Here is a 1,138,534-nt window from a genome sequence, read left to right on the forward strand (position 1 = left end):
GCAACACCAGATCCTTAACCCCCTGAGTGAGGCCAGGGATCAAACCCACATCCTCATGGATGCTAGTCAGGTTCATTAACCACTGAGCCACAAAGAGAAGTCCCTTATATCTTATTTTAGAAAACATAGTAATTCCCTCAAATTTGCCTTAGATATAGAGGACAAAGAAATTTTAATAAACAAAATTCTAAGACTTTCTTAGGACTGCCTTTTTAGTTGTAGACATCTCAAAGTTCTAGCGGCTGAAGAGAAGACTGAATGATGCTGTTCTTCATTGTACTCTACGTATCAGATTTCATATCTGATTTCATATTAGATTTCATTGGAGTTGTTTAAAAAAGGGAGGGCTATAAAAGTCCTTATTACAATGATTGCAATGTAAATAATGCTTGGGTCGAGATTTCTAAACTCTTAAGATTCAGCTTTCCTAATACACAATCCTCACAAATATTTGGAATAAAGAAGTAAAATACTGGCAGATTTTTAGGAAGGATCTCTGAAAGTTTTCTGGCTTATTACTTCTTAATTTCCCTATGTATAATAAAGTGGTCCAAGTATATACATTTTCTGTCATTTCATTAACTTCAAGATGACCAGAAAAACATTTATCCTCATATAAATCAAATGCTAAATTATCAGTGTTTCAAATTTATTTATTGAACGATTGCTATGTACCAGGTAATATGCTTGACAGACGGACTATGATAAAAGAGGAAAAGCTTACAGTCTGAGAAGGTAAGTAGCTTTATTGTCTAATGTATAGGCTGTTGAAAAAAATTTCAATTTTGGTGTTTCTAAAATTTACAGTGGTTGTTGGTGTTTTAGTTTTCAAATGTGATATTACAAGAGTCTGATGGTTTAATCCTTTGATCAGTATGATTTTAGTTTTATTTTAGGGTGAATAGAATGTGGTATGTGCTTTTACAATCTTAGTGAATCCCAGTACTCATTCGTAGATAAACACAAATGCATTAATGCTAGGATACTTTACATAGACACAGGAAATGGTTACCATTTTTGTTTGTTATGCTATAGAATGTTAAATACCTTTACGTGAAAAAATCATTGGTGAAATGTGCGATCCGTATGCATTTACACACCTTTCCAGTTAAGTAATGAACTTGATAAGAGCCTGTCATTGTTGCTCCTTAATCAGTAGGAAGGGGTCATCTTTGAGTGACATGAGGCACTCCTTCCCTCAGGCATTTATCACGTAGCTTCCACACCAATCATACCTCTTGCTGACGTGGAACTTGCAAAATTCAGAATGATAATTGTTTTTATAACAAATGTGGATTGAGTTAGAAAGGTCAGTGATGGCATTATTGGAATTATGCTATCTATGCCTGGTGATGTCAAAACTGAAGACATGGGGTAGTTACTATCTTGTTAAAAAGTATGTTATCAAAAAAATTCACCTTGTAGATTAAAATGAATTGTGGTAGGATGATATACTTTGGTAGTTATGTGCTCTGAAACAGAATTAGAGACTATTGGTCTATAGATTATTTGGAAAAGCTTATGGTATGGTTTTATTAGGTTCTAAGCAAATGTCTTCTAAGGGACTACAAATCACACTAAAAGACATTTTCAGAAGAAACAAGGTAGTTTTAACATCGACAGACATTTAAAAAAAATTATCTAAAAAAATTTGTTTTCTCTCAAGTAAATGCTAATCTTTGAGATGACCCAAAATATATTTAATTCCTGCTTCCTACTTGATGAAAGTACCAAGCAACATTGTTTCTTAGACTCATGAATTTATGTGAATTGCTAGAGGGAGAGAAAACTTTCTATTATTTTCAAAGAGGCTAATAATAATATTTACCAATCACCAGTCCAAATGATTAGCATTTTATCAGGAATTTTCTAATTAGTACTTTTTCATTGTAAGCAAAATTATATTTTGTACATTTCATATACAAAATATTTTCTAGTATTTTGTACATTTGATTTAATTATAGGGTTTGTGTGTTATGTATATAGGCACATAGTTCAAATACACTATATATATGTTTTTAAATCTTGAAATATAACCCTTAGCACTAGACACAAGTGACTGGTTCTTTTATAATACTATTTTTGTACTGTTGGATCTTTTTTTTCTTTTTTAAAACAAACACAGTGAACTTTTCTCTGGGTTTTTTAACTACTAGCTGAATTAAAATCCAACAGTATTAAATCAACAAAGTAATCAGTGACCAATTATTATTAAAAAAATTCCCCTAATATAATAAGTATATATCTTGTATATTTAATTTGTAGTATGTAATATTGCCCTTAATATAGACCAAGAAAAAAAATTTCCTTAATCAAGCATCTATAAGTAGCTGTCTCCAAATTTTTGTCTTTCTTTTTATTGTGGTCCCCAAATCTTTTCAGACAGTTGAATTCAGATTTTGTGAATCTAATCCCCTTCCTTTCAAAAGTATCTATCTAAACTGGATCAAATGAATATTAATGCAAAATGTGTGTTAAACAGTAATAGAGAATGACTACATTGGAATGTATGGCTTATTTCTACCAAAGAATGGAAGTTTTTAAAAATGTGTTTAGCACTTCCAGCAGGTAAGGGCACTGAACTGAAAGTCGGGAATCCAACTTTGAATTTACACCTATTATACCATCATTTATCTTAATAGCCAATGAACTAAAATTTCCAATGATTTTCCATTCTTCTGTCTCAAATGAAATAGTCATGTTGAAAAAATCATTAATCTTAAAGTGGTGACAGACAAAAAGAATTTAGTTTGTTGTCAGTACTTCTCAACTTAAAGGTTAGGTCAGCCATGGTTTATGTCATGACACTGATAAATTTTTATAATGACCAGAGTGGTTTGATTTATAATAGGCTTTTGTTTTAAGGAATATATATCATGGTTATCTGACTTCATCCTAAAGATGCATTTTTCTACTTTGCATCATTTCTCTTTTACAATATAGAAACAAAATTACAGAGCAATAAGTGAAATTTAATATTAAAATAGGCATTTTAAAGATCTTTCCATGAAAACTAAAAAGCTGAATTGGAAAGATAAAAACTGGGCAAAGGGATGGGGGGGAAATCGTTAGGAATCAGTGATTTAAAGAGGGTAGGAGTTCCTGCTGTGGGCCAGTGGGTTAAGAATCTGACTGCAGTGGCTCAGGTCACTGTGGAGGTGTGGGTTATATCCCCACCCTGGTACAATCAGCTAAAGGATCTGGGGTGCTTCAGCTGCAGTGCAGTTTGCAGCTGCAGCTCAGATTCAGTCTTTGACCCAGAAACTTACATATTCCACAGGTTGAAAGCCATTTATAAAAAAATGGTTGAATTGGGTCCCTTGATACATTTTTTCTTGACTAATTTTAGTACTTTTTAAAAAATGGAAACTCTTTAAATGTCAGAAATTATTTTCTCTAAGTGAAATTACAGAGGGGAAAAGTTTGTAAGCAAATACATTGCTAATGGTGGTTGCATTTGTGATAGAATTTTGAATAGTTCTTTTTGACTTCAAGTTTTTCTAACTTGATTTATATTTGTTTGTAATACCAGTAGCCAATTTATTTTTTAAAGTAATGCTCCTAATATAAGTACGAATCAGTCTTGAAATTTTTCTAAAGTAGACTGGCATCTGATGGATTTTTAAAATATAAAGTGCATTTTAAAAATAAGCCATTTCCTTCAAGGTGGGATGTAATTAAGCCTACTATCTAATGCATATTTCAAACAATACAGTTGCACTATATGCCTTTCCTTTGAGAGTGAATCAGTCTTATTGTTTTACTAATATATTTCTTCTGTTTTCTCTTTAAACCCCTTCAAAGCTGTGCCTTACCCTTTTGGGTGGTGTCATTACTCCTTAGTAGGATTCTTAAGTTACTAAAGATTAAACCTAATGCAGATACTGTGTGGAGTCACAATATCTTATCTTCACTATCAGCTTTTTCTGATTTTAGAAGCTTTTATGGGACCTGAAGAATTACTTGTTCTGATTTTTTTTTTTTTCAGATTCAACACCAAAAAGCAGGGAGAAACTGTTAAGATTAAATGATAGCTATATTTATTAAAGGCTATACCTTAAAATCTTTTAAAGGAAGTTTACTAACTGTGTGATTGAGAAGTGTTTTCTTTTATTATTACAGATTTGGAAAGAATTCCCTTCTAATTTTATTTCTAACATTAATTCATATGCAAGCAGTCAGTTGTCTATTGAGAGAACTCTGAGCAAAAATGTCTTGCCACTGCTGTCTAGAGCATATCTTGCACCTCTTCTGTGAAGGTGAGGAAAATGGCTTCTTGTAAGTTACTGTTTTAAGTAGTAAAATTGAAAAATATAATACTTTAACAGTTGTTTTATGTAAATATATTGGATACCTACATCATAACTATGGTACACAGGAGACTTACCACAACACTGTTTTGGGAGATTTCTCACCTGCATGTCAAGAGTTGTCACAGTCATGAGAGACCCAAGTAATGTTGTGTTTTGTATTAGCATCATAGTACCACAAGAATGGATGTTGCACATCTGGGAACCCACCCTATGAGAGAGTGCCTGATTCTTGGTTAAATTATCTAATGCTGGATGTTTTGTGATATTCCCCCCCCCCCCAATTTTTTTTCTGTTATATTTGAAAATGCTTTTTTTATCCAACAAGGAATTTTAAAAAGTAATGTTCCGCAATTTCAAACAAACAAAAACAGAACAACACACTGATGTATTTTAAAACTAGTTCTTCAGAAGTTCCCCCTGTGGGACAGTGGGTTAAAAGATCTAGGGTTGCCACAGCTACAGCTCAGAGATTCAGTCTCTGGCCCAGAACTTCCATATGCTGTGGGTGTGGCCATAAAAACAACAACAATAACAACAACAAAACTACTTCAAACATATATAGTACCAGTTAGGTTTCCATCTACTTCAGAGATCTTGCTGTGGTTTGCTAGGCCTTTGCATTTACGAAACCTGAAGTTTGTAAGAGTTCCAGGACAAGGGTAGGAGTATTGTAGGATTAGAGAAGTTATACGTTCTTGACATTGATAAATTATCTCCCACGATTTCAATATTACAAGTTGCACACAGATTTAGACTTGTAATTATTATAATCCTACTGTACAAAGGAAGAATGTTTTGTGGGAATGATCTAGTTTAGAAAGGTTTCCAGTTTGCTGAGTAGCTTATTATTTAAAGAAGATCTCTGAATTTGGGACAGTTATCGATTGGCATTTCCTTCCCCTCACTTCTCTTCTGCATTCTGGATGTCTCTGTAATGACTCCTTTTGTCTCAGATTTGTCTGCAGTGATTAAGAGACAGTTAACAGTGGTTGGGGCTAGGTGTGCACCTTTCCTTATGCAGTTAGCATTTCCCCAATACATTATTTGAACTCTGGCAAAATAAACTGCCTCAAGTTAACTCCTGTCATTTTGAAGTTTGCCTTTGACCAGAATGTGAAACTGAGCCTATGTTACCATCTTCCCTTACTAGTAACAGCAAGGTCTTTTTAGTCAGGTCTCCAGTTGTATTTATCCTGAGAAAATGGGAGATGCTTTGTGATCTCTCATTGACTCAGGTTGGTCATTCCTTTTCTCATTTGAAAGACCACTGAAGAATCTATAGCAGGGGAGAATATTATTGCAATTTTATTTTTGCTGCAAAATGAAAAAACTTTGGCATAGCTACTTATTTCTGTTTTCCTTAATACAGATAGAACTTCGTGCTTAATCTAGTAGCACTGTTTTGTTTTGTGTCTTTTTAGGCCACACCCACAGCATGTGGAGGTTCCCAGGTGGAATCGGAGCTGCAGCTGCAGTGCCGGCCACAGCAACATGGGATCCCAGGCATATCTGGGACCTACACCACTGCTCAGAGCAACACCAGATCCTTAACCCACTGAGTAAGGCCAGGGATCAAACCCTCATCCTCATGGATCTTAGGTTCGTTTACTGCCGAGCCACAAAGGGAACTCCTAGAAGCAGTGTTAATTGAGTAGAGGAGAAAAGCAGTGCCATTTTGTTATCTTTTTTTTTTAAATGGAATCATAATTTTTCAGTGACATTTGGAGACATAACCATCATATATATGCCTAAGGTACCTATCTACAAAAATACTGCTTGTGAATGCTATAGAACACTTTATGTTGTTCAGAATGTGAAGGAAGAGCCCAATAAATTGATATTCCTTTGAATCCAATTACATATTTGATTATTTGCCACCCCCTCCCTAGATGCCTTTGGAAAAAACACAGATAGAATCATTAAATTCCAGAAGATCCTTCACAGTGTTGTTAATTTCTATAGCATGCGACCACTCTGGATATTTAATGGTTTTCATCTGCATAGTATTCTTACATGATGAGAAATTTTTCTTGATATTTCTTAAATCTCAGAGAGCTGGAATAAATTTTATGATGTGGCTGTCACTGTACAAATGTAGAAACTTAGGCAGAAGAGGTAAATAAAGTGTTTCACTGACTAAAAGGATTTCTATGTTTTTTCTTGCAGTGAGTTACACCAGTCATTCTGGAAGGAGAATTATAATCCAAAGAAATGACACTCCTGTAAGTATTCATTACATTATTTTTTATGTGGCTTTAACATATTTGACCAACCCATTAGAAAAGGCTGATTCTAGAAACTCTAATCAAACAAATGACCAGGTATCTGTACACACACACACTCACTCACGCTTGACATTTAAAGCCCCAGAATTTAAGCATTAACTTAATTAATATCTGGGGCTTTTCCAAGAATTACAATGGTGGCTCTCTTATATTTCTGGATCAGTATCTGCCTTTTATATCTTGGGTTTTTAATGCTGAGTAAAAAATTCAAAAATAGGAGTTCCCATCATGGCTCAGTTGTTAACGAACCTCACTAGTATCCACAAGGACACAGGTTCGATCCCTGGCCTTGCTCAGTGGGTTAAGGATCCAGCTTGTGAGCTGTAGTGTAGGTTGCAGACACGGCCAGGATCCCGCTTTGCTGTGGCTGTGGTGTAGGCCAACAGCTATAGCTCCGATTCAACCCCTAGCCTGGGAACCTCCAATGCCATGAGTGTGGCACTAAAAAGACGAAAAAGAAAAAACAAAAAATTCAAAAATAAACATTAGGGTATATTTAACAAGTGTATAAATAGAAATTAAAAATATCTGAATAAGGCTTGTTAATACAAAAGTAGACTACTCTCAGCATTAAAGATATTTGGATATTAAGATCAAAATGGAATGAAAATTTTCTATGGTCTCTGTATAAGAGAGCTTATTACTAAGTTTTTCTTCATTTTAAATGACAAAAAATCCCATTAAAGATACTTTCAGAAACGTATCAGTTAAAATTTTCTCTTGCTTATACTTTAGCTCCAGTTTTATTTTAATATACCATTACTGGTTTTTGACCATTGCCTATGACAGGGCAAGTCATAGTTGGTACTCACTCAATAAATACATTACAAAATAAAGTCACTTAAAGAATCTTTCACATTATCCAAGTACATAGAGTGGTTCAAAATTAATTTGGAATCCTGACAGCATCTATCAATTTGAGACTGTGGAACAGTACCAAAATGAATAAGAAGTACCATATTCTTTCTATAAATGGAAAATTTTAAATATGTATTTCTTATGAGTTATCACAATTAGTGGCAATAATAGTTTGGATAATCAGACTGTCAATGAATTCATTCACTAAAAGATACTGAGGAATATATTTAATAGTTCATGTGAGTACTATACTTAGCAGCCCAGATAGGTGTCAGTGACTTTTGATCTTTTAAGATAGCTTAAAGTTTTTAAATGTTTACGAATCTCTCAAAACTAAATCAGGTTAAGCAGCTTTCAAAAGGCATCATTGTGCTTTCATAAGACAAAGAAAAAATGGTTAAAAGTTTATTAGTCACAGTCTCTTGTTTTTAGTCTGAATGAAGTAGTTCCTAAAAGAAGATTCCTCTGAATATCACTTTGATGTCTCAAGGTAGTTAGTTCATACGTCTCTCTGAGCGTGTCACTGGATACTCATCCCTCCAAAGGTATTGAGTTCTATACAACAGTCAAGTTTTAAGGGAAAGACTTTTTTTTTTCCCCAAACCAAACCTGAGTTTAAGTGAAGTGTCATTTATATGAGACTATGCATACAATCTTCCATCATTTCTCTCTCAACCACCAAAAAAAAAAAAAGTACTGATTATACTTAGAAAAGATGATGTTTTTAATGCAGTGAACAGTCAACATTACCACTGAACTAAACATCTGAAATTTGATAGAATGAAACAAACAGAAATTAGTCATCTGTTAATGCTTACTGTCCACTAGGTATATCTGAGGTGTTAGAATATTAGACTTGTAGACAGTTAAGAAGACACTGTCAGCACAAAACATAAATCTCATAAAAGGTATAACCCAAAGTTATTTCAAATTATCTCATTAGTAAACTTTGTGTAGTAACAACAACTTCATGGAATATTAAGTCTTAGCAACAATGATGGTATGCAGATGTAAGCATGTCATTATAAACATGATGAGCTAAATAGAGCATACTGAGGTCAAAGCCTTTCTGAAGAAAGGGAATTTAATTGACATTCTTTCAAGCATAGTGTATAAACAGATCAAAATAGTTCTATCATAAGAAATAGTATTTAACAACAAATAGCTTTAAAATAAAAATAAAAATCAACTTTGATGAGATTAAATTTATTTTTAAAGAATTTTCCTTTAGAGTGAAATACATATTTCTCACTTCTGGCTTTTTTACATTTTTCCAGCACAACCCCTTAACCCTATCCCAGTCTATTAATAAAGTAATGCAAAACATTGTCTGCAGCAATTTCAACCAAGCTTAATGCCCTACTGAGTCAGGGAAGTAAGACATGCTCACCAAATTATTTCTCTCTCTAGAGGTATATCTCCCTTGATATACCAGGAAGTCAGGTACAAAAACTACATAAGAGTCTTGGGAATGCAATTTTTAAGTAGAGATTCTATGGTAAGTAGTGAAACATTATTAAAGGCAAACCCCCCTTCCCCATGAGCAGTTTATTTTACAAAATAGGTTTTCATGCATTCATATTTTCAAGGATGATTTTTTCTATAAATGAATGTAACAAAACACTGGCATATTACTTAGCACATTGCATTCTCCTCTACATCAAAATTCACGCTAATAACAGAAATCATAATATGCACTAAAGCATTTTAGTATTCTAATGAGAAAGGTACATTTTTTTTCTGTGAGAACACATGAGTGTTAAATATTTTTAGATGCACAGAGGCATAATCTGACACCAAAAGCAATGTAGATTTAATCTGCTAGTATTTTTGACAACGGTATAGGGTTGCTAATTGCTAACTCAGTACAAATTAATAGTGGTAGGTATAAAAATTCGTATAGGCAACCATTTATAAACCTGGCAGTATTTTTGTGTAGTCCAGTAGAGATTTTAAGGTTTTAGATAGAATGATAGAAGGTTTGGAAATTGTCTTTGTGGAACTTCAGTGTGTGGAAGATTCTCTTAAGGAGGTGAATATACCTTCACTCATTAGCTTAAAATCAGCCTAGTCATATCTAAATAATGTGCACAGGAATTAATGACAGATCTGAATGAATCTATGTTAAGTTGAAATGCATCTCTGTTCCATTATTCAGGTTCTGAGATCCACCCTCCCTACTGAAATGTATAAAACATACAAAACTGTAATGGATTATTTTTCAGAAAGAAAAGTAGTCACATAAAAAAATTTTAAATCAAATTGACATTTACATTTTATGTAGATTTAATCAGAGCACAGCTGAGCATTTAATCTAAGATTCTAGTTCTTCCATTTGTAATTAGAGAAGTATGTATCTCCCAACTTTACCAATCTTACATTTGTTGTTCCAATGTGTTATATTATTATCCACAGCTAACAAGGCTTTCACATAGCTAGAGCTAAACCTTTATCAAATTGGTTCTGTACAGTGGAAGTATATTTTCAAAGACATATACCTTTGTACACTATTTACAGATTCTCGCAATCATGATAAAAAGACAAATTTAAAACAAAACAAAACAGAAAGAAAGGAAATGCTGCTGAGGCTGAAGGCTTTTTCTTTTATCTTCCCAAACAGATGCTCAGTGCTGGGAGCTGGCTAGCCAAGATTGTTTTTCTTCCTTTTACATGGGCTATGAGAGGGATCTGGTTTCAGTTCTTGGTATTGCACCTGTTTAAACAGAGTTCAGAGAAAGACTGGTCAGGTGGCCACTTTCTGGCAAAGGAAGGAAAAGCAAAGGCATGAGAGACTTGCTTGGGGGAAAAGAAAGTGCTTGCTCGGGAAGTCGGATGAGATCTGCAGCTGGGATGCAGAAAACAATAGAATGATAGAGCAAGAGTCAAGGGAAATCCTGCCAGAAACTACATGAGAGCGCTGATGTGAACTTTGGTAACAGGCTGAGGTCTTCACATTAAAAGCAGAACCATCTCCATCTAGTTGGAAGGACTGAATGATTATTCTTTGAAATTTCTTGTGCGCTTAATACAGGCTTCATCTCTATCCACCTACTCTCACGTCTGATACCAAATCAAAAACTCTACTGAAACAAAGGAACAAGGTATTGCTGCAACCCCGCTTCAAGAGTTTGATTAAAAAAAAAAAAAAAATTCTCATTTCGCTCTGAAAATATTTAATGATCAATGGCATTAATTAAAGGATTTGAAAGGATTGAGATGTGCCCCAGTCTTCAAAAATCAGTTATTCTTCCCCTCTTCATTGATCCCTAGACATCTTGAAAACTCAATTCATGCAGATTATTCAAAGAAGTGTTTTTCTCTCAAATGTCTGCTGGCACAGTTTGCTTTCATCACCTAACATTCCTAATTCCTCCCTGCAGGTAGTGGTGACTTCCCTTCACAAACTCCAGCTGGGCCTCCCTTGGAGGAGGACTGTGCCCCTGACACACCGGTAGGTGCTTTATGCAACCTCCTCTCATTCCCCCATCTTCTCTGTAAGTTCCTCTTGGATAATACCCGAACTGAGCTAAATTCCCAAATGGAAAAATCTGCCACAGCCTTTATTAACTTTACCTGGTTCTTCTAAAGCCTTCAAAATTAAATGAATATAAAACTTAAAACCCAATGCCACACTAGGTTAAAATGACACAGGCATTCCTTAGAGATATGGCAGGTTCATTTCCAGACCACCACAATAAAGCAAATATTGCAATAAAGCAAGTCACATGATTATTTTGGTTTCTCAGTGCATATAAAAGTTCTGTTTATGGTATACTGTATGTAGTCTATTAAGGGTGCAACAGCATTGTGTCTAAAAAAGCAATAAATACCTTAAAAAGTGCTTTACTGCTAAAAAGTGCTAACAACCTCAGAGCTTCAGCGAGTCTTACTCTTTTTACAATAGTGACATCGAAGGATCAATGATCACAGACCACTATAACAAATATAATAATAATGAAAAAGTTTGAAATGTTTCAAGAATTACCAATCTGTTACACAGAGACACAGAGTGAGTAAATGCTTTTGGAAAAATGGCACCAATATACTTGCTTGATGAAAGATTGCCATGAAACTTCAATTTGTAAAAAACAAAATTATCTGTGAAGCGCAAAAAAGCAAAGCAAGGTAAAATGAGGTGTGCCTGTAGTGATAATAATGAAACCTACATACCACTTGCACATCTGAAGGGACTCTGGAAAGGAAGTCAAGTAGTTCATTGTTATCAATTGCATATGGACTCCGAAGCTTTTTTGTAAATTTATTGATACCTGAAAGAGTGATAGATGAACATTATTGAAATCACTAAAATCTGGAGTTAGGCAACATTTCTGGCAAAAGCGTTGTAGTGATTTGAAGATCCAGATTAAGGTGCCTTGACTTCAGCTGTGACTGAATGAACAAATAAACCTAGGTTTCTCCCTCTCTCCTTCCCTTCCTCCCTCTTCCCTTCTTTCCCTCCTTCCTTTGTCCTCTTCCTTTCTCCATCCCAATTCAATGGCTGCTCTGTTTTTCTCTTTGTACTTCAGTGGCTTCTTCCCAGCAGGAAAAATTTTCTTTTTGGGAAACAAAAGACACCAGGCAAGAATGAGCAATAACCTGTCTTGCTTTTCCCCTCAGTATTACAATTCCTAGAATCTTTGCTGTTGTGTTCCATCTATGAACACTGTGTATCTCCCTATATTTTGGATTGGGATTGGTTTTTTTTTTTTTTTTTGTCTTTTTGCTATTTCTTTGGGCCGCTCCTGCGGCATATGGAGGTTCCCAGGCTAGGGGTCGAATCGGAACTGTAGCCTCTGGCCTACGCCAGAGCCATAGCAACGCGGGATCCAAGCCGTGTCTGCAACCTATACCACAGCTCACGGCAACGCCAGAGCCTTAACCCACTGAGCAAGGGCAGGGACCGAACCCGCAACCTCATGGTTCTTAGTCGGATTCGTTAACCACTGCGCCACGACGGGAACTCCGGGATTGTTTTTAAGGCAAGATATATGACTTATGGGTTCCCCCTTTTCAAAAGATAAACTTTTTTTTTTTTTTTTTGGTGGTGGTGGGAAGGTGTTGCTATAATGCAAACTAAATATTTTTTATAATTTAATAATTATAATTTATAATTTAAATGTGTAGAAGATACATAACCTGTTGTTTTTTCTTCCAAAATAACCTTCAATTATAAAGGGTTTACCACCGCTTAAAAAAAAAACAGTTTTGAGGGTGGCAATGTGTAAGGATCCTAGACCCATCTCTTCCCACCAACACACGGCATCTATAGCTACATATGGAACAAGTACCTCTGAGAAAAACCTTGAAATTGGCTGACTTATGTCTACACTCAGGTGAATGAGAGAAGGCCCACATGGAAGCAGGTAGGAGAAGCAGGGACACAATTTCACCATAAACCCCACCTCCAACCTGGCAACCCACAGTCGGGAGGAGTTTCTCTCTGAGGAGTGAGGATTAGAATCCCACATCAGGCATCCCCCACTCTTAAGAAGTGCACTTGAGAGATGAGCCCCCAAAACATCAAGCTTTTCTTCTTTTATTTTAGAGATAATTGACATACATCACTGTATAAGTTTAAGGTATAGAGCATGATGGTTTCATATGCACATATACTGAAATGATTACCACAGCAAGTTTAATTAACATCCATCCTCTCATAAAGACAAAAGTTTTTTTTCTCTCTTTCCTCAGTTTGCTGTTTGGGCTTGGTGGGGGGTATTTTTGGTTTTGGTTTCAATTCTACATGTAAGTAAAATCATCCAGTATTTGTCTTTCTCTGACTTATTTTGCTTAGAATAATGCCTTCAATGTCCATTCATGTTGTCCCAAATGGCAGGATTTCCTTGTTTTTTATGACTGAACAATATTTCTTTGTATGCCATTTCTTTACCCATTTATTCATCAATGGACACTTAGATTGTTTCCCATGTCTTGGTTATTACTGTAAAAAATGCTGCTGTGAACACGGCAGTACAGATATCTTTGGAGACTAGTCTTTTTATTTCCCTTGGATATATTCCTCTGAAGTATAATGGCTAGATCATATGGTAGTTTTACATGTATGTAAACAGAAAACAGTATGGAGATGCCTTAAAATGTATATATATGTGTATTCTATAATGGCTGTACCAATTTACATTCCCACCAAAGTGTACAAGGGTTCCCTTTTCTCTGTATCCATGCCAGCATTTATCTATTGTCTTTTTTTTTTTAATCTGTTGTCTTTTTGATGATGGCCATTCCAACAGGCACGAGGCACTATTGTGGTTTTAATTTGCATTTTCTCTAGTGACTAGTGGTATTGAACAACTTTTCATGGACCTGTTGACCATTTGTGTATCTTCTTTGGAAAAATATCTGTTCAGGTCCTTTGCCCATTTTTAATATATTGAGTCCTTTAAATATTTTGGTATTAACCCCTTATCAGATACATGATTTGCAAATATTTTTCCAATTCTTTCCCTTTGTTTTCACTTTGTTGATGGTTTCTTTTGTTATGCAGAAGCTTTTTGGTTTGATACAGTCTCACTTGTTTTTTATTTTGTTGGTTGTGCTTTAAGTAAAATTTCCAAAAAATCATTACCAAGACCCATGTTATTTTGTTTTTAATGTTTTCTTCTAGAAGTCTCATGGTTTGGAGTTTTACAATCCACTTGAAGTTAATTTTTGTGATTGTTGTAAGATTGGGATCATTTCATTCTTTTACATGTGACTATGTGGTTTTTCCAGCATAATTTATTGAAAAGACTATCTTTTCTCACTGAGAATTCTTGGCTCCCTTGTCAAATATTAGTTGACCATATATGCTTGGGTTTATTTTTGGGCTCTCAATTCTGTTCTATTGTCCTATTTGTCTCAAAACATCTAGCTTTGAAAACCAACTTGCATGCTCAGACTCACCCTCCCCAGGGCCCCAGGCACAGAAACAGTTGATCCAGGCAGGGGCAATCAGACTTTGTGTGAGAAAGGATCATTTGCTTGTCTGCAAGCACTGTCACGTGGGGAAGGCATCTGATTTGACATATATTCAGGGTTCCACTTGGGTGCTCTTCAGGGACAGAGACTGGACAAAAGTCACCATCTTTTTTTTTTTTTTTTTGTCCTGGCAGGCACCATCTCTTCCCAGCTGCCTTGCTCCAACCAGTGGGTACCATCTTCATGCTCTTCCTCTGCTATACTCCAGAGCGCACAACTACAAAAGGAGCATTTATACACATATGGTGCCCGGGTTTTAACGTCTATGAGGCAGTTCAAGATGGTGGCTTAGATCCTGAATTCACTGCTTCCCGTGAACAGACTGACTCTACAGCTACATATGGAACAATTTTTGGTAAAAAGACCTGAAAACTAGCTGAAGAACTCCTTCACATGGGGCAAACAAGAAAAAAGCAACATCAAATAAGAAAAAAGCTACATCAAAGTGGAAAGGAGATGTCGAGACACAACCTTGCTATAAACCTCAGGCCCAGCACAGCTACCTACCATCAGGAGGAAACTCACAAACCCAGAGCTTTTTGAGGAGCCAAAATTTTGTATGCCACATAAGGCACCTCAGCTTTAAGACCTGCACCTGAGAGATGAGCTTCCAATACATCTGGCTTTGAAAACCACCTGGTTTGCACACATGAGACCCCAAGAGCTACAGTGAATAGAAAATGGCTATTAAAGGGCTCTTGAACACTGACTTGCCCCAGGGCCCAGCACAGAAAGCAGCTGTTTGAAAAGTGTCCAGGTTTTACAGGAAGAAAATTTATTTACTAATCTTAAAATGTTAGCTGGAGAGGCAGAGGCCTGTTGGGACTCTCTCCAGGGATGGAAGCTGGTGGGTCCCATTTTTGTGCCCTCCCTCTACTGCACTCCAGAGCACTAGTATCTACTGGAGGGGAGCTTTTACACATGTCTGGTATCCTGCTTTTTATGGCTGCTACCCAGAGGATACTCCTTGATTGCTTGGCTTTGGAGGCCAGGGGACTTGTGTTCCCATGTCCCGTGGAGCTGTAACATTTGAAGAGATAGTTCTTGGCAAACTACTACTCCCAGGGCACTGGACACATCACAGACCAAAACACATCCCTAGTCTTTCCAAGAAAAAGGCTTATTTCCTGGTCTAGAAGTTTTGGTCAGAGGGGCAGGATTCTGGCCTGGCATACTTACAGAAGCCTATGGAAGTATTCTCAGAGAACTGAGGCCAACAGAGGCTGGAGGATGTAATCTTTGCATTCCTCTCTCTCTCTGCCTTTCTCCAGCTTGCCAGTATCTCCCAGAATGGAGCTTATACCATTGACTCGTGTCCCAATTTTTGCACCTGCTGTTAGAAGACACCTCTACATTGCCTAGTTCATGTGGCCAGAGGTGCTTAGGTTTTCAAGTCCTGTAGAACTGTAACCAATGGAGAAGGAGTTCTTAAACAGCTACCACCTTTGGGGCACAACAAGAAGTAACAGACTAAGGATCTTAGTCTCTCTGGGAAATAGGCTGATAAGCTTATCATGCCTGCAGCCTGAGGGACAGGCTTCTAATCAAACACACATCTAAGGGCTGACTGTAAACCTTTCCAGACACCTCAGAGGGGAGGTGTTACACATGAATAGCGCCTTACGGTTTGATGCTTCCAAAACTGGGAATGCCCCTTGTCTGCCTGACTCTGGAGGCCAGGGTAGCTGGTGTTCCTGGGACCCATAGGGCTGTAACAATCAAGAGACAGTTCTTGGCAGGCTCAGGAAACATAGGCCAGGGGATGCTATTTTTGCTCTCTCCCTCTGCCTCACCACAGCTCATCAGCATCTCAGAAAGGAGCTTACACACTCATCCAAAGCTCTGATTTTTGTGACTGTCACCAAGGGGTGCCTCTAGATAACCTGTTTCTGGTTACCAGCTGGATTTACACTTGCAGTCCCACAGGACTATATATATATTCACATATTTTAAAAGCTGATATCTAAGGGGCTGACTTTCAATTAGACTGAATCTAGGTGCTTACTGAGATACTCTTGTTTGGGACACTGACAGGTCTTGGCACACCTTCAACTACTGAGAGCTATTCAAAATGAAATAGGTTGCATGGACAACCACCAAAGTGTGAGAGACAACTAAGAGCTAGGGCAAGGTTGAATGATGAGATTCCTCTGCTACTCAAGACAACTGCTTTAAGACTGGGAGAGGTGGCTGTTTTCCTTTAATGCATAGAAACCAAAAGAGATACAAGCAAAATGAGGAAAATTTTCCAAATGAAAGAATAAGATAAACCTCAGGGGGGAAAAAAAACTTAATGAGACAGAAATGTTATTTACCTGATAAGGAGTTCAAGGTCAGGGTCATTGATGTGCTTACCAAACTAGGAGAATATGGATGAACATGGTGAGAACTCCAACAAAGAGAACATGTAAGAAAGTGCTAAATGGTAAACAAAGACCTGAAGAATAAAATGATGGAACTGAAAAATACTGTAGAGGGATTTAAGAGCAGGCTAGATGAAGAAGAAGAAAGGATTAGTGAACTCAAAGACCAGGCAGTGAAAATCAGAACAGCAAAAAAGAAAAAAAGAATGAAAAGGAAAATGGCTTAAGGGACTCAGTGAGACAACATCAAGCATATTAACATTTGCATCATAGGGAGTCCCAGGAGGAGAAGAAAGAGAGAAAAGAGCAGAAAATGTACTTTAAGAAATAATGGCTGGAGTTCCCACTGTAGCACAATGGGATCAATGGCATCTTGGGAACTCTGGGCCACAGGTCCGATCCCTGGCCTAGCACAGTGTGTTAAGGATCCAGCATTGCTGCAGCTGCAGCTTAGGTCACAACTATGGCTTGGATGTGCTCCCTAGCATTAGAACTCCATAGGCTGCAGGGCAGCCAAAAAAGAAAGACAAAGAAAAAGAAAGAATGGCTGAAAACTTCGCTAGTCTGAGGAAAGGAACAGACCTCTAGATCCAGGAACTTACATGGAGTTCCCAGTAAGAGAGACCCAGAGAGACCCCACAACAAGACATATAATTAAAATGTGAAACATTAAGGACAAGGAGAGAATATTTTTTTGGGTCACACCCACGGCATTTGGAAGTTCCCAGGCTAGGGGTTGAATCAAGAGCTGCAGCTGCCAGCCTATGCCACAACCACAACAACGTGGGAATAAGGCCATGCCTGCAACCTACACCATCTCTCACAGCAACGCCAGATTCTTAACCCACTGAGCTAGGCCAGGGATCAAATCTGAGTCCTCATGGGTACTAGTCAGATTTGTTTCCACTGCACCACAATGGGAACTCCCAAGGAGAGAATCTTAAAAGCATCAAATGATTAAGTATTTGTTTTGTACAAGAAACCACCCCCCCCAAAAAAAAACCCCAAAACTATGAGCACAGATTTTTTTGGGAGAAACTGCAGACTAGAAGGGAGTGGCATAATATATTCAAAGTGCTGAACAAAAAAACTTGCGAACAAGAATACTCTACTCAGCTAAGTAATTCTTCAGAACTAAAAAAGAGAGAAGGAGCTTTCCAAACAAGCAAAAGCTAAAAGAGTTAATCATCACTGAACTGGCTTTATGATAGATATTAAAGGGACTTCTTTAAACCAAAAAGAAAGGGTGCTATGAGCAGTAAGAAAACACATTAATGTCACTAGTAAAGTTAAATAGATAGTAAATGTAGTGTATTAATTATTTATAAATCTGTATGAAGTTTAAACAATAGTTATAGTAAACTATAACCAAAATAATGATTTAAGTGATACATGATATAAAAAGATGTAAAATATGACATCAAAAACATGAAGCAGATGGAATAGAGTAAAAACCTGGAGCTTTCAAATGCAAACTTAGGTTATTATATGTAAGTCTCATGGTAACCACAAGCAAAAACCTATAATAGATAGATACCAGATAATGAAATCTAAGTATATGACTAATGAAAGTCATCAAACCACAAATGAAAGTCTTCAAAAGCAAAAGAAGAACAGAGAGGAAATACAAAACAGCCAGAAAATAATTAATGAAATGACAATGAGTATACACCTATAAATAATTACTTTGTATTTAAATGAACTAAATTCTCCAATCAAATACATAGAGTGGCTGAATGGATTAAAAAAAAAAAAACCTTCTATAATGCTGCCTGTGAGAGATTCAAGTCAGATGTAAGGACATAGATTAAAAATGAATGGATAGAAAAAGATATTCCATGAAAACAGACATCAGAAGAAAGCTGGGAAAGCTACATTCATATCAGACAAATAGACTTTAAAACAATTAAAATTGGAAAGGAAGAAGTAAAACTGTCATTGTTCACAGATGACAAGGTACTATGCATAAAAAATCCTAAAGATGCTACCAGAAAACCACTAGAGCTTATCAACAGATTTGGTAAAGCTGCAGAATACAAAATTAATACACAGAAATCTCTTGCATTCCTGTATACCAGCAGTGAATGATCAGAAGGAGAAATTAAGGAAAAATCCTATTTACCATTGCATCAAAAAGTAAAATACCTAGGAATAAATCTTCCTAAGGAGGCAAAAGACCTGTACTCTGAAAAGTATAAGATGCTGATGAAAGAAATTGAAGATGACACAAACAGATGGAAAAATAAACCATGTTCTTGGATTGGAAGAAACAATACTGTCAAAATGACTGTACTATCCAAGGCAATCTACAGACTCAGTGCAATCCCTATCAAATTACCAATGGTATTTTTTGCAGAACAAGAACAGAAAATTAAATTTTAAATTTCTGTGGAAACACAAAGACCCCAAATAAGCAATCCTAAGAGAGAAAAACAGAGACAGAGGAATCACACTCTCTGACTTCAGACTGTGCTACAAACCTACAGTCATCAAAACAGTATGGTGCTGGCACAAAAACAGAAATATAGATCAATGGAACAGGATAGAAAGCCCAGAAGTAAACCCACACATCTATGGTCAACTAATCTTTGGCAAAGTAGGCAAGAATGTACAATGAAGAAAAGACAGTCTCTTCAATAAGTGGTGCTGGGAAAACTAGACAGCTACATGTAAAAGAATGAAATTAGAACATTCTTTTACACCATACACAAAAACAAACTCAAAATAGATTAAAAACTTAAATGTTAGATACTTCTAAAACTCCTAGAGGAAAACATAGGCGCAACATTGACATAAACTATAGCAATAACTTTTTGGATCCACCTCCTAGAGTAATAAAATAATAAAACAAAATAATAAAAACAAACAAATGGGCCTAATGTAAAAGCTTTTGCACAGCAAAAGAAACCATAAACAAAATGAAAAGACAGCCCACAGAAAGGGAGAAAATATTTGCAAATGAAACAACTGACAAGGGATTAATCTTTAAAATATACAAACAACTCATGCAGCTTTATACCAAAAAATCAACCCAATTAAAAAAATATCAGAAGATATAAACAGACATTTCTGCATAGAAGACAGATGGCCCAAAAATATATGCAAAAAAGATGCTCAACATCACTAATTATTAGAGAAATGCAAATCAAAACTACAATAAGGTATCACCTCACACTGGTCAGAATGGCCATCACCCAACTCTACAAACAATATATGCCGGAGAGGGAGTGGAGAAAAGGGAACCCTCTTACACTGTTGGTGGGAATGTAAATTAGTACAACCACTATGGGGAACAGTATCGAGGTTCCTTAAAAAACTAAAAATAGAACTACCATATCATCCAGCAACCCCACTCCTGGGTATATATCTGGAGGAAATCTTAACAAGAAAAGATACTGGCACCCCAATGTTCACTGCATCACTATTTACAGTATCTAAGACATGGATGCAACCTAGATGTCCATCAGCAGAGGATTGGATAAAGAAGATGTGGTATATATCTTCTTCGTGTGTTTGTGTGTATGTGTGTATTAGCCATAAAAATGAAAATAATGATATTTGCAGCAACATGGATGGACCTAGAGATTATCATACTGAGTGAAGTCAAGTCAATAGAGAAAGACAAATATATGTTATCATTTATATGTGGACTCTAATGAAAAGTGATACAAAAGAACATTTATAAAAAAGAAACAAACTCACAGATTTCAAAACCAATCTTATGGTTACCACAGGAAACTGTTGGGGGGAGGGAAGAATTGGGAGGATGAGAATAACATATATGTATAAAATAAATTTATAAAATAAATGATTAATGAGAACCTACTGTATAGCATGAGAAAATCTACTCAATAGTGTATAATAACCTATATGGGACAATGACTAGGTATATTTGTATGTATGACTGATTCACTTTGCTATACACCTGAAATGAATACAACATTGTAAGTCAACTATATCCCAATAAAATTAAATTAAAAAAAAGATGTGGTACATACATTCAATGGAATATTAGCCATAAAAAAAGAATAAAATAATGCCATTTGTAGCAACATGAACAGACCTAGAGATTATCAACTGAGTGAAGTAAGACTGAGAAAGAAAAATATATATCACTTACATGTGGAATCTAATAAAAAATGATACAAAAGAACTTATTTATAAAACAGAAAAAAAACAGATTTCAAAAACAAACTTATAGTTATTAAAAGGGAAACATGGAGAGGGTGGGGATAAACTGAGAGTTTGGGGTTAATATATACACACTACTATATATAAAATAGATAATCAACAAGGACCTACTTAGAGTACAGGGAACTCTACTCAATATTCTATAATAACCTGCATTGGAAAACAATGTGAAAAAGAATGGATATATGTATAACTGAATCACTTTGCTATTCACCTGAAACACATTGTAAATAAACTATACTCCAAAATAAAAAATTAATAACCCAACAATGAGATACCACCTCACACCTATCAGATTGGGTATATTACCAAAAAGTCTACCAATGACAAATGTTGGGAAGGATGTGGAGAAAGGGAACCCTTGTGCACTGTGGGGAGAAATGTAAATCAGTGAAACCGCTATGGAAAAAAATATGGAGATTCTTCAAAAAATTAAAAATAGAACTACCGCTATGATTCTTTAACTTTGGGGTATTTATCCAAAGGGAAAAAACATGAATTCAAAAAGATATGTGCACCCCCATGTTTATTCAGCATTATTAATAATAGCCAAGACGTGGTAATAACCTAAGTTTCCATTGATAGATGAATGGATAAAGATGTTCTGATACACCTAAGTGCAATGGAATATTATTCAACCATAAAAAACCTGAAATCTTGCCATTGTGATAACATTTGACCCTGATGCATTTATTATGCTAAGTGAATTAAATCAGACAGAGAATAGTAAATATTGTACAACTTGACTTACTTGTGGAATCTAAAAAAAACAAAACAAGCTCAGAGATAAAGAGAACAGATTGATGGTTTTCAGAGGCAGGGGTTGGGAGGTAGGTGAGGGAGTCAAAAGGTATAAATTTCCAGGTATAAGTCAAGAGGTTATAATATACAACATGATGACTATAGCTAATAATACTGTATGGCAAATTTGAAAGTTCTAAGAGAGCAGATCTTAAACGTTCTCATCACAAGAAATGTTTCCATTTCTACATCTCTGGCAATGAGATTTTTAGAAGCCAATTTTCCTTTTAAATTACAAGAAATTTAAATTTAATGCTTGCAAAAGATGCTGCCTTGATTGACTTACTTGGATCACTTCTTGGATTACAGCGGCCAAGAACCATTAAAGATGAGCCATATCTACCCTAACTAAATTATTCAACAGTGATTCCTCTACTTTACCTGAAGAGCAGATATGGATGAAGGACAAATACAGGTGAATTTGTAGGTATTGTACAAAAACAAAAACAAACCTACAAAATTTAATGAGGGAGAAATGTCAATATATATATAAAACTAAAAGTATCTGTTCTACATATTATATGGTGTATATATAATGTAGAATTTCAACTGGAAAAGTCTACTGTTCCAAATTTATATTGCAGTTAATAAATTACCAAGCATATTCACATAAAAGTACATAAATAAACAGGTTTTAATGATAATCAACAGACGGGTAAAAACTGGGTCACAAACTAGAGCATCTTGGCTCTTCTTCAGGGAGTGCAGCAGAATAAACTAATGCAATTACAATTTTGGTCCCTGTCTCCCCACGTGAGACCCATGTCTTAAGTTTCTGTTTAATATTTCAGCAATCACCTGCCACTAAAGGAATACTGTTCTTTGTTTTATTTTATTTGATGAAACAAGAGACCCAAACACATTCTCTGAAAATTACATTTAAGACAGCTTGCCAGTGAGGCCACCCCAGGTTATATAACCAGATGTCTGCCCTGGGCTCTGGTTTCTGAAAACCTGGAGAAACGAAACCAGAATTTCCCCACCTATCCCAACTGAGATGGCAAGTCTGACCCTGAGCAGGTTAGAGGTAATAAACTACCACACCTAACGCCCTACCCTAATTTCTTCAATAAAACAGCATCTGTTTTAAATATCAGAGGAAGGAATGAAAGATGATGGCTTGAACACACAATAAGAACACAAGAACATGATGGAAATGCCTTGTCCTTCATATAATAAAAACAGTCTTACTTGAAACTGTTTCTTTAAATTTAGAAATTAAGACGAGAAAACATAATCACCCTTCCCTTTATCCTTCACTCCCTACCCAAGATGTAAAGGTGATGACAGTGATGATAAGGGGCAAAGGGCTTGCTCAAAGTATGACAGGAGAAGCTAAAAAGAACAGAGAGACAGAGATTTTCAAACTGGAGGGCTTGGAGACATCAGACCCCTTTTCATTTTGTTCCAGCATATTTCTTTAAAAGCCTTAAAAAGAAAAGAACAAGACATTCCTTTTCATCTTTTTGCTTCCAATATAAGCACTTCTGAAGTGAAGACCCATTTTGGCTTTTTGCGTTTTTGTCAAAGTTTAGCAACCTTAGGTGTATGCTGGCCAAGGGCAAGTAGAGAATTTTTCTACCCAATCTTGTTGATATATGTCATTAATATAGTCATATATGTTAGATGATCTTGGAGAGTGAAAATTGAGTTTTCCAAACAAAGAATTTTATCAGATAAGGGACAAAAAACAAACAAACAAACAAACAAAAAAAAACAACCGCTCAACTCCAAATTATAAAGAATGCTGACAGGACCATCTAAATAGAATCCAGGTACACAAGAATGGTTAACATGCAGCATAACTGCATTAAAAATTAGGATCCCAAAATATCACCTTTAAAGTGTGTTTTTTGCAAAAGCATCTTGTTCAGTACACATAAAAGTAGGGGTGTTTTTTTGTTTGTTTGTTTGTTTGTTTTGCTCCCAGGCAGCCTGCCAAGGCCAAGGACCCTTTTTCCTGCTTCCTAAAGGTGACCTCTTAAACAAGGAGCCATATGTAGTCCTATGTTTACAGACACTTCCACAAGATAAAGTACCACAGCACAAAAGCATATCATCCTAAATGCACCATATGGATTGAAATGCCTCTGTTTACGTATAAGTGGTGAAAATAAATCAGAGTGATATCTAGACAAAGCTACACTTTGATATATGAAGAATCTGCACAACTACATGTTTATAGTATGATGGAGCCTATGGTGCCAGATAAGAAAAATGCATTTTGCAGGTAGACCTAAATCTTTATAGTCTTGTGATTTGTAACTGACCTGTCTCTTCTCATCATGGAATAGCTTCATGACCATAAATACAGAGAACTACTGACAGATAACTCTTCCGTTAAAAATAGTTTGTTCTTAGCAGCTATGACAGTTTAAAAAAGAAAGAAAGAAAGAAAGAAAGAAAGAGAGAGAGAGAGAGAGAACCAAAAACAGCTTTACTTACCCCAGACAAGGACAATGTATCTCAGTGGAATGAAGTACAGGATGACTGTGAATGCACAGAGGGCTACAATGGCCAGCCAGCTTAAGAATGGGACAGTCCAGTTGAAAGTACTGCAAGAGAAATTAACACATCAGCAATCTAAGCACTTATGCTTTTTCCAAACAAAGATTAAAATAAATGTGATTCTAGGTCAAAATCTGGACTAAGGATCTAGTAAAGACTCTCTCTGAAAGAGATGCCATTGCAATAGGCCATCAGAGGACACAGGTTAGTCATCATTTGCTCAGCTCCATAACACAGGGCCCAGATGAAGGGTGTTGCTACCACCCCTCCAGATTGTCCCAGGTGATCTGGATCTAAATTCCTTGCACTTGCAGGGTGACTCCCTGCAGTTTAAAAATGATTTCCTACTCTAAAACTAGTAGTCAATCTTGTTTTCTCCAAATTTTCATAGAGGAGAATGCCCCTGGGCTTACCATTCTTTCTTCTATGAACAAGATTCCCCACACAGGAAATAAAATGTTGCCAGCAATTAACCGTAGACCTAAATCTCACACTGTTGTGCCAATCCTCCAAATTTTAGAAATCCATAGAGGAATACTCCCTTCTCACTTCAGCTATGTTTGAAATGGAACTAGAAGTCAAGAGGGAACTTGGTAAAAATCCACCTACCATCGTTGCCCTTCTCCCCAGAAACACACAGAAAATTAAGAAATGAATTCATCACTGCCTACTCCTCTCCCTATCTTGTTTCTAGCAAAGGAGCACATGGCATATGGTGGGTTTGTTGGAAAGACTGAAAGAGGAGTGTAAGCTTGAAAAAGTGAGTTATAGCAGAGTCTGGCTGATGCATCTACATGGTAGCCACACTGCTGGCGAAAGATAAGGCAGAGGGTTGGAGAAAGCAGCAAGACAAGTTTTGACAGTGAGATAATATCAGAATAAATAATAAAATCGGGATCAATGAACAGAAGGAGAGGAAGTTACAAAAAAGGTAGTATTAAGGAGATGGGAAGGAATTTAATGGGACAAAAAGAAAGAAAGGAAACATCAAAACAGAAAGAAGAGTTGATGTAGAAAATCAGGAAAAAGGAACATGGAAATACTGGGATAGTTTTAGGCTGTAATGTAGAAAATCTATAGAAAATCTTGTAGTTTTGAAAAGAGAGTGACATGATAAATGATGATAAATGATAAAGTAAGCAGAACCACTGCATGGAGACTTCGAGGTTGGGTATATAACCATATCTCCATTTATAGGCAAACCATTGCCTCAATGTTTTAACACCCAAAAGGAACTAGCACATCTTGTTGGGTGACTCCTTAGCATAATTTAATGCAAAAACTAAAGAAGGTAGCAAAATTGTGTTCAAAGCCTAGATTCTGCTATGTGACTTTAGATGGTTGGCCTCTCTAAGCATCGACTCTCCTCTATAAAAGGTGGACAGCTTTTATTATTTCAAGGAAGGCTGGTAGTGATGGCAACATGTTTATGTGAATCAAAGTGATGTTATTACAACTATTACACTCTAGGAGTATAAAGTATGGCAGTTCTTCCTCTTCTTCTTTTTTTTGGCTGCACCCAGAGCATGCAGATGTTCCTCGACCAGGGACTGAACCTGCAACCCAGGAACGACCCGAGCCACAGCAGTGACAATGCTGGATCCTTAATCCAGTGAGCCAGCAGGGAACTCCTTAGCATTTCTTCTTATAAAGCTGTGAGAAAGGCTTCAAACACACTTCAAGAAATTATGAAATTGTATGTGATAGGGATAAATGTTAGCATTTTTTATTTCTTCTGATTTCCTGGTAATGGAAACCCCTTGCAGTAGGGTTTTCCTGGCAAGTTTATGATCCAATAAAGGATGTCTGTCAAGAGATTTTCTCACGCATGGCCCTTCATCATAACACTTAAAACTTATTCCTTAGCTATGTAGGATATGGTTTGCTTTTTGTCTCTTATCAGGTCAAATGTTTCCTTAAAATTCCTTTTTTTTTCCTAGTAAAAAAAGCCAAAGTTGGATCAATCTGGTCATCTCGTTTTTTAGTAACTCTTGGGGGTCTGGCTTTTCATGTTTTTTTTCCTGCTATGGCCAGAGTAAGTGTCCCAAAATTGTCACCAGGTGAAGTATCATGCTGACCCTCCTTCACTGACACCTGTCCTTCCCTGGCTTTTGCCTGCTTGCGGGGAGAGCAGAAGGCTAAGGGTCTGCTTGCTTTGCTAGGGCTCAGCTCCCAGCCACCATGTGCAAGAGCACTGGCTCTTCACTCAGAAAACCCTCTTTGTAGGCAGCCTCACTCAAGCACTCTGTGAGCCCCTCACTTTTCTTGGAAGGATAAAAGGCAAAGAATAACAGTGTAGCTAACGTCAGGGAAGAAAAAGGCCGCCCTTTTCTATTTCCACAGTGCATTATGAAATCTAAATCTAAAATCTGATCTCACCCCCCGAAAAGAGATGCAATCCAAGAAAGTTCTGGAATGATTATTTAGAAACAAGATGTAATTATGGAGGTTTTCACTTTGAACTTAAAGATTGCTTCTGAATCTGCTCTCTGGATAGATGCATTTTACCCCATGTGACCCCAGGGGAGTTTCCCTTATTTAGTATTCAAAAGATTACTGTGCAGAAAAAGATAATTCTTACAAGACTCATTGGATCCTATGCTACAGTCAGTCCTCTATGGCAGCCTATGCCTGCACCTCTGACAATAACTTAGAAAGTTCTACAAAACTCAGTTTTCCCTAAGTCTGGTCCACAGCTAGGATCTGGTCATGTTCTTCAACTGACCATGTTTTCCAGCCAAGCACCTGTTCTGAGGTCTACCACCCAAAATTAAGAGGAAACCTCTCCCCCTCAGGCATTCATGAACCTGACCTCAGAGCTGACCCAGAGTCTTCTGGTATCAACAAGATGTTTCCATTATGTATCAACACACAATGTACCTCAGAGAAAGGACAACATTTAATAGGGAAATGACCCATTTAGGACTTCACACTGTGCCTCTGTTGGCTAATTTGAAGAGAACAAGAGAACATTCTTAAAGACAGAAATAACATGGAGAAGAAGAAAAGATGTAGAAATCAGTCTTTAAAAGTCTGAGACTGAATGTTGCTTCAAGGCACATTTGGGAGTGAGAGGGAGGCTGTTCTATAATATAAGAAAGTGGAAACTCAGCACCTATGCATATGTGGAAATGTATTAAACAAAAAATTATACAAAATAAAATGCATTATCCCTTGAAACATGAAAGGCACCAGATGAATGACTCGCACCTTTAGTTTAAATAATTTACTCTTTCAATTTCTGTGTATGCCCAAGGACCCAAATCTGCAGAACACTTTGGGTTATAAATAATAAACAATGAATAGATAGATCAAACTAGCAAAATGTAGGCTTATCCAGATATAAATGGTCTTGAACAGGCCATTTAGAAATCATTATGCAGGCCAATTTTCACATACTATAATAGTATGGGAACATAGTATATTTTTGACTGATAATTAATTATAAATCCACCTTACTGTTTTTATAATTAAACAGTTGTTTTAAAATATATATTAGTAAATAAAACAATGTGAGGTAAAACTCATTTAATATTAGTTTCCTAATTCTACATTAGCTCCCAATGAAGCTGTATTTCCTTGTTTAAAAATGTGAAGTATTCCAGCAGCTATACCTCCGATTTGACCCCTAGCCTGGGAACTTCCGTATGCCATGGGTGCAGCCCTAAAAAAAGTAAAATAAATAAATAAATAAAACTAAGTTCTTGAAAAAAAATGTTAACAGTTCTTTTTTTTTTTTTTTCTTTTTACAGCCACACCCACAGCATATGGAAGTTCCTCGGCTAGGGGTCAAATCTGAGCTGCAGCTGCCGCCTATGCCACAGCCACAGCAACGCTGGAGCCCTTACCCACCAAGCCAGGCCGGGGATTGAACCTGCATACTCATAGACAGTATGTTGGGTTCTTAATCAGCTGAGCCACAACAGAAACTCCCAAAGGTTCTTTTTAATTTTAAAAATTATGTTTACTTTCTAAATTAAAAAACATTAGTTTATTTCATCTATAATTCTAAGCTCACATACTTAAATACACAAAACTGAAAGAATATTTTTGCAGGGTGCTGTATATGATTTTTTGAAAAAATTTAGAGTAACTTGAGGAAAATAGAACTCCTAGAACTTGGCCAATAATAAAACGCAGGTATGTCTTGATTACCTGAAATCCTCATTTAGCCTGGGTTTTTTTTTTTTTTTTTCTATCACAATTTTATATTCTGTGTAAGAACAAAATCTCACTGTGAAAATGTGCTAAAATTTAGGACGGTGTTATTTCTTCAAAGCTACAAGTATGACTTCTTTCCAACCAATATGTTCTCAATTTCAAGAAGGAAATTGACAGAACTTTCATAAAACCAAAGACTGGCAGAAACAAAGTAAATAATGATGAAACCGAGTGATAGATCACCCAGAAGGAGTGTCCCCTGCCAGAAAGAATGTGGCATTTCACCCTCTGAGAAACAAATGGACACTGTCCCAAAAAAGGCCAGCGCTCACATGTCAGCATCACTCACTTCTTTATCCTTTCGCCAAAGGAAGCCACTTCATCTAGGATGTTCTGGACACTGATACATACCTCCTGGATGGCATAGATTTTATTTATAAATCCCTTTTTTTCACTGTCCTAAAATACAATAAAAAAGAGAGAGAGTTTCTATGTGAGTAAAAGTTTTCTTCAGTGCTTGAATTCTTTCAATTGTCCCAGTCTTACATCTTTCAACTTAAATAAACTTAATTTTGCATATATATATATATATATATATATATATATATATATATATATATGCACTTTGCACTGTGAACACTTGGCTGGGGCTGGCAACCTGCCACCTTAGAAACCGAGGGCAAGTGAATGACAGGTGGTGTGCAGCCTCCAAGGACAATATACATCTATGTATAAATAGATACATGGAGCCCATGAAAATTTCAGGATATGAAGGGAGGTGGAGGAGGAAGAGTCCCCAGCATGACAGCCCTGTGCTAATATATAAAGGTGGCTGCAAAGCATAAAACTTGGATTCTGTTGCTCTTGCCCTGATGACCAGAAACTTTTCAGCTGGAGGGAGGGGAGTGTAAAGGTATGAGAAAGAGGTCAGGTCTCAGAATGACCAAATCTGAAATCTGTGCTGACCCCAGACCCACCATGACTTGATATTTAGCAGACCCAGTTTCTTGGCCCCAGCACCCATAGACCTAGGTTTGGTCTTGGCTCCAGATATTTTAACAACAGGGAATTTCTGGGTGCAAATGAGAAGACGTGGGAGCAATGAAAACTGCAGAAAAAATAAATAACAGGATCAACTGAAATCCGGAAAGTGAACACTCCCTTAGGTAGATCAGATACATAATAAGCCTGGCCCCCCTCTTAAGAACAACAGTCATGTTTTTCATGATATAAGAGTCAGGGTTCTAACTAAACATTTCCCCCTGTCTCTGTACTTAATTCGTCATTTTAAGACATGTGATGGATTTAAGCAAAGCTGGTGTGCTCCAGGAAATGGGTGAGTGAGGATTGAGCATAAAGCACCCACAGATTGGTGGGAGCCTAGGGGAAATATGCACATTTTGTAATTTTAGACCCGGGGGAAGAAATAGTGGTGGCCTTTCACGATTGAAAATTCTGCTTAGTAGCCTGGCATCACAGGCACTTGCCTAGGCTGTTTGGTGGAGACCATCCAACCCATGACTCCAATCCTCCATGCCAGCTTGAATCTCTATGGAAATGTAGATCCAATTTCATTACTTTAACTTCTTTTGAACACTTGCACACTGTGCCAGAACACTTGAGACCTCATGTGGCAGTCAGAGCTTGCTGAAAGCAGCCAGGAAGCTAGAATAATAATGTCGTCATGTTGCACATTTACATACTGACTTTCATTTTAGAAGAGTCTAAAGCACTTTGCACTGTGAACACTTGGCTGGGGCTGGCATCCTGCCACCTTAGAAACCGAGGGCAAATGAATGACAGGTGTATGTGCAGCCTCCAAGGACAACAGGGTACCATGGGACAGAGGATATGGATGCCAGCTTTATAACATGATCTTTAGATACCAGTTACTTAGAGCTTTCATTTTAAATTTAATTCCCATAGGAGAGATTGTCTACATTATTCATCTTGCTTATGCCAAAACGGACTGTCAGGCAATGAGGTAGATGAGATGCATGAGGCTCCAAATATAGGGAACAATTACACACTCTCAGAGTCCCCACTATCTTCAAAAGTCACCCTTTACTTGTCATTACAGACATGGGTGCATCAATTGCTGGTCTTTTTTCCTACCCCAGTAATGAAACAAAATGCATTAATTTCACCTATGCAATTGTACATTGTAGAATAAAATGGATAACCAGTGGCTCCTTCTAGTTCCTTTCATAACTACAAAACTGGTCTGCTCGAATGCTCTCCATGGCCTTCACTGTTCTCAAGCACCAGCTAAGTTCATTTATGTCTATGAAGTAAAGTGCTCTTATCAATACTTTTTCTACATGCAGAATAAATCAAGTTGGAGTCGAAAGCATGCTGGTCATACAATGAAACTTCACTGAGAATAATGTCTTGCCAGTTTGAAATTATGATGTGAAAAATATTTTTTTTCACAACTGCTATAAAATATATAAAATACTCTGCTATACCAATAAGAAATGCACTGAATCTATATTAAAAAATTAGAGATACTGCCTTTTTGCACTGGAATACTTAATATTAATAGAATGTATTCCTTTTTTATTTCAGTTGAACATGAAGGTTTAATGCAATTTTAAGCAAATCCTAATGTGTCTGGAGTGAAGTGAAATGAGGAGAATTTGATAAAGTGTTTTTAAAATTTGTTTGGAAGAATAAATCAGTACCTATAGCCAAGAAATGTCTGCAAAAGAGAAATAATGAGAAAGCATTTATTGCAGCAGATATTTAAGTAATTAAAATAAGAAAGATGAACTCTGAAAGAGAGATTGTTGTATGATAAAGCACCGCCATAAATCTGTCATAAAGAAGGAAGTATTATGTAACTGGATGATTGTTTTAACTTCTTGGGGAAAATTACGTTAAATCCTACCTTAATAGATTCTCAAACCTATTTGAGACAGCTCAAATCTATCCCAGTATCTACCTCAAATTGAGGTGCCCCAAATAAACTCTAGATTAATTTAAAAACAAAAAGTTAAACATGAATTATAAAAACAGAATATAAGTTATTTACTGACCTTGGAATAGGAAAGAACTTTCTAAACATACAAGCTTAAAGGAAATCACAGAGGAAAATAATTGATAGCAAAAGTTACATAAAATTCAAAACATTACGTCAAAAGTCTATAACTTTAAAAGGCTAAGTTGGAAAAAATGCAATAAATATAACAAAAAAGGGATGGGATTTCCAATAGAGTCAATAAACATCTGAAACAATCTTCCTTTCAGTTTTGTTTATAGTAACAAAGAGAAAAATCACTAGCATGTTGTATAGAATTAATTATGTTATATATGAATGACAGACTTTAGAAAATCATAAAATATGGCTTAAAGACAGTGAAAATGCTTATGATCCAAAAGAAATTGAAAAGAATGGGGAATAAATATGATATGGAATATAATCTTAACTTTTTTAAAATGGGTAGGTTGGAAAAAAGATGAAAGGGATGTGTCGAAATATAAAAGGTAATGAATATTTACCTTCCCCATACTTTTCTGTAATATTCAAATCCTTTGCAATTAATATATTTTAATTTTATAATCAGAGTAATTCCCTCATTTTCTCCAATATTACTATTATTAAAATAACATACATAGAAGACATAAATTCACTGGTACTCGGTAGGCAGGATTTTACCAGGTTTACCTATTTTTTCTTAATGCATTTCTTGTATTCTAAATTATTTTTAGAAAGAAGTAACATGTAAACAGACATTCACTAAACACCATCAAGTACTTTCACATAGTTCATTCAATCTTCATAATCACCTTACAACGTAGATTTTTTTTTTTTTCCATTTTACAGAAGAGAAAACTGAGCTCACAGAAAAGTGGCAGAGCTTGGATTAGGACTCTGACCAGCCAACTCCAGAGTGTTCTCTGCACAATATACTGTGGGACCTTCCCATTCTACCCAGGAAGCATCCCGTTCCTACCCAGAATCCCTGTGACATCAACAAGAAGAAAAGACTTGCAAACATGTAGGAACTTATTACTGTAAACACCATGAGCAGCAAGAAAATGAAATCCAGAAACTTGATTCAAGGTGGGAAGGGGAAGATGTGTTAGAAACCATCAGATATAATGTTAAAATAATGCAGTATGCAAATATTAAACATGGGATCTTTGTTAGTAAAATGTGCCATTTCAAGCATCTACAAAGGCTATTTTTAGTAGATACCTTTTTTTTTTTTTTTTTAATGGCCACATATGCAGCATATGGAAGTTCCTGGGCCAGGGATTGAATCCAAGCTGCAGCTACGAACTATGTCACTACGGCAATGCTGAAACTTTTAACCCACTGCCCTATCCAAGGACTGAACCCACCCCTCCATAGGGTCCTGAGCTGCTAGAGTCGGATTTTTAATCTACTGTGCCACAGCGGGAAATATGAGTAGACACTTTAAATCCAAGTACAGATGTATGATTACTGGCTAAAGAGGTTTTTCTGTTGTTTTTTTTGTTTTGTTTTGTTTTTTTGTCTTTTTTAGCTATTTCTTGGGGCACTCCTGCGGCATATGGAGGTTCCCAGGCTAGGGGTCCAATCGGAGCTGCAGCCACCGGCCTACGCCAGAGCCACAGCAACGCGGGATCCGAGCCGCGTCTGCAACCTACACCACAGCTCACGGCAATGCTGGATCGTTAACCCACTGAGCAAGGGCAGGGACCGAACCCGCAACCCCATGGCCCCTAGTCGGATTCGTCAACCACTGTGCCACGACGGGAACTCCCTAAAGAGTTTTTAAAAATTTTTAATTATTCAATGAATTTTATTACATTTATAGATGTACAACATAAAAATCTCACTTTTAATTTTCTTTTGCACTCCCACCCGAGCTCCAAGCCCTTCACCCTGGCCACTGAAATCCAAAATAAAATGATCTGTTATGGTGACAAAGTTTTGAAAAGTAAATGCTTTGGGATAAAATTTTTATGTTAAAATCTCTTTCATCAAATTCTATATTCCTCCACTGTGGTCTCCAACCAATGAAGTAATTACTCTTTATATACAGTATATGACCCCAAACTGCAATGGGTAATGGAATTGCTCTGTGTTGCATTCCAATATTTCACACTTTTTTCACTAATGTTCAATACTTTATTAGTAGAGAATAAATTGGTACATTTCTTTTATTGTCGTTTTTGCTTTCCTTTATAAACCAGCTTGGATGAAAAAAATATCACAGAGTAGTTAATCATCCAAAGGCTTGGAAGTGACACTGCTTTTTTTTTTTTAATGCATTATTAAGGTTTCTTTTGAAGATGTAAAAAAAAAATTACCCATAAAAAAAGAGCTATAACTGTAAATCTGAAAACATATGAGATTTATGTTGTACAAGTTTTTCTAATGATTCTATATAATTCTTTAAAATCTTGTTATTTTAAATAGTCCACAAAATATCAATAAGCTTGAAATACCGTGATTCTTTCATATTCATCTGTTTTACTATCAAGTATGAAAACAGAAAGTTAACTAGATTTCTCCAAAGAAATATCTGCTTCCTCGCTGTGAGATACTTAGGAAAATCTAAAAACCTAAAGCATCAATATATAGTTTTTACATATTTGGAGAATCCTGTTAGTTAACTTTCAAACCAAAATGACAAGTGCCCCCATTCCCTGATTCTGTTCCAAATGGGGACAAGAAGCCAAAGTGACAGATATCAGGGGATAGAGTGTCAGGGTCAGGTCCTGTGGGGCTAGATTCTGCTGCATCCACCTGCATCGTGTCCGGTCATCAATGCCAAAGAGGTCATTGTCAGCCCCGCTGACATCACAAACAATGAGCGTATTGTTCTAAGTTCCCCTCGTGGCTCAGTGGTTAACGAACCTGACTAGTATCCTTGAGGACACAGGTTCTATCCCTGGCCTCGCCAAGTGGGTTAAGGATCTAGCGTTGCCTCAAGCTGTGGTGTAGGTTGCAGGGGCAGCTCAGATCCCCTGTTGCTGTGGCTGTGGCATAGGCCACAACTCCAATTAGACCCCAGCCTGGGAACTTTCACATGCCACAGGTGCCGCTGAAAAAAGACAATAAATAAATAAATAAATAAATAGATAGATAGATAGATAGATAAAATGAGTCTATTGGAACCTATACTATATCGATCACAGCAGGTATGCAGAATATAAGTTTGCTCAAGATATTAATGTGATAAAATTAATGTTATTTTACTTATGTGATGAGGGAGCATCTAAAGGGGATCAAGGGGGAGAGCTATTAAGTCTTACGTCATAGTGAGCATAAAATGGAACTGTCCCAGGAAATCAAGCTTACGTTTACCTTACTTATTATTTCATGGAGGAAGCATGCAGATCTGCACCCCCAAAGAGCTAACCTGGATCATAATTTTGCTTTTCCTTTAAAATATTACTATGTAGCCTCTGGCAAAAGGTGAGCAGTAAGGTTATTACTTGCTATGAGTCATAATTGTTACAGTTTACTGTTGGCTACAGCTCTTCTGTGTGCAAACTGAGCCTCACGTGGCACAAAGTATATAATTCTTTTTAGAATGTGTTCTGTTTATGTTTCACGTGATTGATTTTTTAGGCTAAAGATGGGTTGGTGCACAGCTTTCTTAGTTCACTCAGTAAAATGCCCTGCAAAACAGACTTCCCCTCAGAGATACACCCTTAACCTATGGAAATATTAGACACAAGGTATAGATTGAATAATATACAAGTGATATACCAATATACAATAATATATCTAAGTAGTGAAATGTTTTATCTGTGCCAATATTCCTTCTTTTTCAGATATAGAAAATGACTCTTCAGGGAGTTCCCATTGTGGCTCAGTGGAAAAAACATGACTATTATCCATGAGGATGTGGGTTTGATCCTGGCAGTGGGTTAAGGATCTAGCATTGCTGTGAGCTACAGTGTAGGTTGTAGATGTGACTTGCATCTAGCATGGCTGTGGGCCAACAGCTGCAGTTCCTATTCGACCTCTAGACCAGCAACTTCCATATACCAAAGATGTGGCCCTAAAAAAGACAAAAAAAATTTTTACATTTCAGGGTTGCAAAAAGGACTAAGTTAAATAAGATAAGCCATCTAGAACTCTTAGTACAATGCCTGTTACAAATAACTGTCTATTATTAGTAGTAGTCATAGTAGTAGGGAAATTAAGGATATAATTCCTTATTAAGAGAATTCAAATTATTTTCATCTACTATTGCCTATGTTAAAAACAAAATTTTGAAATATTAGAGAGAATTCCCAAATACATGAAACCTCTTATGCATATTTAGTTTTGCCCCAGATGACTTAATGTTAATTTGTCAGATTCCATTTTAGAAAATACTAGATTATTAGATTATTTATAATGTTACACAGGAGATTTTTTTTCCCTTCTGCCAATTTGGCACCTGTTTTTGTTTTTTTTTTTCCCCCCAGAATGAGCATTTGCCTTGTCTTAAATTTTTGCTTCCTCTGTTCTGGGTACTATATTATTCAGTACTCATTTTCGAAAGTACAGTTTTTAACCACACTTAAGTTGTGCCTTGCCCTATAGTTTAATGTTATACATTTTGCATGTAAATTTAAAGGTGATTTTAAAATAACACAAATTAGGAAAAAGATATCCCTTGGGCTAGGCAATGTAAACAAAAGGCATTTAAAAGTAGCAGTTAGTAGTCTTAAGGTTATGATGAAAGCCAGGAAAGAAAAAAATGGAAGGGAAAGAAGGAAAGAGAAAGAGAGGAATGAAAAGAAAAGGAAGAAGAAAAAAAAAAATAAAATGGAGAAGGAGAAAAAAAGAGGGAGAAGGAGGCCGAGGGAAAGGAAAACCTAAAGAAGGGGAGGGAAGAAGGACAGGGAGGAGATGAGAGAACTTGGAAGTGAACACAAGGAAGAGAAAGACCACATCTTGGATAGGAAATGAAAACGTGGAGTTCCCTTGTGGCACATCAGGTTAAGGATCTCGTGTGGTCACTGCAGTAGCTCAGGTTGCTGCTATGGTGAAGGTTCAGTCCCTGGCCTGGGAATTTTCACATGCTGCAAGGTGCAGCCAAAGCAAAAAAAAAAAAAAAAAAAAGAATGAAAATAACTGACTTGAAGCCAAGGCAAAAACAAAACTTGTTAACTACCCATGTTAAGTTCTCATTAAGGAAAAACAATTATTTGTAAAAGGCTAGAAATAGAATGTTAATGTTCTATTAAATATAAATGTAGGAGTTCCCTGGTGGCCTAATGGTTAAGGACTCAGTGTTGTCACTTCTGTGGCTCTGATTATGCTATGGCACAGGTTCGATTGCTGGCCTGGGAACTTCTGCATGCCAAGGGCTTGGCCAAGAAAAAATGAAGATGAACCTTACAGAAATCACCCAGGAGACTCAGATGAACCTGCTGTTGAGAGGGAGAACTCCCTGGAGCCAATTTCTTACTATTCAAATACTCATCATGTAGCCCTAAGGGACTCGCAAATCTCCCTTTCCCACGTGATTTAACAAAACTCCTTATAAGTGCCCTGCTAGTTCTTGAAAGATTAGGACTATATATCAGTATAAAACCTTTCACTTGATCTCCTTGCCAGCAGGCAGGAAGTAGGCTCTGCAGAGGACATGATCATCAGGCTTTTGGTCCCAGGAGAAGCTCTACTTTCAGATGGACTCTTAAGTGAAAGGGTCAATAGGCCTAGCTCCAGGCTAACCTTGATAGAAGCCACAACAGAAGCTGTGGGGCTGCTGTTTCCAAGTAACCAGCCAGGAAAAATAAGTGACAAAGAGTATACTTTCACCCACGACAGTACAAGGGTTGAGATAAGGGTATGCCTCACAGGGTTTTCTGCAAAGTCAAAATGAACACAATGTGGAAAGGTTTTGAAAATGTAAAGGCACACTTGGAGTACAGTGGCTGAGGAAGAGTCACTGCCTGTCCTTAGACCTCATTTAAAGAAAAAAAAAAAGGTAAATAAGGTGTGTCCTAAAATCCCTTCTGGCAACATATTAGCCATTTTACAGAGAAAGGAACAAGGGTGTGGAAGAGCTAGTGCATGGCAGACCTTCGGAAAGCTTATCTGAGGACATTGTTGCTGGATGGAATTTCTCCAGGTCCTTTCTATGGATCCAGTCCCTTAAGCTTGAGTGACAATAGTGAAGAGATGCACTGGCTTGTTTCTGAATCCAAAGAGCAAAATCGGGCGACTTCTTTCTAATGAAAAAGTTGGGTGCCCTTGTGTGAGTATTTAAAAACCTCTTTTGAAATCATCTGTCTCATTTCCAAATGTGTTTTTAAATCTGACTGCAGTTCAAATGTAAAGCTGGGAGGGCAACTGAGTTGGAGAAGACTGTGAGCATTCTGTTATTCTAGGTGACCACAGCCTTGGAAGATAACTAGGTTCCTGCCTAACTGGCTTGTTGCCAATCCTGGTTCAGATCCCACCTCCATTATTTCCTGAGCTATATGGTTTTGAACAGCTTACTTATCTTCATCTGTAAAATGGTGGTAATAAGGGAATCTACCTTGATAATCATTATAAAGTTAAAACAGTCCATTGAAAGCATTTACCACAAATGTCTGGAACACAGCTAGTGCTCAGTGCATATTAGGCACTAATGGTATTAACAATTTGAAGAGACTGAAAAGGAAATATTAAAAAAAACTTCAAATGCTAAATTTTATTAAATCTCTATAAGGATAACAGAATTTTCTCCCTTATTTCTGCTATATCTAAGGAATATTATGTTTATATCATTTCTTTGTCATGTAATATAAGCAGGTTATCTTACACGTATCATCTTCCTTGCAACAGTCACACAAGGGTGACGGATGTTATTATTCTCATTGCCTACATGAGGAAACTGAAGACCAGATGTCTATCGTCCCAACTCAAACTTCTACCCCAATCTGGGCTCACTCTCCCTTGGTGCCTCCAGCCATATGTGTTCTCATTTGAGATATGAGATTTGAAAAATGAGGAGTAAATTCATCTGTTTACCATATTCCCTGCCTGCTGAAAGTTGGACATCCTCTAAGGCCAAAGTTAGTCATACTCATGCAAGGCGCCTGCCTTTTTCTCATATGATTTTTATCTGTCAATGCTTATACAAGTAACACTTCCCATTAGAATCAGGATTTGTTCTTTACCAGGCCTCATGGCTGAATCAGGGCTAGAATTTATTATTTAATCTTAAATGGCACTAGTTTTATTGCTAGTCTACTTACTAGTATAGTTCTTAATTTTTAAAAAAGGATTGCTTTTGTTATATATACACATGAGAACATATACACAAAGGTGTGGGACCCTCAAAGATGTCTTCTTGAAAAGATTTGTTGTAAATTTCTTTTTCGCTGTGCCCACAGCACGTGGAAGTTCCTGGGCTAGGGATTGAACCTGAGCCACAGCAATAACCTGAGGCACAGCAGTGTCAATGCCAAGTTCTTAGCTACTAGGCCACCATGGAACTCCTTGAATAGATTTGTTATGAAAATCATTTACGTTTGTATAGGACTTAAAAAAGCATTTTCAACTAGCCTTCCCACTTGGATGGCAGGGGCAGGTGGTTTCCCCATTTCATCGATAAGGAAAGTGAGGCTTAGAGAAGATCTCACTACTAAGTAGAAAGGATTCCAGGGACTTTAACCTCTGCCTCATGACTGAAACTGGCCTCCTTTCAGGTCACTGTCAAAAGGCCATCAAGTACAGATGGTATTTCTTCGCTATATTGTATCTTTTAGGTATTTAAACTTGGCTCTTCCCAGAAACGAATCTTGAGTTTAATCGAATTGTGTGAGAAAAGAATCGTATTAGTATTATAGAAGCAATGCTCTTTGTGACATGCCCAGGACCAAGTAAGGATTACTTTGTGAAATCCAGAGGCTGTTTTTCTTTACAAATATTACAAGACAAACTTGTACCTTTGTAAAAAAGCACATCTGTTGTAAATTACTCCCTTTCAGAAAGAGACAGAATCACCATCCTTTCTTCCCATCTGAGCTTAAAAGAGATTTGTTGACATATTCTAAGGCCGGCATAGACAAAACAGCACAGGAAAGAGGAGGCGGTCAGCAGGACTAGGGCTTGGCTTTGCTTAAACTAATTCCACATGCCCCATGAACCATTAGCTGTTTTTTATTTCCTGCTCTAAAGATCTGTAGAGAAAATAATCTGGGGTAGGGAAAAGCTGCTCTTATTATTTTTTTTCCCCCAACAAGATGCTGTGTTAGCAAATAGAACATATGAGCCACCTTCAGCAAACCAAGGTCTTTAATAATCCATTTTTCAAACACTACTGGTATTTCCTTTCCAAACAAAGATGGACTGTGACTGGAATCAATTTTATCATTTGTATGGTTACAATTGCCAAGTTTCTGGAAATAATCGCATTTAAATACTGGATAATATTTTTTATATGAAGCCAACAACAGTTTTATTGCTATTTCATTTCTGTGATTTATTTGTTTGCTGTAAGTTTTCAATGTCTTGAGAATGTGATGTTTGGGGATAGGGAAGGTCTTAAGAACAAATCAGGGAGAGAGCAATGTCAAAGTCTGTTAGTGGCCTGACTAGAATCCACCAAACAAGGGAGGTTAGCATTAGGCAAGAGCAATTTATTCCACAACTTGGGGCTTTTCTCCCTCGGTTTCTCTATAAACTATAAAATGTAATATTATCCACCATTCTCAGACGTGGGCACAGTGTAGGAAACAGAGGGTAAGACTGAGAACTCAGTTGTCCCCATTAAGAAGATAACAGGGCTCTTCATGGAAATTCAACCAAACAGAGGCAACGTTGGTACAAGTAAGAGGCTTGGTGAATTCCGAGGGAACTAGACCATCCTGCTCTATTGATGCCATATGGAGCACATACCTGAATAACAACTTTGTGCTCTATGGGATGTTTGCTGATGTATGGGGTGGGTCTATCTCCTAACCCCTTCCTCACTGCAGACTAAATCACTAAAACAGGCTCATTCTGAGGTCAACCTGGAAGGAAAAGCCAAAGGCACACTTTATTGAACTGGTAACAATATTTTGTTTACTTAGTTGTATGGCTTGTGGCCTGTCTTTCAGTTTTGGGGGGAGGGATATAAGGGAGTGGGAAAGGGCAAGAAAAAACTGAACTTGGGAATCAGTTTTTTAAAGTATCTCAAATTCTTATGCTGGAGATGGCCATCGGTTCAATAGGATAAAATAAGTCCTTCACACAGGGTAGCTTATGTATCTGCACTTAAATATTCTGCATTTAAAATAAAAGTGAGATGGGCAGGATTTAGGTTCTGATGTACTTTCTTGGGCGTGTTCTAATTGGGCAGATTATTATGGTCTTGAAAGCTGTTATGCCTTTTATAGCTGTGTGACTTTGCACAAGTTACTTAAACTTTCAGGTATTCAGCGTCCCCATCAGTAAGATGGAGATAACGTCTACCTGAGTGTTGATATGGGAAGAGAATGAAATCATGTACATAAAGCAACTGGCACATTACTAGATATTAAATAACGGTTAGTTTCTTTCTCTCCACTAATTGTCTTTCTTCCCAAAGGTTAACTTTCTTTTTGTGCCTAATTACCCTGTCTTTCTCTTATTTTTCCCTTCTCTTTTTTGGAGTTTGTATTTACAAGCCTGATAATCATTAATTTTATTCATATCACCTCCCCATTTGAGCAGTATTCTGTTTAGCCAAATCTCAGTCCATTTCCTTCATTCATTTATTCAGTAACTACTTAACTGAATGCCAACTACATATAAGACACTATTCAAGGCTCTGGGCATACAATGATAAATAAGACAGCACCAAACAAACATAGAAGTGAACAGAACAAAAATCGCAGAAAGTGAAATATGCAATAAAGAAACTCAAAATAGGTGCATGCGCAGGAGAGTGACCCACAATTTGGGGGGTAGGGGGTGCTCTAAGGATGAACTTCATAGTTGAGACCCTAGAAACTTCTCTAGATATTTCCTTTTTTAATGAATTTTATTTTTTCCATTATTGCTGGTTTATAGTGTTCTGGTAATTTTCTGCTGTACAGCAAAGTGACCCAGTCACACATACATATATACATTCTTTTCCTCACATTGCCCTCCATCATGCTCCATCAAAAGTGACTAGATACAGTTCCCAGTGCTCTACAGCATTCTAATATTTCAAACAAACAGCATTTAACACAGAAGAGTGGATACGCTGGTGGTGGAAGCACTTAGAATAAGAGTGTTATAGACATCAGCAGTGCATCCCAGATGGAGGGGATATTAAAGGGGCCTGGATGCCAGACCATGTGGACAATCCAGGGCAGGAGCTGGAGCCACAGACGGGCTGCTTGGCAGTATTTGGGATTAGGAAGGAGAGGCTGTCTCTGTTTGCCCAGGAGTTAAACACCGAAAGACTCAAACCTAGTCACTCCTGAAAAAGGCTCCCCTTCCTGAGGTGGTCAGGGAGGGGAAAACAGAGAGAAAGGAAAGACACACACACAGAGAGAAGGAAATTCCTCTGTTTTTTGGAGTTCCTGTCATGGCTCAGTAGGAATGTACCTGACTAATATCCATGAGGATGCGGGTTTGATCCCTGGCCTCACCCAGTGGGTTAAGGGTTGAGCATTGCCACAAGCCATGGTGTAGGTCGCAGACCCAGCTCGGATCCCGTGTTGCTGTGGCTGTGGTGTAGGCCAGCAGCTGCAGCTCCAATTCAACCCCTAGCCTGGGAACTTCCTGGTTGTGGCCCTAAAAATACCAAAAACAGGAAAAGAAAAGAAATTCTCCTGTTTTTTTACCTTCTTCCCTCCCAGCATCTCCCATTAGTCAAACCCCCTGTGCTGGAGTAAGGGTGGGTAAGGATTAACCTAGAAACGAAGAGAAGGAACTAACCAGAACAGTGAAGGAACTAACCAGGAAAAGCACAGGGTAACAAGTACAGGCAATGCAAAGGCACTAAGGGAGAAACAAACTGAACTTGTTTGAGGAAACAAAGGTCGCCTAAACATGGTAGCCAGGTGAAGGGTAGAGAGGGACAGGAATGTATCAGAGAAGCAGGCAGTGCTACAGAGGGCCTTGTAAACCAAAGTAAGCTGGGGGGCAGTGGAGGGGTGGCTACAGTCTAGGCATGATGGGAAGCCCTTGGAGTGTTTCAGCCATGGAAATAACATGATCTAATTGACATTTTAAAAATAATATTTAGGCATCATGCAGAGGAAAGACAAGCTAGGAGGCTATGTGCGGTAGTCTCCAAGGAGATGAGAGCTTACACCATGGTAAGCATATTCAGGATGTTTTGGAAGTAAAGTGACAGAGACATGTTAATAGATTGGATCTGTGAGGTGAGAAAAAGAAATCAAAGAACTGCCTATATTTTGGTGGAGGGACTGGGTAAATGAGGCTGGTTTTACTGAGCTAGAAAAGAGAAGAACAAGCTTAGGGAGAAAGCTTAGAAGAAGAACTGCCTTTGGGCCTTGAAAAAATATGCCTATGGCACATCCAGGAGGTGATATTGATAGGTGGGTGGCTCTTTGAGTCAGGGCTTGGAGATACAGATCGGAAAGTGGCATTTCGAAGGCCCTTGGAGTTCCGGGACCAGAAGGAGCCATGGGAAAGGCCAGAGCCCTGAGACAAAGCTGAGGTGGTGAGCAGACCAGGAGGTGCCAGCAGAGGAGACTGAAAAAGACAGAAGCAGACGAAAAATGAGGAAGAGGCATTTTAGAAGTCAAAAGAGAGGGTTTCAGGAAGGAGGAAGGGGTCACCTCTCTGAAGCCCATCCCCCGAAGGGAGTCAAGTAGTGCCTGGCAATGGAGTTTATCGACCATTGCAGTTCTGTGGTGGGGAGAGAAGTTGAGAAAGATTGAGCAGAGAATCGTGAGTGCAACGCAAACACACTGTAAACACCTCTCTCAGAATGTTCAGCTGTAAATGGTTGCTAAAAAACAGGAAGCATGCTGGTGAGTATATGCATGGGGTCAAAAAAGGCAGGTTTTTTTTTTTTTTTTTTAAAGATGGGAAAATGCAGCCTTACTCAGATGATGAGCTGCATTTTCACAAGATCCCTGGGTAATCCACACACACACTAGAATACTGTGAGTGGAAAGGGATGGGATAGAGCCCACGTGGAGGGAGAGGTCCAGGGAAGAGAGCAGAGCACAGGAAGCATGAGCTCCTGCTTCTGTTGTCTCAGCGAAGTCAGTAGCTGAGAGTCAGAGGGAGCAGTAGCTGGTGGAGCAGGATAGTGGAGATGGCGGGCAGGTGTGAAACTGTCTTTTCACTGGAAAATACGTTGTCTTTCTCAGGTCTGTTCACAGGCCCTGTCGGGTGATTTATACAAGCTCTGCACCGTCCTCTTTGCTATTGATTTTGCATTTCAGTCTCTTTCACTGCCTTAATAAAATTAAGAATTTTATCAATCTTGCCTAGCCAGTCTTGTATTTAACCCCCTTTGACAAAGCTTAAACGATGTCACAAAGCTTACAATTAAAATGCCTCAATCCCAATTTTGTGTTAATAGCCCCAATGTGCTCCTATAATGAGATAATTAAAAAAAAAAAAATCCTCCTTTTGGATGGAGACTTCCTCCCCAGACCCTGCCCTAGCAGAACTGGCGATCCAGCCTGCACTGGAGCCAAAACCTAGTGTCAAAGAAAAAGAAGATATGGCTCTATTTTTCTTTCTTTCTCACCAATCCCTGCTTTTTATTCCTGGCTCTTTGGATTTCAAAGAAGACTAAAGACAGTTCTTGGCTCAGTAACTGAATAAACCCTCTAGCACTTGGCCAGGTCACAGGTAATTTAGGTGTGCTTCATGATGCTGGTATGCTGGCAGAAAATCGGTCTCTAAAGTATGCGAAGAGCCCCATCAGATTTATATTGTCAATCACAGAGTTATTTGCTGTTCTCAAGAAGGAGAGAAGGATCTTTGTTGACCTTCAGATGCATCTGCATCCAGCTGGTCAGAGTAAAGAAACCAAACCAACCAGACAAACAAACAAAAGGTTACTATTGTTCCACCACAAGCTGTTCCAGTTTTAATAAAGTGTGTTCCACTTGGTCTGGGTTTTGAAATAAACATCCTCAAGCCTATATTCTGGCTGGATCTTTCACCCCTAGTTCTGTGCGTGCCAGAGATGCCAGCATCAAATAAGAATGAGGAACTGTTTTCCATGGAAGCTAAAAGAATTGGTGACAGAGAAGCCCTGCACCCCGGTAGAGACCCGGAGTCAAGTTTCAAAGCCTCACCTGGTAGCAAGAGGAGCCCAGCGGACGTCTCACAAGAGGGTGTCCCTGCCCACTGGGTGTAAGTTACATTTTTCTCATCCTGTGAACCCCACTGCCAACCCCCTGGTCCTGTCTGTTTCAGAAGGGACTTGGAAATAGATATTTGGAGTTCCCACTGAGGCACTGTGTGAAGGTTAAGGATCTGGCATTGTCACAGCTGTGGTCAAGGTTGAAACTGCAGCTTAGATTCAGTGCTTGGCCTGGAAACTTCCATATGCAGTAGATATTCATCACCCTTTGAGAACCTCTGCAATATAATCATTAACACTTTTAGTTCCAGATCACAGTTAATGTTACAACTCTAACCATACACACACACACTAATTGAATGAAAACTTGACTAACAAAAAATCAAGTACCTGTTTTAAAAATATAAGAAGAAAATACCTAATAAGCGAAGACTTGGAAATAATGCTGCTGTGAGAGGGTGTGATTTTTACTTCTAGTGCTGTTCTTGGATTATACATTTCAGGAGGACAAAGAAAACTATTTTAGGTATACTTTCTTGCAGAGCTTAATCAATTGCTACATACTTGGAGTTAAGAGTGTTCTGTGTCTAATATGCTAAATTAATCCTGAATTTGTAAAGTGTTTCGCCTACTCTTGGTTATATAGTTAAGTCCTCAAAAATGTTACTTATTACCATTTAAATATTATTACTGTTATTTCTGATACTATCACCAAGTGCTGGGAGAAAGATTACAATATTGACTTTTCCTACATGGTTTTTGGTTTTTCTGTGATATCAGCTATATACAAACGTTTAAATGCCTTTGTTTATGAATGCGCCCTGATTGTAAGCATGAAAGTTACAACAATCTGCTCTTCCTCAAACACACTGTGTAGAGTTGATAGAAATTATTTTTAACCTTCTGGTTTGTGTGACTTTTTGGCACATCTACCAGTATTATGAATTAGATATTTTATCTGAGCCAAACTGCTGCTATGCAGAAATACAAATAGAAGTACCATTCTCTAGACAGACAGTTAGTAGGGGGAAACAAAGACAACATTATAAAATGACATTTTTTGTCTTTTTTTTTCTTTTTTAGGGCTACACCCATGGCATACGGACGTTCCCAGGCTAGAGGTCAAATTGGAGCTGTAGCAGCCACAGCCACAGCAACACAAGATCCTAGCCACTTCTGTGACCTACACCACAGCTCACGGCAACACCAGATCATTAACCCACTGATTGAGGCCAGGGATCGAACACACATCCTCATGGATGCTAGTCAGAATTGTTACTGCTGGGCCATGATAGGAACTCCTAAATTGACACATTTTTTAAAAAAGCGTGTTGTTATTTACTTAGTCCGAATGCCAAAGTTTTCCTTCTATTTCTACATTCTTGCTTTTCTTTCTGAGGATCATTTAAGCACTTGTCTTTAGTAAATGGGCATTTACTTATTTCCTTTATCACAGCGGGGATAGTGGGCAATATCAACTAAAAGCTAAAAATGTAAAACAGTGATGCCAAGTATCAATGTAAGGTCATTTGCAGAAAAGAAATCTAGTAGCAAACATAAGTTTCATCAGTATGAGGAAGAATTAGTCCTCAGTGACTATATTTAGGAAATATAGTTTAAGAAATCTTTTTACTTTTAATATTGCCTATTGCTATGATTTTTTTCTGACAGGATAAAATATTCATCCATCTAAATGGTTTGTGTATTTTACCTTAGTAACCTATTAGCTTAACTGAGAAATCTGATCAACATTTCAGTCACTTAAAAATTTATCCATATTGTTCAGATATATATTATAAAATTGTTTTTATGTATTAAAGTCTTACTCCTATACTGTTTAAATTTAAAACTTAAATTTGCATAATTACTAATAAAGTAATTTTATCTATTCTAAATAGGACAAATTCGATCATTCTCACATACTTTATTATTAAAATAAGCTCACTGTGTTTAGAGTGTTAAAAATTATTTGGAATGTACACTGGAAAATCATTTTGTGAAATTAGTATTTAAAAAAATTTTTTTTAAATGCAATTGAAGTGAGAGAGCAAGGGGGAACAGATAATTTTTCATTAGAAGCCCTGCTTTATCTTATTTGCAGGAATTATATGAGTGATGAGGAATTTCTCAGGGCTAGAAGGTGGACATCAAAAGGTTTGTGGCTTTAGGCAAACATCCAAAACCCATACTAATATAATAAGTTCTCCAGTGTCCTCAGGCACAGCCATACAATCGATAGAGGATTTCCATCTTCTTTCCTTGGAACAAAATTCTAGAGGTCACAGAGAGGGTGTGTCTATTTTGTATCAGCACTTCGTAGGTGCTAATCATTGTGGTCTTAGGATGGTCACAGCTCCCAGGCAACACTCTCTTACCATATTAATAAAGTGGGATGACCCATATCTTAAAGGATCATTGGTAGGATTAAGCAAAATGTTTGATTAAAAAATTAGTCCCTTCTCTATTTCCAAACCAACTTTAGCTTCTTTGTTCACACCCGCCAGGCACACACACACACAGTGATGGATGTGAGAGAAGCAGAAAGGGGAAGGAGGCATCCTGAGAGCCCTCTACATGCCAGGTCCTAGGCTCAACTCTTCACTGGCATCAGAAACACACTTTGCAAGCAACACGGCAAAGATCATACCATTTGTCTCGTTTTTGCAGATGGAGAAATATACTCTTAGAATGATCAAGGAATATATGAGATGTTGCATAGAGACCAGACCCTAGATCTGTCTGTAATCAAAAAGTAAGGAAAAAACAAAATCAAGTCTAATGTTACAGCGAAGATCTTAGTGTAAATATAACTTTGGTCAAGCAAATAACTCTAATCCTCATTCTGTGATCCTGCCTAAGTGCAGGGTGATACTGTAATTAGCATTCAAATGATCCCCTCATGACCTCCAATACTCACTAAATGTACCAGCTGCCACTTACATATTACTGCAGCCCTTTCCGGAATTTCCATAAGCACTGCTGATCAAAGGCAAGCCCTCCCTAGCACTCATTAAAATAGTTGTTCATTCTTCTTTAGATAGGTGTAGCATGAAAAACAAAAATTTTTTTAGGATGCAGTTTTATAACAGTGTACTTCTTTCCGATCATAAAAACCACACACATGTCAATTGTGTAACACTTGGAAAAGAAAAACAAGCACAGAAGCAAGTAAAAAAAATCTATGGTAAACATTATTTTAGAGAATATTCTTCCAGTCTCCTTTCTATTAATCTTCCTTATGATTATTAAATCATGTGTTTATTAGTGTCAAGCATGTGTCAGAGGCTATAGGTTCAATGAACAAGAGACTTCACCCAAATCCTTGATATTAAACATATAAATTTGCTGCATCTTACAAAGGAGATGCTTAGTGTGCACACTTATGCACACATTTCATGCTTTTAATATCTAAGTGCTGAACATTTCATTGATTCTTCTATTTTATCATTATAAATAATGATACGAAGGACATCATTGGATGTAAGTCTGGCACATCTTTTATGATATCCTCAAGCTAAAAGCCTAGAACTTGAAAAGGAGGATTAAAAGCTATGCATGTTTTTTAAATTAAAAACAACTTTTAAAAAAATTCATAATACATATTCAAATGTATAAAAGAGCCTCTTTCACTCCCTGGCTCCCAGCCAATTCACTTTTCTTTCAATTTCTTATATATTCTTCCAGAGATTATTCTATGCATAGTCAAGTAAATATATATATATATATATATATATATATATATATATAGTCATGAGTGTATGTGTTTTTGTGTATGTATTCTTTCCTTTTTTTCTCTTCTTAAGGCACAAATAGCATATTATAAACATTGCTATGCCTTTTTTTCTTACTTAACTATAGATTATGTCTATATCTATCTACATAGATATCATTGTTTCATAACAGTGCTAAAAATTTTTCTCATTCTTACAGCTGCATAATAGTCCATTTTATTAATGTACAATGATTCTAAAAATCAGTTTTCCCTTAAAGGATATTTAGGTTCTTTACCAACTTTGTGCTATTGCAAAAAAGTAGAAGCAGAAAATATCTTATGTATATGAAGATTTCACACAAGTATATCTGTAGGGTAAACTTCTGGAAGTGGAATTGTCTGGCCACAGGATTTGTGTTTTGTGATGTTGATACCTACTGCCAAACTGCCTTCCAAAAGAGACTGTAGCATTCCCATTCCCACCAGGAAGACACAGAGGTGCCTGATTCCTTGCCAGGCTCCATCAGAGACATGCCTCTTCTCTCCCATGTATTTTCAAGAATATTTAGACACCCAGACTAATTGCTATGATGACTCCATAGTGTCAGTTTTTACACTTTTAATCAATTATTTGTCTATATTACGTTTTATATTAAGTGACAATGATTTTGATTTATAGGATTATTGAGTATATACTCTGTAACAGACAAGTGGATAGTGTTCTGGCTAAAGCAATGGTCAAATCAGGAGAGTATTTTACAGAATGGGAGAGTCTTAAATAATTTCCAAACTATTATATTAAGTAGAATTTTTCTTGTTAAAGGGCAATTTCCACCAAAATGGCTACACTGAAAGAGATTTTGATATTATTTATATGCTATCTCCAAGGTATCTAACTCCATAAGTATGTTTGAATAAATGGTTATATTTTAGTGCACTAGATGAATTTTCAAGCAGTAAAATTCAGAATAGTAGGAGAGGGAGGCAGCACAGCATCTGGTAATGTATCAGGCCACATACCCAAAGAGCCCTGGGTTTGGACTGTAGTTTCGCAACTATTTGTCCCAGCTTATCCCTTGTCCCTAACTTAGCCCATTTAGGCTACAGCTTCTTTATCTATAAAATATGATGAATAATATTTGATTATTGGAAATATTAAGAGACAAAACTTAATTACTCAATAAAATAGCTACCCTTACCCCTACCACACTATACTTACAATGTTGCCATGGAAGCACAGTTTTCAAATCCAAATATTCTATCCCAATGTAAGATATGTTGATACAGATAAACAATATAAAAATAGGTTAACTCTCAGAATTAAATCATAATCTTGTTGAGTTCATCTAGAAAGACTAAAACAAAAGTGCCAGGCCTCTTACACAAACACACACACACACACACACACATACACACACACACGCACACAAGTACAGGCATGAAAATAGTTTAAATGAAAGATTGCAACAAAAAATACATAGCAATTTTGCATGAATTTCTTCTGAGTCATTCTCAGAAGGTAACAGAGGTAAGATCCGATGGGCAAAAATATACTATGCAGTTGTACCTGATAAGCTGAGATCAGGTGGAAAGGACACCACATTACTTTTTAAACTAGTAGAAAAGGTTCATGAATTCATTGAGTGTCTTCTCTCTCCAGCATCATGCCTGGCACTGGAATAGAAAGCTAAGCCCAACAGCTGTGGGCCCTGACTTCCTGATGCTTACAGTCAGGTAAGATATCTAAGGGAGACAGTGCAAATAAGATACACTTTCAGTGATCTTTCTAGTAGCAGCAGAAGCACTGCCAGGTAAGAGTATTACCTAACACATTAATGCAAACAGCTAAGTAGAAGAAATAGGGTCTAACCGAAAATGGTCAGCTCAGATACTAGAATGTTGCACGATTTCCAAATCTCTAAGCACCCAAACAGCTTGATGTCATTTATTACCAAATATACTTGTCACTTCATAAATACTAAGTCAGGATGTTTCCTGAGTGAATACTGAATAGGAAAAATTATGATAAAATGGGGAATCCTATAGGAGTTTTACTCAGATAGCTCTAATTTTCTACACAGGTTCTTCTTTGTTTGAAATAACTAACATGGTGATATTTCAGTCTCTTGTATCTATTAATAAATAGTTACAGAAGTTGTAAAGTCACATTTCACTAATAGAAAATATAATTTGACTTAATTAGAATGTGAATTCTCAAAATGAGCTAAACCCCTTTCATCAGAAGAGAAGCAAACAGCTCATCTAAAGCCATGAATAATGCACGTTCACCACCTAGCGGCACTCTTAGCAAACGGCAGGGACTTTACCCTTGAAACTTTATTCTGCTCATTTAACTCATGGATAACATCGGAAACTTTACAGATAACTCCCATTTGCTAGATAACTAATCTTGTTTTAGCCCCAAGCAATGCAACAGAATAATCTCTCTTTTTATTCCTCCTCAAATCCCACCAGGCTGTCTAGTTTAACACATTCTCACCTCTCCCAGCATTGGGGGTCCTAGCCTCCTGCCTGGATTGTTCAGCTCCTCTCAAACACTGCCATTTATATCATTCCTCTACTTAAGAAATATAGAATAAGTTTTTCTGGCAATAAATCCAGTAGAAGCGCCCGGGCTTCACTGCAAAGGACCGGTTTCTGAACTTGCTCAGCAAGCTGAAATCTAGCAAGAGGTTCAACTGTGACCACTCTGAGCATATGTCAAGCGTCCCAGCCCATTCTGAATTCTGGTCCTGAAGCTCCCTCCTCCTTCCCTTCCATTTGTGGAACTCCTACCCATTTCACAAGACCTAGCTCAAAGCCCATTGCCTGCAAGAAGACTTCCTTAAAGACTGCACTCCATTCATCTCTTCCTGTGATGAATTTTAAGAATAATGACGGTCTATAGCCCAAGATTCACCCTTTGATTTGCTTTTGCTGCCCTCTTATTAGCATCCATTCTATTGGCAAATTAGTAGATGGTTTCTCTGCTTATGCAGGAAACACCTTGCAGGCAGCAATTGTTCTTGTGTGTTTTGAAATTTTCCTCTCCACTAGACCCCGCTCAGTGAAGAACACAAAACTCAATAAAAACTGGAGGGTTATGTCCACCAATCCTTAATAGCATTTTGTTATTCTGAACTTTGAGTCTACAGGTGACTTCTGCGTGCGGCGTCTGATCACCCTGTTACCTTCTGCTAGTTAAAACACATGTGATCTTCTCAACAGCAACAGAGGCATCATGTCAATAAATCTGCATATTCATTTAGGAGGAGAACTGGCGTGATGTTGATTAGTAATTTAGGCCAAGAGAATAGTTCTTCTTGGAGTACCTGAGCATTTAGGGTTAACATTGGCACGAATTTGCCTCATCTATTCATTTCATTTTGTATTTGCAGGTCAGTTGTAAGTGATTTATGAAAACCTTTCAAAGGTCGCTATCCATCCTTAAAATACATCAATCTTCTGCAGCAACTCTCTGCTTTGAAGAAAGAAACTTTCTGTTCCACAAACACGTTAGACAAGAATGTGGTTGATCAACAGGGCATAGGATTCTTGAAATCAACATTTATTCCCATGGCATCACCTGAGGCAGCCGGCACACTTCTGGTTCCGATTAAAACTACTGCAACAACAATGGATGGATCTACAGGAATCCTTTGTTCTTAAATTAATTTAAATAAATCCTGGAATAACAAACGGTACTGAACTTTCTCACATGTGCCCTCGATGGCATGACATTCTAATAGGAATATGTGTTGGTCTTAATAAAAATGGATGATCCAGGGACAGATACCCAGCCCACTGGCATCTCAAACCTCCATTTTAACCCTGTAGTTTTAAGTAGACAACATGATCCTAATGTTCTGTCATTTGGAATAAGGTTTCAGACAGTTTTAAATACATTTTTATAAGGCTCAAATCTCTTCATTACATGAAGCGCTACAGCAATTACTTGCCAGACACAATATTTTCTTAAATCATACACATAGTGAAAATATATATATACATTACAAAAATAAAATTCATGTTGACTTATCATTCCTAAAATAACTTTCTCTACTCATATCCATTTATCTCTAGACAAACAGTCATTGCAAATATGATTTGCCAAGGATTTGAATCTATGTATCTACAGGCTGCATATTCTGACAATAAAAAAGTAGAAAAATCGACTTACATGCCTTCAGTTATCTTTTTGAATTTGATTTTTTAGATATAAATAACCAAACTCTCTCAGTGTAAGCCTGACATGGATAATGAATATGTTTCAGACAGCAACAGGAAAACATACTACTGCTGCAATTAAATGCAAATGTTTTGAGTGCATGCAGTATTAAAGTCAAGTCTAAGCCACTTGAATGAGAAAATTCAGAAGTTAAGTGACTCAAAAAGAAATAACTTAAACCTGCTGAGTCAGGTTTTCCCAGTCAACTAGCTGCCCTTTGGGAGTTGATCTGGTGTGGCTGCAAGTGGTAGAAAACCTGTCTGTTGGATTTCATAATTTTTATAAGAATGGAGACATTATTCTTGATGCCTTAGCCATTTTTATGCAAAGTACGTAGGGCCCTACCTCTGTTTATCTAGTCAGTCAGCCCATATTTCCTGAGTACCCACTGTGTGCAGAGTGTTGGTGTATTAGGCATTTGAAAGTACACTTGACTTTTGTACCGTTGGCAAGCTGAACAGTCCCTACATGAAAATGCCTTTAAATGCTTGAGAATCCTGAGCCCACTAATTCTTGGGGGAGTGATTATCAGGTCGATAGGATTACTCAAAGAAGACTTCCTAATGAAGGTGAGGACCTAGGATACGGAACCACGTACAAGTTATTGTATGAAGATGAGACAATGTGATGGATTAAAGCCACAATACTACCTCAAGAAGAGTTGAGGTTACAAGAAACTGGTGGAGAGCTGCCAAGAGCCTCAATGACCAAGGGCTCCTGTTCAACTGTCTTGGTACCATCTTTTTTCTCCTTGAAGTATGAAATATTCACTATTCATCTTCAGTCTATGCATAACAGGACAGGACCCTTAGAAGCAAATTAATTAGAGTCTTATTTGTAATTCTGTTATCAAAACTTACAATTTCAGGTCTTTCATAAAAAAGACTTGGCTTTGGACCTATACTCTCGCCAGTGGACCTTGTAAATCAAAATCTTCAATTAAAAAAAGACTTAATGATCCCTTACAATAGAAGTGCAAGACAGAACCCTGGTTTATGCATTTCTAATTGTATGTTGAAGAAAAGACTAAGAGACACTTTGCTTTCAAATATTCAAATGTTTGTATCTGCTTTTAGTAAAAAGTGATTTCTCTTCTTGTACTAATAATTATGGTGTTAAGTTCAAGATAAGAGACTGAGATGAAAACAATGCTGATAAAAGGGAGACAGTGCAAGTTGAGGACTCAGATCTGAATGGCTACTCTGAGTAGCTCTGCTAATGCTACTACATATGCTACTACTGGGATTGGGATGGGGAATTTCTGCAAAGCAGCTTGTGAGAGCAGAATGCTGGGAGAGCAGAGGGGAAAATCCATACACTTGAGTTTGAATCCTACTCTGTGATTTATTAGCTGTGACTTTGCATGAGCTGATTAACCTCTATAACCTCAGTTTCTTCATATGTAAAATCTGTGTTAATAGCAATACCCATTTCTTAGTGTTGTTAAAAGGACCGAATGTAATAATCTGATTAAAATACCTATCCCAGTGCTTGGTCCACCATAATACTCCCTAAATGGTAGATGTTAGTGCTTAATTTACTTCCAGAATGTTTAAATGGTATCTTGTAAACTTTGCAGTATAAGACAAAATCTTGAGTGTCATCGAGGCAATAAAATGTTAGGGTGAAACTCCTGGAAAGTGGAAAACTCTATGAAGAAATGACTTTGTCACACTTCTACTCTTGCCCAACAGAAAATACAAGAAAGAAAATGTCTTTCTGAGAATTAATTTTAAGTCCTTCTACTGGTTTTAAATTTCTTGGTGATACTTAGAACATGGAGTACCATGGGTATCACTTGTTTTAGTCAATGCAGCCAGAATGGAACCTGGAAAGGCAACTACTGGCAGATCAGACATGCAAGCCCTGCATGGGGTCTCTGGGAGGGCTACTGGAGGAGGTGGCAAAGAGACACACTGTCTAATGAGCCCAATTACTATCTCTGAAAACTGCTTCAAAAGGAGTAAGAACAAGAAACTTCTGAAGCCTCTTGGTTTTTGCCAAAAACACAGCAAGAAGATATATATCCCTTTGGTATTTAAGAATTTAACATTAAAGTTTTAACTACAAGGAAATTTAAAGAAAATACTATATTAAACCATCAATATCATTGATTAAATTGAGGAAGTTGTGTCTATGTCCCTTCATGTCAGACTAAAGAAACTTGCTTTTAGATCACTTTTTCATCTTTTGCGCAGGTGCTTTAGGCAGTAATTCAGTCATTGAAACCACATTGAACACCTACTATCCATCAGGCTGTATGATGAGTGCGAGCTATACAGAAGTGATAACACTTAGCCCCTGCTCATAAGAGAACAGGCTTATGAACAAATCCTTAGGATCCTCTCTGATCATTTCTTTACTAGGAGCAGAGAGAGGTGGGGAGATGGCTGAACTACTGGAGGCAGGGAAAACGTCATAGTGAAAGCAAGATGATTTTATCATCTCCCATTGAGAACAACTGACAACAAACCTCTAATGAAAATCTAATGAAAACATCATGCAATGCAATGTTTAAAAAAAAAAAAAAAAACCTGAGGGATAACTCACAGCTTTGTCGCTTTCTTTTTTTTAACAAATAGGACGAAGTCAGAATTGACTATACTAAAATTAACCCAAAAGCCATATCTTGAGAAATAGTAAGTGCTGGGCTTATTAACAAACCTGCATACTTACATATATTCATTTCAATAAAAAGGTAATTGAGGGCCTACAACACACCAAGCAGCGATTTCATGCTAGGGAGAGAGAAAACACAGCCTTGCAGGCAGAAATAAAAGAGAAAGCCTGCAGCCTCTGGAAGGAGAAATGAGATAAGGGAGAACTTGAAAAATGGTTTCTGACAGGTGCCAACAAGTTGCTCTCAGGGGCACAAACTCAAATGCCTCACAGACTAGGTGGGTGAGAGCACAGGCCCAAAGAGACAGCTGTTGACCACCCAGCTCCTCCAGATCACGGCCATGTGGGAACCTAGACCCAGTGTTACCAGAACTTCCTATTTTCCAAGAAAAGCTAAAATCCACATTCTTTCTGTGAGATCTCCTGATTTTTGAAGATTGTTTTAAAATGCTGTCCACAGCTGAATTCAACCCCTCGGCTGCCAATGGGTAGCCTCTGTGCCTCGAAACTGCACACGGAGCTATTACAGTGGATAACGAGATAACACAGGGCAAGATTAAGAACAGGGGTTCAAGGGCCAGATTCAAATTCTACCCTGCCAGTGCTGTGCAAACTTGGCCCCATCCTTAAATAGCTCTGAGTTTCCGTTCCACTATCTTTAAACTGGGGATAAATGGATCTGCCTCGCAGGGTTTTTGTGAGAAGAAAAATGTGAGCTAGCGTAGAGTAAGTTTCCCGCAAATGACAGATTTATTAGATTCAGAAAAGCCTTCATAAAGGAAGAAGGGTGAGAGCTGGTTCTCAAGGGATAGGTAGGATTTAGGATTTTGTCTGGCAGAGATGGCAGTCTAAGCATTCTAGGGAGAGGGAACGAAGGTTTACATGCTGGAAGGAGACAAAACACTAATGTTGCCTGGTTTGGTTGGAACACAGTACATGACGGAGTATAGAGAGAATGAACTCCAGAATATTGGACTGTGACCTAGGCTCTGGAGCTCCTTTAATGCCACCCTAGGGAGGGCTGGACTTTATATCAGGGGAAATGAGGAGACTATAAGACTTTTAAGCAAGAGACCCAAATCGGATCCAGGTTGTTCTTTAAGATGCTTCCATCCAAACAGTATTTATTGAGGATTTACTATGTGGCAGGCACTCTATTCAGTCCTGAGGATATAGTGATGAATGAGGTAAACCAAGTCACAGCTCCATGGCACTTATATGCTAGTGGCTGCAGGAAGCACATGTGGTCAGGGTGGAGGAGTCTGGGATTGAGGGGACTAGTTGGTAGGCCATGGCTAGTTCCATCCAGAGGTAATGAGAGCCTGATTTAAGGCCATGCAAGTGAGGCACTCAAGGAGGTGGATCAAGAGATGATAGGGAGAGAGAAACAACGTGAGTCATTGGTGGGACTCAGGGTTTTGAGCTGGCGTGACAGAGCAGTTATGATGGTATTAGCAGAAACAAAGAAGGTAAGAGGAGACCCCAGTTTTTTGGCAAGAATGATGACCCTTCCCTAGTGGAATTCTGACAAAAAGCACACTGGTCTTTTAATGGCTCCATCACTGCAGCATCTTGTCCAAATGATCATTTCTGAAGCAGGTGGGTTTTCTTACCAAAAGGTAATTTTTAATTGGATTTCACCCAGACATTTGATACCAAGACTACACCTATGTTCGGCTCATTTTCCAAAATAGAGTATCAAAGGCAGAGCCTGAACACAAAGACTTTCCTGCCAGATAACCATTTGCTTTTAAGATGGTGAAAAACAAGAAGCAAAGACTCCAGAGCCTTCCTCTGATATATTCCCACCTGCATAGAGTAAAAATGTTCTCCAGCTGTGTCTCATTCTTGTGGATTTCTTTCTGCATCAGCTTGAATGTCATCAGCAATGTCCAAGAGGGAGGTTAGGGGCTTGGGTTTGAGGACTGGCTTAAAGACCAGCTTTCTGTTTGGGACCACTACACCCACAAGTGAGCTAACCTTTTTTCTTCAAATAGATCTATTATAACATTCTAGATAAGCGCTCTAAACCTACATTAGAGCTCAAAAAGATATAAGGTGGAAAAAAGAAGTTGCCCTGGATTTTTTTTTCCTTACAGAGTGGCCATTTCTTTCCATTTCTTCTGAGGGGATGGGGAGAAGGCATGTGTAATATATATAAAAATAAATTGAATCTTCTCAGCCACATTTTCACCTTGGCTCTTTTTGTTTCTTTTCAGGGAGTAGGAACAGAGGGTTATGAAAGTGATATGAAAGACAGAAGTGGGGAGAAAAGAGACACTCAATGCTTCTCTACCAGGGAGCTTCAGCAAAATTATCAGGTGTTCTTGCAGAGTGAACTTAAAGGCAGAATCATTATATTTATAATTCTAGCATCTGGTACAGTGCCTGAGACATAGGAGGGACTTAAAAATCCCTGATGAAGAACTGTGTTGAAGAGATAAACATTTGTAGAAAAAAGCACTTCTTTATAGGAGTGAATAAACACAGAATAAACTTTATTCAATGAACTGCCTAGTGTTCAGCTGTAACAGAATTTCAACTAATAGTTTAAATAATAAAATTAATTTTTCTCACATAATAGGGAGTATAGGAGTTGGTGGTCACAGCTGTTTATTAGATTTTCACAGGAATCATTTGGGGCCCAGGAATTTTCTATCTTTCCATTCCATCATACTCTTGCTTACTGCCTCATGGTGGTGGAATGGTTGCCCCTGCTCTAGGCTTATATCCACATTCAAGACTAGATGAAAAGAAGAAAGATGGAGACAGCAAGACCTATTCTCTTTTATTAAGAAAGTAAAAAAGCTTTTCTAGAAACCCCCAGAAAACATCCTTTTCCAGCTCTTTGGTCAGAACTATATTAGATGGACATTCATAATTATAAAACCTTATAAAATGAATATTTAGTCAGATTCTTTGCAATGAGGTATAAATTCAATCTTCTATTAGCAAGGGAAAAGGGGGAAACGGACATTGGGTAGACAATTAACAGTGTTTGCCACACTTTTAAAGCCCTTCCACACCCAACTCCTTCTGAATACTAAAATTACTTATGACTTTTTTCTTTTCTTTTCTTTTCTTTTTTGTATTTTTAGGGCCTCACCCATGGCATATGGAGGTTCCCAAGCTAGGGGTCAAATCAGAGCTATAGCTGCCAGTCTACACCATAGCCACAGCAACAGCAATGCCAGATCGAGACATGTTTGCGACATACACCACAGCTCACGGCCACGCCAGATCCTTAACCCACTGAGCGAGGCCAGGGATTGAACCTGCATCCTCACAGATGCTGGTCTGGTTCATTAACTGCTGAACCACAACGGAACTCCAAATTACTTATGATCTTGTATTAATGTATTTACGTCAATTATTTTCCCCCCAGCTTGAAGGCAGAACATATATTTTACTAATTTCCTCCTGTCTTTTAGACAGTAGGCCCTCAATAAGTGTTGTTGAATAAATTGAAAATATTATAAATGTTTTTTTGGAGTACATGTAAAATGATGCTTTTTAAGTAGCTATAAAAAGAAAAAAAACTACAAATTTATTTTTACATTTGTACATTAGCTACTATTCCATTTTAAACACACTAAGTAAAGTAGGTTTAAGTGAAGTTTCAGAAAGGGATAAAAGAACAAATATAGACAACAAATGCAAAACATTCTTATAATCATAGCAACAACGCAGACAAAACTGAAATTCATCTCTATAAAGTTAATTCCTTGTTTCTTTATTCTCTAATGCATTCTGCACCATACAGAGCGATAAATTATTCTAGAAATTCCAATTCTTTCAGGTTCAAAAACTTCCATGGGTCTCATTGCATGGAAAAAAACTTTCTATATCCCTTGCTCCAGTGTTCAAAATGCTATAACTTGACCCCAACCACCCCTTCTAGCTCTGTTACTCATACCTCTTTTTTTTTTTTAATTTTTTTGGTTGTACCCACAGCTATGCAGGTTCCCAGGCCAGGGACTGAATCTGAGCCACAGCTGTGACCTAGGCCACAGCTGCAGCAATGATGGATCATTAACCCACTGTGCTGGGCCAGGGATCAAACTGGTGTCTCCACAAAGACAAGCTGGATCATTAACCTATATGCTACAGCGGGAACCCTGTCATTCATAAATCTTGTATCAGAATATTTTGCTCCAGTCAAAATTTTCTACTCACTGCCCCTCAACAACTTTTGGGTATTCTCCTTTTCTTCACTTTGAATAACTTCAAATCCTCTCTTGGTTTAACTGAATCTGACTCAGTCTTTGAAAGTTGCTTGAAGTATCAAGTTGATAGTTAGATAATGTGAGTTTCTACCATTCTTTACGCTGGAAATACAGTTTGCCTATGGAAAATCTTCTGCCTATAGTGGGTTCTGTTACTCCAGCTGTCCAAGTGCCACCCGCACCAACTGTAATATCTTACTCAGCAGAGCTCTGCAACAATTATTTCTTCTGCAATAGGAAACTGATTGCTAGAATTCTGACAGTGGTTAGACTGATCATTCAATTAACAATTTTACAATAGTACATTAGCTAACAATTCCTAACTAGAAAGTGTACTGAGAGCTATCATTTGATCCTTATCATCTTATAAGGTATTACTGTTATTCCCATTTTGCTGATGAGGAAACAAATAGTTTCTAATCCAGGAATCAATAAATGATTTCTATCAAGGGCTAGAAGTAAATATTTTTTATTTTACTGGCTATATTATCTTTGTTGCAGATACTCAACTCTGCTATTGTTACATGAAAGCAGTAGGTGACACTAAAAAATGGATGTAGTTGTGTTCCAATAAAATTTTATTTATAAAAACAGGCAATGGGCTGGATTTGGCCCATAGACTTCTATTTGCTGACCTCTGCTCTAGTGCAAATAACCTATTTTATATATTAGTCCAAGAGAGTAAAACCACTTGCTCTAGACTGTCCCAGAGGCAGACCTAGAATCCAAATCTTCTGATTGGTTGTTTAGTGGTCTTTAAAAGCTAACTGAATTGGGATAGTTACTCCAAAATAAACTGAGCATTTGAAAAGGTAAGGCAGATCTGAGACCACTGACAAATTAGATCATTTTGGTATAGATTATTACATTCAGGTAATTTGAATTTCAGGATTTTATTCTGTCTTTCGGATCTTCCAATGGTAAATGGACTTTTAACTTCAGTTTCCCTGTTTGTCATGCAAAGGAAAGCATTTTCCATGCCAGACACACACATGTCATAATTGCATGTATAGGCAGCACTTAGTGCTTGTTAAAAAGCAGGGTTTGATGGTTTTGGAGCTACAGAAACACAGTCAGGACAGTAGTCCCATGACAAGATTCCTCAGAGTAGTTCTGAGTACACATGGCTTCCTGCCAATGTTTAAACTTGGCCTCCTATTTTACCGGGGGACATTCTGACATAGTTAGAAGGGGTAGGGATATTCTTTGTGGCTACAAGACAAAATTCATGATTGCTTGACCTCCTCAGCCCCATGGCTGCTCCAAAAAATGTAGTTCTACATTGTTGATTCAAATCTGTGACAGGAAATAAAGTTTCTGTGGGGCAAGTTGTTATTCTGTAACCTTTGCTCCCTCTATTAATAGCCTTGGAATGTCATGGAAAATATGTTTAATATTCCCTTGCACATCTACTTTTTGAGCACTGTTTTCAGCCAAGTTTCTTGATCACTGTCTTAGGACTCCTTGATGATACAAATAGCTTGCGAGAAGAATTTGTTTTTTCTTTTTAGGGCCACACCTGCAGCACATGGAGGTTCCCCGGCGAGGGGCTGAATTGGAGCTACAGGTGAGGTCCACACCACAGCCACTGCAACACTAGGTCTGAACTGCATCTGTTCCCTATGCACACAGCTTGTGGCAAAGCCAGATCTTTAACCCACCGAGCAAGGACAGAGATAGAACCCACATCCTCCCAGAGACTGGGTCAGGTCCTTAATCTGCTGAGCCACAATGGTGACTCCTCAAGAATTTCTTGGAGCAGTATACTGTATTTCAAGCTTCCTGTCGGACCCACAAACTAATCAGAAAACAAGAGAATTAAACTGTCTCTAGCACATTTTCTCAACTGAATGAAGACAAGATGCTGTTCCCTTGTCTATTCATAGCAGACAAAGCATTGCGAAACTAGCTGGCCTCTTTAGGAGCACTCAACACAACCAGCTCAGAAGATGAGCTGACTCTAAAAGGTTAAGAAATACAGTTAACCTTCATGCTTCTGCTATAATTGTGACTCCACAGCATTCTTGGCCTTAATTTATGCCATCACCTGGGATTTTATTTTGATTCTGAGTGTCCACGGTTATTAGGTCATTTGCATCCTATTTAAATACTTAGATCAACCTTAGAAGAACTGCAGAATCCTCACCATCCTATATAATTTTTGCTCGCCTAATCTATCATTACAGAGACTAAAGGAAAACATTTCTTTAAATAGATAGAAGTATTTGCTGTGGATGATCAAACAAAAGACACCTGCAGTAGTGTCTTACTAGTTGGCATCTTGTAACACTTAAGATATATTCAGCCTTGTGCCCTGAAACCTGCTTTTGAAGAATGGAAAATATTTTAAATATTTTATCAAAGCAGTGGGAGAAGAACCAGTTTCCCCAAATTTCAGGATCCATAAGTATTGTATCAAAGTAACTAAGAAAATTATAAGTGATAGTGATAACATTTATGGAGCATGGAGTGAAGAACTATAAATATATTTTATCAGTGCTGTGAAGTAAATACTATATCCATAATACAGATGAGGACACTGAGGCTAGAGAGAGGTTAAAGAATTTACAGAAGGTTGTGTAGCTATTAAAGAAGGAGCTGGGATTTACATTAAGGAAGACTGGACTCCATCCAGAACCTAAATGAACCTTTACTCCAGTGTGTACAACTACCTAGTAAAATCTATATCCTTCAGTGGAGACTTGCTGAATGAGAGGCAGAGAGATTTGCTGAATGAGAAACAGCATATTCTAGTCTCCTTGTTCCCTGGATCACTGCTTGCATATTATAGACCACATCCCACCTTGTGCTGTTGTCCACAATACATGTTCTGGGCATTCACAAAGGGAGATACCAGCTACAGGAACCTGTAATCAGATCTGAGCTGATATTTCCCAACAGTTATAAAGTCTGTACCTTGCTTTTGCAATGTTATTGAAGTGCAGGGGAAAGCATTAAGTTCTGAATGGTGCAAAGTACCTATTTGGGAGGTAGAAAAAAAACCTGGTTTTTATTATCATTCTTTCCCTTCATCCTTTTGGACTCATGAGTCTCCTTGACCCTTTTAGCAATCATTAAGGACATTCATAAAATTCCAGTTCTTTCTTTTTGGCCCTGTGGTAAGACTGTACTTCTCCAGTGCCTGGAAGTTACTTGGTTCAGAGAGTCGAAGGTGAGCAGAAGTGGTCTCTGTTGCTTCCAGGAGGGTGCATTCAGAGTCAGTGCCTGCTTTGCCATCTTTCTCCTTCAGATTTGGTGACTGGCAATATTTCAAATAGTGGCTACACAAGGGGAGGTCAACAGTGAAATTGTGGAGCAAAACTCCCTGCCCTCCCTGCCCTTCCCTTCATAGGCAAGAAATAAAGCATGCTAAGCAAGAAATCAGCCATCAGGATTTGGAGTCATTATTGCAGCAAAGTCTACACTACCTTGATTGGTCTGCTCTTACAGAAAATATTGATGCCTAATCCATAGAGAACATGGCCTAAGAAGGGGATGGGGCTTCTGGCTGTTGTGAAGGCCATCAGTGCTGCCAGCTAACGGGAAATATCCAGGCATTTCCAAAAGGACTGAAGACAGCAGGACCAAAAGAAAAAGTCTTCAAGATCCAGGACTAAAACATAGCCAAGATTTCTCTGCAAGTAGAAATGTGAAATTTCCAGTTTCTACAATTAACCTAAACTCCCAAGAGCACTCATGAAGCCCTATATCTGAGAGTTCCCGTCATGTCTCAGTGGTTAATGAACCTGACTAGTATCCGCGAGGACACAGGTTCAATCCTTAAGCCCTTGCTCAGTGGATCTGGCATTGCCATGAGCTGTGGTTTAGGTCACAGATGTGGCTGGGATCCTGTGTTGCTGTGGCTGTGGTATAGGCTGGCAGCTACAGCTCAGATTCATCCCCTAGCCGGGAACCTCCACATGCCATGGGTGTGGCCCTAAAAAAGACAAAAAAAGACAAAAAAAAAGACAAGAAGCCCCATATCTTTCCCATCTGCCCTTGGATCTAAACTAGCACATGCTGAAGGCAATGTGGAGTTTTTAACTAAAAACTGTCCAGGCTGAAGGAACCACTTGAAATCATACTATTTTAACTTTCCTGACAGATATGATCAGTCAGAAGAGTAACTAAGGGCTTTTCTCTCTCCTTTTCTCCTTTTCAGTAATCATTGGAAAGAGCAATGCTGTGAGTTAGGGGTTTAAACTGAAAGAAATTGAAATCCATGACAGTGATGACTTAATAATATTGCAAATTATAGTTTTTAGTTCAGGTAATTTAGCATACCAAATCACAGTTTAATTTCCTTCTACAGAGCCCAGGCATTCGAGATAGTGTATGGGAGAAGGGGCAAGGCGGGGTGGAGGGAGGGGGTGAAGATGAGAGTGAGGGAAAAAAATGCTTAAGGCCCCTCAAATGCAGGTGCCCTTGAAAGACTAATAAAAGTGACCTGGAGAATGTAAACGACACTTCGTTAATATGTGCAAGGCCCATAGCCCTCATCTCTGGGAGGCCAAGGGTCCTGGCTTCCTTTTGTTCAGGTGCCAGCTTCTCCTGCCTAGTGGAATGTGATCAACTGCCCAGAAGGAATGCATAAAGTGTGCAGAGCCCTGACAGCTGTGAAAGGAAAGAATGACTTTGAGAGTGTCAGCAAAGCCAGCCGCTGCTGAATGGCGTGTGTCCTTGATCCTGCTCCACACAAAGCCCTGTGAAGGAACGGAGGGTGGGGGCTGAATCACTCAATGATGTGCCTTTTGTTCTAGGATCAACCTTCCAGAAATAAACCACTCTTCAATCCCCACTCCTTGCCACTCACCTTGGAAAGTATTCGAAACAAGCTTCCTCAGGTATGTTGATTAATTTACCTGGCTGAAGCAAGGGCCTGTGTATTTGGCCAGAGGATTGGGGAGGAATTGGTTGAATTACATCCAAAATGACCACCTGAGTTCCAGCCATGACAAGTAGGGAGGATGAGCCCTCCCTCGGGGCTCGCTTGGGAAAATGTTAATTGTTCAGACCTGTCAGTATCACCCAACCAGACTGAAGTGGATCAGCTGGACTGAATGTTTACCAGAGTACCTTGGAGAAATTCTGTCCTGGTGTATGTACCTGAGTTCAAAGGTTAGAGGTCAAATTGCTAGGCTGAGCTTGCAGGTGCTTGAAACTAACGTTCTAACTCTGGGGTGCCTAAGAAACACCCAATTTAAAAAATTCCCAGGTCTCATCCCATCCTTACTGAATTACAGTCTCTTGAGGTGGGGCTAAGAAATCTGTTTTAACATGCTTCCCAGATTATTTCAATAAACACTAGACTCTTTAAAAAAAAAAATCTTCTCAAATTTACCTGAGTAGAAAAAAGAAAATGTAATGCTTCACAAACATAAAAGGCAAAAACACAAGCATCTCTGAGAAAACAAAACTCAATCCAAAGAACTCATATAAGTGAGAAAATCATATCCTCTCTCATCCAAACCAAGGCACTTCTGAAAGGAAAATTGGTCACTATTAATAATGACGGTAAGACAACAGGTATAAACTGGGGACTCCACTAGGCACACCAGAACTCATGGTTACCAGGTTCTAAGACTAATTTGGGCAGGAAGGTCGATTAGGTTTTAGGCTACCAACCTAATAGAAAGCCATCATCCAAGTCCTAAAGCTTGGAAATCACTGCAAATATTTTAATAGAGAGGATTTTAGGAGCCCTAAACTCAGAAGATCTGGTTTAGGAGCTCACCCTGGTTAGGGCAGAGCAGGATGAACTCTTAGGTCCTAATAACACGGCCCAGGAAGAGATCAGTGGAAACGATGACCTGCCAGTGGAGGAATGCATACATTGGTGACAGTTATCCATGGCAACTTCAGCAGCCAGTCTCATAACATGTACAGGATTGGTCTTCAGAGGCAGAGAGGATGAGAAACAAACTGGGCATTATTCTATCCTTATACTCTTCTTACAGTTTAGGAAATACCTTTCCCAAGGTTTTTAGTTCTATTCTCATGCAGTCTGCACAAACCACCTAACAATTACTGTCACATGGATTTCCTACTGCTTTCTTCCTGGGGGAACTATTGCAATACTCTTGTAGGACAAAGGAAGAATGGGTTGTGCAAGTTCATTATTCAGTGTATGCAAAGAAATCCATGCATAAATATGCTTCAGAAGTGCAAAATAGCTAAATGAGAAAGCATGTTTTTCTAGGAAATTTCATTTATTTCTTTGGTTTTAATAACGATTTGGGAATATAGTTGCTTTTGCAAGTAATTACAATGAATCTGCAAATAAATACGATGAAAGTCAAAATTGTGAATTTACTTTTAGATATTACTTCCATTTTTAAAATATGCTCAAAATACTGTATTCATTCAATTATGCATCTCTTCACAAACAAAACTGTTCTCTTAGCTCTCTGGGTAAATGCCCCAATATTGGAACACCCTTCTTAAAATGTAAAGACCAAAGAAAATATATATGCAGAAGAATCTGGATCTTCATAAAGTAACTTCCCTTCTAGGGTAGACTGGGCTTCGTCTGTGTACAGTTGCCTGTGCATGGAAGGGAAGAAAAGTATAATTGGTGTGCTGACCCCAGGAGAGGAGCAGCATCTGAGGAAACATTGAAATAATTACTCAATATGTGTATTAAAGAGGCATGGTGATCGTTACAGGAGAAGGGAAAGAGAAGGAAAGGAAGAGAGAACTCGTGCTTAGATGATTATAAAATATCTCTTATTTACCTGAGAGAGTTAAAGTGTATTGGCTCTGCTTTTCAAAAACTGGTCTTAATTACCCTCGAGACCAGAATTCCATATGAGGTAAATATGTTTTTAGATAGTTTTCTAAAATATGTATAATTTACTCACGGCAAAAAGGACTGTGTCCTCTGGAGCCAATCTAGCCTCACAGGTAAATACAAATTTAAGTAGATTCCTAAGAAGTATATTATGTACAGTGGCTGATGGAGTGAAATGTCTATGAAGAAGCTGGGAAGGTCCGTCAGTTAAGTACATAATAAAAATGTATTGGAAAAATACATCATTTTCTCAGTGGACTATAATTGGCTATGCATAGTAAAAAGCCTTATTTTAAAAAATGTATTCTGCATCTGCAGAGTTTTAAATTTCAATAACTGTGTTATTTTTAAAACTCAGAATGCTAAGCAATATTAGTGAAAGTGACAGAAGAACTGCATGGTAGATGTCATTCATTAATTTACAACTCTCTTTGACATCTTTTTCTGCTTCTTTTAAAGCAGACTTCATCCAAAGTCATTGGTGTAAAGTTAAAGAAGATGGAGAACAAAATTCAACTTTCCTCACTAAGCTGATTGACACTTTCGGAAGTGTCAATGTACATTTAACTTTAAAATATGTCCTCTTTTATTACCCAGAAAGAGTTTTCTATTACAAACAAAGGGAAAGACAGAGACTGAGAGAAAGAAAGAGAGGAGTTCCCATCGTGGTGCAGTGGTTAACAAATCTGACTGGGAATCATGAGGTTGCGGGTTTGATCCCTGGCCTTGCTCAGTGGGTTAAGGATTCAGCGTTGCTGTGAGCTGTGGTGTAGGTTGCAGACACAGCTTGGATCCCACATTGCTGTGGATCTGGAGTAGGCCGGTGGCTATGGCTCCAATTTGCCCCTGGCCTGGGAACCTCCATATGCTGCGGGAGCGCCCCAAGAAATGGCAAAAAGACAAAAAAAAAAAAAAAAAGCGAGAGAGTTCTTAGTGACTAGAGTAAAACAATAAAACAATTATCCTGTTCTGTCATTTGCACCTTCCTTTGGTGGGGAAGTCTTCCCTATTCCACTAATTAAGAGATTTCCTCCTTCTAACTCCTCACCATTCTCCCAGCCCATCCACTTCATTTTAGCTTCACTTGTCTCCTTCCCCCGTAACCTGTGTGGACCTCACTGTACCTGTCTTTGGGTCCTTTCTGCATTATCCTGTCTCTGGCCCAATCACTGTGGGCTGTTGAGCTGTGAACTGTCCTGCCCTGGCTACCACAGACTCCTGTTATGTCATGTAGCCCTAACCAAGCCTTCACAGCTACTTGACAATCCATTCAGCTATCTTGTGTTAGCCGGTTATAGCATTCCTCCAGAGTATTATTTTAATTTTTCAGAGCCTTCCATTCCAACTTTCAAATTACATCAGGTGACTATTTCTCCCACTTTCCTGAGAGAACTGAAGTTACACACGCTTCCTGGACACTTGCCCTTTCACCCAGAAGCTCCCCACCAAACTTCATCCTTTTTCTGGTGCACTTCCATCCTCCCATGCTTAGCTCTTCTGAGACCTTGAACCTTCTCTCTTCCAGTTCTGGAATTCTACCTCCCCCTCTGGTTCTTTCTAAAATAGTGTGACCTCTCCATTACTGAAGGCAACCCCACATTCTTGCCAACCTCATTAAGTTCCTGCTGTCCTTCTTCCTCTTACCCTTCCTCTTACTGGTATGAAGGGTGCTTCATACCAGCTGCCTCCAGTTTGCCCTTGGCTTTCTGCTCTCACCACTCTAGGCAAACTCTGAGCACCAGGGTCCCAACTAATGTAATCACCAGTGTTCATGACTTTTTTTCCCCTCAGCTCATCTTCTATGAACACTTGCCATATTTCATTCTAGTGACACGCTTCTCAAAACTCTTGGTTTCTATGACAGGGACCCTGCTGACTCTCTTCCTACCACTCTGGTGATTCCTCCTCAGCCATATGCTCTGTTCCTCTTCTCCCCTAGCCCCATACATGCAGTCAGTCTCCACAGAACTGTCCTTGGCCCTCTTCTCTTCATTCTTAACAGCCCCTGCTTCAGTAATTACTTTTATCTCTAATGAGTACTTCTCACACTTAAGACTCTGGCCTAACCTCTTCTTTGAATTACAGATTTCTATTTCTAGTGCAGGCATACCTCATGTAACTGTGCTTCACTCTATTGTGCTTTACAGATACTGCATTTTCTACAGATTAAAGGTGTGTGGCAACTCTGCATCGAACAAGTCTATCGGCACCATATTTTCAACAGTGTGTGCTTATTCTGTGTCTCTGTCACATTTTGGTAATTCCCCCAAAATTTCAAACTGTTTTATGATTATTATATTTGCAATGTTGATTGTGATCAGTGATCTCTGATGTTACCATTATGACTCAGATAATGGCTAGCATTTTTTAAGCAATAAAGTATTTTTAAATTATGTACATTTTTAAAGACAAAATGCTATTGCACACTTAATACACACAGCGTAAACATAACTTACATTCACTGGGCAAACAAAAAATCTGCGTCACTCACTTTATTGTGAAATTCACTTCATTGCACTGCTCTGGAACCAAACCCACAATATTTCTGAAATATGCCTGTTATCTGCTAGACTACTCAATTTGATGGCTTGGTGACATTTCAAACACAACATCTGGGAAACAGAAGTAATTTCTCTCCCTTCTAAAATCTTCCTGTACTCAGATCCTTTGTTCCTTTAATAACATGACAATCTTCCCAGGCACCCATGACTAATAAAGCTGCTCTTACTGCTGAAAACAATAGTAATACTACTGATCATATTATACTTATGAAATTCTTACTATATCATGGACATTGTTCTAAGCTTTACACATATTTATTCATTTAATCATTATGACAAAACTATATTATTGATATAGTCCCATTTTACAGATGAGGAAACTGAGGGATAGTCACACAACAGCCTGGCTGCAGAGCCCCCTACGCTTAACTGCTGTGCTATCCTGCCTTAAGAATTCTTCAGTGAGTGCTGGCAGCATTCTTAAGATGTGTTATAACTGAGAGTGGCTGAAAAGTGGCTCATGCGAGGTATGAGGGACTTTAAATGGGGTGGTGGTCTTGGCAATGGAAAGGAAAATGATTGACATGGACCCAATGGAGATCTTTAGTGATAGGTATTACACTCAACTCTGCATCATCTATCACACCAGGGGTAGAGGCTGAGTCTCAGAGACCTGTGAATGGGGACAGGAGTGAATTATATACATAGGGAGTAGAAAATTCCTTTTTCTATCCCATTGGCCGAGGTAGAGCCAATTCTGACTCCTTATGGGAGGTGTAGAATAGAGAGGAGATCACAAAGATACTGGCAAAATGAAGATGATCTGACGGCCACTTCTCTTTTACTAAACAATATATAGTAGACAACATGGCTAGTTTGAGTGCTTATCAGATTCTGATGTCTAATTTGCTGTTTTCCATTCATACATATCTTGCTACTCATTGAGTATTTAACCAAATACTTACTATTTGTACACCGGTGTGTATAAAATGCATTACAGTACCGAGCTCTGGTCGCTAGAACAAATAATGTGTTTTGTGTGTGTGTGTGTGTGTGTGTGTGTGGAAACACAACACATTAAAATTAAATAAGCTCATGAGTTAATAAATATAACGTAAATGCCAGGAGGCAATGTGGCATGGTGGTTTAAACCACAGGCTTTGAAGTCTAGATAAAAATGGAGAACTGGGTTCTAATTTCAGTCTTTCTTTGTGATCTTGGACACGTCACATAGCTGAACAGAGTTCCTTTTCCTTATCTGTAAAATGTGGATGATAGAACCTATTTAAAAGAGTCATCATGAAGAAGAAATGAGATGATGCTTATGAAGCACTCAGCAAGGTGCCTGGCATATGGAAAAAGATAAATATCAACTAAAGAGAACCAACACATTATTATATGTTTCAAAGTTGAGCTCTATATTGACTAAAGGGCTAATTGGCTGGGGTAGGGGGTGCAGATTCCAGTTGAGTCTTAAAGGACAGAAATAGGGCATTCACACAGAGAGCAAGGCAGGGCATATTAAGAGAATCTAAGAGGAAGGTACAATGTAAAGGGTAGTAGAAACACATAATCTACAGAATTTTTTCTTTTTTCTTTTCTCTCTCTCTCTCTTTTTTTTTTTTTTTCCATTTTGCTTTTTAGGGCCTCTCTTGCGGCACATGGAGGTTCCCAGCCTAGGGATCTGATCAGAGCTACAGTTGCCAAGACGAGACTGAGACCTACACCACAGTTCATGGCAATGTTGGATTCTTAACCCACTGAGTGAGGCCAGGGATCGAACCCCAACCTCACGGTTCCTAGTCAGATTCATTTTTGCTGAGTCACGACGGAAACTCCTATGGAATTTTTATTATGGCTTAGACAGAGAGAGAACTAACAAAGATGATTTAAGTTTTTGAGTCTTTTTTTTTTTTTTTCTTTTCAGGACCGACCTGTGGCATATGGAAGCCCCTGGGGTTAGGGGTTGAATCAGAGCTGCAGCTGCTGGCCTATGCCACAGCCACACCAACGTGGGATCCGAGTTGTATCTATACCACAGCTTGCAGCAACACCAGATACTTAACCCACTGAGTGATGCCAAGGATTGAACCCAAATCCTCAAAGGTACTATGTCAGGTTCTTAACCTGCTAAGCCACAACAGGAACTCAGAGTAAATGTATACTGATAGAAATCCATTGACTATGGAAGGAAGCTATTTTTAGAAGAAGAATATAAATTCAGATTGAAAATACTGAGTTTGAGGTTATAATGGTACAACTTTCAATGTCTGAGAGGGAGGAACAGAGGCCTCAGACTTGGGACAAAGGGCGTAACCAGAGATTTCTTAGCTCCTTTAGAAGTGGAGTTAAGTCTCATTTCTCTTTGTATCCCTCAGAGCACTTACAATCGTGCTTTGAACATTCCAAGTACCTTTATTTGTTGCATGGCTAAATGAGTAAATGAATGAAAGTAAAAATTTTGGAGTTATCTTCCCTGAGGTGATAGTTAAAACTGCGCACATAGATCAGTTTTCTAAGGAAGAACAAGATTGGGAGTATCCCAACATTGGAGACAAAAAGACAAAAATTGAATGAAGTGTTAGAGTGAAAAAACATGAGTGAACAGGGAGACAGGAACAGATATTAAATGGTGGTCGAGGGGGCATGGGGATGAATGTACCAAAAAAGTGGAAGACCAAGTGAGGTTACTGATGTCTTCAGGGAACAAGTTTAGTCAAGTATTACAGATGGAAGCCACAAAGGAAAGAATTAAGATTGAACAAAAGTGGGGAAGAAATGGAGGCAACAGATGAAGGGGACACCTGAGATTGATGGTGAATGAAGGAGAAGAAACCTCACTGTACTTTTTTCTTAAAATGTGTTAATATACAATGCATAGAATAAACATCTGTCATGAGTTCACAATTATTACGTCCATGTACACATGAATAGGTGAACGAATGAACTGAATGAATCATTCATATTGAATATGAACAAATACTATATCTTGATTTCTTTCACTTAATCAGAAAAATTTCACCTTCTTTTTTGTGCTGTGGATATGTAAATAGATGCAAATGTACTTTTAGGTGACAGAGTTGGTCAACAATTATAAGATAAAAACTGATCTCTTTCTAACATACTACTCTTCTACCTCTTGTTATGGGAAAATACCCACACAGAAAGTTATATCACTATGATTTAGACTGTGGGGAGGGGAATATTATTAATAAACACAAAGGAATTTTTTTTGTCTTTTTTTTTAGGGCTGCACCCACGGCATATGGAGGTTCCCAAGCTAGGGGTCCAATCGGTGCTACAGCTGCCAGCCTATGCCACAGCCACAGCAACACCAGATCCGAGCCTCGTCTGTGACCTACACCACAGCTCCCAGCAACGCCGGATCCTTAACCCACTGAGGGAGGCCAGGGATCAAACCCGCAACCTCATGGTTCCAAGTTGGATTTGTTTCTGCTGTGCCACGATGGGAACTCCAGGAATTTTAACTTTTATATCAATTGTTTTAGTGTAAGCTATAACTGATGCAAGTGGCTCCCATGTGGATAGTTCCTTTTATTAAAACTAATTTCTCTGTATGTTTGGAAAATGCACAATTTTATCATCATGGAGAAAAGCCTACGTAATGTCATTTATACCATAAAAAATAAACATGACTTACAGAAACGGAAAAAAACACCTGAAATCAATAAGCATCTGTTTACTTTGCCCCAACTAAATGAGATACCTAGAAAACATTTTAGCTATAATTTGCCTTTTTTAATGCTATGAAATTTGTGCTGAGTGGAGAAAAATCATGCTTGATACGTTCAACTTACAGTACATCTTCAAGGTGAATTACTAAATCCTCAAAACTTGACCTTCTAATGAAGGCACTGATGCAAGCAGCATTGGTGAAGAAAACCACAAAGATATAAAAATGCATAGATATATGATCAACTAGGGACAAATTTTGATGGAATTATCACCAGATCTCTACAGACAAGGCATATCTATCAAACGTGCCTACCATAAGCTTTGATTCCATTAATTCCCGAGAAAAGTCATCACGTAGAGTTCTGGATTCCAGGTGTGTAAACACTAAGAGATTCTGATATTACGATATCTTTCACGTAGAAACCCGAACCCAACCCAACCAGATGGAGAAGCGAGTTTCCGCTGGGAATGCTATCTACCCTTTTACTACTGGTATCATTACTTAAACGTTTAATGTAGGAGAAACTGAAGGCCAAGAAAGAACATGCCTGCACTTAATTTCAAGTGACAGCTAATACAGTGCATTAAAGGTGTAATACTATACACATGGTAGTTATATATAAATAGTAACATTAAAAGGGGTTACAACATCCCTAAGACATCCTAAGTCTAAAACACTTAAAAAGCACATTTGCAGTACAACTTATCTTAAATTATTTTAATTGGTTTCAAGAAGACTTCAGATTAGTAATGGGCTTTGACTTTTTCTGATTATAAAAGAGAAACACAGATGAATGCTTTTTAGGCAGCCTAATATCATTCCCAGGTAGACGACCAAGTAACCTGTGTTACTTAAATGCCATTAACTATCAACGAATGTTATTTTCACATAAGTGTTTTATGTAAATTTTGTTTTCCTAAAGTTGTTAGTTCTCTTAATAAATATAGCTAATGCAAAATGTCTTTCTTTTTCTTTTTTTTTTTTTTTTGTTCTTTCTTTGCATTCATTATCCAGGAACTTTTTCCAAAGAGAAAGAGTGTTGGGGAAGGTGGAGAATGACAGAGCTTGAATACTTAGCGACCATTTTTACTGCTGAGGGTCTTTTTTTTTTTTTATAGTATGAAAAATAATCCAGTTACATTCTTTAGCTCGATTACTTACAAATAACTTATCTGGAAAAAAAAAATCAAGTAAATCTGTCAGTTGTGGAAGTTTATTTTTCCATGTGTTATCTAGAGATAAGCCAGCCTGTACTATCAGATTTCCACTGACATAATTGTGCATGAATTCTGATCTGATTTGGTATTACATGGTGCAAAAGGTGACACATTTCCTCTAATATACCCCATTAGAAAGGAAAGAAATTGCCAAAGTATGAAATCTGAGGACCTTGATTCAGAAACTGTGACTTTGAGGTCAGCTCAATGGAAAAAAAGAACTTGTTCAACTACCCCAGGCACTGAAGGTTGTGACAAGCAAATCTAACACCCAGGGTAGTTACTCTGTTGGATAATCAATAAAATCTTACATTATCAGACTGCAACAGCTGTATATTCGTTTACCATATTGCCTTGCATGTCTCCAAAATAGTCAGGTGTGGAATCACAGAGAATACAGATGCTGTTCCCATTCCCAAATCATTGCTGATCAGAACACTTGGCTAAAATACCAGAACCAAGAAATAGCATTTATGTGCATAGGTGCTGAATATTGATTTTAACATCCACCTAATGCTACCTCACTAACAGCAGAAAAACATTAGCTCCAAGGATCTTGGAAAAGAGGTTTGACCGAGGTTCTCAAGAGGTCTTACAACAAAAGTTTTGGAGATATAAGTAATCTTTGAAATCCTCTGAGAAATGTCCTTGAACAAATTAGTAAAAGACCAGATGTGAACTGCTGGCAATTTCAAATTACATTTCTAAAAAGTAGAAACCCTTATGTTTTAAGAAGGAAATGTTCTGCAACCCCCTTTCCTCGCTTGACTTTTTATTTTTGGCAGCCAGTCAGAAGAAGTAAAGCCTGATTTCCAGAACACAGGGCTGGCACTTTGCTCTCTATCAGCGGAGGACAACAAATGTCCATTGTAACATAAATAGGAATTTTAAAAGGATTCTTTACAACGCCTTCCTACCCCCACCCCCCAACCAGTTTCAAGGGAGAGCTTAGCTAGAAGGTGAAATTTTTGGACTGAATCCTTATCTAGGGGCAAAGCAGAAGAAGAGAGATGTATGGGGAGCCCTTTGAGATTTCAGTGGAGAAGTAGAGAATGGCAATTTGGTCAGTTCTTTGTTGCTTTTCATTTCGTAAATCAAAAACAAAAAGTGTAATTAAAAGGAATACCATGATAAAACTCAGATATACCTGGCAACTTGAAGGTGCTGTGTTTGTTTAATTTTTGAGATAGGCTAATCCAGCACTCTATGTTGATAAACCTTAGACAAAGAGAGAGTCTCCTGATAATAGGCTCCATATTCCTGAACGCTATAGGACATCTATTAGAAGCTTTTGCTCTTTAGAAATTGTGGCTGATTTCATTTTCCAAAGATGGCCACGTAACACCTCTTACCCCTAAGATTCTTTTTTTTTTTGTCTTTTTGTCTTTTTGCCTTTTCTAGGGCTGCTTCCCATGGCATAGGGAGGTTCCCAGGCTAGGGGTCAAATCAGAGCTGTAGCCAAACAACCTATGCCAGAGCCACAGCAATGTGGGATCCAAGCCTCATCTGCGACCTACACCACAGCACACGGCAATGCTGGATCCTTAACCCGCTGAGCAAGGCCAGGGATCGAACCAGCAACCTCATGGTTCCTAGTCAGATTTGTTAACCACTGCACCACGACGGGAACTCCCCACCCCTTAGATTCTTATGCAGTATAATCTTGACACTCCTGATGAAGAGGTAAGATTGAGTTCACCTTCTCTTGCATCTGCGCTGGCCTTTGTGACTTGTCTGACTAATAGAATATGACAGAGATGATATTCTGGGACTCAAGACTAGGTTGTGAAAAGCCTTGCAGCTTCCACCTGGATCTCTTAAAACACTAGATTTTGAATTCTCCCTCTCAGAACTTAGCTGCCATGATATGAGAAACCAGCAACAACCTCTAGTCATCTGAATGAACCCCCCTGGATGTCCAGCACTTAGATGACCACAGCCCCAGACATCTGGCTAGAACCCCAGGAGAGATTCAGGCAAGAACTGCCCAGGGGAGCCCACTTAACCCACTGAAGAGTAGAAAAATGGTAAATTATTGCTTTAGGTCACTAAGGTTTTGGTTTTTTGGAGGATGGGGTAGGGTCACTCACTTCTTTTGACACTTTTAGTGAGTTACGTTTTGTCTCGAGTTTTCATTTGAAAAATAGTGACAATGGTAGCTGCTTCTCAGTTGACCCACATTCCTCCAGCATCATATTTTCCTAATGATTCTTCTTAGATTAAGGCCAGATTATGCATGGTTTCTATACATATTCTGCTCTGAACTGACTTTTGAGGCATTACAAATATTTGGCCTCCTTTTACATTGAGACTTCTCGCTTCTACATTGGATTCGTGTTTTCCTGTTGGAAGCACACTAAATAGGTAAAATGCACTGTTAGTAGATCTGTTGCCATCTTTCTTCTACATGCTCTCCCAAGACCTAGCACCCAGGGAAAATGGGCTGGGCAGGCACATAGGATGCTTTCCTCTGTCTATATTGAACAGAACAGGCTATGCCTATACAACACTGTATTCCAAGTGGCCTAGTTGTCATCTTTAGGTGGGTCAACAGGCTTTGCTACAACATGACTGGGAAGGAAAATTAACTAGAGGATTTGTTTTCTGATCTCAGTTTCTTCATCAGACAAGTTACCTAATTCTTAGTCCTAGCTTCTTCTCTGTGAGATAAGTTAACTGATTTTTAGGCTCAACTACTGCTCTAATTAAGTCACATTATCTGGTTTCTAATCTTAGCTACTTCCTCACTAGCCAAGTTAATCTTCCTGATACTGAAGCATGGGAATGATACTTGATAAGCCAGTACATTGAGTTATCGAGAACACTGAATAAGGTAAGGAAGAGAAAGCTCTTTGAAACAATGAAGTGCTATGCAAATGTAAGACCGCATTAGCTGTGTATCTCACAGTCATTCAAAACCCTTGATTTTCCCTTACTCTATCCAATACACATTTTTTTCCAATAATCTAATTATAATCACTATTAATTTGTCATATTTGTTTCTTTCTATTTTCATGATTACTGCTTAGGTGGAAGATGCCATTATTTATGGCTGGGGCTACTGTGGCACCTTCTAGCCTATCTCCCTCCTTTGTCTCATCACTTTCGTTTTTTTGTCTTTTTAGGGCCGCTCCTGCAGCATTTGGAGGTTTCTAGGATAGGGGTCCAATCAGAGCTGTGGCCGTTGGTCTACACCACAGCCGCAATAACACCAGATCCGGGCCGTGCCTGCAACCTACACCACAGCTCACAGCAGCACTGGATCCCTAATCCACTGAACAAGGCCAGGGATCAAACCTGTGTCTTCATGGATGCTGGTCAGATTCATTTCCACTGAAACGCCTTATCACATCGTGATGCAATGATAAAAATGTTATAATAAAGTTATGAACAGAATTTGGGTAGGAAAAACAGGAGGGTGACCATCATCGCAGGATTGTTAGCAAATGTTGCACAGAGGAAATGGCATCATCTGCCCCACTGTCCAAGTTTCCTTCATGATGAAGAACAACTTTCAACATGACAATTCCTTACTAAAGTACTGCTTTGATTCCTCATTACCTAAACTGCCTTTGTTTCCTTATTGCTTGCAGAATAGAATTCAAATTCCATAGGTGATGGCTAAAGCCTTCACAATCTTCATTTTCCTGATCCAGTGTCATTTTCCCTCCACTTCCACTCTACTACCCCACATACTCCTTGACTTTGCACACCATACCTCCTCATCCATCCTCATCCATCCTTCAAGACCCAAATGAAATGCCATTTCCTCTGTGCAACATTTGCTAACAATCCTGCGATGATGGTCACCCTCCTGTTTTTCCTACCCAAACTCTGTTCATAACTTTATTATAACATTTTTATCATTGCATTTTAATTATTAGCTTACACAACCAAGGGCCCCATCAGACAGTGACTTCTGAAAGGCCCATCCTGTGTCATATTTATCTTTGTCTACCCAGTGACTTGTCCTTCAGTATAAGTTTATGATAAAAAAGTATTATTTTTCAATAAGAGAGATACAACAGCAAAAGAGTTCAACCTCTATCTGAGATTGGGCTTCAAGGGGGTGGGGATGGGTTTGGAAATTTAGGAAGAAAATAACATTTTAGAACTTCCTGCTGAGACTTTGACTGCTTTTATAGGAAATGTTTTATGTAAAATTATATGAAGACATTGATTCACACAGAGGATATGGCATGGCGTGCCGTAACTATTAGCTAAATTATGCAGCAGTTAAAAAAGGCCTCAAAATCATAGAGGCCTATAAAAACAAAGGTTTATCTTTTGCTCACATGGCATGTCTATATGGGTTGCCTCCATGGCAGCTTTATTCCAGAACTCAGGCTGAAGGAGGACCTCCTACATGGACAGTTCTAGCTGTGTTTCAGGGGGGAAAAAAAAAAAAAACAGGGATGGCAGAGCCAAGGAAGGCCCTTGAGCTTTCTTCGTGGGAAGTGGCATGGGTCAGCCAAAGTGAGTTCCGTGGCCAAGTTTGAGAACAGCAAGCAGGAAAATATATTTTGAACAGAAAGCAATCTGCCAGAGATGCTACTGAAGGTAAAACAGGTGACATCATCATTACTATGTTAAGACCTCTAGAATAGTTTCTTGCTGATAAGAATCTAAGAAAACACACCCTGCTAACATGACTATAGCCATATATCTTTTTTTGCTCTGGTCAACACTGGAAAATTTCAAGGAAAAAAAATTCCATGAAGTTTTTATATCTATTAATTTTGTATTAATTATGGGGTGTAATGGAACAACAACAACAAAAATACAGTATTTCATGTGTGACAGGATTACAGCCAATGCAAGCATGGGACCAGTATAATTTAACAAGCACCTTCGGCTGCTTACTCTAAAAATCTACTAGACACTGTAGATCTTTTTGTTTATATTAGGACATCCTGACTTTTAAAGACTGGGACTCCACCTGGCTTTGAAATTTCCCCAAGAAAAAAGCTGTATTAAAACATTTTTTTGAGTTCTACCATATCACCCAGAAAAATAATCCACAGGCCACTGAAATGTTCTGGTGAAGCCACACAGTGCTTAAGGTTGTGTTCTTATCAAATGATGTCATCACTACCTAATTTCTGACATTTCTTTAATATTTCCCTTTTCACATGTAACTTAATGAAAATAGATACCTCTATTTGCATAGCCAACTCCTGTTGGCAAGTTATCACAACCAAGGAAGAATTCCTACTTCGTGAACTCCTTTTAGAACATGCAGAGTCAATGTCTTTAACATGGTGAAGAATTTCTTTGCCAAACAAACTTTCAGGAGGAATAAAATTCTTGGCACTCTCTGCCCAGAAGGAGCATCTGTGACACTTGGCAACACATCTGGTTCTGCTGCTTTGGTGAAGAAACATGCTCCTCATCTCAACATGCAGTGGTGTCAGCCGGTGTCAACGACTCTGCCAGCAATCATGAAAAACTGTGTCTATTTCTATGAACGTTGTCAACCTCCCAAGAGCCAGGGCTGACACACTGCTATTTCAAGAAGTCTTTGTCAAGAAATGGGAGTACAAGAGTAAATTCATTGCTGCAATACAGAAGTTAACTAGTTTTCCAGAGGACCTATCTAGAAGTGTTTGGTTGACCTTCCTATGAAAGTTCTGCCTTTCTGAGGCAAAGGAAATCCAACTATTAGAATAATGCAACAGGAAAGAGTCCATTCATGGTTTGCTTTACTTGATGGATATTCTTGCCAAATTACCTAGGTAAATCTTTTCCTTTAAATTCTTTTAGCTCAACTGCCACTCTGGAAGGGTGCATGGGAGGGAGACATCTATCTAAACATTCCACGGCTGGAGAAGAGCTTCTGCAAACTGGAACAAGGGATGACAAAGCTTCCCAATTTGTTTACAGGTAGAAATCCATAGACAGCTGGAACCATTAGATAACCCTTTGAAAGCTAATCCTGCCTCTAATGACCTTAGCATACAACCAGGAATAATACTTGATCCTTTTAAAAAAAATGACAAAGCATTAATGATGCAGGCTTTTCAAAAGATGATCTCAACAAGGATTTTGGAGAGCTCTAGGAATCACTATACCTAACCCCATCTAATAAAGCCACAGTAGCTCCTACTTTGTTTGTTACTGTTTTCTTTCGCCAAGTCAGTATTTTAAGCACTTTTTGCCATGAAACTGAAAAGTCGTAGTCAAACAGATGTCAAAAATAACAAGCCTATTGCTGTGTCAAAAAAAAAAAAAAAAAACTCCATAATTTCAATGCCAAAGCCAAACATCGGTCTTCTTGTAGAAGCTTACTTTTGAGCTGAATTAAACTTTTTTTTTTAACTTGGAAAATTTGCATTTATCTCAGCTGTCTGAGGAAAATAGGCACTAATGTCAAGAGAAATGTGGTGAGAGCAACAGAGATACGACTTTAGGAAGATACTTCATAGTTGCTGTAAAATAATTCAATTTCCATTGCAAAAAATGGCATGAAGAAGTTTTTATATGTGTTCATGTGCTTTCTTCTGAGGAGAAAGCCTACAGCTTTCTTCAGATTCTGAAAGGATCTGTGCCAAAAAGAAAAAAAAATGATGGAGTTCTCTGGTAGCTTAACAGGTTAAGATCTAGTATTGCACTGCTATGACTTGCGTTGTTGCTGTGCCATGGGTTTGATCTCTGGCCAAGGAATTTCCACACGCTGTGGGTATGGCCAAATAAATAAATAAATAAATAAAAGGGCCTGTATCCTAAATAAGGTGAATACCCTCTGCCCTGCTTTGTAGAATGAAACATTTCAAGGAATGGAAAGAATGTTGTGAGGAAGTGAAAATCTTTGGTTGAAAAATGAAGTTAACCATGCCTTAGTGCTCTACTCACCAATAAATAATGCAGGCTCCTAAACAGGAAAGTAATCAATTGTGCTAAGATAGGCATTAATCCACTCTCACTATGGACAAAATTTTCTGAAATAAAACTAAGGCAATTTGGACTCCTCCCCTAAAGTTTTTTCGTTAGATACTGTTCTTAGTTTCCATATTAAATGAAAAATCATACAGCTATATTTACATGGAAGAGTAGGACTAAGATAACAAGAAAAATTAGGAGCTCAGATCTAGTGCTTTAAAATATAGCATTTTAAAAAACTTTTTAAAATTAAAGTATAATTGATTTACAACATTGTGCGAATTTCTTCTGTACACAAAGTGACTCATACACATATGTATATATACGCATTCTTTTTCTCATATCATTCCCCATCATGTTCTATCCCAAGAAATTAGACACAGTTCCCTGTGTTATATGGTAGGATGTATTATTATCATTTTTTTAGAAGTATAGAAAATGCAGTTGGAAGGCTCCTTTATTAGTGCCTCTTGCTGCTATAACAAATTTCCAAAAATAGTGGCTTAAACAACACAAATTTGTCTTACAAAAAATTCTGCAGTTCAGAAGTTGAAAATGAGTCTCACTCGACTATCATCAAGATGTGGGCAAGGCAGCATTTCTTTCGGGAGGCTCAAAGGGCCTTTCCAGCTTCTAGAGGCTGCCCACATTTCTTGGCTTATGATCCCCTTTCTCCAACTTCAAAGCCAGTATAGCAGCTCGCCTCCCAGTCAGTGTGTGTTTTATTAATGCCAAAGCTCTGGCCTTGACTGCATGTTTCCACAGTGGGTCCTCCATGGCTGCTGTTTCTTCGCCTTAAGGTTCCCCTTGTACTTGTTGAGACTGCTGTGCATGGCAGCAGATCCTGGGGCTTATGGGACCTCCTGAGTTTCTCTTTCTAATTTGGCTAATGGTGGTGAGAACAAGGGCGATGGATTGGCGGACAGCTCAGATCTTGGTGAGCTTGGACCATGTGCCACCTGTCACTTTGAAGATGCCCAGCTGGGAGAGCAACTCCTTCAGGTTGTCCAGATGTTTCAGCAGCTCTTCAGCAGCCAGAAAGGTTTGAAGCCTTGGTTTTGGACACAGCTGCATAAGCAGCCGCCACCTGCTATACACTCTGATGGTCTCCTTCACTTTAAAGGACACTTGTTATACTGGGCCCATCCAGATAATCCAGGATAATCTCCCTCTTGTAAAGTGAGCTGATTAGCAAACTTCATCCCATCTGTCACCTCAATGCCTCTTTGCCGTCCCGTGTAACATACATACAGGTTCTAGAGACCAGGACAGGGACCTTTCTGAGGGGCTATTATTCTGCCTACCACACACCCACACACTCCCTTGGCTGGTATGATGGGAAAGAGCTGAAAGCATAAGAGAACAGTGAGAAGAAGTGTAAACCAAGAAATAGCTCCTAGATGGGATGAGTAGTATGTTCCCTGACTATGCTACTACAGACCATCCTTGAGATAATTTGCATCTACACTTTGATATTTTGTTTGTGTGTTTTCCTCCTGGGAAACCTTAAGGAAGGGTAAAGATGCCAAACTTAGAAACTTGAGTTCTAGCCCTGGCTCTGACACTTGTTGTCTATGTCACCACTTGAGTTCTAGCCCTGGCTCTGCCACTTACTGTCTATATCACCTCTGGTAATTCCCTTAAGTTTGTATGAACTACAGTTTCCTCATTTTAAAATGAGGTTGAACTAGGAGGAGCAGGGAGAGGATGGACTGGGATGTGCTGAGTGGAATCAGCTGCTCAAAGGAAAGTCGCTCTCATGGGATCTCAGGAGTTCCACTGGCCCACGAGAGGGTCCTGAGCAACACTTCGGTACCCCCAATGTCAGAGGCCCTAATCCGTTCTCCAGCTAAGAACTCTGGCCCATGACACCTGTCAAGCAAACCTTAGTCATCATGGATACCTGTCCTGATGCCCCAGTCAGGGTCATGGTGCTACAAAGCCTAGCTATAGAGGCCAGCCAGGTGTGGTGGATGTGGTTAACAGAATTTTTAGTAGATCAGGCTTAAATTACCTAGGTGGAGCCAACAACAAACCATAAAGGTGTTTTTCACTATGTTATATATAATAACAAGGGCTGAGGAAAGGTAGCCCCCGAGGATGCCCAAATGGGGGAGTGAGTTGCATGTGTGCAGGCAGAAGGCCTCCTGCCTTCCAGGAGATGGAAGACTGCTGGGCATCAGGGCAGCCTTCTCTTGCCTGTACTGGGTACCCTCCAGTTTTAATTTGCTATGATTTCAAATGATGTAGAGAGTGCTTCTCCTGACTTCAGGTCAGTGGGCTCTCAACCAATAGGTCCCTAATAGGAGGAATGGACCTTCCCCATTTTCTGCCAATTGTATTATTATTTGCTCTTTTCTCCAGGAGGCCACAAGAAGAAAGAGCCCATTAGGTTCTCTGCATGCCCAAACACTCCTCGCCCAAGATATGAATTATATAATAAGCAAGTGGAACATACTGTACTATCACTATAACATGTTTCTCAGCATGAGATGTTTCCTATATTGAAAGGACATGTCTAGGCAGGTGGGCTTTCCTAATTTGTTTATTGTAGGATAGTTATACCAAGGTCTAGCAAAACAAGGAATGCAAAGACTTTTCCAATTTTTTTTCTAGAGTAGGGGTGGGATTAGCTGGTTATATTAGACAGAATTCTAAGGTGGCTGCCAATATTACTATCTCCTGGTGTATATGTCCTGTATAATCCTCTCCGTTGTGTGTGAGGAGACTTTGTAATATGATGGGATAGTCATTGCCATAATTGGGTTATGTTACACGGCACAGTTGACCATAAAAAGGGAGATTATTTTTGGTGGGCCTGATCTAATCAGGAGACTGGGCTCTTCCTGAAGAAAGAAATATGGCATATGAAAGAGACTTGACACAGGGGAGATTCTCCAGTGATGGATATAAAGATGGATAAGGCCATAGAGAGTGGACACTAGGAGCAGAAGGCCAACAATTAAAGGGGGGGAATGGCTTAAGGCATCCAACTACAAGGAACTGAATTCAACAAACAAACTAAATGAGCTGGCAAAGTGGATTTTCCTGCAGAGCCTCTAGACAAGAACTCAGCTTGACTGTGAAACTGAGCAGAAAGCCCAGTGGAGCAATACTGGGACTTCTGATCTACTGAACTGAGTGCAAATAAATCAGGCTTTGAGGCTCTAAGTTTGTGGTAATTTGCTATGCAGCAATAGAAAACTAGTAAGCTAATATAATGGTATTTCAGTTAAATGTAAGTTAGGATTTTTTAAAAGATTTTTTTTTTGTCTCCTCTTTTCCTGCCTTTCCCCAAAGTTTTGATCAGTTTCCCCACAGGTACTTTTTTCATTGAGTAGAACTAGAAGATGCCATTTTGTCTGATTAAAATCTTCTCTCATATCATTTATCAGTTATCTCTTCCCTACCTCCCTCATAGTTGATTTGAGATGCAGAGATGTATTCATCTTAGGTATCTTATATACATGTTTACGGCTAGAGAATCAAACCAGAAAACACAGATTTTGAGAAGTAAAACAAACAATCTGTGTATTTTGACATAACTCAGATACATTCCATTCATTGCACCTAATCTTAAAACAGTAACCTTGCCATGATGGTTGAAGAAAAGGAGAAGCAATGTAAGCATATATGTCTGAACATTTTAATGTCTTTTATCAATAAATATTATTTGAATGCCATCCATTTGGATCCATGCTTCTCCTGAGAAAAACCTGCATTCTATCTTCTGCTTTCTGATGCTACAGCTGGATCCTATTACAAGGGTAGGACACACCACGGGCAGCATGCCTAAACTACAGAATAGGAGCTGATCTTCATTAATTAGATGTCTAGATTATGCAGATGGACCACTGTATTATTGTATATAACATAGTGAAAAACAACTTTATGGTTTGTTGTTGGCTCCACCTAGGTAATTTAAGCCTGATCTACTAAAAATTCTGTTAACCACAAAGGCAGAGTTTGGTGTTAGGTGAAAAATCAGATCAAACTGTGACTTTGTGGTTGATGGCTGAAAGAATACTTTACAACAAAGGGAATTGAGAATGCAATATGATGTCTTTCTAACATTTAATTCAGGAAAAATTTCATCTCCAGTACAGCTTAACCTAGTGCTACTACATAATGCAGATGTAAGTGAAAATATTAACAAGTCAATGATTCAGAAGTAAGACTCACCATTTAAAACTGATATTTTCTGCCTTTGTGAAAATCATGGAATTGGATTAAAAGAGAAGCCACCTAGTTTCAGATTTAAGCAAATGTAGACAATGGAGTCTAGAATGAAGAATAAGTCTAAGGATCACAAACCCTCACCTGAATAATGATTAGCTGTTTTAATAAAAAATAAAAACTTACGAAAAAATACTCAAAAGTCCATCATGTGGAAAAGCCTCAAGATCTGGGACTTCAGGTAAACCATGACTTGGCTTTCACCAACTTTAACCAAAGTCTTCCCAGGTGCTAAAGTCAGCACTGAAGAAAAGCTACTCCAAAACTCTTAAGTAATTGTCATCCTTGCTTCACTTCTTATACCTGTGTCTATGCCATCTATATAATCATGTTGAGGGAAAACACTCCAAGCTGAAAAGAAGTGAATGACTTAAGTTTCTGCTCACACGGACCTTGTCAAGTAGCCAATGACTTGTCCTTTCATTGTGAGTGACTAATATCAATGCTGGCTCTAAAGAAAGACACTTTTCATAATCGTCCAACAATCTGCTAAGTAAAAACATATGGATGGGCTTAGGCAAAGCCTGCCAGGGGTCTTTGCTGAATGGAAAACAGGTGCTCTCATTCTGTGCCACGTAATACCCCATTTACCCCCAAGTCCAAAGGTTACAGGACTAATAGCTGCCTTGTGGTAATCAGGGAAAGCCAAGACACTAGCCCTCGTGAAACATCTGGGACATATTTTACATACTTGCAACATATGCTTCAGGTTCAATTAAAGTGAGGCTTTGGCACATTTATTAATCTTTTTTACTTTTATCCTATAAGAGGACCCACTGACCTAACCCCACTATTATACCACATGAGCAAACAGAGGAATAATGAGAGCTAGAGGTCAGTACCTGCTCAGATGGCAAAAAACACATTTGTTTTCTCATGAAATTCCATTACGCGTGACTCTACACACAAACTTTAAATAGAGGAACCAAAGAATTTTTTAAAATAGGAAATTACCCTTCCCCCATTCAGACACACTGACAGCCAAGACTTACAGAATTCACCACTGCGAGAGCCAGTTGAGAGACAGAAGCTGGTAAATAGAAACCTGAAGCATCCTTTCATATTTTCACTTCTTACAGTGAAAGCTTTTTATTTTCAGACGTCCACTCTTAGATTCTTCCCTCTATTATGTAAGTCCCTGAAAGTCTATTGTCAATTATTACATTGGAGATTTTCTTTTTGTTTGGATGTGATTTGTATACTATCCATTGCATTATGAGTGGGAAGAAGAAAAACCTTATGTATCACTCAAATAAAGGTTTAGGTTTAGGAAAATCAGCTCACAATCCTTTCATATGGAAAACATGCTGTTTGTCAGCATCCTGTTTGGAAGAATACAGTTGAATTCACACAGTGATTTAAGCACTCACTTGCAAACAACTTTGGTAACTAGACCTGAAAATGTGTTAGAATCAGGGTGTCAATTTCAGACAACCGAACACTGGATTACAACAGATGCCACTCCAGAGATTTTGGGTTGTTTCTACCTTGGCATGTTCTACTTGACATCTATGTTTTGGTGAGCAGGCTAACCAGGTGTGCTATTGGTTTCCCACCCCTAAAATCCTCTGTATTAAAAAATGACCATAAAGGGAAATTAGTGGTGTAGAATATCAACAAACTACCTACAAAAATACAGGTTGACTTCAAGCAGGGGCACTGAAGTACTCAACTTCACTAGGGTTTCCATTTATTAACATTTCTGGGGAAACGCCTGCTGCTTGGAATGGATCTTTACGGTGGCTTTAATAATAAAGTGGCAACAAGCAAGGGAAAATGGCCATAAATGGATGGCAGCTCAGTGTTTATCAGCAGAGAAATGATGATTCAGAGCTGGCATGTTGAGTTAAAACACAAGCTCTCTACAGCTCTACAACTGACCTTAACAATAAATCATATCATTTATTGCCAGAAGTGTATGCTCATGTTATTCAACATTAAAAACAAGCACATATGTGTTTTTGCAGAAAGGAGATTCTGTTTAGTTTATATTTGATGATGTTGCTAATGACTAAATGATGTCCAGAAGAAAAATCTCACATCGAAGCACTATCAATTTAAACATGTTTGAAACAGTAGAAGGGAGAAAGCGTGTGTGTGCATGTGTGTGTTTCTGTTTCTTTTTTTCTTCTAGTAGTGAATATTTGTCAGAAAAAATCACTTCGGAGTTTAATCACTGTGAAATTTTTTTTTTTTTGACATTCCCAGTGTTTGCCTCAAGCCCACAAATTCTTACACTTGGTTATACGTGTACATCTCTATTGGAATCAAGGTCAAGGGCATAAATTAAAATATATTGTTTTTCTCCTTTCTTCAAAAAATTCCACTGCTTTACTCTAACACAAGTCAGATAGATTCCGTGAAGGTCAAAAATCTGGTTTTAGATGCAGAACAATGTGGAAATAATGAATGATATTCTCATTTCCCCTCCCAATCTCACCCTAAGACTTTTTAGATTTTCGATCTAGAAATGCCCAAGGATAATGATAAACCAGCATCACTCTCCTCCTTGTCATAGAAAGCTGTTCTTCTGACCCCAGCCACTGCTGCAGTAGTCCAAGGTCACTCATTCCTCCCTCCAGTTGTCCCCTCTCCCCAGAGGACAACCAATCCAAACAGTCCCAGAAACTAGCTGTTATTGACCGTGGTCACCATTCCCAAGCCAACCAGCAATCGAAACACGAGCCTCTCTGAACAGACTTTCCTGACCAAGGAGCCACGGTGGCCATTCCAAGCCTGGGCAAGGGCAGTGAGCCCTGGGGTTATTTAAATGCCCTCTGGAGCCCTCCACATGCATGTGTTCTTTTGCTGAGCAATTCTTAGAAAATTATAGAAGACAATATCCAGGTTCAATGCATGCAGGCTGTTATTTTTTCACTTCTCTCTTCCCTCAAAGTGCAGCCGGATTTGTAATACTCAAGATAGGACAAATTTTTGCCCTTCAAAAACAGTTGTCACTGCCGTTATCTTCACGAGAGCTATCAAGTTCCAGACAAGCGGCATTATTTTTTTTTTTGTTCCTGGCAGAAAAATATTTGACCCAGCTCTGGACAAAAGCGAAGACGATTTATAGCCCTCTCTCCCTCTTTGCAACATGCAGTGGCATTGTTAGGATGATAAACAGCACTGTCCAATTTTCTGGACTCAAACACTTCAACTCCTTTTTTAACTGTCTGTGAAAACAGTGTCATGTCTACATTTCCCCATCCCCAGGTACCCAAGTGCTGGGAAAGATAATTACCTTGTCATCTTTGTCATCTTCTTCTTCCTCGTCCTCTAGCATGTCCTCCACTACCTGCAGACAGAAACAGAAGTCGTTTTCGAGCTCTTAAAGGAGAGAATTTTGTTCTGTCAATTTGAACCTTTCAGAAATGAAAACTTTATTAACATTTGAAACAGAGGCACTGAGAAGGCATATTTGATCTAGAGATAGGGATTAGGAAAATGCTATGCCTTTAATTGATGAACACCAGGGAACCGAATCCCAGTCAGGGAAGCCTATTTGTGTGAAATGTTCTGTAGCAACTTTAAAAATTTGAAAAATGTATCACGTAAACTACACTAATTTGAGCGATGCTCTAAATGAGGGGATTTCTTTTTTTTACCAACTCCACTGTCTATATCAATTAGGCACTTTCAGTTTGGAGCTAGATAACTAAGAAAACATCTCTGTTCTTTCTATTTTATCTGTCACCAGACTCTAAGATAAAAAACTATGTCCATTCATTGATTCATGCTGGTGATCTATGGCATAAAATTAACAGTATCTTTCATGGCTCCAATTCTAATATGGATGTACAAATGTCAACTCTTGACTATCTTTGAATTACCCATTCATTTTGTGGATTCCCTGGAAAATCCACCTTTAATTCTCTGTGATTTTACACATGGATCACGTTATGAGAATGGATATTACTATGGAATTAATTTAATTACTATTAAATTAGAAATGTAGTCAATAATCAAATGTGTATAATATGTATATATTACCCATGTAGGTAGATAGGCATGCATGTAGTTTTGAATGGATCCTGGTTTACTTAACAGAATGGAATAGTCATTTTGGATTTGCCAAAAAATTTCCCCTTGCCTGGATCAATACATAACTGCAGGCATTACAAATGAGACTTCACCCTGTTTCAGGTGTTTTAGTATGTTTTTATGCACACACACATACTGCATGGAAATAATAAATCTTTTAAAATTTTGGAGGTGCTGTTATTCAGGTAAGTGCCAACTCATGATTGTATTTATGCCATCTGACATAACTTCTAATGCTTGTGGTGCTTTTATTATTTTTTTTATTCAATATCTTTATCTCTGAACAAACTTGATAGGATCATGGTTATCAAGTATTTTTAAAACTTTCTCCCAAAGCTCTTGACTTTGGAAGACAGAGATAGCTAGCTCCTTCTTTCATGTGGTTTTATGAGAAAGACAGGAAGAGGCTATGAATGAAATCGCCAATAACGAAGACTTCCTATACAAAGTTCTGAGATAACATGTCAGGACTCTCAGCTATTCTAATGACTTTCATCAAATATTCTAAAAGCATTAACTGATTTAAAAGAAGAGCCCAAACACAAACCCCTAGTTCTCATGAACTGATACATAACTAAAAGCATCTGACAGACTGGGAGCTTGTTCCTAATTTAATGCCAAACTTTCAACCCTTCTATTAAATGGTAGAATCTTGTGGACTTTCACTTGGACATTCAGCATTTCAAAAGAACCAGAGTAGGAGTTCCTGTTGTGGCTCAGTAGAAGCAAATCCGACTAGTACCCATGGGGACAGGGGTTTGATCCCTGGCCTCAATCCCTAGCCTCACTCAGTGGTTTGGGGATCTGGCATTGCCGTGAGCTGCTGTGTAGGTCGTAGATGTGGCTTGGCTCCCGCATGGCTGTGGCTGTGCCATAGGCTGGCAGCTACAGCTCCAATTCAATCCCTATTCTGGGAACTTCCATATGCTGTGGGTGAGGCCCTAAAAAGCAAAAGCAAATAACAAAAAACAAAAATCAAAAGAACCAGAGAAACACAATGTGCTGTTTCTAATACTGGGTGAGAATTTGCACTTATTTGGGGGACATATAAAGCAATTCTGCAAGAAAGGTCTCTACATTCTAATTATATTTAACCACTCAATAAGCGTTTATTATAAACTCCATCGTCCAAGGCACGCGACGCCAAGGACTGCGGGAAAATGAATAACGAACAGGTACTTCATCTAAAGTCATGGCAGCCCTCAAGGGGCTTACAATCCAATAGAATTTAAATGGGGGGATATCAGATAGCCTTTCATGTTGACTTAATTTCCTAAAATTTTGAAGCATCTGTATCATAAGTACATAGACATCAGTAGTAACGATGTACATTTGAGGTGCTGTATGCCAGGCTATTCCAAACTGGGTTCCTTGTGATGGAGATTTAAATAGGAAAAGCTGTCACATTATTTCAGTACATTATGTTGCATCAAAAGAATTCCCCTAACAGAAAAAAATATCTAAACTAGAACTCACACCCAGACTGTGGGATAGAAGAGAGCCAGGTCTCAAACCCTGAGCAGTCCTGAAATACAAAAAAAGAAAAAGAAAAAAAGGAAAAGAAAAACAAAAAGAGAACTGACCTAACCCTCACATGATTTTTAAAAAGTGATTATAATTTTGTATCTCTAATAAAATAATGTTTAAGATTTTAGATTTACATTAAGTACTTTTAAAGGTTGATCATTATTATCTATTTCTAAAAAATAAAAATTATATTTGAGGCATACAATACGATTATTTGATATATATTAGATTGTTTCCTAAAATTACCCATGCAGAATCATAATCAAATATGGAAAATAAATAGAATATTATGCTTTTATTCCTGTACATAAAATCAGAGAATATTTTAAATGATTATTATTAAGAATGTATTACTCTCTCCCCTTTTCAGTACTAACCATCATACTACAAATACAAGGAAGGCAGAATGGTGTCAGATTGTGCCAGCACTTGTAAGGTACATAATAGGTGTTTAGGAAATATTTGTTGATAGTGTGAATAGAGGAATACATCATCTATGCTTCATATCTTTTTTTCCTTTTTAAGGCCGTACCTGTGGCACATGGAAGTTCCCAGGCTAGGGCTCGAATCGGAGTTGCAGCTGCCAGCCTATGCCACAGCCACAGAAATGCCAGATCGAGTCGCGTCTGCAACCTACAGCCTGTGGCAACAGCAGCAGATCCTTACCCACTGAGCAAGGTCAGGAACTGAACCCGCAACCTCATGGATACTAGTCAGGTTCTTAACCCGCTGAGCCACAGCAGGAGCTTCTACGCCTCATAATCTTTGAACACACTCTTTGGTAGAGGGGCTATCATTTATCTCACAAAAATGAACCAGCTCACCTGCAAAGACTTAAACCTAATCAATGATGTAGATTAATATAAGCAAATATTTAAAATGCTTTCAAAGATTTGCCTGGTAATAGAAACCATGGATATTGAACTTTTATTTTAAGATTTGGAGATCTCCGCTATCTTCAAGTTAATTTTCCAACATTCGAAATATCATTGAACCATAAAACAAACCAAGAGCTTAATTTACACATTTCACAAGTCGGCTGCAGCTCTTACGTTCAGAAACGACTCAAAGAGGTGTACAGAATCAGGCTCTTCATTTGCAAAACCCAAACTGTTCCCACCCTGCACAAGTGGGTAATTGGCTACGCACAATTGCTCCACAAATGTGCAGCCAGAACCACCCAACACAACCATTTGCTTTTACATTTGGCAGACAAGTGTTGTGTTAGCAAGAGGCCTTTGTGTTGTGTAGTAGCACCCGAGCGAGGGCTTCTCCCCTCCTCCAGTGCCTTTTTAATGTTACATCATAAACATCTACAAGTGAGGATTTACAGACGGTAATACAGATGGTTTCCTACTGATGCCTTTAAGCTGCTTCAGAATGTAGCCCACTATTACACTTTGCTCAGGTGAAGCTTAAGGTGCCTTGGAAAAATGGAGATAATAATAGCACCTATTCCAGTGTAGATTAGGGAGCCAATGAGTTAATGTGTTTCAAGTGCTCAGCATAGTTCCTGTATTGAAGTAAGTACTCAAACATGTGAGCTATTACTACAAATAATAAAAAACCCCATCAATTTAATAATATTTTAACATACATTTTCAGAAATGATATCTTTTTTTCCTGGGCACAATATTCAGTATTCCAAATGACACACACAATTCTGATTCATGTTTCACTGACACTTAAAAAACACATAAAGGGGCACAGGTAAAAGCACGGATAAAGAATCCTAATTAAAATGATAATGGTTTCACAACTAATTTTCAGGCTTTAACGGTCCAATGAAATGGATAGCTTCGAAGGCAAAGTGTCTCAGAAGCTGAGCTGTGCTCTAAGACATGAGTCCTGGCCAAATGCAATGAATATAGAAACTGCAAACCGAGCTTTTAAAAACAAACTGTACATATCACTGAAGTGCATTTAATGACTACACAAAATTGTCGCCTTTCCCAAAGAACTCAAGTAACACCTACTATTTAGAAAGAGAGTGCTGGAGTAACTAAGGAAAACAAATAAAATAGAGGAGTCCCAGTCTCAAATTCCAGCTCTTTCCTCTTCAAATAAAACCAAATAGGGACTACATAGTTTTGTTTTCAAGTATACAAAGTCCAGTTGCCCAAACACTTGTCAACAATAATTTAATAACAACACATCTGTAGGATTTCCTTGAGGGAAAAAAGAAATGAAGAGTGACCAAAAAAATGCATGTGTTAGAAAAGACACATTTTTTACAAAGTTGGGTTTTTTTCCTCTTTTCTTGAGGGGGAATATCTCAGATGGGCTCTAGAATTCTTTTTCCAAATTATGCTTTCTGATACCTTGCTTGAAAGCAAGTAGTATTAATCAAACAAAGGAAGGGCACAAGGGAAATCAGAAAGATGTAATGCAAGCAGTTAAAAGTGACATGACCTTCTGTAATGTCGCTCGTCACAGACTTATATGCCACACACTGGAGGAAGGTTTTGAAAGAAACTGATTCTTGGAACTATTCCTTGAATGTAATACTAATAAAGATGGCATTTAAAAAAACACACGTAGACAGCCCCAAATGCAGTATTCCACCTACATTATAGCCAAAGAATAAGCAGATAACATTATTTTAAAAAGCGTAATATTTCTTCTTTCGTATTCCATATCTGCTGAACATTTGTCATTAACATACAAATATACAATGCAGCTATATATTTTTAAAGTCTATTTTCAAAATAGAGCCAAGCTGCATCTGTAGAATCTGTATCTTTATATAGGAGCTCTATTAACATTATGCCTTTTAATTCTAATCCGACACAACTAAATGCTTTATGATTTGCAAGGAAATAAAATTTTATTTGGCCAAAAATGTTAAAAATGCTGTTGCTAATCTGAATAAAAATAGGACAGCATGTTTAAAATTATTCCACTAGACAAAGATGTATAAGGGAGGGGAATGGTAGGATACAGAATAGGAAGATGAAAACAGTGAAAGGAAAACTGGATACAGGTAAACTTCATTACTGAAATCACCACAGGACAGTGAATACTAAGCACTGCTTTTAAATACCAACTTAGGGTACATGCTTCAAAGCTAAAATGGTAAAAGGAGGTTAAAAGGTCCATGAATAATTCTTTGAACATTTTGTATTATAATTTTCCAGGCTAAGTCTTCCAATTATTTATCTCTCTTCAACCAAAAAGGAACCAAGAAAAAAAAAAATCTTGCTCATGTTACCTTTGTAAATAAGTATTGAGTATGACAAAGCCCAAAATTCTGGAAAGCCAAATCTGACATAAACCAGTGTCTTCTGTATGTTTACTTTCCCTCTCAGAAATAGACTTTGAATTAAATGGATGTTTTGCTAAGTTCAGAATGAATAGTTGCACAATGCAAATTGCTTTACTCAAAAGGGTCTATAAAAAACGACACGTTTAAATTAAAGAAGAAATCACTGCTGTCCAGATGTGCAACTGAGATGTTAAAAAATTAAAGAAAATTGTCACAAAAGAAGTTTCATATTTAATTTCATATTCAATAGAACATCCAAGTGTGTACAGATGCTTATATTTGGATACATTACAAACTAAATGCTTATTTCCACCCTAGAGATATGGAGGAATTTGGAGAGAGCCTTTTTCTTCAACATGGTCTGGAGTTCATTTATGCCATTTTGTGTGGGCATAAACCAAGCAGAACATGCATTTGTCTGCCAATGGATGTATTACAAGTGCAAATATCACATGAAATTATTGAAAGTCTCTGAATTGAGGAGTTGCATTATTTCAGATCACTTGAAAGCACTGGAGGTTGGGACGAAGACTTCTGTGGTCAATAAGATCATTATAGGTGCACTTGTGCTGTCATTTGCACAACAGAACACCTGCACCTCTCAAGGTTTTTGAGAAAGAACTTCTGCAAAATGGTGCAATTAAACTGCACATATAATTTACTCCACATTTGAAAGAATAATAAAACCCATAAACAGGTCTGGGATATACTGTTTCATCTAGTCTATCTCAAAAGCAACTGCATGTATGATGGCTGCTTAGTTTGATTCACGCTATTAAGGATTTGACCTTGGAGTATTTCAGCTACAGTAGTCATCAAGATAACTGAACCACTAGATGTAATAATAATTAGTGTGATAGGCTTGCCAGTGAGGCTGAATATATTGCAATACAAAAGAAGGCAGACTAAAAAGAAAAGCATTATTACTTACTGCTAAAAGACTTCCTGATTTTTACAGAGACACTCAAATACAATTATTTCTTCTTGCACAATGCATTTCCTTGGCTCATTCTGGGAAGTGCCATGCTGTAATTTAGTCTGATTCTTAATAGGAAATGTGGCTTTAATGTGGCTATCAGATGACTTTTGATGCATGCCACTGATTACATACAGCCTGTATTCTGCATCATCAACAACAGCATTCTTATTTGCAGTATAATACGCTTTGCTGTAAGGTGCAAGGATAGTAAATTCACTTTACTGGCCAAGAGTCTATAAGCTTTTACTTTTTAAGTGTCGGCTTAATTTGCAGAAAAACCCTTCTATTAAGAGAGGCTAAATACAGTATAAATTCTATAATCAATATAAGCATATTAAATGAATTTCTTTTCATATTTCCTTTTCAGTGTTCTTAAATGTTCATTCTTATACCTACACAAAGCACTGTGAACAGAACTCTAGTGTTTATTTGAACTATGTCTCCATCTAAAGGCTTCACAATGTACTGTATTTTTGCTTGCAGTGAAAATTATAATCTTGGTGTCTTTAGGATACTGCATATTAATTTGATTGAGTAGGGGAAAATAGGTCAACTATTAACCTGCAATGTGCTTTTTAAATAATAATGCTTTCTTGAAACAATATTATTTTTCAGTTTAAAAATTATACAAAAGGCCAAAAAACTGAATTGTTTAATGTGCTTTGCAAATGAAATTAGAAGATAACTAGACTTACCACTAATCTATTTTATAAAATTTAATAGTTTCAAAGCAAAACGTTTTTGTTCCTTAGTAATAAACAGATGTCAAATTAAAAAGATAATTACGTGCTTCAGCTTCTCTCTATAAAAACCAAATTTCTCTTCCAGAACCACAAATGTGTAACCAAAAAGGCACAATTTTAAATGTTTTAGGTTTTAAAGATAACCTTAGGAATTTTTCGAGTGCCTAAAAGAGTCCATTATCTATTAAAAACATTTTCTGCAGAGCAGGAAGAAGGAGCTGTAACCTCCAATTCTCTCCAGTCTTCTCAGAAATGTCCTTTATTCTAACCCCATAAGATACATTTGCGAGCATTAGAGGTGCAGTAGGCAAGAAGTTCTTTTCAGGTAAATGCAGAATTCAGTAGATGTAACACAGGTAAATGCTACACTTAGGGAAGATTAAGCACCTTTAAAGAAGAGAATGTGAAAACAAACAAAAAAATCGTTTCTCTTAGAAATTGTTAGCAAACTTTTGAACCATATTGCTTGGTTAGATTTGATTTACTTTTTATAAAAACTCACAGCTATTACCTATTTTAAACAATTATAATTGGGAACGGCAGAGGGGGATGAGAGGAATAGGTGGACACTGGAAGAGAAAAATATTCTAATGCTAATTTGATTTTTCTTTTTCCTTTTTTCCTAGCGCCTAGAATATTTTGAGGCTTGAGAGCATTATGTCAGAAAATCTGACTTTAAAAATGGGGCATATTTTGAATGTCCAAAAATCATATAGTCAGAAAACTTCAGTTTTTTCCCTTGCATCTCTTTTCTATAAGTAATAATGATAAAGTTTTTTTAATCTATTTTGTAAAGAATAATCACCTCACAAAAGACAGACCATGTGGATTTAGACCTACATTGGAACTGGAAAGACTGTCTGTGGTGAATGGTGAATTGTAGCACAAAAGCCTGAATGAAAAGAATGTTCACGAAACCTCACACAAAACCCCTGTAACCATTTTATCATGAGCTTCCCACAATATAATACAAGAGCTCGATATTCTAGGAAAAGCTTGCCTGGTCCACTTATCATTTCAGCTTTATGTAGTGTACTGTGTGATTGCTAAATTAGTGCATAATGCATTTATAATATTTATAGTACCAACATTTAGTTAAATAACCTTTACATAAGATTTATGTTGATTTTTTTTATTTCTCATTTAATGGCAAATTATGAAGAGCATGTTTCATAAAGATAATTCTCCATTTAAATTCATCAGTCCATTAAATATTAAAATTATGTTTCTGATGCAATCGAGAACAAATTTGTCCGGCTTCAGTGGTTATTTGCACTCATAAAAATTAGGCTTGATTAATAAAATTTAAATGCTTGATTAAGTTGACATTTTCATGTTCTATTCTGATTTATTAAAATTAGTCCCTGTGCCCAGGCCTGATATGCCAGTGTAGGTTTACCTTTCTTCTTCTTCGTCCACATCCAGAGTGAGGCTGTTAGAGAAGAGTATTTTGCTTTTGGACTCAGTGAGGGTTTCAGGGAAATGCCCTGTTCTTTGCTCACAGTGCTGCTGGCCTTTGTCTTTATGCACTGCACGTGGTGGAGATTTGTATTGCAATAATCAAGAAAAACGTTTCTTTCCAATATTTATGGATATGATCTGTAAAATGGCATACATTCTTGCTATTTCTATAAAGCTCAGTTTTCAAGAAGCTTTAATCTGTAGAGGATTGCTCAAATTTCTTCGTCAGCTTTTTTTGTTGATAAAAATATAATTTTCATTTTTGTAGGACTTCCATATACATACCAGGGGGATAGAGACACAGGAAATTTTTCCATGTCAATGCTGTTATCTTTGTCCACAAGTCCAAGGCGAAGCAGGACTAATGGCATGGAAAACCCTTCTTTTCAATAGGTTTTACAAGAGAACTCTTCAAGGTGGTTGCTTTCACTATGTTTAAATATCTGTTATACCCACGATGGCCTGTCCTATTTTAAACATGGTCAGGTACCTGACTATCATTTATTGAGCACTCACTGTATGCTTAGTATAGTGTGTTGTCTTTTGATCCTTATAAGACCTCAACGCAGAGAGGTATTATCCCCATTTTACTGATGAGGAAACTGAGGCTTAGGAAAATGAATATATTCATATAGCTAAAAAATGCAAGGTCTGAAATTTAATGCCAGGTCTCTCTTATTTCAAAGTTTGGACTTTTAACTTCTACCCACTATAAAGGGGTAGTAGTAACACTCATTTTTAAGGTAAATTTTTGCTGTTGCCCATAAGAGTGTAACTCATTTGGAAACTTTGTTTAGGTGAATAGGCTCTCATTTAAGAATGCTACCAGAATATTCAGGGGTCATTTTTGTTTGTTTTCGGTTTTTTGGGTTTTTTTCTTTTTAGGGCCCCACCTGCAGCATATGGAATTTCCTAGGCCAGGGGTCGAATCGGAGCTGTAGCTGCCAGCTTACACCACAGCTATAGCAACACCAGATCTGACCCATGACTGTGACCTATACCACAGCTCAGCTGGATCCTTAACCCACTGAGTGAGGCCAGGGATTGAACCTGCACCTTTGTGAATACTAGTCGGGTTCGTTTCTGCTGTGCCACAGTGGGAACTCCTAATTTTTTTTTAATAAGTGATGTAGTGTCATGACTATTTCCTTTTTCTTGTATGATGAAACAAATTCAATAACGAAAAACAGAAAACCAAATTTTAGTTTGGTTACCTGCAGTACTATTCCAGTTCTATGTATAAAAAGGCTTTAAAATTGCATGCTTTTAATAAATTTATCTCATGCAACACTAAAAACAAAAGAATACAAAACTCTCAGGGTACCTAGACTCTTCTAATAATAGTTCTGCTTATAAACATTTTCCACATGCAGATAAAGACATCATTTGGTTTCCACTTTTAGTTTGTTAGCTGAAATCTTCCCATTTCTTGTCACCTTTTTGAACCAAGGACAATAAGTCTCTGCAAGTATCATATGAACACCTCTGCCAACACCACCCACCACATAGGGCATGATGCAAACTAGTCATGGGGTCATGAGTTAACCAGAAGGTACCTCTATCGGCTCTACATTGTACACTCCCCTACCATAGTGTGTCAAAGAGTTCTACTATAATGCTTAATCTCACTTAAAAAAAAAAAAAAAAGAGTTCTGGCTACATACAAGAGGAGTGTGCAAAATCATCTAGGAAGAAAACACAGACATCACTGGAAATAGGTGGGAAAATATCTGCTCTGAGAACTGAGACCAAAACTATGGGTATATCCTTTTTTCTCCTCCCCTAAGTCCCACTCTTCAATTACAGAAATGACAAACTTATGGGGGCAGACTTTTTGGAAAGAGAACAGAAGTAATAAAACCATATGGTTGACTAACAGGTAGATGCTTGGGTTGGACACCATGAAGAACCATTTAGACGGTCAATTCTTCGGATACATGGGAGACTGAAGAAAGTTTAGGAAGTTGGTTTTCTTTCTTTTTTTTTTTTTTTTGCTATTTCTTGGGCCGCTCCCTCGGCATATGGAGGTTCCCAGGCTAGGGGTCGAATCGGAGCTGTAGCCACTGGCCTACACCAGAGCCACGGCAACGTGGGATCCGAGCTGCGTCTGCAACCTACACCACAGCTCACGGCAACGCCGGATCTTTAACCCACTGAGCAAGGGCAGGGACCGAACCCGCAACCTCATGGTTCCTAGTCGGATTCGTTAACCACAGCGCCATGACAGGAACTCCTAGGAAGTTGGTTTTCTAATGAATTCCTGCGGATCCAGGAGTCATCTGGCATTCAAATAAGGGAAATTCAGCCATTTACAAGGGTGAGATCTTCAGGTTTCCTTCAAGGTTGCCAAGACAATTCATTAGATGGAAAAAGAGCTGAGTTTCAGGGTAGAAATCCTCTATAGGAATAAAGAGTATCTCTTTATCTTGTTATTTCTTAAATGAGTCTTTGGGCAATCTGAGCAAGGTGGGAGATCTGGGAAGATGGCAGGGGGGCTGTAGCATGTGTAAGAGAGAGCAACTGTTAAGTGTCCACTATACTGGCTATCACTGGCTTTAAATTCTAAGTATCTCTCCTGTGTCCTAATAGATCTAAAACACAAAGTTTGCTTTCTAGAGTGGAAAATCTTTAGTAAATTGACTTTTTAAAAAAAGTTTTTTTCTTTACATCTTTCTCTATGTGAACTGACAGGTCATGTACGTAACACTCATCTTCTACCATTCTACAGTTTTATCCTTCCAATTTGAAGTTTAGCTGCAGTTTAAGAATTGAGTACAAAGAGAGACAATAAGCTGAAGTATTAAAGGCAAACATGAAGTTGCTGAGTGAAAGAGACAGACTGAAGGGTGGAATAAGAGCTAGGGTCAAAGCTAGGGAGACCCCTTTTCTTTATATATGCAGCGCACGCGCATACATCCTGGATGATCTAAATGTCCTTTGGCTGCACGCTCTGCATATCATATAAGGACCTCGATCACTGCAGCTATTATATTCATGTATTCCATTTAGTTGTTTGTTTCCCTTACTAGACCACGAACTGTCACGGGCAAGGACCAGGTCCTTTTTTTTTTTTTTTTTTTTTTCCCTCTCTCTCTCTCTCTCTTTCTCCCTTTTTTTTATTTCTATTGAAGTATAGTTGATTTACTGGGACCCCATGTACAGTGCCTGCAAATGTTCAATGAAAATTATGCATGAAAACTAGATAGTTTTTGATGTAGGAAAAAAGACTGGACTAAAATAATTAGGATTCATTCATCAGACATTTTTTGAGCAACGATTGTGCTACTATGTCTGAGACATCTTGCTTTGTGCTGAGATCGGAAACACAAATGGAAGATACAGTTAGAACAATCTGGGGCTGGTGAAGAAGACCCCCAGCGAGCTTTTTATTATAATACAGTGAGGGAGATATGGGAACTCAGAGGAGTAGATTCACTTAGCCTCTTAGAGTGTGTGGTGATAGGGATGGGTTGGTGTTGGCAAGAACAGGGATAGTCAAAGATGGCTTCTCTCCAGGGCACATGATGAACATAACTGGTGGTTAAGCAGGCATGTTTATATAAGATACCAAAATCTTAAAGGGTGGCAAATTCATATTAACTACCAAAAATATTCAACTTGCATATACTCTGACCCAGTATAGGAATTTGCCAAAGGATATTACCAAGGACCTGTTCAGACATGTGTTTAGGATTTTTCCTTACAGCATTCTGTGAGATGGCAAAAAAAAACACTGAAAATAAATATTTCTAAAACGAGTGTCTGAGAGGAAAAAAAAGTATTCATATGGCGAAAACTATGCAGTCATTAAAAATTATGTGGTTTTCCAGTAACTTGTGGGAAACGTCCAGATATATTGTTGAATATAAAAAGGAGGTATGCTAACAGTGCCAATTTTCATAAAAAACAAAATATGTAACTAGCAAGAAATACACCTTACATTCATAAACATACTGTTTCAAGAAAAGAGTAGAAGCTATAGAGAGAGCATTGACTGTTTGGGAAACTGCAAATATACTCAGCTCCGGACTCTTCCGCTGTTGCTGCCCCAGTCACCTGGGTCCCTCTCTCCTGAGGCCACGGACCCCACCTCTCCATCTGTCAGTCAAAGCTCTCCTTGCCCCAAGGCAGAAGGCCCCTCCCTGACCCCGTCCTCCCCTGAGGGGCCCTTGAACCTGTGGCTAGGCCTCCACTGCTCATCAGTGTCAACAGCGTCCCCTGTAAGTTCACAGTATGGCCCTGGAGCCCACCCCAGAGCAGGTGCCTGGGCAGAGCTAGGCGGCCCTCACAAGGGAGTGTGCTCCTCTCTTTGTGGGGCCTCCTATGCTCAACCTCCTCAATGTTAGGCTCCTGCCACAAGGACTTCAATTGTTCCAGCCCCCTGTATTGGCCCGCCTGCTGTACATCTGTTCCAGTGCCCAGGAGGCTCCCAGGCACAGCATGAGCGCCTCCACTAAGGTCCATACCAGGCCTGTGCTGCCCTTTCCTGGGCCACCCATACAAACTCACTGTGCAGAGATGACTGCCTTATCCAGGGCCTCCACTTCCTCATCTATACAAAGAGAGAAGCATCATTTCTTCCTTCTTCCCTTTCTACTGTGTTATGTGGACCAAGCCATTGCCCTGCTCAGGCCTGCAGAATGGATGCATTGGAGGAGAGGCAGAGAACACTGGCCTGGGAGCCAGTTGGAACTTTTCTGTGTAAGCTTTTGCAAGAGGCATAAGCCCTCTGAGCCTTGTTTTCCTGGCTCCCCAGTGATAAATAGTTGCTGTTTGGGTGAAGGAGAGGACAAAAAAACATGGGTGTGGTCTGGTGCATTTCTGCACCTTTTCCTTTCTGTCTGCTCCCTCTACCTTTTGCTAATTAAATATTCCATACCACAAAACAAACAAAAAAAATACACAAAGAGTCATGTTGGAATAGAAGGAAAGTAAAACTGAAGCTATGGTTTAGGTGGGGCCTGCACATGAGGAAACTTCTATGCCATGCTGGAAGCTATTATAGAAAGACAAAAATAGCAGAGGGAGATGATTAGAATTTTATTTCAGAACTATCATCTTCCTACAGGTCTTGAGGTAAGAATACAAGCTGCAAATGTGGGAGAAAGTTGCTAGAAAAGTACAAGACATCCAGTTAAATTGGAATTGTAGATAAATAATGAATATTATTTTGGTATAAATATCTCCTGCTGTTTACCTGAAATTCCAATTTAACTGGCATCTGCACTTATATTTGCTAAATCTGGCAACCCTAAATTGGGAACACATTTAGAGGGCTTCAGGGGTTGGAGTTTGGGGAAAGTTTGCCAAAGCAGAAGGCCTTGGTCTTCTACTGAAAGGGAAGGAGTGGCAGCATGGTTGTAGGGGTGGAGCATTTGAGAAAAGTGGAAAAAAATGTGGAAATCCTGTTGGAGTGTGGCCAGAGCCTGATGACATGATCATCATTGTGTACAGGGCACCAGTCTGGACAGGAGGTGATTCTCTGGCGCCTCTGATGCTTGAACAGCTTTGGACGGGGGGGGGTCCCAGGACATGACACTTGCTACTGACATCTGACTAGCTATTGGTTTCTACTTCCTTATGCTTGTGATTGTGTTGGAAAACTAAAGGTCTGGTTCTTTTCATGGTCCTCCCTCACATTTTTTGCAAGCTGGTGACCTTCTGAAAAAAATGGAGAAAATTGCTGTTGAAATAGGCAGAAAAAAGAAAAGAGTGATTATCCATTTTTAGATGTGTTTACAGGCTGTATGACTCAGTGCTGCTTCTGTTAAGAGCAAGTACGTGGTCTTTTTTGGTACTGAGATGCAAACTCAGGAGGCTCGGATCTGTGCTTCTTTCCGTGAATGATAAAGCCCTCATTGAAGTACTGAGGATGTAACAGCACATGTGAAGTGCTTTTCATATGGAGTCTGCTCCCCTCAGTTCAGCTCTGGCCAGTCTCTCTAGGTCCTGGGAAAAATAATTCACTTATTCATTAGTCCACTAATTCAAATATGCCATCATGGACTTCTTTGGAACTACTGGTTGTACTGGCTGAGAAAATAATAAAAGAGTTTGCTTATGGGAACTTAGGTCAAACAATCAGATGTTTCTTTGGTGGCTTGTATTTGGTGGACGATCTCAAACTACCCCATCAACAGTGTTTATGGCTTCAAAGAAAATTCTCCCCTGACAAGCTTTATTTTTAGACATCAGGGTTCTGGGTCTCATTGGAAGACACTCAACAATAACAAATATTCAGTACTATTCTAGAGGGGGAAAAAGATGCATGGAGAGCTTTGCCATTTGAGGGAGCTAACAAAACATTTCAGTATTGACTAATAAAGTACTTTAGCAGGCAGACTTGGGCTCAATTTGTGTCACAGCCAGATCATGAGTCAGAGAATGATTTCATTGATCTAGCCTACTCTTCAGTCTTTTAATGCCTCCATTGATTAGACAACTGAGATTGCTATGTGGGAGGCATATCATGACAGTAAAAATGAATGTTCTTTTAAGATGTAATTAAAAAACACCACATGAAGAATTTTTGAATGTCAAAGATATTCAAAGATTTTCTTCACTGATGCGAAGGAGTTTTAGCTTTGGCTTACTTCTCCTGTGTTTACTGGGTGGATGGAAGGTAGTCCTCCAGGTCATGAAAGTTTTTTGAAATGAATAGGGTCAACTGGGATCAAACATGTGTATGCATTCTTGAGAGGTCACCAGGAACCTCATAGGAAGGAATGTGGGGACACCTGGGATCCCCTGTAAGGCTCTGGACACTTAAGGGATTCTTTGGTAAGGTCATGCTCAAACCTGTACCTTGGAAATAGCCTGAAGCTTTGGAAGAGGGCAGAGCTGGGTTCCCTTCCCACTTACTCTATAGAGTTCGTTATTCATCCTCTTTGATTCTGAATGTCCTCATTTATAAAATGAGGATCAAACCATCTAGAATAATGTACTCAATATAGTTACTATAAAGAATTAAAGGAGACCATATTTCTAAAAAGCTTAATAGGATACCCGATTCATAGACGTTGCTAAATAGATACCTGCTCTGTTTTTTTGAATGAGAGGTGAGGAAGATATAGGGTTGGAAAATGAGGGTTTTCCATCAATCTGTCCACTTAAAGGTAGAGTTACTACTACTGACTTCTGAAACCTGAAGGAAAAATTTGCTTGAAAGGTACCCAGGGAGACCTGAATGAGATTGACTGGTGGTAACGGGTGCAAACTTTAGACAGACCGACAGATGCTAACACCCGCTTTGCTACATCCTGTGTGCCTTTGGAACCATTTAAGCTCTCTGCATTGTTTCCCTGTGTGCTTGTCAGGGGAGAATTTTCTTTGAAGCCATAAACACTGTTGATGGGGTAGTTTGTTTCCCTGTAAAGTGGTAGTAATGCTACCTGTTTCAGAGAAAGTGCCACAGGCCCCTGTTTGCTTGGCCAACCCGTTCTCTCATCCCCTGACACTTGACTTCCCCTCTCTTAAGGCAAGGCTCTCGTAGTCATGCTTATCCCACATGGGTATGACCCTGTGCTTGCCACAGAGGAGAGAATGTCAGTCACCTGCCTTAGGAGGACCCACCTCACAACTGGGCTGACCCAACCAGCTTCTCTCTCCAGAGGGAAAATTAAATGACATTACAAAAGAAAGTGCTTAACACAGTGCCCAGAGTGTAATGAGTATTCAGTTAAAAAAATTTTTTTTTCTTGCCAAACCTGCAGCATATGGAAGTTCCCAGGCCATGGGTTGAAGCTGAGCCACAGCTGTGACCTAAGCCACAGCTGCATCAGTGCCGGATTCTTAACTCACTGTGCAAGGACCAAACTTGCGTCTCAGCAGAGACCAGAGCTGCTGCAGAGATAGCACTGGATCCTTAACCCACTGTGCCACAGAAGGAACTCTAAGATTCAATAATTTTTAAACCCAAAGTAAAGGCCCCTTCTAGACATCTAGTCTTCAGAAGAGATCAGAAACATTCAGGGTGGTATGGTCCTAGACCAGGCATCTTCAGCTTACAAAATTTCAGTTTATAGTAACTGTGATGTAGATAGTTGGTACAAGCCTAATGAGCAGATCAGGGCAAAGGGGTTTCCCCCAGGTTCTGGAGTGATGGCTCAGACTAAGAGAAGGATGACAGTCCTATCTTTATATCCCATTCATGGCAGAGTCTTGTCTGAATGAAGTTTGTATTAAATGGTTTTCTCTGGAAAAGTCTAAAAATCCTTATGCTAGAGATTTTAATATCAAGGTTCCCACATAAGTAGATTAGGATCTAGAATTGCTTATTTTTAACAAGTCTGACTGGGAAACAGCAGGGGTGAAATACCATTTCTAACCACGCCTCTTTCTCACATGCCCCTTCTAAGTTGACAGCATCAGACTCAGGAGTGGCTGCGTCCTTATCCAGCTCTCAATGGGTTCAGCTCATTAAACGCAGCAAAACTTACTTGGCAAGGATTACATCCCATTTTTCTCATTAAACCAGAACAGGCACCATGGTGGGGAAAAGGAGATCTCAATTTCTGTGATCTTAAGTCTCAAAAAAGGAAGTGGTCTCCTTAATAAACAATAAACCAACAAAGAAATCCTTTCCAATTTTAGTATTAATCTCAATTATCCACCAATATTTTGAAGACAGATGTTTTTAACCCGTCTATGTACTTTTTTCTTTTACAGTATTTTTTCTTTTCTCTTAATAGTTTCTGATGTCATGACAATATGATTTCCCTTTCTCTTCTACACAAACCTGAAGTTCATTTTGATTTTTCTTTTACAATTTTCATTCTAAGTGAATTTCCTCAGCTGAATAATGTACAGATGATTTTTTTGTGTGTGACAGAATATTTCCCACACCACCTTTTCCTAAAACGGAAATTTTCCTGGTTTGAAATCAGCCAACTGCGTAATTAATGCACTTCAGAGATTCCCTAAAGTTTTCACCTTTATTGAAAAATTCTGCATTACTTTTAGGATACCAGTAAAGACTTCGGGCAAAATACCATTCTTCCAGCGTCATCCACTATGCAATGAGGTCACTAAAGCACAGCATGGCAACCTCTACAAACACTTCCTTTAATTTACATATATGTGTGCGTGTGTGATTATACGTCTATATGTATGTGTGTGCATGCATGCACGTGTGTATAATCTATAACGAGCAAAGTATAATCCAGGTTTCTTTTCAAAAGGAACAACCAGTTCAAATGCACAGCTGGAAATGGCAGAAAACACATAATTAGACAAATTGGATTTAAGAGTTACATAAGGTCTCAACTGAGCCAGTGAATAAGAAGCTGAATGAAACGTTGTGATTGCTGTTCTGGTGCTAGAAAGAACCGAATATGTGGATATGTGTGTTTGGGGCAAATAAAAGGCAATTACTGGGAATTATGGAGTCTAGTTGGCATTCCATGAAAGTTAGACTATAGAATGTTTCACAGTGGGCTGTGCTGGAGAAATCAAATGTTGTCCATAGGTAAAAAGGGGAGTCTGTCAGAGATGTGCCCAGAAGGAAAGATTTGTAAATATTGGCACTGTATTTTACGAAAAAAGGCAGTAGAAAAATTTACATAATATACAGCTTTTCAATAGGATCATAACAATTCTCAGAGAATTTTAAGTACAAGGGAATACCTTATATATTATTATTTCCCTTCTAAACACGGACCTTTCCAGCCAAGGCAGGTATATTCTGAAGAAGATAACAAGCAAATTCTAATTCAATTAGGATGAAAATTATAAAAGAAGAATCAAAATGAACTTCAGGTTTGTGTAGCAAAGAGAGAATACACAAACCAATGACTAAATATTGAAGGTAAGCCCCATCATAAGATTAGGAAGCTGAAATTAAATTGCCACTTTTTCCTATTTGCAAACATTCTTATTTGCAAATTTGTCTCAAGGCAACTGAATGAAAAGTAGATATTCTCTCTCGACAATCTCTCTGAAATAAATGGGACAAAAAAGCAATTGTCTAAGAGAGTCCTATCTTCTTAAAGAGAGCATTGTAGATTAACTGATAAAAGTACCTATTAGTCCCCATGACAGCAATGTTTATGGCATTTGGGGCTTGTCTCTCTGTCTGCAAGTTGAATAAATATCTGTAAAATCCTTGCCAATAATAACAATAACTTCTTGGTGTTGATGATGCCTAACCATTAAAATCTCTAATGGCAATATCATGTTTGGTTTGATAAACTTTACCAAAAAATGTTTGGAGAAATCTGACTTGTGAAACACGTGCTGGGGATGGTGGCAGGTACAAAGATAAACAGTTCCCTACCTCAAATTTATAATCTCATGAGACAGAGAGAAACATATACAAATAATACAGGGAAACAAACATGGTGTGTTGTTGGCAACTTTGCCATGTACTTGGTGGTTATACATCTGGAGTTTTATTTCGATGATAAAAATTATTTTGAAGAAGTATATTTTGCTTGTGTAATCATTTCAAGTACATTTTGTTTGAGTTATTTAACAGGAAAAATTTTTTATGCCATAGGTATGTCTGTGCAACCATTATGATGCTATTCTAATAAAGTATTATATAATACTCCTAAGTTTAAGATCAAATAACTCTGTTTCCCATATCATTAAGGGCACACTACTTGGCAAAAGTCCTTATTATAAGTCAAATGGAGGCCCTTAATGGCAAGTTTTTAAAAACCTATGTAATCTGATGTGGGCAAATAGCTACCAAATAGATTCTCAAGTGTGACAAACCCTCAACTCATTCTCACCAGCTATCTGTAGAGTTATAAAATGCAAATGTCCCATGCGGAGAAGACACGCCCCTCCCCCTCCCATTTCTTGATATGTGGGAAGGGTTTGAAGCTATATGTTTGCTAGGGGTGTAGTGACTCAGATAATCTAAGGGGCATTGAGGCTGACAGGAGAATAACAAATGTGATCAAAACATGGCTAGCTTTGGTTTTGCAGTCTAAAATACTTTCTGAGAGAGAAGAGATTGCTTTACTTTCTAAAAATCTTCAAAAATACCAGAGAGGGCAGGTGGGTTCAGTATACCTTTCCCTCGGTTAAATGCAAGCTCTTGATCCTTGAGTCAGTATCCTAATATACCCCAGCCTCAGAGGAGGGTATCTGTTATTCATCAGTGAATGAACAATGAATTAAGGGACTTTATGCACTCTTCTAGGCCAACAATCATCAAATGATGGATCACAGAGAAATATCTTGAATAAAATACATTTGTTTGGTCTGACCATAGATTATTTTGTGACGTTATGTCTTAACTCGGGATTCACTAAGACATAAAAATAAATGAGAATTAAAGAACAATCATTTGGAATAACCACTTTACACTTAAACATCATAACTCATTCTTTGGTGTGTTCCTACCAAAATGAGTAATGCCAGAAAGAGGTGAATACTTTCTATTGTGTTAGGACCAAACAGTTGCTAGTTTCAAACTGATAAAACTCTCCTCCAAATTTGTGTATTTGCAGATAGAATTTCTGGTTTGTAAAACAAAGTTTAATGTTTATCTTGTCAGAGAGACTAGGCCTAAGAACAAAAACACAAAAGAGAAAGTAGAGACTTACTGTATCACGTTGCCTGTTATCTTTCCCTGATATTATCAAGAAGTAGTTCCATGTCAACAGTAACAACAAAACCAGTGGTATCATGTAGAGCTCAAAGTTCCAGACAACAAAGAGAAAAAGCTGGAGGAGAGAGAAGGGAGATGAGTCAACACTGAGTTTCATTAAATGAATTCTCTTATCCATACTGCACTCAAAAAAAAAAAAAAAAAAAAAAAAAACCCACAACTAAATGCTTCATAACGGAAAGACTTATCTTGAAAACAAAGCCTTGAGAACTTCTTAGGTATTTTTCTAAAAGCAGAACTGACCCCTGGAAAGTCACTAAGATTTTTACTTTGTTTAATTTCTATGGAGGAAAAACCAATATCATTACATTGTCAGCAAGGCAATTTTAATTTTTCCCCTCCAATGAAATTATTGTCAGGTCGGACAAAACAAAGTTAAAAAAAAAAAGGCAGCAAAATGAGCTTCACTACATTGTCAGAAATAACCGGTTTACCTGCCTTAATGATAAAGGATGAATCACCATTTAATATCAGGGACTTTTTTTTTTTTAAATCTCACTTGGATAACACAATGTAACAAGCATAATAGGCAGATGAAAATACCAAGTCTACACCAGAGAGCCCCCAAGATTTCACATTATGAATAAAAGCACTGCTACCAACAAGTGTAAAAACATTCAGCATTGCCATAGAAATCAAACAGCTATTTTAAAAACGGGGTACCTTTGTCAAAGGAAAATTTTAAATGTCTACTTTTATTATCTTTTAAGACTCCTTACTTCTTTAAGTATGTAAATGATTTTTAAAAGTGTAAGAGGAATGTAAGATGCAGAATTCACCTTGGCTGTCAGAAAGAGCCATTCTCAGAACATCTGCGTTGTAAAATAACCAGCATTGGATATAAAGCATGACCCTTCCTCATGCCCTTAAAACCATGCAGATCATCTAAATTCTCTGGGTCCATAGCTTCTGCTGCCCAAGTAAAGTAATGTTAAGTCAGATGGCAGTTAAGAGCCAGATTACCCCTGATGTTAGCTAGTCCTGTAACTTCTTGGCCCAGTACATATCCTCCCTTTGCTGTCTTCATCTGTAAAATGCGGGTGAGAAGAGTATCCACCTGAGAGGCTGTGAGAATTAAACAGCTGAGGAGTTCCTGCTGTGGCTCAGCTGAAACGAATTTGACTAGCATCCATGAGGATGTGGGTTCAATTCCCTGGCCTAACTCAGTGGGTCAGGGATCCAGCATTGCTGTGAGCTGTGGTACAGGTCGAAGACGCCACTCGGATTCCATGTTGCTGTGGCTGTGGTATAGGCCAGCAGCTGTATCTCTGATTCGACCCCTAGCTTAGGAACCACCATATTCCACAGGCGCGGCCCTTAAAAAAAGGCAAATTGAAAAAGAATTAAACAGTTGAAATGTATTAAGGATTTAACACACTGATTGGTACCCAGTAAGTGCTCAAAAAATTACCGTATAAAATGATATCCATACCTTACAAAATTTAGAAAGTTAACTATTTGTCAACTAAGGTCCTCAGGTAGTATATATTCTAATAGTAAAAACTAGAAAGCAGAGTTCTCCTCATGGCACAGCAGAAATGAGTCTAAGAGCCATGAGGTTGAGGGTTCGATCCCTGACCTCTCTCAGTGGGTTAAGGATCTGGTGTTGTTGTGAGCTGTGGTGGACGTCACAGACGCAGCTCAGATCCCACACTGCTATGGCTGTGGTGCAGGCTGGCAGCTGCAGCTCTGATTTGACCCCTCGCCTAGGAATCTCCATGTGCCGTTGGTGAGGCCCCAAAAAGCAAAAACAAAACAAAACAAAACAAAACAAAACCGAGAAAGTCATCTGCCTGCTAAGAGTTAGCTGAAGCAGAGTATAATTGGGAATTTAAGCTAGCCGGTTGGGGTCCCACAAACATCTTGCCTTTCACAGGTGAGAAAGGTGAGGGGCAGTGCCCGGAGGATGCTCACATCAGGCATTCTCAGCAGCAAAGGCTATTCTCGGCCTTATTAATGAACCTCAGCCCAAGCCCACAGTCTATTCAAATTGCAAAGAAAATGAACCTGAATGGAATGGTGGAGGGACTCCTGGCCTGAGTGCCAGAAGACAGGTTCTGGGCTTTAGAAAGTCACTCTGCCTCAGTGTTTTCATTTCTCAACACAGGTCTGTAGACCTGATCACCTCTAATATCACTTCTTTAATATTTAAAATAACTTATGACATTACTGTACCATCAAGCTTTTTTAAATAGGGTATTTTTTTCATTTTTTAAAGTTTTATAGTATAGCTGATTTATAATGTTATGTAATTTCTGCTGTACAATAAAGTGATTCAGTTATACATATACACATATCCACTTTTCCCAGATTCTTTTCCACATAGGTTATCACAGGACTTTTTTTTTTTTTTTTCTTTTTAGGGCTGTACCACTGGCATATGGAAGTTGCCAGGCTAGGGATCAAATGGAGCTACAGCTGCTGGCCTACGCCACAGCCACAGCAATGTGGAATCCGAGCTGTGTCTGAGCAGCAACGCTGGATCCCTGACCCGCTGAGCAAGGCCAGGGATCAAACCTTCACCCTCATGGATGCTAGTCAGATTCCTTTCCACTGCACCACAATAGGATCTCTGGTTATCACAGAATATTAAGTAGAGATATTAAATTTTGAAAACTGTATATTTTACTGAATTATTTGATATTCATAACCCAGATGGACACAAAAAAAGCATAAATAATGGTTTAGTAACCCAAGAAATGAATTTTGGACAGAATTACATGGTAACTATAGATTGAAGTTCCTGAATAAGAAAAGTCTCAAATATGTTAATGCATGAAATATGAGCCATATCTTCTGTTTCACCAAAAGAAAAGCATAGAGATTTCCAGAAAAGAAAAATATTCATATTTAACTTTTGAAATGTATACAATCTATTTAAAGATGATACAAATTATAACTGATGGCTATGATTATTCTATTAAAATGAATTTTTAAAGTACAATTCTTTATTCAGGAAGAAATTTAAGGCACATTTGACAGACACCAGCACATACAAAAGGAAAATTGGGGGGCACTAGAATCCATATTAATTGTTTATGTGTTTATTTGTAAAATTTGGAAATCACTAAAATATAAACTTTTTAAGGGTAGAGACTTTTTCTCTTTGCTTACTGTTCTATTCCTAGAGGCTAGAATGGTGCTTGGGGTAGGTGCTCAAGAAATATATATTTGATGAATTAGGGAATAAATATGTACTGGGTCCCCAAGTCATTTAACATACGTTTATTTAATCATTTGTATTAGTAAAAGTCCGATAGAGTTACTATTTAAAACCAAGTGTCTCTTGGAAAATGTATTCATAATTACAACCTGGGATACCACTAGTAAATTTCTCCCTGAGGCATGTAAGGTAGAAGAAGTATCTGAGGGTCTCAAGAAAATTATCTTTCCATTCTGGCTTTGCAGTCATGAACTGTCTTTCCTCTTAGACCTTTCTATATAGTTGCCTTTGCCAAAGACATTCACTTGACTCAGTGTATTCTGGCCTCATGGATGAGACTCAGGTTTTTCCCTTGCTAAATATCACCAACTGTAATGCCTTTTAACCTACTGAGCATATACATTCCCCCTTGTAATGTTCACTCATTAGTGTTAGAATCCTGATGTTAGCCAGAATGAATTTCCTTGTAATGTTCATGTAGTGGTATTAGTTGTTGGCCAGGGGTTGCATCAAATAAATTTTAGGATGATAATTCTGCAAGTTATCTATCCATATATCATATCTCTTCCATAAATTCAACATCACTAGTTGCTTAAAGTACCACTTATGAGGTATGATTTCTGGACACTTCTCCATTGTGGACATCGTCTTCTTACCACATCTCAATCAATATATCAATAGCTTTCTAAAAATACAGCATTCAGAACTGACACAACACACATATCATGAATACCTATGATATTTATATGCCCAAACAACATGAATACCAGAACACAGGGTGGGCAAAGATACAGAAGAGAAAGGCAAAGAAAGAAATTGCATTAGCTTTATGAATGCTGGTAGTGAAAAAATAGTCTTTTTCCCTATCTTGTGCTCTTTCAGAATCTAATATCTGAGTAACTAAGTAGAACCCATGATCTCGAAAATCTTTTAAGAAAATAAGACAACTCTGAATAAATTCTAAATACAAAGCATTTAGTTTTTCTTTTCTCAAAATTTAATTGAAGATTTCAAAAGGTCAAAAGAGAGTGTTGCATATTCTTGTCTACCTCATTGAAAATTAATTGACCATATATGCATAACCTTATTTCTGGGCTCTTTAAGATTCAAGTCCATTGATCTATGTAATCAGTTTTTATGCCAACACCATAATGTTTTGATTATTATAGTTCTGTAGTTTAGTTTGAAATCAGGGAGGATGATGCCTCCAGTTTTGCTCTTGTTTCTCAAGATTGCTTTCACTATTTCATGTCTTTTGGGGTTTCATACAAATTTAAATATTGCTTATTTCTGTGAAAAATGCTGTTGGAATTTGATAGAGATTGCATTGAATCTGTAGATAATTGTGGTAGTACAGACATCTTAACGATATTAATTATTCCAATTCATGAGCAAGGAATACATTTCCACTTATTTGTGTTTTCTTCAATGTTGAGCACACTGCATCTATACCCACATTCTTGAGAATTTTTTTTAAATCATAAATTGATATTGAATTTTGTCAAATGCTCTTACTGTATCTACTGAGATGATCATATGATTTTTATCCTTCATTAATGTTGTATATCCTGTTGAATGATTTATGGATGTTGAATCATCACTGCATCCCTGGAATAAATCCCATTTGATTATACTGAATGATCCTTTTAATGTATTATTGAATTTGGTTTGCTAATATTTTATTTTATTTATTTTTTTTGGCTTTTTTTTTTTTTCAGGGCTGCATCCATGGTAGATGGAGGTTCCCAGGCTAGGGGTTGAATTGAAGCTACAGTTGCAGGCCTACACCACGGCCACAGCAATGCCAGAACCAAACTGTGTCTGTGACCTATACCACAGCTCACGCAATGCCAGATCCTTAACCCATTCAATGAGCCCAGGTATTGAACCTGCAACCTCATGGTTCCTAGTCAGATTTGTTTCTGCTGTGCCACAGTGGGAACTCCAGCTAAAATTTTATTAAGAATTTTTTCACCTCCGTTCTCAGGGATACTGGCCTGTAATTTTCAGTTCTTACGGGAATGGACAGTTTTTTCAATAAACGATGTTGGGAAAACTGGACAGCCACATGCAAAAGAATACAACAAGAATGTCTTACACCACACACACAAATTAACGGAAAATGTATTCAAGACTTGAATGTAAGACATGTAACCATAAAGCCCCCAGAGAAAAACATAGGTAAAAAGCTCCTTGTCATTGATCTCAGTTATAGTTTTTTGAATGTGACTTGCAAAACAAAGGCATCAAAAGCACAAATAAACAAGTAGGACTACATCAAACGAAAAAGCTTCCGCACAGTAAAGGAAATCACCAACAACATGAAAAGCCAACCCATTAGATGGGAGAAAATATTTGCAAATTATACAACTGAAAAGCAGTTAATATCCAAAATACATTTAACTTAATAGGCAAAAACTAAGCAAACTGATTAAACATGGGCAGAGGATGTGAATGGACATTTTTCCAAAGAAGACATACAGATGGCCAACAGGCACATGAAAAGATGCTAATCATCTAATCATCAGGGAAATGCAAATCAAAACCACAATGAGATATACCTGTCAGAATGGTTCTTATCAAAAAGTCAAGCAATAGGAAGTGTTGGTGAGAATGTGGAGAAAAGGGATCCCTTGCGCATTGCTAGTGGGAATGCAAATTGGTACAGCCACTATAGAAAATAGTATGGATGTGCCTTAAAAAATTAAAAATAGAACTACCATATGATCTAGTAATTCCATTCTGGGTATTTGAAGAAAATAAAAATACTAATTCAAAAAGATACATGCACTCCCATGTTCATTGCAGCATTATTTACAATAGCCAAGATATGGAGGCAACATAAGCATCCATAAATGGATGAACAGATAAAGAAGTTATGATATAGGAATTCCCATTGTGACTCAGGCAAAACGAACCCAACCAGTATCCATGAGGTTGTGGATTCAGTCACTGGCCTTGCTCAGCAGGTTGAGGGATCCGGCACTGCTGTGGCTGTAGTGTAGGCTAGCAGCTGCAGCTCTGATTCAAACCCTAGCCTGGGAACTTCCATATGCCAGATGTGTGGCCCTTCAAAAAAAAAAGTTATGCTATAAATACAATGGAATACTATTTAGCCACAAAAAGAATGGAATCTTGTCATTTGCAACAGCAGGATGGATCTAGAGGGTATTATGCTAAGTGAAATGAGTCAGACAGAGAAAGACAAGCACCATATGATCTCATATATACATGGAATCTAACAACAAAACAAACAAACACACAGATTCGTGGTTGCCAGAAGGCAGGGAAGGAAGTGAAATGGGTGAAGGGGTTCAAAAAATATGAACTTCCAGTTACAAAACAATAAATCATAGGAATATTGTGTATAGCATGATGATTATATTTAATAATACTGTATTGCATATTTGAAAGTTGCTAAAGGAATAAATCTTAAAAGCCCTCATCATAAGGAAAAAAATACTTGTAACTATATGCGGAAGGGATAGGAACTAGACTTACTGTGGTGACCATTTCACAATGTATACAAACACTGAATCATTACATTATATATCTGATACTTATATATGTTTTATGTTAATTATATCTCAATTTTTTAAAAAGATTATGAATATAGATCAACAATAAAATATATTTATTGAACATCTACTATGTGCTATGCAATACTGGGTACTGAAAATTAGGATAAGACATGGTCTCTGGACTCACATTGCTAAGAATAATTAAGAAAAAAGCAACTGGTCTCTATAGTATTAGTGATGATTCTAATACTTGTTAATAGCAATGATTTTCTATTAAAGAAGCCCTCAGAGAAAGAACAGGACCTTTTAGCCTATTCTTTCCACACTCAAGCTTCCTTTCTCCCTGGGGCCCATTTGCCTTAAAATGGAATCCTTTCCTTTTTTTCCTCCAATAAACCACACTTTTGGCTGAGTCTTCAGTGTGAGAATAGCAGAAGGAGAAGGCCAAGACAATGTAGGATCTGTCCTTGGTCCTGACCATACTTTTTCATGAAGCAGAAATATAAACCATAAAATGCCTAGGAGTTTTTCCCAATCCATACACACAAAAACCTGTTTTTCTTGCATCAGACATGAGAGGATTTAATGAATATAGAATTTCTCAAGGTTATACTAGGTAATATGGACTCCTGCACATGTGTACAGTATTTAATTTCCTTTGATTTCATCAGTATGAAATCATGTCTTTTTTTCTCTGTACCAGTTTTCTTGCCTCTCCCATCTCCCCCTACACTTATACTAAGGAGCTTGGACTATGTATTACTTTTGTAAAATCTATGCCAGCACTCAGAACAAAACATCTAGCCCTATATTAGTTAGCCTTGCTCATTAGAAGCTAAAACCAGTTTGAGAATTTGGTGGTTTTATTTTATAAATCGCTAGGTGGTTGTTCTGATTTACAATTAAAATTCTATAGCAGAAAATTTTCATGAGACGCTAATCAAATGGTATTAAGTAAACTTAACCTTCTTCATTAGAAAAAGGATACTGAGAGTTTTATGTGTTACCCTAGATGGTAGATGCTCTCTGTCAATGTGCCTTGAACTGTTAGCCATGACCACGGGATCCCTCAAAAGCTGCTGCAGTGTGATGCACTAGAAAAAGCATGGGTATTCAAGTTAGGCCCATTTTTATATCTAAGCTCACGAGTCACTAGCTAGGTAACTGTTGGATAGTTACTAAATTACTCTTAGTTTTATCATTAGAAAAGTGGAAATCATACTATTTACAGATTGAGATGGAATTAGCCCAGTACTTAGCACCCAGGAGATGTTCAATGAGCATTAGGTATTATTATAAGCAGGGCTATATTGGCTCATACTACATATAATTTTTTGGTTTTTCTTGCAGCTCATCGTTTTTCACATACCACTTAGAATTCACAGGTAATGATTGTTTCAAGCATAAGAACTATGCTTAAAAGGCCATGTCGGAGTTCCTGTTGTGGCTCAGTGGTTAACGAATCTGACTAGGAACCATGAGGTTGTGGGTTCAATCCCTGGCCTTGCTCAGTGTGTTAAGGATCTGGCGTTGCCATGAGCTGTGGTGTAGGTTGCAGAAACGGCTCGGATCACATGTTGCTGTGGCTGTGGCGTAGGCAGGCAGCTACAGCTCCCATTAGACCCCTAGCCTGGAAATCTCCATGTGCCATGGGAGTGGCCAGTAGGAAGAGGATAAAGTGAGTCCCATTTTCAGTATTTTTATATTTAGCTTGTGGTGACTGCAGAAAGTCATGACCCTAATTTATTCATACCTCCCTGTACCCATGCCTTTTACAATACCCTCCACAATGACACTGGGACATAGAACGTATAACTTGTTTTGGCCAAAGGGAAGAGTTGCAAAAATGTTAAACATACAGGCTTAAGAAGCTCTTGCTTATTGGGGTTTGCCTTCTGCCCTCTTCAAACCCTGAGACACCATGTCAAAAGCACAGGCTAGTCTGCTGGATGATAAGAGACATGTGACAGTTGTCTTCATTGCCTCAGGTAGAAGCCAGGCAGCATCCAGAAGTAAAAAAGCCTAAATGACCAGAAGCTGACCAGAAATGCATAAAAGCCCAGCAGAGAACAAAAGAAGGTGAGTGTGGTCCAAATTGCTCACCTACAGAATCATCACTAAATAAATGGTAGTTGCTTTACACTACTAATGGACTAGTTTGTTATACAGCAAGTGCTAACTGATACATACTTTCTTTCCAAAGGTAACAGTGTGGTATAGAAAAATATGGTCTGGACCAAGAGCCTAAAGAAGTGGTTTTAGTTCCATTTCTCCTATTTGATCAACACAGGACCTTGGGAAGGGATTTATTCTCTTTTATTTGAGTCTGTTTTCTATAAAATGGAGATGGGACTGCCTTCTTCAAAGGTAACTGACATAATTTGTCCTAACAAGCATCTTCTATCAGATGGCATAAAATGAACTTGACAGAGAAAGTCCTGCACGGCAGGTTGGGAAGGCTGAGACTCTTCATTTTACAAGTGAGGAAACAGGCTCAGGAGTTTGAGATCTGTCTAAGGACACCCTGTACTGAGTGGCAGAATCAGCTAATTCCCAATCCAGTGTGCTTTTCCCACAATGCTCCACTGCCTCTGTGGTAAAGGATTTTATAGTGAATGTTGACGCTCTAAAGGTTATTTAGAAACTGATCATTCAAATTTGTAGGTTTTCTAAATCTGTTTCTTCTCCCTCCTCTTGCTCCTGGATAACTATTTTTTGCATCAGTGCAAAGAAATGGAATACCACTTCTTATGTGTTCTGGTAAATGTTTAACAGAACAAAAAGGTCAGAAATGAATGGTCAAAACGAGGTTTGTGGAGCCAATTTCATTCTTCCTTTTTCTCACTTTCTCTCATGGCTCTAAATAATCAAGGTTGGCTATTCACAAGGTTTCTATTAAGTGGGGTTTTCTTCTGTCCAAAATGTTTGGAAGAGGTTATCGAGGTGGCTTTAAAGGCAAAGACTGGAAAATGAATGAGCCAATTACATTTTACAGTTGAAGGAAAAAAAAAAAAAAGCCTTACTTTTCCACATGAAGATTAAACAAACAAAAAGACCTTTTCTACTCAGAAGCTAAGTGAAGGTGGGCTAAGGCGTTTCACTTATATTTAAACAAGGCAAATTATAAAGAGTAGAGTGAATAATTCAAAATATTAAGATTTTAGAGCAACACCATTACTTAGGTGTTGATTCCTCTTCCTTTGAGCCTGGGGTTTTATGAGTCCCAGGCAGGACCAGGCTATCCACATCATCCCATCAATTGATGCTCCCATTGAAGTGCAGTGGAAGATGCCTGCATTCAATGATCATTCAGTGTGACACATGACTGTATCCCTGGGGGAGTGCACTTCAAAAAAATCATTTAAGTTGGAATATTGAATATCCTATTCTTTTGCAAACTCCAGTATATTTTAAAAAAGAAATCTCATCCAAAATGATTAACACTTCCTACTGTTCAGGAAAAAAGCCTGCCCTTTCAGACTAACAGCTGTGGATCATTAGCTCTCCAGTGATGAGATGTGTTTGATGAGTATTTTTCTTTCTAATTAAGAGATGAGATTCTCTATTTGACTGTCTCTTCAGAAAGAAGTGAAGAAAAAATTCTCTGCCTACATGGAAAGGCCATCTCCTACAAAACAATTAATTATTTCACGGCCCTTTTAGAAAATCCTTTTCCTCCCTAATTTCAATTCATTTTTTTTCCCTTAAACTTAACACATTTATGGTCTTCACAGTATTAACCCATTTTTCACCCAAGCTTCACCCTCTAATGTTTTCCTGTTGGTTTCATCATTCAAAAATGTCTATTTCAGATAAAATAGGATGAGGAAATATATCAAAAGTGCATGCATGCTTGCCCAAACAGAGAGCATTTGGTGTGAGGATAATTGCTAATATGAGAGGGGCCTTAAATAAGATAATAAATACATAGTGTTTGCCTTTTGAAGAACTAGTCAATGCTTTAAAAACAAAATAAAAACTTTAAGGGGCCTAGCAACACATAAAACTGGATTTGGTAATTAATCCCTAAAAGGAAACTATTTCACATCTACCGAAAGACTGGGCCTTAAAGGAAAAAGCTGGCAGATGCAAAGTGAAACCTAACATATTCAGCCTTTCCTTTTGAAGAAGTCATCATCAAGGTTAAAATTTGTCAAATGAAACACATGAGTGAAGAGAACAGTAAGAAGCAAATGAAAGCACTGTTTGAGAATTAATCCTATCAACTGACATTAAATACAAAAAAATGGCACAAGAAAAGACAGGAGGGAAGGAAGGGAAGAGGGAGACCTTTCAAACATTTGGGTGCTGTGCTGCAACTTCCCTCCCCCAAGGTGCATCTGGAAACTTGGAGGGATGTTTTTTACTTATCACAATGTCTCGGATGGGGTGAGGCGGGGGTGTGAAACACCCTGAAATATGTGGAACAGATCCACCCCATGAAAACGTTCCCTGTCCCAAATGCTAACAGTACTCCACTTTGAGAAACACTGCCAATTTCTCACATAGACAGTAGAATATTCTACCATTAACTTAGAAAAGAAGAAGCAGTATGCATATATGTATACAAATGTACCTAGAAGAAGGCTAGGTGTGTTTCCTAGATGATGGCATGAGAGCAGGAGAGAAAACAAATTGCAGTCACTCATTTGTATTTGCACTGGATTCTTTCTCTTCATCATTATTCTTCAAATTTCTTAAAAATATGTCCAAAGAAGAATTGGAGGTGAACCCGCTCTGCCCACTTACTTTTCCTTGGATTACATTAGGCTCTGCACATCATCAGTGACTTCAGAACTTCATTTTCTGGGAAGGGGGTGGTTCAGCCTTGATTTAAATAGCCAGATGGTGTCACCACCTGTTCTAAGGTCTTTATTTCTGGTTGATTCCACTAGAGCTCTTGGTACCACCTCCATCAACAGGGGAGAGAAGACAGGCAATGTGAACCAGATAAATTCCCAGCCTAACGATAGCTTCTTCAAGGTGGTTTTAAAGTATGACACATTGCTCTCTTGAAGAGAGGCTCTGCTTTGTTTGGACAATTTTCTTTCTTTTGCCTTTTTAGGGCTGCACATGCAGCATATGAAAGTTCCCAGGCTAGGGGTCAAATCGGAGCTATGGCTCCTGGCCTACGCCACAGCCACAGCAACACCAGATCCTTAACCCAGTGAGCAGAGCTAGGGATTGAACCCACACCCTCATGGATACTAGTCAGGTTTGTTACTGCTGAGTTACAGAAGGAACTCCTTGGACAATTTTCTAAAATAAATAGTAGAAAGAAATCGGTGACAACTTTAGACCTACTGGATTGCTCTACCTTGTTGAGCTGTTTCTTGTGGTCCTGCCACAATGATCCAGGGAGCCTTATTGCACTCATATGCATGCATACTAAGTGGCTTTTCTTCCTCCCCCAACAGAATAAGAACTAGGTAATTCTCTCTACTGCTTTCTTTTTGAGCAGTTACAACCAGATACCGAACTGGTGAGACTTGTGATGTGTTATGTTGTGCTCTCTCCGTGTGTGTGTGTGTGTGTGTGTGTGTGTGTGTATGTGTGTGCGTGTGCGCGCTTTATTGTGTTTAGAGGGGAAAAAAAATCAGAGTGTACTCTATAGCAAATGATCCCTTATATTGATTAGCCAAAATACATCAACAGAACCATCTATCTCTGTTGTTCTGGTGACAGAATGAGGTATATGGTTAGGAGTAGAAAAAAAAAATAAGAAATTGGTTGATTTATTGGCAAAACTTTGAACTGAATGCATATACTATAATGGTTCATTTATTTACTGATGGTGCCAAAAAATTGTTGGGATTTACTTAGACCACTTGTAAATATACATCAGAAAGTTCTGATTCAGTAATACTGCACGTGGGGTTTTTGAAGTTGCTACCTGAACTTTAAGTCTACCATCCCAGTACATCTAGTCCTTTTTGAAAAGCTTGACTTTGTCTATTAAAGACGCAAGCGTGACAACTAGATAGGACTCATGTGAAGCTGTCTTAAATATGACTCATAGAAACACCCAGTGAAGAATCTCCATAACAAAATGGACCAAAACAACCTCCAAGGAGGTGCTATCAACTAATCATAGCATAATGTGCCCTACTCTCCTTGATGGAAATATTATATCAATAGAACCTGCCAGCCAGAAGGTTTGGAAAGTTATTTATTTATTTAGATTTTTTTTTTCTTTTCTCAGCTAACAAGTTGTACCACTATTTCGCATCATTTTTATCAAAGTCAGAGATGAAAGGCTCTGGCTTTGCTTTGAGAACACTGACAACTCCAAATTGTAAAGCCCAGAGTGTGTCCAAATTGAGCATCACATCAACATGAATAACTGATAAGCAATTCCTGCAATGTTGTGAGTTTCATGTTAGTAAAAGTTTGGATGTAGAATGAAAGTGACAAATGCTTACAGATGCCTGGAAAATGCTGATTCTCTAATATACCTTTCATTAGAAATTAGTACTTACCTAGTAGTTTGTAATGCCTGCTATGGAACCAAGTACAATTATGTTTTTAATTTTCATAGCTTCATCATTCACAGAAGTTCTACTCATTCAAAAACAGGTTTCATGTAACGTCATGCTTGCAAGATTACAGAGCAACACATATTTATTGTTTTAAATGATTAAATATGAACAATTAAGAGGAATTGGTGCATTGGTATTATCTGGTCCACAAGGAGGTTGCTGGTCTCGAGTAACAACTGCTCTTAAAAAATACTCAAGAACGACATCAAAAAACATGTACGAATGAGTAAGCCTATGAAGCTGATTAAAGCTTGTCTTTTTCTAGAATTCCATATCTACAGGATCCACCTAGTCCTGGAGGGATGCATGACTAACTCACTAGTATAGATAAAGAACATTTCATGTTTGATTTATTCCCTAAGTAGAAAGGGGGGGGGGCTTTTTATGTTGGTTCTCAATTTGCTTCTTCTTTCCAAGTAGTTGTGTGCCCAGTGCCAATAAAAAAGGCATGTTTTTCCTGTGATACCCAAGTCCTTATAGAATATTATGATATTGCTTCCTGTGTTTTAAATTTTTAAACAATTACTTAATAAAATCGATGGGTTAAAGGTGATATTTTATTTAGGGATATTGTCACATAAATAGGCCATCTTTCTATATCTCCCAGGACTTCAGAAGTGCTGTAGAAGTTTGTTAAAGTTTACTAAAGATAGTTATCTTTTAAAGTTGTAAAGAAATGAACCTATTATCCTTACTATTTCTGAAGTAGGTTCTTGATCAGCTCTACTCTGTGTGTATGTAAATGCTTCATCTAGAAACATAAATCTGATACCAATGTTTGCTGATGTACAAAATGTAAAATTTCCCCTAAGCTTGAAATCTGGCTTTAAAGCTATCTCCATCATGAACAGGTACAATATTTAGGGCAACAGCTGGCACTTCAGTTGCTCGTGGGGAGAAACTCCCTCTGTTCTATATAATGTGCCAGAAAATAGGATACCCAGCTATCTAACAAGCCAAACACATGTTAGTGGAGTCTGTGATACAAGTTACTTTAAAAATTAGTCCTATGGTCTTTGCCGTCTCCCTTCTCTCTTGCGGAACAGAAACACCTCTGAAAAAGCAGATGATCAATGATGATGACTGTCTTTTTATCCAGTAGCTGATAGGCAGAGGATTGTATCTCTGCCAAGTCTGGGGATATTTGGGACCCTTGTGATGCATTTCCACTCAATTATCTCGCTCAGACTTCTCTAACTTACCATGATTGTCTCTCCAGGGCTACTGATTTTTCTTTTTAATCCTTCCTGATATAACCTAGCAGTTACGCCAGGTTATTCTTTATCCAGATTTCATATCTTCATTGCAAGCTTAAAATCACAGAGCCAAAGTCAGGAAGCGTGTTTTAAAATTTTCACCCTCATAAATAGATTTCAGACCTAATAATATCATATATTTCAGCTATCTTACCAGTTTCTGAAACTTCATCTCCCATTCTGTCTTATAATTTTCTAATTTTCTCCTTCACTGGTCTCATTCCCCCCAATCCCTCTGTTCTGGAAAAACTTCAAGAGTTATGTTTAGCAGCTTTAGCTATGTCTGAACATTTCTCTTTGCAATTCAAATAATCATCTCAGGCTGATTTTAACAGGCTTCTTTACTCCATTCCATCTTTTACCCTTGCTGTGTAATGTTTACTGATGACTGTCTTTCTCCCATTTCTTAACAGATCTAAGTGGTCTAGTTACCACCCGGGAAGCCTAGAGGTTTGAACACTAAGTATACATTTCTCTTGGCTATTTTCCACACCTCTAAACATTCTCTTCCATGCAACAGGGCTTGTGTTTCAATGGTAACAGAAGTTATCAGAGAACACTAGTTTAGACAGCAAGCAAGCCGCACTCCAACTGTTCAAACAGCCTGACTTTTACAGTAAAAGGAAAGGCCCTGGGCCAAGACCACTGAGATGAGCAGGTATTTTTAGTTCACTTGTAGGCCAGCTCTAATGTAATTCTGAAATGTTTTCTTCAAACCAAACCCAACTTTTTCAGGGCTGTCCAAATCTGTTTTCTTTTATAGCAAGTACAAATTCTTGGAGCAAAGGAAGCATGCGTATCATTTGCAATGCTGCTGCATGTCTATGGTGTTGATGCCCGACGGCTCAAATTAGTCCGCAAAACAGATGAGCGCATTGTAATTAGCTCTTGTCAAACTGTTAGAAATACAAAAACCACTTCCACTGTAATAAAAATTATGAAAAAGAAAAAGCTCCCATCTCATTTTCAGCCAAAATAGTTCCTGAAATGTCTAGTAGTTTAGGATTCCAGAGTTCTAAAAGAAGGCCATTTCATTTTCAGAAAAGCTTTCACTTCATGGACATGGAGATGCTGAGATGTATTATCTTTCAGGCACTTCTTTTGTTGTATTTGCCCATAAAACCTCATTTCTAAAAATGACCTGTTGTGAGTGGACACATTTTGGTGAGCCACACAGTACTGATACATGATTCTCAATGAACATGTACTTCTTGGAATATTTTTTTAATCAAAATTTTTTGAACTTTTTCTAGCAGTCTGCTGTTTTCCCAAATAACTACATATTGTATTTTGTTTAAACAAAGGAGGACATTAAGGGGTTTCAGATGGGATAACTTTGATGTTAAACTTTCATGAAATGATCATCGGCTTCTCGTTGACAATATACGATAATATTCATTGTTTGGACAGTGCCTTAAAAGACTATTTTGCTTAAATTTTAAGTTACTCACAAGCTTCAGTAGGGTCCTGGAGATTTTTGGAATTTAATGTGCTCTTCAAGAAAACTATAGGCTATTGTATATTGTAAAAAATAAATAAATAAATTTAAATACTAACCAAAAGACAACGCAGTTTGATATTAGGTCAGATATACAAAAATCAAACAAACAAAGAAAAACCAAAAAACTATCCCCTCTACTTGCCTTGGGAATTTTCCCAAAGATATCTTCAGGTATGCTTATGGAATTAAGCAAGATGGCACAAACGAATATATCTTTAAAAGTAATCAAATTACCATATACAAAAGTTAATATGAAATTGATCACAGAGCTAAAACTATAAAACATCTAGAAGAAAACATAGGAAAAATTTTGTGGCCTTGGGTTAGGCAAAGAATTCATAGATACAACACTAAAAACATGACCTAAATGTGCATTAGACTTCATTTGAAGTATTATGTACTTCATAAGTACATAGAAACTTTTGTACTTCAAAAGACACCATTAAGAAAATGAAGACAGCCCAAATACTGGGAGAAAAAAAATTTGCAGATAGGAGGTCCCCTTGTGGCTCAGCAGAAATAAACCGGACTAGTATCCAAGAGGATGGGGGTTTGATCCCTGGCCCTGCTCTGGGTTAAGAATCCAGCGTTGCTGTGGGTTCTGGTGTAGGTTGCAGATATGGCTCGGATCTGGCATTGCTGTAGCTGTGGCATAGACTGGAAGCTGCAGCTCTGAGTCGAGCCTTAACCTGGGAACCTCCATATGCCGCAACAGCAGCCCTAAAAAAAAAAATGCAAATAATTCATCTGACGAAGGAGTTATATCCAGAATATATCAATAACATTACAACTGAATAATACGAAAAAATTTTAAATGGATGAAAGATTTAAATAGACATTTCACCAGTGAAAACACATGAATGTCTAAGAAGCCCATGAAGAGATGCTCAACATTGTTAGCCACTAGGGAAATGGAAATTAAACCACAATGAGATATGTCTTCACATCCACTAGAATGGCTATAATCAAGGCAGAAAGCACTAAACTGTGAAGACATAGAGAAACTGGAACACTTATATATTGCTGGTGAGGATATAAAATGGTACAGCACTTTGGAAAATAGTTTGGTAGCTTCTTAAAAGGTAAACACACATAAATTTAACATATGAACCAACAATTCCACTCTTAGTTGTCTACCTAAAAGAAATGAAAACACATCTCCACACAAAGACTTGCATGTGATTGCTCATTTATAGCAGCTTTATTCACAAAACCCCCAAATGCGAGCCATCCAACTGTTTATCAATTGGTAAATGGCTAATCAACATGCACAATATCCATACAAGGGCCTCTGTGACAATAAAAAGAAGGCACTATGGACACATTCTGTCCTGGAGTCAGAATCACTGTGCTAAATAAAAGAAGTCAGACGTAAAGGCCTGCACTTGTCCGACTCCATTTATGTGAAACGTACAACAGGCAAGTCACCAGAAATATAAAATAGACTAGTGGTTGCTAGGGGCCGATGGTGGGAACAGGGAGTGACTACAGTTGCCTTGAAGGATAGTACAACTGTGTAAATTGACTAAAAATCAGTGAATTATACACTTAGAATGGGTGAATTTTATGGCATACAAATTATACTTCAGTAAAGTCGTTTAAAATTAAAAGTGCTAATTTCTGTGAAGGTAAATTCCAACCCACAGACTGAGAGAAACCAGGCCAAGGCAATGAATGCTCATAGATCTTAGATGTAACTTGCCAACACTCTAAAAGTATTTAAAATGCTAGTTGATGACACCATCTACATGACGGTTCTTCTAATCGTTGCTGCTCCTCTGAGTTCAGAGAAGTTCCACAAAGGCTATTAAGAAATAGCTAAAGCAAACATCAACATCAATCACTGCTAATTATAATTGGAAAAGCAAGGTCCTAGAGGAAGGTGATGAAAAATGGTAATAAAATGTTTCCGCCCTAAGGTGAGACTATTATGCAATTAGTTTTAAATGCCTGCGAAAAGTATGATCAATTTTGAAAAGAAGTTGTAGAATTCCTTACCCTGTGAATAAGAAATGGCTGAAAGGATGACTTAAAAAAAAAAATGCTAAGGAAACCTCAGTCAGAGAAGATATGGAAAAGGAGGGAAGGAAGAAGAGCTTAGAGCAACAGGCGGGAAGAAAAAAAGTCAGATGAAGCAAAACAGAAGCAAATCTTAGTACAGGAAAAAGAGGATAAAGCATACAAGGTTATCTTCCCTGCCCAGAAGAAAACACTAGTGGATAAATATGACCATGTTTTCTTACTTGCAATCATGCTAGGGTGTTCTTTTAATTTGGGCCAGGAGTCCAGTTTTCATTTGAATTTCTCTATTACCAAGTTACCTATAGTACCACCTATCAGGAAATCAAACCACTCACCCTCACTTCCATCCACAAAACTAGCAGGAAAACCTTAGGAGGGATTTGTTTTATTTTTCTGGTCAGCAACAGTCAGCAGCTCCCTTTGGTTGGTCGGGTTTGTTTTTCTCCGTGTACTACATCAAGAAAATAGAAAGGAAAACTGCTGAACACAGCAGGAAGAGTGAAATAAATCTGAAAACCGCTTCTAACCGTTTTTATTCCAGCACTTCTGAAACTCTAGGCTAATCCTATCTCTTCCTATATTGCTGCATACATTTCTTAGGTTTGTTTTTTTTTTCCCACGCTAAAGCTTAATACATGTGTTTGTAAGTTAATGAAATTACAGCAAGCATGGAGAAGCAGGTGAGCCCTGGCAGATCTCCCATTGTTTTCACAGCCATTTTCTCCATCAATTGCTGCAATCTACACTGGCTCCCTGTTCTGCTGTCAGTGCCTCAGAGCTATTCAATCTCCCAGGGCGACAGGTGTGGCTTTGCCTCTAAGTGCATAACACTGGGCAGAATCCAGCTCACCTTTCACAAGTTCACTGTTGTGGCAACACTGCACTTTTTTCATTGACGTTGCTGCCTCTCAGACATGTCTGACCACACTCTGTGCAGAAGTGCTCATCACCTTTCTCATTCTAATAAAGACATTGACTCAGTGGCAACTCTGGGTTCAGTGTTTACTGCTGTAATAAGCAGGAGTGACATGTTTCCTCTTTTCTAGCTCTAGCTGGATATTGAGAAGGCAGGGAGCTATGTACAGCTTCTAAATATCAACTAAAAAAGAGCACTTTGTTGCAAACGACGGCCAAAGTAAACTGATTAGGGTTGCTGTCGAAGAGAGGGCAATATACTCCCTAAAAACAAAACACTTATCTACCATGGAATTTTTCTGGGTTGTCTATATACGGCTTTGTTTCTTTCTCTTTTATGACCAATCTATGCAAAATAAAGAGTAACTGGCATACAGCTAGAGCATCAGAGACAAAAAGGCAACACTGTGAAAAAGTAAAATAAAAAGGGCTGAGAAATATTTTTTAAGATTTCTCCCATAAAACAATTAAGCTGTTTTTTTTTTTCTATTAAGAAATGTTATGGATAATGACACCCCCAAATCAGCTGAAACATTTTAGTGTTCAGGGTAAAATAGGTAATGTATAAATACATTTACCAAATGTATGTATGAATATAAGATGTTTATGTATATGGATATAACGTAAGATACACATATATAAATTTATATCTATATTGTATCTCTATCTATACTTTTATTCATCAATCCCATGGGAAGTATGTATTCATAAATACTAAGTGATTATTTATGGATCCCTCTCCCTCAACTGCAGAATGGAAGTATCAATTCAATTATAATGTGAAAGTTCATTAAAGGCCGCTAATGATATAGTTTATCTCACTTCTAAGGAAATAATTTTACATGGGATTAATATAGTGCTATTAATATATTTAAGGAATTTTATTATTTTGAAACCTCAATTGGAATTGAAAATGAAGCCTGCTTTAAATAATTTTAATTAAATAAAATTATTACCATAGAGGAATAATTATATCTAAGCATTTCTAAACCCTAAGAGACCATTTAACTTTTCACCTTGGCAACTTTAAAGGATTTTTATTCCCATATTGCAGATAGGAAAATTGAGTTAAAGGTGAAACAAATATTTTCTAGCCATAATTTTTTAATTTCTACTTTATTATCTTGTTTCCAGAAATAAGGTGGTAAGAATGGAAAGATTTTAAATAATTTTTGTAGCCTCTCTTCAAGATCACATGAAAAGGTCCTAATATATATGTTTAAAGCTTGTTATAAGTAAAAGAGTATTCTTATATGAAGTGATTTAAAGTCCTTATTTCATTAATTTGCTTTTAGAACTTCTCCCTTCCCATTTTAAGATTCATTTAAAAGACTGTGTTAAAGATAAAGATGATAAAGGTGTCAAAGATAAGAAAATGTTCTTGATAACTGGTACTGAAAACCTGTCACAGAGGAATCTTACACCTTGCTGAAAATCTCTAATCTTCTTACATCTTCAAGACCTACCCAGTGCCAAGGCTCAGCTAACATGTGCCTGGACCACTACATGGAAGCAGCTGAAATTTGCTACATCATAACCTTTCAGTTCCACCACCTTTTGGACATGGGTCTTAGATGCTTACACATTGCTTACCTAAAAAAATGTAGTGCTGGGTTTTGTTTTGGTTACAGCTTTCATTGTTGTTTCTTTTGTTTTACTCCAAGCTTAATTCCAAGTTGAATCTTGACTTGTTCTGCAGCATAAGGAAGTTAGTACAGGAAGGGAGGGTGGAAAGGTACCATGCCCCACCCCAAATTACTAATCAGTTTATCTCTTATATGCAGTAGTTCCTAGTCTCATAATTGTTGGTTCAAATATATAGTATTTTGGGGGGGAGGGAGGATTTTAATAGTTTTTTTTGTTTGTTTTTGTCTTTTTAGGGCCACACCTGCAGCATAAGGAGGTTTACAGGCTAGGGGTCCAATTGGAGCTGCAGCTACTGGCCTACGCCACAGCTACAGCAATGTGGGATCCGAGCTTATGGCAACACCGGATCCTTAACCCACTGAGCAAGACTAGGGATTGAACCCAAGTCCTCATGGATGCTAGTCAGGTTTGTTAACTGCTGAGCCATGACAGGAACTCCAATAGTTGTTTTTTTTTTTTAAAAGATGATTGTACATAGTCTTTGATACTTGACCAAACTCAGTAAGTACTCATTTGTTTAAAGTTCATTTTCAGTATGGAATCTGTAACTTTGTCAATAAGTTTTTTTTTTATTATTATAGTTGATCAAATATATGTTGATTACTGTCTTTATCAGGAACTGTTGGGCCATCCACAACTGATCTCTAGTTGACACCTCCTGTTTATTCAGTACCCTGAGCTTGCTTGGGAAAAACCCTCTACCACTCTGAGGTGATGGTGTCTGAGTTCAACTCTGGCAGTAGAAAAATGGACATTTTGACTCAAACCTGGTCCATGAGAGCCGCACCTGCTCCTGGTTACAGCGACTGGTTCAAGGATGGGCCAAGCAGAACAAGTGAGACTCAACTCTGGTTGTTTTGGTCTACTGAAAAAGAGAATCTCTCTCTCTCTCTCTCTTTTTTTTTTTTTTTTCTGACCAAAGGCTAGAAGAATGTAGACCTCGGGGCACTGATAGCCACTTAGCAGAAATCCTATCTAAGGTCAATGCTAACACAGTGAAAACCAAAGAAATGGCAAGAAAATGAGTTCTGAATGAATTGTTTGAGCCAGACATATCTGAAGGCATAACTTGGCCTCTCACACATACACATATAAGACAAGCTAGAAAGGACAATTCAAACATTTCAATAAAATTTTTACAGCTTTTCAAAAGTTTAGAATTCACCCACCACTTTTGGCCTCCACCAGACTGATCTAACTAGAATCTCTGGCAGTGGGGCTCTAGAATTTATATTTGTCATTATTCCTCAGTGTTTCTGGTGATCAGCTAATTTAGGGAACCATTATGGACATTCATCAAAGGTTCTCACTTCTTTTCCAACACCATCAACAGCCAGATGAAGTTCACACAAGGTCCCAGATGTTTCACAGAGGCCAACTACAAAATAGACAAGTAGGCTGAGGGCCACAGTTATTCTCTTTCTGGTAGCTGTAACGGTACCCCTCTTTGCCTCCTCCAGTCAAGAGGAGAGACTGGGAAAGACTTTAATGAAGGGAGGTCTCTTCTCTACCTTCTTCTCAACAGCCTCCTGATAAGTTAAAAAAGTGGTCTCTAATCCCTGTATGTTCTTGGAAATGTGAGACTTACTTTTAGGGTACCTGTTTTACTAGAACTGGTGAAGCAAGTATGATGACCAGATAAACTATAATTTGAAAGTGAACCTGCAAATTCAATTTTTCTCATTGTCTCAGAAAATTCAGGGAATCTGCTTGGAAGGAACTAAGTTTGTTAGATCTTAGGACTCAGGACACGGGATTAGTTTGGGGACAGAGCTTCTTGAGGCATGATGGGAGTGAGATCTCAATTGACTGCCTGGGTTTCTCCTCCCCATTTTATTAAGCAAGAGACACGACTCCAAATTTGCCCTCCTGTATTTCTGACTTGCTTCCAGTAACATTCTTCTCACAGGCAGTTGTATAGGAAGGTTGAGATTAACAAACAGTTCAGAGAGGATTTCCTGCCTTTAGATCTATTCTATAGTAGTTTCCAATTTCTGCACATTTGTTCATCTGTGTCAGCTCCAAGGGTAGGCAACTGGCCTAGGATGGACATCCCACTAAAAAAATGGACCTTTTAATAGCATTATTATCGAAATTCTCAACTTGCTTATATCATTAGACATTCTTGGCTAGTTTTCCCCATAAAAACTTGCAAGTCAACCTTCTCAGACCACAATTTTGTCTGAAGAGCAGGCAGATTCTAGGCACAACATTCTACTACTGACAATTGTACCTTTTATGAAATTGGCCATGAACAATGTGTTTTCAGATAGCTCATGCTGAGACTTTTCAAAACAGACAGGAATTCACTATGAATAAGTTGCATGAGGTCCTCTGGGGCTCCAATGATTAGTAATCATATAGAACCTACCCCTTGCGTCATCTTGTGTTGGGTTTCATGGAAAAACTGTCCTGATGGGAAGGAATTTCCATTGAGATGAAACAGGATGCACTCTACCCTTTTTCACACCAACCCAGACTTTCTTCTTTTTCACTTGTACCTTAATGAACTTGTTTTCTCTCAACTGAGCTAGATGCGGAGTGAGAAGAGAGAACAAATATTTCCTAAAGCACTGATGTCATAGCGTTATTGTCATGAAATAGGTGTGAGCTTAAAAAATAAATAGCCTACCATTTAATTAGCATCGAAAAAATGGTGTTAAGATTAATCATCCTAAAACTCAAATAATTACTTTTGGCAGATGCTTTGTAACACTTCACTCACTGACAGCCAACCCCTGTGAACAGGATTTCATAATCTAAGGGAAGCAAGTTTCGGTTGAGACTCACAGAAAGTTAAAAGGTAAGCTCTTCTATGGGTGTGCTAGTAAGGACCTTCCTTATGTCTATGGCAGTGGGAGTTTCATAACACTCTCTTTAACATTTCTGCAGACTAAAATAATCACAGTCATGCACTTTGGCATAGAATTTTGAGGTTTGTGAGAAAAATCTTGTCCCATTCTCAGCCCATGTCCATGTGGAGGCGAGGTGGCATTTTACAGACGAATGTTTTGGTTAGGCTTCTCAACTTTTAAAAGAGTTGTCAACTATATTCCCATCTCAGCTGAGGCTTAAAGCATGGTCTGTCCCTAATTGGCAACAGAATATTTGCACTCCAAGTACTTGTCAAAAGAGGATAACGCCGAATGCTTGCTGCCCAGTGCCTATCAAAAATCAGTCATGAGAAATCGTATTTATGGAAGGTTGCCTGAAGGACATATATTCCCTTTTAGATATTCTACATTTTATTTTTGGATTTGGCCATACCATTTGAGAGTAACTTACTTAAACCCCATGGCTATGCCACTTCAATATAATAGTTATCATTTGTGGTCATGTGCCTAGCACTGAATTAGGTGCTTTTCATGCACTCATAATAGTCTTTAAAATAATTGTGCAAAGTAGGGGTTAATATCTGTCTTCCAGGGGAGGAAACAGTCCTAGCACCATCAAATCGCTTGTTCAAGACCACCCAGCAAGTCCAACAGCAAAGTCACAATTCAAGCCAAAGTCTGTCTGGCTCCAAATTTCATGCCCTGTATACAGAGCTAGCATTGTTTTACAGAATTGCATTTTGGTGTTGCAGCAGCCCCTATTGAGGGAAAGTATCAGAAAGAATTCTATGAAGCACAGCATTGTATTTAACTCTGAAAATTTTGTTCACATTATACACTGTCAACTTTATGGAGGCTCTTGAATAAGAATTTCTGGGGTCTAGTACCAGAAATAGTTGGGTTCACCCTAAGTAACTAAAGGAGCTTAATAGAAAAATATTAATAAGATTGTGAATCATGTAACTGACAGTTTTTCCCTTAATCTGCTTTCTAAGAAGCCTGTACTCCAAGTTTTGAGTTTCCTCTGTCTATTACTTGAGCTGTGAATTTTATGTGCCACCTTTACCACTAGCACCATCTTATTTATCCTCCCACTCTCAGGGCCTCCATGTTATTCATTTACTTACACATTAGCTTGCTATACTGCATGTATTTTTATAATTTACTTTCATTATTTTCCCAGAACAAGATAGGATATAATCAAACCCAAACAAGAAGTCTGTACCTATTAAGCATTTAGTTTCAGGAACTGTGCTAACTGGCATATTTTCTTTTTAAACACTCATCGTAATTGTGAATTAGATTATATTATTGGCCTCACTTTACAAATGAGGAAAACAAGGCTCAGAGAGGTGACATAAAATGCCTAAAGTCACACAGCAAAGCCAGATATATGGCTGACTCCAGAATCTGAACTCTAACCACTATGCTGTACCTCTTCAGCTCTGTATCATGGTCAGTTAATAAGAATACATGGAAACATCAGAATGGGAATAAAAAAAAAATACATGGGAGAAAGAAAGGGGGGAAAAGGTGGGGAAAAGATGCCAGAAAGAGAAGAAAAAGAGCAAATAAAAATAGATGAAAAGTCAGGTAGAGAAAAGGAATGAAAGGGAATAGGGAAGAGGATGAGCACAGGACAGAGATGGTGTATGTTCACAAATGGGCCTCCAAAGTGTGTAATTGTGTGAACTCGCAGAATGACTTTTCCTTGATGTTTCAGCCATGAGTATTATGAACACAAATGTCAATTCTTCACTTATCAACTCCTATATGTAAACTTCAGTATCCACTTCTGCATCTCTTCTTGTCTGAAACACTCCTTTACCCAAGTGTATGCTACTGTCTTTTGTTATTTACCCTGTTTTGTGTCTCTGCTCTCAACCCAGTAGATTCCACCACTTGGTGAAAATAGGGCCATACTCTTTACAGCACTGATCCAGCCGAGACAGCATTCATGATGTTTCATAATATTAATTTCCAGGAAAGAAATAAATTCTTGTCTGTTGCCATCCACAGAAATAAATCAAAGATTCAAGTACATACACATATAAACAAATCCCAAACCAAACTCCTTTGTTTTTCTGATTCCAGGTCAAGAAAACATCACTTTGAGTGTCCTTCCACAGCCAGGGATATAAAAGGTGAATGTCGGGAAAAAAAAAATCTCTCTTAAGAAATACAGCTATTTTCATGGGGTCGTATACATCAGAATAAGTTATCCCTGGAATATGAATTAATAATGAACTCTCCAAAACACTTTAAAAAGTAGACCTTGCTGTATTAGAAAACAGCTTCCTCGCTTTTACTTTCAAATTTAAGATTTATTTTTAAAATGAAGGTTTCCTTCCCCATGAAATTTTAATGGATCTGGTATGGATTAAAGAATGATATAGGTTTTGAAAGTTCACATTGGAACCACCTAGGTGTCTGTGAATTTACCAGCTGGAAATATCTTTGAGATTTAATACCTGTCATACTGATAGTCTTTGAGAGAATTAGGCTAACATAACTGCTGATTTCTGTAGGTCTTATTTGAATTCGACATTCTAAAAGTGAGAATTTCTTTGAGTTTTTTGAGTTTTACATTAAAGCTAGTTTTTTTGTTAAGTTGATTCCTTATGGAGGAAACATGCATTGAGAGGGCTGCATATCCTTTGTATTTCTGAAAGGAAATACTACCTCACAATCACACTCTTGGCATCTCTCCTTAGTCTTTGCTCCATGAGAGAGATTTCTAAACACAGACGAGTTGGGTCACCTTTAACCTGCATTAAATCTTATTAACAAAGTGAGAAGAACTTAGAGAATAGTGAAGTAAGCCCTGGATTTGGTTCCAGGTTTAGCCCTAAATCCACCACCCATGAAGTGGGCCACTCTGGGCAAACCATGGCCCAACCAATCATGAAAGGTTCTGAAGATAAAATATATGAACATGCTTTGTAGATGGTTAAAACATGACCAAAATCAAGTTAATTAGATCCAGGTTCAGGTCCATGTCTAGAGATAAATAAAGGAAAGATACTGGATTTTTATTCTGCTGCTGCCAGTTAGCTAATGTTTATCGAGTGCTGTTAGATTATGTCAGAATACATGGTGCCAGAGCCTTCCCCTTAAAAGTGTAGGTTACTGAAGGGCAAGGTCACATTGAGAATGTAACCAAGCAGGACCCTATGGAGCCTTCTTGGCGTAGGCCCTTCCCCCACATCCTCTGCTTTAGCCTCTTTCTGCAGTATAACCTGTATCTTACTGGAGGTTTACAGGAACATGGTGACCTGACCTCCGGGGTCAACTTCAAGAACAAAGGATTTATGCACCAAGAAATCTGCAAGAACCAACCACGCACCTCCCTCACCTTGCCTTTAAAAATGCTTTGCAATTTTGGTTGGGGGAGTTTGGGATATTTGGGGGCCACAAGCCACCCATCTCCTTGAGTGACCCTGCAATAAACCTTTCTCTGCTCCAAACTTCGACGTCTGGTTTGTTTGGCCTCATTGTGCCTTGGGCACATAGACTCGTGCTAACAAGAACTCACATGAGTATCTGAAAGACAGTGAGCCCTGCCAGGAGGCTATAGACTGAGAATTAAGTTGATAAAAGGGAATGCCTAGAAAAATTCTAACTACTATGGGATTACACATTAATGTAGTTCGGAGTTGATGACACTAAGTCAAGATTATTCCTTACAGGGCAAAATGGGTCAACATATATCCCAGTCCATTCAATTTTTCATCACTAGGTATCCAACAAGAGCCTCCAAATCCTGTTGTATTTTTCCAACTCACAAAAAATAATAAAGCATTTATTTGTCTTTTATAACCATATACAAATACAAATATGGTAACAAAGAATTGTTATAACACTCTTATTTAGTTTTTAAACTCCCAAATTTAAGGCCAGAAAGAATCTTTGAGTGTCCTCTAAAGACACGTGGAAAATTGTATTCTCATAGCTGACAGACACCTGACATTTTAGCCACTGAACATGGTATTATTCTATCTTGTCTACAGGATCCATTTTTAGAAGTCAAGGTGCTTAAATAAGAATCCTTTGTTTATTGTAACTAACCTATGCTTGGATGAGTTTTCTTTTAAACGGTCTTTACAAATTAAACTCAAGTTAAGATATTTAAGAGTGTTAATGTCCACAATGATTTTGTGGGATTGATATATACATTTTCCAGTGGCAAATATTCGGGTATTCACTTCTTTGAAATAATAAAAATGATGAGAAGAAATGTGATACTACCAATAATATTCAGGCTAGAGAGAAGGGAAAAAGGAAAGTTCTAAGGAAGAAACACTTCTATGGAATCTTTTACTGATCAAGTAGCAGCCTAAGACAATCTCTTTAATGAACCTGCTGGTGTTTGATTAGGGTATTGAAAGATTTCTTTAAAAATGGGGCAATCCCAAGGGTTCTGCAGTTTCTGTGATATCCTTAATTAATTCTACTTTGAGTTCATTATTTAACAACTGCTTCAGGAAAATAAAAGGTCTGCAATCTCTTTACACAAATGTTTGGGAGTTATTTTATAATGCAGTCCCTCCTTGCACAAAGTATTTCTTAACTTAGATTAAAAGATACAGCGTCAAGCTTACTTCCGTTTCTGAAGGACTGAGAAAAGTAGTCCAGTTCTGCCTTTGCTTTCTTGCGTAGAAAGAAAGTTTGCAAGTAACCACCACATCCTCGCCAAGAAGAGAGCCATTTCTTTTTCAGCTTTCAAAGCTTAATTTCTACCTAAGGGTATTTTTGCTGGGGAAATATGCCAGTGATTTCTTTGATGGACAACTTAAACATTTAGATCCCCCTCTATAAATTGCTTTGAAAGAGAGCATTTGGCCTTTTGACTCACAGTCCACACTTTATCCTTTGACTTCTTCCCTCAGTCATTTGGACATGGGTTCTTTTCTCTTGCTTTGGGTTACCTGAACACACACACACACACACACACACAGAGACATGCACTCCCATTGGAATGACTTCATGACAAGCGGTCTGAGTCTGAACACTACCTTAAATTTCAGCTGCCCTGTTGGCTCCTATACTTACAACGTCTGAATTTATTGTGGGCCCTTGTAGTGCAATTTTTGACACATCATTAAGTTCCCTTTTCATTGGGAGCCTAAGGGCATATTCAGGCTCACTGCGAAGAGGGAGCCTAAATAACAGTTAAAACACTTGTCAGGAGCTGCAAGGGGCTTGTTTGCCAGCAGGGCAAACAGTTCACTGCAGCTCCAGCAATACCCTACAACAGGGTGGGTAGAGATAATGAGATAACCACACACCACAAGTGAGTTGTTCATCTTTGTCTTCAAGTATCTAAGAACACAGTTATCTCAGTAGGATGGTGCACCCTGGAGAGTTATAAATACCTTTCAGAAGGTAAAGAAAAATAGTCAGAGAAAACACACCTGAAAAATATTTCCCAAAGAAGAGTTATGAGCAATTATTTTAAAAGCAAAATTTCAGCTATATCAGAACTCACTGAACCAGGCCAATGAGTTTTGTGTGCCTTTTTGGGCAATATGTTTTATTTTAATTGTATGCAGATTTATTCTAATGTTATGATGCTAATCAACCTGTGTAGCTATAATAAAATAAAGGCAATGTCAACACTTCATCATCTAATCACCCAGCTTCTTTCATCCTGGATACTGTATCCTCCCTATACAACACTGAAGTACTATAAAATTTATTTATACAAATAAACTATTATCTAAAGACTGAAAAGGCATAATAAATTATGTGTAATATGGCCCAATTATGTGGTAATTTCTTTGTTTTAATTATTTGTATAGTTTTAATGAAGGGGTTGCTAGAAGGTGGAACCATTTTTACATTTAATGGAAAAAACAAATTTGTTTTTAAGAATGGAAACAAAGATAATTACCTCTTAAATTAGAGGCATGCTAATATATGCATGTTCCTAAATTATTACCAGTATTATTACTTTGTTTGTGCTATCAAAACTTTTCTTTCTGGAGCTCCGATGTTGGCTATTCAAGTTATTTTCCCCATCTCTGTTAAATGTATTAATATCGCGCTGTTCATCAAGTGCCAAAATAAAGGTTAAAAAAGTTCCCTAGATTATCTACAGAAGAAAAATTGGGGTGGGTGATGACAACTATGATCTTTCAAGATGCAGTTTACGAATGCATAATAACTTAAGAAAGTGAGAAAAAAAATAGATTTATCAAGAAAAGAGAGAACTATCCTAAATTCAACACAGCAAATCAGCAAATTTCTTCAGGGAAAGACATCAAATTTGAAAGGCATCAATACTTTTCTGCTGTCACCAAACTGTTATTTATGCTCATGTGCCAGCTGGATTTGTGTATGTGCGTGCATAATCTTTTTCTCACCACTGATGTCATCATTAAAGCTGTGCAAGAATTTAGATTTTCGCTTTGCACAATCTTCAGGGGAGACTTGGACATTATGGTGAAAAGTTTGTGACAAGTTTGTAAAAGTAATAAATGCGATGTGGGCTTTATGGCAGTGAGATTTCACCACTGTAAAAGAGAGGAAGCTCTCCTGGCTGTATATTATTTGGCCTTTCTACTCCCCATTGAAGAAAACACACAGAACAATGCAGAAAATTGGTAGTTAACCATTTTCCCCCCATCGGGGGAAAGAAGGACATTTGGTATCCCCCATGTAACACTCCCCAGAACTAGCCTTTTACATTTTTCCCACCATATTCCAGAATTCAAGACATATATTTTTTACAACATGCAGAAAGAGACTGACCACTAGACATCTGTTTCTCCAGGCAGAAACTAGTACTGCTTTTTATGGCTGTAAGCCTTATTTGTGAGATTTATAAAGGCTTGGGGATACGAAGACTTTAAGGAACTTTTGTTCATGAAATTTAAAAGCTGCAATGAATTAATTTTCAGACTAGGAGACAATAAATAGGAACAAAAGAGAGGGAAGGGCCATTATGAGGAAGTGACGCCCATGGCAAGCCACAGACAGCTGATTCCAGAGTTGGAGATTTCAGGCTGCATGGGGAGCTACCTGTACAGGGTGCAGAGGGTGGAGCCCATGAAAGGGGTCCTTTCCCACATCGTCAACATGGCTTCTCTCCATCTTCACTTCTGTCTACCTTGATAGTTGCTTCAACCAGGAAACATATTCTTCTAACTCTTCCGGCAATCTTCCAGTTTTTCCAGAAACAATCTAACACAAAATAACCTATCCCCAGACAACACTTCACTGGGACACATAGTGATTGGATTAGGTGATAGTGTACAGTTACTATATGTTATCTTTTTTTGTTTGGTTCTCAGTTATGAAGGCAAAGATGTGAGAGAGTTTGGGTACCGCCGAGGAGGGGATTTTGAAAGGGAGGTAAACTGATTTGTACTGAATGTCTCTTCTAGGAGTGGCTCAATGAATAGATCTCTTTCTTAGTTTCTTCCTTTATTTGCACAGAACTCTGCTTAGCAGGCATGACTTTCCCCATTCTGACCAAGTCACTAACTGAAGGACTGAGAGGTTAGATAACTCCTCCAATGCAGAAAATATGACAGAAAGGAACAAATTACAATGGCCCAGGTGTGACGCCTGGCTCTGTCTCACTAACTCTGTGGCAGTGGGCAAGAGACATCACGTCTCTGGGCTTCTCTGCCCTCATTTAGGGGGTTGCTGTCTCTGCTTTTCATGTATAGCAACTTGATGGCTGCCTGACCTGTGCCCACTAAAAAGGGTGCTTCTGCTGGGGTAGATTCTCAGGACTTTTCAAAACACAACTCTTGACAGAGTCTAATTTGCATCCCAGCTCTCTTACTTTAAAGCTCTTGCCCCTTCCTCAATATAGTTCTTTAGACTGCATTGTGGGAAGAATGAAGGCAGGAACAAATCCACCTGGTACATCTGCATTATGTCACTCAGAGGTGTCAAAGGTACACAGAGTACTAACTGGTTCTCTAAGGCTTACTATCCAGCTGGGGAGAGAAGAAACATACACACATAGGACCGATTTGATACGAAAACGACGACGTTGTCTTGCTAAGTAGCAGAATGAACGGTACAACTAGAAAAGCACTTTAGGAGTTGAGGGGTTTTCATTAATCTCTTTCTTCACATTCTCTAGTCTCCTGTGCTTTTCTGGTTACCATGGCGGCTAGAATCAACTCAGATTCTTTATAAAGACATTCAGAGTTGAGACTTAATGTTGGAAGGTTTCTACTATGAAATTCCCATTCCCTGGGGATTTTATGATTTCACAGTCTGAGCCTTTGTCTTTGGAACAGATTTAAAAGACCCATCTGGTGGCTCATGGATCTGCCCTAAGTGGCAACCTTAGTTGCTTACAGAAACTAGAGCTGAGAAAATCTGAAATTTCCTATTTATTACATCTTTGTTTCTCTTAGAAAAAAAGGACAAGATAAAGTTAATTATTGGATCCTGCTGTATAGTTTAAAAATTATGGACTTAAAAACGAGGCCCACTTGCATCCCAGGAAACAAAGAGATTTTGACTGGATTTACACTCTGCCGTACATAGGACTATCGATAAGGTCAATCTTAGAGTGCTTTTTCCCCTAAAAGCAAAGCTTCTTGTGGAAAACCTGACTTTTAATCTCTTTCCAGGAAGATTCTACAGTTTTGACGGAAGCAAAGATGAGTCACACTGTCCTTGGAGGGGTAAGCAGAGCACCATGGTTACGAACAGAGCCAGTCTATTTGGCAAGGAGACCCACCACTTGGCATTCATGAGTCTCTGGGAAAGTTACTTCATCCCTCTGTGCCTCAGTCTCTTCATCTGTATGTCAAGTAAGGATAAGAGGAGCAACTACCTCATGAGACTGTTAGGAGGATTAAATGAGTTATTGTTTATTAAGTTCCTAGAACAAAGCCTGGCACGCAGTAAGCACAACTTAAGTGTACGTTAAATGAGGAAGAGTTGAGCTCGCTCGTACATTTCTAAAGTTAGTTTTCTTTAAGCGGCTCTCTGGTTAGAAGGATGAGAAAGTATCTGAAATCTGAAGTCCCTGGGTATGAGGGTAGGGAAGAGGGCACTGGTTAACCGATCAGTCAGCTCTTAAAATAGAATGAGTCTCAGTGGAGACCCCCAAACCAGAGAATGCTTCACGCTCACACAGGGGTAAAGGACTTATCTGTATATTAACATTACTTTATACTTGCAAGGAGTCAGAAAGGCAGACATCCTGAGGCACAGTTCTTAGGACTTTTGGCAAATGATATTTAGACGTTCCTTCACATACCACTATTTGATTTAAAGCAGTGATTTGTTAACTGGGTCATCTGTAACACATATCTCTTCCTTTTTTTGGATATACACCTGTTTCTGGGATTGGATTTGGCTCCTAATTCAAACAGACCTCCAAGTGCTCTGAAACAAAATCAACCTAAAATTATACACTTATCTAGAGTTACATTTAGGCCATATGGTTTAAGTTGTCCAAATGTCACAGAAGTAACAGCAGCAGCCATCACCATGCTTTACACTTACCCAGCATCTTTCCTGCCAGAATATTATGTAAGTTATAAAAGTTTCATTAAGACAAAGGTGTTAACCCTAATTCCAAAAGGACAGTCACTTAACTGCTCTGTTTTAGCTCCGTTCCACAGTGAATTGTTACATAAGAGTTTCTCCAAGTCCATGATGCTTTCATGATGGTGTTCTTATAACTGATAATGTTTCAACTGTGAATCCTTATGATACGGAAAACAGGTGGCAGGCATGTAGAACCAAGACCTTTTCTGTGGGTCTCTGAGAGGACTCTTAACTAAATTATTAGACTCGCTGCATTAGCATCAGAGAAGATTGGTCAGAAAGTCATTTTTAGAAACTTCTGTAAAATGTATTGTAAAAGTCTGAGCAGTGAGGGCATCTCAGTGCATCATCTTAAATCTTCACTCATCTGAACTTGAAAATTCTCTAGCAGATGACCGAATCTATTTTTATTTTATTTATTTATTTATTTTTTGTCTTTTTGCTATTTCTTTGGGCCGCTCCCGCGGCATATGGAGGTTCCCAGGCTAGGGGTCGAATCGGAGCTGCAGCCACCGGCCTACGCCAGAGCCACAGCAACGCGGGATCCGAGCCGCATCTGCAACCTACACCACAGCTCACGGCAACACCGGATTGTTAACCCACTGAGCAAGGGCAGGGACCGAACCCGCAACCTCATGGTTCCTAGTCGGATTCGTTAACCACTGCGCCACGATGGGAACTCCAGATGACCGAATCTATTCCTTAGCATCTAGCATCTTGCCAAATATATAGAAGACACTCAATAAACAAATACTGAGTGAAGAGTTTTACATATATATATGAAGCAAATGTGATGCAGTTAGGCACAGAAGACAGTAAAGACAGTAAAATGATACTGGACCAGGGAAATGACACAGTGTTGGCAGAGGAAGGTGTGGACTGGTGGGACCAAAGAGAGCCTGAGAGGTGTTAGTGGTAAATTCTCTAAGCAGCACAGTGTAACTCAAGACAAAATTCCATCATGATTTTTGCCTAGAATTAGTCCTGTGGTATTGAATGTCTTTGGAACTGTCTAGGCTGGAGTGCTGTCAAGATCTAGTTCACCAGTCAATGAACTAACCAAGGCATGGGCTAGGTGCGAGGACACAGAGGTGAATACTCCTCTCAGATGCCATCCTGTAGTCAGTAAGCTCACAGTGAAATGTAAAAGCTTAAAATTCAATATTTAAAAGTAGGTCCTAGATTCTGGCCTGTCTGGGCACTTGGCTATCATCCCCAAGTTGAAGTCATCATATCTGAATATCCAGAAAGTTTTATAATCCACTGTAACCACGCCTTGGGGTCAACATCCCAGTGTCACCAGATCCTGCTTTATCTGCAAACCCAGAAGAGAAAGAAATTAAGCTAATATGTATTATTTTCCCTGAAGTTGAGCTTTCACACTGGAATATTAAAAATACCAGGGTTTACACAGCAATTTGGGGACAGTGGGCAGAGGTAAGGCCAAACAAGACAGGAAACTTGTTTTATCAATGGTAATTTTAAGAAGACGTAAAATAAGCTTGAATATGTTTCATAATAGAATGGCTGTCATAGTTGTTTAACAAATGCGAGACTTCTAAAGAGTTTCTTATCCACCATGGTCCCTCTCAGGCTGGGGGTGCCCAGGCCTTCTCATGATGTGTATTCACTCTGCTCTACTGATGATGGGGAATCTGAGAAGCAATGAGACATAAACCCAACAGTGAGTTTGAGGTCTGGCTCTAGCACTTTTAATTCTGTGATATCAGACAAATTTCTCTCTCAGAGCTTTGATTTCCTCTTTCATGAGTTGCTAAAATAATAGCAACTTCCTTAAAAGATTACAGAGATCACATGATGACATTTACACAACGCCAGCCTTAAAATATATGCTCAATAAATATTCATTCTCCTTAATTGAAAGAAACTAATTCACATATAAAATTCTAGGAACTACTATACCCTCGATTCAGTATTTAATTATGTCCTCTGGTAATAATTAGAGATCTAGAGTAATGACCTCAGGCTAAGCACCAGAAATATGGCTGCATCCGACCACCACAGGGGATACCAAGTCACGTCCTTTGAATCAACCTTGAATCACTGTAAATGAATCCCATATGCTAAAACTGGGTTGGGTTCAAAGTGGTACCCATGTTAAATGCAAATAATGTAGCTAGGGAAAATCCCCCTTTCCTTGGCAGTCAAGGGGATTCTTGGAGCCATCTAAGTAAGTCTGATGGTAGAAGAAACAATGAAGAGAGAACCTCCTTTAAGAATGCAAATGATATTAATGGGAAAACATAACAAAATTAAGAAGCCTGGGCTATACACAGAAATACAGAGGTGACAATAGCAGCTCTTGCTTCTTTCCTTTGTCATTCCTTAGTTGTAAAACTAGGGGCCTTGGAAGGTGAGTGTGAGAAAAAAGCTGTGCTTGGATCTTCCAAAAGAGCTTTTATTGCAAGAAGAGATTTAACCTTGCCAGGACCATCTGATTGGGGCTTTTTGCTTCCTGGGCTGCTCTAAATTTCTGAAGGTGCCTATCTTTTCTGTGTAACCCTTGTTTCCTCTTTATATCTTATTCTGAGTTGGGACAGAGAAACACCTCTATTGATCAGGGCTTACTAGCCCTGTGCTACTGAGCAAATAATTTAAACTCACTGGATGTGGTTTCCATTTCTGAACTAGGAATACTATCCCAAGACTCGAGGATTCTTATTAGAACAAAATAGTATAATGACTGCCATAAAATCTAGATAGCAATACCTCCTAATTTCTAGAAAAGCAGTATTGCTTATCTGAAAGGTAGCTAGAGTTATTTTGAAGTTGCATTTAAAGAGTAAGCAAGCTATTTTCACAGAGCTTCTGTGTCCATTTGAGGTGGATTTCTGTGTGGAGGGATTGTTGATGAAGAGTTCTACCCTTAGGTTTGGCCATTTCATATAAAATATCCATGTACTTGGCACAGAGTGTTTAATATGGGAAGCATCTTTAGCACTGAAATGCCACAGGAGACAGAAAAGCATAGAGATGGCTACCTGCCATGCATCCTAGACTTCCAGGAGAGATGTAGATGGGTTCTTTCCTTGTCCCCTCTAAGACTGCCAGCCTGGCTCACCAGGAAATGGAGCCAGGGATTACAGGACACATCCAGGAGTGGAAAGGTGCCACTGAAAATAAAATAATGGCATTGCAAAGAAAGTACTTAACGGATTGGCAACCTCAGACAAGATGGTGGCAAAAGGGAAGTTAAGTCACAAATCCAGAGACAAGTACGAAGGCTGGCACTTAGACTGGAATAACTCTTAGTATGCAACTTTTTCCCCATTAAAAATAGCTGAAAAACAAAGCTGATTTTCTATGCTGCTGGTACTCCGTATTTCATTGTGGCACAACTCCCATCCCAAATGTTGTGGAATTACATTCAGTATAGATTTGTTTATCAGTTCTTCTACCCTACCACTTTTTCAGCAGCTGATTAGTCTCCCTGGGATGTAGACCCATCTCTGATCAAGAGCTGCTTGACTCTTTCCCATCCTCACACATGCATCCCAATATCCACATTACTTATAATAAATGTGCTTATATGTACATATATAAACACATTTGTATGCATATATGTCCCCAATACTGTACTCAAAGATACATTCCAAATGGATGTATATATGCGTTCATATACATATAGGAATCCAAGTGGATTCCCAGAGGGAAATATGGAACACATTGTTAAAATGTCTGTCATCCATGTAAGAGAAAGAGAAATGAGCTGGGCATTAAATTTGCATACAGCCCCGAGCACAGAGGTTCCTGTATGTGCACCGTTCTCCTGTTCTTGATGATGGGCATATCTGACAGAAAGATTCTGTCAGGATTAGCTCAGGAAAAACACCCCCAAGGAGATAATTTGAAGACATACTGAGAATTTGCCTCGATATGAAAATAAACATGAAATCCTCAGCACTCTCTGCACATTGAGAAGTTCCCACCAACACCCCGCTGCACACCGGGGAATAATCTACTGGAGCTAATTAACACACAGTCATACTCAGCGCTGTTAGAAGTGGTTGCCACTTAGGATTGATTTAGTTGCTGCAGTGCTTAAAAGAGACTTGAGAAGGGGTTTTGTGTAAATGTGGGAGGAAAGAAGAGGAAATAAAAGTGTATAAACAGCTGCAAAATTAAAAGGTGCTAAGGTCTTTTCTTCCCCCCTGAAGACATTAGGGAAACTTACTGAGAAACTATTCATATGCCAGTAAAGAAAGCTTTTGACTTGATTTTATGTTTCCTTCCACATCAAAATTACACACACACACACACACACACACACACACACACACACTCCATGCAGAGTCTATAGATTGTGGCTAAGGAAAAGGGCATGTTTTACTTCATAAACAAACAAGCTCTTTGTTAAATGCTAACATATGGATTGTGTCATCTACAAAAACAACAACAATCTTTTATCTCTATGTCTCCTTCTCACTTTATTTTATCCTTCTGAAATATGTAGATTTTCAGCAAAATTATTAATTAGTTAATATGCCTTGGGAAAAAATAATCTAGGAATTAAAAGGCCACAAACAACTTCCTTATTAAATTATCTTTGTGATTTGATAGGGACAGACCAAATCTAATTTTTTCTAAATATTCTTCCTCAAAGTGTATGGTATGGATGCTATCTATGAATAAACAATAACTCTGATAATCCTGAGAGTGAAATATCACAACTGAGTAAATAGAGGTTTCAGCAACCTGCTTTTTATTCCTGAAACATCATGGAAATAATAGTAAAGAAAACACTGGCGAGTTCTCTTGTGGCACAGCGGGTTAAGGATCTGGTGCTGTCACTGCAGTGGGTCGGGTTGCCGCGACAGTGCAGGTTTGGTCTATGGCCTGGGACTATCCGCATGCTGTGGGCATGGCCAAAAAAAAAAAAAAAAAGAAAAAAAGAAAAAAAACCCCAAACCAAAAAAACCCACACTGGTATAAATTCTGTTTATCAGGCTTTTTCAAAATTTAGAGAGTTGCAATTGATTTTTTGTCCTGATAAAAGGGTCTATCAAAGAAAATTATAATGACATAAAAAAAATTTCAGGGGTGAGAGTGTGTACTTTAGATTGGAAAACCTGCTTTTTATTTTAGCTATACCATTTGTATCCAAAATTGCTAGAAATCATTCTTGACTCAGGGTAGTTCTATTTGGTTACATTTTGCCTTCTGTTAGTTGAGATACTGCTTATTAAAAATAACAAAGCCTATGTGAAAAATTCTATAAAACGTATTTCCCATTGGTCTAGACTAGCTAAAAAAATAAAATTCAACAAAAACACATTGACATTGAGCATCTGCTACATACAAAGCCCTCTAACACATTCTCAGAATGGAGAAATGAATGCAATCTCCATCCTTTAGAAACTCGACCAGGAGGGAAGAGAGTCACATTCACAAAGAATTAGGGTTGGCCAAAAGGTTCATCTTGAGAATCAACTCTAAATAACTGGAGCTATTTATCTACTTGGAGTGTTTTGTTGAGATATGACACATGTACTCATGCGTGATCAATTGATAATGTCTGTCAAGAGAGGGCATAAGAAGTATACAGCGTAGGCTGTGTGTTTGCCGACTCCAGCCTAGTAGATGGAATGCAAGGGAAGGATGAGGCTATATGTAAGAAATAACGTTAGAATGGTTGATGCATTTTTATCTTCACTATCTTTAAAAAAAATAACCAACTGCTAACAATGGTTTTGGAGCCATTAATTATAAATACCTCTTTATATGAATTTCATAGTGGTTTGTGTAGAAAATAAAAGCATGAACAAAATATGCTATACAAAACTGAAGTACAAACGTTTACAAGTGCCATGTAAATGCAAAGTGAGCAACTGCTCTGAACTGGACACAACAATACAGATGAATTCATAGGTTTGGAGAATTTTCGGGGTGGGACCAGCATATCTGAATGAGCCAAACAGACTGATTATTAGGTAGAGAAAAATTTTCCTGAAAAAAATACAGAATTTTGTTGTTGTTGTTGCTAAGTTTCCAAATACTACCTAAAAAAAGATTAGCTGGAAGCAGTTTCTCATTCTACGCTCTAGACAGAACAGATCGCAAGTACCAAGGATGTCTGTGAGAGATCATTCTCTTCCTCTGCTTCTCCTCATTCTGCTTCTTGGATGTTCCCCTCATTAACACTGCCATCAAGTGACATCAGGGATGGCCAAGGCTTTCACTCTTCATCTTTAAAAGAAGGAGTAGGAGATATAAGGAAACTTTAAAAATATTTCCACAAATGTGTGGACATACTTGTATTCATTTCCTTAATTTACTTCTCCAGCCACACTCATCTACTCCAAGAGCACCAACACTTTACGGATGTCAGCTTTTTCCTCCAGGTCTAAGGTAGCCGAGAAGCAGGCAGGATGCACGGAAAGAGAAAGGCAGGTTGAAGAGTTTCAGGATGTCAGTCTCAATGAAATCCTAGCAGCTTCCCCAAAGGCCAGTTGTAGATCATTTTTCTGAACCTCTTCTCATTCACAAGTTTTACTTTACATGGACAATTTAAAAAAAGACATTTGAAATTTCATTCTCCTCTTCCTCTAGCAATTTCTGGTTTCTTTCTTTGGTCTTTTGAAACTCTGTGTCCTTTCCTCCCTTGATTTAGTTCTTCCTTTTCTAGTTGACTGTATACCCTTTGGAAGGCTACATAAACTGGAAGGAACCCAGTTGGGTGTTCTATCCCAACTTCACATTAGAATAACCTGAGGATAGTTGGATTTAACTCATCATACCCGGCCCCTGTCCAAGACCCATTAAATCAGAATCAATAAAGGGCAGAAACTGCTCTGTGTGTGTGTGTGTGTGTGTGTGTGTGAGCGTGTGCATGTGCGTGCACATGCATGTGTGTATTCTTCTAATGGCCCTTTAGTAATTCGAATGAATATCCAGTCAAGTGGGTAGTAGTAGACCAGTGGTTCTCAACATCTGCACCACCTATAAACTTGCTAAAAATGCAAATCCTTGAGCTTTACCTATACCCTTCTACATCAGAAATTTTGGGATCAGAGCCCAGATTTTTGTTTTTAAGATCCTTTCAGGTGATTCTTAAACATGCTGAAATATAAAAAAAAAAAAAATCTGTGTGCTGATTCACTGACAGTTTTGCTTTTTTCTTTTTAGGGCCACACTCGCAGCATATGGAGGTTCCCAGGCTGCCAGCCTGTGCCACAGCCACAGCAATGTGGGATCTGAGCCGCATCTGCAACCTACACCACAGCTCATGGCATCACTGGATCCTTAACCCACTGAGCGAGGCTGGGGATTGAGCCCGCATCCTCATGGATAGTAATCAGGTTCGTTACCACTTAGCCATGATGAGAACTCCTGATTCACAGACATTTTCATTTTCTAAGACCTTAAGGAAAACTGTGGTCCCCAAAAGCTCTACCCTTAGGTCCCCAAAAGCTCTACCCTTAGCCAACTAGTTTTTAGTCCAGTTTTTCACATGATCCCTAGGGATGTGTATGGAGATCAGAGGGCTGACAAGCACTGTTCTAAGAACCTATTCAATGTCCCATGCACTTTGCCACATAGTTGACTATTATGCTCTTATTAATAAATATAATAATTTTTCATTTCTCAAAAATGGAACCAATTTGTTCTTTAGCTGTTAAAATAGAACAAAGTAATTTTTCCTATGTGGTGCCAGTCTAAAGCTTTTTTGATGCTTCTGTTTCTGTTCTAAGGGTATTTTCACATCTCCTGAGAAAATGAGGAAACAAAAGGTCAAAATTCCTCATGTTTTCCTTAGTTCTGAGATGTATGCTTTTTATTCCTCTGGAAATAGGACCCCTGAGGTTTGACAAAGAACAAAGATGGAATCTTTCCTTTGTGTCTTCTCCCACACACAGGAAGGAATCTCTGGGGGGTAAAAAAAAATCTTCATTGGTTGTATTAAATGGCAGCAATGAGTGTATTTGTATATACATCGGGGTGAGTAAATTAAAGAGAGAGGGAAATGTCATCCCCACCAAGTCAAGTTCATCACCTTCTAGGGTCAAGCCCTGGTGTGAGGATGCCAGATTTCTCTATAACAGAGGGAGCTCTGTGGCTTCTTGTGATTATGCTAAAGCTATGAGAACCACGTTAAAGCAAAAGATCACAAACCCACCTGTTCAAGCACCTGTTTTTCCACTCTTCTATTTTCATCTGCATCTTCAGCCTCATTTAGCTCAGCTAAGAACTGATCCCTTGAAACTGCAGGTCCTTCACCTGTTTGGTACCCTAGCCTAAGCCTTACTTGGGGAGGGTTGGTAAGCAGGTGGAGAGAGGTGCTCTCAGATGATCTATGTTTGTAGGTAACAGAACATTTTCAGAGTTGGAAAGAGCATACCAAAAATAATAATAATAATAATAAAATAGTGATTTAATACTATGCCAAATCTGATTAAAACCAACAGGTAAATCAATGGCACTTAATAAAGGCATCTATCATTGAATCTGATAGTCAGAAAGTCTTAGAAAAATAAAGGATTCAAAATCAAATGTATAACATTAAAAAGTAAAGAAGCCCCCCTACCACATGAAAGTTAATTTTCTTGTCTCCCAGCTGCACCAGTCTGTTCAAAACTTCTTGGTCACTCAAGTTACTTTTTTCTGAGCTTCCCCGCCCCTACCCAGCCCTGGGGTTACTCTGTGAGAAAATGACTTCTCTATCTAACCACTTAAGATGTGAATATTTGTTGTGAACCAGCTGCAGCTCTAATAACCACTGATCCATGGAATCAAAGGCTACTCCTCACAAACAATACGCTCTTCTTGTTCCTGAAACCACACACTATAACCTTTACAAGTATTAGAAAAAAAAAAAAGTGGCTATGATGGATCCAAAATCCAATTACTGCCATAAGTTTCTCATGATTGGATTAATTTCAAACTTCAAAAATATAAGTAGTTGGAGTTTTCTAAGAATGGTAGTTGACATACAATTTCTAGGACTATGGTGCAATTTTTGCAAAATAAAATGCACTGTATTGCTAATTTCATCAACAGCTGAAACTTAAAATGCTGACAGTTTGAGATACGTTGACATCGTGGTGACAAAGATATGTTTCTCTATCATCTAAATAAAATTTTTCATATTAAGAAATAAAATCATTTGAAAACAATTTGTTCAAAGGATCCCTGAAATAAACCAAGTTCCAGTCCTTAAAATCCAGTGAGTTCTTTGCTAACAAAGGCACATACATAGGAATGAGGGTTTATAATTTTTTTGACTGCACAAAAACATTGTGGAATTAGACATTCACAGGTGTGACATATTACCTAAATGTAAACTATATTAATGAGATTTTACTGTAATTAAAATCCATGCCTCTTCTCAGTCAGACACGACTTTAATTAAAATATAAACGTTTTCACAGTCAGGTCCTAACCAATTTCGAATCTCAGTGTAGAATAGAATCTGGACACGTGGGTACTCAACGAATGTGAAGAAGGAAGGAAGGAAGGAAGGAAGGAAGGCAGGAAAGTAGATCGAAAATGGGCAAGTGGCCCTGTTAACAAAAGAGAATTATCTTTCTAAAACAAATCAGAAGTTATATTCTAAAAACATCATGTACTATTTTCAACCCGTGAATTCGAAATAAAGGTACATTTTGGCATGGAACACATGTCCTACAACTGTTTGAATTAATACACTGCTGTCAGTTATTCCAAAACACAGCTGAGAGGAAAGGAAGGAAATGCTTTTCTTTGCATTAAAAATATACACACACAGCGGCACTTAGCATTTTATTTGTTTAAAAATAACAAGTCATGAGAATAATGCCAGCCCTTTTGGCTTTTAACTCTTAATTGAAATAAAATTAAACAGGTCCAAACTGGTAAAATGTGCAAGCAGTTGCATCACTGCTTGTGAAGGTGCCTGACTTCAGAAGCACTTTTTTTTTGATAATCTTTGCTATGTAAGTACTAAAATATTATTCTATATTCTAGATGACTTGTAGATTTCCTTTTTATCTGAGAAACAAAGCATTATGTTTCAGACAAGAGGCCTCATGATTTTCAAGATTCTAGGTTATTCACCCAATCGTTCGGCTGTCTCCCACCTACATGGGGTCACAATGCAAAGTAAAGTCACCTCTGAGAAAATTCGTGAACTTCAAGGCCAAACAACTGCATAAATAATCTGTAGGCCACAGACCATCATCAAAGTCTGGGATTTATGCAAATAACTCTGCTTACATTGAAGAGAGCTGTAATGGTGTAAGCTTTTGTAGCCTAAGTAAACGAGCAAGTGGAAAGCTTTAATGGTGCAAGATTGCTCCCTACTGGCCAATCTGCAGAATGACATGCAAGATAATTGGGATGGAGAGGAGGAAGAGGTAAACAATGTTTTATAAGGCATGCAGGTTATTTACTATTAAATATGTAGGCCCAGAAGCATGTAAAGGTTGTGTAACACACACTGGGATATGCATTGACAGTTTTCGTTCTAAAATTACAATCCAGTTTTAGAGTTCTCCATTATTTCCTATCTTTTTCTTGTGGAGGTTTATCATCTGAAAAATATATGTTGCTTTTCTGCTGGGGAAAAAGTTGTTTTAAAAATATATTCTCATATCTCTAAATGTATATCGAATCTCCATACTCTGTAGATTTCTACATAGAATCTATATGGATAATTTAAATCGTTTTTGGTGGAATAATCAATCACAAAATTTGGAAATAGTCTCCATGATTTAACCAAACCTCATGAGGAGAGGTGGGGAGACAGTTTATACTACTTTCCCCCTGACTCTGTATAGCTTTTAAAATTCATTTGTTCAAAACTATCTACTTTCAATATTCAGAGTGATTTATAGGTCATATATATTTTAAACTGTTCCTTAAGAAAATAATGAATACTTTGGTTATTAATAAAGCTCAGATGGTAGTCCACCTTACAATATAGGAATCTGACTTATTTGCTGGAAAAATATCAAATTAATACTGAATTATTAATTCACGGAGCAGCTCACATTTTCTGAAATATGTAGATGATTTTTAAAAAGCAGCTCTTTAAAACTATAAGACAATTTATTAGAAATGCATTTTCCCATCAACCATAGAGAAATTCCAACTCCAAAGAGAGTCGGTTTCAAAACTGAATAATATATTATGGTTAAAACACATCAACAATCTGTCCCACCATATGTACAAATAAACATATCCCACTATCTGCACATGCTATAAACGAGGCCAACGAAACATCTGAAAAGGTAGAGCAAATTCTTTCTCATACTGTTATAGATGCTAAATAACACTGTCAACATTTTCTACGAGATGCATAAAGGAAAGTGATCATTTTCAACACTGCTATTTATGTAGTTCCAACATTCTGCTTGCCCATCTGATGAAGGTGTTCTACACGTCCTTAATTTTAAACACAATTTAGAACACATTCAGGTTGAGGGAGGAAAGAATACTATTCTCCATAATTTGAATTTGGTTTTGAATAATAAAATTTCAATTATAATATATCCTTGAAATATTTAGGAGTAATAATCTCAGGTGAAATTCAGTTAATTAAGGAGTTCAAATCTCACAAAATCATCAAAGAAAAGGCATTGTGTTAGTCATAAAGAAGCTAGTTTATTCTGATTTATAGCCAACAGTATCTTGTTTGGCATTTTCCCCCAACTAAAATGTGAATTTGAAGCAATTGTGTGATGTAATAAATGTGTATAATAGAGTCTATAGCTTTAAAAGTGAAAGTGGTGAAAGCATTAACCTTACAGGTGCTTTTTTCCTATTGTTAGTGTCTCCTGAAGAGGAAAGGTTTTATATATGATGTTTAATTGTATATAATCACAATATAATTATGTAATGATTAAATGATCTCAATTTTATTTTAATTAAGTAGATAATATTTTTATTAGAAATAGTTTTCTATAATTAAATTGCTCAGGAGAAATTTTAGTAAAGATTGAGGACAAACTGTGTAATTTCTAAAAGCAGATTCATAACAAGTTTTCTGTGAAATTAATATTTAATTCATCTAACAATATTAGTTCTCAGTAAATTGGGTTGTTACTTTTCCAGCTGATTTATACTTTGTCAGTCAGTATAACTGTGAACAGAATTAGTGAAAATGTTCAGGTTGTGTGAGAGAATTATTAATTAATGGTAAGAAAGTTTTTAATATTGCCCTTTTAGGCAAAATAGATTTCAAAAGCTGTATTATTATTTACCTGAGGCAAATAAATTCATATGTAGAGCTTTAATTCTACCATAATTATTAACCATAATAAAGGGTAAGATTTTTCTACTGCATTTATGAAGGCTTTAGGAACAAAATATAAAGTGGAATAATAAAAACTGTATTATGGTTGGTGGACACTTTTCCTAAGGCTATCTATCAAAATCAACTAAAATTATTGATCACAAGAAACAGTGACATTATTCTGTTGGTATAATTTTAAGGCTAATAGCAAGGTAGCCTACTGTGTTTGTGTGTTGTTTTAATGTGGATTGTGTATTAGGAAAATTGCCCATATATGTGACAAAACTATTTTTTTTCTTGGCTTACAGAACTGTATTTGACATTTTTTCTTATGTGTGTATTTTCATTGTCCTCATGCTAAACATGAATGAATTCTAAACTAAATTCACTTTATCAGTATGAATTCTAGACCCATCAGGTCTCCTTCTAGCAAGGGATGTTACTTTTACCTCTGTTACATTCTCTGCAAAACTTATTGGTAACATACTTTCAGAAAATGCCAGCCAATAAACTACACTAAAATAATTTTCTTTATAAAAGCACAGTGATCTTTGGCATCATTCACTATTTTCAAAGCCATAAAAGAACAGATAACAAATATATGACTCACAAATTATCAATTATGAAAAATAATCTGGTTCAGAAAGCTGCACTAATGTAAAAAGATGGATCACTTGTCACAAACCAATAAAGGCTGTTGTTTGTGAATCCAATATTTGATTTTATCATTTATGCTGGGCAACTTAAAATGATTTTTAAACCACATTACTTTTTGAAAAAAACTGTTATAAAGGTGAATGTGGGAGTTGGGAGGAGAAAAAAACAGATGTGTAATATGTCATCCTTGAAACAATTCATATTCTTACACTGAGTCCAGCCTACAAATCCAAATTGCAAAGACCTGGTCAGCATGGATGGATGCATTAGAAAGCTATCCCATATGGTCCAAAGAATGGAAAACAACAGGAAAGTTAGTAGACTTTGAATCTATTCTTCCCTTTCATGAGCCATTCCAGGGGCTGAAAACTTGAAGTTAGGACACTTTATTATGCAGGAGAGTTTAAACTCTGTTTTTTAAGCTAAGCAGGGTTTGTTACAATTTTACCTATTTTGTATTACAGAGGAAAGTACAATGAGACTACCAAACTTAGGAAACCTTCTTATAGTCTGTTTTGCAATCCTAATTTTATAATGAAGGAAGAACTACCATTTTCACCAACCAAGGAGAACATCTATGTGAGTTCCTGGGGTCAGAAGTGTCCTACATGGTGTTATCCCTACTTGTAACAAGTAAAGGGTAGGAAGTCCTAGAAAATCAGAAATACTTTGTCCAGAAAGCCAGTGATAAATTGTACATAGATGGCCCCTTCCCACTCATAGACAACAGATTTGATCATCAGATGATACAGGGCACAGGTAAGTTTCAGTGACATAATAATGGCAAACACAGGCAGAGGGTAGCAGGGACGGTAATGCAGATTAATAGGGAGTAATCCCATGATAATGATGTGCCCAGATGGGAATCTGGTGGTGAGACTGGAAGATGGTGAAAGAAGGATGGGTTTAAGGGTAGAAAGGTCACATCCTAGAGACATTACAGCCCAATGGGCCTTTACCATAGACTTCTCCTCTCCTTACTCCTTACTAGAAATTCTGAAATCAACAGAAAAAGGGAGAGCCCAAGGGTCTAGTTATATATGCCACAACAGAGTAGGAAAAATTAGGTATTAAGCCCTGGATCAAACTCTAACAGCTTGTCTGAGGTGGGGGTCATGCATTTTGCTTAAAGTAGGGCTCATGAATGCTCTTGGATATATTCCTACTTGGACTCTGAAAAGAAGTGAAAATGAGGATTGGGAGATGGACCTAATTGAGTAACTATTCAATTATGGCAACTGCTAGCTAATGAAGACCTATTACAACTAAGTTTTTAATAGAAAACGTGCTAATTGACTAGGTTGGAGCTCAGAACAAGCATATGGCTAAGATGTTTGATTACCTAGTCTGGTTCCATGTCAGTGATCAACTATAACACTGTAAAAATGAGGGTTTCTATGACAACTACGGAGCTTGCTGACTAAGGAGTGGTGACCAATGTGAGGGATGAGTTTCTCCCAGTAATGGATGATCCATTAGTCCCCGCACTGTGTGACCTGGAGGCTCATCAACTGAAGTATGTTTTTTCTTGTCCCTTACTCAAAACATCCATCTTGCTCTCAGCCTTGGCAAAGCTTAAATCAGATTCTTCCATGAAGAATATTGCATGGTATTTTTTAATCAGAAAGAATGTATAAAGCTCTGAATCTAACCTGTTTTAAAAAGTAAAACAAGTCAACAACTCCACCTAGGTCTGAGTCTAGCATTCAGCTTCATTAGGAGTGAATATAAAAATTTCTGAAGTTTTTGGATAGGGCCAGCCTCCAAGTCAGAGACAGCCTGTATAGCAACTTTCAGGATATGGGTATTTTATCATCCATAATTTTAGACAAAAACTTTCTTTTCCGGTGTCATTCTAAACTAAAATTCAAAAGAGGTGTTTGGTGCTAAGGCTGTAACCAAAATATTCCCCCTTATAACCTGCAACTCTGATAAGACTTCCCTCGGAAATATAATGGTTACATAGCCCTTGTATGGCTTTAACAAACCCCTATTTTCTTCTTTCTGCACCATACAATGTGCAGTCTATTTGCACCCATTCAGGACTAAATTACAGATAAAGTTTCAGCAAATTTGTTTTCTCAAAAAAGCAGTCAGCCCTAATATCCCTTGAGTAATAAAAGACTTGTCTTTCATTCTGAACTAGAACTGGCATAATTTTCTCCAAGAAACAAACTCTACTTCCTGTGACAATGGACCTGTTCTTAAAATTCTGAATGGGATACAGCTCAATTTGCAGGTGTTCAGGTATAAAGGTAAAAGGGCATTTGACCCCCCAACTGGCAATTGTTGCTGTGGTAGGTAACTTCAGTCTCCTAGTTATATCATTCTATTAGATAAGCTGCCAGAGTTTTCAGCTCTGAATTACAGAGGTAGGCTCAAGTGAATCAATAATTTATACAGATATATCTCATTCATTCTGATGGTATAAAGATACATACTAACAGCCTGCTGCAGCCACGGAACAAAGCCAGAGAGACATTATTTAAAAAGAAAGGGAGAAAAAGAAACCCACTGATCTATGCGAGCAAAAACATTATGTAATAATGACCTAATGGCTTATTAATTTTATTTTTCAACTGTTTTAACAAATACTGTGATGAGATAAATAAGCTCTTTATGAATCTCAATAAGGTTGCTCTGGTGAATATTAAGCTAACATTTAAAACTTTCAGATTGATTTTAAAATAGAATGATACTTTATATAACAATATAATACAAATCATTTGAAAAGATTCAGAGACCTAAGAAGTTTACATTAACTAGCTTAACTAAACCCCTCAATATTTTATTACTGAATTTCAGTATAAAATTACTTTTTAAAAGATGAGAATCAACTACAGTTAGGGACTATACACTAAGAGTATTGTTAACATAGCCTTATGCTGTTAATTATTACCTGGGGAAAATTATATAGTGTTTTATTCACTAATACTATGACATTTTTATTAACTCATAATCCCTGTGCTAACAGTGGTGCATTAAACTAGTTATAATTAAGAGGGCAGCAAATATTAAAAATGCCTACTTTAAAATTCTTCAATCATGTTAAAGTGAATCTGAGTTCCTCTAAAGGAAAGTGGTACCAAAAACAGCGTGGTTACAATATAAATTAATAATCAATACCCTAGATGGCTTGAATAAATATTTTTGTATGTTCCTGTTGTCTTGTCCTTAAGGATGAGGGGAATCATTATCTCAAAACATGATAAAAACCTCTCCTAGCAAGTTTCTTTATAAACAGTGACTGTTTCTTGACAGATCTGAATATTTGAGGATAAGATGCATTGGAAATTGGTGCCTTGACTATTCTCTTTCAGTTCAAGGCCGGACATGTGAAATGATTGTGTGCAGAGTTGGTTTAGGAAGCAAAATAAATCTGGGCAATAGATCCAATGAGAAGGAGGGTAGCAATTTGAGATAATACTCAGGTACCCAATTTTCCTCCACATAGAGACATCATCTTTTCACAAGGAAACCTCTTGGTGAACTGGGCAGAGAATTAAAGTCTGAAAGAAAAGAAAAGTACATGTAGAAGAGGAAAAAAAAAGAGAGAGAGAAAGGGAGGGAGAGCGGTAGGGAGGGAGGGAGGGAGAGAGGGATAGGGGAAGAGAGGGAGGAAAGGAGAGAGGGGGGAAGGAGGGGGGGGAGGAGAGAGAGAGAGAGAGAGAAAGACTAATTTATGCTGTGGTCTCTACCTGCCTTTCTCTTCAATACTCTGGAGCTGCCTGCTGTAGCCAGTTAACATTGCTGGCCTTCCAAGAAAATATAACTAGTCCCTTAAAAGTAGAGAGAGGAAGGAGAAATAATGGAGTGCCCCATTTCTGACAGTCAAGAGGGAGAGGAGGGAAATGTTGCCACACTGATCTCATTAAGATGACGAGAATAATGAGTGTGAATCTTATGTATGAATCTCATAGTAGATAGAGGAGGGCATAAATGTATCCCACATTCACCCTTTTATGAAGCCTGATATACTACATTTATTCTTAGCTTCATCTGATACTACTGCTGGGGGTTTCTGTTACAATATTACAGCTTTAACTTCCAGGTTTGCCGCTAAAGTCATCTGAGTCAGTCATTCAACACAGCTTTATCGAGTGTGCATGAAAACGAGGAAGATCTGTTAATGGAACTGAAATGCATCTCAAGCAGAACAGCCTGAATTTATTCTCTGTCACTGGATCTGGTAATGGATTAAAAATACTGAAAAATGGCACTTTCCAGTTTACAATCTATTTTTGTTCCTAGTTCCTTAAACTTAAGAGTAAACATTCCAGTCAATTAGAAATAGAACCCAGGTATTACTAAAGGTCTCCCACATATTATTAGAAGAAGGGTCATGTATTTTTAGCGAACACCGATGAGACCTTTTTTCCTTCTGATTTATCTCCCTTTCTTAGATCCAATATAAAATATTTTCAAATAATAATTTTGAACTAAATAATTTTTTAAGGCTTACACAAATTTTGAGAGACAACATAGCTCTCAGAGACAAAAATCTCTGCTGTTGTGCTCGTGTTATTCAAGCCTAAATGATCCAAAGGCCCTTGTATTTAAGAACTTCAAAGCATTTCATATAGGTGATTTAATTTGGTTTTCTTCACTCGAGTAACTCCAGTGGCAATAAACTGGTTGCACTAAGTTTACCGCAAACTTTACTTCACATAATTTATACAATCAAGTGGGTAACACCCTACAAATGCTAACAGTATCTCAAAATATGCCAAATTATTATTTCAGTACTTGCACCACTTTGTAAAGAAATAAATGTACCATCCTATTCTACTGCCTAACTATATGTAAGAAAGAATTCTGATCTATATAATTTTAAAGGAACCTCAGGATTGGATCAAAGCAATGAAACTGGATCATCAGTTTTCCTAAATGACTCACAATACAGACACTTTTTCCACTGGTATTTATTTAATCTGATGGAAATCTAGGCCACAGACAGGTTTATCTAGGTACCATTACCTCAATATGGATCAATATAGATGTTTTAAGCTGTTTAAGCAACTCACAAAAATATATGTTTGAGAAATGGGAAATATATATATATATATTTTTTTTTTTTTGGTCTTTTGTCTTTTTGCCTTTTATAGGGCCGCACCCACGGCATATGGAGGTTCCCAAGCTAGGGATCTAATCGGAGCTGTAGCCATGGGCCTATGCCAGAGCCACGTCTGCGACCTACACCACAGCTCACAGCAACACCGGATCCTTAACCCACTGAGCAAGGCCAGGGATCAAACCCGCAACCTCATGGTTCCTAGTCGGATTCATTAACCACTGAGCCACGACAGGAACTCCAGGAAATATATTCTTAATGAGTCAACATTTATTTTAGGGAATAAGTAATTTATATTATTTAGAGGCCAAATGACATTTCTGTGCTTCTCTAAAATGTATCTCATTTAAATAACCAGTGAACTTTTTGTGGTTCTTTATCATTATACACACGTCTCCGCAATGTTTTAGGAGCTGTCATGTGATGTGATCTCAACTAATCAAAAAGTTTATCAAAAGATAAGATATGCACTTATTATTTAAACTGCAGGAACAATACTAAGCAAAAGTGAGCACAGATTTACTATTTTGAACAGGCAATTCCAGCCCTTTCAGATGAACACATTCCTTAACAGGAAATACCAAGAATTGGGAGTCTTATTTCTATACTCTTAGAACTCTACAGGCCAAGATCAGACAATTGGTTTTCCTTAACTAGGGACAACTTGATTTATAAACTTCAGGGGTATTCTCTCTCTCTTTCTCTTTCTCTCTCTCCCTCCCTCCCTCTTCCCCTTTCCACCCTCCCTCCTTCTCTTCTCAAAGCTGCTGTCTTTGAAACATCTATTGCCAACATCTGGAGGAGAAGGAGAGTTAGTGTCTCAGTAAGCCCCTTTATCATATAGCACTTTAATTTCCTCTACTGTAAAATGATCCCTAAGCTCCCTTCCAACTGTAACATTCTGTGATTTCATCTGTACCTTTCAAAGCCTATATAATCTCCCCTTTGCAGGCCCCTGGCCTTTGCCATGAGGAAGGTGCTCTATCCTGAAGGTAGGATTGGGGTAGATGTGTTCCTGGCATCCTGAGCACCAAACCATGATTGCATTGAACCTACTTCCTACATGTGACATTTCATTCTACAGCTGGCACTCTATGAAGGGACAGATAGGCCTTGTGAACAGTTCTGCCATTAGTTATGCCATTGCCCCAGGTGGAAATGTATTCAAAGGTGAGGAGCTGTCTTACAAAACATACTTTTACATCATCTTTGGAGGTTGTGAGTCTACTTGAAAAAATATGTAATTTTAACTACACATCAACTAAGAAATGTAATGTGGTAGGAGGCTCATAATCTGAGAATTTAAAAAACAAAGGAAATGGTGCATACCAAGATTAGAAGAACCTAGGCTGAAAGTCTGTCTTATAAATACGAGCCTCTTGGTTGAGTCATGGTGGTGTTTCGCAATGGAAGAACCATATTCTATTTAAAACAGTTTAAACAAAACCAGAGAAGTTTTGTTTATTTGTTTTTAATACTGCTGCCTAACTGGGAAAAGTGCCCTCAGCTATCTGAACTTCCACGTTTATGAATTAATTTTCTCTGAGTAGCAGCCATTACTATACTAATGTCACTTCAAAATATAACACCTCTATTATGCAATCTCAGTATAATAATTTGTGGGTAATTAATGGACTGCTTGTAACCCTGGCAATCTCTTATTTTAAATTAAACCCAAAAAGATTTCTCTGCCTAGGGAAAATAATATTTAATTCAACAACATTTTATGACAAAATTGGATGATATTATCTTGTTTCAAACATGTAAGCATTGTTTCAAACATGTAAGCATTTTTCTTGTAATGTAACTATGTATAGAATGCTAACTATGGAAAATTCAGTAGAAATATTTAAACATAGTTAGGTGGGATACAAAACATCATATATTTACTTCTTATTGATAAATTACAATAGTAAAAGTTTTTTGATTTCTATGGGGAACTAAGTAACTAGCCAAGCAGAATAGCCAGGAGAACATACATCTTCACTGTTGTAAATGGACTTTCCTATTTCACAAGCCTTTTTTCCCTCCCTTCCAATGAAGATCTAATAGGTAATCAAGCCTAATGAAGTATGCTTTTATATCTCTGACAGAATGATATTCATTTAAGAATATAAAGATTATCTAATAGTCATAAATACAGTACAATGTATGGACAAAACCCATCTAACCCTCATAATGACAGAGGTTATATTACTTAGGCCAGAATTAATGTCCACCCCACTTCTCTATTTCAGTGAAGCACAACAACGCACACTTGAAATTGGTGCAAAGAAAACTCTCATATGGGTTTTCATAAGGAGGAGACTCGATTCTTCAATCTCTATGAAGCCAAACATCTTTCTTTTATTAGACTCCAGTGTAGCCAATAATTTTGGAGAGAGGTCACAAATCCTCTTTCTCCAGACAGATTATCAATGGGAATAATTTGCATTATATGCAAACCATAGAAAGTCTAATCTAGACTTTACCACCACCAGCATGACAGTAAACAGAGTTAAACTCACATTAAACTTCATCTAGAACGTGCACTCTCAATGGGGATGAGATGGCACCCACGGGGGTAAAAATTGGTTCTTGGAGAAGAACAACAACAAAAAAATCTTATATATTACAATGATTTGTGGCCCTCTAAAGCTCAACTTTCCCTGAGAAAACCTTATTCCTTAGTATTTCATTTTTCTCATTCAATTAAATGAAAAGCTTCTCCTTAGGGGCGTGAATTTTTTTTTTTTTTTTTTTTTTGAGAAACACTGATTTAGAACAAAACAAAAGTGAAGTTTTGTCTTAGGAATTTTTTTTCCCATCCTTAAAATCATGGTTGCCTTTGATTTTTATCCAAATTATCTGTTTACATTTTGATGTAATTTCCATCTTTTGTTGCTTCTTGGCTTTCCTCATTTTTCTCTTCATTACTTTCCTTTGAGCTAGTGGCTGATGACTGGTGTGAACACAAGAAATGGTCATTCTTTCATCTTTGCTCTGTTACTGATCTCTAATGTTTCTACTTGCTGAGTGTTGGAGCTCTGTCATCACAGCAAAATAGAGGACACAATGCAGTGTCATAACTCACTGACCTACTATGGCAACAGTGACTGCTGCATCTATATTCAATCCTGACTGCAACGTTAGAATGTGGTAAAATAACGGCAAGAGAGAAGGGACAATGAAAAATTTCCTTAACAGCATTTTGGATTAGCATCTCACTTGGTAAATTAACTAATACATCATAATTCCAAGGTATGTCTTCATAATGGGTCAAGAGAGAAAAATGAGACAACAGAAAGCATCCTATTCCCCACTTTTTAAATATTTACCTGATACAAAGTGTCAGAAAACAGGTGGAGAGTTCGGTTATTCTCTAGAGTATATTAATGACTGTATTTCTGTTGTACTTTATAATCTTTCAGAAGAGTGATTACTCTTAGTTTACAAAAACTTACCAAAATAAATTTTATAATTATCTCATTCATGTAAACCTTTCCCTTTGCAAAACACTTTACATAATAATCTTCTGCAGTGGATTATGGCTTATTATTTCCTAACAATTTAAATGGAAGCCGGAGGCATGTTCCTAACAATTTAACTGGAAGTCAGAGGGTAGAAAATTCTTCATAGAACACGAACTTTGGTTTAGGAATCTGAGGAGAGACAGTAAGACATCTCTGATTTCATTATTCTACAACTTTTGATCCTTAGTCAACTTAAATGTACAGTCTGGACCATGCAATAAATTTTCAAGGGTCTCATAGAGCTTCTGAGGCTGAAACTACCTGATATGCAGCGCAGGGAGGCTGCCTGAGGTGAAATGGAACAGTAGCCATACTGCCAGATGGAGACCACAACAAGGTATTGGGGACAGTCCCACTTTCAGTGCACACACATTTAAGGTTCATGAGAAGGCTAGTCCCTAGATTCAATATGGTATCACAGTTATGCTGGTGATATTTACAGTTTATGTTGGATCACAATATAGCACAATAGCACTATACTTGAGAAAAAGTGAAATATTTTTCTTTGCCTCAGATCACCCACAGAAGAAAATGTCCCCAGATTATAGCATTTTACTGCTTCCTGCTTTTTGAAGACAAAGGACCGAGAGCAGAAATAATAGAAAATGTATGTGATGTGTTATATGAATTCAATTTTTCTTGCTGTAAATATAAAATAAAATTTAAGAGGAATAAGCCTTTCAGAAAGTAGTAGGCTCTATGGTTTTTGTGATTATCTCCCTCCAAAGAGCAGGAGGCCCTTCTGCTGACATCTATTAAAATAAATTTAAAAAGGGCACTGGTGCCATTTAAAGAAAGCTATGTGCTGATCTGAGGAATGGCTGCATTGGTGTATATATAAGAGCCACGAAAATAAAATAAAAGGACTATATATTCAAATAGACCTACAAACTGAACTAGACTATCATGCCTCAAGGATTAGAGAAATTTAGTCAAAATGCTTTGTTCCATTAATATCTGATTTTAGCTAAGTGTGATCAGTCCTAAAACTCAACTCACTTCTAAATTGTGGTCTTTTGGGGTGTGGGGTGGGAGAGAGGGTTTTTATGTATTTGCAAGAATTTATATGAAGTGCTTTATGAAAGGCACCACTTAGAAAATCTATTTGTTCATAGGCCAGTGCTTGGGGAAAAAAAAAAAAAGTTCTTTCATGGAATTCGGATAGATTTGGGGGAAAGAATTGTATTCTTTCAACATCAACTTAAAGTACCAGTATATTCATATGAATTGGGTACCCAATCTATTTGCTGAAAAGAAAATTGTAGTACTAGAATCTTCTAAACATCAATAGATTTTTGACTTTGTAAAAGGAATTTCAGGCAACTTTGGAGGTATATGGTCTTCTAGATCAATGAAATTATGTAGGCTTTCTTTTTTTCTTATAAATACATTCATAAAGGAAATGTTTAATGTACCTTTAAAATTTGCATAAATTAAATCAGAAGTATCATTTAGTAGACTTAGTAAGTACTTATGTCAGAGGAAAGCATACATAAAGAGGGTGGGCAAAGGGCTTGGAAGGTTAGATTTACATAATCTTAGGAAAATTCAAGAATACAAGGTTAGGACCAGTTATAGATCATTTAGCTTTAGTACTTGTTTCTTTGGTTTTCAGGGGTCCTTCTGTTCTGCTGTTGTGGGGAAAGTAACAAAAATTAGATCTGGAACATTTCTAATTTTTCTGCTGACACTAAAAAAAAAAAAAGGTAGCAACAACAACAGAAGTAGCATCTATAAAAATCATTTGAAAATTGTTATCATCATTTTGTTAGCATCATTTTGTTGGTGTGGCATTACTGATGTCTCTTACATTATTTAAAATATCAATTTCTCTTGAAATTTAAAGTTACCTTTCATCTGTTCAGGACAATCACCCTCCATTGTTCAGTAATAAGAAGAGGCTAAGACCTGAATCTGAACTACAGGAGATACGGACATGCCTTTTTTTTTCACATTAACATGTCTTAAGCATGCTCCTTTTTTAGTCCTTAAGAAAGCCACTTAAAATCTTCTTATTGTTTGTAACAACTTTTTGAAAAATCCGCATGTTGTTTACTAGCAGCAGGCTTCCTACACAGGAAGAACTTGATAAGGTAGCCTTGGGAGCCTATTTTATTCAGATCATTGTATTATATTCCCATCTCCTCGCCTCTGCAAGTTCAGTTCCTCCTCTTTTGCTTGTGCTTCCTCCATTTTTTTTTTTTTATTATCATTTGGCTACACAGAGCTGCCTCATGTCATTCTATGCATACATCATCTCTGTTTTTTCTCTTTTCCTGCATAATGGCCCAGCTTTTCTGAGGGTCGCTGTTGTCCCGGGTGTGATCCTTTACTAAAATGGGCATTGAATGAAGGTGGAGCTCAAATTATCTGGGAGCAAAGGAAAACCAGGCATTTGAAAAGGACCCAGAAAGGAACGAGTAATGAACCAGAGTGCCCTCAATGAATTGCTGTAGAGGGAATTCTCAATTCTGACACAAAAGGAATGTATGGATACCAAGGAAAACCTAAAGGGAGAATCCCAGTAGGAAGCCTGCCTTGTAGGCTGGTCAGCGCGCGGGGTGGAAGCCAGCAGCCCTCCAGATGTGAACAGAAATGAACATATTTTATGAGTAAGAGTTAAACATTCAAACATACCGTTTTGGAACACAAGGTACTTTGAGGGGTTGACATCCCTTCATAATTCATGTTCATTGTTCCTCTAAGTAAAATATGTGTCTCCCTTTAGTTATTCTGTTAGGAATTGTACTTTAAAGGCAAGAGGACATTTTTGATAATGCACATCTTAAACTTTTCATTAAACTACCAAATTTAAATTCTACCTTTTTGTGCACTCTGACATTTTTGTCTGGCATTTTCATTAATTTTGCGACATACATAAATGTAGCTGAAATGTTAACTGATCAATACTTTGTCTCTCTCATGTAGCACTAGCGCTCCGTTCCCTAAGGACCACACAGCAGAACAGAAATTAAATGTGTAAAATATCAAATGTTAATGTTAAACACAGCGGCACTTACTGTATAACGACAGAAAAGGCTAAAACAATTCCAAATGGACAGATGGTACCACAAATTATCTAGAATCCCATTTAAAGATTAAAGTTTGTCCTGTAAAATAATTCTCTGACGCACACTGAAGGGTGTCCTTTTACTGATAGCTCAGTTGTCCAATTATTTTTGTGCTCATTACAGTGAGAAATGACAGTACTGTAAAGAATGAGAAAATGTGCACTCTTTTTTTTTTTTTTTTTTTTTGCCATGTTGCACCCACTGACATCCACAAGAACACAAATGTCTGGTCAAGAGCCTGATGAAAATTAGACCCAATTTATGAGACATTTCCACATTGACAATAGATGATTCCAAAAGACAAGCGGCCGTGCCTTCCGCATCACATACGTCTGTGTTCACTCTTAGGCATGCAATATTCATAGTAAAATTTAAAAACCTAATTCATGGCACACAACAACAAGGACAGTCCCAGGAACACGTTTGCTTATATTTCATCCATCACCTTCCAGGCCGATTTCTGCTTCTAATATCATCAGCCCACTTTAAACCTTCTGCAGATCATCTAGGTAGCATTAAAGAGGCCAGGCAGGTCTTCCCCTGCATATCTCATGCTCTCCACTTTAACTGACACTGGGACAAAAATGATTGCTTTTCCATTTTGACTTCATTCTTGTACATTTATTTTTGGATAGTCAATTAAAAAAGAAAAATAAAACGGAATAAAAAAATATGGGCACTTCAACACTATAAAGTTTAGTGAGCTGGGCCTAAAACCAAGCAGCATAATGGTACAAATGCATGTGCTCCATGAGGCAGCTGCATTTATGAAAAAGTGGGCCAAGTGGAACCAATATTATAATAATAGACCCATGATCCATCAACAGGGAATGATGGGAACAATATGTTTGTAACAATGGGGTGCTGCCATAGCTTCTCCTAATGGAAAGCAGTTCTTTTCAATAAACTGCCCTAAAAAGGCTCTGGTTATGCAGTAAGATCTTTAAAACATTTCGTTTTTAAATACATCATTTAATATTTACAAAATGAATAAAAATCCTACAACAGTTTACCCCCCCGAATTTTGTAATGCTAAGATTACAGGGTACATATTTTAAAAGCTCTTTTAGAAAGGAAATCACATCTGTGTGGCTTTGGGCAAGGAACTTAACATTTCTGTGCCTCAGCTTCTTCCTCCTATATTAGGAAAATAAGAGTATCTACCTCATATAATGCTGTTGGGAATATTAAATTCATCGATGCATGAAAAGCTCTTTCATACTTTAGTGCCTAAAAAAATCAGTTCCTTGGCATATAAATTCATAATAAATATTTGTCGTCGTTACTATATAACAATCTTTTGTACCAAAATTTAATTTGAGGTTAAAATAGATGATTGGGAGAGGGTTATAAAATAGCTCAGAATTTAAATGGACGGTCTAGGAAAAATACTACAAAGCATTAAATTTATCTATCATCATTTACTAACTAGCTTCATTAGAGCAAACACTTCTTTTATCTGGTATCACCAAAGAAAGCTTCTCCACATAAGGAAAAATTTCAGACTGAACGATTAGATCATTCATTGTCCTACTGACTTAGAAAGTCATTTATATTGGGCACCTACAATTTACATTGGGAGGAACTATGCAGGTGATGCTGGAATCCCAGGTGAAAAAGGCAGGGTCCCCATTCTCATGGAACTCCTAGTTCAGGTCTAGGTAAGTGAAGCTTGGCTTTGTTATTCACTGTTTTAATCACATTCAATGGAAAGTAATTCAGTGCTTCTTTTAATCAATGAAACAGTTAATATTATTGTTTCTTCCCCAAAGTACTCTTAAGATACATTCACATCACAGTTTGCAGCCTCTTTCTTTCACCATCAGTGTCCGCAGTCCCTTTTCCTACTTTATTGTGGCCTCCCTCCCCCGCTTATTTGAAAGCATCTTACATTCAGCTTGTGCTTTATGGGACCGAGTCCGCTAGTAACTGACCACCAGCTATAGAGAGATATTCCTATACCTCTTCACCGGTGAATACTGATTCCCTTACAATGAAACCACTCAAGTATTATTATTTACACATAGCAAAGTTTCAGAATTTCGGTGCCTGATTTTTTTTCAATCAGAAGGAAACTGAAAGAGACTGCCATCTTGAATTCACTGAACACAAATGCCCTCTCGAAGCCAGATGAAGTTTATGAAGATTTACTCACACATTGTAATGCTACAGCATTCAAAATGAATGTTCCTGAACAAACGATATGATAATAGAGGTTTCTCTGTTTCCAATTTTACAAACAGCTGTAGGGGATGACTTTGGAAGGAGTGCATCAAAGATGGCAGCGTGACAGTTTCCTTAAAATATTACTGTGTCCACTATAAGGCCCCCTGGAACCTGGAAGTCAGGGCATAAAATATGAAATTCAGTATCATTTTTCCCTCATTAACATCAAAGTGCCTCTGTGATGCTGAAAAATCATAATAAAGTTTGCTTAATAGTACTCCAATGTATTTATTACATGAAGGAGCTAAATAAAATAATATTGAAAGCTGCAGTATTTTTTGCTTTTTTTTTTTTTTTTTTTTTAAACTTGATGATGACAACCGCTTTCTCTAAGGAGACAACAACATGTCTATGGGAAGCAGGCCGCCTAACTTTCTGGTAACTTACAACACAAAGGGACATACACACTCTTTGTTCCATGTGCTCAGACATTAATGAAAGTCCTATACAAGTCCTGAGAGGAGAACAGAGCTCAAAGTACTAAACAGATGTGCATACACTCATTTGAATGGTAATACTAAAATGTTGATTTGTTACTATAATTAAGGCTCTTCTTGTAAGCCCCAACAATAATGTCATATTCTGCTAAACCGGCAACTATAAGAATGCATAAGGTACCCATATCCTAACAAATCCGATCATAAAATAAAAGATTTCAAAAGAAGGACTCCACTCAAACTTCAAACTGAAATCCTGAATAAGCAAAAATAATGTGAGAGCAGAAAATCCCAGCTGAAGCTCAGAGCAAAGTATTTGGATTTTCTAGCTCTGCAAGTTGGTCTCGTCGGCAGTTTTTAAACAACCAAAGTAAAAAGCTACAAGATGAACACTGTCAGAGGACTATTTGGATCTATGAGAATCTCACCCATGCCTTTTTAAAACCTGGAAATCTCAGAAATAATAAAACATGTCTTAAGTAGGTCCAACTACTTCCAAACGATTCACATGTTAAAGTATTACCAAGTAGCATTCTCCTGCCCAAGATTTTCATATTTTGAAAAAATATCTACATGTTAAATACAATTAAAATGTGAATGGTCAAGATTATTAATTTTTTTTTAAACACTAAGAACTTTTCTTGGCTCTGCTATTGGGATTTGGAGTTACACAAGATGTAAAATTTTACTTCTTAACAGTCACAGAGAAAATTATACATTGGCTGTGATGTCTTGAATTCCGGAAATCTCGGGAGTGGGGGGTAGGGACATATTCTTGGACTCAGACCTTGAACAATCCATCAGGTTCCTGCCCACGGCAAATCTGTCCAGTCAAGTCTCAAAATAGAAGTTTAAAATGGCCACATTGACATAACTGTTACTATAGCCACAGAAACATGCAGCTATGATTACTGAATTTAATGAATCACAATATAAGTAATATAGTATGATCATACCACAAAAGCAGCGAGGCTCCTTGGGGGTGAAGCCCAGTCAAAGCAACTATTAACGTAGTATGCAGCATTTACGAGCACCATGACACAACGCTTCATTCTGATAAAGTTTCTTAGGAGTAGCTGTAAGGAAGATGAAAATATTATTAGAAAATTTCCAAGACTAAAGCCAATCAGAGATGCTACAGAATGCTTCCAGTTTAGTGTGATTTAAGATAGATTCAGAAAGTTAATAAAGTTGTAAGACTGTACCAAGCAATTAGGCTCTCAAGTTAGAGGAAAAGAAGTTTCTCTAGAGAAGGTGGAAACTATAAGAGCAATTTCTTAAATATATTTTCATAAACGATATTATCATGCAAGTTGGGCTATATTTGTTCAAAAGAAAAAATCTTCAACAGATGAAAAACATCTTCTTCTTGCTACTTTCATACTAGGAACCTTTAATGTATTTAAAAATTCTTAAATCTTGAGATTTTAAAATTCTTTAAATGCCTTAATTTCAAGATATCTCAAAGTGAAATGGATAACTTGCCATGTTTTTATTTAGGGCCTTAGAGAAAACCCCATCAACTATTGCTATCTCAGAAAACCAAATTTTTTTCGCCACTTGAGTAGGATTCTCTCTTTCTTATTATCATAGTCTCATTCTCTCTTTCTCTTCCTGTCTTCCTCTTCCATTCTCTCTCATTCCCACAATAAACTTCACCTACATGTTCTCATTACTTTATAATTTTGGAGTTATAGGAAAATGTACGGTAACCAAACACTTTAAAAAATCTTTCACTAAAAAATGTATATATGACATTTATTACTATAAAATAAGCTACAAGGATATATTACACAACACAGGGAATATAGCAATATTTTATAATAACTATTAATGGAGTATAATCTTTAATAAAATTTTGAGTCATATATCCTACACCTGTAACTTATATAATATTGCACATCAATTATACTTCAGTAAGAAACAGAAAATAAATTATAGACCAGGAACAAGAAAAAAATAGGTATTAGAAAATTGATATAATTCCAATTTAAAATATAAAACTAAGGGGTAGCTATAGCTGTAAAAAAAAACAGCCTATGCACTGAAGTCTCAAAAAATTACCTACAGCTATTTTAATAGAATAATATGTCTACAGGTTAATATTTTGCTACTTCAAGGACACTTCAAGGCTCATCTGTTATGTTAAAGATCTAGGTATGTAAAGTTAACTGGGGTCATAGGGAAAAAAATACACATATATGTGTAAATACAGATGCATGTACCTGCATACCAGTTTAAACAAAAATTCCTTTCAGGCAAAGTAAAAAGTGTCCTTATTTACCTCCATCTTGGCTTCTGATCACCTTCCTTTAGGAGCTACTCTTTTTTGTTTTACTTTTGTCTATACCGTGAAAAAATGTAAACTGTCTTTCTGTTCAGATAGATACTATATTTGTAACTCATGCATTGTCTTTAAACAACCAAAGATCCCATGCCTTATGGTGAACTGATGGGACTAAAAACAAAAATATTTTTGGTCTTCTAATAGCACAGGAAATTATTAAAGATTTTAAAACATACAAATGAATTCTGTAACTTTAGAGCCTCAAATACATTTTACTTCAGCTGTGTTACTTGAAAGTAAACCGTTATGAAAAGGAGTAGCTTAGTACTCTTAACTTGATAGCTAACCAAATTTAAAACTACAGGTCGAATTATGAGATATCAAGCATAATGTAAAATTCCTCCATGACACAAAAATCAGGGGTCCCAATTTTCCATTTTCTTAGCTAGAACTGCCAACAAAAGTTCACTTCTAAAAGATCATAGTCAAAATCTAATTAACAGGAAGGTTTCCCTTAAAAGATAGAGCCCCCTCTCTTGTGGATTAGAGGGATGAGCTTTAGGCTGGGCTCGCTTTACAAACACCTGCAGCATACCTGTGGGTGGTCTGTACATATATTTGAACCTCAGCTTTTGGTGTTCTCATTTACACATGCCATGACAGTCAAATTGTATTTTATGTTCAAAATGATCACTCTTTTGCTAACGCATGAATACATATCCATTCTATGCAGCCCCTACAGTATCCCCTTTCCTTTCTGACCATCCCCATCCAACTTATTAGTTTGGTATTGTCCTTGTTTGATCTTTTAAGTAAAGGAAGGGAAGAGAGAAAAAGAAAGAGAAAAAGAAAAAGCCGTTTCACATCAGTAGATGATCAGAAATTCCATAGTTTCCTCCTCCCCCCTACCTCCAAAGTTTATTTGAATTTACTTAGATGTTTTACAGATATAATCAGGTCTTCCCAGAGGGATTAATCTTGCCTTGCTTTTTACCTGTTTAGAGAGTCTGTTTTCCTCTTCAATGTACTTCTGTTCTTTGGGTATTAATGTTCGTAAGCTGGCTTTCACCTATATATCAACATATGTGTCTGTTATGGATTAATATATTACAAATGTTTACAAGTTTTTCACGCAGTTCAATTTGCAATAATTTCTAAAGTTTCAAAGTCCTGGCTGCTGTGCTCATAAAATATAAATGTATACAGTTGCACATGCATGCGCTTCCATTTCTGACGCCGGCAGGCAGCGGCCAGAGCACAGCCGCAGCGGCAGCCGCCAACTATAACAGAAAGTGTGGGTGTGCCAGGCAGTGGCAGAAGCGTATTCTCCAGGATACATCAAGGTTTAGAGAAAATGAGGAATGACAGAAATTCTCTACAAATCAGGAACAAAAGCTTTCATGAAACTGAACTCTTTAGCAGTACAAAAAAGCCAAAGTTAAGACTTACAGCATTAAAAATCACATCTATTTCAAGATAGATGACCCCCTTTGTTGGCCCTGTCAGCTGCTTGTTTTTCAAGACGTAGGCTTTCTGTTCACCATTTTGAATCTGCGGGAAAAGGACATGACAGCCGTCTGTCTCGTGGTCTCCACTGAATACACTCCCTCAGTGACCTTTGACCCCCAGCTGCTGAAACTGACAGAGAACCCAAAACAACTGTGGCAATTCTGACAAGTACCTGTTCATTACCAGGATCAAGTCTGTCAGGAAAAATTAACTATCATGGGATTCAACATGGCTGTGAATTGAGTATGTTAAAATTTTTAGTGTTCTTATTACAGACCTTGGTTGAGAAATGACAGATATAGAGCTGAGGGTTTTTTTTTTTTTTTCCTTGAGCAAAAGCAACACAGAGCAGTGTGTCAGGTGAATAAAACTTACAGACAGCAGTGGTATAGCAACTTTGCCCAGAAAGTCAGCACTTCGATCCCGATCTTCATCATAAACTGTCACTTCAAGAACTGAATGGATATCTTTAATGTTGCTGCATAATAAATATATGTAAGAAAAAAACACTTTATCAGTGGAGAACAAGAACAAAAATGCTTTTAAAAATTTAGATAGCTCCAGCTGATTTGGTGTATATGTGTTTTATGTATACTATTTGCATATGCATGTACATAAGGTAGCTTGGTATCTAACAGAATTTCCCACAATGCACCTTTGTAGACAGCAGTGATGGTTCTATTATCTGGAACTTTGATACTATTGTAATTTTGAGCTATAATTTTTAAATAAAATATAATTTCCATCTGGATGGGCAAAGAATAAATATTGTAAAAAAAATCCATAAGTGGCAGAGTTTTTAAGACTTTTTTAGACTTCTTGTTATTACGATAATTCCTATCTTCTTATTACTCCCACAAAAAACACCATCAGCTTTGATTTCAGCAAGAGTCACAGTATATGTTATATAATTTTTCTTTTTTATTCTAATAGGATATCTTTTATTTAAGCTCTCACCAAAATGCTTACTTACTTCTGCTAGGTTTGCAGTAAAAATGAACCAACACAGAGTCCAGAATGGAGAAAAAAGTGTAACATTGATAGCTATTGTACCACCCTAGGATTTAGAAATTAAGTAAGGTTCCATTATATTCCAAAGACAACATATGTTAATAAACAACTGTGCAATCTCTTCATATTTTTGTTTCTGGAAAAATAAGCCCCAATTGTTGACAGCATTTATTCTTTAATCAAACTGTTTACCAAGAAAACATGAATTAAGGGAAAACAAAAAATGAATATATTCATTACTGAAAGACTGCAACCACATGTGAGAAGAGGCTTTATCAGGGCACAATCAATTAATGGCTTTGATAATAATCAAACCTATTCATTCAATTACGCATTCCAGAGAAAAACACTCTCCATAGCCTTCTTAGGAGTGTGAGTCTCCTGACCAGGCTTTCATCTCTTATAAAAATGTGAAATTCCTTAAAGATAAATTGGTCAGATAATTAAATCTGATTAGTTATTGGCTCTTAAGCAGAGACATTATAAGAAATTAAGGAGGAGTTTAGCTGTTCCTCATATACAGAAAAATAAAACTATGTTAGAAAACTTTTAAGAAGTACTTCTGCTTGGAGAGTTTTCCTTTGTTCAGAGTTCATTGCTAAAGCCCAGCTTAAAAAAAAAAAAAAAAAAAACCACGAACTTAAGAGATACTATAGTGTAACATCGGCAGCATGATCAAAAAGATTTAAAACTTCTTAAACCAAAAAGAAAAGTAACTCAAAGGATGTTTTGGTAACTAGGACTAGGACAGTACTTACTATTCTTATTGTGCTAAAATGCAACAAACCAAAACTAAAACATCTGCCGAATTTGAGACCAGATTGTTTGCTGATTTGAGCAACGGAACAAATAGAGCTTTGTCCTCCTTGGTGTCAATGCAACTGGGGAGAATTTCAATAGAAAGTATAAAAGGAAGAAGCAGTATGGCAATTCAGTTAATGGGAGAAAAATCCTTAGTCAAATCATATATTAAAATGCACAGTTAAAAAAAAAATGTCTGTGAAAACAAAGAAAAATGACATACCCTTTCCCCAGGTCTCACTACGAGGAAGGTAATGCAATTATGCAATTCATTGTTACTAGCAAAGGCAGGCCAGATGCATCGGAGCTGTTAATCAGTTAAGAATAAACACAAAAATCTCAAAAATAAATATCCTTTAGCACCATTTTTGAAATGAGCTCAAGGTAATGACGACTTACAATGAAAAGACTTTGTTCCACTCAGGATTGAGATTTTTGTAGACCGTATGTGTTAGCAGCCTATCATTGTTCAGTTCAACCACACAAAATGGGTCACTTTTACCTATAAGAGATAGATGGAGGGGGGACATTTTTAGTATAAATAGTGCCCACAGTTCATGGTGTGGCTACCATGACTACATCTCTTTCCTTAAAAGTTTTATAGAAAACGAAAGAGTGCAATAAAAAAAAAAATCCATCAAAATGAAGTTAGATATAATTAAATGTTAACAGTTGTGATTCAGAACAATTTTGAACCTGGAAAAAAGTAAGAGCAAAATTATATTGCTGGTATTTTAATTTGCACATTTTTAAAAACAAAAATAATACTATAATTTCAATTATGAGGGAAAATGTGATGTGTATCCATCCCTAAATCAGTTTTTATTTAATTCAATGACCATTTATTTAATTCATGTGTTTTCCAACTCATCTGACTCACTGGTAACTTGTAACAGAAATTTCTAAAACAGGTTTCTTTTGGGAAAACTGCTCTATTGCAGAATTACAACATTTTAATATGACGTTAGATTCTCTTCTGAAATATCTATAGCATCAGAGGAAGGTAAATTAGACCCGCTGAGGTAGAAAAAATTCTGCCATTTGATACTTAACTTCAATAGCAAATCTGCATGTTAAAGAGCAGTATTTTTTCTATCCACTGAGAGTGAAGGATTTGGAAGTTATCATATGTTTACAGTGACTCTGTTCTGCCACAGTCAAATCTCATCCATTTGGTAATTATATTTTGTGATGTCCTCAATATTTTTGTAATGTCATGTCCTGTATCATAAGAACTCATAAAGTCAGAGGCTCTATGGGGGCAGCATTAATGATATTAGCGCAGCATGTAATTTGTTTGATACCTTATACAAATGACAATGAAATCAATATTTAGACAAAGCTGTCCAGAGGTCATATCTTTTAAACTACAATATTGATTTAGACTACATAAGAGGTTAATGTGCATATTATTAACTTTAATGATAAAGAATAATTGTTTTAAATGCATTGTGAATTATAGTCACAGTGGTTTACACTTCTGTGAAAGCTTAAATATCATTGAAGATTTTCAATTAAATTTTAATAGGAAAGAATTCATTAGCTATCAGTGACCGATAAGCTGTGTATTTCCACACAGCAGTGTATTTACTTTCCATATTGTAATTTTTCAAATGAGATGTACAAACTTTGACTCACCTTTAATTTATTAATTTTACATTAAAAAGATATTTAATATGTGTGTGTTAGTTCAGTGACCTCATATAGCCCAGGATAATTGCATAATTTAACATTATGGTAATCTTTTCAATTTTTGGTCTTGGGGATAATTTTCAATAAAGAATAGAGAACTGAAAGTCTTTAAAGTCTGGTGAAATGTTCACCTCTGCTTCAGTATCTGTATTTTTTCCCACCTTCATTCCTCTTACCCTGCCTGCTACCACTTTCTTTTACAACTCAACACATGCCATGAAAGTTAGTATTCAAAAAAACTTTTTTGGCTCATTAAAATACATTATAATAGGTTTTATTTGCCACATCAACAACTTAATTTTCTTCCATAGACTTCAGGTACAAGAATGAAAATTAGATTCAGTTTTCAAAACCTTAGTTATTCCTAAGGCTCTTATTATCTTCTTTCCACCTAGTTTTCTACTGGGTACTATGGCAGGAAAAAAAGAACATAAACTACAATTTCAAACAGTGCATAAAAGGTTGGAAAGATAAAATATATCTACCTATAACAACCAAAGAAAATATTAAAGCTCTATTTATGATAGAATCCACGTCAAGTTTAACTACTTTGCTTTCACTTCTGATGAAATGATAAACTGGAAACATTTAGTTCAAAGACAAGTGTAGCTCTCACTCTTCCTTGGACCTCCTCCTTTTCATTTTTCTTTTACATCTGTACTTTCATACTAATCTTAACTAGTTTAAAAAAAACTACAAAAAGAGCACTTTGGGTTTTTTTTTCCCTTCATTTCACTTTCTTTACTTGAATTACTATTTTATTTTGATTGGCTTGTTTTTACTTGCCCTCAAATGACCAACAATGTGTAACAGATTCAATAAAAATTGTACCACTTCTCCAATAGCAAAACCTAAGAACAAACTCCAGAGACCAAAATTCATCATGAAAAAATTTAAACTTCTAGAGAGGATGGAAATAATTACTTGATTTTTTTCCAAAAGGAATTATATTCAATTGTGTAAAAGTGAATATAATACTTTCAACGAACCCCGTGGAAAGACTCCCAGTCATCACCTTCCTTGTTACTATATCTTTATTTGCTGACAAAAGAAGATCAGAGTCAGTGATTGGCTAATGGATCAGAAAGAAAAAAAATCTGTGCTTAAATGTTTAACACTTTCCAAATCTTGCTAAGAGAGCAATACATTTACCAAACCCTACGCCATGAGGTAGTGGCAACCCATACTTTCTTGCTGTTTAATTGATATTTCTAGGAAAAATCAGTATCATCCATCTATTACCATTATTACTTAGTCTCTCAGTAATTCTTTTCTATTAGAATAAAGATGTTAAAGCACTAGAGATATTTCCACACTAACAACGGGGCAGAGACTTTCAAAGCCAACTCTCAGTCATTTTTGCATTCTAAATTCCAATCACTGTATAACATCATTGGCAAAAATACTCTCCTATAAGCAACTATGTTATAACTTGAAGTGGGTAAGCAATATGCTTTTTAAGAGACCATTTTAGATATTGTGCAGAATACAATGGTATTTACATTAAAAAAAAGTCTTTTGCCTAAGATAGAACAAACTAATATTGAAGATGGCTTTAATTCATACTGATTTTCCCCAATCTATTATTCTTAATGTGTTTACAGTCATATTAAAGATTGATTATGGTCAGTGACATGAACCAATCTATATAAACACTGTCACTTTTATTTCTCTGAAACTTCTCAAGTTTAACACATGGTTGATGTCTTCCCAGAGCGTATCAGTTAAAATCTACACCTCCAACCTCAAGGTCCTCCAAGCCCCTTACTTGAGCTATACCACACTTTTGGAATCCTCAGATATTCCATGTACTTTCAGAGCTCTGGGCAAGGCATTAAAGTTCAAGGTGAAAGCCCAGTAGTCTGGGAAGAATGTCTTTAACTTTTGAGGCTGAGCAAACAGAGATTGAGTACTCACTCTAGGACCCTGGCCCTGTTCCTTTACACATTCAACAGTGAGAGTAATGGTCCCTTGTAGAGATAATAGTAAGAATATAATTAGATGAATGTCTGACACACTAGCAAGGACATCAATAAATAACACTAATAATACAGGCGATAATACCAATAATAAAGGCAATTATAATACCTATTATTACCATACGTGCCAACATTTTCTGAGTTCTTGTTAGAAGCCTAACATTGTTTCTGTTCCTTTGCTCAAAAAATTTTATGCTTATTCTATGAGAAAGATACTTTTACTATTTCTATTTCACAGAGAGGAAACTGAGGTAGGGAGATTTTATGACTCACCATGTCACACAGGTTGCAGTGAAGCTATTGTTCCAACCCAGGTCTATCTGACCTTCAGAGTCCTTGCTCTATCTCTATGGTCCATGCTCCCTTTAATTAAATAATATTTTAATGTAAACCACTAGGCAAGATCTTTCCCAATAACTGTGCCATGCTTTAGTATTTAGCAGTCTACATCCATGGGAAGAGCTTGATTCATCCATTCAACAAATATTATGGCTTGCCATGTACCAGGCATGTTCTGTGTTGAGGAGACATACATGTGTAAAACAATTTTAAAGAAGCCTGATCTCATGGAGTTTGAGGAAGAAGAGACAATGAATGCAAACATTTTATAGTATTTTAGAAGGTGTTAAGTACTGTGGAGAAAGACGAAGTTGGGAAAGTCAACAAGGAGGTGAGGAGTGCTGGACTGTAGTACAATTTTTAACAGGATTCCAGAGAAGGTCTCAGTTGGAAAGCAACACATGGGCAAAGAAATGAAAATAACAAGGGAGTGACCCTTGGTCAGAGAAGTGACTGTGAAATATCCAGAAAGCTAGTATGACTGAAGGAAGTGATTGAGGGTTGGGGACGGTATTAGATGCCATAGTTAGAGAAGTGCAAGGAGGGTGGAAGCCCCTCTGTAGAATTTAGCTTTCATTCTAAGTGCTAGGTAAAGTTTTTAGAGGGACTTGGGTGGTGTGACAGACATGATGGCTGCTATCTGGAGAATAAGGCAGAGAAAGGGCAATGGAGGGGACAGGCAGAAGAGTTCAGGGGAGATTATAATAATCCAGATGATATAAATTGGTTGGATTCTGGATATATTTTGAAGGTAAAAACAACAGATTTTGCAAATGTCAATACTGAACAATCTACTATGCCTGATAAAATTTGGAGATGAAAAACAATGTATTGAGCTTTTTTTTTTTTTTTTTGGCAAAGACAAGAAGCATTCAACAAAGAGCTCTGACTAGATATCTCTAGAATCCAGCAAAGGAAAATTTTGGTAAGGAGAGAAAAGGCAATTTTATTTTTAACTTCTATTCATCTTTTCCTTCTAAAAATTATGTTTTTACAGCTATCAGTATGGATGCCAATATTACGTCTTTATAAGCTATGTTATTTTTAATTTAGAAAGTATCCTTCTGTAATTTCATAGTCCAAGGGCAATTAAAAATTAACAACAATTTCAACCACAATAAGAGTAAACATACAATATCAAATACTATAAACTTACTACTAGAAAGCATACACTATAGTTTTATTTTAAAAGAGTGGCCACCCATAGTTAATGTGCTTTATCTGGTTTGCTAAATGATGCCTGAAATGGCTGGCTTTTCAGTTCCTAAATTTTGCAGTCTTGATTATGTGCTACTTAAACAAACAAAAACAATCACAGAAATACTAGTGATGGACCTAACCATTAATTATCTCCTTAATTATTCCTTTTCATCCTTTTATCTTTTCATTTAGACTTTGTGATATGCTGCTTTGCTTGCTGAGAGTATGTGAGGAGTGGAGTGGAGTTGACTAAAGGATGCAGTGCTGATGTCTATAAGAGCATTGCATTCTGCAAAGCTCTAGAGTCACCTGGAATGATTTTACTCAACTGTCAGGCTAGAAGCACAAGGAATTAAGGCAGAATCCAAAGATGAAGTATATTTTGCTTCTGATAATTTTTGGCTATTTAAAGAGCCTAAATTATGGGAAGAAGTACCAACCAGTTCTTCCTTAACTTTGACTATTTCAGCTAAAAAAAATGCCTACCAATCTCCTTTCCAGTGCAAGAAACTGGAGAGTTTGGTTTGGACACAAGATAGAAATTGCAGCAATGCTGGGTGAGAATGGGCACAGTGGGGTTGACTGCCATGACAGCTAGAAGAGAATCTTAGTCTTGCTTGAGAACATGTTGACAATTTCTAGAGAGAAATGGGAATATCTTTTGATGCACACATTACTTATCGAGTGTCTGCCTGTCTCATCCCAGAATTCTAAGTATGATTAAGATGTAGTCCAGCTCTCAAGGTGAGCACAATTTAGGGGATATGATAGATATGTAAATAGACAGTTGTAATGCAGGGTTGTGAGTGCTGTGATAAAGCAAAATAAAGGGTTCAATGGGAGCAATGAAAGGAAGCATATCACTCTCTAACTCCAGAACCGAAAGTGAAGACTTTCTCCCAGTGGAGAAGATCATGGTGATCTATGGTAATTACATGTCTCGATCACCAGAAATTTTAGAAGTGGAGGACAATTACATAGAGAAGACTTTAAAAATTTGTGATAAAAAATATTTAGCTTAAATCTATTTGTTGATTCCTTTAATAGGGTCTCAATAACACAAAGCTTAGATCTATTTTACATAATGACTATAAAATAGATTTTTTTTTTTTTTTAGGGCTGCACCCATGGCATAGGGAGGTTCTAAGGCTAGGAGTAGAATTGGAGCTACAGCCACTGGCCTACGCCACAGCCACAGCAAAGTGGGATCCGAACCACGTCTGTGACCTACACCACAGCTCACAGCAATGCTGGATCCTTAGCCCACTGAGCAAGGCCAGGGATCAAACCCACATCCCTATGATCCTAGTCCAGTTCATTAACCACTGAGCCGTGAAAGGAACTCGTATAAAATACATGTTTAAAAATATTATATCAGGACTGATGCATTTATCCATAATCTAGCTAAATATTGAGGGCTATCTTTTTTCCTTGCATTTATATAGGGGAAAACATCTCCCAAGGAAATTAAATTAGAGACTCTTTTACTTTAACTCCTAAAGATAAACCTATAACAGATTTTAAAGCATCTGCTCTATTACTTCAGTTCTTACGATGAAGAGACATTTCTATAGTCATAAAAGTTAACATCAGAACTGTCTCCAGTGGGCATTGCTTCTGGCAATCTCCAAGGTGGCACTGAGGATTAAAAAGGATGCACTGATTGGTTCATTCTTTCTCACTCTTTGTCCTTGCTCTCTCAAGTCACCACACTGACATATTTACAAAGAACTGGTAGGAAAGTCAGCACCATCCCTGCTCACTTGCTACCTGTTGTGGGCAAGTGGAAGACTTCAGTTAGTGCAAACCACTGGTTTGAGCATTAAAGTCACTCAAAAGATACTGAATGATATTTTTGTTCCCAGAATAGAAAGTTAATCTTGACACAACAGTGGCTGGCTTTGCCTAAGGTCATTTTGCTGCTGACAAGTAGCATAGTTTGCTGGGTGTGATGTGTTATAAAAGGTGTGCACATGTATGGGGACCCAGTGACCACTTCTCTTTTGCCACATCTCTGAATACACCACGGCTTTCAATAGCACTGAAAGCAATTCATACCCACAGGGGGTTTTTATTTTGGGCCTACCCTGCACAAATGAAGTTCTTTGGTTTAATTTCCCCAGTTGCCACAGTATGAAATACTTATATCTTAATATTTCTAAACAAATTATAATCAAGGTTGCCATGTTTTTATAAATACAAATTTCAAATGGGTAGAAGACCTGAATAGACATTTCTCCAAAGAAGATATACAGATGGCCAACAAGCACATGAAAAAATGCTCAACATCACTGATTATTAGAGAAATGAAAATCAAAACTACTACAAGGTACCACCTCACACCTGTCAGAATGGCCATCATTAACAAGTCAACAAACAAGAAATGCTGGAGAGGGTATGGAGAAAAGGGAACCCTCCTACTCAGTTGGTGGGAATGTAAATGGGTACAACCACTATGGAAAACAGTATGGAGGTATCTCAGGAAACTAAATATAGAGCTACCATATGATCCAGCAATTCCACCACTGGGCATATGTCTGGACAAAACTTTCAATGAAAAAGATACATGCACCTGTATGTTCATTGTAGCACTATTCACAGTAACCAAGATAGGGAAACAACCTAAATGTCCATCGACAGATGAATGGATTAAGAAGATGTGATATATATACACAATGGAATACTACTCAGCCATGAAGAAGAACAAAATAATGCCATTTGCAGCAACATGGATGGAACTAGAGACTCTCATATTAAGTGAAGTAAGTCAGAAATTGAAAGACAAATACCATACAATAGCACTTATAACTGGAATCTAACAAACATCTCAAATGAACCTTTCCACAGGGGGAAAAAAAAAAACAAACAACTCATGGACCTGGAGAACAGACTTGTGGTTACCAAGGGGGAGAGATGGGGATGGATCGGGACTCTGGGGTTAACAGATGCGAACTATTGCCTTTGGAATGGATAATCAATGAGATCCTGTTGTGTAGCACTGGGAACTATATCTAGTCACTTATGATAGAGCATGATGGAGGATAATGCAAGAAAAAGAATGTATGTATATATATGTATGTGTGACTGGGTCCCTTTGCTGTACTGTAGAAAATTGACAGAACACTGTAAACCAGCTATAAAGGAAAAAATAAAAATTAAAAAAATAAACCTAATTTTTTTTAATGGAACAAAAATGCTCATTCCAGTGTTGGTTTTAATAGAAATAGTGGGATTTAAGAGTCCAACATTTTTAATTCATTAAATAATTAAATGATAACATATGCCCAAGTGAAATTTCAATAACACACAACAATGTTATAGTTGAGGGAATCCTAGGGGCTACCCCAAAAAAGATCAAACTTATATACACTTGTCTAAATAAATCACTTTGCTGTATACCTGAAACTAACACAACACTGTAAATCAACTATACTCCAATATAAAATAAAAACTTTAAGTTCTTTATACTTATTTCATATTAATTTTTTTTAGTTAAAAAAAAGATCAACCTATGTTGGAAACATCATCTAATCCTCTCCTTATCACTGAGATGTGGCTTTGACCTTAGTCTTTTTGATTGACTGACCCTCAACATAATTAAATATCTCATTGGTAGAATTACATTACCTGATACTCTTCACTAGATTCCCACTGAGTCTGGCTCTGTGACTGAGTAATAATAATAGGACTTCTCTTTTCTCACTAAGTCATGAAGCAGGTTTCACTATGCTAGGAAAATGGACCATTTAGAGCTGTGGCTCTTGGTCCATTAGGTCTAATACATATTTTCTCATATTAAAGATTTTTGTAGTGCCCTCCTTACTATTCGGAAAAACAACAAAATGGACCCATAAATGATTTTGAAATTTAACATAATGCCTTAATGCTATTATACAGAAGACTAAATAGAAAGTCATGTACAATAAAATCACATTGATTTATTCAACAAATATTTATTGAGTACTTACTATGTGCTAGGCCATATGAACAACAGCAAAAGAAAACAAATGTCTCTGCCCTCTTGGAGTTTGTGTACAGTGGGGAGGAAGGAAAAAGAAATAAATACTGAACATAATTAATAAGTGGATTATATCGTATGTTAGCGAGTGATATGTGTTAACAGAAAACAGAAAAAAATAGAGGGGTTGAAGAATGTGGGGGAGGAAGATGGTGTATACATTTAATTAGGGTGGTTGGAGAAGACCCCATTGAGAAAGTGAGTTCTGAGCAAAGAACTGAATGAAGTGAAGGAATAGTCAAGTGGATATTGGGGGGCAAATGTTCCAGGTAGAGGGAGGAGCTACAACAAACACCCAGTGTGCTTAGGAACCCTGATAGTGGGGCACAGCGAGCATCAGGAAGGGAAGAACAGAACATGTGAGAGAATTAACAGGGAACCAGGTCATGAGTGCCTTTGAGGCAATCCTAAAGTCTTTGGCATTTATTGTGTAAAGTTGCAGCTGGAGTTCCCATTGTGATGCAGAAACAAATCTGACTAGGAACAATGAGGTTGTGGGTTCAATCCCTGGCCTCACTCAGTGGGTTAAGGATCTGGCATTGCCATGAGCTGTGGTGTAGGTTGCAGACATGGCTTGGATCTGGTGTTGCTGGGTCTGTGGTATAGGCAGCTATAGTTTCAATTACACCCCTAGCCTGGGAACCTCTAGATGCCACAAGTGGAGCCCTAAAAGGCAAAATAATAATAATAATAATAATAATAATAATAATAATAATAATAATAAATAATAAGTTGCAGCCATTTGCAAAATTTCAGTAAATAATATCGGTTTCAGGATGCAATCTCAATTCATATAATCATGAAACAGATTTTAAAGTTATATCAGTGTCTATATTTAGTCATGCAGGATATGGGACAATTTTCACTATTTATGATTGTCTAATGCTTTTTAAGACAATTAGTATCCCCAATCCCCAACCCCCTATGCAAGTAGGGCTCCCCAACCATTGTGGCAATTAATTCCTCCCCAAATTTCTAAATACCCAAGGGCCCAATATTGCCTTCTCTCAAGTGAGAATAATTTCCCTACAGCAAAAGCTCTTCAACATTTTGGTTTCAGAAACTCTTAAAAAATTTCCCCCCCTCTTTTTTTTTTCCCCTTCCCCCCACCTTTTTTTTTTTTTTAGGGCTGCTCCTGTGGCATATGGAAGTTCCCAGGCTAGGGGTTGATTGGAGCTACAGCTCTACAGCTGCTGGCCTGTGCCACAGCCACAGCAATGCAGGATCTGAGCCACACCTGTGACCTACACCACAGCACATAGCAATGCCAGATCCATAACACACTGAACTAGGCCAGGGATCGAATCTGCATCCTCATGGATACTAGTTGGATTTGTTTCTGCTGTGCCACAATGGGAACTCTCCTCTTAAAAATTATTGAGGTTCTGAAGAGATTTTTGTATGTGTAGGTTTTATCCATCAAAATTTACCATTTTAAAAATTAAAAATGAGGAGTTCCCATTGTGGCTCAGCAGAAACGAATCTGACTAGCATCCATGAAGATGCAGGTTCAATCCCTAGCCTCATTCAGTGGGTTAAGGATTTGGCATTGCTATGATCTGTGGTGTAGGTTGCAGACGCAGCTCGGATCTGGCATTGCTGTGGCTGTGGTGTAGGTCAGTGGCGACAGATCTGATTTGACCCCTTGCCTTGGAACCTCCATATGCCACGGGTGCACCCCTAAAAAGACAATGAAAGCATATAAAGATATATCTGTGTTCTTGAGTTGAAAGAATTAATATTGTTAAAATGACCATACTTACCCAAGACAATGTAGAGATTCAATGCAATCCCTATCAAAATACCAAAGATATTCTTCATAGAGCTAGAACAAATAATCTTAAAACTTGAATGGAAATGCAAAAGACCCCAAATAGCCAAAACAATCTTGAGAAACAAGAACAGAGCTAGCAGAATCATGCTCCCTGACTTCAGACTATACTATGAAGCCATAGTAAACAAACCAGAGTGGTACTGGCACAAAAACAGACAGATCAATGGAACAGGATAGAGAGCCTGGTAATAAACCTACACATTTATGGTCACTTAATCTATGATAAAGGAGGCAAGAATATACAATGGAGAAAAGACAGTCTCTTCTATAAATGGTGCTGGGAAATCTGGATGGCTACATGTAAAAGAATGAACTTAGGACATTATCTAACACCATATACAAAAATAAAGTCAAAATGGATTAAAGACCTAAATGTAAGAACAGATACTATAAAACGCCTAGAGTAAAACATAGGCAGTATACTCTTTTACATAAATCATAGCAACAATTTTTTTGGATCTGTTTCTTACAAAGAAAAAAAAGCAAAAATGAATAAATGTGACCTAATTAAACTTAATTTCCTTTGCACAGAAAAGGAAACCATTAACAAAATGAAAAGACAACCTGATGAATGGGAGAAAATATTTGCAAATGATATGACTGATAAGGGGTTAATATCCAAAATATATGAACAACTCATACAATTTGACATCAAAAAACAAACAACCTGATTAAAAAATGGGCAGAAGGCCCAAATAGATATTTTTCCAAAGATGAAATGCAAATGGGCAATAGGCACATGAAAAGATGCTCAATATTTCTAATCATCAGGGAAATGCAAATCAAAACCACAATGAGATATCACTTCATACCTGTCAGAATGGCTAGTATCAAAAAGAATACAAATAACAAATGTTGGTGAGGATATGGAGAAAGGAAACCCTCATACATTGTTGGCCAGAATTGAAACTGGTGCAGCCACTGTGGAAAACAGTAGAGATGGTTCTCAAAAACCTGAAAATAGAACTACCACATGACCCAGAAATTATAAGCAAAAAGCCCAAAAACACTAAATGGAAAAGATACATGCACCCTAATGTTCATAGCAGCATTATTTACAATTGCCAAGTTATGGAAACAACCTAAATATCCATCAACAGGTTAATGGCTAAAGAAGATGTGGTATATAGACAATGGAATACTATTCAGCTATAAAAAGAAGGAAATTTTTCCATTTGCAACAAAATGGATGGACTTGAAGGATATTATGCTAAGTGAAATAGGCAGACAGAGAAAGATAAATACTGCATAATATCACTTATATGTGGAATCTAAAAAATACAGCAAGCTAGTAAATATAACAAAAATAAACAGGCTCACAGATACAGAGAATAAATTAATAGTTACCAGTGGGGAGTGGGAAGGAAGCAGGCAGGGATAGTATAGGGGTAGGGGATTAAAAGGTGCAAACTATTATGTATACAATAAGCTACCTAATGTACAACATAGGGAATAGAGCCAATATTTTATAATAACTATAAATGGAGTATAACCTTTAAAACTGTGAATCACTACATTGTATACCTGTAGCTTATATAATATTATAATCAATTCTACTTCAATTTAAAAAATGAGATATAACCTATCATTCATTTAGAAATAACAATAATAAATCCATGACATGTTAACATCAGTGATCAAATATTATGTAGCCTTTGAAAAGTATAAGCAAATGACAGTGAAAAAAATAATACCTCAATACTATTATGAAAATAGTTTTAGCTTCATAAATCCCTACATGGTCTTGGGGATCCTCCAGAGATTCCTGAGTCACACTTTGAGAACCATGACTAAGAGCAATGGAAATAAAGTATAATGTATTTTTATTTCCCTTGGGATCTAGAACTAGATGCAAAAGAATATTTATGGTACTATGTATAACTAGATGCACTCTTGAGTCCTAGAAGTGAACCATCTTGGTATATGCTGGATAGTTCAAAATACATGACAGAATAGGAAATAAAACAAAACAAGAAAGTAAAGGAAAAGGAGATTGGAGTTCCCACTGTGGCACAGTGGGTTAAGGATTCAGTAGGTTGTAGCTGCTGCTTGGTTTCAATTCTGTCCTTGGCCTGGGAATTTCCATATGCCTTGGGAGTGGCAAAAAACAAAAACAAAAACAAAACAGGATTTATGAAATGAGGAGGGGCAATAGAAAAGTTATGCCTAAGCCTTTAAGAGTTTAGCTAATTTATGGTAAAAACATTTAAAGAATTGATGTTCCATTAATATTAAAGAAGAAACTACATACAAATGACTTGTTACTAGATTAGAAACGTAAAAGTTTTTTGTCCCGAAATAAGTATAAAAACATATCATAAGCTCCTTTGTTTTCACAAGGCCTTGTAGATACTTTAGGACCTATATTAAATATATATTCAATTAGATTTTCCACAGAAAAGCATGAGGTTTCAGATGATCTTTCCTATAAGTAAATTAATTAGCTGGAAAGATCTTTTGCAACGAAATAAAATTCTTTAGTCTTAAAAAATTAAGAACTGTGTTACATGATTAAACTTTTTAATATTATTAGGCAATAAAAGTGAATATTGCCATCTGTCAAGGCTTTGTCTTTAGAATGATATCTTTTTTTTCTTTTTTTTTTTCTCTTCTACAAAGTATCTACTCATTGAAGGGGTCTGTTATTCATCTTGGCACATCCTGCAGGATCTCAGATTCTGAGAGCTGGGAGAGAAGCCTTAGAGGCCAAGTTCAAAACCCTTCTAGGACTTGAACCCTTCTGCATGTGGTCATACAGGCTCTGCTTCAACAGTTCCAGTGACTGGGAACTCATGACCTCCACAGGAATATTCTGATCTATTTTTTGGCAATTTTAATTTTGGGGAAATGCTTCTTTACATTTTATGGTCTCTGTAGCTTCTATCTATTCTATGATTTACCCTGTGTAATAATTTTTTAAGTTTAAATAAAATAGCAGGTGCAGAGAAGGGGCACAGCATTTGTCACCAAGAGCATCAGATTTATGTTCTTTGCCTGCCCTCCTGCCCTGAATATTGTGGATGGCTTGCTGAGCATCTAATCTAACTATTTCTATTATGTCTCTGCCTGAGCAGAGCAAAAGGCCAAAGTGGCATGTACTGACTCCCTTGCAGCTGGAGTTGCAGATGAGATTTAGGTTTCACTAATCAGAGGTATCTGCCTAAGATTTGAAATTAAAACTCAGTTATCCGTCCACAGCAAACAGGAATAGCATAAGCAGCTGTCACAGAGTCTTCCCAACATGCTGATATGACAGAAGCTGCAACTTCTTGGTTCGTTCATGTGGCTTTAGTACTAACATCTGGAACCTGACCCTTGAGTTTGTTTTCTTAGGCCTTTTCTGCCTCCGAAAATTCTGTGATCCAGTAAAAACTCTATAAACCCTATAATAACCATGTCCCTCCTCCCCCGCTTTGGCTGCATCCACATCATATGATGTTCTTGGACCAGGGATTGAATCTGAGCCACAGCTGCAATCTATACCATCGCTGTGGCAAGGCCAGATTCCTTAACCCACTGTACCACAGCAGGAACTCACATCAGGAACTCCATAAATCCCTTTCTGATTAAATTCGCTAGAAGGAATTTTTGTTCTTTGGATTGAACCTTGGTCATTACCACTCTTGCCTGCAACAACACCCTCCCCACCACAGGCTTTTGGAGAACTGACAAAGTAAATCACATCCAATTCAACATCTTCTTTTCTCTGGTACATGCTGGTGGCCTCAGTGAATACATCTGGATCAGTATCCTGTTTTGCCATTTGTGAGCTGCTCTGTGTGTGTGTGTGTGTGCACGCGCTGATACAGACAAGTTACTTAACCTCTCCACATCTCAGTTTTCTAATGTGTAAAGTGGTGATAACAATAATACCTAATTAGGTTGTTTGAGATTAATTGTAATAATCCTTGTATCAAGCTTAGGGTAGTACCTGACATGTGATAAGGGCTCAATAAATGTTAGTTGCTACTATTATTGTCATCATCATTTTCACTGAGCTCTTTTCAATGGCCTTGATTTTAAAACGCCAGAAAAAACAACAAGAATATATTATGGTTAGTTTGTCAATGTCTTTCTTTACAATTTCCAAAACTGAATTCATAGCGCAGTAGGTCTGATGAGTCCAGAAGAGAATATCATTCTCAACATTCTCCTTTCATCCAATGTAGCAAAACTGATGTATATACAACTCACTCTCATGGAAATGATTAAATGCAATTCAAACTCAAAGTCTTTTCCATATTTTCTACTGTTAAAGCAAGATATCACTGTTTTGTATACAAGGGAAGACTTTTGGTTGGTACTTTTTAATGTTCATCTTGTAGAATTAAGCCTATTCAGTCCATTGATTACATATATAAATTGTATATTGTGTGTGTGTGTGTAGAGCATACATATATTGGTCTCAAGCAAAATGAATTAACTATCCCTCCAAGCAAGTTTGATAAGGAAGCAGCCAATTATCTCCTCAAAGTCATTAATAAATATGGTGAACAGGTTAGACCAAGGACAGAGCCCAGCATTCCTCCATTTGGCATCCCCATCGTTATCAATCCTTTCATATAATCACCCTTCAGGCTTGACCATTTAGTCATTTATGAGTCTAACTACACTATCATATAATCCAGATATCCCTGTAGTAAGATTTTATTTCAAAAGTCTCATTAAATCCAGATCTTCTCTGCAGCACTTCCCTTATCCACCACTCTAGAAAATGCACTTCTTATTTGCACCATATCATAATGTAACAAAATATAAATACTAGTTTAATTTTAAACAATGATTCTAACATCTGAAAGCACTCCTTCAAGCACTGAGTGAAATCCTGGAGCTAGCCCTCTCAGCCAAATCAGCAATTCTCTATTTCTTGACTCCAAGGATCATTTTGTAATCTCAGTTCCACAGAACTCAATTAATTATTTTACACTATTTCTCTTCCCCTCATTTCCCACTGATAGTGGGACCACCACTTTCTCAGCCCACAGCCCTTCACCTCTAGAGTATATCAAACCCAATTATTAATCTTTTTGTCATCCCACCTATTCTTTCAGAGCAGTATCTTCTAACCATGTGACCTGCATAGGAATCGCGCATAACTCCCTATAAAACACTAGCGCAGACTCAGGGCTCACAAGCCCTTGTGTTAAACTGTCATTTTAATTCCTCTTTTGACAAATATTTGTTTTTTCAACTACTTGGTTTTAGAAGAACACTTTGGCATTTCTATAATTAGACTATGATTTAGCTTTTTAAGCTAAAATTACTAAAAGGAAGCAACTTTTATTTCTGTGGGAGGTTTGGTGGCAAAAAAGGATGAAGAGCAACGATTTGCTTTCTTTCCTTGTGATGACTTTATTTGTCCAGACTCATCTCAAGGAAGAGGCTTATATAGTGTTAAGACACTGAATATGTACATGTGTCGTATTGTTTTCTAAACTAGGTATATTGTAATGATAAGAATATCAGGAGTTGGATATTTTTAATGCATTATAAATTGGATGAAATTTCTTCTCAAAGTATAGTATCAGCTTAATAGTCTTCTACAGGCTTAATTATTAAAAAGCAGATAGAAACATAAAAGAAGTAAAGCATGCTTAGGAAACTCATAGTACATTTTGTGTAAAACTGTTTTTAAGATTCAAGAAGTACGGTTTTAAGATTTTAAGATAGCGAAGGCTTAAATATTAAGAATGATATCCACAAATAACCCCCTTTTTTGTGAATTATTTTACCCTTTTATAAATATGAAAGAATTCTACTGCATTATATATATAATACTTCCAATGGGACTATGTAGAGTTTAAAGGATATCTATTTCCTCTTCTTCTAATATACATTTTAAATAATGATCATAAAATCTAAGGCTATATTTATCAGACATCATCAATGTTATTAAACGTGACAATGGCAATTAAGGCATATGTCATTAAAAATTCAAACTGCTACAATTAGAAGCAGCATAGCTACTTCTTAAGGTAGAGTTCTTATATTCTGAGGGCCACTCAAGCAACAACTGCTTGTATCTTACGTAATTTGCTTGAGTAACCCACAAAAGTTAATTTTTTAAAATGACAATATCTTGGATGTATACGTGCTTTGCATTTCTCCAACTGCAGAGACAACTTTCAAAGAACAGACGCTCCTTTTTCTGTATAGCTACCTTTTCATTTTCTTTCTCTGAATAGATCCATAAAGTTCAGGGAAAAAAACCAAGAATAATAAATCCAAATCTCTGTATAAAATATACCTTCATGACACACACAAGCTGGAAATCACAGGAACCAATAAAAATGCAGGCAGCCCACTGATAATGAGGTCAGAAATACAAATAAATTTACTTTTAATGAAGACTGGAGGCACAGTAATCAAAGTGTTAAAATTCATTTCATGCATATCTCATTTGCTTCTTAGCTGATATTTACCACGCAATTCTGTGAGAAAGTAGAGGCCTAAGATGCTCCAGATAAATGGCTCAATTAATTGTACAGAGGTAGACTTCTTTGAGCCGAGCTGGAGCTGTGAGCTCTTTATTAAAAGCACTATTCTGTAGCCCATAACCTTGTTCCTTGACTCCTCTCTGGTTTCCAATTTAAACAAGTCCCCATGCGGCCTGCTCTAAAGGGCTTTGTCTCCCTGTCATTGTTAAGAGAGCTGAGGCATCCTGGAAGTGTGAAATCAGACCTCATGAGTTGAACGGTTCCCCAGGGAACGCCGGACTGCGCAGAAGGTCAAAGTCATGGGCCGGACCATCTAAAAGTGTCTGATCGCCGGTCTGTGACACAGCAAGTTGGGGGGGGAGACTGAAGAGGACTGAAATTGAACACATCTTAATTAAAGCCCACAGACAGCAAAACAAAATGTTTTCTAGGCAGCCTGTCAAATGGGGCTTAAATTTAGCTCTGCTAATGAATCTGAGCTGCTAACTGTTATTTCTTAAGATAATAAGACTCACACGGAAGCTGATAAAAAAACTGTAGCATGTCTTTTTCTGCTGTTTTGTTACTTAAATATTTTCCAACAATGAAGACAGTTTTCCTAAAGAAAACATGGGAAAAGTCTATGCAAATAAAGGGGTAGTAAACATCTCTCTTCATAACTAGTAGGTTTCCAGGCCATGGGGCTGGTGAGTCACAAGTCTTTATGTGTAGCTTTGTTTTAGGGAGAAAAAAAAAAAAAGCCTGTGTAGTGGGACTATTTCAGTGACAGATTATGTTAATTGTAAAATTCTTTTGCTGTCTTCTTTTTTTCCTCTCTCTCCCTCTATTGTTTCCTGAAAGAGATGGCACATTAATTTGAGAGACCAATTCACCTGGAGTAGAGAAGTTTTATATTAGTGTACCTTTTAATACAGTGAAAAGGTAGGGCATCTTTTGAAAGGGCTTCACAGTTCTCCCATATCAGTGTTTCTGAAACTGAGTGGCTAGAATCCCTGGGGAGGCGGTGACCTCTTCCTCAGGAGCTCAAAAAAACAACCCAGGGGAAAATGAAGGGGAGGGGCTGAGAAGAACCCTTTTCTTTCTCTTCTCTTAGAACTTGAAAGAACCAATAGGCCAGGTCTAAATATTCTGCAAAGAAAGCGTCCCTCAATATAGAAGACTTTCAACGTTCAGATGGAAAAAGAAATTAGGGCACAACCAAGGAATAATTAGAAGCTAGAAAAGACACATTCCAATATACGTGAACGATTTCTCACCATAAAAAAAAAAAAAAAATCTTCCCATTGGTCTTTCTATCCTCACAATCTGTCCAGTTTCAAGAAGCACCTGATGAAGTGGTAGTCTTCCCCAGTGTGCAGAGGGCCAGATAGTCTGCAGGTTTGGCTTTGATGGTCCAGAGGGACATTAACTTTTTCAGTGGGTTAGTTGAAAGGTAAGTAAGTCATACGACATAGTATTTTTTAATGAAACAAACTTTTTCCCCTCACGAAGAATTTAGCTGACCAACTTTGCAAACCGGAGTGCCACTTTCTCAGGCTGTGAAAGGCTGCCCACAATTTGACTGAAATTTCAATCCACTCTTGTGCCCTGCTCAATGCATGTGTATGTGTGGGAGTTGTAAATTGAGGCCTTAACCACCAGAGTTAATCTCTTTTTTAAATCTGTATTAACCTCAATGATTTGAAGTGCACTGTCCAACACTGGGCTATTGAGATGGAAGAAAAAACTACCCTCGACTATCAACAGTTTATTAGGGGCTTAACTGAAGTGACCTACTGTAGTAGCCTTCAGCTGAACAAGGCTATAGGCTTTTTGTGGAAAGGGAAAGAATTGAGGGTTTCATTAAAAAGTAATTTGTGCTTTATACTCACTCATTCAAAGAGAGTCTCAATTGCTCTTTATTCACACAGAGTTAATACAGTATCACAATGTTTCTCAATGAATGTGTTGTAACAAAAGAAAAATTTTACATTTTGAAAGGGAAAAAACTCTTTGTAACTGCTGTAAGATTGATGGCTACTTAAAAGATTATAGCATTTCTTTTCCTTGTGCTCACATTAAATGATGGAATATTATAATTTAAAAAGTTTTGCTTAAGCTATGGAAGCTTAACTTTACGTTCTGATCATGAAAAATATTTTTAAAATAGAGCGAAAGTCAGTCAGATCCAAGTTTGTGTTGTAGAAAAGAGTTTGAAAACCAACCTACTGTCTTATAGTAGCAGCCTCGTTTATATCAGGTCAGGAAATATTCTTTGCTTAGCACAGAGACTTATCAGTGATTTTAAAAATCTCCCCTCTCCATCCACAACAATCCTAAACGTATGCTAATTTGAGCATCTGAAGATAACACTACTGATCTATTCCCTTTTCTCAAACTATTGCTGAATATCTTGTAGAGCCTAGCTATGATTATCCTCTGATATGCACAACATATTTTCACAATTCTTCTTTGAGAAAGTAGGAGATAGAGTATACAAAGAGCTTATTTGTGCCCCAAATTTCAAGACAAAGACCAGGAGGGATCAGTATACCTATAAATATTTACACTTTTCAGAAGAAAAGATTATTTTAAAAATTGGTAGAATATTCAGACATTTCTGACTTAAATATATGGTCCTCAGTTTCTGCCACCCTCACAAATGTCATGAAGACCACAAAAGGTCTAAGAGTGAGCAAGGTCAAAGACTGAATTATCCTCTTGCCCCTGAATAGTTCAAGATCTCTCGTTCAATTCAGAGCACATTAGATTAGAAGGTCATTGTGGAATGAGGAATCATTAGATTTATATCCCTAAAACTGGGAGGAAAAAAATGGAGAATCTGTTATTTAGTATTCTCCAAATTAAAGTTCATTTTATCAGAACAAAATTATGTCTCACAGAATTCTCAAGAGGAAAGGCGACTGTTATTCCCATTAATTTACATAGAACCATTAGGAAAGAAATATATCTATTTTTCCCAGCTTCAAGAAAACATGTACTTTAACTTGCACAGTAGCATACAGGCCAACTGGGTTAACACGGTTTGCATATTCATGAAGTTTCAAAAGCAATGACAGCTGCTCTCCAAGAGAAACAAACATATAATTGCATGTAACTTGTGTAATGGGCAGGTATTTAAACTTCTGAAGTAAATAGGACTTGAATTTTTCTGTAAGAAATTATTGCATCCACTATAAATGTCCAGTGATAGTTCTTAGCACTTAGGTGCCCTCTGAGATACTTTTTATTTTAGGCTTTTCTCCTTATCTTCAGATGTTTTTAGCCTAACTCTGGGTGCTCCTCCACCCCACAGAAAGTCCAGAAAAAAAGTGAGTCTCTCTCCCATGATGGTAAATGTCAAGGCCATGAATTCCTGACTCTACACTCTGTTGGGCAGAACCTTTGTAGTGTAAAAGCAGCACTGTGTTCCTATTCTGGTCTTTAAGTTAATGTCCAAAGTGAGCAAAAGAAGAGCAGTTAGTTAATTATTCATTATTGACTATTGGTTCTAATAATGAACACAGAATAATAATAATAATAATAATAATAAAATCACTGCATCAAGATTAATTTTTTTTTTTTTTGCTTTTTAGTGCCACGCTTGTGGCCTATGGAGGTTCCCAGGCTAAGGGTCTAATCAGAGCTACAGCTGCCAGCTATGCCACAGCCACAGCAATGCCAGATCTGAGCCACATCTGCAACCTACACTGCAGCTCATGGCAACACCAGAGCCTTAACCCGTGAAGCAAAGCCAGGGATCGAACTCGCAACCTAATGGTTCCTAGTCAGATTTGTTTCCACTGCACCACACAGGAACTCCCACAACCAGATGAATTTAATTATAAGCATACCAGAAATAAAAGAGAAAATGAATAAACTTTGCATTCATTAATTGTTTATTACAAGGAGCCAAGTCAGTATAAATGTAAAAAGATTACAAACAACCCTCTTTCCTACTATTTCCAAGTACGCTTATTTTACAATAATATTTGACAACTGTTACTGTCTTTTTTATTACAAATGGGTCACTAATATCTTCTTTAAAGAAACTGTAAACTCTAATTATTTTTATTTTTAACATACAGTAAATATTCATTTGATACTAGGCAAATAATAAAAATTTTAAATATTTTCATTTTGGAACAGACAACTGCTATTTTAGTTTGAAGGCATGTGATCTTTTATTTATGTTCTGGTTCTGTTCCATGAATTCAAGAAGGGTTTGTAATGGGTTTGCAAGCCCTTATATGGAAATACATTTCTCTCCTTCCAATGTCAGCTATCCTTTTAGAATAGCTTATTATTCACATGATAGGCATATTTCTGTAAATAATAAGTGGATACTTTCTTTCAGGAAGAGGGCAATTTGCACTGAAACTGGTCAAATCAGTCCTATTTATGATCTGTCTTGAGATGGACAACCTAAGGAATTTTATAAACATACCCTAAATCCTGTGAAATGAAAGAATAAGTGAATGCTTGCATAGTTGCAAATTCAAAACAATGTTTTAATTCTGAAAATTGATGAAATAATTAACTAATGAATATATCATAGAAGAGCAATGTCCAATACAGGAAGTTTTAAGATACTATACTCGCTTTGGCATTTTTACAGGCCTATTGCGTGGTTAAAAAAAAACTAGAACACTGTAGATGTTTAGTTTAGCTCCAGTATGATCCCTAGGATGTAGTAGGGAATTTGGACAACTAAGGAACTGGATCAGCAACCCAAATAACAAGAGTTCATGCCAAATAATTGAGCATTACATATCTAAACTTGGTGAAATGTGCAATGGATTTCATGTATGTTTGAACTGTAAGTGTTGTTATAATATCATCTGCAGGAAGCTGATACTGTCTGAGAAAAGAAGATGAAGCATTACGACCCCAAATGTCAAAATGCCCTGGAAGAAATATTCCCACTATGTTGACTAAACCTTGGAGAAGGCAATAATTCAAAATTTATTTTCCTTTTTAGTGTTTCTTTTTAATAATCACCTTTTTAAAAAAATGGAGCAGAGACAGTACAAAAATCAGGTGGTTAGCAAATCTTTGCACGATCAACAAACTTTACATTATTTACTTTGATTATCCCATGGGTGACATGAAAATTTCAATCAGCAAATGGGGTAGATGCCGCGTGCTGCTTGATATACAAGCAACAGGAGAACAGCATTCTTTCTTACCTGTGACGTCAGCGGCCATTAACCCTTCCGCTCTTATTACTTTCACCTGGAGGAATCCCACATCTTTCAAGTTATGAAATATCCGCAGTGGGCTCTGAAATACCCAAGCATCAGTATTAGAAATGAAAGTTTCTGAAGGGTCTCAAAGAGTGTGCTTAAAAAACACCCCAAGTGGTATGGTCGATCTCAGGATGCTGCTGAAATGATCAAAGGGATGCTTATGTTTCTTCAGTACAGATGACCTTTCCACCAACATGAATGTGTACACACACACACACACACACACGTAGACATTTATATAGATAATTGTTGCTATATGCATAGATTTTTTGAAAGAATAACAAAACCCACAACATTTCTTCCCCATAGAATATTAGCAGTGGATGGTGAACAATAAATTATAATATAGGCCATGCCTGCTTGGTTTCTTCAATCTCCTTTACCAAAGCACTCCAAGAAATCTTTCGTCTACAGGCAAGATGATTTTGGAAACTAATGATTCTTAATATTGAATCTTAAGTTGGTTACACAACACACTTCAAAGAGGGAGTAAGAAAAGAAAGTCAACATTAGTTATTTGTCTACTATTTTCCTTTTGGTTAATTTTGGAAATTGCAGATACTAGATAGATGATGGTTAAATTATTGAAAGACTGTTTTCTAATGTTTAATTTAAAAGATGTAGTTCTATACACTTTTTAGGCAAAAGATATATATAATCTAAAATAAATAAAATTGATCACTAAAAACAAATTCAAAAGAATTTAAAATTCATTTTAAAAAATGAGCAATTTTTCTTAAATTTGTAATTTTATTTGCCATTGTAGTAGGTATAGAAGTTTTGATAACTGCAGATGTGATAAATTCATTTGAGTAATAAAAAATTTTTTAAAAAATTAAAAAAATAAAATAAAATAAGTTTTGATAGAATTAATAATGGTAATAATGGCAGAGTTTTAATAAGGGTTAATACATGAAGGAATTAAATGAGGGATACCAAGAAAATATTCAGAACTCTAATTAATGGACACAAATACTTACAGCATAAAGTAAACCTATAGAGCATGATATGCATTTGTTTACTTATAGTTCCTCATATTTTTCTCATGCTAAGAGCGGCATTTCTACTCAGTAAATCTAAGGCATTTCTTAATCATAATCTGTAAAATGCTTTAAAACTGGGAAGGATAGCTTAGCTTTGCCCAGTAAAGCTACCTATTAAAATGTTATTAGTGTACAGAACATTTTCCTCTTTGTAGGGAGAATGAGAGAATACAAACAAGCATAAGCTCACTGTGACATGAACTTTATCAGTCCATGTGACTAGTCCTTGCTGACACTGAAGCTATGACCTTGGTATACTGAGAAGAGGAAATGCAGCTAGATGTGTATTCTCAGAGCCTAACTTTGAAAAAAGAGTGTTTAGCCCAAGGATTAGCTCTTAATCTTTTACTGTTTTTAAACAGTTGTTTATCACCCCAACTCTGTTTAAACTACCCAGATGGCAGGGTTCAATAAAACTGCACTTCTCTCTCATTTAAATTCCTATAAATTCAGGGTTTAACAGTGAAAACTTTAGACAGCAGTACTGTGATTCAGAGATGTGTAGGTACATTGTCTTCCTGACGTAGTTGAGGATCAAAGTGGGATGCTGTTCTTATCTGAGAGTTTACCGAGTGTTGTAGACCATGTAAGTCTCATCTCACAATGAAGGAGAGTTTTATCAAAAGGTTCCTATGCTTTAATTTTCAGGAGCTATTTATTTATTTACTTTTTGGCCACACCCATGGCATGTGCCAGTTCCTGGGCCAGGAATCTAATCTGTGCCATAGCAGCAACCTGAGCTGCCACAGTGACAGCATGGGATCCTGAACCTGCTGCGCCACCAGGGAACTACTCAGGAGCAATTTCAACCCAGTTTTGCTGTGACCAAAACAAATATCTTCAGTCTTCAGTCAGCATTGTTTTCAGATTGGTAACCTCATTGCAGAGCCACACAGCTTCTGGCACTTCAGCTCCAAAGTTCTGCTTTCCATTCAGAGGGGTAATTATGGTTTGAAGGTTTCATTTCCTCAAGTCAGCTGACACTCAGTAATTTATTGCAACTTCAACTGTTTAGGCCAGTAATACATCAATTATAAGAAGAACTCCAAGAAAAAAAGAGCAAAAAAAAAATGTATATAGTTTAAAAATATAACTTTAAGTACTGTTTCATCGAGAGGTATTCTTGCTTTGTTATTTATGGTTATTTTCCAAGGCCTCAAAACCTGGATGGCTTCTAAAGCCAGAAATTTCCATAGCAGAGGAATCTATGATTTGCTGTGAATCCTTTCAGCCCTCAATAGATGGGAAAAGATTGAAATGCTCTGGAGAGGAGTCCTCTTTATTTTTTTAATGAAAGGCTGTATAATATATTTTCTCTATGGCTGCAGCAGCTGTCAGGGAGAGCATCTCAGTTCAGCTCTATTACGGGAGAGGCAATACCCCATCCTATGGCATCGAGATGCTCTGAGGGGCCAGAGCTGATTGACAGCTTGTCACCGTGACGTCTTATTCCATCTCTGTTATGGAGAAAATTAATGTCACACCACCAGCCTTATGACTCGCTGTCATCTTAGAACCGCTCACCTTTTATCAATGCTCTAAATAACATTTCAAGCCCATCGTCTCACGGTGGACAATCCGGTCAAGGGACATTAAATCAGATGACTGTGAAATGTCATAATAAAAATGGAATGCTAACAACTTCTTCTCTAAACTAGCTCCTCTGGTTTTTAAACTGTGACAAGGGGGAGCAAGGGTTCAGCATCCCCGTTCTGAAAAGGTCATACAATCGCTCTTGGTCTACTACCCATTACTACCCGCCCCCTGTTGACCTTCCCCGCTTTCCTCCCCTGAAAAAGAAGAAAAAAAAGAAAAAGAAAAAATGGAATTAGCCATCTTTTCAGAATGTGGTGATCAAATAATGGCTCACACAGTAATGTCTGTTTAATTTGTGGGGCTTCAGTGCTTTGCATTGAACAGTTGAATGACAGTGACGGAGAGCCTTTTCAGGGCTCTTTCATATAAGAGTGGGACAAGCCATGACTTTCCTCACCACAACCAGGGCCAAATGAAATTCTTTGGTTTAACTGAAACTTGAAAAAAATACACAAGTTCTTACAGGAAAACATATAGATAATTTTCCAACTAAATGCTTTTATATGTTTCTCCAAGTGATATTTCACGACACAGTATTCATTCATTTCATAATCTAAGTAACAAAAAGGAAGCACTCTGAAACCCTAAAATACAGGTCTTTGTCCTTGTATTGCTGTTAGCAATTCATAACACATGTTCTGTATTGCATAGAGTAGCTTCTTAATAAGTATGTTTCTAGAGAGAGATACAGGCCAATGCTTGAAATCAGGGATTTAAAAAAAAAAAGGTATATTTAAGTATGGTTCACTTTTTAGTATACTAAGAAGAGTATGCCTGAGAACTAGCCAGGATAGCCACATACTGTTTTACATTTTCTTGAGATAATACCTAATATTTGAAAGAAGGTACATAAACAAATATTCAAATTCTAAATGGAAATGGCCAATTCAAGGAAGCCCATCCAGTAAAAGAAAAAAAAAAATCAATATTAATTGGATCATTTCTAATTGCCTAGCCCGTCGTATCATTCTAGTAGATGGGAAAGTATCAAACACTAATCCCTCAAATATGGTATTATAATACCACAAATAATTTTTATATTAATATACAAATGAATTTCTTTAAAATTGTTCTAATTCATGAGGATCACTCCTGGTAACAGAATATGACTTGGTGGGTACCAAAATGTGAAATAATTTTCACAACTGCAATTATAAATTAGAAGCTACACTACCTTAGCTCTTAGGTGATTTAAAAATATATACTATTTAGCCTTGGTAAGTCACCTCTATTAAACTGTTTATGATAACACTATTGGTGGATGAGGTGTACAAGCATTAGCAGACAGCTGATTCAGTGGAGATAGCCAGAATAAATTTGCTGAAGTGCACATCCTGCTAATCTGTTTGAAGAATATTGTACAGCATTAGTACCAGCACTTCATGTTATCTGCACAGCCTGATAAGGTACATCTTTATTAAATTCAGTTATTGGAAGGATGTCAGTCAGCAAATAGGAATATTTAAAAACCAAAGGAAAAAAAAATTAAGCAGTTCTTTGTTAGAGCTTGGTTTCATGGCTGAGTGTCTAGAGGAGCCTTCTAAACACCTGGCAGCATTGTACAATACAAGCTTTGTAATTTTAAGTGGAAAAGCTTTCTTTCTCCCCCAGCTTCTTGAGTCCTGAGATATTCATTTTTTTGAGGCTTCACTGAGAGAGAATGGTGGAGTAAGAGCTCCACTCTCTGTTGATTCAATAAAACTACATGGTGAGAAATACATACTGTGAGGATGCTGGGAAACAGGTAGATTTGTTTGTTGAATATTTGTGTTTGGTAAAATTTGAGAAGGATACTTATTTTAGTGACTCACTATGCTACCCTAACACTGTACATCTGATCAAAAGGTAAAGGGGCTTCCTTTTTATTATATTTCATATTCAACTTTTGAAAAATTAAAGGAATGAAGGGAGGCTTTTCTAAGTAGTTGAAAAGAAAAATTATTTCTGTGAATATCCTCTAGTTACCAGGCTACTAATTAATGTAAGTGCCATAATTCAATTTCACATTTGGAAAAACAAATAATTAAACCCAATAATTAAAAAAAACAATTTAAAATTAAATTAGGAGTTCTCATTGTGGATCAGTGGAAACAAACCTGACTGGCATCCATGAGGATGCAGGTTCAATTCCTGGTCTTGCTCAGTGGGTTAAGGATCCGGCGTTGCCGTGATCTGTGGCATAGGTGGCAGACGTGGCTCGGATCCCGTGTTGCTGTGGCTGTGGCATAGGTCAGCAGCTACAGCTCCAATTGGATCCCTAGCCTGGGAACCTCCATATGCCACTGGAGCAAACCTAAAAACACAAAAAATATATTAAATTATTGTGTAACCCATTCTAAAGCCATTTAAAATGATTGTGTAAACTAGACTTTCCATTATGGGAAGTTTTCCTGCATTAAAATTTTGCTGCATGATAAAAATCACTGAGGAGAGTCTCAGGATCTAGAACTTGCTCTGGAAAAGACACCAGAGAAGACTGGATGTCTAGATATCCATGAGTAACTCAAGTGTTTCTGCAAAGATATGTTTGATATTTGCATTGGCCTAGCTTTCTGCTTATGCTGATTCATCTGTCAGACAGCTGTACAGATGTACTTCTGTCACTCCACGTCAACTATTTACAACCTCATCTAGTCACCCATGACCCTGAAGGAGGAAGGTTACACACGTACATATCTCCTTAGGATTTCCTCACGTTCTTTCTGGTCCTCCAGAGAGTTGATGGAAAGGTCCGAGATGCTGACGGTGGCCGAAGCTGTCAGGGTGACCAGCAGCACCAGGTGACCCTCCCCTTCCTCCAGCTGCAACTCCAACTTGTGTGTCTGTTCCCTACTGAGAGCCGACAGGTCAATCTGGCACCTAAAAACAAACGCTTTGGATTAGCCAATGGCTTTTTGGGGCGGGGGGGGGGCACAACAAACAGTGCAAGTTCAGGTTGCTCAGAGCTACGTGAAAACTAAATCAATGGAAATACCATTTAGATCTCTAGAAGCATATGTCTTTCAAGTTAGCTGACTTTCTTCACAAAATTCAGACCCTGATTTTCTCAGTATCTAAGGGCTCATTTCCTGTAAGATGCAAAAAAAAAAAAAGAAAGAAAGAAAGAAAGAAAGAAAGAAAGAAAGAAAGAAAGAAAGAAAGAAAGAAAGAAAGAAAGAAAGAAAGAAAGAAAGTGCTTATCTGACTTGATTACTATCCATGGTTGCCATATTGATAAATGGATAGGGACTTTCAATCTCTATGGCCCTGAGCAGTAGGGCTTTGCTAAGAGAAAGACTAACGTGAGCTGTCTAAAGAGGCAAACTACCAAGAATCTGAATATTTGTGCCATTTTTAAAACAACAGGTGTTCTGCCTTCATAAATGTTACTAAGCAGTGAATAGAATATGTACTACGGTAATGTGGTGATATTTTACATTTTTAAATTCTTTATTTTTATTTTGTTTCCTCAAAGCTCTCATTTATTTATGCAGCAAATGTAGAAATTAGAACTTTTAGGAAACATTATTTATTAAATATACATACACAATCCCATGTATATATATAAACCCTTTATGAAGAGGGCAAACTCTCTAAAATACAGAACTAATTTTGGAAGATAAAGAATGCATACATGATTGCTTCATTTAAAAATTGGTTTTGGAAATTCATACAAATTTTTAGAAAGGATTTACAAAATTTTACTTACTTGTAACCTCAGTGACATGCTATTACAGACTGAATGTGTCCTTTCCCCAAATTCTTTTTTTTTTTTTTTTTTTTGCTTTTTAGGGCCTCACCCATGGCATATGGAGGTTCCCAGGCTAGAGGTCCAATCGAGCTATAGCTGGTGGCCTACGCCGCAGACACAGCAACGAAGATCCGAGACATGTCTGCAACCTACACCACAGCTCATGGCAACGCTGGATCCTTAACCTACTGAGCGAGGCCAGGGATTGAACTCGCAACCTCACGATTCATTTCTGCTGCACCATGATGGGAACTCCCTCCCCAAATTCTTACATTGCCATTTTATGCATGTAATACTCCATAAATCCAAATTAACAAACAAATCCTCTGAAAAAGTGATAGCTCAAGTGTTACATGCCAGATGGGCTTCATAACATCAGCCCAGCCACTCTCAGAGCTGAACACTTTGCAAACTCTTTTCATAAAAATACCAAATCATTTGGAAGAGAAAGATTTGGTGATCACAAATCCAATAAACCAAGAGAAAGGGAGCAGACATGAATAAAAGACATTTCTAAGAGGAAATAGCCAATTATAAGAATAAATGTGGTAAGGTCATAAACACGGTGGGCAGCTCTCAGGAACAGATTAAATTTTTGCTCCTTCTTATTCTTCACTCTATATATCAATTATTATTTTGCTTTTAAATGAAGCAATTTATTCAAGCAATTATTCTATGAATAGGGCCGCAAGGCTGATAGTTGAGTTCAAACATCTTTTTAGTATGAGTGATTTTAGAAATTGAATAAAAGTTTGACATTTACATTTTATTTTTAACCTATCAAAAATGACATGGGAGATGTCCAGACTAGAAACACTTGGGAGGAAGGGGAATATAGAAGAAATGAAAAAGAAAAGAAATGTCAGGAGCTTGGGCTTATCAGACACAACTTAGAATAGATTTACAAGGAGATCCTGCTGAATAGCATTGAGAACTTTGTCTAGATACTCATGTTGCTGGGGGAAAAATGTAATTGTAATGTATACATGTAAGGATAACCTGACCCCCTTGCTGTACAGTGGGAAAAAAATAATAATAAATAATTAAAAAAAAAAAAAAGAAACGCCCTGGTCAGTGGCGGAAAATCTGTATGTGCTAAATGTTACCAAGAGAGCTGGAATTTAGGGTTTATACCAAGTCTGGAAAACATCTTCCTAAAGTTAGGATGCATATTAAATAATCTCATTGTTTCTGTGAATACAACATTCCTTCCAAAATATTCTCATGCTGCCCCTTAAAATCTAAACAGTGAAAAAACATATCACATGCCTTATCAAATTCAAATTTTAATTGAAATGAGTTCTTAATAATCATACTGCATTTAATGCTTTAGAGTTGGGGAAAGTGTTCAAAAGATGATTTAGCCCAGGAATTGCAAACTGGCAAGTTTCAGATTAAATCTGGCCCACGGATTTGTTGTATGTGCTTACACTGCTAAAAAAAAGTTTTGAATTTAAATACCTTTAGGAGTTCCTGTCGTGGCTCAGGGGTTAACGAATCTGACTAATATCCATGAGGACACGGATTTGATTTGTGACCTTGCTCAGTGGATTAAGGATTTGGTGTTGCTATGAGCTGTGCTATAGGTTGCAGATGCTCTTAGGATCTGGCATCACTATGGTTGCAGTGTAGGCCGGCGGCTACAGCTCCGATTCAACTTCTAGCCTGGGAACCTCCATATGTCACAGGAGTGGCCTTAAAAAGACCAAAAAAAAAAAAAAAAAAGAAAAAAAAAGAGCAAAAAAGCTTTAAAGACAGAGCAAATGTTCTCTGAGTTACTGTTTCCAGTACTGTCTAACTGACAATTGGATGATTTCACTTAATTCTGTTCCTGTTTCCAATAGGCATAAGGATTTGAGATCCTCAAAATCTCCTTATTTTACTAACGAGAAAACTGAAGGCCAGAGAAGTTAGACATTTGATAGAGATAACACAGTTATTAGCAGAGCTAGGCCTGAACTTGGGACTCTGGAGTCCAAGACCTAGGCCTTTTCCTTAACCAGTTTGTCATTATTGTAAATATGCATCCAAGAGGAAGTGTATGTTCTATGAGGCAGTTCTTAATGGGGTAATATCTAGACTTGTCTTTTTTTGATTGTTTGTTTAGTTCTTTTTGTCTTTTTAGGGCCACACGTGCAGCATATGGAAGTTCCCAGGCTAGGGGCTGAATCGGAGCTGTAGCTGCCAGCCTATACCACAACCACAGCAATATGGGATTCGAGCTGCATCTGCAACCTACACCACAGCTCACAGCAACAACAGATCCTTAACTCACTGAGCAAGGCCAGGGATCGAATCCATGTCCTCATGGATACTAGTTGGGTTTGTTACTGCTGAGCTATGATAGGAAGACTCCAATCAAATTTTCAATATTGGGTGTACTCGCAGAAGTAGTCCCAAGTTCTGTCTCATATTTAAAGTTTCAGAATTTTGACATTAATTATTCTAACAGAGAAAATGCCTATTTATACAATATTTTGCTGAAAGAATATTAACAACTTCAAGGTTCTTTTTGCTAGGTGAGGTTGTTCATTTCTCCTATTTGTCTAAAAACTGTTAGGAATTATATACTCAGATGCTATTTGAAACAAAATGCCCCCTGATAACTAAGCAAAACTGTATTATTAACTTGAGGATAAAGTTAGCATTATAGTATCTGTATCATATAATGAATCACTGATTTCTTCAAATGGGTTGGTGGAGAAAAGCTTTTGCTATCTTTGGGTTGTTATTGAATAAATATGTACAAAGATAGAACTCCTGGAGTTCCAGTCATGGCTCAGCAGTAATGAATCTAACTAGCATCCATGAGGAGGCAGGTTTGATCCCTGGCCTCGATCAGTGAGTTAAGGATCCACTGTGGCCACAAGCTGTGGTGCAGGTCACAGCCAAGGCTCAGATCCCATGTGGCTGTGGCTGTGGTGTAGGCCGGCAACTGTGGCTCTGATTTGACCCGCAGCCTAGGAACTTCCATATGCCGCACCTGTGTCCCTAAAAAAAAAAGAGAGAGAGAGAAAGAGAGAAAGAGAGAGAGAGAGAGAGAGAGAGAGAGAGAGAGAGAGAGAGAGAGAGAGAGAGATGGCAACAAAACGTATTGCAAAGTAAATTCAGTACTAATTACTGTGGGTCAGGGCTATGGTACGAATGTTTGTGTGTCCTCCAAAATGTATATGTTGAAACCTAGTGGCCAATGTGATGGTATGGGAGGTGGGGTGTTTGGGAAGTGATGAGGTCATGAGGGTGAAACCCTCATAAATGAGATTTATCAAAAAAGCACCAGAGAGATGCCTGTCTTTCTGTCATATGAGGACACAGAGAACAATAGCAGTTTATGATCCAGGAAACCAGACATCAAACATTCTCAGGTCTTGATTTGGACTTTCCAACCTCCAGAACCCTGAGAAATAGATATCTGTTGATCATAAACCACCCAGTCCATAGTATTGTGTTATTAGCAGTCAAACAGGCAGATTCACATGTATTTGGCTTGCTTGTACTATTATAACCTCAGCAAAGGAAGCATTTGCTACAGTTACTGCTTATAGAAATACTAGCTGATCATCCAGCTTGTTTAGAATAAGCCAAAATGATGATTTTATACTGTTATGAAAACAAAAATGCAAAATTAAAAATGTATTGAATCAAATTCATGAATTCCTAAAATATGCATACAGATACATACACAAGGAAAAGAGCCCAAGACTGGGGTCAGATTCCTTTGGCTCTGGCCCTCCATCTGACACTAATTAGTTGTATGACCTTTTCTAAGCAAACTTATCCTCCTGAATTCGTTTTCTCATCTGTGATATAGGGTAATTGAAGTAGATGAAGTTCAAGTTTTCCAAAACCCCAGATTTTACAGTTTGTTATAACTCTATTCATGTTTATACTTACTTACATCTTCTTTTCTTCTTTTTTTTTTTTTTCGGTCTTTTTATGACCACACCCATGGCATATGGAGGTTCCTAGGCCAGGGGTCCACTTGGAGCTATAGCTGCTGGCCTATACCACAGCCAAAGCAATGTCAGATCCGATCGTGTCTGCAACCTATACCACAGCTCATAGCAACACCGGATCTTTAACCCACTGAGCGAGACCAGGGATCAAACCTGCAACCTCATGGATGCTAGTCAGATTTGTTAACTGTTGAGCCATGATGGGAACTCCTACATCTTCTTTTCTTTGCAATTCCACAAAACAAAAGAGAATGCATTTATCTTATTGATAATGAAGTATTATTTCTCAGATGTATTCTGCCCTTCCCCCACCAGAAAAAGTTTGAATGTTGGTGCCAAAAGGCAGATAATCTAATCTAGTTTCAAATTGTCTTCTAAGGAGTACTAGGGAAGGGGGTGTGTCAAGGTCACCATGGATGGAGGAAGGGTGAAGAATGGGGTGTGGATTCTCCTCTTTGGTTCAAAGAACAGCTCCTCTTATATCTGTTTTACACTGGGGTTCCATATGGAACTCCTGTGTCCTCAGCTGCCTGCATTGGCTCAGGTTCAACTTTGGCTGGGTCTTTCGAAGGTGCTGCTTTTCTTCCCATCACTGTGACCAATCCGCTGGGCTTGAGTCTTCAGGTATCTTCCCCCTAGGACTGACCTAGGACTGTCTAAATTTGCACTCATATGAATGAGCTGAGCATTCCTCTTGTCTGCCACTATGCATCTAGACCCCACTGACACATGCCCCAAATTCTAGCTTCTAGGGCCACTTCTGCACTTGGATAAAGAGCCACCATGGACTATGGTACCTGGCTTCCTCATCAACTGCCCAAGAAACTAGATGAAACAGTGTAGAGGTTGTCTCCTTGTGGGGTGAACTTGGGTCAATGATACAGAAGATGGAAAGATAACTCCCTATACCTACCACCCTCTCACAAACCATTCCAAAGCATGATTCTCCATGTTGCCTGTTTACACGTGGACAAGTGGGCATACCTTCTGAGCAACCACTGTGACTCTGAAGCATGGGGACATGGCCAGTCCAGTAACATATCACCTTGCCTTACTTCCTAGTCTTCTCTGCCTCCTATTCTTTCTCTCTCCCCCTCAGTGTCTGGGATTATACCTCCTAATTAAGTATCGGCACCAAATTACTGCCTAAAGTTTCCTAGGGAACCTGGTCTAAGACAAAAACCATTGACACAATCAATCCCCTCAGTGACAGATGTCTAAAACACAAACTTAACCATGTCCCACTCCTGGCTTCCCACTGCCTATGAAATAACACTTAGCAAGGCAATTGTGCCCTCTGTGACCTACCATCAGGTTGGGTGTCCCTTGTTGACTCACACTTACTACTTAAGTCATTCCTGACAGCTTGTAGGCTTTCCACCAGCCATGCCAGGGTACACCTGCTTCTTTTCTTGGATAAGGCAATCCCTCTGCCTGAGAAGATGTATATACCTATCTTTTCTTGGCTAATTTTTACAAATTCTACTTGAAATGACCTGCAGTTGTCTTTTCCTGTCAATCTCCTATATGCCTCAAGGGCAGGTACCTACTGTAGCACCTGAAATGTACTAACGCTCTGTACGTATTAAAGTACTTGTGTACATTGAGAAAGAGGTTCAGAGAGGTCAAAGATTTACTCATAGTGACAGTGGCAGAGCCAGGATCAGCATGTACTGTGCTCCTTCTACCACTTCTATATTGTCTTCCTAGAAGGTGGGCTCATTTCTTTCCAACACTCATTCATTAACTATTTATTGTGTGTTATGTCTGTTAAATTGGGTAGATTTCTAAGCCTTCTGGTTTATCACATCCTTATTTCCAGAACTACCACAGATGCAGTGTATTGCTTTGAATGAAGTTATTTGGCTTCAGAGTCCATGTCAGTGGTTCAGAACACCAAAGTATTCTGAATACAGTATTAATTATTCATTAGTACTGTGATATTGAGCAAGTAGCTTAAACTTTTGTGCATCAGCTTTCCTCATTTACCACATGGAAATTTAAAAAAAAAATCATGCCTTCTCTTTGCATAGTGTTGTAAAAACACAGGAATAATAGAAGAAAAAGTACTTTGAAAAGATACAAGTGCTATGTAAATATAATTTGCAGTTTGTCTTATCTGCCTTAGTTGATATCATTCAATTTTAGAACTTGTTTCTGTATCAAACTCATCAATCAATCATCAATAGAAGAATCAAAACAGACTCAAACTGAAGGGGATATCAGAGCTACTTTCTTTCATTCAACAAATGGGGAGGTTGAGGCTTGGAGAAATTATGTGATGGCAAGAACTCCAACCAAGTTTCCTGATTTCCATATCAAAATTTGAAATTTTTTACACATTTTAAAAACTATGTGCATGTATTAGCCACATAAAAGGAACATGTCACATTTATTTGGTGACACTTCCCCCTACGAGTTCAGGTAGAAAATTTTCAGCATTCTTACCATTTTTCTCTCTCTTGCCTTTCTATCTGCCATGGCTAAATCAGGAACCAACAATGCCATTCTACCCAGATGAAGCAGTCCTGTGATTAGCATCCTGGATGTACAGATATGTTCATGTGTGAGGTCACTGGGGGGGGGGGGCAGGAGGTAATGTTAGACTTATTTGGATTTTTTTGTTTTAACCACACTTGCAGCCTATGAAAGTTCCCCAGGCTAGAGATCAAACCCACACCACAGCTGTGACCTATGCCGCAGCTGGGGCAACACCAGAAACCAACCCACTGTGCTGGGCCAGGGAATAAACCCATACCTCTACAGTGATCTGAACCACTGTAGTCAGATCCTTAACCCACTGCACCATAGTGGGAACTCCTGGATTTGGACTTGCTTTTTAATTTAAAAATAGGACAGGATTCAAGCTTCACAAACAGTTTACATGTGCATTGGCACTGGTGGCCCGTACATCAGATATGTCATGTGTGGCCTGAAAATGTCTTGAGGGAAGAGTAGCAGCAGTGTATCACCGAGGGGTTGACAATGGCCCCTCCTTGGTGCTGTCTATATATGCCCAGTTAAATGGACTTGCGAATTATATTATGTAGTTTTAACTGAACTAATCCTCACAAAACGGACAACTGGCTTTAAAAGATCCCAGTAAAGAAACCGTGGATTGAAGATAATTTTAATTGAACCAGCGCAAGTTAACAGAATGATAAACAAGGACAGGCAGAGCTGCCGTATCTACTCCTGGCTGAGTTCTCTGTCAGCAACACTCCAATTCTGATTTACAGACCAATGGTGTGGCATGATCAGATCCAGCAAGAATTCAGCCAAAACAGCTTAAAATCATAGGGAGGGATATTTGCAACAGAAATTTCTATTTCCTCTTACAGTGAACCCCTAAGTGTATATTGTGTCCTGAAGTAATAGCTCATGAAATTATGAAGCCATCATGATGAGAGGACATTTAAAGCAAAGCCTATAGGATAGAAAGAGAAGCTGCACTAGTATTTCTTTGGAGGAGGGAGGGAGGCATCATTTCTAAAAACACGTTTTACATAATTTGGACCATATTTAATTTTCAGATTTCTTAAGGTATGAGGACTACTTAACATTAAAAAATAAAATAGTGCATGATGTATTATAAGATCCTATAAATCAATATAACACCTAATTCCTTGGAACCTTTGCATTTTAAAGAATACAATGGGCAACCCCTAAGTGTTTTCAAGTTTCATGATTACACAGTGTTCACACCATCTCTGGCGTTACTAAGTGCTAATGCTGTTATTGCCGTTTTAGTGTCACAAGTTGTCACTGCTGGACTGTCTTTGGGAGATAGATGGCTTTATCAGAGCACACTTCCACCAATTTGTGAACTTCCCTATTCATTGCCTTGAAAGTAAACTATTTGATATATACACAGTAGTGCATGGAAACTGTCTTTGGAAACTTTGCCTACTGGATACAAAATACTGCAATGAGTATAAATTTTCTGAGAAAATCTTCAGAGAAAAAATAGTAAGCCATGAAAAAATGGATTAAAATTTTAATTTATTTGGCTTAGGTTGAGTTTAGGAAAAACCAAGACAAGACTCAATGACCCACTCTATTCTTTATGTAAATATTGCCTATCTCCCAAATGAAACTATTTCACTCAGCCCTTAGTAAGAAAAACGGTACAATAGAATGAGTTCATTAAAAACTCTCTTTGGTTTAGAATTTTCTGACTAGCTATCTTTGTGCTTTCAAATTAATAAAGCAGTGGGAACGATTCTACTCTTATTTATGTGGGAAGCAGAAGAATCACTGCAGTATTCATATCACAAATAGGAAACATTGCAAATTAGATCTATAGAGTATCAAACACGCAAATGCAATGTACTTCAACTCCAATAAAATGTTTATTTGGTTAATATACAAAGTCAAAGGCTGTTTTCCTCTTTTGCCACACTACACCTAGGCAGACATAGCCCACGTTTTCTTCCTTTGGCAATAAACACAGATTCATAGTTTTTTGTTTTTTCTGCTTTTTAGGGCCACATCTGCTGCATATGGAAGTTCTCAAGCTAGGGGTCAAATTAAAGCTGCAGTCACCAGCCTATGCCACTGCCACAGCAACACCAGATCCGAGCTGTGTCTGCGACTTACACCACAGCTCATGGCAACGCTGGATCCTTAACCCACTGAGCAACATTAGAGATCGAACCCACATCCTCATGGATTCTAGTCAGGTTTGTTACCACTGAGCTGCAAGGGGAATTCCTATTTTTATGGATATAGAATTTGAAAGCATTTATTCTTCACCTCAAACTTGTCCATTGGGAATAACTTTTTCTTATCATACAGTGCTAATAAAAAATTTTGTTGAAATAGAACTCTCTATTGACGTTTACATCTGTACCACTTTGTTGTCATGGGCAGAACCAATACTTCCACCCTGGTAAAAGTGTAAAGTTAGTAGCAATCCACCAACCAAAAATATATGTGCCCCAAATCAATGCCACTTTAAAGATAAACAAGCACTTTGCACACTAATAAATAATGCTATAAATCTTGCTACATTGGATTGCAAATAACTCCTACTGAATGAAATTGCTTGACACGGGATTTACTTATTCTGCACGTTCATAAAAACAACTTGTTCTCTGACAGCACTCCTTCCTGGCAATTTACCGCAGCTGTCAGCAGCCAATTTGTTCAGATTACTGCTCTGCATAAAAGTGTAACAATCATGAGGATTTATGAGCTGATTATCGTAAAGGTGGCAGTCCGTCTTGCCTGCCAAAATGCAGGTGATCAGAAAGTTAAATAATTACATGCAGATTAACATCATTTCACCTTCACTTGAAAAGTGTAGTTCAGTGACAGGTAAAATTTGTTGTTCAAACATGCAGTGTGGTGCACACCACCTACGTGGGTTCACTGACTACCTGGCATTTTATTGGGCACTTAATGGCTTCAGAACACACTGAATCCAAGACCAAGGGGAAACTGTAGCATCAGGAATCCTGGATTTGAGTCTCAGATCACCCCAGATTCATAGTAGCTGAGCAACCTCTAAACATCCTTCTGCCTCACTTTTGGAACCTGCATAATTGGTATAAAATGAACACCTTTATTATCTCCTTATAGTGAGCTAATATGTACTAGTGCCCTATACATATGTAAGGCTTTATTATCATTGTTTCTTTATATTCAAGGTAAACTTATTTTTGTGTAAAATTTAACAACCACTTGGCATTAACTCACTTGATATTATGAGGATGAAAAAGTATCTTCGTAAATGTATAGGCTTTTTTTTCAAATGTAACTATTCTGTATTATTATTATTATTGTCTTTTTGCCTTATCTAGGGCTGCTTCCCACGGCATATGGAGGTTCACAGATTAGGGGGTCTAATTGGAGCTGTAGACGCCGGCCTACACCAGAGCCACAGCAACGCAGGATCCGAGCCGCGTCTGCAACCTACACCACAGCTCACGGCAACGCCAGGTCATTAACCCACTGAGCAAGGCCAGGGATCGAACCCACAACCTCACGGTTCCTAGTCAGATTCATTAACCACTGTGCCATGATGGGAACTCCAACCATTCTGTATTTTTTATTTTTATTTTTTGCCTGCCCCATAGCGTATAGAGTTCCTGGGCCAGGGATCAGATCATTCAGTAGTTTTATGTACAAAGATTACAGACACTTTGACACTTTAGCTCATTAATTCTCTCTTTTGAATTACATATAAATAGCTTTCTTAATTATACTGAAACTTTGTTGTTTCCACTAAGGCATGCTGTTCTTTGAATTAATGCCTGGTGTCAAATTCTACACTAATTTGGAGAGGGAAGAGCCATAATTTTTAGTATTAAATAAAGCTTCAGGTAATTAAACTTAAGTCCAACAAACATTTATTAAGTATCTATTATCTGCCATACACTTTTCTAGGTATCAAGGATGCCATGATGAAAAAATACCTGAAAATCCCTGCCCTCATGAAGTTCATATTCTAATGATGGGAAATAAATGATGAAATAAGTGAAATTTTCAGTATGTCAAATGGTGACTACTTTGATGGAGAAAAAAAAAAAAGCAGGATAGAGGAAACTGTCAAGGAAAAGAAGTTTAGATTTTATTTATTTATTTATGTATTTTGGCCACATCACAGCATTTGGAAGTTCCTAGGCCACGGATGGAACCTGCACTATAGCAGTAACCAGAAACAGCAGTAAGAATGCCAGATCCTTAACCTGCTGAGCCACCAGGGAACTCCAAAGTTTTGATTTTAAATAGGGTTGGTATGGCTGCCTCCCTGATGTGACATTTATGCATAGATCAAAGGAAGGTAAAGAAGCAAGGCAGGTGGACACCTGAAGAAAGAGGGTAATGAACAGAGGCTAAGGTCTGAGGTGAGAAGTTGTCTGGTGTGCTGGAGGAAAAACAAAGAGCCTGGGACAGAGCAGAAGGAAGCAGGGGCAAAATAGCAGAAGCTCAAGGCAGAGGGGTCACAGGGCCAGATCACCAGGAGAATTAGAGGCCACTGTAAGGATTTAGGATTTCCCTAGATTGAGACAGGAAACTGCTGCAGAGCTTCGAGCAGAAGGTTCAATTATTTTGTTGATGTTATGTGACAGCAAGAACAGGAGGCTATTGCTATTGCCAACCTGAAAGCTGATGGTGGCTTCAACAAGAAGCAATGATGGAGATGGTAAGAGTGAATTTGGAATATATTTTGAAGAAGTTTGCAAGTTTCTTAATGGATTTGATGCAAATGAAAGAAAAAAAATAAAAGAATGACTCCAAGATTGTCGATGTTAGCATCAAGCAAGAGAGAATCTTTAGGGAAGAGCAGATTTGGGGCCTCGGGGGTGAGAAGTTTGGCTTTGGACCTGCTAAACTGGAGAAGCCTATCAGATGTTCAAGCAGAGATGTCAAACAGGTGGTTGCACACAGAGTCTGGAGCTCAGGAAAGAGTTATGGAGTGGAACTGTATGTTTGTCGTCAATCGTAGATGGTATGGAAAGCACAAGAGTGGATGAAGGCACCAAAGGAGCAAGTACAGACAGAGGAGTTGGCCAGGGAGTGGGCTCTGAGGCTCTCCAGAATTAAATCAGGTGCCAGATGAGAAAGAATTTGCTTAGAAGACGAAGAAGGAGCATATAAGGCAAGTGGTGAACTGAGCCTTGTGAAGCCAAGTGAAGAAAGTCAAGTGAAAAACCTCTTTTAAGCTAAGGAAGTGATCATCCAAGTCCAGCATTACTGCTGGGCCAGGTAAGATGAAGGCTGAAGACTGGCCATTGGAGTTAAGCAGATTTGGGGCACTGGGGGTGAGAAGTTTGGCTTTGCACCTGCTAAACTGGAGAAGCCTATCAGATGTTCAAGGGCAGCTGTCAAGCAGGCGGCTGGACACAGAGTCTGGAGTGTAGATAGTATCCTTATAAACAATTATTAGGCATTGATGGGGTGGTATTACCCTCCATGGCCAACTTTAAACTTATCCACCAGCCATCCGGCTCTTAAATTGTAAGTGAACAGAAATATATCTTAATTATTCCTACCACACACACAAAACGGATAATTATGTGACACGATAGCGGTGCTACCTCTAGCTAGAATGGCAATCATATTACAGTATATAAATCTATTAAATCAAAATGTTGTACACCTTAAATTTATATATTACGTGTCAAATAATTTCAATAAAATTAAAAATAATTTAATACATAGAATGTTGTAACAACAGCTTGGAAAAGAATAGAGAAAACAACAGTGACAGTTTTACTCCTGTTACATTAATCTTGGAACTCAAATTGAATAGGAAGGTAAGTCAATTCTCTTCTAAATTCTTCTAGAACTCAAGAATTCTAATACAATCTGCATTATCTCCACTGTTATTGCACAATCTTCACATAAACACATGTGACTTTACTTTTCCCCCAACTGAGGTCTAATAATATATTGTTTCAGTGGCAAAATATGTGTAAAGTGCAACCTAATGAGTATAAAGTCAGATACCAAGAATTTCTGCTGCTATCTGGACATGAAGTAGATTTGAAATGGTGATGATTTGCCATAGTCATTTCTTTTACTTTTTTTGTAACAGGCATCTTTGTTAAATTGGCAGAATGCACAGCAATTTTCTATCGTACATCTCTCCCTCCGCTATTTTTTTGGTTATGCCCATAGCATGTACAAGTTCCTGGGCCAGGGGCGCCACAGCAAAGACTGCACACAACAGTGACAATGCTAGATCCTTAATCCACTGAGCCACCAGGGAACTCCTTTTTCTGTTTTCTTTTTGGATATTGTCTATCTTTATCTTGAAATTCAACAATAATTCCCTTTACTGTGTAAAGTGGTTTAAACTGATATTCAAATGCTGTTCTAGAAATCTTGTCTTCCTGTGCTCTTGTTTACTCTAAAATTTTTTGGCTCGAGTTGCTTTCATAGGCAATTTTTTATATTTGGCATATAACCAAAAATGATTTTTTTCCAGTAAGGGTGATAGCAGATAAGTTTTTTTTCTATTATATTTAGAAAAAAATATAACTGGGAATAAAAGTAAGTTGTTCAAAATAAATGAGAGTTTTAGAAGCCCCTATAATTCTTTAATGGTAGTATTTGGGCTCATCATCCAAGCTAGTTTTAATCCTACCAAGCTACTGGGAAGCAAAACATAGAGCTATGCCCATCAAAGCAGTGAGGGTGATGGAGCCCAGGACTCTTGATCCTGCTTGCCAGGTTCTCCTACACAATAGCCATGGGCACAAAGACCTCATCCAATAACCTAGGCAAAGCATAAGCCAGAAACTATATGCAAGTGGTAAACACATCCAACAGCAAAAAAAAAAAAAAGAAAAAAAAAAGGGGGGGGATATGGAGGCATACACTTCCAACTAGACTTCTAGTTTATTATAATAGGCTATTACTCAGGAATGGCCAGATGGAAAGATGCACATGGTAAGGTACATGGTTAGAGGGGAGGAACTTCCATGCCTTCCAGGGCACAGCACTCCTTTAGCACCTGCACATGTTCTCTAATCCAGAAGCTCCAAAAATGGATTTATTCTCTTTCCCCAAACTTAGCTTCCTCAGTTACCTAGAGAAATGACTATGATCTTCAGACCAGCCATGCATCACTGTTCTCTCAAAATTTGCCAAAATATGGACAAACCTGTAGAAAGTTTATCTTTTGTGCATGGTGTGAGGGTGTGTTCACTTTTCAGTGATTTACATGCGGCTGTCCAGGTTTCCCAGCACCACTTGCTGAAAAGATTGTCTTTCTCCATTTTATATTCTTGCCTCCTTTGTTGAAGATTAATTGACCGTAGGTGTCTGGGATTATTTCTGGGTTCTCCATTCTGTTCCATTGGTCTGTATGTCTGTTTTGGTACCAGTAACACCCTGTCTTGATTACTGCAGCTTTGTAATATTGCCTGAAGTCTGAGAGAGTTATGCCTCCTGCTTGGTTTTTGTTCCTCAGGATTGCTTTGGCAATTTGGGGTCTTTTATGGTTCCATAAAAATTTTTGGATTGTTTGTTGTAGTTCTGTCATGAGTAATTTGATAGGGATTGCATTGCATCTATAGATTGCTTTGGGAAGTATGACCATTCTTACAATATTAATTCTTCCAACCCAGGAGCATGGAAAAATAAACTCAAAATGGCTTAAAGGCTTAAATGTAAGACAAGACACCATCAAACTCTGAGAAGAAAACATAGGCAAACATTCTCTGACATCAACCATATAAACGTTTTCTTAGACCAGTCTCCCAAGGCAACAGAAATAAGAGCAAAAATAAACCAATGGGACCTAATCAAACTGACAAGCTTTTGCACAGCAAAGAAAAACATTAAAAAAAAAACAAAAAGACAACCTACAGAATGGGAGAAAATAGTTTCAAATGATGCAACTGACAAGAGCTTAATCTCTAGATTATACAAACAACATATACAACTCAACAGCAAAAAAACCAAAAGCCCAATGGAAAAATGGGCAAAAGACCTAAATAGATGTTTCTCCAAAGAAGATATACAGATGGCCAACAAGCCCATGAAAAAATGCTCAACATCACTAATTATTAGAGAAATACAAATCAAAACTACTGTGAGGTGCCACCTCACACCTGTCAGAATGGCCATCATTAACAAGTCAATAAATAACAAATGCTGGAGAGGGTGTGGATAAAAGGGTACCCACCTCCATTGTTGGTGGGAATGTAAATTCTTTCAACCACTATGGAAAAGAGTATGGAGGTATCTCAGAAAACTAAATATAAAACTACCATATAACCCAGCAATCCCACTCTTGGGTATGTATCTGGACAAAACTTGCCTTGAAAAGATACATGTGCCTGTACGTTCATTGCAGCACTGTTCACAATAGCCAATAAATGAAGACAACCTAAATATCCATCAACAGATGAATGGATTAAGAAGATGTGGTATATATACACAATGGAATAGTACTCATCCATAAAAAAGAACAAAATAATGCCATTTGCAGCAACATGGATGGAACTAGAGACTCTCATACTAAGTGAAGTTAAGTCAGAAAGACAAAGACAAATACCACATGATATCACTTATATCTGGAATCTAATATACAGTACAAATGAACCTTTTCACAGAAAAGAAACTCATGGACATGGAGAACAGACTTGTAGTTGCCAAGGGGGACAAGAAGGGAGTGAAATGGACTGGGAATTTGGGATTAATAGATGTAAACTATTGTCTTTGGAATGGATAAGCAATGAGATCCTGCTGTATATAGCACTGGGAACTATATCTAGTCATTTGTGATGGAATATGATGGAGGATAATATGAGAAAAATTATATATATATAATATAACTGGGTTACTTTGCTGCTCAGTAGAAATTGACAGAACACTGTAAATCAACCATAATGGGAAAAAAATCAAAAAATCAAAATTAAAAAAAATGCCAAATGCCAGGAAACCCATAGGAAGGAGGTCAAGTGAGATAAACAGGTCTACCTCTCCGCCAAGCATATCTTAGTATAATTAGGCATGCCCTTGAAGATTTCATAACATTACTAAGCGAGGAAAAGGGAAAATTCAGTACAAAATAGACTGAGAAATTTTCATAATTTTCAAATTTGGAGATTATTTTCCAAGAAAGAAAAATATATAAAAGGATATCTATCATTAAGGGAAAAAAGGATATGAAGAACTGCATGTAATGTGGAGCCAGAAGTATAAGAAGTCCATACATTAATGACTTCATTATTTTACGAACATGAGAAAGTTTGTATACAAAGTAATGAGACTGAGGTAACAAGTTAAAAATGCCAGTCATTCTGATTATTATTATTTTTTAAGGGCCACACCTGCAGCATATGGAAGTTCCCAGGGCTAGAGGTCAAATTTGAGTTGCAGCAGGAGGCCTACACCACAGCCTCAGCAATGAGGTGCAATCTGAGCCACATTTGTGACCTACATCACAGGTTGTGGCAAGGCCAGATCCTTAACCCACTGAACAAGGCCAGGGATCAAAGCTACATCCTCATGGAGACTATGTCAGGCTCTTAACCCACTGAACCACAATGGGAACTCCTCATTCTGATTATTTCGTGGTCATCAAATAGATCTAATGTTGCTGTAAATTATGAAAATGAGTTAAAATATTCAAGTAATAGCTAGATAGCATCTACTTAAAAAAGCTCATAGCATGTTGAAGGAAAAAGAAACGTATATATACATTTAAATTAGGATATATAAAATAAGTAAATATATAAAATATGTAATAAATAATACTATATAATAAATAAAATATACATGTAAAATAAAATGTATTCAGTGTATTAACAGATCAATGCTGATAATTAAGCTGATGGTATATCCCAAAGAGAACAAGGTAGTACTTTAAAAAAACTCTAAAAATAGTGTTTTACTAGAGAGAAAAAAAATGCAGTGAAGGCTTGTCCTTTAAAAAGGATTGAAATGTAACATAGCATTAGATTATAGTGGTGTTTTTCTCATTTCATTTTATAAGTAAAAATATTAAAGGTTAACTGAAAGTAATCTTTGACCTCTCATTTTATAATACTATGAAGAAAACCATTGTTTAAAACATATTTCTTAGAATAACAAACAAAGAGATAAATATGTTGGGTTGGATTCCCATTTCTTTTTTTTTAGGGTCGCACCTGTGGCATATGGAAGTTCCCACACTAGGAGGTGAATTGGAGCTGCAGCAGCCAGCCTATGATCCAAACCACATCTGTGACCTATGCCACAGCCTGTGGCAACGCCGGATCCTTAATCCACTGGGCAAGGTCAGGGATCAAAGCCACATCCTCATGGATACTAGTTGGGTTCTTAACCTACTGAACCACAATGGGAACTCCTTGGATTCCTATTTTTGCTTTTCACATGTAAAATTCCCTTTATTATGATTAGTATGTATGCATTTCTTCACACTGTATATTTAGAGACTTGGAAATCATGTGAACTGCAATGAAGAAGGAATTTTCTAAACTAGCAAAATTCTTTTGCATACCATGCTTTAGTTCAGTACTGGTAGGTTTCATTGTGTGTTGCTACAAAGCCACATATTTCAAATACTGAAAAATATAAAAATAAGCTTTAAAATAAGAAAACAATTTGTATGATTCAAGTAATCATTCAAAATAACCTTGTCTTTGTGCAGAGATGTCATATAAGCCTCAGAATACGTCTTTCTTCATTGCGATATCAGATTAACATGGATCTTTCTCACTTACATACTTCCTTCACTAAAACTTGAACTCCTAGGAGATTACCAGGATTCTCTACCTTGTAGGGAATTGTATGAAACCATGCATTTTACGATCACAATATGCTTTATGAAAAGTAATATTATCTCATATCACTTTGCAGACTGTGAATACGCTCTTTGTTCCTTCTAAATATCTCATGTCAAATGAGATTCCTCTTTCTCAACTCCCGTAACTTTTATGCACAATGTTTCTGACATCTGGAGAAAATTTCTGGATATCAAATTCAGAGAGCCAGTCCATCAACTGGTCAAAACTGCCACCTACTGGTCAGTTTTCAAATCTATTTTTCGGTTCACCCAAGTATTTGCCTTACCATGCTTCAAAAGAGTAAAGATTAATTCTAATAACAGACTTACAACAAATATTACTTTAACAAAATTCACCCTCTCTAGAGTGAACCAAAAACACTAAATTACACAAACCTGCCAATAAAATCATCCCTTTTCCCAGCATCTTTGTCCCACGCAGTGATATCAATGATTCCACCTCTTTCTTCATAGAGATGAAAATCAAACTGTTCCCTCCACTGAGGATTCAACGTTTTGGGCATAATCTGGAAAACCAAAAAGTCATTACTCTTGCATCCATATCAGTCTTTTAAAAAATTCAACATAAAACTTTAGGTACTATCTAGAAACGCATGTGAGATTTGAACAAGAGCTTCCAGAAATAATGGAAATAATGTGCTATAAAGATCTCAGCATCTTTATAGCACAGTGTCTGAAAGAACCCTAAAGAATGTGTTCTGAAACTCAAGAGGTACCCTCTCATCATCTTGAATAACAGATGAGAGATATGAATTATATAGAAAAGGCAAAAACTCTATCACGGAAATAGCTCACTCTGCTACTAGCATTTATTTTACATAACCACTTAATGCATGAAGATATGACTTGTAGTCTGTCTTCTCACAGGAAAGGAAAAGGAGGATTCCCAGAGGTTTTTTTTTTTTTCTTTACTTGCTACACACATAGGAATTTTCAAGCTAAATGATAAAGGAAACAGACAATGAAGTCAGGTAGGTACAGGAGGAAAAAGCAAGTTACTTCTGTGTGGTTAGGCAAATTTTTACCTTAGAATTACAGCACTGGTGTCTCATCCCTATTTTATATATGGAGACAGAGACCAAGACTTGAAGTTTAAGGGACCTACCCACAGTAATTAGGTTTCAGTATCTAGACTCTAATGCAGGTCTTTAAATGGAGCTTCAGATCCTTACCTCAAAATACTATGCCAAAAATGTCTGTGAATTAATATGAGTATGTGTGTGTGTGAGTGTGTTACCTCTTCATTGCATATATAAGAAAGATACTTACTTGAAGTGCTATTTTGTAACTGCAAGTATTCAGATAAGACACCTGACAGAATTGGTGAATAAAGTAACCTAGACTGATGTCTTTTAAAATTCCATTCACCTGTGGGTTAGACAACATTCATATTTGTTTCCATATGCTTTCTTTTTAGAAGGAGGGCATATAGTGGCCTTTTCTCTTTTTAATGTCTGAGAGACAGCTCTTTAGATGTAAAGACTTTGAAAGCAATGAAGTATGTTATGCACAAAGGTATTACAAATGAATCACAATTTTTAAAGTTCATAATCTGAAATTAATCAGCAATAGATCATGGAAAGAAAGAGCAAAGAGGGACACATGTCCATAGCTGAATTGCATATTTCATACCTAAAGTGCAGAACTATAAAAATAAGTAATGCTTTATGCCTACCAGAACATGGAAATAATGTTAATTAATAAAGGACATGAAAGAAGCGGTCATAGATTTACCTATTTTTGGAATCAGTAGTTTCTTTAAAATATCATTAAGTCCATGGCAGAAAAAAAAGGCGGCACTTGATAGATGCCATGATAATTCAAATGTTTCATAACTGGGTTCAGATGAACTCTGGCAGTATTTTGGGAGTGGTCTTACTTTTTTGGCCAAAAAAAGAGCCTAAGTTTTCAGTTCTCTTTTTTAGGATTCTCTTTCCTCTATGATTTTGTACAGGTCAGAAATGACGTATTCCCCTTTGATATGGGCACTCAATAGGGTAACCAATCAGCCTGCTAGCAGTTCTCACTGTGATATTTCTAACTACCTTCAGTATTGCTGAAAAGTCCTGGGGCAGAAGGAACCTGGACAGGCTGTTTATCAAAAGTTTGCAAAATTGTGATGTTAAAGTGAAGCTATTCCCATCAAAGTAGAATGTAGTTAAAAAAAAATTTTTTTTTGGCCGTGCCAGCAGCATGTGAAAGTTCCTTGACAGGGGATCGAACCCACGTCACAACAGTGACTGGAGCCACAGCAGTGACAGTGCCAGATCCCTTAGCCGCTAGGCCACCAGGGAACTCCAGAATGTCATTTTCTTTCTTTCTTTTTTTTCTTTTTTTTTGTCTTTTTGCCATTTCTTGGGCCGCTCTTGCGGCATGGCATGTGGAGGTTCCCAGGCTAGGGGTCTAATTGGAGCTGTAGCCGCCGGCCTACACCAGAGCCACAGCAATGCGGGATCCTAGCCATGTCTGTGACCTACACCACAGCTCACGGCAACACCAGATCCTTAACCCACTGAGCAAGGCCAGGGATCGAACCCGCAACACCATGGTTCCTAGTCAGATTCATTAAACACTGAGTCACAATGGGAACTCCCTAGAATGTCATTTTCAATACAAGATGGATGTGATCAGTTGTCCCAAGCTGACCTTAAAGAGACTGTATTTGGTTGAATACAACACAGACAAATGTAACTATCACTATATAGCTATGACTACTATGAATTTTACTAATTATTACTACTTCTGTTAATACTATAATTATGATTATTTAATGTATTCTTACCACTAACATAATTGTTATTACCACATATACTTATTACTACTACTGCTACTCTTCCTCTTCCTTCTGCTACATTTATTATTTATTACGGGCCAAGCTGTATTCTTAGCTCTTTACATGCATGACGTATAGTTTCAATCTTTTCAATAACATTATTACATGGGCATTATTATTATTATTATTATTATTTTGCTTCTTTTTTAGGGCTGCACCTGTGGTGTATGGAAGTTCCCAGGAGAGGGGTTGAATCAGAGCTGCAGTTGCCAGCTTACACCACAGCCACAGCAACACTGGATCTGAGCTGCAACTGCAGCCTACATCACAGTTCGCAGCAACACTGGATCCTTAACCCACTGAACGAGGCCAGGGACTGAACCTGCATCCTGATGGATACCAGTCAGGTTTGTAACCCACAGATCCACAACGGGAACTCCCAGGCAGGCATTACTTTAATTCTCATTTTCACAGGTGGGGAAATGTGGGAATGGAGAGGGAAAGTAACTTGTGCCGTGGCCCACTGCCATAGTGGCAGCAGTAATTTGGGCCCTTTGTTTTCTAAATAAAATTTTAAAACTTTTCAATCTGCATTGATGCAAGACAGTTTGAATAAAATGGTAATGTACAAAGATTTTTATGACATGTCAAATAATGCTATTTGTAGTATTTGTACTAGTATTAGGTATAGTAATAATGGTAGCCAACATTCTTTGGGCACTTTATGTTTGCTCCAACCTTCTTTTTTTTAAAAAAAGAGATAATTGCAACTATTATTCCTGTGTTATAGATGAAGAAATTGAGACATAGGGAAGTAGTTTACCAGAGGTCACAGAGCACATAAATAAGCCATGCGATACAATTGGTCCTGTTTCCTGACATGATGTTCAAAAGTTCTATAAAGCACTACAAAAGTGTCTAGTGTTTTCATATCCTGAAGCCTGGCTATTAACCAACCACTGCCTTTCAAGTACTGAAAGTAACACAAAAGAGATAGGTCACCTTGCTTTTGTACTTCTGATGCCCAAGCCGGAACTTCACATAGGGGTCACTCAACCCATTTGAATCCATCGCCTTGAGGTCTCGTCCCTCAATCAATGTGATGCTGACTATTCCTCTCCAAAGATGGGATTTTCTGTGTACATCTGACAGACGCAAACTTTGGGTCTGAAGCTTGTGGCAAAGGAAAACAGAATTAGCTTACTGTGTTTTAAACCAAAATACCACATTTGGCATTACCCTTTCCTATGTTGTTACAGTTTTTCAAAAATAAAAAATAAATGGTTACAATTAAAAAATAAAAAAATAGATACTTATTTATTAAGTATACAATTATTATTATTTTATTTTTTGGCTGCACCCGTGGCATGTGGAAATTCCTGGGCCAGGGATCGAACCCGCACCACAGTTGCAGCAACGCCAGATCCTTTATCTGCTGCACCACAAGAGAACTTCCAAGTATACAATTATTAATAAATGTGAAATAATCTCATAAATTTAAGGTTGTCATATAAAAGAGGTATATGCTCAAAATAAAGTCTAGTTTTTCAACTCTTAAAATTACAACACGTAGATACTTTAAGAATATCTGAGAATATTTACATATGTGTCATGTATGCCTGTGTCAAAATATATATAAATATTATAAATATAAAAAGGCTCATCCACACTGTGACACGTAATTTTTAATTACTTAACAGTTATTGAAAATCTCTTTTTTAATGTTATGAATGGATTTTACAAGTGGTTTTTAGTTCTAAAGATTAGCTGTAAGTTCCATCCAGACAATTCAAGAACTTCTTTATTGTCGCAATAGGAGACACCTATGTTTCAGCTCACTAAAAAACTATTATTTAAGGTACTATAGAACAGAAAAAAAAACCAAGATACCCTTCTGAGATGTCTTGCTTATGCCTGAAACTTGCATCACAGATTTTAAAAATTATATATGTGATTTATATTGGCAAGTATGTTTTTGGATGTATTTCTCACTCTAGTCTTTGAACATTTTCTTTTATAATTTTTTTTTGCCCAATTTTAAGTCAATATTCAAGCCAGTGAACAGAGTTAGAATTTTTTAACAATTAGAAAAATCTAAAAATGGCTTGTTATATAATCTCTTTGAGCTAAATGGCATATAAAACAAGGCAAAGAAAGTAACTAAAATGTTACAAACCTTTTCAATCTGGATTCAGAACCAAGAAATACTGCAAAAACTGCTACTTTATTCATATTGTCAAGCATGTTTTCTTCACTTAAGTCATTTCATGAAGAAATTCAGTATTTCTCTCCACATCAAAGTACTCCACTTCTAAATTATGGATTAGGTCTACTTTTGGCCTAATTACTTCCACAGCAAAGTTACCATCTATTTCGTATAATCCCCACCTCTCCCCAAATATTACATAATTTGGATTCCACAAAAATTCTATGACTAGGAAGGCACGTCCTGTTCTTTCTATTTTTTCTGATGAGGAATTTAAGACTCAGAGTGGTTAGGCTAATAAAAGATGGGTATGTGATGAGACCCCATATTTCTGAACTTTATTCTTCAGATTCTTCCAATATTGGTGTTTAGGGCAGAGATTCTCCCTGAGGTTTAAAAGTAATCATGCTTTAAATATAATGTTGCCTGAAGGATACTCACCAGTTAGGTGAGTTGATATATTTGAAAGGACATTCCAGTCAACATTTCCCCACATGGCTAATGCATGACATCACTTTCTACTTTTCTGTTATATGTGCACATGTATTCATACAGTATTTCAGCTTGCAGACCAATATACTTAGGACATTTTCGACATGTTCCAGCGGCACAAGTCATATACTGCACTCAGTCAGATCTGGGTACACAGCAATCCAGGTCACAAATCCAGACCACGGTCCAGGATACAATCTAGATTACATGGCAACTTTGGTCAGCAGGGCTGAGTTGGTTCTTGAATGGTACCATGTCTGAAACCCTTCCTTTATCCTCCTCCCATGTTCACATGAGAATGAGAATTTTGCTTATAAGAAGGAATGCCTTCCACGAAATTCTTCAAGCTTTCCCAGAAATAAAATGAACTTAATGGAGGCTTTACCCACTGCCAAATGCTCTTTCTATAACCTGGAGAAACATTCCCAAAGTGACTTGGGAAGCTAAAGGGGGAAGAGGAGGGAGAATATTTCTTAACAAAAACAGGGCTAATGAATATGGAAATGAAGGTGATCTGTTTGAAAGGCTAAAAGAAAAACAAAGGGCGGAAGGTTCTAGAGACATACTAACCAAATATCATATTTAAGTGATTATTTTTCTTCAATTTTTTTGTTAAAATGGTACTAAAAAGAGACTCACTAATTTAGCTGCAAATTGACTAACTGCATAGTCATGAAACAGATAAAGGTATTTCATCTGCACGTGAAGAAGAGGAACTTGAAATAAACTTATAAGGTAAAGAGGGACGATACAAACTAAGACTACCTACCACTAGAGGAAAAGACAAGGGTTTAGCGTAAATGTTCACTTGCATCTTTTTAGCAATTTCTGACTGTGTGACTAGGGCATGTGGCTTCCTCTCCAGGTCTCAGTTTTCTCATCCACAGGTTCTGGACTGCACAATAGGCCCCAAGTGTACTGAGAGCACCACATTCTGTGTGTGTGAGGGGGGTGGTTGGCGACTGGCAGGGGGTGGGGAGGGTAAGGTGTTGGGGGCCTACCTGGAAAAAAAAAAAAGTATATTCCACTGACAAAGAAGATTTAACCCGCTTAAGATAGTTATTAATTTTATTTATTTTTTAAAATCAAAGTTTTGGGGGAACTCATTGGGGAACAAGTGGAATTCCACAAGAAAAAAAAAAAAACACTTGTTTTAATGCTCCCCAAGGTAGCATGCTGCTCTATTTAAAGCTTCCTTTCTCTGTACAGGGAAGGTCTCTGAGTGACTGTGGTCCACAGAACAATGGCATCGTGTCATCCTGGATCTTGTGAGAAATTCAGATTCTTTAGTCCCATCTCAGATCAACAGAATCAGCAGCTCTGGGGGTGGGGCCCAGCGATACGGTTCAACTAGCCTTTACCAAAGGGGGTTCTGATGCCTGTTCAGGTGTGACAATCTCTGCTTTAAAAGTTCTATAATGCATGTCTTTTTTTATGATCTAATAACTATATTTAATTACTATGACTGTAGGCATCATCTACTTTCTCACATAGACGCTATATATGCTAATCCAAGTTCTTCTTTAGTCCTGCTTCTAAATTTACTGATTAGGAAAGCACACTGGTCTGGCTATTTGGAGCATTTAAAGAGAGAATTAAGAGCCTACTGAAAACTCAAGTAGTTTAATTTATCGTTTCCTTTTTTAGTGATTTTTCTAATAGGCTGTATCTAAATCATACATATTAACTGAATAATCGATAATCAGTCAACCAAAGATTTCTTATTGAGCACCTAAATGGCAAAGAGTGTCAAATACATCCCTCAATACTGATACTTAGTCATTTAAGGTCATGTTTGCGACTCCCTCCTTGTTGAAATAGAATTTCCATTTGAGGAGGGAAAGAAAAAAGAAGGGGAGGATAAAAAGGGATACAAACTTAGCTTTGACATAAAGAACCAACTCTGTAACGTTCTTTGAACTTTGAAAGCAGTAACATTCAAATTTTAGTGGGTAATTGGCTGACATCACCGGGCCTGACCCTCCTGGACGTGGGTCGGTTTCTGCGAAGCAGTGCTGCTCTTGTTTCTCCAATGAGTGTTCCATGTGATTCACATACACACTCAAGTTTGAGATCCACTCTCGTAAGGAATATTCATCCAAGTTCACATTTAATAAAGAATATTAAGATACTAGGTAACAATATAAATTTCAAAGTGTGAGGCAATTAGTCAATGACATCTGTGTTTAGTAAGATAGAATTAGCAAGCTGGCACTCTAAGGAGAATATTACTTTAGGTACATTATTTCTTGAAAAAGAATTTCAGATTTCAGTCCCTCTTCGGATACATAAAAGACATTAGGGTAGGGAAGGGTTTTCAGAACTGTTAAGTCAGCCATGAGAGTTCACAGCTCATGCAAGCTCAGAAAAAGAAACAAACTGGTTGAACTTACGTGTGCATTTTGGTAATGAGCACTTTGAAGTTCTGCTCTGCAGAAGCCCTGGATGGGAAAAGCAGGCCTGCCACGTGTCTGGATGGAAATGAATGATCAGAGCCTTATCGGAAATCTCTGGCCAACTATCAACACCTCATGCCAATTACAGTTTAGCATTACTCTTTGGAAAACATTATTTGAAAAAAAAAGTATTTGCCTCCCAAGTCACTGGCAGAAAATGCCTCCTAGCACAATGAAGACAAATGCGGATGCAACGATATAGTTTCCAGGCACCATTTTCTTTAGTAGCATAATGCTGCAGTGATCAGGAAAATAAAGGACAGAGATTACATGGCAATGGATCCTGCTTAGGTGGCTTCAGGATTTTGTTAACAGGTGAAGCAGAGAAAAGAAACATAGCAAAAGAAATCATGGAAAGAATCATTTCCCCAAGTCTGCTGCTCCAAAATTTGGATACTATTTCCAGTGTCAAAAAATTGATAAGGCTCCAAATGAATAAATGTTGCATGGACAGGCAATGACTATGATCATGTTAACTGCCTCACCACATGTGAATCTTTTGTAAACTTTAAAGAGATATCTCTAAAATAACTGAGAAATTTTCCCCCATGTAACACTTTCCTTTGTTGCCTTTGCTACTAAAAAATAACCCAAAGGTCCCTTTGGTACTGAGACCAAGAGTAGCAAGAGATGGGTTAAAAATATACAACTGGAATGAGAAATAATGGAAGGAAATTATCATGGTGGAGCTATAAGTTTGTATTAAATGACTTCTAGAGAAGCTTGACAAAGTTTCCAAACAATAGTATTATGATGAGATGAGAGTCATCAGATTTACAAATAATAACAAGAAGGATTGGATCAGGTCAGTCTGAAAGATGGATTAGATCACAGAGAAAGAAATAGACATGTATTTAGCAGCTATTACGTGATGGAGTTCATTCTCCATTGTTTTCCATGACAAGTATTTTTACAGTAGAGAAACTGAGGCACAGAGAAAATAAATACCCTAATTAAAGCCAAATGGCTAGAGATTGGCAAAGCTGAGATTTGACTTTGAAATTTCTGATAACTAATTGATTTTCCCTACCACATCTCAATTTTGGAACTGAGTCTTAAGATGTTCAGTAGGAAAAATGTGCTTAATTTGTAGAGCATTTGTTGAAATACTTTCACTTATGATTAGATGAAATATATATTTGGGTCTAGATTATCAAGACAGGCTAACCAATGGTTGAAGGAAGAAAAAGTTGGGAAGTGGTAATAACTCTACCATATATTGTTCAGTAAAGCATATGAGAGTTAACTGTACTCTGTAACAAATGATAGTCTCATTAATAAGGTGGTGAAGTTATAGAATCTTGCATATAAATTAACATTTCTATGTTCCAGTTATCATTAATAAAGTTTATTCATTCCATTTCTTAAAAAACTGGATCACTAATAATAGATTTCTATTATTCTAGATCCTGATTAAAACAGAGAACGAAACCAACAAAAAAATCTATTTAGACTTAACATGTAGCTAAAGGAACACTCAATCATACCCATCTTCTCCCTGTTGTGTGCAAATAATCCTTGGAATTTTTTTATCCTGTTATTATTGTTTTTTTTTTTAATTTATTTACCCATGTACAACCTAATCCTTCCAAATGAGACCTAGATACTGTGAAACTGGAGTGAAAGACATTGCTTGTGTCTTTACAATGGCTGTGTGGAGGCAGCCCTTTCCTCTATTTTCAGCGCAGAGGTGCACATGCTTTTATTTAATCAAATGATCCACGAGACACTACAAAAAAGAGATAATGACAGCCTAGAATGACTGTTTTGTGCTACAAAGCTTGGTGCATGGAGCAATTATTAGCCCAGGCACAGGCAGGCTCTATCTTTTCCTTTTCCTGCTGAGTTTATTCCAGTGAATTGCACCTGGATGATAAAGTCCAACAAGTAGATTTGTTCTCCAGTCTATCCACCCTCTCAAAGCGGGACTGTCTCTACAGAAAGGCCTCCCAGTGCTTTGTCCAGCCTAGTGTGAAGTGTCTCATCTAATAATGAACTTTCGATCTCTTTTTTTCTGAGAAGATGATTCACCGCCACCATAATCCTTAGAGAAATTCTCTAGGCTTTTATCCGTAAACTTTCTTTCCTATTTCTATTGCCTCTTGACACAATGTACGGTGTCAGGAATGCTTTTATGTTTACTTCAGATGTTTTAACTATCTTCTCTAAGCTTAACAGTGGCCAAACTAAAGCTCTTAAGCTTTTACTATGTTTTCTCAAAATATGTACTACTAGAAAATCATCATATAAGTTGTAATCTTGTTGGTTTGCTAAAGTAATCTTTTAGGTTTTTACCAATGGTATGGTAAAGAAATATTGAGTCTTGTGTTTGACTTACAGAGACCTTTTGGAGGGATTTTTTTTTTTTTAAATGGCTGCACCCACAACCATACACAAGAACAACCAATATGGAAGTTCCCAGTACAGGGATCGAAGCCAAGCTGCAGTTGTGGTAATACCAGACCCTTAACCCACTGTGCCAGGCTGGAGATTGATCCTGTGCCTCCACAGTGATCTGAGCCACTGCAGATGGATTCTTAATCCACTGTGCCACAAGCAGGAACTCCTGGGGGAACTTTCAATTCAAAGTTATTTTTTTTTCCTGAGAGTCTTACTGTCATACCTACTGACAGAAATAATACCTGAACTTTTCTTGGATGTATGTCATATACAATTAAGTTGTATGGAATCATTCTACACAGGATCATAGTCTTATTTTACAAAGCCAATACATCTTCTTCGTGGTCTACAGGGTCTTTCTTCAACCACACTTTTGCTTGATCCTACCATAAGGTAGTGCTCTGACATAACTCCAAATTGTTCTGTATTCTATGTACTCTTTTTTTTTTAATCCATTTCATATTATGATCCACGTCTCCATTTTTAAATAAGAGGTATCTTGGCATAGCCCAATCTTCTCCATTTAAGCAATATTAAAATCTCACTTTAATTCACTCTAATGTTCTCATAAGACAGATTGTTCAATTAGCTCTCAGTCATCAGAATCTGAATGTCTAGTCAATGGAGATAAATGGGAAGAAACTTAAATATACTAAATATTTGAAAGAACTGCAAAGAACTACCGTATTTTAATGGGAAGTTAATTATTTTTAATGAAATTTTGACTTGGAGTTATCCAATTGGCTTCAAAGATTTTTATTACTTTCATGAGAAACATGGTAATTGCCATACCCATTGCTTAATGTTTTGTGTCCTAAGGTATCATGTTCTGATAAATCATAAATGGTATGCTTTTGGACAATTAGAATATCCCTGTATCACCTCAGTTTTTTTCTTTCCATTATTTTGCTCTCAAGAAAATTAAGATATAGAAAGTAGAACTGACATTCGTTGAGTAAGCTCTCACCAGGATTCAGTTTCACTCAGTGTAACTCAGTTACTGTCTCCTGGATGGATGTATCCATCCTTATAAATAAGCTGATAAAATTTTCTTTCAAATCACATTCTGTTTAACTCACAAAGCACACATATACTCTTCAGGTAAGATTTTATTTGCGCTATTTAGGTTTTCTGTACGTCTTAAAATGTTATGGGAAACTTCTTTTCATGCACATCTCCTCTAAAAGTTAATCAGAATACAAATATTTCTTGGGCAAAGAGCAAGGAGGTTGGCTATCAAAGTCACCTTTGAATGGGAATATGAAAGTTCACAGTCACCTAAAGCAGACTTGGTCACTGATTTTCTGATTTTATAAAATGGAACCTCAAACACAGCAACATCACAGCCCTGAAACACATCCATCCATAAGGAGCTGTGGAGGAGAAAGGTCTTATAATGCAAGAAGGACTTATAAGGCTGTCAATAAAGACAAACTAAGAGATGGCTCTACTTATACAGCACATCTCCTGTCATCATCAACCCCAAAGGAACTCTGCTGCGTTAAGGCTCCGCCAAAACATTTATTCCTATGATATTCAGAAGGAGAAATGCTGGTCCTGATCACACCATTCAGGTACTTCACAGCAATGGCATCACTTCTCTGGGCCTCAGTCTCCTCTTTTGTAAAATAAATGACCCCTAAATGTTCTGGTTTTATGACTCAATTTGTCATTCAATATATGCTCAGAAAAGAAGACAATGATCAATTATTCTAAAACAAGACAGGTGAAGAGACTGAGAAAAGTTATTAAGGAATATTTAAGGATGGACACAACCAAATGGGGAAAGTACTGATGAGCAGAAGAACTAATTTGGAAGTAGAAAGTGAAAATAAGATGTTGAAAAAGTCATTTGAAAGGGAAACCTTTCAAAAGTAGTGTTTATGGAGTTGGTCCTGGTGGCAAGGCTTCATCATGATCATTCTACACATTTGCTGCATACAGAACAAACCCAACATTGAACACCCCTGAGTTCTATTTTCTTGGCAAAGGAGTGTACCATATGAATTCACTGTAATTGTGGATCTTAAGAAAATAGAGAAAGAAGTTTTCCCAAAAGTGATTTTCCATTCACAGTAATGGGACAATTCTAAAGCAGTCACTCTGTGTGTTCATGGATAATGCCTGAACACCTAAGAGGAAATATTATTTTGCCAACAATTCAGAATAACATCAGTGAAGGCAGGTATCAGCTGACTGAAAGGAAATGAAGAGGCTATAATAATTAAACTAAGTTCAAACAAGTACAAGACTATAAAAAAAAAAAAGTGTGTCAGGAGGAGGCAGAAGATAAATAGATGTGGTTTTTACTTGCTCACTGTTCAATGCATGTCTTAATATAGTACCTGTCAATCCGCTTAAGAAATACTACAACAAATCTTAAAATTCTAAAAGGAGAGACTTAGTTTCAGTCATAAACAGTTTAAAGCCAAGAAAAGAAAATGGCAAAGTCCTATGAGTGAAGCATTTTCATTGCGATATCCATTGCTAAGTAATCATGTACCGAAGGTGAATTTTCAAAGAAAGAGATAAAGTCTTGAAGGCAAAGCAATACATGCATTAGTAATAAATGGTGCCTTGCACAATGCAGAATTATAACAAAGAGGGATGACAGAGTCATTGTGTTTAAGTCATGAAAGAGTAAATAACATTAAAATGCAATGGCATTTAAAACAAACTCTCTGAAATTTTCATTTTTTCTTTATTTAAATCAAAAGCAGAGTTGCTCTTTTCTAATTCATAGGAATTCTTTTCAGAGAAAGAACACTAATTACCTAGCATATACATAATATAAGATTACTATAACAGAAGTAAATTTTTACCCAATAGATGGAACAGATTTTACAAGAAGGGAAAAAGAAACTTCATGGATCCTCTTGCCAGGCCATCATATACCTGGAAGGTCTTTGGGCCTCTAACTGTTAAGAATTTGGGGCCACAAGGAATGGAATCAAAGCAATATATTAAACATATGAAGTTTCTAGTTTTTACAAAAGAAGAATGAGTCACCTGAATATCTTTATAATAAAACTAAGAAAGAGGCAAATGAACACAACTCTGAGAGTCTATTTAAAAAAAAATCTTAATTCATATTTACCTTTCAAAACTACTATTGAGAACCAAAAGTCAAGAATATTAATATAAAGGATTTAGACATTACCCTCCAAAAGAAAGACTTCACAGAGAAATAAGATCCAACTTCATTTTCTGAGAGTTCCTAAAAACAAACAAATATTTAGCTACATTTTGAGGTGTTTTGAGAAAACTTGATCAGCCCAGCAAATTTAAAGTAAGTAAAACTGCTCAAATTATATATACATATATATAAAATGATACTCTGGATGTTTATAAATTTTGTTTTCTTCTTTCAAATACATTAAAATTTTTTTGTCTTATTGATATCTGATAAAAAGGTGTAAAATTTAGAAAGAATTGTTTCTGTAATTTTTAAAGAATCTACTTACCACTTTATTCTTAATTGCTAAGTAATATATCTATCTCAGAGTTTAACATTTTATTTTAGAAAGGATAATTATTTAAATATATTTTAAATTTTTGAGAATAGCCAGATAACATCCGTTCCTTTTTTTATTTTATTTGCTTTTTAGGGCTGTACCCACGACATATGGCTAGGGGTCCAATAGGAACTACAGCTGCCAGCCTACGCCACAGCCACAGCACAGAAGATCCCAGCCATGCTTGCGACCTACACCAGAGCTCAGAGCAATGCTGGATCCTTAACCCACTGAGCAAGGCCAGATTCGAACCCACAACCTCATGGCTCCTAGTCGGATTCATTTCCTCTGCGCCACGACAAGAACTGTTATCTGTTCCTTTTAACAAAACAATTCCACAGGCCTTCAGAATATTTTTAAAGAATGATAGCAGAAATCTTATTTATAAACATGTACTAATTCAACTTAGCTTAATTTCTAACTAAAAATTCCCTAGTTTTATGATATTACATCATATGTACATATATCTTAGCTAAGTTGAAGTCCCCACAAATAATTTTAAAGATAAATACTGAGAAAGGTGATTATTTAGGTAAAAGCAAAGGAATGGATTCATGTCAGATATTTTTATTATGTAATCCTTAGACTTTTGTGAAGTGAAACCATTTTGACTTTAGGAAATCAAAAACATAGTTACTCTTTTTGTTGTTGTTGTTTTTGTTTTTTCTATGGCTGCCTTCATGGCATATGGAAGTTCCCGGGGTAAGGACTGAATCTGACCTATGCTGGGCCAATGCCTGGTCCATGCACTGGGCATGGAATCAAACCCATGTTTCTGCAGCAACATAAGCTGGTGTAGCCATTCTTAACCCAGTGCACCACAATGGGAACTTGATAGTTATTCACTTTTAAAGAGAACATTTAAATTACTTTGATGTTTTGCATCCTGTCTCTTGGTGCCATTTACTATAAAATCACAGGAATCTGATAACAGTTATGAGAAAGCACTAACCTCTCACACTGTGATATAGAGGAAATAGTTTTGAAATTTATTTGATTATTCCATGATTTTATGCTGGCACTAAGATGGTAGTAGTTTAACACCTGACACGATGCCTAGTGCATGGCAGGTGCTCAATAAATATTTGTTGGTTGACCATTAGTCATCTGGAATTTCATTTGCTTAAGGACACATATTTCTTTCCGAGCGATCCTTCCAAAATCACATCAGGAGTTCCTGTCATAGCGCAGTGGTTAACGAATCTGACTAGGAACCATGAGGTTGCAGGTTTGATCCCTGGCCTTGCTCAGTGGGTTAAGGATCCGGTGTTGCGGTGAGCTATGGTATAGGTCGCAGACGCGGCTCAGATCCCGCTTTGCTGTGGCTGTAGCGTAGGCAGCTACAGTTCTGATTAGACCCCTAGCCTGGGAACCTCCAAATGCCATAGGAGCGGTGCTAGAAAAGGCAGAGACAAAAAAAAAAAAAAAAGAGAGAGAGACAAAGACAAAAATCATATCAGAAAATAATACTGAACTAAAAGTATTATAGGGTATGCAGCAATTTGAATACATTTAGAACTTGAATTACATCAGAGATCATCTATGCAATCCACCTGTGCTTTTTTACATGAAATCTGTTTCTTAATGAAACTAATTACATTTTCCCAAGGTAATTTGCATAAGGTTTGGTCAGGTAGCATGATGAATGTCAGAGGTCATCAGGAAAAAGTCTTGAGTTTAAGACATGGTTTTACCATCACAACAGTTATAATTCATTTACATTCACAGCTATGGTTCTCATCTGTCCTACTTAGCACATTGTCATATCAGTTTCTAAAACAAAATTGCTTTAAAAATACACTTACATTTGGACGTTGGGGCGCAAACCTTGGATGGAATGATTGCAGTCCTTTTTGATGCTATGGTATTAACTCAAAAATCTTATTCCTAGCTTTTAGAAAAGGTCCATGTTTTCCTATTCTACTGCCAGTTCTCTTCTTATCTCGATTTCCAGTTCTCTTTTAATTAAGCAGCAAGTTTGGCAAAATGTGGATAAATTTTAAAGTATTATGATAAAGAAATTATTTCTTGGATCTCTTTACACAGATAATTTCTCTAGAATTAGTAACATAAGTTATTTAACAAACACTGAGTTTTTTCTTAATGCAAAATGTTAAGATGCCTTAAATAGATGCGAAAGTCTTGACTCTAGACTCAACAGTTAGAACAACTAAGACAACCATTTATCGTTTAAAAATATTGCTACTTCATTTAAAGTTAAGGTGGTCTAAGGTGACTATACTGAGATTGAACCAACTCCAAACTCTCTATGCTTCCTCAGATGGACACAGAGGGTAATGAACTAATTATATGATTAGTATGCAAAAAGCAAAATGAGATTGATGAACTGAGGGGGTTAGATTTCAACGATCAAAATTTTGAACTTCGGTTTCTCAGTTAAAACTTCGGAAACAAAAATACTAGTCACATTTGAATCCACTGAGGTCCCCAGGCTGTGCTTTTCATGTCATGTCTAATTACTTCTGTCATTCTAAATTAATTAAAATTTATATTTCATCTCATAACCTACATTCTCATGTAAATTTAAGTCTTTATTTCAAAGAAAACAAGTTCATTTTCCTGTGGGCCCTTATGCCATTTATTTCTCTGATGAGTATAAAGTTCACAGAAGGCTAGCGGAGGCCTTCTTTTCATTAGAATTTCTTTTTTTAAATTTAATTTTGATTTTTTTCTGTAATTCAATGAATTTTATTATATTGATAGTTGTACAACAGTCATCACTCACTAGAGTTTCTAATAATGATAATAACAAAAAGAATAATAATGAAGCACTTGGCATTACAATAATGAGTTCTAAACAAAGTGGTGAGGGTGAGAAAAGCAGCATAAACTCTTCATGAAGTTCAGAGAAGATTTGTCTTAAATCAAAATTGAGATAAGAGAGTGTTAAGTGAGGGAAAGTGCCATTTGAAAAGTGCTAAAATTATACAGTAATAACAAAAGGAAATAGAACAAAAACTAGGATATCAAGTTGATAAAGGAAAATTATTGAAAGTACTCTGAATGATGAATTGTTGAACTCTATCTGCTGAGCTTTTGAATTTACTAAATTAGCAAGATCCATTGGTAATATATTTTTGAAATTTATTTTTTGCTTGCCCAAACCAACCCATATTAAGAAAATTTCTCCAATGAATCTAAAAGTTAATGAGATCTCAAATTAAAAAATCAAGAGGATACATTCTTTTTCTCAGAAAAATAAAACTAAAGGCTACTTCATTTTTTCCCTAACAAATGATATGATGCTCTTTTCAGCCTTCTATAAAGTCTTTTCTTTTTATAAAAATAAACTAGAAATCTTCAATTACTGCCATCAAACAAGGATTATCCACTGAACTTTTATTAAAAGTGGTATCTTTGGAGTTCCCATAGTGGCTCAGCAGAAACAAATCTGACTATTATCCATAAGGATGCATGTTCGATCCCTGGCCTTGCTCAGTGGGTTAAGGATCCGGCATTGCCGCGAGTTGTGGTGCAGGTCACAGACGCAGCTCAGATCCTGCTGTGTTGCTGTGTCTGTGGTATAGGCTGGCAGCTGTAGCTATGATTGGACCTCTAGCCTGGGAACTTCCATATGCCATGGGTGTGGCCCTAAAATAGACCAAAAAAAAAAAAAAGAAAAAAGAAGGTGGTATCTTTTACTAGCCTTAATATAGACAAGCCTTTACACACATTGCATGTTATTTTAATTCAACAATTCTATGATACTCAAAATATTCACAATAAATTTGAAATTGTGAAGCCTAAGATTCCAGTGCAGAAGTCGCCAGGTAGTAGCATTATCATACTGCATGTTTTTATATGCATATAATTATCAACTATACATATGCATATTAAATAATGCAATAATTATTATTATATGCATTTAAGCATATAATAATATGCTCTTTGAACACAGGTTAAAAATGAGTAAAAATGAATAAATCCATAAGTAAATAATGTTTATAGGCTGTAATCACTAGTTATCAAAGCTGTGGTTCTTGGATGCCTCCATCAAGTTGCCTAAGTTTATCAATATGTCACTGAAAACAGGGATGTGAAGTAGAAATGCACATGGAAACACTATTTTCTTGTTTTCTTGGTTACTCAAATAGACGTTCATATCATTTATACTCATTAAACATAAAAATAATCCCCTAGCAATTCCCACTATCTTTTTAAATATTGTTGAAGGGAGAAAGATAATCTAAGTTCTGCAGAGAACCTGCCCTGCAGCTGAAGCCTGGCCTTGCTCTGTCTTTTATTTTTTAAGAAATTTTACCTTAAATCTTTTATATGTGTGTGTATGTTTGTGTATGTGTATATATAAATACATGCATATGTGTATACATATATCGCTGTCAACCAGGGCACATCAACCAGTCCTTAAAAAATTATGATTTTTTTCATTGTATATATCAAGGGGACTTTAAAAATCAAAAAGTCTCCTCCCAATCACACTAATTTTAACATATATATATATATATATATATATATACACAACATATATAAAAAACACATGTGTATTAGATGTTTCTAATATACATTACATATATATGCACACATAGATCTTGAATCAAAAGGCCATGTAATCCGTGGACCAACCTTAGCCCCATCATCCTGGAGCCAAGTTACATTAGTTCCCTCCCTTCGATCAGCCCAGAAAGGGTCTTGGGAAAGCATCAGCTCACTTGGTAGCACACAGCAAAGTGAAGGCCAATCTGGGACCCCACAATTAAGCATCTTAGAGCCAGCACGCTGGTGTCATGGAATCCATCCTCTGCTTGAGACCACATTTTATCCTTTCACTTTGGGCCAACTCATCTGGATTCGCTCCCCAAAGGACCCACAACATTTTAAAAATACAACATGAGTGGTCAAATAATGTAACATCGTTATTATAGCAAATCCCCATAGTTATGAATTATAATACATAAAAATGCATGATATTTTATTCCTCTGGGAAACACTGTCAAACAGCAAGAAAAAAAAATAAATCATCTAAATGTGAAATTTAATTATGGCTCCATGTATTTTGAGGAGATAATCAAATACTCACATTATGACATCTCTATCTTAAATAAATTTACTATAAATTTTAGAAGTATGGTTAATTGAGATAAAAATGTAGTCTTTTATAATAGACATGCTAATGCTGTTCACCCTTTGTTTTTTGCTGCTTAGAAGCCTTAATTGTGAAGCTAACTTACAAGCATTTCCAAATAATACAGATTTGGGGGGATAAACAATAGTATAGTCAGGATTTTTAAAAGAATTCTGTATTTCCTTCAAAAACATGTAAGCATCTAATTTCTCAAAGATACATGCATAATCGTTTGACATGAGACACCAAAGAAAAGCCATTTTGATCCACAGCTGATAAAGTCAATGGCAAATAAACAAATTTTTCATTTTTTTTGCAGTTTTAAAAAAGATCATCTCTTGATTATCAAGATATGAAGTCTTTGTAGAAAGGACATGGTAATTGTTAAGCAAAGATTTTTTTTTCCCCACTAGATCTGACTGTGAGAGATACTTAAAAAGGTGTTAATCTGTTTCTCTACCATTTTTTAAAATTAAAGCACTTAGAGGTTTTTACTGGTGCATTTTTAATGTGTCATCTAAGGTGTCAGGTTTAACTACGCCCTGCAGACTTACAGGGTTGAGAGTGTTCTATGGTTTAAATGAACAATATCCTTGCAAAAATCTTATTAAAAATTGCCTCATTCAACCAGTGAATAAAGTGTTTTATAGTTCATTAAAATTATTCTGTGATTAAAAGAAATCTTTACAAAAAGATATATTACTAAAAAAAATAAGCCATCAAGTAACAGAAGATATGCTAATGAGACATCATCACATAGTCCATATTATATTATTCAAAAGATGAACTCTTAAAACAATTCTAAACTGCTATTGTTGAGAATAGGAATTGTAACGTGTATATCTTTATATCAGAATGGTTATTTCTCATAGAATTAAGTGATTTATTGAAAGCTCATAAGTTTATCATCAAACTGATAAACTCGTTCTTCTGTTAAAGAGCACACACACACACACTACGTAGTATAAGATCATTTCTGCTTGCCATCTGAGAGAAGCAATTACTTCATTATTTGCATTTTTTGTTTGACCCCACAAAATTTATTCACAAAATTCATATACACCTTCTCTTCTGAACTTATGAAACTTTCTTGTTGAATAATTTAGACTTAGAATAAATCATCACTGATAAGCTTCTTGTAGAGAGTAAAATGTTACAATAACTCAAAAGCATCACCACTTCTCTGCCAAAATGTATTTTGTCACTTCAGTGTAACACTTTGACCAGGATAATTATCCAGTTACTCAAGTTTAGGAAGGCATTGATCCCTTTCTTCTTAAAATAACATTTTTCTGCAAGAGCTGAGTGAAGGCAAAATTAGAAATGTGCACAATGGAAAGTGTGCTTGCAGAAAACCAGAACGAGTGTTTTAAAGGATGCTTCTATCCCCAGAAAAGGAAATATTATGGGATTCATAATTATTTACTGGTTAACATACCATTCAAATATAGCATGCATTATACATATTCTTTTTCAGAGCTAAGTTTAGGTGATTTTTTTCCTACTCATTATTAGGTAGTAAGACATTTGCTCTACATAATATCTAAGTTTGTCCTGAACATAATTACATTTCTCTGTTCTCATGGTGGCTCTTCAACTCTATTTTCATGACTAAATACAAACCAGCATTACATGAGCACCACAAATAATAAGATTTTCATTGAAAAAAATCTGCTATTGGTAAGACAATGAAAATGATGAGCAGATATTTAAGTAGTGGGAAATTCCATGGGCTTATGAAGCTGCATACAGTGCAGATGCACATAATAAAAAAATAACAATGTCAATTTAGCTTTTCCCCCTCTGTGGTTCCATAACCTCTAAAAAAACCAAGGAATCAAAGAAAACCTCCATACAACACTATCTGGACTATATTTAAGACCTTGCCATGAAGCATGTAATTCTCAGATTTTATCTTCACCATGGGTATGCAAAGGCAAGCTGTATACTGAAGCCCTGCTATAAAAAAGCAGACCTTGTTCTCATAAACCAAGAGTCCAGAGAAGAAAATGACCTGTTTACATAAAAAATTCACCTTTGACTGAGCATAGTTATAGCAAATGTAAAATACTTGTATTTAAGGATCATATAAATAAATTATATCCTCTTTGCAAAAATAAAAGAGGAAAAATCTTATCCACACAAGAATCTTCAAGGGGAAGATGGAAACCATTAGAAAAGGATGGATTTCCAGAATACAGTGACATAGTAATATACAAAACTAATCGTCATTCACCTCTTACTTTCTCAGGAAGCACATACTTGAATGTCACCCTTTCTCCTTTAATCCCCGGAGGAAAGAATTGGGGGAGCACTTCCATCATGTGTGAAGGATGGCGGACTAGGTGGTAATTGAAATTTCAAATTTCCCCCGGATTTTGAATTTAACACTCTGTTCTTATAACACTCATCTGGATGAATATGGCACACGTTTTAGGGGACAGTGACAATCTGAATGAATTATCAGGTAGTCAGTATGTTCTCACAGAAGAAAAACAAGTGATTTTCCTCTACTCAGCATGCAAAATCCTCATTAAATTTGATAAAATGGAAAATCCCTTAGGCTAAAAGCCCCAAAGCCACAACAGTTTGGCAAGTACCCAATGAGTGCAGGGTTAGACACAGGGAATGGAAAACTTGAAAATGTACCAGTTTAAGTATAAAACTGGATTATTAATCATTTAAAATTCCAAGAAGTTTAGACATAAAAGTAGTACAGAATAGATGTGTACTATTTATTTTTAATTTTTTTATAGATTAGAGGAAAAGACAGGGATTTAGGTTGACAATTTATCCTTAAAATTAAATTTAAATATAAATTAAATGAACTATTTAAAGAAGAATCTTTCTATTTGTTCTTTTTTATTACAAGAAAATGGATCATTTCCATCAATTAACCCTAAAAACTATATAATATCCCACTCTAGCATTACACCTTAACTACATCTGGAAGAAAAATACTGCTACATATTAATGGATTGCAAAGTTTTTATACAGATAGCATAATAGGGACACAGAATGAAGAAAGTTAAATTATATGAATTTTTAAAAATACATACTTTTAATATAACACTAATTTTGAAGTATAATTACAAAGAAAAAAGTATAATACAATATGAACAGTGCAAACATTTAAGATTTTTGAAGATTTGTGTGAGTGAAAAGCATAGTGAACACTAAGTCAGAAATACTCAGCAGTTTTCATTAATAAGTGTTTTTCATTTTATTAAAATGGTAGAGGTGATTGTTAACGTGGACATGACTTTTTTATGATCCAAATTATCTTTTGGTTATTAATCCTATAAGAACCAGGAAGAAAACTTACACAGTAAGAAATATTTGTTAAAGCAAATTAAGACGTTACTGTAATTACAAAAACATTTTGACGGAAGTATTTTCTTAATTCACAATAATAAAAGTAACAAAATTTTAAGTAAGCATGATTCAATCAGAATGGAAGAAAAAGACTGTCATGTTCCAGGGTCTAAAAAAATTAGTCACTATTCAAAAGGAGTTACTGACTTTTTATATTAAAAATTTGAGCAAAAAAGACTTTGACAAATAACAATTCCTTTGATTTACTTCAAGGAATATGTATATAAAAGTCAGTTTCTTCTTGATATTTATTTGTATCCAAGAATGGTACTGCCACTGAACAAATCAGAAGGTTAGTTTATATCTCACATATTTTACAAGTTATAAGAAGAGCCAGGGCTTAATTAATTACAGGAAACATATACTCCTTCGCTCCCAAGAGCCATTTATTTCTCGAAGTGAGAAGAAGCAATGATGGAACATTGTTCTCATCATACACTCCAAAGAAATAGCAACAAAGGAATATATGAATTGAGAAAATTGAGACAATCTCAGACTCCATTTTCAATGATCTAAACCAGTAAATTCCATGGATCTTCCTTCTCTTTGGAGTTGTCCCTACCTGAACATCATTATTTTAATCCTGATCTGGAGCAAAGGCATTTTCTAGACCCTGTGATACATAGAACAGAAACCAGATGCTGAAAATGATGCTGAGAAGTGACCAGAGATTAGCAAGAGAATGATTTGTATGTGATCGATCAGTATGACTTCTGTTTACTTAAAAGCATCACACGGTTTGCTTAAGGTTTATGGGAAAAAAAAAAAAAAGACTGAAGAGTGATGAAATCCCGAGGTATAGTTTGAAGAGATATGAGAGACTGGGAAAGCAGCTGATAGTTCTTCTCAACAAGAAAAGCTGAAAGACCACATGCTAAGCATTACCTTACTTGATCTTTTCCAACTCTTCCTCATTAGCATTGTCTGCAAATGAAATAAAGTATTTTCATTATCTTATCACTCAAGTACAAGATGGGGCAGCCAATTGTTTTCTGGAGGCAGCTTAACATTTAAACAGCAAACAGTTTCCAGCAACAACTATACAAGAAGAGAATTGTTTTTTGTGTACACGCAGCTAGAAGAAGCACCTTTAACATTCAACCAGTCTTTCTGGGGAGAGTTCATTTGCTTTATTCTTTTGTACAAAGAAATGGGACAATATCTTTTAAATAGAATGGAAAATTTGAAATATCTTATTGATTAGAAAAAAAATACATGGAGTCTCACGATTGGCAATTGTTCCTTTTGGCAGTGAAGGCTGAGGTAAGTATGATTTTCCAGATATGTAATAAATTTTCTCTTCAAACACATTCAAAGTCTGTTGCTTTGGCAGCATCCTGTCTCTGCTTCCGGTTAACGTTTAATAACATCAGGGTTTACGAATGCTTTCAATTAAGAAAAATTGCCTCTTATTGTGATGGCTATTAGTGGATCTTCCTGCTAAATGCTTAGCCATAATGTAGCTTTTAAACTAGATTTTTTGTTGTTTTTTTTTCTTTTGCTTTTTTAGGCCCTCACCCTCAGCATATGGAGGTTTCCAGGATAGGGGTGGAATCAGAGCTATAGCTACTGGCCTACGTCACAGCCACAGCAATGTGCCATACGAGCCGCGTCTGCGATCTACACCACAGCTCACAGCAACACTTGATCCTTAACCCACTGAGCAAGGCCAGGGATTGAACCCATGTCCTCATGGATACTAGTCAGGTTCGTTAACTACTGAGCCATGACAAGAACCTATAAACTAGTGGGTTTTTAAAATTTTTTTGCCATAGTAAGAAATATTTATGAATATAAGTTTAAATTAAAGTTGACAGAGGTTTTCAATGAGTGTTCAAGATCACTGATCTCTTAAATAAAGTCAGCCATAAAAATCCAGAGACTTTTAATTTCCTCTAAAGTTTAAAAAATTTCTCAGTGAACACTGAGGAATTAACTTCCTGATCACCTCTTTACCCCCTCTTAGCTTTATCATTACCTTTAAGGCAGATGAAGCAGTGACTAGGGAATATTTGGAGAAAAGAATTTGGTTTCTGGAAACGCTTGCAATCTTTGTAAATCGAGGAAGTGCACTTTATGGCTATATTCTCCTTCAGCAGAATTCACTCTAAAACAGGACCACTTCAGAAACCACGCATAAGTTACAAAAAAATGCAAGATTTTAATATAAGATTAAGTCATTTAGAAAGCAAAGTTTAGTCTAAACCAAGAAAAAGGCATTATGCAGAGGTTCTAGGACAGGAAATGAGAAAATCACGAAATTGTCAAAGATAAAGATGCCTTCCTCTTTTCTGTAGACAGTTATTTTATAGGTTATATTTTCTGTACATACAAACTACGGTGGAGTAATAGATTTCCCAAGGTTATAATAATTCCCTACTTTTTTTCAAATGGAGCCAGGCACTGCAAAGCATTGTTTTATATTTTTTCTAAGTACTAATGTCCTATTCACTTTGAAGCAACAAAATCCATCATTGGGCAGAGATGGATGTGTAATAGATGTTTGTCACTGATGTTAAATGAGTTACTGTTGTCAGCATCACCATCACCACCACTTTCTCATCACCACAAAAAGGCAATTGGAAACAAGATACTTTTGCGGTAGACCATGCACATAAAAACTGCGCTATTAGGAGTCAGATAATAAATGTTCAACTTTCTCAGAAAGCAGAGTTCCCATGAACAAAGAATGGTAATATCTAGGGACAATGTTTTGAGTCAAATCAATTGAGAACAATTAACATAAATAAATCAAAAAGTAACATCTCTTAACTCAGGGCTATTTATCATCATCCTCTAGTATCTAAGTATCTTATAAATTTTCATTTAGTAAGAAATGCTAGACTATGAAAAAAGGGCTAAGAACATGAGGAAGAGTTGAATCTCAGGGCCACACTACTCAATATTATACAGATTCAGCACTGCTGGTCAAAGATACAGTCCTTGACTCACAACCACTGTATGCAATTAACCTTCTTCATAGAAAGCAAACTACATGGTTGGTTTTTTCCTGTTCTCAAAATCAGTTTTACAAATAGGTTCCATGGTATTATATTTCAGATTGGGACACTAGCACAAACAAAAAGTAATTTTCCCTAAGCCTAAGTATGAAAGATTTGGCAGTTACAGGGACCAGTTCATTATTTTTCTGATTTAGTTTCTCAAGTTCAGTTGTTAGATCCAATGCTTCTCAAAATGGTCCCAGATTTCTGCTTCTAGAGCTAAATCAACTAGCTGAACACTAGGTTAAAGTATCTCACTCCCAAGTCTCTTTTTCTTTTTAGATGGGTGATTAAGGTAGCTTCAGTAAAACTGAAAACAATAGAAAAGTTTTCTAAAAAGTGAATTTAACAGACATACAATTAACACTATTACCTTTGCTAACTGTGAGACACATTAGAGAAGAAAGATTGTTTGGGGAATGTTAAAGATAGGAGATGAAGCAAATTATAGAAAAATAAGATTTACATTTGCTCTTTGATCTTAACTTCAGCTGAGAAACATATGAATTTGTTTTTCAAAGTGTCATTATCTAATATGGTAGTACAATTCATATTATTTACTAGTAGCTCAACTTTCTTTGAAGCCAATAAAAGGGATAAGTAGCATAAAAACATGGCCTGTGATAGACCTGCAGAACTGATTTTGTCATTAAAAGATTCCACAATCTTAATCCATTTTTTTAGTTTATCTTTTTTTGCAGTGATTTTTTTCAAAGGCTATTACATGGCTACTACAGATATTTTTAAAAAATCACAGAATGGCCAGATATTATAGTACATACATATTATAAAACACATATATTAGAGGTTTATAAGTAGATATTTTTCAAATGATAGCATTTTAAATTTAGAAAATTTTCAAAAATAATCCATGGGAAACACACTTCCTTAATCACTAAAGATCAAATAAGGTTAATTCATATGTTTCTTAAATTTTTCTATTTTTTAGCTTTAGCCAAGCAATTTGTAGGTCTAGGCTGTTTAAGAGAATGTGTAACACAAATTAACTCACTTTTATTTCACAAATTCTCCAATGAAGAAAGCTGTGGATTGAACTCTGCTAGAAAAAGAGCCAGAAAGAACCCAAACGCACTATCAGACAAAAATACTATATACAGGACACACATGTATGCACTACACATTTTGGAGTTTCAAAAACAGGGCATGCATTCAAAACAAAAATTACAGTTGTCATGCAAGTCATCAGTATGCCCCCCAACAAGATTTTGGTTTCTCCTACACACAATGCTGAAAAATTAAAAAAAAATGTGTGTGTATATATTTATACACACACACACACACATACATATATATATATATATAACATACAAGTATGTAATACATATATATATATATATAAACACACACATATATATCTCTTTACATCTGGGATTTTTAAATAAAAGACAATTATAAACTCAATGGAGAAGATTTTAATATAAGCAACTATGAAATACTTTTGCTATGACTCATATTTACTTCTTATGTAGCCATAATTAGATGTTGCATGTTTGAGAGGCTTTAGTAGATAACAGTAGGCTGATGAGGTTTTTGATTTGTTCTTCAGATTTACTGAGTTCCAGAACTGACATGCTATACAAGGGAAATCATACCAACCACATGACTCATGGAACATATTGACAATATTAACAGTGTATTAAATACTCACCAGATAACTGACTTAGAACTCTTAGCATTTAGTGATACTAAGTCCTCTGTATTTCCAGTTACTTGTTGCTTCCTACTTTTGATAGCATTACTTAATATTAATGTTCTATTTTCATTTTTTTTCTTTTTGCCTTTTTTTTGTCTTTTTCCTTTTCTAGGGCCGCTTCCCTTGGCATATGGAGGTTCCCAGGCTAGGGGTCTAACCCGAGCCACAGTTGCTGGCCTACTCCAGAGCCACAGCCACGTGGGATCTGAGCCACGTCTGCAACCTATACCACAGCTCAAGGCAACGCTGGATCCTTAACCCACTGAGCAAGGCCAGGGATCAAATCCTCAACCTCATGGTTCCTAGTTGGATTCATTAACCACTGCACCACGATGGGAACTCCTAATGTTCTATTTTCTATTTGATGGTTAGGATTTATTGGTAAATGGCTCTTGAAACTCATATCATCCATTCTCCATGTTAATACCTTTAAATTATTTAGCAACACTTTATAAACACAGGCCTAAGAACAAACATGTGCTTGTGGAATTCAAGTCTTAAGTCCTAGAAGCTTAAAATAGATTATTTCTGAGCTAATAACCAAAGAGAACCAAATTCACAATTTTGCTGTGTGAAGGTCCATGAAAATCATCCTCTACTTTTTCCCTGTACATCTTTCTGACTATTAAATGGAACTGTGGAGCATTTAGTAACTGATTTCTAGTTGGCTGCATTTTGAGTTTGAATTTCTCTAAATAAGATTTGTTCTTGGATAATTTGTGAAAGTTCAGCATCTCATTTTCATTCAGCACTATGTTCAACATTTCAGGCACATAAAAATTTAATTTGAAAATACACTGGATAACTGATTTTTATTTCTCTCTTCAGGGCCATACCTGTGGCATATAGAAGTTCCCAAGCTAGGGGTCAATGGAAGCTGCAGTTGCCAACTTATGCCACAGCAACACCAGATCCAAGCTGCGTCTGCAACCTACACCACAGCTCATGGCAATGCTGGATCCTTAACCCATCGAGCGAGGCCAGGGATCAAACCCACATCCTGATGGATACCAGTCAGGTTTTCAACCCACTGAGCCACAAGGGGAACTCCAAACTGATTGTAACCAAGAAACCTCAAATGTATTCCAGGGAAATATATTTAGCTAACACTAGACACGCTACCAAATGAAGAAAAAACAGTGATGTGCTTCTAATTCATTGTCATCCTTTAGAAATTTTGTGAACAATATAGACTGATTTTAATCAGATTATCATTAATATAACAATTTTAAGAATTCAAAAGGAAAATAAAATAATCCTCTCTGATATTGTTAGTGATAATCTCAGGGATTTGAATATTGAAGTAAGAACAAAACTTATAATAGCTTTCCCTGGACTTTTGAGGCATCCTTTCGAATTGTCTTAGAGATTCATTTACAGTCCATTAAATAACCATGAGGTACAGAAAGATGGACTAGGTCTTGAGAAGAGTCATAATAATAAAGGTAATCGGAAGCAACAATTCATATATATATATATAATAATTATTTTTTTACCAGGAGGTGAGGTGAGGTAAGTACAGCATAGGTATATTTACGTAGGACAAATGACCTTGAAGAAAGCTTGGACTTGAGAGAAGGTGAGCTGTGTAGGAGTTTGTATGGCTGGGATAGAGGTCTCAGGTGAGGGAACATACATTGCTCGTTGGAAAACCTTACAGTCCATCATCAAGAGTTTCATTTCATTAGAGAAATAACCACAGGTCACTGAACACTTAGAAGAATAAAGAGGGAGTTCTAGAATTTGGCACAATGCTTAAAGGTGGTCAATAAGGGTTTTTTTGTTTGCTTGTTTTGTTTTCTTTTTTGGCTGCACCCATGGTATATGGAAGTTCCTGGACCAGGTATTGAATTTAAGCTGTACCTGCAACCTATGCCACACCTGCAACAACGTCAGATCCTTAACCCACTGTGATGGGCCAGGGATCGAACCCACATTGCCTCAGAGACAATGCTAGAATCTTAACCCACTGTGTCACAGTGGGAATTCCCAAGTGTTTTTTTGTTTGTTTGTTTTTAATAGATACCTACAAGTGGTACTTATTTCGAGTTTCAAAATCTCCTAAGTAGTGTTGCTTACCCATTTTAGAGTTCTTAATAAAATAGCTATAGAACTGCTATATAGACCAAAGTAAACAAACGGGAAAAAGCAAATGCATATGTCCTTGTTAGAAATTTTCATCATGTAAAACATATGCTCAGAAGCTCCAGTCCAAACCTAGGAATCAGACTAGTCAGGACACCAGGGAGACCAATAGAATGTCCTGTAGGAGACCTTTTATGCTTCCTCCTCTCTCCTGACCAACTCCATGCTCCAGCTCATGATCACATCCGTCCACAAGGAGGAGCCAGTACAGCCACATGGTCACCCTTCTCTCTGCTTCTCAGGCGTGGTCAAGATGGTTCACCAGCCAAGGGTCAGCTCTGGTATCATCTGTGACCTCTGTGCCTTTCTGAGGAACTGGGACCTAATGTGCCACTTACTTCTCTGATCAAGAAAAGAGAAGCCAGGTGAGAGTTCAAAATTAGAAGGAAGACAACACTGTTTTTCAGTTGCTGCAGCACAAAAAAATCCGGTACTATTTGGAACTGCAAAGGGGGAGGCATGAGGAAATAAGGCAGCAAATGAAAAACAATTGGCAGTTAAGTTATTTCTTCCAAAAGGCTAGGGTAGACAAAGAGACCTCAATCAAGAAAATGACAGGAGAATCTCAGGAAGAGCTGTTTGCATTAAGGATGAATGCAGCTGGAAAGATGCCGTAAGGAGAAAGGGTAAGGAAGAAATGATTAATAATGCCAGATTTTTGATGCACAACTCTTTGTGTAACTGACCTGTTTGCTTTCCTATTCATGTTCGATAAAACACTGGTGACCAGTAACCAGGCACTGTAATATTTTTATTTATTTATTTTTTTGGTCTTTTTTGCCTTTTCTTGAGCCGCTCCCATGGCATATGGAGGTTCCCAGGCTAGGGGTCCAATTGGAGCTGTAGCCACTGGCCTATGCCAGAGCCACAGCAACGCGGGGACCCGAGCCTTGTCTGCAACCTACACCATAGCTCACAGCAATGCCGGATCCCTAACCCACTGAGCAAGGCCAGGGATCGAACCCTCAACCTCATGGTTCCTAGTCAGATTCGTTAACCACTGCGCCACGACAGGAACTCCAATATTTTAAAATGATTTTTCCTAATCTGAAAGACATTGGGCCTAAATAAGTTTGAGCAGTAGTAGCAACAGAAGGATTTTTTGCAAGAATTGTTGAAGAAAAACTAATATTGGGAATCACTTTGCCTGTGCTGACACATATTTCTGCCTAATTCAGAACAACTCACCAGCTTCATCTTAAGCTGTCTTGCTACTAACTTGATCCCTCAAACCTTCAGTTTGATGTTAGACTACTGAATAAATATTCTTTTTTTTAAGTAAGTATTCTTTTAATGTAAATGATCAGCAACCTCTCCATCATCGAATCACCCAAACAAGCAAAAGACCTGCCATATCATTTGGATCCCCAGTAATATTGCCAGTTTGGAAGGTTTGGAGACACAGAAGACCTCAGGCACTTAGGTATTTTAACTTATGAAGTGCTGTGCTTCATTAAAATAAGAAAGAATCCCAAACAAAAATAGTCTATCACCCAGTTTTGTTGATTTTACCTCCTACAGATAAATTTATTCATTTCTTCCTATCTCTACCTCTTACAATTCTAATCCAAATCTCCATCATCTTCCACCAGGATTTTCAAAAGAGCGTCCTAACTGGCCTGCAAGCATCTATTCTTATTCTTTCATCTGTTTTCTACAATGCAGCTAAACAACAAAAGGCAAACAAAGTTAGGTCACATCTATTTACACACTTTACAATGGCTCCCCATTGCTCTTTGGGAAAAGACCATAAACCTTCACATGGTCAATGGTCCCTGTGCAATCTGGACATCTCCCACACTCTCTTTGCTCCCACCTTCTCTAAGCTTTAGGACTTTTTTAATTCTTAGCATGCAGCTTAGTTTCTCTTGCCACAGGGCCTTTGCACATACTATTTTTTTTCTTCTTGAAATACTTCCTTTTTTTCATTTGGCCTTTATTATCTCTTCACACTTCATACCCCATCTCCCACTTGACTTCCGAAGGAATCCTGCTCCCATGACTAGAATAAATGCTTCTCTATTTGCTCTACAGGAACATGTACCTTTTGTTCATGGCACCTAAAATCATTGTCATTTTACATTTCCTTCAGTGATTAGTTGATTTTTGAGTTTTCCACTCAATTTCCATTTTACTATATGCTAAGGGCATAGCACAGGACCTGGCTTACAGTAGGTTCTTTGTGAATACTAGGATTATTTAAATAAAGCAGTTAATAAACATTCATAATTTATTCTTGTGTGTGGATTAGCCAGCTAGAATATACCCCTTGGCTTGTACTGGGTGAAATAATGTATTCTGAATTGATGACTTTTAAAATGATGGGCTTTCATTTCTAAATGTTCTCTGCCAAAAATGTCCTTATCCCCCCCTTTCACCTGCTCACAGGGGCTACGCCTCTGCACACATATGGACCAGACGTTCTTTCATGAACCTAAATTCTCACTGTAGGTATTATTTGAAAGTACTTGTTGGAAAAGAAATTCTTTATCCTTACTGAATGAAGTATAGATACTCACATCACACTTAGCAAATAATATATATGAATATACTCATTGTTTAATTTTTAAAAAGGACAGAGAAAAGTACTTTGAAAGGAGTGTACTTTTAAATGACTTTAAAACACTTCCAAATTTGAAGCTGAAATTCACTATTTTACTCTACAATCTTGGGGAAAATGCCAATACCTTTCCAGCAAAAAAATACATACTAGTGTTAATCCTGTATTATTTTAAGATGGCAATACACACACTGCTGAAATAAAGTATTTAAACTTGTCTAAAAATAATTGTCTACTCCTAAAATGCATTGCAATCAGAACTAGTGAGAAAAGCTTCCGGCACATGAAAGAACCGAGTCTAGTAATCTCTGGTATATTGTGGCAGAAAGTGCACTGGCAAGCATACCGATGCAAATCAAACCTGATATTTTTTAGTGTCACTTCAACCGTGCTGGAGTAACTGGCTCCTCTGTATTCCTTATCAGTTTCTCATAGCAGCATGGTGTGGAAGAAGTACAGATAGCGAGGGTTGGAAATGGGTAGCATCAATATGGGAGCCCATCAAGAAGATGAAAAATACTCACTTATTATTCAACAAATAAATAGTGGAAAGCAGAAACTCTATTGTAATTTCACCTCATTTTCTCTGTTATGGTACATCTGACAATACAATCAAAATTGCAGGGTCTGGATACCTCAATGTGGAATTGCAAATATACCATTCACTAGTAAATGTGATCCCTGGATGAATATTACTGTTTGCTACAATATAACACATGTGAAACTGAAAAATAAAGTTATGATAAAAGATGCAAATGTGTCCTTTATTTACAACAAGAGATTCTGATCTGGAGAATAAAATAGGAAATGTAAATTCAAGAGATACAACACACCAGGACTAGTGTCACCCAGGATACTCAGAAACAAAGGACAGGCCAGATTTTCTTATGCTGCTTCTCTTTAATATTACCTCTAGGTTCAGAGAGGGCTCACGACATTCAGACAAGTGAGGGCAAGAAAACCCCTACTGGGTTGTGGGGGAACTTACCACATCCCTGTGTTCTCCTTCTTTGGGGGTAAGGATGACTGAGAGCAAAATAGTTCCAAGATCATGGTCAGGATAATGGGGATCTTTCAGTGTCAAGGTCACATCCGTAGGCCTATGATATAAATGTTAAGATTTTTTAACATAAAGTAAACCATCAACAAAACAAAAGGCAACCTACTAGATGAGAAAAGATAGTTGTAAATGATATATTTAATAAGGGCTTAGGACCCCCAATATAGTAAGAACTCATACAACTCAATATTAAGAAAACAAGCAATTTGATTTAAAAATGGGCACAGGGAGTTCCCACTGTGGCTCAGCAGTAACAAATCCCACTGGTATCCATGGACACGAGTTTGATCCCTGGCCGTGCTCAGTGGGTTAAGGATCCAGCGTTGCAATGAGCTGTGCTGTAGGTTGCAGATGCGGATTGGATCTGGTGTTGCTGTGGTTGTGGCGTAGGCTGGCAGCTACAGCTCCAAATCAACCCCTAGCCTGGGAACCTCCATATGCCATGGGTGTGGCTCTGAAAAGACCAAAAAAAAAAAAAAAAAAAAAGGGCAGAGGACCTAAATATACAGGTTTCCAAAGAATACATGTAGATGGCCAATAGACACATAAAAAGAAGCTCAAAATCACTAATTATAAGGAAAATGCAAATCAAAGCCATAATGACATGTCACCTAACACCCATCAGAATGGCAACTATTAAAAAGCAACAAATAATAAGTGTTGGTGAGGTTGTGGAGAAAAAGGGACACTTGTGCACTGCTAATGGGAATTTAAATTGGTGCAGACACTATAGAAAATAGTATAGAGTTTTCTCAAAAAGTTAAAAATTAGAACTACTATAATCCAGCACTTCTACTCCTGGGTATCTAGCCAAAGAAAACAAAAACACTAATTGGAAGAGATGCAAATATTCCTATGTTTACTACAGCATTTTTTTATAGTAGCCAAGATATAAAAGCAACCAAAGTGTCCATCAATGGATGAATGGATAAAGAATAGATGATAATATTTCTTTGTACATACATACAAAGGAATATTACTCAATCATAAAAAGGAATGATATCTTGCCACTTGCAACAAGATGGATGAACCTGGGGGGCATTTTGCTAAGTGAAATTAGTCAAAGACAAATACCATACAATTTCACTTATATATTGAATCTAAAAAAACAAAACAAAACAGAAACAGACTCAGATACACAGAACAAATTGTTGCCAAAAAGGGGGTGGGGGTATGGATGGACTAAACAGGTGAAGAAAGTTAATAGATATAAACTTCCAGTCATAAAACAAATACATGGGGATATATGGTACAGCACAGACAGTATAGTCAATAATGTTGTAATAATTTGTATGGTAACAGATGATTACTAGATTTATTGAGATCATTTTGTAATGTATATAAATATTGAACCACAGTGCTATCTATACACTTGAAACCAATATTGCATGTCAACTATGTATCCACAAAAAATAAAAAAACAAAAAAGATTTTATTAGCTGAATAAACTAAAATATATTTTATATCATTAATTTTGTTAAAGAAAAAATGCAATTTTGTTTTTCTTTACTTTTCTGGTATAATTTTTTTAATTAAAATATCATCAATGTTATTCAGTTATATCATCAATGTATTCAGTTATCCAGTAAATCACTGGCCAGTAGGGTATGCTTAGATTCACTGCCTGTTTCAGTCATTCATGGGGTTCCATTAAGCCCAAGAAGGAACAACAGTACTGAGAAACCTCTAAGCCCCTTCTCTCTGATCTCTAAATGCAGAGAAAGCAACAGCAGCTATTTTCTATAAATCTGAGTCCAACAACTAAGTGAGGATCATTTACTTACCACTACTTTCCTTTTAGTTCTTTAGGTTTTTTTAAAAAGTACGATGTAGAATAAACAGATAAGTGGGAGAAGAGGAAAATTAAAATATAACTTGCCATGTATATATTATAAACATACTTTTAAAAAATGTATAGTTACTTAAAAGAACTATTGAGTCACTTTTTTGTACAGCAGAAATTATCACAACCTTGTAAGTCAACTATTCTTCAATAAAACTTTAAAAAATGAAAAAAAAGAATTCATTTAAAATAATGCTTCTCTTAGAATAGATTTACAAGGAGATCCTGCTGAGTAGCATTGAGAACTTTGTCTAGATACTCATGCTGCAACAGAACAAAGGGTGGGGGAAAAAATGTAATTGTAATGTATACATGTAAGGATAACTTGATCCCCTTGCTGTACAGTGGGAAAATAAAATAAAAATAAAATAAAATAATGCTTCTAATTTTGGCTATTTAAATCTATGCCTAAATAATTTTTAGATTCATAAATGTAAGGAAACCAATACTTAGAAGAGATGATCAATATTTAGAAGGCTTCAGAACTGGATAAATATCTCTGAGGAAGAGACCATGAATTGCTCGATATTACCCACAATAACTTTTGGAAAATAACATAAAATGTACATTCAACTGACAATGTGTAGGTAATACTTTCTTTCCATATTTCAATTAATATTGAACAAATGGGAGTTCATGCCCTTCATAAACCTAAGGGACTGTGGAACATTTAGCTCCAAACTTGCATCTTGAAATGTTGGCCAATTAGCAATGTATCCTTGCTTGTTCAATCATGTATTTCTTTCATTCACAAAAGATGTATTAAACACATAAGAAATGCCATAAACTATACTAGGTTCTTGGTGAAAAAAAAAACAGTTGTCAAGACCAAAGGTAAGATACTTGTCTTCATGGAGCTTAACTTTTAGTGAATGATACAGCTGGACTCTAGTACTGAGGAGAGGGCTGGCTTGATAGGGAAAGGTGGTCCGAATACAAACTTTCAACCCTGGCTGCACTTCAGAATCAACTGGGAGGCTTTCAGAAAGTGCATAATCTATCCATGAGGATTCTGGTTCTGTAGATCAAGGGCGGGGTCTGGAGAACTATATATTTATATAGGTCCGCACATCATTTGGGGGAACCACAGGTATTTTTCAATGCTAAGATTTTATACTACTTGGAAACTCTTTCACATGATTCTTAATTTACCTATGCAAGGAATAATTTTATGAAAAATATGAACAGTTTTTTGATGCCAGGGATTTTAATGAAAATACAGTGAGTCTATCAAAATGATAATAGTTGTGATGCAAATACCTCCAATGTTAATTTAGTTATAATTAATCCTTATGGCTTGATAGTAAAACTTTTTTAACAAATGCACATTAGGCATTATTAGTATATGTGTATATATATGTATGTGTATAGGACTCTTGTACTGAGGAGAGGGCTGGCTTAATAGGGAAAGGTGGTCTGAATACATACTTTCAATCCTGTTTATATATAGAGAGTTACAATTTCATTTGGTTCATTTTCATCTAATAATGATTATACATAAAGACTACATTACATATAAAAACTTCATTACATTTTTGTAATGATTGCACAATAAAGATGTAAGAACATCTGAAATTGCTTTATGAAGCTTATGTATTATTTTCTTCAAAAGTAATACCTTAATGCTTATATAGTAGCATAAGTATCTATATGGCTACTATTATTGTCCATCTGCCTACACTCTGAGACTACTAATTTCTCTACAGAAAATGTAATGGCATGCATAAATATGTGATTTTAAAATGTAGTAATTTGTTGATTATGTGATTTTGAGGGGAGGTAATAGCTAAATTCACAAAATAAGTAATGCGGTAAAATTAATACCAAATGCTTGTGTATAATCTTTTTTTTCTTTTTTGGCCACCCTGCGGCATATGGAGTTTCCAAGCCAGGGATCAGATCTGAGGCACAGCTTGGACTTGCACCACAGCTGAGGTAATGCCGGATCCTTAACCCACTGTGCAGGGCTGGGGATCAAACCTGTGGTCTCAGTGCTCCAAAGACTCTACAGATCCCATTGCACCACAGTGGGAACTCCTACAATCCTTTTACTGAACCATCTCATATTTTTTAAATTTAAAAATTTTCACCAATAATTTATCTGTAATAGAGAAAAAGAGACACTTTATACTCTGTGATTAAGGCTAGTAACTTGCCCAACCTTACACAGAGTCCACAGAGAAAGTACTGTTACCTTGACAGAAGAACAGCACAGCCCATTCTAGCTGGAGCTGAGTTGCATGATAATGGACTACCTACAACACCATCTAGGACTTCCTTCAGCTGTGCTGAGGTGGGGTCAGAAATCACCCTGAAGTCAGGCCTGCGCAAGGCTCTGGGTTGGAATGAAGGTCATATAGTATGTACAGAAAAGGTCGATCTTTTGTCCAGATCGAGGCACAAGTGACTGTCAGAGACCAATAAGCTGCCATTGTACTCAGACTATAAAACATAAGGGGTTTCACTATTTATATTCTGTCTACATTTAAAATAAAAAGTAGTGATCTGGCCCATTACTCTGCCTTCCTGCTTTCTAATAGTCACATGATCATCTAGAGCATCTCTTTAAAACCACCAAGGAAGATTTCACAGCTTCCTTTGCAACCCATTTTAATACTGCTGGACCTTTTAAAACCTATTTTTTTTTCTTCTGTAGTATTAATCGATCCTTAGATACTATATTGAAATACATTAAAATATATAAGCCCATAATTAGGTGCAAAGTATGATTAATATTAATAATGTTAATTTAGTTAAAATGAATCATTGGTTTACACATAGTCAAACAAAGATAAGCTAACATAATTGAGTAAATATAACCAATTTGCCTCTACTTTGGGGCCACTCCTTGGTAACCTAGGAGGCAAAATTAGATTCTACTATGGCTTAAGGAATAAGCGTTGCTGTTTTTGAAGGGCTGTGTACATGTTTTATTTCCTATGAGATGGCCTCACTCTTATATTACTAATTATAATTAACACGTATCATCTTCTTCATATCCCACTACAACCACACCAGGAATGTTAAAGCAAGTGATAAGTCTTAAGTCTAAATTCCTGGTTCTCAGCACAGTCTAGAGACAAAGCAGGGCCCTCAAGAATTCTCTGTTGAATGGTTGGTTGTTGTAGAACAGGATAGTGAGGGAAGATGCTATTATTCCTACTGGGTAAGTGAGAGAGACATATTAGAGAGAACACTCACAACCACAAACAGCAGAACAGCACCTGGAAACCAGATCTGTCGACATTTTCTGTTTCACAGACCCAGTTTCATTACAATGTGTAGTGATAGGACAACAGTTCAAAAGTTACCTGTTTAACTCCAACTGTGTGAGATCCAGGAAGGCTGAGCCCATAAAGTCATCCTGTAGTCCAAAATCATAGTCAAATACCTGAGAAGCCAAAGAGACAAAACCTTATGATTAATAATTCTAATACCAGCTTTAGATGCAAATATCTTCATTATAAAATGTTGGTAGTCTATGTTACCAAAATCAATAAAACTTCCTAACATTTATTTTTTTAAATTGTTTTTGTGTTTTGAAATACTAAAGCCTCACAAAATGTCCAAAGGAAATGACATTTAATTTTATAATTAATATTACTGATTTAGGTAAAATAGAACTTTATAGAAGATGAGTGAGCAACAGAATCAAACAAAATACAGTAAATCATCAAAAATGTGGGAGCCACAGGCTTAGAATATTTTCCTCTCAGTATAAAAGGGCTATTAGCATTACTGAAAGGCAAAGTGAAGCTGGCATGTAAATCAACAAATATGTCTTCCATACTGGACCACAGATGATGAAGATATGACTCCAATTTTTTATTTTTTTATTTTTTTGGGCCATGCCCACAGCACGTGGAAGTTCCCAGGCCAGGAATCCAACCAGCACCACAGCAGCAAGCCACTGCAGTGATGACGCCAGACCCTTTATCTCCTCACTCTTACAAGGTCACTGAAGATATAGTCTCGATATTATAGGTCAGTGGCATTTTAAACACACAACTAAGAAAACTTTATGATAGAACATTTTATAAAGTTATGTTAAGTTTAAATTATGTTTTTATTGTCACAAACAATGATTAGAGGACAGTAGCAATGTGACTGACTACAACAAAATATGAGAGATATATTAATATTTTATCTATTTCCTCTGTCAAAACTATTTACCTTTGGTGTTCCCATGATGGTTAAGAACCTGACATAGTGTCTGTGAGGATGCAGGTTCCATCCCTGGCCTTGCTCGGTAGGTTAAGGATCTGGCATTACTGTGAACTGTGGCAGATGTCACAGATGTGGCTTGGATCTGGTGTTGCCGTGGCTGTGATATAGCTCACAGCTGCAGCTCCAAACTGACCCCTAGCCTGAGAACTTCCAGATGCTGCACGTGTTACCTTTAAAAAATAAAAAACGTACAAACAAACAAAAAACCCATTTATCTTCTTTGTGCTCTTCATGGTCCATATTCATACTAGGATGAATAAGACAGGCAATGTCCTTGACCTTTAGGGGCTGAGACTGTCAATAAAATACCCAAATAGATATATACAATTCAGTGAGGAGCGCTGTGGAGATAAAAGTCTAAGGGAGCATGTTGGGAACTGATGTTTTAGATCAGGCTGGAAGTCCAGGAAGACCTCTTGAAAGAGGTGTGCTTCTGTCGAGAAGGCAATGATGAGGATTAAGCCATGCTAGAATAGGCAGAGCACGCCAAGTGGAGGAAACAATTAGAACATTCAAGGATCAGCAAGTAGCCAGTGTGGCTGAAGCAGACCAAGAAGGAGGGAGAGTGGAAGGAAGTTGGAGAGAAAGCTCAGAGCTAAATCAGATGAGGCCATTTCTAAAAAACCGTAAGTAAGTGGGAGCTGGCTAATTTCCATGCATTTAAACCTTATCTTACTTATTTCCTCAGCCAATATATTGATTAAATATCTACTATGTGCCAGACAATGTACTAGGCACTGAGTGAACTGTGGTGAGCAAATCTCACATCGTCAGTGCTCACGGATTAGTGAAGGAGACAGATGCTGAACAGGTGATATGGTTACAAATTTTGGTAAGTGTTGTAAGAAAAGAATAGGGTGCAAAAAAAAAAAAATTACACTGGAGGCCAAGGAAAACTTTTAAGATTAAAAAATAAATGCTACTAGATGATGTTTAGAGCTGTGATCCTAAGCTTTTCAGAGAGAGAAATGTATTGCACACTGGAGTAAATGAACATAAACAGCTAAGTCTGCTTTTGAAAGGATGCCCCAGATCACTCTTGAGGACGGGAGAATCCACTGGGCTGAGAAAATCCACCCCAGTTCTTGACACAACTGTTAGAAAACTGCAAGCAAAGGAAACAGTACATGGAAGCCCGGAATCAGTTATTGGATTTTTTTTTTCTCAAGTACAGGTATAAATTTAAAGAAATTTAATATGTAAAAAATTGATATTTAAACAAAAAATAAATACTCTGCATTACAAAAGGATTCCTAGATTTAAAGAGTCACAAGGGATTTATTTAAGTTATAAGCTCCTCTAGTGCCTTTTAACTTATTCAGTTTATAGTCATTTGATTTACATACCACCTTTCAGGAGAACATTTGTTGTAGAAAATGCAGCACTCCTGCAATAAATATTCTCCTTGATCAACTTCTGAGCTTTAGTCATCTACTCAGTGGCATATTACGTGAATATACTGCATATCTTATGTGACTGACACCTCCGTATTTGCAAGTGGCTGCAGGAGTGTATTTTACAACATACAATTTACACCATAATTAGAGAAATTTTTCTTATGCAATCTCTTCTAATTGCATCAGCCTAAGGTTTATAATCTGGGGAGACTACAGTGAGATAATCCATGAGAATACCTGCAGTACATCTACACATGTGAAGTGGAATGCCATGAATCCAGTGAACTGATCAGTGTAGATAGCTCAACTGGGTAATTCAACGTTCCAACTCTCTCTATTCTCAGGGTGAGAGTCTATCCTACTGTCCTAATGTTACTTGTTTACCTTAGCTCTCAATTCCTATTAATTAGCAAAGGCATAAACATGGGGAAGAATGGAAACACCAGAATCCATTCATTAATGAAACTGTTAGCTCTGCAATTTGGTTCCAAGCTCTATAAACTATTTGTCAGACAGAGCACTGGTCTAAGTGAGCAGTGGAAACAGAGTATAGAAGAGAGATAAAATAGGAGAAGGTACTCCCAGTGTAATAATAAGCACAGTTAATGTTAACATTTATTCAGCATTTACCATATGCAAGGTACTGTGTTAAACACATCACAAAGATTTTAAAATTTCACTCTTGTACAGCTCAGTGAACTATGTACTGTTTCCATTTGTCAGATAAGGAATCCAAAGCTTAAAGTGTTTATGTTAACTTGCTCCTAAATGCCAGGACTAGGAAGAGGCCAGATTCAAATCTTGTAATGGATCTCAGACACAGCATATTTAAGCTAAACAAATATAACCTGGGCACTCTGGGAAAAGCGCTGGGAATTCAAATGTGAGTAATTTAGAAGGAATGCTTGCTTTCAGGAACCCTCTGCTCCATGAATTGGAAACTAGGTAACATTAGGTAGAAGTTGCTTGGAACGGTAACATCTCTCTTCATTTTCAGGTGAGTTTAGAACTACAAATGCTTTATTCTAATCACGTTTATGTAGCACCTAGATTCAACTGTTTACCAAGAAAACTGCTTTAGGGAATGCATCAGTTAAAATGCTTTTGGATCCAAGTAACAAAAAACTCAGCTCACAATGCCTTCAATATGAATGAGAATTTTTTAGCTCAAGTGAATGAAATGTCCATAGGTAATTATGACCCTGGCGGAGGGCGGGGGGGAAGTTATTTGGCAGTTCAAATGATTCATATATTATTCATTCACTTACTTGAAAATATTTAGTGAGCACCTGCAAAGTGACAGATACTGCTCAGGCACTGGAAGTACAGCAGTGAATAAAGTAAAGTCTTTGATTTCTTAGAGCTTACATATAGCAGGGGAGATAGACAATAAACAAAAGCATTTTAGGTAGTGGTAAGCACCATGGAAAAAAAATATTGCAGGGCATAGGGACGATGGGAACTGCTATTTTATATGAGATGCTTAGGAGGACAATGAGAGAGGGTGGGATTTGATTGAAGTAAAGAGGCACAACGGAAATAGGAAGTGGAAAGATACCCAGATCATATGATATGACACAAGATGTAAGAATCTACTCAGCAAATATGTCCATGATGCATTTTCATACCTAGGCAGCTTCAAAACAAGCATTTTACTATAAAAGAGTCATTAAACTCTAAGTCATGAAATTGACATTATCAAACAAATAAAACAAAACCTAACTGTAGCCATTGAAATCAGTCATGTTTAATGGAAAATAGAAGCTATTTTGCTTAATTTTGAGGTAGACATAAAACAACCCTTAATCTCACTGAGCCTCATTCACCTTTAAGGAGGAGATAAGAACAGTTACTTGTAAGGTTATTGCAAGGATTACATGAAATAATGTAGTTCTGGCAATTGGCACAGGGCTCAATAAATGGTGCCCATTATTCTGAGGAAGCTGTACCTGCAGATTCCATCTTTCCAAGACTCAATAATCTCACATGTTCTTTCTTCAAAAACCAAAAGCAAGTACAGCCATGTTTTTGTTTCTTTGTTTTGCCTTGCTATTTATTTATTTATTTTCTACAATAGTTGAGATTCTTAATTCATGCATTTAGGAAATCTTTTTAAACCACGCAAGATGAAACATGTAAGATAATACAAACATCTTCTAACTTTGAAATCATCTTGTTTTGGATGCTCTGCCATTTAGGGTTGCAAAAATATTTCCATTCCAACTATTCAGTTGTTTCCATTTAAGTTTCCCTCCCCAAGCAGTGCATCAGAACAACCTAATGTGTTTTTTTTTTTAATTTTTTAAAATTATAGTTGATTTACAATGTCCTGTCAATTTCTGCTGTACAGCAAAGTGACCCAGCCATACATTTTATATATGTCTTTTTTTTCACATTATCCTCCATCATGCTCTATCATAAATGACTAGATAGAGTTCCCAGTGCTATACAGCAAGATCTCATTGCTTATCATTCCAAATGCAAAAGTTTGCATCGACTAACCCCAAACTCCCAGTCCATCCTACTCCTTCCTCCTCTCCCTTAGCAACCACAAGTCTGTTCTCCATGTCCATGAGTTTGTTTCTTTTCCATTTTTAAAGTATAGAAGTTTAGACTCCAACTCAGAGGTCCTGAATCAGAACCTTTGAGGGAGAGACTTGATACGTATTTTTTAAGCACAGTCCTGCAGTCTTGGTTTCATGTGCCCTTACTGGGAAGTCATTCAAACTGAAGGAATATTCTCTTTTTTTCACTGAATATTTCAAAAGTGATTTGCTTCCAGAAGATACTAAAAACTTATAGAAAACTATAATAATAAGAAATACTGTATTTTTTCAAGCTATATAATTTTTTTTATTGGAGTATAGTTGATTTACAATGTTGTGTTAGTTTCAGGTGTACAGGTGTTAGTTTCAAGTGATTCAGTTATTCATGTACATATATCTATTCTTTTTCAGATTCTTTTCCCATTATAGGTTATTATGGAATATTGAGTAGAGTTCCTTTTGCTATACAGTAGGTCCTTGCTGATTTTCTGTTTTATGTATAGTGGTGGGGGTGTGTTAGGAATACTCTCTTTTTATTAAAGTTAAAAGTTTTGTGAATTACAATCAACTGGAAAGTGTATTTATTTGGGAATAGTATTTAAAAACAACAGTAGCAAAAATTTGTAAAATTTTTTAATGGAAATGGTACAAGTACTGTAACTTTAGTGTGATTTTATAACCTTAGTTTAAAAGTGAATTTTGCTTCCCTTGATAATCTTTATATGACAGAAATCCGATTACAATGTGCACATGGACTTCTTTTTCCTCTAACTATAGATAGGAGGGTTGAAGACAATATTTTCTATCCATCTAGTTCATGGATGTATTTTCATATTACCTGTCACTACAGAAGCAGTTAGTCTCTAAGAAATCTTTCAGGCAAGATTAATCTCCCATCACACAGGATATGGGCATCATATAAAAATCAATCACACAAGGCTATGCAGAGACAATGAAAATAATGCAATCTTCATGAAATTCTAGTAACTTAAAACATCATTTTCACCAGTATATTTTATTTAGGTCTTATGTGTCCAAGGTTAGGCAAAAGTGGATAACACAAAACATGGGAAGAGTAAAGGTGAAAGTTAGAAAAATTTTTCAAAAGCAGCCCTATGCATTGTACAGAAAATCAAAATCAAATGAAAAACCTCAAAGCACATTAAAAATACAGTATTACATAAAAATAAAGTCGTTATTTTATGTTTGTACTAGTATTTGAGAGGCCAGTGTGATTTCTGTTTAGCTTATTTTTTATGTAAAAATATAAAATAAGTGTCAAATCTATTACACTTCACTACATATCTTCTTCTGTATGGTAGAAGTTAAGTTGTGTCTACATAATGTTGTAATTTGGAAAGGCAAAGTGGTTTAAAAAAAAAAACTAAAACAAGGAGTTCCCTGGTGGCTCAGTGGGTTATGGATCCAGTGTTTTCACTGCTGTGGCATGGGTTCAATCCCTGGCCTAGGAATTTCCCATGCTGGGGTGCAGCCAAAAAAAAAAAAAAACCAAACCCCAAAACAAACAGCCTTTGGGTTTTCTCTCCTAGCTTTTTTGCTTGCAGTGTTATTAACCAGGCCTTCTGGTCTGAAGACAGTGTCACTGTCTCCATTTTTAGTTGTATGTGTATCCATTCTTGCTCTCTCAAACCAAAACATTTTTTGCCTCCATTTTTTTTCTGTGTACCTCAGATTTTTGTTTGCTTTTGAGCCTATTATAGTATTCCTTTTGAAATAGTGGCATCTGGGTTTTGACATAGATAGATTCTCATTCTTGAACACGAAAGAATCACAGAAGGACCTAACCATCAGCTAATGTAATATTGGGATGTTCATTCATAATCCTTTGAAAGACTGGAGATCCACATGGTTCTGTCATAGAGTAATGTCTCATTAAAGAAACAAATCTGCAGCAAAAGCAATTAGAAATAAATCCTTTTCTTCCATAATTTTCTCTTAAGGGACATTAAATGAGATCCAAACATTCCAGGGCTATCCTTACTAACCCTGCTTTTCTTTTCTAACTTATTTCTTCTAAACCTTCCTAGAAGTAAAACTTCCTACATTCCACTTGTCTTTTAAAACATTCCTTATTTATCCCTTATTTCAGGGATAAAATTGATTATGAAGGCATTTCCTTTTTCTCATGCTCTCTGAGGAGCAAGGAAGAAACTTCTCCGAACACGGAGGTCATCCCTCTGGTGGGGGAAAGAGTTGGCTATAAATACTCTCATGTGAATAATTCTTGGGTCATCATACATTACACATTAAAAGACAGCTCACTAACTCTATTTGATTGATTTCCTTTGGCCAGTGTCCAGGTGAGACAATTTCTTATGTAAATACAGGCCTATTCTCCTCATAATGACTTCTCAACTATATACCTGGAGATTCTCTATTCATCAATTTTATAAATTGTCCGGCTGTGATTTTAATAACATCTTGATTATTTTTTTTTTTTTTCGTGGAAAAGAAAAACGACAAATGAGGATGTGAGGGGAAAGAAGTTGCCCAGAGATTGCTGAAAGAGTGAATGTGTGGAGCAAGTGCCAGTTGCGACAATTTAGAGAAAAGGATGGGGCATGCGATGTGGTAAAAAGTAGAAAAAGGTTTGGTCACTGAATGGATAGTCTGAACAGAGGAGTCAAAAATAATGTAAGTATCTAGAGATGTGCATTAAAGGGAAGTCAGGTTTGAAAGTAAAATGAGGAATTAAGATGAACTCTTTCCATAATCCATAAATTCCTCTTCCTCTTTTTTTTTTTTTTTAAGTACATCAAATGAGAGGAGATACTTTTTTTTTTTCCCTCTTTGGTCATGTAATAGAGACAGGAATTCTTCTCCCTCTCTTATCTCGACCCTCCTCACATTCCAAGTAAGCATTTTGTTTGCAACCAGGAATGGTAGATCCCCTGATCAAACTCTTAAAGCCTGTGTAAGCTTTGCTTCTTGCTAGGTTATATGGAGATCAGTTGTCATCTATTCCCAAAGTGCACTAAATTAGTTAGCTGCACCAAGCAGGAGGAGGTGGACTTCATAATTCTTCTAAAAACGACTGGTAATGGAACTGTCTAGAAGAAAAATGCTCCCACCAGCTCCCCCTCCTCTAGAGCTCACTCCTATCACATCATCAACAGATAAGAGTTGTGCATAGCAGAATATATCTCTGGTGAAAAAAAAATCTCATCAGACAGAGATGCAATCAAAAGAAAATCATTGAATGGGGATTTCTCTATGAGATTACCTTAGGGAAAAACAAATGAATGGCTTACCTTGATATACAATGGCTCCCTGAGGTGATCAACAAGAAGGCAAGCTTTCTCCTCCCACACAGGATTCAGGTTCTTGTGTATTATTTTACTTCTAAAAACTTCTTTGCCTCCAATTTTAAACTTCACGTACGGATCACTTGTCCCTGTTAAGGAGATGCAGATTGATCCATGTTAATCAGGCCTTTTTATGGAAGCAAGAAAACAACTCATCTAAACATCAGAAAGGATTTAAAGGAAGACAATTTCAATAAAGCCTATCGCATGGGAAAATAAGGATTAAGTGCTTTTCCCTAGAATTTCCCTTAAATATTAAAGTGACAGTTACAATAAATATTATTACATGTAATATGTATGTTATATTATATCTTCAGATCTTAACACTGTAACCGTATCCTGCTATTTAAAGACTCTACTGCGTGGGACATATACAAATTTAATTCATGTTGTAAATGATAAGATATTAATTTGACATTTCATCTGGTCAAGTATAAAAAAAGATGACCCATGATCCCAGCTGATTTTACTAGTTTCCGAGTTAAATAAGCTGCTAAAAATTTATACTAGTCTGATGAGCTTAGGGAAAGTAAGTCTTAAACTGGGCTTCAATTTCATCCCTGGTCCCATATTCTCTGTTGTTCAGAAGTTTCAATCTTAGAATGTTGGGAAAGAATGGAAGTTTCAGAGGAAGGCATCGGGGGAAAGGGCCAAATGCTTCTTAAATAATCTGGATACTTATTTTATCCTTTACCACCTCCAAAGCCCTCTATGATGATAAAAGAAATCAGAGCTGTCAAATAAGTTGCTCCTGGTACACAGGGGGCAAGAAACAGAGTTAGGGTTCCAAATAAGGCTGTTTGACTCTAACACCTCTTTTTTTTTTTTTTTAACTACAACTGCCTTTTCACATGTTATACCACTTCTTATTTTTATGAATGAATGAGAGCAGTCTTGTTCGAATAAGTCTATGCTGTGGTTAAGGATTCCCAAGTGTGATAATCTTCATCCTCAGGAAATAATTTTTCAAAAATTTTTTATGTCTGCACCTATAGCATATGGAAGTATGGAAGTTCCCAGGCCAGGGACTGAATCTGAGCTGGAGCCGTGACCTATGCTACAATTGTGGCAATGCCGGATCCTCTAACCCAGTGCACCAGACTGGGGATCAAACCTGCACCTCCACCACAAACTGACCCATTGCAGTCTTACGCTTGACCCACTGTGCCACAGCAGGAAGTACCAGGAAATAATTCTTTATACAAGGCCTGACATCCTTATAATAAAATTTTGCTTAATTCTTTTTGTTTTGACCAACCTGAAACTATAGTTGATAATTACGGTCTACACACTTTTAAGAAAAATGTTAAGTTGCACTCTGAAAATTGTAAAGAGCCTTATAAATGTTAGGTATTACAGTTTTGATGCTGATAAACTCACCACGTGGACTCTTCCTCAAATCCACTCACCTCCATGACACACAAATATCTATACTAAATATCAGGATTGCTTATAGGAGTTGGCTTTTCTTTTTTTTTTTTTTTCTAATAATGACTTTTCCATTATAGCTGGTTCACCGTGTTCTGTCAATTTTCTACTGTATAGCAGAGGGCTTCATAGGCAAATTCTAACAAACATACAAAGAGGAATTTATACCCAATCTCCTTAAACTTTTCCAAAAAGTTGAAGAAGGAACACTCCCAAAGACATTGTATGATGCCACCATCACCCTATTACCAAAACCAGACAAAGGTACCACCAAAAAAAGAAAACTATAGGCCAATATCTCTGATGAATATAGACGCAAAAATCCTCAAGAAAATTTTAGCCAATTGAATCCAACAACATATAAAAAAGAGTTGGCTTTTCTTAATCAGCTGGCAACTCTCTCAAAACTCTCCACATTCCCCTAGTAAATATAAGACCTTGTTTCCATGTGCCTGGACTCTAGTCTAATAAAATAATGATCCCCAATTCCCTTTATAAAACTTCTATTTTGACAGCTTGATTTTATAAGACAAACTTTTAAAGACATTTACAAATCTAAATGAAGGCTATTATATGGCAACCTGTTGTAATGTATTTTTTAAGGGAGTCAAAGAAACCAAAATGTTTGATAGTTAAAATGGCCATTTTTAACACAGAGATTCCCAATTCAAGGCTGAGCAAGCACCCTGGGGACTGCAAAGTGTTATAACACACAATTTGAGAGATATTAACACCCATGTAGCTATCCAAATTTTATAAATCATGCCCTAGATTGAGAAGTTATTGTCTCTGATTTTAACAATCATCTATGCAACTACTACCAGCTGCTAAAATACAGTAAGTTCCGTAGGATCAGAGCTGCTGGTACAATCGTTTTTTAAACCTTTAGCACTTAGTACAACATCAGACATATCGCTGGTTCTCAATAAACATGGGGTGAATAACTGCATGACTTGATGTAGATGGTGGATCTCTCTTGCTGACTTTTGTCATTGCCACTTGGATACCTAGTAGACATCCCGATATTAACACTTGAACAGAGGCCTTGATCTTCTCTCTAACTAGGCCTGCTCTTGCCTCAGGCTTTGTCAGGTCAGTTAAGGGTTGGCTCCATTATTTGACATTTCCTCAACGGGACGCCTGGCTGCTTCTCCATACCTCCCTCTGCAGGATTTGCATCCAGGATACCACCAAGTCCAATGAATTCTCCTCCAAAATGCACGATGGATGTACTTTTTCTGTCTCCACCCCAGTTAAGCTACCATGATTTCTTTACTGTGCTACTGTAATAATAGCCTGCTAACTGGGCACTCCACATCCTCTGTGTCCTCCTCCATCATTTCTCTATACAGCAGCAGGGATGACCTTTTAAAAATGCGAATTTAATCCACACTTTTTTATTAATACATCTCAATACCTTTCAACAACACCTCTTTAAAAAATCTAAAATCTCTAACATGATATCCAGGACCTGTCAGTTCTCCAACTTCATTTTTGGTCCCTACTCTGTTGTAGCTATCCTGTTACTAGAAACTCTTTTCTGGAGTTCCCGTTGTATCTCAGCAGAAATGAATCTGATGAGCATCCATGAGGACGCAGGTTCAATCCCTGGCCTCGCTCAGTAGGTTGAGGATCTGGCATTGCCATGAGCTGTGGTGTAGGTCACAGATGCAGGTTGGATCTAGCGTTGCTGTGGCTGTGGTGTAGGCTGGCACCTCTAGCTCTGATTCAACCCCTAGCCTGGGAACCTCCATATGCCGCAGGTATGGCCCTAAAAGAAAGAAAGAAAGAAAAAATCACTTTTCTGCTTCTAGTCTCTGCATATTCCAGCTAGCCCCTCTGCTTAAAAAGCCCCTCCTTCCCATCCTCTCCCCCTTTAGCCTGGCTGATACTTACTATCTTCCAGGTCTTAGTTTAAATACAATTGGCTCAGGGATACCTTCTCCAACATCTGTTATATTCTCCTAGCATTTGCTCTTTGGCTTAGTAGCACTGATCTTTATGCTGCTTCTAGGTTAATTTGTATGTCTGCCTGTTTGCTGTATGAATTTTCCCATTGGCTATAACTCCTGTGAGGCAGAACTCTGCCTCAGCACATGGCACAGTGTCTGGGGCATAGCAGGCACCCAGTAAGGATGTGTTCAGTGGAGGAGTAAATGAGTGACTGCCGAGTTTACAGGGTACAGAATACTATTAAATACATCTTTGTAGTGCCTCTGTGAAGTTGGTAAAAGCATATATTATTAACACTATATTTCAAGAGAGAAACAGTCTGAAATTCAGCGTAACTTGCACCAGATCACCTAAGAAGCTAATAAGCAACAGGATGAAAAGGCAAATCTAGACTCTAGACACCAAGTCCAGTGTTCTACCTACTCAGCTTTTTAGGAAACCGGGACCTCTATATTTTCCTTCTTTAACTCTAAACCACCATCATAGAATTATTATGTAAAGATGTTGAATAATCATTTAGATACTATAAATACTAATATTGACAGTTATTCTGGTGTATAAAACTCTCACACTTGCTATTTGCTTTAATCACCCTAAGGTCTCTGTGAGGCTAACTACTATCTCTATTTCACAGGTGAGACAACCCAGCAAGGTTCTGTGGCAGCTCCAGGACAGACTAGAACTCAAATCTGGAACCCCATGCAGTTAGCACTTTTTCTGACACATCATCACAAACCCTTCACCCACTTAAAGGTATAACCATCTTTTACCTCTTTGGTCCAAAAAAGGAATGATAACCTTTAACAGGAAAAATGATTTCAAGACACTTGGCCTTGTGTTTTTGATATTAATATCTCACACTATTGAATTTAGCTACTGTGTGAACCACTGATATAACCTATGAGTTAGCACAGAAACCTACACACTAATCCTTTTTTTTTTTTTTTTTTTTTTAATACAGCTGCTGTACCTATGGCATGTGGAAGTTCCCCAGGTAGGGGCTGAACGGGAGCTGCAGCTGCCGGCCACACCAGTGCAGGATCCAAGCCGCATCTGCGAACTATACTACAGTTTGCGGCAATGCAGGATCCTTAACCCACTAAGCGGGGCTAGGGATCCTCACGGAGACAACGTCAGGTTCTTAACCTGCTCAGCGACAACAGGAACTCCATTCTCACTACATCTTTTTTGAGAAGCAATCTGTTTCTTGCTCCTTACCAGAAACATCTTCCTTAACCACTATGTTAACTGTCCAAATCCCCTTAGAGTTAGGTACAAGCAGTTTCTAGCATCCTGCTGGGTGACATACTAGGTCTTGATGGCAGAACTTCAATTACAAAAGAGAATCTACATCCAGAAGGTTACATTTACTGAACACTTACTATGCCAGATATAACATATTGCCTAACAAGCCTATGAGTTCAAGTGTTATCAAGGTGACAGTTGAGGAAAGTACTGCACAGACCAGGTATATAAATTCTAGTGGCCTGAAGAAATAACAATCTAGATAATAAGAGTTGTTCTAAGGGTTAAATTAAGGGTTAGGGACAGATTTTTGAGTCTTTGACAGGCACTGAGACCTCAGGGATTGGTATGAGAAAGAGAGAGAAGCTCTTTTTCAAGAGACTCTGAAAACACATTATGATGGTAACGAATTTTAGAAATGTGTAGCTTTAGCTACAGGGTAACCTCGATTGGAGATGGTAAATATGTTAGCAAATTTCATAGTCAGAACTACAGGAAAACCAGTTTCTGATGCATAGTCACAGGGAGTCACTATGCTGCATGTTGGCTCCACTGGATAAAACCTGTTACATTTCTCTCTTTCTAACCATCATTCAGAGGCTTCTATGTGTTATTATTAAAATTTAATAAATTTTTAGTAGTCAAGCTTCTTTAAGGAATTTCTTCTTGTTTACTTGTTACTATAACTTAGAGAACCTTTAGGGACTTAGAGTCCTTAGTTTAAAGACCTTCAGTTCATGGTTCCAACATGGAAAACTGGAGACATTATTTCTCTAAATTAGTTTCAGGAAAAGAGTTGTATCTAATACTGAGAGATAATCACTTTATTACCTGGTAATATTAATTGGTATTATTAGTTTTTTAAAAAGGAACTTTATGGTCAAGCATATTTGGAAAATGCTAGTTTCAAACAAAATTAAATATATTACATCTACAACTTTTAAATAAGAGAACGTGTACTTTGACTCCACAAGGGGATATGACAGGTGATCTTTACCAGGGTTCTTTGACCATAGAGCCTATATCTCTTGAGTGTATCTTTCAGGACTAATAGTCCCTGAGTTCTTTTTGGGAAATTCTACCTTATGTTTCACAGGTGAGGAATTTTCACTTGTTTTGAAAGTTCTCTTATTGTAATACACTTTTTAGTGAAATCAAGTCATTTTATTATAATAAAACTCCTGGTAAGTCCAAGCCACTGACTTGTGGATAACCTTTAACAAATATGCAAAAGAGAGAGAGAGTGATTTAGTTTGTTGGTTCAAAAAATTCAAAAATTAAATTCAAGGGCCAGTGCTGTTTTGTTGCAATATTGCATTACACCACAAGATGGCACCAACACTTACCAAATTATGGCAAGGCGGGCAGTTCTGCTCTTCAAAATTTAGGCGCTGCTATTTGCACACTTTGCAGTTCTTAGGCATTTGCTAGCAGCTTGTGCTTTCTTGTTATTAGCTGGACTGTGACCCTCAATACAATATTTTTATGGTGATAATAAAATGGAAACAGGGCAAATAAATATAGAAGAAGAAACCAGAAAGTGTTAGCTCTAAAATAAAACTCATGTTTTATTATTATTAATTTAATATTCAAGAACAAGCTTTCATACATTTATTTTATCAAATAGCATTAACTTAAGAATTTATTTTAGAACATTATTGTTTTATCTCATAAATTCTATGCTTTAAAAATTCTGGAGTATTTTAGACTCAGGAAATTTCAATTGTTTATTTCTGAACCTTAGGATCATACTGTTTAAAAAAGAGGAAATAGATGGTTTGTACAAAGTTTCCTCACATATTAGAGAAAAATATGGCCCCAATGCCAAGGTTGTTTTTTTTTTTCCGGAGTCAAGACATCTATGAATATTTCAATATTTTGTATGATTATTTAGCCTTTAATGTAATTTAAGCCCAACATAAAACTAAATTTTACCTGAATGGGTCCCCTTTTGGGCAGCAATAAACACAGCATACACAAGATGGCAGCCTTTCTTTCCTTAAATTACTATTAAAGCTACTTAAAATGTAAATAGTCACCTAATAACAAGAATCTGTTTTTCATTTTCAGAATATATGAGCCTCCTGATTAAAAAGCTGATTTCTGTCTTATCCCAAAACTAGTATGTAATGAAACAGAAACAGCTATTCCTGTTTCAGGGGCCTATAATTATTCAATCATGCTAACTCCAAATCAAAAACAATGCCAAATTGAAACTCAGTCTTTGTATTATAAGAAAGAGAAAGAGGAGAAAGAGGAAGATAAAAAGAAGGAAGACAAAGAGAACAAAAGAAACAATGAAAGAAAAAAGAGAAGTGAATATAAATATTAAGTGTGAACAGTAAAAAAGAATTCAAATTTAGGGTGGATCTTCCTGAAAGTATCAAATCTTTCTACAAATATTTAAAGATAGCTACTTTTGTCGACCAAATACAATAGAGAAAATATCTGTTCCTTGATAAGGTCCTTTACACATGAAAGAGGCCTATAAAAGTGGTCAAGTGCAAAGCACACTCAGAGCAATAGCTCATATCTTTACGTGCATTTATTTTCACCAATGATTTAAAAATCTTCAAAACAGGTACCTTATTTATATGTATTAAAATTTTTCCTTAAGCTCTCTCATTCCTTCCTTGTTTTTGAGATTTGTTATGTCTCACAGCAGAAATATTACATGGGGCTAAATAAAAAAATATATTAAAATTCAAATGCCAAAAGTTTATAATCACATATGGTTTAATGTTATAAAAGTAAACTAGCATTTTTTTCCATAATGAGGATTATGAATATTCCAGTGATTTTTAAATTGCTGGTTAATGAAATTACCATGATATAGCACACAGATGAATGAAAACTAACACTGACAAGACAGAGTGTAGGACTAGTAAGTAAATTTCTTTTTTTGAGGGGTAGAGGGCACTTCCACACATAATGTAGAGAAGGTGTAAATGAGAGGAACTGACTGTTGATTTTATGAGTACTTTTTTGGCTTTTCTCTTGTAAATGCAGAGTTCTGGATATGTAAGAATAAAAAGAATCACATTCTCTGTGAGATAAATACAGCTCACACAAGTTTCCCTTCACATGTGGCTTAATTTACAGGTGCAATTTTCTGGTAACTTCTGGAAGTTTAGGTAAACCAAAATATAGAAGGGAGATGGTTACTTACATTTTTTCACACTGATTTAGGCCAATACCGCTTTAATTTTGAATATTAATTGTATATTAATCTGTGGCATCAGAGTAACCCTGATGGGGATGATTGTTCTGGATGTCATCTGTCATTCTTTCCAAAGGGCCCTGCTCCCCCGACCCCCCAGGAACCCCCGTCTGTGACTAGCAATCAATGCATGGACTGCAGAGGTACTACTTATATGCCTCATCATTTAAATATGTTTTTTACCTAAAAAGAAACAGTTGTCTCTGGAATTCATCTAGAATATGTGACTATATTTTTATAGTTATCCTAACCCAACAAAATCAAATATACATTTTTAGAAAACATTTTAAGTACAATTTTCCTATTAAAAAAAAACCAGAATATTAGAAAATTTTACTCTAAATATCTATACTCTCAATCCTTTTTCTGCTGGCTATCTTAATACTTTTCTGAGTCTGTTGCCTTGAGGGTCACCAGTGATTTTTTTTTTTTTTTTGGCTTTTTAGGGCCAAACTTGGGGCATAGGCAAGTTCCCTGGCTAGGGTTTGATCAGAGCTACAGCCGCTGGCCTACACCACAGCTCATGGCAACACAGGATCCTTAACCCATTGAACAAGGCTATGGACCTAACCACATCCTCATGGATACTAGTTGGGTTTGTACCCGACTGAGCAACAATGGGAACTCCCACCAGTAACTTTTAATCACTGGTTTCAGTAGCCTTTTTTTAGACTACAGCCCCTTCCTTCCATCTGTAGGTCACATTGAGGGCTGTTAACTCCACTGACTGAAATTTTCTTTCTGGATTCTGTGACACTGCTGACAGTAGTCCTGGGGTGGAAAGAATATCAACCAGAGTCAACTGTGCCTCTTATAGGCCATGCGGTCTTAGAAAAGTCATTGAACTGCTCTTATCTATAAATTTTTAACCTTTAAAATGAAGGGACTTCTCAAATTTCTCTAAGGAGAGTCAAGGATGTCTGAAAAGATTCACTTCATGCCCTTGACAGAGAATGAATGAGCCATTCCACGCAAATGCATTTTTCAAGAAACTAAAAAAATTACTGCATTAAACACCAACACCAGTTATATTGATAAGTTTGAAGGAAATACTTCTAAATTTATTACATCGTCTTCTTTTGGTGTAAATAATGAATACAATTTTTTAAAATGGGGCACAACATCATTTGCTGATTATGTGTAGCTAGGAAATTGTCATCAAGGTCCTAGAAAAACAAAGTTAAATTTGTAGAAAACGAGCCGAACTTGAGTAGCAATATTTCAATTTCTGAAACTCCCAATGGAATGCTGCTCAAAGTCAGAACATACTCCTTTTGTCACAGAAAGTTTCCCCCATGGATATTTCTATAATCTGTTTGTTCTTATTTTGCTTCATTTCTTTCAATTTAGAGTTGTTATAAACTCAACAACTGTATTATTTCTGTTGCTATATATGCCAGGGAACCAAATGTGGCAAACAGCAGATTAAAAGTAATTTGAGGTGAAAGGAGCCTGATTTGCCAAATCACTGTGTGGAGGAGAGCTATCTGCCAACCAGAAGCACATGCCTTAGACTATTATATGGGTTAGAAATAAACTTCTATTACATTTGAGCCATTAAATAATTTGGGGTGTATCTGCAATAGCAGTTCAGTCTGTCCTAACTGATAAAGATTCCTAAATCTTTTGAATTCTCATGAAAACTCCACATGCAACCACTGTTCAGCTACCTCATCTGATAAGTGTTCTGAAGCTCCCTGATTCTAATTCTTAAACTATTTCTTGAAAGCATCTCAGCCACCACTGCCTCGTCATTCCTTATGGAGAGTATTCTAAGAGACTTCTGCTTGGTCTTCCTGCTTCCTTTCAAATCTATCCTCCAAATGCTGCCAGAGTTCTCTCTGTCAAATATAAATCAGTCCACCTGATTCTTCCTGGACTACATTTCACTCTGCCTTCTGCACTGCTGTAGGTAACCCAGGCCCCAGACCTCCAGCCAAGGGTCAGTATTCAAAACCTTTCCTGGTCCAGGAGATTTTGTACACATCTTTGTGTATTTTTATTATCTTTTACTACAGAGAGCTTCTGATCCTAGTTTGGCTTCCATGGCAGATTGAACCCCTACATCCGTTTCCTCTTTTCCTTTCGGTAATAGCATCTCTGTGAGTTTAGCAAGACTGTGATTATTCTGCTAGAGAAGTTCTTACTCTACAAGCAAGGGGTATGGTCATGAGGTCAACTTCATGCTGGTAATGTGAGCAGAAGTGACATATGCAACTTCTGGACCTTTTCACTTTTTTTTTTTTTGATAAGTGGGCTGATAAGCATATTTGCTTCCTGTAGTGTTTTTTTTTTAATTTAAACCATTTTTAATTGAAGTAGAGTTAACTTACAATGCTGTATTAGTTTCAGGTATACAGTAAAGGGATTCAGTTATATATACATATGTATATAGTCTTTTTCAGATTCTTTTCTATTATAGGTTATTATAAGATATTGAATATAGTTCCCTGTCCCATATGGTAGATCACTCTTGTTTACCTATTTATATACAGCAGTGTGTATATGTTAATCCCAAACTGCTAACTTATCTCCTCTCCACCCCTGCTATCCCTTTTGGTAGCCAGAATTTTGTTTTCTATGTCTGTGAGTCTATTTGTGCTGTAAACAAGTTCATTTGAATCTTTTTGTAGAGTCCATATATAAGCAGTATCATATGATATTTGTCTTTCTCTGTTTTATTTTCTCTATTTGACTTACTAAGATAATCTCTAGGTCCATCCATGTTGCTGCAAATGGCATTATTTTATTCCTTCTTACAGGTGAATAATTTTCCATTCCATGCATCACATCTTCCTTGTTGATTCCTCTATCAATGGACATTTAGGTTTCTTCCATGTCTTAGCTATTGTACACAGTGCTACTATGAACACTAGGATGCATATATCTTTTTGAATTAGAGTTTGGTCCAGATATATGACCAGGAGTGGGATTGCTAGATCATATGGTAACTTTATTTTTAGTTTTTTAAGGAACTCCCATATTATTCTGCATAGCAGCTCCAACAGTTTATAGTCAATTTACATTCCCACCAACAAGTGTAGCTGGGCTCCCTTTTCTCTCTATAGCAGTTATTATTTGTAGACTTTTTTGATGACCAGTATGAGGTGATAACCTTACTGCTGTTTTAATTTGTACTTCTGTAATAATTAGCAATGCTGAGCAAATTTTCATGTACCTATTGGCCATCTGTGTATCTTCTTTGGGAAAATGTCTATTTAGGTCTTTTCTGCTCACTTTTTGATTGGGTTGTATTCTTTTTCGACATTAAGTTGTGTGAGCTGTTTATATATTTTAGAAATTAATCCCTTTTCAATAGCCTTGTTTGCAAATATTTTCTCCCATCCATAGATTATCTTTTCATCTTGTTTATAGTTTCCTTTGCCATGTAAAAGCCTCTAAATTTAATTAGGTCCCATTTGTTGTTGGGTTTTTTTTGGCCACATCCACACCAAGGGGAAGTTCCCAGGCCAGGAATTGAACCAGCACCACAGCAGCAACCTAAGCCACTGTGGTGCAATGCAAGATTCTTAACTTGCTGTGACACAAGAGAACTCCAGGTCTCATTTGTTTATTTTTGCTATTTCCATTACTCTGAGACAGATTCAAAAAGATAGTGCCACAATTTATGTCAAAGAATGTTCTGTTTTTCTCTAGGAGTTTCAGAGTGAATTTTCAGTTTATTTTTGTGTGTGGTATTACAGAATGTTCTATTTTAATTTTGTATATGTAGCCGTCTAGTTTTTCCAGCAGCAATTATTGAAGACACTGTCTTTTTTTCCATTGCACATTCTTGCCTCCTCTGTCATTGATTAGTTGGGTTTATCTCTAGACATTCTATCCTGTTCCATTGATTCATATTTCTGTTTTTGTGTCAATATCTGCTTTTTTGATTACTGTAGCTTTGTGGTATAGTCTGAAGTCATGGAGCCTGATTCCTACAGCTCTTTTTTTCTTTCTTAAGATTGCTTTTGCTATTCCAGGTTTTTTGTTTCCATACAAAACCTAAAATTTTTTTTGTTCTAGTTCTGTGAAAAATGTCATTGATAATTTGATAGGGATTGTACTGATTCTGCAGATTGCATTAAGCAGTACAGTCATTTTGACAATACTGATTCTTCCAGTCCAAGAACACTGTATATCTTTCTGTTTGTGTCATTTTTGATTTCTGAACAGCAGCTTATAGTTTCAGAGTATAGGTCTTTTGCTTTCTTAGGTAGGCTTACTCCTAGGTACTTTATATTTTTTGATGCTATGGTAAATGGGATTGCTTCCTTATTTTTCTTGTCAGTCTTTCATTGCTAGTGTACAGCAATGCAACAGATTTCTATATATTAATTTTTGTATCATTCAACTTTACAGGCTTTATTGATTAGCTCAAGTGGCTTTCTGATAACATCTTTAGGATTTTCTATGTATAGTATGATATCTGAAAACAATATGAGTTTTATTCTTCCTTTCCAATTTGGATTCATTTTCTTTTTCTTCTATGATTACCATGGCTCGGACTTCCAGAATTCTCTTGAATAAAAATGGCAACAGGAGTTCCCTTTGTGGCTCAGTGGTTAATGAACCCAACTAGGATCCATGAGGATGCAGGTTTGATGCCTGGCCTTGCTGAGTGGGCTAAGGATCTGGCGTTGCCATGAGCTGTGGTGTAGGTCACAGACGTGGCTTGGATTGGCATTGTTCCGGCTGTGGTGTAGGCCGGCAGCTACAGCTCTGATTCAACCCCTAGCCTGGGAACCTCCATATGCAGTGGGTGCAGCCATAAAATAGCAAAAAATAAATAAATAAAAAAGTTAAAAATGATTTTTTTAAAATCATAAATGGGTATTGGGTTGTGTCAAAAGCTTTTTCTGGATAACCCACAGAATGGGAGAAAATCTTTGCAAGTGATTCAACTGACAAAGGATTAATCTCCAAAATTTATAAACACCTTCTGCAGCTCCATACCAAAAAAACCCAAAAAACCCCATCAAAAAATGGGCAGAAGATCTAAACAGACAATTCTCCAAAGAAGACATACAGATGGCGAAAAAACACATGAAAAGATGTTCAACATCACTCATTATCAGAGAAATGCAAATCAAAACCACTCTGAGGTACACCTAACACCAGCCAGAATGGCCATCATCAAAAAGTCTACAAACAATAAGTGCTGGAGAGGATGTGGAGAAAAAGGAACCCTAGGACACTGTTGGTGGGATTGGAAATTGGTGCAACCACTGTGGAGATTCCTCAAAAAACTAAAAATAGAACTACCATTCAGTCCAGCAATCCTACTCCTGGGCATCTATCCAGAGAAAACCATCACTCTCAAAGACATATTTACTCTGATGTTCATTGCAGCACTATTTGCAATAGCCAAGACATGGAAACAATCTAAATGTCCATGGACAGAGGAGTGGGTCAAGAAGATATGGTACATATACACAATGGAATATTACTCAGCCATTAAAATGAATGAATGAAATACCAGCATTTTTAGCAACATGGATGATCCTAGAAATTATCATACTAAGTGAAGTCAGCCATACAATGAGACACCAACAACAAATGCTTTCACTGACATGTGGAATTTGAAAAAAGGGCAGACTGAACTTCTTTGCAGAACAGATGCTGACTCATAGGCATTGAAAACTTATGGTCTCTGGAGGAGACAGTTTGGGGGGTGGGGGGATGTGCTGGGCTATGGGATGGAAATCCTGTAAAATTGGATTGTTATGATCATTATATAATACAGATGTGAGAAATTCATTTGACTAATAAAGAAATAAAAACAAAATAAAAAAAGCTTTTTCTGCATCTATTTAGATGATCATATCATTTTTATTCTTCAATTTGTTAATGTGATGTATCACACTGATTGATTGGTAGATAGTAAAAAAAAAATCCCTGCATCCCTGGGATAAATCCCAATTGATCATGGTGTGTACTCCTTTTAGTGTATTACTGGATTTGTTTTGCTAGTATTTTGTTAAGGATTTTTGTGTCCATGTTCATCAGTGATATAGGCCTATAATTTTCTTTGTGTGTGTGTGTGTGTGTGTGTGTGTGTGTGATATCTTGGTTTAGTTTTAGTACCAAAGTGATGATGGCCTCATAGAGTATGTTTGGAAGTGTTCTCTTTCTCTGCAATTTTTTGGAATAGTTTCAGAAGGATAGATGTTAACTCTTCTTTAAATGTTTGGTAGAATTCACAGGTGAAGCCTGGATTTTTGTTTGTTGGGAGTATCTCAATCACAGATTCAGTCACAGAAATACTTGTAGTTGGTCTTTTCAGATTTTCTATTTCTTCTTGGTTCAATGTTGGGAGACTGTACCTTTCTAAGAGTTTGTTCATTTCTTCTAGGTTGTCCATTTTATTGGCATATAGTTGCTTGTAGTAGTCTCTTGTGATTCTTTGTATTTTTGTGGTATTGGTTTTAAGTTCTCCTTTTTCATTTCTGATTGTATTGAATTGGGCCCTCTTTTCCTGATGAGTTTGGCTAAAGGTTTATCAATTTTGCATATCTTTTCAAAGACGCAGATTTTAGTTTCATTGATCTTTTCTATTGTTTTCTTTGTCTCTATTTCATTTATTTCTGCTCTGATCTTTATGACTTCTTTCCTTCTACTAACTTTGGGCTTTGTTTGTTCTTTTTTCTCTAGTTATTTTCACTATAAGGTTAGGTTGTGTATTTGAGATTTTTCTTGTTTCCTTGGGTAAACATGTATTGCAATAACTTCCCTCTTAGAACTGCTTTTGTTATGTCTTGGGTTTTGGATCATTGTGATTTTGTTTTTATTTGTCTCTAGATACTTTTTGATTTCCTCTAAGATTTCTTCAATGATCCTTGGTTGTTTAGTACCATATTGCTTAGTCTCATGATATGATTTCAATTTTCTTAAGTTTACTGAGGCTTGCTTTTCAGCCCAGCGTGTGGTCTATGTTGGAGAATGTTCCATGTGCACTTGAAAAAATTTGTACCCTGATGCTTTTAGATGGAATTCTAATATAAATATCAATTAAGTCCATCTGGTCTAATGTGTAGTTTGATTTTCTGTATGGATGATCTGTTTATTGATGTAAGTAGGGTATTCAAGTTCCCACTATTATCATGTTACTATCATTTCTCTTTTTATGTCTGTTAACATTTGCCTTATGTATTGAGCTGCTCTTGTGCTAGTTCGTATATGTTTATAATTGTTATATCTTCTTCTTGAGTTGACATTTTGATCATTATATGTTTTGTGACAATCTTTATTTTAAAGTCTATTTTGTCTGATATAAGTATTGCTACCCTGGCTTTCTTTTTCATTTGCTTTTGTGTACCTCCAGATCTTTTCGTAAAAGTGGGGCAACAGCTTTGGATCAGAGAAGCCAAGTGTTGATGAGGGAAGAGCCACTTCATCATCCTGAAATCTCTTATTTCTGGGATTAATATGGGAGAAAAAAATGTATTTTTGTAAGCCACTGTATTCATGAGTCTCTTGTTACTAGAAGCTTAGCTTGTACCCTAACACAACTTTCCAAATAGACTCTCCTTCTAGAAAGTGTTTCTTATTGAAATGATTTGACTTTTTACAGTCAGTCAATCTTGGATGAGTTCCATTTAATTCAGTTTCACAAGACTAGTTGGTAGGAACCAGCTTTTTCCACAACCTGGACATTCCTGAGCACTGGGGTTTCTTATTTAAAAACTTGGAAGATAATAGCTAGTAAAGAAAAAGAAAATGTGTTGTTGTGGGAGGAAACTAACCTTCTTGAAGACTTACTATATATCTGGGACTTTTAATATAATATTTCATTTTGTTACAACTATTGCCTAGTGAGGTAAGTTAAACCAGCACAGCAGAGGCATCCAGTAAATGTTTGTTCAATCAATGAGTAAATTAATATCTTTAGTACTTTATAGATGAGTAAACTGCTCAGAGAGACTAGGCTGCTTGCCTTAGTCATAAGGCTAGTAAATGTCAGCTCTAGAATTCATCACAAGACCTATTCAATTCTAGAGTCCAAGTTTACTACACCATGATGCCTAATCAATCAACTGAACTGTTCCACCTATCTCAAAACTATCATTTTTGAACTCATCCTTCCCATAAGGTAACCTCATCAGAGACTGGATTCTGTACTAGGAAGCCAGGGTCTCACTGAACTTGGCAATTATTAATTCTGAACTACTGTCACATCATAATGGCAGTTAGAAAAGCATATGAGTGAATTTGATTGTGGAGATGATTTAGTGTCTTTTTATCTCCATCAGACAGAAATCTCATGAGGGAAGAGACTACCACATGAGATTACCAGAATCTACCACAACGCAGGTACTCAACTGAACAATAAATATTTGTTGACTCTATGAATAACATACATTACTATTAATATGTTCGCTAAGCTGTGCACTTATCCAGATGCCTAAAATTGGGGTTCTGTGCAAAAGAATGAAATTGTTCAATGGTGCTCCATAGGAAAATCCAATTAAAGAGTATAAAATTATGTAATATATTTTTAAAGGGGATGAAGGCTTAGGATCACTCTATCCATAACAGAGGTGGTTTGGTGCAGTATAGGGTGATGGTTAGATCCCAACCTCTAAGTTAGCCCTGGTTCTAATCTCAGCTCCAGCACTTAATAGTTTTGTTCCTGGCACAAACATTCAATAACTATTAGTAATTATTTTTACTCTTAACCTTATTCAACATGAAGACAATATAATACATCACAATTTGAAACTTGAATCAATATAATTAAATTGATTATAAAGAACTACAGTTCATCAAAATGGGTATCAAATCTCTGATTTCCCATGTTGAATAATTCATTTCAGTTGAAATAAGTTACTATTTATCTACTTTGCTTAATAATTTAAGAATACATGAGTATATAGTAGAAAAGTAATACTTTTCTTTTTTTTCTTTTTGGCTGCACATATGGCATGTAGAAGTTCCCAGGCCAGGGATCAAACTTGTGCCACAGCAACAACAATGTCAGATCTTTAACCTGCTGAACCACAAGAGAACTCCCTAATGCTATTTTTCAAGAGACTTCTCCCTCCCAGTTATGTAGAGATGGCAATTCTATTAGATTTGTTAAATCAGGGAAAATAGCCTATAAATAATAATAAACATTACACAAATAAGCCTGTGCCTAAGGAAGGATCATTAAATATGACATTAAAATGACTGGAGCCCAAATAACACATCCACTAAAAAAAGGTTATCACTACTCTGAAAACAAAACAAACTCCTCTTCATCAATCAAAAATGTAAGTAATAACAATGAAAATAGTTTTATGACTCCTATTGGTTGATTACTATCATTAACTCAACCAACTTCAAGACAATTATATTACATTATGATTAAAATGCATCACAAAAGCATGGTACTTGAATAATCCATTCCTTAGCATAGCCACATATTCAATTTGAGAAAAAAGAAAAGTTAATGGTCTCCTCTTTGTCTCCCCTCTCTAGTCTTTTCTGTTCCAACTCTTTCTCCAGAATCTTATGCCCAGATATTTTTTGACATAAAAATCTGATGTTATTCCCTTGCTTTAAATTCTTCATTGCTCTCTCAGTGATTTCAGAATAAAGTTCAAACTCCATAGCATGCCATACAGATACTTTTTTGCTAATTTGCCCAGACCTGTATTTCAGTAGATCTCTAATCTAAGAACATCTCGTACCACCTCAACCTCACGGCTTCTCTCTAATGTCTATGCCCCTTTTCATCCACTTCCCTTTCCCTTGAAGAACCTTTTCTTTCTCTTTCTTTTTTTTGGGGGGGCCCCACCCATAGCATATGGAAATTCTCAGGCCAGGGTTCAGATCAGAACTGTAGCTGTCGGCCTACACCACAGTCACAGCAACATGGGATCCAAGCCACATCTGCGACTACATCACAGGTCACGGCAATGCTGGATCCTCAACCCACTGAGTGAGGCCAGGGATTGAACCTACATCCTCATAGATCCTAGTCAGGTTCGTTACCACTAAGCCACAACAGGAACTCCCTGAAGGACGGATATTATTATGCCCTTCATACATGTTCCCTAACATTCTCTGCAAAATAGTCCTTGTCACATTGAAGTCTTGTTTAAATTCTGGTCCTTGGTGTCTGATACAATCCCTGGGTTATTATGTGTGATTAAGAAATGTTGGCTGACTGAAAACACTCCTGTACAACTGAATGAATGAATGTCTGTATAATCTCAAAATAGTAACAGAAACTAATAAGGTAATTAGGTAATAAAGAGTGTAATTATGGTTTACACTCTTTATTTCCCACTGTTGCTCTTTCATTTTTATTCATTGTGATTTTAAGAATTTCATGAGTTTTATTTTCAAATATTGAATCTGAAATATGTAAAGCTTACTATCACAAAAGCAGTGTGTTATCATTTCAGCAACAGTAAACATTTTGCAATCATCACTTTCCCAAACTATGGTAATTGTCATATATTGCAGTTCCTCAAAATAATCACTCTTTACTAGTTTTATGAAGTACTTTTAGACAATCTCATTTTAGTAGCAATTAGCTTAGAGTGTTATTTGATTGATTGATTGATTGGGATTTATTCAGAACAATCAACTAGAAACCATACCAGAATAAAGGTGAATGAATATGCTTGTGACATATCTCTTCTAATATTTTAGGTCATATGTCCAATAAATATATATATACTAAACATTTAGTAAAAATTGTCATATTTTTATGCAAAATGTTTTTAAGGGAAGTTTTTTTATGTGTACAGAGAAATTGCAACTGAAACTGCTACCCTTCACTGATATCTGTGTTTTTCACTCCTTCACAGGCAAGCAGCTAAACTACATTTTGGGTCCTTTTATTTAAGTGAGGCCACTGAGTGAGGACTGGGTTCTGGCCAACAGACTGTGAGCAGAATCGTAGGCCACTCGCAAGCTTGCTCAGCCCGTGACATATTCCCACAAGCAATCTCCTATCTTCTTCCCCAACATTGAGAACCTGGATGAGGATTGAGCCACACAAGAGAAAGAGTCTGGTGTTTCTGAGTGGAACAGAAGCCCTCCCACCACCTACAGTAAGCAATGGAGTGATAAGGAAATACATTTTGATTTTGTTAAACCACCGAGATTTGGGTGTTTATCTTTTACACCTCCTACTATTATTTACCTTAAATGACACAAAAATAGATTCCAAGAATAAGTCCTGCCATGAACAAAAGAATCCCTAAAATATGTCACATTGACTTAGTGGTTGGGCGATGGGCAGCAAGGAAGGTTGGAGAGTCTTGTTAGGCCACGGCGAACATTTGGTAAAATTGTTTCTGTGGTAACTCGGAAGGCAGACTGCCTGCCATTGAACTTGAGGTAGAGTATCTGGTTGGAAAAAGCCAGAATGAAGGTGCGTATTTTCTAAAATTGGTTGTTTTTAGTAAGTAATCATAAGAAAGAGACGAGTTCATAATAAAATAGGTTGATTTACAAGGAGAAAAAGGAATAAAGAGAAGAGTTCAAAAAGCTATTTTTAGAGCCCAAATAGAACATAACAACTGAAAAAGATTTTGAACAATAAAGGCTCATTAAATCAGTCTAGAAGCAAAGGTCAGATTGACCTTCCCACCTAAGCATGATGACCTTCTGGTAGCTGCCATTATGTTGAAAGGGAAGAACGTAAGAATAAACTATGTTTCAGGAGAAAGAACACTGGATATGGTTGTTGGCATATGGAAAGCTACTTTTTTTTTTGGTCTTTTTCTAGGGCCACACCCGCAGCATATGGAGGTTCCCAGGCTAGGGGTCTAATCAGAGCTGTAGCCTCTGGCCTACGCCAGAGCCAAAGCAACGCGGGATCCGAGCCACGTCTGCGATCTATACCACAATTCATGGCAACACCAGATCCTTAACCCACTGAGTGAGGCCAGGGATCAAACCCACAACCTCATGGTTCCTAGTCGGAATCTTTAACCACTGAGCCTACTTCACCTTTTGAGAAATAACTTAGCTGGTTGAGATCCCTGATTTTACATCAGCAGGAAGCAGTATATGAAAGCTGTGCAATTCCAAAGGAGGGCAGGCTCCTCCATGCCCATTGCAAATATGTCTAGAGAGGATAATAGAGGACAAAAATTTCCTAGATGGTGAAGCCAGTTGCTAGAGAGAACAGTAAATTAGGGGATTCTCTCCAACTAGCAGAGTTTTGATCAAAGAATTTCCCCTCCCTCCAAGTAAGTGACCTTCATAAGGCCTGTCCATGGAGATTTCAGAATTGCTATGGACAAGTAACTTCTCTGAGGCTCCCGTGCTTTCCTTTTGATTTTTATATATTGGATGTGTCTGGAGAAGTGATAGGCATATTCACAGTCCTTGGGGTTAAAGGAACCACATTTGGACGGACCTCTTTCTATTCAGGATCAAAGATTTTTTTTTTTTTTTTCCTATTCAGAGATCCTGGACTTGGAGCTGGGTAAAGTGACTATATGGGACTCTGGGGTCTTTCCTTTGAAAAGTGAATGTCTTCTACATGCAGAAAGAAGAGTGAACTATATATTTGGTGATCGGAAAGGTGGACTGTAACCAGGACCGCTACTGCATGGCAATATCCATGTTTTCTTCTTCTTTGTAGGCACATGGCTGGTCTAGAGCTCCCAGTCTCCTATAAAATTAGTAGTAGCTAAGTGGTTGCATTGTGGACAACTGAATACAAGCTCAGAAGATAATGTATGCCAATTCTAAGCCTGGCCCGTGAAAAATCTTCCACATTTGAATCTTACTTTATTTTCCCATTCACAGCCTGAAGAGAAAAGACTTTAAGGGACAATAGGGAGGTAGTAGCCCTAGAGGGGAAAAAGTTGGGTCCCTTAAAGACTATGTGGAACAGAGTTGGGGCCCGTCCACCACCACTGACCCCTACTGGACCACGACAAGGATAAGAGAGAAGATTCTATGATGTTGAATCATTCATCAATGGGGTTTATCTTTTTAGAGTAATTTACCTCAACAAAAACAAAATTAAAGCTAAATCACATATGATCACATTGCTTGGGGCAAATAATCACTTTAAATGCATGACATAAGGCCCTTAAAAGGAGAACTTCATTGACAGTTTTAAATAATATTTAAAAAATACAATTTGTAAACTATCTCAGCAAATATCTCAATAGTTTATTCAAATAATGATTCTTTATAAAGAGTTAATACTAAAAATAAAATTGTAAGGACATATAATAGTCACATTTAAAACAGTATTCACAGACACCTTTTAGACAGATCATCTATTCCTTCAGCTATTTTGCCTATTTTAATTAGTAATGGCAACAAAGTGAAAAAAAGTCATATTGTGGATATTGTTCATCTTCCCATCTTCCCTTCAAAAAGTGGTGATTGAATGATTTTATAGAAACATAAAGACTTAGAATTGGAAGAGATCTCATCCAGTCCATCACTGAATACAAGGATTCCAGCTACAAAAGTAAGAGATGACCAATGACCATGTAGATGGAATGTAGACAATTTGAATATTTCCAACTCAGCACTTTAAAATTAAATTCAGTATTTGTTGAAGACATACATTGTGTGATGTATTATTTTATTTCAGACAGGTCTGTTATAAAATGTGTATTATAGAACTAAAATGCCTCCTTGGCTCTTCAGAGCTAAATAAATAGCTAGTCTCTGTTTCAAAGACACCCCTTCCAAGCATGTGGAGTCCTTAATATATATTTCATCACTGGCACATTGATATATCTGGGGTCATTAAAAGAAGGATGCAATAAGCTGACTTCTTACCAACTGTTTTTCAATGAGAGAAATTTTAAAGGATATGCCTCTACACATAAAAGAAAAGACCACTTTCTTTTCAAAATACAAGTTTAAAATCCATGTCCCTGGATTATTAATTACAGGCTTTTCTTCAATTATCATATTATTTGATATATTCAATGGTAATATAAGTTTTATAAGCAAGTAAAAAAGATAAGCAAAGCAAAATGTTAACACCTACAAAGTAACTAAAATACTAGAGGAACAATGAAGAAATCCTTCAGTCCTATGCTAAAAACAGTTAATGAGTGTTTAATGTGACAAGTGACTTCAAAACTTGCAATTATCCTGCTAAAGCATGTCGTCACCAACAGAAGCAAAGACAGCAGAGACAGGAGAGCAGGAGGTATTGCGAGGCCTCTGTCCTAACACAGCATTCCCTTCAACTCTCTGGCAGGGTGTGGGAAAAGTCCATGGCCTGCATTGGTAAGGGTAATAAAAACCGGAGAACCAACCTAAGCACTCCATGTCTCAATGACCCACTCTTTCTCGCCTCCTATTTTTTTTTTGCCCAACTTGCTACTTTCCCCATTTCCATTAACATTCTGTCAGTTTTTATAGGAAGATAGGCCTCTTTCTCAATACAAGATTTGTGCTAGTTTGCAGAAAAATCAATGCTGGTATACTTTCCCTTTTTTGAAATACACTCACACATTCAACAGTATTTACTGGATGTCTATTATGTGCTAGGCACTGGGGATTCAGCAGATCATAAAACAACGTCCCTAGTCCCATGAAGCTTTGCTTGCAGTGAAGGGAGACAGGCAGGGTGTTAATAAAGAGGTCATGTGTCATGTGGTGACAGATGTTTGAAGTAACATGAAGCCACAGGTGAAGGGAATGGTGGGTGCAGAGGGAAAGCCTCACCTGTGAGAACATATTTGAAAAGTGACCTGAACCAACAAGGGAGCATTTCATGCAGAGGAAGCAGAAAGTGCAGAGGCCCTGAAGAATTCTAGTGGATAAAGTAAGTGACCTAGGAAGAGAGAGGTGGGAGATGAGGTGAACTCAGAGCTTGGGACAACAAATTATGTGGAGCTCTATAGATCCTTGGTAAGAACACAGGATTTTTCTTCAATTGAGTTAAAATAGAAGATCAATGAATTAATAGATAAAAATATTTTAAGATTGCCTTATCTGATGTCAAACAATCAGCCTTTGATTGAGGGATATACTAAAATCAAATAGGATATACTCAAAAGGCAAGGTATAAAAGGGCAAATATATTGTTTTCTAAAACTACTCAAAGCAATTTCTAAATTTAAGACTAACTTGTCTGAAATATGTTGGCAATGTCAGCCTAAAGGATAATAGTGAATGTGTTCTCAGACTCACCCTTATATTTACACATTCTTTAAATTTTAGATAAATTTTATAAACTATACATAATACAGTATAGTCAAATAGAAATTATTTGACTCTGTTGATGTCAATATTATACTGTCTTGATGCTAGAATAGTAACATCAAATGAAATTTGGCAACCTACATTTATCAGTAAAATATCATACTGAAGGCAATCAGAATTTATCAAATGTTTATCACTTGCCAGCACATAACAAGATAGCCAGATAGCCATTATTTGGAACTAGTGATATATATTTTCCCTACTGTGGTAGGCAGAATACTAGAATGCATCCCAAGACTTCTCGTCCCAATCCCTGGACTGTGAATATAATGAGACATGTCTCTGATTATGTGACTTATGTGACAAAAGGGATTTTGCAGATGTAATTAAGGTTACTAATCAGTTGACTTTGACTTGAATAAATGGGAGATTGTCAGAGTAGACCTAATCTAATCTCCTTTAAAAGCACAGAGTACCCACTCCTGGGCATCTATCCAGAGAAAACCATGACTCAAAAAGATACGTGTAACCCAATGTTCATTGCATCACTATATACAATAGCCATGACGTGGAAGCAACCTAAATGTCCATCAACAGAGGAGTGGATAAAGAAGATGTGGTGCATATACACAATGGGATATTACTCAGCCATAAAAAGGAATGAAATAATGGCATTTGCAGCAACATGGATGGACCTAGAAATTATCATGCTAAGTGAAGTTAGACAATGAGAGACAAACATCATATGCTATTGCTTATATGTGGAATCTAAAAAAAAAGGATACAATGAACTTCTTTGTACAGCAGAAACTGATTCATGGACTTTGAAAAACTTATGGTTATCAAAGGAGACACGTTGGTGGGAGGGATAGGCTGGGGGTTTCAGATGGAAATGTAAAATTGGGCTGTGATGATGGCTGTACAACTACAAGTATAATAAAATTCATTGAGTTAAAAAAATAAAAGCACAGGGTTTTCTCTACCTGGTAGCAAAAGGAAAATAAGGTTTGAAGTATGATGGGGATTTTACATGCTATTGCTGGCTTGAAGATGGAGGGAGCCACAGGAAAGGGCCTGAAACTGGCTAGGAGCTCAACGAAACCACTGGCTGGCAGACAGCAAGAATACAGGAATGTCAAACCTCACTCAGCTGCAAGGAATTGAATTTTGCCAATACCAAGAATAAACCTGAAAGAGGAACATAAGCTCCAATGGAAAGTTAAACCCAGCTGACACTTTGACTTTCACCTTATGAAACTCTGAACAGAGAACTCAGTTATGCCATGCCCAGATTCCTGACCTACAGAACGTATAACCCATCTATTAAATGGGTGTTGTTTTAAGCTGCTAAGCTCATGGAAATTAGAAATCAATAGAAAACTAATGAGTCTACCTTGAAGAAGATACTTTTAATGTAGTAGAGAAATTGTTTAAAAAGCTAGAAGGAAACTTAGTTGAACTTAATAAAAGATTTTCTCATGAACAATATCAGTGTATTACCTAGAGAGACTGTATTACCATGACAGAGAGAGTAAAAAAAATACTGGATTAGGAGTTCCCGTCATGGCACAGCGGAAACGAATCCAACTAGAAACCATGAGGTTGCGGGTTTGATCCCTGGCCTTGCTCAGTGGGTTAAGGATCCCATGTTGCCATGAGCTGTGGTGTAGGTCACAGACGTGGCTCAGACCTGGCATTGCTGTGGCTGTGGTATAGACCAGCAGCTGTAGCTCTGATTTGACCCCTAGCCTGGGGATGTCCATATGCCATGGGTGTGGCCCTAAGAAGCAAAAAAAAAAAAAAAAAAAAAAAGAAAAGAAAGAAGAAGAAGAAAAGAAAAGAAATAAAAAGAAAAACAGTAGGGATGTTCCTCAAAAAGTTAAAAATAGAGGGGCTCCAGCTGTGGCACAGAGTTAAGGATCCAGCGTTGCCTTTGTGGATTACCAGGTCCCAGAGGTAACCCACTTTTTCACTCACCTACAGTGGCCTCCCTACTTTCCTGTCTCATTCTTGCCCTTACCATTGTTTTCTGGGATTATTCCCCAGGGAAGTGCAAACCTCCATCTCAGGCTCTGCTTCTGGAGAACCCAACATAAAATACAAGGTCTTTCCTTCTATTACAGATAATAAGATATTATTTAAAGTAAACTGACTAAAGTTGGAGAAGTTTAAAATTTGAATGCACTTTTTTGAAAAGCAATCTATTTTTGTTATTCTTATAATTTACACTCACAGATTTTTTTATTTAATAAAAAATAAAACTTTGCTCATTCTTTTCTAAATTTAATGGGGAATTATTCTCTGAAATTTTTTTTTCAAAAGGTAATGTGTTCTCAAAAAGTGCTAGAAAATTCAGAAAAGTATAAATATACAATTTTGTAGTCATTTGTCTCTTAGTACCTTTTGTTTTAAAACTATAATTCTTTAAAATTTGAAATAACTCATTATTCTACATTTGAAAGATGTTTGTGAATGACAAATTGGTCATTCTTTAATAACGAAGAGAATTTCACTTTACACCATAATTGTAAAACATCTACGCATATTCACAATGGGCAAAATTCATGCTTAACAGGAAAGTAAGACAAAAAACTAGGGCACAATAAATGATGACCTTATAGGCTATAAAGTTAGAAAGTGTCTCCTTTTCCCCAGAATCATTTTCTTTTTATATTCTAGGGTTGACAGGTGTTGGGCTGCATCTCTAAGGCCCAGTAGCCCAGTAGATGCCCAGTCTGCAGATGGAAGAAAGAGTTGGGAGTCAGCGTCAGAGACATTAGTGGTTTAATCGATGGGGGAGCTCTCACGTTTGAAGAAAGGTCCTGGATCAACACCCCACCATGTGCAGTCTTCACTACTGGGATGGATGGGAGGGAAGTTACCAGTTATACTGGGATTTGACATCAGGTTGGCTCTTTGGTTACCAGGGAAACCAGCAGAGGGTCACACCCCTCACTGCGCCTTTTGATAAACTATCAGAGAGGAGCTGTTCTGATCAAAAGATTATAACAATCACTAGCTGGGGTAGGGGTAGTACTAGGCAGTTACTCACTAAGCTCTTATGATTAAGAAGGAAGATCAGTCACATGAATAGGGTATAACTGAAACAGAGACTGATCCAGCAGGGGATGCATTAAGAGCAAGAGAGCAGCCACCTTGAGCGGCCTGATCAGATGGTAGGCTTAGAGCCAGGAGTTTACATTTTATTTATTTATTTATTTTTTCTGCTGTACAGCATGGGGACCAAGTTACACACACATGTATACATTTTTTTTTCCTCCCATTGTTCTGTTGTGATGCAAGTATCTAGACATAGCTCTCAATGCTACACCGCAGGATCGAGTTTACATTTTAAATGGTTATAAAGATCTAGAAATCTTCTTTTCTTAAGAGAGGACATGTTTATGTTAGAAAGATATGCTTATTCTCTCTCTCAAGAGAAGAGAAGGGATTGGTGTGTAGCAGTTCTTACAGAAACTCCAAAAGCATAATTTTGGGGCTTCTCTCCCATAGCACAGACCCCTGCGTGTACAGCTGACATTTGTCCTTGTTGCATCTCCTCCACGGGAGAGAGTGGAATGTGGGGAAGCAGTAGTTTAAATAAAAATGCCTGATCTTTGATCTAGAAACTTCGTTTGCTTCTAGGATAAAATGTGAAATAAAACTTGTATTTTATGGTAAGACAAGAAAAATTTAGACATAATTTTTTTTCTTTCCTTTGGCATCTCCCCTCTGCTGTTCATTGTGCATCTGCATTACGCACTGACCAAACCTCACCATCAGTGGAAATACCTGCTTAACCATAAAGAGTGACTTTCTCCTAGAACCAAAAAGGCAACTCCTTAAAAGAGAACATTTATTCTCTATGTTGTAAGGGACCAAAATACTTCATGATATATTACCTGCTAGATTATATAAACTGTCAATAATATGTCATTTAATGTACAGCCCTGTGTCTCAAAAACTGCACCCTGTTTTTGACTGTGCTCTGACCTTTAATGGGTGGAACAGTCTTGGAGCTTTTTGAGAGGCTGTTCTCAGCTTATAATCCTCAATTTGGCTTGAAAAAATTTTTCCATGTCTTTCTTCGATCGACTGATTAATTTTTTCATTGAAAAAAATAAATATAGATACTAAAAACTAAAAGCATTCTTAGGAGAGATCTTTAAATTGGCCAACCAGTGGTCTTTTTCCTTACAGAAAAGGTTGCAATAAATTTCTGATACACCCTCATAACGAAGTTGACTGAAATCTTTTCTAGCCACAGTTCTTGGAGGACTGATAGAGCCTGCTTCACTGGAACATCGAAGCCAAACAGACATCAACCCCAGGACAAGAAACAACACAAGCACACGCAAGATCCTTTGGTTTCCCGGGCCTTTGAGAGCAGCTATGAGCAGCAAACTACTAGACTTTTGAAAAATGTGGTAGTTCCAGCACAGGTTCAGAGCTCCCTGATGTTCCAGTCAAAGGACCATTTGAAACACTTCTGGGTTTGTGGTTTTACAGCATTTTGCCATCTAATCTTAGGCCTGGGAGAAGTGAAATGGGACTGAAGGTCTGAGTGAGACAGATGTCCTAGAGGGGACAGAAAGGGGAGCCCAGAATGGTTTCACATGTTTCTAGAGAATGTTTTAGTAATTCTGTGGTCTCTGTGTGGTATCTGAGAAGTTTTATGTGGCTGTCTGTTGTGTCCCTGAAGGGTGACCAAAATGCCTAGGAAGAAAGTCGAGCATGATCAAAGACTCATTCAAGTTCTTTGGATGCACTGTGATTTAAGCTTTTTCACAGATGGTTTGTGACCATAGTTTCATTCAACCATTAGTTAAAATTATATGTAGTCATTGGTGGGGTGATTTTCTAACTGTGACTGTAAGTAATTATTTGTGTGTATGTGTGGCCAGTGAGATTCTTAGAATATTTACATCAGTGGTTCTCAGGCTTTAGCATGCATCAGAATCATCTAGAAGTTTTCTCAAAACACAAATTGATGGGCCCTGTACTCGGAGTTTAGAATTCAAAAGGTGTGAGATGAGGCCCAAAGATTTACAAGATCCAAAGTGATTCTGATGTGGCTGTTCTGGGGACTCAACTTTGAGAATCACTGCTATGTACCTACACCTGCCCTTTTTTTGGGGGGGGGGGCACACCTGTGACATATGGAAGTTCCCAGGCTAGGAGTCAAATTGGATCTGCAGCTGCTGGCATATGCCACAGCCACAGCAACACAGGATCCGAGCCGCATCTGCGACCTACACTGCAGCTTGTGGCAACACTAGATCCTTAGCCCACTGAGTGAGGTCAGGGATCAGACCCACATCCTCACGGATACTACTCAGGTTCTTAACCCACTGAGCCACAATGGGAACCCCCTACACCTGCCCATTTTTAAAGAGCATTTCCAAAAATTAAGGATGACTATGCACATTATAAGAACATCTAGTTAAATAAGTCTACTTTAAAAATTAAAGGAATTGAATTGCTAATTTCACAAGAATTTGAAAAAGAAAGGAATATTTTCCTTGCAGAAAGAGAACTACTAAAGAAATAGCTCTAATTTTTAAAAAGAACAAACAATTGAAGAAGATGGCTTTTTTCCCTCGGGCAAAAGAGCTAGTCCCTTAACAATGTTAATACAGAATTTTTCTTTTTGACAATGTACCTTTGCCTCTCTGCAGAAGGAAATCAAGACTGAATGGTCTGCCACATTTAATAGAGCACAAATTTTGATTGGTCTAGAGATGAATAAGAACACATTTATTCATTTAAAGAAGGAGTCTGAAAATATTCCATCCCTTTATAAGTGGAAAAAAATAAGTCCTCGGAGGGAATGGTAGTTTTAGTTATTGGGTGTTTTGGTTGCCAAGAAAAGGTGAGGAACAAAAGAAATGCTAATAGCTCACCTTTAAAAAGCATTTTTGTGTTCAGACTTTAAAACAAGAGTAAAAGACAGGATTACTTGGTAAATAAATACCAAAAATTCTTTAAGTTGACTTAATACACTTAATATTCCTGATTACAGAAACTACTTGAACAACTTAAATTGTTTTGTTAAACTGGGATAAAAAGACAGCTCTCTTTGCCTGTACCAGAGAGAGATAACATAACATTTAGTTTGTTCGATCAGACAGACTTATAATAGGAAGCCTGGTTAACTGGAAAATGTGTTTACTTGTCTTGCAGAACAGGCAAATGATCACTAATTACAGTAAAATTTATGATTGCATGGATATAAAGATGTATATAACTAAATTGAATTAGAATAAATAGTATCTTTATTTTTCAAAATACGATTGTTTTAAACTTCAGACAGTTTTGCAGGCTATTTCATTTGGATCCCTTGAGTAAAATGTTAGGATTCTGATGTTTTTAATATCAGCTGAAGTTGTAGTGTTTTGTATGCTTAAACTAAATTAAAATAGAGACAGAGGGGAGTTCCCATCATAGCTCAGTGGAAACGAATCTGACTAGTAACCATGAGGAGGTAGGTTCAAACCCTGGCCTCACTCAGTGGGTTAAGGATTCAGTGTTGCCTTGAGGTGTGGTGTAGGTCACAGAAGTGGCTTGGATCCCAAGTTGCTGTGGCTGCGGTTACAGTTCTGATTCAATGCCTAGCCTGGGAACCTCTATAAGCCACGGGTGTGACCCTAAAAAAAAAAACAAAAACAAAAAAATAGAGACAGAACAAGGGTACTTGATCACCAGAGTAGTATTGTTGGTTTTTGTTCTTTTTATTAGACTATTTTTAGAGCAATTTTAGGTTCACAGCAAAACTGAGTGGAAAGTAAAAGAGTTCTACAGACCCCTATGCAAGCATAGCACCCCCCATGATCAACATCCTCTACCAGAGTGGTTTTTTTGTCCCAATGAACCTACATTGAAGCATCATTATAAGTCAAAATCCAGAGGCTACATTGGGTTTACTGAGTAGATTTTATTGATATATTCTGTCAATGTGTAATATATCTGCAATGTAAATAGCATTCCAATTCAAAGGATAAAATTATTGCTCTAAAACATCGTATGCTTTATAAAATTAATTATATTCAAATGCTAAAATTTATTATCATTTATGTATCTATGTGTATATTTAAAATATATATATATATATATATATGAGGTAGTTTGAAATTGCTTTTTATAGATATCAGATCAGTTGTTGCCAGGGCTAGGAGTGTAGGGAGAGAAATAGCCATAAAAGACCACAAGAAAACTTTTTAAAGTGATGCAAATGTTCTATATTTTGTTTTTTTATCCCCTTTTTGGCCGCCCCATAGCATTTGGAGTTCCTAGTCACAGCTGTGACCTAAGCCACAACTGCCGAAACGCCAATCCTTTAACCCACTGTGCCAGGCCAGGGATTGAACTGGTGCCCTTGGCACTACAGAGAATGCACCCATCCCCTTGTGCCACAAGGAACTACCTCTATTTTGATTTTAATAGTAGTTATGACTGTATTTTTTCTATCAAACTACAAGTTTTAATCTATGTAAATTAACCAATAAATTTTAGCTGAAAAAAATTTAAATACTTTTAAATAAAATCTTTTTTTTTTAAAGTTTATGTATAACGGAGGACTTGTAGTTTTAGAAAGAAAAATGGTCATTGAATACAGTCTGTGCTCAATACAAGTTAGTAAAAAATTTGCTTTCAGCACAGAAGGAAGTAGATTTTGCCTCACCCATACTTTCGAAAGAGTTTGCTTTTACTGAGATGTTGTGTATTTTTTTACTCTGGTCATTTAATTTTTTAAAAAAAGCAAACAAAAAGAATAATAAGGGTCTGTCATGTCTAGACAAACTAAAATTTTGAAATTATTTGTTGTTTTTCCTTTGTTATGGTTGCTATGAAGTGTTGCTACTTTGACTAGCAACACAGACAAGGTTGCTGCTACTTCTCATCCTTAAGCACTTGCTTGCTTGTCTGAAAATTCTCTCTGATGTTTCTGTTATTCGAGGTCAGGCCCTAAATTTGGACTAATAAAACTGACAAGGTGTTTAACATCCAAATCAACTCTGATGCTTAACAGCTGTGGGTACCACCCAAAGGCTTGAAATCACTTCACTTTAAAACCCGTCCCTTGGAACATGAGCAAGGAGGGGCCAATTGATACGGTCAGGTACAACGGGAATGTTTCTTATTTTCTTAATGTTCTCAATGCTTGCCCCAGTGTGGGGAAAACTTTTCTCCCTTCTTCATGAGAATATGATCTTTGGTTAACTCTGTATTTCCCTCATAACCCTGAATAGACAGTATGTCAGCCATGTTGCTAAGCAACAGAGCATAAAAATGATGCCCCAGTTGTTATATTTCATCTGGGTTGGGAGAAGTAGAAACACTTGATGGGAACCCATATCATCATATTTTTGGGCTTCCCAAATGTAACAATTCTTGTAACTGGGCATGTCCCCTGGAAACTATATCTATGAAGGAATTACAAGGGATTCTAGCTCCTGTGAGCAAAGAGGCTTTCATACCATAGAGGTTCCCACACCTGCTCAGTGTGACCTTGTCTTTTTCCATCTGCACCGTGTTACCTGGTGGAAAGGAAGGTAACTCCCAGATGGCTGCAAGGGCAGCTGTGTGGACTGTAGCGAGGGATGGCTGAGGCTGTCCTGCTGCTGAGCTGTAGTCCCTGCTCTTTATCCTCCTGAGGAGGTGTCAAGTGTGGCCATGGACAATCTTGTGAGTCTGATCTTTAGCTGAATTTGGGGGGTTGCAATAGGCATGGAATATTCTTTGGGGGATAGGGAAAAGTTTTCAAAACAAAAAGAAAAGCTTGACTTATTGAAGGTTGTTTTGCACAGATAAAGTATTATTCTTGAAATGCTACTACATGCCCTGTCGGGGTGAATGGAAGCATGTTCATACTCAGGCACAAGGGATGACACAATGGCTGTCAATAAATTCTAGGAAGAGTTTTATTTGTGGCTTTAAAATACTTTTACCAAGTGGAGATGATTTTGGTGCAGGCTCTACAGAACTAATTGCAAGGCTTTGAAGATTTGCCAATATCGTCACAGTCCCTAAATGTGTTTTTTCCCTCCGGGTGATGATCATCTGATTACCCTATTGCCTGATGCTTACTTATGAGATCACTTCTAATAGGAGATCCAACTCTCTTTCATTCTGTTACGATTAGGTTCTGTAGTGAATTAACCAGGAGCATTCTACCTACCATGAACATGTGGCCTCTGTTCTCCCCTCATGCTTGCCTAAAGTTTCCCACAGTTAGCTAAAGCCCAGACATTGTGTCTTCTGGAAAAATTTGAAAGTAAGTCTCAAAAGTTGGTAGAAAAGACTGTTGAGGCATTAAGAATAAACTCATGGCTGAGGTTTCCAAATGTATGGTGAGATTGCCACCAAGAGTAAATCTGACCTGACCAACTGAGGCAGGGGACTTGAGAATCAGGATTTCCAGAATTATTTTGGTCCAAAGAAAGATGACTTTGTGAAAGTAGACTGCTAACTCAGGATCAGCATAAAGAGAAATAGCATCTTGTGAAGGTGAAGAAACATATCTAATTGTAGTTATTTGTTTTAGAATATTATTGATATTATTTTATAAGCATATAATAAAGCTCCTGTTAGACCTTCTTAGTCTCTCTCAATCCCAAATTAGAAGACTAAATTAGTGCTAATTACAATGAATGTTCCTGCTTAAAATAATCTTAATTAATGAGCCTATAACCTTACATAGGTTAGATTATATCAAACAGTTGTACCAAAAATGTAAACCCATTCTTAACTGGTACCCTGTGCCAACTGCCCTTGCAAAATTTATGGAAAGGATAATTTTGTGTTCTTCATATGATCTAACTTGAGGGAATGTATAACTAAATTCCTGAGGATATTTCTCCCTATACACATAATACACTGACACACAGGAACACATAAAATTTCCTTTATGCTTACACCAAGGAGGAGCAAAGAAATCTAAATATGGAAAAGCATGAATGCAAGCTAATTAACCTCAGGTGAATTAAGGACAATGTCTCTACTAAATGGAATTCAGAGATACACCTTTAAAATGAGTTAGAATTAAAATTATCCTTTGTTAGCAGATGCTGAATTAAATTATACTTATTCTAAACCAAATTCATCTATACATAATAAAATCATAGTTCCCAAAAAACATCATTGGCAAAGTCTATGCAGGTTCTTAAGGAAATATCATACATATTAATTGCCCTTGTCTATCAACCACTGAGAACAGAGTCAGAGATTGTACATAATTTCCTGTGTCCTTTTACTTTTCATGGCAATGTAGTTTTTTGCAAAGGATAAATAAAAATTGGTTCCTCTTCCTATCATAAGATAGTAAAGCAAAGGAAATTTATAACCATAATAACAAAATAAACATCATGTGTAAAAGGGAACCTAACTTCGTTAGGTGTGATATGGATGTATTTCATGTGTGGAAAATACAGTCTTCAGAGTTTCTTCAGGAAGTTGGTGTAGTCTTTGCTCTATGGCTTAAGGAATTCCAGATTTACATTTGGTAAAGGATGGTTGGTACCTCTTGGCAAACCTTGAGAATTTTGAAGAAAGGGATAGTCTCACCTATGGAGTGCTGCAGACAGCCTGGAGAAGAGCCACTGGACCCTTGGCTTTTGGTTCAGAATAAATCAAGTGTGAAGACCTGTATAAAAAGTTTTCTAGGACAAAGGTATAGTCTTGGAGTCATTTGCAAAAACTGAAGGCAGAATTTCATTCTCAAAGTTTAGTAATTATATGGCCCTAGTTACATTAATATGCCACAAAGGAATATTTATGTGTCATTGAGTAATTTTTTTGTGACCATGAAAATGAGGCAGGACAAATACAAAAGAACATGTATGTTCTACAGAAGCATAACACATAATAATATTATACTATACACTATATACTATTATGTGTTGTATTATTGTATGTACGTGTGTTAGAAGTTTAAGATCACAGACTATGTGAAATAGCTATTATTAAAATTGAGTCATGGAGTTCCCATTGTGGCTTAGCAGGTTAAGAACCCGACATAGTGTCCGTGAGGATACAGGTTTAATTCCTGGCCTTGCTCAGCAAGTTAAGGATCGAGCATTGTCGCAAGCTGCAGTGTAGGTCACAGATGCAGCTCAGATCCGGTGTTGCTATAGCTGTGGAGTAGGCCTGCAGTTGCAGCTCTGATTCAACCCATAGCCCAGAAACTCCCATATGCTGTGGGTGTGGCTATAAAAAACAAAACAAAACAAAAAACTGAGTCACTATGATTAAAAGTTCCCAAAGGTAGGAAACTGGTGAAAGGTAACTTTAACATCTGTGCACATGACTGTGTCTGTACTGGGTTACCTGATTTCACCATCAGTAAGAAACACAGAAATTGATTGACTAGCAACACATACAGTTCATTATCTTAGTAAAGAAAGGCAACATGACAAGCTTTTTCTTGATCAAAATAGTTCATTAAAGACCATGATTTTCTTTTCTGTGGGAAGGTTCATTTGTGCCTCATATTAGATTCCAGATATAAGTGATATCATATGATATTTGTCTTTGTCTTTCTGACTTACTTCGCTCAGTATGAGAGTCTCTAGTTCTACCATGTCACTGCAAATGGCATTATTTTGTTCTTTTTGATGGCTGAAAAGAAAATCATGGACTTGCAGAATAGACTTGTGGTTGCCAAGGGGGAGAGGGAGGGAGTGGGGTGGTTGGGGAACTTGGGGTTAATAGATACAAACTATTGCCTTTGGAATGGATTAGCAATGAGATCCTGCTGTGTAGCACTGGGAACTTTGTCTAGTCACTTATGGTGGAGCATGATACTGTGCAAAAATAGAATGTGTACATGTATGTGTAACTGGGTCACCATGCTGTACAGTAGAAAAAAATTGTATTGGGGAAATAACTATTAAAAAATAATAATAATAAAAAGAAAATTACCCCCCCAAAATAAATAAAATACAAAAAAAAAAAGACTTTGTAAACCTAAAGAAGGGGCTGCTGAGAAAGTATCTCAAAGCTGCTCAGAGAAGCTGCCCTGCACTGATGATGTAAGTTACATTTTCCTTCTGGGAAAATAAAAGGAACATTCATGATGCTTAATTTTCTGATCAAATTTAGTGAGATTAAGTTTAAGCATCAGTATATATTACGTCTCTGAAATCAGGACTCTTGTGACAGTGAAAGAAAGGAATATTAACAATTACGCCAGACAAAAGGTAATAAAACAGAACTGCCCCCAGGCAAAACAAGATATATGGCTGTTCTACCATAAAGGAAATTTCCAAGGGCCATACCCAAAGAGGACCCTGAACATTGAACAGTGAATGAATGTGTGGGGTAGGGAGTGCTCTTACTGACAGTCCTGTTAAGATTGTAGAAAGTATATGATGACAAATATCATATGATATCACTTAATGTGGAATCTAATAAAAATGATACAAATGAACTTATTAACAAAACAGAAAGACTCACAGATCTTAAAATCAAATTAATAGTTACCAAAGGGGAAATGTGAGAGGAAGGAATAAATTTGGAGTTTAGCATATATATATTGCTATATATATATTTAAATTGTATAAGTATATATACATAATTATATATATATTATATAAATTGTATAAATTATAAATTGTATTTTTATAAAGACATGTTATATATAATTGGGTATATCATAAATTGTATATTATATAGCAATTTACATATAAATTGCCATATATATAAAACATATATACATTAAGAGTTTAACATATATACAATACTATATATAAAATAGATTACCAACAAGGACCTCCTAGATAGCACAGAGATATTACTTGATATTCTGTAATAAACCATATAGGAAAATAATCTGAAAAAGAACAGGTATATATATAACTAAATTACTTTGCTATATACCTTAAACTAACACAATATTGTAAATCAATATAATCCAAAAAAATTTAAAAAGTATATGTAAACATCAAATATTATCCCTAATACACAATACGTACTAGAACCTTTACTATGCCTTACCTACTTAGAGAATAACTCTCTTTTAAGAGCTTTCATATTTTTTTCTAATCATGAAATCGCTGGCAGGCCCTCCAATCTGAATACAGAATATGTTTCAGTTTTATCAAATTGAATTTATTTTTGAAAAAAAAAATACTTTCCAATTCATTGTCTCCAATCTGGCTATCTTATAACTGGTATTACATTCTCAATTAGTGAGGTTTTACTAAATCATAAGAAAACTGAAGCTTCACAGGGGATGACCTTCTAAATCCTTTCCCTTCTACTGGATTCTAAAATTCTTACTCCAACCTGAAAATACTGTACTCAGAACACATGGAAACATCCCCTTGGCACTGACACATCAGGCTCAGAGCGTGGACTGCAGGCGATTCAGAGTAGAGTGAATGGAATTCTCTAACTCTACTCAATGCAGGGATTTTGAGTACTGTTATAAATACAATCACAATAAACAAGTTCACAGGGATCACTTTATTTATTATTATTATTTTTCTTTTTACGGCCACACCTGCAGCTTTTGGAAGTTCCCAGGCTAAGGGTTGAATCAGAGCTAAAGCTGCTGGCCTATGCCACAGCCATAGCATTACCAGATCTGAGCTACATCTGTGACCTATACAGCTTACAGCAATGCCAGACCCTTAACCTGCTGAGTGACGCCAGGGATTGAACCTGTATCCTCACAGACACTGTGTCAAGTTCTTAAACCGCTGAGCCACAATGGGAACTCCCACTTTTTTATTATTTAAATTTGTCCCTAGAATCTGAAGGGAACAAATGTCTTCTGTAGTGAGTTGAGTTAGTTTCTCCCAAAGATGTGTCCAGGTCCTAAGCCCTTTACCTGTGGATGTAAACTTAATTGAACACAGGATTTTTGCAGATAAAACTGTGTGAAGATCATTCTGGTTTTAGGTTGGGCCCTAAAACCACTGACTGCTGTTCTTATGAGAGAAAGAAGAGGGAGGTTTGAGGCATGGACACACAGAAGGGGATGCCATGGGAAGGTGGAAGCAAAGAATGGAGTGATGCAGCCACAAGCCAAGGAATGCCTGGAGCCACCTGAGTGGAAAGGACAAAGAAGAAGTCTTCCCAAAAGATGCTGCAAGGAATGTTGCCTACCGCAACTTGATTTTTTTGAATCCCAGACTCCAGAAATGAGACAATAAGCTTCTGTTGTTTTAAGCCACCAAGTTTGTGGTAATACATTGAGGCAGCCCTGGGAAATTAATGTATCTATCCTTCATGATTAGTATTTCAATAAATTAAATTGTAGGCAATTGCTATTACCAGACATACCTACATGGATGGTTCTTACTTTTCTTACAATACAAATAATCCTGTCAAAACATTACTTTCAAAAATATGATAGATGATAATATGGTCCTGAAAAGCATAACCCAGTTAAAATATAAATGGCATTTTAAAAAGTAGTAACTAGACATGACAAATGTCAAAGAGTTGCCAGATAAAACAAGGAACTCGGTTAAATTGGAACTTCAGATAAACCATAATTTTTTAGTATAAGCATACTCCAAATAGTATATGAGATGTATGTATATATTTATAGTATTTATTTTCCATTGAATCAATTTGACATGTAACACTGTGTAAGTTTAAGGTGTTCAGTTTGTTGCTTTGATACATGTTATGTATTGTAATATGATGACAGCTGAAGTGATGTTTATAACATTACATAATTATAGTAAAATACTATATTTATTATACTGTGGATTAGATTCATGAAATGTATTTATATTAAAAGATAATGGGTCATCTGAAATAAGAATTTAACTAGGCATCATGTATTTTTATTTGCTTAATCTGGAACCCTGCAATTGCAGCAGAGAGACTGTACATCTCACTCAAAGTCACAAAACTAATAAAATATTGAGATTGGCTTTGAAATTATGTGTGTCAGACTCTCCAAGGTCATGTTCTTCAGATTGCTTAAAGCAGAGATAATAAGGCTTAGGAAAAGACAGCAGCATTCTAAAAAACCATCTGGTTGATCTATAAAACATTTACAGAAACAGAATAATGATGGCCAGTTTTGACTGCTGAGTCCACCTCAGTGCTGATTACTATAAAGTTTCTGAAAATGCAGAGGTCAAACAACCTTCCAAGGAAGGTAGTGATGATGGAAATGAGTTTTATCTCCCATTATCTTGTGCAAGGGTGATATGGGATATAGACGATATAGACATTTTGGTTTTGCTGGGCAGTAGGTGAGAGCATCAATGTAATAAATGGTCAAAGTGTAATTCCTGCTAATTCTAACAATGAATACAGAGATTTTTGCTCACATTCACTTTTTTCCAAAAACCACATGGCTCCCCATCATCAATAGTCTCAAAATCTCAATAGTGTTTTGAATCTCCTTACCCAGCTGATCTCAGATGCTTTACTGGGCATTCCCTGAACCATCTCTCCCATTCTTTCCTTCTCCAATTCCACATCCACAGTCCCAGTTCAGGTCCTCAAAACTATCTATACTCCCACATGACCATAATGCTTCCTGGCTTATGTTTTCATATCAAACTATCCACCTCCAATTTCCAATTACCTTATAGGTATGTAAAATAAAGAAACAAACAAGTAAATGTGTGTGTGTGTGTATTCACAAATCCAAAACGACCTAATACTATCTATCCAATTAGATGCTTAACATCAGCTGTTATTTATAGGGGGGCTATGATAAATTTTGATCAATCCCAAACTTAATTCAGGTTGCGTCCTCTGTTTATATATCTCCTATCTACCAAATAAAAACTTCATAAATGCCAATGGAGTGAGTAAAATAGTGAAGCTGGATTAGACTGTATTTTAGACATTTGGGACATTCTTCACTTCCCCAAAGTAATATTTTCTCTCCTATTTTTCTTAAATCATGGCCCTCTCATTTTATCTTTAAAAATTTCCTATTTTTTGGCAGAGACCTCTATAGAGAATCCTTTGCTGCTATAAGAAAGACAGTGGTACATGCGCAAAGCCACCCAGACTCACAGTCGTGGAGACACTGAGTGTTGGATCAAGATCATGTATGCCCTATCCACTGGACAGCGGCTACTTGGCCCAGATAAGGGGCATCATATATTGCCAGAGTTGGCCTGATATTTTCTCATGATGACTTTGACATCATGCATATTTGACAAGAAAGCCACAGACAGGATGTACCTTTCCCAAGCACATAGTATGAGGAGGTCCATGACGTCAGTCTGTTTCATTACTGCTAATGTTAACTTTGAACACTTGGTTAAGATGCTGACTTCCAAGTTTCTCTGCTGTAAAGTCACTTTTCCCCCCTTTTGTAACTCACATGGATATTGTGGGGAAATACTTTGAAACGTCCTATTTCTCATCATAATTTTGCACATTTAATTTTAGCATCAATTGATAATTTTTTTACTGTAACAATTACCACTGTGGTGTTTGTGAAAAGGTGATTTTCTACTTCTATTTTCCTGTTTATATGTTCATTAGAATTCTACCATAAGCTGTACTTTATCTCACATATTTATTTATTATGTATTTACCAGTATGAACTCATAGATATTTATATTATCCTGTGGGTAATTATCCATTATTATCATTATTTATTTTGTGGCTGAAATGGTCTCAGCTTTGATCATTAGGAGCTCCTCTAAGTTGGCTTTGATTTCATCTTGACATTCTGCCATCACTTTTTGAGCACTTCCTTACTTTCTGGCACTGCAAAATGTTCCAGGTTCATCTTGTACTTTCCCTGCCCCAAATCTGCAATCAACCATTTCTGCAGAAGCCCTGTTTACTTTTATTGGGCAAATTATATTTAGAAACCAAGCTCTTGGTCCAAGGTGTGTGTATTTCTACTTTGATATTACACCTTTGTGGTGGCTTCTACACCTTCTCAGCAGAGAGATCAAACATACTTCTCTATCCATCTTAATTTCTATTTATCTGCAAATGCGTTAAAAGCCATTGGTTCATACTGATACCTTTCTAACACTACAAAGTGCATTCTAGCTTTCTCCCATTGCACATGTGTAACTTCTTTCTCCGTCAGTAAGAAACCTGGCTCTCCTCATCTACAATATACTTACATAGTTGCTCATTCCTAGTATATACATTAAGTAGTTTCAGAATTGATAGTTATGCTCTAGAGTATATTATGATAATCATCATCATCATCATTACTTGTCTTTTTAGGGCCACACACACAGCATAGGGAAGTTTCCAGGCTAGGGGTCAAATCAGAACTGTAGCTGCTGGCCTATGCCACTGCCACAGCCATGCCAGATGTGAGCCACATCTGTGACCTATACCACAGCTTACTGCAACGCCAGATCCTTAACCCACTGAGCAAGGCCAGGGATCGAACCTGCATCCTCACAGATACTAGTCGGGTTGGTTACAGCTGAGTCATGACGGGAATTCCCCAAAATACATTATTTATGTATAGAGTGTATTTTTATTTGGGGTTTTATAGTATATAATCCAAATACAGTTTTACTTAGTCACTTAGGTTACTTGTCTTATTCCACACTTTCCTGAGGTGTGACTATAGTCACATCCCATTTTAGGTTCCAACCACATCCTGATTGTTAGCTAGCTAGCTAGGTAGCTATCTATCTGCCTGTCTGGCCATCCATCCATCCATCCATCCATCCACCCATCCGTTCACCTGTCTACTCATTCATTTCTTTCTCTACTATTGCTATGGTTAAAGAGCTAGAACTATATAAGAAGGTTACTCAGGGAAATGCTACTTCTGCTTTACCCCTTTTACCCCATTCCCATCCAACATTCTTATTGTTTTCCTGCACCCACAGCATGCAGAAGCTCCCAGACCAGGGATCAAACCCAAACCACAGCAGTAACTGGAACCATAGTGGTGACAATGCTGGATCCTTAACCCACTGAGCCACCAAGGAACTCCTTTTTCTTTTCTTTATTTTTTTGGATACGTGAATTCCCTATTCTACATTCTGACACCTGTTCATACCTATCTATGTATGTTATCAATCTCATTCATTTCTGGATTTTACTTCCAACATATCTTTTTGAGCAAATGAGCAGATAATGCCTAATTTCTTATATTACCGTCTTTCTTTCCTACAACATTCCATACTGTTGACATGCTTTGTACTTTGCTTCTTCACCTAATAATATATCCTGAAATTCTTTTTATATAAATTCCTAGAGATTATATTTATTCACTTTAGGGTTGCATAGTACTGCATCATGTGGATTACTGTGGCTTATTTACTACCATTTATGGGCATTTTATGACTATGAAAATGTTGCAATAAATAATTGTGTACATACATATTTAATATTATTGGGAGGGCATATTTAGGATCAAAATTTTGATCTCTTGATGTCTGGTTTAGTTCTGTTTTAGATCGAATAATGAAAGATAATGTAATTAAGATTGCACTGAAGACTAAAAAATGTTATATAAATATAGCAAAATAATACTATGTTAATAGAATTATTTTTTCCTTCCAGTCTAATTCTAACTTCTTTTGAGGCCAGCAGTTCAACTCAATCAACATTTTCTTCAGCTACTAAACCAGATGGTTCATTTTGAAAATTTCCCCTGTGTTTAAATTCTAACATTTCTAATTCATTCATTAAGAACGTTCCGATATTTACTAGTTTTTACTTAAACATTAAAGCTATTATTTATATCTTTTCTAATCTTTAAAAAATAAATCCAATGTTATATTAATCATTCTCTTTTATTTTTGTAGAGACAGGAGGTAAAAATCACAAACCACGGCCTTATTTGGTTCCTTCCATTCCCTAAGTACGGATACCAAACAGGGCAGGAGGAGAAAAACAAGATCAGGTGATGCCAGGTGTGCTCTCCAAGTTATCTGACAGTGAATGAGAGGCTTAGAGACACCCCAACTTTTTAGTGAGAGGAGTTACACCCCAATTCAGCTGTCTTTGGGATTGTGGGCCCTCCGATCGCTATTATTTCAAAATGTGCAAATGATGCTACACAGTCTGTTTAGTGTCTATCTTTTATCCTGCCCCTAACCAGGGTTCCAGGAACACCTAATGCACTCCAGGCTAGTTCATCAGGAGATTGCCTTGGGATATGGACTCCTGGAGCTAAAGAGTATTTGCCTTGTCTTTTCCTTCATCAGGGCCAACAAAGACCTGTTTAATCCACCATGAGATTATTGCCAAGTCCAATCAAGCCTCAGAAAATCACTTGCTGGGAATCTGCAAGGTTTTGGTGAGACATTAGTTCTAGATTCTACAGTATTCGAGATACAGTGGAACAAATCTGTGCAGTAAAAATATTTCAGGTCTACAAAAAGGTCAATTCTGATACAATTTCAAATGTGCCTCATCTCCTTAACCACTTATACCACTAATAATATATAATGCAGAGCCTAACTTGTCAGCAGTTTGGTAGGGACCTTGTTGTCTGGGTTAGAATTAGTTCAGTTTTTGAAATTTCATCATAATCTCTTCCTCCATGGTCACAGGAGTCAGACAACATTTCCAGCCACATCAGTGAATCTAACCTTCTAAAACTGGTGATATTATAGTTGATTTTTTTTTTAAATTTAAGCAGCCACATAGAAAACAAAGTTTGTGAAAAACACATAGAATAAGCTTCCAGGTAACATTGTTCTTATGTTCTTACCTCCTCGATCTCGGGCAGCTAAACTTTGACCCCGTTTTAATGTAATGTCCAACTGGTACATTCCGGGATCAGCCAAAGGGACATCTGCATTACTGGTTCCAGCAGTATGTATTTTCTGAAAAACAAGAAATATACAAAATATTAAATTTATTATCTCTATTCTATTCCCTCCAAGGGGGACCACATGTAGCTTAATGCAAATGCTAAGAATTTGTCAATATAAGTCATCTTGTGCATTCAGATAGCATTACAACTATGCAGTTCTCTGAAGTTTTTGAAATTCATGAATTTTTTAGACTCAAAAAAAAAACATCACAGTCATAGGAATCCTTGTTTTAACTCAGGTTAGAATAACAAATGTAATATGAAAAACATTTCCCATGGAAAGCCTCACATAATTCAACTAAGGAAGAATAACACAGAAATAGGGTCTGAAGGAAAAACACAGTCAGTGATGAATGGAGAATAAAGGTATCTGAGAACATCTGATTTCCATGTAACTGTGTTGAGAATTAAAGTGATTTATTCAGGTGACTTTCTTGACTCATTTATCTATGCAAAGGAGCTCATATTGATGGATTACACATGTCTATTTTAGCCCCAACAGAAAATATGATATAATTATACAGAAATAAATTTACCAGAATTTTGACAGTATGTGTAGGAAATAAACTCTCAGTAGGGCTAAGTTTCTAAGGCTGCTTTCTATGGAATAAAAGTATATAAGCTATTTATAGAACTAAAAATCTTTGCAAGGCTATAGAATATTTTAGCAACAATATACTAGGCATTGAGTTATAAATGTACTTGCAATAGGAATAACACTATTAAAACAACATAAGAGAAATATATAATAAATTTTTTACAGGTCATGATTTATACTTTCTTCTGTGTTGAACACAGTAGGAAAACTTACTTTTTTTCACACATTTGAGGTTATTTTAAATCCTTATAGTTTTTTGCTAATTCAAAGATAAATATACTTTTGGAATAACATGCATGTATGAGGGGAAATACTGGATACCATTTTGGCTCTTTTAGTTCTATAGTTTACATGAAATACAGTTTGAAATCAGTATTTTTTTCTTTTTGATGTTTCAAGACCAAGATAAGAAGATTTCCTATGGGAGCAATTGTCGTTTAAAATAAGAAGCAGCACAAACTTTGACTGATAGCCTAACTCATCATCTCTCCTCTGGCAACAATAAAAAAGAATTCTCTTTTTTTTCATCATGTCCCTGTTTCTATGACTGATAGCACCATTCCCCCAAGCACTTAGACTAGAAATCTACAAGCATTTCCCTCTTTCCACAGCCAAATAGTTGCCAAATCCACTCCATTTCCATGTTACGTCTCCCAGTTGTCTTTTTCTTTTAATTTCTTTTACCATGAATATGGGTCAAGCTTTCAAACAACAGAGGAGTGAAAGGTAAAATGATTGTCTTTCTCTTGCCTCCAACATCCAAATGTCCCAATTCCTTGGGGTTACTAATTATAACAATTGACAGGATACCCTTCCACATTTTTGTTTGTTTGTTTGTTTTAACTGTTCAAATTGACTTTATTATTGCTTTTTTTTATTTTCCCACTGTACAGCAAGGGGGTCAGGTTATCCTTACATGTATACATTACAATTACATTTTTTCCCCACCCTTTGTTCTGTTGCAACATGAGTATCTAGACAAAGTTCTTAATGCTATTCAGCAGGATCTCCTTGTAAATCTATTCTAAGTTGTGTCTGATAAGCCCAAACTCCCGATTCCTCCCACTCCCTCCCCCTCCCATCAGGCAGCCACAAATCTTTTCTCCAAGTCCATGATTTTCTTTTCTGAGGAGATGTTCATTTGTGCTGGATATTAGATTCCAGTTATAAGTGATATCATATGGTATTTGTCTTTGTCTTTCTGGCTCATTTCACTCAGTATGAGATTCTCTAGTTCCATCCATGTTGCTCCCTTCCACATTTTTGAAGGTCTTACATAAAGAAATACATATACATATCGGTTAATTTTTCTGTGGTTGGTTTTCAGTTTTTGCTTGTTTTTAACAAAAATAGTATTATTATATTTTGCTTATCTCACAATTTATTTAACTTAAAAAAATATCATGGATATATATATAATTTTTTCAGGTACATGGTTTTCCACAGTGTGAGAACGCCATAATTTCTTCAATTATTTCCCTCATGATGAACATGCGCATTGGTTTCAGGATATGCCACTAAAAGAACTTGTGCTTTTATTTCTCTTACAGGCTGACTTTTTTCAAAAAGTTTTAGTTAACACCCCTACTGAAAGTGCATAGCGGCTATTTCCTATATCCTACTCAGCACAAGATGTTACCAATTTTCAAGTTTGGTAGGCAAAAAATACTATCTCTCTTCAAAACACATTTCCAGCACTATAGTAAGGTTTCTTGAAACTAGAATAAATGACAAAAAAAGATGACAGCTCTTCACTGAGCCACACAAAAGGCACCCACTTAGAAAGAGGAACCCAACCTAAGTCTCCTGAATGACTTTTCAAAGAACAGTTTGTATATGTCTAATTAATAAGCAAGATTTAAATTAAAATCCAGCAAACATTTAAGTTCCTAGTATGTTCCAAGACTTTCCCCAGGTTCTTTTTGTTTTGAAATAAACAAACTCACTAATAAATATTAAACATAGATAAATTTACCACTTTCTAAAAAATGAAATAAAATCTATAGGAAAGTAGAAATTTTCCATCCAGCCTGAATCTTCCTCTAGTGTTTTGAGTAACAAAGTAATTTAATTAGGTAACTTAAGTCATAAAATTTCAAATGCCCAGATATATAATTTTGTAACTTTCATTGCTCTATTCGGCACTTCTTGAAGTTTAGAGTGACTAATTTATAGAATGCCTGGTTTAATATTTTTAAAAGTATATTATACTATCTGAGCAAGTTAAGGAATTTTCAAAGGTAATTTAACTGTATTAGATTTTCCACTAATCTTTCCACATTTATTGGCTTTTTTTTTTTTTTTTTGCCACACCTACAGCATGTGGAAGTTCTTGGGCCAGGGATTGAACCTGTGGCACAGCAGCAACCTGAGCTACTGCAGTACAGTGCCAAATCCTTAACCCACTGAGCCACAGGGAACTCCCTACATTTTATTGGCTTTTTAAAGTGTGAATAATATTCTAGTGTGTGTGTGTATGTGTGTGTGTTTACAGGTCACACTTTCTTTACCCACTCCTCTTATGACAGACACTTAGGTTATTTCCATTGCATGGCTATTGTGAATGATGTTGTAATAAACGTGAGAGTGCAGGTGTCTCTCCAAGATACCAATATACTGCACCTTCCCCATCTTGTTCACCATGTATTCCTACCCAGTCATCAAGGGCCATTTCATTAGCACTTTAAATCTTTCTTGTTCATTATCACATTACCTCTCAAATGTTATATTTGCCATTTTAGACTGTAAACTTTAAACAACATGGAATGGAGTGGTTAAAGATCAAAGTGAACACAAATAGTTTAGAAGCTATGAGGATAGAAGGCATATTTAAGGGTACGTGGCCTAGCTGAGTAGGCACCTATGTGGGGATCTATAACAAAGTTGGCTACTCCCTGGGCACCTTGGGTCCCCTCCATGTATAGCATCTAATCTGTTTTGGCACCTTCTATCAAGAGAATTCTTCTCATTACAGTGCTCTAGGCAAACATTACCAACTCGTCAAAACTGCACTTACAACGAAACTCTGTACACTCAAGAACTATATTTAACTCCAGTGATATAATGGAGTTATTAAGTTATTGGGAGAGCAGAAAAGAAAAGAAAGACTAATTATTGTAGGGAAAAAATCTGAAGTGGCTTCATAGAGATGACAATAGATCGGTTTGAAATAGGAACAGAACTTTAACAAGGAAATATTTGGAAGAAGGGAAGATGGGAAAATCAATATGAGCCCAATGGTGAGTAGTCACAAGAGGATGCATTGCTGGATTGTATGAGAAATAAGGTGGAAAGGAAGACTGATATTCAGTGACACCACCCTGAGGAAGTTTCAAACTGAGGGCAACTGGGCTCTTGAAGAGAGAAGCAATATATCCAGGACTTATTTAACAAACATTTAGTGCCTACATTTCATGCTTTCTGCTCTGGACTAAGTGCTGGGATTTCAGAGAGGAACAAAACTCAGCCCTTTCTCTCTGTAGGATGGATGAGAATAGATGAATCCTCTGGATGTAGGAATTATTTTAAAGGTTTCACCACAGTCCAGTTTAAGTCACAAGGGCCTGGTCTGCTCAGTGATAATGGAAAGAAAAGATAAATTTGAGAGAGTTTGAGGAGAGTCAATCAACTGACTTGTCAAATGACAAGATGTGAGAGATACAGGAAAGGGATGGATAAATCATACAGAAGTTTGAGCTAAGCTCTTAGGAGACTGGTAATGCCAGCAGAAAAGAACAGAAAAGACAGAAGGAGCAAGTGTCAGGCCACCCCTGGGTCAACCTCCAAGGATATCTCCAACTCTCTGAAAAAACAAAGTCAAGACCTAACTAGACTTAGACATACATTTCACCTCAGGCTCACTGAAATGGTTCCAAGAAGGAAACCGGATTATGGAGGGATTCTAGAAATATAGTTTTTATGGATATAAATTATCTTTTAAAAATGTTTATTAAGTTCTCAGATGTAAGGATGTATTGGCAAAGATGTGTCTGAAGTACCAGGCAGCCAAAGAGCTCTAAAACATACTTTCTCATTCTAAATATTTTTTTTTCAGATTTAACATTTATTTAGTGTCTATTATAGGAAATTCAAATATATCCTTACCATCCCTCAACTGCCATGTCCCACACTTAGATGGGTGTTGCTGTTAGTGACTACTATAGGAAATTCAAAGATATCCCTACCATCCCCTCAACTGCCATGTCTCACATTTAGATGGGTGTTGCTATTTTTTTAACCACTTTATTGAGGTATGACTGATATGCAAAAAGCTGTACATATATAATTTATACAACTCTATAGGTTTGGGAATTAAATACACCTGTGAAACCATCACCACCCTCAAGGCTACAAATGCATTTACCACCTTCCAAAGGGTCCTCATAACCCCTTTATTATTATCATTTGCATGTGTGTGTGTGTGAGAGAGAGAGAGTGTGTGAGTATGACTGTGGTAAGAACACTTAACAAGTCTTTTCTCCAAGTCCTGCCGGATGGGAGGGGGAGGGAGTGGGAGGGATCAGGAGCTTGGGCTTATCAGACACAACTTAGAATAGATTTACAAGGAGATCCTGCTGAATAGCATTGAGAACTTTGTCTAGATACTCATGTTGCAACAGAACAAAGGGTGGGGGGAAAATGTAATTGTAATGTATACATGTAAGGATAACCTGACCCCCTTGCTGTACAGTGGGAAAATAAAAAAAATTATAAAAAAAAAGAAAGAGTAGGCAACACACACACACACACACAAAGAACATTTAACATGAGATCTACCCTCTTAGAAAATTTTAAGTATACAAACACTATTGTTAGCTATAGACACTATGCTATACAGCAGATCTCCATAATTTATTCATCCTAAATAACTAAAATTTTGTGCACTTTGACCATTACCTCCTAATTTCCCCCCACCCCAGACCCTGGCAATCACCATGCTACTCTCTGCTTCTTTCAGTATGACTAATTTAGATGCTATATACAAGTGAAATCATACACTATTTTTCTTTTTGTGACTGGCTTGTTTCACTTAGTGTAAAGTTTTCCAGGTCCATTCATGCCATTGTGAGTGGCAGATTTCCCTTCTTTCTTAAGGCTGAATAATATTCCACTGCCTGTATATACCAAATTTTCATTATCCATTCACCCATCACTGGGCATTCAGGTTGTTTTCATATCTTGGCTATTGCGAAAAATGCTGCAATAAACATGGAAGTTCAGGCATCTCTCTGAGATCTTGATTTAAATTTCTTGGAATAAATAACCACAAGTGGGATTGTTGGGTCATATGGAACCCTAAAAGAGCTTGAATAGACAAGGCAATATTAATAAAGAAGAACACAGCTGGAGGAATCACACGTTCTGATTTCAAACTATACTACAAAGCTATAGTGACTGAAGCAATATAACACTGGCATAAAAACAGAGAAATAGATCATTGGGTCAGAATAAAGAGCCCAGAAATAATATATAGTCAACTAATATAATCAAGAATATGAAGTGGGAAACGGATAGCACCTTTAATAAGCAGTGTTGGTAAATCTGTATATCCACATAAGAAAGAATAAAATTAAATGCTTATCTTACAGTGTATACAAAAAAACAACTGGAAATCAATTAATGACTTAAATGTAAGACCTGAAGTTGTAACTCTTCAAGAAGAAAACAGAAGAAAAAACTCCTTGACATTGGTCTCAGCAAGAGAGATTTGGATATGACACCAAAACCACAGGCAACACAAGCAGAAATAGGCAAGTGGGACTATATCAAATTAAAAAGCTTCTGCCTAGCAAAGAAAACCACCAACAAAATGAAAAGATATCCTACAGAATGAGAGAAAATATTTGTAAACTATATACCTAACAGAGGTTAATATGTAAAGTATAAAGAACCCATAAAATTCAATAGCAAACACCCCCTCCCACCCCCAAAAAAAAACAGGAAAAAAAACCCAAACTGATTAAAAAATAGGCAAAGGACCTGAATAGACATTTCTCCAAAGAAGACATATGCATGGCCAATAGGAAGATTAAGATGTGCTCAACATCGGTAATTATCAAGGAACTGAAAACCAAAACCATAAAGAGATAGCACCTCATGCCTGTTACAATGTTATTACGAAAAAAATAAGAGAACAAACTCTGGGAAGGACAGAGAGAAGAGGGAGTCTTTGTACACTTTGAGTGAGGTCATAAAAGAAATAAGCTCAAATTTTTAAATTTCCGAGTCCTAGGCAGTTAGAGGTTTAGGAAGGTTTCTATGACAATGCTCAAAATTTTGGTACTGCTGAAGCCAAAAAGCATATGCAATATTTGAAACTGAAAAGTGTAACATAAGTGTAATTTACAGACTTACAAAATCACTTGTGTGAAAGTCATAAACTGTAGAAGAGAGGGACCATGAGAATGTGAAAGGAAGCATCTGGAAGAACTACAATGACCAGAGTACCCACATCTTCTATTCCACCAAGGCACCATGTTTATAGAGCCTTTTCTCTACCGTTCTTGGCTTGCTTCAACTAGAACCATTACTGTGCATGCGACATCAAATTTCTTTATACCAAACCCTTCTTTCCTTCATTTTATATAGACTGGTGGTTCTCAACTTTGCAGGCTTTGGCTAGACACCAAGGAACTTTGCAGGCAGGACCCAGGTATCAGCATTTTTTCTTACAAGTCCTCCGGTGATTTCAATATGCACCCTAGCTTGACCCAATGGGCCAACGATAAAAACACATCTTTGAGAAAATTTACAGTACAAAGAACTTCCAGACATTTGATATTTATATCATGAAACACTTAGGGATACATATAGGAATCAGTAGGAGGGTACCTGGACTTTGAGTTCTGCTGCTTAGGACACGTGTTTTTTTTTTTTTTTTTTTTTTTTTTTACCAAAGTGAAGAAAGCTTCCAACAGAAAATATAATGGTATGGAGGAATTCAAAGTTGAGAGGGCCACCTGGCCTTTTTAAAATTTTCATTACAGGTAAAAAGGAGTTACTATATTAGCTGAGGTGGTTGATCCTAACTATTAACAGGAAGTAGAGGTAACTCCAGCAGTGTACAGAAAAGGAGAGGTATGTCTGCATTCTAAGAAATTTTCTTAAGTGCTCCTGGCATTGCCCTGCCCCGTGGACTACACGTTGGTTAAGGTGTTTCATTCACTCAGTGCAGCTCTAACTTTGTCTATCAACAAAATCCACTCCATGAAAGTGGAAAACTTCATGAAAGCTTTTGTATTTTCAGCTTTAAAAATTTAGCAACTTTGTTACAGATATTAAGAAATATCACTGAGAATTTCTATTGAGTCACTACCAGTTTCTACTGTGGAAAAAGGAACCTCAAAATGGAGTTGGTTCTGCTAAGAGAGCTATCTAAAATGGAGCCATGAGATCCTTAAGGAAGTGGTTTTACACACGTCCTCACTGAGTGGAACCATGAACTTTTGAACTGGGCCAAACCACAAAGACATTTTCAAGGACATTTCAAGAAAACCTGCAATGTGTCACAGTACCAAACTTCTACCTCCCGCTCTGACAACCAATATGTATAGACAAGAATGGCTTCAGCTTGCCAGCACCAATCACGATTCTTCCAAGACAACTTTTGCAACCTTGCAAGGGTTTTGCCTTTATACCTCCCTGCTTTATCTCTCCTCTTTGGAACACATTGATGACTCCTACTCGATTCTGTGTCCCCCAAATTACAATACTAAAACCCCCGATAAAAACTTCTATTTCTTTACAACTCAGCTGTGATGAATTTTGTTCAGCACTACTTAGTCATTTTTCCTAAGTCATATCTTCTAATATCTTTTCTATATTAGCAATACATGTCCAGTGAAATCTCTATCAAGTGGAAATAAAACAGTTTTAAAACTTAAATTTTTTTTCTTTCTTTCTTTCTTTTTTTTTTTTTGCTTTTTAGGGCTGCACTCGCAGCATAAGGAAGTTCCCAGGCTAGGGGTCAAATCGGAGCTGTAGCAGCCGGTCTACACCACAGCCACAGCAATGCAGGATCCGAGCCACGTCTGCAACCTATACCACAGCTCATGATCCTTAACCCATTGAGGCCAGGGATCGAACCTGCGTCCTTATAGATCCCTAACCCATCGAGGCCAGGGATTGAACCTGCATCCTTATGGATGCTAGTCAGATTCGTTAACTGCTGAGCCATGACAGGAACTCCTTAAAACTTAATTTTCAAACAGCAGAACTCAAAAGCCACTGAGATAGTCAAAGTTCGATGAAGCTGAAAGATTATAAGTGAATAATTAGAAGTCAGTTGACAATGACTTTGAAGGCTGAAACCACACAGAATGGAGAAAATCTCTGGCAACCAATGGGCCCACCAATATGTCCATCATAGTGTCTGTCTAATCCACAGCCCCACTTGAAAGAACAGCTGAAGCCTGAGTGTACGAAAATTTAACTTCCTTGGCCCTGCTCATAGCTGATTAGACTAGGGCTGGATACCTGAACAAAAGGCAGATGCTGAATAGGGTGGTCAGGAATATGATGTTAGTCAGCAAAAATATATTAGGCAAAGGTTGTTTGGACAAAGTTCAGAGAGAAGAAAAATTCAAAAGGGCCTGCTGAATCCAAAGGGTCATAATAGAGAGACTGGAGAGGCCATGATTGTCCACGAATAACCCCAAATCAGGAACCATATGCTATAATTAATCAGAAGTATAGGGTGGAAAAAAATATATGTAGTAGTGGGCAGTGTATGACTTTGTGGCAGGGCATACATACAGACAGATCAACTAACCAAAGCAGAATTTGACAACAGCTGGGCAGGAGAGTAAAGATCTATGAATTCACACTGCTGAAAGCCCAGAGTAGCGGGGAACTGGCTCGGCTGCTCTGGGTCTGGGTTCTTGGAGCGCTATCTGACCTTGTCACCTTCTCCCCTCCTCTAGCTAGAGAAAGTGAGTCCTTGGCTCTGACAACAGCATAGAGTGAGAAATGAAAACAGCAACGAGAATGAACAAAAGAGACACAGAAACAAGAAAGCAGCCAGGGAACACAGGAAATCCACAAACTGGCAGAGAAGAGTGATGGGAGAGAAAGTGGCCAGAGAGAGGCTGCAGGCAGACAGGAGACAAAAACTCTTCATGACTTCAATCCCTTTCTCTCTAATGCAGTGATCATGGATGTTCAAATGCAGATGCCCCTGCGGTGCAGAGAAAGGTCAAATAAGGCCATTGCTCCATAGTTACTAGGTGAGGAAAACATTTTTTTTTTTTTTTTGGCTACACCTGCAGCAAACGGAAGTTCCCAGGCCAGGGATTGAATCTGAGCTGCAGGATCCTTCATCCACTGTGCTTGACCAGGGATTGAACCCATGCCTCAGTAGGAACCCAGGCTGTTGCAGAGACAACATTGTGTCCTTAGCCTGCTGTGCCACAGCAGTAACTCCAAAACTTCATCTTTTAATGAATACTTTTAACAAGAATTGGGGAAAAAAGGCTTATGGTTAAGATAACCATATAATTTAGCATTCCAACTGGGATACTTTAGAGCATGAAAGGGGTGCTATTAACAATTATATGGGATAAATAGGTACAAACAAAATTGTCCCAAGTAAACTGCAGTATGTGGGGATAGTACTTAATTAATACATTAGCCTTCAATCAACCAGAAAAATAAACCAAGTAGAAAAGGCTGATCCTCTGGTCCTATCAAAACTGCCATTTGTTTTTAAACTGAACTACAACCCTGGGCTTAATTCTGGGGTTTTGATTCTGCAATAGCCCAAGCCAAACAAGATGGATCTATAAATACTCAAGGCCCACTGAATGACAATATTTAACTGCTGCTGAAAAAGTACAAAATTCAGTACTCCCCAAATGTCTTTCCCGGGACACCCACAGCACTGATTACTCATGGTCTTGGCTTGTCTGCTAAACAACTGCTCTGTGCAGCATCACTTCATCATCACTGATAGCCTTTCCACCTCCACACACAGTATATAAAATCACCTGAGCCAAGGGAAAGCAATCAAATTCTCCCTGCTCAATCTTTAGGTATATGAACCACTCCTTTTTGTAATTAAATCCTGTAACAAACCTTTGTGGTATAAGACGTAAATTCTGATGAAAAAAGGGCAGGCTTGAAGACAACTAACTTTAGACAAAAATACTTCTGCATCTTTGTTTTCTAATCTTTAAAATGGAGGGAGCGGGATGGACTGGGAGTTTGGGGTTAACAGATGCAAACTATGGCATCTGGAATAAGCAATGAGATCCCACTGTATAGCACAGGGAACTATATCCAGTCACTTGAACATGATGGAATATAATGTGAGAAAAAAAAATATATGTATGACTGAGTCACTTTGCTGTACAGTAGAAATTGACAGAACAGTGTAAATCAACTATAATGGAAAAAATAAAAATCATAAATAAAAAATGGATACTTTACAAAGGACTATTTCACTACAAAGTAAAATTCTGTAAAAGTGCTTTGTAAATGTAAGAAATTGTTTAAATATAAAGTAGCTATCTGGTGGTAGGTGATGATAAGAGCATTCTAAAATGGAGGAAAGATTATAGGAGACAAAACACAAAGACCTACATACCAGGCCTAGTTATACTATGAAGCTTTTCTGAGGCAGAGGGAACGTTTTGATGGCTAGATGAGCCTACTTTTTCTCTTCTTAAAAAAGGACACTTGAGAAAATTAAAAGAAATTTTAATTTAATTTTTAAAGTGATTTAAAGTTCTTTGGAAAGAGTCCAATGTATATATGTATATGTATATATGTGTGTGTATGTATGTGTGTGCGTGTATATATATATATACACTACTGCTCATGTTTATTAGATTATTAATGGTTAATTAGAGATTATAAAAGACATCATGCTTGGGTTGACTCTTTCAGTACTTTTATAGTACTATTATAATACTTAATGATATCATATGGTATTTGTCTTTCTTTCTGACTTACTTCACTTAGTATGAGAGATGAAGAAAATAAAAAATAAAAAAATAATACTTAATGACTGTTATCTTTACTAGTCCACCAAAATAGTATTTGTCAGAACTGAATGTGTGATAGATTTTTTTTTGTATTAACTCTTCTGACCTTTGGTCTTTTAGTGAGTTTCCAAGCATCCCCTTTCTTCCCCCAAAGAAAACCAAACTGCATTAACAAGTGCAGTGCTACCTGCAAAAAAACCCAACCCTGAAAAGAAAAGACTTGTCAAAAAAGGCATAATAGACTAACTTGTTTATTGATACCACCCTCCTTACCATGAATACTTCTGCCAATACATATTTAAGTGGATTAGGCCGGTTCTATTATTTCCAAAATTTGGGCATATGCAGAGAAAAACATTTTGTTTTGGAAGACTTGAATTCTGGAGATTCTAACAACTTCAGAGCAAGAAGCCTGTGTGACAGATGTTAGATTGATGCTAAACATTTGGGATTTTGCTGAAAAATACTGCCAGTGTTTTTACATATTCACATCTATAAAACTTGCAGCACACAGATCCATAGTTTTTATGATGAACAAAGAAACCTTATTAGACCTAAATGCATATATCAACTTCTTTTGGAGTAATTCTACAATTTTTACTTTTTCTGTGAATTACAAGTACTTTCTACTTGGGTTTCTTTTTCAGAACTCTATTATTTCTCTCAAAGGAAAGTCAGGAAAAACCAAAAAAAGATTTTCATGTTTCTCTCAGGTATCAACTTTGTGTGAAGGTTCTATCAATCCTTCAAGTAAACCTATGTCGTTATCTTCAAAAAGAACATGGAACAGCTCTAGAGAACATGAACTCTGCTGCTACTTTTACACTGACACTTGGTTTTCTTGGGAGAAAATGACAGTGATGGCAGTTTTTCTGAATAGGAAATTAGCAAATTTTAGTAATTAATCATCACTACCCCCCTCAATTCCCTAAACACCCAAAGTTTAACTCATTTTCATTCAGCATTTCACTCATTCACTTACTCACTCACTTCTTCTTTAGTCCCCCATTGGATGCCCAGCATAGAATGGATGTTGTAGAGAAGGTAGAAAGATGTTTGAATATATTCTTTTTCTTCAAAAGCTATATGGAGACAGTTTTGCATATAAAGTTTAAATGCCAACAAGGAAAACAAGACAAGAGGTGTTTCATGATAGTAAATGAGGAATCCTCTCTTTCTCTAACCTGCTTCTTCTTTTTGCTCTGGATGTGGGTTTAGGTATCATTATAGAATTTCCAGCCACCTAAGCTAGAAAACTTAGTAACAACTACACCTGGACCCCGGACGTGATGATGTGAAGTTCTATAAGTAACATTCCGAACATGTTTCTTTGGTCAACTTTTTATGCCCCTGCAGTCTACTCTATAACTGTCTTCTGCAAAGCCAACTGCCATAACTTCCTGCCTGCTCGCAGACTCTGATCTCTTCCGTTCACTTAAAAAGGTTCTTGTGGAACATCTTTAATCAATATGGGCAAATGATTAGGAAAAACCAGTGAGGTGGAAAGTATAATGCAAAACTGCATACAGAATGAAATTAACTGTATTCATTGAAAAAAAAAAAAAACAGGAAGGAAATACAATGACATGTAAATGGGTTATTCTAAGGATGATGAGATTAAAGATTATTTTCTAACTATTTTTCAGAAGTTTTCACATTTTCTACAAATGCATAGTACGTATTGTTCTAATAATTTCCAGATTTGAAAATAAAAGTAGTACTCTCTCTGCTGCTTCTACCATTTGATAAGTGCTAAGGATTCTATGGAATGGGGTTTTATAAATTTGCTTTCATATTTAATAAATGCCTTCACACTAGACAAAGCATACCAAGGTGCCACTCTCATTTAAAGATGAGTTTAATATGAAGCTCATGCATATTTTATCCTCTTAAACAACCTCATGGCCACAGGTGAACAGCTATGTTTGAAGCAGGATCTCATATACTCACCTGTGCAAAGAGCAAATTTTTCCCTATAGAAATAACCAAAGCACAAATATGGAACTGCCAAGAAGCCTGGCATAAAGTTACACTTTGGGAAAATTGAGATTTTATTTCACTACTTACCATCTTTGAAAACTCTGGGAGTTTTCAAGTAACAAAATAAATAACACTGTAATGGATTATAACTCAAAGTATAAAATGAATATCCATGATTCTATATGGACATAGGTAAATGATTTAAATAAAGCGATAAATAAATGGAAGAAACCAGCTAAATTTACATAATAGAAGGATCCAAAATAATTCACACAGATACTGCTTCTCAAGGATGTTGGTTGCCACCTTTTAAGCGTGGGCTGTGTGCAGTGACTTCCTTCCAAATAGTACAATGTAGAGAAACCTGACAAACACCTCAAACAAGTGATCAGGGTTAAAATCAATACTGAGAAGTCAGATTGATAGTATGTTCATTTAATGAGAATGGTACTTTACCTCTGTGCTCTTCCTTCCAAAGCACATAACCTCTGCCTAACCATGAGAAAAACACCAAAAAAAAAAAAAAAAAAACTCCAACTGAAGAACATTCTAAAAATGTCAACAATGGTATTTGAGAGTGATACCAAAATTGTCAAGGTCATCAAAAACAAGGAAAGTCTGAAAAAAAGTCACAGCTATCAGGAGCCTAAGGAGACATGAAAACTAAATAAATTGCTATCCTAGGTGCAATCCTGGAACACAAAAGGGATCTTAAGGGAAATCTAAAGATTTGAATAAAGTATGGGCTTTAGGTAATATTAATGAATCAATACTGGTTCATTAACTGTGACAAATGTACCATAATAATGTAAGATGTTAACAAGGGGGAAATTGAGCGTGAGGTATATGAAAATTCTACGTTCTATCTTCATAACTTTTCTGTAAATCTAAAAATACTCTAAAATAAAAAAAAGCTGTTTGGCTAATTCTTTTGCATAGATAACCTACTGCTTGGTCAGGGAAACTTCTAATTTGTTTTTTTTCTCAGTCACTATAACAACACACTTCATAGAAGCTATGTTAGTGATTAATCAACCTAACCCATCTCACCCCTTACGATTCTTTCATTTCACAGATGAGAAAACTGAGAGTGATGTATTTAAAGGGTATAGTTTCACATTAATTATTAATTAATCAAAATAATTTTCTAATACAATTGCTGTAAACATTTTAACTGCAGGTAACTGAGAAGGATGATCTCATATCAGGCTATAAATCCCAAGACTTGGGCTTTACTTCCTACTCCTCCATAAAATTAACTTTATTACCTCCAGAAAATAGCTTACTCTATTCGACCCTCAATCCTCAACAGTAGAAAGAGGAGGTTGACCTGTACCACTTCCAAATTTCCTTCTTCCTTCCAAAGGAAAAGAGAGCAGAATCCAATAAGATTTTTTTTTTAATTTTGGCTTCATCACTCAGTAGCTTAGGTTCTTACTTTAAAAAGTAAGGATAGAAGTACCTTAGAAAACTATACATAGGACTACCATATGGCCCAACAACCCCACTCTTGGGCATATATCTGGACAAAACTTTCCTTGAAAAAGACACATGCATCCGCATGTTCACTGCAGCACTGTTCACAATAGCCAAGACATGGAAACAACACAAATGTCCATCATCATGATTAGATTAGGAAGATGTGGTATACATACACAATGGAATACTATTCAGCCATAAAAAAGAATGAAATAATGCCATTTGAAGCAACATGGATGGAACTAGAGACTGTCATACTAAGTGAAGTAAGTCAGAAAGAGAAAGACAAATACCATATGATATCACTTATATCTGGAATCGAATGTAGGGCACAAATGAACCTTTCCACAGAAAAGAAAATCATGGACTTGGAGAACAGACTTGTAGTTGCCAAGGGGGAGGGGGAGGGAGTGGGATGGATGGGGTGCTTGGGGTTAATAGATGCAGACTATTGCCTTTGGAATGGATTAGCAATGAGATCCTGCTGTGCAGCACTGGGAACTATGTCTGGTCACTTATGATGGAACATGACAATGTGAGAAAAAAGAATGTATACATGTATGTGTAACTGGGTCACCATGCTGTACAGTGGAAAATTGACAGAACACTGTAAACCAGTTATAGTGGAAAAAAATAAAATCATTATATATATACTTTTTTCCATTTTATATATATATATAGTAGGGATAAAGTGAAGTCAGACAGAAGAAGACATATTTCATGTTATTGCTTATATGTGAGTTTTAAAAATGATACAAATGAACTTATTTACAAATAGAAAGAGACTCACAGACTTTGAAACAAATTTATGGTTACCAAAGGGGAAGTGATGGGGGAAGGGGAGGGATGGATTGAGGGTTTGGGATTAGCAAAGGCACACCTTTCTATATGCGATGGGTGATCAACAGGAACCTGTTGTAGAGCACAGGGAAATCTACTCAGTGTTCTCCGATAACCTATATAGGAATGGATATGTGTGTATGTATGGCTGAATCACTTTGCAGTACAGCAGAAATCAACACAACGTTGTAAATCAACTGTATGTCAATAAAATTAAACTTTTTTTAAAAAGTGGGGCTAAAAGTAGGACCTACCTGATAGAGTTGTTGTGGAGATTAAATAATACATTTGAAACACTTACGATCCTATGTTAAACATGTAATATTTCAATCCTGCCTTTCTACTCTTAAAATGACAGTCTAATTATAGGTAAGAACATAAACTAGATGGTATGAAAGACTGATGTGTATCTAATTGAGGCTCTAAGACACTCACAAAGGAAGTGCTTTAAAGGAGAAAAGTCTGAGCAACTGTAGGAAGTCATGTGTCAAGGATCAGTATTGTGATTTCTCTATTTGCACAGATCTTCAGAACTCTGTGCCCATGAGTTGCAATATTCTCACTTGAGTATGATTTTATGAGGAAAGTGTGTCGTTTTCCATTATTCTTACCTATGGTGGGTGAGAAAGCTGTGGGCTAAAGCATGAATAATAATAATAATAAAAGACAAGAAATCAAAAACAGATTCCTATTTCCTTTTAAAGTATGCTTTTATACTTGTTTGTGAGATTGAAAAATCTAAAGTGTCACACTGTAGGAGGGACATTAATTCTTTACTCAGTACACAAGTCTGTCAGAGAAAAGTATTTTATCAGGGTTTTCCATTCATAAATAAATCAACTGGTTTAATAAACATGAGAGCAGGACCTGCTATGGATAAATTGTAGCACCTAGAAATCAGCGAGTTGAATGTAACAGCTAAGTAAACACAATGAAAATAAATGCTTAAATTATTAAGTTATTCAATTAACTGATATTCTTCAAGTGTTCCAATTGTTACAGCAGAGTGTACAACAGCTTAAGTTTTCTCAGTACAATTTGTAAAAAAAGTAGTAAACTGTCAAACCTTGAGTACTACCATAGGAGTAGGTAATGATAATGTTAGGTGTCATTTCTAACTTTTAAAACTTCCTCATAGCTTAGCATTAAACAAATAGTCTAAAATGGCCATATGTGTCTCAGTAATAGATGTTTAATGTAGGGAAGCTTTGACTTATTGCAGAACCAAATACTATTCATCTTCGCAAGAGGTGATGTTTGTTTTGTTTTCCTGAAAGTATACTTCTTCTAATGGCAATGTGATCAAAATTTTTTTTAGAGGGGTCCTAAGGGTTCCCTGAGCCCACCCAGGGACACAGATAACTTCCTGCCTGGGCAGTGACAGCCCTGTCCATGGTGCCTGGATAACAGCAATCACAATGGTAACATGTACTGATCTCCTTTCAAGTAGATGCTTCTACCTTTCCCATTCCCAACAGCCCTCAGTTTCCTCTTGATAATCAGTGTAGCCATGGGAAGCAGACTTGCTCCTCAGCTCATGGGTAGAGATGGTCTCAAACATGAGACCAATCCAATCCCCTGACTGCAATGATTGGTTCATGGTTGGGAATGGTAACTAAGCGCTTCCAATCAGGGTAAATCTTTGGTCTTCGTTGAGAACGGTGGAAAAATATAGGCTCAAGTATTCCTCTGGGAAGAGAATGAGGAAACATGTAACCAGCTGTGGGAGTACTGCCAGTCATTTTGGGTTCATGAGAGGAATTAAATTGGGATAAAGCTAATAATGGAGAGAGGCCAGACGGAGAGACAGAAATATACTAGATTCATGTGACTTGATAGAACCACTGAATTAACCTCTAGATTTTCCAGTTATATGAGGCAATAAATTCCCATTCTAGTTTTAGTCAATTTGACTTGTGTTTTTTGGTAATTGTGATGAAAAGCATCACAACTGATGAAATAGCTAACATTGATGGAACACAACTTTGTCTTATTTATTTTCTTACAAGAGTAAGAAATTATTACTCTTTTAATCCTGGTAATACAGATATGCAAACTGAGGATTAGAGAGGCTGAATGACTTCCTTCAGCTAGGAAATAGTAGAAGTAGATTCGAACTGTCCTAATACAAAAAGCCTATACTCTTAACCACTGTGCTAATGCTTTGCTCCCAGATTCTAAAACAAAACAAAACAAAAAAAAACCCAAAAGTGAACCAGAGGTCTGAAACTCCACGTCAATTTTAACTTCTCAGATCCTAATTACATAATTTTCCTCAAAAGGAAAGAGTTGACCCTGGGTAAGGAAAAAGTACTTTAAATTTCTAATAGCAAAGATTTCTAAATCACAGATCCAGAATCTTTCTCATGGAAAATATATTTTTCCCTTCTATTTCTTACTTTAAGTAATTTCTGGACATTTTTTTTTTTTGGCTTCTACTTAAATCTCTTTGGTATCATTAACTGAACTCAATAGGTGGGTACTATTTGGGGATAAAAGCTTTAATCAATTTATATAAAAATTAAGTAAAGGGAATACAATCATGCATATTGCCTTTATATCAGTTCATGCAGTATAAAAATAATATAAACTTTCTCTATCCAGAGGTACATGAAAAAAATTTTAAGGAAGTAGAATATATCATTTAAATTGCAAAATTATTTTTTATTTTAATAATTAAAATGCACCCTTTCATGTTACATAAAAATGTTCATTTCTTTTTTTAAGCTCTTTTACATCTTCACACCTTTGGCTGAATGTGTTCCCTGTTTCTAGCTGTTAGTTGAAAAGACAGAACTCCACCTGTGAGCTCAGCATCTCACTTTCTACAGAAGTTCTAGTTCAAATTGCCAAAGTCTAAAGATGGAAACTCTCATCCTGGGTTCTGAATCTCATTGCCTCGTCAACTAAGACATTAGACTAGTTATTTGAGTTGGTCCTTTCAGAAGTTCCTAATATGGGTAAATGACATATTCCCAGCTATGGGTAAATGGCATATCCATTGATTATTTTCACAGTCAGTGGCCTGTTTTTGCAATGTCATTCAGGAAGAGTTTGTCCACAAACAAATCCAATAAGTATCGGCCATATTTACTGGGCCAGGTAGTGCATTAACTCACTGTGTCAGGTATATCCAGTACAAAGGGTGTACTTTTCAATATTGCCTTCCTTCCTCTCCAAAAATCCTGGGCACAGATCTACCTGTCTGGATCCATTCACAACTCAGCCCTACTAAGTGGTTCCCACTAATGCCACTGATCTCCGCCAGCCCAGATGCAAGGTGTCTGCTATATTGCGACCAATGTGTGCCCTTTCCTATCTCTACTCTGACTCCCAATCACATGATGAAACCATTCCATCCTGCCCTTGTCCTTCTTTGTTCTTCTGTGGTTGTGGAGAAGAGGGACAAACTGAGCACAAAATGCTGCAGATTTTGATTCTGGGTGGGGAATCACGAATACTCACACCTTCCACATTGTCTGTCACACAAATTTTAAAATGTTTTCCACTCCAGTAGATTAAAACAAGGAGCCCCTTGCTTTGTTTTCATGCCTTTAATTACTAGGGAGACTATCTTCCCTGTCTAATAGCCATTCGTATTTTTGTGAAAGGCCCGTGCATATTCTCAACTCATTTTTATCCTATGTTGAGCTCTTCTTAATTGGTTAGCATTTGTTCTTTGTAAATTAACGAAATTAGTGAGGGCTACCTTTTAAAGGACATGGTTCATGTGGATGGAGCCAGGAACCCAGGAGCATCCTTTTAGAGTGACTCCCACTAATTCCAGCTCTGCCCACTAAACTCTGTATGCTCATGGGCTTCCAACAGAATGTCTTTCTGCCAGAAGCCATGTGCTAGATTTTTCCTGTTCAATACAACAGAACTTAGAGTTCTTAGGAAGAAAAATGTGGTGGAGGAGCATGGATTTTCCATCCTCCTCTGCACAAAAGTGGGACGTTCCTGTGTCCTAGAGTCAGGGCAGTCCCCACCGTAGTACTTGGTTATTGTCAAGGGTGTGGGGCCATGTCACAGAGTGAGATTCTGGGAAGACAGGCTCAGAACTTAAATCTGGGTGAGAGAGAAAGGGACACCAGGGTGAGAAGAATAAAAGCAGTGAAATGAATTTCTTACCACCGGTACAATCCAGCTGGCATTTTGCCATGTGCAACCATAGGAAAAAAGTCGGGATAGATGGCCTGGCTATTTCTGCCTTTCCAGAAGGTAGCAGAGGAAGAGAACTTCTGCTGGGAAGGGAAGAGAGCACTGTCTTCTCTCTGTATATATGTCAGTGTGACCCAGCCTACTTCATTTATGCCACACTTTGTCCCCGGGTGAGTAATCAATTCCTAAAGCTTTAGGTGACCCCATGCCTTGGGGCTTACACTCCTCTGAGTCTAAGCTTACACAGCCAAAAACTTACTTGATATTCCTATTCAGCTGACTCATGGGTGATTCAAACTTAACATCTCCAAAACTCATCTCTTGACTCTCCCACTTGGACCTACCACCATCCCACCCAGGCTGAGCATTCACCATCCATTTGGTTGCTTGGCACCACCGTTTGCTCCTTTTCCCTTCAAACTCTTCATCAGACCCACCTGTCAAGTTTACTTCCAAGACCTGCCTTACCTCTATCCTCATTCTTCCAAACCCATCACCCCTCCCCTCATCTACTCCCCATTGTCTCTAGTCTGAACTAGCCCAGCAGCTTCCAGAGACGTTCCTCCTTTTGCTCATGCCTCTCCCATCATGCAAGTGATCATCAAACATAAACATGATTGTGTTACATTTCTGCCTTAAACTTTTTAGAAGATTCCCAAGCACAGAAAACTCCTCCCTGTGGCTTATTAAGGCCCTGTAGTCTTTCCCACCAACCTCTCTGATTTCATCTCCAGCCACCTTCCCCCTTTACCACATACATGCTAGCCATATTGGCCCTGGGTACCTTTCTTGAAGGTGCTAAGTTCTTGCCCATTGGCAGGGCTGTGGTGGGGGTGGGCATTGAACAAGCTGTTACTTTTCCTCAGAGAAGCCTTCCATGGCCCCTCACTGAAAAGTTCTCTATCTGTTATTCTTTACCACAGTAACTTGGAAATGTTTTGTGAGTTGACCTGATTTTAATGGTTTTTATGTCTGTGTAGTGTACCCTCAAAACTCCTGATTTAGCATAGTACTTGGCACGAAAGTAGTCAATAAACATTTGCTGTTTGGGTGAATGAATGAATAAATGAATGAAGAATAGTTCCTAGATCCAGTTAAAGTTAGGCTAGCCCTCAGGAAGAAGAGAGTATAATTTAAGAAGGGAACCAAGGCCTCAGCACTTGGTAACATATCTCAGGAGTTATTGATGTGAGGCTTGAGTCATGTGTCAACCAGCACTACCAGTGAAACAGGTTTGTGGACAGTGGCTGTTTGTGAACTAAATGAGAGCCAGAGGCTATGGTGGCCCCAGGGTTCAATATGGAACTTGTTTTAATGGGAAAACACATACCTAACATCTAATATTTGGTTACACAGTAATTTTTGATACTTAAGGCTCTCAAAATAATCCCAGGACAAGAATACTCTTTCTGTATTTTGGAAATAGTATAATATGGTGATTGAGAATACAACTCTGTGACTTGACTGCTTGAGTTTGAATCCTGACTCTGACATTTTCTAGCTGTGGGACCTTGGGCAAGTGGCTTAACCTCTTTGTACTTTGGTTTCCCTTTCTGTGAAGTGGAGGTCATGTCTCACCAAATGTGAGATTTAGATGAGTTAATAACCATCCAGTGCTTAGAGACATAGTGTCAGGGACATAGTGAACACTATAGAAGTGTTATCTATCATTGCTGTATTTCCATAAATGGCAGGAAAGGCATTATTTGGAAAGGAGGAACTCTGAAAACATGTCTTCCAGCAATACAGCATCCCATGGATCTAACCACATGAGGCAATTCATGAAAATTCACACATATAGATATGCTATAATTTCATTCATGATTATTATTTTGAAAAGAATTTATTTGAAAGTCTAATTAGCCATGCATGCAATCCTTTCAGAGATGTACAGACACCATCAACAAAGCTATGGCCAACTAAATGAATGTAAAAATCTCTATCAGCTCTAACCGTTAATTCCATGATTTGACTATCCTTCAAAAACTCCAGAGATAGAGCATTTAGAAATAAATGTTCCCATTGTATTAACTTTTATCTTGGATGTTACTTCATTATGCTAATAGGCTCCCTACTGATCAATTCTATTCTTCATTTTTCCCAAGCCTCAGGAAGAAATGCTGAAATATTCAAGGACTAAAGAATAAATGAATATGAGCACCAGCATAAATATTATCTCACCACTTTCAACCTAAAATGTCAATTAGGATAATTAGAAATTTATCAGAGAGGGTCTCATCCTCGGAGAAGCCATCCTATCCATCTCCACAACAATCTCTCACCTACTACCTCCACTCTGTGCAGTCAGTTAACCTCCACTCTGTGCTCTGTCAACACCCACCTGTTTATGTCCCACCTCTGCTAATGGCTCACTGTATTTTTTTTTTTGGTCTTTTTAGGGCTGCACCAGCAGCAAATGGAGGTCCCTAGGCTATGGGTTAAATTGGAGCTATAGCTGCTGGCAGTCACAGCAATGCCAGATCCAAGCCTACGCCAGCCATTCTAACACAGGATCCAAGCCATGTCTGCAACCTACACCACAGCTTACAGCAATGCCGGATCCTTAACCCACTGAGGGAGGCCAGGGATCAAACCCGCGTCCTCATGGATACAAGAGTTCCCCTTGTTTTCACTGAGCCACAAGGGGAACTCTTGCCTCACTGTATTTTAACTCTTGACCACACATTCCTTTTTACCCTCCCCAGACCATGAATTCCCAGATACCAGGGATAGGTTGGACCCATCTTCACTTGTACCCATGAGGGTTTATCAAATTGATCTAAAGTTGATCTAAAGTTCATCAAAGACTCCAATCATGTTTAATATCTGACATAAAGGCAGTATTTTAAATAGCATTCCTTCTGGAAGCTAAGCTCACCCTGTATTCCTCTTTATTCTGTATTTTACCTCTCTCTTCCATCTGTTCACCCATCCATCAGGGAGTGGACACATAAGCATGGATTAAAACTTGTCTCTAGACCACTAGAAAATTCATCAATTTGGTGTTGCATGTAACATAATGAGATATTAAGCAGAAAAGTTATTAAATCAGATAATATATTCAAAGGAAGTTTTCTGATAATGAAACATTTAAAATATGTTAAATACAGGGAGCTTATCGTATTTATACTTGAATAACATAAACCCAATAACCTAACTGTAGCATCATTGCTTTTCCTTTCTTCTCAACACATCAAAGGAACAGAATTTGTTGCTTTACAAAAAAAAAAAAAAAAGATTATTTAGGAGCCAGAATGTAATTCACTGATGTGCTCTTAATCTTTGTCTGCCATTAGTTTTAATTGCTACCATAAACTAAAGATGGCAAAGAAAAAGCGTAACATATGGTTTACATGAAATTTTTTAAAGAAAAGTATTATTTTGACTGACAATATTTACTAGAATTTGCACTCCACGGAAGAAAAGACACAGATCATTATAGCAACACATTCTTTGTCACTGGGATTAATTTCATAAAGAATTTATGCCTCATTGCTATTGTGCTGAGAAAACCAAATAACCATGATAAATGTTGTTATTGAATCTAGTCAAAATGTCACTTACCTCTTCTGAGGGAAGATAAGAAGCTACTAAAATAGATAAATCATTTTCGGAAGTAAGAGTTTATCATTGTCCAACAACATATTAATTCCCCAATTACTAAGCAACTAAGGTAACACCAAGGAAATAGCTGGAAGAAGATGCCCAAGGACTAGATATTCTGTTCTGAAGTTGAAGGTCATGGGTGTTGCATGGCTATTTTCTGAACACCTGCAGGGCCCAATTCAGTTTCCCAGGAGGTCCCAATTTGGTGCAGCAGAAACAAATCCGACTAGTATCCATGAGGATGCCGGTTCCATCCCTGGCCTCCCTCGCTCAGCAGGTCAAGGCTCTGGCATTGCTGTGAGCTGTGGTGTAGGTCGCAGACATGGCTTGGTTCCTGAATGCTGTGGCTATTGTTTAGGCTGGCAGCTGAAGCTTGGATTTTTCCCCTAGCCTGGCAACTTCCATATGCCACAGGTGCAGCCCTAACAAGCAAAAAAACAAAACAAAACAAACAAAAAAAACCCCCGTTTCCTCGGTTGAGGAGGGTACTTGCTCTAACAAATTACAACAGTTAATACAGTTCTGCAATTTGCTTCACCATTAGCAAAGTACAAGAGATCTGGAGAGAGGAAGAGAGATAAAGTATCAGTGCTTTCGTCTTCTTCCTTGCAGAAAAGAGGAAGTCAAGTTTTATAACAAAGTGCTCTTAACGGGTGGTGGCTTGAGTGTGTTCACAGGATATTTATTTATTTTGTCTTTTTGCTATTTCTTTGGGCCGCTTCCGCGGCATATGGAGATTCCCAGGCTAGGGGTTTAATCAGAGCTGTAGCAACTGGCCTACGCCAGGGCCACAGCAACGCGCGGGATCCGAGCCGCGTCTGCAACCTACACCACAGCTCACGGCAACGCCGGATCGTTAACCCACTGAGCAAGGGCAGGGACCGAACCCGCAACCTCATGGTTCCTAGTCGGATTCGTTAACCACTGCGCCACGACGGGAACTCCCCAAAGAACTTTCTTCTAGGCATTTGGGAAAGACACACATATAGCCAGGAAGTCGCACCCATGGAAAACCTTCGTGTGTTCTGGAACATATCTAATCCTAAAAGGCACTGGTGGCAAAGCTTCCCAAGTTTTGGCATTAGCTGTTTTGCTCTCTTGCCTCTAATTTCTTTAGTAGCATCATCTTTAATTAAAGAATGATGCATCTGAATCCCCAGAGTTTTACTTTCCTCACCAAACTCAAGTGTGAAGATCTCACAGCGCTAAGTAAACATTAGCTCATTTCTCAGCAAAACACATAAATGCCAGCAAGGCATTTCTGGGGGTAGCACTTCCCATTAAGTTTTATAACATTTGTCAACTAAAGAACAACACTCTCATTCAAGGAAAACATCCTCACAGTTGGTGCCAAAACTCTTTTGAGGTTTGAATTACTGACCACTAATAAGAGCAAAGTTTGTTGAAGTGGAGACTTAAGATTATAAAAATTTGGAGTATCACAAAAGCTAATAAGGAAATGAAATAATAGCAAACAATAAATAAGGATAACATTGCATCCAGTGGAACAAACACTAAGAAGGCTAATATGAAGAACAGTGGACATGAAAGGACGGTTTGTTTTTTTTTTTTTTTTTTTTTTTTTTTGGCTGTACCTGTGGCATGCAAAAGTTCTCAGGCCAGGGTTCAAACCCATGCCACAGCAGTAACTGGAGCCACAGCTATGACAACATAGGATCCTTAAACCCGCCAAGCAACCAGGGAACTCCAAGAAGAGTGTAATCTATTCTTTACTTAAATAGTTCTCCTGGTATGAAGAAATTCATTACCTCACTTATCAATCCTCTATCTGGTTTTCAATAATTCATTAATAATTATCTAATGATGACATCCTTTATCACAGTGCACAAGGATGCTATTTTCAAAATCATCAAGTCAACACCAGCTTTAGGACCAAGTATAACAAACGAACCAAAAAGAACAAATCTCCATTTACCTTATCCCATCTGAAAATGGACAAAGTAGCTTAGCAAGGGCTGCCAGGTTAAAAAAAAATTCCTTTATCACCCTATCTTCTCTCCTAAGTTAAATGGATCAAAATCTGATTAGATATAGCATAAAAAAAACAAATATTCAAGTTCAAAGTAAACATTTAAAAAACATCTCCACTGCATCCTCTTTAGGTCCTCAGAGAGGCAGAGAGTAAGCATGGTCTCAGGTGACACCCTCTCCCAAGGACTCTTAGGCAGTCACCTAGATGATGTGGCAGTCCTTATTCCACCAAAGAAACATCTGGGCAACATGCTATCCCATAGCACTAGGGTTAAATTCTCCATTTACAGCTGAAGAAGACAGAAGCAATATGATAGCAGCTACCAGATTCAGGAAGAATAATAGGATGCCCAGTTAAATTTGAATTTCAGATAAATAATGCAGATAAATAAGATTTTCATATAAGCATTTCCTGTGCAATATTAGGGAAATATTCGTACTGAAAAAGGTGTTTGTTGTTTATCTGAAATTCCAGTTTAACTGGGATTCTGATTCTTGTATTTTATCTGTCAACCATATTTTCTAGGGTATTCTTATAAAAGAGGGCAAAATCTGACACTGAGACATATATGAGGAGAACACTATGCGAAGGTTGGAGCTATGCTGACAGAAGCCAAAGAATCTGAGAGAGAGAACTAAAGAGATCCTTCCCTATTGGTTTCAGAAGGAGCATGGCTCTGCTGACACTTTGATCTCAGACTTCTATTTCAATTGCTTAAATCATTCACTTTGCAGTAGAGCAGCTCTAGGAAACACATACATGCATCAAACTAGCAGGCAGTTATCCTTTAAAAAATCTTTTTTCATAACAGGAAACTACATAATTCACAGGCACTTACCAACTATACCCTAGCACATAAATCCAAATACTGAGGGTGGATCACCAGCAATCATTCAATCCTGCAACAGTGAATCTACCCACCATTGCTTAGTTCAGAACTTCCCTGACAGCATTTCTTAAGTCATCAGAAAGTGGGCATAGAGAGAATGTACCTCAACATAATAAAGGCCATATATGAAAAACCCACAGCTAACATCATACTCAATAGTAAAAAGCTGAAAGCATTCCAAGATCAGAAACAAGACAAGGATGTTCCCTCTCACCATCGTTATACAATAATCCTAGCCACAGCAATTAGGGAAGAAAGAGAAGTAAAAGCAATCAAAACTGGAAAGGAAGAAGTAAAACTGTCACCGTTTGTAGATGACATGATACTATACACAGAAAATCCTAAAGGTGCTACCAGAGAACTACTAGAACTCATAAATGAATTTGGTCAAGTTGCAGGATACAAAATTTATATACAGAAATATGTTGCCTTTCTATACAATAACAATGAAAGATAGAAAGAGAAAATAAGGGAAAAAATCCCATTTACCATCACATCAAATAGTATAAAATACCTAGGAATAAACCTATCTAAGGAGGCAAAAGATCTGTACTCTGAAAATGATACAACGCTGATGAAAGAAATTTAAGACAATACAAACAGATGGAAATATATACCATGTTCTTGGATTGGAAGGATCAATACAGTCAAAATGACTACACTACCCAAGGCAATGTACAGATTCAATGCAATCCCTATCAAATCACCAATGGCATTTATCAAAAAACAAGAACAGAAAAAAATTAAATTTGTATAGAAACACAAAAGACCTTGAATACCTAAAGCTATCTTTAGAAAGAACAGAGCTGGAAGAATGCTCCCTGAATTCAGACTATACTACAAAGCCATACAAATCAAAGTAGTATGATATTGACACAAAAACAGACAAATAGAGCAATGGTACAAGATAGAGAGCCCAGAAATAAACCCACACAATTATGGTCAATTAATCTATAACAAAAGAGGCAAGAATGTACAGTGGAGGAAAGGCAGTCCCTTCAATAAGTGCTGTTGGGAAAACTGGACAGCTACATGTAAAAGAATGAAATTAGAACATTCTCTAGCAATACATACAAAAATAAGTTCAAAATGGATTAAAGACTTAAGTTTAAGACTAGATACTCTAAAACTCCCAAACTGGATTAAAGACTTAAGTTTAAGACTAGATACTCTAAAACTCCCAAACATAGGCAGAACACTCATTGACATAAAATGCAGAAGGATTTTTAGATTTGTCTCCTAGAGTAATGGAAACCAAAGCAAAAGTAAACAAATGAGACATAATTAATCTTAAAAGCTCTTGCTCAGCAAAGGAAACTATAAACAAAGTGGAAAAAAAAAAACCCTATGTACTGCAAATAATGCAACCAACAAGGATTAATTCCCAGAATATACAAATAGCCCATACAGCTCAATATCAAAAAGCAAACAATCCAAGCAAAAAAATGGGAAGAAGACCTAAATATATGTTTCTCCAAAAAGACACACAGATGGTCAACAAGCACAAGAAAAGATGTTTAACATCGCTAATTATTAGCTAAGTCATAACTACAATTAGGTATCACTTCACATCTATTAAAATGGCCACCATGAAAAAGTCTATACATAATAAATGCTAGAGAGAGTGTGGAGAAAAAGGAACCCTTCTACATGGTTGGTGGGAATATAAATTGGTGCAGCCATTATGGACAACAGTATGGAGGTTCCTTAGAAAACTAAAAATAGAGCCACCATACAAACCAGCAATCTCACTCCTGGGCATATAACTGGAAAAGATGAACACTCTAACTTGAAAAGACACATGCACCCCATGTTCACTGCGGCACTCTTCAAAACAGCCGAGACATGGAAAAAACTGAGAGTTCATTGACAGATGAATGAATAAAGAAAATATGGTACATGTATCCAAGGGAATACTACTTGGCCATAAAAAAGAACAAAATAATGCCATGTGCAGCAACATGGATGGACTATCATACTAAGTAAATCAGAGAAAGGCAAATATCACTCATCTGAGGAATCTAAAAAAATGACACAAATGAACTTATTTACAAAATAGAAATAGCCTCACACACCTAGAAAACAAATTTATGGCTACAAAAGGGAAGAGTGAGAGAGGGAGAAATTAAGATTTTAGGATTAGCATTTGCAAAGTACTATATATAAAATAGATAAACAACAAGAACATACTGTACAGCACAGTCAACTATATTCCATCTTTTAGTAATATATAATGGAAAAGATTCTGAAAAATATATATAAAAATCTGAGTCACTCTGCTGTACACCTGAAACTAACACAACATTGTAAATTAACTATAGTTCAATAAAAAGCTCTGTTTAAAAAAAAAAAATCGACTGGTTCTTCCTCCTTAGGTGATCAGAAGCCTAACCCCTCCAGCCTTCTATTCTGTCTACAAGGGTTAGTCTATGAACTGTTGGCTTCACCATCTTCTATCCCTGACCAAGTGGCTTATTATACTTTAAGTAGAAATATAGTAAAATATATTGAGATTATTATGTCTCTACACATTGTCAAAAAAAGTACAAATTGAAAGATAAAGAAAATACAAAAGAGTAACCTAAGAGCAATGCATTTATGACTAATATTGAATAAGCTGTGTCTAAAATTATGGGAAAGTAGGTAGGTAGGTTATTTTCTAAGTCAGTTCTGTGGAGTTTGGAAATAAGATTCAGAACTTTCTGGGTAAGCCTGAATATCGAGTTACATAACACTTTAAAAAGGTATTTCTGAAAATGTGGTCCACTAAGCCTTCGTCGGTTTGTTACTGGCAGTGTCCTGGGTTCCATCTTAGAGGTGCTGAGTCATTCAGACTCTTGGGGGATTGGACCCAGGAATTTCCCCAAAGTGAATTCTGTATATATACAATTTTAGAGAATGGAAATTATGTTTTGGAGACTGTTTTGGAGACTGGCTAAAACTCCAAACATTCTCCTGCCACTCTTTTTTTTATATTTTTTACAATTGGATTCTTGTTTTCCAGTCCCCAGTCAAAAAGCTACCCTCTTAAGATCTAAAGCCCTTCTAGGAAACCCTCCACTCCTAGATGCAGCTGGAATGGGAGGGGACCCCAAACCAAATGCTTGTGGCTCTGGTGGGAGGTAGCATCCAGGAATTAAATGAGTAATGAACAAAGGAAGTACTATTTGATATTTTTGCTTAGGGCACCAGGTATCAGGTATGATACTGAGCTATTAGAGTTTTAATGTGAGGTTCCAAACACAAAATTTCATTCAGCTTATTTTACAAAAGAAGACTAAGATGGCTATCCAGTTAAACTCAAGATTTAGTACTAGGAAAAAATCCTGGGACTTTTACTCAGTTCTGGCCATGCAACATTTAAATGAAAAGAAACTAATAACTGGGAAAAGCATTTCATAGTTCTCTTATCTCAAAAATTTACTAGAGCAAGTAAAATGGGACAAAGAAATACTTACCATACTAAAATAATTATATTATTCAAAAAGGAATGGATCTGCTTTAAGCACAAAACAATATATTCATAAATTTCCCTTATTTTTACATGTAAATTAGGGAGACAAAATAATACTTCGGAGAAATGCAGAGCAAAGTTTGAAGTGATGGAATTATTTTCAGATATTAGAAACATATGACGCCCAAGCACTTTTCATGGCTTTAAATAAGCATGTTTCCATTCTCCTTAAACCAGAACAACAAGCTGTTGAGTCCCTAAAAAGTCATACACTCCAGAGAAGACATTAATTCAAGGTATTATTGTACTTACGAATGTGCTATTCATATACGAATATAAAACTCTAACTAAACATGCATTATGCGCTTCTGGGCTGTTTCGGGGTAGCAGTAAGGAGTGGAAGCACTCCATCCATAGTTTCTAATGCCTGCTTTTCTGGTATCAATGAGCACAAGAATCACTCAGTGACTGAGTCAAAAGCAGATTAAGATTCCTGCTTTGGGCTGAGGCCTGGGCTCCCAGGTTGTTCATAGACTACACTGTGAGAAGCAAGATTCTACCCAATATTCTTCGTGCCAGAAAGAAAAGGAGTGAAGAAACTGAAGGAGACACACAAAGTAGGAAAGCAACATTCACTGAGTTACATATTAGATGCTAAGCAGGGGGTGATGGACTTTGATTCACAAACTGCAACACAATTCTTTCTGACTGATGTTGTGCCCATGTGTGGCCTCCACAACCCAAATAACAGAGAAGAATTCAAAGAGAGAGTCAACCATTCACAAGAAATTTGAAGCTGAAAATTATAATCTTGAAGGGAAGATAGAGGAAATGTATTATGTAATAATAATAAGATTGACCTTAAGACTAAAAAAGGTATTAGGCAGCAAATAAAAATAAGCCATCTTCTCTTTCTATGATGAAATGTTCCAAACCTGCCCTATCCTAAGAATTCGTATCATGCTTTTGGTAAAGTACAGCCCTCAGGCTCCATGCTGACGTGCTACATCAGCCCAGGTTGATTCTGCTCATTCTTCTAATTTACAAATTCAGGAGATACTGGGTTGTTAATTTGTTTTACTTTTAGGAATCTGAACATTTAAAGCTTAAAGTGATCAGATTCTCTCCAGGATGTCTGAGGAATAAGGCGAGAAAGACTAGAGTAGATGAGAACAGTGAGGCTCCCATGGCTCCAGGGGCCTGTCCAAAATCACCCAACTCATTTTAGTGGAGTTGGGACTGGTTTCCATGTCTCCAAAAGCCAAACTCAGCACCTCATAACTATAAAACTAAAGATCATTTTAAAACAGAGACGAGTAATCAGGAAGATTGTCTTCTTGGGATTTCTTAAAAGAATAAATGGTTCAATTTAGCAACCATTATCTATTCTGTGCTGAACAGAGTATTAGATCCTGCAGAAGATATAAAAACGGACAAAACAAATATCCCTCCAGTTCTTACTTAGATCTGTGACAACGGGTTATTACCCACTTGACAAACGCAATCGAGATTCTGGTACCCCCTCCTATACTGTTGGTGGGAATGTAAATTGGTGTAGTCTCTATGGAAAACAGTATGGGCTCTCAGAAAACTAAATATAGAACCACAGTATGATCCAGCAATTCCACTCCTGGGCATATATCTGGATAAAACTGTAATTTGAAAAGATACATGTACCCTTATTTCATTGCAACACTATTTACAATAGCCAAGATGTGGAAATAAATTAATGTCCATGGATTAAGAATGTGTGATACATATATACAATGGTATACTACTCAGCCATAAAAGAGAACAAAATAATTCCATTTGCAGCAACATGGATATAACTAGAGATTATCATGTTAAATGAAGTAAGTCAGAAAGAAAAAGACAAATACCATATGATATCACTTATTTGTAGAATCTAAAATATGGCAAAATGAACCTATCTATAGAAACAGACACAGAGATATAGAGCAGACTTGTGGTTGCCAAGGGGAAGTGGGGTAAGTGAGGGAGTTTGGGGTTAGTAGATTCAAACTATTACATTTACAATGTATAAACAATAAGGTCCTACTGTGTAACACAGGGAACTATAGCCGGTCTTCTGAGATAAACCATAATAGAAAAGAATATCAAAAAGAATGTATAAATATGTATGACTGAGTCACTTTGCTGTATAGTATAAATTGGCACATTATAAATCAATCATATTTTAATAAAAAAAAAAGATTCTGGTGCCCACATTGGGCTGCTCAGTGTTTACTCCTTCCCACTTACAGAATAATTAATTCCTGGATCTAATTTTTGATGCACCATACTTTATCAAAGAAGAAGCACCCCCTCCCCCAGTGATTGACTATCAAATGCCTGCTGTATGGAAGATAATTATTGACTATTAATGGGAAGAAATAAGAAGAGACTAGATCCTTAGAAAGCTGACAGGTAAAAGGGAAAAACAAATTTACAGTGTATTTTTATTGCCATTTATTTGATACACATTATGGATCTACATTTATTTCTTCTGGGGTATCCTAACAGATAGTTTACCACTGATGAAGCAACCCATGGGTACCCAGAGGGTTTCTTTTCTGCTGGTTTGGAAAATTGAGTTTTCCAATAGAGTGCTTCCTATTTGGTGGATATCTTTATCCACTGGATCCTCCATTTTTGTAATTCTCCCTCTGGGCTAATCAAGGCTATTATCAATACTTATTTTCTACAGCATATACACAGGCATTTACTTATTCATTTGCACCTTCAATAGCATAAAATTTTTTTTGACAACCCTGGGAGTATTGAATATCAAGGAAAATGGTTGAGAGTAATAATAATAATTCATATCTATTGAATGCTTACTATGTTTATGTACCGGGCATTTTTCTTTTCTTTTTCTTTGGCTTTTTTTTAGGGCTGCACTTGTAGCATATGGAGGTTCCCAGGCTAGGGGTCCAAAGGAGCTACAGCTGCCAGCCTACACCACAGCTCATGGCAACACCGGATCCTTAACCCACTGAGCAAGGCCAGGGACAGAACCTGCATCCTCATGTATACTAGTCAGATTCGTTTCTGCTGAGCCATGACAAGAACTCCCATCTTTCTAATCATGTTACAAATATTGACTGATTTAATCTTTATGATCTACTTTATAAAGAGACTGACACAAGAGGGATTAGGCATCATGCCCAAGTTCACATAACCATAACTTAGTACTTGAGCCCAGACAATTTGAAAATACATCTTGTGGTGGTATTAGACCATCACACCTTTTTGCATGTTCCTAAGAAGGAATATGGTATGATGGAAAAGCACTGGCTTTGGAGTCTGAAAGATGTGGGTTTAAATCTTGTCTCCTACTAGTTGTATCCCCTTTGGTAAGTTACTTAACATCACTAGGCCTTACTTTCCTCACCTGTAAAATACAATCAATAGTATCCTCCAGGCAGGCTATGGGAGGTAATCAGAAGCAACATATGAAGAGAAACTAGGAAAGTGCCTGGCTTATAAGCAATGAATAAGCAGTATCTATTATCATTGTCTATAACAAATAATACATGATGATTTAACCATATTTTGAGGATTTAAGGTTAATATGTTGCACACCAGTTTTTAAGACAATATAAATCATGTGAGATAGAAATACTAATAAATGTCTATGTGAATATTTGTCCACATATTATATATACTACATACTTCATGGCATATATTCGATACCAATCAAAACATAAAAATCAGAGTTACCCAACAAAAGAGTAGAAATAAATTATATATGACTTGGAATATTACAGTAAATTGTGAAGGTAATAATTTTTTTGTTAGCTTGAGTTTTCACATATTCAATGCTCTAGTTGAAGGGAATTATTAGTTCTTAGTACATACATTTGAAGAATGCTTATATTTAAAACCTCATTAATGCATTTTCGAAATTCATTGCAGGCATGTCTTGTCAACATGAAATTTCACAGAAGTGTGAGTACAAACTCGTTTTTAAAGGAGGTGCTGGGGAAAATCGTATCATGGTAGGTAAGCTATCAGTGATCCTCTAGTTATATTTCAGAGTTTCCTATCCAAGGCTTGCAAGCGTATTATCTTGGTAAGATGGGTGTTAATCACAATGACATTTTCAGATATCAAAAATGGATATAATGGTTTTCCTACTTCAGTCAATTATCAAGGATGAATTCATACTGTAGGTGTAGCTTTTTTCTTAGCATTTAGTCTCTTTATTCCTGAATAGTAAGTGGGGTGAGCAGAAACTGGTCTTTCACTCTCTGTTAACACATCTCCAGCTAAGTGCACGTCTGCACTATTCCAGACACGGTGCCTCACCCACCAGTGAAGTTCCAGCCCTGGGCCCCATATGCTTACCCCGCTTTGATGGAAATAATTCCTGTCTTAGTGACTTTGCTCTTGCCAGTTCTCTGGGGAAGTACTACTTCCTAAATCCCCAAATGTTGCTGCTCCATCCCAGGACTTCCATTAAAAAGTGTGATCTCCCTCATCCCTTACACACACACACACACACACACACACACACACACACACCCCACATGCTTCTAAGAACTGATCTTAAAGACATAAGAGTATGAAAAGAAAATAAGAGAAATATGTAGTACGATTTCATATATATAAACAAAAATATCCTATATTTTACTACAGATACATACATATTTATGTTAAAAATTAAATCTGAAAGAATAACAGATTCCTAGCCACAAAGAGGTTCTAATTTTATCTATAGTATTTTATTTCTTGGAGGAAAACAAAATTGCAAGTAACTATCACAAAATATTAATATTTGTTATGGAGAATTGAAACATAAATGCTTATTATTCTTTATATTTCTGTCCTTTTAAAAACGTCTTAAGAAAGAATAAAATAAACCAACATGCAAGTTACAACAGTATGTCAGAATTTACCATATAATAGGTATGGTTGAATTTCAAAATGTTCATCTGGGCAGTAAAAACTGTTTTGAGAAAAAATTATTTTCTTTTTGAAAACGTTTTTTCTGCAACAAGCTTCAATAGGGACATGAATCCTTTGGAAGCATAAAGGTTAGTAAGAATAATTTTGTTATAAATTAGAATTCGTAATTTTTTTTGTATTAGGTGTAATATAGTATAAAGTATAACATAATGTTATAGGTCACATAAGCCACTTTGAAACAAGACAGGCTTCAGAAATTTATGCAACTAATAAGAATGATTTAAAAGTACATATTTAAGGAGAAATTGAGAGGGTCTCTCAGAAGATAATAACTGTTTTGTTTAGCAAAATACTCCCAAACTTCATCTTGGTGTATGATCTTGAGGTGGCTCTTGGTGTCTCCCTTCCTATAATATTTCTTTATTTTTTTAATTTAATTTTTTTTTTCTTTTTAGGGCCACACCTGCAGCATATGGAAGTTCCTGGGATAGGGGTTGAATCAGAGCTATAGCTGCCAGCCTGCTCCACAGCCATGGTGACACCAGATCCAAGCTGTACCTGCAACCTATGCCACAGCTTGTGGCAACGGGAGATCCTTAACTCACTGAGCCACTGAGAGAGGCCAGGGATCGAATCTGCATTCTCATGGATACTATGTCAGGTTCTTAACCCACTAAGCCACAATGGGAACTCCCCCACACCATTTCTTGAGAGCAGTCAATGCAGTGACAAGTGGATATTTATTTAATGGTGGCTTCTTTTCTCTTTTCAACCTCAGGTGGAACCCTGATGAGCAGCAAAATATCATAAAAGAAGAAGAATGGGAAGCAAAGAGCAGAGATAACCAAACCTAGATAATCATCCCTGAACATCTATTGTCCACGCTACTTCAATGACTACAGGCTTGTTTATAATAAAAGAGCAACTTTATTTTTATTAACTGGGTCTGTTTAAATTACGGAAGAAATCCAGGCTTCTCGAGATAAATCAGTGTTCAGACTGAAATCATTTTCAACCCAGCAATTCTTACAGTATTTAGTTGGCTATTTGTACTCTAATAAAGTAGCTTCAGCTCTTTTCTCTTATTCTATCAAACCTCTCCCAAATAATTCAAATATATAAATTATTTATGATTTTCATGAAATTTAAAACATTTAAATTTATTTTACTTTCACATCACTGTATTTTTGCTAATCCCCTGACTCAAGACCAGCACTATGAGGAAGAATTCTAATGGGAAAGAAAAATAGTGAATAAATAATTGAATTCCAGGCCCAGATCTGTACTGCACACTCTGTGCATGACCTTTGGTAACTCAATCTTTCTGGACTTTTTTTTTCTTCAATACAATAGGCCTCTTGAGACTGCCTTTGCCTACCTTACAACTGTTATGAGATTCAAATGAAATGCTGTTTGGAAAAATACTTCAGAAATGATTAAGCCTTACACAAACTTAAAATAGGCTAATCCAATATAGATTTAAATAAAAATAAATGGGGAGTTTCCATTGTGGTTCAGTGGTAACAAACCCGACTAGGATCCATGATGGCATGGGTTTGATCCCTGGCCTCACTCAGTGGGTTAAGGATCTGGCATTGCTGTGGCTGTGGTGTAGCTGCAGCTCTGCTTCAACCCCTAACCTGGGAACCTCCATGTGCCACAGGTGCAGCCCTCAAAAGACAAAAATTAAAATTAAAAATAGATGGGAGGGTGGGGTTAAAGATTTCCATGTAGTTAAGACTGTGGGGATTTTCCCTTCTCTCCTCATGCCTCTTATTGTTGCAGAGCTTCCTACCACTGGAGAGAATTTACTCCTCCTTGTACTTCACCCCAGAGTGACTCCAAACCAAGTTTTCAGGAAAACAGGAGAGCAATACACTCTAGAATTTTCTTGATGTTCTCTTTAAAAAATCTATAGTTCCTTGACTCCAGTCTGGTCCACTCAATGTCTCCAACCCCCATCCAGGCCTTCGTGTCCAGGGCAATACATAATAACTGAACAGAGAATTCTTACAAATGGAGGTAGAGGTAGGTTTTCAATGTCATAATGGCGAAATGGTAAAAGATTCCCTTGGTCTGTCTTTGTACATAGGCTTTCTATTTCCAGTGCATGTCCAATGTATTTCCATATCAATTTTCACAAATCCTCTTCAAGGTTGTTTTCAGTGACATTTATTGAGTGCTTTCTTTGTGGAAAGTGCTGTGTTAAGTGCTTGGCATTCACTGCATCATTTGAAACTCTCGACAGCACCAGAAGCCTCCTTGATGGCAATCACCATCTGACACACAAGAATACTGAGTCATACAGAGGGGAATGTGCCTTGGATTAAGCACCTGCAAGTGAGGGTGGGAGGCTGAGCTACAATTAAGGGAATCTCTGGAGCCTGTGTAGTTCCTCATTTTACAAACCCTATTTTCTAATAAGGAACTTGAGGTTCAGAGACGTTATATTACTTACTCCCTCTGGTAGTTAGTAGCTTCAAGCTAAAAAATGGAAAGCAAAACAATCAAAGGACAAGAGATTTCGACTCAAGAATGGCCATTTCCACCAAATGGCTCAATGAATGGGGTTTGGTCATAGCACTTATTAATTATGATTTAATTTTTTGTAATAATTGATTTTTCTGTCTCTGATGTGTTTATAGTACTAAAACTTATTCTCAAGCAAGATTTTAGAGAATCCATAGCCACTTTTATGTTCTTTTATTGAAGAACATATATTTTAACAAGGTCCTATTGTATAGCACAGGGAGCTATATTCAATACCCTATTTGAAAACCATATTTGTAAAAAGAATGTGTGTGTGTATATACATTTGTGTGTGTGTATTGCATATATATGCATATATATGTATGTATATAACCAAATCATTTGTGTATATAACCAAACCAACTACGATCCATGAGGATGCAGGTTTGATCTCTGGCTTTGCTCAGTGGATTAAGGATCCTGTGTTGCCATGAGCTATGGTGTAGGTCACAGACGCTGCTCTGATCTGGCATTGCTGTGGCTGTGGTGTAGGCCAGCAGCTGTAGATACAATTCGACCCCTAGCCTGGCAACTTCCATATGCCACAGGTGCAGCCCTAAAAGGCAAAAATAAATAAATAAATAAAAAGCAAACAAACGAAAACCAAACCAAACCCTAACAGTCCCCACAGATCCTTGTGGCATCTGCAAATTATTTCAGTAATTACGAATTCTCTCCAAGCCAGAAAAATCCATCTGCATCCAAACAGGCATAGAGAAATATATATTCCAATACACACTGCCAATGATGATGATCGTCAGGACAATGTTTTATTATTTCTGAGTCTGCGAACTGGTCTTTGAAAAGGAATGTTCTTTGCATAATTTTCAAAGCAAGTTTCCCCTACATCCATAGAGAAATGCTGGATTCAATGTTTACAGATGAATAAAGTAGACTGTAAATGGTTGATCCTATGGAAGATGACTGTACTGGGAAACCAACCCTCTCACTCTTTTAAAGAAAGTCTAAGCTGCAAGACTGTTACCTTCTCTGCCAAAATCAAAAGATTACGCATTTGCACAGAAAGTAATTCCAGAAGAAGCCTCACTTTTGGAAACAGAACACAAGAAAACATTCGTTAGTCTGTTGTTGTTGGATTTTTGTTTGTTTTTTTGACCACAGCATGCAGTGACTTGATGTAGGATCTCAGTTCCCAGACCAGGGATTGAACCCAGGCCACAATGGTGAAAGCCTGAAGCCTAACCACTAGATTACCAGGGAATTCTCACAGTCTTGTGTTTAAGAGAAGAGAAAAAAGAATTTTTAATATGGATGTTTTCTCATGACCACTTTATGTTCTATCACAGAATGTTTGCCCCTGGAGTCCTCCAAGGGATAGTCCACAAAAGCTGTTATCTCAGCCCAATTGTAACAAGGGGCATAACTCCACAGCCAATTATCCCACCAATTCCCATTTTCCAGTAAAAGATGGAAACACAAGGAAGACTGTGATAACAATGAAACATCACAACCAAATTGTGTAAATGTCTGCTGTAGTACTAAATGAATGAATAATTCATATTCAAACTATAATACCTGTCTTAAGTTCTAATTGTTGGATTTATAGGCTCCCAACTATTATCAGAGAAGTAAGCAATATTATTCATCAACTAGCAAACTAAAGGAAAAATTCATATGATAAAATCTTAAAAGATGCAGGGAAAACATTTGATAAAATTTAATGGCTATTAATTTAAAAAACCCTAGCAAACTAGCCATAGAAATATCTAAATATGATTAAAGTAATTCACAAATATCATTGTTACTTACAGTAAAACATTAAATCTTTTCCTTTCAGACAGAAAAAAAACACAGGATTCCCACTACATCACTTCAGCTTAACATTTTACCAGAAGTCCTGACCAGAGCGGTAAAGATGAAAACAAAACACAAAATACATGATTTGGAAAGGGAGAAATAAAATTGACAATATCCACAGATTTTCTTTATAGAAAATTGAAAAGGATTTACAAATAATATATAAAAATTAATAACTTGTTTATAAATAAAACATGAAAAGCTATAAAATTGTTTTATAAAAATAAGTTAATATTTACATTAAACTATAAAATATTATTTACATATTAAAAGAAATTTTTAGTGGCCACACTCATGGCACATGGAAGTTCCCAGGCCAGGAACTGAATCCAAAGTGCAGCTGCAATCTACACCACAGCTGTAGTAATATCAGATCCTTTAACTCACTGTGCTAGGCAAGGGACCAAACCCTCACCTATGCAGCAACCTGAGTCACTGCAGTCAGATTTTTAAACCACTGCACCACAGCGGTAACTCCCTATTTTAAAATATTTTAAATATATATTGCTATAATAAACTAAATCTATTTCTTAATATCCATTTAAAACATAAATTATTAAAGTAATTTGATCTTTCAGTAAGATCTTTCTTTGATATGGAAAAACAATACTCTATTCAATTTATTGTTATTATATTCAAATAAAGTTAAAATGAGTAATATGTTCACCAAGACAAGAAAGTGAACTAAGTCACATTTGAGAGACAGAGATAATGTCTTGGGTAGGTTCCCCCTAAGAAATACCCAACAAGGGAAAACAGATTTAATTCACAGCAAGAGGATAGGGAGAGGAAGGGGAGAAGAGAGAGAGGGAATGTTGATAGAAAAGCAAAATAAATACCTAATTCTAAGGCATAGTAAGTATAGGAATTTGGCCACAAATATTTTTTAAAAGGGAAATAAAAGCAAACACAAAAATAGGAGGGTCTAGGAGTTTCCTCTTAGCTCTGGGGGTTGAGAATCCAGCATCATCATTGCTGTGGCTCTGGTTACAGCTGTGAGGTGAGTTCCAGCCCTGGCCTAGGGAACTTCCTTATGCTGTGAGTGCAGCCAAACAAACAAACAAAAAACCCAGGAGGGTCTAGTTTAATGGTAACATCCTCAGTGGCAGTTGCACAGGCCCTATCAGCTTTATGGGTGAGTTTTATAGACTATCTATTACTCTGAGGACATTAGCGAATGGTAAATATATCAAGCTTTTAACTGCCTGGTAGGCCAGGACCTGTTTTCTACTTAGTTCACTTCCATTTCCTCTGCCGTTCCCAGCAGCTTTATTTCTTAATTTATTCTTATTAAAGTATAGTTGATTTACAATGCTGTGCCAATTTCTGCTGTACAGCAAAATGACCCAGTCATATATATGTGTATGTGAGTGTGTGTGTATGTGTGTGTGTTCCCTTTCTTATCTTCCATCATGGTCTATCCCAAGAGACTGGATATAGTTCCCTGTGCTATATACCCCAGCAGCTTTCTTGATGCCAGTTTGCCTTAGTATGGTTTTCACAACTGGGTCAAAAAATAAAGCTTCTATGTCTAATTAAACACCAAGCTAACACACTCTGGTAGTCATTTCTATTTTGAAATGTATGATTACTGTATTTAGTCTATCCTTTCCAATCTTATAATACAGGGTCTGCAAAAGGATTTGCAAAATTCTTACATAATATTTGCATATAAGAACATGATTTAATATCAATAGGAGCATTTTAGAGCTGAAAGCAAATGAGACTTCAGAGAAGGTCATGAGAGACTAGCAGGTAACTTTTCTTTCTTCTTTTTTTCTGTGAGAGATTGTGAAATAACAGAACAGTCTGTGCTACATACATAATTAAAACAGATGTTCTCAATCTTAATTTTCATAGCTAATTGTGACAGCCAAAGAAATGTACTTGTCTTTTGTAGAGTCACCTATTTTCTCTCAGAAGTGTCCTATTTTTCTCATCGCCCACTATGATTGCTCAGAAAGAAAGGGTGGTGTGATGCAGGGTATTAATTCAACAGCAAGAGCTCGGCTGTATTTTTGGTAGGTCAGTGAATGGAAACAGATATAATGGAAGTTAACAATAAAATCATTTGAAAGTACAAACAGCATAAGTATTTTTACGCATTCCTAACTTTGCAGATCACAGTTTTCACTGGCTCTGTGGGGTCTTCCAGGACAGAACCCAAGCTGATCTCATTCAACAATAAGGGAACTGCTAACAAGGATTTTTCCCTTAGTCAACCCAGTCTTGAAAGCATAGGCTTTTTTAAAAAACAGGATAAAATATATGGAAATATGCTGCATTTCGGTGACACAGCCAGGTGCCTTAGCTGCAAGGGCAGAATCTGATATGTGTCTGTGTATGTAGCTGGAAATAGGAAACACGTATATGAGCAGTAAAAGCATCTTTTCTCAAAGGGACTCCTCCTGGCGCCACCTGTCTTTTGGCTCCCCACTATTGGGGGTGTTTCAGACAGAAAAACAAAAGACCAACCCTTCCTGTAAGTGGTCCCAGTTGCCTTAAAACCACAAACCTCAGAAACCACCAAGAGAGGCGGAACTGTATTCTCTGTGGTGGAATCGGTCGTTTTCACACCCACGCCATAGCACCCTCGGATTGGCATCTAAGCTTTCTTTTTATACATGTGCTAACACCACAGCCACAACAGGCCCATAAGGGCCTGTAGTCAGCAGCCAGCTGCCCTCATGATATTCTAAATCCCAGTTGTACATCTCTCCCCAAGGAGGGAACAGAGCAATGCTTCTGGAAGCTCACCTGCTCTTTCTGTTGCTGTAGCACCTGGCCCTTGGATAACTCCCCATGGCAAGGCCTGCCCCAGCCCCCTCTATCTCCTTTCTCCTCTGTTAGGGGGCACTCCGATCCTGCAGTACAGATTGGAAAATACCTTAGAGAGCTCCAAACCTCCCAACAGCCACGGTAACTCTGGCTCCTTCAAAATACTCTTGGAACCTCTGATAACTAAAACCAACCCAGTGCCTTTCAAGCCCATGCGAGATCATAATCATTCTCCTCAGGCACGTCCACTGTGGTCTGATGCCCACAATCCGGGCACTGCTGCCATCCCCTCTGCCTTAGGAGTTGTCCTGTACCCTAGTGCCCCAGGAGCGGACCTCACCAATTATGCCGAGGGTTTGGCTGGTGTTGGAAGCAGGGCCATCAAGGGAAGGCTGGTTGTGGGAGAGAGGGAAGGCAGGCCTGGGCTGTGGCTTGGTGAACTCATGAGCATGAGTGCCACACCCCCAGGAGTGAACGCAGAAGTAGGAATCATAACGTCTAGGGCACAGATAAAGCCCATTCTGATTTTAACTATGGAACTGTGGGCTGCATTGGAAGCGTGTGACCTGGTGAAGGTGGTCTGAGGGATGGAGGGGGAACAGGCTGACATCCCTCACTGGCCACAAGGCAAAGTCATAGTTCGCAGAGAGTTCTGTGGGGCTGGGTTCTAGGACATGAACCTATTCTCAAGGAGAGGAGGCAGAGAACCCCAGTCAAACTGAATGGATTGGAAGGCAGCGGAAGGGAAGAGAAAGATGCTCATCTTTACAGAGAGAAATGTTGACTCAAGATTTGTGCAGAATTTATACACAGAGCATGCTTGGTGAAGGCTAACCAGAAATGCTGTGGAGCCAGGTGGGGCCAGCAATAACCTGGGATCTACCTACAACGCCACAAATCCAGAACTGATGGCAGGACGTGCAGCCCACCAGCTGGTCTCTAAAGTACAGTCTGGCTTGGGAGGTTCCCATCATGGATCAGTGGAAACGAATCTGACTAGTATCCATGAGATGCAGGTTCAATTCCTGGCCTTGCTCAGTGGGTTAAGGATCCAGCGTTGCCGTGAACTGTAGTGTGGGTCACAGATGCAGCTCAGATCTAGCATTGCTGTGGCTGTGGTGTAGGCCAGCAGTCATAGCTCCTTTTGACCCCTAGCCAGGGAACCTCCTTATGTCGCAGGTGTGGTCATAAAATAAAAATAGATAAAATAAATAAATTTAAAAAAAATAAAGTACAGCCTGGCTTGATCCTCATGGATTATAGACAGAGTGGACCCGAATCTCCCGGATATCTTTTGTACCATATACTGTGCTGGGTACCTGACATATGTTTCCTCTAATCCTCACAGACTTCCAAACCACAGGAAATTAATTCTACACATCTCTAGTCTCAGCTTAAAAGTCATTTTCTTAGGGTCGACTTCCCTGAGCCCATAATCTAAATTAACTTCCTCTATTATACCCTATCATCATCTGCTTTATCTAATGTCAGATAAAGTACAGTTTATAATTGATACGCATGAGAGGGATTAAAGCTCCTGCCTAGCATATGTTGTGTTCATTTAATCTGCTAAATGTGTCCCCACAGTATCAGGCTCAATGGCTCTCAAATAATATTTTTGCACACTTGACTGCATGGAGACGGGGGCACTGAAACCACCAGTGGACCTTAGGTGTTTACAGAGGCTCTTTGGGGATCAAAGTTTCACCCAGTGGGACTGTGGCCACCGCACAGATCAATGCATCTGAAAAGCAGAATGACATCCATGATCATATAAATGAGACTGACTTAAATAAAATATTTACTAGATTTTTTATTAAAATCTAGCAATCATATGAAAGTTGAATTTTATCTTTAGCTTCTCTGCCGAACTTCTAAGAAAAACAGGATGGGTAGAAATATGCACTTGTGAAAGTTCATCTGTTTTTACTCTTTTCCAGTATTTTTACGTAGAGAAACTGCTAGAGGAATTTTAATAGGCCCATGAGAAAAAAATGCGCCTTCCTTTAGAGTAAACAAGTTTAATGGAAATATAGGTTTCTCAACTATTAGATTTCTCAGAGACTCTGAGACTGTTCATTACAACTCTCCTTCCTCCTCCCTCTCCCCTTTCCACTCCCTCCTTTTCTCTCCCTCCCTTCCTCCCTCCCCCTCTTCCCCACTCCTCTTCTGTTAGGAAGTCAGTTGGTATATTGGTGCTAAGCATATTTCGGCTTTGGTTCTGGAGGGACCAATGGACCCCACTGCCCTCACCCGATCTAGAAAGAGAGTTGGACTAGCTGCTCTTATGTTCCAGTGAAATCAGTTTAAGAACCATTTTGTCAGTTCTGCGGTACATGAACTCCTATCCTCCTAATCCTAGTTCCCTTAAATCCTGAACAAAACAAATGATGTAAGGCTGAGGAAATATAAACAAGAGCTTGTAAACAAGATCCTAATCAATCACCGTCCTGTCAAACGCACTCTGCACACTGCAGGTTGATCAATTTTTGCCAAGACTGTCTTGCATGGATAGTTTGCCCCACAGACCACTAGACTGGTGTATGCCTGAATTATGGTAATGGGAAAAGGCTTGGGCATTGATAAGGTGGGAATATTGACAGCATGGGGCGGGGGTGGGAGGGGGTGGGCACGTTATATAACCTACACTAACTAGTTCCAAAGAAGGTATTTTTCTTGTCATTTTAGGAGGGGGAAACTGAAGCCCGGGGATGTCAAATAATGTTTCAAAGTCACATACTATGTGGTAGGGCCTGGATTTGAACCTAGATCTTCCAGCTTGAATCTGGACTCCACACACCACCTGTTTTCATGGGTATATCGAGAGACTCCTTCTCAAGCCTGGTGCCTCCTGGGCTTTTCTGCTCCTGTTACAGCTCTTCACAATACCCTCAGGTCATGTCACTTAGAGGACCTTCTCTCACCAGCCCAGCTATTCTGTACAGCTGAGTTAGGGCCCTCTCAGGAAGTTCAGCGAGCCCCATACCAGGTCACCTCTTAGTTGTTCAACAAAAATCTCAGCTTCCTCTCTCTGTTAGTTTTTTCTCTTCATCCAGATTCAGGTTTCAACTTCTCTCTGCTGCTGAGGCTTGGTTGGGGGCCTTTGGCTCAGGACTGAGGGTACGAATTACTAATAAGCATTTTGTGACTATTCTACACATATACCCAATCCTGCTTCCTCACCCTCACTGAGCATGGACTGGGGAAGCAGCTGATCACAGCCCCAACTAGATTCACAGTTCAGGGAGCTCTCTCAGTTCTCCTACAAAGATCCTCCATTCACCTACGTCTCCCCAGATAGTTACCACCCCCATGCTCAAAACGTTCCCCCCTAGTGCCTTCTTGATCCTAGAACAGTTCTCCCCACAGATCAGGGCTTCTCTGGTGTCTTTTCAACAAGGAGATGTTCACTTGCACAGAAGGTCTGAGGGCTGCAAAGCTATGGAAGAAGATGACAGTGCTATGGGGTGATATGCCACAAGGTAGCAAAGCTGTAGGTGGAAGGAGAAGCGTGAAGAATGAACAGGATCTCAGGTGCATCCTCTTCAGTGCTTCCTGCCCTGGCTGGCAGCATCATTAAGCCAGGGACCCAGACACTCCTTCTCACTCATGCCTGTATTTGGTTAGGCACCACATCTCTGGACCAGATCTGGACCAGACTTGTGGCACCCATCCTCCCTCCTACTCCCACATCACTGCCTTTGTTCCCCTAGTTGCTTTTCGCTTAAATTGGTATAAGAGCCTCCAAATGGTTTACCTTGCCTTTGGGGTCATTCCTCTTAACCCTTCCTCCTCAAAGCCTTCAAAATTCCAATGACAGCATCCCTCTTCTTGATGGCATTTCTTGGTGCCTCGAATTTTCTCAACTTGGAGGATACCTTGAGAAAACATACTTTTGGGGGGGGCGCTTTTTCAAAAATTTACATTCTTGAGCTCTACCTATAATCTAATCAGCCATAATCTTTTGGGCACAGGATACATAATTTGGATAAGATTCCTGGTGAATCTGATGTGCCATCTAGTTGAAGAATCACTGCCCTATAAGGTGAAGGTCAAGCTTCTCAGCACAGCAGTAAAAGTACTTTGTGACCTGACCTCAGATGACCTGACTCATAAGACATGGCTCTTTCTTACTTAGATTCTAAAGACACTTAAAAACAAAACAAAACTCGTTTCCTGAACTCTTGTAATGAGCGATGCCTCTGTGTGATGCTCTTATCTATTCTAAAAATGCCAATATTTCTTCCAAATGCAGCTGAAAGAGTATTTCAGTGAAATTTTCTTCATCTCCTGCTTCAGAGGTTTATCACTCCCTGCACCAAGCCTCTGTTGTTTTGTGATCAAACCAGCTCAGATAAACAGCATTTTGGGCATTACTGAAAGAGGTGAAAATCTCAAAGTCAAAATCACCCTCACACTAAGTACTGAGCTCATGTTATGGGAGGCTTATGGGGACAGAGACTCCAAGGGAACAGCAAATTCACATGTTCCAACCCATTCTCTGCCCAAGACATACAGTCACTAAGGAAAATATGTAAAGGTCATCTTTTGAAAATGGATTTATTTGGGAAATAATGGGTTAAAAATATTAAATCACCAACCCCCCCCCTTCAAGCTTTAGAGTTTACCTTTTCCCTCCAGGGTGAATATTCAAAAGGGGAATACCATGTTTCCCAAAGTTATTTGGTTATAAAAAGTTGATTTCAAAGAACTAGTATTCCTAAGAATACTCTGGAAAAAACCTCCCTTTCTCACTCCCCACTGCACTTGCAAAAAAGAAGCCAAGTTGGGCATGATCCTTGCTAGTTCTCATCTAAAAGAAAGACAGTGGACCGCACTACCAGTGCCATCTGTACCTGGGCCATCTCCCAAGGGGAGCTTCCACCTTGAGAAGTAGAGAACCCTGTGCCTTGAGTGTGGCTACCTGGGTGTGGGCACCCAGCCTCTGAGGGAGCCATGGAGAAAGGCAAAAAGGGCTGGGAACTTTGAGCGCATTACCACTTTGATGACAAAAGTACAGTTATTATAATAGAGCTTTGTTTAGTAGTTGTTTCCATTTATTTGGTTAAATGATTTGAATTGATGCATATGCTGTTTCCTATCACAATACCTTGCATTTATGGAGTTTTAGGCTTGATACATGCATTTATTTTGAGGATCTGGAAAGTTGGAGTTTTATATATGCACAAGTGGTTAAGTGGGGACCCATCTTTGTAATCACTTGCACTACCAAGTGAATAGAAATAAATGTTTCAGGTGTTAGGAAAAGGTTTTATGGATAATTTGTGGTTAAAATAGGCCCATCTAAAAAATATGGTACAACAAATGGTTAGTGGCCAAAAGGAATTTAGGAGAAATTTCAATTGATGTATGCTATGCACAATTAAAAATTTAATAATGAAGTGAAAATATAATGTACCATTTGAATTCTAAATTCAGATAATGATGCTCTCACTGACTGATATATAAAAAGACTGCAGCATTGCACATCCAGGTCCAGCATGGCTCTGTTGGAAGCTGGGTGTATATGACCTTGGAGAAGTCATTTAATTTGCAAATTGAGAGTTGAACTAGGTGATATCTAAGGCACGTTCTAATTCCAAAATTTCATAAATATGAACTACATAGGAAAAGGAAAGGATCGGAAATTTTACAGCTGGCAGAGCACTTTGAACTAATTAGATTTAATAATGCTATAGTTTTTAGAGAAAACAGATGTTTAGTTTTCATTCAACTTTTTCCTTAATTTTTGTTTTAAAATTTCAATTAAAATAGTGAAACATAATAAACAAATGGGACCTAAGCAAACTTACAAGATTTTTCACAGCAAAGGAAACCATGGGCAAAACAAAAAGATAAACTACAGAATGGAGAAGATATATGCAAATGATACAAACAACAAGGGCTTAATTTCCAAAATATACAAATAGCTTATACAATTCAATAACAGAAAAACCTAAAATGACCCAATTGAAAATGGGTAGAAAGTCTAAATAGACATTTCTCCAAAGACAGACAGATAGATGGTCAGTGGGCACATGAAAAGATACACATCGTTGATAACCACTAGAGAAATGCGAATCAAAACTACAATGAGGTATTACCTCACACAGGTCAGAATGGCCATTATTATAAGTCTCCAAATAACAAATGCTAGAGAGGGTGTGGAGAAAAGAGAACCATCTGACACTGATAGTGGGAATGTAAATTGGTGCAGACACTGGAAAATAGTATGGAGGTTCCTCAAAAAAATAGAGTTACCATATGATCCAGCAATCTCATTCCTGGGCATACACCCAGACAAAACTATAATTTGAAAAGATATATGTACGCCTATGTTCACTGCAGCACTATTTACAATGACCAAGACATGGAACCAACCTAAATGTCCATCAAGAGGTGAATGGATAAAAAAGATATGGTATGTATATCCAATAAAATATTACTCAGCCATAAAAAAGAATGAAATAATGGCATTTGCAGCAATATGGATGGACCTAGAGATTACTGTACTAAGCAAAGTAAGTCAGAAAGAAAAAGACTAACACCATATGATATGACTTATACATGGAATCTAAAATATGACACAAATCAACATTTCTATGAAACAGACTCACAGACATAGAGAACAGATTTATGGTTGCCAAAGGGGATGGGGAGCAGGTGTGGGATAGAAGGGATTAGCAAAGGCAAACTATTATGTATAGGATGGTTAAACAAGGTCCTACTTGACCTTGGAATATGGAATTACATTCAGTGTTGTGTGATAGACTACAACAGAAAGGAATATGAAAAAGAATATGTGTGTGTGTATATCTCAGTCAACATGCTATACAGCAGAAATTAATGCAACATTATAAATCAAATATACTTTAAAAAATAGTAAAATGTAATAGCAATCTTTCATGGAAACATAGGAAAAAATAATAGACACAATTAGAAGGAGGTCAGGATACAATGAGAAAAGTATTTTATACTTTTCCTATGGTTTTCAGACCTTAGTTGATTTCTGATAAAATTATATTAGTGCTGGATATATAAAAATCACCCAAATGGTACTTCTGGTCCTTGTTGTAAAGCATCTGCCACATAGGATCCAAGGACAAATCTATTTTTCCAATAGATTTGTTTCTGTTGTCTTAGACTTACATTTTTTTTTTACCCTATTTAGCTGTGTTCAATCAAATATTTTTACAGGAAAATTTTCTGTTTTTTTACTCCCTTGGAAAACTTGAAGCAATAACCACTTTAATACTGTCTCTTGAAAGCAAGTGTGAGAAGTCATATTCCTGTTGCTGTCAATGGCTTCCTAGTAGTAATCTGCACATCTGTGAAATTTCAAAATAGTTTTCAAAAACTCTTGAATATTAATGTACTGTGACATTTATCAATGATTTAGAACAGGTAATAAGGCTACAAAGCCTTCTTATGTCTGATGTATTAATGATTCTTTGTAATTACACATTTAGAATACACAGTTTCTGAGAGAAATTCATCCACCCATCCATCCTCCTATCATTCTTCCTTTTCTTCTATCTATCTATAGAATTAACACATCTCAAACTCCAGGTATGGGCTTAGCAAAAGCTTTCTAGCAAAACTGCTACATAAACCTGGAAGTCATTGTTTCAGAACTGATTTCAATATTCACAACAACCACTGAATTGAAAATGAAAAAAAATTAATAAGATAAGAATCCTATCCTAAAATAATTTCTAATATTTGGAAAGTGTGAAAGGGGCTACAGGGTGAATCCTTCATTGGAGGGGTGTTGAAACTGAAAGCCAGGCTGTACAATGGAGAATTCAGGTCTACTGTTGGCCAGGGTAACACTTTCTACTGATTGGTGATTTGGAACATGCTGTTTCTAAGATAGTAAAACCACCTCCAGAAAACAGTGAGCCACAGGAATCAAATGCATTTCAAAAAACCCAAGGTACCTGCACAACAAAAAATAGAACATCTTTGAAAATGAACATTATGCTATTGTGCTTAGGACCAGGGGGAAAAAAACTATCCAATAATGTTGTGCTGACTGGGATTTTTTTCTTTTCTTTTCTTGTATTTTGTTTTTAATGATTGCTTTGGGTCAAGGCCAAATGTGTACTTTTTGCAATAGAGTTGCTTCCATTGTCTAAAACTTACATACATTTTATTTTTGATCAAATGTTTTTACAGGCAAGTTTTCTCTGTGCTCTCTCAAGTTGGAAAACTTGAAACAATAACTACTTTAATACCCTTAGTCACCATCCTTGTTCTGAAAACCATCCATAATATGCCAAATAAATTTTGGTTCCCAGACCTCTTTTTTTTTTTTTTGGTCTTTTTGTTTTTTTAGGGCCACAGCTGTGGCATATGGAGGTTCCCAGGCTAGGGGTCCAATCAGAGCTGTAGCCACCGGCCTACACCACAGCCATGGCAACGTGGGATCCAAGCCACATCTGCAACCTACACCACAGCTCACAGCAACGCCAGATCCTTAACCCACACCCACTGAGCAAGGCCAGGGATCGAACCCATGTACTCATGGTTGCTATTCAGGTTCATTAACTGCTGAGCCAGGACTGGAACTCCTGGTTCCCAGACCTCTTATGTGAACTCTCTAATGAAATTTTGTGGAAAAACAAAGCTTCTCTTCCAAAATTGAAAGAAGTGTACATTTTTTAAAATAAGCATTTAAAATTATTACTATTTTTTTAATTTTACTTTTATAGAGACACCCATTGTAAATGGAAGTTCCCAGGCTAGGGGTTTAATCAGAGCTGTAGCTAAGGTCTATGTCACAGCCACAGCAATGCTGAATTCAAGCTGTATCTGTGACCTAAACCACAACTTGTGGCAACTCTGGATCCTTAACACACTGAGCAAGGGCAGGGATTGAACCTGCATCCTCAAGGAGACTATGTCGGGTTCTTAACCTACTGAGGCACAATGCAAATGCCTAAAATTATTTTTTAAAAAAGACCTTTTTTTTCTTTGGTATGCTGCCTCAACTGTTTCTACTGCATTTTGATTTTTTCTATGATAAATTTTAAAATAGTCAATCTTCAACAATTCCCATTAATTTAGCTATTCAAACTTATTTTAACCTTTTAATTTTATTATTTCTCTCTCTGCATATGTATAATGTATATAAATTTTATATGTATAAATGTGCATATATTTAGCTTTTGAATCAAGGAAGTCAAGCAATTATGGTTCCCATGTGCAACTAAAGTATCTCTAATAGGAAAAAGCTTGTGGCAAGAAAAGGCTTAAATAGGTGTGTCAGTTTGACAGTGAAAACCATCTGACGAGGAAGTACGAGATGAATTGAGGTAAAGTGTTTTACACCTCACACTTCATTCTCTTGTGCCCACAAGCTCACTAACACTCTGATCCCAATACAGTCTCAGGTACATGAGTTAGGATTTGAGCAAATCAGGATATGCCCCAGTTTTTCCATCCATCTATCCATCCATCCATCCAGTCAACTTGCCAGGAAGCCTTGCTGAGGGTGTACTATGTATCAGGCACTGTGCTAGCCATTAAGATACAAAACATCATGAAGCAAGTTCTTGTTTGTGACATGTGGAGAAACATGAAGGTTTGAAAATTCCCCCAAAATTTCAAGCATAATTTGTAGAATCTCTAGAGAAGGCAGATCAAAATGGATCTAGACGGTAGGACTTAAACTCCTACCTTTCATTCAATATGCTCCTTCCTCCAAATAACGACTGTCATCAGGACTGTACTCATAAAAGGGACATGACATAATCCTTCCTCAAAACACAAAAATTCCCCACAAGCTTCCCTGGTCCTGTTTCAAAAGCTGTTTTGCTTTCTCTCTCTCAAATAAAAAAGGCAATCTTTGCACATCACCAAAGACTATGACCACTTAGGAGAACACTCACTTACGTCCACTCATTCCAGATGCATTTTGTATTATTACTAGCCTCATCTTAGATGAATTCCCAAGGAACTTCAGTTTATTTCTGGTTCATAAAGGCCTGGGTTTCACCACAAATGAGAGTGTTGGAGTCATCAAAATGATTAAATGTAGTAACATTTAAAAGATTTCTTTTCTTCTCTGTAGCACTTTATAGCAGTCACTTAATATTACTGGGATCAAGGGATTCTAACTGGAGCCGACAAAGAATGTAGCTAAGAATCTTGGCTCTGAAGCCAGACCGACTAGGTTTGACTCTGATCATTCCACTACCACTTGTGTGATGTTGGGATAAGCCACTTAATGGATACTTTCGTTTCTTCTCTGTGAAAAAGGATCAACAGTAATAGTGCCCGCATCTTATAAGGTAGTTTTAAGAAATAAACTAGCTCATCAAAAGCTATTGTACGGCCTGACTTACATGTTAGCCATTATTATTATTTTCATCTTGGAGAGAAACATTCATGGAGTAAGGGATTTGGAACTTGATTTGTTATATTTGGGTATGCTGTAAATTGCCATGAATAAATATTACTAATCCATCCCACTAGTGAAATGACTCAAAGGAGACCAAGTGACTAATTCAAATATCTCTACTAATTTAAGACGGAATTAAACCCCAACAAACCATCTCCAAAGCCTTTTCACTTGGGTTTCTCTCAAGGGGATGTTCATGAAAAACTTGATACTTATGACAAGGGCAAATCTATGGACTCTGTGACGGAGATGAAAGTGATCCATTCACCTTGATTTTCATAGGATCATTAACCCACATTTACCAAGCATCTACAGAATGTGTAGAATTGTCATCTAGCACTAAAGTGGTTTCTCAAGTCTGTAGACAAAGAAACAGAAACAAAAAAACCGACAAGGGCTTCCCTGTCACCTCCAAAACCACAGGAGGGCTCAAGAGTACAAAGAAAGACTGCTTCATGAGAGTTCCCATTGTGGCACAGTGGAAACGAATCTGCCTAGTATCCATGAAGACACAGGTTCAATCCCTGGCCTTGCTCGTTGGATTATAAATCCAGTGTCGCTGTGAGCTGTGGTATAGGTGGCAGAAGTGGCTTGGATCCCACGTTGCTGTGGCTGTGGTATAGGCCAGCAGCTTCAGCTCCAATTTCACCCCTAGCCTGGGAACCTCTATATGTTGCAGGTTTGGCCCTAAAAAGCAAAAGAAAGAAGAAGAAGAAGAAACAGTGCTTCCTTTCATCACACTCCTAACAGCCTAGGGCTCTGTCTCTGAGACCACATACTACCCCACTGCACTTAGTTCAGCAACATTTTTAAAGATTCTTACCTATTTATCTCACATGTTTTCCTTTATCTTGCAATGTAGTTCTTGAATCAAAGCAAACATGAATTTTATTTGAAATCAGGGTTAGATGTGTTCATAAGATAGAATGATGTTAAATTCCACTTACTTATTGGAACTGTAAGCTGGAGCACAGGAAATGAAGGTAGTATATATCTTTCACAAGAATTACGTTTTTTAATTAAAGGAAATGGTGACCATATTTTGAGTTCTTGGGAGTAAAATATAACCTTTATTAATATCACTAACACAAAAATCCTTTTAATTAACGTGTCTCTAATGTTAGTGTTAAGGGGATTTAAAGAAAATTTTTCTTTTTGAACCTAATGTGTTCATTAGTATAGTAGGATATATGCCATTAACTTTTGTAAATATGAAGTCATCTTTCACCCATCTCATATCTCGCAGTATTCTGTAAATATAAAATAGCCAGATCAATTCTAACAGAAGTGGTTGGACGCTCCTTTGCTATTTAAATTTTCCTAATCTCTTTTAAAGGGTAAGATTTTAGGGAATCTCTTTTTTGAAACCATTTTTTTTTTTTTCCAGCTGCACACATGGCATATGGAAGTTCAAGAGCCAGGGGTTAAATTGGACCTGCAGCTGTAGGCCTACGCCACAGCCATTAGCAACACCACATCCAACCTGCATCTGCAACCTAGGCCAGCTTTCAGCAATGCCAAATCTTTAACCAACTAAGCGAGGCCAGGAATCGAACTCACATCCTCACTGAGACTATGTCAGGTTCTTAACCTTCTGAGACTCAACAGGAATGCCTCTAACCATTTTCAACAAACATGAAAACAATCTACTGTACTACCTACAATTTTAAAAGCTACCATTCATTATGCACGTTTATAATTATGATTCAATTCCCCGGAATAAGGACTTGGACTCTTCTACAGTGGCAGTAGCTAAGAGATAGCAAGAGTTAGATGCTACAGTTTGATAATCACTCCACAAATCCATGTTCCATTAAACTAGATCCAAAGAGAATCCTCAGCCCATGAAACCCGTAGATGTGGCAATATTTCTTCCGTGAAACATTCTCCAGGGGTACAATTTCTGATAAGGACGTTTATCAATATTTGAAAAACGGTATTTATTTATTTTTTTAAATCCTTAAAGGTAGAACTCAAGAAAGTCTTCTGATCAAGTTCTACCTAACTGGGGAGACAAAAAAGACCTAAGATTTAGGTTTTTGATTCAGATAGTAGCTGAGAGCAGCTTCCTTAATCTTTTTGGACCTTAATTCCCTTCTTTGTAAAATGAGACAGTGACGGGAGTTCTTGTCATGGCACAGCGGAAACAAATCCGACTAGGAACCATGAGGTTGCGGGTTCCACCCCTGGCCTCGCTCAGTGGGTTAAGGATCTGGTGTTGCCGTGAGCTTCGGTCTAGGTCACAGACGCGGCTCAAATCTGGCATTGCTGTGGCTGTGGCATAGGCTGGCAGCAACAGCTTCAATTAGATGCCTAGCCTGGGAACCTCCATATGCCGCAGGTGCCGACCTGAAAAAGACAAAAAAATTATAATAATAATAAAAAAAATAAAATAAAATGAGAAGGTGAGAGATGACCACTAACTCCCTTCCAAGCCTACAATTCTGTATCTTTTACCTTGTGATAATGCTATTTGTAAGCTCTGTGCAGTTCATAAGCACTCTCACACAACACTCTCATGTGATCCTCATAACTGATTTGCAGAAGTAGGTGGGCGATTTATCGCTACTTATTTTTCCCAATGAGTATGCTGCTTTTGATATCCAGTGGGATTCACGAGAGACCCTAGGATCTAAAGTATAACCCAGAAAGATTGAGTCTTCAGGTGTCAGTAAAACAATTTCTTCCTATTCTGTCATTCCTCAATACGAACCCTTCAAAACCTTACTTAAAATATTTAAAAAGGAAAAAAATGTCATATTATGTGCTTCTGCTGCTGCAGCCCCTAATTGTGGAAAAGCCTGTAGATTTTAGGTTAAAAATAAAATGTAATTGCAACCTGATAAATATATTTTGAGTGAGGATCAGTTTCTCCAGCTATTTGAAATTATCAAACAGCACTGAGGCTTAAGTAGAATGGGATTTTCATTTTTATTTTTGGAGCTTACCTTGGCATAATATTTTTATATAAGCTGGAAATTAACAAGTAAAATATTTTACAAAAAGGAGGAAACAGAGCCCCTCACTACTAAAAAGAAGTATTCTGAATCCAGAGTGGAATTCTGAGTATCTCCGATGCCTTGTCAGCACTTTTACTCCAGGACACACAAACGATTTCTCAAAAATATGTAGAAAACTTTACAATTAATAAAACACCACAACAGATGTGATATTTCACCTTAGCAACAATTTTCTAAGAAAGATAAGTTTGTCCCAAAAATCTTCCAATTATTCTTCACCTCGGAGGTCAAAGGATTTCCTGAATAATTGAAATCTAAAAGGTTATCTAGACTTATTTTTGCCATTGTATCTAACCTCTTTCTGACCTCTTTCTTCATCAAAACCATTATGAGAGATGAGAAACAGAAACAGTACAGTATTTGCATTTGCTCACTTTCCTTCCCTCTCTCAGGCCATTATCTACACCTTCTGGAAGTGCAAAGCAGGAAAATAACCAAAGGATGGGGAACACAGGGAGGTAGGGGGAGAAACAAAAACCTAATCAGATAATTACCAGCTGGCTGTACAATGTCATAAATAATTGTCTGTATTTGACACAGAGCATATTATAAAAACTTGGTTTTACAACACTTTATCAGTCTGAGCTTTCATTCATAACAACCATTTGGATGGCTATTTTTAATTCATAATTAATCTGAAACAGAACAAATTACACTAAGACATGGTTTTGTCTTGGTGAAGATATATTACACTATCTTTTTATTGACATTTAATAATTCACATATAGTATAAGGAAAAAGTCTCAAGCAGAACACTTAACCAGCCAGAATAGCTCCTCCCCTGCTCAGGCAAAAAAGCAGAGTTTGATACATATCAAGCATAAGGATGTTCTATTTATAACATCTTGTATTCTCATATTTTGGGGTATGTGTCTTTTTGCTACACAAGATCCCAAAGGCTCTCAGAATGCTAAGTCATTTTCTTTAAAGTTTTTCTTCTCTAATACAGAACACTGCCTTCAAATACGTTTGGAAGTTGAACAAATTTTAATGTTCCCTTCAAGGAAGAGGAAAACTATATGCCTTCCCTTCAGTCTGCAAAAACTTGAGTTACTGAATATATATCTAATGGAAAGTAATTTCCATACTGTAGTTAAAATCTGGCAATTTTGTAATGAGTATAATTTTGAATTGAAATGAAACAATTTCTAAGCATGATAGTGGGTCAATTAAGAAGATAAAGTATTCTAATGCCAACTGTCATTAAACATACAAAATCCCCTCAACTCATCAATGTCTCACAAATTCACAGCATAGCTCTCAAAATCAAACTAACATTTCCTACCTCAAAAGAATTCAAAAGCCTTAAATATGAGTGTTAAAAGTGATGTGACATCAGGCACACCTTTACCTCTGATTGATGTCATTTCTTTAATCAATAAAAAGCCAGGACAACATTCACATATTCTACCTCAACCTTTCCCCAGCAAGCTTCAAGGATTTGAAAAGTAAACTTCCTATTCACTACTCTGTCCACAGATTTCTCCATCCATACAATTTACATGAGTGTCTCTGACAACAGCTGAGGAACTGGACTTGTGATAAACTCATACGCATTTTGAAGCAAATCAATTAAGAAGTTTAATATATGATGGCCTTTCACTTAAACAAAAAGCCAAATACGAAAGGGCAAGAGGCTCGCTACTTTTCAACTTTCTAAAATTATTAAGACCACTTTTTGTTTTTAATGGAGACATATAGTTGTTGAGTTACAATTATTTAGAATAAAATCCAAGCGTAATCATATGAATTTTATGCACATTTCACTTTTAGCCAAGATAACAGAGTAGCAAAAAGAAGAACACTACTTATTTCTTAAAAAAAAAAAAAATAAATAAAACAATATAAGCTATTACAGTGTTTCCACACCTCAGGCACTTTATTTTTCATTCAAAACTATCACACAAGTAATACCAATCTATTAAATCAAGCATCTCACAAACAGACTGTATCATAAATTTAAAATTACTTGTCTTGGGATAGGACACAATGAAAGATAATATGACAAAAAGAATGTGTATATATATATATACACACACACACATATATATGCATATATACTATATGTATATGACTGGGTCACTTTGCTGTACATTAGAAATTGGTACAACACTGTATATCAACTATACTTTAACAAAAAAAAGCAGATAAATAAAAAAATAAAACTACTTGCATGAGAATTCACTACTACCCTGCGAGGAGGCATTTTCTGGGTCAGGATCATATAATCCAACTTCCACATTAATTCAAGGCTGCCACAATACAATCAGTACACCAAAATAGGACACTTACCTTATTATAAATAACTGGCAAATTACAGGCACTTTTCAGCTTGCAGCTATCTAGCATAGTTGATTAGAAAGAAACAAAACATCTTTCACTCCAGTTATAGAACTGCATCTTCAGCCCTGGCTTTCTTGACTGAAGCCCTGGCAAGAGAAGCTGTTCTCCCAGGGCGAGTAGCAGCCTCTCCACAGAGAGCACTTGCTGCTCTGAACTGCAGCCACAGAGAGCACTTGCTGCTCTGAACTGCAGCCACTTAGAATGAAAGTAAGAGGAACCCGTGATGTTTAAATACCATTGCTTCACATTCACAGGATATGACTCAACTCCCTCTCAAACCAGTAGGGATAGAGTTTTCCCTTGCAAAACTGTTAGATTACATAACAAATATCCCATTTGGGGGCCTAAAATGTTTACAAACTAACACTGAAGATTTTCACCTGCCAAAGCAGACGTGCATTTTTTAGTCATTAACTTCCTCCCTGTGGCAGAAGCCGCAAGCAGAAATTCGAGTCATAACGTGGCACAAAGAAAAACTCCTCTGCTTGCTCTGTGCTGTGAATTAATGCAACGTTATTAAATGGAGTGAACTTGTCCACATCCCTCCGACAGAGATAAAAAAGAGGCACCCTAAAGTTACCAATATTCCATCAGGGCAAACAGTGTAGGATAAAACCATTTTAACATGCAAGAGGTAGCAATGGCACAAAACAATAGAATCTTCTTCACTAAGTAGATTATGGAAAGAGATCTTTGAGGTTTGCTGTCGCTGATTCCCACAGAAATCCTGTCCTACGCTGTCATTACCTGTGAAGCTAGCTCTGCCTACCTCTCCAGCTCAGAGCCCTCTTTATCTGTTCTGTAAGCCTTTCTAAAGGAACATGACTAATGACACAACGCCTCTAGTAAATGAGACAGTTTTCTGTGCTTTTTCCACCACCCAATACCTCTTAACTCTGAGCTGTATTAAGCTTGATCACACATGACATTATTATATTTGGACGTCTCAGTCAATATATCATAGACTCAGCTCCTTGGAGAAAAATCTACTACGTAAATTCAATCGCCATCACCATCATCAAAAACAAAAAGATGACAAAACCCATGTCAGTCATAGTAAATAGCCTGAAACTATCTAGACCAGGACCGTTCAGTAGAAAGATGAGGTGAGCCTCATATGGTATTCTAAACATTTCAATAGTCACATTAAAAAAAGGAAAAAGAAAAATGTAAACAATTTTAAATAATGTTTACCCTAACATGCCTAAAAATTATCATTTCCACCTATAATCAATATAAAATTAATTAAATATTTTATATTTTTTGTGCTTCCTGGAGAGCTAATGTATATTTTCCATTTAGGGTACATTTCAATTTGAATTAGTTACAATTGCGTACTCAATGGCCGTACATGGCTAGTGGCTACCATATTGCACAACACTGGCCTAGAGTTTAGGATTCATTTTTAGTCTTCAGGTTGCAAATGTTCTCTTCTCAGAGAGGGCTTCCCTTACCATCTCATCTGAAATGAGTCTCTCCGGTGACTTTTCATCTCATGAGCCTTTGTATTTCCTTCATAGTCCAGGCATCACAGCTTGGACTTCTCTTCTTCATTCATTTATTTATTTATCTATAGTCTGTGGCCCTTAATAAGAATGTAAGAAACCTGAGGAAAGGGATCTTATTGTAGTAAATACTTTATACCCAGCCCCTGGCATGGGGATCAGTCCATAGCAGTATTTAATAAACACTTTAATAAATGAATAAATAAGACATAGCATTTGTACTGTAGATTGGCAAATACTAGAGTATTAAGAAACGTGTAAGACTAGGTAGCTATCATGTCATTGGTATGATCTGTCATTATCATTGAGTGTTTAGCAAATCCATTGGGTAACACTTTCCTGAATGGAAAAATTATCTTTCTCATGTTAATAGTCCGCAATCAGTAACATACTTTCTTTTCATAAACAATATTATATATAAACAACAGACTTGTTACACTACTCTAGCAAAAACTTGGAAAGATACTTGGATAAGAACACTTTGCTCCTTATGACATAAATCTGTATACCCTTGGTATATCTATTTATCTCCTCACAAAAACATAAATTATCTGTAAGACATCTGTAGGGACAACAATATATTTGCTTGAGTGGCATATGTGCCTCCTCCTTCTGCTATCGTAATCCTAATTTTTATCTAGCAAATCACACACTCTTCCCTCACTCTCAGTCCATGTGCTTTACATCATGCTGCCATGGCCCCAGAAGTAGCCAGGTGACCAAGGCCTGACCAATTAGGGTAAAATATCCACAGAGCTGTAGTGTTAGAGTCAAGGATGGGCCCATGAACCACTCAGGTCCAATGTGAGCTGATCCCTATACTTATGCTGATATTGCGAGAGAGGTTGTTGAATTTGTAGAACGTAAGCCTAGAACTGCTCATTGACATATTTGCTACCACATGAAGTGAGATTGCCTGAACATGAGGCCAACCAAGAATAAAACAAAATCAATGATGAGAAAGGCAGATTCTGGACAACAGTATTGCAGTTCCTAGATCTGGCCAGTTGCTAAGTCTCATCTGCCCTCTGCTGTAATGATGGATGCACTAGAATATTCACTACAATTTTTTTGTGTGTGTAGTGAAAAACAGGAAACTGCACAATGGGCCATGAATAGTAGAAGGGTTAACTAAATAATGAGTTAACTATACTAAAGGATATTATGCAGCTAATAATAAAAAAAAAAACAGGCTAGCTAGATACCAAAGCTCCCTAAAAGATGTTAAATGGAAATAACATGTTGCAGAAAAATACATTATCTCAGGGATGGGTACATAAATTTTTATATACAAAGTCATAGAAAAGGATCTGGATGGCTGCACACCAATTGCAGACAAGTGGTTATGCCTGGCAAAGAGATTTGAAATAAAAATAAAATGTGGGACAAAGAGGGCCAATCATTTTGCTTAGTTTATTACCTCTTGAATATATCTCATAAAATGAAAATAAATGTGTGTATTCCTTAGGGAATCTGGTAAGAACACTACTCTTTAAAATAATTTATTTCCCTTTTGTTCTACGTTATTCTCACTGTAAGTAGACTACTCTTATTTACCTGTTTTTTAAAACAATGAAACAGAAATAAAGCGTTCTCTCTGCCCCACTTTTTCCATTCTCTACTGGCCCAAATTCATGTATTATCTAATTTTTCAATCTGGCTAAAACATATGCCAAGATAGAGACAAAGACAGGACAGAGAGAGATAAAGACAGGACAGAGAGATAGGAACAGACGAAAAGCTACATTAGAATCTCCAGTGTACCTTGTAAGATGGGCCAAAATCTTTGATGTTTTTTCTTGGCCTCCTGAAAGCTCTTTTACTGACTTCCTAAAAATACAGCTTGGATTTATTCAATTGTCGATATATCAATAGCCCAATACTTACAATGACACGCTTTATATTAATTTAGTCTTGGATCAGAGTAAATGAACTGGCTTGATATCAGCACACTGAAAAACTTCTGCTGTCTGAATTGGGCACAAATGCTTTCCTAATTAACAGAAAATCTAAACTTTTGTTGCTTTTTTAGCTTGATCTAGGCCTCAAGAATCTTCATATTGTCTTAGGTACCACCTTATGCATTTGTATTTCCCTAGGTTTCCACTGTATTCTCTCCTTAAAATTTACCCATCTAAAGACGCTCAGACCTGAGACAGGAATCAAGGTCCTTGTGATGTTTATTAGCAAAGCCCATCAGAATTGGCATTTACATGGTGCTGACACACTGATGTGTATGGCCAAGCAGTGATTAGTACTATTTTACTTTCAAAGCCTACATATCCTGATAACATAAACCTCCTACAGAGACTGTTGACTTTCTCCTTCTACTATCCTTGCCTCTTAAACCTTAACATTATGCCAAATTTACTTCAGATTTGCTGGAAGAAATAAAACATTCCAGATATGACTGAGGCCCCCATATATCCCTGCCTAGCCCATCTTCTTCCTTTCTCTCCTAAGATAAAGATTCTATAGAATTATCTTTTATCATTCCTATGTATCTTTTTATATTTTTATTAAATGTGTTTATCCATAAACAAGATATTGATTTGCATGTTTTGAACTTCATAAAACAGTATCATGGTATATAGATACTTTATTTTTGTGCATAGCATTAGCTTGAGATTTTATGTACTTCCACATAGATTATTCTTTTTAACTTCTATATAGTATTATAACTTATGTATCCATTTTCTGGTTGATGGATTTATCATATTTTAGTTATTAATTTATACCTATTATTAAACTACTCTAATTCTTTTTTTTTCTTTTGTCTTTTTGTCTTTTCTAGCACCGCACCTGCAGCATATAGAAGTTCCCAGGCTAGGGGTCTAATCAGAGCTGTAGCTGCTGGCCTACGCCAGAGCCACAACTCGGGATCCGAGCCAAGTCTGCAACCTACACCACAGCTCATGGCAATGCTGGATCCTTAACCCACTGAGCGAGGCCAGGAATGGAACCCTCAACCTCATGGTTCCTAGTCAGATTCGTTAACCACTGAGCCATGACGGGAACTCCCAAAACTACTCTAACTCTTGTACATGTGCAAGAATTTCTCTAAAGATGGGTAACTGGGGACGGAATTGTACCGTCATAGGATATGCACAGCTGCACCTTTACTGGAAATGGCCAAACTGGATCCCAACATAATTACACTAATCTACAATTCAATCAGCCATGTATGACGGCTTTTGTTATACTAGATTCTTACAATCTCCATAGTGTTGATATTCCAGACTCCAAAATATCAAGAATCTTGATATTATAGACTGACATTTTTGCCTTTTGTTTGTGACTGATATAGAATCTAAGTGTCTTTTTTGGGGGGGTCTTTTGTCTTTTTAGGGCTGCACCCATGGCATATGGAGATTCCCAGGCTAGGGGTCTAATTGGAGCTGTAGCTGCCGTCCACAGCCACAGCCACAGCCATGCTAGATCCAAGTCATGTCTGCACCCTACACCACAGCTCATGGCAATGCTGAATCCTCAACCCACTGAGCAAGGCCAGGGATCAAACCAGCAACCTCATGGTTCCTAGTTGGATTTGTTTCCGCTGTGCCATGATGGGAACTCTGAATCTAAGTGTCTCAATTTTGTTTTCTCTGATTATTACTGAAGTTGAGCATCTTATCTAATTACTGGCCTTTTTCCTATTGGGTTGTTTTTCTTTTACTTTTTGGGGTGAAGGTCTTTATATATTACAGTTCAAATGCTTTGTCCATAATGTGAGTTACAGATGTCAACCTTCAGTGTGTGGTTTGTTTTATCACTGTTTACAATATCTTTCACTATTCATTATTTTTAAATTTGTGGGGTTTTTTAGTTTAAGACTTTTTTTCAGTTATTTATCCCTATTTCTTGAGTCAAAAATACAGTGAAAATTAAATGTTCTTCAGTCATTATTCCTGCAGCATTCCCAACAATAATGTCACATTGCATACCTGGAGGAGATCTGAGAAACACTCCTATTTCCAATAGGCAATTTAGTTCATCAAATACTGAGTACCTGCTACATGCCCCACACTATGTTCAGGGGCATATATATGAAGCAATTCATATAATCAAGAATATAGATTTTTTTTTGTCTTTTTAGGGGCCCACCCAGTGCATATGGAGTTTCCCAGAGCTAGAGGTCAAATCAGAGCTGTAGCTGCTGGCCTACGCCACAGCCACGCCAGATCCGAGACATGTCTGCAACCTACACTACAACTCAGGGCAATTTTGGATCCTTAACCACTGAACAAGGCCAGGGATCATACCTGTGTCCTCATGGTTACTAGTCAGATTCATTTCTGCTAAACCACAATGGGGACTCCAAGAATATAGATTCTAACTGAGGAAAAAACTTGCAAGCAGATGATGATGATGATGAAATGGAGAAATACTTCTACACCAGAGATTGTGCTAATTCATTATTTAATTTAATGGTAATTTAACTAACATGGAGTAAATGTTACACACATACATACACAAACACGTATATACGTATACATACATACACACAAGATGCTGTTGGAAATAGGAGTTCCCGTCATGGCTCAGTGGAAACGAATTTGACTAGCATCCATGAGGATGCAGGTTCGATCCCTGGCCTCACTCAATGGGTTAAGCATCCAACTTTGCCATGAACTGTGGTGTAGGTCACTGACGTGGCTCAGATCCCGCGTTGCTATGGCTGTGGTGTAGGCCAGGGGCTACAGCTCCAATTCAACCTGGCAGCCCTAAAAAAACCAAAAAAAAAAAAATGCCATGGAAACAGAGAGAAGAGAATATATTCTTACCTTGCACCCCAAAGATCAGTCAAAGTATTAAGTAGTCAAGTTTGAGGCAGTACAGGCCTGTGATATATAGAAAGATCCATAACTGACATTTATCTTTTCTCAAGCAAATCTGTTTCCCAAATAGATCACTTATAAATTCATCCTAATTCATTTAGAAGATTAATAGGAATTAAGGGGCAGGTTATTCATTGGGGAAAAAATGCTTCCTTAGGAAACAAATCCATTTTTACAATCAGTAATCCAATTACATAATGACATTTTCTTTATTTATCAAAGTTAAAGAAAAAAAAAAAAAAAGCTAATAGTTCCTAGGAGTCACAACAAATGGCAAATCATCCTGTATCTAATTATTAAAAATCTGTAATATTGAAGTCAAAAATAAGCTCCTATTCCTTAAAGAAATTCCATGGTAAACACATTTGAAAACAAAATATCCATTTTTATTGCTTTCGTATATAAAGTTCCTGTTATGTTTCTTTCAGGGTAGGTACTCTTTAGAGGAGCCATTCGAAAATACAGACTATGAGAGCACTCATACTCTTCACCCAGGGAGAAGACTCTTGAGCTAAAAATAGAGAAGGGCAACCAGCAGCACCACTCATTTCCTGAGGAAAGATTATGAATATCCCACTTCCTTGAAGCTATGAGCTTTACACTTCAGTCTTCTATCACTGTAATCTTCTAGGACTTACAAACTCAAATGTGTTTGCAATTTGTCACTTGGGGGTGACAATAAAATGAATGTGGAAATAAGACTGCCATTTGAAAATTAACCTTTGAGGAGTTCCCGTCATGTCTCAGTTGTAACAAACCTGACTAGGATCCATGAGGATTCGGGTTCAGCTCCTGGCCTTGCTCAGGGGGTTAAGAATCTGGCATTGCTGTGAGCTGCGGTGTAGGTTGCAGACGCAGCACAATCTGGTGTGGCTGCAGCTGTGGCATAAGTTGTCAGGTGCAGCTCCAATTTGACCCCTCACCTGGGAATTTCCAGATGCTGCAATTAAAGCCATTAAAAGAAATTAACCTTTGAAATATTTGCATTTGGAGTGGCATAAGCAATGAGATCCTACTGTATAGCATAAGGAACTATACCCAGTCACTTGTGATAGAACACAATGGAGGATAATGTGAGAAAAAGAATATTTATGTATAGGAACAACTGGGTCACTTTGCTGTACAGCAGAATTGACAGAACACTGTAAATCAACCATAATAAAAAATAAAAATCTTTAAAAAAGAAATAAAAACATAGTCATTAGAGCATACAGATAAATGAAGGCAAGTTTAATTGTCAGAATGATGCAAACTCAAATGTCTAGAGGCATTTACATTACCAGCAGGTAATGCAGATGATTGTCATGGGCCTGGTGGAGACCATGGTGAACTCATGAAAAGTCTTCAAACCTCATCTATAAGGGACAGTCTCTACTCAGCTCCAGAGAACTGACCTCATGTGGGAAGGGCCCAGGAAGGCCAGATCTCTGGACTTACAAGTTCTTCCAATTTTTCTGGTTAGGTGAATACTCCTGATTTTTATTTTTATTTATTTTTTTCAATGAATTTATTACATTTATAGTTGTACAATGATCAACACAATCCAATTTTATAGGATTTCCATCCCACAACCCCAGTGCATTCCCCCAACCCCCAAACTGTACCATATGGTTTTGATGATTGTTGCTTTGTAGTATAGTGTGAAGTCAAGGAGCCTGATTCCTCCAGCTCCATTTTTCTTTTTCAGGATATCTTTGGCTATTCTGGGTCTTTTGTGCTTCAAAAAAAAATTTAAAATATGTTCAAGTTCTGTGAAAAATGTCCTTGGTAATTTGATAGGGATTGCATTGAATCTGTAGATTGCCTTGGGTAATATAGTCATTTTGATAATATTAATTCTTCCATTCCAAGAGCATGGTATGTCTTTCCATCTATTTGTGTCATCTTTGACTCAAAGACGACTCCTGATTTTTAAATCTTAGCCTCTACACAGGATAAAAACAAACTCAAGATTTTGAAAGCCAGATGTACATATGGGACAGCCAGCCTTGGATCCTTAAGCATGACAATAATCTGACAAAACACACTGACTCCGCCAATAGAAAGATATAGTCCAGACAAGAAAGATGTACAAAGCAATCTCAGAAGCAAGCCTAGGCCATGTCCATTCAAATGCTGGGAACTAGTACTCTGTAATGGTGGCATGTCTCTTCTCACTGAGAATTTGCCTCTAAGTCCCATTAAACCCATGAATCCAGGAACAAACTGTCCTCTGATTCAATGCTCACCAAGATGCTTCCTGATTAGAATTTGATATCCTGTTTGCATGACTTCAGGGAGAACTTGCTGGAAACTTGAGGGACTTGAGGAGAACTCAGCAGCTATGTCTCCCATTATAAATTAATGAGTTGGCAGCCTGATTAGTGAGGCAGTCTGTCTATAGGCACAAAATGGGCTGGGTGGGAACATGAGCCACCAGGCCCCAGCAATTTCACTTCTCATTGTAAATGGAAACATTGGCATTCTGATTCTGTGCATTAGTCATATGAGCTTTTTAATATGAGCCCAATTCTTGGGGAGAGATGAGCTCTGAAACCGCTGACAAGTATTGTTTCTGAGCCCACAAGGCTTTGGGCCAGTCTATGGATAGTGGTAAATTCCCTAACACATGTCCACACTACAAGACCTCCTTGGGAGCCTAAGTAATTTTATCTTACAACCTCATCTACCCTGATTCTGGCACCATAGCCATACCTTTCAAAGAATCCCTATCTGGTTCTATGAAGGTCTAGAAATGACCTAGAGGTGTGAAGTGAATAATCAAAGAGAAAACCTAATGAACACGGACAGAATGCCCACAGAAATGAAAATATATAGTTGTAATCACTGGCACTAGGAAGCAGATATTGTGCCATGTGCTTGCTATAGACAATCACATTTAATCCTCAGAAACTGTGTGAAGCAAGTAATATTTCTGGCAATTATACAATTTTACATAGGCTTGAGGAGGCTTAAGGAGGTTAAGTAATTTATACTGAGGCTTGAGGAGGTTAAGTAACTTGACCACATTTACATAGCTAACACGTTGTGGAGTTGGGATTAGAATCTACATCCTAAAACACAATGCTCTGTTGTCTGTGTACTTCATTTCACTTCATTGTTTTTAACACCAAACATGCACTGTGTACTTATTATATGCCACGTACTATTCTAAGTACTTTCCCAATATTAAATAATTTCTTCCTCATAATAACCTTACAAAATGGGCAATAAAATATTCCTATTCTGATAAGGAAACAGAGAAAAGAGACGTTAAACCACTAGCTCAAGACTATAGAGTTAGCAGGTGGCATAACCAGGATTCAAGCACAGGCAATCTGCACCAGAGGCATGGCTTCACTCTTAAGCTACTCTTACTATGTTCCCTTGAAGGAAATGATGAAGATTCCAATTTTAAATGTTCATTTCTACACTGCTATTAAGAGCAATTTTTCAGGAGAGTGGACAGAAACAGAACAGAAAAGATTTATGACGTATCATTTCTCCTTATTATATACCAGCTAGAAAAACGTCAATTCTTCTATATTTAAGAAATGTGGAGAAAGTAATCACCATAAAATATTGCAGGTCTAGATATAATTATTCTTAGGAGATATATCCAAGGAGGGCAACAAATTTAATTCTATACCTTTTTTTCCTCACTTCTACAGAGGAAATTAAAGGAATATTTTTTATTCTGCATTTATAAATCCTGGGAAGTGAAGATTAGAATACTTTTGAGAAATCTAAGAAGAAGAAAATAATTTAGAGTTTAATTTAAAGGTCATTTTCTCTTAGAAGCCAAGCAAGTTTAATTTCAGAATAAAAGTGCATTGAAAAAATGAAATCAATGTGGATACCTCCTACTTTAAACCTAACTTTCTGTTAAACTTAAAGTGGAACTTTAAGATCCATAAATTTCTGACTTTTATTAAAAATAATACTTTGGAATTGATTTGGTAAAAATAACACCTTCTGACTCATGTAAGTGTGAAAGGAAATTTTCTACTTAAATAGTGAGAAAAGAGCTTCAGTGGTACCTTAAACAATCCAACTTATACCCTCTCAATCAGGATTAAAAAATTAACTCTATCCTGACTTCAGAAGATCTCCTTAAGTGCTAGGTCTGTTTTGTTCCCCTATCGTCTCTGCTGTTTGATTTAAGTTCACAAACTCTTTTCATAACCTGTCATCTTGGGAGAGAGAACATGCTTCTAACCAGCTCATAAACTGGCACTCAACAAAGACGGACAACACCTACAATCTTTTCTTTTAGCTCTCAATTCTCCAAAACAGTCCAACTATCTTTGCTTACACAATTCAAGAAGTTTGGTCATAGAAACATAGCTTATTCCCCTAGCAGTACTGCTTCCCAAGTTTTATACCTCTTAGAATTCTCAGCACAGCTTGCTCTCAGGCTCCTCTCCTAGAACCCTTTTATATTTCTCTTCTCATTCTCTTGCTACCGTCATTCTTGCTTGCATTGTCTTCATTTCATAAAACAATTTTAGGAATTTTAAAGTAATTTTTCAGGTTATATTGCATGGTTGTTAAAAGAGTGGGTTTTAAAAACCTAACTATACCATCAGGCCAGCACCAGCCCCAGGACACCTTTCCCACCTCACCCCCACTCCCAGAAGTAGTGGAGTCAGATACAGTGGGATCTGGTTCTGCCCTCTAGCAGATCAGCAGCCACTGCATGAGGCAGTCTTGGCAGCCAAAAAGGGTAGGAGCCAGCCCTGCCTTCCAGCACACAGTAGGTCAACTCTGACACCACAGAAGGGCCCTTGCAGCCTGCATGGTGTTGCATATTAAAAAAACTAAAACCATATAGTTCTGTTGACCAGGGTGGGGTGTGCAACCAGGCCCCATAACATTTCTCCTACATAAGGATGCTTCTCCAAGATTGGGAAAAGTAACTTATCTACCTAATACATCGAAATAAATCTGAGGATAAAGCAGAGAATCAGGCAAAACAGAGAGGGGGATATGCTCCAAATGAAGTATTTAGACAAGACCTTAGAAAAAAATTAAATGGAGATAAAAAATCTGTTTAATAAAGAATTCCAGCTAATCATCACAAGGATGCTCAACAACCTCAGGAGAAGAGATGAAAACAGTGAGAAATTTAACCAAAAAATAGAAAATATAAAGAAGATCCAAACAGAGCTGAAGAACACAGTAACTTAAAAAAAATACACTAGAAGGAATCAACAATAAATTAGCTGATATAGAAGAATCAATCATTGAACTAGAAGACTGAGTACTGGAAATAATCCAAGCTGAATAGAAAAAAAATTTTTTTAATGATGATATTTTGTGAGACCACTGGGACAATATCAAGTGTACTAAGATTTGCACTATAATTCCAGAAGGAGTGAAGAGAGAAAGAAAAGAATGTATTTGAAGAAATAATAGCTGAAAACTTCTTTTGAGAAAGAAACAGATGTCTAGGAAGCACTGAGAGTCCCAAACAAGATGAACTCAAGGAGGTTCACACCAAGACACCATGTAATTTAAATGGCAAAAAGAAACAGATGTCTAGGAAGCACTGAGAGTCCCAAACAAGATGAACTCAAGGAGGTTCACACCAAGACACCATGTAATTTAAATGGCAAAAATTAAAGATGAAGAAGGAATCTTAAAAACAGGAAAAAGAAAGCAGCTATGTACAAGGGAACTTCCATTAGACAACCTGCTGCCTTTTTAGCAGAAACTTTGCAGGCCAGAAGGGAGTGGAACAATATATTCAAAGTGATGAAAGGAAAATACGTACAACAAATAATACTCTACCTGGCAAGGCTATCATACAGATTTGAAGGAGAGATAGAGTTATACAGACAAGCAAAAGTTAAAGGAGTTTAGTACCAAAAACTAAAGGAGTCCAGCTTTACAGGAAATCTTAATGAGATTTCTCTAAATGGAAAAGGAAAAAAAAAAATAAACTAGAAATATAAAAGGTTTAAAAAGAAAAATCTCATTTGTACAGGTAAATTACAGGTAGTAAATCAACAGGTTAAAAGACAAAAATAGCAAAATTGTACATATCCACAATAAGTTAAGGGATATACAAAGCAAAAAGATGTAAAATATTACTTTAAAAAATTAAATGTGGGAGTTATAAGTAAAAATGAAGCCTGTTAGAACGCATTTGAACTTAAGAAATCACCAACATAAAATAATCAACTTATATAAAGAGGTTGTTATATATGAACTTAGTGGTAACCACAAACAAAAACTCTAGAATAGATACACACAAAAAAGAGAAAAGAATCCAAACATAACATTAAAGAGAGGCATTAAGTCAAAGGGAATGAAGTGACAGAAGAAAGGAACCAAAAAAATCTACAAAAATAGCTAGGACAATTAATAAGATGGCAATAAGTATAAAGCTATAAATAATTACATTAAATGTCAATGGGCTAAATGCTCCAATCAAAAGGCATAGTGTAGTTGAATAGATTAAAAAACAAAAACAAAAAACCCCAAGACTCATACATAGGCTGCTTACAAGAAACCCACTTTTGATCTAAAGACACATGGACTAGAGCTCCCTGGTAGCCTAGAGGTTAAGCATTTGGTATTGCCACTGCTGTGGCTTGGGTTTGATCCTTGGCCCAGGAAGTTCCGCATGCTGCAGATGTACCCCTCCTCTGAAAAAAAGACATATAGACTGAAACTGAGGGGATGGAAAAAAGTATTCTATGCAAAGAGAAATGAAAGGAAAGGGGGGAGCAATAAAAATATCAGACAAAATAGACTTTAAAATAAAGACTGTAACAAGAGACAAAGAAAGTCATTAAATAATGATCCAGGGATTAATCCAAGAAAAATATCTAACAACTGTAATTATATATGCACTCAACATAGATTAACTAAATGCATAAAGCAAATATTAACAGATACAATGGGAGAAACTGGCAATAACACAATAATAGTAGGGAACTCAAAAACCTCACTCATATCAATGGACGAATCTCCCAGACAGAAAATCAACAAGGAAATACTGATCTTAAACAACACATCAGATCAGATGGACTTACTAGATAAATATTTACAGTCCATGCAAAAACAGCAGAATATATACTCTTTTCAAATGCACATGAAACATTCTCCAGGATAGATCACATGCTAGAACAGGAAGCTATCTCAATAAATTTAAGAAGACTGAAATAATATCAAGTATTATTTCCAACCCACAAAGTATGAGGCTAGAAATCAGCTACAAGAAAAAAAATTCCAAGTAACACAAGTAAGTGAAGTCTAAATGTATGCTACTAAACAATCAATGGATCATTGAATAAATCACAAAATATCTGGAGACAAATGAAAATGAAAACACAATGATAAAATAAACTATGGGACAGAGCAGTTCTAAGAGGGAAGTGTATAGTGATACAGGCCTACCTCAAGAAACAAGAAAAATCTCAAATGAACAGATTACAACTAAAAAAACAAAAAACAACAACAACAAAAAAAACTAGAAAACGAAGAAAAAGTAGAACAAAACCAAAAGTTAGTAGAAGGAAAAAAATCATAAACATCAGAGCAGAAAAAAACAATAATGGAAAAGACCAATGAAACTAAGAGCTGGAACTTTGAAAGGAAAAACAAAATTGGTAAATCTTTAGTTATATTCATCCAGGAAAAAGAGAGCCCCTATAAATAAAATCTGAAACGAAAGAGGAAAAGTTACAAATGACACCACAGAAATAGGAGAATTATAAGAGATTACTGTGAACAATTATACACCAATAAAACGGAGAACCTAGAAGGAATGGATAAATTCCTAGAAACGTATAATCTCCCAAAACTGAATCAGGAAGAAAAAAGAAATATGAAGCAGTAAATTGCCAGTAATGAAATTTAGTCAGTAATAAAATAAAACTCTCAACAAAGAGAATCCAGGACCAGATGGCTTCACAGGTGAAATCTACCAAAACTTTAACTTTTTTTTTTTTATTTTGTCTTTTTGCCATTTCTTGGGCAGCTCCCATGGCATATGCAGGATCCCAGGCTAGGGGTTGAATTGAAGCTGTAGCTGCTGGCGTATACCACAGCAACGCAGGATCTGAGCCGCGTCTGCAACCTACACCACAGCTCACAGAAACGCTGTTACGCAGGATCTGAGCCAAGTCTGCAACCTACACCACAGCTCACAGCAACACCGGATCCTTAACCGACTGAGCAAGGCCAGGGATCGAACCTGCAACCTCATGGTTCCTAGTCGGATTCATTAACCACTGAGCCATGACAGGAACTCCAGAATTCTACCAAACCTTTAAAGAAAAGCTATTATCTAGCCTTTTCAAATTATTACAAAAAAATTGAAGAGGCAAGAACACTTCTAAACTCATTCTATAAGGCCAGCATTACTCTAATACCAAAACCAGAAAATGACACCACAAAAAGAAAGCTAGAAAGTCTGACCTAAGAAAACTTTTGTATGGCTGATGTCAGAGAATGTTTTGCCTATGTTCTCTTCTACAAGGCAACAGGAATAAAAGTAAAAATAAACCAATGGGACCTAATCAAACTGGTAAGATTTTGCACAGCAAAGGAAACCATAAAAAAAAAAAAGACAACCTATGAAATGGGAGAAAATAGTTTCAAGTGATGCAACTGACAAGAGTTTAATCTCTAAAATATACAAACAGCAAAAAAAAAAAAAACCCACAACCTAAGTGAAAAATGGGAAAAAGACTGAATAGACATTTCTCCAAATAAGATATACAGATGGTCAACAAGCACATGAAAAAATGTTCAACATCACTAATTATTAGAGAAATGCAAATTAAAATTACTATGAGGTATGACCTCAAACCTCAGGATGGCCATGATTAACAAGTCAGCAAATAACAAATGCTGGAAAGGGTGTGGAGAAAAGGATACCCTTCTCCACTGTTGGTGGGAATGTAAATTGGCACAACCACTAGGGAAAACAGTATGGAGGTACCTCAGAAAATTGAATATGGAACTACTATAGGACCCAGCAATTCCACTCTTGGGCATATATCCAGACAAAACTTTCCCTGAAATAGACACATGCACTCATATATTCATTGCAACACTATTCACAATAGCCAAGACATGGAAACAACCTAAATGTCCAATGACAGATGATTGGTTAAGAAGATATGGTATATATACACAATGGAATGCTACTCAGCCATAAAAAGAACAAAATAATGCCATTTGCAGCAACATGGATGGAACTAAAGAACCTCATACTAAGTAAAATAAGTCAGAAAGAGGAAAACAAATACCAATAATATCACTTATATCTTTAATCTAATATATGGCACAACCAAACCTTTCCACAGAAAAGAAACTCATGGACATGGAGAATAGACTTGTGGTTGCCAAGGGGGAGGGAATGGGATGGACTGGGATTTGGGATTAATAGATGCCAACTATGGCATTTGCAATGGATAAGCAATGAGATCCTGCTGCATAGCACAGGGAACTACAGCTTGTGATGGAATGTGATGGAGGATAATGTGAAAAAAACAATATATGTATATGTACAGTGAGTCACTTTGCTGTACAGTAGAAATTGACAGAATACTGTAAATCAACTATAATGGAAAAAATAAAAATCACTAAAAAAAGAAATCTAGAAAGGATAATTCCCAGCAGTAAGGCCATATGCTAATGAAGAAAATGGCAGCCTGAGCCTAATTAAGTTTCTTAATTGCTATGGGCCACTGATTGCTATGTGCCTCTTGCTTTTCCCTCTCTGGGTATGTCTACAGAAGTCTACCTATGCCAGTCCTACCGTTGAAAGTTGGGTCTTGTGAGGAATGGAGGAAATGGGGAGATGCTGGTCAAAGCATTCAAAGTTTGTTATACAGGATGAATAAGTTCTGGGAATCTAACACACAGCATGGTGACTATATTATTAACTATAGTTAATAATAATCTGTTGTATACTTGAAATTTGCTAAGAGAGTAAATTTTAAGTGTTCTCACCACACCCAAAAGAAATAACTATGTGAGGCAGTTGATATGTTAATTAGTTTGATTGTGGTAATAATTTTATAATATATCAAAACATCATATTGTACACCATAAATAAATTTCTATCAATTATACATCGATAAAGCTGAAAAAAAAGTTGAGCACCGTGGGGTAGATAGTTTGTCTCTTTAGTCACAGTTCTTCAGGAGCTGTGCTTAAAGAACTGCACTGAAGGAGTCTAAACTTCACCATGACCTTATAGCATAAGATACTAGAGTTTAACTGAATGTTGTTTTATGGTTTTTGGGGGGGGTTGTTTGTTTTTTCTTTTTTGGCTGCCCAATCACATCCTGGGGCTAGGGAATCAGGTCCCATTTGCAACTTACCCACAGCTGTGGCAACGCTGGATCCTTACCCACTGTCCTGGGTCAGGGATCAAACCTGAGTCCCTGCACTCCAGAGACACTGCTGATCCCAATGTGCCACAGGAGGAACTCCAAGTGGATGTTTGGATTTGAGAGTCTTGGGGAAGATGACCATATTTTGCATGTAAGAATGATGTGAGTTATAGCTGCTCAGTAGATTACAAAAGATTGTATTTTCTGAAGAGGGCCTCAAAAAAATCTCTCCCTTTCTACATGCTCTTCTTACTATGGGACTGACACTCTTCCCATCGAGGTGATGAGAGATTCCTTGCCCCTGAACAGGATTTTGACTGCAGCAGGAATGATGCTATGTGACTTCTGAGGGTAGGTCATAAAAGATGGCCCACAGTCCCTCTGGTTCTCTTTGAGGGCTTGCTCTTAGTCACCAGTCACCACACCACGAGGGATGCCAAGGAGCACATGGAGAGGCCTATATGGAGAAAAGCTGGGCCTATAGCTGAGCTCCCTGCCAATGGCCAGCCCTAATTTTCCAGGTGTTTGAATAAACCATCTTGAAAGTGGATCATCTAGCCCCCAGCTGAGTGATATTGCATGGAACAGAGACAATCTGCCTTTGGCAAGACTTGCCCCCATTACATGTCGATGGACAAAATAAATGGCTGAGGCTGTCTTAAGCCACTAAGATTTGGGGTGGTGTATTATGCAGCAAAATACAACAAGAGTAACTTCCTACTGTCTTCCTTTCCTGCCATCTTCTATTTCTCCTCATGCTCATGAATTTTCTAGAAGATCAACCTGATCAAATTATGTCCCAGACCTTTCTCCCCCCCCAACCAATGTGGATCTCTGCCACTAAACTGTAATCACCTTAAGATCGTGAATGACTTCTTAACTTAATAGAAATAATTAACATTTACTGAATAAATCAATTATCAATACATTTTGTTCCTGGAACTTTAATAGGATCTACATCAGAATCTGGACTCATAATATGTAAATTCAGTGGAACTGAATTACTCAATTAAAAATACTGCTGATTTCCTTTAATGAGTCAAAAGGAAAAAATGTAAAGAATTAATTCACTGTTTCAAATCTTAAAACAGTTTGTTCATGTAAACTGAGACATTCCTGATGAAAATACCTTATGACTAAGAAAATATGGTGTGAAAATCACTACATATTTCTTCATAAGCAGATGATATACTATTTTGCCTAAACCTTAATAATCTGATTTTGCTAAGTACTGAACTATAAATACATAGTTCTGCTTTATCGCATAAAAGTACAGAATTAAGCAATTCTTAAAAATCAAGTATAACATTTATTACCATTTCTTAGAATTTCTAACTTTTTTGTTAACCCAATATACTGTATATGTTTTTCTAAATATTCCTTTATTCCTTCTGTAATACACAGCCACTTCCAAATTACTTCTGTAAAAAATTCTTGTTATTTGCACTTTTTTTTTCTTTTGCTTTGCCTCTTAATGATTAGTTCTTCTCAAGGCAGACTCTTTTATCTTTAATACATTAGATTTTTATAACACCTATTTCCTCCAAGGAGTTTAAGATGCACAGGGTCTAGAAATTTCTCTGTTTTTGTTGGTTTGTTTTAATGAACATCTTCCAGGCATTGCAATAGCAAAGGAAAACAACGAAGTTAGGAGGAAGAGATCTCAGAGCAAAGGACAGAGTAACAAGGTTACAAGTGAAGAGGAGTTGGTTTATTTGTAGAGCAGTGAGAATTCAGGGAATTGTTAACTGCCTGCCAACCATTTTCAACTTTAGAGTGCTAGCCTTGGGAAAAGAAGGTGTCCTGATCACTCATTTTTACTCTGCTTCTGACAGTCTCATATTTGTGTCAAGAAAATCGATTAGCAATTGAGGAGTAGTTCTGCTCTTTGTACATTATGTTGGATTTGGGCAGAGATAGAGGTGGAAACAGCCTGAAGTCAATGACTTTATTTGACTTTCCCTATATTTAAACTCACTGAAGAAATTAATTGATACATCTCAATGGTGGAATGGGGGAGGGAGTGATGACAATGGACTTAAAAAAAAATGGGGAGGTACAAGAGGGCAGTGAGAAGAGTTCTGTGGGTTCCTGGCCCTGAGGGGTGATGAGACCTCCAAGGGGTAAACCGTTAGACTTAGAGAAGTGGGACCTTAGACATTCTGAATGGGGACTAAGAGCTAAACTGATTTAAAGACAATGAAGAAATAAGGACAGAGGTGCATTAAAAAAATGCCACATCTTTAGCAAAAGAAAATTAGAAAATCATATGCCAGTGTTCCATTTGTGCCATACAAGGGTATTCAATATTTCTATTGTGGATATTGCGACTTCTTGAGAGACATTTTTGATAGACGGAAAAAAAAGCAATATAGTTCAATAGCTTCTTTAAGAAGGGAATTGATGACCTCACTACAGTTGGTGAACAAAACACCAAAAAACTTTTTAATTCTCAGGCAGACTAAAAGGAAATTCTTAATTGCTTGTTCAGTTTGATAAAGTTATACATTTATAAAAGCAACAAACCTCTTACAACTAATACAGCTTCCGTTGGTAACAGAGAAAATTCCAAGAAGAGTCATTGCAGGCTACCTAGTTTCTACTTTGCTGAGAGCCTTATAAGAAGGAAAAGGAAGAAAGACACAGAATGCATATAAAGCAAGAAGGAAAAATGAGAAGGGAAAAAGTGAAAAGTAGTTTTACTTGGAAAAATGGGTCTGATTTAAAAATTTCCATAAACAGAAGAAGCACTAACTCTTGTAGCATGCTAAAGCACAAAAGCTTTTAGCATCTTCTGGAGCAACACGAAATAAATCTGAGTAGAACTTCAGGAACAAAAGCTAAATACCATAAAAGCCTGAAATACTTTTTTCTTAGAAAGCACAGGATTTTAATTGTGAAGCTTTTCATGAATATGAAATAGGGTAAAGAAAGAATTGGTGGAATTCTCAAAATAGCTCTCAACCCATCAATCAATATCAAAGAGCATTCAAAAACATATATACAATATTTTTCTAAATAGCTATCCTGGGAGCCCCTACTACATAACTTTGGTTGAGTCCGTCACATTTTTGCTTTTTCTTGGTGTTTAAATGCATTAAGCATTATAATTTTTCAAACTTGACATGTGATAGGACTTAGGGGCTTACTATTTTTAATAATTTTTCCCTGACTATAATGATAATAAATGTTTATTTTTACATATTATGAACACTCTAAAACATATAGATTAAAAATCACCTATAATATCAAATCTTATGAATAACTAATGTTAGCATATTTATGTCCTTAACGAATGTTTATTGAGCATCTGTTTTATTCTGTCTTAGAATAAAGACACAGCAGAATTTCCATACTTCTTATGAGCAGAGACAGAAAATGAACCTGCAAACAAATAAATAATATTAAACACTAAAAAATGAAGAAAATAAAACAGGCTAAGATGATACAGAGCAACTGACAGGTAGGGAGAAGGGAGAGCTTGAGCAAGCAGAGAAGGGTTGGTTCAACTCAACAAGGTCACCCTTGAGCAGAATGTCAATTGATGGGAAGGAAGCAGATGTGGCAAGATCCAGGGGAAGACTCTTTGGGGGTACATAGACTAGCACAAGCAAAAAGCATTTTTCCTGCCTATTTTTAAATGTGTGTGAGGGAGGGGTCTCAGTTATGGTTGGAATGTTGGGAGTTACCAGCCCAGGAACTGAAAACAACTATTGAAGTGTGATGGGATCTAATGGGGAAAGTAGAAAACATGCAACAACAATGGATGGTTAATGTAAGCAAAGAGACAGAAGTTATAAAATCAATAAAAATAAAACAATAGAGATCAAAAAGACTATGTCAGAAATGAAAGCCTTTGATGTACTCATTAGTAGACTAGACATAGCTGAAGAATCTCTCAGCTTGAGCAGTTTCTGTAGAAACTTCCAAACCTGCAAAGCAAAGAGGAAAAAAAAACTGAAAAAAAAAATAGAACAGAATAGCTAAGAACTGTGGGACAACTACAAAGTGTACCTACTTGTGCTGTAAATGGAAAACCAGAAGGAGAAGAGAAAAAAGAACAGAGGAAATATTTGAAGCAATAATGACTGAGAACTTCCCCAGATTAATGTCAAACATCAAACCAGATTCAAGTAGCTCAGAGACCACGTAACAAGATAAATGGCAAAAAAAAAAACACAGAAGGAATGGTAGAATTAGAACCCTTTAAAAGAATAATAACGCAAAAAGTCCATATCTGATAAAAACAAGAACAGGGAACCATACTCAATATCTTGTAACAAACTATAATGAAAAAGAATCTGAAAAAGAATATACATACATATACATAAAGAATATACATATATATATACACTTTGCTGTATACCTGAAACTAACAACATTACATCAACTACACTTCAATAAAAAATAGTAATAATCTAGGTAAAGTGCTATTATAGTGCCAACAGGTAATACATACTTAATAAAGGCTGTCTATTATTATTGTTTTTGTCTTGTTATCACAAGCAGTATTTCCTTGGGTTTAAAAATATTTCAACAAAATAGAAAACAAATCCAAACCAAAGAGATCACTGAACACTACAAATTACATGCAAATCTTGGAAAGAAGCAAATTTTCCCCTGAATTTTTATACACTGTTTCTGAAATCAATCCAAGTTAGTAAAAGTGGAAAAAGGGTTTTCCAGGCAGAAGAAACAGTAAGTATAAAAGAAGGCAGAGTGAAACTGTCTGGAACATATGTAGGATGACAAATGCCAAATATGACTGAAATATAGTGCGCAGGGATAAAGTTCTGATAGATGAGGCAGAAAAATATTGAGAGCTAGATTATGACGGACCTCATAGATAAAGCAGAGTTTGGAGTTTATTCCAAAGGCAATAGGGAGCTATTTCTACTTCTTTGTAGGAATTAACATAGCTGGTGGACTTTTGAGAGAACAATCAAAACATACACTTGGGAGTTCCCATCATGGATCAGTGGTAATGAACACAATTAGAATCCATTGAGGACTCGGATTAGCTCCCTGGCTTCTCTCAGTGGGTTGAGGATCCGGCATTGCTGTGAGCTGTGGTGTAGGTCTCAGCTGTGGCTCAGGTCTGGCATTGCTGTGCCTGTGGTATAGGTCCGAAGCTACAACTCTGATTCAACTCCTAGCCTGGGAACTTATATATGCCCCAGGTGCTGTCCTTCAAAAAAAAAAAAAAAAAAAAAAGGCAAAAAATATGTGTGTGTATACACACATTTGGTATTTAAGTAAGGGTGAGATGACAGTATTTCAACTATTCTACTTTATTCAACAGCATTTTCGAATGTCTTCTATAGATTCAGTACATCTCCAACATAGGTGATTCCAAGTAATAAAATCCAGGTCCTTACTGCTCTCAGAGGATTTCCAGACTAGTAGGTCAGAGAGCCTTGAAAGCAAATTGCTACAACTCAATATGCTGTGTGGTAACAGGGAAACAAATCAAGCTCTATGAATATAATAGGTTGGAGATACTCATTCCGGGGGATGGGTTGTGGCAGCGATGGTAAGGACAAAGCTTTATTAAGTAAGATGTGAGTGCTACATTGAAACAGGACCCTTGTCTCTGTCCATTTCTGTGATCTCCAGTTTTTTTACATGTCACTCCATCCTATAACCCTTTCCCTCATATCAAGAGTACCATTTCTGTTCCTCCATCTACTGCCTGTGACTGCCAACAAATACGCCTTAGTCATAATTATTTATGTTATATAATCCGGACCCAACAGAATTAAATCACAAACACTCTATATTTAGATTTACCTCATTCCCAAGTCCCAGAAGTGAAATTTTTCAAATTTTCCTTTTTTTTTAATGGGACTGAAACTTATAATAGTTCTCTAAGCTCTGTTAACCAAACACACAATTCAGCAAAAATCCAAGTTGATTACTTTGAAGCCCATGGCTTTCATTTTCATAAGTTTGAGATTTCCTTCAATGTTAGATCATACTTGAAAACCATGTTATGATATTTCCCCTAAAATTTGAATGTTTGGTAAAACAGACAGCCACAGTAAAAACTTTTAACAAGCAAAAGTTAACATGAAAAACTTTACATAGCTTTTGTTATTGTATGGGTTACCATAGTCAATTTAGCAAGATTAACCACCAGCCAGCTCTCCAATCCTCATGCATAAGCAGCTGCCATTGATGGTGGCACAGAATGGCCTGTCTTACCAGGAACTCTTACCTATGGATCCATATTTTCAAGTTTTAATATGTGTGTGCAGCTAGTCTTTGTCTACACCACAATGTGCACTTTTATTATGTTGACTATTTTAATTTAGTTACTATACCAAAATCCACCGTAAGAACAAGTGTACACTAAAGAATAGATACTATATGGGAGTTTCCGTTGTAGTGCAGCAGAAACGAATCTGACTAGTATCTGTGACGGTGCACATTCGATCCCTGGCCTCGCTCAGTGGTTAAAGATCTGGCTTTGCTGTGAGTTGTGGTGCAGGTCATAGACGCAGTTTGGATCTGGCGATGCTGTGGCTGTGGCACAGGTGCTGCAGCCGCAGCTTCTTAGACCCCTAGCCTGGGAACTTCTAAGCAGTTATCAAATTTCTAATTAGGCTGGAAAAGTTAAATCATCATTTTCAACATCTAGTGACCCTTCTTGCTTTTGTAAAGCCTCTCTCATCAAATGCTCACTTAAATAGACAGGATTATAGATGAGATTAATATAAATTAATGTCCTTTGGGATGACTGAAATCTTCTAAGCACTTCCTTTACCATTATCTATTAGGAAAAAAATTTATTTTTACATATTCACATGCGCCATGGTAAGACATTTCAATTGGTACTAAAAACACTTCTTAAAAATACAACTATAAGAATCTATTTCAGTACACTGTATATAGTCTGTGAAATGATCATACTTGGGATACTTCTAGTGAATGAGAGCTGCTAATTTAGAAGCCCTTGGCCAGCTAGTCAATTATAGAGCTAGGATTTGAACTCAGCCACTCCAGCTCCAAGTCCATACTCTTAATCACCATGTTATATACCTTGCTACCACTGAAGTTGAAGCTGATATTCCTAACAACATAGGAAGTACTTAATATGTGGTAGCAATTTTTTAACTTGAGATTTATATATATATATATATATATATATATGTGTGTGTGTGTGTGTGTGTATGCAGAAAGAGATAAATATATATAAATGTGTATATGTATCTGTGATATATTTACATATCTGTGATATATAATATATATACACATCTGTAATAATTTTTTTTGTCTTTTTACGGTTACACCCACAGCATATGGAGGTTCCCAGACTAAGGGTCCAATTGGGGCTGTAGCCATGGGCCTATGCCACAGCCATGGCAATGCTAAATCCAAGCTGCATCTGCTAGGGAGAATCAGATCTACAGTTGCCAGCCTACACCATAGCTCACGGCAACACCGGATCCTTAACCCACTGAGTGAGGCCATGGATCAAACCTGCATCCTCATGGATGCTAGTTGGATTCGTTAACCACTGAGCCATGATGAGAACTCCTATAATAATTTTTTAAAAACCAATGAAATGAGTGGAAAAAAAAACTAGTCAAAGGAGAGAGAATTATACTATTATAACTAAATTAAGTTATTAAAAGAAAGTAAAAGATACGTAGCTGTATTTCTGCTATGTGTTTATTTGGTATGCTACGGCCATTTATTTTGTTTTAGTGAACAGTTTTGACCCATGACGACTCTAAAAATGGTATAAAAGTAATAGTACTGCATCAGACCTTACACAAAGAAATAAAAGAAGAATATTTTGCTAAATATTAAGACGAAAGTTTGTGGAGATGCAAATAACTTTCTAAGATATCATCTAAGAAATAATAACAACAATAATAAAATCAACTATTAAGGAATAGCGAGAATCCCTTACATCTTAGCAAACACACACAGCACAACAAACTTAATCATATCCTCGTGCAGGTCTGGATGCACCCATATAACAATTTCAATAACATGAAGACTCACCACTTATATTTTATAGAAAAGGTTCTGTGTAAAATAGAAGGTGCTTGTCTAGCATTTGAATTAATTTGCTGAAAGAAAATTTTTCCCATGTTTAACAACCTTCATTTGGATTTGAATATTTTGAAAATTAGCTTTTAGCTAAGAACACACATAAAACAATATTATTTGGTTATAACTAGATTCTATCACAGTTAGTGAAAGCTTATCTGTATTAAGAAATAATTGACATGAAATTCTTTAAAGGTTAATTAATCTTTTCCAATAAGTAAAAAAATATTCATAACATGAAATAAGAGCCACTTACTAATATGTTTACTCAACATCTCAACATAATGAAAACAAAGTATGCGAATATTCACTGACATCTTAATATATTCTGCTAAAGCAAAACTTTATTTTCTAATATTCTTAGTGTAATTCCCCCAGACATTCATGAAAATACGAGTTAAATTCAGCAGGAAGTACTGCCTCAGAAGTAGTAGAGGGCCCCAAACAATGGGCAAGTACATCTTGTACTTGCAAACCAAGGGGAGAAAGAAGTTCTATTGTTGGGGTTCACAGTTTTTGATACAGCATTACACCAAGTCTCAGCTTCTACCTGGCCTAACCATGAACTTAACCCTCATAAGGAGATTCCCATAGAGTTAACTCAGAAATGAACTGGAACTTGGGGCCATTATTAGGGCCCTGCTTCTCTGCCTTGTCTTGGGGAACTCTGGGACCCACACAATTGTTCACAGTAATCAATTTGCACCTGAGCACCTATAACCCAAAGAAGGACATAAGAATTCTAGGAACTTGTGCCAAGTCCTCTAGAGACTTGGGCTGAGATGCAGGGAAGAAGGTATCTCATCCCTACACTCGATCTTCTTGAAGAAAGAATCCTCTTGCAGGGAGCTTCTGCCACCAGGATGGAGCGCTGGGAGCACTGCTGAGGAGGAAGTCCAGGAATCGCCCCTTACAAGAGCTACCAAGAGTGTCAGGAACGGATATTAGTCTGAACAGAACTTGCACTAGGAAGTCCATCCCAGCATGATTCATCTTCAGCAGAAAAATAATTCATTTCTCAATGGGAATGATATCCAGGGCAAATACAATGTCAGCTTTTAAGAGTCTCACACTGAGGAGCAAGAATACAGTTTTTCCCCGACTATAATCTTCTAAGTTCAGAGGCCCAGATCTGCATGTGGGGGCTTAAATCTTTCAATGAGTCCCTAAAAGCTCAGTGAAAGAGCAGGAGCATATAGCTCCTGGAAGGAGATCAATCTAGTTTCAGGTTTATAGTGGAAGGAGATCAATCTAGTTTCAGCTTTATAGTATATTCTGCATTTGTAATCTGTCCCCAACAGCTATCATTCTTTTTTTTTTCTTTTTTTTTTCTTTTTTTTTTTTAAATAACACTTTCCTGAGGAGGTAATTCTCTGCAGGCATTTGCTGGGGAACCATTGCTCCATTCTTATGACACATGCTTTGGGTGAAGATGACCACACATGGGCTGTCCTTGACCCAGGTATGGCCAGAATACACTATTTCCCTGGCAAAGAGACAGTTTCAGGGAAGGTGAGGCCACCTAGCCAGTCCACTGAGACTCAAAGGGTCAGATCCACAGAGACACTTCTTTTCTGAAGAAGGCCAGCTGTCAGAGCAATTTAAATCTGAAGCCACTGGAGGTCCCCTTTGCCTTCACAGGCAAGGAACCTACCAACATAGAGGAGAGCAGAGTCCAGGGCAGAGAGAGAAAGGGAGAAGCAACAGTGCTCTGGTAACACTAGGAGACTTGGGATTCTGTCAAGTCTGAAGCCCTGGATAGCTCAGATACTTTGGCCAGTTCCAGCAAAATTCTAATTTTGTTCATATTGGCTTTTCCGTCACTTGAAAAAACAGAGAATTCTGATTGACCTGCCTATATTTCTATTCACTTCAATTCAAAAAACATTGACTGAGGACCTTCTGATGGCCAGGCCCTGTTCTAGGCATTGGGGCTGCAAAAATGAATGAAACACAGTTGCTGATCTCATGGGAATTCTCTGCTTGACAGTAAATGTAAGATTTAGAGGTTCCATATAGGTTAGTAGACCACACACTGTTTCGAAAGCACAAACCATAGATGTCTGTACTGACCTTATCTCACTGGACTGGAAGAGTCATTTTGAAGGGCAAGAAAAGGGATTAATACCCAACTGGTTAAGTATGCTTTAAAAAATATGTAACAGGGAGTTCCCTTCGTGGCGCAGTGGTTAACGAATCCGACTAGGAACCATGAGGTTGCGGGTTCGCTCCCTGCCCTTGCTCAGTGGGTTAACGATCCGGTGTTGCCGTGAGCTGCTTGCGGTGTAGGTTGCAGACGCGGCTCGGATCCCACGTTGCTGTGGCTATGGCGTAGGCCGGTGGCTACAGCTCTGATTCAACCCCTAGCCTGGGAATCTCCATATGCCGCGGGAGCGGCCCAAGAAATAGCAAAGACAAAAAAATAAAATAAAATAAAATAAAAAATACGTAACAGTATATTTTTACAGATGAATAATCAAAGAATAAAATTATACTTGAGAAGCTACTCTATGAGGAACGGAGTACATATCTTCTAAAAACAGTATTCTAGAACACAATAGTAAATACTTTATTCAAAGCTTACTGTAGCCAAAATAACAATGTAGGAAAAACTCATACTATACTTAGTTGAGGGTTAATTATGATGGCGATAAAACAAGTGAACCCAGAGACATCATGAAACATGGGTACACAATAATCTAAGAGTTTGTTTAGATAGTTTTTGTGCTTAAAATGGCTTACTTTGATACCATTAATCAAAATGCATTTTCAAGCTGAAAATACATCAAGAAAGTGATTAACGTTCCAAGTCAACATTTACTTAAGTTCATCCTATGAATGAGATGCTCTTGAGGACAAAGCACTGAAATACTTCAGGATATTTCCTTTTAACAAGTGAAGAGGAGCATGTCCCCTTAAGAATACAGCAACACTTTTCCCTCAAACTGGATGAGAACCTTAAGCTGAGTCAAAAAAGAGACCTTTCCCAACATTATCCTATTAGTAACATTCACCATTTATAAATAAAACACTTCATTACAAAAGGTTTTTTAAAGGAGGTCACAATAAAATGAGAATCAGCATATAATCTTTACAGAAATCAATCTGGTAGGAACACAAAGATTGTCATACATGGCCAACCCTAGGTAAAACAAAGAAGTAAGTGAAGTTTGGCTTCAGTCCTGACTTCGCTGAGCTCTCAGTCCTGTTAAACCTTTCTTCAGGTGCCATTTGCCCCTCACTTCCATCAATCTGGAAAGCTCCCAAAATTCTAAAGATATTTCTCTTCTTTTGTCCAGTTTTTTGACCATTCACAGCTCTTAAGTGGGAAAGAACAATATGCTGGTATATGGTTTGAAAAGCAATTTTCTTTAGCTGGGGTAGGGCTAGGGAGATGCCAATCAAGTTTCAGTCTATTTTATTTCATCATTCAGAGGCCATATAACAACCAAAAGGGAATTTGGGGATCATTTTCCAGCAACATGGCTAACTCAAAGTAAAGGTATCAGTCAAACCAGCCTGAGTGGGCACTACACCTGGGAAAGAGAAATAAGACATCTGAACTCTACATTCCTCTTTATTTCCAAACCTCAGGGTTTATCTTCTTTTCTCCACAGTCTCCTAGTAACTATCTCTTTAAAAGATTGAGCCTTACCTGAGCTGCCGTATTGCCTAAAGCAAAGGCTTTTGTCAGCACTCCCTTCAAGGGCTCAGCACTCCAGGTACAGTTATGGCAACAGCCAGCCTGACTCTAGACCCCTCGAGGAGAACCAGGTGGAAACAGAACCTTTGTTAAAAAGTCAGAGTGGCAGCCTCCTGCCAAGTTCCAATTCACACCTTACTAACTGGTACAGGACAACCACGCAAAATAATTCACATAAGGTGTTAATAATAACAAGCTTAATGTGTTATGGCTCAAACACAAGCCAGTAAGAGATTTTAAAAGAGCAAAGTAAAGAGGAGGGAATATTACAATGGAATCTCAAAGACCTAGACAGCTTACAAAGGTTTTAGACTGATAAGACATCCCAGGTACCCTCAAATCAAATCAATTTCAAAACACTGATTCCCATCTATCATAAAGGAAAGCTGGCCTTTCTAACAACTGGTCAATCACCCATATCCAGACACCTTTCCTTTTTGTACCATCTGAGGCTGTTTCTTATGGGACATAATAGCCACCAATACACATAGCAGGGTCCGTCACACCTACAGGATGCTATAAATATTTGTCAAGGCATCTTACCATGGCTTGCAAGAAATCCAAAAGAATCACCACAGCTTTCAAAGAATGAAAATCCAGGGAAAATACTCACAGACAGAAACAATAGGTAGCTATTTTTCAATATCTGTGGTATGACAGAGGCTAGCTTTTTTTCAGTTAAAGTAACACTGAATATGTCATTCAAAGAAATCACAAAAGAAAATAGAGGTAAAATTGTTTTCATTGGAAAAGTAGTCAATGGCTGGCATATGAGGGTTATCTAATAAGAGCGTGGCCCATATATTTACAAGTTGACCAAGAGTCGGAACTAATCAACCCATAGCTTGAGGTCAGTGACATTGTCTTTCAGAGGCTTGACTGCTCTCATAGACTATCCAGAATTCAGGGATGTTCACATTAAACACATTCAGTCTTGACCACTTAGGTTTTCCCCTAGCACACGCACACACGCGCGCACGCACGCACGCACGCACGCACGCACACACACACACACACACACGCAAACACACACACACACACACACACATACACATAATCCCTGTATTTCCCAACATAGGAGGATGTTTTCTTTAAGCAAAAGCAAGACAGAATATCAGCGAAAAGATAAGAATGCTACAAACCAGAGTCAATTTACAGAGCTGAGAGGCGCGATAAAATTCTAAAAGCCCCCCTGGGCTGGCAAATAATCACAAAACCATTGTCAGACTTATTTAGATTTTAGACAACCTTTTGAATGACTATAATTTCTCAAAATATAGGGACCTTTTGTTCACCAAGGAAGTATTTGATATGTCAATAATACTCTCTTTATTCTTAATTCTTCAGGCTGTTTCTTGTATAATCAATCTTTAGAATATGACTTCTGTCCCTTTAAATTCCAGGGTCTTCTAACTATAAATTGATAGATTAAAAAAGCAAAAAAACAAACGAACAAAAAAAAAGTTAGTGTCAGAAAGAGTCAGAAACTGTATCACCAAGTTCAAGACTAATTTTACAGTTGAATAAAGTGAAGATTTGCCTAGAGTCACACAGAAGCAGAAAAAAAGGAACCAAAAGACAACATACTGACCTTAATGAGGGAGCTGTTTCTCACACACCTACCTTAGGGATCTGAGTCCAGCAGTTCTCAGTCATTCTATTCTGCTGTCAATTAAGACCTTCCTCAGAAGACAATTTCCTTATATCAATACTTCACCAGCTCAAATGTTTGCAGACAAGCAAAACAAGTCAAAAGCACTTTTGCATAAATTCCCATTTCCTTTGAGAAGGGATATGCAAATTTATTTTTCAAAAAAGGAATAGGTAGTTTTGCTGGATTCACACAATCACCCAACAGAACCATCCAAGACTATGCCTATAACAAGTAAATCCCGATTTGATGTGTGGTGGCCTGGGGAGTGTTAATTACCCTCACATCCTAGTTATCTCTCTCAAAGAATTCTTACACGCACTGAAATGAAACGTTGTCTCCAAAGCAACACAGCTTTTCAAAACAAATAACAACTGGATTTTTCACAACATTTTCTCTAATCTAGTGTGGTCAACTTTGTGCAGACACAGCTTACTCTCCAACAAAATTTATGGACTCTCTGCCCTAACAGATCATGTGAATCCAGCAAACTTTACCCACTCTTCTTTAGTGTATGTATTTTCTGGAAAGCAGCTGCCTAGCCAGTGACATTTCCCAGCAACCCTTGTATCCACATGGCACCATATGACTGGTTCTCACCAGGAGAAATTGAGAGCAAGAGATGTGTGTCACTTAAGGGCCAAGGGGGATGAAAGGAGACTGTGTGTTCTCTTCTCTATCCTTTATCTTGTCTCTTCTTGCCTGAACAGAGAGGATTCCAAGACCTCTAACAAATAGCATGGTTCCAATATGGATGGAACCTGGATTCCAAGAAAGCTTCGGAAACACACACATCAGATGATACATGAGTGAGGAATAAACTACTGTGATATGCCACTGAAGTGTTTATTTTTTATAGTCACCAGTAAAACTCTAACTTACACATTGACTTTATGAGATACATCCATGGACAAAGCAAATCTCCACATGGTAGCAGCTGACAATATATGTGGCATGGAATACATTGATTTTATTACTAAATTTCTCCTCTGTCTAGCTTGCTCCCAAGGTCACAGTCACTGGTCAGGCTAAAGTAAGTTCAGCCAGAAGTCAGAAGTTCTTAAGGTCAATCTGAGTATTTGAAAGGATTTTTTTTTATATTCTACTAATACGGTGGGTGATAAGATTTACTTCAATAGCACCTGACCTCAGATTTTGCTGTCAATTATGTCTCTAAAGTTTCTGAAGTTCAACAGTATTTCCTTGGGACTCTTTACCGTAAGAGCTCAGAAAAGCAACTACTTTTCCCCAATAGCATGATCCATACGAGAGGGCTTATTATTTTTAAGGAGAAAAAGAAAGTATCAACTCCTGGTGCTAATGAAAAGGATTCCTATGGAGACACTTTACAATCTGTGATAAATAAAGCCCTAAAATGTGTTCAGATGCCCCTGAAGTTAGGTTTTCTGACTAAAATTAAAGTTGTGCCTCCAATTTAATTTTAAAAAAATAGGCAAGGTATAAATCTCCAACTGAAAATAAATCTTTGTTCAAATGGTGACTTAAATTCCAATGGAAATGTTTACCATCTATTTTGCATCTGTTTTTATAGTAACTAGTGATGATGATGCTTCCTTCAAAGAAAACAAGGAGATGAGATGAGCTACTGGTTGATTCTGGACTAGGTTAGGGAAATGGCCATGAAGGTGTGTTCCCTCTTGTGGCATCTTGAAGAACAAATGCTTGAAATAAATGGGAAGTACAAGATCCCACAAAGTTTCTATTCACAGTTTGTGGCAGACAGCACGACTAAGGTTGAGATCTTTTCCTTCAGATCAAGCTAAAAAAAAACTATTTTCAGTAGAGTTTGTGCCTGGTTAAACATATGTGCCACTCACATAGCTCGCACTCTCAAACGTGTAAGCAATTTCACCCATTTTAACTCTATGCTACATTCATCAAATAACTGAGTGAGATTATCTCAAAAGAGTTTTGATGTGGATGAACTTTTTAATTAAAATCATACATACAAAAAATACCATTATTATTCTGGAAAAGGGTCTATTTTAATTGAGTTGAACATGAAAAGTTAGTGTAACTTTTTCCAATAACTGAGACCAAATAACTAGTTAGCTTCCTAGGTTTTTAATTTTTAATCAGTTTTCTAGGAATATTTTCTCTGTTTAACTTTCCTTATCTTCCTCTGGGGGATGTAATGTTCTTCTAACTATGTACCTTCTATAACACCGATTACTCTCGAATTTTTCTACCTATGTGCACACTGTTTACAAATGCTAATAGACCCAAGCTCTAAAGCAGCATCCATGTCTGATTTACTGTGGTCTTTCTTTACTTCAGTACTTTGTATAGTGCCAGGTGTGTAGAAAGAACACAACAATGTTTTAAAAGAAGCACACACACTGTAGCAGACTACCCACTGGTCCCCTGTCTGTAACATCTTATGGGGAAAAAGCTCACATCCACATGTCAGTATATGAGGATACCATTTCTGTGTCTTGTATACAAAACAGTGGAGATGCTGCCGGACATTTTCCCAGGAACTAAACTCTTTTCTGAACAATGAGAATGCCAGAGGACAGTTCTCAAGTTAACTTCAGTAGGACTATACCTGGACTAAATGCCCAAACACGAGCATTTTAAAAATATATAGATTTAGCCACCTTATTAAACATTGTGCTTCAACTATCCCACAGGATTTCTCCACCTATAATGTCCAGTGACATTTGAAAATCAGTATGTTGCAGAGTTCCTGTCATAGCTCAGCAATAACGAATCTGTGGATGCAGGTCTGATCCCTGGCCTTGTTCAGTGGATTAAGGATCTGGCGTTGCCATGAGCTGTGGTACAGGTTGCAGACACAACTTGGATCCCATGTTGCTGTGGCTGTGGTGTAGGCCAGCAGCTACAACTCCAATTTGACAAAGAGCCTGGGTCAAATCAGAGAACTTCCATATGCCGTGGGCGCAGCACTAAAAAGAATCAAAAAAACAAGTCAGTATATTGTATTTTTAAATGCTGCTTATATCCATCACACCACAGTTTACAGATCTAAAACAATTAATAACTGGGAATAAACTCTAAAATATTTTTAATTTTCATTTAGAGGTTTAAATAGAAACCTAGCAACCTTTTCCTAATTTTTTAATCCACTATAATTCCAATTTGTCACTTATTTCAAGAAAAAAAATCAAAGAAGAAAATATTGTATTTCCTCTAAGACACACAACTTACTTTGTGTCATACCATCATTAATTGTGCAATTTAGAAAAACATTACCAGCTGTCAGATACCAACAATTATGAAAAACATTTTAATTTATGAAATGTTAAAATGTGAAATAAAACTTAATCTCAGAATCAATGAAATGAGATACTTAGCAGAGAAAATGTAAGAGGCAACAAATATACTATGGAAATATAATCCAAGAAGAAAGAAAAAATACTTACTATAATTAAAACTGTTCTTGTATGAGTCCACTTTTTGTCCTCAGTTATTATCACTTATTTATATAATAATAGCATAAATTTTCAAAAGTTTATTCAATTTTTAAGTGATTTGCATTGACTTTTATGTTAATTAACCTCAGTGATCAAAAGAGTACAGTATTGTATATGCCTAGAAATTAGTAACTCTGGTTCCCTCCATGGAGAACTATGTAGTACAACACATTATAAGAAAGAGAATTTTCACTGGGTCATTTAGTATGTTTTGAACAGAGTGCTATGTGCAGGTATTAACTATATAAATTAAAAAATAAAATTACTAAGAAGATATGGTACATATGGAATACTGCTCAGCCGTAAAAAAGAATGAAATAATGCCCTTTTTAGCAAGATGGATGCAGCTATAGATTATCCTTCTAAGTGAAGTCAGTCAGAAAGAGAAAGACAAACACCATAAGATAATCATTTCTATGTGGAATATAAAATATGGCACAAATGAATCTATCTAAGGAAAAGACACAGACCCACAGACATAGAGAACAGACTTGTGGTTGCCAAGGGGGAGGGGAAAGGGAGTGGGATGGACTAGGAGTTTGGGGTTTGTAGATGCAAACTATTACATTTAGAATGAATAAGCAATGAGGTCCTACTGTACAGCACAGGGAACCATATCCAATCTCTTGAGACAGAACATGATGGAAAATAATATGAGAAAATGAATGTGTGTGTATATATATGTGTATGACTAGGTCACTATGCTGTAAGGAGAAATTGGCACAACACTGTAAATCAATTACACTTTAATAAAAATTTTAAATTAACATTAAAATGGACTCTTTTTTTAAAAAATTGGGGGAATACAATATAATATGTAGAGAATTTGATTTATCTAATCCACTGGTTTAGGGAAAAAAACTGTAAATAAGAGTCATCAGCCTAGACGCACTGCAGCCTTCACCCAAGTTTAGATACCACTGAGGATCCATGATGTGTTATTTCAGAAGAGAAAGTACTTTTCCTTTAAGAAACAACATCCATCCTGAGGTCTGCAAGAAGAACACCCATCTCTTTGCAGGAGAAATATTTGTCGCCCCCTTTCACGGAAGACATCAATGGGCGTCTTTAGTAGAAGCAGAATTTGCCATTCAAAATAAGATTGTAATTTTGGCTTTTAAGAAAGCATTTATATTATAAGAAGACCTGATTTTTCAGACAAAATCATGTAACAATTTACACATGATAGTTTTCAGAGGCACTCTTGGATGTCTAAATGCATAAAGCAGAAAATGTTTTTAAGGGTCACATATACAAATTTAAAAGTACAGTTCTGTTTGTACCAAATCTGGGGCCTCAGGGATGCCATGAGAGCCCCAGCCTTTAACCATCCAGCAGTTACCTGCTGTGGTTAGGATCCCACTTAAATGAAGGTTTAAGACAAATTTTTACTCTTGATTTTCCACCAAACTGCCTCAAGCTGCCTGGAATTCTCTGCTTCAGAAATTTTTCAAATTTGAACCATAGGTGGAGGTGGTGGATGAAGATGACTGAACTGACAGATCTGTGTGGGAAAGCACGTACTGTCAGACTCTCTTTATAAAATAGGGGGAAGGCACTTTATAAAATGGGAAAGTCTGATTCAACAACATATGGATTCAACAAAAGACTCAAAGTGATGTTTTTAACCATTCTTATCATCTTAAAAGCTACTCTCAGCTTCTGGTTCCCAATCCCCTCCTAACGTTTTGCTGTGATGTTGTGGCCGATTATCCCTTTTGACAGTATCTACAGCATGTAACCAGCTGCAACATGTACAACAGAACGTCAGTTCCTATGTTATGGGCACCAGCTCTCTTACCAGAACACTATCCAAACATTGACCACAGGAATCCAAAATAGCACTGCAAAGAGAATCTGGCTCAATCTGCACTGAGTATAGTTATGAACTTTCCATTGCCTTCCTGCCATTAATTGAAACATGGAAAACTTTGGGGGAGGGGATTTTTGCAGGGGTGGGGTAGAGCAAGGAATCAATAGTGTTGTCTTGGGCAAGGTTAAGTTTGAGATACCTATCAGAAATCAAAGTAGACATGTCAGGTTGGCCACTGACTCTGGAGCTCATGGGAGAAGACCAGCCTAGAGATACACATTTGAGAGTGAGCAGTGCAGAGATGGTATTTTAAGCTCTGAGCCGAAAGTATGAGTAAAGAAATGGACTGAGGACAGAGCTCAAGGGATCTATACCCTTGCAGGGATGACAGAGGAAGAGAAGCCAGCAAATAAGACTCAGAAAGAATAGCCAAGAAAGCAAGAAATTAAAATCAATTAAAATAAAATTTAAAACACTGTATAATTCACACAGGCCTAGAAACGAAGTGGTTCATGTAGGAAGATACTGCCAACAATGTTTAAGTTCTGGTGAGATGGGCAGCAAGGTACTGATAAGGCGTAGTGTAGTTGTTTAGAAAAGAAATCCTAAACCAAACTGCCCAGATTGAAATCCTGGTTTTACCACTTACCAACAGGATAACTTTGTCAAGTTATTTAACCATCCAGTGTCTGTATTTATAAAATGGTCTTATAATAGTATCTACCTTTTACAGGTGATTGTTGAAAATTAAATGAGTTAATATATGTTAAGTACTTAGAATAATGTCTGATGTACATAGTAAGCTTCATAAATGTATTATTGTTTATATCATCATTATTATATTTGGCGCTGATCAAATGTTGACCTTCATAGAAGCCATTTTAGTGGAGTAACAGACTGAAAACTACTTGAACTGGAATGAAAAGATATGAGGTGAAGAAAAACATAATGCAAAAAGAAACACCTTAAAGTATGAAGGGAATGGAGGAATGGTTGCAGGATGGCACGAGCTGAAAGGGAGATTTTTGTGCCTTTAATTAAAAATGAGAGGTAATAATACCTCTTTATATGCCACATGGGAATTATCCAATAAAAAGGAAAAAAAAATCCCAGAAACAAATGGAAAAAGAGATAACTGCAGGAGTCAGGAATTTAAGCAGTGGAACCAGGGTCGAAATGTATTTATTTTCTCTAAGTGTTTGGAGAAATGATCAATTGGAAAAGGTTGCCGGATATTTGAAAAGAAAGAGGAAAGAGTAAAAATATTGTCTTGAAGGAGGTGACTTAATTAGCGAAGGGGAAGAAGATGGCCTGGCACTGCGGAGTGTCTATTTCAAATAAATTTACCGCAAGTTAAGTCAGCATTATTCCAAAATATCCTTTCACAAACACTTCCAGTGCTCTATACAAAGGAAACACATCATATATTTCTCCCATATTCTCACCATTTCAGACAAGCCTATTTTAATATAACCTGCTACAAATGTACTGTTATATATTGACTTATGAATATGATTTTTTTAAAACATAGGGAGATATATAATACATTTAAATACCTTATTATTTAATTAGAACATTTATTTTTTACACTGGACCATGTAATTTCCCAAAGATGATAATTATTTTTGAAGTAAATTAATGTTAGATTCATATCCATTTTGAGAATGTATTGCAGGATACCAATGTTCAGATGTCCCTTAGACACTGAGCTCTGAAAAAAGGCAATACTTGCTCATGTGAATTTGAGAAAGATTCTAGAACTGCATTCTGATATGTTTTCTCTTAAAAATGACCCCAGAGTATTTGCAATCTTTGCTCCGTCTGCCACTATCATTTGTGACTCAGAGGTTGAAAGTAGAGCATTAGCTTAGTCTTTATAATTCCTATGTATGTGGAACTTATAATTTTCCAGAAATATATTATTCTGCTAGATTTTTTAATAGCTAAAACACTCAGTCAAATCATTCAATAAAATCTAGAGAGTTATTAGAGACCTCAAAGATATTTATCCCAATCTTTTCTTTCTCTTCTTATATTACCTCCTGACTTTCATCTTCTGCATGTATTTTTATTTTGTTTCATTAGAACCTAAAAGTGCTTTCATCTGTACATCAAAGATACTACTTCATCTAGAACAGGTTATAGTTAAACTACAAGACCTTTGACTATCCTTCAGCAGTGATTGGCAATCAAGAATCAGAGTACATTGGACTTTTATATTTAAATAGAAAAACATTTTAAAAGGTGAAGAATTTTTTTTAATACTGGAATTGCATACACATTAAACATTAGGATGTGTATGTTTTATGTGGAAGGGAGGGGAATGATATTTATCAATTATTAGGAAATGAATCCATTTTGCAACTATTTCACATGTTCAAGCCCTAACCTCCAAGGTGATGGTATTCTAAAGTGGGGTCTTCAGGTTAGATAACTACAGTTAAATCAGATAAGGGTAGTGCCCTAATTTGAGGGGTTGTTTTTCTCATAAGAGAAGGAAGAGACAAAAATGAGCTCTCCTGATCGTGAACCTCTAGCCTCCATATCTGTGAGAAAGTAAATTTCTGTTGCTTCAGTCTGTGGTATTTTGTTATGGAAGCCCAAGCAGACTAACGCAACTACATATTTGTTTACTTCCAGATAGGTCAACACCTAGTTTGAGTTTTGATGGAACTATTTTAAACATATAAACTATTACACTGAGGATGGGGCAATAAGATGATCACTATCTAGCTCTCTACTATTAGATAATTATCCTCAGCTACCACCTGAGTCACAGCATCTTTGCTCCATGACTCCTCCATTTGGAATTTATAGTCCCAGGTCATCACCTGGTTGGCTCATTGTCTTTTATTTATTTATTTATATTACTCAATGAATTTATTACATTTATAGTTATACAATTATATATCATTTCCATCCCAAACCCCCAGCATCCCCCCATCCCCCAACCTCCTTCAGAAACCATAAGTTTTTCATAGTCTGTGAGTCAGGATCTGTTCTATAAAGAAGTTCATTGTGTCCTTTTTCAGATTCCACATGTAAGTGATAGCATTTGATGTTGGTGTCTCATTGTCTGACTGACTTCACTTAGCATGGTAATTTCTAGGTCCATCCATGTTGCTAAAAATGCTGTTATTTCATTCCTTTTAATGGCTGAGTAATATTCCATCATGTATATGTACTTCTACAGAGTCAGTGCAATCCCTATCAAATTACCAAGGACATTTTTCACAGAACTTGGAAAAAATATTTTAAAATTTGTTTGGAAGCACAAAAGACCCAGAATAGCCAAAGACATCCTGAAAAAGAAAAATGGAGCTGGAGGGAATCAGGCTCCCTGACTTCAGAGTATACTACAAAGCAGCAATCATCAAAACCATATGGTCCTGGCACAAAGACAGAAATATAGGTCAGTGGAACAGGATAGAAAGCCCAGAATTAAACCCACACACCTACAGTCAACTAATTTATGACAAAGGAGGAAAGAACATACAATGGAGAAAAGACAGCCTGTTCAATAAGTGGTGCTGGGAAAACTGGACAGCCACATGGAAAAGAATGAATTTAGAGCACTTCCTAGCACCATACACAAAAATAAACTCAAAATGGATTAAAGACCTAGATATAAGACCTGACACTATAAAACTCTTAGAGGGAAACATAGGCCAAACACTCTCTGACATAAACAAACAGCAACATCTCAGATCCACCTCTTAGAGTAATGACAGTAAAAACAAAAATAAACAAATGGGACTTAATTAAACTTAAAAGTTTCTGCATAGCAAAGGAAACCCTAAACAAAATGAAAAGACAACCCACAGAATGGGAGAAAATATTTGCAAATGAATCGACTGGCAAGGGATTAATCTCCAAAAGTTATAAACACATTCTGCAGGTCAATACCAAAAAAACAAACAACCCCACCAAAAAATGGACAGAAGATTTAAACAGACAGTTCTCCAAAGAAGACAAATGGATGGCCAAAAAACACATGAAAAGATGTTCAACATCACTCATTATTAGAGAAATGCAAATCAAAACCACTATGAGGTACCACCTTACACCAGCCAGAATGGCCATCATCCAAAAGTCTACAAACAATAAGTGCTTGAGAGGGTGTGGAGAAAAAGGAACTCTATTAGGCTGTTGGTGGGATTGTAAATTGAATCAGCCACTTTGGAAAACAGTATGGAGATTCCTCAGAAAATTAAAAATAGAACTACCATTGGATCCAGCAATCCCACTCCTGGGCATCTATCCAGAGAAAACCATGACTCGAAAAGGCACATGTACTCCAATGTTCATTGTAGCACTATTTGCAATAGCCAAGACATGGAAACAACCTAAATGTCCATTGACAGAGGAGTGGATTATTGTCTTTTAGATGTCAGCTCAAATACTGCCAACTGAGTGAGCCTTTCTCTGGCCATCTAAGTTTTCCACACCACCATGCAAGACATTATAAAATCAGACTGTCCAAGTTCCCACTGTGGGTCAGCAGTGATGAACCCAACTAGTATCCATGATGATGCAGGTTCAATCCTTGGCCTTGCTCAGTGGGTTAAGTATCCGTTATTGCCATGAGCTGTGGTATTAGGTCTCAGATGCAGCTCAGATCCTGCATTGTTGTGGCTGTGGCTGTGGTATAGACTGGCAGCTGCAGCTCCAATTCAACCCCTACCCTGGGAACCTTCATAGACCATATGTACTCTGGGAACCTCCTAAAAAAACGCAAAAAAAAAATCAGACTGTCCTATTTCACTCCTAACACATGTTACTACCTGAATGTTTTTCATTTACCTATTTATGTTTTTCTTGATAAAGAAATAAATAAATTCATAGGGACAAGGATTCTGTGCTATTGACTGGTGTATCTTCAGGGTTAAAATAGCACTTGACACATAGTATGTTCTCAATAAAAACTCAATGAATAAATAAACAAATGCAGCTATATACATAAACTGTACATGCCTTGAAATCAGTGTTCACAAATCATCAGGTCTGGAAAATCGGATTCAATTTACCTGTTTTGCATTGATGTAACCCATGCACATCAAATGTTTACCTGTCCAACAAAATTTCCTTCAACCATTTCCAGATTACTCCAGAACTGCAAGTCTCATTCAATTCTTTATCTTTAAAGTCACATCAAGCATCCCAAATCCCAGGATAGAAAGAACTCAGCAGTAGTGTTTATGATTCAAGTCCAAAGATTGAGCATGATGTTTGAGAGGAACCAGAGCCACATGGCACTACTGGAACCTAAAATGGGAGGCAGGAAATGGAGCAAAACAGGGGTGAAGAGAGGGGCTGAGGGCAAATGGTGGTGGGTTTTGTATACCTTGTTACTGAGGGCTTGGACTCATCCAGGTGCTGATGGACAAACATGGAATGATTGTAAGCAGGAAAATGATGTATTAGACAAGATTTTAGACAGTTGGCTCTGGTCTCTATGCAGGGGTTGGTTTGAAAAGGAAAAGTCTGGGAAGCCAGATAAGAAGCATGGTGGGTAGCGAGTGCCCTGCGCCTGTCTGCAGCTCCAAGACCATCACTACAGCTAGTTGTGGTGCTTCAAACCACAAGAGGAGATGTGAACTTTGGAAACGAGTCTGGTAGTTCCTCAAACCATTTCTCAGAGGTTAAATGTAGAATTACTATATGAGCAGCAAGTCCCTCCTTAGGAACTCCACTCAAGAGAAAGGAAATGTGTGTCTACCCTGAAAACCGACACATAAAGGTTCAGAGCAGGATGATTCAACTGGTGAATGGATAAAAGGCAGTATATCCATATAATTAAATGTCATTTAGCAAATAAAGGAAATACTGTACTAATAGATTTTACAACAGGGAGGGACCTTGAATACATTGTGTTAAGTGAAAATAAGCCAGTTATAAAGGACCACATATTACATAACTCCATTTATATGAAATATCCAGAGTAGGAAAATCTCCAGAGATAGAAAGTAGATCAGTGGTTGCCTAGGACTGGGCAGAGAAGAGGAGAAGAGAAAGGATGGAGATATTGAGGAGGCTGGTGATAATTAAAGGGCACAGGACTTCTTCTTGGGTTAATGAACATGTTCTAAAACTGATCATGTGATAGATGTACAGCTCTGTGAATACATTTAAACCCACTGAACTGTATACTTTAAAGTGAATTATATCTCACTAAACTGCTTGGAAAGCAAGAGAGTAAGAGCCCCTCCAACAATAGCATAAACACTGTAAAGCAGTCCTGCCATGGCCACAAGGGACAGAGGTAGGTACCAGGTGGGGTAATAAGGAAAAAAAAAACCCAAGAGACAGAAAAAAAAAAGTTAGAAACAGTTAAGAATTGAGAGTTAAAGGCATGAAAGATGCCTAAAAAAAGTGATAGCTCAAGTTTACTCTGTTGGGAATATGATCAAATAGCCATACTGAGGAGGCACTATCAGGAAAACAAAGTGTAAAGTTTCTTCAAAAGCTCAAAGCAAAACTTTTTCCTAAACCATGCAAAACTAAAATAAATGCTGATTCAGGAGCATCTTAGAAGAGAGGACCAGCACAGAGAGGAACAAGTTATTTGCCTGGTATTTTCACAACTGCAGCACTTCATTGAGCCAGTTTCAGAGTTTTTATCAAGTGCAGTATGTCAATGCACCTTAACAAACTACCTGACTGCACTATGTTGTCCTGGATGGCTCATCACAACTGGTCTTCAGTTCATCTCTATCAGGAACAGTTGCCTAATCTACAAAATAAGGGGTGCGAAGCATAGAAAAGTCTTCAATATTTTGCGAGCAAAGGGTCTTTTTTTCCTCCAGAATCCATGAAGTAACTGAGGTGATAAGGACCGCTAATGGTAAAGCCATAAGCAAAACACACATGCGCTTCATTTCCACTGGGAAGGGACTTTCTGGATAAGTACAAGGAAATAGAGTATGTGGGTAGCAATCCCTCAATAGATATACTACCTTTAAATCTGTTTGAGGAAAACCCCAGGTTCATTTTGCTGTTGCTGTCATGTTCTGTTTTAATTGACATTGTTCTACCAATGCTAAGAAACTGGAGAATTCACTCCATATTCAATATTCAGCACAGTCTGGCACACAGCTGGTGGCCTAGGCCAGTGTTAACTACTTCCCTTTGCCCTACCAAAATGCCCTCATGCTCTTTAAGAGGAACAGTTAGAGCTGTTTTCCCAGAACTTATCAAGAATCACCTCTGAAAACAAGGAAGGAAACTTGCCTTTCTCACACTCCTTCTGCATAACTCTCAGGTCTAAGATGCTGCAAAGGGCGCGTGAGGGAAAAGGCAAAGCCAAGCGTGTGAGAGGAAAGACTATTAATGCAGCCAGGCTGAGCTCCAGGAAACATGACTTAAGAGACTGTGTTTGACTCAACAGGCCTGATTCTGTTCACAAGGCTAGGTTTTGATGCCAAAGACTTTTACCTGACTCACTGGATCATAAAATTTTGAGAGGTGCTGGTATAACCCTAGAATTAGACTAATTAGTGGCCAAGGTTCTGGTCATGAAATGCACCTTAAGGGTAAGGACTTGAAACAGGGTCAGACTCTTTAATGATAGAGAAGTTTAAAAAGTAAACCTCATTATTTACTATGTGTTTAGGTCTCATTTTTTGGTTTCATAATGTTGGTACATCGGTCTGGGCATATTCCCAACCCTCTTACTCTGCTCTACTTTTTCTGAGAGTAGTTATGACATCTAACATACTATAATTATATAATTTCATTTACTTTTTATTATCTGCAACACTACATTAAAATGTAAATTCCTTGAGGGCAGGGGTCTCTGCCTTTTTATTCATTGATGTATTCCAAGCCCCTAGAAAAAAGCTAGCCATACAGCAGTCGTTCATGAACACTGATGGAATGAATGAAGAAATGTATGAGTATGTGAGTTTTATTAGATTGATTTTTATTTTTATTATTATTATATTATTTTTATTTTACGGCTGCCCCCATAGCATTTGGAAGTTCCTAGGCCAGGGATTGAATCTGAGCCACAGCTGTGACAACATCAGATCCTTAACCCAATGTGCTGGCTGGGGATCAAACCTCTGCTTCTGCAGCAACACAAGCCACTGCAGTTGATTCTTAACCCACTGCACCATGGCAGGAACTCCAATAGATTGATTTTTTTTAAAGATGCATTCCAGAATTCATAATTATGTGTGCTGTCTCTTGAAATAGCCTAAGGGGCTCTAGCCTTATTCCAGTTATGCTATTACTCAAGAAAGTCTTGAACGTTTCTTGAGCTTTGGTTTATGAGCTACATATTGTTCTATTACCTTATGGTTATATTTTATTTTTCAGTATGGTTATAATTTTTCAATGTGATCATCTATTTTTTTTCATCAAACTATTCCAAATAATTTTTAGTTCTTTCCCCAAGTCAAATTTAATTTGAAAGAACTTGAGACAATTCCATAAAGAATCAACAATAACAAAATTCTCTCATTGCACAATCACCAGAATTGAACAAAGAGGGCTCCGGTAACATCCTATAATGTTATTAATGTCAGTACAGACTGCATGTAACATTTTGGGTTGGGCACATAAGTCTTGCTTCTCAGAGGCATTTGGATAATTGCATTTGACAGTGTGTTTGTTATTTTATACCTGTGTGTTTTGCCATCTCTTGCTGATTTAATTAAATTTTGAAAATTAAGTACTCTGAGCTGTGTAGGACATTAAGTACCACAAGAAGCAAAGCCATGAAAAATGAAATTGAAACTCCTTTGTAAGAATTTTTAAGGTACTACCTTTTGCAAACAACAACTTTTTTTTTTTTCCTAATCTAAAGTACTCAATGGAGAAAATTGGAGAGATGCAAGAGAACATAAAAGTGTTGTGATGGAATTTCCCTGTGTGCAGGAAATGAGCACGAGGACTGCCTGATGGCCACAGCTTTATCTCAGGCCTCACTCTCCCATTCTCTGCTCACTGGGAATGCCAGCCTTCCTGCAGATCCCCAACCACTCCTGCAGCCTCAGCATCTTTGCTAATGGCTGTCTCTTCGGCCATTTGTGCTGCTCCCCAAGGCTCCTCCCTTCATCTGGCGGCACCATCTCACCAAGTAGACTCTACCTTCAACACTGCTTCTTGTCACTTGCAGGTATGGTAGGTCCCTTATATTTGGCTCTGTAGTATTGCTCACAACAGACGGTTACCTATCAAGTGACTGATTCATGCCTGTCTTCACAATTACCTAAGTAACATGAGGATGGGGGCATGGCTGTTTCATACACTCCAGGCCCTCTAGTGCTTCCTACTGAGCCTATAACAAGTAGGTGCTCAATAAATGTACTCGTCTATCTTGCACACATTTCTTGGGTGATAAACATTGGGCAGAAACTAGGTGAGATGCTGGGAGAACAGGAGGTGACTGTGGATTTTGACCAGGCTCTTGGACTCACGAAAACTGTCACAATTAATCACCTGGTCCCACTTGGAAGTCTTGAGCTGATTTAAGATTTGATTATATGAATTAAGTTTTGTACAGGAGACAATGTAAGAAATGTCCATTAGAATATTTTTGTAACTTTTGCAAAACAATAGTCAAAAATTTATTTTCTGCAACTAAGGTCTGTGTAGTAAACTCCTTCTGTGGGGTGGGGGGAAGGTTTGTTCTTTGGATGAATTTGCGTGCTCCCTGTTAGAAAAACAGAACTATTTAAAGCCAAAATCTTTCACTTTTTCTTGACTACTTAGAAGGTTTTCTTGGCTACTTGAAGTTGGATTTCTGACAATAAGAATTAGTGCATGCTACATTTACCTTTCATTTATTTCTCCTATCTTTCTAATTGTTTTTTCTTGTTATTAATTACCTTGAATCTGCATGTTTCAATACTATAAAATGCTTCCACTCTATTCTGTAAATAGGTGAGATTATAAATAATAATTTAATGTTAGAAAATTATTTTCCAAAGTGTTTTAATTATTTTAGCAAGTTTTATGTTTTTTTGGGAAACTATTCATCCTATCTTGGGTTATCAAATGTTATTTCACTGAAAGCATTTGAAGTTTAACCTTGCTTCAATTCTTCTCTCTGTACACTCTCATATGTTACAGGTGAGATTACATATAAAAGAGTGGCATCCTGTATATATCAGTATTGTTATGTAACAAGCCTCTCCAGTTTAGTGGTTTAAAACAACCATCTTACTGGTTCAAAATTCAGTGGGTTGGTAATTTGAGCTAGGTTCAGCTAGGTGGTTCTTTTGCTGAGTGCACTCATGCAGCTACAATCAGATAGTCTAAGTCGGGATAGACTGGGTATCCAAGATGGCCTCGCCCACAAGCTTTGGTGTTTACTATTAACTGGGTCACCAGTCTCCAGCAGGCTAGCCAGGCTTCTTCACATAGCACCTGGGTTCCAAAAGCAGCAAGAGTTCAATTGCTTTTCAAGGCTCAGCTTGCAACACTTTGCTAATACCCTATTGGTCAAAGCAAATCACATGGTCAAGCTCTAAGTCAGAGTGGGACAATGATATAGAGAGAGGTGATTCATTGAAGGCTATCATAGTAACAAGTTACTATAGAATGTAATAGGTTAATTAAAAGTATCTTTCTTCTCAGTTTTCAAATATCAGTTCTGATAGCAATTATGGTTTCTAATAAGCTCTATGTTACACTGCTTTTCTAAAGTCTTAACACTTGTCTCCCAGCACAAGAAAGCCCCCTTTTCTTCCAAATTAGAAAAAAGGAAAGACTCAGACACTAAGGAATGTGAAAATCAATATTTCATTAGTTCACCATAGTTCCAGTACCAGTGAAGACAAATAAAATTGAAGGAAAAAAGTTATGTTGGCAGAACAGATAGGGAAACAGTTTTTATAACTTTGAAAAAAAAATACAGTGAATAATATATATTCTCAACTTTTTTAGCCAGGGACTAGAGGTGCCAAAAGATCACAAAGAAACCCTAAACCTAACCCCAACCCTAAACCCTAACCCTAACTCTTTCACAAAGAAAGAAAAACAAGTATATATTTATATTTGTTTATATATATATAACTGAGGATATTAATGACAATTATGACTGAATTTTAAAAGTCCTGTGAAATAAACAAGTTCCCAGGTCAAATGAAATATTATTGATTGAGTGAACTTTATAGTATTCTGGGTCAATAAACAGAAAATATATAGTCTTGTTTACTGCCTCAAATCAGCTCATTAAGCATTTTCTATGTCAGAAAATTACAAACATATCAAGAGTCAGGCTCTAGCATCCAGTTGGAATATTGGAATTTAAGTAGATTTCACTGTCATTGGAGTAGATTTCAAAAAACTGTCCCTAAACTACTTTATTACCCTCATCTTCTACATAGTACAAACCCTCCAAGTATATTAAAACACCTGATTTTTTTTTACATGTACAGGTCCTAATAGTTATGATTTCTATGCTCTGACATCTCTTGCATCTCTTTTCAATCTCATTTCTTCTTCTCTTCTGAAGACCCAAAGAAATGTCACTTCCAGTGTGAATGCCCCCAAGAAGAGATAACTACCCCTCCACCTGTGTTCTCACAGTGCTGGAGGTCCCTTGTCTTCCTGGACATTCTGGTTGAGCTGCTTCCTGGGGGTCAGCTCTGCCCACTCAGGAAGAGCCGGGTTAGACACCTCAGACTCATGACAAGGTATTGGCTCAAGCTATCTGCTCAAGTGAAGACAGGAGGATGAACTGGAATGAGGGGAGAGAGCCGAGGGAAGACGGAAAATGAGAAGTTGATGAGAGAAAAGGACTGGGCGAGGAAAGAAGTTAGATAGAAAGAAAACCAAGTAGGGGTAAAGTGGGGAAGAAAGTCTGAGAAGAAGAAATCAGGGAGAAAAACATGGCTAAGTGAAGAAATGTAGCAGCACCAACCTGTGGAGAGTTTACAATGTGCCTAGTTCTAGGTTTTATATACTTTATCTTTTTTGATGTCTACAACCACTCTGTGACATATACTGTAGCAATAGTTATATAATGTAGCAATATTTTGGGGGGGATCTTTGTCCTAAGTCAGAAGAAATAAAAGTAAAAATAAACAAATGGGGCTTAAATTTATAGGTTTTTGCACAGCCAAGGAAACCATCAACAAAATGAGAAAACAACCTATGGAATGGGAGAAAACATTTGCAAATGACATGACTGACAAGTGGTTAATATCCAAACTATATAAACATCTCATAGATGGCTAACAGGCCTGTAGAAAAGATGCTCAACTCCACTAACTATTAGAGAAACACAAATCAAATCAACAATGAGATACCACCTCACATTTGTTAGAATGGCTATTGAAAAGTCTGCAAATATATGTTTGCAAGGATGTGGACAAAAGGGAACACTTGTACACTCTTGGTAAGAAGGTATAGCCACTATGGAAAATTGTACGGAGGTTCCACAAAATCTAAAACTAGATCTACAATATGATCCAACAATTCTACTCCTGGGTATGCGTCTGGAAAAAATACAAACACTAATTAAAAGATACATGCACCCAATGTTCACAGAAGACTATTTATAATATTCAAGATATGGAAGCAACCCAAATGTCTACCAAAATAGACAAATGGATAAAGAAGTGGTGGTGGTGTGTATCTGTGTGTATGTGTGTGTGTATATACAACGGAATATTACTGTCATAAAAATGAAATATTGCCATTTGCAACAATGTGGATAGACCCTGAGAATATTATGCTTAGTGAAATAAGTCAGATAGAGAAAGACAAATACTTTATGATATCGCTTATATCTGGAATCTTACAAGCAATACCAATGAGTGTTTATAGCAAACAAAAACAGACTTAAGGATATTGAAAACAAACCAGTATTTACTAGTGAAGAGAAGGAAAAGAGGAGTGGCAAACTAGGTATATGGGGTTTAGAGATAGAACCTACTATGTGTAAAATAGATAAGCAGCAAAGATATACTGTATAGCACAGGGGATTATAAACCATTATCTTGAAGTAAATTCTAATGGAGCATAATCTATAAAATTACTGCATCACTATGTTCTACACATGAAACTAGTATTAGTTAATAGAAATCAACTTTACTTCAATAAAAAACAACATGAGGGGAGTTCCCATCGTGGCTCAGTGGTTAACGAATCCGACTAGGAACCATGAGGTTGTGGGTTCGATCCCTGGCCTTGCTCAGTGGGTTAAGGATCCAGCGTTGCTGTGTGCTGTGGTGCAGGTCGCAGACGCGGCTCGGATCCCTAGTTGCTGTGGCTCTGGCGTAGGTCTGTGGCTACAGCTCCAATTTGACCCCTAGCCTTGGAACCTCCATATGCCACGGGAGCGACCCAAGAAATAGCAAAAAGACAAACAAAACAAAAAAGCAACATGATAGTCCCTAGCTCATAGAATTATTGTGAAGATAATGTGACAAAATGCTTGTGAAACACTTAAGAATATGCCTAGCACATAGAAAGTGCTCAATAAATATTGTATCAGTGTTCCCCAGTACAAAAGTTATATGCAGTTTCTTTAAGGTGCTCATCCTAGGAAAGGCTTTGCCTCTTCTAAAAAGTTAACACACTTTTGTTTTTGTTTTTACAAGCACTTTTTCTTCTTCTTTTTTTTTTTTTTGGCCATTACTAAAATCATAGCCAAAAATTCACTTCAACTTAGCAACTTTGTTGAATTCTGTTGCTTTCTGATCTCATCTACCATTGCTTTCCATTCCATCTATATTTTCCTTCATCCTAATTGTTTATTTGTAGTGGCATATACCTTATTATAAGCTGCTTCAAATATTTGCGTAATCAATAAAAATAATACATGAATTAATAATTTTGTTTGTTCATAGGTCTGTTAACAAGCAGGAAAAACTGTTCCCCCAAGTCAGGAAAGTGTTGGTTCCCCTCAAATTCAAGGTGATAATTTATATGCAAGGTGTTTTTTCAGAAAACATTCACTGAATTAATACATGAATACTGAATTATAGGGAATATGATAATGAAAGTTCTACCAAAAACATTAAAATTCTAATTCTCCATGACAATCATTTAAATATTACCTCAAGTTTATTTTTAATTAGAGGTATTTTCCCCATTTTTGGCCATTTTTCATAATAATTTCAATTAATACCCCTTCTCCTTCTCCCAGGAGAGCTGTGCTATGTCTGCCAGTGAACACGCCACAACTGAATATCAAAATGCATTCACAGACTTTCCTGCTACAGCCCTGTTAGAATGATAATGTTTTTCGAGCTGGTTAGAACACAGAGAGCATCAAAGCCAGTTGTGTCATTTTTCAGATGAGAAAATAAGGTCCAGAGGGTTTATATTCTGTGAAGATAATGGCAACAGAGCTGAACAAGAACATAGGTTTTTCAATCCTCATCCAGCTTCTTCTTAGTATACTGGCTTGTCACTTTCTAGATAATAATAACAGAATGCTGTTAGTTACATATATAAAGAATTATCTGTATGTCTACTTTGTTTCCTTTCTAATGTGTCTTATTATATAAACAACAGACTGTTTAAGTAGAACTTCCCTGGAACTGATGTATTGGTCTGGCAGCCTGTGAAAAGTTTAGGAAACAGTCCGCTAAAAAAGGAGAAGTTGGCCTTGTCACCTCTCAGCTCACGAGACAAGTGTCACCTCTTCCTAGAGACCTTCTCTGATCATCCTTTTAGTAGCTGTCCCTCCTGCCGCCCACCTCACCCCCCCGCCCAACCAACACACACTAGCTTTTCCTATCCTATCACCCTTGGGGTCCTTTTCACAACGTACAATTATCTTCTTTATTTTCCACTCTTTTTTTTTTGACTGCTACTTCCCTTCGAGTATAAAATATAGACTTCTGCCTATTAGGTGGATGGGTAATTTTTAACTACTATCTGTACTGTAGCTGGACAAAGTAATATATATTACATTATGTTACATACACAAAATAATGTATCTTAACAATTGCATTACGTTATTTTCATCAGCTTCTTTCCTAAAGTACTGAATTTGTCAGAATATTCATTTATATCTACTCTTATATGTTTACACATATGTATATTTTAAGAGTTGTTTCTGCTGTTATATTAAAATTTCAGTTTAAATTTTCAAAAAAAAAACCTAGAACTTGTCCAAAACCTTTAGTTTTTTCTTTGAATACTCGTATTAGTTTAACATCAGTTTAAAATATATAAATGACTTAATAGATCCACAAAAAAAGTTAGATCTTCATGTCAAAGCTTGAAATATAAATGCCAAGAACAGAAGAACTAATGCAAGCATGCTAAAAGCCAGAAACATTTGCTGATCAAAACAAAGAAAATAGAACTAAACTATATTATTCTTAACATCTTTGTAATCTAGGAAGCTGTATGAGAATATAGCCAACAAGAGGAAACAGGGCTAGAGATTTACAGGAATTTGCATAATGTTCTTTCTGGCAAATGCAAATTTCTTAAAGGAAATAAAAAGGTCTAAAAATTGCAGCACGTCAAATGAAAATCAGTGCAGGTGAGAGCAAAATTTGCCTGTTGCGATATCTTTGCCTCTCGCCCTTGGAATAAGAGAACTTCTTTTCACATTTTTCTCTTTTTTTCCAAAACTACTTTAGTCAAAGGAATTTTTTAAAAGGAGTCTCAAAATCAACCTTATTAAAATATTAAAAAGTTAATTAGAAAAGGTATTTTGAGCCTGATACTAGATAAGAAAAACTCTTGCTTCTCATAGAAAGATCAGCTTCTAGACCAAAATGGTTCTACTTGTAGCTATTTATACAGGAACAAAGACCTAAAGCTAAATAACTACTGACCCACAGAGCTAGCTTCTTATGGGCAACATTATGTGATATTAACCCCACTTCCCACTAAACTGAGAGCTCCTTAAAAGTGAAATTAGTCATCATTTTTTGTCTTTGTATCTAGCACCTAACTTGACACCTAGTGGGGCTTAATAAATCATTATGTTGTACACCTGGAACTAATATAATCTAAAAAAAGATCAAAAAATAAATGCAAGTCATAGTCAACTTTCCTATCTATAAGCTCTGCTTTAAAAAAAGAAGATCCAGAGAATAGATACCATTTTTTAAATGACAATTTAATATTTAAAGGGAACTCTACTGTCATCTTGTCCCAACCCCTCTTCAATGCAACCTCATCATCAAGAGCTAAATCAGCTTTCACTTCAACCTGACCTTCTGCCTTCCTCTGACCTTCATGTTCCCAGATGCAGTTATAACTTGCAACTGGAGAACACGCCTTCTATCTAGAGAGGATAGAAAGACCTTTGCCTTCAGGTGAGTAATATACCCTTCTTTAAAAAACTGATATTTGCAAAAATTGAGTTTTGGGTAACCTGTTCCATTGACTCCAGTCCCAAAGTACCAGCTACCGTTCATGTCCATCTGCAACCTACAACTTTGCCACAGGATATGTAAGGTTTTCTAGTCCCATTTTTAAGAAAAATAAAATCAATGGACACAACTGATTCTTTTATTGCTTCTTCACATTCCAAAAGAAACCTGGATAGGACAAGAGCAATTTTTCAACAAAAACAAATTACTCTGTGTAGAAACTTTCAAAACAGACTAATAGTTGGAGGATTTGAAATCCTCAAGGGTAAAAAACATTTCCTTTTTTCCCAGTACTCTGAAAAGCAGCTGTCAGAAAAAACCTCTGGGCTATCCTTTTGCTTTAAGAACAATTTAATGAAAAAGTATCCGAAAAGATAAGGATCCCTTCCATGATCGGCAGGTGCAGAATGGAGGTGTTTCCCAACAGAAGTGGCACAAAGCAGGCTCCAGAGACTTGGTGTGTTTTTCCCCACTGAGTACTTCATCCACTGCCCTTCTCACAGGGCTAGTGCGTTACCCATGCTTTCTCTTTCCTAAAAACCTTGAAGGTGGGATTGTACCCAGTTGAAACTGGTTTTTGTTTTCTCTAGAGAAATCATTGGTGAAGGTGTTAAGTAAAAGTACCTGAACAAGCACAAAAAAGACTTTGCTTAATGCTAGTTTCCTTTTTCAACAAACACTAGCATTTATTACATGCTCAAAAAATATCTCTGAGGATGAGCTACTATGGTTTTTTTTTGGGGGGGGATTGTTTTTTTGTCTTTTTAGGGCCACACCCACGGCATATAGAGGTTCCCAGGCTAGGGGTGAGATCGGACCTGGAGCCGCTGGCTTATACCACAGCCACAGCATTGCAGGATCCAAGCCATGTCTGCAACCTACACCATAGCTCATGACAATGCCAGATCCTTAACACACTGAGCAAGGCCAGGGATCAAACCTGCCTCCTTATGAATACTAGTCAGGTTCATTAACCACTGAGTCACAATGGGAACTCTGAAGACGAGCTACTATGAATTAAAGAAAGGGAAACTTCATTCCTTTTAAAGTATATTCAGCAGTTCCCATCATGGCTCAGTGGAAATGAATCTGACTAGCATCCATGAAGATGCAGGTTCTACCCTCGTCTTGCCCAGTGGGGCATTGCCATGAGCTCTGGTGTAGTTTGCAGATGTGGCTCAGGTCCTGTGTGGCTGTGGCTGTGGCATAGGCCAGCAGCTACAGCTCCAATTTGACCCCTAGCCTGGGAACGTCAATATGCCGCGGGTGCAACCTAAAAAGACAAAAAAATAAATAAAATATATTCAAAAATTTCTCTTTTCATTACTGACTCAGATTCATTTGCCATTGGAATTTTTCCCGTCATTTTTCTATTTGCTAATTGTCTAAAATTTCTAATGCAGATCTCATAAAAGCCAAACACAGAGTAAACTTCAGTTACTAGGGAGTTTAACATACACACTTTAGCTTGTTCATTGTCTCCAGAAAGATATCATGTGTTTCTTCTAACTGCCAGGTCTCCAGTTAATAAGAATCATGGCTTATCTCTATTGTTAGTACTAATTTGAACTGCTTGCTAAGCAAAAAAACTAACAGGAAAAATAATAACTTTTAAAAATAGAACTTGTGCATATAATTAGGAATCTAACATGAGAATTCTGCACAAGGAACACTGCTCAGTATGCTTGGAAATTTCATTCCAGTTTAGGCCCCATGTCACATTTCCTTGCAGACATATGTGATCAAAGTCTTCAGTTCCCAGAGAACTGAAAATTCTAATTGCTTTTTCCATTATTACAGTCATCGTGGGTTAAGAAAAAATAAATATAAGCAGGGACCGTGAACCAGGAATACAGTCATAAAAAGTTACAAATTTAACCTCTGCTGAGTGGAAAAACTTAACCTGTTTCCAAGTCAAAATTCAGAGTCTATTTGCACAGAACTAATAGGAATGAAAATGGTTCATTGGGCGCTAAACAGTGATTGCTCTGGACCTTTCACTTTGGGCCCAGTGTGTACACCTTACTTATCCACTGGCATAAAATGACATTTAAAAGGGAGAAGAGGAGTTCCCTGGTGGCCTAGCAGTTATCCCTGGCCCAGGAACTTCTGCATGCCATGGGCATGGCCGAAAACAAATAAATAAGAGTTCCCATTGTGCCTCAGTGGGTTAAGAAACCAACTAGTTTCCATGAGAATGCAGGTTCGATTCCTGGCCTCACTCAGTGGGTTAAGAATTCTACATTGCTGTGGCTGTGGTGTAGGCTGGCAGCTGCAGCTCCGATTTAACCCCTAGCATGGGAACCTCCTTATGCCACAAGTGCAGGCCTAAAAAGCAAAATAATTAATTAGTTAAAAAATAAAAGGGAGAAGAGCGTTGCAAGAAATAGTAACTACGCCATTTAAAGTCATGGAGTAACTCAAGCTAGGGGGGGAAAAAGGCTTTAAGTGATGATAGCCTTGGAAGAGAAATATAAACTATACACACTACTGTGGAAACAAGAGGTATCATATTTCCTAATGACAAGAAAATTAAAACTCTGAAAGGAGAGACAGAAATGCCAAAATGTAGCAAAAAGTATAGGTGACTAAGAAGCATTCGCTGTGCCCTGTCTCATGGGCAGTCCCTGCTTCCACAGGCTACCCACCCAACGTGATGCTCTGTCCCATTCCTGGCAGAGGAGCAAGATTCAGCTTGGCAGCTCTTGATGAAATGATTCATGGAAAATCTCACAAGCTCCATCTTCACCAATGGTCTCATCGGTTCTAACAAAAACTTTTCGTTCTTTTACAGGCCCCAAATTGGCCCAATTCTCTACAAACAACATATTTTGTTATAAAGTTGTAGAATGAACTGTTCTATATAAATAAGTAAAATTTTTAGGAAACAGAATCTCAAATCCTCAGGTAATAGAATGAATGTTTTCATATTTTAACCATTGTTGACGGAAGCTTTCTAAAATACAGTATCCCTTCTCAGAGTTCCCGTCGTGGCTTAGCAGTTAACGAACCCGACTAGCATCCATGAGGACTCAGGTTCGATCCCTGGCCTCGCTCAGTAGGTTAAGGATCCAGCATTGCCATGAGCTATGGTGTAGGTTTAGATGCGGTTCAGACCCCGAGTTGCTGTGGCTCTGGCGTAGGCAGGCGGCTACAGCTCTGATTAGACCCCTAGCCTGGGAACCTCCATATGCCATGTGTGTGGCCCTTAAAAAAAAAAAAAGAAAAAAAAAAAGACACATTTAGTATCCCTTCTCCATATTTTAAGTATATAACCTAAAGATGACAATTCAAACATTTGTTGATGGCTGAAATGTTTTAAGCATCCTTATTTTATTAGTTAATGCAACAATTAAGTCTCCGCTTTCTAAATTCTTTCCCTTTCATTTTCGCATTAGATAAAACTTCTGCTGTCATAGATCCAGACTCTAGAAGAACAACCCTCCTTTTAAACCGATGGTTCTGATCAGCTGTAGAAAAAGGATAATTAAATTTTGTATGATGGTACTCTGAGTATGAATCAGTGAAATATATTTGAGGCCTAGGAGTAAAAATTTTGACTTTAGTAGAGAGGTTTTCTCATTAGCCATCTTATCCAACTATCTTTGTATTAAAACAAAGACTTAAAGTTAACAACAATAATAAAATCCAATTTATGAATTTATGGTTATCATATCATTTTCTAATACCATAAAAGTTTTAGAATTATTTTGCATTTCTTTTCAGAAAATAAAAAGAACACTCAAGTTCAAATGAATTTCTTTTTCATATTTCTAAAGGCTGTAACATCTAAAATTGTTATCATGGGAATAATATATATTTTATTTTATTTATTGTTTGTCTCTTTTTAGGGCCACACTCTTGGCATATGGGAGTTCCCTCGTGTGGGGTTGAATCAGAGCTGTAGCCACTGGCCTATTGCACAGCCACAGCAATGCCAGATCTGTAACCCACTGAGAGAGTCCAGGGATCAAACCTGAGTCCACATGGATGCTAGTCAGATTTGCTAGCCACTGAGCCATGACAGGAATTCAGGAAAGAATATGTATTTTAAATATAACATTATCCCTATATTGAAGAATCAATAAGATGTAACAAATTGTGAGGACGTATTTATATAGTTACACTGTTTTTTAACCAATTTATGCATGTTATATTTTACTTATTTTCAGAGTGTGTATTATTTTTGTTATTCTTACCAGTTAAATTATTCTTTTTATTATGCTATATAAAATATTTAATGACTTTCTTTATAAATTTTAGTTGCATAATATACACAATTTTAATATAATGCTAATTTTTAAAGAAAAATTGAAATGTAATAGATAATACTAAATAGTAAAGATGAAAGCCATACAAAATGGGATAAAGCATATAATAAATTTCCTATTTGTCTCAGCATATTTTCCATTCCACTTCTCCAGAGGGAGACATTTAATCTGTTTCTTAAGATCCATGATATAATAATCTGTCTGAATGTAATTGTGTTTAAATATATGTATTTTATTCTGTGGAAAAAAAATATATTCTGAGATAATCTATGTGGGAAAAGAATGTGAAAGGGAATGGATGTATGTACATATATAACTGAATCTCTTTGTTGTACAGCAGAAATTATAACAACCTTGTAAATCAACTATACTTCAATAAAGTTTTTTAAAAAATGAAAAAAAAATATAGAGAAATAAATAAATATAGCATTACTGCACTGAGCTTAGTATCATCCTGTGATAGCTGCTGGAAGGGCCATGATTTTACAGCTCTATGAAAAAGAAGGACCTAATAGTTAAATACAGCCCATTACTGACACCATCTTGGAGACCTGGTCATGCTGTATCTCCATGTAAACCCATTTCCCCATGTTCCTAACTTCCTCTCTAACTTTGCTATTAGGATTGGGAGATCCTACCATTTGCCACTTATTTCAGCCTTCAGGCACAATTCTTCTTTCCACAGACCAGCAGTGGTCTCTTACCTAGCGTTTACTCTCTACTCCATCCTTTAACTCAATGCCTCTGATCAGTGAGGCCAGCACTCTCAGAACAGCCCCTGACTTCTGTTTGTCTGTCTCTCTCTCTCTCTCACTCACACACACCCTGGCAACATCCTAGGACTTCCCTAGACAACCCACAGCTGCAAATATCAACACTTGTTTAGGTCTTTACCGATGAGTATTCTAGGTTAGAGCCAAAGATAATATTTTGCCATTTATCTTTCCTTTAAGCTAGTTAAACAGTATGAAGAAAAAAAAAAGCTTTAGATTATGAATACAATTAACACCAGTTTTGACAATCTAAAAGTCATTTAATATAGCCAAAACGTAACTAAAGAAAAACTGAACTAAAGCCTAAAAATAATATCACTTGCTCTCTACCACTCAAGTAAAATGCAATGGAAATTCAAAAATGCGAGATAATTTGGATTTATTCCTAACTTAAAATCCAATCAAAACACTAGGATCATTCCAAGTTCTATTCCACTATTTTTGCATCTTCAAATTAGGCATGCAATGGAAATGAGCTTGGGCAGGAAGCCTCAGGCACATCAGACTGAAAACCAAAAACCAGAGAAATGCATTCTAATTTCTCTTATATGCTGGGTCTTAACTCTCAGCTATTCTTTTTAGGGGTTCATCACAAAATACATGGGTAATATCTATAATAATTCTCTATTTAAAAACCTGAAAATAATACCAGAGATGGGGGAAAATATTAGCACTAGAAAGTGGATAAAATTGGCTTTAGGAATTGAATCCAGATCTATTTTGTTTCAGTAATGAAGACGGTAGTTAAATTGTATTCCTTTGTTTTGTTCTTTTGGCAACTATTCCTGCAGGGCAGGGAGGCAGGGGAAAGATAACTTTTTGCTTTATTTATATTCCTACATTTGTGTGAAGTTTGCCAAAGGGGGAAAAAAAAATCTCACGTTAACTGATTAGATTGATTAGATACAGGAACAAATGTCCATTCAAGCTTTATGGCCAGTTGGCTCAGCTGCCTAATAATACCTGCTAAGGAAACCAAAGATATGAACTTGGTCCCAAATAATCTTTTTTTTTTTTTTCCCCCAGCAGAATACACACTTCTCCATTCCCAACCAGTCATCTGATAAAGGGAAGATGGACACGTGGGATATGTGCATATGGTCTTGGAAACTCATCATGTCCATTAAGAGGAAACAAAAGAAAACATAACCACATCCCTTAACCAGCAATATGCCATTATAGTAACCACTGTATATATACGAGAAGATCGATGAACCTAAAGTGAATCCTGGCCAATTTGACTAACCAGTTCAGCAGACCAAATACACAGTCACCTCTACCCAGGACAGCAGGCAGTGGCACAGACTCGTCTCCATCTGACCCTCAGAGATCTGTGTGTGGTGACAAAGGTGGAGCATGAAATAAGAGAAAATGAACCTGAGCATTAAAATTTGCGTGGACGTTTGAAAGCTCAGTGGAATGGCAATAGATAGACAAAGCTTTAAAGTAATGAAAAAATATGTCGTTAACTCTGCTTTGTGGTTCTCTCTCTGAGGAGTGATCAAGAGCTAGTTAGCCAAAATACTTTCCATAAAGAGGAAATGCATCTCTCTGTTGCCAGGAAGGTCTACAGGATTCTGAGGCCTCATTAGGGACAGTCTTTGTTTTTTAGTTTTTTTTTTTTTTCCTCTCCAAAAAGAATGAGTAATTAGAGGCCTTTGAATTATCAGTGCTTGTCTTTCTAAAATCAAACATTTTTAAATTGTACTTCTAGAAAATTAAGGGACTATATTTTTATCTCTTGAATCTGAAAATCACGCTTTTAAAAAATGTGAAATAATTTTTAATGTTGCAAGAAATAGCCCTTTCTGATAAAATAGCATTTAATCCTCTTGGAATATGATCTAACAGTGCTGCTGCCAACAGAAACCTTTGAGTTGTTGGTGATTCTGGTGCTGTGTATTTGCTGCATTGGTGATCTGTCTGTGCTCCCCTTGTCACACTGTGTCACTCGGCCACCAGCAGATATTGAACACACTGTGTCCTCTCTCAAAGGTGAACTAGGGGCATGCCCAGGGCTCAGTTGTTTCATACTAAGAGCTATTATGCCAGCTTCTTTCTATGAAATGATTAGAGCAGCTAGCAAAAATTAAGGATACCTAAAATACTGGGAAAATCTTAACTATGATGTATCTTTCATAACAGAAAGAAGCTTGCAGGATTCAGAGTAATACCAGCAAAGAGTACAGCACACCCATGAAGCAAAATGAAGTGTTTTTTTGTTTTTTGCCTTTTTTTTTTTAAGGGCTGCACCTGCAGCATATGGAAGTTCCCAGGCTAGGGGTCAAATCAGTGCTACTGCTGCCAGCCTACACCACAGCCACAGTAACAGAGAATCTGAGCCATATCTTCAAACCACACCACTACTCACAGCAACTCAGGATCTTTAACCCACTGATTGAGGTCAGGGATCAAACCCTCATCCTCATGGATCATTAAATCCAGTTCATTTACCACTGAGCCATGAAGGGAACTCCAAAATGACCTTTTTATACCAAGAGAAACCTAAGGCCAGGGAACCATTCCCAACTTTTGAACACATTTATACTAGATGTTAACTCCCCTGGTATTCGCTTCCTCATTTGTGAAATAAAGGAATAGAGTTAGATGAACTCTAAGTCCCATGTCAGCTATAAAAGTCTTAACATCCAGCATAATGAACAAGACAGCTGCCACCACATTTACATACTAATTACAATTTTTTAGCTTCCATAATTTGACTTTCTCAAAATGAAAATTATACACGATCCTAACTAAAAACCAAGATTGGGGCTCTGTGTAATTATGGCAAATAATTTATTCAATCCTGCCACTAAAATTTTGTAGATATTGCCAATTCCCACATAGAGCAGTTCGTAAAATGAGTGAAACAATAAAGCTAATGGAAATTAGATCACCTAGAATACTGGAAAAATTAACCATAAGTATGATGTATCTTTCATAATATTATTAATACCAGAATTGTTTTATAAAAGTGAAAAGTGTTTCCTGGAGTTCCCGTCGTGGCGCAGTGGTTAACAAATCCGACTAGGAACCATGAGATTGCGGGTTCGATCCCTGGCCTTGCTCAGGGGATGAAGGATCCGGCGTTGCCAATGAGCTGTGGTGTGGGTCACAGACGTGGCTCGGATCCCGCGTTGCTGTGGCTCTGGCGTTGGCCGGTGGCTACAGCTCCGATTCAACCCCTAGCCTGGGAACCTCCATATGCCGCGGGAGCGGCCCAAGAAATAGCAACAAACAACAACAACAACAACAACAAGACAAAAAAGACAAAAAAAATAAAATAAAATAAAAGTGAAAAGTGAATTTATTCACAGTGGTAAATAAATCTTGTGATAATCATGTTCTTCCCATGATACATTAGGGTCTATATTGATGGATATCCTTGAAGAAGATATCTTTTTCAATATATCAAGAAAAATTAAAGTGCAAATATGAGCCAAATGACTTATAAAGGTGGGGATATTCACAACTGGGGTATTATGCTGGGTAACTGTGTTTTGTAAATAGAAAGCGCAAATTTGCATAATTGTATAGTGAATATACTCTATGAATATGAACAGAAATAAAAAAGATGGCATTAGGAATATAAACACACCAATAATTAGTGGGAATCACAATTTCCTTTTAATCCTTTGCTTTAAAGAAAAATATTAACTAATTAGAGTTCTACTTTTATCATGCAGTGTATATAGAAGAAGGATCAGAAAAGTAAGAGAGGATTGCATTATTAGAATCTAAAGACGCCAGCAAGATGTTGAGCCGACATTAAAGTCATATTATAGAGGGACAGGTTATAAGAAGGAAAAAGTAGGAAATAGTGGATGTATCTGTGGAAAACAGAGCTTGACACATTCCCATATTCTAAGAAAGGTTTTTGGCAAGACTCTTGAACTTTTGTTTACCTAATCCCTTAGAGTACAGAATTCCTTCAAATATACTTCAAATATTCAAAATTAATCAGTATGTGTATGATTGTTTTACTTTTTACCTTTTTAAAAGTTTTATTAAATTGTTAACAAAAAAAAAAAAAAAAAGAGTTCCTGTCGTGGTGCAGTGGTTAAGGAATCTGACTAGGAACCATGAGGCTGCAGGTTTGATCCCTGCCCTTGCTCAGTGGGTTAAGGATCCGGCGTTGCCGTGAGCTGTGGTGTAGGTCGCGGACGCGGCTCGGATCCCACGTTGCTATGGCTCTGGCTAGGTTGGCAGCTACAGCTCTATTTGATCCCTAGCCTGGGAACCTCCATATGCCTCGGGAGCGGCCCAAGAAAGGGCAAAAAGACAAAAAAAAAATTGCAAATAAAAAAAAAAGCTTTATTGATGTATAGTTGATTTACAACAAGGTGATAATTTCTGCTGTACAACAAAGTGATTCAGTTATACATATATGTATATCTAGTTATACATATACGTATCAACAGCTAATACAAGAAGGAAACTAAGGTGGAAATAATAAGTTTCTTTGCATCCTGACATGCTAACCCTTAAAAATGCTTAAATTTGAGCCCCTAAATGGAGCCAGTAAAAAAGTAAAAAGTAAAAACAGGCATTTAAGTTTAGGATTTTAATTATTTTCCATGATAGCAACAAATGAAGATGATGGCTGGAACCCACTAAACTTCACAGACCTCAAAGCTGTGGAAGGCAACTTAAATACAACAATAACTATAAAGAAGTCAGAATCCTAGGATATCCCCCACACACACACCAATTCCTGCCCCCTGGTGTTCACAGCCTGTAAAATCCCTTTTCCTTCAGTGCAGGGAGACATGGGAATATACAGCATAGGCTTTCTCTGGCCCAGGTTCCACTACCTGACCCAGATAGAACAGTTACTCCCTCGCTCCCATTCCACCCCACAGGCTTCCTAGTGGCAGACTGGAGAGAGCCTTCTCCAGCTGGCTTTCAAGACCAAAACTGCTATCTTGCAACACTGCCACATGGCTAGGCCCTGAAGTGGACTCTAGGTGCTGAGGGCAACTCCTGGCTGACAGCCAGCATGACGAAAGGGACCTCAGTTCTATAGCCATAAGGAACTGAATTCTGCCAGTAACCTCACTGGCCCTGGAAGAGAACCCCAAGCCTCAGAGGAGGACCATGGTGCAGCCAACATCTTGATACAGTTCATGAGATTCTGAGCAGAGGACCCTGGAAAAGGGAGCCTGACTCCAGAATCTGAGCTACAGAAAATGCGAGATGATAAATTTCTGTCGTTTTAAGTAGCTAAATCGAGGATAATTTACTACATAGCAAGAGAAAACTAATGACCAAGTTGGCTGTCCATGATATATTTCAGAGCCAACAAACATACCTCATAAGTTAGAATCTGAACTGCAAAGTGAATTAGAGATATTCTCCTTTTTATTTTTTTCTTTCTTTGGCCACCCTGTAGCATATGGAGTTCCCCAGACCAGAAATCAGATCTGAGCCACAGCTGTGACCTACTCCACAGCTGCAGCAACACCAGATCCATAACCCACTGTGCCAGGCCAGGGATTGAACTTGAGTCCCAGAGCTCCGGAGACGCCACCAATTCCGAATCAAATGCCCAAACCACTTCGGAAACTTCTTTTGTGGGTTTTAATTAGTACAATATATAATTATATATAGTATGGATGAGTTTTAATTTATGCATTAATCCCCTATCTGCCTCAAACCAGTCTTGTTCATAAACACTACTTCCCTAGTATGTGATGTTCTCTGTTTTGTTTTGTTTTTGCATTTTATGGACCACACTTGAATCATATGGAAGTTCCCAGGCCAGGGACTGAATCTGAGCTACAGCTGCGGCCTACACTGCAGCAACCGTGGATCCTTTAATCCAAGGTGCAGGGCTGAGGATTGAACCTGTGCCCCAGCAGTGACCTCTGCTAAGTCAGGTTCTTAAGCCACAGTGGGAACTCCTCATAATATATTAACTATTTGGATAGCTTTTCTCTTTTGATAGAAGACTATGCTGCCATAAAAGGCCTTGGCAAGCTCAGAGACAGGATAAAGGCACTGTACCCAACAGTGCCCTTCAGATAAGCTGAACACTTCATGAATTTACTTGCACTGATGTGACTCTTGCACGGATGTGACTCTAGATGTAGATATGATACTGAAGGCTAATTTTCTAGTTTACATTATTCTAGCAAAGGAATTCAAATGCCCATATAGAAAACTTCAACAACTTGCCCATGGTCTGTGATACAGATGGGGCTAAAGAAAGCAAAAGATTTGCATTTATTTTTCAAATCTAGGAATAATATTTACTATCGATTCTTGACAGAAAACATCTGCCAGCTCCTGTTTCCAGTTCATCAAAAAATCAGTATTTAATCTAAGCTTATACTAGTATATCTACAACACCTAGAAGAAATTATACATGACCCTATTTAAAGAAAGACCTTGGTTAAGTAAATAAATGGAATTGACATTAAGTGCACATAATCAAAATACTGTATATTGAAGCTGGTTGTTGATTAACGGATCCATACAATATGAATTATGATGACTTCTTGCTCTGTGTACAAATTAATTCTAGAACCTGGCTGAGATGGAAATCAGAGTGAAAAGGGAACAAAAAAGGCCATGATAGCTTTTGACATTATGTGATATGTTTTTGCAATAAATATTAAAGCTACTATATTTTAAGGATACTATTGTTGGCAATTCAGAAAAAAAACAGTCAAGTGAAAACAAGCCTATTCCTAGAATTTTTGAAAAGTCACACAGTTTAATGGTATATGTAATTTTAGATAAACAGGTAGATAAACAGGTAAATTCAAAAGGAAGTGGCTAAAACTCAAAAATATCTTAATTATTTATGGTGCAAAAGTTTTGAGTTTCTAACTAGCATTCATTTATATTATTGAGATTATTATTTTCTGAAAACATATTTTATATGAGCAACCATCCCAGTCTATGACAATGAGGAAGTATTACGAAATGTTGTCAACTTTATAAAAGAATGTGTCTGTTCATCTAGTATAAAAAATCAAAACCATAATATCATGTTTCCAAATATGCCTTCAGAGAGTTCAACCACTGATTTCAAATCTCAATTACCCAAAGTTCAGATAATATATCTGGCATTTGCAATACTTGAGAGGTTCGAGGGGTTGTGTTAATAATTTATCTAGCTTCTTTTCACTCATTCATTCATTTAATCACTCATTCAAATGCCCAAACATCACACACTTTCTGATGACCTACTGTGTGCCAGGTATATTAGCTATTTTATCACCATGTATGTTAGATCACCAGAAACAGAAGTCATATTTTATTTCCAACAAGTGTTTGCTAAGGGCCCATAATAGATACTTTATGTATTATACTAGGTTCTAAGAAAAAAGAAGTAACTAAAATAGGACAATGGTCTAAAAAATGGGTAGGCAACAGATATATCTGGGATTTAAAAACACACGGAGGCTTAGGCTCCATCCTGATCCAGTGGATCAGGATTTCGGATGTTAGGACCCATTACTTTGTAACTTCCACTCATAACTATCAGGCATATTGAGGTTTGAGAGTCATTTGTCTGGAAGGTGCACTATATAGCACATAGATAAGGAAAGCACCATAAATAAGAAACACAAGGGAGGAAGCATCAAGTTCTACCTGAGGAGATCAGAAATCACCCTCTGAAGAGATAGGCTTGAAGCTGAATCTTAACAAATGAGAAATTCACCAAGCAGAAAAGCAGGCAGAGAGAACTCATGTGCAAAAGAGGTAATCCATGTAGAAATAAATGAAGACAGGAGAACAGCATGGTATGTTTGGGGAATTGCAAATAATTAGGTATGGATGGAGAATATGCATGGGGAAAGCCCAGGAGAATTTGAGAAGGTGAGCAGAAGCAGCTAGACCATAAAGGACTGTGTATGGACTATTAAAATTTTTGAAACTATCTTGTGGGCCATAAGGAGTTACTGAAGTTTCATACTCAAGGAAGTGACATTATTAGACAAATTGTGAACAGTAAGGGAGAATGAGAAGGGAGCAGGAAGATATCCTGGATGAGAAATGATAAAGATAGTGGTGTCAAGGAAAAAGAAAGGAGATATAAAACAGATTTTAGAAAGCAAAAATGATGTGTCCAGGTGATAAATCATGAAGAGAGAAGGAAGAACATTAGCAGTTTCTCACTTGAGAGCCTGACTGCATTGTGCACACAGGAAACAGTCATAAGAGTTAAGATTTTCAGAAGACGTGTCATTTTCTAGGACTGTCCTGAGAGCTTTGTCCACTCAAGTCTCATTCACCACCAAGATACAGGCATTAGGCCAGTTTTAAAGATCTGGAAATGAGGCAGAGAAAGGTTGACTTACTTGCCCAAGATCACTGACTAGAAAGGGACAAAGTCAGCATCTGAACCCAGGCAGTCTGGCTCACAGCCTGAGCTTTTGATCACGCTGCTGTGCTCCTCAACATAGCTAATATGGAGAAGCCTCAGGGAATTTAGGAATTAGAGTTGAATTTGTAGGAAGGACACTGTGGTCCCTTGGGGAAGCTTGTTGATATGGGCAGTTGAGATTGAGGAGCTGGAGGTCATTTAGAACTGAAAGTCATTTAGTATGTAGACAGTTTGACACTGCTGGTATAAAGGAGATGCCTAGGAAAAACATGTGATGAGAAAGGAAGTAGCCTAAGAATAGCACTGATGATATTTTAGAGGGAGACAGCACATAACCTTTATAATGTAATGTTATATTTAGACATTTGTAGATTGAGATCTATTTATTCCATATAAAGATAATTTCATTTATTTGAGGGAAGGCTACTTTTCATTTATCAGAAGATACTAAAAACTGTATTTCTGGAAAAGAAACAAAACAATTACTTGACAGGGGTTTTCAACACTTTTATGTTGGCCTAAAAGTATAGGAGAGGGAAGTTATGGTGGGGAGGGGGGAACACTGCTAAATGAAAACAAAGCAATATGACTTCCTCTTTCGGATTATTTATGGGCCATGAGGGCAACAGGCAAGCTACCACCCATGAGGTTAAATCTATAGACTATATTGTATCAGCAAGATTTTATCAAACTATTTTTAAAGGATTATTCCAAAAAGACTCATGATACTGCTCTGAGACATTTCAGCCAAAATATTAATGGAATGCCATGAGCTAATGGGAAAATGTGGAACCTGCACACACATCATCTTGGGAGCAAGGAAAATTCTGGATTACTTTCATTTCTCCTGGCTTCAATAATAGTCAACTTCATTCTGTAACAATGAGATTCCATGTCACGATCTCCATTAATCTGTCAAGTATGAACATTACTTAACTTTGTGCTTTTCCCTGAGGATCTACATATAAAACTGACAGCATCATTTGATACCATTTTCTGGCTCTACTCAACAGGGGCACAATATTGGCAGGAACAAGAACTAAATACGAAATCATACCTTAAAGATGGTCTAAATTAGAAAGTAGTATTAGAAATAACACTCTTACTCTTTGAACAAGTCCATGTGATCCAGACCTTCAGAATTTTAATTTTGACTACTAAAATACATGTAAGAATTTTGCAAAAATTCATGCATCAAAATTTGTTCTTTGTATATGAATCTATCTAAAGTACATTCTTCTAATTACTTTTTTACCCAAAATATCTTAACTTCCTTTTTATTTTTGAAGAGTTAAAAACTTAGAATAGTGAAGCAGGAAGAATCAGTAAAGCCCAAGTTTGTGCCAGAGCCTGGCACAGTTCCTGTCACACAGTCAAGGATCAATAACTATTGAATGAACATGGCTTCAGCTGCCAAGGTGTTAGATAAACTGTGACCTTTTGGGTTAGACAGACCATTTTTTTAAATGTGCAGTATACACACTGTATTGATGTTTCCTGGTTGACATTAACTTAATATTAAAAATTCATTCTTTAATGTGAAAGTATCCTCAATGTTCTTTTGATTCCTTCTTGCTGAAAAATCCCTTCACTGTTTTAAATGAAAGGGAAAAATAAAACATTGACCTATACAACGTTATTATTATGTAGAAAGTAGTGGTATTGTTTAACAGATGTTGGGCAATACAGCAGCATTTTAAACCACAGAAACGTCTTTTAAAAACTTTTTTTTTTGATTTGCTACTCTTATTGAGAGATGTGTCATATCAGAACCGTTCTACTCAAGCAGTTAAATGAAGTATCGCCCTCTTAATGATGAAACAGAATTTGGCCTTTTTTCTCCAAATTTGCTTCCATTATAGGAATTTCTCTGTAGGAGAAAGAGAATGTAAGAAAATGTGTATGGTTGGGATCTGTAGCACAAATTAGCTATGTGGTCTTGGGGCATATTCATAACTTTTCTGGGCCTCAGTTCTCTCTGTTTAAAAAAAAAGAAAAAGAGAGAGAGACAGAGTTCCCATCATGGCTCAGTGGTTAATGAATCCGACTAGGAACCATAGGTTGCGGGTTCGATCCCTGCCCTTGCTCAGGGGATGAAGGATCCGGCATTGCCAATGAGCTGTGGTGTGGGTCACAGACGTGGCTCGGATCCCGCATTGCTGTGGCTCTGGCGTAGGCCAGTGGCTACAGCTCTGATTCGACCCCTAGCCTGGGAACGTCCATATGCCATGGGAGCAGCCCAAGAAATGGGAAAAAAAAAAAAGCGAGAGAGAGAGAGAGAGGGCATATATTTAATTAAAGTGTAGTAGAGAATCACTGATCCTCAATTTATATCTGTCCCATTAATTATTTCATGCTTTTCATTTGGAACGGCATTTTTCTCATAGCTTTTCTAGTTTATGTTAAGGGATTTTAATTAAAATACTGTAATGTCATTCAACTGTATTTTTTCTACCTGGGAACTGTTTGAAATTCTTTGTTCCTATGATTTATTACTTCCGCATCTGAGTTCATATGTTCTACGACTTCACAGGCAGGCACAACAGGGACCAGACTTGGTATACACTGATGGTGTTCCTGAGCTCTGTATAGATTTCTCTGAAAATACATCAAGCTTTGTTCCTTTCTCTCCATCAAAAGGGCATGAAATTAAAGTGTTAGAATTATTTGTCTCCATTTAAAAATTTTCCCTTTATGGAAAACATTTAACCCATCTTTCTTTCCTCTTTCATTCTCTTCTTTTTAACTACTTTGCATTCTTACTCATTTTCAGGGCAGGTTTACAAGCAGCCTATTAGCAAATTTTCACTTTAGATTGTCTGCAACAGCAAATGTCTAGGGATTTTAAACCCTGCAATCTATCAGAGAGGGAGAAATTAAAGAAAACTTTTGCTCAGAAACAAATCTCTTCTAAAATAAAATTCTTCATACAACAAATTATCTAAACATAATTATGTTACCTACTCTTTAATTTGCTTACTCATAATTCTAGGGTTATCAGATAAAATACAGGACGCCTCGTTAAATTTGGATTTCAGATGAACACTGAATACGTTTTAATATGATTACACATGCAATTTTTGGAACATGCACTGATATTTATTCTTCTACTAAATGATTAATATATTAAAAATTATTAACTATTTATCTAAAATCCAAATTTAACTGGATAGCCTATGTTTTTCATTTGCTAAATCTGACAACACTTTGTAATCCTTACTTGTGATTGGAATTTGTCAGGGTGAACACAGCTTCTGAACATAAACTCCAAGAACATAAACTCCAACCTTCAGTTTCTAGTGTATGTTTCCAGTTGGCAAGTGACTTTTCTCTAAATGGTCACTTGAGAGACACAACCTCCTCTCATTCTGTGGTGCTGCCATCCCAAGGCCTTCAAAAGAGCCCCCTGCATCCACTGACAGAAGAGAAAGAGGATGGAAAAGGCACATTCACCTCCTAACTACCTTGACCGAGAAGTGACATAGTTTCCACTCACAAATTATTGGTGAGAAGTGGTCATATGGCCCCATCTAGATTAAACACAGGCTGAGAACTTTAATCCTTTGCTGAGTGGTGACTTCCCAGAGTCAACTCTACATAATGGAAAAGAGAGATGACATTTTGATGGAAAGCTAGTTATTTGTGCCTCAGGTTAGAACCAAAGGAAATAAACAAGATAATCACTGTGTGCAATTTTACTCTGGACTTTGGAAAGATAACACACTGAACATATTTGGGACCTTTCTTTTGTATTAGTGGTATATAACTTGTGATATCTGGTAAGCAGCAGAGATGAAATTAACTTGGTTGATGACTTTCTGTGGAATTGTTTTTTCTGATATGATTTTCTGTGCAACTGTTTTTCCTGATACTGAAAAATTATGATTATGCAACTCTATCTAAGGATCTCTCATAAGAATTCACAAGATAATGGATGTGAATTGCTTTGAGGAAATCAAATGTCATTCCCAGATAAACACATGTTACAGCTGGGGACCTGTCAGAAGATCTAGCTGCAAAGACCACCAGCAGCCAAATTCCCCCTTATCCCGGCATGTAATACTTAACTGTTAGCCCTGAAAATTGCTTGAAATTCAACCATAACAATTCACTAAGATTACATGTTCTGACCTGTGAGTCTCCATGTTTCCAGCTCTGAGAGGGATTCAGTTCCTTCCCTGCTGGTTTATGCCTGGTCTGAACAGAAACAAAGACAGATACTTTTGTACTTTCTCATTCTGCCTGGTTGCTTCCTGTGTCTTTGTCCATAATTTGAGTCTCTACCTATTCTCTGTGACCTCCCCACTTGGTCCAGAATTTTGCCTCTAATCACTGTTAGGTCTGCCTATGGGCACTGATATTAAATTTGTGGCCACATCCCCTGAATTAAGTCTTTATGAAAGAATTCTCCTGACATACGTGACATGAAACAAGGTTTTTCATATACTAACAATGAGCTCCAGTCCTACATGGAAGTGAAAATTGCCCAGACTGTTTGAGACCTGGCTTTCCACACCTTTCCCTGCAAGGAGAAAATGGCATCAGTGTGTTTATTTTTCTCTGTGCCACTCAAAGGAATTTATCTTCCTTTTTCTTTCTTTCATTGTTCTTCTTTCCCAAGAGCTTTAAATACTCCAAATAGATGAGCCTGCTCTATAAGCATTTAGCACTTCACATCAAAACATTCCTCCCCAAGAGTAATGTAATCAAAATGCAGGTAAGTATGTTTTTCATGAGAACCCTAAGTGCTAGATTCTTAAACATTTCACTGTCCCTTAGCTAGACTCTTAGCTCTCTAGTAAAAAGCAGCTCATAGTTCATGTTACTTGTAAGACATCTTTCTGTATGGGGAGCTTCACTGAGGGTTCTGCTCTACTTAACTGTCAGACCACTAGAAAGCCCTCCCTGACTTCTTCACAGGCATGCATGAATTATCACATGCTTCATCCTCAAATATTTATTTGGGGCCTGTTTGATAATCTACTACATAAGGCACTGCACAGAGTTACCAAGATGCAAAATGTGCCTTTTGTTAGTGGCGCCTCATTCATAATATACTCAGAATACGTACTTGCTGAATGAGTAAGGAAAAGGATGGGATCTCTTGTTCTGCTGTGTGCCACTTCCAGGCTCGAAGGCCAGTGTCCTTTAGCTCGTGGAGGTCAGAAGAATCTCCAAGAGCTCATGGGTACAAAGGGCACTGAGAGACCACGATGCTCTCTGAGCTTAACAATAAAAAAAAAAATCTACATTCATCGAACATGTTCACACTTCATTCACACATACTAATTAGTACAAATTACAAACCACATAATAAAAAATATGTCAGTCATTATTTTAGAAAGGAAGTTGGCTTCTTTTTTTAAATAACAAATCACCATATAATATCACTTATATCTGGAATCTAATATATGACACAAATGAATCTTTCCACAGAAAAGAAATTCATGGGCTTAGAGAAGAGACTTGTGGTTGCCAAGGGGGAGGGAGTGGGATAGACTGGGAATTTGGTGTTAATAGATGCAAACTATTGCCCTTCGAAGTGGATAAGCAAGGAAGTTGGTTTCTGAGGTATTCTGTTTATATAATGTGTTGAACTGAACACTGTAACTAATTTACTTGGAATTGTTTAGAATAAATAGAAGTTATCATGTACTGTGGAAAACAGACTCCCAATGTTACTTTTTTAAAGGTAGTTAATCATGTACCCCAAAAATAAACATCTTTGACTCACTGATCTTGGGACTATAGCGAACAGGACCCTATAGGGTCTTTCCAGAATAGATGCCCCCCCCCCATCATGTCTTCTGCCTGCCTCTTTGTCTAGAGAAAAGAAAAGCTTTAGTCAAAAATTCATTTTAATCAGAGAGGTGAGAAAATACAGAGAAAAAGGAAAACAGTCAAGACAAATAATCGTTTGGCCATTCAACAAAGTCAAGGACCTTTAGTTCTTGCTCAAGGGCTAGAGAAAATGTTCTGAGCCATGCCCGCAAAGCTGTTTTGCAGGTGCTGAAGCCCCCACTGGGTGGGAAAAATTAACCATATGCTGCCCGTAAGCATGTAGACCCCAAACTGTTTAGAATCAGAATCAAAGCTGACTCCTAATTACCTCACCAACAACCAATCAGGAAAATGTCCATGAACTGATCATGCCCAGCTCCTTGAACGCTGTAAGACTCCTCACTACCCCCATAGGGGGGCACAGTCCTTGAGGCATTAGCCAGCTGTATTCCCCTCTTTGACCGGCAATTAAAGCTATTTTTTCTGTTTCCTCCGACTCTGCCTCTGCGTTTCTGTTTGGCATCAGTGTACAGAGGTAGCCAGTATTTCAGCAATAGGACTAGTGAGGCCACAAGTGATTTCAATCATTTAGGACTCAACTAGTGCCTGGCCAAAGGGAATAACTAGAGTTGTTACCTGATGCCTGTTTTCAAAATGCAAGAATTAAATTATCTTACAATGGATATGGCCATTGGAATCAACAAATTAATATTTAATCGCTACGATTAAAATATTGTTCCAGGAGAAATTGTTTATGAGAAAATGCAACAAAGACAGGAAATTTGCAACCTAGGACTAAAGGGAAAGCCAGCAAAAGACCTTTGTCAAGTATAGCCATCATCTAGATTCTTAGTGATTACTTGCTAAAACTCAAATTCCTTATCTTGGTGCTCAATGCATATCAACCCCAGCAATTATGTCCAGTCTGTTTCACTCTCTCCTCTTTTGCTTCCTGGCCACATAACTGACCTACAGAGCAGTTTGCCAGGCTGTAAACTCACACATGCAAGCAGAGCATCTAATCAGCATTTCAGTGCTTAATTCTTAAACACTAACACATAAACAAGGATTTAGACATTTAGGAAAAGCCACCAACTTTAAGAGACCCAAATAATCAAACCACAATAGGAATTCAGGGTAAATACAGATCATGCAGAGAAGCGATTACTTAAACAACAAAACAAAGCACCCATTTAGTTAATTTCCTCAGTGAAAGATAAGAGAAAGAACAGGATACTATTAAAATGGAACAATCAGAGAATAAGGAGTAATTGAAAACAAAAAATAAAAAAACTGAAATTAAAAAATAAATGAGTAAAATATTTGGAGGATAAAGCCATGGAAATATTTCAATAAGTAAAACAAAGTAGATGATTAAGTGGACTACAGGAAAAAAATAAATTAAGAAAATTAAAGACCGAATCGCAAAGACCCAATAGCTGACTAATTGGCTCAATGAGTGTTTCACTGCTAACACCTCCCCTAGCACAGAACCACAATATATGGCACAGAGAAGATACATTTGTTTTTTTGTTTTGGGGGGGGATGTTTTGGTTTTTGGTTGTTTGGAGGGTGTTTTGGCTGCAAATGCAGCATGCGGATGTTCCTAGGGCCAGGCATCAAACCCATACCATAGCAGCAACTGGTATTGCTACAGTGACAATGCCAGATCCACAACCTGCAACCCACCAGGGAACTCTAATAGCTACATTTGTTGAGAAAATGAATGCCCCAAAAAGAACAAAGAGCTCATGATGGAAACAAAAGAAGAAAACAGAGTATTTTTTTAAAATGAAAAATATGCATCTCATGAAATGTCCAGCACAACTATTAAAAACTCACATCGATGCTCAAAAGCATGAAATTTCAGTATCAGTAATAAAGATCCTAAACTCAAGAGTAAAGTCAGGTCAATTACAAAGACTCAGAAATCAAAACGGCTTGAACTTCTCAAAGAAATATCAGAAGCCAGAAGTCAAAAGAATAATGCCTTCCAATTTTAAGAGAAAATTATTTCTTAGCATCAAACTATCAATCAAACAGGAAGGTAAAGACATTTTCATATGTAAAAAGTAACATAAAATTTGTCTCAAATATTTTTTCCCCAGAAAACCACTAAAGGATATGTTCCACCAAAGGGAAGAGTAAACCAGAAAGAGAATCACTTGGTCTCTATGAAATGGGATCCAACCCAAGAGAGATGCAATAGGAATTCTAGGATGACAGCCAAAGAAGTCCCTGGATGACAGTGGCTCAGCAAACCTAACAGCAATTAGACCAGATGGAAGCCAGAGGATGGCAAGTTCCAGCAGAAATGTCTCCAAGAAAAAAAAAAAAATTGGGAGCAATAGATGTGACGGGTTTGACCATGAGGAAGATTATGGAGTTATTGGAGAATGTGGAAGACCTAGCATAGATACAAAAATAACTAAGAAAAAAAAATTGTTTTAATTTCAGGAAAGCAAGTTACACATGAGAGGAAGTTAATCATGGCTCGGCTGCGAAATATATTTACATAGTCAAAAAACGAAACGCAATGATGATATATTTAATGAACATTTGACGAAAGTATATTGGAAGAATATATAGAAGGAATAAGAGAGCTAAAATCCTTATTTTAGGATTGACAAAGGAGGGAAGCTGTAAAAGATAGATCTCTAACTTTTTATTGTTTGACCTTTTAATCTTTTTGTAAATGAATTAGTTTGATCATAATGTTTACACATACTTTTTTTTTTGGTCATGCCTGTGGCATGTGAAAGTTCCTAGGCCAAGGGTCAAACTCAAATCATAGCAGCAACTGGAGTCACTGCACTGACAACACCTGATCCTTAATCCATTGAACCACATGGGGAACTTGATCAAATACTTTAAGAGCCACTGACAACTCACTTTTTAAAATCATATTTAACCATTGAATATGGTATCCATAGAACTTAGAAATTAGAGAGTTCATTAAATTTAGTCAGAAATGGGAGTTCCCTTCGTGGCTCAGCAGAAATGAATCTGATCAGCATCCATGGGGACAAATGTTCAATCCCTGGACTTGCTCCCTGGGTTAAGGATCTGGCGTTGCCGTGAGCTGTGGCGTAGGCCGCAGATGGAGCTTGGATCTGGCGTTGCTGTGGCTCTGGTGTAGCCCAGCAGCTACAGTTTCGATTCTACCCCTACCCTGGGAACCTCCACATGCCGTGGGTGTGGCCCTAAAAAGACAAAAAAAAAAAATTTTAGTCAGAAATGGCTGAGTAGAACAATTTCAAAATAGCTGTTTGTTCCTTTATATAAAGTCATCTGAAAAAGTACCAATGAGATAAGCAGCAATAGCACAAACCATGCCAAGTTTGGCATAGGGTCACCACTAGCAGTGTGCCACCTATGCTGCCTGCCTTGAACTTTGGTCCCTAGGCAACTGATTTCACCTCTCTTGCTTTACTCAATTCTTTTGTAAAATGGGGACTGCTCTGGTTCCAGCTTCCTAAGGTGGTTGTGTGGAAAGCGGTAAAAACAGCGTCAGCATATAGTGAGCACTCAATCAATTCATCAGTTACCACTTTTTACTTATTCTAAAATACAAAAAAAAAAAAAGTTTCTACAAACAGAATATTTACTAAGTTCATGCATATATTTTATTTGCTATTAGAAAGTCATCTGTATTTTTCTATGCCCACAGTGTTAGCCATACTTTCCATTCTCCTTTATTTTTTCCATTGTTTTCTCCTTGTCTTGCCTACCTCAAATTTATTATCTCATTGTGATAACGGTTAAGTTTTGGTAAATGGAGAGAAAAGGGCATTAGATCCATGCTTAAATAAGGAACTTTCACATTACTGAAGAAAGTAATGCAAGAAAACACTTGCTCTTCAGAAGTGACAGGGGAAAAAATAGAATTAAACTCATGTTGTGTTTTTAAAATGATTTTTTAAAATTAAAATTATGAGTGAAAAGTATCTGTGAGATTGTAATTCATTCATCAATGTGAATATAATTCCTTGGTACCTCTCCAGCCCTTAACAGCTCCTGAACCGACATGATTCATTATTGTCAGGGGAGTGGTAAATGAAGAGGGATAGCTTTGAAGACTCGGTGTCCTTTGGCAGAGAAAACGGACAGGAAATGGCCAAAGAAGCTTTAAAACAATCTTCTCTTCTTAGATTCTATTTTTCATTTAGTGTGGCTTCTTAATACCTGTTCAACCACACTGGTCCTTTGTGAAGCTGTATTTTCAGTTGAGGAGAAAACATAAGAGCATTTCCTACTGGGGATACATAGAAGATACTAGAAGAATCTCCAAAGCAAAATCCTCCTCCTACAGTACAAAAACAAACAAAACCTCTGACTCCCATATGATAGAAAAATCTAATTTCAAATCAAATTCTAAAGCATTCTAATGCGGACATTTGGTAAAGGCCACTTGAAACAGCTTCTGAGTAGGTCCAGATTTTCAACACAACTGCATTTTAAGTGTAAGGGGAAATGCCTTCAAGCAGCCTCACTTCCTCCATATAAACAAGATGCCCTCAGGGAAGCTTGCAGAGGCCCCACCCACTCCCACCTGGCAGATATTACTGGCCTCCACCAGCTGCAATCCTGTTTGCTATACAACACCTCCAGCAAATCAAGTTCAGCCCCAGAGAAACAAAAATTGAAAGTTCTTCTTGGAATTCCCATTGTGGCTCAGCAGAAATGAACCCAACTATTAACTATGATAATGCAGAATAATTCCTAGCCCTGCTCAGTGGGTTAAGGATCTGGTGTTACCTTGAGCTGTGGTGTAGGCTGCAGGCGTGGCTAGGATATGGCATTGCTGTGGCTGCGGCATAGGCCAACAGCTGTAGCTCTGATTTGATCCCTAGCCTGGGAATTTCCAGTTGCCACAGGTATAGCCTAAAAAGAAAAAAAAAAGTTCTTCTCGAAAATAAAACACAACAAAAACAGGACAAGCTGATATTTACATGGCCCTTTTGTCTTCTAGGAGTGCCACCAGGACATCAGGACACCATCAATAAAGCACAAGCCAGGGTCAAGAAATCTAGTTCTAACACCAAAATCTGATTTAATTCTCCTGGGTCCATATTTATCTTCTATGAAGTAGTTGTTAATTCTTATTTATACACTTTACTGCATTCTTGAGAAATTCCAATAAGCTAATGGATGTAGAAGGATTCAGAAACTAACTTTTTATATTCCAAGTGACAAAATTTCTTTCTTTTTAACAGATGTTTGTGGAGTATATGCAGCACTGTTTTAGGTCTGGAGCACATAAGAATGAGAAAAGGAAAGTCCTGGTCTCCACTGAGCTTTCATTAAAGAAATACATGCATAATACCACATATGCTCATATATAATACTTACACATTATATATATATATAAAACCTGTATTAGTCATGGTTTTCCACAGAAACAGAACCAAGATAGATACATATATATATATACACACACACACACACACATACACACACACACACACACATATATATATATATATATATATATAATATGAGAGAGAGAATTATTTTAAGGAATTGGCTCACATGATTATGGAGGCTTGGTGAGTCCAAAATCTGATGAGGCAGTCTATCAGGCTGAAGGCTAACGGAAGAATTGTAGTTTGAGTCCAAAACCAGACTGATGGCAGAATTCCCTCTGGATTGGGGGAGGTCTTTAAGGCCCTCAACTTACTGGATGAGGCCTACTGCATTACAGACAGTAATCTGTTTTACTCAAAGTTCACTGATTTAAAAGTTCTATTCAAGACCTGTGGTTGCCAAGAGGGAGAGGGAGGGAGTAGGAGGGACTGGGAATTTGGGGTTAAAAGATGCAAACTCTAGCCTTTGGAATGGATAAGCAATGGGATCCTGTATAGCACTGGGAACTATGTCTGGTCACTTGTGACAGAGCAAGATAATGTGAGAAAAAGAATGTATACAGGTATGTGTGACTGGGTCACCTTGCTGTGCAGCAGAAAATTGAAAGAACACTGTAAATCAGCTATAATGGAAAAAATAAAAGTCATTATAAAAATAAATAAATAAAAGTTCTGTTCAACTTCACAGAAACATCCAGAAGACAGTTTGACCAACTCTCTGGGCATGTGGTCCAACCAAGCTGATGCATAAAATTAATTATATTATATAAATTTAGGCAGTCCATAAAAAGGACTATACAAGTTGCAACCATACAAATAATAATTAATGGAAAAAAATTACAATACTCCATGACTTTTAAAGAATTTTTATCAGAACATTCAAAAACTCTCCTGTCATTAGTTTTTAATGTACAGGGAAATGAAAAAATAGTAAAAACTAATATTTTTATGGTATACTGTAGTTTAAAACAAGAGAAACACCAAGAATGTTGTGTTTTATTTCCCTTTAAAAAAATTATCAAGAATAATTGGATCTATACTTCAAACTTGCTGACTGCTTGTTATAGAACTTAAAACACAGAACAAGCACATTTTCTGTGCCTTGATGATGTTGTATTTATTTCTAAGTTTGGATCTGCCTCCACCATTTTACCTATTACATTTTCAAAACCCTGAAATGCCTCCCAGAGCTGCTCTAATGTGATGGCTTTTTTGCCAGTGTCACTTCTTAAAGGGCATCGTCATAGTTTTCAGCACAGCCACTTTTCTCATTTGTTCAGTAAGTTTGCATTCACTAAGTTTCCCTGGCTGCAAACCTAGAATCTCTTGAATCTTAATGGTGTTAACAGTGACAGGCCATGTTAACATGTCCAGGTCAGGTCTCTCTTCTCTTTGTTTATATTTGATTCAAATATTGCAAATTTATTTGGAGTGTGAGGTACAGTTCTGCTATACTGTACAGATATTACTATACTATCTTCTTCCCATGATGCTTGAACTTTTACTTCTCCCCATGGTATTAAATGTTTTCAGTTGCATGCTTTAGGTCTTATTTTTTCTAAAATTTAGCTACAGCAATGGCATAATCTCTAGTTCAATGCCCTGTCTGGAAGTCCATCTCAATAATAGGCTTTGGAAGTTAAAGTATTTATATGGCCTATTGGCTGAATTAATGAAGTTGTATTTGATGATAAAAAGCAAACTTTCACATTTTATTCAAGTCTGTGGAGTCCTGTAAGAGAATCATGGTGATCTGGAACATTATTCAAGAAGAGTGCATTAAAAACTCAATTATAAGGATATATCACTGAGACACAACAATATATGCTCTGTAGTCTGTGCCTGAGCTGAATAACAACTGCAAAAAAGTAACTGATACCTAATAAACTTTGAAAGAAGAGACATAACTGGTCACTGACCAAGAGGCATGTGTCATTATACGGCTAATATGATCCATGGACTGGAGAAGTAGCTGCAAAGCTTGTACCTTAGTTTTTGTACTTATATGTTTTATCTGTACTTTTTTTTTTTTTGTCTTTTTGTCTTTTCAGGGCTGCACCACGGCATATGGAGGTTCCTAGCTAGGAGTCTAATTGGACCTACAGTCACCGGCCTATGCCACAGTCACAGCAACTCCGGATCCTTAACCCACTGAGCAAGGCCAAGGATTGAACCCGCAACCTCATGGCTCCTAGTCGGATTCGTTTCCACTGCGCCACGACGGGAACTCCTTATTTGTACTTTTACGTGTACTTTTTACTGCAAAGTCTGTACTTCACAAGTAATACATGGTGATAATTGAAATCTGAACCACGTGGTTGAGGGTTGGGTGTTGTAGTAACTAAACTCATGCATACAAACGTAATACTCTGCAAAGAAAAAAAAAAAAAATATATATATATATATAAAACCTCTCCTTAGACCTAACAAATAGTACCCCATTTTTCCCTTTTATAACAAATCTCACTGAAGAGGTGGTCAAATATTTGCTGTCTCCATTCCCTCACCACCCTGTGTGTCTTTAGACATTCCAACTGGGCGTTAGGCCCTATTACTCTGCCAAGACATTCCCAGTTAATACCATCAAATTCAGGGGTTTGTTAGTCCACGATACCTGACCATTTAAGAGAATTATGACAAAACTGCTAACTTCCCCTTTCTTGAAACACGACCAAACTTTGGGTGCTGAGTTCTATACCTTTTTGGTTTCCCTACTGCCTCACTGGCTGCCCCTCTAGCATCACTTTTGCTGGATTTCGCCTATTTCACAAGCTACAGTCTCTAACCATCACTTGGTCTCCAGTCACTCCCTATATAATCTCATCCAGTTTGGGGTTTTAAATAACATCTATTCATCGATGAGCCCCAAGTTTGTGTTCCCAGACCCCACTCTTCCCTGAACTCTAAATAGGTAGTAATAGGTACTTCAACTCATCATGTCCAAAAGAGAACTTTCTATTCTCCACTCCTGTCGGAGAAGATGCCAACTTCCCATCTTCCCCATCTTTGCCTGTGATTACTATACCCTCCAGTGCCCCAGCCAGAAACTTAGGAATGATCTTTAATTCCTGTCTTTTCTTCACAGCTCACACCCAATCCAGTAATGAGCCTGCTCAGTTCCATCTTCAGGCTATAACCTGGTGCTGGCCTCTTCTCCCACATCTCTTGCGGAGACTCTGATCCCAACCCTCATGTTCTCTCAGCAGAGCTGCTGCAAAAGCCTCTCAACTGGTTTCCTCACTTCCACTGTAACTACCCAGACCATCAGTTTTTACTTCAGCTGCCAGAATAATGGAAGAATGTGGATAAAAGTCTATCATGCCGCTGCTTAAAACCTTCTGCTGGCTCTTCATCACACAAAATGTAAAATCCAAACTCCCTATCATGGCCTGTAAGGCCTTATACGATCTCTCCTCTGCAAACCTCTCCAAGCTTATCTTCTAGTTATTTATTTTTACTTTTTTTAAATTAAAGAATAGTTGTTTTGCAATGTGCCAATTTCTGCAGTACAGCAAAGCCACTCAGTCATATATATATATATATATATATATATATATATATATATATATAATTCCCTTTGTACCTCTGCCCCCCAGCTGCACTGGCCCACATTCTCTTCTTGTATCACTCCAAGTTCATTCCTGCCTCTGGGACTTCACATTCACTATTCTTTCCACCTATTTTCCTCCCCCTGACCTTAGCAATGCTTTATTTATTCACTTCACTGAGGTCTTTTTGCTCAAAAGTTAGCTCACCAAGAGGACTTTCATAAATATATACACTAGCACTTCCCACGTACACTCAATATCCTCATTCCCTCTTCAATTTACTTCACAGCAATTACCACACATTTTGACATTGTGTTATCACATACACACACACACACACAGAAGCAGTCTTCCCTTTGCACAGTCCCAGCATGCATGAGGTTCAGTTACCATGGTTTAGTTAAAAACACCAGTCCCTCAACAACATAGTTCAAATTTCAGTTATCATGATAGATCAGTTTTAAGTAATTACACAAAGCACAAATTTTGCTGTCAGCCGTTCAGTCCACAAGTCACTATGTAAAAACAGATGTGCATCATGATTAGTAACTAACTACATCACTTCTTTTCATGTCTGTTAGTGACTGGTCACTGAGTATCTGCTCTTCAGTTCATTTGTAGATAGCAGACTACACCTTTGATACCTCCTTGTCTCCCATTGGTAAATTTATGCAACATTTTACAAAAATGAATAATTGAAAGAATTGGACAATAAAGATGAAAGGGTATTAGGGAAATAAAAAATAATAACACTGGAAGTGAAATTTAAATCAAATATAAATGAGATTATAAGAGAAATACCAGGAGTTCCTGTCGTGGTGCCGCGGAAATGAATCTGGCTGGGAACCATGAGGTTGCAGGTTCGACCCCTGGCCTCACTCAGTGGGTTAAGGATCCGGTGTTGCCGTGATGTAGGTTGCAGACACGGCCCTGATCTGGTGTTGCTATGGCTCTGGCGTAGGCTGGCAGCTGTAGCTCCAATTCAACCCCTAGCCTGGAAACCTCCATATGCCATCGGTGTGGCACTAAAAAACAAAAATTAAAAAAAAAATAAGAGAAATACCAGACTGAGGGAATGCTGACACTGCCACCATTCGAGAACCTCTAGATAAGCAGCTAGGATAAATAAAGCTATCTTTTTCTCCTTCACCCAAAACCCTGTCTCCACATTTCTATTCAGCAACCATGGACAGAGGCTGAGTTTGGGCAACAAAGTCACTCTCACATATTTTATGAAATTGACACAAATGAAAAAAACATTGGAAGCTGATCCAAACTTAGGAAAAGAGCATGATAACTGGTCAAGATACAAGACGCTGCTCATTTTGTATCATAGCTTATACAGTGAGAAGAAGGAATCAAGCCCTATTCCAAATACTCTAGACACATTTTTGCAGAAAATAAAACACTTGAATTCTGAATGTTTTTAATGCTCACAAGATTGCAAGGACACAAGATCAACTCATAGAAACCATTGTTCATTTCTAACAATGAATCTGCAGAAACTGAAATTAAAACCATAATGAAGCAGAATATTAATTCAGGTAGTCAGTGTAGGAGCATGGGCTTTGATGCATTCTTTGATATGGTCATTGATTAACATTTTTGGCTTAAGGGCTCCAGGGAGTAACATCCCCACAGGCCTTGCTTACTATAGGGAGTGTACCTACGCCCAGATGGACATTAATCCCTAATCCCCTATGACTCAGTTTAAGTGAAGAAAACGACAAAGAAACTATGAGACTTACAGGGACATTTCCACCCCAAGATCCTATTGGACAAGGACTGATATGGGTAACTGAATAAGGCCAATGGGAGAAAACCACATCTTTCTGGACCCCACGTTGGTACCCCCCCAACTTTAAGGAATTAAAACCCCTATAGGACAATAGGGAAAGAGGGCTCCTCTCCCCCGTCCCAGCAACCCTGGGAGCTATCTGCTTTCCTTTTAACAAAGACTTCACAGAGTTCATTCTTTGACTGCCGTGAATAAGAACCTGGATTTTGGTATCATCTTTCTAGTGTCAATAACACTAATAGGAATCACTTCAAAAAAAATAAAAAACTGGATTTCCCATCATGGTGCAGCAGAAACGAATCCGACTAGGATCCATGACGTTGCAGGTTTGATCCCTGGCCTTGCTCAGTGAGTTAAGGATCTGGCATTGCCGTGAGCTGTGGTGTAGGCTGCAGACGTGGCTCAGATCCCAAGTTGCTGTGGCTGTGGTGGAGGCTGGCAGCTATAGCTCCGGCTGGACCGCTAACCTGGGAACTTCCATATGCTGCTGGTGCGGCCCTAAAAAGCAAAAAAAAAAAAAAAAAATTTAAATACTTTAGGCACAAAAATAACAAATCATGTGTGGGATCTTATGGTAAAAATTGCAGGGAGTTCCCCTTGTAGCTCAGCAGGTTAAGAACCTGACTAGTATCCATCAGGATGCACATTTGATCCCTGCCCTCACTCAGTGGGTTAAGGATGCAGTGTTGCCACAAGCTGTGGTGTAGGTCACAGATGCACCTTGATCTGGTGTTGCTGTGGCTGTGATGTAGGCCAACATATGCAGCTCCAATTCACCCCTAGCCTGGGAACTTCCATATGCTACACGTGCAAACCTAAAAAAAAAAACAAAAAACAAACAAACAAAAAAAAAAATTGCAGAATGCTAATGAAATAAAACCAAGAAGACAAATAAACTTAGAGACACAACTTCCTTGCTCATAGATTGGAAAACTAAACATACTATGGATATTAATTCTCCCAAATTGATGTGCAGGCTTATACCTGTCAAAATTCCTATCCAAATCCTATCTTTGTAGACACAGAGAGGTCTACTCTAAAATTCATATGAAAAAGCACAAGCCCTGGAACAGCTAAAACAATGGTGATAAGAATAAAAGGAGGATAAAAAACACTCTACCTGATAATAGGCTGTAATATAGCTATGATATTATAGGCTTGTAATATAGCTGTAATAATCAGCTTGGTGTGCTATTGGTGGCAGGATAAAAAACAGATCAATAGCAGAGATCAAAGAATCCAGAAACAGATCCACAAAATATACTAATCAATTTTTAACACAGATGCAAATAAAATTCAATGGAAGGAAGGCAGTCACTTTTTTAAAAAGTGCTAGATCAACAGGATATCATTAGGCAAAACAAGGAAAAGAAAATGAACCTTGACTTAAAGTTTACATACCTTATACAAAAAGTTTCTGCAAATGGATCAGAGATTAAGTGCAAATGTAAAAACATGAAGCCTTTAGAAAAAAAGCTCAATTTAAAAACACACATTGGAGAAAATCTTAGATCTAAGACTAAACAAATAGTTCCTAGACTTGAAAATAAAAGCAGGATCCATAAAAGGAAAAATTGATTTAAAAAAAACTCTTGCTCTATGAAAGACTTGTATAAGAGGAGAAAAAGACAAGCTGTGGATAAGAAAAATATTTGCAAACTTCATATCTAATAAAGGGCTATTATCTAGAATACATGAAGAATTCTCATAACTGAACTGGAACAAAATAGGCAATTCAAACAAAAAATCGGCAAAAGACATGAAAAGATATTTTATCAAAACAGAGAGTCAGATGGCAAATAAGAACATGAAAAGATGTTCAGCATCATCAGCCATTAAGGAAACAAAACCACAATGAGCTATCACTACAAACGTATAAGAACAGCTAAAATTAAAATTAGTAACAACATCAAATGATGAGGATATAGAGAAGCAGGGTCACTTATAATGCTGCTGCTGGAAATGTAAACTGGTACAGACACCCTGAAAATAGTTTGGCCATTTCTTTATACCAAACATACTATTCCCATCTGACCCAGCAATTGCACTCTTGAGTGATTTATGCCAGAGAAGTGAAATTTTATGTTCACACAAAAAAACCTGTACACTGATGTTCATGACAACTCTATTTATAATATCCAAGAACTGAAACAACCTTTAATGGGAAGGGACCAATCGTGGATGTAAAGCTTAGATAAATTTCAAGAGAATGATGTTGAGTAAAAAATTTTCCAGTCTCAAAAGTTACATACTGTGTTATTTTGTTTATATAGCATTCTCGAAATGTCAAAGTTATAAAGATGGATAACATACTAATGGTTTCTAGGGGTTAGGAACGGGCGAGAAGCCTATGGTTATATAAGGGCAACATAAGAGATCCCTGTGGTAACAGAACTACTGTGAACCTGGCTGTGGTGGTGGACATACAAAACCCCAAAAGGGGTAAAACTGCCTAAAATTAAACACACACACAGAAACCAGTAAAACTTGGAAATCTGAATAAGATCAGTGGATTGTTTCAATGTCAATTTCCTGGTAGTGATAATGTACTATAATGTTGTAAGACACTATTATCACTGATGAAAACCGTATAAAAGGTACATGAAACCTGTCTATATTACTTCTTAAAACTTCACGTGAAATCTAAAATTATCTCAAAATAAAAAGTTTTACTAAAACAAAGAGATCTGTACACACAGTTTCATTCAGCACTGATTACATGAGTCTCAGGGTAGGAATAGCCCAAATGTCCACCAACAGGGGAATGGAGAAACAACCTGTGGTATAGCAATACAATGAAATCTTACTCAGAAATAAAAATGGACAAACTGCTTATATATCCAATATCACAGTCACAGACATTATTTTGAATGAAAAAAGTAGGTATCTCATTTATATGAACTTTGAGAACAAACAAATCTAATCTATGGTGACAAAAATGAGTTCAGCAGCTCCCTGGGTGAAGAAGAGGAATGGGAGTGATCACCAAGAGACACGAGGGGACTTTCTAGGAAAATATATCTAGATTAGGGTGATGGATAACATGGTATACACATCTGTCAAAACCCAACAAACTGTGCTCGATCTTAAAGTTTGTGCTTCTTATTGTGTGTAAATTATACTTCAGTAAGTTACTTTAAGAAACAATTGTCTGCACATTTGTAGGACAGAACGGAAAGGAAACCAGGATCCTGAGAATGGAGGCAAGGAAGTGTCTGCGGAGGTTCTGTGCTGGTCTTATATGGTGGTTTGATGTCCTTAAAGGGGAGGATACATCAGTCAAGGAAACAGAGAACATGCATTATTTACAATAGCCAGGAAGTAGAAATAATCTATGGGTCTATCGGTGGATGAATGGATAAAGAAAATATGGTACACACACACACACACACACAGGAACATTACTCAGCCATAAAAAAGAAAGAAATCCTTCCTTTTGTAGCAACATGGATAGATTCTGGGACCATACTATACTGCTAAGTGAGATAAGTCAGAGAAAGACAAACACTACATGATCTCACTTATTTGTGGAATCTAAAAACTTCGAATTCATATAAACAGAAAATGCAACAATGACTGCCAGAGGCTGAGGGTTGGGAGAAATGGGGAGATGATGGTCAAAGGATACAAACTTCCAATTATAAGATGAGCAATTTATAGGAGTTGAATGCACAGCTGGTGGCTACAGTTAATGATACTATATTGCATACTTGAAAAATAAAGAACCACTGTACGATCCAACAATCCCACTGCTAGGCATATAACCTGACAAAACTTTCATTGAAAAAGATACACACACCTCTATGTTCACTGCAGTACTATTCACAATAGCCAAGACATGGAAACAACCTAAATGTCTGTTGACAGATGAATGGATTAAGATGTGGTACATATATACAATGGAATATTATTCAGCCATAAAAAGACAAACTAATGCCATTTGTAGCAATATGGATGGAACTAGAGACTCTATTCTAAGTGAAATAAGCCAGAAAGAAAAAGACAAATACCATATGATATCATTTATTTGTGGAATCTAAAATATGGAACAGATGATCCTATCTAAAAAAAAAAAAACAAAAACAAAACAGAAACAGATCATGGCCAAGTCGAGCAGACTTGGGATTCTCTGGGGGAAATGGGAGGGAGTGGGATGCATGGGCTTTTGGGGGATTTTTTGGATGCAAATTGTTATACTTGGAATGGATGGGCAGAGGGGCCCTACTGTACAGCACAGGGAAATGTGTGTGATTGGGTTACTTTGCTGTACAACAGAAGTTGAAGAAACACTGAAAATAAACTATATTTTAATAATAATAATAATAATCAAGAAAAACGCTGTAAGAGCAGAACTTTAATATGCTCACTACAACAACAACAACGAAGTGGTAATTATGTGAGGTAAGGGATACATTAACTAACCTTACTGTGATAAAGATTTTGCAACATGTATGTATCAAATTAGCATAGTGTACACAAATTACACAATGTTACATGTCAATTACATCTCAATAAACTAAGGAAAGAGGAAAAAAGCCTTCACATTAGTGAGAGATAAAGCTTCTTTTCTGTTACAACAGCCCTCTACCCCATAGGGTGTGTAAGGAATAGAAACTCTAAAGCTTACACTTCAGTGACACACTGTGGATGATGTAATCTGCTCAGGCTATAATTTGCATACTTCCACATATGTGTAATTAGTGTTATGCTTAAGCTATAAACAAACAAACAAACTTGTCCGTTCAGGAACACACCTAACTTATCATGCCTCCCCTGACTGCACTTTTGATTACCAAGTACTTCCAGAGAATCAACAAATAGACTGGGAGATTAAATGACAGGGAAAATATTGATTGGTGGCTTTAATATCCATGCTTGGCAGGAGAGACATCTAAGCAAAGAGACTGAAGTATATTCCAGAGAAAAGCAAGCTTAGAAGATGAAGCTATCAGTCTTTTATTAATGGCCTTCGATTGCCTAAATTTTGCTGTGTTTTAAGGCAGCAGAACGTGTTTCTAACACAAATACCCCAGCAACATAGGACAGCCTGTAAAGGAAATCTAGAAAGGATACAAACAGCTCTCTACCATTTATGTCTTTCTGGAATCACCACTGAATTCTGATGCCCAGACATTTACAATCTCCAATTAGCCTACCGAGAAGTCAAGTCTAAGAAATCACGCCATTATCTTAATTTTTTAGAAAAAGGAAATTAAGATATGAGAAAGAGATGTCTGAGGCGCTGAGTATAAAGACAACATTCAATTATTCTGGAGTTGGTTATCTAATTCAGTGAATCAGTTCTTCTTTATCAAAAACAATACACCAATCTCTGTATATAATTTTTTTCTGCCAAAACTCTTCTTTTTAGACATATATTCTACAGACATTGATTTTTTAATCTCTTCCCATACAAAACTGAGAGCAAATTTACTGTGTTAATTTTTTATATGGAACCCAGAAAAATGTTGAGCTATTGAAACTGGAATATATGTCACTTACTAGCTGTTTCCCAGTTTCTTTACTGGAGAAACAGTGCTGAAAATAATTCCTTCCCTATCAGACAAGACTGTTTGGAGAATCAAATAAATGAATAAACGCACCTAAAATGCAAAGTTGTTTTATATTTTAATTACTATATAAATGCGATTTGATATATATTTGAGAAGAAATTTGACAGAAAAGATAGATTTACTTACATGGATAATTGATGATAGTTTAAGAACAGAATGTTGTTTTGACAACATGAGCAATCAAAAGACAAATAAATAAAACTCCTCTGTGAGACTACAATTCTGAAACCTGCAAAATTCCAAGAGTTGAAAATTAACATACATATTTGGTTTTATGGTGTATAATAATGGTGTGAAATCAGCATGAGTCAAACACAAGGGAAAGTTAAATAATTTATAGCCAGTTACAATTTCTTACAACTGCATTACAGTTATTTGATTCTGAAGATTGAAGAACCTAATAGACAGAAATAAATACAAATTAAGTAAATGTTCTCATTTTCAAAAACCTTTCATAACGAAAACATGAAATCTATTTATCACGATGTATTAAAATATGTCAGGGAACACTATTCAAATATCTGTATAAAGGTTTTGCATTAAAAATAATGTGTTTGGAGTTCCCATCGTGGTGCAGTGGTTAACGAATCCAACTAGGAACCATGAGGTTGCGGGTTCGATCCCTGACCTTGCTCAGGGGGTTAAGGATCCAGCGTTGCCGTGAGCTGTGGTGTAGGTCACAGACGCGGCTCGGATCCTGCATTGCTGTGTCTCTGGCGTAGGCCAGTGGCTACGGCTCAGATTAGACCCCTAGCCTGGGAACCTCTATATGCCGTGGGAGCGGCTCAAGAAAAGGCAAAAAGACAAAAACAAAACAACAACAACAACAACAAACATAATGTGTTTAAAGTTAATTTAAGCAGAATAAAAATTTTGTAAAAGAAACTTTAAATGTCCCTAGGTTTCAAACAGAAGTTTTGGTCATGCTAATGAAAATACAAGAGCATAAGCCAATCTATATTTACATTACCTTCTATCACATGCGAATCTGTAAAGGAGGCTATTCACCTAGGAAGCTATCTGCCAGATCTTCATCATTTCACCCAAAGAGGAAATGTATTTTCTTTTCTACCACTACACCTTCTTATTCATCTCACATCTCTCAGTTATGAGTCCCTATAAGTTTATTTCCTTTGGTTCATTTTTTTTTCAAATATGTTACAAGTGCATTATAACAATGAGTAATACATTAGGCTCCCTTTTCTATTAAATAAAAAAATTTTCCTAGGCTAAGATTTTAGAAAGAACTCTGCTTTGGGAATCAAACTCTAAGCAGCTATGATCAGGATATAGATATTCAATTCTCTAGACAAATTCCAAACTTTAAAATCATTTTTTTATGCAAGCTTATTTCCCCATTATTGCTACAGCTAGTTACTATGCAGTGAGTCAGAATCCTATATACACAGCCAATATTCTAAGAATTAGATGCACTCAAAACTTTCACTCTTTTCTCTATGGCAAAAATTTTCCTATCACCCATATCCTGCTGCTACCCAAAATCATGTGCACAGAGGGAATATGCCCAGGGAATGAGAAAAGCTTTTCACGTTAGCCTAAGCAAAGTCATTTAAAATATAAATTTAGTAAAACAGACATATGTTTTGGGTTGGTGAGTCTTTTCTAATGTGTGATAAAGCACGTACATGTAGTCATGTTTATAATATAAGACATTAAGAATTTGACATTTTTTTCTTTATGATGCTGAGTATATATAATCCAGACTATTTTCATTTTTTCCTTGGCTTCGAAGAAGCTGAGGGTCAAATAAATCAGTTGCTCATGACCTAACTATATTATAGTAGCTATTTTTTAAGAAATGTGCTTCATTTTCTTTCCCAAGGTCTAGAGTATTGTCCAGTAGAGATTCATTAGTTTTATTATCCATATGTTATTTATTGTAACTTTTTTCTTTCTTTTATTTTTCTTTTTACAGCTGCACCTGCACCTTATATAAGATCCCAGGCTAGGGGTCAAATCAGAGCTGCAGCTTCCAGCCTACACCATAGCAACACCAGATCCCAGCTGCATCCGTGACCTATGCCACAGGTTGCAGCAATGACAGATCCTTAAACCACTTAGCAAGGCCAGGGATCAAACCCGCATCCTCACAGAGACTGTGTGGGTTCTTAACTTGCTGAACCACAATGGGAACTCCTATTGTAAATCTTTTTCAAATCTCTTTTAGAAAACTTGTAGGGTGCAATGCAAGTGTAAATAAGTATACATATGTGTCTATGTGTATATATAAATATGTTAAGATGGAGAGGGTAATTTTTGATTTTAGTAAAATTAACAAAAATTGGCAAATGCTTTTTCATATTCCATAGTCCATAAAGAATCTAACAGAAAATCGATGTATGTACATGTATAATTGAATCAGTATGTTGTACAGCAGAAATTACATCATAAATCAAATGTACTTCAATAAAACCTTAAAAATTTTTAAAAATGTAAAGCATGTAACATTTCACCTACTGTGTAAGTGGATTTACCTTGAGTCTTCAAAAGAAAGTCATTGTTTTTCCTCAGAACTTTACAAAAAAAGTCTACTTTAGTAAACGTTAGAGGGCAAGAAAATTATGCTATAAAACGATATATTTTTAAAAATCATGCTAATCATGATTAAAGCTTAATATCTGAAAATATTTACAAGTAAACAATAGTCATTGATCAACATGGTCATTGATCAACAAACAAGAGACAAACATTATGCACTTTTTATCATCTACAAGGTTTTTTTGACTACATGACTCTAACCTTATTCAGCTGCCTTATTTTCACCTGAAGACAATTCAATATTTTGTGAGTCCATAAGTCTATTATTAATATATTTTGTTTGCATAGCATGTTTTTGCTTACCAAGGTCATAGAAGACCTTTCTCAAGCCTCACCATTCTGGGAGAACAGATTATCTTTCCATTAACAGCAGTGGATGAGGCTAACAAGTAAACCAAATATGCAGAGTTAAATCAAGACTAGAGGATTTAAATATTTTGAAAGCCTTGCAAACCCAAGATAATTTGCACTTTATCATCAGGTTCACTGAAAAGTCTTTATTAAATAATATTTATATGGAGCATGTTCTCCAAATAATGTTCTCTAAAATAAACTATGAGCTGTAGCATGAACAAATATCCAAAGAGCAAATGGACAGAGAATAAAAGACATGATTAAATATACATACATGTAAGAAAAAAATGTAGTCATTTATCAGCTATAGCCCAGATGATTAGGGAGTACATCATTTTCTTTTTTTTTTCTTTCCTTTTTTTTTTTTTTTTTTTTTTTTGCTTTTTAGGGATGCACATACAGCATATGGAAGTTCCCAGGCTAGGAGTCAAATCACAACTACAGCTGCCAGCCTACATCATACCCACAGCAATGCAGGATCCAAGCTATGTCTGCGACCTGTGCCACAGCTCACGGCAACACCAGATCCTTAACCCACTGAGCAAGGCCAGGGATCGAACCCACAACCTCAGGTTTCCTAATCGGATTCGTTTCTGCTGCACCACAACAGGAACTCTACATTTTCGTATTTTAATTTGAGATAACAATAAAGTAGATTTTAACTTATGTAGTCCCTACAAGAACAGTATGAGGTAAGTAATATTTTCCTGCCCACTTTATGCATGGGGAAACTATGAAACAGAGTAAGAACTGTCACTCAAGATCACACACCAAACAAGTGATCAAGGTGAGAGTCAAGCCCCGAAAGTTTGGCTCCCTACCATCTGCCCCACAAGAAGTTATCTGTTATTGTGGACAGGAACCTGCAACTGTATGAAGGAAAAGGGAGGGCAGGGCTTATCTCATGATCAGGTGGTACCCACAGGCATGATTTGAAGAAAAAACAAATAAGACACCCTTTGAAATAGTCACCTCACTGACTCACTGACCTTGCATCAGCAGGAGTCTCCTTCTTAGGATCTGTTTCAAAAATTTCCCATTTGCTGCAGGTATTCAGGAATATACACAGTTACCATCCAATATCTTAGTTTTTAACTAGCATAATGGAGATACCAAGGACTATTAGGACACCCACATGAAAGAAAATAAAATTTCGTGTTCAGGGTCATGCTAGACCTGAACCCTCCAACAAGAAAAGCAACCAAAATAAGCTGTTTCACATTTGGGCCTAGGATCAGGAGAAGAGGTGAGTGGCATAGAAAAGAACTTTCTTAACACAGAACAGCACCCAAAGAAACAGATTTGGCCATGAGGGTAGTCACTGATCAAAAGAGGCCAGAATGGAAGGGAAAAGGCAAGCTTTCTAAGGCTTTAAAAGTGGGGGCAGAGACCTTGGGAATAAGAAACTGCTTGAAAGCCTTCAGAAAAGGATCAAAAGAGAAAGGCAGGTTGGTTAATTTGGCATCAGCAGGAGAAGGATGAGGTGGAGTCTAGCCAGGCCCACAAGACTTTGAATCTCAAGACTGAGAGGATGGCAGGCAACCTAAGGGCAGGAGGTGACACCAAGTGTGTCTTTATAGGACACACTCCAGGGATTCAGAATGATCGATGGCAGAGATGTTCTTGCTTATGACATTTCTAGGAAAGATTGGGGACACAGTGGCCTCACAGAAACTCAAGTTTTATCACAGAGGCAACTTGACTGGAGGTGACAATTTTCATACACATGGTCTGCCTTCCTTTTACCACCACCCTCAGAGGCTCAGAGGGGATATGAAAATAAAAACTCTCCCTCTACAAATAGTGAGATACTATTTCACTTCTAATTCTAAAAGAACAAAGACAGAGAGAGAAACTACTGCGACAGAAGCCAGGAAAAAAAGCCAGAGATACTTGGCAATGGTGGAGAGCATAGGAAATGGAATTCTCTGGGCAGTGTGTTGACAGAAAGGGGTTCTGTTGGCGGCGTGCATTTTTCTAGAAGGAAAGAGAGAATTAAAGGGTGCTCATAAAATCAGAGAAGGAAAGAAGGGAGAAGAATGGGCTTCAGAAGCAGACAGTACTTTAAGTACCAACTGAACAGGCAGACACTGAAAAAAGTATAAATTTGAATTCAAATGCCCAATTAAAAGAGCTCTGGGCCTCTCTGAAATAAACCACCTAGGGAAGAGAGGGCATGAGATGACTAAATTAAGAGGTAAATTGTTATTCGTAGACTCAGATTTCAATCACAGCAGTACAGCTCTTGGTGGGAAAAATAAATATTCATACAGAAGTTACAGTGATATATGAATTCATGCCCAATGGAGGATTAAAGATCTGGGAAGAAACGTGTGTAAACCATGAGGTAACATTCTGAAAACATTCCCTTGTTTCCTTTAGGTGTGATCCTTTGCCTTCTTGAAATCCCTACATTGGACCAAATAAGAGACCACTGAGCTCAGAGTACTGACTCATTCCCAAATATTTTCATTACTGTTAAGAATAACTGTCAAATGTTTAAGTGCCTGATAAAAACATCTATCTTGGAAACCTGAATATATTTTGCATTAAAGCTCCATAAGTCTATGCTGAATTAATGCAGAGCGATACTAGATGAAAGCTTATTCTAGATGAAAACAAAAGCAACACGTATCTATTTCTTATATTAAAAAATAAAAGAGACTGGGAAATTTGGGTTACAGTTTTATAGTAAATTAACTCTCTTGTACACGGTCTTAAGAGTTTTTCTTACATACTCATTTCTTCTTAAACTATATTTCAACAACAACAACAGCAGCAGTTATCATTCACTGTTTATACTGTGCCAAACATGTAGATATTAAAATTAACCTTTTAAGGTAAACAGTCTTAATTTACAGAGAAAGGAACTGAAGAGTAGCTTTCTAAAGCAATGTCCCCAAGAATACACAGAGCTGGAAAGTGGCAATACTGAAGGTGGAACATACAGCTGTCTGAAGCTCATGTCCTTAACCCCTGGGCTCCTAAGCTCACTCAGTACTGCCAGCTGGGAAATGCAATAATGGACAAGTCATGATTCGACCTTCAAGGAACCCAGTGGCTAGTGAAGAGAGAGGGGGGAAAAATGGATATATCCCTAAGACTATGAAAGAGTTCTGTAAGAATACAGACTTTGCACTAATCACCTGAGTATGTACAACAAGGGCAGGTATGTCTACACTGGACAATAGAATGAGGAGCCAGGTGGAAGAGGGCTGTGGAGAGCTGGGGTGCAAAGTATCCAGCCAGGAGGAGAGCTAATGACCAGATGACTGAATTATTCTAAACATAAGTGGAATGAATCATTGGATAGAAATACTGATGAGGAAAATTCTACTTTTAATGGTCACTTTCCTAAACAGCCCAAGGCACCCATTATTCTTAAGGTATGTTCAATTTTATTGGGTCTGCTTTTTATTCCATTCAATTTTTTTAATGAAGAGTATAAAACCAAAGGAACTTCAATAAAGACCCTCAGATTGATGCCAGTTATTGATTACTGACTTTTGGTTTTAGTACTCTAGCTAATTGGATACCTAAATCATTATATATTTCAAAGAGATTTTTCCAAGTTAACCAGTAAGAAAATTTCGTGATTCAAATCCAAAGCATCACTCCAAATACATTGCTTTTCTTTCTTCCCCCTTATGTCCAGAGTTATAATTTGTTAGTAAGGAAATTAAACTGAGCAGGAACAAGGGGTTTTTCACAACACCCATTTTTAAGATTTAATACTTTATAATATCACTAAGATCAGATCTACACAAACAAATTAAGTTATCAGTTTAGAAGTCTCTAACAAAACATGAAAGGTGCATAACCTATAATAATCTGCCTACTCACTGGTGACCTTATAGAAATCCCCACACAGGTGGCCACAGGGAAGCATGCATGGGGAGGTGTACATGGTGTGCTGCATAATGCAGTGTACATGGTGCTAAGACCAAAGGCTGGAAGCAACATAAATGATCCTTCAGCCCAGGTATTACCTAAATGGGCATGCTGTGTGGCAGTTAGAAACAGTGCGGTAAATCTTCATGAACTAACACAGTAAGATCTCCAAGACATGTTACTGAAAAAAAATCAAGTTGTCGAATAGGTATAGTGAGACACTAACTATACAGAAACATCATACACACACACACCACACACACACACACACACACACACACACACACAGAGTCATGTAGGTATTTAAGTAGAGATTTATCTCTTTCTTAAGCTATTTTTAACATGTATGTATATGTATGTATATATATATGTGTGTGTGTGTGTATTATGTGTATGTGTATATATATATTGTATATATGAATATATACATATACTGTATATATGTATAATGTATGTATGTATATACATGTATACAATATATTTAATGCATAGTGACTGGAATTGAAGTATTCAAGAGACTTTTCTGACCCCATTTATTTACTTGATTGCTGTAATAATTTCTGTATTACCTATTTAAAATAGAACAAAACTTTAAAAAATTTTAAATAAAAAAATACAATTTCAATTTATCATACATTAGTCTACCACGTTCCATTTTTAACCAATTTATTAAAGTTAACTAGCCTGTAATTGTTAGAGATTTTTCCCCTTCTTACAAAAAAAAAAGATCGAACTTCTGCATTTTGCAAACCTGTATATCCAAGGCTTGTGTACTGATGGAAATTCAATTTTCTGGGTCTCCAGGCATGATTGGGATCTCAGTGGGAGCAAGACATGCTTCCTGCCTTTACTGAGCATCACAAATGGGTGTCGAATAAATATACAGGAACAAAGGAGTGAACCAACCAATGACTAAATGACAATGTCAGTAAATATTATATTCATGTTTCCTAGCATTGGTCAGGGTTGAAAAATCTGGCAATTGGCAGAGAGGCATTAGAGAATATTCAAGTAAAAAACTAAAATTTCTTTTATTTTGGGTAATGTTACTGTACTGATCTTGTTAACAGTGCTAAGTATTGAATCTCCAGAAGCAAATTAAGATTTATGTCTGAGACTTTCATCCCTCTCTAGCCATGGATATTAAGTTACTCATCTTTCTGTCAGGTGTTTTTAAACACAAGTAGTATTTAATTAACATAATATGACATTGGGGGATCACTTCCTAAACCCTCATTAGTTATTAAGTATAAGCAATTTTTTAAATTTAACTACTGTTTCAATTTAATTATTTTGGTGAAATAAAGCTATTGCACCTTTCAATGAACCTACTGTGTACTTTTGCTTCTCAAAGTATGGTTCTAGGACCAGCAACATTAGCATATCATGAAAGTTCAATAAAAACAGAGTATCTGGAGTTCCCATCGTGGCACAGTGGAAACGAATCTGACTAGGAACCATGAGCTTGCAGGTTCGATCCCTGGCCCCACTCAGTGGGTTAAGGATCTGGCATCGCCATGATCTGTGGTGTAGGCCACAGACGTAGCTCAGATCTGATGTTGCTGTGGCTGTGGTGTAGGCCAGCAGCTGTAGCTCCAACTGGATCCCTAGCCTGGGAACTTCTATGTGCTGAAGGTGCGGCCCTAAAAGACAACAAAAACAAAACAAACAAACAAACAAAAAGAGAATCTTGGGTTATCACCTAAGACCTACTGAATCAGAATCTGTTTTTTAATAAGATTGTTCAGTGGTTCACATGCACATTACAGTTTGGGAAACACTGCCATGTAATTCTCTTTTGTTACTATTTAGATTAATTTTTTAAATTACCGATATAAAAGATGTGTATGTTTTTAAGAAGTACTAAAGGACCCTATTACCAAAAGCAAAGACATTACAATAAAACTACAGTCCAATATTTCTCACGAATATAGATGCAAAAGTCCTCAACTAAATATCAGAAATAGAACTAAAATTCTACATATATATATATATGTGTGTATATATATATATATATATATATATATATATATATATATATAGTCTTTTTTGCCATTTCTTGGGCCACTCCTGTGGCATATGGAGGTTCCCAGGCTAAGGGTCGAATCGGAGCTGTAGCCACCAGCCTACACCAGAGCCACAGCAACGCAGGATCCCAGCCGCATCTGCAACCTACACCACAGCTCACAGCAATGCCAGATCCTCAACCCACTGAGCAAGGCCAGGAATTGAACCTGCATCCTAATGCCTATAATATGGTAGTGTTAGGAGCTTTGAGTGCCTATATCATGAGGGTGAAGCCCTCGTAAATGGGGTTATTGCTTTTGTAAAAGAGATCCCACAGACTCCCTAGCTCCTTTACCATGTGAAGATACAATGAGAAGTCTGCAACCAGAAAGAGAGCCCTCACCTGACAATGGCACTCTGATCTCAAATTTCTAGCTTCCAGAACTGTGAGAAATAAGTATCTATTGTGAGGCGGATTTGTCCCAGGTATGCAAAACTGATTTAACATTCAGAAATTAATTAATGTAATCCATCATATCAATAGAAACAGAAAGAGCATTTGACAAAGCCTAACAATATTCATGATAAAAACTCTCCATAAACTAGAAATATAGGTGAGAATAGATTTAAAAAATCCACAAGAACTTACAACAAATATCCTACTTAATTGTGAGAAACTCAAAGCTTTCCCATTAAGATCAGGTTATAAGGCAAGGATGTCTCGTCTTACCATTCCTTTACATCATACTAGAAGTCCTTGCTAATGCAATAGGGCAAGGAAATAAAAGGTAGGTGAGTTGGCAAGAAGAAATAAAACTGTATTTATTTCCAAATGACATGATTGTTTATGTAATAAAAGTTAAAAAAAACAAAATCCTAGAGCTAATAGCAGTTGCAGCAAGGTTGCAGGATACAAGATTAATATACAAATAAAACATACAAACTAATATACAAATACCAATCTCCTATACACTAATAATGAACAAGGGAAATCTACATTTAAGAACACAATTCTATTTACACTAACATACCCCAAAACAAAATACCTAGGTATAATTCTTACAAAATTTATTTAAGATCTATACGATGAAAACTACAAAATTCTGATAAATGAAATAAAAGAAAAACTAAATAAATGGAGAGATATTTCATGTTCATGGGTAGGAATACTCAATATTGTCAAGATGTCAGTTCTTTCCAACTTCATCTATAAATTCAGTGCAGTCCCAATCATAATCCCAGCAAGTTATTTTGTGGACAGTGACAAATGATTCCAAAGTTTATATGGAGAGGCAAAAGACCCAGAATAGCCAACACAATATTAAAGGAGAAGAACAAAGTTGGAGGACTGATGCTACCCAACTTCAAAACTTAGTCTAAAGCTACAATATTCAAGATAGTGAATAGAACAAATAGATCAATGAAACAGAATAGATAATCCAGAAATAGAACCACATATATATATAGTCAACTGATCTTTAACAAAAAGCAAAGGCAATGCAATGAACAAAGATAATCTTTTTTTCAGAAGTGTAAAAGAAGTATAAAACTTTTATACTTCTAGAAGTATAAAACTCCTAGAAGATAACATAAAAGAAAATCCTAGATAATATTGAAAATGGTGGTAACTTTTTAGATATAACACCAAAGGCAAAATTCATGAAAGAAATAATTGATAAGTCAGACATCATTAACATTTAGAACTTACGATCTCAAAAAAAAAAAAAATCTTAAGGCAAGAAGATAATAAGCCACAAATTGGGAGAAAATATCTGCGAAAACCCCACTGATATAGTACTATAATCTAAAATATAAAGAGAACTCTTAAAACTCAACAATAAGAAAACAAACAACATTTAAAAATGGGCCAAAGGGGAGTCGTGGCTCAGTGGTTAACAAATCCAACCTAGGAACCATGAGGTTGTGGGTTCGATCCCTGGTCTTGCTCAGTGGGTTAAGGATCCGGAGGTACTGTGAACTGTGCTGTAGGTCACAGACTTGGCTCAGACCTGGGATCTGGCTGCGGCTGTGGTATAGGCCATCAGCTGTAGCTCCAATTAGACCCCTAGCCTGGGAACCTCCATATGCCTCAGGTGCGGCCCTTAAAAGCACATCATCATCATCATCAGATATCAGATATATCTATTACAATGGCCAAAATACGGAACACTGACAACACCAGAGGCTAGCTAGGATGTGAAGTAACAGGAATTTTCATACACTGCTTGTGGGAATGCAAAATGGTACAGTCACTTTGAAAGACAGTTTGTCAGTTTCCTACAAAACTACACATACTCCTACCATATACTCTAGAAAACCTACTCTTTAGTATTTACTCAAAAGGGTTGAAAAGTTAATCCCACATAACCAACTCCACACAGAGGTTGACAGAAGCTTTAGTCATAATTTCTACAACTCTGAAGCAACCAAGATGCTTTTCAATAGGTGAATAGATAAATAAAAACTCTAGCATATCCAGATAATGGATTGGTAAAGAATCGAGGACAATGGAGTATTACTTCAGCGAAGTATTATTTAGTGCTAAAATGAAATGAGCTACCAAACCATGAAAAGACAAGGAGAAACTTTAAATGAATGTTATTAAAAGAAAGAAGTCAATCTGAAAAAGCTGCATACCGCATGGTTCCAACTATCTGACATTCCAGAAAAGGTAAAACTAAGTGGTTGCCAGGGGTTGGGAGGGATGAGTATGTAGAGAACAGAGGATTTTTAGAGCAGTGAAAATACTCTGTATATTTTAATGATGGATACGTGTCATTAGCATATATCCAAAACCTAGAATATCCACCATCAAGTATGAACTATAAGGCAAACTATGAATACTGAGTGATTATGATGTGTCAGTGGAGATTCATCAAGTATAACAAATGTACCACTCTGGTGGTGGATGCTGATAATGAAGAGGATATTCATAGGTGGGGTAGTGACTACAGGTACCCCTTGATTTTCAAAAGTTCCTTTTGTGCCACTTAGCTTTTATGGAAGACCTACATTAGTATCTGTTTTCACTAACTGAAAGAATTATGAAGATTGTTACTTTTATGAAAAAAAGGGAAAAAATGAAAATAGTGTTCTGCCTTTGTTTTGTAGTGAGGCATTAAAGAGGCAGCATGCACCGTGAGAGTGAGAATGGCCACCAAGCTCCCTCCCGGAACTACAGTCTTCATCTCACCATCAAGCCATCACAGCTTTGAACTGTGTCTGTGAGGATCTATGCTTTATTCAGATTTATTTTGTGCATCCATTAGAAAGATGTCCTAAGGTAATTGCTTCCTCACTTTAGGATGTTTCGTCTTATAAAGGGTTTTCATAGGAACACTACTTCTGGATAAGAGGGGGAAAATTGTATATGGGAAATCTCTGTATCTTCCTCTCCAATTTTCTGTGAACTTAAAACTATTTTTCTTTTTAAAAAAGTATAAGAGGACATTACATGAAAATGAAACTTTCACCCTACCACCAATGCCAGTTTCATTTCCCAGAAACAGTGAATAGAAAATTTCTTTATTATTACTACCTTTTCCTAATTTTTCTGATAGTTAATTGAAGATATTGCTATTTTGAGTTCTAGCATCTGGAATTAGGCTAAAAATCTGGTTCCTGTTACTAACATTGCTTCATAGTAAACCACTTATTTTCACTGGAAACTTTTCATATTTTCTCTTATCTTTGGAGGTATATAATTTCCCCTGGGAGGTATTCAAATAATTTTTTCTAGGATTTTTTTTTCATTTATCTTATGTGACTTAATGGATTCCTTCAAAATTAAAAATCAACCCTCCTTAAGCCTGAAGAAATTTTCTTCTACTGTTTCTTGATTATTTCCACTGTTTCACTGCCCCCATTCTCTGCTTTGGAATCCTGGACTAATGTTCAATTAGCATCAGTTTTTTGAGGGTTTTTTTTTGGTTTTTTTTTTTTGGTCTTTTTAGGGCTGCACCCATGGCATATGGAGATTCCAGGGTAGGGGTCGAATCGGAGCTGTAGCCACTGGCCTACACCACAGGCTCAGCAATGCCAGACCCAAGCCACGTCTGTGACCTACACCACAGCTCACAGCAATACTGGAACCTTAACCCACTAGGAAAGGCCAGGGATTGAACCTGCATCCTCATGGATACTGGTCAGATTCATTTTTGCTGAACCATGACAATTAGCATCAATTCTGACTGGATAGCTTCCATTTTGATCAGTCCATGTCTATGATGTATCAGTAGCTAGAATTTTTTTTTGCTTTTTAGGGCCATACCTGCAGCATATGGAAGTTCCCAGGCTAGAGATCAAATTGGAGCTACAGCTGCTGACTTACACCACAGCCATAGTAAGACAGAATCCAAGCCATGTCTGTGACCTACCCCACAGCTCACAGCAATACCTGATCCTTAATCCACGGAGCAATGCCAGGGATTGAACCCACATCCTCATAGATCCTAGTTGGGTTTGTTAACCTCTGAGCCACGAAGGGAACTCCAGTGGCTAAATATTTTGAACAGTACCTTCAACAAGATTTGTTCTTTGGGTCCTTAAAAACTTTTGCTCTCATATTTTCGATTTCTGTAATATTTTTTCGATAATGGATTATATCATGGCCCCAAAAAGATACGTCCATCTTAAACCTCAGAATAAACACTTATTTGAAAAGGGGGTCTTTGAAGATGTAATTAAAGATCTTTAGATGGGGCCAACCTGGATTATGTGGAGCCCTAGAGTCAATGTTAAATTCTCAGGAAAAAAAGAGAAATAGATACACCAGCAGGCAGGAGGAGGTCATGTGAAGATAGAGACTGGAATGATGGCTCTACAGGCAAGGGAATACCAAGAATTTCCAGCAGCCACCAGAAACTAGGAGAGAGGCATAATGCAGATTCTTCCTCACAAAGAATCAACCCTTTGATTTCCTATTTCTGCCCTCCAGAACTAAGAAAATGTAAAATTCTGTTGTGGAGTTCCTAATGTGGTATACTGGGTTAAGATCTGGCATTGTACTTGCAGTGGCTCAAGTCAGAGGAGAAGTGCAGGTTTGATTCCCAGCCCAGCACAATGGGTTAAGGATTTGATATGGCCACAGGTGTGGTACAGCTTGAAGATGCAGCTCAGAGGCAGTTCCCTAGCCTAGGAACTACCATAGGCACAGCCAAAAACAAAGCAAACAAAAATTCTGTTGTTTTAGCACCAAGTTTGTGGTAATTATTTTATTCAATCCTAAGAAATAAATAGTTTCCATCTCTTTATCTTTCAAATTCTTACTTTTATAACAAGCATCTTGTGATTTATCCAATTAAATTTTATTGCAGTTTATACTATATATATAAGTTCCCAGATTACTACTTTTGATTGCTCATTTTATCACATCATGTTTGTCTTGGATGCAAAAAAAATTAGAATTTTCCAAGTTATTAATTGAAAATAATTGATTTCTATTTTGTTTCCTCAATTATCTTTTTTGTTCTGGAATCATTTCTATTTGTTCATCTTTCACTTTGCTGGTTTTGTTCAGGTATTTAGTAATCTTTAATATTCATTTATGTTTGTCAATCATAGGCTATACTTGTTGGTGTAAATAAAAGACAAATTTATTCTATAGTTATAGAAGTCTGTTTTCCCAGCTTGCCTCCCCTTTGTGCATGTGTGTGTATACATGATATATGAGTGTATACGGTAGAGAAAAGAAAAATTAATACATATACTTAGTCTGCCATCCTGAACTAAATATTCATAGCAACTATTTAATATATTATTTTAATTTTTCTAATAAAAGCAGTTCCTGCAGAATAGGGATTTCTGTTTTTTATTTATATATCCTACATAAATTATTATAAATTAACATTAAAATTAATTATATAAAGGAATTGGTGAATTAGTAAGTAAATGTGTGGGTAAAAGAAAGCAAGCTAAATAAAATTAAAAGCTAACCTACTCAAGTGAAGGAAAAACAATGCTTTCACTATTTGCAAAGTGGCAGAAATGAATTATGACTTCATGTAGATGTAAGTTGCAAATCACTAATCTTCAGCTCTCAGTTAACATACTATTTTAATAAGTTTGTTTCACTGGATCAGATAGCTCACAATCTCTTTTCTACTGGAAGATATTCAAAATTTATCATTTTACATCTTGTATGTTCAAGATACATCTTTATCAGATTTTTGTAAATGCACAGATTACTAATGCTGCAGACATAAGTGCATTAATTTGTACACTGTAAATGTATTCTTGCTTATGCAAATTCACTGTCTAGTTTTGTGCTTGAAAAATCGACACCATGACAGATTAAACGGAATGATCTGTGGGAGCTCTGTGATATTAGTGCCTTGAATTCATAATTGGATATTTTCCAAATTGAAAAAAACCTTTCTTAAAGAGACTCAAAGTCAATTTCTTCCATTCCTGTAAGATTTATAACCCTGGAGGCCAGAAGTTGAAAAAGGGATAGGATCAGCTTTATTGAGTGGAAACAGTTAAGCTAGTTTTGGAGAATAAGAGGATATTCAACAGGTAGAAGAGAGAAGAAAAGGCATTCCAGGCAGAGGAAGCAGAGAAACCTTCAACAAAGGTTGAATCCTTTTAAGATTAAAAGGGAACATCCTCGCCATGATAAAGGGCATCTATGAAAAAAACATAGCTAGCATCAAACTTAACAGTGAAAGACTAAATACTTTCCCTCTAAGATTAGGAACATGCAAGGATGTCTTCCTCTTCAATTCTATTCAGCATTGCACTGGAGGTTCTTTCCAAAACAATTAGCAAGAAAATAAAAGAAAAAGCACCCAGTTTGCAGATCTCGGTTTGCCGATGACATGACCTTAAGCATAGCCAGTCCTAAGGAACTCACTGAAAAACTATTAGAACTAATAATTTTAACAAGGTTCCAGGATACAAAATTAATATATTAAAAATCAGCTATAAAGATACATGCATCTCAATGTTCATAGTAGCACTATTTAAAACAGTTAAGACATGGAAGCAACCTAAATGTCTATTAAAAGATGATGGATGAGGATGTGGTATATATACCCAATGGAGTATTACTCAGCAATAAAAAAGAATGAAATAGGAATTTCCATCATGGCACATTGGAAACAAATCCAACTAGGAACCATGAGGTTGCAGGTTCCATCCCTGGCCTTGCTCAATGGGTTAAGGATCTGTCATTGCCATGAGCTGTAGTACAGGTCGCAGACACAGCTCGGATCTGGCGTTGCTGTGGCTGTGGTGTAGGCCAGCAGCTGTAGCTCCAATTCAACCCCTAGCCTGGGAACCTCCATATGCCACAGGTGAGGCCCTAAAAAGCAACAAAACAAAACAATGAAATAATGCTATTTGCAGCAACATGGATGGACCTAGAGATAATCATATTAAGATAAAGACAAATATCACTTATTTGTAGAATATTTAAAAACTATACGAATGAATTTATTTATAAAACAGAAATAGATTCACAAACATAGAAAACAAATTTATGGTACCAAAGAGGATAGCAGGAGGTGGTGGAAGATAAATGAGGAGTTTGGGGAAATAATTAATTGTATATACAGCTGCAATGAGCAACCTGAAAATGAAATTAATAAAACAATTTCATTTGGAGTTCCTGCTATGGTTCAGAGGGTTAGGAATCCAAGTGGTAGGATGGAGGTTTAATCCCTGGCCTCGCTCAGCAGGTTAAGGATCCAGAGTTGCCACAGGCTGTAGTGTGGGTTGCAGATGCAGCTTGGATCCCATGTTGCTGTGGCTATGGTGTAGGCTGGCAGCTACAGCTCTGATTCTACCCCTAGCCTGGGAACTTCCATATGCTATGGGTGCAGCCCTAAAAAGAAAAAAAGAATTTCATTTATAATAGCATCAAAAAGAATAAAAATGTATGAATAAATTTATAAAATAAGTGCAAAAATTATAACCTGAACACTATGCAACATTGTCAACATTGAAATTGATAAGATCTACATAAATGGAAAAAAATACTACCTCCATAGATCAGAAGATTTAATACTGTTAAGACAGTAATATTTCCCATAAAGATCTATAGATCCAACACCAGCTCTATCAGAATCTCAGCATCTTTGCAAAAATTGATAAGCTAATTCCAAAATTCATATGGAAATTTGAAGTCAGAATACCCAAAACAATTCTGAGAAAAAATAAACTTGAAATGTAACTCCAAATTTCAAAACTTTTCTACAACAATAATCAAGATAATTATGATACTATTATGGGGACAAAATAAAAAATGGAATAGAGTTGAGATTCTAGAGATAAACTCACAATTTATGGCCAGTTAATTTTTAACAAGGGTACCAAGAAAAGTCAATGGGGGAAAATGGTCTGTTCAATAAGTGCTTCTGGGATGACTAGATATAAACACACACAAAAAATGAAATTGTATGCTCTACCTCCTATCACATGCAAAAATTAACTCAAAGTGGATCAAATATCTAGATTTAAGAGCTAAAACCATAAAACTCTTAGAATAAAGCATACATGTAAACATTCATTACCTCAGATTAGGTATGGTTTCTTAGAACATCAAAAGCACAAAACACAATAAAAAATAATTGTACTTCATCAAATTCTGAATCTTTAGTGTTTCAAAGATACCATCAATAAAGTGAAAACAACCCACAGAACAGGAAAAAACATTCACAAATCATATGATTGATAAGGAACTTATGTCATTAAAAAACATTTTACAACTTGATTTTAACAACCAAATGATAAAAAGACAAATGAGCCAATTAAAAATAGGTAAAGGACTAGAGTTCCCGTCGTGGCACAGTGGTTAATGAATCTGACTAGGAACCATGGGGTTGCGGGTTCAATCCCTGACCTTGCTCAGTGGGTTAACGATCCGCCATTGCCGTGAGCTGTGGTGTAGGTCAAAGATGCGGCTCGGATACCACGGTGCTGTGGCTCTGGCGTAGGCCAGTGGCTACAGCTCCGATTCGACCCCTAGCCTGGGAACCTCCATATGCCATGGGAGCAGCCCAAAGAAATAGCAAAAAGACAAAAAAAATAAAAAATAAAAATAAAAAAAATAAAAATAGGTAAAGGACTGAACAGACATTTCTCTAATGAAGATATACAAATGACCAATAAGCACATAAGAAGAGCTCAACATCATTACTCCTCAGGGAAATGCAATCCAAGCTATGAGATGCCATTTCACACACCTAAGATGACAATAATTAAGACATATAATAACAACTGTTAGCAATGATGCAGAGAAATTGGAATCCTCACACACTAGTGGTAAGAATGCAAAATAGTACATCTACTTTGGAAAACAGTTTGGGAATTCCTTGGAAATTTAAACATAGAGTTACCATATGATCCAGCAATTCCATATCTAATTATATACAAGAAAAATGAAAACATAGGTACACATGAACACAAATGTTCATAGAAACATTATTCATAGTAGCAAAAAAGTAGAAATAACCCAAAGGCCCATTAATGAATGAATCAGTAAATAAAATGTGGTGTATCCATATGATGGAATATTATTTGGCAATAAAAATAAATGAAGTTCTGATACATGCTAAAACATGGATGAACCTTGAAAATGCCATGCTAAGTGAAAGACACGAAAGAATACATGTTGTATAATTCCATTTCTATGAAATGTTCAGTTCAGAACAGGAATGTATATGCTAACAGAATGTGGGTTAGTGGTTGCCTAGAGCTCAGGAGGTTGGAAGAAAATAAAAGAGTTGTAATGGGTACAGGATTTCCTTTGGGGAGGGCAATGATAAAAATGTTCCCAAATTCATTGTGAGAGTAGTCTGAAAACCTTATGAGTATACTAAAACCACTGAATTAAACACTTAAAATGGGTGAATTTTATAGTATGAGAATTATATCTCAATGAAGCTGTTATAAGAAAAAAAAAAAAGATTTCTAAAGAATCCCTCACCAATCAGAATCATGGAATTACAGAGACAGAAAGACATTTGTATCCTTTGTTTTATATATTATCCCTTAAAAGACATTTGGAAGAGTTTGCATTTGGTCCTAGAACTTAGAAGAGTAACTTACTTAATATTTAAGTATTTCCTTTATTAAATGTTGATATATAAGTGATTTTGGAAATTTGTTCATCACTATTACTTTTGCCATAACTCATGAACTTGACTCCTCCACAAGGATATCACACTAATCCTCATGTATAATATGATCAAAATGGAAATTTTAATTTCCCCATTGTCTTTAGATACTCTCAACTTTACCTACCAGCATCATCATTCTCCCAGTTACTAAGTCAAAACACTGAGGGGAAATTTTTGACTCTTTTCTCTTTTCCTTTTGCCCTTCCCAGGTCAATCAGCTATCAAAATCTAGCCATATGACTCAGAAATTCATCATCACCATCATCTTCTCTATATTCTCTTGTCTCTGAACTACCTCTGAACTAACTAGGCTGCCAAGAAACAGCTCAATGTTCCTGGCCACTTCTGTCTTCCCTCTCTCTTTCTCACGTCCATCTTTTCTACTATCAGTTACTGTCCTAAAAGATTACTCCTCTACTCAAAAGAGGAATCCCCATAATTCACAGAATAAAGTCCAGATTCCTAGCACAGTCTTTGACCCCTTCCATGGTCTGGTACCAAATTACTCTTTTAGGCTCCCCCTAAAAATGGATTATTTGATGTTTCCAAACATACCTAAGAGTCATCGATGGCTACATCTTAATTCATGTTAGGCTGCCTCACCACCAACCCACACCTGGAATGCTCTCAGCCCTGTTGTAATTACCGTTCAATGTCCTGTTTCAACATTACAGCCTCTAGGAGGCTGCTTTTTAATATCACCTCTACTCCAAAGCCTCAGTCAAAATTAATGCTCTTTCTTAATAGTTGTTTCATTTTACCTCTCTTATCCATTTTATACATACTTATTCATATTATAATCAACCAATATAGGTATTTCTCCCACTAAATTATAATTTACCATTTTTTATTACACATAACCCTTAGCATATAAATGTTTTACAGATGTTTGTTGAATTGCAGCAGCACCAAGTTAAAAGCATTTCAGTTAAATATAAAAAGAATTATACTGACAAGTAGCATATAATATTATACAACATTAAACTGACTTCTGACAAAAAAAAAAGTATTCTTCTTACCTTTCTTGCCAGATAAAACACCTAGTGTAGTAGAAGTTATAAGGAAGTAACATATTTTAATAGAAATTATTAAGGTTATAGTTAATAAAACAAGCAATAAAATTGTTTCATCTCTTTCAATTCTGTATTACAGAACATAAAGATGTAGCCATCTTTTGTTCTATTTTTAGATCCTCATATAATCAGAATGAACACTACAAGGAGTATACAATGATGAGGGAATAGCCTCAGGGGGGAAAAGAAACCCAGTAAGATACTGTTTCTATTTAAAATTCTTAACCATGATGCTCAGCTCATGGTTAGCATGCAGCATGACCTAGAAGCTTAACATCTTCCCCTCAATTTCCCTCAGTGACTTGCAACTTCTGACCTTTATGCTGAGAGCTATTTTCTAGACCTGCCATAGACCTTATAAATGTGAATTTAAATTCCTGTCTTTTTGCCACCTGGATGCTGCAAAAAACTAAAAATTTTTTCAAAAAATAAAATTAGGTCAGAAAAAAACAATAGTTGTGCTAACTTCTCTCTTTGCCAAAAGAGCACAAGCAAGTATCTCAGCAGTGAATGAAAATTAAAGAACATTAAATATCAAACAGGAACATCCTGTCCTGTAAATGCTTGACTCTTGAATGTAAATAAATTTAGTTTATAACAGTTTGGAGGGAAGGAGGACTGATTGTCATTAGTTTGAGACCATTTGGAGAATTAAAAACCCTCTCCTATTTTTACATAGTGATCCTGTAAAGTATTCCTATGTAAAAAGGTAAAAATCCCTCATGTTAATTTTCTCACCAAGAAATACAAATTCATGAATTTCTAAGATATCACTTGCATTAACTCCATAAATTTCCTTTGAATCAATGACCATTTGAATTATCTCTACTAATAACTCTCCACCAGTAAAAAAACTCACTCTCCAGTGAGGTAATTCACATTAGATTATCTATTATGAATTTCACAGTAGAGTTTTCCTTGAATTACATGGAGTTCATTGGTTTGAGATTATCTTTATTTCTAGATTTTTTATCAGAGAAATACGGTATTCATCTAAAGTATTCATCTACTTTCCAGATAACATACAATCCATAAAATAACAAACCACATTGTTATATAATAATTTTCTCTATATATAATATTTTTATAACATACTTAAAAAACAAAGCAACCACAAATCAAAACCAAATGTTATATTCTCAAAAGCTAAAAAGTACTGAAGCATAAAATAAATGGAAATCATGCAACCAAAAAAGGAAAAGAATAAAGTAGAAACATAGAATCAATTGGAAAACAAGGCTTAAAATGGCAATAAATACATATCTGTCAATAATTACCTTAAATGTCAATGGACTGAATGCTCCAATCAAAAGACAAAGAGTGGCAGACTAGATAAAAAAGCAAAAACCTACCATTAGCTGTCTACAAGAGACTCACCTTAGGGCAAAGGGCACATATAGATCGAAAGTGAGGGGATGGAAAAAGATATTTCACACCAATGGACAAGACAGGAAAGCAGGAGTTGAAATACTCATGGCAGAAAAAAATTGACTTTAAAATAAAGGCCCTCAAGAAACACAAAGGAGGACACATTTAATGATAAATGGAAGGGAATGGAAAGGATCCATTCAAGAAGAGGATATTACAATCATCAATATATATGCCCCTAATATAGGAGCACCCAGATACCTACAACAAATACTAACAGACATAAAAGGAGAAATTGGTGGGAATACAATAATAGTATGAGACTTTAAAACCCGACTCACATAGATGGACAAATCCTCTAGAAAGAAAATTAGTAAGGCAACAGAGATCCTAAATGACACACAGAAAGTTAGACATAATCGACATTTTCAGGATATTACATCCAAAAAAATCAAAATATACATTCTTCTCAAGTGCACATGGAACATTCTCAGGGATCGATCACATACTGGGGCACAAAGCTAACCTCAACAAATTTAAGAGTACAGAAGTTATTTCAAGTATCTTCAAAACAGACACACAAACCAATGGAAGAGAATAGAGAACCCAGAAATAAACCTAGACACCTATGCTCAATTAATCTTTGATAAAAGAGGCAAGAATATAAAATGGGAAAAAGACAATCTTTTCAGCAAGTGGTGCTGGGAAAACTGGACAGCTGCATGTAAATCAGTGAAACTGGAACACACCCTCACACCATGCACAAAAATAAACTCAAAATGGCTTAAAGTCTTAAATGTAAGACCAGACACCATCAAACTCCTAGAAGACAACATAGGCAAAACTTTCTCTGATATCAACTTTACAAATGTTTTCTCAAGTTAGTCTCCCAAAGCAACAGAAATAAAAGCAAAAATAAATCAATGAGACCTAATCAAACTGACAAGCTTTTGCACAGCAAAGGAAACCATAAAAAAGAAAACAAAAAGACAACTTACAGAATGGGAGAAAATAGTTTCACACAGTGCAACTGACAAGGGCTTAGTCTCTAAAATATACAAACAGCTTATACAACTTAACAGCAAAAAAGCCAACAACCCAATGGAAAAATGGGCAAAAGACCTGAATAGACATTTCTCCAAAGAAGATATACAGATGGCCAACAAACACATGAAAAAATGCTCCGCATCACTGATTATTAGAGAAATGCAAATCAAAACTACCATGAGATACTACCTCATGCCAGTCAGAATGGCCATCATTAATAAGTCCACAAATAACAAATGCTGGAGGGGGTGTGGAGAAAAAGGAACCCTCCTACATGGACAACAGACTTGTGGTTGCCAAAGGGGAGGGGGAGGAGATGGAAGTAGGATGGATTGGGAATTTGGGGTTAACAGATGCAAACTATTGTCTTTGGAATGGATAAGCAATGAGATCCTGCTGCATAGCACTGGGAACTGTATCTAGTCACTTATGACAGAGCATGATAATGTGAGAAAAAAGAATGCATACATGTATGTGTGACTGGGTCACCTTGCTGTATAGTAGAAAATTGACAGAACACTGTAAAACAGCTATAATGGGAAAAAAATTAAAATCATTATAAAATAAAAAATAATAATAACGTTTTTACATGGAAAATCAATCTTGTTTTCCTATTAAAAATAAATCTACACATACCAAACCTTATCATTCATAAATTCCTCTCAATGCAAAGTATATAACTAGAATATTTGCATAATTAATTCTCTCAACAAAACACATTAATTTTTTTCAGGATTATTTCAGAAAAATTAATGAAAGAAAATAAAAACCATAAAACAGAGTGACACTAATGAACATTGGTAATATTTCATATATTATTTCTAAGAGAGATAACTATTAACACAATAACTTATGTCTAGTAAATGACAATAAATTTTAATAAAATACCTGAAACTCTTCAATGAAGTTCTTTCAAGTTTTATAATCATAACTTAATACAAATGAGTAATGCAATAGAAACAATATCTCTAAGATAAAATATTTATAATAACAGAGACTAGAGGTGAAAGCTTATTTTCCCCATGAGAAAGTAATTGCCCCCCTTTTCTCAACACAAACATACTCAACTGCTAATTCCTATAATCAATTAACCCATTCATACTACATGCAAAGGGACACCACACATATCTTTTGATACGAAGTTAGAACCCCGGTAACATCAAACTAATTATCTACAGTTCAGCCCTCTAGGATGCAGAAAACAGACTGGATTCATGTATAAAAAGTTGGAACTATAACTTGAGAACCACGTGATAATTCTTATAAAGCCACCACATCTGATACTTGCTAGTGTTCACTAGCCAAATAATTCTCAAGTGAGTAGATTTTCAGAAATTCATTCTCTCTCTGCCTCTCTTTTGAAAAAAATATATATTCCAAAAAAAGGCAAAAATATATATCAGTATAAACTAGCAAAAATAAATGTGTCCGGCCACAGGAAGCGACAACTTTTCTACTTATTTCTAAGGCTTCTGAATGAATATTTCTTTTCTGATTCCACAGTCACCTGAGCTAATTTTCACAGGATAAGTCTAGAGTTCACACAAACTAGACCATCACGGACCACTTCACTCTGTAGAGTGATCTAAGTTCCCTAGGGACAGCCGGAAGATTGGTCAGAGTTTGGACATGAAGTACGTAAAGCACAGCATGGGCTTCAGCGGGTGTTCAAAGCACAACCATCTCTTTAGCAAAACAAGAAGACAAATAAAATTATATAACACTGACACTGGCATTTCTTTTGATACCTGCTGTGGACTCTTCACCTGTATTCTTCATCTTGGACAATTGCTTAAACTGAGCAGTGGTAGCTATACCTTCTCTCTTATAATCTTTTTTTTTTTTTTTTTACAAAAGTGAATTTTTTTTCCTTGTAGAGGACTTATATTTTATTCAAGTTTATTAATTAAATAGGCGTAATTCTTCATAAACAAAAACAATCTGAGACACATAAAATATACATCTTTTCTAAAGAAACATGTAGTGTCCACGTTGGAGAGAACTTCAGAGGTCATTCAACTCATCTCAGCCTCCCTGCACTCATGGGCCATAGCCTGAGGAGGGACATAGCTTCTTCTTTTTTTATTACTCAATGAATTTCATTACATTTATAGTTGTACAACAATCATCACAACTCAATTTTATGGAATTTCCATCCAAAACGCAGGCACATCACCCCACCCCCTAAACCTGTCTCATTAGGAAACCATAAGATTTTCAAAGACTGTGAGTCAGGATCAGTTCTGAAAAGAAGTTCATTGTGTCCTTTTTTTAGTTTCCACATGTAAGTGATAGCGTATGATGTTGGTGTCTCATTGTCTGACTGACTTCACTTACCATGATGATTTCTAGGTCCATCCATGTTGCTAAAAATGCCAGTATTTCTTTCCTTTTAATGGCTGAGTAGTATTCCATTGTGTATACGTACCCCATCTTCTTGATCCACTCCTCTGTCGATGGACATTTAGGTTGCTTCCATGTCTTTGCTATTGTATATAGCGCTGCAATGAACCCTGGAGTACAGGTGTCTTTTCGAATCATGGTTTTCTCTGGATAGATGCCCAGGAATGGGATTGCTGGATCAAATGGTAATTCTATTTTTAGTTTTCTGAGGAATCTCCATACTGTTGTCCACAGTGGTTGCACCAATTTACATTTCTACCAGCAATATACTAGGGTTCCCTTTTCTCCACATCCTCTCTAGAATTTATTGTTTGTAGACTTTTTGATGATGCCCTTTCTGGCCAGTGTTAAGGTGGTACCTCATAGTGGTTTTCATTTGCATTTCTCTAATAATGAGTGATGTTGAACATCTTTTCATGTGCTTTTTGTCCATCTGTATGTCTTCTTTGGAGAATTGTCTGTTTAGATCTTCTTCCCATTTTTTAACACCTTCTCTTATAATCTTATAATCATCCCTGGATTCACTCTGATGGACGACTTGAGGCCAAGTTTGGCTAATTAGGTAATTCTCATCCAACAGACCAAGGGGGGGAACTGTAATATCTGTGGTGGGAATTAAAGTCTCACAACAACAGGAAAGGTGGCTCATAACCATGATTTTGTGGTCTTTTTTACTAAACACACTTCTGATTGACCCCTATAGAACCTTTTGATTTTCCCAATAACAATGTGGAAAATCCACTTATATCCTTCCTATGTTATTAGAATTTCCCTGATTGGATGAACTGTGATAATTAATTGGACTAAGAAGTAAATAATGGTAGGTTAAGACAATCTGTATTAACTACAGGGATGACATTTTTTAAAAGACTTGACTATCAACTACAAGTTTCTTACCATGTAAGAATAAGACGGTTGGAATGTGTTTGCACTGACTGCATACTATCATTTAAAAAGATAACAGTGCCTGTCTTTTCTATTCAGTATCATCCCTCCAATATGGATACACAGGAATATTTTTCAAATATATTTCTGTCTTTGTTTGGCAAAACTGATAATAAAGAGAAATCCATATATACCAGTCTAAGATACATTCAGACAGGAGTTTCTTTTTCAGATCTTAAGGATTAGAGCTTTACTTGGGCTATAATTTTGATTGCTTCTTGCTTCTCCATAATGCTACATAATGAGGAGATATGAGTATCTGACTTAGCTCTCTCCATCCATTCCACTTTTTAAAAAAAAAATATTACAAATATCTCAACTCAAGCATGTCTGATTTCCTAACAGTCTCTTTGCCCTTAACCATAATCACACTCATATGTGTTATGATCATTTCCACCTTAGGGCTTTTATCTTCTTTCCTTCTGTTTGGAATTCCTACCTCACCTTCTTCTCCTAATTATAAACTTCAAAATGCTTCTTTAAGTCTCACCTCCTCCATGAGATGCTCTCTGATCAATTCAATTAACTGATAACCTTATTTCTCATTGTCAAATATGGTGTAAATGGAAATAGAAAAAATGAAAAAGATCTGAGAATTATATGAGGTAACATTAATGACGGATGCCAATCTGGGGGGTGGGGACTGTCATGTTCTCATATAGAAAACAATAACCAGCTTCTCTGGTAAAGACAGGATGCTATGAAATACAGCTGTGGCCAATGAGATTTAAATAGATTGAGCAGTTCCTCAAAAATGGAGTAAACTTAGGTTGACTTAGTTTTTTTGCTCTTCCTTTTTTTCTGCATAGAAATATGGCTGGGATGTTGGAGGTGGAGAAGCTATCTTGGAACCACAAGCCCACAAGAAAGGGGCAAATGATTCAGGACAGAGACCCTGAAGTCCTTCATCCAGCAACAACCTACATCAATAGTAAATTTCTTAAATGATTAAGCCTCTGTTTTGTTTTTTTGGGGGGTGTGGGTGAGGAGGCAGTTTCTATTACATGAAGAAAGCCCTTCTTAACTTATATCCCTCTTGGAATGGAGTAGGCCTAAATCAGCACAAACTACCTGAATCATCCCCTAAGTTAGTGGAGCTTTTCTCAATGTTCTATTTCTTTATTAATTCAGAGTTATTTTATGAGAGAATTGAGAAAGGGGAACTCAGGCACTAGTTAGCTTCTCCACCATCTTAACGCAGACATGTGCTTAAATCGAGTTTCTACCTTGGAGTTCAAAGTCACAGCTCAGGAGTGGTCTTACTTACCCTTCTAGAAATATCAGATACCATAAAGAAAAATGGAAAGTCGGGCTTCAAGCCAATGGAACATAGTCTTTCACTGGTAATAAAAATTAAAATTGCCTCAGATTATATATACATCTCTTATTTTCCAACCCCTTCTGTCACTGCTGATGATTTTTCAAGGATAACTGAAGGATTCTTTGAAAAATGTTTAAGGCAAATGACAGGAATAATCCACTGTTATTTTACTTCCAAGGCCTCTCCTTAAGTCGACCCAGCAGCACTTTTAGGGCACATGAGTTCCAACAACATCCAACCAACAATGACCATCTTTAACTCCCCAATTTTTCCTTCTTACACATTCATAATATTTATTTGTAAAGAAAGCAGGCCATACACTGAGAATTCCTCAATCCCTTGACTCACATTAACCTGGTGTGTCAGTTTTAATATCTAAAGAATCAAAACACAAACAAAAAACATTATACCTGAGGGGATAAAATTTCAGGAACAATTTCGTATTTTCTTGATGTCTTTGAAATTTAACATTTCAAATAATTTTCAAGCCAATATATTTAAAATAATAATAGTATATTAATTTAATATAATACATTTCTCAATTTGATGAAACAAGAGTTTACCGTCTTTAAGTGCAAACAAATCACCAATAAATTAACACTGATATTTGGCATTTGTCAACATTTTTTCATGGTACTCTAATTAAAAACTATATATACTACATGTTATCTTAAAAATAGCTGTGACTTTGTCAATGTCCTTGTGTCAATGTCCTTCCTATTCCGAGATGTCTCTGTGAGGATGTGCTGGCATAACTGGAGACACTACTAGGTTGCCAGGAATTCTTGCTATGATATGTCCATAGGAAGTCTGGGCTCTGGCTCAAGGAGTAAGAGCTGAGAAAGTCGTTCCCTTCCTTTCCAGAAAATGATTAGGAAACTACTGCATCCTCCAGGCTGCCTTTTCTATAGCAACCTATAATGAGAATATTTTCTTGGCATTATTCCTCTGATAACTGTGTTCTACCGGCATTTCTCCAGCTCAGAGGATAGCGAGTCTCCCAAGCCTGACAGCTACCTGCTGGGATGGCCCCACAGAAATGTCTACGTGAACGTCTCCTAAGGCAGTTAGAGGAAATTCCACCAGATGTCAAAGCACCCTCCATCATCACAACACTCTCAAAAACAGCCATTTACAAGGGACACAGGTCACACATGCTGGGAAGTGAGATGGCAAATTATAAATTCTTGTTATAAACAGGCTGTCATACCAAAGTGAGAAACTGCAGAGTTGTATTAGGCTGATGGATAATCTGGCAGCAAATAAACATGTACTTATTGTCTTTTCAGTCTAAGCCATGTAACTGTTCCCTTCTGTCTTGCATGCCAAGCTTTTTGAAGACTTCATCCCCAAATTACTATCATTAGTAAAATACAACAGGGCAGCCAGTATCCTCTCCTGAAGCTAGCTATCTCTGGAAGAAAAAAACAAGAAAAAAAGATAGGAATTCAATTCTTCTCAGTTTGCATTTTTTTTGTCTTTTGTCTTTCTAGGGCCTCACCCATGGCTCAGTAAGAATTTTTATTGACTACCCAAGGGGTACCTGCTCTCGTAGATGCAGAAGGCTATCTAGAGTCCTAGTGGAATCCATAATTGAAGCTTTTAAAAAGCAATGAGATAAATGCACTTGCAAAGAAGACCACAGATGTACACTCACCAATGCCACTGCAAACTTTAAAAGACATTTATTATTCATGCATTCTAGCACATTCATATTTCCTAGTATTGTTTCCAAATATTCCTAGCATACTCTGAATAGCTTGGCTTTCCTGGAATTTACCATTGACATTACTTTTAAAATTTGTAAATTTGCTTTCATCAGAGTTTTCAAGATTTTTCTTCCTCTAGAGGATGTCAAAATTTATCACAGCTAAATTTAGAAGGGTAATGGAACAGACATACTCCTCTCTCAAAGCATTTTATATAATAACATGGAGGTTCAGTCAGAACAACAAATGGAATTTGGAGATTCCACACTCTAGCTACAGACAACTCTTTAGATTTGTTCTAATAAAAATGGGGGGTGCTGCTTATTATCACAGTTTGTCTTGGCCATAACCACTTTCCTCTGGCAAATGGAACATGAGACCATAATCTTTCGTTATTAAACTCTCATGACATCAGATCATCTACACTGTGATTAATGTCTATGGAGATAATGGAGGGTTAACTGGGGGAGTTATAAGTATTGCCTCTGAGTAAGTCATGAGGCTTGGTTATAACCCCAGAGGCATGGTCTTACGTAGAAACCTAGAAAAGCACTTACTAGTACACTAAATAATATTATTAAAATATATAGCTTTTGTATGAACCACCTATAGTGAAGTGGTTTTACCAGGCAATATTCAATTAATTGATGTGACTGACTGTATAGTCAAGACCTCAGAACACACCTTGAGATTAAAACCAAACTCACTAGCAAACTCACTCCTGTAAGTATTGTAGGAAATGCATATTACACCTGAATTACTTAAATCTACTAGAGATCTGGAGAAGTTCTGCCTGTGGCCAAGACCAAGGTGCATTCCAAGGCTGTACCTTAAACAAAGGGACCCAATTGATGTCCAAAGAGAGCAAAGACCCTAGGGAGTCTAGTTCCCCACAGTAAGTTATATTGGACTGGGATAGCAAACAGAGAAGAAATGGGGGGGAAAAAAAACAAAAAACAAAAAACACCCAGTAAGTAGGACTGCATGCATGGTAGAAACAGGTTGAAAGGAAAGATCCATACTCAATGTTAAGATCTCAAAGGCAGGGATTTGTGTTTTTTGTTCGATATTGCATACCCAGTTTAGGGGCACATAATAGGCTAAATGAATAGTGAGTGAGTGAGTTGAGTGGACTATTGGATCCATTTTCTTATTGGTTTCTTTAATCCACCACTTCCCAAAGCACGGTCATCATACCAATGTAGGCGGTAACGGTACGTTACAAACCCTAACTCAGACACTGACAAAGTTTTCCCTTTCATTTTCTAACGACAAGGAGAAAAATGTCAAATGACAAGTAGTGCCTTGTCTTTAGCATCTCTCTATTGTTTTAACAGGACAAAGATGCTCTCAGGCACAGAACCTCCAGGTAACATCATCTAGCTAGAAATGTATACTTTTTTGCTTTTCATCCCATTAATTTATATAGTTGCCATCAAATTTAGAAGAGGGTTTTTTTCTGATTTGTGGTAGTAATACACTATTTTCTTTCAAAATAATTTAAGTCCCCAAATTGCATTGATTTAAAAGCAAAACATCAGGTAAATAATGAAGGTCATGTGTCTGTGAGGCAAAAATGAGAGGATCATTCTCAAATGAATAAAATTCGGGAGACTCTATTCTAACTGCCTTTGGTCTCACTTGGGCCTCAGGTCTCATTGCTGTTCTAACAGTGGAGACTTAATATCAATTTTGGATGGCCCTCACAGATAAGCCATGGGTCAAGAAGCCACACTAGGTGAGCCATAGGTCTTCAAGTCACTGCCTTCCCCAGCAAATATAGCAGCCTGAGACAAAGTCTATCAAACAAATCTACATGTATTCTTCCACCTCCTGGTGAACAACTTAAATGCAAATGCTAAACTCCACTTTCCAATATCTGCCATAAAGGTTATATTCTTATTGAGAGAGATGCCTGTAACTGACCCTTCATATGATTCATTTGACTCCACCCTTAAGCTAATTTATAAATACATCCTAAGCTAATTAATTAACGAGTTTAAGAAATGAGAGAAAATACAAATTTTAGAAGTCAAATATCAGCTAGAAAACTTGTTAAACACCACCTCTTTTGGATGATTATAACTTCAATTCCATAATAAGTAACTAATAGATCTCAAATTAAATTCAGCAACACCATGCATTATCTAAATTGGGAGACCAAAGTTCTTAAACTAACTTGCAAAGGTGGTATAAGCTGTTAACAGATGACATTTAATTTCTGACATTCAAAACTAGGGATAAAAAAAGGGCTAAATCAGAATTGAGGCTCCTTATGTGTTTGCTAATGGTTATGCCATGGATAATCAAAAAAATAACTGATAAACTACAGAAGAGATTCATTTTTTTCTCTGTTTAACTAAAGGCAACCTGAGTGCCACAGAGCAACACTATCAAAACTTGAAAAGAAATAAAATCTACACATTCAGTACACAAATTAAATTTCATTTTCCCCATTTTTACGAAGGATTCTAGAAGCTTGCCTAAACATTGACACCATCATAAATTAAAAGGAAGACGACTTTTTATCAGCCTTAATAATTAATTTTACCTGATTCTTTTCTGTCTGTGTCATCCTCTAAATTTATTGGCTTTGTGCCACTTCACAGCAATTAAGACTTAGATTTGGGGACCAAGAGGGAACTGGAAAAAAAGTAAAACTCATTCATCAATTCCAATCACTCCCATATCTCATTTCATTATAAAACCATCAGAAGCCACTGCAACAACTTCCTTAATGGCTTGGAGCAACAAGAAAACCTAATAGCAGACACAAGTAAACTCTAGAGTCACTGAAATATTCCCTTGTATCTAAATTAAGTCATACTAATGTTGAAATACTTTCTAACTATAAAATTCTTTACATCACATGGGTGCCATTGTTTAATACAATAACTTTCTACTTTGAGTTTCCTGGAAAAGTGACATGTAAATAAAGCACTATTGCCATAACATCTCCCTTAATGATCTAGAAGAGGCAGTAAATAGCAAGCTGATGGATTCACAGATGGTACTAAATTGAGAAGTGTTGCAAACATCAGTAAAGGCAGGAAAAAATATGCAAAAAAGACCTAAAATGTTTTAAATACAAGCATAACATTTTTAACTTTATGGGGAAAAGAAAATGACATTTTTTTTAGTGTGCCCAAAATATACTGTCCAGCATAGATGCTACAACCAGCATGTACAAACATGCCAGCCAGAATCATTTTCAATTCTTCAGAATCAACTAACATGCCAACCTGCTTTCAAGGGAGGCTGGCAGTCACATAAAATAAATCTTGTTACATCAGGGAAAACCTATGATTCCATTAGAAACTGACAATGAGAACTTCAGGTTTTTATGTTTACCATTTTGAAAGAATACAAAGTTCCACTTAAGAAGCTTATCCCAGGTAAATCTGCTTCATCCTAAGCATTTTTATAAGCCTAAATTTCTCTGATTTAGGCAGAGCCGTCTGTCTGGGAAGATTTTGCATATGGACCAAAACAGAAATAATGTGTTTTAAGACGGGTGTGCTTGGGGTTGCAGGTGGCTTCAGGTTTGTCCTCTACTTCCCATGGTGACTAATGGGGAACATCTGAGACATGTGACTAGAAATATCATCTGCAATCCTAGTGACAGAATAAAGCAGTCACTGGCACCATCACCACCAACTTCCATCTTCTATGTGCTAACTTGTGCCTTTTGGAAAATGTAGACCCATTTTAAATATCACGACAGTTCAATACCAAATATATTTATTCCCCCTTGGCTCCCAATACACCTGTTGTTTCATCTGTTCAGGTATTAGACAATAGGTGCTGAATATCAAGTCTTGATGAACTCAGTAAAGGTTCCCTCTTTTTTGTTTTCCAGGAGCAAGGCCCACTCACCTGTTCTACCCAACTGCGTATTCTGACCACTCAGGTCTGACACATGAGGTCTTAATGTAAGACTGGCCTTCACTACTATTGCTGATCTGAGTATGTGCCACTGAACTTGATAACCCTGAGGAAAATTTCTTACAAAGAAAATCATCCTACAAGTGATGAGAAAGAAAAATAATTTGATGTATCTGTCAAGGTTAATTTCAGTATCCCTCAGCCTTAAAAAAGGCTCTAAATCCAACACTGAAAATAAGTTGATAAAACACAATAGTTTATTTCTCTACATCAAAAAAGAAAAAGCCTGGAGGCCATCAAGCCAGGTCTGGGATAACATCTCATGATGTCAGGGCCAGGTTCCAGGTTCCATTTGTTTTGCTGCTCTGCCATCTTCAAAACGCAGTTTCTACCACATGGTCTGAGACAGTTCCTTGCATTCTAACTACCCCACTATAGCACATTGGCCAAGAGTTAATTGTATGTCCACATTCAGCTGCGAAATGACTGGAAAATAAGGTCTTTGTTCTAAACATCCATATGCAAGGTAAAAAATCAGAGGTTCTATTATGTTCCTTACTGACTAAGAAAGAAGAGATTCTAGCAGATGACTAGTTTAAATTAAGAATCATATTTTAATAGTTAAAGTTTGATAACTTTAAAGACTTAACATTAATCCTTGGTTAACAAAATAAACATTGATTCTTTGATAAACATTGATAAACACAGTTTCTTTCAGTGTGGTAGCTCATTAAAATGTCCTATTTTTTCTCAACTTTTAAAGAGTTCTGCTTCATGGTTTTACACTGTGGTGTACCACAGGGATTTCATTTATACTATTACAAGATGCAAGGGGAAATGAAAAATGTTTATGAGATGATAAAAAGCAAACTTGAAGCTCTCTCTTTGTATTAAGGCCTTTACTTTTTCAATGGGTAGAATTTTAGGACCCATTAATCACTTTAGTAAGAATCATTTAAAACATTTTAGTCACAGTAAAATAGTTTTATGTATCTCTCTTCACATTTTAAAGTATGTAATTAATATGCATTCATTGTGGTTTTTAATACAGCATATCACATCATATGACTCACAATTCACTTAACCCTTCTTGAAGGGGGAGTGAACCAGCTACTTTTTGCCTAGGAAGTGGCTCATTGTTGGTAATAACTATTAACCAGAGGCACTAACAATTGTATTAGCTGTATTACAACTAATTGTATTAGTTACCATTTAATTGTTGATGATTCCACAAGTCTCTCTTGCATATTTTGAGAAACTAACAAAAATTATTGCAATAATAGAAAATGTAATAAATAATAATAGAAAGTCTAATAAGTAATAGAAAGTCTAAATTCAGAAAAAATAACTGAAGTTCCCATTGTAGCTCAATGGGTTAAGAATTGGACATAGATTCCAAGAGGATGCAGATTCAATCCCTGGCCTCAGTCAGTGGGTTAAGGATCTGGCATTGCCACGAAAGTGGCTCATACGTGGTGTTGCTATAGCTGTGGTGTAGGCCGGCAGCTTCAGCTCGGATTTGACTGCTAGTCTGGGAAGTTTCATACACGGCAGGTGTGGCCATTAAAATAAAGGAAAAAAAAAACGAAAAAGGGAAAAAAGATAATAATAACTAACACTTAAAGGGAATAACAAACACTACAATGCTCAGAAAAAAATTTCTTCAGGTTTCATAGCAGAAAATTACAGTTCCTCTTCAAAATTAACTTGAGCCTAAACCGAAAATTCACTTCTAAAATTTCTAAGCCATCCCATGCAATTTGCCTAAAGACCATGAATTTGTGAATTTTTAAAGGTCACATTAAACGTTTTATGATTTGCTTAAACAGAAGCATTTTTCTATTTTTCTAGATTTTTTTATAGCAAACAATGTGACTTTTAAAAAGCATTTCTAAGAAATGTATCTAAATAGCTGGAAATCATGTGTAAACTTCAGGAAACACACAACAAATAGAGGAACCTCTGGAACATGAGAAAAGCAATGGCTCTGGTGAAGTAGCATCAGCTACCAGAAAGAGCTTGTTTTGGGAATTTTACTCTCCAATCAGTGTAACTGGAATAAGCACTTAACTATGAGGCTGGAGGGAGGTGAGCCCCTCCTGCCTGGGTTAAGGTTTCCAATGGCGCAAAGCAGCCTTCCATGCCCCTTGCCAATATCTTCCTGCTCAAACCAAAAGGACTTTTAAAGATTTGTTCTTGACTTGTCAAGCTCTATGGCACTATTTAGGCTAGCCAATAATGGAGAGCCCTCTGAAGCATCCAAAGAATCAGTCTACAGTCCAGTTTCTCTGTATCTGAACAACTGTCTAAAACCAATTCCCACCAAGAATCAATGACCCCGAATCAACACAATTTTAGGTGCACACAGATTGGCTTAGATAAGGCACGAGCCTTACTTTGCTTCTGATCAAGTAGAAGACTGATTTAGATGCATTTGTTCATTCTTTTAAAGTTTTTTTTTTGTGGTAAAATACACATAAGTTACCATTTTAACCATTTTAATATATACAATTCAGTGGCATTAGTCACATTCACAAAGTTGTGCAATCACCAGCACCAGCATCTCCACAACTTTTTCCTCATCCACAACTGACACTCTGTACCCATTAGTAACTCCCCATCCCTCCTTCCTTCATTCCCTAAGAATGACAATTCTACTGTATGTCTTCATGAATCTGCCTCTTCTACATGCCTCACCTAAGTGAAATCATGTAAGTGCATTCTTCTCTTAATCCTCTACCCAGCACTACTGTTTCGCATGTCCGAAGAGTGTGCTCCCTTTACATTGAAAGGCAATGACTATATGTTTATACCACAATCAACAAAGAAAGTGGGCAATTTCCAAATAATACTCTATAACTTATCATTGTGCTTTTCAGTTATTAACAGTCACTTATAAAAATCCTCATTCTCTCTCTCACAAACACACATGAATATTTCCTGCCCCTACACAATTCAGTAACACAAAAAAAGCCAAAAACAGAAAATTCGTTGTCTCCAGATGCCAATCTAAACTCAGGATATAAACCTTTTCCAACCTCCTATGTAATAGGAACTTGAAAAGAGTGCAGGCTTTGACTTCATTTTTAATTGTAGTTCTGTGCAACTTTGGGCATAAAGCTTAACCTCTCTGAACTTCCATTTCTCTCTAGCCTTAAAATAGGATAATGCCTAACTTACACATAACCACTAAGGACTAAATACAGTATCTTCAGAAACGTATCACACACTTTCTAGGACATAATATGATTTCATTGATAAAAAGTTTCTACTCTTCACATGTGAAGTAAGATTCTCGGCACTTTTGTAAACTCTGGGGTGAACATTCCTTTGTACACTTAGGGAGAAACTAAGCAACTTATCAACAGACATACTTAAGCTGCAATTTTATTTATTTTTATTTTTTTATAATGATTTGTGTTTTTTCCATTATAGCTGGTTTACAGTGTCCTGTCAATTTTCTACTGCACAGCAAGCTGACCCAGTCACACATACATGTATACATTCCTTTTTCCTGCATTATCATGCTCCATCGTAAGTGACTAGATATAGTTCCCAGTGCTACACAGCAGGATCTCATCGCTAATCAATTCCCAAGGCAGTAGTTTGCTTCTATTAACCCCAAATAACCCCATCCCACTTCCTCCCCCACTCCCTTGGCAACCACAAGTCTGTTCTCCATGTCCATGATTTTCTTTGCTGTGGAAACATTCATTTGTGCCATGTTTTAGATTCCAGATATCAGTGATATCATATGGTATTTGTCCTTCTCTTCCTGACTTACTTAGTATGAAAGTCTCTAATTCCATCCATGTTGCTGCAAATGGCATTATTTTGTTCTTTTTATGGCTGAGTAGTATTCCATCATATATATATACACACATACCACATCTTCTTAATCCAATCATCTGTCAATGGACATTTGGGTTGTTTCCATGTCTTGGCTATTGTGAATAGTGCTGCAATGAACATGCGGGTGCATGTGTCTTTTTCAAGGAAAGTTTTGTCCTGATATATGCCCAAGAGTGGGATTGCTGGGTCATATGGTAGCTCTATGTATAGTTTCCTAAGGTACTTCCATACTGTTTTCCTTAGTGGTTGTACCAATTTACATTCCCACCAACAGTGCAGTGCTTTTCTCCACACCCCCTCCAGCATTTGTTATTTGTGGACTTATTAATGATGGCCATTCTGACTGGCATGAGGTAGTATCTCATGGTAGTTTTGATTTGCATTTCTCTAATAATCAGTGATGTGGAGCATTTTTTCATGTGTTTGTTGGCCATCTGTATATCTTCTTTGGAGAAATGTCTATTCAAGTCTTTTGCCCATTTTTCCATTGGGTTGTTGGCTTTTTTGCTGTTAAGTTGTATAAGCTGTTTGTATATTTTAGAGACTAAGTCCTTGTCAGTTGCATCGTGTGAAACTATTTTCTCCCATTCTGTAAGTTGTTTTTTCGTTTTCTTTTTTATGGTTTCCTTTGCTGTACAAAAGCTTGTCAGTTTGATTAGGTCTCATTGATTTATTTTTGCTTTTATTTCTGTTGCTTTGGGAGACTAACTTGAGAAAATATTTGTAAAGTTGATATCAGAGAATGTTTTGCCTATGTTGTCTTCTAGGAGTTTGATGGTGTCTGGTCTTACATTTAAGACTTTAAGCCATTTTGAGTTTATTTTTGTGCATGGTGTGAGGGTGTGTTCCAGTTTCACTGATTTACATGCAGCTGTCCAGTTTTCCCAGCACCACTTGCTGAAAAGATTGTCTTTTTCCCATTTTATATTCTTGCCTCTTTTATCGAAGATTAATTGAGCATAGGTGTCTAGGTTTATTTCTGGGTTCTCTATTCTGTTCCGTTGGTCTGATGTCTGTTTTGGTACCAGTACCACACTGTCTTGATGACTGTGGCTTTGTAATATTGCCTGAGGTCTGGGAGATTTAAGCCTCCCACTTGGTTTTCGTTCCTCAGGATTGCTTTGGCCATTCTGGGTCTTTTGTGATTCCATATAAATTTTTGGATTGTTTGTTCTAGTTCTATGAAAAATGTCATGGATAATTTGATAGGGATTGCATTGAATCTGCAGATTGCTTTGGGTAGTATGGCCATTTTTACAACATTAATTTTTCCAATCCAGGAGCATGAAGTATCTTTCCATTCCTTTGTATCCTCTTTAATTTCCTTGATTAATGTTTTATAGTTCTCAGCATGTAAGTGTTTCACCTCCTTGGTCAGGTTTATTCCCAAGTATTTGATTTTTTGGGGTGCAATTTTGAAAGGTATTGTATTTTTATATTCCTCTTCTAATATTTCATTGTTAGTATACAGAAATGCAACTGATTTCTGAATGTTAATCTTATATCCTGCTATGTTGCTGAATTTGTTGATCAGTTGGAGTAGTTTTTGGCTTGAGTCCTTAGGGTTTTCTATATATAGTATCATGTCATCTGCATACAGTGACAATTTTACCTCTTCTCTTCCAATTTGGATAACTTTTATTTCTTTTGCTTGTCTGACTGCTGTGGCTAGGACTTCCAATACTATGTTGAATAACAGTGGTGAGAGTGGGCATCCTTTTCTTGTTCCAGATTTTAGTGGGAAGGCTTTCAGCTTTTCTCCATTGAGTAGTATATGTGCTGTGAGTTAATTTACAATTTTAATTTTAAGATGGTACTTTTACAAACTTGCCTCCTAAAATTAATCACATGCCCATGAGTATGATTTCCTTTTTCTATTAACTGTAGGTCCCTAATTTTCCAAATCGACTTTTTTGTTTTTGAGGTACATATGAATTCTTTAATTCCTACTGCATTCAATGACTAAAGCGCCTTCATCTTGATTTTTAATTTGTTAGAAGCATTATACACAATTTAAGTTTCCAATGAAATACTGTAACATTATACATACTTAGGCAATATCTGACATTCTGTATCAGGGGATTTCATTTCAATAAATATTGTAATTATATTGGCTTTCTCAAAAGCATCTCTGAGGAGATTTTATATTATACTAATCAGTGACATCTTAGCAGAAAGAACATAACTTTTTCCAAAAACATATTGGTAACAAAATGCCATGAAGTAAAAAATCTAGATATACCACAGTATCTTATGTCATCATTATAAATGTTTGGACTGGTATCATTTCATATCACCTCAGAAGGGTCTGACAACTTTATGATACAGAAGGGCCGAACTTGGTCTAAATGGAATGTAAAGTGTGCATATGGCTGGTAAGTCATAGGTCAGGTATGTACAAAATCCCATGGCTAAAATCACCCTGCAGAAGTAAGTGGCATAAATTCAGCCGTTTCTATTCCTATACTCATTTTTTCAGGAATCATAGGACCACACAATGATAAAAACAAGAAAATTAAGAAAAATACCAGAGACAAACAAGCAAGGTATAGTTGTGCGAAATGCTGCTTAATTACAATGGTTCCAAATCCAAGGAGGGTAGCATGCCCTCTTGGGTGCATCTGGAGGTAAAACAGGATAGTTGTGACTAGGTATTTAGGAGTATGTGTGTGTGTAATTTTGCTATAGACTACTTTTCTCTTATTTCTCCTTTATAATAGAGTTAGAATATTATATTAACATTTTCAAGCTACAGTTTTTTTTATCTTTTAAGGTTTTTTTTTTTCCTTTTGTTAGCCATGGCTTCAGCAAGCAGAAGTTCTAGGGCCAGGGCTCAAACCACTACAGCAATGCCAGATCCTTAACCTGCTATATCACTAGGGGACTCCACAAGCTATAAAATTTAACATTAAATAAGTCATTAAAGTTGTCGTAAAAATAAAAGGGCATTTTGTGATAGAAGTGAAAACCACTGCTTTATAATAACTACAAATACAGAAAAGACTCTGTAAAATGGCCACTTTCTACAAACAAACAGGTCCTCAGAATTGGATGGAATTTTGGTGGTGTCCTCTAAGGACATTGGTCTGGTCCATAAATTCTCTGTATAACACCCCCAGTCACGTGCCCTCTTCCTGACCACCTCTTCAATTCAAATGTTTAAAGAGAAAAGCCCATGTCTTTAAGATCCCAATTGAGAAAACAGAAGTTGCTTCTTTCCTCTTCCTCTCTGCCCATGTATACATAACATTTATCAGGACAAGTGGTGAACCTATTAAAAGCTTTTGGTGAAAAGAGAACATACACTAAAATCTGAAAATTAAACCAGTCAACTACAGAAGATTTTTAACTTAAGAATTTTTCCTCCTTTCTCAGGTACATGTGTAAAAATAGCTCAAAGATGTCTCATACAAGTAGATGAATGCAGCTCTTACACGGCAATGTTTCCTCTGCATTCTGCATAGATTCGGCCTACAGAACGGTTTAATGATACCCAACAGCCTATTTATTTACTACTATTTTAAAAGAACCTTACAAAAACATGGAAGGTAAAAGAGATTTTAATTCACTACCTGAAATAGCTATCAGTAATACAGATCTCTCTCTTAAACATACAAATATAGGAGTTCCTGTCATGGCTCAGTGGAAATGAATTTGACTGGTATCCTTGAGGACGCAGGTTCAATTCCTGGACTCATTCAGTGGGTTAAGGATCCGGTGTTGCAGTGAGCTGTGGGGTAGGTCACAGATGTGGCTCAGATCTGGTGTTTTTATGGCATAGGGCAGCAACTATAGCTCCAATTTGACCCCTGGTCTGAGACTGTCCATGTGCCATAGGTGTGGCCCCCCCCCAAAAAAAAGACAATAAAATACACACACACAGACACAAATTGTCCTATACTACTAATTAGCTCTTAATATTTGCCAAGAGTGATAAATACACCAGGTTCAAATGAGAAAGAACACTTAGTACTTTCACTTCACTCTAGATTCCAGTGGGAGTGCATTGTGCTTGCTGCTGCCTTCTATTCTGTTCTCGAAATTTGTGCCTTGCCCCATTCCCACAGTTTTGTTTCATTTTTGTGTCTATGGGTACCTCCCTCTCCATTCTCTACCCCCTGCTCTCCAGTCTGGCACCCTCTCCTTCGCTCTTCATCTCCCTTCCACCCTTCTTTCTCCATCCCTTTTCCCCTGGCCACAATCAGGACCTGAGCCATATTTACTGTTAATGCATTTGCTCTTATTTTTATTTTTAGGAAAGTATGCCATGTATATTCCAGTAGAATATCACAGTTATGTCATTTTTTAAAGTTGTTTAAGAAAGAAAATCTCTCCTCCCCTTTTGAGTTCATCACCTCTTGCCTTGAACAAATATTTGAGTCCATCAAAGCAACACCAAAGAATATTTTGTGGGCGGTCACAGTGGCGCAAATAGCATAGAGAATCTCTGTGTAACATATGCAGGATTTTTCTTTCTTTCTTGGAGTGAATTTCAGCCACTGGCCTGTATGTGTGGAGTAATGCTTTCTGTAGTTACATTTCTGGTTAGCTAATCTCTCCTTCCCCATATATCACACACTCAAAAATACTTCTTTTCCATCTCAACAGCTATTGAGGCCTCCTTACAATACTTTTCATGAGGATTTTATTAAGTTTTATAGATTTGGGATTGATTTTTAAAGTTGTGAATTGTGTAGAATATTTGCTGTGAAGAAAAATACGTTTTATCCCAAAGTTCCAAATATCCACTAAAATCAAAAAACTTGCTTTTAAACAGCAATTTCATTTTAAACTGTGTTGATTTAAAGATGAATTCAAAGCAAAGAAAGAAATTAATGTGAAAGTGATTTTCCATGAGGTCACCAAGAAAGAACACTTCATTTTCTGAGGCACTGACAAATTGACAGAAGCTGGACTATAAGATACAATGGAATTTTAGGCTGTTCTAAAAAGAGTAGAGATTAGAGAACTGCAAAAAGAGAGGTTCTGGATTAAAGTTCTCCAAGATCCCTTCGAGTCCTATTCTGCCTCTGGAGCAAATAGATTCAGTCAGGCTCACTAATCCTCAGAGGCCATAGGACAGGATTTGATGCATTTCTTTAATTTTAGAAAAAGAAACTGGTTGTTCGAATCCTGTTGAAATTGGTAAATTCAAACTCAAATTTGAGTCCACCCATGTTTCATATGGACAGCCTGAATTTTCCTTTCTCCTCAGCTCTTTTCTTTCTCTCTCACTCCCAACCTCTAACAGGGAAAGCAGAGTAGAGACAACAGCTTTCTTTTTTACACAGGAACCTCTTATGCTCTGAATAATGGTTACTATCAGTAAAGGAAAAGCATGTTATATGTAGAGATGTTCCACTTAGATATACACAGAAGACGTAACACATTTTTCTATGAATATTGAGAGATTCCCCCACCACCTCTTTCTAGATGGAATCTACGACAAAGCTCAGAACTTGAACAGTTTCCAGAATTCAGAAAATAAAAGGCAAAAAGGAGAAAATGAGAATAGCCAAAGAGAGATCATATTCCCATCTGAGACAGATTTTCATATTAGCTAAAAAGCAACTTGATGAGAATCATAAAAAATAAATTATTGCATCTTCTAGAAACTGTGCAACTGTCCAAGAGTAACATTATTTTCTTTCTGGCGATGGGCTGTGTTTTATACCTTTCCAAAGACGGAGGGCTTAATGAAAGCATCACATTTTATAACACACATCACACTATTTTTCATCACTAGGCCCTCCTCTTATGTTAACACTATCAATGAACACCTTTGTTTCAAAAACCAAAAAGTATACAAAAAGTTTATCGAATTGTAAAAAGAACAAAGAATTTAAGTCATGCCTCTACCCTCAAGCAGGTTATAATCTAGCTGGTTGGAAAGCTCAGCATATATCAACCAAAATAGTTCAGATAATGCTTGCTTGAAGAGCTCCCAAGAAGGCAAGATCATACCATTATTCAATTAAATACTTACTTTAAATACACTACATATAGGACAGTAAGATATGCACTTATAAGCTTTGCCTTCTCTCTAAAAGTTGATGAGCTAGTGAGATAGAAAAGGCATATACACAGATAACATACAATAAATTAATTATAAAAAACTGCTATTATTGTATTTCAAGCAAAAGGCTACAAACATTGATATATTTTCCTCCCCTCTCCTCCTAAGGAGAAACTGTTTACAAGAAGAGAGTTCAACATTTACATAGGTTTTTCAATTCAAATTTTTGCAGTTCCTCACCTATAGTTCAGACCCTGGTATATACTGGATGATTTCTGACTCACTTCTTCCAAGAATGGAAAACTACTAAGGAAATCAATGTAGGTATTGCTGTAAGTAATAATAGTTTGTCCTTGCCTCAGAAAGGACAGACTATTATTGTATCCACTAAAATGAAAAAATATAGGTATTTAGAACCCATTAGTAATATAATTACATTTTCTACAAATACAAAAAAAAAGATGTTGAGTGAATACTGTGAATGGCAATCCAAATTAAAGTTGACAACTTAGAATACATGGACAAATTCCTTGAAGGACACAAACCACTAAAGCTTTCAAGAAGAAGTAAGAAAACCAGAAAACCTCTATAGCTGTAGCTACTAAATATATTAAATTTGCAGAACAAACAAGCAAAAAAATTCACAAAGAAAACTCAAGGTCTATATGACTTCACTGGAGAATTCTAGCAAACATTAAAGAAAAATAGTATAAATTCTACACAAACTCTTCCCAAAAAAATTAGGAGGAAGAAATATTTCCCTATTAATTCTAAAGGCCAGCACTTCTCTGAGAGCAAGCCAAAGAATTTCAAGACAATATAACTACAGACCAATATGTCTAATGAGCATAGATGCACAAGTTCAAAAAAAAATTTTAGCATATCAAATCCAGGAGTACAGGAGTTCCCGTCGTGGCGCAGTGGTTAACGAATTTGACTAGGAACCGTGAGGTTGCGGGTTCAATCCCTGGCCTTGCTCAGTGGGTTAAGGATCCGGCGTTGCCGTGAGCTGTGGTGTAGGTTGCAGACACAGCTCGGATCCCACGTTGCTGTGGCTCTGGCATAGGCTGGTGGCTTCGGCTCCGATTAGACCCCTAGCCTGGGAATCTCCACATGCCACAGGAGCGGCCCAAGAAATAGCAAAAAAAAAAAGACAAAAAAAAATCCAGGAGTACATAAAAATTAATATATTAGGTATGGCTTTCCCCAGGAAAGCAAAGTTCATTTAACATTTTAAAAAAGTAAACAATGTATTCACTACATTTTCTCAAAAGGAAAATCCATATGATAATTTCAATGGCTTTCAAAAAAGCATTTGCATAAATCCAAAATTTATTCATGATTAAAAAAAAATAAAAAGAAGCTCCCTCAACTTAAAGGGCAGAATTAAAAAAGGAAGGAAGGGAAGGAGGGAGGGCAGGAGGGAAAGAAAAACCTTACAGCTAGCATCATAATGATGAAAGACTAAATGCTTATGGGGAAAATAAGATCAGGAAAAAGACAAGGATATTAACTTTCATCACTTTTATTCAATAGTCAGCCAGCACAATAAAGAAAGAAAAGGCATCTAGAGTGAAAGGAAGAAGTAAAATTAACTTTAATTAGATGGCATAATTATCCATGTAATGCAACGAATCTACAAAAAAGCAACTACACTTAATATATGAGTTTAGTTAGGTTTTAGGACACAACATCAAAATACAAAAACCTGTTGTAATCTTCACATACACACAAAAAAATAGGAAATTGAAATTTAAAGAAAACAATACTATAAAAAACATTCTCAAAAATGAAATATTTAGATATAAATCTGACAAAAGATGAACAAGAACTCAATCCTGAAAGCTCCAAAATAATGCTGAGAGAAATTAAAAATTTGAATTAAAAGTGAGACATACTGAGTCCATGTGTTGGAATCTTGTTAAATCAGTTTTCCCCAAATCAGTCTAGAGATTCAACACAACCCCATCAAAATCCTAGCAGGAATTTTTCATTGAAATTGATAAACTAAATCTAAAATTTACACCAAAATGCAAAGGACCTAGAATAGCCAAAACAATTTGGAAAAAGAAGGAAAATGTTAAAGGACTAACACCACCTGATTTCAAGACTTACCATAAATTTACCATATTCAAGACAGTATACCACTGGTGTAAAAACAGAGAAATATATCAGTGGAATGTAACAGAAAGCCCAGAAATAAACCGACACGTACAAGGAAAACTACCATGTAAGGAGAAAAGGTAATTCAGTAAAGAAAGCATAATCTTTTAATAAACTGCCCTGTAACAACTAGAAATCTATATGCAAAACAATGAACTTCAATTCATGCACTGAACAATACCAAAAAATTAACAAGAAAAGGTCATAGGCCTGAATGTAGAAAATGTGGAACATAAAACTATAAAATTTCTAGAAGAAAACATAGGAAAAAAATTTTTTGAACTTGAGCCAAAGACTTCTTAGATGCAACAACAAAGACATGATACATAAACTATTTTTAAATTGATAAACTGGATTTCATAAAAAATAAAATTTCCACTCTTTAAAATACAATATTAAAGGAATGAAAATACAAACTACAGGAGTTCCCACTGTGGCTCAGAGGTAACCAATCTGACTAGTATCCATGGCCTCACTCAGTGGGTTAAGGATCCAGTTTTGCCATGAGCTGTGGTCTTGGTTGCAGTTGTAGCCTGGATCTGACGTGGCTGTGGCTGTGGTGTAGGCCGGCAACTACAGCTCCAATTTGACCCCTAGCCTGGGAACTTCCACATGCCACAGGTGCAGCCCTAAAAATGAAAAAGGAAGGAAGGGAATACAAACTACATCCTGGGGAAAACACTAAGTCAATAATATTCTTTGATCTGATTAAAAGAAAACAGTGGTCAAAAGATTTGAGCAAACACTTCACGAAAAAAAAGACATATGGGTGGCACACAAGCATATGCTCAACATCATTAGTCTTTAGAGAAATGCAAATTAAAACTACAAGATACCACTCACTACACATCTATGAGAGTCACTAAAATTTATGACTGACCATATGATGAGGATATGGAGGAGCTGCAACTCATGCACTGCTGATGGAGGTTAAAATCACTTTGGACAGTTTCTTTAAAAGTTACACACTTAGCAAATGATTCAGCCCTTCACTCCCAAGTATTTAGCCAAGAGAAGTGAAAATTATACCTATATAAAGATTTATATCTGAATGTCCACAATAGCTTTATTTATAATAGTCAAAATCTAGACACCATGCAAATGTCCATCAACTAGTGAATGAACAAGCAAATTGTATATTCATACAATAGAGTAAAAAGAAATAAATGATTGATACATGTAGCATAGATGAATTTGAAATAAGCATGCTAAGTGAAAACAGCCAGAACAAGAAAGCAAAACAAAAGAAAAGAAGAACAGAACAAGTGTCTTCTTAGGAGCCAAGAAGGGAGAAAACAGCTACTTGATATAAAGTCCCAGAATATTTACTACGAATTCAAACACTTCCTTGAAATTCAAACACACACCCATATTTCATACAAACATGCCAAATAAGGTGATCAGTTTTCTTACAATACCCTCCAGCCCAGGGAAAAAAAAAGAAAGAACAAGAACATTATTCCTCATAGCTATAAAGCAGTCCAGGGTTTTATCCAGAGGTAACAATACACATAGTTCTCACTATCTAACTGGTACATTCTCTAGACCCCGAAAATGCAACTGATCATTTATCACTTACATTGCAATAGCAATTAGACTCAGATTTAGATCAACACGTTAACTTTTTGTTTATATATACTTTTGTCTCCCTTTCTAAGACATCTAATTTCAAGAGGTTTGATTTAATCCGTAAGGACAGCTGTGGTCCCATATGAGCAAGTGCTCTTTACTCAATTTGTGAACTGCATCAGAATTGTATGTGGAGTTTGTTTAACATACAGATACATGGGCCCCATGCAGACTTATAGCAGTAAGCAGAATTTTATTATGTCCTCCATGGATATCCCATTTTAAGATATCCATGCCCTGTCGTTACTCCCATAACTGTTACGTTCTACCACAAAAGAGATTTCGCACAATAGAATTAGGGTTACTACCCAGTTAACTTTAGGAGTATTGGGGGGGGGCTTAAGCTAATCACATGAGCCTTTAAAAACATAGTTTCTCAGGATGGTTGCAGAAGGGAAGTCAGGGAGATTCAGATATGAGAGAGGTTCTCTGCCACTGAGAATGTGGCAAGGACCTGAGAGCAGGCTTTAGGGGGTGAGAACACCCATGGGTCAAGAGCGAAACAAAGGGAGCTTGGAAGCAGGTTGTTCCCTCGAGCCTTCAGCAAAGAGCCCAGCCCGGCTGACACCTCAATTTCAACCTTGCAAGATCCTAAGCAGAACCCACTCAAACAACTTCTGACTACACGAACGTGATATAATAAAAATGTACTGTTTTATACTGCTAGTTTAATAATTTGTTATTTATTTATACATTAACAGAAAACCAGTACACCTCCTGAATCAACATCTCTTGAAAGTGGTATGTTAATTTATATTTAACAAGCTCCCAATTCATTTTTTATACACAGTAAAGTATAAGACCAATTGAACTAGAGAACATGATCACAGGAATGAAACTGATTATAATTCTGAACTTGTCTCTCAAAGTAGAGAGGCAAACCCTTTACAATTTGAATAAGTCCTTAGTTAACTCCTTGTTGATGGCATTTATCTTTATCAATATGATGAACAAAACTCTTAGGGTCATTTAATCCACCTTCCATCCTATAAAGCAAGGTTGAACTGTGTTCTAGCCAAAATCCATTCATTCTATTTTCGGAAGATCTTTAGTAAACAAATATGCTCACTCTTAATAATACAATCCAGTGCACAATACTACTTTCCTGTCCTCACATTCTTCCTTTAGAGGCACTATAAATTCTCTATAATGTCACTTAAGTCAATTTTCTCTTTCCAGATCTTAGAAAAAATAGTTAACTGCTGGCCATGTCCCTTTTATGTTACATCTATTATTTCCTATGAGGACTGTTGAGTAGTGATGTGTCAATTCCTGGGAGGTCAATTGTGACTGGTCTTGATTGAGGCTCTATCCGTCTCCACTGATAATTGCATAAAAGTGGGCATACAATCCATTTCTGACAAAAATGACCTAAAATGAAGCCTCCTGAATGATCATAGGGAGGGTTTTCCCGCTTGGTAAGAAAGGAGATGCAGGAAAACAATCACCACTTGTTCCCTACTAGAAATCACACACACACAAAATTATGCAGATGTCACATCCAGGCAGTACTCATGTCAGAATTCCCTTGCCCCATCTGTGCTCTGCATCAGCCTCAGAGAGGTTGGACCACATATAATTTTGCATATAACACATCCAGAAACACAAGATAATCAGAACTGCTGGCATCATCCTATGATTATGAAAGGAGACTTCCCTGATACCCTGATGATCCAGATGGGAAATATGAAGAGCATCTTAGTCATTGAAGATTCTGTTGAGCTACCAACCTGACCCTGGAACCTCAAAATGCCCCCATTAAATGAGATCTAAAATTGCCTTCTTGGGGTTTCCATTGTGGTGCAGTGGGAACTAGTATCCATGAGGATGCAGGTTTGATCCCTGGCCTTGTTCAGTGGATCGGGGATCCAGCATTGCTGTGAACTGTGGTGTAGGTCACAGATGTAGTTGAGATCCTGAGTTGCTGTGGCTGTGGTGTAGGCACAAAGCTGTAGCTCCGATTTGACCCCTAGCCTGAGAGGAACCTCCATATCCTGCAGGTGCAGCCCTAAAAAGCTGCACCCATGGCTTTTAGTTGGGTATTTTGATGCTTCCTTATAACTCATATAGTCTAAGCCACTTTTATATCAGCGAACATCCCCATAAAGTTGACAGGAATACTCAGTAAATAGTGGCTATCTCTAGTTCCTCTTTTTGGCCTGTTCCTTGAACCTCAAATCCCAAAGATCCTCTAAGGATTAGCAAGCTGAGATACCACATGCAATCTAGAGGAGGTAGTAACTGCCAACTCACTGCCTCTTAAAATTGCCCCAGAACCAGCAGGCACCATTGCTGAACTCAGATTCAAGTTCCTCAAAAACACTGGTGAGACCCTTAGCAGAGGATCCAGTCCAGACCACTCGGTCTTTTAAACTACAGAAGGTATGAAATAATACATTTGTGTTTTAAAACCACTATGTGTGTGGTGATTTGTTATGGCAGCAACAGAAAACACACAAACATTTAAAAATGAATAAATAATAAAAATTATGGGACTGATGTATAAATCCAAGGGCTGTTTCTTTAAAAGGTAGCTAGACAAACATTGGGAAGCAGAAAGAAAAGAGAGAACATCTAAATATTAAAATTGAGAATAAGGAAGGATAGAATGGTTGTAAATATCTATGATCCAAACAACATAGCAAAAACATTTATACAGCTGAAATTATAAACTAATATTTTCAATTATAAGACTTTAATTCACCTGTCTCAATCCAAGATAGAAGTAGACCAAAAAGTAGGATACATAAGACCTAACTAGTGTGTTTTTTTTTTTTTTTTGGTGGATAATGATTGAAATCTGTACCCTAAAAATATAGAAAAATTTTTTTTTCTTTTTACAGCCACACCAACAGCATAGGGAAGTTCCTAGGCTAGGGGTCATATCAGAGCTGCAGCTGCTGGCCTACACCAGAGCCATAGCAACGCCATATCTGAGTCACGTCTGTGACCTACGCCTCAGCTTGTGGCAACACCATCCTTAATCCACTGAGCAAGACCAGAAATTGAACACGCATCCTTGCTGATACTATACTGGGTTCTTAACTTGCTGAGCCATGACAGGAACTGCCCCAGGAACACTTCCTAAAGGTGGCTTCAAAATAGGCCATTAGGGACACAGCAAGTTGGAGAAAACTTGGAATCCACCCAGAAGAGAGTAACTCTGGTAGAATGGACCCCAACCCTGCAAGTAAAGGAACTGCTTCAGTTCCTTTTGGCGTGACCAAGGGAGGGAGCCAGACAGTTAAGCCGATTGTTGACTGTTCCCTGCCAACCCCAGAAGATGTTCCCAGAAGATAATTCACAGCAGGAAAACCAGGCTTCCAAGGAAAAGATATATTCCACTTTATTTTTTGGCAAACAAATCTCAGTGAACACAAGAGCGGAATACGCAACATGTTAAGCACATAGTAAATGTTAACTCTCTCTTTGATTCATGAATAAAATGTGATGAAATAATTTCATCATTATAGTACTTGGTGTTTCCTTTCAAAAATTATACTTTTCCTGGCCTCAGCCTCTCTTTCTGACTTACTCTGTAACACATGTTAGTGGGATTTGTAGATGGGAAGGAAGGTGGACCTGAGGAGCCTCACTATGACAGGCCCATGGGCAAGTGCAAACAGCCTAAGAAGTAGCCTTTCCCTTGGTGAACTTGGTCCAGAGCCTTGTTCTCCACTCCGCTGGCTGAGAACTGGATTCTTTTAGCACGACACACTTGTAGATACTAAGTGCTATGAAGAGCACAACGGACACGTGGGTCTGAATGCTAACATTAATACAACCAAATACATTCCCTGTGACACATACACACATACATAAAAGGCCAAATGATAAACCCAATGTAGTTGAATAAGCATGAAATCAAAACAAGGAGAATTCATTGATGATTCAAAGTTTTAGAGTCACAAGCATCCATCACCTGGTGGGAAAATCACAAGAACTGAATTTTCCATGCCAGCTCTCTTGAGCAGTTCTCTGGGAGGCCGCTCTAAAATGCCTTTCTCAGATCCTCCCCTACCCCTATGTAGGTTTCAGTCTGAGCCATCATTTCACTTCTGATTGGCATATTATTAATCTTTAAATGTGTTAATTCTTCCATTAGTTTATAGGTAAGTCTTTCCAAATATAGAAGAGCCATTCTGATAATTCCATCTCTCTGCCTTTATATTGATTTTATATTTTCACTTGAGGGTCAACCCTGTCTTTAAGTGTTTTTTGTTTTTTGGTTTATTTTATTTATTTATTTATTTTGGCTTTTTAGGGCCGTACCCACAGCACAGGGAGATTCCCAGGGTAGGGGTCAAATCAAAGGGGTAGCTGCCAGCCTACACCACAGCCACAGGAATGCGGGAAACGAGCCATGTTTGTGACCTACACCACAGCTCACAGCAACGCCAGATCCTTAGCCCACTGAGTGGGGCCAGGGATTGAACCTGAGTCCTCAGGGATGCTAGTTGGGTTTGTTAACCAGTGAGCCACAAAAGAAACTCCTGTCTTTTAAGTTTTTTGCATCACACCTCATTGTTACCCCACTGGATACTTTGTAAATATTACCAAAAAATTATGCATGGGCCAAAGTGATGTGGCACTCACATTGGAATTCCTTTGCTTAATCCATGCTCCAGCCTCAGAGAAGTTGGACCACGCATGCTCACAGATAACATACACAGGAAGACAATTCCAATCACAAGCTTTACAACAGAACATGCAACAAGGAATCCTGGAACCATCTGTGACCACTATTCCCCTGATACTCACCCCTATGTCCTTTCAATTAAAAATATTCCCACTCCCACACCTACTACCTTAGTCATAATTCCTCGTCTACTATAGATCACTCAGCCCTCCCTGATCCACAGGCCAGTCTTGCTGCCTCCAGCGCCCATATGTGAGTACACCGCAGCTGCACATGGTGTTGGAAGACTTGCTCCATACAACCTTGATTCCCTTGTATTCTCTGGAGAGAAATTAGTACAGCTGATTTGATTCCAGTTTACATGTAGCCATGACAAGACTCTCCATCTTTTGAGTGCATTATGAAAAACTTCTTGGTTGTAATGACATATGCACTTGGGCACTTAAATGTACTTCCTCTCCCCCAAAAAAGACTTGCTCAAAAAGGGGGAAAATTTTTGTTTCAAAGTCTCATTGTTATACAGACAGAAGATTTAGTCTCCTAAACTTCAGGAACATTAAAAAAGGCCACTGAGCCCTCCAGTGGCAAAATTATGAAAATGTTAAAATTGCACATTCAAGCATCCTGGAGAACTCTCCTGAAGGCAGGTGCCAACAGGAAAGACAAAGTTAAGTCACAGAGTTTCTTAGCTATAGCTAAGTACTAACGAACTGGGGTAGTACCTATGAGGATGTGGGTCCAATCCCTGGCCTTGCTCAATGGGTTAAGGATCCGGTGTTGCCGTGAGCTATGGTGTAGGATGCAGATGCAGCTTGGATCCTGAGTTGCTGTGGCTATGGCATAGGCTGCCAGCTGCAGCTCTGATTCAGCCCCCAGCCTGAGAGTTCCCAGGTTTTCTGTAAGCATGGTCAGCACAATGAATGATGGTGAGCACTGTCAAGCATCCTATTTTCAGGAATAATCTTTGAGATAATGCCCATAATAGAAAAGCCCTTGCAAATTTATTTATGGTGCCCTAAGATTTATTTACTTTCACAGCTGAAGGTTTTAATAAAGAGTTTAATTACAAGTGTTATCACAGACATATTTGGTCAGGTGAGTTCTGAGTTTGAACTACCAGGAAAACTGAACATAAATGCAAACTGTAGCCATTTGTAGAAGTCTGTAATCAAAGACCAAATGTTTCAATACAGAGACAGTCTGGCTTGAGCTAAAGACTCTCAATGAATTTGCTAATTACGATCTCTTGCCATTAGCATTTTCCTGCATTGAGTCACATATATGCCTGGGTACATGCTTACATGTACTTTGCTTTTCTTATTTTTAAGGACTAAAAGGATAGAAAGAGGCAAAGGGCGTTTGCTTTTCATGGCTGGTCAAGACAGATGACCACTTCTCCTGTGAGGCTCCTGACATCTGACTGTACCACCCTATCTCCCTTCTCATTGCAGTCACCAAGCCAGGAGCCCAAGGTATTGAAGTAAGTTTTAGAGTAGTCATAGGTTTAGAGTCTTGTCTCCATCTCCTTACTTCATCACTTCAATCACACACTTAGTCACAGCTCATTTAGCAAATATTTATTGTGTGCCATAGGTTTCTGTCCTTGTGAAGTATACACTCTTCACAGGGTGAAGACTCCAAGGAATGTAAATTTTTTTTTTTTTTTTTTGCTTTTTAGGGCTGCACCTATGGCATATGGAAGTTCCCAGACTAGAGGTCAAATCAGAGCTGCAGCTGCTGGCCCATGCCACAGCCATAGCAACTCAGGATCTGAGCCGCGTCTATGATCTACACCACAGCTCACAGCAATGCCAGATTCTCAACCCACTGAGCGAGGCCAGGATTGAACTGGCATCCTCATGGATAAGAGGTTCACTACTGCTCAGCCACAAGGAGTGTAGACTTCTTTAATCAAATATTTACAAACAAGCTACAAGAAGGAAAATCACTGGGAGGCTTGATAATACACAAAAATGAGAAGTTAACACAGTCTGAGAGACAGTTGGGGAGGACATTTTGAGGGGGGGAAAGCAATGTTGAAAAGCAATATGAAAGATCAGGAGGAGCTAATTAGGTAAAGATGAATGACAAGGAGAAGGCCATTTCATAAAAAGACACGCAGGTGCAAAGGCCCTGAGGTAGGAGAGGGGCACAAATGCCATGAGTCCAAGGTTCAGCAGAAGACAAAGCAGGAAGCTCTCCCTGGATTACTGCCTCTGCCTCCCTATGTCTTTGTTTACACTATTGTCACTCTCCCTAGACTATTCTCAACCCAGCAGAAGACAATGATTCCTTTTAAACTCAAGTCAGGTCATGTCGTTGCTTTGCTCCAAACCCTCCAACACTTCACATCTTATACAGTGGAAAAGTCAAAAGTGCTCACAAAGAACTGCAAAGCCTTTCATGACCCAGCTTTGTCCTATCTTTGTGCCCTCACCTCCACCCTCCCTCAACCAGTCACCCTGGCTCCTCCATGTTCCTGGAACACCCCAGACACAGTCCCACATCAGTGCCTTTACTCGAGCTATTCCCTCTGGCCAGCAATGCTCTTTCCCAGGACATTTGCAGAGCTGACTCCTTCACACCCTTCATTCAGATCTTTGTTTCAATTGCCTTTTCAATGACGCCTACCGTGTCTACCGAATTTAAAAACCCTTTCCTTAAACTCCAGTGCACTTCATGCCCTTACTGCTTTTCATCACCTCCTAACATTCTGCTGCTCTCAAGTGATCCAATCCATTCCCATCATTTTATCTACCACACACATGTGGACAGATCTCAAAACTACAGCTCCCTCAGGGTGTGCCTGACCACTCCAGGGAGCCTCGGACACATATATCCAGGTCCCTAATAGCCTAGATACTTGGCTAACTCACTGGCACCAAAGCTCAACGCCACACCTTCTTCACCGTACGCTCCACCTCTTCCTGCATTTACCTCTCTCCCTGTACCACAGTTCAGGTGGTCCCACCACTATGAAGCTTAGGTAGTTTCTTAGAAGCCCCACTGGCATCCCAAATCCATCCAGTCAGCAGATCTAGTTATTCTACTTCTGAAGCATTTCTTCAATCTTCCAGTGTCTCAGTCATGGTCTCATCTTGTCCTTCACTACTCCAGGAGCCTCCAAAGCTCTGTGAAATTCAGCATCTACGTTATTGCCACACAAACTATCACAGAATGATACAGTTGTGAGCTGGTCACTCTTCTTCTTAAAAATCTTAGAAGAAAAAGTCTAAACCCTATTAAGCCTGGCAGAGAAACCCAGAGGAACCCCGTGACACAGTTCCTTAGCCAGTGTCACCAGCCACAATTTTTAAAAAGTTTAACATTCAGACATTAATCTTAAATTAATAACCTTGTGTTAATGTCATACCTTGTGTACCTAAGAGATGCTGTAAAGTAGACATGACACTAACCTGCTGCTCACACACAAGTTCAGGACTGACAGAAACAATGTTAAGTCAGGCATTTCCTTCCGAGTTCTCCAAAGGCTCAGACCTGTTAGAAGGATCGGGCTGGGCAGCAAGACCAAGGCTAAATTTTGATGCATCCTGATGCTCAAGACTGTAGTTTTTGGTCCACTTCTCTCTGTCCCCCACCATATATGAAAACTGTGAGGACAGATGCTCTACATGAGTCATCGAGGATAGTGTTTAATGAATAGTGAATCATCATTTGAATATTCAATAAACTGACCTATCATATCAGTGCAGGCTTATTTTTGTGAAAACTCAGTCATACACACTGAATTCTAGCAGCACATCATTTTACATTTAAACAATCCTCTAAATTTAGAATCTCTCATCATTATTTTATTATCCACATTCTGACCAGTTAAATCCTATTATTTTGTCCTTTGTTATCTACTAACACACACACACACACCTTTATTTTAATGAGCATATATTAGAAAATATTCTTGTAGGCTATTTTGTACTATAAATATTAATTTTATTCTAAGCCAACCAGATGTTTCATTTTTTCCTTTTTTGGGCATTTTGTTCTTACTTGCAGATTCTTGATCAGGTGTCACAAACCCAAGGAGGCACCATAATATAATATTGTGTACTTTTTAAGCGATCAGAGTAAATACTAAAATTGCGACAGTTTGAAAAGTCACAATGGTCACATTTATCTCCATGAATTACAACATTTAAAAGGCAATTTTACAATCACACCTCAGGAAAGCATTTTAAATTTTACTGCACCATCTTTTGGCTTTAATTAACCATTTTTATAAAACTTTATAAAGTACATATTATATATAAGGTGCTGCTCTAGGAACTGCCATAAATTAAGAAAAAAGTGAATTAGCCAGGTAGCTACTACATATCATCATCATTCATATTTAATGAACCATCTCCATGTGAGAACTATACCCAAAACACTAACATCAGCCTTTCTTTCTGCAGGTAAAGATCATTTTCATGTTTCAATATGACACCAGCTTTGCAGACAATGTGGTATTGACAGTTCAACTCCTCATGGTCTCCAAAATAAAGACGATGCCATTATTTTTAGAATATTTAGAGGTCTGCGGAGGAACATAACTGTAGAACCCACTTCCTTATTTCTCTACAGCACAGCAGTCTGAAGAGCACACAGACCTGGAGATTCCTGTGAGGACTTCGAAAATGACCCAGGTGACCTGAAACATCAGGCCTATGCTACTCCTGGGGCATCACCCTGCTCCAGCTTGCACAGACCCAAAGCATCTCAAAGGACACACCATTCTTGCATCAGGCTGTCGACAATTTCATAGCATTCCTTCCACTTTAATACGTCCAAAGTTCTCCCTCAGAACACAGAGCTCTTACCCACTTAGCAAGTTATTTTTCCCCCAATTCAAATTCCAAAGATTTAAATCCTTCATATTTCAGCAGCTGCAAAACTCCATTTCCACTGGCATCACAGTCTATTTCTACCTGGCAGCAACATTCATCAAACACCTACATGCTACTGTATAGAAATGAGTCACTTCCTCTTCTGGGGGAGATTTAAACACAACTCTGAAAGGCAAAGTAGTCGGAGGAGCTAGAAAGTTACATACTTACCAGAAAAGGAAACACTGAGTGGTCATCTCTCACTGAGTGAAAATAGGCAGAGAAAATAAAAATATAAATTGAGTATTAAGGTTTAATGAGCATCAACATCTTTATGAATCAAAACGCCTTATGCCAAAAGGCTTAGTGAGAAAAAAAAAAGTCCTCATAAAACTGCCTATAATGGTGTCTTAAATGAAGCAGAACTTATTTAAAACACAACTCTGTGGCAATTTTCAACTAAGAAATTAATAGATTCGATTCATCGCTAAGGAAAACTAGATTTATCTAATTTGTTGTATGTTTCTTCACATTTTTTTTTCGTTTTTTGATGCCTGCTTATTTCTGATGAAGCAATAGCGTTTTAAAAAATTAAAAGCAAAGCAGGAGTTCCCGCTGTGACTCAGCAGTTAACGAATTCGACTAGGAACCGTGAGGTTGCAGGTTCGATCCCTGGCCTTGCTCAGTGAGTTAAGGATCTGCCATTGCCGTGAGCTGTGGTGTAGGTCATAGACATGGCTCGGACCTGGCATCGCTGTGGCTGTGGTGTAGGCCGGTGGCCTGAGAACCTCCTGGCCTGAGAACCTCCATATGCCACAGGAGCAGCCCTAGAAAAGGCAGAAAGACAAAAATAAAAACTAAAAATTAAATAAAAGCAAAGCAAACAGGAAAAGTACTACGCAATTTTCATTGGAGATTCAACCAGGATTCTGAAAATTTTCTAATAGCTGGAATCGGAATCTTTTAAAAGCCAGTATTTAACAAGAGTCCTTAAATTACTGAATTGTGAGAAGCAGTAGGAGAATTGTCCACTAAAGTAGTAATAAATTTTACAATTCTGGCCTTATACATAACAGCACAAAAGTGGAAATAACCAAATGTCCATTAACAGGTAAATGGAAGAATAAATTGGATATCCATACAATGGAACACTACTCAGTAATAAAAAGGAGCGAACTATTATTACCTGAAACACCATGAATAAATCTCAAAATATCTACATGAGTGAAAAAATACAGCTCCCCAAAAAATACATCCTATGTGATCTTATATATAAAACCCTTTAAAAATGCAAATGAAATCTATGATGACACATATCTGTGACTTAGGGAAAGGAATGAAGGGAGGGTTAAGAAGGATTAAAAAATGGCACAAGAAAATTTTCTGGACCCATGAAAATGGTTTTTGATTATAATAAAGATTTTTACATATTCAAAACTCATCTAGTTGTACATTTTTGACAAGTGAAACTTATTGTATGACAATTATGCTGCAATAAAGCTATTTTTTTAAAAAACTATCTGCTCACAAAATGCTACTCCTACAAAGAAGTCACTGGCATTCCTGTCAAAATTAGAACTTCCAGGGACTCTGGTTCAAGAGCACAATATAGGAGGATCCTGAATTCACCACCTACAAATACACTGAAGCTCTAGCTATATATAAAACAACTTTCCCTGGGAAAAAAATTAAATTAAATTAAATTACAAAAGCTAACTGGTTGAGCAACTCCTATACATGGGATGAAGGAGAGAAGATCCTCATCAAAATAGGCAGGAAAGCATGTGTTCGTTGGTTAACAAGCAGAAGAATGGAAGGAGGTTTAGGCTAAAGCAGCAGGCAGAGGCCAGATCATGCGTGCCTCACAGACCATAAGACCATCCAAACCATGATAAGGATTTGGATTTCATGCGCCATTTTTATCACTGGAAGAGTAACTTTTTACTCATTTCTCAAATTTAGGGAAAGTATTTAACTCTAATTTTTAAGCGGACAGTAAAATTTAGGCTGAGATTTTATGTCTTGATGGGGATTTCTTATTTTAATGGCCTTTTATTGAAATCCTTTTCAATGTACCAGATGAGAAGAAATCACAATTTAATACACCCAAAGCTTCCCTTTAACAATAACATTAATGAACATTTTAAATTTCGACCAATAGTAATAACAATAGGCAATATTCATTCAGTGACTACAACTCTCTTTTAAGTACTTTATATAATTGTAACCCTCACAATAATTCTAGTTACAATAGTAATAAGCACTACTTTTTGTCAACAATTAACAGAGCAGGAAACTGAGGTTCCAAAGAGATTCACACACTGGACCCAAAACACCTATCTAGTAAATGTTACTGAAAGATAATTAAAAACAAAATCTCCTAATATAGAAAACTTCTCAAAGGTGGAAGACAAAGAAAACAGTTTTATAATCGAATAAGCATAAAACCATAATGTGATACACATCACAGGAAAGCCACTAAGAGAAAGCAGAGCCAGAAAGAAACCTCACCCCTTGAAACAGCCAAGCAGATCCAACCCATTCCATTCACATTTGAAAGCAACAGTAACTAGACCTCAGGTGAGAGGACTTCAGGTACCCTTTGTCACACATGTGTTAGCCATTCGGCTTTATGCAAAGATAAGAAAACCTTCTCACATCTTTATGACAGCAGCCAGTTTTTGGGCTTGACACCCACCAAAGTTAGGGTGCTTTTCTCCCACAAAAACAAGGAGACAGGGGTGTTATCTTCCTGGTGGATTGCCTTTCAAAGAGAAGGTTCCCAGATCCTGGAGGAGGACAAGTCTTAAAGTTGGCAAGAGCCTTATTTAGCATTCTTAAAGATTTACTTACATTTCAAAGAAGCAGAGAAAGACCTTGCAATTACCAGTTTTCTAAAGTAAATGCCTTAAGAAAGGAGGAGAAACCTCTTCCTTTCTTTCAAGAAGGAGAATTAAGCCTCTGATTTATCATTTGTATTCATACTTGCATATAAGTAGTCAACCTGGAATCTGAACCTACACAGTCTGGCTCTATTTCTTAGGAACTCCATTCCTATTTTTCCTCCATATATAATTAATTTCGAATTCTCACTTTTTTTTCTGCCTTGACAAATAACAAATAGATTTAAGGAACAAGACAAAAGCATAAATATTGGACCCCATACTATCAGTAGGACTGATTTAATCTCCAAAGATTGAACACTATAGCAACTACAGCTCAATTTGCCCATCTAAAGAGACATTAACCACCCTGGCACAACAAATATGGTTACTTTACATACATTCCAGATGACAAGTATAAAAATTAGTTTACCAGGTACCGATACTGACTAACACATAAATCATTCAAGGAAAGAATACATACAGTGTGTTTGGAAAATGAAAATCAGCAGCTAGGTGAGTAAATATGGCAGATTACAAGGTTGCCGGCAGAATATACTGTGAGCAAAATGGAGGTGAAAACATGTAAGATGAACATTTTCATTCCATTACCATGAAAATTACAGCCTATTTTTAATTCTTTTCTTTCATGCACTTCCCTACATATATGTTTTACTTACACTCTTTTATACATAAAGGCTATAAACTTAGGCAGTGTAGCTTCAATACCAGGAGGATGGGCAGTGAAAGGAGATGCTGTAGAGATTGCACAGGGCCCCTAAAGGGGGAACTGCACGCTAGAGATCCCCAAAGGAAGAGGCTATTGTAGTGCAGAGAATATAAGGAGGAGTCTAAAAACTGGGTCCCATCTCTGCTGAAATGTAAGGAGGAGTCTAAAAACTGGGCCCCATCTCTGCCTTTTTTAGAAATAAAATTATTATTCATTAAATATTTCTTTTTATACATATACTCTACTAGAATTTTTATCTGCATACTGCACCTAAATACTATGAGGAGATAAAATTATACCAAGCAAGTGGTCATCCTAAGAATTTCCTCTAAATACAATAATTTTAATAATTCCATTCAAAACAAGAAAAAGGGATAGTGTATGACACTTGCTAGTTTAATAGAAAATTAACTAAGAAAGATACAACTGAACAACATAGTGCAAATACAGATATTTCATTAAATACTCCCTTATATTAAGTTTCCACAGTGAATCTTTGCCTTTGCTCTTTCTCAATGAAAATTCCATCAGGAGAGTTACTGAAGAAAAGACCAAATTGGCATATATCCTTTTATAACTACAAGATACATCACTAGAATAAAATAAATAAGTAAAAGTAATATGAAAATAATAAATATCTAAATTCACACTAAAAAACAAAGATAAGACTAATAAAGGTTTTGAAAAGACATCTCATTTCATTGCATAGGACACAGGCAATTGTAAATTTGCTATTTTGAAAGCATAATCCAGCATCTTAATAGCAGTCAATTGTTCAGTTTGTAATTTTCATGATTGATAAATATACTTGCGGTCTAAGCCATAAAATACCTATTATCATATTAATGTTTTATTGAACCAGCAGTAAATTCTTGTTTTTATTAACTCAAATCAGACAATTTTACTACTCTTACTACAAAACCAGCCAATGAAAATGTTAGTCTTTCAAAACACAAACTGCTGATGCATTTCATTCATCATAGACCAACAGTTTCAAATAATTCCTTCCCTGTTGAATTCCTAAAAATCAACCTTAAATTCAAGATCCTCAATTTCCAACTGATTGTATTTCTCTATAAGTCACCTATAAAGTAACCAGAAATGATGGTAATATTGAAAATGATCATTACAGTAGCAAAAACTCATTGAGGGTTTACTCTGTGCCAAATACTGTCCTAAAATTGCTTTACATGAATTTAATTCTCAAAGCAACCCTATGAGATAATTCTCCCAATTTCTACATGAGAAAATGAATAAACAGAATGATGAAATAACTTATTTTAGGTCACAAAACTAGGAAGTGTTGGAGCCCAGAATTCATGCCCATGAAAACAGGCTCCAGAGGCCACGTCCTAATCAGAAGCTTAACTGTTACTAAAGCATTTTGTCCTTTCTGATCACCTACAAATGATACCTCTCAGTATTTAATCTCAAATAAAATTAATGCTGATGCTTCTATACAAGTTATTATGCTGTATCATGTGGGGCTATAAGGAAATATAGACATGGATTCTATGCCAAGATGCTTAAAATACAAGAAAAGACAAAGACATAGGGAAAAAAAAATAAAAGTTTAATATAGTAAATAATACATTTCAAAAACCGCTGCATATATTAATTACCAAGTTAATTATCTATATCTATGCTATGAAATATTTAAAGGCAAGAGAGACAACTCCAGGATATAGGTTCTAGTTCTGACACCTTATTCACCAGCTTTGTGATTTAGCCAAGATAATTAGTTTCTGGGAGCATTTATACCAATTTGTATAACTGATTCCAAATTATATTGATATGAGTTTTTGAAATAAATCATGGGTTGTAATCCATTCGTGAGTCATAAAATCCATAAAATGGGTCAAAACAAAAAAAGTTCATAAAAATTGAAGTGGAATATAATGAAAAAATATCAGAAATTATACTAGTAAGTTTCCTGGATTTTAAAGTATATCTGTGTATATGGAATTTTATAAATATAAAATATGTTTCTTAATATGGGCCTGGTCATGAAAGTTTGAAAGCTATAGTTATATTCCAAATTGATAGGGGTTGCAGTAGATTCTATGAGTTAGAAGTTCTTGGAGTTCTCTTCAGTGCAGCAGGTTAAGGATATACTGTTGTCACTGCAGCAGCTTGGATCGCTGCTGTGGCATGGGTTCAGTCCCTGTCTCAAGAACCTCCACATGCATGGGCATGGCCAAAAAAGTCCTTATTCTTATCTTTCCAAAGATGAAGAAATAGCTTTCTCTATACTGCAACCTCCTCAAGAATGGCAACCTTGGTATCTAAATAATATCTGTACTCCCAGTGCTACCACAGTGCCTAATACAGAGTAAGTTTTCAATAAATGATAGATCAATGGATAAATGGAAATAGCCAAAGACATTTTAGGAAATTGTAATTTATCTCGATTTTAAACAATTGATAGAATTTGGGTAATTCTAACAGTCATTCTTAGTGGTCATTCTTAGAATTCATTCTTTCATTTCCTGGCCATATACTTGGGATGGGAAGTTTCTACTCAGAGAAGGGAGAGAATAAACTGCATTACACTACAAAGCAATGATGATCTCCCCAGTTCACTGATCCCACCCTCAGCCCTGTGAATAATGGGAAGATTACAGGCCCTGGAGCTTGAGGCTGGAAAAAATGCACTGAGAACACTGAGAAAAGCCAATGTTAGTCCTTTTCTTAGAAAAGATGAAATTATGGGGTTATGATTCATGTTTCCTATTTTAAACAAGAGTAGAGAGAACAAAGGTTAGACATTACCTAAAAAGCAGAAGGTCAGAGAACTAGGAATTAAAAACTCAGGCTAATTCCCTTAGTACCTTAATGCAACCTACCTTTAAGGACTGGGTACCAGAACAAACTCAACAATTCTTCCAGAGATATCAGTGAGCCACTGCTTTGCCTTAGCAATCTGTACATCCCAGGACTGAACAAGGAAAAAAAGATCAGTCATAAATCAGTATAAGAGAAGGTAATTTATCTGTAGCTTAGGGCACTGATGCCTGATTAGAAGCACTGGGTGCAAAAGCACAATCAAGATGGCAGAGTAGGAAGACTCTGAACTCATCTTCTCCCATGACAAAAATCAAGAATGCAACCACATACAAAACAAGTCTCTCTGAGAACAACCTAAAGACTAGTACAACAGCTCTTCTGTAAATTGAGGGTATAAAAGGCAGAAAAAAAAATCACACATGTAGAAGAAAAAGAGAAGCAATCTAGTCATGACCCATACTCCCTGTGGGTGATCCAAAAGAGGAAAGCGATATCACAAAATCAGAGATACACCCTAGGGAGCAAGGAGTGTGAGCCCCATATTGGGCAACTCTCTACCCACCCCCTCAAAGGCAGAAGCTTCTGACACACCCTGGGAGAAGCTCCAGCCTATGCTCTGGCTCCAGCCCCTGCAACCTTGCCAAGCTGGCAGCTTTTGATTTACCCCAAGAGAAGCCCCAAATCTTGCTCACTTCACCTTCAGCCTTGCCTCCAAAGCCACTGGGCACACAGTCTGTATACAGACACTCCTACACAAGGATACATCTTTGAGACCAGCAGAGGTAACTGCTTTGCCTAATTCACAGAGACAAGGAAAGTTAAAACAAAGTTAGGATACAGGAATATGATCTAAATCAAAGAGCAAGATAAAACTCTAGAGAAAAAAACCTATTGAAACAGAGATAAGTGTTTTACCTGATAAAAGAGTTCAAAGTAGCAGTCACAACAATACCAACTAAACTTAGGCAAAGAAGAATGTAGTGAGAACTTCAACAAAGAAATAGAAAATATAAAAAGAATCAATCAGAGGTAAAGAATATACTAAGTGAAATGAAAATACACTAAAGAGAACCAAGAAATTTGGTAATACAGAAGAATGTATAAGCAACTTACAAGATAGAACAGTGGAAAACAACTGATCAGAACAGCAAAAAGAAAAAGCATTGTTTTAAAAATGAGAATACTTTGAGGTACTTCTGGAACAACATCAAACACGTTAACATTCACATTATAGGGACCCCAGGAAGAGAAGAGAAATAGAAAAGGGTAGAAAATATATTTGACAAAATAAAGGATGACAACTTCCCTAACCTGGAGAAGGAAAGAACAAGGAAAGAATATTTAGGTCCAGGAAGCACAGGGAATCCCAAAGATGGACCCAAAGAGATCCAGATAAGACATATAAAAATTAAAATGTTAAGTTAAATAACATGATAAAAGTTATTTTATTATTATTTTTCTTTTTTGGCTTCACCCACAGTATATGCAAGTTCCCAAGCCAGGGATCATATCCAAGCCAGAACTGCAGCCTACACAAAAGAAAGCAATGCTGGATCCTTTAACCCACTCTGCCACGCCAGAGATCCAACCTGAACCTCCACAGAGACAAGCCGGGTTATTAACCCACTGCACCACAGTGGGAACTTGAAACAAAGAATTTTAAAGGGAGCAAGAGAAAAAACAAAGAGTCACATGCAAGAAAACCCCCATAAGGCTATTCTCTGAATTTTCAGCAGAAATACTGAAGACCAGAGGGAATGGTATGATATACTTAAAATGCTGAAAGGTAAAAACCTACAACAAAGAATACTCTACCTGGCAAGGTTATCATTCAGAATTGAAGGAGAGATAAAGAGTTTCCCTACAAGTAAAAAATAGAAGAGTTCATTATCACTAAACCAGCCTTACAAGAAATTTCCAAAGGTCTTCTTCAAGTGAAAATGAAGGTCATAACAAGAAGTAAGAAAATATATGAAGGAAAAAGTTACACTGGTAAAGGCAAACATATAGTAAAGGCAGTGGGATTGATGACTTAAAAAGCTAGCTTAGGGTTAAAAGGCAAATGTTGAAGAATAAACAAAAACTATAATTAGTTAAAGGATATGCAAAAAGATGTAAAATACAACAAAAACAAAATGTCTCAAGGAAAAAAATGTACAGCTTTTAGAATATATTTGAATTTTAAGTCTTAGTTAAAAATAAATATGTACAGATCTATCTACATACAGATATATAAATAGACAGGTCTATCATCTCATGGTAACCACAAGGCACAAACCTACAATAGATAGATAAAAAACAAAGAGAAAGAAACCCAAACATAACACTAAAAAAAAAAAAAAACCAAAAAGAAGAGAGAACTAGAAAACCACTATGAAACAAGTAACAAAATGACAATAAGTACGTACATATCAATAATCACTTTAACTGTAATTGGACCAAAAACCTCAACCAAAAGACAAAGAGTGGCTGAATGGATTAAAAAACAAAGATTCATTTAGATGTTGCTTATGAGAGACTCACTTCAGAGCCAAAACACACAAAAAGTGAAGGAATAGAAAAAGATATTCCATGCAAATGGAAACAAAAAGAAAGCTGAGGTAGCAATACTTACATGAAGCAAATAGATTCTAAGGCAAGGACTATGACAGAAGACAAAGAAGGGCATTACATAATGATAAAGAGCTCAATCTAATAAGAGGATATAACATTTGCAAACTATATGCATCTAACAAAGAAGCATCTAAACATAAAAAAGTATTAACATACATAAAGGGAGAAGTTGACTGTAATACAGTAATAGTAGCAGGACTTTAATACCCCACTTACCTCAATGATAAATCATCCAGACAGAACATTGATAGGCAAAGATTGACCTTATATGACACATTAGACCAGATGGACTTGAGATAATTACAAAACATTCCATCAAAACAGCAGAATATACAATCTTTTCAAGTACACATGGACTATTCACCAGGATAGATCACAGGCTAGGCTACAAAACAAATCTCAATAAATTTAGAAGACTGAAATCATATCGATCATCTTTTATGACTACAATGGTATGAAATTAGAAGCAAATTATGAAAACGAAACTGGAAAAATACTTTGAATGAAATGAAAATAGAAACATAACTTTTCAAAATGTATGGGATGTGGAGTTCCCATTGTGGCTCAGTGGTAACGAACCTGACTAGTGTCCATGAGGATGAGGGTTGCATTCCTGGCCCTGCTCAGTGGGTTAAGGATCTGGCATTGCTGTGATCTGTGGTGTAGGTCACAGACACAACTCATTTCATTTTGCTATGGCTGTGGTGTAGGCTGGTGGTTACAGCTCTGATTCAACCCCTAGCCTGGGAACTTCCATATGCCTCAGGTTTGGCCCTAAAAAGATTTTTTAAAAAATGGAATGCAGCAAAAGCATTGCTAAGAGGGAAGTTCATAGAATACAGACCTACTTCAAGAAATTAAGAAAAACCTCAAATAAACAACCCAACTTTATACATAAAGGAATTAGAAAAAGAACAAAGCCTAAAGTTCACTTCTAACACTTCTAAACTCATTCTATGAGTCCAGCATCATCCTAATCCAAAACCAGAAAGACACTACAATAAAAAATTATAGACCAATCACTTCAATGAACATAGATGCAAAAATCCACAACAAAATATTAGAAAACAGAATTTGACAATATATTAAAAGGATCATACATTATGATTACATGTGATTTATTCCAGGGATGTGAGTATGGTTAAATATCCACAAATAAATTAATGTGATACACCACATATTAACAAAACAAAGAATAGAAATTACACGATCATCTCAAAAGATGCACAAAATCTTCTGACAAAATTAAACAACCATTCTTGATAAAAATTCTCAACAAAGTGGCTATAGAGGGAACATACATCAACACAGTAGGGGCCATTTATGACAAATCCCAAGCCAACATCAGACTTGATGGTGAAAAACTAAAAGCATTTCCTCTAAGATCAGGAACAAGACAAGGATGTTCACTCTCATCTCTTTTTTTTCCAACCTCATATTACACATCCTTGCTGCAACAATCAGATAAGAAAAAGAGATAAAAGGTATCCAAATTGGAAGGGAAGAAGTAAAACTGTCACTGTTTGAATTACACATTACTATACAGAGAAAACCTTAAAGACCCGGCCCCCCCCCAAAAAAAAACTTATTAGAACTAATGAATGAATTCAGTAAAGCTGCAGAATACAAAATCAATATACAGAAATCTGTTGCATATCTATACACTAATCATGAACTATCAGAAAGAGAAATCAAGAAAAATCTCACTTACAATCACATCAAAATGAGTTAAATACCTAGGAATAAATTTGATCAAAGAGGTAAAAGACCTATATTCTGAAAATTCTAAGACACTGATGAAAGAAATTGAAGGTAACACAAATAAATGAGAAGATATTCTGTGTTCATAGATCTTAAGATTTAAATATCCACACTACCCAAAGAGATTATAGACTAAATGCAAACCCTATCAAAATTTCAAAGATATTTTTCACAGACCTAGAACAAATTATCCTAAAATTTGTATGGAAACACCAAATACCCCTAAATCGCTAAGGAAATCTAAGGAAAAACAACAAAGCTGGAGGCACCATGCGCTCTGACTTGAGACTATACTACAAAGCTATAGTAATTAAAATAGTAAGACAAGGGCACACACACAAAAAAGAGATAAAGATCAATGGAACAGAATATAGATCCCAGAAGTAAACCCCACACATATGGTAAATTAATCTACAACAAAGGAGGTAAAAGGCAGTCTCTTTAAGAAATGATGTTGGGAAAACTGGATAGCTACATGCAAAAGAATGAAACCAGACTGATGTTTCTCAGCACATACAAAGAAAAAAAGTCAAAAGGGACTAAAGAATTAAATATAAGACCTGAAACTATAAAACTCATAGAAGCAAACATAGGCGATACACTCTTTGAAATCAATCTTAGCAATATTTTTTTAGCTCTATCTCCCCAAGCAAAGTTGACAAAATCAAAAATAAACAAATGAGGCCACATCAAATTAAAAACTTTTTTCACAGCAAAGCAAACTATCAAGAAAACAAAATGGCAATCTACTGATTGGGAGAATGTATTTGCAAGTGATACATCTGATAATGGATTAATATTCAAGCCATATAAAGAATTTATTCAACTCAAAGCCCCCAAAATAAACAATCTAATTAAAAAATGGGCAGAAGACCTGAATAGACACTTTTCCAAAGAAGACATACAGATGGTCAAGAGTCACAAGAAAAGACATTCAATATTATTAATCATCAGGGAACTGCAAATCAAAACCACAATGAGTTATTACGATACATCGTTAGAATGGCTATCATCAAAGACAAGAAATTACAAATGTTGGTAAGGATATGGAGGAAAAGAAAGTCTTGAGCACAGCTGGTTGGAATGTAAACTAGTACAGCCACTGTGGAAAATAGTATGGAGGTTCCTCAAAAAACTAAAAATAAAACTTCCATATATTCTAGCAATTTCATTCTTGAATACTTATCCAAAGGAAATGAAACTAATGCAAAAAGATATATGCACCCCAATGTTTATTTCAGCATCATTCATAACAGCCAAGAATCATCCATTAACAAATGAAAACAAAAATGTTGTCATATATGTATGTAGAACACCTCTCTCCCTACCTCTTTGGATGAGTTCCTCAGAACTTTTTGAGCTTTTTTTTTTACCCTCCTGGGCTATAGAGCTCATTTTGCTCAAAATAAAACTTAACTCATGACTCTACACTGTGCACTTTTTTCAGAATGCACATTTACAAAACAGAAAGAGACTCACAGAAAACAAACTTTCCGTTACAAAAGGGGAAGGGGGAAGGAATAAATCAGGAGAATGGTATTAACAGATGCACATTACCATACGTAAAATAGATAAACACCAAGGATTTACTGTATAGCACAGGGAACAATTTTCAGTATCTTGTAATAAACAATAATGGAAAAGAACTGAAAAAAGAGCATAGATATATACATACATGTATAACTGAATCACTCTGCATGCACCCAAAACTAACACAATAAGCCAACCATACTTCAATTTTAAAAAATAATAAAATCAGGAGTTTCCATCATGGCTCAGCATTAATGAACCTGACTAGTATCCATGAAGATGTGGGTTCACTCCCTGGCCTTGCTCAGTGGGTTAAGGATCCAGCTTCGCTGTGAGCTGTGATGTAGGTCACAGACACAGCTTCAATGTGGCATTGCTCTGGTTGTGACATAGGCCAGCCAGCGGCTACAGCTCCAATTTGCCCCCCTAGCCTGGTAACTTCCATATGCTGTGGGTGCGGCCCTTTAAAAAAAAGACAAAAAAAAAAGCGATTTCTCAGTAAAATAGAATCGATAACTAACATCCTAAATAAAGCCTTTTTCACCCTTCTTTCACTGCTCAAATCACAAAAGTCAGTATAGCTCATAGACTGATAGGCATACCATTATGGGTATGGAAAAGGATTTTAGAAGATAAATAATTTTCTTTTCCCCTAATGTAATAATTATTCATGTATTTTAAAGTGTTGAAGCTACAGCTTTGCCATATTACAGGTATCTTATGTGAACATTAGGCCATTGATTTGGGAAATAGCTGGAATGGTGCAAGCTAAGGAGGAGTAGGTGGGTTGAACCTCAAAATCCTTCTGGGGGGTACAAAAAACTAATGGCTTTTATTCCCTATCCTTTATTATTGCTTAGTCAAACTTAACATTAGCTGGCAGAGAAACAAAGAGTGGAGAGAAAACAATTATACTTTCGAGGAATGTTTGGAATTCACTAATTTAAATATCAAAACTCTGGGGAATGTTACCTTCACTCATTCATTCATCTTAGTATTCACTGAGCTCCTGCTATAGACCAGGCTAGGGGACATTCTGGAATACAACAGTGACTAAAGATCTACACCCTTGCGGAGGAAAAATGGAGAGACTGGCAATCAAATAATCTACTATTCCAACGCTGCAGTTGGGAACAGTGCGGCAAAGCAGAGTATATAAAGGAGAGAACTAAAGTTCCCGTCGTGGCGCAGTGGAAACGAATCCAACTAGGAACCATGAGGTTAAGGGTTCGATCCCTGGTCTCGCTCTGTGGGTTAAGGATCTGGCATTGCCAAGAGTAGATGTAGCTCGGATCCATAGTTGCTGTGGCTCAGACATAGGCCAGTGGCTACAGCTCCGATTAGACCCCTAGCCTGGGAACCTCCATGTGCCACTGGTACGGCCCTACAAAGGACAAAATGACCAAAAATTAAAAAAATAATAGTAATAATAAGGGAGAGAACTATCACTGGGGATTTGAGTAAGTCGAGAAGACCAGGATTGGCTGCTCTGAGGGTGAACTGAGAGTTGGCAAAGGATCAATCTAAATATCCCCATACAAGAAACAACATGGCAAGGAGGGAAAAAAGGCTCTAAAGTAAGAACAGCCTGGTTTAGTGGAAGAGAGCAAGAAAACACAAAAGGAAGTGGTAGAAGTGAGTCCAAGACTATGCAGGACATTTTAAGCCATATGGATATGTTGACTTTGTATCAGAACAAACTTCATTTTATCTTTTAACTTTAATAACACTGTGTTATTCTATTATTCCATTATTTTTTTTGTCTTTTGTCTTTTTTTGTTTTGTTGTTGTTGTTGCTATTTCTTGGGCCGCTCCCGCGGCATATGGAGGTTCCCAGGCTAGGGGTCAAATCGGAGCTGCAGCCACCGGCCTAGGCCAGAGCCACAGCAATGCGGGATCCGAGCCGCGTCTGCAACCTACACCACAGCTCATGGCAACGCCAGATCCTTAACCCACTGAGCAAGGGCAGGGACCAAACCCGCAACCTCATGGTTCCTAGTCGGATTCGTTAACCACTGTGCCACGACGGGAACTCCTATTTTGTTTTATGTTTACATTCCATTCATGACCTAAGATTTGCACTTAGGGTTGTGAAAAAGTTTTTCTTAAATGTATCTCAAGTTTGAAAAAGATCTGGCAGTTCCCACTGTGGCTCAACAGAAATGAATCTGACTAGTATCCATGAGGATGTGGGTTCAATTCCTGGCCTCACTCAGTGGGTTGGGGATCCAGCCCATAAGCTAGGTCACAGACCAGGCTTGGATCCTGTCTTGCCCATAAGCTAGGTCACAGACCAGGCTTGGATCCTGTCTTGCTATGGCTGTGGCATAGTCCAGCAGCGGCAGCTCTGACTCGACCCCTAGTCTGGGAACTCCCATGTGCTGTGGGAGCAGCCCTAAAAAGCAAAATAAATAAATAAATAAATAAATATTTTAAAAATCAACTTAGAGAACTTCCCTGGTGGCCTAATGGTTAAGGAGTCAGTGTTGTCACTGCTATGGCTCAGGTTACTGCTGTGGCTTGGGTTTGATCCCTGGCCAGGAACTTCACCATGCCACGGGCACGCCCCAAAATAAAACCAAAAAATAAATAAAAACAAATAAACATTTTAAATCAACTTAGAGATACCTATTAAATATTGTACAGATGGTAGGTAGATATGGCAGTAACTATAAATTATGGAAGTTTAAGAAACCCTGACATAAGAAATAATAACCTTCTTGAATCATTTCAGTACTGATAAGGACATTTCGCAATACTGTGGTTTGCTAGGAAATTTCCATCATCACATTAACTGTCCTCAAATTCTCCTCCAAACAGATGTTGCTAACAGCTTCTGATTCAATTCTTGGTGTATACAATGAGAACCTGTAGGACATGAGGACTTGCTGACTAAAGGTGCAGTCTGGGGAGACAGGTAACATGAACAAGATTTGCCTCATTTTACTTTTTGAAAATAATTTCATGTTAAGAAAACACTAGCTACCTTTTTTTTTTCTCCCCGAAATTGCAAGGTGTATGATTCATGACCCAGAACTTGGGGGAAAAAAAGAGGAGTACAAAAAAAACAAAAACCTTCTAACACTTTAATAAACTGTAGATATTTGATATTTTTTCTTTATCTATGAACTTATATTTATAGCTTGTATATATACACAATTCATATATACACAATTCTCAAGTTTCATATGATTTTCAAATTTTCAGGTTGTCATAAATACTGTTCTACGTCATGTAAAAATGCTTCCCAATAGCAATGAACATACCTAGCACCCAGATCTCGGTTTCCAATACCATTCCTCCAATTCAAGTAACAAGGGATTCTCGGGGAAACAGCAATTCCTAGGACTAGGGCAGGAAACATACAAGATAAGTCTGGAGCATCTTATAGTAAAAAAGTAAGGCAGTGCTCAAGAAGGCAAACACACACCATGACTGGAGTAAGTCAAAGGGACGCAGAGGCCAAATGAGAGCACTCTCAGTTGCCAAAGCTGGAACACTCTAAGCAAAAAAGTAAAGAGAGCAGTACTGGGTTATAACACAAAAGTATAAAATGAATAGCCATGAGTTCATACTGATATAAATAAATGATTGCATAAATAATGGGGGAGACTAAACCAATCTCCCATGCCGAATTTCAAATAATTAATGGAAATACTCCACCCTCAAAGAGGCAGAACATAACTTCCCCCTCTTTAGGTATGAGCGCTGCATAGTGATTTCCTTCTCAAAAGTACAGTGTGGGAAGGGGCAGTGGAGGTAGGCGAGCACAGAGTGACTTTACAGAAGAGAAGCCTGCCAAACACCAGCTCATCCCAGTAATGAAGGCTCACATCAATTGAGTTAAGTCACGTTGACAGAATGCATCTTTAATAAGAACTGGAAAAATGGTACTTCACCTCTGTGGTCTTTCTCCCCAGGGCCTATACCTTATAACCCTATAGAACCCTAGACTAAAAATATAGTCTATATAACTACAACCCTAGCGTAATAATGAACAAAACACCAGATAAATCCCAATTGAGAAACATTCTACAAAATACTGACCAGAACTTCTCAAGCTTATCAAGGTCATCAAAAATAAGGAAAGTCTGAGAAACTATCACAGCCAATGAGGTCTTAAGAAGACAGGACTAAGTGTAACATGGTGTCCTGAGGGTCCTTCCACAGAAAAACGACGTTAGGTAAAAACTATGGAGCTCTGAATAAAGTTTGGACTTTAAGTTAGTAATAACGGATTTGTGTCAGTTCATTAATTGTAACAAATGTACCACAAGCACTGCGTAGTATTAATAATGGGAAACTGGGTGCTGAGTATATGGGAACACTCTGCACCACTTTTGCAATTTTTCTGTAAATTTCAAACTGTTCTGAAGTTTATTTTTAATGCATACCAAACATTTTTTGAAAACATTTTAAATTACTACATAATGCCCCAGAGTTTCTTTATGATCAGTATTTAAGCATTTCCCTATTGTTGAAAGTCTGAACCATTGCCAATTGTTCCCTGTTAAAGGGAACAGCATGATGCCCAATCCTACATACATATTTGGTTCATACTTTGGATTATGGCCTAACAATAGATTCCTAGAAATTCATTCTACTTTTTCTTTCTTTTCTTTTTTTTTTTTTTTGGCCACACCCACGGTATGTGGAAGTTCCTGCGCCAGGGGTCAAAAGCGCACCACAGCAATGACAATGCCAGATCCTTTATCCACTGAGCCACAGGGAAACTCCTCGTTCTACTTTTTAATTTTTTTTATTTTTAAAATTTTTTTTAGGTTTGACTTATTTTTTAAACGATTTTTATTTTTTCCATCATAGCTGGTTTACAGTGTTCTGTCAATTTTCTACTGTACAGCAAGGTGACCCAGTCGCACATACATATATACATTCTTTTTCTCACTTTATCATGCTCCATCATTAGTGACTAGATATAGCTCCCAGTGCAGGATCTCACTGCTTATCCACTCGAAAGGCAATAGTTTGCATTCCACTTTTTTAATAGTCAAAATAACATTTACCTACAGTGGCTTTAACTGCAATAATAAAAGCATCACGAGTTCCATTAGACTGTGCAGGTTTTCTGAAGAAGTACCACTTCTCTAAACCATAAAGAAAACATCCAAAATTTGCATTCAACTCCCTGTCTTAATCATCAATTTGTGCATTCACATCTTGGTATATGCTAAACATCTGAGTAGCTGATACACATCAGGCAAATGTACTATTAGGAAAAGACATTCAACCACTTTAAGACCTTACACTCTAATACATAATAAAGGAAAATCTAATTCACAAAATTTTAACATTTGACAGCTAAAAACCATTTCCTGATCTTTGCAAAGAGAGAGTAAATGAAAAGTGGGAAGCACTTTTATACTCATTTTTTTCACTACTTGAATCTCCAGGACACAATGTAATTCTGTAACTAAGAAAAAGTTTCCCCCAAAATTAGTATCCAATTATATTTTAAGTGCTTATTTAAAAACTTAAAATTTTTAATCTATAATAATTTTTTTTTTAAATTTTCAATCTCCGTTTAACTTCACTGCCCTCTAGCGCCACCTAACTCCCATCTCTTCTCAAACTTAAGCTTTATCCTCTTCCCAGGAACATTATTTTAAGCCTGGGTGTAACCCCACCAGCAAAACTTCCCTTGATTGTCTTCAAATGTCCCTGTGTCACCAAGCTCTCCAAAACTACTGCCACTGTTTCCATGACATCTAATTGTTTCTTCCTAAAACACAGAGATCACTTCAAGAAATTCAACAGTAGTGTCTGTCAGACTGAGTTCCCTGGAAATGTTCCCTGCAATTGGAGAACTGCCTGCAGATGGTTTAATAGGACAAGGCGTGGGGGCTGGAAAGATACACATGTAAGGAAGTGAGGGAGGCAGGATTAAGCAGAGAGATAAGGTGACCCAAAATGTAGTTTCAACAGAGGCCTCAAGATACTACAGGAGGCACGGAGCTGGGACCACAGAGACGTCTCAAATTGGGAAAGAGGGCTGGGCCTTCAGATTCCCTCATCAAGAAGTCATTGGGAAGTTTCCTGGTGGGCACAGTGGTTTAAGGATCCAGCATTGTCCCTGCTGTGGCTCAGATAGCTCTGTGGCACTGGTTTGATCCCTGGCCTGGGAACTTCCGCATGCTGCAATGAAGGCAAAGAAAAAGAAGATGAGAAAGAAAAAGATGAAGGGACAACCTTGGAAGTGGCATTTTCCTATGACCAACAGTCATGCCTACTGAGGGACAGAGCCATGAGGCCATCACAATCTATTGCCTTTGTTACGGCAGATACCCAGCAGCCCTGCGCTGCAGCGTACCAGCTCCGGCAGCTTTGCGGCTGCAGTGGATCAGCTCTTTTACCCAGCGAGAAACCAAGCGAGCACTTGGAGAGTTGGAGAACTCAGTTTTATTATGACGGCAGGCTCAGAGGAGATCGCTCTCCAGAGTCTGAGCCCGGAAGAAGGGTTTCACAAGGCTTTTATGGGCTACGTCTTCCGGGTCCAAGCTTGACTAGTTGGACTGGAGTGACGTCAGGCAAGGGAGTAGATGCGGAAGCAGATGCATGGGGGAGGACTGGTTGGGCCAATTGGCTAGACTTTGCTTAGTCATCATGGCTGGGGTCTCTCCTTTCTACATTTTATTGGGACATTTTCTCCTACACCTTAGCTACCTGGAGATGGACACATCACCAGAGGAAGTGATTCAGAAGCATCATCCAAGTTTCCACATAGGTCTGACCTCACTAGTCTTTGCCTGTTCATTTACTCTCTCACCAGTCGATCTTAAGAGCATAAAGCTCTTAGAAATGAAATCTACAATCCAGAGATACACTTTTTAAAGAAGGAAACTTCTGAGAGTACCTAGTTCAAGTTAAATGTGAAACAGTTGAGGAGCTCAGGCTCTCATACATGCAAGCCCTCACCCAGTGCCTGGGGATCCATTCTGCAAATACCTCTAAAAGATACCAAAAACTTCATTTTTAATTATTAGCAAGTGAAAGAAAATGACACAGAAAGACATAAATATAAACAATATGAAAGGATCAACAATGAGATAAAGATGCCTGTATTGTTTCTCCAGACAAAAATCTGAGCAAGGACTATGTGGATAACCATGTGCTTAGAAAGATTAGGACTCACATTAGAACATCCGTATTTGAGAAACTGATTATTTCTGTCTATTAAACCTTGAAAAATAAAATCCCTATAAACATGATTATGGGATATTCTTAGGAAAATAACAAGTAGCTTAACTGAAAAACATGATTTTATGAACAAAAGTTTGCATTCAACTTTCCTGGGCTGAGTTCATCTATTTGTCTTTTTGTTTTTCTTTCAGATTTTATGTAACTCTTCCGAGTCTAAAATTTTCAAACGTGTTGACTAACCTTGCAGAACAGAGTTTTAGATTTATGAAGTGTTTTACTTGAAAAAGCTCACTCTTATAGAGATATTACAAAATTAATAAAGGTATCTTGAATATTTTTTAAAACTTATAGCTCATCAGCTCCTTGAGATAGTCTTTTAATAAAATGAATGACCAAAACTACTCAATAAATATCAGAGAATTAAAAAGTTCCTTTATGTCATAACATACATTCTAATTATTATATGCCAATTATTCTCCTAGTACTGTAAAAACTAAAGGTTTATCTTCACTTACTAGAAAAATCATACATTAATTATTCACTTTGATTTCCCATTTGTGGAGAATCTGCTGGGTATAAGGCAAATATTAAACAAAGGAACTAAAAGTGACGCTTTCTTAGATGCTCTACTTAAGATGTGGTGAAGGGAAATTCACAAGTGTAGGGAAGCTAATCATTTTGAAAATATTATCTGTAAAGTTCAGGCAACCCCTGGCTTCCTGAACTAGTGAGGTTCCAGAAGTTCATTAGAAGGCTATCTACTGCCTTTCCTGCCCAGAGAAGCAATTTATAAATGGGGATGGGTTTCCAAATGAGACCTCCTAAAGCAGCGCTAGCCGTTCCACCCCAGTTCAGGAAGCAAGCAGTTTTAAGGGATGAGGAGAACACGGCAGTCTCCCATGCCCTTGCACACCCAAATCCTGGATCAAAAAAAGTCTCTAGTTAGCACTGTCCCTTTCCAGGCACCTCCACTCAAAGCTCCACTATATTCTAGCCTCTTAGAAGTCAATACTAAGTCCTATAGCAACCCACCCAGACCCAGATCGCTGCCACACTTTCTACAGACTGAACTAATTCACGCCCATCCCCACCAGCTCCACTCCCTATCCAAATTTTTACAATTTTCTATCCCAGAGAAAAGAATCTAACTGAATTAATTTATGCTAAGGTGTAAATGATCATTCCTTAAGGCTCTCCAAGACACTGCTGTAACTTTTTGAGAAAACACTTGTTAAACCAAATGTGGAGAATAACCAGCTAATAGCAGTGATGGGAGGGGGGGATCATGTCAAAATAATGAGTATATGTTGATCACTTATGATGCCAGGAACTAACACTGCCTCACTCAACCCTCTTAAGAACACCAAAAGGTAGGTATGTTACTTACCTAGTTTTATAGAAGAGATATGTGGGATTTGGAGAGGTAAAGCGTCTTACTGTGCTCCGGAAGAAAATTCACCTGGTCCTCTCTCTACCTTGGTGAAGACAACCAGTCTGGTCCCCACCCTAGGGGCTGGCAGCTTACCTAAGCCATTCTTCTTTTGCACTATTCTCTCCTTTGCATTAAAACCACAGATCCTCCAAAAGCAAACTTTTTTCCCACTGTGTGATGGCAGGTGGACAGTAGGGGAAACTGAGGCAGCAATGGGTGAATACTACCAAAGCACGTTTGTATAAACCAAAGTGCTTCAGAGTGGGGTGTGGGTCAGGAACTGCTTGTATTCTAGGCTCTGAGAAAGGAAGACGACATTATCTTAACTTCTTGGGTGTATTCATGTAAAGTATTTTTATAGATCCTTATCCAACATTCTAGGACTCAATAAATAAGATACACTTTAGGGAGTTCCCCTTGTGGCACAGCAGAAATGAATCTGACTAGTATCCAGGGGGATGTGGGTTCGATCCCGGGCTTTGCTCAGTGGGTTAAGGACCCGGCATTGGCATGAGCTGTGGTGCAGGTCACAGATGTGGCTCAGATCTGGCATTGCTGTGGCTGTGGTGTAGGCTAGTGGCTGCAGCTCTAATTCAACCCCTAGCCTGGGAACCTCCATATGCTGCAGATGCGGCCCTCAAAAGCCAAAAAAAAAAAAAGATACACTTTAGGCTAATTCAGGTGCTATCATTTGTGGGGCAGCTGACTGTAAAACTAGTTATCTCAATTACTAAGGCTTTACCTACTACAACCCACACAGGCATTTTCACAAACAACTAGATGCTCTAAGAACAATTTGTTTCCCTGTCCAGAGATCCTAACACCTAGACTAATTGCCAAATGTACAGCTTTATTTTTCACAGTAGTTTAACAACATGATTGGAAGTCAAGCTACATATACGCAACTAAGAAGAATGATCTGAAAAATATTCACAGATGAGCTCTTGGAACTGAGGCCACAAATAAACATACCAACCCATTCCCACTTGCTCTATCTTTCTGGATACTTTTCTCTGCTGATAATGGCACATTCCTCCAGCTGTCTCTCCAAAACAATGGTGACACTCAAACCCAATGGCAAGACTGTTATTAAAGGAATAATAGACTCAACCACAAATCACTGGTTTGGGCATCAGTCATATACCTGATGCTGGGCACTGATGTGGCCTCACTAACTGGTGGAGCAGTGAGTATCCTGGAAACCATGGCCCTGGCACAAACCAGATGTCTATTATCCAAACTCTGCCACTTAGTAACTGTGGACAGACCCAGGGCTGCAGACAAATTACTTAGAGAAGCCTTTAAGAATTTCCCATTAATAAAATACAACTATAACATATGCATGTGTGTTATAAATAAACATATATATAATAATACCTCTCTGTCAAAATTGCTGTGAGGTTTACAGTGAAATAATGCATATAATCTATAACATATATTTGCGATACTGTGTAAAGAATATGTCTCAGATAGATCTACCCCATTTCCTTCTGTTACTAACATGCTATTCATGGAACAAGTTTTAAAAGAGTTCCTGTTACTATCATGCTATTCATGGAACAAGTTTTAAACGAGTTCCCATTGTGGCTTAGTGGGTTATGAACCCAACAAGTATCCATGAGAATGCAGGCTCAATCCCTGGCCTCGCTCATTGGGTTAAGGATCTGGCGTGGCCATGAGCTATGGTGTAGGTCGCAGACGCCACTCAGATCCTACGTTGCTGTGGCTGTGACACAGGCCAGCAGCTACAGCTCTGATTCGACCCCTAGCCTGGGAACTTCCATATGCTGCAAGTGCAACCTAAAAGCAAAAAAATAAATAAATAAATAAAATAAAAAATTTTTTAAAAAGGGAAGAAATGAGATGTATCAGAAATACATAATTAGAAGTGTCTCGTAATAATATCAGCAGCAAAAATAACAATGTTGTATAATGAGGTATGTGGTTGGAAAGAATTTTTTAAGCAGGGCTGACATTTCAAAGTTGCCAGCTGCTGGCTATACCTTTATCTAGCAATCAGAAAGAAGGAGGACTTCCCGCCAGTAAGAAGGAAGTGGCTCTGTTACACTAATTCTGTCTTCATTGAATTTACTTGTTATGAGATAACCTTCAGAAATCAAAATGATGGGGCGAAGGATAAATCAAGGAGATGGGATTGGCATATACACACGACTATGTATAGAATAGATAACTGGCAAGAACCTGGTGGATAGCACAGGGAAATCTACTCAATATTCTGTAATTACCCATATGGGAAAAAAGAATGTCTAACTGATTCACTTTGCCATACACCTAAAGCTAATATAACATTGCAATTCAATTACATTCCAATAATTTTTTTTTTATATCAGAGTGATGGGAAGGAAATGGCAGAGGCAAAGAAATGCTGTAATGTCCCAGCTGAGCTGGGGATGAAAATGAGGCTTTAATACTTCATTCCAAACTTACACTTGGAATTGTTTTCCTAAACTGGGGTCTTTTTGGGCACAACCTACCTTTTTTTTTGTCTTTGTGCCTTTTCTAGGGCCACTCCTGCAGCATATGGAGGTTCCCAGGCTAGGGATCTAACCGGAGCTGTAGCCACTGGCCTGCGCCACAGCCACAGCAATGAGGGATCCGAGCCGAGTGTGCAACCTACACCACCGCTCACAGCAACGCCGGATCCTTAAGCCACTGAGCAAGGCCAGGGATTGAACCCACAACCTCATGGTTCCTAGTCGGATTCATTAACCACTGAGCCACAACAGGAACTCCAACAACCTACTTTTAACAGCCTTCCTTTTCAGGGCTTAAGGGCTAGGTGACCTAGATCCAAATTATACTGATGTGTGATGTGTGACTTTGGACAAGTCACTTCATCTCCTTTGGCTCTGTTTACTCATCTGGAAAACCTACCTCAGACGGTACTGTAGTAAATAAGTTAACACATTAAAAAGCCTTTAGAATAATGTCAATACATAATATATGCCCTGTATGTATAGTTATTACTAATGCTAGTTATAAAAAGTCAAATAGAAGTTCCTGTTGTGACTCAGTAGTTAACAAATCTGACTAGCATTGGTGAGGATGCAGGTTGGATTCCTGCCCTCGCTTAGTGGATTAAAAATCTGCGTTGCCATGAGCTGCAATGTAGGTCGCACACTCGGCCAGATTCCACGTTACTGTGGCTGGGGTGTAGACCAGCAGTTACATCTCTGATCAGACCCCTAGCCTGGGAACCTCCATATGCCACAGGGGCAGCCCTAGAAAAGGCAAAATAAATAAATAAATTAATTAATTAAAAGGTCAAATAACAACAAACAAAGAGATCAGATTTGTTCTTAGCAGAAGTGTGGTCAGCAAGAGGGTGAATTGGATGAAAGCAGTCAAAAGGGACAAAATTTTAGCTATAAATAAATACTAAGGATGTCATGTACAACATGATAAATATAATTAACATTGCGGTATGTTATATATGAAAGTTGTTAAGAGATTAATCATAAGAATTCTCATCATACATAATTTTTTTCTAGTTCTTTAATTTTGCATTGATATGAGATTTATGGATGTTCACTAAACTTATGATCATTTGAAGATGTATGCAAATGAAATCTTTACGCTGTATGCCTTACATGTATACAGTGTTGTATGTCAATTATATATCAATTAAACTGTAATATAGATTAAATAATTTAAAACTAAAATGGCATCGGGATCAGAGGACCCATGTGTTGGTTGGCCACAAAGAGGCCACTAGCACGTCCACCTCACGTCATGCAACTTCAGATAATGGAATGTATATTGTGATTTCACAAAAAATAATTCAAAGGCAGGAGAGTGAAGACCACAGCCTACCACAAGGGATACCACTACAAAGAAGGTCATGGACACATATGCGAAAAAAGTTCACAAAACTAGTACATATTTCTAACATGAAATATCAACAAAACTTGTGTAGCTGCTTCAAACTCACATTAGAATTATACTCCTAGAAAGAAAATATATATGAAATGGGCACTTATGAATACACCACTCAAAATGCCACCCAAATATAATGAGGATCCTGTTGTAAAAAGAGCCATTAAGAATCACTAGCAACATCAACAGAAAATAGAACATCCTTTAAAACAGACAACACAAGAAAAAAATAAATTAATAAAATAAATAAATAAAACACAACGCAAAGGCTCTGCTGTTCCAGGTCCATGAGTTTCTAATTCAGTTATTCTCCAACTCTCTTTTTCAGGTGATTTTTTTTTTTTTAATGTGCTTTCTGTGATTATGAGAATACATCTTTACAACCCTAAAGCTATCACTTTTTCTCTATTAAGAGATGAACTGTAGCAGTAAAAAAAGCTCACCAAAATGCCTTCCCATTTTTTATCTGTAAGGATCACTTTGTCAGAGTAAAGCCAGGTGAAGCTTGAAAATAACTAATGATAGATCTTAGTAATTGTGACATCTAGGTTTCAAAAGATTAAGGAACTAATTCAATGACCTCTTTTCCATGGTGGCAGTAAATAAGATGGACACTTACACAAGAATGATTATTCTACAGAGGAAAAGATATGCCTTATACATTCAAAGTTTAAATTCAAAGCAAGATGACTCATTCTTTTGGACAACATATTCCATAATAAATGGCAAAGACTATCTTCAAATAGGTAGTTTTTTTTCTTTGTTTGAGCTGGTTATGGTACAGTTGCTCAGACTAAATGCACTCAGACCATTTGCAATGACTGTGTTATCATTGAAATTTAGTGTTATCACATTAAATTTTAAAGTTCTGCTTATCTTTGACTCTGGTGGGAAATACGATGCATGTGAAAGTATAGGAACATGTACGAACCATATTAAGTGAAGGCATAATTGTGTGCGTGTGCACGTGTGTGTGTGTGGGGGTACAGCATGTCAAAGCCACACAAAATACCACAACATAGGATCCAGTTATTTAAACTTTACTGTGAAAAAAATTATGAAAGCCCCTAAATTTAAAAAAATGCCCAACTTTTTAATTTTCTCTGCCCTTGTTCCCAGGAAGAGTGAAAACGCTGAAAGGTAAGCAGCAGGAGGGCAGGCAATTAAGACCCAAGACCCAAATAACACCACCACCTGGGTAGTCTTATGATAAGAGGTCCACAGGCTAACCATGGTTGGTCATCCAAAATACAAAGATTATTGTACGACAAGGCCCATATAGTTGTTCCTCATATTTTGGCATTAACCCAGGAAGAAAAATGGTGTAGTCAGAGAAAGTGAAAACGTCAGCTAGAGAGAAATAGGTATAAGAATATTTTATAACTCTCCATCTTCCTCGAAAAGAGGCAGAGGGTGTGGGACCTGCGAAACTACCTGTTCTCTAGTCTCACTCCGTTGATTCCCAACGAGCAGACCAGCAAGCCCAACAGCAGCACCTTGAGTCTAGCATCAGTGAATACTATCCAGCAAGCCAATGGAACAGAGAGAGACTGGGGCTATGACCAAAATGGTTAAGCTGAGTCTTTTGCTTCTAATTGTTAAGCTAAAACAGCATTGCATGCAAGGCCAGAGAGGACCAGGCTAGGTCACAATCTCAGCTGGACCCCATCACTGTCCCTCACACCTCCAGCCTCCTTCTGAAAGTCAGTGAAGCAAAGAGGGAAGCAAGAGGCAGGGTCCTGGCCCAAGGACATCAGGCCAGGTGGATTCGGGGTGCCCCAATATCCAGGAAGCCTGGTTTGGCAACAGCTCTGTAATGACATAGAATTGTCTCCACAATCGATTCCGATCTCAAAACAGATTTTGGAAAACACCTGGACTTCTAATTTGGCGTGGTGAAAATATTATCCAGAGGCAATTAGAGAAATACCAAATTCTCAAAAGCTATTTTACATTTCGATAAAAGAACAGGAGTCAAATACGGCTTAAGGGTCTAGATAGAGTATTACTTCTATTTTGAGAGAATATCTAGTTGCAATACCCAAAAATTGATCGTGGGTCATACACAGGTCAACCTTACAGCTGAGAGAGAATGCCTATTTCAACAAGTTTCAGGCACGACACCTTAAGCCTGAAAATTGCCAACAGAATCCTTCAATTCCAAACCCTTCCATTATAACTATTTCTCCAAATATTTAGCTACTCTGACATCAGGCATCGTAAAAATCTATTAACAGAAACATGTAGGAGATTTTCTTGGTTTATCTGTTTCTTTCAAGCTGACAAACATATGTTATGATCTTTCTTTTGCTCCATTAACACTCAACTACTTTCAATGCCGAATGATGCAGAAAAAAAGGAACTAGTTTACTCAGGAAGAAACCAAAAAAACTATACAGGATATGACCTATTACAGTAAATAGGTGACAATTTGGCACTCAAGAGCTTGGCACCCTCAACCATTTTGCATAAATGCAAATTCAAAACTTCACTTCCCCTCCCAAAGAAAAATAACACATTTCAATAAGAGCATTTCTGAACAGAACCAGGAAAAATCGAAGACATAAGTCAGGGGGGAAATAAGCTGTGATTTATTCCTTTCATGCTCCCTTTTCCTGAAGGTTCAGCCACATCCCCGGTCTTAGATATTTCCATCTCCCCAGCCCCGGATATGGTCAGCGGCCCAAATTCAGGCTCGCACTGGACTGCAGTGGCCTCCAAGTTGCTTGCCTGCCCCTGCTGCTAACTGCTCCAAGGCCCATGGGCCCCTGTCTCCCCTGCTCAAATGCTTTCAGGGTTCCCCTCTGTTGCCCTAGATACACTCCTCAGCCCCCACAATCCCCACACCTTCACTACCCTGGGCCCATGTCCACACACACACACTAGGCTTCAGTCCACTGTTGACTCCCCATTTCTTGAATCCACAGGACACTTGTTCGCCTCTGTGCCTCTGGTAATATTCTTTCTTCCCTCTCCCTGTGTCCAAATCTGAACCACACTTCAAAACAAGGCAGAGACCATCAGGTGGTAACACCCTCAAATCGCTGCCACCTAGCCATCCCCTTACCTGCATCCACACTGGCACCATCTTCTCCATTTGCAGCGGAAGGGAGATCCATCCTTCTTCCGCTGACAGCTGCCATTTCCCTCATCGCTAGGATCCACCCACCCCACCCCACTCCACCCCACTCCATCCACCAATTAACCCCCCCTTCTCATTTAACTTCAATGTCTCCCTCTCCACAGGGTGTGGCTCATCAACCCACTCCAGCAATAGCCTTTAACAACATAAACTTGCCCACAATCCTGTTCCACTGTGGTTCTCGCACTCCTATTACTGCTTTCTTTTATCCCCTATGAAGAGCCAAACTGCTTGGCCCCCCTCCCAGGCCCCCCTCCCAGGCTCTTTTCATGCACCCCCCCCCCCGCATCCCATCTTCCAACCCACCACTCCTGATGCCACTACATCCAGCTAACATTCACCCAGCACTGGGAGTAGGGAGGGGAAATCAGACGTGAGCTCTCTGAGGCAGATGTTCAAGCTGCTGGCTAAATCAAGCCTAGAGATATATGTTATTTGATCCATGTTGTATTTTTTTAATAAATTATTTGCCAAAAATCCAAGCTTCTGGAGACTTCACACTAAAAATCTAGATTTTGGGGCTTCAAGAATCTAGAAACTGGCTCTTTCAGAGCATGCTAAGAATCAGCTGGAGCTGAGGGAGTTCCCATTGTGGCACAGCGGAAACGAATCAGAATCAGACTAGTATCCATGAGGATGTGGGTTTGATCCCTGGCCTCACTCAGTGGGTTGGGGATCTGGCATTGCCATGAGCTGTGGTGTAGGGTCACATGTGTGGCTCGGATGCCGCATTGCTGTATCTGTGGTGTAGGCTGGCATCTGCAGCTCCGATTTGACGCACAGCCTGGGAATTTCTGTATGCCACAGGTGTGGCTCTTAAAAAAAAAAAAAAAAAAGAATCAGTTGGAGCTGAGAAGCAGCTGCCCCTTGAATGGAGCACTGGCTCCTTCATTCACCATGGGCCCCATCAAACCTTATTTGCTCATTTTTTTACTCTGATGGCCCCTGTGGGCACTGGTGTTTGAACACCTGCTGCAGATCAGATCTGCCCAACAGAAATAAAAATGCAAATCACATACATAATTTAAAATTTTCTAGCTCATTTTTTTAAATGAAAAGGAATGGATGAAATTAACTTTCATATATTTTATTTAATCCAACATAACCCCAATACTATTTCAATGTGAAAGCAATATAAAAAACTAGTGGTTAGATGTTTTACTTTGCTTTGAGCTAAGGCTTCAAAATCTGGTGTGCGCTTTATGTTTTCCACACATCTGAACTTAAAGTAGCCACTTTTCCAGTGCTCAATAGCCAACTGGCTGCCATATGGGACAACACAGCTCTAGATGCTTAAGAGTAAGTTAAGTGTCTTGGACTCAGAGAGAGAGAAAATATTAAAAAGAAAGAGAAAGCAAGAAGGACTGATGTCAAAAAGTAGGTATAATGAGAGTTTTGAAAAAAGAGGAAGTAGAGACAGGTAGACAATGAATAGGTCCAGTGCTCCAAGGAAAGAAACACCCTTACAGGCAAATGCAATTGGCAGGCAATGCAGATTTTCCGGAGCAAACTTTGGTGTTCTAAAAATAGGCTCAGCATTAGACAGGTGGTCACTATGAAAAGCAACTAGCCAACTGTCAGAACCCCAGTTCATACACTTGGCATCTCTGGAGATAGCAGAATGGATCAGGCTAGTGAGGGCAGGATTCTTACTCTAGACTGGGATTTTAATCTTGTTCAAGAAACTGGGTTTGAGAAGAAATGCAGTGAAGCAGGCAGGAAAGTATCTTGAGCTACGATCCAAGGAGAGTTCAAGACTCAGGGATCATAAGGGAGTGAGGATATTTCAACAGGTTGTGGGGATCCAGATGTGGGGGTGCAATCTCAGAGGCCAGACAAGGAGACTTGAGTATGAAAAGAGGCACCTACCTGGAGTTGGAGACCAGCAACAAGAAAGGCATCCATGAGCTAGAGATTCCAGAAGTAGAGATCATTCTTCCATCTCCCACATGAGCACAATATGGCAGCCATTTAGGTAGATGTCATGTCCTCTCCTATGTCCTCGAAGGTGAACCAGAATTAAAAGTACAGGCTGAAAAAAGCCAAGCCAGTAGCTGGGAGAATGTCAAATCCATTTGCCAAGCTTAAAAGGACTTGGAAACAAGGCAAGAACATCATCACACAACCATAGAGTGATTCTGAAACTATTCCAAGAGAACCTTTCTCTGAAGAGCTCTAGCTCTTCCATTCATCCCTTCATTCACTGAGCAACCATTTATTGAGTAGCCATCCCCTGGTCCATTTTACGATGCTAAGCAAATAGGTCAATTGTACTAAGGCTGGCCAAATTCTACTCCAACGATGCAAAATAGGATGAAATTGCTAATACTGAAGGGGCCTCTCTAAATAAAACTCGTGGAATCTAGAAGGATGCATTCATCCTGAAATACCCAGGGTCCCATTTGCCTATCCTGTCTCATACTTTTCCAGACTGGCTAGGACCCAAGAGAATGGGAAGTGAGGCTGGGATAAAATATCTCAAAGGGATTTCATAGGAAAATTGTCTTTCAAGAAAGTAATATGCAGGACTTATAGATCCCATTATATTGAAAATGCAGTTTTTCATGTTGCTTTTACTCAAACTAATATTAAATACAAGTATTTGGGAATATTGAGGAAATTATAGCCTGCTATTCTGCTGGAAAAAAAAATCTTTCTAATGACAAGAACCTGGTATACAGTGGAGGGGGAAATCTATTTATATACATTCTTAAATTTCTGAGGTATAGTGATCACTTCCCATGCCTCATTTATAAAAAGCAATGGAAACTAGAAGAAAAGGTTGACAATGGCAACAAAATCAAGATGGCACATACAGGTAACCATGCGGAAAAAAATGATATTTTCAATGGTAGTGACAAATCAAAATTCACAAATAAAGACGGTAAAGATTACTTAGCAAGTGAAAAAAATCACTTGAGGAAGAGTACCTCATACCTTTCAATAACTAACTTTATAGAAAGATAAGCTCATCATAAATGGATATGATTTATACTGTAATTTTATGAAAACAAGCAAGCTTAACCAAAACAAGTTCTAAGATAACATCTCCTTCATGCACATGAAACAACACCCCCCCCAACAAAATAGGCCACTAATCAAACAATGACCCTCGGTTGTCAAGAAAAGGCTTTACTTAGGATGCTTGGTTTATTGATTCAGGGAAATACATAGCTTTTAGTATGTTCTTCTGCATACAAAATTAAAATGTCAAAACTACAAGTTTCAGGTTTCAAAAACTTAATTCCTGCTTCTCCAAAATAGATGTCTGCTGTGATACTGTAAGAAATTGTGATTTAACTAAAAAAATACATTATCTTAACTTCTGAATTTGCACATTTTGGCAATGCTAACAATATTATCTATACATACTCTTTACTCTTCATCAGTCTAGAGCTGGCAAACATTTTGGTAATTATTATGAGCACAGAAACCATACTATATGTTTCCTTGAGGTACCAAAGATATATTAATAACCTTTAATTCTGTGGAATCATCCCATATTTCTAAACAATAGGGCAACGGAAAAAAGGGAATATTTCTCTTACTTTCTTTATGACTCTTTTAATCCTATTTTATCCCTCAATGAGTTTATTCACTTTTTCATGATAATGTGCATATACTTGCCAAAAGTAATAAAAGATTCTTTTTCACTACTGTGCAAAGCTGTGATGTCGCCAGTATTGCCTGCCTTACTTTGGGGCTACTTTTGGAAGGAAAAAAATGTACATCTTAAGTTAAAAGAAAAGGATCAGCAAAGCCCCTGTTAATTTTTTTCAACACCCACTTATTTGGTGGCAGTGGCAATAATAACAACACATTCAATAATAACAACACAGCAATTGCTAGTGTTTACTCAGATATATTTCAAGCCCATCCCATGCAACATCTACACGGTAACACTTGCCTTCATACAAGAGTCATATAATTATATGCAAATTCACCATATACAGCTGATAGTAATTAAAGGTTAGAAGAAACAGTTTCACTCCAAAGTAAACCTATCACTCCGTTTAGCCCTTTCTCTGGAAAAACATCCCAGTGTTTTTAAAGAATGATCCCAGTACTTTTCAAGAATGTAATCACACATTAAACTTTAAACCCTGCTCCAAAATGTTCTCCGATCTCATCCTCACTCTCTCACTTTGAAAAAGCTACTAACACTACTTTGAGGAGCTTATTATTTAGATTAATAGGGGGATTTTAGTGGTTTCAACTGTTTACCTTAGGATTTTTTTTTTTTTTTTAATTTGTGCCTTCCCCAAAACTAAGCTATGTTCATTCAAGTACTCTTAAACTCACCTGGAAAGGAGATAGCTAAAACTATGCCAAATCATATTTTTAATAGTTTTTGAAAAGACAGGCTTTCTTTAAAAGGTCAGATAATTAATAAAAGCAAGATTTACTTCATACACAGACTTAATCTTAGAAGATATTTTCCATTTTTTGTTGGGGCTTTCATGTTTTAGGAATTTCATCCCAATGAATGGATATTCCTCTTATTATGTTTTGAAACATTTCTATCATACCCTGAATATTTTACACACTTTATTTCAAAATTATTTTTTACTATGCTATGAAAGCAATTTTTAACAAGTGAATTAAAAAAAAACAATAAGGTTTAACATTCATAAACACCACACACTTTTGTTAAAATGCTGAAAAAAATGAAACTTATTCCTCACTCTTTATTTTAAAATACGGACTTTCTGATTCTAGCAAAGTATAATTTTAGTAACTCATCAAGACAGACTACATAAAATTGGCATATTTTGGATATGCACACAAATTGAGAAAGCATCTTTCCCAACTGTGTTGCAGAAAATGAAATGCATCTGGTATGACAATATGGCCCAGCATGTGAACTAGAATCAGTGGGAAGAAAGGGGGTTCTTTTTTCTTTTCTTTTTTTTTTTTTCCAAGCAGGACATTTTAAATCATGCACATGCTCCAACAGTAAGGCATTATTAAGTCTGTTAGGGTGTGTTTCAACGGTATATTTGGCTAAAGAAAACAAGAGGGTTGACTGGGGCATGGGAGGTAGAAAGGTTTGTTCAGCAGTAATCATTATACATCAGTGACTTCCAAATCTCTTTCCCTATCAGTCCAAAGTGATTTTTTTGCTTTTGCTTAATATCTCCACCCTGTGCCAGCATATGTGCCCATATGTTGGTGGGGCCTCATGCTGGGCTGGGCTGGGGTGGAGAGGTGGGGAGTGTGTTGCAGGATACGGCTGATGCCAGGATCAAGCAGAGAACAAGAGAAAAACTGAGCAATTTGCCTTATTTTGCAATGAATTTTCTGTCTTCCTTGAAAGAAAGTTCTTTTTAGCTAGGCAATCTGAAGATGGATGTCATGCTTTGAGCATCTTTTCTTTTATGTGTTCCCATCTGCGCTTCTGAACTGTGAATAAAACTGAAATCTGCATGTGCTGCCACCTCCCCCATCCCCCATGCTCAAGTATCTTCAGAGTGAAGGTGCTTCAGGAGCAAAGAAAGATCACTGAGACATGCTGGAAACTCAGAAGGCTGCTGCAGAGTGAAGCCTGCTCCCGTACACCGGACAGCTTAGGGAGTCCTCTTCCAGTTCCACGATCAACACCTTTTCTTCCTTCTCCCCATTGGGAGAGGTGAGCCAGGCTCCTTGAGATGGGCAAAGAGGTATTTAGAGAACTAAGGAATCCTCTCTTGTGTAAGTGTGAGAGAGTGCTGCTGAAAACTGGATTTGTGACTCTGAACAGAGAAAACTCTTCTACTCAGTGGATGCAGGGAATCAACAGTCAAGCCTCAGGGTTTATCTTCCTGCCTACCCTCTACCTTGCACCTGTTCTTCGAAAGATATTTTAGTTTTATATCTCCAAGAACTCCACTGAAATGCTGGTTCTTGATAATGAAAAGCTTCTTTAGAACTATAGATGATATGATCACTAAGATCATTTTGTAAATGTGATATAAAAGATATGCAACGATGCATTACAGAGAAAACCAAATTAATTCAGCTAATCCATCATAGAACTGATTCTAGGAATCCAAAACATGTGAACCTGCAAGGATTATCAATAGTACTGAAGTTATCTCAGAGGCATAAAAAGTTCTACAAGTTGTCTAACATGGCAGTAGTGATGGAATAACATCCTGGAGAATGAAAAAACCTCTCTGTTAGATGTTAACCATGTGACCTTGGAAAGATTAATTTCTTTGAGCACTGATTTCCTAAACCATAAAACAGCAACAAGAACTTCTATCATGTAGGATTGTGGTGAGGACTGAATCATGTAAGGCTCTTAAGCGCCCAGCATACAGTGAAGGCACACATAATAATGTTAGTTTACGATCTTCTCAAAATAGGTTTAGGTCTTTTGTATACAAAATTCAGCAGCATATTTTAAATAAGGATTGATAATGTCTGAAAACGTTTTGGTAAAAATGGACATAAAATTCATCCTGAATCCTCAGTTTTTGCCTTGAAAATATCTTGGTTCAGTAAACTGCAAAGTCATTTAGTAAGTTAAGTTTGCACTAATATGATATCTTTCTTCCAAAGTAATGCAACTGTTATTGGTTGTTTTATTATTCTTAATTATAAAATTTAATAAAAACAAATGTAAACAGGTCCCCCAACTCTCAAATTCTTACACATTAGGATTATGCACACACTGAAAAAGGAAAAAAAAAAAACCTTTTAAAATATACAGTATTCGGAGTTCCCGTCGTGGCGCAGTGGTTAACGAATCCGACTAGGAACCATGAGGTTGCGGGTTCGGTCCCTGCCCTCGCTCAGTGGGTTACCGATCCGGCGTTGCCGTGAGCTGTGGTGTAGGTTGCAGACTCGGCTCGGATCCCGCGTTGCTGTGGCTCTGGCGTAGGCCGGTGGCTATGGCTCCGATTCGACCCCTAGCCTGGGAACCTCCACATGCCGCAGGGGCGGCCCAAGAAATAGGAAAAAAAAAAAAAAAAAAAAAAAAAAAAAAATATATATATATATATATATATATATATATACAGTATTCATCTATACTGATTTCAAAGCACTGTTTTAAAGCCACTTTTTGTCTTATTTTAGAACCAGAAACAGGAGTTCTATTCAATTTTCTTTCAGGATAAAAGGAAAGGTAGATTTCTTTAGGCTTTTTGTCAATATTATCTTTGCCTACTCTTCCAAGAATAACTGAAACATTTTCCAGACAATCAGGTGTTTTCTAGAGCATCAGTAACAAGTTACTGCAAGTGATTGTGTTTAGCAACAAAACATACTAGAATTCTGATTTATTTTCTAAAATTACACTAATTAGCCAATAAACCACAAAAAATTCAACTGAAAGCCCATCTATTCCCATATCTTACCCTTCAACACATGGCCTTCTATTTTTTATGACCCAGATTTTATTTATTTAGTTAGTTTTTTTGTCCTTTCAGGGCCGCACCCGCGGCACATGGAGGTTCCCAGGCTAGGGGTCTAATAGGAGCTGGAGCTGCTGGCCTACACCACTGCTCACTGCAATGCCGGATCCTTAACTCACCGATCAAGGCCAGGGATCAAACCCACAACCCCATGGTTTTAGTAGGATTCGTTTCTGCTGCGCCAGGATGGGAACTCCTGACCGATTTTAATCTAATATTTTAATGTATGTCATTAACATAACAGTCAGAGTCAATGAGAATTTAAATAAGAGGTATTGGAAGAAAAGAGTTCACTATGTGCCTGGCAGAATGTGAATTTCAAAATATATTTGCTAGCATTAACACAATTCAATCAACATTTACAAAAAGGGGTATCACTTCTACAAACCCTACAAAATCAAGGGAATAAAAGCAGCCGCTCAGTGGAGCGCCTTTCATATCCTACAAGTGCATTTTCACTTGATTCTTGCCTGACCAAAGAATCAACATGACGTGTAAAGCAGCATAATTTAGCCGCAACTGCTTCATGTGACTATTAAAACTTAGCAAAGGCCATGTTTAACTCGGAAGAGATGCTCACAGGGACCACTTGTTGGGTAATGATTCACTGGCAGCAGGAAGTTTTGGTAAGGGAGGGCGGGAGGATGAGCTGCCTTAGGCTTAAAGGGTTTCCCCAAACATGACCTCAGGTTTGTCATCAATTCACCTCTCCGCATTCCTCATTTTACCTGCAAGTTGATAGGTTTGTTTTTCTTTTGACAAAACGAGACCTAGCTGGACAGTCCTTTTAGGAGACCTCCAAAAACAGTACCCATTTTTTGTCTAACTTTATTCCTCTATTTTGCTACCATTCATACTTCCACGTTCACTGGCAACTGAGAAAGCTTCAAACAGCTTCTAGCAGTAGGTACTATTTCTGTCAAAAGTAAAGTCAGAGCGCAAGTCAGAACTCTACTAAGCAAGAGCGGGATGCTTTCTTTCCATTGTTTGAAGTACCCACACCCGACCCTACCCCCAGCTACTCCCAGGGTCTTGATAGCCCGCAGCTGGAGGCGTGGCCCCGCGCTCTTAGGCTCCGGCCGCGCCCACCTGTCACTCACCGGACTGCTGCTGCGCTCCTCGCCCTTCTCCAGGGTCCGCGACTCTGCTGGATTTGGTGCTGGCTCTGTGCTAGACGGCGGCGGCTCCAGCAGCTGCTCCAAGCAGGCGGTGCCCGGCAAGGAGGAACTCTTCTGATGGCACAAGTGCGCCGCGGGGCCCTCACGCCGCGCACCCGCATCTCCGGCACGGGCTCCCCTTGGGGGCGGCTGGGGCGAGGATGACAGGGAGGATGAGGCAGAGGATAAAGAGGGAGCTGAGTCCGGGGAACGTCCACCAGGAGGCGTTGCACCAGCGGCTGCCACCGGTCCCCTTCCCGCGGGAAACAAATGCTCGCGGATCCGGCGGCGCAGCGTGGACCCCTGCTCCGCTCTGCCTGCACCACGGGGCTCGAGAGGCTCCGGCGACGAGCAGCACAGGTTGGGCTGGGAGGAGGAGAAGACGCGGTCCAGCACTTGCTTCCGTTTCTTGAAGCCGCTCCACCTGCTGCCCGCGCCACCCAAGCCTGCCAGTCCGTCCCGCCTGGCCCCCGGGAGTGGAGGAGAGGGCGACGGGGTGTCCGCAGTGCGGCGCACGGGGGCCCCCGCGCGCCCGCTCCCGCCGCCCTTGCCCTTGCCCACTCCCAACTGCAGGTTCTTCCAGAGCCGGGCCTGGAAGGAGGAGGACGCCGCTGCAGGCTCGGGCGAGCCCGCCGCGGAAGCTCGAGGCTCCATCCTCCACCCCCTGCTCCTCCTCTCTCCACCGCCTCCTCCTCCTTCTCCGCCCTCTCGGGCTGCGTCTACTCCCGGAGCTCCGCGGTGGCGGCGACGGCGACGGCGGCGGACGCAGCAACAGAAGCCGAGAGTGCAGGGAGGCTTCAGGTCAGCCCTGGGGAAAGGCGACGCCGCTGCGGAGGCTCTCCGGATTCGGGACTCCCGCGCCGCCTCTTCCTCCGGTACCTGCGGGGGTGGGCTGGCCCTGTACCCAAATCTCGGTCTCAGCAAAGTTTCTAGCTCTGAGTTCCGCGGCTCCAGTCCACTGGAGTCCCCCAGGCCGCTCCCTGGCTCTTTCTCTTCACTGGCTCCCGGCTCGAGAAGCTACACGCACCCGGGCGTACGCGTCCAGCTACGCCAGGGACCGCACCCGATGCCCTCCGGACAGCACCTGTCAGCGGCGGGGGGGGCGGCTGCCTCCAAACGGGACGCGCGTGCGACTCACACAACAGGAAGGATTGGGCTGATGACACTCGGTGCGCCCCGGGACCATCCTCCAGTTCCCGGGTGGGAGGGCGGGTAGGAGACAGCCGGGTGGAGCTGGGTAGGGACCGGAGCCAGCTTGCTCCCCAGGATCCGGCCACAGTTGCCCTCGAAGCCAGCTTTGGGCGGGCCCCGCTAAACAAGCCCTCTGGCAATCATCTGCGTCCACTAAAGTGAGCTGCAGTGAAGATTAAGCTCCTTGACTGGGTCCTCTGGAGCATCTAGTGTCCACACTGAGAGGTGAACCCAACCGGATTGTGATGCTGATCGCCGGTGCCCCCGCCCTGATGCGTGCCTGGAGTCTAAGAGTTTGATTTCTTCTGTCTAAACTTCATCCCCATCCACCCCTCCCCGCTCTTAGCTTGTGTGTTATTTTCTCTTGCGATCAGGGTCCAGAGGTTTACGGAGTCTGACAGTAAAGCTGGCTCTAAAGTTGCAAGGAGTTTACCATGGAGAAAGACGTGGAGGATGCTCACTGCTTCTGACTCCTTTCCAAATGCAGAAAAGCTTCTTTTCTCTTAAGTGCATTTTCCTGTGGTTACTCGCAAAGCAAATGGGAAAGGTTTGTAACTCCCATTAAGACTTTGCTTCTCCTGAAATCTACTGCTTCAGAGGTCTTCTGATTCTACTGCAAGCCTCTTGAAAGGCAGGTAACATTGTGCCCCTTCCCACCCACTGCATTCTGCACTCCAAAATGCAGAAAACTCGGAAGAGCTTTGACACCGTACTGATTCCAGTCTCCTCTAGCAAGTGGTATGCCCTAGACATGTCACCAATATCTTTAAGCTTTTTATTTTTCTATTTTTCTTACCTTTACTTTTTTTTTTCCTTTTTTCCTTTTTTCCTTTTCCAGGCATGTGGAAGTTCCTGTGCCAGGGATGCAATCTGAGCCCCATCTGTGACTTAAGCCACAACTGCAACAACTAGGGATCCTTCTAGCTGGTGCTTCTAGCTGGTGATCAAACCCAGAATGGAGCCTGCAACACCATAGTGGCAATGCCACAGAGACAAGCTGGATCATTAAACCACTGATCCACAGCAGGAACTCCCATTTTTCTTACCTTTATAACAAATATTTATTGAGCACCTAGTATGTGTCCAGCAATACAATAAGCTCTGGGGATGCAGCTGTGACAATGGCACAGGGCCCCACCCTCATGAAGCCCATCTTTCAGTGGGAGAATCAAACATAATTCCTAACGGTAAAAAGTCTCATGGAGAAGATAGAGTATCAAAATAGAGTGGTTATGGAGGTAGGTTGCCAGATAAATTGCAAGACATCAAATTAAATTTGAATTTCACATCAACAATGAATGGATAATATCTGAGTTTCTGTATGCCCCAAACATTGTGCAAAACATACTAAAATACTATTGTTTATCTGAAATTCAGTATTACCTGGATGTTGTGTATTTTTATTTGCTAAATCTGACAATCCTATAGAGGGTTTTTGGTTTTTTGACAACATGTATACAGGAAGAGTCCCTCTGAGAAGCTAAAATTTGAGTTGAAACTTAATGGGGACAAATAGCAACCATTGAAAGATCTGGTTACAACATTCCAGGCAGAAGGAACAGCAGGTGCAAAGGCCCCAAGGCAGGAAGCATCTTGGCTGGGCATGATCAAGGACAGATGAAACCACTGAAAATAATGTGGAATAGAGTAGGTAGAGGTGGAAAGAGATGGAAGGGAAAGAAATGAGTAGGCTTCTGGAGGGGTGTTTTCTACAGCCATAGGAAGAACTTGGGTCCCCTGTAAGTGAAATGAGGAGCCATTAGAGTGTTTTTAAACATGACAGTCAAGTGACATCATTTAATAATACCTACTTCACAGGGCTGTTTTAAAGATTAAGTGAAAAAGGACTCATTCAGTGCCTGAGGCAATTCCACATGAGTCACATTGAAAATAACAACCACAAAAAATTACCTCAATATAGAGCTACTCTGAGAGCTTCCCCCAAAAAGAAACTGCTATATCCAGAAATCCTATATGCCATAGAGGAAAAATAATTGTTGCAAATTTTTCTAGGACATCCCAAATGAAAGCACAGAAAAGATAAGTAAAGAAATATAGGATTACTATGGCAAATTTAGAAGAAATGACCACCCCTTCTTACCAAAGCTCCTTACAAGTATGTCAAGTTTGATCACATTTATATGATATAGAGCCATAGATGTATGGAGATATCTCTACACAATTCAACCTTATTAGGAAGGTGATGGATAAAGTAATATTTGAGCAGAAACTCAAATGAAGTGAGAGAGAGAACCAAGTAGTGAGTCTAAGGGAAAATTTTCCCAGGAAGAGGGAGCATTAAGCCAAAGAGGCTGAGGCAGGAACCAACAGCAAGAAAGGCAAAAGAGCTGGAGCTGAGAATAAGAGGAGGGTGGGAGAAGAAACTATTGCAGAGTCAACAGTGAGGACTTTGGACTTGGGTGGGTTGGGAAGTCACTGGAGGGCTCTGAGTAGAGTTTCTCTGTAATCCAGCTAGCATTTTAAGACTCACTCTGGCCTCTATGTTGACAGGAAAGTACAGGAACAGACTTTAGGTAGGGGCTATCACTATAAATACGTTAAGCAACAATGGTGGCTTTGCTAGAGGTGCTAAGAAGTGAAATTCTAGATACACAATATTTTGGAGATAGACTGAGACATCTAGCCGTAGTTTGGACATGGGGTGCTCGAGCACTGTGCTAGATGGTTTTCAGCCTTTACCACATGTGACTCTCACATCAACCCTATTTTATGGATGAAGGAACCCAATATGAGGGCTGATAAGTGATCTTACAAGGTCACTCACTGAGGAATGAGCAGATCCCAGGTCTATGAGATTCCAAAGCCATAGAACTTTGTAAATTTTAAATGTGTGCATAAATAAATAGAATAAAATGATTGAAAGAGGCCTCAAAAAGATCCATGAATTCATGTCCTTACCTTGGGTGAACAATAAGACCATCTTGGGCAGAGCCACAACTTCCACTTGATGAGATCAAGGGCATAAATGCGAGCCCAAGAACGACATTTCTGGGACTAATTGAGTTCAAGGCCAACCTAATGGCACTTATGGAGCCCTCTGATCAGTAGTGCCCTGACCGCTGTCCTGGCTCCTGGCACTGGGCCAAATGCCTTCAGGCCCTCATTCCCTCTTTCAGTTTCTGAAATGGGGACAGTGATATCTATTGGCCTGACCCAGCTCACAGGGACCCAATTAAAGGCCAAATGGAGGCAGCATTTTTGATGAGCAAAGCCTGTTCATAAGAGGGACGTCATCACCACTTTGTAACCCAAATCAGGAAAGGCTCCCAGACTGACTTGTTTCTACTCACATGGAAAAACCTTGCCGGTGTGGAAAGAAGTATGTTGAACCTTTCAAAACCAAGAACCCAGTTTTCACAATTCCACATGTTGAGATGGCTGCTCCCTAAATGGTCAACTCAGAATAAATTCCTGTTGGGGTGTAAACTCGTTTTTGCCTTTTCCTTCCTTGAAAGTTTGCTCAAAGTTCTTGAATGCAATTTAATGTAAAGTAACTCCAGAGGAGCTGTTTATGTATATTCTGTTTAGCTTAAGCCACTTCCTATTTTCTTCTGAACCAGAGTGGTAAAAAATTTTAGAGCCCTAGACTGAGAGATGCTCTGGAATTTCTATGTGGGAAAGACATAGGATTGTCCATCAGGCTTAAATTAGAGGGGGAATTTGAAGCTGTATTTGCATTATTTTTTAAAACTCAGCTGTCCATGTAAAAGAAGAAGGGATTAATTGGAAATTTGGATGGATCCGACACCTCCCCCTGCCCACCCCTCAATGCTGAGTCTGCATTACACAAAAGGGATATGAGTGTTGGCCTGGTGGCTACACCTAAGTGCTCGATCACCACAAGCAGCACTTGGAGCCTCAGTTTTTCATTAGTAAAATGGAAAAATAGGACTCGTTTCCCTCTAAGGTCCCTTTCAGCTTAAAAGTGGTGTAAGCTTCTAAAACAATTCTACAAGGTAGGATACAATCCATCTGCTAGCTCCTGGTCTGATTTCCTACTTTGGATGGTGATACAAAGGCTGGTGCTGCTGGACGGGCATGTAAATAACAATGTTTGCATATATGCTCTTTGCAGAGGCTGTTAGGGTGCTACAAGCGTAGCCTTCAGGCCTCAGCACTTCAGTGCAGGTGTCTGCTCTCTACACCTGAGGGCTTCCAAACCACACCCCTCCTCCAACAAGTGCCTGGAACAGCCCTCACCCAATGGTGCAGGCACTGATGTGTGGGTATTTCATAGCTTAGAGGCAGGGAGTCTCTGTGCTCCCAGTTCCAGTGCCCTCGGTGCTGGTTGGCTTGATAACATGGCCCCTTCTCAGCTTCCTTCCACTCCTGTCTCACGTGTTCCTTCCCCTATCCCTGGTCCCTGCACCTCACACAAAAACTGCTTGCATTTAAATCCTTGTGGCTAAATCAGCTTCCAGGGAACACAAACTAAGGCACATTATAGAGACATTTCAATCTGTAGCTAATAGGTTACCAACTCAAGCACTCTATGAGAATAAAAGTAAGACGATTCAACAAGATTACTTCGGCCCATACAATTCTATTATAGGGGACTATAAAGACGAAATTTATCCCAGAGCCTAGAGTCTATCCCCTAAAAGTGAGACCCCTTGAGAACCAGAATATTCATCTATGATTTAGCTTCTTGATGTGGTCCACTGCTCTCCTAGAATAGACAATAGGGTAGACCCCTCAGCATCCATTACACCCTGGAAAATTATTCTCAACTGCTCATGGTCCTTCTATCCCTTTTCTCAGACCTGTAACCCATCCTGGAAACTGTAAGAGTGTATTACTTGGGACTGGATTCAACAGAGAATAATATATAAAGACCTTAAGCATGTTCAAGAAGCCTGAGAGTCATCACCTAGACGTAGAATGGCATTCTTTCTATCTGATTCCTTCCATCTTGTTGCTCCACCACACATGCCTACCAATCCCACAGTCAATGCTCCAAGGCCTTCAGTGGCACTCCAGCCATGACAGGCACCTTCCAGCCAGCAAACAGGAGGAAAAGATGAAGAGAATATGCCACTTCCTTTAAAGTAACTTCCCAACCCTTCTATTATTCCAGAGGTTAGATCTAGGGTGCACAGCCATCCCTAGCCATGAATCTTTATTCTGAGCAGTCCTGTGTCCAACTAAAAATCTGGATTTTGTCACTAAGGAAGAAGGTAAAGGTGGATATTGAGGGACAACAAGCAGACTCTAACACAGAGGAGTAGTCATTTGAGGAGCTTCTTCAAGGAAGAAGCACAGAAGAAATTCTCTTTTCTTTATCTGCATGTGTTGGTGTTTGATGTGATGCTTGGAACGCTGCAGCCATTTTGTTATGAGACTGAGGGTGGAGCAAACACCCAGGTTAGCAGAGAAGACAGACAGAAACGACTTCAGTGCTTGTGGATATCATTGAGCTACAGAATCAGTCAACCCACGGCCTTCCTTAACCCTGATACTATTTTTATGTAGTTACCTATTTATTAGTTATTAATTAGAAAGTTAATTTATATAGGTTTTAGCCACTTTTAGCTGTTTTATATTAGGTTTTTATTGCTGTCATAACATATTACCACAAATTTAGCTGTTTAAGGCAACATCCATTAATTATCTCACAGTGTTTGTGGGTCAGAAGTCTGGGCACAGTGTGGCTGAGCTGGTTCCTCTGCTTCAGGTCTCACCAAGACTGAAACCAAGGGGTTGGCGACACTGCACTCCTTTCGGAAGGCTCTGAAGAAGAATCTGCTTCTAAACTCATTCAGATTGTTGCCTGAATTAAATTCTGTGGCCTTGTAGGACTGAGGTCCCTGTTTCCTTGCTGGTTTTTCCAAAGGAAGAGGAGCAGTGATCACGCTAAGCTTCTAGAGGCTGCCCACATGCCTTGGCTCCTGACCCTCCTCCATGTCTTCAAAGCCAACAACGACAGATTTTCTCCTTACACTTCCAGTCTTTCAGACCTCCCCTCCAGCTTCATCTCTCTCTAATGCTTCTGCTGTCTCCTAGTTTTAAAGGCTTGTATGATCACATTGTGCCTACCTGGGTAACCCAGGATAATGGACCTATATTAAGATCAGTTGATTAAGAAATGTAATTGTATCTATAAAGTCCCTCCCCACCTATACCTATACTGGCATTTGATTGAATAACTAGGGACAGGAATCTTGAGGGGATATCTTTAAAATCATTCTTACCAGCAGTTTCCTAGACCCCAAAGCATCCTGACTAACACATCCTTATTGTAGACCAGAGGAAAGGTTACATCTCCCCAGGTTGCTTTATTCTCAGTGGGGTATTAAATCCAGAGGAACTAGCTCAGTATTACAAAGTAAAAGAATTAAGACAGACTGATATTCATTAATGATAAGAACACTGAGAGACTGGCTAAACAGGGCAGACCTTTCCTCTTTGCCTTTGTTATTGTGAATCTGGCCCTTTTGCTAATTAGACTCATATTGCTCCTCTATTTCCTCCTAACATGCTGCTTTCCAGGTTGCCATCAGTTTTTAGTTTCTTTCAAATCTAATCATCTAATTCACACATTTTCCTCTGAGATAAAAAGGTTATTTTAAAAATATACATTATTTATTTCAAACCCGTGCCTGAAAATTTCACTGCCTTTCTGGCAAGCCCCTTTTTAAAAAAAATACCTCCCTAGAAAATGCACAGACAAGAACTAAGTAGAAGAAATTCTTGTATGGATTTATTATGAAATGACCTTCTCTGTAAAGCCCATAGGGCTAGAAAATTGAAAGAAAGATGGTGTAACTAAACGTCGATAAACTTCCTGGGGAAAAAATCAAATTGAATACAATGTTTTTTTATAGAAAATTTCCTTAAGTGAAACTCTCCTGGCTAAAATAGGTTTCTCAGACCCTAATTTGAAGCCTGTTAAGTCCATCCCACATGTTTTTCATCTTGACTTCTGCCATCATTCACGGTTGGACCTCTGAATTCTGGCCAAGTCATTGTATAGGTAATACAGGTATTTTTCTTTTTTATAATGATTTTTATTTTTTCCATTATAGCTGATTTACTGTGTTCTGTCAATTTTCTCCTGCACAGTGAGGTGACCCAGTCACACATACATGTATACATTCTTTTTTCTCATATTATCATGCTCCATCACAAGTGACCAGACATAGTTCCCAGTGCTATATAGCAGGATCTCATTGTTTATCCATTCCAAAAGCAGTAGTTGCATCTATTAACCCCAAATTCCCAGTCTTCCCCCCCCCACTGCTTCTTGGCAACCACAAGTCTGTTCTCCATGTCTATGATTTTCTTTTCTGTGGAAAGGATCATTTGTGCCATATGTTACATTCTAGATATAAGTGACATCATATGGTATTTGTCTTTCTCTGACTTACTTCACTCAGGGTGAGAGTCTCTAGTTCCATCCATGTTGCTGCAAGTGGCATTATTTTGTTCTTTCTTATGACTGAGTAGTATTCCAGTATGTATATATACCACATCTTCTTAATCCATTCATCTGTCAGTGGACATTTAGGTTGTTGCCATGCCTTAGCTATTGTGAAGGTATTTTTCTTTCTTTCTTCCTTTTCTTTTTTTTTTTTTTTTTTTGATTGGACACCTAAGAAACCAAGATATGAGGGGATCTGGCCTAGGTCTCATATAAAGTTAGTGACGGGACCATTGGGTCATTACAGGCAGTAACATCTTTTAGGGAACCTTAGGTTTAAGCCATCCTTATTCCCCGCCACCTCCAGTGTTTAGGAATCTATTTCTCATTCAGTTCTACCCTTCAGCAGATTGGATTGCACTGCCATGTAACCATTCCAAGATCAAGAATTGTTTGTCTCTGTCAGGACACATCAGACAATAGCCCGAGCCCTGAAGACATGAGGTCTGATATTGCACAGACTTGCCTCAGGCTGAATAGCAGCACCTGGGAACTTTGTGCTCCCCCGCCCCCCAGCAGCAAGTTAAGAAACTAGTTTGAGGTGAAAAAATTGCTGCCAAAGATAAACAAAATGGTATTCACCATTTATGGGGGCTGTCACCTATAAAGAGGACCTCTGAGCATTAGTGAGATTGGATATATAGCAAGAGGGCTAGGGACCTGTAGGGATAGTTTCTCACTGCAGACAGAAGTACACTGGGATCAATAATCAGTCCTGCTAACTTCTGTGCACATAAGAAGAAAAATATAGTGCTTTTATGTTTTCTGTAATGAATCTGGTTTTCCTTCAGGTAATGCCACTCAATCAGAGGTTGATGGAGAAAAAAATCACAAAATATCCCCGATTTTAACAATAATTAAGCCTTAATCATTTAGACAATCCCTTTAGAAAATACCCATGTCCTTTTGTGACAAAACGTTTGTCTCTCAGGGAGCCTTCTCTTCCACCTCTTCCTGAGAAGGTATCTTGGGTGGATGCACACAAGATGTGATATTCACATGTTGGTGAAAGCAGGAAAAAGTCAGGGTCTGAGGGCAGTGTCATCAGCCTCTTCTGCTCTGGGGGAGATGCCCCTTGTCCACTTCTATCTACCATTTCCCCTATCCAGCCAGGGCTCAGCTCTCTATCCTAAGCCTCTGTTGGGAATACATCTAGGTCTACTGGCTCTTAGTATCCACAACACAAAATAAGATGGGCTCAGAAAAGCTCCTTCTGCCAGCTTCAGAGTGCCATCTAGTTTTTGTTTAGGTGGCTGCATGCTAAACTGGTTTGCAACAGCTCTATCTTCTGGAAGTAAATAGTTGGAATTTATGCTGTGTTCTTACCCCTCTCCTTTCCCCTCCTTCTTGTTTTTCTTTTCTCTCTATCTCGGTCTCTCTGTCTCTCTCTCTTTCTCTCTGGAATTCCATTTTCAGGCATCTTCACCCCTCAAACTGCACATAGACTACAGGATATGCATAAGAATAGTATTGCAGCATTGTCAGAAATAGCAATAATGATTAGCCATATAAATATATATATATACATATATATATATATATGCATTCGTTTTCTTATATTATCTTCCATCATGGTCTATCCCAAGAAATTGGATATAGTTCCCTGTGAAATACAGTAGGACCATATTTCTTATCCACTCTAAATGTAATATTTGGCATCTACCACACCCAAACTCCCCATCCATCCACTGCTCCCCCCTTGGCAACCACAAGTTTGTTTTCTATGCCTGTGAGTCTGTTTCTGTTTTGTAGATAAGTTCAGTTGTGCCATATATTAAATTCCAGATATAAGTGATATCATGTGGTATTTGTCTTTCTCTTTCTGACTTACTGCACTTAGTATGAGAATCTCTAATTGCATCCATGTTATTGCAAATGACATTTTTTCATTCTTTTTATGGCTGAGCAGTATTCCATTGCATATATGTACCACATCATCTTAATCCATTCTTTTGTCAATGGACATCTAAGTTGTTTCCATGTCTTGGCTATTGTGAATAGTGCTGCTATGGACATAAGGATGCATGTATCTTTTTGAATTATAGTCTTGTCCAGATATATGCCAAGGAGTGGGATGGCTGGATCATATGGTAGTACTATACTTAGTTTTCTGAGGAACATCCATGCTGTTTTCCATAATAGTTGTACCAATTTACATTCCCACCAACAGTATAGAAGGGTTCCCTTTTCTCCACATCCTCTCCAGCATTTGTTATTATAATTCAATAGTATTTTTTAAATAGTACACCACAACATGTTTAGATTCATCTTCATGATGGAATAATAGTTTGATAATAGGGAATTTATAAAAATAGCATGCCCTATTAATTGGTCAAATGAGATCAAATAATACTTTTAAAAATGTAACAAAATTCAACATCCTTTCCTAATTTAAAAATCTTAGTAAAATTGAAAGAGATGTATAATTTTTAACGTGATGTAAAAATACATACATAAACTCCAAAGCCAGCAATATCCTTCACATCAAAGCAATAATAGATGGAATCCTGTGTAAGCATCACAAACAAGGTCACAGCTACTTAAAAGTGCTTTGCAAGAGTGAGCCAATGAATTTAAATAAGAATATGAAATAAGATGTGCAACTATTGGAACCTATGAGATAAATTTTTCATTATTTATAGATGATATCACTATGTACTTGAAAACCGGAAGGAAAAAAGACATAAAAACAATACCAAAGGCCAGTAAAGGGGTAAGTTATAAAATTAATCTACAAAAAATTGGTAGTTTTCCTTTCTGCAAAAAAGAGTTTATAAAATAGGAAAAAATAACATTGTTAAAAATAATAACTCAAAAAGTAAAAACCAAGAAGGCAAAATAAGACAAACCCAAGCCCTACATGAAAAAAAGCTTTAAAATTCTATTATCAGACATGAAAGAAGACTTAAATGAAAGAAAAACACCTGGGTGTGGAGATTCGCTTTTTTTTAAATTTTTGTCTTTTTGCCATTTCTAGGGCCGCTTCTGTGGCACATGGAGGTTCCCAGGCTAGGGCTCTAATCGGAGCTGTAGCCGCCAGCCTACACTAGAACCACAGGAATGTGGGATCCCAGCCACATCTGCGAACCACACGACAGCTCACAGCAATGACGGATCCTTAACCCACTGAGCAAGGCCAGGGGTCGAACCTACATCCTCATGGTTCCTAGTCGGATTTGTTAACCACTGAGCCACAACGGGAACTCCAAGATTCACTATTGAATAGCAATTATTTCTACTTAAATGAATCCATAAAACCAATGTGATCTCCATTACAATACTGAGAATTTTAAAAACATGACTAAATATTTATAAATTTAACTTGGGAGATTAAACATGTTATAAGAGTCAAGAAAAATAAATCTGTAAAAGAAGAGTTTTAAGGGGAAATGAGTCACTTCAAAAGTCAAAAATTCATTACAAAGCTACAGTAATTTTAAAATTACAACACTGGTTCAGAATAGGCACAACTGATCAATGCTCTAAATGGAGTACAGAAATAAACCCAAGTACCTACAGAAATTTAGTTTTTCATAAAGATGCCACTCAAAAGTCAATAGTAAAAGATTGAACATTCTGTTAAGATAAATAGCTAATCCTCTGGAGAAAAACAGAACAAAGATGGATTCCTACCTCATTTCTTTTATCGAAGTAAATTTCGTACAGCTCAACTATTAATCTGATACCAAAATAATTGACAATATCATAGAAAATCGTGTTGAATATATCAAAAGAATAAACCCAGTGGATCAATAATTCCATGGACACAGATATCACTATCTGTTTTGTTCACTAATACATGATGCCTGACACACGGTAGGTGTACAGTAAATATTTTTTCATAAATGCATGAACCAAAACAATTAATAAAGATATAAAACTACAGAAGAAAACATGAAAGATTTTTTAAATATTTGAATTAGGTTTTTCTTATTATAGTAAAAAATTCAGAAACCACGGGGCAGTAAAATAAGATTTATAAACCTAGTCAAATGAAAATTAAATTTACCTGCACAATAAAACCTCTCATATAGAAAAATCATACATGAGAGGCAAAAGACAAGCTTTTTTAACATTTAAGAGGAATTTACTAATCAGCACTAAAACACCAACAACTCAATAGAAAAATGAGCAGAAATTCATGAATAGAGAATATACTATAAAGATAAATGAATAAGATGGTCAATAGCAACATCATGGATAATTAAGGAAATAAAAAAAATTAATGCCATATTTTCCTAACCTATAATATTAGAAACGATCATTTAAGTGGGTCATACCCAGTGTTCATGTGTCACATTTATTTATCTATCTATATTTATTTATTTATTTTGCTTTTTAGGGCCGCACCTGCAGAATATGGAAGTTCCCAGGCTACGTGTCAAATCAGAGCTATAGCTGACAGCCTACACCACAGCCACAGCAACTCAGGATTTGACTTGCATCTGTGACCTACACCACAGCTCATGGCAATGCTGGATCCCTGGCCCACTGAGCAAGGTCAGGCATCCAACTTGCATCCTCATGGATACTAGTTGGATTCGTTTGCACAGCGCCACAACAGGAACTCCCTGCGTCACTTTTTAAAAAAAGAAAAAAGAAAAAAGGAATTTTCATGCACTATTAGTGGAAATATAGACTAGAACACATTTGTTAAGGTAATTTGGTAATATGTATCAAAATGCTGAGAACGCTTACCATATGATCCAGTAAGCATTGGTTTGCAACCTCAGGGAGTTCACTGGATGAAATTTGAAACTGGCCTCTTAAACAGGTTTAATAAGCAAGGTAACTTATAAAAGAAGATTTTCTTGGGCAGCTGCCAGACAAGTAGATCTCTGTCCCCCACCCCCACCAGAATCTTCAAAGTTTATTAGAAGCATTAAGTGGATTCAGTCATGGATTCAATCCAGCTGGTCTAAACCACATCTTATTCTCTCAAGGCCGTATCCTTGAAAAGGCTGCTGGTATGTAAGTAGTAGGCAGAACATATATTCCACAGACAGGGACCTATCCTCCTTGGGTAAACCAGACTTCACATTGTTTCCATGGCCTCTTCCAAAGACAAGTCTTTCTAATAATTTATCTAACAGATATAGTGTCACAAATACTCAAAAGATGTATGAATTTTTTGTTCTCCGCTCCATGGCATGCAGAAATCGCAGGGCCAGGGATCAAATCCACGCCGTTGCTATGACCCAAGCCATGGCAGTGACAATGCCAGATCCTTAAACCACTGCACCACCAAGGAACTCCTAAAGATGTATGTTTATTATGGCATTTTATAATAGCAAAATTTGGAAACAATATGAGTATTCATCAGTAGGGGTCTAAATGAATAAATACAAGGGAATGCCACACAGACATTAAGATAAATTAGCAAAATCTGAAAAATAACTATAATATATATTTAAATTTAGAAGAAAATCACAGACTATGAGAATGCCATTTTTGGCATGTAAAGAAAAGTGTATGTGATATACAGCCCATGTGTGCATGTATGCACTTAGAGCATCTGGAAGAAAACCCAGCTAACTATTAATAGTGCTTACTTCTAGTATGAAGTGCAGAGGACTTCTCACCTTCTCACATCACCCAGTTTTTGAGCTATCATATCTTTACAGTCATTTGTTAGCTTTTTTTTTTTGGCTGCACCCTCAGCATAGGGGAATTCCCAGGGCAGGGACTGAACCCCCACAACAGCAGCACCCTGAGCCACTGCAGTGACAACCCTGGATCCTTAACCCACTAAGCCACAAAGGAACCTCTGTTAGCTTTATAATAAAGATTTTTAAAAACTAGTAAAAAATTTTAGACAATATAGAAAAGGCTTAATATTTCTAACAATAAAGAATGAATTTTATAATTCATTAATATATTAATACCATTAATGCTATATTAATAATATAATCTGTATATTATTAATAATATAATAATCTTATCTTAATTAATACCAACTTAATAGCAACTATCAATATGTGACATAATGTAGTGGGCATTAGAAGACTTGGCATTAGAAGACCTGTGTTTGAATTCAACTTTATCCCTTACTAAATCTTATAATTTATCAAACCCATATTTACTGAGAGGGTAGTGCCTCAATGCTAGCTAGTAGAATTCTAGCAATTAATGAGACCTTTCCCTTATGGAGACAGCAATCTCATTTTCTAGTTATATCATTTACTCTATCCAGACTTAAGTTTCTGCATCTTAAAAATGCAGAAAAATGGGAATAGCAATGCCCACCTCCTAGATTATTGTGGCAACTAAAAGAGTTAATGCATATGGAAGTATTTAGATAGTGCTAGGACCATAATAAGAACTCAGGAAATATTTAATGAATGTAAAGTGTGCACATTCACAGCTGCCGTCACTGGCCTGGGTTTTACTGGAAATAGGAAGACAGCAAAAGTACCTTTGTTTGGAAAATAGATAGATACTGTCTTATTTCAGACTGGTATAGCAAAACACCATAGACTAAGTAGGCTAAGCAGATATTTATTCTCATAATTACAGAGGCTGGTAAGTCCCGGATCAAGGTGCTGGTAGATTCTTTTCCTAGTTTACAGATGGCCACCTTCCTGCTGTGTCTTTAAATGGCAGAGAGAGAGTTCTGGTCTCCGTTCCTTTTCTTATAAAGACATTAATCCTTTCATGATAACCTCACCCTTAGTGCTTCATCTGAACCTAATTAACTTCCAAAGACCCACCCCCAAGTAACACCACAGTAGGGGTAAGGGTTTCAACATATAAATTTGGGAAGGACACCTTCCATCCATAACAGTTACCAATACATACATTCATTGCATGAGAGGATATTGTTCCCTCTTAAGAATCAGCCAGGATAGAAATATTGTATTTGAGTGAATTTGTCATCAATCCTGTGAATGAATGATAGTTTTGATATGTCAAACTGGCATATGTCATCACCAAAAAACTCCTGGGATGTGTATGAATTTGATAGTTATTGCCAGGTACACATTCTGGAATTCCCAGCTTAAATCTGTAAATGAAAGTTGACAGAGCCAGTATTACATAATTTCACTCAAGTATTGCCTAACCTCACTTTGGTCTTAAAATATTTAAGTGTATTTTAACAACCTTCGTTTATGATAGAGTGCAAACAATTTTGAAGCAACTATTTTTCATTGGTTTACTCAACTAAATTAAGTTGAAGTGAAAAAGGATGAAATCAGTGAGAAGGAAGCAAAAGAGAGGAATGGATAACCCTTATGTTGAACTCTTTGAGAACAGTAAAGATAATTACTTTTCTATCAAATAAGGATTGAAAAGGCACTTCAGTTTGGAAATCATTTGGTCAACTTGAATTAGAGGTGACTCTGCTGTTTTACTACAGCAGACATGGTCAAGAGGGTCACATTTATCTCAGCCAAGGTTTTTTTTTTTTTTTTTGCAGAGGGTGTTTTGGATTATTCTGTGATTTATTCTCTCTGCTAATCAATTGAACAACTAAGAAAATCGAGTGTCAGAGTAATTTTTAAAACAGTAATTTCAATTTTAAAGTCAAAAATAGTGAAAAAGGACCCAAGAATTCAATTCAGCATACATCTCATGAGCACTTCCAAAGTGCAGAGAACTGTCCTAGGTGCTTAAGTGGACACAAGGATGAATGAATCATGCCTAATTTTGCCCTGGCAGATCATATATTCTACAGAGGGAGCCATGACACATGCATAAATAATTATTAAGTAATAAAGAATGATTTGTGTTTTTATAAGAAATAAAAGATGCTTTAGGGAAAGAGGAGATAGCAAATTGGGGGTTGGCAGATGGAGGAGGTGATATGGGTCAGGAATTTTCTGCAACAACTGTGGTATTTGAGTTAAGCTTTGAAGTGGATAAGTTTCATCTGACAGGTGGAGATAAGTAGCAGGAATACCAAATAGAGGGAAGAGCATATATAAAAACAAACAGTAGAGAAGTAAGATGGAGCACAAGAATCAGCCAATAGGTCTAGTTTGCCTAACTTCCTCTGGCAAATATGGGTGGGTGTCTCTATATTATGTAGGAGTGGGATATACCATACCTTAGTTTGTACAGTATGTTGGGCTTTATTCTAGCAATGGAGAATCACTAAAAAAAAATTTTAGCATGGAAGTGAAATGGTTAGATTACTCTGAGGGTATATAGACAAGGGCAAAACTGGAAGCTGGGAGAAGAGCTTTGAATTACATTGGCAAAAAGATAAGTAACAGGAGCCTTGGGCTAAGGTTGTGCTAAGAAGGAAGCGATCTTAAAACTTGGGGCAAGTGGCACATAGGATCGAATCTAACACATACTGACACCTTATTTTGTTCTTAATGCTTTATGCATGAGCATTTGTGATCCTCAAAAGAATCCTAAAAGTAATATTATTCTCCTTAATTGAGGCTAAGAGAGATTAAATAGTTTGCTAACTAGATGTGTCTGATTGGAAAGTGCACATTCTTTCTAATGTACCTTTCTGCCTTCTTGAGTAAAACTGACAGACCTTGCTAGCAGATAAAAGTGGGGGAACAGGAAAGATAAATGAGTAAAAGATGACTTCATGGCTTTGGCCATGAGTTATTGAGAGGATCGTGGTGCCATCAATAAAAATAAAATGTCCTAGAGAAAGAATTAATTTAGGTAGAAGATGATGATAGTCCAGTTTTAGATAATGAGTTTGAATCAATTCAAAAGTTTTGTCAATATTCATTGGGGGTTTTTTGGCCATACCCAAGGCTATCAATATTTCTCGTATCTGATTTCTGTTGCCCCGCTATTTCTTATTCACTCACTCAAATCAGGCTTTCCTCTCTGCTGTTGCACCAAAACTGCTCACATGAAGGTCACCAATACATGCCCCACTGTTAAATCCAATGGTCAATTCTCTGGTCTCACCTGAAGTTACCAGTAGCATTTGATACAGCTGTGCTCTCTCTTATCCCTAATAATATTTTTTTTTTGCTTCCTAAGGTGTTATGCTCTCTTGCTTTTCCACCAACCTCACAGATCAACTTCTCAGTCTCCTTCACTGGTCCTTCCTCTTCTCCCCAAACTTGTAATGTTATCGTGCCCCTAGAGCTCAGTTCTTGGTTCTTTTGTCTTCTCCATCCATGCTCATCCTTTTGGCCATATCATCCAGAATCATGGCTTTAAATATCTCTTTGCCACCAATGGTCACATTTACATTTTCAGCTCAATATCCCTCCTGAATCCCAGATGACTCCTGTAATCCAACATCCTTTCTGACATGTCCAACTGACATAAAGTAGATGTCTCAAATATAACATGGGTAAAACTGATCTTCTGACCTTCTTTCATCAAACATGTTTTACCTGAAGCCTTCTCAATCCCAAATGATGGCTGCTCTATCCTTCAAGTTGCTCAGGCTAAACTATTTAATACATCAGGAAATTTGAAGGGCTCCATCTTCAAAATATATCCACAACCTGCCCCCCTTACCCACTCCACTCCAATCATTCTGGTCCAAGATTTGCCCAGATTACTAGAGTAGCTACACAACTGGCTTCTAAATGCTACCCTTACCACACTACAGCCTAGTCTCAGTAAGTAGCCAGAACAATCCTTTCAACACAAAAAGTACATCTTGTTATTCTCTGCTTAAAATTCTCAAGTAGCTCCCCATTTCACAAAGCCCTTAGAAGGGCTGACAAGACCCTACACAATCTAATTTCTCATTTCCTCTCTGACCTTCTCTCCTTTTTTTGTGTCTTAAGGTCTTTGCAATGGCTATTCCTCTGCCCCAAATGCATTTCCCCCAGAAATTTGCAAATCTAAGTCCCCCGCATGCTTTAAGATTTTCTCAAATGTTTTTTCTCTGCAAGACCAATAATGACCACTCTTTAGGAAAGTGCAACCAGCACTCCTATCACCACCCTTGATAAGTGCCCTCTGGATCCCCTTTATCTTGTTCTATCCTTTTCTTTTTCATACTGCTTCTCAAATAAAATCTAATTTTTGCATTTTTTATGTTGAGGTTTCTTATCTGTCTTATGCCACTAATCAGGTCCATGAGGGCAGGTAAATTTGTCTTATTCACTGATGTATCCCAAGTGCCTAGAACACTGCCTGACACCTAGTAGGTACTCAATAAATATCCATTGAATAAATGAGATGTTTAGCAAACAGAATTTTTTCTAAATTGCTCTTTCACTTGCTTTCATTTATTTATGTATTTATTTTGGCTGTACCCATGGTATGTGGAAGTTCTCAGGCTAGAGACTGAATTTGAGCCATAGCTTCTACCCATAACACAGCTGTAGCAAAGACAGATCCTTAATCCCCTGCACAGGGTCAGCGATTGAACTCACACCGCTGCAGAGAGAGCACTGGATCTTAACCTGCTGCACCACAGTGGAAACTCCCAAATAGATAGAAATTTAATTCAAGAAATATTTAGTGACTATTTAGTCTGTTCAAGATTCTGAGTAGATCTGGAACTCAAGAAAAAATTAGAGATATATTTGAGAGTCATCAGAATAATTCCAGTTGCTGAAATTGTGAAAATGTATGTATTACCAGGGGGAAAAATGTGAAAACAAAGACAACTACAGATACAGCTTAGGTATAGCTGGGGAGAAAAAGAAGCCAGAAAATGCTTTCAGGAAGAAAGAGGTTTATCAATAATGTCAAGTGCTACAGAGAGAAGAGAAGGATAAAGACTGAGAAATGGTAACTGTATTTCAAAAGTTACTCTAACATTAAAAAGAACAGTTACCCAAGCAATTATCTCATAAAAAGTTTTATGATGCTGTTATAAAAATAGTGCAGAATCAAGAAAAGATTTTATTTGCTACACTAGTGAGAAAGCCAAACACACATAAGAAGCATTTTATGGCACAAGTGATATTAATTAAACATTAAGCAATCAAAAATCTTAATATTTGTAACTCATTGCAACTTCTCCACTAGAGCAGTAATCAGAGACAGACAACAGGCAGCACCTGGACTTGAAAACCAGGTTCTGCCACTTTCTATCTTATGACTTTGGGCAACTTCACCTCTCTTTGGGTCTCAGTTTTCTCCCCTGTCAAAGAGACAATAATATTTGCCTTATCTATGCCTCATAGTATTATTGGGGAGAATCAATGAGATAATATAAGAGAAGGTGTAAACTACAAACCTCTTCGTTCCAGGGCCAATATTGCCTGCAGGCAGCATGCTGTGTTAAGAGAAACTAGTTCTTCAGCTCAGCTATGGCTTGACCAGGACACTGGATATTACAGATACCCATTATCTCATTTATAAAACAAAAATATCAGTACCTGTCCTGTTTGTCTCACTTGATTCTTCTAGGGATCTAATGAGATGGTGTCTAAAAATACTTTGCAAACTTTCAAATACTTTCCAATTGTAAAAAAGAAAAAGTGTGTCTGGAGATTCTCTGTGTTTGAGACTGTGGGAACAGTGGTTCTCAAACGTCTATGTAGCTAACAATCACCTGGGGTTCTTGGTAAAATTGCAGATTCCAGGGCCCTCTCCACAGAAATTCCCAGGCATTGATCCTGAGAGGGGGCCTAGGAATCTGCATTTGGAACAAGCTTCTGAGGTGATTGCATTGCATACAGTCCACACATCATAAGGCAGGGTAAGGCAAGACTGGCAGTGTTGAGTAGGCATTAGAAAGATAGGGAGTTCCCATTGTGGCTCAGTGGTAATGAACCCAACAAGTATCCATAAGGATGTGGGTTCAATCCCTGGCCTCACTCAGTGGGTTAAGCATCTGGTGTTGCCATGAGCTGTGGTGTAGGTCAAAGACACAGCTCAGATCTGGTGTTGCTGTGGTTGTGGCATAAGCCAGCAGCTACAGCTCTGATTCGACACCTAGCCTTGGAATTTGATCATATTGTGCAGGTGCGGCCCTAAAAAGCAGGAGGTATGGGACGCAGTGGGTTTATTCTGAATCCCTGGGTCTCACTCTTGACCCTCTACTGGGGACAAATGGTCTTTCCTCTAAACAGCCAAGATGCTCTAAAAGCTTTTTTTTTTTTTTTCTAATTGTAAGAGTTTGATCAGAAAGTGGACAACTAATACCTGATCATTTTTTAAACAGATACTTGAACATTGAAGAACAAATTAATATAATGGGATATGGAACACTTATGTACCAAAGTGTTAGCCTCTCCCAACACTCAGTTATACCAAAATTACCAGGTATGAAAACAGATGATCAGTATGGAAACAAGCACATAATTCTTTCCTGATGAGCACAAGGGTAACCTCCCTGGCTGGTCTCAGCCTTTTGCTTCTCAGGAAAACCAACACCTCCGTTTCAAGGGAGCCAGCCATCTTTGGCCTTCACTGATTGATTTCACTCAGCTGAGACATGAACAACTGCTGTCTCTATCCGCAAAAACCCCTTTTCTGCCGTTAAGCTCTAGCATGCTTTTAAGCGCAAGACAGTACTTTTTCCGTAGTTAATCTGGAACCATGTTAGAGTTCTACATCGCATCACAAAGACAGTGCTGATGGTTGCTAACATAAAAACAGTTAATGAAACTGGAGTTCCCATTGTGGTGCAGCCGAAACAAATCTGACTAGGATCCATGAGAATGTGGGTTCGACCCCTGGCCTCACCCAGTGGGTTAAGGATCCGGCGTTGCTATGAGATGTGGTGTAAGTCACAAACATGGCTCGGATCTAGTGTTGCTGTGGCTGTCGAGTAGGCCAGCAGCCAAAGCTCTGATTTGACCCCCTAGCCTGGGAACCTGGGAACTTCCATATGCCACATGGGTATGGCCCTAAAAAGCAAAAAAAAAAAAAAAAAAACGAGTTAATGAAACAAACCCATGGAGAGTTAAAAATTATGTCCATACTCTTTTGCACAGAGGTATCTCAATGGTAAAATTTGTCAAATAAATTTCATCTTCTCTGAAATCTTTCCTGCATTTACTTACCATAAATCATCAAGAAATTTAAAATGTATTTCAAGGAAGATAAATAAGCCTTTCCATCATGAGTACAAACTTTTATTCCAAGACCTTCAAGTCCCTAAGTTCATTTTTGCAACCATGTGGGGTAGCGTCTCCTTTAGAAATAGCCCCCCCAAAGAAACTATACTTTCATCCTTCAGGATTTTGTTTCTGAAATACTATTATACAAGTTCATGTCCATGTTTTAAAATATGAAATGGGCCTTTTTCTATCTAAAGGACAACAGACAAGCATTTTATTTTTCCTTGCTAAAGATCTATACATGGTGGCTCTATTTTTTAGGACATCATGAAAGAATGTTCAAGTACAAAATTCAAGATTAAATATAACAGATATTCTTTATAGTGATGATCTCATTCTCTTTACCAAATCTGTGCAACACAGCTGTGCTTTACCATGGGGTACAGGAAGCTGGTTAAACAAATAATGATATATCAATCCATGAAATATAGAATTTTCATTACAATTACAAGTATGTAAAGTATACTAATAGTTTAAATGGAAATACATTTACAAAATGGTGTTCATATTTAAAGAAACTGCAAAACATAAGATACATACTGTTTTAAATTCTTACAGTTTATTTAATTAAACTCTGCTTTCATCAGAAAAAAAATGCTCACTTTGAAGAATATATAACACATAAAAGATAATATAAATTAACTTTCATTTCTAAGATAAATAAGTACTAGGGATGTAATGTATAATGACTATAGGTGACACTGCTATGTAACATATGAAAGTAGATACGAGAGTAAATCCTAAGAGTTCTCATCACAAGGAAAAATTTTATTATCTTTTTTTTTTGCTTTTTCTTAATATTGTATCTCTATGAGATACATGATAATGCTAATTAAATTTATAGTGGTAATCACTTCAAAGCCTTATGCTTATCACTTCAACGTCTTAAACCTATGTGATTATATGTGTCAGTTATATCTCAATAAGACTGGAGAAAGTATAAATGAGAAGAAATTTTAAAAGTAAAGAGAAAGAATACCTATGTAAAACACATACATCTAAGTTGATGAAGTTCAGAAGTTAATTTAGTGAAGTATAAACTTTTATGTTCCAAGAGTTATTTTTTCTGTGATGTCAAGTGTATAATAAATACTTTCAGCTATAGTTCATGGAAAATGCCCAAAATAGCTGCATGATGAAAAGTGTCTCTCTGGAAGAGAAGTGTTTTCTGAGCTAATAATAAATGCTAAGACTGGTGTTTCTGGCATAAACTGAGCATCAGAAGACTAAGGGCATTGATATCAATGTAATTCTTTGGATTATGGTGCCTTCTTTTGGTGTATAAATTCCATTAATCTAAATCAATGAACATGACAACCTATAACACATAAGATTCTGTTCCAATCTCCCTTCTATTAAAAAAAAACAAAAAAACAAAAAAAAAACCTTAATAATGATTAGTGTCTGCTTCACACTTTGGGGATAATTATTCTCCCTTTGCTGAAACAAGATTTTCCTGACTCCAGCAAAGCACAGCACATTTAGAGGTAAATTACAATTGCCTCAGCAAATCACATTAAGGGCTAAATTTATCTGAATAATTAAAACAACTTAAGAAAAACAAATGTTTCTAGCTCTTAAGAACTAGGCTTCCCAGTACCTCAGCCAAGTATTTTAACCCAATGAAAGAAAGGGTTCCAGAGAAGGGAGATGAAAATATATATCACTACTGCGGTCTTAGCATTTATTCTATACTAATTGCATTTTTGTCAAATTAAGTATGAGAAGAAAATGACTCAAAGCTTCTAATATATTTGATTGTCAAAGTCCCTTTAGGTTTGTTTTTCATTTCTAATAAATTAGCATCTTTTTTTTTTTTTTTTAAGGAAGCCAGTTTAGCTTCTGGGAGGCCTGAGGAGAGATTGAAGACCTGTGAGAAAGTCCAGCATCTTCCAAAATAAGTCCTTCTGATTCAGGGGAGCAACAGAGCAAGGAGAGCAGCAGTGGGTAGGGGTCAAAATAAGGACCTCAGAGAGAGAGAGCACAGGCAAGTACGGCCCAGTTCAGCCAGAGGTCAACTGACCTCATGAAAGGAAGTCCAATCTGCCTGATGACATAATCCCCAACCAATGAACTTTGTAGTTTATTTTTCGGTCTTGGAGACACTATAGGAAAATTAGTCCACTGATACTAGCCTCAGGCATGTCCCTTAATTGACCATTTATATCTGCTGGAGTTCCTAGACTTTTTCAGGGAAAGAGTAGGTTATCCTTATTTCTTTTTCTTTTATTCCTTGTCTTTTGGGGGGTTGTTTGTTTTTCCTCCAACATCAGAATTAATACCAAAATACCAGTCCTTTCCATGAAATGTGAAATATATGGTCTTTACTATATTTAATATGATAAATGCTTGGGAAGAGATCCATGGTTTAATTTCCAGCCTCTACCTTAAAGGGCAGGCCTAATTCACTATTGCTGCTCTAAACTTTAAAATTAAAATAAATTCTGTTAGACTTTAAGCTCTAGGAAGGACAGCACCATGTCCACTTTGCTCACCATAGTGCAGGCTAACTCACTTAACAGAGTGTTAATAGCATAGTGGCTCAACATTTAGATTCTTGGATCAGGTTACCTGGTTCAAATACTGTTTACCACCGTGAGCTGTGTGATCTTAAAACAATTTGGGGGGCTCTCTGGGAATCAGTTTCCTCCTTAACAAAACTGGGATAATAATGTTACTAGTCATTATCTCCACTGTTGGAGAGACTGAATGAGATAATCCATGCAAAGCATTTATCATAATGCCTGAGATAAATAAATAATAAATGTTTAATAAATATAATAACTCATTATATATTGGCTATTAACAAAGTATTTTAAAGGTTTGAATCAGGCTATCTGGTTTCCTTTGTTGCAAATAAACTCTGCTAATTTTGCAAATATATCTCCAAGCATACTACCTGATTTATTACATTTCTAAGACTACATAATATTGGGACTTGGTACATAGATTCCCACCCCATTTTCACTTATCTTCATTAAAGTGAAGACTATGGAACAATGGCATGAGCTAGTCTTTTCTAGTTACTGTTTTGCCATTTTGCCATTTTTTATGGCTTCACGATGCATGATGTGTCAGGAAGATAAAGTTTATACTCATGACACTGATTCATGAGTTTTTATCTTTGCGTAATATTTGTTTTCTTTGGGACTATTTTTAGTATTGTATCTATGAAAGCAAGCTTTCTCCTCTTGAATAAAATTCAATTCACATTTTGGGGTATTTTTTAAACCATGAATATTATAGCTTAGGGGTTTCTTCTCTTTTCCTTTTTTTTTTTTTTTAAAACTTTGTAAGTTCAATTCTATGAGGAACAATCCTATAGGTGGTAAGTGGATGCCTTGGAGAAGAAATGTTTCATCGCCTCTTGCCTCACGAGAGTTGGTCATAATGGCTGGTTTCCTTGTCCTTGTGCTCATATCATCCTGGTCTTTTTTTGACTATACTGATTTTCTTATGTTTTCTGAATTGCTTCAATAAGAACTGGTCCTCACTATGTTTCTTTACATTTGATAAAATCAAAGGATTTTCAAGAGGGGAATAACACCTTTGTCTATATCATTGCCAATAAACTAGATCCTGAGGCAGTCTCAGTTCTCATGATTTTCACTCTCCTTCCTGTTATGACTCTTTTGTTTTTATATTCTGCTCTATGGTGTCACCAGCACAAGTACCAAACCACCCCCATCTCTCAGCATTGACTGTGAAACTGGCAGCCTCCATTTCTCGTGAAACAGGAGGAAGCGGCTCATAAGTTTGAAAAAAAGCACTTGACTAAAATAGGATTCCTGTTATTATAAAGGGATATGTAAAAATATGCATAAATAAACTTTTCCCATTGTTTCACTTGAACATGGAGTGTATTCTGCTTAAACAGCAGCAGGGATTTTTTTTTAAATGAGATTCTACACAATGGTGTAACTTTAATCATCTCCAAAAAAAGGTTTCTGAAAAGCATTCTCATATCTTCATCCATAAAAGGAGTTTCATACTCTCCACTTTCAACACCTTACTCCTCATTTCAAGGTCTAAACTGGAATTGAGGTAACCATGAAATTTTCCCCACCCTCAATCCTGAGTATCCAAAAAAAGAACAAGAAGTGAGAAAATTGAGTTAGGAAACTTACGTCCTCTCCTTAACTCTTGAAACAAACATTTGTGTGGTCATAGGCAAGTCACTTAACCTCTCTGTGCCTCACTTTTCACATCTGTGAAATGAGAGACAGACTCAATCCTCTCTGAGTGCCACCCCTCTAGCTATAAAAACACAACAGCACTAAAATAAATAATTTTTATAGCAAATTCATTGAAACAACTTCATTTACAGACTCAGTCTGGTCAGGCTCTGCTTTGACATTAGGAAGAATCCTAATCTTCATTGACATTAGAAAGATCCTTAACCCACTGAGTGAGGCCAGGGATCGAATGTGAATTCTGATGGATACTAGTCAGGCTCATTTCCACTAAGCCACAAAGGGAACTCCCCTCTAGGTACTTTTCTGCAAAGGATAAGAACAGCCTAAAACTTGGCTTGGAGAAGGGTGAGAATCCACTTTAACCAATGGAAGCTGGTAATAAGTCTGGGCAAGAACAGTATTGAGAAGCTAAAAATCTCATCTATCATGACCACAAGGTGAGAGATGAAAATTTACCAAATAACTACCATCTTAATTCCACACAGCTCTTGATTTTAACTATTTTGACTATAATCTTTCTAAGCTTATGAGAAAGCTGACCATAGAATTTATCAACCAAATGAGGACACTTCCAAGAATGAACAGGAATGCTATTTTTAAAAGTTTCAGGACAGAAAACCAGGACTCTCCCGGGGAAACCAGATGTATGATCACCCATGTGAACCTTCCTACGTGCTCACATGGAGTGTTCTATATGAAGGAACTTTTCCACTATGATCCAAATTATGAACTTCCACTTCACTCTGTTGAACTGCAGGGTTGCCCTCGGGATTTAGTGTTCTGTCCCGCTACACCAGTGGACCTCACAGCGTAGTCGGCATCAGAAGCACTGAGGGCTTGTTAAAGTACAGAGCCCCATCCTCAGAGTTTCTGATTTAGTAAGTCTGGGGTTGGGCCTGAGTATTTGTATTTCTAAATTTCCAAGCGATGCTGATGCTGCTGTCCCAGGGACCACACTTTGAGAAGCACATACTATACTTAATGATCTCAGGCAGCTCTGCCTTTCTTCCTTCTTGGGCTGCATTTGGTACTCCATCAGCATCTGTTCCCAGCGGTCCCTCCCCCCACTTGTTTGTCAGCTATCAGTATACCCGTCCCTAACAAGCTTAGTCTTCTGATTCCTTTAATTCCTTCTAAGGTGCTGCTTCTAATTTCCTGTTGATTAGTAAAGTAAATTTATGAGTTTATTACATGTTTCTTTAAAATAAGTACATAAATAGACTTATTCATTCATCTCTTCATTCAACCAACATGCATTTGAACTTTCCCTGGGCTATCAGTCAGAGGAAAGACCAGCACTACATCTATTTCTACTACTCACATATTTTGCTTGCTTTATTTTGTCTCCCAGCTGAGCTTCAAAGAAGTATCTTTTCCATATAAGTGGGGAATAAGCAAAGGATAACTGTAATAGTCACTCAGAGAACATGTACCTTAACACATGTGCTAAATTTTTGAAATGGTGAGTGGTATTGCCATGGAGACCTTGCTATAAAACATTGCTTTATAAAGAGAATGACATTCACTTTTTATAAAAATTTTCCGATAAAATCTCTACAAAGATAGGACAATAATTCATAATTTCCAAACCATGCTTGTCATCCCTCCTACTCTTACGAAATTATTGCTGTCAAGTCACCCCCATCCTCCTGGTCCATCTACTGCATACTGCACGGTGTCTGTTCATAATTAACTGAAACATAAGGACTCTGCTAGAAACAAAACAGAACTAACACACCTTTAAAATAATCCCTTTTCATAAAGAAGACATGGTACATATATACAACAGAATATTACTCAGCCATAAAAAATAATGAAATAATGCCATTCGCAGCAACATGGATGGACCTAGAGACTATCATATTAAATTAAGTCAGTCAGTGAAAGACAAATATCATATAATATCACTTATATGTTGAATCTAATAAAAATGATACGAAAGAACTTATTTATAAAGTAGAACCAAACACACAGATTATGAAATCAAACTTAGGGTTACCAAGGGGAAACTAAGGTGGGAAGGCATAAATTGGGAGGATGGGATTGACACATACACAGTACTGAATATAGACTAGGTGACTAACAAGGACCTACTATAGAACACGGGGAAATCTACTCAACATTCTATAATAACCTATATGGGAAAAAATAATGGATGTGTGTATGTATGTATGTATAACTGATTTGCTTTGCTGTAAACCTAAAGCTAATACAACATTGTAAATCAATTCTACCCTGATAAAATTTAAATAAATAATATCTTCTTATAGACAGAAATTTCACTTTTAGCGAGTAAAAATCTACTTTTAGCTAATCTGAAAATTTTGTGGCTGTTAAGCTATAATTTTTTGTTTAGTTTTTCATTGCCCACCAACAGAAATTCCTTGACAACAGGAAATTGTTCTAATGAAAACTAATGTGAGTGACACGTGAAACAGCAAGAATCCTCACAAACTGTGAAGGATAACAGAGTCCTCAGTGCTGGGTCCATTCCAGTCTGAGACATCAAGACAGAATATGAGACGTCTAGGTGAGTCTCCTGTCTTTCAGCCTGTGCTAATGCTGTCAGCGCAGCACAGGACAGTGAGCAACGAGGAAGGAACTGGCCTGTAGGTTGGGTAGAGCTGGCCTCAAGATTCTTCTCCATCCCCCGCTAACGTGATGGAAAGCCCAAGACTCTCTCTTCCTGGAATTATCCTTTCTTTTAAGATCAAAATGAAATACCTCACAGTCTGAGGCATGTCCAGTGCCTTCCCAATGTTTCTGAGGAATTGAAGGGGAGAGACATCATGTTCCCACTCTTTTTTTGCTCTAAATTCTTGCTCCAAGTTCAACTCTCCACCTCCACTCATATCTTCTCTCCTGTCACCACTCTCCTTCCTCTTCCTCATTTCACCCTAAAATGAACCCCACAACCAAAGCACTTTCAAGGAAAGATTCTTACATGTCACAAAGTTTTACGAAGTTTTAACTGCAACCAAGAACAAACCAACACAGGGCAAACAACAGTTTTGAATTTAAATGAGGGCAGATCTCACTGTCCCTAAAAATGCTTTGACCATTTCCGATCAGATGATCTTTCTTCCCAAGGTTCTGACTTGCTACTTCGTACCCGGCCATACTCGGTTCATTCTCTTTATTCCTCTGTCTTCCAGAAATCCTGTCCTCCTCTCCAGTCACTAGTGTGCAGTCTAGACATTTCAGTTACTTGCTTATGCAGAGCCACTAAGTTTCTCAAACTCCATCTAACACTGGTTGTTGGGACCTTTAGATTTCTGAAAACAAGCTCTCTACCCCTGAAATCAATTATACTGCTACCTTGGAATATTTTTTATCTTTTTTTAAAATTGAAGTATAGTTGATTTACAATGTTGTATTAGTTTCAGGTATACAGCAAAGTGATAAGTTATATACATAATATATATATATAACATATACTTTATATATATATGTTATTATTTTTCAGATTCTTTTCCCATATAAGTTATTAACCAAATATTGACTATAGTTCTGGTGCTATACAGTAGGTCCTTGTTGGTTATCTATATTATATATACAGTAGTGTGTATATGTTAATCCCAAATTATCTTGGAATGTTAATACAATAACCATAGGCATCCTTTTTCCTTTCCATGACAGTAGCCACATGAATGTGTACAAGTTGATTAATTCATCTGAGCCTCAGTTTACTCATCTACTTCATTTGGTTGTTTGACAATTGAATGTAAAAGCTCAGCATAACCCTTGACAAATGGCAGCTGCTGGTATTAAGCATCAGAAATCTCCATTAGAAAGAGTAATTAACAACAGTACCATCTGAAAAGTATTTGCCAACACCCACAGCTGGTAGCTGAAATGCCAGGCTGAATTTGAGGTACCACACTCTGGCACCAGGGACCTCATTTCTGGATCTCCTGGATGCCATGTTTTCTAGAAAATACATGGTCAGAAATATTAGGCAAATCATCTCATCCAACAGCTAAAAATATTATCACCACCTCCCAACAGCAAGGGATGGTATTCTGTCTTGCTTATGTTGTTTATGTCTTTCTCTCAGAGAGGAGAACAGAGCTGGAAAGAGGCCCAGAGATGTGTTACATGCTTCTGCAATCCATTGCCTGCCACCATGGATCTTCTCTGAGAATAGACTGCAGTTACAGCCTGACAAGGATTTTAATTTCCCAATGAAACAAAAGTTGGCCTATAGATAATCTGCAAATCATTTCAGCCATCAGATGAGTTAATGTCATTTAATATCAATGAAATTAGTTAATGTCAACAAAAAAGCCAAATTTAAGATGAATACCAGAGGGTGGACTTGAATCAGGTCCCATCAGACCACTCCTTGTTCCCAGGTTCCCCTCACATCAAAATGACCAAAGGCTTTCTCTGGGCAAAGATATCGCTTTATCGCTCTCTCTCTCTCTTTCATTCACCTTTTACAAGTTCCAAGACAATTCCTACTCTTACAGACCTTCCCTGAACCATGCCCCAAGCACCCACTTAAAAAGGAGGTGGCCTTAGTATTTTGGGCTTTGTGGGACATGTACTGTGTACCAGCTATGTGCCAGGATCTCTGCCACATGCTTGACATGTATAATCTCAGTTATTTCTTTAGCAACACAGTGGAATAGATAGTACACCACTTTAAAGACAGAAAACTGATACTCAGAGAAGGTAAGGTACTTGAATATGGCCACACAATCTGTAAGTGAATAAACAGGAATCAAATCCAGGTCTGTCAGGTGTCGTCTCATGTTTTTCACCACAAAATTCTCCCTGTGCGAGGTCACCAGTATACCATCAGCCCAAAAAAGATTTCTACTTAAACTCAAAGACCACTAGAATTCTAATGCTCAACTAATTATTAGAGAAATGCAAATCAAAAGTACTATGAGGTACCACCTCACACCTCTCAGAATGGCCATCATTAACAAGTCAACAAATGACAAATGCTGGAGAGGAAGTAGAGAAAAGGGAACCCTCCTACACTGCTGGTGGGAATAAATTGGTGCAACCACTATGGCAAACAGTATGGAGGCACATCAGAAAACTAAATATAGAATTACCATATGACCCAGCAATCCCACTCTTGGGCATATATCCAGACAAAACTTTCCTTGAAAAACATACATGCACCCATATTTCACTGCAGCCCTATTCACAATAGCCAAGACATGGAAACAACTTAAATGTCCATCAACAGATGAATATATACACACACACACACACACACACAATGGAATACTACTCAGCCATAAAAAAGAACAAAATAATGCCATTTGCAGCAGCATGGATGGAACTAGAGACTCTCATACTAAGTGAAGTAAGTCAGAAAGAGAAAGACAAATACCATATATCACTGATAAATGGAATCTAATACACGACACAAATGAACCTTTCCAAAGAAAAGAAACACATGGACTTGGAGAACAGACTTGTGGTTGCCGAGGAGGAGGAGGAGGGACTGGGAGCCTGGGGTTAATAGATGCAAACTATAGCATTTGGAGTGGACAAGCCATGAGATCCTGCTGTATAGCACTGGGAACTATATCTAGTCACTTATGATGGAACATGGTGGATGATAATGTGAGAAAAAGAATGTACATGCATGTGTGACTGGGTCACTTTGCTGTACAGTAGAAATTGACAGAATACTATAAACCAATTATAATGGAAAATAAAAATCATTAAAAAAAATCTCTTGAATTCTGGGTGCGGAACTGCTCACAGTCTAAAATATTTCCAAATAGATTTAACTCTGGAAATTAGGGACAGTGTGTCATTCCTGTGGAATGCAGGAATAGTCCACAAAGTTTGGCTAATTCTACAAATTACAAGGTGCTATCTGGTATAGATGACTAGTTAATATCTTTGGAGCCCTAGGAGCCCCTTCAACAGTGGAGTAATCATTCCCAGCCTGGGTTCTTCCCAGTTCAGCCTGCATCCTGGTGTCCTTTATTGTTCTAATTGCTAATTCTCATTATGGCATTTCTTTCCTTAAAAACTACCTTTACCCTCTGAGGTGCCTCTGCTTAACTTTCAAGGCCCTGGGCAATCTGGCTCCAGGATAAAGTTTCAGCTTCATCTTCCACAGGCCCTTACACAAGCAAAACCACTCAAACAGTCATTCACACGCCCTGAACCTTTGCTACACAATTTAAAATGTCCTAGTTCAGGGTTGAAGTGAGAGTAAATTTCTCTGCAATAAAAGCAACAGAAATTTACCACAAAGAAATGCTACTTCACACCTGCTATAATCAAAAGAGTGGAAAACAAAAAAGGATGGTAAGACAGAGAAACTGAAACCCTCATGCATTGCAAGCAGGAACGTAAAATGGTGTAACCACTGTGGCTTCTCAAACAGTTGAACATACAAAACCATATGACCCAGCAATTCCACTCTGAAACATATACACAAAAGAACTGAAAGGAGGAACTTGAAGAGCTATCTTCTATATGGCAATGTTTATAGCAGCATTATTCACAATAGCCAAAAGTGAGAATAAGTGTCCATCAATAGATGAGTGGTTAAACAAAATGTGGTATAGGCATATAGTGGAATATTGTTCAGCCATAAGAACAAATGAAACTTTAATATGGGCTACACCATGAATGGACTTTGAAAAGATTATTCTATTGAAGTAAGCCTGACAAAAGGTCACATAGTTGATTATTTCACTTTTATGAAATATCCAGAATAGGCAAATCCGTAGACCTGGAGAGCAATTAAAGAAATAGGATGACGGGGCATGGAATAAGATTGCTTAATGGAAACGGAGTTTCCTTTTGGGGTGATGCGAATGTTCTGGGACTAGACAGAATTGATGGCTGCACAATATTGTAAATGTACTAAATGACACTGAGTTGTACACTTTAAAAATGGTTAAAATGATAAATTTTGTCATGTGTATTTTATCACAATAAACATTTAAAAGCTTAGAAAAATGACTCATAAAAACTGTTCTATTTATTCAGTAACTCGTTTATCCAAGGATGCTTGTGTTGAGAAGAAAAGGACCCCAAGCCTGCCATAATAATTGTTTATTTGGAATTGATAAAAAACAAAAACCAATGTTAAAGTGAAAGGAGTCCCTTTGTTTTTGTTATTAAAACTCTAGGCATACTGATTATGTGGTTGTGGATTGGTAGTATTAATATTTTGAGAAATTTATCCAGTCAGAGTCAAGTCAATTTGATACTCAAGCATCTATGAAAAATATTCAAAGGGTTTGTAAATTTTTATATCTATATTGCTGAGAAGCTCCATGACAGTGAGTCTGGGGCCCAGTCCCACTACTAGTAGTTACATTTCAGAGATTCATCCATTACCACAAATTATCTATTTATCCATTAATCTATTAATCAGTGGTAAAGAATGAAAAACACTTTGCAATCTATGCAAATCCAAAGAAAAGGACAACCTTGGTAAATTCTCACTTTTAAGGAACTGGTAACCAACCAGAAAAATTGTTCAGCAAAGCAAATCCAATACAGCAGTTATTTTCTGTAAAAATGGATTTTCCTTCCAGACAACTTAAATGAACAAACATAATCAAATGAGAAAATATGCATTTCTCCTACTATTCAGGGTAATGCTCTGCATAAAATTTGCAGTGATTTTGGTTTCAGCCATTTATTAGGAAATATGATATTATTCCTGGAGTCATTACAATCAGTTGGAACAGAAATGCAAGGAAAAACACTGTACAATTTATTGTTTGGCACTCTCACTTTTTTTCCCCTATGGTTATTGCTTTTTGAATACCAGTTCTGACTCCAAGACCTTTCAAATTTATTCACTCAAATATTATTATCTGAAGCTCTGATGCTGAGCAGGATGGAGCATATATTGCATGGAAGAAAGAGCAGTGGCTTTTGAAGCTGGAAGACTCAGATTAAAATCATTCCTCTGCTTCTTTCTAGCTGGGGAAACAAGTCCTATAAACTTGGTTCATCATGATCTCCATTTGTAAAATAGGAATGATAAATTAATCTGTCCTAGGGATTCTCACTGTGGCAAAGTGGATTAAGGATCTGGCATTGTCTCTACAACTGCTGAGGTGAGAGGATTAAGGATCTGGTATTGCTGCAGCTATGGCATAGGTTGCAGCTGCGGCTTGGAACTTTCATATGCCACAGGTGCGGCAAAAATAAAGAAAAAAAAAATCTGTTCTACCTACTTCACAAGTTTTCTCTGAAGATTAAAATTGAGATGGTAATTGTAAAAGTAATTGTAAGTGGCAATGTTGAAAATACCGATGATGATGATGATGTTGGCAAAGAAGGCAACATCATAGCCCCTGACAGAAACGACAATCTGTTAAGACATTCACCTACCACTAAGGGCACAGATTCCACTCAATCTACCCCCACTCCAGGCTGAGAAATTCTGCTCCTCAAATAAACAAAAGGCAACCTATTAAAGGAAAAGTGGGGTGAAATTTACCTTGTGGCTAGTAATTAACACAGAATTAAAACACAGTAGCTGAAAGATACATTTATTTTTCTATTTTATTCTAACTTCTACTAAAAATACTAAAAAATCTCTTTCAGTTAATATCACTTTGAATTTCTCTTATTCAGAACAATTTTTAAATATGCCACCCACATAAAAAAATTACTAAAAGCAATTGATTTACTAAGAATTACTAAAAATAAAAACAAATTGATCTTATGTGTTGTTTGATGTTGCTTCCCATCCACTGTAGGCTTGAAACTTCTGTCATCAGAAATTAATTCATGGTACAGTCTTTCTCGAAGGCAATGAAAGGATCCAGTCTTTTTTACCCTGAAGTTCTTCTGTAAAAATTGGTTCTAAAGAAATAGTTTGTAGATGTTAAGATTTAGCCGTAAATATTTTCAATACATGTTGTTTGCAATATAAAATTGGAAATAAATTAAATGTTCAGCAGGGAGTGGTCATGTGGCTATGGTATTTCCAGGCCTCAAAGGGATTGTTTCTTTTTTCTTCATAAACTTCTGCATTATCTACAGTAAGCATCTATTGACTTAATCATGATAAAATACACAATAAATTTCATTTTGTAAAAACAAATTGTTAGTCATTTTGATTACTATAATGAATTTAACAAATGCATGTATTTAATCCCCTCCTGAAACCCCACAAAAATGACATAAAGGGAATGTTTTAAGGCATAAACCTATAAGAACAAAAAGCAAAACGGCAATAGCTACAAACCTTTAGAAGCTGGAGAGCATATATCACCGATAAAAAGACTTCACAGACTCGAGAAAGCTGAATCATAAATGGGCAGTGGGGAAAGCCAAAAGGCAACCATATTTACATCATAGCTTCTCCTAAAGGCTCAGGAATTAAGCATCAGGCACCACTGCAATAGATGACAGGGACCTCAGCAACAGAAAGGCAGCCCAAAGTCTGCTAAGGAGCTTGGGCTCCTGGTCCTCCCTTTCCCTGTACTGCACAGGCCAGCTTCTCTTCCTCTCAGCAACTAGAAGAAGGCAACACAGAACCCACTCAGCAAAAGGAGAAGCACAGGCCCTGATGACAGGGAGAGAGACAAAGTCCTGATCACATGGACACTAGACTTTAAGTTCTAGAATGTTATCTACCTTATTGATGAAAATTTATATTGCATATGCCTGTAACAATGTCTGACATGTAGGAGGCACTTGGTAAAGACTTGAATGTATCATCTGAGGCCCAGATACACCATTATCCCCATCCTTTTCAATTACATGGACCAATAAATTTCCTTTTTACAGCTGAGCCACTTGGAGTCAGGTTTCTGTCATTTGCAACACATGTATGTGTATATTCCTTATCTATTCCTTCTCTAACAAAGCCTATACTCACTCAGTGGTGCAATAGTCCACCTGCCCTTTTGATAGGTGAAATAAACCAAAGTGCAGTTGTTTGGGATTTGAATTAGGAATCATAGCTCTTTGCTATCTGGTTGTTGCTTACAACTAAATCCAACCATTCACACTCTTGAATTTCTTCCCTTTTGGTTGCTGAATTGACTTTCTTGGAAGATTATTACAGAAAAAAAAATCCCACAGAAAGTTAGTTTTATTCCGATATTATTGCCATCAACAGGGGAGAGAGCAGAGACCATATCTGGATGCCTGGCTCCGTAGAGACAAAGGGCTGGAGAGTTCTTCAGAGCCAGGGTGGGGGACCATAGGCCACCTGTGTTTGCTACATGGCCTTACCCAAAGCAAGAGTCAACTGTCTCTGACCTTTATGACAAGAAATCATTTTACAACTTGGATCAAGGAGTCTGAGGAAGTTAGGCTCCTACCCTCCCCAGGAGACTGGGAGAAAGGGGTTCTACCTCCTTCAGTGATTAGCTACATTTCAAGAGCTCTCAGGCCCTTGAAAAAACATTCCTGGGTTGTGAAATGAGCAAGAGACTTTTTAAAAAATATTTATTTCTCAAAGGGGCAGACAAAGAATTTATAACAGGTTTTCTTTCTTTTTTCTTTTTTTTTTTTTTTTCTTTTTACAGCCACACCTGTGGCATATGGAAGTTCCCCGGCCAGGAGTCAAATTGCAGCTGCAGCTGCCAGCCTACCCCATAGCCACAGCAACACCAGAATCTTAACCCTCTGAACAAGGGCAGGGATCGAACCGACATCCTCACAGAAACAATGTGGTGTCCTTAACTCACTGAGCCACAACAGGAACTCCATCGATAGCTTTTCTAAAATAAATGCTCTACGCAAAGGGAGGTCAGGAGGTCAGGGGCCTCGAGTCAAGAAGCCTGTTTAACATTAGAGAAACGAAAGGGAATTTTAAAGCCATCTTGGTCAAGACCTATGGGAAAATGACAGCAAACTGAGTTTTTATGATTCACAAAATATCTGTCAAAGTGTTCTAGTTTCACTGGATTTCCTCCTAAAAGGAATGAAAACCCTTAGTTTTTTATTAAAGTATAGTTGATTTACAGTGTTATACCAATTTCTGCTGTGTAGCAATAGTGACCCAGTCATACATATATATTTATATATCCATTCCTTTTCTCATACTGAAAAAATTAGTAAGGAGAGTTAACCTCATGTCCAGCAAAAGAACTTAGGTTCCCCTGTCTGATGTCCATTCGTCCTCCTGGGTCATGGTGAAACATACACTGAGCAGACTTTATCATCTCTCATCCTATGTGATATCCCACAGATACTACCCATGAGTTAAAACCTGTTGCCACAACCTGAATACAATAAGTTTAGGTGTTACTAACAAGGGGGAAAGATTCAGGAATGAGAATCAAATAAAATCCTTTCACTGTAGCCACTGAGAAACCCCCTCAATGAAATATAAAAGGCTAATGAAATATAAAAACCATATCAAAAAGGAAACAAAGTTAAAGAGTGGAAGAAAAACCTCACTCTTCTTTCAAGGTATCAAACTCCCCCTGGGTTTCTTTCCCTCCCTGGTGGTCCTTTAATGAATCACCTCTACTAGCTTCTTTAATTCACTTACCTCAATGTCCTTATACTTTAATCCTACCCTACTAACCCCTAACCTTGGATCAGGTCACTGATTTACTTTTGGACCATTACTGCTACAAAGTGGGGTACTACTGGAGATATCTCACAATGTCATCTACTGGCAGTACTGTATATGTAAAGTTTTGCGGACAGAACAATGCCCATCACAAAGATGCTCACATCCCAACCCCCAGAATCTGGGGACATGTGAGCTTATACGGCAAAAGGAACTTTGCAGCTGTGATTAAGTTAAGGATCCTGAAATTAGGAGGTTATCCTGGATTATCCAAGTGGGTCCATGGGTCAATCAAAAGAAAAGATGTGACCATGGAAATGAGAGAGGGAGCTATACACTTAGAAGATGGAGGAAGTGTTCAGGAACCAAAGGATGCAGGTTTCCTCCAGAAGCTGGAAAAGGGGAGGATATAAATTCCCCCCCAGAGCCTCCAGAAGAAGCATAGCCCTGCAAGCACCTTAATTCTAGTCCCATAAGATTCTTTTTGGACTTCTGATGCCCAAAACTGTAAGCCAATAAATACATGGCTTTCCAAGGTAGCTGCTAAAGATGGCAGAAGGGCAGATGGAGCCATCTCCTGGATACCCAGTGGCATCATGACTAAGAAGGTACTGCTAGGGCAGTAGGTAGTATTTGTGTACTGTGAGGACATCAGCTTTTCTGGCAATTTCTACAGAAACAAGGGCAGACCATTCAAGGGATGCTATCCCACAAGACTAACGGGACTAGTCTCCCTGGACCACTTCAGGTGTTTGATGGGATCCTGCACCCTATGACAACAAAAAGTGAATGATGGTTCCTGCCGCCCTTGAGGTTGTGCATCTGAAGCCAATGGGAAAGTTTGCCTCCTTGAGGTGCCCTCTGGTTAGCTTGAATTACAGGGCAAGGACAGCTGCCCTGAAGGAAAAAAGGAAAAGAGAAAAGGCCAAGGTCCATTACTAGAAGAAAAAACAGCCCATAAGCCTATGGGAACACAATGAAAATAACATAGAAAAAAATCATCAGATAAGCAAAGGTCCTCAAGAGCCATGGACCCCTGGCCTGAGCACAATAAAGATTGTTTGTGCCTCATACTTGGCCTTGTCTGCCTTTCCTCCATCATTGCCCTGGATGTGGGGGATCCAGAGGCAGCCATTCAGGCACCAAGGCAACCTGGGCCTCAGGAGGCTGGGGGCCCAGAGGGGACCTTAGTCATTTCTGTTTAAGAAAGGCCTTTCTCCTGTTTAAGAAACAGGACTTGCTCCTGTTTAAGAAATACCTTTCTTTTAAAAATTTATTTTCAATAGCTCTAACAGTTGTACAGACAAAATTTGTCTATAATCCACTAGTTCACAACAAAGTTTTTAAAAATTGACAGTAGGAACAACCTGTAACTTTAGTTCCAATATTTTCACAGGTGAGCTGGAAAACTAATTGGAGGGGAACCCAGCATTGTGAATGAGGCCTCTGCCTCAACTTCCCACATGGTCATATATTACACTCTGCAGCTGTTAAGAGTATGTGAGACTCAGTGGGACAATGTGAGCCTGGGGTTGTCTAAAGGTATTTTTAGATGGAAGCTGGGAAGGCATGCAAATGAAGAGTTACAGGCATTGCCCTTGCAGCTTCCCTCTATTTTGTAATCAAGCAATCAATCAATCTCTGTTGTTTTAAGCCCACTAAGTTTGTAGTGATTTGTTACAGTGGCAATGAGAAGTTAATAGTTTACAACTTCAGATGAGTCTTCAAACTCTCAGAGACTGGGGTGGAGAGACTTCAACATTGACTACTATCAATTCCTTCCCTCCCTGCGCCTTACTTCAACAGGCGGAATCTATTTCCTGCCCCCTGAAATCTGGGCTGCCCTCATCATTTGCATTGAGCACAGAGTGAGATGTAAATGTCACCATGCCCTTTCTGGGCCTGCCCTTCAAGCAGCTCCTGCTTCTTCTCTCTTGGTAGCCAGCCACCATAGAGGAAGTCTGATTATCCTGAGACCATTATGCTGTGAGCAGTTCCAGGCATCCCAGCTGAGATGCCAGACATACGAGTGCAGGAATCACCTTGCATAGTCCTGCTGACTCCACGAGAACTGCCCAGCTGAGCCTAGCCTAGCTTGCAGAATCATAAATAATACACGGCTGTTTTTTCAAGCCATTATTTTGGATGGTTTGTTATCAACCAGTAATTAACTAAAACAATTATATTTTGTACTTGCACTAGTGATTTCTCCCAGCCCTTTACCTAGCTCTCTCTGCAGATATCTTGCCCCCAACTTCAGAGAAATTCTGGCCCCTCCATTTATTTTCCATTGGCTTCAACCCTAACTTCCCCTACCATATACTTAGCCACAATGACCTTTCGTAGAATTCCTCAGATTTACCCTTATTGACCTAATCTCCTCCTGCCTCATTCAAAATTTTCATCCTTCTGCATGCTCTGTCACTGCCATTCTCCAACACACAGGTTGACTCCAATCCCTTTTCTGAAGATAACTTTCCAAGTTATTACTGTCTTTCATTTTTTAATTCATACTTCCTGAGAATGGTTTCCACATATCATGTCTAAATTTAATGCTCAGCCAGGTAGTAGGCTAAACCAGCTAAAGGATATAATAAGGGTAGATCAGAGGAAATAATGTAGATGGGAGTAGGGCAGGAGTATCTGGGAGGAAGGTCCATTACTGAAATAGGATCCAGTGGCCAAGACCAGTAAGTGACAATGAGTACATGCAAGGAAGTTGGAGCAGCAACAAGGAGAGGACATAGCTGGAGAGACAAATGTACTGTACAGGTTGGGTCAAAATTCCACAGAAGCCACAGAGGGGGATTCGGCCCAGCTAACCCAGCAGAAGATGTAGAGTCAATCCTCTATAACTCAGTTGGGCATGATCGCCCATGTTCAGTGGACAGATAGACCACTCTCTCATAGCAGAAGTTGGCTTCCCCAGGCTTTCTGGTCCACACTCAGAAAATAGCTAATGCTTAGATGCCTACAACAAATCAACATTTCTAAATAAAATAACATTGAGGTAACACTACCAGGTTAAGGACTTCAAATTATTTTTCTCTTAAGGCATATTCACTTCGTGCGATACATAACCAAAAATCTGCAAACCAGGTTTCCCAAAATAATAAATGCTAACATTTGTGCCTTCCACTAGTAGGGTGAAATTGTTAGGAGCATACTTTTTGGAATAAGACTGTGTGGTATGCAGCAGAATCCTCCCACTCAGAAACAAAACCTCAGTATTAATGCTGGAAACTGTGAAGATGTTATCTTACATGGCAAAGGGAAATTAAAGCTGCAGATGGAATTAAGATTGTTAACCAACTGATCTTAAAATTGGGATATTATCCTGGGTTATACAAGTAGGCAATATTATCACAAGGCCCTTAAAATATACAACAGAGGCAAAGGAGGAGGTGAGAGTGATGCAATGTGAAAAGGACTTAACTTGCCTTTGCTGGCTTCGAAGTTGGAGGAAAGGGGCCAGGAACCAAGGAATGCAGGCAGCCTTTAAAAGTGGGGAAAGGCAAGGAAATGGACCCTCCCATGGAGCTTCCAAACAGGAATGCAGCCCTGCTGACACCTTGATTTTAGTCCAGTGAGAACTTTGTCAGACTCGTGACCTATAGGAATATAATGAATTTGCATTGTTTAACCTGTTGAATATGTGGCTAAGTGTTATGGCACCCAGACAAAACTAATACTGACTATACAGTTCAAACCCTAACTATCATTTACCACTGGTAGGACTTGGAGAATATTAATTTTTTTTAATCTTTTCTAGGACCGCACCTGTGGCATATGGATGTTCCCAGGCAAGGGGTCTATTAAGAACTGTAGCCACCAGCCTACACCAGAGCCACAGCAACGCAGGATCCAAGCCATGTCTGCAACCTACACCACAGCTCATGGCAACGCTGGATCCTTAACCCACTGAGCAAGGCCAGGGATCAAACCGGCAACCTCATGGTTCCTAGTCGGATTCATTAACCACTGAGCCATGACGGGACCTCCTAATTAATGTTTTTATTCCTATTTATTTATCTGTAAAATGAGACTAGTGATATCATCTACTTGAGGATTAAATGAGACAATATGTATACTATTTAGAATAATGCCAGACACAAGTGTTCAGTAAATCTTAAATATTGTTGTTTTGTATTTACCTCCCTCTTGAAATAAGGAAGAATAAATCTGACCCCATATTGAATCTATTGCTTTTACTTTATCCTTACTTTAACATTTGTCCTATTCCTAGATATGAAGTTACAGAAGAGAATAACATCTGTTTTGTTGGAGGTTTACAGGGACATCATGACCTGACTATGTGGAAAGTGGCAAGAACAGGGATTTCTACACCCAGAAGATTGCAACAATCATCCACACCCACACCCCCACCTCACCCCCCTCTTCCTCTCCTCTCTTGTATAAAGGGAGCCTGAATTCTGAGGTAAGATATTTCCTTGAGACAAAAGTCTGCCATCTTCCCGGTTTGCCCCAACAACTCATGTCCCAATGTATTGGGCTATCATGTGGTGAACAGGACAAATTTGGACTCAGTAACAATCTTTGACTTTTCTTATGAGATTTTACTTGGGAAACATACTTCAAACAATGTTTTTCCTGTATCAATTTAACTAACCGAAGAAAAATGCCTGCTAAATTTTTAACAGCCTCAAAATCCTGAATCGCCCAAGGTACCTTCTTAGAATGATGTTTTAGCTGTAAACATACAACTCCTCTTGCTCGTTTCTAACTTTCTAGAACAAGCTGTGCTAACAATATTTTTAAAAAGAACTTTCTTACATCTTGAGGACTTAATTACAATGCTGCTGGTTGATGAGTTTGCAACTTAAACCAAGACCTTGAAATAAACAGTCATTTCAGTTCTTGATACAACTGAGTGAAAGTGCATTCTCTGATTAGCTTGTTAGCTTAAGAGTGCACCATGACAATGGGATAAAATTAGCCACACTTGCTAGGGACCTGATACTCATTACAGATTTTGGCAGTTTCTGAACTTGTAAGTCTTTGTGAAGTATATAGTGTTTGACATATTTGGTGTGTTTACAGTACATCTAGCCATTTTGAGAAATGTAATAAGTGTTTGCAGTATTTGATTAACTTAATTTACATTTTCATAAGAGAAGAATTTTGTTAGGCACATAAAACATAAAGTCCTTTTATTTTTAATAAGTTATGGGATTCCCCTAAGAGACCACAATCCTAAACGAAATCCCTCTTCACACATGCAAGGAATAAAAAAGAGCTGGTCTTGCATCAGTCTGAAGAGTCCCACCCTTATACTCTTAATGGTGATTAATAACAGAAAGCTCTTTTATTGTGATCAACGTAAATACACATAAAAAATATCAAAGATCATTGCTTAGATAAGAGGTTTGAGTCATGCACCACATCTTTGTTAATTTCAATGGCAGGTGAAAGAGAATGGATTGAGCTTCCTGGCTTGCCATTTAGTCATTCATTTATTCATTCTTTCAGCAAATGTTTGTTAAGCTTATGCAATGTCCCAGGAATTATGAAATTCCCTCCAAATATAAATCACATCTTGTTTAGGAATATATATATATATATATATATATATATAGTTTATATCTATATATAGTTTATATATATAGTTTATATATATATAGTTTTTATATATATAGTTTTTATATATATATAGTGTGTGTGTATATATGTATATATATATATATATATATATATATATATATAGTTAAATTGACTTTTTTTTCTTTTTAGGGTCACACCTGCAGCATATGGAAGTTCCCAGGCTAGGGACAGAATGGGCGCTATAGCTGCTGGCCTACGCCACAGCCACAGTCACAGCCACATGGGATCTGATTGGCATCTGCGATGTATGCAACAGCTCACAGCAACACTGGATCCTTAACCCACTGAGTGAGGCCAGGGATCACACACTCTATGTTGGGTTCTTAACCCACTGAGCCACAGTGGGATCTCCATCAATTGACTTTAAAACCCTCAAAATTCACAATAGTACTGCCTCTGGGAGAGATAAAGATGGGATAGGCAAGGAACATGCAGGTAGTCCCTGAGATATGGGTGGTTTTGGACATTCAGAATGGGTGGTAGGGGTCCTCAGGTATGTGTTCTATTATTATGTTTTATAATATACATACACTCTACTTAGGTTCTTTTGGTGTATCAAATATTTATTTTGAAAGGAACAATCAGTTTCTGCTTTAAGGAGCTTGAAGTCTTATATGATCTCCAGAATTTAACAATTCGTTTTATCGTGCACTGTAAATAGAATCTCCCACCTTCTATATTTAGGATCTGTCAGCACGTTTTAAGGAAAAAAAAAATAAAACTGTATGCACTTAAATATTTAAAAATTCTTAATTAAAGAGCATTATGAACTCACGTGATTGCCTATCCTGAATTCAAAGGCCCAAGGATAATCGCCACCTAATGAGACAACTAATGCGTATACTTACTTCTTTCCGGCTGCTGAAGCTCAAGGAAGGGTCAGCCCCCCTCACCTCATGTCTAACATAGGGCTAAATAGTTGAAAGATGTTTCTAGACCCATTTCTACCACTAGCTGGTTGTGCGATCTTACACAACTAATTAAATACTCTGTGGGATTTTTTTTTGTAATTTATCAGTGTCAAAATACTCACATATATAACCTTTCTCCCTGGGTTTATACAATTTAACTACAAGTATGAAAGAATTTCGAGAAGTTAAGAACCACATTAAAGAATACTGTCATGGGATTTCCCATCATGACTCAGCAGTAATGAACTTAACTAGTATCCATGAGGATGCAGGTTTGATCCCTGGCCCTGCTCAGGGGGTTAAGGATCGGGCATTGCCTTGAGCTGTGGTGTAGGTCATAGATGAGGCTCAGATCTGGTATTGCTGTGGCTGTGGCATAAGCTGGAAGCTGCAGCTCCAATTTATCCCTAGCCTAAGAACTTCTATATGCCACAGGTGTGGCCCTAAAAAAAAAGAAAAAAATACTGTCATGAATATTCTGATTAGATTACAAGTATGTGAATTTAATAAACATTTTAAAGGAGTGTGTGGCTACAATTCAACACAAATAATCAGATTCAAGAGCACAATGTGGCAGAAAGATAGATTTATAGCCAGACAAGCAGGGTTCAAACTTTGTATCTGTTTATTACAGGCTGTGTCATCTTTGTCAAGTAAATTCATTCTTTTGAACCTCTGTTTCTTCACCTGTAAAATGGGATTATACTACTAGCCTCATATGGCTATTAGAAAGATTATTTAAAATATGATAGTAAATCCTACTACTCTGCTGGTGAGTGTGGGAACTGGGATAGGATCCGAGGAGACAGATGTGGCAACATCTATCACATGAAGTGGACATATTCTTCGAACAAGCAGTTCCACTTCAAGAATTTTATCACACAGCTTCACACCATTATAAAATGACATTAACTGCATGGTTGTTCATTACAGAGAATACAGAGGTTTAGAAACAACCAAAACACCCCAAAATCATGCGTGGACTCAAAAATTCACATTCATAGAAAACAAAATTATGAAGCTATAAAAAATGAGGATGTTCACTATGGAGAACAGTATGGAGGTATCTTAGAAAACTATACGTAGAACTACCATATGACCCAGCCACCCCACTCTTGGGCATATATCTGGATAATACTTTCCTTAAAAAAGACACATGCACCTGCATGTTCATTGCAGCACTATTCATAATAGCCAAGACATGGAAACAACCCCAATGTCCATCAACAGATGATTGGATTAGGAAGATGTGGTATAGATACACAATGGAATACTACTCAGCCATAAAAAAGAACAAACTAATGCCATCTGCATCAACATGGATGGAACTAGAGACTCTTTTACTGACTTAAGTCAGAAAGAGAAAGACAAATACCATAGGTTACCACTTATATTTGGAATCTAATATATGGCAAATATGAACCTTTCCACAGAAAAGAAAATCATATGGACTTGGAAAATAAACTTGTGGTTGCCAAGGGGGAGGGGAGGGAGTGGGATGGATTGGGAGTTTGGGGTTAATAATGCAAACCATTGCTTTTGGAATGGGTTAGCAATGAGATCCTGCTGTGTAGCACTGAGAACTGTCTAGTCACTTACAATGGAACATGATAATGGGAGAAAAAATAATGAATACATGTATGTGTAACTGGGTCACCATGCTTTACAGTAGGAAAAAAATTGTATTGGGGAAATAGCAATAAAAATGTTTTTTAAAAAGAGGATGTTCATTGTATACTTATATGGAATGATCTCCAAAATAACTTATTCAGTGAAAAACCAAGGTACAAAATGAAAAGCATGTAACATACTACCATGTGTGCGCTTTTTAAAGAGAAATACTAGTTTTAATATGCACAAAATATTGCTCTAAGGACACACGAGGTTCATATCACTTTGGTGACCTCTGAGGAAGGAAACTGAGAGGCTGGAGGACAGAGGTGGGAGGAAGACACTGTGTGTACCCTTCCATACTTTTCAAAATTTGAACCATCAAACACATGTTTCCTATGATAAAGGATGGATGGATGGATCACAGTATCTGGCATAAAGTAAGTGCTGAAAAACTCTTAGCTTTTATTCTTCACTCCTTATCCAAACCTTATCACCACCTAAATTATTTTAAAACTAAATGTATAAATGTTAATCCTCCACTATTTTCCTCAATAATTTCAAATACTCAACTCCCTAGTTTAAATAAAATAAATAACAAGTCTGCCAGTTTAAAAAATATATATATTTCCCCATGGCATCAGTTGCAGAAAATGAAACACAGTACTCTATCTTTTAGCAGATTCTGATCTTTTAAACTAAAAATCCCACTTCAAACCAAAAGTGAACTCAAGGTCATCAGAAATGCAAGAATGGCTCTAGACACCTCTGTACCTCCCCAAAGAGAACAAGGTGAACTCTCTTCCTGCCGAGCCCAAGCCACATCATTGTGTGAATTCAGCCTATTCTGACCTTTAGGCCACTTTTAAGCTGCAAAAAGAAATTCCCTGATTGAAGTGTCAACGAGCAAAGAAATGTTCCAAGAAAAGGATGAGGCCAACAAGCTACAAATCCAATAATCCAAGCAGCTGGGAGGATGGACAAAGTAATTTAATGTTACCATATTTCTAATTTTCATACCATTTTTCATTATGAGTAAAGCAATCTCCCTTTACATACAACTTACCACCCTTCACTTCTCTGTTTCCCAGACCATTTTTAGAATCCTTTTGGAGTCTTAGGGTACTAGAATAGGTTTGAGCCCTTTTGGCATTTTCTATTTCACTTCTCAGATCACCTGCCTCCTTAGGACCTTTCCATCTTTACCAGTGCTGCTTCTTGTAAAAAAATAAAATAGATTGAGATGTCACTGCTTTTTGTCTTTTGACTTCATTTACCACATCCACCATGCCCTTGCTGCTTGACAAATATTTAGTCATAAAAATGGGCATAAAGATAGAGAGATGTATATGACAAGGAGCAATGAAAAAGTAAGTAACCAAGACAAGCATATTGAAGGTGATGCAGTACAGCGCCGCCATAAGAGGCAAACCAATGGGGAGCACAGTAGGTACTGTGCGCCCAGAAGCAGGGGAAGCTCCTGTGGGGCCAGACAGGTTTCATGAAGGAAGAGGCGTTGTTGGGCACCAAAGGATTTGGATGATGGAATGAAGAGGTGAGGTCATCCCAGGAGGGAGAGAGAGTGTGAGTAAAGATATGGAAAATGGAAAATAACCACATTCTGCCAGGAGCCGTTGGCTTGAAATATTATTTCCGAAAGTGTGGACCACGTAATATCAGAGGTACTAAGTGATTTTAGAAGATACAAAGAAAATAATTTTATATTTTGATAGCTAAAAACCATGCTTGTAAGGAGATGCCAAACTTCCTTGAAAAAGCAAGGGTAAGGAATCCCATGCACCCTGCCTGCCTTCGGTAGTCAGTGCTCCATCTGCACCTCTAGCCACCCAGGATGTCCTCCAGAGCCTTTGGTATCAGTGTAAATCCAGGGAACAAGGGGATTCTGGTAAAGTGCCACAATAGAACAATCTCAGGACTAGTCTAGATCCATCTATGTTGCCTCAAATGGCATTCTTTCATTCTTTTTTTATGGCTAATACTCCATTTTGTGTGTGTGGGTGTGTGTGTGTGTGTGTGTGTGTGTGTCACATCTTCTTTATCCATTCCTCTGTCAGTGAACATTTAGGTGGCTTACACTTGGCTATTGTAGATAGTGCTGCATGAACACAGGAGTGCATGTATCTTTATAAGTTATGGTTTTCTCTAGATATATGCCCAGGAGTGGGAGTGCTGGGTCATATGGTGGTTCTACATACAATTTCTTTTTTTTTTTTAATTCTTTTTTTTTTTTGCCTTTTTGAGGGCTGCTCCTGTGGCACAAGGAGGTTCCCAGGCTAGGGGGTCGAATCGGAGCTGTAGCCGCTGGCCTACGCCACAGCCATGCAGGATCGGAGCTGCGTCTGGGACCTACACCACAGCTCTTGGCAACGCTGGATCCGTAACCCACTGAGCGAGGCTAGGGATCAAACCCGCAACCTCATGATTCCTAGTCGGATTCATTAACCACTGAGCCATGATGGGAACTCCCTACATACAATTTCTTAAGCAACCTCTATACTGCTGTCCATAGTGGTTATACCAATTTACATTCCCATGAACAGTGTAGGAGGGTTCCCTTTTCTCCACACCCTCTCCTACATGTATTGTTTGTAGACTTTTTGATGATGGCCATTCTGACTGGTGTGAGGTGATACCTTATCACAGTTTGGATTTGCATTTCTCTAATAATTAGTGAGGTTGAGCATGTTTTCATGTGTTTTTTTTTAAATTATAGCATAGCTGATTTACAATGTTGTATCAATTTCTGCTGTGTGACCCAGTCATACATGTATATACATTCTTTTTCTCAAACTATTCTTCCATCATGTTCTATCCCAAGAGATTGGATGTAGTTCACTGTGCTGTACAGTAGGACCTTATTGTTTATCCATTCTGAATGTAATAGTTTGCATCTACTAACCACAAACACCTCGTCCATCCCACTTCCTCCTCCCCTCCACCCTGGCAACCACATGCCATATCCATGATGTTTCTGTTTTGTAAATAGAATCATTTGAGCCATATTTTAGATTACACATATAAGTGATATACGGTATTTGTCTTTCTCTTTCTGGCTTACTTCACTTGGTATGAGAATCTCTAGTTGCACCGATGTTGCTGCCAATGGCATTATTTTGTAATTTTTAATGGCTGAGTAGTATTCCACTGTGTATATATGTGTGTGTGTGTGTGTATGTGTATATATACACGATATCTTTGTAATCCATTCGTCTGTCATTGGTTGTTTAGATTGTTCACATGTCTTGGCTATTGTGAATTGTGCTGCAATGAATATAGGGGTACATTTGAATGAAAGCCTTGTCTGGATATATGCCCAGCAATTGGATTGCTGGATTCATGTGCTTTTTGACCAACTTTCTGTCTTCTTTGGAGAAATGTCTATTTAGATCTTCTACAACAACATAAATTTATTGTCTCTCAGTTCTGGAAGCTAGAATTTCAAAAATCAAGTTGTCAGCCAGGTTGATTCCTTCTGAGGGTGGTGAAGGAGATCTGTTCCATGCCTCTCTTCTGGCATCTAATAGCCTCAGACATTCCTTGGCTTCTAGACGGCCTTCTTTCTAGGTCTTCACATCATCTTTCCTCTATTCATGTCTATCTTTATGTGCATATATCCCTTTTTTATAAAGACCCCAGTCATATTGGATTAGGGCTCACCTTAGTAACATTATTTTGACAAGATCACCCTTGTAAAGACCCTATTTCCAAATAAGGTTACATTGTGAGGTTCTGGGGAATTTCAACATATCTTTTGGAGGGGGAGGCACAATTCATCCAATAATAAATGAATGACATAAATGACTGAAATTCGGGTAGCACTGGCTCAGGGACAACTGTCCTTGGCTTAAGTACAGTTGTGCTATTTTTTTAGCTGCGTTATCTTGGCTATTCATTTAACCCTCTATCATTTGTTTTCTCATGTATAACATGAAGAAATTAAATGAGATCAGTGGCTACCAAATTTTCTGGATTGTATGCAGTACTAAATTTTCAAAGAACAAAAGGAGACATGCCAGAGGTTTGAAACTTAATTTTGCCAAATGTGGCAGGGTATGGCTAATTTATCACTAATCCTGCTGCTTCATTTCTCCAGGTCCAGCATGACTCAGGGTCCAGGAAGAAAAAAACCTGTGGCTTCTTGAAAAGTCCCGAGATCAGTCCTGATTGGATCAGCTTGTGTCCCTTGCCCACCCCAACCAAACACTGCAGCCAGGAGGACAGGTTGTGTGTGTGGCCAGGTCTGAGCCACATCCAGGCCTGGGCCTCAAGGAAAATGTGTATGTTCTGTTACCCAAGGAAAGGAGAAAGGGCTTCGTGTGGTCAAAACAGAAGATAGCTACTACCACTTCCTCTCCTGCTCTGAAATCCCATTTGTGACTAGGGCAATCTGACATGAAGAAGCTAAGAAAATATCATAGTAGCCTATCACATCTGGGTGCCAACATGCTGCAGAAGACCTTAAACAAGGATTCAGCTCCACTTTGCAGTGGGATTTAAAACAAAATATGGGACCCTGGTCCCATTCAGTGGGTTAAGGATCTGACATTGCCATGAGCTGCAGTGGTGTAGGTCACAAATTTGGCTCAGATCTGGCATTGCTATGCCTGTGGCGTAGGCCAGCAGTTGTCGTTCTAATTCAACCCCTAGCCTAGAAACTTCCATATGCTATGGGTATGGCCCTAAAAAGACACACATACACAAAAAAAAAGACACCATGGGAGAAAAATGGTTTTCAGTGAAGCACTTTGAAGATTGAGGGAAAATGAATATTAATCAAACAAGCAACGTTTCAAATAAAATGCGTTCTTATCTATACCAAGTTAGACAAATTCTTGGCCAAGTCAGGCTTATTAATTGAAAATGTGAACTTTGCTTATTAAGAGTGTAAGAACAAATGAGATAAATTTGGGATAATTAAAAACTCATCTATCACAGTATTTTTATATGTTTTTGATGTCATTCATCTGTGAGAGAATATTCAAAATGAAGACATCCAGTAGCATTATGAAGCCCACACAATTTTTTTCTTTCCCTGAAACCTATTGCCCTCTTCCTTTGTAACTTAGTGATTCTTAGTATAAATAAATGTGTCTTTACTTTACCTAAATTAGTACAAAGTTTCAGGCTTTCAATCCAAGTCCTATAGAATTTAGTATCTCTCCAAATCTTTCGAAAGACCTATGCCGTCATTTTGGGTTTTTTATTCTAGTAATATCAGGAAGCTGGATTTATTTTTCTGTTTCCAATCATCTAGCCTAGTCTCATGAAATGCAACCCAGTATATATCTTCTAGAAATAATTGGGCACTGAAGAGTTTTCAAGCCTAGTTCACATAAAAAAGACAATATTATTTTCCATTCCCCAGTGTTTTTCAAACTATTTTTCTTTTCATCTCTACTATCATTAAGTCAAGAGCCCTTCAGTATGAACTCTCAACATAGCAATATATTTGTTTCTATTCTTTCTGTCCACACTTTTATCTTTCAGGCAAAATGTGAAGGCCGTCTTTATTGCTTCAAAGCTATTTCTGCCCTGAATCACCATGTAACATTGCGCTTTTATTTTTTCCCTCAAAAAGAGAAAAAAAAATCTATATTCCCGCACACACTTGTTCACTATCTCTGCTGTATCATAATGCATAGGTCAACTTCTGTTTTAAAAATATTAAGATGAAGATTAAATGTAGATATAAAATTGAGTTTTTTCTAAAGAAACATGATGGTTTTAAAGAATGCCACAGTTGGCCATGCATGCATTCTCTTTACAAATATTTACCAGTGGTATAAATTTGCCAGTCATTATGGTCTAAGAGCTAAGGACACAGCACTAAATCAGATGCTAGATCTTACCCTCACAAACACTGTGTTCCAGAGAAAGAGGCAGGAAATGAACACATAAGCAATGATACAATGTCATGGTGTAAGAAGCAAGCTGGGTCTTAAAGAGGTAGTCGGTGACCAGAACATATACGGAAGTCCTCTCCAAGGACACCGCAAGTACAGTGAGCCCTAGGGGAGGAGGAAAAGACAACCATGCTCTGGAGGTAGGTAGGGCAACCTTCCAGGCAGAGGGAACACATTGCACAAGTCTAGAGGCTGGGAAGGGTACACCAGGGTCAGGGGATAGAAGGAGGTTGTGTAGCTGGATCATTATTTTCACTCACCTCAATTACCATTAAACCCAAATTAGAGACATTATTTCCTGTGTCTAATGCAACATTTTGATTTCCTGGAACATAACTTACTTTTTAACTTTAGTAATGACTTATTTTTCTTATGCGGTTAGGTAGTTTTGAATTTTCTGAATGAATCTCTTTTTAACACTGGAGAAGCATTTTGAGAGTCAACATATTGAAAACATCAGATTACTCCAGTGGTCAGAAAGAGTTAATACACCCCCCCCCCCACCAAAGTCTCCAGTTTACTGCCAAGAAATCCTGTATACCCTGAGAGAATCTGGCTAGGTATTTCTAGCCATCTGGTATTTAAAACAAAACCTATCGTGCAGAACCAGTTAGTGTTCTCAAAACATAATACAACCAATCTAGGTTTTAAATGCATACATCTGTTGAACTAGACTGTCCTAATCCTTACCTTTTCATGCCCTGCTTTTCATAACATTTCAAACTACCTAATGAAATGTCATGCAAAAAAGGAAGAAAGGAGTAGGGCTTGATTGTCTCCTTGGAGCTCAGCAGGATCCTGGTGTCTGTGCCATCTGCTCCCTGTAAGTACCGGGCCAATTAGGAATCCTCCAATCTGAAGAGGACAAAATGCAGAGGGCTGCCCCAGCTCTGTTCCAGCTCTGCAGCAACTGGGAGAAGAGGCTGCCTTAGCAAGGAATGGAGCAAAGAGAGGACGGACTTTGACATCAGAAAGACTTGAGTACCAATTCCACACTGCCACTTACTGGTGTTAAGACTTCAGTCCCTAGGTAACTTACCTACCCTCGCTAAGCTTCACTTTTAGCAACTGTAGAAAAGGATAATAACTACTTATTTGACTTGTTGGGAGAATTGAGTACAAGCATATGTATAACTTGTGGCACATCATAGTTGTTTGACAACTGCAGGTATCATTTTAATTAGTCTTAATAATAAACATCATTTTCAGGTGAGTAGAGGAATACCCAGTAAGGAAATTCCCCATTCCCATAGAAACATGGAAGACGTTGAGGGTATAGAAGTCCACTAACCTATCAAAGCCACCTTGTACCAGCTCAGTTGCTACCCTGTCCCATTATCTAAGGCTAGAGACCTTAGGAGGACCACAGGAATGGTGTTCCCATTGACAAGGAGCCTCAGATTTAACCATATTAGACAAACACCTTGCAAGATGACTCCAACACGATCTTACTGCCCTGAGCCTTCTCTCCAAGGCTCTTGGATTCCCAAGTGGAAGAAAAAGCAGTTGATAATAACTTCCCTTTCCTACCAATTCTAAAATACCTCTGTTAAAAACCTGTCCCCATGTATCTTGCCATCTCAGTAGTGGCTTCTCACACAATAAAAATATCTGGAATATTCTGCCCTAGAAGTAGTGAAAAACACTTGAAACTTACAAATGATTTCAGATACTCATCACTTGATGGCACTATTTGCTATTTGAAATTTCACAGTAGCAGCCAATCAGCTTTATTTTAAAAGTTCCTTGAAATCAAAACATACTATTAAAATGCCAGGTTTCTTACAAAGAAATAATCCAGGATTTGAAATATTACTTTAAAGCAAGAACATGGAGAAAAATAAGTCTTAGGCATTTTGAAGATCCCTCTACTTGCTTCTCACATCTCCCTGAACACTTGATGATGGCCTCCAAGGGCTAGATCTCAGCACTGACCCCAGGGGGCTCTGCCTCCAGATCTAGCTGCTTCTGCCTAGAGATGAGAACATCAACAGGAAGCCTCAAGTCACTGGCTGGCTTCCAACTGCTATCTACTGTTGGCCCGCATCCCAAGGCATTACAGCCCCAGTTTAGTGATAGGTTCTCTGGAAAGGCCTCCCCAGGAGGACCTCTTAAGGGAGTCCCTGGGCCACTGGAAACACTTGAGTTTATGGCAATGGCAGAGTCCACTTCCATGGCTACCAGTGCTCCTGCTTCCTCTCTGACCTCACCTCATGCTTCTTTGCTCCTTTTCCTTCCCCTCAGCCCTCCTGTCTTTCCAATTCTTCTCATACAACCTGCTTCTCCCTGCCTCAAGTCTGAGGTTATGCTGTTATTTCTAATTGGAATGCTTTTCCCCAGGACCAGGGACGTGGCAGGGCCCAGAGCAAAATTAAAATGCAGGTAGGTGTTCTTGTTTAAGGCTTACTAAGAATTTACAGATGGAGATAGCAGAACTGTCAACAAAGCTCGAAACTCTTCTAAACATGGGGCACTGAGCAGAAGCACAGGTCTTACACCCACAAAGGCTGGCCCTGCTTTTTTTCCCCCACTCTTCATGTGGCCAGCTCACCATTGCTGAGGTCAACCTTTCTAGAAATTTTCTTTCTTTTAGTTCCTTGTTTATTTTCTCTATAGCCCATGTCACAATTATAGATGTTAATTAATTAGCTTACATTTTTGGACCTATCTTCTGTCCTGCCACCAAACATCTCTTTAAACTGTAAGCCCCAAAGCGCAGAGGCTCTATTTAGCCTTCTCCACAGTTGTATGCTCAGTACCTAGAACTGTGTCTGGCTTATATGGACACCCAGTGAAACATGTTACCTGGATGGATGACTTATATTCCTCTGTTTTCTGCTTGAAGTTACTTTTAACATTGAAATCTTCAGTGCATAAAAAATAATGTGTTAGAGAGGAAGCAGGAACCTAGAAGAACTGTCTAGGCTGAAGTTGAGTCACTGCAGAGCTCTTCTCTCCATATTTCCTCCTCCTTCAAGACCCAGCTTGCTTTCTAGACTCATTTAAGTGATTTTGTGATTTTTCATCCACCCAAACTTTCATATTTTTCTTGTATAAAGGAACCATCCTTGTCACTCTGCGAAGTATATTTAGAGAAGAAGAAAATATGTAATATGATGCCTCTGTGGGAGAAGAGTTATCCTGATGTGGACTGGTGTGCTATGCACTACAACACTTCTTTTCCTTTCTTTCCCCCTTTTTTTTTTTTGTTTTTTTAGGGCCAAACCCATAGCATATGGAATTCCCAGGGTAGGGATTGAATTGGAGCTACAGCTGCCAGCCAACCACAGCAACAGGGACACGGGATCCAAGCCTCATCTGCAACCTACACCACAGCTCACAGCAATGCCAGATCCTTAACCCGCCTCGAGGCCGGGGATCAAACCCAAATCCTCATGGATACTAGCTGGACTCATTACCACTGAACCACAATGGGAACTCCCTACGACACTTCCGACACTAACCACATCGAGTCAACACAGACCCCATGGGTTCAAGGGCACCATCCCCAACAACACCGTCTGCACCTCACACACCAGAGCAAGTGGAGTCCTGAGGCTGCCCACCCTTCTGACCAAGTGGCTACATACTTGTGTATCTGGGGAGAAGAGGACAAGCTTCAGGCTAGTTTAAAATGGCTTGAGAGTGGAAAGAAGGGAGACTGGCCCAGTTCCTGTTGTGGTTGTGGGATGGAGATGAGGGGAAGTCTCCCATGTTTGGGAAGAGGCTTGTGCAGTTTAATCTTCCACAAGTGCTGAAGAAGGGAAGACCAGGCTTTCTCACCAGCGCGAACGGTGAGACTTAAAAGCGGTCAATAAACATGTATGGAGTCAGGTTCCTTTTTCCACATACAAAGTATACTATGCCCTGATTCTCCATGTACACACCACAGACCTTCAAAAATTACCATGCGATTTTTTTGTTTCTTCTAAACTTCTTCCCACTTCCCCAGCCCAAGATAATTTTGAAGTAAACCTAAGTATCAGACCATTTTTTCTGTAAATACTTTACTATATATCTCAAAAATATATTCCTTTTAAAATACAACTACAATTCCATCATAAGTCCTAAAAAACTAATACTTCTTTAATATCAAAAGTATTCATTCTATGTTCATATTTCCACAATTGGTCTATAAACATGTTTTTAAGTTTCCTTTGTTAGAATTTATACCCAAAGAACATAATTATAATTAGTTACTATGACTTTTAGTCTTTAATAATTTACAGCTCCATCTTATATCTAATTACTTTTTCTTTGAAATTTTATTGCTGAAGAAACAAGGTTGTTTGTCTTATGGAGTTTCTCCGTCCGACTTCAGCTGTTTGTATTGTCAAGGTGTCTTGTTAACCTGTTCTCGAGTCTTTTTTCCTTACAAATTGATGGTAATATCTAAAAACCTAATCTCATTGGGGTTGGGGTGTTTGTTTGTTTTGCCAGACTCCTTCATCAGGGTTGCCATGTGCTTCCATTAGGAGAAACGTGACACTTGGTTGCCTTTTATCACATGATGTTAGGAAACCTTGATAGTTGGTTCACAGGCTCATTAATTCATTAAGGGTTATAAAACGATGGTTCCTAATTCTATCATTCCTTCCTGATTAGTTAATATACTTTTATAAGGAGGAGCTCCTCTTTATCAACCACTTGGTTACTCTGCAGTACGATTCTTACAGGAAAAATACAATAAATGCTTGATTATTTCCCTGTATTTATCATTATTTAGAATGAGTTAGTGGCTTTGTGTTCTGGAAAGGCAATCTGTGAGTTTATTGGAGGATTTTTTTAAAAATGTTTTTGAATTGATAGATGTTTATAGATTTGACTCTCTTCTTCTTTATTATTAAATTTTCCAATTTTAAACCTGTGAGGATCAGTCCAAGTTTTGAGGTCATCCAACATAACCTCAGTGGTCTTTATGGTAGCGTTCTTGTTGTTTGTTGTGACAAGGCCAGCCTTAAATGTTTCTTTGAATTAGATATTTCTCCTAGATGCCCCTATTCCCTCAATGGGAAATGGTACTGAGATATCACAATCTTGAGTTCCCATTGTGGCTCAGTGGAAACAAATCTGACTAGGAACCATGAGGTTGCAGGTTCGATCCCTGGCCCTGGCCTTGCTTGGTAGATTAAGGATCCAGCTTGCCGTGAGCTGTGGGGTAGTCACAGACGTGGCTCAGATCTGGCGTTGCTATGGCTCCAGTGCAGGCCAGAGGCAACAGCTCCAATTGAACCCCTAGACTGGGAACCGCCATATGCCACAGGCGTGGCCCTGAAAAGAAAAAAAAAGGAAAGAAAGAAAAAAGTGTTCATTGCTCTTGGGTTGGTTGTAGAATGGTTCTATGTTGCTTTTTTAAATTTTTTTTTATTTTGGGTTGAATTTTAAATTCTAACTCCCACCTTCATTAATTTCAGAGTTTTAACAGTATTTGAATGTCCTTTCAGTGGTTGCTAGAAGGCACAATAATTATCTTTGACTCAGCAAAGTCTAATATAAAAAAAAGTATTTGATCTCCTCCCAGATAATGCAAGGACCTTACAATCTGATTTCACTCATACCTTCTCTCAAGTTAAATTGTCTTAAATAATTTAAAAGTATATGCATTTTGGAGTTCCCGTTGTGGCGCAGTGGAAATGAATCCGACTAGGAACCATGAGGTTTCAGGTTCGATCCCTGGCCTTGCTCAGTGGGTTAAGGATCTGGCATTGCTGTGGCTCTGGTGTAGGCTGGTAGCTGTAGCTCTGATGAGACCCCTAGCCTGGGAACCTCCATATGCCATGGGTGTGGCGCTTTAAAGACAAAAAAAAAAGTATATGCATTTTATTTGTTTACATAGTATTATTGTTTCATAGGTCAGTATTCATTTAGATTTACCCCTTTCAACGCTCCTCATTTCTTCCTGCATCTCTAAGCTTTCATTTGGGATCTGTTTCTACCTGAATAACTCTACTATTTCCTTCAGTGCAGATCTTCTGGTGAATTCAATCAGTTTTTATTTGTCTAAAAAAGTCTTTATCTTAATTTTTGCTAGGTTGGACATTATTTTCTTTCAGTAATTTGGAAAATATCACCCAATGTCTTCTGGAGTCCATTATTTTTTTTACCTTTTTACTCTGGCTAGTTTTTAAAATATTTTTATGTTGGTCATTTCTTTTGAGTGGTTTTACCATGACTTGTCTAGGTATGACTTTCTTTTTATTTAGCTTGCTTGAGATTTGTTTGTAATGTTTCTCAAATCTATGACTTGATATCTTTCATCATCTTTGGAAAAATCCTTAGCCATTATCTCTTCAAATTCCTCTTCTGCCTTTTTTTCCTGCTTCTGCAACTTTAGCAAAAAAACTATTAATTTTTTTCTAGATCTTCTTTGTATCTTTCATTTTATTTCAGTATTTCCAATCTTTTGTTCCTTTGTGCTTCATTCTAGATATTTTCTTCTGACCAGCTGCTTTGCTTATTAATTCTCCCTTTAGTGGTATCTGATCTTCTGTTAAGTACAAATTTTGAGCCATTAATTTTAGATATTGTATTTGTCATTTCATTTCTAGTTCTTTGTAAAAATTCTAGATCCTTTATTTCTTTAAATTGTACATACAGTTTTGAATTCTATCATCTAGATCCACTGTGGATCTGTTTGTTTATAGTTTTTAATTATCTGTCTAGTTTTCTCATATGTCTTTTGTGTGTGTGTGTGTGTGTGTGTGTGTCTTTTTAGGGCTGCACTCATGGCATATGGAGGTTCCCAGACTAGGGGTGGAATAGAAGCTGTAGTTGACAGCCTACACCACTGCCACAGCAATGCCAGATCTCAGCTGTGTCTTCGAAGTACACCACAGGTCAGGGCAACACCAGATCCCCAACCCACTGATCAAGGCCAGGGCTCTAACCCACACCCTCATGGGTACTAGCTGGAAACTCCAAACTTTTTAATTTTAACATCTAACCATTAATTTTTATAATTATCTTTTCTTTGTGGAAAGGTAAAAATGAGTTGCTTTAAAGAAAAATATTACCAATAACAATGAACTATTTGAAAGATAGAGAAAACAATCCCATTTAAAATCACATCAAAAAGAATACAATATATAGGTTTTCCTCATACCACATGTAAAAATAAATTCAAAATGGATTAAAGACCTAACTGTAAGACAGGAACCACAAAACTCCAAGAAGAAGACATAGGCAGAATACTCTTTGATATAGCAATATTTTTTTGGATCTGTCTCCTAAGGCAAAGGAAACAAAAGCAAAAAATAAACAAGTGGGACCTAATTAAACTTAAAAGCTTTTGCATAGTAAAGGAAGCCAAAAAATGAAAAGACAACCTAATGAATGGGAAGAAAATATTTGCAAATGATATAATCAATAAGGGCTTAATATTCAAAATATATAAACAACTCAATATTTAAAAAAGCAAATAATTCAATTTTAAAATTGGGCAGAAGACCTGAGTAGACATTTTTCCCAAGAAGACATACAACTGTCCAACAGACACATGAAAAGATGCTGATTATCAGAGAAATGCAAATCAAAAACTCCTGTCAGAATGGCTATCATCAAGAAGACCACAAATAACAAAGGTTGGCAAAGGTGTTGAAAAAAAAGAACCCTTGTACACTGTTAGTGGGAATGTAAATTGGTACAGCTACTCTGGAAAACAGTATGGAGGTTTCTCAGAAAACTAAAAACAGGAGTTCCTGTCGTGGCGCAGTGGTTAACGAATCCGACTAGGAACCATGAGGTTGCGGGTTCGGTCCCTGCCCTTGCTCAGTGGGTCAAGGTTCCGGTGTTGCCGTGAGCTGTGGTGTAGGTTGCAGACGCGGCTCAGATCCTGCGTTGCTGTGGCTCTGGCATAGGCCGGTGGCTGCAGCTCCGATTCAGCCCCTAGCCTGGGAACCTCCATATGCCGCAGGAGCGGCCCAAGAAATAGCAAAAAAAAAAAAGAAAACTAAAAACAGAACTGTGATACAACCCAGCAATTCCACTCCTGGGTATACATTTGAAGAAAATGAAAATACTAATTTGAAAAGATACATGCAACCCAATGTTCATATCAGCATTAAACAATCTAAATGTACATCAACAGATGAATGGAAAAAGAAGTCTCACACACACACACACACACACACACACACACACACACACACACCAGCCATAAAAAGAAGGGAATTTTGCTGTTTGCAGATACATGGATGGAACCGGAGGGTATTTTGCTTAGTGAAATAAGTCAGACAGAGGTAGACAAATACTGTATGTTATCACTGATATGCAGAATCCAAAAGGTAAAACAAACAAATAAATGTGACAATACAAAAACAGATGCACAGATACAGAGAATAACCCCTGGGGAGAGGGAAGAAAAGACGAGCAGGACAGAGGTATAGGATTGAAAGGTACAAACTACTATGGATAAAATAAGCTACAAGGATAATATACAGCACAGGGAATATAGCCAAAATGTTACAATAACTTTAAATGGAGTATACTCTCTAAAAATTTTGAATCACTATGTTGTACATCTAAAATGAACATAATTGAAAATCAACTATACCTCAATAAAAGACAAATAAATAAGCCTTAATGAGAGAAAAGATTGTGCTTTAATGTGGCAAAAATCACTGATATCTCTCACAAATAACTGTAGTTTGAAGAAACTGACTTTTTTCAAATAATGGTGGGAAAATAGAGAAATAGGAGAGGTACTCCTTTTTTTGGCTGTGTTCAAAATATAAATTAATTCTTCATCTTGGGCCTAGCTTTAAGGCAGCTAGCATCTTCAAACTACATTAACTAAACATACCTGCCTATCATGATTCACTTCCCCAAGTCATATAGCAGACATTTTGCATAGGCAATGAATACTTTAGGAATAGCTATTTATTTCAATACACTAGTCTGTCGAAATATGCCTTACAAGGACAAGTGAGACTGACTTCCTGGAAAGGATAAAATCACTGATTCGTTCTAGATGTCTACCAAAATAATGTAAACCAATCCATGAGATCCTTCTTCCCTGGGGAAGACATGAGCAAAAGATGGGCAAAGTCTAGAGGAAACCAGCTCTTCAAGGGCTTTAGAAATGGCTTCCATTAATTTCATTTGGAAAGGTCCCAGTTCCTTTCTTCCCATAGTACTTTTGGAGTTCCTTCCCCAATCTTCAGATTGCTCAGCATCAAATTTTGCTTGATTAATATGATGTATATGTTGTTTTTATCTTCCAGTGTCCCTCTAGAAGAATCACCTCTGCCCATCCTTCCTGAGCTCCTATTGGGCTACCAACCTCTGTACCCTGGTGCTTCTAGTAGGTTGAGCACACACTTGGTGCATTAGTTTCCTACTGCTGCTGCAATAAACTACCACAAACTTAGTGGCTCAAACAATGCAAATTACAGTACAGGAGGTCAGAAGTATTAAGACTAAGGTGTCATGAGACTGCGTTCCTTCTGGAGGTTGCAGGGGAAAATGCATTTTCTTACTTTTTCTAGCTTCTAGAGTCTGCCTGAACTTACTGGCCCACGGCTACATCCTCCATCTTCAAAGCCAGGAGCATAGTCTCTCCCAAACGCTCTTTCTCTCTGACCTTGATTTCCATTTTCACACCACCTGCTCTCTGACTCTGATCATTTTCCTCTCTCTAATGAAGAATCTTGTGACTACACTGGGCCTACCAAAATAACTTAAGAAACTCTCTCCATCTCAAAACCATAACTTAATCACATCCACAAAGTCTCTTTTGCTTCATGTGGTAACAGTCACAGAGCCCAGGGATTCAGCCTCCTACACTGGGCCAGTCCAAGTACCAATAGTCCTGGCCACATAGCTTTTTCTTTTTCTTTTTCTTTTTTTAAAATTATAGCTGATGTTCAATGTTGTGACAATTTCTGTTGTACAGCAAAGTGACCCCGTCATACATATATGTGTATACATTCCTTTTCTTATATTATCTTCCATCATGATCTATCACAAGAGATTGGATATAGTGCTCTGCAGACAAAGCTTTTTCAAGAATGAGCACATGGCACAATCAAAGACAAATAATTTGCTAAGCTTAGTAAGTGTTATTTATCTGAGATGCTGTCAATGGCCATCTTGCCTGACACATGGAAAGAGACTGAAGCAGATTCAAGTCAGTCTGAGAATATCAGAAGCAAGGAATGAATGGGTGTGTGGGAGAGGATGGGGAGATCCAGACCCCTACTGATATCCTTAAAGGTTCCTTATCCAGTAGATTCTCAAATAGTGTTGAAACCCACTCACAAACAGCCCAGTACCATGGTTCAATTCCTTCTCTTTTTGATGAAAGTAATTTGAATTTTTTTCCTTACTAATAAAATTGTTCATCTGTCAACTGATCTCTAATCTCCAGATCAGATGCCAGTTCAGTATATTACCCTGGCCTGACTCAAACGAACCAGAGGGAAAACATTATTTTTGTACTGAGCTTTTTGTGGACAGAGTTTCTGCTTTTCTCTATATGAGAAAAAAGGGAAAGAAAAGCGGTACATGTGGCATTTTTCCAGTGAGACTATAACTACACTTTTCCTCCTTATGCCAAAGTTCTCTTCAGCTGCAGATGTCTTTACCAATTAATTACCTTTGTGTTTTTAGCCTTAATTTTTTTCCAGAAGGAGTCGCTTGTTGAATCATCCAGTAACACACTCTTTTCAACAAGTTGAGTTGAGATACTGGCTAAAAGGAGGCTAAATTATTTCCTAGGAGAATTGCATTCTTTGGAGGAAACATAATTTTGAACAAAGTCTAAACTTGGATTTTTTAAGACATCTAAATTGCTTTTATGCAATATTCTTTTCTCCATTTAGGAATTTTCTTCACAGAAGCACTTACTCTGTGGAGAAGTAAATAAATTTGGGTCAGATATCAACTACATAGGTTATAAGCCTCTCCCCACCCCCACACTCACATTCATACATGCACACACAAACACACACAGATTTTAAAACTGTTAGCATTCTATATTCTCAGTCACACTCCTAATTTAGGATTACTTTTTACTTGTGATGTCTCAAGGTTATTATGTAATCAGGTCAATACATCTACATCAAACTTTTAAGCAACTTAAGCTTGAAAGGAGGTGCAGTCAGGCTTTCTGTGGTGACCCTGGGTCACTTCTCATCCCAAACAAGTCACTGGCACCAGTGATTTGGGTTCTATTGCCCACATGTTTGCTGTTAGTCGACAGCATTTTTATTTGACTTCTGCTAAAATTAACCTCCCTTGGAATACAGTCTTTCTGTTTCATCAGTATAATTACTGGCCCTAGAATGCCTCCCCAAAGCTGTTGTTTATAATGATTCATGCAGCAGAAAATATACAACTTGGTTCTTCAGAGCTGAGCAATGACAACTCAATCTAAGGCAGAGAAAATGCAAAAAGTATCTGTATAAAAACCGAGCAGTACAGAAAATTGCTTCCTCTTTAAGAGAATCATTTTTTGGTGAAGGAAACACACACATGCACACACACACACACACCTGCACTTTAAAGCATCTCTTATTCTAAAAATCAATGAACAACATCCATTTGGTAACTCATCGCAGGTTAATTATAAACTGGGTAAACCATATGCAAGGGCAAAGGCAGGGATCCTTCTTATGTTATTTCAGGAGTATGAGAAGGCCCTGATGCTTCTCCAACTGCTTTCTCTGGCTTGGCAACTGATTGACGTGTCATTATCAGTGCTTTATGCCTTGAGCAGCAGGGTTGGAGACAGTTACATGCAATACCCAGGGAGGGTTAGCACTCAAATTTCATCCTGCTCTGTGTGGATGATAGACAGCTGTTTCCTGCACCTGGGAAGCTTCTACAAGGCACAAGTGAAAACAGCCCTACCTTAGACCAGAATCTCAGAGTATGGGGCTTAGGCACTAGCAATTTTTAAAGCTCCATCACCCCATGTCACTTCTAAAGTGGGGCTATGATTATGAAGCCAGAGGGCTTAGGCAGGAGGAAGAAATGGAGAAGAGAGGGGACGAGACACAGAGGGTGAAGGCACAGGGTGTGCACACTGAAAAACGCCACCCAGGAGTAAAGGAATGAAAGGGCTGGACATATATGAGGGGGATCTTTTCCTTACTCGGAACACCCCTGCCACCCCCAACTCTGCATGCACACACTCCAGGTTTATCTGACTCCCCTCCGGTAGGCAGGGAGGGGAGATATAACCAAGGCCTTGCCAGGTGGAGCCTGCCTACCTCTGTAATAAGAATTGCTCTGGAAAGGACCAAACAGGACCAACCAGAAGAAGTATTCTGTAGATCCAGAAATTGTACTGGAATGCTTGGGAAAGAAGCTCTCTTTCCACCGAGACTCTCAAACTTATCACATGAAAGTTTATCATTTGATGACTTTGGGGATAAGTATACAAGTGTGAAATCATCACTACTGTCAAGGTCATAAACATTCTTCCCAAAGTTTCCTTCCATCCCATCTATTATATAAGTAAAGCTTTTAAATGTCAATCATATATCAATAAAGTGCTTAAAATTTTTTTTAAATTGAAGTTTAGGGAGTTCCTGTTTGTGGCAGCTTTAAGGAACCCAACTAGTATCTGCAAGGATGCAGGTTTGATCCTTGGCCCCACTGTAGGTCAGGGATCTGATGTTGTCATGAGCTACGGTCTAAGTCGCAGATGCGGCTCAGATCCCACATTGCTGTGGCTATGGTGTAGGCTGGTAGCTGCAGCTCCAATTGGACCCCTAGCCTGGGAACTTCCATATCTTCCATATGCCCTGCATGCAGCTCTCAAAAGCAAAAAAAAAGAAAAAAAAAGTTTAGCCCTACTAGTTGTCATCTGATCATACAAACAAAGGAAGAAGCTACCAATAGAGAGGAAGCAGAATCACGACTGAGCCAGCTCTTCCTAATGGCATCCTATGACCACTGGATCTTGCCTCACAGATTACCTAGACTTTACAGGTGTAGGAGATAATAAGTTCTTTGGTTAGAGTCATTTTGAGTTGAATTTTCTGTGAATTACAGCAAAGAGAATTCTGAATACAAGATAAGGCCCGTATAAGTCAAGGACATCCTCTGGGTCTTTGGGTCAGCTCTGTTACTGACTTGGCCTTGAGACAGATTTGGTTGAATCAACAGGGGTAAAGGTTACTCTAAGCTATGGAAAAGAAATTGAGATTCTCATGGTGTTTCGAAGTTAATACATTAGACTATGCTAGTTGTAAATAAGTATCACAGAGACAAGTTATGCCTTTAATTATGTTCCTAATTTTAAGAAGCCCTCCACAGTCCTTTTTTTCTAATTGAGTTATCTGAGTTGGATCAATGATGCCATTGGTTATCTATCACTTAACCTCCAATGGTAAATGAACCTCCCCAAAAAACAGTTTTCAATTTTATAGAAAACCATAGTTTTCCACAACAAACATTCCAATAAAATTATTTTCTAAAAAATTGACAGTCTAGTCTGGAACTTACAACAATCCTTGAAACTACTCAAGTCAGCAGCTCAACATTCTAGGAAAACAAAAGGTGCTTCTATGAAGTACAGACACAAATTTTCAATTCTATGATGACAATATAGAGAGGAAGTTTATGTTGAACTTAAATTTTACAGAAACTGATCTAAAACTATTTGTCACCTTCACTTTATTTGAGATGTAATGGCTGATTTGAATCTTGTCTTCACAAATGTCATGTGTCGACAGACTCTCATTCTTTCCTGGAGATTTATAAACCATTGTGTAGTTGGAAATATCCATCAAACTCAGTCATACTCTTTCTTCAAAGTTGATTTACATAAAATAGGGCTTAAAATTTTCCAATGTAACAAGTCTGTACTTGAAATGCCCTAATCTTACATTTTTCTCTGTGAGGTAAGTAGGGCATGGGAGAGGTTTTAGAGGTAAAGCTCCAGAAAGTGGAGGGGTGACCTTAGGAATAAACAATATGAGTCAACAAAGTCCCGGGGAAAAGGCTAAACTATGATATGTGGGTGTCCCAGGTCAAACTAATCAACCGCCCCCTTCTACACGATATTCCTTAAGCTGGCTTAGCATTAGTGACATGGGAATGGTCAGCAAGCAGTTTTTGTTTATGCTTGCTTGTTTCACTGTTGAAGTTTTTTAATTTCCATTTAAGGGCAGTGCCTTCTTCAGCAGGCATGGGGGCCAATTACTGTTGCAGTCATTATGTGAGAGGTGGCACAAGGAAAGAAAGTAACCTGTGCCATAATTCTGACTTATTCCAACTATATTTTAACATACCTTAAAAACTCCCGACTTGATTGACCTGCTTTCTTATCCTGCCTTTGGCCTGTCACCCCTGGTTTGAAACAGGCCATTGCTCAGACTGAATCCTAGTGCTGCAGTGTTTATTGTCCTCATGGGATTCCTCTTCCAGAGGTAGGATATTCTGCCACTAACCCAAGGGCAGTTCACGGAACTCTGCCTCCAGATCATCTTCATTCCCTTCTTTCCTGACATCTGCCTTTTATCCCATCCCATAGACTCATTCAGACCACAGCCAGCAGTCAGCACATCTCTCACCCTGAACGTTTCCTAGGTAGCAGTCACTAAAGGGGACACATATTCAAGTTCCCCACATGATCCTGTGGAAGCCCTGAAGCCCCTTTCTCTTGACTTGGTCTCTGCAAGAAAAGTTCCCTCAAACACATGTGCACACATGCACAGACACATGCATAAACCCTGTTGCCTCAAAGCCTTGGGCTCCAAGGAAATCCTCCTCACAAAATTCTCTTTGATTCCCCCCAAACTGGACCCCTTTTTAGCCTTAAGGTAGATGAGATCAATGTGTAAGAATCATGTAACTGATTTGGGATATTAACTTGGAAACTCCTATAGGATGCTCGGTCTCATAGCTCATATTGTTATTTGAAATCTATCACTGGAGGGTTCAGCCAAAACGCCCATTTTAATTTCCTGTTCCCACCAAGGACATGTAGCTATCCTATAGCAACACCAAAACCCCATAAAGTCATCCAGACAAAAAATTAAAAGATTCTTTACCAAGGACATTTAAAACAACAACACTTCATCATACCTTACCAGGAGAACAATCAGGTCACTGCCACTTGTGCTCTATTTTTCATCTCTGAGGTTACATGCCTTTTTTGGGAAAGCTTGACAAACAGCATTGCCTTGACTCATTTGAAAGACAGAACAACCTTCACTGCCTGAAATAACTCCCTCTTTGATCTACCTGTAATAGTGTCAGATTCCTCCTCCCAAAGAATGTTCCATGTACTGCAGAATGAAAAGTCACAAAAGTTCAATTCAGCAGAATTTATTTATACATAAAAACGAGTGACTTTTCTGCTCTGGAGTTGGTCACTTGAGTCTATGCATCTTGACATTTGTGTCTTTTAAGAAATAGAATGGATAAATCCATGGTTTGATATCAGATAAGGCATGGGATCTTCTAAACACTTATAGAGGCCATATGTTCATTAGTTATTTTGGAATAGCAATTGTAAAAATAATGCATGCTCATTTTTAAGAATTGATACTGACCAGGATAAGGACCAGCCTTTTAAAAGTCACTTGAATCCCACTGCATAAATTATCCATAGTTAACAAGAAGTAAACATTTCAAACACTTTTCCATACATACAAATATAAGGATAGATAGCTAAATAGCTAGTAGAAAAATGCAGAGAAATACCTCATTCTTTCTTCCAAAAGCAAGAATAAAATATAACATAGTATCAAATACCTCCAAGCTTATTTCTAAGCACCAAGTACTTTACCCTCCATTTTATTTATTTGTGGAAATATTTGGGGCTCTGTTTTGACTTTAAGGAGAAAAAACGCACAAACAGAGAGTGGAGGGAAGGAGTCAGATAAGAAATCCATGGTGGATTCTTCAAACTTCCAGAAGAGATCTGGTAGATCCTGGAGCAAACAGACCAGGAGAGGCTGAGAGCTGGAAGTGTTTGGAAACTAGGGGAAGTTGGCTGGTTTGAATGTGAAGAAAGTGCAAAGAGATTTGCTCTTTCACACCGTTTGCCGACTCTTGAGTTGTGGTCTTGTTTCATTGATCATTTTACTTATATCAAAGATAAAATTTTGTCTGTGAATATCCATGGCCCTATTTTCAACAGAGCGCATGCCAGATGCCTTGTTAGTTTCTGGAGATACAGAGATGAGTCCAAGACCAGCTGTGTACTCAAGATATGTCCAGTTCCACAGAAGCAGCAGCACATCATCAAACCACGACAGTAAAATGTGGCAAGTTTCATAGTCAAGTCATTCACGGAGAGCTAAGAGGATGACACCATCTAAGTAGCTTAGTCTGAGAACTCTGGGCAGATGGAGCCGTGTGTGCAAAAGATATGGGAAGTGATGATACATGATTCATTTCTGGAATGGGAACTAGGTCCACAGGCAGAGGAGGCTGCCTTGTCAGCATCTGGGTTTGCAGAGTCTCAGGTACATGCCCACAGATGCCATTGACTCTGTAAGTTGAGTAATAATTCAGGAGAAATGTCTATGAGGGTTTACCCAAGCACCAATCAAGTAACTGTGACATCCCAAACATTTTCTGGTATGGAGGTTAAACATACTCCCCAGAGAAAACCATCTCACTTTCTTGTCGAATTCATTAGTCAAAGAAACTGTCTGCCTTCTGTGTGCAATGGACTTTAGTTACCTCTTCCTCATCCCACCCTCAGACCCAAGACTCTCATTAATCTCATCATTTGACCCTACTTAGAGCACCCAGAAGAATGTTTTCATTTATTTTAACATAAAATGGACCTTGAAGATATCCTTGCATAAGCTTCAGAACACTATTCTAAGAATTTTGAAAAGGGGGGGAAAAAAAGAAATCCAAAATACTTACAGACATGTGAAATGCCTTCCCCTAACCAGGTTATTTTCTTCAGGAAGATTCTTCCATATCACCATCACCACCTAGAACTTGTTAAAAAGGCAATTTCTCCAGCCCCACCCCACTCCTGCTGAATCAGAAACTCCTGGGCTGGGCCTCGCCATCTCATTTCTAACAAGGTTCCAGGTGATCCCGATGCCAGCTCAAGTTTGAGAGCCATTGCCATGGACACAAAGGTATGGGCCTGGAAAAGCCCACCAACCCACAAGTATTCTCATATGAGAGTGCCAAGTATGTCACAAAAATGATTATCACTTAAATGTATCCCTTGGGATTGATGCACAGGCCCCTTAAAGTGACCATATCTTACTTGGTGTCACAGCCTCACCAGAGAGGTGCCTCAGGCTTCCTCTGTCTCCTCCAAACCTCTTCTTTATTGATGAGAAGACTGAGGCCCAGAGAGACCAAGGAACTTGTCCAAAGACAGTCACAGGGCCGAGTAGCAAAGGGCAAGTCTGGTCTCCAGACTTCCTGACACAAAATTCAAGATATGTGCCATGTATATTAACATAATTGCAGGAATAAACCCAATTCCTCTAGCAAAAACCAGGAGTTCAAGAAATGAATCAGGAGTTCCCTTCGTGGCTCAGCAGTCAACGAATCTGACTAGCATCCAAGAGGACGCAGGTTTGATCCCTGGCCTCACTCAGTGGGTTAAGGATCTGGCATTGCCATGAGCTGTGGTCTAGGTCACAGATGCAGATCAGATCCCGCGTTGCTGTGGCCCTGGCGTAGGCTGGCAGCTGTAGCTCCAATTGGACCCCTAGCCTGGGAACCTCCATATGTCGTGGGTATGGCCCTAAAAAGACAGAAAGACAAAAAAAAAAAAGAAAAGAAAAGAAAAGAAACGAATCAGAGTGAAAATAGTTCTATTATTTCCAAACAAGTTTCTTAATGGCCACACCTGCAGCATATGGAAGTTCCTGGGCCAGGGATCGAATCCAAGCAGTAGCTGTGACAACATAGGTTAAACACTGTGCCACAGCGGGAACTCTACAGTTTTGTTCTTAATGAAAAAATAATATTCATCTATTGTGGGGAATTTGGAGTTAATAAAATGGGTAAAGAAGACAAAAATCAATTGTAATGATCAAAAAGATAAGTGTCATTAGTATTTTAGGGCTGCATGTATATGTATATAGAGTACTTATATAGACTATGTATACATACATATACAAAAAATATAGAGAAAATTTGTTGATATGGGTAATATAACACATAGGATTTATTTTTTTTCACTTAACATTTTTTAGTGAACAAAAATCACCATTCTAGTGTCCGATTTGTATTTCATCAGAATTTGCTTAAAATCTTCTGTTTCACATTTGTTTCCAATGTTTTGCTCTTGTAAACAGAAAGTAGGGTAAGATCTGAAGTTTCAGTGAGATGCAGGAAAGATGCATTATGTAAGTAGGCCAGCGTGGAGCACAAAGAAGGGACTCCTGGCAGCTAAAGACCAGAATGATTGGACCCCTACGGAGATGCTAAGATGGGGAGGAAGAATGTTCTCAGGGACACATGGAAATCCCCACGGAAAACTGACCACTCACACATTTTCTTGGGCATGGTCCTGCGTATGGATGTGGCAACTCCAGAAAGAACACATGGTTTCATCCAAGAACAACAAACCTACTCACCTCCCTCTGTTTCATTAACTCTTAGATTGAAATGACTATCCTAGAAGACTTCAGTTAAAAGATAACAAACCGGAGTTCCTGTCGTGGCGCAGTGGTTAACGAATCCGACTAGGAACCATGAGCTTGAGAGTTCGGTCCCTGCCCTTGCTCAGTGGGTTAACGATCCGGCGTTGCCATGAGCTGTGGTGTAGGTTGCAGACGGGGCTCGGATCCCGCGTTGCTGTGGCTCTGGCGTAGGCTGGTGGCTATAGCTCCGGTTCGACCCCTAGCCTGGGAACCTCCATATGCCGTGGGAGCGGCCCAAAGAAATAGCAAAAAAGACAAAAAAAAAAAAGATAACAAACCCCTTCAGGCCTCCTTTATCTTGGAAAGGACATTTCAATCAAGACAAATCTTCAAAGAATTCTTGAAAGATAATACACCCTTTTTCTTTTTTTTTAAATTGGAGTATAGTTGATTTAAAATATTGTTAGTTTCAAGTATACAGCAAAGTGATTCAGGTTTTTTTGTTTTTTTTTTTCAGATTGTTTTCCGTTATAGGCTATGAAAAGATACTGAATATCATTCCCTGTGCTCTACACTAAATCCTTGTTGCTGATCTATTTTATATATAAAAATGTGTATCTGTTAATCCCATACTCCTAATTTATCCCTCCCCCATACTCTTTTTCTAAATATTCTTGCTCTTGTTTCCTCTCATCTGATTAAATCCCCCTCTTTTGTTTTTACTCATTACCAAAAAAATGTTCTCATATAATGATGGATGACCTATTTATATCATATTAAAACCAAAGTATATTGCTTCTAGCCTAAAAGGCTATGTTGATGCTGCTCAGCTAAAATGTCCTCTAGTTATAAAATATTTATAAAGTACTTTTCCTATGATTTGCTCTTTCAACAAGTTTGAAATTGTAAGGGTAGTGTTTGGGTAGGCACCACATTTGTATTTTACCTGTTCAATCATTTTCCCAAGTAAACAGCAATCTTTTCTCAATAGGCTCTTACACAACCTGATAATCTTTACATTTAATTCCATTCAAATTTTAGAAAGAATTTTAACACTTGTTTTGAATGATCTTTTTTATTTTTTGTCTTTTTTTTTTTTTTTTTTTTTTTTTTTTAGGATCTCAAGTGTGGCATATGGAAGTTCCCAGGCTAGGGGTTGAATGGGAGCTGTAGCTGCCGGCCTATGCCACACCCACAGGATGCAGGATCTGAGCCATGTCTGCAACCTACACCACAGCTCAGGGCAAGCTGAATCCTTAACCTCAGCGAGGCCAGGGATCAAACCCGCATCATGGATACTAGTCTGGTTCATTACTGCTAAACCACAACGGGAACTCCTCAAATGATCATTTTTATTTTTTAATTGAAATATCATTCTGGTCTTCAAATGGTCACTCTAATTTTCATATCTGCCTTTTGAACCCTTTTCTTGTTTAAGCATTTCTAAAAGACCAGTCTCTTTTTAGATTTTTAAATGTCTGTTCAAAGAGAAGATACACAAAGATTCAATCACACAGAGCTCCAGTGAATTAAGACAATGCTTCTTTTCTGAAAGGCCAGATGGTGCAATGTCCAGCTTGAGTTTTAGTGGAGCAACTAATCTCCTGAGCAGCTGGTACTGACACTGGGTCACACCTCTCCTTGGAAGAAGAAGCTCCATGCTGGAAGTCCACCACTGAAGATGACACTGGCCTCTAAAAGACTGCCAAGGAAATTCTTTCCCCAGCTTTTTACTGGAACTATTCTCAGAAACAAACTTTCAAAAGCAGTATTTCTTTTTCTTTTTTTGTCTTTTTAGGGGCACACCCATGGCATATGGAGGTTCCCAGGCTAGAGGTCGAGTTGGAGCTGTAGCCACTGACCACAGCCACAGCTACAGCAACACCAGATCCAAGCCACATCTGCGACCTACACCACAGCTGATGGCAACGCCAGATCCTTAACCCACTAAGCGAGGCCAGGAATCGAACCTGCCTCCTCATGGATGCTAGTCAGATTCGTTTCTGCTGAACCACAATGGGAAATTCCCAGAAGCAGTATTTCTGAAAGTATGTTCTGTGGTTCACTCTATCCCTAGGATGGTACTAATTGTTTCTCAATTGAAAATAAGATTACCTTGGAGCTCCCACTGTGGCACGCTGGGTTAAGAACTTGACTGCAGCAGCTGTGGCTTGGATTCAATCCCTTGCCCAAGAACTTCCATATGCCCTGGGTACAACCACAAAAAAGAAAAAAGAAAAAAATATATTATCTGGTTATATAACTTTTGGAAATATTGTAATTAATCAAAGTTAAGCAGTTCAACCTGCTGAAGTACATGCTGAAGAGAGAGCAAAAGGAAACAGTTTCCCAAATTTACTTGACCCTGAATTCTCCTTTCAAGAAAAAATGATCAAATATCTCAATGAAGGATGTGAAGTCACCAAGGTAGCTTCAAAGGGAAAGCATCTTTTTCTCTATGTCCTGCCCCACTATTACCTGCACAGTTTCTTCCTAGCAGTTCTCCACATTATTTTACATCTTCAGCTCTGTATCCTTCACATATTTACATAAACAGGTGTTGGAAAGCCTTTTCTAGTGTGAAATAGCGTAATTATTTTATTTTCTAATTCCTGCAAAAGGACAGGTAGCTGCCACTAACATGCTCCACGGCACTATTTTATCTCCTTAGACATTTCCTCCAGGTGTCTTTCCCACATGGACATACGTTTTGGGTTGAAATCAGGGGAATTTTTTGCCCTGTATTTGAATTGCCTCTTCCATAGTTATTTTCAAACAGTGATGGTTTCTTCAAACAGGAACTACAGAACAGTTAAATGAACAGCCAGCTGCTTGTCGTGGCACAGGTAGGACACAGAAGAAACCTGTTCCATAGCCAGGCGTCTACTACCACCCTCCGCTCCTCATATTTCTAATCCCTTTATCTCTGTCTCCTGAACCACAATGCACATTGGCCTCCTGACACCTAAGTATGACCCAGAACCTCCATAGTAACAAGGTTGTCCTTCTTTCTGTGCATCAAGGGATCCTGGAATCCAAACTGAAGTGAGAACAAAGCAAATCTCCTGTGTGGAGCATGCTTTTCAAATCTGCTTCCACTGCTCCTCCTTTGACTGGCCCTGGTTAGTAATGCCATGTCCATGAGAGCAGCACTTCCTACAGGGTCCTGACCACCAGCTCATATCAAATTCCACAGGTGACCAGCCAGTGAGGGGTTTCCCCAAGATTTGGGATTTTCAGGGCAAAAATCAGGAAAGTCCTGGACCAAGTGACATTGGTCCCTCTACTCTCAGAGAAACCATCTTGACAGCAGTCTTTCCTAGTAAGAGCACAGAGTCAGGGTAACAGAACCTCATTTCATGAGATTCTCACTTGAAAGCTCCTGTCTCTAGAGTTAGGCCATACAATGACCTGTGGGGTGTCTGGCTCCCCACCCCCTTCTCTGCCCCTTCAACACCTCTAGCTCCCCACTGAAGCCTCCTCTAACCCCTCTGTTCTTCAAGTCTTGGTCACAGAATGCCTCACCTTAGTTTATTATTTCCCTTATCATGACTTATTAGCACCTCATTCTAATTAGGAGCATCCCCTAGAGATTTTACCTCCCTTGAGGCTGAGCAGAATCAGCAGCGTCAGTTGCCTCAGAGGATGGTGGGCACATCCATCTCCTGGCAGTAATGCCAGTGCTCTTACTACCTGCTTGTCGTTTGTGACCATTTGGATTGATAAACCCTCCCAGTCTGGTACAGTTCCTTCCAGAGGTGTCTGGCTAACTCACAGTTTCCTAAATCTACTCTTCCCCATTTACAGAGAGAAAAAAACATATCCATGTTCTTTCAACAGTATATATGAAATAAAGCAAACTGAATGCATATGTATGTCAGCTGCTCCTTCTCTACTTCCTTCTCCCTTCCAGCAAGTCTCTCAGACCAGGAGCAGTAATGGAAACTTCCTGCAAGAGCACAATCCCAATAGGACAATCACGGTTCTTCAGTCAATGAGAAAAAGAGTCTTAAAGGTTAATGAAAGCTGCTTCAGGGAAAAATGGGTCTGGGCTCAGATTCCCAGGACTGCTCCTTCTTTTAGGGTGAAAATGTCAAAGGGACAAGCAAGATGGGTTTACATGGAAAGAGATGATATTCTGAAATTCTTTCATACGGACTGAATCCGCCCTTTCAGCCATTTATATTACTATTTCAAGCTTTGTTCAAACGGTCTGTAATTAAATTGTTCTACTGGACATGTAAAGATTTGATCTATGTTCCCAGCTGAAGAACTCTTCGACTACTTGGAATATTTTCATTTCTGAAACTCTAAAAACCTGAGTTATTGCAAATGGTTCAGGAAAAATGATTAAGTTTGCACTTTGGGGAAATTGTCCCACATTTCTCAAACACCACAGGTCCATGAGCAACTAGGAATAATATGAAATAAATCTTCATTTGCAGAGAGAGTTAATTTAAGTTTATCCCAGACGAGATTTACCATCCTTTACCAGTATATGAAAAAAAAATCTATTAAAATATAAACACATGGAGTTCCTGTCATGGCTCAGCAGAAACAAATCTGACTAGCATCCATGAGGACCCAGGTTCGATTCCTGGCCTCACTCAGTGGGTTAAGGATCTGGTATTGCCATGAGCTGTGGTGTAGGTTACAGACATGGCTCAGATCCTGCATTGCTCTGGCTGTGGCGCAGGCTGGCAGCTACAGCTCCTATTTGACCCCTAGCCTAGGAATCTTTGTATGATGCAGATGTGGCCCTAAAAAGAGAAATATATATATATATATATATATATATATATATATATATATATATAAAAACATAAACTTGGAGATAAGACCTACATGTGTTGCCAAGATGAGGTAAATTTTCTATGCTTTTTAATGTTCAACTAGCCTTTAATAAAGATATTTAAAACATTAAAAACTAATTCTGCATCAAAAGAATCAATATCCATCTCACAAATAAAATACTACCAAGTCAATTGGCTGTTTTACACCTTTAATTTGCTTATAAAATATCTTTTGCTTATTTGTAAACATAGTATCTAAAGAGTATGATTTACATGTATGGTAATAATACACCTTTTTATTACTTGTATCAATTAGGATGTTTCTGCTGTAAGTAATAGACAATCCTATTACAAGTGATTTATGCAAAAAGATAGTCTATTGCTTCACAAAACTTCTAAAGTAGAGAAGGTTTTAAAAGATGTTTGACTTAGTGTTCAAGGAAGTCACTCGGGATCTCATGTTGTTTTCATTGTCTGCTCTGACTTTCATGGTATTCCATCATCCTAGGACTGGAGTCATTACCCCAACAAAGGTTTGGTTTTTGTCCCAAACTGGGTTATGTGAAACCCTCAGGGCTTTGTAATCCTCCCTGGTATCCAGAACCTTCATCTGTGCTCAGATCTCTGTTCCATAAGGGTAATCCAGCCACAAAACCCTGAGTGTTCACTGGTTTCCAAAAACACATAAACAAAAATACTTTTCTTCCCAAGCATTTCATGAATCTAGAACCAGCTGAAGATTTGCAAAGGACAGGTCACCTCACCACAAACCCTAAATGGACCACACCTGGGTGCTCTGGCTTCACACTCCCACACACAGCTCGGCAATTCTCTTCCTTCCAGGAGCAAACATCCTCACTGGCTTCCTCCAGGATGGTGTTTCCCCTCCTCTCAGAAGCCAGGGCACTAGTGGACATGCTCCCCAGTGGATAATGGAGGCATTTTCCTTTAATAAAGAGTTAGCCAATCTAATAGGGGAAGGGCCCCTGCAAAGACTGAGGCTTTGCGAGGGGCGACACCATCCCCCACCCTGCCCTCTGGGTATGGCCGCGTTCTGGTCCTTCCACTGAGGCCAGGAAGATGGTATAGAGAAAACTCCTAATGGATATTTTAATGACCTTCTAGAGATTTCGTCTTTGAGTCAGTGCCATAAGTATACATTTTCAGTGTTATGACATAAATATCTGTTTTCTTTCAATTTGGATGCGTTGAAAAATTGCATTATTGGATAGTTTTATTACTTAAACATACTAGGCTGACAAAGAATGATCCAGTAGAATTCCCAATGACTTTGTTGAAGGAAATTTTAAATAAATAAGGAAATACATACCAGACTAGACCTGCATAGATTAAGCCATTTCTCTGACTTTCTTCAAAGTAGTTGAAATATTTCCTCATAAGTATCTTCAATATCCTTCTTCAATTTTATTTATGCCAGTAACGTTATTATCAGAATGCTTCAATCCAGCCCTCTCTATAAGTTATCTGAGATTCCATCCAACAAATTTGAATTAGTCAAGTTTTACTCAGTGTTATTTGCAGAAACTCACCTATTTGTTATTAAACATCTAAGATAACATTTGCTTGGTTCTCAAAATTATTTTTAACCAAAATTTGAGGATATTAAAAAGTAATTATGAAACATGGTTTGGAGGTTGAGATGGACATGACTGGAGACATTTTAGTAGATAGCAGGCATTCCCACAGCCATCACACGTTCCCCCAGATGCTTTCGGCTGGCTCCCCAGCAGACCTGCTGACTGCCTCACACTTCCCCCACTTTCTGTACTTCTGAGCCACGTAATCGCTCCACTGCAGTCAACACTACTCTGCTCCTTAGCTTTGGCTAACACCAGAGTGACTGGACCCTCTGTGGGACTTATTGACAGTGAATGATGAGTGCATGTGAACACCAGCTCTGTGGCTTTTAACATGAACTGAGGGGGAAGGCGGAGTCTCCCTGACAACTTACAGCTTTGAGAACAGTGCCCAACAAAAGACCAAATGTCAGGGAATGGGAAAAGGAGATTATCTGCTCTGGCCATTTCATAGTCTAAATTTCGTTGTTTCTAACCATGAACAATTTAGAGTTAGATGCATTATGAAGCTGTTTCTTTAAAAAAAAATAAAAATGTTTATTTAACACCATGATTAAAAAAACAGAATAAAGCTATGATAAAGTTCAGCCCCAAATTGCCTTTAGAGGGACCATAAGCAGTTGGAGAGTTGCCTGGTTCAGAAATAAACACATTTGTTTAGTACCTATTGTTCTGCCTGACCTATGTTTGATACAGTCATGGGAAACGGAGAAGAAGAAGAAAAATATTGACAGAGAATTGGACTCTGTCTCCATGACATCAAATCAAGAACTTCTTCCTTCTACATCTCTTACCAACATCTGGGAGGTGCTTGGGGAAGAACAAAGCTGATCTCAGCTTCTGCCAACAACTCTGATGACATTTCCTGGAATGATGCCCCATTACCTGCCAACCCACTTTTACTTCTCCACCACTTCCTAGTCCGTAAAATGCCCCAGAGAATACATCATCTGAAATCCACATGTCATCAAAGATGGGGGGAGGGGGGAGGACTTAGTGGTAAGCAACAATGTCTTCTGGGAAAATTCTGAAAACTCAAAATTTAAACAGAAGTCCTTTTGTCTTATAAACATTATTTGTGTATAGTTTACCTATTCTAAAATGTACTCATTTTAGAATATAGTCAATAATATTGTAACAACTTTGTATGGTGGCAGATGGTAACTGGACTTACTGTGGTAATTATTTCATAATGTATAAAAATGTCAAATCACTATATTGTATACCTGAGACTAATATTATATGTGTGTCAAGTACAACTTAATTTAAAAACACATTTTTCTTGTCTTTTTGGGGCTGAACCCATGGCAAATGGAGGTTCCCAGGCTTGGGGACAAATCAGAGCAGTAGCCAGCCTAAGCCACAGCCACAGCAACAGATCTGAGCCACGTCTACAACCTGCACCACAGCTCATGGCAACACCAGATCCTTAACCCACTGAGCAAGGCCAGAGATTGAACCTGCATCCTCATGGATACTAGTTGGGTTCATTAACCACTGAGCCACGAAAGGAACCCTAAAAAACATAATCGTTTTAAGCATACAATTTAATATAGTTTGATGGATGCTATATACCTACATAATCAGCACAGTCAAGATTTAGAAAATTTCGACCATTCCAGAAAGTTTCCTTGTACTCTTCCTTGTAAATGCCCACTAAAAGTATTTTTTATTTTTTGTCTTAAAATTTCTATTTGAACATTTTTAAGTTGAGGTAGCATAAAAAAAGAATCGATTCACTTGCCAGAAACAACATTCAGATCTCAGTTCTTTACATAAAATCAGATAACACTTCTCCAAGTATAGTTTTAGCACAGACTAGCTACTAATGAGAAGCCGCTGCCACAGAGCTTTCAGACCTGGCTAACATTTGAAGGTTAACATTCCCCCAAAAATGAGTTGAAAAGAGGTGTTTTAATCGACTTGACATATTCTGAGGATATAAAGTTCTCCTACTAAGCCTACATGGTAGGAGTTAACATGGGTGAGCAGGTTGAGAGAAGGAAAAAGCAAAAATGGAAAGAGAAAAAGAATTCATTTGAAAAATACATTAGATTTGTGTATTTATGTTGTAAAGCCATGTATGTATGTATATGGAAATTGAATTTAAAATATAAAAAATAACTATAGAGGTCCCTTGTGCTGAAGCAGGTTAAGGATCTAGTGTCATTGCAGTTGACTGGGTCACTGCTGTGGTGTGGGTTTGATCCCTGGCCCAGAATTTCCACATGCCATGGGCACAGCTCAAAAATCAAAATGAAAAACTACAGAGACAGCTTGGTTCTTCCCCCAAATGTTAAAAGTCTCCTTGTGGGAGTTCCCGTCGTGGCGCAGTGGTTAACGAATCCGACTAGGAACCATGAGGTTGCGGGTTCGGTCCCTGCCCTTGCTCAGTGGGTTAATGATCCGGCGTTGCCATGAGCTGTGGTGTAGGTTGCAGACGCGGCTCGGATCCCGAGTTGCTGTGGCTCTGGCGTAGGCCGGCGGCTACAGCTCTGATTAGACCCCTAGCCTGGGAACCTCCATATGCCGCGGGAGCGGCCCAAGAAATACCAAAAAAAAAGACAAAAAAAAGTCTCTTTGTGAATCTTCTTTAAGACATTTCTTGTTTTATGTCACATCAAATAATTTCTCTTCCATCTTAAACACACACACACACACAGGTCTAAAACAGATTATTGATGGGATGGATACAAATTGAGTCTGAGACCCAGAGTGAAAAGTGCTTTCTCAGCCTAAAGCTAAACATTCTGCTCCAAAAGTGCTTGCCTGCCTGCTTCTTGTGGGATCAATAACAGATCAGACATGAATATTCTTTACTGCTGCTTTCTAAGAGATGCGGTATTGGGCACTTCAGGAACCCAACCAGAATTCCTGATTTTAAACCCCACACCTGTCTCTATTGGGGTGGAATCTGTGAAAGCTTCTGGAATCAGCCTGCTCACTTCAATACAGCCTGCAGCCTGGAAATTTATGATTTCTAGTAGGACTTCTTAACAAAATGTAAAACCTGGTGCATACCATTAGAAAGTGAAAATACAGCTGAAATTTTATCCCGAAACTAACATTGGTGAGGAAATCTGGAGGGAAAAAACATAATTCCTCAACAAAGGAAGAATTATCTTAGTCCTTTTTAAAAACAATTCATATTAATAAAAATAGAGTAAACTTGAAAGAAGGGGAAAAATTATCCATAATCCTACCTCCACAAAACTGTCAAAAAGCTCTGATAAATTCCTCTTGGAATTTATATAACACTGGGATACGAAATATAACATTTCGTATCCCAGTGTTCCGCTTAACATTGTAGTGTATACGTTTTATATAAGTAATCATTTCAATAAATTTTTTATGTTTATATCACGATTTTTATTTTTTAATAAACATTTTTAATGGTTGCCATAATTAAGTCCTACAGAATAATAGTCAGCATTTCCCTAGTGTTGGACAATTAAGACAACCTATTCTTAGTTATTTTAACACTATGGTGAACATGTTGATATGTCTTTTTCTGTATTTGGGGATAGTTCCCTAGAATATATTTTAATATGTACAAATTCTGTATTACGGTATAGAAATTGTATGTCTCTTGTTAGATACTTTCAATTTGCCTTGCAAAAATATAATTTTTTTCAGGGCAGTTTGGCAGTGTGTATCAAGATCCTCACAGATATTCCCACTCTTTGATCCATTATTTCCTTAGCAATCAGAGGTATATGAGATGATTATGTACAAAATATTATCACAGTATTATTTCCACATCTAAATGTCCAAAAACAAAAAAGGAGTTAAATAGAATTATGCTTAGCCCATTATTAAAACCCTATTTTCAAAAAATATGTAATAACAGGGAAAATGTCAAAATATAGCACATCATTAAGACTAAATGGAAAAGTTAGGATATAAAATCATATACAGAGTTCCCATCATGGCTCAACAGAAACAAATCTGACTAGCATCTATGAGGACTCAGGTTCGATCCCTGGCCTTGCTCAGTGGGTTGAGGATCTAGCACTGTCATGAGCTGTGGTGTAAGGTGCAGACACAGCTCGGATCCCATGTTCCTATGGCTGTGGCATAGGCCAGCAGCTATGGCTCCAATTTGACCCCTAGCCTGGGAATCTCCATATGCTTCAGGGGTGGCCCTAAAAAGACAAAAGACAAAAAATAAAATAAATAAAATAAAATAAAATAAAAGCATATGCATAATATGATCTCCAGTACACATACACACAAGCACACACACATATATATATACACATACAAATATAGATATATGTTCACAGGAAAAGGCCAAAACACTTTGAAATGTGTATAATGATTATTTCATTAATAATTACAGAAAGGATGATTATATAAGAATTCCCTTCTGTATGCTTGGTATATATTTTTACATCTTCAGGATTTAATCATTTATGATACTTCTATAATACATCTCATTTATGCATTTATGTAAAATTATATGTGTACATATATGATATTGAATATTTAACATAAAAATAATTTTAGAGACATCCCAATTCTTACAGAATAATTACTCAAAGTTTTTTTTTTGTCTCTTTTGTTTTAAACAAATAAGTTTATCAATTTATCAAGTTTATGGATATTTTTCACATTACAAAAATAAAATCACCATGCAATTAATAGGAATTACTCCAAAATTTAACCAAGAAATGCTTTGGCAATAATACGATATCAGGGTCCCAAGTTCCCAAATAGTTTAAATGGCCACTCTTAAACACACAAACAAAAAAATTACAACAGAGTTTTCCAGAAGAAATAAAGATTTTATAATATTTTTACATTATTGACTTAGTGTCTTAATTTTTTTAAAAAGTTCCTTCAGAACAGAGTAGAAACAGGATTACAGATTGCAGATATTTGCCTGTGTTTACATTTACCAGTCTCTTTTCAGGCTTTTCTCTAATATATAAGCACATCCACAGGGCTCAAGAACCTGGTAAACATTACTTGACCATTCAACTCTCTATCACCTGCAGGTAAATTCCAAACTCCTTAATATGCCTATGAAGAGATAAGACACTTCAGGATCTGGCCTCTACTCACCTGAACTCTCTGATGATCACCCTCCCTGGTCCTGCCACTCTTCCCTCCTTGCCATGGGGATGGGCATACACTGAGCAAAACACAAACGTCATCCATGGATAATGGTGTGGCCCATATATACACAATGGAATACTACTCAGCCATAAAAAAGATAAAAATAATGCCATTTGCAGCAACATGGATGGAACTAGAGACTCTTATCCTGAGTGAAGTAAGTCAGAAAGAGAGAGAGATGATATCACTTATATCTGGAATCTAATATAAGGCACAAATGAACCTTTCCACAGAAAAGAAAATCATGGACTTGGAGAATAGACTTGTGGTTGCCAAGGGGGAGCAGGAGGGAGTGGGGTGGTTGGGGAACTTGGGGTTAATAGATACAAACTATTGCCTTTGGAATGGATTAGCACTGAGATCCTGTGTGTAGCACTGGGAACTATGTCTAGTCACTTATGATGAAGCATGATAATGTGTGAAAATAGAATGTGTATGTGTGTGTAACTGGGTTACCATGCTGTACAGTAGAAAAAAAAATTGTATTGGGGAAATAACTATTAAAAAATAAATTAAAATAAAATAAAATATTTCAAATAAAATATGACAATAATTAACTTATGTACAAAACAGAAACAGAGAGAACAGACTTCTGGCTGCCAAGGGGGAGGAGGGTGGGAAAGGGACAGAATGGGAGTTTGGGATAAGTCGATACAAAGTAGTTTATATGGGATGGATAAACAACAAGGTCCTACTATATAGCATAGGAAACTAGATTCAATATCCTGTGATAAACCATGATGGAAAATAATATTTTTAAATATATATCTACATATAACTGAATTATTTTGCTGTACAGTAGAAAGTAGAAATAATACATTATAAATCAACTATACTTCAATAAAATAAATGTTTTAAAAAAGAAACACACTCCACCCAATTTATAGGGGTAATTCCCACAGACCCTCAGGACTCCCCTATGTGTCACCTCTTCCAAGAAGTCTTCTCCCTTTCCTCTCCCCAGAGGCTGCTACCTGCTCTCTCGCTGGGCACCTTTGTTTTTCTCTGTAATGGCACTCACCATACCTCGTCTTGAATGCGTGTGTACTTATCATACGTTGCCTTTAGAAATATCAGAGAAAATGTTTTCTTCTGCTTTACTCATTGCCCTATGTCTAGAAACCTGGAAATTATTCAATAAACATTTGTGTACTTATATGACTGACAGAATAAATGTGTGAAGGAGTGATTGAATGATGGAATGAATTCAGCAGAGAATTTGAATACCTAAAACACAAAAAGACCTGGCAAGGGGCAGAAGAAATGCCATGAAGAAGAAGGGAGCAGAAAGGATGAAGGTATATGGAGACTTCAAAGATAAACAGCTTGGCAACGTGGAGAGAGCATAGATTTAGTCACGCTGCTCTATGACTTTGAGACAAAGTTCCTCAACTCGTACCTGTAAAATGAGACCCTGTACTCATCAGATTGTTGTGAGAACTAACTGAACCATAAATATTTAAATACATACACACTGTGCCCTGCACAGTGTAGGTCCCCAGTAAATACTTTCCCTTAGGTTACAATACGGTTTGGTTTTTGTCTATACCTATGAAAAGCTAACCACAAATTTCTAGGGGAGGGGAATACACTGGACCAAATTATTTTCATTTTAATTTTTAAAAAGATAGCCAAGCTAGAAGAAGGGCAAGGGGAAGATGCCCAAATTCTGACAAGGTCAAGCATCCTGGCCGTAAGGGGATACAGGCTGTAAGCGGAAGGAATGGGCCCGAGAGTAAGTTTTGAATAGAACAGAATCTCATATATTTTAATGGTGGGACATAAAGGTATTCCCAGAGCAAGAAAAACTCTCTTATGGATTTCATTACCCTTTCTACAGATGAGACAAACATATATAATGTTAAATTCTGTCCTAGAGCTGTTTGGCTAAATGCGTGGATGTCTAGGGCCAAAAATACATTCATTGATTTGGGGATTAGAATCTATTTATATACTTTTCAAAGAGATATTTCTATTCACCTTGAAGCACTGGTGCTTAGGTGAGGCTGGATGGTTGGGGACACAGGTCTTACCACACAACAAAAATAGGCGCTCAGAGATCATTAGAGCAGCAAGTGGGACAGCTGCCCACACCCCCTGTGCCTGGGGAGCTGACACCCTCCAGGATGTGAGCTGAGGGTTTTTTCAGGCAGGCTGCTGGATGCACAAGCCTCACTCACCTGGTGGAGTAAGACACCTCCTTGCAGCAAAAGAGACTTTTGCAGAGCAATGAGGGAAGTAAGCCTTGGACTAAAGCATCTGGAATAAATATTCCTGCTTCCAATCTCAGGAAACCATTTACCAATGAGCAACCAGCTTTTATTGCCTCCACACAAACTCATGGTTCCTGTAACTGGTGACAACACAGTAACTTGCCAACCTGATTGTTATTGTCCTTGAACTATTAGTTTCCCTACATTTGTCAGTATCAGCCATGTCAGTTTTTTGAATTGTTCTGTTTTGTTTGTTCTGGACTCTGTTTGCACATGTGAATACATGTGGCAGATGGTGTACAAAGATGAATTCACTTCCCCAGAGTGTATTTTTCCCCTTGGCATCTTATTTCATGGGCAGTTATCAAAGTCACTACGTTTTAATGTATTGCACTTCTTAATTTGGTGAGTCACTTGATTTGGCTGGTATTAGCCAAGGCCAAGTAAAGGGCCGTGAGAGGTGGAAGCAGGAAACACCGCAGAGGGAGTGGGGATTCACCACAGCAGCTTGGCTACAAGTAGGTATCCGGGGAGAAGATGTTTGTTCCAAGGTGGGGAGACAGACGTGGTAACAGGGAACCAGAGAATGGACAAAGAGAACTTCGCTGACAGGTAGAGGAGGAGTCGGGCATAAACACAAGGGAGGAAAGACAGGGCATTGCCGGTTGGCACCTGAGGAGAGGCTTCCCCGCAGGATGTGGTTGGGCCTTGAGGGAGGTGCAGATGCTAATGAGGACCAGAGAATAAGTTGTTTTGAAAGGAGAAAGCTCCTCCGGGCACTGCCACAGCGCCAGAAAATCTACATAAACATGGAATCTAAGGTGCTGATGGATAGATAGGCCGACTGGCAGGCAGGTAGACAGACAGTTGTTTATAGGAACATGGCAGCAATTTTAGAAACACCAGAGAGGCCCCCCAACCAAAAGTACGTCCCTGTAGGTTTATAGGGATAGGGCCTTTGGAAATTCTGTTCTTCAACTTGTTTGGGGTGTGGTCTTTGGCCTTCTGGGTTAAAAGGAGCTTGTTTGAAATTTGTGGGAGTGGTGCCCAGAAGCGTAGATTTTAAGGGGCTCTCCAGCCAAGTTTTATACACACTAATGTTTGAAATGCCTAGACAAAGGCACTGTCCCTTGTTGGGTGTGAAGGTCATGTTGAATTTATGAGATCTTTAGACAGCTGGCCAGAAGTCAGGAAGGGAATAGGACAAGAAATGCTCAGTGACGGAGAGAGAGGCTTTTCCTCTTTCCAAGTGTCAGGAGGGTCCTAGGCAGTAAGAGCCCCTGGAGGTGCCCCCGGGGCTTTCGGGGTATGGGGAAGGGGGAAGAGAAGAGTCAAACTCCCAGGGTTGCCACTCAGACCTTAGGGCCCACCACTTGGTGCATTTTGCAAGGTTCAGCTTCATGTCAGCTCCCCCATGATTCATGCCATGTTCATCCACCTTCACCTGTACTTCTGGACTCCCCTGAGAATTTTGTCAATATATCTTTATGGACTTCATTTATTCACTTATGTAACACTTCTAGATAGACAAAAGTCTATTTTTTTAAGGTCACACCCGAGGCAAATGGAAGTTCCCAGGCTAAGGGTCGAATTGGAGTTGCAGCTGCCAGCCTACACCACAGTCACAGCAACACCAAGCTGAGTCTGCAACTTACACTGCAGCTCATGGCAATGCTGGATCCTTAACCCACTGAGTGAGGCCAGGGATTGAACCTGCATCCTCATGGATACTAGTCAGATTCATTTCCACTGAGCCGTGATGGGAACTCTAACACATACTTATTGAGCACTTACCATGTACCAGACACTATTCTAGGTGCTGCAGCACAAAGTAAACAAAATGGATAAAAATTTCTGCCCCCTGGTGGTTAGATTTCTGCAGGAGGAACACTCAGTAAGAAAACTGAAAGCAAATTAGTTAGATAAATGCTCGGGGGAAGTCCAGCAGGAAATAGGAACAGGAAATGGGTGCATATAAGAGAAACCATATGTTTTAGAAAGTCAAAGAGGGCCTCTTCAAGAAACTGACCATTGAATAAAGACCAGAAGGAAGCGAAGGAGTAAGCAGAGGGACACTCCTGGGAAAGTGCATTTAAGCAGATGCAGTAAGAAGATGAAAGACCCTAAGGCAAGAGCCCACCAGCTATTCCAGGAGGACCAAAGTGGCCTTTGTGGCTGGAGGAGAGTCAACAAGGGAATGAGTTCAGAGAGCCCTTGGAAGACCCCATCTTACAGACCTCAGAAAGCTTCTGCAGCTACTAGACAGGTTTTCATCTTCTAAAGGAAAAATTATTGAAGGATTTTGAACAGATGAGTTTCATGATTAGTCTTAAACTTGACATCATCACTGGCTATTTTGTTGAGGATAATTAGGTGGGGAGGAAGGGAGCAGATATGGCAGAAAGGACACTGGTTTGAGGAAGCCACTACAATAATCCAGGAAGAAACAGCAGTAGCTTAGACCAGTGTGGCAGTGAGAAGGTGGTGAGAAGTGAGCCATTCTGGGTATATGTTGAAGGCAGGATGAACAGATAAGGTATGAGACAAAGAGAGGAGTGAAGGAGAACCAAGGTTTGGGGCCTGAGCAACTAGAAAAACCCTGTTGTCTTTTACTGCAACAGGGAAGCTTGGCTGTGGGGCAGGTTTGGGGGAAAACGTATTTGGGGAATCCTTAGCTTAGAACCATGAGACTGGGTGAGAGCATTAGAGTAATGAGTCTAGAAGTATAAGGATGATCTCTGAGCACTGCAGCCCTCAGAGGCAGGATGACTGATTTTCCTGGTTTGCCCAGGGATGAGGGTTGCCAGGACAAGGGACTTCCAGGAACACTCTGAGAAAACTGAGATGATGGATCACTTGCTCAGAGTCAGGGAGAGAAATGAGAAACCCCTGAACAGGAACAGCAGAGCCATAGGAGAACTGTTGCCCTAGGAGACAAGTAAAGAATGAACTTCAAGTAGAATATGCTCTTAACTCTGTCAAATGCTGCTGATGGGGTCAATGACAGGAGGGCTGAGAACTGACCACTGGATTTAGCGACAGAGAGGTCACAAGGGACTTTGACAAGAACTTTATTATTTATTTACTTATTTATTTGCTTTTTAGGGCTGCACTTGCTGCATTTGGAAGTTCCCAGGCTAGGGGTCCAAATGGAGCTACAGCTGCCAGTCCACACCACAGCCACAGCAACTCGGGATCTGAGCTGCATCTGCGATCTACACCACAGCTCAAGGCAATGCTGGATCCTTAACCCACTGAGCGAGGACAGGGATTGAAGCCACATCGTCATGGATACTACTCGGGTTCATTACCACTGAGACATGACAAAAACTCCCTACAAGAGCAATTTTAATGGAAGGTGCAAGGAACAGAAAGCCTGATTTTAGTGATTCGAGCATGTCTTTGCTTATGCTGCTATAGCAGAATACTATAGGCCTGTGGCTTAAACAACAGAAGTTTCTTTCTCACAGTTCTGGAGGCTGGCAAGTCCAAGATCAAGGTGCCAACAGAGTTGGTTCCTGGTGAGAACCCTCTTTCTGTCTTGCAGAAAGCTGCATTCCCACTGTGTCCTCACACTTTCCTCACTGTGTGTGTGCAGAGAGGCAGGGAGGGGAGGGGTGGAGAGAAAGACCAAGATCACTCTCTCTCCTTATAAGGCAACCAATCCTACCAGATTTGGACCCCACCCATGACTTCATTTAACCTGAACTACTTCCCAAAGCCTCTATCCCCAAAAACAGTGACATCTGGCATAAGGGCTTCAACATATGAATTGGGGGTATGGAGGTGGGGGACACAATTCAGGCCATAGCAAAGAGAGACATTGGAAAGAGCAAAATAGCATCTCAGGATCTTTTCCTGTGCAGAAAAGGGGGAAAGGGAATGGTAGCTAGAAGAATATACAGGAGCAAATGAAGGTTGTTTATGTGTTTAAGGTATCAGAGAAGACAAAAAAAAAAAGTGTATTTAATGCCAATGGGAATGATCTAATAGCAGGAAGAGGGGTCCTTGAATAAGTGAGAGGAAATGGGACTCAAGAACAATTAGGGGAGTTCCCATCATGCTTCAGTGTGTTACGAACACGACTAGTATCCATGAGGATCCCTGGCCTCACTGAGTGGGTTAAAGGATCCAGCACTGCCGTGAGCTGTGGAGTAGATTGCAGACTCAGCTCGGATCTGGCATTACTTTGGCTGTGTTGTAGGTCAGCAGCTACTGCTTCGATTTGACCCCTAGCCTCAGATCTTTTGTATGCTAAAAAGACAAAAAATAAATAAACAACTGGGAGATGGACCTGAATGAGGGCACAGATGGTTCATCCACTGAGCTAGGAGAGGAGACAGAATTTACAGACACGATGCACAAGTGCCTCCAGATGCAGAGGGTGAGCTAACCAAAATTCCCTTTTATTTGCTTCTATTTTCATGGTGAAATAGAACAGAAAGGTCATCAACTGACAGTGAAGATGAGAGAGGCTCTTATGGCAGTTTGAGATCAGAGAGAAAGGTCTGAGAGTTATTCAGGAAAACAGGAGAGTGATGGACTAAGGAAATGAGCCAGAGAGCATTAAGGACCCACTTAGCATTGGGCTCCCCTTTAGAGGTCAAACACTCACATCTTAGCATAATTTAGTGTAATGCATCCCAAGACGGATGGTGTCCAAGGAGTGATCAGAAGATTTGGGGTCTAGTCAGTCTGTTTCACCATTTACTTATGGAGGTCACTTAACTTCTCTGAACCTCCTAGTATTTTTATCTGTAGAATCAGTATGTTCACACTTGCACTGGCTTTCTCCTAAGAATTATGAGGTAGAACTTGAATGTCAAGTGCTAAACACATCAAGGATTACTAGAAGACTAGACTGGGTAAAATTAGAACAGACCAAGGAAAAGTATGAGGCTCTTAGGGGTCCTCAGGTCCAATGAGGTCTTTCCCAAAAGGATGGCCTGGGGACATACAGGACAACAGGTGAGAGGGAACAGAAAAGGAAAAGGAAGTTAAGGAGGATACTGCCAAGGACCACTGGCTGCTATGGCCCAGGGCTGGTTGAGGCTGGTTAAGCTGCAGCTGAGGACACAGAACTCAGCAGACACCCACAGTCAGGGCTACCACTGGCCCATGGACACTCTGTGTGAGTTAAAAATAGGCACCCCTTCCTCCAGACCCTTTGTCCACTCATCAGAAAACTGGCCTACTACACTTACATTATGAGAATAAGATATTTTCTTGACAGATTTTTGAAAATTTATCAGGCAACAAATTGAAAATTTTGTTTTGCCTAACAAATACGAAAATCTGCATTGTTAATGGCGCCCCCTAGGATTGTGTGGTGCATAACAGCAACATAGCAATTCTGACCCTCAGCATTAAGCAACCCCCTTCACTGACTACTACCTCAAGATTATTACTTTATGCCTCTAATTAAAGTAATATTAGAATACAACATCATCTTTAGGTTTTTAAGGTAGAATTTTTTTTTTTTTTTGGTCTTTTTGCCTTTTCTAGGGCCGCTCTCGCGGCATATGCAGGTTCCCAGACTAGGGGTCCAATCGGAGCCGTAACCGCCAGCCTACGCCAAAGCCACAGCAATGCAGGATCTGAGCAGCACCTGCGACCTACACCACAGCTCACGGCAATGCAGGATCCTTAACCCACTGACCAAGGCCAGGGATCGAACCTGCAACCTCATGGTTCCTAGTCAGATTCGTTAACCACTGCTCCACTACGGGAACTCCCAAGGTAGAATTTGAACATTATTGGCTTCTTTGCTTTAAGCTATAATCTTGGTAGCCCTGGATTAGGAGGACTCTTTAAAGATCACTGACTTTGAAGAAGGATTCTCAAACACATAAGAATTTGATGGTATGTGTATTTTATGTGCACTGTTCAATTAAAGGCCAAGCAGACATTTAGAGAACTAACAAGCTGGACTTTCATTTCTTATCAGGACCCATTTTTCTAGCCAAATTGCAAGGATCAGAGGATGAATTCAAGGAAAGAAGGAATCATAAGATGTTGTTTAGCAAGGTCAAATCCAGTTTTTCTTTCTCATACAAACTCTATCCAATTTTTGGATAATTGCCACCTTGTGAAATAATCACTAATAATAGCTACCTCTTAAAATGGATTTCCAGCCTGGCACTTAGCTGAGTACTATAATTGTATCACTGCATTAAATCCTTTCAACCACCTTATAAGATCGATATTATTAGCTCACCTTACAGATGGGAAAACTGAGGCTTGAACAGGGTACATAATTTTGTCCAAAGTAAATAGTCAACAAACAATCCAATCAAAAAGTAGGCAGAAGATCTAAATGGACATTTCTCCAAAGAAGACATACAGATGGCCAAAAAACACATGAGAAGATGCTAAACATCACTAATTATTAGAGAAATGCAGATGAAAACCTCTAAGAGGTACCACCTTACACCAGCCAGAATGGTCATCATCAAAAAGTCTACAAACAATAAATGCTGGAGAAGATGTGGAGAAAGGGGAATTCTCTTACACTGTTGGAGGGACTATAAATTGGTGTGACCAGTGTGGAGAACAGTGTGCAGCTTCCTCAGAAAACTAGAGAAGGAACTGCTGAATGATCCAGCAAACCCGCTCCTGAGCATCTATCGAGGGAGAACCATGGTTCAAAGAGATGCTTGCACCAGAGTATTCACTGTGGCACTGTTTGCAGTGGCTGAGACATGGAAGCAACCTAGATGTTCATCAACAGAGGAATGGATAAAGAAGATGTGGTACATATATACAATGGAGTGTTACTCAGCCATAAAACAGAATGAATGGTACCATTTGCAGCAAGACGGATGGAGCTAGAAATTATCATACTAAGTGAAGTTGGCCAGATGGTGGAAGACAAATATCACATGTTAGCACTTATATGTGGAATCCAAAGAGAGGATACAAATGAACTTTTTTGCAGAACAGAGACAGTCTCACAGACTTTGAAAAATTTACGGTTACCAAGGAGGACAGGTGGGGAGGTTGGACTGGGGGTTTGGGATTGGCATATGCACACTGAGGTGTATGGAGTGATTGGCCAGCAGAAACCTGCTGTAAAGCACAGAGAACTCTACCCAGTGTTCTGTGATTATCTATGTGGGAAAAGAATCTGAGAGTGGGTGTGTATACATATGTGGTTGAACCACTTTGTTGTACAGCAGAAATTATCACAATATTGCAGCTCAACTATACTTCAATAAAGCTTTTAAAAATGAAGACAAGAGTTCCCGTCGTGGCGCAGTGGTTAACGAATCTGACTAGGAACCATGAGGTTGCGGGTTCCGTCCCTGCCCTTGCTCAGTGGGTTAACGATCCGGCGTTGCCGTGAGCTGTGGTGTAGGTTGCAGACGCGGCTCGGATCCCGCGTTGCTGTGGCTCTGGCGTAGGCCGGCGGCTACAGCTCTGATTAGACCCCTAGCCTGGGAACCTCCATATGCCACGGGAGCGGCCCAAGAAATAGCAACAACAACAACAACAACAACAACAACAAAAAAGACCAAAAAAAAATGAAGACAAAAAAATAAAATAAAATAAAGTGATATCTACCAACCTTCCCCAAAAAACAAAGTAAATAGCCAGTAGGTTGAGGGGTCAGAGTTCTAACCAAAACCCTCCGCAACCATAGCCACCCGCTCCCAGACACTGGTGTGCTGGTCTCCTTTGGCACTCTATAAAATGACAGTCAGAGTGGTGTAGTGAGAATTTTAGAGTGCTTGCAAAGCATGAAATACTGTACCTCTAAGTTAAGGGCTTAGCTTACTACTAGAAGACATAACTTTGAAGCCAAAATCAGGAGTGCTTTTTCCTGTGGGATCAAAACTTGTCATTCAGCATCCTGAACACCCTGCATATCCTCTGAGAAAGGCAAACTCAGCACCATAATTTGAAAAGTAACTCAGCCAAAAACATCATTTCTGTATATAAGCGCCAAGTAGTATTAGAACAATATGCAAATTATAATTTTAAAACTCAGGAAAATATTTCAGAGCTGAAACAATTCAATCTTTTTGAAACAAGCCAAACAAATGAACCAAATTTCTTCCGCGAGCCTCAAGTTCACCCACCCACCTGCCCTAGCTGCATTCTTTGTGATACTCCACTTAGTGGCCTAGAAGAGTTAGCTGCCTTCACTCGTGCTTGGAGGAAGATGGAGAGTACGGCAGCCTCTCATTTTCTTTGTCTAATTTGAGGGAAACTGGTCTCTAATCAAACTGTGAAGGTGAAATCAGTGTAAAGGTATAAAATGATATAGAAATAACCATTTCCCCACCCAGTGAGACAGTGAGGTGAAGGACCTAGTGGTTTTTACAAAAGTGAACATTAAGGAAAACACTTAAAGCTCCTAATCCAGGGACCCACAGACCTAAAGTATGAGAGCCAAGCTCACTGACATCACAGATCCTTCCTACAGTCACAATGCTGCTGGGCCATGCCAGGAAGATGCCCCAGAAACAAGAAGACTTTAGTCAGGATGCGATCAAGTTTCCTTAGTACTTTGGCTTTCCGAGAGAGAAAATTTTAAACATCTCTACTCCCTTTCCAAAAAATCCAATCGACAAAAAATAAAGTCAGGAAGTCAGGCATCATGAGTTCAGGTATTTATCTCATGGATTATTCAAGATCTCTAAATCTCTCATACTTTGCTATCCTACATATATTTATTATTACATAAAAACAAGGTAATAAATCCCAAAGAAGACCCTTGAATGGCTCAGGCACTGTAGGGTGAAAAATCATTTCCTGTTGTTTTAGAACAGTTTGATCTAAATAAGTGCCTCTCAACAAATTTCCTAAGCTATTCTAGCTGACTGTAGATGTCATGGGGACTTAGGAGAGAATTAGGTGGGAGGAAGGAAGGGAAGAAGGGTAAAAACAAATCGGAAGCTTCCCTTTAAACTTCATCGTTATGTATAGCAACTTCCCTCAATTAAAAAATATTTAAAAATTGCCCGCACTGCAAAAATTTGCTTGCCATAGTTCCTGATCTGATTCAGCATTCTGGTTGCCTAGATACAGATGTAAACAAAAGTTCCTCCCTGACTGCCGAGGAACAACCAGATGAACCTGATGGCCCCCTTCCTGGCTCAGCCAGTGACCAAGAAAAGAAAGCAAGTACTTTTACATATTCGTATTAAAAATAGAATATTTTGCTCAGCTTCTTCAGAGCTTAATGTTGCTTAGAGAATTCTAAGGAGTCCTGGAAGTGTTGTTTTTCTTTTCACTCTCCCACATTTCCTGTTTGTTCTGCTTTGATAAAGTGACTGTTGCCAGCTCAAGCTGGGAAGGAAAAGGATCTCATTTTGTGAATACAATCATTGGACTGACTTTTAACATGTGGGGCTAAAAATTAACAAAAAATTTGATGATTATTTATTTTGTGAAGATTCAAAGGAACTATGATAAACGCAAAGTGTAGATGTTATCTCTGATATGAAAAAGAGAATAGCTAAATAGAATTTTTATTGGTATGTCCTTGTGATATCTTCCCCATTAATTAAAAAGAACATTCAAAGCAGCACTGTTTTCAGCCTTTGCTTTGTAATTCTCGAACACCTGAGCAGCAGGCACAGCCTCTTGTGGCAGGAGGAGCACAGGGAAGTTAGCCCTATATCAAGCACTGATTTTTGGTATCTTTTGGCTGAGCCACATGTTGGCTATGTGACTTTGGGTACTTAAGCTCTCTGTTTCCTCTTCCGCGAAATAGGCAAATTAGGCTACCATACAAAGATATGGCATTTGAATGAGCCATAGAGGCCAAAAGGACAGAGGAAGGACTCAGTCTGATTATTACCATCATCTGTATGATCTTAAGCAAGTTCCTTGCTTCCCCAAATCCTGAGATGCGTCACCCATAAAAATAATCATCTTAGGTTCTTTCTGCAATAAAAAGGGATTTCAGGGAGTTCCCGTTTTGGCACAGCAGAAATGAATCTGACTAGTATCCATGAAGATGTGGGTTCAATCCCTGGCCTCGCTCAGTGGGTGGGGGATCTGGCTTTGCCGTGAGCTATGGTGTAAGTGGCAGATGTGGCTCGGATTCTGCATTGCTGTGGCTGTGGTGTAGGCCAGCAGCTGCAGCTCTGATTTAACCCCTAGCCTGGGAACTTCCATATGCGGAGGGTGTGGCCCTAAAAAGAAAAAGAAAAAAAAAAAAAAAGGATTTCAGTTATATAAGGTAACGATTGTTATCCATAAGTTAAAGGTAATGATTCTTACTTTCCAGGGCTATTTCAAGAATGAAATCACATCATGCATGTGAAAGTATTTTATAGTCCATTATACCATAAAGCATTGTTATGAAACCGATGAAAATTAACACATGTAAAATGTCCCATAATAATCAAGAAGGTGTTTGTGAGACAATTTTGATATAATTACTTTTAGAGTGTAGGTATAGGGATGAAATAGCTGACTCATATTCAGGTACCGAAAATAGGAAAATTTAGTCTAAAATACATTAAATAAAATTTACATTTAAAAAATTGCACAGGAAAGAGGAAATAAATATGCCACAAGGTTAACGGCTTTTGCTCTAGATAGTAGAATTATAAATGAGATTTTTTTTTTCTGTATCTTCTACTTTTCTATATTTTTCCAAATTTTCCTCAGTTGTCAGGTTTAACATTTGCTACCTTAACAGCATGAGAGTTCCCATGGTGGCTCAGTGGGCTGAGAGCCTGAATGATGCCGGCTGGCTCGATCTGTGGCCTCGCTCAGTGTGTTAAGGATCCTGTGTTGCTGCAAGCTGCAGCATAGGTCGCAGATGCAGCTCCAATCCAGTGTTGCCATGGCTGTGGTGTAGACCGCAGCTGCAGCTCCAATTCCACCCCTAGCCCAGGAACTTCCATATGCCGCAGGTGCAGCCTTAAAAAAAAAAAAGAAAAAAAGTATGTGGGTTATGGTTGTGCTTTTAAGAGGCTGCTATTTATTTGTAGTCTTCCAAACAAGACTTTAAAATGAACAAAATAAAATAAAACATATATATCCAATTGTTTTGCTTTAGAAGGAGAAAGGAAGACAAGAAGCTGGTAACCTACCGACCTTGCACACAATATTCATTATATTCTTTCATTCCACAAATACTCACAAAGGACTACTAGGTGCCAAATTTACAAGGCTAGGGACCAGCCAGCTACTGAAGAAATAGCAAAGTCTCCCATAGGCCAGGAATTAGCAATGGAGAGGTAAGAAGGAAAGAACTGGCATTAAGGAGGTGAGGAACCCAGGCACAATACTGTTCCAGCCAGAATCCAGAGTAAAACACGAACCAGGGCAGGGGACTGATCTTATTCTCTAGGGAGTTAAAATGGCTTCGGTAACATGGACACCTGGGTGCACAGTGTATCTGTGTGTCCATTCTCTAGGGGAAGATGGGGCTTGAGAACATCAGACCCACTGCAGACACCACTCAGCAATGGGGAGAGAGAGTCTAAAGCACAATCGCGGTGGCTCCCTGTCTCCATCTGAGCAGTCTCAAACTTTTTCTGGTTGCCCCCCTCACCAAGGGGGCTAGGTCAGGAGAGCCTGGCTATTGTCAGGTGTTCTATAATAGCTTCCTTGATAATAAACATACATTACTTTTTATCTTTAAGTTCTATTAGAGGAGACAGGTTTCCAACTAAGTTTCATCTGCCCAAGATTAAGAAGTAAAACGTGGTAGTTCCTAAGGCATTTGTAAAAGGAATGATTTCTGTATCACGTCTTAACATATTCTGCTCACCATTATAGTATATAATACACAACAATGTAAACTCAGAAAAAAAAATCCTAGGAACATGTTTTATATGTCTTTTTAATGATTTTTATTTTTTCCATTATAGATGATTTACAGTGTTCTGGCAATTTCTACTATACAGCAAAGTGACCCAGTCACTCACACACACACACACACACACACACTATTTTTCTCACATTATCCTCCATCATATTATATAAGTTTTTAACTGAGGTGAAATACAATTCATTTTCTCCCTATTGAACCCAATTCAGTGACAGGTTATCAAAATGAGGGTAAATCTGTGTCTTTTTTTTTTGTCTTTTTGTCTTTTTGCCATTTCTTGGGCCGCTCCCGAGGCATATGGAGGTTCCCAGGCTAGGGGTTGAATCGGAGCTGGAGCCGCTGGACTACGCCAGAGCCACAGCAACGCGGGATCCAAGCCGCGTCTGTAACCTACACCACAGATCACGGCAACATCGGATCCTCAACCCACTGAGCAAGGCCAGGGACTGAACCCTCAACCTTGTGGTTCCTAGTCAGATTCGTTAACCACTGAGCCATGTCAGGGAACTCCTGTGTCCTATTTTTTAAACTTAAAAAAATAAAAAAATGTTAGATTTTAAAACATTTTCAGCATAAGCAAAACAGTGAGTACATTTGGTAACCTCTTTTCTCCTAGAAATGCTGCAAAATTATGAAATTTCATGTAAATAGAACTTTCTAGTAGTACTATTTTGCTGAATTATTTAAATGTCCATATGGCCAGCTATGTTTAATGCTAGAAGCTATGTACATACCTGTGCTCTGTACCTTTACTTCTCACTAACTATACTAATCTGACATCCAGGGTTCTTAGAAAACAAAATTACTTGAATAGATTAGTTTTCTAGGTTCTGACTTTGTTTTTGAAAATTAGCTGATTCTCCTTGGAATTCACCATGTCAGGAATAATTCTCCTATGAGGACATCTTTAGTAACTCAGCCAACAATCATTTTTCTTTCATTAAAAATTTATCTAAGAATAATCCATGGCTTTGACTCTTGCACAAAATTTTTCTTGACTGTGATACCAAATCTATGAAAGGCAACTCTCTAGAGTCTTCCAGAACTTGGTTTTAGTCTCTAGCAGTGCAAATGGTGCATGTGCAAGATTAACTGAGCTGATGATCTATGATCTATAGAATATATTTTGTTTTAAATTAAAACATTTATATAAGAATAAGATGTATAGGATTTCTTTATAAAGTAGCTGGTAATACATTTTAAACCCCTGACCTCTGTTTTAGGTAAGATTATCTCCGGCCAAAATGTCAACCAAGAAGGCTTCAGATCTAGTTGAATATGTTGACAAGTAAGTCTGTAAATTAACGATAGTTCTAACTATTTACATACTTGATGATTCAGTTAGAGATTTCAGTGCTTGAATGAGGTCTCTGAATTCATCTAAACTAATTCTCTGCTTTCAGAAGGACTGCATTAAACCATCTCAGGAAGACAAACCTCCCTATCTTATAACTCTCTGACAGAACAAGCCAATTTTACTGCCACTTCTTTAAAGAATCTCCATAGGTTCCTATAGATTTTTAAATAACACAGCATAGGCAATAAATGACATATGACAAGATCAAATATAGTTAGCTGTGACTTTCAAAATAAATCAAACAAATGTTATTATTTCATGATAAAAATTCAGGAAATTTTGAAATATATTAATCATCAGAACCTCTTGCTTCTGCTATTTACAGTGACACACCTGAGCTCATCCAGAGATGGTCTACAGAAGAGGGACAACCCAGGGGGATTGGAAATATAACATAGAATTGATATATGTGCACTGCCCAAAAGATCCTAGAAATTCCAGTTTGTAAAGGTGGGATCACAGGGTAACACCTTTTTTTTTTTTTTAGGGCCACACCCGCAGCATATGGAGGTTCCCAGGCTAGGGGTCCCAGGCTAGAGCTGTAGCTGCCGGCCTACAACATAGCCAGAGCAACGTCAGATCCGAGCCATATCTCATGGCAACGCTGGATCCTTAATCCACTGAACAAAGCCAGGGATTGAACCTGCATCCTCATGGATGCTACTCAGATTTGTTTCCCTTGAGGCATGAAAGGAACTCCCAGGTAATGCGTATTAATTGTTTCTTTTTCTTTTTCTTTTTTTCTTTTTTTTCTCTTTTTCTTTTTTTTTTCCTTTTTAGGGCCACACATAAAGCATATGAATGTTCCCAGGCTAGGATCAAATCAGAGCTGCAGCTGCCAGCCTGTACCACAGCCACAGCCACAACAACACAGGATTGGAGCCAAGTCTTTGACCTACACCGCAGCTCACAGCAACGCCAGATACTTAACCCACTGAGCAAGGCTAGGAATTTAACCTGCATCCTCATGGATACTGGTCAGGTTCATTACCACTGAGCCACAGCAAGGAACTCCCTAATTTGAGTTTCTATTTGCATATGTCAAAGGGGGATTTGTTCTGATGAGTGCATTAATGTTTTGGGGGCACTTGGAATTTACTCTCAGGCCTTCCACTAATTTTCTGGTGACCTCATTCTGTCCCATTTGTCTCTGGGCTTTGTTCTTTCATTTACCAAATGAGAAGGTTGGACTAGAAACTTTCTAAGACCCACTATACCTTCAAAGTAATTCTGATCCTAAAATACACATCATGACCACAGGGAAAAAACATGACTAACAATGAAATCAGTCAATGTGAAGAGAAAAATCTAAGCAGTGGATTTTTTTTAAATTACCTTTAACAATGAAGATGATTAAAATTTTAAAAATCACTATTACAGTATGTTCCTAATTAAGAATTTCCCTGTTCCTTAGCCATTTGAATTTAGTGCATTTCAAATAGTTAAACCACAGTATTTCAGTCCCTCTTTACATGCTACCCATAATTTGTATTTGCTTATGTGACAATGAGGCTACAATTTAGAGAAAATAGAATCAAACAAGGGAAAGGTTTTTGTTAATGTTTAAAAATACGACATTTGGATAGATGGCATTTTTTCTTAGCTAAGAATGCAGTATGCACAAAATTAATTAATGGGTATATTAGCTAGTCTTGCCATCCAAAGAGAACAGGAGATTTATTGCCAGTGACTCTCAACATGACAAATAGAAAATAGAAATCATTCTTCTGATTTGTCAAATTGCAATATGATCCCAAGTTAATTTCTTTAGCTCATGCTGGTGACTTACATCAGAAGAGATGAGAGAAAATTCCTAGAAGATGGCAACAAACTTAAAAAGAAATCCAAGGAAATGTTTGCCATTTCATGGATTCCACAGAAAATTAAGACAAAGGGAAAGAGGTATTCTATAATTCAAATCAAAAGTGTGATGAGGACTATCTGACCCCAACATTCATTTCTATCTTACTTCCCCCACATCCCTTCTCTTGTTGAGTCATATATCTAGAACTTTCTAGGCAATACCTGAAATGGCTGGTTTTCTTTTGGTCTCCCATCTTATCTCCCAGAGCAGGCTGCAAACTCCCTAAAGGCAGAGACTCTCTGGACTTAATGCTCTTTGAAACTCCTACAGTAGGCTATCATGATGCATGGAATATCGATTCCTACAAAATTGTAGTTGTGATTTAATGGAGAATAATGGTGGAGCAATTGAATCTTTAGGGCTCCGCTTAGAGCAGCAGACTCCTGGGTAAGCTGATTAACTTGAAAAGCAAAATGCATTTCAATCACCAGTGCAGATACTTTGAATTGACCCAACAAAGTAAACATAAAAAATAATAATTTTGAAAGTAACTTCATCCTGCAAGTCATAGTACTCCTTGAGCAGCAGCAAATGTATTGATATGCAGACAGAGTACTCACACAAGTAAAAGTCATTATCTGCCTGAAGATATGTTACATAGTCTCAGAAGTTCTGCCTTACAAATCTATTTGGGCATATTTATAGGAAATACTAAAAACAAAAATAATAAAAACTCAAAAAAGTAAAAATCAAGCAATGAAAGAGATAATGCCTACCCTGTGTATGAGACTTGGCCTAGAGATAAGCACATTAAAAAGACAGGCAGACCGAGTGTGTACCCAGCCCTTGACAACCTCAGACAGTTAGAGCAACACCCACACACTATTGATACTTGCTAAATGTTAGGTCATATTAATAACCCATTTGACAGGGGGAGGTGGAATGCTTGCAGTCATTTCTAGGACAGTTTTGGTGACATATTATAAGGCAGTAAATAATTCTGATTTCCACGTGTGTTCATAGATTCACAATGAACAGACATCCACTGATTTCATGATGGTGAATTCAGGGCTCATTTAAGCTTGCTTAAGCAGAAAAGCACCAAAGTTATTTCTTTTTCTTCTGCTGGGGGAAGCATCATATGGAAGTCAGGCACCTAGGTCTATTCTTGAATCTGCCCGTAATTAGCTATGTGCTTGAGGAAAATAAAATGTATTCTCTTACCCAGACAATCTCGGCCTCCTCTATAAAAGGGTATAGATGAGCAGCCTGAGTCCCAAGGCTGACACTGTTCAAGATAAGACCCAGAATTCATTTCCAGAATACAGATTAGAGCCACTACTACTTGCTGTTTCTCAACTCTGCCAACAGCTTATATATATAAACATTCTTTTATAAGTGGTTAAGATTTAAAAATATGCATTATTCCCCAACAGGATTTCATTTTGAGTGGAAAACAAATTCTGCCTGTAAATCTTTTATTTTTTTTAATTGACTTTCCTGGGGGTGGGGGCGGAATTCTTACCATCAAATCAAATACTTTCTAAGGTCTCTTCCATCCCACAAGTTCTTTGGTCTTCAAAAACTGGCTATAGCTATTTATTCACTTAACAAATATTTATTGACCATCTACTACATGCCAGGCACTATGCTAAGCACTTGGAGAGTCTTTAGAGAAGAAAACAAGACCCTGCCCTCATTAAACTTTTGTTCTGGCAAGAGGAAGAGTTACACATTGTTAGGTAGTCTGACCAGGGTAAGCCTCATTGCAAAGTTAATATCTGAGCAAAAACTAAGAGATGAGAAAGTGGTCACATGGACACATGGGAGCAGAATAAAGTTGCTAAGGCAAGAATACTCCTGCCACTGCAACAGAAACAACACGGGGGCAAAGAAGGCTGGAATAAAAAGGAGGGAAGTATACCTGAGCTGTAATGCTATCCTGGCCAAGAAATGAAATTGTTTTGTACTGAGGAGTTGTCCGGGCTGGACTATGGCCAATATATCTCTCAGGTATTCTCTCCAGAGTACATTTTGGGAGATGGGGGTCTGGTTCACAGCCAAAGAATGGCATTTAAAATTTGGATACATAAAACTATCAGTAAGTCAAATGGGCAAAATAAATGATTAATGATCTCTACTTATAAGGGGACAAGAGCATTCAGGGTCTAGAAAGTATTCATTTTCAAGGTCTTTTTTCTTAGCGCTGTGGCAGACATTTTATTATACCGTGATGCATTGCTTTTGTGGCTATGTGATGAAGACAGATATTTCATATTACAGTACACAGGAAAGGAAGACCTAACACTGTTGGTTGAGCTTTTTATGGGAAAGGTCATGTCAGGTTGGAGATCTCTTGGGTTTTATTTTGCAGAATCACATCCATCTTTGAGCGCAACTAGCTCCCAGGTGAGAAAACTCAAAAATAGTCCGCATAGCTTATGAAAAACAAGACATGAGACCACCCTGGGTTGTTAGCAAGTCGTTTATCACCTGGCAGACCTTCTCCTCGCCTGTACAGTTCTCTGGCCCTACTGGCCATATTCAGTGTCAAAGTTTCCAGCTCTCACTCTGTATTAATCATGTCATTTGATAATCACAATAATCCTAAGAGGTGAAGAGAGTCACTGTTTTAAAGATGAAGTCATTGGGGTTCTGAGGAGTCATATACTTGCCCAAGGTCACACAATGCTAACACAGATATCTGTATCTATGTTACTCCAAAGACTGTTTTCTTAACCACTCACTATCCACACCCCAGCCAGCTATCTTCTCAACACACACACAGACACCCTGGACATCTTGGGAACCTTGGGACATCTTTGCCTCCCACCCATACCTTGCTGCATGGAAGATGTGAATGCAACCACATCTGATCCTCCTCCATAGGTATCCCTCTGTGGCCTGTAGGCAGCCTGGACTCACGGCATCTTGATTGAGCCTAGGAGGCACTGCCATCAGCCACAGTGCAGCCCTTTGTTCTCTCTCTAGCATCATCTCACTGCATGTGATGGACAAGACATTGGCTCTGGGTGGGCACAGCTGCAGAAATTGGGCATCACCCACAGCACCTCCATATCAGTCAGCAAGCAAGCTGCCCACATGTAGCTCAGTCCCTCCTGCCCCAGGAGGCTCTCTGAATTCTTACTACACCTGAGAGCTTCTGCTCAGGTGTGAGAATTGTGTTGAGGTCAGGCCAAGGCCAGTCTCAGTTCTCTAGAACAGAGTGGAAACCCCTCCAACCTCTAGACCACAAAGAGGACCATTAGGACTCCACAGAGAGGTGTGGGCCAAGCAGAGGAAAGGCAACTGGGGTGAAAAATTAAACAATATTGGGGGAAAGTTTTATATATGTATATATATACACATATAAATAGGTACAAGTTTTATATAACATTATATATAACATATCTTAAATATATATCAATGCATGCACAGAGGAATACACATGTAAATACACATGCAAGTTATAACTTTATATATATCTTGAATATATATATAAATAAATATATACATATATATATATATATAAGCAGAGGAGTAAATATATCTTATCTCATTGAGAAAAACACAAATATAGCAGGGAAAACCAGTAATTGGTCTAAAAAAGCTACTGGGATGTAGATAAAAAATCAAAGAGGCAAGTTGAAATATTTCCTAGATGAGTTACTGATAATCCCTGAGGTTTAGTTCCCATCTAAATAGAGAAAAATTTTATTTTTGCCAAGGATCGGTTGTGAGGATGAAATGAAATCATGTTTATGAAAGTGATACATTGACATTAAGCATTATGTGGAAATAAAATAGTATAATAACAAATTCCATATATTTCTCTTGGGCTAGAAACTGCCCTCAAATGATTTACCATATGGGACTTCCTGCTGTGGCCCAATGGATTAAGAATCCAACTGCAGTGGCTCAGGTCACTGCAGAGGCAATGGTTCATTCTCTGGTCTGGCACAGTGGGTTAAAGGATCTGGCTGCAGCTTCAGGTCAGATTCAATTCCTGGCCTAGGGATTTCCATATGTCTCAGGTGCAGACATAAAAAAAAAATGATTTACTATCTGTATTAGTTTCCTTGGGCTGCCACAACACAGTATCACAAACTGAGTAGAGCAGATGTTTATTGTCTTACAATTCTAGAGGTTAGAAGTTTGAAATCAAAGTGTCTGTAGGCTGGTTCCTTCTGAGGACTCAGGGAGAACCTCTTCCATCTTAGGTTCTGGTGACAGCCAGAAATCCCTGGTGTTCCTCAATATGCAGATGCATCACTCCAAACTCTGCCTCCATCTTCACATGGCATTCTCCTTGTAACTCTGCCTTCACACAGCCGTCTTATAAGGACACCGGCCATACTGGATTAGGAGCCAACCAACTCCAGTATGACCTGAATTAGTACAACTCATCACGTCTGCAATGACCTATAAGGTCACATTCTCAGGTTTTGTGAGTTAGGGCTTCAACGTATCTTTTTGTGGGGACACAGCTCATCCCAGGATACCATCTAAACATTACTGATAATCATAATGGGAACATTTGTGTATGGCCCTTGTAAACATCACAAAGCACTTCGGATACATAATGTGAAATGACATCCCTTAGCCACTCAGTAGGTCAGGAGTCATTATCTCCACAGGACAAATAAGGAGCTCTCTTCAGGGTGACTTAAGAGAGCTTAAAGATAGTAAGTGGCAGAGGCAGACCTTGAACCCCCAGTCTTCCCACTCCAAGTATGTTCTCTCCCCACCAGAGACTCTCAAAAATAACACATAAAGCCCAACAATAGCAAGGTGATAGGGATAAGTGTCTCAAGAGCAATACAGAATGCTCTAACACCAACTAGCATCACAACAACTGGCTGGCGCAGTTTCCAGGTTTCCCCCATGTCGCCCAATGTCCACCATGCACAAAGGGACTCGGGAACACTGGCCGACCTGAATGCCTCCACCAGAAACCCAATCACAGCAGGTACATCACTAATTCTGTAATTTCATTGAAAGTGTTACTGAACATGGGAAGTTGGCCTCATATACTATGTAACCTGTCTCTGGAAAAGATCCACAGCCAGGCTCTTCCTCCAGTTTTTTCTGGGTCAGATCACTCCTTAGAATCCTCTCCTTTCTGAGCTCCTCCACACAGAACTTATACTGACCCAACCCCATGGCTTTGAGCTGCTTCTTCCTGTCATACATTATTTAAAACTGGAATTGCCTCATTCACCCACCCACAACATTCAGCCCAGTGTGAAACGCAGCAACGGAGGCTTCTTGAGCCATCAAAGCCATCTGCCAGGGTGGTTAGGAACAAGCAAAGGAGAAACTACAGAAAATGCATTTTCAGTCCCATAGCTCAGCACGCACACTCACGGATTATTTTTGTGAGGCAGCAAAATAATCTCTGAAATGTCTATTTATTTCACTTTTTTTTGTAGACTCTATGCACTGAGAATGTAACTAGTCACATAATAAATCTCACAGAAATGAAAACTCTCTTCCGTTATGCCCTTTCCTGTTCTAGAAGAGGGTTTAAATTTTCAGATTTTTGTCTCGAGTATTACAGGTTGCCAAAATAGTTATCAAAATCTCCTAAGTAAATTTAGTGCTCTATTCACAAGAACAGAACAGGCAGAGAAGTGAGAGGCACTATGTACCAATGCATCTGCCAGCAACAGCACAGCTGGTGTAAGTCACACCGAACTGCAGGGAAAGAGAACTCAGGGTTTGGGGAAAATCTGTTCAAATTCGGTTGTCAGCTACATAATCAATGATTTATGGAAAGCCCAAATATCCCACTGAAAAGGCCTCCTAGGAATACTTCTTCCTGTGGTTAGTAACTACATCTCCACTGGTCTGGAATATTCAGTTATTTCTTTCCTTTCACTGTTATATTTAGTTATATAATTCCCACTGATATACTGATAAAGCAGTGATCTTTTTTAATTCACAGTAGCCACATCTTGCTATTAATGGAAAGCCTCAGTTTTTAAAATTTTGGATAATCTGATGCTTAGAACGAGAGTATTATCAGGAATCTTTCTTAGAAGACTGAGAATGCTCACATGTTAAATGTTATTCCAGTCATTGATTTAGAAAAGTTAACTGGAAGGAGTTCTCTGGTGGCATAGCAGTTAAGGATCCAGCATTGCCACTGCCATGGCTCAGATTCAGTCCCTGGTCCAGGATCTTCCATAGCCCATAGGCATGCCCCCGCTCAAAAAAAGAAAAAGAAAAATCAACTGAAAAACAATATTTCTTTATGGCAATAAAATGGGAAATATGTATACAAGCTCTATATCTTATAGGAATCATGCAAATAGAACTAAACAGAGCATCATTTGATGCTTTGGTAAGCATCATTAATAAAAAGTAATAGTAATACTCTAGAGTAAATCTCAAGAATGAAAAGAAATTTCAAAAAGGAACACTCTCCACTTCAATATAAATTAACTTTTAAAAATAAATGTTAAGAACTAAAAAAGAAAGGAATAACTACAGTTCACCATTTACATGTCACTTAATGGTCCAGGCAAACACACTCACCTAGCACTAGGTATTGCACTGCAGGTCTTCCTTCTTCAACATATCAAAGAGCTACAACATGATCCTGAAGGCAGGACCATGCGGCTGGCATCTGAGTAGAGATGGCAGCCTGTTCTACTAGTCCCTGTACTGGCTTAGGTTCATTTCCTCATGCTCTTTCTGGATATAGTCCTGACACCAGCCAACAGCACACCCAGAGTGAGTGCAATGTCCCTCGTCTGCCTGGACTGCAGTGCAATTATAAGCATTGGTCTCCTGCCCTTACCACATGCTTCTACATGTGACCTCAGAACTTAACAGTCATCAGCAACGTGGCCCTGTTAGTGCTGTCTAAAGATGAATGAACTCAAATACTTTGTTAGCAAGTGGTAGGACCTGTATTAGACCTTTGATCTACCTTGTCTTCCAATTGCCAAGCTGCCTGTGCCTTGAAAGCTCATATTCCACATTTCACACTTCAGCACTTCATTACATATCCTTGAAGACTGCTCAAGATTCATAGGCCCAGTCTTAAATCAGTGATACTCAGTCTTCAGAATACATGAGTCAACTTTGTGCCCATTTAACATACATATTCTTATTCTTCCCTCATCCCCCAAATGATGTTTTAGTAGATCCATGATGGTGCCACAGAATCTGCATTTTAGCAACTTCCTTCCCTTCCCCACCCCCACGATACTAATGCAAGTTTCTTTACAAAAAAAAACACTGAATCGGACCAAGTTCCTTAAGGGACAGGACCTTTATATATTATGCATGGACTAGAGTAGACATTTAGATAATATTAACTGATGTATTTCTTATTTAACTGAAATTTTTATTGGTAAGTTTCTAAAACAGGTACAGTGCTTTAAGTTGCACATAACAAAAACTCCAACCAAAATGGCTTAAATGTAAGGCATTGACTAGTTCACATTAAAAATCTAGAATTTGGTTGAATTGGAGGCTTAACAACATTATCACACACCCAAGTGTTTTCTATCCTTCATCATTCTCATCCTCTTTCCCCTCATGATCACAAGATGGCTTCAGCAGTTCCTAGCATCACACACAGACATGAAAATATCTAGCAAAGAGGAGGGACGTTTGGGGGGGAGGGGTATCTCTTTGTAAAGGTAAAGCAACCTTTCCCGGAAGCCCCACAATAGGTTCCCCCTTGCATCCCATTGGCCAGTATTGCTTCACATGCTCCTACCTAAACCAATTGCATCTCAACCTAGAAGAGTGGGGCCACCATGACTAGCTTGTGCCCCCTGACCCCAGAGGTCATGGGGGACAGGAGGACGAACCAAATCAGGCAAAAGCAAGGATAGCATTAGGAAAGTAACCCACAATAATCTGCCACACTGGGAACCCTTAAGAGAAAACAAATTCTAAATTTTGAGAGAAACATGGCATGATTTACAAGAGTCTGTGTAGAACCGAAGACTGGAGAACAAATATTCTTTCATTGGCAAATCTATAGGCCAGAAAGAAGCACCAGCTCATGGAAAACAATGAGCAATCTGCAGTCTACCCTTAGGATGTTACCATCTGCAGGGCCTTACATCCTCTTCCCTCTGCCTGTGACTCATAAATCCAATCCAGGGTAGCAGTGTCAGCACGTTGGGGTTTTAGACAAACGGATTTTATATATATGAGGCTCCATTTGGTAATTTTCCAGAAGAACATTTTTGAGCCAAATGAGTGGTAGATGGAATCTGACTAATGAAACCCTTAGCTAAGCCTTCTCTCCTCAGCTGCCCAGGTGATAGGAAAAATGAATCTCACCCAAGCTGGAGCCATTTTATACTGCTTAAGAAAGGAAACTGTAAACCTTGTGGCTCTGACAACCTGTAGCTTTATGGAGCCATTTTTTTCTCCAATTTTTTAACAACTGAGCCTTAAGGGAACAGTCCAGCGAGAGCAATCAGGCAGTCAGTCAACAAAAGTTTGTTGGCCACCTACTATGTGTCAAACACTCTTCTCAGTGTCAAACACTGTGGAGAACAAGTTAGATAAAGTGTCTGCCCACAGGGAGCTTTTATTCAAGTGACAGAGGGCAGAAAATAAACATAAACAAGTAAATAAGATGAATTTCAGTAATGACAAATGCTATAGAGAAGATGAAATGGAATAAGATGATAGGAAGTGACTCAGTGGAAGTTCTGTCTGAGCAGGAGATATTGGAGGTGATATCTAAAAAAAATGAGAAGGAGGGAGACATGATGAGACTGCAAGGGAGGGCATTGAGTACCAAGGCTCTGAGCTAGCAACTGCTTGGCATGTTTGAGAAATGCAGATAAGGTCTGTGTGGTTAAATGAGAATGAATAAAGGGAAGAGTGAGAGGAAATGAGGCTTGGAAAGGCATATCATTTCCAGAGAATGGATAAGTCATCAGAGGGTATTAAGTAGGCAAGTTCTATCTTCACACTTTTGGAAAGACCACTCTAGCTGTTGTGTAGAAAATGCACCCTTTCTTAGGGAGCAAAAGCAGAGGAGATAATGGTGTCCAGCACCAAGAAAAAAAGAAAGAACTATGGAAAAAGAAGATATGGAGCCTGGGGACACTTTCGTGTGTCATTTCTGTTGCCTCTCTATTAGGCCACATCAGTACATTAATGCAATTATGCACTGCTTGTGCTTATTATCTCTTGGAATGACGGGACTATTTAGGAGTAAAGGTTAACATTTGATTTTGGAGTCAGACAGACGTGAATTTTGAATTTTGACCCTGGCATCTCCAAGTTGTGTAACTGCTCCTCCTTCTGTCTGGTAAATTTCCTCAATCTGCCCTCCCCAAACACTGATTCACCCTTCAGCTATTTCTTCTCTCATAGTTATCCCATCTTTTATGCTTTGTTTATTTCAACTATTTTTCATGCCTAATATTTCTACTTGTTTACTTTGTGTTTTCTAGTTTTTTGTTGTCATTTTGTTAGTATCTTCCCAGATCTTTACTTTTAATACCTTTATTAGCCTTTACAAAAAATTCTTGTTGCACATATTTCAATAATTCTATTTTGCAGAAATCTGAAATTAAGTAGATTGCTTATTTGAAAAGACTATGCTCCTCAAATGTCTGACACTTTGGCCTGTGCATTCATCTTTCCCTGAGGATTTCAGCCAGATCCTGGTCACCAGTGAAGTCTTGCCAGCTCCCAAGCTCAGGCAGTGGGGCATGGATGAGGCCCAGTCACAGTAAAACCACAGTCAATCCCTCCCCACCTCACAGAGTAACTTCTCTTGTTAGGTCTTCATCTTTTGCTCCTTAGGAAGAAGCAACAATTGAGGAGCATTTGCTTTCCCAACCCTGGGGTATGTGGAAATAGTGAGATTTTATAGTATATGGAAAACGTTTTGGCTTTGTCTTTTTTTTAGAAATAAGATAATCAATTACTATAGGAAAAGAAGACTTTAGCAAGATTTCCAGAGATTTCTGGAACACTTGTGTCCCCTTAATGCTAAGAATATTTTGGGGGGGTATAATTAATATGGGTTAAAATATACAAATTTGTTTCCCCTTAATGCTAAGAGTATTTGGGGGAGGTGTAATTAGTATGTGTTAAAATATACAAATCAGGAGTTCCTGCTGATTAAGGAGGTTAAAGACCTGGTGTTGTCTCCATAGCAACATAGGTTCAATGCCCCACCCAGTACAGTGGGTTAAGTATCTGGCATTGCCACAGCTGTGGAATAGGTCACCCTGGCCTTCTAGCAACTTCCATATGCCACAGATGTGGCCAAAAAGGAAAAATAAAATATACAAATCAAATTATATACCCAGCTGGGGTGTTAAAAATATAATCAACTATGTAATGGCCACACAAATCAAAATATAGAACTTCCTAGAAGCATTTTGATATTTCTGAGATGCCCATTAGATGACTGTGATTATGTGGTGGGTTTAAAATGGCCACCAATTCTTTAATAATCCATTTTTCAAGAGGTGGAGCCTAACTCCCCTCCCTTTGAATGTAGGCACATCCTAGTGACTTGCTTCTAGGGAATGGACTAAAGCAAAAGTGATGGCATATGACTTTAGAGATGAGGTCATGAAAGTAAGCCAAGTAAATTAAAGAAAGGAAAAGACACAATAAAAGTAACTTCTTCTCCAAGAAGTTGATATGTGAAGGGAGGGAATAATTTGCTAATGCCAGTGGGAGCTACCAGAATTTCGTGTTTCTTTGTCCTAATGCTAAATATCCCTAGATTTTGTGATTTCCTTTTCTAATTTTTCACTTCTCATTGAACTTCTGACACTTTTGTTCAAATTTGCCTTTAAGTTATTACATCTTCTAGCTATTATAAAGCAGCTCACTCCTCAATACAGAATTTAATTAGGCATTAAATTAATGTGCATCCCACTTGGGTTGTTAGAATAGTGGGTAAAATGGAGAACAATTCCTTTTGGGGAAGCATAAAATGTACATGATCCAAGATCAAGGCTGAGTCAGACTCGCTCTCAGATGAGACATAAACCAAGATTCTAACCAGGCAGGTGTTGAAAGTCCCACCAGACTTCTCGCCGGGGAGAACATACAGGACTAGAAATACAGATGCAAGTTCTAGTTCTGGCTTCGCAGCTCATGCTTGTAACGCCCCCTGGTGTTGTTTCCTTTTCCTGATCAGGGGTCATTCTTTTCTTCCTGCCATTCCAAACACCCAGAGAAGTCAGCTAGAAGACAGGTTGAACAACCAGGACCGCACCATAGCCTTCCTCCTTGAGCAAGCCTTTCGCATCAAGGAGGACATCTCTGCTTGTCTTCAGGGGACACATGGCTTTCGAAAGGAGGAGTCATATGCGAGAAAGCTTCTGGAAAACCACATCCAGACCATCACCAGCATCGTCAAAAAGCTCAGCCAGAACATTGAGGTAGTTCTTAATTTCCCATATATTGTCCTCACTGCTTGACAAAGATTATCAACCACCAGTGTCGTTTTTCAATCAGAGAAAGGAGTCACTCTTATTCAAGTTTAAATGATTACAATTTAGTTGCCTGAGGGAAACAGTCAATATTTCAAATGCTTGTTTATGCCAAAAAGTAGAAGGAAATTCTATTCAAAAAAGAGTTGGCTGAATGTCTCTTTGTGACAGCAAAGACGATTGTTTAACATAAAATGTTAGACATTGCACTGAGGTGCTTATTCTAGTCTAAATCTCGAAGATTCTATTAACAAAACTTCAAACATAGGTTTTCTATAAAGCATTGGCAATGTTGATTCATAGGCCCATCACACTCTGACCTCCCCAAATCTCTCTGATCCTATCTCCCACCCCTCTCTCTTCTCTTTGGCTACACTAGGCTCCCAGCTCTTCCTAGAATACCCCCAAAATGCTCCAGCTTTAGGGCCTTTGCACTTGCTCTGCACTCTGGGTGGATCATCCTCTTCCAGATACTTCTATGATGTATTCTTCATTCCCTTCATGTCCCCACTCAAAAATCACTGTATCAGAGAGAATTTCGTTGACACACTGTAGACTAGCCCCTCTCCCCATCCCAATAGTCATCATCTCTCTTCAACCCACATTAATTTTCTCCATAGTACTTAACGCAAATTACCGTGGTCTATATTTGTTTATTGTGTTTCTCCGTCTAAAATATACTCTCCCTGTGAAGAGTGTATTTGTTTTGTTCATAGTTAAATCCTATACCAAACTGATAGCAGTGTGTGAGAGGTAGACAGCACTCTGTAAATCTTTCCTGAAGAGATGAATGAATAAGTGAATGAATGAATGATGTTTTCTGTGCTCAAGGAAAAATAGTTTCTGATTAAAAAAAAAAGAAAATGCTTGGGTTAAACTAAGATAAACAGATTTTTACTACAGGTCTTTCAGACTCTTTAAAGTTCTAACGAGCATGATGAATCATGGGGAGCAATTTTCAGCCAACGTTTCCAGAGAAAATACTTTAAAAATCTGGCCCCCAGTGTGTGGAATTAGGGGAACTGGCAACAATGCCCTCACATTGTACATGCCCTTTTCTACTATCATATAGAACGGTGGATTATACACACACACACACACACACACAAAACCCAAAACCATGAGACTGACCTAGCACTGATTTCCTTATGACTTTGTATTTAAGACTAAGGATATTTGTTCACTTATTTTCTATCTGCAGACCTCATAGTGCATTTGAGGGAGTATGGAAAGTTAAAAAAAAAATCTTAGTGACTTTTAAAAGGCACTTTATTAGTATTTAGCACACATTTAATTGACTATAGCGCTATAGGTCAATGCTATTTCTCAAAGTGGTCAAAAGTAGTCCAGCAGCTACAGCTCTGATTTGACCCCTAGCCTGGGAATTTCCATATGCTGGGAGTATGGCCCTAAAAAAAGACCAAAAAAAAAAAGGTGCTTCCAGCCATAATAAATTGTCATGTAAGTGGCAAGAGCTATGTGGCTCAGTGCCTTTGAGATAATAAGAAAATTAAGTATAGCACTAGCACTGAAATAAGATCCTAATTTAGGAATCAAAACTTCTTGGTAATTGAAAAGAGAACAGCATTCTCAGAAATATCAAAATGCTTCTTGAATGTTCTATATTTTTATTTCAGTGGTTGTTACATAGTTGATTTGTCAAAATCTATCATTATATATATACTTTGATTTGTATATTTTAATACATATTAATCATATCCCAATAAGATGCTTTTAGCAGAAAGGGGGAAAAGGTTTCCAGATCTCTAGAAATCTTGCTAAGACCTTCTTTTCCTATAATAATTGATTGTCTTAGATGAACTCTGAAAAAAGACAAAGCCAAAATATTTTCAGTGTACTATAAAAATTTTCAAGTATTTGAAATTTTGTTAAGGGTTTGGCACATATAGGGAAAATGAAATGGACTGGTCTGATTGTGCAGAAAAGTGAATTAGAAAATATTTAAAGGCTGAAGATAATGGAGTTAAAATATTATGAAGAGAAAACTATTACACTACCTTTAGTAAATAACCAAGACTATAAAGAAATAAATACTGAGAAATGAATGCTATTAAAGTATGTTTTAAACCTAAATTCATTAACCAGTTCAGCCTATTTGAAAATGAGCCAGCAAAACAGATCCAAGTGTGAGAAGAAATTTGACTTGAGTCTTTAAAAGATTTGGGGGAAAAAAAATTTCTTCGGCCTCACCCACAGCATGCAGAAACTCTCAGACTGGGGATTGAGCCTGAGCTACAGCAGTGACCCAAGCCACAGCAGTGATAATGCCAGATTCTATACTACTAGGCCACCAGGGAACACCAAAAAAATTTTTTAATCAATCATAATTGCAGCAGTTAAGCTGCCTGCTTCTTTTTAAAATCAAAATGTTTCTTTTTTTTTTTTTGTCTTTTCTAGGGCCGCTCCCGTGGCACATGGGAGGTTCCCAGGCTAGGGGTCAAATCAGAGCTGTAACCACTAACCTATGCCAGGGCCACAGTCCAAGCCGCGTCTGCAACCTACACCACAGCTCACGGCAACGCCGGATCCTTAACCCACTGAGCAAGGGCAGGGACCGAACCCACAACCTCATGGTTCCTACTCGGATTCGTTAACCACTGCGCCACGACGGGAACTCCCAAAATGTTTCTTTTTTTAAACTAGCAGCTAATTAAGGTTTTTAAATTAATATTTTTTCATTCAAGAAAAGAGAATGTTATATACGGCATTGCTCTATGTTCCTCCAACTTATAAAAGCAATACTTATTCACTGTAATTATTTCAAAAGCTTAGGAGAAAATTTCAAAACCCAGAAAATTTTTCTCACAATTTCACCACCAAATGGCAATCTCTACAAACACCCAGATGCATCTCCCTCTGAAATTTCCAGGCATTCCCTTAAGGAAGCTGAGACTAGGGTAAGCACAATTTTTAATATAAAATTATATCATAAACTTTTTTTTTTGTCTTTTTGTCTTTTTAGGGCCGCACCCGCGGTATATGGAGGTTCCCAGGCTAAGGGTCTAATAGGAACTATAGCTGCTGGCCTACACCACAGTTCACCACAACGCCGAATCCTTAACCCACTGAGCAAGGCCAGAGATCAATTCCACAACCTCAGGGTTCCTAGTCGGATTCATTTCCTCTGGAGCTCCATATCATAAACTTATATTTTTATTTTTATTTTTTAGCATTCTTTTTATTTCCCCAATAGATTATTATTTTTTTCCTACTGTACAGCATGGTAACCCAGTTACACATACATGTATACATTCTTTTTTCTCACATTATCATGCTCCAACATAAGTGACCAGACATAGTTCCCAGTGCTACACAGCAGGATCTCATTGCTAATCCATTCCAAAGGCAATAGTCTGCATCTATTAACCCCAAGCAGCCAATCCATCCCACTCCCTCTCCCTCCCCCTTGGCAACCACAAGTCTCTTCTCCAAGTTCATGATTTTTTCTGTGGAAAGGTTCGTTTGTGCCATATATTGGATCCCGGATATAAGTAATACCATATGGCATTTGTCAATGAATAAATGAGATAAAAATATTGTAGATAAAATTAATAGAAAATTGAATACTGCAGAAGAAAAGATTAATTAACTTGAAAGAAGATAAGTAAACTTTAAAGCAAAGAAAATCGCCAAGGACAAAGAATGAAATTACATAATGATAAAAGGGCTGGAGGAGTGATGGGAGCAATATGGCAGAGTAGACAAATCCAAATGCCCATCCCTCAACAGAAATATCAAAAAACAGTGACAAAAAAGAATGTATACATGTATATGTAACTGGGTCACCTTGCTGTACAGTAGAAAATTGATAGCACACTGTACACCAGCTATAATAGAAAAAAATAAAAATCATTATAAATGATAAAAAATAAAAAATAAAAAATGATATCATAAACTCTATCATATGTCTTTAAAAGATTTTTACATGGTGCATATAACCATGATTTGCTTAACTATTCTAATAATGAAATATCCTTGTGCATAAGTATATGTCTACATTTGGATTATTTCCACAGTATACGTTGTTGGAAATAGAATTAACAAGCTTCCAACACTGTTAAAGCTCTTGATACACATTGCCAAATTGGTTTCCAGAAAGCTTATACCTATTTACACTTCCATTAGCTTTATGTGAGAGTGCTTGCTTCACTGTATCTATGGCAACACTCAGATTTATTGTTTTAATCATTGCTAATTTGATGGGATAGAAATGAGACATTTCACTCCACCCCCCCACCCACAGCTTTAAAAAAGTGACAATAACAATTTGAATTTTCTCTGTCAATAATCTGTTAATGTCTTTTGGTAATTTACTTCTTGGAGTTTTAGTGCTTTTTAATTTTTATGAGTTTTTTTAATTAAGACTGATAACCAGTGATGGTTTGGTAAATGTTCAACAATCAGCAATTAATTGTTTTCTGGGGGTTTATAGTGTTTGCCTATTTCCATGGTATAAATAGTCTCTATGATCAATTTCAAACACAAATCGACATCACTGAACACAAAGATGAGAAGAGAGATGCACAAATAAATGCATACTGACTGCAACAAACCATTGAAACCATTGGCAGTAACATTTGTTCCAAAGGTTTTTCCAGTTTGTTGTTTATATCTTAATTACATTTACAATGTTTTTTTACGTCTTATATAAAGTTAAATGTTCAAAATTTTGCTTTGTGATTTCTCGCATTACTTTTAAGAGTAGACATTTCTTTCAGAAAGTTCAGAGATGAAATAATCTCTATTATCAATTAGTTTTATAGCTTAACATTTTACATACACTTTTTAATTTTTCTTTTTCTTTTTTTTTTTTTGCTTTTTAGGACCACACCCACAGCATATGGAGGTTCCCAGGCTAGGGGTCAAATTGGAGCTACAGCTGCTGGCCTATAACATATCCACAGCAACACAGGATCCAAGCCATGTCTGTGACCTACACCACAGCTCAAACCAATACCGGATCCCCGACTCACTGAGCAAGGCCAAAGATAGAACCCACATCCTCATGGGTGCTAGTAGGATTCATTTCCACTGAGCCACAACAGGAACTTCTTATATATGTTTTAAATCTACTTTTTCTAAAATTTACATGAGGTAAGGATCCAAAATGATTATTTTCTGAATTAAGTAACCAGAAATCCCAACATCATTTGTGAAATTCCTCCCGCATTGATTTTGAATCTCATAAAAAGCATATTTCTTTCTTACATTTACCTAGGAGTTCTTTAAGTCATGTGGGTCTATTTAACTTCACAGTTATTGAGCTACACTCATTTACTTATCCTTGTTTCATCAAATGCATTCATATTTAATAGGGCAAGTTCCCTTTTAATGTCATTCTTCACCAAGACAAAGCATAACAGCACCGACTGCTGGGATTTGTATGTTTGTGTCCCCACCAAAATTCATATGTGAAATCCTAATGCCCAATGGAGTGCTGTTAGGAGGTGGGGCTGTGGAAAATTACTCCAGTCATGAGAGTGGAGTCCTCATGAATGGGATTAGTGCCTTCACAAAAGAGATCTCACAGAGCTCTCTGGCCCCTTCCACTATATGAAGATGCAGCAAGAAGTCAGCAATCTGCAACCCAAAAGGGGGCCCTTCTGAGAATCCAAGCACACGGGCACTCTGATCTTGGACTCCCAGCCTCCACAACTAGAAAAATAAATCTCTGTTGTTTATAAGCTGCCCCATTTGTAGTATTTTGTCATAGTGACCTGAATGGACTAAAACACTTACAGGCATGCAAAAACAAACAATAAAACAAAAAAACTCAAGCCAGTGTTCTTGACACTTTTACGTCTTCAGTTAAAGCTTTGTTTGCTCTTGGGTTATCACAATCTGCCAGTTTACAAACTTAGGTCAAGATTCTATACATAGTCTTGGAAATTTTTGTAACTCATTTGCTCTCTAAATCTTTCTTTTCCTCTAAAAATGAATAATCATAAATTTAACATGGTTCAGGTCTTGTTAAGATATAGCAACTAACTCTTCATGTTTCCCCCAGTCACAAAGTTGTTTGTATGCTCCAAAGTCCTATACTCTCAACACTTTTCTGAGTAAAATTATTTTCCATGTGTATTTTTTTTTGGTCATTTTGTGTCTTCTAAAAAATCTAGAACAATAAACTTTTTGTCACTCCATGTATGTGAAACAGTTTGATTCAGATTTGCTTGTGTTAAACAGATTTTTGTGAAAAGCTTTTATGTCAATGATGGCCATGACCGTAACAGCACAGCAAATAGGTTTTGTTTGCCCAAATAGTGTTCATAAAAGAATTTGGATAAGATGTTGTGGATATCTTAAAATTGAGAAATTTAACATAAAATATGGATTTCCGGTTCCTGTTGAAAGAATGTCAAGCCATCATTCACACCTGGCAACAATTGGCAGGAATCAAACCATCACTGCCTCCCTCAGATAAAGCAGGGAAGGCTTCTCTCTGACATAAGGCTCTCCCACTCATTTACACTATCAGCCTAACTAGGAAATGCACTTGATTTTGTAGCCTCTGCTTTAAATGATATTTTGTTATTATACACGATGGCAAATTAATGGGGATTTTGACTCAAAAATTACAGATGTTAGAAGAACAAATAAAAGCTCGAGACCTGGCGGCCACAGGAACTAATTATGCAGTACAGAACCTAAACACCAAACACCTGCAAGGAGTTGGAGATCTTCGAGGAAGAGTAGCCAGGTGAGAAGAGTATCAACTAAAGCCTAGCCGTCAGTTCTTGGACACCGAGTTCTCATTCCCAAATAAGTTCGATATTATAGAAAACAAGATACAGTCTTTAAGCTAAATGATGAAATAGTAATTGAGAAACTGTATCATGAAATGTGAGAGCTTCATGCTACCTGGGAGAGGCAAGGGATCTATAAAGGACCTCTTAACCCTAAATGCCCAGTTTGGTTCCATCTGCAAAGGACAATAGTGTTGTCTTTACAGCCCTCAACTGTCCAAATGCCAACATCTATACAAAGACATACTTTTATAACCACATACAAAACCCCTAGATATGTCAAATTCTAATGATTAAAATATTTCAAATACACAGGAATTGCATACAAAAACCTAACAAAAGAGATTTAATTGTTGAATGAATAAAATTTTGAATAATATCTTTTGTATGAGATTTCTAAACCAAAAAAAATAATGGTTTACAGTGCAGCAAAAATCTATAGGTACTGACCATGGCAGGGCCATGCTGGGAAACTCATCAGAGGTGACCTGTGAGTGAATGACCGTGGACACTTTTCCATCTCTACAACTTCTGCCAGTACCACTTTCCTCTCTCCTAAAATACCCCCACCTTCATCTTGTCATTCTGCTTTGAAGTGTTAACGACCAAATAATAATTAGGTGACTAACACCTAAGACAAACCCCTCCTAAGGTATCCAACCATTCAATTCAACAAAAAGTGCATTAAACACTTAGCATATGCCAGGCAGTGTGCTAGGATTCAGGAATTCAGCAGCTTGGTCCCCTTCCTACAGCTATTCACAGTCTACCTGGGAAAACGTAAGCAGAGCAGTGAGCACTACAATGATATCCTGGGGTGCTATGAGAATATCCAAATCAGAATGGGACATAAAGATGGCTTCCTAGAGGAGGCGATACTTGGGATAAGTTATGAAAGATCTGTAGCAGTTAACTAGCCAAGGAAGGATAGGAAAGGCAGTTCACAGAGGTGGAAGTATATGTACAAAAGAAACAAGGGATAAATTACTGTGACATGTTCAGGACCTTCCTGTGAGAAGAGGATTTGAGTTAACAGTATTTGGGGTTTGGATTTAGGGAGAGATGGGGAGATTCAAAGAAGAAGCTAGAGAAGTGGTCCAGAGTTGGCTGTAACGGATTGTTGGCCAAGGTGAAAATTTGAACTTTATGGAGAAAGTTATAGATAGCCATGGGAAGATTTTAAATAAGGGGACGATATTTAGTGACCTTCTGGTAGGAGCTGAATTGGTGGGGGTACAGAAAGAAGCATGAAGATAAAAGGAAGCCTGTGGCAGCAATCAAGGTGAGAAATGTCAGGTGCCTAAACTAAAGCACTGGCCATGCTAGTCCAAGCAGGTAAAAGACATTAGGAAAGAGAATCTGCAGGATTAGTACCTATGTATACACATAACATACATGTAGTATGTGTGTGTGTGTGTATATATATATGCACTAATCCTGTATATATATCCTCTGTATACATATGTGCATTTGTATATACATATATAATTATATATTATGTGTATACATAGCTTATATTTTTAAAATACATAAAATTATATACTTTATCATATACCATTTGATACTTAAAAAAGAATTTTTACCATATTTGGGTAAGTTATAAAGCAAGATAATAAAGCAAACACCAGCAAACCCAGCACCCTATTTAGATGTGTCATGACTTTACAAAGAAGATAAACACCAAAAATCTCTTTTGAATGAGTTTGGTTCAATTTGGTGGTGTGCTGATGACACTTCAACCATTTATTTTTTTCTGCAAACCACTTAAGAAGCTACTATTGTAGTCTTGTAAATCTGACTCACATATAATACAAAATCATGATTTAAATGAAGCCAAGAGATGGATAGAATAATATCAAGGAAAAGATGTGCAACTCTTTCTGCTCTGCTCCAGTTTTTTTCTTTTAAAAAAATTTTTTTTGAAGTTCCTGTTGTGGTTCAGTGGGTTAAGAACCCGATATAGTCCCCATGAGGATATGGGTTTGATCCTTGGCCTCACTCAGTGGGTTAAGGATCTGGTGTTGCCAGTGAGCTGCTGTGTAGGTCGCAGATGTGGCTCAGATCCTGTGTTGCTGTGGCTGAGGGATAGGCCAGCAGGGATCGAACCTGCAACCTCATAGTTCCTAGTCAGATTTGTTTCCACTGCACCACGATGGGAACTCCTCCATACTATTTTCTATAATGGCTGCACCAACTTACATTCCTCTTAATGGTGTAGAAGGGTTTCCTTTCTCTATATCTGCACTGATATATATATATACCTCATCTTAACAGGTGTGAGGTGATATCACGTGGCTTTGATGTGCAGTTCTCTGATGATTAGTAATGTAGTGTACCATTGCATGTACCCACTGGCCACCTGCATGTCATCTTTGGAAAATGTTCAGGTTTTTGGCCCATTTTAAAATCATGTAACCGGAGTTCCCATCGTGGCTCAGTGGTTAACGAATCCAACTAGGAACCATGAGGTTGCGGGTTCCATCCCTGGCCTTGCTCAGTGGGTTAAGGATCTGGCGTTGCCGTGAGCTGTGGTGTAGGTCCCAGATGCGGCTCGGATCCCATGTTGCTGTGGCTCTGGCGTAGGCCGGTGGCTACAGCTCCCATTCGATCCCTAGCCTGGGAACCTCCACATGCCTTGGGAGTGGCCCAAGAAATGGCAAAAAGAAAAAAATTAATTAATTAATTAATTAATTAAATAAAATCATGTAACCATTTAAAACCACCTCTTTGTTTTCTCTGGTCCCCAGGGCCTCACAGATGAGCTAGCTCCATCAGCTCTCCAGAGCTAGTGATTTGGGAGCCAGTCTTGGGTGGCAGTGCGATGTGTGGTCCACACCCTTTGTTCCCCTGGGAAACTAGGATTTGGGTGTTTCCTCCCAATTGTAAGGCATTGTACGAGGGATGGGGTTTATGGCATGGGTGTCAGCTTTTACAGCACATTTTGATGTGGGTATTTTCTTAATTGTCTGATGTATAGGAGTTTCTGTACTACTTTCTAGATAGTTCCCAGAGGGACTTAACCCCTTTGCTGATGTTTATTTGGTGCATTGCAGGGAGGAGGGAAAATCAAGAGCCCACTATTCCTCCATCTTACTCTCTCACAGCTTACTAACTCTCCTCTTTAATATCAAGCAGTGATTTTAGGACAAGGTCTTATTTTTCCTTGAAATGTCCCCCTATAAATCTGTGTGGTGATTTGAGACAGAGTCTGACTAAAAAGCCATGAGTTTTAAACTGATTCTTCTTCTTTTTCTTTTCCGTATTTTTGCAGGCAAGTGACCAAAGGACCAGCCGAGGCAGATTAATTACTGGCTTCCCACATATGCTGACCTTAATTCCTATTAGCATTTTGGCATAAGTGAAGCTAAGTTCATTATTTTTAACATAATTCCTAGCAAATGTATTTCTCCTTCAGAAATCAAACTCAGTATTTGATAATAACAACGTGGTGTGAGTTTTACATCTTATTTCCTACCCCCATATAGTGACAGTTTAAAAGCACATACTTTCAGCGGGATGAGCCTCTCAAAGTTGTCTGGCCTGCTTTTGAATCCCTTTCTTCGATTTAATAGATTACTCTCACACATACAAAAAGTCAAGCATGCAAAGGGCAGGCATATAGATAGCTATGACTTAATCTGTAGAAGCAGCAGGAGGAGGCCAACTCTCTATTTATGTGGCTATTTGGGACCTCAAGGCAGATTGCGAGTATGAAAAACTAGAAAGTCTGTTGCTGTGTGATTAAAAGCACAAATCATGTTCTTTGAAAAAGAACACGGGTACTTTCAACTTTTGAAAAGAGTGGAGACTCTTTGTCAAAGATATTTTTCCTCCAGCTCCTCTCACTTGAGACATCTCAATGCCAGTTAAAATAAAAGAAGGAAAACAAACAAAAATTCATCTTTAGTATCACATGAAAATTGCCACAACTGCTAAACACAAAGAGAGCACACTTACCAAATAACACAATACATGGACTGATAGGGTCCTCCTGATTTCCTCCAAAAAAGGAGGCATGACCCAGAAAGGCAATGACCAAATAATTTGAATAGAGCAATATCATCTAGGGGATGGGGTGGGTCACAGGAGAGATAGGGAAAAAACCCTGAGAGAGTCAGGTCAGCAACAGAACAGCAGAGGAGGCAGAGCTGAAGATGCAATCATGTTATTGATCATCTAGGACCATCCTTCTTGCCAATTCCTGCCTCAGAGAAACTAGCTGAGTGGCGGCAGGCTGAAGAAGGAGAGGAGGTAATGGTGTCACATTAAAGAATTTAGAATAATGGTTTGCTGTGAGAAACACCAATCTGATATTTGAGAGGAAAATGGGGAATATGACCCCTTGCAAAGGCCTAAAGAAATAACAGATTTGATCATGACAAGGCTGAGTAGAGGGGGTGACCTACTCCTCACCAAACACAGACACACTGAGATGCAGGTAGCCAAAATCACAGGAAGACGTGGTAGTTGGGAAAAATGTGACAGGGGCATGAAAACTGTGACCACTGCCATCTATGGATGGATGGATGGATGGATAGATTTGATAGCTAAAAGCATAATGCTGGAGTTCCCTGGTGACCTAGTATTTAAGGATCTAGGGTTGTCATTGCTGTGGCTCAGGTTTGATCCCTGACCCAGGAAATTCCATGCACTACTGGTATGGTCAAAAAAAAAAAAGCATAAGGTTAATAAATATAATAAATATACCTCATGACAGGAATAACCCAGAAAAACACAGGAAGAGTTCATATCAAAGTTCTCTTGGTTTCAGAGAAATTAAGAGCAAAAGAAAGAGATAAAAGAAGAACTGCTGACTGAACTGTCACATGAAATTTTGCTCCTTCTAAAAGGCCTGCTAAATCTATAGTAAAAAAAGAATTTTATCTTTAAAACATCAACACAAAGAAACAGGGGATATCAACATAGAGATGACGGAAGCTAGAAGACAGACAGACACGTGGAAACTGACTTATCTGCACATAAGACCCAATTTAAAGCTGTGGGATAAGCTGAAAGGGACCTCATTTTAAACCACAGAATTCTCTCAGGTTTAGGAGCTGGCTACAGCAGGCACCTGGGAGAGTGTGGGTGAAGGTGGACTCTTGCCTCCAGAGAGAGGAACTGAGAGAAGTTGGAAGAGGCAGAGCCATGAACAGATGTGCTGTGTTATTAGCTTGCTCATTTTTATTGACTTTCAAACTATAAGCATGTTTTACTTTAATAAAAATAAAGATAAAGGGTTTTTTCCCCAAAAAAGGAGATTATCTAATAACAAAAGTAGATAGATAAGCAGGAATTGCTCAGGGATAGGTGAAAAAAAATAAAATATTACAGAAATTGAATCTAGTTTAAAATTCCCCAAATAGGATAAATACAACTAAAAATAACATTATTTAAGAAGCATGAGTAAACCAAAAAGAAAATGCCGTTCTATATAAAAACACTTAGAGAGAAATGATGTGTAGGGCATACAACATAAACCTCATCCAACAGAAACCTAAGAGGAGCTTCTAAAGAAGAAAAAAAACCAAATTCCTCAGAAGGAAAACTGTCTATGGATAGAAGAGAAGAAAGCTTTCTTGAAGCAGAGATTTGACTCTGTAGATCAAAAGGGAAAACTGAAATCCCAGAAGTTATATAAGAACAATTCAACCCAGGTATTCTGGTTGAAGTTACTGAATATCAAGAACAAAGAATCACTAGAAGAAGAAAAAACATCATTAGATCTGGGTAGACACAACAGATGACACAGAAGCAGGAAAAAATGCAATCATCTTAGATTCCTCCACCTCAACCAGTGCCAGATAAGAATGGAATGATACCTATCATGTTCTGAACAAAAGAAAAAGTGACAAAGTAATGTTTTCTTAACCAAATTCTCTCTCAACTATAAGAGAATAGACAGGCATTCTCAAGTACTCAAGAACTTCAAGATTCCAGTGCTCATAGACCCTTCTTTAGAAATATGGATGAAAAAAATCTGGCTAAGGAATAAATCAAAATAAGAATCTCATATGAGAAACCATAGTTTTAAAGGACTGTCATTGAACATAGAGTCTAAATTTAAAATGAAGATAAATAAAGAGTGGGAAATCTAGTTGAAGAATGCCATAAAATCTGATTATTTTTAAAATTTTAAAATGCTAACAAAATATTTTTATGCTTGCTCTGTTGAAAGAGCAAGTATATAAATATTTAATTTCTCATTTTTTTGGCATATGCTCAATAAGTAACATCTAAAGTTGAAATGGTACTTGTAAAAAGTATAATGATTCCAATCTACCATAACTTTTTATAACTTTGTTTTTTAGAACTATCACTTGTAGAGAGGATATGTATATGAAGTTCAGCAACATTTCCTTTTTCACTATTACCTAATGTTAAAATTCAATGTAATTTTTTAACTAAAACTTGTACATATATTCCTAAAATTATACAATTATTTTATTTATTTCTATCTCTGTATATATATATATATGTGTGTATATATATATATACATGATACACACTCTATATATATATGTAATGTGTGTATGGAGTATGGTGGTGAATGAAATAATAACCAAATATTAGCAATGATTATTTCTGAAAAGTGAGGTTTGGGATGATGTTAACTCTCTTTTTTGTTCTTTTTTTTTTTTTTGTATTGTGTGTAATTTTTTTAAATGGGCAGGTATTATTTTAACAGAAATAATAAAATCACTTCAAAGTAGAGAAAGAGAAACTTCCTTTTGAAATATGGAGTGCAGCCTTGAAAAACCACTAATCCTTGACTTCAGCATGTGGGGTTGTGTGGAGGGGTGGAGGGGTAAGGGGTGAAAATGAATAGGTGGGAACTCTCAAGCTGAGGACATAAATAATAGCTGCTGACTCTGCTTCCTCTGTGCATTTGTTACCTCCTTCCATCCTTAAATAACCCCAGGCAGTACCACTCTTCAGCACAGCCACTTATAGTTTGGAAGCTTGAGCACGCAGCACTCCAGGGGACACCATTCGCATGCCCCCCATCTGTCTGGCACCCCCTGGAGTTGTGTGGGGGACAGATGGTGCAGCTACATGCAGTAATCTCAGTGCCATTACCCCCGATTCTCAGATAAGGAAAACTGAAACAGACATTTAAAAACTTGTTCCAGAGCCCAAACCTAAGAAAGAGTAGAAGCCAGACTCAAAGCCTGCTCTGACACCAGAGACCATATTCTTAACCACTAGCCTAAGATGCACAGACCAGCTGTTCCTGAAGGTAGGGACAGGTCGATCTGGGTGAGAGGTAGTGGGATTGGTGACAGCAGCATCTACTCCTGTGTGGTCTTTGGGTGTCATAAGGTGGATTCGTGCAAGAATATTCTAACCAACAATAGAGGTTGTTCTGAAAATAATAGCTCATATATACAAAGGTGTAATATAAACTCTTTGTATACATACAGTTTTGCCCATGACTTTGGTGCTCCCACTTTTATCATATTAACTCCTAATTTTTCCTCCCAGCAGTATCCCCACCCCTACCTCAGTTACCTGGTATCTCTTCAAGGGATCTCTCAGGAAAATAACCATTCTTAACTCACCTTGGGCTCAACTTTGTCACCAAAAAATCTTAAGAAAAAGAAATTCATTTCTGGAACTGAAAAAATCTTGACAGTCATAAAACAATATTTACAGCACTTAGCTTGACAATATGAAAATGTAGTTCCTAATAAATATTATTTGATGACAGTCAAAATAGTTACTTTATCAAATGACAAACTTCGAAGTGATCTCTGGTAACTCATGTACAAAAGACACAACCTTCATGCTCTCTGCCCTATCTTTCATGTAAAGGTGAGTGTAATGAGACATAATACAGTATGTAACCTGCTGTCTCCCAAGGGAGACCATGAGTGACGGTAGTGGGTGGGATTCCTTGACATGCTGGAAAATGGTTCATCTGAACTCTAACCCCATTTCTCTAGAGTTCCTTCCTTAAAATATCAAATGCCTCCATGGGCTGAAATTTCATATATACATCAGTGTGGATGATTTGTCCTACAGACAACACTGGACTGAGAGCATTCAAGGGGCAGGAGTTTTGACTGGGGCTAACAGAAAAGATGATGTCTTTGGAAGATGGGTTGGAAGACCTTGGTGGGCTGGGACTCTTTTTCTAGCTGAAGGAGAACTGATAATCTGGGAGCCAAGGAAAGAGGCTAAAGGGAAGAAAGAGAACACAATAGAGAAGAGGAAAACAGTTTCAATTCTAACCAGAGGCAGCAAGGGGGTATGCCCAAAACATCAAAATCTGTTGGAACCCATGTGACTGAGTTAACGTATCAGGCCAAAAATCTAAAATTTTTACCCAGGTTCTCCCAATGTCTTCATCTACTCCCATTCAGGGTTTGGATTTGAGCCAGTGTATCATTATTCAACCTGGTTTCTCTCCCATCAGGAAAAAAAAGAGGAAGATGAGGGAGGTCTCTGTATTTGCTCTTCCATCTACCAACTCATTATTGAAAAAACTTTAGGAGTTTCACCATCAAAGGAAAGCCGAGGTTCTACTTGTAGTGTTAAAAGTGTTATAAGCCTGTCCATCTCATGACCAGTTTTCATCTTGCCACTAGATGTGATTCCAGCATCATGAAGCTTTCTGGAGACATTCACTTCATCAGGCATGAACAACAGCAGCTCGAAAAAAGAATTCAAGAACTCATTTCTGCCCTAGAAACTCTTTCTAAGAACTTGGATATGAAGGTAACTGAAAATATTTGGAAGTCTTATGTCACAACTTACTGCCAGAAGTAAGATCATTATCAAAATGCCCAAATGATAGTTGTTCAAAAGAACTCTTTTCCTCCAAGAAAAGACAAGAATTTAAATATGACAGCTCATGAATGTACACCCTGAGAACTGCCAGGTTAATGAACAAATATTTAATGTGTGCCTGCTGTGTTCCAACACAGGCTCTCATTGTAAGTGTATGCTACTTGATAATACTGATGCCATTGTTTCCTTGCTCTCTGGGCTTGTCTCAAAGGCTGTACAACCAGAGATGATAAGCAAAGGAACATCCCATGGAAGCTCTTAAAATTTCAGTATAAATGTGAGTTGATCATGCTACCTCAATTTTTTTATGTAGCTGATCATAGCCTTGCACTGGATTATGTCTCTTACAAAATAATACACAAGTTCACTGCCCTGAATTTTAAAGGCCACCTCTATGACGGCCCCTGCTTGTCTCTACAGCTCACCCCTGTGCTTGCAGGCTTGCCCTTTGTACTCAGCGACACTGAACTCCCAACAGGTATGTCCCACCCACTCCAAGATGGTGCACGGCCTCCACAGTGCTTGTACTTTTTTCAGCTCAAAATGTCTCTCCCCCTTTTTACCCTCCAACAGTTTAACTAAAGAAGGCAATGCAAACTTTTCCACACCCTATTTTGTCATGTAGGCTATGTGACACAAGTGCATCTGCTCTGAAGCCATTTGGGCACAACGAAGTGGAAATCCTTTAGGAATTGGGGGAGATGAAAGCTAGGTGTGTCATGATTTGTTCATGGAAGTCAGTTAACCAAGAGCACAAGGTCCACAGGGGCACAGGGATCACTCCAGTCTCACCAGGCTCCCCTTGTCCATCACCCTACAAACTCATCTCATTAGTCTCAGTAGTTTTTTGGTTGATTCTCTCAGTTTTCAAGGTACTCAGTCATATCAATGACAAATCATAACAGATTTATCTCCAGTTTTCTGATGTAAAACTTCATTACATTTTTCTTAAGGCCTTGACCAGAACTTCCAGAACATTCTTACATAAAAGTGTTTATAGAAAGTAGCTTATCTACTTCCTGATTATACTGGAAGTCTTTATTGTTTGCTGTTGGCTATTAGTTTGATATACTTTAAATTATATTACATATCCCTCAATTGCTACTTTACTTAGTTTGTATTAGGACTGAAGATTTAATTTTATAAAATGCTTTCTGGACATTAACAAATACCTAACTCACCATATTAGTTGGTTTTTTTAGCTTATTTCTTTGACCTAGTCATGTTCTGTGTCAATGCATTTCCCAGTACTGAAACATTCCAGCATTTCTGTGGTGAAAGCTATACAGTCTTTTTGCAGTAATTCAGTATTTAATTTTGCATCTACATTCAAAGGTGAAATTAGACTATATTTCTCTCTCCTTATATTTTTAAGATAATACAGTCATATGGTTCAAAATCAAAACTATACAAGAAAATACACCTTGAGAATTTTCACTCCCACTTCTGTCATCCTTTCATGCCCCTCAGAGGTAACCATTTTTATTATTCTATTGTGTATCCTTCAAGTACGCCTTTACAATGACATGAGCAAATACAAATATATATCATTTCCCCCTTTTTATACAAAAGATAATATCTTGTATGTATATTACTATGCATCTGTTTTTTGTTGTTTTGTTTTGTTTTGTTTGTTCTTTTGTTTTTTTACTCTTAGGTCCACACCCACAGCATATGAAAGTTCCCAGGCTAGGGGTTGAATCATAGCTATAGCTGCCAGCCTACACACCATAGCCACAACACCTCCAGATCCGAGTTGTGTCTGCTACCTACACCACAGCTCATGGCAACGCCAGATCCTTAACCCACTGAGCAAGGCCAGGGATCAAACCCGCAGCGTCATGTTTCCTTCAAATTTATTTCCACTGCGCCATGATGGGAACTCCCATGATTTTTTTTTAACTAAACAAATATAGCCTGGCAATCTACCCCATCAGTATGTGGAGAGCTTCCTCATTCTTTTTCACAACTGCATACATTTCTTCTGTATTTAATAGATCCTTTAGCCAATCTCTCATCAATGAACATTCAGATTCTTTTTAATAACTTGCTCTTTCAAACAATGCTGCAATGAATAACTTTTCACTTAAATCATTTTGTGTGTCTGTAGCTATGTCTGTAGAACAAATACCCAGAAGTGGGATTGCTGGGTCAGAGGTACTTGTGTTTGTTATTTTGGAAGATCTTGCTCTCTGCAGGGCTTTTACCATATTGCAAACCCACCAGCAACATGTAAAATGTCCTATATTCCCACTGCCTCACCAATGAGTGTTCTTTGACTATTGAATTTTGCCTTTTTTAAAGGAAAAAGAGAGCATCTCTGTGTTTTAATTAGCCTTTCTTATTACAACTTTTCATTTGTTTAAGAACAACTTGTATTTCTTTTTCAGTGAGTTTTCTCTTCATGTCTTTTATCCATTTTTCCATTGGAATGTTTTTCTCTTTCTTTTCAATTTCTAAGAGCTGTTTCTATGTTAGGAAAATGAGCACTTTCTCTATGATAGGTGCTGCAAATACATTTTCACAGTTTGTCATTTGTCTTTTGACTTTTGATATGCATATGTTCTCTATTTGTAGCTGAATTTATTGGTCTCTGTGTGTGTGTGTGTGTGTGTGTGTGTGTGTGTGTGTGTGTGTGTGTGTGTGGCTTCTGGAATTTTAAGTCACAGAGTTTCCCCACACAAAGGCTTGGAAGAATTGCTCATATTCCTTCTAGTACTTTCATGATTTTATTGTTTATATTTAAATTCTTGATCCATTTGGGGTTTTTCCTAGAGTAGGACATGTCTTAATTATTATTTTAAGTATTAAGACCTTATAGTATTTTTAATATCTGTTAGAGTTAGTCCCTTCCACTGCTTTCTTTTTTCCTTTTTCCTTGTGATAGTTGTTTGCCTTTGCATATGATTTTAAACTATCTAGTTCCAGCAGATAAATTGACAAATAACTCTAATTTTTATTGAAATCATGTTAAAGTTATAAATTAACTTTAGAACTGACATAGTCATAATTCTGAGTATTTGATCCAAGAACACAGCATACTTCCTATTTGTTCAGATCTGCTTTTATATCCTTTAGGAGTGGTTTCAAATTTTCCTTATGTAGGCCTGGCATCATCTTAAGTGTATTTTGAGATTTTGTCATCTTTTTCCTTTCTAGTTTATTTCACTGGATGTTTCATTATATCTTCAGATGGTTTTTGGTTTTTCCAGGCACCAAATCATTTGATTTTTTAATAGTCATTGGACCTCATCTTTTTCCATTTTCATACACATAATTTATTTTTTCTAATCATTTTACAAAGTAATTCCAGTGCAGTGTTAAGTAGTAATGCAGGTGCATTGGGCAGCCTAGTCTTCTTCCTGACTTGAACAGAAATGTCCCTACAGGGGAAGTCAGTTTTCTCAATAAATCTGTTTAATATGCAGTTATCCTTATTTGACCAAGGTTTTTAAAATCAAGAAAATTATAAACATAAATGTCTTGTGGACATAATGTACAACATAATGACTATAGTTAACAATACTGTATTGTATATTCAATAGTTGCTAAGAGACTCAATCTTCAAAGTTATCATAAGAAAAAAAATTTGTCACTGTGAGGTGATGAAAGTTACATTATTGTGGTAATCAGTTTACAGTATACATACATCAAATCATGCTCTACAACTAAAGGCTTATACAATGTTAAACATCAATTATATCTCAATATAAAAATAATTATGAGTTATGTTAAATAAGTTTTTAGCATTTGTGCCGATGTCAGTTTTCTCCTAAACTATATTAGCCTAATTAATTGTATTAATACATTTCCTATTATTAAGCTATCCTTACTTTAAAAAAAAAAATCACTTGCACTTGATTGTATTTTTCAATTGTGCTGCTGGATACTATTTGCTGATATTTAAGAATTCTGCGTCAATGTTTACAAACAAGATTAGTCTCCAGGGACATTTTTTTGTGCAATCTTTCTCAGGTTTTGGAATGAATGTTGTACTGACTTTTATAAAAATAATTTGGAAATTTCTTTTCTATGCTCTGAAAGCATTTATAGAGCATTAAATTATTTATTTATGAAGGATTTGATATTTCGGCTTCTGAAAGTGTCTGGGCCTAATGATTTGGTGGAAAAGGGAGTACTTTGGTACATTTGCTTGATTTCTTCTATAGAAATTTGTCTGTTTAAACATGAGCTCTTCAAGGGTCAGCTTGAACAAATTACTTCTTGGAAAAAGTATTTCATCCAGCCTGAAATTTATTTGCGTAAAGTTATGCGAAATTCTTTTAGGATTGTTTTAATTCCCTCTACTCAAACTTTTCCCCTGACCTTTTTATCATTTTATTTGTGCTTTTCTTTTTCTTTGTGCCTTAATAATTACATTGATTATTCGCCAATGAACCAGTCTTTTTATGTAGTTTTATGTTTTTAATTCTGCTTCCATTTTGTTTTCCAACTCATCAATTTAAGCTGTTATCTTTAAATTTTTTCCTTTCCTGAAGTTTTTCTGTTCATTTCCTAACTTTCTGAACCATAAATATTTGTATTTTCTTTTTATTTTCTTTTTATTGATATAAACATTTATAACTGTGAACTTTCCCAGAGGTAAGGACTTTTTTTTGTTATCTTTCTTTTCATTTTTGGTTTTATCTCACTGGGTGGCTGGATAGTAAAAAGTTTTATTTGTTTTAAAAGAATGTGTTTTTATATTTTTAGGGTACAGATGTGAGTAAATATCCATAAAAAATAGCGTATTGGTTTGGTCTACTTCCATCTTGTTTTGAGAGAAGTGAATTAAACTCTCCTATAATTACCGATTTTTCCATTTCATCTGTAATTTCAGGTGTGAGTACTTTTGCTATGTTATTTGGATCATAGATATTTGTAACTATTCTATCCTTTCTTATTCTTCATTTTAATATTTATGTCCCTCTTTTCTTCATGTTTAGAGTAGAGCAAACTTTGCCTACTTTTCAAAGAAACAGCCCTTGAATTTATGTATCAATCCCATAATTTTTTATTATTTGTTAATATTTTAATGATTGTTTATTAGTTTTCTGTTGCTGCAAAAATAAATCACCACACACTTAGTGGTTTATAACAACACAAATATATTACCTCATAGCTTCTGTAGGCTAAAAGTCTGGGTGGGCTGGACTTGATCCTCTGCTTAAGGTCCCACAAAGCAGAATTCAAGGTGTCAACACAACTTCATTCCTTTGGGGACCTCTGGGGATGAATCTTCTGCCTTGTTCATTCAGAATTTTGGCCCAATTCAGTTTCTTGCAGTTGTAGGACTAAGGTCCTTTCTGGTTGCCGGTTGGGGACCAGTCTTCCCCCAGATGTCTGTTGTCTGTGTCATCTTCTCCATATAGTTTCTCTTTATTAAAAGAAGTCAAGTCCGTCTCCTGCTTCACATCTCTCTGACTTCTTTTTCTTACACCTCTCTTTGACTCCATCTAGAGAAATTTCTCTGTTTTTAGGGGCTGAGATGATGAGAATGGGTCCACTTGGTTAAGACAAGGTCTTCTCACTATTCCAAGGTCTGTAAGCACTGAGTTACAGCTTATTTCAAGGTCTGTAAACCTTAATTATGGCTGTAAATTGCTTTGGCCCTGGCATAACATATTCACAGATTCTGGGGATTGGGGCATGGAAACTGTGGAGTCATCCTGCCTCCCATAGTCTGTCGCATTCTTTATCCTGCTTTCCTTTAGTCAGCTTTGCCATTCTCTTTTTAACTTTGTGAAATGAATTGTTGGTTTACATAGCTTTATTCTGTCTCTTTTCATCATGGAAATATCTAATGCCACAAATTTACCTCTGATTATCAATGAGGTTGTGTCCTTTTGACATGTAATATTCTCATTATATTTTCCTCAGTAAACTCTAGCTGCAGAGCTGATTGACTCTTTGACATTTGTGTTAGTCCACTGAGATGCAAATGCCATAAAGGAGTTAGATGTACAAAGGATTTATTGAGGGAAAATACTCTTGAAGGAAAATGAGGAGGAAACTGCAGGAGATGGAAAGAGCCATCAGAATGCAATACAACTGGCTCCTGTGAAACAGACAGCAAAGGAGGGTCTTAAACTGCAATGTCAAGCTAATAAAGCTTCATTGAGTTCCTTAATCCAAAGTCTCTCATCAAAGGACTACTACTCAGACAGTGACTGGGAGTGGCCAGTGGGAAGGATGACCTCAGCACATGGTGATGAATTTTAGCACAGCAGTCAGGACCTTGGCAGTAGTATGCTCCTTGTGGCCTGAGAGGCAAATTTTCATGTGAAACCGTGGACTTAAACAATAGAACTTTAGAAGGGTTTTTTAAGGAAATGGTTAGATTTTTTGTTTCTTTGTACTCTTATTAATTTCTAGTTTAAATGTGGTGTCATTAGTTGCTTTTCCTGCTTTTTGGAATAATTTGAGAGGTTTTTTTTTTGTCGCGTGTGCTTAGTTGTTGCAAATGCTCAGTGGTCACTGGGAAAGAATGAGTATTTGCTGTTTGCAATTTAGATTGTTTGATATGTAAATCTATAAATAAACTATATTTTCCTATCTTCCTATATACTTATTTATATTTTACTGATTTGACCAGTAAAAGTCAACAGAAGTTATTTAAAATCTCTAAGATATTGTCTGTAGAATATCCTTATAATTCTACAACTATTGCTGTTTAGTTCAATATATAGGTAAAATTCCAAAACTATGTGAAATTTAGTGTATTTCAAGTATTTTATAAAGATTAATTTGTATCTATAAAAATGACCATCTTTGTCCTTTAACCATATTTTGCCTTGAATAACATTTTAGCTAATGATGCTGCTCTGCCTGCTTTCTTAGCCTTTGCTTTTGCCAGGCTTGTATTTGCCTATATTTCACTGGGTTTTTTTTTTTTCATTACTCAACGAATTTTATTACATTTACAGTTGTGCAACAATCATCACAACCCCATCATCACAGCATTTCCATTCCAACCCCCCAGCGCATCCGCCCACCCCCCAGCCTGTCTCATTTGGAAACCATAAGTTTTTCGAAGTCTGTGAGTCAGTATATGTTCTGCAAAGAAGTTCGTTGTGTCTTTTTTTTAGATTCCACATGTAAGTGATAGCATATGATGTTGGTGTCTCACTGTCTGAATGGCTTCACTTAGCATGATAATTTCTAGGTCCATCCATGTTGCTGCAAATGCCATTATTTCTTTTCTTTTAATGGCTGAGTAATATTCCATTGTGTATATATATACCACATCTTCTTTATCCACTCCTCTGTTGATGGATATTTAGGTTGTTTCCATGTCTTGTCTATTGTGTATAGTGCTACTGTGAATATTGGAGTGCATGTATCTTTTCGAGTCATGGTTTTCTCTGCATAGATGCCCAGGAGTGGTTGCCTATATTTCATTGTTAACAATTCTGTTTTGAGTTTATCTCCTATAAATAGTCTGTTTTAAGTGTATCTTCTATAAATAACCATTCGTGTGCTATTGCCTACCCAATATTTACCTATTCAAACCCTTCCATTATTCACCTCTTTCTTTTCTAGGAGAACTTGGATTTGGTCAGGTACCCACTCATCTCCACATGACCATCTCTTTCAGGATTTGAATTTGGCCAAAGGCAATCACGAAGTTTCATTTCCCTTGACAGTGATTAGTTTGACATGATTATGGGCTGCAATTCTGCACGTTTCCCAATCCAGTCCTTTTCTTAAAGAATTGCTTCAGTGCTTCTGGCAATGCAGAAGGCACTTACATCCTAGGCTCTAAAATTGGAACTTATGTTTCCCTACTTTTAAAATGCCCTAGGTCATTTCACTTTGGATTCATTTGTTTATATCCAAATCTTACCTAGAAATTCCTGAGACCTGAACTTAGACCCCTTGTGTGTTTCTTTGCAGAGTCCAACTGTGCATTTAAGCATTTATTCAGTGGCATTTGGTAAACAGCTACCTTTGGTCATCTAATATGAACTGAGGATATGGTGATGATAGAAGGTAGAGTGGCTTACATTGTAACCATGGGGACAGAAAGCAAAGAAATAATCAAATTAACAAAATGATGAAATAATATCAATAGTATGTTTTTGTAATAGCATTCAGCAGTCTGTCATCTATGTTGTTGATAGCAGAATGGAACATTCCCCCATTGTTCTTTCCCTAAAGATAGTGCTATAACTGTAGAATCATTCCTTTGAAAAAAATCATTTTCAAATGCAAACATGGTTTAGGCTCAGTTTTCATTCTAGGCTCTTTTAGGAATAAGGTATAATTCATGTAAATGATAGCAGTTTTGTTCACAGACAAAAAAAAAGCTCCCTTTTGTACTTTCATTAGGTAATGCAGCTCTTAGGAAAGATAGAGGCTTCCAGTTCTGAGCAAATCTCAAATTTAAAGATGGTCCAGGGGGATTATCGCCATGAAATGAATCTTTTGGAATTCAAGTAAGTGAATGGAAGATTTTTAATTCTGTTTAATGTATTCCAAAGGGTTTTGCCTAATGAAAGCATTGGAAATTAAATAAAATCCTATCCCAGGAATTTGAACCTGGCCAAGAAACAAAGCACAAACTGATACAGAGAGAATAGAAATTTTGTCTCTATAAAGTAACTTACAGAATGTTTTTAATAAAGGAAATATGTATTAATTTGTCATTTTTGTCTGCATAGTATCTCCACTGAAATGATACTTATCCTGACCTTTCAAGAGTATAATTTTAACTTATCATCTGTTGTATATTAAAATACCTAATGTAAAGCACTATTGAACACATAGCAATGCCACAAATTATCAAAATTTTTTTTAAAGTGTGATTATTTTTTAGCTTTTCTTTTAAGATTTCTTCTAGCATCCTCTACCTTTTCCTCTCCTGTAGTCCTGTTTAGACTGGTCTCTATCCCCTCTCAACCTGACTTTTCCCCCACACAAAGGAGAAACCAATGAAGGAAACAAGACTCCACTAACACTCAAATCACTGGCCTCCTTATCCTCAAATTCTCCTTTCTGATTCAAATGACCACCATTTCCTGACAAATTCTAGTCATTTGGATGATAACACCTCACTGACCCTCCTATTCTTGTTGTTTTTGCTGTCGATCTTACAACATTTGTGTTTAATGACTTGGTCAAATCTAGTATTTTGAATATACTCTGCTTTTTACATTTTCCCCCCATCTCCACCATATTTCATTAAACCTAAGTGCTGTTGACTATATAAAATGTACTGTTATATATTTGTACCCCTAAGACACGAAGGTAACAATTAAACCTCAGCATGCCATCATTTTAAGACAACTCCCAATTTCAGAGATGTTAAATTAGGAAATATTATGTGTCCTTGAAATCAATGAACAATAGTCGTCATCACTAAAACTGAGAGAAGTAGATGTCTTGGGTAAAGAGAAAATACCTTGACTTCCTTCATACTCTAAAAAACATGTCTAGGTTCTTACATTCTAGCACAAGGAAGGTGCTTGTAAATTATCTGTGTCAGGATTGATCTAATCCATTTAGTTTAGAATTAAGATAAAAGTGTCCCAAGGAGAAGTAGAAAAGTAAACTGTTCCTGGAAGTACAACTTTAGAATGGATTTTATGGCAGGAGAAAAGGGACTTATATTCTGGAATGGAAGGCTGGCTTAAATGGATGAAGAATATTCAATAGAAAATAGGGGGAAAGGAAATGTTTGAGATCTAGGGCTGACTGCTTCACTGATGATGCTGCATAATTTTTCCACCTTCGGTTCTGTGGGAAATCAATTTATAGATGAATCATCTAAATGGTTAAATCTGAATCTAGACACTTTTGTAATAAATAAGCTGAAATCTTTTTCTCAGTTGAAATAAGGAAGACTTAAAACTTCATTTGTGTTACAGTAGGTAATAGCGAATTTATAAATCAGATTTTTTTCCCCAGGCAAGTACTTTTGAGCTCTAATAATTCAATTACACAATTGACTCTTTTTAAATTTTCTCCATTGATTTTTTTTTAAATTATAAAGTAATACACATTCAGTAAACAAATAAAACAAAGATGAAAAAAAGAGGTCACCATTTGAGCTCCCTAATGTAACCAATGCTTACACCAGGGCTGTATGCTTTCACACTTTTCCCCTTGTTTATATAAACATAACAGATAAAGAAGACTTTATATATATATATATATATATATATATATATATATATACACACACACACACACATATATACATATACATATATATACATAACATACACTATATACAAAGAGAGAGCATGAGTTTTTAAATAAATCCTATACACATTATTCAGTAATTTGTTTTTCACCAGTACATCTGGAGTATCTCTCTCTAGATCAATGAATATTATTCTAGCATTATTTTTCACAGCTGCATAATATCTTAACTTACAGATATGCCATAATTAATTCAACCATTTATCTTATCAATGAATAGACTTGTTCTAGTTTATGGCAAACACAAACAAAAGTTATTGTGTCTACATCCTTAAGTATCTTTAGATACAGGTGCTTTCGTTTCTACAGGAAGTATTCCTAGGTCAAAGAATTTATGTCTTTATTTTTATAAATTTCTTTCTAAAACTGTTGTAGCAATTTACACTCACACCAGCAATGCTCGAGGAGAACTTTCTGTATATTCTTATCCACACTGGATATTCTTTTTAGTATTTGTCAGCTAAAGCATTTTAAAAAGAAGCATTTCTTATTTTCATTTACATTCCCTTCACCATTTGAAATTCCTTTTCTGTGAATTTCCCACTCTTACCATTTGCCAAATTTTGTATTATGACTTTCATCATTTTATTATCAATCAGTAGAATTCCTTCACATTAGAAATATCAACTCTGTGACTGAGATATGTGTTACAAAGTATTTTGCTCAAAGAGAATGTAAGGGAAACAGGGCTTTTTTTTTTTTTTGCTTCTTCAGTTAGAGCACATCTCAAATCGAAGTGGATGGGGTATAGAATTTGCTCTTCCTTTTTAAGAAACAACTCTCTGAACAAAGGCATTAAAAGATTTTAATAACATTCAAGGCTAAGTTTAATTGAGCAATTTTTCCATTTAGACGTTTTAACAATTTCAAGTTTAAGAACATATTTTTATATTGAACTTAGAAGCCATAGTATTATCTAGGGGGTTTCTAATGAATTCACGCAGCTTTGGCTCTGATCATTAGACCTGACAAAAGAGACGCACAGGCTGTGTCATGTGAAAACCTACATTGAGACTTCTCTTTCCAGAAGGGTCTTAGTCAAATGATTGTCTAAGTAATGTCCTAAGCCAACAACTGAGTGCTTAGAGCAAGCGTCTCAGCCATCATGAACTATGGCTATCTTTAAGCAAGAGTTTGGCAGAGGCAGCCCTACAAGTCACTGCCTAGATAGATCTTGCTGCTGATGCTGTTCAGTTGATAGTGATTTATAAGAAAAAGCATTTGCTCAATGAAGCAAATGCAGAGAGTCAAATCTTATTATAAAGCTTTGAAAATGCTACCACAGTAGAAAGTGGACCAGAGCATTTTCAGACACAAAGAGAAGCCAATGAATGAATGGATGTTTTGAGCCCTTATAATATGTAAGCCGTGTTTTAGAATATCCAAAGACATAATCATGGCCATATACAAAGGGGGAGAAAACATGTAAGTGAAAAGCTCAAAACAGGTAAAGTAAAAGTTAAAACAATGTTAAATACCTTAGAAATAATAAGTATTCACTGTCATGTATAAATGCCTACAAATCACTAAGTGTCCTATTCAAATGCACTCAGCTCTGCAGGCTGGGCCTTATCTTCATTTCAAAAGACAAGAAACTTATAATCATGGAAACTGATGATTTAAATAAATGGAAAGATACCCCATGCTCTTGGATTGGAAGAATTAATATTGATAGAATGGCCATACTACTCATAGCAATCTATAGACTTAATAAGATCCCTATTAATTATGATCCCATAATCACCTTTTTTTTTTTTGGCTTTTCTAGGGCCATACCCCCAGCATATGGAGGTTCCCAGGCTAGGGGTCAAATCAGAGCAGTAGCCGCTGGCCTACACCACAGCAACACAGGATCTGAACCACATCTGCAACCTACACCACACCTCACAGCAATGCCAGAGCCTTAACCTGCTGAGAGAGGCCAGGGATGGAACCCACAACCTCATGGTTCCTAGTCGGATTCGTTAACCACTGAGCCACAACGGGAACTCCACCCATGATATTTTTTTGCAGAATTAGAACAAATAATTCTAAAATTTATATAGAACCATAAAAAGACCCAGAATTGCCAAAGCAGTCCTATAGAAAATTAACAAAGCAGGAGGTCTAACTGCTCCCTCCCCCCAGCTTTAGGCAATGCTACCAAGCTACAGTAATCAAAACACCACAGTACTGACACAAAAACAGACATATGAATCAATGGAACAGAATAGAGAGCCCAGAAATAAACCCAGACTATAGGAGGCAAAAATATACAATGGGGAAGACAGTCTCTTTAGCAAGTGGTCTTGGGAAAGTTGGACAACTGCATGTAAATCAATAAAGCTATATATATCTTCTCACTATACACAAAAATAAACTCAAAATGGCCTAAAGATTTAAACATAAGACATGACACCATAAATCTCCTAGAAGTGAACATAGGCAAAACATTCTCTTACATAAACCATACAAATATTTTTCTTAGCTCAGTTTCCCAAGGCAATAGAAATAAATACAAAAATAAACAAATTTCAGTTGATAAACTTATCAAACTTACAAACTATTGTACAGCAAAGGAAACCATAAGCAAAATGGCTTACTTTCCAAAATATACAAACAGCCCATTCAACTCAACAACAAGGGCTTAATTTCCAAAATATACCAACAGCCCATTCAACTCCACAACAAAAATTTAAAAATGAACAAACCCATTCAAATGACCCAACAAAAAATAGTCAGAAGACCTAAATAGACATGTTTCCAAAGAAATACAAATAGCCAATAAACACATGAAAAAAAAAATGCCCAACATCAGTAATTATTAGAGACATGCAGATCAAAACTACAATGAGGTACCATCTCACAGTGGTAAGAACAGCTATGATTAAAATGTCTACAAATAACAAATGCTGGAGAAAATGTGGAGAAAAAAGAACCCTCCTACCTGTTGGCATAACCACTATGGCAAACAGTATGGAAGTTCCTCAGAAAACTAAAAATAGAACTACCATGTCATCTAGCAGCCCCACTCCTAGGCATATATCCAGACAAAACTATAATTCAAAAAGATATAGGCACCCCTATGTTCACAGCAGCACTATTCACAACAGCCAAGATATGGAAACTACCTAAACTTCCATTGACAGATGGATACAGAAGATGTGGTATATATATACAATGGAATACCACTCAGCCATAAAAGAGAACAAAATAATGCCCCTTGCAGCATCATGAATGCAACTAGAGATTATCATACTAAATGATACAAATTAGAAAGAGACAAATAACATATGATACCATATGTGGAATCTAAAATATGACACAAATGAACTTATCTACAAAACAGAACAGACTCATAGACATGACGAATACAATTGTGGTTGCCAAGGGGCAACGGGTTGGGAGAGGGATGGAGTGGGAAGTTGCGCTTCGCAGATGTAAACTATTATACACAAAAGGGATAAACAAGGTCCTACTATATAGGATAGAGAACTATATTTAACATCATTTTGGAGTTCCCGTCATGGCTGAGTGGTTAACGAATCTGACTAGGAACCATGAGGTTGCGGGTTCGATCCCTGGCCTGGCTCAGTGGGTTAAGGATCTGACATTGCCATGAGCTGTGGTGTAGGTCGCAGACGCAGCTCTGATCCCGCGTTGCTGTGGCTCTGGCATAGGCCAGCAGCTACAGCTCCGATTTGACCCCTAGCCTGGGAACCTCCATATGCCGCAGGAGTGGCCCAAGAAATGGCAAAAAGACAAAAATAAATAATAAATAATAATAATTTGATAAACCATAATGGAAAAGAGTATTTTAAAATATATTTGGGAACTAAAATTTGAGTATCATCCAAGATAAATTCATCCAACTGAGATTTTACTGGTATACTATATAATTAACAGAAAAACTTTTTTTTTTTTGTATTTTTAGGGCCACACCTGGGGCATATGGAGGTTCCCAGGCGAGGAGTCTAATTGGAGCTACAGCTGCTGGCCTATGCTACTGCCACAGCAATGCCAGATCTGAGCCACGTCTGTGACCTACACCACAGCTCATGGCAACACCAGATGCTTAACCCACTGAGCAAGACCAGGGATCGAACCTGCATCCTCTTGGATATTAGATTTGTTTCCCCTGAGCCATGATGGGAACTTCTGAAAAATATATCTTAAACGGCAAATCATGTCCATTATGTTAGGGAAAAGTCTAAACAAAGATTTATATAAACCTCTATTTTTATCCTTTTTAACTTTCAAGGAGGATGCTTTTTAAATAACACTTTCATATTTTCAAAAACTACCAACAGACAGAATCTAACTTTTGATTATTACCAGGAAAGTTATTCTCCAATTGCAGGTAAAACCTTTTAATAAGAGGATAGTAAGTAGTTATTTATTCTTTACAATTATTTTAATTTCAGATTTTCAATAACTGATATGTTTTTCCAGAGATATTACCTAGGTATATTTAATGGTTCTCTGAGTTTCAGAGGGATTCTAATATTTTATCCATGATGAGAGTAAATGCTGTCATTTATTTACACAGTGAAGGTGAGGAGTGAAGGATAGATTCTCAATTACAAAACTACCTTAGTTGTCTGGGGATTTTTAATCCCCATAACCATCACTGTTAATTAATACTTCCACCAGAGAAAAGGGAAGATGAAAATCACAGATTAGGTCTCTAAATAGCTTGACAAGTCTATGATTTGTTATTTGTGCACAGCCCTAATAAAAGGTACTTGAGAAAGAATAAATTTATTCAACCTCTACTTCTTGAGTACTTTCTGTATTCTGGGCATTGTTCACAGCCATGAACAAAGCAAAATCCTTGTTTTCATGGAGCTTATGTTCTAGTGGAGAAGACAACCCACAAGTAAACAGGTATCACATGGTGATGAGCATTTTGGAGAAAAATTAAGAAGGGTAAAGGAATAGAAAGTATCACGTGGGGCAAAGGATTTTTTTTTTTTTCCCAGTGTGGTCAAAACCATAAAAAAGCTTCTGTGATAGGTGGTGCTTGAATACAAACCTGAATCAAATTAGGGCAGGAGTCACTGTATATTCTAAGGAAGAGCATTCCAGACAGAGGAAACATTTGGCTAAAATGAGGCTGTCTGGCCATCCATTGGGATCTTATTTGTCTGAGAGACAGCAGCTGTTAGCCAGTAGCACAAGTGTTTGGAAATCATGAGGAGACTGAGAACAGGAAGAGTAACCAATTTCACCTGATGCTCATCTGCATCGAGGTATGCTTTCTATGTGAAAAATAACCCTCTCTATATCAAAAAGTGTTAATTCAGACAGAGGAAGATCAGAATTTAACTATTATACTGCAACTGATATATCTACTGGAAAGGTACATTTCCCATTCCTTGACTTCATCATTCCAAATCCACGTTTCTCAAACCTGGCACTGTTGGCATTTTGGCTGGATAATTCTTTGTTGTGGGAGTGGCTGCCCTATGTATTGGAGGGTGCATAGTAGCATCCTAGCCTCTGGCCACAACATGTCAGTCGCACCTGCCATCTGAGACCACCAAAAAGTCTCCAGACATTGCCAACTGACCCCAACTCTAAATAAAAATGGAAATGACCTCACATGACTTGTCTTTTCCATATACTTTTTCAAGAGAGCTAAAGAAGCATATATTATGCAGTGTATGTCCAGCACGTCTTAAGCAATTTCCACAGATAAATATCACCAACTCAATTAACTGCATGAAACTTTTCCTGAAATCGTTAGAGTAACTGTTATTTCAAATCACCCCACATTATAAGGCAGTCTGAATATTTTCAAAAACAAAGAACAGGTATGTATCATTCCTGCCAATCTAATATTTAGCCTATTCTAAGAGAGGATTTGAATTGACATCTTACCATGAGCCAATCAAGTAGAAAACATAGAAACCACATGCCGGTCCCTATCCCACGTCTCCTTGGTCCTGTATTTCTCAATCACTTCAGATAAGTATTCCCCTCTCTCCTCAAACCCTCAGTTGCCCTATAGTGAATTTTCTGATGACATATGATTCCAACCTTTTTAATCTCTGTAAGAGCTTCTAGTTTAGTTGCTTAAATTCTTCCTTCTCTGTTATTTAATACTCCTAGGGTGCATCAGCTTGATGCCAGCAGTTCCTTCTGCACCTCTCCTATTCTGGTTTTTGCTGCATATGAGTAACCCAGCACCTCTTAAGTCCCTCTTCTCCCTTCTCAAGGAATCCACTTGCAGAGATCCATTGGTGATGATGGGGACTTGACTGAAGGTTTTGCCTGAAGCAGAGATGACAACTAAGGAGTATCTATCTCCCTTCCACAGCTCTGCTTCCCCAACATCCTTTTGAGGCTCTCTTCCTTCTCCCTTTCCACTTCTCCCTTTGACTGTTCTCTCCTTTGCTGGATGATGCAACCTGTCCCTCCCCTGTCTGGCCCAACCTTCCCCCAGCCTCATAGTGGCCCTTGTACTGCACACTATGGCCCTTGGCCAATCTGTCCACAACTAAGGATGGTTTTTACACTTGCTACTAATTTTTTAAAGAAAAAAATTCTATCTCATGACACATGAATATTATATGAAATATTAAATTTCAGGAGTTCCCATTATGGCTCAGTGGACTAAGGACCCAACATAGTCTCCATGAGGATGCAGGTTCGATCTCTGGCCTCATTCAGTGAGTTAAGGATCTGGCGTTGCCCTTGAGCTGTGGTGTAGTGCAGATGCATCTCAGATCTGGCATTGCTATGGCTGTGGTGTAGGCCGGCAGCTGTAGCTCTGATTCTACCCCCAGCCCAGGAAATTCTATATGCCTCAGGTACAGCAAAAAAAGAAAAAAAAAATTAAATTTCGATCTACACAAAGTTTGATTAGACCACAGCCACACTCACTTGCTCATTATTTCTTTAGAAAAAGCCATGCTAATTTGAATCATCTGTGACTGATTTTGGCTGCAATGGCAGGTAAATGGTTGCAACAAAGATGATATGGCCTGAAAAGTCTGAAAAGTTTACTCTCCAAACCTTTACAGAAAAAGTTTGCTGACCTGTACCATGGAGTATACATCCCACACCAAGTGACTTGTCAAAGTCATTCATCTGCACACACACACTTCGCCCTGGGCCCTGAGAGGAAGCCTGCGTGGGTGACACAATACTCCTGTGTGGCTGTGCTCCTGCCACCATGTGGGGGTGCATTTCAGGCTATGCAGACAGTGTTGCCAGCAGTTGGGTTGAATTCCACCTGGGGCAGGGACCCAGCCTTTGATCCTTCATCCCCGCCTGCTGTCACCCCAAACGTGCTTGCCAGGCACAGGGAGACTCGTCCTCTGTAAAAACAGCAGACTTTTCAATACTAAATGTTGGTTTTATGTGTACACTGACTTATTGACTTAGAACAAACTACTTTTTTCCCTTAGATTTAACTCACTTTCAACGAATCTATGTGAGCAAATTGAAAACCATCAAAAATGGACAGAAAGCCAGTTCATCAAATATGAACAAGACCACCTCGGCCACGTAAATAAGTGTCTGAAGCTCCTACAGGAGAAACTGGTGAGGGATTCTGGTTTTTAGGAAGTTAATAGCCACCTGGTCCTTGTCTAGAAATGAGCCACGAGGAAAAGTCTTGAAAGTCACACTTAAAAATTCACAGTAACCTTCACTGCATCAATGACTTATTTTTTAGCACAGGAATAGGAATCCGGATGCTTGCCTTCCGGTCCTATTTTCTACTCCCACACTCTCAGAGTGTGCTCTACCTCTAGCAGAATAATCTAAAGAGAGTTTGTGAAAGGACAGATTCCTGGTCCTAACCCAGAGCTGAAGCATCAGACCTCCAGGGCCTTCCCTGGGAATCTGGGCTCAACAAGCTCCCTGGGTGATGCTAAGATACAATAAAGCCTGAAAACTGCCTTAGACAAGTTGTTTTACCTCTCCAGAGATCCATGGGTAGATCAAAGTTTTTCAAAACGACTTTTCCAGGCCAAATCTTGTGGAGATACCCCCAGACTTTGGGGTGAGGTGACCAGGACATAGAGAGAGTCCATCACAGGCATCCTTCTCCCACTGCAACCAGCACAGCCGGCCATGCTGCTGAGCCCAGATGGGAAAGCAGTACACAGCCACTAGTGTCACCGGTAGCTTCCAGACTTGCAGATGATTTCAGTAGGGTGTTTCTGGAACTTCAGCAGAGGGGCTTCATTCCTGTTTCTCCACCTGAGTTCGTTAAAAACTGCTAGAGGCAGGAATCCAAGAGGGGAGATCAATGTTACTGCTTTATCACTACCAAGGCAACTGCAGCCAAGTGGGCCTGCTGGTTCTTCTCTGGATTTAGGCAAATGCCTCCACCACTTCTAGGCAGCACAAGGTAACCACAGGGACACCTGTGGGCAGGATCCCCCACCACAGGGAAGAGAGGCTGGAATCCACCATTCCTGAAGCAGGCAAGGCCAAAGAGAGAACCAAAGGCACCAAGTCAGTCTCACCCATTCCTGCTCCCAAATTCTCAGTGAGGGAGCGAAGAGGAGCAAAGAAGGTAATTAGCCTCAGGCTGCCTCTGCAGCCCATACCCTGTTACACTTTAGAATCACCAGGAGCAGTGAATTAAGTAAACCATCAATTCCTGAGCTCCATTACTGACCAATTAAATCAGAATGGGGAATGGTTTAGATAGTTCTTGTAAACAGCAGTGGTGGAGAATCACTCTACCTGAAGCCTGTCCACACAGAGATAGGGAGCTCTAGGGAATAAGGATGTCTAACTCTTAGCAGCATGTCCAAGGAGCTCAGGTCAAGCAGTATCTAAAACACCTTCTTTGACTACACTTCTTTAAACACTAAACTAAAATTCCACATCCTCCAGGCATTTCAGGAAGACCACAGCCCTTTCTTTTCTTCCATAACATGTAGAATTCCAGAAACTACAAATGAACAAGACCAAAGGGATGAACTCATACACTCGTGAATAGCTTTAGATAAAAGAGAACTTGGTTTGAATTCTCATGGTTAACATAGAAAAGCAAATTAAAAAAAAAAAAAAGTTCTCCAAGCTGAAATACAAATCCACAAAGATTTTCTTTTCTGCAGTTTTATCGCATGATATCTTTTATAGGATATGTCTGAAAACAAAATGGAAGAAAAGTTACTGAAGCTTTCAAGCAAATTAGAGAATTCCATTAACATACAGAAACAGGAAGCAGAACTAAACAAAGTACACCATATAGAAAATAAACTGGCCAAAAAGATGAACCAACTGGAAAAGTACATCTGGGGTGAATTAGAGAAAATGCAGAGTGAATATCAATCAGGTGAGCAGATACCTTTAAGTAAAGACATCAGTCCTTTCCTATCCAATCCCTCATGGTTTTCTACTTTGAGCTAATGGTCAGGGGTCAGTCTTGTCATTAGTGACAATCCTTTTGTATTTTATCTGATTTTCCTAAATATCCCATAGGATGTCAGCATACCACTGGAAGTTAGATAAATACAAAAATTCACTTTCTCATTCATACTTGGCAGTGTCACAAACTTGCCATTGCTGTGAAATTTTTTTCCTAAGATCATAGAATTTTCTAAGATCATAGAATCATAAAATTACTAGACTTGGAAAGTCCTTGGAGATCATCAAGACCTGACTTGTGGTGTATCATGAAATTAGGAGCCCAAATCAAATGTCCCTCATTGAACTGGAGGTAATGAGCCTGGCAGACTTGGAAGCCTGACCTTGCAAAGTAAGAAAGAGAGAAGAATTAATAGAGTCCAGTCCAATGACTGCTTTTCGTCTTAAGGAAGCTAATGGCATCTGTGTCAAGCTGAGCTAACATCAAAGAGGTTTTATTTGAAAGGCTAGTCTAATTTCAAAGGGAAGGACAGGGGCAGCCATCTGCCTCGAAATACAATTCTGACAGAATTACCAGGAATCAGAAGATCCCTTTATGAGGGAAAGCCCCAATTCATTTTCTATCCTCTAGATCTCAGAAAAATTCATATAAATTCTATCAAACTTTGGTCCTGTATGGAGATGCCTTGGAGGTGTCTTGGGAAGACATTATGATCTCATCCTGCCAGATGTTCCTGGCATATCAGTAACGTCACCCTGCGTAGAAATCTGACCCTCACCATCCCTAAACCCTAACTTCCACCACCAAATCCAAAGAATGAATTATCTGGCCAAGAATCCTGTCCCAAACTTAATATTTCCTTCTTTTAGGGCCACACTTAGCTAGCAGAGGTTTCATTTACTCATTCCATTAGCACAATCCCAGGATGAACTGAAGAGCCATCTGCAATGTACATGGTTCTACATTTTACTAAGTGAGAGTTTAGCCAACGGGGGACTCCAAACTAATAGTTTGCTCTTTTATGCCTTAATACAAAGGTGTTGAGAAATGACTATGTGAAACGGGGAGTGATGAATAAGAAATGGGCTGTCCCCTAAGAAGCTTGAGGTCTGGTAGACTGTGGTTGCAGATGGCTAGACTTGTAGGAGAGATACAAAGTGCTGGGAGTGGGGGCGGGGGCGCAGCTGGCCACCATGCCTTAGGGTCTACTTTCAGAAGTTTAAAATCTGATACGTGACCTTTACTTTCAATTTGGTAATAAGAATAAAAAAAGAGCTCACCCAAGTTTTTTGTCAAACAATACAGAAAGAAGATATATTAAATTTCTCTCTTGAAATACGGAATTATTTCCTATCAATACATTGGGGTGGAGGGGAAGAGGAGGAATTGAATTTTCACGGTGAAGCTGGATACAAGTTGAAATGCTATTGCTAATGTATCTTCATAATATACAAGAAATGGATTTTTGTACATTTTTAGACTGGTCTTAATGGAATTTAATGAGCTTTGAATTAAACAATGATCAATTATGGCAGGACTGCTGATTGTTAAAAAAAAAATTTAAAGTTCCAATGCATTGCTTGGTTTTAGTGTACCTATTCTTATATCCTCTTCCAGGATTTAAATCGATTCATGACTCTCTCAGCTCCCTCCAACGAATACAGAAAACAAAGATGGATTTAGAGAAATATAAAGTACAGAAAGACCTAAAGAAATTACAGCGTAAGATAGTGGAACTCCAGGAAGTATAAACTGTCCAACCAACTTCTTTTCACCTGATAATGAAGTGGCTTTTTGGGAAAAAGAAAGTACCTCTGGGATGTTAACTGCTTCCATTTCTTACCACCTTTTTAAGTAGATGAATGTACCAGAAAACCCAATAAAGCAAAGAAATTTTTTGATGTCTTCATTAATTTATTAGTGAAAAAATTAAGGAATTTATCTCTATATATACTTTTTTATATTTTTATTTGCCCACTAGGCTACATATCATACATAAACAAGTGAAGCAGGCCTGGTGTAATATATTGGAGAACGGCAGAAATTGTGGAAAATTAGAGACCACATACTGGTCTGAAAAGAATAATACTATGCATTTATGGTATATTATTAACATGCATATAATCCATTATTGCCAAAAAATTTATTTTTCAATCCGGTTTTATATAAAACCATTCATTAGGAACTAGTTCCAATAAGTTCTTAAGCTATGGAGGAATGTCTGTGGGGCAGACACAGCCACGTGGACTGTCAAAAGTACAATTTCTGATCCAGAGGTTTTTGTTTTCTAACAATCCCAATACTTATAGCAAGTCTGACTTGTGCATATTTAAAACATTGATTTATTGTACTCAAATATGTGTCAGAATTATGAGCAAGTAAGAGTTAACCATGTAATATAAAATAATATAAGAATTTCCATGGAAAAAAACCTCCAACAATTTTATCTAGGTCCTAAATTCAGAAGCACTTCAAAAACCTTAATTAGTCGCCTATAAAATTTAAAATATTTCTAACTTTTCTAGATATAAATGTTAAATGGAGAGCCTGGTACTGGGCAATAAAATCATGAAAAATAAAAGCCAACTATTCATGTCATCCACTCACTATCTGTTTGAACAAGGACTAATATCTAATCACAGTGTTTTATAAACCTAGCAAGAGGATCCTCCCTTCAGACTTAGTTTCCTTCCTTGGTTTAGGGAAGAAGAGGGACAACTTTTCCCCTGACAAAGAACAAACTAAACTTCCAAATAAATTTCTTACCAAGGCCCACCTCTCTAACTGTTTAGCTGTATGAAACATCTCTATTATTTATTAATTTACATACAGCATCATTGGCCATATTCCAAGGGATCCGAAGAGCAGAAGTGGATTAGCAATGAGATCCTGCTGTGCAGCACTGGGAACTATGTCTAGTCACTTACGATGGAACATGATAATGTGAGAAAAAAGAATGTATACATGTATGTGTAACTGGGACACCATGCTGTACAAGAGAAAAAAAAAAAGATACAAAATAAACACAGTGTCCTTTGCAATCAAGTTCGTGGTAGGACAAAAGTCTAATATCTCAACTAATCCCAGATAACTCTTACAAGTCAATAAGAAAATGATGAATCAAGGTCTGGTTTTTAAAAAGCAGGCAAAGATTATAAACAGGCAAGTCACAAAAGAATACAATAATAAATATAGATAGGAAAAGACATTCAATCTAGTAAAGAAATAAAAATTAAAGGAACACTTAGATGTCATTTTGACGAATTAAAATTGACAAAAATTAAAGTGATAATATTGGGTTGACAAGGGTGGAGAGAAATGTACACTCTCATATTACAGAGAAGCTACAAATTGGTACAATAATTTGAAGGGAAATTTGGAAACATCTATTAACATTTTGAAACGTATATAGCCTTTGTCCATGGAATTCTACTGCTAGATATTTATATTAAAGGAGGAAAGAACCTTCCAAAATGTGCAAAGATATATGAATAAGGATGGTCATTATAGCACATTTTGTTATAGTAAAAGCAAAACAAACAAAAAACTACAAATAAGTCTTCAAACAACAAATGCTGGAGAGAGTGAGGAGAAAAGGCAACCCTCCTGCACTGTTGGTGGGAATGTAAATTGGTACAACCACTATGGAAAACAGTATGGAGATACCTCAGAAAACTAAATATAGAACTACCATATGATCAAGCAGTCCCACTCTTGGGCTTATATCCAGACAAAACTTCCACTGGAAAAGATACATGGAGCCCTATTGCAGCACAATTCACAATAGCTAAGACATGGAAACAATCTAAATGTCTATCGATAGATGAATGGATTAGGAAGATGTGGTATATATACACAATAGAATACTACTCAGCCATAAAAAGAACAAAATAATGCCATTTGCAGCAACATGGATTGAGCTAGAGACTCTCATACTAAGTGAAGTAAGTCAGAAATACAAATACTATATGAAGTCACTTATATCTGGAATCTAATATATGGCACAAATGATCCTATCTACAAAAAAGAAACAAACTCACGGACATGGAGAACAGGTTTGTGGTTGCCAAGGTGGAGGAGGAGGGAGAGGGATGGACTGGGAGTTTGGGGTTAATAGATGCAAACTATTGCATTTGGAGTGGATAAGCAATGAGATCTTGCTGCATAGCACAGAGAATTCTATCTAGTCACTTGTGACAGAATATGATGGAGGACAATGTTAGAAAAAGAATATATATATATATATATTCATATATATATATATGAATATATATATATGAATATACATATATATGACTGGGTCACTTTGCTGTACAGCAGAAATTGACAGAATGGTGTAAATCAACTATAATAAAAAAATGTTAAATACTGTCGGCTTTGAAAAAAAAAACTGAAAACAACCCAATTAAAATGAACTGACTAAATTAATATCACCAACAAAAAATGCTATCCAGCCCTTAAAAAGAACACAGAAAGATAGCCAAGATACACTGTTAGTAAAAAAAAGCAAGATGCAAAGCTATATGGATATGATCTCATCTGCGTCAAAAATTTTTTAAATAAGTTAACATACACATAGTACAGTATGCATTAAAAAGTAAGAATTTACAACAAACTTAGCAGTGACTAAATTACAAAGAATTTTTTTTCTACATTAAGCAGTTACTAATGATTTTAAATTATTACAATATAATATTTGCTTCCAATAAAAACATTTTTAAAAGACAAACTTATGGTTACCAAAGGGGGAAAGGGAGGGGAGGGATAAATTAGAGTTTGGGATTAACATATACACACTATTATATTTGAAATAGATAACCAACAAGGACCTACTGACAGCACATGGAACTCTACTCAATATTCTGTAATAATCTATATGGGAAAAGAATCTGAAAAAGAATGGATATATGTATATGAATAACCGAACCATTTTGCTGTACACTTGAAACTAACACAGCATTGTAAATCAACTATACTTCAATAAAAAATTAATTTTTTAAAAACCACAACATTTTCAAAGAGTTCAAAGTAACTCTCTTTAATGAACCAAATAAGTGGTTGTAAGAAGGGTTAAATTAGAAATTCACACAGACCAAGAGCCAAGTCATCTCACTCAGACCCATATTTTATGCTACACATAGAGCAACAAAAACAATAAGGATATTCAGCAAGTAGGAAAAAAAAAAAGATATTAATGCACTTTTTTTTTTCCTTGTAAGCAAAAAACGCTCTAACTTGTAGTTCAAATAATAGCACAGGATCCAGCCAAAAGCTGTTCTTGGATGAATCTCTCATATTGGTGTTGACGGGGTAGAACCAGGTGGAACTGAATGCAAGGGAGTAGCAGCTCAAAGGGACCTCTGTCAGTGTTCTCTTGCTGGGGATCCCAAGCTGGGGTGTTCAGAGGCTTGGGGACTCTAGGTGGTCTGAGAACCATGCCTAGGGAGAAGGTGGATCTGTGTGTTGTAAGGCCTGAAGCTATACAGTTGGGATTTGTTGTTGGTGTCCTGTCCTGATGAGTCGGCACAGAAGTCTGTAGGGATATAACCAGAAGCCACTGTTACCTCAGAACAGCAGCAACTTAACTCCAAACAGGAGTGACTGTAAGATCCAGGTAAGGAGTAATAAAGAAAAAAAAAAAGTGACTATGAACAGGTATATATCCCTCTATCCCAAATGTATCCCCACTTCATTTCTTCTTTAGCTGGATCCAAAGATGTCCACAGCCACCCCAGGGGCAACTGACATCAACAGAAGTGGGAGTGGGAAGAGACAGGGGGCTTAATCAATGGACTTACTGTAGTTAAAATGTCTGATTCCCATGCATTTTGTAAGGACAAAGTCCATGTAAGTGAGGGGCCCTGGAGCTCAAGAGCTATGGCTTCACAACAAGTTCGCCTCTGCTCTGGGGACCAGGGGAGCCCTGGGCTTCCCTACCTTTGCCTTTCTTGTGTCACAGATCCAAAAAGATGACAAAAACGGCCAGTTCCTCTCAAGAAGCTCAATATACATGGTGCTTTATTCATTATGAAACACCAATACTTAATCCTCTAGAAAATGTCAAACTTCTCTCCTCACAACACAGGGGAGCATTTAAGTATGTTCAAAATATTTTGCTTCCCTATTGAAGATGAAGGAAAAATCCCTCACCTTATGTTACCCAGGTAACTTCCTTCTCAGCCCCACTGTGAGGTGGATATGCTCACCACCTGAGAGCCCGGATGGCAAGGAGGCTCAAGGTCAAAGGAATAGTGTCCCCAGAGTGCTCTGGACACATCAGCTCTTTCCTTTTCCGCAGAAACTTACCAAGTATCTTCTCATTTCCACGGTATCACCGATAACATCAGCAGGCAGTACTCAAAAACACCAAGAAGAAAAAAACTTGATCTGTAATACCCATGTTTTTACTTGATAAAAAGGTTCTTTTTATGAGATACTACTTTTTACATTTTCAAAGCCTTCATTCCTTCATATGCTGGGCACTGGGAATATAATATTGAACAAACTAAACATGGACCCTGCCCTTGGGTAACTTACAGTCTAGTGGAAAAGACCAGCAATCAAACTTGCAAACACTTGCAAGTAAAGGATACGACAGGAGCACCTAGGACAGTATTTAGCATAAACATGGGGAATCAGGTATAGCAGTCTTCCAGAAGACAGGGTATCCAAAGGGAGATCTCTAAAATATAAATAGACCACAGCCAAGGGAAAGGGGTGCTTGATTGTGGGAGTAGGGGTAGGGAGGGGCGTTTCAGGCTGAAGGTGCAGCCTAAGCAAAAGCCGAAAAGAATAGGACCCATGCCAGCAACTGAAGACACTCAATATGGTCAGAACGTAAACTGTGTGTGGTGGGAGGTAAGAGAGGGAGACCAGGGGAAGTGGGCATGAAAGGGAAAACTGGAGAAGTTAGGGGAGTGGGGTGTCTGATTACAAAGGGCCTTATAACTCCTGCTGAGAAACCTGGGCTACCTCCCAGAGTAGCCTTTGATAGGAGAGTGACATGATCAGGTTTTCATTTTAAAGAAATCCCTCTGGCTGTAGTGCAGAGAACAGGTTACAGACACAATGGAAGAAACCAATTTGGGTGGGAAAGGAGGAAGATAATGCAGGAGAGAGAGGATAATGAGCCTAGTTGTTGCTATAATTGCTGTTTTCTTTTTAGGCCTGCACCCACAGCATATGGAAGTTCCTGGACTAGGGGTTGAATCCGAGCTGCAGCTGAGGCCTGTACCACAGCTACAGCAACAGGGGATCCAAGCCAACATTTGGAACCTACAATGAGGCTTGCAGCAATGCTGGATCCTTAACCCACTGAGCAAGGCCACGGATGACACTATGCAGGTCCTGAATCTGCTGAGGCACCATAGGAACTCTCTGAGCTGAGTTTTAAACTAACCGATTTGAAGAACCTGATGGGTGTGAAAGGGTAAGTGTCCAGTGGTTAGTGAGAGATAAGGCCCTGGAGCATGAGAGAAAGATCCCAACTGAGGATTTAGCACAGGTCACTGGCGTTATGAGAGAGGAAGGAGATTGCCTAGGCCTGGGAGGGGTAGGTGTGGGAAGCGTGAAGGGTTTCCCTGAGAAACAGAGATGAGGGAAGAACCCAAAGGGAAGAGGAGCCTTGTTGAGTAGATGGAGACGGTGAAGTGGGGCGGAAGTATGATAATCTGAGGGTTTCTGTTGTCCCTGGGAGTTCCTGCTAGCAGATGGTGTCAACAAACAGCTTGCAGCTCTACCAGTAATGCTTTAAGGCCAATGTCTGATGAGATTTCCGCCTGTCAAAGAGGATCCTGTCCTACGACGTAAACTTGGAATTTGGATGTATTGCACAACTCAGTAGACAAAGTTTATAAATGCCTTCCTGACTACCTTTCCACATAAAATAAATGTGCTGCATCTTGTCAGGTGCAGACAGGGTGGTGAGCCCTCTCAGAGAGGGACAGGATTATTGCCAGGAAATAAACAGGAGGCTGTTTCAGCTCCTACCCAGCTTGGTATTTCCTTCTTCAGGAGATTCGAGTCATATACATTTGTGGTAAAGATTTGCTGTTTAAAATCTTCCCTTTAATATACAGTCATGAAATTTTCAAACTCCATAGACTAAATTTCCATAAGCCCATGTCCATGATAGAGTCATCCCACTTTATTTTCAGAAGAAATGTACACATGCAATGTGAGTAAAAAATGACTGCTGTGTTCAGCATGATGTCATCAACTGGCTCTCCTTCACAATCTCCAAAGACACAAACTAAGGAAACAGAAAAATAACCCAACTTCTATGCTGGAAAATCTTGAGGTCTGACAGACCCGAGTTTAAAACCAGTGCCATGTGATAAATTCATTTGAGTAATTAAAAAAAAAAATATATATATATGTATATATATATATATGTATATATATAAATAAATAAATAAATAAAATAAAACCAGTGCCACCAGGCAGTCACAGTGCGACTTTGGATATGTTCTCTTACTTTGGAGTTCATTCATCATAAATGGGAATAACTATACCTACTTCGCAGATTATTAAAAGAATTAGAAAAACATTTATTGAGCTATTACCAGGTATCAGGGACTGCACTAAGCACTAACTCATTTAATCCTCCAAACCTATGCCTGTTTCTGAGGTCCAGAGATTAGGGAATTTATAGAAGTATAAAGCACTTAGTATAAAGTGCTGCCAGTATGAAGAGGAGCCAGGATTTGAACTCAGTGCAGAGAATTTGCTCCTAAACATTCTGCTATGTTGTTTCACTAAATACATGAAGACCAGCTAATGCAGTGTCTGATATATCATGGTCATTGTACTTGAAAAAATGGTACTGATTAATAATAATAAACAGAGCCTTTGATCTTTATGGAAAAAAATGAGTTCCATGGTAACTTTTTATCCAACTCTGAATCAGATCGGTGTTCTAAGAATACTTGAGTTCAAAAGGTCCTTGCAGTATGTATAATGGATTGCAATAAACCTAGCAACAGACCAAAGCAGAAAGTAGTGCAAAACATAGATTTCTCCTGGAACGAAATTAAAATGAGGAAGTATTCCCCTACTTTAAAAGCACTTTTGATGGTCTCTGGGGAGGTGGCTAATAGCTAATAAGAAACATTATGGGCCTTGACTGGAAGTGGGCAAGGTGCTGGTACCAGTGTGCAGTGAAGCATATTTCCTCCACAAGTTCCGGTCATCCAAAGCAAACCCAGTAGTTATTACTGCCAGGTCAAAGTCATTAGTATCCAGCTACCAGATGCTTCTCCAAACATTGTGTACAACATTCACAAGAGAAGACTGCAGGGATGGATTTCGAGTGCACAGGGCCTACATGGAAGCATGGGAATGGTGTTGGGTAAATTTACTCCTACAACCCCAAACAACTCCTAAACCAAGGAACCTAGGCCTAAACTCCGCTGCTTAGCACTTTTTTTTTTTTTTTTTCTTTTTGCTATTTCTTTGGGCGGCTCCGGCGGCATACGGAGGTTCCCAGGCTAGGGGTCAAATCGGAGCTGTAGCCCGAGCCTACGCCAGAGCCACAGCAACGTGGGATTCGAGCCGCGTCTGCAACCTACACCACAGCTCACGGCAACGCCAGATCGTTAACCCACTAAGCAAGGGCAGGGACCAAGCCCGCAACCTCATGGTTCCTAGTCGGGTTCGTTAACCACTGCGCCACGGCGGGAACTCCCGCTGCTTAGCACTTAAAGTCTTTTAAGTATTCGCAACAGCAGCGTAATATCCTCAAAAAACACACACACCCATGAGCTTTTTAAGGACATCTCCTCTGCAAGGACTAGTTGATAACTAAAGAGACTAGGATTTTTCAAAACCAAGAAAGGGCTAGGCACCTAAGGCATAGGAGGGCCAAAAGAAAGCTGATGGAAGAGAGGTTTTAGAAAAGCCAAAGAGTAAACAACACCTGGCACTGTGATGATGTCAAGGATTAAATGAGACGATTAGCCCACTGTTGGCCTTGGTTTCTATCAAGATCAGAATTGAACAAGGGTAGGGTACTCCTCATTGTTGTATAGGATTAAATCTGTACATAAAGCTGGAGAAAAAATAACAAATTTGCAAAAAATAAAAACAAAAAATTTGCCTTTGGAAGAGGGTCCCTTCCTCCTAAATTTCTCTCTAGAATTCAGATAGTGGCACCAGGAAAATGGTAGCATCAGGAATACACCTTGGAAGGATACCTGAGTCAGTCCCAAAGACACACACTTCAACTCATTTACATTTCTATGCGGTAATAGCCGTTATTAATACTATTTGCAATACTATTGCAAATGACCTTGGAGACCAGATTCTGTTTGCCTAAGAATATAGATAGTATTGGAGTTCCATCGTGGAGCAGCAGAAATGAATCTGACTAGGAACCATGAGGTAGTGGGTTTGATCCCCAGCCTCGCTAAGTGGGTTAAGGATCAGACGTTGCCATGAGCTATGGTGTAGGTCATAGATGCGCTTGGATTTGGCATTGCAGTGGCTATGGTATAGGCCGGCAGCTGTAGCTCCCATTAGACCCCTAACCTGGGAACCTCCATATGCTGCCAGTGCAACCCTAAAAAGACAAAAGACAAAAAAAAAGATGGTATTAGAAGAGTGAATCTCTGAGCCCACTTGCTCATCCTCTCTGGCGCCCCAGGTTGGGTCTGCTACGTGTGTGTAGTTAGGGTCCCGGAGGCACAAGGCAAAGGCAGCCTCCGTCTGGGGGGACAAGGCTGAGTACAAACGAGACAGTCACCTGCCCTGTGGAGTCCCTTTCCCTCTCCCCTCTCTGCCTGGGCGCCTCCTCACAGCTACCTCTGAATACCTGTCTGCCCTGGGGTCATCTGTGATGAGAGAGAGGGTAACATCTACTGTGCAAAATTATGTGAGAATGAAATGAGGTAACACTATAAAGAGCTTGGCACACAGTAGGCTTTCACTCTATTCTTGCCTGTAAGTCACTGGTGGGTAGAGACTACTATCTCATAAGCACAAAAATCCCCTCTGCTCAAGCAAATAGTACAGTACCAAGAATCTCTACAATGCCAGATCTAACTGGTGCTTTCTTAGACACTATTTGCCCTGAACAAAAGCTTACTGCCGCTTACATATTTCCCAGTGTTCAAAGGTATTTACCACTGTCACTCATTGGGTCTAGGGAATTAGTAAATAATTTAGTCTGAACCTAGTTCTTTGACAGAAAAACCATCCAACCACATATATAGCACTTGTTTTGAGGCACTGTAGGGCTGACATCAGGCAATTTTGAAATATATTTATTTCTACCTTCCTGAAGCTGCTTATGACAATACAGATTTGCCCTCTTAGCAGTGCTTTTTCTCCCTCCATCTCCTTCTTTTCACACAAAGAAACTTCTTTTCCACCTGGCTTTTCTCTTGTGCCCAGAGACACTGGTGTCTCAAACATAAGAGAAATTAACCTTGCCAGGAATACAGTCTAAAACACCCCCACGTAACTCAGTCTGCCAAGATAGAACCCACATTGTCTTTTTCCACACCTCCTGACTTCTCTCCAGGCTAATTTTCAAACCTTTAAAGCCAACAAACAGTCTTTACATAAAAACTATTTGTACACCTATTTTCCCTTTCCTGATTAACCTGAACATAACAATTAAGATCAGAACTTTTAAATCAGAATATGGTGGTTTTTCAAAATAACTCCTGATCATTTGATGCTAAAATATGCAGCATGTTTTCTCCCTAGACATTAAGCAATGACCATATTTTGTATGATCCAAGGAAAGGAAATGGTATTAAAAAGGCAGAGTCGTAGAAACTCAAGTTATTTAAGCCACCAGAGAGTCAGATAATTGAACAATGTGCATATGCTACATAATGGGTGGTCCTTTCTGAATGAAGTATATAACCTATTTGGCATGTAGCAGGCACATGTAATTCCATTCAACCATTCATAGAAGCTGCCTTGCATTAAAATATGCTCAAAGTACAGGTCTGCTTTCCTTCTCAGGGTCTTAATACCTAGAACTGATTACCCCCCTTTCTACAGCAGGGTCTCTTTGAAAAGGTGTTCTACCCTAAAATTTGTAAGCATGGGTCGGCTGGGGAGTGGCACAGTAGAGATGGGCAGGGGAGGGCCACAGGCTGGGCACTGAAAGCCAGAGTTGCTTCTTTGCAGGTGCTGCTCCCAGCAGTTTCAGTATTTTGCCTTACTCACTTCAGACTTAGAAAACTTTGAGGGTCTTGGAACAATAGAACACTCCCATTAGAAATCTGGCTCAAGGCCCTGATTTTTCATACATGCACATTACAAACTGAAGCCCAAGAGATAAGACTTATCTAGTCACATTTCCATTCAATATTGAAATTCAGGTCATTATATACTACTTAGGTTTTGTGAGTGTAATTTCATGCAGTTTCTTTTAAAGAGAATTAGAGTGAAGTACTTAATCATGCTGGTGATTCTGTGCTGTAAAGAGAAGACTGAGTGAGAACAGTTCAGATACTATTACAGAAATGAACAATCACATATTTCTGAGTACTTTCACCATTTATATTTTTACAATAGTCATTTTTAATAACTCATCATCTTTATCTGATGACCCCTTCTTTAGCAACAATTTAGATGACGATCTTCAATTTCAGTGATCTGGTGAAATTTAAATCCAAAGGCATATGTATCCATTTTAACAGTTTACACAATGAGCAATGTACTAATTTTCTACTGCTGCCATAACAAACTACCGTAAACTTAGTGGGTCAAAACCAACAAATTTATTTTTATTTTTTTTTAGGGATGCACCCACGGCATATGGAGGCTCCCTGGCTAGGCGCCAAATCAAAGCTGCAGCTGCTGGCCTATGCCACAGCTGCAGCAACACAGGATCCTTAACCCACTGAGCAAGGCCAGAGATTGAACCTGCATCCTCATAGATGCTATTCAGATTCATTTCCCCTGAGCCATGAGGGGAACTCTCAACAAATTTATTATCTTACAGTTCTGTAAGCCAGAGGTCCAATATAGGTCTTACCAGGATACAAAGTACCAGCAGGGCTACATCCCTTTTTGGGACCTCCAGAGGAGAACGTTTCCTTGCTTTTTCCAGTTTCTAGAGGCTGCCCTCATTAACCTGGGTGGTGACCCCCTTCCTCCATCCTCATAGCCAGTGATGTCAAATCTCTCTAACCTTTTCCCACCATCACTTCTCTCTCTCTGGCAGGCTCTTGCAATTAAACTGGGTTCACTCAGATAATCCAGGATAATCTCCACATCTCAAGGTCCAAAACCTCAATCACATCTGCATGGTCCATTTTGCCACATAGTCACAAATTCCAGGGGATGGGGCATGGACACCTTGGAGGACCATTATTCTGCCCACCACAAGCAGAAGTAACAAGCTAAGCATTTTTTCATAACCCATCTTCTTTATAGAAAAATTAATATAACTTAAACGTTTTTATAAGAGGCATTACATAAGGGAAAGTATGTGGTAAGGCATTAAGCCCAAATGAACTTTTTCACTGATTCAAACTCATGCAAGTTCATGACATGTAAATTATTTTAACAGCCCAGTGATGTCAATATGTAGTAGTTTTTTTTTCCAAAGGATACTCCAAAAAAATTTTTTTTCAATGGACACTCCAATTGTAATTATCCCTCTCCTGGCATCACTTCCCTCCCCTAAAATAAATGGGTATTTCAATTCTAAGTTCAAAATACAAGAAGAAAAAAATTCAAACATCTCATAGCACTGTTCATTAAAAAGATATTCTTAAATTTCTTCAAAACATTTTTTCATCTAAAGATAATTAAGCATTTATAAAAGTATAGTTGTCTAAGGTATTTGTTTAGGTACATCAGAATTTAAAATATATACTGCTACTCAAAAAGTCCTTATGGGTCGAAAAAAGGAAAAACCCATTATTAGCAGCACAGGGACAGTTAGACACTGTGAATGGTCTTTAGCTGCAATAGTGCCTAAATGACTGTATTTTCTAAACCAAAAATGATGCATATACTCCAAATAAGGGAATTTTCTGACTTTGTACTTGCATCTGATACACAAATGTATCTTTCTAAAGTAAAAAAAAAAAAAAAAATTTAAAAAGGCAAAACAAAACAAAAAAATATCTCCAGCATAGCTGAGTGCTATGCCTTACAACAAGCAGTGTGAGGCAGTGTGAGAGCCAGAGAAGTATTCCATCCACTAAAACAAACATGGGAAAAAGGAAGACCTGTCCAGAGACAGGGGTCAACTTTGTCAAAACAAAGTTTACACATTTTTTTTCATGCACAAAAATGGAAATGAATCTGCAAGACACACTCATACATACATAAAAAAAATATGCTTCATTTTTTGTTCCTATAAAATTTTCCCAAAGCAGACAACCAATTTTCTGTGGAGCAACCAAAACTGTATCTTTTATATACATATATTACTTGTCATTAAATATTTAGCTAACCAATGTTTCAAACTATTGTAAATAACTACATCTTTTAATTCCCCTAATGTACAACCTGAGTCTGTCTGTCCAGTCCTATTATATGTAGACTCCCAAATTAAAGGAAATCTGTGGACTCATTTTATAAAGTGAAAAAAGAACATATGTACCATTTTAAAATAAGTTGTTTTGGGCGGGGGGGTTGCTTTTTAGGGCCAATTGGGCAGCATATGGAAGTTCCCAGTCTAGGGGGTCTAATCAGGCCTACATCACAGCCACAGCGACGCCAGATCCGAGCTGCGTCTGTGAGCTACACCACAGCTCACAGCAATGCTGGATCCTTAACCCACTGAGTGAGGCCAGGGATCAAACCTGCATCCTCATGGATACCAGCTGGATTCATTTCTGCTGTGCCACAAGGGGAACTCCCATGAAAGTGATCTTATGAAGCCAGTGACAGCCCAGAAAGTGGAGGAGAACAAGAACTGATTCCTAATGTAAGCAGAGGGATGTGGCCCATTCCTAGGTACAGGCCGATGCACCTTCCTGAGGAAGCAGGAATGCATGGGCACCAGGGCTGCACAGGCAGCCTTTCCAGCACAGCTCTGCTAAGTCTATTCAATGCACTGCATCAGTCTGACAATTGTGAGGACAAGAAAAAATGGGCAGAGAATGGCAAGTGCTTGCTCTTAAAGAAGTAAGGGAAAGATCATCATTGGAGTAACCCAGTGGTTCACAAACATGAATGGCCTAACATTAGAATTTCTCAGGCACACCTTTAAGGTGTGGAATCCTAGCCCCTCTCCTTAAAGTTTCTGATTGCATAGCCCTCAGTGACGATAGAATTCAGCAACACTTGAGGATTCACCACATAACGGTTCATGAGATTAACCTCTGAAGCAAAATTTAATTATAGAATATTATCAATTTATATTATCTCACAAAGTAGTAATGTGAAGGTGCTGGTTTAGAAAAACTAAATACATAAATTATACCACCCATTTTCATACAGTAAATAATATATATAAATGTCTGAAAAAAATTTAAAACCACAAATTCAAAGTAAGCAACATAGAGTTTCTTCAAAAATATAAAGGCCTTTTTGAAAAAGTAAAATAAAATAGGCAAATATGCTTTCATGTTTTAAAATCTGAAATTCTGAAATTATATCTGATATTGATACTCTAAAGAAAACGAGACACAGAGTTCACTGGTGGCTGCATGGGTTAAGGATTTGGCATTGTCAACTGCTGTGGTTCTGGTACAGCTGTGATGTGGGTTCAATCCCTGGCCTGGGAACTTTCACATGTCACCAAAAAAAAAAAAAAAGAAAGAAAGAAAGAAAACAAGACACGATTTCTTTTTTTTTATTTTAAGAAAGTTCAGATTTTCATCATAATTGAAGGAATTGCATGATCAGTTAAATAGTGTTAGCATTATTTTCCTAAAGTATCCATTAATCTTTAAAATTCAGCCTTACACCTGTGTTTGAATTAATATAAACATATCCGTTAGCAGTTTAAGACTCATCCAATATTTACATTACGTTTCTTCAACAGAATCCAAGATGAACCACTAGTAAAACAGGTTATATGACTATTTGGATTTTAGATGAATTAGTCTGCTGAACTCTAGAATTCAGAGAAGAAATTAAATCTTTGAATTTGTTATTTAACAAATAAAATTCTGCATTGTTTTAATCTGCTTTTGCAGATTAATTAGAAAATGGCTATTAAGGCTTTATTGTAAGGAATTACCAAAAAAAGGAGTCCTATTGTACACCATGCAAGATATAGAGATAATAATGATTTACAAATAACTAATGAACAGCCAAGGGAATCATGGTTTTTTTCCTTTCATTACGGACTTTCTCAAAATCAAAGATTTTATCAAATTAAAGTTACATTACGAGTTTATGGAAGATTACATCCCTAGCTTAAGACTGTAAACATTTTTAGATTTCAAAAAAGGAATGGACGATTATAACTGGAGTTTTTTAAAATACTGCTTTGGGGAACAGTCTTGATTCTTTGTTTCATTTTTTCCTAACAGCTTTTTCTTTGCTTGCTTACTATATAAAATAAAGTACTGTCATTGTGAGGATAGTTTCTGATTCAGTTCCAATGCTCTTGTATCTCCATGAGTTTGGGCATTGTTTACCAGCACCTGTGGGAAATCGTGTACAGGAATGTTAGTATTTTCCTCAAGAACGATACCTATATTTAGATTCACAGAAGCCAAGTAAGCCAAAAGGCAGCAAGCAATATCAAACTACACAAGAAAAAGTGACTATGCACAATCCTTTAGGTCTTTTTTGCTGAAATAAACTGTTCAACCAAAGCCAATATCAGAGACAAGCACGATTTACTCAAATGCTCAATGATATAAATGTCAACATTATGATTGTTACCACTGTCAGCACTGCATAAAATTAAAGGTTTTGTTTTATTTGCCTCCACTGCCATGGTCCTAAGAAATACTACAACCAGTTCCAAGAGCATTTATCTGTCTTTTCTTAAGCTACATAGCACATGAGGAGAATGCATTTCCTACAGGTTAAATCAGTGGTTCTCAACCTCAGGTATTATTTGGCAATGTCTAGAAGACATTTTCTGTTGTTATAAGCTGGATGTGGAGAGGATGGCACTGCTACTGGCAGCTAGTGGTTAGTGAGGTTAGGGACACTGTTACACGGCCCAAAACGCACAGGGCAGCAACTCTCGGCCCTCATTCAACAAAGGTCCAAGATGAAATATTTTATTTTATTTTATATATTTTTTTTGTCTTTTTGCTATTTCTTGGGCCGCTCCCGCGGCATATGGAGGTTCCCAGGCTAGGGGTCAAATCGGAGCTGTAGCCGCCGGCCTACACCAGAGCCACAGCAACTCGGGATCCGAGCCGCGTCTGCAACCTACACCACAGCTCACGGCAACGCCGGATCATTAACCCACTGACCAAGGCCAGGGACCGAACCCACAATCTCATGGTTCCTAGTCGGATTCGTTAACCACTGCGCCACGACGGGAACTCCTGAAATATTTTAAATAAGATCAATGTCTTACATCAATGAGCTCGTAGTCATTTTTGGCATGTAGGTGTCTCAGGAGGTACCAACGTGCAGTTGATACAATAGATTTGGGATACCCAGGCTGATACACCACTCTCTCTAGAAGTCGCCGTGTCTCTCTAGGAAAAACGGTATTTATGTTTAGTCCAAAGCACGTAACTTAATACATTTCATATACTACTTTTATACACATTATTTCTCACTCAATAAATTCTTTTGCAGGTCAGGTGCTGATTACTCCATGAATTTTTTTTATCCATATAACAAAAAAGGTAATGATAATGGTTAACATTTACTAGGTATTTACTGTATGTTAGGTACTATGCTAAGTGTTTAATATATATGGTCACATTTAATGTTCACAACTTTATAAGGTAGGTTGCTGCTATTATTCTCATTGTGCAGATAAGTTAATTAAGCCTTTTTCCCAAAAAAAAATGGTAAAGTGACTCCTATTTCATGAGCACTTCTGACTGCTCTACCTCTAATCCTTTTTGAAAATAGGCAGAAAATAAATAATACAAAGATAATACAGAGTGGAACAAGTAGAAATATTTAACATCTATACTAGAAGATAAGTGTTTAATATTAGGCTTTTAGTACATGTTTTCAAGAATGTATACAAAATGTAAACTCAGGGAATGACAGGCTGATTTCCAGTTGTGTTCTAATTTTTCCTTTCCAAATTTACTAACACCCATGATTCCAAAGATTAACATATGGGTAGAAACAATACACACTGTGGTAACTTCAGAAGAGCTGAACAGGAAGATTTTATAAGTAGCAACTGGTTTGAAGCAAATGTTAAAGAACTTGTCCTGAAGATGCTTTTACATAGTAAAGCACATTCTTTTTTCTTAGGCAGTTTTGTTTTTTTTTTTTTTTTTGTCTTTTTAGGGCCTCACCAAGGCATGTGGAGATTCCCAAGCTAGGGGTCAAATCAGAACTGTATCTGCTGGCCACAGCCACAGCCACGGCAATGCAGGATCCGTGCCACATCTGTGACCTATACCACAGCTCACGGCAATGCTGGATCCTTGACCCACTGAGCAAGGCCAGGGATCAAACCTGTGTCCTCATGGATGCTAGTCAGATTCGTTTCCACTGAGCCACGATGGGAACTCTAGGCATATGTTTATTTGGGCTGGTTTTGGGGGGGTGATAAAAAATTATGGGAGGTGCTACCAAAGATTATAGGGGGTTGGGAGTTAAGGCTCTTTAGTCATGTATACTGAGCTACAGCAGAAACAGTTCGTTAAGAAGTTCAAATTATAGCCTACAACATTTCTCGGTGAAAATAGTCACATAAAAAAGGCCAAAAATAAATACAGATCAGTAAACAGTGCTGGAATTACTGATTAGCATGGGTCTTAACTTTCCCTTCACTCCTATTCCTGGTTTTGATGTAACCTTTGCCACATATTTGTGTTAGGTTCTATATCTTCAATACCTATTCTGTTCAAGTAATGTATGCTCCTGAACCACTATTTTACTTAATATTTTGTATTATGTGTGATATCCCTTAAAGTTAAATCTTATTCTCAGAATTTAAAAGTATTCTTGCCTGTTTTTTTTATTCATATGACCATGAAGTTATTTTCTTCCAATTTATTTCTGATCTCATCCCCCTTTCCAATAAGAAAACTGCTAAAATTTCTATATTTTATCTAGATATAAAAATCACATTTATAATGTCTCTGCCTTTTCAATATTTATTACCTTTTATAGCTTATTGCTTTGTAAGAACAATGTCAATTTAGCCATGAACTTTGGTCTTTCGGATTTTGTTTGTTTCTAGAATCCACATTTACATTGTTAGCTCACCCTAAAACAGTAAAGTGAAGAAATTCCAAGGCTTTCTTCACTTGAAATGCTGTCATGCCAACTCTCTCATATCCTATATCTGTGTACCAAATGACTTTTATAAAACAACTATAAGACTTTATTTTCTTCCTTATTGGCTTACTAGAACCAGCCTTTTCAAAGGAGATACATATACAGGAATAACAACAAAATTTGTTAAACTAATTCTAAATCTTTGTTTCCTATAAGGATTAAAAGTGAAGAAACATTTCCAAGAAACAAATGAACAAAGAGTCTTTATACCTTGCCCCCATTTTGCGATTGAATTGTAACAAAGCTTGTAAAAGGACAGCCAGTGGACAAAAGCAAAGTTTCAAGGCCTCAGCTGTAGCTTCCTGAACCAAGGATGGCCAGTGATCAGTGGAGATATTAGCCTATAAAAATAACAGATAAATACTAAATCATAAAACAGCTGACAAAGAAAACCTGAAATGAAATATATTAATAAAACCCCAATATAGGAAAAAGGTACATAGCAGATCAGAGATAAAGAAATTAAATCAAAGTCATCAATTCTGGAAATTTTAAGAATTTTACTTTATGGGGAAAATGTTAAGGTATCTACTACACATGACTTAGGTTGCAAACTTTAGTTTCTTATAGTATGTAGTGACTCAGAAATAACATAGATGAGTATTTCCTAAGAAAGAGTAACTGAAAATAAAATGGTGACATCTACTGAATTATATAAGAAAAAAATGCATTTAAAATCTTTCATTAAAAACCTCAAATTGTAATCAAGATTTCATAATTACAGGTATCTAGAATGTACAATTTAAAAAAGTCAATATAATGACTGACTTTATTACATAGTCCATTTCAAACACTAAATTATTAAAAACAGAAAAGGTGGAGCAATAAACTTGGAGTGCAGTAGAGGCAATAGTAATCTGTATAATCAAAGAAGAGGAAGCCATAGAGATAACGAATTTGAAAATAGAGAAGAGAGGTGTGAGGCATCTTCCATAAAGATGGGAGTAATGGTACCTTGGGTACATCTGGCAAAGAACACAAGGCAAAGCCCCTAATAAGAAAATTATTCCTGATATATTTTTAAAAAGCAATAATATAAAACTCTCACTGGTTGCTTTTATAATGCACTAAGTTCCAAGAATTCATGTAAAGTATTCTGTAAAGTTAGCCAATACTATTATATAATAGTAGCTATATGTAACTAGTATATTAAACAATATGATTAGAATGCAGTTATTTTTGTCTCCCATTATGTCTTTAAAATTTACTACATGAGGGAGACTTTCCTTTGCCCTGGCTGTAAATTACAATAGATCCCATGACTGACATCCAGTCACAGCCACAGTCTTAGTTAGAATGTTTTCTTCTTTTCAATACTGCATTCAAAGGTAATATTTACACCCCACTCCTCTCTCCTCAGCTCCCAGCTAGGGTATGCTGACAGGCAGCAGCAGATGGCTTGTTTCTCTGCCCAACACTCCCACCGTTTCTTGCTAATTGTAGTTTCGAGCTTCAAATGAAATATCAGAAGTATGACTGGTGTTATTGTAATAAGATGATGTCTAGTTCTTTAGGCCTAATAGATATTTAAAGATCTTTTCCTTAACCGTATTTTCCTGGTTTTATCAGAGACTCCCAACTTCATGGGTAGTCTCTTACTCAGGACCAGCCAGCTATGGGATCTGAGGGGCCCAGTGTAAAATATATATGTATTTTTTTAAGATTCTTCTTTTTTATTACTATGAAAGTATAGTTGATTTACCAATGTTTCAAGTTCTGTTGTACAACAAAATGACCCAGTCACACACATTTCCCTGTACCTGTACAGTAGGATCCCACTGCCCATCCATTCCAGATATAAGAGTTTGTACCCTCAACACTCCCAAGATGCCCATCCATCCCAATAAAACCTAAAACCCTGCAGGACCCTTTGTTAAAAATGATTAAGATTTCAAGATGGCGACTGTGGAGCATTAAACCCAGGGTGGAGCCCTGTGCAAGTGTACAGAATAGGAGGCGAACCCACGAAGCAGTCCTGCTCAGCTGCAGTTCCACTAACCTCAGTGAATGAACTCCATTCCACTTACTCTTCACATCCTCTGACAATCTGGAAACCTCTAGCTTCCTTCTGCTGAGATCTATCACTCCTCCAGGTAGTTCTACAGGACAGGATCTAAGATAATCCCTATGCCAGGGCACTATCTCAGTTGGCATCACTCATTCCGGACTCTCGCAAGCTCTAGGAGCATCGCCAACCCCACAATGGAGCAACACTCATTCCAAAGATGGATGGCATCTTGTACCCAAGCATACACTCTTACGCACCTTTGGGATTCACCCACTGCTGACCACTCTCCCAGAAACACTCAGTCACTTTCCAAAACATAAGCAGCTCTCCTTCTGGGAGGTGGAAGGCCTCAGCTTCTGAGGCCTATGTCAGATACCTGTCTATGTGCTTCTAGACATGCACCTCCAGGTTCCTCAGAGATCACAGGTCAAAGTCTCCCTCTCTCTGGCAGCACTCCCTTCTCACCTGGTGGGCATCTGTGTGTGGAAATGTGCCAGGGAGATGATGGGGAGGAAACACCTTTCTCCAAAGAGGTTTCTTCACAATCCTCCAACTATACTTTTCTAATCCTTTTACACCTTCCTTATAGGTTAGTCTTCTACCTGCTTCAGAAATCTGTATCTTGATCTGATATCTTTCTTTGCAATCTGATATTTAGTCTCTTAGCGGAACCTTTCAGTATAATAGCCTATTCATATATCATCACACATATCACAGCCTCTCATAAAACAGCCCAATTTTAATATACCCATCCTCTACACACTGCCAGCTATTTGCCAGAGAAATATGACATCTCCTTATAATAACTGCAGGGAATCAAATCTTAAGCAAAATAGACATGGATGGGGCTTTAAAGTTTACATAGGCATATTTGTAAATGTTATTTCATTTGATATTCCCAACAACCCTATAAGAAGGCAAAGTAGCTATTACTACCTCCACTATCACCAAAAAAAAAAAAAAAAAAAGTTGGGGTGGGAGCTCTAGACAGCTTACTTAATTGATTAAAGTTTTCACAGGTAGTAAATGGTAGAACCAAAACCAAGGATCCTAGAAAAAAACACTTTCTGTGGTAGTCATAGTGGGGAGAGAGGTGCAGGGATACATGGGTATTACTAAACTGTAAGCTAATTTCCTCATCTGTAAAGCAGGGTTCCTATGAATATTAAATAAGTTAATATGTGTAAAGCTCTATAATAGTTCCTAACATAAGCCAAATGTTCCATATGTCTGCTATTATTATTGCTATTATTATTTTATTCCAGGTCAGATTTAACTTCCCAGCATGAAGAACAAACAAAAAACCATATCACTAAATAATATTTATTAACCAACAAATAATAAGTTAGACTAAAAGAGTATCTATTTCTCATATTTCATGAAGAGCATTTATAGGTGCTACATGAGGCTTCTATAGCCCATCAGTTACCAACGTCACAAAGACCTTTGTTAAATATAAATATGGGATGAACAAAACAAAATAGTGGTCAAGAATTACTGTTAATCACCATTTCTTTCCAGCCAAATTCCTTCAAATTTGACTACCATTACTATTTGTTCATTCATTCAAAAGCCATTGGTGGAGGGGCTCCTTTGATAAGCAGAGTGGTAAAACAAGGACACAAAGATGAACAAAACAAGGCCCTGACCTACGGAGCCCTGAAATGTGCTCCATGGAAGTAGCATCAAAACTGAATAAATTTCCTAATTCTTATATTTCTCTGTCAAAATGTCTAGGTAAAGCAAGAACATAGCATTGGCAGTAGACTACCATGGCAAAAGCATGAGGTAATTCAGGCCTGTCTAGGACAATTTCTCCTTCACCCTTCCCTTTCTTTTTAGGGCCACACCCATGGCATACAGAAATTCCCAGGCTAGGGATCAAATCTGAGCTGCAGCTGCCAGCCTACACGACAGCCACAGCAATGCAAGATCCAAGCCACAACTGGGACCTACACCACAGCTCATGGCAACGCTGGATCCTTAACCCTCAGCGAAGCTAGGGATCAAACCCGCATGCTCATGGATCCTACTGGGTTCGTTACCACTGAGCCACAACTCCTAGGGCAATTTCTTCTAATCATGTAAAACAAAAAAATGACATTTTGTCTTTTAATTATAGAAGTTACATGCATATGATGAAAATATTCAAACACTATCAAAGGACATAAAATGAAAAATTCTCCTCTACCATCCCTTAAAGACCCCAGTACTATTCTCAATAACTTCCATTAAGTTTCTTTTATATCTTTTTCTATCTTTCTATGTTCCTATTACTGTGTACACATGCACACAGACACAGACACAGACACAGACACACACACACACACACACACACAGGACGAATTTAGAGAAATACATTCTTAAAAATATATATCATATATATATATATATATTTGTATGTATGTATCCACTCAAATAGAATATCTCACACTCTGTTCTGTAGTTTGCCCCTCCACACATCCAGTTAAACATTTATCTTGGAGAGTTTTCCACACTAGCATATAAGACTTCTAGATTAATATACCTAACTTGGTATGAGAAAACATATCAAGTCAAAAATTACTAGATATCCCTCTTACAGAATGTCAAATTTTGTAAATGACTTTAGTGTTAATTACTGGCATCTTTGTCACAGATGAGTAGCTGGGTTAATTCTAACTTAAATCACCAAGAAAAGAAAATATATATTCTGCCATAATTCAACTTTTAAAATTGCAATCTTGGAGGTTCCCGTCGTGGCTCAGTGGAAACAAACCTGACTAGTATCCATGAAGTCGAGGGTTCGCTCCCTGGCCTTGCTCAGCAGGTTAAGGATCTGGTGCTGCCATGAGCTATGGTGTAGGTCGCAGACGTGGCTCAGATCTCGCATTACTGTAACTACGGCGTAGGCCGGCTACAGCTCAAATTCGACCCCTAGCCTGGGAACCTCCATGTGCCATGGGTGTGGCCCTAAAAAGACAAAAAAATTAAAAAGATAAAAATAAAAAAATAAAATTGGAATCTTTGTTTTTTTTCCCCTAAACTCTGACAACATCCTGTGGAGTCTATGTTACGTTACTCTTATGTCCATCAGAAGTCCAAATACAAAGTCTATGAGGAGACCACACTAGGTAATGAAACTATAGGAACTCAATGGAATATCACTATATAAAAAGCTTTTATTGTAAAGAAAAATGAAAGAATCCATTTTTCACATCATAATTATAACACGATCTTACCATGCAGACTTCTAATGCAAGCAGTGCTAGTCTCAACAGACTTGAGAGCTTCCCACTCCAGCTGCCCTGTTGGGATGCTACTTGTAGACTCTTTCTATAACACATCTCTGCAGCACCCATCATTCCTTGGGACTGATAGATGTGTGCCAGCCACTGAGGAACAGCAAGAGAAAGGAACCCAAAAGATTTTAGGTTAGTACACAGTCTACTTCCAACAAATTCAATAAACTTGCATGAAGTTAAATTTTTAATTATTATTGATAAACTTTGTCCCCAAAACAGAAATCACATGTCATGCCTATTCCATTAGCAACAGCGTACTAGCCACAGCTAGTCTGAAAATCTTAAAAAGTCTCCCAAGATGGCAAGTCAGGAACAAAATCAAAACGCCATATGATTTCTTGCACTTACAGATATACCGTGCATAGCTGTATTAACATCCAAAAAAGCAGACAAGAAATGTTACAAGATAAAAGATCACTGTTTCATATTGATGAGTCATTCAACAGGAAGATATAACACTCCCACATTTGTGTATACCTAATCACACAGAATTTATGAAGCAAAAGTAGACAGACATGAAAGGAGAAATAGACAAATTCAGAATCAAAGTTGGAAGTTTTAACACACCTATCTCAGCAAGGATAAAAGAAACAGACAAAAAATTAAGGATACGGAAGATTTAAACATAATTAATCTGCTAGATTTAAATGACATATTCAGAAGCAAGTCTGAACACATTTCAAATAACAGAAATCATAAAAAGTGCACTCTAAGTGGAATTAAACTAGAAATGAGAAACAGAAAGATAACTAAAAAATCCTCCCCCATTTTAGAAATCTTGTAACATGCCTCAGAAAAAAACAGGAGTTAAAGAAAAAAATCCCAATGGAAATGAGAAAACATTTTCAAATGCTGTAAGCCACAGGGGAAGTCCAAATGAATGACAATGAAAACACTACATAAAATCTTGTGAGGTACCTACACTAGGAAAGATGAAAAATCTACAAAATAAGTTTCCTTGTCAAGAAGCTGAGGGAAAAAACTAAATCCACTGAAAGCAAAGTAAATAACAAAGAGAAGAAAAAAATAACATGTAAAGTACAATAAAATCAAGCAAAAAGATGGCTCTTTGTAAAGTTAATAAAATTCCTTGTTATCAAGAAAAAATTAGAAAACACAAAATTACCAATGTATGAGAAAAAGGGAAAATAATTACAGATTTTACCAAAAAAGGATATCTTGAACAATTCTGTGCCAATAAATCGGAAACTGAGATATACTGAATAAATTCCCTGCAACTCACAAGTGCTAAAGAAAAAGGATATCTTAAAAGTCCTATGTCTATTAAAGAAATTTAATCTATAATCTTAAAAGACATAAACTTTCCCATAAAGGAAATTCTTGGCCTGAATGGCTTCAATAGTGAATTCTTCTAAATATTAAAAAAATGTCACTCTATGCAAACTCTTTCAGAATATAAAGAAAACAGGAATAAAAACATAGATATAAAAGCCTAACGAGGACCTTATGAGAATGCAAAATTACAAGGCAATCTCTCTCTCATGAAGTTAGGTACAAACTTCCTAAGCAAAGATATTAATAAATTGACTCTTGTAATATCTAATAGAAAAAGTACATCATGACCAGGTAGGATTTCTTCTAAGAATGAAAGGATGGTTCAATATTTGAAAATCAATGCAATCTACCACATTAACAGAATTAAGAAAAAGAATTATTCCCAAAGATGCCCCCCCAATCAACTCATTCATGATAAAAAACAAATCTCTCTTGACAAACTCAGAATAGAAAAGATCTTTCCTTAATCTAGAACATGAATTGGACAACCATTTTAGAATCTGATAAACATATCTACAGTAACCAGATAAAAAAGGATATTCCATTTACTAATTCAAAAACAGGCAAAATTAGAAGTGATGGAATGTAGAATAGTGGTTTCCTTTTCCTTTTTTTTTTTTTTTTGAGGTGGGAGGAGATCACAAAGGGAAAGGCATGAGGGAGGGAGCTAGGATGCAGGAAATATTCTATATCTTGATATACACAGTGGTTAAAAAGATACATACATACACAATGAATGGTACTTTAAAGAGTTTTACACTCTATCCTTTGTGAATTATATCACAGAATAACATACATGCTAATAACTCTTACAACTTTACTTACTGTATAATTTATCCTTTATTTTTTCTCTTTTAGTTTGGGTGTATTTTCCCCTTGATAATGAATATGAGATCATCAACATCCAGTTACCTCAGAATTAAAGAATTTTAAATCACAAATTACTCTGAGGGGAAAAAAGCAACGTCTTTCTTTGAGGATCAGAGTACAAAGGAGGCTTAGCTTGCGTAATCCAACTATTTTATGCCATTAGCTAATCTATTTAAGCAGGACATCAAAACACTGACATGAAAGATAAAAATGAAGAACAAACTGCAGTAAAATAAGCTTCTGTAAAACTAAATTCAAAACGTCCCTTTGGAGTTCCTGTCATGGCGCAGTGGAAATGAACCTGACCAGGAACCATGAAGTTGCAGGTTCGATCCCTGGCCTCAATTGGAGGGTTAAGGATCTGGTGTTGCTGTGAGCTGTGGTGTAAATTGCAGACTCAGCTCCGATCTGGCATTGCTGTGGCGTAGGCTGGCAGCTGTAGCTCCAATTAGACCCCCAGCCTGGAATCTCCATGTGCTGCAGGTGAGGCCCTAAAAAGCAAAAAAGAATAAAGTACATAGTGATCATTATGAATTTGTCATTGTAACCAGAGCCGTCTAAAAGGGCAGACAGTCTATTGATTCAGGCATCAATCTTTAAAAGAACTCTTTTTTTTGTCTTTTCTAGGGCAGCACTCACGGCATATGGAGGTTCCCAGGCCACACCTGTGACCTACAACATAGCTCACAGCAACGCCAGATCCTTAACCAACTGAGCGAGGCCAGGGATCAAACCCACAACCTCATGGTTACTAGTTGGGTTCGTTAACCACTGAGCCACGACAGGAACTCCCCTAATCAACAATTTTAAAAGCTCTGAAGAGGTGTAGTAGCAGATCCTAAATGAGTGTTCAATCTTTTTGTTTGTTTTAATAGCCACACCTGCAGCATATGGAAGTTCCCAGGCTTAGGGGTCGAATATGGAGGTGCAGGTGTGATCAAGGACACAACTATGCAACACCAGATCTGGGCTGTATCTGTGACCTATGCCACAGCTGTGGCACTGCTGTATCCTTAATCCACTAAGTGAGGCCAGAGATCAAACCCTCATCCTCATAGACACTATGTCAGGTCCTTAATCCGCTGAGCCACAACGGGAAATCCATCAACTTCTTTAGTTCCTCTAATTACAATGTCCTTTGAATCTTGAAAATGAGAGCTAAATATAAGTTGAAAGGTAAAACAAATAAAAATAGAACATACCCCTGACCTGATTTAATATCATACAGCATTTTAATTCAGGCCTCATGTAAGAAAAGAGAGAATTTACCTGCCAAGCTGGAACAGAAGTTGAGTTGGACATGACTGTTTTTTGCAGCTCTTCAAGTACAGCATCTGGGAGAGGTTTTTGTGACTCCAGGAGTGCTTTACATTGAACTTGTCTCAAAAGTAAGATAACAGCTGGCTGATCAGGGTTACTCTTTAAATTCTAAAAATTAAACCCCAAGCAGAAATACATCGAAAAGATTCTTAAATGTTAAATATAAAAGGCAACTAACTATTCTTCACATTGAAAAAAAAAACCACCCAAATTTAACCTTTTGTTTTTAAAAAATAAATCAGCAAAAGTGAAATAAAAAGAACATTGAACATCTTAGGAATATCAAAGTCTACACTTAAACTCAAAACTTAGTAATGCTATTATTACAGTTTGTAAGTCATTAATCTTAGAATTAGTATGTTGCTTTGACTTATTCTTACTATTTTTCAGGTGATATCCTGAAAAAATTTAGGTTCTAAATATAAATAGCTGAACTAAGAAAATAAAAAATTCACTTGCAACAGAACATGATGGAAGATAGTATGAGAAAAAGAATATATATATATATATATATATATATATATATATGAATATGACTGGTCACTTTCTGTATAGCAGAAACTGACAGAACATTGTAAATCAACTATAATTTTACAAAAAAAATTTTAAAGAAAATATCAAATTAACAGTAAAAGCTAATAATTCTTTTGAAATAAGCAATATTTGTAAGAAATATACTAAGTAGGAAGGAAAAAGCTGTAAGTTTTTTCCTTTCTCAACCTCTTAATAAAGATACTCACTGTCTTTCCTTCAGACAGACTTCTTACACACTGGGAGTAAGAAATAACCCATTCACCCATTTATTTAAGCCATTTACTTATACTTTAAAACATACACATAAACACATAAATGTACGTGTAGGTATGCATATATATTACATATGCATATATTGAATATGTATGTATATGTGTGTATTTGTGGGCATATACGTATACATACATATATATATATATATATATATACACACAGAAGTTAAAGATAGTTCTCCAAACAAGTCCTTCCACTACTGTTTAAAACATTTTTTTCTTTATTGCTTCTCTCTCAATAACATTCTTCTATATTTTCTATTATTAGGTCATGGTCCTAAATGTCTTTACTTCTGAAATATATGTGACTGTTTTCTTCTGAGTAAGATACTGGAACATTAAAATGATGAGGAAGGGCTCATAAAAGTATTCCTTATTTTGTCAGAGAGAGCAAGAAGCAACTGTCAATTTACGCTTACTGAATATTCACTGTATTATAGTAAACTGTCCTGAACTTAGCTGGAATTTCTTAAATAAAGAAGAAATGTATTAATTTGCTTTTCAGAGAATCCAAGGACCAAAGGGATCTTCAAAGTTCCATTCTTCTCTCTCTGTAAAATTTGTATTGATCTTTAAAAAAAAAAAAATTCTAGAAAGACAATGCAATCTCCCTGGTAAGTGTTTATGAGAAAAGATTTTTCAGAAAAAGTAATGTTTAAAACTGTCCCTATCAGAGTTCCCATTGTGGCTCATGGGTTAAGGACCCAATGTTGTCTCTGTGAAGATGCAGGTTTGATCCCTGACTTTGCTCAGTGGATTGAGGATTTGGCATTGCCACAAACTGCAGTGTAGATCGCAGATGTGGCTTGGATCTGATGTTGCTGTGGCTGTGGTATAGGCCTGCAGCTGTAGCTCTGATTCACCCCTTAGCCTGGGAACTTCCATATGCCACAAATGTAGTCATATAAATAAAAAAAAAAAAACTCTCCTTTTCGAGTAACTTATCTGAGCAGGTTTATGAAACTGATTTGTTCATTCAACAAATATTTACTGAGCCCCTATTATGTGTTAGGCAAGGCGTAAAATTTACTCACAGAGCCTACAATCCAGGGAGGTAAAAACTGACTACTGAATAATTCTAGTCACTCACTTAATCTGCAGAGTCATTCTATGTGGTTCAGAACTCTGGAAAAACACAGGGATGCTGAACAACATAGTATTCTGCAGAGAGTAACCATAAATCAAAGGAAAATACTGCTTCCATAAATGGTACCAAAAAAAGATTAAAACCTCGAATCAAACAAACATGAGTTCAAAGAGCAACTCTATCAATCTCTACCTGTGAATTCTGTGTAAATTACTGACCCTCTTTAAGCCTTAGTTTCCTCATTTGTAAAAAATGGGGATAATAATAAATACCTATGTCACAGGATTGTTGGGAAGTTTTTTCAAATACAAACTGCTAAATGTATTAACAAGCTTTTGGTAAATATACAGTAAATATTAGGTATTATCATCATCACCATCACGACCACCTTTAAATAACACGTCCTTTAAATAACATAAGCTCTATTTCCAAGAAGGCTAAGAATCCATGAATCTCAATTCTGTAACATTACCTTTGTGCAGAGGGCTTCAGCTTCAGATACTCTTCCTGTGTCTATTAGACTAGTGACAGCTTGGGAGAGAGACCACTTTTCAAGAGACTGCTTGTAATTCTCAAGGAATTCTTTGTCTTTAACTATAAAAAAAAAAAGTCAATGTTACTTTCTTCTGCAATTTACAGTGTGTTCTCAGAGGAGTATTTAGTTGCTAAGAAGTATTACAATCAAATTTACCATGCATACACAACTTTTAAAACTTACATAACCATAGACTAACTTGACATGAGACAGGTTTCTGGAAAGTTTCATGATAGGAATATTTGTGGTTGAATAACTTAAGATTTTATATAGTTGTTTGTTTGTTTGGTTTTTGTCTTTTTAGGGCCACACCCATGACATATGGACGTTCTCAGGCTAGGAGTCACTTGAGAGCTATAGCCACTGGCATACCCCACAGCCACAGCAACGCCAGATCCGAGCCACGTCTGCAACCTACACCACAGCTCATGGAAATGCCAGATCCTGAACCCACTGAGCAAGGCCGGGGATCAAATCTGCATCCTCATGGCTACCAGTTAGATTTGTTTCCTCTGAGCCACGATGGGAACTCCATATACCCTTGTGATTTAACACTGAAAAACCACAATATCGTCAGTAAAACTGAAAATAATCTATTGAGAAAATTAAAGGTTTATTGCAATATAATTGACTCTGCATATATGTACATACTCAAACTGTAAATCTGGTGACTTGTGACATAAGTATACATCTGTGAACCATCATCACTATCAAAAGAATAATCATATCCATCATCATGAGGAATTTCTTCCTACTCCTTTGTAACCACTTCTGTCCTCAAGCCACTTTCCTCTTTCCCTCTGACCACGGGTAATCACTAATCATTTTCATGCACAAAAGATCAGTCTGCATCATCTAAAATTTCATTCAAATGAAATCATAAAGTATAAACTCTTTGCCATCTTTCACAGCAGTTAATATGGTAAGTCACACTCATTTTCAAATATTAAAGTGACCCTGCAGTCCTAAATAAACCCCACTTGATCATGATGTATTATTTTTTATGTGTTACTAGATTTGAATTGCTAATGTTTTGTTATAAATTTCTACATCTGTAGTTCTGTAGTTTTCTCGTAATATCTTTTTGATATCAACATAATGCTGGTCTCACTGGAAAAGTTAGGAAGTGTTACCACTTTTTGAATTTTCTAGAAGAATTTGTACAGAATTGGTATGATTTCTTACTTAAATGTTTGGAAAAATCATCTGGTCCTGGAGTTTTCTTTATAAGAAGATTTTTTTTTTTGGTCTTTTATTGCCATTTCTTAGGCCACTCCCACGGCACATGGGGGTTCCCAGGCTAGGGGTCAAATCGGAGCTACAGCTGCCAGCCTACGCCAGAGCCACAGCAACGCGGGATCCAAGCCTCGTCTGCAACCTACACCACAGCTCACGGCAACGCCGGATCGTTAACCCACTGAGCAAGGGCAGGGATCGAACCCGCCACCTCATGGTTCCTAGTCGGATTCGTTAACCCCTGAGCCACGACGGGAACTCCTATAAGAAGATTTTTAACTATAAATTCAGTGTCATTAATAGATATAAAGCTATTCAGTTTATTTCTTCTTAAGTGAGCTCTGTGTCTTTTAAGGAATTTGTCCATTTCCATGGAGAACAGACTTGTGGTTGCCAGGGGGGAAAGGGAGGGAGTGGGATGGACTGGGAATTTGGGGGTAATAGATACAAACTATTGCCTTTGGAATGGATAAGCAATGAGATCCTGCTGTATTGCACTGGGAACCATACCTAGTCACTTATGATGGAGCATGATAATGTGAGGAAAAGGAATGTACATGTGTATGTGTGACTGGGTCATCTTTCTGTACAGTAGAAAAATGACAAAAGACTGTAAACCAGGTATAATGGAAAAAAATAAAAATCATTAAATTAAAAAAAAAATAAGGGATTTGTCCATTTCATCTACACTGTCAAATTCAATGGCATTCAAGTGTTCATAAGATCTCTTATGCGCCTTTTAATAGTTACAGTGATGTGCCATCTTTCATTCCTGACAGTGGTATGCTGCTTTTTCCAGGTGACTGGCTAGAAGTTTATTAATTTTATTGATCTTTTCAAAGAATTAGATTTTGCTTTTGATGATTTTTCTGTTTTCTATTTCACTGATCTCTACTCTTTATTTTCCTTTCTTCTATTTACTTCAGGTTTAACTTCCTCTTCCTTTTTCTAGTTTCTCAAGGCAGAAGCTAAGATGACCAATTTGAGGCTCTTCCTATTTTCTAACATGGACATTTAATGCTATAAATTTTCATATAAGCAGTACTTCAGCAGCACTGTAGAATTTAATATGTGGTTTTTTTCATTTAAATCAAAATATTTCTAAAATTTCCCTTCTGTCTTATTCTTTGCCCTGGATTATTTAGAGGTACATTAAGTTTCTAAACATTTGAAAATTCTCCAGATTTGTTTTGTTACCAATTTTTAAATTCCACTATATTAAAATAATATATTTTGTATGATTTGAATCCTTTCAAATGTACTTAAAACTGTTTAACGGCACATAATATGATATATATGGGTTAATATTGTGTGTACTTGACAAAAACATGCACTCTGTTGTTGTTAGAACTGTTCTGTAAGCACCAACTAGATCAAGTTAATTGACAGTGTTAAGTCTTTTTTTTTTTTTTTGTCTTTTTAGGGCCACACCTGTAGCATGGGGAGGTTCCAAGGCTAGGGGTCAAACCGGAGCTGTAGCCATCCGCCTATGCCTCAGCAATGTCAGATCCGAGCTGCATCTGTGACCTACACCACAGTTCAAGGCAACACTAGATCCTTAACCCACCAATTGAGGCCAGGGATTGAACATGCAACCCCATGGTTCCTAGTCGGATCCGTTTCCGATGCGCCACAACGGGAACTCCACGTTCGAGTCTTTATTATATCTTTACTAATTTTCTGTCCAATTGTTCTGTCAGTTATTTAAAAAAAGTGTTCAATCCCTAACTATAATTATGAATTTGACTATCTCTCCTTTCAGTCTGGTAAGTTTGTTTCATGTATTTTTTCATGATTTTTCTACCTATTTTATTGGAAAATACAACACAGATTTTATGTTTTGTAGCTTTGTTATTGGTGCCTAAATTGTCCTCTTGAAGAATTGATTTCAATGTGAAATGACTCACCTTATCACTGGAAACATTCTTTACTCTGAAATCTAATTCATTTGAAATTAACATGGCCATTCCAGTTTTCTTTTCTTTTCTTTTGGCTTTTTTAGGGCCACACTCACAGCATATGGAAGTTCCCAGACCAGGAGTTGAATGGGAGCTGCAACTGCTGGCCTATGCCACAGCCACAGAAATGTGGAATCTGAGCCGCATCTGCGACCTACACCAAAGCCAGATCCTTGACTCATGAGCGAGGCCAGGGATCAAATCCGCATCCTCATGGATACTAGTTAGATTCATTTCTGCTACACCACAATGGGAATTCCCCAGCTTTCTTTTAATGTTGGCAGGGTATAATCTGTTCCCATCCTTTCACTTTTAGGTTATTTTTGTCCCTTTATTTTATCATTAAAAAAATTGATGTACAGCTGATTTATAATGTTTCAGGTCTACAGAAAAGTAATTCAGTTTTACATAAATATATATAGATTCTTTTTCAAACTTTTTTCTATTATATGTTATAAGATACTGAATATATATACATAGTTCCCTGTGCTATAAAGTAGATCCTTGTAGTTTATCAATTTTACATATAGTAATGTGAGGTTATGTTTCTTTTTTTTACTTTTCAAACATTTTATTGAAGTATAGTTGATTTACAATGTTGTGTTAATTTCTGCTGTATTTTATATTCTTTTCCATTATGGTTTATCACAGGGTATTGAATATAATTCCCTGTGGTATACAATAGGGCTTTGTTGTTGTTTCTTTTTTTTTTTTTTTTTTGGTTTTAGGGCCACACTAACAGCACATGGAGGTTCCCAGGCGAGAGGTTCAATCGGAGCTACAGCTGCTCGTCTACGCCACAACCACAGCAATGCAGATCTGAGCCGCGTCTGCGATCTACAGCAGAGCTCATGGTAATGCCAGATCCTTAACCCACTGAGCGAGGCTAGGGATTGAAGCTGCAACCGCATGGTTCCTAGTCAGATTCGTTTCTGCTGGGACACAACGGGAACTCCTGTTGTTTCTTTTAAGCAGTATATATTTGGCTCCTGCTTTTTAATCTAATCTGTCAATCTGTTCCTTCAACTGGGGTATCCAGACCATTTATACTTCACTTGATTATTGATATGGCTGGGTTTAACTCTACTATGTTTTCTCTTTATTTTATCTAAATGCTCCTTTCTCCTCCTTTTTTGGATTATTTTCCATGTCCCACTTTTTCTACTTTGGTGGCTTATAAATTATAACTATTTTTTTAAAGTCTACTTTAAGGTTGAGAGTATCAAGTACAGTTGGCCCTCTGTACCTTCAGATGTGGAACCCACGGATATGCACAGTCACCTATACCATACCACTTTACATAAGGGACTTGTATATCTGTGGATATTGGTTATCTGGAGGGGTCATGGAACTAATCCCCCAGGATTACTTACAGATGACTCTAATATTATACCACTTTACTTAGAGTAGAAAAACTTTACAACAAAATATTTCCATTTTTCTATCCTGGCCTTTGTGCTATTGTCATATGTGCTTTAAGCTGTCAATTACATTTTAAAGAGATTTCCATCACGTCATTTGTGGATCTGCTTCTAATGACTGAGTTTTCTTCTCATTATGAGTGATATTTTTCTGCTTGTTTGCACACCTATTAAGTTTTAACTGAATACCAGATACTGGGAATTTTACCTTGTTGAATGTTGGCTATTCTGTATTCCTGTAATGTTCTTGAGCTTTGTTCTTTGTGATCATTTTAAGGTTTGTTTTTGAGTTTTGTTAGATGAGAATCTAATAGTCTTTTGTGTAGGACTAACTGTGCCTATACCTTTTGGCAATATCCTTCTGAGTACTTTATCTTTAATATGTCATGTATCAAATGCTTTTTTAAACCTACTTGAAGCAGAAACAGCAGATAACAGTGCCAAGTATAAATCCATCCTCTTTGGCTGAGTGTTTTTCATTAGAGCCAGTTTATCATCAGCATGACAAGATGCCATCAGACCAGCCCAGACAGCAGGGTCACCTAAACACAGGAAATACAGTTAGAAGGCTTGTCAATATAAACATGTTGATTAAAAACTATACCAAAAGATGAAGGTAAGAATTTACAAGTACCAAAAAAATAAAAATAAAGTAAAATAGTATCTCCAGAAAAATTTTATTTTCTTAAAGAGAAACTAATTCATCCTTTTTTTCAGAAGGCACAGTATTATATATATCCTTCAATATTTGCCATTTTTCCAAATATATGAGAGGGTGAGAAATATCCTCACTGCTTACCTCAGTTGCCTAAAGTACTGTGCTACTGTGGAAAGGTCAACTGAACTTTTAACACCAAGGGCAAGTCTCAAAGAGACATTTGTTTCATCATTCAGTCCCTATGTTAAAGGCTCAGTCATAGGAAAAGTAAGATAACACGATTTCTCAGTCCTTTTTTTTTTTCCTTTTTAGGGCTGCACCCATGGCATATGGAAGTTCCCAGGCTAGGGGTAGAATCAGAGCCACAGCTGCCAGCATACACCACAGCCACAGCAATGCAGGATCTGAGCTGCATCTGCGATCTTCGACCTACACTGCATCTGTGACCTTCACCCCAGCTTGCAGCAACAATGGATCCTTAACCCACTGAGTGAGGCCAGGGATCGAACTGGCATCCTCATGGATACTAGTCCGGCTCTTACTCTGCTGAGCCACACCAGGAACTCCAGTTCCTCAGTTCTTAAAAAAAGTTTGAGCCAAAGAAAAAGCTCGACAACTCCATTTTACCTATGTTCTAAGAGCCACACAAGAAAGTCACCTTATCATTCCAAGTGACACTGTTACATGTTTTATATCCCGTCATTCACCTGATCTTTCCTTCCTTCCTTCACACCTTTAGTGGAAGAGGGCAGGCCCCAACAGCAGTGGGATGAGGAGGTAATAAAATAGAGCATGAGTATAATCTCCTCTTTCCAAGAAAAGTAATTGTGAAAAGAAAAAGCTAGACTGGCATTTGGGACTTAGAAGGTTTTTTTATTTGTTTGGTCTTTTGTTTCATAAGTCATATTTTGCAGGTTAATATTTACATGGTTAATATTTCAGTTCTGCTACCCTTGAAAAAACAAATGGATAATTTTTAAATCCCAAATGGAGTGCTAGTTAACAATATAGTCATTTAAACATACTTTTTAGGAGTTCCCGTCATGGCGCAGTGGTTAACGAATCTGACTAGGAACCATGAGGTTGCAGGTTCGATCCCTGGCCTTGCTCAGTGGGTTAAGGATCCAGTGTTGCCGTGAGCTGTGGTGTAGGTTGCAGATGTGGCTCAGATCCCGCGTTGCTGTGGCTGTGGTGTAGGCCAGCGGCTACAGCTCTGAATGGACCCCTAGCCTGGGAACCTCCATATGCTGAAGCGGCCCTAGAAAAAAGGCAAAAAGACAAACAAACAAACAAACATACTTTTTAGCTCAAGTGTAATTTTTTTCTTATCTATTGGTTCCATTCAATAGACAGCTTCTATCAAATGTCTGAAATATACATGTATCCATATTACAAAATAACTTCTGCTCAGATAATGAGTACCTTATTTTAATTAACATAGGACATAATCAAATCCAGAGTAAGAAAATGGGGAGCACTTCCTAAAATTTATGATAAGATCTGATTACTATGTAAGGAAAGGCATAAATGATTGAGTCTGGGTTTTAAATCTAACGAGGCCACTAATCAACTGTGCAGCTGCTTTTCCTCTGGAGCTCAGATTTCTATAAAATAAGACACCTAAATTAGATGATGGTTCAGGGGCTATCAGGTCTAAAATCCAATAATTTCAACTGAAGTGCACTCAATTTCTAAATATTAAGTTATTTCTAAGATTAAGTGAACAACTCATTTAAGGATCTTAGGGTGTTGTATAGTTAGGGTATGGTATAGTTTAGATTCTGGGAGGAGGGATGAGGCTAGTTCAGATGAGGCCAGCAACTTGGCAGTTCTAATAGTTACCACAGAAGACATATCTCCACTCTTTAGGGAGCTAACTACACACACACAATAACTGAATATATTTATTAAATAATTCAGTAGCTATAAATAAACCTCAATAAATCGAACTGATGGAAAACAGAAATAAAACTACTTCTTGAAAATACTTAATTCAGATTTTCAATAATGGTCAATAAAGTATCTTTAAACAGACATCCCTTTGAGCCTGCTTCAATAACTGATTATCTCTTAATTATGAGTAGCTGAATGCAGATAATTAAGTGATATAAAAATCTTTAAATATTTTAAAATTCCCTTATAAAAATATAAACGTTGCGTCTTTAAGTCGCAAGTGTGAGATGGACAGAATCCTAAATAATGAAATTGATAATATTGTATTTACCTGGAGAAAGGAGAGCTGCCTTCTGAATGGTCTTTAGGGCAGTATTTTTCTCATCTTCTGCTGAGTTGCTTCCCATAGCCAACTGATTTACTGCAGTGTACAGTAATGCCTTCTACATAAGAGAAAGGAAGGGTGAAAACCAACTCTTTATAGTTCCCTGACCTTCAAAGTGACTAAAAATAGTACTATACTGGATATGATATGATTCCTAGGCCTAAGAAGAAAAATTACTCTTTCATCAATAATACTATTTAACAAATAGAACACTTCTTTTGAGCTGGGGCAAACTAACCTTTCCATGATTTGAGTCCAGAATATGAGCCACATTTCCTGCTACGGCACCGCCCTAAAATAGTAAACAAATGATTACTTAGATAAATGCGTAACTTTCACGAAAAATATTAAGACTGATACAATCTTTACACTAACTCATTTGAAAAGTTTGATTTTATCCCATTTATAACTTTGAAACTCCTTAAGTACCAACTTATTATAACTGTTTTAAAACACCAGTTTAATATTTTTATAAAAGAAAATCTTTTCTATGCTGCTTTAAAATTACTCATTAAAGGGCAAAAAGTTACATGATTTTACAGTAGTAACAAACAAATATACAGTATTCTAATAATATACAAAATTATGAAACAAAAACTGAATAAAAAAAGAGGCCACAAAACTTATTGTAAGATAAATTAGCATGATTTCACTTCATGAAAATACAGTATTTTTTTTTTAAATGTCCACACTCCCTCGTAAATTGAGTAACTAAAGTGCAGAGCATCATGAAGCTCAATGCCTCAATGCTAAAAATAAGGAAAATATTTGTACCATCATATATTTCCATAAACTCAATTTGAAATCCTTAATTTTTAAAAATTCAATGAGATATTTCACCTGGAAAAGACCAGTTTTAAAACACCAGAATAACTTCATAATAAGAATAACTTCATATTAAATCAGAAGTATACCATACTCCTCATTTTACATCATAGGTATATCAGAAATGGGAGTCCCTGTCATAGCACAGCTGAAAAGAATCCGACTAGGAACCATGAGGTTGCGGTTCAATCCCTGGCCTCGCTCAGTGGGTTAAGGATCTGGCATTGCCATGAGCTGTGGTGTAGGTTGCAGATGCGGCTCTGATCCTACGTTGCTGTGGCTGTGGCGTAGGCCAGCACTGTAGCTCCGATTTGACCCCTAGCCTGGGACCCTCAATATGCCACAGGTATGGCCCTAAAAAGACAAAAGCAAAAAAAAAAAAAAAAAGTATATCAGAAATGTTTTCAAAAACCATATTTAGCACACAAAAGAATGCTAAAAATAAAATGATCTTCCAGGTTCTCTGAACAAACCAATTCACTGCAAACAACTAAAACTGTAAGATAAAACTTTGCTATTCAAGTGTGGCCCATAAACCAGCAGAATCAACATTATCTGGGAGATAGTTACAAATGCAGAATATCAGGTCTCACCCTGCAACTACTGGTTAAAATCTGCATTTTAACAAAATTATCAGGTGGTTTCATTTGCACATAAAAGTTTAAAAAGCCCTGTGATAAAAATAAAAAGCATGTATTCTTAAAAGCACTGGACAGCTGACAAGATATTAATGACTCAGCAGGCCAAATGTAAAAGGGAAAACTGAAATCCAGAGAGAGAAGCCAATTCTGCATTTGAAGATTCTAACAAATTTTAATCTTCAGTCCTAAGGACTTGTGGGCTAGTGGGAAAGGAATTAAAGGCCAGGGCTCACATAAGGAGGGAGTAAATAGGAAACCCATATCCAAATAAGCTGAGCCCCCGCCCCTGTCAAGGGATATACACTCAGATTAAAGGTAAATCAGGATAAACCAGGATTCAAATGACCTTGAAACCCAGGCACACAGTAGCCTGTCTGGTCCAGAAACCTCAAGCTATAAACTTTGTTTAAGGTGGTTCCAGATTGGTGGAGCTCCCAAGTACCTGGCAGAAAAAAGTACAATTTCTTTCTGTAGAAATGTACCTTAATCCTAGACCTCAAATTACTTCCACAAATAATCTTCAAGTTTACACAGTCAGACAAAAACACAGAGCTAGTGTGATAACCAGTAAGAATAAGAAACAAAACAGATGCACAAAGACTTCAGATATTAGAATTAGTAGACATAATAAGTGTTCAAAACATACTAGCTACTACCATTATGCTTACCAAATAGTTACACAAACTACAAAAGGATATATTAACCACAAAAGTTAACAAAATACTTTATAGGCTCCTGAAAATACCTGGCTGTTACGAACTAAAATACAATGAAAATCCCTTTTATCAATCACTTCATGTTTAGATTTACATCTTCTGACATTTCTTATCTTTAAGAAGCTTTTATGGCCATGATCATAGCATGTGGACATTTCCAGGCCAAGGATCCAACCTAAGCCACAACAGTGACAATGCTGGACTGATGCTGGACTGGATCCTTCACAGCTAAGCCACCAGGGAACTCCCTAAGAAGCTTTTAAATAAAACTATCTTTCGGGATTCAAAAACACAACAGCTAATGCTTACTAAATGGCAACATTACAAGTTTAACATTATTATCATTAATATAAACTACATATGTTCAAAAAAGTCCACCTCCTTCTTTGTATCTTCCATAACACCCAGAGTAGTAAAGAGTCCATGGAAGTGATATAAGTGATATCATATGGTATCTAAAATACGGCACAAATGAACCTTTCCACAGAAGAGAAAATCATGGACCTGGAGAAGAGACTTATGGTTGCCAAAGGGGAGGGGGAGGGAGTGGGATGGACTGGGAATTTGGGATTGATAGATGCAAATTATTGCCTTTGGAATGGACAAGCAATGAGATCCTGCTATATAGCAGCGGGAACTACATCTAGTCACTTATGATGGAGCATAATAATGTGAGAATAAGAATGTATATATGTACCTGTGACTGAGTCACCTTGCTGTACAATACAAAACTATTCACAGAAAACCAGCTATAATGGAAAACAGAACGCTGTAAACCAGCTATAATAGAAAAAAATAAAAATCATTAAAAAAAAAAAGAGTACACGGAAGAAACTCAGTATACTTACTTGCTGAATGACTAATGGAAAATAGCATTAAATAACAGAATGCTCTTGTTGTATTAGTTAATTATTTTCCAAAATGATAATGTTAATACTTTTAAATTATTTACCACATTGTAAGTTATTTTATCTTTTTGCCAGAATTTAGAACATTACTCACCTTTGCACTTCGTTGAGTATACTGAGCAACCACCCGGGACAAGAAAGACCAAAGAGCAGGATCAGCTGGGTTACTATAATGATCATCAAAAGCATAGGGCTTAGAGATGGGAGTTACTTTAACCACAAAAAGTACAAAAAAAAATCAACATTTTTATCTGGTTTCTAAGTTAAAAATCTTTTAGACATCTAAAGTAAGTTCATATTAATTGTCCATGTATGGTTGAAAGGACCTGAATTTTCAGAAAACATACTTTATAGCTTCTATATATACCTATAGTCTGTGTTAAAATAAGAAAGAAATATCAGCAACATGATAATTACAAAGCCAAGAGATCCCATTAAGAAATGTATCCAGGAGTTCCCGTCATGGTGCAGTGGTTAACGAATCCAACTAGGAACCATGAGGTTGCAGGTTTGGTCCCTGCCCTTGCTCAGTGGGTTAACGATCCGGCGTTGCTGTGAGCTGTGGTGTAGGTTGCAGACGTGGCTCGGATCCAGCGTTGCTGTGGCTATGGCATAGGCCGGTGGCTACAGCTCCGATTCGACCCCTAGCCTGGGATCCTCCATATGCCGCGGGAGCAGCCCAAGAACTAGCAAAAAAAAAAAAAAAAAAAAAGACAAAAAAAAAAGAAATGTATCCAATTAAGTATACACTCCGGGAGTTCCTGTCACGGCCCTGCGGTTAATGAACCCAACAAGGATCCATGAGGACTCGGGTTAGATCCCTGGCATCGCTCAGTGGGTTAAGGATCTGGCATTGCCATGAGTTATGGTGTAGGTTGCAGACTCGGCTCGGATCCTCTGTTGCTGTGGCCATGGTGGTGGTGTAGACCGATAGTTGTAGCTCTGATTCGACCCCTAGCCTGGGAACTTCCATATGCCACAGGCGCAGACCTAAAAAAAAGACAAAAGACAAAAGACAAAAAAAAAAATACACTGTGTACAAAGAAAATACAAATCTATGAGAACTGTGGCAGGAAAATAACTGCAGATACAGCACAACTGTTGAAAAAAAAAAAAAAATAACCACCACTGCTAGCAGTGACAACTTTCAATTTTCCAAATTTTTAATACATCAATAAATGTCTGTGTGGCTGAAAATTCCTAAAACCATCAAACTAGAAAGTACCAGATAACAAACTGACAATATCACAAATTTGAAAATTTATAAGGGATTTTATACTAAAATAAGGTTTGGGCCTTAGTTTGAATAAGGGCAAATTTCTGTTCTCAATCCCTGTATCAAGTGAATTTTTTGTTTAAATCCTCATAGGTGAAATAACATGTACTGTCAGATACCTGATCCAATGTACAATTTCATAAAACCACAATTTGGTTTCCAAATATATATGCTCACCTCATTGTATAGTCTTAATAAAGTCTAAATGTCAAAGATAACTTCATCAAATATAATTAGACTCCAAGTTCACATGTACGGACTTACCTGTGAACAGCTTTAGATGCTTGTCTCTGCACTGCCACACTGCGGCCTTGCAGTGCATAAATTGCTGAAGTAAGAAGGCACCTCTGATAACCATTGTCTTTCTGCTTGACATGTTTCAGTAACTCATTAAGTGCAGCTTTTGAGAGTGTAGCATCCTGCATTGCCAATCCTAGAGCACACAGGGTTTGAAGGCTTTCCGTGGTTGGTTCTTTTAAGATAGAGCTGTAAATGTATTTTTAATGTCTTGTTACCCATGAGTACAATAGTCTGTAACTATTAAAACATATTTAACTTCTAGAAGAAAAAACAATTTGCTTAAGGATTCATCAAACTATAATCCAGGTTTTTTTTTTTTTTTTGTCTGTTTAGGGCTGCACCTGCAGCATGTGGAAGTTCCCAGGCTAGGGGTCTAATCGGAGCTATAGCCGGCCTACACCACAGCCACAGCAACACGGGATTTAAGCCATGTCCGAGACCTACACCACAGCTCATGGCAACACCAGATCCTTATCCCACTGAGCAAGGCCAGGGATCGAACCCGAGTCCTCATGGATCCTAGTCGGGCTTGTTTCCGCTACACCACAACGGGAACTCCCTACAATCCAGCTTTAAGATAAATATGAAACCAAATCCCTTGGATTCTTTTTTTCCATCCTTGATTTCTAGGAACAGTAATTTCCCTGAATATCTAAAGCATTTTAAAAGTACCAATGGCCTTTCACAGAGCACCAATAGCTGAATTTCTTTTCTAGTCATTTTATCTAAGTTTAGAAACAAATACACACTACAATTTGCTTGGGTCTCAGTTTTAGGTAAATGAGAATAATTTTGCTAAACCCTTTAGTTTCAATAAAATCCTGGGGAGTTCCTAGTTGCAGTGCAGCAGAAATAAATCCGATTAGTATCCATGAGTATGCAGTTTCTATCCCTGGCCTCAAGCAGTGGGACAAGAATCCGGCATTGCTGTGAGCTATGGTATAGGTTGCAGACGCAGCTAGGATCCTATGTTGTTGTGACTGTAGCATAGGCCAGCAGGTGTAGCTCTAATTCGACCCCAAGCTGGAGAATTCCATGTGATACGGGTGCGGCCCTTAAAAAAGGAAAAAAAAAAAAATTGAGAGAGAGAAAAAAATCCTTACTCTAAGACCTCATTTTTGTTATTCTTAAAGAGCTTCGTCTTACTGCTCTGTGATAATGAAACCAGAGCTACATAAAATAAGTACAAACACAACCTATAACTGCCATATTCCAAGTGAGTATATTTATAACTGAAGGAGAAATTAAATTTTGTATTAAACATCCAGCTTTTTTTTTCCTTCTTCAGATGTGAAATTTGATTTAGCCGTATGGAGGTAAAAGTCAATAATGCTTAGGAATTCTTATTAATTAAGTGAAGAAAAACTTTAGCTCTCTACAAATTTAATAATACTTCTAATAATTATTATGAATATTGTATTAAAAAAAGGAATGTTGAAAAATTTTAACCAAGGTTTATTAAAGTATAACAGCAATAATTATAACATTATAAGTAAGATAACACATACCTATCACTTTGACTTTTTTTTTTTTTGCCATTTCTTGGGCCACTCCTGCGGCATGTGGAGGTTCCCAGGCTAGGGGTCCAATCAGAGCTGTAGCCACTGGACCCCAGAGCCACAGCAACGCGGGATCTGAGCCGCGACTTCGACCTACACCACAGCTCACGGCAACGCCGGATCGTTAACCCACTGAGCAAGGGCAGGGACCGAACCCGCAACCTCATGGTTCCTACTCGGATTCGTTAACCACTGCGCCATGACAGGAACTCCCACTTTGTCTTTCTATCATTTTAGGGATGGGGAAACAAACTCTAGAATTTGATTTTGACAAACAGGTACAAAATCATGAATTTTCATGGGAGCAAATGGACTTAAAGCATCCACAGTTTTACATCTTTTTTACAACAAGGGCTAATAGATGCAGGCATCCAAATACGGAAAAATGTCAACTAGTCACAATCATTTCCATCAATACAAATAACCACATAAACAATACATTGTGATTTAAAAAAAAAAAAAGCAAGTAGTAAAACAAACTCCAATATTAACAATAGAAGAAGAAATTCTAATTTGTGCCTTGGTTCAAAATGTAGAAAACCTGGAGTTCCTGTCATGGAACATTGGAAGTGAACCCAACTAGGAACAGTAAGGTTTCGGGTTCAATCCCTGGCCTTGTTCAGTGGGTTAAGAATCTGGCGTTGCTGTGAGCTGTGGTATAGGTTGCAAACTCAGCTCGGATCCTGTGTTGCTGTGGCTGTGGCTGTGGCCAGCAGCTGTAGCTCCAATTAGACCCCTAGCCTGGGAACCTCCACATGCCTTGGGTGTTGTCCTAGAAAGTAAAAAGAAAAAAAAAAAGAGAAAACCTATCTACTCTAATATTTATTAATATACAAAAAAATCTAAATCATTGCTGAAATGACTACATCCCATCAAGCTAACACGTGCTAAATGCACAGTACCTGCGTGCTGTGCTGTACCTCACGCTACGGATTTTACATGCAGTTATTTATACCATAAATTCTTTAACCATGGTAACAAAATTTTTCCCCTTAAGTGTTGAACTTACTCATATTCCTCTTAAATAAGCACCTAGGACACTGCTTAGTTCCCAACATACGAATGCCAAGCAGGATCAACAAAGGACTGGTAACTGTATTTTTCACGGAAAGAAAGTCCAAGAAAAGAATACCAAGGGGTAGGAATGGAAGCAGTTATTAGTATTAAGTCTGAAAGATGACATGCAGAGAATCAAAAACAAAGACAGAAACACAGATCAGATAAAATACCTAGCCTTGTATCCAAAAACACCAATAAAAGAGGTAAAGGCTTTTTTCTCAAAAGAGAAGGGGAAAAGAATAATATCCTCTTATTTTCCCCCCATATCTACCAATGTTACTGTTTTAAACAGTAACCCAAGACTAATCTAATTGTGTCTAATTTAGGGTTACTTTTGCTCCTGATATCTGAAGTAATATATTAGCATCTATGAATCTTTTCCCCAAGCCATTTACAAATTTGGGTTCTCTGAACATGTTACGTATAGCCATATACTCACAATACGTGAGTATATCCATGAAAAGTAGAAGAATTTTAAAATTGTGATGGGTTTTCTTAAAACAGCTAAGAGGAGGAGAAAGAACTGCTTATTTATTATATGAGAAAATTACTTAATCAGGAAGGGACCAAAGTGTCATAATGAATAAACTAATATTGAGCTTATCATATACAAGTCATCTTTGTTCCCCTACCTTTGGAGGGAACATAATTTGGAGATACAGTAGGCACTTTTGCAGTTTTCACAATGACTGAGGGGTGCTATTAGCATTTAATGGACACAGGACATGGATCTAATCTTCCTGCAGTGGGGGAACAATTCTGTACTAATGAGGATTCATACCACTGAAAATGCCTTATAAAGCACTCATTGGGAGTTTCCTTCGTGGCTCAGCGGCTAACAAATCCAACTAGGATCCATGAGGATGTGGGTTTGATCCCCGGCCTCAATCAGTGGGTTAAGGATCTGGCGTTTCTGCGAGCTGTGGTGTAGGTTGCAGACATAGTTCAGAACCCATGTTGCTGTGGCTGTGGTGTAGGCCACTGGCTGAAGCTCCGACTTGACCCCTAGCCTAGGAACTTCCATATGCCACAGGTGTGGCCCTAAAAAGCAAAAGCAAAAAAAAAAAAAAAAGCATTCATTGATAACCACTGTCCAATAGCATACATTAATCATCTTCTAGTTTTGAAGGAATAAAGGTCGACTTTCTCCAAAAAAAATTTTTTTCAAGAAGTCAAAAAATATGATATAAATAACCACAGTTATCAGAGACTTACTAAATTTTTTCAAAAACATAGAAATAGTTACAAGTTATACCAACATATTTATTGCTGAAGACTCAACTTTAAACGAACTTTATTACATTAATTTGAAAAGGGAAGAGGCAAAAACTTTTTGGGGAAGCCACAGGACCAAAACAACCCAGTTAAGACTGACTTTATTAAAATTTTATGATCCTACCAGATCAGGTGATCAATTCTTCTTTTTAAAAAAATAATTAATAAACACAGACTACAGAACAGTTTTGAAGAATTGGATGGATCCAGGAGTAAGATTTAAGCCACGATCTTTATCTCCATCTATGACTGTCAGTTCAGTACCAGTGGGTCCAATCCTTTTTGTTCACCAAAAAGTTCATAAAGCATTAAGAACTTCATTTGACATTGCACCAAATTTTAACCCAATATTTAAGTATCTGGTCATGTTAAGTATTGATGTCAATATACATACCATTTAAACAGCAATGTCTTAGCTACATCCATTTTTCCTTGTTTATACTCCGTTACTGCCAGAGCTGTCAAGATATGAGCTTTGTCTTGCTCTGATTCAACAACAGACAAGGCTCTCTCATAGGCTGTTACATAGTGTTGGAAACAAAAACAAAACAATATAAAAGCAATTCTGACAAACACAAAGAGTTTTCCCTTCCTAATCTTATTTTTCAAAAAAATCCAAAATTATGTCTCATTATTCTCTTGCTCCTAAATGGATGGAATAAAAACTTATAATAATCTAACTTGGTGTAGTAGTTCCAAGGTGATTTTGAGGATATCATTAGGCTTGTTATGTGACACTTTCCAAGGTGCATCTTCAGAATCTATACAGAAATCTGGGTCACTATCTTTAAAAGAAGTTTAAGCCTACAGCCATTGAGATATCAACCAAACTCTCGTGCACAGACCAGCAACTCCCTCAGGCAGTAAATACATACAATGAGCTGCATACACATAGGCTGCCCGTATTTGTGAAAATGCACTCAATAAGCATTTTTGGAGAAACTAAAAGACATTACTACTAGCAATGGTTGAGGTCTTCCTCTATAAGAAATGTACACTGAAACACTGTAGAAGAGTAAAGACCTACTTTCAAAAGCTACCTCATATATGTATCATAAGTAATCTTGGGCCTCTGTTTCCTCCTACGAATAATAAAGGTGATCCTTAGTTCATAATACTGCCAGAAGGACTATTCATCATGATCATGTACTAAATGAGGAGAGGAAAAAAGTACCTAGTATCATTCCTCATGCCTACTGAGATTTAATAAACACTGCAACCACTAGCCCCATCTTAATATTACATTGTACCTTATGTAAACTCATTATGATTAAATTCTACTAAGCTCTGAAAAAGTAACATGTACCCTTTAAGCAACATACTTACCTTTGCTGCTCTCCTTATACAGACCTTTCATAAATAAAGCCAATGCGAAACCTACGATGTCTTCTAACTCCTCAAGGGGTGTTGACTTAAAAGCTTGGATAGCTTTATCATATTCACCAATGGAACTAAGAAGCAAAATATAAGTTACTTTTAATATCAAAAATCACTTCGGCTTATGTCATCAAAATGTAGAAATATTATCACGCTCAGTTTGTTTATTTATTTATTTATTTATTTATTTATTTATTTATTTATTTTTTGTCTTTTTGCTATTTCTTGGGCCGCTCCTGCGGCATATGGAGGTTCCCAGGCTAGGGGTCCAATCAGAGCTGTAGCCACCGGCCTACGCCAGAGCCACGGCAACGCGGGATCCAAGCCTCGCCTGCAACCTACACCATAGCTCACGGCAACGCCGGATCGTTAACTCACTGAGCAAGGGCAGGGACGGAACCCGCAACCTCATGGTTCGACCACTGCGCCACGACGGGAACTCCCAGTTTTTTTTTTTAAACAACCTAACCTACTTCATCTATCAGTGTTAAAGCTGTAGAAGAGACTTACATTAAAATAGAAAGCATATCACTTATTTTAAATGGGATGTACTAGGGGGATTTAAAATTAAATTAAAAAGTGTTACACAGGATACTAAAGTAGAATATTCTTCAATAACAATAACAAAACTTACTTAAAAAGGAAGAGAAGCTGCCACCACCTGGAACAGACTTACTGTACCTCTGAGATTCTTATTTCTGATATCTATATCACCATAATCAGAAACTTTCTATTTTTAATGAGTTGTTAGAAATCTTTTTATAAAATCTTTTTAATCTTGGGAGTGTGGATGGGAGCTAAAAATATATGTAATCTTTGCTTCTAAAATTAGTTTTATGAAGGTGAAAGAATTTAAATATCAATAAATTCAAATTCTGATAAATACTTAATGAAGGGAAGAGGACTACCTTAGATTGCTTGTGGCTATACATGTATTTTTAAAGTTTTGTTTTGTTTTGTTTTGGCTGTGCCTGCATCATACAAAATTTGTCAGGGCCAACCAAAGGTTAAACTCACACAAACAGCAGTGACGATGAGTTCTAAACTACTAGGCCACCAGGGAACTGGTGTGTGTGTGTGTGCTTTTTAGGGCAGCACTTGCAGCATATGGAGGTTCCCAGGCTAGGGGTCCAATCAGAGCTGTAGCGGCCAGCCTGTGCCACAGCCCCAAGCCACAGCGGGATCCAAGCCAAGTCTGCCACCTATACCACAGCTCAAGGCAACGCCAGATCCCTAATCCACTGAGCAAGGCCAGGGACTGAACCCGAAACCTCATGGCTCCTAGTCGGATTCGTTTCCACTGCCCCACAACGGGAACGTCAGAAAGTATATTTTAATTAACATTATTTTCAAACACTTGATTAATTTTGTAGACAATAGAATGGAACTAGAGAGGGACATGAAGGGGCTTCAACTTTACTTATAACTTTTATCTTTAAAAAAGAAACCTGAGGCCTAACAAGAGTTTCAAGATCTGTTATATCTGAAAGGTTACTATTCATTAAACTATGCTCCATGCTCTATTACTGTATTTTGTTTAATACATTTCATAATAAAAACAAATTAAAAAGAAATTAGATGACCTATTTTCAATAAGAGGTATAAATTTTCTTCTAACATAGTTACATTATATGAAACATCTGACTAAGGAGAACAGATACTTTGTTCCATACAGTTTCTTACAACAAAATCTTGGAATTACAGAGCTCTCAACTCCTAAATACAGCAGTTTAAAAGTAAAAGGAGATGTAATCAAAACAGAAAAATTTTCTGTCTATAGATACAATTCAGTTACATGGTTATAAAAGAAAAAAACTGGTACCTTGGACTTCTACTGCGTAGCTCCTTAAAAGATGCAGGTACCAATCCCCAAATATTAAATGATAGTTCTAATAATGTGTTTCAAACTGGTACATTCAATTTGGGGGCAGCTCCCAATTTGAGGAATGTCTCTTTAACCCGAACCAAAAACCTTCCTCCCATTAACACTCACTCCTATTCTCCGGACCTAGTTCTATCCTCTGAAACAACTGTTTCTAACTTTTTTTTTTTTTCTTTTGAGGTTAGAAGTCTTTGAGAAGCTGAAGAAAGTTATATTAGGTTTCTGGACTCCTAATATACTCCCAGTTTAAGAACAGACATCAAATGAGAATAAATCTAATCTTCTTCCAATTAACTAGGCTTCTACTACGAGAAATAGTAACTACCTTTCTTCCAAATGTTCTCCTGTCTAGTCCACAACCATCAGTTCTAAACCTACTACACACAAAGGATGGTGGTGATATGTTATTACAGCGACAGGACACTGCTGACACAGTCAACGACAGTGGGAATTATGTACCTGGGGGAATGGTGTCCTCCCACTCATTTATACACATTCCACTACTCTGGATACTGGTCATCACCTCACTAGATCCAGAATTTTCACCAGAAAAATCAAACAGATTCACAAATATGCTTACCATAACAATCTGCCATAATCTCTCATTGTAACATAGTAAGTATCTGGGTCTTCTGCAGTCTGTAACAACAAAATTGCCCTTTAAAAAAAGGACAAGGTATTTTAAATTATCTATGTGCAAGAGCATTCTTTTCCTCCTTAACTGAGTCTACAGATTTTTGTTTTCTTCTTTCAATTCTACAAATTATGGTACTTAACGAAACCTGTAACATTTGATTCATATTTTATTAAACTTTTACCACAAAAGCACTTCATAGTTAGATTTTAGATGGTCAGGAAAATAACTTTAATAAAGTGTCCCCTTACTAAGTGAAATCTGTATCATATTTGTGTTTTAAATACTGCAAAATTTTTCATCTAAATAGGGGAAACAACTGTGTTGATGTTTTAAAGTTTCAACATATTTGAAGTATATAGAATTTGAAGTACATAGACTACTCTTAAAATTATTTATATACTAGTAGTTTGAGGTAGGAAGCCAGGAAAGTGAGTGCTTTCAGGTGCCTTTACCTGCTACATACAGAAAAATATTTAGGCAATACTGAGTTCAGAGAAGTAAATGAGTCACCAGGAGTTCCAGCAGGCTTAAAATAAATACAACATGCTGACAGCCCATATTTTCATCTTCTCCTGCTCTGTCCCCTTTAGCAAGGAGGGAAATGTCACAACAACTAAAGGAGTTGGATATTCAATAGGATGTTTTTTTCTGTTCAGAGATTGGCCAGGGAGAAATATCCAAGAAAAGCTTTTAATGCTCCTGATGTTATGGGGGGGGGGGGGAAATCTGCCAGAAAAGTCTAAAAGATGGTATTACATTAAAAACTGTAGCTCTGGTTAGATTTACACTTAATTTGTAGTTTCAAGTTTCAAATATTTGTTTAAGGCAGAAAACAACAGTGAAGATCAGTCAAAAAAGAGTGGTCCATAACCAAGTGACTGTGGAGTTGCCATTTTAAGCAAAGTTACAACCAGTGTTAGACTCACAATATCTGTGATTATAATGTATACCAAAAAAAGCAGCAAGGATTCTAAAGCTGCCTAGTTTTCTCCATTTAAAAATCCCATTCACTGTTGTATTCTATCATATTTATACAGTTTCTTTACTGTTAACTCCATTGTGACTTTGAAAAAAATAAAATTGTGGGTTTTAAACACATCTCTCTCCACACACACACCTGCCAAAACAACTTCTTGATTATACTGCATCCAGTACCATCCAGCGATTACTTCTTTGTATAGATAGAGATCTATACAAGGATGGCAAAGCATGTGGGATATCTCAATGGCTTTTTATCTGACAGGGCTTCTTCTAAGTATCTATTTATTTTGATTTAGGGCATTGATGGGCCTCAGAGGTCAGGCACTGCAAGTCTTTTAACTTTTCATCTAGTACTCATGAGATCAATAGTGATTTTCTTACTGCAGACCAAGTAATCTGTAGAGAATAAAACTTCAAGTTGATTTCATTTCCTACCACTCTCCTGGCTGGTCGTGTCACTCCAGCACTCTGTCCTTGTTTCTTCGGCAGGTCAAGTCCACTCCTGTCTGAGAGCACACGCTCTGCTTGTTCCCTCTGCCTGGAATGCTCTTCCCCTGATAACCAAATGGCTTGTGGCCTCGCTTCATTCAGGCAGGGTCTCAAATGCTTCCTTAGTAAACCTACCTCCCTCTTAAACCTACTTCGAATTTGCTTGCCTGTCTAGCAGCTGGCCCTCTACTTTGATTTTCCTTCTTAGCAACTGCTACCATCACAGATGTTTATTAGCTTATCATGTGTCTCCTCCCCATCAGAACATGAGCCCCAAGAGAATGGAACCTGTGTTTGTTTTAATTCACTGCTGAATTGCCAGTGCCAAGGACACTGTTTGACACACAGCAAGCAGTTCAACAAATATTTACCGAGTGAATGCTGTAGACATTAAAGTGACTCAAACATGTAATTTCTCATTTCTCAAATCTCATTTACTCTCTGAATAAATACATGTATGTAAAAAAGCAAGACAAAGTCTAAAGGAGAAGATTTTTCTAGAATAAATCTGAGAGGTTTTGTTGTTTGGTTTTTATTTTTTTCTCCCCTCTCTCAGGTTGAGCACAAGAAACCAAAATACAACTGAAAATGTACAACTGGTATCTTTTCACTTTCAAAATGTAATAATAAATAATGAAAGATCAGGAAAATAATTAGAACATGTATATTAGCACTTTCTTCATAAACATGAGATTACACTTTTAAAAGGCCAACTGACAAATAAGGACCACATCTCAAAGGAGACTTTACCTTTGGTATGCATCTGCTGCTTCCTTTTTCAGTTGTAGATGTTCATTTAAGTAACCCAGCATGGTGAAAGCTGGAGCATAATTCTGAATTCTTTCTGGAAATCCAAAAATACTTTTCCTTTACATGTGCTTAAAGGTTGTGTTTGTAAAATATTAGTTTTATTTTCAGTGTTTTCAATAGTTTAAACACAAGATTATTTCCTGAGATCATTGGCATTGCTAAGAACAGTAGCCTGATTTTTATCTTGACTATAAACTACCAGTAATCGTTTTATAACTTTCACATGGAAGTTCCCAGGCTAGGAGTCACATCGGAGCTCCAGCTGCCAGCCTACGCCACAGCCACAGCAACATCCAATCTGAGCTGCATCTGCAACCTATGCCACAGACTGCAGCAATGCTGGATCCTTAACCTACTGAGAGAGGCCAAGGATGGAACCTGCATCCTCATGGACACTGTGTTGGGCTCTTAATCCATTGAGCCACAGCAGGAACTCCTGTAACTCTTTTAAATTAATGAGTAACATCTATAGTTATATACGATTTCTACCTATTTTTTAAAGTTTAAACATTTTTGGAGTTCCCGGCGTGGCTCAGTGGTTAATGAACCTGACTAGGAACCACGAGGTTGCGGGTTCAATCCCTGGCCTTGCTCTGTGGGTTAAGGATCCGGAGTTGCCTTGAGCTGTGGTATAGGTCGCAAATGAGGCTTGGATCCCTCATTGCTGTGGCTCTGGAGTAGGCCGGTGGCTACAGCTCCAATTGGACCCCTAGCCTGGGAACCTCCATATGCCGCAGGAGTGGCACAAGAAAATGGCAAAAAGACAAAAAAAAAAGTAAATAAATAAAGTTTAAACATCTTTATTCCCAAAGGTATAATTTGAAATTGCAGCTCATGTTAAAACTAGTCATTTGATTTATAAGGAAATTCAGTTGTTTAAGTGCATAAACCTTCTTGTGATTAAACTTAGCAACACTTTCTCTTGGTGGTCCTATTCCAACTTCCGTGCATTAAAAAAAAAAAATTCAGTGTTGTACACTAGAAACAGAAGATGATTTGGGCACTTTCAATGCAATATTTTGGAATTCTAATGTCAAAAAACAACATGTATCTAATGCACAAAAGAGAAAGAAACACATGTGATCAACTTAAGTTGTGCTGGGAAGCAATATGTCAAACTTCTTAAATTGTTTAACAAAACAGAATATAATCACATCTTATGTAATGGCCAGGTTCTGTCAAAGCATAAAGTGAAAGTCACACAGTCAAAGTGATTATTGAAAAATCCTTAGGTCATCGCACAAGGTCACCAAATTGAGTCAAACTGAGTAAAAGGAGAGCCATGCCCTTCATCCACACTCACCCTGAGGCAAACAGTCAGCAGGACAGATGATTCCTCTGCATTCTCTCCTGTCCCGCCCTCTCTTTTCTGCTTCTAACAGAATATTTTTTTTGGCCAAACACATATAGCTGAATTTTTTAAATGAGTATATGACATGGCTCCAATATAGACTCAAAAATCTAAAACTTTTAGGGAATGATTTGTTGTTCAAGGTATCTGAATTTTGCAGAAAACTAAAAATTTACCTCTTTATGTAAATCCTGCACAAATGTTTCCCATTCTACAAGGAAACTTATCAATAAAATTTCTGATCATACACTTTCTCAAAGGCTCTAAGTATTCATTAGAGTCATTTATTTGGGCACATTGCATAATATGCTAATGTCCCAAATTGCTGATGTTTATAAACGAACTGCCCTATACTCAAGTGCCCCAGGCTCAATGCAGGAAGAGTCCTACCATTCTGCATACTATGAAGAGGCATTTTCTCTTCTACTCTTCGATTTATCTGATTCTTCATATTATTCAACTGTCAATATTCCTGCTTAAAATCCTTACTTATTTATTAGAATTCTGTCAAGGGATAAATAAAATGCTAAGGAAACTAACATTTCTTAAGCATGTAGGATATGCCAAGTATTCTGTATAAGATTTTGCATGTATCATCTCACTGAGACCCTAAGGAATAGATACTTCCACTCTTGTATTATAGGTAGGAAAACTAAAAGTCAGTTTGGTAATAAGTCTAAGGTTTCATCCTGGCTAGTAAATGGTGGAGCTGAGATTAAAACTCAATGGCAGTTTTATTAAGAAAGAAAGGAAATTATTATAACAGAGTTAATTAAACTTCAACATTCTATCCTTTTCTGGTATCTTGAAGAAAGATCAGGTGTTAAAGTGGGCAGTGAGTTTGGAACTTAAAGCATATTACTTCATTTAATTCTCCCATCTCTGCAACCTCAGTATTATTAGCGCTACTTTCCAAGATTCACAGAGGTTAAGGGAGTGAAATACCTGGCCTAAAATTGCAGCAAGCGTAAATGGCTGAGCTAGAACAGAAGCAACTCAGGACTATAAGGCTCCAAAATGCTTACCACACAAACATGGAAATCACTTCAACCTTGAATCATTAGTTGGTAACAATTTTCATCGCTTTTCAAAAATCTTGACTAAACTTTAAAAAAGTAGAATATTTGGTCATGGGGGGAAAAGGACAAATTCATGTCTTAAGGGACTATTTAATTTGGAATTAACTTTAATTAAATTCCTTAAATCATTTCAACAATTATTCATATATCTTGCTGTTATACCTATATAACAGGTGCCTTACCTATATATTTACTCAAAACCACTTGTGCTGCTGGAACTGCATTCATCTGGAGAATGTTGTACTGGTACAGCTCTGTGTCTCTGTTGCTTTTATCTTGCAATGTTGTACAGACCCAATATGCATAACCTATTGCTCCCTCAGTCTGTAAAAAAAAAAAAAGCTGAAGTTAACAAATGGACCCAAGGTAATAAACATGCCAATAAAAATTAGGGGATGAAACAGTGTAATTCAATACAGTAAATATTACATCTTAATCTTCTAAGTCAACTGTTAAGTACCTTTAAAAAAATGTCACTACATTACAACACAGGTAAAAATCTATTTAAATCACTTGTTTCAAATGTAAGTAGAAGAATCAAACAAGGTAGGTCAAGGGGAAAAAACAGAGCCCCACTGTATAAATTGGTTTGCTTCTTCTCAGCATCATTCCCATAGGTCAAATGAATAACTACCAATCAGAAGAATTCTGAAACACTTTCATAAATAATCTAGAAATGTTAACCAAGTCTAGTCTTTATGTCATGTTTATTTTCTTTTAGAATTTCAGTTTCTATTCTACATGCTCTACAGCATCTATTAAATCCCAATGTCATTTCATCATCAGCTCTTGAGGTTTTCTTAAAAAATAGTTTACTGTTTCTAAGAAAGAATAAAGAGTAGAGACAATTGCTGTCATTAACATCTGATACCATTATGTATTCATTTTCTTGACAAGGATAGTACTTTACTCATTAATGAATCCTGGAGAATGCTCAAATTCTTACGTGCATACTGAGTTCTGTAGTGTGCCTGAAGAGATCCATGGTGTCATAGCTTCCAACTGTCTCTGCAATTAGAGCCTAAACAAGCAAAAAGAAGGTATTTAATGTGTTTAAAAGGAATAAAAATAATAATAAATGAATGAAATAATAAATTTCATTCATTTATTTACTAGCTGTGCTTAAAAGCAAAGTTAATTTCTTTTTCAATCTCGACTGCCATATTGCCATGGATCAGAGGACCAGAATGACTTGTTACATTAGTCCTTAAACTGACAGATGCTTGCAGAACTCAATCTGCAACCAGGGAGTGGTGGAATAACCTACATAAAATTCCTCAAAACACTGATGAAGCTACCTTCTCCCTTCCCTCTCACCCTTGATCTAGTCATACTGCCATCTGTCTGGAGTATGGTTCTTAATCACAGAATCACCTCATTCAACTGGAAAGCTATTTATTTATTTATTCATTCATTTATTTATTGCTTTTTAGTGCCGCATCCATAGCATATGGAGGTTCCCAAGCAAGGGGTCCAATCAGAGCTACAGCTGCCGGCCTACGCCACAGCCATAGTAACATCAGATCTGAGCCACGTCTGCGACCTACACCACAGCTCATGGCAATGCCAGATCCTTAACCCACTGAGTGTGGCCAGGGGTCAAACCTGCAACCTCATGATTCCTAGGTGGATCCATTTCCGCTGTGCCATGATGGGAACTCCTGGAAACCTTTTTAAAAAGGAGGTTCTCAACCCTAGAAATCTAGCTTCCATAGACCTTAGTAGAGTCTCAACGTGTTTATTTTTTAAAAATGCCTCGAGATTTTAAATATTATATCTATGCTTTTGACTTCAAGCTCATCTATCTTTTATGAGAAAGCAGGGAGTTTTTAGTTATATACATTACTAATTAAGAAATTATTATTAAGTATAACTTGCAGGGAGCCAAGGAGATGCAGGAGGCCAAGGAAGGGAACTAGCCTGACAGCACATCTCCTAGGGTGGGTTCCGAACCGAGGAAAGAAGCCTAGCCGCTGGCACAGTTCAGAAGGTAGGTTTAAAAATAGGGAAAAGGGCTTACCTGGTGGCACAGTTCTGAGGGCAAGTTCTAAAAACAATGAGGCTCACCTGCTAACCCGACAACAACGGCAACAATAACAAAATGAAGGCTTTGCACAACAGTGCAAAAATGGAAATCGCAGTCTTTCCTGTTATTTGTTTGTTATTCCTTGTTATTTTCCTATATTGATTTGTGACTCAATAAAATTGGAACAATAATATGATTGGAACAATAATAAATAAGGGTTTCACCTTGGTGGAATTCCCCCTATTCAAATCTAATGTAGTTAGAAATTAAGTATTCATTAGTTTGTTACAAGTAAAAATAGGTTTTGGAGTTAGGTAATTGTGGAATGTACAATAGGTTAGAATAGGTTAAACATACATTATTCTTGATGGAAAAACATAATAATAATCTTGCTTTTAATGAATCTTGTAGGAGGCTTTTAAGTTTTAGGAAATTAAGTTGCTTTGATATAAAAAATTTTTCTCATACTGTCCCCTGACCATAGCACTTTGAAGTTAGTACCCCAAGCTTTAATCTAAAAAACAAATGTTTGTAAATGTCAAATTCTTGTGCTTGTGACCTTTCTAGCTGTTAAAGATTAGCTTAAAACAATAACGGGTGGTGCTTGCTAAAAGTAACCACAAAATGTTTTGTACCAAATTGCCTCATTTTCACATGATGCTTTTTCCACATGATGTTTTGTACCCATTAAAATGTCACATGATGTATTGTACCCGTCAGTTTTAGTTAAAATTCTTAAAACACAATGTATATCTGCTGTACCATGTAATCAAGGAACAAAATCTAGAAGTTTAACTTTAAAAATATGATCTAAGCACTGTTACGTAAGTTAAAATTAAGTTGTCTATATAAACTGTTACCTATGCCAATAAAACTCTGTGTGCATTTGCCGACACCGTCCATCCCCACAGGAACACCCTGGCTGCTGGAGCTGGACTCTGGCAATGACTCTACTGTTACCAATTTAATTAAATCTACTTTGACCCAAGAGTCAAAGTACAATAAAAGATATCTATACCACAACTAACAGTTTTCTGGTATGGGTGATGTTCCCACTAGTCTCCGAACCGAAACAATCTACCCCTTAGTAATTTATTAAAATTTATCAACTAGACAAAACCTCGGAGGCCCCTCAGGCCAATCCTCTTCTTTTCCAGGTGAGAAAAACAAAAAACAGCAGTCATATATTAAACAATTAGACAGTGACAGACTCAGACTAATAACCTGATTCCTACTTGGCAGGACAAAAATCTAAACTTTGCAGGTAGAGTGGGGGAGGGGTGAGGAGGAGCGCTCATAAACGAGTACCAAATCAAATATGAGGATTTTATAGAAAATGAGAAAACATAATGAAAACGATCTTTGTGAATGTACATTAACAGAGTTCTGGGTTTTTTTTTAAGCACAGTAATGTCAGAATGATGGTGTTTAAAGCTCCTCAAATCAAAGCTTAATCTTATAACCTGAATGACCTTGAGCACAATATTTAGGATCTCTGAGCTTTAAGCTCCACGTACAAAGAGGCTAGTACTGCCATTGGCACAAAGTAGGCCCTCAAAAGTTACATGTTATTATCACCATTGTTGTTTACAGTACTATGTTATTTATACCACTTTCTCTTAATAGATTATTTATATTAAAGGTCATTAGTAACTATATGTCCTATATCTTACTTGTCCAATCCAGCACAGTAGGTAAGATGGATCAAGGGACTGAGCCATTTTGAAAGCTTCATGAGCTTGCTAGGAAAAGAAGGCAAAAAAAAATAACACATCAAGTCATTTTATATACTTAATATTAAATCACTTATATTTAAAAAGTATAAAATAAAAGAATAAGAAAAGTCATACTTGTTAAGATAAATACATAGAAACCTAAAACTTCACTGTTTAAGCACAATTACCAATGTTAAAACTATGTTTTGGAGTTCCCGCCATGGCGCAGTGGTTAACGAATCCGACTAGGAACCATGAGGTTGCGGGTTCCTTCCCTGCCCTTGCTCAGTGGGTTAACGATCCGGCGTTGCCGTGAGCTGTGGTGTAGGTTGCAGACGCGGCTCGGATCCCGCGTTGCTGTGGCTCTGGCGTAGGCCGGTGGCTACAGCTCCAATTCAACCTCTAGCCTGGGAACCTCCATATGCCACGGGAGCGGCCCAAGAAATAACAACAATAACAACAACAAAAGACCAAAAAAAAAAAAACAAAAAAAAAACTATGTTTTAACCACATAGTCCTAGAACAGTCCTGGGTACAACAGATTTCTACACACTTCTGGGTTCTGGTCCTCAGTGAAAGGGCACTATAGGTGACTACCTCAGAGTCCGCAGAACTTTTAACCAATCACCTATCTACTTACTAAGCCACAGGTTTAATGGAAAAAGTCAGAGAAGGCTATTCGCTATTTCCCTCTCTTGGAGCTTAACTGGGAAGATAAAAACTAACAACCAGTGAGGTCTAAGGCCTACTATTTATAAAAAGGAATGGTCAACATAAATCTGCAGTAAGAAGTCAGGAAACTTTCAAGATACCCAACCTGGATACATGCTGTTTTTTCTGCTACAGAGAAAAACTTATTACATGCTGCTTTACAGTGTTTTCCCAATAAGCTATGTGTGGCAGGAAACAGCCTTATTTTTCTTATAAGAAAGACAACTATGTCACACTACCATAAAATCATATTCATAGCATATTAACCAAGACCTTGCTTTAAATTTTTTAAAAATATTTTCGCATATTTTAGGATCCAAATTAATGTTTTCCTTCATTCCATTCTATTTACAATCTTCTAAAGCAATCTTTGCAGAAACCTAACGTATCCTTGAGAATATTACTGAAGCTGTTTTAAAAGGATGCTATTCATTATATTGGCTGAAACACAAAACAGTGCACCTATGCTATTATCTCGAGATTTGGGGAAACTTTTACACATGGCCTGCAAACAAGTTCCCTGTTAGCGTAGTTCCAATTGTCTGACATATAACTGTTGAAGTATGACAAATTATACCATGGCATGTAAAGGGATTAGTGTCTGCTGAAACTAAAGCTAAATCACCCAAGCAAAGGTTAAACTTAAGCTGCTGCAGAATACTAATCATCGTCCTTACTTCATCACTGCACCCCCAACACAGCCTACATGTGACTCCTCTTACATGTGTACAGATAAAAAGAAAATCATCCGAATAATTTATAACAGAATTGTTTCACTCTTTAAATGAAAAGCCAACAGATTATAAAACCAGACATTTCTTGTGGCACGGAAAAGAAAAAAAATTGTACACATTCATTATTTAATATAATAAGCTGAATTTTATCAATTACCTAGCACATTAGAGAGCATACTAGATAGATAGGAATGTGCAAAGTACTTCTCCATAAGAAGTTATGTATAGAAAATGTCTTTTACTTTTAATAGAACAAAACAGACACTATGTTTACCTCAATTTTTTCATTTGCAAGGTATAACACTCCCAAGTTGGTCCATGCAACAGCATTCTAAAAAACACACACATACAGAATTAGGTCCCTTGTCAGGAACTGTACCCAATATTCTGTGATAATCTATATGGGAAAAGAATCTGAAAAGAATGGATGTGTGTCTATATATAACTGAATCACTGTGCTGTACAGCAGAAAGTATCACAACACGACAAATCAACTATACTTCAATAAAACTTTAAAAACTAAAAAATTAAAATTACTAGGTCCCTTGTCTACATGGCAGCCCCAGAAAATTATTAAAACTAAATTTTGAAGTTCTGCTCCATAAATAGACATATAGAACACTCACAATTTGTTCCGACTGGATTGATTTGATGAAACAGTGTTGAGCGAGAGCGTAATTTCCAATACCTGAAAAATACAGACTTTGATAAAACTGTTTACTGCCTGAAACAGGCAATCTTGTAAAAATATTAAAGTGTTACTTAATTCTTACCACTGTAACATGAAACTACACCAAGAGCATTCCAGTACAAGTGATTACTACTGTCAAGTCTCACAGCCTTTTTCAGACACTGAAAAGTAAAATTAGATAAATGTTTATTTCTTGGAGTATCAGCATTTATATCAAGATAAGTATGGCATTATGTGAAAACACTACAGTATTTACTTTATCAAAAGCATCTTTCAGAAAAGCCCTTAGTTTTTTTAAAAGTGTATTAAAAATTTCTTAAAACCATACATGTAAAGATTTCTCCAACAACTCTTGAAGGTCATTCGAGTTACTGCCGGTTTCCACTAGGTGTTGTGCTCGACGATAATAATTAATTCCAAGATCACACCACGTATTAGAGGTAGACATCAGTTTTAATGCATGACCATAGCACCTATGGAAATATAAAAGTGAATGTAGTGTTTTTTTATGATGCTCTAATTCAATCTGAATGTCATTAACTGGCAACCTTTGTAAATTACCTTCCTCCAAGATGGAGGAGCTCATTTTTCTTTAATATTTGTTTTCCTTCTTTCTGACCTAGAAGGATTCCTAAAACACTAACATTCACTTTAGATGGTGAGACAGCATACAGACTGGTACAAGCATCTCCAACCAGCTTCCAAAGGCAAGATACATCAGCTCGATGCTGCAGAGCCCTAAAAAAAGAAACAGTGTGATTCTTACATATTGGTTCCAAAAAGTATGGAGTTTATCTCACTACTACATACAATTAAAACAGAAAAAGTACACACATAACTCTAATTTACTTCCTTAGTCAAATGCAGTGAATGCTTTATTGAATTCCTTCTAGCCATATTACATTTTATCACCTCCTTATTAAGAAGAAAGGGGAGTTCCTGTTGTGGCTCAGCAGTAATGAGCCCGACTAATATCCATGAGGATGTGGGTTTGATCCCTGGGCTTGCTCAGTGGGTTAAGGAACTGGCATTGCCATGAGCTGTAGTATAGGTTGCAGACATGGCTCAGATCCCATCCTGCTGTGGCTGTGGTATAGGCCAGCAGCTATAGCTCTGATTCCACCCCTAGCCTGGGAACTTCCATATGCCACAGGTGCAGCCATAAAAAGCAAAAAGAAGAAGAAAGGAAGAAGCAATTGATTATTTTAAGTGCCAGAAACTTTGCAAACATTTCTTTGGTACTCTTCATTGTTTTTCTTAGAAGCAGCAGAAATCACAGAAATAATAAATTTCCCAGGGGCAATTTATTTTTAATATTGAATTTCTTAACTATGTTTTCTGTGTTTGTCTTTTTAAATAGAAACCAAAGCAGTAAAGTTGGTAACTCTCTCACAGCTGATTACTATAAACCTAGGTTTCGCATGCAGATCTTCTCTCAAAAAAAAAAAAAAAGACTAGTAAGCATATAACATTTCAAAATATATTTGATGGCCCAAAGGATTTTTATTCTCTGAGATCAAGAATATCAAAAATCTAAATATGAAAATATGAAAAATCCCCATTCACTGAGGCAAGAAAGACTCAATGGACAGGCTCAAAAAGTAAATAAAAATTTTAATTATGATGATAAAGGACACTTCTTTTTAGAATGAGAAAATCTCAGCTATACATATTTCACTTTTATCAAAATCTTATATAAATAAAATATGGCCATTTCACAATTAAGCCAAGTCTCAATAATCAGCTATCATAAATAGCTATGTTACTGACAGATGGACAAGCAGATGGAACATTTTTCATAGCCTTTTCTACTCATGGAGTCCAGCCAAAAATCATTTTCCAGTGTCTTCCTGAGAAATAAGATTAATTATCACTGAAAGCCCACTGTGAGGATGAGAAGGAAGGACAACACTATTTGTAGCTCCTCTGCCTAAATATCTTAGCATAATTTCCAAAATTGATGGCATGAAAGAAGAAAACAGAAGGAAAAAAAGGAGAGAAACAATGGCAATTTTAACAACCTAAACTCTTATCTCCTTTTAAGTTCAACAAAAAATAAAATATCTGCTAAGTCAAAGAACTGTGACAGTGTGAACTTTTAAGCCTAGAAGTAAATATAAATTGGGGGATATTACTCAAAAAGTTTTCTATACCTCATTACAATTAGCTGTGAGTGCTACATGCCATCCACAACACACCTCACTAAGCTCAGAAAGGCAGTGTTTGTAGATGAAGCATCATCACTGAAGGTTCACATTTATCCTTAAATACCAGTTCAAAGTACACTCTCTTCGCAACTTCCTCTTTAGAAAGAGCAATGTGTATTATGTGAGACTTAAAAAGGAACAATAAAATCAGTGGGAGAAAAAAGAATAAAGCATTCATTTCAGATTTGGTTCATATTTAAAGCAAAGCCATTCTAGAGAAAGCCAATCACCAGCACACAGAGAAGGCTAGTGGAAAAGAAAGGAAGTGAAGTGCAAGAAAGATGTTTAAGAGCAAAAAAAGGCAAATGTATGTCTAACTTGCGTACTTTTTAAAGTCATCTACCACAGATAACACTTTTACCTAATGAATTTAGTTCTATACAATAACCAGATTTATGGAAATTTTTCTGATGCCTTTCTTGTTATTAGACATCACTTTTTTTCTTATAGATTCTCTGCAGGAGCTATCAGACTGCCCATTTCCCTTCACCTTCAGCCCTACCAACAAGTCTAAAATAGGCCCTGACCACTGAATATAACACACATTGCATACCTGAAGCCCCATTTTCCAATCAGTTCCAGTTAGAGATCTTCACACCTCTAGGTCTCACAAAAGAAAACCCAAGCTGCTGCTACGCCAGCCCACTGCTTCTTCCTTCCCACCCTTCTCTACACCTCCAGCGTGTCAGCTGTTAAAAGGAAGAAGTTGTATCTGTTCCCCCAGTGCAAAATGAGTACAATATGTATGTTACAGAATTAATTGGCTAGTCTGCTAATCTTTATGTTGAATAGTAACGGCTACAGCTAACAGGATAAACACAGAATGATTTTCTAAATTTGGCTTCATTATAATGCTAAAAAGATACACACAATGAATAATACTACTACTAACCGAGTAAAATATTCCAGGGCTTTCTCTATGTAGTCTACAGCTTTCCCATCAAGATAATCGACTAGAGCTGCTCTTGCCATCATGAGATGGCATTCGCCCAAACCTAAAATCAGGTAAGTTTGTGGTTATTAAAACATGTAAAAGAAACAGTGAAAATAAACATCAAATAAATTTATTGGTGTTATATTACAGCTATACTTTTCAGAAAACAAAACAATGGTATTTTATTAAAATTATCTGTAAGCATGGTCTTGCACACATTTAGTAAGGAATTCAAACGGCAGTGTTCTGTTGTAATCAACATGTATTAAAAAATAAAAACTCTCATGCTAAGTGAAATAAGTCAGAAAGAGAAAGACAAATACCATATGATATCACTTATATCTGGAATCTAATATATGGCACAAATGAACCTTTCCACAGAAAGGAAAATCAGGACATGGAGAACAGATCTGTGGCTGCCAAGGGGGTAGGGGAGGGAGTGGGATGGATTGAGAATTTGGGTTAATATATGCAAACTATTGCCTTTGGAATGGATAAGCAATGAGATCCTGCTGTATAGCACTGGGAAATACACCTGGCCACTTATGATAAAGCATGATCATGAGAAAAAAAAATGTATACACATGTATGTGTGACTGGATCACCTTGCTGTATAGTAACTGAAAACTGACAGAACACTGTAAACCAGCTATAATGGAAAAAATAAAAATCATTATGAAATTTTTAAAAAGATAAAAACTGTCTATGGAACATAAGAATTTCTTTGATTTGGGGCAAATTACTTACCTCTTAAAAATCTTAACTTTAAAAACGGGAATAGTACCTAATAATACCTAAAATGATACTACTTGTGATTATGTTACTGTTGATTTGCTATTGTGAAACAAAATCTGATCTCTTTACATTCAAAATTATATAGCAAACTAAACCAAAAAAGTTAAATGAAACAGCAATTTCCTAAAGTGGCTAGTAAACATGAAACAAAATGTGAGTTCTCCTTCTGTTAAGGAGTTTTACAAAAATTTTTTAAAGTTTTCAAGACCTAAGCTACATGTCACTTAAAACATATACTATTTCTGAACTAAACCTCAATTGTTTCTTTAAAAAGAAAAAGGAAATGGAGGAAAGCAAACATAATGGGCTCCAGGTTTTTTTAAATGGTTAGAAATAATCATAAAAAATTAAATTAAATACAGATGGTGGTGTTTTACTTTATACCAAAAATAATTTATTAAGAAGCAACAGGTATCTATAAAGGAAATAAAATTAATTTAGATAATTACAAAACAATGCGAGTTGTCTCTAAAGTTCAAAAATTGAAAAAATGAAATTCTATAATTTACACAGTAACTAAAAGGTATTAAGATATTCTGAGTGTAGGAGTTCCCATCGTGGAGCACCAGAAACGAATCCAACTGGGAACCATGAAGTTGCGGGTTCAATCCCTGGCCTCACTCAGTGGGTTAAGGATCTGGCGTTACCATGAGCTGTGGTGTAGGTTGCAGATGCAGCTCGTATCCCGTGTTGCTATGGCTGTGGCATAGGCCATCAACAACAGCTCCGATTTGACCCCTAGCCTGGGAACCTCCACATGCCATGGCGCGGCCCTAAAAAGACAAAAAAAAAAAGATATTCTGAGTGTATATCGAATTAATTATCAAAATACAAAAGCAGGAAAATTCTTGTTTTAGAGGACTATTTTTAGATCCAACAGCTACTATGCTATTTATCTAAAAGCTAAATCTCTATCATATTTCTAGTTATTGTTACAAAACAAAATCTGATCCTTCTATATTCAAATCTACATAACAAGCTATACTATAAGAGGTTTGTACTGTACACTTGCTGTTGACTAAATAAGTCCTTTTCAAGTTATTTGATATATTTAGAAATTTAATCAAGGATTTTAAATTTCAGTATCACGAAAGACAAAGGAGCTATTAAAAAGAAATTACCGGAGTTCCCGTCGTGGCGCAGTGGTTAACGAATCCGACTAGGAACCATGAGGTGGCGGGTTCGGTCCCTGCCCTTGCTCAGTGGGTTAACGATCCGGCGTTGCCGTGAGCTGTGGTGTAGGTCGCAGACGCGGCTGGGATCCTGCGTTGCTGTGGCTCTGGCGTAGGCCGGTGGCTGCAGCTCCGATTCAACCCCTAGCCTGGGAACCTCCATATGCCGAGGGAGCGGCCCAAGAAATAGCAACAACAACAACAATAACAACAACAACAAAAAGACAAAAAAAATAAAAAAAATAATAATAAAAAAATAAATAAAAATCTAAAAAAAAAAAAAAAGAAATTACCTTTCAAAGCAGGTACATAATCTTCTTTCTTTTTAATGATCAGCTGGTATTGAGCTACAGCTTCTTTGTATTTGCCTAGGATTTGCTGTATTGCCGCAACCTTAAACACACTGTATGTAGATTCTGGGTTCAGCTCACTGGCTTTTGTGAAAGATTTCAAAGCTGTTGTATAGCCACCTCTGCTTAAGTATGCCTCTCCTAGTGACTCCCAACAATTGAAGTCCTTTGGGTCTGCCCTTAATGCTGCCTGTAAACTAAAATTTCAAGAAAAGAGTAAGAGAACTCAAAGTAACAGAACTACTTACACATCAGAAAGAAACATATAAAATAATTTAACTGAATCAGACATGGTTCCTCCTATGGATAAACATGCTATTTAAAGCAAGTATACCTGTTTTCATTTTATGATATGATTTTTTTTAGTACTAAGAAAGTTTATTATAATTTTGGAATAAGAAAAAAACACTTTTTTGAAAAACTTCTCACCCAAATTTCTTTTTTCCTTAACTATGTGAGAGAACGCCAGTATCCTATCCTATCAGAACAGATATATATCTCAATATGCCTCATCGCATCAATAAATCTCATCCAAGCCTCCTACCAAAACTAACGTATGAGAGTTGAAAAATAATAACAGTCATGTTTTAAGCTTCTGATCAAATTCTATATCCACGAAAAAGTTTTAAATGCTTGTAAACCATAAACCATAAACAACTTTGATTCAAACATACTTTTTTAACCTTTAAATACAGCTCAAACCAAATTACTAAAACTGAGTTGTTCCAAATGCCCTTCAGCTGCCAATGTCTCCCTGCCCCAGAACAATGCCTGTCAGCGGGAGAACAACAAAGATATCAACCTTGGCTTTTTATCATTCCTTGAATTTCTATTGAGAAGTTACTATATATATGATACTACTAAGACTTCGCTTTAATGGACAGCTCTCTCCTTAATATGAGGACATCAATTAATCCAATTTTGTAATTCCAGTGCTGTGCAAATAATGAGAATCAATAAACCATAAAGAAATTTTGCTATTTCTTCCCTTAAAATACAACCTAGTTTGAGGCAACTTGTAAGTTCATTTTGGATATAAAGGTGTTTAATTTAAGGAACCACTAGGCCATCTAACAGAGTTTAAATATAGTAAGGTGCCTTACTCAGCCACTGCTTGAGAATGTTGACCAGCTTTCAAATAGTATAGTCCTCGCCTAAGCCAGGCCCATTTTGCCGTTCCAGCACTTGCCTTTTGAGTGACTGTTGTTAGGATAGCTAAGGCAGTTTCCTAATAAAAAGAAAAGACTACTGTTAGAGATACTAAGTATAAAAATACTGAAAACTTATGGAAAATATACAAATATATTTCATTTACCATTTCTGATATTTTAAACTTACACTGGTATATACTGAACCAAATTTTGACATTCAGTAATTTAATATCTGCCAATGAAAAGAAAATGTACTCTATTTTTGAGCAGTGGCAAAAATATTTCTATTGCACCTACAAATAAAAATAATAAAAAAAACTTTCAAGTAAACAGAAATATATCTTTCTATTTCCAGACACAGGATTTTTCAAAAAAAAGAGCAAAGTTTTAAATTATTATACATACATACCATCTCTTCAAGCTCCACACTTAAGTCAACTGCTGCAGCTCCAGATTCAGCATCAGTGTCATCCAATTCAAAAGCTTTCCTGTAACATCCACGGGCTCTGTTTTTATCTCCTACTACATCTCTGTAATAATGACCTAAATAGCAGAAAACTTTGCCCATGTATGTATCCAGTTTGGCAGCCTATAAAATAAAAATTGATAACAACAGAATATTAAAGTTAGTTTGGATGGGTCCCTTTAAAAACACACCAATTAAAGAAAAAAATTAAATATACAAAAATATGCCAAAATATATTTTAATGTTAAGACTTTAAAAAGACACAACAACTGGCCATCACTGCTTATAGAAAACAAGCAAGTATAAAAATACTATTTCCTTGTTAAAAGAAATATAAAATTAGAGTTATTATTGTATCAATCTCCTTTTATGAGTCAAGATAAAAATGTAAAGCTTCTAGATGGTACACATCTAAAATATAAGAAGTTAAACATGAAGACACATTTAAGACTCATTTGCTGGAGTTCCCGTCATGGAGCAGTGGTTAACGAATCCGACTAGGAACCATGAGGTTGGGAGTTGGGTCCCTGCCCTTGCTCAGTGGGTTAACGATCCGGCGTTGCCGTGAGCTGTGGTGTAGGTTGCAGATGCGGCTTGGATCGGGCGTTGCTGTGGCTCTGGCGTAGGCCAGTGGCTACAGCTCCGATTTGACCCTTAGCCTGGGAACCTCCATATGCCACAGGAGCAGCCCAAAGAAATAGCAAAAAGACAAAAAAAAAAAGACTCATTTGCTGATACAAGTACAGTGGAAATTACCTAAAAACAATATTGTTTTCCAGAGGTAATTCTGTGTCACATGTTTCTTATAAATACTTTTACATTTTTATGATTTAATATTCTCCTTGAAAACTCATACAACATTCTCCCAAAACCTTATGTGTGAAAGATAAAATACAAAATACAACTCAGTAAAGAGTAATTTTAAGTATCTATCTTATGGGATTATTACTTATGATTTTATAATGAATCCATCTCAACTAAAAATTAACATGTATTACCTTTAGAAAGTGGGTAAGAGCCTTTGTTTTATCTTTTCTTGTTTCTTCACCCATGGACCAATATGTTAATCCAAGCTGGTAATGATATTCAGCAACTTCAGCATCTTTCTCAAGAGCTCTCTGGAAACTAAGTCACAAAAGGGAAAAAGATAGATAAAAAAAGATAAGACTCCTAGTTGGAACAATCAAAGTTTGAATGATTAAATGATGCTAAATTAGAGAAAAGTCATTATTTTAGGATTCAGATCATGAGGAGAAAAAAGTATTTGAAGTAGAGGAACTTAAAACCCAAAATTATCCATGCTTACTGAACATTATGTTCAGCTAATGAGATTTCAACCCCATCACGAAATTTTCTACAGTTACTGTGCCACATTTCTTGAAAATGCTTAGGTTTACAAAGACAAAATTAATGCAAAACTGGATCTCTCTCTCTTTTTTTTTTTTTTGGCTTTTTAGGACCGCACCCACAGCATATGGAAGTTCCCAGGCTAGGGGTTGAATCAGAGCTGTTGCCACCGGCCTATACCACAGCCACAGCAACGCAGGATCTGAGCCGTGTCTGTAACACCAGCTCCCTGACCCACTAATAAGCAAGGCCAAGGATGGAACCTACATCCTAACGGATATTAGTTGTATTTGTTTCTGCTGCACCACAACGGGAACTCCCCCAGACTGGATCTTTATCAAATACACTCATTTTGAATTTTCAAGAAATAATAAATTAAGATATGACTAGGTTTATGAGCAATCTATATACATACCACTTTTCTGCTTGTAGATAGTCCTTTTTGGTAAAATGAATCAAAGCCTCCAGGGCATGAGCTTCAGCTAGGTCAGGGTAAGAAGACAGAAGGTCTTCCATAATCTATAAAGTATATATCTGTCAATTCCATATCCAGATAAATATAACTCTTAACTTAAAAAAACTCAGTTTAAATGAAAACACCAACCTTTGAAGCTTCATCTAATGAGCCTTTGTTCAGATGGGCCAAGCCTTTGAGAACTAAAAGTCCTGGGACATTATTTGCATCAGAAACCTAGAAAATAATGGTAAAGAATTGCTATAATTATCCTTCGACCATGCAGCAAAGTTCACTGTAATTCAAGAATGATCACAGAATAAAGATTAAGTCCTGATTTTTATCACTATTAATATTTTCATTCTTGGGGAGTTCCCGTCGTGGCGCAGTGGTTAACGAATCCGACTAGGAACCATGAGGTTGCGAGTTCGGTCCCTGCCCTTGCTCAGTGGGTTAACGATCCGGCGTTGCCGTGAGCTGTGGTGTAGGTTGCAGATGCGGCTCGGATCCCGTGTTGCTGTGGGTCTGGCATAGGCCAGCGGCTACAGCTCCGATTAGACCCCTAGCCTGGGAACTCCATATGCCGCGGAAGCGGCCCAAAGAAATAGCAAAAAGACAAAAAATTAATTAATTAATTAATTAAATAAAATAAAAATATTTTCATTCTTTATATTTTATTAAAGAAAATTTCAAACACATTAAAAAATTAGAGAATAGCATAATAAACCCACATGTATTCATCCACCCAGTTTCAAAATTAACTCAAAGCCAATTTCATCTATACCTCCACCTATTTCACCACTCCTGCTTAGATTACCCCAGAAATTATAACTTTTCATCTGATACTTCAGTACCTCCATCTGAAAAGTAAGTCCATTTTTGACATGATTATACTACCGTTATAAACATGTAGGTAAAACCAACAATACATCCTTAATATCATCAAACAATTAGCCAGTGTTCAAATTTATCAGTTGTCTCATAAAATTGTTAAAGAATTTGTTTTAACCAAAATCCAAGTAAGGTACACACATTTCCACTGGCTTACATATTTTAAGTCTCCTTTAATCTATAGGGTTTCCTTACATCTCTTTTTTTATTCCACTACAATTTAACTGTTGAAAAACTGGGACTACCATCACAGTTTTTCAGAGCCTGGTTCTTGCTGAACGGATTTTCATGGTATTGACACGTTCCCTGGTCCCCTGTATCTTCTATAAGTTAGTAGGTGTAGAAGTTGGATGTGACTCAGGTTTGACATTCTGGCAAGAACACCTCATGTGTACTTGCACCTGATTATGTCTAGTTGTCTTTTTTCTCATGATGTTATTAGCAAACACTGATCCTAGATCTGTTAATTCATTATGGACTGCAAAATGGTGATTTTCTAGTTCTATCATTCCTACTTTCCTTATTCAATAGAATACTTAAACCACGAGAAATTTCCCCTATTCTCATTATCTATATTACTATTCTGAGGAACAGTTCATAAAAGAAACACAGTATTTATGATTTTTTCCAACTGATTCCTTAGCATCCTTCAAAGATTTATTTTAATGAGGATGTCATGTTGATTTTTTCTTTAATCATCAACACATGGATTTAAACATAAATGATGCCTTTTAATCTACTGCAGATTTACTAGTGTTAACTAGTGCTCAAAGAATCCCCTCTTTAGCTAATAAAAAGCAATTCATGCTAGCTCTAACACAATTCTAACAGCCTTTTATAATTTCTTTGATTTATAGCCTTATATTCTTGGTTCATCTTGTACATTTTCTGTCTCAGACTTGGATTCTACCAGTTCTTCACAGAACTTTTCATTTTCTCTTTTTTGTTTTTATTTTTTTATTTTTTTGCTTTTTAGGGCCACACTAGAGGCATATGGAGGTTCCCAGTCTAGGGGTCGAATCAGAGCTATTTGCTAGGGAATTTCAAATTGTTTGAACCCCAAACAGTAAGAAATCAGTTTTCTTCTTAAATGTCAATCTTCCCCTGTTTTTCAAATTGAATAAAACAACATTCTCTACCACGAAGCTATTAGTGTCCTTAATAACTCTTGTCAATAATTTGTGAAATATTTTCTTGAGGGAAAAATTTAGAATCCCAAATTAATAATAATAAAGTATTGACAACCCAAGAGGGCAAAAGGAGAAAAGGAGAATAAGAGCAAGAACTAAAGAAAGAAACTGCATCATATGAAGAGGATTGTAAGTACTTAGCCAAGAGGCAAACAAATAACTTTAGGAGTTTATGAGTGTGTGAACTATTTATGAAAGTGCAGATGCGATAAATTCATACTTCTAACATAAAATTTTTGTAAATATTTGTAGTAAGGAGAGAGAGGCTGATGCCTGGATGACTGGAAATTAAATAAGTTGAAGGGAAAAATTCCGTAAGACTACCTGATCAAGAGTACGGATTGCTTCCTCTGAAGATTCAAAATCTGAAAGTTTAATCAAAGCCTCTGCTTTCAAACGAAGACAAAGATTCTTCTGATGAAGACTGCCAGACACACCAAGATTATTTATGTTCTTCAGAGCTGACAAAATTAAGGACATCTGAATGAAGATAACCATATCACTTCACTTTTTTTTCTTCTTTGTAAGGAAGGGTAACACATAACAAACTGCAGATACAGTAAGCATAGATGGCCAAAACAATACACATGAAGAAAAAAAATCAAAGCTGAACATAAATTCTTCCCTGAACTCTTTATGAAAATATCTGAATTTAAAACAGATCTATCTTCTTTCCTATACAGCAGAAACTGATAGAACTTTGGTAAAACAACTATAATTGAAAAAAATAAATATCTTAAAGAAATAAAAGTCTATCTTCACATAACAGATAATAAAACTGAACATCCTGAAACACCACAAAGGCTATCTATATCTGCTACATAACAAAGGTTAACCCTAAGCCAAAGATGACACAAAAATAGCACATTAACAATAACGGAAGGGGAAAGAAGCTGAATTAGGATGAACTACAGTAAACTGTTACGCAACTATAGAGGCAATGTCACCAGCTGGTCAAGAGCAGTGAATCACTTTTATGATTTCCTATCCCCCCACCTGACCTATGTGAACATATTAAAATAGGCTTTCCTTATCTATTATCTACATTAGAGGAATCAAGAATCTACATTAGAGTGAAGACACCCCAGAAACTTCCGTTATAAAGATAGAGCATCACCACACAAGCCTCAACTGACTTTGTCAAAATTCCAACTGTAGGAAACCTTTGATAAATATTCACTGTCAATTTAAAAATAAATATACTAGTAGACATACATACAGACTTGGTGTTTTTTATAACCTCCTCAATGAAATTTAAATTAGCAACTTAAAATACAAAATATAGCACCATTACCATCCTCCTTTACGATGACAAGAAATAGGGTTAGCCACCCTAAAAATGCATAGAATACCTTGATTGCATGAAAGAATGGCTTCCTTAGGTTTATGCATTTTGACTTGGGCTCCTGCCAGATGATACCATCCAGTTGTGCACAGAGGACTTTCCTTTAACCCTGAAAGGATAAGAGCAATCACAAAATTCAAGGTTTCTATTACTACTGAGATGAAGGGCACTGCCACCTACTCCCCAAACCAGACTCCTCTGCTCTCCCCTGTTTCCCACTCTAGTCTCAAAGTCACACTGATTCCATGTCCCAATCCATTCCTCTGCCACCACCACTTTAGTTCAGACCTCCACCATCCATCCCAGATCACTGCAAGTGCTTCAATTTATTCTTTACACTGTAGCCAGAATACTTCTAAAAATACAAGTGGGATTATGAAATTCCCCTGCTTAAAATCTTCCACTGGTTCCCAGCTGACTTTGGACAACATGCAAACTCCTTAACAGGGTTTTTAAGGCCCCTTTCCAGGCTCAATTCTCGCCCCCTCCTGCTCCCATACTTCACTTTCGAATCTTGCTGAACTGTCAGGAGTTCCCTGATATCAGCTTTCCTCTCACCTTAAGCTATTTCAATCTTGGCCTAAAATGCTCCTCCCATAGGCTTGTATTTATCAAACTTCAATTTGAATGAAAGTTCATCCAGAAACATCATACCTGATAGGACTAAATTAAAGCCTTCTAAGGATAGAAATACCATCCTTATTTTACAAATGGAAACACTGAGACACAAAAGTTCAATTTTCCTAAGATCTCAAACTTAGTGAGTGGCAGAGTCAGAATCCAAAATTAAGCCGACTCCTGAGTATTCAAGTACATTTTTTGCTTCTATCATAAATACATATTCCTTAAAGAAAGGCCCAAAGATAAATGCCTGCTGACTAACAGCCATACCTCATGTCATATGCTGCACACCATACACTTACCTTCTGTTAAGTTCCTAACAGCATCTTCATACTTTTTGTCTTGTAATGCTTTGATGCCTAAACCAATGAGGCCTGGACCACTTTTCAAATCCATTTCCACTAATCTACAACAATATTGTGCTCCCTCATCAGTAAGACTTCCTGGAATTAAAAGAAAAATTTATTTGCATACATATACCAATTATGTGTCAAAACCTATATACTAAAATCTCAAAAGCTGTCTTACACATACACCCTCCAGATCCTGATTCCAGGAGTTCAAAACTTAAATAGGTCAACAAATGTAGAAAACATTAATGTTTTCTACATAAATTAACATAAAATTATGTTCCTCCTTCTTTTTAAATACCTGAATGGAAAACACTTAACCTACAGCAGTGTGGGTAAACCAAACCTGCTGTCACACTCATGGGTTTCAAGCAAGAAACCACTGCTAAATGCCACTAGGCTAAGACTCAGTGCCCACTGTTTGCCACCAGGTCTCCCTTCCCTACTCAGCAATAACAACTCTGCTTGTTAGAAAAAGGAATCCCTGTCAAAGCACAGTATCTTCACCAGTCCCACTGTGGGCAACAAGGAGCTGCTAGAGACGAGGCAGCCAAGAAGGCAGATACAGTGGACTATTCCAGAAACCTAGGACCAAAAGACAAGCTATTCAAGAGGACACCGTATGAAGACTTAGTCACATTCTTCTTCTTCTTCTTCTTCTTGTTTTTGCTTTTTAGGGTCCAACCTGTGACATAGGGAAGTTCCCAGGCTAGGGGTCAAATCAGAGCTGCAGTTGCCAGCCTATGCCACAGCCACAGCCACGCAGGAACCGAGCCCCTTCTGCAATCTACAGCACAGCTCACAGTAATGCTGGATCCTTAACCCACTGAGTGAGGCCAGGGATTGAACTGGCATCCTCATAGATATTAGTCGGGTTCATAACCCGCTGAGCCACAATGGGAACTCCCACATTCTTGTTAAGTTTACAAGTTCAGCAGTATATTTCTGCATCTTTTCAAAACCTTCCTTTCCTATGTAAGTTAATATTTAAGCTTATGGAAAAATCATCTAATGCCTATATTTACTTTGAATTTATTTTGGTAAAAAAATTTAGTTTAAACAACACTATATGTTCTTTTACATTTCCATTTTTTCCAACCTCAATGTCAGAATTCCAGTTCCCAATAAAGCATAGAAATAGGTGGAAAATGTGATTTCTGCTTTGAGAACAAACTGTGACTAACAATCACCACTTTAATAAATTATTTAATAACATTAGGAAAATTGTTAAAAAGTAGTTGAGACTGTAGCTTGAAGTAATAAGCAAAGCAAACAAGTAAAAATAATTTATCTGAAAAAGAGACCTGAGACTTTAATATCGATATAAAACATATAGCCCCAAACCACACATGGAACCACTTTTTCAGTAATAGAGGTCAAAAGTGAATTCTCTACATGATACATATTTCAGCTTACATATTTCAAATTTTTCAAAGCCAGATACATAGCAATATGTAATCTCTAATTAATATTTTATATATTAATTTAGAAGTCCAAGTTAGCACAAAAAATTTAAGAATTCATAATGCTAAAGAATTAAAATTTCAATACTCTTTGGTGAAATACGAAAATAAATTGGAAGAAATACTACTTTGGTCAATAAACCAGTAAAAAAGACATGAGCCTGCCTCTAGACATGAATTTCCTTTCTGCAATGTTCTATCATTTCCAGAAATATGAATTCCAAGAAAGGACATTGCATATACCATATATCCTCCAAAAGCAAACCACTGAGGGATTCCCCTCCCCACTTTTATCTAGTGATAATGTCTAAACTAGCTATCAGAATAACCTTGTTATATCAGAATACAGTTGTTAAAAGAAAAAACATGGAGCCCTGATCTCAAAAGTTTCTGATTCAGTAGGTCCGGCGTTAGACTTGAGAAGTTCCATTTAGGTGAAACTGATACTACTGATCCAGAGATCACACTTTAAGAACCACTAGTCTTCAATATCTACCAATACTATACACCAACTGTGTTATTAGTTTTATAACATATAACCCTACCTTCGTTGCCTCCATAGCTAAACTAAAATTTCTGAAGGGTGAGAACTAGTATGGTATCTTGTAATGGTAGGCATTCATTAAATATGGTAATGATCCTTTAAAAATACCATTATGAATTGATGTCCCCAAAGGCTTAATCTATTAATAGACAATAGCTGAGAATTACTGTGGAAAATATTAAATCTCTAAAAGAGAAAAAAAAAAGTTACTAAAATTTTACCTTCAAGTTCTACCCAACTGAGTCAAAACTCTCTTACTTCACAGAAACATAATTCATAATTCAGGATGAGAGACTATCCTGGCTACAAAAACTGCCCTTATCACAGAAAACACACCTTGGATAAAAAAACAAAAGTCAATCATGCATTTTTCCAATGATGATTCATATTTTGGGTAACTAAAAGCTGTACAGAGGTGAATAAAGTGTGCTAGGCCCATGAAGATAGTTTCCAAAAGTCCCAAAATGCATAGGATGAACACAAAAACCTTTTAAAACAAGGTAAATTTTCTTAACATATTCTCTCTCCTTTGCTGACATCTGGGAGCACAATGATAGAAGCAAAAAGAGCTACAGGGAGGCTATGTTCATGTCTAGCTCTGGATAACATACTCTCTAGATATGACCAGGTGAACTTATAGGATTTCTCTAGTGTTCACAAAAAGCATCAACAGTAATAACAACAGCAGTGATTCTGTGTAAAGAGAGAAAGAACATTGCAGCTTCAACCCTCAATCCACTTTTCCATATTAATTCTTGCTGAAAATACTACCTAAGTAAATGTGGAGGACAAGAACAGAAGAAAGGAATAGACTTCATTGTTTTTGAACAGAAAATCATTTACTTATCTGTTTCTTTTTAATATTTAAAAGATTCTAAGATTCCAGATTCAGTTACTTTAAAACAGTTCGGCAACAAGATTTTTATTTGTCAGTAAGGCAGGTTAGACTAATGGCTGATAAAAGAAGTTCTGAAAAGGTTCAAGGGAGATGCTAAATAATACCTATAAGAATTCTGTTTATTAAACTTTACCACAAAAAAAAGTGAGAGGTTTTTTGGTGGGTTTTTTTTAAAAATAATTTATTTCTGACATCCCAAACAAACCAATGAATGCTACAGAATTTTTCTTTTAAATGATCTAGCCTTCAGAGAAAAATAGAGTGTACTCATTTCTTTATTTTCACTTGGATTTTCTAATATTTCTAGAACACAAAATCTCAAGCTCTTTTCTGTGTGAATTTAAAGAATCAATCCTTCATTTCCTCCTGCATTTCAGCAATAAAGCAAAATAAAGTAAATCAAAAAGGTCATTTAGCATGAAATAACATTTCATCAGATGACAACTGTGAAAGCTATTTACTACTTGTTATGTAAGTTATTATAAACTAAGTTATTTTGAAAATGAATCTTCAAGCCTTAACATGCAAGGGAGGACAAAAGAGAATGAAATGTATTATAACTAAGTTATTTTGAAAATGAATCTTATAAACTAAGTTATTTTGAAAATGAATCTTCAAGCCTTAACATGCAAGGGAGGACAAAAGAGAATGAAATGTATTTGTCCCCAGTGGAAAAGAACCCAGTGATTAACTACTGTGAAGTAGAAAAATCTGCAAGTACTAAAGTACTCTGGGGGAGGACACATCACCTGTAAGAGACCTTATAGATTTTCAGTAGCACAAAGTTTGGCTTAAAGGAGCAATGAAAAGAAAAAGGAAGAAAGGAAGGAAGGAAGAAGGGAAGGAAGGAGGGAAGGAATCCTTAAGCACAGCTTTTTACTGTTCTGCATTCACTATTAAACTTCCACCCCAGAATAATGGTTCATCTCAGAATGTACCTAAGCCTGAACAGCACCATTCCACAAATCTTCTTTTCGTGTTTGGGTTTGGTTTTTTTGTTTGTTCGTTTGTTCAGGACTGCACCTGCAGCATATGGAAGTTCCCAGGCTAAGGGTCGAATCAGAGCTGCAGCTGCCAGCTTAAGCCACAGCCACCATAATGCCAGATCCAAGCTGTGTCTGCGACCTACACCACAGCTGATTGCAATGCCAGATCCTTTAACCCACTTAGCGAGGCCAGGGATCAAACCCCCATCTTCATGGATACTAGTCTTATTCTTAAACTGATGAGCCACAATGGGAACTCCATTTCACAAATTTTGACAAGCAACATTACAGCAGGGAACGAGTGTCCCTTGGTGCACCAGAAGTGTAAATATCCACCTACCCACTTTCCTTTGCCAGGATATAGACCTTTCTTTCAATTCTGCAAAATACCTAACCCAAAACTCTCTTTAAGAATGATTTTTTCCCCCATATAAACCAACACCCTCTCTAATCAATCAGCATAATCCCTTTGCTATCTCTTGATTAGAATACATTGTCAAATATTGAATTTATGGTCAAAACTCTGCAAACTATTTGTTGATCCTATTCTAAAATGTGTAGGTTTGGGGGATATTAGGGTATATATACTTGACAAATCCATATTATAGGCATTAAGAAAGCATTAAATCAGCCCTCCAAAAGAAATGCCAGATTATCTTCTTATGCCAGTTAGTATGCAAGCAGGTAAAGAACAAGAGAATGGCACAAACCATTAATAGTTTAACCAGAATAAAAAGAAAAGACTGAACACCAGAGATTAACTTCTCAATAGCAATTGTAACATCAAAAAAAGGGATGAAGTGATGGGTGCCAAAGGCCACAAAATATGGCCTCTGTTATCTTGGGAACAAACTGGGTCTCGTGTTAAAATTTGAAGAAACCAGACAATTTAGAACTATGCTTCCTATCAGAGGAATACAAACAAACAAACAAACAAAACCACACCCACACACACCCACACACAAATTATAAGCATGCTCCTCGTACTGAAGGTCTCTTGCATGCCTCATCCTCTCGACCTCAAAGCAACATCCGTAACATTAAGTAGCCCTTTATTCTTAAAACTCTCCTACCAGGCACAACAACTGCAATTCTCCTTCTCCTCTAAATGTCTACCATTCCCCTTCTCATGCTTCCTCCTCTTCTCACTTAAATAATCAGTCAGTCCCTGGATTTCTTCTCTTTATACCCGCTAACCACTTCTACTCTTTTCCCATCATTTTATTCTAAGTTCCAATTCAATCACTTTGACCAAAAAAGCAGCCTTCTAAAAGCCTCCTAATCATAAAATTAATTAGTTGCCCAATCCATCAGACAGAGCTCCTCTCTAACATGCTCTTTCCTTGCTCTCTGTGTTGCTTTGCATCAGGGTGCCCTAGCCTCCTGTCTGACTTCTTTGCTTCTGTTTTCCGTTTCCCACTTCCCCCTCTTCCTCCCTACACTCATCACTACCCAAAGTACAGTCTTCACTTTTCTGCCCTTTAGGCATCCCCTGAAGTCATCCACTCCATTCACTTTCACCTACATGCAAATGAGTTCCAAACCTTATGGTCTAGTCTGAGTATGGATCTCACATGGGCAAACCCCATGGGCATCTCCCTTTGAATGTCCATTAGCATCTCTTCTCAACAAGTGACCTTTCCTACACACCATCATTGGTTAATGCAACTTTTCAGGAGAGCCTAAAGTTAAAAGTGATTTCTCCCTCCCTTCGCCTCTAAGAAATGTCTTTCATTTTTTCATTCAGCAGTTACTTTCTATTGCTGCTATCATATTCTCAGTTCATTCATTCCTATAGTTCATCTATCCCCAGTATCACTTATCTACCCAATCTAGTCTAGCTTCTGTACCATCTATCCTGCACCCCATATTGGTTTAAGGCTTTATACATCGTACTCTGCTCTCTACAATACTTTCAATGTTTTCTTTTCTCATGGTAGTGAAAAGTTCTCTTGCACATCTCTGACTCAGTCAAAGTAAAGAAAAGGGGATCTACTTACTTTTCACCATAAAAAAAGTCCAACACTGAAGGTAAGAGTTCTGGACTTTAACTCAGACACCGGGGCGGGGGTAGTACAAGCTGGACTCATAGAGGAAAGTCAGAGTGGGGAAAGCCAAGGTAGGTGCAATGAGACTTTTCAACAGGAATCTTTCCTCAGTTTTCTCTAGCACTAGTTTTCAACCATTTCAATGACAAAACATGTGATGGTCATTACGTTACAAACACAGCATTCCTATGTGTATACTCATTTAGTGAAAAAGCTTAAATGGATTAGGAAAGCTCTGTAATAATTTGCAATCACTGTCACTCACACTGGTGCTGGTAGTGTTAGTTCCATTCTAATGAATGACTTCTGTGAACTTTGTTCATATCAGGTGAATACAGGCATGGACAGGAGTAACACTCAAAAAAATGTTTAAATATCTATTTAGCACAGACACTGGCAAAAACGACAGCAGCTCTTGTGAAAACCAATGCGGTCAACATCCTGTAAACTGAAAGGCACAAGATATTCACGGCTACAAGCTTTGGCAACTCCCAGAAGGCTAGTTGTCATCACTTCTCTATCTTCCTCCAAACAAAATACACAAAGAAGCAACAGCATGATGCATACACTAAGACACACTCTCTGACTTGAAGTGCATTATTTTATTTAAAAAGAAGGAGTTCCCGTCGTGGCTCAGTGGTTAACGAATCCGACTAGGAACCATGAGGTTGCGGGTTCGATCCCTGGCCTTGCTCGGTGGGTTAAGGATATGGTGTTGCCGTGAGCTGTGGTGTAGGTTGCAGACGCGGTTCGGATCCCACGTTGCTGTGGCTCTGGCGTAGGTTGGCAGCTACAGCTCCAATTAGACCCCTAGCCTGGGAACCTCCATATGCCGCAGAAGCGGCCCAAGAAATGGCAAAAAAAAAAAGACAAAAAAAAAATAAAAATAAAAAGAAGACCATTCACAAACATAACAATGTACTTGTGACACTGACATACAACATAATATCAACACTGAGAATGCTCATCTTTCACACAATCTTTTGCATGACATCCATATCCCTATGTAAGATGGTCCAACCCACTTAACTAAAATGTATCTGTTATTCTTCCCAGTACAGCAAATAAAATTATTGTACTATTTCCCCAAGCCGCACCAACTTCTATAACTCTGCTCATGCCATTTGGAGTATCTTTCACCTTCTCATGTTCATCTAATTTCTATGGAAAATTCAAGATCTTCAATTCTCACCTTCAAAAAGACTTCACTGATCAACAAAGAACCTAGTAACTCATAATTCTTCTGCGTCACTATACTTTCCTATGCTTCTTAACCTTTTCGCACATACGAAGACTACACACTGCACTTGCTTTCATGTCTAGAAATACTGAAGCAATACCATATACATCACAGGCACTAAAACAATTTTTGTTTGACAGCAACACCACTCTCACACCTCTAGAACACACAATATAATAAAGAAGAAATTACCTGATTCAATTAAATGCAAACAAAGCACTTCTAATGGATACTGTACAGTGGGATAGATGTTTATCATTCCTTCACAGGCCTTCTTCAACCTAGAAGTCTCATGAGGAAACTTGAAAATATAAAAGTAAAACAAACTGAGTAGTAGCAAAATATACTGGTGAGCATTTTCCTCATTAGAAAATTTTAAAATTAACTTACTTTGGATAAACACTGAATGAAATGTCTATAAAGCACTTGGTGATCTTCGCTAGGAATTTTATCTGATAAACCCAGTGCATTTTCAAAAGCAGTTAAAAGCTGAAACAAAAAAACAAAAGCTATCGTCTGCACCATATTTAAATGACAACTTGAACACAGAAGACTTGAATTGAAACACTTGAACATAGAAGACTCACTTAAACAAACTACACCCTGAACTAAAAACTGCAAATGTATTTGTTTGTTTTCTTCTTTTTAGGGCCACACTTCACAGCATAAGGAAGTTCCCAGGTTAAGGGTCAAATCAGACCTAGAGCTGCTGCCTGCATCACAGCCACAGCAACATGGGATCCAAGCCGAGTCTGCAACCTTCACCACAGCTCACGGCAACAACAGATCCTTAACCCACTGAGCAAGGCCAGGAATTGAACCTGCATCCTCATAGATACTAGGTAGACTCATAACCCACTGTGCCACAACGGACACTCCTGCAGAAGTGTTTTATTGTCTGACCCAGATAATTTCAAAAAAGAAAAAAAAAAATGTAATTAAGTTTGGGATACATTCTAACCCAATTGGCCAGCACACCGCACTAAACCAAAAAGGGATAACTATGAATTAGTTGACATTAATTTAATAATACATTCTCAAAAGTGCCTGCTGTTCCCTATTAAGTAGTCAGGGAGACACAGTCTCATATGTCAGGGGAACTGCTACTGCATAGATCACTTCTAAAACGTCTCTTCTGTAATCACCAACACATTCTTTGGAACATCCTCATGATAGCACATCTTTGGTATCAAAAAAAATTTTTTATGAAGTTATACTTTTGGTAAAAGAAAACCAGAGATATGACTGAACTATAATGAAATAATTTCTTATACAGTATTATTAACCTACTTTGAAGAAATTCCAGAAGAGGCCTTCTAAATATGTCCTGAGCAAGAACAGCAATACTATAACCCAAGACAAGCACTTTTAAAGAATATCATTCATTTGGTTATATAAGTTAAGCATTTTTTAAAATGAATTTCCATGACTTTACAATGAAAATCATAATACAGTTCACTATCTCAAATTTCCTCTGTAAAGTATGGCATAAAATCTATATAAATACTGTTCTGATAAAGTTAATGATATTGCAAGAAAAAAAAGGAATCCTAATTTAAACAGTCTAGCACAACACGTTTAAAAAATAATAATGAAATTAATCCACAGGGAAAATACTGATACATTTTTTTCTGAACACAAATAAAGCAGAGAATTATTAGCATTCAAGGTGAAAATAACCCCCCTCCCAAAATCCTTTTATCCTATTTTTAACAGTTAAAAATCAATTCTTAAAATGATAAATATAATTAGTTCTCTTTCATGGAGGGGTATGGTATATACAATTTTAAAAAACATTTTACTTATTTTGGTATGTGTTTGATACTCTAATAATCTACACTATTTTAAGGATATTATGAAGTCATAATATGAAGACATGATTTAAGAGAAGTTGATATATCACCCAATTTTGTTAATGCCCAATTTTTTCCACAATTGAATCCATATATAGATAAACCACACAAACAAATGCAAATCTTACTCTCACATTTTCACCCCTAGCCCTTAGGACACTGTCTGACATAGAGTGATAGATTTCCCATAAACACTTTCTGATTAAAGGAACAAATTAATGAGTGAACAAAATGAACAAACATACCAAGAAATGAGCTTCTCATCCTATACAGGTCCTACAATTGCTTACATTTAAAAATTCCACTCAACTTAACAATTATACATTGAGTGGCTTTTTACTATAATAAGAAATTCAGGGACAATTCCCAATGTGGCTCAGTGGAAATGAATCTGACTAGCATCCATGAGGACCCAGGTTCGATCCCTAGCCTCACTCAGTGGCCAGCAACTACAGCTCCGATGTGACCCCAGCCTGGGAACCTCCATATGTCGCAGGAGCAGCTCTAAAAAGACAAAAAAAGAAATTCGGTTTACTTTTTTTTATTATTATTATTATTATTTTTGTCTTTTTGCCATTTCTTGGGCCACTCCCGTGGCATATGGAGGTTCCCAGGCTAGGGGTCTAATCGGAGCTGTAGCTGCCAGCCTACACCAGAGCCACAGCAACGCAGGATCTGAGCCGCGTCTGCAACCTACACCACAGCTCATGGCAACACCAGATCCTTAACCCACTGAGCAAGGCCAGGGGTCGAACCCGCAACCTCATGGTTCCTAGTCGGATTCGTTAACCACTGCGCCACGACGAGAACTCCTCAGTTTACTTTTAAACTTAACGAATACAGAAAATAGAATGACGAAGATATTTTCCAATTATGGTTTTAAACCAATGGGGGTTTTTTGTAGGCTTTTAAAAATTATTTCCAATTACTTCAAAGTCTGCATATTAAAAAGGAACAGTTCTAGGTATAAGTACTCTAAGTACTAAATATAAACAGTCTAGTTGAATTGCTAAGCCTCTAAGTAATTTAGTATTCCAAAATATAAAGAAACACACCTTTAAGGTGAAACTTTTTAGAAATTATAGCAGTTTTGAAAAGGCCAACTTCGTAGTTTCTTTTTTAGCCAGTCCCTGGCATATGGAGTTCCCAAGCCAGGGAACAAATCTGAGCCACAGCTGTGACCTAGGCCACAGCTGCAGCAATGCCAGGCCAGGGACCAAACCTACGTGCTGGCACTGCAAAGATACAGACAATCCCACAGTGCCATAGCAGGAATTCCCACAGTTTATTTTTTACAGTGATTAAGTAACTGAGTTATTATAGATTCTTACAAATACAAGGAAATAAAATTCTGACGCCATGAATACCATTTCCACTCTGACCAGATTTAGTATAAGACTGCAGGCCTCTATATTTGACTTTATCAGGAACTCTATGAATTTAAAATTCAACACTTACAAAATATCTAGTCTCACATATAGGACTCTTCTATACCATTATGTTTCCATTTTCTAAATTCAATTAAATGATCAATTTTCATGACACAAACTGGAGAATAAATGGGTCAATACCAACTGCTGGGTCTCATTATTCTGATCCTCAGTGCTCTCAGCCAGCAACTGAGTCAATTTCCTCCACAGCTGATGAAGCTCTTGGTTGTCTGCACCCTCTTCCTGCCGTGTCTTTATCAATTTGTGCCATGTTCGGGCCACCTACCAAGGAGATTTTAAATGGTTATTTTATCTTAATTACTAAAATGCCATTAAAAATATAAAATCTGCAAATATTTTTGTCTGCTAATACATAAACAGAGCAAAAACACAGAACTCTATCTATTATGAATCTCATAAAAAATAAGATGATTAAGCAAATCCACAATAGCCTATTTCATAAGAAGTATGACTGAGATATCAGAGTATACAAAGGAATGATGAATGTAACACCCCAATCCTTATAACTTATAGCAGCAGCTATGGGACACCACAAATGGGTCACTAAATTCTAGAGATGATACCTTCAATTATTTTATTTACCCCTGCCCATGTTTGAAAGAGTTTGGAAAGTATGACACCTGAAATTTGAATTCCAAGTTATAGTTTTCAAAGCACTGTAATTTGTATTAATACCATAATACATATTAATTTTTAAATTTTTCCCTAAGCTAAATGAAAGCTTTCTTCTAATAATGGCTTTATTAAGAGAAATCTACCACCCCAGCAAATCATTAACCAACCTCTACATGTTTCTTTTCTTGGTAATACAGATCCACAAGTTTCTTACAGACATCACACCACTTCTGTTTGTCAACGCTTAGAATGAAAAAAAGAGTTTTGAATCCGATTAGTAAAAACAAGAGGACTTCAGACACAAAAATTAAAATATTCCCTAAATAAACCAGGCACTATTTTAAATTAGAACATATCCTCTATTATACTAGAGTAAAATTTTATAAAATGAACCTTTCATAAAAAATAAAAGGTTTAAGAAATATTATCTCCCATTATATTGACTAAAAAATAACATTAAAGTTCTCAAGTTAGTCAATCCCGTTACTATTAGTGGTGCAATCAGAATCAAGAGATTCTATACCAACAGTTTGAAAGAAAAATAATTCCCAATTCCCAGTAAATATATGGAGTATTTCTATAGCATTTTTAATCAATTTATCCTAATTCAAGCTTTCAAGAAACTAGCCTTTCCCCATACACTGTTTACCTTTCATAAAGATCCAGGAGCTTTTGGTAAACACCAGGTAAGTCATCCTTGGCATTTATATGATTACATTTCTCATACAGGCTCGCTAACCCCTAAAAGAGGAAACCGTAGAGATTATTTTCCCAAAAACTTATAGTGTGCTCACATTTATTTTGCCAAATAAAGTGACAATCTATAAAGATTATTTATAATAGAGATTATTATAATTTAGAGATGAAATAATGTCTAGGATTTGCCTCCAAATAATTGAGGGTGGGAAGGAGATGAAAACATAAATGAAACAATATTCCCCATGGAGTTCCCACTGTGGTACAATAGGTTAAGAATCCAACTGTAGCAGCTGAGGTAGCTGCAGAGGCATGGGTTCAATCCTCAGCCTGGCACAGTATGTTAAAAGATCCAGGGCTGCCATAACTGAGGTCACAGCTGAGGCTCAGATTCAATCCCTGACCCGGAAATTTCCACATGCCATGGGTGGAGCCATACAAAAGAAAAAAAGAAAAAAAAAAGTAAAAATATTGGCCATGAATAGGTTTTTATTGAAGCTAGATGATGGGCACAGAAGGGTTCATTTTATCATTCTCTTTACTTGTGAAAATATATTTGGAAAGTGTTCCACAGTTAAAAAAGAAAAAACAAAAAAAACTTCTAATATTTATTATAGTTCTAACCCCTAAGATGTTACCATGTGACATGATTTTTTTTTTTACCTTTATATGTAGGGGGTTTTTTTAATTATAGTTGATTTACAATGTTGTGCTAATTTCTGCTGTACAGCAAAGTGTTATACATATATATACATTTTTTATAGTCCTTTCCATTACGGTTTATCCCAGAAAATCAGATATAGTTCCCTGTGCTATACAGTAGGACTTTGCTTTATATCCTTTCTAAATGTAATGGTTTGCATCTACAACTTCAAACTCCCAGTCCACTCCTCTCCCTTCTCCCTGGCAACCACAAGTCTGTTCTCTAGGTGTGTGAGTCTGCTTCTGTTTTGTAAATAGGTTCATTTGTGTCATATTTTATTTATTTTTATTTACTTAATTTTTTTTTCTTTTTTTTGCTTTTTTAGGGCTACACTTGTGGCACATGGAGGGTCCCAGGCTAGAGGTCTAATAGGAGCTGTAGCCACCAGCCTACACCACAGCCACAGCCACACCCGATCCAAGCCGAGTCTATGACCTACTCCACAGCTCACGGCAACAGCAGATCCTTAACCCACTGAGCAAGGCCAGGGATCGAACCTGCAACCTCATGGTTCCTAGTCGGATTCGCTTCCACTGCGCCACAACAGGAACTACTTTTTTTTCTTTTAATGGTTTCCTTTGCTATCCAAAAGTTTCGAAGTTTGATTAGGTCCCAGTGGTTTATTTTTGTTTTTATTTCTATTGCCTCCGAAGACTGACATAAGAAAACACTGGTTATGATTTAGGTCAGAGAATGTTTTGCCTACGCTCTTCTCTAGGAGTTTTATGGTGTCATGTCTTATGTTTAAGTCTTTAAGACATTTTATTTTTGTACATGGTGTTAGAGTGTGTTCTAACTTTACTGATTTACATGCAGCTGCAGGTGACACTACTCTTATATTGTCAAACAAGAAATATCCTAGTATGTGGAAACTGTCATTTTTGCTTCAAATAAAGATCAGATCTCCTAAACCAATATAATAAAAGTGGACATCAGAGAGAATGTTAACAGACACCGCTCCTCGTGCTCTTGTTCATGTTATCCTGAGACAAACAGGTTCATGTTCTCCAGAGCCTACTACCTCCTACTAATCACAGTTTCTAAGATGTGACCGAGATGTGAAACAAAGTTATTAAATATGCAAAGGCTGGAGAAGCCAAGTAAATAACACAGACCATTAAATAAGAAAAAAGAATTTAACTTGAACTCAAAAGAATTTCAATGTTTTCTATCATTTCATTTTTTTAAAAACATGTATTAATATACATTTCTTTTCCCTCAAGAAGTGCAAAGAATATTCCTGATAAGTCTCTCATATGCACATATAATTAAGTTAGAGATTTATAAAATCATGTCTCAATTTCTGCTCTAAAATTTGAAAATAATCCATTGGATTGTATGTTAAATAGTGATAAACACCATCCTTGACACAACTTTTTTTTTTTTAAACTAAACTTTTAGGTTTAAAGGATCAATAATTTTTTTTCTTATACCGGGTAAATGGAGGTTTAAATGCTTATTTTAAAGCTGGTACCTGTAGTGTGAAAAATAGGAAAAAGTTTTTTTTCTTTAACATAGTAAAATATATATATATATATCAACATACCTGCCAAGCTAGTAATTGGTCTGGCTCTAGTTCAGCAGCTTTCTTATAGGCACCCTGGGCCTGATCGGGTTGTTCTAGCTCGGCTGCAGCAACACCAATAAAAACCCAGGCATTATAGTTATTTTTCTCTTGTTTTAACACTGTCTGATTTAAAAATTAAAAGAGAAGATCATTAAATTTTGGAAGCTAATGGACAAACAATAATAAAAAGACAGTCTATGTAAGAGTCAGGAAATTTGGATCTACAACTCACTGGGTGATTTTAATAACACTCTTTAACATCTTTGGTCTTTAGTTTCCTCAGGGAGAAAGGGAGCTAGACTGGATCAGTGATGGTAAGGGTTCCAAAATACGAAGTATACTTTTTAAAAGCTGTCCAAGTAATTCTGATGTTTCAACCAAATGCCTCCCTCTGCCCCCGAGAATGGTGAGTATAAAAAGAACAGTAAGACTATTCTTACCACCCAACCATCCTGTCAGCCTCCAGAGCATACTGCTACTAGTCACTCAGAAAACTATTTTACTTATCCTTTCACCTTACCTAACTTTCATAGTTTCCTTCACTATGATAACATATTCCCATATTAAACAGATAGATTTTTTCGCCGAAATTAAAGGCTAAGAAGAAGATTGACTCCAATATGACTATACCAAATATGTTCAAAATAAATATGAGCTATGGAGGTTTAAATAACATTTGTCAACTAGAATAAAAATGTAGGGCCATTGCTTTCAGAAGTAACAACTACATGCTAAGGTAAAACAGTTTGAAATAGAAAGCAAAGATGCTCTAGTGAAAAAAAAAAAAAAACTAGTAGCTAAAACAAAATAGGCTCTTAAACTTCACATATTCTAAAGAAAATGAGAACATTTCCATGAGTTGAAGCAGTCAGATTATTAGGCTTATGTGCATCCACATAACACTAGCAATCTCTCACCAATATACAGCACAAGCTCCACTCTATCCCACAATGCTACCTTCCAAAAAACCAGCAACAATGAGCTAATTAATTACCAAAGCCAAGTTCCAAACTCTGGGGCTATTAACACTTGTGTCCCCAACATAACTACTGAGCAAATGATAAATGCCATAGTCAACCCAACAACTGTTAAAAACCTACTATCTGCCTGATGACCAGGGTTTCAGAATCTGAAACATACTTTTAAGGAAATAATTATAACAGTGTGCTGAAAGCAGGTATGAAGTTTTGAGATGATATAAAAGTACCTGACTCCAAACTATCTACACAGGCAGAGCAGAGCAGGCTCCCAGAAGGAGTGCTTATACTGAGTTACAGAGGCAGACAAGGCGATAATCAGACAATATACAGCCGACGCACTGAGATGCAACATCTCACCACTAAAAATTTCATTCAGTCTTAACCAACATTCTAGGTTGCTACACATAAAGTAATCACACATTTGCCACTGACTAGTTCTCATCTTTGCTTTCTAGTTGAGTCTCTCTGGTATAAATTACAAACTGCTTGGTGTAATTCCTATCTGAATCAGAAGAGGGCTGCCATGGTACTGCTGTATCTAGTACTAGAAACAGATTCATACATTTATTCATTAGATCAGCCTAGTGCTGAAGGAAACAGTGCCTCCCTCTCCCCACCTTCTTTTTCTCTCCCCCAGTTTTGTTTGTTTGTTTGTTTGTTTGTTTATTTATTTATTTTTGTCTTTTTGTCTTTTTAGGGCCGCACCCGCGGCATATGGAGGTTCCCAAACCTAAGCCAGAGCTACAGCAACGCCAGATCTGAGCCGCCTCTTCAAACTACATACACCACAGCTCAAGGCTAAGGTTAAGATCCTTAGCTCACAGCTAAGGTTAAGATCCTTAACCCACTGAGCGAGGCCAGAGATTGAACCTGCAACCCCATGGTTCCTAGTCAGATTCGTTTCCCCTGCACCACGACAGAAACTCCCTCTCCCCTAGTTTTAACTGACTGCCCATCTTCTTCTAGATCAGAATTAGTTTTGTCATGGCCTTTATCCCTGCTGGACCCAGTCACCACCAGAAACCTAACCCCATAAGGGAATCCTTTACTCCTTGTGACTCTCACTCTATTTTGCTATGTAATTCCCCCCATCTTCTCCAGTTCTCTCCCTTCCACTGTCCTAAACTCTTTATTGCAACCTCTGGAATTCCCAATCTGGGCCGCCAAGGTCCCTCTCTATTTTCAACCTTTCTTTTAACCGTGCCAAGTTCTACCTCAATGAAACTTGCCTACTCCCCTACAGATCTTACGTGCTGCAACTGATTTCTTTTGTCATATCTTCCACACACCACAGACCAGAAGGTGAGGATAAAGTTCTCCTTGCTCACACTGTCACCTTCATTCTTCTTCTGCTGCTTCCTCCTTCAACAACCCCAGTACCTCTGAAGGTCAAGACATCCAGCTATACTGCAAAAAAATGTCCTTCTGTTGCTACCATCTACCAACCTCCTAGGAACTCCCCTTTCCTTCACTGAAAATACTGTATCCTTCCTCTCCACTTCAACTCCTGTAATCACTCCAACGTTCATGTTAATGACCCACCGAACACCATGGCCTCCAAGTCACTTACCTTCAGCACTACTCAGCCATCTAATCCCAAGATCCCCAGGATGCACCTCTCCTATCCTGTCAGTTCAATTACTGTAACGGTAACAATTCTTTAGCCTCTGCTATATCCAGTCTTTTTATCTTCTCCTCCTCCTTTACTGTCACCCTATTTCTTAATTCTTATCTTTCTTTTCCCAGTTTAGACTCCATAACCCATCACTATCAACAACATCCTCCACTCCTTTGCCTCTCTTTCCCCTCATCTTTCTCACTAAACATACGTGAATTCCACCATGCCCATCTCAAAGCCTGAGAAGCTGAACATGAGTGAAGAAACTATATAGCTACACAGCTTTGATAACATAAAACTTCAAATGGACATTCACCAATCCTTCTTTCTAATCCTTACTGGTAAGTTTCTTTTCCCACTATGACTAACAACTATTTCATACATTCTTTTATACCAAAAGTTCTATACAACTCCTCTTCCATCCTCAGCTTATTTCTCACTAATAGAAGCCATCAGAGGGAAGCATTTATCTTCCCACCCTCAAATCTACAAACCTCACAGTCATCTATTTTTGTTCCTGTTAAGATGGAAGAAGGATCAAAGGCCCTCCTCTCAAGCTCCGGACCCACCCACACTCACCTTCCCCAGGACTTCATTCCTACAGCTATCCTGCATCTCACCTGCACCTTCAATGCCTCCCTCTGGAGCAGAACATTCCCATCAGCATATAAAGGAGCTTTAGAATCCTGATTCTCCCATGCATAAACCAAATAGAATTAAAATGTCAACATATCATTAAAGAATGAAAACTTTAAGATACAACAGTGTTCCACCACACAACCCATCAAAAGATACCTGAGAGACATTCAGGTTTTGAGAACTTGGTTTGGATAAGTTACCAGTACAGAGGAAGACAAAACTAAGTGGCAGAAGTAGGTTATCCCTGCACAACCATTCTGATGGCTCTTCTAAGTGGCCTTACCACTTCTGTTACATTTAGACAGTAGATGATTCACATATTACAAATCTGTGATGCTCATAAGTAGGTAACATAGTATTGTGGAAGAAAAAAATAGTGGTTACCTTACAATGTTTCAAAGCTTCTTTGTATTCTTTGTTTCTGATTGCATCTCTAGCACTTTTTAGAGCAGTCTTTACTTCCTTGCTGGACATTCTGTCAAAATAAAACGCATGAATGAACCTGCAAAGATATCTGAGTAACTGTAATATTTCCAATCAACTTAAGGAATTTAACCTCTGAAAAAAGGTATACGTAATTCCTTCTACATGGAACATTCTTCCCCTCTAAAAAAAACATAGCTTATTCCCTTACCTCTTCATACTTTTTCTTAAATGGCACTTTTTCACTGAAACCTTCCCAGGCCACACTATTTAAAATTTCATCATTTCCTTCCCCTCTACTCTCAACCACTGCACTCCTCCCTAACACTGCATTTATCTTTCTTCAAAGCACTTATCACCAACCAATATATTATCATATATTATTATATATTTTACCTATTTATCTTATTTATTATCTGTTCCCCTACCCCCACCAGAATGTAAGTTCCATGTACACAGGATTTCTGACTGCTGTTGATGGGTTGTTATCATTGTTTAACTGCTGCATCCTCAGCACCTAGTATCTGAAAAATTGTATATATTAATAAATATTTGTTGAAATTAAGTTGTATTTGAATTATATTCACTCTCCATATAGTAGGATAAAACATTAGATGATCCTAAGGACCAGGACCCAAAACATATATCAATATCAATTCAATTCCACATGAAGCAAGTAGAATAATCCAAAGTCACATAGTAAAAACATTAACACAAATATATTTCGGTAACTATAAGAGTTTAAGAAAGCATTCTGTTTTAATATTAGCTTCTATAAAATGCAAATCAGGATATTAGCTTTCTTCACAGTAAGGATTACTTTAGGATTACAGTAATATATAGTATTCTTTGTAATACAGTATTCTTTGAAGAGAAATAAATGTAATGTTTACTCTTAAATGAAGGCAATGAATAGCAAGAGGACTATATGCTAATTTCAGCCATAAAAAAAAATCTTTCAATTGGTAGGCAAAGGATTTCTTCATTTAATCTTAAAATATAAAATATAATAACAATTTTAAATAAACAAGATATCTTAAGATCTCACAACTTATTCTGGCTTATCAATAAACAAGTCAAATTCAATCACAATTTGATGTTGAAAAAAAAAGAATTATTTATATTTTCTGCCAACTTCACTGAACTCTAATCTCAAGAAGGTAAAACAAAGCTAGGTAAATATTAGGTCATTATAGACCACAATGTTCAAGGCAGTAAAATGAACCAAGAAGATGACTCACTAACATGGTACACGAACAGTCCTTTATATCCAAAGAAGCTGACATTTAAGAAGCTAGGGAACTTAAAAGGAGAAGAAGAAAAAAAAAAAGCCATCTTTTTGAATCAAACAATTTGATTCAAATAATATAAAAATTAAGATATCCACTTATGGCAGTTTCCATCACGGCTCAGCAGTAATGAACCCAACTGGGATCCGAGGACATGGGTTCTATCCCTAGCCTTGCTCAATGGATTAAGGATCCATCATTGCGATAAGCTGTGGTGTAGGTCACAGTTGCAGCCCATGTTATGGTGGCTGTGGCCAGCAACTACAGCTCCAATTCGATCCCTAGCTTAGGAACTTCCATATGCCGGGAGTGCAGCCCTAAAAAAAAAAATATATATATACGTGGTATCTAAAATATGGCACAAATGAACCTATCTACAGAACAGAAACAAACTGATGGACATAGAGAACAGACTTGTGGTTGCCAAGGGAGATGGGGAGGGAGTGGGGTGGACTGGTAGTCTGGGGTTAGAAGAGGCAAACTCTTACATTTAGAATGGACAGGCAATGAGATCCTACTGTACAGCACAGGAAACTATATCCAATCATTTGTGATAGAACATAATGGAAGATAATATGAGAAAAAGAATGTGTGTGTGTATATATATGTGTCTATATATATATGTATATATAACTGGGTCACTTTGCTGTACAGCAGAAACTGACAGATTATAAATCAACTATAATAAAAATTTTAAATTAAGATATCATAATTATAATTTACTTGCAGCCAGAATAAGACTTTTTGCCTAGTTACAACAATTAAAGCAACATATTTCATATGCTTTTATTTTAGAAACAGTTACCTGAAATTATCTTGGCATAAATTTATAGGGGCAAAATTCAGAAGGTTTTTTTTTTTTGGGGTCTACAAATCTTGTTTGGAGCAGGCAACAAATTCCAATGCTGACTTCACATTAAATTTCTCATACAAAAGTTATCTTTGGTAGATAATCCTGCAGACTAAAAAGAGAATATCAATGATAATGACCACTAATCTGGACCAATAGAAAGGGATAGAAAGAGAAGCCAAGAAAAATGAAACAAAAAATGTCCAAGTTAAAAAAGGAACAAAAACAGTGGCTCAGTGTGTTCCGGACATAGTCTCCATGAGGATTCAGGTTCGATCCCTGGCCTCAATCAGTGGGTTAAGGATCTGGCACTGCCACAAGCTGCAGCATAGGTGGAAGATATGGCTTGGATCCAACGTTTCTGTGGCTATGGTGTGGACCTACAGACACAGCTCCAATCAGACCCCCTAGCTTGGGAACTTCCATATGCTTCAGGTGCAGCCATTAAAAAAAAAAGAGAGAAAGAAAAGGAAAAAAAATGTTTCAAGTCCAACCAAAAAACAAAAACAAGAATACAACTTTTCCAGGATAAAGATCACCATCTTTTCCGTCACCCAACAGATAAATGGAAGTACATCCGAACAAAACAGAACCAAATAATACTAATGCAACATGCAGCTTCCAAGCTAAATGCTACATATAACACAAAAGAAACAGAAAGGCCTCTTCACTAAAGAATGTAATTTAATGAAGAGAAAGACCTAAGGCATAGGAGTCATTAGAGAACCAATTGCTAAACTAAGGATAACAAGAGCAAATACAATAGGAGTTCAGAGAAGTGTGGTATGAAGTAACTAAGAGCTACTAGGAAAGGATTTAAGAATGGAGGGAAGAAGGAAAACTACACATCAGCGAAGTCAGAGAGATAGGAATGAAGGTGGCAGGTGTAGGAAATAAGAAGGAAACCGGGCTGAATAGAAAAGAAGGGACTTGCTGAAGAACAGAAACAGGCTAGGTAGGGGAAGTAATGCACCAGATTCCAGAAGACCTTAAAAGAGAGACAGAGGAGTTCCCGTTGTGGTGCAGTGGTTAACAAATCTGACTAGGAACCATGAGGTTGTGGGTTCAATCCCTGCCCTTGCTCAGTGGGTTAAGGATCTGGCGTTGCCATGAGCTGTGGTGTAGATCGCAGACGTGGCTCGGATCCCACGCTGCTGTGGCTCTGGCGTAGACTGGCAGCTACAGCTCTGATTCGACCCCTAGCCTGGGAACCTCCATATGCCGCGGGAGTGGCCCAAGAAATGGCAAAAAGACAAAAAAAAAAAAAAAGAGAGACAGATGAGTCGACTTTTAAGGGGCAGCAAACACAGAGCTGTCAAAAGTTTCTAAGTAGTTTAAGAAAAAAAAAGACCACAGGAGACAAACCTATTCTCCTCTTGGTAAACAATGGTAATGTTCAATACCCTTCTTTATCCCTAATCACCTTCTCTTGCTACAGTGGAATCCTCTATTCTCTTCCTAGTCCTTCTTCATTTAATTTGACACTTAACATAGCTAGCAGTGAGGCCCTCTCTCGTCACCTAAAAAAAACAAACAAAAAAAAACAAACAAAAACACACACACACACACACAAAAACATCAGTATCAGGAAATTTGAAAATAATAATAATAATAATTTGCCTCTTTCTAGCCCTAATATTTTCTTCCTCTTTTTTGGGGAGGTGGTGTGGAGAAGGAAGAGATTCACTCACTCATTTTCTAAATAAACTTTACAGGTCACTAACCATTTACTAGGTACCACTAACCCCACTTCCTTTCACAGAATAAAAACCTAACACACAAAATCATTCCATGTAACCTCCTATTCCTCTATTTGGGATACTTCCCTCTATTCCAAGCATTTCCAACACTTCAATGAAAATTCTAGGTCTCTTACAAGTGTCTTTAATATCTTCTATAGTTCTACACATTTTTCCCTTATACCTCTCCTCCCTTTTTTCTCCTCAAAGATTTTTTTAAAATAAGAGTATTCATTTTGTACATTTTCACCCAATGAAAGTTTTTTACCCAATCTAAAAGTGTTGATTCAACATTAACAAGCATGTAAAGCAACAACTGCATCTATAAAAAGTCAGAAGGTGACAATCATGCTAAAGGACCTCAAAACTAACATATATAGGTAGATGGACTGATAAGTCCTACACACCCCAGCCAAAGCTATGCAACTTGAAGCTACATCCAATTGTGCAGATATAAATATTCCACAAAACAAAAATAAAAAGCAGAATAAAAAATAGTAACAATAATGACAATGGAAGTTAATTACAAAAAAACAAACAAAAAAATCATACCTTTAGATCTAATTACAAAAGTCTAAAGGTACTTTGTGATGATCTATAATCTGGCATCATGACCTACACCATTAAATCCTCCTTCTAAAAAGAATCGGTAAAAACACTCATTAAGTAAAAGTAGACTCCAACCACCCATTATTTAGCATTCAAGACCTTTTACCTATTGTCACTACCTCTATTTATTTTTTAAATTGAATTTCAGATTATTCCTTAAACAATTATCCATCTAAATTAAGGAAAATATAAGACATGCACATAAAAAAGATGACATATACAACCCAAAACATAGTGGATTTTTTAACACCTTGGATTCAGGTTCAATTTTCATAATTCATAATTTAAAACATGAGAAAAAAATTAAAACATGAGAAAAAAAACTATGACTATTTTTCATCCTTTTTCTTTCCCAAAGAGATACTAATCTTAATCTCCATATTTCTGAATTGGTCTAAATCTTGTTCCCACAGCTTCAAGGTGATAAAAGCAACTTTCATAAGCAATCAGAAAGATTCAGAAAAAAATTCCAGAAACTCAAAATATGCTACTCCAATATTAAAAAAAAAAAAGCCAGAATATAATATTACCTACTTCTATGCTACCTTGTTTACCTAGGACAATTAAGGGCATTTATTTACCCCCAATGTGCAACCTAACTACACTAAAATGAACCTGGTTCTAAGGAATAATAAATATGAAAAAAATTGCCCACAGCATGCAATTAGATTAGCTTTCAACTTAATGAAAAGAGCATACATTTTTTAAATATTAAAAATCCATCTAAATAGCTATCTGAAATACTAACACAATTTCTACATAACTACAAATTCTACTGTCTTTTGATGGCAACTCTGGAATGGTTTCTCTCAAACGAAATTAATCTAAAATGCTTCGTGGGGAGAACGGAGGTGGTTTTGGAAAATGAATAAAGTTTTTTCCAAAAAGAAAAAAAAAAGCTGCTTTAGAACTACAATATAAACAAAACTTACATGAAACAGGTGGGGGAGAAAAAGAAATAGAAAGTGCGTTTACTATACTAAAACATGTACTAGCAATATACATACTTAAATAGAATGGTTAGTTCCACAGAAAAGGGTCTTACTGGTAAGATAAGAAAGTATTGTGATCCTAACAATGTTTAGGAAAGTAAAATAAAAGTTAAACAAGGGGCGAGGAGGTAATATAAAAGTTAAAACCTGACTATCCATTTCACTAACTTCTTTAAGGCCACATCTACCTACAAATGATTACCTTCCTCATTCAACCTGATTTTACTGATTCACTGAGTCACTTCAACTCTCTTCTTACAAAACAGCCCAGATTTTGTCAGCCCCTTCATTCTGCCATATCCACCCACTAAGTCAGGACAGAGAACTGCATTCAAGGCTGTGCAGATCTTAGGCACCTTACTTCACCTCTAATCCTATTACCTCCTTGGTAAAGTGAGAATGGCATCACTGGCCTGACGTGTACAGAGATAAGTACCTGAACACAGTATCTATTAGTTGTGTTGTCCTTATCTCCTGCCACCTTTCAATCAACTTCATTATTTTTTCCCATTCCTAACCCACAGTAGTTATTATACACTTTCCCTACACGTCTAAAACCCCCAATCCTTCCTTCCTTGATCTCTCAAGTAACCCTATATTCCTCAAAAGGTGGCTATCATCAAACACAAGTATCCTCTTCATATAAGTCATCACACATGAATACTAGAGTAAAGCTTGCAACAGAGATCATGCCCTCCTCTGAACCAGCATTTATTGGCTTAGCTATTCAATGGAACATAACAAATGTTCTATACAGAGGTATTCTGCCTCTCAGGTTAAAAATATATATATATCCCTAAGTAAAGGCAATACATTTTTGGAGTTTCCTATATGTCCAACTCCTACTAAGTACTATGATCTACCAGCTTCCAGTCTACTCAAATTAGTTTTTCTTTTTCTCCACTGTCAAAAGCAGTAATTCTCAATTTGCTCAAGTGAGAAAGGAAGAATTCCTTTTTCGATATTAGTTCATATTACTTTTTTCACCAACCCCCAACAATTTCCACAGCTTACATCTTTACTTCTCCCATTCAGCCTGTCCACACTTCCTTCCAGCTAATCCAAATGCTACATTTATTTCAAGACCAAATTCAAGTGTTAAGCGTAAAGCCTTCTCAGACAAATCTCACACTAGTCTGAACTTCTAACACTCATCATCTATACTAACATTTCCAAAATGTTAATAACATATTATTCATACTACTGTAAGCTAATGTTAGTAACTCACATTACTCATATTACTATGGAACATTTATATCAATGAATAGTAATTATCATTTTGAAGCACACTAGCATTCTCCAAAGAACCATTTGGGATATTCTGGTTTGGGGGGGGGGGTGGCAATTAAATGTACTTTTCGATATCTTGTATGCTGTTATTAAATAGACAGGTCTGTATATGTCTGTTTTTCATAACTAGACTGGAAGTTCCTTAGGAACAAAGACTATTTCTACTACTCTCTTTTATTTCCTAGTATCTAGTACATTGTGGATATTTAACAAGTAGTCACAAAACCACAGCAGGTGAAGACAATACTGAATTTATTCCATATAGTCACTAACTGCACACTTAGCCTCCTTTTCTTAGGGCAGAATATAGTGCTGCTGGTATTCTGGATATAAAAAACGAACACACAAACAACCAAAAATACTATGAAGAACCAAAACCTAGACGAAAACTTTCAACTGATCTGAACCACAGAATTAAGTATTTCACTAAAAAAAATCCCCCTCATGTACAAATTTTTAACTGATGACTTAAACATATACATAATGGAGCCCTACCCTCACTACAACACACTATACATAACATGTACACACTGAGAGATACCCAAACACAATTCAAAAGTACCTTTTTCGACGGGGTAAGCTACTGATTAGTAAACATGCTTTATGTCCAGAAAAGAGTGATCAAATAACAAACAAACCCGAAATTACCTAAGTACCCAAAGGAAATGGGGAAAGCCGGGGGAAAAAAAAAATTGGTGGGGAAGGTGAGAAGGGCTGTTGCAAGGGAGAGATTATCCATGTAAAACTGTAGATAAACAGACTAATGAACCAGACTTGAGTTCAAAATAAGAATTTTCAATAATGAGACCTGTACAAATATGGAATGGGCTGCTCAAAGGAAGTGTGTTTCACATCACCACATCACCGGAGATGAAAAGGCACAGACTGCAGAATCCACTTGGCAGGGATATTCACTGCAGGACAAACTGAATGCCAGAGGAGAAGTAAGACTAGCTAGAAGTCTCTTAGATCTTGCAACACTATATGTCTGGGGCCCTAAAATACCACCTTGCTCCAACCCACTGCAGCATGTGCTCCCACTGACACTGCCGAGGGGAGAGAGAGGAGCAAAAAGATGTGTCCCTGTCATCCTGACCAGGAATTCAGAATACACATCCTGTGAAAACAAGGTCAGAGAGTAAACAATTTACAAAATCAATACTACACCATAGCTAAAATTAAATATATTTTTTATGAATCTAAATGTCAGTCAACACTGTCTCTATGGGCAAATGTGTTTTAGAGTCCAAATTAACTCAAAATAGATATTTGAAACATCCTGTTCATGAAAGAGCCTATGCGTATGACCTTTCAGGCTGTATTATTACTTCACTTTTTTCCCCTAGAATGTGAGTTCCTTTTACATATACTTGTATGCTCCCACAGATCTGCTTTATTAACAAGGCTACTTGGCTAACAGAGAGTAAGTTCTCTAGAATGCCATGACATTTTGCAATCAGAGACAGACTACTGCAATAAGTTAGGGCATGGACTACTCAAATTCAACTCCTACTCAGAATGGCTCCCCGTGTAACCTTGGACAAATCATTTAACCTGTCCAAGTCTCAGTTTTCCTATCTGAAAAAAAAAAAATGGTGAAAATGAGGATTACATAAAATATTCCATGTACAAGTACCATGTACACATTAAGCACTCAATAAATGCTCGGTATAATGATCAGCACATAATAAGTGTCATGTGAGTATTAAATAACTTCTGTCCCTTTTTCCAATTATTTTACGCAAAAAAGTCAGATATTAGCATTAAAAGTTGACTTTATATAAATAAACACTACGATTCCTCCTTTTCTTGTCAAAACATTAAAACGACAAACAGGACACACAAATTACATACCTGAAACTGTAATAATGAAATCAGGAATTTGGCTCTGGGACATAAATTTGCTTCTTCCAGATTTCTCCAAAGAAGTCCAAGAGTCAAAAGGACCAGTGATTTCTTCAAAACCACGGCAGCAAAACAATGGAATTCTGAACCTACGTCAGTTAATCGAACACGTCACATAGCCCAACATTTCTTCCCCCGAAAGCCCGTTCAGCTTCTCTCCTTTGCACTCTGAAGGCAACGCGCACCCAAGCTTATCCCCACCTAGAGCCGAAACTTTTCTTACTAGGCCCCGCTCCTCACTTCAACGGAGCATAATAAACCCTTACCGCACGAGCAAAGCGGGAAATAGGATGAGGCAATCTATAAATATCCTTGAGAGGAAGGTATTCGAGGGGACCACAGAGTGTCCATATGGTAGCTTAGGCGGTCCAGACAGAGGCCCCACAAAGAACCACCCAATCCAATTTAAGTGACAGACCGGTCGCCACCTCATCATCGCCCCGTTCACGGTCTCACCTAACACTCTGTCATGATTGCTCCGCGCAAAAAGAGCAGCCTCGGGACCTGTCCCTTTCTCTCTGTAGGTACCATTTCTTTCAATTGCCTACAGTCTCCAACTCTGCAGAAAGCTAGATCAACCAAAACCCACCTGGGCAATGATTCTCCTACAAAAGCTCTGTGTGGAGCTAGAGCGCAGGCGCACTTCCCAGGCATGGCTCATGTGACTGGAAGTAGCTGGATTTTGGTTCGCTCAGTGTTTGATTAAAAGGTCTTAACGTGAGTTGGGGGGGGGTAAGGGAACACCTACTTTGCGCATGTGCTCACTCCAAGCCTGATGGGAGTTGTAGTTCTGCCAATGAAGCTTGGAGGAAGCCGAACTGCGCTCTATGAGATCCCCGCCCTCGTCCTCACCCGAGCGAGTTCCCAGAGGGAGGGGCGGACCCAGCGGCCCCGCTCTCAGAACAGCGCGCTGTAATGCTGCTGCTGTGGGTGTCGGTGGTTGCCACCTCGGCCCTGGCAGCACCAGCTCCTGGGGCAGATGGGCTGAGGCAGGGAGCAGTTCAGACTTGGCCAGATGCGCCTAACGTGGTGCTAGTCGTGAGCGACTCCTTCGTAAGTACCGAGAGGCAGGGGAGGGGGTGCCACGCTACACTCCCTCCACCGGCCCACAGCCCTTCCTGTGCTGCAGGCTTCGGGGAGCAGAATCTGAGACTTTCAAACATGCTTTATACCCCAATGCAAAGTAAGAAACGTTTTGAGGCCCCGTACACAACGTACGTGCACCACATAAATATGCATATAACACAGTAAGTAAAACGCACTCCGATTAGCATCTTTACAAAAAAAGTTTTAATTGCTGGCTACGACCCACTAAATTATCTTACCACTAGTAAACTTTCCATCCATACACCCGCTTGATTCAGTTATGGGGGAAAATAACATTCTGCATCATCATAAAAGCCTGTTAGCTTTCCAGTTAGTGATCAACGTCATAAAGTATGAAGTTTTCTATTTATAGGTAACGATCTTGTACAAAGAAAATCCTAGGGAATCCACACCAAACTTTTAGAACCAATAAGTCTAGCAAAGCTATAGGATATAGGATCAACATATAAAATCATTAGGGAAATGCAAGTCAAAACCACAATCAGACACCAATTCACATCCACCAAGATGTGATAATCAAAAAGACACATTTTGGGGGAGGGGAAATAGAAAGTCTAATTTTCTTATCTTTAAAAGCAAAGTTGGAACACACAGCTTAAAAAAGAAAAAAGGACTCCAGTCTTTTATAGTCTATCAATATTGCTTTGATAGACTTTAAAGGGACATTTCTGGAAGCCCCATATTTGTATTAAAAGAGGTTTATCAAAAGATGAGCAATTACCTCAGTTTCATCCTTTCTTGCTGAAACACAATGCTCGTATGTCTAAAATTATGTCAATGACACTTAGAAAAAAGAAAGATTTTTTTTTTTTTGCTCCTTCCAAGAAGAATTCTTTAATTCCCAATTCCATTCCAATATGCATTATCTCCAACCCAAACATCTCTTCTAATATCCAGGCTCATTTATCTAGCTGCCTAATTGTTATCCCCACGTATGTCTTGCAGAACACTTTACATGCCCCTTAAATTATTTGAATGGCTGATCCTTATCATTCTTTAGGTCTCACTTCCTAAAGAAGCCTCCCCAGTTCACTCTATGAAAGTAGGTCTCCCTTCTTATTCTGTATCTTAGGTTTTTTTCAAAACACATATCACAATAATTTGTAATTATTCTTGGTTTATTTATGAGTATGTTTTTTGCCTTCCCCACTAGACTGTAAGCTTCATGAGGACAGGGACTCTGTTTTTATTCACCGTCATATCTCTAGATCTTTCACGGTGCCTGGCACATAATAAATCAATAAACATTGGCTCAATCAGTCCTTTATCCCCCTAAAGAAACTTTCTGGGAAGCCCTTTAACATATTTACTATCTTCAAATAGATCGAAGTATCACACTACATTGAATTTTCAATATTATGAACCAGAGAATGATAACAATCACTGTACTTGTTTTTATCTTTTGAGGATTCTTGGGCTTATCCTGAAGTCTTTTGCTGCTTGTGAATTTTATGGTTAAAATTACAGGAAATGCTTTTCTTCTTTTATTCCAGGATGGAAGGCTAACATTTTATCCAGAAAGTCAGGTAGTGAAACTACCTTTTATCAACTTCATGAAAGCACATGGCACTTCCTTTCTGAATGCCTACACAAACTCTCCAATCTGTTGCCCATCACGTGCAGGTATGAATACGCTTAATATTACTAGAAGTGGCCTCACACTGAAAATGTTTTCACAGCTTAAAAGATTATACCTGGAGTTCTCTGGTGGTCTAGTGGTATGGTTCAGGTCACTGCTGTGTTTCAGGTTCGATCCCTGGCCCAGGAACTTCCGCATGCCACAGGTATGGCCAAAAAAAATATTAAATTAAAATTTAAAAAATTGTAATAGCACTTCAGATACAAAAGAAGTCATGACAAGGTTCTTTTTAAAAAAAAAAAAAAAAAAAGATCACACCCAAAAATGGAGTAGTAAGTCATATTTGGCATCTCAAAAAAAAATTTTTTAATATATGTGATGTATGTTTTAAAGTATGTATTGGGCTTTTTTAAGAGTAGGAATTTTATCACCTAAAATGGTGTTTACTTTATGTGTTATCATTTCATTTCCCTGTGACTCATGACTAAGAATCTTATGACTATCCAAGCAAATTAGGAAACATCTTTTTTCCAATAAGAGTTCTGTTTCCAAGGAAATTTTGCAGTTAAGAGACAGAAAGTTGCGAGGGGGCTTCAGAGTATACCACAAAGTAGTTAGAACTTCTTACACATCTTGTTTATCTGTATTTTCTGTATTACTTCAGCTTACATGCTTTCTCTTACATACTTCTCTCTTTCTTCAATCTCAATTCACTTCTATCCCAAGTCTAATTACTCGCTTTTATTATAATAATTTAACAAATAGGCTTTTTTTTAAAAGTATAGTTGATTTACGATTGTCATTTTCTGCTGTACAGCAAAGTGACCCATCTCATATATATATATATATATATATATATATATATATATATATATACACATTCTTTTCTTCATATTACCTTCCATAATGTTCTGTCCCAAGTGATTGGATATAGTTCCCTGTGCTGTACAGCAGGACCTTATTGCTCATCCATTCTAAATGTAATAGTCTGCATTTTTAACCCCAAAGTCCCAAGTCCATCCCACTCTTTTGCCCTCCCCCTTGGCAACCACAAGTCTGTTTTCTATGTCTGTGAGTCTGTTTCTATTCTGTAGGTAGGTTCATTTGGGCCATATTTTAGATTCCACATGTAAGTGATCAAATAGGCATAGTTTAAATGGCAAAATGTCAATGATATTAAACCACGACTAATTGAGAAATAGGGGAAATTGCCATTTTTATAAATTCTATTCTCCAACAGAGTTGTTTTCTTTTTCCTCTTTCTAATTAATGATTGTTTGCTTTGGAGCCCATAAACAGCACTCAGTAATTTTCTTTTCTTCATAAGCTCCTGATGTCATATTCTCTGTAAGTTGAGTCATGAGTTCTTTCACCTACATTTTCAGCACAATTATATAATTACCAATAATTAAAGTAAACCTAAGCTATATTATAAATGACATTTCAATAATGAAGGACCAGATATATTTAAAAAAAAAACTTTTGTTAATTTTTTATTCTTTACTGAGCAAGTAGAATTGGCAGTGGACTAGGGTGAGGCAATGACTAGACCATGTCAAGCAAGTCTCTCAGTTTCCTTACGTACAGAGTGCTGCATGTGCTGTGTCCCTCAGAGGGTGATTCCCACCATCAAATGAGATAATGGATTTTAAAAGTGCTCAATGAACTCTAAATGTTTCAAAAATGTTAGGTGATCTTTTCCTGGAAGAAGTATGTTTTGGAGAGTTTGAAAGAGAAGGAATAAGAGTAATAAAAACTAACATTTATTGCTTTCTTACTGTGTGCCTGGCAATACTCCAAGTGCCTTACATGTCAGTTTATATAATCCTCGCATTTCCATAAAGGAGGTATTGTTATTATCCCTGTTTTGCAGATGAAAACTAAAGTACTGAAAGCCTAAATAACTTATTAAAGGTCACTCAGTAACTAGCATCATTTGGATTCAAACCTAGGTAATGCACCATTCTACTCCTCATAAAGAGTCTTTCACCTCTGCTAGATTAGAAAAGGATTTAACCCTACTAGGTATGTACACAGAAAAGGGGAAAGGAAAATGATTTTCTTCTAGTTTTACTGAGAAATAATTGACATATAACAATGTATTAGTTTAAGGTGTACAGAGTATTCTAAAGAAAATGAGAACATTTCCATGAGTTGAAGCAGTCAGATTATTAGGCTTATGTGCATCCACGTAACACTTCTAGCAATCTCTCACCAATATACAGCACAAGCTCCACTCTATCCTATAATGCTACCTTCCAAAAAACCAGCAACAATGAACTAATTACCAAAGCCAAGTTCCAAACTCTGGAGCTATTAACACGTGTGTCCCCAACATAACTACTGAGCAAATGATAAATGCCATAGTCAACCCATAATTGTTAAAAACCTACTATCTGCCTGATGACCAGGGTTTCAGAATCTGAAACATGCTTTTAGGGAGATAATTATAACAGTGTACTGAAAGCAAGTATGAAGTTCTGAGATAACATAAAGAAAAAGTACCTGACTCCAAACTCCATCTACATAGGCAAAATGTCACTCCCAGAAAGAGTGCTTATACTGAGTTACAGAGACAGACAGGGCGATAATCAGAAAATATACAGCCAGTACACCAAGGTGCAATATATCATCACTAAAAATTTCATTAGTCTGAATCAACATTTTCCACTAACTAGTTCCCCATCTTTGCTTTCTATTTTTTTCATTTACTTGCGTCTTCCTCAATTTCTGTCATCAATGTCTTACAGTTTTCAGTATACAGGTCTTTCTCCTCTTTGATTAAATTTGCTCCTCAGTATTTTATTCTTTTTGATGCAATTGTAAATAGATTATAGAGAGAATTTCTCTTTTGGACAGTTCTTCATTAGTATATTGAAATGCAGCTATTTTTGTATGTTGTTTTATGTCCTACAACTGTACTGGATGTATTGACCAGTTCTAACAGTTTTTTGTGACGTCTTTATGGTTTTCTATATATATAATATAATGTCTCTGTAAATAGGAACACTTTTACTTCTTTTCGTATTTGGATGCCTTTTTTATTATATACATATATATACACACATACACATATAAATTTTTTTTCCTAACTGCTCAGGTTAGGATGTATAGTACTATGTTGAATAAGTGGTGAGAGTGGGCACCCTTGTCTCATTCCTGATCTTAGAGGAAAAGCTTTTAGCTTTTTACCATTGAAGATGATATTAGCTGTAGGCTTGTATGTATTCCTTCTGTACCCAGTTTGTCAAGAGTTTTTATTATGAATAAATAATTGTCAGATGCCTTTTCTGCATCTGTTGAGATGATCATGTTTTTTATCTTTCATTTTGCTAATGCGGTGTATCACACTGGTTGATTTGCACACATTGAACCATCTTTGCATTCCTGCAATACATTCCAATTGATCCTGATGTAGGATTTTTTTCAGTGTATTGTTATATTAGGTTTGCTAATATTTCGTTGAGAATTTTTACATCTATGTTCCTCAGGGATCTTGGCCTGTAATTTTCTTTTCTTGTAGTGTCTTTGTCTTGTTTTGGTATCAGCATAATACTGGCCTCATAAAATGAGTTTGGAAGTATTTCCTCATCTGCTGTTTTTTAGAAGAGTTTGACAAGGATTGGTTTTAATTCTGCTTTAAATGTTTGATGTGGAGTTCCCGTCATGGCTCAGTGGTTAACGAATCCAACTAAGAACCATGATGTTGCAGGTTCGATCCCTGGCCTTGCTCAGTGGGTTTAAGGATCTGGCATTTGGTGAGATATGGTGTAGGTTGCAGACATCGCTCGGATCCTGCATTGCTGTGGCTCTGGTGCAGGCTTGGCAGCTACAGCTCAGATTAGCCTGGGAACCTACATATGCTGCAGGTGCAGCCCTAGAAAAGGCAAAAAGATAAATAAATAAATAAATAAATAAATATTTGATAGAATTCATCAATGAAGCCATCTGGTTCTGGACCTTTCTTTGTTGGGACATTTTTGATTACTAATCCATTCTCCTTACTCAGATTTTCTATTGGTTTGTTCAGATTTTCTATTTCTTCATGATTCAGTCTTAATAGATTGTATGTCCCTAGGAATTTATCCATTTCTGCCAGTGGTACAAGTCTTCATAATAGTCTTTCATGATCCTTTGTATTTCTGGGCTGTCATTTGTAGCATCTTCTCTTCAATGTCTAACTTTGAGTCCTCTCTCTCTATTTTGGAAAGCATAGCTTAGGATTTGTCAATTTTTTAAAAAAATTAGTTTTGGTGATCTTTTCTGTTTTTGTTTTCATCTGCTTCATTTATTTCTACTCTGATCTTTGTTATTTCCTTTTTTCTACTAACTTTGGGCTTTGTTCTTCTTTTTTAGTTCCTTGAGATGAAAAATTAGGTTTTTTATTTGATCTATATTTTTATTAATTTAGACATTTATAGCTATGAGCTTCCTTCTTTGAACTCCTTTTTCTGCATGCCATTGGTTTTATATGTGGTATTTTCATTTGTCTCAGGATTTTTTTTATTTTTCTTTTTGATTTATTTTTTGTATCACTGAATGTTCAGGAGCATGCTGTTAAACTCCACATATTTGTGAACTTTCCAGTTTTCTTATTGTGATTGATTTATAGTTTCATGTCATTGTGGTAAGAAAAGATGCTTGATATGATCTCAGTCTTACTAAGTTTATTGATTTGTTTTGGGGCCTAAAATATGATCTTCCTGGAGAATGTTCCATTTGCATTTGAGAAGAATGTCCACTCTGTTGCTTTTGGATGGAATGTTCTGAAAATGTCTGTTAAGTCTATCATGTAGACTAACATGTAGTTTAAGTCCAGTAATTCCCTTATTGATATTCTGTCTGGGAGATCTATTTCCTGTTGAAAGTAGGGTATTAAAGTCCCCTGGTATTATTGTATTGCAGTCTGTTTCTCCCTTTAGGTCTGTTAATATTTGAAGAATGATTTATTGAATAAACAATCACAGCTGTAGAAAATGAAAGAAAAGACAGTACACTTAAGTTTTTTGTGGCAAGCCAGCACCATGATGAGAAATTGGGAAAATCTTTGAGGATTTTGGGGAAATGAGATCTATACTTCATCTGACTGACTTAGAAAATTAACGAGTAAATACTCACTGATTATTTTATGCTTGAACGAAGACTCAAGTCAGACAGGCTTTATATTTAATTCCAACTGTATTTACCTTAAACAGCTTAAACTGTAAGCCTTAGAGACTCACCTATAAAATAGATATAGTAACTCATTTCAGTTTTCCCCTTGGTAAAATGAGGTAACAATCAAAAATGTTAGGTAAAACATTTACATGAAGGTATATCTTCTTGCAGAGCACAAGCTCCAAACTAGTAGTCTCTTTTCTCTCTTAGTATAATTATCTCAATCATTAAAACAAACTGTTAAGCTTTACACTGATCTCATTTTCCCCCCAGCAATGTGGAGTGGCCTCTTCACTCACTTAACAGAATCTTGGAATAACTTTAAGGGCTTAGATCCAAATTACACAACATGGATGGATGTCATGGAGAAGCATGGCTACCGAACACAAAAATTTGGAAAACTGGACTATACTTCAGGACATCACTCCATCAGGTAAAAAATAAAAAATAATTCTAATAGGTAGCCCTCTGCTATAACACATACACCCTTCTTGACATTTATTTCTCCACAAAGGTGAAAGTAAATCTCTTAATCCCTTTATTTTGTTAATTTAGCTAAATCGTTAGTTTTCTTTAATCTTCTTAAAATATTAAAATTATGAATATGCTGATAATTTTATTTTTCTTAAATATTAAAGGTCTATAAAATTGTTTAGTCCATGATTTATTTTCATTTAGTTATATAATGGCTACTTTATTTTCTTTACAATTTGTTCTAAAGACCATAAATCTGAGTTCCCATTATAGCTCAGAGGTTATGAACCCACCATAAATCAGAGTTCCTGTTGTGGCTCAGAATGTTGTGAACCTGACTAGAATCCACGAGGGTATAGGTCTGATCCCTGGCCTCACTCAGTGGGTTAAGGATCTGGCATTGCCGTGAGCTGTGGTATAGGTCGCAGATGTGGCTCCCATCCTGCATTGCTGTGGCTGTGGCATAAGCCAGCAGCTGCAGCTCCAATTCAACACCTAGCCTGGGAAATTCCATATGCTGCAGGTGTGTCCCTAAAAAGACAAAAATTATAAAGACCATAAATCTTCTTGATACTTGCTCTCTTGTCACTTCTCTCCAACTTGAGTCTATTCTAAGTTGTTTTGTTTTGTTTTTTCTTTAATTTTACTCAGTCCTGAAATTAAGCAACCAAGCATAGTGGATAAGAGTAGAGATCCAGAATCAGATTGCCTGCTTTGGAATCTTACTTCCTCTGTTTACTATTAACCTATAGTATATCTTGGGAACATTATCAAAGCTGATTTTTAATTTCTTTCTTGTGGGGATTGAATAAAATATGTGCTAATTACTTGAGTTTCACCAGTTTCTCTTTAAAATCCTTCTAATTTTTGGAAGGTAAGGTTAATCCAAAGTAAGATAGAAGTATTCATATTATCCTACTTGAAATTGTTGTCTTTCTTTGTTTCCTCAGTCAGTCCAATAATAAAGAGAAATTTAGGGTTGAATACCTTGTACTCCATATCACTATCATTCTCTTTGTGAGATGTTTAAAGTACAATCTGAATTTTATTCCTCAGAGGGATAACAATTCCTGGAGTACATGGGCCTGTTTCTCTCTCTCTCTCTCTCTCTCTCTTTTTTTTTTTTTTTGTCTTTTTAGGGCTGCATCCACAGCATATGGAAGTCCACAGGCTGGGTCCTACTGGCCTATGCCACAGCCACAGCAACACAGGATCCAAGCCGCATCTGTGACCAATACCACAGCTCACGGCAAAGCCAGATCCTTAACCTACTGAGCAAGGCCACGGATTGAACCCACATCCTCATGGATACCAGTCGGGTTCGTTACCTCTGAACCCACTATGAGAACTCCCCTGTTTCTCTTTTTCATTACTTTATTCCAACTGCCAACATAGTGCCTGTACATTGTAGGTACACAATTAAACATTTGTTTAATGAATGAATGGAATAAAAAGTTATGCTTATTATTTGATATACATTGATATTCTCTCTCACATACGGTCAAAAATCAATAAAATGAAAAAGGCCACACTGGTATTTGGAAGATCAAAAATGGTTTTCAGTATAACTGCTTGCAGTATATTTTTATTTACTTACCTCCTCACCAGAGCTTAGGGAATTGAAATAAGCTATCAAGATTATTTGTATTAGTGGTGTTCATACCTACATAGTCATTTGACCAACAGATTGGCCAAGGTTCCTATTACTAGCATGTCTGAAATCATTACATGAATTATGGCACATTATCTTTCAGATTTTCCTGTGCAAGTCTAAAAATGGGCATCAGGGAAAAAAAGTTCTCTCAACATCGAATATCGTAAATAGGTACATATGCTATTTTTGATATACTGACTCTCAAAATCAAAACTCACTTTTATAACTTTTTGCTGCCTTTCCAGTGAAATTGGCCATTTTTGAACCTTCTTATATTTTTCAGCCAGAATTACAAGTTCCTTTTGTTTCTTACTAAGAGTCTCTGTCTTTTTTTTTTATTATTTGGCATCAAGTGACGCTTTTTTCTTGTTCCAGTTTAGGGACACTAGTCCAGCTATGTGTCCATTCCTCTATACGCTATGCTACACCAGACTGGGAACTTGAAGGGCTACACACGTGTTTCTTCCAGACAACTGTTAGACAAGTGTTGGTGGTACTACGCATTAAGATGCCGCTTTCTAACTATAAGACCAATCCAAGTTACCTACCCACGATCGAATGAGTTTACACTGGATTATTTTAAAACTTCTTCCTTTCTGAAGTTTTTTGACTTCAGTGAAGTACAGTTACGTGGTTTATAAAGTCCTGATATCAATCCGCTCCCCTCACATTCTGGGTATTGCGCTTATAGGAGGTTTGATTAGATTCAAATTTGCTGTATCTTCTCGGCAATTGAAAGGAAACGTGTAGTTAATTCATAGGGTGTTTTGATCATTTTCGCTTTGGGGTAAAACTTCTGTCAATATGTGTCCAGTATCTGAAACAGTGGTTCTCAACTAAGGGCAATTTTGATCCCAACAGGACCTTTGACAGTGTCTGGAGACATTTTTGGTTGACACCGCAGCGGGAATGCTGCTGCCACCTAGAGGGGAAGGGCCAGAGTTGCAGCTAAGCAATCTGCAGTGCACAAGACAGCACCCCCTTCCCCAAATGAAGAATTATGAAGCAGATCAGGTTGGGAAACTTTTATCTCATCAGTCTGGTCTTAGGAATGTCACACTGAATCACCTACATTTTGAACCTTAAGTTTATTCGCCCATATTTGAAAGGATCAGATCAACTTGACACTAGCATGTAAATTTTTTTGAAAACAAAATCAAAGAAAATGTTAGCTTGGAAGTGTGTAGAATTAGGAGGCAACGGATTTTATTTATTTATTTTTGTCCTTTTTTTTTTGTAGGACCACATCCATGGCATATGGAAGTTCCCAGGCTAGGAGTCAAAGAACTGCAGTTGCCAGCCTACACCACAGCCACAGCAATGCCACCAGATCTGAGCCACATCTGCAGCCTATGACCTAGGCTGCAGCTTGCAGCAAAACCAGATCCTTAAACCACTGAGTGAGGCCAGGGATAGAACCTCCATCCTCGTGGATACTAGTTGGGTTCATTACTACTGAGCCACAGTGGGAACTCCAGGAGGTAGCAGATTTTATATAGACATTTTGAAAATTAGATTTCTAAGATCAGTACATTAAAGAAGTTAAACATTAAGTAACATTCCTTAAAATGCTAACACTAAAAATGATCCTTTACAAAAGTAAAATCATATGTATGGAATAACCGTTCAGAAAATACTTACTGAGCCACCTACAGTGTACCAGACACTATTTTTACATGATGGTAATACAGTAGTGATCAAACACGAAAATCTCTAGCCTCATGGACTTACATTCTAATGGCATCAGGAGCAAATTTAAGCAAACTGCTGTCTTAGCTTTCCTAGCTAAAAGTTTCAAACCTAAAATCAAAACCCCCACATTTCATCTTACTACTATTGTAATCATAAATGTTCTCAATTCATGTAGCTTAATGTTTTTCTGAAGCCAAGACACAACAGAAAATATTTAATCCTTTGAAACAAATGAAAAATAAAGATCTACCTCCAAAATGAGAATTTCTGTGAGAAACTCCTAAGCTTGAGCTTCTTGGTGAGCAGCAAAGGAAAGCAAATCATGGGCTGCTAACACCCCACTTCTTGTCCCCGCGGCCTCCAGACCAGCAACTCAGGCTTTCTAAATAGAACCAGACTGACCAAGCATGAAGTGACAGAACTCAGAACAGCATCCATAGAGTCTCTTTCAATTCTGCAGCTTAATGAATAAATCTGTTTATCGCATCCATATCTACTATTATTTTAAAATCTAAGATAATACATGCCTCTGGACCAGTTTTCTCCATTCTGAGGAAGAATTTATTTACTCATTTATGTATTTATTTTAATTTATATTTTTTTCTTTTTGTGGCCACATCTGCAGCATATGGAAGTGTCCAGGATAGGAGTCAAATCGGAGCTGCACCTGAGGCCTATGCCACAGCCATAGCCACACCAGAGCCAAGCCACATCTGTGACTTGTGCTGCAGCTTGCAGCAACACCAGATCCTTAACCCACTGAGCAAGGCCAGGGATTCAACTCGCACCTTCCAAAGGTATGACAATGTTGGGTCCTTAACTCACTGAGTCACAAAAAAAACTCCTAGTTATTTATTTTTTAAACTTTAATGAAGTATCATTGACTTACAATGTTGTGTTAATTTATCCTGTACAGTAAATGGACTCGGTTGATGTATATATATATTTTTCATATTCTTTTCCATTATGGTTTATCACAGGATATTGATTATCATTCACTGCTACACAGTAGGACCTTGTTTCTCCATCTCGTATATAGTAGTTTGCCTCTACTAATCCCAGACTCCCAATTCTTCCTTGCCCCACCTACCTCCCCCCTGGTAACCACAGTGTGTTCTCTATGTCTGTGAGTCTGTTTCTACTGAGGAAGAGTTTATTTTATTCTTGTCCTTATAGTGGAAAGACATCCATTCCTTTGGTCATTTTAGAAGCCTTTTTAGAACTCCACACGTAACATTTTATTATTTTAAATGAAATCTAGTATCTAGAGCAGCTTATATTATTCTAAGTGCATTCTCAGAATGATTTATGATAGTGAAGAAGCCTGCTGTTTTTGTTATTCCAGAACCCTCGCTTCTTCTTTTTTTTTTTTTTTTTTTTTAGAGCCGCACCCAAGGCACATGGAGGTTCCCAGGCTGGGGGTCAAACTGGAGCTACAGCTGCCGGCCTATGCCACAGCCACAGCAATGCGGGATCTGAGCCGTGTCTGTGACCTATAACACAGCTCATGGCAACGCCAGATCCCCGACCCAATGAGCAAGGCCAGGGTTCGAAACCACATCCTCATGGGTACTAGTTGGGTTTATTACCACTGAGCCATGACAAGAACTCCCAAGAACCCTCACTGCTGAAGACTAGCAATTTCTCAGCTGAAGCAGCAGCTGGGGCTATTTATCTTTAGAATACTGTCTACTGTAACTCCTACATCACTTTCTTCAAACACCAGTGGTAGCTGAGTCTTCCATCTCATTACAACTCTTAGATTTTTTTCCATTTAATTACTGAGGTTTGTGCTACTGTGTTTAGCTACCCACAATGTAGTGTATCTCCTCCTTTTGCCAGTGCTGGCCACGTGTGGAAGTTCATTTGAAGCTACTTGGAAAAGAGCCTAAAGATATCCAATAATGTGAAGATTTAACTTTTTTATTTAACATTAGCATTATAATTCAAAAGAGGAGGTTTTTTTGTTTGTTTGTTTTGTCTTTTGTCCTTTTAGGGCTGCACCCACAGCATATGGAGGTTCCCAGGCTAGGGGTATAATTGGAGCAGCCACCAGCCTACGCCAGAGCCACGGCAACGCCAGATCCGAGCCATGTCTGCAGCCTACACCACAGCTCACGGCAACGCCAGATCCTCAACACTGAGCAAGGGCAGGGATCAAACCTGCAACCTCATGGTTCCTAGTCAGATTCATTTCCACTGTGCAACGATGGGAACTCCAAAAGAGGAGGTTTTTTTAAAAGTCTAAAACACTGCAGGACAGAGCAAAATATGGTGAGTTCTGTTTAAAGGAGAAAGTGATCACCTTCAGATTTGTTTTTCAAGGAGTAGGAGAAAAGACTATAAACTACTATATTTAATTGATACTAAGGTACACTTTTTTCACAATTTAACATCTCTGAAATTGTAATGCATCTGCCAATTGATGATCACAAAATTCTGCTATAGTCTTATTGGCAATATTTTTCTTTTCTTTTTTTTTTTTCTTGTCTTTTCTTTATATTTCTTGGGCCGCTCCCGCGGCATATGGAGGTTCCCAGGCTAGGGGTCCAATCGGAGCTGGAGCCACTGGCCCAGGCCAGAGCAAAAGCAACTCGGGATCCGAGCCGCGTCTGCAACCTACACCACAGCTCACGGCAACGCCGGATCGTTAACCCACTGAGCAAGGGCAGGGACTGAACCCACAACCTCAAGGTTCCTAGTCGGATTCGTTAACCACTGCGCCACGACGGGAACTCCGGCAATATTTTTCTTAATAGTATACTTTTTTAAAAAGTATATTTTACATTAATAACATTTACAGCTCAGAAGTAGAACATTGGTAGGCTCAGATGGAGGACAGAACGGAGAAATTTCTGAACACAGGCAGCCAAATAGTAAAGTGAAAACCTTTTGGAAGATACTGGATTAGCCAGAAATCCTGTAAGGAAACGATGAGAGGTAAAGCCTTAATACATGAGGACCACTCGAACAACAGTCTGAGGCTGCTGGCAGAAAATAACCTGCATGCTTCATCAGATAAGCTGAATTTGAGAATCTCTATAAAGATTTTGTTCTCTAAAAAAATAATAACCTTGGAATGGTTCTGTTCTTTTTATCCTTGAACATATATTTCTCGTGCTCTGATCAAGTCCCATGATTATTTCAGAGGCATTTTTTGGAGTTCGTGTAATTTCTTGATCTAATCATCACCCCTTAAGAGCTTCCCTGGGTTCTCTGAGTGGTCCTTCCATCCTGCCAGTTGGCTCTTTCATTGACTACATCCTATTGCAGTTAGCTATGAAGAATCTGGCTTATTAGCACCTCTTTTTCTCATATGAGACTAGAATGCAGAAATTCATATATTCTATAAGGAATATATGAAAAATTTTAGACTCACCCTTAATTTCTAAAGAAGAATGTTAAGGAGTTCTCACTGTGGCACAGAAGGTTAAGGATTCAATATCGTCTCTATGGCAGTGCAGGTTCCATCCTTAGCCTGGCACAGTGTGTTAAGGATCCAGTGTTGCCACAGCAGCACATTTGATCCCTGGCTGGTCTGGGAACTTCTATATGCTGCAGGTACAGCAGAAAAAAGGGGAAAAAAAAAGTTAAAATGTCTAGAGGTACACGGGTAAATCAGCATTCCTGATATTAAAAACAAAGTAAGAACCACAGTACTATCTACCATATCCCAAGTGTGACTCAAGTAAGACCAGAATGTATTAAAAAGATTTTTCACATGAAAAAAAAATTTCTCAAGCATACAAGGAATTAAAAATTGATATCTGTCAACAAAGGAAGCACAGAACTCATTAATAGCAGGCAAAAGAACTAAAAAATTGAGAACTAAGTATGAGGGCAAACATTTTAACTGAGAATAATAGCTTATTTCCATAGTAACAATCCTTAGTCATTTAACAAGACTTAACCAAGGAAAACATTTAAAGTAGTACTATGTGAGGAAGTAAAGCACAGTGCTAACCCAAATGATTAACTGTGGAAGTGTGTGTATGTTTCTTAAAGAGCCTCGACTGTCAGAAAAATTTGGCTTTCTAAAAATGACTGGTCCCACATGACTTCTATAGAACTAGTTTTATAATCAGTGCCAAAGGATGTTTCCTATTTCTGCTATAAAACATTTTGGAGAAGCAAGTACTATTTTCAAAAATTATTTGTTATTATTTTCATGAAAAATCTTAAGTATCAAATATTTAATAAGTATTTAAAAAATTGTTCAGTAGGGAATTAGTTAAACTGAGGTAAACATATACACAGTAAAATATTAGAAAGCAATTAAAAATTGGTAGAGAATATTTTTATGGCACTTGACACAAAGATATTTAAATATATACAATTCTAAAATTACAAAACAGTATATACAATTTCCTTTTTAAAATATATACACATATATCACACATACATACACATACTAGATCAAACTGGGAAGTTACACACCAAAATGCTACAGTGGGTTGTCCCACTGCAATAGAATTAGTGATTTTTATTTCCCTTTTGCTAATCTGTTTTTTTCTAAATTTCCTAATGAACTTTACAAAATATATATTGCAGAAAGAGATCTGGGGGAAGGAAGATTATGGGGACTGAATAAATTCTTTCAAAACTGACTGAGAAACAACCTCCCTTGACCTCATAGAGAGATCTGCCTTAGGCAGCTGAAAGAAACTGTGGCATGAATTTAGACTTTTAGAATTGGCCGGAAAATAAACCAAAATGTGACTGTTTTGAGGACAATACAATTTAATTTTTGTAATCAAACCTTGATGATATTTGAATTTCTATCGAATCACAACAGATATTATCTTTGTAAAATTTTGAAAAGTAATAAAGAGTTATGGTTAATGAAGGCCAAAGTGAGAAAGCTGAATATTGAGGAATTAAACATTCAGCTTATGAAATATTCATACGTTTGAATTGTTGAAAATTAAAATCCCTTTACTTGCCAAAGAAAAAGAAAAAAAACCTTCACATTGAAATTCCTGCAATGTGCATTTCAGTCTGAGAGCATTTATAGCCTCATTTGACTAAAACGTTTTTTTCTTCAGAATTCTCATTGTTAAAACCCAGTATTTTCTCTTTTGTATATGAAAGCTTCAATTAGACCCAGTCTTTTCAAGCTCTGAAAGTATGTCTTTTAGAGACTCTTAAAAGTATCTTTTGTTGGAGTTCCCCTTGTGGCGCAGTGGTTAACGAATCCGACTAGGAACCATGAGCTTGCGGGTTCGGCCCCTGCCCTTGCTCAGTGGGTTAACGATCCGGCGTTGCCATGAGCTGTGGTGTAGGTTGCAGACGCGGCTTGGATCCCGAGTTGCTGTGGCTCGAGTTGCTGTGGCTCTGGCGTAGGCCGGTGGCTACAGCTCCGATTCAGCCCCTAGCCTGGGAACCTCCATATGCCCCGGGAGCGGCCCAAGAAATAGCAACAACAACAACAACAACAAAAAAGTATCTTTTGCAATAGAGAAAATGTCAATCCTGTTTTGTAATAGCATTATAAAGTTACTTGTAGGTATCAGCCCTCAAGAAGTAGAAGTTTACAACAGCAAAACTGTTGTTACTGGATTCCCCCAAAATTTAGCACCTATTTTTATTTTTAGTTTGACTGTTGTTTCTGTAAATTGCTTTCTTAGGAGTTTTGGATATTTTTTTTTTTGGTAGATGCAAAGATAGAAATACTGATACACTTAAAGGCATGAAACTATGAACTCCTCTGCCTTTTTTGAGAGAGTGATAGTTTTGTACTGATACTCTACCATACCTTTGGCAAAAACGAAAAGATTTCTAAGCTAGTATTACTATTAGAAACTACCGAACAAGATCCTGAGTTACACTCTACTGAGTTGTGAGCAAGAAATGGAAAAATGAACAAACAAAAACTTAGTCAACTTATAGAATCAACAAAAGCTGGAGACCTAGACTCAGGAAACAGGAACTGGGGGAGGCTCCAGGTCTGAGAACACACCAAAGTTATGCCAGGCTGGTCAGGACTATGCTCCTGGTGGCACTGCTACATCATTAATCTCTAGCTGATTCTGTCTTTGTGTCACTCCCTCAAGATTCACAATCCCAGGACCTAAATATCAGTATTAAACGGGCAAGCCTAGGTCACGGGGCTACACCCCAGCTGCCTAAGGATGTGGGGAGAGGGTTTATTTCCCGCTTCAGCTTCTGTAGTGGATGATGACCTCATCCCCTTTATTAAAACCCACACAAAGGGAAATCCCACTCCCACCCCCACCCCACCAAGGGCAGGCAGTTTGGAAAACATGTCACATCCGTGACTTGACTGTCTTTGTGTACCATGTCCAATTATTCACTGAACTAACTGGCAACATTCTAGGTAACTGCTGGTTTTCCTTTCCAAATTCTGTAAACAAGGATGATAGACCCAACTCATATTTCACCCCAGACTCCATTATAATCACCAACCAGGTTAAGGATGCAAGGATCTGGTCCTTAGGTCAGATGCCCACCCCAGGCCAGTCAACAGGATGGAAGGGGAGTCAAATCCTACCCTTTGTGGTCATCTGGGTCACCTCTTCAGCAGGAGCTACAGACATGGTAACATGTTCAGTGCAGTGACCACTTGGTAAATTCTTTTTTTTTTGCTTTTTTTTGTTTTAGGGCCACACCCAAGGCACATGGAAGTTCCCCGGCTAGAGGTCCAGTCAGAGCTACAGCTGCCAGTCTATGCCACAGCCACAGCAACATCAGATTCAAGCCACATCTGCAACCTATACCACAGCCCATAGCTATGTCAGATCCCCAACCCACTGGGCGAGGCCAGGGATCGAACCTACAACCTCATGGTTCCTAATCAGACTTTTTTCCACTGTGCCATGACAGGAACTCCACACTTGGTAAATTCTTAATAAAAGATTTACTGGGGGATAATCCACCCGCCTTATCTTTCAGTCATATGGATACTTTGTCCAGATGATATTTTCTGTATATTGAAAAACAAAAGCTTATAAAATTTTTAAATATTAGAGTTGCTTAGGCTGATATGTTAAATTACTTTAAAAGTTTAAGAAAAATCTTCCCTGTTTTTAATATAAAAGTAATAAATGGGATCTAAACCCTTAGAGTTATAATCATAGCTAAAGTGTCTTATAACAACTGCTTTTTCCTCAAGATAGCAAATGGTCCTTTATTTTTTAAAGTGTAGTAATAGAAGGAGTTTATGCCTGAGTGGATATGATGTGGTACTATCATTTTGGTGGTTAAGGAAGTTACCTCAAGGTCTAGCCTAGCACAGTGCCTTGCACATACATGGTAAACATTCAACAAATATTTCTTGAATTGAATTGAAAAGGTTGGCTTTATTTAAGTAAGCCCAAACAGCAGCAAATATTCCATTAAGGGCTACAGTCACTGTCACCCAGGAATTCAAAGTTATAAATACTGATGTTCCCATAGTGATGAATTCACTAGTAGACTAGGAAATGGCTAGGTGGGAGTTCACAACCTCTAGTCCATGAAATCCATGAAAACCCACTCCCATACTTATGCAAAACAAAACCTTTGTTTGAAATTTACTATCATATAATTTTATAATATATAATTATATAAATATTTAATAAAATATATAACAGAATTAATAACTATAATAGTAATGTATTAATCATGTAAAGTATATATCAATATAATTATTAAATTATATTTCAAATGATATATTATTGTTATATATTATAATATTATACATTAAATATAACATATTTTAAATTATATATAAGTATTATGGTACCAGTACAGTTTTAATATCATTTTTAGTGGTAAAATGATTTACATGATTTTTTTGTATTTATGAATAGCTCTATGTATACAAAAGAGATTAAAGGGCACCAGCTACTGTTATTTCACTAAAAATAGAAAATGGCTGAAATTAATAAAATTAATCAATGGGAAAACATGCATATATTGAATGTTTAAATAATGTATATTGAAAAATGATATTCCAATCCGAATGGCCAGAGTTAGTATCAGTCATTCAACTAAAACCTACGGTTTCTGTGAGTGATGATACATGTAAAAATAGATGACAACCTTTTGAGTCCCTTAAAAAATGGTATGTGTGTTTCTCAACTTTGAGAGAAGAAGATTTAATGGGAATGAATATGGATTCCATTTTTTCCTACCAAATTTTTAGACTGATAGTGAAATTTGCAAGGGCATGATTCAGAATTGTAATTTTTCCGTGCCAGAGATTTATATGAGACACATTAGCTGTAAAAATTCCACTAAGAACAATGTGTGTGTGAGAAAGAGAAAGAGCTCCATCTCTACATAACTTTTTTGGGGGGGTCTTTTTGTCCTTTAAGCATACGGAGGTCCCTAGGCTAGAGGTCTAATTGGAGCTTTAGCCACTGGCCTACGCCAGAACCACAGCAATGCCAGATCCAAGCCGATTCTATGACCTACACCACAGCTCACGGCAATGCTGGATCCTGAACCCCCCGAGTGAGGCCAGGGATCAAACCTGCAACTTCATGGTGCCTAGTTGGATTCGTTTCCGCTGCACCATGATGGGAACTCCCCTCTACATAACTGTTAAAGTGTGATAGTTAATTATTTAGTGATCTAAAGTGAGCTAAAGGTTTAAGTCTAGGCTTCTAACTCATTCTGAAAGGAAACTGTTATGTTCTCATCAATTTTAATATGTGATATTTTTTCCAGTGTGATTGTTATTATGTAAATTCATCCAGTGCTACCTGTGGGCTGACAGTATTTAATGCTGCAGTAGAATTCGGTGCATTGGCACAGAAAACCCACACAGCAATGGCATACATACAAATATGTATGAAATAATTAGTTGCTAATGTGTTGGTTTTATTTTCCATTTATATTAGGAGGAGATTTTACTGTTAAAAAGAACTGATCAAATGCTGATTGTCTGATAGTGCGGTTAGCCATCACCTTGTTTTCTGGAATCAATCCAAGGTAGAATAATTCTCTTGTTCATGAGCTACTATGGAAACTATTTTAATTATCTTATCTAAAAATTCAGGAGTTTTTAGCATGAAAATTCTTAACACTGTTATGTAGAGCAGTGCATCTTAAATTTAATATGCATGCAGATCACTTGGGCATCTTATTCACTGCCCTTTCCAATTCAGTGAGTCTGGGAGGGAGCCTGAGATTCTGCATATTTAACAAGCTCCCAGGTGATGCCACTGCTGCTGGTCCATAGACCACTCTTGGAGTTGCAAACATACAAGGAACTGCAACTCAGAGGGAGGTAGGATAAGATGTAACCAATTGTGAATACCTTTATCAGAAACATGTCCCTTTGAGAAGCCCCTTTACATTTCTGCAGAGGGAGGCTCTTAGTGTATTAGCACAAAATGACACATTGAAGCCTCTCTGATTCATAGAGAACACTCCTTTGAAATAGATATACTCCACATTCAGCTCCCACCTGAGGCCATGTTACAATGATCTCTTCCACCATATAGTCAGGAGAGGTTGTGAGTGAAAAAAAGCAAAAAAAAAATCTTATGACAATAGTTTTGACCTCGTGGACCCCCTGAAAGCCTCTCAAGGACCTCTCAGAGATCCCTGGGCCACACTTAGAGAAGTGCCTGCATAAAGGAAACTACACACTTTATGTTTGTGCCTATTTGCAAGGAACAGGGTAAATTTATGAGACAATCATAAGGTATCTATCTAAACCACAGGGAGTCCTGGTTCCTCCTCATTAATACAAGCTCTTTTTAATTGTCCTGATTGAAACCATACTCTTAATATTCTGGACAAAGTACATAGAAATAGAATGGAAAGAAATTTGTTCAAAATGTCCCCAGTGACCAACTAATTAGTAAGTTTATATTTGGAGAAGATTATAGCAAGTATTGGTAGGGGAGGGGGGTGTGGAGATAACACTTTGAACAATAAGACAAGTAGGTCTGAATGGTCAAGTGACAATGTTTCCTGGTGCAATAGTTTGGCCTAGTTAAGAAGAGATGGAGACATTGGTTGTTTAGTAGAGAGAATTACAATTTTAAGAGTTATCTTTCTGTTAACAGCAGTTGACATCAATTGTGAGGTTAGATAGTCACATTTTCTTTCCCTGTTTTCCTCATTAGTGTTATAGGCCAGGAGAACTTTAGGCTGGGAAAGGGATGCTGAGCTGAGAATTGCAGCTCCTGCAGCAGCCTACTCCTTACACTGCATCTTCTTCACAAAGAGCCCCAGGGAACTGGGCTGGCCCAGGGAGTATGAGAGCAGAGAGAGTATCAACATTGACTGTAACTATTAATATATATTGAATCTCTTAAAAAAAAAGTGCTAAATGTTCTTAAGTTATAATGGAGTAAATTGTTATTTCATACTTAGGCACAATGCTTGAACATGGATCAACTAACCTAAGTATTACCTCTTAATTAGCTAGTTTACTCAGGATTCTTGGGAGAGCAAGAAAGAGGAAAAGAGGAAAATGATGAGAGAGGAACCTTTACCTTCAACCATAAACCTATCCCTGCTGCCCTGTTAGTACTGTGAAAGCATTTGTTATCTGCTTCTTTGTTGCCAGCAATTATAGGAATCATGCCAAAAAGCACACATACTCATAAACAGACAAAAGAGATTGACACTAAGATAGGGTAAATCACGTGCTACTTAGTAAGGGGGCAAAAATGAAGCCAAGGTTAAATTAGCTATAATAATTTGGGCCAAAATTATCTTGCTTTCAGCCTTTTTTATCCTTAAGGGGACCAACCTGGGCTAAAAGAATCCCAGAAACACAGCATTTAAATTTTTTTTAAAAAGGAAAAGGAAAAGGGCATAACCTTACCAGAAAAACCAAATGAAATCACACTTACTCATTGCTATGGTGAAAGATGGCAATCTGGATTCAGTACAGCCATCTTCCAAGGCAAGGTCCTTCCTTGAGATGTCCTGGCTCACTCATAACTGCATTGAAAGGTCGACTGAATAGCTTGGTTCAGACAATCAGAACAGTAGTCTACACCTGAGTTCATCCAAAGCCAAGTAAGGCTCTGACCACCAATTAGGATTTTGTCCCAGTTCCCCTGTATGGGATGGTTTCCACTCACTACCAGTTGTCCAGACACCAGCAGGACTCCTACAATTCAACTCAATTCCACAGGTTACAGGCTCAGTCCTATAAGACTGCCCCTCCTGCCCCAATTCAGATGCAAATCACAAGTCCAGGTTGTCACCTCTGCTGACCCACCAGCTCTAAAATCAGAGGATCCCATGACCTCTTCCTTGGATTCCACTGATTTGCTAGAGTGGCTCACAGAACTCAGTGAAGCATATCACTTACTAGATTACCGGTTTATTATAAAAGGATAGGAGTTCGCTTCATGGCTCAGTGGTTAACGAACCCAACTAGGATCCGTGAGGTTGTGGGTTCAATCCCTGGCCTCTCTCAGTGGGTTAAGGATCCGGCATTGCCATGAGCTGTGGTGTAGGTCACAGACACAGCTCAGATCCTACACTGCTGTGGCTGTAGTGTAGGCCTGCAGCTTTAGCTCCGAATGGACCCCTAGCCTGGGAACCTCCACATGCCATGAGTGCACCCCTAAAGAGCAAAAATAAAAAATAAAAATAAATTAATAAATAAGAGGATGGAACTCAGGAACAGCCAGAGGAGGAGATACATAAGCAAAGGGCATGTTGCTTCCATGCCCTCTCCTAAGCATGCGTGTGACATGTTTGCCTCAACCAAAACAAGCTTCTTAGAAATGTATAAGACTGCTTCCTAAACGATTATGCCAACTAAAAATACTTCCTTATTGTTTGAGAAAAAGTAGTAGTACTACTATATACTTATCAAGCAGTGAGATAAAATATTTAGAGAAATTGAATGGATTGAAACATTTAGCTTGCAAATTATCAGCTAGAGAAAATACATCTAGTTTGTAATGGATAAAAAATTTGCATTACTGTTAGCTTAGATAGCTTAAATCATAGTTACAATTGTTCTTAAATAAGATGTACCTGAAAACAATTTAAAACATGAAACTTCAGAAACACATAAGGTGCACAGGAGAGATAAGATTTTTTTAATATAAAGATTTAATGATAGGAGGAAATTATAGTAGCTTTGGTTAGGAACTCTCTTATTCTGACAAAAAAAAAAGACAAAATGCGAGAAAATTCAGGAGAAATACTAGGAATTTGCATTATCTTTTATTTTACTAAATATTTTGTTTTGAGGAAAAGTAACCTTTCTAAATAATCTTTGTGGGGTTTTTTTGTTTTTTTTTTTACAGCTGCACCTGCAGCATATGGAACTTCCCAGGCTAGGGGTTGAATCGAAGCTGCAGCTGCCAGCCTACACCACAGCAACACCAGATCCAGGCTGTATCTGTGACCTACCTTGAGGCAATGCTGGATCCTTACCCACTAAGTGAGGCCAAGGATAGAACCCACATCCCCCCAGACACTGTGTCAGGTTTTTAATCCACTGAGATTAATGGGAACTCCTAAATAAGCTTAAAGAACACATCGGTGAATTTTTGATTCTTGTTATTTTTCCCTTGGTTTTTGAATTTGCAATGCTCAGTAACTTAATTAAATCTAGTATTGTTAGCCTGAAGATTTGCATGATTGAGTCTAAGAATTATTTTCCATATTGCTCTATTTGTGCTTAGTCAGTTTATTAAACTTTTTAAATACTGCACAATATACCTGCCTTTTGCCTCCTCAGCAATCGTGTGGAAGCCTGGACAAGAGATGTTGCTTTCTTACTCAGACAAGAAGGCAGGCCTATGGTTAACCTCATCTCTAAAAAAACTAAAGTAAGAGTGATGGAAGGAGACTGGAAGAATACAGACAGAGCTGTAAAGTGGTTAAGAAAGGAAGCAATGAATTACACTCAACCATTTGTTCTGTACTTGGGATTGAATTTACCACACCCCTATCCTTCACCATCTTCAGGAGAAAATTTTGGATCTTCAACATTTCAGACATCTCTTTATTGGCTTAAAAAGGTAGGTACACTGTGTGTGCTCAAAAGTAGAAGTTAACATTATATATCCACGTTATTGGCATTTGCTCACTGCTTATTATCACTTTTAAAGAAAAATTTGAAAATTTTGTATTCGCATTAAATCAAGCTTGACCAATAACTGGTTGACAAAAACTAAAGGGACAATTTTACAAAAAATAAAATGGGTTAGAACTCAGAACCCACTTCCAAGTTGAATACCTCTGCATAAAATATGTTTATAAAAAGAAAAACTAAAAAAGTCCAGGCAGTCCTCACTTTGCACAGGTCAGGATCATAAAAATGACCGTGCAAGCCAAAACTGTACAAGAGATATTGTAATAATTGAGGAGTTCCCGTTGTGGTGCAGCGGAAATTAATCCAACTAGTAACCATGAGGTTATGGGTTCAATCCCTGGCCTCACTCAGTGGGTTAAGGCTCTGGCGCTGCCATGAGCTGTGGTGTAGGTCGAAGATGTGGCTCAGATCCTGCGTTGCTGTGGCTGGTAGCTGTAGCTCTGACTGGACTCCTAGCCTGGGAACCTCCATATGCCATTGGTGCAGCCCTAAAAGGCAAAACAACAACAACAAAAACCAATTGGGAAAATGACCATCTTTCTAGGACTCTCAAAGCATTTGTCAAAATATTAAAAATTCTTCCTTCCCTAAATGTATTGGGAAATGACAAAATTATAAAACTAATGTTTATTTAATGCACTGTAATTGAAAACACTTGAAACATTGAGAATTAAAGTATTTTGGGTTTTTTGGTAAAAAAAAAAAAAAAGAGTACTTTGAACGGTGCTTGCCTTATCATTTAACTTAAAATACAGCAGGCCTCTTCTTTGTACCTTGGCAAACTGTCATATTCCTTTCTAAATCTGAATCACCTTCTTACATTTTCCTCTTTGCACTTTCATGATATGTTTCTGAGAGTTTCTTTAATGCGAAGATTTTTGCTAGTGTCACTTCCTCTAGGGCCTTCTTTATTGGTATCAATGAGCATGTTTTCACTAAGTTCCTCTGGCTGATATCTTGAGTGTATCAGTGTTGTCACTTTTTACTTCTTGACCGTATAGTCATCTTTGTGGACCATTTCCCTTTTTTGACTCTCCATTTTTCTGAACGTGGATTTATCACCGGGGCACAAGGAGGCAGCACACCTACACACTTTACAGTCTGTGTCAGTACTGACTAAAAGATGTGCAGTGACCAGCACCGACAGACTTTGAACGAAATGACATGATTAATCGCTGATTATGATACACATACGTAATCTACATAGTGACTTGTAGCCTAAAGAACTAGCAGCATATGAATGTGAATGTTCATACTTTATGCAATAACTCATAGCTAATATACCTTGGTAATGAGGACAAACTGACATTACAATGGAGTAATGGGAGTCAGGCATAAGTGGTCAGGGAGAATCAGGTCTCCAGTACATCCCCGCACCACTGAGAACTTGAACTTACTTTGAACTGTTCCAGGCCTGAAGACACTAGCTGCCACCGCAGCGTTATGGTCTCTAGGTCTCCCCTTGTAACTCTGCAACCATTTCTGACCCCACACAGTCAACGCATCCTTGCTTCTCACCAACTCCAATTATTATTATTATTATTATTATTTTGTCTTTTTCAGGGCCGCACCCATAGCATATGGAAGTTCCCTGGCTAGGGGTGCAATCAGAGCTGTAGCCACTGAATTTTGACACAGCCACAGCAACTTGGGATCCAAGCCACGTCTGTGACCTACACCACAGCTCATGGCAACACTGGATCCTTAACCCACCGAGCAAGGCCAGGGATCCAACCTGAGTTCTCATGGATGCTAGTTGGGTTCATTTCCGCTGAGCCACAACGGGAACTCAATTACAATTCTTGATAAACAACTCATGTAACTAACTATGGCCTTGCAGCTTTTTTTTTTTTTCTTTTTTAGGGCCACGCCTGTGGCATATAGAGGCTCCCAGGCTAGGGGACCAATCGGAGCTGTAGATGCTGGCTTATACCCCAGCCACAGCAATGCAGGATCCAAGCCACATCTTCAACATACATCACACTTCATGGCAACACCGGATCTTTAACCCTCTGAACAAGGCCAGGGATCGAACCTACATCCTCATGGATGCTAGTCAGATTCATTTCCGCTGAGCCATCACTGGAACTCCAGCAGCTTTTTGGCTTTACAAGCCTCCCCCAGTGTATAGTCTGGTAGAACACTGGAAAGTGCTTCTCAAATCTGCGTCTTTTGAACTGTGAACCTAACAAACCCTCAAAAAACACTTATTTCACTCAATCTCCATTTCTGAAATTTTGGTTAACAGTGACTAAAACTTGAACCCTGTTGTTGGGGAACTAAACTGATAACTGATATCCATGCATATGTGAACCACGTAAAGGAAGGATTTCCTGTGTTTTGAAATGTGTCACCTTAAATCAAATTTGTTACTTTAAAACCTCTGTCCAGGGAGTTCCTGTCATGGCGCAGTGGTTAACGAATCTGACTAGGAACCATGAGGTTGCGGGTTCAGTACCTGCCCTTGCTCAGTGGGTTAAGGATCTGGCGTTGCTGTGAGCTGGGGTGTAGGCCAGTGGCTACAGCTCCTATTAGACCCCTAGCCTGGGAACCTCCATATGCCACGGAAGCGGCCCTAGAAAAGGCAAAAAGACAAAAAACAAACAAACAAACCCTCTATCCAGACACACTATTTGTGCACCCTATTACAAAAGAAACAATACTGAAGTTTTAGACACTTGATGACTTCTTAAGAAGTTCTTACTGCCTCTATCTTGAAAAACTTGTCAGGAGTTACTGCTAGCCTAATGAAATGAATCAATAATTGTTAAGTAAATAGTAAGTAGATATTTGAATTTTTAAAAGTTCCCTGACCAGGAGTTCCTGCTGTGGCTTAGTGGGTTAAGAATCCAACTCCAGCAGCTCAGGTTGCTGCAGAGGTGCAGGTGAAATCCCAGCCCAGTGCAGTGGGTTAAAGGATCCAGCATTGCCACAGCTGCAGCTCAGATTCAGTCTTTGGCCTGAGAACTAGCACATACTGCAGGTGCAGTCATTAAGAAAAATAACTAAAAATAAAAGTTACATGACCAGAAGATATATATTCTTTAGTCTTAATGGTTTTCACCAAAACTATAAGCATTTATATGTATTAAAAATTGTTTTTGTTCTTAACAAACATTTGGCTCCCTCACTAGATACTGGCATTTTTATTAATGAACTACTGGGGAAAAGGAGTCTAGATTCTTGGTTATTAATTCTGAAGTTTTAAATTGATCACACAACTATATTAAAGTTCTTAGACACTTATTAGAATACTGTCTGATATAGCTCATGGTTTTCACTGACATGTATAATCTTTAAAATAATTTCACAACTGTATTACTATATATACACATATTGATTTATACTTTTCGTTGTTACTAGGAATATCAACAATTTGCTCCTAATTTACATATTTGATTTACTATTTTCTGTACATAGTTCATAACCATTCCTTTCTACTATCCTAAGTAATTAAACATTGACTAGTTTACCATACATACTTGTTGGAGGGGAGGAATATTCAACTTTGTTTTTCTGCCCTTTTTAGGTGTCTTATGATGCCATCAAAATCCCACAGTGGTCACCTCTATTGGAAATGCACCCTGTAGATTATTATTCTTCCTATACAAAAAACTGCACTGGGAAGTTTACAGAAAAAGAAATTAAGAATATTAGAGCATTTTATTATGCTATGTGTGCTGAGACAGATGCTATGCTTGGTAAGTGGTATAATTAAAAAGCAATTACATGAAGTATAATATTTTTCCAATAAACTGTGATCGTGCCACTTGGTGACTTGTATGAACATCCTTAGATAATTTCTTACAACACTCCCAAGATATTTCAGACTTAGAATTATAAGACACCGACACATATAAAAATTGGATAAGAGGAATTTCCATTGTGGTTCAGTGGGTTAAGAACTAGTATCCATGAGGATACAAATTAAGTGGGTTAAGATATGGCATTGCCACAAGCTGCGGTGTAAGTCTCAGATGTGGCTTGGAGTTGCTGTGGCTGTGGCCTAGGCCAGCAGGTGCAGCTCCAATTCAACCCCTAGTCTGGGAACTTCCATATGCCACAGGTGCAGACCTAAAAAGAAAAGAAAAAAAATTTGGATAGGAGTTCCCACTATGGCACAGTGGGTTAAGGATCTGGCCTTGTCTCTGTAGTGGCTCAGGCTGCTGCCGAGGCACAGGTTCAGTCCTTGGCCAGGAGCTCTCACATGCCACAGGTGCAGCCAAAAAAATTTAAAAAACAGAAAATAATTTACATTATTGATAGTAGGAAAAAAGTCTTTTCTGTCTTAATTATTCATAAATTAACAGATGCTCAGATTTGTTCACCTGGGAAGAAAGGGTCATAGAAAACCATCATCTGCAGGAAACAAAACATTTTACCAGCTTTAATCAAGAATCAGTATTCAGCCAAACACAGTTAATTATAAGGCAACTTGGGCTCTAGGAGATGACACAGATTAGACATAGAATCTTGTGATTCTTCCCAGATTTGTAATAATTGAAAAAAAAAATCCATTCTCTCTAGGCCATTTAGAGCAAGTCTCAACTAAAGCTGAAATCATTTTCCCCATATACATTGTAGGCCAGAATTATATTGAATTTCCTTCCCTAATTCAGCTTGAAACCAAACCTGCCTCCATAACTATCAAGAAAGTGTTTTGCCTCTAGTAGAGTTATAATAGTTTCCAGTTCAGATGTGGGAAAACCCTGGTTTTAAAAAAAATACTGATTTTTGAATTGACAGAACACTGTAAACCAGCCATTATGGAAAAAAAAATCATTTAAAAAAAGAAAATAGGAGTTCCCATCACAGCTCAATGGTTAACAAATCCGACTGGGAACCATGAGGTTGCGGGTTCAATCTCTGGCCTCGCTCAATGGATTCAGGATCTAGTGTTGCCATGACCTGTGGCGTAGGTCCCAGACACGACTCAGATCTGGCATTGCTGTGGCTGTGGTATAGGCTGGTGGCTACAGCTCTGATTAGACCCCTGGCCCAGGAACTTTCATATGCCTCAGGTGTGGCCCTAGAAAAATAAATAAATAAATAAATAATTTATATATATATCCATTTTCAGAATTCCCATTGTGGCTTAGCAGTTAAGGACCTGACTTGCCTCTGTGAAGATGCGGGTTCAATTCCTGGCCTCGCTCAGTAGGTTAAGGCTCTGGCATTGCTGCAAGCTACTGTGTAGGTTGCAGATACGGCTCAGATCCAGCATTGCCGTGGCTGTGGCACAAGCCAGCAGCTGAAGCTCCAATTCAACCCCTAGCACAGAACTTCGATATGCGTGGGTGTGGCCATAAAAAATCCATTTTTATAACAAAATATTTTCAAAAAAACCAATCATTTATCTTTCTGCACTTTGGAGTGGAACATAATTACATTAGTGAATTGTGGGAAGTACTTCTGAAAAAAGTAAATCTTGGGAGTGAATAATTCAAAGGGCTATTTCTTCAAAAGCATTCATTGGGCAAAAATAGAAAAGTATAAAGCAGAAAGCAAAAAAAAAAGTGGATAAACTATTTATAATATAGCAATATGTCTTCAAAGTTCTAAGGGTTTTCCAAGCACTCAATCTTAAGTGCAGATAAGATTTTAAGTGCATTTCTTCAATCCTAAACCCATACAAATCCTGAATCATATTTCAGTATTTTTTCATGTCAGTGAATATCTGCCCATTTGCACCCTGGAAAACACTATTGAAGGTTTACAGCTATCCATTCATCCATATCTACTAAAATGAAATATTATATATATATAAAATCTTGCTGCAGGGAGTGTGGGAATACCTCTTGAAGTCTCTTGAGAGGAAAAAAATGCAGCAGCTCACTTCATGTTACATAGTGTATGGAATATCTTGTATCTCTCAGTTAAATTTACACTAGTCTGGTCACTAAACAGTATTTAGTACTGTTTCTGTGTTTGCTAGCTTTCAGACACTATGTTGGGCACTGGTGGTACTAAGCTGACTATTAGTAAGGAATACATATTAATTACAAGCACTCTAACCTCTTATCCCACCTCAGAGCCTTTGTATTTGCTGCTCCGTCTGCCTGAGATCCCCCTTCCCTGTGCTGTCTACATGGCTGGCTAGTCTCTGTGTTTAGCTGTCAGCTCAGACATTACCTCCCCAGGCTACCCAGCCGCTCTAAATTAGTCTACCCACCCCATCATCCCACTTACTCTACACCTTATCATCTTGTTTGTTTACATCCTAATCTTTAATTCTTTGGTCTATTCCCTTGTGTACTGTCCATTTCCCTAGAAGAGTGTTGGTTCATGAGGGCAGGAACACTCATTCATCACTGCATCCTAGGTAGTATTGCAACCATGGTGCCTGGCACGTGGTAAAAATGTGTAAATGTTTACTGAATGAGTATAAACACCAGCGGTTGTAACACGGTGTTGTAACAACAGCAGTAAACAAGTTGCAGATGTCTTGGAGACACAGTGATTCACTCCACTTAAAGGAGCAGAGGGAGTTCCCCTTGTGGCTTAGTGGTTAACAAACCCGACTAGTATCCATGAGGACATGGGTTTGATCCCTGGCCTCGCTCAGTGGGCTAAGGATCTGGCAATGCCATGAACTGTGGTGTAGGTCACAGACATGGCTCGCATCCCATGTTGCTGTGGCTGTGGTGTAGGCTGGCAGCTACAGCTCTGATTCAACCCCTAGCCTGCCGTATGCCTCCATATACCACAGGTTCGGCCCTAAAAAGACAAAAAAGACAAAAAAAAAAAAAAAAAGCACCTGTCTCCTCCAATTATTGTTCAGATTAAATGAGACAATATGCAGAGCACTTAGAAGAAAGCCTGATATGTTGAAAATGCTCAGATAAAGTTAGCCATTAAAAAAAAAAAAAAAAAAAAGGAGCAGGGAATGCTTCACCAGGGAGGTAATGCTTGAGCTGGTCATCATCAAGAAAGAATGGGAATTTGCCATGTAGACTGCTGGAGAAAAAGGGCATTTGAAACAGAAGGCAAAGTATGTACAGAGGCAAGGAAGTCCAAGCTAATGATTATTCATTCAGGGGGTTCTAAGTAGTTGAGGATTGTGAAAGGTAAAGGTCCAGGGGGAAGCTAAAGATGCTGAACTTGTTCAAGAACTAGATAATGGGAAGCTGTGGCAAAGCTGTAAGATGGGGTGTGACATGATTGGATCATTTAGAGAGATAGCTACCAGCGTGGTACAAGGGATATTATGGAGGGGAAAGCAGAAAACCCTAATTAGGAAGTGACTACAGTTAGCCAATTGAAAGACTCTGATGAACAGTACTCTGTAAATAACTCATTAGAGCAATGAGTCTCAAATCTGACTGGACCTCAGAATCACATGAGGTTTGGGGTGTGTTGGTTTTTTTTTTTTTTTTTTTAAACAAGGGAATCCCCATAAGGCTATCAGCTGATTTCTCCACAGAAAGTCAGAAGGGAATGGCATGATATATTATAGAAAACATAATAGAAAAATCTGTAACCTAGCAGACTCTGCCTAGCAAGATTATCATTTTAAAAAGGAGAGAGAATTTCTCAGATGAGCAAAAACTAAAAGTATACAGCAATACTAAACCTCTTCTAAAAGAAACATTGAAAGACCTTCTCTAAACAGAAAAGCAGCAAGAATTTATAGGAAAGGGAAGGTCATAACTGGAAAGTAAATCACTTAAGTCAGTATACAAAGTAAAAAATAAGTTTTTGTGAAAGTGATAACCATGATGAACAGCAAAAGGACAAACATGAAGATGAAAAAGAGAACATCAAAATCATAAAATGTGAGGAAGAAGAGTAAGTAAATGTAGATTTTTTTTTAGAGTATTTTTTGTTTTGTTTTTTATTATGCAGACCCCTTTAGGCCTATTTCAGGAACTGCCAAAACAGAAATAAGTCTTTTCTCTGGACTGTGCCTTACCTGTGTTCTCTTAATTACAATGAGGAGGAAGTTTCCCGGCACTTAGGGACAGGGACTGGACAGAGGAATTTCACTGTCCAAAAATATGCCAAATCACATTCAGGTACCATCTGCACTGCTTCCAGGTCTTCCTCAAAGGTGGGGTTTCCATAGCCCTCAGCCAACTTCATGGCCATGATCTGGTGATCTGGGACTTGACAGACAGGAGTTCTGACCTCTTCTGTCACCTCCCATTAGGCCACAGCTATGGGCCGGTGGTGCCATCAGTCCTTTCAGGAGACATGCGCAGTGCTGACATCCAGGCTTGTCTTTCTTTACTCATTCAATCCCTGGGGGTAATGTTTTCCCTCATTCTCTGGTAGAAACATAGAAGGCAAGCCAGCATGATCTTCAAGTAAAAAAACTTATCCCATGGGAATTCCCATTGTGGCTCAGTGGTAATGAACCCACCTAATATCCATGAGGATGAGGATTCGATCCCTGGCATTGTTCAGTGGGTTAAGGCTCAGTGGGTTAAGGATCTGGCATTGCCGTGAGCTGTGGTGTAGGTTGCAGATGCAGCTCAGATCCCATGTTGGTCTGGTTGTGGTGTAGGCTGGCAGCTGCAGCTGTGATTCACTGCCTAGCCTAGGAACTTCCAGATACAGTGATGCAGTGGGTGCAGCCCTAAAAAGAAGAAAGGAAAAGAAGGAAGGAAGGAAGAAAAAGAGAGAGAGAGAGAAAGAAAAGAAAAGAAGAGAAAGAAAGAAGAGAAAGAAAGAGGAAAAGAAACTTCTCCTATGGGTATTGTACTTTCCCCTTTTTCTCTCTAGTCATCAACTGAGAAGCAGGCCCATGAAACCTGGCGTAAGTTACTTAAGAACAGCAGATAAGGTTCAGATGTTAAGAAGCATCCTGTCAAACTCTTAAGAGGGTAGAGCTGTTACGAACTTCAGTGTGATAGAATAAAACATGACCTAACAGCTCATTACAATTCATCTTCATTTATATTGTAGGTGAAATTATCTTGGCTCTCCACCAGTTAGATCTTCTTCAGAAAACCATTGTCATATACACCTCAGACCACGGAGAGCTAGCCATGGAACACCGTCAGTTTTATAAAATGAGTATGTACGAGGCTAGTGCCCATGTCCCACTCTTGATAATGGGACCAGGAATTAAGGCCAACCTACAAGTACCAAATGTGGTTTCTCTTGTGGATATTTACCCAACTATGCTTGGTAAGTAATGCAATTCTGTGACTATTTACTTGTAGTCATGCTGGAAAATGAATAAGCAAAGTAGTCAGAGTCCTGCTGACTTGTTCATAACCTTGAGCATGTCATTCAACCCTGAGTCAAATCCTTATCTGAAAAATGAGGATGATATTCTTCAGGTTCCTTTGGCCTTCACTTATTGTAGTCATTTGTCCCTCAAAAGATTCATAAGCAGGATATAACAATAATTTAGGCCACAAAGGATATTTGGGTTCATAACTGTATAGATATGATTTGTTTATCATTTGATTCTCTACCACCACCTCCCTAACATATAAGCATTTCCCTTCTGGATTATTGCACCTACTTTGAAACTACTAATTTTTTTACAATGTTACCAAAGTCCCTTAATGTTGATGCTATGAACATAGTTTTCCTCAGGATCTTTAAATTATTCCATACTATTTGCTTTAATAGCTTCTTAATGTCTATAAGCGTAACCATGGGTCTAGAACAGCAATATCTGGACAGGGGTAGTTAGTAGTTTTTATTGAAGATGCTGAAATAAAGCCATCATAAATTCAGAGGAGGTTATATAGAACTGTTCATTACTAATTTAGCAGAGTTCTTTACTTTTATTTATTATTATTATTTTTTGCCATACCCATGGCATATGCAATAGATGGAACCTGTGTCACAGTAGTAACTAGAGCCACATTAGTGACAATGCCAGATCTTTAACCCACTGAGCCACCACGGAACTCCTAATTTGGCAGACGACTTTTCTTTTTCTTTTTATGGCTGCATCTGTGGCATACAGAAGTTCCCAGGCTAGGGGTTGAATAGGAGCTGCAGCTGCAAACCTGCACCATAGCAACACTGGATCTGAGGTGCATATGCGACCTAGAGTGCAGCTTCAGGCAACACCGGATCTTTAACCCACTGAATGAGGCCAGGGATCGAACCCACATCCTCACAGACACTATGTTGGGTTCTTCACCTGCTGAGCCACAACAGGAAACCCAGTAGAGTACTTTAAATTCTATAACATCTAAATATTCTGTTCTAAGGTAGCATCAACTGCAAAAAGTACCATCAATTTATAGACTTGGGTGAAAGATAACACAGCATAGATATACATGTTTAATATGTATATATTAAAATGTGTACAAACATGTACCCGAAGTTAACAAAATAAGCAAGTTTGATCTCCTTTTTCTGCTACAGAGACTTTAACTAAAGACTGTTCCAGGGTTTTAAATTTCTTTACAATTGATTTCTATCAATGCCCTCCTTTTCTGTTTTATTTCATATAACTGGTATATTAGAGCATACTTCTTTGCTGTTCTTGCCTGATGTATATTTTTAATCTCTTCAGTTTGTTACTCATCATTTGCTGCTGGTTCCCTTTTGTCCCAAAGCAATTATCGCACAGCCACTTTCGAGCTCAGTCAATTTCCAGGCAATGCCTACTACTTTCCCCATTTCTGTTTTTATCAGAAATGTGCAATTATGTATACTTGTAAGTGCATTTATCATCTTTGTAGCTTTATGAATACATGCTTATTTATGGTGTCATTTCTTTACAGTTTCCTCTAGTTTTTCCTCATAGAACTTCCCCCACCCCACTTCCTAATCGGCTTAATTTTTATCCTTCTTCTGCTTTCTTGAGGTACAGTGACCAGAACTACAAAGATTATTAAAGGCTGGAATGATTCTTTCTCACTTTTCCCTCAATATATTTCATAATGAGACTTGGCATTTTGTTGGTCTTTTTTACTCTAGCAGCTAAATAGTCCAGTATCTGTAAAAAGCTGTCTGCAGTGAGTCTGAACCTATTCCTAGTCATTGTACACCACTTCATATGTTAGTTGATTAATATGCACTGTTTAAATCATTTTTCTTTGAATATTGTTTTATATTTGCCTATAATGCAAATTTTCTTCTGTACAATCTTGACACACCATTATCACTATTTGCATTCATACATCATAAAAGTCATCTGCAAATGGGAAGATTTCATAATGTATATATCTTAACAGATTATGTAAGAAAATACTAAATAGAGTTGTTTGGAATGACAGAATTTTCATTTACCCACCTAAAAGGACACTTGCCTGACCCTGCCTAGTTTATGTTACTTGACAATAAGCATTTCTTTAGCCAAAATAAAACATTCCCAGAAATTCCTTTGCATTGCTTCCCCACTCTTCTGGAAGAGGCTCTCTGAAAACACAGATTTTTGTCTACAATTTGTCAGTTATTACAATTTTCTAAAATTCTTAGTTCTACATAGATTTTCATTTGTTTTTATCTTTGACTGATTCTTGGTGATAGAGTCCTGAATTGTAATACCCAGCAGAATATGTTTTATTAACAGCATTTAGATCATGTGTTGATTAGACCTGCCCAACTAAAGTAAGTACAGCCGAAAATCAGTGTCTCCAATTCTAAACTGGAAATGAACATCTTCAAGGGTTAGTGTGTTTCAAATGGATATTTTCATTATGAAAAGGGAAAAGTTACATTTATATGGTTGGAAGAGGAGAGTGAGAAGGATGCTGATGGAAATATATTCACATATATATGCATATATATGTATAAAACTCTGAAACATCATATTAACCAGAGGTAAGGGAGAAAGAGAAAGAGGCAAGGGTTGTTCAACAAGAATCTTATGTTGGAGCCAGGAAACAACATTGTAACATTATTATTTATCTGAAATGAATTTTTATACAAGTGATAAAGGGTTAATATTAAGAGTTCTCACCAATCTATAAGAGAAAGAGAACTACCCTATTAACAAATTGACCAAAATACAGAAATAAGCACATCACAACAGAAGACACATAAGTGGCCAAATACATTTTAAAGCTTCAAATCCAGTAGTCAGAAAAATATTAAAACAACAAGATACCATTTTTCTTTCACACATAGAGTTTGCAAAGATTAAAAAAAAAAAAAGCAAAAAACTTATATTGGAAATAGGCCTTCTCATATTCTGCTGCTGAAAGTATAAACTGGCACAGATTTTCTGGAGGCAAATGTGGCATTACGTTCCAAGTTACTTAGAAAAATGCATACATTTTGACCTAGAAAATTCCAGCTTTAGAAAATAACCTACAGATATACACAAAGACTTATCACCATGGATACATTTTATATTATTATGTTATATTAAAGAATTGAAACAGTATAAATATCTAATAGTAAGGAATTGGGTAAAGAACAGTCAATTTCATTTTAAAAAGTAAAATGATATGTGAAAGTGGACCCCATGTATTAGTGAAAACAACGTGTCAGCTTTAAAACTGTATAAACAGTTTTTTGTTTTGGTTTGTTTTTGGTTGAGAGAAGAATCTAATTTATTGTCTAAATTAGCACTTTTTTTTAGCAGAGAAGAATACTACTAACAATCACATCAGGGTTAACAGTCTGTGGCCGTGCTAAACAACCTTACTCGTGAACAAAGCAAATATAACTGTTTAATCTGATGTTTCATTCAACCTTTTAAAACGAAATTACATAATGCTAGAAGAGTTTAAAGCTACTTTTAGTAGTGATTAACTCTAAAAGTAGACCTGTGGGACAGTATATTCTGTTTTATCTATGCTTAATAAACATAGATTTTGATAAAATATCTACAAAGGACTTCTTACTTGATGATTCTTCTCACCAGTTAGGAGCTTAAAATAGATGTATAATATAACCTGTTCTTAGATTCTAAAGACCCTTTATTACCTTAGCCATCATTGTATTGTTTTGCATGATTTCAATTTATACACAAAGCATATGAGATTAAACTTCTCAGATCAAAGCCTCAAGCCAGACTTCCTCTTCCATTTCATGCTACAGACCTTAGAGATATATAAAAGACAGCGGTTCAAAAAAATCTTAAATGGAAAGATATTAAATAAGAAAAACCAACTGGGATTCCTGTTTTAATAAACCTCCCTTACCATAAAGAGCTAGTTGAAATTTAAGATGATGGGTTCCCAGTGTAGCTCAGAAGGTTAAGAACCCAACACAGTGTCCATGAGGATGCAGGTTCAATCCCTGGTCTCACTCAGTGGGTTAAGGATCTGGCATTGCCACAAGCTGCAGTGTAGGTCGCAGGTGTGGCTCAGATCCAGTGTTACTGTGGCTGTGGTGTAGGCTCCAGCTGAGGCTCCAGTTTGACCCCTAGCCTGGGAACTTCCATATGCTGCAGGTGCAGCTCTAAAAAGAAAAAAAAAAATTTAAGTGGTACAATGCTTTTATTACAAGGTCTGAATTTACAGGAGTTCCCTTATGGCACTGTGGTGTTAAAGGATCTGGCATTGTCACTGCTGTGGATCAGGTCTCTGCCGTGGCATAGGTTCGATCTGTGGCCTAGGAATTTCCACATGCCAAGGTGCATCCAAAAAGGAAGGGAAAAAAAGTCTGACTTTACAAATAGTTTTTTAAAGGTAATGTAGAAGAGTGATTCCTTTCTGTAAAATGATATTTTATGATAAATCAGGAAGAGTACTCTTGGTCTACATATCTTTGTGGGTCTTTTATAGTATACTACAACATTATCATTTTCTAGGACTGGCAGAAAAATGCCATTTTTATGTACAAATTATTTATACTATTAAAGTTGATATCATTATTTCAGAGACTATTCCTTTTTTTTGTTTGTTTTTTGGCCTCACTAGTGGCATATGGCAGTTCCCAGGCCAGGGAGTGAACCTGAGCCATAGGTACAGCCTGTGCCACAGCTGCAGAAATGCTGGATCCTTAACTCTCTGCCCTGAGCCAGGGATCAAACCCACACATCCACAGTGACCCAAGCTGTTGCAATCAGGTTCTTAACCCACTGTGCCACAGCAGGAACTCTGACTATTCCTTAAAAATTATCCCCAAAATATTTTTTTCTCTAAAAACCTAGTATCAGCTTTCTTTGGCTCAGAAATAAAGGCAGTCCCATTTTTAAATTAAAATTGTTTTCTCTTTTAAACATTTTCACGTAATTTTTTTTCATTTAAATAGTTGGCTTTTTTTGTAAAACATCTGCCTTCTTTTTGAACAAGGGATAAATCCAGATTATTTTAAATTGTGAAGATGTAATTGTATAAAAATACAGTTACATTTAAAAGAATGCTTCATTGCTAGTGATTTAAATTGCAAAACCCTCCCTGATACAGAATCTTAGTGGAGGGCTGGATCATTCTATGTAGACTATTTTGTTTTTGTTGGGCGAAAAATAGTGTGAAGTTGCAAAACTACAGTAAAGCAAGATTTTTGGAGTACTACTAGAATCCAGAGATCCTGGAGTCAGACTGCCTAAATCCAAATCTTTCCTTCAGTATTCACCAACTGCATACCCTCTTGGGCAAGTAACTTAACATCTCTGATCTTCAATTCTCTTATCAAATAAAATAGAAATAATAATGGCTATTTGATAGCTTAGAACAATGACTGGAACATAGTAAAAAAAATTAAATGTTAGATATTATTTTTGTTAATGTTTTTTATTCTTAGGTGCCCTAAAAAATGTACACTGGTTGCATCATTGCCATACCAGTCTAATCCTTTATCTGCTCATATGCTAAGGAAGAAATAGAATCTTATCTCTCTTCAGGAGACCATCACAAATATCTGGGTCTGAATTTTTACCCATTTGTTTACTGTTTTAAATTTAAGTCACGTTATTAAGAATACTGCAGTTACTGTTAATCTTTGCTTCTACTGCCAAGAACGATAAAACTTGCTCAACATGGCCAGAAGAAAAAAACATGAAAAACGGTTTTAAACAGAGATCAAACAGCTTTATGAAAAGTGGATCAAGCTAAAGTGCTTTTAAGGAAATCATTGATAAACATGTAAGAAATGAATATCCAGTTTTCCTGAGGCACAGAAATTTTAATAAATATGTGTTGATTAAATACCGTGAATATTTGACATGAGTTTTATTCTTCAATATGAATTTGCAAAGGTTCATTATTCTACTGATCGTAGACTGGCAACAAGTCACATTATCACTTGCCTAGACTCCTGCAGTAGCTTCCCAATTCTACCTTCTGTCTGTACCCACTTTTAGTCAATTCCCCATATAGGAGTTACTGTCAAACCATGTCAGGATTCTGCTCCAAACCCTCTACTCTTTTCCCATTTCCCTTAAAGTGAAATCCAGAATCCCTAATTGATCCTGGAAGTCTAGCATGATCCCTTCCCCTCCTCAATTCATCTTTCACAATCCTACCCCTCACCTCCTCTGTTCCAGCCGTGGACCCCTTACAGTTTGGGAAAGAACTGAGCAGCTTCCTGCCTCAAGGTCTTTACACTTGCTGTTCCCTGGGGGAGTGCCCTTCCTCCCCACGTCCAGATATCTACTGGGCTCACTCTCACGCTTTCTTGGGTCTCTGTTTATGTCACCTCATCAGAGAGGCCTTCTCTGACCACACTCTGTAAAACAGCACATAAACACATGCCTGCCATCATTCTCTATCCCCCTTACCCTGCTTTATTTTTCTTCATTGCTCTTATCACCATCTGACATATTTCTTCGTCTCCCCACACTGGAATGTAAGCTCTAAGAGTCTGAGGGAGCTCATCTGCTTGGTTCAGTGTTTCCCTATACCTGGAACAGCACTTCCTTTGTTGAATGAATTAAAAAATTTAATACGTAAGTGGACTCTTCTCCCAGTTTACTACTGACTTCTCATATAAACACAGGAGGGCTATTTAAATTTTCTTAGTCTAACAAGCTTTTTTCAGAAAGTTAGGCTAATGGACTTCCCATGTGGCTCACAGGATAATTACTCAGCGTTGCTTCTACCGAAAGTTAGGCTAAGAATAGATCAGGCTAAGAAGAAGGTATTTCTAAGTATTAGAGTTTATTGAAATGGTGGATACAGGAACCTCCCAGTCATGGGTATATGTCAGTTGGTCCCTACCTACTGGCCATCTCCAGTCTTCTCCTCTCCCTTCCTGTGCCTCCCAGTGGTGCTCCCTGAGAGCTGACAGACAGACCAGCCCCATCCAGACTGTTCCCACCCTACCTTCTCTCCTTAAAGAGCCTAATGTCTTGCAGCTCAGTTAGTTTCATCTCAGGCCATCCTTTTCTCTCCTGCACATCCTCATTAACATCTTTGCTCCTTCTTCGTCTTTTGCTTTTAACTAGTTGTCTCTAAAATACTTCTCTTTCTTTCCTTCTTTCACTCATTCTTTCTCAGAGAAGTCCCTGGTGATGACTGGTTGGCAGAAGATTAATTGTATGCCCCTTCCAAGGAAATGGAAGATACAGATTTTTTAATTAAGTTATATGTAAAATGAGTATCTTTTGAAGATTTATAGAGGTCTTTGTCTATTTCCTTATTCTCCTGTAATTAACCTGTTTTTCCTCAAATAGGTACAGTCAAGTTAAATTAATATGCTTATTCAATTTTGTCTCATTTCTAGCATTGCAGATATATTACTTTCTATTTTTCATTGGAACTATTTAATTATTTCTAATGTTTCTAAAAACATGGAACATTGAAACCAAAAAGCTGTGGGGGAGGCAACTACAGACTCGTCTTGGAACTCTCCCAAGTTCCCAGCTATAAATGATGGTAATTTTTCTACAGGAAAAACACAGTTTGAGTTCCAAGCAAATACCATGAAAGAAATTTTTTAAAATACAGCCTCTTTTTTAAGTTCGATATTCCTCATGTGGTTGTAAAATAAATTATTTTTCTCTATATCAGTATAATACAGGATTTCCCAACATGTGTCTGCCAAATACAAGTCCTTCAAAATGCTACTTGGGGGTAAAAAGAAGTTCTGTCATCAAATAACTTTAGGATACCTGGCATACTATATACCACCTTTGAAGGTTTATGGCACACATCAGCAATAAATTCATATCTGCAATAAACTTACTCATTTAGTTTTAACCATTGTTTGCAAACATATATATCTACTAAACCCCTTTCTCATGTAGGTCTTGTTAATATTCTGTGGAACGAATTTGAGAAACAACTGTGATTATTTAATAATTCAGAAATAAAGGACTAGTGATGTTAATTAAGACTTTTTGAGTTTCCTATGTGCCAGGCATTGTTCTCAGAATTATGCATAAATTATCATATTTCATCCTAAAATAAACCTGTGAAATACAGGCATTTGTATTATTCTGCTTTTACAGATGAGGAAACGAGGTTCAGAATGGTTAATAACATGCCCAAGGTCACAAGGCTAGTGGAGTAAACATTTAGATCTAGGCAGTGTATTAACAAAATCTATACAGTCTCTAGTCTCTGTGATCTTTAATATCATTTATGTTTATGAAGGTTTCACTAATGAAAGAATGAGCTATTAAAAATACTGTGTTGGAGTTCCCGTTGTGGCTCCATGGTTAGGAACCTGACTAGTATCCATGAGGATGCAGGTTCGATCCCTGTCCTCGCTCAGTGGGTTAAGGATCCAACTTTGCATTGAACTGTGGTATAGGATCCTGTGTTGCTGTGGCTGTGGTGTAGCCTGGCAGCTGCAGCTCCGATTCAGCCCCTAGCGTGGAAACTTCCATGTGCCATGGGTGCAGCCCTAAAAAAGAAAATATATATATATATTGTGTTATTTTTGCTGCATAGATATTGCTGGGATTCCTCTGCCTCAGAACCTGAGTGGGTACTCTCTGCTGCCACTATCATCCAAAATGTTTAAGAATGAACAAAAAGTCAAAAACCTACATCCTTCCTGGATTCTGAGTGAGTTCCATGGATGCAATGTGAACGCATCCACCTACATGCTTCGAACGAATCAGTGGAAGTATATAACCTACTCTGATGGGGCTTCAGTATTGCCTCAACTCTTTGGTAAGTTTGTCAATATATTTTTAGAGTGTAGTATTATGTGCAAGGAGCTGACCTCCGCAGCTTTTGCTCAAGGGAGCTGGTAATCATCATTAAATAAATATCTGCTGCTTCTCAGTCTGGGACAGTCTACAAAAGGTTGTGAGGAGCAGCTTTCTTGCAAATCAGCATCTGAATTCCAAAGCAAGTGCCCTAAGGCTGATTGATCTGGGTCTCAAGATGGACACCATTGTCTTCTCTGATCAAGGCGTCTTCTAACACTCGTGGTTACCTCTCCCAATCTGTAGTCAGCCCCCTCTCATTGTACCTTGGATTCAGTTGTTCTGGAAGATTTACTCTTCTACCTTATGGAGCCTGACATTCTACATTTATTGTTTAATGTGCACCCCAACCCTCCAAGATGATAGCATCATTTCCATTTTATGGAGAAGACTAGGGCTCAGATACCTGAGCAAAGTCTCACAGCTAAGCTGTGGCAGAACTGCGATTTCAACCCAGGTCTGATTCCAAAATCCATACTCCTTCTACCCTACAAAAGCTGCTAGATTCACCACTCTTTGAATTCATTTTCAAGCAGAATTATTACATTTAAGGTTGTACTTATCCTTTGCTCCCCTTTTGCACATAAAATATGAGCTAGTATTGTTTTGTATATTCCTTTCTCCCTATGGTTTTTTCCCAGTTACAGATGTCAAAATTATTAACTCAAGGAGTTCCCATCGTGGCCCAGTGGTTAATGAACCCGACTAGCATCCATGAGGACTTGGGTTCGATCCCTGGCCTTGCTCAGTGGGTTAAGGGTCTGGCGTTGCCAGGAGCTGTGGTGTAGGTCACAGATGCAGCTCGGATATGGCATTGATGTGGCTGTGGTGTAGGCCAGTAGCTGTAGCTCCGATTAGACCCCTAGCCTGGGAACCTCCATATGCCTCGGGTGCGGCCCTATAAAGACCAAAAAATAATTAACTCAAAATGATTCTTCAGAGGCCAAACTGATTGACTACATCCCCCTCAAGAGTCTTAAGAACAAGAGATTCTTGGCCTCAGAAAAAGTCCTTAAAAAACCCTTAAATTTTCATTCTGATGAGTAATAGGTATCTCTTGTTCATTCACTGGTTATGTTCTGCAAAGAACAGATGTGACTGTCAAAGGATTAGTGGGGGAGCTGACCTTTCCTGGGCTTATTCACTGACTTCCCTTTCCTGAAGAGGTACCATCTGAAATTACCTAGCAAAAGCATAAATGTCTTCAGGGGTCTTCTGGCCAGTGCACTCACCTAGCCCATAGGGGTTTTTCCTTCCATATGTATCGTTCATTTACTGTCTTTACAAATTGTCATAAAATCTTTGATTTGCTGTTGTTCCAATTAGATTGGCATCCTAGTTGTATCCTCTGTCTTCTCATATTGTAGGTAAAAGGGGTGTTTATCTGAAATATTTATCATTATTTTTTCAATGGTGGTGACTGAGAGTTTTTAATCTGCATAGCTATTTGCTCAAATAGACAGTATCAATGAATGTAATTTTCAAAAAACCAAGCATAGGATGCTATTAAAAAAAAACTAGGAGTAAGTGAAGTTGCATGATTTGGCCATATAAAGAATTCGTACAGCTGAAACATTTAGGGCTGTTGAAATGGCACAATATAAGCATTACTATTTTTTTTTACATGTCAAATAAGCAAGGCATCAAAGATAGGAAGAACTGGGATTAAGCCAGTTTACTAGTTTGACTATTTCTGCCATCTAAGAATAGATTTTAAAAAATGGGATAGCAGGATGATAGTATGAAGGATGATAATTTGAACATACATTTAGAAGGTGTTTAACTTTTGACATATTATTTTTTCATTTATACTGCCCTTACTACACTAAGAAGAACTGAAAATAAAAAGTTATAATACAGTATTTGTCACAGAGTAATAATCTAAGAAATGCTTCTTTTAGCAGGTAACTACTTTTACTGATACTCTTTTTTTCTTTCAGATCTTTCCTCAGATCCAGATGAACTAACAAATATTGCCAAAAAATTTCCAGAAGTTACTTCTTCTTTGGATCAGAAGCTTCGTTCCATTATAAATTACCCTAAGGTTTCTGCTTCTGTCCACCAGTACAATAAAGAGCAGTTTATCAAGTGGAAACAAAGTATAGGGCAAAACTATTCAAATGTCATAGCAAACCTCAGGTGGCATCAGGACTGGCTGAAAGAACCAAGGAAGTATGAAAGTGCCATCGATCAGTGGCTTAAAACCTACTCTGATCCAAAAAAAATTTGAACAGAAACAGGAAAATAATGTTCTAGAGCTATATAGAAATATGTGAAAAGACCATGATTAATTATGCATCTTAAACATTAGTTTTAATAATTACTGATTTCCCCCCAAGGAAATACTGATTTTTTGTTGAAGAGTGTATCTTTTAAAATACCAATCATTATAGAATTATATATTTTCAAAATGATTACTTCAAGACCTATTCTTACCAACTCCTAACAATTTAATGGAAATATTAAAAGGATGGAAGAATATACTATAATATAAAGTTGTGTTTCCTTGAGTATTATGGACTAGAGACTGTTTTCACAATTCTATCACTTATGAACCACGAAATGTTTTTGAGTATTTGATGGTGTCTGATGAGTTATTTTTATTTGATGGGACATACATCATTTGGATATATTTGATGGGAGTATCTGGAGTATTTGAAGGGACATAGATTGTGGATATGGCTGACTTTATTCTTTTTTTTAAATAGGTAAAATATATGCACAAAGTGCAAGCTTTGAGAAGGTACTAAAGGGCTAACAATCTGCATGAATTCTCTCCTTCCCAGTCCCCCAGTCCCCCAGCCACCCAGTTCCCTTCCTGGCGGCAACTACAGTAATCCCTTCCTGTGTATGCTCAGAGAGACAGACAAAGTTCTACAAACTTTATATTCTTCCCCACCCCAACCCCCGCCATACAAAACGTTCTACAGCTTGCTCTCTTTTTTTCCACTTAACAAGGACGCCTAGAAGTTAAACTGCTGAAGAGAGACTACCTCTGGCCAAATTACTCCAGACAGACACTATCAAATTACCCCTACAGAAGTTAGACCAGTTTCTGCCCTCACCAGCAGTGCCTGTCCTCACATTTGCTGCCACCTGGGTAGATTAAAAGTACTTTATGAAATGAGCCAGAAAGACAAAGACAAATACCATATGATATCACTTATAACTGGAATCTAATATCCAGCACAAATGAACATCTCCTCAGAAAAGAAAATCATGGACTTGGAGAAGAGACTTGTGGCTGCCTGATGGGAGGGGGAGGGAGGGGGAGGGATCGGGAGCTTGGGTTTATCAGACACAATTTAGAATAGATTTACAAGGAGATCCTGCTGAATAGCATTGAGAACTTTGTCTAGATACTCATGTTGCAACAGAAGAAAGGCTGGGGGAAAAATGTAATTGTAATGTATACATGTAAGGATAACCTGACCCCCTTGCTGTACAGTGGGAAAAAAATAATAATAAAAAATTTAATAAAAAAAGTACTTTATTATTATTTTTAATTTTTTTCTTATTATGAGGAAAGTAGATCATATTTTCACATATTTAACAGTCATTGGAATTTCCTTGATCCATCTTTCCTGTTTCTATTCTTTGCCTATTTTTTTTCTTCTGTTGGTCGGTTGCCTGTTTTTTTGTTTGTTTGTTTTTTTTGGCCTTTTAGGGCTGCACCCACGGCACATGGAGGTTCCCAGGCTAGGAGTCTATCGGAGCTACAGCTGCCGGCCTACGCCAGAGCCACAGCAACACCAGATCTGATCCGCATCTTCTACCTACACCACAGCTCAAGGCAACACTGTATCCTTAACCCATTCAGAGAGGCCAGAGATCAAACCCAAAACCTCATCCTAGTCGGATTTGTTTCCGCTGAGCCACGACAGGAAATCTGTCTTTCTTTTTTTATTACAGGCATACTTTAGATATTAGATCTTTGTTAGAGAAACTTCAAATATTTTTTCTTCTTTGACTTTATTCTAATGTTTGTTGACATACAGAAATTTGTGTTTTCATGCAATCAAATTTATGAATCTTTGCTTTTGTCGCTTTGAGATTTTGTGTCATGTTTAAAATGGCCTCGGGGGAGTTCCTGTTGTGGTGCAGTGATTAGTGAATCCAACTAGGAACCATTAGGTTGCGGGTTCGATCCCTGGCCCCACTCAGTGGGTTGAGGATCCAGCATTGCCGTGTAGGTCGCAGAAGTGGCTTGGATCCCACGTTGCTGTGGCTCTGGTGTAGGTTGGTGGCTACAGCTCTGATTAGACTCCTAGCCTGGGAACCTCCATATGCCGTGGGGGCGGCCCTGGAAAAGACAAAAAGACAAAAATAAATAAAAAATAAAAAATAAAATGGCCTTGGAGTTCTCCGTCATGGCTCAATGGAAACGAATTCCACTAGCATGCATGAGGACGCAGGTTCAATCCCTGACCTTGCTCAGTGGGTAAGGGATCCTGCACTGCTGTGAGCTGTGGTGTAGGTCTCAGACAGGGCTAGAATCCTGTGTTGCTGTGGCTGTGATGTAGGCTGGCAGCTATAGCTCTGATTAGACCTCTAGCCTGGAAACCTCCATATGCCATGGGTACAGCCCTAAAAAGACAGAAATAAATAAATATTAAAATTAAATGGCCTTTCCCACTTAGCTTCTTTTAGAGTTTTATTTTTCACCCTTAAATCTTTGACCCATAGAAATGTATTACATATTAGAGATCTAATTTTAGTTTGTTTTTTCTAAGATTGCTGCCCAGCTGATCTCTTATTGAGTAAACTAAAATTTAGTTTAGGTTAGAAAATGCTACTTTATCATATAACATCTTCTACTGAATAAATTACCTTTTCCTCTATTGATGTGAAATGCCATTTTTACCATATATCAAGACTTGTTTCCATTTGGGTCCCTTTAAAACATTTTTTACTTTGCAGTGAACCATTTTGTTTTGTTTATTAATGCAATTGCAATATCTGGTCAGACTATTTCCTTTGTGACAGTTTTCTTTTTCAGAATTGTCCTGGCTATTCTTGCTAACTTGCTTTTTCCATGCATATTTAGAATAAGTTTGTCTACTTTTAAAATGAAAATCTTGTTAGTTAGTCTTTTTATGATTTTATGTTAAATTTATAGTCTAATTTAGGGAGAATTGAATTCTTCATGGTATTCAGTATTCTAAAGACTAGAGTATACTTTTCCTTTCTTCAAGTCTTCTTTATATCACTCAGTAATATTCTAAGTTTTCTTCATATAGATCAGTTTCTGCATAGAGACTTCTAAAAAGTACAGACCTTTAAAAAATACCGCCCAGGCCCTATCCCAAACCAGTGGAATCAGAATTCTAGGAATGGCACCTGGTCAGTTTTGTTCTTATTGCTGTTTAGTTTGTTAAGCTTCCAGAGATGATGCTAACTAATGTAGAGCCAGGGGTGAATTTATTCCCAGCTACTTTATCATTTGTTGGTGGTGTGCTATTTTAAGTGGATCTTTCTTCCATTATATCTTCAAACTGTTTATTTATGCAAACTCTATATCTATATACTTTGTATCAAAATACTGTATTTTTCCAATTGGTATTTATTTTTCAGGTAAAAAGTTTATCCGCAAATAATTATTTTACCTAATTTCCTTTTTTAATCCTAACTTCCTTTTGCAAACTTTGAAGTTTTCTTCATAAGCCAGTTCATCTCCTTTACTATATTGTTCCTCAATGAATTTGTATGAGCTTATCTTTGCAGTTATATATAAATTTCTGAGAAAGAAATTTCACTTCAGATATATTCTGAAGTAAAACCGTAAAGAGAAAGACCTCAATATTAGATTCCTGAGGTTAAACTTAAAATATACAAATCCACTTCTCATCTCCTAATTAAGGGGGAAGAAATAGCTAATGTGTGGTGTATATGCTAAATATAGGGGGGAAAAAAAGCAATAATAATAGAAATGTGATTCTGAAAACATAAGCATGGGAAAATAAATATAATCCAACTCATTCTGCTCAAACCCTTTAAGATGCGTTCATTGTTAGAATTTACCAAGCATATGTAATGTTTTAAGCATATTCAATATAGGATCATAATTAGATAAAATTAAATTTTTAGGACAATATCTAATTCAAAATGTTATCTAACAACCATGAAAACAGAAAAAGAAGATAAATTTGCAAAACCAAGACAAATTATCTAATGCCAGAATCTGAGAGGAACTGACATTGATTATAAATTGAATTGAGGACAATCTTTGAGCTTTGTTTTTTACTACCTCCACTGCTACCACCCTGTTCCAATCTGTTTGGAAGGAGTTCCAGTCGTGGTGTAGCAGAAATGAATCCAGCTGGTATCCATGAGGATGCAGGTTGGATCCCTGGCCTAGTTCAGTGGGTTAAGGATCCGGTGTTGTGAGCTGTGGGTGTAGGTCACAGACAAGGCTCGGATCCCTAGTTGCTGTGGCTGTGGTGTAGGCCAGCAGCTGTAGCTCCAATTCAACCCCTAGCCTGGGAACTTCCATATGCCTCAGGCAAGGCCCTAAAAAGAAAAAGAAAAATCTGTTTTGGAATTTTGCAACAGCCTCCTAGGTGGTCTCCCTGAGTCTGCCCTTGGCTTTCCCGAATCTGTTCTCAACACAGCAGCTAGAGTGATTCTGCTAAAGATATATGGGATCAAATCACTGATACTCAAACCCTCCACTGGTTTCTCACCTTACTCCCTAAAAGTCTGCTGACTGGGAAAAAAGAAAAAAGAAAAAAAAGCAAAACCTAAAAATTGAGATTTATGTTTTTTTGGATAGATTTGCTGGGGACTTAAGCAGCCTCTCAGATAGTTCTGAGGGACTGCTCTGAAGAGGTAAGGGAGAAGCCAGGATATACAGGGGTTTTGGCAACAAAAACCAGGGAGTCAGAACATCAAAAGATTACTGTTAATTAAAGAAAACCAGACATCTCAAATTCATGAATTTAGCGCTTTTCTATGTATGGGATGATGTAAGAGTTTGGGCTCCGTGAACTCATTCCTCTGATATGCACCTTCAGTGTCTAGAGCCAGGATCCTATTTTCTAGATCCTAAATCCCCTCAGGGTGCACAGTCAGGGGTGGCTGCAGTGGCTGATGGTTGGTTGTTCACAACATCCTTTGTTTATTGAAATGGCAGGTGACATTCTTGGTCCACAAGCCCAAGTCACGACAATAGCCTGCATGGCCCTAAATAACCCCATCCATGTTAGACCTCTCCCCAGCTCACTCCACTTCATTCACTCTGCTCCAGGCACACAGGCCTCCCTGTCCTTCTCAAGCACCCCCGGCTGGCACCACCTCAAGACCTTTGTGCTTGTCAACTCTTGCAGCCTGGAATGCAGTTCTCCCTTGGATGTCCCCACAGCTCTCTTGGTTACCTCCTTCAGGGCATTGCTCAAATGTTACCTAATCATAAGGGCTCCCTCGCTTTATTTTCCTGCTTATAAATCATTACCATCCAACTCAGTGTATGTTTTACATACTTTGTTTGCTGATACTGTCTCCAGCCCTTCCCACCCCTCTAGGATGGAGGCTCCAAGCAGGAATGGCCTTTTGTCCTTTTTGTTTCCTTAAGTATCCCAGGGGCCTGACACATAGTAGAAGCTTAATAAATACCTATTGAATTAATATGCTGGGAATTCGAATTTTTCAGCTATCACATTGTATTAGAACATTAGTCCAGGGCAGGGGTAAAAAGGAGTAGCCATCTCAAAAATGCAGAGCTTTCCAGAAACAGTAAGTTCTAGCAAAAGCTTGCACAAGAGAGTTGACAAAGAGACGCTCTCCTTTTTTTTTTTTTCTTTTTTTTTTCTTTTTCTATGAAAAAGGCCAGATACTAAATGCTTTAGGCTTTGTGAGCCATATGGTCTCTCACAAATGCTCAGTGTTGCTGTAGTATCAGGAAAGCAGCAATAGAAAATATGTGAACAAATGAGTGTGGCTCTGTTCCAATGAAGTTTTGTTTACAAGAGCACAGGGTTTCATCTGTAGGCCAGAGTTTACTAGCTCCTAGTCTAGAACAACAGTTCACAATTTGCTGCAAATGGAATCCCCTGAGGATGTTTAAAAACTATCAATGTCTGACTCCCACCTCCAAGCCTTATAATTTGTTTTTTAAAGCTCTTCAGGTGAGTCTAGTGTGCAGCAAAGATGTGGGAACTTCGAGTCTTGAACCTTGTTATTCAAACTATGATCCTTGGACCAGAAACCCAGCCAGGCTCAGGATTCTGTGCTGATAGAAAGCAAAGACAGATGTCTTCTAACAGTAGGGACAGAAAACTTGTTCTTTTCCAAGTTACAATGCAAAGATGAGCTGCCCACAGGACAAAGGGACAGAACGGTGGATAAACACCCCAGGGCCTACATAAGACAGTCTGGAAGAAGAAAGTTTCTTTAAAAAAAAAAAAAATCATCCTGCCCCAACTATGAGCAATGGTACATTACTTCTGGGAGATGGGCAAGAAGCTGGAGAGAGACACCTCTCTCCCTGCCCTCCATGGCCAAGTGCAGAAAGGGGCAGGGGGAGCAGGAACACTGAAAAAACCCCACCAGCACTCCAGGCCTCTCCCTAAAGCAAGACAGCAGCAGCATGGAGGAGTGTGAAGTCTGCAATAGAATAATGTTAACTATAGCAACATCAAAACCAAACTTAGCTCAACTACTAACTAAATTTAGTCAACCTCCCTCGCCCCTCCCAAGTGGCCTGACAGATGAAGAGGCATGCCCACTTTCAGGAGTAAATACTGTTTAACTCAGTCACTATTTTTCCTTTACAAACAATGTGTGGCATCAAGTCAAACTTATAAGGCAAAAGAGCAAGATCCATTTTGAAGAAATATAACAGTAAACAAAACCAGACTGAGATAGCCCAGAAGTTGAAACAATGAGAGAGGGACCTGAAAATACTATGACGAATCTATTGAAGGGTTTAGGAGGAAATGTGAATGTCATGCATGAAGAGGAAATTTCAGCAGCGAGATGGAAACTATTAAAAAAAATAAGTTCATTGACTAGACATGAACAACATGCAATCCTAGATGAATAAGTTCTTCAAATGGCTTATCAGCAGACGAGACACAAAAGAAAAAATTAGTGTACTTGAAAAAAAAAAAGGAATTAATGAACTTGAACACAGGCCCAAAGAAATTTTTCAAAATAAAATGCTGAATTTCACAATGTTAACAAGCTCCTCTGGGGAGAGATGAGGTAGAGGAAAAAGAGGGAAAAAAAAGTGGAAAAAAATAAAGCAGAGCATCTAAGAGCTGTGGGACAATCCACAAAGATATATGTGCAACTGTTAAGAAGGAGAATAGAGGGGAAATGTCAGAAGATCTGAGAAGATAACTGCTGAGAATTCTCCAAAATTAATGAATGACAACAAATCACCAACCTAAATGTTTAGAGAAGCCCAATCAGAATACAAAGAAAAACACATATATGCATATTCTCATTATACTGCTGGAAAACACAGACAAGAAGAAAATCTTAGGGGCAACCAGAGAAAAAAGAAACATTCCATACAAAGGAAAAATGATAAAAATTAAAGCATATTTCTCATTAAACAAACAAACAAAACCCGATGCAAGAGTTCCCACTGTGGGAGTTCCTGTTGTGGCACAGCAGAAATGAATCCATCTAGGAACCATAAGATTGCAGGTCAAATCCCTGGCCTTGCTCATTGGGTTAACGATCCTGATCCAGCATTGCCATGAGCTGTGGGTTGCAGACGGGGCTCGGATCTGATGTTCCTGTGGTTGTGGCGTAGGCTGGCAGTTGTAGCTCCAATTCGACCCCTAGCCTTGGAACCTCCATATGCTGCGGGTACGATCCTAAAAAGCAAAAAAAAAAAGAAGTTCCCACTGTGGTACAGTGGGTTAAGAATCTGACTGCAGCAGCTCGGGTTGCTTCAGAAGTGCACCTTCAATCTCTGGCCTGGCACAGTGAGTTAAAGGATCAGCAGGGATTGCTGCAACTGTGGTGTAGGTCCAAGCTTCGGCTTGGATTCAATCCCTGGCCCAGGAACGTCCATATGCCACAGGTGTGCCCATAAAATAATAACTTTTTTCAAAAACCTATGCAAACCAGGAGATAATGGTGCAATTTCTTTAAAGTACTAAAAGACAAACATTCTAGAATTCTATACACCCAGCAAAATTTTTTCAAAAATGAAGAAGCTGAGAGAATTTGTTACCTGCACACCTGAACTATAAGAAACATTAAAGTACCTGATTCAAGCAGAAGGAATAATGTGCCACATGGGAACCTATATCTACAGAAAGGGAGAAATGGGAACACTCGGACATCACTGGTGGGAATGTAAAATGGGGCACTCTGTGGAAAACAGTTTGGAAGTTCCTCAAGATGCTAAACACAGAATAACCATATGACCCAGCCAATCTACTCCTAGGTATATACATATCCCAGAGAACTGAAAAGAGGTGATCACAGAAAAACAGGTATACACAAATGTTCATTAAAGCACTGTGCACAACAGTAAAAAGTGGAAACAACCCAAATGTCCATCAGTTGATAAATGGATAAATAAAATGTGGTTTTGGCTAATCCAAAATGTGCGATCCACACAATGGAATGAATATTGCTTACCCATCAAGAGGACACCTTTACATATCACGATATGAGTGAACCTTGAAAACATTATGCAAAGTGAAAGAAGCCAGGCACAAAGGCAAGATACTGTTATTACTGCATGTATATGAAACGTCTGGAATAGACAAAAAGAGAGAGGAGATGGGCAGTTTCCAGGAGCTCGAGGATGAAAGGAATGTGTGTGGAGTTTCTTCTTGGAGTGATGAAAGCGAAATGGAATTAGACAGTGGTGGTGGTTGCACAAACTTGCAAATATGCTAAAATGCACCAACTGGATATTTTTAGAGTCTGAATTTTATGGTCTATAAATTGTCTGAATTTTGAAATTATTAAATAACTTGTTTTCACCTATGAAAATGACAAAAACTTAAAACAATGACCAGGCTCATTACTGTTAAGACTACGAGGAGAAAGACACACACATTGCTTGTGCTCCTTGTCAAGGGAATTTCAGCACCATGTATCAAAATGCTAGAAAAATGCATGTGCTCAAGCATAGGATTTTATCCTAAAGGAATAACTGAATGTGTGTGCAAGGATGTATGTGAAGAGATGTTCTTCACAGAATTATTTATAAAGTGAAAATCAGAAAGTCTGTCCAAAAGTAAGGGGTAATTTAAATATATGTAATTCATTTCACAGCAAACAGATAGTCACATCATGTTTTTTACTGACATGGAAAGCTGTCCAAATATAATGTTAACTGGGAAAAAAGGCATGATAGTAGATTATATAGCATGACATTTTTATAAATATATAGATCAGATTATTATAGTCTAAAGGATATATAACTAAGTATTAACAATGGTACTTCTGGTGATATGTTTAGTGATTATTGTTGTCTAATAATTCTGAAATTAATATGTACTACTTATGTAATAAAAATATTTTATTTTATATTAAAAATATGTCAAGTTTGTCATAACCAATATTGAGACAAACTACCTCTGCGAGCCCCTGAAATGATGCACTGAGGACATAGTATTACCTATGCAGTATTTCAGCCCCAAAAGTCTAATCCAAATTTAATTATATGGAAATAAATACAACTTTAGAGACATTCTGTAAAACGTGTCATGGGCCCTTCAGACCCATGCGTATTTTGAGAGGGAAAAAAGAAACTCTGGAAGACTGTTCTGATCAGAGGCCGCTAGGGCCACTAATGTTACAGTTCATGATTCTTGATTGTGCCAAGCACAGTGAATGAAGATAAAACCATTGCAAACCACATTTTTGTGAAATCTGTCAAAGTGAAGAATCAATAAGCTTTGAATAATCAATGAAAAAAGCAATCACATCCAAACAAATCAGGAGTCAGAATGGCTTTAGGCTTCTCCCCACAAACACTTAGAAACCAGAAGGCAATGGAGCAATGCCATGAAAATTAGGAGGAAAATGTTTCCAATAGAAAACTCTAAACTCAGACAAATCATGAGGGTTAATAAAGAAATTTTTGGACATGCAAAGTCCCAAAAATTTTCCTTTCCTCAAAAAGCTACCGAAGGATGCTTTCTACCCAAAAGAGAAGAAACCAATAAATAAGAAAAGAGATCCAAGAAACAGGAACTCCAACCCAAGAGAAAGAGAATTTCACTGATGGAAACAAAGGGAATTTCTGTGGGGATAGTTAGGCAGCCAGCCTAGACAGAAACCAGCCCACATAGGAAGGGAAAAGAGATCTCTAGTAAGGTTTCCAAGAAAAAAATTTGGAAGTGCTATATTACGTTATGAAACTGATCTTGTGGAAATTGTACTGAGGAACTCTTTAAAGGTATAGAGAAAACTAGCTATGGTAATAATGAAAATTAAGAAAAGGTTGGAGTTCCTGTCGTGGCTCAGTGGTTAACGAATCCGACTAGGAACCATGAGGGTGTGAGTTCAATCCCTGTCCTTGCTCAGTAGGTTAAGGATCTGGCGTTGCTGTGAGCTGTGGTGTAGGTCGAAGACGAGGTTCAGATCCCATATTGCTGTGGCTCTGGCATAGGCCTGTGGCTACAGCTCTGATTAGACCCCTAGCCTGGGAACCTCCATGTGCCTCAGGTGTGGACCTAGAAAAACACAAAAAGACAATTAAAAAAAAAAAAAGGTAACTCAATGTAAAGGGAAAAAAAGAAAATAATGATATTCATGATATAGTACAACATTCAGCTATGGATATTTTCCTTTCCAAATAATGTAAATATTGAATAGAGCTCCAACCCCAATTCACAATATTACTGTACTAACAGTATGGGAAAAGAGAAACAGTGGAGACAGAGGTGTGAGAGCTAAATATTTGTCCTTATCTTTTTCTAAGCAGAAGCTAATAGATAATATCTACAATCACTGAAGCAACAGTGTTACACACTTACTATTCAGAATTTTGGAATTAAGTAAGTGCCAGAAGAAACAGCAAATTCTATCTAAATCGGCACCCTTCCAGAAGAGAGGAAGGAGGCCTAAGGGTGTGTGGATGGGGAACTCTTTATGCTGTTACAGTCCCCTAGCTCCGTTTGACTTTCCAAACTATGTGCAGGTATTATTTTGAGAAGAATTATGTTTTTAAATCCAAATTTTATCAGGTCTTAGTAAAGTTCTATGAAATGTCATTTTGCTGGTGGAATCTTGTTTTGTTTTTTGTTTGTTTGTTTGTTTTTTTTTTTTTTAGCTTTTTAGCTATTTCTTGGGCCGCTCCCATGGCATATGGAGGTTCCCAGGCTAGGGGTCTAATCAGAGCTGTAGCCACCAGCCTGGGATCCGAGCCGCATCTGCAATCTACACCACAGCTCACGGCAACGCCAGATCCTTAACCCACTGAGCAAGGGCAGGGACCGAACCCGCAACCTCATGGTTCCTAGTCGGATTCGTTAACCACTGCGCCACGATGGGAACTCAGAATCTTGTTTTGTTATATGAGAGCATTTCAAGAAATTTGAGACAAATTATAGAATTATCTTGAGAAATATTAAAATTATATTGGCTAGGAGAATCACTGAATTATGGGTATTGCTTAGAGAAAGCTCCATGGAAGAAGTGGCTCATAGGCAGGAATGATGTATGTTACACAGAAAAAGGCCACAGGCAAAACCTTTTGAGGAAAGAATGTGAAAATTAAACCAGGGGTTTGATTTCCCAAGGCTATCACTCTGCCTCTTAAATGTTCCACCAAGAATGGCTATTCTTATAACTCCCCAGAGTTCCCTTGAGCTCTTCTGGATGATACTGGCAGAGGTATGAAAGGCATTTTTTTCTTAGGTTGATGGATTTATAATCAAGGTAGAAACACTTGCTCAAAATTATCTGAAATGCATCACATATCCATTCATTCATCAACTCAAAACATATTTACTGATACCTACTATGTGTCAGATCCAGTGCTAGGCAGTGGGGATGTAATAAAAATGACAAAGATCTCTGGCCAGAGGACAACAGCTCAGGAAATGAGATTCCTACAGCAACTGGCAGGACTGTCTGCTGCACCCACCAAACCATCCCATCCTGTGCATCTTAGACTGTCAACTGCTTCTTCAGCCTCGGAATGTGAACCCCAGCAGACGCCCAGGCCAGGAAGCACAGGAAGCGTACTTTAACCGTGATTAATGTGGAGGGTGCATAAAAGACAAATTGATGCTTCCAACAGGAAAACTAAGATGTGTTTGTGAGGAGGTATAGCTAAAATAAAAAAGATAGCATTTAATCTAAACCATTTCCTGTCACTTGGAATTCTTTTTTAAAAATTGGCCGCCTTATCATTTTCTTAGTCACCTTTTCTCTAGGCTTATTGGAGGCGTAGTCCCTCCTAGCAACCTCCCATCTGCTAGAAAAGAGAATCAAGAGAAAGAAACGCAATGATGACACATCCATCACTGGGTGAAAATATTAGGAGAAAAGCAATAAATGTACTACTATTTGCATAAAACCTATTAATGCCTTCTTCAGACTAATAAAATGAAATTTACATCACCGAGAGCAGCTGTGATCCACTGTTTCTAGTAATCAGGGGTATTTGAAAGTCTGCAGACCATTGCTACTCGTAATTACCAAGCAACAACCTTGACTTTAGTTCTCTCCAAGTAAAATACTCTCATTATTGGCCAGAAAGAGATTCATCTACTGGGCTCCTCTTTGCTCAAAAGACTGTGTTCTTGTGTTCTTGTTTTTCTCACGCTGGTGAAGATCCATGACATTTCAAATCTTTTTTTTTTTTTTTAAATTAATCAAAACCAGTGCCTTTTCTATTTTTTCCTAAGGGCAATCTGAAACCATTTTGAGAGGTACAATCTCAGTCAGGACCTTCCCCTCCGGTGTTCCGGTCCCAGGTTAACTCGAGCCTTTACAATGGTCAGGCAAAATGACCCTCTGTCCAGCTTTGCTCCACATGTAAACAGAGAAAGGGAGAGGATCCTAGAGCCTAGTGGTTCGCTGCGAGGGCAGCGAGGGAGCCTCCGCAGAGACTGGAAGGGGAGACACGGAAAGAAAGGTGGAGAAGAGAAATCATGTGTGTCCCTCTAGTGTACAACCCTCATTTGAGTGACAAATGACGAGGACAACCTATAAAAAACAAGTAAGCGCTAAAGCTACCCACATCCATCTCCCTCTGTGCGTGTGCGCTTTCAACTAACTTTGCGAACTCCTAGACCCGGCGTCGCGCCCCGCGCAACCTCGCCTCCACCTTGGTTTCCCGCGCCCTTCCTGCCCTCTTCGGTACCTCCTTTTCCTCCAGGCGAAGGATGGAGGATCCTTTCAGCCCCTCAACTTCCTCGTCGCCGGCGCCCAACCTCTCCGAAACCATCTCGCTGAGCTGGGGTCTCAACTTGACTTCTGAACAGGGATCCCCCGTCCCGGGACCACCGCCGCCGCCACCCTGGCAGCCCAGCCGCCGCGTCCGCCTGGTCTTCCTGGGGATCATCCTGGTGGTGGCGGTGGCCGGCAACGCCACGGTGCTGTGCCGCCTGTGCGGCGGTGGCGGGCCTTGGGCAGGTCCCAAGCGTCGCAAGATGGACTTCCTGCTGGTGCAGCTGGCCCTGGCCGACCTGTACGCGTGTGGGGGCACTGCGCTGTCGCAGCTGGCCTGGGAACTGTGGGGGCCGCGCCGGGCCGCGGGCGACCTGGCTTGCCGCTTCGTGCAGCTGCTGCGGGCGTCGGGCCGAAGCGCCTCCGCCCACCTCGTGGCACTCATCGCGCTAGAGCGCCAGCGCGCCGTGCGCCGTCCACAGGGCCTGCCGCTGCCCGCGCGCGCCCTCACTGCCCTGGGCTGGTTGCTGGCGCTGCTGCTGGCTCTGCCCTCAGCCTTCGTGGTGCGCGGGGGCGCCCCCTCGCCGCCGCCTGCCGAGCCCCCGTCTGCCCGCGCCTGGCCCGGGGAGCGTCGCTGCCATGACATCTTCGCGCTGCTGCCGCACTGGCACCTGATGGTCTACGCGCTCTATGAGGCCGTCGCGGGCTTCCTGGCGCCGGTCGCTGTCATGGGCATCGCTGGCAGCCGCCTGCTCTGTGCCTGGCGGCAGCGTCCGGCCCAAACCCCATCTTCAGCAGCGCCTAGATCCGCCAGTCCTGGCCGAACCCCCACGCCCAGCGCGCTGCCCCGCGCCAAGGTCCAGAGCCTAAAGATGAGCCTGGTGCTGACGCTGCTGTTCATGGGGTGCGAGCTGCCCTACTTCGCCGCCTGGCTGGCGGCCACGTGGTCGTCTAGACCCGTGGGAGACTGGGAGGCCGAGGACCTAGCGGTGGCGCTGCGCCTTGTGGCGGTGGCCCACAGCGCTCTTGATCCCTTCGTCTACCTGTTCTTTCAGGCGGGCGACTGCCAGCTCCGGCGGCGGCTGCGGAGGCGCCTGGCCGCAGTGTGCTGCCCGTGGGAGGGAACCGCGGAGGACGACGAGGGGGCCCTGGGCCACCAGGCACTCCACCGCCACCGCTGGCCTCACCCGCATTATCACCACGCTCGGCGGGAGCAGCCGGAGGAGGGCTACCTGCGCCCACCCCCTCCGCGGCCCCGGCCGCTGCCCTGTTCCTGCGAAAGCATCTTCTAGGTGTTGGATGATCAGACAAGTCATCTGTCCCCGCAGCACCGCCTCCACGGAACACCGAGGCTGGCCTGGGTCTGTCTAGATCACAAGGGGCAAGCGAGTCTCCAAGAGCTTTACGCTGAAGCTGTCCCCGTCCTCCACAACCCCTATTATATTTCTTTCTAATGTTTTTATTTTTTCTACACTCTTCCAGGTTTTCTCCTTTCTAGTTCCTCTCATATTTCCCCCATTTGGAGAGTGAGCCATTGGGAAGTTGTAAAAGCAAAGTTACAGAATTATCTCTGCAGTTCTTTTTCACTCCCATAGTGTTCTGGATAAGATCATTTGTTTTAGCTAAATTGGCAAGCTTTCATTATTTGCTTTGTTATCATCTGTTTTTACTTATTTCGGATCGTGTTTAAGTCAAGGATACCTTTGGGAACCAGAGAATTTGCCTTTCAGAGAGGACTATCCTCACACTGCTCTCCCTGAGGAGCCTAGAAATCGTACCAGTGATACTGTCAGAAATGGAATCTTGCTGTCACTTCAGAGCCACATAGTGTTTGTAAAATAAAAACATTTCCTACAGAGCAATTAGGGCTTTTTTTTTTTTTTTTAAACATGGTAATGTGTTTTCTCAGAAGAAAAGAACCGTGGCTTTTATTTCCCATCAGCTTCCGCTTCAGAAGCTGGGATTGTAGGAGGGAGACAAAAAAGCTTTCTTTTGAACCTTTCAAATATGCCCGGTTTCTGTAGGGAATTGTTCCTGTGCCCAGATCAGCCTCTACAGCTGTGCTGCTGTGCACAGGTGGAGCCTCTCAGCACAAAATCCTCAGCAAATTAGAGAAGGGAAGCACCTGGGAGGTGCATAGGGGCGAGGCTGACTGTCCCAGGCGCAGCTTTAGGGAGATTTGCAGCTAGGATGACAGCTGCAACCTTCCAATGAGATATATATATATGTATATCTTAAAAAAAAAAAAAAAGGCAATGCCTGTTGGTGTGGATTGCTGAGAAAAAGTTCACAGAACAGATTTAGTTAGTGACCTCCTCCTCCTTACTGTCCTTGGTTCTGGAGAGAAGTGGCAGCACTTAAACAAATAGTCCTGTGTTTACCAGTGTCTTTCACCTGAGAATCTGCAGGCTTTCCATTATAGTGTTTCCTGTTATGCACAAACGCAGGACTAAGATGTCAAAAGGGGAAATGGCTGGTAAAATTCACTTGCCAAGCCAGTGTTTTGGGGGGCTGTCTTTGTTTTGTTCACTGGTATATCTCAAACACTTAATGTTTGATGCATAGTAGGCACACACACAATTTGCTGATTAATTCGTCATATGAGTTAGGCATAGATAGAAGGTATAAAAAATTTACAAAAGGAAATCTTCAGAAGGGAGTGCCATGATATACTTAACATGATGAAGGGAAAAAACCTCCAACCAAGGTTACTTTACCCAGCAAGGCTCTCATTCAGATTTGAAGGAGAAATCAAAACCTTCACAGATAAGCAAAAGCTGAGAGAATTCAGCAACACTAAACCAGTCTTACAACAAATACTAAAGGAATTTCTCTAGGCAGAAAAGAAAAGACAGCAACAGGAAACAAAAATTCCACAAATGACAAGGCTCACCAGTAAAGGTATATATACAGTAAAGATACAAAATCATCCATGCACAATTATACCATCAAAATCAGAAATCATGAGAAGAGGTGGGTACAAATGCAGGACACTGGAGATGAACTTGCAATTAAGAGAACAACAACTTAAAACAATTTCATATACATATAGACTCATATCAAAACTTCAGAATAACTGCAAACCAAAAATCTACAATTGACACACAAAGAAAGAAAAATCAATTCAAATACAACGCCAAAGATAGTCATCAAACCAGAAGAGGAGAGAACAAGAGAAGGAAAGAAAAAAGAGCAACAAAAACAAATCCAAAGCAATTAATAAAATGGCAATAAGAACATACATATCGATAATTACCTTAAATGTTAATGGACTAAATGCCCCAATCAAAAGACACAGACTGGCTGAATGGATACAAAAAGAAATCTTCATTAAACTTGGCTTACCTGCCTCTAAAATTCTGTCCAAAATGTTACAAGAGTCAGAGATTTTCCTTCCTCTCTTTAATCTTCCCTAACCTGCTAAGGATGCTATCTATGGTGTGCAATGTACCAAGAATAAGTTACCTAAAGAGAAAAGAACACAGTTGTCTTCATGAACCTAGATCTGGGTTATAGCATTATTTCCACTAATAAACAGACATTATTACTTGCTTATTTTGCGCCAAGCACTGTGCTAGGTATTGGAGATGCTAAAATGAACAAGACACTTCTTTCCCTCAAAGATCTTATAATCACATGTAAGAGACAATCTGACAAATACAGCACAGTGTCAGATGTGTTTTAATAAGAGTTCCAGTCAGGATGTCAGGGTACTGAAGAAGAAAGATAACAACCTTGGGAGACTATGGGGTGGTGAGAGTGACCCATCAGATAGGGAAGGGTGTTCTATGCAGCTGAGGCTAGCATTTGTAAAGCATATGTGTGAGAGACCATGCACGCATATTGCACGGTCAAGGAATGGCAATAGTTGAAATGGTCTGACTTGATGTGGTCAGAGAGATCCAGCCTGGACCCAGTGAAGAAAAACCTGTGTGTCCTGCCAAGAAAGCCATTAAGTAGCCTTTGAAAGATTTAACCAGAGTTTGTAGTATGATCAGGTTTGAATTTTGGAAAGTCATTCCAATGACGGTGTGAAGTATCAACTAATTAGAAGGGGGGAAATACCCAGAGGTAAGGATCTAAGCAGAAGCTCAGAAAGACCTCAAAATATGATCTATAATGTAGCACTTAGAATGCCCTCAGGCAAGGTGATTTAAGTCAATTAAGTCAGAGTTTCTGTTTTCTGCACTTGAGAGTACACTAACCAAAAAACAGATTCGGCTGGCCTAAATATATTATACCACATAGCAAGAGGTCCAGTGGTATGGCTGCTCCAGGGTTGGTTAATTGAGTAGCTTCATAACTTCATAACCAAGAGCCTAAATCCTCTTCATCTTTCTATTCTGCCATCCTAAGCTGGTGGGCTTAACATTAAGATCAGTTCCCCTCAAGGTCATAAAATGGCTGCTTCAGTTCCAGACATCTCATTCGAACACAACCACGTCCAGAAGAAGATGACTTTCTCCTTTTTTCACTCTTTGTGAGAGTGAAGAAACATTTCTTAGAAGTCCTGGATAGATCTTCCCGCATGGTTCACTGGCCAGAACTATATATGTCCATATCATTGCAAGAGAAATGGGCCACCATGATTGACTTGGACCTGGAACCAAAGATATGAGTTGCATAGGGAAGGGGTGAAAAATGAGACTCTCAGTCTTTCTTTTAGGAAATAAAGAAAAGGAAATGCTTGTTGGGAAGCCAGACTAAACCTTTACACAACTGCAAAATTGTTAACAAGATTGATTTTTACAATCTATGTAAGATTTTCAACTGAATGCCATCCAGAAATTACAATAAATTTCCATCTAGGTTAAAAAAAAAAAGATTACTGGGAGTTCTTGATGTGGTGCAGTGAATTAATAATCCAGTATTTTGCATCTGTGGCATAAGTCACAGCTCTGGCTGGGAATAGATTTCTGGTCTGGGAACTTTCATATGCTAGGGGTGCAGCAGAAAAGAAATATGCAGAATTCCGATTCAAGTATTTAATTTAAAACACCAAGTATATTTTCCCTAAATTTTATGGAAGATTTTGTTCCCTCGAATGTGTAGAAGCCCAATTCATACTAAAATGCTTCTTTTTCTATAACTAAGAAACTTAGCTGATTTTTAAGTAAATCCGAAACTTCAAGGTAGGTGACTTGGTTCCCATCCTTGGTGGCATTTGTTAAGAAATTTGAAACTTCCCTTCAAAATTATCACCACTGTTCCAAGGAATCTACATTGCTGTAAACAACTCAGAAATTCAGTTCTGTCACAATTAAGGAAGCCCCCCAAGGTTATTCTGAATTTAGGCTCTTGCTAGAGTGGGACATACCATTCAAACTGCACACCAGAGGTAAATGAGCAGTTGACCCTAAACTTGATCTCTTTTCTAGGTATCACCCAAATAGACTATAACTAGAGAAGAAAGCAGACCCCATACCTAGGTTTGGCAGGAATCAAATAACACCCCCTGACCCACTGTATATTCCCCTTGGAGTCATATTTTAGCTAAGCTGCTGCAAACAGGTCTGGACTGAAAGACTCCAAGGGACACTATTCAAATAGACAATTAAGTAAATGTTACCACCAGAACTTTAAAGACTAAATACTAATAATTCTGTATTTTTTAAAAAAGAACTAACCACATGGCAACATACAGTTAAAATGAAGTCAACATGACCTAGTACATAATTTGAAGCAGAAAGTATGTACAAAACAACCAGGAGGGCAACTAAAATCACAACTAGCTATAAATCATTCACTAAAAATAGAATAGTCTAACTCATTTGTGGAAGAGGAGATAGATTTAAAACTTTTTTTTCTAAGCCACTTGCTAGGAAATCTAAAAGGAAGTAGAAAATTTGAGCAGTTTCTCCTCCATTCCTAAAATGTTCTGACTTGATCAAAGGGAAAATATTAATAAAATACTAATACAAATGAATAGTCTAATTAAATTAAACATTTTGTGAGTTGGGAGAGAGTGTAATCTAATGAAAAGAGCAAGAGTCTTTGGAGCCTAAAGACTTGGACCTGAATTTCATCTCTATGACTTAGGCAGCTATGTGACTTTAGGCTGTTTGCAGAATATTTTTGAGTCTTGGTTTTCTCATCGATAAAACGAGGATTCATTACTTCATAGGATTCATGTATGTAAAATGCTTGATTGGTGGGGAAGGGGCTCCTGTTAGCTTGTCTCTTCAGATTCACCATTGTACTCAATAAATGATAGCTATTGTTACTCTCTAACACTGGGCTGTGAAGGATAAAGTCCGGATGAGCAATATTACATGAAGGGAAGCAAGAGATCTTAGAGAATCTATGAAAGATTAATACACCAAATGGTACTATTTAGTAATAGGGAAGTTGGGCCTTACTGAAGGTAATATGCCCACAATAATTGCCAATTGCCTTCCTTGCATCCATTTTCCATTTTCTAACAGTTCTCAAATTTGTTTTGTTACCTGTGACTCTTATGAAAAGTCAAATGTTTTGAGGGAAGCTGACCCCTCCCCACTCTAAGATTGGGCCTTAATTAGTCTCAGCACATCAAAGAAATTCCACCCCTCTTATCACCATGTCCTGCTCAGAAGTGGTCATGTGATCCAGTTAAAACCAATGAGACAGGGGATAGCATTGTGGGGCATCTAGAAAAAAGGAAGCCCTTAACTATTCCTATAGAGTCATGGGAATAAGCATGTTCCCACTTTCTCCACCTGAAGGTAAATGAGGGAGCACCTGGTGATGCCTGTTGCTGGCAGCCCATATTTCACCATGAGGGCCATAAGACGAAGCCAACACTGTGGATATGGCAGAGCAGAGACATGAAAAGAACTTAGGTCCTTAATGACCGCACTGAGCTGTCACATTAAACACAACTGAGGCTCGCCTACTAGATGTCCTGTTAAATATATATATATCTGTGCCTATGGCAAATAGAAGTTCCTGGGTCAGAAATTGAATCTGCACCATGGCAGTGATCCAAGCCACAGCAATGACAATGCCAGATCCTTAACCACTAGGCTACCGGGGGAATTCAGATTTTCTTACTGCTTAAGGCAGTTAAACTGGACTTTCTGGTATTTGTAGCAGCAAGCAGCCTCTAACTGAAGTTTGGCAAGAAGTGTATAATTATAGCTTATTGCATGTTCTGTATCAAAGAAATAGGAATATTCCAAGTGCCTGATAGGTACTGAGAGACTATATTGGGCAGAGTGGGGCAGATGGAAGAATATGGAAGACATAACACTTGTATTTTTAAAATTTATCCTCTATGAAGAACTATAAGTTTTATGGTAAGGACTGTTAAGAAATCTCAACCTATAATTATTGTTATAGGACATTATTTGAAAATTCTTTTTTGTCTTTTTAAATTTTATTTATTTTTCTGACTACAGACTGCAGCAGCTTGATGTGAGATATCAGTTCCCAGACCAGGGACTGAACCTGGGCTATAGCAGTGAAAGTGCTGAGTCCTAACCACTAGACCACCAGGGAACTCCCCCTAAAAATTCCTACCATTGGTAAGCTTATTGATTTATTAATTTACTCATTCATTTTGATATTTATTTATTAAAGATCTATCTCATGCAAAGTACTACATCATTTATCACAGACATATTTCATTTAAAGTTTAGCTTTTGGGTGGGAACTTAGGACCAACTATTACTGTATTTTCTATGGCCAGATCTGGAAGTGACCCCTAAAATGTGCTGTGATATATTATTATATAATGGCCCCCAGTGAATCCCTCTTCATGTGACTTTTTTTGTGTGTGTGTGTGTCTTTTTGCCATTTCTTGGGCCACTGCTGCAGCATATGGAAGTTCCTAGGCTAGGGGTCCAATCAGAGCTGTAGCCACTGGCCTACACCACAGCCACAGCAACTCGGGATCCAAGCTGCGTCTGTGACCTACACCACAGCTCATGGCATCACCGGATCCTTAACCCACTGAGCAAGGCCAGGGATCAAATCCACAACCTCATGGTTCCTAGTCGGATTCATTAACCACTGTGCCATGACAGGAACTCTTTGAGACTTTTTTTTAAATGGTGGCATATGGAAGTTTCCACAGCGACCTCAGCCAATAAAGTTGGATTCTTAACCCACTGTACCACAGCAGGAACTCCTGAATCACTCTTCTTGCTATCTATCCCTAGTGTAATCTTTGCCCACAGAGTCTGGGTTTAGCCGTGTGACCTGCTTTGGCAATGGACATCAGCAGAATTTTCACAAGCAGGGTCTTGATAAGCATTTATGCCTAAGGCTTGCCCTCTCAGAAGAGCTGCCCTGAGACAACCCATGCCATAAAAAAGTCAAGAAAGAAAGATTATACGGAGAGGAGGCTCAGCTACTCAGCCATTCTAGCTGGGTCCATATCCCTGATGACCCTCCAGCTAAATGCATCCACATGATCACTCACCCAGGGGAGACCAAAGGAAGAGCTGCCAGGCCAACCCACAGACTTGTGAGAAATAAATCATAGCCATTAGATGCTAGGGTGGTTTGTTCTGCAGCAATAGATCACTAAACCATGTGCAGAGAGCCGAGAAGATACAAGGAGCCGAGGAAGGGAGCTTGCCTGAACAGTACAATTCTGAGGGCTAGCTCCTGATCGGGATAAAGGCCTGTCTGAACAGTGTAATTCCGAGGGCAGGTTCCTGAACAAGGAAATGCCTGCCTGTACGGCACAATTCCGAGGACAGGCCCTAGAAGACAATAAGGCTCACCTGCTGACCTAACAACAACAGAACGAAGGGGCTGCTTAGCAGCGCAAGAATGGAAACTATTTCTTGGATAATTCAGTCTTTCCTGTTATTTGTTTTTTTTATTTTCCTATATTGACTTGTGACTCAATAAACTGGAACAATCATAGAACAATAAGAGTTTCACCCTGGTAGAATTCCCCCCATTCAAATCTAATTTAGTTAAAATAAGAAATTATATTCATTAGTTTGTTATAAGTAACAATAGGTCTTAGAGTTAGGTATTTTGGAGTACACAATAGATCAAAAATAGGTTAGGTATACATTATTCATGGTAAAAAACATAATAATAATAAATCTTATTTTTAATTTCCTGGGAAGCCTTTGAGTTTTAATAAATTGGTTGATTTAGAAATAAAAATAATTTCTTATTCTGTCCCCTTGCCATAATACTTTGAAGTTTTTACCCTAAAAATGAACTTTGTTAATGTCAGATTCTTATGTCTGTGACTTTTCTGGCTGTTAATGATTAACTTAACATAATAATAGGTAGTAACCACAAGATGCTTTGTACTGAATCTCCTTATTTTCACATGACGTTTTTTCCATATAATGTTTTGTATCCATTTACACATGATGTTTTGTGCCCATTAATTTTGGTTTGCTAAAAAATTTTTAGAACATAATGTATATCTATTGTACCATAAAATCTGGAAACTATGATGTAATCTACAACTAAACTGTATAAATAATCACCTATGCCAATAAAATTCGAGCAGTCCAGAGCCCTGAAAGAAGGGGCAAAGAGGCTGTCTCCGTGTGCATTTGCTGATACCGTCCATTCCCGACAGGGTGCACATCCCTGGCCGCTGGAGCTGGACTCCAGCAACCATGGAATCATGTATGGAGTAGTAAATTGGTATTGGATGCATTAAAAATGGGAGTCAAAAGACTCAGATATCAGGAGTTCCCGTCATGGCACAGCAGAAACATATCCGACTAGGAACCATGAGGTTGCAGGTTCAATCCCTGGCCTTGCTCAGTGGGTTAAGGATCCAGTGTTGCTGTGAGCTATGGTGTAGGCTGCAGACGCGGCTCGGATCTGACATTGCTGTGGCTGTGGTGTAGGCCGGCAGCTACAGCTCCAATGAAACCCCTAACCTTGGAACCTCCATTTGCCACAGGTGTGGCACTATAAGGACAAAAGACAAAAAAAAAAAAAAAAAAGATTCAGATAGCCGGAAACCTGAGTTCTAGTCTCCAACCACAAGTCACTCTGGAATATTTAACTGCTTATTATACAATTTGATGATGCCTCACACTAACTCGAAATGAGAAAACCCAGAGTTCCTGTCGTGGCGCAGCAGAAACAAATCCAGACCAGGAACCACGAGGTTGCAGGTTTGATCCCTGGCCTTGCTCATTGGGTTAAGGATCTGGTATTGCTATGAGCTGTCATGGAGGTCAGAGATATGGCTCTGGATCCCGCATTGCTGTGGCTGTGGCTGTGGCCAGCAGCTATAGCTCCAATTCAACCCCTAGCCTGGGAACTTCCATATGCTATAGGTGCAGCCCTAAAAAAGCAAAGAAAAAAAAGAAGAAGAAAAAAAAAATGACAAAACCCCAAGATCAGATATAGAATTAGGGCCCTTTTCCTCAAGGTGAAATCTTCCATGGCCAAACTCTGGAAGTCCTGGGTATGGTTTTTAAGCAAGGTACTATTGTCTGCCTTACAAAATACCTGTTAAGATAAATAATGGGAACCACAATACTAATACTAAATCATCTCCAGCTTATAGACAAGGAAATTAGGGCTAAGGATAACTTGACCAGGATCAAACAGCTAGTAAGTGGTAGAGCTATGGGGGTTTTCATTTGTTTGTTTGGGCTGGGGGCGGGGGTGTCTTTCTTCATCTGAACAGGTAATAACCAAGAAGTCCATCTGATCCTCAGATACAGGTCTTGCTTTATAGACTTTTGTGTCTGTTAGACATGCAGCCTAGACATACACAAGTGGAAGGTGGGTATTGGATTAAAACAATGGCTATCTGAAGAGTGGAACGCATTTTAGAAAAACAGTATACAGTTACATCAGAGAGTTTCATTATTTCAGCCTCCAAACTATCCAAGTAAAGAACTCTCTTGCTAGGGATGGAGGAGATAGCCAGCAGTTCACCAAAACCCATTCTCTCCTTTTTCTATAGCCACCTTGCCAGAGACTACATTTCCCAGTCTTCCTTGCAGCTAGTTATGGCCTTGTGACACATTCTCAGTGATGGAATGTGAGCAAAAGTGACATATGTGGCCTCCAGACTTGGCCCTTAGGACGTATGACCTGGGCTCCTCTGTGCCCTGTATCTCCTTCCTATTGGCTGGAAGACATGATGTGACAGTCACATGACATGACAGTGATCAGGTTCAGCCGAGCAGATGAGGACAACATCCTAGAGGATCCTTCAGGATCTTATGGGGCACAGACAGCCTAAAACTGGTCAGAAGAGGAGTTCCCATCATGGCAAAGCAGAAACGAATCTGGCTAGGAACCATGAGGTTGCGGGTTCAATCCCTGGGTTAAGGATCTGGTGCTGCCGTGAGCTGTGGTGTAGGTCACAGATTCAGCTCAGATCTGGCATGGCTGGCAGCTATAGCTCCAATTTGACTCCTAGCCTGGAAGCTCCATATGCTGTGTGTGCGGCCCTAAAAAGACAAAAGACAGACAGACAGATAGATAGATAGATAGATAGATAGATAGATAGACAGACAGACAGACAGACAGACAGACAGACAGACAGACAAAACTGGTCAGAAGATTATGGAAGAGAAATAAATTTCTGTCTTCTTTAAGCCTTCTGAATTTTGAGTGTCTCTTTATTACAGCAGATTAGGCTTTACCTCAACTAAAATTTTGATGTTGAACTACATTAAACTAGGAGATGATTTTGCTCCTCAGTTTTCTGTTCCAGAAGCCCTCTGTGTTTCTAGGGAAGCTTGGTGTGAGTTTAGTGGAGCCAAGTCTAGAATGTGAAACTCCTCAGAGGCTTGAGGTCTGAGCCAAATCATGCCTGTGGGATATATCTTTAATTTTCCCCAAAGAGAGTCACTTAGTCTCAAGAAATACTTAAAAAAAAAAAAAAAAAGCTAAAAGTTGACTGTGTTAGAGAGACCTCAAGTCCATGAACATCAATACACCAGCAGGCATCCAAAATGCAGCAGGCCCCCTGGATGCCACCTTAACATCTGTTATTCTCTTCCCTTACTAGAAGAATCCTGATTGTGTTCAGGATCAACATGTTCTGGCTATCTGTTGCTGTACAGCAAACTGTGTCAAACTTTGTGGTGTCAAATAACCACTACTTTCTTATGCCCGTGGACTCTGTGGATCAGAATCGGGACAGAGGACAGTAGGGCTGGCTTGTTTCTGTTCTATGATACGTGGGGCCTTAATGAGTAAGATTCAAGTGAAGGGGGGCTTGGAGTTCCTGTTATGGCTTAGTGATAATGAATCCAATATCCATAAAGATGAGGGTTCTATCTCTGGCCTCACTCAGCTGGCTAAGGATCCGGCATTGTGGTGAGCTGCAGTGTAGCTCTGAGATGCAGCTTGGATCTGGCGTTGCTGTGTCTGTGGTGTAGGCCAGCAGCTGCAGCTCCAACTGAACCCCTAGTCTGGGAACATTCATGTGCTATGGGTGCAGTCCTAGAAAGAAAAAAAAAAAAAAGTTGAAGGGGAGCTAGAAATCACCTGAGAGCTTCCTTACTCATTTGTCCAAAGCCTTGGCTGGAATATTCAAATCTAGACTCATCAGGAACATCAAGCAGAGTGCTTAACATATTCTCCTCTGCGTGGCTTTGGCTTTTTGGCTTTCTCACTTCATGACAGCCTTAGAGTAGTCAAACTTCTTCTAAGGCAGTTCAAGTTTCCAAGAGCAAGTGTTCCAGTGAACAACATGGAAGCCACAAGGCTCTGAATGGCCTTGCCTCAGAGGTCTCCCGGAAGCACGTCTTCTGCACTCTCCTGGTTGAAGCAGTCACTACCCTGCTGGAATTCAAAAGCAGAGAACATAAACCCTATCTTCCAATGGAAGAGGTGCCAAAGAATTTGCAGTCATGTTTTAAAAAACTGTCACACCATCCAACAAGGAATATAACTCTACCCCCAACTCTGGAACATCTACCTAAGACACCATAGTAATTTCCATTTCTCCTGCTATTTGAGTGTTTGGGAGCAATGCAACTAGAAATAAGGGCTTCTGGGGGCTCCTGGCAAGGGTTTTATAACATGAAATAGCAGATACGAGTACTATCTATTGGTAGGGGTACAATCTACTAGAAGGGGGCAGTTCCTTCCCTTCTTCCTTCTTCCTTATAGTTTTTGGATGTCACCTAAAGCTCTACCAGCCATCTTGCAACCACATAGGGAAGATAATCTTAAGAGAAAGTCAATAACTTAAGGCTAGAATATTAGAAACGTAAAAATCCCACAGCTTTCATTATGTAGCTGAGCAGCTAGGAATTATCTGAGGAGCTACCCAACCTCAGCTCTTGTCATGTGAAATAATAAATTTCTTTATTGTTTAAGTTTGAATTGCTATTTTCTCTAAAGGCATCCACATGGATACAGGGTTCTGCAGAGAAACAGTATACATGAGAGAGAGAGTCATTAACAGGAATTGGCCCAAGTGACTATAGAAGCTGAGAAGTCCCAATCTCCTGTTTACAGGCTATACCAGGACAGGTGATTGGATGATGCCCACCCCACCCCCACTAGGTAAGACAATCTGTTTTGAGCAATCTAACAATTCATAAATTAATCTCATCCAGAAACACCCTCGAAGGCACACCCAGAGAAAATGTTTAACTGAAAAATCTGGGCACCCCATGGCCCAGTCAGCCTGACATAAAATAAGCCATCACAAGAAACTATGAGGTCTCCTTATAACTTACTCTCTATTAAGAAGTATCCATTATGTTTGCAGATTGGTTTCTCTTCCTTAAGATGCTCTACGAGATCTGTCACTTCATTGAATTCTTTAAGCACAAAAGGATACAGATAATTGAAATTTTAGCCTGTGCCATCACTCATGAGATTATACTAAGAAATTGAGTAACACACACTAGACATTCAAAAATCACTGTGCAAGCTGTGACCTTCATTCCTCTGGCCAATGAAGTTACACCACTGTTCAGAGCATTTGAATGGCCTCACTGTAAATGATATTTCAAACTTTTCCTCAGCTAGCTGGAGGGAGTCTTTAACATATATTTTCAAATTTTTAAAGAGATTGTTACTCTTTACTGAGCATTTATCATTATAGTATATTTATAAAATGTAGCCACTGAGAGCCTGTCCTAGGTCAAGGTGTCCAAGTGTATTTTGTGAAGCAGCAGATGCTTTCGCATTAATAAATTATAAAGGAAAAAAGAGTTTCATAGTTAAATGTTTAGGACACTAGGTTAAATAGGTTTCCCTCTTGGGTTTTTGTTTTTTTTTTTTTACTTTTTATTATAAAATAGGCAGAAAGCATGAAGAGTAATACAAAACACCCACATATTCACCACTGAGATTCAACAGTTGTTAACATTTTGCCATCTTTGCTTTCGCACATATATTTTGTCGTTGTTTTTGAATAACGTGAAAATTAGTTGCAGGCATCACAAAATCATTATACCTCACCTCTGAACACTTGAGCGTGCATCTCCTAAGACATTCTTACATAACCACAAAAGCATTATCATACTTCAAAAAATTAACAATATTTCCTTAATATCACCTAATACCCAGTCCACATTCAAAATTTCCCTTTTGTCCTCACTATGCTTGAAAAGATTTTTTTTCTTTTGAACCCAAGTCTAATTACAGTCCACACATTGCATTTGATCATTATGTCTCTTTAGTCTTTTATTCTAAAACATCCTTCCTGACCTTTTTTTAAAAAGATACCATGTTTTCAAAGAGACCAATCCAACTGCCTTGCAAGATATCCCACATGCTGAATTCTTCTGAATATGTCCTCCTGGTATCTTCTAATTATTCCTTTTTCCAACCAGTTTTCTTTATAGCAGTACCTCTCAGAACCTTCACCATGTAAATGTGCAAAATGACTCCAGAGTTCCCGTCATGGCTTAGCAGAAATGAATCTGACTAATATCCATGAGGATGCAGGTTCAATCCCTGGCCTCACTCAGTGGGTTAAGGATCTGGTGTTGCCATGAGCTGTGGTATAGGCTGGTAGCTGCAGCTCCAATTGAACCCCTAGCCTGAGAACCTCCATATGCTGTGGGTGCAGTCCTAAAAATACAAAAAAAAAAAAAAAAGACTCCCTTTTCTGAGGGGATAACTCATTGTGGTTTTGTTTTGCATTAGTTAATTTTTTTTTGTCTTTTGCCTTTTGTCTTTTTGAGGGCTGCACCCTCGGCATATGGAAGTTCCCAGACTAGGGGTCGAATTGGAGCTTCAGCTGATGGCCTATGCCACAGCCACAGCAACACGCGTCTGCAACCTACACCACAGCTCACGGCAACGCCAGATCCTTAACCCACTGAATGAAGCCAGGCATGGAACCTGCAACCTCATGGTTCCTAGTCAGATTCCATTCCGCTGCGCCATGGTGGGAACTCCAGTTAATCATTTTTTAATTGACAGGAAGCATAAAATAGTTTGTAGTCCTAGTACAGGTTTGAGTACTCATAAGAATTCTGATAAATTCTGTTTCATATAATTCCCACCAAGAAAAGTATATGATGGATTTACAGTTTAAATCCTATAGTACTGAGCATATCCCATGGGTATGATGTCTATGAGAAAAGAATCCTGGGCTTACAATTTTATAAAAAGTCTGATGACAGAATTTCCCATTGAGTAGTTTCTGGCTCTAACATTTCAAATCTTGTTTTTCCTCCAGGACTCCCGTACTTCCTGCACTAGACACCAGAGTACACACTCATATTTTCATAGAGCCCTAGCCCTCACCTCTGTGTCAGCAAATGAGAGGAGTCATCCCAGTAGACAGCTGGGAGTATTTTGGGGAAGGCATTTCTGTACTAGAACAGCCAGCAAAAACATAATTATACACAGAACTGACTGCAAATCATATAAGCAGATCCCACTAAACCCATGTATTTCCAGTTCAACTGCCCCTTAGCCAAATCCCTAAAATGCCTGAGCACAGAAGGAAACAAAGACAATGGTCTTAATCCATTGAAGTTAAATCACCTCACTTTTGCATATTTTACAGAAACACTTGACCACTATTCCTTTCCCTCTTCTCTTTCCTTCCTGAACAATTCAGTCCTAAAGCCAGCAGGTGGGACAGAGAAGAATAGAGACCCGTGCTGGCCCAGTGCGGGTTTAGGGGGGATGGTGGGATGCACAGTGGCTCAAAGTAGGGTGACAGCAAAAACCAGTTAGATGGCAACATGGTGGAGTGAGTCTAGCTCATGCCAAGTGAGAAGGGAATGAAGGGACAGCCCTACAGGGGTTGAGAGTCCCTGTGACAGTCTCTGCGACATTCCTGCCAAAGATGCTTAACCTGAGTCTAATCATGGAGAAATGTCAGACAAACCTCAATTGAAAGATATTCCACAAAATAAATGCCAATGTCATGAATGTTAAGGAAAGACTGAGGAACTGCCCCCAGCCAAGGAAGCTAAGCAGATATAACCACAAAAGGGAACTAGATTGGAGGATTAGATAGCAGAAATATGTCAGTGTTAACTTCCTGACTTTGAGGCTTGTACTGTGGTTCTGTAGAAGCATATCCTTTTCTGGAGGAGACACACTCGAAATGGGAGTGGATAGGGCATCAGATTGGCAACATATTTTCAAATATTTGTTGGGGGAAAAGAGTTCCCTGTATTACTCTTCTGTAATTTTTGTGTTTCCAAATTACTCTAAAAGGATATTAAGGGGAGTTGCCTGGTGGTTTAGTGGTTAGGATTTGGTTCTTTCACCACTATGGCCCAGATTCAATCCCTGGTCTGGGAACTGAGATCCCACATCAAGCCACTACACACTAAAGTTAAAAAAATATATACATATATATGAAAGATAACCATGTGAAAACACTTAATTTTGCCTACTTTCCCAAGTCTTTGCGGTCTCCCTATCTCTGCCGAGACTCAATGTGGCACAACGAATACCTTCTGAACACTGTTCAAGGTCAAGGAGCAATAGTCTGCACCCTAGGCCCACAACACATAAGGCCCTCTGGGCTGTGCCTTTGCTGAGCTCTGGGCATATTTGCTACACCTGGCTTGGTACAACGGCCAGTTTGCTTGAGGCTCAGTGCAGATTACCCAGTGTTCACGGACTACTCTCTTTTCTCCATCCCCCACTTATGGTCAGCTTGTGTATCACTGGCTTCATGCCTAGGACTTGGAGTTCCACCTGGAAGATAAAAATTGGGATTGAACAAGAAACCTTATCATCTTTTCTTAAAATCTTCAACCTTCACTCCCTTTTGGGCATGCTCAGCTCAGCCCCTTCCTTCTCCTTTCTACAGATCTGTGTGCCTACCGTGTACAGTCTCATCTGTCCCCTCAAGAGGACAGCTCTAAGGCAGAAGGCATCAGTTTGGGTATGTAATTTTAATTCAGGAGACTGTTAACAAGTCCATTTGGCTGCATATTTAAGCCACTCCAAAATGGATATTTATTATTAAATAAGGCTTACACTTTTTTTTTTTTTTAAGGGCCGCACCTGGGGCATATAGAGGTTCCCAGCCTGGGGGTCCAATCAGAGTTGTAGCCACCGGCCTACACCATAGCTACGGCAACTCGAGATCCAAGCTGTGGCTGTGACCTACACCACAGCTCACAGCAATGCCGGATCCTTAGCTCACTGAGCAATGCCAGGGATTGAACCCACGTCCTCATGGATGCTAGTCAGGTTCATTAACCACTGAGCCACGAAGGGAACTCCTAAAGCTTACACTTTGATCTCTTTCTGTATCTCAATTGGTTCCAAACTCAGGCAGGAAAGAAAGGTAGTTATTTATTGGTCCTCTCAAAGTCCAACATCAGTAAAAGATGATGGCACCTTCCGGAGTGCTGACAAAGATGAGGAAAGAAGCAGTCATTTGAAATACATTTTAGGAAGTGGAAATGACAGGACTCAGTGCTGGATTAGATATAGGGGGGGTTAGGGGTGTCCCTACCTCATGTTCAAGGATTCACTAAAAGGACACATGGGACTCATTATATAGTTCTTCTCACACTAAGATTATTACAGGGATGTGGTAAGTATACAAGCTGGATGGAGGAAAAAGGACACAGGTGGAGTACAGAGGCATCCATGTGTGGGCTTCCTTACACTCTCTCCCTCTCATGAAGGGTCACACAGAGCTCCCTCTTCCTCCAGAAGTGAAAATGAAGAAACGTGTGCAGTGTTTCTGCTCAGAGTAGCCCATTAGAGACTCAGCACCCAAGGTTTTTATTGAGAACTGGTCACAATGGGCACCTCTGCGTAGCATATACCAAAGTTCCAGACTCCCAGAAAGAAAGCGTTTCATGGTCAGCTTAAACCATATTGTTTATACAAACAATTTAGGCACAGCGAGTCACCCTTATTTCTTTTCTTTTTTTTTTTTTTGAGTATTTTTTTTCTTTTTTTTTTTTCCCACTGTACAGCAAGGGGGTCAGGTTATCCTTACATGTATACATTACAATTACATTTTCCCCCAGCCTTTCTTCTGTTGCAACATGAGTATTTGGACAAAGTTCTCAATGCTATTCAGCAGGATCTCCTTGTAAATCTATTCTAAGTTGTGTCTGATATCTTATTTCTTAGGGAAAGTTTTATATCAGTATAGGAAATATTTCCCAGCCAAGTTCCCAGATGCCAGCCAAGGACCGACCCTGCAAGTAGAGCTTTTTAAGGACAGTAGTCTCAGGTCAGCTGTGTTAACTGTTTTGCACAGCAGGAGTGAGGAAGAGGGAAAGCTCCTGTATGGCATTTGGGTTTCCACCTTGAGCCTATGAACAATGTTGTCACTTGTGGAGATGGAGGGGGAAAAGAAAGTACAGGTTTATGGCAAAAATTTGGATTTTTCAATTTTGAACAGATATAGTTAAAGACAACTGTGCATGAGCTATCAGGTTAAACTATGCTATTATAATCATAACAACCTTAAAATTTCAGTGGCTCAACACCAAAGTTTATTTCTCACATAAGTGACATGTCTTTTATGGCTTGGTGGACATGTTGGGGGGCACTGGTGGTCTCTGTTCAATGTAGCCACACAGGGACCCAGGCTGCCAAGAGCCTCCACCATCTAGAAGGTTAACTGTGATAGAAAAAGACACAACTCGAAAGGTTTCATATCTGTTCTGCTACACTTCAGTCTGGGAGTGACACTCTGCATTTTCATCCCCAGACCACTGGCCAAAACTAGGCACATGGCCTCAACCAACTATCGAATGGTCTGGGAAATGCAGGCTACTAGGTGGGATGTTAAATGAACACCACTGTTTCTGCAACAATATCCAGATGGAGATATTACATGGGCTGCCACCCAAATGAATGCTGTATAGACTTTCATTTTGTTGTTGCAAGCAGACAGGTAGTGTTTAAAGCCACCCTAACTTTCTCATGACCATAATCCCAGTGGCATAATAGAGGCAATGTTATCACCCTTTTCTGGTTTGGAGGACTAGGAAATCCTGATTGCTGGATACTCTTCAACCTCCCTGTAGTGAAACTAACAACATGGATGTTTTCACTAGCTCTCAGATTTTGGCTTGGGATTGAAGGCAGGTTTTAAACCTCTCTGAGAGGAAAGTTTTAGTCTCAGAAAAGCTTGCCTGGAAACAGCTTCATGCTCAGAGCAGAGCAAGAGCTCACAAAAATGAGAAGGGATATTTCAAAGTATTTAGAGACAAAGATATTGGTGGGCAGGCTCATAGAAGGCAAGCAGGTTTTGGTGACAGGAAACAAAACTCCTGCCAGGGCTACCACTAGATGTCGCTAGTAGGAAAGGGGAGGCTGAAAGAACACAAGGAGGAAGGAACAAACAGAATGACAGAAGTAGAAACTGCCCCCGCATGTCCCCAGGTAGAACTTTGTGGTGGTGTTGCCCACTCTGGCTGGAACTAATCAATTGTCAAGAAAAAAAAAAAAAGGAAAAGAAAGAGAGAGAAAGAGACAGAGGGAGACGGCAGGGATGAAGAAAAGGAGGAAGGGAGAAAAAGAAAGAAAAGGGAAATGACAGTAGGAATCATAAATTTTATCCCGAACTGTAACAACTTTCAGATGGGCATTATGGGTTCCTGTCATTAACTCATGCACCTGTGCCAGCTAGGCTGTGCACATACGTTTGCGTCTCAGAAGTGAGAGAGGTAATTTATTCTGCATCCCACTACAGCTTTCAAGTCATACTTTCCCATAACTAACCACATCAATACTTTAGGTAGAGATAAAAGAAAGTTGTGCATTTCTCTCTCATTCATCTTATGCACATATGAGTGCATATCTACTGAGGTATTCAATCCATTCAAAAATTAGATTTAAGGTCAGTGGATCTAAGATGTGTCTTATTTTAATGCCTGGTTTATGCCAAAGCAAAAAAGAAGTAATACTCATTAAAAAACAGCAAACCTTACTTATTCTTTCAATGACACAAGCTGAGGCTACTGCTAACATGCTCCATGTGCCAATAAAATAATTTGGGATGGCTAATGGATGTTGTAAATGATAATAAATCAAATGTATTTTATTATCACTTTAGTAAAGCAATTTATCAAAACTAGTGGTTAATTTGTGCTTGGATCAGTGGAACAAATGGTCAAGAGTGAAATTATCCCATAAAATATTACTATCACATTAAAACTATACTGGGCAGAATAGAAATAAAATTGGAATCAAATCCATTATTCTGAGCTTCTCAATCTTTTACATGTTTTGGCTTACAGCATTTACATGACATACTGAGGTAAATGAAGAAGGCTCCGGGGTTTCAGATGCCCCAAGCCCACTGGTCCTCTCTAGGACCTCAGATCAGTGTGTCATTGTATTAAATATAGACTAGTTTTTCAACCTTGAGGTCACACTAGAATTTACTGGGAAAGTTAGAAAAAATATGTTGATTCCCCCTCCTCCTACCAACCCCTATAGAGTTATCTTATTGGTCTGTTCCTCATGACTCCCGGGTGATTAAAGTGTGACCAAAGTTAAGGATCACTGCTTAGAAGACAGCCAAGGAAACTGTAAAAAAAAGTAAAAAAACAAACAAACAAACAAAAAAACGCTATCAGACTCATATAGCTTCCAACTTTGGATGCGAGTATGAGGTGTGTGGTTTTTTTCTTTTTTAAAAAATTCAGATATATATAAAGAGAAAAACCCAAGTTGCAAAGTTCAAAATACGAAAGTGAAAACCGATCTCCCCTAAAGTAACCATATTTTTTAAATGTACATATCTACACATTAGTTTCTTGAGAAATAATTTTTATTTACTATAAAGAAGGCACACCACACATACTATTCCATACTCTTTTTAACAAATTCATCCATTACATCTTGAAATCTGCTCTTGAGTATGTGGCTGCAAAGTAATTCACATGTCTAATTCTTTTTTGTTTAACCACTTCCCTGTTGATCATTAGAGCTACTGTCATTTTTCCTTGAAATAAATATCTCTGAACTTAGATTACATGCAACTGTGAGGAACTCCCGCAAATATTTTTAAAAGGTAAATTCCTAGAAGTGAGAGCCCCAGTGGTGTTTAAAATCTGGATAAATGTGGTGAGCTCAACAAACATTTAAAAATTAACTGACGGGAGTTCCCCTTATGGCTCAGCAGGTTAAAAATCCACATAGTGTCTGTGGGGAAGAGGTTAGATCCCTGGCCTCGCTCAGTGGGTTAAGGATCCGGCATTGCCACAAGCCCAGGCGGCATAGACAGATGCAGCTCAGATCCGGTTTTGTTCGGGCTTAAGCAAATGCAGCCTCAATTGCACCCCTAGCAGGAGAACCTGCACAGGACACAAGTGTGGTGGTAAAAAGAAAAAAATAAATTGGTGGCACCTAGGTTTGTCAAACACAGGATTAAGACTGTCAGTTCTGAGGTCCCGGCGTGCGAGCACGGTTGGCCAGCAGCCGCTGTCGGGTGGAAATCATCCAATGGCCAGCAAGGCCATGGAGGCCCTGGGGGAAGAGCACGCTCAGTCACGTGAGCGGCTTCGCCCCGCCCCTCAGAGCTTTGGGCCGTATTCCCGGCGCTCGCTCGTGCAATAGCCTTCCGCGGCGACGCAGCGACCGGATCACACGGAGGTGCAGCGCGGGATTTGAGGAAGGTAAGTTCTGCCCCGGCCTGGGGGTTAGGCTGCCAGCCGGGCCGGGCTTACAAGGCTCGCTGCTTCCCTTCCGGCGGCGGCAGCCTGAAGCGGCGAAGGAGACTAATTTGGCATTTGCTCCAGGCTTTGCCGAGCGCCGCGGTTCTTCCGCTGTGGACCCCGAGTTCCTTAACCATTAACGCCCAGGGCAGGATTCCCCCCCACACTGCAAACCCATCAGGCTTGTTCACCGTCAAAGGTTCACTGGGCTGCAGCCCGGACCTGCCGCTTCAGTGGGGCTGGTCGGGCGTTTTAAACAAGTTTTCCCGGTATTTGTAACCTCCAACGCTTAATAACTGCCCAAGGGTTTCTGCGGCCCCAGCGGTCCTAGATATCTACCTCCAGATGGAGCCATCCAGCACATCTGGACAGCCACGCTGGTGCTCTGTGTTTGTTGACCACAGCTCCATCTGACAGCTGCAGCTTGAGGTCATTGCCCACTGGCTAGCAGGGTGGGCAGGACCTTAGCGATGATCTCTACATGATGGTAGCGTTTCTCATACTTAAGCCCTACTCGAGCCACCTGACTGTGGTCAGGCATATATCCCTCACCACCGCCCTATGTGCAGGGCTTTCTTAGAGCTGGCAAACTGCAGCAACACTGACTTCCCTCAAGTCATGGTAGAGCCAGGATTCAAACCCAGGTGAACTCACCTGGTGCTCACAGATCTCTAATATCACAGAGGACAGTATTGGCCTGCAGAGTGACTATGTGATTTTATTAAATTATTAGGGAAGTATTGTTTTAAACATTTGTTGACACAGCTCTTGTACATTAATGTGCCTAAATTTTTAAAAATTCAGTAGTAGTTGCCATTGTGGATCAGCAGATTAAGAACCTGACATAGTCTCGGTGAGCATCCGGGTTCCATCCCCTTCCGCACTCAGGGGACTAAGGATCCAGAGTTGTGGCAAGCTGTGGTTTGAGTTGAAGATGCCCTCAGGATCTGGTGTTGCTGTGGTGTAGGCCTGCAGCTTCAGCTCTGATTCCATCCCTAATCCAGGAACATCCATATGCCACAGGTGCAAACAGCAAAAATTTTCAGGAAAATCATCTTTGGAGACACATACACACACACACACACACACACACACGGTGTATACACACATTTACTTTACTAGAAGTTTACTAGAAGGCCACCTATTTTTATAAATCTGTGGATGCTTAGATGAAATGTTAATATTTATATATCAATGCTCACAAAGTTTACACTCAAGATCTCAGTTTGATTCTTAACTGCTATTTTGTGAATCTGGGCAAGCTTTTGTTAAGGAGGATCCTGTAGCCTTAGTTTCCTCCTCTGGAAAATAGGTATAATACCTACCCCTTGGTATTTTTGAGTATTGATGAATTCATATATGCAAAGATATGCTTTTTATATCTATTATTATTCTGCCATCCAAAAAGTTATAAAACTAATTTCTCTTCTCTGAACCTAAAAGCAAGGGTGTCATTCTGGAGCTTTGTATTCTAATAACATGTAGGCCAAGTCCGCAAACTTAGTAAAAACGCCTCAGTGCTCTTGTGCTCAAGAAGAATAATTTCCTTTACTTTCATGCTTCTTTCGTCCCCACTGTCTTATAGAACCATATGCTTTTTAAAAAATTCAACCTGAGTAGATTCCCAATGCTGGAAAGGTATCTAAGAGAGACAAAGGATCCATTTATCTAATCTGTAATTTTATGTGGTGTTAGCATTTTTAGAAACCTAATTTTAGGGACAGTCCAAAAAATATTTCTTGAAGAGAACTGTGGAGCAAAATGGCTCAACTTGGAGTTCCCGTCGTGGCGCAGTGGAAACAAATCTGACTAGGAACCATGAGGCTGCTGATTCAATCCCTGGCTTCGTTCAGTAGGTTAAAGATCTGGCGTTGCCGTGAGCTGTGGTGTAGGTTGCAGATGTGGCTTGGATCTGGTGTTGCTGTAGCTCTGGTAGGCCGGTAGGCTGGTAGCTGTAGCTCCAATTGGACCCCTAGCCTGGGAACCTCCACATGCCGTGGGAGCAGCCATAAAAAGCAAAAAAAAAAAAAAAAAAAGCTCAACTTTTCAGAAGGAAGTTTTCTTCATTTAGCTCCCAAACTGGATAAGCTGTTTAATTTTTCACTTTCTGAAAATTATTATTCTGTTAATATTCTCCTGTCTTAAAGGTGACTCAAAATAAAGGAAATTTGTGGGAGCATGTGAATAGTGCATCAAAAAATCAGCGATTAAAGTGAACACACCGACTCCTATTGGTCTGAATGGACTGTGATAGTCACAATATTTTATTAATAATATGGGTGTTAATTATAAAGAGTCACCCAATGACGTAAATAGAACCATTTATGATGAATAGAGGGAACAATTATTTGAAGGATGAGGTAATATGCAAGACTAATCATATTTCTCTGAAACCTTTATCATTTAGCCCCAGCCTTCTCTGCTTATTACTTATCAGCCCCTGCAAAGTTCTCTACAGTTTTCCTTGGTTGGGGGAAAAACCTGAAAAGACTCTGTTCTAAGAGATTGAAACTTGAGGGAAGGTAATGTTTGGTTCTCATTTATTTGGGAGTTGGGTAGAACCTAACTTCTGATGCTATTTCACATGTCATGTATTTTGTTATTTGCTTGATGCCAGTTTGTAGTTTTTGCCTGAAATAGAACTATTCACTTATTTCCTCTTCTAGTGGCAAGTTTTGAAATATACTGTACAAAAACTTCAAATAGGCCATCCATGATCTGTGTACAGGCACATTTTCTGATAGAAGGTACCATTTAATCCCCTTTCTCGGATTTTGGACCATTTGCTACATAAAGTAGAATGCAATTTAAATATTGAAAAATAGTAATTTTAAATAGAAGAGTAACTGTAATATGCTGATATTTAAGGAAATTTGTTTACTATCCCATTTTCTTGGTAAGTATGACCTATATACATTTATCCATGAATAATATATTGTTTGGTTTTGCCTGTTTTTGCACATCGCATTTGATAAAAATGGAAGCATACTCTGAATTCTTAAAATTGTTTTCACTTAAAATTTGATTCTTGGAGTTCCCATCGTGGCTCATCGGAAACAAATCTGACTAGCATCCGTGAGGATGCAGGTTCGATCCCTGGCCTTACTCAGGGGGTTAAGGATCCAGCGTTGCCCGTTGCCATGAGCTGTGGTGTAGGTTGCAGATGCGGCTCAGATCTGGTGTTGGTATGGCTGTGGTGTAGGCCGGTGGCTACAGCTCCGATTTGACCCTTAGCCTGGGAACCTCCATATGCCACAGGTGTGGCCCTAAAAAGCAAAAAATTAAAAATAATGTTTCATTCTTTAAATTTATCCAACCTGATATAGCCACGTTTCACTGCTACACAGCACTGCGTTGAATGAATATAAAAATCACCTGTTCTTCTGTTGATGGATTTTGAGTTGTTTCCTGTCTTTTGCTATTATAACCATTCTTGTGCAACACCTCTCTGGAATACACCTGAAGTGGGATTACTGGGTCATAAATATATTCAGATTTACTAGGTAATGCCAGACTGGTGTAACTCGAATTGAGAGCATTTCTATCCAATGTTCCATTATCCTCACCAATACTTGTTATAATTGTTTGCCAGTCTGCTGGGTAGAAAATAGTATCTTCTTGTGACTATGACTTACATTTCTTTTACATTTTCCTACTAATGAGGTTGAGCATCTTTTCATGTGATTACTGACCATTCAAATTTCATCTGTGAAATATCTCTTCATGTCTTTTGCCCACTTTTTAACAGTTATTTGGCATTTTCTTACTAGTTGATAGTTCTTTATATATTCTAAATCTTAATCCTTTGTTACATGTGCTGTATATTCCACATTTTTCTTTCTCTTTAGCCTCTTTCTCCTCCTTATCCAGTCTGTCTGTTCTCATTTGTCTTATCATTATTGCCTCTGTCTGTTCTGCCACAAAATGCATTAATGCCTGCACATACAACACTGAGGAGGTAAATATTACCACCTGACTAATCTGTGTACTTTGGGTACCTGCCAAAATCAAGTAAAACTACATAACTGTTTAGAGATGTTGTAGTCCAGCCTATAGTCAGCCATAATTAATCCAGAGAAATCATGGCAACGGTCCTCTTTGCCTTTTTTAAAGACTGTATTCTTCCTTTTTTATTGTGAAATAATTTAAAAATAGCACATGTGTGATTTCTTCCATCCTTTTAAAAAGTAGGTTAGAGCAAGGGAAAACAACACAAACTTCAAAATACAAATTCAACACCGCTATAATTTCCTAAACTTGATTTGTATAACGCTTTCCTTTATACATTGAATTCAAAGTTTCTGCTTTTTCTCATCAACACACATATGCACACACACTAACATCCTTCATCCTACACCTCAGTATATTAAAGCCCAGGATTATATAATATCTAGGATCTATCTTCCTTATGGCTCAAAACTACCCTTCTCGGAATTCCCTGGTGGCACAGTGGGTTAAGGATTGGGCATTGTCACTGCTGTGGCTCAAGTCACTTCTGTGGCACAGGTCTGATTCCTGGTCCATGAACTTTCACATGCTGCAGGCATGGTCAAAAGGAAAAAACAAAACAAAAAAAACTACCCTCAAACAGCAGCCTATGAATTTCTTCTTTCTAAAGCTCATTCCTCATGGTAATGTGAGAAAAAAGAAGGTATACATGTGAGAAAAAAGAAGGTATACATGTATGTGTGACTGGGTCACCTCACTGTGCAATAGAAAAGTGACAGAACACTGTAAATCAGCTATAATGGAAAAAATAATCATTAAAAAAATAATAAAAATAAAGCTCATTCCTCAGACTTCCCATGAGGCTCACAACAAAAATAAAGCTCATTCCTAGTACATTGACATATTCTACTTTTAAATAATTTCTCCATTTTATAAACTTCTAAAATGAGTCTTTATTTGAAGGTTGATAAGAGAGAAATCTTAAAAGTTCTCACCACAAGGAGAAAAAAAATCTGTATGTATGCTGACGGACATTAACTAAATTTATTATTGTGATCATTTCAATATAAATATCAAAGCATTATTGATATTTAACCTTAAACTAATATAATGTTGTGCATCAATTAAACCTCAATTTAAAAAAAAAAGCTAATTGAGCCAGCCATGCTCTTTTCCCCCTAACATTTTCAAACTTCCAATCAGTCAAATAAATATTTAGAGAGGCCATCAGAAGGCCTGAAGCCTCTTGGCACTGCCATTTAACAAATTTTCCCTCTTGTTGTCAGGGAATTGGGTCTATAGTTTGTAAACATTCTAAGCAAAGCACATCAAGGTCCAAGTGTCCTTTTTTATTTTTATTTATCTTTTTGCTTTTATTAGGTCTGCACCCCTGACATATGGAAGTTCCCAGGCTAGGGGTTGAATAGGAGCTACATCTGCTGGCCTGCGCCACAGCCATAGCAATGCCAAATCCAAGCAACATCTGTGTCCTACACCACAGCTCACAGCAACGCTGGATCCTTAACCCACTGAGGGAGGCCAGGGATCAAAACTGCATCCTCATGGATACTAGTGGGGTTTGTTACCGCTGAGCCACAATAGGAACTCCCCCAAGTGCCCCATTGAAAGAAGCTGAATATGTGTGTTTGTGTGTAAAATGATATACCTAAGATTTGAGTAAAATTAAAATGGCAGGTTCCTGTTAATTAAGGAAAGGTACATCATTCTGTAATAACTGCCTATGAAATATGACAATATTACTGTATTTGAAGAAGATGTGGATTACGAAGGATCATCTTCCTAAAATTAGAATGTTTATTTGAAGTTTACATGTGACTTAGAATTCTGTTAAATATCTTAAAGACAAGTATATGTGTGTTTAATATCATGAGTATTCCACAGCCAATGTCCTATACATATATATATATATGCTTTTTTTTTTTTCTTTTTTTAGGGCTGCACCCACAGCATATGGAAGTTCCAGGCTAGGGGTGGAATTGGAGCTGCAGCTGCCAGCCTACACCACAGTCACAGCAACATGAGATTGAGGCCACGTCTGTGTCTCAATTTTTGTCTTGTGATTTTTATTTCATTACCTGCAAAGATTATCTTAAAGTGGGGGAGTCCACTCTCATTTTGGTAAGCTCAACAGCTCTAACTCAAAATCATGACGAACTATAATCCAGTATTTATTTATTTATTTATTTATTTATTTATTATTTATTTTTGCCATTTCTTGGGCCGCTCCCGCGGCATATGGAGGTTCCCAGGCTAGGGGTCTAATCGGAGCTGTAGCCACTGGCCTACACCAGAGCCACAGCAACGCAGGATCCAAGCCGCGTCTGCGACCTACACCACAGCTCATGGCAACGCCGGATCGTTAACCCACTGAGCAAGGGCAGGGATCGAACCCGCAACCTCATGGTTCCTAGTTAACCACTGCACCACGACGGGAACTCCCTAGTATTTATTTTATATAGCTACAAAAAAAGTGCCTCCATTAGACTTCTCTTATGATTATCTCTGTAAGTTGAGTGTAGCCAAACTAGTGAAGACCATTTGTGGATTTTTGTTTTTGTTCAACTAGCATGGATATTGATGCCTCTGAAGAAGATCCTGAAATGAAGAAATCTTCTGCTGTCTGTGTTGGCAGAGAAGAAGACATTAAAAAATCTGAAAGAATGACAGCTATTGTTCATGATAGAGAAGTGGTCATTTTCTACCACAAAGGAGAATATCATGCTATGGATATTCGCTGTTACCGTAAGATTTTATTTTTCATTTGTAAACCTTGTATTTGTTTACTATCCACAAAACTATCAAAATTTGATTTTTTTTTTTTGTTTAGTGATTAGATGTAATATTCAATTCCTTTGCAGACTCAGGAGGACCTTTACATTTGGGAGACATAGAGGTATGCAAACTTAAATCGATTCTCAACAAACTCAGATGTTTCCTATTTATATTCTTACTATATTTACATTCTCTGTTCAAAAATAATTTATATTTGGGTTTGAATTATATTTTAATACTTTGAATATAACTGCTGATATTCTAGGAATTCATAACCCTACAATGTAAAGAAAACCATTTTACAGATAAATATGAGAAATGGGTATGTCTTCTGATCTAGCAAATACACTGAGATCTACCTTACATATTATTGCCAAATGTTCAAGTGTGTGTGTGTGTGTGTGTGTGTGTGTGTGTATACACTCTAAATATATACACACACATATATATATGAGATTCATTGTAGCAATATTTTTTAAATTTAATTTTTATAGCCACACCCATGACACATGGAAGTTCCTGGGCTAGGAACTTCCACAACTACAGGCCTATGCCACAGCCACAGCGACCTGGGATCTGAGCCACATTTGTGACCTCTGCCACAGCTTGCGCCAATGCTGGATCCTTAATGCACTCTGAGGCTAGGGATTGAACTTGCATCCTCATGGACACTGTGTTGGGTTCTTAACCTGCTGAGCCACAACGGGAACTCCATTGTTACATTATTTATTGTAATGAAAAACTGAAGGCAATCTATGTTTTAACAATAGGAAACAGTGTAAATTATGAATATCTATGCTATGGAATACTATACAGCCATTAAATTAATGAGGCAGACCTATATGTGTTGGTATGGGATGGTAACAATATATTTTTTGGTGAAAAAAGCAAGTTGTAGAATTATAGGTCTAATGAGATCCCTTTTTTAAAATAAAAAATATTCACTTTTCATTTCATATACTTTCCCATGGTTTGATTTTTGCAGTGCACATATATTACTTCTTTAAGTAATAAAATATAAATGAATATATTTTAAGAAAGAAATAGCACTTTGAAGGCTTACCTGAGGAAGGAATGAGGGAACTGTCTTACTTCCTTGCATTCCCAAACTAGCTGCCTAATTTCCTATTTTCAACTTCATGAAACTGATCTCTCTCTGCAACCACCCCCCATCTCTCTGACTGGTATACAGTACATGCTTAAACTTATCATTCCACTTTCTATACTTCATATCAACCTAGTTCCACACCTGCCCTAATGTGAAAAGATGTGTTTAAATTATGAATATGAATTTATGAACTGTGAAAATGTTGACTGGTGACAGTTCTGTGCAGGTACAGAACAGCATTTCTGCATTTCTGGTGTAGAGATAAAATATAAGCACCTGAATGATAATGTAGCAGAATTTCCCTCAGTTTCAGACCATGACGAAAGCTATAAAACCTTGTTGCTCATAGTACGGTCCATAGACCAGCAACACTGGTAACACCTGGGAGTGTCCTAGAACTGCAGAATCTTGTACCCTGCTCTAGGCTTATCGAACAAGAGTTACATTTAAACAAGATTCAAGTGGTTGTCATGCTGTTTACAATTTTAGGAACACTGCTTTAAGACCATTTAAAAGTTGGGAATTAACCACTTTGGACCATAAATTGGTCTTCAGTTAACATATGCATTTATGCCTTTAGTAACCTCTATTGAAATTATATATGAAAGCTTACTATTCTTCCATCAGCCAGTGAAAACTCATTTAGAAGCACTTGTAGCCCTTGCCCCCTTTCTGTCAAGGAAGTGACAGTAATATCTAACAGATAACACAGCTTGCAGTCCACATGGTATAGTTGCCTGAGCTACTTATCTTGTGATAGAGCTTTAACACACAGGGTCTCTCATCAACTGCAGAAGGGACTTGATGACTACTAAGATTAGGTTCTGCCTTATACTAAAGAATTTGTAAATGAGAGGAAAAGAGAGAAGTCTGGGGGGGTTATGTTTGTGCTTTTTGCAGTTGTTTTGTGTGTATGTGTGTGTATTTTGTTTTGTTTTCTTTTTAGGACTGTGCCTGTAGCATATGCAAGTTCCCAGGTTAGGGGTAGATTCAGAGCTGCAGCTGCCAACCTATGCCACAGCCACAGCAATGCAGGATCAGAGCTGCACCTGAGACCTACACCAGAGCTCACGGCAATGCCAGATCCTTAATCCACTGAGCAAGGTCAGGGATTGAACCTACGTCCTCCTGGATACTATTTGGGTTCGTTACCACTGAGCCACAACAGGAACTCCTGAGAGAAGCTTGTTTTTCAACCTGGTTCTACTGCAGTAGTTTCTGTCCTGAGTCTGAGGTTTATTGTGAACACTGAAAAAGTCATATTATTAAATCAATTATTTATTTCCTCAGGAATTTGATGGACGACCATGTATAGTTTGCCCCTGGCATAAATACAAAATTACTCTGGCAACAGGAGAAGGACTGTATCAGTCTATAGACCCTAAAGACCCAGCAGCAAAACCCAAGTGGTGCTCCAAAGGAATAAAGCAAAGGATCCATACAGTGACAGTGGACAATGGGAATATCTATGTGACTCTTTCTAATGAGCCTTTTAAGTGTGACTCGGATTTTTATGCCACTGGAGTCTTCAAAGTAATTAAAACTTCTTCCTAATAAAGTTTTCTAGCAATTAAAAATGTTGTGTATGTTTTGAAAATATTTCTACAATAATCTTGCTTTAGTACCAAGGATGATTAACTTTTTCCAACATAGGCACATTTATTATCTTTAACACCCATAAATGAAAAGGTTCAAAAGCACATGTGCTTAGTGTGATGTAAGGATGATCATTAGGACTATAGAATCCAAACCTTCTGGGCTGATTGGAAGCTGAAGGTTATAGATTTGGAATGTGCATTTTAAGAAGGATAAAGATAGGAGTTGCCGTCGTGGCGAAGTGGTTAACGAATCCGACTAGGAACCGAGGTTGCGGGTTCAATCCCTGCCCTTACTCAGTGGGTTAACAATCCAGCGTTGCCATGAGCTGTGGTGTAGGCTGCAGACATGGCTCAGATCCCGAGTTGCTGTGGCTCTGGTGTAGGCTGGCAGCTACAGCTCTGATTAGACCCCTGGCCTGGGAACCTCCATATGCCACGGGAGCAGCCCAAGAAATAGCAAAAGACAAAAAAAAAAAAAAAAAAGATGAAGATAACCTGGGGTAACAAAAGTGAAGAAAAGGTAAAAAAATAAGATCTACAAAGAAAAATTTGGGGAAAATTTGGGGGGGGGGGGGAAATCCCTACTTGATACAACAGAATTTATCATGGAGAAAATTTAACATATTCAAAGTAAACAGAATAATAAACTCCCTTCCCTCACCTTCAACAATTATCAGCATTCTTCCCATTCTTGTTTAATTGATACCTCCATGCATTTCCCCCCTCCCCTATTTTTAGGGTTTTTGGGGGGTTTTTTAGATAAAATTTAAACACAATGAAATACTTAAATCTTAACTGTTTTCCAAAGACATAGCAGACCATTTACACTTAAAAATTCCTCCCCAAATGGGATCAGTTTACATGTTGAATTTAAAAATAATAAATTTAATTTGCCTGACATCAAAACCGAATAAACATTAGCTCACTTTCTGTCTAGTCAAGGCAGACAGTCCAAAGTAAGGAAGACACATACAGCTGCTGCCCTACCATGAGAGACGTGAAATCTGTTCAGTAAGCCAAAGTACTGTGAATGCCTATATGAAATTTTCAAGTAAGTTTTAAATTTTTATTTTTAGAGATTTGCCTATGTATGTATAGCTAAGTGTTTCCTGTAAATGTCACAGAGAGAAGAAATATAGGGTATTGTTTCTCAGAGAACTTTCTGCTGAGTTCATAGGGAGGGTTGATGGTAAATTGGTTCACCCAGATTTTTCCAAACCAGTTATTGATGGCTAGCACTGTTTTGATTGCCTCATGCCCACACTGCACCATAATACTCTGAGCACCAATCAACTAAAACTCAGTGACACAGAATATATAAGTGGGACCAGAAAGAACTAGGATGAGCAGATTATGAATTCAGATTGAGAAAAGCTGTTTGTCAAAACTGGAACCTAGTCTCAAACTACAGTAATCTTAGTGGCAAAGAACTAAATTAAAACTCCAAACCTAATACTAAATATTCTAAGGGGCCCACCTGGATCCTTTTCCTTGGTTACTGTAAAAATAAGAGGTGAATAAAGTATGTATCATTAACGCTATACCTACAGAGACCTTTGCTACATATTATTACTTTGCTTACTTATAGTCCAACACTTGTTATTCATTAGACTACTAATAAGCCAGGATTGGGCTTTTTATAGATACTATTTACGGCAGTAGCTACTCACCAGGTACAGAAAATGTGCCATCTTTGGGATGGGTACATCCCAGCTTATTATATCAGGTGCTAATCCACTAATGACTTAACATGTGTCCAGAATTTTAAATACACGGAAGAAACCAAAGTACCTCCTGAAAGCAAAACCATGACCCTGGTTTGTGGGGCCAATCACAGAAGCAGTTTTTTCTCAGGATCCAGTGGCAAAAATGAGTAATATGGACTTGGTTTTTGGTTCTTAATCTGTCCCTCTAGGTGTGGAAATAAAAAATGTCATGATATGTTCTGTTCTCATATACAAAAATCTTTTCATCAGGTTGTAAATAGTATTTTTTTTTTGTCTTTTTGCCATTTCTTGGGCTGCTCCCGTGGCATATGGAGGTTCCCAGGCTAGGGGTCTAATTGGAGCTGTAGCCACCTGCCTACGCCAGAACCATAGCAACGCAGGATCATAGCCGCGTCTGCGACTTACACCACAGCTCACGGCAACGCCGGATCGTTAACCCACTGAGCAAGGGCAGGGACCGAACCCACAACCTCATGGTTCCTAGTCAGATTTGTTAACCACTGCGCCATGACAGGAACTCCCAGTATTTAGTTTTATAAATTTATGGTATCTATAAATCGCAAGTCCTTTGTAACTTTACAGAAGAGTTTCAAAAGAACTGATAATAGGGAGATTCAAACTATGCAGCCTGTAGATAGAAAATATATATCCTTTTATTATCTCTGAAAAAGATATGTAGCGTTTTAATGGGGAGGGTTTTTTCCTAACAGATAAATAACTGGAAAGATACTCTAAATGTATTATAAATATGCCCATATTATAAACCACAGTACAGAGTCTAACCCAACAAAGGGTACATTTTTTTGTTCGTTAAAAAATATCACAGGAGTTTGCATTATGGCGCGGCAGAAACAAATCTGACTAGTATCCATAAGGACGCAGGTTTGATCCCTGGCCTTGCTCAATGAGTTAAGGATCCAGTGTTGCCGTGATGTGTGGTGTAGGCCAGCAGCTACAGCTCTGATTTGACCCCTAGCCTGGGAACTTCCATATGCTAAGGGTGCGGCCTTAAAAAAGACCAAATAAAAAAAAAAATCACATACTCATTCTGTATCTAGTTTCATTTTATTTCCTATACCATATAAATACTTGAAAATGACATTTTAGTAGTAGTCCTCCTCATTTTTTTTTAGAGCAGAGCAATCAGTATATGAAAACTAGTTACCTAGTTTTGTCAGATGAAATGTCATTAGATAACTCTTCAGCTCTGTTCAGTGATATTTATGTTCATATTTGCTCATTCATTTCAGTTGACTGGTCAAACACAGAATGTAAAACTTGGATCTTATTACACAACTTATTGGCAGGAAGTTTGGGGCGATCTGAAATACTGTCTGGTTTCTCTGGTAATGACCTGTAAGGTTTTGCTTTGATTTCACCTTCAGGAAACAGAGGCTCAGAAAGCACAGGCTCAGAAAAGGCTTTTCTAAGATTTTCACTCTCCTCTTTGTTTTGCCTTATGGATTCTTCTTCTTGGAAAATTTTTGTTACCTTCTCCAGCACAGCATTAACACAGACTGTCTAATGATTAAAAAAAATTAAGTAATTTTTATCTGTATTAAATGTACAGATAAAAATCTAATAAAATATTTAACAAAGTCATTAATCTATTATATCCTAATAAAAAAGCACTTTCTTTCAGGTACCCCAGGCACATGACAAACATAAGGATATCAATTCCTTATTATAAATATACATAATCTAGAAAGAAAATTAAAACCTTGTATGCTTTAGTAAAGACATGCTTTACATTCCCCCAATTCATTATATATTTTACATCTTTATTCTCTGATTTAATTAAATGAAACATTTTCTGAGAAATGGAATTTGTCCTCAAACATGTTAATATCTCAAAGTAGGTTTTCTGTTTTTACCCCCCCCTCCCCACTTTGCATATACCAATTGTGTACAGTTGGAAGGGCATAAACATTTTGGTACGAATATAGTAAGCTAGGAGTTCTGCTGTGGCTCAGTGGTAACAAACCCAACTAGTACCCATGAGGATGCAGGTTCAATCCCTGGCCGCACTCAGTGGGTTAAGGATCCAGTATTGTGGTGAGCTGTGGTATAGGCCAGCACAGATTCTGCAGGTCTGATTCCATCCCTAGCCTGGGAACTTCTATATGCCATGTGTGCAGCCCTAAAAAGCAAACAACAACAACAAAACCACTTAAGAATTTGTAAGCTAATGGATCAAGGATTTCTAAACAACCATGTGATCCATTTTCCCTCAAAAAATGCTATTCAGGGTACAACCACTATTGAAAACAGTATGGAGGTACCTCAGAAAACTACATACACAACTACCATATGATCCATCAATCCCACTCCTGGGTATATAAAACTTTCATTGAAAAAGATACATGCATCCCTATGTTCACTGCAGTCACAATAGCAAGACATGGAAACAGCCTAAATGTCCATTGACAGATAAATGGATTAGATGTGGTATGCTGTACAGTAGAAAATTGACAGAAAACTGTAAACCAGCTATAATGGAAAAAATAAAAATCATTTAAAGTTAAAAAATATATATGGTATATATACACAATGGAATACTACTCAGCCATAAAAAGGAACAAAATAATGTCATTTGCAACAACATGGATGGAATTATAGACTCTCTAAGTGAAGTAAGCCAGAAAGAGAAAGACAAATACCATATGATGTCACTTATATCTGGAATCTAATATGAACAATTAGAATTAGCACAAATGAACCTTTCTATAGAAAAGAAACAAACTCATGGACTTGGAGAACAGACTTGGCGGTTGCTGAAGGGGAGGGGAAGCAAGGGGGATGAATTGGGAGTTTGAGGTTACTAGATGCAAACTTGCATTTGGAATAGAGCAATGAGATCCTGTTGTATAGCACAGGGAACTATATCTAGTCATTTGTGATAGAACATGATGGAGGACAATAATGAGAAAAAGAATATATATAGATGTAACTATGACTGGGCCACTTTGCTGTATAGCAGAAATTGACAGAACAATGTAAATTAACTGTAATAGAAAATAAAAACCTAAAAAAAAAAGTCATTCAGTACTTTCGGAGTGTCAAAACAAAACAGAAAAATAACCTCAAAAACAGAACCACTAAGAGCTATATCCATTAAACCTATTCTGTAAGTTTACTGATGAAGATGATAATGCCAAGTATTTAAGGCAAACAATAAGAATAATGAAATCTAGGAGTTCCCACCTTGGCACATTGGGTTAAGAATCCCACTGCAGCGGTTCAGGTCACTATGGAAGTATGGGTTTGATTCCCGGCCCAGTGCAGGGGGTTAAAAGCTCCTGTGTTGCCACAGCTGGGGCACAGGGCACACCTGCGACTCAGATTCAATCCTTGGCCCAGTAACTTTCATATGCTGTGGAGACAGCTATTTAAAAAAAAAAGAATAAGAATTCAATCTGTAAAATACGTAAACGCCTAAACTGGCTTATTTTACCAAAGAGAGCCTCCAAGGTGATATAATAGGCTATAAATCCTTAGAAACTTTTCCTAAAGAGGGTAACAGAGAAAGGATTGAGGGCCTTGGCTTGAACAGCCTCACTTTTCTCTTGACCTCCTGCCTCCTCTTTTTTTGCCTGCGTCCCACCATAGAATGGGGAACACCAGATTGACCAGGTGACACTGCTCTGGCCAGCAAACTAAAATATATCTGTGGGGGGTGAGGAGGACAGTATAGATTTTTGGAAAAGTTTTTCCTCCTTATGTAAAAGAAAGACTTTGTCTTTTGCCTCTACTATCTCCTTCTTGCTTTGAATGCTGATATAGATGTAAGGCTTGAGCATGAGGTAACAAACCCAAGAACCAAAAACAACAAACAGGATAACATTAGAGAAAGGTGAAAAGGGTTCATTGACACTGTATACAAATCTGGGAACTGCCTGACTCCAGACTTCTAATTAAGTGAGATATTTAGATGTCTGAATTGATTAAGATACTATCTGATAGTTTTTGTATTTGTAATTGAGTATACCCAAACCTAGAGCTATAAACCTTGAAGTCCATCACTTTCAGCTGCAAACAGCTTTAGCCATCCCAAATATGATCATTTTCTATGTATGCCATGCTGTGGAAAAAAAGGTTGGGAATACCTATCCTATTTAATACATTTCTTCTTCCCTCATGTAGAATATTTTATCTGTGCCCATCCTAACCAATTCTGTCCCAGTCTCAGAAAATGAAGAGTCATGATGATGGTCAATAATTCTCTATCTTTGCTTTTAACCTATATCCTACCATTTTCACTATCAATTATTCCCTACCTTGTCAACCTCATTCTTGATTGGCTCCTACTCTGCACCTTATAACATGCTGAAGTATCTTTTTTTTTTTTTTTTTTTTGGTCTTTTTGTGTTTTCTAGGGGCACTCCTGTGGCACATGGAGGTTCCCAGGCTAGGGGTCTAATCAGAGCTGTTGCTGCCGCTGGCCTACCCCAGAGCCACAGCAACACGGGATCCGAACTGCATCTGGGACCTACACCACAGCTCACGGCAATGCTGGATCCTTAACCCACCGAGCAAAGCTAGGGATCGAACCTCATGGTTCCTAGTCAGATTCGTTAAGTACTAAGCCACAACGGGAACTCCAGACCTGCTGAAGTATCTTCTACCCTAACATTTAAAAATTAAAAGTCCCTATGGCCCTGCTTCCTTTTGACTGGTACATACTTCCTCTTTTCTTGATCAAACCAAGGTCTACATTCATGATTTCTATTTTATCATCTCCTCTTCACGCTTCCTGATTATTTCTAACTTCCTTATCCCATCACACCACTGAAGGAGGTCTCAGTTTGGTTAATTCTAACATCTTTACTACTAGATCTAATGGACACTGTTCAGATCGTCATTTTACTTGACTTTTTCTGCTTATATTCTACTCAACCACTCACAATTTCCTGAGTCTCTATTTCCTTGACAGAGTTTCTCCTGACATTCTTCCTTCTTTTCTAATTATTAGTGCTTTGCCTCCTTCATGGATTTCTTCTTAGCTCACCTGAAATGTAAGTTGTTCTTCACATTTCTGTTGACATTCTACTCTTTTCACTTGGCATGGTTCCACTCATAGAGCATTAACTTCCAACATATATGTTATTTGTTTTCAAAACCATAATTCCAGCCCTAACCGCTCTTAGGCCTGGATGTATATATGACAAATTATTAGAGGTCACTAAAAAATTGTTTCTATTACCTACTTAGAAAATACACAGCATGACAGATTATGTAGGATGATTTCAAAAAAACCTTTGAAAAATTAGAGTAGTTTTGGTTTTACTTTTATTTTAATTTCACCACAATCACATCATCCCCCCCATTTTTGCAGTGTATTTGCATCAATTTTGTATGAGATTCACATTTAAGATACTAAGCATTTCCCAAATTTAAATGATTGCAAAGTATTTAATAAATTCAGTTTTTTAAAACTGCAGATATGTTTGAAAATAAATTATTTTACTTTGCTTTTTTCCAAGGGTATCTTGGCTATTCTCAAACCCCTGCATTTCCCTATCAATTTTAGCATAAACTAGTCAACACACACATACACAGCTGCTCAGACTTTAATTGAGACTGCACTGAATCTAGGGATTATGGGGAAATTTTAATCTTTAATATTGTGTTTCAATATAAAAATATTAACAAATATGTACAAGACCTCTAACAAAAAAAACCCCTAAGAATTATTAAGAGAAATTAAAGACCTAAATAGAGGAATATACCATATTCATGAATTAGGAGGACTTACTCTGCCAGTTATCAAGACTTACTGTAAGGCTCCTATAAATAATACAGTGTTGAATTAGTGCAATAATAGACAAACAGATCAGCTGACTAAAACAAAAAGAATATAAAAGACCTACATGTATAAGGACATTTGATTTATAACAAAAGAGATGTTCTGGGGCAATAGGAAAAGGGTTTTTCCCCCAATAAATTGAGTTGGATGAACTGGATACCTATGGCTTTTTTTTTTTTTCTAATTGCTAATGCATTTTTTTTCTGTTTCTTCATATGTCAAATAATATCTCATTGTATGTAGGACATTGTAGCTGCACCATTTTTCAAAGTTTTAATTCATGTTTTCTTCCTCAAAGGAAATGCTGAGTTTGTTGAGTTTGATAGGACATTTATTTGCAAGTGATTAATCTTGAACCTACTGAGGCTTGGTTTCCAGATTTGTTGGGACATCTAGATAGCCCTTACTAAAGGAGTAGGATGACCTTACTTGTGGTAGACAGACTTTCAGGTGCCTCAATTGAATATCTGGGAATTTTTTTTTTTTTTTTTTAGTTTTTTATTATCGTTGTTGTTTTTTAGAGCCGCACCTGCAGCCTATGGAGGTTCCCAGGCTAGGGATCAAATCAGAGCTGTAGCCGCTGGCCTATGCCAGAGCCACAGCAATGTCATATCCAAGCCGCATCTCCAACCTACACCACAGATCATGGCAATGCCGGATCCTTAACCCTCTGAGCAAGGCCGGGGACTGAACCTACATCCTCATGGATGTTAGTCAGATTTGTTTCCACTGAGACACAATGGGAACTCCGAACTAGATACCTATGGAGGAAAAGTTTGACCTTTATCTCATACCAATTCCAGAGGTAATATAATCTAAAAGTGAAAGTTAAAATAACAAAGGTCCAGGATATATCGGAGGGAATAGTTTCACGACCTAGGATGTAGGTCAAGATTCCCTAATAAAGACATAAAAAGCCCATAACATAAAGAAGGTTAATAAACTGGACTACATTAAAATTAAGAACTTCTGTTTTAAAAAGACACTGCTAAAAGTAAAAAGGCAAGGCACAGAATAGAAGAAATCTTCCCACATGCAATCAAGAAAGGGCGTGTTCCAGCAACACAGTTAAAAGTTTAGATCAATAATAAAAAGATGGATAACTCCGAATAGGAAAATGAAAAGACTAACAATTTCACAAAAGAGAATACCCAAATGTCCAATTAATGTATAAAAAAGCACTTAATATCATTAACAGTCCAGGAAATGCAAATTAAAACCAAAATATGATAGTGATACACATTCTCAAGAATGGCTATATTGGAAAAGATTGACAATACCAAGTGTCAATGACGATACAGAGCAACTAGGACTCATAATCTGCTAGGATGAATTATTAAAACCATTTTGGAAAACTTTGGCAATGTCTACTAGAGATGAACACATGCAAATTCTACAGCCCAACAATTTCATCAGAACATATGTACAAAATACAGCAACTTTATTCAAGATAGCCAAAATTGTAAATACTCTAAATATTCAACAATGAACAGATAAATAACTACATCTTCAATCGATGGAACACTACACAGCAAACTACTGCTACAGGCAACAAGTGAATGAATCTCACAATGATAATACTGAGCACAACAAGACAAATATAAAAGATATATAGGATATAATTTCATTTATATGCAACTCAAACAAAACTATGGTATTAGAAGTCAAAATAGTGGTTGCCTTTACAGAAGAAGTTAGTGATTGTGATGGGGGCAAGAAAGGGCCTTCTAGAATGATGGTATAATGCTTTGTTTCTTGACCCATGTGATACACATAGATTAACAGATTTTGTGATAATTCATCAAACTATGTACTTTTCTTTGTTATATATTTTATAAAAAACTAAAGGTAAGTATAAATGGCAATGTATTAAGAGAAAATAACTTTATAATTCATAAAATCCTTTATATTTTTGTCATGCTTTTTAATGAACATTTTTTGAATTATAGAGCTTGTAATTTAAAGACGAAATACCAAATACTAAAACTAAACTTCAACCAACCATGGCACAATAGCTGAAACAAAACAACTGTAGCTAAATGAAAGCAAAACCAAAATATTTTGACTAAATGGTAATAAATTTCATAAAAATAAAATAATTTTAGTACTTTAAGCAACTTAGTTTTTGGTGGACTGACTTGGTTCCTAAGAAAAGTAGCTTGGTTTATGAATGGACTATCCAGTACATCTTTAACATTACATAAAACAAGTATATTTATTTCTAGATTCTAATAATTTTCTTAACTTACCAAATAAATTAGTGCTGCATATGAAGCATACATTATGCTAGTTAAAGCAGTCTTTGCTGGGAAAGAAATGATTTCAAACAAAGATCCCTTCCGGACCTGAAAAATCAAAAGAGTTTTCTTATTAAAACAAAAAAGTTTCAATGTTGTGTTAAATTTTATGATGTTATTGTAAAATGAGAATTCAAATATTTATAAACTCATCTACTTTTTTTTTTTTTGTCTTTTTGCCTTTTCTAGGGCCGCTCCTGCGGCATATGGAGGTTCCCAGGCTAGGGTTCTAATCGGAGCTGTAGCCACAGGCCTACATCAGAGCCACAGCAACTCGGGATCCCAGCTGTGTCTGCGACCCATACCACAGCTCACAGCAACACCAGACCCTTAACCCACTGAGCAAGGCCAGGGATCAAACCCGCAACCTCATGGTTCCTAGTTGGATTTGTTAACCACTGAGCCATGACGGGAATTCCTAAACTCACCTACTTTAGACCAGAGTTTTTACACGTTCTGAAAAATATATTGCTTTTCTCCTTTACAAAAAAATACTTCCTTTTGCTAATCAAAACCTATGACAAATCTATAAAAAATCTTGCGTTTCCAAAATCTAAATCGCTTTAATTTTTTACATTTACCAGGTGTGCTCACTAGAGGGTGCTACTGCATATACTAGAAAAACAATCTCTTTGTTCAAATCCATGCAGGCATCCTTTACTAAATTATTCACCTCTTCAACTGAGCAAACAGCAATCAAAATACTGAGCATTTCCTGCAGATTAATGATCTGCTTGGAAATGTTAATCATGAGACTGCTGAAGGCCAGCATTAATCTCAGATGATCATAAGCATTCAGGAAATGCTCTGTGCTCATATCCAGCATGCATTTAGAAATGTAGAGGTTTACACCAATACAGACTGTCTCTCAGATGTTTCTAGCTTTTAGAAGGTGTCCCTATCTCAACATAACAGTATAATATATTCAGCTTAAAGGGATACTGTAATATATATTCTTGTATATTATCAAATATATATTCATATCTATGTTTAAGGAAACACTATAACCTATTCAGATGAAGGGAACCATACTCTTATAGGCTACCTCTGTTGCTTTGAGCTATAAGGATACGAAATGAGGACATTAGGAAAAAAATTCCCTTCCCATTTAGCAGTGAAGTGGCAGTTAGCCATGCTCCCCTCAAGGGCCAATCCACTCAGAGGTTTCAGTAACTCCCAAAAGGTTCCAGCTGTAGCTAACAAAATCATGTAAATGCACACCAATTAGAAAAAAACCAGAATGTATGTGTTCATTAAAAGCTACTCATAACATTGAAAAACTGAAATAGTGATAGCGGAATGGCTAAGCAAATTATGCTATATCCACCCAGTGGTATGCTACAGCATTTTAAAGAGTGTTTCTGAAGAATGTGTGATAATATTTTATTGAGCAGGCATTTATGTGGCACTGTGTACCAAGATTTGTTCTAAGTGCTTGTTGCTGTAGCATACTGAGTTTTTGCTTACTGCTGTCACTACTGAATGAAGAACAAAATTGCCCATCCAAATTTCCCTTCTTCACTTTTAAGTGATTTCCAGAATGTTGAAGCCAAGAATACTATCTAGCCTGGTGGCTAAGAGATGGTGGGGTGAGGAAGAGGGGCGGGGAGGGGAGTTTCCCTTCTTATTCCCCACCTTTCAGGCCATATACAAAGGTACAGGTAGGGGCAGTTTTAGCCCACTCTCTCCATAAGTCAGCCTGGAAATGTTCCCAGAGTTCCTGGCCTCTGGAAAGAGTTTCCAGGAAATGAAGCAGCTGCTGTTCTTTTCCTCTTGTTGAAAGAATCGAAAGGACAGCATGCCTTTGAATCCCGCTAACAGGCTATAAGGAGACAAACATACAAGTGGGGAGCAGGCTTTCAAAAGGAAAGCAGATACACTCCAACAAAATCTCCCAGCAAAGTCAAAGATTCATGAGTTGCTGAATACATGAACATAAGTGGGAGGTCAGTATTTGATAAACGGTAAGCCATATACAATAAAAAAAAAATTGGTATATGCAAGCAGGAGAAATTACTCTTTCTGTTTTACTACATCTTTTTTAGATTTTTGTCCTTCACCTAAAAGTAATTAAATTGATTAGTTTCAAAACAGATATGTATTTGATATGTTATGCTTCTGAATGATGAATCTGTATATTACCTAAGGGTTACTTTTATACCATTTTAATGCTTTTAAAAAATACTTGCTATTCCTGTAAAGAAAACCACCCCTGAAGAAAATACATTTGCTCCAAAATTTATGTGGCTACTACTGGCTAAGTAGCCATTTTTCCATTTTATGACTCACTTGTAATACATGTTTTTCATATTATAAACCACAGTGTTTCATTCTTGGCTTGCTACAGGAACTGTATATGTTAAAAAGTGAGGTAAATTTGGTAAATGGGAAGCTTTGTCTAGATTGTTTTGGCCTATTTCACAAATTTAATCTTAAGCTGTTGTTACAAGAATTTTACATTATTTGCATTTTCAAGTTAAAAGTATTTTGATATCAATAGTATACCCATATATTCCTTTTTTGTAGTTGGTAATATTAACAAATAAGGTTATGTGGGTATTTCAACAGTAAAAGCATTTCAATCTTTTAAGTTTCTCCCAAATAATGTTATGTTCCACTTCCCCCACATAATTTTGACTGCCTTGTCTCATAAAAGAACTATCTATAGTCATCTTCGTTTCACTAACAATGAAATAAATCACAAAAAAAGCAAACCATAGGCTGTTTAAAAAAATAGAGATCCACCTACAGATAACCTGAAGGCTGGAGAATTACCAGGTCCAACTTAGTTTATGTTGTCCAAAACCATCCTGATGAGGGACATCAAAGGATTTATAGGAGACACTCTGCGATTCACAAATAAGTGTTGGAAGAAGCACTGACTGCTTTTATAGATCCAGGAAAAACAAAAAAAGTGTATCCTATAAGTCTGGGAGAACTACATGATCATGTCTCGCCTAGCAAGCCACAATACTCATGAAAGACTCCTAGCAGTCCAGAGTAAAGAAGGCTTTATGACTTTATTTATCCCACTATTAACATCCTGGGGAATACTGCTCTCGAATAAGTTCTTAATTAGGTTGTCTTATAAAAGTTCGAATGTCCAAACCTCTTGGCCAACCTGCAAAAGTATGTCTTCAAGATTCGCAGGGTTCTACTTTCTAGGAATTTTCCTTTTTTCCCAGATCTTGAATTATACCATTGATGGCAGCCCCATCAAGGGCTACAGAATTTCCTGATATTTGTGAGGTTTACAGTTTAAACCCCACACTGGAGTCTACCTTGGAGCGCTAGGGGTTGAGGAAGAAACTTTACTTAGATAAGCCTCCGGCCTTCATCCCGAAACAGGAGAACACAAGTTCACTGGGATCCATTTAAGGCACAGGCAGTTTTAAAGCTAAGACTTTTCTCTTCCTAGCTGTCTCTTTCCTATGCCATCCAGAGTGTCTGCACAAAGTAGAAACAGATATCTCTAATGCCATTATAAGGAAGAGTCTATCACAGGAAGAGCTCCGGGTCCTGTGGCCCTGTGTGGCCTGCCAAAGTCAACAACTATGTCTGGGAGCTGACGTGTCTTGGCTGAGGTCAGCATTCAAGTGGATTATCTAGGTCACTGCAGCCCAGAACAACTGCAAGCTTCACTAAGCCAGGCAGCTCATGAGGCTAAGCAGATGCAGCATTCTGTAAGTACTAGTGCTGGGGATACTGACAACCACCAGGAAAGTTTCAGTGTTCCCTTCCTAAGGCCACTTATAGAATGAGCGGGTATATCACAATAATCTCAGCTCTGCAGAATAGGGAAGGGTTTAAGGAGCGACCTGTTTTGGCACCCATATAGCCAGGCACAAACAAAATCTCTTTTAACAAGATAGACAGTTAAACAGGCCTGACCCCAACTGCCTGTGCTCATGTCACAAGCCACTGGAATCTCTTCAGGCTACTTGTATTGGTTGAGGCTCTGGGCAGTTCATATCCGGCACAATATCATTAAATATGCTAAAATATACAGGACATGTTGTACAGCTGAGCATGCAACCAAAACAGCCTATTTAGTTTGTCAAGGGAGCTCCTATGGCAGCATCCATTCTCTAATTATCTTGAGGAAACCAAAACTGTATACATCATCCCAGACCACATCAAAGAGCTGAAACACTATCTACTTATAGGTAGTGTCCTAATGATAATGCCCCTATATCCAAGTCCTTGAGGGAAATAATCTGCCTGACTGGCATCACCAGCTACATGATATCCAGCAGAGTCTGAGTACAACCACTTAAGGTGTTCTAGATAGAAACACACCTTTCCATCATTCACTATCCTCAGATCAGTGATTAAGATAGAACACAAGATCTCCAACACATTACCTTCTATAGGTTAACTAGGCTGCTTACTTTCCTACATGAAGCAATGCTCTCCATGCATCCACAAAGCATATCCCCTGACACAGTAATTGCAGATTTCACTCCACATCACAAAATTCCATCCTGGCACAGGCAGCCTGACAAGTCTTAAAGGAATTCATGCTGGAATCCACTCTGGGTAAGGTGAACTCTGTGCTAAGCCACTTACCTCTCAGCACGCTCTGGTATCAGAGATACATTCCATTCACAGACCAATCCACTGATGTCCATCACACCTCATCCATTACTCTGTTGTTTCTTTGATTCTCCAGGCCACTGTCTTCACTATTCATACTTATATTTCTGTCCTGAGACTTTAAGACTTGAGGTGTTGTTTTCTTCCTTGCTACAACTTAGGTTCCTCTCACATACTAACCAAGAGAAGCTTCTTCCTTACTCCTAACCCTCAAGGACGCCAGAGGCTCTGACCTGGGACTATTTCCACTTATCTCACTTCAACCATATGAAACTGCTTACATTTCCTAAACAACTCATGCTCTCTTACCTCAGCGTCTTAATATATACTGTTCTGTTCCTGGAATGATTCTCCTACTTCTTTACCTGGCTAATTTTCCTTTCCGTCAAGTCTCAGATCCAGTATCAGATTCTAGAAAGCCTACACTGCCAACTCTTAGGAATTATATGCTCCTTGTTGATGCTTCCATAGTATACCTTGCACACTTTAATCACTATGCTCTGCTGACGAGGCTTATTTGCCTATCAACCTTACAGTCCACAGGACACCTATGACTCCCTAGCACCTAAACTCATTATTTTAACAAGTCAAATTTTCAGTAAATATTTACTAAGTAAATGAAAAAGTAGAATTACACCTCATTTCCCCAAAGAAATTTAACCATCTTATAATTTGTAAAAGTATATTAAGAAGTAAAGTTGAAGGACATCTGGTTCCAGCAACATGGCAAAATGAGCTAGTGAAGAACCTTTCACAACAACAACAAAAAAAACAAAAACAAAAAACTAGAAATTCCATATAAAATCAACCCCCGAAAATTTAATATAAAATTGGATTTATAAAACATGAAAAGAAGGAAGGAAGGAAAGAATCCACACACACCCCATATCAGGAACAAAGTGGGAACTATAAGCCAAGCAGTAAGTGTGTGAACTGATGTCCCAGGAACTCTGGGGAGGTTACTGGACCCTGAAATAATGGCTGGGGGCTTGAATTCTAATAAAGAGACTGGATATGAGACCTGGACGTACAAGAGGTGAGGATCAGGCCTTTGCAGACTCCAAATTCAGTAAAAGGGGAACTAGAATAATTGCACCTACCAGTCCAGAAAGAAAGGAAGGAAGCTGGACTCTACCAGGGACAGATACCTCTGGAGCACAAGCAAAACCCTCTAGAGGAACAGTTATACCACCAAGGCTAGAAGGTATTTCTATTTTTATTTTTATTTTTATTTATTTATTTTGTCTTTTGTCTTTACAGGGCATCACCCGCGGCATATGGAGGTTCCCAAGCTAGGGGTCTAATTGGAGCTGTAGCCTCTGGCCTTTGCCAGAGCCACAGCAATGCGGCATCCGAGCTGTGTCTTCGACCTACACCACAGCTCACGGCCATGACAGATCCTTAACCCAGTGATCGAGGCCAGGGATCGAACCCACAACTTCATTGTTCCTAGTCGGATTCGTTAACCACTGAGCCACGACAGGAACTCCGGTATTAGTATTTTTAAAAAATCCCTACTGAAAAAAACAACTTTCAATTAAAAACAAAACAAATGATCCACTATGAGGAGATACAATGTAGATGACAATAGTCAGGAAAATTATTTAGCATACTCTCAAAATCTCAAAGAGCAATCTTTAAAAAGATCATAAATATGTTTACAATAATTAGAGATTTAAAAAAAATAAACCTATAAAAGACACTTTGAAAAAAAGGTTGGAAATTTGGGGGAATACACCAAATAGAATGTCTAGAAATAATAATGTCTGAAATTTAAAATGCATTTAATAAATAAAAGCTCATACCAGATACAGCTGGAGAGAACTGGTTAACTGGAAGTGGATCAATGTATCAAAAAGAGATAAAGAAAAGTAGAGTTCCTTGGTGGCCCTAGCGTTGTCATTGCTATGGCTCAGGTTTAATCCCTGGCCCCGGAACTTCTGCACACCAGGGGCATGACCAAAAAAAGAAAAGGAAAATATGAGAAAGGTAAATGGACATAAAAAATAAAATGAGAAGGCCCAAAGTATTTTATAGGCATCCCAGAAGAGATTAAAGAAAATGAGAAAGAGGAAATACTGGAAGAAATAATGGCTAACAGTTTTCCAAAACTGAACAAATTATCCTCAGATTTAAGAATCATAGAGAATCCCAAGAAAATGTACCCATTCTGAAAAGCACTTTGACAAAAGCTAATAAAATGGAAGATGTGCACCCCTCATGACCAGCAATCCCTCTTATAGATATATATCTGGAGAAATGTCTCATACTATGGACAAGGAGTCATTTACAAGAGTGTTCACTGAAGCACTGTTATGCAAAAAAATTAAAAACCAAATCATCCTCTGTCCAATAATAGATAAAACTATGGATTATTTTTTTCTTATAATGAAATACCACAAAGAAGTTAAAATAATAAACCACAGAACCATAGCTAAATAGAGAGATAAAAAATGTTGAGTGAAAAAGGAAGCTTCAGAAGGGTAAGTACAGAATCATTTATATAAATTTTAAGTATGCATAGGATGATAGGTGCATACAAATGTAGTGAAAATATAGAAGTAAGCATGTAAATGCTTTTATCAACTTTAGGATAATGATTACCTTTGGTAGAGAAAAAAAAAGGAAAGGATCTGAGCATGGTTATATTTCTTTTTATAAAATAGATATCTAAAGGCAATATGGCAAAATATTATTAACAGCTAAAATTTGATAAACTACCATATATATATAGAAATAATTTATTGATAAGAATTTTTTAAATTAAAGATTTCTGATAAACTACCATATATATATATATAATTTATTGATAAGAATTTAAAAAATTAAAGCTGGGTCCTAAGATAATTAGAACAAAAGCAAAGGGGAAGAGATTTTATAGGTGTTGATTCTTAATTGACATCAAAAAAGACAGTCACAGTCAGCACATGGACTTTGAACAAGTCACTTAGTCCTTCAACCTGGTTTTTTCAGGTTCCTAGAATAAGTTATCACCACAAAGCTCTAAATTTACCTGTGTAAACTGTCAGTCAAGGCAAAAAGCAAGCATATTGTAGTTTTTAGTTCTCATTATTGGATAGAAGGAAACACAGATTCCACTGGGGAGAGACATTATTTTTCTGTGACAGAATTTTCATGAGTATTGGGAGAAAATTCTCCATGGATGTCTTTCATTCCTGTACATTCCTTGGGCCTTCTGATCAAAGGATACAGCTGAATAGCAAACAGCTTCAGAAGCTAGAGAATATATATTCCTTTGGAGAGATTTAGAGAAATGCTGTTTCAGGCAATTCATAATTGAATATCTGATGACTTCTGGAAATGTCAAAATCTTTGATTAAAGAGATATTCCTATGTAATGACTGTTTTGTTTCTTTTAGCCATCCATCATCCATTTTCTCATCTTCTAAAAACAAAAATCTTTCAGGTTTTTGCAAGTCATGTCATATGGATGGGGCTCCGACCCCTACTCTAGGAGTGAAGCAGGTAATCAAGTCCTAGGCCAATGAGAACACCCTAGTTTCCTGGTTTGGAAGTAAGGCATTTTCTCATAGTGAACTTCAGGTCTTGGCCAGAAATGACGAATGACAAAGACTCATTTTTTTCTGCTGTAACTGAAGCTGCAAATCATGTGCCCATGAGGGGAAAGTCAGTCTAGGAATGGAGTCAACACAGAGGAAGCAAAGCCAGGAGATGGAAAGAAGGAAAAAGGATCCTAAAGGCATTGTTTGAGTATCTATATCCAGCTGTGCCTGAAACTTAATAAACCTGGGATTGTTCAACCACATGAATGAACACATCTCCCTTCTGACTTAACTCTCCCTTCAACAAAGGGATGCTCTGAATAAAGCCCAGACTGAAAAACCCAAAGTTCTGTGCCATAAAGTTTAGAAAAAAAGAAACTGGTCCTGAAAAGCTCAACAAACTATAACAGGGCCTCAATAAAACAACAAATAGCATGTAATTGGAAACAGGCCTAGAGGTTAAGAGGTCTATCAAAATGAGTTTAGAGCTAAATATACTCAATATATTATGCCAAACAAAGATTATCCTGGAAAACATAACAATGTTATGGGAAAAAGGGAAAAAAACAATCATGTTTAAGTTTTGCTGTAGAATTTAAGTTTGACATAAGTGGTAATCTGCATGCTCACATTTAGGTTGAAGCATTTGAAACTGAGTTTCATATAGTTGAATCAAATAACAAAGGAGAAAAAGGTCTGCATTACTTCTTTTTTCAGATTTATTTAAACCAGAGAATACACTACACTGGAAAAAGGCCCATCTATTCATTTCTCTTAACCAACTATTTTTGTTTTACCCCTAGGATAACCAAATGTGCTACATTTCCGTTTTTCAAACTTGCAGTTTCAAAATGCTTCCTAACAAGGATCCATGCAAATGAAATACTCACTTACCTGCACGTTATACAGGGGTTGCTTTGGTGTATTAACGTCCTTCAGCAGACGATGAGATATGTCCCTTAACTCTAAAAGTTTGCAAGCAAGCCGAGGCTGCAGAAGTTTGGCAACCGATTTGGAAGACCTAGATATGCTGTTTAATCCTTGAATTAATGTTCCTCGGTTGATCTTGGCTAAAGCGACAGCCATTCTGATTTTGGATGTTTTTTGCATAGGTTCTTTTTTCTGGAAAATAAGCCTTTGAAAAGTGACTGATATATGATTTTTCAGTGCATTATTTATTTTAAAAGTTTTTAACTGAAATATATAATTGATGTAAAATATTATGTTAGTTTCAAATGTGTTATATAATTTGATATTTGCAAACAGTATGAAATGAATACCATAAGTCTAGTAATCATCTGTCCCCAAACAGTTATTACAATTTTTTTTTTGTCTTTTTGCTATTTCTTGGGCCGCCCCTGCGGCATATGGAGGTTCCCAGGCTAAGGGTCGAATCGGAGCCATAGCCACCGGCCTACGCCAGAGCCACAGCAACGCGGGATCCGAGCCCCGTCTGCAACCTACATCACAGCTCACGGCAACGCCGGATGGTTAACCCACTGAGCAAGGGCAGGGACCGAACCCGCAACCTCATGGTTCCTAGTCGGATTCGTTAACCACTGCGCCACGATGGGAACTCCAGTTATTACAATATTATTGACATTCTTGGTATGCTATATATTGCATCCCTGTTAATTACATATTACAAAATCATATATAAATTACTTATATTATAAACTGGAGATTTGTTACTTTTAACCCCTTCACCTATTTCACTCACATTGCTCCCTCCATCTATCTCCCTTACTCTCAGCAACCACCCATTTGTTTCCAGCGCATTATTAAAATCTACTTAGGTGTGGGAGTTCCCTGGTGGCCCCGCAGTTAGAACTAGGTGCTTTCACAGCTGTAGCCTAGTTCAATCCCTGGTCTGGGTACTAGGACCCCACATCAAGCTGCTGCATGCTACAGCCAAAAAAAAAAATTTCTACTTCAGGCAGAGACAAGTACCACATAACTTTACATCGTGCATGATACTCAGTGTCCAATAATTATCTCCTAACCTCCATACTACTCGCTGATCCCACCCATGTACTTAAATCATTTTTTTTTTTTGGCTGTGCCTGTGGCACCTGGAAGTTCCTGGGTCAGGGATAGAAGTCACACCATAGCAGTAACCTGAGCCATAGCAGTGGCAATGCCATATCCTTAACCCACTGAACCACCAAGAAACTCCTGAGCTTAAATCTTTATACAAATATATATTTTTTTCTTAGGATAAATATCCAGAATTAAGTTATTAGCCTAAAGATATAAATTTTTCACATTTCTCTCTGGATTTATTTTTTACATTGATTTTTTGTTTGTTTGTTTGTTTGTTTTTTGTGGGGTTTTTTTGGCCATTTCTTGGGCTGCTCCCACAGCATATGGAGGTTCCCAGGCTAGGGGTCTAATCAGAGCTGTTGCTGCCGGCCTACGCCAGAGCCAGAGCCACAGCAACTCGGGATCCGAGCCATGTTTGCAACCTACACCACAGCTCATGGCAACACCAGATCCTCAACCCCTGAGCAAGGCCAGGGATCGAACCCGCAGCCTCATGGTTCCTAGTCGAATTCATTAACCACTGAGCCACGACAGGAACTCCTACATTGATTTTTAAAGCGCACCTTCAAAAGTAAACAATTCTTATTCAAATATCTTCAAGGTTTGAACTGTTCAAACAATGTCTTATTCAAAACCGCTACAAATATTTTCCCAGCTTACTTTAAAATTTTTTAATGATAAAATATAGCATATATACATAATACATAATGTACAATTTACTTGAAGTTTTTTATTAGTTAAGGTGCAAAGCAATGATTTCTATGAACACAGACTCCTGCATCTTCCCATACACAGAAAAGTGTATTCATTAAACTTGAGATGTCTAGGTTTCTTTTTTTTTAATTGAATGGTTTTTAAAATTCTACAGTGCTTTACAGTTTTCAAAAGTTTCACACTCATGACTTCATACACTCCCATAACAAATCCTTTTTTTCATCCCTTACTCCTATGTTACCTCTCCTTCCTTCCCTCTCCCCACTGGTGACCACTAGCTTGTTCTCTGTATCTGTTTGTCTGCTTCTTTATTATCTCATTCCCTAGTTCGTGGTATTTTTTTAGATTCCACATATAAATATCATCCAGTATTTGTCTTTTTCTGACTTATTTCACTTAGCATAATGGCCTCCAAGTCCATCCATGTTGCTGCAAATGGCAAAATTTCTTTTTTTTATGGCTGAGTAACATTCCATTGTATATATACACAGCTTCTTTAACTATTCATCTGTTTGATGGACAGTTAGGTTGCTTCCATACCTTGGCAATTGTAAACTGCTGCTATGAACACTGAGGTGCATCCGTTCAACTTAGTGGTTTTGGTTTAACATTTTTATGTGTGTTCTTTTTGACCATAGTCATTCTGACAAGTGCGAGGTGTTATCTCACTGTGGTTTTGATTTGCATTTCCCTGATCATTAGTGATGCTGAGCATCTTTTCATGCACCTGTTTGCCATCTGCATTACCTCTTTGGAAAAATGTCTATTCAGTTATTCTGCCAATTTTTAAATCAGGTTGTTGGGGATTTTTTAATGTTCAGTGGTATAAGCTGTTTGTATATGATGGAGAGTAACCCTTTATCGGTCAAATCATTTGCAAATATCTTCTCCACTTCAGTAGGTTTTTTGTTTTGTCAACAGTTTCCTTTACTATGCAAAAGCTTTTTAGTTTAATCAAGTCCAACTTCTGTATTTTTGCTTTTGTTTCCTTTGCTTTAGGAGATATATCCAAAAAAATATTGCTTCAAGTCATGTCAAAGAATGTTATACCTATGTTTTCCTCCAGGAGTTTCATAGTATCTGGCCTTACATCTAGGTCTTTCATCCATTTCATTTTTGTATGTGGTGCTAAAGAATGTTCTAGTTTCATTCTTTTATAAGTAGCTGTCCAGTCTTCCCAATACCACTTATTGATGAGACAGTCTTTTCTTCATTGTATATTCTTGCCTCTTTTGTCATAGACTAATTGGCTATAAGTGTCTGTTTATTTTTGGGTTTTCTATCCTGTTCCATTTATCTGTATGTCTGTTTTTGTGCCAATATCATACTGTTTTGATTACTGTAGTTTTGTAGTATAGCCCAAAGTCAGAGAGCATGATTCCTCCAAGTCTGCTTTTTTTTCTCAAGATTGTTTGGGCTATTTGGGGTCTTTTGGGTTTCCATATAAATTTTAAAATTATTTGATCTAGTCATGTGAAAAATGTCATTGGTATTTTGAAAGGGATTTCACTGAATCAGTAGACTGCCTTGGGCAGTATCGTCATTTTGACAATATTGATTCTTCTAATCCAAGAACATGGTATATCTTTCCGTCTCTCTGCATTATCTTCAATTTCTTTCATTAGTGTCTGACAGTTTTCTAAATACAGATCTTTTACCTCCTTAGGTTTATTCCTATGTATTTTATTCTTTTTGATGTGAGGGTAAATGGGATTGTTAATTTCCCTTTCTGATAGTCTGTTGTTAGTGTACAGAAATGCAACAGCCTTTTATATATTGATTTTGTATCCTGCAACTTTACTAAGTTCATTGATGAGATCTAGTAGTTTTCTGGTGTTGTCTTTAGGATTTTCTATTTACATTATCATACCATTTTCAAACAGTGACATTTTTATTTATTCCTTTTGAGCTTGGATTCCTTTTACTTCTTTTTCTTCTCTGACTGCTGTGGCTATACCTCCAAAACTATGCTGAATAAAAGTGGTGAGAGTGGACATCTTGGTATACAAAATATAGCATATATAGTAATACATAATGTACAATTTACCTTAAATTTTTAAATGTTAAATGATAGCATACATACACAATGCACTGTCCAGTTTAAAGAAAAATAAATAAAAATCCTAATAAAACAAGCTTACAAAACTTACAGTTTTGAAAACTTCAAAACTACTATGAGCATTCGGATGGAAAAAAAATTGTAGCATTTCTAAAACACATGGCATATAGTTCTTTCTCTGTTCTAGCAGAAAGTGAACACAAGAAAATTACTTACAATGTAGTTAGACTGCATTCCAAACGATAGACAAATATAAATTTCCATTATTAACTTAAGTAATTTTATGAGCTATTCTGGCTTTTTAGTATATAACTTGGAGGAAAGAGTTGGTTAATAACATAAATAAGCAACTTTGAATCTCTATTGAGTCCAAATATATAAGCGCAAACATCTTTTAAATGGATTTTTTGGTCTATGACAAACATCATATATTTGTTTAATAGCTAACATGCTGTATATTTATTTGCAATGCCTCAGCTTTTATTCTGAAGTCATAATTTTATTAATGTGTTTTTGTCGTCAAAGTTTAGCATTTGTCTTACTCGTTAGCATTTGTCACTGGAGATAACCAAAAGCCATTCTAGCTTGTCAAAGAGGATGTATTTCTGCAACGTCTGGTGTCTTGCTGTGGCTTAATTTATTAACTATACTGAAAAGGTCCCATTAGCCCACCTGTGGTCTTAAACCTCCTAGTCAACAGAACAATAAAGGATACAATCTAAGCTGTGGGCTGTTAGAGTTGCTCTAATTCCAAGCTACTTTAGAGCACAACAATCCTTACAAGCAGTTATATGGTAGGTAGAACAAGCAAAACAACACACAGGTGCAATCATTTGATATTATTATCTATGCTGGTTGCAAGCATACCTTGAAAAGAAACCACACTGTTTGCAGTATCCAAAGTTTCTGCATGTATAGATTCAATTTCTCTTGTGATCTTATGCTTTGCTGCACTGACTCTTCCTCCCAACTCCTCAAGGTGGAGCAACTAGAGTAAGTTTGGTTTTACCTCTGATTACAATTTAAAGTCATCCCTCAGCATCCTGGCATCCCAGGAAGATTTGTTAGTCCCAGGACCCCCAAGGATTCCAAAATCCATGGATGCTTAAGTCCTTTATATTAGATGCCATAGTATTTGCACATAATGATGCATATACTATTAAATGGTATAGTATTTGCATATAATGATGCATAACTGATGCACATCCTCCCTTATACTATAAATCATCCCCAGATTACTCATCATGCCCCACACAATGTAAATGCTATGTAAATAGATGTCTGCATGTGGCAAACTTAAGTTCTGCCTTTTGGAACTTTCTGGAATTGTATTCCTAAATATTTTTAATCTGAGGTCGGCTGAATCCCTGGATACTAGGGCCAACTGTACTGTGTTTTCTCTCATTATAATTTGTAATCAGAAGGTGAGGGCTATTTTGCCAGGGGAAACAGGAGTGTACAGTTCCACCTTAACTGAAACCTTGTGAAAGCGGTCATTCAGTGTATTCATGATGCTTCATTTTTTCAGCTGCAAAACATTAACATTCTGCAGTTTCCTGCTCATTTTGTGAGTTTCTTTACAAAATCTTGGTGATCGGTATGTGTCAGCCTGGATTCACCGACTTTATACATGTGTTTCTATTAACCAATCTTGATGCATTCTGCCAAACACTATACTATATTGGGCCATTCAACTTTCCCTTTTTTACAAAATTGTCTTTTTAAACTTTAATCTCTGTAGAAAAATAAGCCTATCTGTATTTGATAATCTGTTAATCAAAATGGTCCTATAAGGTTCATATAATTTGTATTGGCCAAAATACAGCATTTATTACAGACATTTTAATTGTTTTAATTTTTTAATTGTTACATTTCATTAAGGTATAATTGATTTACAATGCCGTGTTAGGTTCAGGTATACAGCAAAGTGATTTAGTTATACATATATATTATATATCTATTCCTTTTTTTTTTTTTTGGTCTTTTTGCCTTTTCTAGGGCCGCTCTCAAGGCATATGGAGGTTCCCAGGCTAGGGGTCTAATTGGAGCTATAGCCGCTGGCCTATGCCAGAGCCACAGCAACTCAGGATCCAAGCCAAGTCGGCAACCTACACCACAGCTCATGGCAACACCAGATCCTTAACCCACTGAGCAAGGCCAGGGATCGAACCCACAACCTCATCGTTCCTAGTTGGATTTGTTAACCACTGCACCATGACGGGAACTCCTATCTATTCTTTTAATAAACAACATTTTTAAAAGTTCAAGTGTGCTTTGTAATAATGCTTTAACTGACCCCTAGCCCGGGAACTTCCATATGCCGCAAGTGCAGCCCTAAAAAAAAAAAAAAAGTTTTCAGTAATATAATAATGCTTTGGCCCGCTTTGTGTTTTCTCTCTCATTTTAGTCTCCTTGTAAGTACATGGCTTTTTCCAACAGACTCAACCTGTTCCTAATTAATACCATCTTTGTTTGCCTTGAATGTTCAAATGGTTACAATGTGATGACTTAATTCCCTTTTAAAAAGCTTTCATTTTTTGATATTTTCCTAGATAACTGAAAGAATTATCATTCTTAACAACAAAATGTTTCTGACCCCATTTTTTTCCCCACCACAAAACATGGAATCAACTTGTTCCCAAGAACATTACTGTTTTTAGGAAGAAGTGTTAGAAATCAAATCTGGGCACCAGATTGCATGTTCAGTGGTTCTTCATGGCACTGAAGAATACACAGTTGACAACAGAAGAGAGGCTACTTACGTTCCTTGAGTGCATAATGTGACTTTCTTTTTTAAAAGTCACCAGCTTATGATGATGATTCCAGCTCACTCTTACCTTCAGTCAGTTACTTTTTAAATTACCTCTAGAAGAAAAATTTTAAATAAAAGGCTTTCCCTCTTTATTCGAGGTATGAGATTTTCCTTTCTGTCCATTATCTACGCTACATGTTTTCCTACCAAACCACATGTGTAAACTTAAATGTTGAACCCAAATTAAGAAGTCTTCATTTTGTCCCTGTCTCTCTCTCTGTCTTTTAACTCTCTTTTGACTCTTGGCCTAAGCATCCTAGAATTGGTTGCAAAATGTGAAAATTCAGATGATTCTCTTTGGAGTTCCCACCCTGGCTCAGCACGTTAAGAACCTGGCTAGTATCCATGAGGATGCAGGTTCGACCCCTGGCCTTACTCAGTGGGTTAAGGATCCAGCATTGCTGTGAGCTGTGGTGTAGGTCGCAGATGTGGCACGGATCTGATGTGGCTGTGGCACAGGCTAGAAGCTGCAGCTCCAATTCGACCCCTAGCCTGGAACCTTCCATATGCCATAGGTACAGCCCTAAAAAAACAAAACAAAACAAACAAAAAAAAACCCCATCAGATAATTCTCTTTGTCATCATCATCTGAGCATATCACCAAATGTCAGAAAAGAAAGTCCAACTCCCAACCACCACCAAAAAACACCTCAGAGATAAAGGTACTTAAAGACCATTTACCAAAAGAAATTTCAGCATCAGTTAATCAGAATGGTTTGAGAATCTTGCTCCAGATTTCTCTATTCTGCACTCTTTTTTTCTTTTTTCTAGAACCACGACCATTTTTCTATCATCAGCACATTTAATGCTGAACTCCAATTTCGAGTAACATCAGCTTTTTACTACCCTACATCCATAAAACCAGCCCGTCAGCAAATCTTATTCAACTCTTTTTCTGAATAGTCCAAGAATTTGACCACTTATCCCTAGCCCCAGTACCAACATTTAGTCCATTGTATTTATATACCACCACCATCTCTTCTCCAGATTTGAAAATTAGCCCCTTCAATGGCCTCCCTGCTTCCTTCCTTGCCTACATTCATTCTGTTCTCAGCACATAAGACAATTAAAATTTAATGTCAGACCAGAGCTTGCTTTTCTGCTCCACCACTTCAGCGGTTTCCTTGTGCACTCAGTCTAAAAGCCAAAGTACATACAGTGGTCTGCAAAGACCTACAAAAGTTGCTGCTTCTTTACCTTTCTGACTTTACTGCTTTTCTCTCTTCCTTTCCCTCTTTCATTATTTGTTGAACCTATTAAATATACTCCCATCTGAGGAACTATAAACTAACTATTCCAATTGATTCCTCAAGGATACCAAAGTGTGTTCCCTCATTTCCTTCAAGTCTTAAACCAAGAATCTCTTTTCTCACTAAGACCCTCTTAGTCATCCTACCTTACCCATCAACTGTTCTCCCTATCCCTACCCTGACTTCATATCCCTTCTCTGCTGTATTTTTCTTCTCCTTGAGACCTACCATTAACATAATATGTAGTTTATTTTCCTTATTTATTTTCTACTAGACTAGGATGAATGTTTGTTTGTTTGTTTTAGGATATAAGTTTTATGGCAGCAGCGTTTTATAAACATTTGGCTCACTGATACCTATCCAGTGACTAGAATAGTGTCTGGCACATCGTAGGTGCTCTATGAATATATTTATTTTAATAAATGAATGAAAAATAATGAAGAGGGAGTTCCCGTTATGGTTCAGTGGGTTAAGAACCCAACTAGTATCCACGAGGATACAGGTTTAATACCTGGCCTTGCTCAGTGGGTTAAGGATCCAGAGTTGCTGTGAGCTGTAATGTAGAATGCAGACGCAGGTCGAATCCGGCATTGCTGTGACTGTGGCAAAGGCCAGCAGCTACAGCTCCAATTCCACCCCTAGACTGGGAACTGCCATATACTACAAGTGCAGCTGACAAAAAGAAAGAAAGAAAGAGAAGGGGGGGGGAGAAGGAAGAACGGAAGATATCAGAGAAACATAAGCTAATATTGAGAAATATTAGAAAATATATAGCGAATATTGAATCAGAAACCACCCAGAAAGCTTTCAGTGCACAATGTACTCTTCAACTTTCACAGTAACAATAGTGTCCCATAAGAAACAAGTTGCCAAAGACAAAAAACAAACAAACAAAACTGAACTACAGAACACTCTAGTTACAGTTACAGTTCTACTCTCATTATACTTAGGAACCCCAATACCAATAACAAGTAATTTCCAGACATCACTAGTGCATCCCCAGTGGGACTGTGATCCATAATGTTAAAAAGCCCACCCTGAAACTGTGGATTAACAGAAACTAATGACTAATACCAATTCTTGAGCTTGTTTTATAGAAGAGCAGATAAGGGAAAGGCTTGTTAAAAAAAAAAAAATTTCTAGGGAGTAACGTTTGTGGCACAGCAGAAATAAATCCAACTAGTACCCATGAGGATGCAGGTTTGATCCCTGGCCTTGCTCAGTGGTTCAGGGATCCACTGTTGCCGTGAGCTGTGGTGTAGGTCTTATAAGAGCAAAAAAAAAAAAAAAAAAAAAAAAAACTGTGTAATCTGCCTTCGTTGACCAAGCTCGCCTTCATTGTTCCTGCAAATTGCATACCCTCCAAGCTTCATGTAGCTTAAACAAATACAACACAAGATTCCTTTAACCACTCCTTAGAGATAACACCTCTGCCATATGGGTCACCATAGTCATGGTTGTTTCAAGAACATAGAACCAGTTGAGATCACTGATCATTCAATTCAGCCCACAAAAGATGCAGTATTTGACTGTAATAGGTGTGTAATAGGTGACTTTTTGACATCAGAGGGCCAAAAGCTCCATCCTCAGATTATGCTAACACAGCCACTTTCTGAATTTGCAATCCATGAGGGAGCATGTAACTTGGATATCCCTGAATAGAACAGACATCTCCTCATCTTTTTCCTACCTCCAAATACCTTCGCTGCACCTCCAACCACCTTATACTCTTCACCCATAAATATCCCAACCCTTGCCTTTGGGGAGGTGGATATGAGATTCGTTCTCCAGTCTCCTCACTTGGCTGCCTTGTGAATAAACCCTTTTTCTGCTATAAATCTCAGTGTCTCAGCATTAGGCTTGCAAGCAAATGATTTGGTAACAGCAGCAGTTTTTGTCTCACAAATTAAAAAATGAAAAAGCATAGAGAATTCAGAAAAATATATCTACATATGTAAAATCCAAATCTTTGCATGGATTCTAATATGCTCTACCTGCAATCCCCAATTTTGTAGTACACAGTTAAGTGCAAGATAATTACAGAATAAAATATATAACCACCTTTCATAATTAAAACTCATAGAGTTCCCGTTGTGGCTCAGTGGTAATGAACCCGACTAGTATCCATGAAGATTAGGGTTCAAACCCTCCTGGCCTTGCTCAGTGGGTTAAGCACCTGGCATTGCTGCGAGCTGTGGTGCAGGTTGCAGACATGGCTCTCATCTGGCATTGCTGTGGCTGTTCCCAATCCCTAGCCTGGGAACTTCCATATGCTGTGGGTGTGGCCCTAAAAAGAGAAAAAAAAAAAAACTAAAAAAAATCGACCCTATTTACCATAAAATATTTCTTTCATTCAAGATCATCTGATATAAAATTTTTTTTTGTTTTTGTTTTGTTTTATTTTCTTAGGGCAGCACCCACGGCATACAGAGTTCCCAGGCTAGGGGTCCAATCAGAGCAACAGATGCCTGACTATGCCACAGCCACAGCAATGCCAGATCCTAGCTGCATCTGCAACCTACACCACAGCTCACAGCAACACCACATCCTTAACTCACTGAACGAGGCTAGGGATTGGGAACCAAAACATTATGGTTCCTAGTCAGATTTGTTTCCAATGCACCATGCTGAAAACTCCTAAAATTTTTAAATTCTCTAATTGTAGCATGCATCTTCTTCATTTGTTCAAATTTAAAGGTTTAATATTTTATTTATTTATTTATTTATTTTTTGTCTTTCTGCTATTTCTTTGGGCCGCTTCCGCGGCATATGGAGGTTCCCAGGCTAAGGGTCTAATCAGAGCTGTGGCCACCGGCCTACGCCAGAGCCACAGCAACGCGGGATCCGAGCCGCGTCTGCAACCTACACCACAGCTCACGGCAACGCCGGATCGTTAACCCACTGAGCAAGGGCAGGGACCGAACCCGCAACCTCATGGTTCCTAGTCGGATTTGTTAACCACTGCGCCACGACGGGAACTCCTAAAGGTTTAATATTTTAAAGCCCTCACATGGAAATCATTTGCAATTCGCAAGTGTAAACCTTAAAAACTTACTTTTTACTAAAAGATGTGGATACTGAGGATATTGGTGTTTGGGAGGGAGGGAGTAGAAAATACATGACCTCAGAAACCAAGACCCAGCTCCAGAAAAAAAAAATTAACTTTTCCCAGCTCCAGAAAAAAACAAAACAAAACAAAACAAAACTGTCCTTCAAAATCTTTTGCCATGAAGAACCATTTAACAATCATTATTCTGGATATATCCCTCTATAAAAATTCTACCATCACTCCCTTAAAATCTTTTTTCTTTTTTTGCTCCAGGTCAGCAACATGGTCTTTCCTAAATAAATAAGTGCCTAAATTTTAAAAAGTTTAAATACTAATCACAAAATTTAGAGTTTAAAATACAACCTAATAATAAAGTTCTCTAGGTATTCTTAAAACCATTCTTTTCTGTATGTTTGGGAACTATGCACCATGCTAGAAATAACAAAACCTGTAGCATTTATAATCTGACCTTTAAAAATAATCTAGTTAGGGAGTTCCCGTCGTCGCGCAGTAGTTAACGAATCCGACTAGGAACCATGAGGTTGTGGGGTCGGTCCCTGCCCTTGCTCAGTGGGTTAACGATCCGGCGTTGCAGTGACCTGTGATGTAGGTTGCAGACGCGGCTCGGATCCCGAGTTGCTGTGGCTCTGGCGTAGGCCAGCGGCTGCAGCTCCGATTAGACCCCTAGCCTGGGAACCTCCGTATGCCGCGGGAGCGGCCCAAGAAAAACCAAAAAGACAAAATAAATAAATAAATAAATAAATAAATAAATAAATAAATAAATAAAAAAAAATAAAAATAATCTATTAATAAAGGAGTATTAGCATTGTTTTCTGGATGATTTATTTTTTGAGGAGCAAGAAACTTTAATATTTTACAATATCCTCTAACTACTCAGGCTTGCTGCCAATCTCAGCAACACATTCTTCAAAGCAAATGTTGAAAAAAGAACAATACATGTGCTTTGAAAATGAAAAATAAAGTAATTTTAACTATGGTTATCTTCTTCTCTGGAGTGGGGTATAGATCTTATAAGTAAATGACTTCAGTGAGTTGAAAATAGGAACTTAGAGTTCTTTGGGGATCAGAATATTAATCTATTGTGCCATAAAGCTAACTTTTTGCTCTAGTGATAATGAGGCTGTGCAGAGGGTAGTTGCAACTTTTTTTTTTATTAGTATTACTCAAATGGCAACTTCTTTAATTAAATAAAATGCAGTTTTTCTAATGTTGGCAATGGTGGGAGAATCACAACTTGGAAGAGGCAATAGGGCTTTCCAGGCCCAGGCTTCCTAGGCTTCACCCTGAGGTTTTCTCAGTAATTACTGCCACTACTGTGCTGGCCCTATTTTACATCCTAGACCAAGCATGATCACCTGCCCATCTCTCTCCTTAATACTCCAGAGTATAGCCAAGAAAAGTCTCTAAAGTTTCAAAAGAATTAATACCAAGACTAAGGGAATACAAAAAAGAGAAGTGATTAGACACTAAGACTAAGATATGGAATTATAAAATCCTGTTTGCCCTCCCAAGCTTTTAAGACTTATCCTATTCCTACTTAGCCAACCATCATCTAGATGCCATCTGACCACTAATGTGCATCCAGATCCTTACACTCTAGTACCACCTCTTCCCAAGACTGATACCATTTATTCAAATGTTCTTGACATTCTGAAAACATGCTATGTTGTTTATTTATTTATTTTTTGGTATGACAGTGCTTCCTCTGGAATATTCTTCCTGTTCCTACCCACTTACCTTATCCCTTTCTTCACCTAGAAAACTCCTATCATCCCTTGAGACTCAGTTTAAGGATCTTTTTTCCTTAAAAAAAAAAAAAAAAAAAACCTTTCTCTGACTATCCTATGTAGAGTCATTCCTTCCTCTAAATTACATATGCCTCTCACCATATTCCATTGCAATTATTTGTTACAGCCCTGTCTCCATTTGATTAAGCTCCATGACGGAAGGAACCCTGTTGTGTTTATGTCTGTATTCCTCCATGCAGGTCCCAGGCAAAGTATTTATTAAATTTCTAATGCCTGGTTGTCTGGATGAATGGTTAAAGGCAGCTCAAATATCTCTCCTTTGGAATGAAATACACAGACTTTGTGATTACTACGTTACTCACAGAGCCTTTTTGTTTACTTCCATGGTTTAGCTATGTTCCTCATGTTGACATGGCCAAAAGTCTGATTTCTGGATAAGCAGGTTGTTACCGTACCTTGTAACTTACAACATATTCTATTCCAACTGTGGCCAAAATGACTGAAACAACACTTTTCCATTACGAGTTGTGTATTTTTGAGTTTATCAGGTTACATGAGTCCCCTAAACAAGAGGTTACTTTTTCCTAACTAAATGTCTTTGCCATTCTCTATGTATCTCCTTTCACTCCCAACATTTTTCTAAAACCCTTTTTGGAACAGACATTTAAAACCTATACAATCCCTAGCCTGGGAACCTCCATATGCCACAGGAGCGGCCCAAGAAATAGCAAAAAAAAAAAAAAAAAGATAAAACCTATACATATACACTTTGTTTAAATTGATATCACTATTTTCTTTCCACAATAAACATTCTTTCCACTGTTGTAATTTATATCAATTATTTTTTGCTGACTTAATTTACATAAATTTTAAAGTATATCTAGTATTTTTCTGATTTTACAATAAGGAAATCTTAAAGTAAACTACATTATAATTGTGTATTGGAGCTAGATTTCCAATCTAATAGCAGTGACTGTCCTTAAACTTAACTTATCTACCTCACGCTCTTGTCCACAATCTTTCTGCTTTCCATAGACCCCTCCAGGTAGATAAAAGTTGAAATATGTTTTTATGAGGTAAAAGTAATGTCTTGCTAATATTCAAGTACTGATCTCAAAATCATGAATTACATAATTGGTATGATATTAAAAATATACTTTTAATAATCCTTTTCAAAGTTATAAAATCACATTACCTGATTAGACTGCGATAATCTTAGGATGGTAGGGAATTCATCTTTAAATTCATCTAAAAGGTCCATGATTACTTTCTGGATCCCCTCGACTAAGACAAAAAGAAGTTAAGGGATTAAAAAAAATCTTAACTAAAAATCAACTAATCATAATTTAAAAGAACATGGAACAATGGATCCACCTTGGGGATTTAATTCCCAGTTTCCCATAACCACACCCATAACCCCTTTACAAGACAATTGTGCATACTTCTTCCAGAGAAGTTCTTCAACACCTGCCCACATATCCACCCAACAGGTTTGATTGGCATGATGAACTCTTGCTTGGGTTCCTTGTGTGCAGCAAGCTTGCAGGCCTGGGCACTGCTTGTCCTATCCTACCATTAGTGAGGGATGAGGGCAGCCTTCCCCTCAGGAAAGGAGGCAAGGACAGAACCTGTAGCTCACTGCCAGAATTCTTTGTTACTGCACAATGGGGGCTCTGAGAACTTGTTTCAGAATCCTCTGAAATCACTCTGGCAGTGAGAGGAGGAAGAGTGTGTTTGGATGCACAAGGAAAGGAGAAAGGGGACTGAAAAATGAAACACACTAAGGAGATCTGCAATTTGAATTGAATTTTGTCCCAATTGCTGCAGTGATACTTCAATTATTGGATCACCCGAGAACAAAGCTCCCTTTGAAAAATGTCAGCATCTGCTTTAAAAAAAAAAAAATGCTTCATATTTGACGCCAAGTGGAAAAGAAATACCAGCAGTTAATTCAGAAAGACTTTTGAACAGATTGTTTTTCCTTTACCCAAACAAGGATCACTAGGTCAGGCCCAGGAAAAAATCTCAAAGTCTTTGGTTTGCCTCCTTTAAAAGCTCAACCTTTTTTTCATCTTCATCTTTGTCCGTTCTAGTACTCTCCCACTTTTTTGTTTTGTTTTACTTCATTTTTCTCCCACTTCAAATGATCATTATTTCCCCTTTACCAAACTTGGGAACAACTGTGTATCATCCAGACTTGACTGACTACCTGGTTATATTTCAGTGTGGATGAGGTGAGTTGGTTAACTTAAATACCATTTTAATTTTAAACTTTTATATTTTTACTTGTAGCTAGTGTTTTTTTGTTTTTTTGTTTTTTCCCCAGCATGCATAAAAGTGGCTGCTGGAGCACTATTCAGGGGAACTATTTAGAAATGAGAAATGTTCATCACCGGATTCCTTTAGCTTGTGAAGTCTGCCAGATCCTCAGCTTTCACAATGTCCTTAGTCCTAATCTGCCTGAGAATACTCTCCTTCACAGCACAACCATCTTTCTGAACCTTAAAAGAACCTACTTCCCTCTATCATGAATCTAATGTTTAAGATAATTACACCCTTTCTGGAGGGGGTGTGGAGAAAAGGGAATCCTCCCAGACTAGTGCTGGGAATATAGATTGGTGCAATCACTATGGAGAACAGTATGGAGGTTCCTTAAAAAACTAAATAAAGCACTACCATATAACACAGCCATCCCACTCCTGGGCATATGCATCCATCAACAGAGAACTGGATAAAGAAGATCTATGTTGTTGCAAATGGCATTACTTCATTCTTTGTTATGACTGAGTAATATTCCATTGTGTATAAATACCGCATCTTCTTAACCTATGCATCTGTCGAGGGACATTCAGGCTGTTTGCATGTCTTGGCTATTGTGAGTAATGCTACAATGAACATATGGGTGCATGTTTGTTTTTCAAGGAAAGTTTTGTCTGGATATATGCCCAAGGATGGGATTGCTGGGTCAATTGTCATAAAATGTTGACATTTTAACTGCTGATGGGCATCTAGGCTGCTTTCATGTTCCTACTGTAAACAGTGCTGCTATGAACATTGAGGTACATTTATCTTTTCAAATTAGAGGTTTCTGAGTGATTTTAGAACACAGTTTAGAACATTCCAAGAGCAAAAAGAACTAGAAAGGCTTTTTTTTTTTTTTTGGCTGTACCTGTGGAATGTGAAAATTCCCAGGGCAGGGACTAAACCCACACCACAGCAGTGACCCAAAACACTGCAGTAACAACACTGGATCTTTAACCTCCTGTACCACAAGAGAACTCCTAGAAAGTCATTTTACATTTCATTCAGCACTTTCTTGGAAGTATTGATATTGTTTTTTTATTTGAAATTATTTTCCTCATAACTCAAGATAAACACATTTAGAGGTTAATAATGTTAGGTATCAAGAATTTCAGGATAAGGAGTTCCCGTCATGGCTCAGCAGTTAAACAAATCCAACTAGGAACCATGAGGTTTTGGGTTTGACCCCTGACCTTGTGCTCAGTGGGTTAAGGATCCTGCGTTGCCGTGAGCTGTGGTGTAGGTTGCAGATGCGGCTTGGATCCGGAGTTGCTGTGGCTCTGGAGTAGGCTAGCTGCTACAGCTCCGATTTGACCCCTAGCCTGGGAACTTCCATGTGCCATGGGTGTGGCTCTAGAAAAGGTAAAAAGACCAAAAAAAAAAGAATTTCAGGATAAGAGAAAAAAGATTCAATTACAAAATCAAAGAACAAAAATAAGACACTGTAATGTTAAACAATTGAGCACATCATCATAAACTCATGATTTTTAAAAATATATCTGTTCTAGCTGTACAGACTGAAACCACCAGAAACACTGCCAACCCAGTAAAAAGGAGCACCTCTAGGACACAGATTCTAGGCTTTAATATAACTTCCCCCTGCAATGAACCAAGACTCCTTGAAGAAATACCTGCTATAAGTCTGCAGCAGCAGAAGTATAACACGAAGCAGAGAGATCTCAGGACATAAAGGACGAAAGCTTTTTTTTCTTTTTCTCATTTATTTAAGTATACTTGATTTACAACATGGTGCCCATTTCTGCTGTATGGCAAAGTAATTCAGTTATATATATATATACACACACATACGTATACATACATACTTTTATTTACCACCATGGTCTATCTCAAGAGATTGGATATAATTCCATGTGCTATACAGTAGGACCCTGTTTTAAATACTTTCTAAAAGCAACAGTTTTCATCCACTAACCCCAAAAGCCCAGTCCATCTCACTCCCTTCCCCTTCCCACTTGGCAACCACGAGTCTGTTCTCTATGTCTGTGAGTCTGTTTCTGTTTTGGGATAGGTTCATTTGTGTCATATTTTATTTTACAGCATTTTTTATTACTCAGTTACATTTATATTGTACAATGATCATCACCATCAAATTTTACAGCATTTCCAACCTAAACCCCCAGCGCATCCCCCCACCCCCACTGTCTCCTTTAGAAACCATAAGTTTTTCAAAGTCTGTGAGTCAGTATCTGTTCTGCAGAGAAGTTCATTGTGTCTTTTTTTTAATTCCACATGTAAATGCTAGCATGTGATGTCTGAATGACTTCCCTTAACATGATAATTTCTAGGTCCATCCATGTTGCTGCATATGCTGTTATTTATTTCCTTTTAATGACTGAGTAATATTCCATTGTGTATATGTACCTCATCTTCTTGATCCACTCCTCTGTCGATGGACATTTAGGTTGTTTCCATGTCTTGGCTATTGTATATATTGCCGCAATGAACATTGGAATACATGTATCTTTTCGAGTCATGGTTTTCTCTGGATAGAAGCCCAGGAGTGGGACTGCTGGATCAAATGGTAATTCTATTTTTAGTTTTCTGAGGAATCTCCATACTGTTTTCCACAGTGGTTGCACCAATTTACAATCCCACCAACAGTGTAATAGGGTTCCTTTTTCTCCACACCCTCTCCATCACTTATTGTTTGTAGACTTTTTGATGATGGCCATTCTGGCCAGTGTAAAGTAGTACCTCATAGTGGGTTTGATTTGCATTTTTCTAATAATTAGTGAAGTTGAACATCTTTTCATGCGTTTTTTGGCTATCTGTATGTCTTTGGAGGACTGTCTGTTTAGATCATCTGCCCATTTTTTGATGGGGTTGTTTGGTTTTTTTTTTTTTTTTTGGTATTGAGCTACAGAAGGTGTTTATAAATTTTGGAGATTAATCCCTTGTCAGTTGCTTCATTTGAAAATATTTTCTCCCATTCTGTGGGTTGTCTTTTCATTTTGTTTAGGGTTTCCTTTGCTGTGCAGAAACTTTAAAGTTTATGTCCTATTTGTTTATTTTTGTTTTTATTGTCATTACTCTAGGAGGTGGATCTGAGGAGATGTTGCTGTCATTTATGTCAGAGAGTGTTTGGCCTATGTTTTCCTCTAGGAGTTTTCTAGTATCTGGTCTTACGTTTAGGTCTTTAATCCATTTTGAGTTTATTTTTGTGTATGGTGTTAGGAAGTGTTCTAATTCCATTCTTTTACATGTGGCTGTCCAGTTTTACCACAGCTACTTATTGAAGGGGCTGTCTTTCCTCCATCGTATATTCTTGCCTCCTTTGTCATAGATTAGTTGACTATAGGTGCATGGATTTAATTCTGGGCTTTCTATCCTGTTCCACTGTTGTCTTTGTGCCAGTACCATATGGTTTTGATGACTGTAGCTTTGTAATATAAACTTAAGTCAGGGAGCCTGATTCCTCGAGTTCCATTTTTCTTTGTCAGGATGGTTTTGGCTACTCTGGGTCTTTCATCCTTCCAAACAAACTTTAAAATATTTTGTTCTAATTCTGTGAAAAATGTCCTTTGTAACTTGATAGGGATTGAATCTGTAGATTGCCTTGGGTAGTATAGTCATTTTGATTATATTGATTCTTCCATTCCAAGAGCATGGTATGTTTTTCCATCTGTTTGTGTCATCTTTGATTTCGTTCATCAGTGTCTCATAGTTTTCAGAGTACAGATCTTCTGTCTTTTTAGGTAGGTTTATTCCTAAGTATTTTATTCTTTTTCATGTGATGGTAAATGGGACATTTGTGCCATATTTTAGATTCCACATATAAGTGCTATTATATGGTGTCTATATTTCTCTTTCTGACTTATTTCACTCAGTATGATAAACTCTAGTTGCATCCATGTTGCTGCATATGGCATAATTTCATTCTTTTTAATGGCTGAGTAGTATTCTACTGTATATACGTACTACATCTTCTTAGTCCATTCATCTGTCAATGGCCATTTGGGTTATTTCCATGTCTTGGCTATTGTGAACACTGCTGCAATGAACACAGGGTTGCATGTATCTTTTTGAATTATAATTTTGTCCAGATATATGCCCAAGAGTGGGATTGCTGGGTCAGATGGTAGTTCTATATATAGTCTGAGCAACCTTCATACTGCTTTCCATAGTGCTTGTAGCAATTTACATTCCCAACAAAAGTGTAGAAGAGTTTTTTCTCCATACTCGCTCCAGCATTTGTTATCTGTAGACTCATTAATGATGGCCATTCTGACCAGTATGAGGTGGTAGTTGATTGCAGTTTTGATTTGCATTTCTCCAACAACTGGTGATATTGAGCATCTTTTCATGTGCCTACTAGCCATATGTAGGTCTTTTGAGAAATGTTTATTTAGGTCTTCTGCTCATTTTTCTGTTTTTTGGGGGGGTTGTTTGTTTTTTTTGGGGGGGGAGTTTCTTTCTTTTTTTTTTTTTTGCTTTTTAGGGCCACATCTGCAGCATATGGAAGTTCCCAGGCTGGGGGTCAAATCAGAGCTGTAACTGCCAGCCTATGCCACAGCCAAAGCAACGCCAGATCCGAGCCATGTCTGCGAACTACACCACAGCTCATGGCAACACTGGACCCTTAACCAACTAAGCAAGGCCAGGGATCAAACCTGTATCCTCATGGATGCTAGTCAGATTCGTTAACCACTGAGCCATGATGGGAACTCCTGCTCATTTTTCAATGGGGTTGAAAAAATATATATGATAAAAATATTCTTCTGTTTGAAAAGATCTTGTTTTAGCCTTAGAAAATTTTATGTTATAAATGTATGTTTTATTTAAAAAAAAAATTTTGGACACAGCATTTAGCAGCTTGATGTGGGTTCTCAGTTCCAAGGCCAGTGACTGAACACAGGCTGCAGCACTGTAAGCACCAAGCCCTAGTCACTAGACCACCAGGGAACTCCTATGTTTTAAATTAAAATTGTTCTTTTTTTAAATCTTCCTAATCAAATCTGTAATCATCACTGCAAATAGGAGTTTTAGAGCAGCTACATATCTTCTGATAGACATCTCCACCTTGAACTAGGCAATGTATAATTGAAGACTTTCAAGCAAAGCAGTATTAAATAACTTTAAGTATCCTTGGTCCACATATTTTTAAAGCCTTTAGTTAGACTCTCAGATTTATCCATTTTATGCTGCAACTTCTGCTAGGCATGACTACAAATACAGATTATGTATTTCAGTTCCCTCTCCTACAGTCATAGAATGCATAACTTCATTGACTAGATACTTAAGCAGATCTCCCTGGTCAAACCAATAATATTCAAACAGAAAAAGAAAATTGGTTATTCCATGTAATTCTAAAGAATTATAAAAAAGAAAACTGCTGGAGTTCCTGCTGTGGCACAGTGGGTTAAAGAGTTAGTACTGCCACAACTGCATAGGCATAGGTTCCAGCTGTGGCTCAGATTCAATCCCAGAACTTCCATACGCCACAGGTGTGTCCAAAAGAAAGAAAGAAAGAAAACTGTTATGTTCATTCAACAGTGCTAAAAATGATAACAATGAAGGATGCATTCCACTCTTTCTTTGACAGTATGCTGATGACACCTCTTTAAACCTAAGCCCAGAGAAGATATAATTCATCATATGCAAATTTATCTGAACTTGCCATGAGACTATATTTATGTTCAGCCAGTACCAACCAATTCTTTCAAGTATTCCAAAAGTAACTCATACAAAAAAATACTTCTTACAAGTTAAAAGTGTAATTGCCTACAGTCCTTAACTGTGAACACTACAAATAACAAATAACAATGTTCTTCATGTTAAAATGAAGTCTTGACCAATTATTTAAACTGCATGTGCCTAATTTGTAGTTTTTACTCAATTTTCCAATAAAACGCTAAGCATGTCTAATATGTTAGACATGTTTAAAGGATGTATTAAAACAAGATTATTTTTTCAGATTCTATTTAAAGATATAAAAACGAATGGTTTGGTGGGCCATACGTAAGTATTACTATCTCTATCTACAAATGATGAACCAGGCTGAGGAACTTAGAATCATCCCCCAAACCAGAAAGTGGCAGAACAAGGACCCTTTCTTGTCTAGATGCTCCTCTCAAAATTTTGAATTACCTTCACTAGCATATTGCCTCTCCTAGTTGGAGCAAGTGATTTTCAAGAGCAGAAAGTAAAAATGAGAGAATAACAATAGGAGAAATACTCTAAGATGGTCTAAAAACTTTTGAAAAAGATCCAGGGGAGCAGAAATTCCATTAGGGACGGCTTTCACCTTTTCAATCAAAATCTGAGTGTCCCACTGTGTACCAAACACCTGGGAGGCAAAACAAAACAAAAAGCCCTGATCTAAATAAAGGAGCACACAATAAAAATTAAAAAAAAAAACACTTTCAAAGACAGTTACGAAATATTATAAAAGCAGTAACACAGACTTAAGCTATCCAAGCAAGAGAAAGGGCGCCAACTTTGGGTGGCCAAAGTCCGAAAAGATTTTATTTGATAAACAAACATGTCACACACTGTGCAACAAACTGCGGACAGTGGTAAATAAAACAGACGGGAACACCACTCTCATGGAGCTTGCATTAAAGTTGGAGAAGAGACAGCAAATAAACAAGGTCACCCCATGTAGTGATAAATGGTATAAAGGAAATGGAACCGAGCGATGTACAGAGAAGACTGGGTCACCCCCTTTAAATCGGAATGTTAAGTAAGACCATCCATAACACAATGAGAATCACCTGAGAATTCAGGTGTGTATGCCCTTTCAACTCGTTATTGCTTAACCTCTGTGGCAAAATCAGTACATTTTAAAAAACTAAGCACCTTTATTCCACATAGAGTTTACTTTCAGGCTAATAGTGTAACTTTGCCATAGCTCAAAATCTCTTGATTCAATTTTCATCATTCCCCGGCACAAAATATAAAGATAAAAGATCCCCTTTTCTTTCACTTAACAGCGGCTGCTCTCAGCGAGGCTGCGGCCTTGGGCCGACCATGCTAAAGGATGTCCTCACCTGGATCAGCTCTCCTGGAAGTGTAGGATCCAGATGAGACTGTGGCGCATCTTGAGCAGGTGCGGGTCCAAGTGCCAGGAAGAAGCCCCCAGCTCACACTGTGGTTTGGCCTACCACCGTATTTCCCCGGCGCCCTTTGCAGCCTTCTGGGCGGCAGCACTCACCCCCACCAGCAACCTCCCCGACTCAGCTGCCAAAGTGCCGCCCAACATCGAACAACTCCACTTCCTCACCTCTGTGACTGGAGACATGCGGGTAGATCCTCCTCAGGCACCGCGGCACGTGCCCTGACGTGTGACGTCAACGCGTCACGTATGGATGGGAGCGACGCCAGTGGAGTGGACAAACCTGGGACAGATTCCAGGAGACGGGCCTCCAGATGTCCTCGAAGTGCTGGAGTGGGCCTTCTGGCCCTCAGAGCTTGTCCAAATGTCCCCCACGAGGTCTTGGCTTCTTCTCCAACTAACCTCTTCCCAACTATGCATGCTCTTTGAACCCTTGCACCTGAGACTGAAATGCCAGCTCAGAGAATCGCAGTTCTTAACGTCAGAGATATTCAGGCCACAGGGTTTTGCAACTTCGCCTGTGAGCAAATGGTGCTGAATGTGGTTCATTTCCTTGTGATGAAGACGGCGGGCTCAAGGATAGGGATCCTGCTGTACATCATCTTGAAGAAAATGGATGATGGTTTTAGGGAGAAAGCCCAAGAATAGTATCAGCAGAAAGAATTGATCCTAAAAGTTAACACCTTTTAATTTTTTGTCAACCCAGTAACCCTTATTTTTCAGAGGTTTCCTCACCATCGATCCCCTCCCCCACCTAAAGTATCAGGTTTTTGTTAAATCACCCTAGTAATAATTTGGGGAAAATCATTTTTAAAAAGTGTAGTATGATGTGATGTGAATAAGGGTCCCCAGGATTAGAAGTCAAGAGACCTTGGGATATTACCGTCAGGCTTGATCTGACTACTTGTGGGAACTACAAATCACTTAATCCCTCAGCTCAAATGTATTAATCAGCTGAGGGAGTGAGTAGACATAGAGATCTTCAAAACTTTGTGCTCACCTGACCTTAGCAACTGTCCTGCATTATCACACATAGTCATTACATATTTTGTATATAATTTATATAATTTCCCAGGATCAAAATGAAAAATTAGGGAACTGAGGGCAGGAAAATCAAGGACATCGTATTGGCAAGAAAAATTAGAAAATTCTTAGGCAAAAAAAAATTTCTAAAATTTAGTTAATTAAACCAGTTTTAAAAACATAAAAATGAATACATTTCAAAATTGATTGGCCTTTCTTGGCTTGTATAAAGAAATCAGGCTGTTGCTAAAATTATTCAATGCTTAAAAGTAGTGCCAGCCAACCAGAGGAAGACAGGTTGTTTTTTAATTTTTTTGCTTTTTAGGGCCACACCCATGGCATAGGGAAGTTCCCAATCTAGGTGTTGAATCAGAGCTATAGCTGCCAGCCTGCACCACGCCTCACTGCAGTGTGGGATCTTTAACCCATTGAGTGAGGCCAGGGATTGAACCTCATGGATCCTAGTTGGGTTTGTTACCCCCAAGCCACCATGGGAACTCCAAGACAGGAATTTAGATCTCGCAACTTTCTTTTGTTACCACCCAAAGTTTTCTCTTTCCTTTCCTAGCTTTCTTCTTATTTTGATCAACCCTTTGCCTTCTCGTCCTGTGAGGATTTTCCGTAAAGTCTCTATTGCCAGCTACAAGCCTCTTCTGAGTCTTCATCCTTTACAAGTTTTATGGCAGCTGATGCTATTGATTGCCCAAACTTCTTAGAATAGCTTTTTCCCTTCATCAGATAATTTGTTTTTGTTTTTGTTTTTCTTAGGGCCACACCCATGGCATATGGACATTCCCAGGCTAGAAGTCCAGTTGGAGCTACAGCTGCTGGTCTACACCACAGCAACACCGGACCCTCAACCCACTGAGTGAGGCCAGGGATTGAACCCTAAACCTCATGGTTCCTAGTCGTATTTGTTCCCGCTGTGCCATGACAGGAACTTCATAAAATAATTTCTTATTTATTTCTCTGGTTGTTCATTATATCTTCTTTTCCTTCTTCCTCTCCCTTTTTCTCCACACTCCAAAGTCTTGTACTTTATCTCTTTTTTTTAACTCTATTCCATGGCAGTCACATCTGAACATTGACTTAAATTATTATTTCTTGGCAGAAACTTCACAAATGCCTAATTCTTATACTACTCTTTGTTCGGTTTTCAAAATACCTGCTGAACAAAATAATAATAAAATAAAATTACCAATTATTAAATGCCTACAATCTAAGTAATTAATATATTGAATGAATATTAAAATTTTTAAAATGAAGTATTTCCAGATATGTGATTAATGTACAGTATATACAGTACTTATAAGTACTGATATTGTTACTGAACACAAGTTAGTGTGCCAAACAAACCAAAACATCAGAGCTTGGGGCAGAGAAAGGTTTATTTGCAGGGTCATGTGTGGAGATGGGCGGTTTGTGCCCCCAAAACTCTGAACTCCTTGAAGGGTTTCAGCAAAGCCCTTTTAAAGCCAAAGTAAAGCAGGAGTGTTGATAGTTGCTGCAAACTTCTTGTTGTCAGAATCCTTTGTTCTTGCATCTGTCCACAAAGGTCAGATCTTGATGCTCCTATAAACCACCAACAGGAGAAATGTTAGTCTTTGTTCCACAACTTTTTATCTGTATATGAATGGACTCTTAAAGGTCAGAGCCCTGAGAAAAGGCTCTCTGGTATATTTCAGGCTATAGGCAACATTCTTTTATAAAAGGTGCACAGCAAGCATGACTAAGCAAGGCAATAAAACAAATCTAATACATAGTCAGATTTGTTCTTCCCTATTACACTACCACACTCAGTGTACAAATACATGTGACGAAGACAACTACATTTCAACGTGCATTTGTGTATCTTGTAATGCTATTACAAATACTATCATTTGATGGGGAGGGTTTATAGTTACGCATAATAATAAAAACAAGATATAATCAACTCCTGCATAATGTCCTGCATGTTTACCTTATGGAAAGCCAGCATTTATGTTACTCGAACAGTTCTCAAACTTTTTGCTCTGAAAAACCTGTTTGCACTCATAAATTACTGAAGACCCCCCAAAGATTTTGTTCATATGAGTTATATCTATCGATAATACCTTACTAGAAATTAATACTAATACATTTATAAATCATAGAGTAGGCAGTCTGCCGAGACCAGCTCCATAGGTGAGGGCTGAAGAACGGGTGCTGTGAAACTTAAGGAAAAAAGTTAACATAAAGCAAGATACAGAGACATTTATCTTAAAGGTGGGAACAGAGGGACTCAAGGTCTCAGGGACCAAGAGCACCCTCCCAAAAACTACACTGCTTTTATTGTGCTCCTTGGGGTTACATCCAAGTGAGGAGGGGGCTATAGGTGCAGGATATAGTTTTTTTATTATTATAAGTTCTTTTATTATTTTAAAAGTCACATAGCTGGTAGATGGTTATGCTTTTACTCTGACCTTCAGGCATTAGCACTTGAGGAAGCTTGGCATTAACTATCTATGCATAGCATCTAGAGAATCATCACTCTTCTTCCGAAAACAGCATGCCTATCTGCAGCAACCCTGCGTGCCTAGGTTTGCACCTTTGTTCTCTTTGCTAATGCATATTCTGCTAAAGACTCCTCATAAACCACTTGGGGCCATGAGATTCCTCTTTCTCTTATTATTATTATTATTGTCTTTCTGCCTTTTCCAGAGCTGCTCCCTTGGCATATGGAGGTTCCCAGGCTAGGGGTCTAATCGGAGCTGTAGCCACTGGCCTACACCAGAGCCACAACAACACCAAATCTGAGCCGCGTCTGCAACCTACACCACAACTCACGGCAACGACAGATCCTTAACCCACTGAGCAAGGCCAGGGATCGAACCTGCAACCTCATGGTTCCTAGTCAGATTCGTTAACCACTGCGCCACGACGGGAACTCCATCTCTTTCTCTTATTCTTAAGAGGACATATCATGCTGTGCAAACGGCATGCCGATCTGCACAGGTCTGGTGTGCCTAGACCAACGCATTATGTCCTCATTCAGCTGACCATATGAATAACTTATGCCTTTAGGTCTTTGTTCTTAAGTCATTTACCAGCACTGTGACTATTTTTCAAGCAGGAATATGAGATAAAGTAAAGCAGGACAAGATGGAGTTTTCAGCAAAGAGGCTAAGAAAATATTGTAGAAACATGTCTCTCGACAGCAGCCTCTAAGACAGCCCCCAGGGATGCCTACCTTCTGGTATTTATGCCCTTGTGAAATCCCCTCCCCCTGATTTGTGGCCTGGACTTACTGACTCCTTTCAAAAAATAAAATACAGGTGAAATGATGGGATGTCACTTCCAGGATTATGTTACAAAAAGGTGATGCCTTCTGCCTTGCTTGCCCTCTCTTTCTCTTTCTCTCAGGCTCGCTCTTTGTGGGAAGCCAGCTGGTTTACCGTGAGTTGTCCTATAAAGAGATCCATGTGGCAAGGAATTCCTTTTTTTTTTTTTTATGGCCACACCTGCAGCATGTTGAGGTTCCCAGGCTAGGGGTCAAATCAAATCTACAGCTTCTGGACTTCGCAGGAGCCACACCAGATCTGAGCTGCATCTGTGACCTACACCACACCTCATGGCAATGTCTGATCCTTAACCCACTGAGCGAGTCCAGGATCAAATGAACCCGTAACCTCATGGTTCCTAGTCAGATTCGCTTCTGCTGAGCCACAACGGGAACTCTTGGCAAGGAATTGATATCTCTGGCCAATAGCAGAGAGGAACTGGGCTCTGTCAATATCTACAAAAGTGAGCTGAGATTTCCCCCTCCCAGTCAAGCCTTAAGATGGCTGAAGTCTGCTGCTTTAATTATAGCTTTGTGAGAGACCCTGAGTCAGACATACCCAACTAAGCCAAACCTGGATTCCTGACCCACAGAAATAGTGAGATAACATTTACTGTTTTATCCTCCTAAACTTTGGGGTACTTTGTTATTCAGCAATATATAACTGATACAATTCATTTAAAAATAACAATAACATTTTCTATGAAAAATAACTGTACTTCCCAATATAATGAAAGTGTAGTGAGATGAATGGTACTGTTTTCATTTTTGCAAATCTCTCTAATCTCTAGTTTCAAAGAAGATATCTGATTTGTCATGTCTGCTTGTGAATTTAATCTGTTGCACTGCATTTTTTAGTTGAAATACATGAAGAAAACCCAGCCTTACACAGACAAGTAGTTGTAAAGGGAGTATTTTAATAGTCTTTCCTGATAGCTGTGGATATTCTTCTTTAATTTTATACCAAGATTCAACAAGTAATAGTTTCTTAAAAGTTAGTTGCAATGTAAAAAACGTGTACTCTGTTATATTAAGTTACTGGGTTGGAGTTCCCGTTGTGGTGCAGAAGAAAGAATCTGATTAGGAACCATGAGGTTGCAGATTTGATCCCTGGCCTCTCAGAGGGTAAGGATCCAGTGTTGCTGTGAGCTGTGGTGTAGGTCGAAGATGCGGCTTGGATCTGGCATTGCTGTGGCTTGCTTAGACCCCTAGCCTGGGAACCTCCATATGCCACAGGTGTGGTCCTAAAAAGACAAAAAAAGACAAAAAAAAAGTCACTGATTGTCTTGCACTTTAAATGGATCTTTTTACTAACAGCATGACTTTTTAACATCTTGTATTGATCATTTGAATAATACAGGTTCTCTAAGTTATGCAGATCTTCCACTGACATGCTACATTAGTTTTCTTATTCAACAACCTCCCTGTCCCCTGCCTTCCCCGCAAAAAAAATCTTTTTTTTTTTTGTCTTTTGGCTATTCTTTGGGCCGCTCCAGCGGCATATGGAGGTTCCCAGGCTAGGGGTCGAATCAGAGCTGTAGCCCCCGGCCTACGCCAGAGCCACAGCAATGCAGAATCCGAGCCACGTCTGCAACCTACACCACAGCTCACTGCAATGCCGGATCGTTAACCCACTGAGCAAGGGCAGGGACCGAACCCGCAACCTCATGGTTCCTAGTCGGATTCGTTAACCACTGCGCCACGACGGGAACTCCTCCGCAAAAAAATCTTTGTTGATAACACCACCACTCTTTTCAGAAAACCCTTTAAGTTTAGAGGAGTTGTATTACTTATCTATTATGCATAGCAAATTATTAGCAACCTGAACAACAAACCTTTATTATCTCAAGTTTCTGTGCATCAGGAATCCAGGAGTGGGCATAGCTGGTAGGTTTTGGCTCCAAATCTTTCAAGAAGGTTGCAGCCAAACTATTGGCTAGACTACAGTAATTTAAAGGCTCAAATGCGAGACAATCTACTTTCAAACACACTCGATATGCTGCTTGGAAGGCTTCAGAAGACTCAATTCCAAAGGAAGTTCATTCACATGGTTGCTTACAAGCCTCAGTTCCTTGCCACATGGGTCTCTCCATAGGCTGCCTGAGTCTCCATAGTAGCAGCTGACTGCCCTTTCCCGGGGATAAAAGAAAGTTGGAGAAAGAGACTGGGGGGTGGGGGGGGAAGAGACAGAATAAGAAAGCCAATCCAAGATAGAAGCCACAGTCATTTTATAACCTAAAGTCAATATACCTCATCACTTCAATCATTCTCTGTTCACTAGAAATGGTCCAGGCCAAAACCAAGGGAAGGAAACTACACTCCAGCTCTTTAAGGAAATGGATCAAAAAATGTGGAGACATATCTACAAAACCACCACGAGTTGTCAAGCTCATGTTGCCAGCCAGATGCAAGTTCTCCCAAATTCTAATTTTTGCTTTCAAGTTCAATCTTATCATTGGCAATAAACAGCTGTCAGTTGTTTTCTTCAAAATGATAGGCTTACCACTTTCATTTTTAGGACAATTCCTTGCCAAACTTTCAACTCTATGTAACAGTAGTTTCTCTGTCAGCCATTCTTTCAAATGAAATGATATTCCATTTTTTAAAAGCAGCAACTTTAGCTCACCGCTCTAACAAGTAAACTATTGCTTTTCCTTGGGGCAATCAGCAATCATGTATTTCAGCATGTACAGAAAGGCTTTATATGTATTTCCTATTATATCACACAGAATATTAAAATTATATACACTCAAAGGTCAATATTTAGTAAAATTAATCATTTTTATTACTTCTTAAGAAAACTGACTTTTTTGGGGGTTAGGGGAAGTATAGACTACACTGCCCAGAACTTCATACTGGGAAAATCCCCATAGGAGCAGGTAAATCAGGAAAAGCTTCAAGGAAAAAGGTGTGTATTGAGATTGGCTGGAAGTTACTTCTAGACTGGCAGTGACGAGGAAAAGCAGGAGAGGAAAATTAAGCAAGACCAATGGGACTGGAATGAAATGAGCATGTTATGTTCAGAAATGAAGAGAAAGAAGGCTAATTTGGGAGCAAACTGTGGATTCAATATGGGCACCTGTGAAGGGAAACTGCCTGATGTTCTCACAAAACTGACCCCACCTGAAAGGGCTGTGTGAGAGAACAGGAGTGGGAGCAATGGAAGTCCAAGAGTTTCTCCAAAATATTATCTCCCCAGAAATGCAGCAGGAGGTTCCCAACAGGGTTCCATGAGACACAGTCACCTTTGACTATTTCCCACTCCTGAGGGCACCATTGCGAGTCACAACCATCCTGTAAAATAAGAGCATTTCCCTGTCTTATCTTCTTCCTTCTTGCAGCTTTGAAAAGGAAAAAAAAAAAAAAAAAAAAAGCCCAGCAGCGGATAAGAGAAAGGGGGTAATGAGAAGGGGAAAAACAGACAGTTCCTGTTGTGGCTCAGCCATTAATGAACCTGACTGGCATCCATGAGGACGCAGATTCGATCCCTGGCCTCACTCAGTGGGTTAAGGATCCAGTGTTGCCCGTTGCCGTGAGCTGTGGTGTAGGTTGCAGATATGGCTTGGATCCTGTGTTGCTGTGGCCCTGGCGTAGGCTGGCGGCTAGCCTGGGAACCTCCATATGCCCATAAGCCGCAGGTGCGGCCCTAAAAAAGAAAGAAAGACCAAAAAAAAAAAAAAAAATGGTGGGGGCGGGGTAGGGGGAAACAGCTAACTACCGCTCCCTCCTTCCTCCACTGTAGACTTCCAAGCCTGGAGCAAAACTCAGGTATGAAAGCGAAGAAGTTTTAAGTGGAATGAGATCGGAGTTGGGATTTTTATGCTGGACTGAATCTAATGACTAAAAAGAGGCTATTCTTTTATTACCTGAGAGCAAACACAAAGCTATAAAATCTACCTGAGAATTTAAAGGGGTAGAGGGAGTACAATGAGCTGGCACAAATTGACAGTGCAAGTCTGAAGGATGGTAGACAAAAAGAGATAGCTGCTTTCAGTTTGTACCCTACTGAGTTCAACCCCTGTAATAAAGGGGTTACACTAACTACATATTGAACTCTTATTTTTGCCAGGCTGAAGTTCTGCTGGTCATGTTTCAATGAATGGGTAAGATGTATTTATGTTTAGGAGAATGGTATTTTCAGAGTAATTGGAGCCAGGCTAACCAGAGTTCACATCCTAGCTCTGCTACTTAAAAAATGTGACACAGGAGTTCCCCCTGTGGCGCAACAGGATCAGCTGCATCTTGGGAGCCCTGGGATGCAGGTTCGATCCCTGGTCCAGCACAGTGGGTTAAGGATCCAGCATTGCTGAAGCTGTGGCTTGGGTTGCAACTGAGGCTCAGATCTGATCCCTGGCCGGGGAGCTCCATATACCTCAGGGCGGCCAAAAATGAGGGGAGGAAAAAAGTGAACTCAGTTTCTTCATCTATAAAATGAAGATAAGTAATGCCTACCTCACAGGGGTGTAGTAAAGAGTAAACGAGATAGTATAGATACTATAACACAGTGGCTGGTACACAGTGAGCACTCAATAAATGGTAGCAGTGATTATAATCACCATGATTTTAGTGTAGTAACCAAAAATATTAGTTTAAAAAAGTTTACTAAGCATTAGCATGCGAGATAAATGGAAAGTGAATCAAGTTTAGCAGTTTCTGCTGTGGCTCGGTGGGTTAAGAATCTGACATAGTGTCCCTGAGGATACGGGTTCCATCCCTTGCCTCGCTCAGTGGATCAAGGATCTGGCATTGCAGGGGCTGTGGTGTAGTCTGGCAGCTGCAGCTCCAGTTTGACCCCTAGCCTGGGAACCTCCATATGTTGCAGGTGCAGCCACCCCCCCAACCCCCCGCCCTGACCCCGGGCAAAAAAAAAAGGAAGAAAAAAGAAGTACCTGCTTAGATATAACATGGTAAATAAAGGAGAAGGAAGAGCCAAAAGCAGCTTAATTTTTTAAAGATTGGTTAGCTGGAAGAATAACAGAAATGGAAGAAACACAGACATCGGCAGAATGAACAGATTGGGTGGATAATAAGAGTGGTGGGAAGAAAATCTTAGTTTTGTTTTGTTACATTCAAATTTAGGTGACAGTGGGACTTTCAAGTACAAATATCTTATAGTTATTTGGAAAGTTATTTATTTATTCATCTATTTCTTTCTTTTTTTTTTTTTTTTTTTGTCTTTTTGCTATTTCTTTGGGCCGCTCCAGTGGCATATGGAGGGAACAGGCTGGGAGTCAAATCGGAGCTGTAGCCGCTGGCCTACACCAGAGCCACAGCAACGCGGGATCCCAGCCGTGTCTGCAACCTACACCACAGCTCATGGCAACACTGGATTGTCAACCCACTGACAAAGGGCAGGGACCGAACCCGCAACCTCATGGTTCCTAGTCGGATTTGTTAACTACTGCGCCACGACGGGAACTTCCATCTATTGTTTCTTGAGAGCAAATTTGGTATCAGACACCATGCTAAGCTCTAGTGAAAACAACCTGGCAAAGAGTTGGAGTTTAAACAGAACAAATGGGCAAGAAAGAAGGATTTGAGGACCTTCATCATAAAGCTATTTCCTGAAACGATGAATATTAATCACTTTCCTAATAATAGTGAGTGTCAAGAAGAGACAATTTCTGGGTATAGTCACAGTTAAGGAGACACAAGAAAATAATCAAGCTCACGTGTTGTAGTTATTTTTATATTAAATTCTAACCATCTACAGTTTTACAAATATGACAAAAAAGAGCACTTTCATAAGAGCTGTTTATATTTCTAAAACTTTTTATTTTGGAAAAATCAAAGATTCACAGGAATTGCAAAAATAGTAGAGAGGTTACATTTACTCTTCATCCAGTTTCCCCTAAAAACTACAGTTTATATAATGGTACAATATGAAAACCAGGAAGTTGGAGTTGGTATAATCCACTGCCTTTATTCAGATCTCACCAGGTTTACAGGTACTCGTTTGTGTGTATGTATGTGTAGAATTCTATGCAAAGTTATCATGGATGGCATGTACAGATTCATGTAATCTTCCATCAATTGTTAATTTTTTTTCCTTTTTCTTCGTTTCAGTTACTTATGTAACTTAAAGAATCCATACCACAGGAAATTTTTTTTAAAGAACGAGTTAAGTTTGTAGTTTACTGATGCTCTGTCATGTTCAAACAGCCAAATATAGAAAAGACCGTAAAGATTTTAAAAAATATTTAATTAACAAGGAATTAACAAGTGTGTCACACTGTTGAATATATTGAGCACTCTTCTGAAACATTTAGCCAGTCATTCACTGCTTCCCAAGCTCTTTATCAGTGAGTTGTGATTTCTTTTTTTTTATTTTTAAAAATTTTTAAATTTTTTTATATTTTTGCTTTTTAAGAGCTGTACCTGTGGTATATGGAAGTTCTCAGGCCAGGGGTCAAATCAGAGCTGCAGCTGCCAGCCTACACCACAGTCACAGCAACGCAGGATCTTTGACCCACTGAGTGAGGCCAGGGATGGAATCCACATCCTCATGGATAATGGTCAGGTTCATTTTCGCTGAGCCACAGCAGAAACTTCCTGAGTTGTGATTTCTAAAGTCCCTTTTAACCCTGCAGTTCTACACACTTTAGAATTCTAATCCTAGGCAACTTGGTCTCTTGATAAAAGGTAGAAACTTATGGTTACTGCATTGATTCATTTGAGTCAGGGTCCGTTTCGTAGTTTATTAGACAGGTGACCGGTGGGGCAGTTAATCACTGTCTTCTTGTAAATAACACCCTGTGAGCTTGAAAGCTTCTTTTTTTTTTAAAGTCAACACACAAAATTCATATTTCTGTAATTACCAACAGATAGCCGGAAATACAATAGCACCAAAATATGAAAAACATGAATTTTTTTTCTAGCTTTTTTTTTTTAAGTTTGAAAGATTTTAACATAGCTTCCACATGTGGTTGCTTCCTCAAAAGGGCTTTCACACATTGGTTCATGGGAGAATAAACTAATCACTGTCCTGAAAAAAATAACTTGTATTTTTGAATGAAAATATTGTTTACTCCATTATTTTTAATAATAATCTAACTAAAACATCATGAACCATTTCCATTCTGACAATGGCAACATAGAGCATATTACCTTCGAGTTTCATTCCTTAATTAAATCAAAATGTGTGATACTCTGACCTGGGCTAGACAAGGGGAAGCTTCCTCTATTTAGGAAGACAACAGTGTTAGGCTAATTCCCAAAAAGATCTATAATTAATTTAATGAAAGTAGTAAAAGACTTTATGCTTGGACAAAAGAGTTAGTAAAAGAGTCATGTAAGCAAGCTCAGTGTTAAAGTAAATATTTGCAGGCTGAGTAAACACCACTCTATAAAAATCACCATGAGATACAGACTTTGCACAGTGGTCACATTAGAAAGCTTGACAGACTTCCTATGTTTTACATATTGATGGTAACAACACAACAAGAGTAAAGTTAGATTTCTAATTCAGTAATGTTCTAGGAAAAAAAACAGAGTGAACTAGAGCACTTCATGATGTTACTTTTACTGAACTAAAGTTAATGGAGTAATTTAAATAGTTAAAGAATTGTTCAGTAGTTTGTTCCATTTAAAACTGTACTAGTAGTTTCATTTCATGATACCAAGATTCTTTCAAGCGAAAACTAAAGAATACAGACTATTTGCTTTTAAAAAGTCAACAGAGTTGGTAGAGAAAAAAACTTCTCTCCAAGAAGTACAAAACATAACACAGTAAAACCCAGGTGTTTCAAAATAATTACGGCAAAAACAAAACACTATGCATATACATTATATATGTTGTATGTGTGTGTGTGTGTGTATGTGTGTGTGTGATCTTACATTTTTTGGCAGAGAACCTGAGCCCAATTTGGGGCTCTAGATCTAGTTTATTCCCATACTTAAGACTAAGTATCCATTTTGGAAACTCCCATCAAGGAATGGAATGCCACAAACTCAGGGAGGGAGGCTTGAATATTCTCAAATTACAGATGTTCAGAGGCACTAAGTGATTTTTTTTCCCCATCACACAGCTGCTGAGGGACAGAAATGAGATAACAACCAAGTCAGTCTGATGTAAACATTCACTGCTTTGGGGCATATTCTATGATAATATCTATAAATCATTTCTATAGCTTTACTTAAATAAACAGCAGAATCTCTACTAAGGAGTATTCAGCATTTTGCTCCTATATATAGAATTTATTTATTTATTTAAAGGTCTCAATGAAGCACCATTTGTATTAAGTCAGATGTCTCATTCAATTCAATTAAACTGAATGTTATTTTCTATTTTTGGAAAAATAAAATTAAGTATAAATAGAGGAAAACAGCATTTGTAACATACATACCAAAGAACTAAAATCTTCAATTCACATAGAATTCACAAATAAATATATAAACATGCCAAAGGAAAAAATATTGCAAAGACAATCACAAAGGAATCCTCCACTTATTTAACAGATGTTTTCCAAATGCTATCAACTGAAAAAAAAATGCACAACTTAAAAGCTGAAAGTTATGTTTTATTTGGCAGACATTTTTAGGACCACAAACCCAGGAGACAGCATCTCAGATAACACTGGGAAAATTGTTCCTAGGAGATGAGGGGGCAGCCGGGATATTCAGGAGTTTTTGCAACAAAGGGCAGGTGCTCAGAAAGTCAACAGATTATTATTATTAAAAGAAAACTAGGAGTTCCCGTCATGGCTCAGCGGTTAACGAATCCAACTAGGAACCATGAGGTTGCGGGTTCGGTACCTGCCCTTGCTTAGTGGGTTAAGGATCCGGCGTTGCCGTGAGCTGTGGTGTAGGTCGCAGACGCGGCTCAGATTCTGCATTGCTGTGGCTCTGGTGTAGGCTGGCGGCTACAGCTCCGATTCGACCCCTAGCCTGGGAACTTCCACATGCTGTGGGAGCGGCCCAAGAAAATGGCAAAAAGACCAAAAGAAAAAAAAAAAAAGAAAAGAAAGAAAGAAAAGAAAAGAAAACTAGATATCTCAAGTTAAGGAATTTAGTGCTTTTCTATGTGTGAGAAGATGTAAAAGTCTGGGCTCACTGAAATCATTCCTTGGATATGCACCACAGCTATCAGGGGCCAGTACCTTGTGTTTTCTGAGTTTCCTCAAGTGGTGCCCCTGTGGGTGGCTTCGGTCTGATGGCTGCTAGATGGCAGGCATTCCTTGTTTCCATCCTGAGTTCCCTCAGGGCTCTTCCTTGCGGGTGGCTATGATTGATGGCTAGATCCTTTCTTTACTGATATGGCAGGTGATATTTTATTTCTCAATGCCTTTCACATACCCTGACCTGTGCTATGTGTTAGGGATAGAATAAGCAAGAATTTGACTTCATGTCCTATTGCTAAAAAACGGTTTATTTAGGATAATTCCATATTGCAAAAATGTATATGTACGTATACGTAAAAAAACTGGAAGGATATATAAAAAGTGGTTATCAATGAGTATTTGATTTATTTGAAATATAAAATAATGAACATGCATTTCTTTTGTAATACATGTTTATAAAAATGTATAAAACTTACAGACATAAAATTATTCAATTATTTCACCTAACGTCTGGGAGGAGGGTGCTGGGGGGGTAAAAATACACCTCTCTTTTCTTATCCAATGGAAGATGGATAAGAAATCTTCCATCCAAGAATGGATGCCTTTCTTTCTTTTATACCACTATAATCTGCTTCCTGGCTCCTGCCCCAAAACTCAACAGATATATAAATGTTGACAGACAGACTTGCACATAGAGACACAAATACAGAGATACAAAACAGACTCCTACACAATAGACACGTGCACACACACACACCACATCACACCACTCAGGAACATACACACAGATACACAGTCACAAAAAAACTTATTTTGGTGTAAATGAGTCTGGCAGATTCTGATGGTTTTAATCTTGTAAATAACTTTCATTATTCTCTAAATTTCTGGGGGTTTTTTCTTTTTCATTTGCAACCCCTGGATGCAATATTTTTTAGGATTGCATATTATAAAATGCATAAATTATTTATAGTGACAAGATAGCTCTCTGATTGATCCATTTTTGGGTTTTTGTTTTTGTGTCTAAATCATCTGTTCCATCAATTTGTTTTGAGTATTACATTATCTTAGGACATGTGACGGATATATGCTTGTATCAACTGCTACCTTAAGGAGATGGCAAAAAGCTTTGGAGAAATCAAAAGAGATTAATATGGAATAGTTGATAGAAGATAGTAATTTTTTTCACCTAAGGACTTAGTCACAATGAAAAGTTTTTTAATTCTCAACTTTTTTTAGTTTTACAACTATGTACAGAGCTAGAGATTAAAATTTTCTTTAAAAAGTCCAACAAATGTCACCTGGTAATAATGTTTATGAAGTACATTTTGCTAATACAATTTTTTTTTCCATTTTATTTTTGCTTTTTAGGGTCGTACTCGCAGCACATGGAAGTTCCCAGGCTAGGGGTCGAACAAGGCTGGGCCTACACACAGTCACAGCAACACCAGATCCAAGCCACGTCTGCAACTGACACCACAGCTCACGGCAACGCCAGAGCCCCGACCCACTGAGGGAGGCCAGGGATCAAGCCTGCATCCTCATGAATACTAGTCAGATTTGTCTCCGCTGCACCACAACGGGAACTCCCCCAATACAACTTTGTAAATAAAGAAAATTAGCCGAGTGTTTGTGGAGAACGTGCTTTAAACCCAACACCATACATTTATTTGAATGACTATACAGACTAGATTGAATTTTACTATAATCTAAATTACCCATTGTTTTACCTCACTTAAGAAGCCTTTTCATTTTAAATAATTTTAATTATAGCTAATAACTGTTAGGAAGCACGAGGACATTAACTGAAATCTCGAACAACACAAGAGTTATTTAGTCAAAATCTAGCGCGAGGGTATTATATTTCTAGTACATGTCCATGGTTTCTATTCAAACATAAATAGTCAAGGAAAACGGTTCTTAGATTTTCCTTTTTGATATTCCAGAAGGATTCATCTATCTCCTTACTTTTCTATTTCTGTATAGAAAATAAGGGAGGCACAGAGTGAAAAAAAGGGTGAAAGACAAAACATTTCCTGTGATGTTTGAGGAGGTTACCAATCCTGAAACACAGCCACTTGACCTTGGCCCACCCCCAATGAAAAAATTCATCCCCCAGACCTTCTTTTAGATGGACGAGTACATGTTCTTTGATGACCCATTTGAGTACATGTTCTTTGATGACCCATTTGATTCCTTAAGACTAGGCACCTTCCAAGAGCAAGAGAGGACTCAGTCACTTTTTGGAGGAACTGCTCAACAACTCAGTCTCAGGTAGACCTCAGGCAGATCCTCTGCTTGACATCAGAAAGGTGTAAGTTGTTTCCTCCCTGCTCACTCCTTTAATCACTTAAATAAACTCTTAAAATCTAACGTTTCTTCCAGTAACTAGAAAAGAAAGAAATTTCTCCCCTCCTCAATCTTATCTAAACAGAAATTCTGAGTACATCATTCGAACCTTAAAAAAGATTTATTTTGTTTGATATATATATTTTAAAATAAGTATCATTGGGAGTTCCCATCGTGGCGCAGTGGTTAACGAATCCGACTAGGAGCCATGAGGTTGCGGGTTCGGTCCCTGCCCTTGCTTGTGGGTTAATGATCCGGTGTTGCCATGAGCTGTGGTGTAGGTTGCAGATGCGGCTTGGATCCCGCGTTGCTGTGGCTCTAGTGTAGGCCAGTGGCTACAGCTCTGATTAGACCTCTAGCCTGGAAACCTCCCATTTGCCATGGGAGCGGCCCAAGAAATGTCCAAAAAAAAAAAAAGTATCATAAAAAATGTGTATGTAAAGTATGTCCTTATTCTTTTTTCCTTAATATTTTTGCTTTATATTAAAGAGACAGGGGTTCCTGTCGTGGCGAAGTGGAAACAAATCTGACTAGGAACCATGAGGTTGCGGGTTCGATCCCTGGCCTTGCTCAGTGGGTTAAGGATCTGGCGTTGCCGTGAGCTGTGGTGTAGGTTGCAGATGCAGCTTGGATCTGGCATTGTTGTGGCTGTGGTGTAGGCCGGCAGCTGTAGCTCCAATTCGACCCCTAGCCTGGGAACATCCACATGCCGCGGGTGCGGCCCTAAAAAAAAAGTAGACACAATAAGCTCCTTGCTAGCAAGAACAACTCTTATCAAGTTACCTGTATGATATAATGGAGCAATGAAGGGTTTGGTCTTGCCATGTTGATCCTACTGTTTGTGAACTGAGGAAGTTTTGACATAAAAAAGAATTTTAAAAAAAATATTTAGTAAAATATTTAGTACCAGAAACAAGCATTAATGAATCAGAATTCTATAGTCAGCTAAACTATTCAAAAATAAAAGTGAAATAATTTTTTTCAGAAAAAAATCAGAAGAATTTACCATAGAAAGGGCCTGTTTCCTTTTATTCTTTTTGTTTGTTTTGCTTTTTAGGGTCGAATCTGTGATATATGGAGGTTCCCAGCTCAAATTGGAGCTGCAGCTGCCAGCTGCACTGCTGCCACAGCAATGGAGGATCCTCAGCTAGGACCTACACCACACCTTGTGGCAACATCGGACCCTTAACCCACTGAGCATAGCCAGGGATTGAAGCCACATGCTCATGGACAATAGCCAGGTTTGTAACCCACTGAGCCACAATGGGAACTCCCTCTTTTATTCTTGAATAATAACTTACCTGAAGAATTTTAGAAGAAAACGCTGAAGGAAGGGTGGATGTGAGAAAGAATATTAATAAAAGAAATCTATTAATACATGAATAAATCAGAAACATTAATGAACAATTACATGTAAGTCGGGGGTGGGGTAGGGATATTATACTTTAAATTTACACATTAACTGATAAAGACTTGACATTCTCATGATGTTAAGTTCTATCCAAGAACATGTGTGGTGTATGCTAGATTACATTTCCAAAGATGCTGCAACAATATCTCCCAGACCACATGCTCTCCTACAATGTGGCCTTAGCACTCCTCTCACCAAGAAGTGGAATCTATGTCCTCTCCCTTTTAATCTGAGCAGTTCGTCACTCATTTGTAAGGAGAAGAATGCAGCTGAAGTGACACTGTGCGGATTCTAAGACTTGGTTATGAAAGGTGAAGCAGTTTCCTCCTTGTCAGTGAGATGCTGACTTCTGTATTCCTCAGCCACCATGCAAGAAATCCAACTATCCTAAGGTCTCTAAATTGTGAAGAAGCCACAAGGTGAGGACACATGTGGGCCATCCTGTTGTCTCCCAGCTGAAGTCCCAGTCCCTGTAAGCATCAACTGCCAGAGATATAAGTGAAGATGCCTCCAAATGATTCAAGCCCCAAGTCGCTGGGTCACTCAAAACAGATGCATCACTGTAAGCCAATAGAGTCTACCCACCCGAGGCCCCAGACATCATGGAGCAGAGACAAGCCATCCCTCCTGTGTCCTATCTAAATCTCTGACCCAGAGAATTGGTATCAGGTGGCTATTTTAAGCCCCTATTTTCAGGATAATTTTGTTATCCTAGAAATAGTAATTAGAGAAACAGGGAATGCCTTTTCATTGGTTCAGTTCTTTTGTTTTTCCTACTAATGTTTAGTTTTCTTCATATGAGTCTCATACATTTCTGTTAACTGCATTCCAAAAGATTATATCCTATTTGTTGCTACTATAAATAGAATATGATCTTCTGTTATCTATCTATCTATCTATCTAGATAGATAGATAGATAGATAGATATTTTTTGTCTTTTTGTCTTTTCTAGGGCCGCACGCGTGGCATTTGGAGGTTCCCAGGCTAGGGGGTCTAATTGGAGCTGTAGCCACTGGCCTATACCACAGCCACAGCAACGCTGTATTCTTAACCCACTGAGTGAGGCCAGGGATCGAACCCAAAACCTCCTGGTTTCTAGTAGGATTCCTTAACCACTGAGCCACAATGGGAACTCCCCTGATCTTCTACTATATTTTGTAACTGCATGTTGCTTTTACATATGTGGGTATATTACATATATTCATTTGTTTCCAATCAACTTACTTGATTCTCTTATTACTTTATAATTTTCCTATTGATTCTCTTGGAATTCCCAGGCATTTGTAAATGATCATTTTATCCCTTTTTCCGATTTTTTATGTTTCTATATTATTTTTATTTTCTATTTGTTTTGGATAAATCATGTTTTATATATGGTGAGTTTACATAAATTTATTTTTAAGTGGTTAAAGTTATCAAACTTTGGGAGTTCCCATTGTGGCAGAGCAGAAACGAATCCAACTAGTAACCATGAGGTTGCGAGTTCGACTCCTGGCCTCTCGCTCAGTGGCTTAAGGATCCGGGGTTGCCATGAGCTGTGGTGTAGGTTGCAGACATGGCTCAGATCCCGTGTTGCTGTGGCTGTGGCACAGGCCGGCGGCTACAGCTTGGATTAGACCCCTAGCCTGGGAACCTTCCTATGCCACGGGTGTGGCCCTAAAAAGACAAAAAAAAAAAAAAAAAGAAAAGAGAAAAAAGTTATCCAACTTTTATGAGTAATTTTCCTGAAGAACTATCAAGTGAAGAAGGTGCCTAGGCAACTAGATACACAGGTCTGATGCTCACGAGAGAAATATGGGGTCTGAGAGTTTGAAATTTGAGAATTATCAATGTATAAACAATTGTAGAATCCACGAGAACAGATATAAGGGCTCCAGGAGGAAAAGCGTATAGTATGAGAAGAGAAAAGGTCTAGGACAAAACCCTAAGAAATGCCATTATGGAAGAGACTGGCCAAACAAGATAACCCTGAGAGTGACTACAGAGAGAGAGGAGAAAACAAAAACCAAAAAACCCAAGGAGAGCGCTTTGTAACGGAAGGGGAAAGATGGCATTTCATAAGCGGGGGAAAGGTCTGCAAAGTCTTGAGAAATCTGAGGAGAGTCTTTTGGATTGGGCAATACGAAGGCCACAGGTGACCTTGGAAACAGTAGTCTGACTGGAGTGATGAGGATGAAAACTAGATTGGAGTAAGTTGAGAAATGAGTAGCATGTGAGGAAGAGAGACTCATGTAAACAACCCTTTGAAGAAGTTTGGTTTAATTATTAGAATTAAAAATAGGATCTAGCAAAGTTGCTGAAGGCAAAAGTCAGTATAAAAATCCACTGTATTTTTATATACCAACAACAACCAGGTAAAAGAGGAAACGGGAAAATTTCATGTTATAATAATGTATAAAATATCAAGTACCTAAGAATAAACCTAAAAAAAGTCATAATACCTCTATGGAGAAAAGTATAAAACTAATTAAAAACATTAAAAACGATCTACATCAATGAAATATACTATGTTAATAACCGGAAGACTAACTCCTAAAATGACTCTAGACTTAATGCAATCCCAATTAAAACCTCAAGCAATTTTTTTTTTTCCCCATGGGGCTTGACAATTTGAAGATGCAAAAGATCAAGAACAGCAAGTTCTTGAAAAAGTAGAATTGGATGGAAGAGCTAGCTTAACACTAAAATAGTTAAGGCAGTATTGGCAGAATAGCCAAAGAGACCAATGGAAAGCATAGATCCATGCATTTATAGACATTTAGCATATGAAATATGTGGAACCGCACAGCAGTAGGCAAAGGATAGTCTTTCATTAAATGATGTTTGAACAACTGGATATTTATATGAAGGAAAAGAAAATTGTACATATACTTTGCATCATGTACAAAAGCATTTTCAAGGTCAATTAAAGACTTAACTTATGAGGGAGTTCCCTCAGTGGTCAGCAGTTAGCAAACCCAACTAAGATCCATGAGGATGCGGGTTTGATCCCTGGCCTTGCTCAGTGGGTAAAGGATCTGGCGTTGCCATGAACTGTAGTGTCGGTCCAGACTTGGCTCAGATCCTGAGTTGCTGTGACTGTGGCTGTGGCCGGCCTCTGATTTGACCCCTGGTGTGGGAACTTCCATATGTTGCAGGTGCGGCCCTAAAAAGAAAAAAAAAAAAAAAGACTTATCTATGAAAGGTGAAATATATGAATTTTGAAATAATACAGATAAGAAAATTATGATCTCAGGTTAGGAAGGAAATACTGAGAGTTCCCTGGTGACTCAGGGGGTTAGGGATCTGGCATTGTCACTGCTGTGGGCAGGTTTGATCCCTGATCTGGGCACTTCTGTATGCCATGGTGTGGCCAAACAATAATAAGTAAAAAAAATAAAAATAAATTTTAAAAAAGGAAGTTTATATCCTGGCTCAGCACTAATGAACTTGACTGGTATCCATGAGGATGCAGGGTCGATCCCTGAACTCGCTCAGTGGGTTAAGGATCCAGCATTGCCCTGAGCTGTGGTGTAGGTCGCAGACATGGCTCGGATCTGGTGTTGCTGCGGCTGTGATGTAGGCTGAAAGCTGCAGCTCAGATTTGACCACTAGCCTGGGAACTGCCACATGCTGCAGGTGCAGCCCTAAAAAGACAAATAATAATAATAATAATAACTAAAAAGGAAATCCTGGGAGTTCCCATTGTGGCTCAGCAGGTTAAGAACCCAATTAGTATCCATGAGGATGCAGGTTCGATCCCTGGCCTCTCTCATTGGGTTAAAGGATCCAGCATTGCCATGAGCTGCAGTTTAAGTTGCAGATGTGGCTTAGATCTGGTTTTGCTGTGGCATGGGCTGGCGGCTACTGCTCCTATACACCCCTAGCCGGGAACTTCCATATGCTACAGGTGAGGCCCTAAAAAAAAAAAAAAAAAAGAAAGAAAGAAAGAAAAAGGAAAAGGAAGTACTAATAAAAATGACTTCATTAAATTAAAGAAATTCAAAAAAATGAAGTGAAAAGATAAAAGAATGAGAAGGCATATTTGTAACAGATGGAGCCAATAAAGGACTATATAACCTAGAACACAGAAATTCAAATCAAGGAGAAAAGACCACCCAAGATAAAAACGGACAGATGTCAACAGATATCTCAGAAAAGAAGAAATCCAAATGGCCAATAAAATCAACCTTACTGTTTGTCAGGGAAATGCAAGTTAAAATCACAGTGACTGACTTCCCAATGGAGCTGGCAAAAATTCAAAGGTCTGAAAATAACCAAGATGATTATTTCAGTGAATATGTGGTGTAACAGACTCACTTAGGTAGCATAGTGTAAACTGGAGCTACCACATTGGAAAATCCATTATTCATAAAATTAAATGTATACATATTTTATAGTGCAGTGATTAAGTCCTGCATATATACTGTAGAAAACACAGTGCACATAGGTACATGTATAAGAATGCTCACAGAAGTACCCCAAACTGGAAACCATACATATATTCATCAATACTAGAATGGACATATCATCATACGTTCATGTACTAGAATTCATACAGCAATGGAGATGATTTTTACACATATCAATATGAATGAAACGTGTAAATGACACTGAACCAGGGAAGGATGATTCAACAGAATACATAAACCATGAACCCATTTACATTAAGTTCAAAAGCAGGCAACTATATGCTCTAAGATTGCATACTTGGGTATACTCTAGTCATTGGTATACTCAAACCAAGCGATTGAGGATTGCTTAATAAAAGGTGTGAAAAGGGTAGAGGAAAAGCTATAAGGAACGCTGCAGTGTTCTAGGGCTCATAACAGGAGAAGCCATATGATCCACAGGCATGAAGGGGTAGACAGAGGGAGCTCAGGAGAGAGTTGCAAGAAAAGGTAAATCTCACAGGACATGTGGCCTTTGGTTGGTATGATGGTTAATTTTATGTGCCATCTTGGCTTGGCCATGGTGCCCCAGATATTTAGCCAAACTTCTTCCGGATAAGGTGGATTTTTTTTTTCCCCCCTTGAATTATGAAATTAACATTTTCTTTCCTTTTCTTTTTTTCCTTTTATGGCTGTACCTGTGGCATATGGAAGTTCCCTGGGCAAGGGGTCTAATCGAAGCTACAGCTGAAGCCTATGCCACAGCCACAGCAATACCAGAACTGGGCCACATCTGTGACCTGCACTGCAGCTTGTGGCAATGCTGGATCCTTAACCCACTAAGTGAGGCCAGGGATTGAACCCACATCCTCGCAGACACTATGTCATGTTCTTAACCTGAGAGCCACAACAGGAACTCTGAAACTAGCATTTTAAATCAGTGGGTTTTGAATAAAGTAGATTACCCTCCATAATATTGGTGGGCCTCATCCAATGAGTTGAAGGCCTTAATGAAATAAGGACTGACTTCCTTATGAGTAAAGACAAAAGTCTGGTAGTTGCTATTGCGGCTCAGCAGTAACAAACCTGATTAGTATCCATGAGGATGCAGCTTTGATCCCTGGCCTTGCTCAGTGGGTTAAGGATCCAGCATTGTCATGAGATGTGGTGTAGGTCACAGACTTGGCTTGGATCTGGCATTGCTGTGACAATGATATAGACCAGCAGTTGCAGGTCTGATTTTGACCTGTAGCCTGGAAACTTCCATATGCTGCTGGTGTGGCCCTAAAAAGCACAGCAAAAAAAAAGAAAAAAAAAGAAAAAAGAATGAAAAACAAAAAACAGACTGCTGGCAGACTATCTTTGAACTTGATCTACACTCCTCCCCAAGTATCCTGGCTGCTTTCCTAACCTGCAGATTTTGGATTTACCAAGCCTCCACAATGACATGATCCAATTCGATAAAATAAATCTCTCTCTCTCTCTTATTTACATGTATATATAACAGTGTTTTTTATATGTACACACACACACACACACACACACGTGCGCGCGTGCACGCACAAATATTTGCATGCTGGTTGTTTCTCTGGCTAACCCCAGTGAATACAGTTGGTGACCAAACCAGCGCAGTTAGCACTTGGAGAGATGCCACAGGAGAGGAGCCAGGGAGGGAAATATCCTGTCTCATTCTGCTCCCTCTGATCTCTCCATTGACTAAATGCAACTAAAAGCCAGAAAGGAAAAGGTGCCTGTTGATGTAGTTCACATGAGCTAGCTTCCCAGTATATAAGTCAGAGTGGAGAAGAGAGAAGAGCAGGTCTTGATGGGCAAAGAAAGAGTTAAATTCATAAAGAAAGGGTTGGAAATTATTACCATAAAGTTCAGAAAGGTGGTCACCTCCAGAAGGGTGAGAAGGTAATGATCCAGAAGGGACATGTGGACTGGGGACATTTCCTTGATCAGAAATGCTAAATGAGCGTTTGTCTTATATTAATTAAACTATACATTTATGTCTTCTGCTTTTTGTATAGTTCATAATTTAAAAGTTTAAAGAAGAAAACAACATTCAATAATAAGGACTTGTATAATATGTGAATTTTAAAAGTCACACTCATTTTCCAGGAGAGCAAGTTTGTAGTACTTAAAACAAGTCTGTTTGAAACACTAGAAAATTTATTGTGGACAAGCATAGAGGTCCTGACAAGTGAAAGAACCAAACAACTCAGAACTCAAAACTTTTTTTTAAAGTTGCTTCCAGTCACAGGAGGAAGAAAGGATAGTAGCTGGAAGTGCAGACATGTTTAAATGCTAATAGTAAAAAGCCCAGTAGAGAGGTTAATATTGAAGACATGGACAAAAAAAGGGGAAACGGATGGCACACAATCCTTCCAACATCAAAAGGGGCAGCATACATCACACCACCAAAGGGACTAGCTTTGAATAAGGTGAAGGATATGTATTAAATTGTGGCTGAAGGAAAATAAAAGGATGCATGCAGCTGCACATAATTGTGTCAGCTTAGCAGTGGGAGGCTGAGGAGCGTTCCCCATGTGATGCATCCTTTCCCCCTGTGACAGAGAGCATAAGGATGACAGGGAGGGAGAAGATGTCACACTCAGACATGGCAGACAGTGAGAAGGCTCAGACCACTTTGGAAAACAACAGCGTGAGCTAGGGTTGCCAGTCAGCATTGAATGCCTGATTGAAGATGGAGAGACTGTGAATTTGTAGCACCCTTTATCTGCAGAATTTTGTGCTTTTCTTCAGTAAACTTTAGCAACACAGATATAGTTATAGAAAAAAATCAGTCACCTGGATTGATTCAGGGTTGTTGGAGTTTGGGACTGAAGGACAATAGAACAAGGCAAGTGAAATTAGAAACAAGAGATGTACCATAAAATCTCAAACAACCAGGGAAAGAAATGAAGACAGAAGAGAGCTAGCAGAGAGGGAGAAAGTGGAAGGGTCAAGAGTTTGGAGGTTCTCTGAGAGCATGAGCATCTGAGTGACAGAGGGATTTTCTGAGTGTCCATGTTATAGATGATTGGAATGCACGGCTCAGTGGTGAAGCAGTTACAGGTGGTGATCTGACCATGGGAAAGGTGGGTTGAAGTGAAGTAGATGTAAAGGTCACAGAAGGTGAAGGGACTAAGATGCTGAAAAAATAATATGTGTGGACATTGACATCATGGAGGACTGTGGACTTACTGGAGTGGAGAGAAAAATAGTGAACAGTATATGTGGAAGAGGGTGAGGGAGGGGGGTTGACTGGAAGGTTGCTAAAAGACAGCAATCGGAGAGAGGGGGGTGGTATAGTTTCTCTTGGATCTCAGAAGAACAGAAGTTCTTCAGGAGGATGGAGGAGTAGTGGTCTGATTCCCCTCCTCTACTCTAACTGGAACTCCAGAAGGTAAACTAGAAAGGTTTGGCAGAAAGCAAAGCGTAGGCAAACCTAGGTGATCAAGATAAGGTGTAGCTGGGCCTGTAATAAGGATATCAGGGAATGGGGCATGTTAGGTTACAGTGGCTACAGGGAGTTCTCCTTGTGGCACAGCGGAAACAAATCCAACTAGGAACCATGAGGTTGCAGGTTTGATCCCTGGCCTTGCTCAGTGGGTTAAGGATCTGGCATTGCTGTGGCTGTGGCGTAGGCCGGCGGCTGTAGCTCTGATTGTACCCCTAGCTTGGGAATCTCCATATGCCGTGGATGCGGCCCTAAAAAGCCAAAAACAAATAAATAAATAAAGTGGCTAGAAATGTTCAAGAATTTGCTCTAGAAATGCCCTGATATTGAGTAGTGGGTGATATTGGTGGCCTAGATGCCAGGTTGGCTCTGGAAGACAAGTGTTTAGGTCACTCCTTGATAAGAGAATCTAGTAGTAAAAAACACATGTGCATTATACACAGTCGTTTGCATACTGGTTCAGCAGGTTATCAGAGCCCTTTGAAGTCTCAGTTAAGAACCCTATTTAGAGGGTGGCTTTTTGAATGTGGCTATTGGATGATCTTTGTGGCTAATTCCATCATGCGAACAGCTATTAGTCTCTTCTAAAAAGGCTGAACCTGCCAATCAGAAGAGGAAGCTTTAGAAATCTGATCAAGGCATAAACTGGCTTAATGGAGTTTACTCTGTAAAATAATATCTCCATTAATAATAAAATGCTGCTGTAATTGTAAGTAAAGTGTTTATATACCCCAAACATCCTTAAGATCAAAATGGCCTGCACCTTAGGTGCTTAATAAATGTCTGTTGAACTGAAAAGGTAATAAAGGGATTCCCATGCAGACTTTCCTAAGGGGAAAAGAAGGTGTTGGCCACATAGCCTAGATTTCTAGGCCCTTTGATAGCTAACCTTCTCATTATGAATGAACAAATTAGTTTACACACTGGCCTCTTGTGCATTGGGTTAGCACAAGCCTCATCCCTTGAGTATGATCACCTCCGGGCACCTTGACAAAATAAAGTTTTTGGACTTGCAAAACCAAGGAATGAGCCCTGGAAAATGTGACTTGGCTGAGGCAATGTCATTCTGAGGCAAGCCTGAGCAGCCCAGCTGGCTTCTCCCTATGACATTTCTAGCATGGTTGTTTAGAACAGGGACTCTATTTAAATCAATTTGACTTCCTGCAATAAAAAATCTATGAGACCATGAAGGAGTCGTTAGCGAAACACTGTAATCATCGTTAATGCAAGAGGACTGAGTAATTTATTTGAAATCATAGTGAGTTAATAAAATACACTGGCTGAAAATGCCTCCTAATTCTAGAGTCTAGCATGGGGAGTTACTAATTGTGTACAACTTATGACTGTTCATGGGTAGCAACAGAGTAACAGACTGTTCCATTTTAAGCATAGAGCTAGTCTGTACTGAACTGCTTGTGACAAAACAAAACAAAGCAAAGGAAACTGGGCTGTGACAAAAACAAAACAAAGCAAAGGAAACTGGTTTTTTTTTGTCTCTTTTGTATTTTTTGTATTATGTTCTACTTCATTGTCTCTTGGATTATACCAGGTTGAACATTTCTGAGTGTCTCATTCTTTTTGTTCCTAGAATCATAGACCTTTCCCACAATTCTAAAGAGTTACACACAATGACCTGTAAAAACAAAAGATTTTTTTCCAACATAGTGAACACTCTAATAACAATTATTGATTATTCTTCTGTTTCACCCACAAAAAGATAGTTTTCAACTAACCAGTTCAACAAAATGTCCTTTCTTTCCAGATTTCACTAGAAGGAAAGAGTTTTCTCCCTCCTCAGAATCTCATAAATCCTTTTTAACACTTGCCAGTTTCCGTGGTAATAAACCACTGTATGTGAAAGAAAAGTCGCATTATAAACAAGGCTCATCCTTTAATGTTACCTCGTGTTGGTAATTAATTTAATTCTTATTTTTATACTAAATCAGCAACGATATATTATGGCTTATGGGAAAACCTTGAGAAGACCTAAAAAAATAAAATCCTGGGCTTGTGGTGTGGGCAACTTATACTGCTGTCAGGGTGAGAGGTTAGGGATGGGCTGTTAAGGGTTTTGCTCAAGTACCTCTCATTCTGGGGATATTCACTGGAAAGTTTGAGAGGCTCTGTTTGGGACTGGGATTAGTCCAGAAGGGCCTCTGCTTTTGTTTTCCCTATTTATCACTTCACTGAGAAAGATCTGAATGCTTTTTTTTTTGGTCTTTTGTCTTTTTTAGGGCCGCTCCTGCAGCGTATGGAGGTTCCTAGGCTAAGGGTCCAATCAGAGCTGGCCTACACCACAGCCAGAGCAATGTGGGATCTGAGCTGCATCTTCAACCTACACCTACAGCTCACTGCAACACCGGATCTTCAACCCACTGAGGGAGGCCAGGGATCAAACCCACAACCTCATGGTTCCTAGTTGGATTCGTTTCCACTGCATCAGGATGGGAACTCCCAGAATGCTTTTTAATGTAGACTGAATTGCCTGGTCTCATCCTGGTCCTAACTCAGGAACTTGCAACACTAGAACATCTTGAGGAAGCTCATGGAATAAGCCTGTTCATTATCAGAAACCATATTGACCCTTAGGGCAGTTATCGGTGAGAAAGGGGGTTGGATCTGGCTATGGTGCTGAGGAGGGGAGGGGGAAGAAACTGGTAGTACATCTGGAGAGATGCTAATAGTCACACAAGTCCAGATGTTTTAATTTGAAGGTGAGAGGAGACAATAACCATCAAAAATAATTCTCGGGAGTTCCCATCGTGGCGCAATGGTTGAGGAATCTGACTAGGAACCATGAGGTTGTGGGTTCGATCCCTGGCCTCGCTCAGTGGGTTAACGATCCGGCATTGCCGTGAGCTGTGGTGTAGGTCGCAGACGAAGCTCGGATCCCGAGTTGCTGTGGCTCTGGTGTAGGCTGGCAGCTACAGCTCCGATTAGACCCCTAGCCTGGGAACCTCCATATGCTGCAGGAGCGGCCCAAAAAATGGCAAAAAGACAAAAAAAAAAGAAAAATTCTCAAGTCCCAGATTTAGATTTTTAAAATTGAACAGGCTCTAAAAAGGAGCTTGGAGAGCAACGTCATTAAAAGTGTGCCCCAGGATGTCTCTAGAGAAAGTGAAAAGCAGGAAAAAGGAAAAAAAAAAGGAAGAGAAAACAACATCCTTCAGATGGGCTAGGTGATTTGTTAGAATGCCAGAAAGACCCTTCTCCAAAGGTACACGCTGCCAACTTAATATTTAATGGTATCAGTAGGACCTTCTTCAGAAGAAAAGACCATTAAAAAATTTTAATTGCTATTCACTGTAAAAAGAGTTTAACTGCAAACAGGATTATAGACTCAGGAGTGAAAAGTAAAAGGCAAGTCTAGAAAAATAAGGGTCATCAGCATTGTGTGAGGACAGAAGTCACATTAAGCAGCTTGTGATAGCTATTGAATGAAAAAGGAGAAGATGTGAAAGGCATGCCCCAGTTGGGGTACTGCCCGATGGATGGCCATGGCAGAGCTGCATGCACCTGAACATGGCTGGTAAAAGGAGTACAAGAGATGGGGAAGATTTAACAGGGATTTACCACTGGAAATGGCATAACTTCTATTACAGTTAAAAACTAGAGCCAAGGAGTTCCCTCTGTGGCACACTGGGTTAAGAACCTGATTCAAGAAGTTCCTGCTGTGGCTCAGTGGTTAACGAATCCGACTGGGAACCATGAGGTTTCGTGTTCGATCCCTGGCCTTGCTCAGTGGGTTAAGGATCCAGCGTTGCGGTGAGCTGTGGTGTAGGTTGCAGATGCAGCTCGGATCCCACGTTGCTGTGGCTCTGGTGTAGGCCAGCAGCTACAGCTCTGATTAGACCCCTAGCCTGGGAACCTCCATATGCCATGGGAAGCAGCCCTAGAAAAGACAAAAGGACAAAAAAACCAAACAACAACAACAAAAACCAAAAAAGAACCTGATTCAAGTAGCAGCTTGGGTTACTGTGGAAGTAAGTTCGATATCCAGCCCAGAACAGTGGGTTAAAGGATCTAGCATTCCAAAAGCTGCTGCTCAGATTCAATCCCTGGCCTGGGAACTTCCATATACTGTCAGTGCAGACATTACAAAAATAATAAAAGAAAGAAACAAACAAAACTAGAGCCAAATGATAGGAATATTGAAAATAATTTATTTTTTAATGTATTCTGAGTTCTTCAAAAGAGAGATCAATCAGTAAAGCATTACACAATTTAAATCTAATATTCTATATTTCTGTATGGCACAAATGAAAGACTTTACACAATATTATGCATAAATAAATGACACAATCAATAGTGCTTGATTATGATACTTATATAAATATTTTCCCAAGGCTAAATAACAGAGCAGGCATTTTAAAGGCCAAACAACCAGGTTTCTTTGAAGTTCAAACCTTTGAAACATACTGGTAAGAAACAGGCAATTCTGATTCCAAGGAAAATATGTTCTAGCATTTTATTTTATTTTAAATTACAAAAAAACTTTTTTTCTTTTTCTTTTCTTCTTTTTTTTTTTTTTTTTGTTGTTGTTGTTGTCTTTTCAGGGCTACACTCAGGACATACGAAAATTTCCAGCTAGGGGCTGAATCAGAGCTGCAGCTGTTGGCCTATGCCACAGCCACAGCCACGTAGGGATCCAAGCTACATCTGCAACCTATCCCGCAGCTTGTGGCAATGCCAGACTCTTAACCCACTGAGCATAGCCAGGAATTGAACCTGAATCCTCATGGATACTAATCAGGTTTTTAACCTCCTGAGCCACAACAGGTACTCCCAAATCTTTTAATTAACAAAAAAAAAATTTAGGAGTTCCCATCGTGTGCAGTGGTTAACGAATTCGACTAGGAACCATGAAGTGGTGGATTTGATCCCTGGCCCCACTCAGTGGGTTGAGGATCCAGCGTTGCCGTGAGCTGTGGTGTAGGTCGCAGACACCGGCTCGGATCTGGTGCTGCTGTGACGTAGACTGGCAGACAGCTCCGATTAGACACCTAGCCTAGGAACCTCCATATGCCGAGGGTGAGGCCATAGAAAAGACAAAAAAGACAAAAATAAATAAATAAATAAAATTTTTGCAGTTCCTGTCATGGCTCAGCAGAAATGAATCTGACTAGTATCCAGGAGGACACAGGTTCAATCCCTGGCCTTGATCAGTGGGTTAAGGATCCGGCGTTGCCGTGAGCTGCTGTATTGGTCACAGATGTGGCTCAGATCCCGTGTTGCTGTGGCTGTGGTGTAGACTGGCAGACGGCTTCGATTTGACCCCTAGCCTAGGAACCTCCATATGCCAAGGGTGCAGCCCTGAAAAAAAAGACAAAAATAAAAATAAAAATTTTAGGCTGTGCCTGTGGCATACAAAAATTCCGGGGCCAGGGACTGAACCCGAGCCACAGCAGCGACTGGTGCAACTGCAGTGACGACACCAAATGTTTAACCCTCCGCAACACCAGGGGAACTCCTGTCCTGGCATTTTAAAGTTACAGTTTAACTGAAAAACAACAACTGTTTGAAAAATATGATTGGGCACAATGGTGGAGGTGGGTGGTTAATCTAAGTTCAAACAAAAGAACATTTTAGACCTTTTCTGAAAGAGTTTAGGGAAGTTGGATTTTGCACATAAATAACATGCTGAATTCTCACTTTAGCTTCTCCAAACAGAATCGATAATACTGCAGCCTTATTGTTTAGAAGAAATCCACAACTTAGAAGAGAACTGTTGGCCATTTCTCTGGGAAGAAGTATCCAGGTAATCAAATTAGTTAAGTCAATGTTTCCTAGGTCTGTGTGGTTACTGACCCTGGTACATGACTTTGCTTAGGTTACTCTATGTGAAGTACTGCAAACTCTCATTAAAAACAAAAAACTTGAATTTTGTGATTTTCGCGTAAATTTGCAAACTTTATCTCTCATTAGATTAGTTAACACAATAGAAATACATTTTTCACTGGGCTGATTTCAAGGCCAGTAGGTCTGCCGTTTATCTGTGTTATCTTCTCCTATCTCCCCTTCACTTCCTTTCTCACAAACTCCCTCACAGCAGCAGCCAGCCCAATGCTCTGTTCTGCCTCTGGGTAGCCCCAGACTCGACTATGGAATCCTGAGCTTGCTTTCTGAGGCACAACTTTCGACACCAGACTAGTATTCTCCACATTCTTTGACTGAGCACCCTACTGGAAAGAATTCTGAGCGAACCCCCAATACCTTTTTATAAATGACATGCATATATTACTGTTAATATATTATGAATATAGTAAAACATAGTGAAACAGAACATTTTCAATAGGTGAGATAAAGATGAAATAAATCATATTTTAAATAATTTAAAAATGAATTACTACTAATAATACAAAGTATACTTTTCTCTGAAATGTTATTGTTAGCAAAACCTTTTAGGCAGAACAATAATTGAATATGCCTCATTATTTTAAAAATCTTGGTTCAACATTCTGTGATATAGCAATGCAGATGTCTGCTTTTATGTTCAGTTTCTTTAAAGGCTCTCTGAAAAGGGTTCGCAAAGATATGGGTGTTGAAATGGAAGAACTGCTTCATTAGCTGGGTTACTAAATCATACTTAATTTTCAGTCTCATCACTCATTATGCAAAAATTTTGGTGAATCTGATGGATACATTTCCATTTTGCCTGTTACTCAAGGGGGTTAAAAAATCCTATAAGATATCAGAGTTTTTATAGGTTACATGCATTGTTTTCAATCACAAAAACTATGTAAAAAGGAAACATTTTCTTCTTTTTTTTTTGGTCTATTTAGGGCCACACTCATGGTATATAGAAGTTCCCAGGCTAGGGGTTGAATCAGAGCTGCAGCTGTCAGCCTATACCACAGTCACAGCAACACGGGATCTGATCTGTATCTGTGACCTACACCGTAGCTCATGGCAATGCTGAATCCTTAACCCACTGAGTGAAGCCAGGGATCAAACCTGTGTCCTCAGAGATGTTAGATTCATTTCCACTGAGCCATGAGGGGAACTCCCACAAATATTTTCAAACATCAACACACCACAGTGGATAAGGGCACAGATCCTGGAGCCAACTATCTAAGTTAGAATCCCAGCTCCTGGATTCTCACTACTTGTATAGCTGTGGGCAAGTTAGCCTCTTTATGCCACACTTTTTTCTCCTGTAAATTAGGATAGTAATAGAACCTACTCAATAGGATTGTTATGAGAATTAAACAAGCCAATATTTGTAAAGCCTTTAAGGTAATACCTGGCATATGGTAAGTGTATATAAATATGTTAAGGAATAAAGGGAGGATTCTTGCATCCTGCTGTTGGGAGTATAACACTTAAAACCACTTTAAAATCACTTGGGCATATCTACCAAAATTGGACACACACATACCCTCTGACCTAGTATAACTACTAAGAAACTACATTTTATTTTATTTTATTTTATTTTTTATCTTTTTGCCATTTCTTGGGCCCCTCCCTTGGCACATGGAGGCTCCCAGGCCAGGGGTCAAATCGGATCTGTAGCCACTGGCCTACGCCAGAGCCACAGCAACTTGGGATCCGAGCCGCATCTGCAACCTACTCCACAGCTCACGGCAACGCCGGATCCCTAGCCCACTGAGCAAGGCCAGGGATCGAACCTGAAACCTCATGGTTCCTAGTCAGATTTGTTAACCACTGTGCCACGACGGGATCTCCTAAGACACTACATTTTAAAACAAGAGTGGTCCTAGCAGCTTTGGTTGTAATAATCACAAACTAGAAATAACCCACGTGGCCATCTACAATGGTATGCATAAGTAAATGTTTATTTATCTATCCATTGGATGTTCTTCAGAAATAAAAAGGAATGAAAGGAACAAAGCACCGCTAAATCAACATAAATGAATCTTACAAATGATGATGAGCACAAGAACCAAGACACAAAAGAGGTATTCAGTATGACCCCACTTACATAAAGTTCAAAGAAAAGGAAAAACAAAATATTAGTTTAGGAATGCACATATAGGTAGTAAAAACTAGAAGGAAAAATAATCATTATGAAAGTCAGGCTCATGATTATCCTGAAGAAAAAGAAGACAGCAACTGAGGAGGGCCACAGGTACGTGTGTTGGGGGCGGGGCGGGGGGGGGTTCACCCTTGCATGCATGCTCTATGTCCTCTATTTTCTGGCCTGGAAGACTGCTTAGGAATGTTTATTTTATAATTATTTATTAACGATGTGCATAGGTAATGTGCCCTTTTCCATAGGTGTGTTATATTTCTTCACCTAGAAAAGTGAAGAAAAATTTTAAAAACAGTTATACAATCTTGTTTTCACAAAATTAATCTCCGTTTCTGGCTCCAGCTTCTTTGCTGGAATAACTGCCTACAAGATATAACTCAAATGAATTTCATGTGGTTGCTCTCACTGTAACCTTAGCTTGGAATCCTTCCCTTCTTTAAAAAAAATTGTTTTCCCATCAGTTGTTACACAAAAAACATTGATTTTTTGGGGGGGGGGTTAGGGCCACACCCTCGGCACTTGGAAGTTCCCAGGCTAGGGGTCAAATTGGAGCTGTAGCTGCCGGTCTATGCCATAGCCAAAGCAACGAAGGATCCAAGATGTATGTTTGACCTACACAACAGCTGATGGCACGTCGGATCCCTTACTCAATGAGTGGAGCCAGGGATCGAAACTGCATGCTCATGGATATTAGTTGGGTTCTTTACTGCTGAGCCATGATGGGACTCCAACATAGATTTTTTTAAGTCAATTTTTGTTGAAAATTTAAAAGATGTAGTAGAGAAAGAATTTGAAAGATGCAGAAGAGAAAGAATATATTTTCAACTCTAGCTTTCCTTTAGTGGCTAACAGAATTGTCATTTTAAAATGTACTTCATTGTTGAAACACAATCTAGTAAATACCACCCTGAAATACCACCCTGAATCTATCAAATACCACAACATGAGACATATTAAAAACATCTGTACTTTCAGTTTAACATTATAGTAAACTCCCCACATTGTGTAACATGTTCCAATATTTGTGTCTTTGGGTCTTGAGCAGTGTTTTATATGCATATTCTCAAGGTATTTGCTGTCAAAGGAATGCAGTTTTTTTTTTTTTTCATTTGTGTTCCATGTGTTATTTCAAACATTTTTATTTTCACAAAAAGAAAACTATTTTCCCAGTGGTGTTACTTTTTTGACATTTCATTGTTAAGGAAACTCAGAAAAGGTTTCATAGCATTTACAATTGGTGAGTTTTCTTTAAGGTATTAGCTGGAATTGTGCATTCCTTAAATATGCTGGAAATATTGTTGAGCTTTATCTTTGAGACTGGATGTTAAGTTTTTAAGTGGCTAGCTAATTGCAATCGGTTCAGAATATCATTATCTACTAAACTTAATGCATATTTGGGTGAAGTTGATGTTAGCAAAAGACAATATAAATTCATACCTCAAACAGTTTTTTAAATAATTTAAACTATTATTGCCAACTTCCTGTCAGATCTGATTAGTCATTAGTTTTTTTTACCTTGCAGTTTGGGCTCCCAAAGGGTGCCAGAAACATCAGCTCAGCCCATTGTGTTTGCCTGTTCTTGCATCATTAACATTGTCTCCATTGAGCCTGCTACAATAGTTTACTTAAATATCAGGGATAAATCCATTCAGTTATATCAGAAACAGCAACATGTGACAATATGTTGAAAGTGAACAAAGGAGAGGGCCCTCCCCTCCCCCACAGTGTGCTGCTGTGCTCCCAGCCTCTCCTCTGGACAGGCTAGGTGCCTGTGCACTTATGGATCAAGTAGGTTGCCACTACCAAGCCTCACATTAAAAATTAGTAGACACACTGGGAACTACGTCTAGTCACTTATGATGGAGCATGATAATGTGAGAAAAAAGAATGTATACATGTATGGGTAACTGGGTCACCATGCTGTACAGTAGGAAAAAAAAATGTATTGGGGAAATAACTATAAAAATTTTTTTAAAAAATGAGTAGACAAAAATAAATAAATAAATAAAAATGAAAATTAGTAAGACTTTATTTCCTTTCCTCTTTTTTTTTCTTTCTTTCTTTTTTTGGCCATGCATGTGACATGCTGAAGTTCCCCAGCCACAGAGTGACAACCCCAGATCCTTAACTACTAGGCCTCCAGCGGACTCCAACTTTTCTTCTTTTTTGGTAAAAAATATACATGTTTGTAAAAAAAAAAGTTCAAATACCTTTTCTGGAATTTCGGGGGTCCACTACTGCCTCTCACTTTGAAGACCCTGGTGCGAGATAAGTAGTCTTAAATTTTTGTTTTTAACATTAGAAACTCCCTCTTTTGAAGTTCCCGTCGTAGCTCAGTGGTAATGAATCTGACTAGTATCCATGAGGATGAGGGTTCAATCCCTGGCCTCTCAGTGGGTTAAGGATCCAACGTTGCCATGAGCTGTGGTGTAGGTCGCAGACACGGCTTAGACCCTGCGTTGCTCTGGCTGTGGTGTAGGCCAGCAGTTGTAGCTCTGATTGGACCCCTAGCCTGGGAACTTTCATATGGCTCAGGTGAGGCCGCGAAAGAAAGAAAGAAAGAAAGAAGAAGAAAGAAAGAAAGAAAGAAAGAAAGAAAGAAAGAAGGAGAGAAGAGAAGAGAGAAAGAAAGAAAGAAAGAAAGAAAGAAAGAAAGAAAGAAACTCCCTCATTTAATAAAAATAAACATGAACTGCTAATATTTTTCTTTTTAAAAAAATGCCAACAAGACCACCCTAACTTTGAGATGAGAGGAGACACTCAGACTTCCCTAGGCATCTTTCCCCCACCTCCTCAGGTGGACTTGAAGATCCTCTGTGGAAACCTAGTTTCCTTCGAACAGCTGGAAAATCTTAGGTCAAGCCTAGCTCTTCAGACCTGCCCTTACCAACACTTGCTTCCTCTTCAGTCATTAAGGAACTGGCATATTTTTCAAAGGCTAATAGATTAATAGTCATGATCTGGGGACAAGTAATACCTCACTGAGTTACCTCACACATACCTTATGATCACATGTGGCTACATTTTATCTGGGGATAAGAACATCTATCAGAATGAGTATGAAATGGTGGCATTCCAGCCACAAAAATAGAAAAACATACTGTTTGTGCTGGAAGACCTTCTTTGTTTGTTCTGTAGTGACCTTGAGGTTGGTGGACATATGATAATCCACTTTGTACACGTACACCCTGGAAAAGTGAAAAGAAAAAGAAACCTTAATCCTACTCATGAGGGAAACTATAAAAATATATACCAAATAAAAATTGTAAATAAAAGCGAAATAATTATTTTAAAAGTAGTCTTGACGGGGAGTTCCCGTCGTGGCGCAGTGGTTAAGGAATCTGACTAGGAACCATGAGGTTGCGGGTTCGATCCCTGCCCTTGCTCAGTGGGTTAAGGATCTGGCGTTGCCGTGAGCTGTGGTGTAGGTTGCAGACACGGCTCAGATCCCGCGTTGCTGTGGCTCTGGCGTGGGCTGGCAGCTCTGATTAGACCCCTAGCCTGGGAACCTCCATATGCTGCGGGAGCAGCCCAAGAAATGGCAAAAAGACAAAAAAAAAAAAGTAGTCTTGACATAATTATGAAAAGAATCTTTAAGATACCAGGAGATGGACCACCTCTGATATTGTATTAACCAAGATAGTTAGTACTAGTTGCTGTAATAATTGACCCCCAAATGTCTGGCTTAACTCAGTCAAGATCTATTTACCCACTTACATCACAGTACAATATATGCTGTGAGGAGACTGCTCTAACTAGTCATGCAGAGACTCAGGCTTTTTCCACACTGCGGATCAACAAATTCAAACACATGGATTCAAGGGTGACCTGGCTTCACTCAAGTACTGGATGGATGGAGAGATTCAAAAAAAAAAAAAGAGAGAAAAAGGTATACCTCTTAACTGTTCAGCAGAAATCATATTCTACAACTGAGAACTAGTCACATGGCCCTATTTACATGCAAAAACTTTGGGAAATGTAGTTTAGCTATGGGTCCTGGAAGAGAAAATGGATTCCGTGAACATCTAGCCAGGCTTTGTCATAGTTACAGTGGTTGGTCTAGGGATTCCTAATCTATAACTTGAGTATCACAGATCTGACTTTGGAAATCTCTTGGCAAGCCTCTACTATTCTCTTTCCTGCCTGCTGTAATAAAGGAGTCAGAATAGCAGCCCAAATTTTAGCTTTTGCTGTTCCCTGAACCAGCCACAATCTTACACACCTCTCACTTTTGCATATGGTTCAAATGTCTCTCCATTCCTTCCAATACTTCTAATCTCCCCTTCTTCCAAATCTAGCAAACTCCTCCCCATCTTTTAAGACCTAAGACAATGGTTACTTTCTCTATGAACTATCTGATTACACAGAAGGAACAGATCGCCTCTTAATGTTCACTGAACTTTACCCTTGTATTTTGTTCCTACCCCTATTACTGAGTATACATGTGCCTGTATTATAATTTTTAAGGAACCAGTATTTTTTTAAAGGATTGAATGCATTAATATTCACAATATAGGGACCATTAATAATAGATTTAGCTTCTCAAGGGTAAGGCCTGAAGTCTTTTTTTTTTTCTTTTGGCTGTAGCTGCAACATACAGAAATTCCTGAGCCAGTGATGGAATCCGAGCCACAGCTGCAACCTACACCACAGCTGTGGCAATGACAAATCCTTAACCCACTATTCCACAGCAGGAACTCCCAAAGACTGAATCTTATGTATCTTAGTAACTCCCCCGCCTACTCAGCACAGGCCTACTCAGCACAGGCCTACTCACATACTAATAACTGATGAAAAAAATGAATGCTGTCTTCCTTTCTGCCACTTCCTAGCAACTCCAACTCTCTTTCTTCGGTAAAACAAAACAAAACACACACACAAACATAAAACATAACATTTGGGAATTCCCTTCATGGATCAGTGGAAACGAATCTGACTAGCATCCATGAGGACACAAGGTCTATCCCCAGCCTCGCTCAGTGGGTTAAGGATCTAGAGTTGCTGTGAGCTGTGATGTAAGTTAGAGACGAGGGTCAGATCTGGCGTTGCTGTGGCTGTGGCGGCCATCAACTACAGCTCTGATTAGATCCCCAGCCTGGGAACCTCAATATGCCACAAGTGTGGCTCTAAAACAAACAAACAAAACATAAAATTTACCATCTTCATTTTAAATTATACATTACAGTAGTTTCAACTATATGCACCTTGTTTGCAACAGATCTGTGAAATTTTTCATCTTAAAAAACGCAAACTCTGTACTCATTGAACTCTCTCTTTTCTTCTCCCCTCAAAACCACCATTCCATTTTCTAAGACTTAACTCCCTCAGACACCTCATGTAAGTGGAAGGATGCACTCTTCGTCTTTTTATGACTACCTTATTGCTCTTAAGAGTCCTTCATGTTATATCATAGGACAGGATTTTCCTCTTTTTAAAGGCTGAATAATATTTCATTGTAAGTATATACCACACTTTCTTTATCCATTCACCCATTCCAGTGTCTTTGTTTTTAACTTGTGGTTATAGGAGGGGATTGATGACCCAAGAGAAAGTGATCTGATACTCTTCGATATTTCAGGTGGTTTAGGTTCTAAAGACTAAAAGAGAAATTACACTGAGTGAAACGGAAATGAGATTTTTAAAAAACCAGTGACTACATAAAGAACACCTCCTATTATACCCTATCTAAGCATGAGAACTATGAAAGTCCTTTCAACTGAGCAACTAGGGCCCATAATAAAACGCTGTTCACATTCCAAGGGCCTCTTACCCTAGTCTTTTCACTGCCCTACTCAGGACCTCCTGTTTCATACCCTCAAAATAGCCCTGTTGAGAAAAGACGCAGCAACATTTTAAAGTAGGGCTAAATAAATAAATGGATGAACAAGACCTCTTTCAACATGGAGCACTTGTAAGAATTTTCATGTTTATGTAGAAGCAGAGCCCCAGAGTAAACTCTGGCCCTGCTTGGAATTAGTGGATTCCAGGGTTCATTTGCATTGAGGTAGTTTGAGGCCCTTTGGGGACATTCACAACCTTTAGTTCAGGGCGTTATCATGAAAGAATCTGAAGTATCCTTGCACTAGCATGATTATTATTTTTCAGTTGGTCTGAGGAGCTATTTATTATTAAACACTTAGCCATAATGTGTATGAAAAAATCTCCATGTGCACTAGCATTTAGCTTGTAAACACGTTAAACACCCACACATAACTACTTTCTAAAACTATTACAATAAAGAACCTCAACAGAAAACGCATAAACAAAAACCCTTGCAATTTTTGCTAAAAGATGCCAAATATAGCTTGGAGTCGTAAATAATTCACCCCCCCACCCCGAAAGGATATTAGCGAATTAATTAGTGTGTGAACAAAGAACCCTTTCTGTACTAGCGTGAATGTTGGCTTTTATTTATTTTTTTCTCACCAGTATGATTCTAGAAAGCAGCTGTAGTACATGTTGACAAAAGACAAAGCGGCAGACGTGGTAAAACACTTCTGGTCAAGGCCAAGAGGGGGAAAAAAATTGGGCTGCTTGAGCGGCCATCGGGCTGGAATCCCTCGCTTCCCTCACCTCTTTTTTCCCAGTGTTAAGGGAGCAGGGGCCTCACCGCCCCACCCCCCTTTCTCTGGCTCTGGTTACAGCCTTTCGAGTTGAACAAACTTGCTGCAGGCGGATTGGCGATCGGGAGCTCTCGGGCTGGGGCGTTGTATTTATTAATTTATACTCTGCCGCGCCCCGCGCAGACCGCTCCTTTGTATCCGGCCGCGGCGGCCCTGGGCTCCCGGGCCTCAGCGGGGAGCACGGCCCCCGCGTCCGCCCGACCCTCAAGGCCGGCACGTGCTGCTCCCGCCCGCCCGGCCCGCCGAGGGGGCGGAGGCCCAGCTTTTCTCCTCACCCGCTCCGGGCCAGGAGGAGGAGGAGCAGCAGCAGAAAGAGGCGACAGCTGCCCGACTGAGAGCGCGCGGCGGAGCGTGGCTGCGGCGTCCGGCGACTCTCGGCAGTGGCGGCGGCACTGCCGCCCGGGATGTTCCCGGGCACTTCCTGACTGGCTGGCAGCGCTCACACCGCCCAACTCGCACGCCCCCGGCCCCCAGTCTCGCTGGCTGGCTGGCTGGCTGGCTGGCTCTCGCGGGCCCGCTCTGCCTCGGCCGCGCCGCGGTGGAGGCGAGCTACCGGAACGCGGCCCGGGATGAGCTGACTGCGGGAAAATACGCCGCCGACGGGCCCGGAGAGGCAGTGAGGACCCGCTTTTCTCTGAATCGCCGCCCTGCCCTTGAATTTGAGATCATGTACGTACGCATCGCGGTCCTGCTATTGTGTCCCCCGCAGCGCGTGCGGGGCGCCCCGGAGCGAGGGGCTCGTGCCCATCCTCGCCTCGCGCTGTCCCCCACACTTCCTGTTCTGATGAAAGCGATCCTCGCGCTGACCACGCGCCTCTACTCCCCCCCTCATTCCTGTCTCTGTCCTCCAGGTCCATTCACATCGTGGCGCTGGGGAACGAGGGGGACGCCTTTCATCAGGACAATCGGCCGTCGGGGCTCATCCGCACTTACCTGGGGAGAAGCCCGCTGGTCTCAGGGGACGAAAGCAGCTTATTGCTGAACGCGACCAATACGGTCGCACGTCCTGTGTTCACCGAGTATCAGGCCAGCGCGTTTGGAAATGTCAAGCTAGTGGTCCACGACTGTCCCGTTTGGGTAAGGGGCTGCAACTGCTTTGTTCAGATGCTGATGGAGCTTTTCTTCCCCCCCCCTCCCCCCTTGTCCCCTTTCATGAGTATGGACCGTCGGCGTCACCTGGATGGTTTTTAAACATTTCGTGGCACATCTTTGGTCCTCCGTTTCATTGGGCAGGGGCCAGCCTAGTCAGAGAACACTCTCAGAAGGTAAAAAGCCCCAGTGGCAATGTGAAGTGTCACACTTAACGGCTGTGGGGGTTGTCCCTTGGTAGACAGCTGACAGTTGAATGTCCCAACCCCAAGGGACAGGGTCACTAAGTTTCACCAGCAGAGAGCAATGTTTTTTCATGCTACCCAGTGGGTGATATAGTAATATTAGTGTTCTAAAAATAAAGCTCTCTGAAAGCTCAGCACAGCAAAAATACCTTTCACTGGGGCAGCTCAGAAATAGGACCCCTGGAAAGGAGGGGGAAAGAGGGACTGGGAATTAATTTTAAATGACTCATTTATAGCACTGTCCACCTTTGAAAAAAAATTTAGTGTTTTCAGTGTTAATAATGCAGCTATTCTTGTTATATCTAGCCATTTGTTCTGGTAACTCATAAATCAGAAATGTTACTAATACTGCTTTGGGACTTTAAAAAGCTTTGAAATTTGTGATAATTAAAAGAAGTTCTAATGAAGTTGATAATTCCTAGTCTAATTGGTTAGACTCTGGCCCTGCTTAAGGCTTTGAGTTTGTAATTAAGCACAGTTTTCTGGGTTATTATGATCTTCAGACATAGTAGAGCTACTCTTTATAAGGTGCTTTTCTTCTTTGATGGTAAGTAAAAGTCCATCAGAGATGTGAAAAATGATTGTATTCATCAGCTGATATTTGATATATATATATACTGAATTGGAATATTAAGTACAGCAGGGCAGATAGAGCACAAGTTTTAACATCAAAAGAACCTGACTTCAGATCCTCACCTTGCTACCTAGTGGCTGTGTTCCTGGGTAAAGTCACATATTTCCCCTGTGTGTAAACTAAATATCATAATCCCGCCTCCTAGAGCTGTGCCAAAGAGTAAATGGGGTAGTATATATAAAGGTCTAAGCATTTAGAACTATGTAGTAGGTACTCAGTAAGTGGTAGCTATAATAATAATGTGTTTATCACAACTTTGCTGTAGCTGTGTATCACTTAAACCAGTAAAAGGAACGTTTTCCCACCCATCATTCAAGATTTACGCACAAATAGGAGAGCCCCGGGGGCTCAGTGGGATTTGGATCCAGCGTTATTACTGCTGTGGCTCAGATCACTGCTGTGGTGTGAGTTCAGTTCCTGGTGGAGGAATTTTTTTATACCACAGGTGCCATCAAAAAACACCCAGAAAAACAAACAACCAAAAAAAAAAAAAAAAGAGAAGATTTACACATAAAGTACATTGAGGCAGCCATGTTGATTCCTAGTGGATGCTGTATTGCAGCTACACAATCAAATAGAATAAAGTTGTTGTTTTGCTATAAAAATTCAAATTATTTTCAAAAGATGAGTTCCATTCCCTAAATGTGGCTCCAAGCCTCATGTTGCATAACCTCCTAGAGGAAATCCTGGAACTGATTTACAAGGGGTGGGAGAATTCGATTTCCTTCATATTTCTAGAAACCAGTGGAGTATTTTCTCTTTGACATAGTTTGAGAAGAAATGTGGTATTGTTTCCTTGGAGTTGGAATGAGATAGCTGTGCTTCTCTATCCTAGTTTTCTTCTGTAAATCTGTAGCCCCACTCTGGATCTTTGCCATATGTATTTGGCACTTTTTAAGTAAATGTGCTTCCAATTCATTATATTTAGCTCATTATTTAGTATGTCTCTCTTAAACCCACCCTTTTTTGTTATATTATTATTTTGTTTCTAGATCTTTTCCTGTTTACCAAAGATATTCCATAAAAAGCAATGAGGTAATAATATATGCAAATGTGACTTGTGCAGGGTTTGAAGCTCTGATTTGTATTAAAATTATTTATAGTTTTTATATCCTCAATACCACAGAGTTAGTGATGCCAAAACCCATTTCCTCATGATGTTTTCCCTTAAATGACTTTTTTCTTCTACTCTCCTCCAGTAACTCTGAAACTTTGAACCATTTAGCATGCAAAGAGTGGTTAACTTTTGATTTGTTCTGAGTTAAATGGCTGCTCAATTTAGGTTTAGTTTATTCATCCCATTCATCTGACTTTGCCCTCTTTCTTTGTTGTACGTGTCCACCCTCTTATACTTGTATACTTTGAACTTGACTACTGTAACAGATACAATTGGAACTGAATGGGCCTTGTGGTTTGGGATTTGGAAATCAGCGCAGAGCTCTGCTGGGAAGCTTTCACATTTTCTTAATCTGAGTCCCATTTTGCTTATCTCCTTTTTTATATCCTCCACTGAGTTCCAGGCTTTGCCTTTGCTGTTGACATCCCTGTAGTTTGCCCTTTGTGGTTTGTTTTTAAATCTTCCTCTAAGAAGGCTCTACCCATCTCACTTTCAGTAAGGTATTCATGTCTAAAAATTCTGCAATTCTTGTTGCTCAGAGTAAACTTGGAGGGAATGGGCAGGCTATGAGGCTGGAGGGAAATGGGAGAGGCTTTGCTGGGGCTTGGGGGCATGCTGGTGAGAAGAAGCTCTCTTCGAAAGGGCGTTATGGTAACACTTCTCCAGAATTTCCCAACATAGGGTAAAAGCTCTGTCATGATTGATTCAAACCCTGTTTTGATCTCATATTCAAACTGTCATAGCCCAACACTTTTTGGACTTGTTAGACACATAACTGTCTATTTTGTTAATCTAGCTTTTTTATATCCTAGGAGTACATACCAGAGGCCACAAGAAAAGACAATAATTAATAGTTAACCAGAATGTGAGAAGACAGCCACTTACTCATATTTAGCAATTGTATTAAGACACATAAAGATGTTTTTCTTATACCACTATTCACCCAATAACTTGAACATTTATTTTTTAAATATTGCAGCACTAAGTTTTAAGGAGTAGGGGCCATAATACATAACTATGGCCTCAATTCTAAATATAAATAGTATTAACTGTAGTCTAAAAGTAAAGATTTCTAAACTGAAAAGGTTTATCCTGAATTTTTACTTGATATGAGCAAAATGCATGCATTGCAAATATATTTCTTGCAATGTTAACACATTATAGTACATGTTATCTTTTTATAGAGGCACCCCCACACACACACACCCTATGTTCCTCTCACATGTACACTATATATGTGTGTACATACACACACACATTCACACACACACATATATATGCAGTGCTGTCCAAAGAATGGATAAAGTTGAAAAGGACATATAAATTTTGAGAATATGGATAATATAAATGGAACTCCATGGAATTTATTGTATTCCAATTCAAAACTCTAAACAATCCTGCATTATCTAATTGGGTCACAGAAAAGCCTTTAAAGCTTTCTTACACTGATGCTTTTGCATCTAATGCATAGTGTTACATTTTTGAAACTATTAGGTGATAAAGCTAAGGCATAATTTTAAAACAGAGTGCTTATTTTTAAGTACAAGTGTTGAAAGCGGTTCCTTACTTCATCAGTTTCTTAGGAATTCTCAGATTCTATTTTACCACTACACAGTAATCTAGGCTAAATGAATAAAGATAAACCTTTTTGAAAAGTTGATAGACTTCAAACATTTTAAATTTCATGAGATTACTTCTTCAAAAATAAGTGAATTTTTTAAAATGAATCCCCTAAATTAAAATATAGCAACAATTAAACTAACATGTTACAGCTTATTTCGTGATTGTTTTGAAGTAGACTAAAGGTTGCTCTTTTCATTTTGGTTTAGGACATCTTTGACAGTGATTGGTACACCTCTCGAAATCTAATTGGAGGTGCTGACATCATCGTGATCAAATACAATGTAAATGACAAGTTTTCATTCCACGAAGTGAAGGATAATTATATTCCAGTGATAAAAAGAGCATTAAATTCAGTTCCAGTAATCATTGCTGCTGTTGGTACCAGACAAAATGGTAAGTGTTTAGTTTTTCTTTTATATGAGAGTGCAGGTATTGTATTAATTTTAAATAGAAATGAGTTAATTAATGATTAATACAGGGATTTTTTTTCGGGAGGGTGGAAAGCAAAATGACTGTGGGTTCAAATGCCAGCTGTTAACTCTTCATCAGTGAATATGATAATGAGACATCAAAGGGAAGTATCGCAAACTACTGTGTATAGGTGATTCTGCAGGGGATAAATTTGTCTTTTAAACTGCTCCTCTGCAGAAGTGAAAGAAGTCAGTAATTGTGTTCTTTTCCGTAGAGGAGGGGAATTAAACTGATTCTGAGCCCTGGAAAACTCTTTGAAAACCTAAGGGTATATCCACTTGAGAAGGATAGGTTGTCCACACAAGGATGTGGGATTGGGAGCAGGGTTTTTAGGTAGGCAGCAGTAATACAGCACCACCCAGGAGACAGGATTGTTGACTCCAGAGCTGATGGATTAGTTCGGTTCAGTCAATTTCAGCAGTTGCTACTGTGCATACTCTTGTCAGATATCTCAGGTCCAGCTCAGAATTCACTTTGATTTGGTGGAATCTTAGTGGTTATTTCCTCAGTATAGCTGTCTTTAAATTTTTATTTTTATCCTGTTTTTACCCATTTTTCCTTGTGATTGAAGTGTAGCAAGATAAAGGACATAGGTTTCACTCATTCGAGAGTAGAGTTTACAGATGTGTATTATCTGTGCAACCATCACGCAGACCAAGGTATAGAATATTTGACTCACTCCAGAAGCTTCTTATGCCTCTTCCCAGCTAATAGTACCCTTTCCCAAAGATAATTACTATTCTGACTTCTAACAACATAGATTCGTTTTAACTATTCTTGACCGTCATACAAATGGAATTACACAGTATGTAGTGTCTTGTGTCTGACTAATTTCATTTAGTGTAATACTTTGGAGACATATGCATGCCAACTCTCTATAATTTGTTCTTATTATTGCTGTGTATTATTCCATTTGTGACTGTGCCATGATTTATTTCTCCATTCTCCTTTGGGAGATGCTTAGGTTGTTTCCTAGGAGTAGGATCGTTGGGTCATAGGGTGAGTATGTGTTTGGCATTAGCAGATGTGAATAAAGCAGGCTTGACCCTTCTTTGACCCCACATCCTGTCTACTTCCCTAACTTTCTTTTTATTGCTGGTCATGATTCTTGAACGAGTTATCCACACTTCCTGAGTCCGCTTCCTGACTTCCCATTCATATTTCAGTCCACTACAGTCTGACTTTGACTTTCACAATTACACAGGATCTGTTTTCACTCAGGGCTGCCAATTATGTATACCTACTGCCAAATTTAATTTGCATTTTAATAATAATTATCCCTTTGAAGTTATTCAAGCACACCTCTTCCTCTGCTTAGTAAAGTTACTCTTTCTTTCCTGGTTGCTCTAATTCTCCGTCTTCTTTCCTTGCCTTCTCAGCCCCCTTTATGCATACACACCAAATCAATACATCCTGTAGGTGTTGCCCAGAGTCCCATCCTTTGGCTTCCCCTCTTGCTGTTTCTCTGACCCTGAACCTGCTAATCCATTGCCCAGGCTTCTCCTGTATAGGCATTGGTTATTGCCCAGACTACTTCTCTGGCTTCAGTCTCTCTCCTGACCCACATCCCCACAGACATCTTCCTCTTTCTACTGAGTTCCCTGTCTTGGTGAATGATGCCAGGCCCATTCATTCACCCAAATTAGAATCATCCAAACTAACTTTCTCTCCCTTTCCCCACATCTAGTTAATGAAGAAGCTCCTTTGATTTTATATTTTAAATAAGCCGCAAACTTGCTTTCTCATCATCTCTCCTGGATTTCAGATTCTATCTATCTGAATTTAATCTAAATATCTATCATAGACTTCCTTTTTGGTCTAAGGAGACAGTTCCAGATTTTTGTCAGATCTGAAACTTATACAATTTTGGAGGTCCTTTATGAGAAAAAAAGAAGCTACAAAATTACAGACACACATATATACAAATAAATATTTATTTTGAATGTGAAAAGAAAGCACAATAGATTACAACTCTGAAAAGCTGTCAAAACCCACAAACATTAAAAAAAAAATTTCTACTTTTTAAAAATCTGACACTTCTTTAACTTGTCTTATGCTTTTTAGACAGCTTAGTCTTATCAGTTCTTCATATAATAACCACTTTTTGAGATTTTTCTGTAGAGAGAAGAGAGTGATAGTATTTCTTCCAACATTTTTCTTCACTCTCCACATCTTCGGGGTGCCGGGTACTCCAGTTTGTGTTGTATTCACTTGATTCTCTGGCTCTTTGTGTCATGACGCCAATTAGTCTGCACAGTGGGTGGAAGAAGCATTCCTGAAGGCCATTCGAGTACCAAGACAGCTCGAAAACATTTATAAGGAAGTGACTACAAGCCACAAATAATATCTGACTAAACCTAAATTTAAATTCTTCTTAGCAGGATCCAAAAAATGTCCACAGCCCTTCCAAAGCTGCCTGATGGAAGGTGAAGTGAGTTGGAGTGGAAAGAGACAGTGGTCTTAACCACACATAGTAAGAATATCTTATTTTGCAGATTTTACAAAAGCATATGTCATGTGAAAGGATCTGATGCCCAGGTTTCTCCCAAGGCTTTGAAAAGGACCTGCAAGGAGTGACCTTGAAACCTAGGCTTCCTGGTAAATTGGCCTCTGGTCTCCTGCTCCTGCTTGGCCTCTTTCTGTTTTTTGTTTTGTTTTGTTTTTTGTCTTTTTGTATCTTTAGGGCCACACCTGAGGCATATGGAGGTTCCCAGGCTAGGGGTCGAATTGGAGCTGTAGCTGCCGGCCCACGCTAGAGTCACAGCAATGCCAGATTCGAGCCGCGTCTTCAACCCACACAACAGCTCACTGCAATGCCAGATCCTCAACCCACTGAGTGAGGCCAGGGACCGAACCTGCATCCCCATGGATGCCAATCAGGTCCGTTAACCGCTGAGCCACAATGGGAACTCCCTGCTTGGCCTTTTTCTGAAATAAATCCTCCTGGAATAATCATCCTAGAGTATGTCAGATCATGGATACTCAATTCTTTAAATTCTTTAGAAACTTTCTTCTTTTTTTTCTTACTTATTTTTGAAATTTCAAACTTAAGGAACTTGACAGGAATAGGACAGTGAGCCTCTGAAATGACACACACACACACACACACACACTTTTTTGTGTGTGAACCATTTGGGAGTAAATTGTAAACATGGGATTTCTTTAGTCCTAATTAATTAAGTGCATCTGATCTAAGAACAGAGCTGTTCTCCTATTAACCAGTAATGCAGTCGTCACTCAAGAATTATAACATGCCATATAACATACCTATTATACTATTATACTTTTTTTTTTTTTTTGGTCTCTTGTCTTTTAGGGCTGCACCTGCAGCATATGAAGGTTCCCAGGCTAGGGGTCCAATTAGAGCTGTAGTCGCTGGCCTACACCACAGCCACAGCAATTTGGGATCTGAGCTGCGTCTGCAATCTACACCACAGCTCATGTCAATGCCAGATCCTTAACCCACTGAGCGAGGCCAGGGATCCAACCTGCGTCCTCATGGGTGCTAATCGGGTTCGCTAACCACTGAGCCACAACGGGAACTCCCTATACTGTTATTTAAAATATAACCCATATTCCCATTTTTCCACTTGTTCCAAAGTTGATTTTTTTTTAAATTCAGGATGAAATTAAGGACTATGCATTTAGTTGTCATGTCTCTTTAGTTCCTTTTGATCCAGAACAGTTCCTGGTTCCCCAGCCTTTTGTGGGTGGGGTTTGGGGGTGTCTTTTATGACATCGACATTTTTAAAGAATTGAAGCCCATTATTTTGGCATGATTCCTTCAGTTGTGATAACTGTGGTTGCAAAATCGTGATTTTCCTGTCATTCCTTCTGCACTTAGTTGTTGGAATTCTTCTGTAAATAGAGCAGTCCCTTTTTTCTGCTCCCACATTTATCTTTTAAAGTCATTATGATTCATAAGTTTGTTTTCTTATAGTCAGTATTTTATAATCTGTTCTTATTCATTCTGATGCTCCAGTTACCCCACATTTGCCTTTGTGCTCTTTCCAATTAAGTTTTGAATCATTCCTTATTTATTTATTTATTTATTTATTTATTTATTTATTTATTGGTCTTTTTTTGCTATTTCTTGGGCTGCTCCCGTGGCATATGGAGGTTCCCAGGCTAGGGGTCCAATCAGAGCTGTAGATGCCAGCCTATGCCAGAGCCACAGCAACGCGGGATCCGAGCCGCGTCTGCAACCTAACCACAGCTCACGGCAACGCCGGATGGTTAACCCACTAAGCAAGGGCAGGGACCGACCCTGCAACCTCATGGTTCCTAGTCGGATTTGTTAACCACTGCGCCATGACAGGAACGCCCCTTCCTTATTTTCTGGCACAGATGTTCCAGGCTCATCGTAGACTTGGCTTGCCCCAGGACCTGTGGGCCTCGCTGCTTCCAGAGGGGTCCTCCAGCTAACCTTCACTCTGGCGCCCTTGGTGTCCTCCTTGCCCTCCCCCTTTTGTTAAGCAGTGAGCACCGAGATGTTGCTGCAGTGCCTGGGGGGTCCCACCTGTCCCTGAGCCTCAGCATCCCTCTTTGGTCCTATGTGTGCTGCCTGCATCCTCTCAGGCACACCTAATTTCTGGGCTGATGAATCTCTCCTCTAATTTGTGAGTGTTGCCATATGTGTCTCCCTTTCTCCTCTGTCTTCCTACCTCCCCCCATCCCTCTCTTCCTTCCCTCCTTTCCTCTTTCCACCTCTTTCCTCTTCCTCTCTTTTTTTTCTCATGATTTCCGTGATTTGGTAGAGGGAAGATGACAGTGTGGGCTTAGCTTGCCCTCTTGCAAGTGGAAGCGATGGGGTCCCTTTATTCTCACATTCAGGTCTCAGCATCTGCTATGCCATATACTCTGGCTGAAGGGCCCCCCCTCTGCACAGCCCCTATCATATCTGCACAAGGCATTTATCCTTACCCTTTTAAATCATCACCTCTTCTGTGAAGCCTTCCATAATCCCCCAGGCAGAGTTAATTTCTTCTCCTCTGTTCCTATGGTGATTGGGTTTTGTATACCTTTATTTTTGTACTTATGTTAAAATTGTCCACAGTCGGAGTTCCCATCGTGGCTCAGTGGAAACAAATCCAACTAGGTTTTGGGTTCGGTCCCTGGCCTCGCTCAGTTGGTTAAGGATCCTGCGTTGCTGTGAGCTGTGGTATAGGTCGCAAACATGGTTTGGATCCAGTGTTGCTGTGGCTGTGGCATAGGCCAGCAGCTGTAGCTCCGATTTGACCTGTAGCCTGTGAACCTCCATATGCTGCAGGTGCAACCCTAAAAAAAAAGCAAAATAAATAAATAAATAAAATTTAAAAAATTGTCCACAGCCATGTCTGTCTTGGCTTAGTTGACTATGAGTTTCATTTGTCTTTGTGTCTTTATAACCCTGCTACTTAGAGTGTGGTAAGTACCCAAAAAACATTTGTCCAGTGAGTGGATGAATGGTTTTATGAATAGTATACATAAAGTGAAAAATCATTTTCACTAACAGGATAAAATTAATTTATCATGTGAGATGTGATTACACAGTAATTACAAAGCTAAATCTGGCTGTTCAACTCATGGACAGTTTTCCTCCCTCCCCCAGTCCCTTGCAATCCATGCAGCTATCCTGGTGTTCCGGTAATTTCTCTCCAGCTCCTTTAACAAGTTCAGCAAACACAATTAGTCTCATCTTTTCCCTTTGTTATACGTGTTTTGACAAGCTTTACCGTTTCTGTGTGTGTCTTCATCATACTTGTGTCTGAATACGTTTTTGGCTTTTACTAAATATTGAATCTATCTTTAAAGTAGAAAATTTTCTCCAAAATTGACATGGGTGTATTCATAGTCTTAAGCTCCTGAAAGCAGGCATCCTGTCTTTTTCTTTGTGAAGTTCTGACAGAGCCTGGTAAATTGCTAGGCTGGAATTCCTGAAAGGATTTCAAAGACTCTTAAGTACTGGCAACATTGTAAACATCACCCTATAGGTTCTCAAAGCCATTGCTTTGAAAGGGATGCCATTCACTTGAATTCCAGAGTTACATTGTGTTTTCTTTTAAAAACACATAGATGTGTTGTGATAACACCAGAAAAGATAATGTATAAGAAGAAAAAAAGACTACAGTGTTATCTAGATGTGCAATGCTGATTCCCAGTGTTCCAGGGACCCTGAGGTAGGCTCACAGGAATGAGTCCTAAAGAAGGTACCACAATTTAACATTATTTGGGTCTTATTGTTCCTGATGAAATGCTCTATGTAGGTTTATTTAACCCATAAATGTTTTGCTAATTCTCCTACCTAACATGTAATGACTAGGCATTTTTTCTTCTTGGGTGCAAGTGAACTAAAAGAAACGTCTTCTGTGATATAGGAGAGATATAATGATTGGATATAAGGAGGCACTTTCTAGGTTAATAAGTTGTTTGTGGCTGCATACAATGGAAAACCCCATTCAGCTGTGTTAAATCTGACACTAGCTGGATTGTCCCTCAAATCAAGATTATTTCATAGCAATTATTTTACATTATGCAAGCTTAGTTTTTCACTCAAAACACTACTATTTTTGTCCAGAAATGAAGTTTAATGAGATGACCCGCCTACCCACTTCATTCCATCAACATAAGGGAGAGCTTTGTAGTGATAAGAAGATCTCTGTCTTGAGAAAATCAAAGGCACTGTTTATGAAGGCTTTATGAAGAATGCAAAATACCAATGTGTTATTTTTCAAGATAGGCTAAAATGTATATGGAAACTTTAGTTGCTCCGAACCTAAAATGGTCTTAGAAAAAGTAAATACAAGAACTCAGATTAGAAGTTACAGCATAATTTAGAGAAACCAAACTTCATTTTTTTTTATTTTCAATTTTTTTTAATTTAAATTTTATTTTTATTATTTTTTGCTTTTGGGGGCTGCAGGTGCAGCATATGGAGGTTCCCAGGCTAAGAGTTGAATGAGAACTGCAGATGCTGGCCTACACCACAGCCACAGCAACGTGGGATCTGCTGCATCTGTAATCTGCATTGCAGCTCATGGCAACACTGGATCCTTAACCCACGGAGCAAGGCCAGGGGTTCAACCTGCATCCTCATGGATACTGGTCAGTTTCATAGCCTGTTGAGCCACAATGGGAACTCCCCCAAGCTTCATTTTTAAATCACCATATCAATTTCTGTTGTATGGCACAGTGACCCAAACATATACACAGTCCCTGTGCTGTACAGTAGGGCCCCATTGCTCATTCATTCCAAGTATAACTGTTTGCATTCAAAATCCCCAAATTGTCTGTGCATCCCATTCCCTACCCACTCCCCCCAGAAACCACAAGTCTTCTTAGCCGTGATCTGCTTCTGTTTTGTAGATAGGATCATCTCTGCCATAGTTTAGATTCCACAAGTAAGTGATATCACATGGTATATGTCTTTTCCTTTCTCACTTAGTATGAGAATCTCTAGTTCCATTCATGTTGCTGCAAATGGCATTATTTATCTTTTTATGGCTGAGTAGTATTCCATTGTATATATATGTACCACATCTTTTTTTTTCTTTCTTTTTTTTTTACGGCTGTACCCACGGCATATGGAGGTTCCCAGATAGGGGTCCAGTCCCGGAGTTGTAGCCGCTGGCCTATGCCGGAGCCACAGCTACAGCCACAGCACCTGCTACCTACACCACAGCTCATGCCAATGCTGGATCCATAACCCACTGAGCGAGGCCAGGGATTGAACCCACATCCTCATGGATGCTAGTTGGGTTCGCTAACTGCTGAGCCACGACAGGAACTCCATGTACCACATCTTTTTATCCACTCATCTGTCATTGGACATTTAGGTTGTTTCCGTGTCTTGGTTATTGTTTATAATGCTGCAATGAACATTTAGGGGTGCATTTATCTTTTGGAATGAAAGTTTTTTCTAGATATATGCCCAAGAGTGTGATTGCTGAGTCATATGGTAGTTCTGTATTTAGTTTTCTGAGGAACCGCCATACTGCTGTCCATAGTGGTTGTACCAGTTTACATTCCCACCAACAGTGAAGGAAGGTAGCCTTTTCTCCACACCCTCTCCAGCATTTGTCACTTGTTGACTTGTTAATGATAGCCATTCTGACCTGTGTGATGTGGTACCTCATCGCAGTTTTGATTTGCATTTCTCTAATAATTACTGATGTTGAGCATTTTTTCATGTGCCTGTTGGCCATCCATATATCTTCTTTGGAGAATTGTATATTTAGGTCTTCTGCCCTTTTTTCTTTCTTTTTTTTAGGTCTTTTTAGGCCCACACCTGCAGCATTTGGAAGATGGAAGTTTCCAGGCTAGAGGTCTAATCAGAGCTGCAGCTTCTGGCCTATGCCACAACCATAGCAATGCAGGATCCAAGCTGCATCTGTGACCTACACCACAGATCATGGCAATGTCAGATCCTCAATCCACTGAGCAAGGCCAGGGATCGAACCCACGTCTTCATGGATACTAGTTGGCTCATTACTGCTGAGCCATGACAGGAACTCCCCCATTTCTCAGTTGGGTTGTTTGTTTTTTTTTTGTTGGGTTGTGCACGTATTTTGGAGATGAGACCCTTGTCTATTGTGTTGTTTGCACGGAGTTTCTCCTATTCTGTGGGTTGTCTTTTCTTTTTTTTTTTTTTAATGATTTTCTTTGCTGTACAAAAGCTTTTGAGTTTAATTAGGTCCCATTGGTTTATTTGTGTCTTTATTGTCATTATTGTAGGAGGTGGCTCAAACAAGATGTTACTGTGAATTTTGTCAGAGAGCATTCTGCCTATGTTTTCCTCTAGGAGTTTTATAGTATCTGGCCTTATATTTAAGTCTTTAATCCATTTTGAGTTTATTTTTGTGTATGGTGTTAGATACTATTCTACTTTTATTCTTTTACATGTTGCCTTCCAGTTTTCCCAGCACATTTATTGAAGAGACTGTCTTTCTTCCACTGTATGTTCTTGCCTCCTTTGTCATAGATTAATTGACCATAGGTGGTCAGGTTTATTTCTGGGCTTTCTATCCTGTTCTATTGATCTATATTTCTGTTTTTGTGCCAGTACCATATTGTTTTGGTAAGTGTAGCTTTGTAGTATTGTATGATTCCTTCATTATCATTTTTCTTTTTCAATATTGCTTTGGCTTTTTGGGATCTTTCATGTTTCCATACAAATTTCAAAATATTTTTTTCTAGTTCTGTGAAGACTGTCCTTGGTAATTTGATAAGGATTGCATTGAATGTGTAGATTGCCTTGGTTAGTATAGTCATTTTGACAGTATTGATTCTTCCAATCCAAGAGCATGGTATATCATTCCATTTGTTTGTGTCATCTTCGATTTCTTTCATCAGCATCTTTTTCAGAACATAGTCTTTTGTCTCTTTAGGTATGTGTATCCCTAGGTATTTTATTCTTTTTGATGTGGTGGTAAATGGGATAGTATGTCTGATTTCTCTTTCTGATCTTTACTTTTGTTTCTCCATCTCACAGAAGGAGTCTTAGACAAGGTACTTAACCTTTCTGAGTCTCAGTTTTTTCCTAATCACAATGAGAATGTGAAAACATGGTTTCTGAGCTAAGTATGCTTTCAGTGAAGCTAAATTATCTAAGTTGTGTGTGCATGCACATATGCAAGTTACATGTGCAGTATGCACATGCACTGAATATCCGTAATATACACACTGTGCTCCATCTTTATGCAGTTCATCTCTATGCAGTGAATTCATTGTGTGTTCTGTGGGTAGTATCCAAATGCCCTTTCAGGGCCACTGTACTCCCTCAGTTACCAGGTTTGTTGGTCACTGATGGCTCACAGCTTATTCCCTTTCCAGACATTACCCTGTGCTCCTAGAAGCTGCCTGCCCAAGGTTTTGCTCCTGCTACAGGGCAGCCCTCCTTTAATTATTGGCTGATTCAGGGATACAAAGGCCCAGCTTTGCATGGGCAACCATTCTAAAAGGTCATCTGAGCTCCAGAGCTCCCCCTGTGGGATGGCTGAGGTCTCTGTTGCACAAACATTATAGTTTAAATTCTTCTGTCCAGTCCTCCTTCCCTCATCCCTGAGACAAGTTATTCCCAGGCTTATCCCCCAGTAAGCCTCCTTCACACCAGTTTCCATCTCACAGACTGCTTCTCAGGAAGCAAACACAGCAACATGCTTTTTTTAGAAGTGGATTTACCCCTTTTTGACTTGGCTGCCTTTGGAACAATGTCATATCTGATGGTGTAGCATGAAATGAAACAACCCTGGCTGATGGACATGGAGTTGAACATACATTTCTAGGGAGTGTTTTACAGGTAGTTTGACCTTCCGCCTTCCCAGCTATAGGTCTGTACGTGGGACAGCCGTGACTCTCGGGACCATTCACATTTCAATTGATTACTTTTTATTCCTTCACTTTTTAATTTTTTTAATCTTGCAGCAAAAGATTAAAAGTGATTGTATTTGGTCTCCGCACTTGAATGCTTTAGAGTTCAGTAATTGAAATGTGTGGATGAATAAGAACATACTTCATAGGAAATTTACAAAGACTGGCAATTTTGCAGCCTTGGAGATTGAGGTCAAATTGAAGATTCTATTAAAATAAAAGTATAAGATCGATTCAAACTTAGTGAATACATTTAAAGTTTATTACAAAAAAATGCCAACCCATGTTTTCCATGGTTTCTATGGGCAATCAAGTTGTTAACTTTGTATTGCTATTCAGGATGTCAAGGTTGTATAAAAGGAAGCAGGCCTGACATTACTGGCCGATGGGCTGGATTCCTATAATAGCCTTGGTAATATTCATTCACCTATTTAAAAATTCTAATATGTTCTAAGATGCTATTCATTCTTCTCACATTTAAAGGCTATTTATTTTAGGGACCTTGCTAATATCATTGACACTTTTTATTCAGAGTCTAGTGGATAGTGGGTTTACTAAATGGCCTTGAATTGTGGTTCTGGCATGAGCTCTTAATTTGTTGTTTAGTGTTCAGATTGTGAGTGTACATTTTTCCTGTCCAATTTCAAAGCTCTTTGTTACTCACATTCGTTTTCTCAGAAGAATTACCTTGTACGTGCCCACTGTGTACCTCAGACAGAGGGAGCTGTGTCAGTACAACCGAAGGGATCCAGCTTGCTAAAGAACTAGGAGCAACTTATCTGGAACTGCATAGCCTTGATGACTTCTACATAGGAAAATATTTTGGAGGAGTGGTAAGTGGAAATTCCAGTCACATAAATTAAAGTCGCTTGTCCGGTTGGCTCTGTAGCTGTTTTCCAGAGCCTCAGCTAGAACTTTAGTTTTAAAAGCAGAATTAGTTTTAACTTGGAGAAATGAAATGGGAGCAAGCAGAAAAAAGGTTTTGTCAGAGTAAAATTCTAGTTTTACTTCTCTCTCCAAGTGAAACATTTTCTATCGTCTCATAGGGTATTTTGGAATTTTCCATTTGATGACACTGTATACAAACTTGTGATGTCAGTTTAGTAACTGACATTTTGTCACTTTTAGTAAAAAGATTTAGTATTTACACAGCTTGATGAGCCTGGTAGCCTGAACCAATAGAACCTGAAAGTTCACTTTCATTTCTATCTGCTACTTGAGAAGAATGATTTTTCTTCTCCATGTGGGCTTCAGCAGGATTTCATGTAACTTCTGATTTTGGTATAGCTCAAAAAATATCCAAAGGCACTCCTCATGCAGATGGCTTCTTGCTGGACAAGTGGGGATCCAGGGTGTGCTGCTCTATCGCAGTGGCATGCATTGGGTCCCATGGGCATTCTGAAGCCCATCTTATGCCCACAGCACTTACCCTGCAACATACCCTCCTCCAGAATACTGTGGAGTTGTATCATTCAAGTACTAACTGACTTTGGAACTATCTTTCCAACCTGCTAAGGAGTGACTCCTTTCAGCAAACAAATTGAGTAAACATTGACAGGAGGCTTAGACCCGTGTAAACCCCACATTAAGTGGGAGCCCTTTGGACTTGCCCATCAGTCCCCGAGCACCTCATCAAGTACTCTAGCCAGTATACCAGAGTATTCATTGTATAGATTCATGTCGAAATATTGAGGTTGCTACAGACCACAGAAGTTTGTTTCACTTACTCTGGAGTAACTCAAGTCCAAATAAGAACCAAAGGCAAAATAAGAACCCAGTGTAAGAATTCTAATTCCTGGAGTTCCTGTCATGACACAGCAGAAACGAATCTGACTAGGAACCATGAGGTTGAAGATTCAATCCCTGGCCTCACTCAGTAAGTTAAGGATCCGGCATTGCCGTGAGCTGTGGTGTAGGTCACAGATGCGGCTTGCATCCTGTGTTGCTGTGGCTGTGGCTGTGGTAGGCCGGCAGCTGTAGCTCCAATTAGACCCCTAGCCTGGGAACCTCCATATGCCGTGGGTGCAGCCCCAAAAAGCAAAAAATAAAATACAATAAAAAATAATTCTGACTTCTATCACATATAAATGCCTAGTATTCACTTAGTAATGTAAAGACACAATCATACAGCACTAAGGAAGATAGACTCACAATATTGATGCCATCAGTGACTGGGAGAATCTCTTGTCTTATTTGTTGATGGTGGTAAACAGTGGGTAGAAAGGGAGGGAGAGGTGCAATCTATGAAAATAAGATCTGAATGATCTCTTTTTAGACTCTTCGAATAGGAAAGAACAACTGGGATCTTGAGTTTAAGAAACACTAGTATTTGTAAGAATATGAATGGAGTGATGTGTCAGAAAGAAGGGAGCACTTTGTGATCTCTTGTTGAAGATTTGGGGAAGAAGAGCTGTGCAGTGTCACCCTGAGCCTGGACCAGAGCAGCACGTGCCCTCAAGCTTTAGAAAGCCTCAGCTGGCCCTCCCCCAGCTGCACCCCTCCCCCTGGGGCATACATTGATGGAACTACTGGCATGTGCCCACTACAACTAGCACCTCCCTTCCTGCATCATCTGTGTGGTGACCACTACCCACATGTGGCTGTTTATATTTAAGTTAATGAAAGAATAATTCAGTTCCTCAGGTGCACTATCCACATTTCAGGTACTCAGTAATGACACATAGCTGGTGGCTACTGTTCGGATGATTAGCACAGATGTTAAAGGACATTTCCATCAACACAGAGCAGAGGGTTCTGTGGAACAGAGCTTGGACATGCTCCCAAAACCAGGACCACTGAATTCTCTGACCAGCTGGCTCTTAAGTCTGTTTGCTGGACCTTTGCGTGCCTCCTTCCTGGGTCCATCCTCCTGAAGGTGGACCATGTGCCTTGGTGTGTGCACGCCTAGCCCTGACGGGTGGCAGAGGGGTGACTACGTATGAGGATTGGGGGAGAGGAAAGTGGCTGGAGCTTGGTTGTATAGTACGGGTGTGAATGTGCACCTGTGTGCACAGGCCTCCTCCACTGGTGAGGAAGTGTGGGGTGGAGCAGGGGGTGACATGAGGAGGGGTGGTCTTGGGTCCCAGGAGGTAGGGGCCTATTAGGAGCTCTCCCTGTGCTGCATGAAACTGCAGGGAGTCTGAGAAGTGAAGTCTGAAGGTGGCCTTCCAGGCTTTAATGATGACATACTTGCCAAAGCAGGAGGATAGACTATCACTTACGTAATAGTTTGTTTTCTTGATTTATAACATTTAAATATTTAGGTATGTGGGACGTAGACGTCCATTTGTACTTTTGCCCCAGGCCTCACACTCCTGTGTAAGTGCACGTGGTTAAGATTTTTAATTTATAGGGAGTTCCCGTCTTGGCTCAGCAGAAACAAATCCGACTAATATCCATGAGGATGCAGGTTTGATCCCTGACTTAACTCAGAGGGTTAAGGTTGCAGACAAGGCTCGGATCCTGCATTGCTATGGCTGTGGTGTAGGCTGGTGGCTACAGCTCTGATTCGACCCCTAGCCTGGGAACCTCTATATGCCATGGGTGCAACCCTAAAAAGACAAAATAAAAAATTTAATCTATAAAGTAAAGGATGTATTTTAAAGTAACTTTTTCAGGAAAAAAAAAGTAGAGCACGTGTGAACTTTCCAAGTTGATACGAGTGTCTGTGACATAGAGCCAGGTCTGTTCTTGCCTTGACTTTCTCTAGTATTGATTGCTGTGCTTGCCCACAAGACAGTGATTGACAGTCACACAGTTGTACTGCTTGGCTTTCTTGATTATCCAAGAGGAAATACGGTTCCTTCTTGAATGCTAGTTTATTTATGTTTAGACAAGGCACAATCTGTTCCACTTGATAGATTTTAAAAAAATAAAAAAACATTTAAAAGCATCTGCTAAAGCATTCATGTAGATGGTACTCACATTAAAAACACTTGGCAGTTGTGGTTTTGGGGTACAAATCATCGTGTCAGTTACATAATTTTGTTGGAGCTTTAATTAAACTTTGATTCATGTTTTAGTTGGAGTATTTTATGATTCAAGCCTTAAATCAGAAGACAAGTGACAAAATGAAGAAAAGGAAAATGAGCAACTCGTTTCATGGAATTAGACCACCTCAGCTTGAACAACCAGGTGCATTTATTAGCCAATGTCTAGACATTCAGTTGATATTTATTGTAGATGATTTCACAAGTCTTAGAGCAATAGTTCTCAAATTTGAGTATGTTCAGGACTCACCTGGCATTCTGACTCAGTCAGTCTGGGATGGAGCCTGAATCTGATTTTTAAATAAGCTTCCCAGATGATTCTGAAGCAGGTAGTACTTGGATCACATTTTGAGGACTATTGTCTTAAAAACTTGAGCCTGTAGATTTTTAAAAATTGTGTGTGTGTGTGTGTGTGTGTGTGTGTGGTAGAGAGCTGTTTTATATAGTGTAATGAGAAATGTAATGTATGAACCTTGATTGGATACTGGTTCAATAAAAACATCCAAAAGAGGTTCTTGGGACAGTTGGATAAAATTTCAATATGGATTGGAAATTAGATGATATTAGGAGTTACTGTTAATTTTCTTTTTTTTTACCTCAGTGAATTTTATTATATTTTTATAGTTGTAGAATGATCATCACAGTGTTAATTTTCTTGTGTATGAAAATAGTGTTGTGGTTAATAGAAGAATATCCTTATTCTTAGGAGATGAGTATGAAAGTATTAAAGCTAAAGTGTCCTGATGATTATAACTTACTTTTAAATGGTTCAGCAGGAGTTCCCATTGTGGCTCAGCAGTAACAAATCCAACTAGTATCCATGAGGATGTGGGTTTGATCCCTGACCTCGCTCAGTGGGTTAAGGATCCGGCGTTGCCATGAGCTGTGGTGTAAGCTGGGAGCTGCAGCTGGGATTCGACCCCTAGCCTGGGAACTTCCATATGCCACAAGTATGGGCCTTGGATTCAGCAGTAAGAGAGAGAGAGATACCCGGAGGGAGAGAGAAAATCTAGAGATAAGGCAAAAAAATGATAAAACGTTAATAATTATAGAATTTAAGGGCAAGATATATGTGTGCTTATTATATCATTTGTTCAGCTTTTTTGAATGTTTGAAAATGTTCATGATATAATGTTCGAAGAAAATTTAAAGTTAAAAATAAATAAAATGACACCAACTGTTATAGTACATAATTTTGGTAGAATAGTACTCTCTTCAGATCAATTAATTATGAATATTGTTTTAAAAAGTAGGTACTTGGTAAGTATTTGAGTGAATGAATGTAAATAAAAAACTGGGAGAATATAAATTAGTATGGGAAGTCAATTCCAGGTTTTAAGAACTGCAGATATATAGACCATAAAATTGGCTTGTAACTTGGTGGTGTGCACAGTGAAAGGGGAAGCACGGTCTGTTGTGTAGCAGACACTGGAGCCTTAAGTACTTCCTGGGTGAGAAGATGAGAGGGGAATATTGACAGAGAGTATCTTTTCTTTTTAATCAAGAAGAGAAAACTTACCAGTTCCTCAGAGAAAGCAAAGCATTTCTTGTCACTTAGCACCAAGAGGAATTTCTCCTGCGGGTCTTCATTTAGGGGCCCTAGGTGAGCTAGTGGGCAGGCCTTCGGGAGTGCCCTGTCAGCAGTATAGTCTCAGCTTTCACAAAGCTGTCTCTAGTACCCTTTTGCTGGGGGGTGGGAGGGCGGGCGGGCTGTGGGATCACACGAATCACAATCCAGCGTCCACACTAAACATAACCCAGTCTGGGGACATGTTTGTCCTGGTGCTGACTTGTTCTAAGGGCAGCTCCTGGGCTCTGGGCCACAAGGCTTCAGACTATTCTCAGACTTTTTAAGCATCTGTAAAGGTTCTTCTGGCTGTGGAAAAGAGGATAGGTGGGAGTACAGTGCAGAAAGATCCAGGCCTCTAACTTACCTGATTATTGTCTATTTATGGACTGGAGTTTGGCTTATTTTAGGAGTTCCTGTCATGGCTCAGCAGTAATGAACCCGACTAATATCCATGAGAATGTGGCTTTGAAGCCTGACCTCACTCAGTGGGTAAAGGATCTGGCTTGCCGTGAGCTGTGGTGTAGGTTGCAGACACCGCTCGGATCCCGTGTTGCCGTGGCTGTGGTGTAGGCCAGAGGCTACAGCTCCAATTCGACCCCTAGCCTGGGAACTTCCATATGCCGAAGGTGCAACCCTAAAAAAAAGCAGAAAAAAAAGCATTTTTTTTTTTTTTTTTAAAATTTCTGAAGCAGTTTGAATTGTACTGGTTTAGGTGATTGCAAGCAACCCTTCACAGACAACACTTTGCTCAGCACAGCTTTAGATAAAAGTTAGCGGACAGTTCACAATTAGGGTCTGCCATGAGGGCCTAGAGTGCGGTTCTCTGTGTGAATCTTCTGAATTGATTGAGGCTAGTCTATTTTTATTAGCGATCAAACTAGGAAACTGAAAGTTACATCCCCTTTTGGAAATCAGAGAGCCTCGCCAGCAACCTCCCTGCGGTGTGCTGAGGGAAAGAGGCTGGTTCTGGGGAAGCATGGTGTTTTTACTAGAAAGAAAAGAAAATTTTTAGCATCAAAATAAAATGGTCAAGATAGTTTCAAACAATAGAATCCAAGACTCTGAACCCTGGCTTTGAAAGGCTGCAGTTTTAACAATTTACCCCTCTCCTTCCACTTCCCGTCCCAAGGAGAAGCTAACTTCAGATGTGAGGTTGGGTTTTTCAGAACTCATTCAGTAATGAGTTTTCTTTGAATTTTCTTAATCAGATAAAAGTAAAGAATGATGATGACCTAACTACTAAAATTCAGTATTTGGAGAAATATTTTATTTGAGGACACACCTAGTGAGAATTGATGCTCTTTATGGCATTAATACATATTTCATTTGCCGTATAAAAAGTAAATGCAGTATTTCTGTGTATTTGTGTTATTCTTGGACAGTTAGTTTATATGTGTTTATAATTAGATTAAGTTATACAAAAGTGCTGTTTTTATAGGTCAAAAATGGCCAAATATTGGCAACTTCATCTGGTTCAATTTAATGATATTCAAAAATATTGTTTTGTGTTTAAAATAAACCTGAAATGATGGAGGCCTATAGACCCGAAGAGTAGTTTACTATTTTTATTTTCTTTTTTGAAACAGAAAAAATGCCTGTCTTGAAAGCTGAAGCATCACATTATAACGCCGATTTAAATAACTTGCTCTTCTGCTGCCAGTGTGTGGATGTGGTATTTTACAGCCCAGATTTGAAGGACGTGGCCGAGGCCCACAAGATCGTTCTCTGCGCCGTCAGCCATGTCTTCATGCTGCTCTTCAATGTGAAGAGTCCTGCTGACATTCAGGATTCCAGTATCATCCGAACTACCCAGGATCTCTTTGCTATAAACAGAGATCCTGCGTTTCCAGGTGCTAGCCAGGAGTCTCCAGGCAACCCACCCTTACGAGTCATTGTTAAAGATGCCGTCTTCTGTTCTTGTTTATCGGACATTCTGCGCTTCATCTATTCAGGTATCTTGTCATGTGGTTCTGGTAGAGTCTCCTAAGGTTTTGAAATGAAGTATGCCAGTGGTCCTCAAATGTCCTGGCTGGTTTTGCATTTTTCTTCTTCCCACCACCTGAGGTGAAGGTTATACATGAAATAATATTTTCTTTATCAATAGGAATTGGTCCAAGCTTTCCATCTCCTCACAGGTTTACTTGCCTTGGTTTTAAATCTGCTTGTAAAAGCAATAATCTCTTTTCCTATTGAGTGGGGATGTTAGCATTTGAGTTTTTTTTTTTTTTTTCTTCTTAGGGCCACACCTATAGCATATGGGAGTTCCCAGCTAGGGGTCGAATTGGAGCAGCAGTAACTCGGGATCTGAGCCACCTCTACAACCCATACCACATCTCACAGCAACACTGGATCCTTAACCCACTGAGAAGGCCAGGGATCGAACCCACTTCCTTATGGATCCTAGTCGGGTTCGTTAACCACTGAGACATGAAGGAAACTCCCAGCATTTTATTTTTTAAAAATGCCCCATGTATAAATATACAAGAATGTGTTGTTCGGAATTCTTGTTGTTGCTCAATGGCTTAAAAACCCAACATAGTGTCCATGAAGATGTGTGTTCGATCCCTGGCCTCACCCAATGGGTTAAGGATTCAGAGTTGCTGTGGCTGTGGTGTAGGGCAGTAGCTGCAGCTACGATTCCATCCCTAGCCTTGGAACTTCCATGTGCCGTACCTGCACCTGTTTAAAAAAAAAAAAGGATTTATTGTTCAGTTTAACTTTAAGAAAGAAAATTTTTAATATATATGAAAATAATTGTCTTTAGCTACTTATTTTTTTGTTGTTGTTGTTTGACCTAGATTTTTGGAGAGAATTGAGAGAAGTTATCATGGTCATTGCATTCAGTCTAGCAACTGAAGATCTGATTGACTGAGATCAGACTGAGGTCTGATCGACTTTGGCTGGGACTGTTTTAGACTTTACTTCTTTTACTTCTTTTACTTACTGTGTCCTTATCTTTGTAAGAATCACCTTATCAATTATTCCTCTTCTTGTCCCTTTAAAAACTCAGTAGCATGTGTATTCTAAAGAGCAAACTTTTTTTTTTTTTTTGTCTTTTTATCTTTTTGCATCTGCGGCTTATGGAGGTTCCCAGGCTAGGGGTCTAATCAGAGATACAGCTGCTGGCTACATCACAGCCACAGCAACGCCAGATCCGTGCTGCGTCTGCGACCTACACCACAACTCACGGCAATGCCAGATCCTTTAACCCTCTGAGCAAGGCTAGGGATCGAACCCACAACTTAATGGTTCCTAGTTGGATTCGTTTCCGCTGCACCATCTTGGGAACTCCTAAAGAGTAAACTTTTTAATTTGAGTTATTTTAGCAAAAGAGTGTTTCACAGCTAAGTGTTGTATGTAAGAATGGAAAATAATGGATGTAAAGTGATTTTTATAGTGAGAATCTAAATATACATTTTCTGAAGATTTCTCTCCTTAATTTTCTTTTTCCACTTTGAATCATGTGCTGATGAGTTATTAGGTATAGGTTGTACCTTCTCTGGAATGTGTGTGAGGAAACATTTATAATCTGTTTTTAGATAGCAGAATTGGAAACTGATGAAAAGTTTATAAAAGTTTGCAAAGAAAGAACAAAGTATCAGAGATTTGGGTAGCCTTCAGGTGAAATGATTGATGTTAAAGATAAGATTTTATGGAGTTCCTATTGTGGCTCAGCAGGTTAAGAATCCGACTAGTGTTCATGAGGATAGAGATTCCATCTCTGGCCTTGCTTAGTGGCTCGGGGATCTGGTGTTGCCATGAGCTGTGGTGTACATTACGGACATGGCTGGGATTCCCTGCTTGGCTGTGGCTGTGGCTGTGGATTTGTTTCCGCTGTGCCATGATGGGAACTCCCAGATTTTTATGTTTAAACTGAGAGTCTCACAGTTCAGAATTTGACTAATTTTGAAAGACCAAAATGTTTACATGTTAAAAGAAAAAACCGTCTTTAATGATATGTCAGAGAACCATGAAGGAAGTGTTTGGCTTTTCTTTTCAATGAGTTTGCTGTTGAAGTTATGAATTATTCAGCAAGTTTCCCACAGAATCCATTAAATACTTTCAAAGGCACATGAACACACTGAGGTCAGTTCTGTCCTCTAATATGGTAGTAGTAAAATAGCTTGATCTGTCTATCTCTAGTGACAGAGTCTGCTTGTCTTTCTCCTGAGGGATAATTTTTTTTAATTGTAAAATTAATACATGCAGATGGAAAAAAAGGGGGAAGGAAAAGAAAAAGTTTTCTTCATCCCCCAGTCTTCTCCTTCCCCATAATCAGTTACCTATTATTAGCGTTTCATGTGCTCATGTTAATTTTTTTTTTTTTTTTGCTTTTTAGGGCCGCACCCATGGCATATGGAGGTTCCCGGGCTAGGGGTTGAATCAGAGCTACAGCTGCCCGGCCTACGCCACAGCCATAGTGATGCTGGATCCTTAACCCACTGAGCAAGGCCAGGGATGGAATCCACAACCTCCTGGTTCCTAGTCGGGTTCGTTTCCACTGTGCCACAACGGGAACTCCCATTTTAATGTTTTTCGAAAGAAATTAATATGTTGGGAAACTTGCATTAATGAAAATATTATCTTTGCTGATGACTGTTTTCTAAGAACCACAGGTAGTTTCCATGGGGAGCATAGAGTGGGAGGTGATAGTTGGAGGGAAATGAGGAAGCTGTTCTAGAATTTTATGTGTGATCAGACTGGGCTTTAGAAAGATCACCTCTGATGATGATGGGAAGATGGAATAGAGCAGGCAAGACAGGAGTACAATCAGGAGGCCCCCATTATTCTGAAGATCAGCCTTAAGAAGGCCAGCATTCTGACAGCAGGTGGTCCGTCATCTGTACCAGTGCTTTTCAAACCTTCAAGTGCATACAAGTCACCTGGCGATCTTGTTAATGTGCAGATTCTGATTCACTGTGCCTGGGGTGGGGCATGAGGTTCTGTAATTCCTACCGTCTCCAGGAGATGCTGATGCTGTGGACCACGGGTAGGTGCAACACCTGCTTTTGGAAGAGCTGTGACCAGACACAGCCCAGGGTCTGAGGGCCTGGGATTCAGACCAGAGGCCCAGGAGAGGAACCCAGCCTCAGGGCACAGGGTCAAAATGGAGTCAGCTGCAAGGCTGGCTGATGGAGAGCTCTCTGGAGCTCAGGCTGTCAGTGCCCTGTTGCAGCTCCTGCCTGAAGCTTAGGGATTGAGTAGAAACTAGTAAGTGAGCCTGGGAATAGTGGTTAGAGGGCAGAGGGGTGCCATGGGAGGAAGAGCTTGCTCAGCAACAAGCCTTTGACCAGTTCAGAGCGCCGGCTTCTTGGTTAGACGCTGAGCTGTTACATTTCTGCTCTAAACTCTCCTTGCACATGACCCAGTCAGGAGCTGGTGTGGGGTATGGGCAGGGCCATAGGCCATTGACCTGAGCTGCAAGGGAGACCTGGATGTGAGTTGACAAAAAGGGAAAATAAATGCTTCAGCAGGTACCTATTAATGATTAATTATTTACAGAGTATAAGCTCAGACTCAAGCAAAAGTGATATTGTTTGTTGTTTAAAAAGATAATAAAGCTGTATTTGCCCAGTAAAGACAATCTTGAAAAATGCAGAGGATTTGTTTAGAGAAAAAAAAATCAATGGATTTCTACTCTCAAATGCCTAAATTGGGGGGGGGGGGTTGCCTTTTTTTTCGGTCTTTTCTCTTTTTAGGGCCACACCCATGGCATATGGAGATTCCTAGGCTAGGGGTCTCATCATTGCTGTAGCCGCCAGCCTACGCCACAGCCACAGTGACGCCAGATCTGAGCTGCCTCTGCAGCCTACACCATAGCTCACGGCAAGGCCAGATCCTTAACTCACTAAACAAGGCCAGGGACCAAACCCAAAACCTCATGGTTCCTAGTCAGATTTGTTTTTGCTGCACCACGACGGGAACTCCTCAAATGTCTACATGTTAATTGATGTTTTGTTTTACCCTTTAGTTTTTGTTAGTGAACAGGTTACTTTAAAAAAAAAAAAAATTTTTTTTTAATCCAAGCAAACTAAAATGTTAAACCTATTTTTTTCTTAGAGACTTCAGTAAAGAGATCAGGCTTGTGTGTTATTTGTTTGCTTGTTTTTCTTGTTGTTGAACATTGAAAAACTTTTGAACAGAGCACATGTCTTAAGCCCCAGTTATGCACTGGTTTCCTCCCAGAAGCCCAGGCCTGCCCACAAGTTATGGAGGAACTTGCAGAACTGGAGCAGGTTGGACTCAGTTTGGGCTGGGAAGCAGAGGTAGAACCCCATGACAGGATGTGCTTGGGAATATTTGCCCTGAGCAAAATGGGCTGAAAAGCCCTATTAAACCCATCTCCTGCTTTTTTTTTCTTAATGAACCCAATTGCAAAGAATGGCTTAATTCTGTTTAAGAAAATTTTTTTTTTTAAAGCTTTAGAAATTTGAAATTTTGTATGTATTGTGTCACCATGGACATTTGGGTCCTGTATTTAAGAAGGGACCATTTAAGACTCTGGTTAACACTTTCAGTTATATTTAAGGCTTCTATTTATTTTCCTATTCACATTTCTGAGCAAACAGACACAGTGAAAGCATGTATGCTTTGAATTTGTTGTTTTCTTTTGTATACCAGCTAACACAGGTTACTATCTGAGTACTTAATGACTAACACTAGAGGAGGAGTAATCTGAAAAGTGAGGCCAGCAGTTTCCTGGTTTTGAGAAGTAATCCTTAAATGTCATACAATTGTAACATTCTTGCAATGCTCTATACAGTCTTTATGCTGGCAAATTCCTGAGTCACAGGATCTCAGATGGCTAGGAATTGAAATCTTTGTAAGAGCTTTTGAGCTCTTCCTGACGCAGATGGCCCTTAGAACTTCACATCGCTTATTGAAATGCCGCCAGAATAAATGAAAAGGTGGAAATCAGCATAGGATTCTCCATCTCCTGAAGCTGTTCTGTGGTATGCACTTTTCTGCACTGCATAAAAACACACCTGAGGAGTTTCCGAGGCTCAGAGATAAACAAACCTAACTAGCATCCATGAGGACTCTGGTTCAATCCCTGGCCTAGCTCAGTGGGTTAAGGATCCGGTGTGGCCCTGAGCTGTGGTGCAGGTCACAGACTCCGCTTGGAGCCGACGCTGCTGTGGTTGTGGCGTAGGCTGGTAGCTGTAGGTACCTCCAGTTTGACCCCACCCTGGGAGCTTCCATATGCCACGGGTGTCGCCTTAAAAAGCCAAAAAAAGAAAAAAAAAAAGAAAAAAAAAGAAAGAAAATCCCAGTCTGATTACTGCTTTATTGGGACCTAAACGTGTCAGAGATAGATGATTTGATTAGCATTTCTAATTTCTAATTATGGAAACAGCTCAGTCATTAGAGTGCCCTTATGAGCTAGTCTCACTTTGATTTCCATCATTAGAACTTTCTGTGTCTATTCTCAAACAGATCATTGGTCTGTAGGGATTTACCTGCTACTCATCCCATATATTTAGATTTGATTATTTTTCAGATACTTTTCTGAATGGAAATAATGTGTTCTTTAATTAGCATACTTTTAAGAGACAATATCTTTGGAAATTCCTGTTGTGGCTCAGCTGGTTAAAAACCCTGTATCCATGAGGATTCGGGTTCCATCCCTGGCCTTGCTCAGTGGTTTAAGGATCAGGCGTTGGCCTCCAGCTGAGGCTTAAGTCACGGATTTATTTCTGATCTGCTGTTGCTGTGACTGAGGCATAGGCCGGTGGCTATGGCTCGGATTTGACCTCTAGCCTGGGAACCTCCATAGTCTGTGGGTGCAGCCCTAAAAAGAAAAAACAAAACAAAACAAAAATAATATCTGTACTCTTCTTTAACATATATGAGTATAGACAGTCAAAAATACCTGCATCTACTGTTTGCTGCATGCCACTGACCCTGGGTTTTGATAGTAGAGGAAATGCCTAAAGGAAGAGCAGTGGTCGTCAACACTCAGTTCACATTAGAATTACCTGGGAGGCTTTTAAAATTGCTATCTGGACCCCAGCCCCAGAAATCTAATTCATTTGGGCTGAGGATGAGACCTTCTCCAAGGGCATTTTTTAAAAAGATCTCCAGAGAAATCTCATGCACAGCTAGAAGTGAGAATTGCTGGCATAGAGTGAAATTTCTTGATCTGGGGTCCCTTGGCTTCTAAGGATTTCTTCTACTCCTGACAAGTTTTTTTTTAAATGACCAATTCTATTAACTTTTTTTGTTTGTTTTGGCTGCAGCATTCATGAATTCCTGGGCCTGGGCCAGGAATCGAACTCATGCCACAGCTGTAATGAGAACCACAGCAGTGACAATGCTGGATCCTTAACCCACTGAGCCACTAGGAAACTCCCCAGTCTGGACATTTTTATACATTTTAATATCTAGGTGTGCATGGGGAATTTTCTGGTGTGGTGGTCTAAAGAATTTATCAGATTGTGAAAAGAGAACATGACTTTTTATTTTTTTATTTTTTTAATTTTTTTGCTTTTTAGGGCCATACCCACAGCACATGGAGGTTCCCAGGCTAGGGATCCAATTGGAGCTGCTGCCACCGGCCTACACTACAGCCACAGCTACACCAGATCCTAGCCTCATCTGAGACCTACACTACCGCTCATGGCAATGCCGGATCCTTAACCCACTGAGCAAGCCCAGGGATTAAACCTCATCCTCATGGATCCTAGTTGGGTTTGTTAACCACTGAGCTGTGAAGGGAACTCCAAGAGTACATGACTTTAGTTAAAAATCATTAATTAAAGAAGAGGAAACAAGAAGCATAGACTTGTTCTAGACTGCCGACCTTGGAGAATCCAGGGAGGAAGGAGAGCTAACAGTGAAGTCTAAAAGAGAATAATCACACTGGAAACTATGTCTGGTCACTTGTGATGGAGCATGATAATGTGAGAAAAAAGAATATATACATGTATGTGTGACTGGGTCACCTTGCTGTGCAGTAGAAAATTGACGGAACACTTTAAACCAGCTATAATGGAATAAGTAAAAATCATTATAAAAAACAAACAAAAAAGCAAAAGAGAGTGATCAAAGGTGGAACGACACGGTGATGTGCTGGAGGCTGCTGGCACCAGTTTGTGAGAACTGATGGTATTTATCTCTTTACAAGGCCGTGTTCTGCATTGTCATTATCAGTTGAGTTTACCCCACAGAAGAGCACATACCTTAAATCAAGGCTCTCTTCCCCCCTCCCCTCCCCAAGGATACACTTTAGTATTCTTGAAGGGCAGGTAAGGAGAAGTTTAAAGATATGCAAGAGTGCCAAGAGCCGCAGGGCTCAGCTGTAATGAGGCCTGAGAACAACTGGACTGTCAGTCTGACTCCAGAGGAGCTTTGGATCTCCTTGTACAGCCTGGCTGCAATTGCCTCATCTCATTGGATCAGTAAATGTTTTTTATGTGCCCTCTCCACTCCCCAGTGCCCATGAAGCCATCTGGCAGAGTTCTGGATACAGGAAGGGAAAGATCAGAAGAGATAGATTGGGAGCAGATGGAAAAGGATCTCCAGTTACCCAGAGAAGTCACGTGGCTTGCCTAAATGCACACCAGTCATTAATGGCAGAGAACTAAAACCTGGATCTCCCAACTGTGCCTGCCCCCTCTACACCATATATCTTATATTTTTAGGAGTTAGATCTTTGTATAAGCCATAGGATGGATCAGGGTGGTCTCTCTCGAAATACACTTTGGGAAACTAATCAGTGCTCATAATGAGATGCACATGATGGAGAAAAGGCCTAGGGAGCAGGGGGGGCTGGATAGGAGACTGCTGGAGGGCAAGGGAGAGGTGTGTTTGGAGAAAGAGGGAACTTTTGCTGATCCTGGAATAGGAGTTTTGTAAGACACAGAGGAAAAGAGGCTGACACAGTGAAGTGAGCCTAGGAAAAGATAGCTCAAAAGTGGGTTGGGGAGTTCCCGTTGTGGCTCAGTGGTTAATGAATCCCACTAGGAACCATGAGGTTGCGGGCTTGATCCCTGGCCTTGCTCAGTGGGTTAAGGATCTGGTGTTACCGTGAGCTGTGGTGTAGGTCGCAGACGTGGCTTGGATCCTGTGTTGCTGTGGCTGTGGCGTAGGCTGGCAGCTCCGATTAGACCCCTAGCCTGCGAACCTCCATATACAGTGGGTGCGGCCCTAAAAAGACAAAAAAAAAAAAAAAAAAAAAAGACAAAAGTGGGTTGGGATGAAAACAAGGGAAGGGGGAACCAGGTGGGATGATTTTTTTCCTAATGCCACGGTTGTGTAGCTCATCAGAAAATTATCTAGCTCCCTTCTCTAGGGAAGAATTCTCCCTTCTGTAGAGTTGGCTATGGAACATCCTAAACTGACCCTGACAATGCACAAGACCTTCTGGATGCTTTCTGTTCCTCTGCCCGATAGCCACTACTCTCCATGGTGGCTAATATTTAATCCAGCCTTAGAAAGGACCACATCTGCCTCTTATTCAGGGCAAGTAAGTAATCTGGATGTTGGACCACTTGTAATGATAACTCATGTTCTAGCCACTGCTGTTATCACTAGCTGATCACCTCTTACAAAGAGGTGGCAGCTGTTCAGGAAGAAAATACCAGGTTTTGAGAAATAATTTACGTGAAGGTAAACTTTTTTAATGTGAGTTTAATTTTAGTGTAATTACATTTGGTAAATAAAAATCGAAAAAAATCCTAAAAAAAAAAAAGGGAACATTGATACCTAGTGAAAGATTTGTCTTTCTTACGTTCTGGTTTAACAGAAAAATCCAATAGATATTAATTTGTTTACAGGTGCCTTCCAGTGGGAAGAATTAGAAGACGATATCAGAAAGAAGTTGAAAGATTCAGGGGATGTTTCAAATGTAATTGAGAAGGTTAAATGCATTTTAAAAACACCAGGAAAGGTAAATTAGTTTATTGTAAGTTAGTTTACTTTGACTTTCTCTGAATTATAACTAATGTACTATGATGAATATGCTATTGAGTCATGAGTCAATATATGTTTTCCTTAATATTTTTTGAGGAGTTCCCGTCGTGGCGCAGTGGTTAACGAATCCGACTAGGAACCATGAGGTTGCGGGTTCGGTCCCTGCCCTTGCTCAGTGGGTTAACGGTACGGCATTGCCATGAGCTGTGATGTAGCTTGCAGACGCGGCTCGGATCCCGAGTTGCTGTGGCTCTGGCGTAGGCCAGTGGCTCCAGCTCTGATTCAACCCCTAGCCTGGGAACCTCCATATGCCGCGGGAGCGGCCCAAGAAATAGCAAAAAAAAAAAAGACAAAAAAAAGAATATTTTTTGAAAGGATATAATGAACTTCTTTGCAGAACAGACACTAACTCACAGACTGAAAAACTTATGGTTTCCAAAGGAGACAGGTTGGGAGATGGGGAGATGCACTGGGGGTTTGGGATGGAAATACTATGAAATTGGGTTGTGATGATTGATGTACAACTATAAATGTAGTAAATTCATTGAGTAATATATTAAAAATATATATTAAAAAAGTTGCTGTAAATAAACTACAAGCCAAGAAAAAAAAAAAGAATATTTTTTGCCATTTGGAGTTCCCTTCGTGGCTGAGCAGTTAATGAATTAGGATCCATGAAGATACAGGTTTGATTCCTGGCTTCACTCAGATTAAGGATCTGGAATTGTCATGAACTGTGGTGTAGGTTGCAGACAAGGCTCGGATTCTGAGTTGCTGTGGCACAGGCTGTAGCTCCAATTCGACACCTAGTCTGGGAACCGCTGTATGCCAAGAGTGCGGCCTAAAAAGCAAAAAAAAAAACGTTTCCATTTACATATTTTAAGCATAAACGTGATTTCTCACTAGCTCTGATTTTAATTCATGTAAAAATTTAAGTACGTCTGAGTCATGTCTTCAAAATCTTGATTTGTGAACTCGGTCCTCTGAGACATTCTCATGGGGCTCTAAGAATATGCAGTCTATGTCAAGAATGAAGAGCTGTTGGATTGTCCAGTTACAGTGAAGCCTGTTGGAGGAAATGCTTTCTCACTGCCCACAATTTCAGTGCAGACAGTTTTCAGGAGCAAGGAGGTTTCTGTGGATGCCTTTTTCAGGAGCTCCAAGAAATCTGTTTGACCAGGTGGACAGTTAAGGATTTGTTTCTCGTCGATTATAGGTTCAAAATTATACACTAGGTTCGAAGATTGTAAAAATACACACTTTGTATTGGTTGTAAACTTGTGTACCTTAAAACTCTGGTAACTTGGATTGTGCTGATTCTGTAAGGGCCTTAAAAGTAAATTTCTTAAATTTTAAGATGACTAAATTATACAATTTAGCCAGTGTGTTCTTATTTCGGATTCTGTGATAAATAAATTGGCTACAGTAAATAAAAAGGTAAGTCATGTGCAAAACCTACCAGAATAGAGGCTTATATCAAGTGTAAGAAAAATTACTATTTCTTAAATTTTTTTATACAGATGACTACAATTTCTACAACTTAAGTTCATTAACAGTTTAAGTTAATATTTTTATTTTATTTATTGATTGATTTATTTTGCTTTTAGGGCTGTACCCTCAGCATATGTAGGTTCCCAGGCTAGGGGTCCAGTCGGAACTACAGCTGCTGGCCTATGCAATTCGGGATCTGAGACCTGCACCACAGCTCATGGCAGTACCAGATCCTTAACCCACTGAGCGAGGCCAGGAATTGAACCCACAACCTCGTGGTTCCTAGTCTGATTCGTTTCTGCTGCACCATGATGGGAACTCCTAAGTTAAATTTTTTTTTTTTGTCTTCTTGTCTTTTAGGGCCGCACAGGTAGCATATGGAGGTTCCCAGGCTAGGGATGGGATAGGAGCTGTAGGCGCCGGCCTATGCCAGAGCCACAGCAACTTGGGATCTGAGCTGCATTTGGGACATACACCACAGCTCACGGCAACACCAGATCCTTAACCCACTAGGCGAGGCCAGGTATGGAACCCGTGTCCTCATGGATGCTAGTTGGGTGTGTTAACCACCGAGCCATGATGGGAACTCCCAAAGTTAATATTTTTAAACTGTACTAACTTTTATAAGGATTCTGGACTTTTTAAATTTAGGAAATGATCTCTCTCTTTTTTTTTTAACAAAGTAACATTGATTTAAGGGGCAAGAAATGACTGTTCTCTATTGTAGGATGTAGATTAACACTGCTTGCCTATCTACAAAAATTTTCTTGGGAAATGAAATATTAAAATAAATTATATTTTCATGAAAACTTTTAAAATTATAGTTGACTTCTAATATGCTAGTTTCTGTTGTACAACAAAGTGACTGAGTCATACGTTCTTTTTTATTAAAACAAGGTGCCTTGTTTTAATAACACATTGAAAGAGTTCCTGTTGTGGCTCAGCAGAAACAAACATGACTAGTATCCATGAGGATATGGGTTAGATCCCTGGCCCTGCTCAGTGGATTAAGGGATCCAGTGTTGCCGTGAGCTGTGGTATAGGTTGTAGACGCAGCTCAGATCTGGTGTTGTGTGGCTGTGGTGTAGGCTGGCAGCTGCAGCTCCAATTTGACCCCTAATCTAGGAACTTTCATATGCTGCAGGTGCAGCCTAAAAAGCAAAAGAAAAAAAATAATAATACATTGAAGCAGATATACAGAAGCTGTCCAATTGTACAGGTGTATGACAGAGTGGTAGCTCTTACAATCTAATTCAACTAAATAATGCTTTTTGTGTGACTGGGTCACCTTGCTATACAGTAGAAAATTGACAGAACACTGTAAACCAACTGTAATGGAAAAAATAAAAATCATTTAAAATAAAAAAAATGCTTTTGTAGAAATATGGACATGAACTTGGCATTCTGTTTTTAAAAATCTGTCCAGATTGGAGTTCCCGACATGGCGCAGTGGTTAACGAATCCAACTAGGAACCATGAGGTTGCGGGTTTGATCCCTGCCCTTGCTCAGTGGGTTAAGGATCCGGTGTTGCCGTGAACTGTGGTGTAGGTTGCAGACATGGCTCGGATCCTGCGTTGCTGTGGCTCTGGAGTAGGCCAGCAGCTACAGGTCTGATTAGACCCCTAGCCTGGGAATCTCCATATGCCGCAGGAGTGGCCCAAGAAATGGCAAAAAGACAAAAAAAAAAAAAAGTCGTCCAGATTAAGGCTCACAGACCAGAGAAAATACGCATCTGTATTCTCTCCAAACTTCTGCCCTTCCATTTTTTTTTCAAGTTCAAGGTATAGATGTCAAGGAAATCTGTTATACAGAGTAATAGTCTTTATGTAGTCATACCTAAAATGCATCTATATCGTGTTCATGATAAACAAATTCATAACCTTTATATAAATGGTTAGCATAGAACTATTGCCTTTTGTTCTAAACCTGAGCCTTTCCTTGGGTCGAATTTTAAACACAGTCATTCCTTTGAGTACCAAGAATAAAACAAATTATTGGGGAAAGGAAAGCTGGGGGCTTTATGATTCCATGAAATTGAACTAAATTCCCTCCTTTGCACAGGAGGACAGAGGAATTCTTCTGTGCTTTCTTCCTGTGCTTTCCTGGGATAAAGGTTTCTCTCCTTCATAGAGTATTGAGAGTCAGGAAATGTACATTTAAATTATGAGTCTGCCACTTACTACCTCTGACTTTGAGCAAGTCTTCTCGGGGCTTTCTATAAAACGAAGGATGAACTGGCTAATTTCTAAAGCCCCTTCTAGCTCTCAGGTTCTGTTGATGTTTTATGACTGTTCCCCTCCTTTCTGTGTGGCAGTCACCTAATCCTCTCCACCAGTTCCTTCGATGTGTATTGAGATATACTGTCTATAGGATTTGAGGGAGCAGGATTTGTATGATGCTCTTTGGCTTGTCTGTTCTGCTCATGAGTATCATTCCAGATTGTATGTTCTTCTTCCTTGGGAAGAAGAATAGTTTTTTTTTTTTTTTCTTCTCACCAAAGATCTTAACTCCAACCATAGTAGATTAACCCAGAGTGGGGATTAGGTGCCGTTTATTCTTATTGCCAAAACTGTACACTTGATTATTTCTTAGGGATAAAGCTTTCTGGATTCCCTGCCTAGCCAAGTGGAGGGTCAGAGTTCTGACCTAGACTGAGGTTCTGAGAGCAAAGGAAATGGGTGAGTGTGAGGGAAAGGAGGCTAGCCCTAGGTTTCTGGGGTTGGCACAAAAGAATGTCTGAAGGCTTACGAGAAAGATAAACAAAGTACCACATCCTGAGTGGGGAGCAGAAGAAGGCTGGAGACACCCAGGTTAGCAGAGGTGCTCTTCCTGGAGGATGCCAGCTAGCAGTTGGGAGAAGACAGCTAGAGGTGGTCCTGGGAGAGGTTCTCCAGATCAAAGATCAAAGCAGCATTTGGTAGGTTCCAGTAGTTCCACTTGTGGGCAGGAAAGATATTTAGGATTAGAAGGTTGAGGTTAAGCTGGAGATGAAGAAATGAAGTAATCTGTCCCTCTTAGGTGTTTTTTTTTTTTTTTTTAGGGCTGCATCCACGGCATATAGAAGTTCCCAGGCTACAGGTTGAATCAGAGCTGTAGCCACCAGTATGTGCCATAGCCACAGCAACTCTGAGCTGCGTCGGCGACCTATACCACAGCTCTTGGCAATGCCCAACCTTTAACCCACTGAATGAGGCCAGGGATCAAGCCTGCATCCTCACAGGTGCTAGTCATGTTAGTTAACTGCTGAGCCATGAGGTGTGCTACCATGATCTGGTAAGCGGTAGCATATGGTGTGATAGGTGAAAAATAGGTATGTTTTCTTAATTACAAATGAAATTTTTGTGTCTGTATTTTATTGGTGAATAAACAAGCAGGTTGTATATGCAAATGTATATTACTAGGCATTCATGTGAGGTTGGACTGCTGTTGTCTGTTTCCCAGGTAACAAAGGCCTGTATGAATTCAGGACCTCACAGCTTCTCAGCTGTACAGTTGAGTTTTTGCATAGCCAGTTCCTTCACTGCTGTGAGTGCAGCGTAGTGCAGTGTTGCTCACTGACAGGTAGCAGATATTCTTCAGGGTTGAGCTTCCATGAAAACTGTGAGCAGAGATGGTAATCATTACTTCTTTAGACATTTAGCACAGTTTTCCAAATTCTCTAGCCAAATTATCAAAGCATAGTATATAATGTTTCTCTTTGTTTTTTGTTTTGTTTTGTTTTGTTTTCTCTTATAGTTTAATTGCCTGAGGAACTGCAAAACCTATCAAGCCAGAAAACCTCTGTGGTTTTATAACACTTCCCTCAAGTTTTTCCTTAATAAACCGATGCTTGCTGATGTTGTCTTTGAAATACAAGGTATAGTTCAGTTTTTACAAAATTCGTTATTCATTCACTTTTTTTCTTGTTTTCTTACCTAATTTTCCATTTTATCTTTGAATATTTGTAGGAAAGAAATGACTGTTCTCTATTGTAGGATGTAGATTAACACTGCTTGCCTATCTACAAAAATTTTCTTGGGAAATGAAATATTAAAATAAATTATATTTTCATGAAAACTTTTAAAATTATAGTTGACTTCTAATATGCTAGTTTCTGTTGTACAACAAAGCGACTGAGTCATACGTTCTTTTTTATATTACTTTCCATCATGGTCTATCCCAGGAGACTGGATATAGTTCCCCATGCTGTACAATAGGACCTTTATTGTTTATCCATCCTAAAAGTAGTAGTTTGCATCTACTGACTCCAGACTCCCAGTCCATCCCACTCCTTCCTTCACAACCGCAAGTCTCTTCTCTATGTCTCTGAATCTGTTTCTGTTTTGTAGATAGATTCGTTTGTGCCATATTTTAGATTTTTACATATAAGTGATATCATATGCTGTTTGACTTTCTCTTTCTGACTTACTTCACCTAGTATGATAATCTCGTGTCATCTGTGTTGGTATTATTTTATTCTTTTTTATGGCTAAGTAGTAATCCATTGTTACATGTGCTACATCTTCTTGCTTTTTTTTTTTTTTTTTTAGCTTTTTAGGGCCATACCCATAGGGTATGGAAGTTCCCAGGCTAGGGGTTGAATCAGAGCTGTAGCTGCCAGCCTATGCCACAGCAACATGGGATCCAAGCTGCATCTGGGACCCACACCACAGCTCACAGCAATTCCAGATCCTTAACCCACTGAGCGAGGCCAGGGATCGAACCTGCAACCTCATGAATACTAGTCATATTCATTTCCCCTAAGGCACGACAGGAACTCCCTGTGCTACTACATCTTCTTAATCTGTTCATCTGTTAATGGATATTTAGGTTGTTTTTTCATACCTTGGTTATTGTAAATAGTGCTGCAGTTAACATAGAGGTGCATGTATCTTTTTTGTCCAGATATTTAACCAGGAGTAGGAATGCTGGATCTTATGTTAGATCTATTTTCAGTTTTCTAAGGAACTTCCATACTGTTTTCCATAGTTGTTACACCAATTTACATTCCTACCAACAGTATAGGAGGGTTCCCTTTTCTCTACACCTTCTCCAGCCTTTATTATTTGTAAATTTATTAATCATGGCCATTCTGACCTGTGTGATCATACAGATCACTGTAGTTTTGATTTGTATTTTTTGTGGTAATTAGTGATATTCAGCATCTTTTCATTTGCCTACTAGCCATTTACATATCTTCTTTGGAGAAATGTCTATTTAGGTCTTTTGCCCATTTTTCGATTGGGTTGTTTGTTTTTTTTGTTAAATTGTGTGAGTTGTTTGTATATTTTGGAGATTAAGCCCTTGTCAGTTGAGTCCTTTGCAACTATTTTCTCCCATTCTGTAGGTTGTCTTTTTGTTTTTTTCCTTTGCTATGCAAAACCTTGTGAATTTGATTAGGTCCCATTTGTTTTTGTTTTTATTTCCATTGCCTTGGGAGACTGACCTAATAAAACACTTGTGTGTTTTATGTCAGAGAATGTTTTGCCTATGTTCTCTTTTAGGAATAAGAAATTCATGTTTTCCTAAGTTTTTTTTTTTTCTTTACTCAATGCTTCATTAACTTTTAGGGACCAGCAAGGGATGAGAGTGATATTACATTGTATGTTTATGTGTAAAATATGTATATGTATATACATATATTCATATAATTATATATTTAATATATTAATATATTTAACATATTTATGTTTAATGTATTTATGTTTAATATAGAAATATTAAATATACATTGTATATTTTTGTTTGTGTATTTCTCTAAGATCCTAGCTTTTGAGTCATGTGAACTAGTCCTCTTAACATTATATTACCCCTAGTTTATATTTTCAACTCACTTCCTTTTTAACTGAGCAAAAGGAACTACTCTGGTTGAGGGTCATGCCTGGCTTACATCCGTAGATACTGCTGTGTTTACTCTTCACAGGACTCTTATCACCAGAGCAGCTGAGAGGTGCTTTTTATCTCTGTAAGAAAGTAATGCTGCATAATTTTCATAATGATGAGCTGTTTTATTGCCCATTATTGAGTAGTCACTAGCAGATTGAAAACATAATCTTAAGAATGAATTGTGAAATACTTTCAGTAATGCAAGAAGTCTAAAAGGAGCTATTGCCAATGAATTAAGTGCAACTTCAGGTGGGCTATTACTAACAGGAAGATTTAATTTCATGGAAGACATGTATGGCAGCTAACAGTCATTTACTTTTTGAAAATTTTCCCCAGAAAGATTCATTTCACTTTTAACTTTGGTCACTTGCCAAGACTGAGAGTGAATTGGAAACTTTCCAAAGTGCCTTTGGATAAACTCCTCTGAGCAGCTGCAGTGAGAGTGTAGGCCACTGAGAATGGGATAGTAAGTGACCTTGAAATTATATAAAATACGATTTGGAGGAAAAAGCTAACAGGAGACCAAATTTGCTTGTAATCTGCATAGTAGGCACTGACATCAAACATTATGTTAGTGTAACCTACTGAAAAGATTTTCAAAGGGAATATGCAGTACTTGAAAGTATATGTTATATTAAGAGAAAAGAAATAAGCAGCGATGTGGAGAATCCTTTCTCATATTGTCCATGATTCCACCTACCACCCCTTTGCGGGCACCTACTCGCCCCCCACCCCCCACCTTTGCAGAGGCTGGATCTGCAAGGGCTCCTTGTAATGTCTGTGCTGATGCTGCATAGCAGCTGCTCTGGTGCCCTTTGTAGCCTCCTCAGCTCAATAATCAAAGCTTCCAAGGGAAACAGCAGAGAGAAGCAGGAATGGGTGGAAGCAGGGTCTGGTAATTGCTTCTCTGCCATCAGCTAGAAGGGAGGCAGGCTGAGCTCTGAGGAGTGTGGGAGGGCAATTTTGAGTTCCTAGAAGCAGCTGTGTTGTCTGCTGTGGAGGAGGGTCTAGAGCCCTAGCTCTAGCTTCTGCTTTGCATTCCAGCCAGTGTGTGTCCTTGAGCAAGTCCATAGTATGTCTGGCCTTGAGTCTTCCCATTTGCAAAGTGAAGAAAGTGAACCATGTAGATTCTAAAAGGTCCTTTTGAGTGTTAAGCTTGATAAGATGGTATTGACAGTTCTGGTTGGGGTCTTGCTTGGGTACGTGTTTACTATATAATAGATTTGACTGTGTTTATCTACATTTCTGGTCTTTTGTTTCCTCATCTATAAATTGGGGAAGCTAATTTCTACCTGGGAGAATGGTGAGCAGTCATGGGGATGGAGATGGTGCACATAAAGGGATATGGTGAGACCTGATGAGTAGACCTTACTACTCTTCCACTACAGTGGCAGCCAGCACTGGTGGATTGCTACACTTTTTCATCCTGGACCCAAGGTTGCAGCACATCTTTAAAAAAATGTTTCCAAGAGTTCCTGTCATGGCTCCGCAGAAACGAATTTGACTAGCATCCATGAGGATGCAGGTTTGATCCCTGGCCTCACTCATTGGGTTAAGGATGAGGCATTGCCGTGAGCTGTGGTGTAGGCCGGCGGCTACAGCTCCAATTCGACCCCTAGCCTGGGAACCTCCATATGCCACAGGATGCGTCCCTAAAAAGACCAAAAATGAAATGTTTCTGGCATCACCCACAACTGACTGAAGTTGACATGGGATATAAAACCTATTTACCACCCATGAAATAGTCATCAAATATACAGATACACAAGTTTATATGTATACGTACTATCCCCAGTTTATTTGCGTTTTCATCTTTTTCCATTAAATAGTTTCTTAAAAATAGCAGTTCTAAAAATATTCATGATAACCTTTTAGATCTGATGTAGAAAGATATGTTTCCTTTTGATATTTGTGAAAAATACTTTTACAGAGTTACATTCAGTCTTGTTTACTTAATACATATTCTAAATCTCTCTTGAGCTAGGCAAGTTTCCTGTTTTCAGAATAAAACAAAAAATGATTTAAACATTTCATTTTTGAAACTTGGCAAATAGTATGAAGAAAGTATGACAAATGTAGTGTTTTATTTTAGTGTATAATAAAAAACAAAAATCTTTGATAATCTATGCAGATACTAGAAAACATGGGCTTTTAAATTTTGTTTCACTCTTAAAACTCTTTCCTTAAAAAATTTAACAGCAAATTTAAAATAAAATTTAAAAATTTCCTTTTAAAAATATAATAGCAATTAAATACTGCAGAGGAGAGTTACTTTCAGCCTTGATATTTTCAAAGGACATGTTTATCTTTTAACTAGAAAATTAATGTCCTTTCCCCCAGAGTTTTCTTCAACTCTATCCTATTGCTGTTGAGTAAATAATCACTGTATTATTTTTATTCACCATTTATTTATTTTTGCCTTTTTAGGGCCACACCTGCAGCATATGGAGGTTCCCAGCCTAGGGGTCGAATCGGAGGTGCAGCTGTTGGCCTACACCACAGACACAGCAACACAGGATGCAAGCCGCATCTGCAACCTACACCACAGCTCATGGCAATGCTGGATCCTTAACCCACTGAACAAGGCCAGGGACTGAACCCACGTCTTCGTGGATACTAGTTGGGTTTATTAACTGCTGAGCCATGATGGGAACTCCTATTCACCATGTTTTATACAACCCTTATACATTTATACAGTTTATATACAATGTTTTGCTGAGGTGTTGTATTACCGTTTCACAATGGACCAGTTTATTGGTACCAAAACAGGAAACTCCAGAAATGGATGTTTTCTTGATTGGAAATACAGTAATTTTTCAAACTAAATCCAAGCTTTCCAATTTTCAGGCTAAATGGGTAAGGTACTGAGTGTTTTGGTGCTGGTTTTGTAACTCTGTTGTAACCATATTGTCAATGGACAATTTCTGTTACTATTTCAAGTTTACCTATCAGATTTCTTTTTCATCTGCTACTATCTTCTAAGTATTTGTGGCGAAAAATTCCTGTGCTTAGGCGTTCCAATCGTGGCTCAATAGTTAACGAACCCGACTAGTAACCATGAGGTTGCGGGTCGATCCCTGGCCTTGCTCAGTAGGTTAAGGATCCAGCGTTGTCATGAGCTGTGGTGTAGGTCACAGACGCGGCTTGGATCCCGTGTTGCTGTGGCTGTGGTGTAGGCCGGCGGCTACAGCTCTGATTTGACCCCTAGCCTAGAAACCTCCATATGCCTTCGGTGTGACCCTCAAAAGACAAAAAAAAAAAAAAAGAAAGGAATTCCTGTGCTTAACTCAAATGATGTTATCTAGTTTAAGCCATACTTCTTTCTTTTCTTTTTTTCATGGTTCCCTATTTCAGATTTTAGAACTTTAAAGTTACAAGTCAAATTGCATTATTTCTTTTAATTCTGTTTTCTGCCATATATATATAAATATATCCAGTGTGCTTTAGGTATTGAAACTGGTCATCCCCCAGGCATGGACACTGTAATATTAAGGGCAAGTGACCTTAAGGCAAAGAGAGAGAGAGGGGATGGGGGGAGCGCCCCAGGGGGGGTTGCCTGCCAGTAGATGCGAGGACCTGGGAGGAGAGAGGAGGACTCCTGGGGCTTCTCCCTAAGCCTGTGGGAGGTGTGCCTGTGCAGACAACAGTGCCAAGCTGTGAGTTTGCAGCTGGCACTGTCAGGCAATGCCTGTGGATCCTGAGGGATTATTGGCTTTGGAGAAAGTCACTGGGCTTATGTGCAACTTTTTTCTTCTTTGGTGAGCTAGAAGATGTTTTGTTTGGCATTAAAGAAGATGAAGAACCCCATAATTGTAAATATTTTAGAAAAGAATATATAGAAATATGAGATTTGTGGGGAGGTGGGGAGCTGCATGGGTGGGCAAAGCTGAGTGATCTGGCTCCTAGAGTTACATTCTGGAGTGGGACAGTTTTTTGTTTTTGTTTTTGTCTTTTCGTCTTTTTAGGGCTGCACGCACAGCGTATGGAGGAGATTCACAGGCTAGGGGTCGAATCAGAGCTATAGCTGCCGACCTATGCCACAGCCACATCAGTGCTGGATCCGAGCCGCCTCTGCAACCTACACCACAGCTCAAGGCAAAGCTGCATCCTTAACCCCCCTGAGCGAGGCCAGGGATCGAACTTGCATCTTCATGGATGCTAGTCAGATTCATTTCCACTGAGCCATGCGACAGGAACTCCTTGAATGGGACATTTTTGTCACTTAAATTGGCTGTCGTGCCCTCCAGCAGACTAAAAGTTTAGCTGATGCAAACCAAGGTAGCCCAGTCTTTCTTTCTCTTCTTTGTACCTCCGATACCAGATGTGGTGACTGGCATGTGATGGGTGCTTGATGATGATCTATTGACCTGATCTAGACTAAACCGAAGGCTGGCTGTGGGTTTGTGGTTTCCTGAATTAGTGGGAGTGGTGAGAACTGCTTCTCTACCCATGAACCCCAGGCCACGTGTGTCCCCAGTGCTGTGAGTTTAATGAGCTTCAGTGAGGGGTAGAGGCTGAATGGCCTTTAAAATTTCCCAGAAGCAGATATTGTTCATATAGGAGAGAGAGGGTCAGGGTTGGAGTTCCTACTGCAGCAGAGACTAATATCCAAGATGATGTGGGTTAGATCTCTGGCCGCAATCAGTGGGTCGGGGATCTGGTGTTGCCGTGAGCTGTGGTGTAGGTTGCAAACACAGCCCAGATCCCAGGTTGCTGTGGCTGTGGTGTAGGCTGGCAGCTGTAGCTCCAATTCAAGTTGACATCTAGCTTGGGAACTTCCATATGCTGCTGGTGAGGCCCTAAAAAGAAAAAAGCAGGGGACAAGACCATCCCCTTCCTTCTAGGTGTTCCCCTTGTGACAAGAGATTTCCTTGCTGTTTCTGCTGTGATCTGTGGGCTGCTTAGGCTGAGGGTGGTTTGTTTTCCTGTTTCTGTTAAGGGGAAGCTTGACTAGGACTGTACTGTGAGTTTGGCTAAGAAGAGCAATGGCTGTATTTCCTTGGGAGGCACTTGGACAGGGCTGGGCGTGGTATTTCAAGCCAATCGAAAAGAATCAATGTTTTGTTATAAAACCATAAAGCAAAATACTTCATTCCAGTGTTTCTATCTTCAGGAAATAAAAACTGAGTAACATATAATGGGCTGATCTGTGAATTATTGGTTTCAAAGTCAGCTTTTGAACTGTCTGAATTTTTCAATTTATTTGAACACTACAGAGTCTCTGAATTAATGCTGGTTATCATGCCCACATTTGGTTTCTGAATATCAGCTTAGCTGTGCTTAATGCCATACCATTCTAATTAGAGGGAAAATTGGTAGGAAAATAACTGTGCCAGTTTGTCTCACTTGGCTTTGTTTCCCTTTTGAACCTTACAGGTATGACAGTACCAGCCCACCGGGCCATCCTGGTGGCCCGTTGTGAAGTGATGGCCGCCATGTTTAATGGGAACTACATGGAAGCAAAGAGCGTTCTGATTCCAGTCTATGGTGTTTCCAAAGAGACTTTCTTGTCATTCTTAGAATACCTGTACACAGACTCCTGTTGCCCAGGTCAGCCGTTAGAAACACTATATAGTATCTCACAATTCTTTCTTTTCTGATACCCCATTTTGAGAAATTGCTTTCTATGAAATCTGTTTTCGTTTAAGATTTTTGAGAATTGGGATTGTGCTAATAACGAGGTGATGTTGGGACAACAATGAGTTTTCAGTCAGTTCAAGTGAAGGAGCAGTGATTGGGTAACTCTTATGGCTCTCAGACCCTGGGATAAGTTCACATGTTCCAGCCAGTACCAATAGCATGGTGATCACTGTAAGCGCCCTGGAATGGAGGTGTCCCCGTGGTACCCAGTGGCTGCTCCAATTCTACAGACTGGAGCAGAGAGCTCCTTGGGACACTGTCCCTTTCATGAGGAAAGAGGTGGGCATCTGCTTTTATGGCTCTGACTTTTCTGAATGAGGCACTTTTAAGGACGTTCCATTTTTTATTATTTATTTATTTATTTTTTGCTTTTTAGGGCTGCACCTGTGGCATATGGACTTTCCCAGGCTAGGGGTCGAATTGGAGCTGCAGCTGCTAGATTGTGCCGCAGCCACAGCCACAGCAACACGGGATCTGAGTCACATCTACTACCTACACCATAGCTTATGGCAACACCGGATCCTTAACCCACTGAGCAAGGCCAGGGGTCAAACCTGCACCCTTATGGATACTAGTCAGGTTTGTAACCTGCTGAGAAACAAGGGGAAATCCCAAGTAATTTCAATATTCTGAGATTCCTTTGATCATCTCTGGCCCAAAGGATGTGGGGTTTTTTAAGACCTTTTTCTGATTTCTCCTAGAGTCAGACTCTCCTAAAGCTGACTTATCCAAAAACTTTTCCTGAATGGTTTAGAATACCCAGTGAACTATAGGATTTATTCCCGTGTTCACGACTATTGACTAGAAACTGTGTATGGCAGCTACAGGTGGGAACAGGTCTTGCAGGTTTCCTGCAGCTGAAGGCACATGGGAGAGATTACAGAATCCTTTCATCAGACCTGGCTGGAGTCTTGGATGCAGGAATGCAGCTCCTTTAATCAGTCTTTATCCTTTGGCCACCAGATGGCTCCCACCGCAAACATAACTGGAATAAGCCCTTAGTCCAGGAGCCTGAGACCTTGATTGTACAACCTGGCCAGGCAGCCTGGCAAATATAAAAAGCAAGCACACATTTCAGACCATACCTCTGTTCAGGTTTACTGCTTTAATTTTAGATTTTTAAAGACTTCCAGTGTTTGTTCTTAAAATCTCCTAAGTTTTAAACAAGTCCTGAGCCCTCTAGTGAAAAGCTTCAGATGTTCTAAATCAGAAAATTCTTCTTTTAATTGGACTAATTCTGGTCTTGCGACTAGCTGTAGAGTATTTTGAAGCCAGTTACAGTTGTTCCTTTCAGTGTTAAGCCTGGCTTATCATTTCTACTTAATGAAAGCTTTGATTGTCATCAGAATAGGTGTTATTATGTATTTGATTATTTCAGTATTAGCAAATTTGTATATTAAATTTAAAAATTTGATCAGATTTGAAATCATAAGGAAATTTGGTTTCTCAATAATCCTCTCGCTAGAGTAATTGGAGCTTTAAGTTTTATCTTGCTAATGAGAAAAACATACTCAGAAAAGCAATAATAACTATAAGACAAAACACTTTAAAAATTAGTAAATGGTGAACGTATAGGGGGACATGAGTCAAAATGAGTAATCAAAAAGTTAAGCTGGATACTAGAATATTTGCATTGGGAAAATTGGAAAAAGGAAAGTAATCTATTCATTATGATATCATTCATGCCATTCTTGGTTCCTAACTACAAAAAGATGTAAGGAATCTAAGGAGGGACCAGAAAAAAATTACATGAAAATATCAGACTTAGGGAAAAGTGTTAAACTAACAATCAGAGAAACCTGGGTGACCGCCAGGGTTGAGAGAAGAGGGAAATGGGGAGTTATTGCATAAAGGGTGCAGAGTTTCATTGGGGAAGAAGACAGTTTTGGAGAAGGTAGTGATGATGGTTACACAACAATGTGAATGTACGTAATGCCACTGGATTTTACCCTTTAAAATGACCAATGATAAATTGTGTTCATTTTACCATAATAAAAACAAACATGCCTGGGGACTAAAGCCAGAAGAGGAAAAATGGCAAGAATTTAGTATAGCTAGGAGTTTCCATTGTGGCTCAGCGGTTAATGAACCCAGCTCGCATCCATGAGGACGTGGATTCCATCCCTGGCTTCGCTTAGTGGGTTAAGTATCTGACATTGCCATGAGCTGTGGTGTAGGTCATAGATGTGGCTTGGATCCCACAGTGCTGTGGCTGTGGTGTAGGCTGGCAGCTATAGCTCCCATTGGACCCCTGGCTGGGAACCTCCATATGCCACAGGTATGGCCCTGAAAAAAAGCAAAAAAAAAAAAAAAGAATTTAGTATAGCTAGCAGAAAGAAGTTCCCATAGCCCTGGAGTGGATTATTAAGGGCAGTTGTGTAATCTCTTTCTTTGAAGAATTAAAAACAACAGCAGTGATGACAGACTGACTTCTGAGCGCGAAGGCTTGAATGAATTTGTTTTAAAATGGAGTAATAGTGTAGACTGCTGACTTACTCCTTCAAGGCTTTTTCTAGGTGTTCTATTCTACATTGGATCATGGAGTCAGCAGTTTGGTTGGTTTTGTTTTTTGCTGTTGTTTTGTTTTTAGATGGTAAAAGAAATGGTTTTATTGTCCATTTTCTTTTATTTCTTTTCTTGCATCAGCTGGCATTTTCCAGGCAATGTGTCTCCTGATCTGTGCAGAGATGTACCAAGTATCCAGACTGCAGCACATCTGTGAGCTGTTCATCATTACACAGCTGCAAAGCATGCCAAGCAGGGAACTGGCATCGATGAACCTTGATATAGTTGATCTGCTCAAAAAAGCCAAGGTAATTGGCCCTATATCTGGTTGTTGGATTAAAAAAAAAATTTACAAAAGTGATATTACTCTAAATTTTTTTCTGTTTATTAAGAGATATATTAGTGCTTGTCTTAGTTTAGAAATTTGACTAAATGAGGTAAATGTGCCCTCACAGCAATTTCTGCTGTTAGGTAATTTCGAAGCATGGGGTTTTGGGGCCATCCCTTTCTAAGGAGGTAGGATTTACCAATATGGAATTTTCTCAACTGAATGGTAGCTCTCATTAGAGTCGGTGCTGTATTGTTTCATATAGGCATTATAGGAAATAGAATTTACATTGAAATTCCCTCAGTTGTTTACCTCTTAAGGTTCCTGAAAGGAGAATAATGAGATTAGTCCATACATACTGATACAGATGGTTAGGCTGAACTCATTTATCTGTTCATCCATACACTTATTTAACCAACATGTTTTGAAGTTCTTCTGCTTGGTTGTAGGAGATATTGGTGTATTTCATCAGTTTTTTCAAACACCTTTTGTTGAAATGTCGCCTTGTATGAGGAGTTAGTCTATATTCCATTCCCTGCCCTAAGACAGTTTTAGGGCTTTGCAGTGGTCATAGCATTAAAGCTGAACCTTCTAAGTCTTTTTCACAGGAATATGTTTGATCCACCATTACAAACCATTAGGATTTTGTAAAATATTATCTGGCATACAACGTATTGGCTGTTCCTATAAGCTCTTGCATCCAGAAGAGGAAGATATGACAAATTTGCCTTTATCCACATTGCTAAAACAGAGCCATATAATGGGGCAGAGGACAGACTCTGACAGCTAAAAGCTTGCCTCCAGGCTGAGATGAATTCATTAATCAGTATATACTTCTGAGCATGGAAGGGAATTCATTTAAAGCATCCAGGTCTTCTTTTATTGTCTCCTAGCTATTTTGGAGTTTATTTCTCTCATAATCAAGTCTACAGACCCTGTGTATTTAATATTAGGGGAAAAGCAAATTTAAAAAATTTGAGTAACTGATCTCTCTTTGTAATAAATTTACATTAAGCTTGGGATTAGTAGCTTTCCTCTAGATTTAGTTTAAAAATTTTTTAATTTTTTCCTAGCATTTTCACAACCTCAGTTCATTTTTGATGTATCATTTTCATACTTTCTTTTTTCTTTTTTTTTTTGTGTGTGTGTGTCTTTTTGCCATTTCTTGGGCTGCTCCCGTGGCATATGGAGGTTCCCAGGCTAGGGGTTGAATCGGAGCTGTAGCCACCGGCCTACGCCAGAGCCACAGCAACACGGGATCCAAGCCTCGTCTGCAACCTACACCACAGCTCACGGCAACACTGGATCCTTAACCCACTGAGCAAGGGCAGGGATCGAACCCGCAACCTCATGGTTCCTAGTTGGATTCATTAACCACTGCGCCACGACAGGAACTCCTCATTTTCATACTTTCTAACAAGTCTGTCATACTTTTAAAAAATGAGCACAAGTTTCTCTTTCTTTAGCTTATAGTATCCTTTTAAATATTTCATGCATAAGAGAACTCCCTGCATGGTTGCAATAATCTCTTGAACTGCCCCCCCCAACACATACAGACACACCCAGCACCCCCACACCATTCCCCATCAGCATCATTTATAATTGTATTGTCAGAAATTCTTCCTGACTTGTTTTTCCTGAATCTGAAATGTGTGAGTATCTTTATTTTTTCCTTTAAATTTTAGAAGTCTAAGATACTACCTGTTCTTGAATTTTACTATTGGTTTCTGAAAACTTTTCTATTTGCTAAGATTCAGCCTACATTTATCAGTTTTCCTTTAGTCTATTCCTGATGGTCCCTACTTTGCAAATTATGAATCACAGAAACAGGATAATTTTCTTCCTATTTCTCTTCAAAGCTCTCAGGTTGAGGTTCCACTTCACCAGCCAGTTCATCTGTTTGTCGGACTTTAGTCAACCTTTCCTTCATTGCTTCTCTGACTTCTAGGAGGTGAAATTGCCTTTTGGCAGAATTAGACTTACAGTAGCCCTCTGAATAACTGAAATTTCCAATCATTCTATCATCTCTGCCAGCTTTGTATTGAGTATCAGGAAAGCATCATTGACACCTTTGATATAGCTAAGTAGTTGAGGTATTCTCTCACTTCTGCTGGAACTTGCCCTAACTTCTCTCAATTCTTTATTGTGAGTCTACCTTCAGGTTTGTGTATTTCCATCAAGTTGGAATCTTGGCATAAACAGAGGCCTTTTCCCCTTAAACAGATCAGTTCCTTATTCCCCTTTAAACCTTATCTTGGCAAACTTTGGTGATTCCTATGAAGTCCTGTTTACTCTCATATTAAAATTTTAAGTTCAACTTCTTACTTAGAATCTGTGCATTAATATTTGGCTGCTTCAGGCCCCAAATTTGCTTCTGACCTTTTCCTTGTGAGTTTCTGGGTACCGTCTCCACCATTATTATTCTTCACAGGGCTGTTAGATGCTGCAGCATTTGGTTTAAAGCTTTTTTTAAATGTCTTCTTAAATTCTTTTGTTTATTTCAGCTTAAACCACTTTCTCAAGACAGTGAAAATTCTTCCAAAAATGTAATTTTTCCAGTGAAAGGCATTCCATCTCTTGCCAAGAGCCCACAATTATGAAATCTTAAGTCTTGTTCAAAAATAAAATTCTGCATTTGATCTACTTTTTTGTAGCCAGCTATTCATTTCTGTGATCTCCTTCCTCTTTCAAAGTCACAGCCCTTAGGCAGTGTTGTGAACATCTTTTGGTAGGTTTTCTCCTCTGAGTTAGCCATCTAGTTCCTCTGGTGGCTTCTGTTAAAAATAGCTACATATTCCTGCTCTATTCCCTTGAGATCACTCAAACATTTATCTGCTAAAACATAAAGTGAAAAAAGATTGTTAAAATGTGATATGCTGTTAGATGAACTATAAAGTCTCTTACAATTAAAATTATGATTTTCTATAATGAAAATCAGAGAGACCTATAAAATTTACGTTAAAATATTCCCACAGTATAACCTTTTAAAAGAATAATCCTTGTGTTTTACAAATTTTTCTTCAAGTTAGCTTTATTTATTTGCTTCTATAGTATTTTTAAGTATCCTTAAAAGAGCTATATTTAGGAATTCCCATTGTGGCTCTGCGGGCTAAGAACCTGACTAGTATCCATGAGGATGCGGATTCAATCCATTCCTGGCCCTTTTCAGTGGGTTAAGGATCCAGGGTTGCTCCAAGTTGGCATAGGTTGTGGATGCAGCTCAAATCTGGCGTTGCTATGGCTGTGGTATGTAGGCTAGCAGCTGCAGCACCAATTCGACCCCTAACCCGGGAATTTCCATGTGCTGCCAATGTGGCCCTTAAAAAGACACACACACACACACACACACACACACACACACAGGGAAAAAAAAGAGCTATATTTAGCCTGAAGGTGCAAACGCCTCAATGCACATCAACAGATGAATGAGTAAACCAAATGTGGTGTATAAATACAATGCAATATTACTCAGCCTTAAAAAGAAATGAAATTTTAATGCATGCTGCAACATGGATGAACCTTGAGGACGTTATGCTGAATCAAATAAACAAGTCAGAAAAAGAACAAATAAAGTATAATTTAACTTATATAAGGTACCTGGAATAGTCAAGTTCATTGAGAGAACATAGAATAGTGGTTACCAGAGACTGAGGTTAGGAAGAAAGGGGGGTTTTGTTTAATGGGTATAGAGTTTTGGGTTGGGATGATAGAAAAGTTCTGGAAATAAGTAGTGGTTGATGGTCCCACAATGATGTGAATGTACTTAATGCCCCTGAACTATCCGCTTACAGATGGTTAAAATGGTAAATTTTATGTTATGTATCTTTTACTACAGCAGTAATAAAGAGAACTATACTCATGTTCCAAAGTTGCCTGCCAGCAAGTTACTATAATCTGAATTAAGTGGTTAGGTGGATTAGTGAGTGTCCCTGGGCTGGCACCAAGGTCATGATGTCACGGCCAAGTTTCTGAGTTTCCTTTCCATTAGCTGTCGGAACTCAGGGCGATAAATGTGCTGGAAACCTCACTCAGTGTAATAGTACATCCCAGTTAAAAGCAGCTGTTTAGGCATAACCTTCTCATGGAGATATTTACACATTGAAACCCACACCCTTTGGTTGATGATGTTTCCTTCTCAAACTATTCTTTGGTTTTCTCTATAGGTGAACGTGTTGAGATATGGCCAAGTGTATACCTTTGCTAACCATAATCTTTCTTCCACACAGACATAAGTGCACTTAGTGAAGGCCATGACCGTAGATTAAAAGCTTAAACGAAATCCTCATGAACCTCCAAGAGTCTGTTACCCACAGACACAGTCGTGCATCTGCTTAAAGACGTTCAGCCACTCCGGCAGCCATAGCTTGTTCTTCATTTGATTTGGTTTCTTCATTGATGTGATCTTATGATTATTTATTAGTAATGCACCCTTTCCCTTTTTGTTCTCAGAGCAGGCTGAAGGCTGTAATATATTCAGATATATTAAACAAGGACTTGGGCCCTCTGTGAGTTTCTCTAGACCATTCTCTCCATCTAATCATCATATCAATGGTGGTTATGTGCAATATTGTTCACTTTCCTTTTTTCTTGCAGTTTCACCATTCTGATTGCCTCTCCACCTGGCTGCTTCATTTCATCGCCACTAACTACCTCATCTTCAGTCAAAAGCCTGAATTTCAGGATCTTTCAGGTAGATTGCTAATAACTGTTTTGAAAACAAAACTTTATGTTTTTGTTCTTGGATTTGAGAAATGACTTGTAAGAATAGTAGTTTTAAAAAGTAAAAAGTCAATGTAATACATTCCTTTAAGTATGCAGTATGGTAATTGAGGATACTTTAACTTATATAATAACCTATCTTATGCAAGAAATTTTCTAATGATTGTTTTACAGCTCCCATCCATTTTAAAGTACATTTAAAAATTTTTCTAAAGTAGGAGTTCCTGTTGTGGCACAGTGGTTAACGACTCCAACTAGGAACCATGAGGTTGCGGGTTTGCTCCCTGGCCTTGCTCAGTGGGTTAAGGATCCAGCATTGCCATGAGCTGTGGTGTAGGTCGCAGACAAGGCTTGGATCCCATGTTACTATGGCTCTGGCGTAGGCTGGCGGCTACAGCTCCCATTGGACCCCTAGCCTGGGAACCTCCATATGCCACGAGAACGGCCCAAGAAATGGAAAAAGACCAAAAAAAAAAATTTTTTTTTTCTGAAGTAGAGAGATAGGAGTTCCCGTTGTGGCTCAGTGGTTAACGAATCCGACTAGGAACCATGAGGTTGCGGGTTCTATCCCTGCCCTTGCTCAGTGGGTTAAGGATCTGTCATTGCCATGAGCTGTGGTGTAGGTCGCAGACAAGGCTCGGAACTCGAGTTGCTGTGGCTCTGGTGTAGGCTGGTGGCTACATCTCCAATTAGACCCCTAGCCAGGGAACCTCCATATGCCACAGGAGTGGCCCTAGAAAAGGCAGAAAGACAAAAAATAAAAATAAAAAATGAAAAATAAAAAAATAAAGTAGATAAAGTGGCCTCAGATGGTGGCATTGGTTGTGATAAATGGAATTTGGTTTTAACCACCTAAGTCAGAAACAACATTTAAATAGTACAGCTTTCTAAATTTTTTTCTTGTAAGGAAAAAAATATCCCTTATAGGTCTGTTTTGCTGATATCTCCTGTTTGTATAGGAGTCTATTACATTGCTTGGCAATAATGATTCTTTATTGATCAAAGATTGTTGCAAAGTTTACTGAGCAGAGAGTATACTTAATGTGATTTTTAAAAGATAAATTAGAAAGATTAAAAGCAATCAAAGGGTGAGTTTCTGTGTGCTGTATAAGATGAAAGAAAATAAAATAGAATAGTCATCAGAGTAGGCTGTTTAGATACGAGGGTTTGCTTGTGTTATTGCCTAGAATAGACTCAAGGAATAATCGTGTTAAAAGGAGAAGGAAATTAACCATCTCCTAGTCAAGTAGTTTCAAACTCTAAAAGGTGAAAGGAGTTTCTGTTGTAGCACAGTGGAAACGAATCCAACTAGGAGCCATGAGGTTCAATCCCTGGCCTTGCTCAGTGGGTTAGTGTTGCTGTGGCTGGGCGTAGGCCAGCAGTTGTAGCTCCAATTAGACTCCTAGCCTGGGAACTTCCATATGCCATGGGTGCAGCCCAAAAAAGACAAAAGACAATAATAATAATAATAATAATAAAAGGTGAAACCTCCTTGGAGATGCCAGAAGGTCTTGTGGGGTGGGGGCAGAGAGTGAAGCGGGTGCAGGAAGGAGAGGCTGGTGTGTGCAGTTCCTGAACTCCTCCCCCCAACCTTCATCCAGAATAATTCCACTTGTATCTGCTTAAATCTTAGAATTCTACTTAAAATTTTGCTTGTAAAAGAGAATCTGCTGCTAAAAGATGTGTACATCTCTGGTTTCATTCAGCTACTTGTTGTGCAGTTAAGGAAACCAAGAAACCCATAGTCAGTTCTTGGCAGACATATTGGGAGAGTATTTAGCCAGTCAAAAAACATCATATGCCTATTGGGAGCCTCTCTACATAGAATTTAACTACTGGTGCAGAGGAGTACCATAGTAAATCAAAGCAGAGTAATAGATAGTTAATAGCCATTTACTTTGTGCAAGAAACGAAGTCCATTCCTAAGCCTAATGTATATTTACACTGGGTGTTAACAGGGGCATTCTTACATAGTTATTCTTTAAGGAGTCAATTAAATATGAAATAAATGAACATTTTGGGAGTTCCAGTCGTGACTCAGTGGTAACAAACCAGATTGGTATTCACGAGGACTTGGGTTCAATCCCGGTCTCACTCAGTAGATTAAGGATCTGGCATTGCTGTGAGCTGTGGTCACAGACATGGCTCAGATCCCTAGTTGCTCTGTCTGTGGTATAGGCCAGCAGCTTTAGCTCTGATTCGACCCCTAGTCTGGGAACTTCCATATGCTATGGGTGCAGCTCTTAAAAAAAAAAAAAAAAAGAATAGAAATGAACATTTTGATTTTAGGGTCACTTGCGTTATGCCACCTGAAGTCACCTTCATTTGTAAAAGAAGAGTAAGATGATTTTCCACTCACTATTTTGTGTAGATGTATGATACACATAGAGTACTATTACAGCCTTGGGAGAAAGATGCTCTGGGAATCCTTTGAGTTATTCATTTTCATTTTATCATACTATTTATGGAATTGCCTATAACTATGTTATGACCACCTGACATAGTGAGAGGCAGGACTCCAAGGTGTAATTTGAGAAGGCAGGATAAGAAAATGAGGCAGTGTTAGTGATTCCCTTTGATGGGAATTAGAACAGTATCATGAGTGCTCTGAGTCTGCGGTGCCTGTTCATGTCCAGGACCTGCTGTGCTTGGGCAGAGGAAAAAAGCCCCTGTCGGTAAGGGAGAATGCAATAGTCTATGTCAGCAGCTACAAACCCACAGTCTGGGGGTTGAATATAACTTGTCAAGGGGTTTTATTTGGACCACATGGATTATAATTTAAAAAAAAAATTTTTTTTAAATTTTTTTGGGAGTTGCCATTGTGGCTCCATAGTTAATGAATCCGACTAGTATCCATGAGAATATGGGTTTGATCCCTGGCCTCGCTCCATGGGTTAAGGATCTGGCGTTGCTATGAGCTGTGGTGTAGGTCGAAGAGGTGGCTCGGATCCTGAGTTGCTGTGGCTGTGGCTGTGGCTGTGGCTGGCAACTGTAGCTCTGATTCTACCCCTAGCCTGGGAACTTTCATATGCCGTGGGTGCAGTCCTAAAAAGACAAAAAAAAAGAAAAAGAAAAAAAAAGAAATATTGGGGCACAGGATGCTCATTAGGGGAGGTATTATAAAGGAAGCCTCCAGCCTTCCACCCATATCCACGTTCTAGAATTCTGACCGCCACCCTGACTACCACTTTGACTACATAAAATTGAACCATCCTTCCCTGACCTCAGAGAAAAAACTCTATAGTGCAGTCGCTTGGGAATTTTCTCAGTGAGCCAACAGATAACTACTCAGTCATGCTACAGTGTCTTCCACCAGTCAGAAAGTCCCACCCATGCCCCAGAGATTTCTAAACAACTTTCTAGCATCTAACTCTTAAATATGCAGATTAACTGAGGATCAACAGATGTTTGAGGAAGTGTCCAATGTGAAAGATGAATACCAAAACAAAGTGAATAAAAACAGAAGAGAGGGGACTTATAGGAACAAAGAGTAGAAGAGAAACTTAAAAAAAAAAAAAACCCAAAAACCCTATAATTAATATCCTCCAAAAATAAGAGCTACAACTATATAAAATAAGTAACTATATAAAGTAAATAACCAACAAGGACCTATGGTAGAGCACAGGGGACTCTACCCAATACTCTGTAATAACCTATATGGGAAAAGAAGCTGAAAAAGAATGGATATGTGCGTATGTATAACTGATTCACTTTGCTCTACACCTGAAACCAACACAACATTGTAAATCAACTATACTCCACTAAAATCTAAAAAAAAAAAAAAGGAATAAGAGATAAATACTCATAAAGCAGGGATAGAATGCTATAAAAAGACACTATTCATAGAGACAGACAGGAGAATGGTGGTTATTGGGGCTTGGAGGAGGGCAGAACAGGTAGTTGTTTGATGTGTATAGAGTTTTAGTTTTACAAGATGAAAAGAGTTCTAGAGATTGGTTAACAACAATGTGAATGTACTAACACCACTGAACCATACACTTAAAAATAATTAAAATAGTAAATTTAATGTGACGTGTATTTTACCATAATTAAAAAAAAAAAAAACCCGAAGAACAAGAAGTTGCTCTTGAAAATTAGAATTAGGATAGCAGGGAGTTCCCGTCGTGGTTCAGTGGTTAACGAATCCAACTAGGAACCATGAGGGTCAGGGTTCCATCTCTGGCCTTGCTCAGTGGGTTAGGGATCTGGCATTGCCGTGAGCTGTGGTATAGGTCATAGACTCGGCTTGGATCCCGAGTTGCTGTGGCTCTGGTGTAGGCTGGTGGCTGCAGCTCCAATTAGACCCCTAGCTTGGGAACCTTCATATGCCATATGCCACGAGTGTGGCCTTAGAAAAGACAAGACAAAAAAAAAGAAAATTAGAATAGCAAACAAACAAAAAGAACTAGATACATAGCAGAGTTGAAGGATAAAGGTAAGGAAATCTCCCAGAAAGTAGGACAAAAAAGACAAAGAGACAGGAGAGAAAGATTCTTTAAAAAATTAGATGCTTGGGAGTGCCTGTTGTGGTGCAGCAGAAACAATTCTGACTAGTATCCATGAGGATTCACGTTCGATCCCTGGCCTTGCTCAGTGGGTTGGGGATCTGGCATTGCCGTGAGCTGTGGTAGAGGTCTCAGTTGCAGCTCAGATCCCATGTTGTTATAGCTGTTGCGTAGGCTGGCAGCTAGGGCTCTGATTCAACCTCCAGCCTGGAAACTTCCATATGCCCCAGGTGCGGCCCTAAAAAAAAAAAGAAGAAAAAAAAATTTGGAGGCTCAATACAGAAGCTGAAGTATCTGAGTAGAAGAAGTTAATACAGGGGAAAAAAAGAAAAAAACATTGGGGAGGAAATTATTAGAGAAATAATACAAGAAGTTCTCCCAATAATGAAACTGTCGACAGATTCAAAGGGTCTGCTAAGTGCTCAGCTTAATGAGTAAACAGGGTCCATTGTTGGGACATGCACGAACACTGACTATAAACAGAAAAGCCTAAGCAGAGTTAAAAAACCCCCAGATCCTTTATCAACTGTGAATCAGAATGGTAGTAATTAACAGCCTTGGAAACTAGAAAGCAGTGGCATAGTCTTCGACATTCTGAGGGAAATTTTCCACCTAGGATTCAATGTTCAACCAAATCACTTATCGTGTGTAAGGATACATTAAAGATGTTTCATCACAAGCAAGGTCTCAAAAATACTTCTATGTATGCCCCTGGCCTTGCCAGGAAGCTAATGAAAGTTGTGCTTCACCAAAACTAGAGAAAACAGAGTGAAGGATCTGGAGGCCAGAGGTGGAGGGAATCCCCCAGGACAGCTGGCAGCAGAGTTAGAAGGAAGCGGGTACAGGTTCAGAAGAGAGGGGTCTCCAGTGTGGCAGCAGCAAGGACCGGAAGGGCTTGGTTCTCTGATTGCTGTGGCCCCATGGAAAATAGAATGGAGAGGACTTTAAAGAGTTCGGAAGGTTGAATTAGCTACTGAGAAAACTAAATGAAAAAAGACGAAAACATGTCTCCTGTCTCCAGGGAAAACAAATCTTGTTTGGGAGCAAAAAAAAAAATGTAACCAAATACTACTTGATGAAGCAGTGACAAGAAGTATATAATTGTAAATCACAGAATAAGTTAAATCTGGATGACTGAGGGCAGGAGAGGGAGTATGCAGCAGAGTTTGGATCTCATCTGTTAAACAGGAAACCAAGAGTTAATATTGAAACTTGATTCCAAATTAAATATATGCAATTAATATTCTTTCTCTAAAAATTTTAGTGGAAGAACGCAGTTTTGTTGAAAAGCACAGATGGCCATCGAATATGTACTTGAAGCAGCTTGCCGAATACAGGAAGTATATACACTCCCGGAAATGTCGTTGCTTAGTAATGTAACCTGGAAATTTCGTATGCATACACTTTTTCCTCTTACTATGAAGAATCGGATACTTCTGGGTTCCAGTAAAATCTTGTGGCAGAAACCAATGTGGGAGTTAAAACAAAATATCACGTAGAGCTTCATGTGTTCATTAATTCTCTTTGAAAAAGCTACTGTTATGATCTTAAAAGGGAACAGAGTATATACTGTAGGCTAAAATTAAGACCATCTTAGTGTATAAAGCTGTTGTACAGCTGTTTTTTCCCTTGAAGATGCCCTGTTGCTTTAGTGATATTAATACCCCTCCCAGTTAAGAAATATTTAATTTAAAGAAATCAAGTGGAATTAATACAGAAATTTCATCATGTTTGATTAACTGCTCGATTAAAATAAGGGCCAATTGAAGACCCAGTGTGACTATTTCTATCATAAAAAATCTAGGAGAAGACTGATCAAGCTGAGATTTTAGAAATATAAGTCTGCCTGGGATTTTGAAAGTGAAATGGCCACTTCGTTGTAATCAGTGACAGTGTTTGAACCATCATGAAAAAAAAAAAATCTAGCTTTTATATGGGCAACTGGACTGAGCCACCTTGTCGATCCTCTGGAATTCTGATTAGGCAAGAAATCTATATAGGGCTGGGTTTATGGCCATGTAACCTGTGTGGTCACACAGGCCCCTTGCTCAGAAGGGCCCCATGCTTGGTTCAGTGCTTTGCGAGCTTAAAATTCTTAATAATATTTGAAGAGGGGCCCTGCATTTTCACTTTGTACTGGGCACCCCTGCCAGTTAAGTATATCTCCTAGCAGGGTATGTTTTCTTGTGCAAGCAAATGTTATTCTGTGTGAAAGCAGAAAGGAGGTGCTGACAGTAAGCAAAGAGAAGAAGGCTTGCTGAAGGAAGAGATACAGACTTTCCCATCCTTGGTGAAGTCTGTGCTTCCCAGGGCCTCCCTCCTCTGCCACCCTGACTGGCAAGTGACAAGTGCGTCCTGTTGGCTTAGCTGTAAAACGCTCATAGTTCTGGCTTTATCACAGGTGAATAGTTTCTTGATCATTCTCTAAGACTAGGATATTGGCAAAAGTGACTCACCAGTGTGACTTTGATATTCATTTACATAATCGCTCCTAGGAAAAGAGGCTTCCTGGAGAATTTGCATTCAGAGGCCTAAGAGTTTTGTTTTTTGTTTTTTTTTCTTTTAATGTGTTTAGTAAGATTAAGATGCTAGTGGCTTGAATTGTGTGAATTCTTTCTGAGGACCGAAAGGTTGTTTGATGAGGAATAGCATGAGTCTTGTCCTTCAAGATAATGTAGTAAGTTAAAAGAAAGGATATAAATCCAGACTTCGTACATGTAGAAAAAATGTAGGCACTAGGATAGAAGACAGATCGTTTCTCCTGTATCATATGCCAACAGAAGTAATTATATCAGAAGCTCACAAGCTGAGAGATGAAAAACTAGATTACCATGTATTGTTAGTATCATTTTCACCTGTAATTAATACATTGGGATATGTTTTTCTTTTAATTTCCAATGACTTTAGAATACACATAATTTTTCTAGGTGTTCAATAGTTTGATTAAGCAGTTTTATACCATAGTATAAACATAATACTCTACACTTAGTCCTTGAATGTAACCAGCACCATCAGAGTAAAACAGTAAAAATCCTCTACAAATATCATCCAAGAAACCTGATTTCAATTGGATTGTACTGATGGAGATTACTGGAATGCCTTTTATGATTTTTGTATTTTACTCAGTTGAGTTAATCAACTATTGGCAGATCCCATTCGACAAGGATTAGCATTGGAAAAAATAAATACTGCAGTAGATTTCAAGAAATTCATTTATGTTTTAGACCTTTTAAAATACGGTGATAGTCTTGTGCTTTTCACAAGGATATTCTTACACCCACATTATTTACAGCACTTAATATTCTAAGTCAGTTACTTGTAACCTAGAAAATTGAAAAATAAAAGTTCTAAAGCAAAATATTTTCTTGAAAATAGTATTTAACATTTCAGTAGACCATAGATAGTCTTTGGGTTCTTGGTCCCAAGTGGAAGTTGGGTTTGGGAGCTGGTGCTCTGTGGTATGGAGCATGTAGTTTTTATTATGAAGGCGAGTGCCTCAAACACACGGGTATCACAGCTCTCCTGGGCTAGTCAATGCAGTAATCAAATTAGTTTTTAAACCTAGATTCTTCAATACCGTTGAATTAACTTAGTTTAAAGTTAACAAGGACATTTTTTTAAAACCTTAAACACTATCTTGGAGAAATGAGTGTTCTTTTTGAGTTTTTCTAACTGAAAAATTATTTCTAGATGAATGTATGCTTTGTGCTGATCTCTGCTTCAGTATATTTACCACTCATTTTAATTAGAGTAATTACTGTATGGTAGAACTAAGGCCCTTTCTTTCTGGGCCAGGTTTTCACCTTATATAACCCTTTGTAGACTTCTGACTACTCTGTGTTTATACTGTAGGAGAGTAGGCTTATAATCTAGACGGTTCAGTAACATAGCTGAAACTCACCCTGTCTAAGCCAACATAATGGCTTCATATTGGGCAGAAGAAGAAAAACTGAATTAGGTAAATTTGACTTCCCAGACAGCTGAACTTTTCAACTGTAATTCAAAAACTACACTACACTGATATAGTTATTTAGACACAAAAATGTCCTCAAGAGTATTTTATTTAATTTAAAGCATCTGTTGAATTCAATCTTTAATAATTTTGCAAAGATGGGTCTGTGTGTATTTTAATATAGCCTGACCTGAATTTATATGTTTTTAGTTTAGTATTTAACATTTTTGTAACAAATAAACCTTTTTTTTAAAACAAGTTTAATACAGTGTCATGTAATTATTTTACCTTGGATGTTGAATTGCTGAAGTAAATTTCGGAAAACTGCCTTGTATTTCTAAAGCATGATTGTGTTTCATGGCAAATTTCTGTTATGTGTAAAATACTTAGGATGTTGCTGATATGATAAATGTGTGAGATGTGATAAAAAAAATTGATAACTACCTTTAACTGCTGGTAGCAAAATTTCTCTTAACAAAACAACTGCAATTATTTAGAAAAATGCTTTGATAATTATGTAGCACAGAAGTGAACCCCTATAGGCTGGAGTATTGGCTGGGGTCAAGACTTTTGAGAAGGAAAAGCAACTCTACATGATAGAGGGTTAAGAATTTGAACTTGGGGAGTTCGTATTGCGGCTTAGTGGTAACAAATCTAACTAGTATCAGTGAAGATGGGGGTTTGATTTCTGGCCTCGCTCACTGAGTTAAGTGTCTGGCATTGCCATGAGCTGTGGTGTAGGTCACAGATGCCGCTCAGATCCCAAGTTGCTGTGGCTGTTCCAGTTGGACCCCTAGACTGGGAACTTCCATGTGCCACATGCGCAGCCCTAAAAAGCAAAACAAACAAAGAGAGAATTTGGATCTTTCCAATAAAATGAAAAGCAATCTACCAAGTGGGAGAAAGTATTTGCAAGTCATATGTCTGAAAAAGGGTTACTATCCAAAATACATGAAGAATGCAATAGGCAAACAACAACAACAACAACAACAACAAACCACCAACCCCACCCCCAAACAATCCAATTAAAAAATATCCAGAGGATCTGAATGGACCTTTTTCCAAGGAAGACATGCAGATGGCCAACAGGTACCTGAAAAGATGCTCAAGATGACAAATTATCAGGGAAACGCAAATCAGAACCACGATGAGTTATCACCTTACACCTGTCAGAATGATTTCTCGTCAAAAAAACAAGAAATAATAAGTGTTGATGAGGATGTGGAGAAAAGGGAACATTTGTATACTGTTGGGTGGGAATGTAAATTAGTGCAGCCATTGTCAAAAACAGTATAGAGCTTTCTCAAAAATGTAAAAATAGAGCAACCATATGATCCAGCAATTTCACTTTTGGATGTTTATCTGAAGAAAATGAAAACACTAACTCAAAAAGATAACCACTCCTACATTCACTGCAGCATTATTTACAATAGCCAAGAAAAGGAAACAACCTAAAATATCCATCAGTGGATGAATGGATAAGAAAAATATGCTTTATGTACCATGGAATATTATTTGGCCCTAGAGTAGAAAATCTTGCTGTTTGTGACAACATGGATGGATCCTGAGGGCGTTACGCTGAGTGAAATAAGTCAGACAAATACCATATCATCTCACACCTTTGTGGAATCAACCCCCCCCCCCCAAAAAAAAACCCCCAAGCTCATAGATTTAGAGCACATATTAGTGGTTGCCAGAGGCAGAGGATGGGGTATATGAAATGGGTGAAGGGGGTCAAAAGGTATAAACTTGGCAGTTATAAAATAAGTCATGAGAATATAACATACAGCATGGTGACTACAGTTAATACTATTATTGTGTATTTTAAAGTTGCTAAGAGAATAGATCTTAAAATTTCTCCTCACAAGAAAATTTGTAACTGTGTGGTGATGGATGTTGACTAGACTTAATTGTGATCCTTTTGCAGTTTATGCAAATATCAAATATGTTGTATATGTGAAACCAATATAATGTTATATGTCAGTTTTATCTTAATTTTTAAAACTTGGCACTTTGCAGGGCTACGGAGCCCAAATAGGAAGGGGAGAGAGACTAAGCAGTAATATGCATTGTAATAATATATAATATATAATAATACTCCCTAGAAGATTCCCAGATAGCATTAAGTTTCCTAAACCCATAAAGACCTCCACAGTTTCATTGGAATAATGTTCCTAACACAAATCTGACCTGGGAACACACTCTTCAAGAAGATGTCTATTGCCGGAGTTCCCGTCGTGGCGCAGTGGTTAACGAATCCGACTAGGAACCATGAGGTTGCGGGTTCGGTCCCTGCCCTTGCTCAGTGGGTTAACAATCCGGCGTTGCCGTGAGCTGTGGTGTAGGTTGCAGACGCGGCTCGGATCCTGTGTTGCTGTGGCTCTGGCGTAGGCCGGTGGCTACAGCTCCGATTTGACCCCTAGCCTGGGAATCTCCATATGCCGCGGGAGCGGCCCAAGAAATAGCAACAACAACAACAACAACAACAGACAAAAAGACAAAAGACAAAAAAATCAGTCAAAAAAAAAAAAAAGATGTCTATTGCCTCTTAAAGAACCCCCACAGTCCTCGCTGCCTAATAAGGCCTTTTATAACCTAGCCCCATCTTTTCTGCCTTGACAGGGAGAACGCTCCATCCAGATTGTCTATGTATTTGTACACCTCAAACTCTTCCCATGGCTTGGATTGGGTTCCCATTTCCTCATTACTTTGCAAACGCCAGCTTATCCTGTTAAGTCCCAATTAAATATCATACCTCTTTTACTTTCCATGACTCTGCCAGGAAGTCTTAATTGCTTCTGCATGTATATTTCCTTATCTCTTTATCTCTACCTTTCTAATGGCACTTACTACATTTTAGGTGTTTATGTATTGGTGGTCTCTGGCTATAACTTCAAGGCAGGACCCATGTCTTGATTTATCTTTGTGTCTTGGGTGGCTGGCTGGTGGGAGAGTTGATGAACCTATAGAATGGAAGAGTGATAAGTGGTAGATCCATGGAGAGGATACAGAACATGAGCAAAATGATCTTCGAGGACATCTCTCCCTGGGAGTCTCCACTGGAGGTTAGCATTGAGGTGGGCTGTGGGGAACAGAAGAATTTCTGTGGTGCATAATGAAGGGGAAACAGCTCCAGTGTTATACAGAATGTTTGTATGCAAATGCTCCTTTAGCTGCATGCAAATAATTCCCTGGCATGTGCTGGCTATGTTCTCAAAATCTTAGCAGTCCTGGAGTTCCTATGGTGGCTCAGCAGAAAAGAGTCTGACTAGTATCCATGAGGACGCAGGTTTGATCCCTGGCCTTGCTCAGTGAGTTAAGGATCTGGCGTTGCCATGAGCTGTGTTGCAGATGCAGCTCTGATCTGGCATCGCTGTGGCTGTGCCGTAGGCCAGTGGTACAGCTCAGATTAAACCCCTAGCCTGGGAACCTCCATATGCTGTGGGTGTGGCCTTAAAAAAAAAAATCTTAGCAGTCCTGCTCTGTTCTCATAGCTTAAAGTTCAGTAATGATCAGCGTTAGTGGGAGAGTGTCTTAGATTCTGTTATACATTCAGAACAAAGAGCTCTCTTATTTACTCCTATTTAATAAATTAGCGTGCAATTTAGTGGGTACAATATAGTACTTATTTTTTAAAATTAAGCAAAAAGAAGGTAGGATCTCAGCTCCTTTTCCTCTGTGGGAAACTTGGACTGGAAAGATCAGCAGGAGAATTCTAACTCTAACTAACCAAAACTAAAACAGAAACTTTTCCTTAAAGGCTGAGCTTTGTGCTTCATCCGTGACTTAGTGCCTGCCTTTTTTTTCTCGCACACAAGCCAGCTGGGCCAACCTTTTATCTCATTTCTTCTTCCACTAGTAACTAACTATATCACCGCTGAAATATTTTTCTTTTAATACTTGCGTTTTTTTTTTTTTTTTAAGGTCTGCACCCACAGCACATGGAAGTTCCCAGGCTAGAGGTTGAATTGGAGCTGTAGCTGCCAGCCTACACCGCAGCCACAGCAATGCCAGTTCCGAGCGGCATCTGTGACCTACACCACATCTCACAGCAACACCAGATCCTTAATCCACTGAGCAAGCCCAGGGATTGAATCTACATCCTCATGGATACTAGTCGAGTTCATTACCACTGAGCCATGGCGGAAACTCCTCTCTTAAGACTTGTAACTCTTATTATGTCTCCAGAGTTTCCAGTAATTTAGTCTCTGACATGTCATGTTCAATCAGAACAGCCAAACATTATTCAAAAGGTATCTCATCTTTTGATTCTTTAGTTTTGACATTTTGAAATTGGCTGAAAGCTCAAAATACTATAAATGGTATACTTTGGGAAGAGAGTTCTTGCTCCCATTTCTCTCTCAACCCCATTTCCCACATTCCCCATAGGTAACCACCTTCATTTTTTTTATGCATCATTGCAGTGTTTATTTATGTGAGTACAAGCAAATGAAAATGCATATTCCTATCTTCCTCCCTGGGGTAGACAGAATAGTGCCTTTCCCTCAACATCCACATCCTAATCCCCAGAACCTGTGAAGGTTACCTTTCATGGCAAAAGGGATTTTGCAGGTGTCATTAAAGTCAAGATCTGGTTAAGGTAGGATTATTCTGAGTTGGTCCATTGTAATTCCAAGGGCCCCTATAAAAGGGAGGCAGTAGAGTAAGAGTTAGGAGAGGAGGCAGTGTGGGGATGGGAGATTTTAAAGATGCTACCCGTTGAAGACAGAGGAAGAGGTCATGAGTCAAGGGAGAGGGGCAGCCTCTGAAGCTGGAAAAGGCAAGGAACCAGATTCTCCCCTCAGAGCCTGCAGAAGGAGCCAGCCCTGCTGACATCTTGACTTCAGCCCAGTCGGACAGATCTTGGACTTCTGACCTCCAAAGCTGTCAAACAATAAATGTGTATTGTTTTAAAGCCATGAGGTTTATGTTCATTTGTTACAGCAGCAAAAGAAAACAGATACACCCTCTTTCTTACACAAAGGTGACATGAATTATATCCTTTGTTCTCAATACCACTTAAGGGGGAGTGGGTGAAGTCTCAATACCTTGGACAGAATAATTCAATAAACCAGTTATTCTCACACTGTAGCAGTCATCAAATCACCTGAAGGACTTTTGAAAACAGAAAGCTAGACCCCCAGCCCCAGAGTTCAGATTTTTGTTGATCTTGGTTGGGGCTTGAGAAATTGCATTTGAAACAAGTTCCCAAGTAATGCTTCTGCTGCTGGTCCAAAGAATGGGCTTTGAGAACCCACTAAACAATTCCTTGTTGCTTGGTCTGAAGCATCCATCTACTGCAGAGCTTCCCCTCCCCTCCTCCACCAGTTTGACTTTTGCCTTCTACACCCATGTCCCTCCCCTGTCTCCTTGACAGTTCTTCTAGCTCTTTTGCCCTCTTTTCATTTTGCTAAGACTGCTTCACAAGAGTTTGACCAAAAGACTGGGGTTTCTCCTGATGCCTGAGCCTGCAGAGCAGAACAGCAGAGCAGAGCTTCCCAGGATGATTTCTCTTGGCTGAGGAAGTGTTGACTGGGGGGTCAGGATATAGTAACAGTTTGTACATGTTCTGTGTGTCTTTCCTTAGCTCTTTATTCATATCTTACTGCATTTTAGGTATTCACATTGGTGGTTTCTATCTGGCTATAACTGGAGGACGGGAAACATTGTCTTGATTTATCTTTGTGTCTTGGGTAGCTGGTTGTCTAGAGGAATTGATGAACAGATAGACTGGAAGAGTGATAAGTGGTAGATCATGAAGGGGATACAGGTCACACACTAAGCCTCCCCTCACACTGCCATTGACCTCCCAGTCTCCTGTGGAGTTTGGGATTTCTTTAGGCTTATATGGAGGGCTGGGCCTTTTACCCTGTTGCCCAGCAGATGATAAAGCACTGTGTATTCTCAATCAATCAATGTAAAATTAAATTCTGAAGCAAATTAGATATCGTCCTATATCCACTTTATTCATTTTGCCTTTTTAGGGCCACACCCGAGGCATATGGAGATTCCCAGGCTAGGGGTCAAATTGGAGCTACAGCAGCTGGCCTATACCACAGCCACAGCAATGCAGGATCCAAGCTGCATCTGCAACCTACACCACACCTCAGAGCAACACTGGATCCTTAACCCACTGAGTAAGGCCAGGGATGGAACCTACGTCCTCATGGATGCCAGTCAAATTCGTTAACCACTGAGCCATGACAGGAACTCCTCCTATATCTACTTTAAGCAGGAAATCTGAGTCCTTGAATCTTTTCTGTTTTTAATGACAAAATATACTTTTTTTTTTCCTGAAAATTATCTACCTTTAACTCCTAATTTAAAAAAAGATGTGTATTTTCAGCTTCTCTCTAGTAATCGGCAGCAGTATTGGAGCACAATCATGAATAAATAATCTTTTTTAAAACCTGAGGGCCTTTTAGGACAAAGTTTGGTTAAACCAGTTTTGTGAGCCCTGAGAGTTCTTTTTATGGGTCGCAGGCAACCACTGTGCGAGTGCTTTTTCCTTCCTCCTGATTGGAAGTATCCTGCTTTTGCCTGTACTTTAATGAAGTTTAAGGCTATACAGCATTAACTACAACTGCCTCAGTTCCAGTTTTCATACAATTAAAATTTATGTAGACTTTATTTTCCCAGAAATCTCTTATCTCATTCTCTCCACCAGGGTTACCTGAGTAACAAGAGACATCATTGTTCTTGGGTCTTAAGTCCCTTTGGTAGGAAGAGAAGTAGGAATGGTTTTATGCATTTATAGGGACTTCCTCTGAGGAATGAATTGCCTCAAAGTAAATTAGGACATTTTGGTCTAGAATAACTATGTACTGAAATCCTTGGGAGGCCATGGATAAAACTCCTGGTCCTGGGTAGAAAGGCAGATTGCAATGCTGCATTGCCCGGGTGAGGTTCAAATGCTTTTCTTGACTAGATGGAAAGAAAAAATTAAGATAATCTTGGCAAGAGATCAAACTTAAAGATGATTGCTTTCAAAAATAAGTACTGTCAAGCATTGCTTGGGCATTTTTCTAAGCTGCACACCCACCACCACCACTACCACCACCACCACCACTGCTACCACCAACAGCAATACTTTCTCTCTTATATTCCTCACTATTATTAATGGATATGATGAGAAAGGCTTATCATGTGTGGGACCTTATTATTAGTTGGTATCTGATTATTTGTATCTTACTTCATGTATTCATGTCATTTAGCACCATTTCCAAAACATATTAGTTGCTTCAGAAGTGTCTGTTGGGAGATCCCTACTCGTGGCTGTGGTATAGGCTGCCCGCTACAGCTCTGATTCGACCCCTAGCCTAGGAACTTCCATATGCCACAGGTATGGTCCTTAAAAGACCAAAAAAAAAAAAAAGGAAAAAGAAGAAATGTCTGTTGAATGTAATGGAACACAGTTGATGGAGAACCCAGCAGTTACTGGCCTCCAAGGTGACAGTATTAACACCTGTGGCACAGGTGTCCCATTTCTGCTTAGGGACCAGGGAACTTGGCCAGAGATTTGGCCCCAGAGAGGGCCACAGGGGACACTCAAAACAGAAGCAGGGTGAGACACTACCCCTAAGAGACTTCAAGGTCAGGGTCTTTAGGTGTTGTGGAAACTTAGCCTCTGTCCACCAGTGCTGAGTAGAAATGCGGACAGAATTTGGGGGGAAGAAGAAAAAAATAGCTTTACCGCTTTGCCAGCCGGAGGAGGCCACAGCAGGCTAATGCCCTAAAGACTGTGCCCTCCCTTGGGAGAGATTAGGAGTTAGTTTTAGAGTTTTGGGTTGGAAAATAGTGCCACAGATAAGGATCATGGTAGATGCAAGCTTTCATTCTTCTTCAGAGTTGGTGTTTAGTGACCCCAGGATGGTTCTGGTGGTCCTCCCTTAGGGTTTTCATTTGTTTGGGGTTTGGTTCTGCAGAAGAACCCAAAGACATTGTTATGTATATTCCTCGAAAAGGAACCAGGACCCTGCCCCAAGGCTGCACTATTGTTTCTTTACTGCTCCTCCCTGGTCTCTGCATCCTACCCTCCCCTGATTAGCAACCTGCCCTTTGGAACTCAGGGAAGGTCATGGAGGCTGAAGCTTATTCCTTAAAAACAAGAAATGGGGGGTGCAGAAAGGCTTGTGCCCAGGAGTGTCACAGGTTCCTGCTCAGTTTCACAGAGAGGGACCATTGTGGAAGGAGAGAAGACACCGGGGGAATTTGGGGCTTGTGTACTGCAGGCAGAGGTGTAATCAAGTGAGATTTTTGTTATTACTGTTTGTATGAACTCCATAGGCTGTGAGACCTGGGAAAATTGAAGTATTAGTTATTATTTTAACATTACTGTTTATTGCCCTTTTACGAAGTGTCAGGCATGTTGCATATGTTATTTCCTTTTAGTAGAGACAGTCTATAGCACCAAAATTAACCTGGTGAGGTGATTAAACACCGTGACAAAGCCAGGTTGCCCGGGTTGACTCAGATCCCAGCCCCACGTCTTACTCTGTGGGTGAAATGGCCTCTCTCTGGACTTTGCACATTTGTGAAATGGATGTAATGCAATCTCGTAATTTCTCTTGGGAGGAATCAATGAGGGCATACACATAAAATGCCGAAACCAGTGTCTTGCACAGAGTTAGCACTCTGTAATTATTAGTATTATCATATTGTCTCAGCAACCCAGTGAGCCAGATGCCGTCAGTATCTCCATTTTAGAATAAGCACAGTGAGTAATGGTCTAAGGCCACATAGTTAATAAGTGGCAGAGCTGGGCAGAACTCACACCTGACTGCAAAGCCCACATGCTCTACCAGCTAGCCAACAGCCTCCATAAGCAGTCCAAGAAAAATGTAAAATAATCCAGCTAAGGCTAGAATTGCCGCTCCCTTTGAAGCAGTGTGGGAAAACAGATGGAGACTGGGCATGTTCCTGGCTCCAAGGTCAAGGAGTTGTCAAGATCATCACTCCTCCCTCACTTTCATCTCTGCCCTCCTTCCAGGAAGCTATTCCAAGGTCTCATTTCATCATGATTTTTCAAATGTTTTGACAGGTTAACACACCAGCCTTGTGGTTAATATTTGAAGTTAGTAACCCGAGATTGATGACTGAAAAACAAACAACGGGAGTTGCCGTCGTGGCTCAGTGGTTAACGAACCCAACTAGTATCCATGAGGACTCGGGTTTGCTCCCTGACCTTGCTCAGTGGCTTAAGGATCCAGCGTTGCCGTGAGCTGTGGTGTAGGCTGACAGCTGCAGCTCTGATTCAACCCCTAGCCTGAGAACCTCCATATGTTGCAAGTGCGCCCCTGAAAAGACAAAAGACAAAATAAGCCCCCCCCAAACCCAGCATGTCCTGGTGTGAAGTGTCAGAGAAAGAGGTAACTGGTTGTGGGGCCCATTCAGCCCAGGGAGTGAGGCTTCTCTGTTAATCCTTTTACTTTTAATCAGTTTAAATTAATTAGATAATTTAGTTCATTTTAATTCCCATAGTAAGAACTGGAGCTGGAAAGTTTGCCTACACAGACTCATGGCTAGAGAATGGCCTAATCAGGATTTAGGCCTAACTAATCAGTCCATGTGGCTTCTACATCAAGAAAATTTATCCCTGGAGCAGCAAGTTTAGTTCTTGGGCCAGTTCCCATAGGAGCTGTGCAGCCTACATGAACATTCACTTGTTGAATAGTACAGTCAAAATGGGTAAATTACATAAGCTATAGGATATGCCTAAGTAAAAGTAGTTTAAAAAAGAAAGGAGGGAGGAGTTCCTGTCCTGGTGCAGCAGAAATGAATCCAACTAGGAACCAGGAGGTTGCGGGTTTGCTCCCTGCCCTTGCTCAGTGGGTTGAGGATCTGGCATTGCCATGCGTGAGCTGTGGTGTAGGTCACAGATGAGGCTGGGATCTGATGTTGCTGTGGCGTAGGCTGGCAACTCTAGCTCTGATTGGACGCCTAGCCTGGGAACCACCATATGCTTTGGGTGTGACCCTAAAAAAGCAAAACAAAAACAAAAACAAAGAGGGAGTTCCCATTGTGGTGCCACGGAAAGGAATCTGATTAATAACCATGAGGTTGCGGATTCAATCTCTGGCCTTGCTCAGTGGGTTAAGGATCCAGTATTGCCGTGAGCTGTGGTGTAGGTCACAGACGCAGCTCAGATTTGGCATTGTTGTGGCTGTGGTGTAGTCCGGTGGCTACAGCTCCAATTCTACCCCTAGCCTGGGAAACTCCATGTGCTGTGGGTGCGGTCTTAAAAAGCAAAAAATAAAAATAAAAGAAATACAGAGAGAAAGGAACAAAGGAATACAAGAAGGTGTGGGAGAGAGGGACGGATGGAAGAAGGAAAAACTTGAGTAACTGGAAAAATGTTTTCTAACTGGTTCAGTAACTGCAGCAAACCAGTGACATGGGTTCAGTGAAGGCCAGCGGAATCCGATAAAAACTGAAAAACTTTGTTTCTGGATAAATGCTTTGTATACCCCCTTGTGAACGTCCTGTAAATCTATCCCCCTCCCCCATCGCTGCCACGTGTCACACCCACATGTGTGACATGTATGACATGTAAGGTCATAGTACAGCCTTGTGGACAGGAGAACTCTTCACTCTGTGAAAGAGCAAGTAAAACACCCTTTCGTGCGTATATTGTTTTTGGCAATGGTGTGCTTGCCACAGAGTCAACAGAGTCCTAGGATCTGCAACCGTCTGGAAGAGTTCTGTCTTGAGTATGTTCTTTATACAGTTGTTGATGCTTAGGGCTGTTGTCTCCTAACATATCACAGGTGCTGATCTAGTACATTGAGAGGGTTTAGAGTGAGACTGGGCTTAGGGCCTGGTTAGGCTCATGGGTTTGTGACCCTGTATGACCCATTCCTATATCACCCTTCAAGCTGGAGGTGCCCCTCAGGGAAGCCATCCATCCTTTGTTGTCCCTGCCATCCATCCTTTGTTGTCCTCATCCTGTATCTCAACAAAGGAAAGAGATGAAAGGTGGTATGTGCGGTGGTGGTGGTGGAGGGTGAATTTAAGAGCATAGTTGTTACTGTTGGTATGAGTAGACTTTTTTTTTTTTTTAGAGCAGTTTTAGCTTCACAGCAAAATTGAGTGGAAAATGTATAGAGATTTCCCATATATCTCCTGCTTCCTTACATACCTGCCCTCCCCCATTATCGATATCCCCCTAGAGTAGTCCATTGGTTACAGTTGATGAACCTACACTGATGCATCCTAATCATCCAAAGTCCGTAGTTTACATTAGGATTCACTCTTGGTGTTGTACATTCTGTGGGTTTGGATAAATGTATAATGACATGTATCATACAGAATAATTTCACTGCCCCGAAAATCCTCTGTGCTCTGCCTGTTCATCCCTCCTACCCCTAACCTCTGACAACCACTGATATTTTGACTGTTTCCATAGTTTTGCTTTTTCTAGAATGCTATATCCTTGGAATCATGCAGTGCGTAGCCTTTTCAGGATTGGCTTCTCTTACTAAGTAATATGCTTCTAAAGTTCCTGTGTAACTTTTCATGACATAATAGCTCATTTCTTCCTTGTACTGAATAATATTCCATTGTCTAGATGTACCACAATTTGTTTTTTAGTACCTTCTACTGAAGGAAATCTTGGTTGCATCCAAGTTCTGGCAATTATGCATAAAACTGCAGTAAACATCCCTGTGCAGGGTTTTGTGTGGACATCAGTTTTCAACTCCTTGTAAATACCAAGGAGTGCAATTGCTAAGTCATATGGTAAGACCATGTTTATTTTTATAAGAACCCACCAAACTGTCTTCCAAAGTGGATGTACCATTTTGCATTCCCACCAGCAATGAATGAGTTCCTCTAGCTCCATATCCTCACCAGCATTTGGTGTTGTCAGTGTTCTGGATTTTGGCCATTCTAATAGGTATGTAGTGATACCTCATTGCTATTTTAATTTTCATTTCAATCTTTTATCAGATATATCTTTTACAAACATTTTCTCCCGTCTGTGGCTTGTTTTTTTTTTTTTCTCTTTACAGTGTTTTTGTGTGTGGCTGAGTCACACTGACTCTCCTGCGTCAGCTCCATCTTAAGCCCACAGTCCTCCTGCCCTCCTGGCTGTAGGTCTGAGCTTTAGTTGGCTCACAAGGAATGCACCCAAGCCAGATAAGTTCCTTATCCATTTTTACCCTTGCCTTCATCTGATATGACACTTGGAAGAATGGCTTTTGCTGAACCAGATGATCATGAGACCCCTGCGGGGAGGGAAAAACCCCTGGTTCCTGTCAGTGCGGATGTGATTTTCCCTGGTAGTCAGATTCTGTTTTAGCTTTGACGCCTGTGAATTCCCTGTGCCCCTTTAGGCAATGTGGAGTGCAGCTGCAAATGCCTCTGGATCATTATCCACCTGATCCTGTCTGTGTCAGTTACTCAACATAAACTGCATAATTGTCACTTTAAGGAGTTGCTGCTTTGTTTTTTGGTCTCAAAATTCCTTCTCAGTTCAGAGTATATAATTCAATATCTCTGACTTTCCATACTTTCACAGAACAAAACAATTTTTAAATTTTACTGAAGAGTAGCTTACCAGTTCTTCCTTTCATAGATCATGGCTTTGGTGTTATATCTTAAGACATCACCAGATATAAACCCAAGGTCTAGATTTTCTACTATGTTATTTTCTAGGATTTTAATAGTTTTGCATTTTATATCTATGTCTGTGATCCACTTTGAGTTGTTTTGCGAGGCATGTAAGTTCTGTCTAGATGCATTGTTTTGCACGTAGATACCCAGTTGTTCCAGCACCATCTGTTGAAAAGATTCTCTTTGCTCCATTGAATTGCTTATGCTCCTTTGTTAAGATCAGTTAGTGGGTATGTGTGTGGGTCTATTTCTGGACTCTCTGTTCTGCTTCCTTGATCTATTTGTCTGCTCTTTTGCCAGTGCCACATTGTCTTGATTACTGTAGCTTTATAGTAAGTCACAAAATGACAGTCATCCAACTTTGTTCTTCTTTTGACTCTTCTAGGTCTTTTGACTCATGTAAACTTTAGAATCAGTTTGTAAAATCCAAAAATAACTCAGTGGGATTTTGATTAGGATTGCATTGAATCTATAGGTTAAGTTGAGAAGAATAACATCTTGACAATATTGAGTCTTCCTATCCATGAACAAGGAATATCACTTCAGTTATTTAGTTTTTTGACTTTTTTTTTTAAATCAGAATTTTATAGTTTTCCTCATATATACTTTATACATACTAGGTTTATACCAAAGTATTTAGAGGGGTTCTTATATAAATTATATGGTGTTTTTAATTTCAAATTCCTCTTGTTCTTTTCTGGTATATTGGAAAGCAATTGACTTTCATATATTAATCTTGTATCTTGCAACTTTGCTATAATTGCCTAGTACTTCCAGGAGTTATTTTGTTGTGATTCTTTGGGGTTTTCTTCTTTCTTTTTTGTCTTTTTTTTTTTGCCTTTTCTAGGGCCACACTCACAGCATATGGAGGTTCCCAGGCTAGGGGTCCAATCAGAGCTGTAGCCACCAGCCTACACCACAGCCACAGCAACATGGGATCCGAGCTGCATCTTTGACCTACACCACGGCTCACGGCAATACTGGATCCTTAACTCACTGAGCAAGGCCAGGGACTGAACCTGCAACCTCATGGTTCCTAGTCGGAGTTGTTAACCACTGAGCCACAATGGGAACTCCTCTTTGGGGTTTTCAACATAGAGAATCATGTCATCTATGAGTAAAGAAAGTTTTATTTCTTCCTTCACAATCTGTATAACTTTTATTCCCTTTTCTATCTTATTGAATCAGCCAGAACTTCTACTATGATGTTGAAAAGAAGGGAATATTTTTGCCTTTTATCTGATCTTAGTGGAAAGCTTCAAATTTCTTGCCATTATATATGATGTCAGCCATGGATTTCTTATAGATCCTTGTTCAAGTTGATGATGTTCACCTCTATTCTTAGTGTAATGAGAGTCTTTATCATGAATGGGGGCTGTTTTTTTACATTTTCTGATATGATCATGAGTTTCTATTGTTTAGCCTGTTAATGTGATCGATTAATTGATTTTCAAGTGTTGAACCAGTCTTGCATACCTGGAGTAAATTTGCTTGATTGAAGTCTATAACTCTTTTTATGCTTTGCTGCATTAGATTTTCAAATATTTTATTGAAGAATTTTGTATCCATGTTCATGAAACATAAAGATCTTTCGTTTTCTTGTGTCCTTGTCTGGTTCTGGTATGCTGGCCTTATGTAATGATTTGGGAAATACTCTTTTTGTTTCTATTCTCTGAAAGAGATTGTAGAGAATTGGTATAATTTCTTCCTTAAATGTTTGATAGAATTTACCAGTGCACCCATCGGGACCTTGTGCTTTCTGCTTTGGAAGATTATTAATTATTGATTGCATTTTTTAATAGATACAGTCTTATCCAAATTTTCTATTTCTTCTTTTGTGAGTTTTAACAAATTGTGTCTTTCAAGGAATTGGTCTATTTGATCTAGGTTAACATATTTGTGGGCATAGAGTTTGTTTGTAGTATTCCTTTATCATCCTTTTATTTCTTGATTTATTTTTCTTTTTAGGGCCATACCTGTGGCATATGGAAGTTCTCAGCCTAGGGGTCAAATCAGAGCTTCAGCTGCCAGCGAGCACCACAGCCATAGCAATGCCAGTTCCAGGGTGCATCTGTGACCTACAGTGCAGCTCTCAGCAACTTGAGATCCTTAACCCACTGAGCGAATCCAGGGAACCTGCATCCTCACAGACACCATGTCAGGTTCTTAACCCACTGAGCCACAACAGGAACTCCCCTTTATTATCCTTTTAGTGTCCAAGGGATCTGTAGTGACGTACCCACATACCCTCATTCATTTCTTTCTTCTTCTTCTTCTTCTTTTTTTTTTTTTTTTTTTTTTTTGCTTTTTAGGGCTGCACCTGAGGCATATGGAAGTTCCCTGGCTAGGGGTCAAATCAGAACTGTAGCTACTGTCCTTCGCCACAGCCACAGCAACGTGGGGATCTAAGCCTCATCTGCCACCTATACCACAGCTCACAGCAACACCAGATCCTTAACCCACGGAGGAAGACCAGGGTTCGAACCCATTCTCCTCATGAATACTAAGCAGATTTGTTTCCACTGCGCTACAATGGGAACTACCCCTCTTTCATTTCTGCGATATTTGTAATTTGTCTTCTCTCTGTCTCCCTCTCTTTTTTAGGTAACCCGACTAAAACCTTACCGATTTTACTGATCTTTTCAAAGAATCAGTTTTTGATTTTGTTGATTTTCTCTATTGATTTCCTGATTTCAATTTCATTGATTTCTTCTCTCATTCTTATTTTTTTTTCTTCTACTTAATTGGGGTTTGATTTTCTGTCATTGCTTTTTGTTTGTTTGTTTTAGTTTCCTAAAGTAGAAGCTGAGATAACTGATTTTAGATCTTTCTTCTTTTATTAATATAGGAATTAAATGCTGCAAATTTCCCTCTAAGGACTGCTTTTGTTACATCACACAAATTTTGATAAGTTGTTCTTTCATTTTCATTTAGGTCAAAAATATTTTAAATTTATCTTGAAATTTATTCTTAGACCATAGCTTATTTAGAAGTGTTTACTTAATCCCCATGTATTTTAGGATTTTCCAGGTATCTGTATATGTTGATTTCTAGTTTAATTCCATTGTTGTCAAGAGCAGACATTATGCAATTTCTGTTCTTTAAAATTGGTTAAGGTGTGTTTTATGGCTAAGAGTGTGGTCTATCTTGGTGAATGTTCTATGAGAACTTAAGAATATAAGAGTTCCCATTGTGGCTCAGTGGAAATGAACCCAAGGCTAGTATCCATGAAAATGAAGGTTCAATCCCAGTCCTTGATCAGTGGGTTAAGGATCCGGCTTTGCTGAGAGTTGTGGTCTATATCGTAGATGTGACTTGGATCTGGTGTTGCTGTAGCTGTTGCGTAGGCTGGCAGCTGCAGCTCTGATTCGACCCCTAACCTGGAACCCCTAGCAGCTTAGGGCCACTGTGCAGCCCTAAAAAAGCAAAGAAAGAAAGAAAGCAAGAAAAATGTGTATTCTGCTATTGTTGGATGAGGTCTATAGCTGTTGGCTACATAAAGTTGATTGATGGTGTTGTTGAGTTTGACTATGTCTTTACTGATTTTCTGCCTGCTGGAACTTTTTCTTTCTTACAGAGAAGTGAAGTCTTCAACTTTAATAGGTAATTCATCCGTTGTTCCTTGCAATTCTATCAGTTTTTTTCCCCATGTATTTTGATGTGCTATTGTTAGATGTATAGACGTTAGGAAGTATTATTTTTTCTGAGAGGTTTTCCCTTTATCTTTATGTAATGTCTTGCTTTGTCTTTGCTAACTTCTCTTGCTTTGACGTCTGCTCTGCTTTCTTTCGATTAGTGTTAATATGGTATTTCTTTCTCTATTCATTTACGTTTTGTTTTATTTTGTTTTTTAGGGCTGCATTGAGCCAAAATGGGAACTCCTCTGTTCATTTAATTTTAACCTCTGTGTGTCTTTATTTTAAAGTGAGGTTCTTGTAGGCAACATCTTGTTGGGTCTTTTTTTTTAATTAAATTAAAAAAATTAAAGCATAGTTGATTTACAATGTTGTGTCAATTTCTATTGTATAACATTTTGATCCACTCTGACAACCTGTCTTTTAATTAGTGCATTTAAATCATTGACTTTGAAAGTGATAACTGATATACTTAGATTAATATCTACCATATTTGTTACAGCTTTCTATTTGTTGCCCATGTTCTTCGTTCCTTTATCTTTTTGGCCTCAACTGTGGTATGTGGAAGTTCCAGAGCCAGGAATTGAACCCACACCACAGTTGTGGCCTCTGTCACAGCTGCAGCAATTCCAGATCCTTAACCAGATGTGCCACACTGGAAATTCCCTTCATTCCTATTTTTGTCATCCATTGTTTTTCTGCCTTTTGTGGCTTTAATTGAGCATTTGTATGATTCCTTTTTTTTTCTCTTTCATAGCATATCAGTTATATGTGTGTGTGTATATATATATATATATATATATATATATATATACATATCTAATATATGGAAGCGTGCTTAATCAAATACATTATTGCTATTATTATTTTGAACAAACTGTTTTCTGTTAGATCAACTATTAATAAGAAAAATAAACACATTTTACTTTCACTTGGTCCTTCTTCAGTGTTATTCCTTTCTTTATGTACTTCCAAGTTTCTGACCTATATCACTTTTATTCTCTCTGAAGAACTCTTAACATTTCTTGCAAGGCAGGTATGCTGACAACAAATTCTTTCAACTGTTGTTTGCCCAATATCTCCTTCACTTTTGAAAGGTAATTTCCCAGAATACAGAATTATAGTTTGGTGGGGTTTTTCTCCCAACACTTTAAATATTTTAGTGCACTCTCTTCTTGTTTGTATGGTTTCTGAGGAGAAGTCAGATGGAATATTTAATTTTGTCATTCTATACATAAGGTTTTTTTTGCCCTGGCTTCTTTTAGGATTTTTTCCTTATCTTTTGTTTTCTGTAATTTGAAAATGATGTGTCTAGTGCTATGGAGTTTTTGGCATTTTTTTTCTGCTTGGTGTTCTATGAGCTTCCTGGATCTGCAATTTGGTGTCTGAGGTAATTTTCAGTCATTTAATTATTTCTTCTGTTCTTTCTGTCTTTCTTCTCTTTCAGATATTCCTGTTATGCATATCTTACAACTTTTGTAGTTATACCATAGTTCTTAGATATCCCGTTCTGGGCTTTTCCATCTTTTTCCTCTTTGCTTTTAAGTTTTGGAAGTTTCTTTTGAGACTTTCTCAAGCTTAGAAATTCTTTCCTCAGGCTTAGTCTGTTTGGGGTGCTATGACAAAATACTACAGACTGGGTAGCTTATATGTAACAGAAATTTATTTCTCACAGTTCTGGAGTCTGGGAAATGCAAGATCAAAGTGTTGGCGTGTTTGGATGGGGGCCCTCTTCCTGGTTCTTAGCCAGTGGCTCCTCACTGTGTCCTTACATGGTGGGAGGGAGTTCTGTAGGCCCTCTCTCTCTTTTTTTTTTGTCTTTTTGCCATTTCTTGGGCTGCTCCCACAACATATGGAAGTTCCCAGGCTAGGGGTTGAATCGGAGCTGTAGCCTCCGGCCTACACCAGAGCCACAGCAACGCGGGATCCGAGCCACGTCTGCAACCTACACCACAGCTCATGGCAATGCCAGATCCTTAACCTGCTGAGCAAGGCCAGGGATCAAACCCGCAACCTCATGGTTCCTAGTCAGATTCGTTAACCACTGAGCCACGACGGGAACTCCCATGGGATCTCTTTTATAAGAGCATTAATCCCACTCATGAGGGTTTCACTCTTATGATCTCAGGGCCTCCCAAAGGCCCCACTTTCTAACACCACACTGGGTGTGATGAATTAGCAGGGGGGACACAAACTTTCAGACCATAGCACATGTCAAATGAACTAATGAGCCCATCAAAGGCATTCTTTTTTTTTTTTTTTTTGGGTTTTTTAGGGCCATACCCATGGCATATGGAGGTTCCCAGGCTAGGGGTCCAATCAGAGCTATAGCTGCTGGCCTAAGCCAGAGCCACAGCACCACAAGATCTGAGCCACATCTGTGACCTACACCACAGCTCATGGCAACGCCAGATCCTTAACCCACTGAGTGAAGCCTGAGATCAAACCTGCCACCTCATGATTCCCAGTTAGATTCATTTCCTCTGTGCCACAAGGGGCACTCCAATGGCATTCCTCATTTCTGTTACAGTGGTTTTGGTTTCTAGCATTTCTTTTTGGTTCTTAGAATTTCCGTCTCTTTGTTTACACTGCCTCTTTGTCCTTTCATGCTGTTTATCCTTTAGAGCCTTGAGCACGTGCATCATAGCTGTTGTAGATTCTCAATCTGATCGCTTCACCATCCCTGTCTAATGCTAATCTGTCTCTTCTAACTGTGTTTTTTGCCTTTTAATATGCCTTGTAATGTTTTCCTGATAGCTAGACACCATGAACAGGGCAACTGCTGTAGATAGGCATTTATTTATTAGTTTTTTGCTTTCTAGGGCTGCACTTGCAGCATATGGACGTTCCTAGGCTGGGGGTCTAATCGGAGCTGTTGCTGCCAGCCTATGCCACAGCCACAGCAACACAGGATCCGAGCCACGTCTGCGACCTATGCCACAGCTCATGGCAACACTGGATCCTTAACCCACTGAGCAAGGCTAGGGATCAAACCTAGCCTCTGACTAGGATCATGGTTCCTAGTCAGATTCGTTTCCACTGTGCCATGATGGGAACTCCATAAATAGGCATTTAGAATATGGTGGTAAGATGTGTGGAGGGAGGGAGCCTGTTATAGTCCTTTGATAAGCCATGTCTTTTTCGTGAGCCTGTGCTTCTGGACTATGAGCTTCACATGTGCTTTTATTATGTACTTCCAGGGGTGGGGTGCCCTAAGTAGAGTAGCATGGCTGCAGTGGGCTTGGGTATTTCCTGTTTCCCTTGTGGAAGGTCAGAGGAGGGTGGAGTTGGATTTTCCCTTCCCTTGGGCTCTGATAAAACCCCAGCACATTAGGCTCTAGTTAGTTATTCTTGAGAACAGACCTTGGTAGGGAAAACAGAATGCTGTGGTATATTTCTAAATGGTTCCTTTTCCCTTCCCCTGGCTTAAAGCACGAGGGCTTTTTTTCTCCAAAATTTGCTGTGAGAAGAGTTCCCGTCGTGGCTCAGTGGTTAACGAATCCGACTAGGAACCATGAGGTTGCAGGTTTGATCCCTGGCCTTGCTCAGTGGGTTAAGGATCCAGCGTTGCCATAAGCTGTGGTGTAGGTTGCAGACGCCGCTCGGATCCCATGTTGCTGTGACTGTAGCGTAGGCCAGAGGCTACAGCTCCGATTAGACCCCTAGCCTGGGAACCTCCATATGCCTCAGGTGTGGCCCAAGAAATGGCAAAAAGACCAAAAAAAAAAAAAAAAAAAATTCCCTATGAGAACCTCGTTAGAACTCCAGGTGGTAAAACTCACAAAAGTGTGGGTCCCCTGACGACTGGGTCTCCTTGGAGTTCTTAGCTGGAGCATTATCCACAGGGAGCCTCCAACTGTTCATTGATTACGGCTCAGGTTTCCCTCCCCCAGTACTAATTCGCGTGTCAGTTGAGGTTCGCTGTATTTGCCTGCCAGTCTCTCCAGTTTGAGGGGCACTGGTTTGCCCTATGACCTCACTTTTCTTATTGATCTGAGACAAGTTATTGACTTTGCAGTTATTTAGCTTTTTATTTCTTCTTGGGACAGAAGTACTGTTCTTCTTGTACCATTATTAACGTGCCAGGGAACCAGTGTTGTGAAGAACCTACTCTGAGAACACTGAGCTAAAAGGACAGTGCATACTGGAGATCAGATCATATCAGATCATTTCTGATTTTGTGGCTCAATGCCCAGAGGTCTAGGGGGGCCCTTCTTCAGTCATTCTATTAAACCAGGAAACACTGTCCTCTTTTCAATGAAAGGCCTGGCAGAGTGGTGCTGAGTCTGTGCTCCTGGAAGCCTGCTGGGCTCACATCCTGGCTCTTCTGAGACCCTGGGCACCTTAACCTCTCTGTGCCTTAGCATTCCCATCTGTAGAATGGAAATGATGATGGTGGTAGTTGGCTTGTAGGGCTGCTGTGAAGATCACATGAGTAAAAACATTTTCAAGACTTAGAAAGTGCTTGGCACGCAGTGAGTGCAGCTGGGTCTTTCTAAGCTTCCTTCACTGTACCATGCAGACTGTTTCAACCAATGGGGGCGCTATATAGCCTCTTTATAATGCCTAGGAAACAGGATAAGACTAATACCTTGACTTTGATCTGTTACCCATTGTTTGATACTAACTTTACACTGCAACTATTGTCTAGGTTTTGATCTGTATAACTAGGAAGACGAGAACCACCAGCGTTAGCCTTCTCTTTGGTACATTTCCAAGCTCATAGGCCTCCTCCCCGTTTTTTGTTTTGTTTTGTTTTTTTGCCATCCTGTGGCATATGGGGTTCCTGGGCCAGGGATCACATCTGAACTGCCGTTGCAACCTATGTCACAGCTGCAGCAACACCAGATCATTAGCCTTTTGTGCCAGGTCAGAGATGGAATCCGCATCCCAGGGCTGCAGAGATGCCACCAATCCCGATGTGCCACAGTGGGAAGGAACTACCCCGCCTTCTTTTTTTTCTTTTCAATATTAAAAATGGAGCAGGAGTTCCCTTTGTGGCTCAGCAGAAACGAATCTGACTAGCATCCATGAGGACGCAGGTTCCATCCTTGGCCTCCGTCAGTGGATTAAGGATCCAGCATTGCCATGAGCTGTGGTGTATATCGCCGATGCGGCTTAAATCTGGTGTTGATGTGGCTGTGGCATAGGCTGGCTGCTACAGCTCTGATTTGACCCCTGGCCCGGAAAACTTTGTATGCCATGTGGGCGCCACCCTAAAAAAAAAAAAAAAAAGAGAAAAATGGAGCAGACCACAGCCTCTCCACACGTAGTCACTGTGCTTTAGCCATCGACTGAGACAATAATAATAATCAAAAGCTATTGCGAATGTTGGGATGCTTTTTAAAAAAGTAAATATTTTGACTAGATAATATGTACATGCAGTGATCCTCTAAATGAATTTATGTTTTATTCCCTGCCGCTGCTATGTAAGAAAATAACTGAGAAAACCTTTTAAGTAGGTAAATCAATTGTTCACCTTTATTCAAATATTAGAAAATATAGATGCAGTGAAAGATACATATGATGACACCTTTTTTTTTTTTGCTTTTTAGGGCCGTACCCTCAGCATATAGAGGTTCCGAGGCTAGAGGTCTCATCAGAGCTACAGCTGCTGGCCTTCACCACAGCCACAGCAACACCAGATCCGAGCCGCATCTGTGACCTACTCAACAGCTCATGGCAATGCTGAATTCTCAACCCACTGAGCGAGGCCAGGGATCGCACCCACAACCTCATAGTTCCTAGTTGGAGTTGTTTCCACTGCGCCACAATGGGAACTCCCGATGCTACCTCTTAGCATAGAACTGTGAAAATCAGAATATTTGCATATAATATCTGACCATCTCAGTAACCCTAATACACTACCCCCACCACCTCAAGTTTTGCAGATTACAGGGCCCACTCTCTGTAGTCAAGAATAGTCAGTGGAAGACCAAAAAAAAAAAAAAAAAAGAGTTCCTGTTGTGGCTCAGTGGTTAACGAATCCGACTAGGAACCATGAGGTGGTGGGTTCAATCCCTGGCCTTGCTCAGTGGGTTAAGGATCCAGCATTGCTGTGAGCTGTGGTGTAGGTTGCAGACACGGCTCGGATCCTGCATTGTTGTGTCTCTGGTGTAGGCCTGCAGCTACAGCTCCAGTTTGACCCCTTAGCCTGGGAACCTCCATATGCTGAGGGTGCGGCATAGAAAAGGCAAAAAGACAAAAAAAAATAATAATCTGTGGAGAAAAGTCTTCAGACGTGGGAAACGCTTAGCCTTCACTCCTCAAATTCATATAAAGTGGGCAGGTTGCTTCTCCTGCCAGCTCAGGGGTGGGTAAGGGAGCACTTTGTACCCATGGATCCAGCCCTCATTTGGACAAGCGGAGTTTCTTAAAGACAGTCTATCCTTATTGGTCATTGGGCTGCACCTAAATGCTAGGGCTATGGGATGGATTGGCCTCAAACATGGCCTAAAGCCTCACTGTATCCCCAATAGTGCTGCTTGCCACAGGCTTCCCAGATGGGGAGAACCAGGGTTCCTCACTGATTAACCTGTGGCTTATCTGGGGCCACGAGGCAGCCTGAACCCCATCCTTTCCTTCCCTCACACTCCAGCACTCTCCAATCATCAGGCAGTTGTGTTTGTGACTGGGGTCTTCTGAGTAGCAGGCCAAGGGCACTTCAAGTCCACTTTACACACCTGCTCTTGCCAGGCAAGGGGAGGTTGCATTCTAGGTGTTGGGGGCCAGCCCAGGGGGACCACAGGTCCCAGCCAAGTTCTCTAATTTGGCCTTCCTGGGAGTTGTCAGTCCTCCATGTCTAGAGTGGGTCCTCTGGTCCCCGTCACTGAACCAGAATCAGAACCCAGGACAGATTAGATTAAGGATCATCCGTCCTCAATCCTCAGGATGACTTGGAAGGATAATAAGGAAAGGCAGTGCAAAACTCCACCTCTCAACCTTGAGAACAACTTGTAATTTGATGTCCAAATGATCCCAAGTTTCACAAGGCACAGGAAACGAATCCGACTAGGAACCATGAGGTTGCGGGTTCGATCCCTGGCCCTGCTCAGTGGATGGAGGATCTGGCATTGCCATGAGCTGTGGTGTAGGTCACAGATGCAGCTCAATCTGGCGTTGCTGTAGCTGTGGCTGAAGGCCCGCAGCTGTAGCTCCGATTGGACCCCTAGCTTGGGAACCTCCATATGCCGTGGGTATGGCCCTAAAAGGAAAAACAAAACAAAAACAACAAGGCACAGGAGAGAAAAGGAAGAAGGCAGTTGCTCTGCTCTCCTGAGAATGCTCAGCTGCAGGTGTGCAGAGGCTCCAGCCCTTCAAAGTGAGAGGAAGGATCCCAATGAGCAGGAGGAGCCTCTAGGAATAAAAATCCAGCTGCTCTAGGTCCAACCCTGGAGAAGTCACACCAAGTTCTGCACTTTCACTGGCTCTCCTCCCCTCTTCAGTGCTGCACAGCTTGCCAGAAAAGTCACCTGGGAACAGGAAATATAAATCAAGGGTAAATATAGACCTGTGTTTAAATATCACTTATGCTTAAAGGGACCAGGCCAGAATTCTCTTGCACTAATTAGTAAGATTAGATTCTGCCCCTTCAAGCGTCCAGTGTATTTACTGAAAAAAGATCACTATTAATAGGACAAAGGGATTTTAATTGAAATATCTCAGGAGCCCACTTCCTTCAGATATCTCCCAGGACCCATTAAAAATTGTTTGATATAGTGAATTAGGGAGCATGGTGTTCTTTTAGAACCAGATGTCAAGATAATGGCCTAATTTGAGTTCCCATCATGGCTCAGCGGAAACAAATCTGACTAGCATCCATGAGGACGAAGGTTCAATCCCTGGCCTCTCTCAGTGGGTTAAGGATCCGGCATTGCCCTGAGCTGTGGTGTAGTTCAAAGACTCAGCTCAGATCTGGCGTTGCTGTGGCTGTGGTTTAGGCCAGCAGCTACAGCTCTGATTTGACCCCTAGCCTAGGAACATCCGTATGATGTAGGTGCGGCCCTAAAAGACAAAAAAAAAAAAAAAAAAAGATAATAGCCTAATTATACTCACTGGGGAAATAAATAGCATGGTGTGGGCTACACTGTTCACCCCTGATTATTGTTTCCCCCGAAGGGCCATCTGTGGACCGTCTTGAATTGGAGAGTGACTATCAGGCATCTCACTCCAGGGCCCAGGCTGGAAGGGGCGGCCTGAAGGCAGTTAGTAAAATGAGGCACATGCAGGAGATTGAATCACTTGTTTTGTAAAATAAGCAGAAGGAATAGAGCTTTGGCTATGAGTTTGTTGCTGGGTTATTGTAGTTTCCCTCTGCCAAGCCCTTGTGCCAACATCTTGATGCTCTTTTAGTCCTTCCTATCCCTACGTATCATACAGAGTTCCTCATCAAGGAGCTGACAGAAAATAGGAGATTACACAACAGTCAGCAAAGTGACCAGGGCTGCCAGATCCTTTCCCCTGCTTGGCAGCCAGAACCTGGCAGCAAGGCCCAACATCTAACTGTAAAACTGGCGAAAGTGAACAGCTCAAAAGAACGTCCAGGAGGTAACAGTTGGGTGCTCTGCATCTAATCATTCACTCATTCATTTATTCAAACACCTAACAGACATTTATCAAGGGCCAACTATGTGCAAACAATATTCTTTTTTTTTTTTTTTTGTCTTTTGTCTTTTTTTTGTTGTTGTTGTTGCTATTTCTTGGGCCGCTCCCGTGGCATATGGAGGTTCCCAGGCTAGGGGTCGAATCGGAGCTGTAGCCACCGGCCTACACCAGAGCCACAGCAACGCGGGATCCGAGCCACGTCTTCAACCTACACCACAGCTCACGGCAACGCCGGATCATTAACCCACTGAGCAAGGGCAGGGACCGAACCCGCAACCTCATGGTTCCTAGTCGGATTCGTTAACCACTGCGCCACGACGGGAACTCCGCAAACAATATTCTTGATGCTGCAGATAGAGCAGTAAAAATGTAGATACAAATTCCTGCTCTAAGAGGCACACATTTTAGTGGTGGAGACAGACAGTATATGAAATAAATAAGTTTCCATTGTGGCTTGGCGCTAACAAACCCTACCAGTCACCAGAGGACGTGGGTTTGATTCTTGGGCTCAATCAGTGGGTTAAGGATCAGATGTTGCTGTGAAGTGTGGTGTAGGTCGCAGATGCAGCTCAGATCCCATGTAGCTGTGCTGTGGTGTAGGCTGGCAGCTGGAGCTCCAGCTTGACCCCTAGCCTGGGAATTTTCATATGCTGCAAGTGCAGCCCTAAAAAAGCAAAATAAATAAGTCAATAAATAAGCAAGTTATACAACATATTAGGTAATAAATGCTATAGGGAAAAATAAAGCAAGGAAGAGGGGTAGAGAATGCCAAGTGAAATTTTAAGTAGGGCGAAGTGGGAGTACTTGCTGAGAGGGTGACATTTGAACAAAGACTATGTGGTATAGCCCACCAGATGACAAGCCCAAATCACATACACAAATCTCCAACCAGTTTTTGGTGCCTCATTCTTAAATATTTACAGACAGGAGTCCCTATTGTGGCTCAGCAGGTTACGAACCTGACTAGTATCCATGAGGATGTGGGTTCAATCCCTGGCCTTGCTCAGTGGGTTAAGGGTCTGCGAAGCATTGCCGTGAGCTGTGGTGTAGGTCACAGATGCTGCTCGGATCTGGCATTGCCGTGCCTGTGGCATACACTGGCAGCTGCAGCTCCAATTTGACCCCTGGCCTGGAAACTTCCATATGCCACAGGTTTGGCCCTAAAAAGAAAAAAAAAAATTAAATATATACAGCTAGCCAGACTGCAAATGTTCAGTGCAGAACATTGACAGTTTTCAAATGGTAAGCAGAAACAGAACATATGAAGTCAGAGATAATGGAGTCAGAAGACCACTTTTTAAAACGCCCTAACTATAATTAATATCCTTTTTGAAAGAGTGAAAAGAGTACCTCCATAAAACAAGAACAAGGAAAAAATTCAAAAAGGAACAATTGAGAACAAGGGGGAAAAAAGGAAACAAATTGAGAACAAGAAAAAAAATCATAGTTGAAAAAATTCAGTAAAAAAGTTTTTAAAAAACTCAGTAGTCTCAGCGAAATAAGGTCCTGCCTACATGAAACAAAAACAATTCTAGAAAAGAAGGAATTTTCAAATAATATTGAAGAGCTATTGAACATTAAAAACATCAGAAATTAAAAACTTGGTGGAAAAATAAAAAAGTAAAGATAAGTAAATCCCTGGGAAAAAAAAAAAAAAAGAGGAATAGAAAATAGGAGAGAAGATACAGCAAAAATTACAGGACAACTTCAGGAAAGCCAGTATCTGATTAGTAGGAGTTCCAGAAAAAGAACACAAAGAAAATGGAGGAGAGGAAAGTATCCATAAAATAATCTAATAAAATTTCCAATAGGCCCTCCAAACCTTCTTGTGGCCCCCAAAATGTATGAAAACAGACCCTCCCATAGGGCACATCACTGTGATATTTCAGAACATAGGCCTCAAAGGGAAGATATGGTAAATTCCCAGAGTGTAAAACCAACAAGAAGACAAAACAGGTCACCCCCAAAGGAGCAAGAATCAGAATTGCTTTGGGGAGGGGGAGGGAGTAGGATGGACTGGGAATTTGGGGTTAATAGAGGCAAACTATTGCCTTTGGAATGGATAAGCAATGAGATGCTGCTATACAGCACTGGGACTATATCTAGTCACGTATGATGGAGCATGATAATGTGAGAAAAAAGAATGCATACATGTATGTGTAACTGGATCACCATGCTGTACAGTAGAAAATTGACAGAACCCTGTAAACCAGCCGTAATGGAAAAAAATAAAAATCATTATAAAAAAATTAATAAAATAAAATTAAAAAAAATTAGAATTGTTAACTGCTGAGCCACAACAAGAGCTCCGGGAAAATATTTAGCTCTATCCAGATGGACTATCAAGTATGAGGGTAAAATAAAAATATTTTTCCAGAGCTCCCGTTGTGGCTCAGCAGTTAACCAACCCAACTAGCATCCATGAGGATGCAGGTTCCATCCCTGGCCTCACTCAGTGGGTTAAGGATCCAGCATTGCCCTGAGCTGTGGTGTAGGTTGCAGATGGCTCAGATCCTGCATTGCTGTGGCTCTGGTATAGGCTCCAGCTCTGATTTGACCCCTAGCTCGGGAACCACCATATGCTGTGGGTGCAACCCTAGAAAGACCAAAAAAAAAAAAAAAAATTTCCCAATCGAGGCTTCAAAAAGTTTACTTGCCATTCTTTCTTAAAACCCAAGAAGTATATGTGGTCCTCCAAATTGAAAAGACTGAAAAAAAGAGACAATCTGCTCATTTTCTTTTGATATCTATTCCCCCTTCTTTCCTTTTTTTTTAAACTTATTTATTTAAATCAAATAACTTTTTATTGAAGCTTAGTTGATTTATAATATTTACAGTATTATAATACAGTATTAATTTCAGGTATATAGCAGAGTGACTCATATATATATTCTTCATAAATATTCTTTATAAATATATTCTTCATATCTATTCAGATGTATATATATAATCCTTTTTCAGATACTTTTCCATTCCAGGTTATTGTAAGTCACTGAATATAGTTCCTTGTGCTGTACAGTAGGTCCTTGTTGTTTATGTATTTTGTATTATGTATGTATTATGTACGTATTTGTTAATCCCAAACTCCTAATTTTTTTTCAGTGTAGACCTCCCTGAGTTTTAGCTCAGTGAGGGGCTTCCCAGCAGGGACATGATTGCCTATAGCATTACCTGCAGCTAAGTGGGGCCAAAGACTAAATTCTGGCGGTTGGTAATAAGCGGCAGTGATGTATACAACCCCTGGGTTGAATGTGACTTCAGAGTGCAAAACCACCTGCCTGCCTCTAACCTCTTATGAGAAAAATAAGCTTCTGTTATTATGTCTTTGTTACAGCAGTTTAGCTGTATATATAACAGATACATGTGGGGTGCGGGAAACAGGAGATCCAATGCGGGACAGAGGGAAATGGATTCCCCAGGATGACAGGGAAGGGAGAGCCCAGGAAGAGAGCTGTGCTTAGACATGGCAGCCAGTCCATGTTGGAGCAGGGAAATTCCCCTGTTGAGACCTCTCCTGTTGTGTCCTTTTTTTTTTAAGCAGAATGCTTAAATGAGAAGCAGATCCTTATCTGTCCTTAGTTTGCCTTGTGCTGATGCCTTTTGTTTTCCATGCCACACCTGTGGCTAGCTGAGGGGGTGTGGGCTTGCCACATTCCTGCAGAAAGATGGAGTGTGTGAGTGTGCTTTTACCTACTCCTGAAAGCTGGAAGTGGGCCAGAGAAGCCCACTTCCATGACTGTATTTCTGGGGGATGCCCCAGTGTTTCCAAGGATTCATCAGGGACCACCCCTCTGGCAAACTCCCAGGGAAAGGGAAGCCAGTCTGTGTCTCAGAGCTTCTGCTGAGCTTAGCTTCTCCTGAGGCCCTTCATCTGATGGTGAGATATTGCCCTTTCCTTACATGGGTAGGTTGGTGTTTGCTGTTGCTTTCCAAAACTAAATGTATTGGCTCAGCTGTGGTGTAGGTCACAGATGTGGCTCGGATCCCTTGTTGCCATGGCTTATGGCATAGGCCAGCAGCTCCAGCTCCAATTTGACCCCTAGCCTGAGAACCTCCATATGCTGCAGATTTGGCCCTAAAAAGGCAAGACAAAACAAAACAAAAAAACTATGCATTTTATGTCTTCTTATATGTGTCTAGTACGTCTTACAGTATTTTTTTTTTGCTTTTTAGGGACACACCCACAGCACATGGAGGTTCCCAGGCTAGGGGTCAAATTGGAGCTACAGCTGCTGGCCTACACCACAGCCACAGCAATGCCAGATCTGAGCCATGTCTTCGACCTACACCATAGCTCAAGGTCACACCAGATCCCCAACCCACTGAGCGAGGTCAGGGATTGAACCTACATCCTCATAGTTCCTAGTTGGATTTGTTTCTGCTGCACCACCACGGGAACTCCTAAAGTATTTTTTAAAAAGCTTAAATACCTATGATACTGATAAATGTGTGGCTGGATATGGGGTTTGGGAGGGACAGAGTAGGAAAGACTTTTGGTGTTGCTTGACATCTTTAACCACACATGTGTGTTGCTTTGATAAAACAGAACCTCTGTGGTAGAGACTTGGCATATGGCAATTTTTAAATCAAGGCTCTTGCCTTTGAGTATTTCTGAACCGGGCAAGAGGTTCCAGGCTAGGGGTCAGATTGGGGCTGTAGCTGCCAGCCTATATATATATCACAGCCACAGCAACTCAGGATCCGAGCAGATAATTAACTGCAGTTCAATCTGAGTTGTAATGTAGCTGTAAGCAGAGTCTTTTAGGATTACAGAAGAGAGAGCAATTTGTCAAAATTGAGAGGGTAGGTACAGGGGAGAGATTCTGTACCTCAGGCCTTGAAGGCAGGGTTTGAAAGAACAAAGAAAGGGTGTCTCAGGAAGAAAGGCAACAGTAAGGACACAGAAATGTAAAAGAGCAGCCAAGTGGTCAGGGCCTGTGCAGTCTGCACACAGCATAGCCTCCCAGGGGCATTCTTAGTGTTGTGCAGTGTGTAACCTGCAGTCATGCACAGCTTTCTGGTTAGAGGGAACAGTTAGGGTCTGTAAGGGGAGGGAGAGGAAGCCAAAAATATACCAAAGTGTAATATAAAAAACACTACTGTTGGAGTTCCCATTGTGGTGCAGTGCAGTTCCCGTCACATGGCACAGTGGAAACAAATTCATGACTAGTAACCATGAGATTGTGGGTTCAATCCCTGGCCTCACTCAGTGGGTTAAGGATCCGGTGTTGCCATGAGCTGTGGTGTAAGTTGCAGATTTGGCTTGGATCCTGAGTTGCTGTGGCTGTGATATAGGCTGGCAGCTACAGCCCCAATCTGACCCCTAGCCTGGGAACCTCAATATGCTGCAGGGGTGGCCCCAAAGACAAAACAAAAACCACTACTATTGAATCCTAAACATCACTCAGCATGCCAGTGTTGACATACACAAATTATGAGATTTAACGAATCTGACTAGAAACCATGGGGTTGTGGGTTCGATCCCTGCCCTTGCTCAGTGGGTTAACGATCCGGCGTTGCTGTGAGCTGTGGTGTAGGTCGGATCCTGGCAGCTACAGCTCCAATTAGACCCCTAGCCTAGGAACCTCCATATGCCGCCAGAGCGGCCCAAGAAATGGCAAAAAGACAAAAAAAATAAAAAATAAAAAGTTAAAACCATTTGTGCTCAATGAAGGACAGTAGCATATAGCTTTGATTATAGTGGCAAGGGGCAAACATGAAAAAGCTTCAAATTGGTATATTTTGCATTAATAAACATTCCTTAGGCGTTCCTGTCATGGCTCAAAGGAAACAAATCTGACTAGGAACCATGAGGTTGTGGGTTTGATCCCTGGCCTTGCTCAGTGGGTTAAGGATCAGGCATTGCCTGAGCTGTGGTGTACATCACAGAGGCGGCTCGTGTTCCTGAGGCTGTGCTGTAGGCCGGTGGCTGCAGCTCCGATTGGACCCCTAGCCTGGGAACCTTCATGTGCCATGGGTGCGGCCCTAAAAAAAAGACAAAAGACCGAGGGAAAAAAAAAATAGAAAAAAAGAAACAAAAAATATTCCTTAAGATCTTGAGAACATAGAAAAGAACAAAGATCACTGCAATGACCTGTGGGTACTTCTTTATTAGGAAAGAAATTAACCATTTTCAGACTAGAGACTGCAGAAGGGAACTAACTTGATCCTGCAGTTCTAGAACAAACTGCATGATAAGGGATTCTTGGAGTTTTCACGGAGTGGGGCGGGGGAGGAGAGAAAAATCACTTAAACAGTGCTCTCCAGATTTGGCTACTTTCACAAACATATGCTTGGGGGAGGGGGTTACAAGTTTTCCATGGTAACATTTAAATCTAAACCAATTAATACACTTAATGGCCCGACAACTACTTATATAGCAGGTTACCTCATGACCGCAGCACCTGCTCTTGTACCTCTGACCCCGTAGCACCAAGTAAAGACCAGCGGTGCTTCACTTTTCATGTGGCATCTCTCACATTGGGTGCTCAGACCCTTCACACCATTGCTGAACATTTTCTAGGAGACCTGTGAGTTGTCTGGGTTCAGGACACTGGGTCATAGCAGTGATTCTCAAAGTGGAGGTAGTGTGGTGTGTGGATGGTGGCCAGGGAGACACACGAAGTGTGAAAAGACACATTCAAACTACCTATTGACTTTATCATACAAAAGTCGGTAATGAACTTGACAAAATAACTTTTGGGCAGTAGCAGAAACTCAACTAGAGATTCACCCAAGGGGGCCTGGAATTTTGACTAAGAAACACTGGCATAGAGGTAGAGGAGTCCCAGCACATGGAGAACAGTTTAGTTAAGAACATGTGCCAGGAGTTCCCATTGTGGCTCAGGGGAAACAAACCCGACTCGTATCCCTGGTCTTGCTCAGTGGGTTAAGGATCAGGCCTTGCTGTCGTTGTGGCATAGACTGGCAGCTGGCTCCAGCTCCAATTCTATGCCTAGCCTGGGAACTTCTGTGTCTCAGGCACGGCCCTAAAAAGCAAAAAACAAAACACATAATACAAAAACATTTGCCAAATGTGTGTGTAAGGAACATCTTTGGGGAATGAGTGAATCCTAAGCCATAACTTATCATGGTCTTTTGGACCCAAAGGGCCAATCCACAAGAAACCCAAGACATCCATCAAACTTCTCAGACCTGTTTGGGGCAAGTTGATCCACCTTTAATACAGAGTCAGAAGAAAAATCTGGTTTTGTCCCCCAAAACCCACTCCCCCCCCAATTATTTGGGTTAACACATTTCAGAATTTTAAGTAAACAGTAGTTGCAGCTGAGTGAAGGTAGCCCGGCATCCATCCACCAGGAAGCGCTGTCATTATCTGCACTGCTATCCAGCTCTCAAGGGAGCTATCAGCTTGGGTCTGCTCTGCTAAGAAAAAAAATGCAAAGAATTGGATTTTCTTGGACAGATCAATTTCCCTCTTGTTACCAGAACACTTAAGTTTTTGGGTTTTTTTTTTTTTTTTGGCTTTTTAGGGCCATACCCGTAGCATATGGAGGTTCCCAGGCTAAGGTCCATGTTGGACCTGGACCATAACCCTTGTCCTCATGGATACTAGTTGGGTTCATTAACCCAACTAGTATGAGCCATGATGGGAACTCCCAGAACACTTACTCTTGCTATTTGAGTACAGTAGATTGCAGATGGTCTTGAGAAGCAAATTGCCAGTATAACACTGAGCGTCTACGTCTAGTGCAAAGGACAATTCAGATAGAGACCCCCTGACCATGGAGCACGCTAATGCCCATCCCAATAGGGAGGTAGTTGGGGAAATGGTGTTCCTCACCTTCCCAGGAAAGTCCTTCTCTCATTCTTAATCTAAGCCTAAATTGCTAAAGTGTTCCAGAATAGGAAACATTTGGCACCAGTTAGCTGGGTCTTGAGTGCTTTGAGGCCAGAAAGCTAACCTAAACATAGCATGTGCTTGCTGTGATGTTGGAGAATTGTAATTAAAGGTTTATAGTATTTACTATTGAGGGGTTCAGAGGCATTTTTCAGACCTTGTTTTATTTCTACTTGTTGCGATTCTGAGTAACTATCACAAATCGTTATATACTCATTGCTCAAGGGTTAGTTATTAATTAGTGGGCAATAAATACCCTTCAAAGAACATTTTAATTTAAGCACTTTAAGTTTCTTCTTTGGATAAAAACCAGTCTTTCCACATATGAGTCAGAGGAATGGGTCTGGTTGGAAGCTAGCTTGCACTAATAAGACCTGGGGAGAAGGAAACCCATCAAACCTCAAAAGATTCTTGGTTCCTTTCTGAAGAGTTCATTACCTATGGTTTGCCATTTAGCCTAAGATCTCCTTTAGGTTCCAATTTGAGACAACTTGGTTCTGTCATTTGGGAAGCAAGCTAGATTGAATTGATCTGCAGTGTGTACACAGGTAAAGCAAAAATTACCTTGACTTCACACTGCTCTTAGAATCATTCAAGTTGCTTACCATGGCCTGTGTGCTCTGGCCCCTACCCTCATTTGCTACTTTTCCTCCTACTACACCTCACTCAGTCTCCTCTTGCTTGCTTTCAGTTCCTTGAATATCACATGCTCATCACCCCAGGGCCTTTGCACTTGCTCTTCCTTCTGCCTTTTGTAAAGCTCTTCTGCTTGTCTTTACATGGCTGCCTCCTTCTTGTCAATCAGGTCTCAGCTCCACCAGCCCCTCTGCGGAAAGCCCTCCCTCATCACATTAGCTCAGTTTGCTCCCCACCCCCCTGCCATGTTCTATCAAATTATTCATTTGTTTCAGGAATTATCTAATTACTTGTTTTGATCTGTCTACCTCTCTAGAATATAAGCTCCATGTTTTCTTTTTGTTCATCTCTGTATTCCCAGAGCCTAATACAGTGTCTGGCACATAGTCATAAGTAAACATCTGTTAAATGAAGATTGAGTGAAAAGATTTCCTCCCATGGACACAATTAATCTGTTGGTAAAATGGGAAACTCATTCATGAGGTCAGTTTCTCCAATCACCCCAAATCATTCTTTTGCTAAGCAGAGTACCTTTCTAGATTATGATAAAACATTGTAGAATTCGTTCCACACTCTCCCAGTGTTCCTGGCCCAGCATCCCACCTGTCACTCACCTGTAATTATTTCAGAGCTCCAATTTGCTGCAGGCGGGTCAAGAGCTCCCCTCTCTTGTGCATATTTTCTAGATCAGTGCATCCACCTATACACTCTTTACCGATAAAGACCCGAGGTACCTAAAAAAGACAAGCCAAGATGTTTAAGGATCTTCATTATGAGGTGAGAAAGAATGACTTTTTTTCCTCATTCTAAGCATTTTTCATGATCCAAAGCTTCAAGTCACTTTACAACCTCCTCTTGTATATTCCTTTAGACCAGAACTTTCTTGTAAGTATGAAGTTACTCCTTCGAGGAGAATGTTTTTAATCCAAGAATCTTTTCAGATTGAGTGCATGAGACATTTAACCTGTCCAAGTGATTTAAATTTTCACTCTAGAGAAACACCTTTCAGCAAAAGAGTTTGGGTTGGCTGCAGCTGGACCACCCTGGTTGAATCCTGGGACCACACCTGAACCCTTAAACTGAGCCATAGCAAACTGAGCTGTGGCAACCAGGAAGGAGTTTGTTTCTAAATACAGCTGGAAAAAGTATTTTCACTAGTTCACATACAGTTTATTAGACTCACAGTTTATTAGAGTCGTCTCTCTTTTGTGAGCTGTCCTTAGCTGGGGAAGGGATGGTGGTGTCTGAATTTCCATTAATACCTGGCCCATCATTAGCTGTTTAAATGCTGCTGCTCTGGGAGCAAGGACATGCTTCCGTTCTGGGTTCACACCTGGCATGGGTGGGTCACCCAGGGCCATCTGGGGTGACATAGTCATCCTACCTACTGAATAACTTTTATCTTGAGTTATACTCAGATTCCCTTCCTACTCCTAGGTAAGGTGCATTCCAAAGTCCTCTCACTATGGCTCAAATTCCAGGTCAAGGATGCTACAGAAAGGCTGGCAGTGAAGAAATGAGCACAATACAGACTGGTCAGGAGCAAACAGGTCCTCTTCCAGAACAGAAGGCATAAAAAAATTCAAATGAATTTTTTTTGAGGTATAGTTGGTGTACAGTATAAGTTTCCAGTGTACAATGTAGTGATTCACAATTTTTAAAGATTATATTCCATTTATGGTTATTATAAAATATTGGCTATATTCCCTGTGTTGTACATTATATCTTTTTAGCTTTTTGGGGGAGGGTGCGTTTTGATATTTTCTTTTACTTTTTTTCCTGAGAGGTCCTCTGCCATATTTATTTATTTTTCCTTCTTTTTAGGCCCTCACCTGCATGCAGCATGTGGAAGTTTCCAGGCTAGGAGTCAAATCAAAGCTGCAGCTGCCAGCCTACACCACAGCAACTCAGGATCTGAGCTGTGTCTGCGACCTACACCACAGCTCATGGCAATGCTATATCATTAACTGAGTGGGTGAGGCCAGGGATCAAACCCACATCCTTACAGGTGCTAGCTGAGTTCTTAACCACAGAGCCACAGCAGGAACTCCTCTTTGTAGCTTATTTTATACATAATAGTTTGTACCTTTTAGTCCCCTACCCTGTACCGCCCCTCCCCCTTCCCACTTCCCACTGTTAACTACTAGTGTGTTCTCTATGTTTTTGAGACAGTTTCTTTTATTCACTAATTTGTTTTTTTTAGATTCCACATAAGTGATATCACACAGTATTTGTATTTCTCTTGCTGCTATGCACATTGAGGTGCATGCCCAAATGAACTTTTCAAAAAGTGAGACCTAAGGAAAGGGGCTAAATTATTTCAGATAAGTCTTTCCCCAGTTTATATTAAGAAATGAGTCTGGGGAGTTCCCATTGTGGCTCAGTGATGAACAAACCTGACTAGTATCCATGAGGGTTCAGGTTCGATTCTTGACCTTGCTCAGTGGGTTAAAGATCCGGTCTTGCTGTGAGCTGTGGTGTAGGTTGGCAGCTACAGCCCCGATTCAACCCCTAGTTCCCACGCTGCAACCCATGCCGTGGGTGCAGCCCTAAAGACAAAAAAAAGACCAAAAAGAAAAAAGAAAAAAGAAATGGGTCTGGGTAAAAGTCAGCTTTAAAATTAAGGAATACTACTCAGCCATAAAAAAGAACAAAATAATGCCATTGCAACAAGATGGATTCAACTAGAGATTTTCATACTAAGTGAAGTGATTCAGAAAGAGAACAAATATCATATCACTTATATATGCAATGTAAAATATGGCACAGGAGTTCCCATTGTGGCTCAGTGGTTAACGAATCCAACTAAGAACTATGAGATTTCCGGTTCAATCCCTGGCCTTGCTCAGTGGGTTAAGACATGTGGCGTTGCCATGAGCCATGGTGTAGGTTGCAGACGAAGCTCAGATCCCGCATTGCTGTGGCTGTGGTGTAGGCCCGCATCTACAGCTCCAATTAGACCCCTAGCCTGGGAACCTCCATATGCTGCAGGAGCGGCCCTAGAAAAGGCAAAAAGACAAAAAAAATTAAAAATATGGTACAAATGAACCTATCTACAGAACAGAAACAGACTCAGACGTAGAGAACAGACCTGAGGTTGCCAAGGGGAAGAGGGGCGTGGGGTGGACTGGGAGTTTGGAGTGAGTAGATGCAAACCGTTACATTTACAATGGATAAGCAATGAGATCCTACTGCATAGCACAGGGAACTATATCCAGTCTTTTGGGATAGACCATAATGGAAGATAATACAAGAAAAGGAATGTATATATTTATGTATGACCAGGTCACTTTGCTGTACAGCAGAAATTGGCACAACACTGTAAATTAACTATACTTTAATTTTTATTTTTTTTAATTTCTAATTTTTTTTGCTCTTTATGGCCGCAACCACAGAGTATGGAATTCCCAGGCTAGGTGTCAAATCAGGGCTGTATCTGTGATCTACACCACAGCTCACAGCAAAGCTGGGTTCTTAACCCACTGAGCAAGGTCAGGGATCGAACCTGCGTCCTTCCTCATGGATCCTAGTCGGGTTCGTTAACCACTGAGCCACAAAGGGAACTCCTCCTTTAATTTTTAAAAATTAAAAAAAAATTAAGTCCCTAAATTAAAACAATCCTGCACACTGCCACAACCACATTGCCACAGCTCTTCCCTTTGTCCTGAGAGTGGAGAAGAGTACATGGAACTTGTATTCCAGCAAGAAAGCCTCATAATGTCCTCAGTCAAAGAAGGTACCATCTGCCCCACCTTCCGTGCATGCCTGTGTGGGGGCTTTGCAAGTGGAGGCACCATCACAGCAACATTTATTTTTATTTTTGTTTTTTAGGACCGCATCTGTTACATGTGGAACTTCCCAGACTAGGGGTCCAATTGGCATACACCACAGCAACAACAGCAATGTGGGATCCAAGCCTCATCTGCAATCTACACCACAGCGCCAGGGACAAGCCAGATCCCTTACCCACTGAGATTCAACCTGCATCCTCATGAATCCTAGTAGGGTTCATTAACCCCTGAGCCACAAAGGGAACTCCAAGGCAACTTTTTTTTTTTTTTTTTAATCAGCTGAAGGCACCTGCAGTAAGATGAGGTCAGAAATCTGAGTTTTTCTCCTGGATCCTGGCCATTATTTTAGAGAAAATAAAGCACCTTGCAAATTGTTGTGGGGGAGAGGGGTGGTGTCTCTTGGCTTCCCCTGTCTCCCCAGGGAGAGTTGGCTGTGGTCAGTTGCAATGGTCAATAGAATTTGCATTTCTGACAAGTTCCCAGGTGGTGGTGACTCCCAGGGATCCCTCTCTCAAGCTGTTGTTTGGCACTGATAGCCGTTTATGCTTCCCAGGGTTACTGAGGCTTTGGAAACCTACAGCTCTGCAAGCAGCAGCTACCGCTGCCCTGAAACATGACCTGGCCGGGCTGTCTCCAGGGTGGGATTTTGGGCACACAAGATGCCTGCCTGAGGGCTGAAAAGCCCCACTGGCCTCTCACCCACCCTCTAAGTCTAGGCAACAGCAAAACCACCTTAAAGCATGCCAGTTTCCGGCTCCCCCCCAAGGAGCTGAACTGCACTGGACAGGCGTGGGAGGCTGTGGTGACAGAACAGGAAGCTGCTGATACAAATGAGGAAGGAGGATGAGAGTTGTCCTCAGTGTCCTCCCCTCCCGGCCCATCCCCCTCTTCAGAGTAACTTGAGTCTGTTACTGGCAACAAGCAGAGAACTGCTGCCATCAAAGAAAGCTTGGGAATTCTGGGCCCTTCCTCTCCCAGCCCCAGCCAGGTGGTATCTTATGCACTCTAGGCAGACTTAGAGGCTGCTACTCAGCTGCCTCCCGACATGCTCCAGCACCTTGTCTGCTCCCTGAAACAAGCCACCGTCATTTCTCATCTGAATTACTGCTAGAGTCTCCAAAAGTCTCCCAGCCTTTCTGTCATCTCTGGAGGGACCCTTTCAAAAGTCAGACAGGCTTCGTCCCCTGCTCAGAACCTTCAGTTGCATCTCATCTCCCGTCACAAGCAGAGCCCTCGTGATGGCTTGAAAGGCCTTGTCAGCCTGTACCCCATGATCTCTCAAACCGCATCTCCTCCTGCTAACTCATTACCCTACACCCACACAGGCCTCCTTGGCGGCTTCTATCCACAGGACCTTAGCGCTTGCTGTTCCTACTGCCAGGAATGCCCTCCCCCTAAACTTCTGCATGGCTTGTTCCTCCACTTCCTTTAAAGATCCTCTAAAATCAGAAAGGCCTGATGACTCCATTTAAAACTGTACCTTGCTGCCTACAGCCTTCCTCCCCTTCCTACCTGGTGTTTCTGCATAGCACAAATCACCACTTCCCAACATATTTTTATTGTGTTTATTAGAATATAAGTTCCACAAAGTCAATAATTTTTGTTCACTCTGGTCATGGCCATATTTCCAGTATCCAGAAAGATGCCCCGTAGAGTAGAGGCTTAAACATATTTGTTGTACCCAGCAAAATTATCCTTCAAAAGTGAAGGAGAAAAAGACTTTCTCATACAAACAAAAAAATAAGGGAATTTGTCCTATGATCTGCCTTGTGGGGAATGTTCAAAAACATTCTTTAGAAAGAAAAATGGTACAGGTTAGGAGCTTGGATTTACATAAAGAAGGAAAGGAAGTGAAGGCACCCGTCTAGGAGCTATGGCTATAGTGAAACCAAAGCAAGTTTCCCTAAGCACAGGGCCTGATTGAAGTCCTACTGTCTGTAATCAATCCAGCCCTGCTAAGCTCTTACTGCTTGTACAGTGCAACTGTCATTACAGGATAAGCAACCGCTCCTAACGGTTCAGTTTCGTAGAATAGAAACCTTTCCTTGTTGGGGATCATGAGGTATGCAACTTTAAAGTATTTGATCTTCTCCTTGGAAGAATGTGTTCTGGGAGTTCCCATTATGCCTCTAACTAGTATCCATGAGGATGTGGATTCGATCCCTGGCCTTGCTCAGTGGGTTAATATCTGGCATTGCCATGAGCTGTGTGGTGTAGGTCGCAGACGAGGCTCGGATCCTAAGTTGCTGTGGCTGTGGAGTAGGCCAGCAGCACAGCTCTGATTTGACCTGTAGCCCAGGAACTTCCATATGCCGCACATGTGGCCCTAGGAGGCAAAAAGGAAAAAAATAAAAAAGAATGCATTCAGGACTCAAGAACCTGTGAAAAATATTTTGAAAAATTCAAAAACAAACTTAGAATTCCCGCTGTGGCCCAGCAGAAACAAACCTATTATCTATGAGGATGTGGGCTTGATCCCTGGCCCTGCTTAGTGGATTAAGGATCTGGCATTGCCATGAGCTGTGGTGTAGGCCAGCAGTGCACAATGATTCTCCTCCTAGCATGAGAACTTTCATATACTGCTCCTGTGGCCCTAAACAAAACAAAACAAAAACCTTAAAGGATCGCTAAAACAAAGTGTTGCTTTATAAAGAAATAAAAAGGAGTTCCCATTGTGGCACAGTGGAAACGAATCCGACTAATAACCATGAGGTTGTGGGTTTGATCCCTGGCCTTGCCTAGTGGGTTAAGGATCTGGCATTGTCGTGAGCTGTGGTATAGGTTGCTGGTAGCTGTAACTCTGATTCGACCCCTAGCCTGGGAACTTACATATGCCGTGGGTGTGGCCCTAAAAAGCCAAAAAGAAAAAAGAAAAAGAAAAACGGAAAAAAAATTGTTGAATATATTAAGGGGATTGCTTAATTTTTCCTCCTAGAGAATTCGATACTGCTGGGCTGAAAGACATAGCTTTGAAACTTTGTTGCAAATTGTTATTACCTGGGGATTTTTGTTTTGATAGGAAATTAAACTATTTTCACTTCCAGATTTACTGAGGTATAATTGACAGGTAAATTTGTATATTTAAGGTGTATACTGTCTTAGTTTGATGTCCACATACATTATTCTGAAATGATTACCGCCATCCAGTTAATTAACACACCCATCACCTAACAGCTACCATCTGTATGTGTGTGTGGTGAGAACACTTAAGATCTAATCTGGTAACAAACTGCAAACATGCAATACACTATCACCACTCAGAGCCACCATGCTGGACATTGCACCCTAGAACTTAGTTGTCTTCTAACTTAGTGTTTGTATCCATGACCTAGGGATCTTTAAAATGCTGAATGAAGCCTGGATGCTACCTCCCGTATTATGATTTAATTGGCTTGGGGTATAACTTGAGCATTAAAAAAAAGCTCCTCAGGAGTTCCCGTCATGGCACAGAGGAAATGAATCCGACTGGGAACCATGAGGTTGATCCCTGGCCTTGCTCAGTGTGTTAAGGATCTGGCGTTGCCGTGAGCTGTGGTGTAGGTCGCAGACGCGGCTCACATCCCGCGTTGCTGTGGCCCTGGCATAGGCTGGTGACTACAGCTTGATTAGACAGACCCCTAGCCAGGTTCAATCCCTGGCTTTGCTCAGTGGGTTAAGGATCTGGTGAGCTGTGGTGTAGGTCATAGTCGCAGCTTAGATCTGGCGTGGCTGGGGCTGGGGCATAGGCTGGCAGCTGTAGCTGATTTGACCCCTAGACTGGGAACCTCTATATACCTTGGGTGCAGACCTAAAAAAGCAAAGTAAATTAAAAAAAATTTTTTAAAGCCCCTCAGGTGATTCTAATGGGCAGCAAAATTTAGGAACCACTGGCCGAGAGACCATCAGAGCTGGGCCATGGCAGTACTTGCCCTGCCCTTTCCCCCTCAGGACCGGGGCAGCCTACACTACTGGTGGTCCAGCCAAGCAGCAAGAGGCTTTCTGGCCATGGTGTCCTGTTCCAGGGCCTTCCAGAGAACAGGGTCCTCAGACCCCAGCCAGGGCCCTGGAAACAATAGGGTAACATGTATGGCCTCCCTCCCGCTGCACCAGAAAGCTGACTTCTGACTGGAGAGGTAGGAGAGAAACAGCCTCCCCTTCTTTACCCTAAGAACCCAGAGAAAACCCTGCAAGTCAAACTAAACCTGAGCTAGGATACATGCTTCTGTGCACACCATGTGGTAGAATGTGCACCCTGAAAGGGAGCTTGGCTGAGCTGGTGGGACATCCCTCACCAACCCCCGTCCCCAGCACCTGAACTGCTACTGGTGACCTGGCTGGCTGGCTGAGGAAGAGGAAGTCTTTTCAGAAAGGGAGCGGCTCCTAGGGTCTCACTGTCTGTCCACAGCAAACAGGAAGTAGAGGTGGCCTACTCCAGCGTGGCACTGCAGCCAGGAGGTCGCTGGCAGTCAGAGGAGGTAACTTGCCAGGATCAACCAGCAAGCCATTGTGAGAGCCATTCGGACTCTGGCCTCCCTCCCTACTCTCGACAGGTCTGGAAATATCCCGTCATTTAGAATGAGGTTCTTCCCTGGGAGGAGTTAGATAGGATATGGAAAAATGAGCAAATTAGGTTAAGTTTAAAGAGATCCTGGAGGTAAGACTGAAGGGCAGCAAATCCTCCTTGGCCATGTGAACCCAGAGGAAAAAGTGCCGGCAGTTCTAGCTCAACAACAGAAATGTACAGCTCACACTTGGCTCCTCCACCCCTCCTCCCACTTCAGCCCTCAAGCTCAAACTGTCACTTCTCGGCAGTGCTTAAGACAAAGACTCCAGATAGCTCCTCAGTGACTCCAGGACAGCTGCTGGGCCCATGACCCTGACGCACAGCACGGTCAGCTGTGCTCTGTCCTCTGATCCGAGAGCACCTTTGGCTGAAATCCAGCCACCCTTTCAAGGAAGCAGTGTCTTCTCTCCGGCACCCTCCCCCTCCCCACACAGCCCTCCCGCTGCCTGGAGTGACGGAGCCCTAGCGGTGTCCTAGAGGAAGGCAAAGGCATCCCCCGTTCACAGCCCAGGCAAGAAAAAGGAATCCGGGAGCCTTTTATCCAACCTTTCGAATGAAACCCCCGGCTCACCGTTCTGGCTCCCGTGAGCTGTTGCAGATAATCTTGAATCTCGTTGGTGTCACTGGTGGCTGTGATATCGACAAATTCCAGAAGCCCTTCTTTGAAGGGCAATTGGCTGAGGAGCTCCTGGGTCTTTCTGCAGAAGGGGCAGGTGGGCTTGATGAAAACTACCACCTTCCCAGGCTGGATTTTGCTGTTCACAAATGCTTGAGCCATGCTGACAGGCGGCTGCCTCCCGGGAGGAAACCTCAACAGCAGGTATTGCTTGGGTGTAAAACGGAGGCCCCAGCCAGCGGGCTTTCATTTAAAGGAACCTCCCTGGAGGAGGAGTTTGCCTGGTAGCGTGCTCAACTTTTAAAGGGCCAGCCCCGAAGTCATTTCAGTTGGAGTGATTCACCAGCTAGACCTCTGGAGGAAGGCGCACTTGCACGCTTGCATGTTGTCATCAACGGCTGTGCCCAGGGCGTCACTGTCCTCAGCTCTTTTAGGAATGCCCATCCTTGGAAAAAGAGCAGAGTCACCTTACTCTCTGAGGAAGCATTAAGTGTACAGACCAGTCCCAGAGCGGGGTGGGCTGAGCAGGCAGGGTCTTCTTAGAGTTAAATCTTTGTTGTCTCTCTCAGAGTCACAGTTCCTAAAGACACATGCAAACAGAATCATTCAAGAAACAGAACACGCCAAAATATCTTTAGAGGAAGTGAAATTGAAATGGTGGCTTTGCGTCCTGTCTTGCTTGGCTAGCACTGTTTGCTGTTGTGACTGTTTAATGGAATTTCCAACATTTAAACATCTGGGGATTCCACAGAAGAATCTAGACTTGGCACCTCTCTGAAAAGTCAGTTTGCCCTCATGTGTGGCAGTAGCTGGGGCTGAGATGCTCAGGTTTGCCCACAGGCATGGGGGTTGGGGAGTGCTGGCTCCTACCTTCTGGACACCTGCCACTCATTCCTTAGCATTTGAGTTTGTGACCCTTGACAGCAGTTTCGCAAGGCAGCAAATTCTAACACAAACCCTAATTTCAAAGTGCCAATTCCATGTGGGGCCTTTTCTCTCTTTGATCCTTTGTTTTCACTGTGGGTGAGTCAGGACGTGGTGTAATAACTCACTTATCACATTCATTACATTTACCTGCTCTTTCCCTGGTGCCCACATGCTCAGGGGGTGGTGAGTGAGGTCTGTTGTTCCAGGACTGACTATGACCCCTCTGCGTGCAGGGTGTTAAATAAAGAAATCAGGGAATACTACCTCCTTTAAAAGTGAACTCTCCTTTTCCCCAGGAAGTTTTACACTGAAATCAGGACCCCCGCCAGAGCTGCCCACCTTCACTGATGGTCCCTTCAGAAGCCAGAGCCTAATGTCATCCAGAGAAGGGAAGAAAGTTGATTCCCAGAAGCAGCTCTAATTATTACTAAAGCTAAATGGCAAAGCAAGAAACCCAGATGCTAAGACACAAAGAAGGACTGATAGTTAAGATCTCCGTCAGCAAATGGAACATGTTGCGCGGGAAGGCCTGAGGTGACTGGGCCTCCTCAGGGCTTGGGACTTCTCAGCTCTCAGCTTTCCTGAATAAGCTCCTGGCAGAGTCCTTGTCACCTCTCTTTGTCTCTTTCCTTTAGCTCAGACTCCTGCAGCCCAGGGTCTCTTCAGGGCCACCCTTGGCTCACTGGCCCAAGGTTCCTCAGCCCACCTTGCACCTGGCGATCCCCTCAGAACGGCTCTCTTCTCAGTGTCTGGGGTTAGCCTCTCCCTCTCCGCTGGCTCTTTGTCTTTGGCATGTGACTCTGGTCATATCTGTCCCTTGTTACAAACACCACCCCCACCTTCCATCACCTTTGATCCTGCTTTCTTGCTTCTGTCCTTCCCTACCAGCCAATCTCATGGAACTTGCTGCTTTGTTTGCCATCACTGACTCACCTCCGCCACCTGTCCCTGCCTCAATGCAATCTGACTTCCTTATCTGCTGAAATTCCTCTGGCCAGCATCACTCATGACCTCCATATCGCTAAGTCACCTTGTAGCCAAGTGTCCTGACTGAGACTCAGATTTATGGGTGTGGAGTTGTTAAACTGGTGGAGTGGACCTCCCAAAGCACCTGTTTCGTTGGATCTCCTGAGGTGTTTGGGTACCTGAGCAGAGACTTGGCTGCAGGAGGGGGCGCTATTGTCTGGCCTACAGCTCAGGCCCCGGGGACTAGTGTCTGGAGCCTTAGGACAGATGGCCACAGGACACAACTGCAGACTTCAAGGCTTTTTTATGAGTCATGGAACACAGATAGCAAAGAAGGGGAGACTTCTCTATTGCTCAGAAATGCTGTGGCTTTAGCTCAGTGAGGAATTCAGAGGAGTTCCTGTCGTGGCCAAGCAGAAATGACTCGTATCCTTGAGGATGTGGGTTCAACCTATGGGACCCACTCAGTGGGTTAAGGATCTGGCATTGCTGTGAGCTGTGTTGTAGGTCACAGATGCAGCTTGGATCTGGTGTTGCTGTGCCTGTGGTGTAGAGTAGCAGCTGCAGCTCCAATTCAACCCCCAGCCTGGGAACCTCCATATGCCACAGGTTCAGCCCTAAAAAAAAAAGAATTCAGAGTGTAGAACACTCTGTTGCGTTGACATCATGAAAGTTTGTAGTTCTGGCACATTAGGAGGTGGAACCCATGGATCTTGGGGGCGCCCTGAGGTCTGTGGTCCTTGAGTGCTATGGACATCAAGAGGGAGTGTGTATGGAGGAGCATGTGAGCTTGTGCTCGACACCCCAGGCACTCCCAGAAATAGTTACTGGGAAGCAAGAGCTTTTTTCAAGGGAGTGGAGGTCCTGCTATACAGATAGCTGGCAACAAGCTAGTGATACATTTGAAATATGGGCTATGAAGTTCCTGTCGTGGCATAGCAGAAACGAATCTGACTAGGAACTATGAGGCTGTGGGTTCGATCCCTGGCCTTGCTCAGTGGGTTAAGGATCTGGTGTTGCTGTGACTGTGATGTAGGTCGCAGATGCGGCTCAGATCCCACATTGCTGTAGCTGTGATATATAGGCCAGCAGCTGTAGCTCCAGTTCAATCCCTAGCCTGGGAACCTTCATATGCTGCAGACACGGCCCTAAAAAGCAAAAAAAAAAAAAAAAAAGAAGAAGAAGAAAAGGAAAAAAGAAAGAAAAGAAAAGAAAAATGGGCTTTGACTTTTGTGTGTGTGTGTGTCTGTGGTTGGTTGGTTTCCACTGCACCACGACGGGAGCTCCCGAGCTCTGACTATTACCGTGATCTCATTTGTATCCGAGGGCTGATGAGGGTTGGGACAATTTGAATACCAAAGACCATTTCTCAGGTTCTTTCTTTACTTGCTCACTTTGCAGGCTTTGAGCCTATAGGTCACTGTCCCTCCCCATCTTGAGGTTGTCTTAGTCCCAGTGTCATCTGTAGCTTGATCTTTTTCTTCTGCCTGTGTCTCTGGGTATTCTGTCTCAGCCTCTTCCTCAGGAATTTTGCCTACACATGTGGTATATCCTGGGGCTTCCCCTCCTTGAAAGATTTTATCTGTACATGTGGCTCTAGCTATCACCTTTTTCTTGATGAGTTCCGTATTTTTTTTTCTCATCCAAAACTCTTTCCCAAGCCTCAGGAATTGATAGTTGATTGCCTACTGAGAAGACCTGCCTGGGGTTCCTCAGGCATCTCAGCCTCAGTGTGATCAACATGGAAGCCACACCCCTGTCTCTTCCTTACCTTCTCATCCTCCCCTCCCCTGAGTACTGGCATCTCCCTGTTGGGCAGGGCAGAAGCCTGGGAGGGATTTTTTTTTTTTAATTTTTGGGAGGCATCTTTACGGCTACTTCCTCCCCTGCTCTCTGCTTTTTATTTATGCTGAATGGCCAAACTCTAACAATTTTGCCTCCTAAGTTCCTCCCCAGTCTGACTGCATCTGCCTTGGTCCAGCCTTTATCAGTCCTTTGCTAGATCTTGTTAGAATTTCTGCCTTGACCTCATTGCCTGGCCTTACACTGCTGCTGGGGTGACCTTTATATATGTACATCATGTCATGTTCTCTCATTTTCTTAGGATAAATTCCAGATTCACTATGGGAAGGTGGCCCTGTGTGGTTGGTCCTTGACTACCTCTTTAGCCGTGCCACTGCCTTTCCTCAGGTCCCTCCAGCCATTGCCACATTGCCACATGTTGCTTGCATCTTCATTGCTTTGGACCTGCTCCTTTTTTTTTTTTTTTCTTCTTTTTAGGGCTGCACCCACAGCATATGGAGGTTCCCAGGCTAGGGGTCCAGTCAGAGCTACAGCTGCAGGCCTATACCACAGCCACAGCAATGCCAGATATGAGCCCCATCTGTGACCTACCCTGCAGCTCATGGTAACTCCGGATCCGTGACCCACTGAGTGAGGCAAGGGATCGAACCCTCTTCCTCATGGATACTTGTCGGATTTGTTACCACTGAGCCACAATGGGAACTCCTGGACTTGTTCCTCTCTGTCCAGAGTGGCCCTACTCCCGTATCTGTGTGGCCGGCTCATGCTGGTCCAAGCCCATCCAGAACATGTGTTGACTCTTCTAGGAAGTACCCCTGAACGCAAACCTCTTTTCCCACTGGATTGGATGCCCCTCAGCTGAGCTCGCACAACATGCTATGCCCTGACTCATCCCGTTTTATCGTCCTTGTTTTTCCCTTTTTTGTCATCTCCAGTGAACTCCTTGATGGTGGGAAAGGGCTCTCATCTGAGAGTCACCAGAGCCCAGATGCACACTGGGCCACACATGCATCCACTCTGCAAACATTTATTAATCAACCACTAATTAACGAACTCTGGGCCAGACCCAAAGTTCACATGCAGCCCCAGCCCTTCAAAATTTATAGTCTAATGGGAGATAGAGACGTAGAAAATGAACACAGTGTTATAAAGCCTTCTAGGTGCTATAATAGAAGCTGTATAGGCACTAGGGTAACCAAGGGAGAGTGGTCATTCTTGCCTGGAGAGTGCTTCGAGAAAGGTTGACAAAAGTGAGCCAGGCTGACTCTCCAGAGATGAGATGTTTTTGAGTCTACACAGTAGGGAAGTGCACTTGAGGCAGAGGGAGCAGGAAACATAGAAGGCACTTGGCATTGAGTGATTGTGTGTGGATAGAGCATTATGGGTTTGAAGTGGGGAGAAGGGAGAGAAACAGATGGAGAGTGGGAGAATCCTGGCTGTCTTTTACCAGGCTAAGCATAAGGGCTTTATATACAGTCAGTGATGAGCCATAATAGGTATATTTTAAGCACGAGTAGATTAGCAGTTCAGTGTTTGATGAATTCAGCACATTGTGACTACTCCCAGGTAACACATGAGTGGCTAAATTTGGATGGAGTGGTAGGGATGCTTTGAAGCAGGCAAACCTTTAGGGTTTTTCAAGTCTTACCTTGGTCCTGACTTCCACAAGGCTTGAAGTTTGCAAGGGCCAGCCCACTGGGTGATGGGCTGCGGGTGTTCGAGCTGCCTTTAAGACTTCTGGAGGAGTTCCCGTCGTGGCTCAGTGGTTAACGAATCCCACTAGGAACCATGAGGGTGTGGGTTCAGTCCCTGGCCTTGCTCAGGGGGTTAAGGATCCGGCGTTACTGCGGTATAGGTTGAGATGCGGCTCCGATCTGGTGTTGCTGTGGCTCTGGTATAGGCCAGAAGCTGTAGCTCCGATTAGACCCCTAGCCTGGGAACCTCCATATGCCTTGGAAGCGGCCCTAGAAAAGGCAGAAAGACCAAAAAAAAAAAAAAAAAAAAAGACTTCTGGAGTCAGAATTCCCTTCATGGCTCAGCGGAAATCAATCTGACCAGTATCCATGAGGACGCAGGTTCGATTCCTGGCTTTGCCCAGTGGGTTAAGGATCTGGTGTTGCCATGAGCTGTGGTGTAGGTCACAAACGTGGCTTCGATCCTGTGTTGCTATGGCTGTGGTGTAGGCTGGCAGCTGCAGCTCCGATTTGGCCCCTAGCATATGAACCTCATACAACGTGGGTGCGGCCCTAAAAAAAAAAAAGAGTCATCTTGGCTGCCCTTGGCCCTTTCAATGTGCGGCTGTGGGGGTTCAGGTGAAAGAGCCACATTGCGAGCAGCCCTTTCTACCTTCAGACGCATAAAGATTCTGGTTTGTGGCTGTGCCCGTTTTCAAAGTCTGGTCTTGTTTGCAATGCTCTCTGTATCTGGATCTGTCTAGATTTGACCACAGAGGACACTGACTCTGACTCTAACAGTGGTCCCCCTCACCCTCCACCTCTAGGGGTGCTGCTCGGCGCTGAAATTGGAAACACTACAGTTCCCATTCCCTGTGGACCTACTGTATGTCAGGCTCAGTGCTAGGAGCTCTACATAGATCATCTCTAATCCTCACAGCAACTTTGAAAAGTAGATACTTTTGATCTACCAAAGGAGAGGGTCCCTGACTTGGGGACTTGAACTTCAACCAAGAAGTTCCAACAACAGGCTCCCCTGTATGTTTGGAAAGTTGCTCCAAAAGTTGCCACCGTTTCTAAGATCCAGGCTCATGTTGGGTATAGCATGTCACCTCCTAATACTGATGCCCCAAGAGTCCCTGGGTCCCACTGAGGTTTCTTACTGTCCTTTAAGCTCAAGACTATATCTTCAACCTTTCCAAGGGTTTCACAATGTGCAGCTCTTACTCTTTTATTGGCTTCATGGCAGGGCTTTCTCTCTTCTCCTTAATTGAATCATGTTAGACAAACCAAACTGAGCCCTCTATTAGGGGCAGCAAGAAGGAGGTGGTATTATGTTTCTCTCTTTTCCTGGCTCTTGGTGCCAAGGTCACACCTCTCACAATGCATCAGACCTGTGTCCATTGGGATGATTATGGTTTAGGAAAGATGTAGGGTTAAGGATTCCCTTGGGCTGTGACTTGGATTCCTGCTAAGGGGGTCTAGGGTATACTAAGAGGAAGCACATAGATTTAGACTTCAGAGCATCATCTAATCTAGCAGGATCTAATACTCCAGCTTTTATAGCCCCAGCCTCTTAACTGGGTTTAGCGTGGATATTTTATTTTTTATCTTTATTTTTTGCTTTTTAGGGCTACTCCCATGGCATATGGAAGTTCCCAGGCTAGGGGTCGAATCGGAGCTATGGCTGCCAACCTACACCACAGCCACAGCAACACGGGATCCAAGCCATGTTTGTGGCCCATACCACAAAGCTCATGGCAATGACAGATCCTTAACACACTGAGTGAGGCCAGGCATCGAACCTGCAGCCTCATGGTTCCTAGTTGGATTCATTTCCACTGCACCACAATGGGAACTCCTAGTTTGGGTTATTTTAGATAGAAAGTAACAACATACCCAATTTTAGCTGGTTTTCATTAGAGGGGTTTGGTTTTCCTGGTTATCAGGAAGTCAGAGGAAGGAAGTTGGCTCAGAAGCTCAAGGACGTAGGCCTCTGGGTGGGTGACTCTGAGATTCTCCTGATCCTCCTCTCTTGACTGCAGGATGGCCAAGCCCACGTCCTTACACAACAGAGTTCAGCAGTAGGAGGCAGAGGGTGGCACAGACAGAGGATGTACAGGCAGGACAGTCCTTCTGCAGACTCGGCTCTTTCCACACGTGCCAAACAGAAACACGGAGACAGAGTTTAGGGGGAAGAAGAAAAAAAATAGCTCTACTGCTTTGCCAGGCAAAGGAGGCCACAGCAGGCAAATGCCCTTAAGACTGTGCCCTCCCTCGGGAGAGATTAAGAAGTGGTTTTCTAGTTTGGGGGTAGAAAATAGGGCCTCAGATAAAGCTCAGGGTGGATGCAAGCTTTCATTCTTCTTCAAAGGTGGTGTTTAGTGGCCCCAGGACTGGTTTTGTTGGCCTTCCTCTCTGGTTTTCATTTGTTGGGGGTTTTAGTTCTGCAGAAGAACCCAAAGACATTGTTATGTGTATTCCTCGAAGAGGTACCAGGAGGACCCTGCCCCAAGGCTGCACTATTGTTTCTTTACTGTTCCTCCGTGGTCTCTGCATCCCACCTTCCCCTGATTAGCAACCTGCCCTTTGGAACTCAGGGAAGGTCATGGAGGCTAAAGCTTATTCCCTAAAAACAAGAAATGGGGATGCAGAAAGGCTTGTGCCCAGGAGCCCTACTTCCCCCCAGCACACTTCCCTCATATCTCCTGCGTTCTCTGGGCCAGCACAAAGAGACAGCACAACTGTTGGATAATGGATCTTCCTTACTCTGCCACTTGTGGCACCCTGATTCTGTGGTCTGCTACCCCCTTTCACCATCAAGAGCTGGGTTGGTCTTTTTTTCACTGGTGCCTCCTTCCTGAGGTAGCTCCATCAGAGGTGAAGGGGCTAGGATGCCTTTGGCTGTAAGGAACAGGAGCTTCAGCTCCAGCTGGCCGGCTGGTTGGCTGGCTGGCTTGCTTGCTTGCTTGCTTTTTGTCTTTTTAGGGCCACACCCATGGCATATGGAGGTTCCCAGACCAGGGGTCGAATTGGAGCTGTAGCTGCTGGCCTACACCACAACCACAGCAACGCCAGATCCCATCTGCGTCTGTGACCTATACCATAGCTCATGGCAACACTGGATCCTTAACCCACTGAGTGAGGCCAGGGATGAAACCTGCATCCTCATGGGTACTAGTCAGATTTGTTTTCACTGAGCCACGATGGGAACTCCAACTGGCTTTTTTTTACCCCCTGGCATGCAGAAGTTCCTGGGCCAGGAATCGAACCCGAGCCACAACCATTCTAATGTCAAATCCTTAACCACCAGACCACCAGGGAACTCCAAACTGGCTTAAAGAGTATTTTTTTTTTTGGAGTTCCCACTGTGGCTCAGTGATTTAAGAACAAGCCTAGTATCCAAGAAGATTTGAGTTCAATCCCTGGCCTCACTCACTGGGTCAATGATCAGGTGTAGCTATGAGCTGTGGTGTAGGTCTCAGATGCGCTTGGATCCTAAGTTGCTGTGGCTGTGGTGTAGGCTGGCAGCTGCAGCTCCAATTTGACCCCTAGCCTGGGAACCTCCATATGCCAGGCGTGCGGCCCTTAAAAAAAATATACATACACACACACACACATATGGTCTGGGAGTAGGGCATCTTTGGGACTGGCATAGTTAAATGGCCTCAGCTCAGTACTCCTGCCCTTGTGCATGAGATGGCTTCACCCTCAGCCTGGCGGTGGAATAGCCTCATCTCTGTGAACAACAGTGTCCTGAGGAATTGGGAGAAGGTCACCTCTGAAGTTTTCCCAAATGTCATCTTGTGTTGTTGGTCCAGATCGCCTCACAGGCTCATTCCTGACCCGAAGATTAGCAGGAGGAATGGAATGACTCCACTCTTCGCCCAAAGGGGTGACAGTTTAGCCTCTCCCGAGGGAGGGGCTGTGTTGGGGAGGACTGGGCTCCTGGGCACAGCTGGGAGGAGGAAGGGGAACATGGATGTGGGGGAGGCAACCACAGTGTTCACCCCCAACTCCCAGGACAGACTTCTTGGAGGCAGCAAGTTGCCCAAAGGGCCTTTATCTTGTGTAGTCAGATGAAGCTGAAAACGCTGAAATAAAGGATGACATCTTCTCCTGTTGAATAAATAGTTTAATCCCCTATCCCCCTTTTTTTGTCTTTTTAGGGCCACACCTGCGGCATATGGAAGTTCCCAGGCTAGGGGTCAAATCAGAGCTGTAGCTGCTGGCCTACACCACAGCCACAGCAATTTCAGATCCTTAACCCACTGAGCAAGGCCAGGGATCAGACCTGCATCCTCATGGATACTAGTCAGGTTCATTACTGCTGAGCCACCACAAATCCACTTCTTTGATGCCGTGCCTTCTGAGGCTAAATGTTTTCAGCAATTTCAGGTCTGTCCCTTCCTCCTTTCCCAAGGCAGGTTACTAAAATAATATTTATCTGATAACTCTCCCCTCAGTAGTAAGTATCAGTATCTACTATTTGCATATAGGAAAATAGCCCTGGGCAGGTTTGGAGGCTGTCCAAGGCCTCCTGGCTGGGACGTGATTTAGACTTGAGATTCAAGCTCAAGTGTGTCTGAGCCTTCTGCTCTGCTCTACCCAGTAAAGTCCATGGTCTTAGAGGTAGGCCAGGGGCAGTCTGGAAGAGTGCTCTAAGGCCACGCACTCTAGCCTCATCATGTGCTGGCATCCCAGCCAGGGCATTTTTCTGCCCTGCTTGCCCAGCCTGCCCTTGAGCCCCTCCAAGGAACAGAGACATCAATGAAAGGAATGGAATCAATGAAAGGAATGCCAGCTGTCTCCCACGGAGGGCGGAGCCTATTCCTGCTGTGAACTGAATGCCCCTGCCCAACCCCAACACAACTTTCAAGTAAGAGGGAACATTTTAGACTTTCTTGTGGATTACAGGGCCAGGATGAGGAAGAAAATAGCCCTTGTGTGTAAAGACATCCTGTGAGATACCATCACAGCCTTGCTAGTGAGAAAGAAAATAGTAGTTCCAAATGGGAGTAAAGATAAACCACCTTACCTGGCTTTTCTGAAAACACACTGGAGCTCATTCCTGCTTGAACTCTCTTAGTGATGAGAACTCCCAGCTGGTGGCATATCTGAGCACCACCTCCCTCCTTGAAGCTTTATCCCAATGGCTGATAAAGGCTCAGAAAGCTCAAATTCAGAGTTTCCTTCATGGCGCAGTGGTTAACAAACCCAACTAGGATCCATGAGGATGCGGGTTCGATCCCTAGCCTCACTCAGTGGGTTAAGGATCCAGCATTGCTGTGAGCTGTGTTGTGAGTCGCAGACGAGGCTCGGGGCTGGCATTGCTGTGGCTGTGGCTGTGGCTTCAGACAGTAGATTTGACCCCTAGCCTGGAAACTTCCTTATGGCACGTGTGCGGCCCTAAAAAGCAAAATAAAATAGATTTAAATTAAAGAAGCTTAAACTCACACTACAGTGCAAATTAGACATTCCTGGTACATTTTTATTTCTGGTCTTTTCTCTCAATACCTTTTTGGTGATACACATCCACTCCCCTGAAGGGTCTACAAACTGGTTTTATTCCTCGCTAATTCCCTTGATGTCAATACAAAATATTGATGAGCACTCAAATAATCACCCAAGGGCACTAGTTTAGTAATACTATAACACTATGAAGGAATACTATGAAATGGCTTTTAAAAGGAGGCAGAGCTCTGTTAACAGGTATGGGACAATCTCTAAGATGTGTTATTAAGATGCAGCATGGGAGTTCCTGTGTCAAAGTGGGTTAAGGATCCAGCATTGCCACAGCCATGGTGTAGGACGCAGCTGTGACTCAAATTCAATCCCTGGTCTGGCAATATGCTACCACTTGTTTTTAAAAAAATGATATGTTGAGTGGGACTTGCTTTTTGTGCTAGAATTGGGGATGAAGAAGGGTAAACTCTGCATCTTCTCTAGAAAGCCACCAACAGTTGGTAAGACCTCCTCCCTAGGGCTTGCTGAAAGATGATGGAACTAACTGTATCATCATCAGCACACTCTCACCACCACCTCCTCCCAGCCTGGTTGGCCTAGAAAAGTGTTCATGTTTTTCCTTTTCCTCTCCCAAGTCAAGTGAGAAAGGCTCCAGGAGAATCATTCTTAAAGATCAGGTGTACCTGCAACAAGGGAGACTGCTTGGCAGTGCATCAGCTGCTCAGGTTGTCAATGCCTTGGTCTGCCCTGTGCCTACCAGGAAGGGTGAGCAGCCTGGAGAGGGATGCTTGGGTCTGGGTTGGAAGAGATTCATGAGTTTCCTAGGGGACAAGTGGAGGGTGACAGCATGGAGCTATCTTGTTGTGGCAGCAGGAGCCTGAAGAGGTTGGAAGAAGTCAGACTGCAGGTGGATTGGTCACCTTGGGGAACTGTATGGGAGAGCCCCTCTCTGAAAAACTTACCCACAAGCCCCAAAGAGCCTGTGACAGGGGATGCCACCCATTCAGCATCGCAGGGACTAGTGTTGGCCAGGAAGCTGTGACCATTCACAGAGAGAGGACCATAGTGTCAGCAGTAGAGAGACATGTACCTCTCTTCCTGTTGTCCCTCCCAGTCCCCAGCCTTAAAAAACGATGGGGAGAGATATCAAAGAACCAATCATATCCTTCCCATGTCCACTGCAAGTGCTGGAGTGGGTCAGGAGTGAAGGAGCAGATATGGCTGCTGAAGGTGCTCCCCAGCCAGCAGTGGGGTGGGGTCTGAGTTGATGTGTGATTGGAATTTTAAACTAGATGAGATGAGACTCCTAATAACTGAAGGCAAATGGAAAGCTATGGGATCTGTTCATCTTCTGCCCACTTGGTAGAAAAAGGAGGTTGGACAAAGCAGTTAGAAGTTATAATCAGTGAAAAATAAAACACTCCAGGTTAGTTTCCCACAGCTTCATATATTTGAATATATATAGGCTATCTCCAGAGGGATACAGAAGAGATGGAGAGCAGAGACTGTCTCTTGGGGGGTGACCTGGGGACTGAATGCAGGTCAGAGACAAGAGGAGAACCTACTTCCCGCATACCTTTTGCACTGCTTTTTGTTTGCTTGTTATATATGTGTTTTACACAAAATTGGCAGAAGGCATGCCAAAAGCAGTGAGATAGAACAAAAGCGGTGGGAGAAGTGGAGACAGGACCCTTAGATCTCAGAAAAGGTCAGCCAAATTCACCTCTTTAAGGGAAGAGGCTCACACTGATATGCAAAACCCAAATTCCTTTCTGCCCCAACAGGAATGGGTTGCAGAGGTGGTGGGGGCTGCTCTGCTCCCAGGTTGTTTTCTTTTCTTTTCTTTTCTTTTCTTTTTTCTTTTCTTTTCTTTTCTTTTCTTTTCTTTTCTTTTCTTTTTTCTTTTCTTTTTTTTTGCTTTTTAGGGCAACACCTTTGGCACATGGAAGTGGCTAGGAGCCAGTCACAGCTACACGGGGATCGGAGCCACACGTCTTCCATGTACACCACAGTTCACAGCAGTGCTGGATTCTTAACCCACTGAGCAAGGCCAGAGATTGAACCTGCATCATGGATCCTAGTCGGGTTTGTTAACTGCTGAGTCATGAAGGGAACTCCCTGCTCCCAGGTTTGTTTCTGAGAAGGAAGCAGTGAGGAGGACTCCGGGCACTCACATAAAAGCCAGGTGCCTGAAGCAGCCTGTCTCGGTGGCAGAGACAGAGGAGGGACTACAGTGCACACAGCCTTCCACCTGCCTGTCCTCCTGCCTGAAGGCATCTCTCACCCACATCCTGGCTCATGAGGGTCTTGACCTGACGTTGGTCTTCTCCTCAAATGGATCTCCTACAAATGCTTGTCCAGAAAAATTTACCACATGCAAGGATGAGTAATCCAAAAGGAACCATCACGAGATCTATGTACAGAGGGTGTGAGAGGAAAGGTCTGGGAGCAGGAAGAGACAAGTGTCACTGAAGCGTTACAAGGTGTATGGATGAGGACTCTCCTTGTGGCATTGTTGGTAATAACAGCAACATCTGAGAATGACCCAGACACATGTGAAGAAGGAATTAATTACACTAATCATGGTACCCTATATTACCAACCACTCTGAAGGCATTGTAAATAAGGAGTTCTATCTGTACGTGCTAATATGGAAAGATCTTCAAGACATAATTTTTGATGATTTATTTATTAAATTGGCAATATGAGGACATACTGCAAAATCCTAATAATACAAAGCAGTATTAGGATGCAGTGAAAAGTTGCTCTTTCATTCCTGTCTCCCATCTGCTCAGATCCTCTCACCAGTTAAGGATCTGGTGTTGCCATGAGCTGTGGTGTAGGTCACAGACGCAGCTCGGATCCCGAGTTGCTGTGGCTGTGGCATAGGCCAGCAGCTGTAGCTCTGATTAGACCCCTGGCCTGGGACCCTCCATATGCTGCGGGTGCAGCCCTAAAAAGTCAAAAAAAAAAAGTAAGATCAGAACAGCATGTGATTCCATTTGCATAGAATTTTAAAGTATTCTCTCTCTCTATATACACACATATACGGATGTGTTTATATAAATATGTAACATATATAATATGTATATATTTGTATATAACACACAAAATACATATGTATATAACCACTAAATACCATCTATAAAAGCAGTATATATTGTTTTTCTAAAAAGCAAGTCAAGACCCTATTAATTAATTCATTAATTAATTTCTGCACTCATCTTTTTTTTTGACTTTTTTATTTTTTTTTAGGGCCACACCCGAAGCATATGGAAGTTCCCAGGCTAGGGGTAGAATTGGAGCTGCAGCTGCCGGCCTACACCAATGCAGCACAGCAATGCAGGATCCAAGCTGTGTCTGTGACCTACACTGCAGCTCACGGCAATGTCAGATCCTTAACCCACTGAGGCAGGCCAGGCATCAAACCTGCATCCTCATGGATGCTCGTCGGGTTCATTACCACTGAGCCACAATGGGATCATCTTTAGGGGAAATGACTAGCAATCAGATGAGGGTAGGGTAACTTGATCAAATATTTGGAGAAAAAAATTATATAATATATATTTTATATAATATATATTTGTGTGTGTGTATATTGGCTTTTGGGGGCCACACCCGCAGCATATGGAGGTTCCCAGGCTAGGGGTCAAATCAGAGCTGGAGCTGCCAGCCTACACTGCAGCCACAGCAATGCCAGATCCGAGCCACGTCTGAGACCTACACCACAGCTCATGGCAACACTGGATCCTTAACCCAATGAGCAAGGCCAGGGATCAAACCCGAAACCTCATGGTTCCCAGTTGGATTTGTTTCCACTGCGCCACGATGGGAACTCCTGGAAGATATTTTAAATTATAAAATACATTCTTCCTGTAAGAGTTTCAAACAGTACAAAAGTATTTAAAGTCACAGTGATCCCTGTCCAGGTGGCAGTTTGAGGCTGACCAGGCAGAAGAAGTAGGATGTGAGGCAAGAACCAGCAAGGACTGATGGGACACTAGGACCCAGGCCGAAGTGCCTGGTAAAGCTGTGGGAGCCGGTGTTTAAGCTGGCCCTTGGTGACACTGGCCTCTTGGAATTCATGTCCTGTACAGTTCCCTCTCATACTGTCTAAGGCTGACCTGTATGAGCCCACAGAATGGGATGGAAATGATGTGCATGACATTAAAGATTGTGGCTTCAGCCTTGACCTTTCTTGCATTAGTAATTCCACCTTACAACTGCCATGCTGTGAGGACACTCCAGCAGCCCCCTGCAGAGGTTCACGAGGCCGAGTACCGAGGCCTCTATTAGCCATTGAATGAGCCATCTTGGATGGGGATCCTCCAGCCCTGCTTCAAGCCAACATCTTGACTGTAACATTGTGACAGACCCTGATCCACCTGATTGTCCTTGGACTCTTTTTTGTTGTTGTTGTTGTTGTATTTTTAGGGCTACACCCTTGGCATATGTAAATTCCCAGGCTAGGGGTCTAATCAGCGCTTTAACAGCCTACACCACAGCCTCAGCTCAGCAACGCAGGATCTGAGCCACGGCTGTGACCTACACCACAGCTCATGACACTGTCGGATCCTGCCACTCCACTGCCAGGGAGTGAACCTGCATCCTCATGGATACTAGTTGGGTTCGTAACCACTGAGCCACAATGAGTACTCCTGTCCTTGGACTCTTGATTCTTAAATACTATATGAAGTAATACATTCCTATTGTTTTAGGCAGATACATTTTAGAGTAACTTATGCTGCAATGGAGAACTGATATGTAGACCTAGCTACCCTAGGCCTCACCCCACATGCAATGGGGGGGGGGGGGGCTTGAGGGTCAACTTTTCCAGCACCATTTGCAGGTGGAGCAGGACTTCTGCTAACGTGCTCACTTGGAGTCAACATAGGGTAGCATCAGCTTTTAGCCTAAAGGTCTTCAGAGCTCACATATGGGAAGGGGTGTGCCAGTTTGGGGTGCTTGTGTGGTGCAATATGTGGGTTTGTGAATCTGTGTTGTTCGCTTGCGTCTAACATGAAACAAAGAGCCTGTTTTCTTTTTTCTTTTTATATAGTGATTTTAATTTTTTCCATTATAGTTGGTTTACAATGTTTTGTCTGTTTCTACTGTACAGCAGAGTGACCTAGTCACACATATATATACATTCTTTTTTTTTTTTTTGGTCTTTTTAGGGCCTCACCTGCAGCATATGGGGGTTCCCAGGCTAGGGGCCAATTGGAGCTGTAGCCGCTGGCTTATACCACAGCCACAGCCACATCTGTGGCTGCGGGATCCAAGCCACATCTGCAACCCACACCACGGCTCACGGCAATGCTGGATCCTTAACTAATTGAGCAAGGCCAGGGATTGAACCTGCCTCCTAAAGGCTGCTAGTCAGATTTGTTTCTGCTGAACCACGACAGGAACTCCTATATATACAATCTTCTCACATTATTCTCCATCATATTCCATCATAAGTGATTTGATATATTTCCCTGTGCTATACAGCAGGATCTCATTGCTTATCCATTCCAAATGTTATAGTTTGCATCTATTAACCCCAGATTCCCAGTCCATCCCACTCTCTCCCACCCCTTGGCAACCACAAGTCTGTTCTCCAAGTCTATGAGTTTCTCTTCTGTGGAAAGGTTCATTTGTGCCATATATTAGATTCCAGGTATAAGAGATATCATATGGTATTTGTCTTTCTCTTTCTGACTTACTTCACTTATTATGAGTTTCTAGTTCTACCCATGTTGCTGCAAATGGCACTATTTTGTTCTTTTCATGGCTGAGTAGTATTCCACTGTGTATAAAGAGCCTATTTTGCAGTTCCCATTGTAGTGCAGCAAAAACGAATCCAACTAGTAACCATGAGGTTGCAGGTTTGATCCCTGGCCTCGCTCAGTGGGTTAAGGATCTGGCATTGCTATGAGCTGTGGATGTGGTGTATGCCAGCAGCTGTAGCTCTGGTTTGACCTCTCACTTGGGAACCTCCACATGCCGTGGGTGTGGCCCTAAAAACCAAAAAAATCCCCCCAAAAACCCAACCAACCTGTTTTTCAGTGTCCTTTGCCTCCAGGATAATTCTGAATCCTACTTTAGTTATGATACCTTTTCAGTTTTTTTTTTTTTTTTAAATAGACTTTCTCTTTTAGAGCAGTTTTAAGTTCACAAAAAAATTAAGAGGAAGGTATAGGGGTTCCCCATGTATCCCCATGTTACATATGCACAGCCTTCCCTGTTTTCAACACCCCCCCTCCCCTGACCTCACAGTGGTACATTTGCTACCGTTGATGAACATACACAGACACATCATAATCACCCAAAGCCCATAGTTTGCATTAGGGTTCTCCCTTGGTATTGCACAAGTTTGGACCAATGTATATTGAGATGTAATACTCTACAGAGTAGTTTCACTGCCTTCAGAACCCTCTGTGCTCTGCTTACTCCTTTTTCCCTCCCAGGTGGGAGCTTTTTATTCTGTTTTATATCTTCTTCATTGAATCTTTACCATATATATGTATCACCTTTATATTTAATTTTTTATTTATTTAAAGTAATAATTGGGGAAGTTCCTGTCGTGACTCAGAGGTTTAAGAACCCAACTAGTATCCATGAGGATGCAGGTTTGATCCCTGGCCTCATTCAGTCAGTTAAAGGATCCGGCATTGCCATGAGGTGTGGTGTAGGTTTCAGACATGGCTTGGATCTGGCGTTGCTGTGGCTGTGGAGTAGGCTGGCAGCTGCGGCTCCTATTCAGCCCCTAGCCTGGGAACTTCCATGTGCCACAGTGTGGCCCTAAAGCGATGACTAAATAAACAGATAAAGTAGTGATTGGGCAGTAACAGAATGGAGAAAAACAGTATAGAGTAGCCTTTAAAGAGCTCTGGCAGGAAAAGGGGAAGTGAGAAAGTGACAAGGGGCAATAGCTTAAGCAAATAGCAAAGCTGAAAAAAGAATCTTTAATATTAGAGAGTACTGAGTACTTTTTTTTTTTTTCCCCCCAAAGGAAGCAATCCATAGAAGGAGTGAGATACAGCTAGAGAGAGGATGCTTCCTGGAACAAGGTCACAGACAGAGCTGAGGGTGGGGTGCAGGGGGCCAGGCAGTGGGGTTAACCTTGGACAGCAGGAGGGACACATTTTGGGGGGAAGGCTGTGGTCGGGGGCACGGATAGGGGGATTCTGAGCTGAGGGCAGGCCAGCCAACCAGCAACAGTGAGAGCCCGGGGGATAAGCAACATTAGACTCTGACACATGGCTGAAACAAGCCACCCGTGAGCTTCAAGCTGGAAAGGAATCAAGTGAAGCCAGGAGAAGATGATGAAAGAACTGAGTGGGGAGGAGTTTATGTCAAAATGAAGATGAAAAACTGGTTCAGTAATTAAAAGACAAGTAATTTTTAAAAAGTTATGCTCGATGACAGGAAGTTCAGGCTCCTAACTAGGCAAACACTTAGTGGCTGCTTGGCCGTATGACTAAATAAGAGCGACAATGTCAGAAATGTTGAAACAAAACTATAAAGGTTTTAGGAAAAGCAGTTTCAAGCCTTTCTTGGGAAACACCACTTTCCTCTGGCTAAAATAACCCTACAACTAAATGTGATCTATTTGGGGAGGCAGCCCTAGAGGAAAGCCAACCACTGAGGCCAGTTAGCTACCAATGCACTGATACATGAAATCAATCTTTTCAGATTACTAGGTGTACAGTACCTGCCTCTTACAGACGTAGCAGCTATCTTCATGCACAACTGATTGTGAGAAAAATTCCTTACACGTGAGCTGAGATGCTCAAAGGAAATAAATCACTTAGGGACAGAACATCTTGAATGGAAAAATACAGCTTATTCCACCCAGAGACAATGGCTGGGGACATGTATTTGGAGCTGTTATTTGAAATAACTTGTCCAAAGTACTTGAGATAAAAACTAAAAGAAGCTGAAACTGGAAAATGAAGATCAGAGCTGACAGTAAGTGTGGACAACATTTCTGGAAGCATTAGGAAATTAATCAAGAGGAAACACAAGTGTCTGAGCCATTTCTTCCCCAAGCATCTGCCCTTCCATTTCTTTCCACCCAGCAACTTTCTACCACATAACAATTCCAAGATTTCATGATTCCTCCACAGATATGAAGTTCAATTAAAGACAGATAGGGAGTTCCTGTTGTGGTGCGGCAGAAATGAATCCGACTTGTATCCATGAGGACACAGGTTCAATCCCTGGCCTCACTCAGCTGGTTAAGGATTTGGCATTGCCATGAGCTGTGGTATAGGTGACAGATGTGGCTTGGATCTGGTGTTGCTGTGGCTGTGTTTTAGGCCAGCAGCCGTACCTCTGATTCGACCCCTAGCCTAGGAACTTCCATATGCCACGGGTGTGGCCCTAAAAAATAAATAAATAAATAAATAAATAAAACTATCAAAGTGCAGAACTATGTGTATAGGATAATCTCCTTTGTATGAATATAAAAATGTAGAGTATGAGACTTATATATGTGTGTATGTATTTGCATATATTTGTATACGAATGAGATGTATATCTGTATATCCTAACATGAAAGATTTACAAGTGAAAAACATCAAATTTTAAAAGTTGCAAAGCAATATCCATTATCTTAAAAAAATGAGAAATAAAAAATGATACATGTGGATGGATCCATGTACTATTTATGTTGTAAATGCCCAGAAAGGGGGCTGGAAGGATGTATAGCAAACTGTGCACAGTGTGGCTTCTGAGGAGAGTGGTCTTGGGAGGGATGTTGCTGGTTTTCAGCCTTACTCCATAGATGTCTGTATTATTTGAAACTTGTGCAATAAAGATGTATTCATGTATTATTCATGCAAGGGAAAAAAATAAGCAAAAAGATCAGAAAAGAAAACTATGTGGCTAACACTTGATACTCTCCTGGGAAATTAGAGAATTGGAGGGAGGTAAATGCAGACTTGAGGTGACATACCCCAAATTTACTAAGCCCAGCCTTGCTGGGAGCAGGGTAGCAGAGAGGGTCATGAAGGAGAAAGGGGACAGAGATGCCAGACCCAAGCCCCTCACTTCTGCAGACTGGGAGCTCACCAGAGAGCTATGAAGAGACTGAGCTTGAAAATCCATCTCAAGACACCATGATCCTTCAGCAGCTCTGGGGCAATGGGGATGGGAGACGCTTTTTCAAGGTCACTGAGCAGTCATTTCCCTACACTTTTCAGGAGAAGATGAAATTCCAGGGCTTCCCCTTCGGCCTCTAGATTACCAAAAAATGGAACTATTTCTGGAGAAGACAGATTGTCACCCTAGGCCTGGTGATGCCTGGTGCTAGAGCATGAGCTGCCTGGTGCCCTGCACCCTGGGCCAACACATACGGACAGGTGGTCGCCAAGGCCAGTCTGCAGATGACACAAACAGCAGATCATCAGAAACAGAGGCTGTTTTCTGAGAATGAAACTGTCATGTACATTCTCGGGAGCATGTGGCTGTTGGCGAAGAGACCCAGCCCTTGAGGCCCTTTTCGATCTCGAGGTGATCGTGGCCTGACTGTGTCTGGAGTCCTGAGACCCACCAGGGGGGTGGCAGGCTGCGAACTGAGGAGACCTACAAGTCAGTCGTCTGTACCCTCACCAATAAATATTTGGGGAAAAGGGGTCTTCCTAAGCACAAACTTTAGAAATACTGGGGCAGAGGATGCTCATTAGGGGAGGTCAGGGGACCAACCACAGGACCAGGCCTGTCCTTTAATGATAGGGCCGCCAGAGCCACCTGGAGTTACATCTCTGTTCTCAACCAGCCTGGCTGACCTTGATCTCTTGCTAGGGCTAGTATGGCCCCTGGGCAAAGACCACACACAAATTTGTGAAGTGTTCCATATTTTTGAGCTTTTGTAACCCAGGTTTCCTTCATGTTTTGCTTCAGAGAAACCAGACCAAAGGAAATATATTAAGGTCCTAGGGTTCCCGTAGTGGCTCAGCAGGTTAAGAACCTGACTAGTATCTTTGAGGATGTGGATTTGATCCTGGGCCTCACTCAGTGGGTTAAGGGTCCGGTGTTGTTGTGACTGTGGTCTAGGCCGGCAGCTATAGCTCTGATTCGACCCCTAGTTCTGATTCAAACTTCCATATGCCAAGGGTGCGGCCCTAAAAAGACTTAAAAAAAAAAAAAAGGTCCTAAAAAACGCACAACCATTTCTTGAGAGGAGGGTATATAACAGAGGAGTGGGTGATAATTCCTGTGTGGTGTTTTCTCGGTGCAGGTCACTTCCCCTCCCCCCTCACAGGAAGAACAAGCAGAACTTTGTGTTCTAAGTTCCAGATTCCCTTGTCTTGGATGAGATAGGGGCCAGTGTCAGCTCTTTTCTCTTCTAGAATGCAAACCATAGTGTTGAAATGTAAGGAGGAGCTGGAGAGAGTGAGGGGATGGGGGCTGGGCTTTGAGGGGTGTGGGAGAGCGGCCTGGCTCTGGTGGCAGAGAGGGTGGTGGGTCTTCAGAAGCGGGGACCTGTGTGCCTCTGGCTATCCAGCACCCTGAGCTGTGATACACCTGGGGTGAATTGAGTCATGAGTCTGTGGACACCTGGGGGTGAACGCTGTCTCAGGACCTGGGGGCCTGGCCTGCCCTGAGGAGGTGGAGGCCCCCTCACCAGCCTGCAGGTGGAGTTGGGGCTGGACATGGGCAGCTTCCTGGCTACCATGATGCACCCAAGGACCCTGGAAACTTTTATTTTATTTTATTTTTTTTAAGGGCAGCACTGGTGGCATATGGAGGTTCCCAGGCTAGGGGTCGAATCGGAGCTACAGCTGCCAGCCTACGCCACAGCCACAGCAAGTCGGGATCTGAGTCACGTCTGCAACCTACACCACAGCTCACGGCAATGCCAGGTCCTTAACCCACTGAATGAGGCCAGGGATTGAACCTGCAACCTCATGGATACTATTTGGGTTCATTAACCGCTAAGCCACTACAGGAGCTCCACCCTGGAAATTTCGAACCTCAGAATTCTTTGCCACGCCCAGAGATTGGACGGGGACAGGGTGCTGGGACTGAACTAGATTTCATTTTCTTTCTTTCTTCCTTTCTTCCTTCCTTCCTTCCTTCCTTCCTTCCTTCCTTCCTTCCTTCCTTCCTTCCTTCCTTCCTTCATTCTTTCTTTCTTCTTCTTCTTTCTTTCTTTTTCTTTCTTCTTTCTTTCTTTCTTTCTTTCTTTCTCTCTCTCTCTCTTTCTTTTTCTTTCTCCTTCCTTCCTTCCTTCCTTCCTTCCTTCCTTCCTTCCTTCCATGGCTTGCACTCACGGCATATGGAAGTTTCTACACTACAGCCACTGCAATTCCGGATCTAAGCCGCATTTGTGACCTAAGCTGCAGCTTGTGGCAACACTGAGTGATGCCAGGGATCGAACCTGAATCCTCACGGACACTATGTCTTGTTGTTAACCCTCTGAGCCACAATGGGAACACCTAGATTTCATTTTCTTTAGAGAAATTAAGAAATGTGGTGATTCATAAGCTCTAGGGTAGTGAGGTTAATTCCCAGCGCACAGGGATTTGTTGGTAGATCATTGAGGAAAGGGGTTTCCACCAGTGGCTTTAGAGCAGGGGTAGAACTGAAGTGTGGTGTGTGAAGAAGGAAGAACAATGCCTGAACAGGTCCAGGAGAGCCTGAAGGAGTAATAGGGGAGGATGGGCAGAGGCTGCTCCCAGAAGCAGGTGTTCAAAAGGGACGTGAGGACCAGAAAGCTCTGCCTTTTCCTGAGGGTGTGGATCCAAGCCCTCCTCTGCCTCCTCCAGGATCTCTTCAGTGAAACTGAAACTCCTCCCCCGGTGCTCTCCCATGGCTGGCTTCTCCTCCCCCTCCTTCCTCTTAGAAATGTTTTAAAGTAACTCTGGGTCACTGTTTTAAAAAAATCACATGGGGTTCCCGTCATGGCACAGGAGAAACGAATCTGACTAGGAACCATGAGGTTACGGATTCAATCCCTGGGCTCACTCAGTGGGTTAAGGACCTGGTGTTACCATGAGCTGTGGTGTAGGTCGCAGATGCGGCTTGGATCCCGTGTTGCTGTGGCTGTGGTGTAGGCTGACAGCTTCAGCTCCGATTTGACCCCTAGCCTGGGAACCCCCATATGCCACAGGAGCGGCCCTAAAAAGCAAAAAAAAAAAAAAAAAATCATATGAAAAGATACTTTGTATTACTCTTGGCCTCAAGTTCCTCTCCCCAGTGCAATCACAGTTCCTTGGATCCCTGGTTCTTGTTTCTGGAGATAGCTGTGTTTTTTTGTTGGTCAGCTTGTTTGTTCTATGGCATATGGAAGTTCCCCGGCTAGGGGTCTAATTGGAGCTACTGCTGCCAACCTGTGCCACAGCCACAGCCACAGCCAGATCTAAGTCTGCAACCATAGCTCATGGCAATGCTGGATCTTTAACCCACTGAGTGAGGCCAGGGATTGACCCCTCAACCTCATGGTTCCTAGTCAGATTCTCGTTTCTGCTGTGCCACTACGGAAACTCCTGGAGATAGTTGTTTTTGTTTTTGTTTTTTCTTAAGCAGTAGCATATCTGCTCCTGGTTCTCCCTTTCCTTCGGTCACACAACAGTTTATCTAGAGTATATGGTGCACCAAGTCATCTTTATAATGCTACTTAGTGTTCCATTTTATGAATTGACTATAACACATTTAACCAGTTTCCTGTGGTTGGAGTTGAGGCTTGTTTCAGTCTAGCAGGACTGTTACAATGACTCCCCTTGTCCTGTAAGAGTGTGTGTGTGTGTGTGTGTGTGTGTGTGTGTGTCTACTTTCTGAGATCTCAGGGAACTCCCAGAGGAGAGCTGTGGTGTTGCAGAGACGGTGCAGGGGGACTCAGGAGCTGAAGTCAGAGGACCAAAAGAGATTAAATCCCAGGGAATGTTATTATTGGGGAACTCTGGGGCTTCTCCAGCAGGAGAATTGGAGATTTGAGGGATCATAAAGAGATCTCAAGAGTTCATCATCAGTTTCTTCCTCCTCTGAATCTCAGAAGTTGCTTGACAGTGTAAATCAACTATAATAGAAGAAATAACCTAAAAAAGAGAAAGAAAAAAGAAAACAGTTCATCATTAAAAAAAAGAAGTCCCTGGAGTTCCCCTTGTGGCTCAGTGGAAATGAATCTTACCAGGAACCATGGGGTTGCAGGTTTGATCCCTGGCCTCGCTCAGTGGGTTAAGGATCCAGGGTTGCTGTGAGCTGTTGTGGAGGTCGAAGACATGGCTCGGATCTGGCATTGCTGTGGCTCTGGCTTGGGAACCTCCATATGCCATGGGTGTGGCCCTAAAAAGCAAAAAAAAAAAAAGAAAAGAAAAAATTTAAAAAAAAAGAAATCCCTTTAGCTAACGTGCTCTAATGTGTCTGCAGCTGGGTTTTGAGAAGGAAAACTCATCTTTAAAACCCCTGCACCACTCACACACCTGCCAGAAGATCTGACTGAATTGAGTATAGCTTATTTTTTGTGAAGAAACGTATAGCATCTTCTTCAGTGTTGCTGTTTTTTATTTTATTTTTTGCTTTTTAGGGCCACACCAGCAGCATATGGAAGTTCCCAGACTAGAGGTCTAATCGGAGCTGTAGCTGCCGGCCTACGCCTCAGCCACAGCACCGCCAGATCCGAGCCGCATCTTCGAATTACACCATAGCTCACGGCAACCCTGGATCCCTAACCCACTGAACGAGGCCAGTGATGAACCTGCAACCTCATGGTTCCTAATTGGATTCGTTTCCACTGCACCACAACAGGAACTCCAGTGTTGCTGTTTTTCTCTCTCAGTCTTCCGCAGAAAACTGCAGTCCTTGCAAAGACCTTCCATTTATTTTTGGGAATCAAAAGAAGGTGTTTCACATGCACTTAATAATAAGCCCTTTCCGTGGCTGCATGATGTCCCCAGTCCTTCTTACTTCCCCCCTGACTCTGGCTCCATCTCTCTTGGACCCTGCTGCTGTTTTGCTGGGCTGAGCAGTGTTTTATACTTTCAGCATCACCCTGATGGCTCCGCCCCATGAACCTTGCACAGATCCTGTAAGATCCAACCTTGTCACCATGCTCCTAACACAGACAAGCCCAGGAATGTTAAAGTTTGGGCATGGTTTTGTCTTCCAGGACTGGGTCAATGTTGAGGGATTATGAAACCTAATGCCTCACCCCCTCATGACCTAAAAAGCAAATGGAACTTCCCTTGGGAGGAATAAGTGGGTGGCTGCTGTGTAGATACCTGCTGAGCTTTAATAGCTGAACACTGAGATGAGTAGTAGGGCGATGCCACCTTAGTGGATTTAATGGATGATGCAGCTTGATGGACTGTAGGGCCTCATTTTGACACAGTAACACACCTGGATGTTGTTACTCATCTTTGAAAATTCCATTCCTTGTGCAAGAAGAAATTGGTTAGGAAGAAAGGAGAAAAAGGCGTTCCCGTCATGGCTGAGTGGTTAATGAACCTGACTAGTAACCATGAGGTTGTGGGTCTGATCCCTGGCCTCGTTCAGTGGGTTAAGAATCCAGTGTTGCTGTGAGCTGTGGTGTAGGTTGCAGACGAGGCTCAGATTCCATGTTGCTATGGCTGTGGTGTAGGCTGGCAGCTACAGCTCCAATTCGACCCCTAGTCTGGCAACCTCCATGTGCCTCAAGTGCAGCACTTAAAAAAAAAAAAAAAGAAAAAAAGAAGAAAAAAAGAAGAAAAGGAGAAAAAGAATCGTGCAATCTCCATTTTTGTTTGCTTCTCACCTAGCGGAGTTCTGTGGAAACACTAGGACTTGCCTCCATTATCCTCTCCTGGTATTTGCCAGTGTGCTGTAAGGACCAGCAGTGTTCTGGCTGGAGCCCAAGCCATCTGAATGTTAAATATTTTAAATGTCTGGGTGTCTTCTGAAATCGTATTCAGTATTACACAATTTTATATACGGAAAATTTTAAAGGGGGATTTCTTTTGTAATGGAAATTATAGGAAGTGAGGTTTGGCAATATCCTCTGGTTGGCGAAAAGGGATAGAATGGGAAGGAAGAGACTGCTGGGGATCAGACCAGAATCTGGGATGGTGGTAGTAAGAATTTTGCACTTATCAGAAGGGCATCTGGATGAAATAAGTTTGAGAAACTCTCAATTACATAAAATAGAGGTGCAAAGGTGATTCTGGTAGTACCATTTGGGGAAATGCATGAAGAAAAGCAGTATTATAACCTGCCCCACACACATTCACTGGAGGGCATGCATTGTCAGACATCAGGATCAAAGTCACTGGGCCCTAAGGTCATTGGAGGTGTCAGTGTTGTCAGAGATCAGCCTCTGTCCACTGGTGCCGAATAGAAAAACAGAGACAGAATTTGGGGTGAAGGAGAAAAAAGTAGCTTTATTGTTTTGTCAGGCAAAGGAGGCCACTGCAGGCTAATGCTCTGAAGACTGTGCCCTCCCTTGGGAGAGATTAGGAAGTGGTTTTCCTAGTTTGGGAGTAGAAAAGAAATCCCCTTTTTAAAATTTCCATATATAAAATAGAAAATAGGGCTTCAGATAAGGCTCAGGGTGGAGGCAAGCTTTCCTTCTTCATCAAAGGTGGTGTTTAGTGACCCCAGGACTGGTTTTGTTGGCCTTCCAGTCTGGTTTTCATTTGTTTGGGGTTTGGTTCTGCAGTAGAACCCAAAGACATTGTTATGTATATTCCTCGAAAAGGAACCAGGACCCTGCCCCAAGGCTGCACTATTGTTTCTTTACTGCTTCTCCCTGGTCTCTGCATCCCACCCTCCCTTGATTAGCAACCTGCCCTTTGGAACTCAGGGAAGGTCATGGAGGCTAAAGCTTATTCCTTAAAAACAAGAAATGGGGGACACAGACAAAACAACAACAACAAACAAACCGAGATATGGAGGGGGGGTGGTGGGCATAGAAAGGCTTATACCCAGGAGCCCCACAGGGCCCTGCTCAGTTTCACCAGTGGTTTTCCCGAGTCTCTGTGGGGTCCTGAGTGGTCTTCTGGTACACCCTTGTTTATTCTTGTCATTCTGTGCCTTTGGGCTTCCATGTTGAAAAAAGACTTCCTGAAGCAGAGGTCCACAGGGAACAGTGTGTGGAGGTTGAGAGCAGGGCTCCAGGGTCAGGAAGACCTGCTTCCAATCCCTCGGCTGCCATTGACTGGCCAGGTGAATTCAGGCAAGTAACTGTCTCTCCTGGCCTGAGTTTCCTCTTTGATGGATAGTATTAGACTGGATGCTATTGAAAGTTCCCTCAGAGGAGGGGGGAAGGTTACAGGAACTTCTGTCCAGAAGTATTCTCCATGGTGTCTGGCCCCGAGTAAGTGCTCTGGCTTTTAGTGGTAGCTGGTACTGCTAATACACAGGAGTGGGAGAGAGATACTGGGCATCTGACTTTATGAAGGAAAGAGGAGGTAGAAATATAAGAAGGCTCAGGAAATTCCTAAGATGAGGAACCTGAAAAGGGTGATGACCAGGAATAATGATCATAAGAAAACCATAAGACTTTCTTTTTTTTTTTTTTGCTTTTTAGGGCCACTCCCACAGAATATAGAGGTTCCCAGACTAGGGGTCAGATCAGAGCTACAGCTGCAGGCCTACGCCACAGCCGCAGCCATGCCAGATTCAAGCTGCATCTGCGACATACGCTGCAGCTCATGGTAACACTGGATCCTTAACCCACTGCGCAGGGCCAGGGATCCAATCCATGTCCTCATGACTACTAGTCGGGTTCATTACCAATGAGCCACAAGAGAACTCTGAAAATCTTGTTCCTGTTTTTTCAAAGATGTCCGCGTGTCCAAGTTAGGAACAGAGAAACTCCCAAGAAACAGAGCAGACATAAAAACAAAAAAGGCTGGTATCCTGGGGCCTGAAGGAAGGCAGAAGTGGTTGCAACCAGACCAGGCTCAAAATATGGCCCTGGGGGCTTGGTTGGCTGGAAGCCTGTGGTTCTTCCCAACACAGTGGCTCCCGGAAGCCAGTTGACTCAGTAACACTCCCTTCCTGTGCTGGGTCCGAGTTTGTGGCTTACTGCAAATAAACATTAACTTAATGAACAGATAACTGAATTGGCAGGCTGGCTTGGCTAATAGCTTCTATTATTTAACTGCTTCCAAGCCCACCAAAGGCATCAAGTGTACATCATCCGATCAGCATAGAGAGCAGCGGAGCTGGGAGGATGGAGGGAGGACACAGCTGTGGTTTCTGCCAGCTCAACAAACATCCCTCCTTCCAGTAAAGAAACTTTTATGTTGGGGAAAACTCCCTCCTCGGCTCTTGATTTGGGCTCCATCTTTTAAGACTCAATTCTAGCTGGATGTGACCTCTGGTTAGTTCTTAATTCCCAATGCCAGGGTGGTCATGTGACAGAAGCTGACCCGTCAGAATCAAGCCAGTATATTCAAGGAGGGGCACATAATACAATCCAAGCCAGTGAGATGCACCTCCTGATACCTGGCACAATGGGAGCACAGGTGCTCTTTCTTTTTTTTTTTTTTTTTTTGTCTTTTTGCCATTTCTTGGGCCGCTCTCGCGGCATATGGAGGTTCCCAGGCTAGGGGTCGAATTGGAGCTGTAGCCATCGGCCTACACCAGAGCCACAGCAACACAGGATCCCAGCCTTGTCTGCAACCTACACCACAGCTCACGGCAACACCGGATCATTAACCCACTGAGCAAGGGCAGGGACCGAACCCGCAAACTCATGGTTCCTAGTCGGATTCATTAACCACTGCGCCACGACAGGAACTCCAGTGCTCTCTTCTTAAGGGGTTTACGTTTGCATGCCTGCACCTGCTGGAGTTTTGCTTTCCCTCCAGGAGAGCCTGACTGAGGATGGAGCAGAATAAAGTGGAGACAAGAGAGGGAGAAAGAAATGCCTGATGACACCACTTGAGCCCCTGCCTCTGGTTGAATGTATCTGCCCCTGCATTTTTCCACTGCCTGAGCTTGTAAATTCACTTCTTGCCTAAGCTGGTTTGAGGTGGGTTTCTTTCACCTAACTAGAGCAGTTAAACTGAATGGGCATCTTCTGTTTTCTCTTCACCAGTGGAGTAGAAAAGCAGCATCGTCTTTCTTCAGACCCGGTTTAAAGATTTCTCCTCACTTTTTAAGAGTTAATCTTTTCATGCTGAACCTTGGTTTTCCAACTCTTATCTTGACTCAAGCTTTTGAAACTGGTCTGAAAGTAATTCCACATTTTGTAAAATAAGGAGAAACAAGTTGGTGAGAGAGTAGCTATTTGACTTTTTTTCATTAAACCTCTACCCGTGTATCCTCTGCCAAGCCTGGTACAGAGCCAGTGATATAACCCCCTGGAGGGGGTGCTACCTCCTGTTAAGTGGTAACCCTACAAAATGAAATGCAGAGCTGCAAGACAAGAATAGCTAGAGAAACTGTTAAATTCCAACAACATAACTTGTATTTTTCCCCTCTCCCACCAACCTGTGCTAAAAACAGAATCTGGTAAAAATAGAAACTATCCCTTTCTCTATATAACTAGCTGCTCCCTAAGCTGGGGGGGAGGGGAGATAAGGAGGAGGGGAGGGAGGATAAATGGGAGGGGAGGGGAGATAAAGAGGGGAGGGGAAGGAGGTTAAGGGGGAGGGGAGGGGAGATAAAAAGGGGAGGGGAGATAAGGGGGAGGGGAGGGAGGATAAGGGGGAGGGGAGGGAAAGGAGACTGAGTTCTCTCTGCTCAGTTCTCCTGGCCACTCTCTTGGTCTATAAACCTGCTTGAGATCTCATTGCTTCCGTCTCTGCCTCCTTCCCCTGCTGTTTCTAACCTTCACTGCATTTTTGACAGTGTTACAAATAGCTCTAACACTGTAAGTGAAAAGATGGAAAAGAAAAAATAATTACCTGGATGATGGAAATGAGGATTCAATTACTTTTCAGCTTCTATAGGTAGAGTTTGGGGCTTCGTCATGTTGAGTATTGCATCTGAGGCTCCATGTCTATGTCTCTGGTAAGAGAAGATGTGTGCCTTCATTGAACCTGAGAGGCAAATACAAACTGCCTTTAGTTGCACATGGTTTGACAGACATGGTTCTCTCACTTGTGGGTCAGGAGGGAAGTGGTTCTTTCTTTCTGGTTCCCACCTGGACACCCTGTTCTCCCTTCTTCAGCCTGTCCAAAGTGTTCCCACCATGTACGACTCTGGGAAAGTCCCGAGGGTGCTTCAGTGTTCTTATCTGCACCATGAGCAGTTTGGACTAGATAAGTGGTTCCAACTGAAAAAAGAAAAAGAAAAAAGAAAAAAAGCAGTGGGATGCTTCCCTCCAACAGAGCATGTATAGAACGCCACTGAACTGGAGCTGAGGTTGGAGTCGGGGGCTGGACTCTTCCTAGTTCAGCCTCCAGGGGGCACCCAAGGGTTCTCCCCAACCCCTAGGACTCTGAGGGACTTGTGAAATGCCCACGTGTTCACCAAGGCCCCTCTCCCTCCAAGCAGCTTTCATTCTAAGTACCACCTCTGAGGTGAAACCTTTCTAGTGCCTTGGCCCACACAGGTTGCTTCTTCTGTGGCACTGTGGCATTTGGGAGTTGATCACACGCTGTGGCCCATGTTTTTAAACTGACCTAGATAGGGAGATTTATCTTCCTTTGAAGGTGGCATGTTCATGTCTTTCTTTCGGGAAGGGACTCAAAACTTATTTGGGAAGTTGAACATAACTGAAAGAACTCCAGGTGTGCATTGTTCACAGACTGGGGAAGTCTGGTGTCATCACAGGGCACATGCCAGGGTGGAACAGGGCCAGCGCAGACCTAAGACCCCCACTTGGGTCCTCCTCCCAGATCTTGCCCCAGTGCACACATTAGCCAGGCTGTGGTAGTGAGCTGGGTCCTAGTCTCACCTTTTAGCCTCCCTGGGTGGGGGAGTAAGTAACCATTGAAGATCTAGGAGGAAAAGACTGGACCTATCACTAGTACCCCACCTCGCCTTAGTCATTTCCTTAGCACTGCTTTCCTGAGTAGACTGCTTTACAATTGTCATCCTTATTCTGTGGTTCTGTGTGAACTACTGGACTCAGAAACAGACTTCACACAGTGCCCTTTCATTCAACACTGGCCTGACCCAGTGTGTGGCCTAAGGACCTTGTAGGGAATAGGTGTCTGAGGATCACCACCTAGTGGCAGAAAAGAATAGTGCATGTCGTGGACGAAAAAGGAATCTTTCCCATGGGTGGGTAGTAAGATAGCTTTCAGGGACTTTTGATCTCCATGAACAATGTCATTGAAAATATGCTTTAGGAGTTCCCATCGTGGCTCAGTGGTTCATGAATCCGACTAGGAACCATGAGGTTGCGGGTTCGATCCCTGGCCTCGAAGGATCCGGCGTTGCCGTGAGCGGTGAGCTGTGGTGTAACTTGCAGATGCGACTGGGATCTGGTGTTGCTGTGGCTGTGGCGTAGGCTGGCGGCTACAGCTCCGATTAGACCCCTAGCTTGGGAACCTTCATATGCTGAGGGTGCGGCCCTAGAAAAGGCAAAAACAAACACACCAAAAAAAAAAGAAAAGAAAATGTGCTTTAAAGCAAAATTATGCTGAACATAGGAGTTCCTGTTGTGGCTCAGTGGAAATGAACTCGACTAGGAACCACAAGGATGCTGGTTTAATCCCTGGCCTGGCTCAATGGGTTAAGGATCCGGCATTGCAGTGAGCTGTGGTGTAGGTGAAAGACGAGACTCAGATCTGGTGTTGCTGTGTCTGTGGTGTTGGCTGGCAGCTGCAGCTGTGATTCAACCCCTAGCCTGGAAACTTCCATAAGCAGTGGGTGCGGCCCTAAAAAAAAAAAAAAATTATACCGAACATAATTTTTAGCCTTTTAAAAATAATCCCAAAGACACGCCTGTGTCACTGTAATGAACACTAGCTCTTATTATAGAGTGCTATAAATGTATGAGATTGGGGAAAATCTGTAAGTTCTCCATCCCATTTAAGTTTCTATTTTTAAAAAGTTGGTACATCCAGAAATAATATACCATGTAACTATTAAAAAGAAATGGGCTTATATTTAGAACTAAGTGCTATAAGATGTAGGATGTTGAATGTAGACTGCTTCAATTTATGAGAAACACATTAGAAGGTATATATATATTTGATCTGAAGAGAACTTTTGCTAGTAAAATGACTGAATTGTTCAACTCTGAAGAACAAGGAACATTTGCCCTTTCCAGCCACAGAGTGTTCTCAGGTAACTTAGAACCTATCAGAAGTGTCTGAGGATCAATCCTCATGACATATAGTTGCCCTGCAGGGGAACTCCACTAAAACCGTTATATAAATACTGCTTTTCTGGGGTGGTACAATTTAAAGACAGATCATCTCGTGCTCCAAGCACTCAGAGCATTTTTAGACTGTCACAGGGAGAAACCAGGACACGTAGAAGAATCTAACTGATCCAAGGGTAACTCCTTGGGGAGCTAGACACAGAAGCAGCACCCATCTGCTCCAGCACGCTGCCCTCAGAAAGTTGTTCAGATCGAATCTCATATCTGACTTAGACCACCAATTTGATAGTGGGAAATTGTGCCTCAAAGGCCAAACAGCCCCTGGACAGACAGATACCTACGGGGACACCAGCTGGGTTTATGCATGCTTTCAAGTACTTAATTGGGAATTAAAGGAAATCCTGCCCCAAAATGGCCAAGATGGTGTTCTTCTGGCACTCCAAAACTGATTTTTGTGTGCACAAAGAAAGCTGCAGAAGGTAATTTCTTACCATGTTAGTGTCTGGGATCTCTGCCTGCAGGGTCTACCAGAAACAAGAGAGGTAAAATTAAAGTAGCAGAAGAAAATGTTTGTAGGGCCAGCATCTGAGACCCTTTGAATTGGAAAATCTTCTGAATGGTTGAAATTTTAGAGAGCTGTCATCTTAAATATTGTACCCATTGTAATTGGCGTGCAAAGGCCCCCCCCCAAGCTTCAAAACTCCAAAAGAGCCTCAGTGAAAGATTTGAAGGCTAATGAAATAATAGTGATACAGAAGGTACATAAAAGAAACAAACAAAAGTGTAAGACTGACATCCCTTTCCACTCTGAAGAGGCTATTAAACAGTTACCTTTTTCTTTTAGGGCAGCACCTGCAGCATATGAAAGTTCCCAGGCTCGGGGTTGAATCCGAGGTGTAGCTGCAAATCTATACCATAGCCACAGCAACATGGGATCCGAGCTGACTGCAATCTACACTGCAGCTCATGGCAACTCTGGATCCCCGACCCACTGATCGAGGCCAGGGTTCAAACCTGCATCCTCATGGATACTAGTTGGATTTGTTGCTGCTGCACCACAATGGGAACTCTGACGGAAGATGAGAGAAAGGATGTATATATACGTTTGCCTGGGTTGCTATGCCATGCAGTAGAAATTGACATAACACTGTAAATTAATGATAATTTAAAAAATACTTTTGTCTTACACAAGAAAAACTAAAGATGTTTGTGTTCCTTGGACACTTCCCACTGAAGAAAGAAATTAGGTTAAAGAAATTAAGCTTGCCAATCTAAAAATGCTGGTATGACAGATTGTAATTGCTTACTTCTCAGTTTTCACTAGAAACTAAGGTTTTTTAAAGGTTAAGAATTCTAATTAAGGGAGTTCCCTAGTGGCCTAGTGGTTAAGGATCTGGCATTGTCACTACTGTGGCTTGGTCACTGCTGTGGCATGGGTTTAGTCCCTGGCCTGGGAACTTCTGCATGCTGTAAGTGTGGGGGAAAAAAAAAAAAAAAAAGAACTTTGGGAGTTCCTGTTGTGGCTCAGTGGTAGCAAACCTGACTAGTATCCATAAGGATGCAGGTTTGATCCTTGGCCTTGCTCAGTGGGCGAAGTATCCTGTATTGCTGTGAGCTGTGGTGTAGGTCACAGACACGGCTGGATCCTGCATTGCTGTGGCCGGCGGATGCAGCTCCAATTTGACCCCTAGCCTGGGAACTTCCATATGCCCACAGGTACAGCCCTAAAAAGCCAAAGAAACAAACAAACCAAAGAACTCTAGGGAGTTCCTGTCGTGGCTCAGTGGTTAACGTATCTGACTAGGAATCATGAGGTTGTGGGTTTGATCCCTGGCCTTGCTCAGTGAGTTAGGGATCTGGCTTTGCCATGAGCTGTGGTGTAGGTCGCAGACGTGGCTTGGATCCCGTGTTACTGTAGCTTTGGTGTAGGCTGGCGGCTACAGCTCTGATTTGATCCCTAGCCTGGGAACCTCCATATGCTGTGGGAGTGGCCCAAGAAATGGCAAAAAAGACAAAAAAAAAAGAACTCTAATTAAAATGTATAATTAAGTGGGAAAGAAAATGAAACAAATGAATATGGATATAAGAAGTTGTAAGTTTGTGAGAAAAAAAGAATCTTTAGAAAGAAGTTCTATGCACAATCAGGACTAAGATTAGGATAAATTTAATTGAATAAATACATTTTAATATGAAAGTGATAAAAAAATCGTTTTCTTTCTGTTAGGAGAACAAAATTTTCCTAAATATTGATCTACTTTTGATAATAGATTATAAAGTTTCTTTACCTTTAACAGTGGTACTGTTAAAACTTTCTGTATTGGCTTTTGACTTTTTTTTGTGAGTGTGTGGCATATGGAAGTTCCCAGGCTAGGGGTCCAGTTGGAACTACAGCAGCCAGCCTACACAACAGCAACATCAGATCCGAGCCTAGTCTGCGACCTGCACCGAAGCTCAGGTCAACGCCAGATCCTTAACCCACCAAGCGAGGCCAGGGATCAAACACACAACCTCATATTTCCTAGTCAGATTCATTTTCGCTGCACCATAACAGGAACTCCCGCTTTTGAGATTTTTTATTGTCACTTTGGTTGAGTGAATAAATATTGTTCCACAGTGACCTAAAAATGTATTTGACCAAGTGTTCTGAAACCTTTTTGGTATTTTTGACAAACTTACCCAAATATCAAATTCTCCACACACACCCCCCTTTTTTTTGCTTTTTAGTTCTGCACCTGTGGCACATGGAAGTTCCCAGGCTAGGGGTCGAATCGGAGCTGTATGCACCAGCCACAGCAATGAAGGATCCAAGCCACATCTGTGACCTACACCACAGCTCACGGCAATGCCGTAACCTTAACCCACTGAGTGAGGCCAGGGATCGATCCTGCATACTCATGGATCCTAGTCAGATTTGTTACTGAGGAACTATGACAAGAACTCTTTCCCCTCCCTTTTTAAATTAAAGTATAGTTGATATACAATGTTGTGCCAATTTCTGCTGTCCAGTAAAGTGATACGGTCATACGTATATATACTTTACCTTTCTTGTATTATCTTCAGTCATGGTCTATCCCAAGATATTGTATATAGTTCTATGTGCTTATCCATTCTAAATGTAATAGTTTGCATCTACTAACCGCAAACTACCCAACTGTCCCATCCATCCCTTCTCCTCCACCCACAACCACAGCCCTGTTCACCATGTCTGTGACTCTGTTTCTGTTTTGTAGAGAGGATCATCCATGCTGTATTTTAAGTTCCACATAAAATGAACAAAAATGAAATTCTTTTTTTTTTAATTTTTTTTTGTCTTTTCTAGGCCTGCACCCATGGCACATGGAGGTTCCCAGGCTAGGGGTCTAATCAGAGCGGCAGCTGCCGGCCTACTCCAGAGCCACAGCAACGCCAGATCTGAGCCTCGTCTGTGACCTACACCACAGCTCATGGCAACTACGCATCCCTAACCCACTGAGCGAGGCCAGGGATTGAACCCACAACCTCATGGTTTCTAGTTGGATTCGTTAACCACTGAGCCACGATGGGAACTCCCCAAAATAAAATTCTAATTGAAGTTCTTTTGACTTCTAGCTAACTTTGGGATACTTCAGAAAATACCCCTGAATCATCTTACAGAGAGAAATATTTAACTAATTAGGCTTATTGATATTAAATTACATGAGAAGCATTGTCAAATGAGTGGTGATAAACCTTCTTAGGTTATATGGTATGGGTAAGTGTTAGTAATATAGATAGTCTAGAAATTATATAGAAGTCCTAAAAATCTGGTATGTCTTTGAAAAATGTTATTAGTCATAATTCTAGTTATTACTTTCAAATGTTGTATGTCACAGCAGTAACCAAATTTCTTTGTCAACTGCATTGTAATCATATCTCTGTGACTTTTCAAGTCTTGTCATTTAGAGACAGTTACTGTTTTACTCTGATAGTCTTATAAAAAAGTTTCACCTTCGGGGAGATTCATCAAGTTTTTGACAGGTACAGGTTTCTGATAACTTTCAGATCATACCACTGAACTCGGTAAAAAGTTAAAGAATTTTAATGGAAAACCTGATAGCTTCATAGAACTGTTAAGAAAAGATTAAGATTAGTCATATAGGGCTGAGCAAGCTGATGAATAGGGAATAGTTTTTGCTTTTTGGTCTGAAATATTACTGGTTTTAATCTGTGCTTTCCAGGTATAAGGAAACCCTTCTCTTCAAGCTAATTATGACTTAATAGCAGTTTGGTAAGTTATACCTTAGTGAGTAGCACTGAAACATTTGTCTTTTCTCTCTACCTTACCCCTCCAGAAATTGGAAACTCTTATGTTACCAGTAGCCTTATCAGGTGAATAAGCTCCCGTCATGGTGCAGCTCAAAGTTCCCATCGTGGCGCAGGGGAAACGAATCCGACTAGGAACCATGAGGTTGTGGGTTCGATCCCTGGCCTCGCTCAGTGGGTTAAGGATCTGGCATTGCTGTGGCTGTGGTGTAGGCTGGCAGCTACAGCTCCAATTCCACCCCTAGCCTGGGACCCTCCATATGCTGGAAGTGCGGCCCTATAAAGAAAGAAAAGACAAAAAAAAAAGTAAGCCTGCATCTTAGTAGCTGTAGGAATCATGATATTTTAGGGACTTTGAGAAGACAGGAATCCACCTAAGTGTCTAGATATTGCAAGCAGAATCAGATGGGAAGTCCTTGGTGTGGCTTTCCTGACCTTTGAGACGCTTTTTAAAAGTTCAGTTCGAGGAGTTCCCGTCGTGGCTCAGTGGTTAACGAATCTGACTAGGAACCATGAGGTTGCGGGTTCCATCCCTGGCCTTGCTCAGTGGGTTAAGGATCTGGTGTTGCCGTGAGCTGTGGTGTAGGTTGCAGATGCAGCTCAGATCCCAAGTTGCTGTGGCTCTGGCGTAGGCTGGTGGCTACAGCTCTGATTCGACCCCTAGCCTGGGAACCTCCATATGCCGCAGGAGCGGCCCAAGAAATGACAAAAAAAAAAAAAAAAAAAGTTCAATTTGAGAGAGTTCCATTGCAACTCAATGGGTTAAGAAACTGACTTAAGTATCCATGAGGATTCAGGTTCAATCCCTGGCCTCGCTCGGTGGGTTAAGTATCTGGAGTTGCCATGAGCTGTGGTGTAGGTCACAGACATGGCTTGGGTTCTGAGTTGCTGTGGCTGTGGCATAGGCCAGCAGTGGCTCCAATTGGACCTTTGGCCTGGGAACACCCATGTGCCGCATGTGTGGTCCTAAAAAGCAAAAAAAAAAAAAGTTCAATTTGTAATTTCTTATAAGAAATTTTAGGAGTTCCCATCGTGGCTCAGCAGTTATCGAACCCAGCCAGTATCCATGAGGTTGCGGGTTTGATCTCTGACCTTGCTCAGTAGGTTAAGGATCTGGCATTGCTGTGAGCTGTGGTGTAGGTCACAGACACAGCTTGGATCTGTCATGGCTATGGCTGTGGCACAGGCCAGTGGCTACAGCTGCGATTCGACCCCTAGCCTGGGAACTTCCATATGCTGCAGGTGCGACCCTAAAAAGACCAAAGAAAAAATAAAGAAATTTTAGCACAGCCAACTTAAAAAACCCTGTGTGATCAATTATACTTATGCAAATAATCAGACCAAGTTTACTGAAACGAAACATTTTGCAAATAAATTAGTCTTAATGGCTGTATGTGGTAGAAATGAGGGTAATTTTAGAGAGAAAAAATTATGTTTCAGTGAAAATTAAGTTCTAAGGTTGTCTTTGACATTTTTTGTATTTACGGCTTGGAACTCACTTTTTAGTTGGCTCCTTGTAGCTATGTTACATTATTGTAAACTTTGTTTCTGAAGCTTAGAACAGTAATCTCCCTTTGAAGGAAGATCAGATGCCCCATGACCTGCAACCAGAGATTATGCATACTGGAAAAGACATCAGATAAAGGACTCTATGTAGCCATGTTGGAAGGGACAATATCAGGCCTCCTCTCCCAAATGAAGGCATCTTCTGTTCCTCACAACCACCTTTGACTACCTAGGACTCTCACTATCAGACCAGGATGGGAAGAAAGCAGCATCTGGAGTAGACAGTGAACCCAAGATGCTAGACCTGTATACTAATTGCTTTACAATTGCTCATGCTTTTGTTTATGAACTAAATGTATTTCTTCCCTGAACTCAATAATTTGCAAGTTTCAAAAAAAAAAAAAAATCAATCCAGAGAGCTCTGTTCTGGCCCATCAGGTTAAGAACCAGAGTAGTATCCATGAGGATGCAGGTTCGATCCTTGTCCTCCCTCGGTGGGTTAAGAATCCAGCATTGCCAAGAGCTGTGGTGTAGGTTGCAGATGTGGCTTGGATCTGACATTGCTGTGGCTGTGGTGTAGACCGGCAGCTACAACTCCAATTCTACCCCTAGCCTGGGAACCTCCATGTTGCAATTGTGCCCATTAAAAAAAAAAAAAATCAATCCAATTGCTGGGTTTACCTATGTCCAGTACTTCTAGGTTAGCTTGGTGGTTCTCTTCTCCAAGGCTCTAATTAGATGGCCTGTAGAAAATTTATTTTATTTTTTAGCCATTTTAAAAAATTTGAAGTGTAGTTAATATACAGTGTTGTGTTAGCTTCAGGTATAGCAAAGTGATTCAGTTTTATATAAAATACACACACACACACACACACACACACACACACACACACACATATATATATATATATACTGAATCTTCTTTTTTCTTATTTTTAAAGTATACACACACACCCCCCACACACATATTTCTTTTTGGCTGCCCCGAGACATGTGGAGTTCCCAGTCCAGGGATCAGATCTGAGCTGCAGTTGCCACTTAAGCCACAACCAGATCCTTAACCCACTGTGCCAGGCTGAGGATCGAACCTGTGCCACCGCAGAGACAATATCAGATCCTTAACCTGCTGCACCACAGTGGGAACTCTCACATCTTGGTGTATTCATCTGTCAGTGGACATTTAGATTGATTCCATGACTTGGGTATTGTAAATAGTGCTGGTATGAACATTGGGGCCATGTATCTTTTCTCTGGCTATATGTCCAGGAGTGGGATTGCAGGATCATATGGTAACCCTATTTTTAGCTTTTTAAAGGAAACTCCCTCCTATTCTCTATAGTGGATGTACCAATTTACATTCCCACCAGCAGTATAGGAAAGTTCCTTGTTTTTTTTTTTTTTTTTTTTTGTCTTTTTAGGGCCACACCCACGTCGTATGGAAGTTTCCATGCTAGGAGTCTAATTGGAGCTACAGCTGCTGGCCTACACCACAGCCACAGCAGCACCACATCCAAACCGCATCTGCAACCTACACCACAACTCACAGCAACGCTGAATCCTTAACCCACTGAGCAAGGCCAGGGATCAAGCCCACATCCTCGTGGATACTAGTCAAATTTGTTTCCTTTGCACCACAACAGGAACTGCTTTTTGTAGACTTTTTAGTGATTCCCATTCTGACTGGCTTGAGGTGATACTTCCTTGTAGTTTTGATTTGTGTCTCTCTAATACTTAGTGATATTGAGCATCTTTTCATATGCCTGTTGACCATCTGTATATCCTCTTTTGAGAAATGTCTATTTAGGTCTTCTGTCCATTTTTTGATTGGGTTGTTTTTTTTGTTTTTTGTTTTGACATTAAGCTGTATGAGCTGTTTGTATATTTTAGAAATTCCTTGTTGATTTCATCATTTGCAAATATTTTCTCTTATTCTTTAGGTTGTCTTTTTGTTTTGTTTATGGTTTCCTTTGCTATGCATTTAAGTTTAATTAGGTCCCATTTGTTTATATTGTTTTTTATTTCTAGGAGATGATCCAAAAAACTATTGCTGCAATTTATTTCAAAGAGAGTTCTGCCTATGTTTTTCTCTAGGAGTTTTATAGAATCTAGTATTACATTTAGGTCTTTAATCCATTTTGAGTTTATTTTTTATTTGACGTTAGAGTGTTCTGATTTCTTTCTTTTACATATAGCTGTCTAGTTTGCCCACTTTTCTCTCTCTTTTTTATTTTGCCCCCCTGCCCTGGCCTATGAAATTCCTGGGCCAGGGATCAGATCCAAGCTACAGTTGTGACCTATACAATGGCTGTGGCAACACCGGATCCTTAACCCACTATGCCAGGCTGGGGATCAAACCTGCGTCCTAGTGCTCCAGGGATGCCACCATCCTGCTGTGCCATAGGGGGAACTCCTGTTTTTGTTTTTGTTTTCTTTTTAGGGCCACAACTGTGACACATGGAAGTTGCCAGACTAAGGGTTGAATCAGAGCTTCAGTTGCCACAGCCACAACTGGGGATCTGAGCCTTGTCTGTGACCTATCCTACTGCTCATGGCAACACCAGATCCCTGACCCACTGAGCAAGGCCAGGGATCAAACCAAAACCTCATGGATATTAGTTGGATTCTGTTTCTGCTACACCACAACGGGAACTCCTTTTTTTTTTTTTTCTTAATTTTTTTTCTAGCACCACTTTTTGAAGAGACTGTATTTTATATACTGTATATTCTTTCCTCCTTTGTCATAGATTAATTAACCATTCATGTGTGGGTTTATTTTTGGGTTTTCTGTCCTCTTCCATTTATCTATATGTCTGTTTTTTGTGCCAGTAACATACTGTTTTGATTACTGTAGCTTTTTAGTATAGTTTAAAAGCAGGAAGCCTGATTCTTTCTGCTCAGTTCTTCTTTCTCAAGATTGTTCTGGCTGGAGTTCCTGTCATGGCTCAGCAGAAACGAATCTTGCTAGCATCCATGTGGATACAGGTTCAATCCCTGGCCTCACTCAGTGGGTTAAAGATCCAGTGTTGCTCTGAGCTGTAGTGTAGGTCACAGGTGAGGCTTGGATCCTGAGTTGCCGTGGCTGTGGTACAGGCCAGTGGTTACAGCTCCAATTTGACTCCTAGCTTGGGAACCTCCATATGCCACTGGTGTTGCCCTAAAAAGACAAAAAAACAAAAACAAACAAACAAAAAAACATTGTTCTGGCTGTTCAGGGTCCTTTGTGTTTCCATACAAATTAAAAAAAATTTTTTTTCTACTTCTGTGAAAAATGCCATTGGTAATTTGATAAGGACTGAACTGAATCTGTAGATTGCCTTGGTAGTATGGTGATTTTAACATTATTGATTTTTCTAAATCCAGGAACATGGTATATCTTTCCATCTTCTTGTGTTGTCATCATTTTCTTTCATCTGTGCCTTACAGTTTTTGCAGTGCAGGTCTTTTGCTTCTTTAGGTGGGTTTATTCCCAGGTATTTTATTCTTTTTGATGTGATGGTAAAAGAGATTGTTTCCTTATTTCTCTTTCTGATATTTTGTTGTTACTGTATGGAAATGCAACAGATTTCTGTATATTAACTATGTATCTAGTAACTTTACCAAATTTATTGATGATGAGCTCTAGTAATTTTCTGGAAGTGTCTTTAGGATTTCTATGTATAGTATCATGTCACCTGCAAACAGTGACAGTATTACCTCTTCTTTTCCATCTGGATTCTTTTGATTTCTTTTTCTTTTTTGACTGCTGTGCCTAGGACTTCTAAAGCTGTCTTCAATAGAAGCGGTGAGAGTGGGTATCCTTCTCCCTGATCTTATAGGAAAGCTTTCAGCTTTTCATCCTTGAGTATGATGTTAGCTGTGGATTTGTCATATATGGCCTTTATTGAGTTGGATTCCCTCTATGCCCACTTTCTGAAGAGTTTTTGTCATAAATGAATATTGAATTTTATCACAAGCTTTTTCTGCATCTGTTGAGATGATCATATAGTTTTTATTCTTCAGTATATTAATGTTATTTATCACATTGATTGATTTGCAGGTAGTGAAGAATCTTTGCATCCCTGGGAGAAATCCCACCTGATCATAGTGTATGATCCATTTAATGTATTGTGTGTGTGTGTGTGTGTGTGTGTGTGTGTGTGTGTGTGTTTTGAGGGCCGCACACATGGGATATGGAGGTTCCCAGGCCAGGGGTCAAATCCAAGCTGTAGCCGCTGGCCTACATAACACCTCACAGCAATCCTGGATCCTTAACCAACTGAGCAAGGCCAGGAATCGAACCCACAACCTCATGGTTACTAGTCAGGTTTTTTAACCACTGAGCCATGACAGGAACTCCCTTAATGTATTGTTGCATTGGGTTTGCTGGTTTTTTTTTTTTTTTTGGGGGGGGGGGGATTTTTGTATCCATGTTCATCAGTGATCTTGGCCTGTAATTTTCTCTCTCTCTCTTTTCTTCTTTTCAGGGCTGCACCTGGGGCATATGGAATTCCCAGGCTAGGGGTCAAATCAGAGCTGGAGCTGCCAGCCTGCGCCACAGCCACTGCAATGTCAGATCCAAGCTGCAGCTGTGACCTACACCACAGCTCACTGCAACACCAGATCCTTAACCCACTGAGTGAGGCCAGGGATCAAACCTAAATCCTCATGGATACCAGTCAGGTTCTTAGTCCACTGAGCCACAAAGGGAACTACCCTAATTTCTCCTTTTTTGTGATTTTTTTCCTGGTTTTGGCATCAGGGTGATGGTGACCTCATAGAGTGAATTCAGAAGTGTTCCTTCCTCTGCGATTTTTGGGAATAGTTTGAGAAGTATAGGTGTTAACTCTTCTCTGAATGTTTGGTAGACTACATCTGTGAAACCATCTGGTCCTGGACTTTTGTTTTTTGGAAGTTTAAAAATTACTGATTCAGTTGCAGTACTAGTGATTGGTCTGTTTATAGTTTCTATTTCTTTTTGGTTTGGTCTTGGGAGATTATACCTTTCTAGAATTTGTTCATTTCTTCCAGGTTGTCCATTTTATTGGCACATAGTTGCTTGTAGCAGTCTCTTAAGGTCCTTTGCATTGCTGTGGTGTCGGTTGCAATTTCCTTTCCTTTCTGATTTTATTGCCTTGGGCCCTCCCCCTTGTTTTCTTGATGAGTCTGGCTAAAGGTTTATCAGTTTTGTTTATCTTTTCAGACTACCAGCTTTTAGTTTCATTGATCTTTTCTATGGTTTTTAGTCTCTATTTCACTTATTTCTGCTCTGACCTATATGATTTCTTTCCTTCTACTAACTTTGGGTTTTGTTTGTTCTTTCTCCATTTGCTTTAGATGTAAGGCCAGGTTGTTTATTTGAGATTTTTCTTGTTTCCTGAGATCGACTTGTATTGCAACAAACTTTCCTCAGGGGAAGGAGTCAGGGGTCTATACACCTTCCAGAAAACCACATCCAGATGAATGCTGGCCGCAGCCTCTGTGACCTCCCTCCCTCTTGTCCTATTTTGGACTTCTTTACCACGAGGAATGCCTGGGGACATCTGCTCAGGAACAAAGATCATCTGTGTCAAGGGCTCATTGTGACATTAAAGTGACCATCCCCTTTGTGGAGTTCCATTCGTGGTGCAGTGGTTAACGAATCTGACTAGGAACCATGAGGTTGTGGGTTCGATCCCTGGCCTTGGTCAGTGGGTTAAGGATCTGGCGTTGCCGTGAGCTGTGGTGTAGGTTGCAGATGCGGCTCGGATCCTGCGTTGCTGTGGCTCTGGCGTAGGCTGGCAGCTACAGCTCCAATTAGACCCCTGGTCTGGGAACCTCCATATGCCATGGGAGCGGCCCAAGAAATGGCAAAAAGACAAAAAAAAAAAAAGTGACCATCCCCTTTGTTAGATTTTCTTCCTTCCTTCCTTCCTTCCTTCCTTCCTTCCTTTCTTTCTTAATTTAGGGCCACACCTGCAGCACATGAAAGTTCCCAGGCTAGGAGTCGAATTGGAGCTACAGCTGCTGGCCTACAGCACAGCCACAGCAATGTGGGATCTGCAACCTACACCACAGCTCACAGCAATGCTGTATCCTTAACCCACTGAGCACTGAGTGAGGCCAGGGATCGAACCTGCATCCTCATGAATACTAGTTGGGTTCATTACCACTGAGCCACAATGGGAACTCCTGTTTTGTTAGTTCTTCTTCACTGAACAATCCATTACAAGTATTATGACTTTTATATGTGTCTGTGATAATTTTCAAATTTACTTTTAAAGAAAAGAACAATTTTTTTTTTTTTTTTTGGCTACACTTATGCCATGTGGAAGTTTCTGGGCCAGGGATTGAACCCATGCCATGGCAGCGACCCAGGCCAATGCAGTGACAGGCTGGATCCTTAACATGCTGCACTGCAAGAGAACTCTGGAACAGAACAGTTTTTGCAACAAATAGACAAAGAAAATTTATTTGTCTATTTTATTTTTTTATCTTTTTAGGGCATACCCGTGGCATATGGAGGTTCCCAGGCTGGGGTCAAATCAGAGCTGTAGCCACTGATCTATACCACAGCCACAGCAATGCAGGATCTGAGCCGCATCTGCGACCTACACCACAGCTTACAGCAATGCTGGATCCTTAACTCACTGAGTGAGGCCAGGGATCGAACCTGTGTCCTGATGGATACTAGTCACATTCGTTTCTGCTGAACCACATGGGAGCTCCTCAAAGAAAATTTAAAGAGGCTCACAGAATTAAAAACACCAGAGTAGTTCTGTTCTGGCTGAGATAATGGGTGCTGAGGGCTCTGAGTTCTGCTCCCTTGCCCTCCTGCTTTCTCCTCGTAAAACCCCCTGCACCCTGAAGACACCATCTGAACAGCATTCACATTGACCTTAGCATCTAGAATGAGAAACTTGAATGTGTGACTATCAGTCAGGGTTCCTGGCTACAGGAAGAAAAGGAGTTTATTAAAAAACGTGGGTAGGAGTTCCTGCCATGGTGCAATGGGATTGGTGGTGTCTCTGCAGATCCAGGATGTAGGTTTGATCCCCAGCCTGGCACAGTCAGTTAGAGAAGCTGGCATTGCTGTGTAGGTTGCAACTGCGACTCAGATCTGATCCTTGGCCTGGGAACTCCATATGCCACGGGGGTGGCCAAAAAAGAAAAAAGAGAAAAATGAAACAAAACAGCACCCCCCCCCCAATAAAAAACAGTGAGTATCTTGCTATAGCCCTGGGAGGGAGAGAGGACAGGCTTACAGGCAGTGGCCCCAAATAACAACAATAGTGAAGGTACTGCTGTGACTGGACACAGGGACCATTTTTCACTGCACTGACACTGCTGAGCCTGGACATGGGTTCTGCTGCTGGATCTGAGGCCGGGGAGCCTCGGGAGGGTCTATATTGCTGCCACCTCCCCATCTCCCGGGATGGAGCCTGAGAAACCCTTGCTTCTTTACTCCTTCAGCTTCTGGTTCAGTCCCGGGCAGGAGTGTCTGGCTGGAGGATATTGTACCATGTGTCTGCACTTCAGCTTTGAGGAATTCTGAGGAAGTGGGCATTTTCAGCCTCTATCAGATGAGCTGGGTCTATTTTATAAGGTAGGAAATTCTCTAAAAGGAAAAGGAGGTTCAGCTCCTGGGGGAGAAGAGAGATGACCAATGTCCACCACAGTAGCTCTGGCAACTTGCTTTATCTCTGAACATCATTCCTCCAGGAATGACAATGGCCCTTCTAGGTTATCCATCCATCCATGCATCTATGCATCCATCAGCATCCATCATTTATTGAGAACTCTTCTAGCTATTGATTGTTCCATAACAAACTACCCCAAAGATCAGTGGCTGGAAAAATCATTTTAACACCAGCTGAGAGATACTTTGGCTTCATGTGGAGTCACTTGGGGTCCTTTGGGACATTCAGATGGGGATCATCTATCCAGAGGGTTTAAAATAATTTCACTCATTTGTCTGCTTCTTCGGCAGGGATGGCTGGAAGGCTGGGCCCATCTGGGCTCATTGCCCTCTCCGCAAATTCTCTCTCCATGGACTCTTCAGCAAGATAACTGGACTTCTGGAGTTCCTGTTGTGGCTCAGTGGTAACTAACTCTACTAGTATCCATGAAGATGTGGGTTTGATCCCTGGCCCCACTCAGTGTGTTAAGGATCCAGCGTTGACGTGAGCTGTGGTGCAGGTCGCAGATGAAACTCGGATCCTGCTTTGCTGTGGCTGTGGTATAGGCCAGCAGGTACAGCTCTGATTTGACCCCTAGAGTGGGAACCTCCATATGCCATGGGTGTGGCCCTAAAAAGCAAAATTAAAAAAAAATATGTTCAGTCAGTTACATGACAAGCAAACTAATGAAAGCAGTAAATGAAATGATGCAAAGATGCATCGTAAATTGCAAAACAACTATAATATGAAGGATTAGCTCTAAAATTAGGATGTAACCAACTCCTCTAATTCTCTCAAATATCAGAAATCATTTATTGGAGTTCCCACTGTGGTTCATTGGGTTAGTGATCCTGTGTTTCTGTAGCTGTGTTGTAGGTTGAAGCTCTGGCTAGGATTCAGTCCCTGGCCTGGGCACTTCCATATGCTGCAGGTGTGGCTTAAAAAGTAAAACAAACAAACAAATCATCTATGGATCAGTTTACCAGGAATCGGGAACTTAACTAAGAGTTTTCTTGGCATAATTGACCCCAATTCTCAAACTGACTCTACTGCTGCAAATCATAGACAGTAGAATCAATGCTTCTTGTTTAATTACACAACTTCTTGGGATCTTGTTTTTTTTTTTTTATTACTCAATGAATTTATTACATTTCTAGTTGTACAATGATCATCACAATCCAATTTTATAGGATTTCCATCCCACAACCCCAGTGCATCTCCCCAACCCTGAACTGTCTCCTTTGGAGACCATAAGTTTTTCAAATTCTGTGAGTCAGTATCTGTTCTGCAAAGAAGTTCAGTCTGTCCTTTTTTCAGATTCCACATGTCAGTGAAAGCATTGGATGTTGGTGTCTCATTGTAGGGCTGACTTCACTTAGCACAATAATTTCTAGGTCCATCCATGTTGCTAAAAATGCCAGTATTCCATTCCTTTTAATGGCTGAGTAATATTCCATTGTGTATATGTACCCCATCTTCTTGATCTACTCCTCTGTCAGTGGACATTTAGGTTGTTTTCATGTCTTGGCTATTGAAAATAGTGCTGCAATGAATATCAGAGTACATGTGTCTTTGTGAGTCATGGTTTTCTCTGGATAGAAGCCCAGGAGTGGGATTGCTGGATCAAATGGTAGTTCTATTTTTAGTTTTCTGAGGAGTCTCCATACTGTTTTTCACAGTGATTGCACCAATTTCCAATCCCACCAACAGTGTAATAGGGTTCCTTTTTCTCCACACCCTCTCCAGCACTTATTGTTTGTAGACTTTTTGGTGATGGCCATTCTGGCTGGTGTAAGGTGCTACCTCAGAGTGGTTTTGATTTGCATTTCTCTAATAAGGAGTGATGCTGAACATCTTTTCATGGTTTTTTGGCCATCTGTATGTCTTCTTTAGAGAATTGTCTGTTTAGATCATCTGCCCATTTTTTGATGGGGTTGTTTGGTTTTTTGGTATTGAGCTGCAGAAGGTGTTTATAAATTTTGGATATTAATCCCTTGTCAGTTGATTCACTTGCAAAGATTTTCTCCCATCCTGTGTGTTGTCTTTTCATTTTATTTAGGGTTTCCTTTGCTGTGCAGAAGGGATCTTGTTTTATATCAGTAAAATTCACTCTCTGCTTATCAATGGTATTTAATAGAGTCTTCTCAAGATATCCACACAAGCTACTTAAGAAGAGAATTTCAGGAGTTCCTGTTGTGGTGCAGTGGTTAATGAATCTGTTTAGGAACCAAGAGGTTGTAGGTTCGATCCCTGGCCTCGCTCAGTGGGTTAAGGATCCAGCGTTGCCGTGGGCTGTGGTGTGGGTCGCAGACGCGGCTCGGATCCTGAGATGCTGTGGCTGTGGCGTAGGCTGGCGGCTACAGCTGTGATTTTTTTTTTTTTTTTCCCACTGTACAGCAAGGGGGTCAGGTTATCCTTACATGTATACATTACAATTACATTTTTCCCCCAGCCTTTCTTCTGTTGCAACATGAGTATCTAGACAAAGTTCTCAATGCTATTCAGCAGGATCTCTTTGTAAATCTATTCTAAGTTGTTTTAAGCTCTGATTTGACTCCTAGCCTGGGAAACTCCATATGCTGCAGGAGCTGCCCTAGAAAAGGCAAAAAAAAAAAAAAGAGAGAGAATTTCAACTCACAGTGACCCACCCAGTTATTCCATGAAGCCTCTGATTCCTTCCTCTCATCATTATTTCTTTAATCCACTGCCTTCTCTTGAGCCCCGAGACAGCAAATTTTCAGGCTGCAAAGTTGACAGAGGTGAAGACATATCTAAAAATGCAAAGTTTGTCAATTCCTACTGTGTAAAGAGAACTAGACAACAGACCACTTTGAGCAAATAGTTTCTGCCTCAGAGAATAGTCACTCAGACAAGATTTAAAAACTGTCCGTTTGTTTCACCTGACTGATAAAGTGACACATAAATATAGACAGAATTATAATGTAGGGCATTTGAAAAGTAAAAAAAAAAAAGAAGTTAGTCATAATCTCATGGTCCAAAAGTAGTACTATTAACATTTTGATTTATTTCCTTTTGGGTTTTCATTTATTCATTTACTTATTCATTTCCTTCCTCCTTCCTTCCTTCCCTTTCTCTCTCTCTCCCTTTCTTTCTTTCTTTGCTTTTTAGGGCTACACTTATGGCATAGGGAGTTTCCCAGGCTAGGGGTCGAATCAGAGGTACAGCTGCTGGCCTACACCACAGCCACATCAACACAGAATCCAAGCTGCATCTGCGACCTACACCACATCACAGCTCACCATGGCCAGATCCTTACCCCACTGATTGGGGCCAGGGATTGAACCTGCAACCTCATGGTTCCTAGTTGGATTCGTTTCTGCTGTGCCACAATGGGAACTCTTACTTAATTCATTTTCAATTAACAAAAGTGGCAGATTTCTTTTTTCTTTTTCTTTCTTTTTTTTTTTTTTGTCTTTTTGCCATTTCTTGGGCCGCTCCTGCGGCATATGGAGGATCCCAGGCTAGGGCTCAAATCAGAGCTGTAGCCGCCGGCCTACGCCAGAGCCACAGCAACGGGGGAACCTAGACCACAGCTCACGGCAACGCCAGATCCTTAACCCACTGAGCAAGGCCAGGGATCGAACCCACAACCTCATGGTTCCTAGTCGGATTCGTTAACCACTGCACCACAACAGGAACTCCCAGATTTCATTTTTTAAAGGACAATAGGATTGAAGAAAAATTGAGCAGATAGTAAAAATATTTCCCACATACGATCCTTGGCTGCCTTCAGCTCCCTGTTACTACCATCCTGCATCAGTTGCCACTGCTGTTACCATTGATGAAGCCATGGAGAAGCACTGTTATTAAGGTTCATCATTTACACTAAGTTCACTCTTTGGGTTGAGCAGTTCCATGGGTTTTGACCAATGCATAAGATCATGCATCCATCACAACAGTGTTGTACCCACTAGGTCCCTGTTTCTCTGTTATGTTGTCCAACTGGAATATACTTCAGCACACAGCTGTTTTTCTCTGTTTTTTTTTCTTTTTTCTTTTTTCTTTTCTTTTTTTTTTTGCATCAGAGCCTAACAAGTCTTCTTTTACCTTATTACCTTGCCTCTACATGTTGATGAACTCAAAAACACCCCGGCATACACCAGCCTAGACTTCACCATTCCCCTCCAGTCATAGCGCTGATGGTATTTCCCTTATCATATGGGATATTTAACAATCAATTCGTGGAAATAGCTTTCCATGAACAAGATAACATTCAGGAAAAAAAAAAAATCAATTTAGGAAGAATCGGTGCTGTGTGGCGTCCCCCAGCACCTCCCAGACAAAAGCCTTTTGTCTGAAGGCTTGGGGATGGTGCCACCTTGCAAGCACCAGTTTCCGCGTGGCTGCCCCAGTGGCAGGGGGATGGGCCTTCCCTGGAGGCCAGGGAGCAGGGAGGGTGGCCGGGTCCCAGCTTCCTGGCTCCTCCGGGGTAGGCTGTGCTTCAGCATCGCAGCCCTCTCACGCCCACCCATCTGCTCCCTCCCAGCCTCTAGGTGGACATCTGGCACTGTTTTCTGTTGCCTTTAGGACTGGTTGGCTTCGTGGGGAAATAAGCATTGGCGTAGTGGACGTGAACTCCAGCCGTATGGGATGGCTGTAAGGAACATGTCACTCGGATTACCCAGCCGGGTCACATTGCCTCCCAGAAAAAACTGTGTCACGCTGTCCAGAAGGTTTTCACTCGAGGGCAAAAGACTGGCAACATCTTTGCCAGTTTTCGTATAAGTGCACGACAGCATTTATGAGAATAATAGTACTTGGTTTTTGTTGTTGTTGTGGAAGCGATAACCAGCCAACTCAGCCTCCGCAGAGCCTGGAGCAGGACAGCATGTCTGCCTGCAGCTCGGTGCGGAAGGCATTGTTGCTCCTGCACAGGGCAAAGCTGGCCTCTCCCCAGTCCTCAGAGATGGTGCTGCCATGTGTGGTTCCTTGCGCCTGCCCTCTGTTCCACAACTGGTATGTGGCCCAGTCCACAATGCTGCTTTCCTCATCCCCCTGAGAAGGGCCCCAGCTGCCCTTCAGACCCGGTGCCTCCCCTTCAGAGATGCCCGGGCGAGCTCCACCTGTAGGTCCTCTCATGGCCCTGGGAGGCCTTGTTTGTTTTTGCTGTCAGAGGCTAGTCTGTCCCCTGACCTCTGACCCAGAACTGTTTGTTCCACCCGATCCCAGTCTGTTGCCCTGGCTCAAAACAAAGTGGATGAAAGCTCTTTCCTCAGGCCCTGCTTTTTTGCCCGAGATGGGGGCAGTGAAAATGAGTGGTGTGATCATGTGGCTGATGAGTCACTTGGGGCCATAAATGACCAGAAAAATATACTCTAGTTTAGGGCTGAGTAGGGCACTAACAGCTGAAAAGCAGTAGAGCAAACGTTAAGATCATAGTTTTCCAGCCAGAGAGAACTGGGCTTCGGTCCTGCCTTGACTCCTCTGAGCTGTGTAACCTTAGGCAGACCTCTTAACCTCTCTGGGCCTCGGTTTCCAAATCTGTAAAACAAGGTTGATCATAGTGCGTATCTTATAGAGCAGTTGTAAAGATTATGTGGAAACAAACAAAGCATCAACAACAAAACCCACAAAGGTAAGGCACCTACTGCCTGGCATAAGGAAGCTCTCAAGATACTATATTGTTTATTTGGTCGCCAGGAAAATCCCAAAGGATCAATGGGTTGGGTCACTGGTGCTCCTAGCACCATCAGCAAACATGTCCACGTTGCCAAAGCAGTATCGCCCTTCCTCCAACACCTTTGCTTTGTCTTTCAGGTCTCCTGCTTCCACAAATGTCCATGGATCGAGGTCAGTAACCTCTTAGGCAGGGAAGGTCACCTCATGATTGTGACATACGTGAGCACATCTCTGAAGAGCCAATGAGGTTCTGGCAAAAACCCCCACAGGCTGACTTGTCTGAGCTTCCTGACATGCCCACTACCAGCTGCCTGGAAGCCGCTGAGGTTTGATTGCAGGCTGCTCCCTCCCACAGCTGGCTGGAGTTTACTTCATTTAGGAGTCAGCCCTTGATCTCCACGATGACAGCCAGTCCTGACTGGCTGGGGGATTGTGACAGCCTTTGTTTCCATGTGGGCCAAGTCTTTTGACAAGAGGGGAAAGCTCATTAGTTAGCTGTCATCCTCAAACGTGGTTAGGTTATGAGTAATTCTACTCGGAGAGCCAGGGAGCTGGCAGCTGGTTCCATAGAGATTGTTTTATCTACTTGTACAGAGTAGTGGGAGATTAACTGGGATATTTTATGTAAAAGTCTCTGTCAACTGTGGATGTGCTTACAGATCCAGCAAGGGGGACGAAGATGATTCCGCTTTCCCTACCTCTGGGAGGTCAGTGCAGACACACCTGAATATGCAACCTGGCTGTGCCTCCACGCGCGCGTGCACACACACACATGCACACACACACACACATGCACACACACCACCCACATTCTATGGTGAGGAAAGGATGGTGTGTAGCCTCAAGGACAGGTTTGGATAAAGGGTGCCTATATCTGCTATAATGTTTTGGTTCTCCTTCTCGGCAGGGCCCGGCTGTTGCCTCAAAGCCAAAAGCGCCAACAGGACTTTTTGGTCTCCGCGGTCAACTCCACCTGCTGCTCCATCACTCGGCCTCCAGCAGGTGGCGCTGCGTCCCGCGTAGGCCTGGCCCGCCAGTCTTAGCTCCCCGGCAGGCTCAAGAGATACTGAGAAGTCGGGAAGTGGTCCCCGCTCACGTAGAGTCGCTGCCTTGGCGAACGCAATTGATGACACAGCGGCCTGACGCGGGCCTTTGTCAGAGAGATGGGATCTGGCGTTTCCGCAGAACGGAAAACAAAGTGCTTCTGCCTGCCGGGCCAGAGTTGACATTTGCTCACCATTGATTCCGGGACGCTTACAGGCAGCGTTGAGTTCATGTGAAATTGCAGGACTTTGCCATGAGTCAGATTCACTTTCTGTAAATCAGAGTCAACATTACACTTCCCCGCCCCTTGGGCCATTACTTGAATTTTTAGTTCACCCGTTGTATTTGTACTAACTGAGGAGATTCAAGTATTTCATAAGCACTTTTTTTTTTTAAAGGGCAACACCAACTTGGGACAGATTGGTTGTTTGAGATTTTTGTCATTCTTAGCTCCCCAAATACGTTGGCCTTATGCAGTATTTACATGTTCAGAAGTATGTCATGTAGAAATTCAAGCAAAACTTGAAAAACGTTTTCTGGCAGGAAGCCCAGGTGGGGTTGTTCATGGAGACAATGATGACTGGACCAGGCGTGGGAGGGAGCAAGACGCATAGATGAGGCAACCGGCCTGGAGCTTTTTTAACACGTAGACAAGAATGTAGACAGCTGTTCTGAGGATTAGGGCAGAATTTTGATGGTGGGAGAAAGAGACAAGATGGGGTTAAAAGCAGAGAGAGGAGTTCCCATCCGTGGCACAGTGGTTAACGAATCCGAAGCCACAGCCACACAGGATCTGAGCCCCTTCTGCCATCTACAGCACAGCTCACAGTAATGCTGGATCCTTAACCCACTGAGTGAGGCCAGGGATTGAACTGGCATCCTCATAGATATTAGTCGGGATCATAACCTGCTAAGCCACAATGGGAACTCCCATATTCTTAAGTTTACAAGTTCAGCAGTATATTTCTGCATCTCTTCAAAACTTTCCTTTCCTATGTAAGTTAATATTTAAGCTTATGGAAAAATCATCTAATGCCTATATTTACTTTGAATTTATTTTGGTAAAAAAATTTAGTTTAGGCGTTTCCATCGTGGTGCAGTGGTTAACAAATCCGACTAGGAACCATGAGGTTGTGGGTTCGATCCCTGGGCTTGCTCAGTGGGTTAAGGATCCCATGTTGCCGTGAGCTGTGGTGTAGGTTGCAGACGCGGATTGGATCCCACATTGCTATGGCTCTGATTTGACTCCTAGCCTGGGAACCTCCATATGCCGCGGGAAGCGGCCCTAGAGAAGGTAAAAAGACAATAAATAAATAAATAAATAGCAGAGAGATACAACAGACCTGGGAGGGTTTGAAAGGGTTTGAGCAGGCAAACAAGGAGCTTGATTAATACCCTGCATTGACATCAGGTGAAGCACCTGAAGAGCATTAACTTGGGAGGAGTTGGGGGCACGGGAAAACCTTCGATCCGGTGGGCGAGGGCTGGAGGGCCGGGTCCCAGAAGCCAGCCTGAACTTGAAGGCACATCAGGGAGCGTCCCCCGGGCCATGCAAAGGTGGTTCCCTCACCTTCCTCCCCCTTGGGCTGCTTCTCTGCCATATTTAGATTGGAAATACTTTCCAGAGAAATTCCCTGCATCCTCCTTCCCAGTTTCAGCTAATTGTTTCCCCAGGATTTTTTTTTTCTACTGATATCCAAGCCTCTTTTTTACCTTGTGAAATCGCATTATCTCCTAAAAGTTCTACAGAAATGTCTATGCCTGGCTGAATTTTTTTGTCTTTTTATATATGTATTATTATTATTTTGGGGTCCTTTTAGGTTTTTACTGAGCAAAAGTATATTTGGTGACCAGAGAAGGTAGGAAACAATCTGTGGCCTTTCTTGAGCTCCCTTTTGCTTCCAGGTCTCCCAGGGGCGGGTTGCGAGGGGTGGGGTCTCCTGCTGCCCTGCTGATCTCTTGCTTTAGTGGGATTGGGTGGGGGCTACGGGAGGGACGTGAGTACAAGCCCTAAGCACCCTCCAGACGATAGGCTATGGACGTTGCAGGTGAGTGAGCAAGCAGACAAAGGAAAAAAAAAAAAAACCAAATACTCTGAAAACCAAGTCCAGCAGATTTTAGCTTTGCCCAACTTAACTTACCCTCAAATCCACCCTTCGGGGACATAGGAGGAGTGATGCTCCTGTGTGTAATGTATTCTCACAGCTGTATTCCACTTTATGAAGGAGGCTTGGCTTGTGATGCAAATTCTACCCTTCTTCACTCAGCGAAACATGAAGGAAATGAAAGAATTCTCATTCTTTTTTTCAGGGCTGCGCCTGAGGCAAGTGGAAGTTCCCTGGCCAGGGGTCAAATTGGAGCTCCAGTTGCCAGCCTACACCACGGCCACAGCAATGCCGGATCCGAGCTGTGTCTTCAACCCACACCACAGCTCACGGCAACGCCAGATCCTTAACTCATTGAGTGAGGCCCGGGATTGAATCTGCATCTTCACAAACACTGTGTTGTGGTTTTTTTTTTTAACTTTTTTTTTTGTCTTTTCTGGGGCCGCGCCAGTGGCATATGGAGGTTCCCAGGCTAGGGGTCTAATCTGAGCTGTAGCCGCCAGCCTACGCCACAGCCACAGCATGTGTTGTGTTTTTAACCTGTTGAGCCACAATGAGAACTCCAAGAATTCTCATTCTTTATGTGTGTACCATGTGTGTGTAGGTAGGTATTTTATGTGTCAACAGAAACAAATGCAAACTGATACTTGGCAAAGTAATAGATTATCATTGATCATGATGCATCAGGACAGTAAAGTCACACACACACAATTACCCATTCTACCCCATTTTGGAAATGGGAAAACTGAAACTCCCAAGACCATGGTATGTCAGATGTGCAATTAGGTCTTCCAATTCCTGCCTTAAAAACTTTTGCCTCTTTTCCTTTGTGTGGTGCCTGGGGACAGCCAGATGCTAGCCTGATAAGTGCCTCATTCCATTTTCAGGGGACCTGAGGTCAGGTGCCACCCCCAATTCCAGAAGCCTTGCCAAGCCAGTGCCAAGTTCCCCAACGCTCAGGTGAGTGCTCTTCCCTGGTGAATCTGGTGTTTGTGACACATGTGGGCTGAGAGGCTGGCTGGCCTCTTGCTCAATATTCTCAAGTTGACAGCGTGGGTTTTCTGTAATTTGAGAGGAGTGTGGCAGGGCAGCCAGGCATTTATCACACACCCCTCTTCTCTTCCTGAGGATTGTTTGCGTTATGGAGATTTCCTGGTGATATTTTTAGTGCCTGATTCTCCATGGTTGCTCAAGTATTGGTGGCCGTGTTCCACTGACTAGCACAGATGCCCCTGCTAAAACTGATGGCTGTTGACGGGAAAGCCCGGGTATGGGCCCACAGCTTGCCTTATTGGTGTCAGCTGATTTTTCACATGTTTTCAGAGTTAACCTTCCAGAGTTACAGATTTTCCTTAGCCATCTGTCCTCATGCTGAGACAGAAAAAGGATGTCTTCTGGGGTAAAGCAAAGGGGATAGAGGCGGCGGATATTTACCCACCATTTTTTCCGGCTGTCCCCTCTCCCTGATGCTTGTTTCATGCCAGTTGGAGTTCCCCAAGCCCTGCGTCTGTGGGCAAGACTGCGGGAGGAAACCGCTGAGTCACAGCTTTGCTGCTTCTCTGTAATTACAAATTTTATCACCTCATCTGACATAGAAAGGGTGTTGGTTGGAAATAAAGTACACGTTGGGAATAAACTCTTTAGAAACAGGGGGAAAAAAAGGCTTTTATAATGTGAAGGCTTTTTTTCAAAAGTCTGGAGCTAAGGTTATGAAGAAACAAAGCCATCTCCCCTTCCCACCTGTATAGTTATGGAAATTAACACATCCGGTTAACAGCACTCTACAGTTGCTGTTCTGTCAATATATCTTCTGGTTATTTTGTGGCGTGTTCGCTGCACACATGCCTGGCTAACACAGCATGCCAACCACCCCTCCCTGTCCTCTCTCCCTTCTTCTTTGCTGTGTATGCCGTCAAGACTATTCAGAATCACCTTCGCTATGAAATCTTCCTGTCCCCCTAGTAGATATCCCTTCATGCTATATTCTTTTGCTCTTGGAACTTCTCAGAGTTCCCTGGTGGCCTAATGATTAAGGATCTAGTGTTGTTGCTGCTGTGGTGAGGATTTGAGCCTTCATCTAGAAACTTCCATATGCTGTTCGTTGGTGTGGCCAAAAACCCAAAAACCAAAAAAGCTCAATGTTCTCAGGTTATTCTCTGTGTACACCACATTGTCCACAAAGAAGTTCTTCCAGCCTCGACGCAATACCTGCTAATTCCTTTTTTTTTTTTTTTAACAATTTTTATTTATTTATTTATTTATTTTGCTTTTTAGGGCCACACCTGAGGCGAATGGAAGTTCCCAGGCTAGGGGTCGAATTGGAGCTGCAGCTGCCAGCCTACACCACAGCCACAGCAATGTGGGATCTAAGCCGCATCTGCAACCTATACCACAGCTCATGGCAACGCTTCTCAGATCCTTAACCCACTGAACAAGGCCAGGGATGGAACCCACATCCTCATGGATAATAGTCAGATTCATTTCCTCTGAGCTACGACAGAAACTCCCTAAATTAATTTTTTTATTACATTGTAGTTGGTATGCAGTGCTGTGCCAGTTCCTGCTATACAGCAGAGTGACCCAGGCATACACATATATACATTATTTTTCTCATATTATCCTCCATCAAGTTCTATTCCAAGTGATTGGATATAGTTTCCTGTGCTATACAGTAGGACTTCATTGCTTATCCATTCTAAATGTAATAGTTTGCGTCTACTAACCCCAAGCTACCATTCCATCCCACTCCCTCCCTCCTGCCCCTTGGCAACCACAAGTCTGTTCTCTATGTCTGTGAGTCTGTTTCTGTTGTGTGGATAGGTTCATTTGTGCCATATTTTAGAAGCCTTTTTATTCTCCTTGTGGTCCTTCCTTCCATGGGGCAGTCTTAAGTATGAGTAGCATCTGATCTCAAATCTCTCTCATTTCCAGCTTCAACCAACTGGGTGCCCTCCCAGCCAAGCTAAGAACAAAGCCCCCTTTCCAAATACACATATGAACAGTCTCTCCACATGGCCAGGGCGCACAAACTGATTTTTTCCTCTTCCTCCTCTACCCATCTATGACCTTGCTGATACCATCTCCTATTAGATGACAAATCCGGATATTTCTATTGCATGGTTGCTATTTGCCACATGCTTCCTGGACAGGTTTCCAGGTAACCTTAATGGCTGTGCTTCTGGGGAAGGAGGAGTAGAAAATAACTCACCTCTTGAGTAAGTGGTTTTAAAAATATAACAGCATTTAAAAGCTTTTAAAGAGCAGCTCTCTCCTCCAGGCCAATCCGGGCCCTGTTTGCTCTGCGATAGGAGTGCCTGTGATGCTTCGCACTTGGCAACCTCTGACGAGGACAGAAGGCAGACTTAAAGGCCAGAAGATTGATTTTTCTGTGGAGGGCTTTCCGTGTGGGGCGTGGGAGAGAATCTCTTGGGGAAACAGTGGTCAGTGAGGCTCGCTTTGCCATATGCTCTTCATTCATGTGTGAGGCTGAACAAACTCTTTGTCCTGACAAGCCAATCCCAGACCACAGAGGTGGAGCAATTTATCCTGGAGGCCCTAAGGCAACGGGACTTGGAGGTGGGGGCTGTCATAGCTGTTCCTCCCACTCACATTTCCATCCAAAACTTGCAGGGGAAACGTCCCCCAGTTGCTTGGTGGTTTGCTTTGGTGTGGCCACCCAGGCTTACTTTGGTGCCACTGGATCCTGTGGTTCAAACTGGGCCTGACTGTCCGGTTTTGGAAATGGGGAGGCGTTTTCGCCGCTGCCAGGGCTTGGGTTTACCTTCCCTAGAGGCTTGAGCAAGAACCTCATGTTTACCAAATCCCAGGCTCATGATTCCTTCCTGTTAGAGCAGGAGCAAAGTAGCAGGCATGTAATAATACCAAGGAGACATTGCAACTTCCGTCCCTTCGTTTCTGCTCCAACATAAAGATCCCAGGGAAAGAATAGGTGTAGATGGGGTACTGGGGGCGAGGGGATGGTCCAATTGTGTGAGCTCGGCAAATATAATTTAAAAATTCTCACTGCAGATCAGATCATTAGATCTTCCATGTATTGTTTTATTTTTTCAAAATAAAACTCTTCTCAAAATTTTAAACCTAAGAGTTCCCGTCGTGGCGCAGTGGTTAACGAATCCGACTGGGAACCATCAAGTTGAGGGTTCAATCCCTGGCCTCCCTCAGTGGGTTAAGGATTTGGCGTTACCATGAGCTGTGGTGTAGGTCGCAGACGCGGCTCGGATCCTGAGTTGCTGTGGCTCTGGTGTAGGCAGGTGGCTACAGCTCCTATTTGACTCCTAGCCTGGGAATCTCCATATACCACGGGAACGGCTCAAGAAAATGCAAAAAAAAGACAAAAAAAAAAAATTAAAACCTATACTATATATATTTATTTAGCATTTTTAAAATTGAAGTGTGGTTCATTTACAATGTTGCATTAGTTTCGGGTGCACAGCAAAATGATTCAATTATACATATATACTTATTTTTCAGATTGTTTTCCCTTATGGGTTATTACAAAATATTGAGTATAGTTCCCTATGCTATACAGTAGGTCCTTGTTGGTTATCTGTTTTATATATAGTGGTGTGTAGATGTTAAATAAAAAAGTATAGGTAAATCCTACACTACATTTTAAATACTCTGGGCAATGTAGTGTTTTTTAAGAAGTGCTATTGTGAGTCCTCTGAAAGATGTACACTCTCTACCTGGTTTATTTTTTGTGCAAATTTATATATCACTACATTAGAGCTTTTTAAAATCAAGCATTCACACAGTATTTGGTAATGTCTACTAGCTGCTAAATCAACCCCAAATGTTCTCTAGGATTTTTTACCCTTTGGTGTTGCCTTGAGCTTAAAACCCCTCAACAGCAGTTGCTGCCCCTCCAAGTTCATTGTCATGGACACAGAGGCAATGGGCTTTTCCACCTTGGTGTGCACACTACTTTTCAACGTTTAAGGAAGTCTTGGTTAACATTGCATCTCCTGGGTCTCAAAATTAAAAATATTAATGTCCATTTTATGTAGTGGGTCTTATGGGACCTAATTAAAATATGCACATGAATCTTCAGGAGACCTGGGAGATAGGAGTCATGCAGTATTTACCTGTGTGAAGAGGCAACCTTACATTTTTTGGTGTTCATCAGCTCTGTGAAAATAGACTCCAATCCACCACCAAAACATCAATTGGCTTTGTTTTTTTTAACTCAATGAATTTTATTACATTTATAATTGTATCAATTGGCTTTAAAGAATGAAGGTAGTGAATTTCTACAATTTCTTTAGGTAATTGGGATGGGTGGAACCAGAGGAGCTAAAGCGTTCACAGTAAGGCAGATTGAGGTTCAGCATGTGTCAGATTTCGAGCAGGATGGCACTCCCTGAGTCACATCCACTCTGGGTGGAAGATTAACTGGGGAGTGAAAGGAGCAAAAACCAGTCTGTCAGATGTTAGAAAGCAGGGCCTGGGAGTTTGTGTCATGCAGTAAGGAATCCAACTAGTATCCATGAGGATGCGGGTTTGATCCCTGGCCTCACTCAGTGGGTTAAGGAACTGGCGTGGCTGTGAGCTGTGGTGTAGGTCGTAGGCGTGGCTCGGATCTGATGTTGCTGTGGCTGTGGTGTAGACCGGCAGCTGTAGCTCTGATTGTACCCCTAGGAATCTCCATGTTCCATTGGTGTGGCCCTAGAAAGCGGAAAAAAAAAAAAAAAAAAAAAAAAAGCTGCTGCAGCTCTGATTCAACAACTTCCATATGTCACAGGTGTGGCCCTAAAAAAAGCAAAAAAAAAGAAATCAGGGGTCTGATGATGACCTATAGACTCCCCACAGATCAAAAATAAAAGATTCATTTTCTATCACCATCTATAATTCAAAATAAAGATTACTCAGGGCAACAACACAAATGTCTCTCATGGTAACTACCTAATTGATTCAACTCCTTTCTCTCAGAGTTGCTGCTGTCCTAAGCATGTGCTTGGTTGGCCTGTTCCCTTGGTACACTTAGGGGGGGGGGGGGGGCAGGGGAGGTGGTCATTTGAGAGAATGTATGTGCAAGGCTAGGGACAGCTTTAGCTGGAGGGCAGCGCTCCTGTCCAGCCATGGGACAGACAGAATAAAGAGACAGACCCAGTGTAAGCTCTAGAGTGGGTGGGTTTCAGGATGTCTAGAGCAGTTCCTTCTAGGTCCCATGCACCGGGTACTTAGTGTTGATTTGCACACATTCATTTTCTGGCTGGAAGGCTGGAGGCAAACAGCTCATTAGGAAAATAACCAAAGAGCTAAATATAATGAAGGAAGTAGGCAGCAGATCCCAGACGGATGAGCATGGCTCACAGTCCTTCACGGGGGAGCAGAGGCCAGGCCAAAGTGATGCGTCCGTCCCTCAAAGGCCACTTATCTAGGGCTTTGTCAGACCAGGAAGGGAAAAGAGTTTCAAAGGGCCTTTTGTGGAACACACAGCTCTGGCCCCTGAGATTCAAATCAGGATCTGGCAACTTGTGTAGCAACCGCTTGTAAGCACAATGCTTAGAAACCTGCCAGGGGCCCTCCATCCTTTTTTTTTTTTTTTTTTTCCCCTTTCTCCCCTTTTCTTTTTAGGAGCATTAAGATTTCCCTGTAGCTAGGAAAGAGATCACTCACAAAGAAAACAAGACAAAAATAATCCAAAGCTGAAGTTATTCATTTATTGTTGAATAAAACCAAGGAATGTCAGATAGCATTTTTTTGTTGGATATTATTCAGAAAACTATACAGGAAATTCATTTTTAAAACTTCAAGACATTATTATTTGCGTGGTGGGTCATACAGCCTAATGGGTAATGGAATGGAATGTTTCCCTCTTTCTCTCTCTCTCTATATATACATACACCAACCTGTGAATAGATCAGCGATAAGCTTGTTAAACATGGAAATGTAACTTAGATTCTCAATTATTTTTGACCTCTGGTTTCTTCTGCTGGATCCTATGTTCCATTGTCATTTCTTTCTTTTGCTCAGAGTGGCCAAGAATGCTTTTATGTCCTTTTCTATCTTCAGGGAGTGTTATAAACACTAGGAACTCGCTCTCTCAAGAAAACCTGGGATTTGTGCCTTGTTTACAGTCCTTCCCACTCCCCGTGTCATTTAGTTTTCAATCAGCACACAGTTCTTGTTTGTTTACTTAGTCTTCCTAGATCTGCACCCTCCCGGGCTCTGGGCGCTTCTGATTTTCTGTTGTGAGGAGAAGCCCGTGCCTCAAGGGAAAAGCTGAGCTCCCTGCCCTGGCTGGTGCCCACTTTCTAGTCTGGGGTCTGGGGCTGGTCCTTTAGGTTTTCTGAGCTTCAGGTTTTGTAACTGTTTACAGAGTTCTGGACACTGAACAAAATAATGACTCTAAAGGCCCCACTCAGATGCAAATGATGTGTTATTATTAGTAAAGTTTCTATTTTATTCCAAGACAAAGGAACACTGGTCGTCATTCGTTTGGTATTTCTTTTATTCCTAGCACTCGTTTTACATGTTTTTCTCTTCTATTTCTGTCCATGGTTCTCTTCAAATTTCATAAATTTAAAGTGATGTCGTCATCATTGAGTCAAGACTCTGAGTCAGCCATTGAGAATATGAATCAGCTGAAATTAAAAGGGGCATCATCTCCAGTCCAGTAGGATCTGACACTATGGAGTCAATGTCTCTTGAAGACAAAGAACTGTCTTTGGGTTGTAAAATTCCAGGTGAAACCATAAGTCAGAGTAATAAGCTGGAACTTCTAGGGCAAAGACCTAGGGAACTCAATAGGCAAAGAATAAAGAGAGGAATTTACAAATAGCAGCAGAGGGCAGTTTTGAACCTGTAGGCCTGGTAACCTATAATCATCCTTGAAGACAGGAATATCATAACCTCAGCAAGCTGAATAAAGGAGGCCAACCAATGAATGAAGCCTATAGTTATGCAATGGCTTGCCTTGCAGTTCAAAAAGCTTGCTGACAATAGGTTCTCTTTCTCTCCAGCCTTTCATTGAGGTTTCTTGACCCAGGAAGGTTGAACACCTGTTGGAAGGCCATGCCTAAACCAAATTCGTTAAATATTGGTCTTTATCATCTGCCATGTTTCAGTTGTGATTGATGTATTTTATAAACCAGTGGTTCAAGTTCTTCTGTGAGACCCTAGTACAGAGAGTCTCCATCTGAATTTAAGCTGTAGCCCCTTTGGAAGTCTGGTGGGGCCTGTGGACTGCTTTTCAGAAGGATGCTCTTAAAAGTATCAAACAGGATACTTTAGACACTAAGAAAGTCATTTATATTGAAGAATAGTAGCCTGGGCTTATTCTGACTCCTAAGCCCGAGTGTCCCTGGCCTCTTCCTGCTCCCACTCTCACATCTCATCTTCATGTGGGCCTTTGGCTGCTTACCTTTATTGTGCTGTGAGTCCACTTTTGTACTAGCCTTCCTGGCTTCCCTAAGGGCCTTGGAAAACCTCACTTCACAATGACTCTGAAAGTTGATTTTGACAAGTTCTCTAAAACCTCGACTACCTGCTGTAAGGCTATCTGGTCACCTTAACAAAAACACAAAACATGTATACCTCGCCTCTAGTTCCCAAATGAATTTTACCTTTACTACTTGCCATGAAACAGAAGTATGCCCTTTGGAAGGAGCAGGGAAAGTTGTGTTTTATATGTAGACACACCAAGAAGATACAAGTAATGCTCTTTGTCTTAGTCCATGTGACTGTTCTTTGGGCCAGAAGCACAGAAGCCACTCTGGTGGGGGCACTCATCTTGTGTCCACAGACACCCAAGGGGCTCTTGGATGGAATTCCTGGGATCTATATATTTGGATGGGGGAAAGACTCATTCATTTATTTTCACTAACCTGTAACGACCTGTAACTGAAATTTGGCATTTCTCTCAATTCTGAAGATAGGTAACAAACCACAGTAGTTACTTGTGACTTTGTCACCAACCATTGATGTCAATACCTTGAAACCATTAACATTCATCACCACTTTGAAAATATAATACTTACCAAACCCACCAGTAGATCACATTTAATGTATTAAGTATCTATGTGACTTTATGACTTCTTTTTTAGATGTGTTTGATAACTATTCTTCATGTAATTTCAGCTGCAGCTTCCACGTCTGGGGCAGTCACAGAGTGTGGGCCAAACGAGGATTTTTTTTTCTTTTTTCCAATTTCATAGTGAACATATTTGCAATCACCACCTCCACACACACACACATGAGTAGAAACAAAACGAAACCTACTGTTTTGATTTGGGGAAACTTGTTTTGTTTTAGGAGCTTAAAGGAAGCAAAGAATGTACTGATGTCCATGGTTAGGCAATATTTGTATAGAATGTATGCTCAGGGAAGCAAAGGGATTTTACATATCTTAGAAGTAAGATGCTTTAACCTTTCAGTGACATAGGTTTTAATTCTGGCCTCATTTTTTTAAGGAGATGTTGCTATGATATTTCTCTTTTAATATGCACACCTTTCGGAGTTCCCATTGTGGCGCAGTAGAAACAAATCTGACTAGGAACCATAGGATGCAGGTTTGATCCCTGGCCTCACTCAGTGTGTTAAGGATCTGGTGTTGCCGTGAGCGGTGGTGTAGGTCGCAGACACAGCTTAGATTCTGTGTGGCTATGGTGTAGGTTGGCTGCTGTAGCTCTGATCAGCAACCCTAGCCTGGGAGCCTCCATGTGCCGCGGGTACAGCCCTAAAAAGCAAAAAAAAAAAAAAAAGTACACCTTCCACAGTAAATTATATTGGCTTCAGTCAAATTTTATATACAGACATATATAATATATGTCTCTGTATATATGTATATCTGTAAGCTTCGTCTTTGTACATGTTATTAGCTACTACCTGAATAAAGAAGCATCACCTGTAGAAAATAAAGGATAGTTAATCAAAGGGATGATGTCCACATGCTCATGTTTATTACTCACTTATTTGTTCCTGAGTCACACACACAGGATTTCCAAACAGATCTCTGAGGGAGCAGCCCATGCTTTGGTAAAGTTTGGGTCGAAACTGGGTGAGGGAATTGCTATGAAAAGAAAAGGAATTCAAGTTGTATGATAGGTTTAGGAAAGGTAGAAGTGCCATCATTATTTAGAGAACAAGTGTACTTCTGAAAACGACTGCATTTCTTTTCTTTTTTCTTTTTTTTGTCTTTTTGCCTTTTCTAGGGCTGCTCCCATGGCACATGGAGATTCCCCGGCTAGGGGTCGAATTGGAGCTGGTGCTGCTGGCCTACGTCAGAGCCAAGCAACGTGGGATCCGAGTCGCATCTGCGACCTACACCACAGCTCACGGCAACGCCAGATCCTTAACCCACTGAGCAAGGCCAGGGATTGAACCCACAACCTCATGGTTCCTGGTCAGATTCGTTAGCCACTGCACCACGTCAGGAACTCCAGCAACTGCATTTCTGAATGACACTACCTCTTGCTGGTGATGGAGGCACCATCACCTCCATCTCTGGGAGATGGGCCTGCTTGGCTGAAGGTGGGGATCTAGGAGCAGTGGTAGCTCCTCAGGTGCAGTGGGAATGTCATGGGGGCAAGGGGCCGGCTTTCCAGGTCAGCCTCACGGTCATCTGGGCCCTGGGCATTCTCAGACTTCTTTTTGGTTCCTGTGATTCTGAGAAGTGGTACAGTCTCACTCTGGTCCCCATTAGGAGGCTCTCCAGCCATGCGAATGCCATTCTCTGCACTCATGTGTGGTGACACTGGCCCGTGGCCTCCTCTCCATGTCCATGCCCGTGCCCAGAGGCATAATGGTTAAAGTCCCAGCCATGGTTCTAGCCAGGGATGTGGTCTCAGAATTTAACTATTGGGAAAAGACTGCCATGAGCTTTCCCTAGAACTCATCTTTGCAGTGTTTTGAACGAAATTGTGAAATATTTGGGGTCCTTTGCTCCCGAGAAAAATTTGTTTCCTGCTTTTCTTTATAGGAGCCATTTTCTTCCTGGAATTTTTTTTTTTTTTTTTCAAACTGCTGCACACAGTGTTCTGGGAGCAGCAGGAGGATTAAAAATGACCTTTAGCTGAGGAACCAGGCAGCACAACTACAGGAGATTCTGACCTATTTTCTTTTTATGTGTGTAATATCGCACCTCTGTGAAAAACACTGGCAAGGTCCTAAACCAGCCTCAAGCAGACACTAAATATTCTCAGAGAGATGGCCTTGAATCGGTAGAGAAGCTGTTTAAATACACACCCACGGAAACCCAGTTCAGATATTATAGGTGTCTCCCATTCAAAGCAGGCGTTGAGATTTCTTTTTAAAGAACAGAATATGGGAGAAGGTGTGCATTATGATAATACCATTTCCTTATGCCAGGATTACTTGACAGTTTGAGGAGCACTTTTGTGATTGTCGTGTTTGATTTTTTTTAGAGATAAGGTTAATAGAACAAAGATGTAGTTGAGTTACACGGTTATGTAACAGATGTAATTAATAAAGAGGTAAGAACACTCATCTTAAAAAAAAAACTTCCTTTGTATTAAGTAGTTAATAGGACAGAAGAGCTGTGGCAAAAGATGAAGTGTGTTGAACCAATAGAGTTAATTCAGAAAGAAAACAAACACCTCCTATGAGCTAGGCACTGTGTAGGGACCTTGACGTTCATTATTCCATTTGATTCTTACAATAGATTGAAAGTACTTAGTATTTTGCCACAGAAGAAACTGACGGTCAGAGAGGAGTGATTTCATGGCGGCATAAAGTAATTGTACAATCTGAGAGGTGAGCCCGTGTTTGTATTGTAAAGCTGGTTGTCTTGCCATCATACCACCCTACCTCATGTTACTTATGATGAATGTGGCCCATCCTTTCTTCTCTTTCCTTTTACCTTTTTTTATTTTTTAATTTGTTTTGGCCTTTTTGTCTTTTCTAAGGCCGTACCCGCAACAAGGAATATGGAGCTTCCCAGGCTGAGGGTCTAATCAGAGCTGTAGCTGTCCGCCTATGCCACAGTCACAGCAACACGGGATCCAAGCCACATCTGCGACCTGCACTGAAGCTCACGAGAACAGGATACTTCACCCACTGAGTGAGGCCAGGGATGGAACCCGCAACCTCATGGCTCCTAGTCGGATTCATTAACCACTGAGCCATGACGGGAGCTCCTTCCTTTTAATTTTTTTTTTTCTAATTTTTTTTTTTTTCCAATGGGAACTCCTCTTTCCTTTTAACTTTTATGGTCCCTTCACAGGGTGTGATCACATGCTCCACGGTGCCTTTGAGCATCATCATCACCGTCATTGTAATGGTGAACATTTGCTGACCCCCTTCTGCATCTTACTGCTGTTACAGATTTCTCATCTTACCCCTGGTATACTCTCTGTTCTTTGGAAGTAGGTCTGGAGCCTTACTCATTTATGTATCTTAAGCAGTCTTGTACATACTGTTCTGCATCTAATAAATACTCATTAAATGTTTTTGAATGAAACTAAGTGAAGCAAAATGCTCACAATCCAGGGAGCCTATTAAAAAAAAAAAAAAAAAGTTCCAGGAGTTCCTGTTGTGGTGCAGTGGTTAACGAATCCGACTAGGAATGATGAGGTTGCAGGTTCAATCCCTGGCCTTGCTCAGTGGGTTAAGGACCTGGTGTTGCCACGAGCTGTGGTGTAGGCCGCAGATGCAGCTCTGATCCCATGTTGCTGTGGCTCTGGTGTAGGCCGGTGGCTACAGCTCTGATTTGACCCCTAGCCTGGGAACCTGCATATGCCGCAGGAGCGGCCCTAGAAATGGCAGAAAGACAAAAAAATAAAAATAAAAATACTGTTCCAGCTAAAGAATGGTTGTGTAAAGTTATATATTCTTTATGCCCTTCCATGAAACCTGCAAAAGGGATGAAGTTTAAAAGGATGAAATTTGGAGAGAAAAAGTCCATCTGCAATGAAATTAGGAGATAGCTAAAATCTCAAATCACATTATTTGCCAGGTATGGTGTATCAGGACCGAGTCAAAGGAGGCTATAGAGAGCTGAAACACACCTTCTGGCTTCCAATTAGGATTCAGATTTCTCTCAGTGAGGGCTGTAAAGGGCCCAGGTGCTGCTCTTTTTCTCAGAGCAAGTACTGAAGATGTGGGTGGGACACAAGAGAAATGCACCCCGGGGGAGAGGGGGTTGTTCTGCATTGTAGGGAAGTGAGGATGGTCAAAGAGACGGAAGCAAGTTACTGGGTAAGACGTGTTTATGTTTCCCCGGTAGAATTCCTATTGAGGTGAGGCAGAGAGATGAGAAAATGGTTAAGGACAACCCGCTCTGCAGTGGTTGATCAGATTCAAACAAGGGGCTACCAATAAATGCAAATAACCAACAAAATATTCAGAGTCTCTATCATGATCTTTACTTGACGTCACTCAAGAGGTCACGGAATAAGGTGAATGTGGCTAAAAACTGCTGGGAGGGATCAGACCAGTCTGAAGCCTGTAGCTGCCTAGGGTTCTCCAAGCCAGGGAGAGAACTACATTAATTTCAGAGTCTAGTTTGTGTTTTCATGGAGACTTCAGCATACCAACATCCAAAGCAAATTAAAACCAAAAGGAGGAAAGAAACTCAACAATCAAAAGGCTGATAGAGAGGGAGTTCCCGTTGTGGTGCAGTGGAAACAAATCCAACTAGTATCCATGAGGACGCAGATTGGATCCCTGGCCTGGCTCAATGGGTTGAGGATCTGGCATCGCTGAGAGCTGTGGTGTAGGTCCCAGACGTGGCTTGGATTCCGATTTGCTGTGGCTGTGGTGTAGGCTGGCAGCTGTAGCTTGGATTTGACCCTTAGCCTGGGAACTTCCATATGCTTTGGGTGTGGCCCTAAAAAAAGCAAAAAATAAGGGAAAAAAATGGCAGATAAAGAATAATACCGTTAAGGATTATTTCAGCAAACCAAAGAATCCAAAGAATTTCAGGTACGTATTTATCTCCATTCCCAAAGAAACTAAAAAAAATATGTCAGTGTTCCTGTTGAGGTGCAGTAGAAATGAATCAAGCTAGTATTCATGAGGATTCAGTTTCGATCCCTGGCCTCTGCTCATTGGGTCGGGGATCTGGTGTTGCTGTGAGCCTTGGTTAAGGTCGCAGAAGCGGCTTGGATTCTGTGTTGCTGTGGCTGTCAGGCAAACTAGCAGCTGTAGCTACAATTTGACCCCTAGCCTGGGAATTTCCATATGCTGCAGGTGTGGCCCTAAAAAGCAGGAAAAAAAAAAAAAGTCTTTTTGAAGCAATTTAAAAATGAAATATAAGAGATCAGAGAAACATAGGCAAAAGAAGATTAAATATATGAGTCATGAAGAACAGGTGATTAAAATACCATCCTAGAAATGAAAATCATAACAGATGTTTTTTAGAACAGATGTTGTTAAAAACATATTTAGTGATTTCTGGCTTTAAAACCCCCAACCAGGAGTTCCCTTCGTGGCTCAGTGGAAACAAATCTAAGTAGTAGCCATGAGGATGCATGTTCAATCCCTGGCCTCACTCAGTGGGCTGAGGATCCGACATTGCCATGAGCTCTGGTGTAGGTTGAGGCTTGGATCTTGCTTTGCTCTGGCTGTGGTGTAGCATGGATTCGAGACCTGACCTGGGAACTTCCATATTCTGTGTGTGCAGCCCTAAAAAGACAATAATAATAAAAAGACCCCCTAACAAATGAAATTAAGTAGAAGGAAGATGTCAGCTACAAAGAGAGCCAACAGCCAGTCAGGGTAATGGTGTTCCCTGAAGCCGGGAACAGAGCAAATGCAGCAGTGTCTCCACTGGTATAAAATATGATCTGACTCTGCAGGTGAAGAGATTTGGGGGAGGGGAACCTGATAATAGAATAATCAACTTAAAAACATCGTTAAGTCTAGTTATTGAAATTTAAACACAATATAAGAATTCCTAGGCCTTTAGGCAGAAAAAGCAAATTTCCTATAAGGGGGAAAAGAGCAGGCTGATCTCAGATTTCTTGGCTGGGATATTCAGTTAGAGAAAAGAGTGGACATCAGAACCCAGTTAACCGTAAGATGGAGCAAAATTAAGTCTCAGGAAAGGGGAAGGTTTAGTGTCACAGGACTGAGGCAGAACCTTGAATCCATTTAAATATAGAGCTAAACCAAATGTGTGTAAAGTTACGGTGAAAGAATAGAATGTAACCATTGTAAATCCTGAACATGTAAATGTATAAAATGAACATGCGATATAATATGATGTAATAGGCCAAAGTAGTGGGTAAGGAAATTAGCATTTTTCTTCTTTCCTCATTCATAGCATCAAAACTTGCCGAATTCAAGAAACAAAATATGCTTGATTGCTTTTAGAAATTGATGCACAATATTTAAAATTTTTGTATTTGTAAATGATTTCTGAACATCCTGTAAACACTTTGTGTTTTTTTTTCCTGCTTTAAAAGAGGACTTAGTGAGTAAGGCAAGGAGGAGATCATCAGCAGGGGAAGTGACTAAGGTTTTTTTTTTGTCTTTTAATTTTTAGGGCCACACCCATGGCATATGGAGGTTCCCAGTCTAGGGGTCCAATGGGAGCTGTAGCCGCTGGCCTGCGCCACAGCCACAGCAACTCGGAATCCGAGCTGTGTCTGTGACCTACACCACAGCTCACAGCAACGCCGGATCCTTAACCCACTGAGCGAGGCCAGGGATTGAACCTGGGTCCTCATGGATGCTAGTTGGGTTTGTGAACTGCTGAGCCACGAAGGGAACTCCAAAAGTGACTAAGATTGGAGTCACTTAAAGAATTTCTCTGGCCATTGTTGGTGATGATTTCAGTTTGCCACTATTAGGAATAATCTGAATCACATTCAGGAGTGGTGAAATTCTGAAATTTGCATATTAAATGTGGATACCATGCAGCTGTTAAAAAGAATGAAACAAAGCCAACAGGGACTAGCATGGAGTCATGTTAAGTAATGTTGATAAGTAAAAAAACTACGTTGCAGACCTGTTGTTTGATAGCCTGTTTGAATGGAAGAAAAAACTGTGCATGGATATATACTCTTAGTGACTCCCTCTGGAGCCTGAGGTAGGCGAGTGAGAACAGGGACTTCTACTTTTTACTTTACTATGTACTGTCTGAAATTTTTACAAGAGTAGCAATAGCTTTTTTAAATTTTTATTATTTTGGCTGCTTGGCTGCCTGGCAGCATGTGGCATTCCTGGGCCAGGGATTACATCTGAGCTGCAGTTACAACTTACACCAAAGCTTCGGCAACACTGGATCCTTTAACCCACTGTGCTGGGCCGGGGATTGAACCTGTGTTCTGGTGCTGTAGTGATGCTGCCAATCCTGTTATGCCACAGCGGGAACTCCTAGCTTTTTTTTTTTTTTTTAATAGGAAAGGCACATGTATAACTGGAACTATTACATATGTCTGAGCCTGATTTTTCCCAATACCTTGCAATCAAACAATTATAAAGCGAATTATATGATGGATCTGCTTTAAGACTGTTGTTCTGAATGGCTTTATTATTCTCATTTATTGGCTTTATAATTATATTGTATACATTTATGAAAAAAAAGACAAAGGATGAACTGTAGTTTTTTTATTGAAGGACCATAACAGTCATGGTCAGTGAGTTAAAAAGATAATCTGGGGAGTTCCTGTTGTGGCGCAGTGGTTAACGAATCCGACTAGGAACCATGAGGTTGTGGGTTCGATCCCTGGCCTCGCTCAGTGGGTTAGGGATCCGGCATTGCCGTGAGCTGTGGTGTAGGTCGCAGACGTGGCTCGGATCCCGAGTTGCTGTGGCTCTGGTGTAGCCCGGTAGCTGCAGCTCCGATTCAGCCCCTAGCCTGGGAACCTCCATATGCTGTGGGAAGTGGCCCTAGAAAAAAGGCAAAAAAGACAAAAAAAAAAAGATAATCTGGTGAAATTGATTTTTTGAGGGGTGCCCTTTACTGTTCTCTTCCCACTTAGGTAGACACAGTCTGGCTCTGATTAGAATTCTGGAGGAGGGGCCAGTTAACCATAGTGGAGGAAGCCTGGGAGGGCCTTCAGTGATCTGTGGAATGACCCCCACTCAAGGGTGCTGGTAGCAGAGAAGGTTTTTTTTTTTTTTTTTTTCTTTTAGGGCCACACCCAGGGCATCTGGAAATTCCCAGGCTAGGGGTTGAATCGGAGCTAAAGCCGGATCTGACCCCTACCACAGCTCACTGCAATGCTGGATCCTTAACCCACTGAGCAGGTCCAGGGATTAAACCCGTGTCTTCGTGGATCCTAGTCGAAATTGTTACCACTGAGCCATAATGGAAATTCCTGAGAAGGTGTTTTAGAGCAGATTGAGGTGTTTACCTGGTCGAGGAAGCCTGGGCAATGAGGAATATCTGGCCCAGAGCACAGGTCAGGGAATGAATATTTTTTACTTCCTGTCTAAAAGGGATTTACTTCAGGAGTTACCATCATGGAGCAGCAGAAATGAATCCAACTAGAAACCATGAGGTTATAGGTTTGATCCCTGGCCTCCCTCCATGCGTTAAGGATCCAGCACTGCTGTGAGCTGTGGTGTAGGTCACAGACGCGGCTTGGATCTGACTCTAGCTCCGTTTCGACCCCCTAGCCTGGGAACCTCCATATGGTGTGGGTGCGGCTCTAGAAAGCAAAAAAAAAAAAAAAAAAAAAAAGGAGAGGGGGGTTACTTCAGTATTAGAGGAAAAACAATTTCAAGGAGGCCGAACTGACAGGAAGTGGGGTACAGTGGGGCAACAAGATGTGCCTTCCTGTCCTAGCACTGATACTACATGACCTGCGGCCTCTTGTCGGTGGGATGTCTCACCTTCATGCTGTGAAGGGTTTAAAGGGAGAATGGAGAACACTTGCGAAAATGCTCAGACAAGGCACAAAGCATTGTATATTGTGAAGTTATCTTTAGGGAAATACCCACCTTGCCTCCCTATGTGGCCACATTGTCATTCTCAAAAGAGCTTTTCCCCAGCCTTTTGGCATCTTTGCCTCACCACTCTTGGTTTCCTGCTTGCCCACCAATTCCCTTGTTAGAGCCACACCACACAGATGACTTCCCTGGCTGCTGAAAACAGAGAGAATGGGTTGGCTGGTTTATTTTTTTTTTATTAAATTTTTTTTATTATAGTTGATTTACAAAGTTCTGCCAATTTCTGCTGTACAGCAGTGACCCGGTCATACATATATACATACTCTTCTTTTCACATTACCTTCCATCATGGTCTGTTACAAGAGATTGGATATAGTTCCCTGTGCTCTACAGCAGAATCTCATTGCTCATCCATTCTTCTCTTTTTTTTTTTTTTTTTTTTTTTGGCCGCTCTGCAGCCTATGGAGCTCCCGGGCCAGGGATCAGATCCGAGCCGAGCTGTGAACTAAGTTGCAACTGCGGCAATGCTGGATCTTTATCCCACTGCGCCAGGCCGGGGATCGAACCCACGTCTCAGGACTCCCATGTCACTGTCGATCCTATGACACCACAGCGGGAGCTCCTGCTCATCCACTCTAAATGTAGTAGTTTACATCTATTAACCCCAAACTCCCAGTCCATCCCACTCCCTCATCTTCTCTCTTGG

At 38.6% G+C, this 1,138,534-nt stretch overlaps 9 protein-coding genes and 1 long non-coding RNA gene across 21 annotated transcripts; 6 read left to right on the forward strand and 4 right to left on the reverse strand.

Moving 5' to 3' along the window:
- Positions 1 to 8,641: 8,641 nt before the first annotated feature.
- Positions 8,642 to 547,644, reverse strand: MCTP1 (multiple C2 and transmembrane domain containing 1). Of its 8 annotated transcripts, none has more exons than XM_047778303.1 (23): positions 546,438 to 547,639; positions 309,198 to 309,312; positions 266,530 to 266,672; positions 258,399 to 258,478; positions 253,173 to 253,284; positions 243,649 to 243,687; positions 233,930 to 233,986; positions 228,307 to 228,384; positions 224,218 to 224,388; positions 220,818 to 220,948; positions 202,159 to 202,345; positions 196,788 to 196,881; positions 174,520 to 174,622; positions 172,684 to 172,786; positions 172,249 to 172,350; positions 171,794 to 171,868; positions 169,469 to 169,588; positions 108,316 to 108,435; positions 87,986 to 88,039; positions 28,805 to 28,914; positions 24,232 to 24,341; positions 11,627 to 11,724; positions 8,642 to 10,169 (listed from the first exon to the last, which is right to left on the reverse strand). In XM_047778303.1, the coding sequence occupies exons 1-23, from the start codon at positions 547,146 to 547,148 to the stop codon at positions 10,098 to 10,100; spliced, it is 2,985 nt and encodes a 994-aa protein (XP_047634259.1). In that variant the 5' UTR covers positions 547,149 to 547,639; the 3' UTR covers positions 8,642 to 10,097. The 8 variants fall into 8 exon arrangements, 7 of the variants coding, with proteins under 7 accessions (XP_047634259.1, XP_047634264.1, XP_047634260.1 ...); XM_047778308.1 differs by lacking the exon at positions 546,438 to 547,639 and adding an exon at positions 367,038 to 367,291; XM_047778304.1 differs by lacking the exon at positions 243,649 to 243,687 and having other exon boundaries at positions 546,438 to 547,638.
- LOC125126175 (uncharacterized) lies at positions 44,428 to 52,481 on the forward strand. The gene is made up of 3 exons (XR_007134537.1): positions 44,428 to 44,689; positions 50,012 to 50,085; positions 51,750 to 52,481. It is a non-coding gene; the product is annotated as an uncharacterized LOC125126175 (long non-coding RNA).
- Positions 547,645 to 621,933: 74,289 nt separating the features above from the next.
- Positions 621,934 to 693,474, forward strand: FAM81B (family with sequence similarity 81 member B). The gene is made up of 10 exons (XM_047774729.1): positions 621,934 to 622,198; positions 639,084 to 639,214; positions 643,110 to 643,174; positions 656,200 to 656,443; positions 663,097 to 663,215; positions 671,853 to 671,982; positions 680,386 to 680,492; positions 689,655 to 689,790; positions 691,348 to 691,543; positions 693,194 to 693,474. The coding sequence occupies exons 1-10, from the start codon at positions 621,934 to 621,936 to the stop codon at positions 693,325 to 693,327; spliced, it is 1,527 nt and encodes a 508-aa protein (XP_047630685.1). The 3' UTR covers positions 693,328 to 693,474.
- Positions 693,475 to 707,332: 13,858 nt separating this feature from the next.
- SKIC3 (SKI3 subunit of superkiller complex) lies at positions 707,333 to 793,123 on the reverse strand. 3 transcript variants are annotated; one of them, XM_047778312.1, is made up of 43 exons: positions 792,871 to 792,926; positions 792,364 to 792,503; positions 785,835 to 785,991; positions 783,702 to 783,792; positions 780,060 to 780,203; positions 777,764 to 777,855; positions 777,282 to 777,357; positions 776,620 to 776,760; positions 773,586 to 773,684; positions 773,388 to 773,496; positions 765,969 to 766,109; positions 765,053 to 765,154; positions 764,025 to 764,161; positions 761,770 to 761,856; positions 761,581 to 761,684; positions 760,817 to 760,943; positions 759,762 to 759,941; positions 759,305 to 759,429; positions 758,145 to 758,398; positions 755,843 to 755,945; positions 753,305 to 753,481; positions 753,072 to 753,216; positions 752,826 to 752,904; positions 752,679 to 752,740; positions 752,327 to 752,383; positions 750,566 to 750,634; positions 747,813 to 747,887; positions 747,049 to 747,190; positions 744,377 to 744,470; positions 742,100 to 742,177; positions 739,587 to 739,711; positions 738,655 to 738,778; positions 734,332 to 734,553; positions 732,886 to 732,958; positions 729,940 to 729,993; positions 729,648 to 729,759; positions 727,179 to 727,307; positions 722,088 to 722,209; positions 719,672 to 719,830; positions 716,174 to 716,326; positions 711,155 to 711,285; positions 709,044 to 709,167; positions 707,333 to 708,147 (listed from the first exon to the last, which is right to left on the reverse strand). In XM_047778312.1, exons 4-43 carry the CDS (start codon positions 783,789 to 783,791, stop codon positions 708,073 to 708,075), a joined length of 4,692 nt encoding a protein of 1,563 aa, XP_047634268.1. In that variant the 5' UTR covers position 783,792; positions 785,835 to 785,991; positions 792,364 to 792,503; positions 792,871 to 792,926; the 3' UTR covers positions 707,333 to 708,072. The 3 variants fall into 3 exon arrangements, with proteins under 3 accessions (XP_047634268.1, XP_047634267.1, XP_047634266.1); XM_047778311.1 differs by lacking the exons at positions 785,835 to 785,991; positions 792,871 to 792,926 and adding an exon at positions 793,004 to 793,123; XM_047778310.1 differs by lacking the exon at positions 785,835 to 785,991.
- A 94-nt stretch (positions 793,124 to 793,217) lies between these two features.
- Positions 793,218 to 838,243, forward strand: ARSK (arylsulfatase family member K). 2 transcript variants are annotated; one of them, XM_047778314.1, is made up of 8 exons: positions 793,218 to 793,467; positions 795,015 to 795,144; positions 800,531 to 800,690; positions 816,751 to 817,033; positions 820,637 to 820,808; positions 826,015 to 826,239; positions 834,813 to 835,037; positions 837,016 to 838,243. In XM_047778314.1, the coding sequence occupies exons 1-8, from the start codon at positions 793,330 to 793,332 to the stop codon at positions 837,303 to 837,305; spliced, it is 1,623 nt and encodes a 540-aa protein (XP_047634270.1). In that variant the 5' UTR covers positions 793,218 to 793,329; the 3' UTR covers positions 837,306 to 838,243. The 2 variants fall into 2 exon arrangements, with proteins under 2 accessions (XP_047634270.1, XP_047634271.1); XM_047778315.1 differs by lacking the exon at positions 826,015 to 826,239.
- Positions 838,244 to 850,214: 11,971 nt separating this feature from the next.
- GPR150 (G protein-coupled receptor 150) lies at positions 850,215 to 852,252 on the forward strand. The gene has a single exon (XM_047774475.1). It carries the CDS (start codon positions 850,387 to 850,389, stop codon positions 851,680 to 851,682), a length of 1,296 nt encoding a protein of 431 aa, XP_047630431.1. The 5' UTR covers positions 850,215 to 850,386; the 3' UTR covers positions 851,683 to 852,252.
- Positions 852,253 to 872,265: 20,013 nt separating this feature from the next.
- On the forward strand, positions 872,266 to 881,832 carry RFESD (Rieske Fe-S domain containing). The gene is made up of 4 exons (XM_047778316.1): positions 872,266 to 872,367; positions 878,942 to 879,117; positions 879,234 to 879,268; positions 881,546 to 881,832. Exons 2-4 carry the CDS (start codon positions 878,943 to 878,945, stop codon positions 881,807 to 881,809), a joined length of 474 nt encoding a protein of 157 aa, XP_047634272.1. The 5' UTR covers positions 872,266 to 872,367; position 878,942; the 3' UTR covers positions 881,810 to 881,832.
- Positions 881,833 to 884,639: 2,807 nt separating this feature from the next.
- Positions 884,640 to 915,141, reverse strand: SPATA9 (spermatogenesis associated 9). Its single transcript, XM_047774477.1, has 5 exons — positions 914,942 to 915,141; positions 914,695 to 914,783; positions 900,698 to 900,925; positions 891,636 to 891,731; positions 884,640 to 885,101 (listed from the first exon to the last, which is right to left on the reverse strand). Exons 1-5 carry the CDS (start codon positions 915,000 to 915,002, stop codon positions 884,808 to 884,810), a joined length of 768 nt encoding a protein of 255 aa, XP_047630433.1. The 5' UTR covers positions 915,003 to 915,141; the 3' UTR covers positions 884,640 to 884,807.
- Positions 915,142 to 962,594: 47,453 nt separating this feature from the next.
- On the forward strand, positions 962,595 to 1,023,719 carry RHOBTB3 (Rho related BTB domain containing 3). Its single transcript, XM_047778317.1, has 12 exons — positions 962,595 to 963,133; positions 963,316 to 963,541; positions 967,379 to 967,565; positions 978,669 to 978,823; positions 982,013 to 982,124; positions 985,136 to 985,501; positions 994,328 to 994,440; positions 999,691 to 999,811; positions 1,007,197 to 1,007,370; positions 1,010,107 to 1,010,273; positions 1,014,887 to 1,014,983; positions 1,020,782 to 1,023,719. Coding segments are annotated over exons 1-12 (1,836 nt in total). The 5' UTR covers positions 962,595 to 963,131; the 3' UTR covers positions 1,020,898 to 1,023,719.
- Positions 1,023,720 to 1,054,410: 30,691 nt separating this feature from the next.
- Positions 1,054,411 to 1,066,033, reverse strand: GLRX (glutaredoxin). Of its 2 annotated transcripts, none has more exons than XM_047778318.1 (3): positions 1,065,723 to 1,066,033; positions 1,057,432 to 1,057,551; positions 1,054,411 to 1,055,703 (listed from the first exon to the last, which is right to left on the reverse strand). In XM_047778318.1, exons 1-2 carry the CDS (start codon positions 1,065,927 to 1,065,929, stop codon positions 1,057,438 to 1,057,440), a joined length of 321 nt encoding a protein of 106 aa, XP_047634274.1. In that variant the 5' UTR covers positions 1,065,930 to 1,066,033; the 3' UTR covers positions 1,054,411 to 1,055,703; positions 1,057,432 to 1,057,437. The 2 variants fall into 2 exon arrangements, with proteins under 2 accessions (XP_047634274.1, XP_047634276.1); XM_047778320.1 differs by having other exon boundaries at positions 1,054,411 to 1,055,706.
- Between the last annotated feature and the right edge of the window lie 72,501 nt (positions 1,066,034 to 1,138,534).

Source organism: Phacochoerus africanus, chromosome 4 (assembly GCF_016906955.1).
Source record: "Phacochoerus africanus isolate WHEZ1 chromosome 4, ROS_Pafr_v1, whole genome shotgun sequence".
NCBI classification, from domain to species: domain Eukaryota; kingdom Metazoa; phylum Chordata; class Mammalia; order Artiodactyla; family Suidae; genus Phacochoerus; species Phacochoerus africanus.

Excerpts from the sequence above, each read along its gene's own strand:
- ARSK (XM_047778314.1), top strand. The coding sequence starts at position 793,330 with ATGCTGCTGCTGTGGGTGTCGGTGGTTGCCACCTCGGCCCTGGCAGCA. Across the intron at positions 793,468-795,014 it reads TAGTCGTGAGCGACTCCTTC|GATGGAAGGCTAACATTTTA; the intron begins GTAAGTACCGAG and ends CTTTTATTCCAG. Across the intron at positions 835,038-837,015 it reads AGTATTGCCTCAACTCTTTG|ATCTTTCCTCAGATCCAGAT; the intron begins GTAAGTTTGTCA and ends TTTTTCTTTCAG.
- GLRX (XM_047778318.1), bottom strand. The coding sequence starts at position 1,065,929 with ATGGCTCAAGCATTTGTGAACAGCAAAATCCAGCCTGGGAAGGTGGTA. Across the intron at positions 1,057,552-1,065,722 it reads AGCTCACGGGAGCCAGAACG|GTACCTCGGGTCTTTATCGG; the intron begins GTGAGCCGGGGG and ends TGTCTTTTTTAG.
- SPATA9 (XM_047774477.1), bottom strand. The coding sequence starts at position 915,002 with ATGCCAATCAAACCTGTTGGGTGGATATGTGGGCAGGTGTTGAAGAAC. Across the intron at positions 900,926-914,694 it reads GATTATCGCAGTCTAATCAG|AAAAAAGAACCTATGCAAAA; the intron begins GTAATGTGATTT and ends CTTATTTTCCAG. Across the intron at positions 891,732-900,697 it reads AACCCCTGTATAACGTGCAG|GTCCGGAAGGGATCTTTGTT; the intron begins GTAAGTGAGTAT and ends TTGATTTTTCAG.
- RHOBTB3 (XM_047778317.1), top strand. Across the intron at positions 994,441-999,690 it reads TTTTAAAAACACCAGGAAAG|TTTAATTGCCTGAGGAACTG; the intron begins GTAAATTAGTTT and ends TTTCTCTTATAG. Across the intron at positions 1,010,274-1,014,886 it reads ATCTGCTCAAAAAAGCCAAG|TTTCACCATTCTGATTGCCT; the intron begins GTAATTGGCCCT and ends TTTTTCTTGCAG.
- MCTP1 (XM_047778303.1), bottom strand. The coding sequence starts at position 547,148 with ATGGAGCCTCGAGCTTCCGCGGCGGGCTCGCCCGAGCCTGCAGCGGCG. Across the intron at positions 224,389-228,306 it reads CTCATTACCAAAATGCACAC|CTTCAGACCCAAAGTTTGCG; the intron begins GTAAGTTCAACC and ends CTTTGCCACAAG. Across the intron at positions 169,589-171,793 it reads AAAACAGACTCTCTAAACAG|CTACTCCTAAGAAACTTTAT; the intron begins GTAAAAAGCAAG and ends TCTTCCTTACAG.
- SKIC3 (XM_047778311.1), bottom strand. The coding sequence starts at position 783,791 with ATGTCCAGCAAGGAAGTAAAGACTGCTCTAAAAAGTGCTAGAGATGCA. Across the intron at positions 759,942-760,816 it reads CTCTTACCCACTTTCTAAAG|GCTGCCAAACTGGATACATA; the intron begins GTAATACATGTT and ends TTTATTTTATAG. Across the intron at positions 752,741-752,825 it reads TGTAGTTTCATGTTACAGTG|GTATTGGAAATTACGCTCTC; the intron begins GTAAGAATTAAG and ends TGTATTTTTCAG.
- GPR150 (XM_047774475.1), top strand. The coding sequence starts at position 850,387 with ATGGAGGATCCTTTCAGCCCCTCAACTTCCTCGTCGCCGGCGCCCAAC.
- RFESD (XM_047778316.1), top strand. The coding sequence starts at position 878,943 with ATGGATATTGATGCCTCTGAAGAAGATCCTGAAATGAAGAAATCTTCT. Across the intron at positions 879,118-879,233 it reads TATGGATATTCGCTGTTACC|ACTCAGGAGGACCTTTACAT; the intron begins GTAAGATTTTAT and ends ATTCCTTTGCAG. Across the intron at positions 879,269-881,545 it reads TACATTTGGGAGACATAGAG|GAATTTGATGGACGACCATG; the intron begins GTATGCAAACTT and ends TTATTTCCTCAG.
- FAM81B (XM_047774729.1), top strand. The coding sequence starts at position 621,934 with ATGGACCACACCTGGGTGCTCTGGCTTCACACTCCCACACACAGCTCG. Across the intron at positions 689,791-691,347 it reads AGCTCCTACAGGAGAAACTG|GATATGTCTGAAAACAAAAT; the intron begins GTGAGGGATTCT and ends TATCTTTTATAG. Across the intron at positions 691,544-693,193 it reads GCAGAGTGAATATCAATCAG|GATTTAAATCGATTCATGAC; the intron begins GTGAGCAGATAC and ends ATCCTCTTCCAG.